Genomic DNA, 1075173 nt, shown 5'->3' on the forward strand with positions numbered 1-1075173 from the left:
GACAGAGAAAGGTGTGGGAAGAAGGCTGAGTGGACATCGAGGGAAAAGGCCAGGGGTCTTCCCACGAACCTGTTCAATCTCTGTGGCTGGGGAAAGCATCTTCCTCCAGGGCCAGAGAAGGCCAAGGCCTCGAGTTAGTGCCCTCTGAACACAGGACACCCTGGCTCAATAGCTGCCTTCTGGGCTGAGTACGGGTTGGGAGTTGGTATGCCCAGGTTCTGAGGTCCGTGGAGGCCGTCATCCCAGCAGGAGGGGAGCTCTTTCCGTGGAAGGCAGATGGTGGCCGGCTGCAAGCCCCAGGTGCCGGGAAGAGCCTGCAGAAACTTCCCAGGCTCTCATCCTCCCTTGAGGCCTAGGAGCCAGTCCCCACTGGGTCCCTCCCCCCCACCCCGACCCCTGCTGTGGGAAGGTGACCTCACCTGGGTCTGCATTCCCAGTTCCAGAGGTCGGGGGTGGGGGGTGTCCTCTCTGGCATGGTTCCTCTGTGCTCTGTCACAAAGTGGTCCCATGCCTGGCCTGGCCCTTTCTAGACACTTGGGTTACTTTTCCAAAAAGTCCAGGAAATGGAAAAGAAAAACAACTTTTATTTACTCTCTTTGTTGCCTTTTGGACACTGATTCCTGGAGCAGCTTATCAGGGCTGGGAAGTGGGTCCTAGCATTTGTTTCATGCATCTGGGGCCCAGAGGAGGGGATGGGGCCCCTGACCTGGGGATAACACTCATCTCTCCAGCTGTCAAGTCTGGGGGGTTGGGAGAAGAGGAAATGTGGAAGGAAAATGTCACAGAGAAGGTATTTCTTTTGTTTGTTAGCAGAATCCTAGTGCTGAAACCCCAGAGTAGTGGGAGAAGGGTTCCTAACTTCCTGGCTTTGCTGGGGAGACCCACCTAGGGGCCACCATGGGCGTGTACTTAGTGCTTAGGGAGGCAGAGAGTTCATGGGTTTGGAAATCAGATGCTCCCAGGTTCCAGTCCTGTGTCTTTCCCACATCCCAAAGTGGTGTGCCTTGGGTAGGTTGCTTAACCTCTGTGAACCTGAGTGGCTGCCCCAACTGAGTCGACAAATATTTACTGAGCACCGTGCTAGGCATCAGAAGGGAGCAGTCCAAGCCCCCCCCCCGCCATGGAGCTTGCAGTTGTCTGAGAATATGAGGGTGTTAATACTTGCCTTACAAGGTTGGGAAGGTTGCCCCAGGTAGCTTCTAAGTGCCCGGGGGGTAGGAGAGACTAAAAATAGATGAATAGATGGGTGCTTCTATTGGGAGGCATGTGGCCCTGACCACTGCTCAGACCAGGTCTCCTAGGAATTGTGAGGGAAGCTAGGGGTGTGGGGAGGCAGTGCCTCACCTGCTTGCAGGCTTTGTACTAGGATTACCCCTTCCCCCACCTCCCCTGAACCCGCTGTGCTGAGGTCCCGGGTCACCGCCAGGACCCTGTAGTCTGGTTTTCTCGGAACACCTCCCTGGCAAGGGGCAGAGCACCTCGAATAGCTAGGAGCTTCTAAAAGCTTTGACCACAGCACAGCTTAATGCCTGCAAGCCCTTTGAAGCCCTTCCTTCAAACTTGCTTTGCATATTTTGGTCAGATCTGAATCAGACTAGCAGGAATTACCTCTCTCCTACAGTCTAGGTGGCTGTCTTAGCTTGTCAGTGACGTGGAGTTGAGTGTGATTCCACAGCGCTAAGGAGCACTAGGGCAGCAAGGGGGCAGAGCCACCAGCCTCTGCAGCGCCCTCCCTCCAGCCCTCAGGTGCAGTGTGGGTGTGGGTGAAAGAGAAAGCAAGGCCCCGGGGAAAAGGTTCGAGTCATGTTTTTCATTAAAAAATAGTGCTCTTTATTATAAATTACTGAAATGTTTCTTTTTTGAATATAAATATAAATATGTGCAAAGTTTGACTTGGATTGGTATTTTGTTGAGTTCTTCAAGCATCTCCTAACAGCCTGGAAGGCTTGGGTGGGGGAAGGGAGGCAGACTGGAGGTGGAATCTTTATAAAAGACAGAGTGATTGAGGCAGATTGTAAACATTATTAAAAACAAAAAACCAAAATAACAAAAAAAAAAACCCCACCCCAACACAGCTGCCCCATCCGGCCAAATACCTGACACAGAAAACATTGTGTTTGTTTAGTTTTCCCCAAAAGAGAGCAGTTCCAGGTAATTCCATCACTGCTACATTCCTGTAAATTTTCACTGATCAGTGCTATTGCAGAGTGGGAGCAGCCGGGGCGGCAGGTGCCGGGCCTCTCTGTGAGGTCCTGCCTGTGCCCCCCACCCCCAGGTGAGGAGGGAGAGCTGTGCAGGGCCTGGGGGGCTGTGGGACCTGGTGGCTCTGTTCTGGCCAGAGCCCAGGTACCACAAGACACCTGGGACTGGCCAGTACCAACTGGGCTAGCATTCTTCCAGTGCTCAGCTGGAAGGCATGGTTTTCCCCCTCCCCATGGTGAGTGGCCGGCTGGGTGCCCTCTGAGAAGCCCTTGGCCTCTGCCTAGATTGGCTGAGCGTGTGGCTTTTTGTGTGCCAGTCCCTATCCATGGGACAGGGAGCATTTAAGGCGAATCTCCTAGCCAAACCTAGTCAGGAGGCACAAAGTAGACACCCCCATCTTCTCTGTCGGGGACCTGGGGTCAAAGATGGCTCATTTCCTCCGTCCTTCCCCCACCCCCTGGGTGCTGAAAGGTATAGCTTGGGTGGGGAAAGAATAATTGACCAGCCCATCTATTCCACTCCCCTTCCAAATGCCACTTCCCCCTTAAAACGGGGGAAGGGCCCTGGACTCAAGGGCACTAGATGGAATCTAGATAGTTTCCTGTGGCTGTCCCAAGGGGAGGGGGAGAAGAATGGTCCCCTTTAGGCCACCCTCTGCCCTTCTCCCCAGAGGAGGAGCATACAGCCACCCTCACCTGGGCCGGGCAGTGGGAGTGGCACTTCTTGGGGCCAGCCTGCAACCCCTGAGGGGCCCTCTCTCATCCACTCTTTCGCAGGCCCCAGACCTGCTCAGGTTTAAAGCTACGTTTTAAACCAAATCAAAGAGCAAACAAGTTCCGTTGGAAAGTTTGAAGATTCCCCAGAGAGTTCTCACTAGTTCAAAACTCTTGCAGTGTCCCCTTTGGAGATGCAGTGGGAATCAAAAAGCGAAGAGAGCAAACCCACTGCTGTGGCGGCTGTTGTCCCACCGAGCACTGGCTCCTCTGGAGAAGCAGGGAGGAGGGGTGCTCAGGTGGCCCTCCCTGTCCGTCAAATGCATTCCAGGTCCTGCCTGCCCCTTTCTGCAGGGGGGAGGGCCAAAGGGGGACCCCTGTCCACCCCCTGGCTCACCCAGAGCAGGGGGACTCCCGGGGCTGGATTCTTGTGCTTGTGCCATGTGCCGCGGAGGAGAGGGGACCAGGCCCCTCGCCTGGCCCCTGCCCCTGGCTCTTTAAAGCGGGGCATCGTACTGGTCCAGGAACTCCCGAATGGGCCCAGGCAGTTGGGTGACTTTCTCATAGCAGTCCAGGTGGCCATTGACGGTCTTCCGACAGAGGTGTTGAAGAGTGGCCACGTTGGAGGAAAGGGGCCGGCTCAACACCAACGGGATCTTCTCACCTCCCGAGTAGATGTAATAGGCTCTCCTGGGGGGGTTGCCCGGGAGCGGCTGGGCCGGTGGCTGCTCCGGCTCTTCCGAGGAGGGTTCAGTCGGTGGCGAGGGGAGGGAGGGCGCGCCAGGGGGCGGCATGTAGTGGTGCACCAGCTTGAGCACGCAGTCGAAGCGGGGCACTGGCTGAGAGCTCCGGGGGTCGCTCTGCAGCGAAAAGCTGCCCCCCTCGCACTGGATGCGCAGATTCTTGGTCCCCGACTGGGTCTTGACGCTGAGCGTGAAGAAGTGGCGCTGGTCTGAGCTGTCGCGGATGAGAAAGGTGCCGGCGGGCTCCGCGCTGAGCAGCAGGTTCGCCTCGCCGCCGGTCACGGCGCTCCAGTAGAAGCCGCTCTCCTGCAGCTTGCGCACTGCGTTCACCACCAGCTGGTACTCGCTCTTGGAGCTGAAGGTCTTGAGGCGCAGGCTGGTGTCCAGAGGACGGCTCATCCCGGCGGCGGGAAACTTGCTGTGGGTGACCATGGCGCACGGAGCCAGCGTGGATTTGCTCGGCGGCGGCGGCGGCGGCTGCAGCTGCTCGGCGGCCTCCGCTCAGCGGCAGCTATCGCATCCCGGGGGGCTGCGGGGAGGAAGGCGCGTGCCGCGTGAGTGCCCGGAACACTCCAGTGCGCCCAGCCAGCCCCGGCTCCCCTGCCTCCGCCGAGCAGCCAGGGCAACCCCAGTGCCCGAGGCCCCCGCCTGGACCCCAGTTCCAACCCAGGCACCCGGCGGAACCCGCCCAGCCCCCCGCCAGCCCCTTCCCCAGCGCGCACTGGGAGGGTGCCGAGTAGGAAACTCGGGCGCGGAAGTTGGGTCTCCAGGAGCGTGGCCTGGGTGGGGAGCGGCAGAGGCCCCCGGGACTCTCTGGGCGCCGCTCAGTCCGGTGGCCCCGGGCGGCGGGGACGGAGAGAGAAATCCGAGGCAAGGGGGTAGGGAGGGGACTTGAGAAACCCCAGGGCCCCAGCCTGGGTATTCCGGGAACCTGGGATCTCCGGCTGCCATCCGCTCCGCACCCTACCCCGTCCCCTCCCTGCCGGGAATGGTCTTGGAAGGGGAGGGGAAACCGGGAAGAGCTCCCGGGACTGGCCAGCCCCCACCCCTCCACGCCGCTCCCCTCCTTCCTACCTGGTCCCAAACCGAAGTCTCCGGCCTTGGGGCTGCGCCTCCTACGGTCCCCGAGGCGAGGCAGCGGCGCGGCAACCAGAGGCGGCCCGCGCTGCGCCCAGATGTTGGCGGCCGTGCAGTCCACAAAGGGGCCTCGCGCGCGCGTCCCTCGGGCCTTGCCGGGGCGCCCACCCTGTCCCCTGAGCGTCCCCGGGCCGGACGGGCGGGGACGAGGCGAGGGGCCGCGGCGGGAGCTGGCCGGACGGGCGGCGGGCGGCGTCGGAGTCGCGGCGGTGGCGGCGGCGGCGCGAGAAGTCCAAGTCGGAGCCGCCGCGGAGGCCGTGCTCGCGGGTATATACCCGGCCGCCGCGCCCCGCCCCCCGATTCCTGGAACTGCGCGGCCGGCCTTCTTGTAATGTTTAGTCACTACTAGCAGCAATGAAAGGCTGCGCGCGGAGGTCGAGGGAGGGGCCGCGGGCGGCGGAGGGCGGGCCGCGAGCCGGGCCAGGACCGGCAGGGACGCGCGCAGAGACAAAGCGCGACGCGAGGCGGCCAGGGCGGCCGGCGGGCGCGGCGCCAGCCCCGGCGGCGCGTTCCTGGCAGCGGCCCCTCCCCCGCGCGCGCTCCGCCCCCAACTTCTCATTCACACTTTCCTCCCTCCCTTCTAAGAAGGCCGGTTTCTGGCAGAGGCGGGGGTGCCGCTCCGGGATCGCGGGCAGTTCCTGGAGGCCGGGCGGGAGAGGCTCCCGGCTCCCCTTCCCCTGTTCTCGGACCTCACAGGGACACCCCCTCGCCCCCACCCCGGGCCTGCCGCAAGGAAGTGGGGACACCCCAAAGCCGGTTGCGAAACTGGGTCCGGACCTGAGAGCTGGAGGCGGGCGGCGGCAGTCACCTGTGGGTATGTCCCCGAGGAGAAGCTGGGAGTCCCAGGGGTGGAAGGGACACAGCCTGAGTAGCAGCTGACCGGCCTCAACCCATCGGCCCATAGCCAGCTTCTTTGCCGACGCTGACACGGGTGCCGCCTCCCACCACCAAAACCCCAAACACAAACAACCGCTTTCACACATCCGGGTCTGCAAACCTGCGTGGTGAAGCGTGGGTCCGGCCAGGTGCTCGTACGCCGGGGGACTGGCCCGAGAGCGAGCGATGGCCGCACCCCCTGTCCAAGGGTGTCCGCTAGAGGGCGCCCTGGGGTCTCTTAGATCCTGGGGAGTCTGGCGCTACTCCCCGAGCCCTGGAATGCGACCCGAAGGGGGCGGTGGGGATGCTCGCTCAGGAACTGGGGCGGGGGACCTTCTCGGGGGACCGAGGAGAATCTACATCACAGGCTGGGCTTAGATTCGGGAATAAGAGTCCAGTAGGGGAGGATTTCCAGAAAGCTGTTTTCAGTTCCGCTCACTTCCAGATGGCCCAGCACCGCCCCGAATGAGTGTGGGGGTCTGATCCCTCCCTGGGGGTGAGAAAAGGCCTTGGCGGAGCTGAACGATGGATTTGCCCTTGGTCGTGCTGTCATGGATGTGGGTGGTATGGACTGACTAGGGCCAGCTTTATGAAAGATGCAAAGTTTTACCGTCTGTTCCCAAACAGGCAGTGGGGTTCTGGAAACACCTGAGAACCAGCTTGAGTGGCACTTAGATTGACACCCCTCAGGACACAGGGGCTGTGGGCTTTGGGCCCTCCCACCACCCAGATGCCACACAACTGGAGATAATGAGTTGGAGAGGAGGCAGGGGACGCCGAGGACAATGGGTGTCCTGGGAGTCTTGAATGCTGACACCCAGCTCCTTTGCTTCTGGGGGAAATCTGTGCCAGCACCTTTCTCCTCCATGGATGTTGGGGCACTCAGTAGATTTGAGCAGGACACCCAGCTTCTCAGGGGTTCAGTTTTGCCATCTTCATAATAGGAATAATAACCTTTTCCCATCAGATCTAGATTAAAAAAACAAGAAAAGATTGTGCCAAAGGTTCTTGAAGTGGAAGTCCTGTGATTTAGTCCAATTCTCCCTTTGGGTTCTGTTAGGAGAGAGGTAGGAGGAAGTCTCATAACTTCTGCAGAGGGGGAAGTTGATTTATTCAACACATTTCATAAATAGTGGGCTCTATGATCCAGGCCTTGTGTTGGCATTGAAATATAAAGATGAATAAAAGCTGGTCTTTGCCCTCAAGATGCTTGTGGCCTAATGAAAGGATTCTCCTCCTCTGTACAATCAGGAGTTCATTTTCTCTCTCCTCCACTGATTAGTAGGAGGCTGCACCATGCCCATACATTTCTGTGCTAAGCCCTGTGGAGGACAAGGAAGACCCACAAGGAATAGCCCTCGAATGAGTAGATGAGAAAGTGCTTTGTAAACCATAAGGCTCTGACACGAATCAGGTTCGATCCCCCATTCCACAAACCCTGGGAAGACAGCTGTGCTGGGTCTCTTGAGGCAAGAGACATGGGACCCCCAAGTGACGAGTGCCGTGAGTAAAGGGTGGTTGTGATCATGATCCTGGGAGACTGTGGTAATTCTTTTTTTGAGGGGGGGTTGGGAGAGGGGGGTTGAATCAGGGAGATAAGGAGGAAGAAACAGCCCCGGAGCTCCAGGAATCCCATTCTGGTTGGAGAGACCCATACCTCTGAAACACCTAGTTCCTAATGTTGACAGCATGGAACCCACGTGAGCTGTTCAGAGGGAGAGCAGCAAAGGCTGCGCAGTTGGCAGGGAGCTTAGAGTGGCCAAGAGTACAGGGACGACTTAAATAGCACAGAGGAGGGGAGGGATCAGCAGGCATGCCTAGGGCACAGAAAGGGGCTGCCCCGACTGCCAGGGCATGCAGTGGGAAGGTGGGCCTGGGCTCCCTGCAAACTGGCTCTGGAAACTGAACTGCTGTCCTCCTAGTGGCCATATGATTTTGGACAACTTACTTCCCCAGCAGTGCCTCAGTTTCTTTAGTTGTAAAATGGGCTGATAATAGTGCTTACCTCATCTAATGTGAGAACTAAATGAACTAATGCATGCAAATGCTTAGAATAGTGCCTTGCACATATTAAATGCTCAATGCATGTTAGCTACAATTATTTTTAAATCACCAGGGAGTCTTTGGGGAGACAAGGCAGTGCTGCAGTTTGGGCTACAAGGGGGTGGATGTGGCCACAAACTGCTTCATTTTTTGGAGAGCTATGTATCTCCTATATAAGACACATTCCAAAAAGCTGTTTGTCTCTCTCCAAACAGTTCAGCCAGCCACCAAGTTTCTCTTCGACTTTCTAATACTTCCAGGAGTCTCCCACTGCCTTTGGGGTGACCCAGACCTCTCAGTGAGTGTGTGTCTAAGGCTCTCTGCTCGGTCTCAGCTGCCACTGCCCACCTGACACCTCATGTTCCAGGTACCTGGAGCTCCAGGCTGTCTCCAAAACACTCCCCAGACCTGGGTTTTGTGTGTTGGCTTCCTGCTGGGTGGAACTACCTTCCGTACCTTGACTGATTTCTCCTTTTCTTTCAGGATTTGGCAGAGACTCAGTCTAAACTTCAGGATAACTCTTTCCACATAGACCAGTAGGCTCTGACTGCTTGTCCAGCAAGAACCTTGAGGAAACCTGTTTGTCCTTGAGGACTATGTTTGATTTTTTATTTGTAAGTCTAGAGCCTGCTATAAAGAAAGTGCTCAATAAATCTTCAAATAAGGGAATATGTTGACTTCTGTTTTCCATCACTTTTGGATACCACCAACTGCTTTCTTCCAGAGTATGTTAGGGGCTCAGGAACGGATGTAGAGATGGGATAGAGGGTGTGGAAGCCCCATGTGTGGCTTGGGGGAGATTATTAGGCCTGCTAGACTGAGGACAAAGGGAGTGCAGACTCAGACGTGCCCACGAGAGATGCCGGAACCGGGGCAGCCCTGAGTCTGTGCCGGTCCTCTCCTTCCCTGCCTGCTGACGGCTCTCAGGGAGGGGCATCCCCCAGGCGCTCTGTCCGGCACAGCACCATTTTCCTTGCTAAGGGATTTAGAGACTTCTGCCTTTTCCTAATCTCTCCCTTTGCAGAATTTCTATGAAGTCAGACTCCTATTTCCAGGCAAAGGTGCTTGGTCATAAAGATAATAAAGATACTAATTCACGATGGTGGGGAAGTACACCATAGTTCCTTCCAGCTGCCTGTGGGGCTGTACTTACTCACGGGGTGTGACAGATGATGAACTCTTCCCCAAACCCTGCAGATGGGAACCCCGGTGCCCAGGGGGTGGTTGCTGGAAGCTGTGGCATGGCTTAGTGAACACAAGGGCCCATACTAACCCAGATGATCTCCTTGTCCTCCAGCCAGCCCAGGGGGGCGGGGGGGGGGCGGGGGGCAGGCGCTAAGGTCGCCATTATTCAAAAAACTGTGTTTGCAGCTAGATGGGTTAGGAAACTGCCTCAGACCACAGAGTTGCTCAACCCTATGCCCTAGGCCTCCCTCTGTCTTCAAGACTGGTGGGCTTTCTACAGCTCCAGGAGGCAGGCTGCGTTTGACTGCCTAGTAGGCTCCTATTAGTGATTGCACACTGATCGGGCTTCACTGCGTACAATTAGCTGGCTAGGTTTGGGGATGCCAGAGGGGCAAGGCATCTGGTTTCTTCCCTCCGTAGCTTCTAGTCCACTGAGGCTAGTGGGAGGAGAAGGGCAGGAGGCAGTGGGCCCCTCTCTCCTGGCCCCCTTCCCCTCGGCCACTGGGAGAATACGCCGGGGGCCTTGCCCCTGCCACCCCAGCTGGCTTTCCCAGGGCTGGGCTTCCTCGAGCAGGCCTGCCCTAATGCATCTGACTCCCTCAGCTGAAGCTGCCCACTGTCAGGATGGATAGTGGGGGGCTGGCCTCCTTGAGGGCAGGGCTAACGCAGAGATGGTCCTTCCAGTGCAGGGGGAAAGATTCTGGGGTCACATACCAGGTTGACCCTGATTTCTCTCTTTCCTGCTTTAGACAATCCCCAGGGGCGGTCCAGGGAGGCCGGGACAATGGCCTGTGGCGGGAAGCAGCATTCCAGTTTGCAGGCCTTTGTTTCTGCCGGGAGGGGCCGAGGAGCTAATGAAAAGGTTTGTGGCTCTGCTGTCTGTGAGCAGTGGAGGAGTTCTTTCAAGCCTGACATTCCAGGCCCAGCCGGCCTCTGGCATTTCCCAGAAAAAGTGCCGAGGGAGGGAAAGAAAACACTTCACCAACCCACCCACCCACTCACTACACCCTGCCTTCTCAGATTCCTGGGCCCCTCTGGGGCTGGGTTGGCCCACTGCCCTGACTCCTACCTGGGGGGCCCATTCCTCCTCCCACAGAGGGGGTCTGGGGTGGGCCTGGGGAGAGACTCTAGGACGGCGCAGAGTGGAGAGCTTGTGGGGAGCAGCTGGGTGAGGAGGGCAGTTTCCTCCCACCAGCTCCAAGAGGAGCCACCGCTCCAAGTCCTGAGCCGGACTTGGGGGTAGAGGAGGGGATTCAGCTTCCAGCCAGTTGTCTCCTCTGACCCCAAACCGACAAACCGTGCTCTGTCCGGGCTGGGATGGGAATAGTCGCCCTTTGCCCTGAAGTGGCCGCTGTGCCTGCACCCGCGCCCGGGGAACAGACACCAGGGTAGCGGGCAGTTCTGGGAAGCTCGGCTGCGGTGAACCATCTGGGCTGCAATGCAAAGGAGGTCTGGCCCTGTGCCTGGAGCTAAAGTGGCAGTGCCCAGGAGAAGGAGAGCAGGCAGAGGGGGGGTAAGGGGATGGGCCCTGGGCCCCAGAGGCCCTTGGGGAGCCGAGGGCTGATACGGGACTTGGTGGATGAAGCTGTCCGGCTCCCTCTGCAGTGAAGCAGATGGCTGGTCCCTGGAGCAGGGCAGCCAGGAGCCGCTGGCCCATGGGGCTCCTGGGTGTGCAACAGAGCACCTGAAGTGACCTCCCGTGGCCTGCACTCAGGCTCCCTGCAGGGGTGGGTCTCTGGGGCCTCCTGAGTTCCCCACCCATGGGTATGACAGGGTTAGGGAGATCCCTGGCTTCTTTGCCCTGTGAAGCACGCCCTTTATCACACACTGATTTTTGGTCAAGTTCAAAGGGGAAATGATATTCCCTCCCTCTGGTTCCCAAGTTCCCCCCAAACCGCAATGGCAGGGAAGTGGGTCAGGAGTGGGAGGTAGGAGTCTTCGTCAGGGACAGTGGGGCAGTGCTTGGGTGCGACATTGTGCGGCCCTTCCCACTCCTCCCTCCCACACTACTCACCTGGCCTCACGCTGATGCTATGGAGTCTCTTAACCCAGGATACCTGAATTGCCCCCTCCCCAGGATTTCATAATTGTGAACAAAATGCTGGTGGTAGTCCAGACTTCTGGGGTAGGAGGATCCACCCAGAGTTACTTTGTGCTCTTGCAAGAATTATTTTACAAAAATCATTCATTTATTCATGCATTTAAGAGAGTTATTATTGAGTACCTACTGTGTGTAGGAGGTTGAACTGTGCCCAGCATTTCTCAGTCTGGATCCTCATGGAGCTTAGAGTCTTTCCAGAAGGTCAAGAGTCTCACACAATTGATGTCTAACCATTTGGTGGTTAGTTAATTTAGACTGTATTAAGTGCTGTGAAGGAGACATCCTGGGGGCTGTGTGAGCATATTATGGGGAACCTAAACTATTGAGGGGGACAGCTGAGAGAATTCCCCAAGGAAATGGCATATGCAGGCTGATGCAAAGCTTAGGTCTGAAGAGGTCACTTGGCCTCCTCAAATCTCCCAGCTCTAGGGATCTGGGCTCTGCTGCCAACATCTTCAGCTGCTTACTTCCACCTCCTTCCCTCCCTTCTTCCCATCCTCCCTCTATCCCTCTTCCCCACTTAAGGCCTCAGCACCCCCTCCACCCCCACCCCCAACTTCTAAGCTCAGGAGAGCTGGTCCAGGCACATTCTCTGAGTTCTAGAACTTAGTAAACTTAAAATGTGTTTAACTAATAGGTAACACAGTCCCACGCGCAATGCTCAAAAGGTACAAACAGGTAAACTGTGCTCTTCTATTTCTCTGTCTTCCCATGCATGGTACCTGGGACTTTTTTTATAGACCAAAAGATGCGTGGGAAATGGCAGGCTGCAGGCGGAATGTAGCCCATACGTGTATTGGTTGACCTATACAGAACTAAAAAAAAAAATTTCGAGACATTTAAACATCTGGAAATTTCACATGCATCTGCACACGGGGCTTTTTTTGGAAAAACCGGAAGACCTGTCCTGCATTCTGGCAGGTCTTTGTTGACCCGTCTGATAGGACACAGTCTCTCTGGCAGGGCCCACCTGCCGGGAAGCCTGCCCTCCCTTTCCCCCCCTCCCTGCCGGGAGCTCCAGGTGCTGAGGCTGCAGCTGTCCCTGGCCTCCTCCTCTCTAGGCTAGGGCAAGAGGGCCAATTGACTTTGGGGGATTTATTTTGAGTCTCTTTCCTAAATTCTAGGACATTGGAAATAAATTAAGCCTGGGCCAGGAGTCCAGAGCCTTCTCTCCCTCCTGCTTGGGCCTGGTCTGATTTGGCCTCATCTTGAGCAAGGCTTGTCCTGAGCAAGACTCAGATGCCAGCCCCAGGGCACACTTGGCTGCTTGCTTTGATTCACTGTAGGGCTAGGCAGGGAGAAGCAGGGGAAAGCAATGCAGGGTGGGGTTGCCAGCAGCTCGCCCCGGCCACCCAAGTGGGGCTCAGGGAACCCCGGATTCCCTGGGACATAACTGGCCACCGACCGCTGTGCTTCCCCACGCGTTGCACTCTTGGATCACGAGGAGGCACGCAGCGCTTCACTGGGGTGGCGCTGGCTGCCTGCCATGCCACAAGAGGCCGAGATTCCCCTGAAACTGAGAGCTGCATTTATCTCACCAGTGACAGAGAAACAAACCAGCATGCTCTGCCCAGGAGCATTTCCAGAAATTTGGGCTCTGGCTTCTTGTTGATGAAATGCCAGATTATCCTGGGCTTCTTTGTGGTGAGGGAGCCATTGAGCAATAGGTGTTTTGTTTTGCAGATGACAAGATTTTTGACATTGAAAAGTTTAAATGATAAATGCAAGAACCTTGACCCTCTCCCCACCCCTACCAGTGGCGAGGTTGCTGTTTTGAGCTTTAGTGCTTGGCAAATTTGTTTTTCATGACCTTCAGCTCCTCTGGTCCTCCCCACAGTTCCAATGGCCTCAGGCCCCTCATCTTTCCCAGTTTTAGAGCCATTCAGGCCTGGCAGGCCCATGCCTGGTACATGGCTGCAGCCCTGGGAAAAGATGTTTTCCAAAGCATCTAAAGAAGTTGGCAAACTATGGTTCACAGGCTGGTGGACTGTTTTTGTAAATAAAGTTTTATTGGGCATACAGCTGCACTCATCGTATTGGTAGTAGCTGCTTTTGCACCAGACTGGAGGAGTGGTCACCCAGACCAGCTGGCCCGCAAAGGGCCCCCTTTGGGCCCTCCCAGGGAACATCTGTGAAAACCCTGCTCTGGGGGAATGGAAGCCTGCCCTATGCCGGGGAGGGCTGTGGTCAGGTCTTAGTTTTTGGGGAAAGTGTATCAAGCCCTGGAAAAGGTAGGACTAACAGTTGTGTGAGAATATATCCCAGGGGAGCATGGAGTCAGGAAAAGGCTGGCTGCCTGAAGGGTCATATGGCTCAGGTACGCCAGCCCCCTAAGCTGCGTGGTTTGCAAACTGGTCTGTGGCAGCCGGTCAGTAAACTCCCAGGAGGCCAAGCCAGTGTCACCCCCACCCTCAGTGGAATAGCCCAGACCAGGTGGTTCCCTCCTGCAGCCCGAGGCTCCGGAGTTTGTCGCCTCCTGCCACGTGTGCAGTGTGGACGGAGCTCATTCCTGTTGCTGGGTCCTGTTCAGGGCGCTCAGAACACACAAGGCTCTATGGGGCTCACCTTCTGGGGATGGGAAAGAGCGGGACAGGCAACTAATAAGACCAGGTCACAGCAAGTGATAGGAAGTAAATGGAATCTTGTTATGGGGCCAGGAAGGTGCTTCTAAGGGAGGGACAGAGCTCAGAAGGATGAGGAGCTAGGGGAATATGCTTCTAAGCAGACGGACAACAAATGCAAAGATCCTAGAGCACCACGTGTGTGGGGAGTTTGAGGGGTTGAGGAAAGGCCAGGCTGGTGAGGCTGGGCAGTGATGAAGTAGACGAAAAAAGGGAAAAGCAGGCGGTGGCCCCAAGGGTGGCTTCATCCTGGTGCCTAGGCTACGTTCCCTATAAAACTAGAGTGTGGTCCTCAGAGACAGCTATCAGCCCCTATGCCAAGCCGACACAGGAAAGCTTCTCTTGAATTTACTCACAGCCCTATGTTTGAGAGAGACCCTTGTGCACAAAGCAAGCTCGGGGAGGTGGCGCCTTCTCGCAATGGCGTGATTTTCAGTTCAGGGAGTGAATCACACAGACAGTGAGGCACAGGCCCTTGGCTCAGGATTTCCTGGTGTTTCCTGCCTGGGAGTGCAGCCCCGCTATCAGGGGTAGCAACCCACCACTCCCTGACGTCAACTCTCCTTCCAGTGAATGGGTTTCCTTTTCCGTTTGAGAAGACACGGTACCTGTCATCGGTCCCATGGCTCCTGTCATTCTAGCCCTGGCACCTCCTGTTGGGAAGGTGAAAGTGGGACTAACCAGAGGGCAGTGGGTAAGGGGCACTCAGCAGATGGGCTCCCGAGCTGCCAGGAGACCTCAGAGGACAGATGCCTCCTGGTCCAGGGCCATCAAGGTGTGAACCCAGAACTCCCAGCAGCAGTAATGGCATCGGCCCCAGCCTGCCAGCCCCCCTGGCACTCCGGCCCAGCTGTGTCATCTGAGAGTGCCTTATCTCTTCTTACCTGTTCTAACTGGCCAGGATGAGCCCTCCTGGCGGAGTGTTTGTGCTGTCATCATGTAAATTTAACCATTTTAAAAATTGCCCAACCTCTGAAAACCATTATTTAAAATTTTTGCAACCTCTAAATGTGCATGTCCTAGGGCAAAGTCATGGTTGCCTCATTCTGGTTGTAGCTCTGACTGTGTCAAACTAGCCATGAAGGCCACAGGCTCTCGATGTGTGGCTTCAGAAGAGAGTGGGTCATTGTCTGCTGTCTGTACTTATTGTAAATACTAGTTTGAGTTACCATGTTATCAATACCCTTGTGCGTTGCTATCATTTATTTAAGACTGGAAATTCCCAGTGGGAGTGTACTATGGCTGTTCGTCTCACTGAATACCTCAGTCAGCAACCACCACATGCAAAAAGAAGCTGCCAGCAATTTTCAGGATGGTTTGCATGCTCCCGTGGTCCACATGGGCTCACCACTGAGCACTGTGGTATAGCCATTCAGCAGCTTGACTCTACAACTATCCCGAGCCAGGTGCTGTGCAAAAGTGGAACCATGCAGTGGATGGTCTCATTCTAGTTACTGGAAGTTAGGAAATTTTGTGATTCACCACTTCTAACTTGGAAGAGTTGAATCAAATGCCACCATGTTTTGTAAAACTGCCCAAACTTAAAGGAAAAATTAAAATCAATTTGAAATACTCGTTGATTGTAAACAATTTAGAAGTTCTTGAATAGTGGCAAATAACCAATGTTAACATTTCAGTGTATTTACTTTCAGTCCTTGTGTAGAAATGCACACTCCGTCTTTCCAATTTTTAATTTTTCCAAGGGGATGAACTCCTTGGAAATTTGCACTTTACACTTCATGTCATGAAACATTCTTCTAGAACATAATTTTTTATGGATGCATGGTCTTCCAACATTGTAATGTACCTTGGGTTACTTAACCAACTCTCCCAACTGTTGATTGCGTCCACATTTTCGATACCATGAACAATGCTGAGATGTACATTCTTGCAGGGAATGTGTAATTGATTTCCTTGGTATAATTTGGTAGCGGAATTCAGAATGTTTTTTATCCTATGTGTCCATATCCTGTGAACCTCACAACACCCCCCTGGGATAAGTAGGATATGATTATCTCCTACAGCTTTTCCACTTTCTAAGTCTCAGCCCATGTGGGCCCATCAAGGAACCACATGTTACAGATGAGAATCTTCTCTCCTGCCCCTCTCAGAATGCTGCACGTTTTCCTCTTTAAAATGAGCTACAGGAAGGGTTCTTGACCACAGGCTTGAGCTCCTTCAGCTTCCTTGGGGCTAGAACCGCACATCTGCAGGGGCCGTCCGGGCGCATCAGGACGGAGGGTCTCGGTTCGGGGCCCAAAGCTTGGCTGAGCTGCCCTGGGCCGTGGAGCTCGGGCGGCGCGCAGGGTTGACACGGAGGAAAACGGCCCGCCCCTGGCTGCTGGGGATTTCCCGAGCGCAGGTGACACACAGCTCGGCGCAGCGGGCGCAACCCCGCCGGGGCATCCTGAACTCCACGGCGGGGCCCGGAGCGCAAAGCTCGCACGAGGACGCAGGGCCGGCGCCGCGGCTGCACCTGCGCGCACCCCGCGTCCGCGCGCCCCGTGTCCGCGCGCGCCGCTGTCAATAAAGTTGTGTTGCGCCGGAAGCGGAAGCGGAAGCGGTGAGTCTCCATGGCGGCGGCGGCGGCAGCGGCGGCGGGGCCGGTGTTCTGGAGGAGGCTGCTGGGCCTCCTGCCTGGCCGCCCCGGGCTGGCCGCGCTCTTGGGGCGCCTGTCTGACCGCCTGGGCAGGAACCGGGACCGCCGGCGCAGGAGGTGAGGGGCGCGGCGTGGCTGCGAGCGTGGCCGGCCTGTGCCCTAGCGTTGCGGCGAGCCCTCAGCGTCCCTGCGCCCGCGCCGCCGCCCGGCCGGCTCCGCGTCCCCGCCTCGCCCCGGCCTGCCCCGGGGAGGGGCTTCCCGCGCCCGACGGCCGGCTGGGCAGCCGGGGCGGGGCGCGGCCCGTCAGCCGGCCTTCCCTCCGCGGAGCCGGTAGGCGAGCCCGGCCTCTGCCCGCTGCAGCTTGAGCGGAGGGGCTGTAGGTGCGCGCGGGGAGAGGGGCCGAGTTCGCGTGCTGGGTCGGATCGGGGATGTGTGTGTTGGAGAGGCTTGTCGCGAGAGACCGTTTGGGTTCGGAGGGATCTTTTCCTTAAGTAATCCTGGCCGCAAGGTGACTTGGCCGGAGTGATTCAGCCCTGCTGGGATTCTGTGCGTGCAGCCTTTCTCACATCCTGCCCGAGAGGGCTGTGAAGCAATCTTGAGTCAGTAGCACTCAGGCGAGGGAAGAGGAACCACTCGAAACCCCTTTCACACTTTTTAAAGGGCCTGTGTTCTGGAAAAGTACTGAAGTGAGTTATGTAAACGGTGAAGTAGGCTTTGAAGCAATCTGTTCAGGCAGTGGTCTTTCAAAGTAAACATTTGCCAAGAATGCTGACCTAAGAGGCCTACTGCTATTGCTAACACTTGACAACGACAAAAAATCTCTTGTGGGCAAATAGTTTTCTTATCAGAGAGTCTGGTGCCTTACACTTGATCCTTAATTTAAAAAAATCTTAGAAGTGCACCCTTTAGTAGAGTTTGCGTTGACTTGGGTTTTTATCTGTGTTGTTTGGGTGAGACTTGACCTCTTGGCCTTCAGTGCAGATATCTGTGGTCCAGTCATGTGTGCTGTTTCTAGGTATAGCAAGGAACTTGCTTCATACTGGGTTATGGTGGGTGATTTTCAGCAAAAATTCGAGTTTGATTTAGGGGAACTTTTAGGTGATAGAATCAGGGCAGGACGGAACTCTTGGAAACCTGCTGATCAGAAAGGCTCTAAGTTTCACGTCATGAACTCAGTGGGAGTGGTAGCGTAGAAGGGGTGGCCTTTCTGTTTTCCATAGTTGGTGCTTAACAAGTCCTGTTCATTCTAGTGGGTAGTGAATTCAGGTGACTTTCCATGTCCTGACATCAAGCCACTGAGAGATTTGGTTTAAAATTTCAAGAAATGTTCTTTCCTGGTAGATGAGCTGTCTAGGCGATTTTGTTATTTCCGTGTATATGTTTAAACTACGAGAAACACTTCATTATTAATCACTGTTTAACATTGGAATTGTGTACTAAAGGATGTGGGGGCACTCTCCATAAATACTTAAAAAAAAAGACATTCCTCTTGAGTGCTGTTTTGCTGGTAGAGGGACCGTGTGGCAGTGGGGGTACTCTCAAAGTCCTTTTGGGAAGGACTTAGTATCAGGGGAGGGAGTAGGTGTGACTTCATATTTCTTTTTGATTAAGCTGAGTTTTTTCTATGGGTCACCAGTAAACCAGAAACCCAGTTAAATCACGAACACTGGAACACAAATGTTAGAAATCTGTGTTTTATAATCCTTGGAAATATAAGCCTATGTTAGGACTTTAGACAAATGCTTTGACCCATATTATCACAATAATTAGTTTTCTGACCCTTTCTTTGCCTTACTCTGTTTGCAGACTTTTTTTTTCTAGTTCTTTGTGGCCTTGGTGTTTGAGGTTTCTCATGTTGTCTGGCCACTCACCCTCTACTGGTTGCTGACTTTCATTTCTTCTCCATTGTTCAGTTGCACTTCCCAATTCCTCATTCCACGAATGATGTGGTTTCTTGTAACTCTGATCATTGATTCATTGATAATCGTTCTGTGTAGTCATGAACTTAATTTATTTTAGGTTTTAGCTTGCCAGTCTGACTCAACGGTTGGAGTGCCTGCTGCATGCTCATGGCCAGCGAGGGGGACGGTTCTTTCATGTGGTGGTTTCCTTTTAGAGAGAGAGAGCCATAGTGACAGAATTCTACTGAAAATTACTTGTAACTAGTGATCTAGAAATATGGCTGTTTTTCTCCTAAGCAGGCATCTGGCTTATCGTCATGGGCTGCTGGATCCGTTCGTGTACTCCTCGTGTGTACCGAGCACTGCTGTGCTGCACTAGGTACTGAGGAAGCAGACAAAGACATAGACCCACCATCGAGATGCTCAGATACATAAACAGACAACCTTAGTAATGTAAGGTAGAGGGTTATGGCAGCATCTAAGGGGCACACTAGACGTTCACAGAAGATTCCTGACAGTGGTGATCTGGGAGCTGTGTTTTGGAAGAGTGTTTAAGGAAAGATAGTGAGTGGTGTGGGTTGATGATCGTACAGTAGCAGCCGCAGTGGGGCAAGGCAGTTCTAAGGGCCCACAGGCATTTACAACATTACCAGGACTTGACCAGGGGCAATGAGTTGGGAAGGCAGGGAGAAGGAGTTGCTGGGAGGCGGTCAGTCCTCTGGGTTGAGATCCAGGGAGTCAGGCTGTGAGATTCCCTATACAATGTCCTTTGATCATGGTCTAGGCCTGAGATGGCAGGGCTTACATGAAGTCAGGGACAGTGGGAAGACCAGAGGGTTGGATTGGAATCTGCTCTGATGGGTGTGTGTAGGGGAGTGCTAAGGAGGTGGTCAGGTTTCTGACTTGGATGACTGCATGGATGGTGGCACAGTTCATTAAAACAGAGTAAATCAGGTTTGGGGGATGGTAAGGTGAGTTTGGGGCATGTTATTTAGCATCCAGGTTCCTCCAAGTGTACTTAGTTGACTGGCAGATCTGGAGCTCAGGAGAGGGAGATAGAAACTTCAGGTAGTTTTTTTGGAGTCATCAGACAATACAGAATTGACTTGTTGTTTGTACCTAGTGGGAAATGTGTCAAGGGGGCGATAGTTCCTACTCTTGAGCTGGCCTGCCATACAAGGAAATATTTTTTCTGTGGCCTCCTTTAAAAAAAAAACACAACTATTTTCAGTTTGAGCTATATGTGCAGAAAAGTCTTTATTTTTGAAACTCAAGTCCTGTTTTTTCTATTCTAGGAGCGTGTCTGTGTTGGAGTGGGGGTGGTGAGGGGTGTCCTAACTTCCCTGAGTTCTAAGAGGGAAACTGATAGTCAGCAGACTGTTCTTTCAATTACGTTTTCTTATGTTGTAATGGCAGGACAGCATACTCTGTTCAACTTGTTAGTAGTTTCCAGAAATTACTTTTTCTTTGAACTTCCTGACGCTGGGATCCAATTCTCTGAACTCACTAGAGTTTAGCAGAGCCATCTGTTGGTTTCTTTACGGCAGTAGAAGGGTGGGAGGGGAATATTTAGAATCGAAGCATAATTTTCCCAGATAATTCAAATTTGATCTTGCAGGGAATTAAAATAAGATAGGTGCATGACTGACTTTTAAACTGTAGCTTTATGAAGTTAATATTGACATGAGTATCCTGTGAGTACGCTGCAGCTGGCACCGAATCAGGCTCGTCAGCCAGTTGTGTGCTCCTAGATAGACAGGAACTAGCCTGGGATTAAAGTGTTCTGATAGATAATCCACTTGTAAACATATGCTCTGGTTAATGTAAACGAGTCCTTTTCAAGGCTGCTGGGAAGTCAGGCTGGTCTAAGCCTTTGGATTAGTAGAACATGTGATTGGTTCCCGTCAGGCACTTTGATATTCCTGGTGCATTTGGCTACCCGAGGTGTATTGTGGGTTTTAAGTATTTTAAAGTTCTGGCCCCTCTGTGTAATCCATTTCCTTTTGGGCAAGCCCAGAGGGGAGTCATCTGATCAGTGTGTAGCCAAATGCCGGCAGCCCTGGCCTCTCGTGCGGGACCTCCTGGGGGAGTTCAGTGGGCCGTTGGGCTTTTGTAACCTACAGGAATTCATACTCATTTCCCTTACCCGGAGCTGGGCCTCGCCTTGGTCAGGAAGGCTGCCTGCTGTCGGCTTGCAGGAAGTATGTATGGCGCCTTGTGTAGTTTCTCGAGCTTTTCTCAGGAGGTGCTATGACTTGCCTTTTCTGATCAGTTCAGTTTTTTATGTTTAAATGTGCATGACTGTGGGGTGTGTGTGTGTGTTTTTCTTCAAAAGTAGTTTCTGACAATATTGCAATAAAGTGAGCTCAGTTTCATCTAAAAACTTTTTTTGTCGTTTTGTACAGATCTGAGTGGGGTCCAAGCCACAGAGTTTGTACCACAAATCTTATCTTAAGAGTTCCAGAAGAGCCCATGGGCCTTCAGAGCACGACTCTGAGCCCACAATGAGGGGCATGTTATTACTGCCCTGTGCATGGTACTGGGCACAGCAGCTCTGTACTGCCCATCAAGGACTTGTGGCGAGTGTCTGAACAGTCTTCTGGCATCACTGTACTCTTTGTTCAGAGACCCACATACCCTATTTTGAAAGACCCTAAGAAGTTGGCCCTCTTGTGTCCCCAGGGGAGTAGGCTGCAGAAGGGACATGGGGAGGTGAAGTGTGGACATGGGTGTGATTCATGGGTGTTTACCTTTTTTTATTGGCATCTCTCCCCTGACCATGTGGGAGTTTGGTTGGACCTCCAGGCACATTGTTGCACATCCAGACAAAGGAAAAATGCAAGGTGTGGCGGTATTTTTCCGTGAATTACATGCAGCTTCACAATGTCTGGTGAACTGGAAAACTCCTGTCTCCCCATGTTCTCTGGGCACCCTTTGTCTCTCAGTGTGCTCAGAGCCCCTCAGCAGCTCCTCCACTCTCCAGGTTTCAGTTTGGTGGATTATTCTGAACTCAAGGCCCACTGCCTTCCCTGGCCTCCCAGGAGGGGCGTGGGTGCACTGACCAGGCTAGGACTGCCCCGTGGGCCAGGTAGGCATCCACTGCCTTTGCTTAGTGGTGGCCTGCAGTGCAGGGGCTCAGTGACAGAAGCACCCCTAGTCAAGGCAGTTCCCATGTGGATTCCCTTAGAGGTGTCCCTGCGCTCTTCCTGAGGCTCTCTGTGCTGGCCCACCCCTCTCCCCTGAGCTGCTCCCTGGGTGGAAGAATGGGGCCGCCGTCAGGGTCCTCAGTGCTTAGGCCCAGCCCACTCCCCAGTTCAAGGGGTTTGCCTGCACACGGGAAGCTGGCACATGGCTGAACCTTTACCCAGAGCCAAGTGTCCTGTGGGTGGCCAGAAACTGCCCTTTGGAGAGGATGCCAGGCCCATCTCACCTTGAGAACTGTAGGCTGAGGATGGCTCCACGGTGGGTCTGCTCTCATCCCTGACCTGGCTGAGGGCTGCATGTGAAGTCGTTTAGCCTGCCTGAGCTTGGATTCCGGGCACCCCTTTGTTCCTGCCCTGGCCTTGTTCTCCAAACTGCTGATGGTCCAGAGCACCAGAGGGGGCCTTCAGAAGGGCCATGCTGGCAGAACCTCACTGTCTGGTCCCGCCCCACCGCTTTGTCCTCCATGTGACTAGAATGGGAGCTAGGTGGTACCTGGAAGGAGAGGCTTCAGAGACTGTGCCCTGGATTAGTGCTCATAATGGGCAGCATGACACGGCTCTGCTTGTTTGGTAAAGCGATTGCAGCTCCCTGCCGCCTCAGATCTCGGTGGTTTCTGGCCTGGGAAACCTCCCTGGAGGGAGGGGCACTGCGTGTGCAGGTGGTCTTCCCTGGAGATGGGCTGCAGTCAGGACTGCTGCTCGCTGGGCAGCAGCTGGTCTTAGAAGGTTCCCAGCAGCTCCCTTGCAGAGAGCTGGAGCCAGTGCCCGAGGGGTTCTGGCTGAGGCGAAAGAGAAAACAGCGCCTCCGAGGAGCTCCAGAGAAGCCAGCGGTGTGCGCTCACGGGCTGGCTGAGGCGCTTCCGTCAGATCAGGAGTCCCCCGTCTAGGTGTGGTCTCTGGGCCTGTGCTGTCACAGGAGGACCTTCATAAAATTCTTCACTCCTTGTCAAAGCACCTTCCTCTTTGGAACGTAAAAGTGCCGCTCGAGGCTTGGGTCTCCTCCACCATGAATTCCTGAAACCTAACTGGCTCTTGGCGCCTTCTTCTCTCTAACAAAAATAAACCTGTCTGTACACAGATTAAACAGAAAGCCAACGAAAAAGCCCTCAACAAATCTTGGCCTGAGGCCCTGGCGGGACATTCCCAGGGAGCGCTGCCCAGGGCGGCCCGGGTGGAGGTGGCCATGGACCCGAATGCCTGTGTGGGCTCTTGGCCAGTGTGTTCTGTGGACTGGCTGTTGAGACCCCCTGGGCTGTTCTGGTGATGGTAGTTTTTGCCATTTCCTGCCTCTTACATTGGTTCGCACCTCTCCTTGCTGGGGGGACCCCCTCCCCACTGCCCTGTGTTCCCTGCCTGAATCCTGCTGTTTTTAAAGTCCATTGAAGGTAGGGTGTCGTGGACTCCCCAGGAGCTCAGTCATCGCCTGCTTCCCTTCGTGATCAGGGGAAGCACATGAGCTGTAGATTTTGACCTTTATTTAATTGATTTTGACATTTTTCTTTTGTGTGTGTCTTAGATGATTTCAGGCAGTAAGCTTGGGAGGCCACCAAGCCTATGGGAGGCAGGGGCCGTGCTGGCCCCTCATTCATGCCCCCCACGGTACATGATAGGTGCTCACGCGCAGACCTGCCTGAGGCCCGGCTCGGCGGCTGCTCCCTCCCGGGTTGCCGTGTGTCAAGGAGGGGCTTCACCTTCCTTTTTGGGAGCTGCTTTAAGTCTCTTGGCCCATATGAAGGCGAGGGGGCTGACTGTAGGGCCTGGGCGGGCAGGTCACACCTGGCTCTTTTTCATGAGGTCTGAGTGGTAAGTGCTCTGAGGCAGGCAGGAGGCTGACCTTAGGCTGCTGTGGGGTTTTCTGCCTCCAGCTGACTATATTTAATTAATGAATATTAGACTTGGGCTCCCTTTGGGGCTCCAGATCGATAGATTGTTGTACAACTTTCCCATTGTCTTGGGGTTTTCTGTTGGACTGAAGGGTCTTCTCTCTGGAAGTTGCCTTGAGCACAGCAGGAGTATGGTCTACAGTTTGGGAAACTGAGGCAGCAATCCCTTATTTATGTGTCTAGGCTGTCATTTGCATGCTGCTGTCATTTGCATGCTGCTGTTCATGGTCTGGAAGCCAGGGGAACTCAGTAAGCTGATGCTGTGACCTAAAGATGTTCACCACCTCTTCAGAGCCAGCGGGAAAGCAGCTGTGAGGCCCGAGACCAGTGCCCGTCTTCCCAGGGTCCAGGGAGCTGGTACCTTGCACCCGCTGACTAAAGTTTTCTTGGCAATGAATGGTCTGTCACCAGTAGGTTTTCTGGGAACCACAGCTGTGGGCCATCTGGCTCTGTAGGGACATTTACAAACCCTGGGAAGATTCAGCACTTTATCATGAGGCAAGTAAATGAAATCACCTTCCGGGAATTTAAAGCCTATTAGGCCTTGGGTGTTGGAGCGTCCTTTCCACACAGCCCCTCTGGAAGCTGTGGTGAGAGGTCACATGTGGAAGCATGCTTCCCTCTGCTGTGTACTGGAGTCCATTTCAGGGCCGGTTTGAGGAGCTCTGATGTGCAGGTGCCTCCCCTGCCATGCAGGTAGTCCAGTCACCAGTGGGTGTCAGAGGGGAGCCGGCCAGGTGCAGCCTGGCAGGATGGGTCTGGTGGTAAAGGGGCAATTCTTGAGATGACTTCCTCTTTCCCAGCCACTTCTTGCCCCAGCTTTTTTCTCCTTATCTAGGTATTAAAAAGAAAACTTAATTTTCGGGGTCCTTCCCTAAATGAAAGCTCTGCGTATGTCCTCAGTCATACAGCTGGGGGTCTGGGTTGCGGTCTTCAGGCTTGTCCCAAGCTTGCCCTTGTTCTAGGAAGCCTTTGGCCGCTCTCTGCAGATGGCTGTGTCAGGAGTGGCCGTGTAAGCACGCCGTGGCTTCTGTGACTTTCCCTGTGGCTGCCCCAAATCTGCGGCTGTTTGGGATCGACTTAAAGTTGGGGGTTTATCTGTGGGCATTGGCACTTGGCTCAAGGTGCCCAACTGATAGGGGCTGAAGGCAAAAAAAAACCTTTAGCAGAGTTAGACTCAGGCTCCCTTAAAATGGTTTAGAAAATCTGAAATTGGTCCTCCAAAACTTCCGTCTCCCCATTCCCCCAGTAGCCAAGAGAGACTCTGAGGAAGTGTTTGAGAAGCATGATCCTTTGCATGTGTCTTCAACCAGGTCACCATGGCTGCTGTTGGCTCCTTTGCTGTCCCCAGCCGTCCCCCAGGTCACCTCCCCACCTTGCAGTCTGTGTCCCGAGGGCGTGCACAGGTTCCAGTGGATCAGAAACCTGGTTCCCGAGTTTGGAGTCTCCAGTTCTCACGTCAGGGTGCTTTCTTCCCCAGCAGAGTTTTTTGAGCTCATGAAGGTAAGTCATGTCTGAAGGAGAGAGAGGTGGGTTAGAGGTTTGAGTTAGAGGCTCAGGGGCATATAGTGGGGTGAGTTGTGGGCAGAAGCGCCTTCTGTTCTGGAAGTTTTGATGTCTGATGAGCTTATTCCTGTGGGTTCTTCTGTTAGGTTTGAGCTTCACAAATGGTTGAGTTGAGCCATGATCTGAACTGCTGCCTCGTGGCTGATGTCTCAGGTAGCCTGGCTTGAGCACGGGCACATGAGGGCCAGGGCCTAGATTTCTATTCTGTGGATAGATGGACTTCTTTTGTTTGTTGATGGAGATGTAGACCCCTGGAAGGGAGCTTCGTGAGGACCACACAGGTATGTCTCTGCTAGAGCTGTCTGGGAGGAAATGAACCTTACTCTAGTCGGCATACGGTGCACCACTGCTTCTGGGAACATCTCCCGAGCACAGTGGTGTCATCTTGGTGGAGGCAGTGTACAGGTAGTGAGGACCCAGTGACCCTTAGGTAGGCTTTGGTTTATAGGAAGAGGTGGAAGGCTCTTGCCTGGAAAATTTGGACATCTGGTGTTAGGCCTTGGAATCCTGGTTCATTTCTGCGACTTTATGTAAAGCATGTGCCCTCTCCCTCCTGGGATGCTGAACTGCCTCTGGGCTCAGCTTTCAGTACTCAGTTGCTCATGGCGTGTCTGGTTCTTCGTGGCTAAACTGCTGATTGGAATGAAGTAATTCAAAGCTGTTAATTTTTATTAACGTGAATTCTCTGGGTTCATCAACCCTTGGTGATGCTAGAACTAAGGAATGGTGAGGTCGCAGAGGTGGCATGCCAGGGGGGATAGGAAATACCTGTAGAGGTGTGTTGTCTGAGCCCTGGTTCCTGTGACACTTGCACACTTTCTCTCCTTCTGCCTGTTGTTCTGTTAACCCCTATGGAGCTAATTTCTGGCTGGCTTATTCCAGGACCCATGTGAGTGTATGTGTGTGTGTGTGCATGTGCATACCCTATCCCATCCCGACCCTGTCCCGTCTGTCCTGTGGGTCCTTACTGTTTAGAACTGATGCTGAGGTGGTTTGCTCTTTGCTCCAAGTTGGTTCTCTGACTTAAAGAAGCAAGTTTCTCAAAGGAGGTTCTTTCTAGTGTCCTAATCAACTCCGAGGAACGACTAAGTCTCCATGTGGTAACCCCCTGGTCAGGTGGGCAGGCAGGCTGTGGAGGCCATGTGGTAACCCCAAGGGGCTTGGGCCAGCAGGCTGGGTGGGGGCCGAGGCCTTTCCTGCCCCTGAGTGAGTGTGGACAGTCTCCCAGCATGGAGGGCGCTGAGTGGCTGTTTCTTCCTGGGACAGACAGCAGCCTGCATCCCTGAGAACAGAGCGCGGTGCTTGCGTCTGCCTGGACCCTAGGCCTCTGTTATGGCAAGGCTGCCCCACAGCACATGGACAGTCTTTGCTGCCTGATAGCTCAGTTGTTGTTTTCCTTTCTTCATAATTGCTTTCCCAACAAGCATCTATCTTAATAAATAACAAAACAGAGGAAACTGCAAACTTGGGAAGTTCCTGTTTGTCCTTGACTATAAGGGCTTCATGTACTTACCCAGTCAAGGTGCCCCTCTTCCTGTGTTGGCAATGCAGGCTGTGGTCATGACATCCCTTCCGGGCAGGAGAGCAGGCGCACACGCCGCCTTCTGCCTCGCTCCTCTCTCCAGGCCTTGTTCTCCCGCATTTGCTTCCTGCCCCTGCCCCCGCCGGGGTGGGACGGCTTCTGGCTCTGGAGATGGGGTCAGTTCTCCTGCAGCTGGAGTAGGTACGGGGCGAGGACACTGGCTCGTAGGACTGATGTCACACATCACCTTTGAGTGTTGGTAGGTTCTGTTTATGTCTCTGGGGACCTGTCTGCACTTCAAAGGCAGTACATGCTCATTATAAAGATCCCAGCTGAGTGGATAGGGGAGGAGTAGGGGGCAGGTTTGCACCTCACGCCCTCCCCTGGCTCTGATCCTCAGGGGCTGCTCTCAGCAGTGTGGTGGGTGCTCTGTGCACCCTGCACACACACACTCACACACACGTGTGTACAGGTGTGTGCAGGGGTGTAAACAGGTGGGAGTATGGGTGCGTTCTGTTTGGTGATTTGCTTTTGTGGCTCAGCAGTACATGTGGACGCTCCTTCAGGTCAGGATGCACAGATGGACTTCATTTAGTGGCTGCATTGTGCCTCATAGTACGTTGGAACATGCTCCACTTACAGGCAGAGTACTTTTGAGTTAGGACTCTGGGTCCTTATTTGGTAGTTACCATACCCATTTGGGGCTTGCTTTAAACTTTAGTTAATTGGTGAAGATACAGGATAGGTTAGCTTGGAGTGTTACTCACCTCCAAGATCAAAATACTGTATTTTCTGAGTGAACTCTGAAAATTATGATAGTATTTTTTAATTGTTCTCCTCTTTCAGGGGCAGATAAAAATAGCCAGGCGGCGGGTCGTGATGGCATCCCTCTATCTGGGGACAGGCCCTTTGGAACAGGAACTGGTAAGGTTTAGGGGGAGGTGGCCCCAGAGGCGGTAGGGGAGTTGGGGTGGGGCTGCCCTTCCTGGGCCTTCGCACACAGCCAGCTCATGCTCGGGGGGCTTCAGGAGGACCGGTGAGAGGGCCGTGGGGAGGTCTCATCCTGGACCTTTTTGCCTTGTGGGCCAGGGTCCTCCTCACCCTGCGCAGTGGCCCCTAGGTTGCTCTGTCTGCCAGCCTAGGGATCAACAAACTTTGGCCCATGGGCCAAATCTGGGCCCACTGTCTGTGATTGTATGACCTGTGAGTTAAGAATGGTTTTTGCATTTTCAAATGATAGGGGAAAAAAATCAAAAGAAGAATAATATTTGTAGCACATGAAAAGCGTGAAATTCAAATTTCTGTGACCATGAGTTACACTTCATTGCAGCACAGCTGCTCTCGTTCATACATGTAGTGTCTGTGGCTGCTTCCTGGCTGCAACTCTAGACCTGAGTAGTTGTGACAGAGGCCATTTGGCCTGTGGAGCCCGACATACTGTCTGGCACTTTACAGAAAAGGTTTTCTGACCCTGTGATAGACAAAGGGACTGGAGTGCAGGCTGGGCTGGTGTCAGCTGCCCGTTCTGTGGCCAGCCTTGTCTCACCTGGACTTGCTGCCATGCCACACTGGTCACTCCCAGTAAGGCAGATGGGATGGGAGGGAGCAGGAATCACTGGGTCTGTGCAGGGCGTGATCCTGTGGAGCTAGTCCAGTGCGGCTGCTGGTGTGCGGGCCGAACCTGTGGGCGGAGCTGGAGGTGAGTCTGGGTCAGGCCCGTCTGTTGCTTAGTCCCCCGGAGCGTCTCTCTACCTAGGTAGTGAAGCGGTTCCGCTGCCCACAGTAAATGTGTTTCCCTGGTTCATCCCTGTTGGGGTTAATGGGTTGGAGCGTAGAGGATGAGGGGAAGGCAGGCTCACACGGAGCTGCTCCCCTGCTCTGTGGGAGGAGGCCTCCCCCTGACTTCAGGACATTCTCTTAGCTGCAGGCTTGGGAGACCTGTTTGTTCTCCTGGGAGAAGAATGTCCCATCCAGCCCCCAGTGAATGGCCCTTGGGTGCATTGTGTCTGGGATTCATTCATCCAGCAAATACTGACTGAGCGCTCTCCGTGTGTCAGGCCCATTGTATGTTTGTTGGGATCACCTGTGGAAGCTCACGTGGGAGCAGGTGTCTCAGCGTCTCCGCACACTGCTCAGGCTGCACGCCCTGCCACACAGACCCCTCTCCTGTGAGTGTGGGCTGGTGAGGGGTGTCAGGTGGTTTCCTGTGCTTCCTGTTACTCAGCTGGAGAAGGTGCACAGCATTCAGAGAGGACAGAGAGGGCATTCGTGGACAAGTTGGTTTGTGTTTTAATACATAATCATTTTTTCAGATCTTACACTTCTGTTCTTTTGGGGTTCTTTTCTTGGTAGGTGGATTGCCTGGAAAGCACTCTGGAAAAGTCACTCCAAGCAAAGTCCCCTTCAGGCCTGAAGGTGTCCATTCTCTTGGACTTCACACGGGGTTCTCGGGGTAGGTCTGGTGCCGTGGGCCCCTGTGCTTTCTTCTTTCAGAGACTGCTTGAGGAATTGCAGGATTGCCTCCCCATTCTCAGGTGGAGGTGAGGCCGTCTGAAGACTGTCCCATCTGGCCTAGGACTGCCTCGCTGTCTGTAGGATTCCTTCTGTAGCAAGTGACTAAAAGCCCAAGTAAACACAACTTAGCCAAATAAGAACTTCTTTAACTCCCAGGACTGACCTGCTCTGGGCAGGTCATGGTTGGGGTCTGGCCGTGTCGCCTGGACCCATCCTTCCCTTGGGCTCACTTCATTCTCAGGCTTCAGGCTTCATGTGGGGGCCTCTAGCGGCTCCAAGCCCATTTTGCCACATCACATCCATTGGAAGAGAGTCAGCTGCAAGCCACCAGAGCCCCTGAGTGGCCTGCCATCGGCCAGGTGCCAGGGACTCTGAATGCTCAGCGGCCCAGCCCAGGCCTGGGTACCCTCCTGTGGGGCTGGAGTGAGGGCTTAGGATGAGTAGAGTCATCCTCACCCCGAGCAGAAGTGCTGAGTGGGGAGCGGTGCTCTGCCTAGGAGGAGGACAGATGGCTAAAATGGCAGAGGCCCTGACCCCTCTGTCCCTACCTCGATGTGGGGGGTGGGGGGCTCCTCTGGCTGGAAGCAGCCCTTGTGGTCTTGACCCAGTTGGATGGGCCACACAGGTGCATGTGGGCTGGTGAGTGTAAGTGGTTCCTCACTGACAGGCTGGATATTTTTCCTGGGGTGAATCTCAGGTCCTTTTTTTCTGTTCCCCATGTATTCAGGTAGGAAGAACTCTCGCACCATGCTGCTCCCGCTCCTGCAGAGGTTTCCAGAACAGGTCCGGGTCTCCCTTTTCCACACGCCTGACCTCCGTGGACTTCTCCGGCTCCTGATCCCTGAGCGCTTCAATGAGACTATTGGCCTCCAGCACATTAAAGTGTACCTCTTTGACAACAGTGTCATCTTGAGTGGGTGAGTTCACTTCCCTCTGTCAAGGATTTCCCTTCGTATTCTCCAGGGTGGAAGTCAATGGAGCGTGGAGGAGGGAAGACCTGTCCCCTTAGCCTGGAGAACCTGCTTATTCACCTTTAAGCCAGTCCCCTCTCAGTGTCTGCTGTGGAGGCTGGAGCCCACGGAGGGCCAGCCATGAGCAGAGAGCCTGGGTTTGCGGAGTGCACGGTGCCCCGGCCCCGTACTGCCTCCCTGTGCCTTCACTTCTTTGGGGAGTGTTTTCCTTACTTCACACACAGAAGACCAGGGTCAGGGAGGATGGGTGACTTCATCAGGCAGAGCCAGAGAAAGCAAAAGGGAAAAAAGGCCAGGATGGGAGTCTAGGTCCTTTGTATCCTCAAACACAGGCACTGGTCCCCAGCACCACAGGTTGGTTGGTTTTGCAAGTGTCCACATCTCTTCTTGCAGCTGTTGTCAGCTCTGTGAGGGGAGGGCTTGGTGGCTCCCTCTTCTGTGTCACCTCAGTGCCACTCTCGCCTGACCCTTGTGAGTGGTCACACTCAGAAGCTATGTGTTGAGGGGCTGCTGTCCTGATCCGACCCGACACCGCCTGCTCCTGCTGGTTAACCCGAGCCCAGGACCTGCTGTTACATGCTCCTGCCTGAGTTCTCACCTGCTGCTTTCCTCCTTGCAGGGCAAACCTGAGTGACTCCTACTTCACCAACCGCCAGGACCGCTATGTGTTCCTGCAGGACTGTCCTGAGATTGCGGACTTTTTCACAGAGCTGGTGGACGCGGTGGGGGACGTGTCTCTGCAGCTGCAGGGGGATGACACAGTGCAAGTGGTGGAGGGGATGGTGCACCCTTACAGAGGTAGAGTCCTGGGCTCTGCTGCCCTCCTGAGCTGGTGGGGCAGGTGAGGGTTGGGCAGAGCCCCCTTCTGGCGGCCTTGCTGTGGGCTTGGGGGACTTGGGTGGCAGAACCTTATTCTGCTTTTGTCTCTGAAGCCAGACAAATGTGACTCACCGGCCATCAGTCATGCTGTGTGCATGAGGGAGGCGGGCCTGGGGAGGTGGGAGTGTGGGCTTCGGGTGTGTGCCTGGTAGGGAGAGCCTGGAGCTGCCCACCTTCAGGGAAGCAGCCTACCGGGTGACAGGCCCCCCCTGGGGCCAGAGCCCCAGCTCTAGCACAGAGGCTCTGTGGCTCTTAGCTCCACTGAGGCCTTTGGCCTTCTGCCTGCGAAGTGAAATGGGAGAGCCCTTAGCCCTGCTCACCAGGAGCAGGCACGTCCCAGCGGCTATTCCAGGGTAGGGTGGGGTGGATGGGGGGCTTGCATTCCTGTAATTCCTGTGGCTGTGGCTTCCTGGTGGCCTTTCGGGGCCTGCTGCTGAATTTGCAACAGTGTCAGCAGTGCTGGTCATGGGAGGAGTGCCGGTGGCATGGCCTGGAGTCCGGCGTCCGGGTAGGGGCGCCTGGTGGGAGCCTTGTTCCAGGGGCCGGGAACCGTGGGCCGTGGAGCCAGTCTGTGACCTGTGTGCCTGCCCTGTCTGCTACCTATCTGGACACTTAGTTATTGCTATTGTATTTTGAATTTTATCAATAAACAGTTTGTGGAGGTTGGTTTTCTCTCCTGCTAGAGGAGTCCCTGTGTGTTGCCTGCAGTGTTGCCCTTAGGCTCACAAAGCCTGAGACAATTACTGTCTGGCCCATAGAGAACCTGTTGGCCATCCCCCGGTCTAACTTACCAGTCCAGGCATGAGCACGCCGGGGAGAAGAACAAGCATCAGCATGCTTGGGGCCCAGGTGGGGCAGCTGGGCGTTCTCGGCTGTGATCCGGAGCAGGGCGGCTCGGAGGGCGCGGCCCCACGGCAGGGCGTACAAGGTGCAGGGGACACCCAGCTCTCGGGGCAGCCTGAGACAACCTGTGGAGGCGGCCGCCTCCTGCCTTGGTGGCCGCTGGTGACAGGAAGGAAGCCCGTGCACAGGCCCTTCCTTTCCTCTGCTCCACGGCCCAGCCCTGAAAGGTGCTTGTGGTGGTCCCCAACCCAGCCAGACGGCGGGAGCAAGGAGCTGTGACAGGGCAGCAGCCCTTTCTTGTGTCTCTTACTGATCAGCCTGCTGAGGCCTTCCTTGCTCTTTACCCATATTTTCAGAGGATCAACTTTTGACAGTGTTGATATTCTCCATTTTTGTATCACTGTTTTCATTCCCTTCATTTCTGTTCCCTAATTCTTTCCTTAACCTGTGTTTTTGGTTTTTCCTATTGTCTTCCCATGCCTCCTTAAGTTGGTTGTCTCAGCAGTGGTCAGTCTTTGCTCATGTAGCAGCAACATTGGTAGCCATGTCTCCTCCCAGTACATCTGGCCAGCTGCCTGTCCCCAGGGGCTTGTGGAAACTCAAAGGGCCTTGGGCCTGTTGGTTGCACCCTGCCCGTCAGAGGCCCCTCCTGTCCCGTCCCACCTGCGTGGCATCGCCTGCTCAGAGTCGTGCCAGCGCTTTGTCTGTGACTCTGTGGCTTGCTGTCCTGCTTGGTGACATGTGTCTTACTGATCAGCGTTGTCGCTGAAGCATGGTAAGCACACTGCACGCCGGCTGCAGGTGCACAGGCGTGGGCGCGCTCAGGGTGGGTCGGGTCCCCCCACGGTGCCCACTGTCCTGGTTCCTGCCACCCTCAGGTAGTTTTGGCTGTTTCTGAGCTTTCTGTAAGTGGAGCTGGTAGTGGCCTCTTCCCTCCCACCGAGGGCAGACTCCTGTGGGCAGGCCCTGTCTTGGGCATTTATATCCACAGATGAGCTTCACTTGTCGCCTGGTGCCTTGTGCTCAGTCAAAACATGTTTAGTAAATGACCAGTTGGGGAATCTGCACTTCCTGTCACATGCTGTGTCCCACGCTGGATGAGAGGCTGGCACCTCCACTTCCCCGCTCTCCCCTGCCTCTCTCCGCAGGTGACCGGGCGGCATACTGCAGGGCAGCCAATAAGAGGGTGATGGATGTGATCAACTCTGCCAGGACCCGCCAGCAGATGCTGCACACCCAGACCTTCCACAGCGACTCCCTTTTGGCCGAGGAAGACACAGCAGTTGCCGGTGACCAGAGGCCAGCCCCCGACACCTGGATTTACCCACTGATCCAGATGAAGCCTTTTGAGATTCAAATCGATGAGATCGTCACCGAGACCCTGCTGACGGAGGCTGAGCGAGGCACCACGGTCTACCTCACCACTGGCTACTTTAACCTGACGCAGGCCTACATGGACTTGGTCTTGGGCACACGGGCTGAATACCAGATCCTGCTGGCCTCCCCAGAGGTGAATGGCTTCTTCGGGGCTAAGGGGGTGGCGGGTGCCATCCCAGCTGCCTACGTGCACATTGAGCGGCAATTCTACAGTGAGGTGTGCAGCCTGGGGCAGCAGGAGCGGATCCAGCTGCAGGAGTACTGGCGGAGGGGCTGGACCTTTCATGCCAAAGGTACGTGGCAGCGGGCCAGAGGACTGCCCCCCGCACGGGCAGCAGGGAGGGGTGCCCACACACCCCTGGCCCCTTGTCAGCAGTGCCCACCTGCCTGTCTGTCGTCACAGCAGCGCTGTGGGGGTGCTCGGTCATTCTATTTGAGTGCCTTTCAGTTATGCAAAATCTCCCTTTGTATGCACCCAAAACTTAGAAACGCAGATCATTTGGGTGGCTGTTTTAAGCAATGTGCACGTAACACCCCTACACTCAGATAGATAAAAGGTGATTTATTCTTTTCTGGACCATTGGGGTTCTCCCATATAGGTTGTGCCCATGTCAGGCACAGAGAAGGCTTGTCTGGGACCATTTGGCATTCAGCAGCCCGGCTTGTCACAGTTGCTGTTTTCTCCTACATGCTAACCCCTGACCTTTTTTTTGTAGTTGATAAAAATCGAGGCTGTGTACCTAACAGTCCTGACACGCGCAGCACTGCCCTGTAAGTGGGTTGTAGTCAGAATTGCGTGTTGGTCATGATCCCTCTCTGGCAGTTTTGTGCATCCCCGAGCACACTGCGTGTGGCACAGTCCCTGGCGTGTGAGCTGACGCGTGCATAACCGGCCAAGTCCTTGTGCTCGGCAGCGGGTCTGTCCTTCTGCCGCTGTGGGGCTAATGCTTGGGGAAGCTGCAAGCAAGCTGGTCAGTCAATTGTCTTAAGCAGAGTGAATCGTGCAGAGGGCTCTCAACCACGAGTCAAGTGTGTGGCTTTTCCGACTACTCTTTGGTGGTCAGAGGACTGTTTTGCTCCTACGCAGGTCCTGGAGGCTTCCAGAACTGCTGGGGGTGGGGAGTGTTAACGTGGCCCACCGCCTCAGGTAGGGAATCCAGGCTGCAGACAGCCATGGCCACTTGTCTGTGTCATTTAGACTCGAGGTCGTTTTTGAATCCTCAGGTTGAACTCTTTTTTTTTTTTTTTTAAGCCAGTGATTTTTATCTGTAAGAAACAGTGAAGCCCAGGCCACCCTAGACATCCTGGATCTAGCTTGCTGGGGACTGAGCCCAACATGGCATTAAAAAAAACTCCCCAGGAGATTCTGACGCCTTCAGGATCACTCTTGGAGCTGTGTAGCAAAGCTTCTGGCCTCTTGGGTAGGCCCTGTTTCTTACTTTGAGGCGCACGTGCCTGCCCAGGCAGGCGGCACTGTGTGGTGTGGAAGCCACCACCTCCTTGTACTAGAGGGCTGATCCTAACCAGCAGGCAGGGCCAGCAGTAGGGGGTGTGGAAAGTGTTTCAGGATTGGCTTGTCACTTCTGAGTGCCTGGGTTGGGGTATTGAAGCAGAGAGCCAGACAGTAGTGAGGTTTTGAGCTTGGGAGAGGCCACGTGCTTGGGGAGCTGCACGGAGGCACACGTGGACCCTGCTCGCTCCTTGTCTGCCCTGGGGCTGGTCAGTAAGGGGGTTCCTTGTTGCATAGAGCCCCAGCTCAGCCTGGCCCGTCAGTCGGACTGGTCTGTGGCTTATTTCCCTGAAGTTCTGCTGATAAATGTTCAGTGACACCCTGGTTACTGTTGAAACAGAAACACCCAACCAGCTTTTCCAGTGTCTTGCCTCTTCCCGGACTAGCAGGCTCCTGCCGCTCCTTCCTGCCTGCTGTTGGCTTCCCACAGCTGCGGGTGGGGCCCTGTGATCTGGGAGTGCTGGATTAGTGGGGAAGGCCGGGAATCTAAGGGCGTGCAGTGTGTGTGACAGAGAGAGAGAGAGAGAGAGAGAGAGAGAGAGAGAGAGAGAGAGAGAGAGAGAGAGAACAGTGTGGAGAGGAAGGCTCCTTGTGAGCAGAGGGGGTCTCACTGCAAAACCGGGAGCCAGAGGTCACAGAGGCTTCAGGGCTGAAGTGAGAGGCCAGGGTCCTTCCCTGCCCAGCGGCTGTGATCAGTAGTAGCCGTTTCAAGTCACCCCCTTTCTGGGCTCATCTTTTTTGATCGTCACTTACCCCAAGACAACCTGGGAGAGATGAGCAGCCAGCCCAAAGAGTGGCATGGATTTGGGTGGTTGGAGCAGTCACCATCTGCAAGGCCTGGCCTGCCTAGAAGCAGTGTGTGTGTGTCTGGGCCTGCAAAATGCCTGCTGATGGCTGAGTAGCTGACCCCACAGTCCCCTTACCCAAACTCTTATAGGATAGACCTGGGCTGATCTCAGCTTCCGTTCCCAGAAAACCTTGGGCAAGGAGAGTGAGCCGGGACCCCATGTTCTCCTTTTCCACACCCTGAGACATGTGCTGTTTTTGCCGCCCACCCCTGGCAGTCAGGCTGGGAGAGCTCTGAGGACTGACTGTTGAGCTTTCTGGCAGCCCTGTGAGCACGGCGGTGCAGGAAAGTTCCGTGTGGGTCCTGCCTGTGGGAAGCCGACAGGCAGGTGGGGAAGAATGGCCTTCTCGTGGAAAGTGGCACACTGGTCGGCAGGTGCCAGTGGATCACAGTTGAGTGCGATGGCAGGAAGTTCCTCGGGCTGGGGTGTGTTCCTTAGTATTTTCTGTCTTACTGAGCATTGTTGGGGATGTGGGGCAGGAGCTCAGAGGCCATGTTGGAAAGACTGTGTGGTGACCCGGCAGTGGGCAGTGCGTGTTTGCGCAGCACACCCAGTAGAGGCAGTCTCCCTGGCATACTTTGCTGACTTTTTGGCAGACTTGAATATATATCACATTTTAATAAATTGAGTGGCTTCAAAGAACCAAGGGAACCTTCCATTATTTAAAGGCATGTATTAGCGGCTTCCTTTGCAATGTGGTCTATCTGTGTAGTTTTTATTTGGGTTTTTGCAGAGGACACTGTTCAGAATACTAAGGAGACCCTGTGTGAGTGTGATTTGGTGGAGAGGTTACCAGACTTGGAGTCTTGAAGTCTGGTTCGTAGCCCAAATTGGCCTTCGGTAAAAGTGGAGGGACCTGGTACAACTTGTGGGTAAAATGGGGTGATGGCACCAGATGGTACTCACAAAGGACGGGGACAGGATGTGTAGTGGAGTTTCTGTGAAGTGACCGTGCGGGTGCGTTGGTGAGGAAGGCATTCTGGGGGCCACGGTGGGGATACAGACGCACAGAGGTGAGGCTCTGTGCGCTGCAGGTGATCAAGGGATGCCTGTAGTACTGCTGTGCTTCCGCCGGGGGTTGGTGCAGGGCGGCTCAGAAGTTGGCCGTCTCACCTGCATCTTCTTGGCCCTCCTGGAGGGGCCGCTGGGGGTTGTGGGCTGGGTGGGGGTCCATGTTGGACAGTGGTCAGCGGGCTGCTCCTCTTACACACGGTGTGGCAGTTTCCTGCTGCCTGGCCCTTGCTCTTATGTGGCAGGTGTGGTGGGACAGGGTTCTGGGCGGTGTAGCACTGGACTCAGGCGGGAAGCCCCTCAGCGCTGTGTGGGCTCCGGGCCTTTTCAGATCTGGCCTCTTTTACTGCGCATGTAGTAAGGCACCGGGCAGTGTACTGCACGGCTCCTACGGCCATTTCCTCCCTTAGTATGGGAAGTTTGTACCCTTTTATTTGTTTTATGTATTTATTTTTTAAAGACTATTTTGTAGTGCAGTTTGAGGTTCACAGGGAAATGGAGAGAATGGCACAGAGTTTCCCATATGCCCCCTGCCCCACACTCACACAGCCTCCCCCACTGTCAGCGTCCCCACTGGATGGGGCGTTTGTTACAATGGGAGGACTAACCTTGACTCTTCACCCAGAGTCTGTAGTTTACATCAGGGTTCACTCAGGAGTTACACTTTCTGTGGCTTTAGACAAATGTGTGATGACGTGTATCACGCAGAGCGGTTCACTGCCCTAAAAACTCTCTGTGCCTGTATTCCTGTCTCGCTCCCCCAAACCCTTGGCGACCCTGATCTTTTTACTGTCTTCATAGTTCACCATAGTTCTGCCTTTTCCAGAACGTCCTGGAATTGGAATCCTACAGTCTGTAGCTTCGGATTGGTTTCTTTCACTTAGTCTTAGGATTTAAGGTTCCTCTATGTTTCTTATGGCTTAATAGCCCATTACTTTTTAGCACTGAATGCCACTCCCTTGTCTAGATGGGCCACAGCTTATTTCTCCATCACCTACTGAACATCTCCGTTGCTTCTAGGGATTCCTCTTTTAAATGTGGTCCTGTGTGAGAGTGGGGCCCAGGGTCAGGAGCAGGATGGCTTTGTCAGCGGTGCAGTGATGCTTCTGTCACACACCAGCGCTAAGCCCTGTAGCCCTGGAGGGCAGGCTGCGTGAGTGTGGAGTGTGCCAGGCCTAGTCCTCAGGCCTTAGCTTCCTGCCCCATGGAGAGGGGACAGAGAGGTGGTGCCAACTCATCACGGGACTTCTTGCTGGGAGCTCGGACCACCCTTCAGGCAGGGACCACATCCCTGCTGGGGGGCTTGGGCTCTGCCTGTGGGCCTGCATTTCAGGGAGAGGATCAGAAAAAGTGTGCTAAGCTGTTGACTTCCAAGTTCATCTGGATGCAGTATTCCAGTGTTAACAGTGCAATGTGTGTGGCTAGGGCAGGGCAGGGCATTGGATTAAGAGATTTCTGGCTCATGCTGACAGAGGAATCTGTTAATGATTGTGAGAATTGTCACTATTTTTACTGCCTTCCCGATAGGCCACTTGGCATAGCGCCCAAAGGTGAATTTGTGATGAGAGCTGGATAGCCCCACCCTGTTTGTTGGGGCGCACGCAGGGCAGCCCTCACCTTGCACCCAGCAGGTACGCTCTGGAGACCCACCTGTGCCACCCGTGGCCTCTGGGGCACCTCCAGGACGGGCGGGGGCTTGTCCATCTTAGCATGGGACTGTGATGTCTTCTGTCCCCTCCGGTTTTTATAGGGTTCTGCAAACCTGAGATGTGTACTGTGGGGGGAGGTGAGGGAAGGGCACGTAAAGACCTCTGCCCTGAAGTGCCCGTATCTCATCCCCTGTGGGAAGAGCCATTGCATTGTCAGCCTCGTTTGATTTATTTTATCCAAAAAAAATAGTTTCCGAGTGCCTGCTGTGGGTCCGGCAGCATTCACAGCCTCAGGAATGAATCACTGTGGACAAGGCAGACTCCCTGCCCTCATCAGGCCTTTAACTTAACGGGAGGCCAGGAAGGGCCTGTCTGAGGAGGTGGCGCTGCAGAGGCCTCGGGCGGTGGGGGTCCAGGGAGGGCAGAGCACGGTGAAGCCAGCCCACACTGGGCTTGAGAGCAGCCTGGGCAGTTGGTGGGGTTGAGGTAGCAGGGCCAGGCATGGGGGCAGTGAGGCGGGGACGTGGTCTGGGGCTGTGGTGAGCAGTGCTGTGGGACCTTCGGGTCCCCTGGTTCCCCTCGGAGTGGTGGCGGGCCGTGGGTGTGAGCAGAGCAGGAGCAGGTCCCCCTTTCTAAAGAGGAGCCCAGAGCTGGGGAGCAGCAGCAGGCTTGGGGCTCCGTGCAGCTGTCTGGTCCCCTGTGCCCACTGGTGGTGTGAGGCCTCCCCCACATCCACTGCTTTGCCTGGGTGTGTGCCCTGCCACACTCAGTCCCCTCGCACGGGCACTGTCTCCTCCCTGTGCTGTCGCCGGCCCTCTGCTGGTGGCTCCCCAGAGGTGGCGATGCGGGGCCTGGAGGTCAGGCCTTGGGCTGGGCCTGTTGGGCTTGATAACAGGTTTATGGCCAGCCTGGGAAGTGCCCGCTTCCCGCAGTGAGTCCTGCCCGGCGCCTCCCCCTCTGCACGCTCCCAGATGTCCTGAGCCGCAGTGTGGGCCTAACCCCGGCTCCTGCCCACAGGGGCTTCTGGACTTCTCCCTGGGTGAATTTCCCAGCTGCCCGCAGGCCACGCACCAACCACTGAGAACTCCTGACTTGGTAGGGGATGTCTGGGGACCCCGCGGTGCAGAGCTCTCTGGGGCGTGGGCGCTGGGCGCCCCTCCTTGGGTCTGGCAGCACGCTGACCGGCCCGCTGAGGCTCCCCAAAGGGCCCGGTCTTGCCATTCATGGTCTTTGCTTTCCTTTTGATTGAGAAAGATTGCAAGTGAGCTTACAGGGGAAGGTGATGGGTGAGGCAGGCCTCACCAGAGCCACTGGAAGGTTAAAAACATAGGCCACTGCTGTCATCCCGCGTTGTCCATGAAAGCCCAGCCTGAGCCCGGGAGGAACAAAGCTGAGGACAGCAGAGGAGGGACAGTGAGCAGATGTGCGTCATGCATTCCCAGCTGGGTGACGGTGTCCGGAGAGGGAGGCTGGTTCTCAGGGCCGGTGCTGGGCACATCTCAGCCTTACTGTATATAAAGCACAGGTGATGTACATGCAGTAACCTGTGGTAGAATTTCCTTCAGGCAGGGGTGATTAGGAAAAGCTCCCCCTGGGTCAGTAATGATGACAGGTGGAGGAGCAGCTGCCCGAGTGGGCTGGGGGCGACGGGCTGTCTCATGAGGGAGCCATCAGTGCTTAGGCAGATTTTACAGATAAAAATTGTGTGCAGGACCAGCCCCTTCCAACCTTCCCAGCCCAACCCTGGTCCAGGCACCTCAGCTGGAGACAGTCCTGGTGGCGTGATTCCCATCAGCTGTAACTGCATCACCCGCGTGGGTGCCAGGCCTCCGCTCTCCTCACAGTCCCTGTCCCTTCTCTGAGCCAAGCTCTTGCCTTTCTTCTGAGGCTGGTGGAGGTCTCGCCTTATCCTCCCAGCACCAGGCTTTGTGGAGAGGTGGGGCGGGGGCAGCTGAGTCTAGTGTAGATGGAGAGCCAGTCCTACAGAAGGCAAGGGGTGCCATTTGCCTGGGCCTGTCTGGGCATCTGGAGCAGAGTGCCAGAGCCCGGCCTGCCCACCCCTGTGGTCTCTTGACATGGGCTAAGGTGAGTCACGTAGTTGCCTGTGTGGCTGTGGCCCAGTGGGGTGGTACCATTGATCACGTGACACACAGGTAAGCAGGTGGCTTTGATGCGGCCCCCGCCTGTGTGCAGGGGCAAGTGCATTGCAGGAACCGGCAGCAGAGCGCCACCTCTTATCTAAGGTGTTCCTGGAAATACTCTTGTTCTGAGTGAGAATTAGGAAATGACTGGCTCTTTTAGGAGCATGGTGTTTATTACATGTCAGTGTGCCTGTGATGATCACCTGTGCCTGGGGCCCTTGGAAAGGGTCCTGTTGGCAGAGGAGACAGCGGTGATCGTGAGAGGGTGAGGTGTCCGGCCAGAGCAGGGGAGCCCTGGAGCGCCTTGTCCCTGCATCGCTGGGCTGGGATTTCTGGGCTAAGTGCTCTTGGTGCCGGGGAGGGTGTGGTGAAGAGGCGAAGAGGCTGGGCTGCCTGGGCTCCCTGCAGGAGGAAGGACGTCCCCAGAGGCTAGGCTGTGGGAACAGCAGTAGTTCTGAAGGGGCTGTCCTGGGAAGGCAGGCCCTGAACCGGGGAGAGCAGAGGGGGAGGGATGGGGGGCAGCGCAGGGGACCTGTTACATGTTCCAGGTGACATGTGAGGATTTTGAGAGAACCACGGCCTTCATTACAGATGTGTCACCACGTTAAGGTGGTGGACAGTGAGTTCCCAGGGAAGGGGGCAGGCAGGCCCTGCTGCCATTCGACTGCTGCTTCCGTGCCCCTGCTGTCCTCTGACTGTAATACCAGCTTGCTCATTTCCCAGCAGAAAAGAGGAAGCAGTGGTCTCTGGGGCGGGACGGAACCTTAGCAGGCCTCTCGGGTCCTCTCCTCCAGCCTCCGGCGGGCTGTGCCTGTCCGCACGGACGCCCCCAAGGCCCCCGTGGGGACTCCCTCATGGCGCCCTGTCGGGCTTCACAGGCTCTTGTGGTGTGTCGGCAGCCTGGATTTAGGGAGTGTCATGTGTCCCCGGGCGGGAAGGGCCCCACTTGCCTTCAGGTAGTTCTTGCCAGGACCTTTGTCACCCCCTGTGTAATGGCCCCCATCTGCTGGTTTAGGGGCAAAGAGTTGCTGTGCCTGGCCCACCAGATTTTCACAGTGGCGCTCCTCTCCTGAGAAGCTAGTATGAACTGAGGGGACAGGCTGCCTTCCCTCAGGGTCAGTAGAGGGATAGTGGAGCCGCTGGCCAGAGGGGGCCAAGTTCCAGAGGCCAGGATGTGCCACGGTAGTTCAGAGAATGGGGTTGGAGCCTGAATGCCTGTGAGGGATTGGGGTTAGCACGGGAGGGTGCGGGCAGAACCTGGTCCAGGCAGTGGCAGGTCCCTCCAAGACCCACTTCTTGGTGGGCTTGGGAATAGAGGCCACAGCTTGCAGCGTGGCAGCAAGAGGAGCCATCCCAGTGAGCTGGTCCCGGAGCACCAAGCGCCACATAGACTTGCGACCCTGCACTGCCAGGCAGCACCTGGAGCCGGAAGGAGCCTGGGGTAGAGAGCAAGTCCTAGTGTAGCCTGTGTCATCATCCCCCGCTCCCATCTGCAGCCACTGTGCCTCCCAGCGAGCCCGAGGGGTGGGCTGCTCTGCTCTGGGGTGTAAATGAGGCTTGGAGAGGCTTTGGCAGAAGCTGTGCTCATTTCCTGTCTGCCCGTTTCCTTTTCCCTGCAGGCCTCTGGCTGTACCTGGCAGGGAGCAGCGTGCCCTGTCTCACGTTGATTGGCTCTCCTAATTTTGGGTACAGGTCAGTTCACCGGGACCTGGAGGCCCAGATCGCCATTGTGACAGAGAGCCGGGCCCTGCAGCAGGAGCTTCACCAGGTTGGTGGGGCCAGTGGGCTTCCTGGGTGAGTGGAGGGTCGCTGGGTGGTCAGCCCCGCCAGCCCTGGGTCCCTTGAGGGTGGTCCCTGCCAGTTGCCTCTGCCCCGGGGGCTGAGAAAAGGGCTAGAAAGAGGCAGAATCCTCTGGAGGCTGCTGTGGTGGAGTGTCGGAGCAGCAGTCTAGGGAGGAGCCTGCCCTGTGGCCTTTGCAGCCGCCCTGCTGACTGTTCCCTGCAACTGGGCCCTCACCTGCAGGCTGCCTCTGGGGGGGCTCTCCCCGCACCCCGGGGCAGCTGCGGGGGGGTGCTCTTCCTCACCCGTGGAACTTCTGGCCCCCTCTGGCCCCCTGCGGGATGAGTACTGTTTTCTCAGGGCAGCATGAAAGGGTGTCGGGGCAGAAGCCAGGTTTACTCAGGACTCAGCCAGTCATGTCTAGAGAAGCCCGCCTGGGGAGGGGCTGCAGAGAAGGAGAGGCAGGAGGAAGGGGTGCTGCACAGGCAGGAAGGGCACGCGGGGAGCCCGTGTTTTTGCAAGCAGAGACAGAAACCAGAAAAAGCCACCCTTAGAAAGAGCCCCGTGTGCCAGTGCAGAGGGGCTCACGGAGGACATGTCATTTCAAGGCTCTGACAGCCCCTTGCACACATGCTATGCCTGTGATTCTGCGCCCACGGCCCTTTTGTGCTGATAGTTTGGAGCTGTTTGTCTCACAGCTGTCTCACTTGGTGATGATCTGGTTTGGGCTCGAATGCACAGGAGTTGGGGGGAGGATCTGGCAGCGCATCCGGCCAGGCACAGGGTCCCCTTGTGGTGTGTTTGCCCGAGCGGGGTGGGTGATGAAGAGCACGAGCAGGTTGCCCCAGCCTCCTGCCCGTATTGGGAGCAGCGATGGGGCCAGGCTGGCTCCTCTTCCCGTGGAGAGTGCCAGTGTCCGCACGTTGTGTTGTTTCTCTCTTGCTCAGGGTTGTAATAGGGTTTCTCTCCTTGCGCCATGAGCGGGAGAAGGCAGGCGTTCTTCCTGCAAGTGGGTGACATGGGACCCGAGAGGGAACCTACCTTGGTCTGGCTGGTTCAGCAGGTTGGTGCGGCCTGGGGATGGTGCACAAGTAGCCCACCGAGGGCCCTCTGCTACCCTTGGAAGAGACCACCTGGAGTGTCTGCTTGGCTCTGCGCTTTCCACCATTTGGAAGTCAGGAGCAGCCATTTCTCCTGAGCTGGGGCTGGAGAGCTACCAGTGGTCAGGGACTCTGAGGTCAGGACCAGAGAAGAGGGGAGAGAACCCCGTTTCCTCACTGGGATGGGAACGCAGCAGGGATTCCCACAGCTTGGCCTTCTTTCCACCATAGTCATACTTTGTTTTCTGTTTAGAGAATAAGGAAGTTCCTGGGGATTCGTCAGTGTTTTTATGGACTCTATCTGGCTGCCCGCAGCCGTGCCGATGGACTTGAGAATACAAGCATAGCGCCCACGCGTATGCAGCTGGGATGGTGCTTTGGGCTCATGAATTTGTGACCTATGAACACAGCCTTTCCGTGGAAGGTGCCAGCCTCCCTCCTGAGTCATGGGCATACAGATAACACCGCTGTAGGCCAGGCCTCAGGAGCTTCGGCTGATGGCTTCAGGCTTTTATTCGCCAGCGTTTGGGAAATTGCTGTTGCACAATTATTGGAGCCTTTGTTGATGGACCAGGAAATGGTAACTGCCGTGTCCCCTGGGAGCTGCGTCCTGCCATCTGGGAATCTTGTCGTGGCTGAGGGGCCTTGGTGCCGGGAAGGGCTTCGTGGCCAGGGAGAGAGGAAGTAGAGGAAGCGGCAGTGGTGCAGCCTGAGGGCCGGTAGGAGCGTTCGAGCTGTGCGGCAGCTTTCTCGCTAGAGTGAGGCTTCCAGCCAACGACCGAGGAAGCCCCCATGGCTGGGGCACCCAGAGGGGGCACCCGGTCTCAGAGCCAGGCTGGTAGGCTGTCTGGACTTCGGCCTCGGCTACAGAGAGAACACGTTTCCACAGATGCCTTGGTCGGTGAGGTTCCACGCCTGGTCAGTAGAGGCGGGAGTGTGAACTTGGCCTTGGGCCAGGACAAGGTCTCCATGGGTCTGGGCTGATCTGGGGGAGCTGGTCCCCCAGGCCTGTGCCAGGTCCTGGTACCGGCTGCTCTCCCCGACTTCCGGAGTAAGGGGACTGAGCCCACATCCTGGATCTTGAGAAAAGCTGGGCCATTTGTGGTCAGGAGCTGTTTTCCCAAATGACATATTTGGGATGTTTTCTTTTTCTTCCCAAACCTGAATCCTGGGGGCTTTTGGTTGTGGGAGGGTGGCAGTTCATGCTGACCACAGCAGTTCCATTCTTCAGAGGCAGTTGATTTCTGTGATACACATTTCTAGATAATTCCGCCCATATACTCACATACTGGCTACAGCTGCCCCTGGGGGAGGCCGTCCAGAGTCCGATCCTGGGACTGCCTGGCCACCCAGCCCAGAAAGTCCCTAAAACCCCGGCTGCCTGGGTCCCTGCTCTCAGAAGCCACCTCTGGAGTTCTTCGTGGGATGCACGGAAGAGCCCAGTTCATGCCCCACTGGGCGCAGGGATGAGGAGACATTTTTTTTATCAGAATCCGAAGTCCGTCCTTACGCTTAGTCCCAACAGTAAAAGCTGAAAGCTTCCTGGTTTTGTTCAGAGAACACGCTCACCACTTGTGACCTAAGAAAGACTCCCTTGAACAACACTATAGCCCCAGCAGCTGACTTCCTTCTCCATCCTTGCTGCAGAGGCTGTGAGGAAACTTAATTGAAATCTTGGCTGCACCTTCATTTGAAAATAAATGGAGGGGTCTGTGGAGACTATAAACCAGTCACCGAGACCAGGGCTGTCCCTCTGTCAGTCATGTCCCTGGATGTATTATTTCCATCCCGGGCCAGGGCCTCTGCAGCAGGGGAGGGAGGCCAGACACATGGCCCTGGCGGCAAGTGGGCTCAGGTCGGAAGGGCTGCAGCCCTTAGCGCTCTGCTGCTTTTAGCCGGGGGGAGTTCATGGACAGCATGCAGGCCCAGGGGAGGTCGGGCCCTGGATGTCCCTGGCCCTTGGTGGGAGGGGCTGTGACAAAGTCTGCCTGTTCTGGAGGGTAAGGTGCCCTCTGTGCCCTGTTCCCATGGGGTCAGAGGTGTTTGCTAGCGCCCCTTCCGGGGCCTGTGTTTCCTCAGAGCCTTTGGCGGTGGGTTCTCACAGTGGTGTTGGGTGGCCGTACGTGTGATGAGTTGCGATGAGTATTCAGAGAGGGATCTCAGTGCGGCCGAGAGGTGACAGCAGTTAGAACCGTATCCCGACTGCCCCCTTCTGCCCTTTGAAGGCTTGGTCAGATGCCTCCTTAAAGGGACACATGCTTCTCAGGTGCATGTCTAGTCCTCCCAAAGATCCTGAGCACAATTTAGGAGAAGCTGATGTAAATGGCTTTAATGTATTTTAGATATGAAATATATGAATATAATAAATGTTCATTGCCAAAGTTAAGAACAATTAAAAGACATGTGCCCTTCATCCAGAGATAGTTACTGGAGCCATTTCAGACATTCCCTGCCTGTCTCATTTTGTGTAAATTTGAAAAGGTGTAACTTGTTTGTTTTTTTTAGTGAAATTAGGTTTATATTGCATGTATTTCATATCCAGCATCTTTCACCTAATAGTGTGCACCTCCCACGTTCCCTAAGTATCCTGCTGGAGCCTGACCTCTCATGGTGAGGCCCATTTGCCGAATGGGCCTGTTTGATTAGTTGGCTGCTGGACGGTTAAGTGGTTCCCAGTCTTTCACGATTTTAAGTATTGTGATAAATATCATCATACAAACATCTGAGTGCATAGTCATTTCTTGGGGTAAACACTTGCAAGTGCAGCTTTTTGAAGCTCTGGATCCCTGTTGGCAGACTGCTGTCTAGAAAGGTGCTGGGGCCCCCCTCTCAGCAGTGCACTGGAGCCCCTGTGTCTTAGACCATCGCCGGCATAGGGTAATGGTGTCACCAAACAACTTCTTGCCAGTTTGAGAGGAGAGAAACTATGTCTCATTAAAACTTATTATTTTAATTTGCACTACCTCATTTAGTGAGGATGAACTTCTAGATATTTTCCACCAACTGTACTAAAATCCTGTACATTGCCTGTTTCCCATGTGCCTTGGTCTTAAAAGTTTTGGAACATGGGCTTCTTAGCTTTTCTAGTGAATGATTTGCAGGGGCAGCTAGCAGGGCCTGGCCTCACTTGCCTCTCAGCCCCCCTGCGTCTCTGGGCCACCTGGACGGGTGATGGCACTGGAGGAGATGCCTAATTCCTGTTTGTTCCTCTTCCCCAGGAGCAAGAGCAGCTCTACCTGAGGTCAGGTGTGGTGTCCTCTGCCACATTTGAGCAGCCGAGTCGGCAGGTGAAGCTGTGGGTGAAGATGGTGACTCCACTGATTAAGAACTTCTTCTGAGGACAGACAGGTGCTGTCTTGTGCCGACCCAGCCCGGTGTTCCCAGACATTCCCTGTAAGGCGGGTGGCTTCCACCTCAGCCGGGTCCTTGGACCCGAGGGCTCTGTGTCCTGTCACTGGTCGCATTCCGAGTGGTCTGTCTGTCAGGTCAGGGAGGGTTATCAGATTTTGCAGCCTGACACGAGTCAGGCAGCCCTCCCACTTCCCTCAGGCCACGGTGGGGTCGGCTTCGTGGGGAGGCTGGGCAGGCTCCGGGGCAGGGGCCTAGTGACAGTGGGCGTGGGGTAGGTCCTTCTCAAAGGCAGTGGGTGCGGGAGGAGGAAGGCCCTCGGGAGAACAGCTCTGGCCCACTGCCCCCGCCAGCTGCGGCGCTGGGAGGAGGATGCACAGATCTGGGCTTCTGGCTGCTGCCTCAACTTCTTGACGTTTCTGTGGCATGCGCTTGGGGGCCTGTGATGCTCTCCACGTGGCAGCTGGTCACGGGACACGCCTGGCCTGCGCGAGGCAGCCTGCCCGAGCCTCCAAGGCTGCTGCCCTGCTTCCAGCGCTGCTGCCTGCGTCCCCCATGGGGCACGAGCAGGCCTAACCTGAGCTGCCCATGGCTGTCCAGAGCCCGAGGGTCAGGTGGGTGTGGCTGCAGTCAGAGCGGGCTCTCTCCTGAGTGTGGCCCCTGTGGTCCACGTCCCTTTAGACCCTGACCCCATGCCCACTGGCGCCCGCAGGGCCTGGCTCCTGGGCCCCCTGGGTGGGTGTGGCCGTCCGCTCTTGGCGTGTGGGAAGGGAGAGGGGCAGGCGGCCTGTGTCCCCCAGTCAGCCTTGGCAGCCCTTGGTGGTGTGGGGTCCCTTGGTTCTGCTTCCATAGTTCTCCCATCCTCATCAAAAAGGCAATGTATTTCACTTCATCATATAGTTTTTCCTCCATATTTCAATTACTTTTAGTTTTATTCAAATATACAAATTTAGAGAATAAAATAATACTAGAAAACCAACAAAGTCCAGCCTTTTCCTGCCCTCTCTTCCTCCCAAGCAGCTACTCTTGACTCTTTTATTTCTGATATGTGCATATTGCTATTTTCCCCCTAAAACATTCTTAGCACCAAAACCCCAAAGCATTTACCATCATCACACCTGATTAAACCATTAGCAAGAATTCCTTGACATCAAATACTCTGGGAGATGTTCACAGCCCCAGTGGCCTTAGAGGTATTTTTTTATTTCTTTTGAATCCTCCAGCGTGTCCGCGTGGCCGAGCTCAGACAAGGCCTGCGCCCCGGGACTGGTGGCACGTCACCTGAGTCTCTTCTCATCTGCAGGTTCCCTCATTTTTTTTCTCTGCAATTCATTTGTTGAATAATGAACCTCATTTTTATTGGATCTGCTTAAAACATTTTCGTGTCACCTCCTTGCAACAGGGCATCTTTAAAACACGTGTGTATTTAGAAAGGCCAAGGTCCTCACGCCCTGCAGATTTCAAACCTCCATGCCGTCCTCTACTCCTTCAGGTGCTGGGACCTCTCACAGAATGTAAGACCTTCCAGAGGCCTCTTGGCTCAGGGCACAGCAGCTCATCCCCGGGGTGGGGGGGGGAGGTTGGATCCCATTCCTTCCCTGCACGTTGCCTCTGGAAGCAGCTTTCCTGGTTCCCCCACGTCATCTTCACGGTTCTGGGAGGCCCTGGCCGGCCTGTCCAGGGCAGCCTTGCTGGGTGCCTGTGGGGGACAGTCTGGGGCTGGGGCACCTTGTATTAGCCCACGAGTGTCTGCAGCTCCTTGCAGGGCCGGGCAGACCTGTGGAGCAGGGGAGCCATGGCCACAGAGCCTTGGGACAGCAGTACCCCCGTTAACACTACTTCTCACTAGTCATTCAGTTGTCCGGTGAGAAGCCAAAGGAATGTGCCGGAGCACCGGGTTTCTGTTTGGAGAGAGGCTTTCGGTAAACAGTGTTCACATTCCTGCAGATTCTGTGGGACCAGAATAAACATTGTGCCACAGCCTGACTTGAGCAATCAGTGGCTTGTCCCATCCATGCTCTGCTGTTCCCTTTGTCTCTGCCGATTGCCTCCAAGACAGTCCCAGTCAGCCATTCCATCCAGGAGCTCTCCTTACACCGAGGCTCTGAGCTCTCCAGTCCACCAGGAGTCAGAGGCCCGGTGCAGAAGGCAGGATGCCCAGGCCTCCCGCACCTCCCGGTGCAAAGCAGGCTTTGTCCCAGCCTGTGTTCGTCACTGGATCACAACCCAAAGGTGAATCATCTCTTGGAGAGTTGGGGGATAATTTTGTCAGCTACCCACAGTATGTACGTGTGGAATAAATTACTGTTTTATTTTAGGCTCTAAAGCAAAATTGGGAAACCTTCCCATTTTATAGTTATTACCAGGGATTGAAAATGAGTTGCCTTGTGGCCACTGGCAGTTTTAGGTCCTCCAGTAAGAAGAGTGACTCTCCTGTCCCTCCAGCCTGGACACAAAGGGCAGCAGTGACCCCTCCTGGCCAGCGGAGGTGGCTCCCCGGCAGCCAGGCTCACTGGCCCAGACCTGCCTTCCCCCAAAGGGCTTGTGTTCTTCAGGACCCAGGGAGGGGCGGTTTCAGGGACCTTTTGCATCTCCCTTTTATCAGCCCCACCGCGCCCTGGGATATGGCAAATTTTTAGCCTCAGAATTAGGTCTTCCAGCATCTTCTGGTTTGGGTGAGAATACTTGGAAAGAAGTTTTCACAAAACTTCAGGATCAAGTTAAAGTAGAACAAGGCCACATTTCCATAGGAGCTCCTTTCCTCTGCATTTAAGCCTGAAAATACCAGGGTGCCTGCCACCTGTGGCCCCCCTCTGGCGTCCATCTTACCTGGAATTGTGGGCCCAGCTAGCTCATCCTCGTGTCGGTACCCCACTGTCCTGGCTGCTGTGCATGACAGCTGGGCACTTTGCTAGAATGTCCTGTGTCAGTGCGGCCACGAAAAATCAGGTGGGTGTGGGTGTCCCCAGTGTCACATCTGAACGCATTTTGGTTGCAGTTAGAAACCCCCTCCTACAAGTAAAGATGGGGGCCCCTAGGCCTGACACCATAGCATCACTGCCTCTCCCACCTCCCTCCCCACTGGCCACCTGTGGACCACTGTTCCTCACAGGGCCTAGCGGGTTCCTTAGCCCTGCCTCCCAGGATGGGCCTGAGATCCAGGGGCGCTCAGGGAGTTGGCCTTCCCCTGCCCAGTGCCATGCGGGTGCCTGGATCGTGGGCTTTGCAGGGCAGCCTCACGTGTTTGGAAGTCGGGACTTCTTGGCTGCCGAGCAGCGTCCCCTTGCCCTTTACTTGGGCACAGTGTTCTAGTGCACTCGGGGACTCCTTGCCCCAGCTGTGCATTAGGCTCTGGGGGCACCACCACTGAGCCAGGAAATGAGCACGGAGGGTGGGGACAGGGAAGGAGAGGAGAGAAAACAGGTCCCTGTGCTACAGTGGACCAGCGGACTCCGCGACATGTCGAAGTGAGAGATGTGTGCCCTGCCAGGACGTAGACGAGCCGCAGGTGGTCCCCCGAGTCTGAGTGTCCTGGCCCCTGTTCCCGTGGTTTCAGGAAGCAGGCAGTGCCTCCACTGCTTGGAAACAGTGCCTCGGCAGAGTGGTGTGCTTCCCAAAGTCTGGGCAGGGAGGAGGCATTGCCGTCATTGAGAAAAGGTCTCTTGTGCCTGAGGAGAGACAGTGCTTTGCGAGGGAGGGTCTGTGTCCCCCCATGCTGTCGGCGTGCAGCACCAGGCCGGCTGGCGCGCCCCACACCCTGGCCCTACACACTCCTTGTACGGAGCAATAAACCGGCTGCCCCCTCTGGGGAGGCAGGATTTGGAGGGTGGGTTCTTGGGATGCTTGCCCAGGGCGCTGGGCGTCTGGCCTCATCCCCAGCCTGAGCCTGGCCCGGTGGCCCTCAGGTGCAGAGTTGAAGGCCCCCTCAAGGGACTCAGACAAGCACAGCTCGGTGATTTCACTGTTTTACTCCCGTCCACACCCCCTTCCACACTGCCTTCCACCCTCCGGCCCGTACAGATGCACGTGGTTATAAAGTGCCCTGATCATTTAGAACAAAAACCAACCATCAGTTCCTGTAAAAGGAAGTACTAGTTCCAAGGGTGAGTTTTGAATTGTGAACGTGAAGCTGTGGTTAGGATCTGGCCCCGAGGAGCGTGGGCCTCGCGGCAGGACGCAAGCAGCCGGCTAGCCCTGTAAGAGCAGCGCCACGGCCGCCAGCACCCACTTGGCTGCCTTCTCTTTGGTCTTCAGGTTAAAGGTCCAGACGTAGGTGGGACCACGGATGCGTGTTTTGTACACGGGACACTCATATATGTTCTTGGTTTCCATGCGGTCCACAGGGATGGCCTTGATGAAGATGACGGGCATGGCTGGCGTCAGCTCCTTCAGCCTTGCTTCTGCGATGACTCCGGTCTGGGTGTCCCAGCGAGCTCCTGCGGGATAGCACGGCTGGGCATCAGGGTGGCCCCAGGAGAGGGGACTGGTTCCTGCCGGCAGCGAGAGAGAGGGGACCTCGGGGGGAGAAGCCTGGTCTTGTGCTCCCACCCCTGCAGAGATAGGCTGGTGCCCTTGAGACACTGGCCTGGCTCCGTCCCCCAAGGAGCTCAGACTGGTGCCAGGGGCTGGGCTGGCACAGGGCTTGCTGAAAACGGAGTAGTAAACAGGACTTGGTGAGAAGCTATGTGCACGTTCGTGGCTGCCCCGGGCGCCTCCCCACACAGCTGTGAGGGACAGGTCAGCACTAATGCTCTTGGTCCCCCCGCCGTTTACATCTGTGGTGTTTTCAGAACCTCATCTGTCAGCTTCTTAATTTCAGCGGCAGGAAATCCTAACTCCTACTGGAAGTGACAGGAGGTGGATGTTCCCCGGGTCCCTTCACACGTAATGTCTGTCCAGTGTGTGCACACGCGGTGTAAGTTATATGTATATATGTGCTGTAGGGCCATGATTTGCCTGTAACCAGACTGCTGTTGTTTCTGCTCACCCCATTTTATGTTTATATTTCTTGTCTCTACCTCCAAAATAAACGTGGAGAGTGGCTGCCGCTGTGCGCATCTGGAAGGGGTGGGGACATGGATGTGGGGCCCTGAGCCTTTGCTGGCCACGCTCGGACATCCTGCCAGACAGGTGGCGCCAGCTGCTGAGCAGCCGGCATTGTGGAGTGCCTGCCGCTCAGCTCAGAGTGCCCGAGCGGGACGGGGCTGCAGGAGCAGGCAGGCGAGTGCCTGGCCCCACGCTCCTGCTGCTGAGTCCCGGGGGGGGACCGGGCGGAGTGCCGGCAGCCCCAAGCCCAGTCTGCCCTGGGCTTCCTGCTCGGGCCTGCAGGACCCAGTTCCTCACATGGGGAAGCGGGCACCCACAGGTGAGGGAGGGCAAGCCTGCCGTTTTCAGCAAAGCTGAGCCTGGCTGGTGGCCTGGAGTGGCACGTTCGGCTCTCCCGCAGACCTGTCTGAGTACATTCTCAGCTCCAAGCTGCAAGCTGGTGAGCCCCCTCTGAGTTCCTCCCTCCCACTGGCCCTTCACCCCTGTGCACACTGCCTGCCTTTGCTAAGAGCTAGTCTGTCCTCCAGCCAAGTGGGACTGGCTCTGGACGCTCCCATAGATGGCCCCCCAGTTACCTTCCATGAAGAGCCCATATACATAGGCGCCCTCTCGGGGGGGAGCAGTCACGTCCTCCCTATTCTTCTTGGTCACTTCCACAGACAGACACATCTTGTCCAGCGGCCACTCATTCTTCCTGGCCATGGACTGCATGATGGCAGTGAGGAAGGACTGGGGGTTGAAGAAGCCACCTAGCCACACGGTGGTGGGCAGGGCGAAGTCCGTCGTCCAGGCCTCGAGCTCCTGTGAACATGTGCAAGAGAGCCTTACAGGTGGAGGCCAGTGAGCCTTGGCCACCTGCCTGTGACACGGCCTTACTGTCATTTGCTGTCATGGCTCCCTGTTAAATGAGAACAGGAAGAGAAGGGTTGGGAAGGGAGGACTGACATCGCAGAGTAGCTCAGGTGCCCAGAAGAGGCTTTTGATTTCTTTACCTCACTGTGGGCCTCACGTGAGCTTTCTGTGCTTGTTGGATAGAGCGCTCCACGTTTGTGTGGACGGAAGCTGCCCTCGCTTCAGGCCCACTGTTTTCTTCCTTTAGGAGGAAGTGCCTGCACTGCGGGCATCTTTGTGTCTTTGTGGCATGGACCGGGCCCTTCCGGCCCTGCTCTGACAAAAGCCTGGCCAGCAGGGCCTCCGTGTTCTGCAGGCCTGGGGCGGGTGTGTTGAGAGGTCAGACGGTGACTTCTGCAGAAGTGCCTTACCCTGATGCGAAGCAGTAGGTCAGCATACCAGGCCGCCAGGCCCATCATGGAGGGGTAGGCCCGGGCCACCCACGTGTTGGGCACGGTGTCGTAGAACAGAGCTGTGGACAGGTCCTCCATGTCGGCGGTGATGGTCAGTTCCCCCTGAGGGACAAAGAGACGGCTGGGGGCCCAGGCTGTGTGCGCCACCCGCACACAGCCCTGGTCAGTCCCGTGCCTTGGTTTGCTGCTCTCAGAATACAGGAGACCGGCCCGCATGTCATGAGTCATCAGGAACGCGGGAGCTCCCACTGCGTGTCATGAGTCATCAGGAATGTGGGTGTGCCCACCATGTGTCGCGAGTCATCAAGAGAAGGTGGTTTGACATGGAGTGTGGGTCTGGGTGGTGCCTCTGCAGATACCCTTGGCCGAGCCAGCGCTTCCTGCCGGGGTGCAGCCTAGGTGACCTCCTGTGGCCTGTCTGGAGCACCCACAGCTCCAGAGCAGGGAGCACCGTGGCCTGGGCTCTGTCCAGCCAGCTTCCCAAGTCGCACCCGGGCCCGGCTGACCCGCATCTTTTTTTACCTTCAGCCCCAGGTTCAGCTCCTTGAGTGACCGGCGCATCTCGTGGGTTAGGATGTTCATTCTCTCACATTCTTGGAAGGCAACCACCACATAGGGGGTCTTTTCAGCAGCCTTTGCCATAATCTCGGCCATGTTGAATGTCTCCGGGATCCTCTCCAGGATGTCATCCAGCACAGCTTTCACCTGGAAGCCAGGCCCCGACGAGCCCCCGTCAGCGCCAGCAGCAGCCCACCCTCCGCCGGGCCCAGGGGCAGGGAGCAAAGCGGAACAGAGCTGCCAGAAGGCGAGCCCGGAGGTGCAGCCACACGTTTGATGAGGGAAAGGGGACCGTGGCTCCGGCTTCGAGCGTGAAGGCCGCCTGGCTGTGGCTGTGCGAGCACCATGGAGGCCTTCCTGAGCGCCCGGGCCTCCCTCCCCTGTCACTTCCCCTGCTGGTGGCCGTGGCAGTGTGTCATTGTCCTCTGGGCCGTCTGCAGGGAGTGTGAGGACTGGCCCACCCAGGGACAGGTTCACCACTGCCCCTCAGATTTCTGGCTTCAGTCATTAGACTGAGGAAAGGTTCTGGGCTCGAAGCACTGAGGCTCTTCCACTCCAGAATTGGGCCTGCTTCCTGGGAAGCCCAGTACTTCGCTGTGTTCTAATAGCCTGTGTGCAGACTGTGTTACTGAGCGCCAAGGAGCTGATGCCAGCATGAGGTGGCAGGGGTGACCCAGAATGTATCTGTGCTCCTACGCTGAGATCTTCAGATTCTTTTGAGTGTTGTTGGGATCTGCCCACTGTGCCCATCTAAGCTCATCTGGAGGGACTGTTCTAGGATGTGTGGGGGTCCTGGAAGAGCCACCCTGGGGTTCTCTTACTCCCAGGGTGAGGGGGGCAGCAGGCGCTCTGCAGCACCCAGCTGGAGGCATTGGAAGGCTCGGGGAGGGAGGCCCCAGCTGCCCCCAAGTCTCTCTCTAGGCCTGTGGTGCTCCGCCCACCTTCGTGCCATGGGGACCTGGGAGCCAGCTTGCAGGTCCCTCTGCCCCCCCAGGCTCTAGGCCCCGATACAGACATTAAAGGCTCCTGCCTTCTCCTCGCGGGACGCTCCCGTGCCTGCTCCCGAGTCGGACTCTTTGGGCTGCATTTCCAGGACAGTGCGAAACAGCTTCTCCGACGTGACTGTCAAGAAGCCAATCTCAGCATTGGGGTGCAGGCCGTACAGGTAGGGGCTCTCGGGGGGCAGGTTCTCGTCGATGTATTCATGGTAGCCCTGAAACGGGGTGGTGGGTCAGCAGGCTGCCAAGGCAAGGCTGGGCAAGCTGGCACCGTGTCCTCCGTTTATTAGGCATTCCTACCAGAATGTTCTGCCCATCTTGCCCTGTATAAACCCCGCTGTTTCCTGATCGCCCCTTTTGGGCCGCTCCCTTCTGCTTCCAGCTGCACAAAGCCACCTTCCACTCCCTCCCCGGAGGCTGCATTTCAAGCCTCCTTTGGTTGCCTGGCTTCCTGCTTGATCACTGATGCTCCGTGTATGATGCAAGGTGGGGACTCACAGGACAGCATCAGCTTTGCCCCTGTGGCAGCAGAGTGAGCGCACGGTGCATTTGGTGCGGCCCCTGGGGAGGAGTGCCCCTCACCTTGTAGTCCAGGTTGGGGGGGATCTGAAAGCCCGGGGCCAGCAGGGTCCCTCCCTCCAGCATCTCTGTCTGGAGGTACTCCGCCAGGTACGTCCTGCAGAGCCGGCGGTCCCAGTCATCTGTGATGTGGCCGCCATACATGATTTCCCCAAAAAGGTAGCGGAGATCGTCCCAGGGCACCTTAGGAGGGTGGGACACGGTCAGGGAAGGCCCCTCCACTTGGTCTGCAGGGCCAGCTCCCCAGGAGCTGCTCTGCCAAACCCTCCTTTCTCTCCCGCCAGTCTGCGGGGTTGCTGTTACCCTCAGTCACTAGGCCTCGCCTCCCCTCCCCGGCACCCTGGACCGCGCTCCCACCCTGACCTCTAACCAGGCCTCTGCCAGCGCGTCTGCCCGGTCCTCTCTGTGCCCACGCTCCGACACATGGGACCATCTGCGCCTGTCCCTTCACTGTCCCATCAGTAAAAGCAGTTGTGTTCCACGCTCAGCAGGCACTGACTCCAGGGCAGAATGGGGTCCTGTTGGTCATATCTTCAGAACATGCCAGGTTGTCCTTCCTTTGGACCCCACTGAGCTGGCCTGGGTCCCTGTTCCCATGCACCTTCCTCCATTCCCGGAGCTCGTAGCGTGGGGGCCTCAGAGGACTCTGTGGCGCCAATAGCTTCCAGCCAGTACGGCTCCTGGGCTGCAGGGACAGAGGCCGCGCTGAGCCCTCTGCCGCCCTCCCCCAGCTTCCACGTCGTGCCCTCTGCCTGGGATGCCTGCTGCTCTCCATCCTCAGGGGCCGTCTTCTCCCTTGGTCTGGTGTTGGGAAGGGGGCCAGCCAGGTCCATGTCCCAGGCCCACTCGTGAGGGTGGCAAGACGCAGGGCTTGCAGGGAGTGTCAGGGTGAGGGATTTTCGCCAAAACAAGGCCCAGCCTCCAGTGCCGGCTCAAAGGCCACCCCTCCACAAAGCCAGGGGTGCATTTCTCACGCCCCGGCGCGTGGCTGTTCCTCCGGCATAGCGCCATCCAGCAACAATGTAGGGGCAGCTATAGATGCCGTTTCACATTTTCTAGCAGCTGCTTAAGGAAAAAGGTTGTTCCAACAGGTAATCAGCATAAAATGATTAACGAGGTGTTCATGGTACCGAGCCTTTGAGATCCAGGGTGTGTTTCAGCTCTGTTGGGACTTGCTGTGTGTCACGCGTGGCCGGCAGCAGCTGCCGAGCTGGGCCAGGCCATCGCTGCCTCCGCGTGTCTCCTCTGAGGGCTGCTGCTCCCTAAGGGCCGCTGGGCACTTCTGTGATGTGGCTTTTCCAGGGCCCTGTCTGGCATTTATCAAATACTGGCAAATTAGAGTTAACTGAATAAAAACCTATTCATGTGACACTGTCTGATTTGGCCCCATGAATTTTTGCTCAAAACACCAGTATTCCCTAAGTGGTCATTTGGTGACCTGAAGTTTTCTCTCTGCTGGGTCATCCTGGGTACAGGCTGAGCTGCCGTTCTGCATGCACTACGCTTCCTGGAGGGACAGCATCTGCGTCCCTGTGAGGTCAGGCTGCCCATGGGTTGGGGGGTCAGTGGGACCAACCGCCTGGGATGGATGCCATGCTGACCCCACACCTGCCAGGTGGCGTCCCCTGGAGAGCTTGTCAGACATCAGGCCTCCCCTGAGAGGGTCTGGGCAGGCTGGTCTGTGTTCAACAAACCCTCCTGTGTGGAGACACTGACCTGTGTCAGAGTCAGGACAGGACGGCTGTGGGACACCGCCTCCCCAGGGCCCGAGCTTGCAAGAGGGGGTCACACCAGTGCCAGCCTGGCGCCACAGCCTCACCGTGGCTGCACAGCAGGACGTGGGTTCCTTCGTACGTCATTTACCTCCTGTCCACGGGTCACTGAAGCACACGGTGTACATTCTCGAGCTGTTTCTTACCCAACTTGGCTTCTGTATGTGTGTGTATAATGGAAACGTCTTTTTAAAATTCTAGCAAGACTGTTCGTCCCACTTGAGTCTCCCCAGAGAGAAGTGCTCTGACGAAATGACATGATGATAAACGATTCTCCCATCTGCCCCCTCGCGTTTGCTTATCGTGTAAGTGTCAGAGGACAGGCTGCCAGCGTCCCCCAGCTCGGCCTGCACACGGACACTTGCCCTTTTCCTGGGAGGCGCTGGCTTCCAGCTGGTTCTGCCCTCCTGTCTTCTCCAGGGAACCAGGGAGCAGCCATCTGGGCTCAGACTTGGGCGGTGGTGGTCCTGGGAGGCCGTCTTCCTCTGCGGTCTGGGCTGGCACCTGGGTGGGGCGGCCCACTCTAGGCCAAGGGCCAGCTGGCGTGCGATATCACAGGTCTTTGGCGGTGGTCCGGGGTCGGCCCTGTCAGACGTCTTGGGCTGCCTGCGGGGAGCGGGCGTGCAGGCCCGTGCAGGCCTGTGCTCGCCTTCCCCTGCGCCGGACTCGCCCACACTGTGGTCACGGCCTCCAGGCCATGTGACCCCCCTCTGCGTCTGCAGGCGGGCTGCCTGGGCCCTTGTGGCCACAGACGGTTGCTGGAGGACGCTGGCTTTCTTTCCAGGTCTCTGTAGCTGTTTGCGCATCACTTTACACACTGATTTTCAGTCAGAATAAAGGCACATTCCTGCCTTTACAGGAGACTTTTGGCCCTTCCCTAAACCTGGGTTCTATCTCCAGACAGTGACAGCCTTGGTGAGGCCCGTGGCCGGGAGGCTCTGCCGTTTCCACCCCTGGCTCAGGCTGCCCAGGGTGCCAGGTTTTCTGGGGGGAGATCCCCCAAGATTCCTACTCCCGTGGAGTGTGGGAAGCAAGTTGCCAGACCCTGGCCCCACAGGAGGTGATGCCTAGGGCAGGATGCCCTGGTCGGGTTGGTGGCATCACCTGGCTCTTGAAACCTACTCAGCATCTGTTCAACACCCAAGGACAGAGGGAAGGAGGGAGGGAGGGAGGCAGGCAGGCAGGTGCACCCGGCCCGGGCCAGGGGAGCAAGTGCCACGTGCACTTCACCTTGGTGTTGGCCTCCAGGTAGTTGTGGAGCACGTTGATGGAGATGGTGAGGTCCCCGTTGTTGAAGGGGTAAGACCTGTTCCAGCCCTGGGCCCCGAACTTGCGCCTCTCGGCCACCACAGCGTGGAAGTAGCACAGGGCGAACAGGATGCACTTGAACTCCATCTCCTTGGAGCACATCTCCAGGGTGTCCTGTAGGACACATGCTGGGGTCAGGGGTCGCCAAAATCCCAGCAGATCTGGAGTCCTGCCCTTGCCAGCTGCTTTGGTGGGGGTGGGGGTGGGAGGGTAGAGGTGGGCTGGGGTAGGATGGGGGTGTGGGGGAGGGGTTGGGGGGCTGGGAGGGGGTGGGGTGGGGGTTAAAGCCATGGATGGCTCTGAGCTGGGGGAGGCCCAGGCTGCAAAGGCAGGAGCAGAAAATGCTTTCTTGTCCTTGTTTCTTTCAGAAATGCAGTTTTATCACTAAGAATTGATTATAAGTCATCGATACTGCATCCTACTAAAATATTCTCAAGTACAGGCCGTCTCAGAACCTGCTTAAAGAGAAATGCTCCTTTGCAATTACGAACATTCCTCATCCTTTACACATAAACTGTGTCCCAAACTCTAAAAACAATCAGGTCTGGTCTTATGGTCGGGGAGGGGTGCTTAGCAAACCCTTCTTTTAATGGCCCCAGGGAAATGCAGATGCAGCCAGGATTCTGAAACCTAGATCCCTGGTTTGTGAGATTTTGATGGATTAGTCTTCGCTAAGTGGTGGCTCCTGCACAATAGGGGCTTCTGGAAGCTTCTCTGCCCTTCCTCATCTGCTCAGCACTGACTAGGAGCACCTCTGGGCCAGTTGCTCTGCCAGGGGCCACAGGCACAGGGGCCAGAAAGCCAGACGAGGGACAGACGTCTGTCAAATGGTCAGGAAAAAATGCCAGAAGAAAGTATCAAGAGAGGGCCCCAAGCTGAAGTTCCTATAATCTCTGACACAGGCTGGAGGCCCCTGTGCGACGTGGACAAGGAGGGATGCAGGTGGGGCCTCCTCACCCCGACACTCCCTGCAAGCCCTGCGTCTTGCCACCCTCACGAGTGGGCCTGGGACATGGACCTGGCTGGCCCCCTCCCCAACACCAGACCAAGGGAGAAGATGGCCCCCGAGGGTGGAGCCTGGTGGGCGCCAACTCCTGCTGCCTCCTGAGTTCTCACTGGGTCACTCGCCACCGGCTTCCCGGGCCTCTGGGGTGCGTGATCACGGACATGTCCGAGGATGGCCTGGGTCATGCCAACCACCACCACCTCTTACTGTGACCACTCTGGAAGGCCGTGGGCCCTGAACTTGGGAGGGTCGGCTCAGGGAGCAGTGGGCCAGCCTCCCTCAGGCCTCCCCTGGCCAGGCAGTGCCTGGAGCCCCAGATTCTCACATCCGGAGCGTCCACTGGGAGACCCAGAACCTCTCCCCAGCCCCCTCGGCTGCCCAGAGGCCTCAGCTGGCCCAGGGGGCCCCACGTGAGCAGCAAGCTGTTCTCCAGTCTCAAAGGCTCTGGCACGTTCTGTCCCCGCCTCTGCACCTGGCCAGCCTCTCCCTGCCCCTCAGGTCCCACCGTCTCTGCCTTGGCACCTGCCCCAGCTAAGCAAAATACAATTTAAAGGAGAAACCAGTCACGTTCTCAGATTCACAGCAATGTCAGATTGCCACAAAATCCACTGAAGGCCGCCTCCAGTTCTGTTCGTATCTCAGGGAGGCTGCAGCAAATGTCTCCAGGACCTGCTCGGCCCGTGACCTGGAGGAGCAGCGCCACCCTGGGGCTCTGTGCATGTCCCTGCATCTGTCCCACGATTCCCATTCCCGTGAACAGGGGCACGCCCACGTCAGACGGCAGGCCAGTCGCCCATGTAATGGGTCTTGGTCTCGTCCTGTCGCCTGTGCCGGCAGTGTCCTGGTCACACCGTGCGTGCTGTTGGGGGGAAGGCGTGAGCTCTGCACAGGGGCTCTCCTCCCCTCAGCTCTGTGACTCCACACTCTGGCCTTGGTGGGCCCTTTAAAGGCCGGTAGGGACTTGTTAGTTGATGACTCAGATATTTTCATACAGGTTTTTTTTTATATTAAATAAGCCAGATGTTATATAGCAGTTATGTGTCATTGGCACAACGTGCTCCATAAGTAGACCTTTGTTGGGTGCTATGGGAGACTACAGGGTTTCTTCCTCAAAAGGTTTCAGACTACGATTGGGGGAGTGAGTGTGTGTACCCAGAAAGTTCTGGTATAGAACAGAAGATGGTCAAATGCCCAAAGAGAGAATACAGATGGCTAGGGATTTGCAGAAGGGATCCAGGCTGCTGGGGCAGGTGGCGGCCTGGGGGCTGTGAGGTCTGGGAGGGAGGGAGAAGTTGTGAGCAGAGGCCCGGCAGAATCAGCTGCCCCAGCACCCGTCCTGCACACCAGGTAGCCTGACCATGCTTTTGCAGCCTTCCCACTGGAGGGGGTGTGGGGGGGTGTGCGCCTGGGGAGGAGGGGCGCCTGGGCATGGAGCCAGAGCGCAGAGCCCAGCACAGGCGCCTCGCCTGCAATGGCCTTTGCCCGGCACCATGCCTCCTGAGGGGTGGAAGTAGGGGCCTGGGAGGTACCATGGCTCCAGCGCAGCTGACTGACAGTCGGGGAACTGCCCTAGGAGCTGGCCACTTCCTAAGGACAAACCAGGGGCCAGGCTGTGTTACCTGTGCTGACTCACTGGTCATGAACCTGATGATCGATGTGCCTTCCTCTTACAAAGCTGCAGATGGCGGGAACCCCCCCGCACTTTGAACTGTCTGCGTTCCGCGCGCTCCTTCAGGGATACACTGGTTTTGCCGTGTGTGTGTGTGCTTGTGCGCTTTGCAGGAGGTATGATCAGGAGAGCGCCAGTGTGGGGTCCCAGTTCGCAGTCTGACCCACAGTTTGCAGGCCCAGAGATTCTATTCCTGCATCTTGAGGGGTGCTTGGGCTTGGGGGCTGGGGCCAGCATGCGCAGGAGGGGAAGCCGCCTTACCTGGGTGAAGAGGTCCAGGGCCTTGTGCAGGTTGGCGTGCATGCCCGTGGGCGGCTCGTTGGTGATTTTGATGGCGTTCTCCAGGATGCCCTGGGGGATGATGTGGGACTCGGGGCTGGGGGCGGGCTCGGCGCTGATGAACACGCGGTAGTCCTGGTGGCTGCTCGTGCTGTACCGCTCCACCTTCTTGTCCAGGGTGCTCAGCCACCGGGCCACAAGGTGGATGTTCTATGGCCAAGACCAGGGCCTGGCACCCACACACCCCTTCCTGCCCTGGCAGCACCCACCTGCACCCCTCACCCTGCTGTCCACCTTCCCGGGTACTGGTCATGCTGGATAATTTCACCCAGGCAATGAAGTCAATTCTTGTGCTCAATTAACTCAAGACCGCCAATGGAAGGCTGAAATAATAGGGTTTGCACCCCTCCTGTCAGAGGTTTGGATACCAAGAAATGATTTGAAGCTCAGTCTCCATGTGGGACTGGGTGGCCCTGTGCGTCGAGGTCAGTGTCCCCTGTGGGGCCTGCAGAAGGAGGCGGTCCTGGAGGATTAGGGCTAGGAGAGGCCGCAGGGGAGGGGTGGTATGGACTCACCCCAAACATGGAGGGAGCACTTCTTGGGGTCACTCTCCCCAAGCAAGGAGGAGGGGGAGGCTTTGTCCACTCTGGGGGTTTGTTTCTAAATATCTCTTTAGGGGTCAGTCCCCAGCCTTTCTCCCCACTGAGGAATCCACGCTTTCTCCTGAGCAGTGGGGACCCCACACCTCTGACTGACCAGGCATCACTGGACATGGGGGGGCCCCTGCCCCTCCGGCAGTGGCTGCAGGGCCCCAGCCTGCCCCAGGGCGTGGCACCCCCATACCTGCAGAATGACCCAGTGCCCCATCTCTGCGGCCACGTCGAGCGCACTCTCGGCCACCGCCTCTTGTCCCTGCCCCAGGGACACGTTATGCAGTTTCCCGTTGTCTATGGTAAATCCCAGTTTTTTCCCTGAAGGAAAGAAGAACAGGCAAGGCCATGGGGGCGAGGCAGGGGCAGAGGCTGAGGCTCTGCGATCCCACCTGGGGATGCAACACCCTCCCTGGCTTTTTTATTGTGGTAAAATACACATAACATCAAACTTGTCACTTCCAAAGCCATCTTAAAGTGAACAGTTCGGTGACATTCACAGTACCGAGCAGCCGACCATCTGGCTCCGGAGCGTTTGCATCCCCGGGCGGAAGTCATTCCCGTGCACTAGCCTCCTTCCTTTTCCCGGCCCGGCAGACACCGATTCACTGCGTGGATTTGCCTGTTCTGGACATTCCAGATAAACGGAGGAACCCGGGGCCTTGGGGTCTGGCTTCTCCCAGGCACGTTTTCAGGCCGCCTCCAGTGGGGGCGTGTCTCGGTGCTGCGTTCCTTTTTATGGCCGAGTGATACCCGCTGTGCAGACGGACTGCATTTTCCTTACCCTTTCCTCTGTCTGTGGACGTTGGCTTGTATCAACCCTCTGGCCATTGTGAGCGGGCATCCCTGTGAAGTACTTGTTTGCACACCTGCTCTCAGCTCTTCGGGTGTGCTCCCCAGAATGGGGCTGCTGGTCCCATGGTGATTCTAGTCTATCCTACCGAGGACCCACCAGGCGGCATCCATGGCAGCTGCCCATCTGACATGTGCCCCAGCCTCCACTTGCTCTCCCTCTGCCCATACCTGCCATTTTCTATGATTTTCGTAACAATCATCCTTTTGAGGGCGAGGTGATGTCTCGCTGTGATTTTGATTTACATCTCCCAGTGACCAGTGATGGACACACGCCCGTTTCTGAGGACATCTCTTGTGGCCACACTTACCCAGGGCTTCCACGTCTTTCAGGGGGTCAACCCCCGGGGAAAGGATGAAGAAGACAGGCGTGGAGGGGCTGCTCTCCTCGTAGGACTTGGAAAACTCCACGCTCCGGCCCTCCACGAACTTGCTGCCCATCTTCTCCTCCACGAAGTCCCTGGGAAGACACACCCAGGCAGACCCATGGGTGAGGGGCCGGGGCGCTGTGATCAGTGGCTTCACGGTGGACTTTCCTAAGCAGGGAAAGCTCTCTGGTCAGAAAGCAAAGTCTTTACAGGGCTCTCCTCTGTGCAACGGAAGGTGTGGGGTGTGCGTGCTCTCGGCCACGGTGCTGTTGCTCCAGCACCCTCTGTGCCCGGGGCCCTGCCCTGTGCCCTTCCTCGGAGCAGCCTACAAGCACGTACAAGCGAAGCGGTCCAGCCGCCTGCCTTGTCCCCGTTTCCAAAGCACACTGGCCAATGGGGAGGGAACACAAGCATTGTAGGTGGCCGCACCTCAGTGCCAGGCTGCCCGTGGACCCTCAGCCCTCAGTACTTCTCATGAAGGGGTCGGCGTTCAGCGATTTTGAGCAAAAAGGAGGATGTAGGTTGGTCTTTGCATCCCGGGGATCTTTCCCTGCCTGGAGGCTGGCGGGGAAGGAAGGGAGTTCACATCATGGATGTTTGGTGGGCTTCAAGGACCATAAAACGTGGGTCATCAGGAAGTCACAGAAGGAAAATGGACTTTGCCTCCATACCTCTCTTTACAGAAGCAAGTCTCTGGTTCAAGCTCTGAATGCTTCCACCGTGGCCCTGATCAGCCCGGGGGCAATCAAGGTCCCTCTTACAGGAACTCTAGAGTTGTTTGGAGTCAACACTGGACCTCAGCTCTCTGGCCCTCACCATTAGTGCCGATGGCTGAGCTTTACTGTATTCTGAATGAATCAGGAGCTAAAATTGGCAAGATTTTAATGTTCAGCCTAGTCTTTGAAAGCAGGACCATGGCAGCCCCCAGGGAGGGGACCGCTCATCCCTGAGTGCCTTGCTCTGAATGCTCTGAGCCTCCTGGATGACCTTCAGATGGGCCACCCCCCACCCTCTGATTCAATGGGGTGTCTGCAGGCCGGTGCCAGAGGGGACTTCCCACTCCCTCGGGACTTTCTGGGGACACCTTTATCTGGTATTTATCCCCTGCTCTGGCCTTCACTGGGTCTGTTTTTTCCTGAACCAATACTGATCACAGGGGTGGGAGAGGGTGGGAGAGGGTGGGAGGGGTTGGGGGTGGAGAGTGGGTGCCCCTCCCGAAGGCCTCCAACTGAATTGCATTCCAGCCTTTGGAAGCAACTCAGAACAGAGATGCTAGGACCCGTATCCAGGAAGGACTTCAGCAATGTACCAGGTCCTGCCCTGACCGGACTGTCACTGAATCAGCATTGCTGACGATGGTGCGGGACACAGGCATTTTCTGGGAGTGGATTAACGCTGCACAGTAGCGGATGCCTGGTTCCAGCCTGGCTCTGTCGCCCCCAGCGCTGTGTCCCTGGCTCACCTGTCAGCTCCCTGGGGCTGACAGAAGATCACTGGGTACGTGCGAGCAGCCCAGCGGCAGTATTTACGCCTCAGAAACCGGCAAGAGCTGCAGGCCAGAGCTGTTTGTGTAGGGACGGTGTGCCAGCGCCGGCCCCACCAAGGGAAGGCCTTCCCAGCCGGGCCTGCGAGCCTGGGGAAATGAAGGTCCCGGCCTCGGGGCTGGGCGTGAGCTGGTGCAGGTGGGACGCTTTGGTGCCTGGCACGCGATGTGCCCTTGAGGCAAGTTTGCTGTTATTTTTCCCTCCATTTGAACTTGCTTGCTTTTAAGCTACACTCCCCCTGTGTACTTAGGGAGGTGAATCGGCCCTCCTCCACATCGTGGAAGTGTGGCAGAGCACCATTTGGGTTCCCCTGGGGCTTGGGGTCACCCGCAGCCCCACCAGGGGCGCTGCTGCCCCAGGCCTGTGCTCATGGCTTTCCTCCGGGCCTCCAGGGCACTTGGGTGCTGACTCTTGATGCGTGCTGGACACGCTCCACCCCCAGGCAGGTGACGTCCCTGGCGCGATGGCCAGGTGTCCGCTGCCTTTGATGACTTCAGCCCTGAGCCCAGGACCATGGTGGGGATTTCTCGTTTTGCTCCGCCTCCTTCCTGTACACGTCCTGGAGCGCCTCTGGTCCCTTTCCCCTTCCTCCCAGGAGAACAAAGTAAACAGAAACGTCTGTGAACAGCCCATGGGTGCAAGTCAGGCCTGTTTGTCAAAAGGGATCTCTGCTGAGGATGTGGGCGTCTCCAGGAAGCCCGGCTGCTGCCAGGCTTCGAGAGCAAATGAGAAGCCAAGACCCGGCGTGGCCCGCAGCCCGTTGCGCTGCCCTGGATTCGGGGCCCACCTGTCCCACTTGGTGGGAGGCTGGGGGCAGCCGAAACCTCTGCACCCCAGGAGAGGGTGGATGGGACGTCACAGATGTCCACCCTGGGGACCTGCTGCAGGAGCTACGGAATGTGCTATTCCTGGAGCCCTGGGGAAGTGACAGGCCCGACAGGGCAGTGAGGGGCTGGGGGAGCTGAAAGACCACAACTGGTTTTCCCATCACGGATTGGTTTCAGGTCCAGAGAACTGTTCATGAAGTTAGAATAGTTCTCTTGGTAAATTAACCTAAACTGACAAAAATAAAAGATTTCCTTTAAGTTTAGCCATTGAGAGCATGAAAGGCCTGGAATGCTGACGGCTTTGCTATTGCTTTCTCCCTACACCTCCTAAAAGGGCTCTGTGGCCCCAAGAGTCACTGAGGCCCACACTTTTTAGTCTTGGAGGCTTGCATGGGGATGTTTCCCCATCGTTTATCCCGGACTTGCCTGCTGTTCAGGCCAGTGGGAAGTGAAGGGGCCCCCTGACCACTTCCCGGGACACCAAGAGCTGATGAGAGCTCAGAAACAGGATCTGCAAATCTGCAGATAGGGTGGCCCTGGGAGCCCCACGTCCTCCCCCTGTGAAACGGGACGAAGTGGCCAGTGGTGGAGTGGCACGTGCCCACACAGTGCCCGCCTGCTGCCTCGGAGGGACAGGATCCGGCAGAGCAGCGCCCTGCGCCCACCTCCAGCCCCAGAGGGCAGCACGCTCACTCGATGGCGTAGGTCATGCGGTCCGGCCTCATGCACCTGACCATGCACAGCTTCTGCAGGGCTGTTTTGCTCTTCCACTCCTTGGGGAAGGTCTCCTTTTCTGGGGCTTCTGACTCCACAAGCTTTTTCCACCTCTTGGCTGATCCTTCGATGTCGCTATCCAGGTTTTTGAATTCGTCCATTTCCGCGAGGGCCTAGGGGCAGAAAGCGCTTTCAGCGCCCCCAGGCTCTAGGGGCACCTTCCCCCAAACAGAGCCACGGCTCTGAGCAAAGAGAGGCTGCAGGGCCTGGCCTGTCGCTCGGTCTGCCCGCCAAGATGACAAGGAAGCGGCTGGGAACCCGGGAGGGAGGAATCCGATCTGGGGCGTGGCTCTGGGTTCTGGAGCAGGGGCCCTTCTCATCTCAGGGGGCTGCCTTCTTCAGGTCTTTTTGAACTGAGACCTTGAGGGCTCCTGCGTGTGTGCCCAGGAATCTGAGGAGCAGCTGTGACACTGTACTTCCTTCCCTGTGTGCAGGCCGTGTGTGCAGGTCGTGTGCAGCCCGTGTGTGCAGGGCTGCGTGCAGGGCCGTGTGTGCAGGGCTGTGTGCAGGGCCGTGTGTGCAGGTCGTGTGCAGCCTGTGTGTGCAGGGCTGTGTGAAGGGCCACGTGCAGGTCATGTGCAGCCCATGTGTGTAGGGCTGCGTGCAGGGCCGTGTGTGCAGGTCGTGTGCAGCCCGTGTGTGCAGGGCTGCGTGCAGGGCCGTGTGTGCAGGTCGTGTGCAGCCTGTGTGTGCAGGGCTGCGTGCAGGGCCGTGTGTACAGGTCGTGTGCAGCCTGTGTGTGTAGGGCTGTGTGAAGGGCCACGTGCAGGTCATGTGCAGCCCATGTGTGTAGGGCTGCGTGCAGGGCCGTGTGTGCAGGTCGTGTGCAGCCCGTGTGTGTAGGGCTGCGTGCAGGGCCGTGTGTGCAGGTCGTGTGCAGCCCATGTGTGTAGGGCTGCGTGCAGGGCCGTGTGCAGGGCTGTAATGGACGCTGTTATATTTGAATCGGAGGGCAGAGTTCCCTGGGAGCCGGCAGTCCGCCACTCCCCAGCCCTACCCCATGGGCCTCATTTTATGGAAGGTCACAGCTAGGAACGCCTTGTAAACATCTCCGGCGTGAGCAGGAAAGGCCGAGCAGCGGGGTCGAGCAGATGGTGTCTAAATCTGAACACCAACCTTGATGCCGCCCCACCCCTGGTGCTGCAGGAAGTCCACCGGTGACACGACGCCGGCCTTGAATGGGAACCGCAAGAGGAAGTCCAGCTCCACTGGATTGAGCTCTTTCTTCATGGACAAGACCTGAGGGGACACGGGGGCACGCGTAGATGGTATCCCCCAGCAGTGGGGTGGGCGGCCAACAGCTCTCGGCGGGTAGCCCCAGTCAGGCCGGGGCCAGCCTCTCCCGCAGCGGGAGGCGGTTCCCCCCTTTTTGGTTGGAGCAGAACATTGTCCTCAGCTAACGTGTGTTTTAAGTTGTGCTAAAATACACGTAAAATTTACCATTTCAACACTGTGAAAGTATAAAGTCCATCAGCATTTAGTACCTTCACTCTGTGTACAGCCGTCCCCTCTGTCTAGACCCAGCCTGGGCACCCGCCGCCATCTACCCCGTCTCTAGCTTTGCAGGTGTCTCCCAGAAACGGAATCCCAGGATCGTGCCCTCTTGTGCCTGGCTTCTTCCACTCAGCTTCATGTTTTCAGGGCTCACCCACGTTGTGTCATGTGTCAGGGCCTCGTTCCCCCGTGGTTGAATGCAGGTCCGTTGCGCGGAGACACCCTTTGTTTATCCATCATCTGTGCCGGGACGCTTGGGGTGTTTCTGCCTTTCGGCAACCGTGCATAATGCTGAGTGTCTGTCTGTGAGGTTTGTTTGGACACCTGCTCCAGTCCTTTTGGGCACATACGTCCTCTGGGTCATACAACATGTCACCTTGTCACTGGTGCACGCCAGCTCTCCGGGCCTCCAGCAGGATGTCATGGTCGTTTTGAAGCACTTGTCTTGGACAGCCTGCCTGGCCCCTTGTCTCCTTGGATGGCAGAGGAGCCGGGGCGATGGGCAGCGCTGCCTCCTGGAGAGGCACCCACAGGCCTTTGCAGGCTCCACACAGGGTTTTCTCCTGAGTCACACTCTTTTTTTTTTTTTTTTTTTTGGTCAAACAGAACATACTTCGGGACTGAAAAGAACACGTCCTTCCCTGGAACATTGGGGGGCGCACCAGAGCACCAAGGAACTTCATCCTGACACCCTCTTAGCAGAGTGAGAAACTCATAGTGAACCCCGGATTCAGAGCCACATACAAAGGAAACCTGAATCACAACAAAAATCTTTAAGTGTTTCAGCAGGTCTGTAGGAACAAGAGGACTATTCATGCATTAGCACCTTTATTTCCACACCAAATCTAATCCTGCGTGTGCCGTGGGCTGGCCACTGACGTGGTGGCACGGCGTTTCTCTGTGACCCTCCAGCCGAGCGCCCTTTTGGGGGCTCCTACACCAACCCCTTCCTATTGTCAACTAGGAGAGGCTCGTCACGTGCCGCGGTGACGCAGATTCACCAGGCACTGGGAATCTTGTTAAAATGCAGGTTCCGCATCCCCAGGTCTGAGCAGGGGCCCAGGAACCTGCATTTGAGGCGAGGACCCGCCAGCGCACCACACCAAGGAGTGAGGCCAGACGTTACCTGAAAGGTGACCTGTGCCAGAAATATGAGTTTGTCCCGCTCGAAGAGCCCGCGGGCCGTGTACGTGTAGACGGAGTAGGTGATCTCGTCGGTCAGGTTAACCACCCGCTGCCTGACCTCCTCGGCCGGGGTGGTCTTCTGGATGGCCTTCTCGAACACCACGTTGAAGGCCTGGGGGAGGGACACAAGCACGTGGGGGCTGCAGGGCTGCCCGAGGTGGGCACTGGTTTGTTCCCGTGGGGACCTGGGGCACCAGGGGAGAGCCCCTCCCTGCGGCACTGGCACTGCGCAGCCCCCAGCCGCTGGCTCCCACTGCCCACCCCGTCCACAGCTTGGACCCTCTGCCCCGGGGGGCACCTTGAGCGAGAACTGGTAGATGGGGTTGATCTTGTTGAGGTCGCTCAGGATGAAGTAGAGCAGGGATGCCCTCTCTGCAGCGGGCCGGTAGTTCTCTCTGGCCTCGTTGATTTTGATTTCTGTGATTCTTGCTTCTTGCACCTCAAAGCAAAAGAAAGGAGACTGAGCAACCCTGGGTGGACATGCACTGTGCCGATGGCCCCGTCCCAGGGGCTCTGGGCTCCCTCGGCAGCTGTCCTGGGGGCTCTGGGCAGGGACCCACGCGCCTCTTGCTGTCCTGGGCCCCCAGGGACACTCGTGTGCTCCAGCCATGGGAGGCGGTCCCTTACCTTCTCCTTAATCTCGCTGGCTGTGTGCTTGGTGGTTTCCAGATTCTCCACTAAGGCAGTGTCTCCCAGAAAGTCCCCTGAAGCGGCCGACAGACGAGCTAGCAGAGAATCTTCCAGCTCTTTCAGAACAATCTTAAATCCATTTTGAGACTTGGTGAGGTTTGCCTGCAGGAGGGACAGACGCCCGTGAAGGGCGGTCAGTCGCGGGCACAGCCTTGCCTCTACGCCCAGGTGCCTGGGCCTTTCTGCAGCTGAGCCAAGGCCCCCTGACCGGGAGAAGGGCGCACGGCCAGCCTGAAGGGACACCCACACAGTGGGAGCCCAGGGCAATGAGGGGCCTGCCTGTCATGAGGTGTGGGGGGAAGCATGGGGCTCAGAACCTTCTAAGCCTGCATGTGTGGCTAAGAGCAGGACGCCCTATCTGCAGCCAGCCAGTAGCTGTGACTGGTGCACAGGGACCTGCAGCAAAGGCCACTCCAGCGGGGTGGCAGTTTGATGCTGTAGGGAGGTCAGGGCACTGCTGGGACTCCTGTTCTTTCAGGAGGAAAGGTGACTCATTCTGTTGTACAAAATACAGCTCCATGCAACAGGCTGAGGCCCGCTCAGATGCATGGGGCGGGCGCCCCCTGGGCCATGGCCACCTGCCCCCTCCTGTCCCGGAGCTGGCCCGCCCTGCTCCATGTGACCAGCACCTTCAGCTGCTCCAGGTCCGGGCGCTCTTTGGCCACCACAGCAGCCAGGAGTTGGTCCTCGAGCCCGTCCCTGGTGACCAGGAAGTTGATCAGGGTGCACTGGGCCTGCATCTCGGGCTTGTAGTGTGGGTTGAAGTACTTGGTGTGCAGGATCAGGCGGAACTTGGCGTGGTACTCCACCTCCTTGTCGCCAATCTTAATGAATCTGGTGGTCAGTGCAGGAAGGGGTTAGAGGGGCTTCCGGTGGCAGGTGACGGCAACACAACAGAGACTGCCAATCAGTCGGCCCGGGGGCCCGTCCTCAGGCCCTCCTCTGGTTACTGGGAGAGGACGTCTGTGGCTTCCCTTGCTTTAGTCCCCTTCTCTGGCCCGAGACCCGCCCATCCAGAAGATGAACCTGCCCTTCCTCTGGCTGGTTGGCTCACTCAGCCTGGCTGCATGTCATGCTAACCTGGGGAGCCGGTACAGAAACACTCTGCCTGGGCTGCACCCCAAACATCAGACAGACACCAACATCCCAGTTCAGAACACCAGTACATCCTGGAAGCTCCCGGGTGAATCTGATGAGCAACAAAGCTGGACCCTGGGTCTGCGGACCCACCGGGTAGGGGCAAGGGGGTGTCTCTCCTCCCTGGTCCCCAGCTCTGTTCTCCCCTCTTTCTGGTCGAGCTCACTTGGGGGCTCTAACTTCACCCCTTGGGCATCACCCCTCATGCCAGGCCCCTCCCGGAGTCGAGGACATCAGCATATTTACTTGCCACCTCTGTTCTGGGCTTCTGCATTTACAGGTGGCTCATATCAACTCTGATTTTACATTTTTAAAGTTGATTTTTTATATTAGAAAAGTAATACAAGCTCAGTGCATCCACCAATGATAGGATAAACAAAACGTGGCATAGCCGTACTGTGGACTTTTATTCAGCCATAAGAAGGAATGAAGTCCTGACACATGCCCCAACACAGATGGCCCCTGGAAGCATTATGCTCAGTGCAAGAAGCCAGACATAGAAGAAGCACACCTTGTGTGATTCCATTTATGTGAAATGTCCAGAATATGCAAACCCATAGGGATGGAGAACAGGATGGCAGTGGCCAGGGCTGGCAGCTGGGGGAATGGGAGCAGGGGTTTCCTTGCGGGGGTGGTGACAGCGTTTGGAGCTGGATGGTGGTGGCTGCACAGCACTGTGGGGGCACTAGATGCCACCAGACTGTGTGTGCTTTAAGATGGCTCATTTTCTGTTACGTGAATAGTTACGTCACCTGAATAATATGTTATGAATATGTTATGTCACCTGAATAACAAAGAAATAACACAAGCTCAAGATTTGCAAAATGCATAAAAATAGGAAGAAGAAAAGTGACATTAAGGACGGCCCTCTGCAGGTAATCGCTTCTAAAATGTGCAGACACCCCTAGCGGGTACGTGGTCCCGTAACGAGGCTCCTGGGGGGGCTGGGTCCCTGCACACCCGCCAGCGTTCTGTTTGGAGCCCCTGCTGCCCACCGGGAGAGCAAAGGACACAGCCCACCCTGTCCCGCTGTGCACGGGCCACACCTTGCCACTGAGGGCTTCACACGGGTTAAGTTGTGGGGCGGAAAGGCAACTCACTTTCCCTTCTTAATTGTGTTCCTGCCCAGGAGGGGATCCAGCACAGGGTCCACGGTCTCGCCGATGTTCTCGATGAGCAAGATGTCCCCTTCTGAAATGGCCCGCTCGATGGTGTCCAGGTAGCTGTAGGCACAGCATGGGGGCCGTTTGACGACATGGGCCAGTGACAGCACACCGTGTGGCCCAAGAGGCAGGCCTCCCTGGGGCAGCGGGAGCACAGGGCTTCTGCACAGATCACCCCTCGGGCTGTGGGGCTGGAGCCTCGCCACCCCGGGAAGGCACACAGGTAGCCTGGTACAGCCATTGGTTCTCATCTGTGATGAGGACATGGACCACATGGCAGAGGGGAGAGGAGGGAACAACCAGCCTGAAGCCTCTTGGCTGGCAGGTGGCAGGAGGGACTTGCCCCAGGGGGGCCAGGTCGGTGCTCCCCCCCTGCAGGGGCAGCAGGCGGCGGGGGAAGAGATGAGGGCCTGAGTTTAATTCTCTGCTCTGGGCGCTGCTTCCCAGGGCCGCCCACTGAAAGCATCCATCTGTGGGCTCCAGTTGTATTTAAAGATCCACCCGTCCGTTTAACAAGTGTGAAGGGCCTACAGTGCATTTCCAAGCACAGCCATCCAGCCAGCCCCGTCAACCACCCCACCTTCTGCCTCAAGCACGCACCTCTTCTGCCCCAGGCGGATGGCCTTCAGCGCATCCCCGTATTTGTTTTTGATCCACTTGATGCCTTGCAGCTGGGCGTCCACAATGAGGGGCCAGCGCTCCGTGTTGCATAGGATGGTGGCGTTCTCAGTGGACATGCGGTCGCTGGGGAGGCCCTGGTTGTTCCAAGTGGCCACATCTGCATCGTCGGTCAGCAGGCTCAAGGGATCCAGACCTTTTGTGATGGGGATGGGAACCTGCCGAGGGCAAGCGCTCTTCCTTAGCAGGGGTGATATGGCCTGCCTTACTGCTCAACGGAAAATGGCTCTCTGAGGTTAGACAGTGTGCTAACTGGGCCACCTGGGAGAAGATGGGCATTTGCACCACCCTGGAACCCGCCCAGAAAGGATGCCAGCATCGGCCACACGGGGCTACGGTCTAAACCCGGAAGAGCTGGAGCCTCACTCGCAGGAGCGAAAGTGAGGCGTGGCTGGGTCTGCCCTGCCAGGGACCTCCCTGCATTTCCTGAGTGGCCAGTATGACCGCACCTCCTACCTTTAATTTATTTATATATGGGACCCAGAATTTCTCCATCAGCTCATTGCGGTACTTCTTGGTAAAGTAGCCCACGTAGGAGACGAAGGCGGAGATGAGCAGGACATCTCCACACAGAGTGACCCCCTGGCCTTTGAAGTTCTGCACCGATTCAGCCCAGCGGACGTTTTCTGACGCTAATCCTCCTACCAGCCTAGGATGGGAGCTCGAGGTCAGTACGGGTAGAAGTTTGGTGGAAGCCAGAGCATTCATGAGGGCGAGCGCGAGGACCGGGCTAGGACCGCGGGAGGCACGCCGCCACCTTCCACGTCTATGAATCTCTGGTGTTTCAAATCCTTACTTGGCTCAGGGGTTCAACAATGAAAATGCTTTTGGTGAAATTTCTGGGATTAAATGCTTTAGGGAAGCAGAACTGTGCTTCCTGGAGGCACCGGGCGCACTGATGTTCCCTTCCATCTGTGCTAATGCCATCTGACCATTTGTTCATGTGCTAAAGCTGCTGCCTGGTACCACTGAGCACATGCTTTGGCTAGTGGGAAGTCCAGGTGGCAGCCACCGTGGCCACAGGATAGTGTGGCATTCAGAGGGCACCTGGCCTCCAGTGGGTGTGCTTCTCAGGCCACTGGCTCGAGGACTGGTCCCTGACCCTAGGTGGTGAACTACGAGTCTAAGAACTTTGACATCTTGTTGGGAGTATGGGTTGCCTCTGGGCCCACTGAGGTCCTTGTTCAGCATCACCTGGGGGGCCCTGACTCTTCACTTTCATTTTCTTGGCAGGTGCGGTCAAGCCCCTGCGACCCACAGCATGCGTGATGCCCGCACCCCACTGGAGGCCCATCTCATGAAGCCTGGGGATCTCCTGAGGCCCCCACATCATGCTGCAGATGACCAGTTGGTGACTGTCAGCCCCCTGGGGAGGAGAAAATGTGCCAGAAGCCACACCCCAGAACGGACTCCATCTGCTGCTTGGAGCCAGGCCCCGGGAGCTCAGTGCCAAGCAGTGAGAGGGAGCTGTGAAGCCTTGCTGTCCAGGAGGGCAGCCGCAAGCCACACGGGCTGGTGAGCGCCTGAGACGTGCTTGGTCTGAACGGAGATGTGCTCCATGTGTAAGTATACCCGGGCTCTCAAGGACTCAGAATGAAGACATGCATAAAATGTTTCATTGATCATTCTTATAGTGATCCTATACTGAGATGATCAGATTTGGGGTTAAATAAAATATATTATCAAAGTCAAAATCTGTTTCTTTGTACTGTTTTAAGGTGGCAATTGGGAAATCTAAAGTGACAGGTGTGGCTCACGTCAGCCTCCCACCGGACCACGCTGGAGTCCACACACAGCATGTGAACGGTTACACGGACCGGCCCTGAGACCACCTGGGAAGCCTGCACCCATCACCGTGGGTTACACCGGGGATCTGCCAAGATGGGCCTCTGGGGACAGTGTGACAGGCAGGTCTGGGCCACCGGGGGTTCTGCACCGCTAAGTGTCAGTTTCCTGAGGGCCACGGCACACGCCAGGGTCCACCGGGGAGCATGACTATTAGTCAGACGTAGGCAGGAGAAAGGGGCCAGCCCATCACCAGGAAGACTCCCGGGCCGAGCCCTACGCTCTCCTTAAGCTCCCAGCTCCACAGTCAAGGATGTCTACCTTATCAGGAGGTGCAGACAGTCAGGGACACCTAGATCTCAAGAGGCCCAGGACCGCGGGGCCTCCCTGAATACAGGGCATGTGCGCGATCTGAAGACCTTGTCTGAAAGTAACCCCACCTCATTAAAATAACGTCTACATCTAATCAGCATTGTCCTTTTGGCCCTGCTGTGGGCCTTGCTTAAGTACTTACGGATAAAATGCCTGGGCAAAGAGAAAAAGTATTGCGTAGAGCTGCCAATCAACCTGTCAATCACATGACGTAAGATGCAGGGCTGGACTTTGGCCATCTTTAGATAAAATAAGAGCCGACCTAACCCTCCCAGCAACGCTGCTCTGGTTCCCAGACAGCCGCTCTGCCCGTGTGCTGACGTCTACTTAATAAACTGCCCTTTGAAACCGCCCTGTCTCCTGATGGCAGTCTTCCCTCCTGGGGGGACAGTGTGCCTGCTGGGCACCTTACCGGCTCCAGGCGGAGGCCTTGGTCAGTGACGGGCAGTCTTATCGTGACCATCTTTACAAAGTGGGAGCTGAGACATCGCTGCCTCTTCCTCCAAAGGCCGTTCTGCGGGCTCGTCTCTGAGGGGACCTAAGAGACAGGCAGGCGCCTGTGGGGAGAGAGCTACCTGTTAGCCAGAGAGATCACCCTGTTGGTGGCATCAGCCTCTTGTTGGCACTTGATTTTCTCAGCTGTCGCTGTTTCGAATGCCGATGTCAGGTTGCTCAGGTTGGCATTGAGTTCCTGGAAGAGGAGGATGGAAAGGCCCTCGAATGGAGCGATGCCAGGCCTGCCAGCTCCCAAGAGGGCAGGAGCGGCCGTGTGCACCGAGGGGTGGCCACCGGCCAGGGCCTCCCGTAGAGGCAAGGGCCTCGCGGTGTGACCCGCCCCCTACATCCCACGCTGCTTAGGAATCCACAGCAGCAGGCCGCCCCAGCACCCTTTAGGCAGAGATGCCGACCAGCAGCAAGCACGAGGCTCTGGGGTTTTACTCGGGAGCGTGTGGGTGTGTGTGAGCACTCACGGCGATCCTGTTTTTGATCTGGGAGAGCTTCTCCTGCGCCTCTGCCAGCTCGGCGTTCGCCTCCTCCAAGGCCTGCCTCTTGGGGGCCACGTCACAGTAGACCTCGTAGAAACGGACAATGTTGATGCACCAGGAGCACAGGCCTGCGGCAGCCGTGGACTTGGAGCGAATGAAGTCAGGGTCAAACGTCGGGTTGCCTTGGTAGGGCCTGGAGAGGGAACAGGTGCCGGCGTGGGCTTGGTGGGCCTTGGGGCTACGCGGTAGCATCTGCCAGCTTCCAGGTCTGCAGCGGTGCTGGCGGGGGAGCACAGTGACCTGGGGGGCATCTTAGTCATTACAGAAACAAGAAGAACAAGGTGAACAGGATTCTGGCCTCTGAAGGAGAATCTGGGCGTGAAGGGAATGGGAGGAGAGATTTAAGGCCTATATTCCACATAAGGAGGGAAGCCAGCGTTTTTTTGCCCTCTCTGTCGCTGGTGCTCGATGCAGCTGGGGTTTGGAGAGGCCGCTACCGCCCAGAGGGAAGCCTGCAGAGGGGGCAGGGCCAGGGCTTCTCCCCAAGTTCCCATGTCGGGCGCTGAGCCGAGAGCTTCCCAAACGTCAGCTCCTGGTGCCCGCTCCCTCCTTGGCTGGTGCCATGGCCCCTCTTCCCCTGGGCCAGCAGGCCCGAGAGGCTGAGGGTCTCGCCCAAGGCGACCCAGCTGGGATGGGGCGGTGCTGGGATTCACCCTCAGGGAGCAGTTGGCCCGGGCTCCACGCACATGGTGCCCCTCCCACTTGCCCAGGGTGCAGAGCCTCGCTTTCCAGAACCGCCCAGTGCGGCCAAGCCTCCAAGGGTGAGACTTCATAGAGGGGCTTTGCAGGTACTGGCCTACACCGTGAAGAGGGCCCACGGATGTGTGCCAGACCCTCTAGAAACTCACCGACAGACCTGCACAAAGAATTCTGAATGGATGGTTCACAATAATTGAAAAGCCATTTGGACTTAGGTTGGGAATACAGACATCGTCTCCTCCCTCTGATTTATTTTATGCATTGTTCAGGCCGGTATTAAGATGGATTCGCATCCTTTAAGCCCAGATCAGACAGTGTGGGGTCCCGGCAGTCAAGAAGTTGGCTGGGAGACAAGGCAAAAAGTGGGGGCGGCCCGAATCGTCAACAGTGCCTGGGTGGCTAAGTTGGTTACGAGTCATTTGCGGCCAAGATTATACAACAGTTAAAAAGCAAACTGATGGAGTGTTTTAATAACATAAGAAAAAGGTGGGGCCTTTTTTGTTTGTTTTTTTTAATTTTGCCACAGTGTTAAGTAAAAAAATAAAAGCAGGACAAACTGGTGTATCTACAGTGTTATTTCAACTATGGGGAAAAAAACTTTAGAAAAAAGACTGAAAGGACATGTGCCTCACGTCGGTGGGGCCCTGGGTGGTAGGCCTGCCTGCGTCTTCCTGGCCGTTTCTCTGTTACTTTAAACTAGTCTTATGTATCAACTACTTTCCAACTGTCCATCCCTCTTCCTCAATAGGTGGGAACTAGGAGATGTTGGGGTCTCACTTGGGGTCACTGAGGTCATGGGTATGATTCTTGTTCTGAAATTGGGTTGTGGGGTATGGCCAGGCAAGCAGCCACATGAGGTGGCAAATGGCAGCTCTGGGGCCCTCACTTGTGGGGGTCTCACCAACACAAGCACACCGGGGCTTCGGGGGCGCTCCCAGAGCTGACACAGCCAACCCCGGTGGGTGCCTCTGTGGACATGGTGCATTTACATGAGCCCAGTGAAAAGAAGATAAGAATGCAGGGCAGAGCCCAGGCCAGCGAACGCTCACTGTGTGCACGCGTGTGTATATGTGTGCCCATACATGCACACGGTGCGTGTGTGCTTAGCTGCTCCTGCCCCTGGCGGCCACCGTCCTGCGGGTCTGCAGCTGCGCTGGCCACCTGGTGTCCTTGAAGGGCTGTGTGTTGTAAGGCAAGGCCCCTCCTGGGTGCTATGTGGGGTAGGGACTGCCTAGACATTGAACCACACACTTCTCCACCTGCACTGGAATCCTTCAGGTCGGGGAGAGGGTGGTGAGGGGCCCCAGGAGCCGGGGCCATGCTTGGCCTCGACCCCGGCCTCAGGAGCAGCCAGATTTGCCCAGGCTGCCACCGCTGTCTTTGGGGGTCCACCTTGCCCCATGTGGCCCAAGACCCTGCCCACCTCCGGCAATCCCAGGCTTCCTTTGGGAGCGCAGATCCCTAGGCCAGGGCTGGGTGGGAGAGGATTCTGGGACCGCCTAGCTGTGGCGGAACGCACCCCCCATTGGCTGAGCAGACTCACTTAAACGCCTTCAGGCAGGCCTCCGGGATGTGCTCCTTGTCAAACTTTTTCAAGGAGTCCAGGAAGGCGTCTACTTTGCCCATCATGATTTTTGCAGCTTTCCAGCTCTTGTCCTTGGGGATCTTGCCCCTGGGCGCAGTCAGGATCATGACTGCGGCCGTGACGTTGACCACGGCTTCCGGAGGGGACCCAAAGGACTTTAGCTCCGTCAGGTTGTTCTGCAAACGGCAGGCAGGAGGGCCTGAAAGGGGCTGCAGTCCTCCAGGGAAGCCGCCGCCAGCACTGCCCCTTGAACAGACTGCCCCACGTTTCCCCTGACCCAGGCGGCCGGGCGCTTTCCTTATCTCACCTTATTCAGTGTGTCCAGAGCTTCCTGTGCGGCCAGCAGGGCCGGCTCTGCCTTGGCCAGGTCCGTTTCACAAGCCTTTTGCTTCTCAGTGACGTTCTGGAAGTAAGCCCGACAGGAAAGGTCAATGCAGGTGGGCGTCTGGGTGGTGCGTGTGTAGGGGCAGCACTGGGCAGGGGCGAGGGAGCACGCAGGGCTGCGGAGGGGTGCCCAGGGGGTCTGAGCTCCGCAAAGAGGCCACACCTCCCTCTTTCTCGTCCCTGCGCTCAACTCTCAGGCGGGGTTGGCAGGCTTGGGATTTTGGAACGGGGGCTCTTCCTTCTGTTGGCCCGGCTTCCAGGGCTAGAGAGACACCGCGGGGCCACACAGACCACACCGTGGCTCTGCGGCCTGACTGGCTCTGGTGTCACTGCGCAGTGCCTTCAGAGTGGAGCACTGCAGTGGTATAGCTCACCCTCCCCTGACAACACCCTCATCGCGCAGGCACCCTGTCTCTCTCTGGGTCAGGGTGAGCCCTGGGCCTGTGCGGCAGAGACCAGCAGACGCTTGGAACCTACCAATGAGGAACAGCACGTGCATGACACTAGAAGGGGGGAGAAGCTAGTAGGGGCTGGGACTTTGCTGGGCAGGGAGGAGGGACAGAAAGGACAGGGCCTTTCTGAAAGAACCTCACAAAGAATCCCAATCCAACCCTACTTCAGGGACAGTGTGGGACATGACTGAGGGAGCAGGCGTGTGGAAGGCGTTGATCCGGCTGGGTGCTGGGGCAGCCCCTGAGCGGGCCGTTTCTGGGTGCAGGGGTTGGAGAGGGGCAGGTGCGCAGACGTAAGAGCTGCCTGTGGGCATCGGACAGCTGGTCACAGAGGCCAGGGTTGGGGTGCAGGTTCTGGCTTGGATCCTGACTGGGCCCCTTGCTAGTTGTGAGCCCCAGGTATGTTGCCGATGCCCCAGCCTGTGTGCTCATCTGCCTCCAGGGACTGTAGTTGTGCAGGTCATCCCGAGGGATGGAGAGCTCCTGGCCGCCCATCTGACCCAAGCACAGTCCCACTGGCACGGCATGGGTATGCCAGGGCCCCTCATCCTGTCACTGGGGGAGGAGGCTGTGCAAGGCAGGAACGGTCTGCTACCATGCTGGCCTCCATTGCAAGAGGCAGCAGACAAGACAGGGACACTCTTGATGGCTGCACTCCTAATCAACCCTCACCATGCTCACGGGACCCCACTGCGCTCATGGGACCCCACTGCGCTCACGGGACCTCACCATGCTCATGGGACCTTGCCTTGTTCATGAAATATCAGCATCTTGTTAAAATGCAGAACTGATTCTGCAGGGCTGGGCTGGGGCCTGAGTACCTGCATTTTTACCGGCTCTCATGGTGTCCCACTGTGGCCTGGGGATGTCACTTTGGGAGTGCGGGTCCAGGATGGGCACTTCTCAAAAGGACAGCCCTCCTCTGAGCTGGGGACCGTGCACTGGGAGATGCCCCCCCTCCAGGGGCCCTGCTTGGGAGCCCTCTCGGCCTTCCAGGGCTGTGGGAGACGCTGGACGCTCAGGGGCCGCGTGCACAGCTCTCCCGAAGCCGCGCTTGTCTGGTACCTTGTTGATGACCTCCACCTTGACCTCTTCCTCGTCAGCGACGGCTTTCTCTTTGCTGACTTTCTCTGTTTCCACACCCACCACCTGTATCAGCTTGTCCGCATTCTCGTTTTTCTGCTCGAGCTCAGTCTCTTGAATCGCCAGCCTGGCTTTTAAATCGTCCACCTAGGGGAGAGACGCCAGGGATGGGTGAGCGTGGCCCGGCCAGCGTGCTGACCTCCCGTGCCGGCGGGGTGGCAGGAGGGGGCTCGGCCCCGGGACGGGCGGAGGACTCTCAGAAGGTGTGCGGGGAGCAGTGAGGCTGGGGTGGGGAGCCAGGAATTTCCGCCCATTTCTGGTGATTTCCACCACAAGGAGGCGCCTCAGCTGCTGTAACTGCCCTCACCAGGGGTGCATTCACTACCCTAGGACCGTGTCTGGAAGGTTCACTTGGGAGAAAGAAAACGGCCTGCCCGGCTGGGCTGCTGCTCGCCCCCGTCTGAGCGGCCTGTCCGGGCCGTGGCAGAACCTCGGATCCTCCCGGTTCTGTCTTCCGTGGGCACCCCTGCTGCCGTGCCCCCCCCCCCACACGCCCCCAGAGGGGTGGCCCTCACTGTGCAGTGCCTCCTGTGGCTGGGGCAGGCCGTGGGGCTGGGGCCCAGCCGGCCTCCCTAGAGCCGGGGTCCAGGCCCAGGCCCCCTTGGGGCAGGCGTGCTGGGCCGGGGGACCAGAGCCTTCGCGGGTGGGTCGGAGGCTGAAGAGAAGCTTCTGCTGCTCGCCAGGCTGCCTTTGAGATGCCGTCTGCAGGCAGCAAGGACGGAGCCAAGATTCCATGTGGAACATCAAAAGCCAAGCAGGAAACCTAGAGAGCCGCCCCCCGTGAAGCCAAGAATGGCGGCGGACGTCCCTCCTCCGGACCCCACAGGGCAGGGCCTCGGTTCTGCGTCTGACTGGCCACAGAGCCCTCCCACCACAGCGACAGCGTTCCCAGGGGGTCTGAACCTATTTTGTGGATTAAGCCCGTGCCCTCTGTCTGGTTTCAGGGTGGACATTTCTCCCAGGCAGGGAACGTGTTCACCATACTTAGTCTCACACACGTGGGAGAAGGTTCCAGAACCGCTCGTCTTTCCTACCTGAGAAGCTGTGCTCTGCAGTTTCATCAGGCCATTTTCCAGCCTCTCGATTTTGGCGACCAGCTCCGTTCTCTTCTTGGCCAGCAGGTTCTGGTAAAGTTTGATCTGCTCCAGAAAGGTCTTGGGGGTGGTATAGTTGTAGCGCCTCTCGGTGGCCAGGTACACCCGGGACATCTCGTTGACCGTTGTGTGCACGTATGACATGAAGAGGCTGATGGAGGCCTTGACTTCTGGCTACAAAGTCAAGATGGATCTCCTCATTCCCTGTTCCCCGTGGGCACAACCCCATTCCTGCAGGGCCCTGGCCTCCCCCTGGGGGCGCCCAGGGGAAGAGGAGGCTGTTGGCCACACTGAATCAGCAAGGTGGAGCTTCCTGTCCTCATCGGGGACCCTGGCTGAGAGGCACCCTCTAGCTCAACGTCAGCAGTTCAACTGTCAGATGAGGCTTGGGACAGCAGCGTCCCCAGAGGCTGTCACGGACCTGGTGACACTGCACCGTGTGGGGTTGGCACCAGGCAGGGCCACAGCGGAACCAATTACTGTTACTATGTCTGACTCACACATACTTACACGTTTGCGCAGCTGGGAAGGTGCAGGGCCTGACAACAGGTCTGCACAGCCCAGGTGACTGAGCATTTCTTGTGCGTTTCCCAGGCTGGGCCCTGGAGATTAGTGACTCCTTCCCCAGGCGGGGGTCTGGGCCCCGACCATGGCCTGCCCCACCTATCCCAGCTAGACCCGGGGCGCTCCACCCCAGGAATCATCCAGGCAGTATTCATTTTGATTCAGATTGACCTGGAAATGTGTTCATCCAACACACGCTCCCTTGGCATCTGCCTGTGGCCCTGGCTGGTGCCATTCCCCAGTCTCAGGGGGCCTCTGTCTTGGGGGCTGGAAACCTACGTCTGTGCCCTCCCCGTCCCCAGGCAAAACACTGTAAGGGCAGCATTCTAACAATGACAAGGGGAGGGCGTTATCTTCAAAACGGGGGAAAAGTTAATTTCAGGTTATTTTATCCTGCCTCATAGCTGAATATGTGCTCAAAGTAAATGAACCGTGGTGACAGAACGATTCATTCTAGAGCTGCTGAACACTTGTGTTGGCCTGGTCAGGGTCAGTCATTTCAGGGCTGGCCGTTAGCTCAAACAGTGGTCACAGACGCCTCCTTTCAATAAAAAGAAGACGCTGAAAGCAGAGGCGATACATCACCTGTCACACTTGCCGTGCTCTATAAAGAGGGCAGGTCAGAGGTGAGGGGGCAGCTCTGGGCAGAGCCCCCGTGAGGGGAAAAAGCGTGCGCCCCCGTATACACTTACCAAAGCGAATACCAAGACTTCGGTCAGCCTATCAGGGACTTCATTTAAGCCCACGTCGCCCGTTTGCTCACCAGCATCCATGCTTCAGAACCGGCCCTTCAAGGCAGCGGCCACATGGGCCGGGAACCTGAGCTGACGGACAAACCGGTACCCCCGGCACAGTGACACAGGGCGGAGCCCCACAGACAGCAGCCTGCCTTTGTTTACAGTTGATATTTTGTTCACTGTTCATGTTTTAGTATTCGTTTTGTTTTTAAAACACTGGAGTGAATACATCGCTAATCCTGGTTACTGATTTTACACACTCCTATTCCCCTTAAATATTGCAGCAAAGGCCAGTGCCCCACCTGCCTCACCCTAATCCTGCCCTGCAGGCAGATGGTCTGGGAAGCGCCTCCCGGGCAGCTGGTCCTCCACTCTGTGGGTGCTGAGGAAGCTGTGCCCCAAGACTCACCTGAATCCCCTCGGTTTCCTGGAGGAAGCGCGCGCTGACGGACACCAGGGCGTCTTCCGGCCACTCATGGAACCAGTTGATGGCTGTGCAGTTGACCACGGCAGGGAATTTCCTTGCCCGCACGCGCAGGACAGAGCCCACGGGGGAGAAGCACAGAATCACCTAGATGAGGGACACAGAAGAGCCACTCATGGGGGACAGTCGTCGTGCTGAGGCTAAATCTCGCTGTGGCAGAAAACTCCTTTAGAAGGAAAAGTCATCCGCACAGTCCCGTCTGCAGATGTCTTGGGAGTGCATTCCTGGCTCTGGGTTTGTGGTGTGGCCATTGCATCACACCGATGAATGCTCAGCTGACGTCACATCTTATTAGGGGTGGCAGAGCATGGGGCAAGCCCAAGCCTTCTTGACATGGTCCCCACAAAGTGGGGGGAGAAGGGCTGGATGAAGGCTGGATGGGGAACAGGCAACCTTGCTGGGCCGATGAGACCCAAGAACAGGGAGGCCTGCAGAGCCCTGGGGACGCAGAGCCTCCTCCAGGCCCCCGGGACAGCGGCCGGTCCCCAGACAGGCCAGGGCCCCCTGGGACCCAAACTGCAGGAGGTGCTGTGGAGGCAGGCCCTGGTGCCCCTCTTGCTGGGCAGGGACGCCCTCCTCACAGACGCCTCAGCCTCCTGTCTTCCTCCTCGTCGCAGAGACCCTTCCCTCTGGTGGCTCGCTGCGCGTGGGCATCCCACGGAAGAGCCTCCATCCGGGCACACCCTTGGCCCCCACATGACACTTGCTGATTGGATTCTGCACCCCAGACTGGGGCGATGAGGAGGAAGTGTTTTATTTGCATCAAGCAGGGGAGAGATGATGGCCGGCAGGTGCCCAGCAGAGCTCTGGGCTGGGCCTCTTGATGGGCAGTGCCACCGGGCCAGGGGACAGCTGCCCTTACTGGGTGCCGCTGAGGAAAGGCGCCAACGTGCTCTCGGTCTAAGAGGGTTGCTCAGTCTGCTCTCCCCAAGAGGGACTGGAAGGTAAGCCGTGCTCATCTCTTTAAACCTGCTGTGTTGAGGGGGATGTTGCATGTAAAACACTTGTGGCCACAAGATGCCCTGAGCGGCCACAGCCCTCCGGCGGCCCGGGGTGCTCTCCTAATGGGCTTCGGTGCCTGGGGAACAGCCCCCGAGTCCACACAGAGTAGAGACCGGAACCCTGGGGGGTACCAAGGCCCGTGCTGGCCCGGGACCCGCAAACGCTCAGGTGCTCACCTTGAGCTGCCTGCGCACTTTGTCAATGAAGAACTTCCAGCACGCCTCCCGCGTGTCGGGCATGCCGAGAGACTTCACCTGTGGCCGCAGGGAGGCCATGATGTTCTCCACCTCGTCATCCGCAAACAGCCCTGGGATCTCCCCTGAGGCCAGCAGGTCATTGATCAGCACCAGGAACTGCTCCTCGGCCACCTGCGAGTCTGTCATCAGGAATACTGAGGGCATGTTCTTCAGCGCCGACTTTATGTACTGAGCGCCCAGGTCGAGCTGCACCCAAGAAGGACATGCTTAGAGTCCTGGGCAAGGAGACGCATTTAGAAGCATCCTCCAAAACCACCCAGGACGAGACACTGGAGGTCAACTTGCTAAGAAATGTGCAGGGTCTGCAAGAGGAGGTCCAAAACCTTGAGTGGAGAACAGTGTGCTGGTAGCAGCATTATTCATGGCAGTACAAGAGGGGGGTCAGCCCGAGGGCCCCTCAGCCGTGAACGGATGGCAAGCAGGGTCCATCCGCACCATGGAATGGCATTCTGCCTTAAATGGCAAGGATGTTCTCACACCTGGTACAACACGCATGAGCCTTGAGGGCATCATGTCGATGCAATAAGCCAGCCTCAGAACGACAATTACCGTGGGAATCCACTCAGGTGAAGTACCCAGAGGAGTCAGATTCACAGAGACAGACAGAAGGACAGTGGGTGCCAGGGGCTGGGCGAGGGGCTGGGGGGCCAGCATTTCATGGGGACAGAGCTTCTGTCTGGGACAACGAAAGAGCTCAGGAGGCGGATAGTGGGGATGGTCGCACAACGGTAAATGCACCTAACGTCACGGAGCTGTGTGGAGAATGGAACATTTTGTGTTATATATGTTTTACTGAAAAAAAAAGGAAAAAGAAAATAGGAACCTTAAATGGAGACCCTGGAAGAGGCCTTGGATAAATTCTACAACTGGGAAGAAGGACGCCCCCTCACAGTGATTCCTGAGCATGACTCCTACACGTTACTAACGGGACTAAAAACGCCCCTGGACAACATAATTGCCTGGTGATTCTGGAAGAAAAAATGGTGAATTTTTAAAAAGCATGTTACAGGGTGCTGTGAATGTTCATGTATTTGAAAAACATGCCAGTTGACATGTGTACATTGTAAACATGCATTAAAAATACATGTCAGTGTCATCCAAGTATTATGTTCCAATATGAATTTTCAGGGTTTGGGCGGTTTCCTTGTCTATAACGTCTGACGTGTCCCTGAGACCCGTAGGCCTCTGTAACTGCCTAAAGGCTTCAAAATGCCCGCTGCGGGCATCTGGGGCAGCTCGTCCTGTCCTTTGGAGGCAGCCCACCTCCCTGATGTCTCTCTATTCAGAGAGAAACATCCCCAGGGCCTCTCAGCTGGAGTTGGCTGGGGTGTAACTGGGGTCAAAAGCAAGCCTCAAATTCCATATTTTTTGACGAGCTAAAAACAAAAACAAAACAAAACAAAAGCAAGGGGGAGGCCCAGAGCTCAGGGGAACAGAGGCCGCAGGTGGGACCTGAGCAATGGCAGGCGCCCTCTTTGAGGGTCGGCAGTGCGCTGGCGTTGGGGGAGCGGCTCGGCTCCTGGCGAGCCCGCTGGTGGGGGTGCCACGCCGGAATTAGCGGCATGTGTCCATAAATTCGGAGGCTTGGTTGTATGCATGGGCCCAGTGGTCACCCCAGAGCGGGAAGGAGGACGGGGGGATGGCAGATGGGAAGCAGCTTCCAGCAGGTCCAGACCTCAGCTGCACAGTCAGGGTAACTGCTGGGGGTGTTTCGCTGCAGCAGGTGGGAGTGACCCGGTGGAGAAGCCACGCAGCTGCACCCGGTTCAGATTTCGAATCTGGTTAGACTGGCCAAGGCAAGGAGCACTGCTTGGAGAAAGCAAAGCTAATTGCTGCAGCCATCTCGTCAGAGTGGCACATTCTAGAAAGGCTGGTGGCCTGTAGAAGCCGGGGGACAGAGGTGGGTGCTCTGCTTGTGAAGGCCGCCTCCCTGCAGCCCGGCTGCCGCTCCTCCCGGGGAAGTCGTGTGTTTGCCGTGCCTCCTCCGGTGCCGCCTGTTCTGCTGTCTGGCTCTCTCCTGCGCCCCCAGGAGAGCCTGCTCCCGCCGAGAGCACAGGACCGTCCGTCAGCCGCCTCGCTGCCCTGCCCAGAACCTCTGGGTTCCTGACCCTGACCTAGGGGCCAGCCCCACCACCTTGAAGCCTGCCCTCTGCGTCTCTGCTCTGTGCGCTCCCCAGGGACGCTGTCCTGCCGCAGCCCTCTCTATTCTCTCCTATGCAGTCAACTCCACCCACCTCCTTAGGCGCCCAGGGCCTGGCCCAGAACCTCCATCTCCTGCACTTCCCACCCCCACATGTCCAACTGCACCCTGCCTGGCTGAGGGTGTCAAGGTGCTAGTCGCTGCTCAGCTGCAGATGCCATTGTCAACTCTGGACTTGTTAACTATATCTTATCCTTGTGGACGAATATGATGTTCCACTAATAACATACATCACATTCACATCTTACTGTGGAACTGTTTCTGGAGCAATTACATCTTGTTACTGTTCATGAGCCTGGCTCCCCTTACAGATGCAGAGCCCTTAAGCCCAGCTTATCTCTGTCCTTACTTCTGAATCCACAGGAGCTGCTGAATAAATGATAATGAACGTCTGGCACAAAGCCTGTCGCTGTGGGCGGAGGAGCAATGAATTTCGAGAGCACAGCCCTAGGGCCGCAGCAAAGAATACGATGCAACCATGGCAGTAAATGCAAGTTGGTTAAAAGACTAGAAACTTTTCAACAGGAAAAACTCAGTACAACTATACAGCTGCAGACGTGAGGAGGTGAGCCACCTTGTGTGCACATGGGGAAGTCTGTGAACTGACTCAGCGACGCTGAGAGCAGAAGGCCCAGAACACAGTGACTCAGGTCAGGAGCTGGGATTTGGGAGAACCTGTGTTAGGAAGACTTTTCCCTTAAAAAATACGGTTGACTGTTGACTGACCTTAAGGGAAGGGGTAGAATCCACTGGAGACAATGACGGCCAGAGCCAGATGCTTCTCCAGAGGTCGCTCTCCCTGGCACAGCCCGCTTGGCAGTGCCAGGAGAGCAGGGCTGAGAATCAGCTCATTGTCCCCACTGTCCTTCCTGGGACCCGGGCCAGCAGACCAGCTCCTCACCCCCAGAGAGTCCCGGAGCTGAGCTCTGTGAGGACCCCGAGCATCCTGCTAAAGCCGCCGGGCCAGCAGCTGCCTTGGGGCCCCAGGCCTGGCATCGTCCTGGCCTGCAGGAGCAGCCCCGGTACCAGTGCAGAGAGCCGTGCCTGGGTGACACGGTCAAGTCAATTTTGGTTTGAATCTGAGGTACTGGGATGATTTGTTCTGGACTAGCACACAGTTCCCCCGAGAGAGTGAATTTTTGGGAAAAATAAATCAATGAAAAGCCTCAGGGCCTATCTAGGGAATGGGAAACCTATTTATGCTAATGTTTATTTAATTAACTCAAAAAGCAGTTGTCCAGAATCCTGCGTCTGTCATTAGACCCCTGATAACGGTTCTGAATCATTTACAGAGCAGTACAGTGAGGGCGAGAACCCGTCTCTTTGCAGCTACTGCCGGCGTTGGCTTCACTGAGACCCTCACTCCCGTTCACCTTCATCACACGGGTGCGGGCATGAGAAACACCTCTGGTCCTTTGCTTTCTAAGATAAAGACCCCGTTGGGGGTGTCCACACCCTCCATGCTGAAGGCATCATTTTGGAAATGGGAGGGGTGAGAGCTTTCTCCGCTTCCCCTCCCCAACGGTGGCATATTGAGAGGCGATGCCTCACCTTGAGGTCTGGGATCCCGTAGCCCTTCTTGAGGGTGATCTGAAACACGTCCAGCGCGCTGATGTACGCGGCCAGGCGCGAGAGGCTCTGCTTGCCACTGCCACCCACTCCCACCAGCAGGGCGTTCCCCCGGGGGGACTCCAGGATGCGATTGATCCTGCAGATGTGAGCCACCGCGTCCTCAAACAGCACCTGGGGAGACCAGAGGGACGCCTTAGCGTCTTAGGGTGCGTGGCCTCGGCTCCTTCCCAGCACAGGATCTCATCAGGCCCCCGCAGTGTTTTCTGCGAGTCATGCAGCCCTAGTGCCGTGGAGGTGCTCCCAGTGGGAGAGGGGAGGAAATGCACGCCTGTGCCCTTTGCCCGTGCCGTCAGCTTGAGTATCGCTCACCAAGTTCATGACTGCATTGACTTCATTGTAACTGTCCAGGATGTCCACCAGGAGCTTGTTCAGATGAGCTGTGTCTGTTACTGGAAGGTATTTGGGGTCACCGATCCCTTGAGTAAAGTGGCAGAACATATTTGGTTTGGCAAATAAGAGCTCATCACCAAGATCCTGGAAACAGGAGACAAGACACTGCACTGCTGTTGTTGTCTATCGCCCTGGGCACACAGTCAACAGCAGCCTTAGCTGGCACCTCCCATCGGGGCCCCAGGACACAGGCCAAGTTTGCAGGGACCAAAATCACTGCTACCAGGGGCTCTGCAAACTCTTGGGCAAAATCCCCTGGTAGGATGGTTTGATCCCCATCACATCAGGAATGAACTGCCAAAAAAAACAAAACAATACGGGATTCTGCTAAGAAAACCCTGAACACATCAGCAGAGCACACACCCAAGTGGATAGAGGGATCTACCGAGAGGTCAATTCCTTCTCACCCAGACCCACACCCGCATGACAGAGTCACTTCATGGGACCCAACCCAGTCCCTTCCCGCCCACACCCAAGGGCCTGTCCTAAAGGGCCGGAGTTACCAGCAGCCCCAAACACTGCCCGCTTGGAGCCTTTCTGGGCTCAGCGGAGGGACGTGGTAGCTTGACTTACACCAAAGAATTTCTTGGTGGAAGCAATGGTGATTCTGCGCAGTACATCCTGGTCTTTTTTGTCGACCATTTTGTCTCCATACACTCTTTCGGCTTCATGTAGCCAGAGGCGGATGAGGTCAAGCGGCGTTTTCAGGATCTCTGCTGTGGAGAATAAGAGTCCCTTCCCCAGAAACAAGATGGTCAGCATCTTCCACTGTGTCGTGAAGGTAAGCCAAGTGCCACACACAAACCAGAAAATGGTCACTTCCCTAGGAAGTGATCCGCCAGGCTGCTGGCACAATGTCCACTTGGGGCCGGGGAAGCCACTGGTTGTCAAGGCCGTGAAAGTCCTAGAGGCTGCAGGGTGTGTCTGTGGCCTGAGGGATGTGGGGATTTCCTCCACAAGACAGGGTTAAGGGCTTCATCCTCTAACGGGGTGGGCAGTGGAGCAAGGGACAAGAGAGGCAGATCGTGGTGGGGAACCAGACCGCTGAAGCCCACAGAACAGTGGGTCACAGGCTTGGGCTCTGCAGCAGCCGGCCTGGGTCCGCTTCTGGCTCAGCCATGTACTAACCATGTGACCTGGGCAAGTTTAACAGGTGCTTATTGAGGGTCTGCTATTTTCCAGGCGGTCTTCTGGGCTCTGGGAACACAGCGGTGAGAAGGCAGACCCTGTCTTTATGGAATCTGTGTTCTAGTAGGGAGATGTAACCAGGCAAGTAAAATAGCATGGTGCTGTGAGTGACATAAACAGGACAGTGAAGTACAGTGTTGGGGGGGAGGATCAGCTGCTTGGGGAATGACATTTGAGTGGACACTTGAGCTGGGAGGAGACAGGCATGACTTAACCTTGAGCCTTAGATGCTGCTTCTGTAAAATGGGGTTATACAAGCATATTACATGCTGTATGTAGGAGAAAACAGAGGTGTAAGCGGCCAAGCCCAGTGCCTGTCCCAGACTAAACTAAATAAATGGGAGGAAACGTTACCACCACCTCCATCACCACCACCACCACCATAATCACCACAGACACCACCACGATCACACCGTCACCATCACCACCGTCGTCACCATCACCATCATCACCGCCATTAGCCCACAGGTCGCTTTGCTTTGTCTCCCGAGAGTAGCAGGGGAGGAAGGAGGGCCCCCGCCTACGGATCAGGGACGGGGCCATCAGGTGGCATGACACGGAGCTCAAAGTGCAGTACCTGGAAAATACTGGAGAGGTCCCTGAGGTTGAAGACATAATGGAACTTAATGGCCGTGGGAAGAAACGTCGCTGTGACTTTCTGATGCAGGGCTGTTACCGGAAAAAGACACATCGACCCTTACGTACTTGTAACGGCCTCGGGAAGTGTCCAGCTTTAGGGGCAGCTTCTAAAGCAAACGGGCTACGAAATGGTGACAGTTTAAGAAGTCTGTACAGCTGAAGAGGGAGGAAGCATGTGGCTCTTGACATGTAAATCCTTTCTGTTCACTGAATTAATTTCCTATCCTTGGCCTCCCCCTCAAACAATTGGATTTCACAATATCTCCTGTTGAAACACAGCATCGTTTAAAAAGTATTGACTTGAAAATGTAAATAAAGTATCTAGCAGGGGAAAATACGAAGGAGGTGCAGATCAGGAGAGGGGCCGAGGCTGGCCGGCTTACCCAGGGCCGAGGCCACCAGCTGGCTGCCCGTCCTGTGAACCGCCGTGGGGGCGGAGCAGAAGGCCAGGTGCTGGGACACGATGCTGTCGTAGATGGTCGTGAGGGCCTCCTGGCCCGGGAAGCTCACAGCAAACACGCAGAAGTGGCGCTGCCCAGGACAACCACGAGCCCTCGTCAGGAAGCTCTCGGGCACGAGCTCGTGGCCCGGGCCAGCTTTCTGGGGAGCAGACTGTAATCTCGTTGCCTAATGTCTTGTGCACATGGCCAAAGCGGACAGGTTCCCTCCTGGTGCCTCACATGTGGTAAAATCTCATCAAATACTGATTATATATGAAGCAGCCAAATTTACTTCACGCTCTCAAGAAAAATTTTGGCCGAGGCCCCAAGAGTCTGAGAGCACAGGCCTGGGTTTATATTCGAGGTCTCCATCTGCTTAGATGGTTCAGAGAGGAGGCCCTGCCTCGCTGGGGTTGCAGACACGATACAGGAGACCCCATTACATCTGAATCTCAGATGAACAAAAATTATTTTTAGTATAAGCCCGTCCCAAATATTGTATGGGACGGGCTTATACTAAACAAATATTTGTTGTTTAAATGAAATTCAGATCTGTATTTTTATTTGCTTAATCTGGCAGCCCTGTGGGGTCACGGGGAAGGCTGGCTAGCTTCTCGACACCCTCGGCCCCAGAGCTTCCTGACATATTCTGAAAGGTTAGGGAGTTCTCCGGAGAATGTCAGCCTGCGACCCTAACACCCCCAGTCAATGTTTTTACCCTCATTTACCAAAGTGAGCCTCAAACCCATGGCAGCTGACTGAAATGAAGTCTGCCCACCTGCAGTCTGGGGTCGATGGTGAAGGATCCAGAGGTGGGATTCATGCAGGCCACGTACTGACAGTTGTGGACGTCCTTCAACGTCAGCTTCTGTCTGTCGTACCTGCATGGGGGAGGCCAGTGTGAGGTCGTGCCACCAGCCTGGAGGAGCCGTCCCCGGCCCCCTACTCTGCCTTGCTAGTGACAAAAAAATAAAGACCCCAGTAAATATCGATTTTATGTGAAATAGCCGATTTACTTCATGTTCTCAAGAGAAATTTTGACATGGGAGGCCACAGAGGCTCAGAGTGCAGGTCTGGGTTTATAGTTCAGCTTTTCCATTAGCAGCACTGGGTAGGGGGTTAACCCCTCTGTTCCTCCGTAATCTCGTCTGTGCTATGGGGTCATTACGATGACTCGAAGGGCTGACACATGACAACACATGGAGCAGGATGCCTGAAATACAGCATGTGACCAGTGTTTACCACCAACCCATTATGGTTATAGTTACTGATGATTGTTATCAAATAGGCTGATTTCCTCGAAGTCAGGGCACTGACAGGGCGTCCAGGGGCTCAGATGAGTGAAAGGACGGAGGGTGGGCCCATCCTGTCACGTGCCCTTCCCTGTAGGGCATCCCACCACTGTGTACTTTTTCTGGCAGTCGCTGCCTCTTCCGGAACTCCGTGTACGCGGCACGTACTCAACCGCTGTTAGCTCCAGAGGTTCCGCCACGCTGTTAACTCTGCCCGTGGTACCTTTTGTGAACAATACTCCTTAATCATGATGCGAATCAAAGTAACCATTTTTGGCCTTCTAGTGTAAGCTCCTGAAGCTCATGTCCAAGAGGCCCTGCCCGCCCGCCCGCCCGTCCCCAGATCTCGGAGTGTCCTCTCCTCCCGCTTTCTTCTGTCAACTTGGTGGTCTCACCTTTGGCCTGTGGGTCTGCACTCCATGCGGCGCCCACCCTTGTCCACGTGGTAATGGCCTTTGGGGCTGCTTGCTGACAGTTACTAAGTGGTCGCCCTTCCCTGTCTATCACGGGCCCACCTTTATCTGATATTCTAGAGGGATCTTTCAAATCTGACTCTATCTCCCCCACTCCTAAAGAGCCTTTAGGATAAACTCAGGGGCAGGTGTGGACCCAGCGCTGAAGCTTCCGGCTTCAAGGGCCCTCTTTAAAGAAGAGAACACAGAATACCTCAGCTTTCCAAGTCTTGCAAGAACATGTGACCTGGGGAACCCATTCTGAGGGTGCGGAACCAGGGGCCTGGGTGCGGAGGCTGAGCCTCCCTGCGCCTCACGGGAGAGCCTCCTCACAGGGGTGTGGGCCGCCCTCAAGGTTTCCCTCCTGCCCTCCTCCGACTGGTTTCTGCTGGGATTTCTTGGGTTCCTTTGGTTTCAAAACCCAGATCTGGGTCACTTGTCAGGTCATTACAGGACCCTTATTTCAAGAGACGCTGAGTTTAACTGCACTGTGCGTCCTGATCTTTCTGAACTACAAACTTAAACACGCCGTCTTTGGCTCTCCATTGTCCTTGGGAGAAAGTCCATTCTGTGTCCAGCAGCCCATGGGTCCTGGGGTCTGGCTTCAGCTGCCTTGGGCGCCCTCTCCCTCCGGCTCCAGCCACACTGGTTTCCTTTGGTCCCGCCGCGTGCCATGCTCCCTCCTGCCACAGGGCCTTTGCACATGGTGTCTGCTCTGCCAAGATGCTCTCCCTCCGCAGTCTGTCTCTCATGGCTAGTCCCGACTCAGCCTCCAGGTTCCAGCTGTGCTGCGCTTCCCCAGGAGTGTCTCTGAGCCAGCAGGTGGGCTCACTGTGATGGCACTGGGGGTTCCCTCAGAGCTCCTCTGTACCTCTGCAACTGCACCTCTCCATCTCCTCTGCCAGATGGATCAGTTGATAGGAGAGGGGCCTGTCTGTCTCCCTCCACCTGAGCTCTAGGCCACAGCTGCCAGCCCGGGCCCAGCAGATGCTCAGGGCATGTGTGCCCAAGGGATGAGGGAGGGCACCCTGGTGTCCCCTTGGGCCCTGGCGCCCCGGCCCTGAACCTCCCCAGAGCCCACTTGCCAGTGCCGGTGATCCATGTGCTGCCGGATGAGTGTGTGTGGGGCCACCGTCCCGTACTTGTCCACCTCAGGGGTGTTCATGTCGTCGATGAAGTAGATGAGCTTCTTGGTGCCTGGTGGCCCGAAGCTCCTCCCAGATTTCTTCTCCAGCGGCTTTTCAAGAATCCCTAGGGAAGGATGGGTTGGCTGCCATTGAGCCTGGTAGGTCCCAGTGGGAGGCCCTACCTGACCCAGGGCCCCCAGCTCTGCACGCAGAGGCCTGGGAGGTGGTCCTGGAGGGGTCATGGACATGGGGGGGCTTGCACTCCGTCCACTCCCGGGAGTGAGGGAGGGCGCCGTGGCCACTGGGGGCTGGAGGCAGGGCTGCAGGAAGCTTGCCCTCAGTCAGCCTGGGGCCACCTCACGTCGGGTATGGGGTGAGCTCTTGTGGCATCTGCATGTGAGCACTGTGATGAGGCGTCCTGGCTGTCACTTCCGATGCCCTATCCCGGGGATAAAGGCCAGAGGATGGGGGCATGCAGAGTGCAGGGGACCCTGCCAAGTCCCTGGGTCTTTGGTGAGAAGGGACAATGGGGAATGTGGGGGCCCCCCGCACCCCTGCCCCTCAGCACCGGTCGGCCCACCCTGGCCGCACCCTGCAGCACAGCCGAGGTCGTGTAGAAGTTGAAGGGCACGGCCTGCACCAGGTACTCGTCAGCGCTCAGGCTCTGCAGCTTGTCGCCCATCAGCACCGACTTGCCGGTGCCCGCGTTCCCCACCAGCATCACCGGCCACGCCTTCTCCATGAGCAAGTCCATGAAGTAGCGGAGGCGGATGGTTTCCGTGGTGTGCACCAGAGAGGCCTGGGGGGCGGGGGGGGGCAGGGCTGCAGCCCTCAGACCCGCCGCGGCCTCCCCCACTCCCACACCTGGACAGTTCGCTAAATCTCATTTTACTGCAAAGGCTCTGCTGTTGGAAATGGTTTGCATGTGCACATCCCGCCAAGAGGGGTGGACCCTGGGGCCCTGCGACCTGCACGTTCAGTCCTGCTCCTGAATCGCCAGTCGACCGTCCCCAGCTACCTGCAGTGGGATGTCAGGGTCCAGCTCGAAGCGGGGCACTTTGTCTGTCCAGGGCAGGAACTTCTTAGTGTCAGGATCGATGTAGTAGTCAAAGATGGTTCCCTGCGAGGGGAGCTTGATCGTTTTAAACTCGCTGATCCACCATTTGCTGAACTCGACTCGATAATCTACAAGCTGTTACAAAACAACACACATAAAAAAGGCTGAGCTAAGAGGGAAGCCTCAGGCCTCATCCGGGGGCCTCATCCAGGTGGCCAGTCCCTGCGGCAGCCGGCCGCTCACCTGGTCCTGGAACATGGCTCCCCCAAAGGCCCAGAGGCAGGCAAACACAAAGTAGAGCTCGTATAGCTCCTTGGGGGAGTCGGGTGGTGCGTTCTTCTCCGTGAGCAGGCACTCGAGCAGGTACAGGGCCGTCTGGATGAGTGTGATCTCAGGCACCGGCGTGATCTTCTTAAAGCCAAAGCGCACTTTCTCCAGGCACGTGGGCAGGTACTTGTCAAAGAGGATCGTCAAGTTGGCCTTTTCTGACTGCACCGTGCGCCTCTCAATCCAGCTGCTCACCACCCTGGGGAAGGCGGGGAGGTGCTGGGTGACGGGGCCACCATGTTGCGTCTGCCCAGTTGTCCCTCCCCTTGGAGATCGCCTCCTGGCACCTCCACGCCATTCTGGTGCTCCTGCCTGGCCATGGGGCCAGACACAGACCTTAGGAGGGTCTGAAGAGGGTACTGGGGTTGTGGGGTGTGCTCTTTCCCTAGGATCCTGGCTGTGGGGGAGCCATAAGCCTGGAACAACTGTGAGCCATCCTTGCTACCCCAAGTGAAGCTAATACTGAGGTCAGTAGAGCTGGATATACAAGAGGAGAGGGGAGGGGAAGAGGCTGGTTTCATGAGGTCATGGAGGGAGGGAGAGAGAGTGAGGGGAGAGACCAGGAGAGGAGCAGGGACATCTCATTACATCACCTGGATTCCTGGATCCAGCCATGCCTGAAGCACCCCTTGGTGAATTTAGCCACTTCAAATTTTTTTTTTTGCTTCAGCCAGTTTGAGTTGAATTTGTCAAGATCAGTGAAAAGTCCAAACTAATACAACAGGCAACTTTTGAGGAGCTGTTTAGGTTTGCCTGGCACACTGCCCACCTCTAGGGTTGCATAGAGTGGCCGACCACAACGGAGAGGGTGTGGGCTCGGGAGCCCTGCTGCCAGGGCCTGAACTGGCCCTGCTGTGGCCAGCAGCGGCCTCGGGAAACTTACTCAACTTGTCTGGGTCCCACATTTTTCATCTGTAAATGGGAGTGATGATGATAACTCCCATTTCAGAGGACTGCCTGGGCTGATATTTTTAAACCCCATAGAAGGGAGTGAGTGCTAAATAAGTGCCTCCTAAAAGCATAGATGGTGTCCAGCTTCCTCGCAGGTCAGCGAGCACGTCATCTCCAGGATGCCTGGAGCGTGAACAGGAAGCTCGTGTTACCAAACGCAAGTGAGCTGCTGCCCGCAGCCCGACAGAGATGCCTCTGTGGGTGAGCTCGGGTTCTGGACATGCTGCCCTGACCGAACTCCACTCGAACAGAGGGCTGACGGCTAGAATCCACCACCACGTGGGGCTCTGGCTGATCCAGGATAGAAAACCTGTGTGCGGTCTGGGTCTGCAGGCAACACCCGGCGCCCCAGTGGCTGGCACAGTTCAGAACCGAATTCCACATACAGTAGGTCTTCAGAGTGGAGACTAATTTGGAAGTCTGTATGTGGATTGTTATGTTTACCTCCTATTTTGAAGGTGTTGATGTCAAACTTTAACTTGTGCCCTGGTTAGAGTCACTCGGTGCATGTAGGTGAGCACGCTGGCTGTGATTTGAAATGCAAGCTCCGAGAGACACACACACACTTAGGAGGATGAGCTGGCTTTCCTGTCCCTGGTCTCGGGGGGCTCCTGCCCTGCCCCCAGGAGGCGTCTGGGGCAGGTCCTGGAGCCTTGATTTCCATCCGCTCGGGATGTGCTCCGCCATCTCCTGGCCCTGAGTCCCCCCTGCTCCTCCCTGGAGCCGCCGTGCAGGGGAACAGCCACTTCACTTCTCTCCTCCAGCAAAACCCGGGTCTCCTCCTGGTCCCCAAAGAGCTGTTCCCCTCTTGGTCATTCCTGGGAGCCCCAAGAACTGCTCCTGGCTGAAAGGAGCAGTTTTCTACCTCTGCTTACATCTGCTGATCTTTCCGCTCTCTCCTCCCACCCTCACCGAGTGCCCCCAGAGTGACCCACGACCCATTTTCTGCCTGTCCCCCGATGTCTCAGTGTTTCCGCTTCGACTTCGCCTGTTCCCTCGCCTTGTCTGCTGCCCACCCTGAAAACTCTCAAATGTGACAGAGTGGGCAGAGCGGTGGCCCCTCAAAAGACATATCTACCCAGCACCTGTGAATGCAGACTTATTGGGAGAAAGGGTCTTTGCAGAGTAATCTAGTTAAAGATCTCAAATCGAGACCATCCTGGGTTAGGATGGGCCCTAACCCAATGGCTGGTCCTTAAGAAGAGGGAAGCTGGGATGCAGAGGCAGGCCGGGTGGCACGTGAAGACAGGAGCAGAGATTGGAGGGCACATCTACCAGCCAAGGAACACCAAGGATTTCCCGGAGCCCCCAGAATCGGGAAGGCGCCTGGAGAGATGCTCCCTCAAGGCCTCTGGAAGGAACCAGCCCTGCCGACACCTTGATTTTGGACCTCCGGCCTCCAGACTGTGGGAGAAGAAGCCCTCCAGACTATTGTTTGCGACTGCCCCATTTGCTGTGCTTTGCTGTGGCAGCCACAGGGGACTAACTCAAGTGGGGTGACAGGCATTGCTGGAGAAGACAGCACAGCCCGTCTCGGTGGCTCCCCAGCCCTCTGTGTTCAGGCCAGCTCTGGTCCCATCCCTGGAGGAGCTACTGCACTCGGGTGTCCTTTTCAAGCCCTGGCCCAGCCAGGGTGGCTGTGTCCCAGCCAATGGTCTCACTTCCTTTGCAGAGTGGAAGAGGTGGGTGACTCCGCACCTCCTTGCTTCCCACCTACGCACTTCCTGAGCCTGGAAACACCCATGCCTGCTCTCCATGCTCCAAAAATGCTCTCATCTGAAAAACAGACTCCCCTTCATCACCCAGCTATGAGACTCTTTTCCAGAAAGAGCTGAATCTCCAGTGGCTCCTCTCGGTTCCTCCTCAATTGTCTGCCAGCTGGCTTCCGCCCCGTCACACCATGACGTTGTTCCCTCTGAGTCAGCGAGGAGCTGCCTGAGCCTGTGGCGGCTGTCTGTCCTTGGCTCCTCCGCCCTCTGGACATGACCCTCTCAGCCCCACCTCCTTCCTGAAGCATCTTCCTCCCAGGGTGTGTGGGACGCCATCCGCCTGGATCCCGACTGCCCCTGGGACTCTCCCTCATGCGCTCCTGTCTTCCCAGCACATGGTTGGTTTACCAGCTTCTTACCACTCTCCACATCTTTCCTGGGGAATCCAGTTCCCCAGCGTGGAGTGTCCCAGGGCCAGACACATGGTAGGTGCACAGAAGGCGCTGGTAGGCTGGCCAAACGAGGGATGAGTGGAGCATACACAGTAAGTGCGCAGAAGGCGCTGGCTGGCTGACTGGGTGGCGAACAGACTGCCTCCGCCCCGATGTGGCCCCCGAGCCTTGCACTTCTTAAGATGTCAACCCTTTCTCACATCCGTTCCTTCCTCCCCTGTCCTGGCGCCAGCCATCAGCCACTAGCACAGGCGGCTCTAAGCTCAGCAGAAGGGCCCATATGGACCCTGCAGGCTGGTCCACACCAGCCCCTTCCTGCCGAGAGCATCCTCATGCCTCGAGCTCCATCTGTGGGCACCCAGCCACGTCCTGGCCCAGGAACCCCACGTTCTCACCCTCATGCTCCTTGTCCCCTGGTGTCAGCCCAAACTCCAGTTCCCGCGGGAAGATGTCCTGCCTCTGTGACAGGTCCCCCAGCCCCCAGCCTTGGGGCTCCAACCCATGGTGTGAGCCTCATTTCATCAGCTGCTGCATATCACGTTACTTATTTACAAGGCTGCCCCTCATCCTCTCACTGCTGTGGCCCCGGGGCCTGAGCAGCACCTGGCACATGGTGCTCACTGGCTGCACGCAGGCGCAGGCAACCTGAAACACTGCCGACCTTGTTCTCAGGGTGGGAAAATGAAAGCAAGCTCACGGGTTCCAGCCCAGGTCTGCGGGGTTGATGTAGAGAATGCCGGCTCTGGAGACGGTGGCCGGGGTGGCCGTCCTCAGGTGGCTGATCTCGAACACCAGCCTCATGGTGCGGTTCAGGGGGATTCGCTCGTTGCTGGCCAGGGTGAGGACCTAGGAAGGAAGACAGGCCTGTGGGTTTTCCGTGGCAAATGCGCCATCATCCAGCTGGTCATCACACGGGTGCCTCTCAGAGCAAGGAGGAGGAGGAAGATGGGGGCCCTGTGCCTGTCCCCACCCCAGCCAGCTCCCCCTAACCAGCGATTCTCACTCACCCACATGCCGGTCCCACCTCTGTCCTCCTGCCCCAGGAAATGCTAGAGGCTTGGATGTCACTCTAATATTGAATCTGCTTTTTCAAACCACGGCCACTCTCTTTCCCTGGGAATTCTTGAGTTTCCTCCTCCATCCAATTGAGAATCATTTTCTTAAGGTGCTTCTAGATAATTCTGAATACTGTTTCTGCTTTCCAAGATACCAGCCATCCTTTCCATGTCACGTCACATGTCAAGTAGACAGGAATGCTTTCCACACCTGCACCTTCCACACACACCACTGCTGAGAAACGCCCAAGACAGGGCACGGGGCATTGTGTCGCACGAGGAACCTCCCTTGTTCTGAGCTCTGTGCCCGGCTCCGGACAGCCCCTCCCCGAGTCCCAGCTCAGGCAGGCTATCTGCCATGCAGGGGGTGATGGGTGGTGCTTCCCGTTACTGCAATTCTGGGGGTTAGCAGTGGCATTCGGGACCCCTCAGACCTTGTTATCATCCATGACAGTGTTGAGAGACTCGATCCACATAGGGTCTATGTCCCCATCCAGGATGATCCACTTGGGGCCATCGTGGGCGATGTTGGCCAAGTCCCGCATTATGGTGGAGAACAGGCCTGTGGGTGCAGGGCGGGCATCTAAGCGGCTCTCCTCAGGGCCAGCGAAGCCCAGGGGCTCAGACCAACCCTGTCCCCCAGGCCGCACCTGCCTGACCTGACCCTGGTGGCCCTCGCCCGGAGGTGGCCTGTCCCCCAGCTCACAGGGCCAGCAGAGGCCCGACAAGGTGGTGACTGGGCTCCCTTCGGTCAGTCCTCTTGACCCCTAGGCTCTCCTTCATGCCTCCCAGGCCCTGCCTCTGCCCCCCTCTGACCCACCCCCACCGCCCAGTCTGGTTCTTCAGGTTCAACAATGTTATGTGGAGGAGCACCACCTCCCTGCGGGGCCCTCTGCCTACTTGGCTCCTCACCCATTCCCCTCTCACCCATTCCCCCTTCGCTCCCTCGCTCACTCTCTCAGCCACAGCCCACCCAGCACTCTGGGTGTGTTGGGCTTGGAGCAAGGAAGGGGCTTGGGGACAATCCCAGGCCCTGGCCACCTGCAGGGCCCGCATCCTTGTCAGGGGAAGGAGGCAGGCCTTCTGAGGGGGGGATCCTGGAGCAGCTCCCGGCTCCCAGTCCAGGAGGGCAGCTGGGTCCCCACTGCTCTTCAGAAGCACTGTCATGCACCACATGTATGTATGGCTCCCGCCCCACAACTAGACCTGCTGAGGGTTTTCCTCAGGGCGCCTGGCCAGGCACATGGCAGAGTCACTGCACAGCACAGTGGAGCGGCCAGAAGAAAGTGGGCCTGCTGGGGTACTGGCTGAGTGCCTGGCACGTCTGCTGGCTGCCCCTTGCCCCCCGCACAGCCCCGTCCCAGGCCCCCGCTCCTGTTACCGTCTTTCCATTCCCTGGTCGCCGGGTTGATGATGCCAAAGAGCTCATCACAGGTGACGGCCTTGGGGTCCAGGTCCACTGCGACCGGCTTCCTCTTCAGGCTCTGATACGTCTTGTTGAGAGACTTGAGGACCTGGGCAGAGGTGGGGGCATTCACTCGGGGCTCGCAGGGCAGCCGCATCCTGCACCCCAACCCAGCGGGGCTGCGGAGGAGCCGCCCCCGTGTGCAGGGAGGGCCCCATGGGAACCACAGGCACGAGCCCTGCTCCGGGTCTGCTTTGCTTCGGTGACCGACAGCTCAGGCCAAAGCGGCCCGGGGGGCGGCACACCTGACGCAAGTGCTCCCGCCCACCGACCGCGGAGAGCCGTGGGCTCGAGATCACGCTATGTCAGGAAAAATTCCGTTAGTTTCCTGATAACCAAAAAAAAAATCCTTACTGGAAAAAAATTTAAGGGAAGAAAACTATCCATAACTCCTCAATGCAGAGAAAAGATTTTTAAGGACATTTGAGGATGTTTCATATACAAAAACATACATATGTACATGTATATGTATATGTATGTATATATTTCTTTTTAGAAAATTGTGTTCATACAGTTTTGGCCTTTTACCAATTAGCTGTGAGCATTTTATTACTCTTTGGAAATGACCCTTAATGACTGTAACAACCCACCCTGGGGCATCTAGGCGAACGTGTGGCTGGTCTGGAATTTTCCCATGTTTTAGCAACACTGGCTGCGCTCTCTGCTTTCCACCCCACCCCAGGCAATGGCCGGGACAGGGGACAGGCGGGCGACGGGTCGGGGGCTGGTCACAGGAGCAGGGGGACAAGAGGGCGGGGGTGGGGGCATGCGGGGGAGGCAGGAACTGCTTGAGGGGAAGGAGCGCGACGGGAGAACCCCGAGAAGGGCTCAGCCCCGGGGCAGCGTCCTGAGGCCGCGCCTGGCCTCCTCCCCCACCCCTTGCCACCCCTTGCCACCCCTCACAGCCTCCTTAGCCCCCGACAGATTTCAGGCTGGGGACCTCCCAGGACGCAGTGGGCTGGGGCCGCAGGGGTGGGAGAAGGGGCGGAGTCCGGCCCTCCAGCGCCCTCCGTGCGGAACGGGCGGGGCCTCCGGTGGGGGTTGGGGGCTGGGGGCGGGGCCTCCGCGGGAGGGGGGGGGCGTGCCTGGGACTTCCCGCTGCCCGCGTTCCCGACGACGAACACGGAGTGGCGCACTTGGAGCAGCTCCTCCAGCTGCACGACCTTCAGCACGAAGCTGTCTTCCGCCTGCAGCCGGAGCTCCACGATGCTCTGCTTGATGACCTGGGAGGTGCGCACAGGAAGGGCGCTGGGCAAGGGTGCAAGGCTTTCCGGTGGGGGAGCTGCCTGCGCAGCAGGAGGCACGTGGGGAACAGGGCCCTGCAGGTGGCATCAGGCGTGGAAGGGGGCCCTGCAGGCCGCACGTTCTGCACCTTCTGCCTTTGTGCTGAGACCTTGGTATGGGAGACGGGCTCTCCTGAAGCCCCCTCCAGTTCTTCCTGCGACCCCCTGACCACCGAGTAAGAGGCTGGCCTGGGCTGGAGAAGCAGCCTGTAGGCTCAAGGTGTGTCCCGGAGCACAGGGAGCCGCCCACGTACTATGGCCGGTTGGCAATGTGCCTGCCACCTAGCCCAATGTTGCACCTGCCACTTAGGGACCAATCCCCCACATGGTATAAAGGAATGTCCTCGGCGTGGCGCCGTAGTACCTACCTTTTCAAAATTCAGGTCCCGTTTCCGAGGCACGTCCAGCGCCGGGAAGAGGTCCCCAATGAGCCCCATGAACACGGGCAGGTCGTCGGTCACAATCTTGGGGATGTTGAAGTCCCTCAGCGCCCTCATCAGCACCTGGTCCTCTGCCCGGCTGGGGTCGCCCCTCTTCAGGGAACCGGCCACCACCAGCACAGACTTGATGGCTCGCAAGCCCCAGTCGTAGTGATCCTGGGAGCAGAGGATGCGAGGGGACAGCTGGGGCCACAGAGGGCTGGGGCCACCTGTACTCCTAACCGCTCCCACCCCTGGCTCTGTGGGCCCAGGACACTGTCAACACACACCTGCTTCGAGAGCAGCTCTTTGCACAAGGTGTAGAGCGTGATGAACTTCCTGGCCAGAAGGCGGGCGTCCAGAAAGCCCTCAGCCACCAGCATGATCTCGCATATCAGTTCAAAGTCAGGGACGACCATTGCACAGGGCCTGGGGAGGCCGGCACGCCTGCCTTGGGCTCTCGCACCCCGCCTCCCCCCAGCCCCATCACCCAGGTGCACAGCCCACTGCCAGGGGCCCACAGCCATCTCCTTCCTCTCCTCCCCTCTCCCTGCCACCCTGCGCCCTGGGCACATCCATTCTATGGGCTCCTCCCTGAGAGCTGCCCTGAGCCTGCCTGCCACCCTCCTGTACCCAGGGCATGGCAGGCTGTGCCTCAGTGGGACCCGCGCCCCAGGCAGACAGAGGGCAGGAGGTCCGCCGCAGCCCAGGCCTGCTGGGTCCCTCTCTGTCAGGAGCCCTGTCCCCACGAGGCCCCTTTCTCAGCTTGTGCTGGCCTGGCTTGGCCCCTGACCCCGGCTCACTCTCCTAGGCACACCACGTACCTGAACAAGGCCTTCAGGTTCTCGGGCAACTCCGTGCGTCCAGCATACCCGGGGTTCATGGTGATGAAGAGGCCGACCATGGGGTTGAGGCTTATCATCTCTCCCAGGAAATTAAACGTTTTTTTCTTGGCCCGAATTGCATCTTGGACACATTTTACCTAAACCATCGGTACATGAACAGTCAGTGCGGGAAGGACCAGGGTCCCTGGGCTGGAAGACATTCTTTTGTGTTAAAGTGTGTGGCTACGAATTTGCAGACAACCTTCCTGGTCTCTCCTATTTTTAAATTAAACTTTTATTTTGAAACAGTTTCAGGTTCACATGCAGTTGTTAGAAATGATGCAGAGGAGATGCTGTGTGCCCCACTGTGGGTGTGTCCCCAGTGGGGTCGTCTTGCACCAATGTGACACAGCATCACAACCAGGACACGGACATCAACAGTCAAGACTCGGGACATTCCGGGCACAGCAAAGAGCCCTCCTGTCCCTTTTTATAGCCACACCCCCTTCTTCCCCGCCGGCTCTGTCCTTGACCACCTCCCCTGCTACTGCTAAGCTGTGCTCATTTCCGTCCGTTGGTCATTTCAGGAACATCACTGAGTGGGACCATACAGATGTCATCAGACGGGCTCTCGGCACCCAGTGCAAGGCCCTGGCGATGCCCTGATGACCCTGTGGCTCGCTGCCCACTGCTGCTGAGTGGTGCTCCCCCTCCTAGCGTGTTGTGCGTCCTGTCCCTGCCCCGCAGTGACCTGTGGGAGGGCTGATTGGTAGCCATCTCCACGCCACACCGTCTTTGAGACCTTGGCTAGCAGGTGAAACCTGTGCGTTGGGGCCATGGGCTGCCTTTGACCTCCAGCTCCCGCGGGGGCGGCTGTAAGCCTCCGAGCCACCGCTGGAGGGCGGCCGACGCTCATGGTTAAAACCTAAAAAGCCTCCACCTTCACAGCAAAACGCAGGCCCTGGTAGTCCTGGACTTTCCTCCCTAGTCCGCAGTGCGGGGCTCACACCCCGGCAGGGCTGGGGGCAGGAATGGACGCCTTGAATTCTTCCCTGCCTCCCCACCATGTAAGGCCTCCCCTAATGTTCTGCCCTCATCGTGCTCCTCCATTTGAGTAAAAAGAAAGTTCAGTGCCTAAAATAGGCTCTGTGTAAATACTCTGGGGTCTGTTTATTGACTGGGGGTGTGCAACTCTGCTCCCGCATTAGGGGTGGGGGTGCCCAGGGCAGCGGCCAGCACTGCCCACACGCTGGCCCGAGGAACTGGCTGTCCATCATTCTCTCATCGCCCTCCTGGTCTCTGTCCGGTCCCAGGGCTCACGCCCACAGCCAGGTAGTTGGGTGACAGCAGTGCAGGACGTCAGTACCCACAGTCCCCTCTGATTCTGTGGCAAAGCTGCATCAGGCAACCCATTTTACAGATTAGAAAATAGAGGCACAAAGAATTTAAATCATTGCCAAGCACAGAATTAGGGAGTCCAATTAGTAAAACGGAACCAGGCTTCACACCCAGGCGCCCAGGCTGTGGGTCCTGAGCGGCTGGGGCTGGTTTTGCCACATCCATGCCTTCCTCCGTCTTCCCCCGACTCTGCTCAGCCCTGTCCCAGCCGCGCTGTGGTCTAGAAGGTCCTGCTCCAGAAGCTCGTATCTACTTATCTATCTGTTGGGGTAGGAAGAAGGGTCTCAGCACCATCAACATTCTAACTTCCGACTCCTTTTGGAAAATCTAAGTTGACTCTGGATCTCAAGGTTGACGTCAGTTTACCTGAGAAAGTCCAGTGGTCCTCAGCTCGGGAGTGCGTAGGATCACCTGAGGCATATGTTTAAAACGCAAGCCTGTTCGTCTAACTGTGGGGTGGGGCCCACACGGTGGTTTGAATCTGCAGCCCCGGGGGGTGCTGACGCAGGGCCCGGCGCCCCCTGTCCGGGCGCCCCCTGTGTGCCCCGCACTCTGGTGTGGGTGCTCCCAAAGGACTCAGGCTCCTCCCTCCTCCCCCTTTTCTTCCTGTTCACTCCCAGCACCCTTGTCCAATCGACAAACTCCTGTGCATCCTTCAGTGCCCACCTCCATTGGTGTCTGTAACAGTGCCCTCTGTCCTTGACCCCCAAGCAAAATGAATCACCCCCTCATCTGTGTTCAGGGACAGATGTGCCACCGAGTCTGATTCTGCTCTCACTTCTGTTGGCCACCCGGACTGTATGGCCCTCAAGGGCAGGGCCGAGGCCCAGCTCATCTTTGTGCCACACCGCCCCCCATGCCCCTTGGGGGCAAGGAGGGTGCGTGGGGCTGAACTGGCTCTCTGGTGTGTGGTGTATGAGGGAACAGGAAAGCCGCTAAGCCTCAGTCTGGCGAAGCAGTGAGCAATGCGTGACCTGGAGACCACCGGTGGGACCTACCTGCACAGCGATTACCGACAGGACTTCCACAGAGATCCTGTTAAATTCGTCAAAGCAGCCCCAGGCTCCCGTCTGGGCCAGGCCCTTGTAGATATTTCCACAGGACTGGAAAGGGTGGGGTTGGAGGAGAGTGTGTTGGAGAGAGAGAGAGAAGCAGAGAGCTGGCGGGGCCCCCAACTGAATCACTGTCTTGTTCTTGGCTCCCGGACCAAGGCTCAGGCTGGGCGTTCTGGGGCTTTCAGAAGGCTACCGGGCAGGATGGCCCACGTCCCGGGAGGGGTAAGTACCACATAGGGCTGGGTGCCAGGAGCAGCCCATCCTTTGCCTGTGACCCTCCCTGGAATGGGGCGTCCCCCGGGTTCCCTAACTGGTGGGCCCGGACAAGTGCATTGCTGTAAAATTCAGCCCTTGCTTCTCTCCCTTGCACAGAAGGGAGGGGCTTCCCCCTGCGGCGTGCGGGGGAGGCGTGCACATCAGGAGACTTTCTTAGAGATTTTGGTGTGACTCCGGTCTTCAGTTGGGAAATCAGGCTGCCCTTTCAGCATTTTCAGATGGCATTCCCAGTGAAGATGAAATGCCAGGGGGCACGGGCTTGGGTCTCACTTCTCTAAAATCATTGCAGCCTTGACAGTGCAGAGGTGGGCAGCCGGCAGACCCTCAGCCTTAGGAGGGAGTCCTCCATGCTGCAGGGCTCGGAAATGGACGGGGAGGGGCCCACCTGCAGGCCTAGGCTCCTGACCACAGTGCCCAGCCCCACCTCCCCACAAGGGGCTGCTTTGGCCTGGCCCTCGAGGGCATGTGCTCTGTGAGACCGGTCACCTTCCTGCAAAGTCACCAATGATTGCGGGCACCTGGCCTATCCCCGGGTCCCCTCCCTAGCCCACCTGGCTTTGCCTTAGCCCAGATGCCCACCTGGCTTTGCTTTAGCCCAGAGGTATCCACTCTGCTGGAGCCCCCGGTTGCCCGGGCAAGCTTGAAACTGAGGTTGGGGCTGGTTACCTCCGTGGGTGGGGCAGGATGCTGGGGGCTGGGCTTGTCAACCCTGGGAGCCCCTTCCAGACATGCTCATCATGTCCAAGAGGCCCCAGCTTCCCAGAAGGACCACAGTAGCCAGCAGGGGCAAAGACGCTCGGCCTGTCTGCTGGGTGGAGGCTGTCAGCAAACTGGGGACCCGGTGCCCCCTTTCTGGGTGCTCACTTTGGGTGCTGAGGCTGCAGCCTCCTGGGAAGGCTGATGGATTTGGTCCCCCACGGGACCTCTGGCCCCAGTTACAGGCCTGGGATGCATACCTTGTAGTCCATTTGCTCAGAACAGTTGAAGACGTACACCATAGTGCCCAGGGCTCTGCCGAGGTCCTTGGTGGTCTCTGTCTTGCCAGTCCCAGCAGGGCCAGCAGGGGCTCCACCCATGATCAGGTGGAGGGACTGGGTCAAGGTTATGTAGCATCTGCAAGGGACCTCTGATTACCCCGTGAGCAGGGACCCCACAGCTGCCCCACTTGCCCTGTCACTGTGGTTTCAGTTATAGCCGCCCAGCCCCAAGGCTGACAGAGAGATGGGGCAGGGAAGGACGAGGAACCAGTGTTACAGGCGCTGTGCCCACCGCGGCCTTCGGGGCGGCGGCACTGCTAAGGGAACCGCGACGGTCATGTTACATTCATTGAACGTTTACTCTGAGCAGCTTCTGGCCTGAGCGCTTTTGTCAAATAATTCGCTCAACCTTCAACAAGCTCATGAGGATTCATAAAGTATTATCCCCATTTCACAGGCTCTCAGAGAGGTTAAGCAAATCCCCCAGGGCCACACAGCCAGCGGCAGAGCACTGGAATAAGAAGGCTGGTGCCTAGCAGGCGGCAGGCCTGAACCGGAGCACAGGCCCCCCACCAGAACACACAGGCCCCCCACCAGAACACCTGGTTCCTTCAGCCTCAGTGGGGCCCGTTTGGGTCTGACGGTGCAAAGAGTCATGGGGAGGAGTCCACAGACAACGTGTGATTTCCTTTCCTGAGCTGCTTAGGAAGGGACGGGCAGGCAGCCCCTGCTGAAGGCAGCGAGCGGGCGGGCACCGCACCTGTCAGTGAGCGGGGTGATGACAAGCCGTGGTGTGTTGCCCAGGTACTCGTAGGAATACTGGATTTGGGCATCGCAGATGTTGGCAAAGCAGTGCCTCTTCTCCTCATCCCAGCGATGCCGGAGCTGGGACTGCCAGGTGAAGGCCTGAGAGCTCTCCACCTGTGGGACGTGCAGGAGCATAAGGGCCAGACCCCACCCAGGAGGGCCTGCTTGCCTCCAGGCTAGTCCCTGACCTCCAGGGCCCACTTCCCAGCCCTCTGCTCCTCCTCAGCACCCATACCAACCTAGCACTGCCCCCGGCTGAATCTTGCTGGAGAATGGGTGCTTCCAATAGGACTGCTCATCTGACTGCTTACCAGGGGTGACTCTAGGCCAGGGATGTGGGGTGTGGTGTGTGTGGCCACTGCCCGGATTAGAGTCACTTCCCCAGGAAGATGTGCTAATGGGGGTTGGAATCCCCGAATGCCAGGCCCCAGCCCGGTTCCCTGGCCCTTCCTTGGTTCACATGCCTTGGCGGTGATCATTTTGGCGACCACGTCCCGGGCGTGCACATCGACGGTGCAGATGGTCATGATCTTCATCCTGTCGCCAGCGCTGAGGTTTCCAATGAGCAGGGTGATAAGTGCATTCAGCTGACTGACCTACAGGAGCAAAGGCAGCTTGGCTGGGACACCACGTGGTGCCAATCGAGTACACACACCACTCATGAGACTGTGTGGGTCCCCAGGAGCTCACAGTTAGATAGGGAAGACCACCATGCTCTTGTTGGCGATAATGAAACACAGACAGAAGTTCTCAAGAGGGCTTAGCTGTGAAACAGCCACCAAATGGAATACCATGGAGCTACTAAGAGTGATGTGGTAGAAGGAAATCTAACGCCATGGGAAGACGGTAGATGTTAAGAAGAGTGGATTTTAAAGCTGTATGGATAGTTCATATTTTTTTACATATAAATCAATTATATGCACACAGAAAGATCATGAGTCTACATACAAGTATGTTGATAGTGGCTACATCTGGGTGGGAGATTATGGGTAGCTTTCCTTCTTTCATTAAAAAAATTATCTCCAGTTTCTAAATTTCTAACAAAGTTTTTTTTTTTTTTTTTTTTAAAGACTCGAGGTAGCATTTGATGATTTCCAGATGAGAAGTTAAAGTTGTGTATTTCTAAAGTGGTTTCTCCTGGGCAGAACCCCTGGGGTTTGCCGATCCGTGACTGCTTTGCGCCAACAGAAACAGCAGTTCTGCAAGGTGCACCCTTAGAGAATAAGCTGTTTCCGCTGACCTCTCGGCGGAGTTTCAGATGGACACGCAGGACCACACACCTGCTTTTTGTTGTAATCTTTGATAGCGTTTTCATAGCCTTCCTCCAGCCTTGCAAACGCCAGGCCCACCTCTGTGGTCCACCAGATCTGAGTGCACGTGAGCGCAACCTGCAAACAGATGGGACCCCCCCATTACGCACACAGTGAGCAGCCTTCTACTCCCAGTAAAGATATTCATGCCACTAAGTCGGGCTGCTTTCCACTGGACGATGGTTAAACACAGGGAGCAGGTGAACACAGCAAGCCCCGCCCCTCATCTCCAGCTGTCCGTCTGCCCGCCGGAGACCTGCGCTGGGTAATCAAAGATCCACTGCTCCCTCGGCTTTTCCTCGTACGTCACCACGGCTTCTGGAATTTCATGTCGGAGCGTGGCGCACATTCGGTCCAGCACTCGGTTCAGCCAGACTTCCACCTGGGAACAGGAGCCACATTGACCAGAGAGGCCAGGAGCGCGTCTAGCTCTAATGAGTTGTTTTGTTGTGGAAAAAAAAAAAAAAATTACCATTTGTCATTGTCATCCTCCCTGGGGCAGCCATGTCAAGGTTTTTATAGAGCAGTAAGAGTGACCCACTTAAAAATGTGGTTAGGCAGCCCAGACTGGGCATTTGCAGACATACATTATTTCTAGGCAGAGCAGGGAGGGGATCCAGAGAAAAATCCAGAAGAGAAGACAAGCTACACCTGAGCCTCTGAGGTGCTGTCGATGTTCAGAGATGTGGTGAGCCCCTACCTGCTCCTCAGGTTGGTCATCACGGGGTCTGAGATTGTCACAACTTGCTGACAAGCCTTGTTTGTATTTTAAAATACAAACCCTCAACTAGCTGCTACTGGGGTGGAAAGGCAAACAGGAAAATGGGGTTGGTTTGCCTTTTTAACTGTACATGCAGTGCAGGTGGACCGTGCCGCGGTTGCTGGCATTGTCTGGAAGGGTTGAGCAGGGGGCCAAATCTGAACACACTGTGATGAATGGGTCTTGTCCTGGCCCCCACCAGCCCCATCCATACACAACAACCCTGCCAGGGGCTCTAGGTCCAAAGTGTTGATGCACAGGTTTTCTTGAATGAGATTTTCTCTTTTTTCCCCAACTGATTTACCTCCAAATTACATTTTGCTTAGGCTAACATCAAAATCAACTCAGTTGCTTGATCAATACTGGGGCAACGAGACGGGGGTGGGGGCAGCGGGCAGCTTGCTGTCAGCAGAAGGAGCCAGCCTTCTGGGGTGGGCTACCCAAGGTTAGGAGGCCCCTCTGATAAAGCAAAGCCATCGTTATTCTGGACAGGCAATAGAATTTGGTGGAGCAGGTGCGTGTGGGCCCCTTCAGAGCAGTCCTGTTGGCAAGCCACGGAACAATCCAATGGCATTAATAAACTCACCCCCACCCCTTTCTTATTTTCTCGTCTTTTTTTCTCAAGATGCACTCCAGACTGTATGGATAACATTGTGCTGGAAATTTGATAAGCAAGTCTTGAAGCTTTGGTTTGAGAGAAGGACAGTCATGCGCTGGTGATCTGCCAACACCCATCTGAGGGCACGTGGCCCGCACACCCATCATCCCGGGGGGGGTCCCCTGTCCTTTCGCTCTGCCACCTGCATGACACTCACCTGCCCCGAGAGGTCACACTCCTGATCAAAGTCCACATACTCGTCCTCCTTGCTGTACATGCCCAGACCAAGCTTGACAGGCCTCCCGTCAGCGTCCAGGCGGAACTTCAGTTTACAAAGGCTGTCGAAGAGTTTGGACAGGTGGCGGCTCACCTGGGGGGAGGGAATGCTGGAGACTAAGCATCCGAGGGACTCCAAGGGGGGACAGACCTGGGTGTTCCTGGCAGTTTTAAGCATCCTTTTTTTTGGAATATACCCCGCTTCTCTGATCGGTCTTAACTACACACACTTAACCAACCAAGAGAAAGGCAAAAACTGCTCTCGGGGAGACAGAGGCCAGCCCAGGGGTCCCGGCACGTTAGGGGAAAATGTCCTGAAGACTGCTTCTCCCCGAGGGCCTGGCCCAGGTTCTGCCTGCATCTCCCTGGGGCACACGCTCCAATGCTAATCTCAGGTCACCCTTGGGTGTCCCTTCTTGTGCAACTTTATGATTAAAGTAAAATACAGTTGTCTCCCTGACACCTACTTAGTTAGCCATCCTCTCTCTCAGAAGGCCCTCCAGAGAACATTTCTTCCTGGCTCCCAGGGCCCAGGATTCAGTAGGATGAGCTGGGGGGCAACCGAGTGAGTGGGTGTATCTGAGAAACAGCGTCTCACCCAGCTGCTGGCATCTAACCCGTTTTCCACATGAGGGAAACAGGGCATGGAGAGGTAGAGGGCAGGGTCAAGAACCGTCCCTCAGCCTTTCTGTGACAGGTGGCCCCAGGGCAATTTCTGATGTGGAGGTGATACAGGGACATCCATGGACAGTCCTCCAACATCCCAGGGCTGCCCAGATGTGGGGCCATGTCCACCTGGGTCTGCAGGTCGCACCCGCAGTCGGCTGTCCGTCAGCATGCCAGGGGCCCGCCGCCTACCTCCACGGGGTCATTTCCGTTGGAGAGAATGTCCAGGAGGTCAGCCGAGGAGACAAAGTAGAACCTTGGGAAAGCCAGTCTTTTGGTCTCTAAGTACTCTGCCAAGGCCTTTTCGCACACGGCCAGCCTGGGAGGGAAACGAGGCTGTTGGGGCGTACTCTCCGGAGGGTCTCTCCCAGCCCACCCTGTCTGCACCCGACCGTCAGCCCTGGGGATCAGCCTGCCGTTTGCAGCCCCTGCTGAACGCAGACCTTCCAACCTGGCGCTCGGTCCTGCCAGCCCCCGCCCCTGTGGGTGTCCCTAGGAAGGAGGGGGTATAGTTGAACCTCTGCGGTCGTCTCCCCTGAGGCTGAAGACACTGTGTGTGGCTGATGTGGCAGGAAGTGGCCGAGCGCGAGCTCCCAGGGAAGGGACGTGTTAACCCAGCACCCGGGGCGCTTGCTGCATCCTGGCCAGCAGGGGGCGCGTGACCCAGGCTCCTGCCCCAAGATGCCCCTCATCTGCAGGCGCGGGGACCCACCTCTGCTTCAGATTTTCCAGTTTGTCGCAGAGACCCGGTCTGTTGGTGGCGTCTAGCACGTTGGGTGTCTTCACTGCCTCTCCCATCAAGGCCTGGGAGGAGAAGGGCACCGCCATAGACGGGTGTTCCCCGAGGCAGCCATTTCTGAGGGTGCCCAGCAGGAGAGAGGGGCTGTGCTCACCCTGAAGCCCAGGTCGATCTCGTCGAAGCGCCGGGAGTCCTCCGGCAGCTGGGTGCGGATGTCTTCGGAGCCGATGAAGATGCTCTCCAGGTGACTCCAGGCTCTCTGGACCTCGAACCAGAGGGAGATGACCGAGTCTGCCGTGGACAGCTTCTGCTGCCAGCTCGTCACCTCCCTCAGGAAGTGGGACAGGTACTTGGACATCATGAGGTTCTGCAGCTGCACCTGGTGGTCCTCCAGGGTCTCCACCAGCACCTCGTCTGACCTGAGCATCGCGGTGCCCGTGCGCGGGTGCGGCTCGTGCTGGAACTCCATGGCGGACCAGGTACTCTCCAGGGCTGTCAGCACCTTTCAGGGCAACACAGAGACCCGTCAGTGAGCAGCCGGCATGTGGGGCCGAGAAGGGCCCAGGGTCTCCCAGAACACGGAAGGAAGCCCTGCTTTAAGAAGCATGTTCGTACCAACATTATTCACAATCGCCAGAAGGTGGGAGCGACCCAGCGTCCACCAACACATGAAGGATAAACCCCCTGTGGCCTGCCCGCACAGCGGGGTAGCATTTGGTCAGATGAAGGCACAAAGTGCCACCACACCCTAAAGCATGGGGGGACCTCGAAGTGAAAGAAGCCACAAAAGGCCATAGACTGTATGACTCCACTGACGGGAAGTGTCCAGGTTAGGCAAATCCACAAGGCGGAAGTGGGTTACGGTTGCTCAGAGCTGGGCCGGGGGATGGGGAGGTGGGGGGACAGCTCAGGGTTATGGGTTTCTTTTGGAGGTGAAGAAAATTGGCTGATTCTACTACATGATGGTGAAACATCTCTGTGAATGCGCTAAAAGCCGTTCAACTACACGCTTTAAATAGGCGAGTGGTGTGGATGTGGATTATACCTCAATAAAGCTGTTTGGAAAAAAAAAAGGTGAAATGTGACACTTCGAACTCACACACGAGTTAGTCAGGTGAGGACACCTGAATCGCAAAAGGAGTCTTCCAGGGGGTCCCTGTGCCCTGGCGGGTCCTCGGCAGCGCCGGGGCTGGCTGGTGGCCCGTGCCCCCCACCCTCCTCTCGCCTCCTCTCCCACAGAGGAGAGTCCTCCACAGAAGGAGGTCAGGCTGTTTGTAAAGGCACATGCCATTACGTGCTGCAGACAGAGCTATGGTCAGGAGTCAGGTCTTTTCTTTCAGCAGTAAATGCTGGAAATACTTTACACGGCTCCTGTCACCGGCTGGATCAGAGAAGGCCCATGGGAGCCTCCTTTCGTGTGGAACGGCTGCTGGACCCCACGTAAAACAAGGCTCATAAGGCACCAGATGGCGGATCAGCCTCAGCGTCATCCCACACAAAACACATCTCACTGTTAACAGAGGGCACCTTTTCCATCCCGGACTCCTTCACAGCCTTGTCTACGATGTTCCGGACCTCGTCCTCATACTCGTGTAGGTTCAGTCGGAGCAAATCCGCCAGCGTAGTCGCATCTGACATTTCGAATTTCACCTGGGGGAAAAAATAGGCATGTGCCTATAAGGTCCTTTGTATTGGATGGACATCGTTATCCCTCATGGAGAGGCCATTAGTGGGCGACCTCAGGCTGTGGGGGAGCAGCTGTGTTGCCATTTACTGGCTCCCTGATGGGCGAGGTACCTCTCCCAGCCTGGCCTTTCCTCCCTGTAAGGCTGCATAATAGCCAGAACCCATCTGTAGTGAGCTGAGTACCATCCCCCCCCAAATTCATGGCCACCTGGACCTCAGCCTATGACCTATTTGAAAATAGGGTCCTTGCAGAAGTTAAGGATCTTGAGATGGTAAATCATCCTGAATTACCTGTGTGGACCTAAGCCCAATAACAGGTGTCCTTATAAGAGAAAGGAGAGGGAGATCTGAGGTGTGATCACAGAGGCAGGGACTGGAGTGATGGCCACAAGCCAAGGAGCTCCTGGGGTCCCCAGAAGCTGGAAGAGGTGGGAGGGCTCCTTCCCCAGAGCCTTCGGGGGTCCCGCTGACACCTTGATCTCAGACTTCTGGCCACAGAGCCATGATAGAACACAGTTCCGCGGTTTTAAGCCCCGCGGTCGGTGGTACGTTGTTATGGCAGCCACAGGAGCTGATGCACCGCCCCAGGGCGCTGCTGTGTAAGCACAGGTGTGGCTGGGTCCCTGGAACCACTGCTCTGGGGACAATCTCGGGGGTCTGCACGGAGCCACCCAGGCCTCACATTCTTCTCGCTCTCACAGAGACAAACATCTGAGCTGGTTCTGAGCACCCCTCATCCCCCCAACGGAATGGTTTATCCAATTGGTGCAATAAAGTGTCTCTCAGTCATGTTTGGGAAAATACCTGCCTGGGTCTCTCCAAGCCCTCGGCTGTGCCAAATTCCCGGGACATTTCCTTGTTTGTTGATCAAGGTCCAAGGGGTCTCTCCCAGGACACCTGGCCCCTGGTTTCAGGATCAAGAACTCAAGACCCCCTGCCTGTCTTCCTGTTTCTCTCCCCCAAGCGCAGGCCACTTCCATGGGCCCCCGAAGCTTTTTCTGCTCTCCGGGCTCTTGGAGGTGACTGTCTCCTCTGAACTCATAGAATCGTTGCTGACTATCCCACCTGGCATGCCAAACGTGATTGCATGTGCTGTTATTTCTTTCTTTGTTTGCCTGAGAGCAGGGGCCATATTTTCTTTCTCTCTTTGTATCCTTGGCACCTATGTGGGGCCTCAGTAAATTTTGTTCAGCTGTGGGGAGTGTTCCTATTTGCCTTCTGTTGGTGTCAAGGCCAGTACCCCCACTTGGGGATATCCCTGGGAAAATTCGGGCACTAGGACTCTGTGCTCTGGGGTGCATGGCGTCTCTGGAGGAGCTGTTTATCTGAGCAAAGCTTCCTGGACCCTCTGGACACTACAACCTACAACCAGAACCAGCTACATAATTTGTGGGGCCTGGTCCAAAACAACGGGGCCCTTTGTTACAAACATGATTAAGAATTTCAAGATGGTGACAGCAGAGCGTCCAACCCACTGTGGGGCCCCTCTGAGCACAGGCCCTGTGTGACTGCCCAGGTCACATGTGCATGAAGCCAGCCTTGCCCACACCTGGCTTTAGAGCATCAGGCCCTGAGCACCTCGGCTGAGTAGCAGAAGCCTGGCTGGTTGCCGGGGGCAATGCCCTCCACTCCCACGACTTGTGGTACCTGGGTGGCCTGCATGAGCTGTTGCCAGTGGCGGTCCCGGATGGCGGGGTTCTGCAGCTCACTCACGGCACGGAGGGACGTGATCATGTTCTTCACGGTGTTGTCCAGCCCCATGAAGGCGTCCCAGGTTTTCGTCTCCTTGTCCAAAGACCTAATGTCTTTGGCAAACTTCTTGCAGTCTATGTCCATCTGCTCGACATTAATGTCTTTCCACCTGGTGGTCTTCCAGTCATCCATGCTAGTGTTAACCTGCGGGGGGAGACCTTCGTCAGGGAGACGCAGGAGGGCGTCTGTGTTACTTTACTGCCATTGCTGTTGGGGGCGGGGCAAAACCCAGTGTTTAGAGCTGATAACAAAGTTTGGTAAAGGGGTTGGATACACGGGGAAAGCAACCACTTATAAACATACAACTTAAAAGGCAGAAGCTAAAACATGCTTAGGCAAAATCCTGTGATGGGCTTTGTTACTGCTCGCCAGGACCCAGGTCCCTCCTACCTCTTGATGCAGCCACATTATTTCCCTCGACCAGTGAAAGATGAGTGACACCTGACACTTCAGGTAGAAGCATTGAATTGCCAATGCCCGACTCAGACTTCTCCTCACCTGCCTTGGCAACCATGGAAGCAGTACGGATACACAGCCTGGAGTGCTGAACTGCCCAGTGGTGCTGGGAACTAGAGTGTGGACTTCGCGTGAGTGAGAAATACACTTGTTCTGAACAAGGCTTTTTTTAGGGCTGCTTGTTACTGCACATTAGCTAGCTTATACCAACTGATACAGATGCAATAGAAGAACTTTCATTTACAACAGTATGAAACAAGACACAGCATCTACCTGGGAATAACCCTACCAAGAGAAGAGACAGAAGACCATGAAGTCTGCAGTCATTTGCTCGGTGAGGGCTGAAAGAGGGCTGTGACACTGGAAATGCTCGTCCTTGAGGGAATCAGGGAGTGTTGACACAGGTGCTTGTGGCCGACAGGCCTGGGCTGGACAAGCATCCGTGTTGGATAAAGGCAGAAAGTACAGGGTGTTTACGAAAGATTCACCGTAAAGATACTTAGACTCCAAACCTTAATCCTATAGGAATCCATGGCTCTTTCTGATAGGTTTAAGCGTATTCTGTATCCTGTTATCATAAAAACGCCCTGGCTCTATTTGTTTTGGAGAAGTTTTCTTGGAGTGTCCTGACTGTAAATGCTTATTGTTATCTCCTGGGAAACATGATGTCTAGTCTGTGCAAACTGCTGTTTATCGAGAGAAAGGGCAGTGTCCTGATCTCTGTGACTTTACCCACTGTGCTCTGCGGTGGCATTCGTACACAAGAGACGCAGGTTCAAGTTCATTGTGGCAAGTTATCAAGAGACTTCAACTTGTTCTCTCTTTAGGGGTGTTTGGAATTTGACCTGTGAGCACAAAGATTTTCCCCCATGTAAGAAGCATGTAGACTCACTATGGTCACAATAAAGACATCTACAATATTTTACAATGTTAAAAAGTGAAATAAAATGAAGACATACAGGAAAGCCGCTCCTGTAGGAGGACACGGCGCACTGCCGAGGGGGAGATGCAACCAGGGAAGATGCGATTCCATTTAAAGTCACATCATTTTCTTTTGGAGAGGAGGAGAATTTGACAAGGATTCTGAAGTTCATTCAAGAGACCAAGAGAGAAGAGCTAAAACATCTTTGACAGTAGATGGAGGAGGACGGCCTGGCCGCAGCTGACACGTGCACGTGCCGTCTACAGAGCCTTAGCACCAGGGGCCCTGGCTCCCCCCATCTGCTCTTCTTTCCAAGAAGAGCAGGGCTTCCAACTTTTGAATGGGGTTGTTGCATTTTAACAGCCAGAGGGTAATGGGGCATCCACACTCGGTGCCAGGAATCCCCGAGTGCCATCCATGGTGGCCCGCCCCACCTGCAGCTTGCTGACCCCCTCACCATGACGATCATGTCCCAGAGCTCCTTCAGCAGGCAGACCTCTTTGTGACAAACTTTGAGCTGCTTGTACTCTGGGACTGTGACTTCGAACAGGCTTCCGGACTTGCCCAGAGCCTCCATGACGCTCTCCATGGCCACGATGCTCTTTTGTTGCTGGGGGCAGGTAGGGACGGTGGTAAACAGGGGCACCCCCACTCAGGGTACCTGCTCTTCCCCGGCCACACCTGTCCTTAGAACCCTTCTCAGGGCCCTCGCCATGCGGCACTCCAGCCCCTGGTACCTATGGTGCCCGGCTGACTCCCCAGGCAGGAGAGCAGCTCCCTGCCCTTCCTGCCTCCACACGCCCCCTTCCTTCTGATCTCACAGGAAGATGGTTTATCTTTTCAGGTTCAGGCACAAGGACTTTTCAGGTTCATTTTAATGACATGGATGCCCAGTTTCCATCTGAGAGTTCCAACTTTCATGCTATATTCTTTTAATCTTATGAAAAATTATATAAGCAGTGCTTGACTGCTTTGAAAATTAGAAAAATCTAGATAAGCAAAGAAGAAGAATAAAGATTCACGCCCAACTCCTGACTTAGGGGCTGCTCTGGTGCTGAGCGTGTGCACGTGTGTGCAGGGCGGGGGTGTGTGCCCCGGTGTGCACCCTGCCTCAGCGCAGGCCTTCGGACCCGGATCCAGCCCTGGGGCGGAACTGCCACCCGACCTCCCAAGGACGCAGCCCGGGCCGAGGGCTAAGTGCTCTGGGGCTCAGTGTATCTACTGATGGGTAGACCTTGACCTGTGGGAACGGTGCGCTTCCAGGCTGGGTGAGCAAAAGAGCGGATGCTCGGGGGTGGCAGGGGGATGTGGGGGGGCCCTGGAGGGTGCCTTGGGGTCCACTGTGCTCCTGCCTGTGGTGCTGTGGAGGGAGGCGGAGGTATGGGCTGGGCCTGGCCACTCAGGTGCTAAGCACACTGCCGGGCGCACAGAGGCACTGATGGTACCCCCGCTGTGCTCTCGGGGCTCCCTGCCAGCCGTGCACCCCACGCACTCCTGCCCTTTGAGAATCTGTGGGACCCGAGCTGAGCGGGTTGCCAGGTCCAGGGCTGTGGAACTTGTATACTGGGTGCCGACCATGGATTTGGTGGGCACAGAGAGGGGACATGGGTGAGGCTTGGCCACCGGCTGCGCGTGGTGGCAGGCGAGTGCTGCCTGTGAACCTCGGGGCCCTGGCGTGGGGTGGGGCTGGGTGGAGGGTGTTCCTGAGGCTTGCAGGATGTTGCAGTGGGTGTGAACCAGAGGCCTGGTGGGAAGCTCCACCCAGCACCCACAGAGGGAAGACAGCATGGGACGCGCGGGTTTGTGTGTAGGTGTCCCCCCATCCCACACGTGCACACATACATGTGACCTCAAGGCCAGTCCCGTCGAGACCCTGTTTCTGGACTCCCCAAAACAACAGCTTGAGAACAGACAGAAAGCACTGGGTCCCCAGAGTTCCTCCCCCACCTCATCCTTGAGCAGAAGTACCTTACTGAGCGACTTGTAGGGGTCGGGGTCACTGAAGGTGAACGGGGCCTCTCGCCTGAACTTCTCTCTGAACTCGTGCTGCTTGAGCTGTGGAGACCAAGGCGCAGGGGTCGAGCTCCCGCACCCCCCGGGCCCAGTGCAGCCCTGTCCCCCCCGGGGAACTGGGCCCCGAGTACCTCGAACTGCTGGCACTTCTGCCTGAGGATGCTGACCTCGTTGGCCTGGAGGGGCGCCACGTTCTGCTTCACCTGAATGGCCAGCTTCTTGACGTTTGTCCACTGCTCGGGCAGCTCCTAGGCAGGCCAAGGCCGAAACCTGGTCTTTGTCTGTTCTCTTAAAAACTTTCTATCGTGAGATAATTGTAGACTCACTCATAAGGAGTCAGGAAAATAGGACAGGGAGTCCTGTGTGCCTTGCCCCGCCGTCCCGTGGTGGAAAGCTGTGGTTCCACTGGGCTTCTGCCAACCAGCTGGCAGCACCTGTCGGGTTCCCCCTGTGTTCTAACCCCAGCTGCGTGTGCATGTGTGTGCGCGTAGTCCCAGCAACGTTATCGCACGTACAGGTGTGGCAGGCACATACCACGCTGCCCATCGCCCTGGGGACCTGCCTATGTTCTCTCTGTATCTGTGCCCTCCCCACCACACACCTGGCCCTGGGCAGCCACTCACTTGTTCTCCATTCTATAATTTCACCATTTCAAGAATGGCTTTAACACTCAGGTAAATTTTCTTATTTTCCACGTTTTCCACACTTGGGCAAATACTGTATTTATAACCATAAGGTATTTTAAAGAAAAAAAATCCCAGGCAACAGATTCTTTGCCCACAAATGGAAGAGACGTTTCACGTTCTCCCTCCCAGGATTCGCTCATGTTTCTGTCGGCAGCGGCACGCTTCAAACTCTGTTTATCACGCCAGCTGTGCCGTCCCCTGGGGACCGGGCACGCAGGCTCCGGCTCCGCGTCCGCAGCGGGCCCGGGGCAGGGTGGCAGGACGGCGTGAGCCGTGTCGTTTATGGTCAGAGCACAGTGGGTTCTGAAGCAGGGCCCGGGCAGCGCGGAGTTGCCGAGACACCCGGTACCATGTGGCTGTGGGCTTGCCCATCTGCCCCACGACCTTGTCCCCCCTCAGCTGTGGGGTCTGGGGCTCTGGCTTGGGTCAGTGCCCACCGGCAGAGGAGCGGGACCTGTGTAAGCGGACACAGGGCAGCGGCAGAGTTGGGGGCAGGGAGGTGGAGGCAGCTGGCTGCGGGGGGGACGGCAACCCCAGGGCGGGGGCCCGGCAGTGGCCATGTTTCCATCTTTTCCAGCCTGGCTACGTCTTCTCCATCTTTCCCGCCCCCCAGCCAACGCAGCAGCCTCAAGCCCTCCCCCTGCCATGCCTTATGGCCCGGCTGTCCCATAGGGAGCCTGGAGCCAGCCGGGGCCTTCTGGGTCGGGTCAGTCCCAGAGCAGCTGACCCGCGGCCCCTCTGGGCGCTGGCCCCGCTCTTGGCCTCACTGCCGGGCCTCTGACCTCCACGGGGCCTCCGCTGATTCCGTTCTCTGCCTTCTGTCCCTGCATCGAAGGCTGACCTCGTCCGTAGGAGATATGGGACGGATGTGAAGGCATTTCTCATCTGATGAAACCCCACTCGGATGGAAGAACTACTGGTCCCACCACCTCGCTGTCCCCTCTTCCCCGAGGAGCCTTCCCCCACCTCCCCACTCCACAGGGACTCCTGCGCCTGGAGGCGGAGGGCTGGCCTGCAGGCCTTGTCCCGAGCTACAGCGGCCGCCTCTCTGGCCGTGACCCCACAGCTCCCGGCCCTGGGCAGAGCGCGGCCTGCTGCCGTCTACCTGCAGCTTCACGTGTATTTCCTCCGGCATCTCGTCCCCGTAGGTCTTAAGCAGCTCAATGGTTTCTTTCAGGGGCACAAACATGTTGTCGGTCACCATCTGCCTCTCCTTGACCTTCATCAGGTGGCCCATCACCTCCACAAGGCCATCATAATCCCCCTCCTTGAGGGTCTTCGTTAAGCCCATCCTGGTGACCTTCATGAAGGCTTCCAGGTCAGCAAGGCTAAGGAATAAGAGAGCCCCAGTGACAGGGAGGGGCTCGGCCCATTTGAGCAGGCAGCGCGGCCAGCCTCCCTGGTTAGCTAGAAGCCCCGCGGAGCGAGGGAGAGCTCCTGCCCGTCTCAGGATACCTGCTGCTGGCTGTCACCTGTCTTTGCGGTACGTCACCCCACACCTCACCAGCTCCACGCAAACTGACTGCACGTCTGCATGCAAGGCCACAGCTCAGAGGGGCCTTTGCAGGCACCCTGGATGGAGCCCAGCCCGGCTACACTCTCTGCTGGCACCATGCACAGGACTTTGACCACCACCTGTAACTGCATAGTTACTGGTCCATTCATTACAAGCCAGGCTGTAGGCTCCTAAAGGTTTCCTTGGCATCCGGTGCCCACACACCATCAGTGCTCAATAAACAGGCCTTGAATGAAAGAACCGGGTTCACTCGCAGCCAGGTGACACCTTTCTGCTGGGACCCACCCTTGGTGGGGTGCTGGCCTCTAAGCCTGAACTTTACCCCATGCCTTCCCTGGAGAAGGCACTTCCACAGAAGGCCACTTGCAGACGCCCCTGGTATCTTGGGCTGTCCTAGGGCGTGGTTAGGGGATGTCAGGACGGAGCCAGGTGCAGGGTCTGTGCCCACCTGTTGGTGACATGGCTGCTCAGGTGTCGCTTGAACATGAGGCCCCAGCGCTTGATGGTATTGAGGAGGGCCTGCTTGAAGGGGCGGCAGTCACACTGCAGCCAGCCGTTGAACACCTTGGTGTCCTCACACTTGGACACTTCCTCATACAGCTTCTCGTAGGAGTCGATCTGGAGACACAGGCTGAGCTCACCCATCGGGCTGCAGGTGCCCGGCCCTGTGCAGGGGCCCCGGGAGGCCCTGAACACATGTTGTTTCCTCATCCCAGCACCCCTAGGGCTCCTTGTGGCCTGGCAGTCTGTCCCCAGCTTGGGATAATGTGTCAGAAAGGGACATCGTCACAAGGCCAGTGGGCTTCTGAAGAACAGGACACAAGGTGCATGCAGCGTGTGCAGTGCAGGCGCCACGGGGTCCCGGAGCTCAGCTCTGCTCGCACAGCTTTGCATCCTCGGGGTGCTCGAGCTCCACCAGCCGTCCACACCCCGTGTGCTGCAATCTGCCCCCCGTGATTCTCCGTGGGGTGGTCACTTCCACACACCACACAGCGGCTCTCTTACACGTAGCAGGAAAAAATGTGGAGCTTTGTGTATTAACTGTTCTTTTTTATTCTATATTCTTTCTTTTTTTTTTAAAGATCTGTGTGTTTTTATTCACAGAATCATGAATCGAGCAGCTTCCCTCTAGCAAATAGAAAAAGGTTCCTGTCCTGTATTCTTGGTGCTCGCTGACCCTGGAGGCTGCCCCAGCCCAGGGCTGGCTCATTCCTAGAGACAGGAACAGCTCCCCACCTTCATTCACACACTAGCCACTGACCTGGAGCCCGTCCCCCCTCGACCGCACCCCCATCAGGCCTCACAGGGCCTTCCACTCTGGGCTAATTTCCTGCTGCCCCAACACAGACAGCCCGGGACCACCGGAATGGGTGAAACGAGCCAGTCCTAAGCCTACTGGCCCGCTGGGCCCACCCCTTCCCATAGACACCACGATACAGGCTCTTGGTCCCGCCTTCCTGCGCCCTCTGCCTCCTGACCGACACGGGTGCTTCCCCGAGTGGCCCCTTCCTGGCGTGGCGCGCCCACCTTCCCACCCCTCCTGGAACCGTGAATCACAAACTCTCTGTTCAGTGGCAGTCGTCTCCTGATCCACTGGCCTCCCCAGACCAGAAAAAATAATAAAACCTACATTTTAAAACTATTCACCCAAGTTTTCAGTCAAACCCGGTGACCCTCCCTGGGGGTATTCCAGAGGCACAGAAGCTGGGGTCCAAGGCTAACACCCACCTGCTGCTGGAACTGGGTGAGGGTGGGCGGCGCCTTGGGGAGGGCCTCCTCGGCCCGGCTGTCCAGGGCCTCTGGGGTGACTGCGCGCCCGTAGACCAGGAAGCTCCTCATGGATTCCTGCAGGTCATCCGTCCAGAGGTAGGAGTACGTCTCGAAGGAGTCCTGGTACTCCTCGGCCTCCTTCATGGCGCTGACGACCCGGCCGCACAGCTCCTCCCTCATCTCTGTGAGGTCAGTCACGTCCTCCAGGTCGGCCTACAGGGGCAGAGGGGAGCACACAGGCGGGCGCTTTGCCTGCAGCCACGACTCCACTCGCATTGGACCTCCCCGCCCTGCAGGACGGCTCTCTACTGGGGGAAGCATTGCTGACCTCTTGAGATAAGAAATAGGGAAATTGCTCATTTGCAATGTTCTCTGTGAGAAGATAAGCTGTGACTTTGGTCCAGCAGATCCCAGGATGCCTCAGATATTGATGCTTTATTTAATAGTTATCCAGCAAGGGCGTGGGCACTGGGGTATAGACAGGGCCCACATGGTTACGGTGCACGGATGGGGTCATTATCCAAAGAATCACAGAAATGAGGCATCGCGACTTGAACCCTTGCTTTAAGGTGTAATGGGGAGGAGGCGGGGGAATGTTCTCTGAGGAAGTAACCACGGGTCAGAGAGCTGATGGGCAGGTAGGTGAAGGGCAAGAGGGGCAGCCAGGTGCAAAGGCCCTGAACTGGGAGGGAGCAGATATTCCAGGAGCTGACAGAAGTCCACTGAGGATGGCTGGCCAGCGCAGGGAGCATGAGAGGCCTGTGCTGGACAAGGGGCAGAAAGCCTGACCCAGACTGGTGTAAGAAAAAGACAACTCATGGGCTCATGTAACTGGAGAATCGCAAGGTGGGGGATGTTTATTAATCATGCTTTTCACTGCCTGTATCTTAAGATGCTTCGATATCTTAAAAAGTCTTGCTGGTTGGGGAGAGACTGTCCTACCAGGGCCAGAGGGACAAAGGACTCAGAAGCAAGCACACCTCTCATGTCTAAACCCACTGACCCTGGGTCTACACCCCAACCACCTCCCTTATCTAATCCCCATACTCCAAGCCCACATTCCTCCTGCCCTCATCACCTGCGATCAGGCACCAGGCGCTGGAGGTGACCTCTGCAGCCCAGAGCCCCCAGACATCATGCAAACTGGCCCACTCCGGGCCGTCTGTCCTTCTCCCACAGAGCCCTGATGAGGTCTCTGGCCCGGGCTTCCGCCTCACTCCGGCTTCCCGCTGCTGCCCTGCCTGGCCCTCCCCACCTCCTGTTTCTGTGGGAACTACAAGCAACATTAAACTTGTAATGCCTTGTATAGTCATCTCTGTAAATTAAAATCCCAGGGGCATAAATCAGACCTGGGCGGGGTGTGCTCAGCTTTGGGTATGATTGATCCCGGGACCCTTGTCCTGCATTGCTCTGTTCTCCTCGTCAGAGCCCCAAGATGGGTGCAGGACCACCAGATGGGCATCCTGCCAGACCCTAGAGCACACGCAGGGGTCTGTTTGTCATTGGCCTGAATTGGGTCCCATGCCCGTTCCTATAAGCGGACCGATCCCTGGGTGCAAACACTATTCTGAGCTCTGCAACAGCTTGCTGCATGCACCCAGTACATCACCCCTTTGCGGCCCGGAAATCCTCAAGCCATTTTCTTTGCCTGACACCATTGCCTGGAAATCCCCGCCCACCCTCTAAAACTCAGCTCACACGTCAGTCAGCTCCTCGGGGGAACAGTCCTTGACCTTCCCAGGTGTTTCCTCTTGTGCACTCACCTCACTATACACATGCACACACACAAGTACACACACATGCACACATGCACTTATGCATATGTGGATACACAGACAGACACATGCTTCCTCCCTAATAATACAGAGCATCTTCTATAAACATCTGTTATTGAAAATAATATGTGCCCCTTATAAAAAAATGTCAATCAACACAGTCCTGCCCTCCATCCTTACCCCCATTCCTGTTTCCCATAAGCAAGCACTCAACAGTTTGGAGTGCATCCATGGAAGGACAGACTTTTGTTTCAATGAATGAAACCATATTCTAAACACTGTTCCACAACTTGATAAACACTTAATAGCATGTCACCACCATCTTTCCATCCCTGGCTCATTTCTGTGCCTTGTCCAGACGGCTTTGTGTGGATGGGCCAGAATCTACTCAGTGCCTCCCGTTTGGTGGACATTGAGGCCTTCTCCAATTTTTGTTTTACTGTAACATGAACACACCTCAGGGGAGCCAGACTTCCTGTGCCTTTTGAATTCCCAGAATCCGATCTGACTTTGGCTTAGTCGTGTTGGGTGCATTTAGAGTAGACGGCTAGCTGAGCGCTGAGAGTGACAGGTTTAAATCATGCAAGGGAATGAAAGGCCAGGCAGCGGGGTAAGAGCACCTCTCAGAGTCTTGTTAAGGACGGGAGGTGTCCCAGGATTGAAAACCAGGCCCCCTGAGTGGAAGCCGCTCTGGGAGGAAGGACAGGATTTGGGGAGGAGTGGGGAGAGAAATCAGGTTTGTGGTCCCGGGGGAACTGATGGAATAGGAACCTCTGGTCTCCTTGCACATTCAGAACCATCATCATCGAAAATGTAAATAACCAGGCATTGCTGAGGTAGGAAGGCAGTTCCGAACCAGGGAGAAATGGGCGCCTCTGCAGGGAAAGTGGGTGGGCTGCACGAAGCGCAGGCTGACCTTGTAGTTCATTCGGCCCCTGGCCAGTCGGGGGATGAGCTTGGCTGCGTTGTAGATGTCATCGATCAGGCTCTCAACCAGCATCAGGAAGCCACCGTCTGCACCCACCTCCAGGGATGGGTTGAAGACCAGCCTGTCTTCATCCAGCTCCATGTGTACTTCAAACAGAGGGGCGACGCTCTCCTGAAAGGTACAGTAGGGAGTGCCAATGCCTTGCCCTCGGTTGGACCATTCTCAATGCCCAGATGGCCATTCCACACCCCATCCAAGGTTCAGGGCTGACTCCTGCTGGCTGGGACCACTCTGGGGAGCATGCTTCTGGGGGCTCCTTGAGCAAGAGATATGAAGCCGAATGCCCCAAGGGGCCCAGAGCAGGTGCACTAGGCTGGGGCAGCAAGTGGAAGTGCAGAGGGCCCCCCCACCCCAGTGCAAAGCCTGTGCCTGCTGCTGACCAGCTGTATGGCCATGGGCAAGACGCCTCCCAGTTTCCCCAGTAAATAAAACTGGGATAACCATTTTATAGAACAGGGACACTGATTGTCTCCATCTCTTTGGGTTGTCTCTCAGAGACTAAATCAATCAACAACATATAAAGCACGTAGAGTGATGGCTGGTTCACTTCTAATGCTGGCAGCCATGGCCACAGCCATGCAGGGTCACAGCCAGGCCAGATGGCCTTTGCTATGCTCCAGAAAGGACAAGCTTTGACAGCCATCTGAGGTTTCTATTTACAAAGCAGAGGCACACCATGACCCCGTCTGGTCCTGGAGCCCCGCTGTGAGGCCGCAAGGTGGGGGTGACTGTCCTTATTTGCAAGGTGACAGGATGGAAGTTAGCCCAACACACCAGCAGTTCTCAAAGTGTGGGCCAAGGCCCACAGGCGCCACAAGATCCACTCCACAGCCACTGATCCTCCCCCAAACACAGCCCTGTGGTGGTCAGCTGGAGAACCCGTGGGTTTTCTCTGACCACGGTGGGGTGTTGACCAGGTTCAGGTGAGTTGCTAAGTGGTAGGAAAGGTTCATCGTCATAGACTCAGGGGACTAGGCTTTTCCAAAGCGTCTAACTCAGGGGTTTGCCCCTGCCTCTAGGCCACTTGCAAATAAGGGGCCGCCTGGGATTTCTGAGAAGGATGCTTTGTTATCAGGGAATCATCGTGGCTTTGGCTGGGGCTGCAAACCGGTCGCCCACACTGCCAGCCCTGCCGCCCTGTTGGCCAGGGGTAAACCTCACGACTGGGCGTGGTAACTACTTTCACCACCAGAATTAAGGGCCTGTGATTGGTGACAACCACCCCAGCAGACGTGTGTGCTGGGCTCAAGCGCAAACCATCAACCCTCTTCGACTTGTCCATGGTGTCTCGCTGTGGTCCTCACCATCCTCTCCTGCGGGTGGGCTGGATGGGCTGGGCGTCTTTGATCTTGCCTACTAGCAGCTATCAAAATCATTTGGGAATCATTGTAATGGAAAAGACATGGGTTGGGAAGGGCTCACCTGGAGAGAAAACATGGGAGAACTTCCCCGAATGAAATGAACAAGCACACCGTCTTTGCTGACCTGGTTTGCACCCGCACTGTACCCGGCAGAGGGCTGAATAGGCTAGTGGCTGATCCTGCTGACAGGAGGGCACCCCCACCCCGATCTGCATGAGTGGGTGCAGTGGTGCCTGACTTCCCTCACCCGGCAGCAGGGCAGGACCGCTTAGGTATTCTACAGCCGATGCATGGGGTGCCAGATTTAAGGTGACCAGACGTCCTCAGTGCCTGACACTGAGGAGGACCCAGATGCAGGGCTTCTAGTTTAAAATCGGGATGAGTTGTCGCCCTAGGCAGATTTTAGTAACTCCGTTTATTTATAACATGACAGCCTATTCTTTCACCAGGAAGCTGCAAACTATAGATTCCAACATCCTTATCTTACATTTATAATACAAATGTGTGCATATACCTATGCATACACATCTACACATACAGATCTTATAATAAAAACTCACATCTATAACCATGTTGTCCATTAGGTAGCTGAGAGATTTGTGAATGAAATCGTCAAATTCGTCTAAGACCATCTTGTCAATGTAGTTGATATAATCCTTCCAGGACAAGCTTGTCGTATCTGCTCTGAACAGTTCTGCGTTTTCCTGCAAACAGAACCACACAGTTGGCTGACATTTCACTGGTTTGTCCATCCACTCTTTAATCGGCTTATTCAGTGAGTCCTTGGCCCGCCCCGTCCTCGTTCACGCACTGCGGACACACGGTCCCCTCGGTCCCCTAGCGGTCGGGGCTCTTCCCCACGGCAGGCTTTGCGCAGGCTGCTTGCTCCCATCCTCCCTCCCACGTCTGGCTTCTTCAGTCTTTTAGTTTCAGCTCAAAAGTCACCTCCTCACAAAGGCCTTCCATTCATCTCAGGTTTGGTTCCTGTCCCTGCCGCCCACCTGTATCTCTCCAGCAATCCACTGTCTGCACCTATCATGGCACAGATGACAACTCGGAATCACTTTATTTGTCTTTGGTCTGTCCCTCCCCTCGATGCCAAGCTTCATGAGGACAGGGATTGGCCATCCTTTCTACTGTTGTACCTGCAGCATTCAGCAGGGTGCCTGGGACAGAGAGGGAGCTGGAGGGTGGGCGGGCGGGTGGGTGATGGGTGGAACGGTAGACGGACAGATAGTGCATCTCTAAGATACCGAATGCTACAGGGAAACACAAAGATGAGTATGACCCGCTTTGCAGCCTCAGGCAGTTATTCTAATAGAGGTGAGAAGATACAGGCTGAAATAACTTAATTGTAAGGTAAAAAGAAATGGTTCCGCTATATCACAGGAGTAGAGGACTCCCCCATGTGTGCAAACGGGACAACAAAGCCTTGTCTCAGTGACTCACTGGCCTCTCTCCCAAGCCCTGCCCCTGTTCCCAGCTGCCCTGCCCCTGTTCTCAGCTGCCCTGTCCCTGTGCTCAGCTGCCCTGCCCCTGTTCCAGCTGCCCTGCCTCCTTGCAGCCCTCTTGCTGTGCTCCTGTGCTGTGAAACTTGTCCTGACCCTAAGCCAAGTTTATCTCTCCTGTGCTGTTTCCAACACTTCTGAGAGTATTAATAGGTTAGCCAGTTAGCTCTTCTAAGTAATGTTTTTGCAGTTTAACATTTTAATTTGGTGGGACTTCCTGGCACCACAGCAGAGGGGGAAGGAAGAAGATCAAGAAATGAGATGAAACATCTTCTGGTCCAGTCAGTCTCTCCGCTGGGATAATGGCCTTCTGAGCAATGACTTGGCCCATGAGAGCAGCAGGGCCTGCGGGTCTGCCTGGCTGTGCTGACCCATCAGGTAGTCCTACCAATGACTGCACCACACACTGGGCAACCCCAAAAAACTGCCCTGAAAATGTCTTGAGCTCAAGGGAGAATTTCCTTTTTTTCAGGTTGATGTAGGGCTCCGCTTTTCATATCTGTCTGAGAAGCAAGCTAAGATGCAAGCTGGACAGACGGCTGCCAGGTGAGGAAGGCCCAGCACCCCCTGCGCTGTCAGGAGTGCAGGCTGAGCTTCCAGGGTAGCCTGGCCGCTGTCTCACAGGCTCCCTCTGAGCACGCCTGCAGGGACACAGGCCCACTGGCAGTTGATACTCTCGGCAAAAAGGAATGACCTGCGCTCTAGGCAGGTTGGCAGGGTTGGCAGGGGTGTGGCATCACATCGCCCGAAGAAAATGCACTGGCAGGGACATGCCTCACACACACATTCCGTGTCCCTCACTCCTTACGTGCTGCCGTTCCTTCCTCCCGCTCGGGGATGGGGACAAGGATGGGAAGGCAGCAGTGCTTGTCCTTGGGCAGCTTGTCCCCAGGAAACATGATTTGTTGACCTTGTGGGAAGGTCAGAGCTTGTGGGAAGAGGGGGGCAGACATATGAACAAGAGGAATTGGCTTCAAAGCAGACATTTAGGAGGGCCTGCTATTTTAAAATTAGACTCTTGGATTAAAGATGGGAGGACTCTGTGGCCACTGAAGTCATAGCTTTGTGATTTCTAGCCCTCCCCCTTCCCCCTCCCCAGGCAACGCGGGTGGGCGCTGGGGGGCTCCTGGCGCGTCCTTACTGCGACCATGGCTTGGATCCTCTGGCCGGCGGCCTTGACCATGGCGTAGCGTCTGTGGAGATCGATCACCCTCCCATGCAGGTCTAACAGGGCCTCTTCCTTGCTGTCCTTTCTTTCAAACATCGGGTTGGCCGACCACTCCTGAGAAAACATGGGAGTGAGAACAGCATTCAGAGAAAGCGCTTCTGGTCTTGCTCCCTCACCACGCTCTCCTTGGCGTGACTGTCCGGCCCCTTCCTGACCTTGGAGAGGCCTGCTGGCCAAAGAGCCTTAGATGACTGAACGCAAGACCGGTCAAGGCCCCAGGGGCCGCCAGGAGACACTTCCCGGGGAGAGGCTGAGGGCGAGGGTGTGGGGTCGGAGCCAGGCAGAGCGCTCGCAGCTCCAAACAGGCTGTGGGACGGGGTCCCTTCTGTGGGGGCGACTGACCTGCCGCCTAGGGTGGGGAAGGGTCGGCAGGGCAGCGGGGCTCCGGCTCTCCTGCACTTAGCAGTTTAAAAAGGGTGCTAGTCACCTATAATTATGATTTTGATTTTATTCTATTGGCCGATAGTTGGATAATTTTTCAAAAATTTCATCAAAGCAACACATATATGATAACAAAACACATAACAAGACAAGTTTTCTGAGAAAACGCACACCCTCTTGGCCCCATCTCTCCGTACCCATCCCCCCGATCCCATCCCACTCTGAAAACTTGGGGAAGCTTCTAGTGCCTGCCTCCAATGCTCTAGATTCTTTGTGACTCTTTATGTCGAGTTCAGCCATTTCTAGACCATCTCTGGGACTACAGTGTGAATGATGACGGCTCAGCCTCCTGTTTCCGAGGGTGGGGACCCCATGATGGGTTTAGTATCTTTATAAGAAAAGGAAGAGACTAGAGCTCTCTCTCCATGCAACAATACAGTGAGAAGGTGATCGTTTATGGCCCTTACCACAAATCAAATCTGAAGGCACCTCGAGCGTGGACTTTCAGCCTCTAGAACTGTGAGAAAGATGTCTGTGGTTTAAGCCTCCAGTCTATGTTATTTGTTTACAGCAGCCCAAGGCGACTAACGCAGTGAGTCAAGGTGTTTTCTCTCCCTCCTTAAAGGACACCTTTGCTGCTCTAATGCAGAGAGGGAGTCATGTCAGAAGATACTCCCACAGCCTCAGAGCCATCAGAAAGGTCGCTCCTTCCACGCCCAGGGACGCATGTGGACACAGTCAGAAAGGGAGACGTGTAAGAGAGTGCATGCGCACAGGAGGTGCCCATGAGCTGAAGAAATACTGCATTTTCAGGTGGAAAGCACTTAATGAAGTCCAGGGAATATTAACGAAAGGAGCCACACATCTGGATGCACTCTCATGGTGTTTCTGAACACTGACTGCAACGAAAATTGGAGATTGGAAAGAAAAACGATGGTGGAATAGGAAGGTAAGGCGGAAACCTCCTCCCACAAACACACCAGGGAAGCAACTCCAGCAAATACAACTAACCCTGAAAATGACCTGAAGACTGCAGGACAGATCACTCACACCCACGAAAGAAAAGAAAACCATGCAGAAGAGGGTAAAGTTGGCAGAGCCACCATCAAGTGGGACCCAAGCCCTCCCCCCACTCCAACCCACAGGTGGGAGGAAGAGGAACAGAGCAGGGAGGGGGTAGGAGCCCAGGATCACTGCACACCTGGCCCTGAAGATCTGCTCTGGGCTGATGAGTCTACAATGCTTTGGGTTCTGGTGATGAGTGGGACTGGCCACCAGGGACAGTTGGAGCATTCTGGGAGACGGAAACTCCAGCCGCTGTGCAGGACTGGCCCCACTGAGACTCAAAGCAGATGTGGCAGTTTGAAAGACTTGCCAGCAGTGGGAGGGGTGCCAGGGGGGTGAGGGTTGGACAGAGCTCTCTCCACAGGAGAACGTGCAGGTGGACATACCTCCCCAGCCCTCCCTTGGCCCAACAGGAGCCCTAGATGCTTCATCCTCCCTCGCCGGCAGCTCAGCCCCAGGCACTTCCCTGCTCACCACCAGCACGCCGGCCCACTAGGCCCAGAAATGTCAGACTTTGAGGCCTGGAGGGCAGAGGGAGGCTCTCCCAGCTTTCCTGGCCCTGTCTCAGCCCAAGTGGGGAGGCACCTGCAGGAGCTGGCTCCGAGATCTCCTTCCGCCCTGCTGGCAGCCAAGCCCAGTGCTGTATGTCTCGCCATCACCAGGGGGACTCACTGCTGCAGCACGCCCAGCCACCCTGCAACCTGTTGGGCCGGCCCTGCCCCAGACCACACAGGTGCCCGGTCCTCACTGCAGGGAGTCCCTGCAGATGCCGTAGGGCAGACAGAGAGCAGCCCTGCCCACAACGATCCCAGCAGAAGCCACTGCTCTGATGACAAAGGGCCGACTGGGGCAAACTGCCAGGGCCAGTGGACTGAGACAGCTGCTGGCAGACAGAAAGGCAGCCCCACCCACTTCCCACAACTGCAACTGGGGCTCCACTGCAATGGAGAACCAGGCACTGGATAGTAAAGGGTTTTGAGTGTCTGGGCACCACAAGATGCCTTCTTCATAAGGTCATTACTCTCTGGACCAGAAAATACAGCAGATCCGTCTAATACAAAGGAAGAAACAGAAACCCTGACAAAATGAAGAGGCAGAGGAACTGTTCCAAACAAAACTGTGGGATAAGATACTAGAAAGAAGATTAAATGAAATGGAGATCACCAATCTTCTTGATAAAGATTTCAAAGTAAAAGTCATAAATATGCTCACGGATCTGCAGAAAAGTGTTGAAGATGTGAGGGAGGACTTCAACAAAGAGATACAAGAGCTGGAAAAGAGCCACTTGGAGCTGAAGAATACTGAAATGAAATATACAGTGGTGGAAATGAATAATAGATTGCTGCAAGTAGAGGCAACAATCAATTAGATGGAAATTAGAGAATAGTAACACAATGAAACTGAGGAACAGAGAGCAAAAAGGATCTCTAGGAATGAAAGAATGATAAGAGAGCTGTGTGGCCAATCCAAATGAAGCAATTTTTGCACAATAGGAGTACCAGAAGGAGAAGAGAGAGACAAAGAGATAGAAAGTCTCTTTGAGGAAATAATTGTCGAAAACTTCCCCAATCTGGGGAAAGAAATAGACACTCAGATCATGGAAGTGCAGAGAGCCCCTACTAAAAGGTACCCCAGGAAGACAACACCAAGACATACAATAATTAAAATGACAAAAATTAAGGATAAGGAGAGAGTATTAAAAGAAGCCAGAGAGAGAAAAAAGATTTTTATAAGGGAAACCCCATCAGGCTATCAGCAGAATTCTCAGCAGAAACTTTACAGCCCAGAAGGGAGTGGCATGACGTATTTAATGTATTGAAACAGAAGGACCTTCAACCAAGAATCTCTACCCAGAGAGATTACCATTCATATTTGAAGCAGAGATTAAGCAATTCCCAGATAAATGAAAGCTCAGGGAATTTATAACCACTAAGCCAACATTACAGGGTATGTTAAAGGCACTGCTGTAGATGGAAATGTTTCCAAGGCTAGTTTCACTAGTGAAAATAAACCCACAGTAAAGATAGTAAACCAATTAATTATCAAGAAAGTATGAATTAAAACAAAACAAAAATAGTAAAACCAACTATACACAAAATTAGTCAAGAGATACACAAAAAGTGCAGATAATGACATCTAATAATACAATGTGGAGGAGGAAGAAGAAGAAAAAAGAAATAGTTTTAGATTATGTTTGAAATAGAGCAGTCATCAACTTAAGGTAGACTATTATATAGCCAAGAAGCTATCCTTGAACTTTATGGTAACTACAAACTTAAAGCCTATAATAGATACACAAAAAAATTAAAAAAGAGGAATCTAATCAGAACACTAAAGAAAAACCATCAAATATCAAGAAGAGTATAAAAGAGGAAGAAAGCAACAGAGAGAAACTATAAAAATGACCAGAAAACAATTAATAAAATGGCAGTAAGTACATACCTGTCAATTATTACCTTAAATGTGAATGGAATGAATGCACCATTCAAAAGACATAGAGTGGCAGAATGGATAAAGAAACAAGGCCCATCTACATGTTGTCTACAAGGGACTTGTTTCAGCCCCAAAGACTTACATGGACTAAAAGTGAAGGGATGGAAAAAGACAGTTAATGCAAATAATAGGGAGAAAAAAAGCAGGAGTAGTAGTACTTATATCAGAAAAAATATATTTCAAACAAAGAAAGTAACAAGAGACAAAGAAGGACATTACATAATGATAAAGGGGTCAATCTAACAAGAGGATATAACCATTATAAATACCTATGCACCTAACATAGGAGCACCTAAATATGTAAAACAAATACTAACAGAATTGAAGGGGGAAATAGATTGCAACACCTTTGCTTTAGGAGACTTTAACACACCACTCACATCAATAGGCAGATCAACCAGACAGAAAATAAATAAGGAAACAGAGGCACCTAACAACGCATTAGATCAGATGGACTTGACAGGTATCTACAGAACATTCCACCCGAAAGCAGTAGATATACATTTTCTCAAGTATATGGAACATTCTCTATAATAGATCACATACTAGGCCACAAAAAGAGCCCCAATAAATTTAAAAAGATTGAAATTGTATCAAGCAGTTTCTCAGACCACAATGGTATGAAACTAAAAATAAATTACACAAGGAAAACAAAAAATCCCACAAACACATGGAGGCTAAGCAACACACTCCTAAACAATCAATGAATCAATGAACAAATTAAAACAGAAATCAAACAATACATGGAAACAAATGAAAACAAAAACTCAACAGTCCAAATTTGTGGGACACTGCAAAAGTGGTGCTAAGAAGAAAGTACATAGCAATATGGGCCTACCTCAAGAAACAAGAACAATACCAAATAAACAGTCTCAACTCACAATTAAAGAAACTAGAAAAAGAACAAATGACCCAAAGTTAGTAGAAGGAGGGACATAATAAAGATCAGAGCAGAAATACATAAAATAGAGAAGAATAAAGCAATAGAAAAAAAATCAGTGAAACCAAGAGCTGGTTCTTTGAGAAAATAAACACAATAGGTAAACCCCTAGCCAGACTTATCAAGAAAAAAAGAGAGAGTACACAAATAAACAAAATCAGAAACAAAGAAGGAATAATCACAACAGATATCACAGAAATACAAAGAAATATTTGAGACTATTATGAAAAATTATATGCCAATAAATGGGACAACCTAGAAGAAATGGACAAATTCCTAGAAAAATATAACCTTCCAAGACTGACCCAGGAAGAAACAGAAAATCTGAACAGACCAATTACCAGCAATGAAAAAAACAAACAGAAGTCCACAACTAGATGGCTTCACAGGCTGAATTCTACCAAACATTTAAAAAAGATTTAATACCTGTCCTTTTTAAAGTATTCAAAAAAGTAGAAGAGGAGGGAATACTTCCAAACTCATTCTATGAGGCCAATATCACTCTGATACAAAAACCAGGCAAAGACACCACAAAAAAAGAAAACTACAGACCAATATCCCTGATGAACGTAGATGCAAAAATCCTCAACAAAATATCAGCAAACCAAATAAAAAAATACATCAAAAGGATAATACACAATGACCAAATATGACTTATTCCAGGGATGCAAGGATGGTACAATATTCATAAATCAATCAATATTATACGTCACTTTAACAGAAAGGATAAGAACCACATGATCATCTTAATAGATGTTGAAAAAGCATTTGACAAAATTCAACATCCATTCATGATAAAAACTCAACAAAATGGGTATAGAGTGCAAGAACCTCAAAAATAAAGGCCATATATGACAAACCCATATGTAACATAATATATAATGGTGCAAAGCTGAAAGTTCTTTCTCTAAGATCAGGAATAAGACAAGGATGTCCACTCTCCCCACTTTTACTCAACATAGTACTGGAGGTCCTAGCCACAGCAATCAGACAAAACAAAGAGATAAAAGGCATCCAAATTGGTGAGGAAGAAGTTAAACTGTCACTATTTTCAGATGATATGATATTATACATAGAAAATCCTAAAAACTCCACCAAAAACCTATTAGAACATAATAACTGGATTCAGCAAAGTTTCAGGATATAAAATTAATACACAGAAATCTATTATATTCTGTATACTAACAACAAACTAGCAGAAAGAGAAATCAGGAAAACAATTCCATTTACAATTGCATCCAAAAGAATAAAATACCTGGGAATAAACCTAACCAAGGAGGTGAAAGACCTGTACTCTGAAAACTACAAGACACTCATGAGATAAATTAAAGAAGACACAAATAAATGGAAATCTACCTCAAGCTCATGGATAGGAAGTATTAATATTGTCAAAATGGCCATCCTGCCCAAAACAATTTACAGATTCAATGCAATCCCTATCAAAATACCAACAGTATTTTTCAGTGAACTAGAACAAATAGTTATAAAATTCATATGGAAGCACAAAAGACCCTGAATAGCCAAAGCAATTCTAAGAAGGAAGAATAAAGCTGGGGAGATTATGCTCCCTGACTTCAAACTCTACTACAAAGCCACAGTAATCAAAATAATTTGGTACTGGCCCAAGAACAGACCCATAGATAAATGGAACAGAATAGAGAGCCCAGATACAAACCCAAGCATATATGGTCAATTAATATATGAGAAAGGAGCCATTAGCATACAAAGTGGAAAAGACAGCCCCTTCAATAACTGGTGTTGGGAAAACTGGACAGCTACATGTAAGAGAATGACTGGATTATTTTCTAACTCCAAACATAAAAGTAAACTTGAAATGGATCAGATCTGAATGTAAGACATGAAATCATAAAACTCTTAGAAGAAAACATGAGTCAAAATCTCTTGAGCATTTAAGTATGACCAATTTTTTTCTGGACATATCTCCTTGGGCAAGGGAAACAAAATAAAAAACGAACAAGTGGGACTACATCAAATTAAAAAGCTCCTGTACAACAAAGGACCCATCAGCAGAACAAAAATCATCCTTCAGTATGGGAGAATATATTTGTAAATGATTTTCTGATAATTGGTTAACATCTAAAATACATAAAGAACTCATACGATTCAACACCAAAAAACCAAATAACCCAATTAAAATAACGCAGAGCAGAGGACCTGAACAGACATTTTCCCAAAGAAATAGATGGCCAACAGGCACATGAAAAGATGCTCCACGTTGCTAATCATCAGGGAAATGCAAATCAAAATCACAATGAGATATTACCTCACACCAGTTAGAATGGCCAGTATCTCAAAGACTAGAAATAACAAGTGTTGGCAGGATGTGGAGAAATGGGAACCCTCCTACACTGTTGGTGGGAATGTAAACTGATGCAGCCACAGTATGGAGGTTCCTTAAAAAACTAAAAATAGAAATACCATTTGACCAAGTAATTCCAGCTCTAGGAATTTACCCAAAGAAAACAAAAGCCCTGATTTGAAAAGATATATGCACCCCTATGTTTATCACTGCGTTATTTACAATAGCCAAGATATAGAAGTGACCAAAGTGTCCATCAACAGATAAAAGGATAAAGAAGATGTGGTACATATACACAGTGGAATATTACTCAGCCATAAGAAGAAAACAAATCCTACCGTTTGCAACAACATGGATGGAGCTGGAGGACATTATGCTCAGTGAAATAAGCCAGGTGGAGTAAGACAAATACCATATGATCTCACTAATTCATAGAACATAAAAACAAGGTAAAACAGAATGAACAAAACAGCAGTAGACTCACAGACACTGAGAAGGGACTGTGGTTACCAAGGAGGAAGGGCTGAAGTGGGTGGGTGAGGAGGGTGAGGGGGATAAATGGACACAAAAATTCTCAATCATAATCTAAGTTGGTCACAGGGATAGTACAGCATGGAGAATGTAGTTAATGATTCTGTCCCATCTTCCTGTGTTGACATAGAGTGACTGCGCTAGTGGGGGTGAGGATCTAATGATATGGGGAGCTGTTGGACCACTGTGCTGTATATTTGAAGCCAATGTAAGATTGTATATCAACAACACTTTGATTAAAAAAAGAAAAAGAAAAGCTTTGACTGCCTGGAGACAGCGAGAACAGGGGCCCGTGAAGGCCAGTCGTGCCATCGTCAGCCCTGTCAGCACTTAAGTTATGGAACAGGCCTGCATAGGCTGAATTGTGTTCCCCCGAACTATACACCGAGGCCCTAAGCCCCAGGATGTGAGTGCATTTGGAGAGAGGGTTAAAATGAGGTCATCAGGGCAGGCCCTGATCCAACCTTATACCCAGTGGAGGTCAGGACATGCACACGTACGTCCACGCGAGGCCACAGATGGGGAGACAGCGTGTACAGCCCTGGAGGCACCCTGATCTCAGGCTTCCGGCCTCTGGGACTGTGAGGAAACAAATCTCTGTTGTTTCAGATGCCCAGTCTCTGGCTCTTTGCTGTGGTTGTCCTAGGAAACTAATACAGGGATGTTTCCCCGGTGTTGAAAGAAAAAGACCGTATCAAAAAGCACAGGTGAGGTAAGATGTTTTTGGATAAGCAGGGCCTCAGAAAAGATGTCATCAATGCACCCTTTCTGTGGAAGTTCATTGAGGAAATGTTCCATTCAAATGAAAATGGAATCAGGAAAAAGAAAAGGGGGCGGAGCAATGATATTTGTCTAGGATTTATTGAGTAAATCCAAGTGGATGGTGATGAAACGAATATCATTTATAACGTGAAAAAGAAGGCTCGCACTGTGCTAAGCCAGAGGAGGCTCAAAATAGATGCACCCTAGTGAAAAAAGTTAATGACGGCCTGGGTCAGAAATTCTAAAAGATTTGAACTCAGGAGTTTGCGGGGTGGAGTGGCATGTGGTGGAAATCAGCACGAGCTGAAGGCCCATCTTAGTGGGGGCCAGGGGCATGGTGGGCAGGGAAACAGAGGTGCTGGTGGGGCATTGTGATCATTGCATTTTGCTGTGTCGATAGAGAAGTATAGCTTACCCATGATTCTTGTCAGAATAGTTACATAGGAGACATTGCAAATTAATGGGGGATTTAAAAAGACTTCCTTTTGGACCGATTGCTGCAGATGGCTGCAAATTAGAGTGCTGATGACAGACCATGGGGGAAGCTCATGAAAGATCTCCCCAGGTTTCTGGATTGGGCTTGAGGGAAGGGACCCTGCTGCTTCTGTATTGGTCAATGAGCCTGTTCCAGGCGGGGCTGAGTTAGGGCATCTTTCTACCCCTTGTTCCTGGAGCTGGCCCTGCATACACACTTGCTGAGCTCATCAGAACGGAACAGAATTGAACTCTGCAGAGTGACCTGGGCCTCTCCTGCCCTGGGACCACCCTGACTTCGTTGTGCAATCCATGCACGTGCTTTGGTACCTCAAACAGCAGGTTCCCACTGCCTCTGGCACTTGCCATGAGCATCTCTGCGTGGCCCATTTCCCCCAGGACCCTCTCCGAGCCTCCACCGAAGCCCTGCCGGTGTGCCTTGCAGCTTTCTCACCTTCATGGCCTGGGAAATCCCATCTACATTTTGCTTTACTTTCTGCATCCTGTTCTGCAAGTTATGTAGAATTTCTCGCATCTCTTGAATATATTCAAAAACACCTAAAATATAAGTTTATAGTAATCTGATAAAATGAATGATTTAACAAGATGAAAACTTCCCTTGGGCTGGTTTAACACCCATTATTACGAGACAGCTCTTGGAAACCACCTCCTTCAGAATGTGGAGCAGAAGAGGTCACTGCGAATTCCCCGAAATGCAGTGCTGGGGAACAATGCATACTGTGCCTCTGTGGAAGCAGGACTTCCCTGTCCCCAAAGAGGTGGATCATTAACTCCCCCTAGGAGCTCTAGACTCCTGATGTCAAAGGGCCCCTCCCCTGAGCTTCCTGGCCCCTCCAGTCATGAACAGAATGCTGGACAGACTTGAGCTTCATTACAAAGTATATGGCTGCCCTGCACAGAAAGGTCCATGCAGACCCTGGTTTCACTTGATGGACAGTCCCCCCTTCTCTTTGAGATACCGGAGGCAGGAAATGGCAGAGGACGGCTGAAAAGATGGCAGAAGGCAAGGTGGGAGGTTCGATGGAGGCAGGAGCAATGGTGGTGGTGCCCACCCAGAGGTGGTACTGGGCATGAGGGAAGTCAGTTGGGTGCCTTCTGCCTGGTCCAGGGGTGGGAGGAAGGGAGGAAGAGGCTGCTGGGTGCACTTCTTACTACTTCTCCAACAGGTGCCCGAGCCACCTGCCATGTGCATTGGCTCTGCCCGTCAGCTGTGCCCGTGGGAACCACCACAAAGCCCAGCCCTTGATGGTTCCCAGGAGTCTTTGCCTGATTCCATCTGTAAGCAGCACAGACAGGCTCTCTCGGGACTGGGTGAGCAGGTGAAACTACCCTTTAGCTTAAACGTGACCCTGTTCCATTAAATCAGATCCATGTAGTCACAAGACAGAAGTGGCTCCTTGGCTATATTTTAGGACAGACGCTGGACAGGCTGGATCCCCTCCCCCCAACCCTGTCCTCACCCAAGTCTAACCCAAGGTGACATGGTATGGCCTTGGTACCTTCGCCATCCCAGAACAACGTCGTCTCAGCGTCCAATAATTTGGCATCAATTGCTTCCAGTTCTGACTTCACTAGTGGAAACTCTACATCCATCATGATGGTCTTTATCTGCAAAACAAAAGCTCCAGTTTCAGGGCCTTTGTTCCAAATTCAACCAGATTTTTCAATTGTCTCATGGTAAGGATTTTTATTACTCAATCCCACCCAAACTAGTTAACATTAGTGTGTTTGGGAATTATATGTAAATCGAATTTTGGGAGACTTCAACTTTTAAAATTGTTTTCATCCCCAAGGATTTATGTATATACTTCACTCTTAATTACCCCTGGTAACAGATAGAAAGAGAAGGAAATACAATAAGGCCAAAACAGTGAGTGTACAATCCGAAATTTTAGGAAGTTTGGCTAAGATTCATAAAAAGAAAGTCAGAGAAATAGCTTGGCTAACTGGGACATTTCTGGGCTCAGAAGCTCCACATTTGTCTACACAAAGAGATCTAGGAGCTGCAGAGATGCCATTCAAGTTTAAGTGGGTCACAGTTAGCAGTAGTGTAGGCGCCATGCAGTCTTTGACCGAGTGCCACCCTGCTCTGCGAAATGAGTTTAATGCCTGAAAACCACAGTTCACAAAACCCAAAAAAAGAAGGCCAAGGAGGGAGCATACATTTTTTTTTCTAACATAAATTATTCTTTCAAATAACAAGCACCATTTGAGTTTTGGAATATCATTCTACCTAGCAAAATTTTGATTTTTACATAATTTTTCACGAACACTTCTATAGAGTAAGGGACATACACAGGAATAAATTGTGCATCAGGTGCTGTCTGTTTGCCTTTCAGAATAGTTCTCCACATACATTAGGGGCTTTAAACGGTGCCTCCGCCCCCACTAGGATTCCAAGTGTTTTCAGGCAATTGATTCTTAGAAAAGGTGGGCAGGGCTGGAGAAGTAAAGTGAAGAGCTATCACCAGTGGAAACCAGACGGAAGTAAAGGAAAGCGTCTACGGAATTGCAAAGTGGGTCAATGTGAAATATCGATGACATCTATCAGAGTCTGGCTGCTGAACAATCACACTGGGAAGCAGTCCCCTCCCCACGACTGGTCCCCTTGCTTTGATGGTATATCCTAAGTAAAATCATCTCATTAGGTGCCTCTTCAGCATCTTTGCAGCTAAATCCCTGGAATAGGGTTCAGAGGGGAGCCCTTGATACAGAATTTAAACACCTGGGAAAAGGTGCTGAGTTTCTGAGGACTGTGCTGTGGGCAAAGGTATTAGGGCTGCCCCCTCCCACCCCATCAGACACCAGGGCCAGCCCCCCTGGGGGAGCCGGGGAGGGGGTGCTCCTCTGCCTTGTGAAGGCTGGGCTACAGGGCTTGCCCACCAACTCACGCGGATACTCAGATATTTGGAAAGGCAGTTCCCACCTATTGGTTTTATGCCCAGAAAAGTAGCTAAATATCATCATGCCCTTGTAATTGCTGGAGCAGACAAAGCTTGTGATGGTAAGAGCCATTTAATACACCCAGTTTACTATTTTTCAACAGCCAGTGTTATAAATCCAGACCTTTAGGGCCTTTTTTCCCAGAAATGTGATCTGGGGAAAAAACACTCGTAAGCGGTCCCTCAGACACCCCAGTGGATTCCTGCCAGCACCACACGCACACTGGTCTAGCTCGGATATTAACAGATGTCACCGGTCTGGTGTCACCGGCAGCAGAAGCTACGCTGAGGATAAGAAGCACTTGGAGGGACCCGGCGTGTCTCCAAAGAGGGAACCGGTGTGGATCCCGCAGCCACCTCAGGCGCTCGGCCGGACCTAAGACCTCCCTGCTCCCACCCGGGCCCGGCACTCCTGTCCCCAGAACAGCGCCCTGCCCAGCCGAGGTTAACGGGCTCCACAGATCGGACAGCATGTGCTCAATTGGGTTTTCTTTGGAAATACAGAAGGGGAAGACCAATTTTTTTATCCTAAATAACATGAAACTGTTTTTTTTTTCTTCTGGATTGCACCATGGCAGACAAACTTTTTCACTGAACGTAAAGCCACAGATGGTTTTCCATGGATTCACAGTATTCTCTAAAGCTTCATTTTCTTTAACCGCCACGGCTAGGAGGCGTTCTGGAGACCCGGTGAACACAGAGTTCTCTGAGTCCCAAGACGGGGGGTTCTGCAGAGCCCTAACTCAAGGAAATGCCCTTAAGGCAGACAACGGGGGTTCCTAGCCTGTAGCACAAATAAGCGGGCCAATTAAAATTTTACCTTGAAAAATGAAGCTAATGAAAATGAGTGTACTGTAGTATATGTTGCACTCGTCTTAGGTCACACACAGCCTCGCCCTCATTCCTGGAATGGAGTTAGGCACACATCATGGCTGATCTCGTGTGTGTGTGTGTGTGTGTGTGTGTGTCCACCCGGCACCTTTGCTTAGTCTTTGTCTTTCCCAACCTCCATGAAGGAGGTGGCTTCTATCTTCCTCAGTCCCCAAGACCTGGCTCTGAATCTTTTGATATTCCCACCCTTCTCTTGGTTGGCATCTGAGGTGGGTATCGAGTTCCTGGGCTTGGCTGAGCACACAGCGTCGTCGTCACCATGCCCTGCATAGGGCGCCTGCTCTGCACTTCCTGGGTGACAAAGAAGCACCCTTGGGATTCACAGTGTTCCTGGTAGGAGGAGGGTGCATGTCACGCTACGCTCCGGTTACTAACACCTGCTCGGAACTCCGCAGGGAGGCTGGGAGGGCAGCACAGGATGCAGAAGCAGCTCCCTCTGCGCATCCGGTATGGACCTGGGCTTTGGGTACGAGGCCCCAGTAAGGGAAGGCGACTGAGGCACAGCCCCAGGCGGCTCTAGGAACAGAGCCCTCACATCGGGAATCTGGGAGTCCGTAGGCGTCTCTTAGACATATTGAGACACAAACACAGGAACAGGGATATTCCAGGTCCCAGACAGTTTTTCCAGCTGGGGGCCAGTTGGCTGCAGGAAGTTAACTCACTGGAGTGAGTGCAGTGCGAGGGCTGCACCAACAGCTGAGGCTACAGAGGGGGCCACAGACGCACCGCGCCCCGAGGGTCCCGGAACTGGGGCTGCTAGGCCACGGCTGGCTCCTCCTCTGTGTCCGGGGGCCTCTCAGGCTGTCTGCTGCTGCCTTCCTCCTGCAGCCGAGGTTTCTGCTCCCCTTTGGTTTCTCTGCTCCCCCTGACTCCAGTGTGAGTGAGGTGGGACCCAATTCCAAATTCCCAGCGTCCTGTGTAGGGCTCCCCAGAGAGCTCTGCTCCTGATCCCAGGGCCCCTGCACACGCCACCTCACACGGCTAAGCAGGCTTGTCCATGAGCTTCTGGCAAGGACCTTGACTTGGGGAGAACATGCTGGATTCCCCGGCGGGCCCAGTGCGGTGACAGGCCCTCACAAAGGGGAGGTGAGGAGTCCAGAAGTGAGAGCAGCAGGTGACACTGGAGTGAAGCCGCTTGAAGATGGGGTGGCTTGGCCACGAGCTGAGGAGCGAGGCGGCCTCCAGAAGGCAGCGGCGTCAGTAGAAGGAAACAGGCTGTGGGCTTCTGACACTTGTGCAGTAACACGCTTAATCTGCTGTGGCTTGGGGAAGGGGAGGGGTCATGGGGTGCAAACGGCAGCCTCTCCTGGGGTCTGGGGTGGGGTCCATATTAAGGGGGTGCCCATATCTACTGCCTGCTGTGTCCACATCCATGCTCTCTGGGTCCCCTTCTGGTTGCTATTCAGCTTCTGGGGGTCCTCATGCCAGGAAGGAGGTGCTCTGAACAAACAGCCCCGCTGCTAGGACAGCTTGTTCTCCACATCTGATCAATAACTGGGAGTGCTTCTTGATGATCAGTCTCTTTATGGTTCCTTGGGCTGGGTCCCCAGATCGGATGGATAGAGCTGAGGGTGGGCCGGCCGCCCCCCAGCCGTCTGCTGACCTCGAGGGCGGCCCCCTCACACCTGCTTCCTCACCACACACGGCCGGGAAGTCTGTAATCCTACTCAGATTCTGGGAAATGCCACCCGCCCCCAACTTCGATGGAAGTAATCTTGAATGACTGACATTATCCAGAGCAAAATGTACTTAGGAGAGTAGAGCATCTACAGACGATCACGTGATCACACCGAAGTCCAGGGGGAGGAAGGTTCCACCACCAGCTGCGCTGAATCAGCACCATCTTTGCTGCCAGCGTCCGTGTGAATGGCTGGAACCACATTTCAATATGAAGATGTGCTCACTTGTTCTATTCCACCGGGAGCTCTTGCGGCTGCGTTTGTCCTAAACAAAACCCAAAACTTGGCCAACTGAACAGAACAAAACTACACCAGCTCACCTCATTGTACCAGCCAACGATGAGCTCCAAGTTGCCCACAAACTTCCGGAAGGTCTCATGCTGGGAGAACAGATTCTTGGCACTGCTTGGAATCTCTTTCTGCTGCTGGAAGTTCAAGTACTTGACTTCTCTGAGAACTGCCACCAGCTAAGGCAAAGGAAGGTCACGGGAAAGGTTGGTGTGAGCTCAGTGGGACAGTATTTAGCCACCCAAGTGAAGGTCTGTCCCTCGGATGCTCCTAGAGCCTGAGGGAAGGTTGGGGGGAGTGTTTGGGGAGGCAGGTTGTTGGTGGGACCAGGATATCCTCACCCTGTCTGCTGCTCCTGAGCCAGAGCACGCGCCAGCCAGGGTGGACGACAGCATCACTACCAGGCGGTCTGGGGAGGCTCCAGGTCTGCGCCTGGCTCCTCCCTCGGATCTAACCTTCCCTCCTACATCTGCTGTCGCCTGGTTCTCGCCCAGGTCAACACCGGGGCATCACTTCTGACAGAGTTTCTGCCCTGTCAGTAGATGCTCAACAGATATTTCATTCAAATGTTTGTTGAACCAAAGAATGAATGACTTTTAGTGGAAGAGAAGGTTTCAGAGGAAAGGTCACACCCGGGCTCCCTGCCTTCCTGGTCCCACTGCCCAGAGCAGCGCAGACACGTCCACGTTGGGCGAGCGCTTGCAGGGGTTCAGGCTGCTCCCGCTCTGTCCCCCACACACATGCAAACTACCCGGGTTTTAGCCCCAGGACACACACCCCACAGCACACACCGTGAGCTCCTTCCAGCTTACCCAACTTGACCCAAGTCCATTTGATCAGACCCTGCAAAGACCCTTTCTTTTTTCTTTTTTTTTAAAAATTCTTAAATTGACATTTCCTCTTGGGATCCCATGAAAGGCTGCTGAGCTTTAGATGTACTCATTGAAGCTATTTTCAAGGATGCTACTATTTTATCTCATACCTTAAATATATCCTGGACAGACTTTAAAAAATACTTAAATAATGTAGCTAAATACGACATAGACACCAGCCCCCACAAGCTCGTGCTGTTGGCAGAGGAGGACTGAGCTCAGCTGTACAGGGAGCTTTGGTCTCACCCCCACCCTCCACAGTGGAACCTCAGATCCCAGGGGTGGCCTTTGACACGGGCACCTTCCAGACCCAGCGGCAAGGTGGCACCCACCGCTTTGCTGAAGTTGACTCGGAGGAGGTTCATGGCAGGGCCCCGCCGGATCAGGGGCTGCCCCAGGTTGAAGTGGCAGGCCTGGTCCGCCCCTGCCACCCACTGCTGATAGACCTCCTCGCGGTAGCGTCTCAGCAGCTCCATCATCTCATCATACTTCTGGTAGATAAGCTTGGCCTCCGCACTGGACATGACCCTGCAATCACGGTCAGACGGGCTGGTGAGGCGCCCGCCCCACGTGCACATCCTCAGGTCCCCTGGGCGCCCCCGCCACGGCTGCCAGACCTCGGGGCATGGAGCAGCCAGCCAGCTTTGTCTCCCCCAGCTGAGGGACTGAAATACACAGGTGGACGGTAGCCCTCAATCTGCAGCAACTGGCCCAGCAGGTCAAGCAAGAGCCCTCGTAGCAACTGGCCCCAAATGCCAGGACTTGATTAATAACACCAGCTTCCCTAAGTTTTGCCTCCCTTCCAACTGAGGACCAATTGGAGAAAGCCAGGTATGTCTCCAACCAATCACATAGGTTGCCCCTCCTCAGTTCCCCTGCCAGCAGACCCCCATCGGGGCACACCTGAGGCCCGCCCTCTGTCCTGTAAGCGCTCCCACCCCGCTGCCGAATGCTTGTTCTTTCCACCAGGCGGGCCATCAAGGGGAAGGGGCACAAGAAGGCATCCAGAGGAGGAGACAGGGACACACTCTTCTGGACTGTGCCTTGGGAAGTGAAGGCGTGGCCGACACAGAGGGAGGGGTAGGCTCTCCCAGCTGCCCGCAGCCCTGGGGGTGCCGCCTCCCACACCCCGGGGCGGCGCCCCGACTCACGGGTGCTCTATGTGCTTCAGGTCCCTCATGGGCGCCTCCAGCCTCTCCTGCAGCTCCAGGCTCCACTTGAGCTGCCCGGCCACGGAGGGCATGTTTCTGTGGATCGGGGGGACAGCCCCACCTGCGGATGCTGAGGACTGGGCATCATACAAGACTTTGGTGTTGTCCAGCTCAGCATCAAACAGCTGCAGCATGACCAAGTACCTGGGCACCACCTCAGCAAGAATTAGGGGCCGCTCCAGGAGGCCCCCACACATATGCAGGAGCTGTGGAGAAAGGAGACACACCTTTGCTGGGGTGCCCGCCGCCTGCCCCATCCCTGGCATCGCCCCGACCTCTCAGCTGTTGACACAATTAGGGAAAATATGTGCCCCATCAAGACAAAGAGCCTCTCTCTGTGTGGCAACAGGTTAAACGAACATCTCTGAGATCTTCCTATTGACATATGCTGGGTCCCCAAATATGTGGCTTGTAAACCAACAGTGTAAATAGGTCCAAGGTCTGGAAAAATTTATTCTGGGCTTAGAAGAAATGAGGTTTGGGGCAAAGAAGATTTAAACAATTAAAAAATAAAATTAATTTTTTAAAAATAGCCATGATACTGCATTTATGTAACCATTATATAACCAGGGCTGACTCTACAACCAGATGGAGAAATGTTTCGGTCAGAATTACTCCCCTTAGGAAGAGCCCCTTAGGAAGAGCTGACCCTCAAGGCCCCGTTCAGGCAAGGAAAACCACCACCAGGAGGCTTGTTCGGCTCTGAAAAGAGCCGTGGGCAAAGGGGAACAAGGAGAGAACAGAGCCAGAGGAAAGGAGGAGGGGCCCCAAATGATTACATTCACACAGCGCTGGTGCAAGTGTCCTGGGGCTGCCGTAACAAAGGACCACGAGCTGGCAGCTGGGACAATAGAAATTTATTCTCCGGAGGGCAGACGTCCACAACCCAGGTGTGGGCAGGGCTTGAAGGGAGGCTCTGCCCGGGTCCCTCTCCCAGCTCCCGGGGTGGCCGGTGGCACAACCACTCCAGTCTGTGCCTCCATCGGGGCGTGGACTTCTCTGTGTCTCTGGGCCTCTTCTCCTCTTCTTATAAGACCCCTGGACATCCTGGATGAAGCACCCACGCCGTTGCAGCAGGACCTCATCTAATTATATCTCCAAAGAGCCTGTTTTCCAGTAGTTCACAGGTACTGGGGGTTAGGACTTCACCATGACTTTCTGGAGGGCACAGTTCCACCCAGCAGCACGGGGAGACATGTTTCGGCCTTGAGCTGAGCAGGGTGGAGGCGGCGAAGAGGGCAGGGGCCCAGATAACATGCACAGACGCCGAGAGTTCGCAGAACGGGCTGGGAGAGCTTCGCCCCCGAGGACTTGAGGCCATTATAGGGAGAGCTTTGCGATGTTTAGAGGCTGCGGCCCTGGGGGTTCAAATGTCCGAGGAGCAGGGGCAGCCTGGGTCCCCTGGAATGCGTCATTTCCATGAGAGGAAAGCCCGGACCTGCACACCCGTCAGCTGGAACGCCCCTGACCTGAACTAGTCCAGGGGGCCTCGCAGCATATTTCTGAAAGCGGTAACGGTGCCGGAGGGCCTTTGCAAACAGCTTGCTCATCGCCCTCTCCGTCTATGATAGACATCGGGAGTTGTTTAACAAATAAAAAGATTTTTAGAAGAGAATAAGATATTTTATCTGGGTGTTTTGGTTCAGGTCCTGGCTGGAATCAGAGGGTGGCTCAAATTGGGACCAGAGGGGCATTTCATAAAGGCCCCTGCAGGCCAGCGGCGGCCAGGGTGCAGGGCGGCCCAAGGGGAGCACAGAGCCCGAGGCGGGGCCCGAGGGGGAGGGAGGTGCCCTGGCTGGGACCCAGAGAGTGAGGCCTCCTGTGGAGGGGACCTGAAGGAAGGTCCCCCAAGTCAAGGCTAGCCCCAGGGTGCGGGCACAGGCCCCCACTGCTCTGGAGGCCCAAGGGGCTCAGCCAGCTCACAACAGCCCGTTCTCCCTGTGGGCACAGCCCGAGCTCCGGGCGCCTGAAGGACTGGCCCCAAGTCTCAGATTTGCCTCAGACTGTGGTTTGAAAAATGTGACCATTGTCCCAAAGATGGCCTTTGGGGAAAGAGTGAAACAGTTGCAGATACAGGAGGTGAGATTTTCAGGTCCCAAAAAGCCAGATGGAACAGCCACCGAGTCTGGAAAGAAGCTTAAACTCTGATGTTCTGACCGTGGTTCCCAGCAGGGAAGAGACGGACACATCAGGACCCCGGAGACATTTTTAAAAAATCGACACATGACAGTTGGTAAAAAAAAGGTTCCTCTTGTTGGTTTGTGACCTTTCTGACATTTTTTTTTCTTTCCCATTCTTCCTTTCTTTTCATGTTTACATATATATATATATATATATATTTTTTGGCTTCTGGTTTCTGGGAAGGAAGTTAATTTTATTTTATACCAGGAGGAGATCATGTGGAAAATTGCTCTAGAACTTTTCTGGCTGCGTTGCATTACTGACCGTGAGAAATAGCATCGAGGCAGCTTGGGGACGCGCAGGGGTGGAGGACAGATGGGAGGGCGGGAGCCCCAGGGGCCCATCCTAACTAGAGCTCAGGGCCAGCAAACGGGAAAGAAAAATGAATGTTCTTCGGTACGGAGAGAAGATGAGCAGACGGAGATGGAAATGGTTCACAAGCGCTGTTTCCTCCCGTATTTCCCTCTTGCTTTTTCTTTTTCATCCAGCATAAATATAAAGTGAAAAATGTGGAACAGGGCTTTTCCTTCTGGGCGGAACGGCGCGTTGGAGTTTTAGCTCAGGCACCACAGTGTTGCCTCCTGGACTGCCTCTGCCCCTCGGAGCGGGGTGACCTACCTGCTCGGGATCACCTAGGGGACAAGCACGTCGCTTTGGACCCCTGGACCTTCTCGGTCCATTTCCATCCCCAAGGAAAACAAGGTGAAGTCACACCCTGCCCGTGGGGAGCCCAAGGCGCCCTACTTGGCTCCGCCCGCCAGAGGTGAGGGGCACCTGCCTGGCACCACCTCTTGGTTAGTGTTATCTTTTAAGTTTTGGAGGCTCCACCACAGGGAGGACCTGGTGTTTCCAAATTAAAGGATTGGCTGGAAACCTGCTCAGGACCTCTCTGCACTTGCAGCTTTGTGACACCCTCTGGGGTGTGAGCCTGAGGTCACCCCCGATGACATGGCCTCCCCACGACTCCAGTGATCGCTCCCCCACTTCAGCTGGAGCCAGTCCCTCCACAGGGGAAGTGCCTGGGCTCGGTTCTGAATGGACCCAAATCCAGCGCCTGCCCTCAGGGAGTTTATATTCTAGTTGGAAGACAATAAACACAGAGCATCAATACACAGCAGAATCCAGGGCCTGGAGGGAAGGACAGGGAGAGGGGGAGGCTGGAGCTCCAAGGAGGAGAGTCAGCAAAGGCCTCTCCCTGTGGTGGCAGAAGGCAGCTCCCTGGGGGTAAGGGCTTTCCAGAGAAGGGAAGGCATGGGGGCCCTGTGCTAATTTAGGTTCATTGATATTTTGCCTGGAGCATCAACTCAATCCAAGACTTAATTGATCGTTACATATGCAGAGCTTCAAATTCCCTTGCATCTGCATTTTTCAAAGAATGTCTGAAAGGCAAAGGAACATCTTGGCATTTGTGATAGAGAGATCCTTGTGCTCAGGGTTGGGGAGCTGAGCTCTGACACCCTCTGGACAGAGGGTCCCTCTGGGCTGCCCAGGCCAATCCCACTGCCTTCCTGGCATGGGAGCCCACTTGGCGGAGCGGCTGGAACAGAAGCCCTGGAAGCAGTCAAGCTCAGGGCTGGTTTGGGGTCCTGGTTTCTCTACTTGCTGGCTAACTGTGTGACCTTGGGCAGATGTCTTGACTTGTCTGAACTGGTAAAATGAAATGGATAATGCAGGTACTGAGTTTAGCAAATATCTCAGGAACCTGTGAGAATTAAGTGAGATAATAGTGCTTAGCAAAGTGTGTGGGTGGGATCCAGGATGCTAGAACAGTTACTGGGCATCTGCAGGCACTGCACTGCCCACAGCAACCTGGAGGCTGGCAAGTGAGGGCAAGAGATAGCTCTGAACCCAGAGAGTCATAGTTGGCAAACATGCACAAAACTGGGCAGAGAAATAAGGCTACCCAAGCATATCCACGTACACTCATTTAAATACCCAATACCCATTCTGCAGACAAGCTGTAGTCAGACACAATACATCCTGCAGAGAGGCCCTCCCAATTACTGGCAGGGGCGAGGCAGGTCACATAAATGCACAAAGAAGGCTGGGCCAGGACAGCAAGGAGTGGTGGGGAGTGGAGCGACCTGGACCGCTTAGGTTCAGTCCACAGAGTAGAAGCGCAGTTCCTTTGCAGCTGCTTGTCACCCTGAGGGACTGAGTGTCCTATGTGGGCAGACATGCCTTTCCAAGAGAGGGTGAAAACCTGGACTTTGATGTGAACTTTCTCAATCTGTACATGTTGGCAACTGAATAAAATTTATTTCAGGTGCCATGTGAGACTAGGCAACTCTATGGGGATGGAGCAGATTAGCGACTGCCTAAGACGGGGCCAGAGAAAGCCCCACCAGGGCCTTGGTGTGGGCCAGGAGCTTGTGAATCTGGTGGGCACAAATGCCCAAGTTCTGAGTTATTTGGTGAGACAATGGTGTATGCAAAATGCTGGAAAATCCAATGGCCATCAGATCTAGTTAACTTCTGAGCACTGTTATGTTGAGTAGGGGGGCGGTGCACATTTACTTTGCTCATTTTTCTGATTTTCTGATATTATGAATTGAAGGTTAGCAGGCTTCCCTTTGGTGATTTACTATGGCAGCAACGGAAAGAGAATACAGAGGCTGACGCTGTGAAACCCTTGATAACCACGCAGATTCTTCCTGTGCTCATTCACACTTACTCAGCCCCTCCTGTTTGCTGGGTGAGGGTCCGGGTTTGTTGGAACTGAAGGGATCCCCAGAATACAGGTCTTTCAGTTCCAGACCCAGACAGTCCTGGCAAAGCTGAGGGGCATTGGTTGCCCTCAGTGAAGAGGGCTGCCCGGAGAGGAGTTTGCCCGGCGTTCAGCAGCTTGTTCACCCTCCCAGTTAGCGAATGATGTGTTGGAGCTGAATGTCAGCATGGACCAAGAAGGTCCAGGGGCCACCTGCATGCCCCCCAACATGCCCATAGCTAAGGGATCCTCGGGGGAGGGGGGCACCAATCCACAGTGGGGACGATGGTGTCTAGTTCCTCATAGTCCTAACCAACTTGACGATGGCACCTGGCTCTTTTAACTGGCATTTTTCTGATTATTTGTGAGGCCAAACTTAAAGCATACACGTGTATTGGCCTTTTGTGTTTCTCCTTTGAGTTGATGTTCTCTGGGGGATTTAGTGATTTTCTACCATCTGTTTCTTTTAATTCTTTTCTTACAGCATCATTTCTTTTTTCTAATTGTAAAGGCACTACATGCTGAATCCTTGCAGCTTGGAAATCGTAGAAAAAACACACTGAAGACAGACAACTAGCCATCACCCCATTCACTGGAGGCGCCTTCCCAGTAATGATCTGTGTTTGCTTCTTGAGCCTCACACGGTGAAGAGCGTGTCAATTCACTCAGTGGCTCAGAGTGTGCGTGTTTAATTCTTTTAGCAATGTGGCCTCTGTGTACTTATGTTCCTTTTAAGTACTGAGAAAGTGGAACCGAGTAAGAACAAATGACATGTTTGCTCGGTGAGCAGTGAGAATCGGGGAGCAGCTGTTCCCCGTTCTCACTCTCTTCTCTCACTATGACAGGGCGTGGCAGTGATAAAGGCCCCTCGAGGCGCTTACCGCTGGCCCAGCTCTGAGACACCGAACCAGGCCCCTGCCCTTTCAGGGCCCAGCTCTTTATCTGTAGCTGAAGACGCGCCACTCCATCATCTCTGGGTTGTGGTTCCCAACGTCAACCCTGCGGTCGGCACAGGGTCCCCACCCATGCCTACCTTTGCACAGGACTCGATCGAATTGCTGTCGTCAAACCCTTGGCAAAAGATGGTGGCCAACCTCCTATCCAGATCTTGAATTTTGTTCTCAAAGTCAGCGTAATCGTCATCAAAGCTCTAAACGTGAAGCAAAACATGAAGCTCACTAACCAGCACGCAGAGCAGGGGTGGCCCCATTGGGTGCCGACAGCCCACGGGCGGGGCTCAGGGTCAGTCTGAGCGGACGCGTTGCCCTGTGGATGCTGCGTGTGCAGAGCTTTCCTGATGACTTTAGAATGTGACTGTCTCCCGACACACACCCTCCACATGTCTGCCCGCTCCTGGGGCATTTGCCACTGACCAGCTGAGGCCCCCGCCTTACCGGATCTCCAGGGTCCAGGGGGTCATATTTGCAGTCGGCAAAGACCTTCACCAGCTCGAAGACCTCACTGTATATCTGAGCGATCTGGCTTCCCAAGATGTTGCCCCTCACTCCCCCAAGCTCGATTTTCTCTAGCTTCAGAAACTCAATAGCTGTTTTATAAAGATCCTGGTGGAGACAAAACCCAGTTCACCTGGTCAGTTTGTACTAATGACCAACCCCAGGGGCTCAGTTACTAAGGTAGCTCGGACCCCGGCAGGGAGGGACCGGGGCCACGTGGCAGTGAGGGGCTCTCTGCGTTGGTGTTTTCTGAAGTCATTTCTGGAACACAGAGAGAAGGGATGGAAGGAAGGGCTCCCCAAGTTGTGGACATGGAAGGGAGGGGAGAGATGGAAACTGGGCCTTGTCCTGAACCCATGCTGGTGGAAATGAGCCTCTAAAGCAATCACACTTTACTGGGGCCCCCAGTTCCTCAGCTGTGAACGGAAGCAGTCGTAAAGGCAAGATGCTCTTGCTAAGTTTCAAGTTCTCTGCTTCCAGGAAAACCCTCCCCGAAGGTGCCCTGGAAGGGTGCCTAACGGGTGTTCGCCTGTGAACCCCACCTCCCCTCAGGTGTGGCTCCCGTCTCTTCCCCTGGGATTGACCGTTGTGCTGGGCCCAAGGCTCTCCCTTCCAGAATCCCATGTGTTCTTCATTTTGGCGTTCAACGCTGCTCAGCCCCCCAGTCACCTAACACTGTGCATGTGGTTCCTGTTGCCTGATCCGGATCCCAAGGGCTCCTGGAGGGTCACAAGCAGCTTCTAGGTGCCAGACCCTGTGCCCTGTGCTGTTTAGACTGAAGATGCTCATGGGGCACTCAGACCTCTCCCCCAGCTAGTGCCAAGGTTGGTGTCATTTTCTCAAAACGTCCAAGGTACATCAAGCCACAACCAAAGCAAGCCCAGCAAAAACACCAGCACAGCCATGCCCTGACCTCCAGGGCTCCTGCACACGAGGAGGAGGCGAGGCTGGCCAGCCTGCCCCCCACCCCACCCCGCCCACCCTGCCTGCCAGGTGGCCTGCATGAGAACCAGCCAGGCCTTCCCAAAGCCACTGCTAACCAGCGTCCATCATAATATCAGCGCTCAATGGTTCCAGGATGATTTTTCCCCTCTTTTTTCATGGTATGACTAGTATGTATACAAAGTTAAAATTGAAAAAACCCGGATGAACCACACAGGAGATTACAAAACAAAAAGCAGAACTTTCTGGTCCTGCCAGGGTCCCTGTCCCTCACTCTTTTCCGCAGAGGAAACCGCTGGAACCATTTTAAACTCTGAATCGGCTGCGGGCCATGTATCTAAACAGGGCTGCGGCACAGCCTTCTGAGGTCTTCACTGGCACCACCCAGTCCCGCCGCCTCTGGCCCTGGCCTCCTGGCTTCCCGACCATGGTCATTCCCTGGGTCATTAGTGTGTCATTCTGCTGGGGGGCAGGAGGCAGAGAAGGGCAGGAGCAGCCAGAACGGGTGGCTTTTGTTCCTGGCTAACAGCCCCAGGCACGGAGTAGACTGGCCCAATGACGGCCTCCGGGGGACATGGACTTTCGGCGTGACTTTCATTTTCCCTGCGGAGCGACTACTTGGGAGCCGGATAAGGATGGAAGACACAGTATCCTAAGGGAAGGGCGGCCTGTGACATGCAGGTGAAGTGAACCAAATTTCACCTTTACCTCAATGGTCTGGATTCGGTGGAAGAAGGAATTCATTCTGGAAAATGCAAGGGAAGAAGGGAATTCCCAAGGCACCAGCTCCTTGTCTTTCTAGGAGAGAGAAAGAAGAGGCCGTGTTTGCGTCAAACATTTCTGCGTGTTCAGACGTCGGGGCCATATTGACCCCACCTCGTTTCCACCTTGACTCGTGTTCTGCAAATCAAGCCCTACCTTAAAGAAAAGCTTCATGTTCGCACAGCAGAAGTCATAGGTTTGGTAAAGCGCCTTCAGAACGTTCACGGACAGGGAGATGCCGTTCAGGACCTCCTCTATCTCGCCTTGCAGGCCCTTCAGCACCTCATCTGGGCTCAGGAAAGTGCGTGTCTGGGCAAGAGAAGACAGTCCACGGTTCCATCAAGCAGTCTGGGGAGGCGCCTGGGCGCCCCGGTGGAAGCAATCCACCCAGGGGCCCGTGATCTCCTCCTTCTGACACACGGACTGGCCCTAAAGCTCACGTCCCGACCCATCTGCCAGCCACTGGGCTGTTCTCAGGAGACTGAGCAGCTCCTCTCGCCCGGCCCCTCATCCTGTGATAAGGCCCAGCAAAACCATTTTGGTCACAGATGACCAGGGTCCCCTAGGGGCACAGAAACACAGTCCTGCTGCAGGTTGCAGGGTCCTTGGCCGCAGTGCCTGTCCGGGCCCGCAGACAGGGCCTCAGGCTCCAGGCAGCCTGGCCCAGGGTTCAGCTCAGCTCAAATGTCGCGGGTGACTAATGCACGCTTGTGGAAAGGAAGAAGGGAAGGGGGTCTGTGTCAAGGGCAAGAGGAGGGGGCTTGGTGTAGGAACAGACAGACCCCACAAAGCCCCCAGCCAAGTCTTGGGGCACTGGGACTCGGGGGGCAGTTTCCCCTCTCTCCTCTTGCCCCTGACCTGGGACAGGTTGGGTGGACACCTCCCAGGCCTTGGGACAACTCTGGGTGGGCCACCTCTGAGGGAGAAAAGAGCAGAGAGAAAGAGCAGGCCCAGTCGGCAGGAAGGGAAGGCGGCCGCGGGCGGGCGGGTGGCTACCATCTCGATGAGCTGGTTGCAGAACTCCTGCAGGATGACAAGGACCCTGGAGGGCATGCGGTAGTGCTCGCAGGTGGCCCAGATGAAGCAGATGGTGTAGAGCCCCTTGGCGATGAAGGCAGGGAGCTGGGGGAGATGGTGGGTGTCGGCTTTGGGTGGCATCTCAGCCCTCCCCTCCCCAGGGCTCTGAAGTGGAGGGAAGAGGCGCCCCCCAGGCCCACATCACGGCACCCCTGCTCCCCCACGGCCCGCGACCAGCCCCAGCAAAGCAACCCTTCTCTGGCTGACGTACCACCGTGAAGTCGGCCTGTTCCATCTCCTCCAGCAAGATCTGCAGAGGCTTCAGGTACAGAACAATCTCGCTGGCTTCCTTCAGCCCTGCACGGAGCAAGAGCATGAGCTCCCCTATGCAAGGGAGCAGAAATGGGGCTCCCTCTCCCCCCACGCTCAGGAGCCACGGCCACGTGGTTCTGTGTGTTTCTTCCTATGGAAACAGGATCCTCCTCAAAAGGTGGGAGCTGAGGAAGCTGAACGTTGTGGGGAGCGGGGTACACCCCCCCAGGATGGGTGACAGGCCGCCCAGCATCCTAGGTCCCCACAGCCTCTGGGGGTTCTGGGAGGGTCCCGGGCTCACCTTCAGTGACGCTCGTATACACGTTCTGCAGCGCTGGCCAATAGCAGCTTTTGGCTTTTTCCAGGATCTCAACTATTTTGTTCACTTTGGGCCTGTTCAGCTGAGAAGAAGAGAGTATTACCTTTCAACAGAAACTCCCAGGCCCCAGGTGACGGTGACCTGGCCCTGCCGCAGGCTGGGGCCGAGGAGTTTTGCACCCATTCTCAGCCCCTCGGGGCCCCTGCAGTCGGCACAGAGGCTGAGCGTTTACGGGTGTGCCTGGCTGCAACATGCACCATCCCGCCCTGGGCAGCTGAGTGCCAGTCCCCATGGGGAATGAGGCATCACCTGCTCATGGATGCACTTGAGGTTCATCAGACGGGTGTCCCAGAACTCAAACTCAACCCGGGGAAGGGGGTGCAGCCCGTCCAGCAGCGGCTGGGCTGAGTTTTTGCTCAGCACGTCCCTGATCTGGTGGGACCAGCCAATGATGACCGTTTCGACGGCATGCAGCAGCGAGTTGTCCAGGGAGGGGGGGATCCTGCAGAGCAGAAGGTTGGGAAAGGTGCCCCCATAGTCCCTCTCACAGTGGGCATTGTCCATCCCCAGTGACCCTCTGCCTGAAGCCCTGATCAGCCACCAGTGACCTGGCGTCTGGCCTCATGTCCCTGAGCTCCTCACAGCCAGCCTGTGGGGGGCTATAAGAGACACCCTGAGCAAACAACAGGGGTGGCCATGGCCATGGGTGCCCCAAGAAAGAGGAGACCAGCTGTGGACTAAATCCACGTCCAAGGCAGCTCCTCCCCACAGTGCTCATGGGGCCACACCGGGCACGAGCTGGGGGCTTAGCGGACGACCGTGGGGGACCTGCCTGTACGATGAGCCCCCGGGAGCAGCCACGCTCTGATGGGAGTGAACAGAGCCCGTGTCACACTGGCACAGCCCCAGGAGCCCCGCAGCAGACAGCTGCAAGGCACTCGGGCGGCGTGCGGGGACCACTGGGAGTCCTTGTGCTGCCTGGGGCCCCTGGGACGCCACGGCCTCTGGACTCCTGCCTCCCCCCGCTGCACACCTGTTCTGTGCCCCTGGGACCATGTCCTAAAGGCGGCTCCCTGCTTTCCTGGCTGTGAGACACGTGTGCCAGTGCGCCTGACTGTGCATGCGTGTGATGCCTGGCCTGGCCCTGTGTGTGACAGAGGAGGGGTCCAGCGCCTCGTCCTGCCCTTGGGCCCTCGGCCTCAGACTCAGCCCCCATCATGGCGCCATCTTGCCCTCGGACGTTTCATTAGCTTCAAAACCAGTTTGCAGGGAGGCAGTGGTCCTTGGCGGTCACGGATCGGCCGCTTCTCTATCCCACTGGGTTCCTGGGCGGCCGCCTACCTCTCCACGGACCCCGGCGTGCCATCCGGACTCTGCAGGTGCTCTGGGATGGGCAGCAGCGTCTTCCCCTTGATCTTGCCCCCCATCACAAGCATTTCATTCTTCAGCTTGTGGACTTGCTTCACAACGTCTTCCGACACCACCTGGGGCCATCCGCTCATGTCCTCGCTTTGGTTTAACAGAGAGTAGAGGACCTGAAAGGACAGGGTTCCGGAGTTCTTCCCGTGCCTGCTCCAGCTCGCCGACACCCGGGAGGAACGGGGAGCCCTCAGCGTCCGGCACCTGGGGAAACCAAGGCCCTCCGCCACACCAGAAGGAGGCGGGCCGGTAGAGGCGTTCAGACCAAGGGTGACAGCCCAGCTCCCACACCCTTGCAGCGGCACACCCATCTCCGTGAAGGGGGACCTGGCTCTTGCAAGACCACAGCACGTGCTCCTTGCTGAAAGCAAATGCTCCGAGCACCAGGGAACGCTGCTAGGGGCCGAGCTGGGTACCCCTGGATTCACATGCTGCAGCCCTGACCCCTCACACCTCAGGATGTGACTGCATTTGGATAAACGGTCTTTCAAGAGGTGATTAAGATAAAATGAGGCCATATGGCGGAGCCCAAACCCAATACGAATGGTGTCCTTATAAAAAGACATTAGGACACAGGCACACACAGAGGGATGACTCTGGGAGGATACAGCGGGGGACAGTTACCTGCAAGCCAAGGAGAACAGCCTCAGAAGGAACCCACCCTGTGACACGGAGGCCTCGTGCTCCCAGCCCCCAGCCCCCAGGACTGTGGTGCTTGGTGACCGCAGTCCACACAGGCTAATACAGACACTGCGCTTTTCTGCTCTGGGCCTGCCAGGCACTTCATCCAGACGCGAGGAAGGCTGGCCTGGGTTCTGGCTTCAAATCTGCACAAGGCAGGGATGCAAACACCCACTACACGGATGAGGACCAGCAGCGACCAGAAAAGCCAAGTCACCCGGACTGTGTCAGGTCTGACCGCCCAGAGAGGGCTGTCCCTGCTGAGGGTGATGCCGGGGAGGAGGCTGGACAGTGAGCCGACACAGAAAGCAGCCCCCTGAACTTCCCTTTCCTTACTCAGAGCCTGGGAACTGGGGAGACCCATCTCCAGTACTGGAATGGCCTGCACCTTCCAAGATGATGGGTAGGGACCATGCCCGGCATGGCGAGAGGACCAGGTGATGGCCGAGGCCTCTCCGCCTTCAAGAGCACAGCGTTACCTGGAGGCCTCGCCAGGATGCAGGTGTCCCAGCCGCCTGGGTGGATAGGGCCCGAGCTCCTGCATTCCCAGGCTCCCGGGGCGGCTGATGCTGCTGGTGGGTGGACCACCCTTCCAAGCGGGGGTCTGGGCCACCCACCAAAAGTACGAGAAACAAACTGTTCCTCCTGAGCCCTCCGCCCCCTGCTGCCCTGCTCAGGCCCGCTGGAGCACACCCACCTCCTCCACGATGGCGATCAGCTGGTCCACAGGCGTGGGGCTTATGTCCCCATAGATGAGACCGTCCCTGTAGTTGTCCCTGCTGATGTTCTCAGGTCTCTTCTTGATGAAGTAAACCCCTTTGGACTTGAGGGACGCCGGGAAGCCCAGGCAGGGTGTGATCCCTCCAGCAGGACTGAGCGTCATCACCAGAACCAGGACGTTGGGCTTCTCAAAGAATTCGGTGAATAGGGCCATGTTCTCTTCCATGGCCATCATTTTGCCCCACCTGTCTGGCTTGAACTTGAGGATGACGGAAGCCACTCCCTCCAGGTACTCTACTCTGACGTCCGATGTAATCGCCATCTTGACGTTTCCTTACACTGAGGTCGCCTGTTAAGTGAACAGAGACTGCTCGGCACTGGCCCTGGGACCTCATTTCCCACCTAGCCCTGGAACCATGTGAAGTCCCTGCCCTAACCAAGCACGGACAGAAAGGCTTGTCAGGGACGCACGGCTTTCGGCCAAGGGTGGCCTGGGGGTGGGTGAGGGCACGGAGCCACGTCTGCTGCTCTGGCTGCACAGCTGCCCCCTGCCCCACTGGGGGGGCGTCCCCGTGGGGCAGGGCTGTGTCGGTCATGACCCCACAGCTAACAGGATCGCTGGGAAAGGTAGGGCTGGGGAGATGGGAGACAAAGAGGAAAGGAAATGATTGTAGCAAGACAGCTTCGAGGTGATGGGCAGGAAAAGGCCAGATGAGACATGGAAGGTCAGGATGAAGGCCCTGGAAGGGGATGCCTGAAAGGTGTCTCATCCCTCAGAGACAGCAAAGCTCGGGGAGAGGCAGGGGGTGGGAAGCTAGCCATGCTCTTCCTGTCCTGACCCCGGCCATAGGGACCCCCAGCTTATGCTCTGCCCTTCAACCCCTGCCCCCCACTAAATGCCCATAAAGGGATCAAACTGCAGATTTCCACTGGTCCCCCAGAAGCTGCTTATGTTCCCCTTAGAGACACCCACGTGGGGAGGGCATCGCTCAGAAAACACCCTGATGTCCCTCCAGGACAAGGGGTTGGGCCACTCCCCAAGGGCACAGCATTTAAAGGTCTGCCCCAAATCTCTATGTCAATATCTTTAGCAATCAAAATTAGGGCAAACAAATTCATAATGAACAAAATACTCAAATTCCAAATAAAGACAGGTTCTGTCAAGCAGGCCTGAATAGGGGTGGGGGAGGCAAGAAGAGTGAGTTCTGCAGGCTTGGGCCTGTCCTTCCTTGGCTGAATGGAGAGTTGAGCCTGCTCCTGCTCTTATCACAGCCTAGGAGGCAGGCAGCTCCTAGATTTCTGGGGGATCCTGGGGCTGATCAGCTCCCCTGGGGGCCTGTGGACTCTGGTTGACAGGGGGGCGTCAGGCCAGCAGCTCTGTCATTCCTCTGGCCCCAATTCTAGGAGCTTCCTTCTGTTCCAGGCCTGGCAATTGCACTGTGCTAAGTGTCTGTGTGGACAGACGAGGCTGGAAGCACTCATAGATTCCGGCTTTTGGTTTGACCAGAGCCACTGCTTTGAAGATGATTGTAGTCGCCAAAAAGACACCTATACTATGAAAGAGGTTGTATTTTATTGTGTCCACTATATTATGGCAAAATAACTCTATGCCGGGAGGGAGAAGCCTATCGCATGCTATTCACACCATCTGGTTTTTCTCAGAGCATCAAGTTTCTCCATGAGAGAATTCAGATAAAATAGACACAGTGATATACACAATGGAATATTATTCAGCCATAAGAAGAAAACAGATCCTACCATTTGCAGCAACATGGATGGAGCAAGAGGGTATTATGCTCAGTGAAATAAGCCAGGCGGAGAAAGACAAGTACCAAATGATTTCACTCATACATGGAGCATAAGAATAAAGAAAAACTGAAGGAACAAAACAGCAGCAGAATCACAGAACCCAAGAATGAACTAACGGTTAACAAAAGGAAAGGGACTGGGGAGGATGGGTGGGAAGGGAGGGATAAGGGTGGAGAAAATGAAAGGGGGCATTACGGTTAGCATGTATAGTGCATGGGGGACACGGGGAGGGCTGTGCAACACAGAGAAGACAAGTAGTGATTCTACAGCATCTTACTATGCTGATGGACAGTGACTGTAATGGGGTATGTGTGGGGGACTTGGTGAAGGGGGGAGCCTAGTAACCATAATGTTCTTCATGTAATTGTAGATTAATGACAACAAAACAAAACAAAAAAAAATAGACACAGTGAGCCGAGGGAGGTGTTGGTGGTCAGTGGGCAAAGCTGTCTGATGCAGGCACAGCTGTGAATGGAAAGGGACACAGCAGACCCCTCAGCACACAGGGAGAGCTAAAGGGGCATTTGGGGGACACCCACTGGATGCAGGCACCCCCCAGGGGCTTTGTGCAAGTTGCTAAATTACACCGCACGGATCCTCATTGTATAGATGTGGGAACAGGAATGCAAGGGAAGCCCTGAGGGTTTCAGCTTATGGTAAGTCTTGCCAAGCTGGCAATGCTCCTGGAATTCAAGGAAACATCCTCTGGTTTGCTGATTTTGCAGATTTGGGCTTTTATAAAACCAAGTGTCCTTCCAAGAATGGTACCAGGGGGCTCCCTCCTGAGCCATACTGTACGAGATCAGAGAGGTCTTGGTGTCCCCCCAGGTCTTTCTCCTAATCAGCTGGTCTTATCTCAAGCTCCCATCTAGCCGTGTTTTCTGGTAAAGCAGGAGATCCCAGTTAACAAATAGTGTCCCCTGTGGTGCTTCTGGAGGATAACCGCAGTTATTTGGGGGTCACAAGGACAGCTTCTCAGGGAGGTGGCCCTATGCTAGGCCCTCAGGTCTTGACAGGAAAAGCCAGGGAGAGAGGAGAGGCCGGGAGGAGAAGAGCCGCCCCTGGTGTCCGCACTCCAGCCTCTCCGGGCCCTTCTCCACCCGGCCTCCCTTCTGCCTGCCCAGAACGGGGAAGTGGGCTGGGAGCCATGGGCAGCCTGCAGGCCAGGCCAGAGCCCTAAGCAGCTCTGAGTAGGAACAGAGCAACTTCTGGGGTAGGTGAGGGGTCCACTGTGCACCAGGGCCTAGGCCCCACCTGTGACCTCTGCACCCCTTCAGCTTTGCCTCTGCGCACCCTCATGCGATAAAGGCCACTCACCAGTGACGACAAACGGTCGCTCCAGCAGAGAGCAGGGCGAACTGACGGGCAGCTCTTTCCCAGACCAGTAAAGGAAACGGCTCCCTTGATGGGCTCCAACTGCCATGGAACCTCTGGAAGCCTCCTCTTGGGATTTCTGGAACCTTCTCGGGACCTGAGTGACCGGTGGTGGTGCAGCAAATAAGCAACCCTCCGCCACCTGCCACAGCAGGAAGGCACTTGGGCTATAATATTTTTCAAACTCCACTGAATGATTTTTGCCTTTGAATTAGACCATTTAGTCCATTTCCATTTCATGAAATTCCTAATATATTAGAGTTTGAATCTGCTGTCTTATTTAAGTGCTTATTATCTGTCTTGCCTCTGCTAGACTCCCTTTCTTTTCCTTTTGTGCCATCTTCTTGATTACATAATTTTTATTACCCCTCATTATCTTGATTATTAAACATCCTTTATTTTTCTTTGAAAGATAGACATCATAACATCCTGACTTACAGCATCCTGACCTCTCCCAGGATAACATTCATTGCCACCCGATAATGAAATTCAGAAAACAATTCCATTCATAAGATTGTCAAAAAGAATAAAATACTTAGGAATAGATTTTTTAAAGTGCAAGGACTTACACACTGAAAACTACAAAATATCATTAAAAGAAATTAGAGAAATCAATGGAAAGATACCTGTGTTCATGGACTGGAAGACAATTCTCTTCAAATTGATCTATAGATTCAACACGATCCATGTCCAAATCCCAGTTACTCTTTGCAGAAATGGAGAAGCTGATTCTTAATGAGGGAAGTGAGGGAACCTGAGGGAAATGTGAGGGATCTAAAATAGCCAAAACATCATTGAAAAAGAGAAACAAAGCCAGAGGACTCACACTAATTTCAAAACTTACCACGAGGCCACAGTAATCAAGGCAGTGTGGCACTGCCATAAAGACTGACATACTGATTAACGGAATAGAACTGAGAGTTCAGAAATACACCCATACTTGGTTTTCAACAACTGTGCCAAAACAATTCAGTGGGAGAAATAACAGTCTTTTCAAGAAACGGTGTTGGGACAACTGGAAATCTATGTCAAAAGAATGAAGTTGGACCCTTACCTCATACCATATACAAAATTCATTAAAAATGGATCAAAGATAGACAAATGACGGTGAGCACATGAAAAGATGCTTAACATCATTAGCCATCAATATTTAAATATAAGAGCTGTAAGACTTAAACAAAATTCTTAGAATAAAACATAATTTAACTTCATGACCATGGATGAAGCAATGCTTTCCTATACATGACACCAAAAGCATAAGTGACTAAAGAAAAAAATTAATTTGGAAACATCAGAATTAAAAACTTTTGTGCTTTAAAGGACAAAATAAAGTGAAAAGACAACACATGGAATGAGAGAAAATCTTTGCAAACCATAGATTTAAGAGACTTGTATTCAGAATATACATAGAACTCATAACATAGTAATAAAGACACAAACAACATAATTTAAAATGGGTAAAGGATACGGGAAGACACTCCCCAGGAAAGACAGACAAATGACCGCTGAGCACATGAAAAGATGCTGACCATCATTAGCCATCAGGGAAATGCACCCCTGGGAGGCCCCGGAGGGGTGACATTCATAGAGGCAGGCTGCTGGGGGCTGGGGAGGCGGGTGGGGGGCTAGCGTTTGTGGGGACAGAGCTTCAGTTTTGGAGGGTGAGAAACATCTGAAGGCGGTGGTTCCACCGCAGCGTGAGTGGGATCGATGCCACTGAGCTGCGCTCGTGCCGTCAAGAGGGCGGATTTTGTGCTGTGTGTATGTCACCACACATAAAAATGCCGCTTCACCTAGAGACCCAGGCTTGCGGCTTTTGACCCCCTTCACATCTCGCATGCGCCCAAGACTCTGGTTCTGGATAATTGTCAGACTTTATTCCCCTGCATCCCGGCCCACCACGTGACCCCAGGGGACTCCCAGGGCTGTGTAGACGGCGTCAGCAGTCCCCTGGCCGCCAGACCCCTCATTACTCCCACTTCGGTCAGCCCCTCCGGCCCTGTGCACACCTCCCTTGCCCCATCCATCCTGGCCTGTCAGACCCCAGGGCTGCCGCGTGTCACCCCCAGGCCTTTCCTCATGCCCGCTGGTAACGGGGGTCAGCCACCTCAGCTGCACTGGCACCTGGGCACCTGAGCACTGCCGTGGAAAGTCACTGTCCACTCACCGAGGCCCACGCACCCTGGCATTTTGGCTGGGTTGCTTTCTCTTTCATTACAAACTCTTTTGTCAACACACTCCGCTGTGCTCCAGAACCTTCCTTTTCCTCAAGTCCCTGGCCTTTCTCTTCCCCCTCAGCAGGTGACCTCACCTTTTACCATCAGAAGCAACTTCCTAAATTGTCCACAACCAAACGGATGGACCAGAGGGGCAGCCCTCCTCGCAGTCAGCCCTTCCCAAGCCTGGGTCCCCCCTCCTGCCTGCCCTCTTGTCTGTCTGCAGACCTCTCCTGTCCCACTGTCGCATTTGAACCACGTGCAAGCTGCCACCGTCTGAGAGAAAAACTCTCCTCAGGCTCACTTTGCCCTCCGGCCCTGCTCCCCGTCACTGCCGCTCACGCCGCCATCTGTCCTCACCCTTCATTCCTGCTTGGCTTTCTCTCCACCCACGGTGCCTGGCAAGGGGAGGAGTGGAGGCAGAGGGGGTGAGTGTCATCAGCGAGAAACCTGGGCAACGCCGCCCAGGGACCAGTGGGGGGGGCTGCGGTGTTGCTTCCCTCTGGCACCCCTGGGTCCCCTCGGACTTGGAGGCTGGGTGGACGAAGCGCCCTACAGGCAGTTCCCAGTCTCCACTACACTGGCCCAGACCCAGGCTCGGAGCTCGAGGCTGCCACCTGAAACCCCATGGGCACCTCAAACTCAGTGTGCACAGAATGACCCTCCTCCCTTCCCCACCCTGCTCCCGTGCCCCACACACCGGGTCTTCCTTCGGGGTTCCCCGACTCAGTGGCTCGGGCACCAGCTGGGTCCTGATCCCCTCCATCCACAGCCCCACCTCCTCCACGGCTACTGCTCTCTGGCCCAAGCTGCCGCCACACACCCTCCAGCACCGTGACGGCAGCACCGGGACATCAGTTATCCGCTCGCCCTTCTAGTGCCCGACCCTCGCGATGAGCATGGCCACCCCAGCACCCCCAGCTGGGCCTCCGTGGATGCCGCGGAAGGAGCCGACTTGGAGGAGCCCTGCGGTGCAGACCTCTGAGACCTCGTCTCACCCAGCGTTCCCCCAAACTCTTCTGACCGTGGGGCCCTTCCTTCCTTTAGAGCCCCTCACCCTTCCTGGAAACCCCTGACCAAGGTTTCAGCTGGTCTAACTTGCCCTGTGGCTGCGCTTCCCCAGGGTCCGTGCGGCCCTGAGACACAGAGGAGCCGACATCTCGCGCCGAAACCCTGGGTGTGGCGGGGAGTCGGGGGGACGGCCCCTCGCCCTCAAACCGCAGCCCTAGCGTCCAAGCCACGGGGTGGGCCCTCTACCTGGGGTGAGGGAGACTCGCAAGTGATGTGGACAGAGCTTCTCAGCTTTCTGGTGGGTCACACCTGAGGTCCTACCTGAGCAACGGGGGTACAGAAGGGCGCATGGTTCGCAGCTTTTCTGGTGTGGACACACCGTCCGCGCTGTAGCGGGAACAGCAGGACTTTCGGAAAGGGCCGGGGCAGCGCGTGTGCGGCTCCCACCTGGGAACTGCGTTTGGGGCGGAGCTGCGGGCGGCCTGCGCTATCGGCAGCCCGGCCCCCAGCTGAGGCGCATCACCGGCTCACTCCCTTTGCTCCAGCGGCCACAGCCCAGGAGCACAATCGATCTATGGGCTCACCGTCCCGGGGGCCCTTAGCCTCCCTGCTGGGTGAGCTTGGCAGACAAGTTCATGACGGACACGCCCACCGTTGCTGACAGGTGCAGCACGGTTTTCCCTGCTGGGGGTGCTGGCAGACAGCGGGGGGCCGGGCCAGCCCTCCCTCCGCCTGTTCTGGCCCTGCCCTGCGCCTCACGCTGAGTTCCGGCAGAGGGGACACGGAGCACAGGCAGCCTTTGTCCCCCCCGCCCGGGCTCATCCCTGCCCCTGGCACTGGCAGGAAGGGAGGGCTGACCCCTGCCTGCCAGGCCGGCGCAACAGGGGACTCTCCTGTCACAGGAGGGCAGTGTGGCCAGAGAAGCATCCCTGTCCTGCTAGTTTCCAAAAGTCACCGAAAGGGTAGGCACCGTGGAGGCCTGGGGACCTTTTCTCGTTTGGGGGTCTCCGTTGGGCAAGCCTGTGGTAAGGCCCCCAGGGCATGGAAATGCATGGACCCCAAGCCGTCCAGGCTGGGGGACAGGGAGGGTCAGTGTGAGGACTGCGGGCAGTCGGCCTCTGCTCATACAGGGCAGATGGGCTGGGGGGGTGCCCCCCATGGAGGCCGGGCTGTGACAGGCAAGCCTGATGGAGGCTGGTCAAGGAGAAACAAGGCCAGACACCAGTTCAAGGGGACAGGGACAGGTTTTATTCAGCAGTGTTGTGACAGAGGAAACAGCTGTCCTCAACCCTGAATGCAGCAGAGATAGCTGGGCATCTATAGCACTGAGCACTGAGGGGCTTGTTGGATGGAAAATTACTGACAGGAGACACCCACGGGATGGGGGCCCCTGCTAAAGGCAGCCTAGGACCGAGACATCACAGGCTGGCAGCGAGGAACCAGCCCCAAGGACAGGCCTGTCAGAACGGGGGCTCAGAGGGGCCGGCCCACGTTTGCTCTGGGAGACAGTCTAATGAGAGGCTCTGAGTTTGGGGGAGCAGGGGGTGTTGGTCCTCAGGGCTCCTCCCTCCCTGCGCTGGGTCTGCGGCACTGAGTTCTCTGCAGGCAGAGGGAGGCCTGTGGTGAGGTCCCAGCCCACGGATGGTGGTGCACTTGCCTGGGACCCTTGTACACAAAGGACTCACTTCAGCAAAACTACCAGGACCTTTAAGGGACAGGATTCATGACTCACAAGCCCTGGGGGGTACAGGCACAGCTGGGACCACACAGCGGGGTCACTGGGAATGAGTGGGAGCCACAGCACAGCAACCCCGGGCTCTGCCTTTACTGGGGTTCAGGGTGGGGTGTCTGAGGCTTTGGGGGCCGCTGTCATTGGCTATCTTGAAGCATAAGAGTGGAGCTGGGGCTCGGGAGAGGCGACAGGCTACTCAGGGGGTCAGCTAGTTAGGTCACCCAGGGTTTTCCAGAAGGGGGCCTTCACGGCATGGGGCCCGGTCCCCTGTCTGGCTATGTCACCAGGGGCTGTGCCAAACAGCTGGCAGCTGCCCTCCTGCCAGCTCCCTGTGTCCATCAGAAGCAGCTGTGAGTGGTGCCAGGCCATCGCCCTGTCCTTCTGCCTCTGCTTCCTCACTTCAGTCACATTCACACTCAGTTCAGTCTGTGTTTCTTCCAAGAATTTAGGACACCCTCAATCCATATTTTTATTAAATGTAAGATAAAATAAACGCTCCATAATTTTCACTTCTATGCTTTAAAAGTGCTCCAGCCAAGCCTTTCATGTGTGTTCCACTCTCTAGACAGTGGCTCTCAGAGTGGGGTCCCCGTAGCAGAGCCGCAGCCCCCGGGGGCCAGTTCGGGATGCAGGCTCCCCGGCCCAGCCCAGACCTGCCGGAGCAGAGGCCCCCGGCCCGGGCCTGCGGTGTGTGTGTTCACAAGGCCCCCGGAGATTCTAATGCCACAGCGTGAGCACAGGCCTCCTCCTTGGGCCAGGTCTCGAATCCCTTTCTTTGGGGTTGATCATGATCCCAACCAGCCCCACAGTTACCTGAGGAGCAGGTGTAGCCCAAAGCGGTGGATCTCTGTGTGGACGCGGAGCAGAACCAACCTGGGAGCTTCCGAAATGAATGGCGCTGGGCCCCACCTCCTGAGGGTCAGGACCAAACATCCAGGTTTTCAAAGCTGCCCTTTGGGTCTAAGTGTGGGCAGGGCGGGGAACCCCTGGTCCGGGGAGGCCAGTGCCCTGCAGTAGCGAGTCTGTTGCCCCTGACTCGCTGCAGCAGGAACAACTGAGGACAAAACAAGTTAGAAATTCAGACAGATTCGAGTCAGAGGCAAGTGTTTTCCAGAGGGCAGCAGGGCAGCACCCCAGAACTACTGCTGAGGGGCTCAGAACCTGCACAGACAGCCACCCTGGGCCCCGGAGGCAGCATGCACCCCCAGGCCCAGGCAGCCCAAAAGCTTGTTCACTGCTGACCATCTGCCTAAGGGGACAGGCTTTGGACGTCCCTCGCCTTCTTCCAGAGAAGGTCCTGTGAGGCCCTGGGGCCACTCCTGACCGGGTGGCCTCTTTCTCTGCCCGGCTCCTGACCGTCTTTTTCTGTGCAGGCTGCTCATGATGTGCGTGTCACCCACCGGAGCACACGGTGTATCTTGAGGGGTGGGGCATTCAAGGACAGGCTGGGCTTTAGGAGACCTGTGGTCTCTCCAGCGCAGCTTCTACAGAGACCTGGAAATATCAACTATTTCTTTCTTTAAAGGATCACTTTTCTTTGGAATATTTTTTAAAAATTGAACTGTGTTATAGAATTATCTTCCCTTCAAATGACTTAGTTTATAGTATCTCATACTGGAAAAAAACATCTCCAAGATGAAAATCAAGGGCTCTGAGTAATATCTGAGCGGCGAAGCAGTGTGGCAAGGGCTGCAGGCCCCCGGGCTTCTCCCGCGAAAACAGCACCAGCCCGCCCGCACACCCTGGGTGCACGCTGACGTCTGCCCTGTTTTGCCTGGGAGGGGAAGGGAGAGAGAGAGCTGGCCCTGGGTGTCCTCAGCCTTGTCTGCAAAATTAAACGTGCTTTGAATGTAATGAGTCAGGAACGAAGAATTTGAATGAGGTCTGGAGATGAAATTTCCTGCCTGTGGTTTGACGCTCGCCTGACTGTCTCTAAATCTCCCCAAGGACATTCGTTCCACTGTGACAGGGCTCCTGCGCCGCCCGGCTCCCCAAGGGGGCAGCTTATCTGGGCGTGGATGGGAAGCAGGCTGGGATTCTGCAGGCTGCCTTTCCTGACTCCCCCGGCTGATCACCACGGTGACCGGGAGATTTATCACCCGCAGCATGTTCCCTTCAGCCTGGCCTCTGGCCCTGGAGGCTTCCTGAGAAATGAGGAGCGTGAGTCCCAGGGGCCCCTCTCTCTTCTGTGTCTTTCTCTGCTAGTGTAAAGCAAACAGTAATAATTCAGGGAGATGGAGGGATTCCCCAGGCGCGAGGTACTTGCAGAACTAAAGCTAGGGAAGCCCTGACACTCTGGGACGGGCGGGCCGCCCGCATGGACTGCAGGTGAAGTGACAGCGCTGGCCGTTCCCTGGGGCCTCTCAGGAATCCAGAATTCCCTTACGGTTCTCAGAGAGGCCAGGCACTTTCTCAGGACACCCCTTCTGCAATTAGCGCAGCCAGGATTGGCATCTGATTCTCCAATTCATCAAACGCTGCCGGCTCAGCCCCTCAAGGGACTATTTTGATGCAAAGCTTTATTTTAAGTTCTTTGACCCCTAAAGGGTGCTCCTCTGACCAGGCCACCTGGGTCTCTGGTGAGAAGACGACCCTCCCACGACCAGACCCTGTATGTGACCCCATCCCCAGGTGATGTGCATGCTCTTCCAGGCCACAGGAAGCCCCCCACTCCAGGGGCAGAGGGGCAGGTAGAAACGGCCCTGGAGCCATCACTGATGCTATTTAAAGCCACAGTTTTTAATGGAAGAGAAAAATTTTCAAACATGATATTTAAGAAAGAGCCACAGCCACGTATTGTGTGATTCCGTTTATAAGAAATGTCCAGAGCAGGCAGATCCATAGAGACTGGTAGTTCCCAGGGGCTGGGGGAGGAGAGAACACCGGTAACTACTAATGGGTATAGGGCCTCTTTTTGAGGTGATAAAAAAGTTCTGGAACTGAAAAGAGGTGAGAGATGCACAACATTGTGAATGTACTAAATGCCACTGAATGGTTGGTTCACTTTAAGATGGTTAAGATGGTAAATTTGACATGTATTATACCACAACAAAAAAAAAAAGAAGGGAAAAGAAGCAGCCTCTGCAATGAGGGTGTGTGAACACTGAACCAAATCCAGGGGACCCCCCAGGCATCCCCCGTGGAAGCAGCGTCATTGGGGGACTTCCCTCCCTCCCCGTGCACCCCGTGCACCTGCTCTTTAAGATCCACGGCTGCCCCCTCCCCACACCAGGGTCACAGTCCTGGGATGCATCACCCCCTCTGGGCCTCTGTACCCTGACTGCAGCGTGATTCTGACCCTACAAAGCCCCCCGAGAAGCCCCTACCCAAAGCGCCGGCGTCCTGCCAGGAGCAAAGCCCTATTCCCTCCTGATCTTGGCCTTCCCCGCATGCCCAGCCCCGTTCATCCCTGGGCTCCCAGGCCCCCTTTGACGTCCCAGGATGTTGAAGGCCGGCCCTGGGCCTCCCCCTGGCCCCATTCAGAGTCCTCAACGTTAGGGGATGCAAACGGGAACCCCAGCTTCTGTTTTCCTCTTTGTCATGATTAAAAACAACTCGTATTTGAAGAAGTCACTGTAAGTAAAACCCAAATGACACTTTCATGGAGCAAAATCCAAGACACAAGCCCGGGCTCCCACGGGGCTCCTCCCCTTGAGGTTTACCCCCCGCCCCACCCCGGGGGGTGGCCTTCCGCCCCTTGGCCTCCCCGGGAACGTTCTTTGCATGGGGCCCGCCCGGTCTCCCCTCCCTACCGGCGCGCTCCTACCGGGCTGGAAGTCGGGACTGCCCCTCTCAAGACGGGAGCCGCCCCCTCCCGCCCCGGCCCCGGCGCCTGCTCTCCGCCCTGCACCTCCGCGCTCGCTCGCCCCCTGCCGTCGGACCCCGCGAACGACCCCGCAGTCGTTTTTGCCTGAGCCAGCGAGCAGGCCCCGCGGGGAAGGTGGGGCGTCTGGAGCCCAAGGAAAGGAAGCGGAGGACGCCCTTCTGAGCCTTCCGAATCCGTACCTGCCTGGCGCGCGGCCCAAGAACGGGCGAATGCCTGATTCGCAGGTGGCTTTGCTTGGCTGGGGACACCCGCTGGTTTACAGTATTTCCCCGGAAGTCACGTCGGTTATGAATTTCCAATTCGCTTTTTTGCCGGGACTATTGAATTGCCAGGAACGTACAGCCCACTCTCCCGAATCCGTGGGTTTGCCCCGTGGTTGCTTTGGGGCCCTCGCCTTTTATCTGTTGCCTAAACCCAAGTCCCTGCGGGGAAACACGTTCTCACCCAACTGCCCCCTTTCCTCACGTATAAACCAGAGAACTCTTAGTTCAGGATGTCACATTCCTGGGCCCCCCGTTCTCAGCGGCCTGCATTTTCAGGTCGCTTCAGCGAAAAAATCCACAAAACCAGAGAGAGCGCTGGGGCCCTCGGGGAGACCCTGCCCCCCCACTTTGCTGGTGGACACCCTCAGTGAACCATACTTGGGCATGCGCCCCCAACCCACCCCCGGGAATATATTTTTGTTTGTTTTGGAATTTATATTCATGTTCCGTAGTATTAATACATACTTTATGAAACATACAAGACAATGTCTACCTGGATGACAAAGATGAAACAGTGGCATCTAAATTTAAAAAAATCTAATTTGTTAGGGGTACAAGGAACTTTGTAATGAAATGACCTTTCTTGTAACAAAAAAAAAATTGCTTGAACACTTCCTGATTTGGAGGTCTGGTATTGTTTGTTAGGCATTAATTATTATTTTTTTAATTCAAGGTTTTAAAAAGATGGAGATATAATTAACATAGTATAACATTGTGTGAGTTTAAGGGGTACAATGTGATCATCTGGATCACATACACATGGGGAAATGATTCCCTCAATAAGGTTAGTTAACACATCCATCACTCACATCATCACAATTTTTTTTGTTATGATAACATGTAAGGTCTACTCTCAGCAACTTTCAGTCATAGGACGCAATATCGTCTGTGGTCGCCATGCTGTACACTACATCCACAGGACTGTTCGTCTTATAACTGGAACTTTGTGCCCTTTGACCAACATCTCCTTTCCCCCACCCCAAACCCTGGCAACCACCATTCTACTCTCGGATTCTATGAGTTTGACTTTTTTAGATTCCACATATGACTGAGGTCATACAGTATTTGTTTTTCTCTGTCTGTCTCACTTATTCCGCTTAGTATAATGCTCTCAAGATTCATCCATGCTGCCACAAATGGCAGGACTTCTCTCTGTTCCATGATTGAGTAATATTGCATATTGCAATTGAGTAATATTGCACACGCGCGCGCGCGCGTGTGTGTGTGTGTGTGTATCCTTGCCAACGTTTGTTCTCTCTGGTCTTTTTGAGAATAGCCATTCTGACAGGTGTAAGATGACGTCTAATTGTGGCTTTGATCTGCCTTTCCTTGATGATTGGTAATATTGAGCACATTTTCATATTCTTGTTGGCCATTTGCGTGGCTTCTTTGGAAAAATGTCCATTTAGATCCTTTGCCCATATTTTACTTGGAATTTTTTTCTATTGAGTTGTATGAGTTCTTTGTATGTTTTGGATATTAACCCATTTAATTAAACCAGATACATGGTTTTAAAATATTTTCTCCCATTCCATAAGTTGTCTTTCATTTTGTTGATTGTTTCTTTTGCTGTATAGAGCTTTTTAGTTAAATGCAATCCTCTGTTGATTTTTGCTTTTGCTGCTTATGTTTTTGCTTTCATATCCAAAAATTATTGCCAAGATCAAAGCCAAGAAGCCTTTTCCCTCTGTATTTTTTCCAGAAGTTTTACAGATTTAGGTCTTATGTTTGAGTCCCTAATACATTTTGAGTTACTTTTTGTGAGTGGTGTAGGATGGGGGTCTAATTTATTTCTTTTGCATGTGAATATACAGTTTCCCCAGTACCATTTATTGAAGAGATTATCCTTTCCCCATGAGTACTCTTGGCTCCCTTGTCAAACATTAGTTGATCATATATGCATTTATATGGGTTTATTTTTGGGCCCTCAATTCTGTCCCGCTGGTTTATGGGTCTGTTTTTATGCCAGTACCACACTATTTTGATTAGTATAGCTTTGAAATATAGTTTGACATCAGGACATGTGATGCCTCCAGATTTTTTCTTTCTCAAGATTGTTCTGGCTATTTGGGGTCTTTAGTGGTTCCTTACAAATTTGGGGACTTTTTGTTACATGAAAAATGCCACTGGAATATTTAGAGATTGCATTGAATCTATAGGTAGATTTAGGCATTATGAATATTTTAGCAATATTAACTTCTTATCCATGAACATGGAGTATCATCATACTTACTTGTGTCTTCTTCAAGGTCTTTTATCAAAGTTATATAGTTTCTGGTGTGTGGGTATTTTACCTCCTTGGGTAGATTTATTCCTAAGTATTTTATTGTTTTTGATGCTGTTGAGAATGAGATGGTTTCCTTTCTTTTTCAGATGTTCCATTGTTAGTGTGTAGAAACACAAGTGATTTTTGTTGTTGATTTTGTATCCTGAAACTTTACTGAACTTGTTTATTAGTTCTAACCATTTTTGGTGGTATCTTCAGGATTTCCCACATATAAGATCATGTCATGTGTAAACAGACACAATTTTACTTTACTGCTTCATTTCTCATTTGAATGCCTTTTCTTTTTCTCGCCTGGTTGTTCTGACTAGGACTTCCAGTACCATACTGTATGGGAGACGTGAGAGTGGACAACCTTGTCTTGTTCCTGATCTTAGAGAAAATGTTTTCAACCTTTCATCACAGAGTATGATGTTAGCTATGGGCTTGTCATATATGGCCTTTGTTATGTGGAGGTATGTTTCCCTCTATACCCACTTGATTGAGGGTTTTTATCATGAAAGGATGTTTTAATTCAGGTTTTGAGATACAAATTATAGGTAGTAAAACTCTCCCTTCCAGGTACACATTTTGATGAGTTTTGACATATGTATACAGCCACTATTTGTTATTTATGTAATGTTATTATTTCTTTTGGGTAAATATCTGAGTAGGGTTACTGCATCATACCAAATGTAAATGTTTAACTTTTTAAGAAACTACCAGATTGTTTTCCAAAGTGTTGTTTCCATTAGCAATATATGAATTTCCTCCTCACAAGGAGTCGGTATGGTCAGGCTTTTAAATTTTATCCATTCTAGTAGGTGTGTATGATACCTCATTGCAGTTTTAATTTGCATTTCCCTAATGGGTATGTTGAGCATCTTTTCATGTGTTTAATTGCCATCTGTATCTCTCCTTTGGTGAAGTGTCAGTTCAAATCCTTTGTCCATTTTTTAAATTAGGTTGTTTTCCTACCGAGTTTTGAGGGCTCTTTGTCTTTTCTAGTTATAGATTCTTTAGCAGATATGTGATTTTCAAATATTTTATCCTCATCTGTAGGTCGATTTCTCATTCTCTTAACAGTTTCTTTCAAAGACCAGAAGTTCATAATTTTGATGAAGTTCAATCCATTAATTTTCCAAGTATGGATTGTGATTTTGATGTATCTATAAAATCTTGGTCTCACCCAAGGATACAAAAATTTTCTTTGATGTTTTCTTTCAGGAGTTTTAGAGTGTTAGATTTTAGATTTAGGTCTATTGTCCACTTTGAGTTAATTTCAAAATGGGAGATATGGTGGAGGCTTATACTTTTGCATATGGATGCCCAGTTTTCCAGCACCATTGGTGGGGAAGACTATATTTGCTCTATTGAGTTGCCCTCTACCTTTATTGTAAATAAACTGATCGTGGTTACTTGTGTCTATTTCTATAACTTCTGTTCTGTTCCACCAACCGATTTGTCTGTCTTTATGCCAATACTACACTGCCTTGATTACTGTAACTTTATAATAAGTCTTAAAATCAGGTATGGTTAGCCCTCCAAATTAGTTCATTCTCACAGTTATTTTTGTTATTTTAGGTCCTTTATATTTCCTTAAAAATTTTACAATCAGATTGTCGATTTCTATTTTTTTTAAAGCTTCTGGTGTGTTAAGACTATATTGAATCTAGATGAATATGGAGAGAATTGGCACTTTTACAGTATCGAGTCTTCTGATCCATGATCATGGTATATGTCTCCATTTATGTATGTCTTTTAAAATTCCTCTCAGTAATTTTTTGCAGCATTTTGTCAGCAAATTGCTACCCAGAAGATATGTAAACATACACACACACACACACACACACACACACATCTGCTTCTCTAATGCAAAGAATGTTTTAACAAGGAATGAGAAAATAACCACTTTTGAAAGAAATCCTTCCTATAAACCCTATTATTCTGAAAACAGATATTAAAAATTATCTCCCAGGTTATGTTAATCTTGTTGCCAAATATAATTCTTTCACCTGTTAAAAATTCTTGTATTTGTTCACTTCAAATAATCTTTGTACTTCTTTAGAAATCCTCATGGGGACTGTTCTAGTGGTATTTTAACTGATCTGTTAAACATTTTAAAATACAACATCTTTTTCCCATTAGTTTATAAGAAAACTTGACCAACATGAGGGGAGATGGAAATCTATGAGCCAAGTTTTTTTAAAAATTACATAATTGGTAGGTGACACTGAACAATTAGTATCATGGTTTAATAAGCAGAGTCAGTGAAGTAACTCAGCCTCCGGATCTCTAGGAGCTTAGTTAAGTGCTGATGTGACCGTATCATACACAATTGGAAAGTTCTTTTGCTTAATGACAGTGGCGACCAAAAATAGAGTCTGAGTGGGGAGAGTTAGCCCTGCACAACCTCATGCATCCAGAAGCAAGGCTCAGACTGGACTCCACCACACAGAATGACACTCAGTAGATGAACTTCAGTCAGCAGAGCAGGCACTAACCCGTTCACTGAGCCTACGCGCAGGACTGACATCCCGGCTCTGACTGGGTGCTCTGAGGACGCCCCTGGTGCAGACGGGGCAGGCCCTGCCGCCTCTGGCTAGTGACGCGGTCAGAAGTCCTCCTGCACCCATGGCTGGACGCAGGGCCTGTTAGGGTTCACAGCTGCCTTGCCTGAGGGCAGAGTGGACGGGTAGACTCTCCATGTGGGAGTGGGGAATGTCTCTGAATTTTGACTGACTCACATACCTGTCATGGTCACTATCAGGTTTCCAACTTCAGAAATTAAAAATAATTATTTTAAATGCTCTCATAGGTACATATTGGCAAAGTGCTAGCTGTGGACTGGATAACAGGGAATGGAAGGATATGTGGTTGCCACCTCTAGATGGTGGCCCTTTCTGATAAAACGCCAGCTGACCACCAGGGCTGTGCATTCCATTTAGGACAGCAAGTTAGCCAACAACTCCTAGGTTAACACTTCAACTCTCCGACCTATAGATGATGGCACACTGAGGAGGCTGGAGTATCTTCCAGTAAATTGCAGACATTGCAATAGACACATGTATTTTTGTATAGTTACCTGCATAAGTAAAGCCAAGTAGCTAACATATTGTAATTTTACAGCAACCACTAAAAGACAACAGGAACAGCCACTGTCTTACCAGCTCAGGCTGCTATAAAAAATGCCACAGATGGGGTGGCTTAAAGAAAAGACATTTACTTCTCACAGCTCTGGAGGCTGGGCAGTCCAAGGTCAAGGTGCCGGTGGATTTGTTTCTTGGTGAGGTCACACCTCCTGGTTGCAGACAGCTGACTTCTGGCTGTGCCCTTACAGGGCAGAGCAAGCAAACAGGAGGGGAGCTCTGATATCTCTTCCTAAAAGGGCACTTATCCCAGCCTGAGGCCCCACCCTCATGACCTCTTCTAAACCAAATCACCGCCCAAAGATCCACCCCCAACACCAGCACAGGGGGCATGTGTGTTGAGGGGACACAGTTCAGTCCATAGGAGCCAAGCCAGTAGGACAACCATGGAGGTAAAACAAAAGACTTCAGCTAAAAGAAAGTAGGAAAATAGAGAGAAGGGAAGAAGAAGACAGATGGGGCAAGTGAAAACAAAGAGCAAGTGGTAGGTTTAAATTCGGTCACATCAGCCAGTACACTGACGTCCCCTCCCAGCCAGGCCAGAGCAGAGAGCTGGGGGAGGTGAAGGGGGAGGGCGGGTGCGGAGAGATGGGAAGGGAATAGGCAGCAGGGAGAAGGCTTTTAATGGATAGAGGTCAAAGTTATGATTTAGACCTCTGGGCCTCTGAAACCTGAAAATGAGACATTTCTAACACTAAAAAGTAACCTATACAGCTTTGGAATCTGCCCAAGGTTATACACAGCTTTAATGAAACAGGGAGCGAATGCAGACGGCACCAAGGTGTGTGGGGGTCAGGTGGAGATTTCTACCTCCCTACAAGCCTTTGTGCTGACAGACGCCCCCACCTATTTCTGACTCCCAGTAAGGAAAGGAGCTAAGTGTTGGTGAGCTCAGACCTGCACACAGCTTATAGTCTCCCCTACAAGGCAAATGGAAATTATCAGCAAAGAGCAAAGCAGAGCTCATGCAGTTTATATCTCTGGATTTGCAAAACAAATGACACCTTTAAAAGATGGGCTCATTAACTGCTACACGCATTCCCCACTGTTTCTTCAAAACACACATGGGTGGCCTACTGCTTGTGAGGTCCTGTGTGGGGCTGCTGGGACTTGTTTCCAAGACTTGCGGTGTGTTTATACAGGGCAAGGATGTGCTGCTAAGGGTGGAGAGAACACAGCTCCGTGCTTCTCGGTGTAGGTCTGCGCTTTCTGCCTGCACTCTCTCCGTGCAGGCATCCTGCAGGCTGGGGCTGACAGCCTCTTCCAAGGCAGATGAAACGCCTGGACAGAGGAGCCCGTGTCCTCTGATGGAGCCCAAGTCTGTCCAAAGGAGCCAGAGGGCATGAGTACTGCCCACTCCCAGCCCCAAGCTCCCGGCCTCCGAGCTAAACGGCTGGAGGACTGTGAGTGGCTGGGGGCGAGGGCTCCTGGGGCTCAGTTTGGCCCCCCACAGAGAGGACTGGGGCAGGTCTCGGCCGCAGCCCCTTGGGAAATGACCACGACACAGCTCTCCAGAGTGTAAGGCTGCCTGGCACCCGGGCCTGTGCGTCCACTTCCAGAAGCACAGTGAACCTATAGCACGCTGCCCACCAGAGCGGTGCAGAATTCGGGGAAGCTGGCTTTTGGAGAACTTACTCAATTAGCATGGGAGACTGAACGTACAGACTGACCAAGGCCTGGCCGTTTATGATAATAAACTCTGACCGTAACCCCTGCATCAGTCGGGCCAGAGCAGTCAGGACGTAGTCAGTGACCACATGCTGCCCTCATTTTTGTCCTGCTTTCACCTCAGGGCCAACCGGGAAGAAACAAATGTGCCCCTCACCAACTGCAAAGGATGCCCGGCTCTCCAATCAGCCCACCGCCAGCAGCCTCCCTCGGGGGCGCACCTGAGGCCTTCCCTCTGTTCCACTGCAAGCTTTCCTGCTCTGCCAGCTCCGGCTCTGGCTCCGGCTCTGGGTAAACAGCCTGCACTTCCTTGGCCAGGTGTCTTCGTTCATTCCACGAAGGGATGGGGTGGCCAGGGAGAGAGGCCGACCTCAGATGGGCCGGGGCCTCACCCGCTATGGTTCTTGGGCTCTGTGCCCCCTTCCTCAGCCAAGGGAACCCAGACAGTGGTTTTTCACCCTAATGTGCTGGTCTCAGGCTGCCACTGCAGAAATGGTGGGTGGCTTTCTACATGTTTCTGTTTTGGTCCCTGGGTGTGGGGAGCCTACCTGGGGTGCTGGTTTGTCCTGGACACCCATCTCTGAGTGGCTGAGCTGGGGCTTCCCGGGTACTGTAGGAACAGCACCCTAAGTGTTCTGGCTGTTCCTTCCACCCAGGACAGCTTCCCCCAACTTTCCTAGAGGGATTTGGGGTGCATCTGGGGGGCTGCAGTGGGTAGGAGCCCAGACATGGAACCAAATCACCAGGGTTTGTGACACCAGCTTGCCCACACCTAGGCCAGCCAACCTCTCAACACCTCATTTTGAAAGGGGGGTGGCCATGAGGATTGAGTTAATATTGGTGGGCTTGGGAGCAGTCCTTGTGTGTATAATGGGTGGCAAAGACACCTACCTCTTGTTATCTCCTGTCTCCATTTTACGTACTGCCAAGTGGAACTATAAACTCACATGTTCTCACGCTATTCTTTTTATCACCCTAAAAGCTAAAAAAATACTACAAGATCCCTAACCCCACAGCGGCTTTTAGACATCCTTGACACTGTTTCCAACCTTTCGTGCACATTCTTTAATTTTGCTCTTTTCCTTCATAGTTGAACACCCAGTCCACGGGGTAATGCCAATGAGCACATATCATTGCTTAAGAATCGCTAATCACGGCAGGATTCATGATCCCCAGGTTACCTGCTCCTCGTTAAGGCCTGTGGGACTCACCTGCCTCTTCCCGTGCCACCTCCTGCTCGGCTGACTCTGCAACTGCTCCAGCCAGAAGCTTCCTCTCGCTAAGCAAAATGGGCAGCAGGTTCCTGGCTTCTCAGGGCGGCTTTTCTGTCCCCTTTTGTTTTTCCTCTTCTTCTCACTGCTCCTGTCTTTGTTCAGGAAGTCCTCAGGGCTTGCCTGTGCTCTTCCTTCACAAATGCAGAGGGGTTTCCCGGACCCCAGGGTTGACCTGCCCTATAGTCTTCCTGCGAGTCAGCGTCGACCTCAGTTCTCATCCGGGGCACCTTTTTTATTTGTTTGTTAATAAGAATGTTCCTGTTAAAATACAAATGTGTTCACTGCTGGGGAAAACCATGCACACCTTTCTAGATCAATATACATCATTAGTTTTTATCCCTGACACCCCCTTTTAAACTTGCGAGACCCCACCCAAGAAGAAAAAAACACAACCAACTCAGCACCCTCACCCCCCAACGCTGCTTTATTTTCCCATGGAACATACCACCTAACATGCTGTTTCATTTACTTATTTATTGTCTATCTCCCGCCATTAAAAGTAAAGTTCCATGAGCTAAAACAGTGCCTGGCATGTAGGAAGTGTTCAATAAACATTCACAAACTAGTGGGAACACCTGGCCCATGCTCAGGAACAGGCTGAGAATCAATTGTTCTGGGCCCACGGCGAGCTCAGAGCATGACAGAGAGCATTCAGAGACTCTGACAACACCTTGACCTTCCCACGGCATCTAAAGTGCACAGGTGTTTTACTGATAGTTCATTTTTATTGTATTTCTAAAAGTATTGGTCCTATAATGGATTGGATATTAAAAACAAAACAAAGCAAAAGAACAGGTCGTTTGCCACAGATAGTTTCTCTGAGAATCACCAGGCTAGCAAACAAAAGATGTCTATGAAAAGGCCTGGGATGCAGGAAAAGTATGTTTCTTTCTAAGATAAAAGTTTAAGACTAGTATAAACCCAGAGTGTGGGGTGCTGTGTGCATAGCCACCAGAGAGATTCAGCCACAGTGGAGTCCCAGAGCAATTGGGGTCAGGCGGAGGGCGTCGAGACCTGCAGCCATCTGCCCCAGCCTCCTGTCTCCATATCCACTTGCCATGTCACCACACTGTCCAGCAGAAAGGGTGCAGGTGGCTGCCCAAGCCTGCTGGCCACGAGACCTCCTGTCCTTTCTGGATGACGTGTCCCCACTGTCCCATGGCTTCAAAGTCATGGGTGCTGACCCTGAGATGGGCACTCAATGCAGCTACACCATATGTCTTGAACTTGAGGGCTAAGAAGAGCTGAGCAACCCTTTCCTGGGGCTGAAATCGTTACACGGAAGGTCAGGAGCTGTGGACTTGTTCTGCCGAGAGAAGGAGAGCAGAGGAGCAGGTATGCAGAGAAGGAGGGAAAATGGAGACAGCCCCAACAGCATTCCAGAATGTTCCAAGTGTCCCAAGACCCATCTACCCTGAGGCTTTGATCCTGTGAAAAAAGTCCCCATCCATTAGGCTTGAATAGCATGAGTTGGGTTTCTGTAGCTTACATGCCAAGGAGAAGGGCCTGCCCAAAGGGGACAAACACATGCCCAAGAGTTGAAGCCACATCCTTACATGGGTTTGACAATTTGGGGTTTCTTTCCCCATCCTGGGTCTTTGCTGGCCAGGGCCTGATGGTCAGTGCCTCCGGAGCTTAGACTGGAAGGAGTTGCAGTAAGTCCTGACAGTGTGTTTAGGGACTGGGTCCAAATTCCTGTCTGTTAATAAGTCTGTAGCAAAATGATGAGGTCTGTCATTTCTGTGGCAAAACTGACATTGTTCAGCAAAGTGGAGTTTTGAGGACTGGCCGATATAAAGGGGCTCCTTCTGCAGAGACAGAGTGCAGGGGTCAGCACCGTGTGTCTGTTGGGGTGGGAGGCTATGGCCTCCCGTTATTCATTCAGACACTAACCTAGGTGTTCCTGGGAAGGTATTTTGTAGATGTGATAAAAGTCCATAGCTAGTTGTCTTTAAGTAAGCGAATGTATCCCGGATAATCTGGGTGGGCCTCGTCCAATCAGTTGAAAGATCTTACGATCAGAGCTGAAGTTTCCCTGAAGAAGAAAGAATTCCATCTGCGGCCGGCAGTTCTCGCCAGTGCGGAGGACTCAGTCCGCCGGTCCCATCTGCCAGCCCTAGCGTTTCAGACCTGCCTACCCAACCCTGAAATCACGTAAGCCAGTTCCTTGCAATAAATCTACGCACACACACTTCCTCCTGGTTCTGCTTCTCGGGCTGAACCCTGATTGATACACAGCGTCTCAGTAACAAGGGCCAAGCTTTGGTGTAGTCAGAATACCAGACAATCATGAGAGCCTTGAGTACAGCCATCAGCAGGACTCCTGCACTGTGGGGGGAGCGGCTGAGATTCGTATTTACTTAGGCCTCAGCAGCTCGGTGGGGTCACGTGTCTGTGTCTGGAGCATGCCCTCTGCCAGTCCACAGCAGCTGGTATCAGACTCCAGAGCCTGGCAAAGCTGATACCGTGGCTATCCCTGCACCTCTGTGCAGGCCGCAGACCCACCACAGGACGTGAGGCTATTCCTCACCCAGTCAGTGAAAAGAGATTCTGGGACACACAAGAAATAGAAAAGGAATCCATGAGCTCTCTGACCCGGAAGAGAAGACTCGGGGCCCCCAGCCTGGCACCACGGGAACAGGACTGTGGACGCGCAGTCGACAAGCTTGGGGAGCAGCCCCCCACAGCTTAGCTCAGCCACCGTGGGAGGCACCCTTCACTCTGTGCCCCAGTTTCCTCATTTATGCGATAAACTGGCTGGTTGATTTCTGAGACTCTCCCTCCTCTGGCTTCCTGGGGTTCAGTCCACGAGACACCAAACTCAGCACCACCGAACAGCTGCCCGGTCCGGACGCCCGCACTTGTGTTTGGTGAGCCTCATTCCTGTGGTGCCCCGTCCTGTTCTGGAATCCCCAAACAAGCTTTGAGAACCTTTGAACTTCTTAAATGACGTGCAAGGCCTCACCTGCCGCTGGTTGCACAGCGGGTGCCGCGGCAGTGCGCCTCAGTGACCCAGCTCGCCAGGGCAGGAATTTGGGCTCGGTCCCAGGGCTGCGCTCCCACTCATGTGCCCGCTCCCCCTGGGTCTTTCTCTCTAGTGCACAGACATTTGATTCTGGCTTCAGTGCCTGCCCCTTTACTCTGTCTTTGCACAGGAAACAGTGGGAAACGGCTGCCCCAGCAGAGGGCTTGGAAAAAAAGCTGCTGCCTTCAGGAATGTTCCTCACATGGAGACGTTACCTGGCGTGGGAAACAGCTGTGGAAAAGCCACCACAGCGCTCCGCCAGGACGCGAGATGCCAGTAGGTCAGGGACCCACCCACCCGCGTGGAAGGTGCCCGGCACTCTCCTCTTCACCCCAACCTTTCATTAGCTTGAGAATCTGCTTCTGCTCCTCTTAAGTAATTTATGAAAACAGCCACAACGCTGGAAGGTTTGATGACTCAAGTTACCCTAGGGAACGTTAAAATGGGCAAAGCTGTCTCTGCTTTGAATGTGCACAGATATTTGACATGAGCCATGAAATGCAGAGGAAGCCTCCGGCTTTCCAAACCTAAGGCTGAGGCTTGGGGAGGGAGCACCCGCCCGCCCCCGAGCACTCTCCACTCTTCCCACACGGAAGAAGCTGTAAATGATGAAAACCAAACGCCCTGGGACCTCTTGGAAATCAAAACAATGACAAAACAGGGGGAGCAGGACTTTCCTGCACAAAAGGTGCTGCACTTTGTCACGGAGCCTGGAGGCGTTCCCTGGTTTATGTTTAGGCATGTGAGTTATTTTCAGGGGCAGGAGGCACAGGTGTTTATGAAGCTGGAGAGGAGAGCGTATGAAAACACACACATACCAGGCCTTCAGAATAAAAATGGGCTCCCCTACCTGGAACAAGGAATCCGGGGAACCAGCTGTGTGGCTCGGCCTGGTCGGTCTTTGGACGGACTCGGTGTTTTGGGGGTGGCTCCTCGAGTCTCCCAGACCGTCACGGCTCTCCTGCTTCTTAGGCCTTCAGATAGATTTGGAGTGAGCTACACCACAGCTTTGTTTACTGGCCTCGAGAAGGCGTGGAGCCTCTTAATACACTGTTGGGATGACCCCTTAAAGCCTGCACATTATGAGGACCTGCAGTGAATCAGGGAGAGAGGCTGGAACTGTCCTGGCAGAGCTTTGAGGTAAGGCTCAGAGGGGTCAGGGCACTGAGCGAGGTTAAAGAACTCGCCACCTGACTGTTCCCCAGGAAGGTCCAAAGGACACCCCCTTTACAAAAGCAATAAAAATGCTTTGGTGAGAGGGGCATTGACATATCTGAGCTGCTCAGGGATAGTGTCCCCTGTGGGCCGGGAGTTGACAGGAGGGGCAGCCATGGACCTGGGCGACCAAGAATCGGATGGGAGACCTCCAGTCGCCTGATACCTCTCTGGGGGGCCCTGCTGCCCGGTGCCCTCCAGGCTGCGAGTGGGGTGCCTGGGACAGGAAGGGGACGGAGCTGCCATATTCTCGTCCCCTGTAGCTGGCCGCCTGGGCTGGGAGAGGAGCTGGGGCCCAGCTGGGGTGCACACCCTGGACCTGGCTCAGACGTGCCCCCGAGAGGGACCAAGCCGGTTAGAGAACAATGCCTGGCAGAACTGTTTACTGGATTACATTGAGTTAAATTTCGTTTTCTTTTTGCCAAGAAGGAAAGAGAACCTGTCAAAGGAACATCCAAGCGCCCATGGAAGAGAGAATTGAATGCTTGCACACAGTGGATTGACAACAGTCAATTCGCCTCCTGCTCTAAGACAAAAAGATTAACAACGCGTGAGCTAAGCGTTGAACTCAAACAAAAGGACAGCAACTACCACACAATAAAGAAAGAATGCAGAGTTAATAAAGAAGCAGGCATGAATGGACTGGTCCGCCCAAACCCAAGGAAAACTCATTCTAGATCTGAAATAAGATGAAGAGCTGGATATTTGGAAAGATCAACAAGACAAGCAAATGTCTGGCAAGATTAATCCAGAAAAGAGAGAAACCACGAATGCACATTAGGAATGAGAAAATGGTTAGAATAAAAAATGGAAGGGTTCAAAGAGATGAGATCGGTACGTACCATTTCACACCTATAATCTGAAAATCTAGAACAGTGTTTCCCAGAACAGAGTCTCCTGATCATGCTGTGTTCACCCAGGAAGGGGAGGCAGGTGGCTAGCAGGAAGCCAGCAGCTGTTCTCTCTCTCTCTCACACACACACACTCACACTCACACTCACACTCACACACACTCACACTCACACACTCACTCACACTCACACACACTCACACTCACACACACACTCACACACACTCACACTCACACACACACTCACACACACTCACACACTCACACACACACTCACACTCACACACACACTCACACACACTCACACTCACACACACACTCACACACACACACACACTCACACTCACACATCCATACGCAGAGTGGCCCGTGAAACGACAGCCTCCCAAGGCCCTCTACGAGTCACGCTCTCTGCTTCCCAGTAAGTGACCGTCTCAGTCCTGCTGTGTGAGTCCTCCCGTCATCCACCCGATGCCCCTGCTATTTCCCTGCTTCCTGCTCACCGCCCTCTGAAGGGCTAGATTATAATAAAACACAGGCCATGTGCATGTAAGCAAACATACACTCGGCCTGCTGACAGTCCAGGAGAACATTTGCCCAGAAAGCAAAAGAAAGGGAAAGCTGGGCTGCAGAACATGCATGGGCTTCATTAGACTTAAAAAAGTTTTTTTTTGTTTTTTTTTTACAGAAATGTAGCATTTGTACAGAAAGTACAAGAGCCCAGCTCAGTGTTTTGAGGATGATTCACAGCACAGGAAGCCAGCATCAGGGGTACAGGGCCTAGCCTGGTTTCCAGGGATGTTTAAAGGGAAACATCCCTTCAAGAGCTATTTAAACAACAAAGAGATGTTGTGGGGTTTCAACAAAGAGGAAAAGGTGTGCCAGACGTAGGAAGTGGCTTTGAAAATGATTAGATCAAAACAGAAATGGTTTGAGCAGACACAGCTGCAAAGAGCTGTGCTCCCGGACGGTCCCCACGGCACACCCGTCGGTCATGAGATCGCAGTAAGTGTGGCTTTCAGGAAGTGCTGCCCCCGACTTCAGATGCCAATCTCAAGAAGCAGGCTCCCAGGGCCCCCAGGACTTCTGTCCAACGCGGCTACTAGATGGAGGTTCTCATGATCCCTTCTAGGGTCTGATTAATTTGCAAGAGCAGCTCACAGAACGCAGGAAAACACTTAGTTCGGTTTACCAGGTCATGAAAGGATACGATAAAGGATGCAGGTGAACAGCCAGATGCAGAGACACACAGGGCGGGGGCTGGGCGGGTCCTGAAGAATGCTCGAGTGGCAGTAAAGCCAAAGAGAGGGAGCTGGGGTCCCAGGTCTCCTCCTGCACGTCTGCCATCTCCCCGCAGCAGGTCACCCCTAATGCCTCTGCCGTCTGTGTCAGTTGAGCCAGGGTTCTCAGAGGCGCAGGGCCAGCAGGCCCCAGAGAGCTCGCCTCCTCTCCCTCACGTGGGACGCAGCGAGGAGCCTCTCCCACGGGAACTGAGTCGGCTGCCCCTCCATCCTGGAACACCCCCCCCACCCCGGAATGGTGAGGAATATGTTCCTGTTGGTTAAGACGCCTACTCTGTGGCCTTTTTGTTACAGTAGCCAGAGCAGACTAAGACCACAGAGGGAACAGACACAGACCAAACAGGCAACTTTGAACCAAAAAGCAAGACTTTCTAGTTTCCAATATATAAGGGCGCCCATGAGTTACTTAACGATGTGGGCAGGCCTAGGCAAGGCTGCTTAATCTGGAGCCCATGGAGGGGCTCAGGCTGACGGGACTCCACCAACTTGGCACCTGCGCTTTCTGCTGGCTTCCCTCCCGACTGTACGGAGGCAGCCGGAGCTTGAATTCGCTTCACAGAAGAACCACTTGCCTGGAGGTTCTTGGGCAATGCAGACATAAGATTTTGCCAGATTGGAACTTGCCTCCACAAAGAAACTACAGTTTATCATATCAGGAGGGCTGATGTATCAAGACCAGAGTTCTTAACAGCGGTGGTCTTTGCCCCCGATTCAGAAAGCAAAGCGAGACCCAGCTCTGAGTCCCAGGAGGGTTGACCAGCAAGCCTTCCAACAGGTGCTACGTGATGCCTCTGGGAGGGACTGGCTTAAGTGGTGGAAGGCACAGTAAAGGAGGAAATGTCAGGCGTGATGTGGCTCTGCTACGCTGGGGGGACCGGCGCTGGCAGCACAGTGCATCTGAACGCACCCCGTGATGTTAGGTCCACATGCCCGACGAGAAGAGGCCTTCATGCTTGCTGCCCCATCGATACAGGGTTACATTATCTGAGCGGCCGCCAGACTTCATTTCCAAGGAACTGTGTCCTGCTGACGGCTGGGTAGATGGCACAGAGGCAGGCAGGTTATGCCCGCATGGCCCACCCACCCAGTAGAGTGCACTCATGTCCACGTCCTTCAGCGACGTGGAGGATGCAGCCGCGCCAGGATGGCCTGTGTTAAACGCAGCCTGCAGCCACCCTGGGACAGCAGCACGGGGCAAGGCACTGAGCAGGGGCTCCTGGGGAAAGCCGGGGGGCCCCTCGAGTGCTGGGCCACTTCCTGTCTCTGGACGGTTCTCAGGAAGAGCTCTCGGCCTACAGTTCTCAGGATCACATCATCATTTTAATGACAGTGAAAAATTTATGACCTCATATCCACAGTGTCTGTAACTGTCTATTCCTTCATGAAAAGCCATTCTCCGGCAGGTGCCCACAGGGTTTCAGAGTGTCCCCCTGAAGACACAGGTTTCTGGCAAAATCTGACAAGGCAGACAGGGAACAGAATTTGAAATTGCTAGGACTGCTCCCGGGCAATTCGGGAAAGGATCACCGTGCCTGGACAGACGATCTCAGGGAGCCTGACCCACCAGGGAGGGGTTTTAGGGTCAGTTCTACATTCCCAGTGTCGCGGCTGCCCCGGGCCGGCCTCCTGTCCCAGTCAGTATGGATCGCCGGATCTCAGAACCGACCCCAGGAAACCTCCTGCCCCTCTTCAGGCCTATGTACTCTGCAGTAAATGGTTCCACTTTCCTTCTAAATAGTCACAGAGAAAAAAAATCACAGACCTCAAGGATACAAGTGTCTAACAGGCATAACGTTGCACCAATTATTCCAGGAATTTTAAAGTTTTTGTCCTTATTTGTTCATAAATGGTGAATGACTTTATAATAAAAATTCAGATTTATACTATGGTAACAATAAAACTATAAAGGACCAAAAATGTAATTAAAAGTGGAAAGAGCAGCCTCAGACTATATGATTTCAATTCTATGACTTTCTGGAAAAGGTAGAATTGTGGAGGCAGTGAAAAGACTAGTGGCCGCCAGGGGTGGCAGGGAGGGAGGGTGACCGGGCAGAGCACAGGGATGTTTAGGGCGTGAACTACTCTGCACGGCACTGTAACGGTGGGTCCGTGACATCATACTTTACCCGAGTCACAGACTGCACACAGCTGGAGTGGGTCCTGACGTAAACATGGGCTCTGGGTGGCAGGATGTGTCCATGTAGGAACCTACAACCAACCACGACAAACGCACTCGCCCCCCTCCAGGGTGGGAGATGGATAGCTGGGAGGCTGTGCCCATGTGGGGGCAGACAGTGTGTGGGAGAGCTCTGTGCCTGCCTCTCAAGTTTACTGCAGTACAAAAACTGCTCTAAAAAAAACAGTCTATTAATGAAAATGAAAAATGATGAGCAGGATTAACTTGAGTGTGATGAGGAAGTGTGCCCCTGACTGGGCTCTCTGGCAGCCAGGATGAAGAGCAGACAGTGGTGCCCAGAGACCCCGGCTTGCTTCACTCAGAATTATGAACAGAGGGGTCTGCGGGGTCCTCCTCTGAGGCCCACGGGACAGGACCAGGCTCAGCAAAGCTGCCTGTGTTCACAGCCCCCAGGGGTTTCCAGAGACGCCAGCCAGGACACTGCTGCCTCGTCGACCTCAGCTCTAACTGGCCAGGGCCGAGTGGTCACAGGGGACTGGACTGGGTGTCAGAATTGGACCCTGAATCCAGACGTTTTCACTGAACTGGGGGAGCGCTTGAGTCACACGTAGGGCCCTTTGACATCAAAGCCTAAGAGTTGGACATCTCCCAGGTACAGTCAAGAAGGACAGAGGAGAAGCCCCACAGAGCTTCCAGAAGAAGGGCCTTTGGTGCCGGCCAGGGACAGAGCATGCCTAAGCCCACCAAGCTCTCTGAGCTTTAAGTTCTCCGTGTGAAAGACCAGGCACGTTCCTCCCTCCCTGGGTGATTCACTGGCAGCGAATGAGAAAAGCTCCCAAGGACATTGCCTGGTGAGACACAAACTGCTGTGAAATTAAAATTCAGTGTGATTATGTGAAACTCGGCAGGCTGTACAATTAAGAGCATTACTTCCCAAACAGAGAAGAGTCAGGGTGGTGGGGATGGTGATGGGGAGCCCGGGTCCCGGCAGGGAAAATGCGTGAGGATCGAGAAGACCCCTGGGGGTGGGGAGGCTAGGCTGGGACCTTGGGGAGGAGCAGAAGCACCCTGGAGAAGAGGGAGCCGCGAGGACTCCCGGGTGGAAGGCAGAGGGACTGCGAGGGCCGCCAGGCAGGACGCAGACGGCCCGCGAACGATGCGACGGCAAGTCGGAGGCTGGATGAGGGAAGCAACCTGGAAGTGGCACGAAAGAGCTGGGACCGGGGACTAGATTCGGAAGAATGTGGAGACGGCCAGAGGGCGGGACAGCCGGTGAAGTCAGGACGCGCCGGGCTCTGAGCAGGCAGTCTGAGGAAAGGGGTGCTCCAGAGAAGGGCAGGGCTGGCCCAGAGCAAAGGAACACTGGTCCACCTGAGACGCCACCTGCAGAGGCAGCCACAGCACACGGGTTTAGGAAACGTGACACACTCTGGACATTTGCAGAAACTGAGAAGGCCTGCAGAAGAGACACAGGCTCTGGGGCCCAAACCAGCATTTCCCAGGTCAGTTTGAGTAACACCCAGGAGCGTTCAACACCCGGCAGGATGCGAGACTCCAGGTGATCGCTGGGGAGATGGTGTGGACAATCACAGAATAAAGAATATCAGCTGATGGGGGCCCCCTCTGGACCCCCTGCAGCGGGGCACACCCATGATTCAGTGGAAGGGCCCTTGGTGGGGGACTTGCTGTGGGCCCACCTCAGAGACACCAGGAAAGTGGATCAAGGATTTGGCAACACGTTGCAGGTCTGGATTAATGGCACAAATAACAGATGAGTTGATAATTTCTGTGAAGAGAGTTTTTGCTTTGAAGCTAGACTTAGACTTGAATCCAATCTGGACACACAAGTCCATCTGGAACTTTGTTCTGGTTACCTAACTACCTCGGTTTCCTGGGATAACCAGTCTGTCACCTTGTGAGAGTTAAATGTGAAGACGAGAATCAAAAGGCCCAGAGCACAGGCACTCGGTGAACCGTAGTTATGTCTTGCTTGAGATCACAAAGAAATGAGGCTACTGTGCATAATAAAAACCAATTACATGATGAAACTGGATTATTATCTAACCCATACATACAAGTAAACTCAAAATGGATCAAAGACCTGAATGTAACTCATGAAACCATAAAACTCAGAAAAAAACAGGCAAAAATCTCTTGGACATAAACAAGAACAACTTCTTCATGAACATATCTCCCTGGGCAAGGGAAACAAAAGCAAAAATGAACAAGTAGGACTATATCAAACTAAAAAGCTTCTGTACAGCAAAGGACACCATCAGTAGAACAAAAAGACATCCTACAGTATGGGAGAATATATTCATAAATGACATATCTGTAAGGAGTTGACATCCAAAATATACAAAGAGCTCACACACCTCAACAAACAAAAAGCAAATAATCCAATTAAAAAATGGCAGAGGAGCTGAACAGACACTTCTCAAAAGAAGAAATTCAGATGGCCAACAGGCAGATGAAAAATCCTCCACATCTCTAATCATCAGGGAAATGCAAATTAAAACCACAATGAGATATCACCTCACACCAGTTAGGATGGCCAACATCCAAAAGACAAACAACAACAAATGTTGGCAAGGATGTGGAGAAAGGGGAACCCTCCTACACTGCTGGTTGGAATGTAAAATATTTCAACCATTGTGGAAAGCAGTATGGAGGTTCCTCAAAAAACTAAAAACAGAAATACCATTTGACCCAGGAATTCCACTTCTAGGAATTTACCCTAAGAATGCAGGAGCCCAGTTTGAAAAAGACAGATGCACCCCTATGTTTATCACAACACTATTTACAATAGCCAAGAAATGGAAGCAACCTAAGTGTCCATCAGTAGATGAATGGATAAAGAAGATGTGGTACATATACACAATGGAATATTATTCAGCCATAAGAAGAAAACAGATCCTACCATTTGCAGCAACATGGATGGAGCTAGAGGGTATTGTGCTCAGGGAAATAAGCCAGACGGAGAAAGACAAGTACCAAATGATTTCACTCATACGTGGAGTATAAGAACAAAGAAAAACAGAAGGAACAAAACAGCAGCAGAATCACAGAACCCAAGAATGGACTAATAGTTACCAAAGGGAGAGGGACTGGGGAGGATGGGTGGGAAGGGAGGGATAAGGGGGAAAAAGAGGCATTATGATTAGCGACATAATGTGGGGGGGCACGGGAGGGCTGTGCAACACAGAGAAGACAAGTAGTGACTCTATAGCATCTTACTACGCTGATGGACAGTGAGTGTAATGGGGTAGGTGATGGGGACTTGATGATCGGGGGAGTCTAGTAACATTAATGTTGCTCATGTAATTATACATTAATGACACCAAAATTTAAAAATTTTTAAAAAAAGAAATAGCCACCACACCTAAAAAAAAAACCAACTACATGTTTATGTATGATATTGGTCATAAAAGTGGAAAGTCGAATTTGGACCTGAGATTGGGCCAGGTGGGAAACAAACAGATTTGTTTTGACTGAATATGTACGATGATAAACCAGGAGCAGATCAGTATATTCCGTGAAATGCAATGCGGGTGAGGAGGGGCGGATTACGGAAGACAGGCCTGCATTGGCTATAGTTATTCTTGTCTGTCTCGGTAGGGGACACGTTCTGGTATCCGATTCACATGGCCCCCTGTGGGCTGTCAGGGCCGGGTCTTTCGTTTCTTCTCTGAAATAAGTTACAGGACAGCAGCCCGTCTGTTGAGCACAGTTAAGAAATCATTCACTCTGGATAGAAGATGGAGTTGATCTCAACCACGAGAGCCCAGCAACAGCACCGGCCGGTCAGGCGATGCCTGAGAGCAGACCCTTCGTAGCACAGACTTGAGTGACAGTGGCTGCCTGCGGTGCAGCAGGAAGTGATCACAGCTGCCCGAGGTGAAGCTCTCCTGAAGTGCAGAGAGACAGAATGAGCAGAAGCTATGAGGCAGCCCTGGAGACGGTGGGCTGCCCATTTGGCCTTTCCCTGGTGTGCCGAGACTGGGACGACCCTTGTAAGGAAAACACGGCAGACAGCTTCGTCCAGTAACTGCATTCCTCAGTCTTACATGTTAACGTCCACTGGGAGCTGGTCATTTCTGTTGAGGAGCCCTTTTGGTGCTCTCTGGGAGGGCTCTGATGTTGCCTGACACGAAGGAGCAGCTGCTGGGCCCTGCCACGCGTCACAGCTCAGAGAAGTCTCTCCCCTTGGCACAGCTGTCCACTCGCCCGAGTAAAGGGGTGATTCAGCCGGCCCATTGCTCTGGAGCCCAAACTACACATGGAATTTTCATGCATAGCATGTAGAGGACCAAATTTCCCATTTGATAGGCAAAGGATTCCATAGTTTTTAGTAATAATACTGATAATAGCTAAAAAAGACCACGCTCTATGTCCCAGGCATGGGCTAAGTATTTTTTTTAGTTTGAGGGTGGTTTTTTTTAAAACATGCATCTTCTCATTCATTCCCTTTTAACCCAGTGAGGTATGTGCTGTTACATGTGTTAAGTGTACATGCACTAGTATGTGTATATACATATGTATGTATATATGTACGCATTTCCTAGCTCTGTCCACTGAAAGGCTCATTGGTAGCAATGAGCACAACTAGAGCCCAGATTTTGGTATCTAAAAGGAACCAGGACCCTTCAGAGAAATGGCTGACCCCAGATCTGGAGCAGGGTAGGGACGAGATAACATCTTGTGCTGCTAGAATGGAAGTCAGTGCTCAAAAATGAAGGGCATGTCACAAGACAAGGAACAGACTAAAGAGGCTCCCACTAGCCAAATCTGGGACAGTCTGAGCACCAAACTCACTAGGACAGTTATGCATTAAAGACCACTGGCAACAGGAATCTTTGCATCTGTGCCAATAACAGCGTCTAAGTGGATAGAATCTCAAGCCTCCTCCTCACAGTCAGGATGCTAAGGGCCAATTGGTCAATTGGAGGGGCCACTGGAGATGGGGCATACCATTTTGCAGCCACCAGAGTAAAGATGTGTTCAGGCAAGAATCCTCGAGGAAAGCTAAGCACGGGAGGAATGCCGAAGAGGAGCATTCAGGGCAGTCACACATGCTGAGCACGGGAGTCCCAAGGACACCCTGTGGGGAGTCAGTCCAGTACGCAGTTGGTGCTTCGGGGAGGCTGGAATTGCACAAGCACATGTAGGGTCCCCCGGCTGATAGCAGCAGTGGTTAAGCCATGGGGTTGGCCAATGCTCAGGAGGACAGTGTAAGGACCCTAGATGCTGCAGCTCCAGAGAATGCAGCAGTTGGCAGGTGGGCAGAGAGGAGAGGCCAGTGGACTGGAATAAGCTGACCCCGAGCCACCAGAGAGGTCGGTGAGCCCAGACAGACTCGCCCATTGAAGCTAAGGGGAAAGCAGAGGCACTGGGCTGAGGAGGGAATTGGAAGTGAGAACATAGAAGCCACGAGTGAACTGTCAACACTCCAACAACACACAAAGAAACTTGTGCGTGAGTGTGCATGGCAGCATTATATAACAGCCAAAAAGTGGATTAACCCAAACGCTCATCAATGATGGATAAAAATGTGGTTTATCTATAAATGAGGTATTACTCAGCAATAAAAGGGAATGAAATTCTGACTCTTGCTACATTGCAGATGAGCCTTGAAAACATTATGCTCAGTGAACGAAGCCTGACACAAAGGACTACATTTTGTACGACTCCATGTGTATGAAACGTCCAGGACAGGCAAATCCATGGAGGCCGAATGCAGTGTGGCCTAGGACTGGGGTGACTGACAACGGGGACAATGACATTTGGTTTTAGATGAATATGTTCTAAAATTGTGTTGATGGCTTAACGATTTGCAAATATACTGAAATCATTGAATTTTGGCACTTTAAGTGGGTGACTTGTATGGTAATCATACTTCAGTAAAATTGCTTTATATATATATATATATATAAAAGCCCAGCAATGAAGGACAAACGTGGACTGGCAGGTTAAAGCAGCGGTTCTCACACTGCGCTTCAGAAGTGCCTGGAGAGCTTGGTAAACCATGCCAGGCCCCAGCACAAAAGAGACTGATTCAGTTGGTGGGGTTGGGGCCTGGTAACTGGCATTTCAGACAGATTCCCAGATGCTATGGAGAGGCTGATGTGGGAACCACACTTTGAGAGACAGTGAAAACATTGGAAGTGATGGTATTTGCTCACTGTTGTTTTTAAATTGACATATAATTCACTTACCATAGAATTCACTCTTTTCAAGTGTACAATTCGGTGGCCTTTAGTACATTCAAAATGTGCAACCATCACTACTAACTGCAGAATATTTCCCATGCCCTGAAAAGAAACCCTGTGCCCATGAGCAGTTATCCTCCACTCACCCAAATACCTGCAGCTTCTAATAACCAGCAATCTGTGTCTCCACAGATTTACCTTTCTTTTAAAAAAAATTATCATTAATATACACTCTTACAAAGGTTTCACATGGAAAACATTGTGGTTACTACATTCACCCATATTATCAAGTCCCCCCCAACCCCATGCAGTCACTGTCCATCAGTGTAGTAAGATGCCAGTCACTACTTGTCTTCTCTGTGCTACACGGTCTTCCCCAAGACTCCCACCCCCCAACCCACCACATGTACTAATCATAATACCCCTCAATCCCCTTCACCCTCCCCTTTGTTAGCCGCTAGTACCTTCTTGGAGTCTCTGAGTCTGCTGCTTTGTTCCTTCAGTTTGGCTTCATTGTTATACTCCACAAATGGGGGAAATCATTTGGTATTTGTCTTTCTCTGCCTGACTTATTTCACTAAGCATAATATCCTCTAGCTCCATCCATGTTGCTGCAAATGGTAGGATTTGCTTCTTTCTTATGGCTGAATAGTATTCCATTGTGTATATGTACCACCTCTTCTTTATCCATTCATTTACTGATGGACACTTAGGTTGCTTCCGTACCTTGGCTATTGTAAATAGTGCTGCGATAAACATAGGGGTGCATATGTCTTTTTGAATCTAAGAAGTTTTCTTTGGGTAAATTCCTAGGAGTGGAATTCCCAAGTCAAATGGTATTTCTCTTTTTAGTTTTTTGAGGAACCTCCATACTGCTTTCCACAATGGTTGAACTAGCTTACATTCCCACCAGCAGTGTAGGAGGGTTCCCCTTTGTCCGCATCTTTGCCAGCATTTGTTGTGCCTAGTCTTTTCTATGTTGGCCATCCTAACTGGTGTGAGGTGATATCTCATTGTGGTTTTAATTTGCATTTCCCTGATGATTAGTGATGTGGAGCATCTTTTCATGTGTCTGTTGGCCATCTGAATTTCTTCTTTGGAGAAGTGTTTGTTCAGATCCTCCACCCATTTTTTAATAGGGATTTGCTTTTTGGGTGTTGAGGCATGTGAGTTCTTTATATATTTTGGATGTTAACCCCTTGTTGGATCTGTCATTTACAAATATATTCTCCCATACTGTAAGATGCCTTTTTGTTCTGCTGATGGTATCCTTTGCTGTACAGAAGCTTTTTAGCTTGAGGTAATCCCATTTGTTCATTTTTTATTTTGTTTCCCTTGCCCAAGGAGATGCATTCAGGAAAAAGTTGCCCATGTTTATATTCAAGAGATTTTTGCTTGTTTTCTTCTAAGTTTTATGGTTTCATGACTTACATCCAGGTCTTTGATCCATTTCGACTTTACTTTTGTTTATGGAATTAGACAATACTCCAGTTTCATTCTCTTACATGTAGCTGTCCAGTTTTGCCAACACCAGTTGTTGAAGAGGCTGTCATTGCCCCATTGTATATCCATGGCTCCTTTATCATATATTACTTGACCATGTATGGTTGGGTTTATATCTGGGCTCTCTATTCTGTTCCATTGACCTGTGGGTCTGTTTTTGTGCCAGTACCAAACTTTCTTCTTTACTGTCACTTTGTAGTAGAGCTTAAAGTTGGAGAGCATAATTCCCCCAGCTTTATTCTTCCTTCTCAGGATTGTTTTGGCTATTTGGGATCTTTTGTGGTTCCATATGAATTTTAGAACTATTTGCTCTAGTTTGTTGAAGAATGCCATTGGTATTTTGATAGGGATTGCATTGAATTTGTAGATTGCTTTAGGCAGGATGGCCATTTTGACAATATTAGTTTTTCCTATCCATGAGCACGGGATGTATTTCCAATTATTGGTATCTTACTTAATGTCTCTCATGAGTGTCTTGTAGTTTTCAGAGTATAGGTCTTTCACTTCCTTGGTTAGGTTTATTCCTAGGTATTTTATTCTTTCTGATGCAATTGTGAATGGAATTGTTTACTTGATTTCTCTTTCTGCTAGTTCATCGTTAGTATATAGGAATGCAACAGATTTCTGTGTATTGATTTTGTACCTTTTCAACTTTGCTGAATTCAGTTATTAGTTCTAGTAGTTTTTGGGGTTGATTCTTTAGGGTTTTTTTTGTACAGTATCATGTCATCTGCAAACAGTGACAGTTTAACTTCTTCCTTACCAATTGGGATGCCTTTTATTTCTTTATGTTGTCTGATTGCCGTGGCTAGGACCTCCAGAACTATGTTGAATAAAAGTGGGGAGAATGGGCATCCTTGTCTTGTTCCTGATCTTAAAGGAAAAGCTTTCAGCTTCTTGCTGTTAAGTATGATGCTGGCTGTGGGTTTGTCATATATGGCCTTTATTATGTTGAGATATCTGCCCTCTATACCCATTTTGTTGAGAGTTTTTATCATGCATGGATGCTGAATTTTGTTGAATGCTTTTCAGCATCTATGGAGATGATCATGTGGTTTTTGTCCTTCTTTTTGTTGATGTGGTGGATGATGTTGATGGATTTTCAAATATTGTACCATCTTTGCATCCATGGAATAAATCCTACTTAATCATGATGGATGATTTTTGACGTATTTTTAAATTCGATTTGCTAATATTTTGTTGAGTATTTTTGCATCTATGTTCATCAGGGATTTGGGCCTGTAATTTTATTTTTTGTGGTATCTTTGCCTTGTTTTGGTATTAGAGTGATGCTGGCCTCATAGAATGAGTTTGTAAGTCTTCCCTCTTCTTCTACTTTTTGGAAAACTTTGAGGAGGGTGGGTATTAGGTCTTCACTAACTGTTTGATAAAATTCAGTGGTGAAGCCATCTGGTCCAGGAGTTTTGTTCTTAGGTAGTTTTTTGGTTACCAATTCAATTTTGTTGCTGGTAATTAGTCTGTTCAGATTTTCTGTTTCTTCCTGGGTCAGCCTTGGGAGGTTTTATTTTTCTAGAAAGCTGTCCATTTCTTCTAGGTTATCCAGTTAGCATATAATTTTTCATAGTATTCTCTAATAATTCTTTGTATTTCTATGGTGTCTGTAGTGATCTTTCTCTTTCTCATTTCTGATTCTGTTTATGTGTGTAGAGTCTCTTTTTTTCTTGATAAGTCTGGCTAGAGTTTATCTATTTTTTAAATTTTCTTCAGAAACCAGCTCCTGCTTTCATCGATTCTATTATTTTATTTTTCTTGATTTTATTTACTTATGATCTAATCTTTATTGTGTCCCTCCTTCTACTGACTTTGGGCCTCATTTGTTCTTCTTTCTCTAGTTTCATTGTGAGTTTAGACGGTTCATATGAGATTGTTCTTCTTTCCTGAGGTAGGCCTGTATTGTAATATACTTCCGGCTTAGCACGGCCTTCACTGAGTCCCACAGATTTTGCAGTGTTGAGTTATTGTTGTCATTTGTCTCCATATATTGCTTGATCTCTGTTTTTATTTGGTCACTGATCCATTGGTTATTTAGGAGCATGTGGTGAAGCCTCCATGTGTTTGTGGGATTTTTCATTTTCTTTGTGTAATTTATTTCTAGTTCCATACCTTTGTGGTCTGAGAAACTGGTTGGTACAATTTTAGTCTTTTTGAATTTACCGAGACTCTTTTTGTGGACTAGTACATGATCTACTCTTGAAAATGTTCCATGTGCACTTGAGTAGAATGTGTATCCTGCTGCTTTGGATGTAGAGTTCTATAGATGTCTATTAGGTCCATCTCTTCTAATGTGTTGTTCAGTGCCTCTGTGTCCTTATTTCCTGTATGGTTGATCTGTCTTTTGGAGTGAGTGGTGTGTTGAAGTCTCCTAAAATGAAGAAGCATTGCATTCTATTTCCCCCTTCAATTCCGTTAGTATTTGTTTCACGTATGTAGGTGCGCCTGTGTTGGATGCATAGATATTTATAATGGTTATATCCTCTTATTTGACTGACCCCTTTATCATACATAATGTCCTTCTTTGTCTTGTTACTTTGTTTTGAAGTCTATTTTGTCTGATACAAGTACTGCAACTTTCTTTTTTCTCTCTGTTAGTTGCATGAAATATCTTTTTCCATCCTTCACTTTCAGTCTGTGTATGTCTTTGGGTTTGAAGTGAGTCTCTTGTAGGCAGCATATAGATGGGTCTTGTTTTTTTATCCATTCAGTGATTCTATGATTTTTGATTGGTGCATTCAGACCATTTACATTTAGGGTAATTATTGATAGGTATGTACTTATTGCCATTGCAGACTTTTAGATTCATGGTTACCAAAGGTTCAAGGGTAACTTCCTTACTGTCTGACAGTCTAACTTAACTCACTTAGTGTGCTATTACTAATCTAAAGGTTTTTTTTCCCTCCTCCTCCATTCTTTACATATTAGGTATATTCTGTACTCTTTGTCTATCCCTTGACTGACTTTGGGGGTGGTTTTGATTTTGCACCTGCTTAGTAATTATGGTCTACTTTCTTTACTGTTGTTTTATTTCCCCTGGTAACAGCTATTTAGCCTTAGGAACAGTTCCATCTAGAGCAGTCCCTCCAAAATACACTGTAGAGACGTTTAGTGGGAGGTAAATTCTCTCAGCTTTAGCTTATCTGGAAATTGTTAAATCCCTCCTTCAAATTTAAATGATAACCTTGCTGGATAGAGTATTCTTGGTTCAAGGCCCTTCTGTTTCATTGCATTAAATACATCATGCCACTCTCTTCTGGCCTGTAAGGTTTCTGTTGAGAAGTCTGATGATAGTCTAATGGGTTTTCCTTTGTATGTGATCTTTTTCTCTCTCTCTGGCTGCTTTTAATACTCTGTCTTTATTCTTGATCTTTGCCATTTTAATTATTATATGCCTTGGCGTTGTCTTCCTTGGGTCCCATGTGTTGGGAGATCTGTGGATCTCCATGGCCTGAGAGACTATTTCCTTCCCCAGATTGGGGAAGTTTTCAGCAATTACCTCCTCAAAGACACTTTCTATCCCTTTTTCTCTCTTCTTCTTCTTCTGGTATCCCTATAATGCGAATATTGTTCCATTTGGATTGGTCACACAGTTCTCTCAATATTCTTTCATTCCTAGAGATCCTTTTTTCTCTCTGTGCCTCAGCTTCTTTGTATTCCTGTTCTCTAATTTGTCTCATTTACTGTCTCCTCTACTTTATCTAATCTGCTTTTAAATCCTTCCATTGTATGTTTCATTTCAGATACTGTATTTTTCAACATTTGTATCTCATCCCTGAATTCCATCCTGAGTTCTTGAATATTTTTCTGTAGCTCCATGAACATGTTTATGAGTTTTGTTTTGAAATCTCTTTCAGGAAGATTTATGAGTTGTTTCACTTGGCCCTCTTTCTGGTGTTTGTGGGATTTTGGTTTGAACCAGGTTCCTTTGACGTTTCATATTTGTAGGTGGCACCCTCTAGTGCCCAGATGCTCTACGCCCTGGAGCAATGGCAAAGGTCGCAGGTGAGCGGTGCTGGTATCTGTCAGGAGGAAAGAGCTCTTTCCTGCTTCCTGGCTGCAGTGCCTATCTCCACTGCCAGGGCCAGTGGGCCAAGTGCACATGGAAAGCCTTTATGATTTGCACTTGTAGCTGCCATAGGCAGGGCCTCCCTCTGGCTGGCCTGGCGCAATGGTGGGGGCAGCCAGTTTGCAAGCTGGTGCTGGCCAAGAGGAAGGCACAGCAGGCTGCGTATCATGGGGGGCCTTGTAGCTGTGTTGCCAGCCAGGGGGATGGAGCGCCTGAAGCTCCTGAAAGGTCCCAACCTGCTGGGCAGAGTGTGTCTGGACAATTTTGTCCACCTGTTCTTTCTCCTGAGCAGCAAGTTCTGTGCAAGCCTTGCCCTTTTTGCAGCCCTCTTGCTGTCAGGAAGACTCTCAGCCTGCCCACCTTTCCTTTGTCCCAGAGTGGCCAGATGTGGATCCCTTTTTTCCACAAGCAGCTGGAATCTCAGTCTTTCTAAGTATTCCACCTGTCTTAGTTTTCCAACCCCACTAATGTCCAAAGTACCATGTAATGTAGGTTCGTGCTCCCAGAGATCTCCAGGGCTGGGTGTTCAGCAGTCCTAGGCCTCCACCCCATTCCCGCTCCGTTTCTCTTCCTCGTTCCGGTGACCTGGGGTGGGGGAAGGGCTTGGGTCCCTCTGGATCAGGGCTTTGTTACTTTACCATTTTCCTTGAGGTCTGCTAGTTTCCCCAGGTATAGACAGTCTGCCACAGCCTTCTTTCCTTTTGCTCTTTCAGGATTTGATATATTTACTATATTTTCATATTATACATGGTTTTGGGAGGAGGTTTCTTTCTCACCTCTCACGCCATCTTTAATCCTTACAGATTTGCCTTTTCAATATATTTTAAAGTCCCATACAAAATGTAGACTTTTGCATCTGGCTTTTTTCACTTAGTATGTTTTCAAAGTTCAGCCATGTTATAGAGTGGATCGTACTTCATTCCTTTTCATGGCCACATGATATCCCATCGAATGATGAGTCCAAAGTTTGTTTCTCCATTCATCAGTTGATGGATATTCAGGTTGTTTTCACCTTTTGGCTGCTGTACCGCATACTATAAATATTCATGTTCAAATTTTTGTGTGGACAGGTTTTCAATTATCTTGGGCATATACCTTGGAACAGAACCGCCAGATCTCAGGTCACTCTACACTTAACTTTCTGATGAAGTGCCTGTTTCCTCAGCAACTGCACCATTTCACAGTCCCACCAGGGCACGAGGGTTCCAGATTCCCCACATCCTGCATTAACACTTATCGTCTGTCTTTGATTTCAGCCATCCTCATCGGGGTGAAGAGGTATCTCATTGTGGTTTTGATTTGCCATTTCCTTGATGACTTATGAGTTTGAGCATCTTTTCATGTGATTAGCTATTTGTATATCTTGAGAAATGTCTACTCAAAATCTTTGCCTACTTTTTGAGTCACTCTTAATTGCTGAGTTATGTATTTTATATACTAAACTTTAATCTGATATGTAATTAACATTTTCTCTTATTCTGTGAGTTACCTTTAAAGCACAAACATGTTTAATTTTGATGAAATCCAGTTGTCTGGTTTTTTTTTGATTGCTGGGTATTTGATGCCTTATCTAAAAAACTATTGTCTAATCCAAGATCATGAAGATTTACATCTGTCTTCTTTTTGCTGGAGTTTTTTTGTCTTAGCTCTTTAAAATTGAGGTCTTTGATCCATACTGTTAATTTTTATAGATGATGTGGGGTAATAAGGATCTAACTTCACTCTTTTGCATGTGGATTTTGTCCCAGTCCCACGTGTTGCAGTCCATTCTATTCTCTCCTACACCCAAACCGTGGTGCTAAAATCAAATGCCCATAATGTGCATAGAGTTCAGCCCTCAATTCTATTTCATTCATCAGTGTGTCTACCCTTATGCCAGCAGCAGTCAGTCTTGACTATGGTGTTCTGTAGCCACAAACTGTGAGTCCTCCAATTTTGTTCTTTTTAAAGAGGGTTTTGGATATTCTTGGTCTCTTACATTTCCACATGAATTTTAAGATACACTTTTCATTTTCTGCAAAAGTCAGCTGAGATTTTGATAGAGATTATGTTGAGTCTATAGATCAATTTGGGGAGTATTGTCATCTTAACAATATTGTCTTGTAATCGATAAACACTGGATTTTTCTCACTTAAAATTCCTTTCAGTGTTTTATAATTTTCTGTTTACAACTTGCACTTAAAAAATTTATTAGTTTTCTTTTTGAAGCTAATGTAAACAAATCTTTCTTAATTTCACTTTTGGGTTGTTCATTGCTAATGCATTGAAAAAACTGATTTTTGTATTTTGATCTTATATCCTGCAATCCTGCTGAATTCACTTATAAGCGCTAATAGGTTTTTGTAGATTTTTAGGATTTTCTATATACAAGGTAATCTCATCTGCAAATAAAGTTAATTTTACTTCTTCCTTTCCTAACTGTTGTTTCTTTTTCTTGCCTAATTTGTCTTCATGAGACAATTTAGTACAATGCTGAATACCTCTCTGCTAACTACCTTTCACAAAAACTATTTTCAGAGATGCAAGTCTGCTCTAAGGCATCAGAGGAGCTGTGGTCATGCTGCCCAGGGAGACTGACAGTTCTGCCTTCTTCTGAGAAGCAGCACTTTGACTGCCTGGTCCTGGGTGATTTAAAGAAGACACACCGAGATGGCCCAGGCAGCCCTTGCCCTGCCTGGACTGGCCTGCCAGGCTGAATACAAGTAGTGAGAACAGAGATCCTTGTCTTACTCCTAAGCTTAGGGAATTGTTTTCCAGACCCAAGACTTGGACATTTTTATAGATTAAGGGAAAGGAATCAATGGGGAAGGAGACTTAAGGACATGCACAGAAGGGGGGATAACTGACAAAGTAAGATCCAGGGGAGGCCAGTGGAAGGAAGGTGGTCACTTCCTCCAGAGACGGGAGGAAAACCAAAAGGGAATAATATAGGTGAGGCTGGTGTTAGGGGAGGATAGCGGTCCTTCACAGAACAGTCTCTCTTCCCAGTGAGGAGGTCATTGTGGGGACAAGAGTAGGGCTATGGGCTTGAAGCAAAGAGTAAAAATGGGAACTTGCTATTGGCAGGGAAGGAACTCAGGCCAGCTGGTGAAAGGATGATCAGCCAGGGGGACAGGCCAGGGCTTGTCTGTCTTTTCTGTGCCACCACTCGAGTGTCTCTTCTGCCTTTGAGTTCTGTCTCACTGACTCTTCGCTGTTTCTCTCCTGGTATTATATAGGAATATCTGGAAGCTGAAATAATACTGAAAATGGATTATATCAGTTGAAGGCACATTTCTTGATCTTAAAGTTGGATGTTTGATATGTTTCTTCTTCAAAAAACGGAGTTGACTAATTGTCTTCTTTGCTATACTCTCCTTAATAGAAGACAGAACCCACCTCCCTATTTCCAATTTTTATCACTGCAAGACTTAAGATGAGAGGTAAAAGCGTATCTCCTCCTGCATTAGCATACCTGATAAACAAGCATGACCTTCCTGCTCAAAGGCCACCCAGGCTAGGAAAGAAGTCACAGACAACAAAGTGGTTTGGGTAGATTTGGAGTGTATTTGCTGCACTTCCTTGGCATTAGTTTACAATGCAAAAAAACAACCAAACAAAAAACAATTGGAATAATAATTATAGTTTTTTTTAAAACCCTGTCAACAACTTTCAGTCATTTCTTTATTTTTATATTTTGACAAAACTTTTTTTAAACAAATACAAAATAATCTAAAAGGAGAAAAACTATACACGGATTATTTACACCTCTGATAAATAGACTAACACTGATCCAGGTGCCTCTCTAGGTAACATCTGTGAGAACCAGTACAAGGGACTTGGCCGGCAGGGGGCGCTGGCCCTGGCCCGGGACCACTGGACTCTGGCTTCGGTTGCCAGCCTGAACCCATATCCACACCTTCACAAGCTCCTGCGTAAAACTGCCTGAAGCCACCCCAGGTAGGACGTACATGAAGGGTGACCCCAGAAAGCACCCCGACAGTCCTCCCTGCAGTCCCTTGTACAAAAGCTTCTTCAGAGACGCGAGCCTGCCCTAAGGTGTCGGAGGAGCCAGGTCGCACGGCCCAGGGAGACCGACGGCTCTTCCGCCCTCCTCACAAAGGCAGCGCTCTGCCCCCCGGCCCTGGGAGGTGTGGGGGATGTGCCGAGATGGCCCGGGCAGCCCCTGCTCTGCCTGCACTGGCGCTGGGCCCTGGCCGCGTGGCAGGAGCTGCCCGAGAGTCCCTGAGAGAACGGCAGGAGAATGCTGCGCGTCGCGGCTCCCCTCACAGCACAGATGAGGAGGGGCGAGGCCAGCTCACAGAGGTTGTAAGGGAAAAAAGGGTATGAGGCCACCCGCTTCCCTGCTCCTCCACCCGCCCCTGCCGAGCAGGCGAAGGCCCACCTCCCCTCTGGTGGGCCCTCCGCACAACGCATCAAGAGCAGTCCGGCTAAGGGCCAGTTCTGAGGCAGAAAAGCTGGAGCCCTAAGGTGACTGGGTTAAGACCCACTCCTTCCTCTAAAACGAGGATTGGAGTTTGGGTGGGGGAAAGAAAAACCAAATAAGAAACAGGTCATCCCAAAATCTCTGTTGGGATTACCTTCCTCACAGTTTTGGTTATTAGGCATTTAGCTCAAGGAAAAATGCTGACTTTCTATTTTAAAGCCCAACAAGAATGAATTCTGAAAAAGAAGAACAGCGCGGGCGTCCAGCTGATTCTCTGCCTACCTCAGTGCTCCCGGGGCGCTCAGAATGGAAAAGCACGAGCCGGGGCAGCCCGCCGCGGACCCGAGGAGCGGCCGATCCCAGGGTCTGAGTCAAATCTGGAGGCCTTGCCGCATCTGCGGTTTCCTCCGCCCTCTCCAACACCCCTCTTCCAGCCCAGAAAAGCTGCCAAGAAGCAAGCTCAAACCAGCTTCCGAAATGCAAAAGAGGAGGGCCTGCCCCTGCCCTGGGCCCAGGGCTGACAGCCCTTAGCAGCTCCCAGGGAGCTTCTTCTCCAGGGAGAAGTTTCCCAAACCAGGCAGGGCAGAAGGCATCTGAACAGCTCTACTTTATCCTTTAAAAAAAAAAATCAAAAATATATCTTTATAATACGTGGCTTCTTTTCCATTCCACCTTTTTCTTAACATATAATAATATACCGATACATGTATTTAGGGTGCAGGGTTGAAGGCTTCTTCACAGGGAAATAACAACCGCGAGGTAAACAGTCGGCTCTGAGCTCTGTTATTAGACCCGCTGAGCGGAGAGGCTTGTGAGGAGGCTGCTTTGCTGACAGGAGCTCTGATCTTTTGTGAAAGAACGGCTCAAAACCCCATGCTTGATAGGCACCAGGTCCCGCTTCCCCAGTGGTAATTGCCTACCCTTCTCCCACTTGAAAAAAAAAGTAGCAAAAGCTGAAGCCAGTCCCTAGAAATTCAGGGTGAGGCCCGGCAAGAAGACACTCCTGCGGGGCGGCCCCCTCCCGGTCTGCGGGAAGGACGGGGGAAGAACCTGGGCTTCAGGCGCCCCGCACGCCGGCCCCGCTCGCCGTGCAGACTCAGTGCCTCTTCGTGGAGGAGACCTTCTTCTTCCGTGCTGCCAACATCTCGTAGAAAGGGTCCCTGCTTATGGCTGCTCTAAAATACAGAAAGGGGTGAAAACAGAGTGTGAGGAACGGGGCCAGAGAGACAGGCCCAGGCAGGGGCCTCCCAGAGGCGCTCTCCCCAGACCCCCTGCCCCGCCCAGCTGTTCTAAGGCCAAGTCAGTGGTGGCATCCTTCACTGTGCCCACACAATGGCTTAAGAGACAATTTTCGAGAGACACATGGTATGTGTGACAAGATAATTTTGGAGTTTTTATTGCCTGTCCAACCTAATCATCAATTAAAGTTTAGAAACAGAATATTACATATTCTTATAGCTATTTTCTAACTCAAAATGCAAATGTAGTATTTTAGTTCCATGACGGCACTTGGTGTTTGTCTGGAGCAGTGAGTGCCATACAATCGGACGTGTCATACAGAAGCATCTAGTGCTTTTAGATGGCAGCCAGTCTGTCTCAAGCAACTTCCGGGCCCCTGTGCACACCACGTCAATAACCAAGTCCCGTAACTGGGCCTCAGCGAGTGGCTGGTCAGGCCAGCTCTGCATCCACAGCCTGCAGGGAGGAGCCTGGGCACACCCTGCACTGGCCCCGGAGAAGCAGCACAGGACGGTGGCAAGCCTCAACCACTAAGCTCTCCCTTTAAACTTTCATTCTCAACTTTCAAGCAAGTTGGGAAGTAAACGTTTTGAAGCCTAATCTGTTTCTCGAGGGAAGCAGTATTCTAAGTGATGACGAGTTTCCATACAGCTCACAAGTGACTGCTGGCTCTGCACCTGACCAGGTATGTGGCAGCTCCTGCAGGGTGACCAGGCCTATCACCAGGATGACATGTCAGCGAGGAGGGTCTCCACAGCTCCTGGGGGATGCCAGGGCCGGACAGCACCCAGGACACATCCCGAAGGGATGTAACCACAAAAGCATATGACCACTCAGAGTGATTCTGAGGGAATGTGGTCAGCTGAAATGCTGCTTTCATCTTTGGTGAGCATGAGGGTGGGTCCACCTCCGCTTCCTGGGGAGGCCAATCCCACAAGGGACACTGGGAAATTTCCAGCTCAGTGAAAGTGGTGCCAGGAAATGGCAAAGAGCCCTGGGCTGCCAGCGGGCTCCACCCCTGCTCTGCACATACTGTGCGCCCTTCAGTCCCTCTCACATGCTCAGGGGAGGTGCCCCACCCCATGGGGTCCTCAGGAGGCTGGGAAGACAGAGCATATACTGAGCGCAACCCAATGCCAGGCAGATAGGCTTGATTCTGTTGAACCAAAAGCTTGTGACAAGCATGTGCCGGTGGCATGAGGAACCTGGGTGGCTGTAAACTCCTAGGAAGAGCACTACGTAGGGAAAGATGTGTCCTGCACTTGACCTTCCGCAAAGACTTTCCAGCAGTACTGGTTAAGGAGCTTCCACCAGTCTGATCCCTCTTCCTGCACCTTTTGCGTCCAACATTGTCTTGGGGAGAAGTGTCTGCAGCCAAGGATGGCTGAAGCCGAGTGCTACACGCAGTCAGGAGTGCAGCTTCTTGAGCCAGGACGCTCGGGTCTGAGGACTAGTCTCACCGCTGTGCTTCTGGACGATTTAATTCACTTTGCTGGGCCCCAGTGGCCTCATCCCCAAAATGGTGACAGCCGTCCTGCTGTACCCATCCCTGGCAGGGAGTGGTGAGGGGATCGTGCTCCAACAGTGCCCACAAATCCCACACTGGGGACAGCGCCAGCTGCGGGGCAGACCTTAGGGCGTGAGCCGCCCCACAAGGAAGGCTCTGTGTTTACCTGAAAGACTGAGCAATCCCAATGTAACTTTAAAGAACACTTCATTTTCCTGCCTGTGGAAGTATCAACTATAGGAAAAGCAAAATGCACCACAGACAAAACCTTTCTGAAAGCTAGGGCAGGGAGGCCGCCCCAACCACACACCAAAGTATGCTGATGCTCCAGGGGTCACAGCACACAGCATTCACGCCGGAAGCCACGCAGGGGCTGTGGGTGGGGAACCGTACAGAGGAATTTGGTAAAAACTAAAAAAAGAACTTCAGGTTGGTATGGGGGAATAGGGTGACCAGAAAATGGTATCAGGCAACCGGCCGCTCACTTGAAAGTGTAAGTTACATCCCTTATATTCAAACCTCATTTCAAACGTCTATACAAACATAAACTTTAGAAGGATTAAAGAGTTACGGTTAAAAAAAAAAACACATTGTAAAAAAAGCGTACAGGGCACACAGGTGACAGCCTCTCCCTGACCATGGGCTCCAGGCACTGCTGCTCCTCTGCCCAGACCCCAGCAGAGAGGCCTTTGAGTCTCATTAGTGCAGCAACTCCAGAAACACTGAGGTGCCTCATCTCTGGGGGCAAAGCCAGATGGGGGCCCCTGCTGACACCACACTTCTGAGAACCAAGGACAGTTATCCGCCCACACCCCCAGCCTCCCAGGAGCCACCAGGGGAGCATGCCCACCACACAACCTCAGTAACGCTCAGCACAGCCTTCTGAGATGTCTCCCTCAGAGCATCCCAGAAATCAGAGCAAGACTGAAATCAGGTGACCAGACTCTAAACCTGCGCTCCCCCAGCGGGCCTCTGTCCTTTCTACCGCACGAGCGTGGCTGCCTCCCCCACCTTCACAACGGCTCCGACTGCAGCCCCGGCTCACTAGTCAACCCTGGCTAGAACGCTCGCTGCATTGGTCTTAGTAGGGACTCCCAAAATAAAGCAGAACTAGAGAATGCTCAGCCCCTCGGGAGCAGGCTGTGGCCTGGCTGGGAGAAGCCCACCGCCTGCTGGCAGGGCAGCAGGGCCTCTGACCTCCAGGTCTCTGGGGGAACTCACAAGGCCCAGTAACGGGAGACTAAGGAAACAGCTGGGTGACGAAGGAGGCACCAGTGGGGGAGATGGTGCCCACACGGGGGGGGGCAGCAATGCGGACAGGCTCCACAGCAGCCTCAGGAAGGAACGAGGAGGTGGCTCGCTGTGTCAGGACACCGCCCCCTGTGAGGTACAGCAGGAGCCGAGGACAGAGCCGCAGCGACATTCACACCCAGGTAACCCCGAGAAACTTCTGCCCATCCCGGACCCTCAGCTTCCTCCCAGCACAGCCGTGAGTGGTGGGAGCTCCACCCCAGTACCCTGGACCACGGCGGCCGCGTGGCTCTAGAGAAATGACTAGCCTCTAGGGCCTCGGTTTCCTCATCTGTAAACGGGACAAGGGTATCTGACAGGACTGAGAAATTACAGAATGTCACACAATTACTATCTCCACGGAGCTGCCACCATGAACGAGACCTGCCTCCTCAGATGTGAGAAGAGCAGCCTGGCCAAGGGCACCTGAGCCCGCACGTCTGCCCACCAGTCCCCTCCCAGGGTCTGCACAGTGCACTTGGGAAACTGAGACCTGAGGTGCTCTCCTGAACATGCTGTTACAGTCCGGAATCCAAAGATCCATGGGAAAGCAGTGTGGGAATCCCAGCCAGACTCTTCCCTAGGGATTTATCACGCAGAGCTCGGGAAGGAATGGGCAGCACACTTGGTGGCTGGAACGGAGTGTCTGAGAGGAGGCCCCTGGCGGTCGAGGACCTACTGTCAGCTCCACCTACTTGATACACTTCATCCACTCCTCCTTCTCCTCGGGCGTTGGGGCGGAGATCCGGTACACGGTGTGGTTCCCTTCCACCACGCGGCCGTCAGCCTCCGTCTTACAGGCCTTGATCACTTGGTCTTTATTGTCAGGGATATAAAGCTCAAAGCAGTTCTGAGAATTAAAGAAGAAAGGCAGAGTGACAGAGGTCTAAGAAAGCTACTGACCAAGAAAAAAATGTTAATTTGTTTCCCCAAAGGCTCTATTCTGACTTTCATAAAATACAGGCAGTGTGTATTTTCCTATGGAAAGCAAGAGCCTTGAAGAGGAATTCTGGAGAATGTGAAGCAAATACACCAAATTAGCAAAGACGTCAGCAGATACACGTTAGCTCTACTCCTAATACCCTAATATCAGCCCTGTAGGTTACCTCATGCTTTTTAAAGCCAAGCCAGCAATACCCTGATATTGCAGAACAAAGGGAAAGTATCTGTAAGGTTCCTGAAGGTCCTAGAATGAGTGGCCCAATCACAACTGCTTGCTGTCGCTGCTCGACGAGGGACGGTTCTATACCTGGGGTGATGGTCAACAGGTGATACTAAAGCAGATGGACAGAATGAAAGAGGCCAATTCAGACTCTCACCTCGGCCTGAACACTAAATATGATTCTACAAGTTGGGTTAAATTAAAGGCATGATACTGCTTTTCAGTTTTTTAAGTAAACCTCTGCAATTTCATTCTTTTCCAAAGACTGCTTCACACAGCTCATGGTCCCCAGAAAATCTCTCACAAAAATACTCACTGGCTTTTTGGAGTCCTCCACCTCCCGGATACTCAGATTCTCTAAAGGGATAATTCCACGGGGCTCCTTATCCTATAAAGGAGGTGGAAAGAGAAATATGTCACTACTTGGTCGGCGAACACATATCCTATGCTGTTCCTCACCAGTGACTCACCTTTCCTCTCCTGCCTTCTCCCATGACATCAAGTTCACAGTCAGCTCTAAGGCCCACACCTTATATTCTAAAGTAAGAACAGGGTCAACAATGTGGATATGTGAATCCCCATCACCAAAGGCCTTTGCATCAACAGCTAGCCCACAGTGTTGTGGTGAGAGCCTTCAGCAGGGAGGATGTAAGCCCCTTTCATGTAGAGACCCCCTTGCTTCCTTGCCTGGTTCCCCAACTTATCTTTGCAGCCTCAGTCCCAGTGTCAGCAACCCCAGAAAGCCCCAGTCCCATCCTCGGAGCCCTCCTTGCACCCCCCCATGCCTGGGACTATGTGTGTGCACCCTCCGTATCTCCTGCCCTGTCTCACCCTCCCAGCAGCAGAGTCCTCAGAGACAAACTGCCCGCCTGACCACTCCTGGATCTCCAAAGGCCCCTGACCTAACCACCAGAACAGAGCCCGCACTGGGCTCCAGAGCTTCAGCCTCAGCACAGGCTGCTGCCACGCATGCATTTCCACACCTGCCTCTTCCGGCCAGCCAGCCAACCAATGGCCAGAGACTTTGCTCAAGGTCCACAGGGTAACTGGGCTTAGCCTTGGCAGTGAGCTTCCTGTGGCAAATGCACCTGAAACACCATGTATCCTTTGACTGGCAGATTCAGGTCTTTCCCCTTTTCAGGGAAAAGAAATCTCATTAACATGTATCTTTAAATTTGCAGATAACCAATTATTGTGGCATTGAGACTATCTTATCTGTCCTTCATATCTGTTAGTTTTCTCTGATTGTTCCAATATTTGTCTTTTTCAGACACAGTCTCTGTTACTGTCTCAAACCTTTCTTCTGTGGTAGTGATTACATTTTCCAGCTCATCTGTTCCACTCCTTAAAGTTTTATTTGTTAATAAGTAAGTATTAATTCTACAATTATGTAGCTATTTCCTAAATATATGGTTTTGGTTTCCATTTGTATCCATCTTAACTTCGGGAGGGCCAGATCCCCCTGGTCTCAGGAGGGAATGAGGAGGGGAGGGGAGAGACCACCTCAGACACTCCCAGCCAGCCCTGACGCCCCCGAGCCTGCTCGTGTCCAGCGCCAGGTTGGCGCCATCTATCTGGGGACGGAGATGCTCTCGGGCACACCCGCTATGGAATGTCTCCCCCCAGCTGAGTGTGCGGTTCGGAGCCTTTACTCTTGTCCAGAAAGTGAGTCCCAGGCTTTTACTTTCCCATTCACCAATTTTCTACCCAGAGGCAGATTTTACAGCTCCTTGATCAGAAGAGGGAAGAAGGAAGTCCTACTGAGTGTGCTCCTCCCAGACTCAGGCGCTGGGGAGGTGGCTGGGGCTGTGCCGTACAGAGCCTTCTGCCAGGCGCCAGGCTGCTGCCCCTTTCCTTATTTGGTTGCTATTTCCCCCACTTATTTCTACTAGATTTTCCTCTGTCAGCTAATTCTGTGTGGAAGTTTCCACCTACCATCTTAACCCTGAGGGTTTCCTTCTGTGTCTTCAGAAATGTATTCCCCGTGTTCCGGCTGCCTGATAAAATACTGGCATACTGCTGAATTTGAATTCAGGTGATGCCCCATGGTCAGCATCACGAAGATTCTAGACTCTCACTGCATTACTACTGAGACTGCCCCAGTACTTAGGTATATATGGCTTAGATGTCTGTATATGGTTTATTTTAACACAGATAAACCATAAAATAAACCATGTAGAGTGTTTTAAACTGTGTTAAAATAAACCATAGAGAACAGTGACAAAAAAATCCAACCAGACTCTAAGGATGTCATCAGTCTAGATAGCTTCAGGAAAAAAAGGGAAAGATGGGGATGGGGAGGGCAGAAAGAAATTTACCCAGCTGTTCATAGTGGAACTTTGGGAGGTGAAACAGGAAGAATTTTTTTATTGCTTTTTGTATTTGAAATATATTACTCTCATATTTGAGAAGATTTTAGTAACAGAAAAGGAAAGCCAGTTGCAAAACTTAGGTGGCATGAGTTTAGCCCCTATAGCACAGAAAATCCTAGTCAGAACTCCATAATAAACAGTATCCTTCCAGAACAAGTGGCTCTGAGTCCCACGCTGATACTGTTACGACTCTCGTTCCCTCTGTGGGAAACTACATTCACGTGATGTCCACAGTGACGATGAACTCGAAGTGCTGAACACAACAAACCCGCTGCCTTCCTAAGCAGCAGGACCTGTGTCCTGGTTCCTGCTAGGCTTTTCATAAACACAGGCATGATTTTCATTTCTTATTTAAGTACCATCTTGCTCTACACTTATTAGAAGATACTTCTCTATCTTCATTTTCTCATAGGATCAACGCCTTTTACTCAGTGAAGATGTGGGTGGTGAACAAAAGCAAAGCATTCCCAACGCAGCTGCTCTGGTTTCCTTCAAGACGCAAGTCCCGCATGCCGACTGCATGAACCATTTTGCTCTCTGGATGACCAGGACAATGGCAGATACGACAGCATCAAGTTGCCAGCGTGGAGAGCCAGTCTGCATGCTGGCCACTGACCTACCAGGCCTTCTGGGTGCTTTGTTAGAGCTTCAAAAAAGGTCTCATTTTATCCTTTTTATTCTCATAAGCCCTTGTTACAAAAGAAAGTTCTATGTGACACATATCTGTAGTTGAGATTCCATTCCCACTGAATAAAAACAAAACTTCCAGTTTGAGAAAACTTCAGTTTCTTAAAGTACCAGATAATCCCTAACTTTCCACATTTTCTTTCACTTCCTTTTCCTCTTTTACATATTTTACCCCTTGGCTGTTTCTTCTAAATCAAATGCTTCAGTATATCTGCCACCCCAGGAAATCTGAATTCTCTAAATCACCTTTATCTTCATCTCCCTTTCAGCAGGGCCACAAACTCTTTCTTGGCAACAATTCAGAGTTCACTCTTTCTGGGCTGGCACTAAAATCCACTCTGTGCCCTGACTGACAGGCACCTCCTGTCCCAGGCGGGAACTGGTGTCGGCTCTGAGCCACACTGCCTTTGGCAAGACACACATGTCATCCTCAGGTCCCCAATTCTGAGACTTGGCTTAGTTCTTCCACTCATTTAAACTCCTCACCCCAAAGGTGTAGAAGGACAAATTTGACTGTTTCCCACTGTCTCCCTCTACCATGTTTGATGAGACAGTCGTTCCGAAGCCGGGGCCTGGCCCATCCCTAGTCCTGTGGCACACCAACAAGCACTCACCGTCGTGTATTCGAAGTAGTACAGGCAGTTGTCGGTCAGGATGAACCAGCGTCTTTTCCAAGTCTTTACCCTGCCACCTGCAGAGCAGAGAGAGATGCATGTTCCAGGAGTCAGCGAGGTGGCCAGGCTCTGTGACCCACGGAGCTCTCCGCCCGGGGAGGGGCGGGGGCGGGCGCCACGGAGCAGAGACCATGACAGCTTCACACCAGTAACAAGACACAGAGCCAAAACAGAAGCCCCTTTCACAGAGTGAAAGTCTGTGGGTACAAGCAGAGCAAGCAACTCAGGTAGTCCCCTGGGGATGAAATCAGACAGTGGGGTAAGGGCGTGGGTGTGGGAGGGAAACGGGATGATGACGACACGCGAGGCAAATCAGAGCGGGCCGGAGAAGTGTCAGCAGAAGCCTACCCGTGTGGTGGAAGAGGGCAGACAGAAGAAAAAGAGGGCACAGGGCCAGCCCCAGTCCAAGCTACACGGCTAAAGTCAACCAGCCTGGGGCACGCATGGAGCGGCTTCATCGAAGGGGGCAGGAGGGGGGCACTGGGAGGGAAGGTAAGATGTTTTAATCCCTTCACAATCAAACCATTTTCCTGGAGTGTGGCACTCAAATTCTCACAGTTTCACCCTCTATTCCACCTTCCTCAAGGTAGTGAATTTTTATACTGGCTCTTGGCTTCTGTGCCAGTATCTTAAAAATAAAATTTCCCAAGTCCTGGGTGAGACAAAGCAGAATTCCTGTATCAGGGAAGATCCCCTGGTAAGCAGAGGTCCTGCTCAGGAACCTTTTCATTTCTGGACTTCCCACCTGAAGCCTGGAACAGAAAGAGCTAGACGAAGGGGCCACAGGCCAAATGAACACAGTGGTGGCCATGAGCTGGTGAAAGCTACCCCTAGTCCTTTGTAAAATCTATTAATAAAAAACCACACAGAGGCCATGACGTTATGCATACTAAGGAACCAAAGTTAACTGTGACCTACTTGGGTGACACATACTTGTCTCTCAGTCATGACCATGAACCTTATCTTTCTTTCCCTCCCTTGTATCAGATCAAGGGGAAGCCTTCTGACAGTGCACCATACAGAAGTTATCTAAAGGCCTTCATGTGTTAAGAGGAACATGGCATTTTACGAAGCCTCCTTTTTGCCCTGGACAGTATATGCTCTTTTTGCTAAGATTTAACTTACAAAGAGTATCACTTCTCCAATCTTCATAAAAAGTGAGGTCCACAGGGTGTAAATCTGGTATGACCCCAGTCATGTTTTCTCTCTTGCCTCTCAGCACAAACAGCTGAGCCAAGAGCAGGGTGGCTTTAAAGGGAGTATTTCCAACTGCCAGAACACGCCTGCATGCTCCTACCAGGTTTCCTAGAAGGACCTGATCGCTGGAGTAACGCACATAATGTTACGGGAATGGAGAGTCCAGCTTATTACATCCTGGCGGCAAGTGTAAGGACTGCTGGGCTTTGGGGCCCTTCTTACGGCTCGGGGGTCACCGTGGTTTACATGGCACAGGCCGAGGTTATGAAAGGGGCTTTGCCGTAAGCAAGCACATGCTGCCCACGCGCCTGCCCTGTGCCAGCGTCAAGCAAAGACAGACACTCTCCCAACAGCCATGTGTTACTTCATGTGGGCTTGGGCCTCTGGTTCCTAAAGGCCTTAGGGCATGAATTAAGAAAAAAACAGAGATGGAAATACAACATGCATGTGGGAAATCGGAAAGGCTGGGAAGAATCAAAATAAATGAGAAAGAAGACAAGGAATGTATTTATAATCGGAGCCAATGTGTTATGAAAAGGAGCCCTCCCCCCACTTCAGTCTGGGAAGCCGGCTCGTCGGCCTCTCGAGTCTTCACCCCGACTTGGGGCTTGGCACACAAGGCCACCTCATCCCATGCTGACTACTGTGCGCTCCAGCCACAGGGCCACCCTGGGGGACACTCGGGGGCTCAGGAGGTCATGGAAAAGGGATCAGATGCCAAAAGGAAGAAGATGGAAGGAAATCTAGGAGAGAAAACAAGGCTGGAAAAATCCTCTCCTTGATTACGAAAGACTGATCATGTGCCCCGGCAAGGTGCCACATCACAGAGACCTCCACGGGAAGCCACTGGAGCCCCGGGGAGCATGTCCGTGCGGGGAGAAAAGCAGACATGGGACAAGCAGACAGATCAATGTGCGCACCTAGGACAGTCCCTGCGGAACTCACAGGACCACCTCCTGCCCTCGCGGTCCCTCGACCCCCTCACGTGTCCAGGCCAGATGCCACCTGCCCCCAGTGCTGAGAACAACCCGGCAAGTCCCCACAACATTTTAATAAACGTCAACATTTGGGTTGTTCTTTTTAAGTGTGGCTCTGCTCAAGTGACACCAAAGCAGACACCTGAGAAGCTCCTCCAGGAAAAAACATGTTTCCCCAAGTCAGCGAATGGAGAGTAGATACCAGCAAGGTAACAGGGGCCAATTTTGGCTTTTTAACCATGATTCATTGAAAAAGAGAGGGGAGAAAACAAAACATTAAAAAAGAGGTGACTGGAATGTCTGTCCTCCCTTAATACCCAGGAAATTAAATAAAAGGACTTCAAGGAGGGGCTTTTGGGTTTTGTCTTTCTTTTTTTAATTTACTTGACATCATTTTGAGTTAGGAAATACTGTTTCCCTTCCTCATGCAAAGGCCAAGTCCTGAGTGGCCTGACTTAATGCCTCCCCCAGACTGCTTTCCGGTCACAGCGTGTCAGAAGCACACGGCTCTGGGAAGTCAGGACTTCCTTGTCTTCTTTAGAATTAGAATTACATTAACTTGTGGGTGTCGATTTGCACTTAACCTTCCAGCATATGCCTGGCCAGTAATTCCAAGAGAAAATTCAGTGAATACTTTCTCTGCTTTTGAAAACCCACTCTTCATATGTTTTTGTGCATTTCCACATTCAAAAACGTTTCAATGACCCCACAACTCGGCACCTAGCTCTCTGACGCCCTGTGTCCTGTCCTAAAGAGGAAAACCAAATTGCTCCAAACCCCCGATCCTGACCAGTTCCCTAGGGACTGTACAATAAGTTAGAAGCAGCAGTAACACTACCACCAGCAATTAAAAAACAAAATAACTAAAAATAACAAAATAAGAAAACGCTGCAGCAAGTACAGTGGCCTGGGCGGAGCGAGCGAGCAGGGTGAGGGGGTTACATACCTCCTGGAGTTTGGGGCAAGGAAAAGGAGAGCCAAAATCATGGAAACATACAAATGAGGGAGAAAAGAAAATTAAAACAAAGAAATTAAACCCAACTCCTTAATCTTAAAGTGCAACGTATTAGTAATTCATGTCTGCCTGGGGGAGCCAAACATAACGAGGCAAATGGGGCAAAGGCCGCCGTCAGGCATGTGAGTGAGGGGCACGTCCCACCTGCCACATCCTGTCAAGGCAAGATCTGCAGTGCTCCCGAAAGACATCACAGATGGGTTCTCACAGTGCTATTGTGTACTGTATACCCAGAATCCAGAGCAAGGAGAGGGAAGATTCCTTTGGGGAAAATTAAACGTCCTTCTTCAGAGGGCTGTCACTTTTTAGCATGTGTGTAAGAATGCACACACATATACCATGAGTATATATGTATGTATGTGTATGCACAAGACTACATATTCTTATGGCTATGTGCATATACAGACAGCTGGAACCCTGCCCCCAGCAGCACACATGCATAGGGGTGACTGTACATGTGTGCTGTGATGAAACACACTAGAGCAGTCTGAGAGAGCTGTGGAGGTTACAGAAAATAACGCCATGACCTAAAAAAGGAGTCCCATATACTTAAAATTTTTTCTCTTTAAAAACAGGGATGCTTCATGAATTTGCATGTCATCCTGGTATGAGAACCAAGATAATCTTTGTACTGTTCTAATTTTAGGATCTGGGCTGTCAAAGCTAACACTTAGCATTAGCATTTAAACAAATTTTGCTGGAGGGGGAAGTAAATCCAAACTTGGATGCACTTTTTAAATTTCCAGTAGGTTTCCTTTTAGCTCTATCTGCTTGGCAATAAACATGCAGAGCAGAATGGATGCCTATGGGGTTAGTAATTTTAGAGCCTTAACTTCAAAGATTCTCCAGGCTTACAGATTTATGAAATGTTGACTAATTCAAGAGATATTTAAAATTCTAATGAGTGAGGTGGTGCTTTAAGGAGAATTTATGCGTTAAGTCCTGATGTATAAACACAAGGACTTGGGATACGCTTCTAAAAGGAAATATAAATCCTATTACTATCTGAACCAGTCAGAAATGAAAGATCCCATTTCAGCGCTTGCCAGATGTATCAGTCACGGCCAAGGGAGCAATGACTTCTAATTTCACTGGGACGAGTAGCTGAAATGGTGGAGGAAGATCACTGAGCAACACCATGGATAATAATGGGAACCTATGCATCAAAAGGCCAATGCGCAAAACAGGAAAATATTTTCTCAGCAGTCAAAAAACTGACATCATAGTGTCCAGGGGCTCTCTGTGTTCTGAAACATTAATGAAATAACCCTATGTGGACATGATGTCAAGGACACCCTACGATTCTTTTTCCTTTTGGTGACTGTCACTTTCATGGCGAGGCACGACACAAATCTCAGCAATACAAGCTCACCTTTGGCAGAGGGAATAGGAACATTTTTTATTTTTCTGAATGAACAGAATCATTAATGTGGCTGATTTGGATTGGAAAGGAGGGGAAAAACCACTGCCCAAGAATGAGTAAGAGTGCTTTGGATTGCGCTGCAGCCGAGGGCTCTAGGTTTGCCATGCACACTGCCTGTGGGAGCCGGATGCAGGAGTGAGGATGCGCTGGGGGTGGGGGAGGCGGGAGCACCAGACACAAATCTCTGTGATGGAAGTAGAAAGATGGACACAGCTGGTCACCCCCCTATACTAGGGAGCAGGGAAGGGGAAAGGACCAGGTCCTCCGGGAACTGCCTCAATTCAGGGTGCAAAGTGGAGTGCAAACATACGTGGGCGATGAGTATACAGCGCCCATCCCCAAGGTGTCCATGTACCCACGGGCCACTAACTGCGTATCACTTCCTTTCTGGAGGTGGACCTTGTTAGAACAACATGAATTCACACTGGAGTCTCTCCACAGCACCTTCTGTAACCCACTCCCATTTACCGACAACGCCTGAACGTGCATGTGAGTGAACACACACACACACGTCCTTTCTCTCTTAAGTTTCCGCATTAGGAGCCCTAACCCAGAGGGCACTACTTACCGAGTTTTAATAGCCAGCCTTCTCGGTCTGGATTGAAGAAAGTGTGAGTAAGGTCATTCCCATCATCTTCTGGGATTTTAAAGGGCTCATTTTTTATGCTTTCATACAGATTCTGGGATAAAAGATGACATTGCATGTCTCTGATTCTAGAAATACCTCTTCTCCCTCCCCTTTCTCTTCATTCATTCAACAAGCACTCATTGTCATTGTGAGCTGTGAACTTGCCTGGCACTGAGAACAGAAGAACATGGCCCTTCCTGCCTTCAGGCAGCTCACAGTGACAAATAAATAAGATGACTAATGGAGAATTAAGAAAGAAAAGAAAACAGCCTAACTTAGAAACCACTTTTCCCTGATTCCTTTGCTGGGCCTCACTATCAATTTCTCAATGAAATTCACATAATTCAATGGACTGTAAGAGTACGTATGATGAATCAATTGTATTTCTCTCTCCTGTCTCAAGCTCCCTCTCTCAGGACTAGAGCTGTGCTCACCCGGAGAAGCTCCTCAGGCAAGTCCCCCCCATCGTTGATGCCTCGATTCATGGCAATGAACCTCTCCACGGTGGGCTTATCCTTGACATTGGGGTTGTGCAGGCTGGTGTTCAACATGATGATGGCAAATGAGAGGACATAGCAAGTGTCTAAAGAGAAAAGCAAATAGACAATTAGAACATGCCACTGGAAGGAAGAAGAAGTGTCAGCTGAAATCAAGAATGAAAAGCTACACTCTCAAAAGAAGGGGGCACATCCACACCCCCAGGTATGCCCTAACTGCAAAGCTATAGATTCCTAACTAAAAGGCAAGGCACGAAAAGTGTGGGAAGTAGCCAGGATTTAAAGACACCTTTTTCAGGGTGTAAAAGGAGAACGTGTATGCTGCAGAGAGCCTGAAAGCAACTCAATGTACAAAAAGGAAATGCCAACTACCTATAATCCCACAACTCAGTAATAATTTCTTTGGCTTCATTACATAAGTGTGCTTATGTGTAACATATCACACGTGAATCTCACAAGTACATACTGTAACAAAACTGGAATCAAACCAGACATATAGCTCTGAATTCTGCTTTTCTGCCAATCTTATTAGCATTTTCCCATGTTAATAGAACCTCTTTTGCAAAACATGATTTCTCACAGCTGTATATTTCATAGTTCAGAGGCCTCACCACTTGTATTCCTACTCCTTTATCACCGGACTTCTGGATTATTTCCAACATTTGCTATTTCTTATATTATAAATACCATTTAAACCAAGGTTTTGAGGCAAGAACCTAAGCCCTCTTGTTTTAGAAACCATCCAGTGCCAAGAAGAAAATCTGTGTAAGAGGCCGATGCTGAATCTTCTCCTCACCTGTGGACTGGAAGACCCCGCTGTTGCACTGACAGTACCGCTGGGCAAATGCCTCCATCATCCGGTCAATCTTCTGGGCCTCCCCCGGCAGCCGGAAGCTCCACAGGAACTGCCTGCAGGTGAGGACAGAAGGTTACAGGGCTGGGGCAACAACTTATTTCTCTGTGAACAGTCACCCTTCCCAGGCTTTGTTAATGCAGAGGGCAAAGGCAGACCTGCGCAGCTTCAGGCTTCCCCCTAGGTAGCCCCCCACACACGCAAACTTGCCATTCCACATCACTCTTCTTAGTCAGAAGCAAAGTATTTAGGAGAAAATGAAAAATTAAGATTTTCCTATTGAAAATAATGGTTCTCCTCAGACTAACACACAAGACTGAAAGGAAAGAAAGGAAGGAAAAGAGAAGATTTTTATCAAAGCATTCATAGTTGATTCCTTGAAGGCACAGAGAGACCCATAGCCAATAGCTTTAATTCTGGACTGTTTTCATCTGTCTAAATGGCAACACAAAAGATGACGTTATCATTCACACCTATAGCAGTGAAAATACTGAATGACAATTTCTCAAAAGATTATGTAAAATATTAAAGTTCACTTTTCTTCTAAAATGAAGTACACAACTACCTAATTCCTACTCTGGGGCAGGAAATTAAAGAGCTTTCTAAACTGAAATCTAGAAAAGACTCAAAATCCAAATGTTCATCAATTTCCAAAATATTAAATGAAGGACCTGGACAAGTTTTGCAAAGTTTACTTTCGGGATACACTGTAATTTAATGTCCTTTAACCACTCAATTATTTCATTCATGGGCCAACAGACTGCTTTCCTTTGAGATACTTCACAATATACAAAATAACTCCCAAATACATCATTTCGCTAAAATGCCACACAGGACACACACCTGATCAAAGACCTGCCTCTGCCACCTTCCAAGGGCTCACCTTGAATATACTCACCGCAATGCCTGAACAAGGTTGAGATCAGTGAACTCATGTAACTCTACAAATGCATGAAGAACCTGGATATTAAACTCATCTCTATCAGGAAAAACAAGACAATGGGGTGGGGGAGAACAGAAGTCAGGCGCTGACAAGGAGAATCCAGGTCAACCCAGTCCCCAGCCAGCCAGTTTCCCAAGCTGTGCTCCCTGGTCCCACACAGTGAGGGAGAAGCCCCTCTCTGTCGGCTGGCTGAACAAATGAGGCGTCTCCCCACTCTGTATACACCAGCTGCTACACAGCACCCCTCAGCACTGCTGTGGCCACTGCCGCCTCGGGACGAAACTCCTCCAAGAGCCCGGAGCATTCTGTAACACCTGACATGCCTACTCGCTGCAGGTATCCCCCTGAGGCCTTACCTCTCCCCCAGGTAGTCACCAATGGCTGTCTTGTTGAGCCCTTCACCTTTATATAAGAATTGCGCGATGTCTTCACAGGTGTTCTTCAGCAGATCACTCTCTATTAAGAACTGGATTCCCTAGAAAGGACAACAAAGATGCTATTGATGGCGGCCCATCTAGAAAAGAGGAGAAAGGGCAGAGGAAGGTGGGCGTGGCAGTCTGGGCAGAGGAAGTATCTAATGATACGGGCAACTGCTGCAAAGGGTCAGGGGGATCACAGTCTAGGAACCAGGGCTACAACAGGAGTACAAAAGGGCAGAGAGGCCGCGCCACACTGCGGGGTTCTGGCTGGGCACTGCAGACAAGCCCATCCAGACGACTATGGGCTTCTGCTGCTTCCTCTGCACTTACCTTTTTAGGGTCCATGTTAAATTTTTTCCTGCCCATGGCTACCTGTTTGTTCCTCTGCATGTTTTTCCTGCAAAACAACGACCACAGCCATCTTAGCACTCCAGGCAACGGGGAAGTTCTAAAAGACTAACACAATGCCCGCACAGACCCACTGATTTAGAGGGGTTTTGGGAGATTTACCCAGGAAGCACAAGCACACTTGGGTCTAACTGTGGAAGGGCCAGTTGAAGTCCTGACCTTGGCCCCATGTTTCTTTGCTTCTTCCACCTCAGTGGTTTTCTTAACATGATTTTTAAAAAACTTTATTAAGGTATGATACGTATCACATAATGTGCCCATTTTAAGCATACATTTGGGTGGTTTTTAGTAAGCTGGCCGAGGTGTGAAGCCATCACCATCATCCAGTCTTAGGATGCCTTCGTCCCCACCACGTGTACGCTGTGTGCATCAAGTCGATCTCCTCAATCTGCTCACCCATTTGTCCCCGAGTAGACATCTAAGCCACTTCTACTGTTGGGCTACTTTAAATGAGAACGCAGTACATATTCTTGTACAAGTCTTTTTGAGGGCATGCCTGCATTTCCCTTGAGTAATTCAACCTGGGAGATTTAACACTGTAAGAAAATGCCTAACTGTTGCCCCAAATGGTCATACCCCTTTCTTCTCACCAGCGCCAGCCAACACGAGGTACTGGCAGTCCCATTTTTTATCTGGGCTGCCTTTTTATTGAGTTGTATGGGTTCTTTAGCTATGTATTCTGTATACAAGTCCTTTTCAGGTACAAATATTGCAAATATTTTCTCCTTGTCTGGGACTTGCCTATTCATTTCACAGTATCTTTTGTAAGAGAAGTTTTAAATTTTGATGAACTCCAGTTCACCCATTTCTTTTAAGTTACAGTTTTTTAAAATGGCAAGTAAGAAAGCTAAAATCCCAAAGTGACAATACAGAGACGGCAAATGAGCTGGCCACCTTCTGTACAACACATGGCTTCATTAATCCCAATGGCACTGCCCACAGGAGTTTAAAATAACAAAATCAAACAGCGTTATGAATCCAGACAGGGAGACTTAGGCTTAGAAAAATACAGACATGTAGTGAATCAGAAACAGCCCATTTATTGTATTAAGTAGTTAGAAGATGGTCTGGAAACCCCATTCAAAACTAAATCCCCAAAGTCACTAACGTTTCATGTAGTAAAAAGAAAAAAAACCCTGCAAATACTCCTTGTCATTTTGCACCGTAACTTCACTTCTACATTCTCTCAAGCGTCAGGGAGGCAAAACTGTTGCAACGATGCCCAGGCGTAACAGAATACCAGCCTTCTAGAACCCTATTAGTAGCATTCATTAAGCTTTTACTTTATACAAAAGAAAAGCTGATACTTTAAAATACATAGTGGACAACAGAGGGTGAAACTGTCATTTACACAAAAATTTAAATAAGGGGAGTTTAAGACTCTGAAGTTCTCTAGTTCAACCTTTCCAGCACTGAGAAAAGCCCTCATCTCCAGAAGCCCCTGCACTGAAGGGTGGAGGCAGAAAGTACATCTAGGCCTGTGCTTGCTAGGAAAGGAGGACAGGAAGCATACTTTCTCCTTAAATATGCCACAATTACAGGCTGGGTACTTGGCAAAGCTACAACCATAAAAAGCCACGCAGCAGAAGGACAGACTCACCTCTCCTCTGTGGATCCCAGGTTTTCAATTTCATTAGCTACTTCTGCTATCTCATCCTTCAGCCTCTACAGAACACAGTCCAGAATTAGCAAGAGAAGACAGAGGGGAAATTAAAACCCAAAACTCCCTCCAACCCAAAACAGAATAAAGCAAAAGGAAATAAGACAACTCCCCCCACCCAAAATCTAAAACATTTCGGAAAATTCAACTATTCAACAAATATTTGTTGAGCTCCTACCAGAGAGCAAGCATTCTAGGAAATACAAAGATGAAAAAGATAACTCCTGACCTCAAGGAGCTTACAATCTAGGAAAGAAATTTATCATAAGCACAATATGAAATACTTGTTCTTCCATTGAAAAATGGCTGCCTCAGTACAGTCAGAGCACATGTGCGGCTTACTAAACATGTGCACTCAAAGACTCATGGGATAAACCACCCAAGCACCCAGGCTGCCCAGGCAGCAGCGCCTGTGTGGGCCCAAGCTGCCGCCAAGTGGCAGCGGGGCAACGTCCCATCCCAGCTCCGCCTTCCACCTTCCCTTCCCCACTTAAGCCGGGCCTCAGAGTGGACGGACAGTCATGGTACTAGTATTTGCCACTGAAACAGGAATTGAATAACTAGGGCAAAGGATCAAAACGTACTCAAATCAAGTCCAGTCTTCCTCTCCACACTCTGCAGCTTAGGGGTTACAGGGTATGCCCCCTCCCTTCCTCGCCCCTGAGCTCCCAAATATTTTACAAATAATTCTAGAAGAGTAACATTTGCTGCCTCAAGAGCTAATATAATCCAACTAATGGCTTCTATGACTTATTTCTTACAAAGTTTAGCAGTTATGCAGAGGAACTTAGAAAACATTGATAAAACAGCTATTGCTGACTAAGCATCTCCTAGGGACCAGCAGCTGTGCTAAGACAGAAGCCCATTTGACCCCTACAGTATCTTCCCAGTAGGTGTTTTCATTCTTAGCTTAGGGACAAAGGACCTACAGCTCAAAGAACCAAAATCCATGTATCTCAAGTCCCTCCACCAGGAAGAGGGGCAGCCAGGATCTGGGGGTGGGGGTAGCCCCTCACCCACACACCACTCAGCAGCAAGAACTCCACCCAGGAGTTGGGGCCCGAGTCACCAGCTGACAGCTGACCTGCTAGGTGGGGCTTTACAAACCACTCGGCCTCTCTGGGATCCCATCTTCTCACCTGCGAAGCAAAGCTAATGACCCCTATTTCATTTTGTTCAGAGCTGTGCTGAGATCAGAGGCAGCCCCGAGGAGACACACTGTGCGGGATGGCTGTCACACAGCGGCAGGTGTCGCTGCTGCCCCTCCTACCTGGATGTCAGCTAGCAGCTCCTGCTTTCTCCGCCGGATGTTCTCCAGTTCCTGACGCTCCTCTGCAGTCAGGTCACTGGGAACTACAAAAAAAGAGGGACATGTTACTAACAAAGCTTCTTCTCCCCCAAGATAAGTAAACTTCTGAGACCATAGAAGGACAAAGACACCACAGAAGAAGCTGGAAGCCCATTCTGGAAGTGACCAACTGCTGGGGCCGGCTCTGGCTGCCATTGTCCATCAGGTTCACCAGAGGAAGGAAGGGCCTTAGACCACAGAGAACACTTAGACCACCAAGGAACACTTGCCACAAAGACTGAGAGAGAGGGTCATCGTCCCTCATGGAGGGGAGACCCCGGGCCCCGGCCGAGCAATCTCTCCAAGCACAGCTCCCTCCCTGAGGCCAACACCAACACGGAGTGGTGTCTGTGACATCCTTAAGTGGGTGTGGCGGCGGCGGCGGCGGCAGTGGTGGGGCATGGTGGGGTAAGGCAACTGCAAAGCAACATGAATAGTTTTGTGTCATTTCTGGAGGGAGGAATGGAGAGACTACGTATATACCAGGGGAAAATCTAGGAAGGTCTACCCCACACTGAAAACCACTCTGAATGCTGGGGACCAGATCATGGGGGCTTCTCTCTGTCCCCCGCACCCTTCTACAGTGTCTGAATAATGTTTAAAATAAGCTTTTATTCTGAGAACAAAGTTACTAGATTCCTTATCACAATTCTCACCATGAAACAATTCTCCATTCCTCTAAGGCCCCATCTCCTAACCTACAAAAACAGGGGCTTGGGACAGAAACTCCCTAAGATAACCCTTCGGAATGTGCTGGGAAGCCACATAGGCCACGGGAAGAACAAGCATTGGTATCAGGCAAACACAGGCTCAAATCCCAGCTCCAACCCACCACACCCCAACTGGGGCACTTTGCACAAGTTACTTAACTTATTCGGGCCACGTGTGGCCATGTGTGGCTAATTAAGTGTGACTAGATCAGTTTGAGATGTACTGTACATATAAAATGCACACCTGCTTTTGTACAAAATAGTAAAGTATCTCTTAAATAATATTTTACATTGATTACCTATTGAGCTGATAACTTGATAAATAAAATATAGTCATTAATCTCATAGGGGCTCCTAGTACATTTCTGCTGGGCAGCACAGAGGTGGAGCAACAGCTCTGCTCGAAGGCACAGTTAGGATTCATGACCCCCTACCTGTGGACTGAAACTTAACCCACGACACATTCAGAGAACACTTACTTTCCCCAAATACTTCATAAAGGTCACAGGGGACAACAAAGGAGGGCAGACGCAATGGGCCACAACCAAGTCTGCAGCACGGGTTAATGAACCACATTTAAAAGGCTGGTTTTTCTTTTTTCCAGCTTTTTCCCCTTCTCTAGAAAAGTGTCTTTTAAATTTCTAGGCCAATGGTAAGAAATGCATTTGAGGACATGCCTCGATCTCCTCACACGGCGTGCCCGTTGTATCCTGTTGTATGGGCTCCACTGACACTTCCTATGTTCTACCGAGTTTTCTCAGCAGCAGCTGAGTCTGCCACACTGATTCCACAGCCTGATCGGCGCACGGAGTCCTGTAGTTTGAAACACATTTCTACGGCGTTAGAGCAGGAAGGTTCCAACAGGCCACCCAAATCCAGCCTAGGTCACCTTCCAGGAGTGGCCTGCACTGTGTCCCTGAGAATTCAGGGGTGAGCATTCCAATAGCTGCTTCAGGAGAAAGTTGGACTAATAACAACTCAGTTCTAATTAGAGCAAAACTATTTTAAGAAACAACACAAGCTATACTGACACATACTCCCTTCTGGAGAAAAGCATGCTTAAAGGAGTTTATTCTAATTTTTCTGGACTTCACAGATCAGAAAATTTTCTAGTCCATGGAGATTAGACAATCCCTTTAAGAAACAAATTTCTTAAGACAAATGTTCATTCTAACATAACATGGTTTTGAAAATGAGGCAGTAGTTCATTTTTTAATAGCTATTCCATGTGGGTGGGGGGTGGTAATCAGACTTTGATTTGAGGCTACAGAGATGCTTGATCAGATCAGTGAGTCTCTGTACCCAAGCAGAGGCAAGACTGAGACCCTCATAATGAGGCTGATGACAAACAGAACTACCATGTAAAAATTCGTATCTCAGGACTGCTGTATGCCCTGAGAAACCAATTTTTAGCATTCCAAACTGGAAACTCTCTGTGGCTGCTTCCTTTTCAGAATCTAAGCATCCAACCACTCTGAGTATTCACACATGTCAATTTTTCTAGAAGGTCAGCATCTAGATTCTGTGTTATGAATTCAAAATGTAGTTCCAGTCCTCTACCTTCCAAGAAATAAAAAAAGCTATCAACCTACAACACCAGAGAGTACATGGAGAGGGGACACTGGCAGAAGAAATGTTAACCAGTTTCCAGGATGGAGAAAGCAGAGCACCAGCACCTCCTTCTGGACGACAGACCAGGAGGACGGGCCCCTTGGATGCCTGCCACTGCGCTATTTGCAGGGCCCAGCACAGGGCGTGGCACACCGAAAATACTCAATACGTATCCCCAGGCAAAAACAAAAGAACTGAACCAACGGTGGTGAGCTGGCAGCCAGCCTGGGAGCTGGTGCCAGGTGACGCCCCCCTCTTCCAGCACTTGGGAGACCAGGGTCACTGCTCTGGAGCAAGGTAGGCTGTGCTGGCCCGGCACGAAGCAGCCTCAGGTGCCCACGGCCCGCTCCACGCATGAAGCTCCCAGAGAGCGCTGAGCCCACAGCCAAATCAGACACGGCGGCGGGGAGAAAACCCACGCAGGGGCAGCACCAAAAGAAAACTTACGGGACAGGAAGCTCTGAAAAAGGGGCAATTACAGAAAAAGAATAAGCTCTTGGAAATTAAACTATTTTTGCTCCTCCTGCCTCCCCCAACAACAAAACAGAAAAAAAAAAGGATTAGAAGATAAAGTTGGGGCACTTGCACAGAACAAAGACCAAAAGGAAATGACTTGAAAACAGAAGCAAAAAGGGAAAGATGAGCAAAAAACCAAAACAAAACAAATCATTCAATGTAATAACTTTCAAAGTTGTAACTAAGAACTATTTTGACCCTGGAAGTAATTGTCACTCAAGTAGAAGGGCTTTAAAACAGAATCATTTCAGACCCACGAGGCCTCAAAGTTCATCTTGCAGGCACCCTCCAAGAGGAGGAAGATGTGTCTCCGAGAACGGGGAACAGCCCGGGTGCCTGAGGGAGGAAACACACCCCGTGGATGGAAAGGGACAGACCAGATCAGGACAGGAAGCCAATGGGCTACAAGGTCAGCATGAGAATGAAATAGACTACGAACAGGAGGGAGAAAGCAGCTGAGAGGAACGTGACAGAAGAAGGGTCCCAGGTCTTCTCTCAACAGGACACAGAGGCAAAGGGAAACAGGGAGACAAAACCAAAGGGAATCATGGCATAGAAATGAACACGCCGGGCGCGGTGGCACTCTGAGCCACAAATGACAGGTAAAAAAAAAATGGACGAGTCTGCTGGCCTTGGTGCCAAGAGCACTCCGAGAGGGAGAAGGGGCCTCAGAGAGGGCCTCCAGGGCGACCGGCACGCGCATCCTTGCAAGGTGCTGGCACTGCTCGCTAACTCCTAGAGCCCCTGGAGACACAGCTACAGGCTGAGCCAGATCACAGAACAAGCTGTGTCATCAGTAGTGATGTGAAGGAGGGGCAGGTGGAAGGGCAAGCAGGGCCCCCACGGGCCCCTCTTACAGAAGGCGGGAGTCAAAGACCATAGCAAGAAACGGAAGTTGTCGGTACATGTATGGAGGCTTCACAGGGAAAAATAAAGGAACCAAAGACCGATCAACTTCAAAAATGGACGGGGAGAGAATGATGCTGGAGGAGGTCAGGGGGTCATTTTTTACTTTCATAATAAGTAGGGTAAGAATATTAATGCTCATTTGGCAGCACCTACCAGAGTCAAAAACCAGAAAAAGTCGATAACTAGCGGTTGCTTCTGGGAGTGGGTCTGGGAATAGAGATGGTGCGTATCAGCTCCAGAATACCTACTTTAAAAAAACACTCAGGTACTACTGCACTTTAAAATGAAAAATAAAAATGCTAATCTACATTACTGGAAAAGATCTGTATCCTAAATGGTCAGACAGAATAAGTTTTTAGCCAATTTGCAATTAGAATAAACAAGACATTTATTCACATTTATTTTGATGCTGTCTCCTGACGTTAACCACACGATTTCTAAATTGTTCTTCGTTCCACATGTAGTCACCTTAAATCACAGCACTGCTCCCTTTTGGTTCAAGAAATCATCTAAGAACTTTATTTTAAAAAAGCAGTTAGATCTTATTTTTCTAGTGGAATTTTGCTCTGAGATGAAGAAAAATCCAACATTTTAACAAATGTGCTTTCCTCTGCTTAAAATGATTAATGCAAGCCTTCATTCCCACACTGCCCACAAGGAAAAAATTTCACAGACAAAATGCTTAATTTCACTTAACTGCTAAAGAATCAAAACTGACTGGAGAGCTAGAGGTGAGATTGACCCTGGCTGGCGTCTGAGGGGCCCGGGGAATTTCTGGGACAGCAGCGCGGGCCCCAGGGAAGGCCGTCTATCCATGCAGTGGCTTTCCTGAGTAGCCACTAGGGTTAAACTGTAAAAGATCGGCTCCACAGGCCAGATGGCAGAGCAACAAACAAGCTTCCCTCCCCCGACTGCCACGTGCTGCAGCCGTGCTTCTGTGCCAGGAAGGCAGCTAAGCCTCTCGAAAAGAATGGCAACCGGGGAGGCAGCAGCCTGAGGACAAAGGACCCTGAGCAGAGCGCCCAGAGGCCTCGGAACTCATTCCTACAAAGGTTAATTTACAAGGTGTCCCTCTTCCAGCGCGATCAGCCCTCACCAGTCCCTTGCAGGGTTCTAATTTAATGACGGGGATTAAAGTGCCTACAAGGGGCCATTGTGCTCAGCTGTGAATAGAGAAGCCACACAAGGGAGGCTTACGTTTATTTCTTTATTTAAATGTTGCTCCGCAGATTTTACCAACCATCAAAAGCCCAGAGCAGAAATAAGCTCTATCCAGCACATACAAAGGAAGGTTGTCTTAAAGAGACAGTACCAATAAAGAAGCACAAGGCGGCAATCCCGCTCCCACCCTTCTGCTCCCTCCTCAGCAGCTGGGGCAGGTGCCCAGCAATCCGCCACAAAGTTCAATTGAAAAAGCAGTTCTTCTGACAGCAGTTTTTCTGCTCAACAAGACAGCTCAGGCAGCTGCCAGCCAAAATGGCCCATGTCTGTCCTCTGTTAATGAAAAGTTTTAGAGGTGTGTTTAGGGCCAAGACACCACTCTCAGAGGTCATCTAGCTCTACGAGGTCCCTCTGCAGAGCTTTAAATATACCACTTCCTTATTTTTTTCTACAATAATCACCAACTACTGTCCTTCTTATATAAGTAGCCCCTGCCATTCAGGGGGTAAGAAGGGCCCAAATGTAAACCAGCACAACAGGGAAATGTCTTAAGAAGTTTAGCCAAGAGTTCAGAAAGACTCCCCTTTTCCCCCAATGTGTGGAGAAGGTAAACAGGAGAGAACCACCCTAGTCCAAGTTCCCACAGAGGCCACAGAGGCCCCGTTTGTCCAGACACCCTGCCAGTCCTGCAGAGCACCTGCATCAGGGGTGGCCCCAGCTAGGCAAGGCCACACCCTTTGCAGACCTGCAAGTTTTATGAAACTGAACACATACACAGCCTCAGAAATTTCACTGTAAGCCTGAAACTTCAACGTAAGCCAGGCCTAACCAGTAGCAGCATGATGCTGTCCTACACCCTCTCCAGAAACTGTTATCAGCTCTGGAGGAACAACAGCTATTACAAGCAGTTCAAGAGTGCAAATCTGGGAAACTGCCTGTGGGAGCAAGGACAGGACTGTCCCTGTAAGGACAGAAGGGTCAAGGGCCCTGGGGGTACAGAACACACAGCAGGCCAATGCCGGTCATGCCGTCAGGGCTTAGGCCTCCACCTGTGCGGTTCTCACCAGTGGATCACCTCACGATGCCCTTTGGGGGCAGATCATCTGGTCTCCCAGGAAATCCCAGTGACTTACAATGTGAAAAATTCAAAAGACGAGAGAGAACTCAGGCTTGGGAGGCCTACAAACGTAAGCACGCTTCCACAGAATTCGCAGTTCCACACTGAAATTACAAATACAGTCACGTCTTTAAGACAAGGATAAGAACACAACCCGACTTCACAGTACCTTTCAGGTAAAAGACAACAGAGTTATATACAACAGAAACTTATAAAAAAAATTAAGGGATTTCAACGAAAGCCTTAAATTTAGAGACAGGTCTCAGGGTAGCTATCAACACCAGAGGGTGTGGGCAGGACGACAGACACAGCAAAGAGATGTGACGAGGGCCCAAAGCTCGATGGCCCACAAGCTGGCCACGATGTGCTCATGTGCTCACTTTCCCCCTTTATAAAGTCTGCCAACTTTAGGAAATCGGTTACCTTTCCTTCCTACTAAGTCAAAACCACAGCAATTCTGTCTGAAATTTGAAACCATATTATCCTACTTAAAAAAGGAAGGAAATTCTGACACCTGCTACCGCATGGATGAACCTTGAGGACATGATGCTCAGTGAGATCCGCCAGTCACAAAAGGACAAATGCCGTATGATTCTACTTACAGGGGGTCTCTAGAGTGGCCAAACTCAGAGACAGAGAGGAGAAGCGTGGGTGCACCAGGGGCTGAGGGAGGCGGGGATGGGGCTGTTATTTGATGGGGACAGTTTCAGTTTCACTAGATGAACAAGTTCTGGACATTGGTTGCACAACAATGTGAATGTACTTGGCACTACTGAACTTGTACACTTAAAAGGGTAGACTTTATTTTATTTCACCATAATTTTTAAAAATTAAACAAAAATGTAGTAGCAATATCCTGGCTTCCTGAGTTCTGCTTGTGTGATTCCCTTTCCTAAGAAGCTGTGATTTGACTTTTGTGTACAGCATTTTAAAAGAAGTCTCTCACCACCAATTTATGGCCTAAGAGATTTTAAAAGAATTTACACATGCAAGCAGAACCAAAAAGAGTTAAATTAGAATGTGGCTAGTGTAACTGATACTGAACAGAGAGGCCAGAGGTGCCTGCTAGCAAATTGCCAATGATATTTACTCTTCTAGTTTGAATTATTTCCACACAAAACTGCCTAGTCTCCCACCTAGAAGTTTACTAAAGATTTTGCTATATTCTGCAACTTAAAGGAAAGCTTTGTTCCTGTCTCAGTCTTACAGACATCTCAACTAACCACTACCCTGACAACTCAGGCCTGGGGGAACGCGGGGGTAGGGGGGGACCTGCTCTGGGTTTTCACTTCCTAGTTGGTTCTGTGACCTTGAGCAAAATGTCACCTCTCCCTGCCCCAGTCTCTTCAAGCATGAAACGGGCATGCCGTCACCCCTGCCCTTCTCAAATGAGGGGACACACAGTCAGCAGCTCCATGAACTGTCTTCTAAAAGCAGGGTATTTCGTCGTCTTGCCTTAGGTATGGAGGGAATAGACACATTTTATCTAGTAAGTCTAGAACTGACTCAAAGCCTTTTGATTTAACCAGCTAACCAAAGGGAAACGAGGTCAAATTTCAAAGTAGTAATAGAAACTAAGATATAAAATTTTATCCTAAAAGTTTGGTTTAGAAGAACAAAGTTACATCTGCTTTCAATAAATGCTAAAAACTAGAAAATAATAATTTTAAGAACCTCAACCTTCTCTAAAACTGAGCAGTGTTAATGCCCGACAGTCCCAGTGGCACTTGGCAGCTACTCTCTAGCTCCCACACTTCCAACCTGTCTCCACAGCTGGTTTTCAAAATCACAGCAACTGACAGCAGAGCTGGAACCAGCGCACAAGAAAAACCATTTTCTCCCTCTGGCTTCCCGGAGGCAGCCCGGAGTCCCCAGCTCTCAGAGGAAGCCTGGGAAGCCCCTATACCACCAGAAAAATGGGATCTTCTGTGCTCGCCACCCCCTTTGCCTGTGTGAAGGGGCTCCAGAAGCTGTCCCCCTAGGCGGCAGGCAGCGCTAGGCTGCACAGCTGGACTCCCACACCTCTCTCCGCCCAGAAGTGGGGCTCAGAGGGTTTTAAGTCAGTTCTCTCTCACTTTACTTGCATCCCTAAAACCTCTATGTATTTTGGCTCTTTCTAAACCCCCACATTTTTCTACACACGGAGACATTCTCTGTTGGTCTAATAGCTGGAATGGAACTCTAGGATTATATGTACAATTCCAGCTCCTTCTCTGTATATATTGTCGGAAAGAGGGCTACCCACACCCAGGAAAGGTTCCAAAGTCTTTAATGAGTAAGATAGAAACTCCTAGAGTAGGTTGAGAGGGGAGAGAATCGCCCTGAATTTGTCTGTTTTCTCCATCCTATTTCTAATCTCATGGAAGCAGGACAACGGAAATTGGTTATTAGCTTGTTCCTAAATCTCAGGCCTAGAAGAAACCACATTGAATGTTTGAGCATCTGTCCAAAGGATCTAGTGGAAAACCATAGGAGGAGACAGCAGAATGCAAAACAGCAAGACAACACAGAGAGCGAGCCACTGCACACATCTGCCCTGTGTCTGCCTGCTGGGTGGGAGAGGCAGGCCGCAGAGCAGAGCAGAGCGGGGACCACACACTGCATGATGGTCTGCATGCTGAGCTCACACGCATCATCCACCCAGCCGCTTACCAAGGCGAGTCCCCTCTGCTGCGGCCCCAGTGTCCTGGCAGCCCCTGGGCAGCAACGTCAAAGCCTGGGCAGCTTGCAGCTCTCCGCTTCAGAGGCCATGGTGGACCAGCACCGCCACCCCACAGTTCCAAGCTCCTGGGTGCTCCCACAGCCCCAGGTGGAGGGAAGGACAGAGCAAGCACATGTGTGCCAGCACAGCCAGGGTAGAGGAGGCAGCCGGAGGAAACAAAAGCAGAGCAGAAACTCAAGGGTGGAAGGGGAGCCGACTCCCGGTGAGGAAGGCTGGCGTGGGCAGAGATGGCGAGATGGCTGTGCAGAGCTGCCTCCCGGCTGACACTTGGAGTGTGTGCTGCTCTGCTCCTCGCAGGCTGATTTCCATGAATGCACTGCCAGTCGGCCCCTCCCACCACTCCCCTACTTGCAGCCTCCTGGGGGGAGGGGATGCGCCACTAGCATTTGCACACAGGCTGCACTTTCCTCCCCCTGACAAGCAAAAAGCTGATGGCTGCTTTACTGAGAGGATGTTAACCCTTTTAAGAAGCCTGCTCCTTAACTGTGGATAAACAAGAGGACAGACAGATGCGTGCAGGCTATTCTGTGAGCCCTCGGCACAAGGCCACCTCCTCCTCCTGCTCTGCATCCATTAGCAGGCAGTGACCCTGGCTGCTGGCCAGACCGCTCCGATGCAGTCCCCTCTGTCCACCCAGCTCTGAGGCCAGCCCAGCTCCATGAGGAATGCTTTTCAGCCAAAAGGGCCGGCCTCCAGCTCAGCCCGCCTGCTAGCCACCATCTCCATGCGCTGTGATGGCTCCGTTTCTTCACCGGAGGCTGCGACATCACATTCTAGTACATTCCGCTCACCATGAGTTAGGCAAGCTGATCTCAGGGCCAATACTGTAATATGGCTAGTGACAAGAAACACTGTTACAGTCTGAGCAGTGGCTGTCAGGCCCCAGAGGGCTCTGGAACACACACAGCTGTGGGCCCCCAGCCCCCAGAACGTGGCTTCCACAGGCGTAGGCCCCCATGTTACACCAGAACACAAGACAGTCGGAGGCAGCTGTCTGCCGACCACTCTGAGAAACACCACCTTTGACTAATAAGGGAAAAGACATACAGCTTTTCAAACAAGTGCCAAATAAGCAAGGAGAATACAGAGAAGATAAGCCATCTCACTAGACCAGGGCTCTTCAATCTCGGCACCAACTGACTGATGATGCTGGCGGATCGTTTCTGGCCACAGGGGCTCCATCCTGGGGCTCTGGGGTGCTGAGCTGCAGCCCGGCCTCTGCCCACTGGATGCCTAGCACCCCAGCCCACCCTTAGATGTGACAAGCAAAGTGCCCCCAGGGCAACCCTGCCCTGCTTGCTGAAGAATCACTGCTCCAGACAGACAACAGAGGAGGGGAAACCCTAACAGCCAGCCCCACGCGCTCGTGCGTCTGTCCTTAGGACACCGCTGACAAAAGGCACCTCCCGCAGGCCCTGCCCGCTGCCCCGTGACAGCATGGCGCCCACACTCAGGCTGCCTCACCACTGTGACAGGTCGCCACTGACCTGAGCACTCCAGCTCTGCGGCCCGGCCTGTGCCTTTTAGGAAACAGCCATACTGCAAACAATTTCACTTTCATGTCAAAATGGCAGTTCTCATAAGAAAAGAATCATACCAAGTCGATTAGAAATAAAACCCTAAAATCATGTATGAAACATTTGTTTTAAGCTCTCAAAGGATACAAGTTTTCCACAAATGTGCAGGCCGAGCCCCTACTCCGCAGTTCAAGGAGCACCCACCTCTCGCCCGCTTGGGGGAGATCCCGCCTCCTCGCCCCGCCAGAGCCGAGCATTCCCGGTCTCTCCGATTCCTTCTTGCTTAGAGCTCATCCTTGTCATCCATCAGAAGCCACCTCTTACGGGAGGGGAGAACTCCAGTGACTGTGGCCATGCCCCGTTCTCAGTTCACAGGTGTTACCACCACCTGAAGACCTTCCTACTCCACACGGTCTCTGAAGGTGTCTGTACCCCGTGGTTTGCCAGTCTGTTCTGTCTGGTGATACACAGTCATGTTCCCAGGGGTTTCATCTGTCCGTGAAATTAAGCTCCTGCTTTCCAGTAATATACTGTAATCATGCTCACAGCACTTCATACTCCTAAGGGCTATGTCCCCTGTTTGGAGGTAACATTACTGGTTTTTACACAAATACACACACTACAGGGATTTAAAAGCCCCAGCAGGTGAATCCTGACCTATCACCTCCATGCAAGACTCGTCATAATGTACGAAGTTCATCGTGGCTCCCCTTTGGTTCAAGCTTCAGCTTGAGTCCAAGCCATAGGCAGCCTGTAGCTGCAAACAAAGCCTGCAGCAAATCGATTCTCAGCATAACCAGTATGACCCAAGGAAGTCAGCGGACAAGAAGTCAGAGGGAAAAGCTACCACAGGAAGTCTGCACATGGCCCTCCCTGTGTCTACAGAGGACAGATGCTAAGACAGACAGCCCACAGCCACATTGACGAAACCACAGCGGTGACCAGAGAAAAAGGCTGGTCAAAGGCTAGTGACCTCGGGAAATCTACCCCTAGAGAAAAAAAAATTTTAATGACTCTTTTTCAGACTCATAATTCGAAAATATTTTATAAAAAAAGCATACTGCCCAGAACAAGGCACCATGTTAGTTACCGTAAAAGATATGAAGATGGTAAGACAGGGTTTCCACCCCACAAAGGGCTTGCATGTTACTATTCCCTTTGCAGCAGAAAGGATCAAGCGGCAAGTGCCGAATGAATGCTGGCCACAGGTGCTATGCGGCAGAGACTGCGGAGATGGTGGCCAAGGGGCCCCCAACCGCCGCACACACGAGCTGAGGCTGAAGCCAGGAAGGAAAGGGCACTCCGGCCAGAGAGAGTGGCACACAAAGGGAGAAGGGGAGAACAAACTGGCAGTCTGGAGAAGCCACTCAAGCCAGACCGTGTCCTCTGTGACGTGACATTTGGGTTCTATTCTGCTGCTGAGCTGGAGATGAGATAAAGAAAGAGGCACTTCAGGAGTAAGAAGTGGCGTTAGAAATGAGAAAGGACTGCAAGCTTGTCAGTGTAGCAAAGGGAAAGTGATGGGACACAGGCAATTGTCCGATACAGTAAAAATTTGTGTTAAAAAGTGGTAGCAAAGAACTAAGTGTTTTCTGCCCCTGTCCATGACTCATGGCTTCAAGTACCAGCCTCAGGCAACACTAATTCCCCTGCATGCAGCCCAGCCCCAGCATGGCCACAGGCACACAGAACCAGCCCTAGCGACCCTCTATCCAGTGTGCAGAGGAATCTGCAGCACTTATTTCATTAACCAACAACTTCTGAGGTTGAAATAAATTAGTATTTTTCATTTCTTCATTGACATCTCAAACTTGCTAATCCTGCATACGAGGCACCCCCACATCCCAGTAACCTGGGCACAGCCTTGGTATTCTTGATCTCCCCCGGTTTGCCACTGGTATGAAACCAGTGTGGAGTTCTAATAGTTTTACTCCACTCCTGACCCTTACAAATGCTTAATTATCCTCTAGTAAAAGCTAGAAGCATAAATCCTTCTTCCAAGAACCAAAGACTGACATCTATTCCCGTTGAGAAGGGCTTGAAGATCTCAAGAGGATAGTACTGACCTCTACTCTAACCTCAAAGTAGAAAAAACCAGCACCCAGAGCTAAACATGGACCCTGGTCAGAGCTGCCCGGGTCTCGAGGAGTTCTCTGAAGTCTGCAGGAAGCTTAGGAGAAGCTGGAGGCAGCGACTCAGACACCTGCTTTGGGAGGCCCCACAGGCCCAGGTGGACCCTCCCGCTGGGGGGCAGAGGCCCCAGCCAACCGGTGCCAGCACCAGGGCTCTTCCCTGCTCTCGGCCAAGGGGCCTATCCAACCTCTTCTGAGAGGCTGCTCTCGGGTGCCCCCACGTCCTGCCCTTTGCAGACAAGAACAAAACTGCAGGGAGGAGGCAGCCAGAGCTTAGTTCCATGTTCTTGGCCTTTGGATGCCCTGGGTGGTATTTCTCCCTCTCCAAAATGAGCTCAGGAAGAGAGCTGTCCTTGAGGCGGCAGAAAGTTTGGCTTTGAATTCCCCATACAGTGAAGGTCCTTGTGGACTCCCTCCAGGTAACAGGTCCCCTGCCCTTGGCCATTCTCCTCTGTGGTTAGATGTGATCGTTCCTCTGGACAAACTCGAGTCTACCCACAAACACTGGTCAATCACCCCAAGCCAGCATGGCTGCTCCTGCAGGGCCAGCCTCTGCCATGGTCAGGGGAAAGTACCCAGGAAAACAAAGGAGATCTAAGCAAAGGCAGGAAGACCCCAGTGGGAAAGGTCATCCCTCCACATACGTGCCACAGGTTTTAAAAACACTATTTATATAATGACCAACAAGATTTACAGAGATGTAGCAAACAAAATATTAAAGTTCATATGAAAAAAATATACATATATGAATAATCCAGGAGAATATATCTATCAAGGTGAAAAAGGTAATGTGAGTAGACCTGCCACCACAGATTACAGCGTGTGGACTCCCATAATCTGAAACAGCCTTGGAGTACAGGAATCCAAGAAATACTTAAACACAGGTGGCACTTCAAATCACAAAATCTCATAAAGAAAAAAGGATTATTCAGTCAATGGTCGGGGGCAGTAAGTTAGCTAGCCATCTGGGGAAAACTAAGCTGAATGCCTACCTCATTTACATTGAAATAAATTCTAGCTGAATCAAAGGTTCTAATGTAAAAAAAGAAACAATAAAAATTCTAGAAAAAAGCATGGATTAATACAGTCATAGTCTTGGAGGGTTGTAGTTCAGTTTACTACGTTAAAATGAAAAGCTTCTGAATGGTAAATAAAATCCTGTAAGCTAAAAGGTAAACTAATTTATGAGGGAAAAGCATAAAGATTAGTAAGACAAAGATGAACTAGCAAATGACATAAAAGGCAGATGAAAAAAAGAAATACAAATGGCCAAACATGAAGAGATGCGTATATCTCTAAAATTAAAAACATGCAAATTAAAACATGAACATCATACTACTTTCCATTAGTCCGTCAGAAAGCAAAATGTCAACCCTGACAAGGACCCAGGGCAGCGGGCAGTCACATGCATGGCTGACAGAGTGTATGCTGGCACACGCTTTCTGCAGTACCGAAACTTAAAATGCACACACCTTTCCACTCAGCAGTTCCATTTCAGGATCACCCAATGGATAGACTTCCCAAACTGTAAAAATAAATTTAACTTCACACTATTTGGTGATTAAAAAGAATGAGCTGATCTGTAAACAATAAACCAGAAAGATCTCTAAGACGCACTTGGTGCGTCAGGAAGCTGCTGGACACGACGCACGTGGCCCCGGTGCTGGGAAGCACACAGAAAGACTCGAGACGGGTGCGTTTGAAATGGCCTCTTCTGAGCCAGGGAGTGTGGAAGGGGAGCGCACCAAGGCACTGGTGCACTTTATGCCTCTCTGTGTATTTGGACCCACAACAAAGGCAAAATTTTATGTTGAAATCTCTATTCAGAGAAAACATGGAAATGCCACCAGCCATGTACGTTAAACATTTGCTCAGATTGATGCCTAAGTGTTCCTTTGTGAAAGAAACTTACTTGAGTTGTTCTAATGCCTGTGAGATTCCCTCTGCAACTACGTCATTATGCCATGGTTTTCTATTCCAACTGAATCCTGTGACTCAGAATCATGAACTCTTAACAAAAAATACAAAGGAAAAGAGATGTAGACACCAGAAAGAAAGGAGATGCAGAAACAGCCACTGACTGTGGATCTATTTCCAGTCAGAAGTTGAGCTTCTGTGATTTCTGTCAGGTAAGGAAGGAAGAACATACAAGTCAAGAAATTATTCTCTCAGAAAGGAAGGTGAGTGCTGGGGAATCCTGCCCACCAGCAGGGCTACAGGTGGCAGAACTTGACTTTTCTGTCCCCATGGTCCCTATCACCTAGGTCTACATAACCAAACACAGCATGCAGTCAGCAGAACATGTCAAGACATGAGATCATCACATCTTAATGGTGCTGTTTAACTTAAGTTCCTGGTTGAATCTGACGTCCCTCCAGGGGCTGCAGCAAAGGCTCTCACCCGCACAGCTGACCAGCCAGGACGAGGTTGCTTCCAGGGCACTACACAGCTCTACAGCCGCATTGCGTTCAGTCCCTGTCCCACCGCAGGATGAAACCTCTGTGGACCCCCCACACGCTGAAGCTCTTCAGAAGGTAAATAGGAGAAAGGCAGTGGCAGGCAGAAGTCCTTTTCTGAAAAGGGAATTTCAGCTGAGCCAACAACACACAGGAAGAGGAGCAGAAATGAGAATAATGGCAATTCAGTAAAGTTGCCTTTTGGAGGGTTGTCAAATGCAAGGAAATGGAGAGACACGGGCACCCTAAAAACCTTTTGGAAGGCGGAGCCCTCTGACTTTGGTCCAGCAGCAAACCGCATGAGTTCCGTCAGGCCCCCACCAAACACACTTCAGTGAGCCTCTCAGAGTCACAGGGAGGGCCGAGTGCCAACCCAGGGAACACCTCCCAGTTCCTAGGGTCCTGACGCGTCCTACACAGATCTACGGCACCTGCCTTGTCCTCGCCTCAGCAGACCACTGTGGGCAGGTAAGGGCTCCGAGGGCCCCAGACCCATGTATGCCAAGACCCACAAAATGTGCCTTTGTTTTCTACCAGTGCCGGCTTCTCAGAAAACCCCACCTGCTGCCTTGCACATCCCACCTGCCTGCTGGACTCTGGACTCTGGCCCCCGGCAGCCACCCTGGGCTTTCATATTTTGTAACACAGAGAGCTTGGGAGGCGGCAGAAAGCCTCAGACAACGGATAAGGTCCACCTTTTTCAGAGGGGTATAGAACCCAAGCCCTGTTTCTGCTCACCTTCTTCATCAGGAAGAAAGGGCGGTTCTGATCCTCTTATAAAGACCATGAGCATTCATTTCTGGTGGGCTCCCAAGATAACCCACAAAATTCAGAGCAGAGCAAGTCCCCTTCAAAATCTACAAGGACAGATGGGGATGCAGGGCTGCTGTGACGTGTGCTTGTGTAACACCAAGCATTCCTGCTTAAAAATAAAGATGGGGACATTTCTGATTCTGCAAAATATAAACTCGATGAGTTCAGAAGAGGGGTAGGTACCTATGGGAACATCAGCGCACAGTCGCAGCGCTGCAGCTTTTCCCTCCACTGCCCACCGGGCTAACACCTTGTCCCACCAGAGGCGCACACCCCAAGGAATGCACGAAGAGCAAGGGTAAGGCGCCAAGTTACCCGCAGGGACAGTATTTTAGATGCAACCTGAAGGTCCAACCCCCAAGTAGAGAGACACTACACTTTGTTCTGACATATTCTCCTATGTACAATATTATTTTATACTCACATTGTATCTTCCAGCTTGAAATGTTTTTTCATTTCCATTTTTATTTGCACTTGTCCAACTATGAACTCTGCACACTTCCTGACAATGAACGATGCACCATTACCTCCAGTTTATAGATGAGGTAAGACTCATTGAGTATGAATAATCTCCTAACAGACAGAGCCCAATTCAAACTTACTAGCTGAGTTCTCAGTTCCTCGTTTTCCCTCACTGGAATAATCAGATTCACTTCAGCTCAGCATTTACTGAGCATCTGCATATGCCAATCCTGTACTCAGAGCTGGGATTTAAATAGCTCCAGTCCCTGCCCTGTGCAGAACATCAAGGCCAGGGGGAGGCGTGTGAGCCATAGCTGCAGTGCAGGCTATCGCCATGTCTGTGCACACCCAGTGCTCGGAGGACACCTGGAGACACCAAGTGGCATCAAAGAGGTCAAGCCTCTGATCCAGGACTTGAAGGACAAATGGATTCCCCAGAGGGAGAAGCAGAGACCAATGTAGACACACATACCCAGTGAGGGGAGGAGGCCAGGGAGTGACTGACTGGGCGCCTGGCGACAGTGAGCACGCCTGGGTCAGGGTCCAGAGCACATCAGGACTAAGCCTGCACTCAGAAGAGAGCCTCCTGCTCCACACAGACAAGGAGCTTCGTTTCCATCACAAAGGTTCAAAGGCAAATCAAGGGGGACTATGCATTACAAAGGTAGATTAAATATAGCTAAAAAACTAAGGCAGTTAAGGAGACGTGCCCAGTGCAGTAACAGGGCCAATCCTCAATTGCACACAATACTGGAATGGAACTGGATGTGCGTAAGCACCAGTAAAGGCAGGGAAAAAGCAACATGTTTAATTTAAGGATTATGGACCTGAGATCAGTGCAGCAGGAAAGGACCTTACCTACCCACCCTGTCAGGCATGCTTTTTCCATAACAAATCTAGTCAAAGCCACTCTGTGAAGGACATGGCGCTGACACTTAGCCCTCGCTCCCCTGGGATCTCAGAGACGTGACAGAGGAAGGTCTCTGTCCCCTTCACTTTCACATCTGCTTGAACGCCATTTCTCTATCTCATCGCAATACCTAGAGGCGTCAACTGCAGCCGTGGCTAAAGAACAACACTGCCCTCCCCAACGTCCCTAATAGACAACAGGACAAAACGCTCCCAGGATGGGGTGAGGAACATGGAGACCCGCCCACTCTTGCGGGTTACTTATTTGAAGCAATGCTGCCCAGTAAGCTTATCTCTAAAATCTATCTCTAAAATCTCTGCCCTAAAATGGTGTCCCACTCCCACCACCAAACCAGGTGCACACGCATGGAGTTGTCTGCACTGAATTTTAAAGCTTCTAGGGTGACAAGAGGCCATGGCACCTCCCCGGTGCGTCTGAAGCCGGGCTCCCCGAAGGACTGGCGGCACATTATGCGTGAAGAAGCGGCAGGACACCAGGCCCACACCTGCTGCCCCAGCATCTTCAGGGAAGTGTCCTCTTCCACTCTCACAAGTGTCCCCTTTTGAAGTAGACACCTTGGCTACTGCAGACTCACTTTTCAGATATAAAACTTACTACACGGGTTGTTCAACCCTGACCTATAGAAGTGCCCCTCATAATTGCCCTTGCAGATGCAAAACTATTATTAAAAGCACCTATATGTTCCACTCTCCCGAAGTCCTTTCACACCTGGTACAGCTTTCCAAATCACCCCACGGATATGGTCCATGGTAATTCGCACTTAGAGGTGAAACTGTAAGATGTGTTTTTTACTACATCGAGGAAAAATATAAAAAAGACACCCAATATTTGTTATAACTTTCACAAAATCCACTTTGAAATATAGCTAGCACTTATTTCACATTTACTCAGACCTCATTGCTACCCATGGACCAGTACACATACTGCTCTTGTGTTATGGCATCAAAACACGGCCATCTGGTGCAGGCGTCACAGTCACACACACCCCCACCCCACATGAACACCTGGGACCTCGGAACAGCCGAATGCCTGGTCCAGGTGCTCTAATCCAGCTCTGCAGAATCTTTGGGATTTTTAAGCCCCAAAATGTGTCATCCCCTTACTCAGTGCTTCACTGTTCACCAGGGGGGTGTGGAGAAGAAGGAAGTTCCACGGTCCCTCCGAGGCTTCAGTCTCTACCTAATGCCCCAAACGGAAGGCCTAGCTAACTTGGTGTATTCCCACTGTCACATTTATTTAATGAGAACCGACGCTCCCTGGTGCTGTCCACCTGCTCTCTGCTGCCTTTACTTTTTAGCGCCACATCATGCTAGACATCGTGCACCTCCCAGAGCTGACCAGCTGCTATTTAGATTGAGGAAATACAGACACAGTCACCAAATAAGAGGCACACTGGCCAGGAAGCACCCAGGGCGGCTCCTTAAGGAAAAGACTGGGGGTGGGGGAGCTTCTTTGGTTTAAAAACACACTGAGTTACACACACTCTCACACAAATGGGCTCCAGCTTCCTCATCACTAAAGCATTCTCTAGTCTTCTAAAAAGAGTTAAGACAAAAACCAGGGCCCGGGTTGGTACTCCTCCCCAAGAGGCAGTAAAACTGTCCTCAGAGGATTTCACATACTGATCAAGCAGATACTTAAACCCCATTCCATATACCTACGCAGGGCTGGGACTCACCATCCTCCTCCTCGGTTTTAAGGACCATTTTTTCCCGTCACAGCAGGACCCTGAAGGTTGCTCTGTTTTGTTCTTCAAAGAACTCAGACCAAAGTTTTCCTGGTAGGTAGGACTGGGTGGGGCCAGGAGTACCTGTGGGCTGTCTAGCCACAAAGCCAGCTCAGAGCGGCTTCCTGGACGACGGAACCCCGGCTCAACTCCTGGACCAATCAACCTCCAGCTGCAGATGCGTCACTCCCGCTCATGGCCACCACCCAGTTCCTTAAGTCAGACCCAAGCAGCTTCCTAGTTAACCACCTCCTCACTGAAAACAGGCCTCAGGAGTCTGATGAATCTAGCAGCTGCACTTCTAGTCTTTTCTCAGATTCATCCAAAGCCCCAGACAGAGACAGCTGTCATCGCTCTCTCTACTTTCCAAGTACTTCTTTAGAATGGAGTCCCTTAAAAACCCCTGGTCTTCTCACAAAGAGATTATATAGCCCATTTCGTAAGAGAATGACTAAGAGATTGTTATCATTAAGGCATGTTGTGAGGTCACCCGCTAAAAGCAGAAGGCAGATTTCAAAGGCAAAAAAAAAAGGAACAGCACCAAACTTCTTTTCTTCATACTCTTATTATGTTCCTAATACATGTTCACTGTTGAAACAGAGCAGTACTGAGGGGGAAACCCTTAATCCTGTCATCTAGGGATAACCTGGGTGGCATTTTGGTGTACGTGCTTACATTCTTTCAGACTTTTGTTCTATGTATTCTTTTCTCATTCTCTCTGTCTCCCTCCCTCTGTTCTCTATACATACTTACACACACATGTATCTCTTTAAATCTTTCGGTATCTCATCTCTCTCTCATATAATACATATAACCATGTATATTATATAATAGATATATCTCTCATGATGCATTTGTATTATCACAGAAGTGTATAGAGAGATATATACAAAGAGAGACACATACAGAAAGATACAGAGAAACAAAAATTGGATATTTTACATGCTGTTTTATAACCAGCTGATTTTACTTACAACAAACATTTTTCCATGACCGTAGAGGGACATCTATCACATTTTTTATTATTCATGATATAGACATAAATTGAACCAATCCTCTACCTTAAGACTTGTAAGTGGTTTCTAATTTTCCTACCAATCTCAACACCCATGTGCACAGGTTCTGGCACATGTCTTTCATTTCTTTAAAAATTCTTAAGAGGTAGAATTGCCGGATCTAAATACAGCTTCTCATGTGTTCACGGGAGGACTAAGGGCTCCCTAATTCAGTTACTTATGCTAACAAGTGACAAGAGGAGAACTTGGACCCTATGGCGTATCACCACAGGGAACAGTTCTTGAGTGTCCACGCTTTGTGTCCAGGACTACACAGCCTAACGCTTCCAATCCTAAAAGCACCCTCTTGAAGTGAGGGCTCTCTTCAGCCCGAGTTCTTATATGAGGACACTGAGACCCGGAGATGTTACACAGCCTGCCTAAGGGCCAAGCCTGGCATTCAACCAAGGCGTCTACCTACAGGGCCCACCCCCTGGCTGGCTCTTTGGCTGGGCTCCCAAACCCCTCCTCCCATCAGTCCTGAGAGCAAACAGTCTCCTGATACAGGCACGTGGGAAGCCACCCTGCTGTGCTGGGCCGGGCCCTCAACGTGGGGTTAAAACGCAACCACCTACAGCGAGACGCTAGAGCACCACTCAGTCACCCTCTGAAGGTGGCCACAGGCCTCAGGGTAGGGGCCTCGGCTCACTCTTTTCCTTCTTGTCTAATAGTAAATATATACACACATATTTTTAAAAGCCACTCTGTTTTGTAGAAGCAATATAAACGCAACTTCTAATCTTTTAGGTCAGTACATCAAAATCAGTTATGCTTCCATCCTCCACCCAGAACAAGTTCCAGGTAAGTCCCACCCTGCTTGATTCCAACACCCAAGTTTAATGATTCAGCATTTCTTCCTTCTGTTGCCAATGCTGGTCTCTGATACTGACCCAAACTTTTTTTTTTTGCCTTTTTATTTATTTTTATTAAGGTATTACTGATATACTCCTATGAAGGTTTCACATGAAAAACACTGTGGTTACTACATTCACCTGTATTATCAAATCCCCCCCATACCACATTGCGGTCACTGTCCATCAGTGTAGTAAGATGCCACCGACTGACCCAAACTTTTACGAGGACAGGTCCCTGCCATTTTCGACTGCTAGGCAGGGGTAGCATGTCTCTCCAAAACAGACCCCCAGGCAGAACTGCTGGGCCCTTCAGCACGAACCCTCAGAGCTTTCAGACAGTGCCACAGGCCTGTCACTTCCCTGATGGGACAAAACTAACTTTGGCCCATTTGCTAGGGAGACCACAGGTCTTACTGTTTACAGTCCACTCCACACTGAGGAGCACATGCTGATGATCTTTCCGTAGGCTTCAGGTGCTTCGTCTTCTGTGAGCCGCTTGTTCGCAGCCTTGCTTGCCTGTTTCCCTGTGGGTTATCTTTCCTGCTGATTGGTAGATTACTAGTCCTCTGTATTATATATTATGAGCATTTTCTCACAATCTGGCACTTGTTTTTAACTTCAGCTGTGTTGTCTTCATGTCACTGTCTATCACCTGACTCTTTCATCATGTCATCTGCCTTCACTGGATGCTGCGTGCCAGGCACTGGACACACGGCAGAGAACTGCAGCGCCTGCCCCAGCAGCCTCCACACCCTCCAGAGAGCTGGGGAGGGCAGGGAAACAGAAGTAAAATGCACATGTCAGGTGACAAATGCTACGTGCGGCTGGTGCATGGTCAGAAGGCAGTCGTGGTAGCAGCAGGGAGGCGGCGTAGCCAGAGCAGAGGGGATGGGCAGGAGCAGGTGAGGCCAGTGGGTAAAGAAGATGGAGGGCTGGTGAAGGCCCTGGTGGCTGTTTTAAGACCTCTGGTTTCTTCCACCATGGGTGAAATAGGCAAGTGCTGCTAGGATTTGGGGCAAAGTGGAGGATCTGACTTTAATGCTGCCACTTGGCTGCTGGGAAAAAGCAGCCGGCCGTGCAGTGAGAGCAAAGCAGGAGGGACGGCCACTCCGCTCATTCAGCCAAATTCCCACCCCATTAACTTTGAAGGCAGAGCCCAGGCTGTGCTGACAGATTCCACGTGGGATGTGAAGTCAGTCAAGGACAACCCCGAGCCTTCTGACTGGGCAAGTACAAGAATGCAGGTGTCATCTTCCAAGTGGGCAGCAGGGTGCCAACAGGATGCCCACCCCCTGCAGGGTACACCTCAGCCCCTGCCACACCACTCCAGTCACCCACAGCCCACCCCACCTGGCTTCTCTGGACCATGCTGCTCGTCTTCTCCTATCACTGCTGCATTCTTGCCATGCTGCTCAGTCCACGTTCTCAGAAGAGGGGTTCTAAACAGCTCACCCAATAGCCATCGTCCCTGTTGGAGCACAGTAGGCCACCCCACAGACTCTTGGCTGGCCTTTAGGACAGATTTTTGCTCAACTCCATAAACTGCTGGCAGAAGAGCTGCCACTAAGGCCTTAAAAATGGGAGTGTGGCAGCGCCCACGTGGCCCGACACCACGCTATCTTCTATGTGATTCCTGCTGTTCCAAAGCTAGCTCAACACACAACGCTGTTAAAAAGAAGTACAAATGAAGAGGCATGTCTTCAGTCCCTTAAAATAGAAATTTAACTACTGAAGCACCAAGTCTGACTCATAAGAAAATTTATGCATACCTTATCCACACCGGGGCATTTTTGAGATTGAAAGTGGGTATTATTCATAATCACATCAACCAACAGGCAGGAACTGGGGCTGGCCTGGCCAGTCTCAAACCTGCTCAAATTATCATCCTACTCACGAGACATGTCAAATAGAGTGCGTTGAAGATTTTAATGTAGCTATTTAAAGGGAAGCTGTATAGAAATTCTAGGTATACTTTGAGACGACCAGAAAAACAATGGCTCTTATAAAACCAGAACAGCAATGTAGGCCTTCGAGCAGCACCTGAGGACTGAGCTGGGGGATGGGAACCGGCCAGGTCCTGGAGTAAGCAAAACCGACAAAGAAAAGACTTTGTAGCTCTCCATGCTGAGAAATCCTACATAAGTGTGTTTGGATGCAGGTCTTCTGAGTTAAGACATTTTATATTTTTAGTTAACAAAATACCTTAAATAGCCTTAATGTTTTACCTCCGCCTCATCTCCTCTGGTGACAGATAGGTGAGGACATGCAAACATGTAATGGCAAAAAGGGCACAAGAAAACTTACATGAATATTCATGGCGTATTCTGGGGAAAGGTATTTTTCTCAGCATGACACCCATATTGGTCCTCATCCCAGGGAGACAGAGAGGCATTCAGAGTGGGAATCGGGGTAGCTGGGCGAGGGATCGCCTCTAAGTGAGGTGGTGACGAAGACCGCAGGGCTAGCACAGGGGCGGCCGCCTGACCACAGCTTGGGTAGAGGGCTCAGCTAACCCTCAGTCACCGGCAAGGAGAACACACCTCGCCCTCCCTCCCCACTGCCCTCCAATCCTCTGGACAAAGCGTCAGGGGCCAGAGGGCAAGGGGGCCTTCAGACGCAGGCCCACTCAGGGCGGCCTCCAGCGGAGCGCAGGACGGAGGAGGTAGAGAGGGTGAGCGGCACGGCGCCAAGCCACGGGGCACAGGGGGCCGCTCCCTGAAGTCTTCAATGGCCATCAGCTGCTGCCAGGGTCTCAGCTCCTTATCATGGCTTCAAGACCCTCCTTGATCTGACCCTGCTGCCTGCCCAGGTCACTCAACCCTGTTTCTTTTTTTTAACCAAAACAACACACATACCTCATATAAAAAGCAGATAGTACCTAAGACTTAAAACAGAAAACCAGTTTCTGCCCAGCTCGACCCCCCACCTTTAAATCCCGCTCCAGGGGTGGCTCTTCCAGCTGTTTCTCCAATAATCACCTTCCTGTTTCTAAATCACATGCCTACATTCTGTTCCCGAGTTTTCAACACCAAACATGGTTTGCCTGCCACAGAAGACTGAAGACTCAGCTTTCACTCCTCCCCACATGCACACACTCAGGATAGTCAGACACAAACTTTTGGTTAAATCAGTGTTTAGTATTTCCATAAACATTGCTCACAACTTAGCTATATATATAACGTACTATGATTAAAATTACCACAGAATGGCATTGTCTTTTTTCCTGGTTGCTTAGTTCTGTTATTAATTGCCCAACTCTACCAAGGTAGGAAACTGTCAGTACGGTCACGCAGCCCAGCTCCTCTGCCCTGAGCCGGCCATCCAGCACCCCCCACCTGCACCTGCCGGCTCCGGCTGCTCTTGAGGCCTCCTGTAGGACAGCATCCTGAGAACGCCCTCAGCCAGCTCCCAGTGCTGTGTCCTGTTTCTCTGATGCCATGTTATTTCCTTTCTGGCATTACTTACTCACTCCCCTAATGACCAACACAAAGGGTGTGGAGGAGTGGGTTTTTCATTAGTGTTGTGAATTTTGCATGTCTAAAAATACCTCTATATTCTCATCTCACACTGGATTGGCATTTGGGCTGGGTATGGAATTCTAAGTTGCAATCATTCTTCCTCAGAATGATGAGGCATCCCCTCACTGCTTTCTGTTCCTGACTTGCTGTTTATAGTGTCATCCTGATTCTCAGTATTTTGTATATGACCTTTCTCCTCTCTCGAGAGCTTTCTGGGTCATATCTTTACCCTCAGTGCTGTGAAATTTCATAATGAAATGACTAGATATGAGTCCTTTTTCATATATTATACTAGCTACTAGGTAGATCCCGGTTCTGAATCTTATATTCTTTAATAATTTTCTATCTTTTTTTCTCCAGTTTTCCTTTTTTGTTATTTCTGTTAGACACTGGACCTCCACTGTGTATCCATTTTCTTATCTTTTTAACTCCTACTTTTCACCTCCTTTTTAAGCTGCTTTCTGGAAAATTTTCTTGCAATGTTTGTCTCCTTCCTCCCCAACAAATTCCTATGTTGAAACTCTAATGTGATGGTATTTTGAGGTGGAGCCTTTAGAAGGTGATTAGGTCGTGAGGGTGGAGCCTCATGAATGGGATTAGTGCCCTTATAGAAGAGGCCAGGAGCTAGCTGCCTCCCTTCCTACCAGGTACGGCCAGCAAGAAGACGTCCCTCTGTAAACCAGGAAGAAAGCACTCACCAAGAATCCAGCCGTGATTCCAGACTTAGAACTCTGAGAAATGTTTAAACCACCCAGTCTGTGGTATTTTGTTATAGCAGCCTCAACTATGACAATTCTCTAGTTTCTCTCTCTAATAAATGTTTTATTTCTATTTTTAATTTGCAAGAACTCACTCTTAATATCTGAACATTCCTATTTGATAGCATCCTATCACTATATAATATCTAAGAATATTAAGTATATTTTCAAGCTTTCTTCTGTGACCTGTTCCCTCAAATTTTTCTTCTGTTTGCTTTGTTCTCTTGTTAATACTGAAGATTTTCCTTAAATGTCTAGCAAACACAGGCTGTTTCTTCACATTTAAGAGCAGGGCACTAGCCACATGATTAGAAGCTCTGTGTGTGGTGGTGCAGCCTACTGAGTGATGGGTGTTATTTAAAAATAATAAAGCAGTAACACATAAAGACCCCACAAAGTGGCTCTGTAGTTTCTTTTTTCTTGGACTAGCGACCCAAACAATCATTCTCTAATCTCCTCCCTGGGCTGGGTGGGCTGTAAACATGGCCTGCAACATATGCAGAGCTAAGCAGAAGGAAAGAGGAAAGAACCCACAACTAAGTACACAGACTTTCACTCCCTCTCTTTGCCTTCAGAGCCTTCTTCAGAAACTAAATCTTCATGTTTTGCCAAAAGTGGAAGAGAAATTGCCTTGCTGCAAGAGATACAGAAGACATCTGAGAGTCTTAACTGCCTGCCATGAACACTTTCAACCCACCTCTAGTTTTCAGCCTCACGCCGTATCTCCAACCTCAGAGGCCTAAGGTGCCTTGAAGGCTTTCTGGGATATGGGGGCAAATCGATTTGCTTCCTGATGGCCTCCTGGGCTGTGTGGGCTTAGATCCATCACGAACTGCCGTGGAGGAGCGGCATAGGCAGACAACCACCCAGTGCCCTGACCCCCAGGAGTGCACCTGGAGCTCGGGGGGAGAGGGACAAAGATATCAACCTTCTGCAGACAAAAACCCAGCAACACCTGGAAATACTCCAAACTCTTCGGAAGGTTATTTCTACTTGGAAAACATGTACCTGTGCTGTTTTCCCTCATAGGTGCAAATAGCACCAAACAGACTTTTCAACAACAAAAAGACTTCAGAACAAAGTAAATGTGTGTTGCAAAGAACTCACATGAAGAACCCCAAGAACACTGCTGTTCCCTCACAAACACCCACCTTGGACCTGGCAAAGCAAGTGATGGGCTCTCTGATCACATCTGCCAATATGCAACTCAATGAGGCAGAATTTTTAGCATTTTTAGCATAAAAGAAAAGGCAAAATCGAGTAGATTTTTAAAAATCCAAACTGTGCCCTTTGTTTTATGTACACAATTTGAATTTCAACTTTTTCCAAAATGAATCATTAACTTTTCTAAGAAAAGAGTAAGAACAAAAAAGGTACAATCCTTCACCATGTCTGATCTCATTATCTACATGAAAAAAATTGTTGAAAAATGATATAGTTTTGAGTTTATGAGCATTTTCTGAGAAGGGGGTCCCCACCCTCATCTGATGCCCAGAGGGAACGCTGTGCTGGCGTATCTGTCCGGGATGGCAGCCCTCTCAGGTGGGTGCAGGGCAGCGCCGTCCTTAGGAAACCCAGGGAAATGGCTCCCGTTTCTGGTGGTGATGGGACCTGCCCTACAGGACGGCTCTTGGCACCCACCACCACCAGCCTCGCCACGGGCCTTGGAGATTGTGGGAATGTGTTAGGTATACTTCAGAAAACAGGAATTTGATGTGTTCATATGCTAAAGAGAAACTTCTTCCTCCACAGAGGCGGAGAAGCAACAGTACGATTCATACACGATAAAGAACACTAATAAACCTGAAGTTTGAACTTGAAACTATACCTGAAAGTAGTTGCTAACAGTAGTTTTAAATGCCCTTTAAGATAAAGTAAAAAATACTAGGACGTGGTAAATTTGATCTGTGCTGCCCTCTGCTGGAATCAGAGATTGTTAAAAGATTTACAATTATCCATTTTTGCCAATAAATTAAATTACCTTTTGAATGTATGCAGGAGGAAAAGGGAATTCATGTTCTACTTAGCATATAGGCTGTGCTCTGCTGATGCTCAGCAGTATTTATTTTCTGAAAGGGTTTTGTTAATATTAAAATTGGTTTGCCCTCTGTCCACACACTAGCTAATTTATGGGAATAGGAAATAGCCAATGGGGACTTAGACAGGCAGAGACAGACAAGAAAGAATATATACAATAAATAATAGATTAATCGGCGTGCTAGAACGTGGGAAGTGCTATGGGGAGAATGAGGAAACCAGGAGCACAGGGGAGGGGATTTCCCAAGCATGAAATACGGTGGTCAGAGCGGCATCACCAGGAGATGGGAGCTGGGCCTTGGTGACTCCCCCTCCCTTCCAAAACAGACCTTATGCAGGCTTTTCTCTTCTAAAATTCAGTGTTGTACAAGATGCATTTAATATTCTTCTCCAAACCTCCTCTTTCCTATTCTTCACCATGAGGACCAATGAAATTAACTGTACATCTGACTGGATTCCCAAGGCCATTTTTCCTGGTGAAGAGACTTGACTCAGGGACACATTAGCGTCCGAGCCTTCCACGTTCTGTGCCTTCTTAGGAGAAGGTCTCATCACCCAGTAACCTAAAATCCTCTTCCTTTCAACCTCATTCAATTAGAAACACCTGTTCTCCTACTTGCTAACTTGTGTTCACACACATGTTCCTCATTATTTTTTAAAAATCTGTATACTAAGTACTCTGCGTTCATTCAAGAAAGATGAGTCTTTACTGTGTGCTCAATTCAATGGTGCCTGTTGAACTGTGCCACGTACCATGGGGGCTGGGGGCACTGGAGGACCAGGTGGTGGCAGCAGCCATATCAACTACCGTGCAGTATGTGAAGGGTGAGGCTGGGAGGCTGGGTCCTCCAAGCTCTTGGAGGAAGAGTGTCAAAAGTCAGTTCCTGAGAAAGGTGGGGAGAATGGGGGAGCAGGCACCCCAAAAAAGGATAATGGCTTTTGAGAAAATCCACAACTTAGTGGCATTATCTGGTATCTGGAGGGAGATCTGGGGGAGACTCAAATCCTACCCTGTGGCCACATTCTTGAAGGAAGCACAGACCAACCTTTGGGGTGAGCAGCCACTGTCTGGGAGAGGAAAGACATTTTTAGAGAGAGCTACACAGCACGAGGCCTTCGCGACCTGCTGCGCCTGGCTCCCCACTGGTCTACTGCCACTCCGAGAGCCCCACCATCCACAGGCACCCACTCCCATGTCTGTACTTCCATGACATTTCATCCTTCCAAGAACCTGGCTCCCAACCTAACCTTTCTCTGCTGAACACATCTCAGTCCAGTTATGCTCCTCTTTTTTAAAACTATTTTAATACCCAAAGTAACAGAACAAGTATATGTTGGGTAGGCTGCATATTCTCTTCCCAGCCAGCAAACCTACTTGGAAAAGAAGTTGGCACAAAAAAGAGACTTTGTAAATGCAGGTTCCAAGATAAGAGGAATGGTGGTCCAAACAAGAAACAGGCTCTTGGAGCTGTTGACAGCCTGATCAGGTCTGTCACACTAAGTGAAGGGACAAGGGCATGCACGATAATCAATCAAGTAATTTCTAAAAGTGTGTATCAGTTTACAAAAATACAGGTAATTTTCACAGAAATACAGAATCTCTTTTGAGCATCAAATAGTGCTGAGCAGAGCAGGAGACCCCCTCCTACCACCACCATCCTCATCACCCCACTTCATGGTGATGAGAAGTGACAGGAGCCACACTGTCCAGGCCTGCCAAAGCCACACCTGGTGGGGTCTTCCCTCTGCTGATCTGTTCTCCAGTGCCCCTCACCCTGATGGGATGCACACTCCAGCCACAGCGGCCAGACAGACACATGCAGCACAGGGGTAAGGTGTGATTTCCCTAAATTCTGAAATTGCCTAATGACAGCATCTCTAGTGAAACAAATTTAAGAACCACAAATGTAAATCAGAAAGAAAGTTTTCCTAAAGGCTAAGTGCTGGTCTTTTTGTTTTTATCAAAGTGAACTGCTTATGAAATAAAGCATAAATATTAAATGATCACCATTGTTTTTAAACACAAAAAAGGATTTGTCTCATAAAAGGCAGAATAGTCCAAACATACTTTTTTCTTGTTTTAAAACTATGTAAGAAATATATGATTACTATGCTCCTGGCTATGGCAAGGGTGGGGTGACATATAAAATACAAAAAATAGAAGTCCTTTTTTATTGCCTATAGAACAAAGGCTAAACAGTATGTATTTTCTACAAGTTACTTATTCTCAGTTAACATGTCTTAGAGATATGCCTATGTTGGAGCACAGACATATACCTCAATTTTTAAAAACTGTACATTCCACAGTGAAGTTTGATTGCTACTGATGAATCTTTCAGCTGCTCCCAAAACCTATTAGCAAAGCTGAGCTGAAATTAACATTCTTCTACATCTCTCTGTACCTTTGGTAATCTGATGGCTGTTGTAATTTACATTTCCCTGCTTATTAGGAAGACTGAACACTAATAATGTTCATTGGCTATCTATGTTTCTTCTGTGAATTCTTCCTATCTTTTGTCCTATTTTGTTAATCTTTTTATTAGTTTGTAGGTACTCTTCATATATTTTGAATAGTTATCCTTTGCTTGTAAGTGTTACAAATATTTTCTCCAACTATACTGGCTGCTTTAGCTATTTTTTATGAGAGTTTTTGTCACACAAATTAAAACATAAATAATATATTTACATATTAAATTCATTTATTAAGTCAACCCAGTCAACTGTTCTTCTTTTACAACTTCTGGGTTTTCTGACCTGCTTAGGAAATAGCATTCCTTCCCAATAAAACTGCAAAAATATTCACTTTAAAATTTACATATACACAATGTACATTTTTTATAAATGCATGTATTTTTGTCATTCTATACTTAAAAACAAAAAACGCACCACGGATTATAGGTCAAAGTGTGTGTGTGTGTGTGTGTACACATGTTAAGTATATATATATATATATATATATAATATGTTAATACACTTTGACCTTTCGGAGGCTTTTGTTTGCTTTTTCAGTACAGAATGATGGAGGGAATCTACACTCTTTCTGAATGCACAGTCACCACTTACTGAAAAGCACACCCTTCTCCCCCTGCTCTGAAATGTCACCAGGCCAGTACTATGCAGTGACTCAAAGCATGGGCCCCAGAGCTAAGAACTTGGGTTAGAGGCCTGCTTCACCATTTACCAGTTATTTATATGTAATGTAAGTTGCTTACTCTCTCCATGCCTTTTAGTTTTCTCATCTCGGAAATGGAAGAGAATTTTCCCACTTCACAGGGTCACTGTAAGTGTACTTAAACAGTGCAAGCATCCGGTAAACACATATATGTGTTAGCTATTATTATTATAAACTAAATTTGCACACAAACGTTGGCCTGTCTAGTCAGTGCTATTCAACAAAAAAAGTGTGAAAATATGTAATTTAAAATTTTCTAGTACCTACATTAAACTAAAAGAAACAGGTGCAATTAACTTTAATAATGTATTTTATTTAACCCAATATATCTAAAACATTATCATTTTAATATACAATATGTATAGTAAGTAAGTAATATAGTTTGCATTATTTTTTTCAGACTAAGGTTTCAAAATCCAGTGCCTGTTTTCATGCTCCAAGTCCTCCAAGTGCATGACGGAGGCATAGCGGCCACACTGGAGAGAGGGGCAGGCAGGGCTAGGCTGCTCATGGGTAGGTTACACAACCTCCATTCGTGACCGATTAGAAACTGAAGGAATCTTTTTTTTAACATGACAAAGGGTTATCTATAAACAGCTTACAATAAATGTTATACTTTGGACGCAATGTTGAAAGCTTTTCCTTTAAGAATGGGAATGAATGAAGGGTGTCCACTCTCAGAGACTCCACTGGTCTGTGCTGGAGGGTTTTCTAGCCTGATCTTTCTCAACCAAGAAGCCTAGAAGAACTAGGCTCTAAGGCCCTAGGCAATTAAATAGGGCAAGAAAAAGGTATAGCTTTGGAAAGAAGAAAAAAAATGAAACCATTATTATCACGGCTGGTTTGCCTGTCCACACAGAAAAGGTGAAAGAACTAAAGATAAATTGTTAGACTCATGAGCAGGGTTTAACAAAGCTGCTGGCCACAAAATTAATATAAAAGCACAAATGCATTTCTCAACACATTAGCAACCAACAATAATTAAATGCCTAGTAATAATTCTATTGATAATGTGCGAGAGTTTTACGGAAAAAAAATTCTAAAATTTTATTCAAAGACTGTGAAAAGGGCCTAAATGGAGAAACTACTCTGACTCCATATACTAAAAATATCCATTTTTTCCAGAAGATCTATAGATTCAATGTGATTGCAAATCACAACCCCGGCTGGGTTCACTTGTTTTAGGGATTATAAGATAGTGTGGTATTGGCATGGCACAGACCAACAGAACACAGAGCCCAGAAACAGCCCCCCTGCAGAAACAAATGCTTGACATATGACAGAGCTGGCAAAACAGATCAGTGGGGAAAAGAATCACAAACCCATGTTCCTATAAATGCTCCTGGGGATACAGCCATCACATGAATACCAGGAAATATGACTATGAACGGTCATAGCAGCATTAGTAGCAATAGTACAAAACTGGAAACCACCTAAGTATCCATCAGAAGTGGAACAGGGTTTTAAAAATTGCAGTATATTCAAACAAGGAAATACTGTATGTTGGTAAAAATGAATAAACTATGGCTATATTAAACAACATGGCTAAATCTCACAGACATAACGGTAAGCAAAAATGCCTTCAAAAAGAAAACTTTACTGGAATAATTTTATACCAAATACAAAGAAAATATTAAGGACAGAGTGACATTTTATAATATGCAACTTCAGAACACACAGACCTCTCACATACCCTTTCCTAGTAAACTTCTAGAGAATGTGCTTCTGAAAACTTAGGTAAACCAAAAAGAGGGAAGATATGGACTTAAGAAAAGGTGATCCAATGGAGAAGTGATCCCAGAGCAACTCTGTGGCAAAGTCCAAGCAAAGGGCACAGCACAGACCTCAGAGCAACTAACCTAGATCCGAGCAGACATGGTGGGCACTACCAAGGGGTCAGCAACCCCAGTGTCTAAGCTGATAGTAAACACAGGGCAAAAGGGAAGCATTTTAGAAAACAACAGATCATTTCAAAGAAAACCAGGCAGAGGACAAACTGATGCAATTATAGCTCTGGGAAAAACAGCGCAGTAAGAGAGAGTAAGCATGGTTGTAGAACACTGCATGGCTCAGGGCAGCGTCAGGATCAACAGCAAGTCAACAAATCTTGTCTGAAACAGGCGACCAAGCAGCAGCAGAAGGATACTGTTTTAAATAGGGAGATAAATTGTGTGACAAACATTAAAAAATTCAAAATGGTAGTCCCTACATCTTACTACACTGATGGACAGTGACTGCGTTGGGGTATGGGTGGGGACTTGATAATATGGGTAAATGTAGTAACCACATTGTCTTTTCATGTGAAACCTTCATAAGAGCGTATATCAATCATATCTTAATAAAAAATTAAAAAGAAAAAACAAATGGTTGCCCCAAGGGAAAGGGTCTCAAGGTGGGGACAGGGAACTGCTATTCTTCATTATAATACTTTCAGTCTATAGGATATTTTTCTTTTCTCCAAGATGGCAAATATTTGTTTGTATTTGTTACTTAAGATATATTTGTAGGTTAAATAATTTTTAAATAAGGGGGCTGAAATTAGTGCAGTGCTTCCAAAAATATAAAAGAATTAGTGTTGGTTACATTTGGAGTTCCACTTATGTGAAGATTTAACAATATTTGAAAAATTACTTTAACTTGAAAATGGTATTAACATGTTGAATTTCCTTAAGGCAGAATTTTTTAAAACTGATATATAATTCACAAACCATAAAATTCACTCTTTTAAAGTGTACAATTCAGTGGTTTTTTAGTATACCCACAAAGTTATGTAATTATCGCCACTAATTCTGGAATGTTCTTATCACCCCAAAAATCCCATACCCATTAGCAGTCACTTACTCCCTGTTGCCCATACCCCCCAGTCCCTGGCAACTACTAAGATGCTTTCTGTCTCTATGGATTTGCTTGTGTACAATACGTGGTCTTCTTGTGTCTGGCTTCTTCCCCTTGGCATGTTTTCAAAGTTCAGCCATGTTGTAGCATGTATCAGAGCTCCATTCCTTTTTATGGCTTAATAATATTCTTATTTTGTTTACCCATTCATCAGTTGGACAATAACCATGTACATTTGGCTAACATGAATAATGTTGTTACAAGCATTCATGTAATATCTTATATGGTCTTTTAAACTATGTATGCATATCACTGTGATAAAAATAAACTTTAAAGTATTCTCTATTTTTCTACATGAATCCTACCTATTCTTCAAAGTCCAGCTCCCAGGACTCTCAAGTCATCTACCATGGCCCATATATAGGAAACAAACTGAAGGCGCCCACTCAGATTTACAGCAAGTTCTATGAACTAACACTCCCATTCTCCAAGATGAAAAGTGGGTGCTGAACCAGCACATGTGCCTTTAGTTAATCATGTTAGGTATTCCATCAGCTCAGTAAAAGTACTCATCATCCTATCATATGATGAATGGATGGTTTCAACACTGTCCTGAGTCAAAAGAAATGTGTTTAAAGATACAAGCTGAATGGTTTTGTAGGAGGACAATGGTGACTAAGCTATCAGAAAAGTTCACGCTTTAACTGGATTAAATCAATGCATTACAAGCACCACACATTTATGATAAATCCCACTGATATTTCCAGAAGTGATCTTTCTAGTACTTTTACTACTTGGGGGATACAAAATTAAGGACAGGAAGGGGAGATGGTCAAATTATTCATTGGGTTTCCTGTGTACTTCTAAACCAAATTCAGTTAGTAATTTAAAAATGTCCAGCCTTCACTAAATATGAAACAGTTGACATCACAGAGTGAAATTTCAGCATGTTCAGGAAAGCAAAGTTCTCTGACATACAAAGAGTGAGTGCAGGGCGGGGGCGGGGCAGGTTGGGGGTTTGCTGGCCTGCTGTTTTGGCTTCGGAGGTCTGCTCTGATGCACAAGCACTGCACAGCCCCTTCCTGTTTCCTTTGCTCCCCTATGCCTGACTAATCAGACATCACTCCTTTCTTGTAAACCACAAGACTAACGTTACAAAATGGGTGCACTCCACCCATCCCCTGTGCTCAGCTGACGGGGAGTGTACCGCACAGAGGGGCCGGAGCCACCACATGACAGAGGCCCTGGGGGAAGACAGTGTGCCGCACTCTGTCGTGGAGCAGACCAGGCAGAAGGGGAGGCCTTAAGCCAGCCAGTCCAAGCTTCTTCATCTCTGCCCTAATTTTAACACAAACTAAGCAGAAACCATTGTTTTGTCTAAAATCTAATCTCCTTGTTTTAGAATGCAGGAGATTTTAGTTAAACACAAAATAAATAAGAAAATACAATCTACTTTTTTTAATACCATTTTTAAAATTAAGGTATTATTGACATACACTCTTATGAAGGTTTCACATGCAAAACTGTGTGGTTACTACATTCACCCTTATTATCAAGTCCCCCCCATACCCCATTGCAGTCACTGTCCACGATAGTAGTAAGAGGTCACTGCTTAATACAATCTACTTTTGAAGGACGTTTCTTCAAGATTTTCTTCAAGCTCTTACTTAAATCATTGTTCAGATGTTTATTTTCACTAAAAAAAAAATCCTTCCAGTCTCAAAAACATTTATACCAGGATTAGAGGCAGTTCTCAGTTTGCAGAAGCTACCATTACCCAAAGAAGGACCAAGTGCTCCTACAATAATACCAAGTATTTGTCGCATGAACTACTTCTCAGCCTGTTCCCTCTACGTCCGTCTGAGAAGGGAAAGCTGATCAATGGCCGGTACAGTCTCCCACATGCCCAGAAGGGGTAGAGCACGAGGTGCAGGTGCGCAGTGACGCCTACCACAGGAAGCTGATGTCACATCCTGGAGAACAATGCCGGGGGCCTCCACCAACACTGCAGCAGCAGAGATTAGGAAAAGCAGATCACTTTAGAAGTACCACTAATGCACTGAAAACGAGAGAAAGGGAAGAATCAGGGTTCATTTCCAACACTTAATCTGCACACCTTTATGGGCGGACGTGCTATTCCCTAGGACGGGGAAAGCTGGGGACACAGCATCAAGGGCTCTCCTGTGACACGCTGATTTTGAGACCCCCTTCAGGAGTCCCCGGGGCGATGATAAATGAGGCAGGGAGCCACAAGAGCCCTTAGTTTAGCGGGAGGAAGGGGGCGAGAGATACAGATACATCACAGCCTTCCTGCACCTGGGAACACCGGACAGCACTTCAATACTGCACTTGGGGCCACTTTAAACAGCAAAGCCACCAACATAAAAGGCAAAACATGGCACTAAACAGAGCACATAAAGGACCCTTGTTTACAGCATGAGAACTGAAAGAAGGACGCAGAGCATCACTGTGTTCACTGCACCTGGGAGCCTGCGGGGCCACTGGTGCTTTTCCCTGCCCTGCGCACATTCACAAATGACCACAAAATCACCACTTTCATATTGATTTAGGGTTACAAATAAGTTTTAGTGAGTGGGCAAATTCACAAATACAGAATCTACAAATAATGAGTATTGGCTGTGTAAGTAAAGCTTTAAAAACATCAGTGGTAGCACTTGGAGCTATTGGTTGTATCAAATGATAATTCCAAATGTTTAAAAGATGTGATTACTAGGCAAGAAACAGGGAGAAACTTGACCTGCTTTACAAATTTGCAACATATTCCCAGATGCTTGAATAGGGGGGCTCCTCCTATTTCCCCTCCTCACCAGTTATAAAGCTAATAGTTTGATCTCAGTTCTCCAACTCCTTTCTCTATTTCTAGCAATTCAGAAATTGGAAGGGAAAGAAATTTTATTTATTACTCTCTCCCACTGCAAAGGAGAGCTTTATCATATGCATTTCATAGGAATTTTCATAGAAATTACCTTTAAAAAGTGGCTATTGGAGAGTAGAGCTCCTGGGCATTAGAGGGCACCATATACAAACATGAAATGCCAAAGGAACCTGGTTCAGAGTAAAATTAATATAACCCCTGAGAAAGGTGACATGGACCTCATGACTCTTCCTGAAAAAGTGGCTATTGGAGGAAAGTCACTATAAGCAATTAACTGGCTACAGGACTATGAGAATAAATAATGCTGCCAATTGTTAAGCTGACTGAGACCTTCAAAAAAGCATGTTAGTTTGTACCTTTGACCAAATAAAGGTAAGTAATGTCACAAACCTCGTATCATAAAGTGACTGTATAGATTAAATTTCACATTGAAAATGTAAGATGCCTAATTAAATACAAAGCTATCAGTAGTACTATAGAACACGACACTTCTTTTTTCATACAAGATAGATCTGCCAAAAAGGCATGTGTAATCTTGGTTGGGAAGCATGACATCCAAGAACACACTGAAAATGAAGAGTATTCTCACGGGGTTAATTACCAAATCTCCCCCGAATATGTACTCTTCCTTTCCCCAAGTATTTAGGCATGTACATGAGTGAGCCGGGTAACAAGAAACCCCAGGAGCATGAGGACGTTGGGGCCAAGCCTCTCATGCCATCCCAAAGGCTGAGAGACTGTAAAGGATCAGAGGGTGCACTTGACCTGAGGGAATCTTGCAGATCACAAACATTAAATTAAGCAGTACTAACAATTAGTATAGAAAACAGTACATAGTAAGGCATTAAGTGTACTAAATAGGTGATTTACCATACTGTAATTATGGAAAGATCAATTTCCCCGACTATAAATTAAATTACTTTTAACTCCTACCATCTAACTCATCTTTGGACATAAACCACTGATTCTTTAGAATAACCTTTAATTAATACCTTAATTCAAAAAAGTAAATGATCTACCTAGTAGTTCAAATACCCAAACCCCCCAAAATAACAGAACTGTTCTAAAAAGATTTTAGAAACTAATCCCTTTTAAAAATATATTAACCGCCAGCACCCCTCCCCTGCTGCCCTTTAAAGATTCAGCATTTTGAGTGGTGGTGTGTGGCAAACGCCTGGCTATGAAATGAGGACACTCATCCTCTAGCCACACTCAGGAAGCTCTTCTGGGTTGTGTTTGTCTCACAAATGTTGTGGACAAAAGCCATGAGCCACCAAGAAGAAGCTCACCCAGAGAGATGGAGAAAGTCTGCAAAGGGAAGCACAGGAAAGTGCGCACTGATGCTGACAGACCTGTAACAACACACTTTAGGAAGAGCATTAAAAGATGATTATCAAGCAAAGTTTAAGCTTCTTTCCACCAGGATGTCCCTAAGCAGGCACTGTTTTCCCTAACCTAACACAAAAGAATTTTAAAACCTATCTGTTCAAAATGAAATCATGGCTTGTGTGGACTCACTTTTAAAAGTCTTTAACACAACTTGGGGACACAGTGTCTACAAAAATGCCCTGTCAGGCACAAGGGGACAGAAATGCTGTAAAGTGAGGAACACAAAGTCAAACCAATGGCCTATATCCAAAAAACACAGCAAAAATTAGACTAGTTATCCACAAGGTAGAAAGCAGATGGGTTTCCACCTTAACTCTTAAGAAAACCTCACGTGAACTCAACAGAGAAATGAAACTGGATGAGACGTACACTCCGCGGAGACACCAGCTCCCTTTCTGGGTTACAGGCACAGTTCTCCTTCCACCTAGAATATCAGCTCTCTGAGAACTCTGTTCATGTCTAAATCCCAAGACCCATAGTGTTCAGCCCCTAATAGGTGTTTGAGGAATATCTGTGAAATAAATGAATAAAAAATGACCTGGAAAAGAAGCTGCTATAATTCTCCCATGCTGACTTACACAAACACTAGGCAAGGTCTGAGAACAAAGCTCACCACACCAACACTGAGAGAAGAGAGAAAAAAACATTTAAAAGTTATATCAAAAGCCAGTGATTAAAAAACAACTCAGTGTCAGGAAGGGTAAATTAACCAATACCATCATATACTAGTATGAAATGTAAATGTGACAGAACTTACTAGAAAGCCATTTGGTAGTACATACTAGAGACTAAATAAAAAGTTAAGCTCACTGACCCAGCAATTCCACTTTTACAGGAATCTAGCCTAAGAAAATCATCAGAAAAGTATGAAAGGTTTTTATCAACAACATTACAGCGCTATCTGTTACAGGAACAAAGTGCAAACTTCTAAATAACCAAGGAAAGAAAATTAAGTGACAGCACATCCACATAATGCTGCATTTGGCAAAGGCGGCTCACCCCTGGGCCCGGGCATCGCCACAAGTCCCTCTGTCACATGTGGCTGGTCAAAGAGGCCACAGTACAACTTGCTGGCTCCCAGGGGAGGGGCCTAGCTCTCCTGCTGCTCACTACAGAAGGTTCCTGGTCCTTGGATTCTCTCTGCAGACCATCCTGGTTCAAGCACGGCCATCACCCGGCCCATCGTGCCATTCCGTGGGGCTTGGGGCCCAGGCTGACATCCTGCTGTCTGCCGGGCCGTGTGTGATGAACTGTCTGATTCTGACCCAGTGGGTCTTGCTACCTGCTTCCAGCCCCCATGGAACTGTGGGGAGCCAGCTGGTCTTCCTGTCCTCTCCTCTGGAATCTTTCTTCTCCTGCTTTCTTCTATGAGGATGGGGTCTTTCCCTGACAGATGCCACAAAAATGTCCATATATAAATTTTAATGGCAGAGAAAAAAAGCACCTATGTTTAAAAGAGCAAGCTACAAAGCATTCCACAGAATGACTGAAACTAATTTTTAGGTTTATTTTTTAATCCTACATTTTCCAAAAAGAACTTTAAGACAGGAGAACATGTAGGAATACGCATAGAAAACAAGACTGAAAAAAAAAGTATACAAAAATGTTCATGGCGATGGATCCAGGGGGTTCATCACACTCTTCCCTCTGCTTTTGCATGTGTTTGAAATTATCCATAACAATAATTGTTTTCAAAGTTTGCCCAAGTGCTACAGTAAGAAGACATATACAACTGCAGCCAATCCTAGCATACCATGTGAAGTGGCCTAACTTCCAGACTATCTGCCAACAGCCCACGGAGAGACTGAAAGCTACTCAGAAGGCGCTTCTGCAAGGAGGCCAGACTCGGTTCGCAGGCCTCATGTCCCTGGTCCCAGTGGGAAAGGAGCAGGATCTTTCTGGGTCACTTCCTCAGTGGGACAGAGCAGGCCTGTTCAATGGCACCATCCAGGGGTGGCCTAGCAACAGAGCAACACAGAGGGGAGGTGTCATCTAAGAGGAGTGTAACTAAAACCACACAGACACTCGGGCCGCTGAACTGGGGAGGCCGATACACCTGGCAGCTATAATAAAGGAGTAAAAAAAAAAAGAAAACCAAGCTTGGTTATTTTTTTTGCCTCTTTTATCTGTGGAAAAACTTAAAAACCCCTGCTTAGAAGCCCAAAGCCCTCTAAGGGGAATCTGGATGGCCTAAAGCAAAACCACATCAAACAGCTGGTTATAGCTGGAGACACATTTAACACTCAGCCAGCCCTTTTACAGTCTTGGACACACATCCTCACCCCATCAATTCACACAACCAACCTGGGAAACGGAGGCAAGCATCTCTGGTTCGACCGAAGCCAGGGAGTGCAACATGTCTCAGAGGAGAGTACTGTGAGGTTGCAGATCTTCTACATCTGGGTTCCTCAAATTTAGGGGCTTTGAAAATGCGTGTGTGTATGCATTCATTCATTCCTGGATCCCAGCCTGGAGGATCCTGGCTCAGCAGATGTGGCTAGAGTGGGGCTTTTAAAAATACCTCACCCTTTCAATTCTGCAGATGAGCCAGGTATGGGGGCCACGATTCTAATCAGATTGCAAGTGTCAGACAGGTAGGTTAAACAGCCACACTGGCTTGTTCGCCTGCCTAGGACACCTGCCCTCTCCAACTACAAAAGGTATCCATCTGGGACGAGTACATGGCTATTTTACAAATTTGGATGCCTAAAAGCCAAAAAATCAGGAAATTCCACAGTTTTGTTCTGGTTTCAGTGTTTGATTCAAATCCTTACAAAGGTTATTGAGGTTTTTCTTTGCACACAGCAATGTGAGTTGACAAAACACCTATTTTTTTAATAAACAGGATGCTTTATAAGTAACCTATTTTTTCACTCAGCATCATATGGTTATCCACCATGCCTGTACAAGCAGGTATCCTTTTTAAAAGGGAACCTGATATTCTATAACAAAATACACAACAATACAGGGCACTCTCTCCTTACTGATGAATTTAGCGCTTTCCAGGTTTCCACTCTCACAGTGACACTACTGCACATGTCCTCGTTCCCATGTTCTCCGACACGTGAGCTCTCCACCTTCTGAGTCCAGTTCTAAAACTCCTGTTATCTCCAAGTGCAACTAAGTCTCACAGGGACTGTTTTCTTCAATCCTGTTGCTGCAGGCTAGAAGAGAGGTGGGTGGTGGGGTGGGGGTGGAGGGGAGGTGGTTGGGGTGGGGGGGAGAGAGAGAGAGAGAGAGAGAGAGAGAGAGTGTGTGTGTGTGTGTGTGTGTGAACCAACTGACCTCATAGATAATACAGATAACTAAAATTGCTCAAACTTCTTAGTCTATTAAAAAAAAAAATCTTCAAAACCAAAAGTGGCTGTTAACCATATGCTTTTCTCTATCAGTTGAGTTTTTACTATAAGGATGTATTATTTTTGTAATTTTTTAAAGTAGAAGTTTAAATTTCTCTTATTAGAGTGCTATATATACATACTCTATGTTATGTATTTTTTTTTTAATGGGAGATTATAGCAAGATTGGGAAAGAGAAAGAACAGTAGCACTTAGCCAAAAATTTGGTTTTGTATCCTTGAAATCTATTCAGGGTGGGAATTAAACTAAATGAAGCTTTAACATGACTCCATGAAAAATAATAGCACCTGGCCAGCTTCCTCCACAGAACGCAACGTCCACCCTAGGATGTGAGGAAAAAAAGGCAGATGTCTGGGAAATAATCACCAAATAACGTCATGCCAATATCTCCTTCTAGAATTACAAACTCTTTTTTCCTATCAAGCTCCACTGTTCAGGGATGTTTCTACTACCCGAGGTGAGGAAAAATTCTCTTTACTCTCAAAGCAAGTACAATGAGAAGCGACAACACAGCCTTGTGACCGAAGACTTTCTCTGTCCTGGTCATCTGACAACAGAAAGGCCTGTGGTGAGCAGAGACAACAGGCCCGGGTCTAAGTTGCCGCTGCTCTGCACATGGTGTCCCCGACCTCTCCCCTGCTCTCTAAAAGTACAGATGCTCAACAAAGTCTGCACTGATACTGTAATCCTCATCCACGTGGAACATTCCGTGCACAAAGGATTGAACTGCCTGTCCTCACTGGAAACATCCTAGGGACAAGAGCACCTGGTGGATGTGGTCAGCGGAATGAAAGCCCCCAAAGACGTCTACATCCTAATCCCTACATGTGGGTCTGTTAAATTACACGGCCGAGGGGATCTAAGGTTGCAGGCAGAACTGAAGTTGGCAGCCAGCTGCCCTGGAGATGGGAGAGCATCCTGGATTATCCAGGTGGCACAGTGTAATCGCGGGTCCTTCCAAGTGGAGGAGGGAGGCGGGAGAGTCAGTGTCAAGGGTCGTGCTGGGAGAAAGACTTGAGGCCAACACTGGCTCTGAGGATGGGAGGGGCTGCGCACCAAGGGAACACAGGTGGCCTCCAGACGGTGGGACAGGCGAGGAAAGATGCTCCCCTAGAGCCTCCGGAAGGAACCAGCCTTGCTGACATCCTGATTTTAGCCCAGTGAGACCCATTCCAGATCTGTGACTCCCAGAATGGTAAAATAATACATTTGTTTTGTTTGAAGCTACTAACGTTGTGAAAGTTTGTTATAGCAGCTCCAGTTATAAAACACTCCAAGTAAAGCCTCCTCTTTTGTCTATGGTGTTAAGGGCATGTCCAGAGGAGATCCCAAATCAAAGCAGCTTTCTACCAAGATACCAATTAGGTAACATGCATTTGTCAAGCACCTTAATATTCCCAAAATAAATACTGCACACTATAAATCATTGTACTATGGGTTATATTAGCCCCTCTTAAGGAAATTCCTTTGCCACACTCATCTTTCAAGAATAGAATCATATTTACTGCCTTAATGTTTCATTTAAAGATTTATATTGAGAACTGGATGCATAAAAAGCATCCCCATAACCCTGCCAGCAAGTCAGTAGTGACGAACTTCCTGATTATCACAAGTAGTTGCAGCAAGAACCAAGCCCCCACCCAAATAAACCACAAAACAACAAGAACGAAAATAGGGCTTTATATACATGTGAGATAAGAGCTAAATTCTAATTTCAACTGCAACTCACAAGCTGACAGGAGCAATTTCAATGACCAGTTTCCATATTAAAAACAGGGGAGAGGGAGTGGCTTTAACAATGCATCCAACAGACTCTGAGAGCCACAAAGCTCCGGGCCCTGTCTCAGGCCTTCGGCGCGGCATCTGGTAACAAAAGATGAAGACCCCTGCCTTCGTGGAGCTCCCGTTGCGCTGGAGAGGCCTGACCACATGTGCCGATGTAACTGGTGGCAGCGAGGGGTTGCTTAGTTAATTGGACGATTTGGGTGAGCCTCACTGGCAGAGGAGGAATTTGAGTAAAGGCTGCTAAGTGAGGGAGGAGATTAACCGTGAGATCTGGGCGAAGTGCATCCCAAGCCCAGAGAACAGAGAGAGAAAGGCCCTGCTGACTGGGGAGGGCAGAAGGCGTGGTCACCTTCCAGGGGCCAGACCTCCTGGGGAGCCTGTGCACCATGGAACACACCCAGAAGTGGGGGCTTCTTGGGGTCAGACCACAAGGTCTAGGGTGGAATCCCTACTTGCTTGGCGGGGGGAGGGTGTATTATAAATCCATAAAGTAATCTTTCAATTCCAGTCCTAGGAATCTTTTCTGAATTTCATTTCCTCCATGCTTTGTCTGGGCACACAGGAAAAACTGGAAGTCTCCGTCAAGGTTACTGAATAGGCTGAAGGTCAACCATTGGTAAGAATCACCGTGCAGAAGGGAGGAGAGCCATCCTCGAGGGGACACTGTCTGCCATGCCACACAGAGGGCCAGGAGGGCTTCGGCACTCAGAAGCTGACACCAGCTCCTAGTCAGGTCAGGGGCGGCCCTGACAGTGACGGTCCACAGGAGGTGAAAGCCAGGAGGTGTGAGAATGAGCACACACGTGTCCCAGCTCCCTGGTGTCCTGCACCACAGTCCCCTGGCAGGCACAGCTGGGCCGAGAACCCAACGACAGAAGCCAAGTTTGAAAAGTCCTTCAAGCACAGAAATAACTTGGCATTCTTGCTGGTCAGTTAGTTAGGCCCCAGAGTCTGAGTTTGAACCTTCAAAGCTGAAGTCTTGAGTCAGAATCACTGGTGACCCCACGAGAGTACTCAGCCTGACGAGGCCCTGTTCAAAAGCAGCCTCCCCTCGGACAGGAGACAGGCTGCACGCTCAGAGCCGTGGGTGGGCCGACACGGGGAGGCACTGTCACTCCCCTGAAGAAATACTCTTGCCCAGCGGGTTCTCCTGTTTCACTGTCAAATTTCTTCTTTCACTAGCCCTTTATATTCTGTCGCAAAGGGTGAAAAAGGCACAGAGTGACATGAAAAGGTCCCTGGCTGAGGCAAGTTCCAGGACAGATTTGTAAGAGGCAGGATTACTAACACTAACCTTTACCTACTCACCTGAGTTTCCCAACCACAAAATGTGTTCTGGCTCAAGGGACTCATCAAAGGCCAGGCTGAGTAACTGCTGTTGCCGCAGCACCAACCCCAGCCCACCAGAAGCCCTGGGCGAAGACACTGATCTCTACGCCATACTATCCAACAGACTGAGAAAGAACTGGCCTGTCTACATGATCCCACAAATTCCTCTGATCTTGACCCTCTGAATAACAATGGGCTTCTTCAACATAAATCTGCTTAATAACCTGCAACATAGGTTTTAACCAAAAAACTATTCAAACTATACGAAGATGGAACTCTGTACCCCAATTCCAGAAGAAAGACAGGTTTATAAAAAGTATACAAGCTATATAAAAGTGTAAGTATATTAAAGTTAAGAGAGGGGTATGAGCAATGGAACGTAAGAGTGAGCTGGCAGTACAGCAGAAGTGATCAAGACACGGGCTTTGGAGTCTGAGAAATCCACTCCACCACTGATCAGTGAGGTCGCCTCTGTGGCTGCCACCCAGCGTCCCCGTCCCCTCGATGTACGTGCGCATGCCCCTTGTTTCTCCCGCCCAGGATGACCATGAAGTGAGGGCTTGGGAAGTGTTCAGCGGGGAACTTGGCGCACAGCCAGCAGCTAACGATACAGTGACAACACTGCTCTGCGATGCTCCCATCTCCTTGGTATCACAGGTAGGGTGTTTTACTCAAAACTATTATCAGCCAAAGCACACTGAAAACTGGAATCCTCCAGGCTCCTACAGCATTTGTTTACATCCTCATCAGAGTATCTGTCTTATGGCCTTGAAATTTTTCGACTTGTCAGCGCCCTATACTGTGAGCTTCTTGAAAGTTTTCAGAGCCCCAGCATCAAGCAAATACCCTAACACAAAGAAGATGATTAAAAAAAAAAGGCTGTACAGATGGACAGCTGGAAAACAACTCAGATAGCAAGAAAGAAGGAATCAAATGTGTTTCCAAACCTGAATAACTGGGGTGATAAATAAATGGTGACAAAAGTAAAAAACTAGGAAAGTCTGAAGGGAACTAGAATGAAAGAGGCAGACCACCTTCCGACATGTGGAATTTGAGATGATGATGGAAGATCCACGTGGTAATGTCCAGCGGGCAGCTGAAAATGCAAGAATAAGCTAAAAATCAAAACAGTCATTAGGGCCACTGGAAACTGTTATTCAGCGGAACAGAACATAAGAGAAAAGTAACTTAAGCCAACTAGGTTGCAAAAACACATGCAGTCTGGCAGCTGTTCTGAATAAAAGCCCAAACAGATAAAATGAAACATGAGCCCAGTGCTGCTTAGGGCTTACAGACATCACTGCATGAACACTGTGATTCAGGACTGCTTCACGAACAGTTTTCAAAATGCACATAAGAAAGAGTCTGTTAACAGGCCCATGTATCCCCAAATTAAAAACAGAAGTCCATTACCTTCTAGCCTTGGCCTGTCTGCCCACTTTCAGACTACTTACCTGAAAGGGTCGTATGTATATTTTCCTGCAAGTCTCCCTTTCAGTTCAGTTAAATGAAAAAGGATATTTATCCTTCTCTGCCCAGCCCTTCAATGGTGGTGCACCTAAGAAGAGGTCCTTGGAGCACTCCTCAGGCAGCATGTGCCATCACGCCCGCTCTGGGTTCCACTCAGGTGCTAGTAATTTCTTCATTTCCAGTTCCAAATCCAACACCCTAAGTGGACCTCAGCACCCCAGCTCGGTATGTCCCAACCAGAACTCCTGCATCCAACTCCAGACGCTCTCCAAGCAGCCACCTGGAAGCAGAGACCTGGCCCTTATCTAAATCCTGCTTCCTTTACATGCCTTCAAGGCCATGTCCCTCCCAAACCATGGTAACCAAATCCTACCCATTTTAGGGCTCTGACCCATCCTGCAGTTAGCCCCCCTTTCTCTCACCCCTGCTGCCTTTCCTCGAGGAAAGATTTTTAAGTAGCATTAAACCAATTCCATCACTCATACCCAATATTAATAATTACCATACACATTGTAATAATACCAGATAAAGGCATGCTTCTGAAATAGAAACCTTCTTGAAGACTTAAAAAAAAAAAGTGGAATATGTGTAAAGACTCGCATAGGGAAGGTAATATTCTAACCTTTGCTAAAGGAGTCAGGCACCACAGAAGCACCTCAGGATCACAAAAGTAGAAAGACATGATGTCACACCATCCTGGATAATAAAGAGTAACAAAAATCCCCTACACAGCCTTCAACTTCTACTACATTTTTTTTAGTGCAAAGAGAGAAGCAAAACAACACCACCAGCAGTTTCAGAGGATGTGGGATTCACTTTTTGAACATTTCTAAATAATTTTCCACCCCCTCCATGCCTCTATTATTGCAACTGAAACTAAGCAACAACATCGAGAGAGACAACCAAGGAGCAGTGTGGCAATGCAACCAATGGACAGGACCAGGCCAAGTGCCCTCGCCATGAGCCCCTGTCCAAGACGTTCATCTCGCAGGGGGAGCAGGAGAGGGGTGCAGAGGCTCCAGGAACTACAGCCAGCCTCACGGCTGTCAGGTCAGAGCTTTCCAGTCTCTGCCCACTGTCCAGCATGACACACACGTTTGCCTCCAGCCTCCTCCCCCACCAAGTGACCTACATGTCTGTTGTCACCCTTGAAATGATCTGTTACAAGATCATTTTTGATTAACACATGGGACATTTAGAAAGGAGGAGGTATGAACCTTAACATCCCACACACTAAACTATTTATCATTATAACCCAGACCAATAGGAACTACTTAACTCATGATTTCTCCTCTAAAGGAAACATTTGTGTTTGGCCAGAAGACATGGGTTCAAAGATCTTCAGTCTTTAAGAGAAAATATTAAGCTAAATAGGTGACTATTACAGTTGGTCAAAATCTGATTTGAACTCCACTCAGAATACATTTTCCCCATAATTAAAATTTTGGTGAGAAAAACATAAATCATTTGATCTGATACAGGCCATAAAAGAGTTCAGTTAAGTGAATAAGGAAACCATCATCTCACATGAATAGCCAGGTCATAATATACAAATATGCAAAAGAAATTGTTTCAGTCTAGCTGGTAATCAATAGCCTTAATGAGGTGCCACTGTGTAACCACTACACTGGTTTAAAGAAAAGCTTTCAAATGCTAATCCTCACCAGTGGTGGCACATTTGCAGTGATACTGGAACGTGTACCCCCATACATCGCTAAGAACAGGGTATGGTAAATGGCTACAGATCTTTGGGAAAGCAAATTGGCACCCTGCATCAAGAGCCATAAAAATGTTTATACCTTCTGATAGGTTAATGTCACCCCTGGAAATCTACCTTAAAGACCATAAAATGTACAATTACAATAACATTATGTTCCACATTTTCTAAGAAAGCCCTGCCTTCATATAAATGTATTCTTTTCAATAAAGGAAAATCATTAAGTGAATAACTAAATTTAAGAACAATATAAGTCATCAATATCATAGAAGAACAAAGGAAATTGGTTTGGCACAGGGTCAAACATCCAGATAAGTGTTCTTGTTTCTGTTTGGGATGGAGAACTGAAGACAAAAACCCAAGCTCACTGAATATTAACTTTTGCCACATGGGACCTGGTTCAATCTATTATTCTCTCACAGCTGCTAACGGCTTCTTCTGGGAACCAGGCCCCCCACTTGTTCTGGAGGCACAAAGATACAACTTATCTGCCCTGAAGGTGGTGGGCTCCCCACTCGCTGTCGTCCCCGTCGCAGCATGCGATGCCTGCCACTACTCACACCTCATGTTACCATAGCAGGCAGGCCCTGGTTAAGGTCAACAGCTCCTCTTTTGCACAGACGCTTATTTCTAAAAGGCCACCTGTCCCTCCTGTTGCAGAGTAAGGATAAGTCAGAAGCTAATGAAAAGCAGGAGGAGAATCTGTGTTTGAGAAGTAAAGGCCATGAGTGGCACTGATCTTAAGAACTCATGCTCACAAATCTATCTTGTCACAGCTGTGATACAAAATCGTCAACACTAACATTCCCCTTGTTACTACTAGATGACCCTGCCTGTCTCTACCTTACAACCTGCCCTGAGAGACGGAGAGAGGCCAGAAACACAGCAGCAGCCTCTGGAGCAGCAATTCCTGGCATCAGAAGTGTCTGAGAACCACAAGACAGCTAAGGACCCTCCAAAAAACTCAAGTTCCTAAAAACTTCCAGACACATTTTCAGGGAGAAACCAAGGCCAAGTAAGAGGCAGCGTGAGGGTTAAAAATGTCTGCTTAAGTTCAGAAGTCCCTGAGAGGAATAGTCACTGAGTCTTTTCTTAGGCAAAGTATTCTATGACGGTAAAAAATACCTCTTCCTTTTGCTAATGTGAAGTCTAGGAAGTCCAGTGACCTAATAAAGTGCTGTGACCCTAAAAAAAAAACTCCCAATTATTTCACAGTGTTTAGAAAGAAACAGGAGGGATAAAGACCAACGAGTTACAAGTAATGGGGACATCTTTCTGAAAATGCCAACTAAGGTTTTAGAAAACCATTCATTCCACATTTTTCAAAGAAAAGTCATCTTTAAAATGACTTAATTTCCACACACACAGGTCTTCATAGTAGAGTGTATCCCACCACCTATGTCGTTTGAGCCACACTGTCTCTGTCTACTGATGTAAGACCCTCCAAACAGACAATTCAGTATTACAGGGACTGTCTACAGGAGGAAGGACTTCTGAGTGCAGAGGTGCAGTCATTGACTGGATCCACACACAACACCAAAGAGGACGCAGTGGAGAAAGGCCTGCGTTGGTTTTTAAAATTTCTTCAATTCAACAGGGAAACTCTAAGACCCCTTCTCTTTCTTCAGCATATTGTACATGAGCTATGGCCCAAAAGCTTTTTATACCAAAGTGGTAGCTATAAAGTCATAACCCGTTTCTCCAAAGACACAATGTTAAAAACAGTGGTGGTGTCCTAGGCTGACTCATGAGAAACTACTGAGGTTCTGAGGGAACCAACCTCTTGACACTGCATTTTCTGTACTTCATGAGTCTATAGAACACATTTCCTTGGAAATGTGGACTCTGAATAGATGAGAGGCTCTTATCTCTCAAGGTAAAAACAGGCAAGGGAAGCGCACAATTCTGGAGATTAAGGCAAACCTTAAATATTGGGAATCTTATTCTTTGAATTATGATGTTAAGCTATTAGGTACTTTCTGTGTGGTAAACCCTATGGATGGGAAATCTTTAATTCATCCTTTTTAGTTCCTGCAAATTACAAATAAGATCATTTGTTAAAATTGTATAAAAAGGAAGAATAAACTTCTTCCTCATCTTTATGTGTTGTTAGCAGAATAATGGCCCCCAAAGATGTCCATGTCCTAATCCTCAGGACCTATGGATGTTACCCTACCAGGCGGAAGGGGGGTTATCAGTGCAGAATTAAGATTGCTGATTCTTACGTTGGATTATTCAGGTGGGTCCAATGTAATCACAAAGGTCCTAATAAGAAGAGGCAGAGGTCAGAGAGAAATGAGGAGATGCTACCTGCTGGCTTTGATGCCTGGAAGGTGGCCGCCAACCAAGGAATACAGGTGGCCTCCAGAAGCTGGAAAAGCCAAGGAAATGGATATTCCCCTAGAACCTCCAGAAAGGAATGCAGCCCTGCAAACACCTTCATTTTAGCCCAGTGAGACCGAATTTGTACTTCTAACCTCCAGAACTGTTAAGATAATAAATTTATGTTGTTTTGAGCTTCCAAGTTTGTTTTAATCTGTCTAACAGCGGCCACAGGAAACAAGTTAACACCCTGCTTCCATTACCCCCTTTCAAGTACAAATTCATGTCATGCCTGGTGGCAAAGCAATCATTGTATTAAAAAGCAACCAGACCAGCAGCTTCCTGCCTCGCCTGGAGGGTAAGAACACTAGGAAAGGACAAGAAGAAAGTTCAGCACACTAGGATGTGCCAGAAACTACCAGGCAAGGGAAGGGAGAGAACACAGCAGAGGCCAAGCTGAGGAGGCTTTTCTTCTGGGCAGAGACAGGTCTGGAGGAGTGGAAACATCCTTTGGGAACAGCCACGGGCTGATTTTTTTTCCCCAATCACAAAAGAAAAGCACACACGGCTTTTACATGGAAGCTAATTAGAGGACACCTGATGGGCACCCAGTCCTACGGTACTCTGGGCGTCAGGCGGCCAGCGGTCTTGGGAGCAGTTGCACATTCCTCTGACGGTGGCTCAGGGTCAAGATGCGCGTCGTTAACCCACCTCCCTGCCAGTCAGCAGTTCCTCTCCTGACTTGTAGATAAACAGAAAACCGTGCAACCTGCGTTAGTCAATAAACCAGGGCTTGGTTCCATTTCACCACATAAACGCTTTAAATCGCGCCGTATCTGCACTCTACCAAAACCACAAAAGTTCACCACTGGTTCTATTTGCCATTCTTTCTTAAATTCCTTATGAATAAAATGTTAATAAAGCATTTCAAATGACCTTCTGCAACCCCTGCAATTTCAAGCCATTTGAGGGAGGAATCCCCTCTCTGACGGCCAACAGTTCCTTGGATAAGGGTCGCAGAATTTAGAAACTTAGTTTTTGCCAAGTTGGGGCTGCTTGTGGGGTGATTACTGGTGCGGCGTCTCTGCACAGACCAGAATGTGAACTCGGCTTTCCTCCTGCACCTTCGGGCTTCGCAGCAGGCGTTTAGGATCGGCGGCAGGTTCACCACGTCGCCGCGGTCAGCAGGGACCAGCAGGGACCAGCCGGGGCCCGGGCACCAGGGGGCCGGACAGCGCCCTACGGCACCGGTAACCCAGCCCAGGAGCGACCCGGGCGAAGCCCATCCGTTTCGGGGTCGTTTGCTGTTCTCTCGTTTTCGTTTCTGAACAAAGACACGAACCGGGGCACACAACTTGCGAATACCAAGAAGGGCCGGAAACTACGGGGCTGACCGTCAAGCTCGGGGAGCGCGAACGTTCGCGGGGCACAGTCGGGCCTGCGCACCGTCAGCGTCCGGCGACCGCGCCCCGGTGACCCACATCCCGGGACCCGGCGACCTCGGCCTTGCGACCCCCGGCCCCCGGCCCGGAGAACCCCGGCACCCCTCAGCCCTCGGCATTCCCACCCCGGTAACCCCTGCCCTGCGACCCCGGGCCTCGCCCCGAAGACCCCCGGCGTCCCTCGGCGCCTCTCAGCCTCTAGTCCCCGGCGACCCCCGGCGTCCCTCGGCGCCCCTCAGCCCTCGGCCTCCAGGCCCCGGTGACCCCCGCCTGCGGAGACCCCTGCCCGGTCCGGCCGCCCTGGGCTCGCTTCCCGCACCACTGTCCCCGGGAAACCTGAGCCTCCAGAGGAGGCGCCGGGCCGGAAAACGGAGGGGGCGTCCGGCAGGGCCGCGGGCCGCACTGACCGTAGCTGTCGTCCTCCTCCATGGTGCCGTGCCGGGTTCCGCGCCAGGGTCCCCGCTTGCCCTCGCGTCCCGCCGCGCCGTCCTGCTAGCCTCGGTCCGGCTTGGAGCCCCGCCCCCGGCCCGCGCCCGCTGCCGTCCCCTCTCTCCCGCCGGGCGCCCCGCCTGCCACCGCCCGGCCCCCTCCTGCGCACGCGCCCCAGGCCCCGCCCCCAGACGCCAGGCCCCGCCCTGCCGCCCACCCGCACACACAGCCCGGCACGTGGCCACCTCCCGGCAAGCGCCTGCGCAAGGGCCCCCTCCTGGCTACGCCCCATGGCCGGAGGCCCCGCCTCACCGCCCACGCGCGCGCTCAGCCTCGGCACGCGGCTTACTCCGGCACGCGCCTGCGCAAGCGCGCCCCGGGGCCCCGCCCACCGTCCGCTCGCGCCCACGTACCCACCCCTGCCCAGGCGCCCAGCTGAGGCCCCGCCCTCCTCCCCGCCCACGGCCCGCGGCCCCGGGCAGGTTTGCTTTGGGCGGAGTGGCGCAGACCCTCGCGGTCGCGCTCCTGATCGGCCCACATGCCGCGCCCGGCCGCCCGCGACAGCCCAAAGTCGTGTCCCGCAGCTGGAGAGCTGGTGGTCCTCGCTGACGCCAACCTTTAAAGTCAGGCCCTCCCCAGCTTGCCAGGGAGGGCCCGGTCTTACGGCAGAGCAGAGCGTTTGGATTCATTTATTTCCGTGTCTGAATCTTAACACAATAAATGTTATGAGTTCACTGCCTTTATACTTCGTTTTGTTTATCCTCTGAATTTACCTGCATCAAGTTTCAAAGGGAGGCACCTCATCTCCCATCATTTCAGATTTTCGTGACCCTAATCTATGCACCTCTTAATTTCAGACGTTTTTAAACTTCCCTACATGTTTTATTTGCTTGCACTGAGTGGACCAGTCCCCCTCCTCCTGGTAAACTGAGCTGCCCTTTGCCAGCGTGAGACCTTCGAGATCCAGGTGCTGGACTCCTTAACAGCTTGAAGTAATCAGCAAACGGGTAAATGAGTGAACTGGGGAGGCCCTGGGATAACATCCTGTCTCATGAACGCTCAGGGAGGGAAAACCAGCCCGAGGAAGTCCAGGGGCCAGAGCACAGCGCTGAGGCAGGCCCAGGTCGTGCGCCCTCTGCAGGACACCTCCCAACATACCAGGCTAAATCCCACCCACCGTGTTCCCACTTGACGCTATAAAATAATCGCTTAAAAGGCAACAGGAGAATGCAAGAAGGGACCAAATGAGTCTGGAAACTTGGAGGCCTTTTTGTGACAAAAAGGAAAATCTCAATGCTGGAGAATGATAGCCCCAGAAAGCAGGGGGTCCCCCTCTAATGACTCATGGCTCTGCCCTCCATACACAGAGCACTTCCTCCGAACTCCATGGAGCTCCCTGGACCTCTTGGGAGTTTTCGACCAGTCATAAAGCGGGTAAAAGGTACAGAACTCGCCTTTGGAGCCCCTCCCACCCACCCCCTGCCCTACCCGGAGTCCAACTTGTCTTTGCCGCTGCCCACTCCCCTCCCCCCCACCAGCTGTCCCTTCACCTGTCTACAGTAATAGCTCACAACCTTTAGGGACAATTTTAGTGTATGTTAATTCCCAGTGGTGACTACTTTACACTTGTCTGTTCAAATACTGCATGTAAATACCTATGTGCTGCTTTTTGAAAAAAACATTTTTTCCTGGAAGGATACACAGAAAGTTAACAGGAATAAACTAGGTGGAGGGGAGATGGAGATCTGTGCTGTTTTTTTTAAATACATGAATGTGTTACTTTTTTTTTTAATTAGACAAAAACACTTTTCTAGCCACTTCCAGATGCATAAGCTCTTTTCTGGTTTTTTGCTAGCCGTAAAGATGACAAAGGCCTCAGCTGGAAGGGACCTCAGGGTCACTCTAGATGCAGGGATAGTCCAGGACTCTCGTGGTGTACATCTCACTGTACACCTCACAGAACAGGCTATCCCCAGGGGCTGCAGGGACAGAGCTCAGCCCAGGGCCCTGGCAATCTTCCTGAAAGGTCATGGGACATCTCTTGGAATACCTCCATGGGGGATGGTGTGACCCTTCTCAACAGCCTATTTCACTGCAGGCCAACCCTCAGATATGCTTCCCAGGACTTCTCAATTGTTTTAGACAACAAAGAAATCTCTAGTGGAAAAGGAATAAATGGAGGAAACTCGGTGCCTTCATTCCAGATCTGCTTCTGAGTAGCCTCGTAACCCAGGAAAATGCCTCAACCCCCAGTCCTGTTTCCCACTTACAAAATACAGCCTCTGCCTACAAAATCCTGATTCCTGCTCAGTCGATCTCATGACAGATCTGTTGCTGTCTTCTGCTCGACCTCTACATAGCTGATGGTGTTTCTGTTCAATGAGATGGATTTCAACATATCAACCTAACAAACCGTAATCTTTATGTCCTCTCAGGGGTGCAGCTCTGGCCCAACCTTCTGGTGGTTAATTGCCCATTCACAAGCGTGCCTCCTAACCTCACAAACTGACCATCTTTGGTAAAGAATCTTGATGTCTCCTGAGAGTCTAAGGCACATCCCCCACATGCTTCTTTGGAATGATTTCAGAAATCAGACACTTCTCTTGTATAGACTGCAACCTTCCTCTAAAAGGCCGATTCTGTTGGTTTTACGAGCTTAATCTTCATTGATTTCACCAGATTGTCGACTTCCACAGATGACATTAGAGCAGGGAGTCATGCTCGGGCCCCCACGCTTGGGCCCCAGTGTACTCTTTCATTGGGATGTGCGCACTCAGTGATCCAGCTGCATTTAGTCAGTTCTGGCTTGGCATTAGGATGCTTAGAATCACCCTGCTTTGATCTGCTGTCTTCCTTCACCACAGTGGAGCACCAAGCCCTCCCTGATGTTCACCACCTGTCTGTTTTGTCCCCACTACTTTCTAACCCTGAGTCACCAGAGGATTCAAGACAGGAGGGAGGGAAGTAGTGCTCTGGGGAAGAAAGGGTGCTTCACACATGTAAGAAGCCACAAACCAAATCACTCCCACAGGCCGAGATGGGGGCATTGTCTTGCTTTGAAAACCCCGATTTTATTTTGCTAAAGCTTGCAATTTCTTGTGTGTGTGAATGGTACTTAAAATCTGTTTGTAATGGAACTTGATTGTATCCAGCTGTCACCAACTGTTCCCATGCTACCCAAAAGACAGCTGGCGACATGCCACGCAGTTCAGACTTTCAATTCAAATAGATAGGCTGATGCTCTAGTTCCCGCCAGATTTTGCCCAAGTGTTTTCACTTGTGACAAAAACAAAGGGGGAGCGGAGCTCAAAGAAAGTTAACGTCGAGGAGAACTGATGGAGGAGAATTTCTGAGCCACCAGCATTGATGGAGGGTTGGGCTGGCCATGTTCTGAGCAGAGTCCAAATGATGGTCACAGACCACACTTCCTCGTGGCTTTTCCAGCCACTCACTCAACAAGGATTTCCTGGGCCCTACCAACAAGAAGTACCTACCTGTAGCCACGTAAGACACAAAACAGGAGAGTAATACATGTCAGAGAGGAGAAAAAAGTGCATTAAACACAGATCACTGATACTAACCGTAAGAGCAGAAAACCACATTAAGGTGCATTCTAACAATCTGGCCCTCAGCCCGGGATGAGGAAGGTTGATATAGTCGTTTGACCACACAGCAGCGAGAAAGCCACCAGGTTAGAATTAAGCCACCTGAATCCCCTGTACACCTCTCTTGGCAAGCGTTTGCCATGCTCTTTGCTTCTGTATGTTAAAATCTGGCCCCATTAAGGTGTGATGCCACCTAAATTCCTCAAACCTGCTTAAGGGACAGCAGTTCTGTGACGGCATTTCTCCCACAACATGCAATGGATATTTGGCAGCCGAGTCCTACCACTTCAGGAGTAAAGCCAGTGAAGGCATGATGGCAGTTACGGTTACTTCTCGACTTAACCTCTCCATCTTACGGAGGACACCATGAAGAGGGGACGTAGCTGGCCCAACTCCCGCTGCTGACATGTGGTGGCCACCATTATCACACGGGTCTCAAGTCCCACTCTGGTCTCCTTTCCATAGTGAGTCAGAATTCAAACCTCCTCCAACCTACCTTAACCCTTTTAAAGCAGAAACACTAGCCACTAGGCTAAGCAAAGACCATCAGAAAAAGCACACTCCAAGCTTGGGCACCTGGCGGAGGTCCCTTTCCCTTACCGAGTGCTTTCCAGGGATTGCAGAGCCGCTGGCCTTCCGGGGGCAGTGGAAAGCTGCAGGTAGGGTCTAGATCACCGAAGACAGGAGCCTGATATCTGACAAGTAGGGGAAACCTTGCTGGGCAGTGATTCGACTAGGATTTCTTGTCTCAAAGGGCTGTCCAGGAAACCCTGGATAGGGAGCCAGGAGAGTAAAGCGGGAAGCAAGTCCTGGAGGTTGAACTGGTTAGGAAACTACTGGAGTCCAGGAGAAAAATGGTGGTGGCTCGAACTGGGAGCCAAGCAGTGGGGACAGGAAAGAGAGAAGTAATTTCAAGATAGCCAGGTAGAAAGATGGGAGGGAGCTGCTGAGGGTGGTGGCCACGTTTCCAGCTTTGGCAGTGGGGGAAATAGTGGCCTTTGGGCATGGGAGGGACACAGGAGGGGGACACAGATGAGAGGAGGGCAGCAGACAAAATGATGGATTCTGTTAGGCTGTGAACTTGCCAGGACATCCGGGGAAGACGTTCAGTGGGATATATCGATTAGAGTTGATTGATTCTGGCTGCACATTACACAGCTTGGGCTCACCAGATGCAACAGATTTAACATTTAAGGGACAGAAAAAGAAGAGTGCGTCAGGAGAGGAGTGGGCAGGGCTAAGTCCTGAAAAGCAGTCATTGCAAGTGCCCGTGAGGTTTGGGAATTGGATCCCTGGGTGGAAGGATGAGGGCAGAAGGCAGACTCTGAGAACTGAAGTTTAGTAGAGGGAGAGGGTGGACAGGAGGGGACAGGGACCCCAGGGGCTTTTTTAGGATGGCAGACACTTGAACACGTTCATAAGAAGGCGGCAGCAAGACACAGGAGGTGGCGGGATATTTACTGGAGCAAGGTCCCCCAAGCGGCAGAAGAGGTTGTACCAGCCAAGCGAGGGGCAAGGGGTGCGTGCCTCTTCCAGCAGCACCCAGTCTAGATCCATGGAGGGCCGGGGGTCACCATCTTCCACCTATACATCTGACTTCCTAAACGCCCACTCCAGATGAGAACCACTGAATTAGAACAGGGGGTCTCCAAGTATGGACCCACCCGGCAGCAGGGTCAGCTTCCCCTGGGAACTGTTGGAAATGCAAATTCTCAGGCCCCACCCAGGCCTGCTGAATCAGAATGGCAGGGGATGGGGCCCAACAGCCTGTGTTTTAAAAGCAGTGCCCCCTACTCCCCCCACCCCCACCCCCACCCCCGAGATTCTGATGCTTGCTGATTTAAGACTCAGGACCTGAACAGCAGGCTGCCAGGAGAATCCTCTGGAAAGGCTTTAAATACCAGTGCCTAAGATTCTGATTTTGTTCACTCTTGTAGCAGTATTAGCCTCACTGGCCACGAGCAAGGGGCAGCCGGAGCCTAATGCAGGCGGCAGCCCCCATGGCAGTGACGTCCTTCTCTGACAGTGCTAGCTGGTCCTGATGCAGAGTGCAGACAGAAGGCGCAGGAGGGGCCAGCCAGGTGGGCTCTGGGGGAAATGCGCCCACAGGGCCCCCAGGCCTAAGCCTGGGCCAAAGGGAAGAGCCAGTGCAGGGCTCGAAAGCCAAGACCACCACCACACCTGGGCACCGTCTGCTCCACTCTCACGGCCGCCTGGGGAGAGGGTTACCAGCTCCTCGCTTACCCAGGTCCTGACAACACTGAGGCCCCGCACTGCTGAGACTCAGGGCAGGGACGGGCATGCCGGCCCTCCACACTCCGCTGTGCCACCGGGCCCTCCCTGGGCTGAAGGTCACGCTCACTGCTAGGGACCCCTTTTGGGCCAGAGCTTCCCAATGGAGGCCCACCTGGCTCCCTGCTATTCAGACACCTGGACTTTTCTTAATCGGAAGACTCAGAGCTCACCATCACCTTCTCACACCTTTAAGTCCCTGTTCTGAGAACACACAAACACGTCTGGCTTGGCTGCATTACTGCCATGCAATCTGCCACTCGCCTTCCTGTGTGGTTACCACCTGGCCCTACGACCCAACGTCTACCCAAGCCAGAAATCACCGTCCCGGCCCCGAACTTTCATTCTGTTCTCTCTCCTCTTGCTTCCCTCCCCAACAGCCAGGTGACCCAACCTCTCAGCTTCTCCCACTACTGCCAGTTGCTCAGCCCAACCACGTCTTGGCTGGCCTGCTGACTGGCCACCCTCATCTGTCTTCTCCACCTCCGAGGCCTTCATGCACATTGCCACGAGCCCCAGGTGTCCGAAAAGCAAATCATGTCTGCAGACACTTGAATGATGTGGGAACTCAGTGTTAACTCTCAAGACATACAAAGGCTGGCATGACGGGTTCATGCTGAAATCCATCCAAACTCGTGCTCTCATTTTGCAGACCAATGGCCCTGTCCGCCTGGCACCCACTCGACCTTTAACACTACTCAGAGCACCACCTTGTCCCCAAGGCCACATCATGCAGAGCCAGTCACGCCAGGACGGTCCCCACCTGGACTGTCCGTCCTGCCCTGGAGCCCACAGGCCACCTGTGAGGAACCGGATCTTGCTCACCGCCGCCTGTGCCCCGTACCATCAGGGTTCAGAAACGTTTGGAGAAGGTGCTCGTCTGCCTGCTGTGCCCCAGGACTAAAGTGGGCCCCCCAACCTCCCCAGCCTGAGACCCCCATCCCAGCCACTGTGCAGCCTGTGATTCAGCCTTTGGGTATGAGTTTGGCAGTGAGACAGGCCTTGGAGCTGTAACCCTTGCTCTGAACTCCCCCACCTGCCACGCTCCCACCTTGGTTTGAGTCCAGGTGCTGCCTCACCTGCCATCCTCATTTTGAGCTGTCTGGCCAAACCCTCTCCCAATGACCAGGACAAAGAATTGCTGTGTTGCTTGAGGAAACAGTTCACACATCTGAGGAGTCACTGTATGGATCTGGGGTACAGGACTGCCTGGCAGTACTCGGAAGAGAGCCTGCGTGCTGGAAGCCTGCCTGGCCAGGGACGCTGTTGTCTGCCTCCCACTCCCAGGGCTGCTTTTGCCAAATGTGACCTCTGGTCACAGGCGACTGCAGGGACCTGCTCAGCAGTCAGCCTGGCCTGACAAGCCCAGTGATTTCCAAGAGAGCCCAAATTAAGTTCTCCTATCAACAACAAATTCCAGTGTGTCCACACAAAAAATCAAGTCCTCACCACGTCCCTCCGTGCGTGGCTGGAGGAGCAGCCGGACTCACACTCAGGCCAGGTGGGGCAGAGCAGCCTCCATCGTGTGGAGCCAAGCCGGGGGTACCCGAAGCCAGAGGAGATGGTGTCCCTCTTGCCGACCACTGGGAAATTCAGTTTAGTAAGACCTGTTATATCTCCCTCATCTTTCCCTACAGAAACCCAAACATTATTCAGTAAAATTTTTTTTTTAAACTCAAAACAAACCTCAGTGGAATGATATTGTTTCCACGTTTCCTTAATACAGTACTCATGAGCAATCATCCACAGCTTAGCAGGCCATTTCAAAGGAATCCTCCTCTTCTTAAATTTAATACGTGTATTTCTTAATACACTCAAATAAATCTCTATTTCCCTTTATTCTTAACAAAGAACTGCTCTAAACCGTCCCACCAGACAGCCAAAGGCACCCAGTCCCTGCTTACTGATGGGTGACCTGAGAGTGTACCCAGGAAAACCCTTCAATTGAACTGGGGATCACAGATTGGGGGGTTGGGACGTACCTTTTAAAAATCAAAGTAAAAAAAAAAAAAAAAAAAGACATAGGCAGGACTCGCAAAGACTGATTATTTTATTGCACCAAGGTCTTGGCAACAGCTGAGAGCACAGGGACTAGCAGATGGAGAGCCCCGGAGGAGCAGGTGAGTGACAGGGCACTGGACCATCCGGGAGAGGTGGCCCACCCCATCGCCCACTCTAAACACAAAGTTAAATTAAACCCATATTCTAAGCCAACCAAGTGACCACCATTATAAAAGCTTTAGTTATTTATATATATTTACATATTTACATGTCACCTCGAATTTTCTAGGCCTGTCTCTTCCCTTCCCAGTTTGGTGACGATGTTTGCAGGAGGGAAGGACTCGCCTCTACCTAGCAGTGGTCAACGCTACAGAAAGTCAGGCCAGTGCTTGGCACTGCCCCAGAGATAACGGATACGTTTTCCTCAGGAAATGGTCTTTATAATTACACGGTGGAGAAAGCAGGAGACTGACGGGGAGGAAGAAGAAGAGAAAGGAGGTAAGTTCTGTGCTAGGAGGCAACTGGGTTTTTCTTTTTCAACTGCAGAACGTACAGAAAAATACGCCCGGGGAAGTAGCTCATGCAGGGATGAAAGTCACACCTCAGGAGGGAGAGCCCCTGCCCACGGAGGCCCCTGCCTCCCGTCAAGATGCCAAAGCCACTGGGCGCCGGGCTGGGCCCCTCGTCTTCGAATGAGGTGCGGCCGACACGCAGACACAGTCCCCCGGAGAGCGAGCGGACGGCCCCCGGACCGGCGTGCGCAAAGCCCTGCTCGTGTTCTGCCTGGACCAGAAGCAGCCCCAGCTCAGCCCACTGCTCTTCTCCCCGCCTTCTGAAAAGAGAAATATAAGAACGGCAGAAAAATAGAAGAGAACTACCCTCATGAAGAAATGAGCACATCTCCCCATATGCGACTTTTTTTGATACCACCAGGATCACCCCAGGCCCTGAGCAAGGGGGAAGGTCCAGCAGCAAAGCCCCGTTGGGGGCAGCACAGAGGTGCCACGCCACGCAGGCACCGGAAGGCCTCAGGCTTGGGGGGAGCCGCGCTGAGCAGCAGGGCCACGGCACACAGGCCACTCCCTAACACAGGGGACACTCCCGCGAGGAAAGGCAGTGGAGACTCCAGGACACTGAGGAGCGATTCTCAGATGTACTTCTGCACCTTCTACTACTGGGCACTTGTCTTTTTCTGGAAATTATCACCTTAACTGAGGGCTTCCATATTTATTAAAGTACATGATTGCAGACACAGCTTGAGCAAGATAAAGCGATCTCCTTGAGTTACACAATCATCTAAATTCAAAAGCACTCACAAAATTGAGCAAAGAAAACCAATATTTGCATATCAGAGAAGGGAACGTATTGCTAATGGAAGCTACAAGCCTGGTTAAAAATAAATGTTTTATGTTAAGTAGTAAAATAAAAGGAGGGTTCGACCCCAAGACCACCACCCGTAAGGGAAGGTATGAGCCACCTTGGAATAAATAGCAGCCTGCAAAGCAGATGTGTCTGCACATCATCTCAAGCCCCCCCAACCCCACCCCAAAATAGCCTTTTGCTCCCCACAGATCATCTAGAGTTTCTAGCAAGGGAGAGATAAGCTGGCAGGGCTGCTCCCCAGTTCCAGAAAAGGGAGAGGCAGCAGTGGGGGGCCAGCCTTGGGCTCACTTTCTGCGGGTGGGTAGGTAAGGCGTACAGACAGAGCCCCCGCCCCAGGAGGCAGGGAGGGCAGAGTGCCGGCGAGACAGCAGTGCCAGTGGCCAGGAGCAGCTGCTCGGCGGCTCGGCAACGAAAGCAGCCTTCGCACACAGTCGCCTGCGGGCGCTTGAGGACACAAGGGGCGTGGCCACCGTCCTCCCCACGCTCTTCCGCAGCCCCTGGACCGGACTCCTCTGTGCAGGTTCTCAGCTGGTGTCCTGTCATCCCTTCTGCACGCCACTGTGTGGTCTGTCACGGCACGTATCGTATCACCAGAGGTCCTGATCCACAGAAGCCCAGGGCCTCTGTGGGCTGTCCTCTCACAGTGCAGGGCCTGGAGCTGACAGGGCCAGGGAGTCCACACAGGGCCACTCTTCCATCCAGATGGACAGTTCCCAGGAAGAGACACCTCATCCCACAAGCTGTGGGGCAAAGAACACTGTTCCTGCAAAGAGGAGAGACCCTGGGAGTCTCACCGCCACCCGCGTGCACGCCCAACCCAAGGGCGACACGTAACACTGGACGGAAGTCCGAAGCACAGCACGGTCCTCCTCTGAAAGGGGCTGGTGTGTGCGCTCTGCGCATGCCAGACACCCACACCACACACGCCCCACGCGGCACACTCACACACACACTCCACAGCACACACACAGCTCCAGACTGACCTGTTGTGACGGCAGCAAATTCAGCGGCGAGAGCTGAGGCTGATAGCCTTAGCTGGGTGAGTCACAGACCAAAAGTTCCGTCTACTCTGAAGTTTCTGGAAGGCGTTCAAGTTTCTTCTCTTTTCTCTCTTGAGTTTTTTCGTTTTCTTTTCCTATGTTGAGAATCACAGGTATCAATAATTCCCAAAAAGGGCTCTCCTCTGGCCCCAGCGGCTCCTTAGTAACTGCACGATTATGATGCTCCATTTGCTACATACACCAGATTTGCCCTCCACGTGGCCTGCGGGAGGTGTCCCCATCACCCCTCTTCACTGCTGAGGGAACAGAAGCAACTGGGGGGATGTCTCTCTCACGGCCATGCGACATTTACAGTGGCCAGGCTGGCACTGAACCTGGGCATCTGGCTGCAGTTTCGCCCTGGACCATTTCACAACACTGCCGCCACTGCAGATTGCCCAGGAAGTTCAAGTTCTCCCCGCCTCGGCCCTCAGCTGAGCTACACTGACATGGTCTGCCATGCCATTTGCACACACCATACCTTCCCTCGATCGAACTCTTCATCCCAGTCATCAATCACCGTGGCAGTGCGAGCCAGTCTGCTGTCCTGAATGGCATCCTGACTGACAGCCGACACGGCACCGTCCCACGTCAAGACTACAGGGCAGACACACGAGCGTTAAGACCTTGGAGGATCCCCAGCCGCCCTGTGGATTTACTTCAAGAACGGACTTTACAAATTAGACTGGCCTACTTTTAACTATTCACAATTCTGAGTGCCGACTTTTGGTGGAGATGGAAGTGCAGAGAAGGGAGCATGGCGACGGGCGAGCTGTCACTGAGACCTCTGGGTCGCCGACCCGCAAAGGGTGCTGTTTTCAAACCCACGCCCTCATTTGAGAAATGAAGGCCTCCGATTCTTCCTCCAAGGCTAGATGGTGACGGTTACGCCCACAGGCACACATGGCAAAGGGCTGCATGGGGCCTCAGTCAGGCCCATCCCAGACCCAGAGCTTCGCATACTCTGCCCGGCCCTGGGCTGCGTGTTCTGCTTCCTCCCAGACCCCAGAGGCATGTCATTGCAGATCCCTCCAGAGACAAAACCTACCACAGGCACTGGTTCTTGACCTTTGTGCAATGGCTGTGGGGGTCAGGGAGGATGCGACAAACATTCACATTCCTTCCCCACCTTTAAAGCTGAGAGAGCCCTGTGCCCCAGGCTCTCAACATGCCAGGCTCCCCATCAGGCGGCTCCACCTCCAAAACAGGCCTATCGTGGGAAGATGGAGTCCAGTGTCAAAACCAGTACCTTTTCTCCCATAAGCCTTATCCGATGAATGTTTGAGCAATTCCTGGACCACATCGGAGTCTCTCTCTCTGTCCCAGGATACATGAGGAGCCTGCCCCAGCTCTGCAATCAGACACATGTATGTACATTTAAAATAAACCACTGAGGAAACATTCACACATCTTTTTTTTAAGGCTAGAACTGCAGAACTTGTTAACAATAAACACTTAAATCATGTGTAAAAGCAAGCTCTTCCTTCCTGCCTCTGATCAGGGAACCGACAATCATTACTACTCAACAACAGAGGCTATTGCTCAACTCAAAAAGGTGAAAAACCTAAACCCCCAAACCAAAAACCTACACAGCCAGCAGCATGAGCCCTTGGTCTGATGGAAGAAGGGAGAGAACGAGCTCCAGGTGGAACCTGCTGCACCTACAGGGACCAGCAGAGCAAAGGACACAGCCATCGGTGGGCGTGGCCGAGTGTGGCCACCTGCCCTGGAGGGCCTGGCCACACCAAGGACGCCCAGACTGTGCTGGTGCTGGCCACCCCTTGCCTGGGCTCTACAACACTGTCTGGACTGGTCCTGCCTAGAGGTCCAGCTGGAATGGACCCACCTCCCTGAACAGAAGCCCGGCCTCACCTCTCCCAGCCTCCGAGCCACTGACCTCATGACCTTCAGGCTCAGTGCCCCAAGCAAGATGGTGTCCACAGCACCAGCTGCCTGCCCTCATGGGCTGTCCCGCTGCCCTCTTCTCCCAGGCTCCTCAGCACAGCCTGGGCCACCCCCAACACTCCCTCTGGCCTCATGGCTGTGAATGTCCTTCTCCAGTTAGCTGACTCTTCAGAACTAAGTGCAGGCGAACGGGGACCCTCCCCTATGCACCAGCTGTCCCCCACGGTCAGCGCTGACCGGGCAGCCCCTGCGGTCTGATGACTGCCACCAAGCTGCTCTATCGCCACCTTTGTGCAGCCTTCCCTGCAACAATGTCCTGGCCACCTACTCCTTACTGCCAGGCAGTAGTGTTTTGCAATGTAACTAATAAAATTCCATGTTTATTTATAAATTTATTTCTTGGGAGTCTGATAAATACCATTCAATCCGAGGACTAGCTTGCCCGACAGCCCTAGCATAGCGATCCCCAGGCCGCAAGGCAGCCCTGCCTCCGTGCCTCTGCCTCTGCCCTTACACTTCACCAGGCGTATTCCACCAGGAGAGCCCGGCTGAGCCCAGCCAGCCCTGGAGGAAAACAAAAAACAAGAAAAAGCCACCCGGTGGGTAGTGCCTTAGCCAAAGGGACACAAGGCCTAGGGACAGCCATAGCACAAGTAGCCCCAACAGCAAGAGGCCACACAGTTTTCAGAAAGGCCCAGCTACTGAACAGGCAGAGGAAGGAAGGGTTTGGAACCCAACCCTCCAAGTTCAAGTGTCCCAGAAAAATTCCAGGCTGGATGGTCCACAAGTCATTCCAGCAGGTTTAGGCCAAAGAAATGCTGTTTCAGGGAACATGGAGCCTGCGTGTCCTCCCTTCCTCCCTGCAGGGTAGTTTCAGCTGAAGGCTCTGCCAGGTGAGGAAGCTGTGACCCACCTGGCAGATAAGAGGTCCTCCCAGGACCCCGTGTCCCCCTCTCCTTGTGGATGCACACCTGCAAGGTCCACAGGACGCCTGCCACTCCCAGCCCCTGCCACCCCATGCCTCCCTCCTCATGGGCACACACCTGTACGGTCCCCTGGAAGCCTGCCGTTCACAGATGGCCGGCGCCCTCTCGCAGGGACAGCAGGGGCCCTCTGCCCCTCACCCCTCCGGCCTTTAGGGTGCCCGTGCTCCTCCACTTCCTGCTGTGACTCCTGCTTGCTCGCCCGCTTTCTCTTTTTCCTTGGCAATGCTGCGGTGACCTCTGGCTTGGTGGGGTCCGAGGGAGGGCGGTCCCTGGGAAGTCCGAGTCAGCGGTCAGCTCCAAGCAAACGGGGCAAGAGCAGGGTGTCTGGCCCCGACACCAGACCTCCAACCGGCACTGCCTCAACTCCGCAGAGGAGCCACCCGAGAAACACCCCCGGCACGAGCAGGACGAAGCACACATGCTGTCCACGGCCACAGTCAAGCGTGTGGGGCATCAGATAAAGGACACACCGCATTTCCCACCCCAGCCGAGGCAAGTCCTACGAACAGGATGAGGCGGCCGCAGGGCCTGGCCTGGGGTCCCATGACCTCATCTGTGCTGGCCTGGTCTGGACACAGAGTGCCGGCTACTCAGCGTCCCGCCGGAAAACTGCACAGCACGGTGGCAATCTAGAAGTCTGGTCAACGGTTTCTAGACGATGCCCCCCTGGGATGGCCTGTGTGTGTCTGCTGGTAGTAGCAGGGCTGCCTCACTCCTGGCTCTTACCTGTGCCAAGGTGGGTCCTGGTGGAGGTGGTTTTTGCCACCTGCGCCCTCCGTTCCCTTCCTCCTCCTCTTCCTCTTGTTCGTATGGTGGCCGTCGGTCGCAAATCCTACTTGCCAGCCATTCACCAGGTGCTGGCCGTTCACCTGCTGCCGTCCACCCTTGTCCTCCGGTCTGTCCACTGGCAGTTCCACCCGGCCCTCCTTCCAGTGCTTGGGGCCCCAGAGCTGCCTCTGCGCCAGCCCCTCCGACAGCGGGGAGGCTTCTGTGACCTCTGAGTGCCTCCTCTTCCGCCTTCTCCTCTTCCGGGGAGGGGCTGCCTGGCACGTCTCTGAGCCCAGCCCCTGGATGTCTCCCGAGCGGTTCTTTTTCCTCTTCTTAAAGGGGTTCTGGGGGGGCTCGCTGGCCCCTGGAAGCTGGTGTGGAGGGGCCCTGAGGCCCCCACTGGCCTGAGGCAGGGAAGCAGAGGCGCTGGAGCAACTCTGTGGGTCTGATGCCCTGAGAGGCTGGGGGCTGCTGGACAGTGACGCGGAGCAGGGACCGAGGGGCGGCTTCAGGTGGCCGGGTGATCTGGGAGCAGGTGAAAGAGCGCTGTGAGCACAGGCAGTTCCGGGACGCGGCCAAGCTCCTTCCTGCCCCCTGCAGCCCCTTCCCCTTCCAGGTCAAGAGTTTAACCGGTTTCCCCCAGTGAATCTCAGACATGTACATAAATTACAGGCAAGTTAGAAAAGACAAGCTAATGGTAACATTCAAATCTACTTAGGATCACAGTAAGAATCATTACACAGCTCTTGGTTTCTTGTCACCAAGCATTTCAAACTATTTCTGCAAACTAACATTTTTAATTTTCTCCAGAAATGTGTGTTGAGAAGAAATCTTCACTAAGCAATGAGTTTCCGAACCCCCAATCTCAAAATGTTCAAGCACCGGCCGTGAGCCTTACAAGAACAGCCGATATAGGCCTACACAACTTCCACAATGATTTTCCACTGAAATGTGGGGTTCAGGAAAACCAGAGAAGAGGTTTTTCAGCTGGATTACATAGCTAAGTGAGTAAGGAACAGGACCTAGAGCGTGACATGGTAGATTCCTGCTGGCTACGAGGCCCCGGAAGGCTAGCTTTCTGCTCCGAGCCGCGCTATCACATTTCTGAGTGAGTGACAGTGACTGCCTCAAGAGGGCACTGAACTAAACAGGCTATCGTCACCCAAACCAGAACCATGGTGCCCAGACTGTACTGCTACACTGTACTGCTCTGTGCTTTCTGGAATTAAAGAAAAAAAGGTTACATGTCAAAAAAACAACAAAATACCCAATAAATGCCTTAAATATTTAAGGACCTAGCATGTGCAAAAATATTGTACTAGGTACATGTGAGTGTGGGAGGACAGGCCAGGTCAGAGAGCCCTCTCCTGGAGCACAGCCACGTGGAGGTGAGGGTGGGAGGCATGGCAGTGTCCACGCAAACGCCAAGTCCCCAGAGTGCCCCTGGCCTCACCTGTCTCCCTGCCTTCCTGCCCAGCTGCCAAAGGCCTTGGTCACCCGTCAACCACTGCACAGCCACTCATCAGCAGCTCTCAGCTTTCCACCACCCACAACGTTACAGGGCGCAGGCACCCCATCCCAATGGGCCTGAAAAGCCCTGCAGAGCTGTCACAGCCCCACAGCATGGTGCCTCCTGCCCTAGAAGCCAATGCAAAGCCGAAGGCCCAGGGAGGCCCTGCAGGGGTGAAGAGAGAGACCCCAGCCCCTCGGAGATCAGCCTGGGGGAGAGCTGTTGGGAGAGGCAGAATGATGTAAGAGCAGAAGGACACCCTCGGCGAGTGCGCAGGGCTCTGCTCGCACGAAGGGTCTCTGTACAGTGCACCGGTCACTGTGGACATGGCAGACAGATGGAAAATGAAGACAAAAGTAAGACTCAGGACCGCCTCTGACTGGCTGAGCTCCATCTCCAGATGAAACCGACAGGAAGGACTGGGCGTGGGGCAGCACCCCGTGCCTGTCCAGCTGCACACCACTGTCCCTCCAGCGGGCTGGTGCCTGCCAGCAACTCTTCCCCGGCCAGGCGCACGCTGAGCACAGGGGAGGGCCACCTGGCCCTGGGGGCCTGAGCCCGTGGCTTACCTGGTGGTGCTGACAGGCCAGGTGGAGGCGGCGCCGGGGTGAGTGGTTTTCCTGGGGTAGGTGAGGTCGGAGAGTGGTGAGAGGGGAGGTGGACGGAGGTCATTGCCGGCTGCCCTCCGCGGGGTGCTGGCCTGCAGTTATTGACATAAATAAAAACTTGGTGGTCTAAAAAAGGTTGCCGTGAGTGAAGAGGGAAAATAAAAATAAAAATAATAAAATAATAAAAAGTAAATAAAAGAGCCCAGAAAGAATGAGAGGACAGAAGGAGAAAAAAGGGGGGAAGTGAGGGGTGGGGAAATGGCAGAAGAAGAATCAGAAGTGTTTTTGGTTAGAAACAAAAAGGAAAATAGGAAGGAAATTTAAACAAAAATCTCAGCATGACAATTCCAATGTTAAGCTCTGTGCTATACACGGGAGCCCCCCACGCTCAGGCCCCCACCTGCCCAGTCCCTCCTCGGGAGCCTCCGTCTCCAGGCAGAAATGGAGAACTGCTCTCTCCCCCAAACCTCATCAGCACCCGGAGAATCAGATGGTCAGAGTCCCCGCACAGCCCCTGCCTGCATTCCTGCCTGGCCCTTTTCTAATCTGCAGGTGCCTGGGAGCGCCCGCTGTTAACCGCTCCTCTGGATCGAGGGGGCCACACGCCCCCGCACAGCTCCCCCACCGTCCCCATTCTAAAATCCAGCCTGCCCTCTGATCCCTGACACGCTTCTGGAGGTGAGACTCCCGCACACCCACCTTCTTGGCAGAAAGGGCCAGTTTCTTCGCTGGTGGGGGAGACATGACGCTTGTGGGCTCAGGGGCAGCGTTATTCAGGGCAGGGGACTGGGGCCTCCCCGCCTTAGGGTCTTCATCCAGCAGCGTTCTGGAGGGGCCAGCAGCGGAAGAGGGGGTTCCCTGAGAATCTCGGAAGGGGGCAGCTCCGCCCCTGGGGACCTGGGGGGCCTCCGCAGGGCCACTGCCGGCAGAGCGCTCCAGGCTGGCACCGCTGTAGCCCGGCCTCTCGAGGTGGGCGCGCTCATAGCCCGCCTGGGGCTGCGGCCTGGCGGCGGCCGCTACAACTGGGAGCTTGGGTGAGGCAGAGAGGACGGCCCCCCCGCCGTCCCAGGAGCCCGGCCTGCAGCTCTCACGCCGGCTGCCGCTCGAGTCCCAGGTGCCATGGGACTCCGGAGAAGTTCCACGTGTCGGGGGGGAGTGCTGTAGGGGAGCCGGTTTCCGGACTTTCTTGCCAGGCTCATCCAGAACGGTCGGCCTGGGTGGAGGTGCTTTGGAGAGTCTGGGGGACGGGGACCCCAGGGACAGCTTTGGGGGAACATATCCATTCTGAGGCTTCAGGCCCGACACGGAGCCGTTCCTGGAAACAGGCACGCCGACCTCTTCAGGGGTCTGTGGCTTTCTCGTCATCACAGGGTCTGGTCTCTAGAGGGAGCAAAGCAGAGGGTGCGTCGGAGCCCGGAGGGGGCACAGGCCAGCGAATCCCCCACAGGCCCAAGCAGAGAGCAACGGCAGAGTCTCTGCTGAGCAACTCAACACCATTATTTATATGGACACACAGTAAAGACACTGTTACCTCTTTGAACAACTTTAGTATTTTGTGGGTTGTGTACATGACGGTGTGTAGCTTTATGATCCTTATCATGAAAGCAGTTCATTTTCATGAAGATTTGAGAAATACAAAAGGAAAAGAAATTACCAAACTTCCATCACCAAAACCTAACAAATGATCGACATACTGGTGCCTTCCCCTTTGGGTCGTTTCTTCTGACTGGCTTTGGCCTGTGGAGGAACAGCCCCCTCTCACCGGGCCCTGCCAGAGGCCTTTAAGGTGCCCTCCCCGTGAGGCCCCGTAACGCTGAACTCCAGCCGCCTTAGTGTGTCAGGACTTTGTTTCGCCTCGACTTGCCTCCCGTTGTCACTGGAATCAGCTGCGTCCTGAGTACCTCGTCCCCACACCATGGGACTCACGACAGCCGCCCTGGAGGCCTGCGTCTGACCAGCTACCGTCACAGCCCTCCCAGCTCGCTCAGGGGCCTCATGCTTAAAAACTATTTGTTGAAGGAACCATCAAAAGGCCAAATTTTGTTCCGTACTCGGTAGTCCGTGCTACTTTTTGGAGGCTGTGAATATTTTCACGAATTCTGATGCGTAATGCCTAATTGCATGTACTGTACTCCTACGAACAACAACCGTTTCTTCTTAAAAATCTGCTAGTTGGACACTACTTCCGGCTCTTACCAAGTCGGCATCCACACCCTTTGCGCTCAGAGGAGGAGGAGTGACTAAGTCACAGAAGACAAGTCCTTTCCCTGGCATGTATTTACATGTTTCAAATGTTAACCTCGTGTTCCATTTGTTGCAAATATTTTTAGAAGCTTTGCTTTTTATTTCTAATATTTCATGTACAAAAATTCAAATTTTAGGTTAGCCAATTTGTAATTTGCTTTTCTGTGTCTTCTCAATTTTAAGCTTATGAAGCCTTCCCTCTTCCAGAAAATTACTAAGAATTCCTTATTTTCTCCTAAGTTTTTCCCCCTCCGTTTTTAAATATCTTATTAACACTTTTTCTAAAGGGATACGTCGTTCCACTGCACTACAAAACCCTTTCATCTGTTGAGCACTTAACTATATGGAACTTAGGCAATGTTATTTAAAGTAAAATGACTTTTGCGCAGTTGAGGTGGGCTTGAAAAGTTCTTTCTGTGATGAAATGTGCAATGTAAGGCAAGCGGCCTTGCAGGAGGACTGACTCAGGGGCTCCTCTCTGCCCACGGTCACCCTCAGGCAGCTGCGGCTTCCAACTTCCCTGGCCTGGGCCACAGTGACAACCGCCTTTGCAATCAGGCCGTGGCTCTTCACTGCTACGTTGATTCCAGGGCTTTTATTTCTGCTCTACTTTCTTGAATGTCAGAGGGACGTACAGTTTGCATGAGTGACTGAATCCCCTGCAGACTGTGAAAGACCCCAGCAGCCGGCGTTTGCATTAGCTCTTCAGACCGCAGGAAAAGGTCGCAGAAGCGGCCAACAGAGGGGGCCGATCTATTTCTGAATTATGAGCTGGAAATCACTCATTATTTTGTTCATAAAACTGAGTTAATATTTTTAGTAGAAAATTTCAATTACACAGAAAAATAACTTCAAGGTAATTCCTAATTGTTAATATCTTACCACATTAGCTTCCTTGCATCTCTCCCTCCATTTACACATATGTATGCATGTGTATGTGCGCACACATATTTCTTTTTAACCATTTCAGATATGATGTCCTTTTACTCCTAAATACATCCGTGTACTTTCCTAAGAACAAGGTCGTTCTCTTAATAGAACCACAGTACAACTACCCAAATCAGGAACCTAACAATGGAACAAACTACTCACATTTTCAGCATGGAAATGTGAGGATAAATAATATCTTGTCCCACATGCTTCAGGTAAGGAGTTGCTTGGCAAGCCTGCCCTGCATTTCTGCGTGGCAGCTGCTAAGATGGTGAGGCAGCCTGGATTTGCTGGGTCAGGTGTCTCATCACCGTCCCCTCCTCCTCCTCCTCCTCACCCAGTGTCAGCTGGTGACCAATTTAGGGGAGAACATGGAATAAAATAGGACCAAGTGTCTCTACTGCCTTCCATTGGGCCAAGGCCTAGCATGAAGAGATTTGGGGGCCCCACAGCCCCCCAAGAGGCACATGCATGCAGGCTGGCTACTAAAACACTGGTCCTCTTGAACAAGTACCTTTGCAGTCAGCAGGGAGGACACAGTCCGGTTGCTGACATTCTTCTTGACGTGGTCTGGAAGCACACCGGGGCGACCAGGAAGGGAGGACACCGATCTGGACAGGGGGCCTTCAGGACTCTTCTTAGAGCCTGGAATTCTGTCAAAGGAAAACAAGTTGGGGGATTTTCTTACTGAAGCTACAAAGGCATCACAGAGCCTGAGTGTGAGAAGGAATCTGAAATAAGTCAAGGTGTAATCCTGTTTTTTAAAAAAAGGCAAGGCACAGGCAAAAAACAGCCAGAGAGAACCCTGCTTCTCTGAAACCTCTGCCCTTAAGCTGACATGCTGCTGTCAGGCAGCCCCGGTATCGGTATAAGCAGAGAGCAAATTATACTCAGAGTTCTTCCAAGATCAGAGTCTCTCTTTTTTAGAAAGCCAGAGACCCCGCAAGCATTTCATCCAAATTCAGGAGCACATATATGAAGGAGCAAAAACACCTCCAGTCCCCATGTCCTCCAACCTCCAGGTTGGTGGCAGCTTTCCCAAGTAAAGGGCCTCCAAAGACGGCCCACTGCAGCCTCCACCCCCAGACAGCCGACTCCACTGCCCACTGTGGCCGCTCTCCCCATAGGGGAGGTGTGTAGGCCTGCCACCATCTGGGCACAACACATCTAATGTGGGGCAGTAACGTAAAATAATAAGGAGCTCTCCCGTTTACATTCAAAGTCACCTCGTGGGACAGATGGCATCCTGCTCTGACCTTCCCTGAGGGCCTGGCTTCTACCTGACAGCCAGGCAGACGTGGTCTGACAGCGCTTCCCACTACATGGGGCCAGTACGATAAGCGCTGCCCAAATCAACACCCCCCTCCGGTGGAATTCCCAGTTACTTTCACACAGAAAAAGGTTAGGGGGACCCAGGAGTACCAGGACGACAGAGGCAGCGAGCACATCGGGGCGGCAGTTAGTTACCGCAGATAGAAGAGCACGTAGGCCTGCTGGTTCAGAACCGCCTTGATATTGCTGGAGTGGACCAACGAGTCGTTCATCTGGTACCACTGTCCACTGCTTGCCTGAAGCACCGCGGGGTGGGCAGAACACAGACCAAAACTATCAACAAACATTCCATAATCGTAACTTTTTAAGGGGAATAAAATCTGTTGTGAATTGCCACCTACATCCAAGTGGTCATTAACTAGCAACAATTTCCTATTAAAATGGTTAGTGTTTATCTCTAAATGTGAATCCATCCAAATACACGGACGGATGTTCAGGAATTCCGGATAGCCCACATCCCGATAGTGCTTTGAATCCCTGCTCCTTCCTGGTGCCCTAATGTGAGCTTCTCCTTCTGAAGGCTGTTTGGCAGGTCTGATCAGCCTAGCATCTCTGACCAATAATATTCAGCCTTCCTGAGACTCCTCCAGGGTTCTGAGGACACAGCCCTAGAAGCAGCCTCCAGGGTCTCCTGGCAAGGTCTGAATACTACCCACTAGGGCGGGTTTCAAGGACACCTCTGCACTCCACGCACCGAAGCACGAGACCCGAACACAACAGAACAGCACCATTCCCCACAGAGCAAGTGTTCTGCAGAGCCCACATGTGGACCTGTGCAAATAGGCACTGCAAACCTGCCCCCAGGAGGCAGAGCACCCACTGCCACCTAACCAACCAAACCCGAACCCAGAGGCCACCGACCTTCACATAGCAGTAATAGTGCCCGGCGTGGCAGCTATAGCCCGAGTGCACCAGGACAGCGTACAGCCTATACATGACAGGGTCGCCATTACTCTGGGACATATATGGACGAATGTTGAGGAATTCCGGATAGCCTACATCCTGAATGAAAAGCAAAGGAAGAGGCAATTAAAATTCATCACTGAGAGTGGATCAATTGGCCCTCTCCATCCACAGCTATACAAAACTCACACTTCAGCAGGTCTTTTAACAATTTGGGGCAACTAGGCATGTGGCAACTGTGCCAGGAGCCTCCCCTAGCCAATGATTAAAACAACACACAGAGAAGGGAGTCTCTCTGACCAGCCAATGCGACCCTGTCTCACGTCCCACCGGGCGGCTCACAGTCTACTCTCCTGCCTTTGCCACGCATCCCAATCAGCTCTCTCATGGCCCAGGTCCCGAGTGTCAAGTGACAGTGACCACTCACGTGCTTCCCTGCCACTCCACGGGAACACTGGAGGGAGGATGGGAGACAATGCTGAGTTTAGGGCTTCCAAAAAGAAGGTGCTGACTCCCTACAGTTGATTGCTACCTAAGTTAAAATTTTAACGGAGTGCCAAAATATATACCAAAAATTGACATTTTTCATAGGAAATGTTTTCAAAACTTATCTTTGAATGAAAAGAGATATACCTGCATTTCTGCCTATATACACACACACATTTTTTTTAAAATGAAGTATAATTTACATACAGGGAAATGCATATCCATTAGGTGTACAGTTCAATGAACTCCGACAAGTGTACACTGACTAACCCATACTCCTACAGAGACAGAGACGCCCAGCCAGAGAACTCCCTTGTGTCCTGGTACGAGCCTCCAACTAGATAACTTCCATCACCACTGATTAGCTTTGATTGTTCTTGAGCTTCATACAGTTATAATCATCCACTATGTACTTTTTAGTGTCTGCCTTCTTTAGATCAACATAATGTCTGTGATATGTACCTACATATCTTTTTCCTACTGACAAACTCAAAATCTCAAAAGCCAATCCACACAATAGCTCATGAACCCCAATTCAATCTTGCTAGATATGTGGCCCCCAAAATCAAACAGGCCAGTATTTCCCAAACTGTGTTCCAATGGAAGGCTAGTTCCAGGAGACATTAAGGTGACAACAAGAGCTCCCCAGGGCAAAATCACAATGATCTCCTTCCCCGCTATTTTTCACTGACTTCCTAAAGTCTTGTCTTGCATAGCATAATGCAATGTAAGCACGTGAATATTAGCAAAATGAATGAATGAGTGACCCCAAACAAAGTTCTTCATAATGAGATCCCCTCCTGGAGATTCAAAATGCAGCATAGCTTAACAAAGGCTCTGAGAAGGCCTGCAATTAGAAAGAAACATATAACTCCAGCTCAACATTTCCCAAACTCAGTTGAGCAAAGAACTTTTTCTTTCAAAGTACATTATTAACATTCGGTAGAACAAGTTTGGGAAATGCTGACCTAAGCAAGCCGCCCACCAATGCTAGTGAGGAAACCGAGGCTCAGAGAAGTGCCTTGTCCCAAACCACATAACTAGGCTCTAATAACTGAAAATAGATCTCTAGACTTCTATGAAATAAGATTATCTTTTAAAATGCCACTGTGCAAAAGAATAAATTTTTATTCTCCATTTCACCATGGCATGCAATTGCACCTGTTTTACGCAAAACAGGACATGATAGATCCGAGCTACATAGTCCACTGCTGAGCACAATGATTCTTACGGAGACCGTGACCTTCCATACCAGGAACAGCCCAAACAGGCAAAAGTTGTGGGAAAAAAAAGAAAATCTAGTAAGACAGTGGTTCTTGAACTTGACTGTGTACAACAGTTATTTAGGGATTTTGCAAAAAGGCAGACTCCTGGACTCTGTCTTTCAGAGATTCTGAGTTCACTGGCTCCAGGGTAGAGGCTGGAATCCATCTTTGTAAAAAGCGGCCAAACCGACGGGGACCTTCCATGAGCCCTCACCTTGGTGATCTTCCCTCCACTGACATTGGCAAAGCGCTTAAGGGACAGAGTCAGGACATTGGACGTTCTGTGGATGGTGAAGCGCTTGCTGGCCGGGACCTTTCTCTTGCACCTGTGAGGAAGGGGAGGACAACGGCGTTGGCCCGTGTGCCGAGGAATGCTGTCCTCACGCTGGGTTAACAACTGCAATGATTGCTCCACGGTAACAGGGTTTTGCTAAAGGAGACCTGGGGCTTCTACCTCCCTAAATATCAAATCAACACAACTTTAGAAAAGGAAAGCTGCTATGGGGAAACAGGGATGAGAGAAAGTAGATATTCTAAAACTGAAAAATATGGTCTCAACTAGGAGGTGAAATAAGATGCGTGGAAAAGTAACTCTGGGGTAGCAGAGGAAAGAACAACTAGAGCAGATATGGCCACGTGATAAACAGGCAAGCAGGGAGTCACTGAAAGGGACGCCCAAGGACAAGGACAGGAAGGGGAAGAAGACAGGCAAAAGTGACAGCTTCTTGGCGCTGGGAGATGAATTAAGAGAGGGATAAATAGCAGTGTTTTGGCACAGAATGATAAACCTGAAAAGCATAATTAGGAAAAATATCTTTTAGCAAATACACCTTTTAAATGACCTAAATACAAAGTAACACACACCTACACTAAGCCTGCGCAACCCTTACAAGAACGAGGTCAAAGTACAAACGCCAGAACAACTCAAGTAAAAAATGGAAGCTGCAGAACACGGCCTGTCTGAGGCAGGTCGGCAATGTCAGAGGAGGGCATCTGGGGCAGACAGCCACGCATGGCCACTTCACTGCTCTGTGCCTCGTTTCCCATCCTGCGAAACGGGGGGTGACCACAGCCCCCAAGTCACCAGTGAACACAGGGAGGCCCTCAGAACAGTGACTGGCCCGTGGCAGGTGCTACAGACATGTCAGCCCTAAAAATCCCGGCTATGGCTTCATATGCATTGTGCAGGGGTTTTAGCTTTAAGACATCTATACTCTGCTCAGGAGATGAGCGCAGTGGTCACCTCTGAGGGAGGGCGGGAGGGCAGGAGCAGAGGCAGGCGAGGTGACTCATGTCACATCCCTCTGGATGGCTTGGTCTTTCTGCCATGAGCGAGACGAGACTTACTTGGCACACATATAGGCATTCTCTCCGCTCAGGACATCTGGTTTCACGAAAAGTTCCAGAGCACGCACAATATTTGCAGCTTGCTGAGAAGGACAAAATGGGGAACGGAATAAACGGCAGAGGAAAAGGCTGATTCAAGAAATGCCAAATGTAAGGTCTTTTTCAGGCTGAGGAAGCAAACCACACAACTTTCTTGCATAAAAACTGGCCTGCTAGACTCAGAGACTCCGAGAATGAACTAATGGTTACCAAAGGGGAGGGGTGTGGGAGGGCGGTGGGGAGGGAGGGAGAAGGGATTGAGGGGCATTATGTTCAGTACACATGGTGTGGGGGATCACGGGGAGAACAGTGTACCACAGAGAAGGCACATAGTGGATCTCTGGCAACTTGCTGCACTGATGGACAGTGACTGCATTGGGGTGTGGGTGGGGACTTGATAATATGGGTGAATGTAGTAACCACATTGTTTTTTCATGTGAAACCTTCATAAGAGTGTATATCAATCATACCTTAATAAAAAATTAAAAAAATAAAAAAATAAAAACTGGCCTGCTAGCTATCACCTTCAGGGACTCGGAATGTGTCTCAAGGGAGCAGGGAGCCAGGCTGCAACGCCAGTCCCGCCGATGAGGGTCACAGCCGCAGAGGCTGACCGAGTGCATCGGCCATGCTTACCAAGGCTGCAGCTGGGTCTGCGCTAAATCTCAGTCTAAGATGGCCTCACCCAGGCTGCAGCAACCAAGAGCTGTGACAAGATGAGGGCTGCTCCCCCACGGGCGCAAAGAGGCTACATTCCAGAATCCGTGTGCATTTGTCCCAGCTCCCTCCTCCAGCCCTGCATTTATGATGTTATCATCATGACACAAAACCACATTGTACCTCCTTTCTTAAATGAAAGGAACACACACAGGAGAAAGGCTAGAAAGAAATGCAAAAATGACAGTCTTCACTTTAAGGCACTAGCATTTTAAGTATTTTTTTCCTTATCTATTTGGATAACATGCCTTTACTGGTTTTTATTGTTTAGGGTTTTCTGCCTTCTGGTCCTCTGTCCTACTGCAAACACAGAACAGAAGAACTGTGGTCTGTACCCGAATCTCCAGAGCGACGTCCAAGTAGGGGTCATAGGTGTCCGAGACGCTCTTGCACACAGAGCACTTCACTGCAACAGATCAAAGAGGGGTTGGGGTGGGTGCAGGGGCCCCCAGAGCAGAACCCCCTGGTTTCTAGGACTGAGGGCTGGAGGTACACTCTTAGCTACCCAGCCTCTTGAGGGCCCTGGTATTCGAAGAGAGAGCTCATTGACAACCAGGGCTCTTAAGATGTTTGTCAAACCTGACACTGCCCAGTGACGGGAGGCGTGCCCTCCCCAGCTGGCCTCAGCAGGTGCCAGTGCCCCCGCTGCAGGGTGGCGGTCACATCAAGGAACTAAGGGGTGTACCTCCCCCACTTACATGAGCTTTTGCTCTAAACTCCCTCCCAGGAAGAGTGTGTCCATGAGGCAAAGCGCAGGCGAGGATGCCTTTAGGAGACCAGGCCAACGCCGCTGGGTTTGCCCAGGTCTGCCCACCAGGAAAGGGCCCCAGACTGGGTGCGAATTCTTAGCATTTCCTGGTTACTATTCTAATCTGTGACAAGAGGGGTAGAAAAAATGTCTCCTCTTACCACGCGATCTGAGATAGCCTCCAAAAATCTGATGGACCAAAGTGGTAGCCTGTGTTTGACGATCCAGCCTGGAGAGAAGGCCACAGCCGTCAGGAGAGGCCAGGAGGCAGGAGAGGAGGCCAGCGGCCCAGCCCCACTCCCCGTCTCTCACCACCAGCTCAGCACACAGACATGCATCCCAGGCCCCCGCACTGGGGCAGGACCCCAGCACGGCCCGGTGGTCTCTCCACACACTGTGACGTGCACGCCCGCTCCCTCAGTGGCCTCAGGACCCCTCCCATTCCACTCCGCAGGTGACCTCATCTCCCACTCCACAGAAAGGAAAAAGCCCAAGAAATGTACATGTGTGCTCGCCTAGTCTCAATGACAGAGTGCCCCCATCCTCCCGGAGCCCACGCACCCCATCCTGCCCGGGGCCACTCCACTGACTAGAAGACCCAAAAACTCTTGCAATAATGCCACATCTGTCTGTAAAAGGACCAGAAGTAAGCGTGACATCACACACAGTGTCAGACGCCCTATTCCCAACAGGATTTGGGCTTGTTTCGCTGACAGCCTTACCCCCACATCCATCTAGAACAGCAGGGTCCCAGCAACCTGCTCAGGGTTGTGGTACAGCAGCGAGCACGCAGCTCCTGCGTCCACCAGAGCCAGGACACATACATTCACTGGGGACTTCAGTGTGGCCTCCGATCCCCATCTGGGCCCCCAAGGCAGGCACCTCAGCGCCTACTGTTGCACGCAGGAGCCTCTCCTCTGGTAGACGGGGGTGGGACCAAGCAGGGACGAAGACCCCGCCTCTGCGTCCTTCCGCCAGGACAGCAGATGTGAGGCGTGTGGGCTTTATGGACACGCAGGCCTTACTCCAGCCTCCCAGCCCCTCACTAACGGGGCCCTGAGGCCTCCGTTGCAGCTGCTGCTCACCAGCCACCAAGCCCCAGATGACCCCCGAGTTGCCCAGGAGCCCATGAGGCCGGAACAAGCAGAGCCACAGCACCCACTCTCCGCCCTGCCTCAAACTCTCCCGTAGGCAGAAAAATCAAGCCAGATCCCAACAAGCCAACTTCAACGCTCCGCCCAGGAGAAACCGAGCCAGGGGATGCCAGGAAGCCCTGGCATGCGGCTCTGAAGCACCCTGGGCCTAGACAGGCCACGGTACCCAAAGGCAGGAAGGCAAGGAGGCGGGCTCCTAGGAGGCGGGGTGTGGGGGGCAAGAGGCAGAAGGGAAGCTCAGGTCCCGAGAGCCCACAAAGGGCCCTCGGCCGCCACTAAGGCTCAGGGCACTGACGGGGCGCCCCAGATGGGGACCCATGGGTCTGCAGCTGGGCCCAAGGCAGGAGAGGCAGCAAACAAGGACCAGACCCCTCCCCGGAGGGGTGTAGACACCCAAGAGCCGCCACAGAGCACAGAGAAGGGCAACACAAAGCTCTCAGCTGAATTCCAGAGCCTCAAACAGGTGTCAGGGCGTGAAAACCATGTGGACATAAACTTTAAACCTCAAAAATAGCAGCAGTTAACTGAACTCAGGGAGGACACGGAAGAAAATGGCGAAACCACTTGAGAAATGAAGACTGAATTACACGGTGCCCCAGAGAGAAGAGATCCTGATAGAGGTGCAGCGAGGGCGCGCCAGGCCGGGAAGCCAGGACCGCGGAGAGGCGAAGGCAGGGGAGGAGGCTGAGAGGCCCGAGGGCACGGGCCGGGGAGGTGGGGACAGACGTGGGAGGGCAGCATCCGTCAAAAGCAGAAATGATGCAGCGAAGATGAAGGCAAGAGAGACGTCAGGGAGGAGGGAGGAGGCAAAGGACGCCACTAAGAACAGAGGAACCAAAGCAAGGCTCAGAAGAGGGCCACAGGCGTGTGCAAGAGGCCCATGTACAAGGCAGTCCTGGCACAGAAACAAAGGTCCTCCTTCAATACCAATGGAAGCTTAAAAACAGAGAAAAATCAAAGAAACAAACACTGAACATGCTCTCTGTAGTAATTATGAAATATCACACAGCAGAGTCATGACCAATGTCCAGTCCCAACCACAAATGGGAAGGGGCCGCTGGGCCTACCAAAGACACAGATTTTCAATGTTGCTCATGAAGCCAGACCAGGCCTTAGGTATGCCTAAAACAGAGGGCTTCAGATGACAAAGGACAAAGGAGTAGGGGCGAGAGGGAACCTCATAAAGCAGGGGCTGCACTCCCAACAGAGGGCACAGAATTCAAGCCAAAAAGCATCAAACGTGACAATGACTATGCCATCCTAAAAGCTGCAAATCTCAGTGAAGATGAGGTTAGGTGAAGGCTGGCTAACCACAGACCTAACCACAGCCACAGGAGACGCAAAGAGACAGACACTCGCCTGTAACGGGACTTAACATGCCTTCTTGGCAGAGACCACGGAGAGCGCACGCGGACACAGAAGGCAGGCCCCGGACCACTTCCACAGATCCCAGGGACACAGGAGCAAGCACCACGCGGTGACACCAGGACACACCACCTTCCCCCTCAGGGAACATACACAAATGCTAATCTGCCAGCAGGTCACAAAGAAAACACCAGCAAGTTCCATGACGAACGATTCCAAGTACTGTGCTCACATGCTGAAAGTTACTGACAAGCTCGGAGAACAAAAAACCTGCACCTAAATTAAGTGGAATAATTTAGCCTTATGGAGAGCTCGTCACCCACACCATTCCTCTTTCTTCTTGTCACCTCAGACCAGTGACCTTTCCCATGGACGGGTGTCCAGCAAGCTCCAGCTCTCCCCCACACGGTGCCAGGCCACATCTGGCTCACCTGATGCCCGATGCCCTCATTTCTCCCAACACCTGGCCGCTTCTGTGCCCTGTACCATGAATGGCTCACTACCACCTACCCTGCTGCCCAGACCACCCACCTGAGCACCTCCCACCCCCAGCCCCAAACCCAAAACTCATTCATTCTACCTCTTACCGCAGCCCTCCCCAGTTCTCCACCTCACAGTCTGGCTAATCGGCCTGGCATCGTGTCAGGGTCAGTTACTCCTAAGACCTCCCAGCTGACTCGGCTCTGTGGCCCGGGCCAGGACCCACTGCTGCACGCAGGCTGCACGGCAGGAAGGCCACCCTCTCCCAGCCTGCCTCTGCAGGCCTTGCCCAGGCCCAGGCATGCCCTTGGCCTCACCTCCCCTGACCTGAGCCTCAGGATCACTCCCCCCAGGAGGCTCCTCCAGTGAACACCACACTGAATTCTCCTGGGAGCGGCTCCCCGGGTCCCACTACAGCACTCCCCATGTGACATCGCCAGCTGGTCACGTCTTCCTCGACAACACTCTGAGCTTCTTGAGGGCCACATCTGTAACCTGGAAGTGCCCAGTGCTAACACAGTGCCCCGCATGCAGGAGGCGGTCAGCACAGAGCTCGGATCAGTAGCTATCAGGCAACAGCGCATGGGAGGGGCAGACCCAGGATCTGCCTGGCAGGGAGGCTTCCATCCCGTGAGGATGAGGAAGAACATGTGGCCAAGCCAGGGGCCTCGGCACAACACCGGGAAAGCACGAGGAGGCCAGGGAAACTTCAGTTTCAGGAGTATCTCATCCACTGATGTGGAGGTTTTCCCATTAACATGGCTATGACTCAACTTGCCTCCCTGAAGCTCATTCCAGATCAAGGTAAGTGTGTCCAGAGTCGAGGACTCAGTCCTGCTCTATGTCTGGACCACAGCCATGAAATGAAACGGGGAGCATTTCAGCCTGTGCTTGTCTGAACCCACCAACCCAGGCAGAGTACAGAAACATTTCTGACAGCAACTGCTACAAAAGGGGCCACGTGGCGGATGGTCAGTTCTGTCACACGCATCTGTCTGTGCTTCTACAACTTGAAATAAAGAGTCACTGGACAGAGTGAAATACCAGCAATTATACATGCTCCTGCCTGCTTTCTTCAGGTTTTTCCATAAAGACATTACAGTTGCTACTGCCCCCAACCTCCCTATCAGGTTAACGCGGTGACTTCAGAGACGGAAACGTCCGTGGCAATGGTGGACGGCCCTCAGAGGGATTCGCCACGGCATGCTCCCGCCCCCGCGCTGGGACAGAGCTCCATCACCACTGCCCGGTCCTGCCAGCCCGCCCTCATCTAGGAGCATGCACCAGGAGAGGCTTTGCCCGGGAGCAGGCGCAAGCCCTTATTTGAGTTTCAGCAGGTTTGAGGACCTAGATGCGGGTATCTGCAGAGGAAGAGCCTGGGGAGATAGAGGGGCTGGCTGGTTGCCTCTGCATGGCACAGTGTCTGCCACCCCCAACGTAAAAGGGTGTCCCCAAAGCCCCGCAGGACAGGTGGGTGAAGCAAAGCCCGTACTTGGCACAGCCGTTCAAGCAGGCCCTCTGCATGGCGTCGATGATGTACCGGAGGAACTCGTGCGCATCCTCCTGGTTCCCGAAGTGGAAATGCCGGGCGATCTCTACAAAGGGAAGCAGACGTCGTCACATTGGCAGACAATCACCCTTCTCTTCACATATCCCACCTACATTTGCCTGTGCCAATTCCTAGCTGCCCAAGGGCAGATCGTGACCAGTGAAGAAAACAAGCGCTCTGCAGAACCTGTCCACAGCCCCACCACCGGTCCTCGAGGCAGCTGCTTCCTCAGTGAGACCTGAGGGCTTAAACCCTGCACACTTAACAGAGTAGCATGGACAACGTAAAACCCACCCATCAGTTGGTTTTCCAAGAGCCCGTACAGAACACAAATGGCTCACAACTGTCATAGTGCTACAACCTACACAGGTCTCAGAAACCAACTGACCTATCTCCTCTACCAAGTGAAAGGGAGATGTGTGGCACTGGTTCCCCCTGTCAGGAGGGACCTTACCACGCTCTCCTCACCCACTCTCCATTCCCCAGCTCGATCTCATGCTCACCTGCACAACCCCTGCCTCACCACCTAGCCAAAACCTGCCTGGTCATCACCGTGGGGGTCACCACCCCATAAACCTTCCCCACCAACCCGGCCTGCACAGCCTCCAAACCACTGTTCCTAGTCGGCTCCACCATATGTGCAAAGACTCAGGACCCCTGAGACCTCCCTCCTGACTCTTCCCCACCGCCCCCAGCACCTCCGCAGCCCCACTGCCGAGCTAGCTGAGCAGGCCCCCGGGAAGCGGTGGGCTCTTACTTTTCAGGTCCCGGATGAAGGATATGGGCTTGATGGCATTGCCGCTGTTGCCGAAGGCCTGGACGATGTGATTCTGCATGACGCACAGCATGCAGAAGCTCCCCTGGTGACCTGCAAGTGGGGATGAGGCAGGGATTTTAAGGCAAGAGTTTCCCAGAGAATTTATGACACTCCCACTGCAACACGCATGGAGACCGGCTGAGCCCCAGCGATCCCAGAGCCCTAATGCCAGCTCCTGACCACTGGGGAGCTGCCTTCTCTGCTGGACGGTATGCAGGAACATGACCCCCACACAAAGCTGTATTTTTAACATCCCATTATCCTGGGTTAATGCTGCTGACCCTGTGCAAGACCCTTTTCATACATTTTAGTATTATTTACTTATTAAAAGAATAGGTCTGATTTTCAAAATCAAGGTTAGAAAAATATTTTCTCTGTGCTGCATCACATGGCCAAGGCTAGACTATTTTAGGGCTTCCTGACATCCCCTTGTGAGGACCTCCTTTTCAAATGTGGGACTCCCCACTCTCTACTTCTAGGAAAAACCTCATCGCTATACATCACAGCTTGGCAACTTTCTTCTGGGAAGACCCACGTGGCAAACGCCTCTGCTTCGTGGGCCCCCGTCTTAGCCTACAGCACTGCAGCTCGGCGGGGTGGGGGGGGTTGGCATAGCTGGTGGTACAGCCAATCGTAAATCAACAGGCAGGACGTGCTGGAACACAACTTTATTTGCAGAACTGGCAGCAGGCCAGACCGAGCCAACCCCTGTGCACGAAACTATTTGTGCCTCCTTCAGCATCAGGCTAGACAGTGGAATGCTTTTACATTTAAAACCATGAGATACTTTAAGTACAAAGAGAAGCCTAAGACACCAGCTGTACCCCATCGCGGGTGACTTTAAGGCAAACACTGGTGCGACAGGTGAGCCCCTGGCCACGCCCCTCTCAGCCCCATTCTCCAGTCCCGCAGAGCTAACCACCCTCCTGGTTTACATCATCATGGTGTCCCGTATCTATCTGTGCTACTAACACACGTTGCCCACGATCAGCGGTGCTGCAGCGGCATTTAAGCTTACATCATATGAACTGGGACACGAGGCGCCCGTCATCCAGCGGGCTGCTTTTTAAATCCACACCGCCACACGCAGCTCTGGCTCCTCCCCTCTCGGTTACAGCGCTTCACTGAACAGACCACAGTTCACGTTTACGTTCCCCACTAATGCACACAAGCCCTTCCAGCTTTCTGTTACCACCACCGAGGCAGCAATGAGCGACCCCGTCCCGGTCTCCTCGAGGGTACCTGAGCTTCTCTGCAAGATAAATTTCTGGGCTCAAGGAAAGGCACATCCTCAATTCTGTAGGATATTTACTGCTCTCTCTTACCTTTCCAAGTAGAGCCAGCTCATTACATAAAATTCAGCATGAATCAGTTACTGTCGCCTTCAGTACCTCCAACCACCCAATTACTTAGGCCCACCTCAAAGCCAGTAATGAAACAGCGTGCAGCCTGTAACCACATGCACATAAAAATGCCAATATTTACAAACAAAAAATAACACATGTTGGCAAAGAGGTGGAGAAATTGGAACCCCAGGGCACTGTTGGTGAGACTGCAAAGTGGTACAATAGCTGAGGGAAACAGTATTGTAGTTCCTAAAAAAGTTAAAAATAGATTTCCCATATGATCTAACAACTCCACTTCTGAGGATGTTCCCAAAAGGGTGAACGCAACATCTCAACAAGACGTGCACACTCACGCACACAGCAGCGTTAGTCACAAGAGCTAAAACGCAGCAGCAGCCCAAGTGTCCGAAATGGGTGAAGAGATACACAATCTGCTCTGTCCACACAGTGGAGTGCTAGGTGGTCTTAAAAAGAAAAGGAATTGACACAATCTACAATAAGGATGAACTTCCAGGGCGTTATGCCCAATGAAATAAGCCAGTCACAAAAATACATGGTGACTCTCCTCATATAAGGTAGCCAGGGGGTCAAATTCATAGACAAAGTAGGATCGAGGTACCAGGGGCCACGTGGGTGGGGGAGTCAGAGTGTAATGGGCACAAAGTTTCAGTTTGGGAAGATGAGAAATTTTGGAGGATGGGGATGACTGATGGTTGCACCAAAAAGGGAATATACTTGGTGCCATTGAAGGGTACCCTTAATATGGAAAATTTTATGCTACATGCATTTACCATAATACAAGAAAGTTTTATTTTTAAAAAATTATTACTATTTATACAAAAAATTCTTGAAGGGATATCAAAACACCATGCATGTCATTCCTTTACCTGAAGGCGAGGCTTTTGTTTTTCACTTAAAAGTCTTCTTGACTTTTCTGACCATATCTATTACTTTTATTTTTGAAATGACAGTAATGGTGGAAGGGGCTGAAATTTAGGCAAAAAACTAAAAGATGATAAGTAAGATAAACACAAGCCTTAATAAACGTTACACAAAGAGCTTCCCATTTTCAAAATCTAACTCAGGTTAACATATTACTATAAAAATTGTGTGGAATTTAGCTCTAAACATTATGTAAAATTTTAGCCTCAAAAATCATCACTCTTAAATAGGGCAAGTAACAGTTTCAGCCAGGAATACTTAAAATAGGGTTTCCCAACTCCCTGGCAACATACAAGATTGATTTCAGTGGCACATGAACTAATACTTCTTTGAGGCAATTGAGAAAATGTAACATAGAAGCCAAATCTTATCTACTTTTGGGACACTGCTACTTAAATCTGGGGAAGAATATACTAGAGGATGGGATTTACTCCCCCTGCATATTTCACATAAGGTTTCTTTCCTACAGGATTCCAGCCTGGCCATGGTTAAGCCGGGGGCCGGAGCTGACGCTCTGTGCTGCACACACAGTGACCCCCACGGCCTTCCAGCCGTACCAGTCAGGATCCCTGAGAATCATCAAGCAGTGAGTGGTCAAGGAGGAAGAGAGGACAGCCTGGACTGCTTTGGGGGTCACTCAGAGACCCTGCGGGGCACAGGGAAAAATATTACAACTTCTCTTGATATGTTTTAATGTAAAAAAGCTAAGAAATTATAAAGTTTATTAACATTTCAGAGTGACTCAGAGGAACACAGGCACCCTCCCTAGGTAGGCTCACGGTGCTCACAGGAGGAGAGGTGCCCCAAGGGCAGAGGGCATTCCTCCACAAAGAGGGGTCCCCGATCCCAGCTGCTGTCAACACACTGCAGTTTGTGTGTGCCAGGTTACAAGGACTTACAAATGTTACCTATTTTTAACTAAATTAACTCTAACAAAATTGACAGAGCTCAAAGATGCCCGCTGAGAAGCAGCACGAAGGAAAGGCCTCTACAGGGGAGCCCGACCTACTGGAAAAGGGCAGAGCAAACGACATGGACACCTGACATCAGGCTTAGAGAGTAGGATCTTAGAGCCAGCCCGGCCAGATCTGGCAAGAGTCCACCCAAATCAGCTTCAACAGTACCAAGGTAACTACAGGACACAGACATTTACGATCAATTTCATCTTGAAAGTGTGCACTGTGCCTAGATGTATTAACTTTTGCTAAGAAGCCATTACAATCAGATACTTGAGGACGCTCGCCTCCGCAGCACAGCCACCGCTCACTCACTCTTCAACGTAGCTAAGATCTGGGCGCCGTCCTGACCCCTACCTAGTGCTGCTCCTCCTGCCCGCCCGTCTCCCTGCCTCTGGTTCCATCCCGATTTCCTGACTTAACTGTCTCCAATTTTTAAAAATCATGCTTTTCTTTTTTTTCTTTTATCACATATGTACAACTCAATAATAAATTATCTTGTTTTTCAACTTCATGAACAAGCATTCATGCTGTACGCAGTCTTCTGGAACTTCTTTCTACACTCCACATTGTGTTACTCAGACGCACCCATGGAGCTGGAATCCACTCTTCTGCACCACGGTGTGAGTCCACCATGTGCCTGCACCCTGATCATGTACCCCCCTTCTCTCAAGGGCATTTGAGTGGCTTATACATTTTTGCTGCAGACATTTTTATATCAGAGCTTTTCTTTAGGAGTAGAATTGCTGGGCAACAGATTATTTGAAAGGTAATGCCAGATGTTCTCCAATTCAGGCCCGGAGTATACTGGTCCTCATCCTCTCTGACAGTAGTACTGTTAGACTTTGGAATCCTCACTGAGCACAAGGGGCAAGCTGTACCCCGTACACCAGTGTGGTTTTGATGGCATTGCCCTGACTCCCAGGTCACTGGCAAGGCGAACATCTCTTCCTACACCTGCTGAGCATGCATTTCCTCTTCTGCAAAATTCCTGTTCTTAACTTTTATCTGTTTTTTAATAGGTCACTGTCTTTTCCTTACTGACTGGCAGGTGGTTCCTCACAGATCCATGGCACCAGTCCTTTAGTGTTTGTGTCCCAGTTTGTAGCTCCCCAGTTTTTTCATTATAATGTTTTTTCACGAACAAAAGTTCTGAATTTTAATGCGGCTGAATTTATCAACTTTTTTCTTTTACGGTTAGCAATTTCTGAATCTTATTTAGGAAATCTCTCATCCCAAGGTAGAATGATCACTTTACTTGCCCACATTTGTCATAAAAGCATAATGTTTTACTTTTGATACTAAGTTTTCAATCCATTCTTTTTTTCCCGGTGTGTGTATGCTGTGAAATAGGGATCCTATTTTATTTTTTTCTCTTACGTAAACCTGAGGCTTCAAAGTTCCATTTACTTAAAATGAGAGGCACATGTACATGTGAAAATCTGATATGCAACACATTTCCAAATACATGTGGTGACAGTGTCTGTCCACCCATTTCACTCATTTTAAAGGGTGTGTGTCCAGTATTTTCTTATTTAGAATGCTTTTTTGTAATTTTTAGTAGATACCCTTTATCAAGATAAGGAAACTCCCTTCTATTGCTACTTTGCTAAGAGTTTTCCATCACTAATTTCTTTTGGGGGCACCTATTTTCAGGTGACCTTTCTCTTTTCATCTGTTCATATAACAACAGTAATTAGATAACAAATCTAACAGTCACTTACATAGCACTTACTGTATGCCAAGGACTATGCTAAGCACTTAATATAATTCATTCATGCCTCCCAACAGCGCCCTAAGGGAGATGTTGTTTTACTCTGCAGAGGAAGGGAATTAAGGTGACATTCTCAAGGACTCGGTGGTTAGGTGGCAGAACCGAGATGAAGCAGGCCAGCTTCTAGAGGAGCCTTTTAACTACTGTGCTTTGCGCTTCCCACAATTACACTTGAAGATTTTCTGGTATTAGAACATCCTTGCATTACTAGAATGAACAAAACCTGCTTGCAGTGCTTAAAAACACTACTGAATTTGCTAGTACTCTGTCTAGAATTTTTATCCATATTCATGAATATGATGGGATTGTAATGTTTCTCCCTCATATTACTGCTTGTTTAGTTTGTTACCCACGTTGTCAGAGCCTCATAGGATGGGCTGGGCGGTTTTCTCTTTTGCTGTTCTCTGGGAGAGTTTGTGGAGCACTGGAACGATCTGTTTTAAAAGTTTCAAAGGCAGACCCATAGTCAGCGCAGCCTGGTAGTTTTCTTCATGGGAAGATGTTTAGCCACTGACTTAATTTCTTTAATAGTCGAAAGGCTATTCAGACTTTTTATTTTGTTGTTTTCATAAGCTTGATTTCATCTTTATCTCACCCAATTTGAAATGTCTACTTTGAGGCATGTTTTAGTGTACATAAAACACTGGTAAAATGACTGAATTTACATACTTTGGAGATATCTTCTGAAAACCTTTTTCTGTTCAGGTAGTACGTTTTCAGAAAAGCGTGGAGCCCACCACCATCTAAGCGACCCGCTTTCATGGCCCACCCTGCAGCGGGCGCCTGAATTCAAACTTAGGGCTGGTCAGCTGTCACGTGCCACACACGTCACTCTTCACCCCGGCCCGCTGAGCAGGCGGAGCCACGGGCCCGTGGACGCCGGCAGCTACAGGCCATCCGGTGCGGTGGCCCCGCCCACCCCCGCCGCAGCCCCCCACTCACAGTTCCGGGCGTGCTCCCTGGAGAGCAGGTGGTTGGCCAGAGGCGGCGTGTAGGTCAAGCACTGGACGGTCGAGTTTAGGAAGCAGGTGTTGCCGAGGTTGTGCAGCCCTGCCCCCACACGGTACACGCGCTCCCACCTCAGGGACAGCCGCTCCACGGGGAAGAGCACCCTCTGCGGGGCGGGGACCCCATCCCCGCAGCTCTCAAACGCGTGCTCGCTGCCTGGAGACAAAGGGGCCAGGCAGAAAGGATGAGGTCAGTCTGCACACGGGCACATGGGAGAGAGACGGCCGACACGCGCACTTAGCACACACCGCTCAGGACACAGCGTCCCAAGGGTAACCGGGGTTCCCATTTCCGGGAAGTTCCTAGAAAGCCCAGATCCTCCAGACTGCTTAGGTTTAGAATTCTGAGACCCCCTCCACAGGTGAGAGGACAAGGCTCAGACAACCAGCAGCTGTTAGAACCAGGCCCTGGCGCTCTGAAGCCCACCCTGTTTCTCTTTCTTGCTTCAAAGCCCTGCTTTGATCCTATTAGCCGCACACAAGTAACCTACTAACCAAGCACTATCAAGGACACAGATCTCCTCCTGACCAGCCCTATGCTATTACTTCTGTCACTAAAACCCCCCAATTTCATATGAAATTCATCACTCTCTGACTACTGTGTTTTTGTTCCTACGTATAAGTCAACGTTTCACCCATCCACTTGGTCAACACACAGTGAGGCTCTTTCTGCCAGCAACCTATGCGTCTGTACCTCGTCTCCTGGCCTGTGGTTCATCTCCACTTCTGTGGCGACCGGCTCCCTCTGTTTTTTGGTTCAGCAACACATATTTGCTCTTTAATGACTCTAGCTGATAGGAGAAACTCTTGCTGGCTGGCTCAAACTCGATCTTCTGCAAAAGGACCTTCTTAGCAGAGGCGGCCAGAAGCTTCCCCAGCTCTCCATCATCAGCCAAGTCCTTGCGGCCAGGTTTCAGGGCTTCCTTCAGCTTATCGACTATCGGCATGGTGCATCACTGCGGGGAAAAGAGGGAGCGGAGCAGTGAGGGACAGGTCCCAGGAGCAAGGAAGGCATCGATTCTCTGAACATTCCCTCTTCGGTCATTATGGATGCTAGCCACCACAAAGCTTCTCTAGACTGGTTGCCAATCCTACAAAGGAGGGTAAAACACGGAGACAGACTACTAATCACTTGGACATAGTAAAGCCCACACTTCTCCTCTCAAAAAAACAAGGCACCTTCACAAATAGCGCTAAACATGCTAAACAGACTACCGCTCAGTGTGTGTGTCTCTAACAACTGATTGTGGACATCCTGCTTGCAGCAACTTCCTTCAAAAGGTGACCATGTGATTGATCCTAATGTCTGCTCCAAGACAGGGAAACACTAACTCTCGACTCTGATGGCGCACACAAATCCACGTCACAAAGGAATGAGCGCGCAGAGTTAGATCTGCCTGTCTGTTCAGACCTACACTCTACAAAGTGAAGGTCATGGGCCTCATGTAGCCACTGAACATGTGAAATGAGGCTGGTCCAAACTGAGATGCACTCCGAGTGTAAAATACACTCCAGATTTCAAAGGCTTAGTATAAGGTAAAATATCTCAATAATATTTAGATTGTTTATAAGCTGAAATATTTTACATGTACGGGGCTAAATAAAAGACGATGTAAAAATTAATCCCACCTTTTTATTTTTTTAACATGGCTACTGTACAATTTCAAATCATACTTGTGTCTTGTGTTATTGGATGGTGCTTGCACAGATCATCCTTTTATGAGGAAGGAGGTGGGAAGGAGGAGAGAAAGGACTAGAACAGTCCACACGAGACACCTGACCCTGAGCTGAGCGGGGAAGTGGCAGGCATGTGCTGTTCTGTCACTGTTAGCTGTAAACTCCAGGGACAATCGCTGGGACTCCGCAAGGCTTCCATTCTTTGTAAAACAGAGACCAAAAAAATAGCGCCAAAAGTGGGTGTGGGGTCACCCAGGTCAGTGCTGAGTGCTGGCTACCAAACAGTCCCTAACAGAGGACTGACAAGACATGGCAGTGGGGTGTGGAGAAACTGTGATGACAGGAACCCCATAACCTCTGACTGTTGCAGCTGTAGCCACCTCACTTCTTCCCTCCCACTACCTCTCAGCTCAACCATCCCAGCCAAAGCTCAAGGACTCGCTGAGTTACAATCAGAAAGACATGTTACTTAAACTGCTCACTCCCATCAGACAAATGGTGACCCCTTCAGGTATCTGGTCCCCAGCCTGCCATGGAGAACCAACCAGTTAGGGGTACCCCCAAACTCTGCTCTAGTGGGAGGATCTCCACCAGCACCTCTCACTAAACCATTCATCATTATTGAGCATTTGATTCTGTACATGGGTCAAATTTCTTTTTCCAAAAAATGTCCATAAAGGACAAACATATAAGAAATTTAGTTTTAAAAAGCGACCATAAGTTCTTGGATTTGAGGAAATACAAGAACCTTTTCCAAGAGTTCTCACCAGCTAAGCAACCATTGCTGGGTCACATGTGGGTACCTCCAGGGCACGAAAAACCCTGTGCAGCTTACCTGGGATGTCTGAGCTGGGGTGTGCTACTGCGGCAGCATGGGGCCAGGTTTGCGGCCAGGCTAGGCAGGTGCACTGCTGAGCCCTCAAATTCCCATGCGCCTTGCCTCTGCCCTGTTACGTCACCAAAGCAGCAAGCCTGGCGTCCAGAATAGGCGTCAGAATCTGTGAGATGAACAGAGCATCACACGAGGCCAGCTCTCTTCCTGCGGTCCCATCAGCTCCACTCCCTAGATGTGGAGCAGGAAGGCCAACCACCTACTGGGAACAGCAGGCATTAAGGCTGAAGAAACAGTGCAGGACTTGGGAACAGCCAGCAGGAGACTTGAGCTAACTAGCTACAAATTATTACAATGTGTGTGATATGAAGACACTGTTCTCTATCTTGATCTTCCTCAGTGACAAATCCAGTGAACAAAAATCTTCCCACACCCACCATTCAACTCTAGTTTAAATCGCATTTCTGAAGAATAAGAGGTAATGGGTAATAATCTCCAAATTTCTGATTTCATGAACCAATTAAAAAAAAAAGGGCAGCAAACCAAGTTTTCTCTTTGCTAAGTGTGAGGTTTTTATCTTTAAATATAATCCACAATCACTGTGACTACATACAATTAAGGTTCTTAAAAACTTTTTCAATCAATCGTTCAAACATACACAATGTGGAGTGAGGTGAACAGCCATGTGCCCTTATTCAGCATCAACAATTACTATGTAGGACCAACCCTGATTCCTCTCCTGTCCCATGACTTTACAGCAAATTTCAGATATATCATGTCTGGTATCTGTAAATAAATATCAACAACAAAATAATAATAATGATGAACTTGATCTTAGAATAAAGGACAATCTGTAAATGATGACATCCAATTTTAGGAAAAACTCCCTACAATGTTCCTCCTTCAGTCAAGACTTACAGCTCACCACGGACAGGTGAGGGCTTTGTCATGGGCAGACATGGGTCCAAGGGTGGATATTTGGGAACCAAGCAGCTAGAGGATAAACATAACTTGGGAGCTAAAACTCAATTTAATTCAAGGTAAATAATCAAAGGAACATTCGTTAAATAGCCCATTCCTCCTTGGGAGTCACATTTTGAGCAAACCTGTTTCCAGTTCTGAAAGAAAGATCAACTTCTATGCTACCAATTTCACCAGAAAAGTTAAGCAATAACCTAAAAATGACTTCTGAGACGTAGGAACCCAGAGAAAAATGTCCTTGAAATCTTCAGCAAAGCCCCTGATGTACCCACTTGATAAAATAAACACTCTTCAGAACTCAAAGACGCTCTCTCCCTTCCACACTTCTCAGGGTTCAGGAATGGCTCACGCTCATCCATGTGCGTTTCCACCTCCAGGAGTATTTATGTAAACACAGCTTCCTCCAGAGAAACACCACTCCAGCACAGTTTCTCTCTCTCCTCCCTTTAAATTCACTTTTCCAGGATAAATTGCTCTCAAGACTCACAGGGTCAACCACGTGCCGGCGGGGGAGGAACCCAAACCGACAGGCCCAGGGCCTCCCAGGGGCGCTTTCGGGGGCGGGGGGGTGCCTCCAGGCCGTCCTGTGGAGCGCGGGGCCCGGCCCCCACCAGGGAGAGCAGACTGAACACCCTTCTCCTGCAGCCTGATTCTCCGCATCCCTTACCGAAAGCCGACTCTGAGAACCAAGATGTGCTCCCGTCGGTTCCAGGATGCGACTCTCGCTCCTAGAACCGCAGGGGAGACCCAACACTCCCCCACCAGAGCAACGGACATTTGCAAAGCCCACGTTGTGGACCCACTCACTCACACCCACTGTGCCCACGCCGTGCCTGAGGAAGGCTACCTTCTCCGGGACGAGCCTTTCCCACTTCTCTCTGAAGCTCAGCGCTGAGAGCTCAGCTCCGCTGCAAACGGAAGCCGCTCTCTCCGACTCTGACTTAAGCCATTCCAGAGAAAGCCTGGACCCTGCGCAAGGGACGCCTCCGTGGGTAAACCACCGTGCCCAACCTCGACACAGGCCACTGCCTCCTCCCCGGCCTGGGCTCCGGACTGCGCAGCTGTCCCCTCCCCTCCCGGGAGCGCAGAGAGCGGACCCCGGGCAGTGCCGCGCGCACTCCTCCCGGGCTTCCCCGCGGACCCTAGGCCTGCTCCTGCGTGGCCCCAGGCCCTCCCCGTGCACACCCAGGCCCTCGCGGACCGCGCGGCACCGGGCCCTCCCCGTGGACCCGCGGGTCCCACCGTGCAGCCCCGGCCAGCTCCTGCGTGGACCCCCAGCTCTCCCGTGGACCTCCGGGCCCTCGCGGACCGCGCGCCCACGTCTCCCAGAAGCGTCTCCGGGTGCGCCGCATCAGGCCGCACCTTCCCGCGCCCCCGGGGGTAGCCCTCCACCCGGCCGGACGCGCAGCTGCCTCGGCCCGCGCGACGCCCCGATCCGGCCCCAACCTACCCTGCTTCAGCCGCCCGGCTGCAGGCCCGCGGCGCTGGCGTCTGCTCAGTCCGGGTCCCGCACACGCACCATCCGGGCCTCGGGTGCCTCACACACGTGTCACGGCGACGCTTAAAGGCGCCGCAGCCCGCGGTCCGCGCTGCCGGATGCCGAAAGGCTCCGGCAACTTTAAGGGGCGGAGCTAGCTCCGGCCACCTCCCTGAGCCCGCCCACAGCCGCTTTACGCGCACGAGACGTCATCTCCCATCTATCCAGCCTACGCGATGACGCTACGCGCAGAGCTCGAGACGCCCCGCCCCCTTGGCCGGCGCCCTGCGAGTTCCCGCAGAGCACGTGAGGCTCACGCTTCCGGGTTCGGCGGACGTGGGGCCCCCGGGGTGCACCTGGGTGCAAGCTGGCTGTGCCTCCAGAGCATCTGGACGCCAGGGTCTCCCCCGCTAGGGCCTTTAGAGACCAAGACACAGGCCGAGAGCGATGAGGGCAGCAAGCGCAGTGAAGCCGCTGAAGCCGAGCAAAGCGCTCTTGGGATGATGGGTCCCGGAGTGATAGCATTTGATCTTGAGGTGTCCGGGGGCCCTGCGCAAGTCCCTGGTCCCCTTCCTCCCTCCGAAAGCGTCATCCCATGACGATTACGTTAAGGTTGTGGTCGGAAGTTTGCAAATACGCACTGCTTTTGCAGGATTTTAAAATTCCCTTTCACCTGAAACACTTGGCGCAGGTGAGAACCTCCACTGGTTCATCTCACAGAAGCAGAGGGTGCGGATAAATGACTTTTCCAAAAGGCAGAACTGCACACGACCCTATCTTCTGTGTCCTTCTTGGAAGCGACGTGTGAAGAGCGAGCTGGACAAGTTCCTGGTGAACAACCTAGAGCTGGCCTTCGTGCCCACTCCCCAGCCCTCCAGCCCTTCAGGGGAGTGATGGGGATGGGGAGAGAATGGGCGGGATTGGAACAAATTCACCGTGTAGTAATTACGTGAGTCCTGGTGTTTTGGAGAGAAATGAGGAAGCAGAAACAAAGCTTTAGGAGCCTGAGATTGGGTCCATGTCCTGTGAGAGTCCTCAGCTAAAGCTCAGATGGAGATTTGTCCCTAGTCATCTCTGTGCCCTAAAACAATGATTTAAAATGTGGGGGCAGGATGAGGAAGAGGGTGGCAATTGGCAGGAGAATTAAGAGACGAGGGTTTTATCCTAGTGCTGCCAAAGCAGATTGCTTTGGACATTTAACTAACCCAGGTCTCGAGTTCCTGATCTGTGAAATAAAGGTGGTAATCTCCCGCAAATCTTTAATTCTTCTAACAACAAAACTGAGGACATCTGCTTCCATTGCTGAGCTCATACTATGTGTCAGATACCAGGCTAGCCACTTTACCAACATTGTATGACTTCATCCTCATCAACCCTACAAAAAGATACTGTTCCCATTTTACAGATGAAAAAACTGAATGCACAGTGGTTCAGCCAGCAAGTGGTGACGCAAAAGTTTAAAGGTTAGGCTCCCAAGTTCATACCTTTGGCTCAGGCCCTCAGAGGTCACCCTGAAATTCTCATGAAATGACAGGAATTGCCTGAAAGGCCTCCATGCTGCTTCAGAGTATAATCTGAGACCTAGAGGTTGGCAAGTCTTTGGCCACCCACACTCCCAACCTTACTGCCTTTCAGATTCTCTCAGAGAAGCTTGCACAGTGGAATCTCCTGGAGGTATGCTCCCATGGACCTTTCCTGAATTACTCAATCTCAAAGGTCACCAGAGACATGCAAGTTAAAACCACAATGAGGTACATTTCACACCCACTAGCACAGCTAAAATTAAAAAGACCCCATATTGGAGAGAATGGAGCAATAGACTCTGTTGTGAGATTGTTGGGTGTGTTAAATGATGCAGCCATTTATTTTCAAAGATAATTTAAATGTTCTTTAACATAAACACCTACTCTATGTGTACATGCATTGCTATTGCCACTGTACTGCATGTAGGCTTGTAAATAACAAGTGCAGACACAGCCCTGGAACTCTCTCTCTCCCCCTCTCCCCTACCCTACCTGGGATCTTTGGCATCCTGAGTCCAGTAAGTGCCTGCTGGACATCTCCCCCTGAAGATTGCACCAGCACCCCAAACTCACCATCCCCCAAAACGGCACATCCCTCCCCTCCCCTAAGTTGCCCTTCCTTTTCTGCCCTGTTGCCCACTTGGGCGGGTGTGCTGGAGCTCAGACCAAATGCTGCCACTTCTCACGTCTTTCCAGGCTTCCTAGTGAACTGGCTTCCAGGAGGGCCTGGCCATGCGGAGGTCACTCCGCTAAGACTGGAGGGCAAAGGAAAGGTGAAGGAAGGCCTTTCCCTCCCTCCCTCTTGGCTTTGGATGGAGTTTCTGGTGTGTTTCCAGATCCGCCCAGATGGGCCCCCTGTGGTTCCATCCTCCCACCTGACCTCTGCCTGAGCTCCTGGAAGGCCGCCTCCTGCCTCTGTTCCTCCCCCCAGAGATGCTAACAGCTTCCTGCTATTCCCTTGTCAGCTTCTCAGGGAGTTCCTTCCATCAGGATATAACCAGTCCCTGCGCCAGTCCCTGTTTTAAGGCTGCAGGAGTGGTTTCAGGTGGACCCCCGATGGACACCGACAGTAACCTCGACATCCGCCTGCCCAGCCAGCATCTGGTCTCCTTGGCCAGCCTCACCCCGCGTAAGGCTTTAATCATCAAATTCTGCCAAGTTTACCTCCCACATATTCGTGCAGCCGTTCCTTCTCCTCCATGCCACTGCCCAGGTAATGCCCCTCTGCGTCATCACCTGAGTGACCGCAGGAGCCAAAGCCATTGCTCACTCCTGTAGCCCCTATGCTGATGGGAAAGCCAAGCCCCTTAGTATGGTCTCGAATGGCCCCTGGGGCTGGTTCCTGGCCTGCCTTTCCCCTCATCCCCACCCAGGCCCTGCCCTGGATCCTTCAGCAAGCTAAATCCAAGTGCCCCCAGACCCCAGCTGGGCTGCCTCTGGTTCAGGATCACACTGGTCTTTGGCCTAAAGTTCCCTTTCCCATTTGCCCTTCAACAACTACCTTGAGCACCACCTCCTCCAAGAAGTCTTCCTGGATTCCCCCTATCCCTGCCTTAGGTTGGTGCTGCTTCGGCTGGCTTGCACATTCCACTTATACATTCAACTGGAATGCTCTCTGGACTTCTCCATCCCCTGCCATGACTCATAAGAGCCAGCACTACGTGTCCTTCTGAAGGGCCCCCACCCATAAGACAGCGAACCTCCTGCTTCTCTTCCGGGTCCTCGATTCCCGCCGGCGCCACCTGAAGCCCAATCACCCCTCGCCCCCCTAATCCCAGCACCTAGCCAATAGCCACCAGCCCCGTAGAAGTGACACCTCAATCACCCCATGCCCCTTCCTATATAACCCAGCACCTTTCCCCAATAACGCGGAATTCTCTGGTGAATTGCTGCTGTGTGTCGCTCCTTTCCTTTCATTGGTGCCGAAACCCGGGAGACGGGACACCCCAACTGGGCCCCGTCTTCCCCCGACACCAGCAGCAGCTTGCCCTCGTCCTCTTTCTCTGGCGCTGGCTCCTCACACTCCCCACTCCTCTCTGGCCTTTGGGTAAGTTTTCCCCCGGAGCGGGCCGCTCTTCCCCGACGAGGAGGGAACTCTCCCCGCCTCAGGCCTTCACGGCTGCCGCGGACGCTCAGGGCCCCCCCTCCAACAGCCATGAACGAGGTGACTCCTTTGCGGATGAGAACGCGCCCTTTCCCCGCCCCCCTCCTTCCGTTCCTTCCCCCGAAAATTCCTTCCACCGAAAATTCCTAGTACTAGGTACCTCGGACTCCGGCATCTGCCTTCCTAGAGAAGCCTGGGTGACGCCCCACACTTCCTGAGAAACCGACTCGTATACGAGTTTCCGCAGACCCCCAGGGATCATCGGGGACGCCCTTTGTCTCCTTGCCGTCTGCTCCCAGTCCGAGGGTCTCCGTTCGTCTTCCCCTGTTTGTCTCCTTCTCTGTCCTTTAGCCATGGGAGCCTCCTCATCCCTCCCTGGAAGCTCACCTCCTGAATGCCTGCTCAAGCATCTAGCCACCCTCTCCCTGACGCCTGATATAAAACCAAAACTTCTCCGTAAATACTGCTCCCAAGATTGGCCGACATGCCCCCTAGACAATCACAACCAACGGCCCGCAGGGGGAGCTCTGATCCTAACATCACTCGCGATCCTTTAACTACTGCCAGCGCCTGAAAAAATGGAAGGAGATTCCCTATACCGAAGCTTTCCGCCTCCTCCCCCTGCCCCCCCCAAGTTCTCCCAGCCTGCAAGCCGTCTCCCCCGCAGAAGCCTCCCGCCCACTCCCCTCCCCCTCCTCTCCTACCACAGCCCCTCCCCTTCCTCCCCCACCATCCCCTCCCCCACCTCACCCCCCCGCACATCAAGCCTGAGCCTTTCAGCCCCCCTCTAAGTCCCAGGAGCCTCCTCCGTCTTTGCCCCCATCACCTGTTTCTCCCCCACAGACTGAGCCAGAACCCTCCAGTCCCCCACCGCCATCGGTCTCCGCTCTCGAGATACCTTCACCTGCTGCTTAATAGCAGGTCTGAAAAAGGCAGCTTGTAAAGTAGTCAATTTTCAGAAGCTCCCTCCGAGTTCTTAGACAGACTCCCTCAAGCCCTATTACAGTTACCAGCCTGGACCCAGAAACGCCTGACGGGAGACACGTCCTTATGACACACTTCCTGGCTCACAGCTACCCCGACATTAAAGCTAAACTCAAGAAGTTAGAACAGGGCCCCGCTACCCCACAGACTGAGATCCTAACAGTGGCCTTTAAAGTCTTCCATAACCGGAGGAGGAGAAAGAACGCCGTAAACAAAAGGCTGATCAGGCCAATTTCCAAATGTTGGCCCAGCTGATAAAACCACAACCTGGGCGCCCCTCTACAAACAAGCCCCCCCCAGGAGCTTGTTCCAAGTGGGGAAAAGAAGGACATTGGTCAAGGGTGTGCCCCTCCCCCAGATCTCCTACACCCCATGCCCCGGATGCCACAAAAAGGGCCACTGGGGGTCTGATTGCCCAGCCACCCGAAGGGGAGGCTGGACGAACAACCCCCATCCTAAGCCCGCCGTAGTGGGGCTGGCAGAGGAAGATTGACGGGGCCCGGGGGCTTCTCGCCCGACCATTTCCGTCACCAAACAGGAGCCCAGGGTTACTCTAATAGTAGACGGTCGCCCCATCTCCTTCCTCCTAGATACAGGAGCCACCTTCTCAGTCTTGCGGGAATACCGGGGCCCTACCACGCCTGCCATTACTCCTATAGTCGGGGTAGGAGGTAAACAGATCTTCCCATTGAAAACCAACCCCTTTTATGCACAATCCAGGACAATCCCATACCTTTCTCCCACTCCTTCCTGGTTATGCCCCAGTGTCCCGTCCCTTTACTAGGACGGGACATCCTTTCTCTCCTCCATGTTTCCATAACTATATCCACTCCCACAGCCCCCAGTGCTCCCCTTCTGATGGCCCTCATAGCCGACGACCCCCCTCTACCCAATGAAAGCTCCAGTTCCGCCCTCATACACCCTGTAAATCCCAAAGTTTGGGACATTACAAGCCCCTCCGTGGCTCTATGTCCTCCTGCCTCTATCAAATTACGTGACCCCTCTCAGTATATCTGTCAGGCCCAATACCCCCTAACCACTTCAGCCCTCATAGGCCTCCAACCCATCATTCAAGATCTTTTAAACAAAAATTACCTCAGACCCACTCACTCCCCATTTAATACCCCATATAGCTGTTAAAAAAACCAACGGATCTTTCCGCCTCGTCCAAGACCTTCGCCTCATCAACATGGCCATCGTCCCTATCCACCCCTTAGTCCCAAATCCATACACCCTTTTATCGCAGATCCCTGCCTCGCCTCCCACTTCTCAGTCCTAGATCTCAAAGACGCATTTTTTTTCTATCCCTCTGGACCCCTCCTCCCAAGATTTTTTCGCCTTCACCTGGACGGACCCATACACAAGACATTCTGAACAACTCACTTGGACAGTTTTGCCACAAGGCTTCCGAGATAGTCCCCATATTTTTGGACAGGTCCTAGCTCAGGACCTCAAACAGTTTCATCATGACCACTCCGAGTCCACCTTATTACAATACGTGGACGATCTTCTACTCTGCAGTCCCTCGTGGGAACAGTCTCAACTTGACACTGCCTCCCTACTTAACCTTCTAGCTTCCAGAGGTTACCGAGTACCCCCGTCAAAGCTCAAATCTCTTCCCCTTCTGTCACTTACCTCGGATTCCTTCTATCTCAACAAAGAAAGTCCATTACCTTAGACAGAAAACGGCTCCTCTCTGACCTGCCCGTTCCCAAAACCAAGACAGAAATCCTTTCCTTTCTAGGCCTGGCTGGGTATTTTAGAGCGTGGATCCCTAACTTCTCCCTGTTGGCAAGACCCCTATACGACCTCAGCAAGGGCCCCCCTGAAGAACCATTATCCTCCTCACCCCGACACTCCTTCATTAAGCTCCGTGGAGCCCTTGTGGAAGTCCCAGCTCTCCATCTTCCTGATCTGTCGAAGCCCTTCTCATTATACATTCATGAGAGGTCCAGTCAAGCTCTAGGAGTCCTAGGCCAACATTATGGCCCATCCTTTGCCCCAGTAGCTTATCTTTCCAAGCAATTAGACCCCACAGTTCGGGGATGGGCCCCCAGCCTACGGGCATTAGCCGCTGGACAGCTCTTGCAGAAGGAAGCTCATAAACTGACATTCGGGGCGCCCCTTACCATCCTGTCCCCACATCACCTAAAGGATCTCTTAACCTACAAAAGTTTACAGACTCTCCCTCCCTCCAGACTCCTGACCTTACTGTCCTCTTTCCTCCAAAATCCCGTTCACCCCCTTTGCCATCCACACCCGAATCATGACTTTTTCCTCCTTTACTGCTCCCTCGCTCTCTCTCGCTTTTTTTCCTCATTCCTATTGTCTTCCCTGCCACCCCAGCCTCCTTTGTATGGCGATTCAAAGTCAGACAGACTTACACACAGCATCAAACAAAAATTACTGCCCTCATTGCCACGTCAGACTGCCCTCTGAAAGGCTGCTCCGAGCCTTTATCCTTCCACTTTCCTCCCTCCACCGAGGTGTTCACTAGCAGCTACCTTTATTCTCCCCACCTCTGCTTCCTCTATGACCAAAAACAAGCCTGTTGCAGGCGATGGCCAGACACCTACGGGGATGTCCCTACTGGTCTTGCTCCATTCACTACATGGGTAACTCCCGGTACCCACAGTATTACTCCTCCAACCCATTCTCTTCAATACTAACAAACCCCTTCCTCACCTGGCTCTGGCCCATTGCAGGCCCTATAATAATCATTCTCCTCACCTGTCTCTTCTTACCTTGTAAAGTTTATCAAATCCCAAGTTGGTAAAATCTCTAATCAAACTTTCAACCAGCTTTTACTCAGGAACTACCAGCTTTTAGCCACAGAAGATCCCTCACCCTCACGTGACCTCCCCACCACACACTGAGATGGACCCCTCTCTCCGCTGGAAACTGTTCCTGGAAACAATGGCCACAGACGCCTGGCTTCTGGCGCCCGTATCCTCTTGGCACCATTGGAATCAACAAGTCCTCGACCTATGGTTACAGAGAACCTTCACTGATTTCCAACCTGAAGAAGTCCACATCCACTCGTCCTTACTGTGGGGAGTCCTATCAGCCCTTTCCCCCCAATCCTCAAGCCCTCACTCCCTTCTCTGCCCCCGTTCAGCAGGAAGCAGTCAGAGAGAAAGCAACATCCACAACCCCACAGAGGAGAAAGGGGGGAAAGAAGGGCCCCCACCCATAAGATGGCGAACCTCCTGCTTCTCTTCCGGGTCCTCGGTTCCCGCCGGCGCCACCTGAACCCCAATCACCTCTCGCCCCCCTAATCCCAGCACCTGGCCAATAGCCACCAGCCCCGTAAAAGTGACACCACAATCACCCCATGCCCCTTCCTATATAACCCAGTACCTTTCCCTAATGAAGCGGAATTCTCCGGTGAATTGCTGCTGTGTGTCACTCCTTTCCTTTCACCTTCAACCGTGTGTCCTGGTGCACGGTGGATAAATGTTTGTAAAACCCAACCGAATGGAAAATGAAATGCTTGAGATGAGAAAATTGAGTGATCTCTAATAACTCCTGTAAGAGAAAACTAGAGAAATACTAAAGAAGGAATAAAATATTCTCAATTCGAAAAAAGCTGTAACCAAAATAAATCAAAGTAGGACTTACCTTAAGAAAATGTGCATCAACAGATGAATAGTACTGTTCCTCGCCTGCAGGTCCAGGGAAAGTGGACTTGGCCCCTCTTCCAGTTTCACAGCCTATGGATGGCCAGAGATGGGTGCTAATTTCTAGAGAGATCTAAGGCCAAAACATTGTAGGCTTTGCTTCCTATGAGCTACCTTCGCTGAGCCTACACAACCCTAACAACTTCCAATTTCTAGAAACTGCCAAATTGAGATCCAAAGCCTGGTCTGGTTGGACTCAGCAAGGAAAAAAGCCACAAGATGGGCCCCCCAAAGCTATGATCTAGCCACCTCTCGGCATACAGACAGCCTGAAGGATCTTACCTTTTCATGGATGTGTTTGGTGATTTGGCCAAAAAGTAGCCAGCAGGCCTTGAATCCCTGTGCTGGCCATGGCCACTTGCTGGCCTCCTCCCCCATCTCCTAGGCGGAGTTAGAAAAGCTAACCCAACGTGAATGGTGTGTGTTTGCCCCAGGCACATAGGAATAACTGCCCCCAACTGCTGACACTGAGGGGCGCCCAAGGTCCTCTAACGCCTCCCCACTCACCCGTGTCCTCTCCTCAACCCACCTCCCTCCCCACAAACTCAGGAGGCTGCCCCCTCTCCCCTTTTGGACACCATGCACGCTGTCTGCCCGGCCTGCGGTCTGGCTCTGGGTCAGCTTTGTGCTCCTCCCCTGGCACCCCCGGGGTCATGTGACTGGTCACTGTTCTCCAAGCATGGCTCCACCTGGGTTTGGCCTCAGGATGACCATGTGTAAACTTTTCAAGAGTTTCCAAGACCCTGTCTTTGCAGTCCCAGCGCCACCTTGCTTCTGGGCCCTCTGCCCTCCACCATTGCCCAGGGGGAACACAGTAGGCCCAACTAGACTTCTGTCCCTTGCCATGTCTGGGCTCACCAGGGAATGAGGTGGATGGAGGCAGGTGGGGCCCAGGCCGCAGCTGCCCATCGGGTTTGAACTGTGACTGATTCCTCCCAGTGCCTGGGAGAGGAGGTGACAGGCCAAGAGGCTGAGAACCTGCCCTGTCTCTGTATCGACCCTCATGTGACACCCCACCGTACTGTAGACTCTGAGCCATGTTTTTGTTTCTTTAATTGGCAGTGTCCCTCCCCATTGTTACAGAATGAAAATGGACAGAATTATCTTGTTTCTGAATGTCTTTTTCTTCCCCCACAATTTGTTTCTTGAAGGAGAAAATCTATTAGAGCTAAATGAATCCCCCACACCAAGCGCTTTCACTGCAAGACAATGGAAGGCAACTGCATGCAATGAGGTGAGCTGTGTGCCAGCTCAGAGCTTGAACCCGAGGCTAAAGATAGACCTGTTCCTGCATGAACTTGAAGGTATTAATGTAAAAATCTATGCAAACAGCAAACCATCCATAATAAAATTGACCCTAGTAAAATATCTGTAGCTCTGCTATTTTGATTTTACTTTGTTAGCTCAGGTAAACATAAACATACCCATTAATAGTTAGGTGGTAAAAGGTAGTGCTACTCAAACTTCTGAAGTACTCTGGCCAGTCCTGGGAGCTGTCCCACCCTCCTCCCTACTCCAGCCCTGAGTGGCCTCTGCGGATTGGACCCTGAGGTATGTTTCAGCATTTCCATTTTGAACCCAAGTATGTTGGGTGGCCTGCCCAGGGAGCCAGGCTGTCCTCATTTGTGCCCATTCACTTTCTTTTCACAGAATGAGCAAGACTGGGGGGAAATAATGGTGTCTGGTAGAATCCCTAACAATCTGGTTACCCCCCTATGTGGATCTTCAAACTGATTTCAAACCATTTGCAAAGATCAAGAAAACTTGGGTAATGGTTGAAACCATATCATGGCAGGGCCGTGGCCAGGAGCTGCCCATGGTGGGTTGGACAGTGACTGATCCCCTCCAGTGCCTTGGAGAAGAGGTGACAGGTGTCCCTCCCAAGCCAGAGAATCACAGTGCATGGAGTTTGTTACACCCTCCTCTGCATTTTTGTGTTTGAAAATATCCGCAGTGAGAAATGTTTCTCAAAGGTCACATTTGACCTTAACACAAGTGAAATGGGTAGCAGTTGTCTGATGTGTTGTTTGCTAAGACCCCATATCTGGCCTGCAGGTGGCAGGGGCACAAATGCCAAGCAAGGTTATTTGCATGACGTGGAAAGTGTTATTGGTCTAACAAGCTGCTGAGCCATGTCCCCCATATATTTCACCCTGTTAAAAAAAAATTTCTGCAGTAGGTGATACTAAGTGGATGGCACTTAATGCTTTGTGACACAGACCTCAGTGGCAGCTTTGTCCCACTACCTCTTCACTGCTTCAGGACAGCATCCATAAGTTCATTCTTGCTGATGAGTCAGCAGCTGCACTGGGAGCCACATTGCTTGGCCCTGGGAGAACACATGGGCCAGAGTGCGCGAATGTTTGAATGTACCATTAAAAACTCTTCTCTGGCGACTTGAAGTAACATGGGACTTGGTAAAAGTTTAAATTATGAGGGAAACATCTTTCTCAGAATAAAAAAAAAAGATGGAGAAGGGAGGGCAAGGTGAAACTCGTAGGCCACGAGAAACTTGGCAGAGTGACTGCAGTGTATGGACCCAATGTGGGTCCTGATCCAAACCAATAAACCACGAGAAAGCATTTATGAGACCACCAGCGATGTCTGAACAGTGAGTAGATATTCGAGGACATCCATGGATTCTAATTAAGTTTTAAGGTGTGATGAGTGCATTCCAGAAACAGTGTTTATTAGTTATTTTTTAGAGCAACAAACTGAAACATTTGCACATCAGACTGATGTCTTAAGTTTACCTTTCCCAGTAACCTCGGGCAGGGCACTTGGGGCTGTAGGTGCAGGACTGAGAAGGAAGATGGGCCATGAATTGCCTGCTGTCCAGATGCAAGAGGGGTGCTGGGCTCTGCTTTCTGTGTGTGTGTGTGTGTTGCAAATGCTTCCTAACTGACATGAGATGCATGTCCTGAGTGAATGAAGGGGCCCCCGGCACATGTTCCTGCCTCCTCACCTATTTAGGAAAACCATGTTCCCTGTTGTGTCCCCTGCTCCCTGCTGCACCCCATGTCCTCCTGAAAGCACCATCACTCGGGATAAAGTAGCCCCCACCCCCACCCATGGGACAGGCTCCTTTGGAGGTGTTCACCCCTGTTCTTAGGCTAGGGAGCAGCAGCCGGGAAGGCTGCACACAGTCACACCAGAGAGCCAACATTCTGGTAATATTGTTTATTGTCCATTGACTGAGCGATCACTCGAGAATGATACAAAGCATCGGAGACATGCGCAGTCTGCTTGTCCACTTTCAATGACTCTCATGTGTTCCCAGCACAGGAAGATCACAGACTTTATACTCCAGCAAAAACACATTGCCCAAAACTTAAGGAAACAAAAATATCCAAACAAAATCAACAAAGCTTTAAATTATGGCAGCAAGTCTGATATTTCTTAATACTTATCAAGCAAAGATTCGAAAAAAACTACAATGTAAACTTCAATTTAAATATTCTGAGTTGCTTGCATGAAAACAAGAATAGAGGGAGGAAAAGCACAGTGCTTAGAATATAACATAAATTAAACAATGCCAAATGGAGAGCTTTCTTAAACTACATATATATTGCAATTATTTACTGTGAAGGTATTTGAGTGGCTCTGTCTTTGGCCTGCCACCGGGCACGTCTTGAGTTTTGTTTTGTTTTTTTCTGCTCATCGTGGCTAGAAGACCAACGTGCATGGATCGACTATAAAGGCCATCTTTTAGAACCAACCTACTCAAAGATCCTTTACTTCGTAATAATTCGAACCAGAGAACAAAAGATGGAAAACAGAAAAGCAACAATATTCAAGGAACTAAAGAGAAGGTCTGAAGGAATCCACCATCACAGGCCAGCTACCATGCCATGCTTCCCACGCTGGGTCAAATGCTTCCACGATGCAGAAACCTTTAAGGAAAAAGTGCAGGTCTAACACCTACCAAGGGTAATACAAAGACAGCACAGGAATGATTACAACTGATGTCAGAAACAAACCAAAACATTTAAAAACTCAGCAGAAACAGCAGTAAATGTTACAGAACACCATAAGGGAAGCCAACAAGGGTGGGATGTTATACTGATTGGAGGGGCCTGTTGTACTTGTATACACTGAAATCACACGGACTGGTCCATTATGACATCTTACAAACTTTCTATCACTGTACAGGATGAAAGTGCCCTTGGATAGGGGGCTGATTCCTGGAGAGTCTCCTAATCTGCCCTAGAAAGGGAAGTCATTGAAATCTATGCTGACCAGGTCCCAGGCAGGCATGGGGGTTGCATGCCACCTAGGGGTCAGGAGTCTTACAGGTGCTTTAGGGTCACTGCAGATTAGAGTAGGTTTAGAAGGTGATTTGGAAGCATTTTGCAGAAGGACCACTCACAGGCTGACAGACTTCAGTTTCACGGTGGGTGTGTGGGCACGTGCATGCACGGTGTATGTTCCCATAATGTGCACGACAAACTCAGAAGAGTTTATCTTTACAACACAATCAGGAAGAAAAAGGAGATTGTCTATTATTACTGAGAAATTTCTGCTTATGTTAACCCCCATTTTACTGGCACCAGAAAACCATTTTTAGGGAATAGGTTCCCTTGTTTCCTGTGAAGTTCCTTAACTGAGAGAGCTTTGTGATATAAGTGGAGGTTGGTACACCTGCAACTTGGGTTCACATACTATCGAGAATTCATCTTTAGAAAAATGAGATGTCTCTTAAAGCTGGCCAGTGTCCTAGAGGCCTGGAAAGAAATGAATTTTACTGAAGACACCTAACCTCCAAAATTCGTCCCTTCCTAGGTAGGACTTCATAGTGCTGAGCTAACCTCACTCACAGAAATCCATGCATTGCACAGTGACTGTCAGTCTTTGAGGGAGGTCATAATAAAGCTGTGGCTCTGGGCTATGTTGGGGGACACAGCAGGACCTAGCTTCTGATATCCTCAGGATGTGCAAATAGAACACAGCCAGCTCACGTCACTGGCCACACTCAACTCTTGCAAAGCCGGTTCTGTGCAACTCCATCTGGATGCCCAATGCTGGGATGAGGAGGAGGATGCCAGAGAATCTTTAGAAGCTCAGGAATAAACTACAGGGGGAGTCACGTGTCACTGCAAACATCTGCCCCCAGGGCAGAATGCTGTGGAATCCCCTAGGTTGGAGGGGGTGGGGAGGGGGCAGGGGAACGGAAATGACTTGGCTGATGCTGAAGCTTGTCCCTCCGTTTCTACAAGGCCCCATGCGGAGGCTCCCGCCAGGATTCTGCGTATCTAATAGGATTACTGGGGGTTCCTTCCAGAACGAGCCACTGGGCCAGGCTGCTCCTAGACTTAAGGGGAGTCACAGGTAATGGGTGTCACAGTGGGCACAGGGGAGACGGACACTTGCAAGGGGCAGGGACTACCACCCTAAGGCCAGAGCTGTGGACACTGCAGGAAACGAGGGACAAGCCAGGGATCTGGTAGGCCTGCTACACAGTCTTGCAATGACCCTCAAAAGTTTCTGCAAAATGCACATTTCTAGGCTATGTCCTGACCAGGCCAGAGGGCCCCTAAAAGTGCTTCCCGCTCCACACTTGTGGCGGTGCCAGGGCTGGGCCTAGGAGGGAAGCCCGTGTGTCCTACCCCTGCCTGCACTCAAGATTGAAGACCGAGATGCACAGTGCCCAGGAGGGCAGATGGAGTGTGGGACCCACCTCTCCCTTCAGACCCACAACGATGTTTAAAAGGAGAATGGGGGTGGGGAGGAGAATCACGCTAATTTAGACCCACTTAGATGACCGTTTTATTCATGCTGTTTCTGGGGAGGGATGTCAGAGCTGGACCAGTCTAAACTCTCGGAGGCTTTGCAGTCGGCCACAGTGGTATTGTTGGCCTGTTTACGGGTCCTCAATGTCGAGAAACTCCTGCTTGGGGGGTGCCGCTCCACGGTACCACGCACAGGAGCCATCGCTTCTCTTGATGCAGGCGAAGGACTTGGCCTGGTGCCCATTGATGTTCTTCTCCGTGACCCAGTCCATCCAGAGGCACTCGTCCGGAGACGAGATGTAGCACGGGATCATGGGGCAGCGTGTGATCTAGGACGAGGGGCACGGAGGTGGGTTCAGTCAGGGACTCAGGCCACTCAAGGGCGCATCTCTAGAACCTAGCCATGTGCCTGGCAAAGGCATCTGAGGACAGTTTCTAGAACGAACGACCAAATGGCACAGCAGGGAGGGAGGGAGCTGGGACCAGAGCGGAACCTGCCCCATCAGCACCCTTTCTTGAGGCCTGTACTCGCCAAGCAGCAGCAGGTGGCCTGCCCAGGATGCACAGGGCCTGGGGGAGCTTGTGGGACATGGGTTCAAGTCAAATAAAAAGAATGGTATCTTGCTGTCAAGCACGCATGGGCTTTGATGGGACCAGCAAGTAGCATTTTGGTGAAGGACCCTGAGTCTACAGAAGGGTGAAAACTTCTGTGGCCACGTAAAGGAAAAGGAAGCCCTTGGTTTTGATTTCATGTGGAGCACAGGGTCTGCATGACATACATGGGGCTGTAGGTTCAATTTGCATTTTACATGAGCTAAGGGTGGGCTAGTGGCAATCTGAATGGGCAGAAGGGTCACATAAGCAGTGCTGACCGGTGATGGTGAAGCCCTGCAGCCTCACCACAGGCAGCACTTGGCCCAGTACCTTCTGGCCCCAGGCTAAGCTCTGCAGACACCAAGGGGCGCCTGGCACCCAGCAGTGCCTCCTGTGTTGGAGCTGGAGGCAGGGGCAGGGAGGACAGAGTGCCCAGAGAGAGGATCCACGCCTCGGCCGCAGTTCACCAGCACTGCTGGCGCTGTGCACCGCCTCTGGGCTGCTTTTAAGGAGAGGCCTGGGGTTTCAGGCATTCTCGACACACAGACCCCACGGTGACCCAGACCCGTGCTGTCAGAAATGCAACCCCTGGGATGCTCTCTCCCAACAAGGGCCTTGACTTTGCACTTGTGCACTTGTAGAAAAATACTCATAGGATCATGTTCTCCCCAAGAAACTCCCCCTCCCTAGAAGCTACAGGCCACATGGGCAGATTCCCCTTACCTCCCAAATATCCCTCGGCAGAGGTGCATCTCAGGGCTCTACAGGGACCCAGGCCCAAAGGCTCTGTCCCCAGACAGCCTTGCTAGGGTCCTTCCTGGGACCCCGTGGGCTGGGAGGCCCTGGAGAGCCAGGGAGCTGACCCCAGCAGCCCGCCAGAGGCGGCAGTGACGGGGTGGCACCCGGGAGCCGTGCCGGCTTACCTTGCACTCACAGCCCATCTGGTACCTGTGGTTCAGGCTCTTCTTCTGAGTGGGGCTCAGGGTGTCCCAGGGCACAATGAAGTCACAGAGGGTGATGTGCATTTTGCCGTTCCCCTCGGATTTCCCTGGGAAAGACAGGATCACCTGCTTCAGGGTAAGTTAAGAGCTCTCTTTCCACCCACCTCCCGAATCTGGACACTGTTCAGGTGCGTGGAGGTTTAGTTCCAACACCATGTCTTGTGGGCTGAGTTGTGACCCTCTCCAAAAATTCCGAGATTGAAGCCCCAACCCCCACATCTCAGGATGTGACTAGTTGGACAGAGGGTCTTTAAAGAGGTGATTCAGTTAAAGTGAAGTCGCTAGCCAGGGTGGGCTCTAATCCAAGAGGAGTGATGTCCTAATAAGAGATCAGGACACAGACACACACAGGGACGACCACGTGTGGACACAGGGAGAAGACGGCCGTCCACATGGAACTGGCCCTGCGACACCTTCACCTTGGACTTCCAGCCTCTGGAACTGTGAGAAAGTACATTTCTGCTGCCTAAGCCCCCAGTCTGTGGTATTTTGTTATAGCAGTTCAAGCTGACACCATGGACTGTTTATCCTGAGTATTAAAAAGATGAATGCATGTTCTCTGAGGAAAACTTGGAAGACACAGGAAAGAATAAAGAAAAATATCTCCCGTTTTCATTATCTACAGCCAACACCTTGATGCATTTCCTTCTAATGTTCTCTTATGTGCACATCTTCATACCCAACAGATCCATGTTGTAGGTAGACTGTGTTGTTTCCTGTTTTACTTTTCACTAAATATTTATCACAAGCATGCTTTCCTCTTGACAAAGAACTTGTAATTCTGGGTTTCTCCATGAAGAACAGCAAAAACATGGAATGTCATCAAGTTGGGTCTGCACTGGATTTCCTTCGTTGGCACCGATGAGGCGCTATTCACCTCTCGGACCTTAGGGTCCTGACGCAGCTCCTCCCTTCCTGCTTCCGGCGCTGAAGAGTTCACCCTGGCATGTGGACGGCCGTCTTCTCCCTGTGTCCACACGTGGTCGTCCCTGTGTGTGTCTGTGTCCTGGTCTCTTATCTTCAGCCTTAGCATTAGCCCGGCAGGAGAAAAAGGCAATCCAGTACATTCCAGAGACTGAAGGACCTTCCAGAACTGGGAGGTCACTTCAAACCTCATCTCTCCTGCTACATGGTTCCTTGTCCGGACACAGATGCCCAGTAACACGCCCCGGGGCCGGCAGAGTGGAGGGCAGACAGGAGCCTCGGGCTGCCCCTCGAGCACCTCCGTGAGGCAAAGCTTGGGCACATCCAACCCAATGGCCTCAGACACGGTGCTGGCTGAGGAGACCCCACTAACAGGACCACAGATCAGTGCCTCAGCTTGCCCACGGGCCACCATGAATTAATGACCCCACACGCTGTCACCGTCACCCAGGAAACAACGATGGGCTTGCCTGAGGCTGTGGGCAGCACGAGTGTCGTCCTTTGCGCTGGGCAGGTTCACTCCCCGGATGTGGGCCCCCAAGCTCCTACCTCTCTTTTGGCTGCCCCTCTCCCCAGGGGCGCTCTTTCCCTTGTGCCTGTGTGGACTTGTCTTGACATTCAGGGTGAAGAAAAGGGTCAAGGAGCAGGATAACCACCAGAGCATTTATTCTGAATCCTAATAACTAAAACAAGGTATGTGTGTTTGGTGGCTTTAAACACTGCAAAAATAGATATTTAACATTTTTTTCCAGACCTTCAGCCATTTTCTATGAGTCCAGAGTAGCTAAGGAAGGAGCAAAATGGACAGATGGCAAGTAATTCATTCCTGTTCCCTGGTTTCTTCTGACATTTACTACCTCCATAGGTGCACTGCAGCCCCTCCCCTGCCCAGCCTCGTCATCACTACGGACAGGCCGAGTCCCCTTTGGGTCTGCCCTCTGAACAGGGATGTCTGCTGTCATCGTTTGACTGGCATCAGTGTCTCACCTTGAATCATTCCTTGCCTTTCTAACGTGCCTTGCTCCTTAACCAGAGCGGTGCATGAAGGGTAAAGGCTTAATCCTTTACTGTTTATCCACAGTTCCTCACACATAGTAATTGTTTAATAAAAGCTTACTGATGCCAGCATGGTTATTTGTTCTAACAATTTGCTTCGTTATCTTTTGCTGCTATCTTCCATGTTGACCTTTTCACCATCAATTCAAGCTCCCGCTGAGAGAAAGGCAGAAGGTGGAGATGAAATGCAAATTGTGTATTTTCAATGTCCCTAGTTACTGGGCGAGCATGGACCTAGGATGTCATGCATAACAGGCATAGCATCTCAGAAGGTTATGAGGAGACCCTGTTCAGTGTAGATAATTAAGACTTGGTTGGGCATGTCTGACGTGAGCATCTGTTCCAACATCCCACTTACGTCTGCCTTGGAAAAAAGCAAAGGTTTTCTTGGATACAGAAACACAGGAATTAATTAAAATGTGTAACTGAGGGTTGTATGTTTCTTCTTCCTTTTGGAAGAGAGGACTGTAGAAGAAAACGGCAGCAGGGCCAATTCTATAGCAGCTCCTGAACATCAGTGCCTCGTGGTGCCCAGCTCCACACATGAAGCTGAGCCACCAGCCCAGGAGGAGGTGGGCTGCCTCGGGCCATGCAGCCACTCACAGGGCTAGAGCCAGCGCTGGCGGAGTGGTCTGCTGGGCCCCGTGATTTCCGGTTAGCCCATCCTGACTGCAGGAGAACAAGATGTAGAGCCTGTGCCTCAGAAAGTAAACACCAGATTCGATCCAAAGCTCTCTCAGAGCCGGAGTAAGAAGTTGGATGAGAAGGGCCCTCTGTAATGGGGTGAGTCAGCCACTGTTGCGAGTGCCTTTTATTGATCTGATGCCCCATGGCCAGTTAGGAAATTAAGATGTGCCCCACATCCCTTGCTTGCTTCTGCTATTCAATGCAAAATGGTCTAAGATGACTGCCACATTACCAAGTGCATATATCTTCAGTCGTTTCTGATGTTTACTACACATGGAGCTGTAATTTGGATGGTTTCAGCTGTAGCAAGCCTACAGATTGCACACTGTAGTTGGCTGGGTAATTGTCTCCTCATTCAGATTGGGAACAATTTAATGGACCTGTGTGTGGGCACACCAGGGGATACACACGCAGTACAGGTTAAACAACCTTTGATGGCACAAATGAACGACTGAGCCTCTGCATAAGAGAAAATATCAATGTTAACAGAGAATAAGTGAAATTATTAGGCTCTCTGTGTTTGATTCACACTTCATTTGGACACAGAAGCCTCTCCCTTTCAGAAAAGCAGACGACCAAAATGGATTCCCCTACCATGTCCCCCAAAATAAATAAAACAAAGTAGCTACCAGCAAAATAATCCCCACGAAGCCACCATGTACAATCTCTGCCCCTGACTCTTGTCCTGGACCCACACTTTCTAAGCAGGCCTGCGGTTTCCTCACACTCTCCAGGGTAAGTGGGACAGAGAAAGGACATGAGCCCCATACTCAGCACAGACACTGGATTCCAGGGCTCCTGACTGCTGGACAGAATCTGTCTCCCGGACCATCCTGCCCTGGGACCTAGCCAAAGGGCCCTGGGGTCTCAATCACCCATCTCCTGGAATAAAGGGCACTGCCACGGTCCTCAGGACCTCCCAGCAAGAGGCAGGTCTGACTGACTGCAAAGGGCCCCAGGAGATGAAAATAATGTCCAGAGAGTTCCTTGGCAGAGGAGGTGTGGGCCGCTGGGGCTCAGCCCTCCTGAACGTGTGCTGACTGGCTGTTCGGCACTTACAGAACAAAAGGTCGGCCTCTGACCCAGAGCAGGGACGGTTCTGGTTAGATGCTGGCGCTCGGTCCTGGCTGTACACTGGACTCCCCTAGGGAGCTTATAAAATGCCGACACCTGGGCCCCACCCCAGAGGTTCTGCATGAATTGGTCTGCGGTGCAGCCTGAGCATCAGGATTTTCCACGGGGACTGCTGGGTTAGATGTCGAGCAGTTAGACATATAACAGCCGGCCCAAGGGAATGCGGAAGCAGAGTGTGACGGACCCGGGGGTCAGGACGACCCGGCAGAGCGGTGCTGAGGCATGTCTAACCACGGGCTCCCTGGGAGGAGAAGCTCCAGCATGAGGCATTTGCTGAATTCTGGGTACAAATACACCCACTTCGGCCAATTTCAAGTTACCGAAATGACATCAAGCACAGCTGAACAATCAGCTTATAAAAAGGAGTTCGGGCACACACCGCGGGGCCAGGGCACCGCGGCTCCATCTGCCCTCCCCGCATTTCCCACATCTGTAAAACGGGGATCACAACGGTGCCTTCCTCATAGCGGGTTGTGAGGATTAAATGGAATCCGAATGAAAAGCATCTGCAGAACGTTAGTGCCAGGGCAAGGGCACTCCTATTTCTACTAACTGGGAGACGAGAACCCAGACCAAGGTCACTACCCCTCAGACGGGGCTTCCGCAGCTCTGCAGTTTGCCCGGACGCCCCTAGAGGGCGCCGCGAGGAGGCCGAGCACCAGTAAAGGACCGGCACAAAATAAGGATGCGGAAAACTAGATGCTGCTAATCTGCTGAGGCAGTAATTCCCTGCTCCACGGGAGGTTTTGTCTCCTTTGTCTTTCCTCCAGATTATCATTTTTCTGATCATAAAAGTAACAGATGTCATAACTTGTAAACATGTAGCAAATACAGGGAAGTATAAGCAAGGAGACCTAACAGGGGCTTCCCTCCTTGCTGCTCTGCCCGCTCACGCCATGCCGCGTGCTACGCGACCCCTCTGCCCTTGCCATCTCCTGCCTGACTGTGGTGGCGTAGTCAGGCTGCAAGATCTCTGCACCATCATTTGGTCTCTACCCCACTCTCCTGGGGATTTTAGTTTTCTTAATGTAAAAATAGTAGATATTGCAAATGTAAAATGATGCAGCTGCTTTGTAAAACAGTGCGGCAGGTCCTCAACTGATTAAACCGAGGAACCATATGTCTTGAAATTCTACTCCTAGGCATCTACCCAAGAGAAATGAAAACACACGCCCAGGCAGAAACTTGCACGTGTCCACAGGAGCACTATTCCTAATAGGCAACAGGTAGAAACCACCCCAGTGTCCACAGAAGGATGAACGGGTACACAAAATGTAGTCTATCCACTCAGTGGAATACTTGGCTGTAGAAAAGAGGGACGTTCTGACACACACTACAACGTGGATGAACTTTAAAAACATTATGCTGAGTGAAGAAGCCAGACACAAAGGACCACATATTCTATGATTCCATTAATGTAATCTGGAACAGGGGAGTCTAGAGTCAGAAAGTAGATGAGTGGCTGTTGGCTGGGGCTGGGAGAGGGGGTTAGGAAGGTAAAAGCTACAGGGTACGGGGACATCTTCCTGATCGTGGTGATGGCTGCCCCCCTCTAAGAATACACCTAAACCATCGAATGACAGACTTTAAAAGGGTGAATTGTATAGCGTGTATATGTTCAGTAAAATTGTTAACACATAATAGATGCTCTTAATACAAAATTTAGGAAATTCAGAAGTGCCTATAAGGGACAAAAAAGATCTCCCAGCATCCCTGAGAAGCACAAAAGTCTGGTAGTGACAAAGAAACCAGGGAGACAGATGCTGGGCATCAGTCGGGGAGGAGGTCAGAACCTCTCCTGTGTCCGGCTCACGCCCACTGCCCCTCCCCCGCCCGGCGATCTCCTGCTGCACAGCCACGCTCAGCACCTTCCCCCGACAGGGAACCTGGATCCCAGCCCCCACGAGGGCCTCGTCCCTCCTCAACATCACTCATATTCACACTGCCCCCCACACAGAGCCTGCCTCGTTTTCTAATCGCCCTCCTCCTGCCCTCCCAAGGGAAGGCGAGCACCCCCTGCTGGCAGGGGCCCAGGGCCTCCCTCTTGAACTTCCCGTTCCACCAGGCACAGGGCTGGGCACCCACTAAATATGCGTCGATTTTTTTAATATTCTCAGTGGAAGGGAAAAATGGTACAAGAAGCCTCAACAGAAGAAAATCATGGAGATTTGGACTCAGAAGTATTTCTGTGATTTGATTAGGACTGTGGAACAAAATGCAATGTCAGTCTAGGGAAGCTGTCCCTCCTGTCTCTTCCTTTCTCTTACGTTTGTGATCCGACTCCTACTTTGCCCAGGAAGAGGGCAGTAACGTCCCTTAACTGACCATGACAGCAGTGGCCAGTCCAGGGCCCCCAGCCACACGTGGCTGTTTACATTTACATTTAAATCAACTGAAATGAAGTAATATCACGGCTCCAGCCTCTCAGCTGACCAGCCACACCTTGAGTGCTCAGCGGCCACATGGGGCCAAGGGCTGCCAGGGACGCAGAGCAGCAGGGGACAGAGAGCATTCCCACCATCACCGCAAGTCCTGCTGGACCAGCAGGTCTCAACTCAGGGCAATCCTGCCCGCCAGGGGACACCTGGTGAGGTCTGAGGACCCCATGACTGGGAGGGAGAATGTTTTGGAAAATTTTATTTAAGAATAAAGTATGGAAAAAAAAAAAGAGATGCAACAGTAAAAATGTGCTCTAGCCAGACAATGGAATATGAGTCAGCCTTGGAAAGGAAGGGAGTTCTGGTACCTGCTACAATGTGGATGAGCCTTAGGACATGATGCTCAGGGAGACCAGCCAGTCACGAAAGGACAAACATGACACAATCCCACTTACAGGGGGCCCCGGGGGAGTCAGCTTCATAGAGACAGACAGTAGGACGGTGGGCGCCACGGGCTGGCGGGGGGAGGGAGCGGGTGTGCAACGGGGACAGAGCTTCAGTCCGGAGATGCAGGGGCAGCTGCGCGACAGTGTGACGTGCTTAATGCCTCCCAACTGCACACTCAGAGCGGTTAGAATGGTAACTTTTAGGTTACGTATACTTTCCCACAATAAAAAGGAAAAAAAGAGACACAGTGACCGGGAGCCAGGTACAGACCTGTACCTGCTCCGCCTCGAGGCTCCCAGCCTCTTGCACGCACCTCCCTTTCAGGCATAAAAGTTAAAAATTCTCACCTCTTTGTGTCCACCTGACCTCAATTTTCCATGAATACGGTTTACGTCATTTCTTCCCATCAGGTTCCAGTTCTAACAAGTGGAAAAGCCACTGAGGCAGGGAGCCCGGAGACTTCCAACAGCCCCTGTGGTGTCGGCCCGTCTGCCTCGCGGGCCGGTTCCTGAGCTGCCCTGGCCCCCGCCCCGGAGCCAGGAGGCACAGGCCGGGCCACCTCCAGGAACACTCCACGATCATTTCCACATACACACCTGCAATGAGATACTCCTTCTTTCCTCCAACGTCCAGCGAGACCCCGCACACGGCAGAGGAGGGTGCCGTGTAGATAAACTCTATGTCCTTGTCAGGTCCTTTGAACATCTGGAAAGATGACGATGAGGAAGCGTAAACAGATAGGCTGCAGAGCCCGCAAAGCCCCTTCCCACCCACAACTTCTGGGGTGGCCCGAACTGCACCCACAATCCAGGGGGACAGAAAGGTACCAGTGAGATAGGTCAGCAGAGGGCCACTCTGACTGCCAAGTGATTCTCTGGTGGGGTTCATCCCTTAGTGTGGCAGCTGTCGGCGGGCAGGCGTACATTGTGCCTACAGGGAATGGTCTGACCCTCCCTCTGCTCCCTGCCACCAATAAGGTCGTTTCACAGTCTCTGGGGAGGGACTTGTATACCTCCAGGTGACTCTGTCCTAGCACGGAAGACCACCACCTTTGTGTGTTACCAGAACTCGGGTCAAGCAGAGCAGCACCCCTGCAGTTAGCATGGACTCCGTGGGCAGGCGGCTTGACTTCTCGACTTCGGATTTACCTAGGGCCTTCTGGGAACACACCTGTGGCCCAGGTGCAGGGGTGCCTTGTTCCAGCGCCCTGGCAGGAAGTGAGAGAAGCCACAGCCGGGATGTCTCCGCCGGGGACAGTGACAGGCGGGGACACCGGCGTGGACCGAGAACGGCCCTCCACCCCCGTGTTGGGGGTGGGATATAGTGAAAAGGGGAAAGCACCCACGTATTCCAGGACCGCACACAGGAGACTAACTAAATGGAGGTTCAAATGTACACCCCGTGAGCCAGCTTTGCAACAGCTGCACTCTACCCCCTGCCGAGGAAGATGACGCTAATGGCGGCGACAGCACACCGTCTTGGACGACGTCTTTCATCAAAGGGCTGAGAGGCTTCTTTGGGGCTCACACCCCTTTTCACAATGTCTTAACGAGGCCTGAGAGCAGAGATGTTTTTTGTCCCAGCTTCATAAACAGAGCCCTGGGCACTGAGAGACCGGGCCACCCATTAAATGACACGATGTAAGGATTAAGCATTTCACTGACCTCCTCGCCACATTCCCTCTAGTACACTTTAGTTTTGTCACAGAATTAGGTACCAATGGCTACAACTACCACCACCTCCCTCGTCGAAATCCTCTTCCTCTTAGCACTGAAAGCTAACCAGGTAAGACTAGACTGCACACCACCGTTTAGGGGAATCAGGGCTCCCAGAGGCAAGAGTCAAGTCCTCACTGCCTCCAAACCCCACAACGGCCCAGCCACGGGCAGGCACCCATGGAACGTTCCACAGAAGCTATGGTGAACCTGGTGACTCAATGCCGAGGCCATACTGCTGATGTATTACCTCTCAAAATGAAGCTAACCCATTTCTGAAATAACCTAGTTGATGAGAACATAGCACATCCACACAAGTTTTCAGGCATTTACAGACTAAGGAAAACGGTTTGACTTTGGCCTGACGCCCCACTGTCTGCCTCTCAGAGGGCCGGCCTGCGCTCCGGGGAGCCAGCACCTCGAGATGGTAGGAGGCTTCTGCACGGCTCCTGCCCCAGGGCCCCACCTCCTCCCGACCCTCCGCAGCTCTGCCAGATGGAGCGGCCAGGCAGTGGCCACCATTACCTTTATCTGCTTGATCTCATACTGAATCCGCTTGATGGGGTTACCGTAGATGTCATTCCCGGAGTCCACCTCCTTCTCACTGACCGCTTTGGCCCTAATCACTGCAAAACAAAGACACAGAGGTAAGCAGAGGGCCTGCAAGACCGTTCTCGCTCTGAGAAGGGCGCAGGCGGCCAGGTGGTCCCAGCCCCCAGCATGGACGGCATGGGCTCCGCACCAGCCGAGGGGGCGGCCCCGGAGGGGAAGCTCTGACGCCTTCTAGGTCCAGGATTCTTCAACAGGAATCCTCTGTCAACAGGGGCCCAAGGCAGAAGCTCCCGTCCCTCGTGCCCGCGGGGCTTTCTGAGGCAGTCACTGATTTGAACAGAGCAGAGGTCCTTTGTCCTTCTCTGCAGCGTGAACTGGGGACTGGGGAAGCAGATGCACAAAGTACCTGGCCTGCGATCCTGAGCGCGCAGTCAGGACGCCGAGAGCCCTCCACCCATCCTCCATCCGCAGCCTGTTGGCCAACTGGCTGTTCCGGGATGAAGGCAGAGGGGTGGTCACCTACCTTAAGGAGGCCTCATCATATTTAGGTTTGGGGGCCTTACATCTAAAAGGTCTTTCCTGTTAGCCCCCTAATCTGACCAAAAAGAGTCCTTGGAAAATGTCTCAAGGAGGATTTTTTGTAATGATGACACATTTCTATCAGGGCCACGGCGGAGGAGGGGCAGAGCATTTTACCCCAACGGACATGGAACTGGGGGAGGAAACATTCACAGGCCTCGGGCAGAGGTACGGGGCAGGAGCGGAGCTCTGAAGAGGCCAAATGAAAGAAGCTGATCCCGGAAGGTGATGCAAGGTGAAGGAGGCGGGTAGAGGTCAGGCTGGGAAGGTTCTGGAATGTTCACGGGGGGCCTGATGCTGCTGGCAGGCCATGCACCGCAGGGCTTCCTGTTAGCAGTTAAGCCAGGACTCTGCTCCACCCCACAACCTGACAGGGGCCATCAGCGTTTGCTTGGACAGGGCCCCGCCTTTTTTCATTTCAAGGCTTATCAGTTGGTGGCATGGCCTGTTTTAATGGCTTTAAAAGCTTTGCCCTTCCACAGTTTAACCTCACAGGGTCACTCTGGTGAGTGCGTAGTGTGGACGTGAGCAGAATAGAGAAATAAGGAGCAGACAGTGGCAGGCTCAAAGGAGCCCCCACCTCCCAGCAGGCAGTGCGAACCTTAGAAACCCCTGGCCCTGCTGTCTTGTCCCATAGGGCAGGGAGGCCCAGGCACACGGGTCCCGCCATCTGTGTCGCTGCATCCCAGCCTGGCACCAGAGCCCCACACCACAGCCCCACCGCCGGCCCAGGCCCAAACCCCATTCTTGTTTCTTCTACGCTGGCGCTGAGTCATGACAGGCCAAGGCCGCAGGTTCCTGTTTCCCAGGCTAAGCCAGGCCCAGTCTGCAAAGCCACATCTGGGCAGTGCCACCTGGGGGCCACCCCAGAACAGAGGGCCCTGCCCTTGGAAGCAGGGCCTCCCGCCACCCCCGCATAGCTGTCTTTTATAGTGACAGACGCCCCTTCCAGCGCAGCATCTTCCTTGGCCGCCCCTGCCCTCATCTACAGTAGGAGACACACTTCGCAGCCTGGTGCCTGCCAGTGATTACTTCAGTGCCCTCAGCAGCCACCCCTGCTCTTGCAGTTCTATCACCCACAAGACGCCTCAAACCTGAACCTGCCCAGGGTGTCCCCACCTCTGGACAGGCAAGTATCTTCTGCCCTGAATGCCATTTCCCCCTCCCTGCCTAGAGAACTTCTATTCACCCTTCAAGATCCAGCTAAAATAGCCCTTTCCCATCTTGCTTTGGAAAATCCTGTTCTGCTGTAGCACTTGATACATTCCACACGTCTCATCCACTCTGCTGTGAATACCGGAACACCTGTCTGCTCAAGGTCCTGGGAGCTGCTAACAGGCAGAGGCTATGTTCCAACCACAGAACAGTCGGTGCTCAGTATCACTAGCTGCAGGTAGTGACTGAGCTGCACCAGAGAAACCTGGGTGAGGTTTGCCCTTGGCCCCTCGCACTACCTGTCTTTGCCTCACCGCGATGCTGCACAAAAAGGGTGAATGCAAACCCGCAAACAGGCCAGATTAACCCTATCTTAAGCATGATCTTGTACAGCATCGTCATCAGCTCATGGCATGTAACGAACGAATCAGGGACATCCAAGAAACAATGATTCCGGAAGGAGCAGGGGTGCCAGATCTTACTTCAGGACACCAATTCCGCAGGCCAGTCGCGAACTTCTTGGAACTGCTTTTGAGAGGCCCACTTACCCTGCACAATGCCTAACGCACAACAGGTGTCAAATAAACACACCCCTGACGATCAGAAAACAAGCAAAAACTACCCCAAACAGCCAAAAGGTTCCATTCCATTCTATGCATTAAGGTTTATGCATTTTTCTCTTACAAAAGCCTCCCGGGCTCCCAGGCAGCCTGAGTCCCTTTTTGACAGGGGCAGCACTGGGGCTAAGCACCACATCAGCCCCCTCCCCACTCTGCAGTCTCAGGGAAGTTCTCTGGCCTTGCCCACACACAGCCACGCCCGTCTGAAACAGAGATAACAAGTACCTGCGCCCAGCTAGGCTGCGGGAGACCTGGGAGGCAGGTGTGTGCGACGTGCAGGGCCTGGCACACAACACGTGTCCAGTTCAGGACACGGAACAAAAACTGCCTCGGAGGAGAGTGGCGCGGAGTGTCCCACTCCTGCAAGAGGGAGGTTTGGGGAGCTGCTCGGGTCCACGGAGCGCATCTTGGTCAGCACAAACCCCAGGGGCCGGGTGGATGCAGCTTCCAGACGCATTTGCTTTGCTTTGGGGCTGCAGGTTACACACTCTCCTTTTTCAAACTGTCACAAAGAAGAGGCTGTTGGAGTCCAGGGTTCAGCGTAGACTCGTGGGATTAAGACTAGAACATTAACTGGCTGCCAGGCTGCTAGCTGCTTGTGGGGCAGGGGGCAGGGGACCAGGAGGAGCTCCAGCTGCGCTTGTCCACGCAGAACAAGAGTGCAGAAGCTTTGGGCTCTTTGAATTCTGGGTGGGAACTTCCTCCTCAGTTTGCAAAATGAGAGAGAACATGAAGGAGAAAATAAAGAGAGGCAAAGGACTTCTGGAAACCTTCCCCAAATCACAGAAACATGCCAGACAGGAGGGAGCAATGCTAGGGACACACCTGTTTGCATAGACAGGCGGACAGCCACCCTGACACGCTCAGGCGGCAGGGACGGCCTGGGGTCAGCACTCTGGGGGTGAGAGGGCACAGGCCAAGCTCCAGCGAAGGGATGTGCTGTGGCCCAGAGATCCCACAGGCCAGCTGAAGGGAAACAGGATGCACGGGCCCCGACGCCACAAAGGGGGAGAGGGAGGGAGGGAAGGAGGGCTGGGGCGGGCGGGGTCACTGTGGACCCCAGCCAGCTCTGGCTGGTGGCGTCCTGACCCTCAGCCTTCTGCCCCCTGCACAAGGCCAAGGCAGGGACGGTCTTACATGCCAAACTCGGAGCTCAGGGTTGGCTGCCTTTCCAGTGCAAACCCTAAAACCACAGGCCAACTCCTGTTGGCCAAAGGGAGAAAGGGCGAGGTGAGGGAGGGCCTTCAACCACGGACCTTGCCTCCAGGGAGCACCCGGCCTGGGCAGGCAGACAGACAACAGGCAGGAAGACAGAGAAGCTCACCATCCCCGGCTGCCAGGGACAGGGGTGGGGGAGGCAGGAAGAGCCCCCCAGAAACACCGCTCTGGCCTCCAAGGCGATGGGCACCTCTGAGCCCCAGGATGCAGGCCACTTCGACTCCCAGGCCACTGAAACAACAGGGCTGAGAAAAGCAGAGAGACCCAGAGAATATAGGAACAAATTAAAACCCAGGCATGGACACATGTTCCCCGAACACCCAATATGCGCTGGGCCTTGGTGTCTGGCCTCGGGGGGTGGGGCTCAAAGGACAGGGGTCCTGGTTCTAACCACTTTGCTCTCAAAAATGATGGCCTTTCTCTGAGCAGCTCAGATTTTGTTTTTTCTTCCTTCTCTTCTGCTAGTAACACAACATCTGGGTTTGAGATCAAGGGTGAGACACTGGCTGATGAATTCACTGCCAGATGTTGGCTACTGGAATGCACAGCCATTGACTTAATTCAAAGCACATGCAACCACAGAGCCCCAGCCCCCACCCGGCTGAGGACACCACGTGATGTCACTTCCCCCTGCTAGGAGCCTGCACAAACAACCCCTAGTGCACTCAGCCAGATCTGGGATGGAAAAGAACTGGGTGGGTGGAAAGTCAAGGTCAGGGACAATGAGGCTACATTCAGACCTGGCAGGGAGAAGGGGCTGCCCAAGGAAAACCAGCAGAGGCCAGACTGTCCTGCTGCTGTCCTGGGGGAAAGGGGACAGAGAAGGGGTTTGGGGAAACCTTGGGTGTCCCCAGCACACTCAACCAGCCCAGGTAGAGATTCAAGTCACCCTCCACCCTATCCCCATCTTTTAAAAGTCCTACTGTGTCCATGGACATTCCCGGGGAGCAACGCAGAATAAGAGCAAGCCGTGGCCACAGTCTACAGGGAGCCAGACCCCAGAACAGAGCTGCCTCTAAGAAATTTATTTCACCCTCGTTGAATCGCCTCTATTATCTCACCACGGCCCCAAATGCTCTGTGGAGGGACCGCACAGGGTACATACATGAATACACCCTGACAGGACATTTGCGATGGGGCCAGTCTGCCCGGGCACAGGCTCCCAGCCCCAAAGCACAGGTAAAGCTGTGGACAGCAAGCGTGACTTGACACTCATGGTTTGGTTCCGATGCGCTCAATAAAGGCTAAGTCTCCAGCCCCCAACGCTTACTGAGGCCGAGCTTCTGGCTTAGATAAAAATCATGCATCTGTCCAGAAGAGATGCAGAAGTCTCCAGGTTTGGGAGATCAACTAAATACAAGGTGAAAGTCATCTGGGCCTTATGTGTGCACTGAGGCCACCATCCTCTCCAGCCCAGCCTGCCTATGGCAGCGTCCTGCCTAGCCCCAGGAGGGGCGCCCAGGGAGAACGCCATCGGCAGGCACAGTGCTCCCCCACTTTGGTCAGGCTCACCGCCCTGCGGAAAATGGTCCCTCCAGTGAGGAACATGTTCCCAATGCCACACATTTGGGGGAGGGGAGATGGGGACCTTTGACTTGCCAGCACATTTGCCAAAGACCCTCCTGGCCCCAGTCTAGAGTGGGTGGGGGCCATCCACTGCTGTGGCCACAACGGGAGGTGACCCGAGAGCCCCACACCATGAGCAGCAGGGTTCGGGGGCGGCAGCAGCTGCGTGTAGTTTTGGGGACAAGCCACTCTACGGAACATGTCTCAGCTGCAAACAGGGTCACTGTAGCCAGACCTGCAAACATCTTCCTCGAGTCACTCGGCCCACGCCCTTGTGGCGCGTAGCATGACAGGCCAGCCACTTCAGAGCAAGCCCTGCCCTGACTTACTCCAGTGAGGCTGAGGGCGGACAGGCCCTGCAGGCGTGCTCTGCCCTGCCGGGGTACCTGGGGAGGGCTGTGGGGTCCACTCGTCTGTGCTCTCCGGGGAAGGGGCTGCCGTGAGGTTAAACATGTACACCCTCCAATCACAGGGCCACCGAAGTCCTTGCCAATGCTGCAGCGACCGCTCACAGCTGCTGCTTGGGACGAACTTCTTGTCCCTTCTGGGAGGACAGAGGACACTATGTGGCTGGTCAGCCGGCCGAGTCCCCTGACCTTTGAATTTTGATGAGCTTGTCTGAAGCCCCAGCTGAGGGTGGCCCCAGTACCCATCCCAGCCACGCGCTAACCCTCAAGGTCAGAGCCAGAAGAGGGCGGTCCTACTTCCCACATCTATACCCCAGACACGTGCCCGGGAACAACACCGCAGCAGCACTTTGCCCTGTGAAAGCTGTGATGAAATGACTGGATTTCGCAGGGCCCTGTCCCCAACCACTGTCGGATCCCAAAGTCTTGCCCATAGACTGAACCATCTCGGTGGGCTTTGGGGGCCACAGAGAAAACGGCCTGGTACCCCGCCAATGGGACCGCATCTGCCTCTTCAGCAGGGGGCTGACCTCACCAGCCAGAAGGGCCGGCCATCTGGAAGGGGAACTGGGCTCACGTGGGCCGCAGCCTGCTGACTCCCCAGGTCAAGGCCACGCCCCTCCCCACAGCCCCCCACGGGGACACGGCTGTGGGAGAGCAGCCTGGGAGATGTCACAAAGGGCGTGTGGCACGGCGTCAGCACTGGCTCGGCACTCGGAGGTCGCGAGGGTCCAGCCCCAACCGCCCCTCCCTCTGCCTCACTGCCCCCCAGACCCCACCTTCCCAGGTGCCCCAGGGAGGACACAGTGGGGGCCTTTCCCGGAACACTGAGCTCTGCCTTATTGGGCTCCAGCGCTCAGACCTCTGGGTCAGTAGCGGAACAGACCTCCTTCAAGGCTGCCCCTTTTAAGGAAGAAAGAAAAGAAAAGGGGGCTATCCCTGTGGTGCTGGGACAGAACCAAGGGCTTCTGTCCCTGCAGCAGCCGTGAGGCCAGGCGCACCCTCTGGTCCCTCCAAACCTTCCCATCCCTGGAGCCAGGGCTCTGGCCAGGGCTGTGACCGTCCGGACGGAGGGCAAGACGTGGCCAGCATGCCTCAGGCCAGGGCTAGAAATGCTCAAAGCAGATGTGCTTTCCGGGAGGTTGAGGGGGGGCAGGGAGGGTGATGGGGTACACGACAGACTATGGGAAAGAGGAGTATAGCCCCAGTCCTGGGCCACACCGCCCATCAGCTTGGTACCTGGGGACTTGCCAGGCCTGCCCAGCGCTGCTCAGGATTCTAGCACATACGCGTGAGCTGCTGTCCGCTGGAAGCCTCGTCTCCATGGAGACCAGCTCTCCATCTCCATTTCCTGTCCATTGGCTCGGCTCCTCCTGGAGCACTCAGGGGACATCTCTGCACGTGCTCCGGCTGTGCAGGCAGAGGCTGCAGCACGAGCTGCCCAGCTTCCAGTTGCCCTCCCTGGTCCCCCAGGACCTGGTCAGACCCCTGACACAACCCCCGGCCCCCTCCCTCCCTCCTCAGAGCAGGCCCAGCGGGATCTCATGCCAGAGGCCTTGGTCACGGTTCCCCAGGCCTTGGGCTCAGGCCCTTCCCATTCACGTGCTGCTGAATCATTTGAAAAAAATGCTTCCCCATCCTGGGAGGATTTGCTGAGAACAGTGCGGCTTTGTGGGGGAACGGCTGCTCCGCGCTTTCTCGCCAGGGCCCGGAGGAGCAGCCAAGCTCAGCCCGACAAAGCCCAGGCCTGGAGCCCGGAGCAGGGGCAGGGCAGGTGGGAGGGGTGCCGAGGGATCCCCCAGCTGCCCTCCGCAGTACTGCCCGCAGGCCAAAGAAGGGCTGTGAGGAGCCACGCACATCTCAGAACTGAGGGCAGCCGCCAGGGGCCTGTCCCCGCTGCCGCTGGTGGGCTATGGCCTCGGGTAGGCCCCCGTCCCCGTCCAGGCTGCCTCACTGTCAGGAGCGAGCCCCCGAGGGCTGGGTCCCGGCTCAGGCCTCTCAGCACGGACAGTGCAGCTGCGATGGCTCTTACGTGGGACTCCGAGGCATGCGGTGCGTGGGCAGACCCCTACCCACTGCGTTTCTCAGGCAGGAGACAAACACGGGGAAGTAAAGGCTGGAGCCCCAGGGCGCGCAGGCCCAGCTTCCAACACGGAGAGAACCCAGGAGGCACGCACGCTGCTCCCCTGCCTTCCGCTGGCGGGCTGAGTCTCGCAGTCCAGGGCCCGAGTCGCAGCCCCCTGCCCCCACCGCAGCCGGCGGTGTGCGGCAGCGCAGGCAGCCCAGCCCCATCTGCAGCCTGGGACGTGGCCTGGCTGTTGCAGGAACTGGCAGGGCCGGCTGCGCCTCTGTGTCACGCCCCATCACGGCACAGGGGAGGAGGGGGGGGCAAAGGTAGGGGAGCTGCTGCGGGTCAGAGAGGGACCCCCCCTACTTTAAAAATCTTATTTTACCCATTATTTTACATTTCTGAGGTTCTGGACATTATCATACATGCTATGGCCACCTTCCCGGCTGGGCAGGGGAGGGGACAGGTGTGAGGACCCTCAGAGTAGCACCAATGGAACACGGGGTCACATCCAAAACCAACAATGCCTGCAGGCTCAGAGAGCGCAGGAGCAGGGGGCGTGGCCTGCAGTCTCTGCCCCTCCTGTCCTGGCATTTATCTGGCCGCTGGCCTGCACACACCCTAGGCAGAGTGGACCCCGGCAGCAATGCCGCTGTCCCCCTGTAAGCGCCCTGCGCAAACAGGGGAGCCTGCCCACCACCAGGTCGGCCATGAAGGCCTTCCTGAGGTCTGGGGAGGACTCACATGCAGGGCTGTGGGTAACACCGGATGATGGTTCTAGTAAACAGAGTAAGATGAGAACAGGGAAGCTGCTCCCAAAGGTGGGGGCAGAAGCACAAGTGGAAAGCTCTAGAAGACCCAGTGTTGAGGGAGGGAGGACCCACAGGGGAAGGGCCGAGGAAAACGGAGGTGCACACGGCCGTCACCTTGGGGTTCCTCTCTGCCACCCACAGCGCTTTGTGGAAACTTCCCGGGAATGCAGGGCCTTTCCAAAGGGCACTGTCTCAGGGCACCCCAGCCCAGCAACATCAGGGAGACCAACGGGGAGGACAGGGTGTGCTGGGAGACGGCAGTCACCCACGCCATCTCCATAGGACTCATGGGACGGGGGGGAGGGGGCCCAGACTGGTTGTTTCAGGTCCCACGCCTCCGGCCCAGGCAGTGAAGTACCCCGGCCCCTGTGACCTTCTGCAGCCCGAGGGGAAGGGCAGAGTGCCTTGTCCTGCTGCCAGGGGACAGTGTGGGTGTGACCGCTGGGCAGATGAGTCACTCTCTGCTGGGTCTTGCTGCCTGTCCCCTACACCTACTTCTAGCTCCAGTGTGGCCAAGACGGGAGATTCCTCACCTAGAGCACATGGGCCACAAATACCACCTTTGGAAGTAGAAACAAAAATAACCCCTCAAAGGCAGGCCTGTCTACTTGTTAGGCGGAGGCTTCCAGGATGAGTCAGGAAGACCTCGTTCTCCATGTTAAGGTCCCCTCACGGCCACAGCTTTAAACCTGGTGACCCCACGGCACCACCTTCCCTCTCAGACTGAGGGATCCTTCAGTGACACACAGGAGCTCTGGGTGATCCTGTGACTGGACGCCAGCCACCTGCCCCCGGGAAGTGCTCATCCGGTTTGGGAGTAACCAGTCTCCTGGCCCCTGGACTCTTTCATGGCCACGCTGGGGTTAGATCAGATTGCTGAGCAGCTGTGCAGGCCTGACCCATGACATTCGGGAAGAGGTGACAGAATGAAACCGGGACCACACATTTTTCCCTCCTTAGGTGGAAAATCCACAGACAACAGAGGCCACCCGACGAAGATGTGGGAGGGCAGGAGCTCCTGACCCACACTCGTGCGGGTATAAAAACAAAACAGGAATCCTCGTGGGTTGCTGTTACTGTCTCACACAAATGCGCCTGTCTCCCGGTGCCCCAGCCCGATCCATCATCACATTTACTCATTCCCTGTGTCCCCACTAGCACGCAAGTCGCAGGAGTCCCACATGTGTGGCTCACGGCTCACTGCCAGCAACTGGGGTGGTGTTCCTCACTCAGGGTTTGTAAAGGAAACATTGTATAAGATCAGAAACATGTTCCAGGGCAAATACAAGGGAGAAAATGGGAAGAAAAGGAGTAATGGGACCTTCCCCACACCCACATCCCAGCTGTGGCCTTCAAGCCTTCCAAAAGCACTTTGGATACTTTGATCCAAGGGCCTTAGGGATGCAGTTCTCTTGGAGGAACAGTCACGAAACAGAAGTAGCTACAGAAAGAAGGCTCAGAGTCACACGATATCATGACACTGCAGTGAGAATGAATAAATGGCACCTATGTATGACATGGACAAATTAACCTTGCTGAATCCAAAAAACGCTTTCACAACACCACGTTACAATATCCTGTTTAAAAACTTCAAACATAAAACTAAACAATACAGTGTTCATGTGCTCGTGCGTGTGTGTGTGTGTGTGTGTGTGTGTGTGTGTGTGTGTAGAGTAGCACACAGGTAGATGTCGGCTTTCAGCGAATATTCCAGATCTTGGGCTTTGGTGGTGGGCTCACAAACTGTGAGCCCATTATACTGTCTACAAAATATACCTAAGACAAAAAACAGGCCATTCATGGACCAATGATGTAATGTGTTAGGACCAAAGATGGTTGATGCAACTCAATGCATGTGAGTCCTGGGAAGGCAGGCAGGAGGCCGGCTCCAGAGCCACGAACCACTTACATCATATCCTTGATATGCTGGTCCAGGAGTCGGCTGACTATGGCCCGCGGGCCAAATCCAGCCAACCACCTTCTTTGGTAAACAAAGTCTTACTGGAACTCAGCCACAACCGTTCATTTATGTATCGTCTATGGCTGCTTTCAAACTGCACAGGCTGGGGTAGGTAGAAGCCAGACTGTAGGGCCCACAAAGCCTAAAGTGATGCCATCTGGCTCTTTGCAGGAAAAGTTTGCCCACCCCTGGTCCAGTCCCTAAGTATTCGCAATATACTCTGGCAGGTAAAGTCTTACCCGGTGCACTGTCTCCATGTTTGCTGGGGGTAGGGAACTGGCCAGCCCCCCGGGGCCCCCCTGCATGGCCAGCCCCAGAGGGAGTCACCCAGCAGGGCCGGGCTGCCGAGAACCATTTCCCCTTTATTCTCTGAAGCTCTTTCTCTTCTCTTTCTCTCTCCCTGCCTCCCTCCCACTTTGTAATAGTAAAGTTACATGAATGTACTAGAGTGATGTCCTACTAACAGAGGTGTTGGTGCTGTTGGTTTTAATTAAAGACTGAGAGAGTTCAATCTGTTCATGTCTCAGCCAGTGGCTAAGCAGCCAGTGATGTGTCTTTTGGAACCTGTCTGCCTGACCTTGCATGCCTCTGTAAGTCCAGCGTTTATTCTGCAGAAACATCTGGAGCGCTTAATCCACCTGCAGCCTCCACCTGTGCCGCTGGCCCAAGGAACAGCCTCAGCCCTGTACCTGTGCGGTCCTCGGGCTAGCCCCTCCCCCAGCTCCTGTCTTTGTGCAAAGGACTCCATTTCAAAGGCAAGCTTAGGGGATGGGGGCAGTTGCCGCGGAGGAAGGGTGGCAGAATGATACAGGACCCATTTTAAAGGGGTCGTCCTGGAGGCGACACGGACAGCGCACAGACTCAGCCACCAGCTCCAGCCTGATGCCCGGTTGCCAGCCGTGTATTTGCCATGGGTGGGATGCTCGCGTTGAACACATCCCCTGAACCTCTTGCATGCATTTCCAGGCTTCTTTGAGAAACGGTGCAACTTGTTTTGCTCTAAATTTTGCTGTTGAAGCTCATGGCTCATCTGGTCATGCCTGGTGTGCTCGAGGAGGCTGGTGACTGAGGGAGAAGCGGGGCTGTGCTCACCTGCCCCCTCCTGGGCCTTCAGACAAGGCCGCCGCTGCCCTCCCCTCCCACCTCCCAGCTCAGTCAGGCCCTAGGCTTCCAAGCTCATCTCTGGTGCTCGGATTTTTGAAGCAATGCCAGTTGCTTCCGTCTTCTCTGCTCCATCTCCATTTTCTGCCTTTGTCTCCCGGCCATCCAGCCAACTCCGTCTGCCAGTCCCCTGAAGGGGGCCCTGCACCCACGTGTCGGGGCTGGGTGGTTCTTGGCCAGGTTCAGGCTGTGCGGGAGCAGGTCCTCTTCGCTGATAAACATCCCTGATAAACGTCCCTTGAGAGACAATTCATTCTCCTTCTTAAACATGGGTGTGGCCGACCTCTGATATTTTTGGTTCTCGAGCTTGCTTAGGACCCTTTTCGGATTGGTTTCAGATGCTGTCCGGTGGGCATCCACCCCCGCTGGACTGGGGGGGCCCTCCCCGCAGGCCCCCGTGCCACCGAGTATGTTGTTTTCTTTTCTCTCTGCGTCTCAACTCCACATTCTTGGGTCTCTGGGAAGCCCTGTCCCTCCCTGCGGTTCTGGCCCCTCCCCGGCCTGGGTTCAAGGTGCAAGCTCAGGTGTTCCTTCAGCTTCCTGTTTGTCTTAAGCAACTCTTGAAGACAAACGCGAGCTCTGTCTGCCACTTGCTCTTGTCACGGTGCTTGCACGGGGTCGCCTGGGGTGTGGCTCCCCTCCCACACCTCCAGCCCACTGGCCACGGTGCTGCAGGCCGCTCACCTCGGCCTTGGGGCTCTGATGCACGCAGGTGCCTTCCAGGTCTGGAGCAGGGGAGTGGCCCCGTTGCCCAGATGCCTCAGCCTGGCCGGCTGTCTTCTCCTCCCTTCTTCCCTCCGGGTGCCTGACCTCCCCAGCAGCAGCCAGGAGCTCTTTCCCGGCCACCCCTCTGCCCAGCTGACGAGGGTCAGGACAGCAGCCACCACTGCTCTCCACTGAAGGCACTCGTTTCCCTTGATTCCTCTCCAAGGGGCTCCAGGGCGGGTGGGTCCGGCCCGCACCCCTGGTGGCGCTCTGCCTCTCCAGGCCCACCGCCTTCCTCCGGGGCCGGGGCACCAGGCCTGCTGTTCCAGCAACTCTTGTCTCTTCTCCCTGACGGCTGCTCCGTGCCCCTCCCTCGCTCTCGGTGGCCTGGCTGCGCCCCCCTGGGTTGGCCACTGTGAGCCAGGGGCCTGCTCCCTGGCCCGGCTTCCTCCCTCACCTAACAGAGGCACTAAACCCAGCCTTCCTGGGCCTCGGATGTGCTGGTTGGGGGCCACCTGCCACTCTGCCCTCGACACGGCTGCCAGGCCCTGGGGCTGCCGGAGGTCCTGTCTGCTCCGCAGCTCAAGGCCTCCTTTCGCTCCCACTTGTGGCGATTTGTGGCTCTGCCTCGAAAGCAAGGCCCTGCCGTCAGGGCCAGGAGTCAGCTGAGAGGCTTTCTCCACTTACCGTCTCACGTCAGAGGCCTCTGCAGACATGACTTCTGCGGGAAGGTGGTCTGAGTGGATGGTGGAGGGCCAAGGGCCCCCGGGGCTGGGGAGCCACAGATGCCACGGCCATGCCTTGTCAGGCCCACAAGAGCAGGACCACGCCGCTGCCCGGAGTGTCCCGGAAGAGCGAGTGAGCCCCTGAACTCAAGGCACGTGGGGATCTGAACGCAGGGACAAGCTCAAAACCCGCCCCTCCAGACCGCTTCCCACATCCACCCGCAAGGCCTAGTCTCTGTATCTTACATACCGTGACCAAGAGCCCGTAGGGCAGCTGTTTTCTACAGGGTGTGGTCTTGTCTCCCAGGGAACCTGTGGAAATGCCTGAAGACGCTTCTCATTGTCATAACTGGAGGGAGGGGGTGCTACTGGAATCTCGTAGGGGGAGGCCAGGGCCCTGCTCAGCACCCCACAGGGTACCGGACAGCCCCGCGGCAAACAGCGACCTGGCCCCGAATGTCCACAGTGCAGAGGCTGAGAGCCCGGCCCTAGGAGGTGTGTCAGGGCCCAGACCGGGTGCAAGGAGGCAGGTGGCAGGCCCTCCGGACGGGGAGCTACCTCTAAATGAACAGAGGAAAGGTCAGGAGGGGAACGGGGAAGAGCCTGCTAGGTACGGGTAGGCATGGGGGCGCACGCGCACGCACTTGGTACCAGAACCCAGGGCACACCAATCAGGGAGGCGGTTAAGCTGGTGGTATTTCCTTTTCATGATTCCCAGCTGTTTCCATGTGTAACTACCAGAGGAGGACTTCCTGGCCTCAGGGAAGGGCATTTGCTCTGCCAGGCCTTCCCAGAGACGGAGGTGCATTTATACCAAAAGAGGATGGAGTTGCATCTGTGGGCACCTGCAGCAGCTGATGTCAAAAACAGCCACATCTGTAGGTTAAAGAGCTGCTTGCTTCCTGGGCAGCTGGCCACTGCACGGAGTACCCTGCACCTGCCTGCTCTTCTTTCACTCCGTCTGTGTGGAGGTTGAGCAATTTTAGCCCAGAGCAAGGGCAGTGGCTGGAAATTCACGTCTGCGTAGCAGCGAGCATTAACTGGGCAGCACCCCACCCCTCCGGAGTATTTTACATGTATTCAGCTCATCTTTTTTACAGAAGTGCTTTGTGGTTATGCAACTACTAGCACACAAGTGGGGAAACTGAGGCAGGGAGCAATTAAAAAATTTGAGCCAGATCACACAGCTGGCAAGTGGTGGGGACAGGCCCCCGCCGCTCACGTAGGCCACACCGCAGTGCCTCTGACCCATGAGGCTGGCCCCACTGCTGCTGCTTCTGGGAAATTTGGTCGTGCCTAATATTATGATGATCACTTAGAATGGTGCCTAATATTACAGTCTACCAGTGTGCCAACTACCCACGGCGAGCGCGGAGAGGGACAGGGAGGACGCTGGGGCATCAAACACAATGATTCAGACTTCCCACAAAGGTGCCACAGCAACTCAATGGGGGAAACAACTGGTGCTGGGACAGCTGGAGTTCCACGTGCCAAGAAAAGATGAATTCAGGCCCTTATCTCACCATATACAAAATTATACACCGTATACAGAAATGAACTCAAAATGGCTCACAGACCTTCACGTAGGGTCTAAAACTAGTAGATGCTGAACAAAGAGACTTACGTGTATCTTCCTGACCTCAAGTGAGGCACAGATTTCTTAGCTACAACACCGAAAAGTACAAGCCATAACACAAATTGATAAAATGGCATAATCAATATTTTAAAACCTTTGCACTCCAGAAGACATCATTAGTGAGTGACAGCACAGGGCACAGACTAGAAGGAAATACCTGCAAATTATACATCCAACAAAAGACCTGAACCCAGAGTGCAGGACCAACTCCTACAAATCAATCCCAAGAAGACAATAAGCCTGTTGAAAAATGGGCAAAGATGAAAACAGATCGTTCACCAAGGAAGGATGTGTGTGGCTAACAGGGCACATGGAAAGAGGCCATTAGGAAAATGCCAGTCAAAGCCACCAGGGGTTCATTACCCCCTCACACCTGCTAGAGTGGTCTTCATTAGAGAGACCAACAATACCAAGAGTTGGTGGGATGTGGAGAAATCGGACCCCTCAGTACTACTGGTGGGAATGCAAAACAGTGCAGTCACTTTGGAAAAGAGACTGGCAGTTTCTAAAAAAAGGTGCACAGAGATTTACCGTATGAACCAGCAACTGCCCTCCTAAAGTTTATGCCCAAGACACAAGCTGATGTCCACACAAAGAAATGGACGCACAGAGGGACTAAGTAACTGTCCCAGCTCACAGGGAGGAGCCGAGGTTGAATTTGAGTCCCCACTGCCAAGGCCTGAGCTTTCCCCACGCCTGCGAATGGCCCCCGGGGCCTCCAAGGAGGTGGGGAGCAGCATGGGACGCGGTGAATGCCTTCGCCTGCCTCGGGAGGCACGCGGAGGGCTTGAGGGGCAGCACACCCCGAGACGCAAACTCCACCTCTGCTTCTGGAGCCACCGGCTCGTACCTTTTGTTAACTAGCGACAATCAGTAACACGCGGACGAGCCTCCCCCGCTCTGGAGTCCCAGCCGTCCGTACACCGGCACGGCCTCAGCCGGGCCCGCTGGGGCGTGCTCCCCAGTGCTGCCAAGTGGCTTTCCTGCAGGCAAGCAAATGGACGACAACATAAGGCCATTCGGACAGAGATCTTGGGAATAAAGTCCAGAAATTACAGTCACTAAAAACCCCGTAACAGCCAGCAGGTACATCCTTGCCCTCCACCCACACCCCCAGATCCTCCACCTCTAAGCCCTTCGCCATTTGTAAGGTTGAGACCAAAGTTTCCCAGCTCCCTGGGGTTCCCTCTCTGGTCACCCCATCCTGCTCCCCAGAGCTGAACAGGCCACCTAATGCCGGCTGTCTTCAACCACTCAGGGCCACAGCCCCTGCCCTACAGAAGCCCCACTCAGAGCAGCAGGCGGGAAAGTGAGGTGGACGCCCCCCAGCCTCCTGCGGCACCGAGGGGACACTGGGCTGGTTCTCCTCTCCCGTTTGCAGCCCCAGCACAGAGCCGGCCGTGGTGGCCAGGCCCAGGAAGTCACTCAGAAGCTCTTCGGCAGAGGCAGACCCCTCCCAGGCCAGGAGGGATCCTCTCTGCAGGCAGCAGAGAAGTACAGGGCAGCGACAGGCCTCATACCTCTGACCCCCAAAGCAGACCCTAGGGCACCCTGTGCCCTGTGAGGGGGAGTGGCGATGGGCACCGTGTCGGAGCCCATGAGGTGCCCAAACCAGGGCTCTGACATCAGACCCAGCTACGGGCAGAGGGTACCAAGTGCTGTGTGACCTCCAGTTCCCTCACAGGTGCCAGAGGCATCGGCTGCCCACTCAGGGCCACGACACAGTGGGCACAGGAGGAGCCAGGCAGGTGCCACCGGGAACACACCACGGCCAGTCCTCCTGCGCCCAGAGCCTGCAGCGGCCCACCATGCTCAGCAGACGGCCACACAGCTCACTGGTGGTGGTTATGACAAAGACCAGGCCCTCCAGTTCCTGGGGTTGGTCTCACAGTGCCACAGACCCCCCCAGAAGCCAGATGCCCACTGCAGCGGGGTCAGGGAGCCGTGCGGATGCAATGCCCAGCAACCAATGCAGGCACCACCCCACAAAGAGCACAGGCCTCCGACCACCCCACATATCGTGTTCTTGGGTGGAAGCCCCCATACTATGATCTGCGAGTCAGCTGAGCCCTGGGACTGCAAGTGACTTAACCCAGTGAGGTTACAGAGGTGAAGAAAACAGGGTTAAGTGGGGCTTGCTGTGCGGACCGGACACTGATCACATGTAGACCTGACAGCAGACCCCTGTGACTCAGGCTGTCCCGCCACGGGAGGGGAGCTCTCTTCCTGTTCCTACACTCTGATGGGGAACCTCAGAGTCACAGGGTGAAGTGACTTGCCTCGGCCACCAGCCCATAAGCAGCACAGCAGGGATTCAAATCTGAGCCCGCCGACCTCCGATCCGAGCCTCCCACCCTGCGGCTAGGGACGTCAGAGCTGGAAGCCAGGACTCTGCCCCGGCGTGCACTTGTCCTCTGCTGGCCTCTGACCACCCAGGCTCTGAGAGGCACTCGGCCTTGGGTGCTGGAGCGGCCGTGACGCTCTCTGGGTGCCTCCACCTGAGCTCATTGAGTGCACCGCCCTCCCCTTCCGGGATTCTTAACCTGACTGTCTAAAGACAAGGTCCAGTACACTGCTTCTTGGATCTTGTGAGGCGGGCTCTGATTCAGCAGGGCAGAGGTGAGGCCCAGATTCTAAGGACCCCAGGGGATGCGACACTGTGGGCGCGAGGGCCACACCTTCAGTGTGGAAGCCCCAGCACGTGCCCTACCCGGGATCCATGTCTTGATTGCCTCTCCTCCCTGGCAGCAGCTGAGCCCGACCGTCTCTCACCTGAGCCCCTCTAAGCCCCCCGATGAGGCTCCTGTCTCCCACTCCACCTGTATGAGGCCCCTCGTCCCGGCACTACAGGAGCACCCCACCACCCACCACCCTTAGGATTCAGCCAGCTGCGTGGCTTTCCAGCACCTTCAATGGGTCCTTTTTGTCCACCCAGCAAGTCTCCAAATGTGGTCCAAAGACCACCTGCATCACTGTCACCTGAGCTGCATGTTAAAATGCAGATTCCCAGGCTGATCTCATCCCTGCCTCTGCAGGGAGGGGCCCAAATATGTGCTCAGCTCACCAGCTCCCTGGCATGCCTCACCAAAGCTGCCCATCTCTGGCCTGCAGGCTTGAAAATACTCTGGCTGCTCATGACCTGGACCGCCAGGCTCCTACCTGCTCCCAAATGCCCCAAACCCAGGTCCAGTGCTCAACTGTTCCTAGTCCTCAAATGGCCACCCCATCAGGCCTCGCCCACCTCTCGGCCCAGGCCAGTGGCCCCCGCCACACAGCACCCCTGCCTCTCTCCAAGGACCCACTAGGGACCCAGGTGACGTGGTTTGGCACTTTTCTTTGAGACATAAAAATAGACATAGAAGGGCTCACAGGAGCCGGCATGGCCAGAAAGAGAGCATTTCCATATAATTAAAGCTTATTCTTTCATACGTAAAATTAATCATTTCTCTGTCTTCTGAAAGTACATAGATATAATTTGACCTGTTTTTGAAAACTCAGGTTCTCTTTAGGACTATAATATAAAGAATCCCTCAAAGGCATTTAAGATGTATAGGACCAGAAAGTAAATATATACAGGTATCTGTGTATAGGACAGAGATCCTCTACACCGAATGATCCCAGAATATAGTGCAGGTTTTTTAAGTCGACCATTTATGGTTCCCTGTGTCCTCCTGCCGGCTGCAATTTGTGTGTGTCTGACAGCACCCTACCCTCCTTTTCCTTTATGTAAACTGCCATGGACTGGTTCCCACAGAAAGCAACTTGTCAAAATTTTATCTAAAGTTAGGGTAAAAGGTCTGGGGCCCTGATGGGCTCTTCCATGAACCAAACGCATAAATGCTTGAATCCAAGAATAACATCCTAGATGCAGGCATCCACTACCTGCTGCTGTGCAGGAATGCAAACCTCCAGCTCAGAGGGCTGTTCACTGAACGCCTGGCCAGGTCTAACAGGATAAAACATATCGGCAACACCACGCAAGGTGGGGAAGGAAGCCCTGAAGAAGCAATGCAGAGACGACAGGCTCGAGCTGGCTGTGGGCTAAGAGGCAGCAGAGACATGGGGCCACCCAGACAGCCAACGTCACCTTCACCTGCCTGGTCAGGAATGCCCAGGACCGGCGGGGTGACGGCCCAGCCCTGCACCAGTCGGACCTCACCCAGGCATTCCCGTCACGGGTCGCAGATGCCCGCAGATCAACCGGAGGGCAGGCAGGAGGGGTGTACTGGCATCTGAGCAGTGCCCCCCACCCTGTTCACACCCAACAGGGCACCCACTGTAAGGACCCCAGGACACGAAGCGCTCAGGACAATGCCCGGCACCCCAGGAGGCTTGGTGAATGTCAGCCCCACAGAGATGTAGAGACAAAGGACGGATCCCTCGCACCCGGAGCTGGCAGACAGGTGTCTGAGAAACTTTAAACGGTAACTGGTGTCTAGACAGAGCAATGTCCAATTAGTGGGAAAAAGTTTCAAAATCAAAATATAACTATTGAAATGCTTAGGAATTCACCTAATAAGAAATACACAATAAATGCGAGCCATAGGTTTTCTTAAGAAGGGGAAAGTCTGAGCAATGGAGACGTGTCTTTCCCAGATCGGATTCAGAAAAGGTAGAGCGCGGTAAGGACGGGGAGACGGGGCCATAGCCTCTGAGTTCAGGAGGGGAGTGATAGGCCCCTTGTAGGGAGAGAAGTCCCGAGGCGCCCCGTGTGCAGAGGGGGCTTGCAGGTGACAGAGGCCTCGAACAGCAGTGTGGGGGTGGGATGTTAACCGTGTGACCTGACACGAGCTCCTTCCCTCCGGCGCCTGTTTGCCCTTCCGTAAAATGGGGATGGCCATAGCGGCACCATTTGCACAGATGCTAGTGTTCGTCACCACCAGAAACACCCAAATACTTGGTGAGCTGTCTGGGGAAGAGGGCGGTACTTACCACGTGTCTCCGGATGACTGATTAGACCACCGAGAATGCATTACAGGGAGGCGGAGACTAGTTGGGTGGAAGGGAGCACTTTCTTCAGGGGTGTCTTGAAATCACCGGGCTGACTCGTCAGGTAGTGAGACACCGAACCCTGGAGGCATCCACACCAAGCCCAGCGAAAACGAACAACAGAAGCCCTTTAAAGGCTGTTCTCTGAGTTGTAGCCTCTAAACACACACTGGCACCCAGCAAGCACGCTGCCCAGGGCCTTGCTCTTTGCCCACTTCCCTGACTCCCAGCTAAGCCCCAGAGTGGCAGTTCCTACTGGCGGGGTTTCAGACCAGCTGTGTCGGAATCACGGGGTGGGGGTGCCCAACCGTCATGGTGGTTATGAGTCCTGGCCAGGCCCCACAGGTTTTTTACCCCAAATCCCAAGGTGGGGATTGTGAATCTGTGTTTCCCCATCTCCTGAAGAGCAGCCAGGACTGGGACAGGCAGCCAGCCTTTGGGGAACAGGCTCAGGCTCACCGTGTCCCCACTATCTGCTTGACCATCATCATGACAACAGACACGGGACACAGACTCTTCCAAATGCGCAGGAGACACAGGCCAGCAGAGCGGCCGCCGCCGTGGGTCACCTTCCAGAGGCTTCCTGAATGTCCGCCGGGCTTCCCTGGAGCACCCAGCCTAGGCCATGAGTCCCCACTACCAACAGCCGGTCTTGCTGTACAACAACCTCCCTACTCCCAGAACCCCACTGTCCCCCAACCTCAGCCCACTTCCACAGCAAACTGCCTGCAGAGACCCCAGGGCGCAGGAGCTTGGAAACTAGCCTGCAGACGTGTGGCCTGGGATGCTGACTGGCCCACGTCCCAAGGCCCTCTGAGGAGCCTCCCCAACAGCTGGGCACAGACAGAACCCCACCCACGACAGAGAAGGGGGCAGACGCAAGGATCTCGGCCTAGGGGGCCCGCTGGGGTCTCTGGGGCCCACTGACCACAGCTGGCTGGAATCACAGCTCCCCTGCTCCCACCAGCGTGTGCCCCAGCCAGTGAACTGTGGCAGGCCACTGCCCTGGTAACAGAGCACGGTGCGGTGACATCAGAGCAGGGGTGAGGTCAGGGACAGTGACGAGCCAGATCAGCGGAGCGCCTGCCAGGGTTTACAGATGACGAGGATTCGGCTCGGCAGCTGGAGGGATGAGCAGAGGGCCGGCCGGAACGGGGCGTCTGCTCCAGGCAGGGAGGAAGCCCTTCCTTTGCCAGCCTGGCAGCACTCAGGGTTCCCCAGTGACCCTTGCCACCCCTCATCCAGCAGGGAGAGCATCTGTCCCCGCTCATGTTGGGGACACATGCTCCCCGGGGAGCCACCGCTGAGCGGAGCCATCTGGGGGCGGGGGAGACAGAATCGGGCCCAGGCCCCTCTGCCGCCACCACCCACCACAGTGAGAAATCCGCACACCTGATGCCTGGTTTCCAGGCCTAGGGCACCTTCCACAAATTTGACAATTAAGAAATTTAGTTTGGGGAGCATGGTTTTGGCCCCAAGAAGTCAAGGCAGCCAATTTCAGGGTCTCGTTTCTTGAGAGGAGAAAGCTAACAGCAGGAGGTTAGCCAAAGCACAAGGCTTCAGGAAGACACATCGGCCCCGGACACGAGCCTTGTGTAGCGGCGGAAGGACCCCTGGAAGGTGGGTGGGAAGGCGGGGAATTCTCACCTGTCCACCCTCTACCCACTTCTTTGGGTCCCTCTTCTTGGCCCTACAGACACAAAGTCTTGCTTCTGCTTCTCCCCCTGCAGAGGACACCCCCAGTCCCTTAGCCTCTCAGCACGGCCTTGTGTACCCACCCCTCAGCAAAGGACAAGTTCTAGGGGGGATAACATGGCAGCCAGAAATTGCCTCTGACAGACTTCTAGAATGTCCCGGCAAGGCCACACCACTGTCCTCTCCAGGCCACTTCTGAATTGGAGGCATTTCCAAGCCTGGTCCCGCCGCTTCCTCACCAAGTCCTAGAATGTGGCTCCCACCAACTGCGTTTACCTGCCGCCTCCTTCCGTCCGGGCTTTAGAGTCAGGGTCTGGGCGACTGTTAACTGAGACCCATGCTTCGGGGAATTCACCTTAAAAAGTACACACACCATTCAAATTCATGTAAAATTAGAAAACATACCCTTGCAAAACAAAGTCTAACTTCCCCTCATTTACCTGAACAGTTTACATTTCCTTTAAAAAAGAAAATTACACCAATCGGGCATCCAAGCTGTTGAGTCATTCAACCCCTCCCCTGCTGCCATGCGCATGGGGGTTTCTAACATCTCCCCAAGATAAACAGGGCAGAGACGAATACCCTTGCGACAAACTGTCAGCTTCCGTCCTTGATGGCTTCCCTAGGAAAAATTCTCAGCTAGGGAGCTGCCTGAGCAAAGGGAGACTTATTTTTAAAGGCCTTGATTGGCACAGCCAAAACGCCCTTCCAAGTCTCTGAACCACTCAGGCTAAGGCAGGATACGCCTCCAGTCAAGCCCTTCCAAGGACCACAGGCCTCTTGGCTGGAACAGAGCAACAGCGAGTCCACGGCTGTGACATCCAATCCTATTCCCAGAGACTTGTGCCAGGATCGGGCTCCTTGGCCTCTGGGCACCAGCCCTCCCCTGCACAACCTTGGGCAAGTCGTCAACAGCTTCCATCCAGACAGGAGGGGACACCTGCCTCACCTACCTCACAGAGTGCTTCTGCCCTGAAAAGCCCTAGGAAATTGGTATTTTTATCTCAGAGACATATAGTCGGTGACAATTGGCCTGGTGGCTTTGTCCCTGCTTTCCAGAACTGGTGCACAAAAAGCAAAGACCACTATAGATCTGTCCCTTCTTTCCCTGTCCGGGAGCCAGCTGGGCCAAGGGGGCCAGATGCCACAACAGAGTTGGGGACTGGTGATGCCCATCACAGCTCTGCTCTGGCACCGTGCCCCTTCATATACTTGGTTTCTGCCTGTGCAGAGTCAGTGGGTCCTGTTCTCCCAGGGTCATTGGAAGGTTGAAGGCTAAATGCTAGGAGGCCCCTAGAGAAACACCCCCAGGAGAGCGCTGTGCGCGCGCCTTTGCCCAGAAAGGAGCCCATGTGCCCCCGAACCGCCCTGCCACGGGGCCGACATTCCCTCCGAGCACAGCCCACCGCGGACCTGACACCCACAGACGCCCTCCCTGTCCTCTGTCCCAGGCACGACTGGAGTGCTGCCTCCTGGAAGCGCCCTGGGCTCCAGTGAGGGGCCGTGGTTGCAAAGGGACCCCAGCAGCTGCAGGAGCACGGGCGGGAGTTTTTCACGATCTTCCTGTCGAGCCCCACGGTGGCCTCCCACCACACCTGCGGGCAAGCCCGCGGCCGGTGCAAGTGCCAACAGTGCCAGTACTCCAGCCCCCATCCGACGCATTAGCTCTCTTCCCACTCTGCTCCTTGCCTTCCACTCCCACGGGCCACGGGACCCAGGGGAGGAGTGGTGGCCTGGGGAGGGTCAACCGACTCAGCGCTGCGGCTCCCACGCCTGGAGTGTTGGGCACAGGGGCCCGGGAGATGCAGGGCAGCAGACCAAGGCCACCGTTCCCAGTTAGAGCGGGCGATTGGCTGTGGCCACCAAGAGGGGACTTGTGCTCCTCAGTCGTGTGGCCATGCTCACCATCCACCCAGGTTTCCAGACTCTTCGTCAAGACGGAAGGACGGGTTGGGTGGGACTGACATCCACCGAGGCCTCCCATGCTTTTCGTACTCTGCTCAGTCCGCAGAAGCTCCTCGGCATTACAGATGGCACAGCTCTGGGGGGTTCAGTCCTGCTTTTACAGAGGGGGAGACTGAGGCTCAGAGAGTCAGGATTCAGAACCCCGTCCAGCTGGCTCCCAAGCCCAGGGTTTTTCTCCCAGTTACTCCCACTTGGTTTTCCTTCCTCTGGGCTGGCGGTCGGTTCCTCCTGCTGTGCTGGTTACCAGCTGCCACACTGCTTCCCCGCCAGGGCCTTCGGTTACAGCCAGAGGGGCCTCCCCAAGGCCCGCGGCAGCACCATGGGCTGAGCCCCGTCTGCGAAGGTGCCGCCACCAGGATCTCCAGGCCCCACACCAGAAGGGGCCAATAACGTCGCGCAAGTGAGGTCCTTGCGGCCTCTCCACCCGCATAACACTCCACAACAGAAAGCCGGCTTTGGCCTTGAAGCCCGTCCTTCCCTCCTCGACACCACTTTGCTCACAGGCCCCCGAGCCCAGAAAAGGTAGGTGGATTCAATGAATTTTCGGGGTCAGTTCAGAGAATGATACCTCACAGACACCACTGCTTCTCAAGTCACCCTGCTTCTAGAAAGCAGGGAGCTGGACAGCAGACAGGAGGAGCCACCTCAGGAAGCCCGCACCCAGTGGGGGGTCAGCCCCGGAGCCATAGCAGGGGGGAGGGAAGCTCTCCTAAAGGGCCAGAGAGTAACTAGTTCAGGCTCTGCCGGCCACACCGCCTGCGTTATGGCTACTCAGCCGCGGCTGTAGCTCAAGAACAGCTGCAGCGTGCGGTACTGATGCGCGTGGCTGCGTCCAGGAAAGCTGTACTCATAGTGGCCATCAGAGGCGGCGATCGCAGGCGGTGCGGTAGTCTGCCAAGCCCTGAAAGGCCAGCAGTTTTAGGAGGGGCCTGCCGTCACGTGCCTCCCTCGTGAGGCGGGAAGAACACAGCCTCGAAGGACCAAGCAAATGCACCACGTGAACCCAGCTCGGGGTCCTCTGGGTGCTGGAACATCAGATGGTGGCATGCCTCTAAAGGTGCTCAAAGCCACTGAATTGTACCCTTCAAATGGGTGAACAACAGCATGTGAATCACACCTGAAAGCTGATAAAAAGCCAGCCCTAAATCTGACACAGATGAACTGCAGTGAAATCTGCTTCTGGGAGACCCAGGCTAAGCAGCCCCGGGGGCTCAGGGCTCCCTGCCTCTTCCTTCCTGCAGAAGCCATCCACCTCTCTGTCCATTTCAATCCCAACGCCTTTTAACTTTGACACAATCATACAACTAATACATGTGCATCACAGAAAATTCAGGGAATGCAGGTAAAATAGAAATGAACAGCCCTTGATCGTACCCCACTGACTAGGATTTTGAAGGACATCCCCCCCATACTTTTTTCTATATATGCATTTAAATGTAAGCATACTTTTGGGGTTTTTTAATGGGATAAAGATACATACAGAAGCAGTACAACTGCATAAAGAAAGGCCAAGGAATTGTCACCATACAAACCAGGACAGTGGTCACCTCTAAGGAAAAGAGAGGGCTGGGACCAGGAGGGATAAACAGGTTTTGGGGTGGCAGCAACATTCTGTTTCTCTACCTGGGTGTTCGCATGATACCTCTTTGTTAACACGTACATCTAAGCATTGTGCATTTTAAAAAATGTATGACGTCCCTACCACACAGCCCAGGAGAGAGACAACATTCAAACGCTTAAAAGCATACAGACTGCAACTGGGCTTTAAAAATTAATACACTCTGAACATTTTTCTAGGCCATAAACACAGATCTCTCATACTGTTTAAAGTGACTGCTTAATGTTTTGCTGTCAGGATAGGGCTTAATTCACTTAACTCATCTCCGATTGATGGGCCGACCTCACCGAACAAGGAGAGCCCTCAGCAGTTTCCCTCCCTCCTCCGTGATGCATACATCAACCATCCCAGGGGCCAACCACTGCTCCCCAGAGACCACCCACCCCGAGCCCACACGACCAGAATCACCGCATTCAGCCTCCTCTATCTGTCACACCCACCGGCTCTTCCACTATCTGCTAGCCACGTGACCCTGAGCAAATCGCTGCATCGGCCCGTGCCTCGGTTTGACCATCTGTAAACTGGGATGACAGAACAAAGCACGTTGGGAACACGCAGAACCCAGTACCAACCATCACTTAATAGCGACAGCTGCGGCCATTGCCGCTTTTGTCGTTGTCACCATTTTACCTTCACAGAATTATCACCATTTCCCTCCTACCTCCCTGGCCGTTCTTGGGCTTCCCTGTCAGAGGCCCCAGAACCAGCTCCCCGACGTGCATAACCACAGCCAGCTCGAGGTCCAGCACAGAAAGGGCTATCGTCCCTCCAGTCTCAAAAGCCTCCGGTGCGTACCATCCTGGGCATTTACCTCTGCCCTTCCCTGTGGGCTTCACCCACAACCCCAGGGGGTAGATTATTCTCTCCTCTTTGGAAATGGAGAAACTGAGGCACTCGCCCACGATCTCTCCCCTGGGCTGAGTCTCAGGGCTGCAGACAGCCTCCCTAAGCCCGCCCGCTGCAAATCCAAGTCCCCCTGCTTCCTGCTAAAGCCTCCTCCCCACCCCCAGCACACTTCCTCTTCTCTCAGGGGGCCCCTCACATGTTTTCTACCACTGCTGTAGCTACAGCCGGAGGCTTTCTCATTCAGACCCGGAGGACACCAAATCCCAACAGAACAACAGGGAACACAAACCCACTTGACCACATTAGGGGATACCTGGGCCCCTGGACACTGAGGTGAACCCCCCAACTCCAGCTGTAAGACCTGCCCTCCGTCTCTGGAAACCCCTCCCCAGTTCGGGCACCAGCTCTGCTCCCCGGTGACCACGCCCCCTTAAAGGCATTCTCCTGCCTGCAGCTTCGACAGCATCCCCACATCTTAGAGCCTAGCAGCTCTCAGGAGGCCACAAAACCTCCTGCGGGTCCCATGCTGGGGCTCAACGCTGCCACTCTGGTTCCAAGGACCCTGTGTCTTCCATTCTCCCCTACAGGCCATAAAAAGACTTCTTAAATAGCAAGTGAATAGCCTTGTAGGGGCCACACACCCTTTGAGAATGTGGTGGCAGCCACGGCCCTTGTCCACAGAAGGCCACGGCATGAACACACACACAGCTTTGCTTTACACTTTCAGGGCTCAAGGCAGCCCCCGCCCCAGGCCTGTGCCTAGACAGATGTTCATAAGCCCCAGTTCAGGCCCTTCATCATGACGACTACAGCTCTATTAGATTTTTAAAGCAAACACTTGCCCAGTCTGCCTTGCCGGGGTCTCTAGGTTAACCAAGGATGCTATTTAGACAGCTGACCAGGGAGCTGCTCCCAAACGGGGGTCCCCGGGGTCCCTGCATTTCTGCACTGCAACTGCTCACCCATGCAACGATGGAGGCACCCTGGATCCCAGCCAGCTCAGGCCTCAGGCGTCCAGGCGGGTGGGCCCTACGAGGCCCAGAGTCTAGGCTGGGGGAGCCAGCTTCACCTGCCTGCCTCCTGAGGCCCTGGCACTCCAGGCCAGCCCCGGGCTGATGTCTTCCTCACCCCCTGCCCCTCGGCGGCCTCTCCTCCTGTACACTGGGACATCTTACACCCCTCCCCCACTTCTCACAGTCTCCCCCTCATGCTTGTTCAGACCCTCTGGCACAAACACAAGCCTGGCCCAGTGCCCTCCACATCCACATGTTCATTTCAAATTATGTTCAGGTGCAGCTGTCCATCTGCATATTATGTATCGATGACATTCTCTTCTCCAACCGTAAGTGTCCGGGTACCCGGCTTTGGAGATAACTGCTCTGTGCGAACCCTGGCGGGCACCAGAAGGGTCTGGGCAGCCTTGGAAATACTACTGCCCACCCCAGGCCCGAGGCTCCATTTGGGACACTAGTTCGGGTAGCTGCCCTTCAGCAAACTCCCCAGGCCATCCTGCTGTCACCCACGGGTGCACATCTCGGGAGCTCACCGCGGGCCCTTGGCCCACAACAGGCTCCGTGTGATGAATCCAAGCAGCAATATCTGGTCCCGACCTCTTGTCAGGTCCCCCAGCCTCGGAGCCCTCCACTCCGCCGGCTCTGCCCCCAGAACTCTCTCCCCTTTGCCAGGGCAGCCAGTCCCTTGCTCAGCTGGTCTGCACAGGCCCCCACCCTGCCACCACTACTGACCCACTGACAATGCCTGGGTGTGTGTCCCCCAGCTCTGCCCCCAGATTTAGGGTTCTTCACGCTTCACAACCTTGACTTCCCAACTCTGCTTTTCTCTTCCCAGAAGGACTGCCCTGGCCCCGTGTTTGTGTATGTGCTGCAGGGTGGAGGAGTGTCCAGGGCGGGCGCCTGCGTCAAGCTCGTGGGCAGGGGAGAAGAGCTGGTGGTCCTTAAGCCTGCCCATCACTCCCAGTCCCCTGTCTCTCTCCCTTTTTTCTCTCCCCCAGTGCCTCTTCTCTCGCCAGCTGCTTCCTCATCTGCCAGGTTGGCTGAGGTCCTCCAATCCCATCTCTTAGCCATTTTGAAACCCAGGAGCTTCACCCACACCTGCAACGCCTCGGACATCAGCGGAGTGGCTCTGCATCAGGACTAGGGTGGCCGAGGGCCTCCCCGTCCCGGGAGCTGACTACACCTCTGAGCTCCATGAGCACAAATGTTGCCAAAGTGTTTGGAGTGTGCCAGTGGCATCCGCTTGGTAACCTAGCCAAGATGGCAGAGGAGAGGCAGGCATCCAGGCCCACCTGCAGCTCACAGACCCCCTGGCCAGGACTGCAAATCCCAGAGGACCCAGCAGGTCCCAGGATGCAGGCTGGCACCATGTCCTCAGATCACAGACAGGAAGGAACACACGGTACCTGGAGAGCTCCCTTCCAGACACCTGCCACACCCCCGGGGCCTCCACACCTGCACACACCTCTTCCCTCACCCTGTTTTCCCAACCCTGAGAGCTGCCAGCAGCTCGGGCTCTGGCCACTCCCCTGGGAGAATGCGTCCTTCAAGGGACACTGTCCAAAGCCAAGCCTAGGAGCTCTAATCCCACCATGGCCCCCTCCCCAGTCTGCCATTGGAACCCTCCATCTCCAGGTCCCGAACCTGCACGTCCCCTTGTCAGACAGCTCCTGTATTAACTATCTGCCTGAAGCACGCCGAGCCTGCCTGCCCCTACACCATGCCCTGGCAGGCAGGTTCGGCCCGCCTCGGCCCACCCCAGCCCTCCCAGGCCCACACTGCCTGGCACTGTGGCCCCTCCTGCAGGATGGGAAACCGCCTTGCCTCTTCTTTGCATTCCTTGGGGCAAAGCCCACCGCCCCATATCTGCTCGGTGAAACACAGCCTGATACAAACACCAGGATGTACAAACACAGATCAATTACTCACTTTGCAAGAGTTGCCAAGTTTCTTTAATGAGCGCTACTGCTCCCCCGGCACCCCCACACTTAAGGTCTGATTCAGCTCACAGGAATCTCATCTGCCTTGCTTTTCCTGAGCACACACGTGTCTGGTGGAGACACGGCCATTTCTGAACGCTTGCTGTGGGTTTCTGGGGATGGCCATGGTCTGGCCCCCATCAGTGCATGCTCAAGGTCTGCCCATTTGCCCTGGCAACCAGCACGTGGACTTGGCCATGGGATCCTCTCCACCTGGTGCTAGAGGCCATCAGGTTTCCAGGAAGCAGTGTCTGAAGGTGGGAGCAACCTGAGAAAGATGGCTCCATGGCACCCTTCTGGAGTAATATGATGTCAGGCATCGTCACCAGGGCTGGAGAGGAGGTGTTGTCCTCTGGGTCCAGAGAGCTCCTGGATTTACCCTGAGCAGCCTGGGTCTGCCAAGCTGCTCAGCTGGCTAAGTGACTCCAGGCTCCCCACACCGTGGCACTGCCTGAAGAGCAAGCCCAAAACTGGTTTCCAGCCAGGCTACCGGAGCTATGCGGGCTTGCAGTAGATGGTGAAGGACTCCATTAGCCAACAGAGAAGCAGCATATCCAAGCAGTGCCGAGACACACGTTTCCTGCATGTGCTCACTTCCTGGAAGGGAGCAGGGCCTTCCAGGAGGAACCCAGATCACCTCTCACCTACCGCACCACCCCCTTCATCCTAAATGTTATAACCTCATAAAGATCTCTTTTTGCCAACAGTTCCAACCCTACGGGCTCACAGACATCTTTACACAGGCAGACAGAAATTTCACTGCTTAAGCCAACTGCCTCTTGCAGACACCAAACCACTTAACAAGCCCACATCCAGCCAACAATTAAAGGGGCCAGCACGCCGCATTCAAGGTGACGTTTAGTAACCCCCCAATGTGCACCAGATCATCACCCTTCCTGGGGCCCTGGGCCACAGCCCTGGTGGCACCAAACCACCTGTGGTTTTAAAACTATAAAAGCTGAGATCTGAGCAGACTTTCTATATCTGCAAAGGACCCACATCTTGGCCCTTTAAAAGACCCTTAGGCAGCTCTGCTCTCAGCTGGAGTGCGGAATCAGCAAGGCTGTGCTCCCTCGGACGCGGGCCTGAAAGGCTGCTGCTTTCACGGTGGTGGTCAGGGCCACCCAGGGCCGACCCTGGGATGTCTACGCTCTGTGTCCTGAGTTGACCAAGCAGGGCTGATGGTGGGGTGAGACCGGGCCTAGCTTGAAAAGCATCCCCCTAAAATTCATGTCTACCCAGAACCTGTGACCTTATTGGGAAATATGGTCCTTGCAGATGTGATCAAGTTCAAATGAGGTCATACTGGATTAGGGTGGGCCTCCATCCAATAGCTGGGGTCCCTATAAGATGGGGATTTGGACCCAGACACACAGAGAAGGCAGAGCAGAGCTGGGGTGGTGCAGCTACAAGCCAAGGGATGCCAAACACCACATGGATGAAGCCCCCAGAAGCTGGAGAGGCGCCCACGACAGATTCTTCCTTACAGCTTCCAGAAGCAGCCGACTCCACTGACACCTTGTCTTTGAACTACAGGCCTCCTAGACTGAGAACCCGTTCCTGTTTTAACCATCCAGTCTGTGGCACTTCATCACAGCAGCCAAGGAATCTGGCGCTCTGGGCTTGCAGGGTAAGTCTGGCATTGGGCGGCCTGAGTGGGCCTCCAAACTGGGAGGCGGTTAAAAGTTTTAGCCCTACAATGGCTCTGACGCACTGACTGGACACAGATGCCAGGAGAACCAGGTGGAAGAGAGCATGACACAAAGCTCCCCGCCCACCCTGGCCCTCTGCTGCCTGTGATTGGAGCCCAGAGCAGAAACTGCTCCAGCTTCAGCGGACTCTGGGCATGGAGTGGCTGGCTGGCTGGAAGTCCTCCCCACGCAGCTAAGGAGTGGGAGGTGGTCCCAAGGCCCAGCCTCCGCCTGCTTGGCCCCTGCAAGCCTGGCCCAGGAGTCTTATAAGCCACGGATTCCTTCGGGTCCTTGGTCTGGTTCTGCCCCCAACTCGCTCGTCAGAAGCAGGGCATGTTTCTTAGCAAAGGGGCCGGTACAGGCCTGGCCTTCCCGGGGACACCCCACTGCAAGGCCAACCCTGGCTCTCCACGGGGAGGAGTCTCTCTTTCCCCTCAAATCTTGCTGAGCACCAAAGCCAAGTTGGGGAACAGACCTTACTTCCCCAACTCAGATTTTGTGGAACTCCTCTGCAAGCATGTGCCATGCTCCAAGGCCAGGTGGCCTGAGCAATGTGCTGCCCACAGGCAGGAGGCTTCCTGGGCTAGGCACCAGCAGCTCAAAGGGCCAAGTGGGGTGTGGCCAGGAGCTGTGGTGGGTGTGGGAAGATCCAAAGGGCATGGCTGACAACAGGAGACACCCGGGGACCCTGGCTTTGAGTCTGCACAGGCGACAGGGCACCTGGCCTGACAACAGGATGTTCAGCTGGCTAAGACTTAGGAGCAGAGAATAAACCTGTTGAGAAGTCAGAGTGGGCTGCAGAGGCCCACCTGTTGTCCATCCATCCTTTTGGTTAACCTGAACTTGCCCCAGGAAAACTGAGCTGACCATCACCGGGGCAGTGGAGGTCTGCAGTGTCAGGCCTGGATGGAAGCCTCCTGGGCCCAGCTGTTCCTATTTCTGCTGCATTCTCCCCACTTCTGTTCCTGCCCCTCTGAAGATCAGAACAAATGACCGGCCTCTCCTTCCTCCTGTCAGCTCCCACCTCTGAGGGCAGGGAATCCTGAGGCTAACAGACATTCTCTGGGGATTTCAGGAAGCCACACACCCATTTGCTCGCCCCAAAGTCTCCATCTTTGTGGGTGTCCTAAAAAAGCATTCACCGGGAGAAAAACACTCAAGACCCTCCTCCCTTATCCAACCCCTGTGTGCGGAGCCTCCTGGGCAGTAAGCAGAGCAAAACGCTGGTCCTGGGGCTCTACCTGCCTTTCTTGGGAACCTGCCCAGGCTGAACCGGTGAGCCCCCCAAATGAAGCTGGCGGGAGAGGCCCAGGCAGAGAAGCTCTTCCCCACCCAGCCACCCCCACCCGGAAGAGTCCAACTCCCATCTCACCTGTGAAAGTTTCTTCCTGGGGTCCCCAATTCTCCAGCCCACCGAAGCAGAAACCGCCCCCACCGCACACCGGGTCGCCCACTCTCCCCGTCCCCCGCGTTGGCATCCTAAGGCCCTCTGCCTGCCAAAACCCAATCCGTTCCCTGGCTCCCTTTTCTCGGGTTGGAGCTGCGGCGGAATTTCGGTGGAATTTTGAGGTTGAGAAGCATCTCCGCAGAGAGAGAGAGAGAAAGGAAGAGACGCAACGGGGAAAAGAAAGTGCGCCTTGGGCGTCCACTTGGGGGATTCTAGAAGGCGCCGAGGGCCGGAGGCGGGCGTGGGTCCCTCTGCGGACGAGGGCTGGCGGGAGGGGCACCCGAGCCTCAGGAGTCGCGCCCCGAGGGAGCCGGGCGGGCCGGGCGGGCCGGGCGGGGTCGCGTCCTTACCTACATCTGCATTGCAAAACGCCTGTTGCGGATGCACCGGGGAGCAGCTGCAGGCGTCGGCCGGCGGGAGCAGCGTCGCCAGCAGCAGGAGGCCGAGCGAAAGCCGCAGGCTGCGGGCCGCGGCGCCCATGGCGGGTGGGGCGCGGGCGGGCGCGGGGCTCGGCGCCGCCGCTGGCTCTGCGGGCGCTCCTCTCGGCGGGGGGACCGCCGGTCCCGGCTGCGCTCCCGGCCCGCGCTCGGCCGCACAAACTTTCTCCGGCGTTGTCGCGGGGGCGACGCGGGGGCCGAGCGGAGGAGGGAAGGGCGGAGGGCGGCGAGCGAGAGCGCCGCGGCCACAGTCCCTTCGGCTGCCTTCTAGGGATGTGTGCGCGGCGGGCGCGGGCAGAGCCGGCCTTTTATTTCGCTCCGAGGCTTGGCGCCCCGCCTCCCGGTGGCGGGCGGCCAATGCGGACGCCGGGAGCTCCCAGCGCCCCCTCCCCGCGCCGCCGCGCCTCCCCGCCCCCCCCCAGCCGGGCTTTGTTGTGCCCAGCAGGGCACGTCGCGGCGCACCTGGCTCCCCACCGCCCGCGGTCGCGCCCTGCAGCCCCCCGGGGCGGCTGAGATTGGGGTGGCCGCTGCGGGGCGGACAGCGCCCCTTGGGCCCTAGTTTAGCACTTGGGGCTCGCGGCCCACCCTTCAAGGGCACCAGGCGGCCCACCGACCACCCTGTGCCCTGCGGCTCGGCCTGGGAGCCATACACTGCCTGATTCCCTTCCACCTCTGGGGTCCCTTAGATTCCTGACAGGGACAGGGACTGAGCAAAGGGGGTGTGCCCTTCAGAGCGGGGTCACTCCCTCCCGCCCCCTCCCCATGCCCACTGCGGGTGGGGCCTCTCCAAGCTTACTGAGGATCCACTTTTCAAATGGAGGTCGCAGAATTTTAAGGGCGCTTGGCCGGTTTAGTGGGAGGGGGAGGGGGCTTTTATGAACAAAACAGGATTTTATACAAACTGGCAATATTTTTGACCAGCCAACAAGAGCCACGGGGTGGGTCCTGGACTCCAGGAGGCAGTAGGATTGGACGAAGGCGTTTGCTGGCCTGTGTCCGTAGTTCCCTCCCTTAGCCCACAAATGCGGGAGCGCAAGGACATTTCCCCAAACAGTTATGTGTTCCAGGAAAGGCTGGGGATCTGAGGATCTCAGAGACGCCCTGGGCACGTGAGGTGTGTCCCCGCGTCCACCCATCTACCCATCGTGGAGCCTGCGCTGGGTCCCTCTGTTGAAGCTGTTGCACCCAGGACCTTACTCTAGCCGGAGGGCTATTTGTAATCTGGCTGAAGAGATGCAAACCGAGGAGGATGACACAATTAAAGAATATTTGCCTGCTAAACTGTATGGTGCTGACCTGAGATGGGAAACTGGAAAATATTGAAAGGATGGAAAAACAGTTTCTCTCTGTTTACGTGTGTTTTGCAACAGGCAACTTGGAGAAAAGTTAAATAGTCAGGGCAGTTATTTTTAGCACCCTGACACATCCAGAGTCACTTTTTCAGCTTTTGTTCCTATAAAATACAATTGTCATTTGTGAAATGATGTTTGATGGTAACTTTTGAAGTACAATCAATTCAGAAAATGATCACAGGCCGGCTTCCCGTAGCCTTCCCCTCCCTCTCTGCCTCCTTTTCTGCCCCTCTCTTTTTTCTTTCGTTCCTATTACAAGTGGAACACCACGCCTTTGAACTTTACATCATTCTAAAAATCAATTTAGCAGCTTATGAGAGAAACAAATAACTTGGGGACTCTCAGTCTTTCAGGCAAGATATATACATTAAGCAATCAAGTATATGTGATAAGGTTTTTTTCACGTTAGGCTTGAGCTGGGTTTGATGGTGGCTTGAAAGGGGAGCATGGTCACCACCAGCGGCCCCCGGGGGAGAGTAAGAGACCTGGGCTTCCTCCGCCTCCCATCAGCGGTGCCTGCCGGCCTGGCCACAGGGCAACACATTCAGAAGTCCACAGAACAAAGCCCCAGGGACTGCAGGTAGGAAGGCCCCTAAACCGTGAAGGACGGTGGGGGGCAAGGACCAGGTGGGAGACCGCTGGGAGGGGGTGGGAGGGATGCCCACCATCAGGGAGGGCCTGGCTTTTGGAGGGTCTTGAGCAGCAGGCCCCCCTGAAAGGATGGAGCTCTGTGGCAGGATGAGCAGGGTCAGGGCAGAAGGCCCCAGTGTGACTCAAACTCAGTGGCCCAGCCACCTCGCTGGTGCCTCTGCCCCGCCATCCACAGAATGGCGATGAAACACCGTCCCCAGAGGTTTGCTGTGAGCGGCGAACCCGACGCTCTAAAACCTGGGGTGTATGGTGGCTGACGTCACAAGGCATCAAATGTTAACCACAAGGGCATAGCAGGTGCAGGGACAGAACAGTCTCTGACACCCAGGCCACCCCTGCCACTTTACTGTCACCCGGAGCCGGCAGTGGCCTTGGCTGCCAGGAACGCAGCCTCCTGTCACCGAACTCTCTGTCCCTCTGTGTCCCCCTCAGCCTGCTCTTCCAGTTAGAATCTTCCCATCTCAAACACAAGGAAACTGAAACCTCAGGTAAGGGGAGGGATCTCCTAAAGACAGGGTAGGTCAAAATCTGGCTACTGGTGTCAACAAGACGCTTCCCACAAGCTCTGCCCCATGACCAAAGGGCTCAGCCACGCAGGACTGACGGATGTGGGAATGGCCTGCAGCTCTGTCCCCCACCCTGTGGAGGGAGGATGGGGCCCAGATGCCCAGGCGGGAGAGGGATGGAGGAGGAGGACGGGGCTGGTCTCTCCCTCCGTCCTTCTCTCTGAAGCTGCCTCCTCTGCCCTGATGCTGGGGAGTGGGCTAATGGGGGAGCCACACAGGACACCCCAGCCCACCCCCATGCATTCTGACCATAGCCCACTGGCCCTTCGCTTCTACCTGCTCCAGGGCAGTGACTCCTGGCGAAACTCAGGGTGGACGGGAGCAGGCAGTGCCTGTCAGGCCAGCCGGGGACGGGGACCTTCCCGGACCCTCAGACAACACTCTTGGGGCCACCACTTCCACCAGGACCCCTCATCTTGCCATTGCCTGCCCTGCACACAGCCTTTCCCTGTGCAGAGCCTAGCGGAGCTGTCAGCCCGTCCTGCCCCTGGCACACAGAGCCTGAGCTCGTCTTGGCAGAGTAAATACGGCCCAGGCTAGGAGGAAGTGCCCCCTCCCTCCCGCTCCTCTCTGGTAAACAGAGTCAGCGTGACCTAACAGGCCTCGGGCAGGAGGCCCCACGAGCCGCACTCTGTTGCCCATGGAAGCATGTATTGCTGGTAGACTCACTCTCCCAGTGCGGAGCAGATCTATTTCCTCCTGAGCACGAGTGCCCTTTCTCAGGGGGGCGGCTGCAGCAGAGCTGAAGCCCCACGCTCCTTCCAGCAGGTTCTGGAAAGCCAGTCTCTCCGCAAGGTACGGGCATTAAAACTCCCACCTACTCAGGAAGCTGGACCTGAGAGAGTGGGGAACCTAGGACAGGTCTGAGGGCTGCAGGGAGCAGGTGGCTGAAAGCCAAGGCCAGGGGTGTGTCCGTGTGCCTGGCTTTCTGGGCAGTTTCTATGGTCACTGTGGCCATAGTGATACGTGGCCCTCAGAGAGGACTCGGGGTCATGATGAGCACCCCTCGCCCCACCGTCCAGGCCCCTCCAGACACCAGCTTGCCGCACAGTAGGCAGGTGGTGCCGCCCAGCCCAGATATCTGTCCCCAGTGTTCCGTGTGGGGCTGTTTACCGCAGCACAGCCTACAGAGGACAAGAAGGTGAGTCAAGAATGACAGAGCCGACTGTGCCGTGGAGACGGGCTGTGGCTTACTGCTCAGTCAACACATACATTTTCACACTGAAGGATGTTCCCATATTTCACTTCATTAATTTCACTATTAATCCTCTTCAGCCAGGGCTGACTTCTCAGCCTCGGCACTACTGACCTTTGGGCCAGATCATTCTCTGGTGGGAGCCTGCATGCCTGCAGGGTGTTGAGCCACATTCCTGGACTCCACCCACCACATGCCAGTGCCCTCCCCCCCTCCCAAGATGTGACAGCCACATATGTTCTTCAGACATTGCCTAACGTCCCCTGAGGGGCAAAACTACCCTGGCTGAGAACTACTAACTCAGGAAAACTGATAAAATCTTTGGTTTCCAGAAAGCAAGATGCGGAGACAGATAAACAACAGGTTCCACTTTTGTAGAGCAACAGTGATGTGTACGGGAGGGCAAATATTTCCGGGTGTGACCTGGACAGCAGATGACACACCAGTCTGTCCGTCCACACTGCTCCTCAAGGGAGGGACAGACGGCAAGGAATACTAAAAGACTGTTTTTAAAAAGTATCCATGAGAAAACAGCATGCCAAATATTTCATTTATGTGAAATTGAATTAACACGTGGAGAGAGACAGGAGTATGGAAAGGTGTTCACCAAAAGGTAGGTGGAGGGGCAGGAACTCAGATGACCCAGGACAGATGTCGTGTCCTGCCCCTTGAGCAGGGAAAACACGTTTCGGATGAAGCTTCACACTCCTTTGGACAGACCTGGGACAGAAATCAGGACACTTCTCTGTACTTTCACACAGCACTGTCAGGGCCCTCCTGGCTCTCAAACGATCTTTCCCTGCGCCCACCTCTCCTGGCTCCCACCTCCCTTTGGGGTTTCTTTTGTTGCATCCATGCTGTGTTTTATGCCATCCCACAGGGCATGTCTGAGAAAGTGGGGCTTGGCCTCTCTCTTCCCCTCTCTGCCCACCCTCCTGTCACCCCTTCCTTACCCCATGGGGCAGAGGGGGCTGTGAGCCTGAGCATTCACTCTGTAGACCTGCCTGATCTCAGCACCCCCTGCTCACCTGCTCTACAGAACGCAGCCTTCACAGGCCTGCAGCTGTCCTAACCCCTCCCATGTGTTCCTGTCTGGTGTAAAGTGACTCCAAATAAAAGGAGAGAGAGAGGAAGGGAGGGTGGTGGTGGACAGGAAGCTCATGAAGTCACTGGCTTGAAGAGACGGCTATGTCTCAAATATCTGGGAGCAGACAGCCCAGACGGAGAGCACATAAACACTTCACCCAGGGAGGCGGCTCTGGCACACGCCTGAGCCGGAAAGCCTCTGACAACCTTGTTCCACAGGACCCTGAGATGGAACTGCCGCTCCTTCCCTTGGCCACAGTTTGCCTCCCTTTGACGCAAAAGGGTCTCCCGTCCTGCGAGGGGCACTCACACGGGCCCCATGCCTTTCCTTCCAAGAGTGAGGTGTGTTCTGGGAGCAGCTCCTGCAGAAGCCCGTGTCCCAGGACCCCCAAGTCCCCTTCCCCTGCCCACTCCCCACCTGTCCGCCTCCGGCAGCCCCTGCACCTGCTCCCCTCTGCCCTTCCTGCAGATGGCATTGCTGTGAACACCAGGGGACCAAGAGGGCTCTCCAGACCTGCTGCCCAGCGTTTCCTCATGGACAGGCATTTCCTTTTGGCCCCGGGCATGTGCTCATGTGCTTCCTTTCGGGGGCGGGCTAGGGAGCAGGGCCAGCCAGCGGAGATGGGAACCCAGACCCCTGGCTTTCGCCAGGAAGCAGCGTCAGCAGGCGTTCTGGGGACCAGGGGCTGGCCTGGAGCAGGGGGTGGGACACCAGACGAGCTGCCCAGCTCAGCAGGGGTTTGTTGAGGCTGAGTTTTCCTGGTTTCAGATTCCCTTCCCTGGAAGTGGGGAGGCCGGAGGCTCAGGTTTCCCGCCTGCCCTCCTCGCCTTCCTCTGGTGCTGGCAGTGACGGGCCCATGGCAGTGATGTCATCCCTAATCCAAACAGAAGGGGCTGGCTGGGCGGGGCTGGCTGGCGTCCCATGCTGAGGGCAGCAGTAAATTTCATTTCAAGGCTATGATTAGGACTGTGCCCAAGAATTCCCCCTTGCTGTACCCCTCCCCCCCAATCCTGTTTTTTCTTTCTGTGTTCGTGCCTCACCTCCTTCCCCCTCTGCTTCCCCATTCTCTCTTCTCTGGGGATGCTTCCAGTCCTCAGGGAGGCCAGCCCGCGGCCAGCAGCTCCCGGGTCCTTCGCTGTCCAGTCCAGGCTCTGCCACCTTCAGATTTCAGTCCCTCCGTGACCAGCTTTGGGGTACATGGTGCAAGTCCCAGCCCCTGGACGTCCTCCAAAGAGTACAGGGTACAGGTGAGGGGACAAAATTCCTCAAGAGCAGGCTTTGAGTGGCTCTGCTCACCAATAAGGAGCCGCAGGAAGGCAAGGAGAACCCCGGCTCCTTGAGAATGGTGCCTTGGGTGCTTGCCACGATTCCAGCTGCTTTCTGGAGTTTGAAGGAGGGTCCGCCTCGTGGGCCACCGCACCCTCTCCTCAGCCAGGGGCAGCTGCCCTGGGCCACTGGAACCTGTGTCTCCGGGCCTGTCTAGCCCTGGGTGGAAGTGGGATCGCCGCGGCAGTCCTACCCAAGGCCCGCTGCTCCTCCGCCTCCCGCATGACCCGGGGGCAGGGCGGCCTGCCCACCACCCGTCATCGTCCCCAGGACTCTGCAGGGCCCACATGCCTGCCCACCAGTCCTGTCACCTGGATGCCCACAGGGGGGACACTGGGTCTGGGTGGGCTTCCCACAGATGTGGAGGGTGCTGTGGGTCCTCCGCATTGCTCTCCATCACATCAGACTGTGGGCAAGTAGGGTGCTGCCCCCGATGTGGCCTGGTGGCTGGTGAGTGGCCTACGGGCATTCCCTGCCCGCAACTCCACCCCGGCCAGACACGCACGGCTCCCCAGTGCCCCCAGCCCATTGAGCCCAGACTGGCCCCAGCTCCCTTCCCTCCCTCCTCACCTTGCCCCAGGCAGCCAGCCAGACATGGCACGTGGCTTTTCCTGGTCCTAGGGAGGTACCCACTGGGGTCGCATGGAGAGCAGATGCCCTAGGCTGGGGTGGAGACGGAAGCTGCATTTCTGAACTCCTTGCGTTTTCTCTGACACCTCACTCGCCTTCATGTCTGCCTTCCCCACGCGTGACTCCCTACTTCTGCGGTAACAGGCCACAGGTTTGCTCATTCGTTCACTCAGCCTGCATGCGTTGGGCATCAGCCGTGTGCCAGATGTGCACAGGTGCCAGGGGTCTGAATGGAATAGTAGCAGCCCCTTTCCTCCTACCACGTGAACCACCCTGTAGTAGAAACGTGGACAGACCATTGCAGAGGGCCAGGTGCTCGATGGCGGAGCAAGGCACCAGTGAGGCTGGGCGGGTCTGGGGGGCTGCCTGGGACAAAGGAGACTTGGAGATCGGTGAGAGTTACCTCTGTTCCAGATGGAAGCTCTGGCCTGCATGAAGGCCTGGAGGGCGGAGGTCACAGGAGCTCCGAGGGGTCAGGCTGGTGAGCACCAGATCCAGGTGGGTGCAGGGCCTGGGCCGTCAGCACGGCGGACCTGAAAGTGAGTGGTGGAGATGAGGCGGCGGCAGCTGCTCCTGGGGACTCACTGCTGTGCAGGGTGATGGGAAACACGTGTTCCGCCGAGAGGCGCATTTATTACTCAGAGCCAAGGGTTCTGGGAGACATGGGGGTCCACAGGCAGAGAGGGGTGGGAGGCAGTGCGGTTGGCGGGGCCACGGGGAGGGATGTCTGGGCGCCCTTGTCCGGGGCTCAGGGTCTCCACCCTGACATCCTCTGAGGGGTGGCTCCTCCACTCTGCCCATGCTCCAACTGCTACTTTTTAAAAATCTTTTTATTATGAAAACTTCCAAACATATTCACAAGGAGAGAGAAGAACATAGTGCTCACCCAATCATAATGCCCAGCTCCAAAACTGATCAACTCTTCCAACTTTGTGTCATCAACACCCACTCCACCAGATTATCTTGGAACAAATCTCTTATGTCATACATAGCTCCTATGTAAATGTGGGAAGAATATTTAATTTTAAGGTTTACCTTCTCTTCTTCTGGGTAGAGAGGCATATACCTTTATTTTACAAGGGTTTATTTAAGCCCAAGACTTTTTCTTCTCTTAGGGCAAAGCCGTCTCCCAGAATCAGATAAACCAGGGTTTAGCTCCTATCACTAGCTGTGTGACTTGTGGGTGATTGCTTAACCTCTCCCGTCTCTGCTTCCTCGTTTGGGAAAATGGGACCCTACTAGCAGTCCCGTCCAGAGGGGCATACAGGAAGGCATCCAGCATGGCTGGGTGCTATTGACTGTGAACGGCCAAGAAACAAGAGCAGTTCACACAGCCAGGGAGCTGCCAGGGCCAGGGTTCAAACCTGAAGCCACCAGACTTCAAAACCTGTTAGCTTTGTTCACCAGCAGCTACACCCAATCAGCGCATTTTTTAGGGTCCTCTGAGCTACGGCTGCCCAGTGACTTTTGGTCCCGAATCTGGAAGGTCCCTCTGCCTTGAACCTGCCCCTTGGACACCAGGGTTGCGAGAGATATCCAGTCTCAGGGGAGCACTTCCTTCAAGAACTCAAGGCCCTTGGGAATGAGCCGCAAAGGGGGCCTCCTGGCCGACAGAGGCGAGAGGGATGAGAAAGGGGCCCTCTCCACCTGGAGTAGGTGAGAACAGAGCTTCCCACCTGGGACAGGTGCCCGTCACGAAGCCAGTCTAGATCTCTGGGTTGTGTAAACACCCAGCTGGGAGTTTAACTAAGTGGGCTCCATTCAAAGGCTGCAGATAATCTGCGACCTGTGGGCAGAAGCATGCCGCCCATCACAGCATCACAGGTCTGGAGAGCCTCGGGCCACTCTGGTCCTCCCCCAAAGGCCCTCCGCAGCTGCTTGTCGGCTTTCTGCCCCCCCCCCCCCCGTGTGTCCACAACCCAGCACAGCTGTTCCACCTCAGCCCTGCTGGCCCTTCCAGTTCAAAGACTCTCCTGGGTCACGTTCTTGTGAGCACCGATCTGACAGACCAGCCAGGGCCAGGTGACCGCTCGCACCTGGCTCATGGCTGTGGCCACTGGCACCAACTGGCAGGCAGCGTCTGGGACACGCCTGCTCAGAAGGGGCATGAGAATGGACACCGCTCTGGACGGAGGGCAGTGCCCCAAGGAGACACATGGGGTGGGGGGAATTGGGCCCTTGCCTGCCTGCCTATGAGACCCTCACACCCTTGAACCCTTCAGCAATGGGAGAAGGCAGTGAGGGTCTGAGTCTCTGGAAGGCCTGACACTCCTCCTGGCATCATGGCCATGTGCCACTGACTTGGGAGAGACTTGGTCCACCAGAAGGGCCGTGTGGTGCCCCATCTCCAAGGCCTTGTGATGTCCCAAACCTCAACGGGGAAAGAAGCCTCTTCAAGGTGGCTAAGGTCTGAACCCTGGCCTCGTCCACGACCCTGGCAGCCGTGGAAGCAGCATCTGCTCCAGGCTCCGACGCTGCCGGGGAGGCACATCTGGGGCTGCTACTCCCTAATCGGCTGCCAAATAAAATATTTTTTGCAGGTTCCTTGTGAGCTGAGAATGATAAAGCAAAACCCAGCAGGATAAGTGGGGGTGGGAGCCTGGTGTTTTCCAAGCGTCCAGAAGACCCCGAGGGATGGCATCACTCAGGTATAGCAGGGGCTGCAGGTCCTGGTGGCCAAGAGGGGCCCGGGGCAGCAGAGTGACCAAGGGTGGCAAAGGCCTAGGACCAGGCAGAAAACGGGGTTTTTGGAAAAGTGTATGCGACAAAAAGTCAGAACCTAAATACTCCCGGGAAGACTGTGCTAGAAATGATCTGCCATCCTGGAGAAGCACTAAGTATAAAAACAAACAGAATAAAGACGTCTAAAAAGTACATAATGCAAGCTGAGCTTTGAAAGTTCAGATAAGCAAAAAGAAAATATAACCAGTCAGAGCCACAGTTAATATGTTGGCATCTCTCATCCATTTTTTAATTGCATGTACATATGTATATATAACATATGTATTTCATATATATATATGAACACATATATGGCAAGTAATACTGTATATTCCATTTTGTAGCTTGCCTATTTTAAACCCAAGCAGGTATTATGAACAGCTTTCCCTGACATTAAATATTTTCCTGCAACACAGTTTTCAACATTCGCATGGCATTCGGATGGAGGCAGAGGCAGGATGAAGTTGCCAGGGGCAGCTCCAGGCTTGATGGTCCTTACAGCTCCCAGTCTCAGAAAGGACGCAAGCGTCCTCAGCTATTGCTATGGTAATATACCCAGGGACGGCTCTGATTGGCCAGGCTTGGATCATGTGTCCATCCTTGGAGCTAATCACTGAAGCCAATGGGATTGAGGGCTTTGATTGGCCTGAGCCATATGTCATCGTTTAGCCAGAGGTGGGTGAGGAAAGAAAGGGGTGCTGAGCATAGAGCACCTCCAGACGGCAACCCAACAGGATCCCAGTGAGTACACAGGTGGAAGGAATGCCCAACACGGTCGTGGGTCTACGACTCAAGGCCTGTAAGACACAGTCCTTATCCGGAAGGAATATGCATCTGGAAAGATGCATAAATATGCAAAACCCAATTAATGAAGGGTTAAATGCCAAAAGTGAGCCAAGTACCCCAAGAGGCTTTGTTGCAGGACAGACCTGGATTTGAGTCCCATTTCCACCACGACGTCGGCCAATCCTTTTATTTCTCTGGACTCGAGTTTCCGCATTCATAACATAGAAATAACAATACCCCCCCCCCTCCCACTCACTGGGGTAGGGCAAGAATTCAGGTTGTAAGCAAGAGCACAGTTTGGAGCCTGGCACAAAGCAGGTGCTTGGTAGACGGTAAGTAGCTGTGTTGGCAAGGGAGAGATTTTGGTGCACAGACCTGGTGCTCGGAAAGGCTTAAATGTGAACAGTGGGTTCATTATAACAAAAGGGGGAAACGACAGAAATGCCCATCAAATGATGACTGGGTAAATTAATGTGGTGTATGCACGGAGTGGAGCAGTACTCGGCCATAACAAAGAATGAGGTTCTGACATGTTACAACACGAATGAGCCTCAGCAGCAAGCTGAGGGAAGCCCGTCCCAGGTGGCCACGGAGTGTACGATCCCACTCATCTGGAACGTCCGTGACAGGAAAATCCACGGAGACGGGAAGTAGATTCATGGTTGCCTGGGGTTGGGGGGCAGGGGGCAGGGGGTTTGGGGTTGATAATGGGGTTGATACTAAAGGGTACGGGGCTTCTTTTTAAAGTGATGAAAATGCTTTAAAATTAAGTTAAAGATGGTTGCATAACTGTGCCTATGCCGAAAACTATAGAACTGTACTCTTTAAATGAGTGAACTGTATGGAGTGTGAATTTTATCTCAACATAATTGTTTAAATAAAGGCATGTGAATAGTGGAACTGGGGCCTTACGGTTGGGTTGGATTAGAAAGTCCAGGATTTAGAAGTCTGGAAAGTGTTGCAGGTGGAGCCAAGGGCTTGCCCGAGGCAGGGGGGAGCCAGCCTAGCCTGACTGAGGTGGGCCGGAACCTGGCCAGGCCTGGAGGATGCGGGGCGAGAGCTTCTGCAGACAAGCTGGCAGGGTGGGTGAGGCAGGGGCAGGTGGCGGGAAAGCCAGGAAGGAGCCCCCTCCCCGACAGTGTGGGGCCGGGCTTCTGCTCTCCGCCAGGCCCCACGGTGCCGGGATCGTCCACTGTGATCTACCCACTAAGGTGCCAGGCAGAATAAAGTGGCTCCCACAGTGTCACCGCCAGCCTCTCTGTTGCCACTGTCGTCTTTCGGGCAGAACAGGCCCCAACACATCAGTGTTTCCTGACTGCTGGCACTCACCCTGGCTCCCAGAACCACGGGGCTGCCTGCTTGGCTCCCGGCCTTGGGACCCGCTGGGAGTTGTGGCCGAGGGAAAGGACGGGAGGTGAGCATGGCTCCCCATTCTTGGGCTGGAAAAGGCAGAATTCTGCTGGCAAAAGAGCAAATAAAATTAAATAAAGCCATTGGGAAGACAGGGTGGGAGGAAGGGACGGGAGTCAAACCCGTGGGCTGGGATGGAGTGGCGATTTGGGGGACCCTGAGAGGAGGAGGGGCTGTGGGGCAGCTGCCCGGGGTGCACTGCAAGGTGAGCTGGGGTGGGAAGGATCGGGGGGTCTTGCTGAGAGTTTGAGTGGGATCCCTTCATTACAGGGCTTCAGCACATATTTAGGTCACTTTTAAAATTATTATTCATTGATTTTACTGAATAGACATCAATTTTTGCAGTAGTTTCAGGCTTACAGAGAGCTGAGCAAACGGTGTGGATCTGCCACTGCCTGGTACTTAGCGTCTGGCAGCAGTGTGACACATCTGCCCCACTGGCCTCCATCTGCTCCGGCTGCTGTAACAAGAATGCCCGACAGGGCCTCAAACAACAGACCACAGACATTTGTTTCTTGCAGCTCTGGAGGCTGAGAAGGCCCAGGTGGAGGCCGGTGACAGACAGCTCTCTTTCTGGCACACAGACGGCCGTCTCCTGGCTACGTCCTCGGGGGAGGAAGGGGGCTTTCATAGGGGCACTGACCCCATCACGAGGGCTCCACCCTCACGACCTGCTCCCCTCAAAGGCCTCATCTCCTCATACCACAACCTTGGGGCTTAGGAGTCAACATATGAATCTTGGGGAAATGCAAACATTTCATCCATTGGACAATCGAACCAATACTGATATATTTTTATTAACTAGAGCCCATACTTTGCATCAGGGTTCCCTCTTTTTTGTTGTACATCCTATGGGTTTGGTCAAATGCATAAGGACCTGTGGCCATGACCATGACCACAGCACCGTGCAGAATGGTTGTACTGCCCGAGGATCCCCTGTGCCCCCTGGTCGTCCAACCCTCAGGTATTTGGTGTTTCGCTGGAAGTGAGTCCTGAAGACCTGCTGACGAAGGACCACGACTAGCCCGGCTTGAACATCACCTGCAAGATGTCATCTTGTCTGGGGTCTTCACATGGTCGGGGTGCCCCCTGCATGACAGCACCACGTCTCCATCCCTGTCATCTGGGGTGTGGACGGGCTAGCCACTCTACCCACATGGAGGGCTTTGTTCTAGGATCACAGAGGGAAATGAGCAGCCTGTCCGGATGAGGCTGGCCCGGGCCGTCCAAGGCTGCTGGACTCCCCCTTCCACGCAACCCTCAGCCCGGCAGCTGTGCGGAGAACGCCAGGCCAGAAACTGCCATGGGCCACCCGCCTGAGGAGCCCTGGGGCCATGTGGCCTGGAAGGTGTCCTTCAGCGTCGTGATCTGCGCCTGTGCTGTGAAATCACGTGGTTGCTTTACTCTCTGACTGTGCAGGGTGTGCTGGGAGGCCTGGGCCCTGGGTAGGAGCCTTACAGTACCGACGGAAGGTTGTGCGATGGTGGCAAGTCCCCAGCAGGGTGTGGCTGTCTGAGAGGCAGAGTCCCAGACCAGCCCAAGTGCCAGCAGAGGGCACGCAGCACAGCCATCTCAGGCCTCTGCCCATACAGTGGCCTCCCACACCCACACCCCTCACCCTGGCACCACTGTCACTTGGCGCTCCGATCGAAACCGTCTGCTGACTTCCTCTTGCTGGGCAGCTTGATGGGTGGATCTTCTGATCCTCCCCTGACAGGTGTCCATCCACCCCACAGGCTCCAGCTGCATGGGGGATGAGTAGCTACCTCTGACCCACCCCTCAAAGTGAAGATCGGGCTCCCTGGCGAGAGAGATACCGGAAGACACATCCCCCCAAGTACAATGTACATGCAGAGAAATGCACAGATCTTAAGGGTCCAGCTGGATATATCCCTGCAAAGTGGACACACTCCCTCATGACCTCTGTCCAAAACAGGACGTGGAAGGTCGCCGGCATTCAGAACACCACCTTCTACTCTGCCCCTCCCAGTCACTCCCCCTGCTTAGACATCAGTCCTGACTGCTAGCACTGGGGACGCACTTTGCCAGGCTCCTATCTGAGGTCAGACCATCCCAAACGTGCGTCCTGGTTTGGCAAAAACCCATCCAGTCATTTTTGCAAAAACAAGTTCATTTGTGTAGAGAATGTAGTCACTGCTTAGTTCGGTTAAACTTTCAGTTTTCTGCCAAGAGTTCTCTGTGTCTGTATCTGGTGAACGTCTTAGAAGAAAACTTACCAGGTGACAGGAATGGTGTCTGCCTAAAGCACTCAACATCTGGAGGCACGTCTAGAAATGGGTCCAACCATCCCCTTCCCTTCCTGGAGAAGCATCTCACAGGTGCAGCTGGGACAGTGAGAAAGTGTCACACAACCTGGGTGTCTTGCCAATGGGTTTCAGCCCCTGACAAGTTTACTATGGATTCAGTGTGACCAAAGAAATGACAGTAGGACGTTCTTGGGGTGAAAGGGTTATACCCAACCTTATTTCCACGGTAGCAGGTCAATCACTAAAATCCCGTTCACTCAGAGCGAGTCTGCAGGCAGCAAGCCGGTCTATACCTCTGGTCCCCTCTGTCCTCACAGCCGTCCTCGGGGCCTCTCTGCTGACACAGTCGTCCTGCACAGCCATCCTCTGGGCCTCTGTCCTCAGCACTGCCACCACTCCAGCCTCTGCTTTGCTCTCCTGCAGCCTTGTAGCCCTGCCACAGTGTCGCCCAGAGCACTGGGCGGAGCTCTTTATGCAGAGTCAATAGCAACATGTTGCCCACACCTGTGCAGGGAGCCAGCCACCCAGGGCCAGCTGAGAATCCTGGCCACAGGCACTTTCATTTTATCCACACTGGGCATCAGGGCCTGGATGAAAACCACAACGCCTGGACAACGGCTGTGCGAACACACCCTGGGATGCTGGTTCTGGGCAACCTGTTCGGTGAGATCTTAAACCATCCTTCTTGCTCACCCCTGTTGAGCTGGAGTTTTCTTAAAAGGCTGCCTCCGCAGGAAGTGCCGTGGGCCTGGGGACAGACCCCTGGTGCCTGCGCGCCAAGCAGGGAAGCTGCAGAAGGAGCTGGCTGGGCACACTTTTCCCGGAAACACTCAGGACACACATCTATTATCTTTTTGGGGCTTTACAACGCTCAGCAAAGCTGTATGTGCCAAAGCGCCTTGATAGGGCTGGGTGAGCAGAAAGAGAGCTGACCTGTGAAAAGTTAGCCTTGAACATAGGAAACAAGAAAGACTGTGTGTGTCCGGCAGAAGGCTTTTACAGTGACGAGGCTGAGTTTATTGCCATGAAAGGTAATGATAATAAACAAGCACCAAGGCTGGTCTCCTTTCTGCCACATCCCTGTGGTTCTATACAGTCTTTTTGTTGTCATTTTTGCCCAAGCCCTCTCCAGGACCACCTCCAGGCACCCCCTCCTGGGGACCCCCAGGGCCTGGCTGCTTCAGCAAAGAGCTGTTACTTGCTCACCTCTTTGCTGTCCTTTCACCAAAGTCACATCATTGGGGGACTCGGTTGCAATACGGTTTTGTGTTTGGGCTTTGAAAGCAAGAGGCAGTGAATGAATGTCACCAGGTATGGAGGCAGAGAAGAGGGGGCGGTAATGATACAAGCACCTAAAAGTTCTGGAAGTTTAGCTACACCTGTACTCATGTATTTTCTCTCCAAATGTGGTTCAAAGAATGGAGTGTCACTTGCTGTGCTAGGTACTGAGGATGGAGAAATGCTTGAGGCCTATCCCTTCTCCTGAACCACTTGTCTAATCTTATAGACAGACATGCAGACAATCTCTATGATGAAATTGGAAAAATATTACAGTAACCTTCAGTCTTGGTAAAGATTGCCTTGATTATAATAACTATGCACCAAACTCATACAGTCTCAAGCAGTAAAGTAGATTTACTGGCTCTCGTGACTGAAGAGTCCCCAGAGAGGGGGACATTGCCATGTTTGATCAAGGTTCTCCCCTCCCCTGTGCATCTGCTGCTTTCTCAGATTGGATTGCCTCATGGTCACAAAATGGTTGCCAATGCAACCAGACTCTATGCTTGCAGGTTGCTTTCTTCAGCCACAGAACAGAAGTCTTGAACTTTGCTATGGAGTGGTTAGTAGACTCAGAGCCATATGGTCTTGACCTTTTACTCTGTCTCTGCCATTTTCTGGCCTTGTGACCTTGGGCAAATTACAAACATTAGTTTCTGTAAAGTACACAGAACAACAGTACCAGTCTCACTGGGTTGCAGTGACAAGCAATCAAATGAATGCGTATCAAGCACTTAGCATAGCCTCTGTTGTGTAGTAGGTGTTCAAGGACCATGGCTATAGGGGACACTGTGATTGCAACCTGACATCCCCTTACCCCCTCCGGGGGGAGGGGGAGGGCCCTGCTGGTTCTGTCTGGAATCCACATCTCCTTCACGTAGCCCAGACACCAGGGAGGGCTGAGTCTTCCCTGGCTCCACAGCCCATCCCACGCTCAGTTACCAGTTTAGTGCTGGGCATGTGCCCCCAAAAGGCTCAGTGAGAGAGGAGCAGGCAGGCAGGGCATTGTGGGAGGTCACATACCCCAAAATGGGCACAACGGTAGTTCCCATCGCACGCACTCCCCGTCAGTGCAGCTTTGACACTCCTTGTGGGAGTGGCAGTGTCCGTGGCCCCTCCCCTCGAGGCAGGCAGGCCTTTGTGACCGCCTTCATCAATGGAGTTCCCCGAGGCTGCGCGGCTTCTAAAGCCGGGTCTTGAACTGCCTCACACTTGTGTCTCGTCTCCTCGGAGCTCAGCCACCATGCTGTTAGGAAGCCCCACAGCATTCCACGAGGAGGAACTGAGACCCGCGGTCCGTAGCCCAGGCTGAGTTCCCAGCGGCAGCAGCACCCGTCTGTCCACCACGTGGGTGAGCCACCGCACAGCGGACCCTCCAGCCGGTAGCTGAGCTGCCCCAGCTGATGCCACGTAGGACAAGGATGAACCGTTCTTGCTGAGCCCTGCCCAAATTGCAGGTTTATGAGCAAAATAAAACATACAGTCACTGAATTTGGGGGTGATTTGTTACACAGAAACAGATAATCAGAACAGGAGTTCTGAAAAAGAGGTTTACTCTGCCTTTTACGTGTTGCAGTACAGAGCTGGGGCAGCTGCGGTCATTCGCGCCCTTTGAGGGAAGCCAGGGTGAGGATGACGTTGCTCTTAAGGAAGGTAGAAGGGAGAGGTGGCCTTGAACCCTGGTCCTCTGTGCGTGGCTGCCCTGCTGGCTTAACCGCCCACGTTTCTGTACTTCCTAGTTAATACAAACAAAAATATCCTCTCCAAAGTTTGAACCTTTCCAGACTGGATTTGTTACTCGTAAACGAAGGCACCCCAACTAATATATCCACTATCGCTACCAGGGAATCTTCATCTGGGTTTAAGCAGAGGGAAGTGTCTCCATCAGGTACTTTAGAACAGTAACTGCGGTGGCTCTACAGGGCCGGGCTGCAGAGAGCTGGGAGGCAGGGAGGCCACTCAGGAGGCTGCTGCCAGACTTCCAGGCAGGAGAAGGTGAGGGTCAAGGTGGGGCGTCTGGAGAAGGGCACTGCCAGCCACAGGTCACAGGTGCCTGGCAGAGACACTGACTGCCACGCTGTCGGACGAAGCCGAACCGTTGAGAGTGGCTTGGATAAAGCCGCACCGACCGTTCCTTCCCTCCCTGGCCTCTGCTCCACCGCGACGCCATCCTCTCCCATCGTCCTCCCCATCTGGCTGTGGGGAAGGGCCAGAGATGTTCCGGAAGATTCTGGAGGAGCCCCACCGGAAGCGGACGCGTCCAGGCCCAGGGTGCTCTGCCGCCTCTCGGCTCGCCACCGTCCATGGTCCTCCAGCAGACGGCGTCCCCCCCTGCGGCCCGATGTCCTCCCGCCATTTGTTCCCGGTCGGTCCCCACCCAGGCTGACCTCAGCGCGTCCCATCCTCCCTCCGCCTGGCCCCCTCGCACAGCTGGTAGTTGTTACCGGAGCCCTCGGATGTTTACCAAATGGCTCCTCTGCATTTTCTCTCCTCTGGCAACACAGATTCTTAAAGGGGCCTGGATAGTTTTCCTCCTCCTGGGCCTCGGGGACCCGACGCTGGATTCTTCCCAGGGGTGCCCTCGACCGCGTATGGGGAGCAGGTGCCAGGGCTGGGCCAGCTGGGGCCAGCAGGCCAGATGGCTCCCTTGGTGGCCAGTCCCTAGGGCTGTCCATGGTGGGAGGCCACCCTCGCTGCCCAGGGCCGCCCAGTGGCCCCCGTGTCCTCCCTGGCTGGAGGGCATTCACTCCTACCCCGAGGAAACATGAGCAAGTCCCCGAGACCCACTTCCCAGGGGGTGCCGTGCCAAGGTCCTCCCTCTTCCCTGGCTGGGTGAATGCACACAGGAGCCCCGGGGTTTGGGCAGCCCAGAGCCCAGAAACACCCCGCTGTGCCAAGGTGAAGAGAATCCTTCCTGAAAGAGCTGAAGCTTAAGTGTTTTCAGAAATCCTCTGACCATGCAAGAGACCAGGCGCTTTGTCGGTGCACATGTCCCATGGACCCTGCCAAGGTCAGAGGGAGCTGCCCGGCCCAGTGCGGGGGAAGCTGGCCTGAGGAGGGCAGACCCGCCCCACCCGGGCCTCCAGGGCCTGCCCGGCTGCAGCGTGGGCTCAGAGCCAGCTGGGCCAGCGCTCCCTCCTCTGCCCCAAAGCCAAGCCTTCGAATTACCTCAAGGGCTAAACCCCAAATGTGCAGCACCACCTGGACCCTGAAGGGGGTGGGGAGCTTATGGCTGGGCCTGGAGCGGGTGGGCGCCGGGGTCTCCAAACGGAGCTGGACCCCTACAACCATCTGCTAATGATGACAGAAGATGCATAAACACCCTGCCATTGACTGCCTGTCCCCCCCACCTAAACCCACATGTTGAACACTAAGCCCCTATGTGACGTATTTGGAGGCGTCACATCTGCGAGGTGACAGGTCATGAGGGCAAGCCTCAGGATGGTGTGTGCCCTTATAAAAGGGACAACTTCCTTCCCTCTTCTGCCCTGTGAGGACCCAGCAAAAAAACACAGCTGTCTACAAACCAGGAGGACTCCCGCCAGACACCAAATCTGCTGGCGCCCCGAGCTCGGACCCCCCGTCCCAGAACTGCAAGGAGCAGCTCCTCTTGTTTAGAAGCACCTGTCTGTGCTTCTGTCACAGCATCCCGAGCAGGGGAGGTGATCACAGTAAGAGGGGCCTCAGCCACGGAGGCCTTCGGCTCCCCTTTCATGCAGCACTGGTGACCGCCCCTGGAGAGGCCGTGTATCGGCATCCAGAGACCAAGCTAAGGCTCAGACAGGGCAAGCTTTCGGCCTGAGGTCACACAGCTAAGGGACAGGAGGCAAGCCTAGAGACGTGACCCTAAGGCTGCATCTCACTGCCCTTTGCACTGGATCCCGCTGGGACTCAGAGTCACGTGCTTGTCTGGCTACAGCTGCCGAGCAAGCAGTGAGCGTGGCCCCGGGGCTACAGTGTAAGCCTGGGCACGAGGGTGTCGGCTTTGCTTTCAGCATGTTCTGCAGGCACCGGATTCCTCTGCGCCTCCTGGTGAGATTTATACATGATATGACAGGCAGCAGCCCTCTAAGTGAAGAGGGTGGTGGGGAGGGGTTGCCACAGGCCTTCCTTGAGATTACATCTCCTCAGTGGCTTGGGACTGGCCCCAGTGGTGGAGCAGGGAGGTGAGAAAGCCACCAGCCCAAGGACGGCGAAGGTCAAAAACAGCGCTGGTTACCATCGCCTCCCCCGTCTTTGTGTTGTCAAGGCAACGGTCCTCCGTGCTACTATCCCTGTACGGGGTCTGCTGCTGCGACTGGAGCAAAAGCCTCTTGCACACGGCTCCTCAGAAAGGGCTGGAGGCTGGTCTGATGGGGAGCAGCTGCTTAGCACATGACACTCGGCACCGCCCCAAGCTGTCCAGGGCCGCCCCTCCTGCCCCCATGGCTGCGGGCACCGTCCTGGGGAGAGGCCAGTCCACCCTCCTCTCCCGTCCTGTGACAGTCCCCACCCCCCAGGGCAGCAAACAGGAACCAGAGCCGCAGAGCCAGAACAGGGCCGCCCCACAGAAAGGGATGGGGGGACTGCGATATGCTAGGTCTTTGTCTTGGTCTTCTCAGCTGCCAAACCCTTTGGATTTCCTGAATGAGGTGATGACAGAGCACCTTTTGGTACTCAGGAGCCACGCCTGAGTCTGTGCTAAATAGGCGGCTATTGGACATGGGGCCGGCGGCCCTGTGATCAGAAGCTCGGAGCTCACAGTCCCACACTACGACCTTGGGCTGGGGAGAGGACTGGAGTCGCGTTACTCCTCAGTGGCCAGTGGTCTGAGTGATCATGCTGATGAAATCCTAAACACGGGGCTCCAGAGCACCCGGCCCGTGAACAGGCAGAGGTGCTGGGCAGGCAGCACACCCAGAGAGCATTGGAGGCCCACGCCCCTTCCCCATACCTGCTCTGGGCATCTCTCCACCTGGCTGTTCCTGCGTTGCGTCCTTTTAAAATAAACTGGTAATAATAAGTGTTTCCCTGAGTTCTGGGGGCCATCCTAGCAAATCATCAAACATCAGGGGGAGAATGCGGGGGCCCTCTTGGGACCTGGGAGGAGTGTCTGAAGTTATGGGACTGAGCACCCTGCTTCAGGGTCTGTGCTGACTCCGGGTGGTTAGTGTCAGAGAGCTGGAGAAGGGGCTCTGGAAATGACACCACACGGGAGGTGTCGGGAGGAAAAAGCCCCTTGTTCGGGGTCAGAGCATTTAACCGCGGTGCAGACTGGCAGTGCGGGAGCTTTCAAAGTCCCCGGTGATCCCAGGACACCGCAGCCATGGTAGCCGTCCCTGGTCTAGCCCAGGCTTTGCGCTGCATGTTCCGGAATGTCTGCAGGGCTCTGGAAACACCGGCGCACCCCTTCCCCAGGGTTTCTGACAAATTCTTGAGACCTGGCAGCCCAAGAGTTTGCACTGCTAATGAGCTCCCCAGGTCCTCTGACTCTGCCCCACTTTGAAAACTATTGTTCAGGTGACCTGAGCTGAAGCCGACCTGAACTGGGCCCGCATCCCGCTGCTTCTTCACCTCCTTTACTTCTGACCCTAAACAAGGGCTTGGGTTTGGTCCTGAGGGTGCAGGCGCAGTGGGCAAGGCTGGCACAGGTCTGTAGGGGCCGTTAACTTGGTGCTGGTGCCTGAGCAGATTCATTCATTCAGCCACGACTCACAGCCTCACTACGATGCCCCTCAGTGCTGGGCACTCCTGGGGTGTGACCTGGAAAAGATGAACTCAGTCTCGCTGTGGCAGAGACAACAGCGGGGATCGGTTCTGCCCTGAGGAAGGGCCATTGCAGGGGGACGCAGAGTGTCGTGGCGTCAGGCAGGGTGGCTGAGCTGGCGCTGAAGACGGAGGTCCTGCGTCTGAGCCACTGGTTCCCAAAGTGAGGTCTGCAGCCAGCAGCGCCGGCATTACCAGGAGCTAGTTAGAAGTGCAGAAGCTCAGGCCCCTTTTAGCCAGAGCCTGAGATCTGGGGCTCCTCTGAGGTTGAGAAGCCCTGAGACCTGAAGGATGCACAGGGATTAACCTGGGGAAGAGGAGCCAGAATGTTCCAGAAAAATAAATCAGCTGTGTACATTCTAAAGAGGAAAGAAGTTCGCTGACCAGAGAAGGATTCGGGCGGGTGGTGGCTGGTGACGCTCCTTTCCCTGTGAGGGGACCACCGTCAGGGATACCCCTGGCTGCTCTTCACCACGTAACTAGGGCGCCAGCCGTCCAGTTCGCTGGGCTGGGGACCTTTCAGCAGGTCACCCCACCCTTCACTGCCCCAGTAGGTGGGGTACTCCTTTTTAATGGTAAAACTAAGGCATCATTTTGCTAAAATTCCAAGAGCAGCTTCCTGCTTTGGGAAGTCAGCTCCGGCATCCCCATGCAGCCTTGGGGTGACAGTGCCCAAGGGGCTCTTTAAACAGGTGATGGCCAAACAGTGTCGCCCAGATGCTCGAGAAAGGAGAGGCAGAAGAGGCACCAGTTGTCTCCAGGCCTCCTTTGGAGAGGCTGGTCCCTCTGGGTTCAGGCAGGGACTTGGGAGATGGGAGGGGCTGGGGGAGCTGAATCCACTGGCTGGTGTCCTCATAAGAGAAGGACAGGGAAACCAAGACAGACACAGAGACACAGATGGAAGGCCATGTGCTGACGGGGACAGAGACCAGAGCATTGCAGCTGCAAGCCTCGCAGCACCGAGGACGGCAGGTGGCCCCCAGGAGCTGGCAGAGAAGCCTGGACAGACGCCCCCTCAGGGCCTCCGGAAGGAAGCAGCCCTGCCGACCCCTCGCTCTTGGACGTCTGGCCTCCAGACTGTGCGAGAATCAGTCCGTGTTGCTCCGAGCTCCCAGGTCATGGCGATCTGTGACAGCAACTCCAGCAGGCTGACCCGAGACTGGATTCCTGCCCTCCCCGGAAGTCGGGCCTGCGTGTCCACCAGGCCCCGGATCTCAGGCGGGCCGGACAGGCTGGAGACAGGCCCCCCACTGCACTGGGCTAGCGGCTTGGGGGCCAGAGGTGCTGGCCCCCTCGGGCTTGCTCCTGGCTGCGCCTGCTTGAGCAAGTCCTGAGGAGGAGCCGGGAGGCAGCGGCGCTTCGGGACCCTGCTCCCAATCCACAGTGCGCCCCAAGCTCCTGTGGACGGGGACCCCCGGATACGCTCCTCAGCGTGTCTATTTCCTTTGCCCAAACCGCCCCGCTGCGCCCCCATCCCGGCAGTCCCCCTGCTCAGCACCAGGCCACAGCCCTCCGCACCTGCCAGCCCCTCCCGGGCGCGGTTGCCGGGGAGCATCTGTTCCCCAGGCTGAGGCTGGCCCTTGCTCCCCACAGCTCAGCCCTGCCAGGCGCGGCAGTGAGGACCAGGGAGCGACGGCGAGGACCAGGGGCCCGCGGGGCCGGCTCCACATTCTTCCCCGGCTGTTTGCAGCTACCACGTGCTTGGCTCTGAGCTCCTGGCATTTCCCCCCCAGCGACATTCTTTCAAAGATCAGCTGCTGCCACATCAAACCTTTTCTGTCCAGCTCTCGGGAGGCCCAGGGCCTGCCACCTTTGCCTGGGGCCCTGCGGGTGGGGCACTGCGAATTCCAGGCCTTTCGGGCAGTGAGGGGCATGTCTGTGTGAGGCTGGGGCTGGAACCGGGGCTTGAGGGCCGGTGCGGCAAAGAGGCGGCTTTTAAAAACCCTTCCTTGGGTCACATAGACTCAGTGAAAAAATAAAGAACGGAACAATGAAAGCCCTTCCTTGCACGAGGGGTACACCAGAGTTTTCAAGGTGAAGGGGTCGCCCATGGGTCCACCCCCAAAAGAGGCACTAACACAGTCACATGTCCCTACCCCCAGCCAAGCGCATCCCAAACCTGTAACCGGGGCAGAGAGGATGGGGGATCCCCCAGGCTGCTGCCCAGCGCTGGGGGGTGGGGGTGGGGTTTTTGCTGGAAGGAACATCAGGTCATTTTGGGAAGGGGAAAGCTGGGAGACTCGGCAGACAATCAGGGGGCGACCCCTGGGAGAATGCTCGGCGGGCCACAGGCTTGCTTGCTTGTCTCATTTGAAGTTGTCTCTTGAAGATCTTTGATGTCGGTACACACAGGTCTGCGAAGTCCTTTAGATGCTCCACTCCGTGGAGGGCCTGTAATGTGTTCAACCATTCCTCAGGGCATCTGAATCTCCGTCCTGCATTTTGGAGACTGCCACCGTGCCCGCCGAAGGGACCAGGCCGTTGCTCCCAGGTGGCCTCACAGAGCCTTGGGTCTGCGATGTGTGTGGCTCAACGTGGCCGGAATGGCTCAGAATGCTTGCTGGGGGTGGCCAAACAGCTGTAGCAGGGAATCCACGGTCCACGAGCCAGTAGGCATGTCCACAGAAAGGGGAGTGGTAGTTCCCACCCCTACCCGACTATCCGAGTCCTGGTATCCCAGCTTCTGTCTATGGCTGATTTCAAATGGCAGCTCCTCTATCAGGAGGTAGAATCTACTTCCCCAACCCTTGGGTCTGTGCTGGCCTCGTGACCTTGTGGGTGAGTTCCAAGCCTGAGCCTCAGGAGGCCTTGCACCTCGCACCATGGAACACTGCCACCACGTGACTGAGCCCAGGGTAGTGCCCACCAGGATGAGAGACTAAATAGAGGAGGGGCCCTGCCCTCCTAGATGAGGCCCCTGATGTGTATGAGCCCAGCCAGCACCATGCAGAGCAAAGATGAGCCATCCCAGCTGAGCCCAGTGCAAATCATAACCCACGGGGTCATGTGCAAATGAACGGTGGTGCTAGTAAGCTGCTCAGTGTTGGAGCGGTTCCTTAGTCGGTGACATGTAAGTGGAACACTAGCTTCCTCAATTCCTGCTCAGTTCCCAAGCCTGCATCTCTAGCCTTCCCATCCATTCTGCAAGCACTCAGCCTCAGGGAAGAGCCCTTTGCCCTTTTGTCTTACATTCTTCCTGCTTCCTGAAAGGCAGCCATGATGGCCAGGATTCCAGTAGCATTAAGAACAATGAAGGAACCTTGAGCATGGTAGTCACATGCTAGGATAGTGGTGAAAAAGGAGAAGAAACCTACCTCCGAAAAGACTTCTCTCTTCCACATCAGAGAAAAATAAAGTATATCATATAAGCCACTGCTATTTACTGTGTTCATTATATGAAGCTGAAGCTAAAAATGTCTAGCACAGGTGCTCTCGTCAGAGGTGTGGCTTCATCGCTGCCCTGAGCAGCTGAGAGTGATGCAAACAATCTCCTCGGCTGGTTGGCTGGAAACTGGACTCCCCGGTGGCCCATGAATTCCTCAGGATGATGCAGAGAAAGGAAGCCAGGAGCCAGGACCCACGAAGTGTGTGCCTTGTGCGGTCACTCCCTGGCCCCTATTCTGGGCAGATGCTGACAGAGCCACTACCTGAAGGCCCCTGGGACATGCACTGGGGAAGTAGGCACCAGACCCTAGAAAGGGCCCTGTGGCTTGTCTCTGTAGGCAGAGAGGCCCCCGCGAGAGCCCACAGCTGGAAAAGCCTCCCCGACTGCAGTGGGGTGGATGTGCCCAGCTGCTCATGAGGTGCTCAGAACCGAAATGGATGGGCAGCTGCAAGGTTCTTATTTGATGTGCATTATTGAAACAACTCAAGAACTGGTGAGCAGAGGCAACTGAGCCACGATGGCAGAGTCACAACCCTTCTCCCAATCCCTGGGTCACTGGAGTCTCTTTGCAAACAAGTGGGCAAATACCTCAGGGCAAGGGCCCGTAGTAACCTGCCTAGTCTGTGCAGCACAGAGAACCTTCCCCCAGGCCATTTACCAGGTGACCCGGAACTCCAGGGAAAGGCTTTGCAGGCTGTGTAAAGTACTTAGTTCCTAGAGTACCCCGAACTACACCAGGCAGACATCCCACCCGGCCCCCGCCACTGTCCCGGATGCGGCCTGACCGGAGCAGACGAACACAGCCTGGCCCTGGGAACGGCCGCTGCTGTGGACGACTCCCCACCCGCCCATCTCAGGTCCGCGCCGTCTCTCTGACTCTGTGTCTGCCTCCCGCCATCTCACCATGTCATAGTCACTCCCCTGGACTGAAGTGAAGACAGGTGGCCCCTGGCCACTTAGCAAAGGGGCCCTCCACAACTTCCAATAGGTCTCTGTGGACTTTTGAGGTGACGCACACCACACATGGGGTGCTGCTCCAGCCCTTGACTCATGACAAAGGCTGGAACCACAGTGTGAGGCGGCTTGTCGGCGGGCACAGGCCGCTGTGTGCATGGCTGTCACGAGCCGCTGACCCAGGGGTGCTCAAGATGCACAAAGGCGCACTGGGCACCCAGGGCTGATGGGAAAGCCACTCAGGAGGTGCCCAGGGGTTTGGAGTGGAGTCACACCTGCCCTGTTCCACAGGCAGCCTCTCTCTTCCTGAGCCACAGTTTTTGGTCCCAACACCTGAACGAGGGTCCAGAGCTGCCCTCCACCCGCCTCCACTTGGGCACCTGCAAGCTGCTGCCATCCCACATCACAGGTCCATCCCCCTCAGCTCCCCAGCCTTGTGGAAAATGCAGGCTGCAACAGGGTGTGCCCCAGGCGACCACCCGATGGGAGAAAATTCTGTGGCACTGTTGCCCGGCAGGAAGGGGACCTCCCTTCGAAGGAGTTTCATTCTCACCTTGGATGGAGGGAAGTCGGCGTGAGGTGGCTGGGGGTTTGGGCAGACGGTCTCGGGTAGAAGGGGAGATGGAGGATGGGCTCTGGGAAGAGGACGAGGACAGAGGGCTTGGGGTCACAGAGGACGTTTGTGTCCCATGACTTCACCAGAAGGTGCCCCTGCAGCACAGACTCCCACCCTGGGGCGAGGCAGGCTGCTCTGGGGGTGTCACTGCCCCCTCCCCAGCTACAAGGGCCTGCTCTTCCTGCTCTTCCGGCTCTCCAGGCAGCCGGCAGGGAGGGAGGCTTTGCATGGGCTTGCCTTGGTCTCGGTGTGACCTGGCGTTTGCCCCCAAGCCCTTAGCTGGCAGCTCATGGTGCCCAGATGGAGCAGCCCGCTCTGATGGCCGCAGCTCATGGGGGCCGCCTTCTACCCGGGGTACCGACATGCGTTCTAGATTCGGAATGCCCCCCCGTCCCCGCCCTCTGGCCCCAGTGCCACTGTCCCTGCACTAATGGAACTGGTGGCATGCTGGACCCCAGATCGAGCAGGTATGAGGGGCCATGTTGGACGAGGGCCCGTGACACAGAAGGGGCTTGTGGCCAAAGAGGGAAGAACCTGGGTCTGCTGATATGCCAACAGCGTCCTAGGCAATCCTAGAGCTGCCCCACTCCCATCACTTACCACCAAAACACCAAAACCAAACCAAAGCCCACATACCCTGCCTCTGTCTGTGGCACACACTGGGGGCTTCTTCCACAGCCTGCCTGGCACAGGGGGAGCTCGTGGCGCCCATGCTGCACGCTGCCCATCCAGGGGCAAGCACTTTGCTTCCCGACCCCGAAGCTCTGGGCTCTGGTGGTTTAGGGGCTTTCTACCCACTAGAGACAGGCTTCCACACGAGACACGTCCACTGACCTGGAAGCTAGGACTGGCACCCAGCCTGTGGACTCCCTGAGCCCTTGGTCCCGCCAAATGGGTGAGGAAGGAAGGCCCGAGGGCCCCATGGGGCAGCTCTTCTGACCGTCAGGGGACGGGGCCGTGGCTCCGAGGCTGACGGAGAAGAGCAGGGACAGGAACGGTTCCCTGGGTCTCCCCAGACTGCCAATCCGACGGCTCAATGCGGAGCTGCAGGCTTCCTCGCAGGCGGTTCCTCTCCAGAGGTTCTGGTTATCTGACCAGTACCCTTCTAGCACGTCCTTCTGCCTGCCCTGCCCCGTGTGGGTGTCTTTCTGTCGCCCTGTTTGTGGGTATTTGGGTTGTCTCCCAAGTTTTCGTTCTTACAAACAATGCTGAGATGAGAATCTCCGCCCCTCATCCCTGGGCACCTGTGTGAGGACGCATGGAGGGAAGGGCCTGGGCCCACACTGCTCTGTTTACCCGGACTCCCTGTTTCCCACACACCTCTGCTCCTCACTCCCCACTTCCCCATGGAGATTAGGCCTAGTGTGAGTCCACCTGTGCCTCCCCAGCCCCTGCTCTGGCTTCCGTCACCCGTTATTCTGATCTGTAATCACCCGGGGGGGGTGGGGGTGTTCACTTGCAGTCACCCTTTTGGCCCCTTCATGAGGACAGGGACGGTGTCTGCTCATTGCCTGCGCTCCCGGCCCTGCGGTCTAAGTGCAGAATGGACGCAGTCATGCTTTCTGCATGAACCAGAGAACCCGGGAAACATGGTGCAAGTTTAATGATCACAGACTAGGGATGACGGAGGACTGGGGAAGGGAAAGGTGGCGTGGAAATGCCACAGCCACCGCGCTTGGGTCTCGTTGCTTCCCACCTGGACACCAGCCAGCTGTCCTGGGAGAGCTGGGACTTCTTTGCACCTGTGGTGAGCACTACTGGAAACCTTCTAGTAATTTCTTTAAGCTCAGAAAGCTCCGCTGAAGCAGGGGGGACACCTGGTGGCTGTCGTGGGAGGTGGTTGCAGAGAGGAAGGGGGTAAAGAATGGGAAACGCTCTGGGGCTCAGGCATCCTGGGAAGCCCCGGCTTCTCCGCCCCGCTGCCCCTGTGCCCCCCAGCCTCCCGCCTAGTCCACGCCGGAGGAGTTGGTCAGGTAGAACGGGCGGATGACTGCGCGGAAGCTGCCGAAGGACCCCGCGGGGCAGGGGAAGGAGGAGGCACTCCTGGAACTGTTGGTGCCCAGGGCGCTGGGGATCATGGCCTTCGGGCCCTCGAAGCTAGTGAGGTCTGCCACGAAGCGCCCCCTGCAGAGCATCAGCGCTTTGTTGTCGTAGCCGATGGTGGGGTCCGAGTAGCCGGACTTGGTGAGGCCCAGGACGGGGACCTCGTCAGAGGAGCATGAGAACCCGTAGTTCCAGCAGCTCTGGACTGTGGGGAGGTAGACGAGAGTCCAGGAGACCTGCTGGTCCCGGAAGAGGAAGCTGGGGTGTGACGGGGTCTGGAAGGACCGGTAGGGGTTGTACCGATAGCGGGAGGAGGCCCGGGAGCTGCCTGTCACAGAGGCGCTCCAGGTGGGCGAGGTGTAGAGCCGCGGCCTGAAGGTGTCCTGGCTGAGGTTGAGGCCTCTGTGCTGGGCCAGCAGCCAGAAGGGCACCGTGTGGAACTCCAGCGCCTGCAGAATCTTCCTCTGAAAGAGCCCCTCGTGGCTCCAGTACAGGGACAGGTTGAACTGCAGCTCGAAGAGGTCCTCGGGCAGCATCATGGGGAAGCGGACCTTCTCCAGCAGGCCTTCCATCTCCCGGCGGGAGGCACGCTTCTCCTGGCTCCAGGCGTCCAGGGCCGCCAGCAGGGCCAGCTCGCTGGGCACGGCCAGCTCGCTCCTGGCGAGCAGGACCTGGAGCAGGGCTGTGGGGACGCCGGGCCAGGCCTCAGCCTGCATCAGCGCCTCGAAGTTCCAGGCCAGGAACTGCACGCACAGCCCCTCCAGCACCGGGTCCCGGGAGGCCAGGGCGTAGGCATAGAGGTCCAGGGGCGTCTGGAAAGAGGGGTCCTGGGGAAGGAGGACGGCAAAGAGGCGCCCACAGTAGCTCTGGAGCTGCTTGGCCCTGAAGGCAGAGGCGAGCTTGTGGAAGCACTTCACCGATGACAGGGAGACGTCTATCCTTCGGGAGTAGAGGTACCTGGGGGGGCGGAGCGGGAGTGGGAGCTGGCCACCTGGTCACCCCTGCAGGACAACAGGTGCCCCTGCGTCTGTGCCTCTGACCGACCGTCTATTACTCTTGTCTCTGACCCACTGACACACTCAGGGGTGCCAACTGTTTCAAAAGGCATTCGGTGCCCTGATTTCTCTCTTGGGTCAACCCACACTGCCATCTCATGTTCACTTAGAGCCGTGTGCACCGACAGCTGGCGGATCCCAGGGTCGTTTAGGGGCGCTTTGTCCCCCATCTGTGAGACAGGCGGCCCCACCAGCTCCTGCTCCCCCTGCTCCCTCAACGCCACCATCCTCATTGGCGGGGCTGAGCCTGGCCTCTGAGGGCCCTGGTGCCCGGACCTGCCAGGCCGGCGGCAGGGCTGCAGTGCCCCTCCCTTCCGCCTGCCTTGTGCCCCCGTCCTGTGTCCCCATGACACCGCACCACCTGGTTGCCTCCATCTGCCACGTAAGGCAGCGCACCACCGACACCTGCTCTGCTGCCTGACGGCACGTTTGGACAAAGCTGAGAGGAAACACCAGGCCAGGCCCACCACCGACCCCAGGGACATGGTGAGTGAGTATGGCCATCAGGAAGAACCAAATTCTCCCTACGGCCACAGGGCACCCAGAGCCAGGCAGCCTCTCCTGAATGCTGAGCCTTCCAGGGAGCCCCGGACCTGCCACCACGGCACCCACCTGAAGACCGGGCACAGCAGCGCCCGCAGGGCCCCTCCCTCCGGCACCCACTAGAGTCTGTGCTGCGGGCTCCCTGCTGTGCCACCACAGCACGTGAGGCAGGAGAGGCCATCTCTGCCCACCGCTTGGGATGCGCCAGCCGCGACCGGTCCCCAGGACAGCAGCAGGCGATGCACAGGGCTCAGTGCCCCTGGGCCCTGCCTGTCACTGGCAGTAGTGCCAGCGAGGGCCCTGTTAATGGTGCTGCCATGGGGGAGACCCTGCAGAAAGTTCCATCCCGGCCTCTTAATTCTCCTATGAGTTCAGAGGGGCGGCTCCCAGGCCCCGGCAACCCCGCAGCCCAGATGCGGAGTGAAGGCCCCGCCTGAGCCCACTCTGCGGCCTCCTGCAGGCCGCCCACCCCCAGGCCTCAGGCAGATCCCTCGGCCCTGCTCCACCGTCAGGGAAGAAACACACTGAAAGGCAGAAAGGGGGACCACGGCCAGGGGCACCCAGCTCACGGCAGCCTCTCTTGGGAGAGGGAAAGACACAGAGAGGGACAGGGGACACAGGGAGGGACAGAGGGACTGGGAGACACAGGGACAAGGAGACAGACAGAGACAGAGACAGAGACAGAGGGACAGGGAGACACAGAGAGGGACAGAGGGACAGAGAGAACAGAGGGACGGGGAGACAGAGACAGACAGAGGGACAGGGAGACAGAGACAGACAGAGGGACAAGGAGACAGACAGACAGAGACAGAGGGACAGGGAGACACAGAGAGGGACAGAGGGACAGACAGAGAGAGACAGAGGGTCGGGGAGACAGACAGACAGAGGGACAGGGAGACAGAGACAGACAGAGGGACAGGGAGACAGAGACAGACAGACAGAGGGACAGGGAGACAGAGACAGACAGAGGGACAGGGAGACAGAGACAGACAGACAGACAGAGGGACAGGGAGATAGAGACAGACACACAGAGGGACAGGGAGACAGAGACAGACAGACAGAGGGACAGGGAGACAGAGACAGACAGAGGGACAGGGAGACAGAGACAGACAGACAGACAGAGGGACAGGGAGACAGAGACAGACAGACAGAGGGACAGGGAGACAGAGACAGACAGACAGACAGAGGGACAGGGAGACAGAGACAGACAGACAGAGGGACAGGGAGACAGAGACAGACAGACAGAGGGACAGGGAGACAGAGACAGACAGACAGAGGGACAGGGAGACAGAGACAGACAGAGGGACAGGGAGACAGAGACAGACAGACAGACAGAGGGACAGGGAGACAGAGACAGACAGACAGAGGGACAGGGAGACAGAGACAGACAGACAGACAGAGGGACAGGGAGACAGAGACAGACAGACAGAGGGACAGGGAGACAGAGATAGACAGACAGACAGAGGGACAGGGAGACAGAGACAGACAGAGGGACAGGGAGACAAAGACAGACAGAGGGACAGGGAGATGTGGGGAGACACAGAGGGAGCAGAGTGCATGGCCGGAGGCTCCAGGGAATCCCTGAGCGCTGACCCAGGGCAGGGATGCACCTGGGGCCTGGCAGGCAGGAATGGCCCCTGCCCTCATTCCCAAACATTTGATGAAAGTCAGTCCCACCAGGGGGGACACGGGACAGCTGCCAAGTTCTCATACTTGGCTAGAGAGAAACCCTCCTCCTCTGTTCTGATGGCCACTTGTGTTCCCATGTCCCTCTGAGCTCTCCAGAGCTTTGGGTCATCAGGATGGGAGTGTGCAGCTTTAATACCTGCAGCTCTTTCTGGAATGGCTGCTTTCACACACAAACCCCCAGGAGGCCACTGAGTGGTGACAGAGAGGACGCCCCCCCAGCAGGGCGCTGGCGGGAAGGGCGACAGCCCCAGTCACCAAGTCCAGGTCTTTTCATGGAGAATTGGTAATCCACAGAGCATTTTGAAACTTCTGTCATAGTGAGGGGTGACCTAGGGAGGGATTTACACAGCATTTCCTGAAAGCAGATGTATTTATGTGTACATGAGAATGTGAATTGGCCCATGTTGAGGGTGCAGGTGTGACTGTGTGTGTGCACACACGAGTGCGGGAATGTCTGCACAGAAGTGTGAGAATGAGTGTGCCACGTGTGACTGTGAGCACGTGCGTGAATATACACCGAGGGTATGCACGTGTGTGTGCATGAGCGTGGGTATGTGTGTCTGCGTGCTGTGTGCGTGTGAGTGCGTGAAAGCACTGCTGCAGAAGGCGTCGTATCCCTTACCCTGGTGTTTACTTCTGGAGGGGAGGGCGGCCCTGGGGATGCTGCCCGGCGCCCTGCCGCTGGCCCCAGGGCACTCACCTGACAAAGTCTCTGACGACAGGTGCGCACTCAGCGTCCACTCTCATGGTGATGTTGTGGCCTGGCTCCCTGCACAGTGCCCGGGCCTCGGGGTTGGCAGACAGGATCAGCCTGTGGGCGCAGAAGCCCAGGTCCTCCTCCTCTCCCACCTTCACCCTGATGGACAGGTCACAGCCCATCTGGTTGTCAAAGATCTGCCCAAGGGCTGCAGGGAGCTCACTGGACAGGTCAAGGGTGTAGATGCCTCTGGTTTCTGAGAAGGGCAGAGGGGAGTGTGTCCCGTTAGGAGGCCAGGAACTCTCCCTCTCCGTGCCTGGAAAGCCCTTCCGCTCTTGGACTGTTTCCCCTCTGCCCCGTGAACTCAGGAAGGCTCCTGGGAAGGCTGGGACCTGCCAAGGCCAGGGCCCCCCCACTGACACCCTGCTTAGCCCATCTGCTTCCCCAAGGCCAGGCCGCCCCTCTGGGTGGTGGATTTGGAGGCACCAACTCCTAGAAGGTGACATCACTCCCCCCGATGTGACCTTCTACACCCAAACCTTCTCCCTGGTTTGATGGTCTTAAGAGTGAGGGTCTTACAGCAACTCAGGTTACAGCTTTGGGGGCCCTTCCAGCCTCCTTCAGGGACTGGGGCTCAGAGGATCTCAAGGCCCCAGGGCGGTTCAGGGGGTGAGGCGTCCCCTTCCTCAGCCCCTCCCAAAGCCAAGCAGGAACTAAATCCCCTCTGTTCTTTCTTTGCCAAATAGGTTTGAGTCCATTCCAACAATTAAACCAGGTAGGTTCAGCTCCCCCTCCCTCCCTGTACCTCAGACTCTGGGCCCCCTCTGGTCTGGCCACCACTTGCCATGGGGCCCCCATCAGGGCTGCTTTCCTGCCCTGCAATGTGAGCCCTCCACGGGATGCTCTGTCCTGTGTGAATACCCTGCTTCCTGTGGTGGGCCCCGAGCCTTAGAGGCCACATGTGCCCCAGGCCTGGTGTGCAAGCCCAGAAACGGCAAGTGGCTGCAGGAGGGCAACAAACAACGATCAAACTGGGACCCAAGGGCTTAAAGTGCAGCAGCCAGGCCACTCAGAACACAGCCGGAGCCAGGGATGGGGGAGGGCTCAGCGGCAGGCCCAGGCCCATCCGCCATCAGCAAATGGCTAAAGCACACTCAGCACGCTGGCTAAGCACCTGGGGCGCTGTGTGCAGTGTTTCAGAAATGAGAACAAAAAGAAAAGGTTGGCGTTTAAAGAGACAAGCCTGGAGCATGTAGGCATCACGTGGGTTTGGAATGTGGCACGTTGCCTGATAAACCTCTGAGCAGGTCCTCTACAGGGCAGTGAAGGGTCTGGGATGGGTTGCTGGGAAGTGGTGGGATGCCTGGGCTTTCGGCCCCCTCCTGGAGAGCGGCCTCAGCTGTGAGCCTTTGCACAGGCGTGCAGGCAGTGTGGAGGGCAGCGTGTGCTGGGGAGGGGCAGGCAGAGCCTCAGGCTGGGTGCGGGCGCCCTGCTCACCGTTGGTGCAGATCACACCAGCATCTTGCCTGTGTCTGCACTTGCTCTTCAGCCAGCCCAGGGAGCTGCAGTTGGCCAGCGAGGGCTCTGTCCCCATGCACTGCACCTCGTCCAACATGATAGGGCCCGATCCTGGTGGCACAGCAAGAACAGGCTGGAGGGGACGCGGGGCACTCGGCCTCGGGAGGAAGGGCCCGGGAACAGGGCTGCCCCTCCCCGGGGCTCCACACAGTGCTGAGCGGCAGCCCTCCCAGCAGCACAGCGCCCCCGTGTGCACCTTCCCCCCCAGGGTCTGTCGGCTGGTAAGTGTGGGTGCGGGTTTATTATTGTGACATCGGACCATAAACTAGCCTTCACTCTCATAATCAGCTTCATCCCACCGAATTAATACCATAATTTATGCACCTGACCTTTGCTAATATTTGGATTATTTCTTTTTTCAGAATCACAGCCACTGAAGCAGCGGAAACCTTCCAGCACACACACGTTTCTTTTGGGGGGAAATTGTTTCCAGAAGGGAAATTCCCAGGAGCAGAGCTTCTGAGCGAGAGGAAATGGTGCCGGCAGTGTGAGTGAGCAGGCCGGCGAGGGCTCTGTGTTATTTGATGCCAAGGCTAAGTCAGTAGGAATACCATCTCAGGTGATGGGCCATCCTGGGATGGCTGCTTGGCAGTGTGTCCCAGCTGTGGAGGACCTGGGGCCCAGCAGGCCTACCTGGCCCAAAAGCGGCTTGGCCCAGAGCATCGGTGGCGTTCTCAAACCCCAGGGCCCGGCAGACGACGCTGGCGTCTGTCAGGTCCCACAGGTTGTCACACACTGTCCCCCACTGGCCTCTGTAGAAGATCTCCACGCGGCCCTCGTTGGCACTGTCCCCATTGGCCAGACGCATGTCACCATCTTTCACGCCTGCAGGGCTCCGGAGGGAACACGAAGATCGGAGGGCAGCCCAGGGTGAACGCACCACATCGCCCCACCCCGCTCCCAACTGGGAGGGCCAGCATCAAAGCCCCGCCCCATGGAGGTGACCACTGGACAATTAGCTTTAAAGACCCCACCGAGCTCAAGGGGCAGGTGGAGGAAGATGCGCATAGACCCCATCCCCACCTGCACAGAGGCCGAGCCCCTGCCTGTCTGTGAGGAGCCTGGGACCTGACGGTGGGAGTGGCAGGGCCCCAGGGAAGAGTGGGAAAGAGGCCCTGCCGTCCCCGCCTGAGGGTTTCTGGGCTTGGGGGTGGGGCCTGGGTGCCACGGCAAGGACTCCTGGGGGGACAGGTGGGGAAAGCCTGGGGCAACAGGCAGAAGCCTGCCCGGATCTGCCAGGAGGGGCCACCCCACAGGACGGGGGTGCTGCTTCTCGGACTGTGCCTTCAGCCGCCCAGGGGCTCGGCTCACCGTGGATCCTTGTGACCAGCAGCCACATCCCGAGGAGCAGCGGGAGGGCCATGGCCTTGCCCGTAAGCCCTTTGCCCTGCAGGGGGAGCAGGCAGCAGAGTGAGACAGGAGCCGGGCGGCTCTGGGGACCAGGATGGGTGCCCACCCGTCCTCACACCTCCTTGTGGAGCATGGCAGGCAGGTATGCGTCATGCCCCGCAGAACGGAAGGGGCACGCCTGGCCCAGAGGAGGGAGATGAAGGGTGTGGCCTGAGGGTTCTCTGGGCAGTGAGGACGGTGGGAACAGGAGCCCAACTCAGAATACCAGGCTCAGGGTGTGGCTGCCGGAGGGTGGGGCGCAGCGTGGGGATGGGAGAGGCCTGCTGAGCCTTGCTAAGGACTGGGCTTTACCTTCAGACCTCCGAACTCAGTGGGTGGTCCTGGAGGTCGGCAACAGAGAACATTCTGTGTGGGTGGTGTGAGCCCTGGAGGGGAGGGGGGCGGGCAGGGCACAGGGCTGCCCCGGGAGGAGGCCGGGGGCGAGAGGTGAGAGATGTCGGGCTGAGGGCGGGGTCAGGGCTCGCGGCGTCCTCAGCACCCCTCCTGACGAACGCCTTGCTGGCCTCCCACCTCATAAGCGAAGCAGCTGAGGCCCAGGGACGCAGCTGGCTCCGCGTCCTGCGGCTGGTCAGCAGCAGGTCGGGGTCCGCCCAGCAGCCACCCTCTCTTCAATGCATCCACATCTTAGGGGATGGCTGAGGGCCAGGCTGGCCGACTGTCCAGCCTGCCGAGGCCTAGCCCGGTTTTAGCGCTTGATGTCCTGCGCCCTGGGACACACCCTTAGTCCCAAGCAAACCTGGATGGCCACCCTCTGTGCTCCCTGGAGAGCCACCACCACCAGGTTTGTTCACCTGGGACAGGAGCTTGGGGCCCTAGAAAACAGCCGGCCAAGCCCCTGGTGCAGGGCAGGCGAATGTCGCTGCCCTTAGAGTGGCCCCGGCCACCTGTCTGTGCCTGACTCTCTCGTATGGGAAGCTGGCACAAGGCTGCCTGCCCTGGCCCATTGTGCCTTTGTGCAAATTAGAAAAAGCTCTTCTTTTGGGCAGGGGCAGGCCCGGGCAGGAAGGCGCGGTGGGCGCAATCCCAAGCCTGCCCACCCCTCTGGCTGGTGTCCTTGTGTAGTAAACAAACTGCCCAGTAGGACGCAGAGGCCCTACGGATCTGTGAGCAACAGTGATGGTCCCTGGGCTCCGGAAGAGCATCAGGTCCCCAGCTGGTGTAACAGGAGACTTGGCCCCCACTAGATTATGCTGAGCAGAGAAAGGGGCCAGTTGAGAGCAAGAGGCATGAGCTTACCTGCTGGGGGCCTCTGGACAGCTGTGCTGGAGCCTCCCAGGCCCCACTGCAGGACCCTCTGCAGGCTGCTTCACCCCAGAAACCCAGTAAACAGAGCAGCGTGGCCAGGCTGCTCCCAGGAAATGCTTCAAACATTGAATCTAGTTTCGATTTCCAGAAACCACCTGACTGAGGTTTCCTCTGGGGTTGGCTACTGGCAGGGCTTCCTGCGCCCCCTCCCTCCTCTGGGTCTCACTGTGGGTATCCTGCGTGGCAGCAGCCCAAGGCTGCAGTTGGCTGACTTGATAACTGGAGCAAGAAGGCTGATGGCTGCACTTGAATTTAAATACTCTTTTGATCGGGACCAGCCCCGGGGGCTGGCACTGGGGAAGCTGGGGACAGGGGGACGAGCAGAAGGTGGGCATGGACAGGCTGGGTCTGCATTGTCTGTGGGACCCTCGTAGGCAGCACGTGGCCTGGAGCTGCTGGTACCCCAGCTTGTGGCCTGAGGAAGCCCCGATGAGGGTGGAGCTGAGAGTTGGGGGGAACGAGGCCCCAGTGCTATGGTTTTTGGCTCCTGGGTCCAGCTGGCCTGAAGGTCAACCCCAGTGTCACGGTTAAATGAGGCCATCAACACCCTCTTTTGTTTCTGCCACTTGCATCCCCAGGTTGTGAGCCGGGGTTGTCCTGTCTTTCCAGATCTTTCTAGCTGCCAACCTGGGACCATGAACCCCCAGTGCCCAGGCCCATTAAGTCACAATCTCTGGGGAGGGGACAGACACTGGCATTTAAAAGCCTTCCAAGTGGTTCCAAAGTACACCCAGGGTTGAGGACCACTGTTCCCCCGGCAACCCACGAGAGGGAGCCCCCACGCCGGCATCCTGTGGCTGCCCACTGTGTGAGGTTTTAGAGGGCTCCGCCCTTCGTTTGTCCCTGCCAAGACCCAGGGGGAGGAGCAGCTGGAAACAGAACTGGAAGAAGAGGCTGTGTTGAGTTTAAAAACCCTGCCCAGGAGAAGGGCCTCGGTGCCCACTGACACAAAAACACCAGCACTGCCACTTCAGTCCCGGAGGATTTTTGCCCAAATAAGTGGCCAAAGACTGGACTGCAGAGAAATTGTTTGGGAGGTGTTGGTGGCAATATCTAAAAACTCAAGTTGCTGAATCCTTAGCCCCAGGGTTCTGGAAAGTCCTTTGCATCCAGGTAAAATATAAGCTTGAGGCCTCATTGGGGAGCTGAAGCCTGGGTATCTGCTCCAGGGGGCTCTCCAGGTCTTTCTGGCCTTAAACTCCTACAATGGGACACAGAACAGGAGCTTGAGATGATCTGCTGCAGTGGGGGGCAGCTCCACAAGGAGACTGAGGCCGGTCGGCACCAACAACCAGCCGGGAGTGACGGTGCGGACACACCGCTGTGGCACAGGACGTCAGGGCCGAGAGCCAGCAGGGGGAGGCTGGGTTTTCAGAGGGAGAGCCCCAAGCCGGCTGAGGTGTTCTGTGCCCCCACCGAGTCCCCTCTCGGATGTGCGGACGCTTCCTGTAATGCCAACATAGATGCCACCGGGTGCTACATGAAACTGGTGGTGTGATAGGTCCATTTAACACTCCCACCCCATGGGAGATGGCTGTTCTGATTAACCCACTTCACAGGTAAGACAACAGGCACGGAGAAGGAAAATCTCCCCAGTTATGCAGCTGGAAGGGGGAGAGATGGGATTCAAACCCACATTCTCTTTTTTTTTAAGTTGAGATATAATTTACATCCAATAAAATGCATCAATTTAATGAGTTTTTTGATGAATGCTACAGATGATAACCACGACGGCAATCTTAACATATAGAACATTTTCATCATCTCCAAATGTTCTCTTCTGCTCCTTTGCAGTCAGTCCCCTCCACCAGCCCCCTTCCTTGGCAACGGGAACCTGTTTACTGCCACTGCGGCTTTGCGTGTTCGGGAGTTGCGCATGAACGGAAACAAAATGTAATCTTTTGTGTCTGGCTGCTTTTACTTAGCATAATGCTTTTGAGACTTATTCTTGTCCTTGCAAATATCAGTGATTGGTTCACTTTTTGCTGAGTAGTGGTCCACTATATATGGAGGCTACAACTTGTTCACGCATTTACACGTTGATGGACATTTGGGCCAGTCTGTTTTTTATTATTCTGAATAAAGCTGTTAGGAATATTTGTAGACAAGCCTTTGTAAGAACATAAGTTTTTATTTCTCTTGTGTAACATAACAAGGGGTAGGATTACTGGGTCATATGGGAGATGTATGTTTACCTTTTCAAGAAACTGTTGAACTGTTTTCCTGAATTTCTACTTGCAATTTTACAACCGTTCCAGTGGTTCTAAATCCTCACCAATACTTGGAAATGCCAGTTTTTAATTTTATCCATTCTGGCAGGGCCGTAGTAGAATCTCCTTGTGGTTTTAATGGCTAATGGTGTTGGGCATGTTTTCACATGCTTATTTGTCATTCATACGTCCTCTTGGGGGAAGTGTCTATTTAAATCTTATGCACATTTTTTATTGGGTTGTTTGTCTTGTTGCTGAGTTGTGTTAAGTCCTTTATATATTCTGGATACAAGTCCTTTAGCGAATACACAATTTGCAAATTTTGTTTTAAATGAACAGCTTACCTTTTTATTAACAGTGTCTTCTGAAGAGAAAAGGTTTGAATGTGGTTGAAGCTCAAATTCTCATTCTTTTGATTTCACATCTAAGAAATCTTTGCCCTAATCCAAGGTCATAAAGATTTTCTCCTCTATCTTCTTCTAGAAGTTTGTAGTTTTAGCTCTAACATTTAGGTCTATAATATATTTTCAATTAATTTCTTGTACAGTGGGAGGTAAGGATTTCAAAAAATCTTTCTACGTATAGATTATAGTAGTCCCAACACCACATAAGGAAAGACAATCTTTTTTTGCACTTAACTACCCTGGTACCTTTGTCCAAAATCAACTGACCACAGACATATGGGTCTATTTCTGGGGCCTTTTCTGTTCTATTGATTTATGTGTCTATTCTTCTCATGCCAATACTAAAGTTTTGATTACTTACCGCCTTACATTAAGTCTAAGAGTTAAACAGTGTTAAGTGCTTCTATTTTTTTTTTTCCTCAAAATTGAGTCTCCCATCTGTGAAGGCAGTCTATTGTTCCATTTACTTGGGTCTTGATTTCCTGCCTTGTGCTTTGTGGTTTCGTCAGACATCTTGTATATAGTTTGCTAGATTAATTTCTAACTACTTCATGTTTTTTGTTCTATTATAAATGGCACTCTTTTAAAAAATTTCCAGTTGTTCACTGCAGCTATAAAGAAACAAAATTAATTTCTGTATGTAGACCATGTGTCTTTCAGCTTTGCTAAACTCAACCATAGTTATTTTCTAGTTCTAGTAGTTATTTTTTTGAAGACTTCTCAGATTTTTCTACCTGGTCTATCTTGTCATTGGCAAATAAGGAGAGTTTTGCTCTTTCTGTCCCAATCTGAATGACTTTTCTTGCCTACTTGCACCATCTGAGACCCCCCATAGGATGCTAGTGAGCAAAAATGATGACATCAATGTCAGTTCCCTGGTTTGATCATTGTGTTTACAACTGTGTGGGTAAAACTGTAATATTTCCAGAATATCTCGCCTGGCTTTAGTACATCTGCATATCAACAGGCATTCAGAGGTGGAGAGAAGTATGGCTTTAGTGCATTTGCCTCATTCCTCAGAGGTGAAGAGAAGTCCATCTCCACATCAGTGGGTAATTACCTGGGCAATGGGGGGCTGATCTGTACCTGAGAGGGGAGGGGGAGGGCGGTTTTGCTTCTGCTGGAGCAGGAAAGAGAGAAGGGCCCAGACTGCAGTCTGTAAGCAACAAACGGATTTTAAACTTTATTTTCTCCCTTTGACTGATTTTGGTTTTTAGAGGTATTTTGCCCCAGGATTTCCTTTCTCTGGACTTAAATCATGATAACTGTATGACTTTACCACTGGTGAGAGCTGTGTGAAGGGGACACAGCAACATTATACCAGTTTTGTGACTTCTATGTGGCTTAAAATAACTTTAAAATAAAAAGATATGTGGTGGGAAAAAAAAGGGTGAAAGCAGACATTGTTACTGGTTCCTAGGCTTTGGTTGGAAATGGTCTTCCATGATGAAGTGCGGTACCACGGTAGGTTTTCTGCAGATACCCCTTATCACATTATTCTTAGTCAGTGAAGAATTTCTTTTCTTTTTTTTAAAGCTTGTTTTTAAATCATGAATGGGTGTTAAACTTGTCAAAAGCTTTTCCTGTATCTTTTGAGATTATCATATATTTTCTCCTTTCAGTCTATTGATATGGTGAATTATATTGATGTTAGAATATTAAACCAACCTTGCATTCCTGGAATAAAGCATACTTCGCCATGAAGCATTTTCCTTTTTATATAGTGCTGGGTTCAACTGGCTAAATTTTTGCCAAGGATTTTTGCATCTATGTTAATGAGGGATGGTGGTGTTTTTCTTTTCTTATATTTGTTTGGTTTTAGAATCAGGGTAGTGGTGTCCTCAAAAAGTGAGTTCAGAAGTGTTCCCAATTCCCCCACTCATGGAAGGTTTTATGTTGGCATGGGATTATTTCTTCCTTAAGTGTTTGGTATAATTCACCAATAAAGCCTTTAGGGCTTAGAATTTTCTTTGCTTGAAGGTATTTTACTTTTGCTCTGTTTCAGTCTTATAACAATTTATTAAGGTATAATCACCTTGAAACTTGCTACTTTAAAGTGCTCAAGAAGACAGAGTTAACATTTGGGAATAAATTAATGTCATTTTTCTCACTCAGTTCTAAGATGACCTTGGAAGAGTTTTCTTTTGGATGAACGGCACACTGGATAGGGGAGGGCCGAGCGGGCGTACGTCCATACGTGCGGGTCCAGCGTGTCAAGGCTTCCTGAAGAGACGGTCCAGAGCTGCTTTCCAGCCCCTTGCTCCTCCACTGCAATCCCTCATCTGGTTCCTGCTTCAGCCTGACGCTCCCCTGGAACTGCTCTTGCAGGGACCCCCAAGAACACCAAGTCCTCCTTGCTGCTCAGCCCACGGACACTCTCCAGACCTTCTTGCTTGACTCCCTGTGGTATGTGATGGTTGCCTCTCTTCCCAGGCTGTACCGGTCAGGTTCCCAGCAGGAAACAGATGGCTCCAAATTAGAATCTGAGGAGGCTTTAAGAAAGGGGCTAACTGCAAGGTGAGAGTGCGTAGTTTTACCACAGGGTAACTGGCATCTGGAGCTATGACCACTCCCAGGCTCAAGGGACAAGGGCAGGGAGCAGGTCCTGGAACACAGGCCAAGAGTGTGGAGGGAGCTCCCTTGAGAGACAGTGTGGAGGCAACCCTGCAGGAGGGGGTCAGGGACTCCTGGCTCTCGTGCCCTGCCACCAGGGGTCAATCCCAGGAGCACTGGAGGTCAGCCTCTCAGGACACAGAGCAGGACAGGAAGGAAACAGAGGGTCTGAAGGGACAAGAGGAAGATGCGGGCACACTGGCTTTCTGGCAGCGTGCTCTCCAGGTGCCCCTTCCGCCTCCCAAGGCCACTCCTCTAGTGCAGGCCTCTCTTCTTTACCAGCCTCCCTTTCCACTGTTCCCCAGGCTTCTTTGCAAGAGTTTCCTTCACTCCTGAAGATTCATCAGGTATGCTAAAGGCACCTGACCGGCCTACATGCCTGGTGTAGCTCCTTCTCATTACCAGCCTTGCAGCTGTCATCACTGGGTCACCAAGAAAGCGGGCTGGGGGGTGCCAGTAAGTGTCAGATACTAGTCATCACAGCTCTTCAGAGTTGTCTGCTATTACCTTCCTTTTACAGGTGAGGAAACTTGAGGCACAGAAAAGTTGGGCAATCTGCCTGAGGTCATGCAGCTAGAAAGTGTCAGAGCCAGGAATGGGACCTGGGAGTGACTTCGGAACCTATATTCCTAACCACTATGGCCAAACGGGCATCTTCAGACTTCAGAAATTGGACTGGATAATTGGTTTTCGAGAAAGGCTTCCCTGGTCTGCAAAGGTGCCTGTCCCAGGAGCTCGATGGCATATTAGGTCCCCTCCCCCCAGAAAAGGATGGAGCACGTCCCTCTGGAGCTGGGTGTGTGACCCACAATCTCTCCTGTGTTTCCCAGCACACCCCTGGTGAAAAGCCAACGCAGACCAGGAAACACAGAGGACTCACAGCCCCCTCTGGCACTTTATTGTTTACAAAACAATGGCTCTAGTTGGAAGGAACACAATCTTGATGCTTACAGCAGGGCATATAGAGGGGAGGCAAGGCTAGCTTTAAAATATTTGAAAATCACAGACTAAAAATGCTGCTCTGGGCAGAGGCCACTGCTGGGGCACCTTCAAAGGGTCTCAACTTAGTGACTGTCCCAGGCTCCCAGCTGTCCTAATTTGGTGTCTTGTAGTCTTAAAATCACACAGCGACATCACTGGTGGTTATCAAAGTGGTGGGTCAGGGAGCCGAGCCAGGAAAAGTCAGAAAAGACTTGGTACTTCCCAGCTGTGTCCAGCAGGAGCCAAGTTCTAGAGAAACGTGTCACATTCAGCAAGTTTTCCTTCTTTCCCTCTGTTTTGCAATGGAAGAAACAGAAAACCAGTGCAAGGAAGACGGATCCTCAGTGGGTTCCCTCCTAGCAGCGGTATGAGTTTCCACGTGGGAAAATATGTAAGACTGGGACCAGCACAGGAACAGGGCCTCAAAGTCGGCCCTCCGGGGGCCTCTACAATCTCCTGGGGGGTGAGGTATCTTCTGGGGTCGGGGGGCGGCGCTCTCAGCCTTTCTCCGCTTCGGTCCTCGCCGACCTGTCCAGAGCATGGAGAAGGGAGCACAGGGAGGAAGACAAGCTGGGGCTTGTGGGAGGAGTTTCCACAGAGACTAGGAGAAATAAAAGGCCAGGGACAGAAGCCACCACCCTCTTGAGTAAAGAAGCCCCAGACTGGGGCCAAGTGCAGGCATGTTGAAATCTAGGGTCCCACTAGAGTCAGGAAATAAAAATTCAAGTCACTCATGGAAGTCTTTAAAGGCAAGACGATTTCCGATAGTCATTAGAAAAACGCAAGGCTTTCTTCATCTTTGCAGCCTTTGGCCAAGGACTCAGGAAAAGTTTAAAAACTTGCCTTACCAACTGTAACTTCATTACAATGTCCTTCACTGCCTGGAATGGATTTGTTAACTGAGACTTTACCCTGTATGATAAGATTCAGTGATTCCATCTTTTAAGAAAGGAAATTGCTTTAATTGAAATAAGTTAATGATTAAAAACACTTCGAAGTGCTACATAGCCACAGAATTTTCCTGAAGGAAGAAAATGGAGTGAGTCACATGAAACACAGATTATCTGATTTAGGCTGGGGGGCAAGCCTGTGAGCTGGTGCCCTGCCCTGCAGCATTCGGGCAGCTGCCCCAGGGGCTGGCCCTCATCGCGGCAGGCCCCCCACGACATCCTGCAGTGTAAACAGCTTCTCTTCCAAGGACCTGCAGAGGATTTAATGCCGGAGGTTCATGAGGAATGAAGAGAAGGAGGTGGCCTGGAAGTTCTGATGGACAGGCCCACTTCAGACTCGCTGCTGTGTTCCCAGAGGGGGCACGGTGCTTGACACATAGTAGGAGCTCAAAAAATATTTATTGAACCAAAGAACAAATGGAAAGAAAAGTGAGGGAGGTCTGCTGGAAGGACACGGTAGATCCGGGAGTATGGCCCCAGGTCGGTACCTGCAACGACCAGCTTCTACCACCAGATGGCAGCGGAGGGACGCGGCCACCCCCCGGCCCCGCGGCCCCGCCCAGCGCGGAGGAAGCCCACGTGGGGCTCCGTGCACGTGGGCCTGGCCTGGCTAGGCTGGAGAGTCCTACACCGGGCATACACCTCACGGCTCCAGAAAAGGGGAAAAAATGGCAAAACAGAACACCACACAAAAGGGCAGTCCTCTGGTTTTTGTAAAATGAGTCCTGACGTAGCTTAAGACCATCCAACCCCTGGCCTTGACCAACGTCTCAATTTTCAGAACTAGATAAATTCTATGCCTTCGTACTTGACACTTCCGATCTTCGTCTCCGGCAGCAGGAAGCGCCCGTCGAGCGTGAAGGCCATGATGTAGGTGGCGATCCTGCCGCCGTCCTCCTCGGACTTGAGCGCCACGATGATCTGGTCGTCGGTGTCGGGGACGAACTTGAAGGAGGAGAAGCCGTGCGTGGGGACCACGTCCCCCACGTGGCTGACGGACACGTGGCTGAAGTCCTGGGCGGCGCTCAGCAGCAGGTTGGTGCCCCGGCGCTCATCGTCGCGCTCGCTGTACCGCTCGCGGCTGGCCCGGCGCGGCAGGAACAGCCACCGCTGCAGCGTGTCGCTCCAGCAGGCGGATTCGTGAATGAGGTAGCCTGGGGCGCACGCAGGGCCCGGTCACCGGACGCCCCCGGCCCTCGGGGCCCCGCCCGCCCCGCCACGTGGGCCTCCCGGCTGGCAGCGTCCCCACTCCCCCGGCCTCCGCGCGGCCCGGTGCGCCCCACCTCCCCTGGCAGGGAGCTGTCTTGATTTCTGCCCCCTTGGTGCTGAGCAAGGGGCACAGGGCAAGGGGGCCGGGCAAGAGCAGGTCTGACTCGTGAGAAACAGGTCGGGAGCGTGGGGAGAGCCTTTCAGCTCCGAGGTTGAAGGGAAGCACCCATTTCACATCTAAGTTCGGAAAACGAGTGCAGCCTGGGGCACAGCATCGCGCTCAGGGTCAGGCCACTCTGAGAACGGCGGCTTCCCACCACGAACCATGAGGCTCTGGGATGACGAGGGGAAAAAAACAGAGCTCTGTCCGCCATGCTCCTCCCGTGTCTGGGGGCCCCTCACCCTCAGGGGAACAGCCAGAAAGGGCAGCAGGCGGCCCTCTGTCGGGGCGAGGGACGGGAAAGAGGAAGCAGACCCCTGGCCCCCTGGGAGCGGCCCTCAGACAGCCGAAGTCACCAAAACCGAGCACGGAACGAACCCACTGTGCTTCGGAAGCAGACCCACAGAGGACACACATGCGGTGTGCGGACACCTGTCGCTGTCACACCCACTGGATGGGGCCCGGGGCTCTCACCTGGCGGCTGGATCCCAGCAGCGGCCCGCAGCGCATTGTAGTTGGACACCCAGCTCTCGTGGTCCACGCCGCCTTTGTGGCCCACCACCTTCACCCACTCGGGGTTCTCATTCACCACTTCCCCCGTGCTGGTGGTCCACTCCTTGCCCAGGCCACCCACATACAGATGCTCGTCCTTCACAGCCAGCCACTCGGCTTTGAAGCCTAGGGACAAGGAGACGAGGGGCACACTGAGACACTGGCCAGCCCTCTGCTCGGCAGCTCCCATGGGTCCAGACAGGCAACGACAGACAGCCTCTCGGCCAGCAGCCTTGGGGTCACAGGTCATCCGTGTTGGTGCGGCAATGACCAGACAGCAGGGCACGGGGCAGCATGGCTCCAACTCCATACCCAGAGGGGCCGCGGTTGGGCGCCCATCCTCCGGCCTCCCCCTGCCCCAGGCAGCAGCTCGTGGGCCTTTGCAGCTGGCTCCCAGCGCTCTGCTGGGGCATCCTCTCTGAGGCCAATTCAGCCAGCTTCTGCCCCCAGGGCTCCCCTCCCAGCCAACCACTCGGAAATCTCTGGTCCCCAAACGCCATTTCTCAAGCTCAAGATTATCCCCAAATCCAAGGAAAGCAGTAGCCCTTGAAGTACTCGCCACAGCAGAACTCATCTGCCGTCCTTGTGGCCATACTGGCTTATCCCTGAAAATAAAGTGCCAGGAGCCAGAGCTGGCTCAGTGGGGCCTGGCAGGGGTTCAGTGCTGTCCTGGCCAGAGGGCTTATGTCCTGAGGTGCCCATTTCACATGAGGCTGATCTGAAGGCTGCAGCGCAGGCCACGTGGGAGCCTGCTGCCAGCCGCATCTCACCTGCTCCTGCCTGGTGTTCTCAGCTCTGCCCTCTTCCCCAGGTATTTTGCAAGCTTCTTGCCAGCCCTGAGGAGCTGGAGCTGCAACTCCCCCACCTGGAGATGCCAGTGGCCTCTGTAATGTTCTCTGCAGGTGGCTCTGGAGGGACCCCTAACTCCCGCAGTCCCTGGACCTCATTGCTCCCCGGGCTGCTTCTGAGGTGAGACACTGTCCAGTTACCAGGTCCTCCGTTCCTTCTGACACCCTGAACACAAGGGCAACCCTGAGGCCACCTTTGTTCAGCTTTCCCCGAGCCAGGAGGCAAACAGAACGACATCATGGATGCCTATAAATCTACAACCCAGCTGAGACACACCCCCGCCAAGTGGCGCAGCCCTGGCAAACATGGAGATGTTATCATTGGGGAAGGCGTGGCAGGCAGTGCCCAGGGGCCCGGGTTTATGCAACTCCTCCTGTGACCCCAGAAAGGCTGCAGTGTTCAGCTCTCTAGGAGGGGCAGACCCGCCTTGGAGACAGTGAGGCAAACACAGGGATGACTCATGGCCTTCCCTGCTCCCCTGGCCCAAGGCCCTGAGCTACTCTGCTCCCCCAAGTAGCTCGGTTCCCTGCCCGCTGAGAGCAGAAGCTCCTTGCTGGCAAACGAGAGCGGTGGGTCACAGCTGACATCAGAGGTCAGATCTCACTCGAGTGGCGTCACTGCTAGTCACACACAGACCCTCCTTTTGCTGGGTTTTCAGCAAGGAGAGCTGGGCAGCAGCAGTCTACCTTTTTAATAAAGTCTCAGTTCAAAATAAGAACCATCTGACACCATGGCTTTACAGGGAAGGCAGGTGGAGGGTGTAACCCCCAGTGCACTCTTAAGATTCCTCTTAGGACACAAAGGGAACGTGCCTGGAGGCGCTGGGGACGCCCTCGACCTCGCCTTGCACAGAGACCCCTCCTCCGGCTCACTCCTGGAAGCAGCTTGGCTCTCGGCTCTGGTAGGACCATGGGTCAGAGCAGGAGGGAGATGAGCTCTTCCTGGAGGGCCCCTCCTTCTGGACTCGTGAACGCTTTACAGAGTGTGTGCAGGCCCAGCTAGCGGACAGTCATCCTGGAACCTCAGCCAAGCTCGCGAGAGGAGAGGCGGCCCGACCTACCTTTCCCCACACTTCCGTCGCCGTCAGAGAGGATGACCCAGGGCACGGCCCTGGTACCTTCGACCTGGTAGATGACCCCCGTTCGGTCGTCCACAGTGTAGAGCTTCCCATTGAAGACAATCAGGTCAGACAGCTCCATGCCCCGCCCCTTTTCTGCCAGGTGGGACTCCAGGACCCCGTGGCCTTTGTCCCACTCCACAGCCACCTTGTCCCCGCTATCTGACAGGGTCAGATAGCCCTTCTTCAGGTAACTGAACCAGGTGTTTTCCTCTCGGGCCCTTGACTCCGTGTCCAGGTCAGCAATGACAGCGATCCGGTACCGAGTCCCACCTGGTGTCCTCTGGGGGGCAGACAGGGGGTAGGTGTCATTGTAGTGGTCGGCAGGCACCCGGCCAAGCCTCCAGTTGTGGGCGTTGGGCACCGGGGGCCTGCCCGGGGCTGGGCGATTGGAGTAGAGCAGCCAGAGGAGGGCTGCGCCCACAAAGGACGGCAGGATGACCTTCCAGCGGGGGCGGAAACGTGGGTCTGTAGCCTTGGTCATGGATGCTAGTACAGGAAGGCCCCCCACGCTTATCCGGAGGGCATGCATAGACTCATTCCATTCCAGGTGGCTGGGAGGCTGGACGGGCATCAGACTGAAGTACAGGAGGGACCTGCCAATCCAGGGAGAGAGGACAGAGGTCAGCGACCTGCAAAGCATGGTGGCTTCCCAATTACTTGAAGGTGTGTAGTCAGAAGGCTGCCATACCCAGAATGAAAAGCAGTGCTGCTACTCTGTGGCCATTATTACATCCTTAGCTTAATTAAACCCTGACTCTAGCAATATCTTTATTTACCCCTATTCAGCAAAATGAGAAGTCTTTACAAAGCAAAATTATTCGAGTCCTCTGTCCCAGCTAGCAGGACAGAAAACTCAGTGAGGAAAGTTCTCTGTAGGCTGGTGCCAGCGATCTCCACAGGGGACCGGGGACGGGGGCTGGGGCAGGGGAAGGTGGGCCAGACGGCAGAGAGCGCACAGGTGGCTTCTGTAATCAAGCATCACCTCATCCGACAAGCCCTCCCCGATGGCGCCTGCCATCCCCCTCCCTGGCATCTGTCACCATCTGCCATCACGTTATGCAATCATCAGTTTGTCCATCTGTGCCCCCAGCTCCTAGAACAGTGCACAGAGTAGACTTACGCTCATTGAGTGAGTCTTCACTTCCTCCTGGGTTACATTTCTATAACATTCCAGTAAGTATAAAACAGACTCAGACCAAAGAGAAATACTTCTGTTTTTGGTACTGTCTGCTCCCTGGTGCCTTTCTATTATGCAAATAACCGAGGGACCAGAGTCTGGACGGTGCTTGCCACCTGGAGCCTGCCTTGACCTCAGGCCCCCTGCCCAGTCCCCGGGCACAGCCTCACTGACTGGTGGCAGTGGCCAGAACCGCAGCTCCACCACCTGCCCCTGCTCTTGTCGCCGGCACAGACCACAGCAGCTCAGCATGGCCACTGCGACGCCAGGCCAGCGTCTGTCTCTGGGGCAGCCGCCAAGCTGGGGAAACACAATCAGCAGAACTCAGCCCTGGGCTGCAGCTCTGTCCGTCCTTCGGCTGTAACTCAGGAGTTCCAGCCTGAGAAACTCCCCCCGCAGGGCCACAGGGGCACTCCTGCCTCTTCCCCCAAACAACCAGCGGTGTGACTGTAGGGTCACATACTCCTCTCACTGTCTGGGAGGGTGCAGGGGCTCAGTCGCTCCGTGCCACCCCGGGCCCCCCACAAGCAGACCACGAGGGCCAGCGTCTGGGCACCACAGAGGAGCTCCTCCTTCACACCACAGGCCACTGGCTCCAAAGATGGAAAAATACAGCAATGGTTCCACATAGAAGCCCGCCCTTCCCTCTGTTTGCTTTTGGATAGGTTCTCAGGTCTTGGCCAGAGGGTCCGGTACAGAAAAGCGACCTAGATGGCGCAATGAGGGACCTGCCTCCCAGAGCGTGCCTGGGGGAGTGGGCCTGGGGCTGTCCTCCTGCCCGTACCTCAGGAAGTGTCCATGGAGCCAGCTGCTGAGGCCTCCGTGGCCGGCAAGCAGGCCAGCCGGCTGCCCCTCCTCTGGCTGCCCAACTCCGAGGCTCCAAACCCACGGCTCGACATATCTCTCAACTCCTTCCTCACCTATTCCAAATTCTGCCTGGTTTCTAAGTGTAACACACCTTATGCATAGTACGTACCTGTCTCACTTGCCTGTGCTCACCACCTGCTCGCACACCTTCCCCTGGGAGCAGGGCTGGTGATGGAGGACCGCCCAGGCCAGCCCGCCATCGAATCCCTGCAAGATGCACTGTTCTACATGGAAATATTTCAACTAACAGCTGCGAACCTCACCAGTGTGACAGACGAGGGCATGGCCGCGACCCCTGCATCCGCACCATCTACCCCACTGCCGGCCCTGTCAGCTCACTCCCATCCGCTTCCACGGCCCCTCACGGGCGCCCAGGAATCCTGTGTCCAACTGCCGCCACTCCCCTCTGACGCCTGCCCACTCTGCCCCAGTGACACCTGCTTTTCCAGCCACTCATCAAAGGTGTCATCCCTGCTACGGTGGCCCACACTCCGGGAATGAACCCTTGCCCCGCACAGCACAGCCCGTGCCAGACCTCCCCCGGCCCCAGCAGCCACCCTCCTCCACTGGGCAGAATGTCAGCTCCTCAGGAGGACTTGGCTGCCCACCGAGTCTGCCCCACGTGCTTGCCCCCCCACCCAGGCACCCTGCTCTGCCCTGCCGCAGCTCTGCAGGACAGGGACACGCCCACTGCTCGCCTGTGCTCCTGATAGCTGGACGACTGGTGGAAACTCAGGGTTCATTTGCCGAAAGAATGAAAAGTACTCACTTCTTCAACAACCCCTCCGCTCCATCTCCACGCCCCACCTTAGACTGCAAACCCACAGCCCTGGGCCCAGCCCCCGAAGGCCGAGGAGCCCTGTCACAGAGCTGAAAGTGCGGTGGGCACAAGGCCTGCCAGTGTAGACTGCTGTCCCCACTGTAGCGTATCACCCTTACTGCTCTTGGTCGGCTCCTTCTCCATCCCTGAGCCACCATCCTCACTGGCACTGGAGGTCCTACCCCATCTCCTGCCCGCAAGCTCCCAGCAGATGGCGTGGAGGCCCAGGGGAAAGGGGGCCCTTCTGCTGCTCAGGGTCAGTCCAGCCACACCTGCTCTTCTGGTTATTCTTCCCCGTCTACACACGTGCCCAGTCTCCCACCTCTGTCACCATGGGACGCAGAATACACTCATTATGTTCTCAGATGTGCTGAAAGTTCTCAGTACATGTTGTGTGTGGTTAATCAGTGAACGAATGGAGGACCCCCACCCCATGCCACCCCCAAAAGCACATGCAGGGGGTCTCTCGCTGCATGTCCTGCCAGCAGGGACAGCAGACATACATGGCAACACTCTCCCCAGGCCCCCTCACTGTCTGGCTCTCCTCAGCCTGAGGCTGCCTCGCCCCTGCTGCCCACCTCTTCTGAATCTACCTCAGTCTCCAGGGGCGCGACCCCTACATGGGGGGCCCTGCACACCTTCCTAGCCTCAACTTCCCCCTCAATTCCAGGCCCGCGGCCAGCTGCTGAGCCTCTTCTTCGAGTACTGCTGCACCTGAACAGGTTCCTCTCAGGGATCTGCTGGCCTGGCGGAGGGCACTCCCAGCCCTGAGGGGCCATCCTGGGGCAGCAGGGCCGCTCCCTCACCTCCTCACACCCCAGCAGGAGCCACATCCCCTCACAGTCCACACCCCAGCTCTGGATCGGTCCCCTCTGTCCCTGGCCTCCTGATGACCCAGACCATCTGGACCCAACCTGCGCTCTTACCATTTACCAGCTGTAGGACCTCACCCAGGGGGCTTCGCCTGACACCTGATTTCCTCACGTGTAAGCCAGATGGAACAGTGCCAACTTCTCAGGGCCCTGCTGCTGCCAGCTATGTCCGATGCCACCAGAATTGGGCTGACGGCTGCTCCTGCCTGCCTGCCCAGCACATTTGCCCACCTACCTGGAGGGCCTGCCTGCAGTCAGTTCCTTAAGCACCAAGGCAAAGACTGCACAGCCCACCGGGCTGGGGTATCTACTCCCCCTCCCTCCAGAGGGCAGCGTGCAGCTCCCCAGTCCAGGTTCCTCAAGTCCACCTCCACACTACTGATAGAATGCTTTTCTAAAAGTGGATTTGTTTAAAATTCTCTACTGGAATCCAGTGCCTTCCTGCTAAAGGATACAGGCCTCAGCCTAGAGAGTGCCTCTCCACCCGTATTTGCTGGGTTATTTACAATTTCACATTCCGTGTGCCAAACCCCTGCACACGATGCTTCCTCCAGCTGGGATGCTTCTCCCCGCCACCCGGACCCGCCAAGGAGGCCCTGGCTGTACGATGGTCATGCTTCCGCTGCCCGTCATGGTGGGGCATGCCCTCCCAGACTATGTGGGCATCCCTCAGGCGGGTGCCTGAGGGTCTCCAGGCCCAAGCCCTGCACCCGTAAGTGCCCTTTATGTGTCAGCAGAGATTACTGAGTGACTTAAGGGTCCTGAGTTGGGAGATCAGGCAGATGCGCCCTAAGAGCAATCACGAGTGTCCATATAAAAGGAGAGCACAGGAGAACTTATGAGATAGAAAAGGAGGCCACGTGACCTCAGAGGCCGAGACTGGAGTGATGTGGTGGCAGCCAAGGAATGCCTGGGGCTCCCAGGAGCCGGAGGAGGCAAGGATGGCGGAGGGCTTGACCCTGCTGACACCTTGACTCCAGCCCAGGGAAACTGACTGCATTTATCACCTCCAGAACAATAAGCGAAGAGGTATGTTGTTTTGAGCCACCAAATCTGTGGGTGTTGTTACGGGGGGCCTCCTGACAGTCCTTTGCGCCGCCTCTGTCTGGGCTTGGCTCCACAGCAGCGATGCCTACTCACAGCACACGCCTGTTCACAGCAGTCCCCATGGCCTCTGAGCTCCTGGAGGGAAGGGTATCTGCGCAGTCGGGTGGTTCCCAACACCTCCACTGCCTCTGGTTAAAGAAAAGGACTGCTGTCTGCCTTCCAGAAAATCCTGTTAGCTGCAACACTGAGATAATTTCCTTCTGGGCCAAAACCCAACCTTGGTCCCCATCTTGCCTTTCGTGTCCCAAAGAATTACTTCTATTTTGTAGAAAGTTTCCAGCCTTTCATTTGTTCCCCACAATTCCATGCTGTTTCACCACCTGGAACTGATGGCGAGCTGCCTGCAGTGTCTTGTTGCTGGTGACCTGGTGCACAGCGAGCCTGCATTTTTATTAAAGAAAATAACTGTAACTGAAGTAAAAACTGCCCCATTACAGGGACCAACAGAAATGAGCCAGTGATGGTGACAGGCGAAATGACAAAGCTGTTTCCAGAAGGGCCCGTCGGAGGCTTCTCTCCTTGCCCACTCCTCAAAGCTGCAGGCAGTCTAAATGTTTGCTTTATTGTATCAAGAAGTTTGTCAACCCCACCATCTGCAGCATGATGGGCTGATTTTATATCGTCAGGAAACTCAGAACCAAACTGCTGCAATAAAAAGTTGCCGCTTCTCTGCCTGGCCAGGCTCACCTGTTCAGGTAGGCGGCCTCAAAACCCCAGGAGACGCACCCCTGGCTGGCCTCCTTTCTCCTGCACCAGCCACAGTGCAGGCCGACATCCTGCAAAGAGTCACTGTGTGGAGCAACCACCAGCCAGGAGGCGCACCCCAATTTCCTTCTCACCCCCTCTTTTTAGGACCAGTGCCAAGAATGGCTCACTGATGCTCATGCATCTAATTTGTCAAACCAGTATGTCCTCATAAAAGAGGTGGGGCACAGCAAGGGGTCGTTATGTCTGTCCACTCCAGGTAGGCTCCCGACTCCCAGGAGAGCTGCATGTTTTCTTCCTGTTCACCCAGGGAGACGCTCCCTCCCTACAAGGGTAAGCAGCACCCTACTGTTCGGTTAAGTCTGAGGACTGGCTCAGACACCCCTACCTTCCCACGCCAACCTCAGGCCTGCCACCAGTCTCTACACAAGGCTTGGAGTGGTGGCGGCCATTCCCGACACAGCCTGCAGCCAAGAGGGTCTAGTGTGCGGCTTCCTCCAAGAGCAGTGTGACAGGTGGCAGAACAAACAGGTTTAACAGCAGCTGCCAGAGCAGAGCTCCTCCCTTTCAGGACCTGGGGAGGGGAGGAAGTAACAGCACAGCCTGGAGTTACGGAGGCCCACTCCCAGCTCCCTGCCTCCGGGCATCCCTGGTGGGGCTGGGGCCACGCCTAGAGCAGCCGCCTTCCCCACCAGTCTCCCAGAGCTAGGCAGACCTGAGGCCCCACTCTTCCCACTGCCTAAGGGCACTTCTGGTTGGAAAGTAAAGAGCTAAACTGGCTGACCTCACAGGCTCTCGAGAGCAGCAAAGCCGGAGGCCAAGGGCTTCCAAGCACCAGCGCTGACAGTGTCGGCAAGAGCGCTGAGTGAGGTGCCTCGTAGGCAGCGAGCAGTGAACACCCACTGCAGGCCAGACTCCTTGAAAATGTTTCCTGTTTCAAGGCGTTGTGTTCTGGACTCACCAAGGCTTCCTTTGTGCTTGAAAATTCCATTTCAATGTGAACGGTGGTGAGCAGCAGGAGGAACCAGGAAGAAGGTCAAGTAGTCAAACACATCCTTTAGGACAACTTCCTTAAAGGCTGAGACTCTGGGTCCTACTAAGTTCGGCATCTGCCCAGTCTCTTACCCTGCATACAATGGGCACTCACAGATGCTCACCCAGTCAAGTTAAACACTGTGCAGGGCAACCTATTTTCCAGCCCTCTGTTCTGAAGGCAATTACCCAAGAGGAGTGTATCGGTTCTCCATTGCCAGCATAACAACTCACTGCAGATCTGGCAGCTCAAACGCCAGGAGCAGATTTACAGCCATGCAGGGCAGAAGTCTGACATGGGTCTCCCTGGGCTGAAATCAAGGGCTGCATTCCTTTCAGAGCCTCTGGGAGAGAAGCTGTTTCCTCACCTTTCCCCGCTTCTAGAGGTGGACCGCACCAGAGCAACACCTGCTCCTGCTACACTCTGGACTCGCCTTGTTATCTTGTACCTCGGGAGGCACGATAGGTCAGAGGGTTACACTGGCAGGTAAACACACCCATGCATTTACAACAATGCCGTGGGTTATGAGAATGTGGGAGGAACTACACCTAGGCTACAGCTTTAGGGGGAAGAAAGGAGACTGTTAGGTAGTAGGAGAAACCAAATTAGACTTACGCCTCAACTCAGGGATGAGCTGGTGACACAAAATGGTACCTATACACTAAACAAATACATGATTTCCACCGCCAAGCCCCCACCCCGTGATGTAACACTGCCTTCTGTGATCAGGTCGACCTGGACAAGAATAAGAGAAGACCAAGACTCCTCTGTCCCCAGACCCCTGTGGTGGCCTTGTGACAGACAGTGCCCGAACAAATCCAGGCTTCACCTGAGGCCTCTCTGGATGATGCTCTGCGTTGAATGGGATGGGACACCCCTACCAAGCTAGAGGGGAGAAGGCTGGCCGTCGGTGTGCCTTTCACAGGGCATGGGAGGCCTAATAGAAGGCTCATTGAGGCCGGCGGGGATGGGTGCCCAGGAGGCCACTGGCTGCTCTGGAAGGTGCCCCGCTGTGCCCACAGGCTCAGGCTGGGCTGTTCTGCTGAGAAGCCTGCCAGGTGGGGCTGGAGCTGGGGCTGGAGGAGGGCCCACAGCCCAGCCCAGAAAGACCTTTGTCACTACAGTTCCTCAAAGGGAGGAGGGAGGAGAGGCTGCAGAGCCCCTGACGCGGCCTGCAGCACCTGCTTCCCTTGCACAGATGCTTCTCTGACCCTACACTTTCGTCCAGGTTTCGCCTTTCCACCGAAGAGCCAGCAGGACTCAGGGGGCATCAGCAGATGTGTGTTCCCAAAACTATGCTTTGTTGAAAACGTGGTGGGAAAAGATGTCAAGCATATACCCGGAGACAGGAATGATAATTGGGCTTGTGAGCTAAGAGACATGGGTTTTCTGGGGACACCAAGGTGTGTGGCAGAGAGACGTGGCTGGCAGACAGAAGAGTGGTCGCAGTCCCTGCCAGCCTAGGGACACAGGGCGGGAGAGAGGCACCGAGCTCCAGGATGGGCGAGGAAGGGGCAGTCCCCAGGGATGAAAGGATTCAGACCAGACAGCGGAGTTAAGACGAGAGAGAAGAGGGGCAGAGGACAGTTCGGGTGCACGGGGAGGAAGGCCAGGTGTGGTGGGGGTTGACTCGCTGCAGGTGTGACCAGGTGCCAGGGAGGGGTGGGCTCTCTACTAGGTCCGGAGAGGGCCTGCACAGGTCACACCAGGGGTCCTGGAACCACAGGGGGCTGGGAAGGGCTGTCCTCGGGGGCAGGGGTCCCACACCAGGCGGGCAGGGAATGCATCCCTCAGGGTCAGAGGGAGTGAGGTCCCACACCAGTTGGAGGGTGCAGGGGTCCCTGTCGACGGGGAAAGGCGCTTCCCAAGTCAGATGAAGGAGTCCCGCAAGTCGTGGGGGTTCCCGAGAGCCGGGAGGGGAGGGGAGGGGTCCCGCGCGTCACAGGGTAAGAGTCCCCCGAGTCAGCGGAAGGGGACACACAGCTCGTCGGGGTCGGGGGAGGCGTCCCAGCGCAGTCTGAGGGGAGAGCGGGACTGCGGGGCGGGAGCCTGAGGGGCGGGGGCGGCGGGCGCGGCCCACACTCACCCGCGGCGGGCCGGCTCCGGGGCCCGCGGGCGGCGGGGCCTCGCTGCGGGATGCGCCGAGACCTAGGGGGCCGACTTCCGCCCGCGCTCGCCCCGCCCCGGGCGGCGCTCCCGGCAGCCTCTGCTCTGCGGCGCGCGCTGGCGCGGGCGGGGCAACCGGGAGTTGTAGTTTTTCGCGGCTCGTCGAGCGGGGCGGGCACAGGCTGCAGGGGTGCAGTCGGCCGCGCGGCGAGCCGCACAGGCCCTGCCCCCGCGCCCTCCCGAACACCAGCCAGGCGGAAATGGGCGCGGGCTTGCAGGCCTCCCGAGCGGGTCCCCGTTTCTCCAGCTGAGATCACCGGTCCCCTTGCCTGGTCCCGGCCGCCCGTGGTCTTCCGTGGGAGGAGACGCGCGGACCCTTTTCTGCCACCTTCATTCCCAGAGCCCCTTTCCTGGGCTCTTCTAATCGGGAACACTGGAAAACATTCCAGCTGCTCAGTTTGCAAAGATAAGGGCTCAGGTCTACAGGCTGGGGAGTCCTGGGCGGGGGACGGTGCTGGGGGCGGGTGGTCGCTGACTTGCAGTGGAGAATCCCCCACGAAGTTAGGGCTCGGATTCATCTCGATCCTCCAGGCCCCTCGCCAGCCCCCAAGCTATTTTAATGGAAAGCGTTAAAGGCATCGCTGCCCCTCCCCGAAGCCCTGCAATTTTGCCCTTTTTAGAAATCCTGGGAAAAGCCTGGTAGTAGCGGAGTCCAAAGCTTGGAGGGTACCTCAGTGCCTCGGGGTCTGCACCTTCAGCCTTTGACTGCCTGCGAGCCTCTGGGGCCTCTCTCTCTGGAGCCTTCCTTTAAGTAACATGCACAAAGGGAAAATTCAAATTATATAAATGGTGAGCAGTGAAAATAAACCGTCCCTCCCACCCCTGTTCTGCATTCTCTGCCCAGAGGCAATCAACTATTACTAGTGTCTTGTGGTTGTTCTTACAGATATTTTATGACACAAACAAATCATAAACACATATGTGAAATGACCTTGTTAAAAACCAAATGCGAATGTGCTAAACTCGCGGTTCTGCATTTGGGTACGGGAATGGGGGGACAAACCCTTCTTGAATTCATTTATGTTTCCCATTAGGCTAAACTGAGTCCTAACTATATACTATATATTACTATTGTTATTTTAAATTATTCAAATATATTATATACTACATATCTATATCTCTATATGTCTCCCAGCTTAAGAAATAAAACATCCGTCCTGCTATCTTGAAAGCTCTCTAGGTTCTCCCTATTCCCAACCCCCTCCCACCGCAGGGGGCAGCCACTATCTTAAATGTATTAATCATGCTTGTGTTTTGTTTTATAATTTTAGCAAATAGGTATGCATCCCTAAACAATATGTATGCCTATTACAATTTTTACAAAGATGAAATAAAACTGGAGGTAATGGATGAGGGATCCCGTTGCTCCACAGGTATTATCAGGTATATTCATTCTGTCAATTTGATAGCATTAAATGTCTTCTCAATGGCTGATTACTGAGAGGTTGTGTATCTTTCTTATATTTTTTGGCCATTTATGTTTCTTCTTCTGAGGATGCTCCAACATCTCGGTTCTGTTTTCAGGAAATACTCCACCCTTTCCACACTGATGTGCATGCAGAGCTAGCTTTCTCATAGATCAAGTTTCCACTTAGACGTGGGTCTGTTTGGGGGCTTTCTATTATGTTGTACTGATACAATTTTTCACCTCTGCTCCAATACCACTGTCCTTAGTATTGCCTCTTTATGATAAGCCTATGATAACTCCTCCCCACCCCCCATTCCAACCTTTTGGATTTTGAATGGAATTGTTTTGAATCTGTAGATTAATTGGAAGACAGTTGAACTTTTTATGATATTGAATCTTCTACCCAAGAACATGGTTTGCCTTTTGATTTATTTAGGGCTTCTTTAATGTTTTCCAATAAGGTTTGTAGTTTCCACTTCACAGTATAGCTTGTTCCATAACATCATATAGAGAGCTGCTTCATTCTCTGAAGAGCTGTGTGATACTCCACTATGTGGAGGGACTGTAATTTATTTTGCCAGGTTCCTAATGAAGTCACTTTAGGATATCTAGGATCTCTTTACATAATAGCAAAGCTTCAGGGCATATCCATGAACTTACTTATTTGAGCACAACTGGAAGTATATCTGTAGGATAAATTCCTGGAAGGAAGATCACTAAGTCAAAGGGTGTTTGCATCCCCTAGTGAACAGACGCTGCCTTCTGGAGAGGCTGTGCCATGAAATTGCTCTCTTTATGGTTAAGTACAACTAGGTCTCCCTTCAGTTTTCATTCTCTGTGTCTTCTTTGTACCACTGGAGACTTCACAGATGATTCTGGAAATTCCTTCCATTTCTCTCTGTGGCTATGCATCAAAGATTAAAACATTTTCACTTTAATCATTCATTCGTTTGTTTACTCATGTACTCACTCATGTGCTTAGATTGGACTGTCCACCAGGGGGCCCCCCATTTCATTTATCAAGAAAAATATTGCTGAACCGTGCCAGCTATGTATGCCTATCTCTGTGTAACTGAAGGTCCCGGGGAAGTTCCCAAAATAGGGGCATGGGTGTTCAGAGTTGGAGAATTGAGGCATGGGGCATTAAATTGCATGACTGGAATCGGAAAGCACATGAATGGCAGAACTAAGATTGTAAACTGCCCATCTACATCAAGAGTCCCCAGGAGCCATCCACGGAAAGGCTTGTCTGCCTTAGACAGGAGTCTCCCCCAGGTGTGAAGACCATAAAGCAGCAGGTTAGCCTTCTCTGTCCTTGCAGCTGATCCCCACCTGCTCTGAGCCTTCCAGAACCCCGTACCTCCACCCAGGCTGCAGCCAGTGGCCAGGGAGACTGGGTCTGGCTGCCAAGTTTCCATCTCAGCTCCTTCTCCAAAGCTCCACGGAGACTTTGCTGACCCCACCCTCTGGCAGTGGACAACGCCATCTGGGCCTGCCTGTCGCTACCCTTTGGAATGGAATTCAGAAGTTTGAAATATTACTCTCTGCCCTAGTGGGAAGACCGGGCTGCCTGGCCCAAAATAGCTAGGAGAGGCAGAACATCAGGACCGCAGTGGGAAGAATCACAGCACTGCAAATGACAGGCTGTGCGTATCTGGAACTGAGCATCTTACAGATTTTAACCAAGGTCACAAGGTTATTTCCAACCATGAGAAGACAGACTCTGAGCAGCAATGACATGCCCAGAGAGAGAGAGAGAAGGAATTGCCAAACCAGGGAAGACATAGAATGTGCCACCTCATGGGCAAGGATTCTAGGGAATGCCCCCACCACCACCCAACCTTCACCTCTGTGAGTGTCTGGCTTTACATCCCATGAACTGCCCTTGTCTAAGGATGTGGAGCCCCTTGAGAATGTTCGGGAAGCCGTTAGGAGTTTGGCCTAGACATCCCTATGAAGAAACTGTGAGCTCCTAGGGAATTCCTGGAAGGGTGTGACCTACAGCTCATTTGGGAGCCTGAAGGAGAGGGCTTGGGGTGGGCAGGCTCATCATTCTGGTTAGCCCTGGCCTCTGACCCATCACAGGGCTGATGAAATCCCTCTCAGGCTGCTGCTGGCTCTCGGTTCTGATTTGTTAATGTCATTTTGCCATGACTCTTGTCCTAGTGCTGGCCGGGAAGGCCTGACAGGAAGGTGGTTGCTGAACTGGGAACTTTGTGTCCTGGTTGCTTGGGGGCGCCGTGGCCTTAATGGAAGAGAATGGAGCAGTCTGCAAGACCAGTCCCGGCTTGTCAAATGTCTACCTTTCTACTTAGATTTTTTAAAGCAGTAATGAAGTAAATGACAAAGGGTCTGAGGGACCTGGCCAGGTCTGTGCTTGGGTGACATATGTTATCTCTTTTATCAAAGGCTGACATGCTTTCTTCCAGAGCCTGGCTTTGTGAATGTCCGCTTGCCTGTTGGCTGGAGTTAGGCCTTGATGGCACTACCCAAGATGTACTCAGATCTCCACTCTATCCTTTGGAAATTCCCACGCCTCAGTCTCTGTCTCACATGAGAATCCTGGGAAATGCCAGGCTCTTGTTGCCACATTGAATATCAACATCCCCCTCCCAAGCTCCCCCAAAATTTCTGGAAATGAGGAAAATGAGTAATCATATTCTAATTCCTTAGGAGATGTGAGGGCTCACCCCAAGGGCAAGGAAGGAAGATTATACTTATAATAGTGATAATTACAATGAATATTGTAGCACTTTGTATCTGTCCTATCAACTCTTTTATCAACCATGTAAGAATTACATGTTCAAAATCCTTTACCCTGGATCCTCAAAATATAAAACCTAGTCTCCCCCTAAATTTGGCACCAACAAGTTTGACAGAACAATGTGACTGGAGCTGCTGTGAGACTATGAATGGCCTTCGATTATCCCTGTGCAGAATATGGAAGTGTCCGAGGGGTGCTGCCTTGTGCCCCTCTGGGCGGACTTGCTCGGAGCGGAATTTGCATCTTCCTCTGAACTCATCTGGCCTCATGGGTTCCAGATAAGAGACTGTGGTCCTATCTCTGCTTCAGAGATAAGGGAACTATAAGGCTCACTGCAGTTGGGCAGCATTCCAGGCTGGGGACTTAAAACCTCCTACTGGAATGAGCCAGCAGCCACCAGAAGAGACATCTGACTGTATTTCTAGAGCCCTGCTCTATACTGGGCCTCCGAGTTCATGTCTTGGAATTATCTTAAAAGTGTCTTTGAGCTCTTCAACACCAAAGCCATCTCTGATGGGGTAAAGAGAGGGAACAAGTCTTCCATCACTGTATTTGTTTCTCTTTCAAGCTGCACGCCAACTTCACCTGCACTGACTTCCGGTGTGGGTCAAGGGCTTCCCCAGGGCTGAGTCTCTGAGGCTGGGCAATGGGGGGCTTTCCCATTGCATACAGGGAGTTCCTGGTTCACAGGACTTCTGAGAAAGATGTGAATTCCCCAACATCCTAGACCAAGGTCCTGCAGAGGCTGCATGCAGATGGAGCCTGCATGCCTCTTCTGCTTCTCTCACTGTGGTCTCCCCTGATATGCTCACTGTGAAGGCTATTTGAGGACAGAGAAACTAGGGGAAGGTCAGTCAGTGTGCTGGGTTGTTGGCTTGGCGGGGAAACTTTCTCATGTTTTGCACAGGAATGATGAGCTTATCTCCGGGTTTTCCTGTGTCGATAAGCAACCAGGGATGTAAGTTTTGCCAAGCTTCAGACACATTCCAGGGATCACAAGCAATTCCTGAGTCTTCTACGGCTGACCGAAACCCCATCTCCAGTGAGACATGTTTACTGGATCTTGCCATAGGGACCCAGAAGTTCTCTGGGCCACTTGGGACCGGAAGCTTGTCTACCATGCCCCCCCAGGAGGAGGCTGGCTGCCAGGGGTCTCTGTGGAGTGGCCACTGGGTACCCCCTGGCTCCACCACTCAGAACCCTCCCTCTTCCATTGCCATGGTTCTCAGCTGGCTCTAGCTTGGGGTACCGGATGGGTGTCAGGCACAGCACCTCCCCCCCCTTCTGCCCTTTTGATTTCTCAGCATTCTGGGCAGACTGGTGAGAGGCAGAGTCGGAGGGTGATTTCCAAGGCAAGTCAGAATACCCCACGCATCCCAGACCAGCATTCCCATTTCTGTATCTCCTGCCCAGACCCAGTGAGAGAGGCCCTGGGAGGCTCTGATGGCAGAACAGCATAGGTACCACATCCAAGCTCGCTGGGTGCTTCAGAAAGAGGCAAAAAAGCAAAAGCTGTTATCACGGCAGAGTTTTGTTTCTCTGGCCAGATTCTTCCTCTTCTCGGGGTATGAGAAGATTTCAGGACTATCCAGTCTGACGCAGAGTTTGGTGATGGAGACCAGCCTGGCCAGGGGCATCTCCAGAGAAGTCCGTGGCAGCTACCAGGATGAGAAGTGGGGCCAATTACTTGTTTAGAAAGAAGTTTTATATAATATGGAGAAAGTGTCCGTTTTTCACATCAGGAATGAGAGGCCTGATAGAGACTGAGAAACGCGCAAGTCCCTCCTGGCTCCACCCCTGGCTCACACTGTCGTCTGGAAAATCTGCGCCCTGCCCCCCTTACTGATTCTGATCAGAATACGATTAAAGTAGTAACCACCACCGCCCGACAATGCACAGACGGACCCACACACAATTTTGCATTCCGCTTTAGGAGGTTCACAGATTCCCCCAAACCTGTCTGTGCTGCCTGGGCCCTAGGTGGAGCCACAGACGGAAGGTGTGTCTCAAGTCGCCCCCGTTGGGGACTTGATGCCCTGGAGCTGGCCACTGGTGCTCCCCGAGCTCCTTGGGGCCCAACTTCCTGCCACCCAGCAGGGGGTCCCGACCCTCCCAGTGCTGGGCCTCTAGTCGCCCCCACACCTGGCCGCACCTCCAGACCCTCTCAGTGCACCCCCCCCAGCCCCGGGCTGGGCGCCCCCCCGGGGCGGCCAGGCTGCTGGAACTGGCTTTGCGCTGCCCGCCGGGCACACACACAGTTAATCCCTGGCGGCTGCTGTTTGGATAAAATGCGCTGGGAGCGTTCGCGGCTCCGCGGCCGCTCACATCTGGCTGGGTTTCCTCTTTGCGCGGCTGTCCCGCTCTCTTCGTCTCTTCCTTTACTTTTGAGAAACCGCGTTTCCGCTTCTGGCCGAAGAGACCTCGGAGCCCGGGAGGCCGAGGGGCAGGCGGGGGCCGCGTGCTGCCCGCTCCCCCGCCCCCTCCGCGCGCTCTTCCCGAGGACTTCTTCCCCGCTTCTCCTTCGCCCAAGCCTGCGCCTCCCCCACCTGGCCGGGAGGAGGGTCCGCCGCCGGGAGATGCTCTAGGCGGCGCGGGGCGAGCCTGCGAGGCCGCGGCAGGAGGTAGGTGGCGCGGACCAGCGCTACCCCGCGCGCCGCGTCGTGGCCCCAGCCTGGCCGCCGGGCACGGAGCCGCGCGGTGGGAGGGGCAGAGAGACAGGGAGGTGCTGGGAGGGTGCCCTGCGGTCTTGCCCTTCCTCCCAAAGCGGGGGTGCCGTGGGGAGCCTTGAGCTGGGTCTCCTCCTGTGGCCAGGGAGCAGGGTGCCCTGTGACAGACGGGGGTTGGGAGGAGCGGCGGCACCTCCCCATTTTTTGTAGCGTGGATCTTGCTGCACACCGCTCTGGGCGTGAAAGGGAAAGGAACGGCACCCAAGTCCCCGCGCCCCAATATTGCCAGGACCACTTTGAGCCAGGTTTGCCCAGCCTTGGTCGTGGCCAGTTTGGACCCCACACTGAACAGGAAATGCTGACTTTGGCTCCTGCATTTAATGGCCTTGGTGTTCCTGAGGAGATCCTGTCTGGACAGGGAAAAATAATGTCCCTTTTCTGGGGACCCTCCCAGGCTGTGGCACTGCTGAGTGGCCTCTGGTTTGCGGCCAAGTCGCTGAGCTGCCCTCAAGCCTTTGCTGGCATCTCTGTGTTGACCCACCACATAGCATCCAGCTTTTCTATGCATCTCTGTGGGTTCAGGTGTGGTCCCCACCTGTCCTGGGCGTCCACGTCCTGTCAGCCCGGCCCCCTTGTGCGGGCTGATGCGGGGACAGCTCCTGGGTCTTCCCTGTGTGCCCTGGGCCCCCTGGGCCCCCCTGATCCACTGGGAAGGGAGGGAGGAAGCCGACTGTCTCTGGGACTTGTTTTTCTTCTATCTCACTTAGTTGCTAAGAATGGGGGCAGTTTGGCACACTTGCAGCTTCCTCCTTCCGAGCTTTAAAAATGAGGAGTGTCCTGAGAAACTGAGTTTTCTCAACCCATAGCTACGTCCCAGGTCCCTGGGGGAGGATGTGAGGTCCTCAGAGGCTGCTACGCCTTTGCTTTTTATAGTGCAGGAAAGCACGCAGTCAGCCCCATGTGCAAGGTCACAAATAGATGCATTTGACTGTTGCGTGTGCTGCAGGGAGAGGCCTGCACAGGGAGGAAGTTTGTTCTCCGGAGGCCTGCTCAGTGTCCCTGCCTAAGAGAGATGAAGGTGAGATGTGGGCCGAGGACTGAGTCATCCTTCTCTCCCCTCCTTCTCCACTCTCCCTCAGACTGATTGCTGAGAGGAGCTTAGGGGTGACCCAACAACACCTGCGGCAATAACAGTAATGGCAGCCATGGATGTGTGTGTGTGTGTGTGTGTGCGCGCGCGCGCGCGTGTGTGGTGGGTTTCCCACATGGCAGGCGCTGAGCAAATGTTGAATCTCAATGATTCTGTCAATGGCACTCATCCCGGAAGAGCTCAGAGAGGCTCCCGACCGGCCCGGAGGCAGTGGCTAGAGGACCCAAGACCCCAGCCTGCATCTCTGTGCCCTGGAAAGGGATGCGCCTTGCTGAGGGATGCAGAGCTCTCCGAACGGAGGCTGGAACCTCGGTGTCTCTTGCCAAATTTCCCCTTCGCAGCTGCCCACACAGAAAGTGCCCTGGGGCGGGAAGGACTGCTTCCTGTTTCCCAGAGACCTCTGCCCTCTCCTCTCTTGCTCCGTCTCATCTGCTCCCATCTTGAGGCTCCTGGGGCACTAAGAGAAGGGCTCCTGGGGAACAGCAGGTCAAGGAGACAGAGCAAAGCCCATGCAAGAGTTCTTGGGTGGGCTCAAATCCAGCCCGAGGATGCCACTGCGTGTCAGGGGGCAGGCACACCGAGCCAGCAAGGGGAACCCGCACAGGTGGGAGCTGGGAAAGCCAGCGTGGCTCTGGGAAGGGTGCTGGCAGCTTCCTCATTCCCGGGACAGAACCTCCCTATTTAGGGCAACCAGCACAGCATACTTTTTTCAGAACATGCTTCTTTCTCTTGTTCCTCTGGTGCCTTCTGCCCTGCCACCCCCCCCTCCCCAGCTGTAATTAGCATGACTCATAAACCAAATATTCTGGCATTGAACTTCACCCATCAAAACAAAGATGAAAAGAATTTCGCAGATACAGTTGTGCTGCTGGGTGTCCGCACCCAGACGGAGGGCTTGGCATTGCGCTTTTGTCCTCAGGGTCCAGCCCCTTGTGTGGGTCCCAGTTCCTGGAGCTGGGGTGGGGGCTGAGGCTGCAGGGCCCTTGGGGAGGAGTGGAGGGTGATAGCTCCCAATGGAAAGGAAGAATTGAAAGGTTCCAGGTTCTGTCATGATCTCCACACTCTGCTGACTGCCTAAGGCTACGCTGCCTGCCCATCTGCTGGAGAAATGGATGTTTCAGAAACAGCCGACTCTTCCTGCCCTGAGAGCCCAGAGATCCTTACGTGGAGGTGATGGCCTCCCAGGGTGCTTCATCTTGGCCTAACTATGGCGTGGGCTGAGGGTTATTATCTTTTTCCTGTTTTTACCTGCTAAAATATGCCTTTTTTAAAAACTCAAATGAGATAGGACAGCTCCCTGGCACCTTACACAGCGCAAGGAATCGTCTGCCCACTTAGAGAACAATCTGGAAAAGAACCATCACAGCTTGTACCAGGTGCTTCCTGCTGCCCGCTCTTGGGACAGCCCAGCAAGCTGGATCCAGGAGGCCCAGGATGCAGATTCTCACGGCCCTGCCAGGGAGTCTGGGCCTGGGTCCTAAGCCTGGCAGGGCCAGAGCTGCGCTTCCCCGCAGACTTGCAGAAGGGGGCACGCTGCCCCTTCCCCTGCTCCCCAAGCCCTGCACTGAAGCTCCTGCTTCTGCAGGCGGTGTCCTCTGACCCTCATCTTCCTGCCTCTTGGGGAAGGGCTCACCAGTGTGCGCAGGAGCTGGGGCTCTTGAGACCTTTGGGGGCTTCTCTATCTCCGGGTTCTCATCAAGGTTGCAACTTGATGTCTGAGAATTGGGAGACATGAGTGGCTCCCATTAAGCCAGTCATTCTTGTCCACGCTTGCTTTCCAGAACGGGGCTCAAAGAGGGAAGGGTGTGGGCTGAGGCACTGCAGGCTGTCCTCTGCCCACCAGGATGTCACTGGCCTGCCCCAGAGAACCCTGGAGTCAACCCCTTCTCCAAGCTGTGGACCAGCTGGCACAGTCCCACTGGGCGTCCCGCCCCGTCCAGGATGGCTGTCAGGACGGCTGTGTGCCTGGCTGGGCCTCCATGTCTGACCATCTCCCTGGCTCCAGTAGGAATTTTCCTTGAAGTGAGATATGGGCAGGGAGGCAGGACAGGACGGGAGGACGGGAATAGGGGCAGACTGGGAGGGGAGTGGTGGGCCATGGAGGAGGGGGCAGGCCTGGGGAAGTCAAGTTCTTGGTGCCTTGAGCTGAGTCAAATGTTGCTGCTGGCCATGGGTAAGGCTGTGTTTGAGGAATCCCCAAACCCTTCTCCTCGGTTGTCCAAGTGGGCACATCTGGTTACCAGCCGCCCTTGCCCTGGGGGCCAGGGAAGGAAAAGGATCCTGCCCGGGACAGCTGCCAGCCCTGGTGGATTCGCAGGTGGCTGCAGGCCAGAAGTTGGGCTGGGCTGGGCCCTGCAACTCTGCCCTGCAGGTTTCTTGGCTGGCTTTGAGAGGTGGGGTGTGATCAGAAACACTTGGGCCCTTTCTCTTTGTCTAATGTGGGCTCTGGTGAGAGATGGGTGGGTCTGGGCGCGTTTGGAGGGGCTGGGGGGCTTTCGGGTCTTCTGGCATTCTGTACCTAAAACCAAAGGAATCAAACTCAGTGGTAAGTTTTCAGACCCCAGGGAGGTCTCAGCATGTTGCTTCAGGGGAGTCAGTATTCACCAAGCCCTCAGTCCCTGCACAGGACCCAGAGTAGAAAGTGCCCAGTGATTTGCTGCGCAGGCCGGCACTGGCAGGGACATTCCTGTCCAAGCCATGGCTGCGGTTGCTGCTATACTCGAGTAAGCAGGCGGTGGGTGCCCACCACGGCTTGACAGGGTGAGCCCTATGGGCATCTTTCCAGAGGGCCCTCAAGGGAAAGTAGAAAGCCCTGTGCTGTCAGACACCCCCAGGTCTCACTGCCCTCCAGCACCTCCCTGCTGTGGGGCCTGGGGTGAGTGGTTCCTTCACTCTGAGCCCATTTGCTTATCTGACAAATTGAGGTGCATTTTAGAGATCAAGCTTGGTGGTGCACATAAAGCACGATGCCCAAAGCTGGCACATAGTAGGTGCTTAACCAGTGGTAGCAGGGCTTTGTTGGAAATCTCTGCTACATGATAGGGCTGCTGCTCCCAGCCACTGCACAAAATTCCTGGTGATGGGCTCAGGACTCGGCTCCTTTTCCATCTGTTTCGTGGCCCTGGACACATCCTGCAGTTGCAAGAGCCACAGCGAGGGGCGTGTCCCAGACAGAACAAAGCCCCTCATAGAAACTGTGTTCTCTCTAGCTGGCCTGATTCTGGTCCAGGTGAGGCGCCCTTCCATGGCCTGCGGGCATCCACAGGGGTGCTGCTGTCCCAGGGAAGAGCTGTGCTTTCTGGGCCATGGTGTCTTCAGACACCTGCCTGTCACCCAGGAGACACTCAGTGAACACTCGTGAAGTGACGTGGGACTCCAGCCTGAGGTCAGTCTATACTCTACACCATTCTGCTTGAGCCACACTCTGACACCACGTCTCCCCTGCTCTCCTTTTTTTTGGCGTGCGATCATTCTCCCTGGAATAAACAAAATGCTCCCTTAATCCCCGGGGTGGGGCTTATTTGTCATTCTTTCTAAGTGGAACATAATGTGTACTTCATATGAAAAAATATGTGACTGTTATAGGGGAAAAAAACAGAGGATGTGCAACATAGGAAAATGACAAACATCGTATTTTCATCACCCAGAGGTAATTGTTGTTCGCAGCCTGGTGGGTGGCCGTCAGATCTCTGTGGTTGAGAGAGAGAGAGAGAGTGTGTGTGTGTGTGTGTGTGTGTGTCTGGACATGCATTGAAGGATTGCATCTTCAACCTGCATTTTCACTCATCACCACTTTACGAATGTCTTTCCATGTCAGTAAGCATTCATCTATTTACAGAGGTCACTAATTGGAGCTGCTGCTGGAAGTGGCCCCTCCCCACCCAGCCTTATTTATTTACTTATTTGAATGCCTCTGAACAGAGAGTGCATTTCTTGGTTAGGTGGTTTGTCACCTTTCTTCCTGGAGGTGGTGGGTTCTGAGCCTCTTTGAAATAGTAGATTTTCTGAGGGCAGATGGGAGCATAAAGGACGAGACGGCCAGTGGCCACAGCAGGAGGCAGCATCCTGAGGACACTAGTGAGCACTGGGCCACTCTCTGACTTCCCCTGCTCTCTCCCAAAAGCACCTCCATCCTGAGTTAGAGAAAGATTTGAACACCCTGGCTTGAGACCACAGCAAAAAGTGTGGGATCCTGGAGGCTTCATTGGATGGGGTCTGTGCTCCTTGGGAATGGCTGAAAAGTGAATGTGCAGTTCAGCCAATGCTGGAAGTCAGACACCCGGTGCTGGAGACAGATGTGAGGCGCTCCCAGTCTGTGAGGGGGCCGGACGGGGAAGCCGACCTGCTAGGCAGTCTGTACTGACGCTGGGGAGGAACCCTCCTGGGGGAGGCCCGGCTCTGAAGGGCACATCCAGCCCAGGCAGCAGTGGGGGCAGCCAGTGGGCAAGCAGAGGACAGAGTGTGTGACTTGTGCTGGGGACTGCAAGTGGCTCCAGATGCCCGGGGGGAAGGCACCTGCATAGGGGTGGGTGCCAGGGGCAAGGCGGGAGCCAGATGGTGACGTTCAAGGTTTAAACGTTTCCTTTACTTTCATGGGAAGCCTTTTAAGCCAAGGGTGGAATTCAGACTTGCAGTTCTGAAAGGGGCCTCTGCCAAAAAGTTTGGATGATAGAGGAGAGGCAGAGGGACTAGCTGAGAAAGAAGTGGTCACAGAAGCAAGGGGCAGAGGGGATGGGAGACAGCCAGGAGGGTCGGTGATGGTCGGATGTGATGGGAGCCTGAGATGCCGGAGGCTGCGTGGATCCCAGACGTCTGGCCTGGGACTGCGGTGTGAACAGCACCGACTTTCACCGAGCTGTGAGCTGAGGGGGAGAAGCAGGTTCGGTGGGGACTCGGAGAAGACAGCGAGCTCACTGGGGGCTTAAGGGCCTCGCAGCAGAAGGAAGAGGAGGTGTTCAGAAGATGTGCCTGGGCTGAAAAAAATGTCTTCCTGCTGTGCTTGGCTTGAGGGCAGCGCCTGGAAATGTGCTTGTGTGACTGAAAATGGAATTTTTCATTTTTAAACATTTTAACTAATTGAACTAGCCCCCTGGGCAACTGGCCACTGTTTTGGAGGGCACAGGCCTAGACCTGGGCAGCCCACCTGGGTGGGGATGAGGCTCAGGGAGCTAGGGAGCTGTCAGTCGAATCCACTGTGTAGAAAATGACATGCAGACAGCATTTGGGTGAGAGGGGCTGAGTGCCAAGAGGCAGCCTGGAAAGCAGAGATCATGAAGGGTAAACCCTGGGGGACAGGGTGGCTGGGGCTGGGGAAGAAGGGGTGGGCGGTCATTATTGGCAGGTGGGGGCACAAGGGTGGGGTGTCATCAGGGACGTTGGTGATATTTGCTGGGCATCCGAGGCTGGACCGGGCAGCAGGAGGAGAGATTGGGTGCTGAGTTAAGTGATATTCTTGACCTAGAAGGTTTTAGGTATGAGACAAAGCTCTATCTTATGCCAAGCTTCCAGAAGAGATGCCGGAAGATATTGGGTGATGTCCAGGCCCCAGAAAACCAAGACATTACTAATGCTTGTAAATGGGGTGGTGTGGGGGCCACACTGGTGTTGGGGTGGCAGGCCATGGAATCCCTAGATTCTTTCCTTCTCTGTATTGGGAACAGCTAGCCCTTAAGGGTGTCACTGCTGTGGGGGGCTGGCTGTGGGCCAGGCCACCTGCAGAGCAGCTCATGGTAGCAGGACTGTCAGGGGCTTTTCGTTCTTCATGGTTCTCAAGGCAGAGGCAAGCCTGCTGCCCGACGCCGCCCAGCTGGGAGGTGATCTCAGGACAGTGCCCCAGTCAAGGAAAGCTTTGTTCACACTGGGGCGGGATCATGGCTGTGGAGGCTGGGCTGGCCAGGTGCCCCCGAAAGCTTGACGCCTGCAGCCCACGTGTCTCCCTGTTTGCAGGGCCAGGGCAGAAACTGAGAGCGTGCCCACTCTCTGTGCCAGGTGAGCCTTTCCTGGCTGAGTTGCCCAGCAGTGGGTGGAGACGTTTCAGGATGGGGGAGCTGTTTTAGGATGGGGCCTCTCTGCTTCACTGTTTTCTTCTGAGTCAGAGCTCACTCCATGGAAGAACAGAGAAGCTCTTGATTATTAACCAGCAAGCGGCTCTGGAAGACCCCATCCCTGGTCATGGGCTTTGGAGGTAACTAAGTGAACCCCCAAACCTTAAAGAGCAAACTTCCTCTAAGCCACAGAGCAGCTTCTTGGAAAGGGGAAGAGGGAGATTCAATGCGTGAGATGGGCACCAGGATGCCCCTATTGTTGGGAAAGGCACTGTTCACCTCCTGCTGACAGCAGTTCCTTTAATAAGGACCCCCATCCCCCACCACCGCTTTCTTTATGGGGGCTGGGGGATCAGGGAGGGTCCTAGACCAGCTGGGCTGCCCTAGAAGGAAAGTTAGGTAGTAAGCGGGCTTCTGGAATTGGTGAATGAATGTCCTTTATCAACTGGAAGGCACTCCGCCCCCCTCCTGCACATTGCCAGAGGACTTCGGTAAGAGAAAACTTAGTGTGATGAATGGCGTCTGGGGAGGAAAGCAGATGCCCCCTGTTAGAAAATCCTGCTGGTCATCAGGGCCAGAGGGACACCGTGGCGTTTTCTCCTTTCTGGACGCACCAGGATCTGAATCCGGGAGGCCTCGTGCAGCAACCTGAGAGCTCTGGGCTTCTCAGCAGGCCAAGTCTTCCGGATGCCAAGGCAGAGGGAGGCAGCCAGGGTTTCCTTCCTGGTCAAGGGGATGCTGAGGACGGGGCGGTGGCAGAAGCAACCATGTGGAGGGCGGCACTGGTCGAGGGATGCTTGGAATGAGTGACCGGGTGCTGAGCTGAATTGCATTCCTGACCTAAAGGGCATTAGTTACAGGAGAAAGTCCCATTGTACGCCACGCTGCCTCAGGAGAAGCGTGTACAATTTTGGGGTGGTGTCCAGGCCCTAGAAAAGCCAGACAAAGATATTTGTCTTGGGCGGATCAAGGTCTGAGACAGAGCCAGAGCTCCTGGGAAGCGTCAGATACAGGCAAACGGTAGAGAGGGGAAGAGACCCCAGCAGGTATTGAGGAGGCTTGGTGACTGATTCAAGACGGCAGCTGTAAGAGAGGAAGGCGTCCGAATGACTCCCAGGGACCTGGCCCGCCGGGCGTCCACAGCTCCTTCCTCCCACACTGACTTTGCGGCGCAGAGCCGTCCGGTGGCAGAAACGCTCGGTGCTGTGCTGTCCAGTACGGCGGCGCGCAGCCACGCGCAGCCACGCGAGCCTGGAACTGGAGCATTCAGGGCTTGGAACTTCAGACTGAGGAACTGAATTTTGAATTTCGTTTAACTTTAATTCGTTTGAAATGACATAGCCACATGAGGAGTGGCCATCGCACTGGACAGAACAGGTCTAGAATGTTACCCATTTACCATTTTCATTCAACTTTTGCCATTCGGTCCTGAGCTGTAATCGGGTACGTGTCTGTCTTCGTCACTGGACTGTAATCTTGTTGCGGTAAGGGGGTAAACTTGATTTATGGTTGAATCGCTTTCTCCCAAGACTTAACACAAGGCTGGGTAAAGCATGGGCTTCAGTAGCCATGCCTGTGTGAGCTTTTCTGCTGAGAGCTCTCCACCTACATGAGCAGTCGGACTTTTCTTCTAAGCTCCTTCCAATCCAGGGAGATGCCAAGCTTCTCTCCTCTCAGGACAGCTGGCCTCCCGATGAGGATTAAGGGAGATGGAAAACTGTGTTTATAAAATGCCTTGTCAAATGGCACTGGTCTGGGTGTGGCATCAAGATAAAATGCACACATGTGGTGCCCGAGCTCTGGGAGTTTACAGGTATGACCACGTGGAGGTGGGTGACTTGAGTGTGTGTATGAATATTGCCTCCTTAAGGATTTGCTTAGGTCTATGCAAGGTCTGAGAAGGGGTAAAAATTATCAACACGGAAGTATTCTCGGACTTCCTGCCCGCCTCCAGGTCCCACCTCCTGGGAAGGGGAATCCTTCCTGCCTGGACCGTAAAGTTGGAGGAAGATGGGGAAGGTTGGGGGGGCGGAGCCGAAGAGCTTCAGGTCTTTGGGCCTTGGGTGGGAGAATAAAAAATGTTTGTGGAATTGCCATGAGATTCGGCAAATGAGTTTCTTCACAGGGTTTGAGAAGGGCAGGTCGAGAACCTGAGTCATGCTGGGATTGACCTCAGATGCCTTGACCGCAAGGCAGCCTGGATATTGGACCACGTGGTCCAGATTCATGAGGGTCACATCACTGGCCTTCGCCGGGGGCAGCACGTCCTTTTGATACCTTCCAGGGGGCAAACCTCACCCTCTTTGCGGTGACTTCACTTCACTGGAAATCGCTAAAAGTGATCTGGAGCCAAGTTTGGTTAGACGTTGGGCAATACTGTTTTTGCCCAAAAGTGACTAAAATGATTATAATGTCATGATGCTGCCTTTGCTGTGAGGCTGGTTAAAGTGGTTCTGAAGATATTTTTGAAGAAGGGAAGATTTCACTCTGGTTTGCTTTGGCTCCAAAGAGGAGGTTCTTGACCACCAGCCTCTGCTGCCCTCACACCGTCAGCCTGGCGCCCCGGCTCTCAGCTGGGCCGTCACGGGCTTCCACCCCTGCTGATTTCATCACCCCTAGGCCGGCTCTATCCTGGTCCCCATCTCTTCTGATCCAGGTACAGAAAAACCCCTTTTCTAGGCTAGAAAGAAACAGTCAACATGTGAAATGGTGCTTCCTTTGGGGGGTAGAGCACTGATCTTAACTGGGGGGGGGTTGTCTCCCAGGGGTCATGTTGGGCAGTCAGGAGACAGTTTCAGCTGTCACAGTGGGGGTGAGGGGGGTGCTACTGGCATCTATTGGGTGGAGTCCCGGACGCGGCTGAACTTCCTGCGGTGCACAGGACAGCCCCCAGCACAGGCTGACCCAGCCCCAGCTCCCATAGTGCCGAGGGTGAGAAACTATGGGAACAAAACCATCCAAGGTAGCTTTTTACAACCTTTTGTTACTTTACAACTTTTCCAAAATGAATACATATTACTTTGGGTTCAGAAAAAAAGAAAAAAATGTGAAAAGAAAGGAAAACCTCTTTTCCTTCAAGTGAGGCAAGCTTGGCATTTAAAAGCAAAACAAATGAATAATTAACTAAGGCACCAAAGGAAAAACAGAGGAAATACAGAAATAGGGAAACACATTCAGAGAATTCAATTTGACAAATACTCGCTGAGTAGCAGTCAAGTTCAGGGTGCTGCAGGATATTTGGCAGGTCCAAGATGAATGAGGTGACATCCCAGGCTCAGAGGAGGTCACGGTCTTCGGTGCAGAATCTTACAAGCCAAGCAAAACTCTGCAGAATGAGATAATATGAAAACAACATTCAAAAACTGGAGGGAGAGATTTGCCAGTTGAAGGTCTGGGAAGGCTTCGGAAGGAATGTGAGGCAGTTGGAGACCAGGTAAGATTCTGATGGGATCAGAGGGCAGCTGGCTGAGGTCAGTTCAGCCCCCTCTGCTTAAAGATTGGGCGGTCTTAGGTTAATGAACTTCTCGTTGTCTCTTTCTCCTCTTTTGTAAATTTGGCATAATAATGAATGAACAGTGTCTCCTTAGGGCCATCTGAGGCCTGTGAGGGAGTCCAGTTGTTAATGAGGAATGTGCTCAGACCTAACACTAACTTACAAGGTTATAAGGACTAACTCCAGTGATGCATGGGTGCCCAGCACAATGCCTGGGGCAGTTGGTCGTGTTGGCCCGGTTTTCAGTAGAAGAGAGAAGGAGAAAGGGAACTCGTGGCAGGAGAAGAAGGATGTGTGGATGGACAGATGCCAGGAGTTTGGGGGTGTGGCTGGAACCTGGCACTCGAAGTGCAGTCCCAGCTCAGCAGCACTGGCTGCGCCTGGAGGCTTGTTGAGAATGCAGACTCCCAAGGCCCTGCTCCAGACCTGCGGAATCAGCGTCTGCGTTTTAACAAGATTTCCCAGGTGATGTGGGTGCACATTAGTGTGAGAAGCAGGTTGGAATACGAGACGAGGGATGCTGTGCAATGCAGCTGAACACCGGGGCAGGCTAGGGAGGGTTGTGTATATCCTGTAAAGGAGAAATAATGGATAGAGAGGGTATTTTAATATTCATTTTATAAATGTACACATACGCATACACACTTTCTTTGGCAGGTAGGGGGAGGGAGTAGAGATTTTGAGTGGGGGCAGGTCCAAGCCGTCTCTTAGCCATGGGGCAGGTGTCTGGGCCCTGAAGCTCGGGAGGGAGGGAGGATTGGTAGACCACTTGCAGGTGGGGGTGCCCAGCAAATCCATGGCTGTGGAAGGGAGGTCATGCTGAAGACCTGGCAGAGGTGTGAGTGACAGGGAAGGAGGGGAGTCCTGGGAGGAGCCACAGGTCTGGGGGTTCACCAGGAGAGCCTTGGGTTCCTGTCTTTTCTGTCTGGTCCTGGCTCTGGCTCTCTGCCTCCCCCATGTTTACTTGGTGGGGGGCTCCGGCAGGGAGGGCTGTTGGAGCACTTGCTCTTCAAGGCCGTAATGCGAGGCCGGCTGACACGCAGGGGAGAGGACGACGCCCCAGCGCCCACCTAGTGGGGTGGGTTGTGCCCCGCCAGCTACAGGGCCGCTGAGCCAAGGGGCGTTTGACAGGCGCCTGCAGCTCCCGGACCCTGAGGGAGCATTCATCTGTCAAAGAAATCCAGCTCGCTATTTCCATCTTCCTGAAGCATAAAAGAGGAATTAAAAATCAGACGTAGGACCTTCGGAGTTCCGCCTCTCAGTAACCACCTGGGTCCCACTCCTAACTTGGCCGTGGGGGTGGGTGGCTCTTGTTCCCATTGGTTGAGGTTCTCACACAGCCGAAAGGGACAAACTAGGTGCCCTCGAGATCCTTGGAGTGTTAAGTGATATGTCTTGGTAAACAAAGATGGGTTAGGGTTGACTGTTGATGCCCTGGCACGGTGGGAGGTTTCCCAGTCTGCCAGAGCCAGTGGGAGTGCCCCCGACTGACCCGACCCTGGAAAGCCCACCTGGTCAGCTGGGGATGTGACCCTGACCACGACAGCAGTGCTGTTTTGTCTGTTCTAAGCCTAAGCACTGGCCTCTGATGGGCCCACTGGGAGCACTGGTGGGCATGTCTTTCCAGAAGGGCTGTTCTCAACACTGGGTGAGGAGGGTCCTGTCCAGCGCTTTTACGGAGAGCACTGAGGGTCAGAGACGGGCTGGCCTCCATGAACAATGACCACGCTCTGAGGCTGGGCCTCCCTCCCTAAGTTACAGTGGGGAGGATGCTCGCGGGCGCATCCCCATGGCCAGAGTGCCACCTGCCTACCCACCCGCACTCCCCTGTGATGAGGACATCACAGTGCAGTGCTGGGAAGTCACTGGACAGGGACCACCCAGCCTCATTTGGGGGTTTGCTCATTGTCCTAAGAGGGCTGAAAAATATCATCCATGGGGCCCATTGGCTGGGGGGTCTCCTTCTGGGGATGCCTGGTGGGCTCAGGCAGTGCTGGGCCCCAGTGCCAGCTCCAGGGGTGGAGTGTGTGTGTGTGTGTGTGTGTGTGTGTGTGTGTGAGTGTGCATGTACATGTGACGGGTGTGAGAGTATGTGAGTGTGCACAGGAGCACATGGAAGGGTGCTGAGCATGTGCATAGGTGAGTGAATGGGAGTGTATGCACATGAGTATGTGAGTGTGCATACACATGCGCTGACAGCATTTGAGTCTGAGTCTACAGTGCACATGGTAGTGTGTGAGAGAGGCTGGGAGTGTGTTGAGTGTGCACAGATGAGTAAGAGCATGTGCATGTGTGCGAATATGCACTGAAGTATATGAGTGTGTGAGCGTGAGCACAAGTGTTAGGATTGTGCAGTGTGTGCCTGTGTGAGAGCAGGTGAGTGTGTGGGCATGTTGCATGTGAGGGTGTGTGAATTTACATGAATGAGTATGTGCAGGTGTGGAGAGCACGTGGGTGACACCCCAGAGGAGCCGAGGCTGAAGTGCCCCCCTGCCCACTGTCGTGGCCTGGTGAGCACCCCGGGCTGCTTCTCAGCTGTTTCTCTGTGGAGCCGTTTCCAACGCTGTCCCCTCTGTGCGCCTCCCCAGCAGGACACCGCGGGAAGATGGGCTCCCGTGCACTGGGACTTGCGCTGGCATGCTGCCTGCTGCTGGCCTTCGCCTGTGGCCCGGCACTGGGCCATGGGCCTCGCGGCCAGAAGGAGCAGCAGGAGCCCGAGGGGACCAAGGAGCCGCTGCTGGGCCACACCGAGAGGTGAGGGGCTGGGACAGTGTGGATGCAGGAGCTCCCCTGTTTTATGGGGAAACACAAAAGGCTTAGGATTACTCATGAAGCCGTCATTCATCCCATGTGAGGTCCCAGACTCCTAGGGGACAGCCTGGTGCTGTTTCCTCATTATTTTAAGCTTGGGCTGGCTGAGATCCATGCTTCAGGCTGTCTTAGAATCTTTGGACTTGCCTAGGATGTGGGGCATGGCAACGCCCTTCTCCTCCTTGTCATTCAGCACACTTTGATTGGGTGCCCATTGGTCCAGCCACCTGCCTGGCACTGGGGACACACACGTATGACTCAGTCCCTGGCCTCCAGGAGCCCCAAGGCTGTGGGGTTCAGACATGCATGGCCCAGCACAGTGCCATACAGGTGTGCCACAAGGGGGCGGGGCCACGGAAGGCTAAGCAGAGGTGTGCCTGGGTCTGAGGGATGCCGGAGAACATCCCAGGTGCAGGAGGGGAAGGCCGCGCTGGCCGCCAAGACAGTGTGTGCGAAGGCGTCCCGTGCTGGCATCTGTGTGAGGGCTGGTGGGTTTGGGGCATTAGGAGCTGGTGCCGGAGGGTGGAGGGTGGGAGGGGAGATGGGCCTGGTGGGGAAGGGTCTCTCCTGAGCTTGACCCTACCAAGGAGTCATGGAGAGCTTAGATTTCATGGAGTCCTGGGAAGAACACTGGGGGGAGGCCAAGACAGGGTGCGTAGGCATGGAGGTGATGTCCAGAGGGCAGTCACCATGGCACTGGTCCTGCAGAGCTGAGGAGGCTGTGGGCCCAGTTCTGGAGGTACTTTGGGGTGTGTGTAGCTGGGGTGCGTTGGGGGGCGGTGCTCCTCAGGGTCTGAGGTCCTTGGAATACAGTGGTGAGGCTGGAGAGGCCCCCAGAGTGAGGCTGTGGATCCTCGGGGGAGGTTTGGAAAGGGGTGGGCCCCAAGTGAAGTGACAGGCTGTCAGTGTGGGGCACATCCCATTTGTGGCCCGTCTTGGGTCTGTAGATGGAGACTTCTGGCGAGAGATGGGGGCGGGGTCCGGCTGGGAGCTGGGGCGCTGGGCGGCTGAACTGAGAGTGTGTAGATCCATGTCCTGGACTGTCTGGGGTTTGAGAGCAGAGCAGAGTCAAGTAAGGAGCCGGCCTGTGGCGAGGGACTGTCTACCTCCAGGATGGTCCTGGCACAGCCCTAGAGCCTGGGAGCTGGTGCCGCATGATGCCGAGAGGGGGCAGCATGGAGCTGTCACCATCCACCCCCACCAGGAGCCCGTCCCTCGAGTGGAGCCTCCAGCTGCTGCAGCACAAAGGATTCCTAAGGACCTAGTCGGGCACTCTCATTCACAAACGAGTCAGCTTAGTATAGTATCTTCTAGAACCCTGGATATAGGAAGGGGCTGACTGGTCCCAGCATTGTCACACGTCATCTAAAACCTCCTAGAGGTGCAGATTTCTCCCAAGCAGCCTCTGTCTCACATCAAAGTGTTGCTTTTTCGTTATTGTTTCCATTACTTTTACTGCTGTTAGCAGCGGGGGAGGAGGCTCCTTCTGAAATTTCATTTAGGGCCCCAGAATTCGCCACGAGCATTGAGAGAGAGTTAACACACAGCCTTGCACATCCAGGTGACTGAGAAGGCAGGTAGGGGAGACCAGACCCTCTGGCTGCAGAAGAGAAGAGTTCCTGGCTCCGAGAGCTCATGCCTTTTACTGTGGTGTCTATTCCCCTAGGGCTGAAGAGAGAAATGAAAAGTACAGCCCCAGGCAGGACGAGGAGCCCCCTGCTTCCCGGTGCTTTCGCTGCTGTGACCCCGGGACCCCCGTGTACCAGGCCGTCCCCACGCCGCAGATCAACATCACGATCCTGAAAGGTCGGCTGTTGCAGAGATGAGCAAACAGGACCTTCCCAGGGTGGGGGCTGCTCTGTCCTAATGCGGAGTGAAGACAGAGTCACCAGGGTGGAGGAGAGGGGAGCAGAACGGCTCCCCCGGGGCTCCCCGCAGAGACAGCCCGTCATCTAGAGGTGGGGGAAGGGGAATTCCATTTGAGGCTCTGGCCGCTTTCCAAGAGGAGAGATCGGAAAGGGGCTGGCAGGACCCAGAGCACATGAGGAGCCCAAGGGCAGCTCTGGGTCTCCTCCCCCAAGCATCCCCCTGCAAGCCTCTGGGGTCCAGCCTCTGGGGTCCGCACACCCAGCCAGCTTTCTGAAATACCTTCCGCAAGCCTCAGGCCTGTGCAGCAGATAACCTCACACAGCCTGCAATCTGACCGGGAAGCCCCAGCCAGCCTGACATCTGCAGTTCATTTGCTCCAACAGCCGTGGGCCCGGCCACAGCGCCTGTTGCTTTTGGACAAACCCACATGTTCCCTTTGCTTTGCTGGGACTTTCCAGAGGGGGGAAATTGTTGCCTCTAGATGAAAATAGAATAGTCCTTGAGGTTGGGCTGCAGCTTGATGCCACGTGATTTCCTGTCCCTTTCAGGTGAGAAGGGTGATCGAGGGGACCGAGGCCTGCAAGGAAAATACGGCAAAACAGGCTCCATGGGCGCCAGGGGCCATGCAGGGCCCAAGGGGCAGAAAGGCTCCATGGGGACCCCCGGGGACCGGTGCAAGAACCACTACGCGGCCTTCTCGGTGGGCAGGAAGAAGCCCCTGCACAGCAACGACTACTACCAGACGGTGATCTTTGACACGGAGTTTGTGAACCTGTATGGCCACTTTAACATGTTCACCGGCCGGTTCTACTGCTATGTGCCCGGCATCTACTTCTTCAGCCTCAACGTGCACACCTGGAACCAGAAGGAGACGTACCTGCACATCATGAAGAACGGGGAGGAGGCGGTGATTCTGTACGCGCAGGTGAGCGACCGCAGCATCATGCAGAGCCAGAGCCTGATGCTGGAGCTACGCGACCAGGACGAGGTGTGGGTGCGCCTCTTCAAGGGCGAGCGGGAGAACGCCGTCTTCAGCGACGAGTTTGACACCTACATCACCTTCAGCGGCTACCTGGTCAAGCACGCCACCGAGCCTTAGTGCCGGCCAGCCTCCTGCTGCACTGCCGGAGGCTGACCTGTTCACCACCCGCCGCAGGACCCCCAGGGGCCAGCACCAGGCTGACCTGTCAGCCTCTCCCCGGTCCCCACTTCTCCAGCTTTGGCATCCAACACAACACCCTTCATGGGAGCGGGACATGACAATGGCTGTGTGATTCCAGGCCTTGCCATGGGGTTGGTGGGGGGGCTTCGAGGACGGCTGGGGACCCCAGCTCCCTCTGTGTGCATAGCCTCAAGTGACCCTGCACAGCAAACCACCATGCTGCAGGGGGGCCAGAGTAAACTTGCTCCCATGGCTGGAAACAATTAGGCAAATTCTAAAGGATGTGAAAGGAGGAAAGCGAACCATGTGGGGAAGGAAAGGCGTTGTTATTTTTGCCTCTCCGTCGGCCACACTGGCTCCTGATGGAGGGCTCCCTTCACTTGAGGTTGCATAAGATTTCTCCAAGAGAAGATCTGAAGTGGGTGCTGGGGGCGATGGGGTTGGGGGGCCGGGCGGGGGCCTGGGAATCCCCGTCTGCCTTCTTCTTTTAGGCCACGTGTGAAACTTCTTGGGGGACAGCTGGACTGATGTCCACGTGCTGTGGACATTCCTGTGGCCTGGCCCAGGGCTTCAGCTGATCTGCAGTAGTGAGGGGGTTGGTCTAAGGAAGCTCCTCAAAGGGATAGCCATGTCCCTGGCCTTGGCCCTGGGCTGGGAGAAGCTGCTTGCTTGCTAGAACCCACAGGCTCCTGACAGGCGCCGGGCACCTCGGGGGCCTGCGGCCCTGCAGAAGCTTCAGTGAGGAGCCAGCTCAGTGCGGCCAAGGCAGAGCCATACGTCCTGGCGCGGCTGCTCCCCACCCCCGCCACCCTGGGCACTGGGCTGGGCCTCAATGCCTGTCACCCAGCACTAGCTTTTCCTCTCCCTCTCAGACACATGAGCACGCAGGGCACTGGGGCCTTTGATTTGGTGGCAGCCATCATGGTTATATAATGTTCTCTATAAAACCTCCTTAGAATCCCATTTCCCATAGGGTTCAGCATTCAGGGCCACCCCTTCCCACCCTCCCACCCCTGCCCCAGCGTCCTCCCCTGGGCCCCAGAGCAGGGGAGAGCTGGAAGGGGCTGGAGGTCTGCCCTTCTGCCTCTCTCTCGAGCTCCTGAAACCAGGAGGGAGTCATGCCCTGACCTCTGGGGGCAGAACCCCCTTGCCGAGACAGGCTGTGGGAACGCCCAGAGGGGGTTGCTGCCTGGAATTGGTGCTCTGGCCTGCGGCTGACTTTGGCCTGGCAGCCCTTCTCCACCCCTCTACATCAATGCTCAGGGCCGGGGTCACTCTCCTATCACTTATAGGGACTCTGCAGGCCCCTCGGGAGCCTCTTTTCCACTGCCTGGTGACTCTTGGTCGTAACTGATCCCTCTGCCCTCCCTGGACCTGGCCGTGGGGTCTAGGGTCCACACATCCCTCCCTCTGAAGGCCCTCTGCTGGTCAGACTTTAAAAACTGTTTCTGTGGGCGTGCTGGTGGGCAGGGCGCCCGCTTCCTATTCTGTGCTGTCCCAATGCTCTTTGAGAAAACATTAAACTTGGAGTTGTGTGTTTCAGCATGAAGGCCTTGTCAGTTTGGTGACTGAACCGAATCCTTCTCTTTTCCACTGCCCCCACCCCCAACCCCCTCCTACTGCCTGTTGAAGGCCTGGGAGCCCGCAGCTCGGTGCCTGGGAGCGCTGTACCCAAGGGGCGCATGCTGGGCCCTGAAGTGCCTTGCTGGGATGCACATCATGGGCTCGGCTGGACACGGCCCCATTGGACGCCCTGTGCTTGGAGGAGTCTGTGAGTGGCGGGGAGGAGGCAGGGCTCGGACGACTGTATTTATTTTGGGGGCTGCCGGAACCAACTACCACAGGCGTGATGCTTCAAACAGCAGAAATTCATTCTCTCACAGCTCTGGAGGCTTCAGATCTGAAATCAAACCCCGCCAAGCCTGTAGGGAAGACCCTTCATTGCTCCTTCCAGGTTCTGGTGGCCCCAGGTGCTCCGTGGTCTGTGCCTCATCACTCTAATTTCTGCTTGTCTTCATGTCACATGGCCTTCTTTTCTGTGTCCCTTAGACCTCCCTCTCCCTTTTCTCTTAAGGACACCAGTCATCAGAGTTAAGGTCCACCCTAAATCCAGAATGATCTCCCCTCAAGATCCTTCCTTAACTGAAAAAGCAAAGACTTTATTTCCAAATAAGGTATCAAGGGTTAGGACTTGGACACATCCCACTACAGCAACCTGGGAGCAGGAGGACACCTGCCAATGGTCCCCTTTTGTCCTGAGCTGTGAAGAGCAGCTGTTTCCTCTTCTCTCCATTGCCTGCCAAGTGGGTGAGTGTCCAGGGCCCTTATCCGGCTGCCAGCAGGCAGTGCGGAAGCTGCCCTGCGCCCTCTGGTGCCAGCAGCTGGCAAACAGCTGGTGCCCTTCCTTTGCCTGTTTCTGGGGTGAGCCTGTGCAGTTGTGCTGGGCCCGGGGAGGAGGCAGGTGCTGAAATCTTGCTCTCTGGGGCACGAAGAGCAGGCCTTCAGCCACCACAGAGCTGAGGCCGCTCAGCAGAGGGTGGGCCTTCCATGAAGCTACGAGCAGGGGCTGAGGATATTTCCCCAGGGTGCATGGGAAGAATGAGCCAGCTTTATCAGGTGCCCACTACTGGCCAAGTCAACATGGCAGAGCCCACCCAATACCCCCTTTGATGTCCCTCACTCTTTGAGCACTGCCACATCCAGTCCCTCCCGTGCCTAGTTTTTTACTTCCTTCCTGCTAACATTCCTACTTTGCTCATTCGTTTTCCAAATATTCACTTTGCTACTGCTAAGTGGTCAGTCGCCCATGTGTTAGGCACTGGGGGCATAATGACAAATAAGATTGGTACTTGCCTTCCAGATCATTTTTCCAGGATGTTATCTGCAGTGTGACATAGATGCCAACCTGCTCAATTGCGAGCTTGACACCTAGTCGTTTGCTCCATCTGACCGCCCCTCCCCCACCCAAACAAGTAATTTACTTTGCATATGCTCCTTCCCTGTGTCCTGATCCCAGCTAGTAAGGAACTGGCTAGCCATTCCTGGAAAAAACCTGATAAACTCAGTTACAATACTAGTATTAGTGTTTTAGCAAAAGGACTTAGAAGTGGTTGATAACCCAGCCAAAGAAAATTACTTATTTAGGATTTTTAGGAGTCTACGTAGCCAGGGGTGGGAGCAGTGAAGAGGGTACTCCCCAGCCTATGGGGTTATAGTGTGCGTGTGTGTTTGTTCAAGGATGATTTTCTGTAGGGCTCGTTATGGGAACACAATGGTATGATGGCAAGCTGGTTTTATTGGGCCATCATAATTGGAATAAAATGAGACCTTCTTGCCCAGATCATGAAAAAATAAGTTACAGAAAATAATAAAGCAAGATGCCTTCACCTGCAAAAGAGCAGTTGAACCCCTACCTCACACCATATGCAAAAATTAACTCAAAATGGATCAAAAACCTAAATATAAGAGCTAAAAACCACACAATTCTTAGAAAAAAGCCTAGGTGTAGATCATAATTACCTTGTATAGGCAATAGTTTCTTAGATATGACACCAAAAGCACAAGTAAGTAGTTTCCTACATCTAGCACCCAAAGTAAAAGCACCAAAATAAATGAATGGGACATCACCGAAATTTAAAATCCTGTGCTTCATAGGACATTATTAAGAAAGTGAAAAGATGACACAGAATGGGAGGAAATTATTTGGAAGTCATATATCTGATAAGGAACTTGGGTCTAGAATATATAAAGAACTCTTACAGCTCAATAATACAAAGGCACATAATCCAACTAAAAATGGGTAAAGGATCTTAATAAACATTTCTCCAAAGAAGACATACAAATGGCCAATAAGCACATGAAAAGATGCTCAACATCATTAGTCACCAGGGAAACACAAAACAATGAGATAAAACTTCACACCCAGTAGGATGGCTGCAATCAAAATGACAGGCGTTGGCAAGGATGTAGAGCAACGGGAGCCTTTATACACTGCTGGCAGGAATGCAAAATGGTGTAGCTGCTTTGCAAATCGTCTGCTACTCTCTCAAAATGTTAAACATAGAGCTACAGATGACCCAGCAATTCGACTTCTAGGTATATACCCAAAAGGAATGAAAACATGTCTACACAAAAACTTGTAGATGGATGTTCATAGCAGCATTATTCACAATAAACAAAAAAGTGGGAGTGACCCAAATGCCTATCAGCTGATGAATGGATAATAAAAATGTGGTCTATTTACACAATGGGACGCTCTCCGGCAGTAAAAAGGAATGAAGTGCTGACACAGGCTACAACATGGATAAACCTCAAAAATATTATGCTGGGTGAAAGAAGCCAGTCACAAAAGACCATATATTGTATAATTCTGTTTATGTGAAATGCCTGGAATAGGCAAATCTGTAAAGTCAGAAAGTAGCTTAGAACTTTCCAGGGGCTTTGGGGCAATGGGAGAAATGAGGAGAGACTACTAATGGGCTCAGGGCTTCTTTTTGGGGTGATAAAAATGTTCTAAAATTGATTGCAGGAGTGGTTGCAAAACTGCGAATATACTAAAAACCACTGAATTTCACACCTTAAATGCGTGAATGGTGTGCTATGTAAATTATCTCTCAAAAAAACAACCAGCCAACACAGACACACACACACACACACACACACACACACATACATGCATGCATGCACCAATCCCTTGGACTTCTCTGCTCAGGACTGGGAAATCCTGGAGCTCCAGAGGTGTAACCTTCAGAGCCAGTTTAATTATTCTGGGCTTGAATTAGGGTGGGGGCCCAGGGTCCAGTGAGGTGAGATGGGAGTGTCAGGGTTAGTTTTTCCAAGGGCATTACTGAATAAGCATTTTGGAATCAACTGATGGATGAGATCACTCAGTTTCAGGAGGCTGACTCAGGTGCCAAGGGAAACATTCCAGAAGGAATGGTTTATTGAGCACCATTCCTTTCTCTCTGAAGTCCCTACAGAGTTGGAGCAGGGTTGGAGCGGCGTAGTGGCCTCAAATGCCCCTACCTCAGCTGGTCCTGGTAACCAGCTCCTCCTGGGGCAGAAAGGAACAGAGCGCATTTCTCATTATGCAGATGGCCAGAGGAGGACAAGAAATTTCCACTTTAGAGGTTTTCAGAAATAGGATTAGAAGTCCGTATCCTCCAGATAATTTGGAAACTTCCCTGCCTAAAGAGAGAAAATGTTCCAACCGTTCAACTGAGATAGCCACTGAGTTGGCTGTGCATTCGGTCTGAAAACCTACTTACAAAAATTATCCAGCAAGTACGGATTAAATGCTTACCAAGTTGGGGAAAGATTGCTCACAGTAGGACTATCACAATCAAAAATTAAAACAACCATACTTGCTACGTTTGAGGAGATGGAAAACAAGATTGCAGATTGTGGCAGAGAACTTGAAACTAGGGGTAAAGGGTCAAATGGGAACTCTAGACGCGAGATGAAGAGCTCAGTGGATGAGCGGTAACCATCATATTATTCAGAGCTTAAGCGAAAAATCAAGGAATTAAAAAATAGATCAGAAGAAAATATCCAGAAAGAAGCATGAAGAGAGAAAAGTAGGGAAACAGCATAGAGAGGATATATCTGCACAGAGGGGACAATAGAAAGCCCCACATATGTGCACTCAGAGTCCCAGAAGGCGAAACGAGAGAGAATGCAACAGAGATGATATTTGAAAATAAAACAGCTGAGATTTTCACCAAATTGATGAAGGTCACTAAGGCACAGGTTGAAGAAACCCAGCAAATCCCAAGCAGAATAAATAAAAACAAGTTCACACCCAGCATGGCACATGGTGGTAAGACCATCAAAAACCAAAGACAAAGAGAAAACCTTAAAAACAGAAGGAGGGGAATTTTTTTCTTTCAAAGGAACCTGACAAATGACCTCTCAGCAGGAGTGAAGGCCCAAAGATAGCACAATGATATATTTAAAGGGCTGAAAAAATAACAACTGCCAATCTGAAGTTTTATTCCAATGAAAATACAAAAAAGGACATTTTCAAGCAAAATTTTCTACAAAAATTGGGAGAATTTGTCACTGAAAAATCTGCACTAAATGAAAACGATCCCAGAGGGAAGTTAAGAGATGTAGGGAAAAATAAGGAGGAAAAAAAAGGAGGGGGGTGCAGAATTTGGTGGTAACTCCAAATGAACATTACCTGCATTAAAAAAGATGTTTTGGAAAACAGTTTGTGGAGTTTCTCAAAATATTAAACATAAAGAGTTACCATGTGAGTCAGCAAGCTCACTTTTAAGTATGTTTGTGAGAGAAATAAAAACATGGGACCACACGAAAACTTGTACATAAATGTCCACTGATGGGTAAATTAATGAAATGTGGCATATTCATACAATAGAATATTAGCTGGAAATAAAAACAATGAAGCACTGATAGATGTTACAACACAGATGAACCTCAAAAACATTATGGCAAGTGAAAGAAGCCAGTCACAAAAGACCCACGTATTGTAAGATTCCATTGATATGAAATGTCCAGAGCAGGCAAATCCACAGAGAAGGAGGTAGATCCACGGTTGCCGGGGGCTGGGGATTGGGGGCACTGGGGAGTGACTGCTGATGGGTTTTTTGGAGTCAATGTCCTAAGAGACTCTTTGGAGTGACAAAATGTTCTAAGATTGACAGAGGTGGTAGGTGTACAACTCTGGGAATACACTAAAGATCACTGAATCGAGCACTTTAAATGAGTGAATGATAGTATATTTGAATTGTATCTCAATAAGGCCATTAAGAATAAATAATGTCTTATGGAGTTTAAAATATATATACTAAAAATATTCACAACTATGGATATAAGCTTGGAGGAGCACTGTCGCTGATGGTATTTTCTGAAGATGGCCACAACAATATCTCTAAACCCACGTGGTCATCTTCTAATGTGACTGTGACACTTGTTCCGCTGAGGTGGGTGTCCACGTGCCCTCCCCTTGAATCTATGTGGGCCTGTCACATCAGCAGACAGCATCTGACTTCCAAGGCTGGGTCATGAAGGGAAATACAGCTTTAACCTTGTTCTGACTCTTGGAATCAGCCACCATGCTGTGAGGAAGCCCAGGCAACCATGTGGGGGAGCCACTGCAGGTGGCCGGCTGACACCCCCAGCTTGGGTCCCAGCATCAGCACCGGGCATCAATGACAGGTGAGTGTACAGACATTCAGGTGATAGCAGCCCTCAGTCAGTGAATCAGCCCTAGCCTCTTTGGAACTTCCCAGCTGAGGCCCCAGACATCATGCAACACAGACAAGAGGTTGCCTTGGTGCCCTTTCCAAGTTCCCAACCCATAGAGTCTGTGATTATGATTAAAAGATTGCTGTTTTACACCATTAGATTTAGAGTGCTTTATTTTACAGAAATAAAGGATATAGGGATATATGGAGTTTAAGAGTTCTATAATCTACATATTGTCTTAGAAATAAATAAAAGTACCAAATAAAATTCAGCTTTGATAAATGAAGGATATATGTTGTAATCTCCCAAGTAGCCATTAAATAATAGTACAGGGGTATATTAAATCCAAGCTAATGGGGTAGGGGATGAAATAATAAAAAGCATTCAGTTTATCTAAAAAAGGCAAGAAAGGAGACAAACAGGAATACAGGCAAGAGAGGAAAACTATAAAGCTTTAGTAATGATAGATTATTTAGTAAAAGGATAGGTTAAAACCAAGTATATTTGTCAATACATTAATGTAAATGCTAGTTGCTCCAATTAAAAGGCAAACAAGCATGATTATACAGGATTAAAAAATCCAACTATGTACCATTTACAAGAGAATATCTAAAACATAGGAATATAGAAAGATTGAAAGTAAAACAATGGAAAGAGATAGTTACCTTGCAAATATTAACTAAAAGAAAGCTGTTATAACTATAATACCAAACAAAAGACACATTAATACATAAAACATTACTAAGTCATTTCACGATGATTACTCGGTCAATTCACCAGGAAGATAGAAGATAAATGTAAAGTCTACATGTGCCCAATAACAAAGCCTCAAATTGTAGAAAAACCAATAAGGAGAAATAAGCAAACATGAAATCATAGTGGGAAATTTTAAGACACCTTTCTCAGTAACTGATAGAATAACCACATTTTTAAAAAGTCATAAATGCATAGAGGGTTTTGAACCATATGATCAGCAAATTTACCTTAATGGTTATACAGAGAATACCAACTGCAGAACAGAGTCTTTTTAGGTGAGCATGGGCTACTTTTAGAAAACTGACCATGTTTTAACCATAAAGCAAGTCTTGCTTTCAAAGGATTGAATCATATAGAGTATATTCTCTTTGAGTAGAATTCAATTATGCTAAAAGTCAATAACAAAAGGTATCTCCATATGTTTGGAAGTCAAAAAATATACTTCTAAATAACCCGTGGATTAAAAAATTAATCATAAGAAAATTAAAAGCCATTTTGAAGTTCATTAAAATAAAAAAAAATCTACCAAAACTTGTGGGACTTACTATAAAGCCATGTGTAATATACAGTAGCTTTTACTGCAACGTCAGAAAAGAAGAAAGGATGGAAATCAGTGAGACAAGCATTGACCTCAAGGTTATGAAAAAGAGCAGCAAATTAAACCTAAACAAAGTAAATGAAAAGAAGCAACAACAATAAAAGGAAAAACTAATGAAATCGGAAAAGAAAATAAACATCTCTATAGATGCTTGGAAAATAAGAGAATATTAGAAATAATTTTAGATAATAAATTTGAAAAATTAGATTAAACGGACGTGTCTTTGTTCCAAAACACAATTTCCAGTTAATACTGGAGGAATGGGAAGATCTGAACAGTCTTAAAAGTATCAAATAGAATCTGTAACTAAAAAGCTAAAAAGTTTTCCAGAAAATATACTACTCAGCTCAGTTTGTTTTATGAATAACCTTTACCAAATATTTATGAGCTAACAACCCTAATCTTGCACAGACTCTTTCAGGAAAGAGAAAAAGGGAATATTTACCAGCTTGTTTTGTGAAGTGATCATAACCTTGATTCCAAAACCTGATGAGAAAATTGCAAGAAAGGAAAATTGGAGGCCAATCTCACTCACAAACATAGAAAAAAAATCCTAAACACCACATTAACAAACCAATGCCAGCAATAGGAACTATAATAGGAAAGAGAATACATCACATATTGGTTTTATTCTGGGACGACAGTCCTGGATAACATTGTAAAAATCAACAGAATAAAGAATAAAAATCATATCATCATCTCAAGATATAGAGAAAATGTTTGATGAAATTCATTATCCCCAAGATTACAACTCTTAGTAAGCAAGCTTGGTATAAAAGAGGATTTCCTTTGTTTCATAAAACACATCTGCAAAAATACCTACAAAAAACATCATACTCAACAGTGAAGCGTTGAAAGCTTTTTTTTTTGGAGACGGGAGCAAGGCAAGAACTCAAGAATTCTCCTCTTGATGCTTTTATTCAGCAGTGATTTGGAGGTCAGAGCCAGTGCAGTAGGGAAAGAAAAGTAAATAAAAGCTATAAGGAAGAAATAAAACAGCCATTATTCACAGCTGATACGCTACACAGAAAATCCAAAAGGACGTACAAATAGATGATTAATATCACTAGTTGATGGATGCAAGGTCAATACAGGAACATCAATGTACCAGCAACAAACGGAAAATGAAATTTAAAAACACATACTGGATTAGTTATTAATTGCATACCAAACCACTGGCAAACTCAGTATCTTAAAAAAAATCCCAATTCATTACTTTTTCGTGATTCTGTAGGTTGTCCGGGTGGCTCTCTGCCGGCCTTGGTAGGGTGCCCTCATCCGGCTGGCAGCTGGGCTGGGGCTGGGGTGGCCTAAGGTGGCCTCACTCATGTGCCTGGGGCGTCTGCTGAAATGCCTCACAGCATATTCCCCTGGTCAGCCAGAGAAGGGCGGGGAGCGGATGCCATCTTTTGTTGGGAGGAGCTGAAAATAATGGGCAGTCATACCTGATCCATCAGAGATGCCGCATACAAAGTGCCATTTACCTGGGAGTAAATCTAACAGTAGATGTGTAAGACCTCTCCGTGGAGAACTATAAAATACTATTAGGAGAAACATAAAATCTAAATCTATGGATGGTATGTTGGTTCTTGCCCTCCGAGAAGCAGACACCAAGGCAGGGCTGGCTGCACACAAGATTTATGATTATCAAGGGCCGTATTTCAGAAGCGGCCAGAAGAGATGCAGGGCAAGGGAGGAGAACCTTGGGCGGGCACCCTGCTCCCAGCACCTCGGTGGGTGCAGCAACCCGAAGCTCTCCGAACCCGATAGTTCAGAGATTTTTATCAATCATTACATAGGCATGATTAGTGACTTGCTCGATCTCCCGTCCCTCTCCTCTTGCCTCCCCGGAGACGGCGGGGGTGGTGCTGAAGGTCTCAGCTCTCTAATGGAGGCCAGTTCCCTGGCAACAGGTCCCTATTCTTAGGGGCTTTCCAACCGTCACCTCATTCACACAAACTCTGTGTGGCTGGAAGGGCTCTCATCACTTAGGAAATTCCAAAGGTTTTTAGGAGCTTTGTGCCAGAAATGGAGACCAAATGTACATTTCTTATTAGAAATCATAGCATCACAGAGCCCCAAACAGACTCAAGCATACGTGAACACTCGATTTTCCAGAAAGGAGTTGCAGAGAACTGGGTGATGGACAGTCTTTCCAAAACAGACGCTGGGGGTCTGTATGAGGAGAAATAAGACGCGGCCTCCTCCCTCACCTGGTAAACAAAATCTAGTCCTGGTTCAGCATGGATCTGAACGTGAAGGCAGAACAAAGAAGCTTCTAGGAAGTAAGGGAGGATGAGTTTGGGGTTGGGACATACATTTTGAGAAATATACAAAAATGCTAAGTATAACAGCAAATAAAGGCCAATGAATTCTCCTGCAGCAAAACTGAGGCCTGTTTTGGATGAGGGAGGGAGGAACTAACACAACAGCAAATTATTTAGAACTTGATCAACGTGGGAGTGGTGGAGGCCCAAGCCCGTGGATACAGGGCAAGCCATTCCCAGAGGCCAGGGCATCCTCTCAACTGCATTCATAGGAAATGAGAGAGATTTAAAAATAGGTGAACCAAATTGTCCACTTTGAAAGCAGAAAAAGAGCAACAAAATTAATCCAAAGAAAATAAGGGGAAAGAAAATAAAAACAGAGATCAGGGACACAGAAAACAAACAGAAAACAGAACAAAACAAAATGCTTGTGTTTTGAGAGGACAAATAAAATAGTCCTTCAGCAAAAAGCACCAAGAAAAAAGAATACACAAACAAATAAAATTGGAATTAAAGAGAGGGCATAACCAAGAGATGAAAAAATATGGTCAGAAACAATTTAACACCTCACATTTGAAAACCTGGGTGAAATGGACATTTTTCTAAGAAAACATTTATTAGCAAAACTGGCCCAGGAAGAAAGAGAAAAATCTGAATAGATAATGACCAAAAAGGAAGATGCAATACTAAACAACTACCCTCAAAAGGCATCTGGAAGTCATATATGTAAAAAAGCAAAACAAATAAACAAAACAAAGACAACTAAACTTGACAATTATTGGCTAAAAATGCAGAATAACATTGCTGTGGCCTTAAAGTCAGGACAGCCCTCCTAAACAGGAGGAAACAGCCAAGCCATAAAGGATAATGTTTATAAAAGGGACCATATCAAAAAAAAACACCCGTACCACAAGATACAAGTTCAAAGGTAAGCAGCACACGAATTTGCTCCATTTCTGTATGTAAGGGGCAAAATAGTAGCAGCCACAATACATGACAGACGCCTACACATGGGTCAGAGAAGACCACCCAGAAGGAATGGGGAAAGTCCCAACAGGACTGTCACGGAAGACAGAACCCATTTCCAAGCGGCTGACCAACACTGGAAGTTTGCAACTCAAGTTTGCAACAGCAGCGAGACACCTACATGCACCCATGAGTCAGCAAAAAATCCTGAAGTTCCTTGTATCTATAAGATGTTGTGGGAGTGTCTCCCCATACTCACCGGGTGCTGGGGGGGAAAGCCAGCGGGAGCGCCCCTTTAGATGGCACTTTGTTAGTGACTTAAAACTGAAAACTATTCATAAGATAACTGTTAGCAACTCGACTCCTTTGTGTTTATCTGAAAAAGAAAAAGCACAGTGACACATTAAAATGATAGTGTGTTGAATCAGAATAAAAATGAACAAATGAGAACCATTAGAAATTCATATGACTCGGTCTCAACAATATTACTGGGGAAAAAACAAGGCCGAAAAATCAGTCCAACGTGATGCTATCATCATAAAACCAACAAATGTTACATAGTTCCAGGAACATACAGGTGCAGAGAAGTATTTTAGAACATCGGGAAGGACAGAGGCCAAACTGAGAACTGGTGGGATATCTGGAGGACAGGGGGAGGCAGGGAAACCAAGACGAAGGTGGATTAAAGGGAGCATTCATTTTATCTGCATTGCTTTAAATTTTTAAAAGGAGAAAATGAATGTAATGTTTGTGCTGCAATAATATAGCAATAATAATACGGGACCCTGGTAAGGGCGGGCATCCCAGGTGGGCCATTTTGCTACAGAGTGAGTGTGTGTTCGTGGCAGTGCACAGGCAGGCAGTGTGCCAGGAGGGGCTAGTCACTGTGCAGGGTATTGGAGCAGGCGCCTGGCGCAGCCTTCAGTGGGTGTAAAAGCCGTTGGGTGGCTTGGGCCAGAGGCTGCATCCACGGCTTTCATTCATTAAGCCTTTGCCAAGCACCGAGGAGACCTCTGTAAGATGGAGTGATGGTTCAAGGCTTTAATGTGAGGCTCACTTGCGCCCGGCTGGCCTGAGACATTGTATGAACGAAGGGAAAGTGGGATTTACTGCAGAAGGAATGCACTGAGAAAGAATAGGGTAATAAGTTTTTGGAAAAAAGGAAGGAAGGGAAGGAAAGAGAGAGGGAGGGAGGGAGGGAGGAAGGGGGAGGGGAAACGTTGCAAAGCAGGCTATTGTTCTAAGAGGTTTTTCTAAATTCCTGTATTCCCCCTGGTGTAGGTAGATTCAGCTCCTAATACCAAAATAGTATTGGCTTAAGTCAGACATCTGTTTATTTTCCTTATGTCGGCATCCAGACACAAGTCCAGGGCAACGCTGTGGTCGCTGCTCTTGGGGACCCAGGCCCTTTCTTTCTTGTGGCTCTGTGCTCTCCACACATGGCTTCCATCGTATAGTCTCAGATGCAGTTCCCTGCATCCCAGCCACACACCCACCTGCAGCCAGTAGGAAGCAGGGAAGAAAAAGTAGAGGGCATGCCCCTTTGTTTTGCAGGTGCAGCCAGAATTGCACCCATCACTTCCATCCTTGTCTGGCAAGCCAGAGCTTGCTCGCTCGGCCCCTCTGAGCAGTAGGGGCTGCTGGGGATGTTATCTTCATCAGGGCAGCCATAGCCAGCTAAAACGTGGGGCATCTCTTCCTAAAGTACAAGGAGAGAAAAGGATAGTGGGAACAATTAGTTCCCACCACACCCTTCAGTCTCTCAACAACCAAGCTGGTGGAGCTGGCCACTCATCTGGTTCTAGCTTCTGGCCCCAGGACATTAGGGGAAGCCTTAAGGGGGAGGCTGGGGGAAGGCAGAGCAGGCAGCTGTGAGCCCAGATCTTCCAGGCGGGGCCAGCCGGGGCAGGTGAGTTAGTCAGTACAGGTGGTGCGGGGCCTCGCGGCAACACCAAGCTGCTGGCACAGTATGGTCAGGCAAGGGAGGTGGCCAGGCACAGCTTTCCAGAGCCAGCCTGGTCTCCTGCGCTGGTGTGGACAAGCGCAGGACAGCTGAGAGTCCTCCAGGAGAGGTCAGAGGGGACTCACAGAGGGTCAGGGTGGCACTGCAGCAAGGGTGCAATGCAGATTCACAGGTTAAGGCTGCCAGATTTAGCAAATAAAGGATCCCAGTTCATTCTGAATTTCATATAAATGAGAAATAGTTTTTTAATACACGCATCTCCCATATTCCACTTGCTGCTTATCTGGAATTTAAATTTAATTGTGTCCTGTATTTTATCTGGAAACCCTGAAAGGTTAGGGTTTAAAGGGTCCCAGCCAGGCCTCAGAGGGGTCTGAAGCCCCAAACAGGATGCCAATGAGAGCTGAAGGCACACATGGGGACCTCCAGGCTTGTTCTGATTCCCAGGAGCCACAGGGGCTGCCAGGCAGGCAGCAAGCAGGGGCCAATGCACAGGCCACAATGACTCTCCCCTGTCCTAGGGAGGGTGTGCAAGGTGATCTGTACCTTCCGGACCCCCTAGACCAGAGGCCAATACTGCGGAGAGGAGCAAAGAAGGCCCAAACATATATTTCCCCAAAGACTGAGCATTACCCAGGGGATGTTTAAAGTATCTCTAAGAACTATGTTTAATTCTTAGGATGAAAAGTTTATTAATTTTTGCCACCACACTGCAGGTGAGCACTTGGGAACACCTGGTTGAATGCAGACAAAGACTCTGTGTCGTCTGTGCTCCCATGAGCGCAGCCACACTGAACTCTGCGGCTCTGCTCCCCTTTCTCACTGAAAACTTCCCAGGGCTTTGCAATCTGTCCCCACCCTGGGTCACTGCCTCCTACTCCCAGGCGGCCCATTCTCCCTGCAGCATGGCCAGGAACCATATTCCACAGCTTAGTCATCTTCCCACTCGGCGTGTATGGAAGCTTGGGGCCCCATAAAGTTCAAAGTCTGTAACCATAATAAGGAGGCCCATTCAACAAGGCACAAACAGCAGCTGCACCCCAGCGTCGGACCCCCAGCTGCACCCAGGGATGTTGGGGGCTGGGTGACGCATGCCTCAGGCTGGCCCAAACTCCGCCCTGTGGGGCCCAGTCTTGAGTCCGGACTCCCAGGCCCTTCTCAAACTTCCAGCGTCTCCTCGCTTCTTGCCACTCAGGCCTCAGTTCTGTAACATTTACCCTGAACTCCTCTGAGCCCAAGATGCTGGGAGGTGCCATCTCTGAGGTTCCTCCAGGCCCTGCGTGCTTGGGAGACCCCGCAGTTACCGCAGAGGGCAGGTTTGGGGGAGTAGAAAAAATGTGTGCTTGGGTGGAAAACGATGCCTCGTCTCCTCACCGCACATCCCTGCTGCTGTGCGGCTCTGGTCCTCCTCTGTCTGCTCACCACGTGCAGCTGCCTTGCCCAGCGGGTGGGTGGTCTCCCTCGTCTCCACCCTGAGGAAAAACTGGTTCTGTCTCCACCGACATACTCGTTTGTTTCAATATTATCCATCTGTAAACGGGTCTCTTTTTCGATTCCCTTTTGAACTGGTTGTCACATCTGTCTGGCTTCTTCGCTGATTAATGAGTAGAACAGTCTTTAGCGCTGGTCCATAGTCATACCTGAATGAGAATTATGATTTCACCTTTTTCTGAAAATTATCCTTGAATAGGGTTTAGAGGAAACGAGTCCAGGTCTCACTCGCACAGCCTACTATACGACTGTGACCGTCGGGGGATTGCTCATCTGAAAAAGTGGGTCCGGTGAGGACAGGGGCCCTCACACCAGGCGCGGGTGGAACCCTGGGCTCAGCCCCCACCCCTCGCCGCGGCTCCGCCCCGCACGCCTCCGGCTATAAAGTTCCGGCGGCCGCGGAGCGACCTACGAAGCGAGCCCGAACTCCGCCGGCGCCCAATCGGAGCGGGGCAGCTTCGCCAAGCAGTCCCCATTGGCCAGCGAGCGGGGGCGGGGGCGGGGGCGGTCCTGGCCTGCGATTGGCCGGCGGGCAGCGGCGGGGGTCGGGCTCGGGCCTGCGATTGGCCGGCGAGCAGCGGCGGGCGCGGCGGCGCCATGGAGGCAGCGGGGGTTACCACCCGGGCGGCTGCGCGGCGGCTGGCGCGGCAGCTGCGGGCGCCCGCAACCCCGGAGCGGCAGCGGCGGCCGGGGCGACGGCCGCGGAGGAGGTGGGCAGAGCCGGCCGGATACCCCTGAGGGTGGCCCGGGAGGTTCTTGGGCGCAGGACCTCGGTGGCCGACTGCACGCCCCGCCCCGGTCACCCCGCCCGGCGCGGGGCAGCTCCAGCAGCCTCGGGTCCTCTCCTGGCCGTGCAGGGCGCGAGGAGCCTGGCGAGGCATTCGTAATTGCTCGGTGGAGGCCGGCCGTGTGACGGGAGCGCAGGTGTCGGTGCTGGACGGGAGGGGCGCCTGCAGCGGGACGCCTGAGCCGGTGGCGGGAGGAGGACCTCAGTGGGTGGAGAAGGCAGAGCGTGCTTCGGCCCGAGGGACAGAGTGGGCACGACGCAGAGGCGTGGCAGGGAGGAGCGTGCGCCTCTGGGCCCAGGCCTTTGCCCGGTGGTGTTTCAGACAGAACAAGGTTGGAAAGCGAATGGCCGATGGGGAAGACGTTTTTGGATGGGAGAATGTTGAGATATGCCTCCCTCCTGGTGGAGGAATAATGGGACCAAGGCGACATGGACAGTTGTCCGAGAGCTGCTGGAGGGGCTGCGGAAGGGTACAGAAATCACAAGCAGAGGTTGGAGGAGTGTGGTGGGACGGAAGTCAGAAAGGAGCATTTCTGGTGCATTTCTAGTTCAGTCTGTCTCACCCCTTCCACCCACTCCTGTGATTCTGAGGCTCCCCCAACCCCATTCCGGAGGTCCTGATTGGGTATTCAGGCCTGACAGATCCTAAAGACGGAGCCTTGGCAGCAGACCCCTGGACGAACGTGGGGTGTTGGCTGACGGTACCCCATTGACAAAGAAGTGGCCTGAGACATTGGTAGATGTAGAGAATTTCAGCTTTGAAGCCCATGGCCAGCAAATGGTGCTGCAGCGTCTTGTCATGCTCTAATAATAATAACAATCCTTGTTTGTTTTTTTAAAGCAAGATGTCTAGTTAGATTTATCCAGGGTTTTCCAACTTAATGTACCAAAGGTGCTCTCATTCCCACACCATCCTCCATGGGCTGGGGAGTTAGTGAGGCTTCCCCAGAGCACACTCAGGGACCTGTGCAGAGAACACTTGGCCCCTGCTCTCTCAGGCCTTAAACTTCCTGGGTGTTTGAGTTTTCCTGCCCCGCGGCCATAGCAAACCCTGCTGACCCCATGAAGTATACCTGGTCTCCGCAGGTTAATGTTGGACGGGTGTCACAGAGGCAAGGTGTTTATTCACAGCATTATTTGCATGTATGTCAAAGCAGAGGCTGGCCTGTGTCTGCTCTAGCACAATCAACACCTACTAGCCTCTGGTCTGATATGTATTTGCATAATTTGCATTGAAAGCCCAGCCAGAGAATATCTCCCCCTGCATGTCTCCCTGGGGCCTCGTCCCTTTGCTTCTAAGTGTTCTTTTTCTTCACCCTTTAATTAAAAAACTATTTAACTCTCTCTGCGTAGAACCGAAGAGGCTCAAGAAGAAGCAGTCTTCCGTGAAGTGGTCAGTTTTACCCCCGACCCTTTGCCAGGTGAGAAGGACCAAGGGTCTGAGCGTTGTCTGTGGGTCACGTGGGGCTTCCGGGAAGGCCTGCCCCCTCTGTCTTAGGTTCTCAGTTATTGTCACAGCATGTCTGTTTCTCCCACAGTCCATTGATTCCTACCATTTCCCTTCTCTGACCAGTTAGATATTATGACAAGGACACCACTGAGCCCCTCAGCTTCTACTTGTCTTCACTGGAGGAGCTCTTGGCATGGACGCCCAACGTGGAGGACAGCTTTAATGTGGCCTGGGAGCCCTCTGCATGTCGCCAGCCCCCTCTGAGCAGCCAGAGGCCCCGGACCCTGTTTTGCCATGACATGATGGGCGGGTACCTGGATGACAAGTGAGGGCACTGCCAGGACGCTGCCGGCCCCACCTGGTGCTGCTGGTTTTCCCGTGGTGGAAGGGATGGAGGTGGGGAGGGTGCCCGCGGCAGGAAGAGCGCTGGCTGGGGAGGCAGGCTGCCGCCGCTGGCTGGGAGAGGAACTCGGGCCTCAGCGCTGCATCTGTAAGAGGATCGTGGTGGGTGAGAGCTCACACCTCTTTGAGCTGTGAGGCCTGGTAGGTTGGGGAGGGCCCAGCAGGGGCCCGGCCTGCAGGTGGCACCCCGAAACTTGGTTCTCACCTGATTCCTTTCTCCACCTTCCTCACTGTAGCTCTGACCCCTTTCTTGGCCTGTCGGCTTTGGCTTCAGATGCTCACTTACACTCCTTCCCCCTCCCAGCCAGGGACGTTTCCCCCAGAGGTGCTGTGGTGTCAGATGAAGGATCGTAGACGGCTGTAAAGCAGTCTTGGACATGGCGGTTGGTGGGAAGGCTAGAGTCAGAGCCGGCCGTCAGGGTGGCAGAGGCAGGTGATGAAATCCCGGGGCAGCTCATGTGGTTGTTAAGCCCTACTTTGCATGGGTGGGGCTGCGTCCTGGAGGAGCCGCTTGCCACCGACTACAGATGCTTGGAGCTTCCGCAGCAGCCCCCTGCTTTTCTTTCCTTCCATGCTGTCACGTCGTTTCATTGAGTCTAAACCCGCTAGTCTGTCGGGTCTGATGGCGAATGGCTGCACAGCCTGGTGAAGATACTTGCCTGCAGGCTCATCCTCTGCCGCGGGGCCTGTGGCTGACCGCCTCCTGGCCCCGTGTGTACACAGTGCCGGGAGCACAGCAAGCGCTCAGTTAGGGCCGAATGAACAGCACTGAAGAGTGGCTTTCCTCAGCATTGCTCTCTCTCTCCACCTTGAGGTCACCATGTCCTCATTCTGTTTCCTGGGGCCTTACTTCGTTGTTTCTTCCCCCAGGTTTATTCAGGGTGCGGCGGTGCAGAACCCCTATTCCTTCTACCACTGGCAGTATATTGACATCTTTGTGTACTTCAGCCACCACACGGTAACCATCCCCCCAGTGGGCTGGACCAATGCTGCCCACAGGCATGGGGTCTGCGTGCTGGGTAAGAGCCAAGGTCTCACCTCTGACTCCTTAGCACCCCCGCCAGGTGACCCAGTGATGAAGGGGCTTGGGCTCTTCCTGCCTCTAGTGAGCAGAGCTCCTCACTCACCTAGGGGCTGCCTTGGTAGGTTAGGACAGACAAAGGCACACTTCTCCTGTAAAGGGCCAGGTAGTACACATGCCCAGCCCGCTGCTAGCAAGACAGTGGCTGCTCTGGACAGTGGGAAACAGGTGGGCATGGCTATGTTCCAGGTAAATTGCAATGACAAAAGCAGGTGGTGGCTGGATGTGGCCAACCCTTGGGCAAAGTAGAGCTTCTCAAGCCTTTGCCTGAACCTCTGTCACGTATTGGCTTGTTTAACTGACCGCTGGGCCCAGCCACCGGGGTGTCTGGCTCAGTCGGGATCCGAGCACCAGTCTGGAATTTGAATGTCTGGCCGAGTTTGCAGGAGGTACTGATGCTGCTAGTTTCCCACGCCTGACCTCGTTTCTCTCCTGCCCTGGCAGGGACTCTCATCACGGAATGGAAGGACGGTGGGCAACTCTGTGAATCCTTCCTGGCTGGGGACAAGCGCTCTTACCAGGCAGTGGCCAACCAGCTGGTCCTGATCGCTGAGTTTTTCCATTTCGATGGCTGGCTGATCAACATTGAGAACTCTCTGAGTGTGAGCATGGCCTTTCTCCTGGCGCTTGCCCAGCCCCTACTGCCATGCGGTGTCCGCCCACCGCTTTCCTCGGCCTCACCTTGGTGTGTGCCCAGGTTCGTCCCCTGTTCCAACAGCAGGAGCCACTTCCCACATCCCGGTTAGGGCCATTCTGCCACGTCCATTACTGTGCAATGAGACCGAACCTGGTCTAGCCTCATGTCTGGGAACCTTGCTTGGGTGAGCTTTGCTTCTCCGGCTCCTTCCAGGTCACACTGCTTCGCCTTCGCCTGTCATGGCATCTTGTCCTTTCTTGACTACTGTGCCCATGTCCTTCCTGCTTCAGAAAGGGAGGAGAGCTGGACATCGGCTGGACCCTCCCCTCAGTGGCTGAGGGGTTGAGGGGCTTCTAGAACCATGGTGGACCTGTTTGCTCCTGGGATTCAGTGTCCTCCCGTCTGTCCTGTGTTGGCACCTGTCATGACAGACATCTCTGGGCCTCACGGAGGGTCTTGTCCTCATCCCCTCTCCAGCTGGCCGCAGTGGAGAACGTGCCCCGCTTCCTCCAGTACCTGACTGCTCAACTACACCAGCAGGTCCCCACGGGCTTGGTGCTCTGGTATGACAGCGTGGTGAGCAGTGGGCAGCTCAAGTGGCAAGACGAACTGAATGAGCACAACAGGTGAGCCTGGGGGCGGGCAGCCCTTTGGGCTGGGAGAGGCAGGAGCTCTGTCTGTCTCCTGGAGGCATTGCACGTACAACTACCTTGGGTGAAAAGAGGGCAAAGGCAGAGTTACCCGATATCCTGGCCACCAGCAGATGGAATTAATGCCTGCCAGCTGGCGCTGTGCCAAGACCATAGTTCATGGGCTGGGTCCCTGCTCTTTGGGAGCAGGCTCTGTCCCGGGCCCTGGAGGCAGCCCCAGGCTGGGTTATGTGTGGACGCTTGTCTTGGAGAGAAGGCTGTGATTGCAGGAGGGGCGTCTGGTCCTTGCCTCCTTTCAGGGTATTCTTTGATTCCTGTGATGGCTTCTTCACCAACTACAACTGGCGGGAGGAGCACCTGGAGCGGATGCTGGGGCCGGCGGGGGAGCGCCTGGCCGACGTGTACGTGGGCGTGGATGTGTTCGCCCGGGGGAACATCGTGGGCGGCCGCTTCGACACGGTCAAGGTGGGTGGTGGCGTCCCTCGGAGGGCCTAGTTCCTGTGGACCCTGCCCCGTTCCCATCTCAAGAGGAAGGCAGCAGTTATTCTCCCCAGAGTGGGGAAACCGAGGCACCATGAGGCATCAGTGACCTGTCCTAAGGCCACGCTGTGCCCTAGAGTTGTGACTTAGCCCACGTCTACAGTCAGGTGGTTCTTTCTACGGATGTTAATGGAAAGGAGCACCTTCTCCGACCCCTGGTCCTGCTCCGGCCAGCTGTTACTTCTCAGGCTGCATGCCTGAAGGGCACTGAGCCAACGTTTAAGCCACCGGTGGACTTGGGGAACTCCGGAGGCGTCCTGTAGTGCTTCCTTCCCCGGCAGCCCGGGGCTAAGGACCGGGGGAAAACACCCACTGTTTGGGGAGCTGCTGGTTGAACAACCAGGGAGACAGTCCAGGCAAGGCAGGTTCTGCCGGCAGTGAGAAGGGAGAAGGAGGCTTGCCGGGGCTGTGCGCCTGGTGTGGGGTGGGGTGGGGGGCAGCCCGTGTCCCCGGCTGCCAGTTCCGCCTCTGCCCTGGTGCTCTGGAGATGTTCTCACACTTTAAGTGAGTAGATTAATACAGTAAGTGAAGATTCTCTCCACCTCCTGTGAGTCTGGTACCATAATGAGAGGTGTATTGAGCGAGAGCCTCGGAGCTGGGTTGTGCCCCCACCTGTAGGCACCTACCCGCCTGGGTATTTCCCTCCACGCCTTTCTCCCCACCACTGCTGTAGCGCCCTCTTCTGGTCAGCTGTGGAACCACTGGGGATGCCTCCTAAAAGCCCCACGTGGTGTAGGAGGGAGGAGTCGCCAGCCCAGCCTCCCATCTCCAGGCTGGCCCGTGTGTCTGCTCGCTGTTGTGTGCTGATGTGCCCAGCGTTTCCTGGATAGGGCATCACCCTGACTGCTGTCTTCCTAGTCCCTGGAGCTGATCCGGAAGCACGGATTCTCGGCAGCTTTGTTTGCGCCTGGCTGGGTGTACGAGTGCTTGGAGAAGAGAGATTTCTTCCAGAACCAGGATAGGTGAGTCCTGCCCATCCCAGGGGTTTAGCATGGGCTGATGGCAGGGTGGGGTCTCCAGTGATTTCTCGCCTCTCACAGTAGCCCAGCCTTGCTCTCCACTGACTTTTGGTTGAGAGGGTGGTTTAGGGCAGGATGAGGGCTCTGCTTCCTGGTGGGAGGGTCCTGGAGGCCAGTTAAGCAGGAAGGACGAAGGGTGGGGATTCTGAGGGGCACTTTGCAGACTTGGGTCTCCTGGTGGGGGTGTCGCTGGCACTCCAGGAGGGACACAGGAAAGCCTGTTAACAAGAGTGAGTTCACTCTGGACTTGAGCTGCTGCCTCCCTGTCTCTGCAGGTTCTGGAATTTGCTGGAACACTACCTGCCCACCCACAGCATCTGCTCCTTGCCCTTTGTCACTTCTTTCTGCCTGGGCATGGGCACTCGAAGAGTCTGCTATGGTCAGGTGTGTGGGTCGGTATGCCAGGGCCCAGGGCAGTGGGGTGCTGGTTGTGCCGAATCATGGTGAAGGGGCTGCCTCTCCATCCTTGGACCTCACCTGGGGGAGGTGGGAGGTGCCCTGGCTACATGAAGGGGGCTCTGCTCCTTCTCATCCCGTCCTGCGCACCCCGCTCCCTTTGTCCCCAGCCCTCCCGCTGATCTGCCTTTTCCTTCAGGAGGAGGCGGTGGGGCCCTGGTACCACCCCAGTGCCCAGGAACTGCAGCCCCTGTTTGGAGAGCGCCGGCTGGCTGAGGATGGGCGGGGCTGGGTGAAGACCCATTGCTGCCTGGCAGACGCCTGGAACGGGGGCAGCTCCCTGCTGATCCGGGGGGTGCTTCCGCCCGAGGCTGAAGACGTGGCCGTGAGGTGGGTGCGTGGTAGGGGGAGGCGCGGGTGTCCCCGCTTCTGCCGTCATTCATAACGTTCGTTAAACTGGGCTGATGGGCAGCTGAAGCCAGAATGAGGCTGGAGAACCAAGATTTCTTTTTGTTGTAAAAGTCACATGATATATGCTTTCCCATCTCACCCATTTTTGAGAGTATGGCCCAGTGGTGGTAGCCATCTGCGTGATGTACCACCAACCGGCAGAACCCTCTCACCTTGCAGACCCGGAGTTGCCCCCACTCTGCAGGTTCTGGAATTTGCTGGAATACTACCTGTTCCACACCCTGGCACCCACACTCTACTTTCTGTTTCCGTGACTTTGACTGCTCTGGCACCTCTTTCAAGGGGAATCCATGGTATTTCGTAACCACGAAATGACCGGGCCTCGGGGGAGGCTGTCCTCAGCCGTGGGCAGGATGGGGGCACCACAGCCTCCCTCCCTGTTCTAGAGGGAGAGCTGGCGGCTGTGACCCGGAGCCCCCGGGCTCCCAGCAGGCCTCTGTGGCCTCTCATCGCTGCACCTTCCTCCTCCAGGTTGTTCTCCCTGCATGTCCCACTGCCGCCCAAAGTCTTCCTGTCCATGGTATACAAGCTCGAGGGGCCTTCAGATGTCAGGGTAGCTTTGGAGCTCACCATAGGGGATGCAGACAGCTGTCACATTGGTGGCATCTCGGCGTTGAACGGTGAGGACCGGGGTTGGCTGGCACCTCTCCCCATTGAAGAGAATCGGTGCATGGGGCTGGGAAGCTGGTGCTGGCAGTGTTGGGCAAGTCCCACCGCTGCTGTCGTTGGCGCCATGTGCTGCAGGCCTGCACAGGGTGCCTCACCTGTCAGCGCACCTCTGGCCCACGGGGCAGCACTGTCTCTGGCTGCAGAGACCTGGGGAACGGCCCCTACCAGCTGTGGCCTGGGAAGGGGGACGTCCACGGCATGGGAAGAAGCCAGGAGAGTGAGGCTGTGGCTTGTTCTGGGCCTCTCCACTTTGAGGCCTCAGACCGGCCCCATGGCCGTGCGTGCCTGGGGCTGCCATGGACTCCTGCTGGCTCTCTGGGGCTCCTCTGCTCAGGGAGCACCTCCCGTGTGGTTTCCTCTGGACTCCGTCCTCATTCTCAAGTCCTGTGGCTCCTCCCCAGCAGAGATGAACTCAAGGCACAGGCCCCGACCCCTTCGGGTGCCCCCCATCAAGCTGACCCGATGGGTGGGCCACTACGGTCAGCAACTCAGCAGGGGCTGGGTCCAGCGGTGAGTCCCAGCAGGGGATGGCTACACTGTGGTGGGGACTTGAGTGAGGGGCTCTCCATTGAGAAGCCCCAGATCTGGAGGGGTGGAGGGGCCCTGGGCCAGTCCCCCAGGTCTTAGCAGCTCCCTGACACAAACCCAAGGTGCTTGCCAGGAGCAGTCAAGGGCCTACCGAAGGCCAGGGCTTCCCACCGACCACAGGTCCACTCTGGGGTGCTCTCCCCTCCTGCTGCGGCGCGGGGCCTCTGAACAGCCAGCCTGGGAGGCGCTGACTGGGCCGGGCCCCTGTGACCAGCCTCCCCCACCCCCCCCAGCTGCTATGAGGTGGATCTTCAGGGCTGCCTCCTGCAGGACCTCTTTGTTCACCTCTCTCGGCCTCCGGGCAGCCAGGAGGAGGAGAGCTTTGTCTGCCGCCTTGGAGAGATCCAGGTGAGGCGCTCTGGGGCTGCTTCAGGGCTGGGATGGTCTGTCTGCTGCCAAGGAGGCAGGGTGCTGTCCCGAGCCGTGCCCGGCCTGCCACTCTGCTCGAAGGGGAGTGGGGCATCCCCCAGGCTTGGGGCTGTGCTGAGCCTTCTCTTCTCCGCCAGGTGCTGGATGCCAGCAGCCTGCTGGCCCCCCTGCCTCAGGTGCAGGCTATCACTGTCTCGCACGTGAGCTGGCAGCTGGCTGCCTCTGAGGGGGCAGGGCCCCCTGCTCTGCGGCTCAGCTGTACTCTGCACTGGTCCTGCCTCCTGCCCCGTGCCCGGGCCTTCCGCGTCCACTGCTACCCGGGGACAGGAAGGGGCTCTCCCAGCAGGGGCCCGCCGGGGCCAGAGAAGCCCACGCTCTTGGGCCTGGCTTTTGTCAACCAGTATCGGATAGTGGATCTGGCAGTGGCAGCTGCAGGGCCTGGACAGGATGGCCGTGTGCAGTTCCTAGTGGAGCCTGTCACCAAGGAGGGGTTTCTGGTGCCACAGGCCGAGTGGGGCAGGGCAGCCATGCTCTACTCCATGCCCCAAACGTGAACAAACATTAAAGCACGGGGTTTCCCTGCTCAAGGCGAAGGCTTCTTCTGCACTGGGGCCCAGGCAGTGATGGGAAGACCTGGGTCACAGGCTGTGGCTGAGGCCTACTCTGGTGGGCACTGCTCATAGGGAAACGGAGAAGTCAGTTTGCTGGGTCAGTGACTCCCCGAGTATTGAAACCCCAGTTTTTGTCTAATGCCTCTCCACAGGATATAGTTCCTGGGTAATAATGAAAGGATTTGGAAAAGTTTAGTCCAGAACATTCTACAAAGGGTGTTTCCCAGTTGACTGGAAGATGCTTCTGCTGTGAATGGGGACCTTTATTCCCATAGATGGAACAATTGGAAATGAACTTAAACTGTGGCAGGAAGACATTTCTGAGGACAGGACAAGTATTGAGCTAGCAGAGGGGGTGCTGGTTGGGGTGTGTGTGCAGAACAGTGGGTCCCTGTGGGGGCCTGGGAAGTGGTACCCTGGGATCGGGCCTGCTTCCCCTTAGGAGTGGGAGCCAGGGCCAGGCTGGCATGGGCTGCACTTGCACCTGGGCAAAGTGGGCTGCCGCAGCCCAGACCCCCTCGTGTAGCGGCTTTCTCAGTGGGCTTGTCCCCATGAGCAGGACCCATTTCTGGAGCATTCCGTTGGCCCTGTGTTTGGCTGTGACTTCGGGGTTGTAGGTTCAAGCGAAGTTTGCAGTGTGTGCACCGCGGCTCTGCCTCTGCCTGGTGAGTGAGGCTCCCCAGGCCTGGGCAGCAGGCAGCAGGCAGCAGGAGGCCTGGCGGGGCCCAGGGAGCCTTGGTGGGGGTGCTGCTCCTTCACAGCCTCCTCTCAGCCCCTCCTGGCGTAGGGCTGGGAAGGCCCCTTGAGTAGGTGTTAGCACAGACACTGGGCCGTGCTGGGGTCTCTCCGTTGGGCCCCTCTTCTCTTCTAGCACCCTCTTCCCTCTGCCCGAGCTGAGGCTGACCTGTGGCTCTGCACGAGGACAGGGGAGAGCGTGAGCTGGAGATGACTTCTCCAGCCGTACAGCTTCCCTGTTGACACCTGGGCCACCAGCGTGGCCTCCTGGGGTGGGGTCTTGACCCCACGGCCTTGGGTGATCCTGTGGTACGCCTGAGCAGGGTCCCTCATTCTTGGGGTATCTCCCCCTCAGGCCTTAAAGGGCCAGTTATGGGGGTTACTTTCCCATTGCTCTTGTCCACCTGTGCTATGGCCTGTGGAATGGTGCTACGGGTTAGGCCACTCTGGGGTGACCTCCCAGCTGGAGGTCACACCTAAGGGTCGGCCTCTTACCCAGCTCAGGATAAACTTGATTTTATGTTATAGTGAGGTGGGAGCCACCAGGTGGCAGTGTGGCCACACCGCCTTGCTCCTGGTCCTTGGAATTGGGGGAGGTATGGGGTACCCGCCTGTCAGCCTGCTGGACAGCAGAAGCAGCCTCTGCCCAGGGCCGGCGTCTGCCTCCGCCCGTCCTGCCTTCCCAGGTGCCCACGTGCCTCTCACAGTGGGACCCGGGGGCCCTTGGCTTCCAGGCTCTTACCTAACCACGAGCGTTTTGCTCTTCACGCCCCACATGCGGCCCAGCCGGCTCAGTCCAGGACTGGAAATGGGTGTGCCCAGCAGAGGGTGAGACGCTTCTGCAGGAAGGGAAGGTATTTCTGCCGAGTGGCTTTGAAATGCAGGTTCCCCATCACTGGTTCTCCCCGGGAATCTGGGGCGGCCCAGACGGGGAGGGGGCAGGAGGGCAGGAGCTGCTGCTGCTCGGAGCTGCTCGCCCGCCTGGTCTCTGGGTTTTGACGGTTCCCTGGAGCACGTGGGGCCCCTTCTGTTTTGAACCAGAGGGAACTAGGGTTGGGGTTGGGGAGGCCCAGGCCTTTCTCCCTGTGTCCCCAGAGGTGGGAGTCAGGCGGCAGTCAGGCTACTCTCATTTCATCTTTTTTTTTTTTAAGTTCTGGTTCCCCCAAATATTTATCCAGAGGAGGGAAATTTATAGTGGCAATTATTTCTCCCCAGTTTGGAGAGCAGGCTTAGGAGAGCATGGTGCTCAGAATCACAACCCCAGGCCCCCAGGAGCACAGTTGCAGCCCCCTGATGGCTGAGCTCACGTGCAGGAAAATTATGTTGGTGTTTAAGCCTGTGCTCCTCTGTTGGGCGTAATCGTTCAGAAATAAATGATCTGTTGTGCAAAACGAAGACCTGTCTTGGTGGGATGTGTCACAGCGTGGCTCGTGTGGCATCGGGCCCGTCCCAGCGCCGAGCCCGAGGCTTTGCACACTCAGTTTGCTTTCCGTTGCCTCCTTTCCTGGTTCTCTCTCCTCTTTGGGGGGTGTTGAGGATGGTGGCCCCTCCGCCCCAGCCTTCCAGGAATGGGGTACCCCCGGTGGGGCCTGGAGCAGCGGGCTTACCTCGAGGCGGCTCCTCTGGCCTGGTGGCCCCGTCCGCTGGCAGAGCCAGTGGCGGGTGGGAGTGAGGCAGGATGCCCTCCCTGCCGCTGCAGCAGCCTGGCCGCCCCCGGGGGGCCCCCACTCTGTGCCTTTCTTGCTCAGTGGCTGGCCACAGCTCTTGGGTGCCATATGGAGCAGGCAGGGTGCCCTTCTGCCTCCTAGGTTCCTCTGTTCCAGCGAGGTGTGTGCTGTGCCCAGCACTGTGAGGGGGCCAAGGCTGCCCTTTACCTAGGCATCTGCCCGTAATGTGGCACACGTATCGCAGGGGAGGGAGAGCAAGGCTGTGGGAGCCCAGTGCCCAGCCTGTGCAGGGCCCGGGTGGGGAGAGGGCAGTCTGGAGGCCTGGGCTCTAGGGTCTTGTGCCCAGAAGCGTCTTCTGACTTCCCCCAGCCACCTGGCTTCAGCAGAAGGCAGGCTGGCCATATCCTGGGACAAGCTGCCGTCCTGGGCCCACGCCGGGCCATGTCTGCGTGCTCCCATGCCTGCCACCCTTTGTGCCCTGGAGCTGCCAAATCAAAAAGAGTTGTCCTGGTTTGAAGAAAGAACTCTTTATTAATAATCTTAATAACACTGTTGATTCGAGTGGTCACACCTTGGAAGCATACGGAATGGTGAGGAGGAAGCCTTGGTGCAGGCCTGGAGGGGCCGGGCTGGGGTGGAGCTGCGGCGAGGGCCCCACGGCGGAGGGCAGGGCGCTGTACAGTGGACGGCGGGCGGGCAGGGCGCTGTACACCAGGACTAGAAAAGGACACTCGCGTTGGGAACTCCAGGAGCTGATGCTGAATATAAAGTGAGGCATGTTTTTTACTTGGCGAGTTTCACGAGCCGGAACCATGCTGGGAGCCTGCGTCTTACTGTCAGTTGCTTTCCCTGCTCCAGCCCTCCCTGCCTGGCCGCGGGCTTCCCTCTGCTACCTGCCGGCTGCTCTCCCCACACCTGGGATCTGACCTGGGGAGGGCTTGCCCAGGCCTCCCGCTCCTTGCGCCCCCTGCCCTGGTGTGGCCGTCCAGACCCACAGCACCGTGACTCCAGCCTTGCCCCGTGGCCACACACTGGCCTGGACTACCCCTCTTCTCCCCTGCAGGACTGGGCTCCGCAGGGTGGTGGTGGGGTGGGGAGGCCTCGTCCCATTGGGCAGCAGGGCAGCATTCCCACCGACAGACCAGGCCCAGGGCCTCCTCCGGAAAGGGAGTAAGAGATGGCCGGTCAGAGCAAGTCCTCGACCTCAAGGCTCCCAGCCTTCCACGCTCAGGCATGAGTCCATCCTGGCTGGGCTGCCCAGGGGCCCCCCTCACATGAGGAAGGGGGCCTGGGTACCCCACAGTCCTGGAACCACATCAGCCCTTGCTGTTGGGTCGGGCCCCAGGGCTGCCGGTCAGCCAGCCTCTGGCGGCCTGCACACTCCTTCCGGGTTTGCGGGACATGGGTGTCGGCACGGCATGAGGGGTGGCTGGGGCCCGGAGCGCCGCACAGGAGGTGACGGGGCCGAAGCCAGAGCCCTAGGAATGATAAAGCTGTCCCCCTCTCGGCCCACTCTGGCCCAGCTGGCTGCCCTGGGCGCGGCGGTCAGCGAAGGTCCTGTCCTGTAGGCCCGCTCCTCCGGCCCGCCCCACCGCCGGGCTCCGCGTGCCTTGGGAGTCGGGGGCCGGGGGAGGAAGACGTGATAGAAGACGGAGCCCCTGCCCGAGTCGGGAGGGGTGCTCTGGCTCGTGCTGCTGCCCGGAGGCCGGGGCTGGGCTCTGCGCCGGCCCGCGGACGTGCTCCCCCGCGGAGGTGTGCGACGGCTGGCGGGACGTGGGCATGGAGGATGCTTCGCTCTGGTTGGCTTTTTGTTGCTTGGATCTTAACATCTTTTTTTGTTTTGTTTTTTGTTTTGTGATTTTTTTTTGTTTGTTTGTTTGTTTTTTGCCCTTCATGGTCCAAGAAGGAAACGGTGGGAGCTTTCACTACAACAGAAAAAGAAAGGCAGGGCTTGCGGTCTCACAGGAGCGACTGCCAGGTGCGCCGTGAGGGGCCCCGGCCCCCGAGGCCCCAAGGGGCCGACGGGGGTGGGGCATGGGCCCTGGGCCTAGAATCCTGGTGCTCCTAGACCTGCCCCAATGCCCAGCTTTTGGGAACCCATCATCCCGCATGAGGTGAATTGAAAGCGGACACACTCCAGGTACAGGCTGTGGACTGGGGACACAGGGCGCGGCAGGAGAGGACAAACAGCGGCCCGGGCTGGGCTCTACGAAGAGCTGAGCGGGCAGAGGCCTGGCTGGCCCTGCCTGGACAAAGACAGAGGTCAGGCGTGATGGATGGACGGATGGCACAGCACGGGCCATGTGGGGGCCTGGAACGGGACAGCCGAACAGGTGGTGCCCTGGGCAGTGGGAGGAGAGGGGGCCGGGCCCCCTGGGCATGGTCTGTTCACTCCACCAGCAAAGAACAGAAGCTCCCAGTGAAACGGGAGGCAGGTCATGTCCTGGCCGTCCAGGAACACACACTCTGCAGGGGTCCACTGACACTCTGGAAGCCCAGCTCCAGCACGTTACAGGGGCCCCGGCTGTCCTGGCTAGACTCTTCCAGAAGCTCCCCCAGACTGTCAGCTGTGCCTACAGGCCCCCGCTAGCATCTCCTCCCAGAGCCCTGCACAGCCCCGGGAACGGTGCGGAGCTAAGCACCCAGCCTCTCTTGGTGGGAGGCCGTCCCACTGAGAAGCCTGGGTGTGGGCATCACCCAGCCCCTCACCTGCTCTCCTGTGCAGGCTCCTGCCCTTCTGAACTCCTGATAAAAAGATGCTTCCAAACTTGGGGAAAGGGAAGGTGGTGCTGCAGCTCAAGTATGAACAGTGCCAGGCTGGCTGGGACCCCATCTCAGGTGGTACTGAGGGGCCCCCGGGGAGGGTGGCCAGCGGGGAGAGCCTGCTGCTAGGCGGGCTGGGTGGGGGGTCAGCCACCACCTTGACCTGGAGGGTGGGGGGACTTCTTCCTACACTTTTCAGGTCTTAGAGCAGAGGCCAACCAGCCCCCGAGCCCAGTGGGGCAGCAGCAGTTTGCTTCTGGGCGAACTGGTGACTACTTTGGCAGTAAACGTTGTCCATAAACTTTAATCAGAAATGTTAGTTTTAGTTCCAGCGGGACAGGTGTGCGTAGGGCAGAGACAGCTCCTCCTGGGACGAGCTGGGCGGCGGTCAGAAGGGGGCACAGTCTCATCTGGGAAGCCCCCACCCGGGGCGGCCAGGCACCCCGTGCCCCCTGAGCCCTGGCAGGGGTGGCTTCCTGGGAAGGCCTGGCCGGGTGTCCTCTGAGGCCCCAGGGATGGGGACGGGGAGTGGGTGTAGCCCTCACGGGCTGTATTGCTGGTTCTCGGGGAGAGGTCTTCTGCCCAGCCTAGCCCCTCCCAGTGTGGGCATTCTGTACCTGCAGTGGCTGGGGAGGGGGGCACCTCGTCAACAAAGCCAGATAGGAACCAAGGTTTCAGACATACAGAGGTAACCAGGTCAAAGACACACACGCCATGGAGGGGGGCCCAGCTGGCTGGAGGTGAAACCTAGGGACTTAGGTCGAGAAGGCCAGCGGCATGTGTCGCCGGCCAGGAGGGGCCCACTGTCCTCCGGGAGGCTGCGCCTGCCTTTGGGCTGCTGGGTTTGGTGTGTGCTGGGCAGTCAGTGAATGCTGTTAGGGGCCGGGCCTCTTGCTAGTAGGGGGTGAAGCGGCTGCACCCTCCTCGGCAGAGGCTAGCCTGCAACGTCAAAGATGAAAAACAGCCAATCAGTACCACCTTTTGGCAGGGGGCGAAAAGGCAAAAAGAAAAAAAATAAGGAAAAACAAAAATAGCTAAAGCCCGTTTTCTCCCCCCCCACCCCTGTATTGTTTGCCTTGGGGAGAATGGGTGCTGGCTGTCATGGCAGTGGGGGGGGGGGGGGGCGCCTACTTCAGACGTGCCGGTCAGGAGTGCCGGGGTCACCAGCTCAGTGCTTCTGGACGTCAGGGTTTGCGTGACCTCTTGGCAACTCTTCTGTCAGGCCTGGCCCTTCGCTGCCCCCTTTCTCCTTAATTGGGGGCAGGTCTGAGCCAGAACCCCACCACTGTAGCGCCCCAGCAGGGCTGCCGTGGGGCGGGACTCAGCCCCTCCAGCCATGGGAAGGGTGGGGGGCCCTCCTGTCGGCATTCCACGGGCTTGGCTCCCTAGGAGGGGCTGCACCGCTTACCCTGCTCCAAGGGGCTTTCTGGGGCCCCTGGGCCCCCGCTCCCCTTCCAGGGCCCAGCTGGGCCTGGCCCTCCACCTGGCCGGGGAGGACAGCTCTTTGGTCCTCTCATCCCACATGGGAGCCTCCCACCCCACCCACCGGTTTCATCAGGAAAGGGAAGAAAATGGCAAGTTCCAGAGAAGAAAAGTTGGGGAAAAAAACGGAAAAATCCAAAAAATAAAAAACAGAAATAGGCGGGACCCCCCTGTGAATTAATGAAAGCTTTTAGCTAGCAGCTGCACGGGGGGGCCCGGGCCGGTCCTGGGGCCAAGGGGCCTGCAGGCCGTCATTCTGGGGGCTCCATCTGGGAGCAGGTGGGGTCCCCCCAGAGGCCTGCTCCCTGTCACTGCCGGCAGTCACCACAGGCCGTGTGGGATGTCTGAGGCTTGTTAAAAATCAAAAAAGACAAAACAAAATTGGGAGGGAGTCGTCAAAACCAGGGAGACAGAAAAAATCCCTACTGGCTCTGAACCTCCCTCCCTTTTACCCCCCCCAAAAACGTTTTCATCTTTGATGCTGGATGCCAAGCTAGCTAAAAACCGACATTAACCCCCACTGGGGTTGGGCCCAGGAGGCAGGTGTCCACTGGAAGCAGATGTCAGGGTACAGAGTGAGCCGGGCTGTATGTGTTGACAGCTGGCCACGCACACATAGACACACACAGACACACTGGCCTGCACACCTCTGGCCACACCGAGCCCCTCGGGAGTGTGCCCCCCTCCAGGCCTCCTGAAGTCGAAGGGCAGAGGCTAAGGGGGAACAGGCCCCATTTCCCCAGGAGAATGGCTGCAGTCCCAGCTCCACCAGGGAGGAGGGCTTGGGTGAGAAATAGCAGGCCGCCCGGTGCCCTCCTTGATGTGGGAAAAGGCATGGCAGGGGGTGACACCCACCCGAGGGAAGCAGAGGCCCAGCCGGGATCCAGAGCCCCTGCTGGGAAGGTTCTATTTGGTTTTCCCGGCAGGGGTAAACCAGGGTGGAGGGCTCGGGCAGGAATTAGTTACGGGGCTCAGAAAGCTGGGTGCCTCCCAGGGACTGTGGCATTATGGGCCACCTGGCCATCAGGCCACCCTGCTCCCCTGTAACTCCACAAGCGTGCAGAGGGGCAAGTGTTCCCCCAGGTCAAATCCGGGCCTTCATCCTTCTGGCACCAGGACTGAGGCGCAGGCCAGAGGTTTGGGCCATTTTCCTAAGGACCAGCCCACCCGCCCGCCGCAGCACGGGCCTCCGCGTCACAGTGGGATCCGAGGGCCAGGCCCGCCCCAGTCCCTTACCATGGTTCCGATGCTGTAGGTCGCAGCGGGGCCGATGGTGTGGTGGTAGGGGTCAGCGGCCGCATAGACTCTGCCGTAGCTGGGAGATGGACACGGGGAGGAGGGGAGGTACAGGGGGCCAGTGAGGGGTGGCTACAGGCCTGGCACCCCCTCCCAGACATTTCATGAGCATCCTCCTCACCGTGGTCCCACCTTGAGGCCTCTCCCTCCCCTGCACACCTCCCTTGCCATCCTTCTGGTGGATGGAGGCATCAAGAACACAGCCTGTCCCCCTCTCAATACATCCTGTGTGTGCTGACACTGACGGGGGGCAACCCACTCTACCAGGTACCATGAAGGAGAGAACAGGGTCCTCACAGAGCTGGTCTAGAGGGAGAAGAAACCTGGTTCCCCAGAAAGAAGAGGGATGCACTGGAAGAGGGGCTCCAAAAAGGGAGGGATGGTCAGAGGGCAGGGGAGGGTGTCGCCACGAAGGGGCGGCACTGCGCCCCCTTGAAGGCCTTCCCCTCCCTGGGTTGACCGTGGGTGAAATACCGGGGACAGGGCAGGGCATGCAGCCTACTGTGCACCTGACAAAATTCACATGCACCTGGTATGCAGCGAGGGGCTGGGAGAAAGGCGTGGGTCCCAGGGTGCCACCTGCCACTGGCAAGGAGCGCCCGGCGGTCCCCAGGCCAGAGCCCACTGCAGGCCAGCCACAGGGACTTAGGCTTCCATATGTGGGAGCTCTGTGGCCCATAGGCTGAGTGCCCATGGGGAAAGGCGTCCAGCTGGGCCACCCTGGGGACCCTGGAGAACCTGCCCTCAAGACAAAGAGCCACCCACCAGCCTTGGTGTGCTGGCAGCTGGGCAGAGGGCTGGAGACCTGGGGGCTCTGAGAAGGATCAGAGGGCTCCTAGGGGCAGAAACAGGCTCCCCAGCTCCTTTTTCACCCAAGGCCACCACTGTCCTGCAGGCAGCAAGTGACTAAAGAAGTCACGGGCCCTCAGGCTCAGGGGCCTCTAAGCCCATTCAGATGGGTCCCCGCTGCCGGGACCCTGAGCTGTGGGAAGGCTCCTGTCCGTCTCCAGGCCTAGGGGACCTGTCCATCCCGCCCTGCCTGCCCACTCTGCCCCCGGTGGTACCTGTCGCTGTAGGCTGCAGCTGCCGCCGGCTGCGCGTACCTGTAGGCTGCATAGCCTCCCTGCGGAGTAAAGGGGAGAGACGCACATGGCTCAGTGGGGCAGACACCGCCCGTCAACCTTCACCTTGGCCAGGTGAGGGCTAGCTGGCACAGGCCTGGGGGTACCTAGCTTCTGGTCTAAGGGAGGGCTGAGGTCTGCAGGCTGAGTGGCATGGCTCAAGGTGAGGTAGAGATGTCTGTTCATTCATCCATTCACTCCATACCCTTGAGCAGGCACTGTTCCATATCTGTGTTCAAGGCTTTGGCATGCATTAGGCACCACCAGGCCAGTGAGCCACTGACTGAGGGCATGGTGAATCCATGGTGACACTGGGTGCCCTCCTGGACCCTGGGAAGGGTCAAGGGCAAAGGGCTTAAGCTCCGCCGCCTCTTGGCTCTGGCTTAAAGAGGATGTTGAACTAGAGGCTCCGAGCTAGAGGAAGCAGCCCCACGAAGAGAGAAGCGACAGGACCCCACCAAAGGGTGCACTGGAGCCCCTGCTTCCTAGTCTCCAGGCTGCTATACTGGACATGGGGTGCCCACAGGAGCTCAGTCGGTAGCCCACGTGGTCAGGGATAGGGGAGGGTCACCCACCGCCCCCATCACGCAATGCCTGTGAAGTGGAGAAGCGTGCTTTGGCTCACTGGGCTGGGAGAGCCATTAACGCTCCCCAAGAGGCAGAGCTGACCAGACTCAGCCGGGTCGGGGCGCCCAGGGACACAGTGCTCTGGGCAGGGCCAGGGAGAGGGCTCACTGAGTGCCGGGCCCACCCTCCCTCCCCCAGGGCCGCACTTACATAAATCTCAGCACCATAAAAGCCATCCTGATACACGACCCTGGAAGCAAACGGACAAGAAAGTGGTGGGAACGCTGGAGAGGCGGGGTAGGCCGGCTCCGGTGTCTGCTGAGGAGGGAGGGGGCAGGGTGCCAGCCCTGCCCATGGGGCTGGCATTTTAACAAGCGTTTGCTCCAGTGCCCTGTTTTGGTACAACAATAGAGTAACATCCTTGCTGGTCAGCTCCTCTCTCCCACAAACCCAGGTGCCCACAGGCCCACCTCGCTTACCCAGCCTCCACCCCACCCCAGGCAGCTGTCCCCCGTGAGAGGCAGGGGCACCAGCCCTGGGAAAAGGGCCAGGGAAGGCTTAGAGAAGGCCTCCCTGAGCTCAAGGGCCAGCCACCACCCCAATGAAGCATTCTGCAAGGGGCTGGGGCTCTAACGGTCCCCCTAAATGCCAGTGACCCTTGGGCCCTGTGGCAGGGTGGGGAAGGGAGTGCTGACTAGTATGGCGGTGACTGTGGTGTGCAGGTCTGGGGGTTCCCACAGCCCCCTCAGTTCTGGAAAGGCCACTTCCTCCCTCTGGCTGCCCTGGCCTCCCTCTCCGTGCCCCGTGGGCCTTTCTCTGGGCCTCCCTCGCCGGGTCTCCCGAGATACTCACGCTCCGTAAGTTGGGATCGGGGGTGGGGGCGGCGCAGCCCGAAACGTATTATACACGGCCCGGCCCCGGCCCCGTAGGTGCGCACCCCTGTAGGCAACGGCCGTACCCGTGGTGGGGTAGGGGAAGCCCGTCACTGCAGGGAAGGGGGCCAGAGAGGAGACGGTGAGAGGGCAGCCCCAACGTGAGAGCAGGCGCGCCTACCCGGGATGTCGCCCCACCGGGCCCCGCCCCCGCCCCCACTCACCTACCGGGCCGCCCCCTCCGGGCTATGCCTCCCGTCAGCCCTGCCCGGGCCTTCCACCCAGAACTACCTGGCCAAGGACCTCCAACACCCAGCCAGGCCCACCCAACCTGCTCCACGGCCCCAGCCTTTACCTGCATAGAATTCAGGCCCATAGACCGCGCCTACCACGGGGTTTAGCTTCCAGCCTAGAACAGAAGCAAGGAAACCCAATCACTGTCTTCCAAATCCTCTCCCCACCTCACCCTGTGCTGGGAACACGGCCCTCCCTGCCAGACAACAGGCTGAACCCCTGGGGGACATTCGGAGTGCATGGCTTCCGCAGAAAGCCGGAGGACCCCGTCCCTGTGCAGTCTGTGAGGGTGGAAGGGGCTGCAATCAGGCCCCTCCCAAGGCCCCTGGGAATGCTGCAGCCTCACTGGCGCCAGGCTCCTTCACCCCCTAACTAACAGGGACCCTCCACCTGTTCAAGCTGTGGCCCTCTCCAGCCTGCCCCCTGGTCCCCCTGCCTGGGGCACCAGCCCCAGCAGCTTGGAGTCTGCAACCTGCAGAGAGTTAGGAAGGTTAAGTGGAACACATTAGATAACGTCTGCAGGCTCACAGCTGGGATGAGGGGTGCTTCCACGCTTGCCCGGGCCCTGTGGTCGGGGCGTGGGGGGGGGGCGGGCTGTCTCCTGCAAGCCAAGGCTCAGAGGTTGCTGAAAACGTGCGTGGCCTCCACCTGCAACCTCCTCCCACCTCCTGCCTCAAAGCCTCTGTCTGGGACAGAGCCCCCAAGGGGCTCCCTGTGCCCAGTGTGGAGCCCTGCTCTCACTATCCTTGTGTTCTGTCTCTCCCCAAAGCAGCAGGTGAACTGGCCTTTGGCTCTGGCATAATAATGAGACCTAGCATTTCCTGAGCCCTTCACCACGCACTACCCAGTGGTGCTGTTCTAAACCCACCCCGTGAATAGGTGTTGTGCCCTTCCATTTTACAGATGAGCAAGTGGAGGCTCAGAGAGGCACGGCAGCCTCCTGTCACTGGAGTTGGTGAGTGGCAGAGCCAGATGCAAGCCCAGCTGTCAGGCACCACACCCAAGTTCCTGGCCACTGCCTGGTCCCCAGCTGTGATCTGCACTGGCCTCTCCCTCTCTGCAAGCAGTCTGGCTCTGTCTTCCTCTCCCATCAGGGACCTGGGTGCATAAGCAGAGACCTGCTTGCACCCGAGGCCTTTGGGGGGACGCAAGCTGGCTTGGAGTGGGCTCTGGCCCTGGGTGTTCAGATTGCGTGGTAGGGGATGGCTTGTTTTACCGAGCCTAGTCTCCCGGCCCCCCTTAGCTCACCCGGGTCTTTGCAGCATGCCCTGCAGGCCCAGCTCGGTGCCCCTCTTCACTGTGCCAGAAGAGACAGAAGGGACCTGAGTTCACTGGCTAGAACGTGGCAAAGGGCCAAGCTATCAGTGGCAGACTCCACCTGTGAGCCTCAAACCGAGTTCTAACAGCCCCACTGCTGGGCGGGTGGCGGGGAGGTGTCCAGAACAGGGTATCTGGGCCTCGTTCCTCCTCAGGGCCCATTCTTCACACTCTCCAATGAGACTGTGGGCTGCCTTCCATCCCTGGTCCACCATCACGATCAATGAGCAGATGTCTATGTCTGACTGTTACTGCTGGGACTCTGGAATCTTCTATGAAGTACCAGGTTAGGAGGAAAGAAATATTTCATCTCCTGGAGCCACTGACCTGAACCTTCCTCCCCTGCTCCACTAGGTCTTCTTAGAGGCTGAATGTCTGCTTCAGATGGCCCTGGCACCTCCACCTGGCCATCCTGGAATCCCAGGTGCCTCTGTCTGTTCCTCTGGCCTCCTGGGCACCTCTACCTGTGGCTGCTGGTCCCATCTCACTGCCTGGGACCCCAGATGACAGAGGCAACCTGAGACCCACCTGAGTCACTCATTTGTTTCTTCTGTACACAGCAACACCTGGTCAAACCTGGTGAGTTTATTTTCTTCAGTGGAAACTTCTGCCTCTATACCGGATGAATTTCTTAGTGCTCCCGAGTATTTATGCAAAGTCAAGGTGAATTCCCAGGCCACCAGAGCCTACATGCTGGGCGTCACCGCAGAGAGAACCTAGGGCCTGCCCACCGCAACCCCTGACGGCCTTGCCCAGGCCAACGAGGACGTTTAAATGAAACTTGTTGCCCCTCTCCATTCTGTCATTCAACCAGCGTTGGTTCTGTGCCCCTTTTGTGTCATTCAGGGATTAACTCCATTCTGAATTGCATGCTCCTCGACATTTTTGAGTTCTGCAGAAAGCAGGGTCGTGTGCTCTTGGGTGAAGAGCGGGCAGCCGACTCCAGCACTTAGGTACCCCAGTGACCACCTGACCCTGTAAGCATATCCCCCACTTTCCCTTCATGCGTCAACCACCGGATGGATTGCAGGGGAGCCACTCCAGCAAGCCCTGGGGACCCTCACAAAGCCAGGCACCCTGGATTTTTAGGAAGAATTTGAGTTCTGATAGTCCTCAGAGAGGCAGGATGGCAGCCGCAATAATTTAGTCCAAATGGGGTCCAGCTGGAGCCCCTGCCCCGCCCCGCCCCTGGAGGACAGATGGGGAGACCCTGCTCTGGGGTTGCGAAGCAGATCCACCCACAGTCCTGCCCCAGCTTTCTGTGCTTGCCTGTCACCTGACTCCAGGTATGGCTGATCAGATGGGCAGAAAGGGGATTAGGGGTGACTCAGTCCACTCTGTCCCTCCTGGGGTCGAGAACAAAGCCCACGCCCTGCAGGGAAACTTGTGCTGGGAGCAGGTTTGCACTGTCTGACAAGGGGAAAGAACTCAAAAGGGCCCAAACGCCTTGCCAGCTACCCTCAAACCAGCCCCCTCGCCTGGTGGTCAGCTCATGCAGGGGCCTAGGGCAGCCCCCTGTTCTCCCAGCAGCCAGCGCTCAGCCTCAGCCATCTCATCTTCAGAGGACACCAGCCACTTCTGCTCAAGGTTGGCACATGCGTAGCTCTGCTCAGTTGGTGCATGGTGGGGGCCAGCGGGGCTCACCTGGGAGCCTCAGCTTTTCTGTATTTCCAAGGCCCAGGGGGCAGGACTGTCCCTCTCATGGTCATCAAGCTCACTAAGTACTGAACACTTCTAGCTAGGTCCTCGCTTGGTGCTTAGAAACTAAGTAATCATCCAGGAAGTGGCCACCATCTCACTGTCCCTGAAGCCTGTCCACGTGGTCTTAGGGTGCCATGCACACTTGGGAAAGCCAGCTGTGTTGAGGGGGGGGCCGGTCCCAGGTCTCCTCTTGCCTCGGCCTGGACTGGGGCCCTTTGGACTGGGGCACAATGGGGCACTGTGCATCCAGGGAGGAAGCCTCCAGCAGCCTGGGCCCCTCCAGGGCCTCTGTCCCTGCCAGCGGCCCCGTGGCCTCCCTGGGGTCCCAAGCCCCTTACCGTTGGTGTAGGGATTTGCAGTCTTCTTGTTGGTCATGACGCGGGCCGTGGCATTATTGACCTGCCCAGAGAGAGGGAGGTCGGGTGAGGGGGACATCAGCCCTTTGCAGACTGCCAGCCGCCCCGGTCCTGCTCTGCACCTCTCCTCTATAGCCGCCGTGGAGGGGGCTGGGGGCTGGGGGCTGGGAGGTCCCAGGGCACCCAGGCGGAGGCACAGGGCAGCCTCTGCCCCCAGCCTGGCCTCCCGTCTCCCCAGTGCTGCACCCTCGGCCCTGCTGCCCCATGCTCTCCACAAGGCTATTCCCACAGACCAAGCTCCTGCCTTGCTCTGCCAGCCCAAGGCCCTTGGACAAGCTGCTGGACTCCCCACAAAGGGCTCTAAGCCCAGCTAACAGACCGACGCCCAGCATTCTCTGCCCGAGTGGCTGCCGAGGCCTTCCTAGTTGTGGGTGCTGAGATAGCTACCCCTCCCTGTGGGGGAAGCACCCCATTTTCCCGAGGCCAGCAGGGAACTTTCTGATGGGGAGTGTGTTCCTATGGGGGGCAAGGCCGGTGGGGAAGAGGGCAGGCTGGTGCCAAAATGTGGGTCCCACTTTCCAGACATCTAAGTTATGCTGGTTACGCTGCCCGGGAGCCAGGATGGGAGGAGGAAGTTGGGGGCGGCCTCTGCAGAAGGAAGTGGGGAACAGGGCAGGTGGTGGAACCGGAGGAAGGGGGCTGGGCTGCTGCCCCAGGTGCCGCTGGGTGCCGGGCCAGAGCCTGGCAGAGGCCAGAGCCTCCGGCTCTCCTTCTGCCTCTGGATTCCACCTGCTCCCCCTCCGGCACTGCTCTGCACGGGACTCTGCGCCCGCCGTGGGGCCCTCCCCTCTCCAGCTGCCCCCCACCGCCCTGTCTGCCTGGGTGGAGCTGGGCTCCCAGACACCCAGAGCCACAGCGCTGAAGTGGGGGATGCCCAGCCCCCCAGGAAGGGGCAAGGAAGGGGCAAGGAGGGAGCCGGGCTGTCAGGGGGACCCCTCGCCTCCTCTTCCCACTGCTGCTCTGGGCCGGGTCCCTTTGTAGGCCTTGGCTGCTTGTTCCTGCCAGCCCCCTGGGGTGTGAGATGGGGGCAGGGCTGTGAGATGGGGGCAAACTGCACGCACCGGCAGCACGGGGTGGGAGGGCAGGGGGCAGGGGCTGCTCCCTGGTGAGAGGGGTCAGGATATCGGTGCCCCCTCCCATCCACGGGCAGACCGGGCTGCCTGTGGTCCTTGGAGCTGCCAAGTCTCAAACGCACGATGTCTGGGGCGTCTCCGGGCACCTCTTGCAGCAACAGGGAGCAGCAGCAGAGGGCCTCTGGGGGAGCCTGCTGGCCAGACACGCAAGGGGCATGGGCCTGCCTGCCCAGCTTCCTGCCACGGGGACCCTGGCCTGGCTCTCTGCAGGGCAGAAGAGGGGCTGGGGGCCCCAGTGACAGGGGGCAGTTATCAGGCGTCCTGCTGCAGCACACTTATCTGAGCACCTCAATTTTCCGTCCCTCTACGATCGTCCCATTCAGCTTCTCCCGGGCTCGGTCAGCATCTGAGCTAGTTTCAAAAGTTACAAACCCAAAACCCTGTGAGCGGAGAAGGACAGACATGGAAAGAAAGGATGAGAAAAAGGACAAAAAAAGAGGAGGAGTGGGGGTGGGGGGTAGGTGGGGCAGGGCAGTGGGGAGGCAGAGGGACAGAGGGAGAAAGGGAGGGAGGGAGGGGGAGAGAGAGAGGGGCTGAGTCAGGTGAGCCGAAGGAGAGACTCGAGGCAGCCGAGGTCCGTCCTGGTGCCCCCAGCAGGATGCCCAGGAGGGGTATGGCCCCAGGTGGGGGCAGCCGCTGGCCTGGCCTTGAGCCCGGCCTGAGCTGACCACATGGCACCTCCGAGGGGACGGGCCAAAACTATGAAAGACGCCAACCAAGCCAGGGGCCAGGACTGTCACCCTGAGCCCACCTGGACCCCTGGGAGGCAGCCCCACCCACCTTCACCCCAGGAGCCTGGGGGCTTCCCTTCCCAGAGTGGGAAGCAGGGCGTGTCTTTGCTGGGCACCCTCCTGCCTGCCCACCCTACAGCGTGCCCACAAGCCTCGGGGCCAGCTTTGAGGCAGGCCGGCACCCAGAGGGGCTGGGGACCCAGGCCAGGGCCCAGCTGGGGTGCAGAGAGGTCCTGGCAGCTTAGAGAGAAGGAAGCGTCAGGACGGCAGCAGGAACACAAGACGGGGGGGCAGGGGGGCGGAGGAGCGGGAAATACAAGCACCCGTGTCGCTCAGGGGTCCTCGGGCTCGAAGCTCTCCAGGAAGGAAACGCACATGTCACACGTTAGCCTGGCGGGACCTACAGCCGGCGCTGTAATGGTGGCGGCCTCTGGGCGGCACCCACCTTGGAGCCCCGCTCGTTAAAAATGATCTCCACGTCTAAAATTTTTCCGAATTGCTGCAGAGACAGAGAGGAAGGTGGGGGGACAGCAGAGGGTGAGTTAAGACTGCCGGCCTGTCCCTTCTGCTCCCCAGGAGCCCCTCGCTCACTGCCTGTCTGGTCCCCTCCCGCTTCCTGCAGGAAGAGAAGAGGGGCTCATAGGGGGACAGGGACGCCCCTCCCTTCCCTCTGCTGGAGAACGCTTTTCCTGCCAGCGTGCTGGCCCCAACTCCAGGCTGGGAGGGCTGAGGGTGGTGTGGGTGCAGCACCACTAGGGACCCTCTCCTGTCCCTGCTGGGACTCTGCCCCAGGTCACCCACAGCCACCCTGGGGTTCCGAAGGGGGCAGCAAGATGATGTGGAGCCAGACAGCAATGCCATCCACCTCCGCCAAGGGCCGAAAAGAGGGCGGACGGTGTCGGCCCTGGTGAGGGGCTGGGGGGCGGGTGCCCTGGTGCGAGGGCCGCGTGAGCTGCTGTGAGCCGAGGACCTAGGTCAGCGAGGGCTCCATTACACTGCCGCTTTCAGTGGGGCTGCAGGCTCAGAGGAGCTAGGCTGGCCAGGCCGGGGCCAAGAGGGGGCAGAATCCTCATCTGATCATTCTAGCCCCACCAGCACCACTGGGCTGCAGCCCCGAACCCAAGGGGGCCTGGCCCCCAAGAAGGGGAGTGCGTATCTGGGGTGAGTCAGGTGCGAGTACTGGGTCCCTCTGAGAACACCCTGAGGCACCTCCCATTTGCCTGACAAATCCTTTTGGGTAGGGGGTGGCATGAGGAGGGCTGGGGTTCAGGGGTCTGAGCCCGATCAGCCGGAGCAGAGGTGGGGGTGGGCACAGTGCAGGCAGCGAGAGGAGGGTCTGAGGTGAGGGGAGGCAGGAAGGGAAGAATCTCGGGCCCGGCGTATGTATCCTCATGGCCAGCACTGGCCAGGGTCCTGGCAGAATGGCTCGGCTGCCGCCCGCTCACCCAACCCCTCAGCAGCCCAGCACCCAGTGGGCCTCGGCACCCGCTAGCTGCTCAAGTCACCTGGCAGAATGAAGTGACTGCAGGACTAAAGGGCTCTCACAGTAGCTCTGACCCCGGCTGGAATCCAGCACCAAGTGCAGGAACAGCCCAGGGGAGTCCAGGAGGCAGTGGCCAGGGGCTGGCTTCCCGGGGATTGTTTGCCGAGAGCCCAGAGAGGCTGGGTACCTGGCCCCCCAGGCAGAGGAGAGGCAGGGGCTGGCTGCCCCTCGAGGTGCCCTCTGGGGGCACAGAGGTCCCGGGAGCCCTGATGCAAACTGGGGCTGCACAGGAATCCTCTGGCTGGCACTGGCCTCGGCCCTGAGGACAGGTGGGGCAGGCTTCCGGGCGGATCTTGGCTGGGGGTTGGCGGCCACAGCAGACCCCTGAGCCCCGAGCTGTGTCCTTCCTCTCCCCCCCACCGACCCACAGACTGAGGGCAGAGGAGGTCCGGACGCCGGGGGCTGTGGGGACAGGAGACCTGGGGAGCGGGGCTGGCACCCGGACACTCACCCCGAACATTTGCCGCAGGTCGGGGTCCCTGAACCGGAAGGGGATGTTGGAGACATGGAGCCTCTTGGGCTGCTGCTTCTCTGTGGGGTCGGAGGCGTGGAGCTGCTGGCTGTCCGTCTGTGCCGCCTCGTCTGTCTGCTGCGGGGTGAGGACCTGGCTGTGAGGCGCCCCCTCAGCTCCCATCCCAAGGGGAGAGGCCGGTGCAAAGACCAGCTCCTCCCCCAGCCCCCGTGGACCCCTTGCTGGGGCTGGGGTCTGGGATGTGCCCAGACAGCCCAGCTGCTTCTGGGCCAGGCCCTGCCCGAGCTGGGCCCCCCAAGCAAGGCCGCCTCGGCCCGTGTGTCCGCCTGTCACAGAGGTCTGGCCTCGCGGCCTCCACGCCATGGGCTGTCACGGCACACCCGTCTCCCCGGCAGAGCCTGGGTGCGGGAGTGCTGGACGCTCCGGCTATCTAGGCCTGATGAGAAGGCAGAGACTGCAGAACCCAAGCCGGGCACACAAATCCATTGGGGTGCTGCCCCGTGGCGGCCCCTGCTGCCGCTCAGCGTCTCCGGGGGCTGCGAGGCTCTGAGGCAGTGGGTGGCTGTGTTCAGCCCTTCATAGCTGCTCCTCATTTCTGATCCAAACACTGGTCAACAGAGAGGCTGTGGAAGCCTTGGGCTCAGGAAACAAGGCTGTCAGCCCCAGCTCCCGTGGGGACGAGGACGTGATGAGGCCCGGGGCAGCGAGCGGGTGGGGGGCTCCCCGTCGGGACTTCTGCAGAGACGGGCCACCAGCTCACACCACCAGGCTGGCCTTTGGCCTGGTTCTGTCCTTGTTGAACTGCCAGTGCCACGGGACACGGCAGGCGCTCCCTCGGCGTTAGCGGGGTGAGCAGTGACTGCCAAGGTGTCTGGTTACGTTGCTATGAGCTGGACACCAGGGCGTTGCTGGTGACAGAGCCACGGACAGCCAGCCCCAGACTCAGTCTCCCAGCTCAGCCGTTGGTGAGGACATTGGAGTGTCGGTGTTCAGGGTGGCCCTTGGCCGGTGACACACATGGTGGTGGACGGATGCCGTGGGGCTCCTGGGGGGCTCTGCTCAGCTCCTCTGATGGGGAGAGGGGGCTTAGAGCACGCCTGGCACTGCTTCCTTCCTTTCCCACCTCAGTTCCCAGCTGCCTGCTCCGGTGTTCTTGCCGTCACCTCCCCAGGACACTGCTCGCATCCGAATCACGGCTCAGGGCCTGCTGCCGGGACAGGCCAGCAGCTGAAGGCCCGAGGGGCCCTCCAGTAAGGCTGCTCCGAGTCTTCCGATGTGCGTGGAGAGAGCGGAGGCAGGAGGGTCCCCGGGCCCGCGCTGGACTTGGCACAAATGGAGGTGCGGGAGGCCATGGTCTCCCAAGTGGCTGAGAGAGGAGGCGGCGGGGCTGGCGGCAAGAGGCTGGGAGGCAGACACGGCGAGGAGAGTGGAGAGGAGAGATGCCGGGAACTCTTCCCTGGGTCTCCAGGAGCTGCCGGGTCTGCTTCAGCCTCTCTGGCGGGTGCCCATCACTGGCGAGCTAAGGACACCTGTCCAACAAGCCTCCAGCGTTAGGGCAGGTGAGCAAGGTGAGGCCACTGTGCCTGAGGCCTTGACTCGGGGGGAGCCTCACCCAGGGCTGCGTCTGGCTTGTGGCTGGGAGGTCTGTGCCCGGACTCCTGAGTGGCTGCCCTTGGTGGCCATCCTTTCTGCAAGGACGGGGCACCTCCTGCTGCCCTACTCCCGTGCTCTGGGCTGACGAGGGAGACTGAGGACACCTCCAGGTGACCAGCTGGGAGGGGGACGGGACCCAAGGATGGCAGGGGTGCAGGAGTGCAGGGTAGGAGGGTGCAGAGAGCACCCTAGTCAAAGGCCCCCTAGACTCAAACCCCATGTTCCTGCTTTGAGAAGGGAGTACACGGCGCACGATTTCGAGCGTGGGTTTGAAGCCACCATCCTCTTGTTAGCCTGGGGACACGTGTGCCTTGTCTCAGCAGGGTGGCCATCCTCCTCGTGTGTGTTCCCTGAGCCCTCCCGTCGGGCTGCTGAGTGACATGTGCCCTGGGTGGGGCTGCAGGCGCTCCAGCGCCCATTCCTTGGGGTTGGCCACCAAGCACCACGCCGAGGAGTCCCCTGTGGGGGGCCACCATGGAGGAAAGCTGGAGGAGTGACAGGTCTCTGGAGAGCCCTGTCTGGCCTGCATCAGGCCCTCAAGACAGGCAACACTGGGAGGCTGCCTTTGGGCTCTTCAGGGACTCCTGGGGGGCCAGGGACCTGGGGACACCCAACAGCACAGCTCTCCTGGTTCTGTCTCCTCCTCCCTCGGTCCCACTTCCTTGCAGAGAGCAAGCCGGAGCCGGACCTTCCGAGGGCTTGTTGGTGCCCCTGAATCAAAGCAGACACGGCTGGCACCAGTGGGTTCTTACAGAGACCTGAGCCGATCCTCTGGCTACAGCAAGGTGTGCCTCTTACTGTGCAGAGGCCAGAGAAGGCCCAGGGCCCTCTGTCACCTGTGGCCTCAGCTCCCCCTGGGGACAGATGACTAATGGAGTCACCGGGGATTTGGGAATCCGGCTGGGAGAGGGGTATGCAATGCGGGCTTCGGACCAGCAGAGGGCAGTGGTCAGTCTGGCTGATTTCTGGACTGCAGGACAGCCCACCTCATGGGAGAACTGAGCCCTGGGTGGGGGACACGGGGTCACTATGGAGCTGGGGCGTGTGGGGCCCGGCTGGACTGCCATTTCTCCCGTGCCTTGGTCCCATCCTAGTAGCAGGCCTGAGCCCACTGTATGTCTGCAAGATCCAGGGTCCCTGCCTACACCCCCACAGACGTCCCCAAAGGCTCTTTGGGGAGCAGCCAATGGCTAGGCGCTTGTGCAGAAGGAGCCACGAGAGAGGCCAGCACAGCAATAAGGAAGCACCCCCGCGTCCCAGCACAGCTGCGGACAGAGGCAGACCCGTGGGCTCGCTGGCTGTGAAACGGGCACGAAAGGCATGCCGGCTGCCCCGGGTCACAGAGGGGCAGGCAGCCGGCCCCGCCTTTCCCGGCGGTTTCCTTTCTCTTGTCTTTCTTTTTTTAAGGCTGCCTTTGCATTTCGTGTTCAAGCGGGAAGAACAACAGTGACCCCCTTTCCTCCCCCAGCTGGTCTCGGTGGCTTTGCTTCTGCGTCTGCCCCCCTCTCTGTGTCCCCTTGCATCTGCCACCCTCCCACCCTCCGAGGACCCTGCAGCCCCTTTGCAGGGATTCCCACGCCCAGCACTGTTGGCAGGGGCCTCTTGGAAATCTCCTTTCTCTGCGGCCTCCTCTCCTCTCCACTCCTCCAGAGACCCGGGCAATGACATCATGTCAGCTGCGTTATCTGGTCTTGAGCTGTCCGTTCATGATGACTTGTTCAGAACCTTGGGGTGCTGGGTAGCCCCCTCCTCCGGCAGAGCGGGGTGCTCTAGCTTTGGACTCTGCACGACGTGGTATCCTAGCTTCGGCCACTGCATGGGTCATGCTGGGCTGCCTGATGGCCCGTCTGCCCGCATCCCGTAGCGAGGTGGCACACGGCTGCGTCTCACTGGGGTGGACTCAGCAGTGGACAAACTGCCTCTCTGCCCTGCACAGGGGACCAGTAGTGCCACTCCTGCCAGTCGGAGGGAGCAGCGATGGCACAATGATGAGGGGGTCCCAGAGGAAGATGAGGGGTGGAGTCATGTCCAAGAGCACAAGCCTGTGGGCTGTCCCGTGACTCAGGGCGGACAACTGGGTGGGGAGGATGCCTGCAGGATCCACACTGCCCTGGGTGAAGTGCTCTGGGGGCTTCTCCAGCCCATGCCCCTCAGGGGCCCCAACGAGTAGTGAGGTGGCCCCGATCCATCAGCAGCCTGCCGTGCTGTGTTCCATGCTGCCTTTTGCCAAAAAACATAGAGGACGCCATGCTGATAAATAAAGCATCACGCTGATAAATGGCATCTGCAGGCAGGAGAGGGCAGGTCTAGACCAAAGCTGGGAGTCTGCACTGCCTGCTGCCCTGCACCTCTGGGTCCTGATACCAGGCTGCCTGGGGAAGGCCGAGGAGGCTCTGGCGAGCAGAGCCCTCACACAGGATGGGGCATGGAACGGTGCCCAGCATGGAGGTGTTCAGCCTTCAGCTGGGGGCCCTGGGCAGCTCTCCCAGGGAGAAGGTGGCTCCTGGACTCTCAGAGCAGGACAGGATATCAGCCACTCTCTGCAGCTCCTCTGAAGGCGGGCAGCCTTTGCTGCAGTAAATGCGCCAGGCTTTACTCGAGTGCTCACACCCTCCAGCGAGGCTGAGGTCGCTGCCGGGCAGCTCTGCGTGTCTTCAAGGTCTGCTAACCCAGTGACTCCCACCTGTGGGCTCTTCCAGCCCTCGGGCACAGAGACTAGTGGGTCCCCAGATGGAAGACTTGCAGACTTTCACCTCCTCGCAGGGCCTCGAGACACCAGAGCCGATGAAAGGAAGGTCGAGACTGCTCTCTGGCCCTGGCACTTTCTTAGGGGCGTTTGGCCTGAGCAGGAGACTCTCGCTTCAGTGGGGATGTCTCGTCCCCGGGACTCCTGGGTCCTCTCCAGGGCCCATGGACTCACAGCCATGGAGGCCTCAACTGGCTCCTCTTTGACTTTTATGTCCCTGATTGGTGGAAACTGATGCCACCACAGGCCAGGCTGGGTCAGGTCTTTTCTGGACCTCAGTGCTGGTTTAGTGGCTGGCACATAGTAGGTGCCCCAAAAACGTCTGTCAGATGAAGGAACACTACAGTTGTCCAGGTTAGGCTGCATCTGGTGGCCCTGGTGTCAAGGAGGACTTCAGGCTTGTTTCTGTCGGGCAGGGGCAGCTGTGGGCAGGGGCAGCCAGGGGCATCTTCGAAGCTGATCGGCTTGTTTTGCTTCCAGAATGAATCCCCACAGCTCACTGCTTGTGCATGAGGAGGTTGTGGGAGGTTTGACCACATGCACGCTGCCCACCGTGGGCCCTCGGAAGAGAGCAGCCCGCCAGCTTGTCTGTAATGAGCCTCCCTTTGCTCCCGAGCTGGCTGCTCTCTTCTGAGCACAGACAGGCCATGGGTTTGAGGAATCCGAAGCAGAGGTAGCCCAGGAAGTGGGATTGGTTCCCAGCTGTATGGTCTGTGGGCCTTGCCTTCTCCATCTGCAGGAACCTTGTGGGTGTCCACGGGTCATACTCTGCACCAGGGGCGCCCCGGGAAGGAAGTCTGATGGCTTAGGAGCAGACCTGGGCTGGGCAGCGCTCTGAGCCAGGCAAGGTGTGGCCCCACGTGAGGGTTGGGTCCAGCCCAGGGGGTGGGCACTCTCCCCCGAGAGCTTGGATGCTGCTTGCTGCCCACACCAGCAGGGGAGGGCAGTATGTGGGAGCCGAGCTGGACTGGGGTGTGCTGAGGGAGCATAGTGGACTGGGGCACCCCTCAGGAGGCCCCCAGGGTGGTTGCACTGCTGGGCAGCAAGGAGCATGCTGGCCTCCTGCCTAGCCCCTGACAGCCAGAGCTGGGAGGGAGCCGGTGGGGATGCTGGATGAACCCAAGGCCCCAGAGCAGGGCGGGCTGGGCACACGGAGAACGCAGTGGCCAGGGCAGGGCGAGGGGCCGGCAGGCTGGGGTTCTGGAGTCTGTGCAGCAGCCTGGGCCCGGGAGGGGGCCGCCTTTTTGGGGTGCCCACCCGGGTCAGCCCCTGCTGACCACACTCTTGTGCTATCAGGAAATCTCCGAGAAGCATAGGGCTCAGCACTTTCTTCTTGGGGCTGCATCACAACCACATAACTGAAGCCATCTGATCGGAGGGCAGCCAAGCAGGTAGATTACAAGTGATTAGAAAGGATAGTGCCTGCTGCTCGAGACAGCTGAGGGCCCTGGGCCTCTTCCGGAGCCCCCAGCCCTCCCGGCTGGCCCCCACAACACCCCGGGAGGACAGGCGCCATCTCCCAGCTGAGCAGAGAGGCTGTCTGAGGTGGTGGCTCAGGGAAGCAGGGGACAGCTGCAGGCCTGGCCGAGGGCAGGGTCACCACCCCACCCCGCTGGGCCTGCTTACCAGAAGGGTCCTTGGAGTGGGGTGCTCAAGGGCTCCGGGGCTGCACGCTACCCCCCGCCTCTCATCACAGAGGCCCCACCCAGCCCTCCACCCGCCGGCCCCCCTCCCTGAGGCTGAGCGGCCGCAGGGCCCCTTACCGGCACTGTCTGGGCCCCGGCAATGGGCTGTGTGCTGGCCTCGGTGCCTGGCTGCTCGGGGTGCGTCTGTGCTGGTGTGTACAGGGTCATGCCGTGCTCCGGGGGGACCGGGGTCTGGCCGGAGTAGTCCTGGGTGGGGTGCGGCGGGGGCGGGGCATACTCGGAGGGGATGCCGTTCTGTGGCGGAGGGGGGTACTGGGCAGGGGGATAGGGCTGGGCCATCGCTTCAGGCGGGGCCGTGGCGTCCTGAGTACCCTGCAGAGGGAGAGAGCGAGGCTGGTCGGGCCCTCGGTGCATGGCACGCTGCCCCAGCTGGGTGGGGGCGCCCCTGTGGCCCCGTGCTCCACTCCTGGCAGCCTTTGCCAGGCCTCCCAGGTGGGGGCTCGCCCAGCTCGGGCCCCAGCTCAGAGCCGTAGGAGGGTCTGCCCACCTGGGGGTGGGAGGGGCATTCTGGGGAGCCCAGGACTGGAGGCCACTCACACACACTTGTCAAACCCGAGTATACGGAAGGTCTTTTTTGATCCACCTAATTTTTAAAAGTTAAACATTTTGAGGAAACCATAGACTCATATGCACCTGTAAGAAATAGCATACTGCACTCCCATGTGCCCTCTGCCCTGTGCTTGCCAGTGGTGACATCTTGTGAAGCCATCCCCACCAGATGACATCGATCCAGTCAAGACACAGGAGGTTCCAGCAGCACAAGGAAGCCCCCTACCACCCTCTACAGCCCCACCTCCTGCCGGCTGGGAGGCCCTGTTTTCTCACGGGCAAAGCAGGTGTGGAGCACAATTCATGGCCTGAGGAGGTGATCAGAGCCGACGTGCAGAACATGAGCCTGGCACCCTCAGCCCCAATGACAGTCACCGGGCGAGGTGCTGTCTAGGGGCACCGCAGGTCCCGAGGATCCCGGAGATCCCCTGAAGACCCCTCCCTGCCCTTCTGATGGCCTGCTGCCCCCAGGAGGGACAGTGCCCCCTCAGTGCTGGCCCCAGCCACTCGGGGGGCTTCTGGAAGCCCTGGTCTTCGGTGGGGCTCCAGCAATGCACCAGGGCAGTGGGTCTCCTAACTGGGGTCCCAGACTGCAGCTCTGGCTACACCCTGGAGCTTGTCCCTGATGCGGCTCCCGGGCCCCACCCAGTCCTCCTTCCCAGGCCTGGTGCTCATGAGAAGCGCTGGTGCGGGGCATGCAGAGCAGCGCTGGGGGAAAGTCCTTTGGCCTCACAGAAGTGACTGGGGTCCACCAGGGTGCAGAGTGGGGGTGGGTGGGGGCAGGGCTCTGCATCCCTCCTGGCTGTCCCACTGCAGACACAGGCAGCAGCCTCTCTGAGCAGGGCAGGCACTTTCTGAGGGCGTCCCCAGGGGAGAGAGGGCCCGCATTACTCAGAAGGACGGGTGTTGAGTAGACGTCGGGCAGGGAAGGCCCCCTCACAGACGTGCACAGTCTGACGCCTCGCCGAGGGGAACCCCGCGTGCGCCCACGCTGCCCAAGTCAGGATGGCCTCAGCGCGTTTCAGTGTCTGTCTGCTGCCTTGCCTCCCCCATGAGATGGCATCTCTCCAGGGAACGTGCTGGGTCTTGCTCTCTACCTACTCTTCATTCACTTACTAATTCACCCAACTGTTTATTGGGTCTGGGGTGCCAGGCAGTGCACAGGCAGGCCCTGACCTGGCAGGTCTGCAGTCCAGGGAGAGCGGGACGCCTGAGGCCAACTATACCCACCACCCAACCTCTAAGGCCCCCAAGGTCAGCCCCCGCTGTCTCAGTGCCTGCCACCCCTGACCTGCAGGGTGACCCCTGATACCACTGAGCAGTGGCCTGATGAGCAGAAAGATCCTGTCCTCCTCCTCCTCGGTGAAGCCACCCATTCTCACCCTCTCCCTGCAGAGACTCAGAAACTGGGGCAACACTAGAGCTCCTGACAGCAAGGAGACATGTGTGTGCATGCACACGTGCACACAATCACACACACACAATCTCACACAGTCACAGGCAAGCAGTCACACACACGAATGCTTGTCCCTAGCTGGAGATTTGTGCCTCATTGCTCCGAAGTAGCCCTTGAAGCCCCATTGCCCACTGTCAGTGGACATTCAGACACCGTCCCCCAGCACCCGGGTGAGGGGGGCAGGGGTGCATTCAGGGTGAGGGAGGTGAGAGCGGGGACTGCAGCAGGGGTGGGAAGCAGCCAAGCCCCAAGAGAGGGAGCTATGGGGTCCAGGGCAAGGGGCTCAGGGAAGCAGGAGGGAGAGGGCGCCGTCAGCAGCCTCGGGAGATCAATTCACTGATAAATATTTGATGAGAACCTTCACTCACATACACCTCCCCGCACCTCTGCTTCCCTGCCTCCTCCAAGGCCCCCAGAAGGGGAAGTTCCCTTCCCATGGGCCCCCTTCTCACCCAGACCCCAACCATCCCCAGTGCCCTCTTCTCTTCCCCATTCAGGTTGAGTGACCTTTGCCAGTCACTCCCACAGCTCTTCCCCAGGCTGGAGCCCAGGGCCCACAGCCTAGACTGCCAGGGGCCCCTGCAACACAAAGGTGGGGAGCACTGGGCTATGTGTTTGGGGCTTCTGATGGGGTCTGGAGTGGGCAGCAGGTGGCTGTGAGATGGGATGGGGACACCTGTGACATGGGAGTCACATCAGCACACTGAGCTGGAGTGCCCGCTGAACTGCAGACATGGACTCATTCAATCCCCCTTGGGCCCCCAAGATGGATGCTGTTACCTCGAGGTCACAGCTAGTAAGACCCAGGTGCAGGGACGAAGTGACTTCAGGCTGGTATGGGAGCAGCTGGGATAGCCGCACGGGCCACGTGGCTCCCAAAACAGAGCCTTGGACCTTCACGCAAGGGATGGGGGGTTCTGCAGCCTGGTGAGAGTCCAGGCTCTGGAACGCACAGAGAGGGGCCCCCTTTAGCCACCGGCTGGCCCTGGGTGACTGCTCATCCTCTTTGAACAGGTTTCCCCATGTGCAAGGGGTCCTCACGGTGCCCTGGACAGAGAAGGTGCAGAATAAAAGCTAGCTGGTGGGCTTTGGTGGGTCCTGGGCAATGCCTGATGCCCTTGCCCTGCATCCCCTCCATGTCCATGCTGGGGGTGGTTGTGGTCCCGCTAGTGGCTCTCACCCTGGCTGCAAATCCCACACCCGGGCCCCACCTCGGCGCAACCAGACTTTTCCATGAGGTTGTGATGTGCAGCCCCGGCTGAGACCCCACACAGAGCTGGATGGGGAGGCAGAGGGTGTCAAGTCCCCCCAGAGTGGCATACAAATGCCTGGCACACAGCGGGCGGCACAGCCAGTGTCTGTCACATTCCTTTCTGCTGGAGCCAGAGCCTAAAGTGTCTGGGCTTTGCAACACGAGACGAGCAGATTCCCCGTGTCAGGGCAGCTTGTGACCATGTCTGGCTCCCCAGTGGAGTGTGAATTCCCAGCCCGGAGGCCACTCACTCAGCTTCCGTCTCCACATCCCTGTACGCACACAGCAGCTTGCTGCGCGCTGGAGGGGTGGGTGTGTGGGTGGAGGGGTGGCAGGATGGCGGGAGGGAGGGTGGACGGGTAGACTGACAGACATGTGAAAGCTTAAAGACCACGGTCAAGTCATTGTCCCCCCTCCATTTACAAACTTGTCCCCTCTCCTGTCATCACCGGACAGAGCTGGTAAGGCCCCTCTGTGGCCCACACTGCTGGAGCAGCACAAAACCCAGAACGAGGCACCAACGGGCATGGGCCCTTGCCCGAAGCCAGGCTGGCACTGCCACACGGCTCTCACTCTCTGGACCACCAGTTCCCTTTTCCTCCTCAGCCCCCCAGATACTGTCGGGTATTCTCACTCTTGGGGGCGAGGCTGCTTCCTGTCTTCTGCAGAAAGCAGCAGAGAAAGTCTGTGCTCGCCCGCTCCCCGACTTGCCCTGGTCCGGGCTCCGCCTCGCCTCCGGCCCGGGGATGAGCATCTGTGCGCCTGTCTCCGACCACCCGCTCCCACTCTCCCCGACGTGCTCAAGCCCACGCTAGGAGGAAAGCAGCCTCCTGGGCCCTGGAGCTCCTTCGGCCGATTTCTGTGGCCACGGCCCCATCCAGCCGATTTCAGGCTACCAGCACGAGAGTCACCGACTGTGGGGCTGGGAAGAGATGCACCCAGCCCGGGGCCTGCACCAACAGCTCCAGCACACCCCGGGGAGGGGAACGGGGTCCTGCCCTGGGGCCCACTCCGATTTCCCTTGGTTGCCCCAGCAAGAGGTCTGGGAGGCCGGCAGTGTGGGCAGTAGCGAGGCGGCTCTGAGGGAGGCCGGGCTGGAGCTGCACCAGGACTGAGGGGAGAGACCAGGGCTCAGAGGGGCGGGCGGCACTGCCTGCTGGGAGGGAGACCCACAGACCGCAAGGCTGGGGCCGAGAACCCACCCGTGTGACGGCTCCGCCCACCCACCCAGTCCACCTGTCCCCTGGAGGCCACTTTCCTGTCTCTTATCAGTTAGGGCTGTTGGACAGCCCGTCACACCCCTTATTACTTCATTCAGGACCCCTCACGTCCCGCACGCCACAGCAGCCAGCTCCCAGGTCCCTCTCGCCCTCCAGGAGGGGTCTGGTGCCCAGGCTGCCTCCGCCACCCCAGAAGGCACAGGTCATGCTGCGCATCTGCTCCCACCTCCGAGACCCAGAGGACTTGAGGGACATGCAGGCAGAGTCCCCAGGAGTGGGCAGGAACCTGAGTCACTGGGCAAGTTTAATAAGCTGACACCAAGTCCTGTGTCCTGCCATCCCCGCCACGCCGACACCTTCCCTCTGCCAGAATCCTGGTGCCCCCTGCTTATGCCCCCTTTTCTCTCCGTGCACAGCCTCGCATCTTCCCTTGAGCCTTTCTTGCTGTAGTGTGTGCACCACGCCTTGGAGGCTGCTGAGAGCTGGGCTGGTGGGTGATGGGCTGGGTCACTCCTGCACACCGCAAGGCCCGAGCATGGAGCCCTGTTCTCCAAACACACAGAACACACATGGGGGACAAGCCTGGGCTCCCATGAACCCCCAACACTGGGGCCAGTCTCCTGACACAGCCTCCTGGGGCATCTTGGGACCGTGCCCCTCTGCCCAGGCTTGGCACAGGGGTGGGGGAGCCCTGCGACCCTCTCTTTCTAGTGTCCCTGCCCCAGTCTGATTTCTGCATCTGCACCATGAAAGCTGACAGTGTCAACCCAGTGCTGCCGTGGGCCAGAACAAGATGTGCCTGAATCAGCCCAGTGCCTGTGAAGCGGGTGCTCCCTGTTCTTTGCGCTGTGCTGTCTGCGGAAAGAACTTGGCATCTGTGAACTTGGGCAGGAAAACATCCCTCTGACTGTCCTCCCCACAAACGTGGCTGCAAACCCAGGACATGAGCAACCTGCACACCCATCTGCCACTGGCACATAGCATAGGTAAGTCCTTCTGGCTGCCATGGCCACGCCAGTGTGTGCTGGTCTTTACAATCATCCCAAATCCCACACTAGGGTAGTAAGAAGACCCAGCTGGCCTGGCTAGTTCATGCATTAGTAAAGAAGCCACAGATATGATTTTACAGTTTTCTCTCCTTTGATAAATGTATTTCAGTAAAAACTTTTTTCTTGGTAATCCTGTGTATTTTATTTTGCGCATTTAAGACCATTTTCTAAGAAGGGGTCCATGTGCGTCAACAGATGCCAAAGGGATTCAAGGCACCTGAGGGGGTAAGCAGCTCTGGCTCCAGCAGACCCAGGGGCGTTCCCACTCTAGCACCAAGATGCCATCCTGCGCCCCAGGGTGGAGCCTGAGCCCAGAGCCGGCCCCTTCCGGCATCAGGTTGTGTCCGGGTCTCAGCTGAAAGGCCCCCAGGCAAGGGGATGGATTTTTGCACGATTAAACTATAATTCCCTTCAAGCTCACTGCATCCAAATCATAAATAATGTGGCTCCGTAAATCCCCATCTCCCATCATCTCCCCCTCCAGCCCCCACTCTCCACCTGCCTGGGGAAATCAACACAGCCTCTGGCTGAAGGGACTCAGAGAGCAGGCTGGGGGTGCCGGGGAGCAGTTCACCTCGGCGGTCAATCAAGCTGGAAGGAACCGCCCTCAAAGGCTCTGACTTCTGGAGCCTGTGCAGAGCTCGAGGTGGCTGGGCTGTGGGGAGAGGCCTGGGGACATAGGCAGGGCGAGTCCCTGAGGGGGGCCCAGCCCCAGCCCGCCTCGCCTTGTCCCACCACAGTCACCGCTGACTCTAGGGCCGCCTCACTGCAGCTCCCACGCAAGTCAGTCTGTCCCATGCCTTCACCTTCCCACCCACCCAATCAAGAACTGTTTGCTGAGCTCCCTAGGCTACTATGGGGAGACCACAGTGAGAAACATGGGTAGGCTTTGTGCTGCCAGTCTGTGTGACCCAGGCCTCTTCCTCCATCCTGGAAGTATTCAGACACCTCCCCTGGGGAGCCTTCCAAGCAATCCCTACCCCTGTGATCTCCATTTTGCAGCCACTCCTTCGTCCTTCCCAGAGGCTCTCTGAAATGCTGCTGTTGTAAGCAGGTGAGCACACGCGGCCGCTTTGTGTACTTGTACAAAGCTCCCTCCCAGGGCCTTGCGAGGACAAAGCAGCAGGACAGCTGTGCAGGTGACGCCCAAGGGAGGGCCACAGAGAACCCAGCCATCCTGCCCACAGATATGAAGGAGCAGCCTCAGGCCACTCCCCACCTGCAGGGCAGCTGGCTCTGCACCCACAGGGGCATCTTCCTGTTTCCTGCTTCCTGCATATTCATTAAGGAATATTAGCATTATTAATGGCCCGTGGCCTTCATTTAGCAAATGGGAAAGGATATTAAGCACAGTGCCCAGGACATGAGGAGGACAGGCAGGGTTGGGGCAGGTGGGTGGGTGGGTGGGGGCACTGGCAGCACCCATCGGGGGTGTAGTCCACGGTCTGCGCCCAGCAGCCTCCAATCCCAGGCGTCCCCCATCCTCCCACGGTGCCTTCTAGCTACTGTGAGCCCTGGGAAGGCAGACTCAAATGAAAATTCGCAAAACGTAATTAGGAAGGTAAATTTCCTTGCAACGAAGATTACATAATGTGTCCCATAGTCAAACACCCGCCGGCATCTGGTTTGAGCGCAGAGGACTTATTTTTTGGTGGGGATAACTCCCTGGCAGACTTTCTCTCATGGGGACATTTGGGCGTTGGGGGTGGGGCAGTATCTCTGGGAAGGGGGATGTGGTGGGTGCAGAGACCCTGTTCACACCTGGTCACGTGTGCACAGAGGGCACGCATGGCCCTGCAGCGGGACATGGTAAGTTCTGGGAAGTGGGGTCCGTGGTTAGCTGCACCTCATGCCCAGGAGCTGGTACAAATGCAGATTCTGGGGCTGTGCTGACCTGAAGATGCCCCTGGGGCAACACCTTGTTCTCTCACTCATTTGGGCTCGGAGCACCTGCTGGGCCCTACAGCCTGGAAACAGGGCGGCCTGGGGCAGCTCCAAGCAGTCCTTTGGCAGCATCGGACCTGTGAGCAGGGTAGGCAAGCAGGTGGAGCACCCCAGAAGGTGAGTAGGGTGGTGGTGGGGGCCCTGGGGAAGGAGCCAGGGCCACCTGAAGTGCTGTCCTCCCTCAACAGGAAGATGCTGCTGCCCGCCGCCCCAGCCGCCTGGCAGGAGGCACCTGCCCTGAGCCGCTCACCTTGCGTCCAGGACTCGCCTTTGCTCGGGGAGTGGGGGCCGTGCCCAGGCCACAGGGACGCTCGCTGGGAGGCCTGAGCCCCCCAGATTCACAGAAAGCCCCTCCCAACAGCAGGAGTAGTGCTTCCAATAGGGGGTCCAGGCGCCCCATTACCCCTGACAAGAAGGGTGCCCCCCAGTGCAGGGGCGCATGCAGGACGGGTCCTCCGCAGCCTGTTCCTGTCCTGCCCCCACACAGCGTCTCCATGGGGCCGTCTGCTCGCCAGCCTTTTCCCAGGACCAGGAAAACACGCGTCCCTTAAGCCCTCCTTAGGCCTGGCATTCAGGGTCCCTGCCCTCCCTGTGGCTGGGGCAGAAGCTCGGGCTTGGACGGCCTGGCCTCAGGCAGGGGGACACGCCAGGCCACCGGGGCCATCCCCCTGCCTCCCCTGCATCAAGCCTGCTGAGAGCTGGGGGCTTGCTGGTTCCACACTCCCGCGGCCCCTGGTGCTGCTGGCGTCTCCAGCGCCGTGGGTCCAGGTCCCCCTGCTGCGGCGCTGGCCCAGCTCCTCTGCTTTGTGCTCCTAGGAGCAGAGGTTTAGGTCCTCCTCCTGCCCCCGGAACCCGCTGCCACCTGCTTCTGCCCCCCGCCCCACATGCTCATGCCGCCCCCAGGGACACGAGGCCACCTTTGCCCCCCTGCATCTGTGCTGTCCAGCCCCCTGCCTCAGCTCACCCCTGCCTCCCTGCCATACACACCCAGTGCCCTGCATCATCCAAGCGCCCGGGGCGGGCCTCCCTCCCCTCCCCTAGGACCTCTCCCAGTCCAGGGACCATCTTGGCACAGTGAGGGGGGTGTCACTGGGGCAGCCGGCCACACCCTGGTGCTGGGAGGTGGCTGGAGCCAGGACCGGGGAGCTGAGTTCATACACCGGACAGGACAGCCTCTCTGGTGCAGGCAGAGGCTGGAGTGTGGGGAGGAGCGGGCGGCGGGAGAGGCCCCCGTGCTGAGGGAAGCCCGAGGGCTGCCAGGCCTCTCCGTCTGGGGGCCACGGGGACAGTGCTCTCAGCGGGCCCTGCACCTGCAGTCACACGGGTGGCGGTGCGCCCTCGCACAGCTGGTCCCGTCCCAGCGGATCCTCCAGGGCTGGGGTCTGAACCACACCAGCTGTCACCTGGCCTGTGCTATGAATCGGGCGGGCACTGCCTGGGGACCGCTGCCACAGGGCAGGGGACACAGCCGCAGACTCCAAGTGGGCGATTCTCTAAACACACTTAAAAGCAGGGACTTCCCCCAGGGGACCGGGCTTGGCCTGGAGTGGCCCGGGGCCCCCCAAGTCTACACCCAAGTCCACACCTAGCCACAGGCCCCTGCACTCTACTCCTTGGCCTCCTCGGGCCTAACGGGACCCACCTCCCTTCATCTCCCCAGAGGCACCCTGTGTGCTCTGTTCTGGACACCCAGCAGTTGGGCAGCGGGGACGCCCTGCAACTGAAGTGTGTGCACACACCCACTCACATGCATACTTCTTTAGGCACACATGCACACACACATACCTCCTTATGGACACATGTGCTCATACAATGTGTTCCCCATGTGTACACTCACTTGTATGCACACACACGCATTCCCTGTGCATAAGCACTCACACACATTCATTTTTGCACTTACATTCTGACACACTCATTTTCCTTCACACAATGGTCTCACACACATGTGCGTTGCTTCATGCACACTCACATTCCCTTGTGTGCACACACACTTTGCGTAGCCACGTGTGTTCGAGCCTGCCATGCATTCCCCTGCTGCCCCCAGAGGCCATGTACGCGCACAGCCTGGAGCAGGGGCTCCCAGCTGGGCACCCCTGACATTTGGGGCAGATCATTCTCTTGTGGGACCATGCTGGGCTCTGCAGGATCCAGCCCCACCCTGGGCTCTACCCACAGATGCCTGGTCCCCCGGTTGTGACAACCAAAAATGTCTCCCGACATTGCCACATGTCCCCGGGCAGGGGGCAGAACCACCCTCAGCCGAGCACCTGGGACCCCGATACCCCTTACACAACCCTGTCCAGCAGCTGTGCCTCCGTGTGACTGTGCACACGGCATCCACGTCCCCACCCACCTGCCCAGACGCAGGTTGTCCCCGTGAAGCGCGCTGCCACCCAGGCCTCAGCACCTCCTCTCCCTCCCCAGGCTGCTGGCACCTGGCCCAGGCCGGGGCACCGGGGAGGGTGTGGGCAGGCGGAGGAGGCAGGCCGGCTTTTACTGTTTGGCTCCTGGCTCATGGAAGAGGCAAGCATGGATCTAATCTTCAGCTGATTAAATGTCCCTCATTAATGAGTTTCTTTAATTAATGAAGTTTTTGGGTTTGCTCCACTTCCTTTATTCCAGCCACACTCTGCCTCCTCAGCACAAAGCGGGGCCGTTTCCTCCCGGGTAATTGAGGAGCTGCGGCCGTTCCTGCCGACGCTGCACTTTGCTGATTGTGCCTGTCAACTCGGGGCTGACAACTCCATTTTTAAACATTTCTTCTCTAGAAGCTGTGCACATGCGTGCTTGCACACACAGATGGGGGCACTGCCATGGTCACAGCCAGGCCCATGCACACATGCAGGGCGTGCTCACACGGGCAGGTCTCACGTCCTGGCACCCAGAGGTGCACATGCTGAGGGCATGCAAGGCCCACCCCTGCTCGAGCATGCCCACAGGCACACAGTGCACACTATGCCAAGCACACCTGTGTGTAGCACACACACCGCACACTCGGTCCTGAGCTCACGCCACCCCACATCATGCCACCTCATGTCTAGGCACCAGGTACACCCACAGCTCTGGCTCTCACAGTCCCGCCCTGGTGCCTGCCCCTCCCACCCATGTCCATGTTCATGCCTCCATGAAGTGCACACCCCCAGACACAGAGCCCACAGAGACTGGAAGAGCGTAACAACCACGTGTCAGGCAGACCCCTCCAGGCCCGTCATGGAAGAAGGGCTCGCTGGGGCTGCCCGGCATGCCAGGTGACCACGTCTCCAGGTCCACCTGCTGTCTGAGTGACCCTGCTCGGCTGCCACTCAGCCCGGGTGGCTGCCCAACCTCCGTGACCACTAGCCCTGGGCTGCAGGGCCTGGAAGGATGATTCACTCTCTCATTAGCTCGTGGAAAAGCTCCCAGAGTTAAAAACATTTACTTCTGCTGGTGAGGATGCTGGACGCCATACCTTTGAGGCTGGGCACTCAGGGGCCACTGCCCCACAGACAGGGAGGGGCACGAGCAGCCCTCCTCGCTCCCCCGTGAGTGGGACGGGACAGGATAACCCTTTAGGACCAGGACTGGGCCCTGACAACCAAGAGAGAAGCAGACCCCCCCACAAGGCAGAAATGGGACCAAGTGCCAGACCGGAGGGCTGTGACCAGGGCAGGACAGAACGCTCTGCAACGATGATGCTGGAGGGACAGCCACACTACCTGTGTCTGGTGAGGACGTCCTACGGACTCGTCATCCCAGTCAGATAGGCGGGTGTCGTCGTCACTGAAATACTGATGGGAAACCCAGGCTGAGAGAAGGCGAACAGTGCCCTGCCATCTCTGAGCACGGCTCGGCCTGGCCTCCCAGTCGCGCTCTCCCAGTTCCACGCCCCTGCCAGGCTGCTCCACACTGGGGTCCCCCAGTTGGGATGGCTGTGCACATGTCCATTTACCAGAACCCTCCCCTGTTATCTTCACAGGCTCCTTATGTGCTGTCATCTCCATTTCACAGGTGAGGAAATAGGCTCTGCGAGCTTCTGTGATTTGCCCACAGTCATGCAGTGCCCACAGGACATGGCTTTGGGCTGCTGGGCCCAGGCCACTTCCGTTCCTCCCTCTGAGCCCCAAGCATTGGCCCTGAGGGTGAAACTTGAGCAACACCACATCGAGTCCTGCGGGGGCAGCTCCAGGGGGCCCCACAGCCAAGGTGCCACCCGCCAGCCAGATACCTGCACCTCCAAATGCCCTCTGGGGACCAGCAGTGGTGGAATGGAGACACAGTGCATACTGAGCGCTCACAATGGCCCTGGGAGTGTTACAGTCCTTACTTTGGCAGGTGGGGAAACAGAGGCTCAAAGAGACGGGGCTAAGGTTCCACAGCTCGGAGGGGCACGGTGTGATGGACTCTAGCCCACTCACAGCCCAGGCCATTTTCCCTGGCCAGCACTTCACAAGGTGTGTGCTAGGGAACTCTAGTCTTCTGGAATGTTCTAGAAAAGGCATGAAGAAGTTCTGCGGTGGAGAGCCGCATTAACTGCCTAGAAGCTGCTGTTCCCCACACTTCTCTGACCCAGAACTCTTTTTCTACCCAAGGCCTACCAGAAGTGGAGGTCGTTGGGAAACGGAGCCGGACACCGTGCTGGGTGGGGCGGGGAATGGCCGGGCCCCTCCAAGGGGCCATTACCAGCTGTCCCAGGCAGTGCGGGGGGAACTTGCTGAATGACAAAAAGGGCCGGCAGTGGGGCTGGGGGCCGCCCTGCCTCAGTGCCTCCAGCAGGGAGTTGAGGGCCAAGGCAGTGAGGGAAGAGGCTCTGGGGTGGGTGGCCGGCTTCCCAGGTCCAGGTCCAGGTCCTGGACACCACATGCTGTGGCCAGTTCCTGAAGGGCACACTGGGTACGAAGCTCTGTACCTGGGGGGTGCTGGGGGACCCCCAAGCCTAGCAGGGTGGCCCGAAGCAGCCGTGAATGTAGGTGAAAATAGGGCGCCAGGCAGACAGGAGGAGACTGAGAGCCCCCAGTGTGGCCACTGTGAGCTGGGGCATCGTCCTTTCTGCGCGAAATGGGAATGGATGCATCTCCTACTCGTGTGACCGGAATCAGCCAAAAAAGGCCCCACCAGGAAGCTGGAGTCAGGGTCCACGGGCACTTAAGCACAGAAAACTGCTGGTGGCCGTCCAGGAGCTCCGTCGGCCCGGAGAGCAGAGCTGAGGAGGCCCGAGGGCTGCAGGGAGATGGCAGAGGACCTGCCTGTGGGCGCCGGGAGTGTGTCTCCCAGGCATCTGATTCTGACTTGCAGTTACATCATGAGCAGCTAGAGTTGGGTTTCTTTTTTTTTTTTACAGAGACTCAGAAAGGGCGAGTATAGTGCCTGAGGTCACACAGCAAATCAGCAGGGCAAGAGGGGTTTTGAGTGGGGCTGGACATTCTGAGGTCCAAGTACAGCAGATCACAGGGTGCACCTGGCTCAAGGAGGCCCGCATGCCAGTCTTGCAGAGTTGAGGGTCCCTTGGCAAATCCCTCACCTCCCTGTGTCGTTTCCTCATCTGTGAGGCAGGAAATGGGGGCACCGCTGGGGCGGGCTGTATGAGGGCGTGGACGGCACAGTGCCCTAAACCATGAGCCACGACGCTGAAAATGAGCGTAATAATAGTAATTCTGCTGTTCAGACACCCAGGGGAGCTTTGGGGAACCAGCCGGCCTCCCCTGCCTGACCTCGGAGGACAGAGAAACACATGGGGAACAGCCAGAGTGGAAGAAACACCCAGAAAAGGGGCCGCCTGGGAGCCGGGTGCACGGGCCCATGTGGGCTCTTGCTTCACGTCTCTGAGTTTGTGGGGAGAGAAGGGAAAAGTTGGTGCTGTTTTTGTTTTATGACTCGAGCCACGGAAATGGAATACTGCAGGTTTTAACTGAAGCTGTCCTGACATCACCACCTTGCTGTGAATAAGACGCCGATTCAGCACGGTGACACTTTCACCCACCAACCCCCCGGCGCACCTCCTTTGTAATGATTCCCAAACTCCCTGGAGGTGGGCCCCTCCCGGCCCCCCGCCCCCTTGCTGGGTCATCCCCCCCACTGGAAGGACTGGGAGTTTGCTGGGGAGCCTCGGGGCTGGGCCGCAGGGCGAGCGCGCACTGTCCGGGCAGGCGGAGGGGCGCTGAATGTGGTTCATTATGATTGAGATTAAACTGAAAAATCAATTTTTAATTGAATGTATTCTTTGAACAGGCCCTGTTGCCCATGGCTGAACACTGATGGAATTTCCATTCTAAGCTGCCCCTTCTCTGAGGACACCCCCACCCCACTCTACTGACCCAGCTGGACTGACCAGTGCAGACTGGCCAGTGGCGGGCAAGGGAGGCTTGGAGTCTTCTGAACAAACCGAGAGCTGCAGTTGCTTGACCCGGCCTGGGGCTCGCACAAAGCGGGGCATCTGGGACTGCTGGGGAGGGGAGCCCCGTGGGGCCGTGTTCTGCCTCCAGGCCCTTACCAGGGGGCAAGGCCCAGGATGGGGGCAACAGCGAGGGCTGCCCTTACCGCTCCCCTGCACCCTGAACGAGGCTCCTCCTGGCACCCCCAGGGTCCAGGCCCGAGACAGGAAGACAAAGACGACGCAAGGAAGTGGCGGACTGTGGGGAGACCCGGAGCAAAGGGTCCGTGTCTCTGCACACCCGCCTGCCCGGCTCTGCTAGGCCTCCCAAGGCCTTGCCGGGGAATGTGAGCCTGTGTCTGTCCCTTTGAAGGGACCAGGCTGAGTGTGAGACGGACTTGAGCCCTGCAGTCTGCATCTTGGCGACCCCAATCCCGGAGGGGGGACCTGTGCGGGGCCTTCGCCAGGTCAGCTCGCCTGCAGGTCACCCCGTCTCCGTGCACACTGGTCTCCTTCCTGCACAGGCCATCCCAGCGATATCCCTGCCTGTGGGTGTTGCACCCACATGACCAGGCTTCTGGCCTTTAAGTGTGCTGCCCTGGGTAAGGGGGTCTCAGTAGCGTCCCCGAGTGGTCCCCACCTCTGACCCTCTTTGCCTCTTCTTCTCCACTTCCTGAGACCCTGACAATCCTGGGTAGGCCCCAGCCACAGCGTGGGGTTCCTCCCAGACACGCCGCCACCCTCAACTGGCAGAGTGGGTCCCAGATACAGGCTGGGCCTCAGCTCCAGAGCCAGGGTCCCTCGGCCCCGCCACTCTGCTCTGGCCCATAGGTGACCCACTTAGCCTGTCAGCTGTCTCAAAGCATGAGTGGGGACTTGCCAGGTGGGAAGTGGGGCCATGAACACCCTCCAGCACAAGCCCCCTGGCCTGGAAGCCCCAGGCAGCTTCCATCCAAAGGCTGGTCTATTTTCAACTGCAAGGCAGTAGCCCTGGGAGCCCCTCCTGCCCACCAGCCTGGACAGACCCTCGGCCCCACCCCTTCCCACCCTGCTTGCCTCCCTTGAGATGCGGCATTTAGTCCACACCTGGGGAAGGACAGCAGACTCCCCATGGCGAGTTCTGCCCAGGACACACCCTGCAGAGGATGATCTAAGTGACAGGCCCTGGCATTGGCCGTGGGAAGGTGGCAGGTCTCCCTGGACAGGACCACCACACATGGGAGGAGAGACGGACTTCTGCCTCTCGGCCAGGCTAGGACCCCCAAACCCCCAGCCCCTAAAACAGTGGGGAGGCTGCTGTCCCCCAACCTGTTACCAGGTTCCAAGGCAGGAGGAGGCAAGCCCCCCTGTGCTGTCAGTTGGCTCCTGAACGAGACTGAGCGAATCTACAGTCACCCCTCGGCACTCTCAGCAGAACATCACTGAACAGCCTGGGGTGCCTTCAGGGCTGCCTGTCCCAGGGAAGCCGGGGAGACACAGACCCGAGGAGAACATCACCGAGGCCAGAGCTGGAGTGGGGGGCACCGGTCTGTCCACTGGTCCCTGGGCTCACTTGGGAGGGCCCCTCAATGGAGGCTGTGCACCTCAGCCCTGAAGGGCCCTCCGGTCACTCGGGGCCCGGCCAGCGTCCTGATTCAGCAGCGTGGGGTGAGCCTGAGCGTCTGCATCTGGGCCAGCTCCCAGCCGTGCAAGGACCTGCGGCTCCCAAACATGGCTGCACACTGGGATCACCCTGGAAGATTTAAGAAATATTGTGGCTGCATCCCTTCCCAGGAGGGACTGATGTCACTGGTCTGGGCTGAGACCTGGCACAGCGGATTTTAAAAGCTCCCTGGGGATTCTAGTGTGCAACTGAGCTTGAGAAGCCCTGGCCTGGGCGGTGCCTGGAGGTGGCCTCATGGGCACCAGCTCTCTGGCCCTCTCTCCAGCCCCCAGCTGCCCTGCCTCCTGCAGGCAGGGCCTGGCTGCCCCTCTGGGGAGAGCCTCGCCTTCTCGGGGCTTGCAGAGGCCTGCTCAGCACTGGCCCGACTGGGGTGTGGGTGGAGACACTGCACACAGCCTCGGGTTCCCCTGGCGCCAGGACTGCTTGGGGAAGGCCGGCTAAGCGCCTGTGGCTGAGGTCTTCCCCCTCCTATCATTTTAGCTCCAGTCACTATGACACATGGGGCCTGGTCATTCCCTGTGTGGGGGCGTCCTGTGCTCTTCAGCAGGTTGAGCAGCACCCGCGGCCCCACCCACTAGATGCCAGCAGCTCCCCTTAGTTGTGGCAGTTTGCACTCTCTCCCTGGGGGAAACAACCGAGAACCAGGTTTCACTCAGCACCTGGGTGCACTGCTGTGGTGATGCTAACGCAGAGCCTTACACCAAGTCTGAGGACACTCAGTGACTCAGTCCTCGATGGCGCTGCCTGGGCTTGAAGCCCCTACGAGACCTGAAGTGGTGCCTGCCTCCAGGCCATGCCCTTCAGTCCGGAGTGGCTGCAGACAGCATGCCCGGACCCGACTGGGAGCAGCGGAGGTCCTCCTGGCACCTCTCCTGCCAGTGCGCCATTTCGATCCTCAGGCCCACTCCCTGGCCATGAGGGACAGGGACCCCAACGCCGGCCTGCAGCTTGGAATGCACACTGGGTGCCCGTTCTCATCACCCCACCTGCGGCTGGTTTGTGCGTGACAGCGTCCAGCACTGCCCTGGGCACTTTAGCACGTGGATGGCGCCGGGGCGGCTACCATCCCTGGCTCTGAGGGGCAGCCTGCTGAGAGCGTCCCTGGGACAGCTGTGCTGGGAGACATGGTGGGCTCAATCCCACCACCTGGCAGGGGGCAGGGGTGCAAATGTCTTGAGCAGAGGGGGACCCCCTGCTGCCAGCCACTGGGCAGGGTGTCCAGCACCTCCATTGCTGTGTCCTCTGGCTTTAGCAAATCACAATCAAAATGGGCCCCTGCCTGGTCCTTGCTTCTGATCTTACAGGAGAAAACAAGACACAGTAAACAGGCACATGAGTGGGGGCTTTGCCCTGCTTCGTGCACCCCGTGCCTGGCACCCAGCAGCGGGTCCTGCCTGCTGTGGGACTAAGGACGTTGGTGCTGGCACCCTTGCAACCTGAATGAAGGCCCTGGAGACGGGAAGGCCCATCAACAGGAGCGCTGGCCACAGGGGGATGGAGGGTAGCTGCAGTGCTGGCCACGGCTTTGGTGGGAGTGACAAGGCCCGCTGAGGTCTGGCCAGGGCAATGTGGCCCTCCAGAGGACAAGGGAAACCAGTCCAGTGCCCACTTCTGCGGATGCCTTAGGTGAATTCACCACCTTATTCAGACTCACATCAGCCTGTGCAGCCCATTTTACAGAAGGGGAAACTGAGGTGCAGACAATAAAGCACTTGGGAATGTCAGAGCTGGGATTTGGGCCCAAAGAGCTGGGCGTGGCTGTAAGAGGCAGTAAGGCTGACCCCACCCTGGGAGTCCTGGGCGCCAGGGCTGCTCCTGCCCAGGAGGGAGGGAGGTTGGGAAAACCCAGACAGGCGGGGCATTGAAGGCACCAGCCAGCCCCGTACGCCCGTGGCTGAGCCCACCGGGGTCCCCACTGCCACACACGCACACGGGGCCCCACCGGGGGGGCCGTGACAAGACGGCAGCTTGCCCTGGGCCCTGACAAGTGCCTTCGATCCAGCCTCTCTCCCATGTTAATGATTGTCAACATGAAACAGAGGCTGTGAAGGGGAAGAAAATTACTTCCTGAAAAGGAATTGACTGATCCCCATCATTTCTCAAGGAATCACTGACCTGTGAATATTTCATTACCCAAAATACTGCACCATCCATACAAAGTAGCAGCCGCTGTGCATGACCCAGGGGCCTGCGGCCCGGGGGTGGACGTAAGCCTGGGGCTGGCGGAGCCTGAGCCCGGGCCCTGGGAGGCGACAAGGAGTGAGCCTGCCGCCAGCTCTCGGACCTCCAGGCTGTGACGGAGACCCTCACCGAGACCCCAGGGCGCGTCCTAAGCATGGGACGATGGGGCCCGAGGCGGAGACGCTGGGTGCGGGGGTGGGGACTTGCCCTGTGCACCTGGAGCTCCCATCCGGCATCGCCCCAACTTCCCAGGCCCAGATCTGGAGTCCAGCTGCCCACTAGGCTCCCTCTGGAGCCTCAGGCTGCCTCTTGTGAGCCTCACTCAGTTCTTTCCTGGTCTGGGCTCTAGATGTTTCTAGAAGCTCGTGCTTCCCTGCTCCCCATGCTGCAGACCCCACAGCCAAACTTTCTCACCCTGAAGCTGAGACTGATGTGGGGCGATGGTTCGAACCCCACGTCTGTCCTCCAGCTGCCTGGATGCCTTCCGGAAGCTACCTCATCTCTCCGGACTGTCAGTCCCAAGCTGAGGCGAATAACAGCAGCTGCCTGGCAGGAGGCTGCGGGTGCAATAAACACAAATCCAATCACGGTGCCCGACGTGAACAAGGAGGCGGCCACCTGGAAGTGACCGTAACGGGAGTCTGTCCAGGAGACCCGGGGTTTGAGGACAGAGGGAGGGAGGAGGCCGGCCTGGGCAGGCCGGGCCAGGGCACAGCGAGGCTGGACTCTCCGGAGGGCCAGGAGGGCTGGGACCACCCTGGCCGGCGCTGAGTAGGCTGCTGAGTTTGTGAGACCATGGCGGGTGGAGAGGAGTTGTCTGGGGCTTTCTCCAAGAATTTCAAGGAGCTGGAAAAAAATTCAAGGAACACTAGCAATAAAATCCTCATGCTGCCCCGGGCTTTGTGGGTGGGACCAAATACCCAGCCTGCAGCCACCCACCAATCAATGGCAGGGCACCTGGAAGCTTCAGAGGCCGAACGAGGCCCTCCAGGCGTCGAGGCCAGAGAGAGCCCAGGCAGTGTGCTGGCTGTCACTGCGGCTGGTTGCGCGGCAGATGTGCTTCCAAATTAGCAAACGTGGGAAGGAGGTGCAGACGGCCGTCTGGGGGTTACAGAGCCCGGGAGGCAGTGCCCTGGCCCTCCCTGGCAGGCCAGCTGTGGGAAGCCAGGATGCTCAGCGGAGAGCGGCCGCTGGGGGCTGGGCTGGGCTGGGCTCTGACAGCGGACACCCTCCTGCTGGCTCCAGGGGGGGCTCTCCTGGCACCTCACTGCCTCAGTCTGAAGATGGGAGGTGCTGTCCCGGGGGAAGAAAGGGGCTAGACAGGAGGACAGGGCTTGGACTGCAGTGGGAGGGACCCAGCTTGGCCACAAGGAGACGCTTGAGGCAGCCCGGCCTGAGACCCTGGGAAACGTGACTTGGGGGCATCCATGGAAGATGCCTTCTGCAGGAGCACACACACTGCCAGCCAGAAGGTTGGCCCCTGTGCCCTCCTGGGTGCTTGCTCAAACCTTCTCCCACCCTGTTGGACTCACAACCCAGCTCCCACCTGGGGCACTGAGTGGGCTCAGGCTGCTGAGGAGAGAGCTGCCCAGGAGAGGCCAGTCCCGCGGGTGCACCCAGGCTCCTGCTGCAAACCTGCAAGCCAGAGGGGGTGCAGAGATGGGCAGCCAGCCCCCTCCTTTCCAGGAGGGCAGGCGTTACACACAGACTGCCCATCCCTCTGCCAGGGATTCATGTTAAGTGAGCGGTACAGGGTGCATTTACCTGGGGACCGGCAGGGAGGGCCTCGTGGGAGCCTGACGTCCCCTGGGAGAGGGGCAGGACCAGCCCTTAGGGTCAGGACAAAAAAGCCTGCCGCATGGTGGGAAGCAGTGGGCGGCCAGGTACCAGAGCAGCAGTCACACCCCAGGGAGACTGAGGCGAGTGCCCAGGGCGGCTCCGCTGGGGTAGGGCGCTCAGCTGACCAGGGGGCAGGATGGGCAGCTGCGGCCCTGCACACCTGGGCCAGGTTGGGGGAGGGATGTGGAGGGCGGCGAAGCCCAGGAGGAGGGCGGGGTCCCCCAGAGGGAGGAGGCTGGGGGCTAAGCTTTCCAAGGCAAGAAGTGGTTCGGAAATTGGGGGTTCTGAGCAGGGAGGGAGGGTGGGCCTTAGGGGTGGGTTAACGAAGGCTGCCTGCTGGGCCTGGAGGTGTGGGCGCCAGAGCAGGGCCTGGCCCTTTCCACTTGGGCCACTCAGCACTAACCCTCGCCTCACTCCATCTGTACCCGCCACCTGGAGGTTGGCACTGCCCAGCCCTACAGCAGGGCCTTCCGTGCCTCAACTCCACTGCCCTGCCATGTGCCCACTATTCAGGGAAGGAGATAGCTGAGCCTCCTGACATCCCTCTGCCCACGGTCAGGCTGGTCCCCCTTCTCGGAGGGCCATGGGAATTGCCTAATTTCCCCATGAATCCCCCACCTGCCCCACATCCTCAGCCAGCCCCCAACCTTCCAGAGCACAGGACAGGGCAGAGAGGCGGGGGTGCGGGTGGAGGACAGACCCGCAGCCTGCCGGGCAGCCGCACCAGGCCCTCCGAAGTAGGGGGACCTTGGGCCCATCACAGCCACTCTCTGAGCCTCGGTGCCCCATGCGCACATGGGAGAGAACGGAGGGTCCTGCCTCACCCCAGTCCCAGCAGACCTGTCCTGCAAAGCTCCCCCTCCCCACCCCGTCTCAGTGCCCTCTGGCAGGGCTGCCTCTCAAGCCACGCTCATCCCTCTGCTCGGCTGGGCACCTGGGTAGCAAAGACTTGGTGGGGGCGGGGGCTGCCAACCACGGGCTACCTTTCGCCGGTCTGGATTTGACCCTCACACTGCCTCCAGCCCCCATCCCCTGCCCCAGGCAGGCATTACTCCCCCAGCAACACAGGCCAGAATCTGGGGGGGGGGACTGTGAGCGGCAGAGCCGCACCGGCCTGGGATGCCCAGGCACTGCCTGCTGGGAGGGCCCGGGGGCACAGAGATGCACAAGGAGAGAATGGGGCTGGAGGGGCCGCCGCAGTGGGGTGGGTGGTCAGGAAAGGCTGGGGGCCAGGGCTGGGGCGAGTCATGGAGAGCTGGGAAGGGCCTTCCTGGCACAGGCACAGGCACCGGGAGGTGGGGGTTGGGGGAGGAGGGAGGAGCGGGGTGAGCTCTCAGTGCCCCCACCAGCTGCTCCCACCCTGAGAGGGGCAAACAGGGGGACATGGGGAGGCAGGAGGGGCAGCGGGAGCTGGCAGGCCGGGGCACTCTGTTCCCACCCGCTGGCTCCCAGCCTGGGGCGCCTTTCCCCAGACATCGGGTGGGCTACCACTGGCCCCGGGGGGGAGTCTGCAGGTGCTAGCGGTTTGGGGTGAGGGGTGGCAGGACCATGGGGACCACACACTTGGAGCGCTCTGTTCCTCCAGCCCACCAGGCCCGGACACCCCTGAGGGGACCCCGCTCAGACACCCACCCCGCTCAACGAGCCTGAAGCTAGACAGTGGCTGATTTGGTTCAGCAAATACTGAGGCCGCCTCCAGATAAACCAGCGCTGCGCCAGTGGCTGCCAGGGAGCCAGGGGCAGGGGCAGGTGGCGCCCCACAGCAGCAGGGAGGGTGCTTTCCACCCGGGCCGGCGACGCTCCCAACGGGGGATGAGGGTGCTCCTTCCGTGGCTAACATCCCACGAGGGCCTGCACCCCTGCACAAGTCCATGCGTGAGGGACAGAGGTGGGCTGTACGGGGAGAAGGAGCTACCCCCAAACAGGTACCCAGGAGATGGGAGAGGCAGAGGGACCCCCGAAGGAGATGGGGGAAAGGAAGGGAGGAACATGCCCTGGCCCCGTGAGAACCACGCAGGGGTGAAGTGGGGAGGTTGCAGGAGTGACAGAAACAGTCTGCGTAATGTGGGGAGTGAGGTGGAGGCGGCCAGAGACAGAGCCCACAGGTGGGACCGGGCGGCAGGAACACTGGGTCCCCGACCAGCTTCTGGGTGGGAGAACAGGTCCCGGCTTCCCGACTTCGTGGAGTTCACCCACCTATCTGTCTACTTTGCGTCTTTACTGCCCCGTCACTCTGCAGCCCTGGGCCTGCTCAGGGGTGTTTCTGCCCCCTTTCCAGCTAGGGTGGGGAGCCTGCAGGTGTCTGGGGTGCACCCCTGCTCACTCCCAGAAGCGCAGCAAGGGCATCTGCTGACTGTGCCCGCCTCACCTTGGTCCCGGCTGTGCACCGCCCCCGTCCTGGAGTCCCTCCCGTGAGGCAGGACACTGTGTACCCCAGATCTTGGAGCAGGCTGCTGGGCACAGGGGACCAGAGACAGGCAAGAAGCAGGGCCCCCCCAGTCTCCCGTTTCCGGCGTGGCGTTCAGTTCCAGCCCAGCCATGCTGAGGGTGTGGTCAGGGAGGCCAAGGGCACGGGGCCTTCTAGAACGAGTTGAAGGAACTTCATGCCTAATTGAATGAAATTCCAAATTCCCTCAGCTGGGAAATTGTCTTTCTCCATGAGAAGGCCCTTTTGGAAGCGGAGAAGATGGGGGTGGTAGTGGGCGGAGCTCAGCTAAGCCTCCATGTGGAAGCACTTGCTGACTGGGGCTGGGGGCTTCAGGATGACTGAGCAGCTAAAGCTGACAGGCCTTTGGGGACCCCTGTGGGCCAGCGCTTCTGTTTAATGGCACCCAGAGAGGCAGACGGGCTTGCCCGACAACACACAGCAAACTGCCCATGCAGTGTCTTCTCTTTTTGCCTGCCCCCCATCTCCACTTGTGCAAACGTAAACACAGAAAGAAAACTGGGAAATGGAAGCATCCCCAGCAGCCCCAGGGGCACTTTCCCCAGCACTCCTCCACCCGGGGCAACAGCCTACACATTTTTCCGCATAATGGTGCTCACAATTTGCACCTGCAGCCCGGCCCTCTCGCATCAAGCCTTGGCCCCAGGGAGGGCTCCACAGCACGGGCTTAACCTCAGGAGGCCTGCCTCTGCCCTGTAAGCATGATTCACTCCACCCTCAAATGAGGACCGCAGGACCCCAGGCCTAGAGCTGTGGGAGCCTGGCCTGACAGCAGCCAGGGAGTTGAAAGAGCGCATACAATGGGCTGTCTCACCACTCCCTAAAACCTCTTAATGATTTCACTTCACTCTTTGAAGGATACGCACACACTTGTCACTTGTCTCTAAAGCGCAAGGCCATCTTTCAATTCTTTGGAAACACCTAGGTCCCCCTGCCTCAGGGCCTCTGTACATGCTGTTCCCTGTGCCCATAATGCTGTTCCCTTTAGTCTCTCCTCATCCAGCTTCTGCCAGTCCTTCAGCAGAAACATCAGCCCTCAGGGACGTCCTCCACAACCACTTTGTTAAAGTCGGGCCCGCTGTCAGCCTCCATCTCAGGACCAGGTTCCAGAGCATGGAGGCGGGCTTGCAAATGTTTCTGTCTTCTTTTCTGTTGTCTTTGTGCCCCAGGATACTACGGGCTCATTAGGGCAGGGACCAGATTTCCCTTGCTCTCTGCTGCATCCTCAGTGCCATCATGTTGCCTGGCACATAGTAGGTGCTAATAAATGAGTGAACCAGCAATTGGATGCAGGGGAGGGGTCGTGGGCAGAGGAGGCCCAGCGCTGCCCCGAAGGACTCAGAAACCGAGGAAGGAGACGGTCCAGGGCAGAGGCGTTGGGAAGGGGCGCCACGGTGTCTAGGGCACTGGAGCCTGGCTCCTGTCCAGAGTCACCGTGTGGTGAGAAGACTGGGGTAGGGCCAGGCTGGAGTCACTGGCACCTGTCCCATTGGCCTAACCTTGCTGTTATGAGGTATGGGAGGCTGGACAGGGGGGCACCAAGAGGTGGGGGGCTTCATACTGGTCCACTGGCAAGCCACAAGGCCTGCCCTGCTTCCGCCTTGGAGTACGTGCCCGCATCGCCTGTATTCTTGGGTCTCACCATGTGCAGGTGCACACCATACTCACACACGGGCCTCCCAGGCCTGGGGGTCCCTGTTCCTTAGCCCTCTGCAGCCCCTGGTGTGGCAGCCTGGCCTCAGAGTTTTTGGACAGGCATGGCTGCTGTGCCAGGCCCCCAGAGGGCCAGGTCGAAGTGGGCAGTGGGCAGGTGTGAGATGGTAGTCTCCCTGCTTCACCCAGGCCTGCCCTGGGCATTAGCAGCCAGCGCTGGAGCATTACAGAAAAGCAGCCAGTGGGTGCCCTGTGGTTCCTGCCCCTTCCCAGGGCTCTCTGCCTTGCTAAGATTTTATTCTGAATACCCAGCCCACAAAGTGGGGGTGTGGCTGCCACAGAGTAGCTCAGGACCCACCCTATGCCCCCAAATCCCAGTGGTTCTCCCCAAACCACTGGATCCTTCAGTCTCCTCCCTCCTCCCGGGGCAACCCCAACAGCAGAGGAGCCGCACTGACCACGCCTGGGCAGGAGGCGCAGGGCAACAGGCTCCCAGCTCCATCAGACGGACACCTCGGAGCGAAGGCAGCATGAAATATTCATGCAGTAAATGGTGCAATTTTGTCTGCATTCAGCCAACTTCATGTATATTTCAGAGTATTATGAAATGATAATGTTGTGCAACAGAGGCGGCGAGACCAGGGGGTGGAGCATGGGAAGCAAGGAAAGTCTTAGGGTGAGGCTGGAGTGTGGTTGGGAGGACACCCCAGACTGTGTCCCTTGGGAGCACGGGGACAAGGACAACCAGCTCTCTGACTGGGATGAGGAAGGAAATGGGGAGGTGGTGCACCAGCTCCCAGATGGGAGGCAGTGAGGGGGGGCCAGTGGGCAGTGGGAGCCCCCATGGGCTCCAGAGCCAGGGAGGAGAGGGCCCCCCTGCACACCCTGGGGCAGAGGGTCCCCTGGTGCCTCCCATCCTGACGGTTCCCCGCCCACACTCCTCCCTTCTGCAGGCCACCCGGAGTTCGGGTTTCAGGCCAAGGCCTTGCTGCTGATTCAGCTCTGGCTGCCTCCCGGGCAGAGCAGCTGGTACCTCGGGGGGATTCTGAGCTAGTTCAGCCAAAGAGGCCCCCAGTGCAGCCCCGCCTTGGCCCCTCTGGGCCTACCTCACTCGGGGGACCTCCCCCACGCGGGTGGGAGGCCGGAGCCAGGCCTAGCCCTTCTCTGGCCATGGATGTGACCTGGCCACTGCTCTGGGGACAGGGCTGCTCAGGGGCTTTGTGCGTGATGTCGGGAGGCAGGGCCGGGCTGGCTGGCTTTCTGGCTGGGACATCTGGGACTGCAGATGAGTGCTAGGCTGCAGTGATCACCCAGGGAGAGGAAAGCGTGTTCTCTGCCTCTGACGCCTACGTGTCTGTCTCCTTGGCTGGGGCTCAAGCTTGGGGGTCCACCGTGGCCACCCTGGGCCTCCAATCTTTATCTACCCAGACCGCCAGTCCCAGTCTCTCTGGGTCACGCTCCAGAAGACCCCCTGGTTGGGAGGCTCCCCATTCCAAGGGAGAGGGACCCCAGAGGGCTGGCAGCCCCATGTCCTGCTGAGGGCAGGGAAGCCCTCCTCTGAGCTGACTGGGTTGGTGACTGGGTTTCCATGGCCCACCCCTGCCCCTTTTCCACTTCTACAGTTGGGCAGGCCTAGGCCACCACAGTCAGCTGGACCTGGGGTTGACAAACTACCGCCCGTGGAGAAATCAGACCCACTGCTCATTTGTGTAAAAATTTTATCGAGACCTGGCCCCACGCATTCACTTGCACACTGACTGTGGTGATTTATGCTTCAGTGGCAGAGCTGAAGAACCACAACAGAGCCTGCTGCTTGCAAACCCTGACCTGTGTGGTCTGGTCCTTTCCAGACAGATGTGCTGGCCTAAGCTAGACAGAGCACAGGGATGTGCTGGCCTCGGTGCCTGGGCACTGGCCCCTCTGCAGGGGGCTGAGAGAACACAGGGCACTGGGGGCAGGGACTCCGTGCCCTTGACTGGCGGCATCTGCCTCCACTGTGGTCACTGGGTGAGAGTGAGTTTCATCTCTGGGGAACCACAGAGCCACACTGTCTGGTCTGCAGCCTCCCCATGGCCAGGTGTGGGCGAGGGAGGTGGAGAGGGGTGGGCTGCAGGGCAGGAGCCCCTGCAGGGCGCACAGACCTGGGGAGACCAGCCTCTCTCCATCTGTCGGCCTCAGCTGTCTTGCTCTCTAAGCCTCCTGCCCCGCGCCCCGTCTGCCTGTCCTCAGGCGCTCTGCCACGTCCCGGTCTGGTGCCCACCAGCACCTGGCCATTGTCCAGTCTGCAAGTGGCCTCTGTGGCTTGAAAGCTGACCTCCTCCTGGCCAAGAAGCTTTCTGCTGTCCCTTGGTCAACAGCTTCCCCTCCGCTCTGCCACGGGGCCTGCCCCCTTCTCCCTTCCAGATGCTGAGCGGTGCCAACCGCTCACCTGTTCTACAAGCACTGACCACAGCATCTCTCCCGTGAGGTCCGAAGACCACCTGCATCAGGGTGCCAAGGGGACCTGCTGGTGCAGAGGCCTGGCCACACCTGGGCCAATGACTCAAACTCAGAGAGATCCAGCAGAGGCCACTTAATCATGTCCCTGAGGACGTGGCGTGGTGAAGCGTGAGGACTCAGGGGTGAGGCTGCCGGGGCCAGGTCTGCCTGAGCCCTCTGTGGCTGAGATGCACGGAGCCCTGAGCACGCCTGGCTCTGGCTCCAGGAAAGCCATCCCTCAGCGTGGGAGCGGGGGACCCGCATCTCGGCAGGGCAGGGGCAGTCCCTCCCAGGCAGGGGTCACAGGTCCAGACTGTCCCAGGAGGCTGATGGCAGCCGTCTTCTGCCATGGAACCCCCTACTCCCCAGCCACGCAGCCCCAGGAGACTTTAACAATTATTGCTGTTTATGATAATCACATGACCAGAGAGGGACAAGGGGGTGTCTGAGCTCAGGTGGGGCGGAAGCTGCCTCTGCCACTGTTAGGGGCTGAACGGCATCCCCCCTAAATTCATGCATTGAATGAATTCAGATGTGTTTGTATTCGGAGTGAGGGTCTTTAAAGAGGTAATTAGGTTAAATGAGGTCAGGGGGTGGGCCCTAACCCCACGTAACTGGTGTCCTAGTGATAGGAGAGGGGCGTCAGAAAGAACCAGCCCCCTGACACCAAGATCTCAGGCTCCCAGCCTCCAGGACTGAGACAATAAGCCAGTCGGTTTTCTGCAAACTAACACGGCCACTCACCAGGCAACGCCAGGCAGGCTGCCCACTTCTGCGCCATTTCCCTCCCATGAAGTGGGGTAACAACGTGTCCTCCTCACACGGCTGTGGGGGTAGGGAGGTGAAGGACGGGGAGCTGGGGCTCTGTGTGCACATCGCTGTTACTGCAGTCACCCTTGTCCGTGTTTCCCAGGCCACTGGGACCCAGCACCTCGCCTGGAGCGCTCATACTACTTGCCCCAAATAGCCAAAAGGAAAAGAGGACAGGGCCACCTCTCTCCTGGCATCCCCTGGTTCCCAGGCTTGGGGGTCACTGTTTTCTGGCAAGAGAGATGAAAATTTAAATAAAGGCCTGGGGGGTGGTTCTGGGCAGGGACAACGTCTTATGCCAACACCTAGCTTAGGGGGGAAGGGACCTGGCCCAGGCTGTGCAGGGGCCCTCTCCTCTGGCACCCCCAACTGACGGCCCCAGGTCCTCCTCGGGCCCCTGGGGACAGGCACCCGTGCATCTAAGGCTGAATGGCTGCACGGGCTGCTCGGACAGTGGAGGCAGGCGTGGAAAGGGTGCAGTGGTTGTCCCCACCCAGTGTCAGTGGGGTGGCTGACAGCGAGCACAGGACTGGGGTCCTGGCAGAGGGCTGGTAGTGACTCTTCCCAAACACTGGCCCAGGATGACTGGGAAAGGGCCACCCACCCCCAGAGGGCTGACTGTGGGTGACCTGCTCCTGGCAAAACAAACACACTGCGACAGAGACGTGGCTTGGACCCCTCCCTTTTCTCCAGCGTCCGGCTGGCAGGGTCCACTGCTCAAGCTCAGCACCAACTGCCAGAGGAAGGGGACACGCAGCAAGCAGACGGCAGCTCCGGGGAGGGCAGCTGCCCGGCACCCAGCTCCATGCCTGCAACCCTCTGGGCTGGCCTGTGAGACAGGTGGGGGTCTCTCATCACTGCTGGGGATGAGCCTGTCCCCCAGTGGGGCCGAGAGTGACGCCCAGGCCAGTGGCTCTAGCTAACTGTGCACTCAACTGACCTGTTCTGTGTCCAGGGATGGAAAGGATCTTCAAGGAACAAAGGAAGGGACAGCAGGGTGAAGCCCTGGGGACACTGCTCGAGCACCCGCTGTGTAGTAGACGCTCCCCTACAGCCACCTCCAGCTCATAGCCACGCCCAGGGACACGGCACGGCGACCTCACTGGTGAGGCCGCATGGGAGGAGGGGGCATCTCTGCAGCAGGCGGGCAGTGGGAGTCAGGGTGGGAGACAGGCCACCATGCTGGCCCGGGCATCAGGGCAATGGGAGAAAAGACCAGGAGGTAGGCGCCTGTGTTGACAGAGTCCTGGGGCCCAGCTGCCACTAGGCAGCTCGTCACCTACTCTGCAGGTGTGAAGGAAACGACCAGTTCTTGCCCTGCCCCAGCCCCAGGTCCGGGCCTCTGAGACCCCTCCAGGCCTGGCCCACTGCATCGCCACACCGTCCCACGGACAGCCTGCCTCCTGGAGCCCTTTACTGGTTTTCCCTTCAGTCTTGCAGAAAAATTCCTTTGGGAAAACATCAGCCTTGTTTCAGCTGAACCCAGGAAACTGGCTGCATCTAGGTCAGAGAAGCGGGCAGTCAGTGTGTGCTGGACGCCGCTGTGCGGCCAGGAGCTGTGCATCCCAGACAGAGAGGGGCCCCAGGAAGGAAGCAGCAGGCCACACCCCCAGGACCCTGACTGCCAGCCCAGGCCCTTGGGCTCCTCCAGGGCCATAGGGAATATGTCTTCTGACACGACTGCCTTCGAGCGTCCGAAGACCACAGCCGCACCCCACATCCATGCACCACCCCAGCCTCTGCTCACTGCTGTCCCAGACATCCCCGAGCCCTCAGCACACGCTCACCACGGGGCCAGCCGAGTCCGTGACTCCCTCGAGCATGTGCACGCGATGCGGCTTGGAATGATGGGAGCACCGGCCTGGGAGGGATGCCAGGGGTCGGCTGGCTCCAGGGGTGGGCAGAGGAAGATCGGGAGAGGTGGGTGTGTGTGGTGCGAGGAGAGGAAAAGGGTCAGCAGGAGAAAGGCAGGGTGGCCGGCTGCTCGAGTCTCCCTGGCACAGAGGGCAGGGCAGGCCAGGCGGCTCTCACGCTGCATCCAGGTGCCTGGATCTGGCACCTGCCCAGGACCCCCTCCGCTTACTGCAGGGCCCTGGGCGGTGTCCTGGGAACCGAGCCTGGGCCAGCTGTGGCCGAGACAAGTGCGCCCTTGGGGCGGACGGAGGGTGAGCGGCCCTGACCACACTGGCGCTGACAGCAGGCAAGGAGCAGCCACCCCTGCAAGTGCCCCCCAGGCCCGCGGCTGCCTCTGAATGGCTGCTCGACTGCTCACTGACGTTCATTCATCTTAAAATACCCAGGCAGGAGCTGGGGTGCGGGTGGTAAGGCACAGGTCCAGGAGGGCAGGCTTAGGGACCCTGACCTGGGCTCAGTGGGTTCCGGCAGAGGGGCAGGGCCCCCCACGCATGTGGTTAGCCGAGCCTTCTGCACAGGGGCAGGGAGCCCAGAACCGCCAGACAGCGGGCCTGGCTGACTGCAGGGGCGGCAGCATCAGAGCGTTGCCCCAGGCCTTGGCCCGCCTCTGCCTAGCTGAGCTCGGCTGTGGGGGAAGCCAGGCGGCAGCGGGGCAAGTGCTGCCAAGGCTAAGTGCCCAGCTGTGAGGGTGGGGCATAGACACCAGTGCCTGGGGCGGAGGCCTGGGGGACAGGCCCATCCAGCTGCACCCCCTGCCTTCCTCCCGACCCCACCCTGTTGGGAAAAGCCAGAATGATGCTGTGAGGGGGAGGCGGTGGCTCCAGCTCCTGCCCTCATATCTACTCCCTTGCCCTGGCCTGGAGGGGACAAGCCCCAGGGAGGAGGGGCCCCGGACTGAGCTGGTGCATGGGGACTGTGGGATCTCATCCACATGCCTGGCCTGCCTCACTGCCCCTGTGGCCTCTGGACCCCAAACCAGGGGGCCATGGGAAGCTGGGGCAGTGGGTGGTGCTGGAGTCTGCCCACCCCTCTGGGGAGGTGGCCAGTGCCCTGCCCGACTCTGCCAGCCGCACTGTGAGCGCACACCCTGCCCTCAGGACTCGGGGTTCATGGGGCCTCAGCCGCCACACTCCACAGCCCACAGAGCAGCACACTCAGACATCACACCCACGCGCAACGGTCACGAACATCTACACGCTCGTCACACACCCAGACACCCGTCCACACTCCCTCCCGCGTAGACCAGCGTGCGCACTCACACCCAGGCACACCCTCACATGTCCCCCAAGCTGCGGCAGGCGCAGGGCGGTCGCCACCACCACCTCCCCTACAAGAGTGCCAAGAAACGGTTCAAAGGCTTCGGCTGCAGGGTGCCGGCAGCGCAAGCCCCTCACCCTCTCTGAAGCGCTCATGAAACGAGAGCTAATCTGCTCAGGCCTCCCTGGCCTGGGGAGGGCAGCTGGGTGGCCCACGGGCTGATTTCCGGAGCTGCGCTTGAGTGATAAGTGAGTGTCTAGCCTCAGCCCTGGGGAATTCTCTCATGCTCCGCGGTGAGTAGATAAAGCTGGGGACTAGGGAACACGATACAGCTGAAGGCTCGGGGAGACGATCTACCCAGGATGATCTGGGCAAGGCGGGCAACCTGAGCCAGGGCTGGCCCCATGCTCCCCAGCTTCCCCCAGCACACCTGCTCCAGGAGCCCAGAATGTGGGGCTGTTGGGCAGGGGACCCTGGGGAGCACCCAGAAGCCCCACTCCTTGGAGCCAAGAAACCCCACAGAGCCCTGAGACACCAGGGACGCCGTAGGGCTCAGGTACGTGCCCCAGTCCCATCTCATGGGTCTTTGCAGCCCAGCCTGATGCAGAGCCTGGAGTGACCTCCCCCTTTGGACACGGGTCTTCTTGCACCCAATCACCCCTCTGGGGCACACGGGACAACAGGCTTTCTCCCCAGGCTCGAGCTTTGGTGACACAGCTCTGGTCTGAGTCCCCCCTGCTCTGCCGGTGCGGCCCCTCCCCTGTCCCCAAATGCTCTGCGGAGACCAGGGCCCCCTGCCGGATGGGCAGCGGCCACACACTGAAGCCCACAACTGTCCAAGCAGACCAAGCTGCCACCCCTTTAGGGGCAGAGGGGGGAAGAAATTCCAGAGCTAGGCAGATCAGAAAACAACGCACGGCCTTCCTCCCTGGCCACCCTGCTGAAGGCTGGGAGCCGGAAGAAGCAGACCTCGGCTGACATTCGCTCCCTGGAACCCCCAGTCCCACTCAACTAGCCGCACAATCCAAGTGTCCCCTCACAGAGCCTGGCGTAATGGGGCATCAGAACAGAATTGAATTTCCCTTTAATTACAATGGCCCACAGATATTGTTTAATTTGTAATCGGGGAGTTGATGTGGTTTTCCCCTCTTGCCATCATGGGGCAGCCTGCACACGTGTGTTCCTGCCCCCACGGACAGGGGGCCCGGCCACCCTGTGGGGCGCTGACCTGGAACACGCTCACCTCCTGCTGCGTGAGCGCATCCTGCCCTGCCTCCTGCCTGCCTCTGGCCGAGCCCACCACACGGGATGTCCGTGTGTGGCCGTCACATGTCACACAGCTCACACATGCATGAACCATCCTAATAGGCAGACAAGAGCATAATTTTTCCTCTAATTACATATTCAGCACTTCTGAGAAAATGAGATTTTAGTAATTCAATTGGACTGAGAAGCAGGGCTATAATAAAATGAAATTTGTAACAATCGTGCAGTTAAATTAGTTAAATGGAGAGGAAGGAGCTGTGGAAATTGACCCCTCGATCTCCTAAGGACTAATCAGACATTTGAACTGAGTCGTGCTAACAAAGCCTTGGGGTGCTGCTGCTGGTGGGGATGCAGAGTCTGCCCCAGTGGGCGGGGGCCGGGGCCTGATGGGGATCAGGGGGACAGACAGACAGACAGGTAGGCAGAGTGCAGGCCGGGCAGCACCCATGTGAGGCGGTGCAGGATGGAGGGAGCAAGCAGGGAACGGGGACACGCGGGCGGCTGGGATGGAGAAGTCCCACAGCGCACTTTACAGACCCGAGGCTCCTCAAACTCAGTGTTCCAGGGCATCCCCCTGTGCCACCTGCAGCGGGAAGAAGTTGCCCAGGGGACCAAGGTCTGTGCGAGAGAGCACACGGGGACACTCCTGAGCAGATGCAGAAACGGCGGGGGCTGTCTGGGGAGACAGTGACCGTTGGGGACAGAAATCGTGGGGTCCTCATGCCACCCCCTGGCCCCAAATGGACAGGGCAAAGCTGGGGGAGGGAGAAGCAGCTGCCCTCCCGCCCAGCTCACTGCCCGGGGCTGCCTGTCCCCCACCCTGCCCCTTCGGATCCTGCACATCACACCCACTGGACCAAGCTTGAGACACGGTGGGCAAGGCGCTCATGAGCAGGCTTTGTTAGACAGGGCAGCCTGGCCCAGGGTTCAAGGGGGACGCAGCAGGCCTGGGCCCTCCCGGGGGAAGAGGCCGCCCGGCTCAGCCCTCTAGCTGGGCATGAACCCTCAGTGCGTTAGGTGTCAAGATGAGGTGTCCACTCCAAGTGTTGGGAAACTGGATCCCAGAAGCAAGGGTTCAAGTCTGCTCTGCAGCCCGGGGCACGCTGGGGGACGGGGTGTGAGAAGCCCTGCACACACTCCCTCGGACTCAGAGCTAAATCCTGTTTCCAGGGCTACCATCATCCAGGGGAACGTGCTTCTGGGAAGACCCAGGCCAAATAAGTCACTGGAACCTGAGAGCGGGGGCAGGCTCTGAAAAGGCAGAAGGTGGCCTGCCCTGCCCGCCCGGGGGGCCCAAGTTCTCTCTCTGCCTGGCCCACATCTGCTGGGTTCAGAGTTGCCTGGATCCCCCAAAGGCCAGCCCATGCCAGCCTGCTTCCTGCCCAGCTGACACAAAAGCCTTGCAGACAGGGTGCCCAGTTCCCCAAGGCTGCCAGCAGGGCCCACCAGATGTAGAACTGCACCCCTGTGCTCAGCTTCTCCTCACCCAGGTGCCGTGGGCAGCTCCTGGCCAGATGGCGCCCAGAGGAGCCTGCGGAAGCCCACTCTGCCAGGTCTCCCCGGCGCCTTCACTGACGCCTGACCCGTCTGCTGGGCCACGCAAACAGGCCAGGCCCCCATGGTGGGGTCCACTCCCAGCGTGGGTGAGACCTGCCTCCTGGCTCTTGGCCTGAGCGTGTTCTAGAGTGTCAGCAGGGGCAGCTTTCTGCTCCCCTCTGCTGGCAGGGCCCACGGCGGGGCCACCGCCTTGGCAGCCGGGACTGAGGCAGAGGAGAGCCCAGTAAGGAAGCTGGAGGTGCTGGCGTAGTGAATTCTTCCCTGTCAGGTTCTGGGGAGGGAAAGATGTCCCAGGCCCTCCGGAGGGGCGGGCTTTGCTGCAATCCTCAGGCACCCTCAGGCGTCCTGCTGGTCTTCCTGGGCAGGGCTGCAGTGGGAGAGGCTCGGGGGTGGTGGGAAGACAGGATGGCATCAGGCCTTCCCGAGGGCCCAGGCCACAGGAGCATGTTATGGGGCTATTCCACTGAGCCCTCCTCTTCCCACAAGGCGAGGGGCTGTGCGCTCACCCTCTGGGGGAAGGAGGACAGGAGCTCCCAACGGCCGCTCAGACCCCCTCTGGGGTGGCAACACTTTGGAGCCCTGGCCTGGGGGGGGGGGGCTTCTCCATTCCCAGCAGGATGAGGAAGGTGCTGCAGAACCACGACCTCGGGAACGGCCACGGGGGCTGCAGCGCGGGGTTCCACACGGAGGCAGCAGGCCCTCCTCAGCGAGGCCCCAGGGTCCTCGGTGGGGTGGAGGGGGGTCAGGGCTACTCGGAAGGTGCAGGCGGGCGGGCCGGAGTGAACTGGGGAGGCAGGTACGTCTTAGTTCTCTCGTCCCCCCTCCCGGCCTTGGTCTCCCGCAAGGGACCCACATCCTCATCCCCTGCTCCTGGCACCAGGAGCTAAGGAACATCTAGAGGGACCCGGCCACACCCCGATGGCCCTCCCTAGAGCCAGAAGGAAGTGTGCCTCTGACCTGGGTCCCGGGGGGACACAGCCAGACCTGGGGGGCCAGGGCAGGGGGCCCCTACAGGGGGGCTGCCACCCCACACCAGCCCTCTGCTCACCCGCGGGCTGGCTGCCACCTCCCCGGCTGCAGCAGCCAGTCAAATGTTTATCCTTGTTTCATTTTCCGAAAGGGGAAGGAAGAGAAAAGCAATAGGAGGGGAGGGAAAGAGGAGAAAAATCCAAGTTTCTCATTTGAAAGTTAGTTCGCCTAATTAGGTCTAATTAAGAGCCCCCAACACCATGCAGCCCACAGATGAGCTGAGGTCTCCTCTCCTTTGGTCCCCATCTCACACTGAGTGTGGGGAAGGCTGGGGGGCGGCGGGCCCCGTGAGGTCTCCTCCTTCTTGAGGGTCAGGGAGGGTCACTGAGGCAGCCAATCCCTGCATGGGGGGCCTCCCCACAGTGCCGGGAGGAGCTTCACATCCGACCCCCCCACCCCTGCCTGTCCTATCCGCCAGCCCTGGGGGAATTCTGGCTTAATCCAGGGGGTGGCCCTTAGGCATTGGCTGGGGGTACTAAGCCCCGCTTTCCTGCTTGACTTAGGTTTTGCACCCAGGGCATGCCCGCCACCCCCATGCCCCCACTCCGGATCTGAAGGCTTTCCAGAAGTTCAGTGAGGTCAGGTCACCAGGGGCTGAGTCCCAGCTTGGGGCCCAGCGTCTGCCTGCCCCTGTGGGGAAGGAATGCTGACCCACAGGCCACAGGTTTACAGACAGGGACAGCGAGGCCCAGGGAGGGGATGAAATGCTGCAGGGTTGTGCCCGGAGCTATGCTGGGGACTCAGGTACAAGGTGCAAACCTGGCTTTGCCCACGTCCCACTGTCCCTGTTCCTCACGTGGCAGGGGCTGGGCACACCCTGGAGATGGGCCTGCCTTTCTGCATTCCTGGGGGCTCCCACCCTGCAAGCCCTCCCCTCCCTGAGGACAAAGGGCCCAGCACGCCCCCAGTGGGGGTTTAGCCCCGGAAAGTCAGCCAGGGCAGGGCAGGGCAGGGGAGCCTGCCCCGAGGTGCGGGCAGCCCTGGGCCTGGTGAGGGCTGCTGTGGACCAGCGCAGTGGCACAATGGCTGCAAGGGCTGACTTCTGAACCAAGATCAAAAGAATCAAGTGGGCTTAGCTCTGAGCCATGGAGGAAGGGGTGGGGGCGGTCCTGGAGCCACCCACAGGACTCAAGGCAGTGGGAGAGGGTACGGGGGATTCAGGTGGATACTCAGGGAGGGCACAGCTCTGGGGAAGGTGACATCGAACGCCCCAGCACCGAGGTCCAGGGCAGGAGGCCCGACCCTGAGAGGGTGCCCCAGAGAGGGGCTCCTGCCGCTCAGGGCCCACCTGCCCCCCCTGCCTGGGCTCCCCCAGGCCAGGTCTGGTGGGGTGATCAAAACAAAGGGAAGTTGCCAAGAAACGTTTGGGGCATGGAAGTTCTATCTCTGCAGCGATGGTCGAACAACCCTATGCATTTATGGAGTCATTTCATTGTCACCTTATGTGGTACAAATCTATGAATTTTATGGTATGCAAATGATTCCTCAGTAAAGCTGTTAAAATACAGTAAGGAGAAGAGACTAGCGTCCCTGCCCCCTGGGAGCCTAGAAACACCCTGTAAAGAGTGACCACGTGGAAACTGGGGGAGTGAGGCTTGAGGGGCAGGCGCTCTGCTGGCGATGTGCCAGGCCAGCTGCCATCAGGGCGGTTCCTGGTGACAGACACCAGGGCAAGACGGACGCAGCACCCCCCATCTTCACAGCCTCTCTGTGCCTCGTTTTCTCTAAAGTGGGCAGATCGCCTACATCCTGGACTGCCGGGAAACCCAGGTAGGAGGTGCAGCACCAGGCATAAGGCTGAGGAAACCCTGACCCCCCCAGCCCGCCCGCTCCCCAGGGTCTCTACCAAGCACCCACTGAGGCAGCGCTGATCAGAGGGGTGTGCATGTCCCAGCACGGCACTGTGTGTGTGGTTTGGGGGCAGTGTCCAGTCCCCATAGGTCACAGAGCCGTTCCCAGTCATCACAGGCTTGGCAGGGACCCTGAACCACAATTTACAGACAAGGCCCAAGGACCGGACGCCTGCATCTTCCGACCTCCCCCTCCCTTCCCTGCTGGCACCCTCGCCCCGAGCCTGCTCACAGCCTGGGTCAGGATCTGCCTGAACCCCCGGAGTGAGGGCCCCTCGGTGGGCTGGGCCATCATTTGCCTGGATTTTTTGCTCCAGATTCTCCCAGTCGGCCATGGGGCCTCCTCAACCCTGGCCCCACCCAGGATCCTGGCTGACCTGGAGCCAGAGTGCGGCCAGAGGTGCCAGAGATGCCTTGGGGAGGCTGACCTTGGCTGCTGGATCCTCTTAGGGTCTATTCCAGCCCCCCAGTACGCCCCCCGGGGGCGGCACAGAGCCTTCCAAAGGCTCTAGCGATTTCTAAGAAGGAGGGTCCCTGGCAGGATGCAAGCCACAGGGCTGGGTGGCAGTAGATAAATGGGGGCGTGGTCAGAGCCTCATTTATGGGAGCCGGGACAGGAGGCCCCGAAGGCTCTGGCTGCCCAGGCCCACCGGGACTTCAGCTCCAGGGGCACTGACCACTCTGCCCCCCAAATTCTAGCCCCCTGGTGCCTCCGGTCCCCGAGGAGTAGCCCTGGGCAGGGAACACTTGGCCAGGGCCTCCATGTACACTTTCCAACTGAATTAAAATAAATCCCCATCATCAACTTGTGAATAGAGCAATTATACTGCATTTGCTTGAATATGGGTTTAAATTGTTAATTTGCTAAATGGGAATATTTAAGATAAACTACACATTCTATGGCCGTATTTTAGCAATTCCTTTTCTGGATTTAATGTATCTGGAGCTTTAAGCAACAGAAGAGGCCAGCGTCAGCCGGGGCTGACCCCACCCCAGGCCCGGGCTGCCCCTTTGGTTGCACGACGCCACTTACCCACCCACTGGAAGCGGCCGAAGGGGGTACTGCTATCCCCATGGACCCTGAGGAAACTGACGCCCGGGACAGACAGATGCCAGAGTTGCTGAGCAACCGGGAGGCGGGCCCAGCCTGCTTGTTCCTCTCCACGCCACCTGTTTCTAGGCCCACCAAGACCAGTGCCCAGCAGAGGGAGAGGGTGGAGGCAGGTGTGTCCGGGGAGGCTCTGCCAGCCTCCAGCCCTGGGGACTGGGACGGTGAGGTGGCCAAGCAGGAAGAGCCCACGGCCTGTCAGATGGACACTCAATCTGCTCAAGCCCAGGACACCTGCACCACAGACACTGGGATGCATCAGGGGAAACCAGACAGTCTGGGCAGTTTTCTCCACCCACCCCAGGCACAGGCAAGACTCAGACTGAGGTGCTGGGTGGCAGCAAGCAGATGGAACTGGGAAGTTCAGGGGCCACCCCAGGTGTGCAGGGGCTCCTTCTCCTCCTCCCTGCCCCACTCACCCCTCGTGCAGGGTGGGCGGGCAGGAGGACCCCTTCCTCGAGGCCCCCTAATGTCCAGCTAAGGATGACTCCGCAGGTCACTCAGCCCAGGAACAGGGCGCCCGCTGCCCCCCGGCCTGCAGGCCCTCTGAGGACACAGCCTCCTTCGTCCTGCTGCAGGCATGCCACACGCTGCAGGGCCCAAGAGACAGGGTGTCCAGGCAGGACCCCAGAGTTTGACTCTGTTACTGTGACACACCCAGAACTGCTAAGTCCTCAGAGAAAGAGGATTTACACGTTGGGGGCTGCCAGGGAGCAGCAGGGGGAGGCGGGGAGGGAAGTGACGGCTTGATGCGGATGGAGTTTCCTTTGGTGGGGGAGATGAAGATACTCTATAACTAGATAGTGGTTGCACAATTTTGTGAATATACTAAAAACCGTGAAACTGCACACTTCATAGAAGTGTATTTTATGATACATGAATTATATCTCAATGAAAAAAGAACCACAGATATGAACTACACAGTTAAAGAAGAAAAAAAAAAAAAGAAAAGAGAGTGGTGGAGTAAACCAACCTGTTTTCCCCTCTAGAACATTCCTGCCTATGAGCCTTGAAGCCCCATAGTGACTTTGTCACCTGTGGCCACTCAGCCACTTTCCTGCTGGCTGTGCAAGTGACTGGGCGTGGAAGGGGTGTCCGGCTGGTTGGGAAGGGAGGTGGGGGAGATGGAAAACAGATCATTGTTTCCCAGGGTGGCTAAGGGCAGGGGTCTCAGTCACACAGCAAATATTCACATACTCCCTCCACCTGCCAGGCACTGTTCCAGGTGCCAGGAAACAGCAGTAAACGAGATACAAAGTCCTTCCCCTTGTAGAGGCAAACAAATAAGGAAGCAAAATGTGTATGTGAGATACCCATAAATGCTATGGAGAAAAAAATAGCAGGGGAAGGTGGGAGGGCGAGAGACGGAGATAAACGTGGTGGCTGCACTTCTCCGTGGCTTAATAATAGTCAAGACAGGGCTCAGGAGAGACAGCGAAGTCTGGGAGGAAATGAGAACATGAGTCCAGCAGGTGCCTGGGGACCAGCACTCCTGGTGGAAGGCACGGCAAGGACAAAGGCCAGGAGGCTGGAGCTGTCTGGGGAGCCACGCGCCCTCCCGCCAGGCAGGCAAGCCCCCAGCCTCACCCTGGCTTCACTCACCACCTGAGCACCCCCAGGCAATGGCCCTGGCCTGTCTGTGAGGCCTTCCCAGGTGGCGCAGAGGCGAGCCGGCGCTCTCTCCACCTGTGACCCCCTCTTGTCCCTCAGATGCTCCTGCTCTGTCAGCTTTCACCCAGGAGGCACTCACGGGAGGCCACCTGGCCCGAGCCCTGCCCCTGCACCTCCCTGGCCAGGTGATTATGAGAGTGACCTGGGGACGCTGGGGCGTGTGGGGCCACTGCCTCCTCCGGAGGGGCGGGTGCATGGCTCACTTACCTTGCAAATGAGCTTGGGAGCCTGTGTGTGTTGGGGCTGACAGGCCCCAGGAGAGGCTGCCTCGGGTTTCAGCTGGGCTAAGGCCAGGTGTTGAGAGAGAGCAAGGGGTAAGGTGCTAAGCTTCCAGAAGGGCACAGCCAGTTGTTCACTCTGGCTGCGTCACTTGCCCTGGTCCAGCTGAATAGGCCTGAAACAGGGCCAGAAGGGGGGAATTTCTCCACTAAGAAGCCAGGGCCCTGGGGGCTTACAACAGCTGAGCATGCAGGGCCAGGGGCAGGGCCATGGATGCCAGAGCAGCCCACCCGCTGTACACCAGTGGCAACCTCAAGCCAGAAACCAATGATTCCGCACAGACCCTCCTTCCCCATAGTCTGTCTGTTACTACATCTGGGGGATACCCCTTCTGGAAAATATTCGCCACTCTCCTCACCATGCCCTGCTGCCCACTCCGTCAGGCTGCAAGCCTTTGTTCTGGTCATTGCCTGGACTGTAGCATCCTTTTCCATCCCAGATTAATTTTCCTTACCTGTAGCTCTGATCACATCACTGCCCTGCTCAAAGACCTTCTATGGTTCCCTATGGTCTACTGAAAAAGGCCACATTTCTCAGCCAAGACTGGGAAACATCTCCACTGCCACTCTCTCCCTCAAACCCAGGGTACCAGGAGCATAGTGCAGGAACTCCCCTATCCAAATCCACTCGCCCTTCACGTCACTCCATATAAACTGCCACTTCTCTTTGCCAGCCACAGGTCTCAGTCCCACTGGCAGACACCCAGGCCGGGGCCCGGCTCCCCTGAGCCACCTTCCCAGATCCCCCAGTTGGAACAAGCTTCATTCCTCCCAGTCCTGTGCTGTCCACTGCAGCAGCCACATGGGGCTACAAGCGTTTGAAATGTGGCCGGTGCAATATGCAATGGGGTGCGAGTGAAAAACACACAGTGGATTTTTGAAGATTTAGTAGGAAAAAAGAATGCCAAATATGTCAGTCATGTTTAGATTGAATGTTGCAATAAAAATATTTTGGATTGGGTGAAAAACAACCACATCATTAAAATGAATTTCACCTGTTTCTTTTCAATTTGGTAAACGTGGCTACTAGAAACCTGGGCATCACACGTGGCTCCCACTGTACCTTTATGGACAGTGCTGCTCTGGGCCAGGGGTTGGCAAAATTTCCCTGTGAAGTTGGCCAACTTTTCCAGCAAATATTTTGAGCTTTGGGGGCCACATGGTCTCTATTGCAACTGCTCGACTGCTGCTGCGGTGGCGGCGTGAAAGCTGCAGCAGGTAAACAGATGAGCGTGGCCGTGTTCCAGCAAAACTCTTCTTACAAAAACAGACAGTGGGACGGATTTAGCCCAATGAGCCCTGCTCTGCATCACAGGTTTCCAGACGTTTTGGGAGGACTACTTAGTAAAATGTATTTTTTCTAAAAAGCGGGGAGGGGAGGAGATTGGATTCCAATCACCAACCTTTTATCTTACCAAATAAAGATGCTTAAAACATGAAGTGCAGGCATTACCATCTCTTACTAAAATGGGCATTTTCTACACAAGAAATGAAGAGATCCATCTTGATTCAAAAAATCACTGCACTTAGATTCTTAGTTTCCCACTTTGGCATGCGTAGGTGAAGATGGTCAGGGACACAGCCCGTCTGGGGACTAGCCTTGGGGACCAGGGTGCAAGGCCGGCCTCTGCAGTCTGCAGAGCATGCTGGGGCTCAGACCTGCAGCCATAGGGAATCTGGGGGCCACCCTGTCCACATACCCCCGAAACACCAACCTCTGGAGCCGCGTGACTCCCTTAGGCCCCCAATTCCAGAGGAGGAGTTTTGGGGAACCCTGCCTACATCTGTGGCTGGCTCCCTGTGCTGCCTGCCTGGCAGACATAACAAGTTCTGTGGGTCCAAGGAACTTCCTGCGATCACGGAAACATTTTGCATGCACCCAACATGTTCACCACGACCCCACTGAACCCCAAGCCCTTGGTGGCTGGTCCGGAGGAGATGGGCTGTATGGGTAAAACTGACACCAGATTTCAAAGACTTAGTTCAAAACGAGAATGCAAGCTGCCCCATGCAATTTATTTCACACCAATCACATGTTGGGATGGTATTTGGGACAAACTGGGTTAAATAAAATGTATCATTGAAATTCATCTCATCTGCTTCTCTTCTCTTAAGTGGCTACTATCCAGTTTAAGTTTTCCTATTGGCTGGCACTCCGTTTTTATCGGACAGCACTGCTCTAGAGCCTCTGGGACAGAGAGCTAGCCAGTCACTGTTCATTCCTCTGGTGGCAGAGAACTCACCACCTCCCATGACAGCCAAGGCTCAAGTTTGAGATCACAGTCAGAAATGTCCTCTAAAATCCTCCTCTAAACCCTGTGGAGAAAGTGAAGGTTCCACGGCCAGCATCCTCACCTGGCCCTGGTCGTCTTGCTCACTGCCCATGTGTGGGCAATACGTCATTACTGACTCCATATGAAGCACTCCACCCAGTGCTCTGGGCTGCACAGCTGCACGGCTGCAGGAGAGCAGAGGCTGGAGTGGTGGCAGCACTGAGGACAGAGACTGGGACGGCTGGGCAGGTGGAGAGGCCCAGAGGCAGAGACCACCTTGCTGCCTGCAGACTCGCTCTGAGTGGATGGGATTTTAGTGATTGACCTGCTACTGTGGGAATAAAGTTGGGTATAAACTCTTTCACCCCAAAAACATTCCATTGTCATTTTTTTGGTCTCACTGAATCCATAGTGAACTTGCCCGGGGCTGAAATCCACTGGCAACACAAACCCACTGCCTGTTCCCACCCTCTCGTCCTGTCCAGGTGGGGAGGGCCTGATCCCCTTATTTGCCAACCTGCTGACCTTTGAGGATGTGGAGCCGAGATCCTGGCTGGACCGTCCCTGCCTCTGAAAGCCTTTAATAACCCTCCTAATCACCCTCCCTAAGCGTGCCCTGATTCAGTAGCACCAACCCCCGGAAATAACAGAACAAATGTCTGTGTGCATGAGTTCTCCACCTCCAACCCTCTTCCCAGGTTTGGAAGCCCTGCCCTGGTCCCTCTGCTCATTTACTGATGAGGGCGGCAGCCCCGGAGACGGACAGGTGGGACCGAGCTGAGGTCAGCACCACGCACCCTGGGGCAGAATTCAGGCCCTTTCCCAGCACGCCCCGCCTCACCGCACCGCATGCGTACAGAGCTGAACCGTCCCCGCAGGTCCACTCAGACAGGGAGGGGGTGTCGTGTCAGGGACACCTTAGTGACCTCAGCCCCAAAATCACCATCAGGGCGCAGACTGGCTGTGTCTTGACCTGTTTCCTTTCGGCTGCCCTTAATTTCTTGGTCAAATTCCTTCTTGAGTCCTGATCTGCTCACCTCCCCGAGGAGAAACAGGAAAACGAGGGGCCACGGCCGGGACAGGAGAACAGGGTCCCGCTCCTGCCAGGAAGCCATGAGCAGAGGTGCAGGGGACCCTGGAAACCTCCAGGGGGAATGGTCTTGACGCCGGGCAGCAGGTGCCCGGGGCAGGGGCCACATTTTCACTGGCATGGTGGCTCTTCCCTGCCTTCTCTACACACATGATCACTCACTCACACATACACACTCACACACGATCCACAGCTACGTATAACCACGCACATGCAATCTATAGTCACACACACATTCCCCAGCCACACACAGCCCCGCCCCCCTCAGCACAGTGCAGGTGTACGAACAGTTGTCCACATGAGACTGAACCCTGGGTGCAGCCAAATCGAGGGCCCTGGGGGGTGGCCGTGAGCCACAGCGGGTGCAGCCTTCTCTCTAGTATTGCTGCCTCACCCACTGCGGCCTCCTTGTCTGCCTCCGGGCTTCAGCTCTCTGCCCTGGTCTTGTGGGGGCCTGCCTGACTGCCACCTTGGCCTCCCCCACCCCGGGGCCTCCATTTCCACCTGTGGCCACTTTCCTTCCTTGTTCTTACTGGGCAACGTCATCTGCCTTCCTGGTGACGCTCTGGAGCGAGAATGCTGAGAGGGCAGGGAGGCACCTTGCCGACTGGTACCCCCACCCTGCCGATAAGGAAATGGCCGAGAGAGCGGGTGCACACTCCCGGCCACAGGGACAGTGGCCGGAGGGGACCAGGACGCCACGGTCACCACCCACCGTCTGCCGTCACCCTCAGGGGGCGATGCTGCAGGCTGGCAGAGCCGGCCACTCCCAGGGGTGTGGGAGGGCCCTTCTCGGGGCCGCTTGGGGGTGCCGCAGGCTGGCAGGTGGTGTGGCTTGGGCGTCCAGCGGGGGCCGAGCCCTGTCCTGGCTGAGGGGGGTGTGATGAAGCCATCTTCTTCCTGCCTGATGGCTCCCGGGACGTGTCTCCCGAGTGTCCAGCCGACTCCCCACCACGCCCGGGGCCGGCCTCCCACAGTCAGATGCGCGGGCTGACTCAACTGGACCCAGACACCAGGCCGCCCACTCAGGGAGGCCGGACACCACGCGGGCTGGCGGGGCCAGGCCGGTGTGGGCTGGGGGAGCAGCGGGAGCCCCCACAGCCCCCAGCACCCTCTGAGGGGGAGGGAGGGAAGCTGTAAAATCCCACCCGGGAGGCCAGGAAGGCAAGATGTCGGCCGCTCCCCTCTCTGCCCGCCCTGGCGGGCTCTGGGCACACCCTCACGGCCATGGGGCAAGACACGCTCACTCCCAGAGCCAATTCATTATGCTGAGTTGGCCTGGGAGCCCCAGGAAGCACAGGACAGGGGGTGCAGTGCCTGGCACAGACAGCCAGCAGCTGCATAAATAATTCGCAGAGGCTGACCTCCTCCTCATCTGTCGCCTCCCTGAGCTCAAGGAGCCCAGGGGTGCGAAGACCTTGCCTGCCCAGGGGCTCCCGGCCTGGGGAGGACGGGACCTGCTCCCACAACCTCTCAGAGGCTACCAGCCCATTTGTGTGGCAGCTGGCAGGGACCCTGCTGCCTGCAGTGGGCCAGGCCCATGTGGCCCCAGAGCCACCCCAGGGCTCCCCAGGGCAGGGCCTTCGGCTCACGCACGCAGCCCAGCCAAGCAAGCCCAGGTCCCAGCCGTACCGGATCTCCGGCTAGAACCGGATCTGGGCCTCCAGGGGACCCTAGATGCCAAGGATCAGGCTCAGCTGCGCTGGTGACACGAAGCCTGGAGTCAGTCCTGCTGGTCCCCAGCAGACGCAGCTTGCAATGTGTGTGCAGCCCTGACAGAAACTCAAACGGCTTGGCCACAGGCTGGCAGGCTGTGGAGGGGGCTGGGAGGGCCAAGGACGGCCAGAGTCTGGGGGGAAGGAAGGCCTGAGATCCCTGAGGGAAGCCAGAGGTGAAGGGGAGAAGCAGAGAGCAAATGAATACAGGGGCGGAGAGCAAGTGGGCTGGGAGAGAGGAAGGGAAGGCAGAGAGGCTTAGAAGCACAGAAAATTCTAGAGGCAACAACTGACATGGAGGAGGATGAGAAAGGATGGAGGCTGCTTGGGAAGCAGGGAGTGGGGTGCTGGGGGGGTAGTGGGGAGGCCAAGAGGGCACAGGGACAGCAACGTGGGGCTTCACTGGGGTCCCCGGGGTCGGGGTGGCCGGCCAAGCTCCACCCTTGGGAAGTACAGGATCCCCTTCTGCAGGTCCACAATGTGGCCACTGCTTCATGGGGCCTGGGAGAGAATCAACCCCCTGATTACAGAGGGCCCTGAGGCCCCCTCCGGTCCCACACCTCCTGACGCCCTGCCATGGGACCACCGCTTTGGCCCAGGGACCGAGCTGGGTGCCAGGGCTGTGGGCACTATCCCAGAGCTGGCCCCAGGCCCTGCCAGCCTCCTGCTCGCACCCGGGAACCTAACATTCTGCTCTGAGCCAACTTTGGGTGGCTGTCCCAAGACAGAGGACGAGAGACTTGGGCTGGGACCTGGGCCTTGCATCCTGCAGGGACGACCATCTGTGATTCCCCGGTTGTGCAGCTCAGCACCTGCCCTGCAGGGACGCCTGGTCATGTCCAGGGAGGGGAAAGGCCCCTGCCATGGTCATTTCCTGCCTCTGCTGACCTCCCAGCACACCCCTGGCTGTGAGCTTTGCCCCACACTACCACCATGCCTGCTCCTCTGTACCCCCCAGCCAGGGGAAAGCCTGCTAACTCACTGGGTCCTCACGTGGGGCAATCCGGATGGGCCTTCTCTGTCTCCCGCCAGGACCCAGAGTCCCAGGGCAGGTGAACCCATTTCCCAGGGGTCCCTGTGGTGGGGAAGACAATGGCTGAGCCAACGCTTCACTCCCGATTCTGGGAAACCAGGTATGTGATTTGAACCTCAGCCGTCGGTGGTTAACTATGAGGAACAGATTCAGGCCTCCTTAATGTTACTGGAAGATCCTGCCGAGGCCATTCATCCTGAGAGGAGTCAGCCACTCCCCACTCGCTGCAAGGCCCCCGGCTGCTCCAGGCCCACATTAGGACACACCGACTTACAACCCAGACAATGCCCCACCTCGGAAGATGCCGGTGGAGCCTGGCCGGGCCTCCTCGTACCCCCATCTCTGGGCAGACGCTCACAGGGCAGTCGGGGGGTCAGAGGGCACTCCACTCCGTGCAGGGTGTCCTGCCACTCCCCCATGACGGGCCTTCCCTCTGTGCCCAGGCCTGGATTGCCCCCTCGGCTGTCCCCCCTCGCCACTCTCATCTTCCAGGTTCATCCTACATCTGGACAAAGCTCCCTTGCCCCACGCTCTCCTGAGAAGCCCAGATGCCCCTGGAATAAGACACGACAAAGCATCACCCTCGGGTTTCTGAGGCCAGCCGCTTACATGTCCCCAACCCAAAAGGAATCTCCCAGGTGTGGCTGGGTGTCAGGGGAGAGCCCCCCTCTAAGAACCCACAGGAAAGCCAAGAGTCTAAGCCCCACAAGGGGTCCAGCTGAGCCACTTCTCTTCTGCACGTGGCTGGGGAAGCTGTGGGCGAGACTACTCCCCGGAATGAGGCAGACGTGAGCCTACATTCTGGGGTAAAATCCACGCTTGCTCACCAGTGGCTTTAGGAGTTCACATGTCACCTAACAGCTCTGTGCCTTAGTTTCCTTAACTATAACATGTGCGCATACAAGCAGACTCCCGAACAAATGTGAGCCACCAAAGAGAGGAAACTGGAGAAGCAGCCACGGAAATAAGCAAGTTATTTCAGCACCCAAATGACGCCAGGGAAAGGTGGCTCCACCCTTCCAGACAGACCATTCAAGGCATGGGCTCCTTGACCAGGCAGGTCAATCTAGGATGAGCATCATGTGACTCAACTACTTGGCTGGTTAAATTTGTCAGTTCTCAAGATAATAGTTAGGATGTGGCTCTGGCCAGGAGACCTGAGCTCACCAGCACGAACTTCTGAAGATGCGGAGGACCTGAGGCGGTCCTGTGTCTGCCCCTCCCGCTGCCCGTGTGACCTCCCAGGCATGTTATGTTACCATGAGCAAGCATATCTCAGACGGGGTTCCCAGAATCACATGGTGACACACCAACAGCCCAGAGGCCAGAGACTAAGCAGCCAGGCATGCACGAAGGGGCAAGAAGCAGCATTACGTTTGCTACAGTAATTAATACTATTAGACGTTCCTGTGACTAGCAGCCTTGCTACCCCAAAGAAAAGGATCATTAATAAAAAGCAGAGCTTCCTAATGAATCTCACAAGAGACCCTAGAATTCCATGGCCCCCAGGAGCCTCTGGGCTTCCACCCCAAGGGAATGCTTTTTGCTGTCAACTCCACAAAGCAATCCACCTTGCACTGCAAAGCTGGGTGGAAATGCCACATCCCCCACGGAAACTTCTGGCTACTGGCAACGATCATGATGGTAACCACGGCCATCTGTGAGTTCATCTTAAGAACATAAAGCTGGTAAGACCAACGGAGATCAAACCAGGTGCTCACATTCCCCAGGGCCAGGCCCCTCCAGCCAGCCTGCATCCCGCCAGTGTAGCCCCCTCCCCATCCCCAGGGCGCTTGTACAAAACTTAAGCACTTACAGCTCTCTCCCCTGGAGGGATTTCCTGGCTTCCCAGTGGGATGTAGTGATATAGTGATAAAATTCTCTTTTATAGGACACTGCAGCTTAATAAGTAATTACCACGACAAAATCCCATTCTGCGGACCTGGAGGCTTCCCCCTCCCATTCTCTACAACTTCCACTGGGGCCCAGAGGAGGGCCTCACGGGGTGTCTGGAAGATGTAGATTTCCAAAAGAGGTTTTCTGGTGAAAGGTGACCAGTATCAGCCCCACCCCTCGTCCGCCACCATGCACCAGCCTCCTCGGGTCCCCCACAAGGGGCCAGATGTAGGAGCATCAGGGCCTGGGCTGCCCTGTAGGGCGCTGAGGTACTCACAGGGGGCTGGAGACCCTAGGTGGGCCCCTGGCGGCAGGAAGGCTATGTGGACACACCAAGGCCAGGCCTTGCCGGGTGAGCTTTTAACAAATGTCAGAGCCCAAACCACAGCTGAATTTCTCCTGCTGATGGGTGACCTGGAGCCGGCCTGCCATGGTTAGAACTCTGATAAATACCAGCACCACTAAGAGGCCGAGGGGATGGATGCTTGACAACTAGCACCTCTAATTAATTACAGAGCCGCTGCGTCTCACAGGGGACACGGCCCGTTCCCAGCACCCCTGGGGTCCAGCCCTGGGGTGCAGCAGGCAGAGGTTGAGGCTTTAATAGAGTAAATGGAATTCTGTTGGTTGAGGTTTTATTTTCTAATTTCCACTTTGAAAGATTCTGTGTTTCAAAAGCTCGCCTGTTTAAATGTTGCATCGTAATGCGCCACAAACTACGATTCTTCTCTTGCTTGATTTCACGTCTTTGGCTCCTGCTTCTGTTATCAAACATGCTGTTGAGATGGAATGCACAGCCTACTCATGGCACCAAGGCTCAATCATGCAGAGTCCCTCGGGGGGACCTTCAGGAGAGGTGAGCTCTGACTCTGGGGGCCTGCCTTGGGGGGCCTGGCCCTCCTCATGTGGTCTCCACCTCCAGGGGACACAGGAGGCCCACCTTAAAGGTGGCTTGGGACAAGCTGGGTTTCCAACTAAATGTCATCATTTGTTTTGTACGGGTCCTGGACCACCAGAACTGTGTGCACCCCTATAAATACATCCTCCCTCCCCCAAGTCAGGATATGACTGCTTTCTAGATTTTTCCCAGCCCTTGGAGACACACGACCCCCCTCCTGTGGAAAAGCTGTGCAGGAAACTGGGTGCTTCAAAGCATGGCCCAGCCAGCACGCTCTAGGCTTTTCCAGAACAAGCCTGTCATGGTTGAGAGCCCTCGGGGGATGGGTGAGCTCAAATGCAGTCTTTCTGCCTTCCCGCTGTTCCCCCAGAAAGAAAGCTCCACACGTCACCAGGTGGGGATGCATTCACCCAGCCCTGGAAGAATTGGGGTGCCTTCCCTGCGGTCATACTGGTGTACTCACCCCAACTATGAGCACTGGTCTGTGTCCTCAAGACACTGCCAGTACTTGTCGGGCATTTTTCAGAGGCTGGCCTCTACTTGGTCCTCACTCAGCCCTCTCATTCAGCCAGGGAAGAAGTACGCTTTCTCCTTTCTCAGAGGAAGAGCCTGAAGTTCAGAGAAGTGAACGGACTTGCCTGACACAGCCAACAAGACATAGAATGAAATCTCTAGTCCTACACACTGCCTGGGAGGTGGAGTCTCTTCCTGTAGCCCCTGTCCTTCCACGCCTTCCTGCTCGGCAGGGGGTAAGGGTGGGGTTTGGGTGGGGTAGACGCTTGCTACTTTGGGTGGTCTGCTCCACAGCTTTCCCTGGGATTTTGTTAGAAATGCAGATTCTTGGGCCCCTCCCCAGAAGTTCCCAGTGGTTCCTGCGCTCATGGAAATTTGGGAGGTGCTGGAAAGCTGACCTGCGAGGTCCACCCTGATTGTCTGCAACTCTCAGAAGGGTGGGGAATTTGAGGGGTCAGCCTCTGACTGGGCTTGGACACCCACCTGCCTGTTGCCCCTGAGCCGTGCCCAGGACCGCTCAGATGTCATGGGTGGTCCTAGGAAAGGTGAGCTCAAGGGCCAAGGGCTTCAGATCACAGGCCGACTCTGGCTGCCCTCTGCTCCTGACCATGGTGCTCTGCAGCTGCTGACGTGTTAGGCCAGTTCCCGCTGTGTGGATCCTTGTCAGGGGGCTGACCCAAGCACCCAGGGACCTGCTGCCCTGGCTCGGCTCTGAGGGCCCCATCTCTGGGGTGCCCACAGCTCCTCCTGAACCACCTCTTGCTGCTCCTTATTTCTTGGCTCTCTGGAGGGCCCAAGGGACGCAAGAAGACAAGAGCCCACCACCTGCAGCCTGTCGCTGTCTCCAAGAAACACATACTTCTGTTCCTCCCTTCAGACACGGCATGGGGGAGGCGGTGGAGAAACATGGCCACTTAGACTAGTAGGCCTGGCCTGACCCCAACCATCCCCCGAGAGCTGGCACCCCCTACCCTCTGCTTCCCATCTGCTCGCTCAGCCCAGGTGCATACCTGGTCCTACAGAGGAGCCCTTCAGCCAGGCCGGAGAGGCCTGATGGTTAGCCTGGAGCTCTTGGGGCCTTCCAGGCCCCTCTTCAAACCACAGGCCTCCTCAAGCAGCCGCCAGGGCCCCTGCAGTCCCAGGCAGAGGAAGAGGATGCTCAGATGGGGAAGGCAGCCCCAAAACCAAGGAAAAAGGACAGGCCGGGAGGTGTGGGCGCCAAGGTGGGTAAAGCAGGGTACTGCAGCCCCGGGGGTGGCCCGCTCTGGCTGAGCTGGCACTCGGAACCGCAGCCCCGAGAGGCCAAAGGGCCTGGGGTAGCCGAGAAGTCTCCCCTCGGTCCCCAATGCAGGCCCAGGACTGCACTGATTCCGCATTGGGTGGGATCACAGGCCCCCGCCCCACAACCCGGCAGGTGGGCAGGCAGCAGCGGATGCTCTGCACGCACCTCTCCGTGGAGCATCCTGGGGATTTAGGGACTCTGAGTGGCTTGGCTCACCCCCCCCCCCACGCCACCCTCGTCAGCCCAAGCTTCCTGCGCAGCCCCGCAGATCGCAAAAGTCTGGCCCCAGCCCCCTCTAGCCAGGGGCTCCCGGAGCCTCCCTCTCCAGCCCCACTGGGTGGGTGGCCCGCCTCCCCTGAGGCCCGTGCGCGGTCCCCGCTGCAGCAGAGCTCGGCGCCCGCGCCGCCGCCCCCGCGCGGCCTCCCGGCCATCCCCACGCGCCCCGGGAGGGGCTAACTACCCTCCCCGCGTCCCCCGCGGCCCGGAGCGAAGTTCCCCAAAGTGACCCGGGCGCCGAAAACCCCCGCCCCCTCCCCTAGGGCTTCCCCCGAGACTCCGCCCGCCGCCCCCTCCCGCGCCTCCAGAAAAGTTGCGAGCGACGCCCCAAACTCCGGCCCCCAGCCGGGCGCCGCGCGCTTGCCGGCGACCCCGCGCTCGGCCGCCGCGCAGGGCGCAGCTCGCCCCAGCCGGCCGGGCGCCATGACGCGGGGAGCGAAGCGGGGCCCCGGCGGCGGCGCCGAGGCGGCCGGGCGCGCGGTGGGCGGCGGCGCGGGGCGCACGTGCGCCGGCGGGGGCCGCGGCCGGGCCGGGGGCCGCTTACCTGTTGGAGGTAGAGGAAGGCGGGCGGGCAGGGCACGGAGTGCGGGAGCATGCTGCCGGAGTTGGACAGCAGGAGGCAGCCCGAGTTCGCCATGGAGCACAGCATGGGGCGGCAGGGGGGCGCCGGCGGCCGCGGGCAGCTCTGCGCTCGCTGCGCGGCTCGCACCCTCGCGCGTCCCTCGGTGTGTGCGCGCGCCCTGCCTCCCGGGCGCCCTCTCGGTCTCCTCCCCTCCCTCCCCCGGCCCTCCCCGCCCCCTCGCGGCGCTCCTTCGGAGGGAGGCGCGGCAGGCGAGCGGCGCGCCTCTGCCCGGGGCCCCGTGTCCGGGCGGGGATGCTGGGGAGAGCGCGCGCGAGAATGTGGCCGGAGAGGCTGTGTGCGCGAGAGAACGGGGCCGGGGGGGGGCGGGAGTCAGGCACTTTGGAGCCACCGGAGCGCTGTCTGCAAAGAGCGGTGCGTGTGCGTGTGTGAGTGTGCGCGGGGGCGCGCGTGTGTAGCGGTGGGAGGGGAGTCCCTGGCGTACTCCGACATCAAACAGCCCCGCGCCGAGGGAAGAGAATCCGGAACGACGGCGCGGCGGCTGATCCCGCATTTAACCCGTCGCCCGCCAGCGCGCTCCCACCGGCCCTCCGCGCCCCTCCTCCTCCCCACGTTCGGGTCTTGGACCCCCCTGTGCCCCCGCTCCGTCCGCCGGCCCTGCGGAGAGGAGGAGCGGCTCTGCCGGCCCTGCGGCCCGACCGGAAGGCGCTTCGCCCGTCTTGGCGTCCAGAGAAGCGCCTCTCCTAACGGAGGCCGGCTCAGTGGCGGGTTGTCGGTGATGTAATGAGGGCATCTACGCAGAGGCTTCCTCGCTGGGGAAGCTTCTCCTGCTGCTGAGGGCTTCCAAACCCAGCTGCAGCCCCTGGGAGCCTCTCCTGTCTTCCCCGGGGCCCCCAGACCCCATTTATACCCCAGGCCTGCCACAGGCACGTGGTCTTGTGCAGCTTAGTAAGGGGGGAGGGGCAAGGGGCACTGGCGGCAATGCATCCTCGCCTCCCGATACCCAAGCCCACTGGACTTGGTGTGCACACATCAGCCGCGGGAGTGCACAGGTACCCACCGTTGACCCCAGACTGCGCTTGGCACAGGTCTTGATTGAGTCCCAACACCACCACTGTGACTATGTGTGTGTAGGTGCGTGTAAATCTGTAGCTTCACCAGCCGCGCACACATCCATGGGCCTGCCACATATTCACACTCCCCAGGTGCCCCTTGTCCAACCTCAAGTTTACCAGGACAAGCCACAGGTGAGCATGGCTGTGAGAGGCCATCTACCCCGGCCACTGTTGGACAGCAGGGGACATGCCCAGTCTCTCTCCCTATTTTGGCATACTTCCTCTGGGAAAGGGGCAAATCCAATGCCTGGTGCCAATCTGGACTCACCCATCCAACCTACAGGAACCTGTGGTTACCCTCCTCTCACTTCAGAGGGCAAGCCCCACTCTGAAGGGAGGCAGGGCTGGGACCACCTGGTAATGGGAAGACCGCTGGCCTGGGAGCCAAGAGGGGGGATGCAGAGCCCAGTCCTCAGCCCCGAGAGACCCAGGGTGCTCGCTAACGCCAGCCTTGGCATCACTGCTGCTTCAGGCATCCTCGCACCTGGTCAGCTGCGGGCCTTCCAGCCCCGCCACCTGTTTTCAAACTTCACCTCCGGAGAGTGTCAGGCCCAGGGAGCATGTCTAGACACCTGCCTCCATCAGCCAGCTGATCACACCCAGGCTCCAGAGAGACTGAGAACAGGAAAACAGGATTTTAAAATGCCTCCAGAAAAAGGATTTGAACCTGTGTGTCTGGCTTATTTCTCAGGACAGGGCTGTGTGCCCGCCGCCTCCCACAGTGTTCCCTGGGCTTATGACTTCCATCACAAGCCAGTCACTCAAATTGGCAAATCAAGGGAGGCCTGTGTCTGCTGAGGGGGTCCTTTGGGGGGCCAGGCCAGGAAACAGCCTGACGCTGCAGCTGGGCTTCCGTCAGACTGCCCTTGAGAGCTGGGGGTCAGGAGTGCGGGGAGTTGCTGGCAGATTCACAGCGTCGCGAAGGCTGGAAGAGCTCCTGGCAGGGGTGAGGGTTGTGGTCACCCCTGCCCCTACCCCCAGCCTGAGACCCAGCCTGGTGGTGAGTCGGCCACAGCCGTCTAAGAGTCCTGGCGGCCCAGGCACCGAGAAGGCTAGGTAGCAAGGCTGCTGTAGAGAGAGCAGCGCCCCTGGGCGGGTGACCCTGCTGCCTGGGGTGTTGGAGCCACTTCTTCTCTGTGGACTGGAGGAGGAAGGAGACTAGTGCTCTGGACTCCCCCAGTGGTGCTCCCAGGAGTGCCCCAATGGCACCCCGTGTCCACCGTCATTGCTTCTGAGTCTGTGCTGTCCTCATGGCCGTCGGGAACCTGGCCCTCCTCACCTGGGACCTCCAGTGCCTGGCAGGGGGCGGCTCGTTAGGCAGCGGAGTACGAGTTTCCCCAGGACCACTCACAGCCTGCTGGACCCCCAGGGCCTCCTGGGCCAGGGTGGGTGGCCCTGAGTGGCAGATGGGGGAAGCCCGGGGCCCAGTGCTCTGCTGCCCCCGCTTCTGGGGTGAAGGGAGGCAGTGAGCTGGGAAGAGCTGTCAATCTAGTACTCATATTCACTACTTAAAAAAAGAGCCAAGGAAAAAAATATCCTATTCGCCCTGAATCTGAGAAGGGCCTTGTTAGGAGGCAGGAACTGAGCTGTAATTATTTCTGCGCTCCTGGGCACCACTATAAATATCAGTCAAGGAGGCACCTCAAAAGGTCCGGAAGGTTCCAAGGCTTTGGAGATCTCCTGGCTCCTTCCTGCCCCCAACACCCTGTGTCATCTTCCCTGGAGGAGGCCCTGCTGGGTGCTGGCCCCTCTCCCCATGCAGGGCAGGACCTGCCTTTCCCACCCTCCCTGAGTGAGCCTGCCTGGGAGACCTAGGCCCATGCAGCCTTGCAAGGTTTCAGTCTGGGGCGTACCTCTGAACTGGGGATGTGGGAGTCTTCCTGGGAAAGCATGTGCCAAAAGTGTTCAAGATGACTTGTGTTCTTAACAAAAGGTAGGCAGTTCTGTGGCCAAATGATTTGTTGTCTATGACAACTCCCCTCCCTCCCACCAGAAATCACCAAGGCTGCACAGGAGCATATTCCAGCAGGAACAAGCTCTGCTGCCCTTTTGGGGGGCCAGGTGGGGGGTGCTCATGGGCCTGCCCTTTCTTAGTGCCTAGGCTGGCATCCTCAAGCTTCACCCATGCAGGGAGGACAGAGTGGAGCTTGGCAAAGGCATCCCAGGACAAGGGGTGAGCTCACTGTCTGCATTTGCAGCTGACCCATGACCAACAGTGAGCTCCATGCTTCCAGCGGAGCCAGCTTCGGGGTGTTTGGCACAGACTTGGGCATGAGCACTAGGGGGCCACAGAGGCAGGAATGGTGTCTCCATGGTGGGGTGGGCTAGGGTAGGCATGGCTTGTGTGTGTGTGACCCAAGAAGCCTCTCTTATGTGAACCAACCAGACTCTCCCTTCACCAACTGAACACTCTCCCAGGGGAATGCATGCCCCCCGACTCCGAAGGGAATGGGGTGGAGGCTGGGGAAGCCCCCGACTCGGGGCTGCTGGCATGCCTCTGACACATGCTATCAGGAAGTGTCCAGTGGAAGACAGGAAGCTCTTTGGGAATCTCAGATTCCCAGAGGCCGTGGCTTCCCTATCCTGGGCACAGGGGCTGTTTCTGCTTCATCTTGGTGTGCCCAGTTCTCCCAGAAGAGTGGAAAAGTGGGTAGAGGAGCCCCTGTAGGAGGAAATTGCTAGCAAAGGGTGGAAGAGAGCTGCCTTGCCGGACGAGGCCTCCTTGGAGGTATCCAGCAGAGGGCCCGCTCACTCTGGCCAGAGCCTCCTTTCGCTGCCAGGACTGTGAGGTGGGGGCACTGGGAGTGCCCCCCACCCCTGGGCCCCTTTGCATCCCTGAGTCACGGAGTACTCAGCAGTGCAGAGAGGAGGCCAGTCCCGGCCCAGGCTGCCGGGGCCAGCATCCACCTTCCGGCTCAGGGGTACCCCCTACCCACTGGTGCTGTCCCCCTGGCCCCAGCTGAGACTGCAGCAAAAGTAAAAATCAGTGTGCAAAGAAAGTTTATTTATCTGTTTAATTAAGAGGCATTTGCCAGCCACATTCGGGTCCATCTGTCTCACTTACAACCATGTCCCTGCAAAATTAAACATAATAAATACAGGGAGACTGAAAGCAAAGGGCACACTCAGATATACGGGCAGAGCCAGCAGCTGCACAGGATTGCAGTTATAAGCACATCTTTCTTTGGCAAGTTTCTCTCCCCTCGGGGCCAGGGAGCCAGAGGAATGCTCTCAGAGCAGGGGCTGTGGGTGCCGAACAACTCTGCTTTTTCTACTCGGCACTGTTGCCAAGCTTTATTCATTTTAAATGAGCCCCCAGGACTTCTCCCTTCCCTTCTAAATGGGGGAGAGAGTGCGGCCCAGAGCAAAAAGAACATCTGAAATCAGCTAGCCCTGTGATGTTGCACCTCGGGGCTTGGTGGGTAAGAGGGCTCAGCAGCTGCAGCCCTGGAAAGCGCTTTGCAGGCTCCTGCTGCATCTGGTCCATGCTCTCCTGGCTAGGAGGTAGCATGGACTGAAAGAACCTTGGAGAAATAGATCTGTGCTCTAAGGTGCCATCTGTGGCCAAGCCACCATTCAGGATACTGCCCCCGGAATCCCACAGAAGCCAGGGGAGGAAGGGGAGCAGCATTTTTATCTCTGTCTATGATCTAAAGTCTCAAGAGTCTGACTATTTGCTTAAACTTCCCAGGAATGAGAGTGCACAAAGGAAAAAAAATGGTGATTTATCATCATTATTGATTGCTAACTGTAAAAATACCTGCATTTGCTCAGCGCAAACTTCCCAACATTTGCAAGAGAGCCTTAATGTGTCTGATCTCACTTGATCCTCCTAAGGTAGATGGGGAAGGCAGAGTGATGCTCAGGCGGTGGATGATGACACTTCTAGGATCGCAGAGGTGGCCCAAGGTCATACCACTTATTAGAAGCAGAGTTTAGGCTGGAAAACAAGCCTCCTGGCTTGCAGACTCACACGAGTCTTTTGCTTCCTTTCTACAACTGTGCTTGGCTCCTGCGCTTCTGTGAGCATCCTCACCATTAGCCCTTGGCGCTCTCTCCTGCCAGGATCAACCCCAAACCAAATCTGTTAATGGAATCGTCATTTGCAATAGCTTGGGCATTTACTAATCACACCGCTGTTCGGTCTGTGCAGCAATTATCTAGAATTTCCTCTTTCTCATTAGGCAGGAGGTCGTGAGGACTCAGTGGGGTGGCTGAACTCCATGATGAAGCCAAGGAGAGAAGCTGCCATTGGACTGAGGAGGCCCTTCCACAGGGTTCCTGGCTGATCTGCCATGAGATGCTCAATTTCCTGGGTCCTCATCCCACACTCTGAGCCTGTCCCATCACTGGGAAGCCCTGTCCCACCTAAATCTGTGCATGTCTACTTGGTGCCCTGTGCCAACACTGCAAACGACCACAGAAAAGAAAGGAGTCCTGAGAGGCGCAGGAAGTCTGTATATTTGCTTGGAAATGAAGATTCCAGCTCTGGTCACCAATGAAACGCCCTTGGGTGGCCTGGTTCCCAGTGCAGACATGACTGTCGGCAGCCTCTGCTCATGCCAAGGCAGGGCTCCTGTTGCAGATTTACCGCGGGCAGAGGTTGTGAGGCCAAGAAAAACCTACGGAACTCACTGCTCCATGCAGCCCACCCGGAGTTGGCTGTCCTGATCTCTAAAACCCCCCTTGGCAGCCCTGCTTGCTGTCCTTCAGCACCTGGGACAGCTCTAGCCTCTTGTTTCTCTCGGGTCACCCTCATTCCCCAGGCGAAAAGAGTCACTGGCATGGGTGATGGGGCTGGAAGGGACTTTGGGATCATGTTGTCCAGTCCTCTGCCTTCTAGCTGGCAGTCACTGAAGGCTTCAGGGACAGGCGCTTTTTATTCTTAAATTTTTTTCTTAAAGCACTCCATTGAGGGAGACTCTGACATCCCTCTGGCGAGCCCATTCAGATTTTTATCACACTGACTGTCAAGAAATTCTGACTTGTGTCTCACACAAGCCTTTTCCACCTTAATTTTATTCAAAAGGGAAAAGCCTTGAAGGAGAGACAAAGGCGAGCTTGGACCAGCCTCTGAAGCCCTGTCCCCTCCTGTGACTCCCAGGAGGGACCAGGTAATCCAGCAGAACTTGTAGAGCAAGACTGCGTGTTCCCGGGGAGGGGCCCACACAGCCCTGCCTGCTTCGGGATTTGGGAAGGAGGACCTACGCGTGACGTGCCGCAGTCTGGGAATCTCTTGCTGCTGTGACCAGCATGAATTTGTGTCAAGTTCAGTTAGAGCCCAACCAAGGAAACAATGCATTCGGGGTCCCTAAGCACAGAGCCATGGGGAGAGGTCAGGCTTGCTCTTTCATCTGCAGGAGATGGTCTGAGCTGCCTGGAGTAGAGGCAAGGGCCCATCCCCCTGTTTCCCACCTCTCCATAAAGACAGCAATTGGAGTAGTTGACCTCTTCACTTTGCCGTCAGTTAAACAAAATCTCATTTAACAGAGAAACCAATGTCCCTTCCTTCAGGCTTTGGTGAGGAGGGGCCACCAAGGGAGAGACTCAGCGAAGCCCTGTTGAGAGGGACTGATGGCCAGGGGTTGGCCTGGACCCAGGGACTGTGAAAGCCATGTCTTCCAAACTCGGGACAGATTGGAAGGAATCTGGATCAAACATCTGCCTGTAGCACCAGCCTCAGAACTCAGAGAGTTAAAAAGCAACCTCAGGGCCTCAGGAAGCAGAATGTGAGGGGGCTGGCGATCAGCTCTTCCTCTGCCCCTTCATGCCCCTTAAAGCCAAAGCATCAGCTCATTAAAAGCTCATTAGGAGCCCAAAGCAATAAAGACCCAGAGAGGCAGTGCCGTTCTGGCAGAGCACATGGCCCTGGGGAGGTGGGTGCCCCGTGTCAGGTGGCCAAGCTGCAGACAGGACCTGAGAGATGGAGCAGAGAGTTGGCCGGAGGTCAGAGGTCGGGGCTGGGTGTGGGAGGCTCTTCCACTGGAGGCTAATGGGAGCTGAGCTTGTCCCAGGGCTCACAGGTGGCAGGGAGAAGCCCATCTGCCAGGAAGTAAAGGAACAGACATTTACCTGCAGACTCTCCACCCTGCACCCCCAGAATGAGAGAGGCCAAATATGAGCTCCTTTCTCAGGCCTTGAAGAGAACGAACCAGGGCACGGAGGAGGGAAGCGTAGGCAGGACCCTGTATGCCAGCTCAAGACACATCAGGGAAGTTGTGTGAATTGCTGCTGCCCACTGTGAATACAATGCAGCAGAGAAGGGGACCATGGATGCTGGTGTTTCTTTAGATTCCCACAAAGACTGCCCAGAGCAGGGGAAGGGGGATGTCCCTGTGGAAGTGTGGGGGACTTGGGTGTGAGGCTGTTCTGGGGCTCGCACCCCTGCTAGCCCTCCATCCTTCCACTCCCTCTTGCTCCTAAGGGAAAATGCTCCTGTTTCTTGAGCTACTCAAGCACTGGGGTCCAGCTCTGTTTTGGCACCAATACACCCCTCCAGTTCCAAGGCAGGAGGGTTCTGAGAACTCACTGGCAAGGAGGTCTGGGGAAAGTTGGCGGCCGGCTGAGGGCCCTGTGCCGCTCTCAGCAGCTCCCCGCCTTTCCTCCCGCCAAGAGTTGCTGCATTAAGATGGGGGGAGCCGTCTGTTCCTTTTCTTACTTCCCTAGGATGCTGTGACTTTTGATTCCTGCTTGATTAATATACAGGCAACAGAGACTGTATTTAAGGCAGCTTTAATTCTCTCAGGTCACCAAACTCGGGAGCAGCAAAGCTGCAGGGAGCCAGCACCGCAAGAGATCAAGCGCTGGGGCCTTCAAATCGCTCCATGGCCCAATTTCTCATCACTGCTGCCACCTGATAACCCTCCCTATCCTGGAGCCAATATTTCCCTTTTCCAGGGGGGGAAATGGGGACCAGATGTGGATGTCCATGGCTGAAACCCTCTTGGCAGCCAGGAACAAAAGCTGGAAGGACTCAGCGCTTCAACTCTGCGAGAGTGAGCTCCTCAGCACCAGGGACAGCTCCAGCCAGCCCCTGGGGCATCTGGCCTGCCTGCCCGCCTTCCTGAGCCAAAACGCAGATAGGTGTCAATGACCTCACTGCTTTGCTGGAGGTGGCCAGGGGCTAGCTCTGATGACTGCTGCCTTTCACCAAAACATCCTTTCCAGACAATGAGCCTTCTGCATTCCTTTGCGACCCTGTGTGCTCTCACCGGCGTCTCCCTTTAGGTTTTCTCCAGAACCAGCTTTCTCTTCCTCTGACCACCTGAGATGAGACCTCCCCAAAGAGAAGCAGGGCTGTTCTTAGTTAGGACTACCTGGCCCATCTCCCTTCTAGTGCCTGGTGCCCGGGGCCTCTGTGGGCCCAACAATTTCCTTTCTGTCTCAACCTCATCCCTCCCAACTTGCCTCATTAGCATTTCCTGAAAGGCAGGCTAATTTCTCTGCTTAGCACCTGGGTGTTCACTTGCCTGGTAGGGGGCTGGGGAGGAATGCCTGTGTGGCTGCCATTTCCTCTGAAGAAGTGTCTTTTATAGACCTGGTCCTTGTAGCAATTCGGGGAGGCACCGTGGAGCAGTACAATGCAGGCAGATTACACTCGGAAGCCAGGCTTGTAAATTACCTCCCAGTGGGCACAGGGAATGTGCCTGTTAAGGAGAACCCGGTGTGCAAAGCCGTTCTCATTTAAGAGCAGGATCTTCCTGGATCAGACTCTGATCAATCCTTGCTGCCACTAACAAACCACATATTAGCAAGAAATGTTTGCATCCAAGTTGAAGGAAGCCCCAGACTTGCCTTCTCCTGCTTACCCCTACTGCTGTTTTAGTAGGATTTTCGGTAGATCTGGCCCCCACTGGATTTATTCCCCCAGTCTGCCTCTATCCACTTGAAAATATCATGTATAGATTTTCAAATTATTGCTACACTTTCTAAGAGAAGGATGCAGTGGCTAAAAATTAACAGTAAATATATAGGAATTCTATATGGCAATTACAGAATTATAATGAAGTGGCTGCCACTTGGCCAAGTGTGGGTAATTGGAAATCCACACTGGGAGACTAGAATCCTTACTGTATTGGAATTGTATTTTTGAGAGTAAATGCCGTGGAGAGGGTCAATGGAGCCTTGAGCGGGCCGTTTCTGCTCTGGAGGAAAGAGTGACTGGTTGGCTGCTTAAAAGCAGAATCACCTAAGCTGGCACACAGGACAGTGACTGGACACCAACAGGGTAGGTGGGTGTTCTGGGCTTGGGGGGCAGCCCTGACTCCTCCTTGCCTGGTCTGGAGAAGAACAGGACAGGAGAGTCAGCACCAGCAGAGTGGAATAGCTCATTGAGCTGGAGATGAACAAGAGCATCTTGGTGTTCTCCCTGTGTGGTGGGTCACTGTCCTCTCAAAAGAAATCGGTTAAAAACATCTGGTAGCTCACTTTTCCATGAAGATACCAACTTTGTCCATATTGCACATGATGCACCTTCAGACCCTAGTCTGGCAGAAATGGACTTGGATTACTTTCTACTCTTTGCTTCTCTTTGGGATCCCAGCCACCCGCATAGCCCAAGGGGACTTGTAAGAAGGAAACTGATTCCGGGGAAGGGTGTTCTGCTAGGGATTTGGGCATGCATTGCCTCCTGCTTCTTCCAGAGTTTTCTCTAGACCTGGAGCTGTCCATCACAGGGGCCGCCAGATTCAGTGTGCGGGAAATACAAGACGGATTTCAAAGACTTGGGGTAGTAAAAAGAATGAGAAAATAATGTATGCATCCAATTACACATTGAAATGATATTATTTTGGGTATATTGGGTTAAATAAAGTATATTGTTGAAATTAGTCTCACTGGTTTCTTTTTACTTCTCAGTGGGGCTCCTGGGAAGTTACACATGGACGCGTGTGGCTGCACTATACTTCCGCTGGGCGGCACTGGTCTTGAGCAGGGGCCGTGTCTTTGCACTCAGCCCTGGCACTTCTCCACTCACTGCCTACAACAGAGCCTGGCTCATGGTGGGACGCAAAAGGAACAGCCAGCCGGGTCTCCTCTTGTGGCAGGGCCCAGAAAACGCAAGTCTGCACTGGCAGAAAGCACGCACTGACTCTCCCACCAAACACAGATGTCCAGCAATAGCGTTTGCTTTATAAATCTGTGTGTGTCACTGCGGTTCTGACTGCTCCTGATGTCCACAACTGCAGCCAGTGCCACTGCATGAACCCAGAGACCAGTGGGGACAGAGGACTGGCTTCCCTTCTTGCTCTCCCTTCCTGCCCAGAGCAGGACAAGGAAGTCAGCACCCTGAGCACCGCTCAGCTTTGGGGCCTTAGCTTGTGGCTGGCACTTCTGCCTCCTGACCTGCTTTGGGAGAAAATGCCCCAGTGGCTGAACTTGTTTGCATTTGGCCCCTGGGTAAGGGTACTGATTTCCCTCTCCAGCGTGGAGCGGAAGGCCATCCTCATGCTCGGGGCAGATCGGATCTCAGGCATCCAGATAACGCAGCCTCATTCTACACTCCAGCCCCTCCAAGGAGGGGGGAGGAGGCAGGGGGTGGCTCACCATTCTCTCCACTTCACTGGATGGAGAAGATGAAACACTGAGCAGGGGGTGTCCCAGGGTGGAAAGTGGAACCCCGGATGTGGGGCCTGAGTCGCCCCCTTCTGCTAGAGGGACGGAAGTGGAGCCAAGCTTGTAAGAAGACTATCCTATGTCTCTTGCCTTCCACCAGATGTACAGCCTCCGCCAGCAGGACGTGGTGCCCCCTCAGGCTCAGGAGTCACTCGGCCTGGAGGCATGCCCATTTCTGCCCTGACCAGTCATGTGACTTGGAGCAAGTGGCTCAACATCTTGAGCTTTACTTCCTGCCTCTGTAAGGATGGGGCAGCAATCCCTCCCTAGAGTTGTGGGCACTCAAAGCCATTCTATCTACAAAGGAGCTGGCACACAGTAGATGCTCAATAAATCATGTTAATTAATTGAGCAAATATCTATTGTGTGCCTCAAAATGCCAGGCTTTGTTCTAGATCCATTTACTACATAGTGGCCAGATGAGACAGCCAGTGAAGTGTCCTCTCTCTCTCCCCAGACGGACTGAATTCGCCCGGATGGTCTCCCAGGCCTTGGAGAGCACAGTGAACTCTCAATTTATCTGTGCAAATGGAGTGGAATGTTCTACTGATAATTCAGAAAGAGCAGAGGGTCCACAAATAATTCTTGTTTGAATTTGAAATGCATGATGCTTATTTTTGCATCGGGTTTACCTTCCTAATTACTGTTTTTTTCTGGCTTATGCTCTAAATTGTTTGCATTCTCAGAGCTTACATTGGCTGGTGGGGAGCCGTGTGCCCTAGAAAGACGGGACCACCATGTGGGAGCCAGCCACAGACCCCCTGGTGTGGCCTGACACCCACTGACAAAGAAGCAGGGGGTGCCAGGTCTTCGTCTTCATATCAGCCAGGAGGAATGACAGAGGGCACCTTAATTTCTGCTTCAAGGCCTCTGCCTATGTGGGTGGCTGGGCACGGGTGGACATGTGGAGGCCTGGGAGACACCCTGGATCCTAGAAGCTGGGTTTTCTCTCCCAGGGAGGCAGAAGCAGAGGTGAGACGTGCACCCACTTGTAGCCATCTCTTGGGGGGAAGTGTGCATATTTTGCTCTCTGTCTCTCTCTGGGTTCCTCTCTCTGAGTCTCTCCCTCCGTGTCTTTGTGTCTGTGTCTCTCCATCATTCTCCACGCCTTTCTCTACTGGTGCTATTTTGAGCACTCTCTCCCTGGGGCAAACCAGGAAGCAGGTATTTCTTCAGCAGACATCTCCTCCATGCGGCTGGGGGTGGGTGGTGCCTGTCTTCCCTCTGGAATCACGACCTTTGGTGGCCAAGGGGTTTTATATAACAGGATGCCCCTCTTTATGGCCGCCCCAGAGTCCCCTGTAGGGCTGGGTAGGAAGGAGAAAACACAGTGAATCCACCTTTCTTATCCTCCCCAACCCACCACACCCATAGAAAGATCTCCAGGTGTGGAAGGGGGGTCCTGCCCCTACACTGGGCAACCAAGACAACATGCATCCATGACTTTGGTGTGCTTCTGATTTTCTTAGCATGCCAAGTGGCCTCACCATCTGAGGGCCTCATGTTGCAGCAGGAGCGTGGGGGGTGGGCTGTCCTCCTGCAGGCACCACGGGTGGGACATGGTCGTTCCCTACACTGGGCCAGACGAGAAGGCAAACTCCGTGTGTGGCTGCTCCTTCTGAAGCCCCGCCTGCCTATACCTGCCCCTTCTCCATCCACGTGGGGCACTGCTTCCGGCCCAGCTCACCCTGCGGGGAGGCTGACTGGGGATGTCCTTCCAGCTCTCAGGGGCCACAGTGAAACACTGGCAGTGCTGGCCCACACGCCAGCTCACATATGTCACTTCAACATGCCTCATGCAACCCTGAGAGACATACAGGCCCAGTGGGGGAGACTGAAGCTCAGAGACGGTAAGGGACACCCCAGAACCCATTGTCCAGGCCTGTGGCCGCTCTGCTGTGATTTTTAGGGATGCCAGAAGCCCTTTCCATGCCTTTGAGCCATTCGAAGCCTAGTATTCTACCATTTTCCGGTGATAAGATATAAATCCACTCCTGCAAGGATGCTGAGCCCACGAAGCTGCAAATCATCACAGCTCAGCTGTGAGGCCGTAAGCTGAGAGCTGGCTCTCAGGAAGGAGGCGGGCAAGAGGCTGGGCCCGTGCAAAGCAAGCGGGGCTGTGTCCGTGGAGTGAAAGCTGCTCAGAGAAGGCCGCACGGTGCTCACAGGGTGGGCGCTGCAAGGCACACGGTGGGTCTGGCCGGCTCACTCTGTCTTCTCTGAAGGCAGGGCCAGAGGGGCAGCAAGGGGTTGTCGGACAAGGGCACTAGTGCACAGCGGCAGGCAAGCGCCCTCCGCTCTGGGGCTTCTCTGCGAGGTACCACCTCTGTAAGCTGGTGAAAAGCAGGCCACACCCCTCAGGTGGGCTTCACACCTGCTCTGCCTCTGGGACCCGCCCTCCCGCAGCAAGGGTGGGAATCAGAGCCAGGAGGTGTGCTGTGCTGCAGACCTCGGAGGGAAATTAGCCCAGGTGAGAGTGAAGGAGGAGAAGGCCAGACATCTGGAGCGTCTGAACCCGACAGGGGACTGCAGGGTGCCAATGACCTCGAGGGGAGGAGCAAGTGACCTAGAGGAGCCTGCTCGGGTTCCAGTTCTGAAAGTAATTAGGTGCTCTTAAGTAAGTCTTTAAAAGTCTAATTAATGAAAATTAAGTCAGAGTGAAGCTCTAGTTCCCCCGTTGCACCACCACCTTTCAAGTGCCCAGCGGTCACATGTGGCTGGTGGCTCCTGTGTTGAAAGTGGATAGAAACCATTTCCATGGCTGCAGGGAGTTCTAGTGGACAGTCCTGCTTTAAAGCTTTCCTTGTCTCAGTTTCCTCATCTGTAAAGCAGGGAGGAAAGTACCCTAACCATTGCCCAAGACTTAGTGAGATGGCAGATGGCCAAATCATAGTGTGCGTATCATAAACAAAGTGACCTCGGGTTTGTGCCCAAGCTGGCAGTGTATCAGGGATGGAGAGAGGCACTGGAAGGCCCCTGGATAGTGGCAAGCCCGCAGGACACACGTTCTCTGCTATGGCAAATCCCAGTGGGGCAAAGGATGCTGTTCCAGGGGACATCCCAAACCCCCTCATCAGCTGCTGGATATGGTGGGTACCAGCCATGTCACTTGTACTGCCCCCAGTATAAGAAGAAGAAACAAGCCCCGCAGACAGAGCCAGAAGGTAGGGGCAGCTTCAGCACAGAGCCGAGAGGGACAGAGGTGCCCCTGGGGCAGGGGAGGCAGCAGTGGCCAGGACAGCCCCGTGGCCCCCCACCATCTGGCTCTTGCTGCACCAGAGAGGGGGCTGTGCGCTGGGCCATGAGGCTTCACGGAGCACGTCCGTGGGGAGGAACTGAAGCCAAGAAAGCTTTGCTGGGTTGGCAGAAACCCACACATCAACTCGGTAATAAAGAACAAAAAGGAACTTTGCCCAGACAGCGAACCTTTGCTGGGGAAGGTGACAAAACCCCCCAAAAACTGACCTGATGGACTGATCTGAGCCCCCTGGTCCCCAGCCGGACGCAGAGACAAGTACTGGGGCTCCCTTCCTCGGGCCAAGCGGGGAAGACCAAGGCAAAAGAAGCCCACACATCCCCAGGTGTCCCTGGCAGCGGGTGCTGGGCCAGCCATGCCCCGATTCCCCCAGGACGAGCCGTCCCTGCCCCCCATCCCTTAGTTCCCCCATCCCTTGTTCATCCGCTCCCATGCGCCTCTGTTCTCCCTAAGACCCCATTCTCCTCTTTCCATCCTGTCCTAGTTTTGTTTTTAAACATCACCCTTTCTTCCCACAAAACAAAAACAAAAGGTGAAATATAAAACCATCCTGATCCAATTCAGCTACATCAGGAGCTACGGAGGTGGCCAGGCGCGGCCCTAACCAGAGGCCCTTCCTCCCCACCCTCCTCTCTGTTCCCCAAGTCGGAACAGATCTGCCCTTTGGGGCTCCAAAGTCAATGTGTCAGGAGAGGTCATTCCGGATACTTTCAAAGGGAATGTGGCAGGTGTAGGGAGTGGGAGAGGTGGAAAGAGGGGAATTGGGGAATATCCTGGTCCCCACAACACAGTGACGGCAAGCTGCTGGGTTGCAGACAACCAAGCTTCCTACCAGGAGCACATGTGGGGTCGTCAGCGGACTGTGGGCCAAGCACAGGCGCCTCAGGACTGCCCGCCTGCCGTCCCCGGTCTCTTGCCGTGCGGGCTCTCCTGACTCGGGGGCACTGACGTTTCTGTCCGCCTCTCAGGAGATCATTTCTCTCTCTTTTGTATTTTATGGAATATTTAAAATGCGTCTGCAAGCCTATCACACTTTTTACAATCATAAACTCCTCTTGTCCCGTGGAGATGGAGCCGGGTCCCTCCACGCTCGCCTGGTGCTGTGCTCATCTCTCTGCCTCCTCACCCCTTCCCACACGCTTCCTTGACTCCACTGGAGGCTGGGGGAGGCTGAGGAACAGCCTGGGGCAGACTCAGGAAAACTTCCTTAGAAGTTGCCTCCGACTTTCAGACCTCCTGTCTGCACCTCCACCCCTGCGGCCGGGGACTGAATGCTCAGCTCCAAACTCACACCGCCGCCTCCCCACAGGGCCTCTCATCCTCCTCTGCCTGCTTCACTCAGAGCTGTCCCAGCCCTGGGATGATGCACGTCTCTGCAGTATCAGCAGTCATTCCTGGGAGAACGCTCTCGGTGCCTGTGTGCTCTGGAGGCCCTGGCCTGGGGGCAGGGGAGGGAAGGGCGCAGACGGGGGAGGGTCCCCAGGGTGTGCCTGAGGTGCGCTGTGCCCCCTCCTTCTGTCCAATCTGAAGGGACCTCTTGTCCCAGCCAAAGAGGAGAGCCCTGGCTGTTGGGCGCTCTGGAAGGAGGGGCAGCCCAGGGACGCTGGGGCTGCTTCCAGGGTGCCACCTGCATGTTCAAAGACGGGCAAACCCCTTACCGCAGGGCAGGGCTGGACAGCTTCCAAAGCTTCCAAACGCCTTACAGACCAACACCATCGCGTGTGACTTGCACACCAGCCTTGCCAAGTGGTATTAGTACTCCAGTGCTGCACACAAGCAGAGTGAGCCCCGGCAGGGGACTTGCCCAAGATCTCCCAGTTTGAGCCCAGCGTCAGCCACCTCCCGTGCCGTGCCTCCCACCCTCCTTTCCCTCCGTCTTTGCGGGGCGGCTGGCTGCCTGCGGCTGTAGTACTATGAGCACCTGCCCCTTAGTGCATTGCACGCCTTTCACTTTCTGCCCCGCGGCTTTTCTGCTGCTGCTGGGCGGGGCTGCGGGAACCTGCTCAGCCATCCTGACGCACAGGCAAACCTGGAAGTCTGAGGGGGTGGATACCGTGGGGAGCAGTCCCTGACTGGAGGGAGAAAGGACCTGGTGGAGAATCCCTCTTCATCCCTCTGGTGGGCTAGTCCATGGCTCCTTGCAGGCTCTGCGGCAGGTCTAAGCTCCGGCCGAGGCACCCACAGTGGGGATCAGCTCAGCCACGTCCCTGGACTGGCTCTCCCTCCCTCCCTGCCTTGTTCTCCCCAGTGCCTCTCACTCCCGTGCACTGCCCAGAACACACTCCCTGCCTGTGAGCGGTTCCCCAGGGCCTGGTGCCGGAGGAAACAAGCTAAGGCAGCTCTTGGGGTGGGGTTCTGGGACTGGACGATCATCATGGATTTGTGAAGGACCCCACTGCTGGTGCCCATAGGGCCAAGACAACTCCTGGCATGTAGAACTGTCACAGTTACACAGACTCTTACTGGTGGGCATGGGGAAGAGGGGCTGACGGGATGTGGAGCATTCGGTTGTGGAAAGAGACACGTGACTCTCTGATCAAGATCAAGTTCATCCTACAGTGTGGCCAGTAGGTCCACAGACCCATCCTGTAGTTTGTTTCCTCAGCACTGAGTACATTATTTGGGTGAATATACTTAGCATTGGCATAACCCTCATATTGATTCTCTGACCTGGAAGGGCCAAGTGGAAGCCCAGGAATCTTGGCCCAGTCCAGCCAAGAGAGCAAATCAGAGCACCCCCCCTTTCCGCTCGCCATCTATCAGCTAGAAAAACTGCAGAGATTAGACCCACCATCTAGGACCTGAAGGAAGCAAGGGTGGAGGTGCCCACCACTGCCCTGCTCAATTCACCTGTAAGGACCAGAGAATCGTGGTGGATGATGGTGGATACCGTGAACTTAATCAGCCTCCAAACACAAGACGGCAGGGCTTGAATTACGGGGAGGGAGCAACACAGCCTCTATTACTTGGTACATGGTTGTTGATACGGAAAATGTGTTTTTACCAATCTCTTTCAGTAAAGAGGCTTAAAAGCTCTTTGCTTTTATACGGGAAGGATAGCAACACACATTTACTGTCTTGCCACAGGGCCATAATTACCCTCTTTAGCACAATATCTACAGGGTCTTTGGTCTTTTTGCCATTCTGGAGACCATCATGCTCGCCCACTGTGTAGAGGAAATGGTCCTCACTGGACTGGATGGTAGGAAGAGCTGAGCCCACCAAGTGCCCCAGTAAGACGTGTGTGACAGAGGGTGAGAGAGAGACCCCAGAAAGATCCATGACTTGCCACATCAGTGAAGTATTTAGAGTCTGGGGCATTCTGGGACATCTTGAAGTTTATGTAAAGGGAAGTTGTTGTGACCTATTTCCCTTCTGCCAAGAAGAAGGCACAGAACGTAGTGCCCTCTCTGGATTTGGAGGCAGCATATATTGTTTTCAAAGGCAACCAGTGGTGAGTAGGTCCCAGAGCAAGGGCACACGCCACAGCAGGTCCGAGGTGCTGTGCACACACTCCTGTGGTGCTAGGTGTGCTTCATGGTGGGTGTGCAGGGGGTGCAGAATCTCTGGCACATCTTGATAAGAGAAACACAGCATAGACTCCTGAGGGCTGTTGAGGCTGGCTGTCCTTAAAGACTCTGGGATGGATTGGGTAGAAAAGGGGTGCAAGGGGTGCACCAAATCACACACTTCTTGCACAACTGCCCCCCACCAGCTCTCTTTATACCCCAGCCTCTGCTGCAGCAATCAGCTGTCCACAGGCGTGCCCTGGCAGCCCCTTTTCTTAGCCAAACTGCGTATCTCCGTCTCCTCCAGGCCACCACCACATGGGATGCCTGCAAGAAGCGACATAGGAGCAAACCTGGAGGTGCCTGCAGTTAACACCCCCTGGGGCAACCCTCCCAGTGGGTTTGGGGAGCTGGCAGTTGAAACTCCCTTCTCCCATCCCTCCCATGCATGGTTTTGAGGTGAGTTCTGCATGGCTCCTTGGGGAAGTCCTAGTGGGCTTGGGCCTCAGTGTCCCCCATGCTCATCAACTCAATAGGCCACCTGGACTGGTTTTCCCCTTCCGCACTGCACCTTTCCCAGCAGTCCCTTTTCCTTTGGACCATTTTCCAAAATAAGCTTCCTGCATGCAAGCCCTTGTGTCAAGCTCTGCTTTTGGGCCAGTGAGCTTCCTTGGGACGTCACCCAGGAGCGAGACGCTCTGGAAGAAATGCTTTTCTTGTGGGCCTGCCTAGCTCTCCCCTCTTCCAGTCCCTGCCCCTGAGCCAGGCACCCCTTTCCCAGGGCTCGTCTGTGCCATCTCAGTGCTGCCCTCTGGGGAGCAGTAGCCTCTGTGGAACTTTCTCCTGGGCCACGTGGAGATTCAGGTGTGTTCTGGGGCACCCCCAGGACTCCCCCACTTGTGTGCTCGTTCTCTTGCTTTCTCTCAACCTGTTTCATCTCCTCCGGTTCATCTCCAGCTCCTTTATATCTAGCCAGTCTTGCCTATGAATTGAGGAAATGACTATTTATTTAGTGGTACAGTTCATCGCTGTCTCGCTTCTCTCTGAACACAATGCGGGCTGCAAGTCAGAGGCTGTGGGAGCCCCGTGGGCTGCGGGTGGGCATGGCAGGGGGTGGTGGTCCATCTCTGGCCAGTGTTGGCATCTCTCTTTCTCTGTTCTCACCCTACCGTCTCACCCCCCTCTCCTGCCTGCAGCTCCTAGGAAAGCCTTATTCACCGTCACTGCAGAAACAGTCTCCAGCCTTGGTTGGTAGAACCGTAACCAAATGAGACAGCGGAGCTGAGACCTGCTCGGCGGGCACGCTTCTCCGGCTGCAGGCCTTCCTCTGCGGCTTCCCAGACAGCACTCGGGCACAGGCCCAAGGCTCTAGGTGCGGCCGTCTCCACCACACCCCCAGCAGCCAGTAGCCTGAGGTCCTGATGCCTGCAAACCAGGGGTCCCCTCAGGTTCGCAGCCATCAGGGACTGGGGGTGCTAGGGGCCGTGGGATGGTGAAGGGGAGGAGATATGGCTTCCTTTCCATTGGGGTCTCTAACTACTGGTGACCTCCCTTCTCCCTGGGCAGTTTCCAGCTTCCAGCCTGCTCCCTGTGCGGTATCTTCATCGGAGAAACAGTCAGCTGCTGGCCTCGCCACAGAATGTTGTTCTGGGCAAGCAGAGGTGCCTGGCCGCAAGTGAGGGCTGCTTGGCTGACAGATACCCCTTCCTGGCACCTGAGTGAGAGCTGTTCCAGGCCACGTCCCCGGGCTTGGGGTTGGTCCTGCTCCTCCCCTGCCAAGCAGGCAGACATCACCCCGCATCTCAGCTCAGGCCGCCCTCCGTCTGCACACGATCTTTCCCCTCTTCTGCCAGGCCACTAGTTGGAGGGTGGTTTATGATGTGCCTGGCCATCCCTCCTGCTGGGACCACTCTGGAATACTCCTTCCTCTGTGGGGCCAGGTCAGTGTCCTCCTCTGGGCGTGCACATTGTCCCCCTATGCATAGGGAAGGGTCTCATTCGGACGCCCAGCACCCAGCACAGGTGTCTGCACAGAGCCATTTGCTTGATAAAAATAAGCTAAAGGCAACTGCCTGTGGTTACACAGGGAGAGGCGCAGTGGGCAGGGCTCACGTGTGCATTTCCACGTGGGCACAGACGGTGCTGGGTTAGCCCTGCCACAAAGGGACAGACTGACATGCCCCCTCCCTGGCTGAGGTGAGCCCCAAAGCACATGGGGCTCCGGTCTTGGAGGAAGACTACTCTACTGTTAAATTTCATTTATTTCTTCATATTTTTTTTCAGAGTTAGACCCCCAACCTCTTCATCTGAACACTTCCATCTCCAGTATTTTGTGGCCTCATCTGATCTTTATACGTAATTATAGTTTTTACCTAGTTGTAATCAGGTGTCCTACTTTTTCACTTAATGATATTTCAAAGACACCTTCCCTGTATCAAGTCTTCCTACCCATCAGGTTTAGAGGCGCCTAATATCCCCACGAGTGGCTGCTGCATAATTCACTTAACCATTACCTGCCTGCCGGACAGGTAGCACGGGGCCGGTGGGGCTTCCGCTGCTATAAATACCTTGGTACTTCAAGGTTTTTTCTTCTTTTGAATTATTTCCCAAGAATATGGTTCCAGGAGTGGGATTATGGAGTCAAAGGGTCGGATGGCTCTTTGTTACATTCTGTAACAAAGTCGGATGTTACATTCTGCCAAGTTGCCCTACAGGAAGGCGGGCCTGGGTAGGTGATGGGAGAGCATCTGCCCGCCCGCCACCTGCGCATCCTGAGCCTGGCTGGGAGAGGGTGGGGATGGGGTTAGGATGTAGTATGCAGCTCGGGCTTCTGGGCACCCTCAGGGTGCTAAATTTGAGAGGTTACCGAGCCCTTCTCCAGACCCTAGGCTGGCCCACGTGCCCAGAGCTATGGAGCAGATGGCAGGACGTGATGGAAGGGGGCTCAGGGAACACGGGTTCCTGCAGGCAGTGTGAAATCCAAAACCGGGGCTTGCTGCCTCCCGGCAGGGGGCTGTGGCTCCAGCCGTGGGGGAGGGGCGAGGCTGCAGATGCTCAGCTCAGCACATTGCAGCCCCGCTTCTGACCCTGCGGCAGCAAGCCCTTGCCGCATCCCCCCGCTCATCCTCTGGAGCCGTGGGCAGGGTGCTCCAAATCCCAGCTGCTGACAAGCCACGGATGGAGGAAGATAAATGGAAGGGACCTTAATCCCAACTTCTTTGCATAATTAAGTTTCGAAATCACAATTAGCTGAACCCTGGTTCAGCAGATGGGATCGGCTCCAGGTGAACGCTGGCATGGGGCGTGGGGGAGAGGGCGAAGGGGCCTGTCGGCCTTGCCAACCACTCAGAACCCCCGCCTGCCGCCCATCCAGGGGGCCTCGTTCCTACAGTCAGACCCGCGGGGGTTTGGATGGGCATCCCAGGCAGCTGCAGATACCCTGACGAATGCATCCCTGGCCTCTGGCCCCCCTTCCAGGGTAAACCCTGGGGTTCCCCAGTGCTGACTCTCATTCCCAAGGTTTACTTCCCACCCTTGGGTGGGCATCGCAAAATGCCTTCACCCGAGGCAGGGACAGCTCAGGGGCCAAGCCGAGGTGCTCCTTGCAGACACCCCACTGTGCTGCCAGTTGCTCTGTTCATCCCTCCCTTGCCACCCATGTTACAGCGGGCTCGAGGCTGGGCCCAGGGAGCGCCCTCCGCGCCGGACCCCTGGGGCCTCCTGAGACAACCAGCCAGCTCTCCCCGCTGCTGGAGGCCCGCTCTTTCCGGACACAGCGGCAGGTAGGATCCTCACGTGCCTGGTCCCAGGCGGAGGGTCAGGGTCTCTGCTCGCCATTCTCCGGAGAGACTTTCCAGGTTCTAGATGCCCTGGGCCACCCCCGGTTCTTGGTCCTTCCAGGCTGGAGCAGGGCTTCTCATCACCCCCGCCCATCCATTCAGCCCCCTGGCTCCGTGCCCAAGCAGGCCTGCCTGCTCCCGCGCCTGCCCAGGCCCCTGGCTGCCCCTCCCTCCCCTCTGCCACCCAGCTTCTGTTCCCAGTTCCTCCTTCCTGCACCTGCCTTTGTCACTGTGTGTGGAGGTCGTGTCTTGCGTCCTGCCCCCTCCAAGACCCTCTCCTATCCCTGTTCCACACTTGCCCACTCACCCCTCATTCTCACTGACTTCAAAGAGGTGATTTCAGAGCAACTTGCTTCCTTTGCAAGAAAATCCCAAAACCCTTCTCCTCCCAGCCCCCCAGAGCATTAGCCATCACTGTGGTCCTCACCTTTGCTCTTTAGGAATCAAAAATGTTCCCAAAAGACCCCAGCACCTGAGTTGCTTAGTGGGGGTGGGGGCAGTGAAGGGTGAGAACATGGCAGGCTAGAAACAGAAGCAGGTGCCCCCAAGACTCCCTGCTTCTGGGATCCAGACACGGGTGCCCCTGGCTACATTCTAGGTAGGAATGCTTCAGTACCAATAGAAATGGGTTACAATCCCCCAATTCTCCTGTGACTGGATTAGGGCTGTGGGGTGAGGGGTATGTCTTCCCCGCCTTGTACTCTCACAGGAAGGGTAAAGCGTAGGGCCGGCCGTGAGTCCATCGTTCAAACCCATCAGACGTGTGCACACCCGGTGCCTTTGTCTGCATCCATCAGTTCAGGCTTTCCTGAGCAGTGTCAAACCCAAATTATTTACCTGCAACTCCTACCAGGGCCCTGTGTCCAGTGATTGCCAAACTGGGCAGGACAAAATGATTGGGGAAGGCGAGGGCTGTGGTGCGTTGCCGTCTGCCTGCTCCGAGGCGCACTCCTCTCCTGGTTTATTCACGCAATCGTTCTGTGGGCTTCCCAAGTCCTCTGGGAGACAGCTGACCCTGAGAGCCACCTCACCTGCAGGGGATGGCACCGCTGGTGCCCTGGCGCAGCCAACAGGTATTGGTTGGCTGTGGGCATGACCTCTCCTGCTTTTAACCACAGCAGGCCTGACTTGGGAAACATTTGTGCTCCAAGGGGGTCAGGCTGCTGGAGTCACAGCCCGGCTTGTAGCTGGCTAGCCCCCACCCCATGCGTCCAAGCCCAGGCATTTCCCTGGCCATTCTGCACCCAGCATTGCCCCAGGGCTGCAAAATGCAGGCAGGAGCAAGCGGTGATGCTGGGTGCTGCCCGCATCACGAGGACCAGTGCACAGAAAGCCAGAGCCACCAGACCCGTGGTGTCTGAGCGTGGTGGGGGTGCTGTTGAATGGACAGGGGCCCCGACGACGTTCCAAGGTGGACACCTGAGCCACCTGTGCACCTGCCTGGCCCTGGCCAACAGGAGGTGCTCACGTGCATGGAACCAAGTGGACTGAACTACCCCCTCGGAACTCCTCACCAGCCAGGGCTTTGCAAACTGGGTCTGAGGCCCTGGTGAGGTGCCCCTCGGGGGACGCACGGGGCGCCTGTTGCCCATTCTCACTCACCACTTGAGAACAGCTACGGCTGTTTCTGGCCTGCAGGAAAACTTTGTTTCATGATCTTTAATAAAACCAGACGCCATCCCATAGCGGACCCAGGAGCCCCCATCCCTCGGTAATTAGACAAGTTCTTCTACAGGTCCGGGCGACCGTGGGGCTCTCAGCCCCGACAGAACGGGCCCAAGGCGGTCAAGTTCCCCTAAGAGTGATTCAGACTGAGAGTGCCACTGGCCTTGCTGGCCCCGCAGAAGGCAGACAGGAGTGGGGGAGGATCTGATGGAGGGAAGCTACAGGGGCGCAGGGGGGCGGGGAAGGGGGCAGAACAAGGGGGCATCAGGGTCCTAGAGGCCAGGGACTCGGGGAGCAGGAAGGTGGCCCTGAGTCTACCTGGGGAGGCAATATTGTGCCCACACCAGCTGAGGGCGCCTTTTCTGACTCTGGGGTGCCTATCCGGAGACTCAGGAGAGAGGAGGCCAGAGAACAGGGGGACCCCCAGATCCCAGGCCTTAGGAAAGGAAGACACTAAATCCTCATTATAAGGCTTTTTAAATGCACAGACAAGATATTAGTGTTTAAACAGCTTCTATTACTCCAGGGCAAACTTTAAAAAACATAATATTTATAGAAAACCTCATTCAGCTCGCCCTGTTTGCTCTTTATTTCTCCTGCAATTACTGCTAATTTGGAGATGTTTTGCTCTGGCATCTCTGCCTGTTGCCAGTCAATTAAAGCCACCCACTGGCCTCCCCACCCCCAGCCCCTCCTGCTGCCCGCCTTGTAGGCAGCAGGGCTGGTCTGAACCCTGTGCCCACCTCCCAGTCCTTCCTCCTTGTGGGCAGGAGCCGGGGCCCACACTGGCCCCCCAGGTGCACACACACCTGGGGCCAGTGCCCGTTCACCCACGGCCGTCTGTCTGACCCGTTGATCTGGAAAGCCCGTTTCCCAAGGTCTGGGTCTGGGGGAAGTCGGGAGAGAGGTGCTCCCCTGCAGGGTTCTCAGCTGGCAGAAGCTCCCAGCCCCTGGCCTTGCATGTGGGCTGCCCTTTGACCTCTGAGCTGAGCCCAGCCATGCTGAGCTCAGGAGGAGGGGCTGGTGGGGGGCCCTCCGTGTGCTCTGGGCTGCAGCCCCACCAACCACGGAGTCACACTGCCCCTCTGGCCCTATGCCTGTGACCTCGTCAGGAGGCCGCTCCGGAAAGGACCCCTGCTCGTGCTCAGACAAGATATGTGCTGTCACCACTAACCACCAACCTCCTCACTTCTTCCTTCCTTTCTCTCTCCCTCCTTCCATCCATCCCACGAGGATGCATTTCCCAAGCTCCTCCCTCTCAGGGCACAGCCTGAGGGACAGGCAGACACATCTCTGCCCACATGGCATTCCCATGCGTATGAGAGGGTGGAAGGGCAGCCCCAGAGCCCCACAGGCCGGTCATCACCTGCAGAGGTGGGGGTGACACAGCGCAAGTGTACCCCAGGGCAGGCAAGTGCAGGAGAGCACCTGGGAGCTCGGTCGAGAGAGCGGGACGGCACGCACAGCTGCGGGACGCCGGGCCCAGCGCCCCCGGGCCTGATGTCCCCCTTGTGGGTCCTGCAGGGTGCGGGTGGGAAAGCGCTCAGGAGGTCAACAGCCCTGCTTGACAGCCTTGTGGGCCTCAGCCCGCAGCACGGAAGCCAGGGCAGTGGGGGGCTTCTGGGTGAATAGGAGACGTGGCCGTGAGCAGAGCCCTGTGGGGGAGGAAATCAAAATGATGGGTTCCCTGTCCTGCCGGCCAACATCCCTCTCCCACTGGGAGGGGCATGGAACACGCAAACCGTCTCTGATTCTCACCCCGACTGCACGATGTGTGGCGATCTGTTCTACAGTTGAGCCACCTGGCGCTCAGAGAGGCTCGGTGACCCACTGTGGCCACACAGCTGCTGGGCAGCAGAGCCAGACCCCAGGCCAGGCCTGAGGGAGGTGGGACCCCTGCTCCTGGCCTTGGGGCTGCTGCTGCCAGATCCGGCAGCCCTCCAGCCCAGCCCCTGGGCTCCCCTCCTCAGTGGCAGCCCTCCTTCATGTGGAGACCCCAGGCAGACAGTCCACAGACAGAGATGCCCCCAGAGCAGGGCAGGCCCCTCTCCCAGAGCGCAGGTGAACTTCTGCACCCACCCCACCACGGGGAACCCCTGTGGCCACGCTGGAAGCAGCAGGGATGGCTAGTCCTTCCTGTGCCCGACTCGGGCAATGCCATGGCTAGGACCCTCGGCCCCAGCTCACCACCCTCCCCCTTCCCAGTGAGGACGGGACCTGTGGGCCTCAACACTGTCAACTTTAAATGGGAGAAATGACACCCCTTGTGTCCCCTTGAAAAGTTGTGTCCAGCATAACGGAAGACATGTGATTAACTGGGTGATGCTCGGTTCAAGGCCAACTGGGGATGAACAGGAGCAAAGGTGGGACAGGAGCAGGGAGCCCCAGGAGCTGCTGCCTCAGAGGATACCCCCTTGCCAGGCCCTGCCCTACCTCTGGGAAGAGATTCATCATTCATTCCAGCACATGAGGGTCCCAGAGCCCCGGGCAAGCAGCAGCATGGAGTGGGTGCCAGAAACAAGGGCTGAGCAAGACCCAGTCAGGGTCCTGGAAGGGCTGCTGGTGGAGTAACATGTAATGACAGTGCCCCAGATGAGTAGTCAGGGTGCAGAACAATGCCCCACTGTGGGGTGGTCAGGGAGGGCTTCTTGGGGGTGGTGACATCTAAGCCGCCTCTCACTTAACATTCTGTCCCCCTCATGGAAGGCAGGCTCAACCTGAGGGGAGGTGGGAGGCAGGGTGGCAGGTGTGTTTTAGGAGGAACACGCCAGGGTCAGGGGAGCCTGGCGGAGGTTCCACTAACCGATAGCAGCTCAGCCTGGCCGGCCCACAGGGACACTGGGAGGGGCAGGAGTTGCAGGGCTGAGGCTGGGGGAGTGGGGAGGGGGCAGAGGCAGGGCCCACAGGGCCAGTGGGCACTGGGAAGTGGGGTGGGAGAGCTAGGGGCGATTCTGACGTTCCAGTGGGTGAGGGGACCCTCCTGTGACCTGTAGGACAAGGATGGGAAAGTGGGTCAGAAGAGCAATGCGCGTGTTCAGTGCACCAAATCTGAGGCGTGTGTGGACATCGGGTGGAGAGTGGGCAACGAGCAGGTGACGCGTGGGCTCTGGAGGGGGTCTGGGTGGGGGCACTGGCTTGGGAGTGGGCAGCTCAGGGAGGGAGACGTGGGACAGGAGCCCAGGGAAGGGGCAGCGTGTTGCAGTCGCCATCCTCCTACAGCTGCCGCTCCCTGCCCGGGAGGGGAGACCGGCCTCGGAAGGCCATGTGGGAGACCCTCCCGATCAGGTTCCACCCTGTCCGAAAACAGCCTCGAAGTCGCAGCAAGGGAACGCTCCGCACGTCCCCCAGGGCCTGGCTGGGAGTGTGGGCAAGGCCAGGCAGCCCTGGTGGGGGAGGGTCATGGGGGGGGCAAGACCCCCAGGGGAGCCGGCTCCACCTGAGAAACGGAGTGCCTGGCCCCCCAGGGCGCCTCCTGGCTACCGGGCCCAGACCAGAGAGGAGCCTTCAGGGGCTCCAAAGGGACTCCCAGGCCACAGGAGGGACCGGGGTCCAGCTCAGCCCGACTTCACTAGAGTGAAGAGCCCCTCCTCACCCCGCAGTGGGGCCCTCCCTGCCTCGGCCCCCCACTGCCCCTTTCCCAGACCCCCACTCTGATTTCTGCCACTGTCATTTCCTTTGCCAGGAGGCACAGGCACTGGCCTAAGGGGGAGGGAGAGGCTCTCCCCCGGGGCCCCTGCCAGCTTCCTGGGCTTCCGGGCTCAGAGCTCTGGGGGTATTGGCTTGGGGTTCACAGCTGTGTTCCCCATATTCTTGCCCAGATCCAGTCTCCCCACCTGATTCTGTAGCTCAGAGAGATGGGGAGGGAGGAAGGCAGCGGGTCAGAACAGGCTGGCGTGGTGTGTACTTGGGAGCCACCTGACGCTTGCTGGGATGTGGGGGGGACTTTGGGGAAGGTTCTCCCAGGGCGAGGGTTGGAGAGTGCACCCCTGGGCTAATGCACAGCATGCGGGGCAGTCCGGAGCCTCCACCCGCCCCTGCTCCGGCCCATCCAAGAGCAGTCTGGCCCTGCAGGCAGGCAGCACTGGCATCCTGCTGGCGGGGCCCTGGGGAGAGGCGGAGGGGGCACTTTGCATCGCCAGGGGTTGGCACACTGCCTTTCTCAACATTGCCACCCCAGATCTGCCCGGAGCTGAGAAAGCAACTCGGCAGTCCACGCTTGGTACATACCCCAAAATACATCATTTCAGAACCTGGTTCTGCAGCAGGCTTGGGGAGCAGGGACGGCTCCCAGGGGTGCGGCGGAGGGTGGTGGGGTGGGTGCTGTGGTCCCTGCGGGCACACTTGGCCTGACGCTTGTAGCTGCCTTAAGGAATGCTGCCCTCCTCTCTGCCCCCCTCCTGCTCCTCCTCGCGGGCCTCTCCCTGGGTCCTCTCCCAGGTTGCTCAGCTCAGCGCCTGCTCTGGACTCGCGCTCGTCTGCAGGGTCCTGCCCCCATCTGCGCAGAGCTGAGCTTCCGGGCCTGACACCCAGGGCTTCCCGTGTGGGGCCGGGGGCTCCCCTGGGGTGCGGGAGGCAGACATCCCAGCCTAATGCTGTCATGGCTACAGATGGGGAAAGGGAGGCTTCCTCAGGGTAGAAAAACAGAGAGGGGGTGGCCTAGGGCAGAGCCACTGTGTGTTCTTGGAAGGCCCCCCAAAGGCCAGACCTGCTCAGGCTGCCCCCTCTTTGAAGGGGTGACAGGGAGCCATTCTTTCCATATTCTCAGGTTCCTCCCACTGAGGGAAGCTGAGGCCCAGAGGCTGGACATGGGGAGGGGCTCCTATGCACTGGAGAGTGGCAGCAAGTGGTGAGCCTCCTGTCACCCCGGGGCCTGGGCTGGCGACTGAGAGGGACATGTGTGTGACTGAGGGTGAGAGCCACCTCTGGTCCTCTCGGCTCCTTGCCCACCTGGAGGGTGGCTGCAGCCTGCGCATGGCAGGAGAAGCCCCCGTCCCCCGCCAGGGCCAGCGGGGGAGGCTGGGGCCCTGGGAGTTTCACAATTGGCCTCTGTGGGGACACTCCCATCCATGCCCCCTTGCCCCCCCAAGGGGACCTGGTTGAGAGCTGGGTGGAGGGAAGGAGGAGGTGGGGTTGCCCCGGAACACTGGCTTCCTGATGGGCAAGCCCAAGGGAGGCTCCAGGATGGAGAGAGTGTCGTCAGACTTGGAGCCTCTGGGGGCGGCAAGGATGCTGGTGGTGCGGGGAAGGATGGGGGTGCAGGGGGTGCTCAGAGAGCATGTGTGCTCATGTTCATGCTCAGTAACTGCTCCCCAAACCCTTCAGAAGCCACACACATTGGAGGACGCGAAAACAAGGTGCTCGGAGGAGGCCGGGCTGCCAGGGACCTGCTCTCTGATCTCTGGCAGGAGTGGGCCTGGCCAGAGGGTCTGGAGGCCCAGGGAGCCAGCAGACCCGGCTCTGCTGTTCACAGCCCTGCTCTGAGCCTCAGTCTCCTCAAGTCTAAACTGGGGCAAGGACACCAGCCTTGCTCCTAGGCTGTAAAATGATCAGATGACATTGAGTCAATGACCAAGATCGCATGAAATGCCAGAAGCACCCTCAAACTGCTTGAGGGTGAGTGACCTGGAGATCAGACATTCAGAGCTGAAATGGGCTCCGTGCTTCCCTTCAGCCTGAGGAAGGGTCAGGTGCTCCGTGCTTTTCAGAGGCCAGAGCTCCAGGGACGGTGAGTGAGCAGGGCCCGGGCACCCACCCCAGGTCCCTGGGCATCCTTCTCTGGGTCTTTGCCCAGGCAGAGGAGCAGCACCCCCTGGGGACGCAGTGCTCAGGGCTGGCAGCTGGTCGCATTCCCTCTGGGTACATCCATAGGGCCCTGTGGAGTTGGGCTTTGGGCTCAGAGGGCTCACAAGGACCACAGTGCCCACCGCCTTACTTTCCACGGCACCCAGTCCCCACGTGGCCTTGCCATCGCAATTGGGCTGGCCTTGCCACCGCACTTGGGCTGGCCTTGCCACCCCGGCAGTCACATGGCCCCTGGAGGTCAGGGGCTTGGCCGTGCCTTTTGTTGCCACAGCAGCCAGAGTGGTGCTGGGCACATAGCAGATGCCTGTGAATGTCAGCCAGGGGCAGAATAGGGAACTCCAAGGCTGCTGACAGGCTGGGCTGCCTTTTAGGAAGGGCGGAGAGGGGGGCACCCCCCGGGGGAGAGGACGAGCAGCTTTCTCTGGGGTCTGGGTCTCTTGACCAGCCAAGCCTCCAATGGGTTCAAGTCTGGAGGGCCTGGGGCTCCAGGGGTGACCCTCTCCTCTGGGGTATGGGGGGGGAGGTCTGTCCCTGTATGTGTTTTGACTGATTATCCCCTAGGGGCCTGCTGATGCTACCAGCAACTTCCTGGAAAAGCCACATGTCTCCTGGCCTCCTCTAAACTCTGGGGTGGCTACACCATCTCCCTTTCTGGAAAGACTGGCCCAGATGGCCATGTCTCTCAGGTCAGGCCTCTGTCAAGTTAAGCTCTTAGGGTGTCTGCTGTAAAAATCCACACCTGAGTGTGCACCGCCTACATACACACAGAGCTGCATGCATAACCACGTGCACACGCATGCACAAATGCCCAGGGCCCTCCCTGCACACATGCACACACACACACATCTGTGCACCAATCCTGGTCCCATAAATGCACCAACGTGATGCGCACATCAGAGAGATCCCAGCCGGCGGGCCACTTCCAGGCATGCCCTAGAGATCTTCAGTTGGTCAGCTGCAGGGAAAATTCCTGGGACCCCGCATGGAGATGTGGCCCTGCAAGTGGGCCAGGTGGTGGCGTCTGCCACAAGTCTAATTCACTGCCCCCCAGGCTGGTGGAGTGGATGCACGTCCTCTGAGCAGAACAGCCATTATGAATATGATGAGAGGGGAAGGGGGTGGGAGCAGCTCTCCCACCGAGCGTGGCTGGGAAAGGGATCCTAAGGGCCATCGTGGCCTGCCTGGACTGGGGTCACATTCAGGGCTCAACTGCTCTGCGGGGGTGACCGTCTACACAGCACTAAAGCGAACAAGGCTTTGAATCATTCAGCAGTGGAGAAGGGATTTAAGAAGGGAAAACTCGCCTCAGCACTGAGAGAGGGGCAAGTGGAGTGAGAGAGAGGTGGGGGGTGGGGATAGGAGGAGGCGGGGGTGCAGGGAAGGGCGCGAAGTCAGCCCCCTCACACCTGGCGGGGCTCTACCTGAGCTCTGACTGGAGGAGGTGCTTGCGGGTTCTTCCTAACAGTGACCACGGTGGCCCCGAGCACTGCCCCCATCTAGAGCCTGAGAAATCACCCAGCCTCCCCACCCCGACAAGGCACGCTCAGGAATCCAAGCAGCCACCCGTTGCAGGCCAGCGGTCACTGCTGGAAGTTCCTCCTTCAGGCAGCCCCTGAAATCCACTCCAGCTCTCCTCTCACTGCTCCTGACCCGTGTGAGGCCCTGTGGGGCGTGCCACCTCTCTGCTGCAGGCCAGCCCTGGGGTACTCCAAGACGCACCGTCTGGCTGCCCAGACCTTCACCCCTGGGCAAATGGCTCTTGTTCCTGCAGCCATTTCCCTGGGCATGACCCAGGAACGGGGCCTGGCTCATGGCAGGAACCTCTAAAGTGAACCCAGCATTATAGGGTGGCTTCGACCAACCTGCACCTTCTGTAATTTGGGAACGTACCCTTGCAGTCCAAGTAAAACAAGCTTCTGAGGGCAGCCACTTACATTTAAGGGGAGCATGCCCCCCAGCTTGCCTGGGACACTCGGGTTGACACTATGATTAGTAACAGTGCCTCAGTTTGGATGATAAGTCAGCCACTCTGATGAACTGAATATTTGTAGCCTCCCCTTCACGTACTGAAGCCTTAACCCCCAGTGTGATGGCACCTGGGCGGGTTGGGGGCAGGGCTTTGGGAGGGGATTAGGGCTGGATGACGTCACGAGGGTGGGGTTCCCTCCGTGGGATTAGTGTCTTAATAAAACACAGAAACCAGCTGCTTCCTGCCCCCTGAGGATACGAGAAGAAAGTGGCCATCTGTAACCCGAAGAGCACGCTCAGCAGACCCCGACCACGCAGGCGGCCTGGCCCCGGGTGGCAGCCTCCAGAACGAGCGGCCAGGGTCCGCCGTTTACAAGCCCCCCGTCTGCGGTGTGCTGTCCTAGCGGCCAGGCGGACCGGGAAAGGTGCCCTCGCACTGGGCTTACCGTGAGTTAGAATCCCCGAGTCTTCCTCCTCTTACACTCATCCATTTAAGGTCTTTGGACTTATGGGCAAGATTTTGCACTGATTCTTATTAAATTCAGCTACATTTCATCTAGCCAGTAGATCAGGCAAACTGTCAGTCATTCCTGCCAGCCTCAGATTAACCAGCACCCGAGTGTCATGCCTAGTGCACGCTCACATAAAGCAGATAAAAATCATGACTCTGACAGGGCTGAGAGCGGAGCCTTGGGGCACACTGCTGGGGACACCCCAGAAGCCAGTGCTCTTCGGAGATAGTCATGCAGACAGTTCTGAATGCACCTGACCATACGGTTACCCAGTCCTCAATTAGAAGAGACAGTGGTCAGGAGGGGCCTAGTTGAGGAGGTAATGTTTAGGCCGGTCTGTTTTAGCAGAAGAAGCACCCTGAGCAAAGGTCCTATCATGGGAGGCGCCTGGCTAATCAGACAACACGCAAGGCTGTCAGTCCATGAGCTGGAGTCATGAGAGCCACGGGGAGCCGTGAGAGAAGAGGCCAGAGGAGAAACGGGGCCAGATCACATGAGGTCTTACATAGGAGGGTATTGTGAGGACCTTGGCCTTTCTTCATGAGAACTGGGAGCTAGGAGAGGATTTGAGCAGAGGAGGGGCACAGTCCAACTTAGAGTTTAAAGCATCCTCATCACCCCTGGCGGCACATTCCTTAAAAAGGAAGAGTGCCAGGTGTCTAAGGAAGAAACCTCGAGGCCATGTTCATTGACCCCGAGGCTTCCTTCAGAGCCAGTGCCCGCCGAGGAGTGGGGATGGCTTCTCGGCCTGGTTCGCAGTCCTCTTCCATCCTTCCAGCCTTGATCATGAGAACGTGTGGCTGTGGTGCACTCGGCCCCCCGGGACCAACCCGCTGGGGCCAGTGGAGCCTGGCACCTCTCAGCCTGGGCGCCAATCCCAACTCAGCTGCTGACTCACTGTGTGGCTTTCAGCAAGTTCTTTAACCTTTCTGAGCCTCAGTTTACTGTTTGGCCAAGTGAGGATCCTACTATTTACCTTCCTGTGTGATTACGGGGTTAGGAATCACCAAGGTGAAGGGCCTGGCGCACAGTGGGTAGTTGATACACAGTCACCATCATAAACTCAATCAAGGGAATCTGCAGGTACTTGAGTGAGGAGAGAAGCAGGTGTGAAGTGGGGCAGGAAAGGCAAGCGAATTGATCCACTACAAAACCGGAGAAAGAAAAGCTCCAATGGGGCCAAGTTGCCTGGGAGGCCCTGGGTCCCGCTGGCCTCCGGGAGCCCACTCAGCATTCTGGGCAGTGGGACCTGCACAGAAGGCTGCTGCTCCCCGGCCCACCTCCCCCTGCCCCGGGCCTCAGGCCTGGATCCTCCCCCTGCCTCTCCCTCTATCCCGTCTGTAAGTCCGCGGGCTGGCAGACTGGATGCCCAGCAAAGGAGCCGTGGGCATTCCTTGCTGCTTTGTGCTGAGCCCACCGGTTCCGTGTGCTGAGCCCTGGAAGGCCGATTCCAGCAGAGGAAGAGCAGAGTAAGCCCCACGAGACGGAAGCTGCGCAGTGGACGTCCAAGAGGGAGGGAACAACTGCAGGCGCCCCTGCACAGTTCCCCTCTGTCCTGTGGGCAGGCTGGGGGTGCCCCCAGCGATATCAGAAACCAGCGCCCCCCACCCCAGACGGAGTGCCTCTTTGCTCGAGTATCAGTCTGGTTGATTCATGGCTGTGCCCCAAGCCCTGAGCCCAGCACTGGGTACCTGGCAGGTGCTCCTGGCACACACATATGTTGACAGGATCCTTGAAGCTCCTTCACAGGAGTAGCCGGTGCAGGGGGGGCCCTGCTCATTTGCTGGCCGGGGTGTGAGGGGTAGTGTGGCATGGACGAGGCTGACTTGTGGGCAGGACTTACTATATCATTTGTAACGTTTCAGAAGAATTGTTTTTTAAAGCAGGTCTATGTGTACTCAGGTGTCTGGCATCTGTCTGCAGCAGCCAGAGGCAGGAGCATGAATATGTCATGGCTCAGAGGAGAAAAGAAAAGCGCCCAGCAATTCCCCGACCAGCTCAAGGGACACATGGGCTCAGGGTGGTCCTAGTGCTCAGGTAAGGGTGGAAGGAACCAGAGGCACAGGAAGGAGTGGTGGGCCCTCTGTGTTGAATTTCCCTCCCTGGCCATCTTTCCAAGGCCGCGAGATCCTAAATTATAACTGGTGCAGTGCACGGATCCTTACTTTGCAAGGTGGTAATCAGATCTGCGACGCTGCTTTTTAGCCACTGATAGGGATAAACCCGCCCTCTCTGCAGACCTCCCCTGTGCATCCTAGAGGCTCGCCTGTCAGCTTCAATGAGAGGCCAGCAGGATCAAAACAAATCAGGTAAGGAACCAGGTGTGGGCAGCCATGCTTGCCAGGTGTGCATACCTTTTTGCCTTTCCCTCCATCAGAGGCAGATGTCCAAGTGAGACTGGACAGTTTCTCCTTCCAGGCCACTCACACAGGCCTTTCCCATCACGGTTCTACCTTACACAGACCGTGTCAAGCCCTCACCATCTCCTTCTCTCTCCCATCCACTGCGGCCAAGCTCTCAGCACTCTCTCTGGCATGTGCCATGGACAAAGCTGTCCACCCGGAGCAGGTGGGGCAGCTGTGGAGTCCGAGAGAGAGAGGGATGTGTGTCTTGCTCTCTGCACCGTGACCTGCCTTCCACTCCCTGAAACCAAATGATAAATTACTCTGCCCAAGCGGAACATGCCCCAACAAGCCTCCTCTCCGGCTGTAATTAATACTCTGGGGAAAACAGACTCCGGGTTTTTATACTTTTGCTCAAACACGCACATGCACACATAGACTCTTCTTTCTGTTGTCTTCCAATCTTATCTCAAATGCTCAATTTCCTGTTTCTTCAGCCTCAATTTCTCCATCTGTGAGATGGCACCTTGCATTACGGGTCAAATCAGATAACACATGTTGCATGTGCTGACAGCCATTCACAGCCCTTACGAGCTGGAAAATGCTGTGCACAGATGAAGGGGTACAAGTGCCTCTCTGATCATGTGTAGCTCAGCAGGGGGTGTGGGACTGTGGTGCCTAAGTGTGAATGGCATTAGCTTCCCACAGGTTCTTCTCCCTGTTTGGTTACTGTTACTGGAGACAAGGAGGGCAGTGTCACCAGTATGCTGTGATATACTTAAATGGACAGGCAGTTGGGGCTGCTGGGGTGCTCTGGGTTCCCTTCTCCCCAGTTTTCTGACCTCCTCCACCACTGAGGTTTTGAGAGGCTTGGACTTCTTGCCCCTCTACCCTTATTTATAATAGACAGTTTCCTGAAAAGAGATTCTGCAAAGGGCCCTTTGTGACCATCTTCCCAGAGCCAAGCTTCTGCTTCTGCAGAGTCCTCTTAATTGAGGAGAGGGGAACCAATCTGCAGGCAAACAAAAGAATAGTGCTTGTTTCCACACCTGGACTGTGCATCCCCAGGCCTAGAGCCAGTGCCTTGGCATGATTTCTTCTCAGATGCTGGCACTCCTCCCACCCTGGGGACTTGAACTGAGACTGATGGAGAAGGGGAATGGGGATGAGGGCCAGTAGTGGACCTGTGTGTCCTCGGGACAGCCTTCGTGCGTGTGCACAGGCATGCTCCAGACAGGCTGTGATCACTGCACAGATGACAGGATCTGTGTTTAAGGAGGAAAAAGATTCCACCCACAGCTAAGATGGAGAAACAGGGATCGATTCACAGGCAGACCAGGAGATAATGTGGGTTTGGTTCCAGACCATGGCAGTAAGGCGAATATTGCAATAAAGTGAGTCAAATGAATTTTCTGGTTTCCCAGTGCAGATAAAAGTTATATTTAGACAATACTGTAGTTTATTAAGTTTACAATAGCATTATGTCTAAAAAAATGTACATACCCTAATTAAAAAACACGTTATTGCTAAAAAAAATGCTCACCATCATTTGAACTTTCAGTGAGTTCAGGGACCCCAAGCAGTTATAGAAAAGGACGTGGTCTGTGCATGGAAATGATGCTAGCAGACTTTGAATGATGCAAGCCAGAAGACCCTGAAGCAATGCCTTTAGAGTGCTGGAAGGAAAAAAGCTTCTGTAAACCTAGAATTCTATACCCAGCAAAAGTATCTTTGAAAACAAAGTTGAAATAAAGACTTTTTGAGACATACAAAGGCTGAAAGAATTTATCACCAGTAGATTTGCACTATAATAAACATTGAAGGGAGTCCTTTGGATAGAAGGAAAATGATACCAGGTGGAAATATGTATCCATACAAAGGAATGGAGACAACCAGAAATGGTAACTATATGGATAAATATAGAAGGCCTTTTTTCTTATTAATTAACTCTCTTTAAAATACAACTGACTGTTTAAACAGAAACAAAGCACATTGTAATGTAAGGTTTATAACATATGTATAAGTAAAATAATAGCCAGCCCAAAGGCTGGGGAGGGAAGAAATGGAAGTCTTCCTGTATTACATGTGAAGTGGATTAATACTGCTTGAAGGTGCACTGTAACTAGTTAAAATATACACTATAGACTCTAAAGCAAACGCTAAAATAACAGCAACAAAAAACCCTATAGCTTATGAGTCAAGAATGAAGATAAAATGGAATAATAATAATAAAAAAAACTCAACCCAAAAGAGAGCAAAAAATAGAAAGAGGAATTGAGAAAAAATGGGAAACAACAAAAATCCACCAGGGGGCTACAGACTTAAACCTAACCTATACTGGATTTAAGTTTAAAAACTCAACCAACGTAATTCATTAAAAACAAAGCAAAAAAGGAAAAACATCTCATCATTTCAATTGACACAAGAAAAGAATTTAACAAAATTCAACATCCATTCTTAATAAAAACTCTCAGCACACTAGCAATAAAAGGGATCTAGGAATAGAAGGGAATCTATGAAAAACCTATAGCTAACACACTTAACCATGAAAGTCTTACTTTCTCCCTAAGATCAGGAACAAAACAAGAGTATTAGCTCTCACCACTTCTGTTCGACCTTGTCCTGGAGGTTATAGCCAGGAAAACAAGGTGACAAAAGGAAATGAAGCACAATCAGATTGGAAAGGAAGTAGTACAACTGTCTTTATTCACAGACAATGGGATCATTTATATAGAAAATCTGGCGGAAGCTACAAAAGAGCTACTAGAACTAATAGTTACGTTTAGTAAGGATACAGGATACAAGATCAATACACAAGAAATTAGAAAAATTTATCTGCACTAGCAAAAAAATCAGAAATTGAAAGAAAAAGCAGCATGAAAATATAGAATACTTAGGGGTAATTTGACAAAAGATGTGCAAGACCCATACACTGGAAACTATAAACCATTGATGAAAGAAATTAAAGAAGTTTTAAATAAATGGAGACACTCGCTTATGAGTCAGAAAGCTCATATTATTAAGACGTCAGGGGGTCCCTAAATTGATCTATAGATCAATGCAATCCTGATGGAAATCCCAGCAGGCCTTCAAAAACAATTTCACATACTGATTCTGAAATCCATATGGAACTGGAATGGAAGGGGCCTAGAACAGTCAATACAAATTTGAAAAAGACGAACAAAGTTGGAAGGTTAACATTACCTGATTCCCAGTCATCGTGACAGTGTGTATGGCCAGGACAGGCATGGGAGTCAGTGGAACCAGGTCCAGAAAAGGACCCGCACATACATGACAACCAATTTTTATCAAGGCCGCAAAGGCAATTCAATGGAGAAAGGACAGCTTTTTAAATAAGTGACATTGAAATCAATGGACAGATTCCATCCAGAAAAATGAATTTCAATCCATACCTTGTATTATACACAAAAATGAACTCAAGATAAATCACAGACCTAAATATAAAATGTAAAACCTATAAAACCTCTATAAGAACATATAAGAGAAAAAAATCTCTGACCTTGGATCAGGCTAAGAATTATTAGCTACTACATAAAAGTATGACCCATAAAGGGCAAACTGGTAAGCTGGAATTTATCAAAATTAAAAACTTCATCTCTTCAAAAGACACTGCTAAGAGAATGAATAGTCAGATCAAGGAGAGGAAAAAATTTTTGTAAAGTGTGTATCTGTAAAAGATCTGTGTCCGGTATATATAAAGAACGCTTAAAACTCAACAATAAGAAAACACACATCCTTTAAAAGCCAGGCAAAGGTTTGAACAGATGCTTTCCCAAAGAAAATAGATGGATGTCAAACAGCACATGAAGAGATGTTCAACATCATTAATCATTAGGGAAATGCAAATTAAAACCACAATGAGACTCTACCACATACCTATCATAATGGCTAAAAATAGAAAGACCCACACCACCAAGTATTGGTGAGGATGTAGAATTGTCCTCCCACATGGCTGGTGGGACTGTGAAATGGTACAACCGCGTTGAAAAGAGGTTTGGCGTTTACTTAAAAAGTTAAACATACACTTACCATAGGATCTGGGCATTCCACTCCCAGGTGTTTTATCTGAGAGTAAAGAAAGACGTCTCTATACAATGACTTGTACAGGAATGTTCATAGCAGCTGTATTTGTAATAGTCCCAAACTGGAAACAACCCCAATGTCCTCTGAGAGGTGAGTGGATAAACATTTACGGTGCCTTCATAGATGGTATGATTATATATACACATACATAAGCTATGAAGCTCTGGTTGCTACAGACTATTCTATGATGACAGGAGGCAGACCAGTGCTTGCCGGGGAGAGGGGATTGGAGAAGGCAGAAGAGCAGAGTAAATGGGCACAGAGAAGGTTCTGGGCGGTGGAGACAATCAGTGCCTTGACTGTAGCGATGATGTCATCGGCATAAATGTATGTCAAACTTACCAAGTTGAACGCTCTATGTGTTTAACTCTATAGCCGATCGTATATGCATTAAACCTCGGTGCAAACATCTGAGCTTACACGCCACACGAATCACAGCTTCATTCCTTATCACACAAATGGACTTTTCACGCTACAAACAGATTCATCTGAAGACTCCTTTGGACGCTTCCCCATAAAATGAGACTCAGTTTACAATGATGGCCTATCAGGAGAGCTGCTGTGTGAAACAATACCCTCCCTGTGGGTGAGTGCACGGGACAGAGGACCTCTGCTCCATGCCTCTACCTCCCTCAGGGAACTGCACTGACCCCTGGCAGGGGCGGGATGGCCACCCAGTCATGCATCAGCCGCCTCAGGAGCCTTGCTCACCCCACAGTCCCCTTCCCACCCATAAGCGGAGCCCGAGCTGCCCACTCCACACCCCCCGAGTGGCCCTGTGGGGACCCACGACGAAGGTCCCCAGCCACATCAAGCTCCACCTGACAACACCCACTTCTGAGCTAAAGGGGTGCTTGGCGCAGAATAATACGAGAGATCACCAGGAGAGACGTGGGGTGTTTGGCTCAGGGACCCAACAGACTCCTCCCACCTGACAACTTCACTTTCCATTTCTGATCTGTGCGCCATGCTTTGCCATCTTGTGCCCACGAGGCCTGAGACTCAGGGGCCCAGGAGGAGAACCTGCCAAACACATTCTCTAATTTTGTTCACACCTAATACACATTACTTTCATAACAAACGTTTCTCTCAAAGTAAAACTGGGCAAGGGATCTACAAAGGCGATCAGCTGCAGGCGGGTGATGGAGGTTCGCGTGCAAAGAACATGCAGACCCGGGGCCCAGGTCTCCCCCTGAGTGTCTAGCTCCTCACCACTGTGAGGGTCACCATGGGGACCTAAACTGATTCCAGCAGCCCCTCCCCAAGGAGGCCAGCCTACGGAGGGGAGTGGGACCACCCCGGGTCAGTGGGTCAGAGGCTGCCTTGGGTTTCAAAAGTCTGCAGTCCAGGGATGGGTAGCTGGGCACTGAGTATGGGCCCAGGGGGGGTGGGGGTGCTCTGTGGCAGTAGCTCAAAGGAGGGCAGCCTTGGGGAGGGGGAGGGAAGGGACCAGGAAGAACTGCTCCTGCTTTTCTGGCTAGTCCCAGTCGCCAAGCCATGGGGCCTCTAAGCACACCCAGTCCCCTCTGCTCTCTGGCTCCTGCGGCCCCAGTCCCACCTTTCAGCCCAGTTTGGGCCTCCCTTTGGAACGAGGTCATAGGGGTGCAAATGAAGCCAACCCTCCCTCTGAAGACCCCAAAACCCCCCTCCCTTGAGAAACTAGGAACCCCCAGAAGGCCCTGGCACTCATTGCCAGCAGCTCCCGAGATGCTCAACATGCTCACATCTGTCAAAAACTATTCAGGAGAAAAAAAAGAGAAAGTCTTTATACCTTTTATTCAGCCAATTTTTTCCCGAGGCACTGTGGGCTCTCTAAGAAAAGAAAAAGAGAGAGAGAGGAGAGAATCAGAATCAATGGCGCCATCCTGCATCTGGTTGCTGGCTGCTTGTGCATTGACTAGTCAAGTCCGGAAGAGGAAGCATCATCGCCCTGGGAGGCCGCGGAGACCGGCCCAGGTTAACCCCTCGCCGCTGTCTGCCTCCCAAGCGTGGCTGGGAGGCGATGGCCTGTTAACAGGCAGACAGAGAAAACACCGCGGCGGGCCTGCCGTCCAGAGGTTCTGATACATTTTCTCGGTGACTCTGGGATATTCCAGTGGGTTTCCTTTCTTCCCTCTGCCCCAAACTCTGAGTGACCCTCCCCCCTTCTCCCACCCTCACCTGACCTTGAGGGTATCCACCGGGGGAGGCTTGGTGGTGGAGGTCAGTCCCATACCCGGTCCCCCGTCACTATGCATGGACTTGTCCACGCCTGCAGGTGTCTCACTGGGTGGGGTCATGGCCTGCAAATCTATCCTAATATTAGTGGAACCATAACACAAAGAAAAGGGGTGGCTGCTGTTGCTTGAAGGGAAGTAGGAGAATTCCAATTCCTGCCAGATTGCCAATGTCAGAAGCAATGCCATGCACTGCTTGGAGTTGTGTGCAGGCATCTTCCAGGACCTTCCATCAGCAGGTGCAGCTCAGAGCCGATGGGGGACCATGTGTTTACCCATCATATAATCCAGGGACCTGGGGCACCTGCTTTTTCACAGGATGGGGGCTGCACCTCAGGTCCTGCCCTGTTCTCATGGGGTGCCTTGAAGATTAGAAATTAGGGTGTGTGCGTGCACATGTGTATTCTGTGTGCCTTCTTGACTTAAGTTTTCCTTTTTTACTAATGTTCTATAATTTTATGTGTACATATCTTGTACATCATTTTTTATCATGGTAAAATACCCATATCATAACATTTACCATTTTGCCCATTTTAAGGTGTACAATTCAGTGGCATTAAGTACATCTGCATTGTTGTGCAGCCACCCCACTACCTGGTTCAACTTTTTAATCACTCCAAAAGGAAATCACATACCCACTAAGCAGTCACTCCCTGTATTCCTCGCCACCCCTGCCCACTGTGTGTATGTGTGTGTGTGTGTGTGTGTGTGTGTAATGTTTCTTAACTTTGCATAAACAGGAAAAAAGCAAGAGAAAGGCTTCTAGAATCTAAAGACAGCCAGACTGCGCCTCTTTCTTAAGATGTAGAAAATTCACCATCATTATGCTCATCAGTGTTGTAAGGAGCAGTAGCCACTGTCATTTATTTTGCATGTTTTGTGCCAGGCATTTAGCTATGCCCTCACCCAACGTTCTTGCCCCTATGCCACAGGCACTGTCCTCACTGCCCATTTTTCAAATGAAAACACAGGTACAAACTGGCCAAGTGGCTGCACCCCCGGGAGCCAGGACAGCTAATTTCCCTGGGCGGGTCCCCACTGCACCACCGCCCTCACCCACAGGGGTACGGAGTGCTGCGCCCCGTGGGAAATGAGAATTAAAAACAGAAGGAGAACACTCGCTGCACAGAGCCCGCTCCTGGAGTTGTGTGGCATTTCGTAGCCTCAGTCCCCCCCGCCGGCCCCCGCCACAGCAGGAAGGGCAGCGGGCCGTGGCGAGGCTGGGCTTGAACCACTCGGGGTGGCCATCGCGGACGTGGCCTTGCTGCAGCCTCTGTTTGTTGATCGGCATTTCTCTTCCCAGCAAAATGGCAAACGCGGCTTCTGGCGCATTTCCACATGCAGCTCACAGAGTGGCTCCGAGGAGGGGCAGACGCGGGCACTGCCGCATGAAGGCGTCGTCGGTGAATGAGATGGATTGAATCAATCAGCTTGCATCAACTGCCGCCTTCGGTTGATTTGGGGGTTTTCTTATTGTTGACTTTTTTCTTGGTTTCTTAAAGTGAGTTTTCCTCCCAATTCAATTCAATTTAGTTCCACTTAATCCAATTCATCCAGGCCCAGTGAGTAAACACGCAGCCTAGAGTGTGGGTCTCGGCCAAGGGGGGTGGACGTCTGCTCCTCCTCGGGTAGGTGGGTGGGAAGGAGGACCCAGGCTGCTCCCAGGACTGGGGAAGCCTTCGAACTTCCCTGTCCTGTGTACCCTCTACCCCACAACTCCTGCAACCCCTTATCTTCTATTCCCAGGCACCATGCCCTCCCCCTGCTTTCCTCGAAGCGTGAGGAAGCTTCTGGCCCCGGAATTCCCAGTCTTCAGGCACCATCAGCACAGCTCGGAGCTGGCGAAGCATCCCCGTCCCCAGCCTCCCAGCCTCTGCCAGTCCTAATCTTGAGTCACTCCCAACATCCCTTGAGTTCTGTTTCTTATTACCACCAGTGTCCTTATGTGGTCTAAGCAAAAATATCTGGTGTGAATGCAGGAGTTACACCTGTTCAGCTCATGTCAGGAGACTCGGACGGAGGCTGGGACCCGCGGCCATCTCCAAAGAGCCTGCGTATTTTGAAAACTCCAGAACCAGAGGGCTGGTCAGGAGGGCCCGTTGGGCCCAGTACCTCCATCTTTCATGAGGGCCCAGCCTGGTTTCCCAGCCCTTCAGGCCAGCAGACCGCCCGGCCCTCCCTTGTCCTCTGTCCGGGTCCAGAGTCTCTGGGGTGAAGACATTCTCGCCTGCGTTTCACGGGGAGCCCTGCTGCGTGGAAAGGGGGCTGCCCTGCGTGGACCCCCTCCTCTCCACCAGAGGGCCGCGTGGGAGCAGGGCCAGCCTCGCGTGGCTGAGAAGAGCTGTGGCTTCTCCCGGGGTCCCCCCGGTGCCTGCTCTCCCATCTTTCCGGCTCCCGCACCTCGCCCCCCTGTCCGGAACAGAGGTGTGGGCGCACCCACCCTGGGGGCCTTGCCAGCGGTACCACGGGCACACTCGTGGGGCAGGAAGTGCGGCTGCTGCTCAGCGCTCTGTTAGCAAACACTGCTCTCAGCCGCCCAGCAGGATAATCAGCCACGGTGATTTTTGCCTCAATGATCAGGTTTGTAGAGAAACACAGCTCATTAGGCCAGGGGTGCTGACTTCCCCAAGCGCGCTTGCAGAAAGACACTTGAGCAAAGTCCAAGCACAGCAACATGCATCTGCCAAGCTCCAAGGGTCTCCACCCAGCCCGCCCCCGCTGCGGTGGCCTCCACCCCAAGTCTGCTGAGCTGCAAGATGCACACTCTGCCCAGGGGATCTGTGGTGGGCCAGGGACCAGGCCGAGTGGAGCTGCTCCCCAAATGTTGGGGTGGGGGGCGGAGCTGCCCAGCACTCCCCCTCATCCCCTGCTAGGCGGTGGACGCCCCCCCTCCACCCGCACAGAGGCAGCAGCTTATAGGCCCTGAATCCTCAGAGCCTGGTCCAGGGCTACCACCTACAGTGCTGGATGAGTGGGTGAATGACCAGCCCGTGAGGGTTTGCCTCGAGTGGTCTGAACGCGCCCGCTGTATTGAAGAGCGGGATCGGGTGCTTCTAGAGGGCTCTTTGGGGCTGAGGGTCCCAGTCACGAATAGTCCCCACCCTCAGAGGCCCTTTCCTGCTGTCTCCCTGTCTGCCGGGCTCTCCGGAGCCCCCTCACCTCCACCTGCTTCCAGCCTCACCCGCTGCCTCACCCCCGGCCCCGAGCCCACCCACCCTCACGGCTCCCTCTGCGATTTTCCTGCCAAGAGCACCTGCTTCTGGTTTTACTCGACTCCATCCCACTTGCTTTCTTCTGTCCCTAAGACATTTCGTTCTTCAGAAATAAGCCTGAGACTTGCTCACATCACCCTTGGAATGGGAAGAACACGTGTCTACTGGTAAAACCGATTGGTTTGTATGGACCCTGCAGAAGGATTTGCCAGAAAATCTGTCCTAACATTGTCCCCTGAGCCCCTGCCTCTCGGTGACGGCTCCTCATGTGCGTCCCCCGTGGCATCCTGGACTTCTCTCCTCCCTCTGCTTTAAGCAGAGTTACTACTGCACACGGGGCAGGAATGGACAGGGCTGAGAGAGTAAAATACGTATTTCTGATGGGCTGTGACTCCCCTTGGCTAACATCAGGTTATCAGTGTTAGCCTGGCTCTTATTTATTGAGCATCTATGATGTGCCAGGCACTGAAGGTACGCACAAACCTCCAATTGGCCCATGAGGTAGGCACTATTATTCCGACTCCTAGATGGGAAAGAGGTTCGTCCTGCTCTGTTTCATTCTAAGTCCAAGCCTCCTGCCTGACACACTCCCGCACTTCTGGGCAAGAGGTCTTTGGATAGCCTGTCACTTTGGAACACCAGTGTGACATCTTGGCACAATGGCAAGAACACACAAGTCAGTTACAGAAGACTTTGTTCCAGGACACAGAGAGGCACTGGGCCCAGGGCTGGCACTGGGGGCTGGAAATGCTTGCAGATGCCAAAGGTGCCGAGGAGGCCACCAGGGACGGCGTAGACGTGTCTTTGCAGCAGGAAGCTTGCGTGTCTGGAGCAAGGAAATGGTCTCCCCGAGAGAAGTGTCTCCACCTGCTCAGGCCGCTGGGAGCAGATCTCCCTGGAAAAACAGTGTCTCAGGCTCAGGCTGCCTGAGTGAAACAGCAGGGCCAGGAGGCCTACATGGTTCTGGGGCTGGGAGGTCCGAGATCAAGGCGCCGGCAGATCTGGCTCCTGGTGTGCGTCGCTTCCTGGCTTCCTGTTGTGTCCCTGCGGAGTGGTGGAGAGCGAGCTCTGCTATCTCTGCTTGCAAGGGCACTAATCCTGTCCTGGGGCCACTCCCGACCTCACCTAGCCCTAGCCACCTTCCAAAGAGCCCCCCAACACCGTCACAGCGGGGGTGAGGCTATCAGCATATGCACGTGGGAGCACAAGCCCTCTGTCCGGGGCACACGTCCCCCCAGTATTCACGCTTTCCTCTGGGTTTCCTTTCTGCGATCCCCACCCGAGCAGCGATGGTGCTGGGCTCCCCATTATTGTCAGGGCAGATTTATTTGGCCTTGAACGATGAGTTCCAGTGCAGGTGCCACTGCCAGGAAGGATCTTGGGGTACCCCAGTCTGCTGCCTGGTGCCCCCCACTTGAGCCTTCTTGGGGAGAGTACGTGAAACGCTGTGAAAGGCGGCGCATCCACGACTACCCTCGTGTGACTCTGGGTCAAACAGTGCATTTCACGCTGTCACTCTAAGAGGCATTGGAGGGGGAGGGCAATTTTACAAATAAAAAATTAACCGTGGGTGATGTAAACATGCCTTTTGGGGATGGTGATCCTGACAGCAGAGCCACTTCCACTTAAAGGATTTTTTCTTCTTCTGAAATCACCTCTGGAGAGGAGAGAAGAGGAGGGAGGGGACGGGGGCCGAGGGGAGAGGAGGGGCGCTGGCTTGGGGCTCAGAGACCCCGGCCACTGCGAGGGGGACTGGGAGGGCCAATGAGTATCTGTGTGAGATCCCGAAAAGAAGACACAGGCACAGAGGAGGTGCCATGTGACAACAAAGGCAGAGACTGGCGGGACATGGCCACAAGCCAAGTGACGCTTCAGCCCCAGAAGTTGGAAGAGGCAGGAAGGATGCTCCCCTAAAGCCCCCGCAGGGAGCACAGTCCTGCTCACACTTGATTTCAGGCTTCCGGCCTCCAGAGCTGTGAGAGAGGCATTTCAGTGGCCATAAGACCTCGGCCATGGGTCAGTTGTGGCAGCAGCCCCAGCACTCGTCTTGCAGCCTCTGCAAATGCCGTGGAGGGGTCCGGGCCTTGCCCCCAGCCGTGCCTGCAGCCCTTGTCCTGCTTCGTTCAACCCCCTCCCAGAGCACAGCAGCCCTCCCTCCTGCTCCCGGCCCCCCTCAACGTGGTTCCTGGCTGTGCCGGCCCCTCCACACTTGGTCCATTTCTCTGTTAGTGAACATAGGGTTTTAAGCCACTTTTGAAGACAGCAAGGATCATACAACTGGCCACATTTCCCATTTCGCTTTGGCTGCCTCCAAGTTCAGGAAAGAACTGTGGCTCAGCCTTGCTAGTTGAATCTCAAAGCCCCCAAGGCCCAATTTCCCTGTTCCACCGTTTCTGCTCTCTGATCCTGACTTCCAGCTATTGACACATTTCCGTTTTATGTGGTTATAGAAATGGATGCAAACCCGTCTACAGAACAAGATGGGAATAAAAGTCAGAAGCAACCCACAGTCAGGCTCTCCAAATAGTTCTTGGTGTCATACCAGCTCGTGCATCTTCCGAACGGAGCGCTCGCCTTTATAGTTCCCCCACCTTGAAGTTCATTCATTCATTCGATAAATGTTTAAGGAGTCCAAGGAGGTGGGGCCCAGTGATGCCCGAGCAGATGGCATCCCTGCCCCTGTAGAGCTCATGGGCTGAGCACCTTGTCTGCCAGAACCCCTGGTCACCTGCAAGAGCTGGTGTTGGTTGTGCTGAGCAGGCTGCTCTCCCGTCTAATGCAAACGAAGGGCAGAGGAGGCCCCGCCTGAACTGCTCCCTGTGGAGCCGGGCACTGCACGCCACGTTCTCTTCAACACTCGGCTCAACGGCGCTCAGCGATGGCAATGTCTGGGCAGCCGTCCAGTCTCCACTGCGCTGCTGAGTCTTGGCCCCCATCCCTTCTGTTTCTTTAAAAGCCGATGCTCTTGAGTAGGGAAAGTCAGCCCGGGCTCTGCTCAAAGCCATAGTCGGGATGTGTTTCCTACGCCAGTGAGGCCTCAAGACCCATCCAATGTCCCTTGTAGGGGGCCCTGTAGAAGCACACAAAGATGTACCGCTTCTCCGCAGAGGGGCAGGTCTGGACTGAGAACGTGGCCCCTCAACACGGTGGCGGGTGGGGCGCTTGGGGTTGGTACTACTTAGCTGAATCTGTGAGCAGCACCAATGTGGGGGGCAGAGGTGGAGAGGGCAGCAGACAGGGCAGGGAGCTAATACCCAGGACAGACCTCGCCATTCTGCATGCAGATGATCCATGCAACGGCTTCTTAGAGGAGCATGTTTGCTATCAATAATTTAGACATGCTCTTTCTCCTTTGGGAGATGGGCAAAATCTCATTTCCTGAGCAAATCCCCTAAGAAACCAACCTGTTCATTCCTAAGATTTTCAGAAACCTGTCTCGATCTACCTACTAACAAAATAAAAGCAGATAATAGGTAGAGAGGGCTGGGGCTGGGTGTTAGGGAAGCTGTCTGCAGGGTCCACGCGAGCCTGCAGGGTCTGGGAACCATCCCAGGACTACGTTGGGAAGCCTGCCTGCCCCGTCTTCCTCCCCTGCAGGCCTCTGTAAAGCGGAAGACATGCAGAGGAAAGAGCTGTATTGTTTGAATTTATTGCAACAACTAGAAAATCATTTGCAGAAATAGAGAAAAGCAATGCACAGATTTCCATTCTGAGAAAAATAATGGGAAGGGGTATCCACAGCTTTTTCTAGCCCCCCAAAGGAAGAAGATCCTGGTTTTGCTGGGTGCTTACATCAGGAGGTTAATCCACAATCCCATCCAGGATTGGCATGGTTGTTAAACCTTTGGTCTGTTACTCAACCTCTGAGAGCTTCAGTTTACCTGCCTGTAAAGTGGGAGTGATAACATTCCTTTCTCTTGCTTCTCTTGTGAGAACTGAAGGTCAGGCCTTACTTAGCATAGGGCCTGGCCCACTACTGGAGAGGGAACAGATGTCCAAGGATAATAATAGCAGGCTCTGCTCACAGTGGTAGTGGGCCTGCAGTGGATCCCGGGCTGAGACTCTCACCCAAACAGGGAGGAGAGGGTGGGCCTCTCCCATGCCTCCCCGGGACACAGGGGAGGGAGGGAGGTTTGCAAGAAGCCCCAAGAAGACAATGGCCCCTCTTGGCCCCAAAGGGATACAGAGGTTGGCAGCTCCTTACAGCCAGTCGTCAGGGGAGGGCAGTCCCCTGGGGGGTAGTGGTCTGGGAGGCTTGGGTGGGACTTGTTTGCACTAAGGTGCCCCTCTATGGGGAAGGAGATTTAAACCCAGATGAGCGGGACACCCCTTCCACCATATACACTACGCATCCCAACCTTAGTAAGTTTACCTGGAGGTGATGAGTTTTAAAGCAGAACCGAGAGTGACTTCTGTTTTTGGAGTCTGCTGCGTTCCCCCGCATTTAGGGAACACTTTGCACAAATCATTCCAAATCTTCCGCACAAGCCTGCCAGATGGTGCCTTTGTCCCTGGGGTGCAGGTGGGGAAGCTGAGGCTTCTCAAGGTGGCCACTCCTACAGTGGCTGGTGGCCTCGGAGGGGGGCAGAGGTGTCACTGTCACTTTCTCCGGGGAATGAGGCCGGAAAGGGGTGATGAGTGTTGACATGCAGTGATTCAGCATCTGGCCTTTCTAACGGGCATGTCCCAGCTCTGCAGAGCTTCCTCTCCAGAAGCCCCGGGGCTCTGTAGGCTCAGTGGGCAGGCTGGGGGCCTGTTCCCACTGCCCTGCCACCAGCACAGCGGCACTCCCGCCTGTTGGGCCCTTACTGTGAGCTGCAGAGGGATCTTCCTGCCAGCCTGGCCAGGACAAGGCGCCCGCCCCTGGATCGGCGCTATCACACGCCTCCTGCTTCCTGCAGCTGACAAGGGGCTCCTGAAACCTCTAAACCACACAAGCCCTGCAAACCCATGCGTGGGACCGCCGCGAAGCCGGGGAGCCCAGGCACGGAGCACCGCAGCACCCAGTGCATGCTTTGGTCTCCAGAGCCGCCCTTTGGTGCTTGGGCGGCAGATCAGGGCCGGGGAGGTGCTGAGCTGTGAACCAAGTCAGAGTCCGCTCTTACCCCCCTCCCCTGCTCAGCTCGCCCTGGGCATAACCCAGCCTTTCATATCCTGCGTCCTGATGCTTTGGCATCTGGGGCCTCACTGGCCACGGAGGGGTGCCCCTTGCTAGTTAATTCCTAGAGAGAGCAGACAATTTGTCAAGGAATGGGCCTTTAACATGCAGGCCAACTAAGCCAGAGCCCAGCCCGCCTCCTCTGTGGGTTCTCACACTCAGGGCCACTATCTCCCTGCCCCAGTTACCCCGACAGCCTGCGCCTTCCCACAGGAACCACAACGAAGGCTTCTGGCCACGTTTTCCCATCCCTCTGCCTCCTGTCCAAACCTGGTGCTTCCCCATGTGGCTCTGAGTGGTGCGCCTCCTGTTTCTAGGGAACTGTGAGTATGAAAAACTCCCCCATCATGACAGTCATCTCCCTGCCTGTGTATCATCTTACCATACCTGGTGAAAACGAACCCTGGGTCCCCTTAAAATACCTGCCGGTCTCACCCCCCCCCCCCCCCAGCTGCACCTGCCGGGTCTCCCCTTCAGGGTCTTAGCTTTCGCAGGAGGGGGCTGGTCTTAAGGGCGACACCCCGGCGTTTCCCCCGGCAGAGGGACAGGAGAGTTACTCAGCATTAGGTGCTGCTTAGAGGCTGAAGGCTCAGCCCGGGCTGCCAGAGCCACCTTGAAAAGACCATTACAGCTCAGGAATTCCCCTTCAGGATTAGCACATCTCCGCTCACTTTACCAATTTCAGAGTCTTCTACTGGAAATGGCCTCAGAAGTAAGAAGTGTACATGGACTTCTATCATACCCGTGTCCCGGCAGACCCGCATGGACAAGAGGCCAATTTGTGGATTGTGCCTCTATCGACAGTTCTGTTTATTGAATAATAGATAGTGGCTGTCTTCTGCTCAACGCTGAAAAGTCTTTGCTGAGACGGAAAACATAATAAATTGTGAATGTGTTGACACTTACGTTCTTGAGGCCCTGAGGCTAATGGTTGGGACTCAAAATAATAATAACAAAAATGACTTTTGTTACAGAAGAAGTCCCTAATGAGGCCAGGTAAATGAGCAGATCACAGGTGTAGGCAGACTGGCTTCCTGGGTGGTCAATGCTCTATGAATATTTGCTTCAACGGGTAAACATGAGTTGAGGTTCACAGTCTCTACCTCGCCTGGAGGGCATCTGATTTGTAAAAACAGCAAAGCAGAGTTGGTGTCTCACAGGGAAGGACTCCTGTGGGTGTCCCTCCTTGGACAGCACCCTGCCCCCTGCTCCTCCTGCCCCCTGCCCACGGGCTCAGCCCCCCAGCGGCTCCTCCAGGCGTCTGTCCTGCTCCCAGCAACATACCCTGGGTGGTCTTCTCTGCACCTGGCTCCGGCCACTACCCATCCTCTAAGAGCTCCTACATGGAGGTTTCTAGTCCAGTCCTGCCAGGTCCCTCCTGGACATTAACACCTTGCTACCTATGCAAACTCATGCAAGACTGAGAACGGGCCATCACCTGCCACCCGGAGAAATCTCTCAGCCCCTGCCCTTCGTCATTTAGCCAGAGGCACTCATGGTGATCCAGCACCCCAGACTCAGAGCCCTTGGGCATACTCGGTTGTCTCCCTTCCTTGTCCCTGGTCCACGCCACATGCCACATCCCAACGCAAGTGCCATCACTGCTCACCTGGACCAGCTCCCAGATGGTCTCCTGCATCCACTCCAGCTCCCTCCCATCTGCTCTCTACTCAATGGCCAGGGTGACATTTTCATGATGCAGATGTGATTGTGCCTCCTCCCCCTCATTAGCATGCTTCCATTGCTCCACGGAGAGGCTCAACCTGGCATCAGGGCACCCCGTGGGCCAGCCCTGCCTTCCTCTGCAGCTGTTCTTGCCGCTTCCCACCCGTGTTGTCTGTTGATTGACAGCACATGCTTCCTCCAGCCTCAGGGACTTTGCATCTGCTCTTCTGCGTGCAGTGCTCCTTAGCTGCAGCCTTTCCCTCCCAGGTCACAGAGCGTCCTGACTTCAGCCAGCACTACCTCCAGGGAGCCCTCCCTGACCCCTGTGGGGTCCGCCGCACTGTGGGAGTGCCCAACAGGGCTGAGTGGGAGGGCACCTCGCCCAGAGCCTATATCGTCCGTACCTGTCCTCATCTTTTCCTCAAACAAGTCCCTCCCCACCCCCACCCCGGGCTCTAACCCCACACGGGTCCACTCAGGATTGCTTCTACTTTAAAGGCATCATCAACCCCAGGCCTTCGGCCCTCTGTCCTTCTTGCCTCCCCTTCTCCCCAGTTAGGGAATCCAGTGCATCGTTGCATCTCAGAAAGTGTAAGATGACATCACACAGCTGCCTGCACAAAGCTATAATTCAGCTCCTCTGGCCCAACAGCCTGAAGAGATGCCCCAAGTTCACACGCGTCTTCGGGGAGGCTATGAGGCAACAGCCTGTCCCGAGCAGCGAGCAGGAGAGCCCCTGTGTGGCCGAACCCCCAGTGCTGAGCCGCGCACTGAGCCGCGCACGCGCTCTCCCCTGAGCCTGTGACTGTGTCAGGTCACACGGCAAAGGGGGGTGAGGGCCACGGATGGAATTAAGGTGCCACTCGGTGAACCTTAAAATAGGAAGGGGAGCTTGGATTATCCAGGTGAGCCCAATGTAATCACAGATTCCCTAAATGTGGAAGGCAGGGGTGGGGGTCAGAGCAGTGTGCTTCAGTGTCAAAAGAGTCAAACGGCCACTGCTGGCTTTGAAGGAGGGGGAAGTGGCCACGAGTCTAGGAACGTGGTGGCCTCCAGAAGTGGGAAAAGGCAGGAGTCCCCTCTAGAGCCCCCCGCTGGAGCGCAGCCCTCCCCACGCCTGAGCGAGCCCCACGCCCTCTGCCCCGGCCGGCCAGCCAGACAGTGCGTGTGTTGCTCTAAGTCCGGGAGTTCGTCTGTTCCAGCGGCCGAAACAGGCACACGGCTTTTAGCGGAAACGTCCCAGGATCACACAGTCCTGCCTCTGTTTACCCCTTACAGCCGACTTCTCCCCCTCTTCCCTAGCTCCCTCCCCTCCTGCCTTTTCAAGCTTTAATTTTCAGAGGCAAGCATCTGACCTCCCCACACGTCCAGTGTGGCAAGAGGCAGGAGAACTGGGGTCCTGAAAGGAACTGATGATCTCAAAACCTCATGGACCCCGACTTCTCCCTCCTCAGGGCTCCTGCTCACAAAGGGAGGGCTCCCTGGAGGTAGTGCTGGCTGAAGTCAGGGCGCACTGTGACCTGGGAGGGAAAGGCTGCAGCTAAGGAGCACTGCAAGCAGAAGGGCAGATGCAAAGTCCCTGGGGCGCCAGCCTGCGTGAGCCTGTTCTGTGGAGCCGGGAGCTCAGCAAAGCTGCTCTCGAGTGGCCTCAGCTTCCTGGGCACAGTACCCAGCTGCCGGCCCCACTGTGCGGCTGCTGTTAGCGGAGGGAGCAAGGGAGAGCGGGAACCGAAGCCTGGCCAGGCCTAAGCTGAACCTGCTGACCACAGACACCGTGGAGGGAGACAGGCTGTCCCCTCCCGAACCGACACCCAGCATTTCCTGAGGCGGGGCTAAAGCCGGCGGGCCTGTCCCCCCCTTCCCCAAGTAGCTTGACCCCTTCCCCCACCCCAGACAAAACCAGGGGAGAATGCAGATTAATTTAACTTTTAATTACATTCACTTAACAAGATTATCCAGCTGAGGTTAAAAAAAAAGCCTGCCTCCCAGATGAAGAAAAAAACCCTCTTTAGCTATTTATATCCAGTATATACATAACCAGAAATGAATATTTCTTTATGGACCATTAAAGATTTAATGTTTAATTTATAGCCACTTTCTCTGGCGGGGTGTCCAGGCCCAATGTCAACATTTTTAATTAAATGAAATTTTTTTTTATCACAAAGAAAGATAAGTATTTTAAAAGCCACATTTGAGCCTGTTAGCAACAGCCCTGATTTGCTGTTCTGGGATTTCGGATCACAGGCTGGGTGGCTTGTGTCCAGCTGAGAAGGTGGCCCCTGCCACAGAGGCCCAGCGAAGCAGCCCAGTACAAAGGTTCCTGGCTGTGTTTTGAGCACCTACTATGTGCCAGTCACTGTCCTAGCTGGTTTACACACTCCTACATCTTAAATTCTCCCAACTATGGCATGCAAGGTGGGGTGGGGTAGGAGCAGGATTATTGTCGATGAGGCTCAGAGAGGTTGAACACCCTGCATGAGGTCACACAGCAGAAGTAAATGGATGAGGAGTCCACATGTTGATCCGGATCGGAATCCCTAACCCAGGCCCTGCAGGCTCCCAGGAGTTATTCGTGAGTTTTGAAGCTCATGAAAGTGAGGAGGTCTTCCCAGTGGGGACTCGGGTGTCCTGGTGTCAGGGGACAGGGCCCCCAAGGCAGAGGAGGCTGGCTGCTGGCCAGCGCTGGCCCCTCCTGGTTCACAAGCCCGCCCCTTATGGCAGCAGGCAGAGAGTCCCTCTGCCGTAGCAGCCCCCTCCCCTCAGGCTGGGACACGGGGTGCTGACTGCTGGACTCGTGCATGCTGCCCTTGGGATGCAGACAGATGTTGTCCAGCTCAGCCCTGGCCCCATCTGAGGGCCTTGGGGACAGAAGTGGCCTCAGGAAGTGAGTCCCTGAAACATTAGCAGTGCCCAGGGCTAGCTCTCAGGGGACTGCTCCCTGCCCTGGGGGAACCCACAGTCTGGGTGGTCCCACTGTCACCGGAGGCCACTTCTTAGCCCTCTCGGAGACCCTACACCTGGGCTCTGTGTGGTGCCAGTCCAGGCAGTGGGCACCAGCCACATCTGCGGGAAGCCAGCCTTTCATGTGTGGGTTCCTTAGATGGCTAGCGCCATGGCTGGGCCTGAATGCTTGGTGCCAGGTGGCCCAGGTGATGGCCGCTCCATCACAGGCAAGCCAATCTGGGGAAATGGCTGGGCTTGCTGAAGTGGCGGAGTGGGTAACACCTGCCCCCAGCCCCACCCTTCCTGTCTGGATGGGACCTGTGTGCCCGGAGCCCTCTGCCCTAGCAGGGACTGACGGCTGGGCCAAAGGGCGGACGACTTTCTGTGGGGCCAGTGTGGACTCTGATGAGTTTCCCTGCCCCAGGTGGCATATCTGTCTGACCCTCCCCTCCTTAGGTGACCCCTTTGAAACTTCACCTCTTGCCAGGCCTTTCCCTGGGTCCCACCCAGGCCCACACCCCTCCCAGCCAGTCTGGTCCTGCTCCTGTCCCCCGGAAGTGGGCCGTCAGGTGGCCGTGTGGTCACACGTGTATGCTTGCTGGGGAGCACAGAGCAGCTCTGGAGGGGTCTGTGGTGATGGTACCCCTGCCTCATGCCCACCAGTGAGGCCTGGCCCAGCCAGGGGCCAGCAATAATGACATTGCCATGAGTGACCCATGGGCGCTCTTCTGTCGGTCTTGCGATAGCTGTTTACAGAAGCTGGCTCACAGGCCGAGTCCATGCACCCTATTCTTCGTGCCCCTCCCCCAATTCTTCCTTCCAGAGCGCTGTCCCCACCTGCTGTTAGAGGGGCGAGGCCAGGTTAATTTGAACTAAGGGTGGAAATTAGAGGCAGCCAGAAAGCTGAGGCCAGGATAAGCCTGTGGCCTTTAATGGGGTGCTCCATCTTCCCCTGGTGATCACATCTCCTGGGGAGGACTTGGGAGGACGCTGAGTCAGCTCAGGGGCCCCCGGAGTCCAGCAGCCAGCACTTGGCTTGGCCTCTGGTTTCTTCCCTGGGGCACTGACCCTCGGTGTAGCTTCCCTGGGACCCCCCTTACCGCCACCTGCCTCCTCCCCAGACATCTTGGGGCAGGAAGACCCTCCGGTGAAGCCCAGGGACTTCGGGCTGTGCTGCCAGACTGGCTCAGAGTCCCACCACATCAGCTGCTTGGGCCGGGGCTCCTGTGCCCTCTCTGCCAGAGCCAAGGCTGAGCCCGGCGGACCTCCCGCTGCCCACCCCCACCCCTGGGCTCTTCCAACTTGTGGGGCTGAGGCCGTGGCCCCACAAACTCCCGGTCACAGTCCTCCAGGAATCTGGGGGGCTACCTCCTAATGCCGTGAACTCCCACAGTCCAGAGGAGAGGGGTTGCTGGACTCTACTAGCCCCCCGAGTGGTGGTCTCCCCACCCTCCCTTCCTCAGCCTTCATTAGCCGTAGAGGTCAGGACACCCGCACGCTGATCTTCCCTGCAGGGAGGCACACGCCCGTCTCTGGAGCTTCTATTCCCATAAACCGACCCTTCATTTCTCATGTGAATCCACTTTAATTACAAAGCTAAATAATGAGAAGGAAATATTAAAAAAATCTCTACACAAAGCAAGTCTGCTCGCGCTGGCCACCAGCCCCGAGAGCCGGGGCCGAGGCACCGGGCGAGGATGGCACGGCGCCACTCACTAAAAGCATGAGTGTCACCAGATCAATAATTCATTTACTTTAATGAGATAAGTACTTGGAGAACTAATTGCAAACCTGCTCCATTTACTCCGACCCGTTACAGCCCGTAATGTAAATTGCAGAACCATTGCTGTGAGAAGGAGAGTCTTAGGTGGACGGCGCCGTGTCATTCCCCTTCCACTCCTCCTAAGAAAGAGAAAGAAGTTCTCACGGGCATGGGAGAGCTGTGGGGAGCGGTGGGCTCCTTCCCTCCATCTGTCCAGACTGCGGGAGGTGGCCCTGGGGGTGGGCTTGCCTCCTCCTGCTGTGGGTGGGGGATCACCAGGAAGCCGGAACGCAGCGGGGCCATCAGCACCGGGAGTGACCGCGCAGAGCCTCCGGAGACCGAGCCCAGGGCCTCGGGAGGAACGCGCAGTTCTAGAGCACCCGGGCAGGGCTGAGTGTCTTTAGGAGAGTTTTCTGCTCATGCCTGGCACAGGAAGCTGCAGAGGGTCCCGCGTGTCCAGGGGGCTTCCCCAGCCTACAAACCAGGGGCCAGAAAGATGCTCCAACCAGCGGTGCTGTGCAATTAGCCAGCCCCACCTGTGCTGAGCCGTGCACACCACTAGCAGAATCCTCGTTCACCAGGGCTTGGGCTGAAGAGCCACAGAACCCACAGGGTCAGGGAGAGACACCCAAGTTCCCCTCGGCTATTGTTTTGGCCAAAGAAGAGCAACGGCAGCATATTTTTCAGCTTCTTAGGTTGGGGGAATCCCATCCTTTTCTCTCTCTCTCTCTCTTTTCCTGTTTTCTTGCTTTACTGGAAATATATTCTAATTCCTCAACATAAATCCAAGGTTGTTTCTTGACATTCTCAGGAAGAGCCCATGCAGTTCAGAGATTATGTCTCTGAATGTCTTGGAGAAAATAGAAGAACCTACTTTCGTTCTGAGGCTACTTGCTGGTCTGCTTGCTCAAAGTACCTGGAGGTGAAACTGTAGCAGTGGAGAGACGCCTGCAAGGACACCCCTACGCTCAGTGACGGAGAATCTGCAACTGTGCCCTTGCGTCCACACCCCACCCACCCCTCCTGTCCTGAGGCAAGAGCAGGGGACAGAATCCCCATCACTGGAAACCAGCAGGTGCGCGGCCATGGCCCCTTGTCAGGCTTGCTGCTGCTATGACTCTGCATTTGCTGAGCACCAAGAATGTTCTTGACCAGCCGCGGCTCAGCGGGGTCACTGTGGAAACGGCACACAATTCCCCCAAGTTGGAATGAGACTGAGGGCCAGATCCTGGGCAGATTTTCAGGAGCTAGAGGTTCTAGGGATCCAGGGGAAATGGGTGGGAACTTGAAGTTTTTCCCAGGCATACGGAGCAGGAGATAGGCAGGCCCTCTGGGAGGTGAGGAGGCGGCAGCCCAGAGCTGTGGGGGAGGACAATGGCTTCCCATCAATGGCTCACCTCCTCGGAATCCCGCCCGCTCCTCCTCTTGCTCTGCTGGCTGTAGAGAAGGGGCCAAGGTCTGCGTTACCTTGTGGGTGACCGGGCTGTCCCAGCCTACCTGCCGGTGGGGGGGAGGGGGCGGGGAGGGGACATGTCCGAAGGCAGCGTGACCCTTTGTGCCCAGCACTGTGCTTGAGCTACGGCTTCTCTTTCTGTGGCTGTAGCTCTCAGTCATGCTCAAAACCAGACATGCCAAAATGCTCTTTCCCTTGTACATTCTGCATATCAGGCTGAAGTGTGTGTGCGAGCTGGGAGAGCACGGGGGCAGTGTGTGTGCCAAATGCCGATTTTCTGTGGTCAAAATTTTCTCCTCTCTGAAACACTGAGCCGGTGCCCAGAGTGAGCCAGATGGCACAGCCTGCCAGCTGTGGACCCTAACCCCAGAGGCCGAGTTCTCCTCAGGTTTAGGGGGGCTCAGGGGAGGGTACATGCAGCACCAATCCTGAGTGGAATTAGCCCCAGCAGGACCTGCCATTGTACAGTGAGATGCTCTGGGTGCCCAGCCCCCTAGAGCTGAGGGCAGCTGCCTGGAACTCAGAGGCTAGTGGGAGAGGTCACAGAGGGGGCTGGGGAGGGGGCGGGCAGAGAGGGACCAGTGCCTAGAAAGAGCCTCTCCTATTTTTCTGAGAAGCAGACAAGTTGCAAATCAGTCTCACCTGGGCGGCAATGCATGAGGAGAGGGGAGGAGCAGGACCTTTCAGGGGCCAGGGAGAGAGTCGACTCTGTGTCCTGATGGGCGTGCCCAGCTGACCTGGGGGGCTGTGCTGAACTGGCAGTCCCGTGCTCCCCAAGACCCAGGCTCGGAGGTGAGCCTGGCGCTGCTCTGGCTACACGGGTCCAAGTTGCCCCAGGGCATGAGTGAGCTCAAGCCCACCCGTGTGTGCACACTGGCACTGGGGCATCCATTAGGAACCTGGCTCAGACGGCTGCGTACATGCCAGTCTGTGCCCTCAAGGGCCCTTCTTGCAGCCTGCCAGCTCTCTCTGAAGGTGAGGCCACCCCAAGCTGGGGCCAAGGGTCAATGGGGCAGGTGGCTTGAGTGGGCACAGGCTTTGGGAGGAGAGAGAAAACCTTCTAAGCTGGGTGGTACTGGGGCCAACCCACAAGGGTTTGGGCCAGTGGCTGCCAGCTCCAAGGAGCTCATTAGCTGGAGGAAGGCTGCCAGCTGCACAGGTGGCAGCTGGAGGTGGTGCGGGGAGCCCGGGGGACCATCCTTGACCTCAGTGCTTCGGCTGGAGTGAGTGGCAGAAGCTAGACTAGCAAGCAGGTGAGACAGACCCATCACCCGGCCAGCACCCTGGGACTGGGGTTCATTTTGAAAAGGTGACCTGGGCCTCAGAGCAGAGCCACCCCTTTGGTGAGGTCCCTGGGTGGAGCTCCAGAGCCGGAACCAGAACCAGGGGCTGGAACCAAGGCCCTACCACATGGGGCTGCAGGGTCCCGGGCAAATGCCTACCGCACATGAGGGCCAACGGCCACGCGCGCTCGGCACCAGCACCTTCCTAAGTGCTTGCCAAGGTCCCCCCTTCAGCCCTCGGGAGGCCCCAGGAGGCGGGTTTGCGTGTCACCCCCATTGTACAGGTGAGGACTCCGAGGCTCAGGAATGTTAAGTGGACTGCGCATACAAGCAGATATAAACCAGGTGGGTTTGGGGTGGCCGGGTCCCTGGACCCTGAACCCCTCCCTGCTGTCACTTCCTGGCAGCAAAGAGGACCTTGGGAGATCCGGAGTGTGTGGAGCCCCCTGCACGGTGGCATGCCATGGGAAAGCCCCCCACCAGGTCCCCTGACATCTACAGAGCCCCTGGGGGGATGGCCCAATCCGCCAGCTGCCTCATTTAATTACCAGATAAGGACATGCGGGGGTGGGAGCCGGGGCGGGAACCCCCTTGCCTGGCCTGAAAGTTCCTCGCCTAGCAGCCCCCATGCCCACAGTCATTCCTGGGGGTCTCCGTCCTCTGCTGTGGCTCAGCTTCTCACCCAGCGAGCGCAGTGTGCTGGTGTCCTGCACCCCTCGGCTCTCACGCGCTGGTGGGCCCCCCACACGGGGGCGCACTCTTCCCTGAGCACCTGGGGAGCACCTGGGAGGCAAGAACATGGCCCAGAGAGGGCCCAGGAAGGGTGCCCGGACTAGGGGGAATGCTGAACAGAGAAGGACGGCCCGCGGGCCGCCTCTGAGAGGGCGGAGTCGGCTGGTGGCCAGGCCTTAGGCCCTGATGCCGAGTGGCCGCCATCTACCCGGGCCAAAGCCAGCGCCCAGGGCCAGTCCCCTGCCGAGAGGCTGGGTCATGCTGAGCCTGCAGCTGAGGAGGCTGCCAAGCTGGGGCCAGCTTCCTGGGCATCTGGGCCCGAGGGGTGTCCAGTGCCTCCTCCTCCACAGGAGGAGAAATGGCCAGCAGGGAGGCCATCTAGTAGGGAAAACCAGGCGGTGAGAGAGTCAGCCCACATTACAGACTTGCTCTCGGAATGAACCTCAAAGTCCTTCCCCGGCTCTGAGGCCCCACCCGCTCCCGGCTGTCAGTGCGTGCAGACCTCGCGACCCTCCTGCACTTTCTGCTGGCCAGCGCCGGCCCCCCCTCTGGCTGCAGAGCCCTCCAGACACACGCACCTCGGGGCCTTGGCCTGCGTTCCTGGCATCCCCCAGCCCCACCATTCCTCCCTTCCCCTGGGTCTGTGCTCACATACCTTTTCTCGCCTGGATTAAACCTGCAGCCGTCCCCCGCGCCTCCCATCCCGTGGCACCCAGCCCTGTGGGCACACTGCCGCCCACTCCTCTGTGTCCTCTGTGGACTGCCCATCGCCCCAGCACATCGTAAGCTCCGTGAGAGCTTTTTATCTGTCCTGTGCACTGAAGCGGACACTTGTGTTTCCTAGAGCCCAGGGCAGGGCCTGGTTCAGAGCCACCGCTTCACAAACGTGCTCAGGTAACTGACGGAGGAGGTGCGGGTGCCTGGGAAGTAATGCGTGCAGGATGCCCCTCCCCCTCCCTTCCCTCCGTGTATCCCACCGCCCAGCTGGCAGAGTGCTGTCACAAGGGGTAGAGGGCAAAGTGGGGATGGGTCTGGAAGCCAGAGGATGCAGGTGGGGCTGCCACGACGGATCCCAGGGTCCTGCAGGCCTGTGCCTCTCAAGCTGTCTCCTTGTGACACAACTCTCCTGGGGATCTCTTAACATGGAGGCTCTAGTCAGGGGGTCCGGGGTGGGGGCAGGGGAGCTGAGAGTCTGCGTGTCTCACTCGGTCCCAGGGGACGTGGACACCGCTGGAGAAGGGGCCACAGTCTGGTGGAGGGGGGCTCACACTGAAGGCAGGTGGGGAGCAGAACTCTTTCCTGCTCCAAACTGTTCTACCCCACTGATGCAGTGCGGCGCCCTTGGTGTGGGACCGGGGTCAAGGCCTGCATGTCCCAGGCTCCCCCTGCGCCTAAGAAGACCCCAAGTGGCTTCCCTCCTAGTTTCCCCGAGGTGGTCCTCCTCTTCCACAAGGGTCCCCATTTCCGGCGGAGCCTGGACAGGGGTGGGGACAGGACTGCAGGGTACCCGGGGCCAACCCACAGCACCTGTCGGCTTGGTCTTGCTGGGACTAGGGGAGGAAGGAGGCTGTGAGTACCTGTCATGCCTGCACAGCGTCGCTGGGGATTCGGGGCTGTTTGCGGTGCTCAAAGCTTCCTTCACCTGACTGGGATGCATTCTAACCAAAACAGCCATTTGGGAAGGGGTCCTCACAGGTCATGGCTTCATACGGTTCACGTGGTGAAGCAACAGTCAGCCGGTGACTAGGACAGTGGCTGCAGGTGGGAGGTGGGAAAGGAAGGGCGGCCTGGGCTGGCCTGGGAGCCAACCATGACCCTGCCCCCGCGGGGTCCCCCGCTGAGGGGACACGGCCCCGCCTCTTGGCTCCCTGCTGTGGGGCCTGTGAGCATCACACGTTTCTCTCTGATTCCACCTCGCAGGCCATTCTCCGAAGGAAAATCAATAGGAAGATCTCAATTAATCACCCAGGGGCAAGTTGATTAGGATCCTGGATTAGGTCGGTGCTGCTGTCTGCTCAGAGGGTAGGAGCCCTTAATCACTGTTCCACTCTTGAGAGGTGGACCTCGGGCTGGTGGAAGGGGCTGGGGGCAGTCTCGTAGGCTTACTGGGAGTGCTACGGAGAGCAGCCCCCGGCAGCATCTGGCTGTGGAAGCCGACGTGCCCACTTGCCCCTCAGAGCTGATGGCATTGCCACGTGGGGCACCAGAGAGGGGGTGTGGGGGTGCCCAGACAGGTCCATGTGCCGTCTAGACCCTTGGCCACGGAGCACCCCACTGGCCTCCTCCTCCTTTCATCTCAGGAGGCCTGGCTGCTAGGGGAGTACCCCAGCAGGGCTCCTGAGTTCGACGGGTAGGGCCAGTGCAGGTGGGGCACCAGCCTGGCCCCTGAGGCCTTGCCCTTGATGGCTGCATCTTGGCTGAGCAGGCTCAGGGCCTTCAGTGCAGGCAGGTAACACATCCAGGACTAAGGAGGCTTTCTCGGGTCCCAGAAGCTCTGAGAGGCTCAGGAAGAGCCTCCCTCTCTACCCTAATGGGCACAGGGCTTTCCCCAGGCCGGGAACCATCCTGCCGTGGGCCCAGCTGGCCTGGAGGCTTACAGCTCGGAAGACATCAGGCTGGGCGGCGGCAGCCAAGGTGGACTTTTCCTTGGTTTCCTTTCTGTCCCTCTATCCCAGCCCAGCATTAGGAAGATGGCCAGCACGTTTAAGGATCGTTCCAAGTGAATGCTCATACTTTATAGGCACTTTGTAAATTCTATAGCACTATAATTTATGTTGTTTGTTCAGAACGCTGGAAAGGCGCACGGACTTCCTGCTGGCAGCTGTTTACCTGTTCTGGTGGCCCAGCCGGAGAATCCTGCTCCGCTCTGTGCAGCCCTGTGAGTAGCTGCTGGGAAAGGGGGCTGCCGGGAGAGGGGCCTAGCGGCAGCTCCGGCTACTCTGATTCTCCACGAGCTGCCCCTCCGTCTAGGCTGGCAGGTGAGATTCACCTGGAAGGCAGACCGAAGGCACCAAGTACAAGCACAGCGCCTGCCCAGACCAAAGCTCCAGAGGTCCAGGGTGCTGCCCATTGCCTCGAACAGTGCCCAGTGCCCAGTAGAACCTGGCAAGTGTTTGCTGAATAAATGCATGTGCATACACTGTAGTGGGGTGAACTGTGTCCCCCACAAAGACATGCCCAAGTCCAGAACCCCAGAACCTGTGAATGTGACCTTATTTAGAGGAAGGGTCTTTGCAAATATGATTAAGTTACAGATCTGGAGAGGAGATTGTTCTGGATGTAGGGTGGGCCCTAAATCCAATGATTAGTGTCCCTCTGCGAGCAGGGAGGGAGACGTGAGACACAAGCACCCGGGAGAGGCAGAGACTGGAGGGGTGCTGCCACAGCCACACAGCTCCTGGGGCTGTGAGGGGCAGGAAGGAATCCCCCTGCAGTCTCTGAAGGGGGCAAGGCCCGGCGGACACCTGAATTTTAGCCTTTTGGCCTCTGAGAATCCATTTCTGTTGTTTTAGGCTGCCAGTTTGTGGGGATTTGTTACAGTGGCCCCAGGACGCTCACATACGTGCTCTGGCCTGCAGCTTGCCCCTGGCAGGCACCTTGTTCCCGGTTCACCTGCCTGGTTCTTTCTGCCTTACCCCTGGGCCCCCCGCAAATCCTGCCCAGAGGACAGGCCCTGTGCACGCTGCTGGGGCGGGTGTGCTCCAAGGGCCTGCCTCACGTGGTTTCTCCTGTCTGCTGGTCCCTTTGCGGGAATGTGCCCAGCAGGAGGGATGGGGAAGTGGCCTCAACATCTGCTTGTGACCACTGCCCTGGGGGCCCCTCAGGCCAGGAGAAGGCAGATGTGTGGCAAAAAATCAAGCACAGCCCCAAATGTGTCCAGAATCTGTCCAGAGCCAGCCTTCAACCACCTTCTCAGCAGGCACCATGCCCAGCCCGGGGGCAGTGTGGGGACCAGGCGGACACGATCCTCCATCCGCCTTTGAAAGGTCCAAAAGTGGAAAGCAAATAGTTCCAAGGAACGGAACTTCTCGCTCTCCTTTGCCTACAGGAATGCTCCCGAGGAGACGAGACCCTGTGAGCTTGCTCTTCAGTTTTTAAATTTAATGGTGGTTTCTGCCCCAAAGTTGGCCCTGGGGGTCCACAATTATTAACTGAGTTCTGGTGGTTCTGGCAGCCGCTGGCCCCAGGACTCAGAGCCTTTCATTTAACAAGGGCTTAACCTGCAGCCAGCGAGTCTCTGTCCTCCCTCCTCGGCATCCCTTCCCTACTCGTCTCTCCCGAAGGATCCATCAGAAGCCTTTTGAAAACCCAGGTAAATTATGTCCACTGGGCTGCTGGGATGCCTGCCATTTTATTAACTTTTTGGAGTGCTCTGGTGAGTTCGAGAGCCCGATTTCCTTTTAGGTACATGGAGCATTTGACCTCATTACCTCTGGGCTTACAGGTCTGCAATTTCCAGGGTCTCCTTGGCTGATATTAGTGACTTTCCAATTTCCAGAGAGGGCTTAGTGTCCGAATCCCTTTCCAGATCACCCCTATTTTATACGTTCTAATTCCATTATGTGAATCTGCTCCCATTCCAGAGATTTACTGGGGTGGGATTTCACAGGTAAGCTTATAAACTGCTTTCTGAGCACCCGAGGCCGGGAGGGCCTGCCAACCGTGTGCAGCTTGTGTGCGTCCGCGGCTGCAGGGACCTGGACAGGTGACTCAGAACTGGCTCCGGGTGGGGGGCCTGTGTAGCTCGTGTCACGAAGCACTGTGGGTCAGCATCCAGATTGCTTAGGTAGCAGGGATTTCAGTTCGTCTGTCACACAAACGCTGCCCAAACCTGTTGGCGCTGTAACAGACGCACACCAGAGCGGCCCGTGGCTGGGGGCAGTAGAGTTACGAGGTCCCTGGGCGCCACCGTCCCCATCTCTGCCCCCAGGTCATGTGGGCACAGGTTGGCTGCCTCTTCTCTTGGCTACATTTCTGCCCTTGGAGGGAGGCGTCCTGCCTGCCTTCGTCCAACCAGCTCCCACTCCTGTCGGCCCCGCTTTCTGTCGCCTCATTTGCTCTCATCCGGGCGATTTCTGTGTTTTGCAGGGATTGTTCTCTGTGAGTGACGCTTTTCTGGTACCTTTCTTGAGGGACATTATTTGCCATCATCAAGGATGAATTGTGCTGCGTGTTACCTGCGACTGTACCTGTGTGCACCCAAAGGGCTTCCTGGCACAGAGCCTCTGAAACTCATGGAATTTCCCCAGTGATAGGAGGGTCCTTGTCATGCTAATGAGACAACTAAGGGTGGTCCCCCAAGTCGCTTTGGGATGGGGTGGGTCACCAGCCTCCTGATTAGAGGGTTGGAATATCAGACCAGCCCATTCTCTGGAGGGGCTGGAGATGAAGTTCAGTGGAGTGGCCAATGGTTTAATCAGTCATGCGTATGTAACAAAATCCTGGTAAAAACCCTGGGCACTGGGCCTGGGGGCAGCTTCCTGAGGGGCAGCACATGGATGTGGTCCATGCCCAATGCCACAGGGGCAGGGCATGGCAGCTCTGAGCTCTGACCCAGATCTTGCCCGGCATGTGTCCTTCATAATCCAACTGTAATTGCAGGTTTTCTTGAGTCTGAGACATTCTTGCAGATATAGAACTCGGGGGTCATGGGAACCCCTGAACTGAAAGCTGATAGGTCAGAGAGTAAATGGCCTCCAAGACTTTCAGCTGGTGCCTGCAGTCTGGCAGCCTTGTGGAGGATGGGGTCTGAGGCCGACTCGGGGTGCTGGGCACCAGAATGGCACCGCAGGCCCCCCCAGCATCTCTGCATCGGGGTCCAAGCCCCAGCTCTGTGTCCGGGGTGTCATGTTTGGCGAGGCACTTAGCTGATGGGGTTGGGATGGATGACCTCCAAGGTCTGCCAGCTCTGAAATGTGACCAGAGGCACCTGGGCTCTCGGTCCTGCTGTCGGGAGCCCCGGCTGCTGCCATTCCTCTGGGAGAGAGCCCCTGAGCCGCGGAGGCTGCCAGGAAAGTCCAGGTGCGGAAATCTGGGTATAGCGAGTGGCAGGTGAGGAGCAGAAGCTGACATGCCCAGGGCCGGGAAGAATGCACCCCCAGCTTCAGTTCTGGATGGTGTGGGGTGCGGCACGGGGGTTTCTAGTATTTCCACCCCCCATCCCAGATCACGACTTCACCCTGCCCAGGTCACACCTCCCTCGGTCTCGTTGCAAATGCCCCTTTCCCCCAGGTGGTTTCTAACCTCCTCTTTTTTACTCCATCATCTGCTTGCCCCCCCTCCCCCCCCCGGTGCTTGGAAAGCCCCAGAAGCACACTGGGAGCCCGGACTGTGCGCTGGCATCCACCATGGGGCGTGGAAACGCCAGGTTAGTAGGCGTCACACGTCAGCCAGCCCGCCCTGGCTGACACCCACACACTTCGCAATGACCCCCAGTGCTTCGGAGCCCACCATGCGCCCCCTCCCAGCCCATTCCCAGAAGTTCCCCCAAATAAAAAGGTTTTCCCCGGAAATTACTGAGATTTGCCTCCTTATAATTTCCCCATTGGTCTGGGTTCTACCCACTGGACCACAAAGGTCAAGTTCAACCTCTTCCTCCAAGACAGACCTGTGGCTTTTCGTCTCGGGGCTGGCTGCTCGCCCTCCCACATTCCAGCCCTGTAGGGTCCCCAGGTGTGTGGCCACCTGCAGCTGGAGCTTCTAGGCCAGGCCTCCTCCACCTTCATGGGAAAATGAAACCAAGCTGCTCCTCTGCCTCCCCAACTATCTGGCCCAAGTCCATTCTAAATCTCCCCTCCTCCGTCTGGGCCCTCCTGGCACAGGCCACACTCCTGGCCTGGAGGACCCCAGGGTTCCTTGGCTTCCTGCTCACCAGCCTGTGAACCCTGTGCCCACCTCGCTGCCCCTGCTCACTGCCGCACCCACCCCACGCGCCAGCATTCCGGCTCCATTCCTCCCACAGGGGATGTCGATTTCTACCCTCATAGGACAGCTTGTCCCTTGTCCTCAGAAATTTCTCCTCTCCTCTGCCTGTCTTTACACCCCTCCTTGTCAGCTTAGAGGCTATTCTGGGATGAATAGTGGCCCCCCAAAAGTCACACTCACCTGGAACCTCGGTTTGTGACCTTATTTGGAAACAGGGTTTTGCAGACGCAATTAGTTCAGATGAGATCACATTGGATGAAGTGGCCCTAAATCCAATGACTGATGTCCTTACAAGAAGGGGGGATTTGTGCAGCGATACAGGTGCCCAGACATACGCAGGGAAGATGCCACGTGAGGATGGAGGCAGAGATGGGGAGCCAGGGGGTGCTAAGGGTGGCCAGAAGCTGACAGAGAAAGGAAAGCCATTCCCTAGACCTTCAGAGGGGCACAGCCCTGCCGACACCGCGACCTCAGATCTCTGGCCTCCAGAACGGAGAGCATAAAATCCAGTTGTTTTAAGCTGCACAGCCTGTAGTAATTTGTTACAGCAACCAAAGGAGACTCATACAGATGCTGACTCAGTCTTCTAAAGGATCACATTGTCCTTGACCCTTTTGCGTGTACTACGTGCTCAGAGTTCAAAGCCACATCTTCCTGTGCGCTAGGCCTGTCCACTTGGGGTGCAAAGATACCCCAAACCTCCAAGGCTGATCTCACTGCCCATCTCCACCTCTCCTGTGTTCCCCATCAAAAGGGCTTACATTGCCTGTACCTGTTCCTCCAGCAAACCCCAGGCTCCGTCCTCCATGCTGCTATCAGATGCTTCCCCTCCTGCCATTAACGTGCCTCTGCTCTACGACCTTTTGCCCCTGGGCTGGGACGACGACTGCCATGTCTCACAGGAGAGTCGTGCTGCGGGGCTCTGAGCCAGCACACAGCGCTGAACGGGGCATCCAGAGACGCAGGGGCTGGATGAGGGCACTGGGCAGGGACGGAGCCGACTGTGACAGCCTGCTCCCTCTCCCCGGGGCCCGAGGAGGGTGGCGGGACGGCTCTGTCACTGTAACTCCTGTCGCCGGAGGCCAATCCACACACCAGAGCTGCGGAGGCAATGGCCTTTGCCCGCTGGGATGGCCGTGACGGTCGCCTGGCGCCGTGCACCATCTTTATCCCCCTCTGGCAGGTAAGCGCGCGAGACATAACGGTTCAGTGCTTCGTCCAAGGTCATACAACAAGACGTCAGGACTGGAACTCAGACCTGTTTGTTTCTGGACTCCAAAACCCAGGGCCAACTTAATTTGGGGGCTCCGTGCAGAATGACAAAGTGGCCCCTGGTTCAAAGAGCACTGTGATTTCAGGACAGAGACAGCAGAGCCCTCGGCCAGTCCAGGTGCCCTGAGGCCGCCCTGCCCGGGCTCAGGCTGTCGGCCGCTGGCCCCAGCCAGCCCCCAGCCCTCTCTGAGGGCAGGGCTTCCCTCCTGCCATCGGGCCTTTCCAGAACCCGCCTGTAGGGATGGAGGGTGCCTGGGCCAGGTCGCCCCCAACCAAGCCCTTCTCCTGCTTCCGCCTCCTCCTACCCGACCTCATTACGGCCACAAGCTCCCACCCCGGCTGCCTTCCTGGGCAGCCCTGGGCAAACCACAAAGCCTCTCTGGACTCCCGTTTCCTCATGTACACAATAAGGAGTCATGTGATAAAAGGGTGTGGGGCCCCCACAGAGAGTGTCACCTGTCAAGCAAAGAAAAGAGGTTGGTCCCACTTGCATGCTTGCACATCTGCCCAGATGGCAGGGCCTGGAGGCGCAGAGCTCCCACCCCAGCCCACATGAGCACAGAGTCCAGGCCAGCCACCAGCTGCGCGGGGCCTGCCGCCCACTGGGTCCCACTGGTCCTGTGTGGGAATACCTCCTTTCGTCCCCTCAACAGCCCTCCTGCTGGCCAGTCAGGATGGGCTCCTTTTTCCAGGGGAGGGTGCTGAGGCCGGGAGGAGCAGGAAGCCGCTGGAGTCACGCAGCCGGCAAGGGCAGGGCTGGGGAGTGAGCCAACTCCTGCCACAGAGGAGCCTGGCCTGGCCCCCAGGGAGCTGGCCAGGCCACAGCCACCCCGTCTCCCTGTGAGCACACCTCTTCAGGGGCTGGTGACTCAGCTCGGGTGTGCCCCAGACGAGCACGCAGAGGGGCGGTCAGGCGTCTGCAGGACCACTGAGCTGGGGCGGGGCAGGCGCTGACCCTGAGCACACAGCTGCCTGTCTGTCCCCAGCCATCTGCGTCTTCCTGTCTGAGCACTGTTATCCCACCTCTGACCCTTCTCAGGATGGGCCCCTGCCCTTGGGCGGGAGACCGGGGCTCTGGATGTCCGAATGCTGCAGAGGGCAGACATCTGGGCCTGGCGGCCTCAGTTTTCTGATTTATGAGATAGAGGAAACAGCTCCCACCTCCTGGGGTGGCCGTGAAGATTAAGCGAGTGGGCACTTTTAATTATGCAGCGTGGAACCTGGCACAAAGTAAGCGCTCAGCACAAGTGAGGCACCTCAGTGGTGCTCCCCACCATCAGAGGGGGGAGTCGGGCCCTGGGAAGGGGGGTGGTTGGGGTTTCTGAACCTGGGAGGGGCAGGTCTGGCCTCTTTCCTCCCCAGCTGGAGGCTGTTCCCAGTCCTGGGCGCAGGGAGCCCCAGGGTGCTGGGAAATGCACATGTGGTCAGCGTGGCAGCGGGGTCTCTTCCCTGTAATAGGCGGGGGTATAGCTAATGCAGCTCCACACATCCAATTCCTGGTCTCCATCCCAAGAAATGGCTCCACCATCCACACAGTTGCTCAGCTCAAAGCCAGGAGTCGTTCTAGATTCTTCTCCGTCTCCTTGCCTGACCGCCCCCCCCCCCACTGCTGGCCTGAGCCAACTGTCAGCAAGTGCCCCCACGGAGCCATGTTGGCCGAGTGGCTCTGCTGCCCAGCACCGGCCATGGGCAGCTCTCTGCAGGAGGTGGCGGAGGCAGCACCCTCATCCCCGAAGAGTGCAAGCGCTAGTCGCAGAGGCGACCCGACCCCACACACCCATCACACACCGTATGACCGAGGGCCCATCTCCACTGGGGTTGGAAGTGAGTGGTGCATTCAGAAAAAGCCAAGGCAGACGGCGGGCGCCCGTGAAAGGGGGCCTTGGCTTGGCTGGGTGACGAACAAGCAGCGCCGACCTTCCCTTTAAACACAGAGTTAAACATGACCCAGAGAAATGAGAACATACGTCCAAACAAGCATGTGTCCACGTGTGCTCACAGACACCCCACAGTGCAAACAGCCCAAGGTTATCAGCTGACAACTGGATGAACAAGGGTGGTCCATCCATGCAGGAGAGCATCGCTCAGCCACGAGAAGGTATGGAGGCCCTATGCCCAGTGCTGTGTGGAGGGGCCTTGGAACACGACACAGGGTGAAAGAAGCCTGTGCAGAGACCACGTACTGTATGACATGGTGGGTGTGAAATGCCCAGAGCAGGCGCATCCATAAGACAGAAAGCAGATTAGGGGCTGCCTGGGGCTTGGAGCTTGGGGAGGAGGTGGAGGACTGCTGATGGGGACGGGGTTTCTTTTTGGAGTGATGAAGATGGTCTAAAAGAGTTTGTGGTGATGGTTGCACACCTCTGTGCTACATAACACCCATGTACTGTGCACTTTGAGTGGGTGACTTGTCAACTCTCTCTCAAAGCTGTTATTTAAGAGTGTTTGTTGACCCATCTCACTGGCCGGGCATGTCTCAGCATTTCTGTGCATTGGCTGGACCACGGCCCGCTGAGCAGGAATGGCTATCACCCCACGTACAGGCAGGGCCGAGGGTGGAGAGTTTATTCGCCAACCTCGCAGGGCTGGGAGGGCTGGCACAGGAGTTGCACGCTCCACCCCTGCGGCCTCTGCTGCTGAGAGGGCTCATGGCAGCCCCTGCTCTGGGCTGGGGGCCCACCGTGAGGCTGCTCATGCTGCCAGCCCAAGTCCCATCTACAGGGCGGGGTGGGCAGCAGGTGGGGGACACTGGGCAGTGTGAACCCCGCATTCCACCGGGGACCAGAGGACACGGGAGTGCTGGGCCGGGCCGCCCTGCCCCTCTGGGGGCAGTCCACATCGCTCCCCTCAGTGGCCCCAAATTTGGGCTGGGTTCTCTCCACCCCACTGCACTGCCAGCTCTGCCCGAGTCCTCCATGCTCTGAGGCCCCTGGGATGGGGGTGTGGAGAACTGCAGCTCTTCCTGTACCTTGTACTGTAAATACAGATATAAGTATTACAATTTAGTTTAATATTTAATGTAACCGGGTTAATAAGCATTCCAACTCCATAAATAATCATTTGCTGAAGGCTCTAATTGTGCTGATGGGATCCAACTTCATGACTAATTTAAAGACCAGAAGACATTCCCATATTCAGCTCCCCGAAACACTGTAAATTAACCTGCAGCCCCATCTCCGTACTTAGAGCCAATGGGTATGCCAGGGAGCGGGTGGGTGGCTGTGGCCTTTGCCCAAGCCGCCCCAAGCACACTGCCTGGCTGGACGGGGAGCTGGCAGGCTGCCCCTGTGGGGCCTCAGAAAAGCCATTGGTCAGGGGACAAAGTTGGCAGTTGAGAGCCAAGTGCTGGGAGGGGTCTGGCTGGGTGCAGGGCCTGGTGGCCGGCAGAACAAGCTGCTTGCAAAGGGAAGTAGAGCAGGGTAGACAGCATGTTGGAAAGTCCTGTGACTCAGGGGAGGCATGTATAAATCACCAGCCCTGGCACCCTCCTCGGCGGCCTGCGGGCCCTGCTCACCCCGGGCAGGGTGGTCCAGCAGATGAGAGGTTGTCCCAGTTGGGCTCTGGGTGTGGCCACCCATGGGGGTTCCAGGGTTCCTGCCCCAGCAAAACCCCAGGAGCTGCACAGGTGCAGCATGAGGTCTCAACCCCAGGGCAGCTTGGACTGCAAATGTACCCCAAATCCCACGATTTCAGGGGTGTGTGGAGATGATGAGGTGCCACATCTGAAACTGGGGTCATCCCAGCAGACTGAAGACAAGGGGTGACAATAGGCCTGGGGGCTTTGTCCCCTCCCCTGGTCCTCAGCCCACTCTCCAGCACTGGGAGGTGGGCAGCACCAGGGCCTCCACACCCCTGTCCCCGGTCCCACAGCTCCAGGCTACCAGCAGAAGCAGCATCAGAGCAAAGAGGGTCTCTGCCCCCTGCTCAGAAAAGCCGAGGGACCGGCTCCTGGCACCCGGGTGGAGGGCAAGGCCGCTGGTGCTGAGCGGTCTAGGGGGATGGCTCAGTCATGGCCACATCACACCTATTCCCAGAATGCGCTAGAAGCCACGCCCTTCCTGACACTCCCGTTAGCTGCTTCAGCCTGGCAGGAGCCCCCGTTCTGCAGAATCCCACCAGGAAGTTGCCCACCCAGTGCGGTGGGAACCAGGGAATGTGCTGGCCCCACCTGGCCCGTGTGCTTGGCCCTCGCCCCTGCCCTGGCCAGGCTCGAACCTCAGGCCTGTGCTCCAACCACAGCCCTCAGGCTGGGGACACTGGTGAATTAACCACCCAGCCCCTGCTGTGGAGGAAGGCTGCGGCTGCCGCCTGGGCACAAGGGAGGAGACAGCGTGGCCTGGCCCAGCCCTCCAGTGACAGATGAAGCAGCGGGAGCCCGGAGGGGCAGGTCACAAGGCCAAGAAGGGCCGAGCTGGCCTCTGGACCTGCTGTGCCCGTCGCTCCCCGCGGGACCAGCTGGCTCGGATGGAGCAGGATCCTTCACTCTGTCGTCTCGCTTACCCTCTCGCGTGCTCCCCTCACACTTCTTTGATTGTGTGCCAGTTACACACCCATTTCATAGGTGAGGAAACTGAGGGCCCAGTCACCTGACCATGAATTGTCAGAGCTGGGACCCAAATCCTGGTGTGCCAGACACAGACCTGCGCTGTGATGAGGAGGCTGGGGGTGGGGGCTGGCGACGGGGGAGATGGGTATGGGAGGTGCTCCCGGTTCTTGGGAGCCAGCAGAAAAAAGACACCAGTCACCTTGGCAGGCCATGTGTCTCTGTTCCCTGGGCTGGGCACTGTGGGCACCTGTGACCAGGCACATAGTAGGTGCTCAGTTTCCTGACAGAGTGGAACAGTGCTGGTGTGTCTACCTCCTATGATGTCTGTAAGGGTCCCTCCTCTAAGTCTCTGTGTTCTGGGACAGCTAATCATGCCAGGGCACTGGTGGGGGATGGCTGTCCTGGCGGGCAGCCCCTCTGCAGCAGTGATGCAGAGCTTACCTCCCCGTGGACGCCTGACCAAGGGAATGAGTGTCCCTGCTGCCCATTACTCCTCGTGCCCTTTCCGCCCGGCGAGTGTTTGCTCAGTGAATGCAGACTCCCTGTCAGAGTGGTCTCTGTCCCCTCCAGCTAGCAGACCGGCTGCAGAGAGGCAGACCCTGGCCAGCGGGGTCTCAGGGCTCCGCCTGCCTGCCAGAGGGTCACATTCTCCGAAAAGGGGACGCAGATTAGTGTCTGCCCATGAGAAAACTAGAGAAAGGACCAGAGTTGTTCAGGGAGGAGCCATTGGCTATTGGGGGCCCAGGAGAGCTTGGTTTTTTTTCTGGGGGCGGGGAGGCGGGTGGAGGTTAAAGGGTGGCAGTGGTGGAGTGACTTGGAAAGGGTTGTCAGGGATTGAGCTGGGCCCCCCTCAGATTCTCGTGTTGAAGCCCTAGCCCCAAGGTGACTATTTGGAGATGGGGCCTTTCAGGAGGTGATTAAGGTTAAATGAGGTCACTGGGGTGGGCCGCGATCTGATGGCGTTAATGTCTTCATAAGAAGAGGAAGGGACACAGAAGACCTCTCTGTCCCCAAGTGCAAGAGGAAAGGTCATGTGAGGACAGTGAGAAGGGGCCGTCTGCAAACCAGGAACAGAGGCCTCAGCAGAGCCCACCTGCCGGCACCCCGGCCCGAGGCATCCAGCCTCTAGAGCCCCGAGAAAATAAGTGTCTGCGGTTCAGCCGCCCGGCATGTGCGTCTGTTATGGTGGCTGCACCAGGCCGGCACAGTGGCGCAGTGGCATGGAAGGTGGGAGGCTGAGTTTCAGACATGTGGATGGTGTTGGGTGTGCAAATATGTCCTTTCACAAGTGCAGTAGAAGGTAAGCAAATGTTTTTACTGCCAAATTGCAAGAATGGTGCTTCACCTGTTATGTAGCTGCAGTTCTTAGACCCCACACTCAAAGGTCTGAGCGTTAAGTGGTGGCTGCCTGCTGCCCGGGACGTGGGCTCCCAGGCGCCACGGCAGCTGCAGGACACGCTCCCTCAAGGATGCTCTCGCATCTCCTCCGTGAAGCTGGGTGGGAAGGAAGGGACCCTGACTCTGTGCTCTTCCACTCACTCCCATCACCCACTAGTTCCCCTGGAACTCACGGGGAATGCCTTGGGATTCAAAGCAGCAGAGAGAGTAAGAGAGAGAGGAGAGAGAGTGTGTGTGAGTTTGTGAGTGTGTGTGAGTGTGAGCTTGTGAGTGTGTGTGCATGTGGTGTCCTTCCCAGAACACCCCACAGCCAAGGCACAGTGGGTGGGCCGGAGGGAAGATGACACGTCCCCAGTGAGAATGCCACCATACCCAAAGGCAGACCAGGACAACAGGCACAAGTGCAGGCAGAAGTCACAGCTGACACCCACATGCACATGTGTGTACACACACCTCTCTAAGAAAGCCACCAACCCCTCCAAAGGAAATGCACAGGACCCACACGGGGTGATGGGTGAGCAGGCCATGTGACGACTTGTAGAGGAGATGTAGGTGCTGGGCAACCGGTGGGCTAGCTGGGCTCAGGAAACACACATGCACACTTGGAGTCTGGGTACAAGCCTGACACACTTTCCTCAGCTCCCTGCCTAAGGGAAGCCTCCCCCTGCCTTGTAGCTGGGCGCACCTTCAGCATAGCTTGGCCCCTCCTGGTGACACCTTTGCAGGGAATGCGCTCATTCCTGCAGTGTGCATTTTAGAGTGGACGGCAGTGTAATTGAGTCGTAGTTATGTGAGGGGGTTAAAGGGACACATGGGCTGGGGGGTCTGGGGCAAATGGCATGGCCATGTGGTGTGCGCGTCCTTGGGTGGGAGCAGAGCAGAGTGACCCAGAGCCCCTGGCTTCCTCTGCACCTCCATGAGCTCATGCCGGGGGTTGTCCTGAGACCAGGGCACAGCACAAAGCCAGGTGGCATCCCTACATTTCCATTACAGGGGGGCTGCAGGCATGTGGGGCATGGCTCTGCTCTCCATCATGTATTTCTTAGCATGTTCCAGGCAGAACCTTCCATAAATCAGGGGAGGAAGAGAGGAGGCCATGAACTGAGCCCGGGAGTGAGGGAAGGGCCTGTCTGGCTCTCATTTCCAGCCCACGTGCATCACCCACGTGTCAGGTGGAGGTAATGGATTCGGCAAGAGCTTCCGAGCCAGATGGACCTGGGCCCCGGTCCCCAGCACAGCCAGCCGGTGGTCTTGAGGCTTCTGTCTTTGAACCTGAGCCTGTGTGTCTTCGAGGTGAGAACAACCTTGCCGGCTTGGGGAAAGGAGGCAGCTTTGTGAGGGCGACTCTGCAGGTGCCCCGTGGGTGCACCGTCCTGCTGGGATGGCCCTGCCCCCCTTTGGATATTGCATGGGCACTCACAGCCCTGCACCGCCGGCATCCCACTCAGGGACCTTGCTGGGCCTTGCTGGGGTTCGCAACCCACCAGTGGTGTATGGATTTACCTGCCATCCACAAGGACTTTTAACACATCAAAAGGTGTTAAAATCAGTAAGTGGCCTTGGGGTTTTGAGGGTTTTTTTTTTTAAGTGAACCATGCTTAGTCTTTCACTTGGTCAGGCTCCCAGGCAGGAGCTTCGGTGCTCAGAGACCCTGATGAAGGGAGCGGTCAGCAGGGAAATAAACAGCCATCAGGCTGAAAACATGGGCACAACCCGTTAATTTGCTCATTGTCGAGCTGGTCCGTGGGCTTTGCTGAGACAAATGCATCTTGAAGGAAAACGCTGGGGGCGGGGCGGCCGGATGGCATTGATTCCGGGGTTGCTGTGTTGCGTTGCAGTTTTCTTTGCTTCTTAAGATAGTGCTGACCAGAAGCCCTCCAGCTTATTCCTGACCCAGGCACTTCTGGAGCGGCCTTGGGAGAGCAAAGGGATGGGTCTGGGACACAGGGGCGGGGCGACTTTCCCTCACACACAAATCAAGAGAAGGTGGGTTGAAAACCCAGAGAGGCAGGGCGCAGGGGTGGTGCTGAGAGGGAGCCGCAGTGCTGGCTGGATAAAGTACAGGAAAAGTTCCACGTCGAAACGTTTTCCCCCTGAGGGATTCGCTGATGCATTTCCCTTTTAGAAAAGGGTTCTTTTCTGCTCTCAGGAGTTTAATTTCATTCCGAATGAAAAACGACGTGAGTGAGTTGGACCAGCAGCTCGGACCCCGCCTGAACTGCTGGCTCAATGCTCTTCATGTTTATTTAGCTGAAAGCCAGGCTGGGAAGCAGTTCCCTGCACCAAGGCCGGGGAGAGAGGGCGTGCGGGGAGGAGGTTTGCTGCACGGACGTGTGGTGTGGGGCAGGCTGCCCATTCAGATGGGGTCCTTGAGGAGCGAGACGACAGGCTGAGAGGGACAGGCCATCTCTGCTGGGGGCTGGTGCCACATGCCTGAGCCCCTCGGGATGTAGATGCGCGAGGCAGGCGGTCCTCACTCCCCGAGCATCCCTGGGACCTGGGCGCAGTGGTTGGCTGAATGAAGTACGCTGAGCAGGTCCTGAGTTCCAGGGGTCGGCTTGTTGGCAGGCTGGGGGCATCCTGGCCCCACGCAGCCTGGACAATGAGGAGGCTTCTCTGCCGTACTTCTGGGAACAGACTGACCCTCGGCTCTACCTGCTGATGTCTTTGAAGTTTAACTGACCCAGCCGATGTGCGGCGTGAGGGCCAGGACTGGACAGCCAACACCACACGTGATCAAAGCGACTCCATTTTCAAAGCAGGCACAGAAAGTTTCCAGAAAGATATCAAGGCAGGGGTGGGAAGAAAACTCTTGCTACAGTTGTTATTTTGCATATGGATCAGGAGGAGCCCCTGTTAGTTGTTCGTGTTTTCTTTGTTTTGTTTTCACAGCTTCTAGAATAAATGAAGTAGATGGAAGTCTCCTCATGTTAAGACCACACTTCCTGTTTTTCACAGGTGACTGCCGTCCGCGCCTGATCAGGTGAGTTGGCGGTGGGCACTGGGACTGGCGACAGGACCTGCAGAGAGCCGTGCAGGGAGGATGTGTGCCTCTGGCCCACGTGCAGTGGGGAGCGAGTCCTGACGCTGGAACTGGGGGCTCTGATTGTCACACACCAAAGACGCTCCAGCAGTAGACTGGCTGTGGCCTTGAATAGTGGGTCCAACTCCTAGAACTACATTAATTGTTTCAAAATGAAAGCATTTCCCTTTGTTCATGAAACTGTATCATCCCTTTTTCTTCCGACTTTATGTGCACCGAGTCTCTGTGAGCCTGTGCCTCACGTGGACAGCCTTGTCTCAGACGTAGGAGCCTTCTGGAGAATTGTTTATCAAGTCTGTGTGCTGTGTGGTCTGGGTTAGGATATTTAGTAACTTTCCTGACCGTTTTGTTCGTCATCCCCAAATTCATAACCTGAGCATCTTGTTCAGAAAACAATAGCAATAATGAGAGTCACAAATAAGGGGGGTTATGGTGATTCAGCTGGGGACCCTCGTCAGAGCTGGGGTCTGACAGCAGTCACCAGAGGGGGCAGGGGCCAGGCTCGCAGATGGATCCTCAGGCCTGTCCTGGGGGACTGTGGGGTCGTGGAGGGGCCAGAGAGACGGCGGGCTGGGCCCTTAACCCTCTCTCAGCCCCGGGTTCAGAGGCAGGAGGGGTGGCCGCAGAGCCGGAGTGTGGCGGTTAGTGCGGATGTGGAGCCCGCCCGGCTCCTGCCTGCAATGGTTTCACTCACTGGGCCTCGGTTTCTCATCTGCCAAGTGGAGCGGTGCTACCTCTCCAGGTCTCCGAGGCAGGTAGAGAGCAGCCAGCCCCTCCTGTGGGGTTTCGACCTGTGCCCAGCTCCGGCGTGAAGCTGGTGTCCCCCTTTTCTATTCCAGCCCAGCGGGTGCCCATAGAATTCTCACTTCCCACCCCCGGTTTGCGTGGCTGCCGTGGCCCTCGCGCACCATGGGTCACGTGAGGCTCCAGAGATGCTTTATCTTCATTTCTGACCGTCTCCAATTAGCAGCAGCTCCACACACTCTAGCATCAAATTGTTTCTGCCCCAAAGCCACTCCACCTGAGTAGGTAATGATCCGTGAACGAAAGAACTGCAGCAGAGAAGCTCGAGCTTAAAGGAGCCCCGCCGTGAGGCCTCATGGTGTCCTGAAGACCCATGGGTGACACCCAGACACCCACGCCACTCCTTTACTTGCTTTGGTAAGGCTGTGTTTTTGCACACCAGGTTCTGGTCAAGTGGGCACATCTATCTTGCACAGAAAGTCAATGGTCAGGGAGGCCACTGGCTCTGAAACATGCTTCAGTTCCACCACCCAGCACAGTGCCCTCCTGGAAGCTGGTGCCCATGCAGAGGTCTGTGGCTGTTGCTGATAAACGACCCTGGGTCACCTCTCTGAGCACTCCCAGGGACTCTATGATGTCACCTGTGGTTACATCGACTGGCATTGTGGAGGCTGGTTGGCCTGTGCCATCGTGGCCACCTGGAAATTTCTAGAAGCTCCTTTCCCTTAGGACAGCCTGATAGCTCCTGGCTTCTCAGCTGCAGGGCTTAGACTCAATTGCTTGGAGCCTCAACCCCCGCCTGCAGCCACATTCCCTATGCCTCCCACTGTCATCTGCAATCCTGCTGCCCCCAGGTCTGCACCCCAGCTCTCCTGTCCTGCAGTTTGTCCCCCAAAGCTGGCAAAGCCTGTTGAACAGAATAAGCTGCAGGGAGGTGCTCAGTAGCTGTGCGGTGAGTCGCACGTCCTCACGCTGGTTTCTTCCTGACATGTGACAGAGTCATGTGCTACCACTTCCTGCGTCACCGGCCACCCGGGGAGGGCTGTGTCTTCACCGCCTTTTGGTAGCCCCCTGCCTGGGCTGGCTCTGTGGCTTCCTGGGCCTCTCCCTTGGTGCTGAGGAAGGGAAAGGGTGGGGACCTGACGAGCCTGAATCTGGGCTGTGCATTAAAATGCCAGCTGGCGAGGGGAGCCCAACCCTGCTGGCTGCTTCCAAGGTGGGTGGACACCCTTGCTCCTGTCCCCCAGCAGGTGTTGACAGAAGCCTGGTCAAGAGTCATGGGCATCATGGAGACAGCACCCTCCGCTGACCCTGCAGGCACACGCTGGCCCTCTTTCTGGGACAGGGACACTGAGACACAGCTAAGGAGCCAGGAGCAAACTCCCCTCCCACAGAAGCTCTGACTTGATTCCTGGCTCGTGCATGGGCCCTGGGCTGAGTAGAGCAGATCTACGCGTATGAGGACAGCTCACTGCGAGACCTCTGATGGTGCCCTCTGAGGGATGCTTTCCGTCAAGCCAACCATGGCTTCCTTACCCTTGCGCACTGCCGTGCAGCCAGCCCTGCCCATGCTAAAGCAGAGGAGCCTTCTCTGAAAGCACCAAGCTCGCCCTGCCATACTTGGACATCCTTTCTCCAACCCACAGGAGACCCTGAGTGTGGAGTGTCTGCACAAAGAGGAAAGGAAATTGGGTTTCAATTGATTCACTTTCCCTCTAGATTAGGTTTGCATTGAGTGGGGAGGGGGCAGGGTGCCTGGGACGCCCTTTGCATCCCAGCTCAGCGTTCTCCCTCTCTGCTCCCCAGGGCTTCCATGACACATTGTCAGCAAAATCCACCACGTGGGAGCCCCCAATGGGGGCCCTGGGCAGGGCCAGTCCCACTGACGGGAGACCCAATCAGCAGCAAGCGCCTGGGCCAGGCCAGGTCATCCGGGCCACCTCCCACCCCGAGAAAGGGAGATTCTCAGTGGCCCTGCACTCTGTGCAGGCACAGCCAGGGCTGAGGAAGCACACAAGAAAGAAGAAAATGGCCTTCACTGGAGGGGCAGGTCCCACACTGATCCGGGAAGAATAGACAACTCTCTCGGAAGCCTCCTAGTATACAGGGCCATGCCAGCCACTGGCAACCTCCCTGCCCCTTGGGACTGCGAGGTTCCTTGGAATGATGATGCACGTGAGCCTCTTCCCGGGGCTGTCAGGGCGCACAGCTGGCGGGGGGTGCCGACGGCCCTGCACACCGCTCTTGAGGGCAAGAGCGAGGCCTCCACATGCCCTTTTCCACCACACACACTGGTCCCCCTCACGCATGCTTACAGCTGCATAGTCCCAGTGGCCCAACGTGTGGCCCATCCTTACAGCATAATGTGACTTGGCAAAAAACAGGAACGAAGTACTGATACGTGTTCTGCACAGATGACGCTTGGAGACACGGCGCTCAGTGAATAAACCAGACCCACAAGACCACAGGTGGAATGATCCCATTTTAAGGGAATGTCCAGAATATTTCAACCCATAGGACAGAACACAGATCAGCGGCTGACAGGGGCTGAGGGCAGGGGAGAACTGGGGTGGCTCCTAATGGCTGCGGGACTTCCTGTTGAGGAGATGACCATAACTTGAGCTGGGTAGTTCATGAACTTAATCATGGACTCCACAATGGCCGGTTTATGTTATGTGACTTTCACTTCAGTAAAATTTTGAAAAATGGAATACTCTGTAGATCTTAGGGGACTCCACTGACCCACGGAGATGGGGGACGGGGTGTCTGGGTCAATGCCACGCAGCTTTTCAGCTCTTTAATCTCCTACTTTTTATCTGGCCAGGGGAGTGGCAGGATAAGGGGCATTGGCTTTTGCCTCTGATGGCTCCCCTCACCTTCCCCTGCTTACAGGGTTTCAGTAATCTGTTGACTGCCCTCAGCCATACCCTTAGTCCTAAGAAATCAAGAGACCCCAGACCCGCCTGCAAACATTTGGGTTTCCCCGGGCGGCTGTACCCCACACCATGTGCCAGGAGGCCACGGCAAGAAGAGTCCAAATAACCAAGGCAAGGCAGGGAGCTCACCCTCCCCTTGCCTCTGACCCTGTCCCTGCCCACGTCCTGGTCTGCGGGCGGGGATGGCGGGGGTGTGGAGGTGCAGCAAGGTGATGTGCGGGGAGCTGTAAAATACTGTGACATCTGTGTCTAGGAGGCTTGTGTAAAATACCCAGTGCAGCCTGGGCCTGACCATCGTATCAGCTGATCCTATGATGTGGGCAAGTACTGGATATTCAATTGCGTTTCCCAGGATGTTGAGTATCAGCCTGGACTCTGTTCTGCTCTGTGCTACCCTGGGCCATTGGTGAGGAGGTTTGCAGAGGTGGGGCTGGACAGGGGAACAGCTAGAAGGACCGGCTTTGTGGTGGGGACATCCGGACGCTGGGTGGCTGAACATGCGCTCATTCCAAAGCGCACTCCAGGCCCCCCTGCCAGCGCTGGCTGGCACCTGGGACATCTTCCCTTCAGCCCTGGATGGGTGGGCCACCAGCCTGGAGGCATCCCAAACTCAGCACATCTCAAGCCGAGTCCTGGAGGGCCAGCCTGCCCTGACCAGCGGTTCCCATTCTTTTTCGGGAGTAACTTCAGCTGCTCAGACCACAGCCACTGGGCACCTCTGAGGTTTGTGTTGCTCTCTCACACTGCATGCCTGGTCTATTAGCTCAGGGGTCCACTCTTTGTCACCTCCACTGGGACCATCACAGGACAAGCAAACCCTGCCTACCTGGTCTGCCTGGCCCATGACTCACCATCTACTTGCAACAAGGCAGCCAGCAGGATCCCTGGCGATGTGAGCGGGGCACTGTGAACCCTGCAGCGGTGCCCATCCCATCTCACTAAAGCAAAGGTGAAGCCCTTGGAAAGGCCCTTCTGATCAGCCTGGTCTCCCCCGCTTGGTCATTCTGCTCCAGTGTGGCCGGGTCCACACCGTTCCACCTCCGGGTCCTTGCTCAAATGTTACCTCACTTACCCTCCTCTGCCCCCGGCCCTGCTCCCCTCTGGCTTCTTGCTCACAGCCTGTCCCCCTCAGTGCCACGGGAGCTCCCGAGCCCTCAGACCCTGGCATGCTGCTTGATGCTTGTTGGCAACCAGTGAACATGCAGCAAACAAGCTGAGTGTTAGAAGGGAACAGGGCAAAGGCAGGCAGTTCTGCAGGTGCCCCCAGGCCTCCCACAGAGTGATACTTGCAAAGGCGAGAGAAGCTGCAGACGCAGAAATATGCCACGTCTGACCCCCAGAGAAAGTCCTTGCACGGCTCGAGCTGCCCCAAATAGTCTTCCCCTTTCTAGACCCAACTTCCCGAAAGCGCGACCCCTTAACAGCTGCCCCCTTCCATTCTCTCCCAGACCCCTGGGGCCTGGCTTCTAGCCCCTCCCTTCTGGGCAAACCGCCGTCATGAGACTTCCCGCCTGCAGACCCCGAGCGCGTCTCTCCATCCTTATTCCCGGCACCTCTCGCCCACCTCTCCTCGTTCCTGAGGACCTCTGTTGCCCCATCTGGCGAGCGTCTGGTTCTCCTTCCGTCCCCCTGGCCTGTCTTCACTGACCTCAGTCTATGGATCCACCTCAGTGGAATGATCTTACCCACCTCTGGGGTTCAGCTTCCCCTAAATGACCCCCAGTTGATACATCTGACCCCACGCCTTCCTCTGAGAGACGGTGGGGCGGGGAGAGGGTTCCAGACCCAAGAAGCATAGTGAGGAGCACCAGTCCCGAAGGAGCTAACTGGCTCTGGGAACCGACCTGATCAGGGTGATGGAATGAGGGGATGAGCGACAGGAACCAGCTCAGGGGACACATCAGGAGATGTCACCGACGTGGGAAACAGCCAGAGAAGTCACTCATGGGTATCTTCTGGTGGGCTTCCTACTGGGGCAGCTCTGGATGCCCCCTGAATGAAAAACTGGACTTTTTCTGCCCATCATGCCCAAGAAGAACCCCCCTGCAGAGGCAGAGAAGGGGCCCTGGGCTGCTCTGGTGGCCCTGGCCAGCTCCTCCACCCCCTCGGTGGTCTCAAGTCCGAGCCGATGGCTGTCAGCGTGGGCAGAGAGGCGTCCTGGAGTCCCCTGGCTGGTCCGAGCTTTGGTCCCTTCAAGGCTGAGAAGCTGGAGGCGAAGGGATGGAGAGGAGCACAGAGTGTCCTCAAACTCAGGTCTTGTCTCTCCTGGGAGATCGGTGGCGATACCAGGGCCAGTTCTGTCGAGCCCTGGGCACTGAGACCTGGTGGCCGTGCCAACCCTCAGCAGCCGTCAGCAAAGCCGAGCTCACAAGCCCCCAGTAACAGGCCTCGCCTGTGCCCTTGGCCAACAGGAGCAGCGGCCCCTAAAACATTCATCTTTGCTGTTGAACCCACAGTCCCCTGACTTCTTCCCTCCCAGGAGTTGTTCTTTTCCACGCGTGATTTCACCCTCCGGCCTGACTTCCTGGCTCAGGGGACCGGCCTCCGGGACCTGCTGCTTTGGTCCTGCTGCAGGGCCTGGACCCTCTGAAGCTGCTTCCAGCATCAGAGCTGCCTCCCGGCCCTTGGCCTCTGGTTCAGAGCATCCCCCAGAAAGTGGTGTATTTTATCTTTATGTGTCAGGATTTATATAAAAAGGGGATAGTTCAACTCAAAATGTAATGAGTTGGAAGAACAGCTCTCTGGTGGCTTTCTCTAGTGGACGCGGCATCAATACCATTGATTGCTAAAACTAACTAATAACACTGGGCCGGGGTGGCCAGGGACGGCTCCAGTCCTGCCCCTGAGACAGACGCAGGGAAGCCAGGCTCTTGCCTCCGAACACCCGCACCTCCAACAGGTGAGCTCCTGGAGTAATTCAGCCAGGAGGAGGAGAGGGGGCCATGCCCCGTGGGTGCCAGAACCTTCTAAGGCACTGGAAGTGCCCTGGAGGTCAGGCAGGGGTGAGCCTTGATTTCCTCATCTGGAAAATGGGCCTGCATGATTCCTCATGCTGTGCTAGTATCACAGGCTTCTTGGGATGGGGGTCCGTGGGCCACATGCCTGGCACATGGGGAGCAGTTTAATACAGGCCTGTCATTGCCCTGCTTATCGCTGGAGGGACTCTGAGCACAGGCAGTTAGCAAATGGAATCTGAGATTGACACAAGGTCCCTTACTAAGGGCCTTCTGAGGTCAGGCCCCAGGGAAATGAATGATGCTCAAGACTAAGGTTCACCCACATCAGAGAAGCTATAGCTTTTGACAAGGCAGATGGACAAGCATGGATCACGTGCCTCTCCTTGTACCTCCAGAGGCTTCCTGTCTGTGTTTGATGGCTGGCGGGTGGGGAGGCTCCACCACACATGCAAAATCAATGCTTCCAAGCCCTGGTCGCTCTGCCCTTGACCATGTGGCCACCTTCTCCCAGAAGCGGCCAGTGTGTTTGGACAGGAATCATGCTGCAGTGAGGTGGGCTCTCCAGCTGGTAGGTCAGCTCAGCCCACGCGGCTTCCTGCCTTTCTAGAAGGATTCTCTCGCCTAAGCTCTTGTTCTATTTTCCACTCCTCCTGGGACTTCAGGGGAGGAGAAACAAACGAAAAGTGTGTGTCGTGGGATGGGGAAGCGAGGGACCACCATGAAATGCTGGCCTGAGATAAGGGGGCTATGTAGTTGGCCAAAAAAGACTCTAACAGAGAAGAAATAATGTGTTTTAAAATTAATAGCATAAACGTTAGCTCTGAGGGTCGGAGTACTAAAGCACATGGTCACCAGAATTCCCTGCGTGGGGTGATCTCCTGTCTGGTGTGCGCCCTGGGTACCCTGGGTATATAGAAAGGAGCTCTCTGCAGCGCCACACTTTGGCCTCTGGGGTAACTTCATCTGCTGAGTTGGAGTGTGAGAGATAAGAAAGCTGCCGTGGGGTTGCATTCGGTGAGCTGGCCCGCATGGATTCATAATTAAACATAGGAGGAATATGCAACTCTCTGCCTCAGGTGTGGGAATTTATCGACGTGCCTGGCAAAAGCTCTTGGCAGGGATGCTCCTCTGGGCAGGAGGAACGGGCCGAGGGCACGCTCCAGAGCCCTGGATCATTAGTGCACCCCTTGAACCTGACAGTGCCTCACCGCGTCAGTGACAGGTCCTGCGGAGCCAGAACAGCTCACTGCCCAGGAGGCAGGACCAGATATAGGGGCTTCTCTGAAGTCTCCCTTGACCTCTGTTCCCAGGGGCCAGCCGCAGTGTCCCTTTCCGCGGGGACAGGCCTTGCCCTGGCCACTCCCAGAGCCTCTCTGGATGGCCCCATGTGGCTCCTCTGTGCTCAGTAGCAAGAAAGGGACTGTCTTTGCAGGCTGACTAAGAGAAACTGGGACAGCGTGTGACTTAGTAAGTCTGATATAAAAACTTCAGGAGCAAAACCTTGAATTTCATGATGTTCAAGCCTTACTCCTGGGCTGGAGACATGGATCTGACCGTAACTAGCTAATGAGACGCTCTCACTTAGAACCTCCAAAGTCACACATTGGAGCCCCATTACCAGTTTCCCCTGATCCCTCATTCTAGGATTTCAGTAGTGATCAATATCTCAGAGTCTCCCTAAATTATTATGAATCTTCCAGTTACCATGCCAAGGTAATAGGGAGGTTGTCTAAAATCCAAAGGATGCCACGAGCTCCAAAGACAGCAGGACACATCAGAGGACAGGACCTAACGAGCATCTCAGCTGGGGACCAGGAGAGAAGCAGAGGCAAGGGAGCTCAGTGCATACCCTTCACAGAGCCAGAAAGCAGGGTGGGGCCCCTGCACACCCCCAGGACAGTGTGCATCACACTGGGCCTCAAGTGTTCTTGCCTAATCCACCCAGAGGCTGCCACCCACCCCTGGCATGGCCCCAGCACACACAAGGTGCCCAATAAATATGGGGTGAGGGAGAGAATTAAAATGCTCTGTAATGATAACGTCTGTGTTCACACTTGCCCTCGGCACTGGTCACCACCACACCCCCAGGTGCTGCCCCTGCAAGTGTCCATGCCGTGGGCTGCTCACGATGGAGAGTGAGATGCGCCGAATGCTTAGCCCAGATCATTCGCTTTCCTCCCTCCGCTCAGTTCTGCCACCAGAGACCCCTGACCATCGTACTCGGATTCCTCCAATATGAAGCTGCCTTTGGTGGGGGTGGGGGTGGAATTACCTGCTCCCCTTACATTGGGAAAGTAAGAAGCAAAGACTTCATTTTGGAATTAGCCTTTCTTTTGGGAGTTGGTATGAGAGATGATTCCTCCCTTAAGGCCTTGTTTTGGCTTTATGGGTTTTATATCTGGCCCCCCTCAGCCACCCTGAAAAGGGGCCCCTGAAGTGCTTGCATGGCTGCGACATCAGAAACGGAGGTGTCAGACTTCTGCTATTTCACAAGGCTGCTATCACTAATGCCTCACATTTGTATTATATTCCAGAGTTCCTCAATGCCACTTACAGGCATCGCCTCATTTGATCCTCCCAACAGCCGGGTAGGGTCGGCAGGGGAGGTCTCAGCATCTCCACGTAACAGGTGAGGAAACTGAGAACTTGGGAGGTAGTGACCTGCCCAAGGTCACATGGGGTCAGCAGGGATTGCTGCTCGCACCAAGTCACTCCTTTGTTAATCTGCGGCTTTGAGGGATGACAAGCCAGAGAGCTAAACTGTAGCTGTGGTGTGGTCCGCAGAGGAGCCGGAGGGAGGCGAGACCCACAGGGAGGGGTGCGTCCCCAGCTGCTGTTGCAGGGTGGGGAAATGAACCAGGGCAGGGGGACCCTCAGCCGGCACGGGGTCGGCTAGAACTCAGGACGCAACGGCACACACACGGTCACCGTCTGGCTGCCAGAACAGGTGAATATTTATGCTGCAGGCTCCTAGGCTCTCCAGCTGTAGTCGGTTGGCTGTCTTATACAGTTAGGAAAACAGGGTGAATAGGACCAGCTTTCTCCTCCCCTTCAACAAGTCACTGCTTTTTCTTAACAGTTTCTCCACAACTTGAAACCCCTTGGCAGAATCTTGGACTGGAGGGAAGTTTAGCAGTTTAGGTGGGGCGCGCCTGTTAGCAAATCCTGGCATTCAGTAACCGTCCTAGGCCACCTGCACTTCCTAGAGGAACAGGGAAAGACGTAGTGCGGGAGACGATGAGGGTCCAGCACCAGGGACAGCGGCCTCGGGCGCCTGGGGCTCCAGCAACCTCCTGAGCTCCTGGCTGGGGGCTGGCCACGAGGCCTCAGCTTCTCTGTCCCACGCCTAGACGTACATGGAACTCATTTATCGCCTGGAAACCGCAGCCTGTGCTTATGGGAGCTCACGCTGATCTGCCTTCATCAAACCTGAAACTGGATCGCCGTCCCTTGCTTTAATCCATATCCCCCCAACCCTCTTATTTAAATAACTTCCTAAAGTTTTGTTCATCAGTGGGGAGAGATTCTCCCCTAGAGGTGGGAAGGAAGAGATCGGTGCCCTGTTCAAACAGCCTGATTCTTTACTAAGGTAACGATGTGGGTAAGCTTTGCTCAGAGCTCAGTTCGCCTTTCTGACCACTACTCAGCCCACATCGGAGGTTCCAGGGAGCGGGGACGGCCACCACGGGACGTGCTCAGACTGGGGATCTTCTAGGAGGCTGCGGTTTTATCTGGCACCAATGGCTGGGGACGTGCGGTGCTGCAGATAAATTCTGCCGCGTTTGCTCACTAAATCCACCATGCCAGAAACGCATTTGGAGGCAATCCTGCCTGCCCACAGCAGATTTTCCAGATCCTGGCAATTGGAGCATGTGAAGGATGAGATACAGCTGCTGGGTCTGATTTCTTAAATCAAGATTCTGTCTGCGGGGAGGGCAGGAGGGAAAAATGAATGCACAACCCAGCAAGGTGAGGGAGGGATGCGGGGAGGGAATGCCTGCTGGCTTGGCCTCTTGCTGTAGTTCGGGTGGGAGCCAATTCCTTTCCAGCAAGTGACTTCCAAGCTCAGGAAAGGGGGCGGGGCTGCCCACGAGCAGCCTGGGACAAGCTCGCCTGACTCCCAACTCAGACTGCGGGGTCTGAGTGTTTACCTGTCGTGTGATTTGCTTTTCCTGAGTTTCGGCGGCTCTTGCCACTTCACACCAAGTCTCCTGCCCTGGCCCGCCTCCCAGCCTCCCCACGACACCCCGCTCAGTGTCTCGTGTGGGCCCAGCAGCCGCCCAAGGGAGTGATCCGGCCCTCGGCTCACCTCGCCTCCAGTGTGCGAGGACAGCCAGCCCGTCGTGGGTGCAAGGGTGGCAGTGCCTCGGGAGTGCTGGGGAGTTGGGGTGCAGAGGCATGTCTGGGGGTGTCTGTGGCAGGGCAGTGGAAAGTGTAGCTCTTTGTAAATCACACTCAGTGAGGTTTTACATAATAGATGAGCCGGCATCACTCCAGGGCTGATGGCCAAGCCTGCTCTCCCACTTCCCGATTGCAGCTTGTGGGTGGCAGAGGGCTGGGGGGAGTTGAGAAGGGGTTGGAGGAGGGCAGAGGCAGAAAACGAGGTGAATTAGAGAGACTTTTGTGACATTTAATATCAATCAATTCATTTCACAGACTGACAGCCAGACTCCACAGCTGAGAATCTGTGGGGCACCCCAGTGCACAGATGCAAAGAGAAAACACCTACCATCAACAAAAGATTCAAAAAAGTTTTATGACCCCCACCCCAGAAAAAAACCACCGTCACCACACACAGACACACACACCTGATTTTGACTCGTCTAGGGCGCTTAGTCATTGTGTAATAATCACATCATTTGCCAGAGTCATGCTGTGTTCATAGTAGACTTTGCGGCAGATATACATGCAGAAATGATTAGAATAATGGGCGTGTCAGGAAACGGGGTACACAGAAGGGTGGGCACAGCCCCTGATCTGGAGAGCCGTCCTCCCTCCGCCCCCACCCAGGGAGCTGGGCTCGCAGGAGAGAGCCCGGTGGGGAGTGCATGCCCGGACTGGGTGGGGTGCTTCTTCCACAGCCCCCTGCCACGGGCCTCGTCCCCTCCCCCTCTCCCTCCTCTCCCTCCCCCTCCAGCTGAGGTTCTTTCCTCCTGTTCTTGGCCAGTGTCTCTCTGTGTTTGTTCATCGTGCCCCCAAGGCCCACTGCCTCCCTCAACTGGAGCTCCACACAGTTCCTGCTGCCCCCCCTGAGCAACCCTGCTTGGGTCCACAGCTCTCGAGTTGGAAGACTGGGGTCACCCCAGTGAGTAAGAATGGCTCCCAGCAGACCTCTGACACCCTGGACTCCTAGAGATTTAGTGGCTGCACCTTCTGCAGCCCCCATGGGATCCAATCCCCCATTACTGGCTCTTCGTGGCCAAGGTGCCCCTCACCCACCCTGGAGCTGGCCCCATGGAGGCAAGGGGAGCCTCAGAGCTGGGTGGCCCTCCCTTGCACAGCAAGTGGGATGGGTCCAGCTCTCCCAGGTCACGTGACCACTCTCCTCCCCACCCCCAGCATTATTGGTGACCCAGGTCAGCAACCTCTGGGGGGAGGGTCCCTGAGAGTAGGCGGGGCTCTGGCCTCCATGAGAAACACACATGGGGATCTGTCCTCTGCACTGTGCTGGCCACAGAGCAGGGCGGCCACTGGACATCATGGTGGGACGTGCCCTTTCTGGGATGTGGGGCTTAGGCCCTGAGTTGTGTTTGATCCACGGCAGACATGACCGGGCACACTGACCAGGGCATAGATTCCAGCCTGCCAGGGTGGTTATGAAAGAGCTGAGCCTTCAGAAACAGCAACCCCTGAAGCTGACAAGGACCTCAGTGGCCCAAGACGCTCACCCACCCACCCCAACTGCTCTTTAAAAGTTGTTCTGGACATTGAGCAGAAAAGCCCATTTGTTCTAAACAGTAAAATAAAATAAAAAACCCAGTAAGCCCACAAATTACAAAACCAAGCCTGTGCCTGGGAAGAGGCGATGAAATCGTGCCTCCTTCGGGCAGCTTCTCCACGTGGAGGGCGCACCACCAAGCAGATACGATGTGCATTTCGGTCAGGTCACTGGGCTCAGCAGCGTCAGAGCAATTAAGCAACAGGGAAGGGAGGTGTGGGTCAGCGGACCCTGAGGCCGTCCAGGGGCACCAAGAACGTCTTCTAGGAGCAGAGAGAGACCTTGGGGGTCAGCTGCTTAGGCGGTACGCTGCTGAGAGGCAACAGAAATGCGCCAGACACTGTGAAGGTGTGGGGAGGGGACAAAGATGAGTTTGCTCCTGCCCCGGGGGAGAAGACAGGCCAGCAAGCGTGACATTGCTCTGTGACAGGCGATTGCAGAGCCAAATGATGTCCGAAAGGCCAGGAAGTGGGAGGGTGTGTCAGGGTGGCTGCATGGAGAAGGTGATGTCTGCGCTGAATATCAGAGGGTAAGGGGCTTTTTAGGGAGACAAGGGCTTTCTGGGCAAGGGAAGAGCACGGGCAAAGGCCCAGAGGACACACCAGCATTTCATCTGACAGTGCTGAGAAGATTCTGTTGTCACACGTCGGTCCTTTGCAGAACTGGCACCTGCCGGGGCAAGTGTGGGAAGTACAGAGCCCCACATCTTCATGTCTCTGCCCAACACTTATGCTCCCCGTGTTGGAAGTGGGGGATTTGAGTGGAAGAGGTGGGGCGCTTCCAAGTGGGCTGCAACATGGCACAGTCTGATGAGACGCAGTATTGACCTTGACAGCTGGAGAGACAGAAGTCAACAGACTGTCCAGGTGGCGTGGATCGATCTGGGGTGGTAGCCGCGTCTGAGCGCAGCGCCTGCTGACTGCAAGGCTCAGAGGCGGGAGGGCCAGTGTCTGTGCCCGGAGAGGTTCGCTCAGCTCAGCACTGCTGAAATGCTCCCCAGCAGCAGATGCAGCTGGCCTGGGGGAGACGGGGGAGACGGGGGAGACATGGAAAACGAGCTCATAAATAAAAGCCGCGTGTGGGGTCCAGATGGCTGGCCACACAGAGAGGCCGGAGAGAGCAGGACGTGCGGTTTACCATTCCCGAACACACACCTGGTGGGATGGTGCCCAGCTCACCCAGGCACCATGCTGGATAGCATATCAGGCCCTGTTGAGGGCTGAATTGTGCCCCCCAGATTCATAGGTGGAAGGTCTGACCCCCCGCCCACTTCATCTCAAGATGTGACTGTATTTGGAGAGAGGGTCTTTAAAGAGGTGATCAGGTTAAAAAGAGGCCATCAGGATGGGCCCTGATCAGAAGGACTGGTGTCTACATCAGAGGATATCGGGACACAGACATGGACAGAGGGGCAACCCTGCGAGGACACAGGGAGAGGGTGGCCATCTTCACGCCAAGGAGCGAGGCCGTGGAGGCACCAGCCCTGCTGAGCCCTGATCTCAACCTTGCAGTCCCAGAACCGGGGAACAACGTCTGCGGCTTACATCTCGGCCTGCGGCGCTTTGTTCTGGCAGCCGGAGCAGACAGGCCCTGGCCACCAGGACTGCCGTGGGAGCACCAGCGGCCGAGGGAGATGGAGGATGGAAAAGAAAGGTGGGCGACATTACTCCAGAACGGGGGCCCAGGCCCTGCTAAACTGCAGCTCTGATTTCTAATGCGAATATCTTCCATTCCTTACTAGAAGTGGAGTAAACACGTTTACCCCTTGGGGGAAAGTCTTGGAGACAAGGGCATCCAAATGAGCTGAAGACACAGATGGCAGAGAGCCCGCTATGGAGTGAGACCTGGCAGCGTGCCTGTGCGTTTGCGAGACTGGGTGAAGGAGGGTGTGGCGCGAATACCTCGTCCTATCGCTGCTTTGCCTGTTGTGATTAACCTGGAGACCAAAGGGGCCTCGTCCCCAGGCCAGCATTTCTAGGCTCTGAGGGAGACACCAGCAGTCCCTGTGACTCCCCCAGAGACCCTGGCCGTTGAAGGGGGAACTAACAGTAGTTTTTGTTTCCAGAAGCCATGAGCGGGCCTCAGGAGCAAATGGACAGCATTTCGGTGTTTCCTTCCTGGGAAGTTCCAGCTTACGTGGCCACATTGCGTTCACAGACAAAGTCCTGTGCAGGAGGCTCACGCCCGTCAGGAGGAAGTGAGGCCCCTAGTCCTTGCTTTTGTTCTGCTGGAGCGGGCACTGTTCTTCCTCACCTCCAGGGCCACCAGATCGCCCCTTCCCGGTGCTGCCCCCAGGTAGTCTGAGCACACGCGTGCCCCAGTGACTGAGTGGGTTACGGCTAGAAGATGCCCCTCTTGCAGGGAGGTGCCCTGAGGGACCCGTTCCCGGGGTCCTGACTGTTTTAATCACGCTGGACTCTGCTGCCCCACATGGCCATCTGTACGTGGAACCTATCTTGGCGAGCACCTGACCCTACAAGCCTCACCCGAAGTCGGGAGGAAAACTGCCTCCCACTGGGAACACTTATTTTCAAGATGGGAGCTGCAGAGATGCAGCCCGAGTGGTGCGGGCAGAGGGTCTCCTCGGCAAGCCTTCAGCCCTGGCCCCTAGAGGCCTGTCTCCTGCAGACGGATTTCCCAGGTGCGTGTGCCTCTGGGAAGAGGAGTCCCTCCCTGGGAAGAGTTTCAAAATCAGCTCAGTTTCTGTCCTGTCAAGAGGGACGTGCAGGAACACACAGCCACACAGGGCGGCACTGCTCACAGCAGCCAGGAGGTGGGGCTGCCCAGGCGTCCGTCCCCGATGAGCGGGTAAGCTCAGTGTGGGCGGAATATCATTCCTCCTTGGGAAGGAAGGAAGTCCTGACACCACAACAGTGTGGAGGAACCTTAAGGGCATGATGCTCAGTGAAATAAGCAGTCACAGAGGACAAGCACTGTAGGACTCCACGTAGGTGAGGCCCCCAGAGGGACACTCACATGGTGGGATGGGGGTGCTGGGAGGAGGGGGAGCCACAGTTCACTGGAAACAGAGTCTGGGGAGATGAAAAAGCTCTGGAGACGGACGGTGGGGTGGCTGCCCAGCAAGGTGAATGGGCCCAGTGTCACTGCACTGCACACTTAAAATGGCTAAGATGGTAAATGCTGTCCTGTGTATTCTACCATAATGAAAAATAAAAACACGTGCGCAGCCACTGAACCCTCCTGGTGTGCCAGGCACGGCCCCGACTGCTTCACATCAATTAATATTTCCCCCATCCTGCCAACAGCCTTTAAAGACAGATGCTACCACCCTGTTTTACAGGTAAGAAACTGAGGCCTAAAGGTTAGGTAAACTGCCTAAGGTCACTTGCTGGCAAGAGACAGAGCCAGGGTTCAAACAGGCTGTTCCTAGGACCTGGCAGGCATCCCAAAAATTGGTGCTGAAAGCATAAGTGGGTGGGTGATGCCAAACCCCAGACGGGCTGTGTGGTCAGACTCACCCTGGCCGCTCAGGTTCCTGTTTCCAGGGGACAGTGGGGAGAGGGCCCAGGTAGATGGGGCATATTTCAAACAAAATAACTGAATTTAATCAAAAAACACCTGAGTGAGGTTTTATTTTGGGGGATGGAATGTTCTGGAACTAGAATGGGGTGGTGGCCACACAAAACTGTGAATGTCCTCAATGCCACAAAACAGTTCACTTTAAAATGGCTAATTTTATGTTATGTGAATTTCAACTCAGTAAATTATTTTTAAAATACATACATATATTGTGTGTATGTCCTGAAACTGAATGCAGATATACTAGGACTGTGTTCTGATTGCTTATTCGGCATGTGGTTGTATAAATACACACAAGTGCTTCACCTGTGGGCACCGTGCTCTTTTCTCCTGGGCTCCAGAGGACATGGTGGGCCTGGGGGGCCTACAGCTGGACTTGGCAGGTGGAGATGCTCTAAGGGGAGCTTATAATGCTCCTTTGTGGGCAGGGCAACCCCGTGTACCCCATGGCACTCAGCCCCTGGAAGCTGCAGGTGGGGGCTCGGGGTTTTCTGACCTGGCTTTATTTAAAGTCCCCTTAGCACGTGTTCTTGGGTGTTTTGAGGCCTCATTAAATAGTAAGTTACATGGGCTGGGAACACCGACCCGCCTCACCTCACCAACATCTATTTCCCTTTACCTTTTAGAGAGAAATGATAGTTTATTCCCCAGTAATGGTTGCTGGGAACAGACCACCTGATAGATAAATGTGATTAATAATGAATTAAATTAACATCACCTTTCAGCTGATAATGGGGGAAAGCTTCCAAATACTATGAGTATATGCATGTGGGCATGCATGTGTGCATGCATGCAATATGTGTGTATGTGTGCACACGTGTGTATGTGTGCATGGGCTTGTGTGTGTACACACCCACAGGCACTCGACCTGAGAAAGGCCTTCACGAAGGGAGAGACGGGGAGAGAAGCCAGCCACCCATGCAGCTGGACACTGGGGGTGCTTTAATGCCCTGGAGGAGCCGTTTCTCAGAGAAGCTCTTTGGAGGGTGTGTTTGCAGACTCCTTTACAATGTGAAGAATAATCATCTCCTAATTCCTGTTTAGGAAACTGATCTGCTGGTCTCTTAGAGTGTGGCTTTGAGTTTTGGAAATAGGGTCAGTGGCTAAAGGCTGTTTCAAGTCCTTGGAAACTTATGTGAGGGGATTGGTTAATAACGGTCCTTCGATGCAGTGAAATACTATTCAGTCATTAGAATCAAAGTAAATATCAACCTTAAAAATATGCTCCTGAAACAGCAACAAAACAATAGAGGGTGAGACCCCAAGTCTGCAGAGTGGTGAGCACCCCCACCGCGTGGACCACCACCCGGGAGACGCAAATGCCGAGGCATGAGCAGTGCTGAATCCTGGCAGTCAGCCTGTGGCGAGTTTTCTCCCGTCATTTTTCTTGTCTGTGTTTTCTACAACGAACATCAATTGCTTAGGTAATAATGAAAAGGTGCAAAGAGTTCCTTTTAATTTAAGTAGAGAAACTTGATCCTACAGAAGGCCTTTAAACTCCCCCATCCAAGGGGAGGAAGAGGAAAGAGTCTTGGAAGAAAAAATGAAGAAAACAAACAAAAGGCCACCATTCTTGGCTCCAGCCCCGTGGCCCTCTGAAGGGGCTGGTGGCCGGCTGGCTGCAGCCCTGAAGGCTGGAATCGGTCGTGTTTCTGGGGCAGGACTGTGCTCCCATGTGCTCGTGTCTGCGGGGCAGCCGGATGCCTCGCCTCTGGCATTTGGCTCCTGCCTCACAAACATTCCCCTCAAAGGGTCACACCCTCATCCTCGGATGACCTCGGATGGGCACAGGGAGCCAGGGGCCAGCCTGCGTGACCCTCCTCTCAGGGGCTGCTGATGCAGGACGCCCCAGGGGCTCAGTTCCTGAAGACAGGCAGACAAAGCAGAGGCGCTCGGCCTCTGACTTCACCCACACACCTCTAGGAGCACCCGGGTCCCTGTGAAGTAAATTCCAGCCTCCCCTTGTCCGGCTCTGGCAGATGGACCAGGAGGAGAGGACCTCTGGCCCTTGAAATACCACTGTTACCACTGTCCGTCCGATGATGGTTGAAACAACGAGGCTGTCACTCAAAGATCCCAGCTGGGATTCAGGAGAGCTGCCCTGGCTCTCAGCTGTGAGGCTTGGGGCAGGTTGTGGGCCTTTTGGGGCCACTCTCCTCAGTCAACAAAGGAGGAGGTGGCCCAGACAGGCCCTGGTGCCTCCCTGCTCAGACCTTCTCGGACATTCTATGTATGTGACATAATATCGCTTTCTGCTCTGACAGCAACTGGCCCACAGTGGCCTCTCTCATGCTCCCCATATTCCAGGGTGAGGAAGGGAAAATCCTCACCAGTGTGGAATCCCCCCATCTCATGCACACACACGCGCACACACACGCCAATGCCGCAGCTGAACTCACGGAAGACCTCTAGTGTTGACTGTAAACCAATGACACAGGCAGGCCCCAGTGACAACATCCTCATGAAGCTCCCCGGGCCCTGGGGCCCCCACCCTGGGGGCCCCACTCCTGCCCCATGAGCCCCTGCCCGAGGAGATCAGTCTGGGGCTGACTCCATAGACAAGTCACTCCTTGTGACTCACGGACAAACCACTTCTGCGTGGCCACAGCAAGTGAGGGTCAGCAGACCCAGAGGCAGTTCCCCTTCCAGCCCCTCTCTGACTAGTCCCTGGGGGTCCTCATCTGCAATGGAGGGGGTGACAATTCCCATGGCTGGGTGAGGCTTAACAGCAACAGTGAGTATAAACAGCCCGTGGGGTGACAGGCTCTATCGGCATCACGTCGCGACCTTTCAGGAGAGGTGACGCCACCCCCTCTCCTCCCCTCCTTGCTGGGTTGGAGGAGCTATGAAAGGGTGGTCAGGGAGGACCAGGGGCTGCTGCCCTTTGTACGGCAGCGGGTGGCACTGGGGTCCCAGGGTGCAAGGCCAGAGGCGAGCTGGCCCACCGAGCTTTGCTGTGATGTCCAGCACAAGGACGAAGGGGCGATCAGTTTGGGCCTCTCACTCATTTTTTCCTCCACACCTGCCCCGAATCCCATCAGAGCAGAAACAGGTAAGAAACCCTAAAAATGTCCACAGAAAGCCAGGATGCAGAGCTGTCACGACAGGGCTCGCTCTCTGTTTACAGGAAGAAGTGCTGTCCCAGAGCCTCAACTCCTAAGCAAAGGCACAGGCCTGTCGCCTTGTCTGTCCGCTCTGCACAGAATGTAATTGGAGAGGGCTCAGTGGCCACCTGCCAGCATGGCCGCGCGCTGAGCAGAGGGAGGCGTTCGGAAGAGCCGCCTGTGAGCCCTTCCCGCCTCCCGCCTGGCCGGCCTCCCTCCCACTCACCGGTGGGGGCCCGGGCAGGCGGCAGGAGGGCGCAGCCCTGAGCTACACAAACTCCCTCCATGGGCCATTTTTCAGACTTCAGTTCCACCAAGGGAAGCTTAACAGGACTTTTGCACTTGTTCGTCCCGGAGTCCCTCTGTCCTGGGAGTCAGCCGCCCTTCAAGTGTGCCCAGTGGCCACCTGGGTGGCCTGCTGTGGACTCCAGCGTCCAGCTGGCCGCTGTGGGAGGCCACCCAGACTCATCCCGCACAGGCTGCCTGGCTCGAGCCCAGTGGGGGCGACCTCGTTGCCTCATTGCATGGAAGCAGAGGCGCCCACGGCCTGGCAAGCCCAGAAGGAACCCAGCCGACAGGCCCAAAGCTCTGCTGGGAGCTCTCTGACCCTGGGCCATGTGCCCCTCAGGAGCTGGGTGTCAGTGACGTCCCTGTGCCCGACCCCCACCTAGGAGAAGACAAATTCTAGGAGCATCCCCACACAGCACCACGCGAGAATGCACAAGACAGGAAAGGCCCATCCCCAGCATGAAGGCCCTTGGGCGATAGTCAGTCACCGCCAGCCCTGGGGCCGACGGCTCACTGCACAGACTGCCTGCTGCTGCTGTGGGCTGACACCCTTGAAATTCCCCGCCATGCCTGTTCTCGAAGGGCTTCCCCAAGCCGCCTGCTCTGCAGCCCCGGACACCGCCCTCCTTGAAAGGCCTCAGGACGCAGAACCCAGGACTTCGGGAGAAGCTGAGGACAGAGGGATCTTGCTAGTGGCCGTGCCAAGGGCCACTTACCCTTCTCCTCCATGCTGACAAGCAGGCGCAGGGGCCCTCCCACAAAACTCATGGAGAAAGCATGCAGGGAGCAGGGGGGCAGGAGAGCCAAGGACACCTCCCCATCTCCCTCCTGCAGCTTAGATGCACGAAGATCACACCCGGGACCCTCCTTCCACCACACCTGGACAGCAGCCACCCCACCAGCACCTTCTCCATCCCTGCTCCCTGGACAGCTCGGAGCACTTCGCCGCCACTGGTCCTCAGACCCACCAGCCGGGGCACTGGTGCTCTGGGCGGAGGGGAGGCTGGGGTGCAGGAGCCCTGAGCCTCGTCCAGGCCCCTGCAGCCACGGCTCTTGGAGTGCCTGGGAGAGAGTTTGGCCCCAGGCCCTCTTGAGGGAGTTTCTTTTATATTTATTAACCCACTTTCTCTCTTGGCATTTGGAGCAATGAGGAAACCTCAGCCAAGGCTATTAATAGGCCGGGGCCATCCCTGGGGAGGAGAATGAGCTCATACCTATAGCACAGGTGCCAAGCATAATAAAGGTTGCTGAGCCCGCCTAAATATAGGCTGTGGCCAAGTCGGGGAGCAGAGGGCAAGCCTCAAGGAGCCAAGCACGGTCTGCCCCATGGCCCCCAACCCCGCGCTCCGGGCAGAGCTTTTCTTCACCTGTGCCAGAGCCGGGCCTGCTGGGAAAGGACCACACGGCGCTCCCGTCCTAGGTCAGCCCTGGTGGGAGACTCCAAGGAGGCAGGGGAGGGATTTGCAAAATGACATGCAATATAAATGACTCCTGTAAACAGAGAGTTTAATAAAAAGGCAGTGAGGGAATTTACGGGCAACTCAAGGATGATTAAAATTATTTATCTACTTACCTCCCTTGCTGACTGATTGGTCTATTAATTATCTATTATACACTCACTGATTTGCATTTTAGTGACAGGGCTGGGGAAGAGAAGGTGAAAAATACAGAGGGGTCCAGAAATCAAGTGGTGGACGCAGGTGCAGACCCTCCTCTACTGACCACGGCTGCCCCTGCTGACAGCCCTCCAGACCACACTGCCTCCGTGGCTACGGCTGCCCCAACCCCGGCCTCAGAGCATCAGCTCAGGATGGAGCAGAACATGCGCCGTGCGGGGTACGCACCTGACTGCAGGCGGGCAGGTTCCCAGCTGGAGGGGCCTGCAGACCAGCTCAGGGAAATGCTGCCAGAATCTTCCTCCAGCGGTTCTGACTTAACGCTGCATTTAAAAAAGAAAACACGAGAACAAAACCATTTTTAATCTCTGAATATCTGGAGTGCATCAGACACACGCTCTCCAGTGCTCTTGATTAAAAATATCACAGGACAGAGTGTCATGGGAACAGAATCTTTTGAAGGCTGCAAAAGAGAAAACATTAGGCTGGGAGAAGTTATAACAAAGCATCCCCGCTTTCTACCTCACGGGTGACAGACCCCCGGCTCCCCCGCTCCCCTGCCTGGAGACCCCCAGCATCAGAAGGGACCCTGGGACCCAAGGGAGGTGCGTGTGGGCCACGGGTCCCACATGCCACCTGTTCCCACACAGGCCCCACCCCTGCTCCCTAGCACTGGGCGAGATTCCAGGGCTGTTGGGGGGCTGACCAGGGCCTGACCAGGACCCGCTGTCGGCACAGACCTCGCAGTTTATCTAGATGTTTAAATGTTTAACCTTGCTCATCCTGCCGGGCTCACCAAAACCAGCTGCACCAGCCCAGTTCCTTAAAACAAATCTCCTTTCTTTATCATCTAACTGTCATCTACCCACTGACCTGCCCAGTACCTATCAGCACCAGCACCATCACCATCTCCCCTCCCTCAGGGCCCCTCCAGCTGGTGCTCCCACGGAGGAACCTGCCCCGGCAATGGCCCCAAGGTGGGAGGGGAAGGAGGCTGTGGGGGGGCCGGCCGTCTGCCTGGGGCAGGACTGCGCAGTCTTGAGCCAGGAGAGCCTCTGGGCTGCGACACCCCGGGCCTGGGCCAGAGCAGTGGTCCCTGCATATGCAGGGCGGGTGGCCCTCCCCTCTGCACCCTCCCCCTTTCTGACTGCGGCTTCTCGATTCTGAGGATGTGTCAGTAGCTGCAAAACCAGATGCCACAGTTAGCGGCACGACTGTGCTGTAACCGACCATTTTGGGAATGATTCACCGGGTTGTTTGTGTGCAGGGAGGTGGGGCTTCGTCCCTGAGGCCACGCAGCCCCCGGGAATTAGACACACCAGCAAAAGTCCCAAGAGACAAAGAAGAAGGGTAGGAAATAAACACGGGGGGCAGACGAGGAAAAGAGCAGATTTTTAAAAAGAGGGGTTGGAAATTCTCAGTGATGCAGAGAACAAGTGAGAGAAGGCTGCACCCCGAGTCTGGGCTGGGCAAAGAGGAGAAGGAAGGCCTCCTGAGACCCTGTGACCAGGACAGGACAGGGGGGCAGGAGGTGGAAGGACAGACCCGCCTGGGGGCAGGGGGCGGGGAATGGGGGTCCGGACGGCGGGCTGGCTCTCGGGCCGGGGACGCACCCCGGGGTCCGCACAGCACTCCAGGCTCACACAGGAAGCTCTCTGGCTCCTCTTAGCACATGAAAGCCGCAGGGGTTTCTGGGGCGCATGAACGTAGGGTTCTATTGGCTTAATAAGCTGATGGCCCCCTGGTCTGCCTTAGGCTGGGTGCTCGCGAAGCTGGGGGTGTGCTGTGCCCATGCCCCTGCCTCCGCTGGGGAGCAGAGATCCAGCAGGAGGGAAGGACAGTCAGCTTAGGACACTGAAGACTCGTCACCTTCTTCTGCGCTGTAACCCGTTAACCCTCCCATGATCCTGGAGGGAAACGGAGGCGCAGAGCCCTCGGGGGAACAACCTGCTCATGGTCACGTGTGCACGTTTTCTCAAGCAACAAATATAACGGACACCAAAAGAGCGCTCAGACCTGCCTCCGTGTGTCTGTGCTGGGGGCAGTGAGCCTGGGGCGCTCAGGCCTTGACCTTGGGGTCAGAGGACCTTGACCTCCATCTGTCATGCTTCAATTTTTAAAAAGACACTGAGTTATCACTAAATGTTGACCATTGTTAACTGTGGGTGGAGGGGCATAGATATTTATTATATTTTACCTTAGTTATCAAAATTCTCCAAAATGTGTTTTGAGATGAGCATGGTTAGACCGTGAGCCCCTCAAAGGAGCAAGAGACGCTAGTGACATGTGAGTGGCCACTCAGCTTACATGATTTTTTACACTCAGTGGCTCGATAGGCTGAATAGATGAATGACGTCCACAGCCATGAGATTCTGGAAGGAACCGATCTTCCCACTCTTCTTCCTTTGGAAGGACAGTAAACTAGTCTGGAATTGTTTCTTTGGCTGCTCCCTGACGTTTTCTTTAGAAACCACCACCTGAACAGACAGGAGGTGGAAGCTACCTCATCCCAGCTAGGGGCCAGGCTGGGGACAGAATCGTGTCCTCCAACATTCTAGACTCCAGACCATTGGTGTTTCCGAGAATTTGCAGGTAGAAAGGCCCAGGGCCCTGGGACCCACAAGGAAGAGGACGCAGGGAGTTCTGGACATTGACACAGCTTCCCCTCCACCTGGCAAGCAAACGGCCTCATGCAACGAACATGCACACGTGTCAACGGCCCCTCACCCAACCATCCTGCATAGACGGGACCCATGGAGGTGGACAGAAGAGTGAGCCTCCCAGGGGCCTGTGGGGCCAGCGGTTCTGTCGGGAGAGGCTGCTTCTGCAGGGCGCTCCGCAGTCTGCAGGTCTGCAGGACGGACGGCGCTCTGGGCCAGAAACTCGTTCAACGCGATTTCCCCTGCGACCTGCGGTCTGCTGTCCCCAGGACTTCACTTTCATGCTGGGTCCATGCTGCCTGGAGCACCTTCTCCAACATGCCATGGCGGGCAGATGCGTGCCCAGCTCAAGCATGCCACGGTGGGCAGATGTGTGCCTGGCTCTTGCTTTGATCTCACACAGTTACACTTCCAGCGCTACAAGCTAATAAAGGCTGCATGATCAAATTCCAGGTCATTACTCAAGGAAAGGGACCCCTGTGCGGTCGACAGCGATAGTTTCAAACCAATTAAAATAAGCCTGGCGTTTCTGCGGGCTGCCGCCGTGCCCGCCACCCCGGAGGTCTCTGAAGGCCCATGCTCGCAATGAGCAAGATGCACAAAATGTTAATGGAGGCACTTAAATGCCACGCTAAGGGGATTCTGGTAAATAAGGCCACTCGGAAGAGGCTGGGGGAGAAGTCTCCTGAGCTAACCCTGGAGGAAACTTCAATAAAAATGAGATTGGACTGAAAACAATTCACTCTGCAAGGGATGGGTCCGCTGGCAGACCTGGGAGGGGTCTTCAGGAGAGGAAAGCTATTTTATTTCCTATTAGTTCCCCTTTGCAAGTGTAGGTGCTCCCTGCTGCGGGCCCCAAATCTGCCAGGGTGGCCAGCACCCACTGAGCAGGTTGGGGGAATTGCACTGTAATTTGCCAAGTAAAAATTAAAGAGGGCTGAGGGTTAGGGTCTGAGCAGACAAGGGGAGGGGTGGCTTAGCGACAGGGAGGGTTGGGTGCTGGGACAGAACTGGGGAGTCCTGGGGCTGAGAAGGTGGACCAGGCTTTGCTGAGGATGCAGCCGTGTGGCGAGCGCACAGCTGTTGGGCAGCTGCTCTGAGCCCGGTTGGATCCTGTTTCAGGAAGATCAAATGTCACTCATGAAACAAAGGATGAGATTTAATAGAACACCGCCCAGCACCCAGCTCAGCGGGTAGATGCAGTCTGATGAGCAGGCTCAGCCCTGCGTGGTGCGCGGCCCTAATGGGCCAGGCCATGGCGGCCGCCTTTGCTCCCAGCCAGGCCTGTCTGCGGTTCGCGGGTCTCGGTTCTGCCCAACCAATCAAGGACCTCCAAACTGCGAAGGGGAGAAGTCACGAGGCCAAAAGACAAACTCAGGAAGTGTAGGCTGGGAGAGCTGGGCAGAGCGGCCCGGGGCTGTCCCTCAGGCAGCCCCGACCCCCAAGGCCACCACGGCCACCATCTCTGCACCCCGGCTTCCGTCAATCCAACTACACAACCGAAATAACAAACCTTGGTCTAGCCGGTCTTGACAGCTATAGCAGATAAAATCCCTGGATGCCCGGTTAAATTGGAAATTTCAGATAAGGAAGAAATAACGTTTTACGTGATTCAGCATAAGTATGTATCATGCAGTATTTGGGTGGTACTTTAATAACAATTATTCATTGTTTATCTGGAATTAGAGTGTAACCAGGCACCCTGCATTTTCACTTGGCAGCCCGAGCTTCCAGCCCAGACTAAACACACACTCACATACACCCACGTAAGTATCCACACGTGCACACACACACACACACATCCTTCAAAGGAAAGGAAGGAGCTTCCCAGGGACCAACAGGGGTCTGGGAACGTCCCCTCTGCTGTCTTGGAGCCCCCCACCCAACACCCCACTGCTGTCTCCCCACCTCCACCGCTCACACTAAGACTGAGGCTCCGGATTGTCACTCACCCAAGGCCGCATGGTCAGCACTCAGCCAGGCTGAAATTGCAGACCCAGGTCATTCACATTCCAGAGCCTGCACCCCTCCCGCCAAACGAGACCCAATGCATCACATTTTAGATATTTATTTCCAAACAAAATGGCCATAAGGAAGTTGATATTGATTCTGCAGCAAAGTCAATAGACAGTGTTTGAGGTCTTGGCTCAGGTCCACACTAACCTCGGATAAAGACGCTCCTATAGTCCCATGGGGCCCCGCTGGGGTGGGGGTGAGCAATTCTGGCTTCAATTAGGGGAGTCGGCGGTTGGGGTGCACCCCAGGGTGCTCTGCTGGCAACCAGGTCCTGAGCAAGTGTGGATGGCAATTCTGGTGGGTGTCCCAGGCCATCTAGAGAAGAGAATGTTTCTCCCCTGGACACCTCAGAGGGGACAACACTTGTGCCTGCTTGAGTTGAAAAGTTAGACCTCAGATTGTCTGCAAATTGGCAAGGTGGTCCTGAGCCCTCGACTTCCCTTGTGCACTAGTCGCTTCCCAGACGCCCAGGTAGGTGGTTTAGACACATGCTATGTAGTTAGAATCACAATCTTAAAAAAAAGCCAAGAATAGCAATCTCTGGGAGGCCAAGGTGAGTCACAGGCTACCACATCTCATTATCTACCTGGGCCATAGTCTTGGCAGGAAAGGAGATTAGATCTGGGTGATAATCTTGCCCTTGACCTCAGTACATCACTAACTTCCATGTCTTTATCAGTTGGTTTCACGATGATTTTTCTAGGAATGATAAGTAAGCTTACCACTTAGTCATTTCTAGAAATGTCTTTGCTTTTCCTTCTCTTCTAAAAACAATAATAGCCTCATGGATTGGAAAAGCCTCCATACAACCTTAGTCTTCATTTCATGAGCTGTGTGCCTGCTGTTGGCAACGTTTATGAGTAGACAGACGCTCCTACCAGAGAGCCGTCAGCCAGGGCCCTGCAAGGCTGTGGCTAATTCCTACTGTGAGTGAGATAAAAGCGTCCTGGGCCTGGAGATCTGGATGGTCCAGGTGTTACTTGCTTACCCGGTGGCCAAGAAGACACCTGGCCTGGGACTGAGGACGCCACGTGGAAGAGGAAGAAGCCAGTCTGGACCATCCAAAACTCCAACCCAGAGGACACCCCCATCCAACGTGAGAATCCAGAAAACAAAGCTGCGGAGGACAAATGGGCCGGGGCGGTCTGCTAAATAAAAACTACAGCAAATGCCCCCACGCTTTTATTCCAGACCATCCCCTGCACACCTTTCAGCTTCCTCGCAGTAATGTGGCCACAAAGCAGTCTGAGCGCTGACATTGTGATGTTTTCATTATTTGCCTGATGGGTTTTATTGGAAAAATCTGTGCCAAGAGCTGCATTTTGAAATTTCCCATGTAAGGAGGGAAGGCATGGGGTTAGGGGAGGAGGCTGCCGCCGGATTTGGGCTCTTCCAGAGGCGGCCCACTGTGAGGAGCTGATTTAATTACACACAGGTTGTTGTTTCTCAGGTGACCTACTTCCCAGATGGTTTTCCCTGCGTTTCTTTTCCTCCACAAAGTTTTGACAGATTGTAGCCAGGAAAGAAGAGAAGTCACACTGTGTCACCAAAAAAAGGGATTCCAGGGGCTTGGTGGTCCTCAGCAGAAGGAGAGAGGAGGGGAGAGGAGAGGAAGGTAACAGGTGTGAGTGAGCAGGTGGGAGAGGGAGACCGGCGGGAGCCTCTCTTCCTGGCTGCAGAGACGCAACGAGCTGACCGCCCCTGCGAAGCCCCTGGCTGGTCCTGGTGGGGATCACCAGGTGCCCTCTGCCCACTTTCTAGGTACAAGCTGAAGAGGAGTTTGCACGGGAGGATTCCCTCTGAGGGCGGCCTGGGCTGGCTGGGGTCCTCCTGTGACGCGGGACCATTCTGGTGACCAGTGGCCCCTGAGATGTGGGCAGCTTCCCGAAAGACTGCGGCAGGCTTGCTTTCTGACCTCTGCCAATGGAGCCCCTGGAAGGGGGTGGCTGGGACTCACTCCTGCACAGGGTCCCCCTTGGTGCTGACTCTGACCCTGAGCCACAGGACCTCCCAGGATGAGGAGTGCACCTCCGTCAGCCCAGCCCATCAGCCGGCCCAGAAGCAGGGCCCTGCGAGCCTCAGCTGTGCAGGAGGGCCCAGATCTCCCTGCTTGAAGAGCAGATTTGGCTGTGCTCCTGTGGTCTGTTCCCCTGCCTTCGGGCTGGACCCTCTTTGTCCTTGATCCTGAGAACCGGCGCTACTTTTAAGTGCTTCCTAGCAAGGAGCTCCTCACGCCCTGCCAGCCTTGGCAAACCTTTCCCATATTTAACCAACCTCACTGCCAGAAAGAGCACCGCGTCCGCTCTATCCCAAGCCGTTCGCGACGCACCACGAGTTCACGCCCCCCGACCCGCTGTGGTTGGGCTTGGAGAGGTGCTGCTTGCCACCCTCCGCTGAGTGCCAAGAGAGCCTTCGACGTAAAAATACTGGGCCTCGCAGCTGTGAACCCTGCCCGCCTGCTCTGTGTGTTATGTGCCTTTCCCCCTAAAACTCCAAAGCAGAATCGTTCACTGTTTGCAGCAGAAATGGCTCTAAGGAGCTGCCCCACTTCTCGGCAACGCAGTCTGACTCTAGCCATCACGAACAGGTAAGCGGAAAACAGGTTCCTCGAGCCCCTGAGAAGCCACCTTCTCGGCCTGTTCTGCCAAGAGCTGCCGCCAGAGCAGCTTCGGACCCCAAATGCGCCTGGCGGCATAGCGGGCGGAGGCCACTTGCAGGTGCAGGAGGGTCTCAGGAGGGGAAAGCCCCACAGGCCAGCAGCCAATATCCCCATGCCATGAAATGCCACTCACTGAGTTGACTGATGGCCTCTTTCTCAGATTCAAATGGGCTGAAAACACGGCTGGGCTTAAAACCTTATTGCAATTGGAGGAGGTGCTGGAGCCCAGGACACAGGCGGACACTGTGGTCACCTTAAGGCATATTCCCATCTATAAAGGGCCAGTGACCTTGGGGGCCACACCTTGTGTTCCCCACTGTGTGAAGTACCAACTCCTTGGTGTCAAGGAAAGAAAATGAACAAGAAGCCGGGACATTGTCTAGCTGCAGCAGGTTTTAGGGAGGGCCCAGGGCCCTGGGCCAAACCCCAGACCCTTGCCTCCTCTGGACATACTCATTTAGCTGCCCCGACACAAGGCTCTTCAAGGCACAATGTAGACATACCGATGTCTAATTTTCCCATGAGCAGCAGGTGAGAAAGCCTCATCAGAACCACATGCTGTGTGTGGGCTCCACTGAGGCCCAGGCTGTCCTCACGGAGAAGACATTGAATCAAGGCAGAGGGAGGCAGTTACTGAGGGCCCACCGAGCGCCAAGAACCCACGAGGTGGAGACTGGCTGATGCCGACGGCACCACGTGGGGAGGCTGGCCACAGGAGTCTGTATTCTAATGCAGGAGTTAGAGCCTCGCCTCCTTTGACTTGTCCTCACCTTGACATGCATGTCTCTGCTTATTTAAAAGATGCAAAGAGTGGCACAGGAAAGCATTGAGGTGAAGAAAGAAGAGGTGGTGTGGATAGAGATGCAAGGGGGAGGGCTGGCCTGGGTGGGTTCCGAGTGGGAGAAGGGAGGGCACACCGGCCAGAACAAGGGAGGGCGGAGGGAGAGCGGGTCTGCAGAGCAGCGACGGTGCAGCCATGGAGAGGAGGTTATGGCCTCACTGAAACTTTCATGCTGAAGAGCTGAGGAGAATGTGCCAAGCCATTAAGTGAGATGGCACGGTAGGTGTGCCTAGGCAGAGTGCCCAGCACAGAGCTTGGCACCCAGCAGGCCCTTAATAAAACTTAGCTTGCTTCCTCTCCCTGCATGGAGCATCTGCAACTGGGGGCAGTGGGTGGAAAAGCTAAGGACTTGGCTTCCATGAGAAACTTCTTTTCCTGGGAATGATGACACTCATGTCCCAAGGCAAGGGAAGCGGGCGTGATGCCCCAGGGTGGAGCGGAAAGGAGATGCTCCCAGCACCCAGCCATGGGACAGGTGTTCCTAAGCAGGCCCCAGGATGGGAAAGCCCCTCTGCACCTGCGTGCACACACGCTCCAGTGGGGGGACCGTCCAGAGCTGTCTTCGGGTCCTCCAAGAGGGTATGCAATGATTTGTGAGCTAAGGGACAGCAATGATGTTTCCCAAATCATTTACCTGGACCCCCCTTACCAGCTCTAGCAGCATCTGTATCCACAGCCATCACAAAGCACCCAGAGGACCTTATGGGATTGACTGTCACAGGGTGTGGACGGCTGGCCCCACCCCCACTTGTCACAGGTGTCAGCTGGGCAGTGATGGACAGTGAGAAGCTGTGGGAGGGAGGGGAGCGCTGGGAACTGCAAGGCCTGAATTCAGATTCCCTGGGCGGCTTTCTCCACATGCGGTGCCCAGGCAAAGCTCTCAGGCTCCCTACACCTCAGTGCCACTGGGACTGGAAATAATATGTTTGAAAGACATGCAGCACAGGGATGTGACGGAGAAGGCCCGCTGCTCTTTCCTGTGATGCCAAGATCTCAGTGATGGAATACTAGAGCAGGGCATCTCGAAGGCTCTGTGGGTGCAGAGAGCGGGGTTCAAGGAGCCGGGCACACATTGGGTGGACGCTCGCCCACGCTCACTGTAGACCCAGGGCGGTTTCCCTGGGATGGCGCCGTGAGTGCTGATTGCTGGTGTCAACTGCAAAGTGTGTTTTTAAGTCCCACGTTCCTAATCAAGCAAGCCAGTGATGGTGAGGGCCGCACACTGGGCAGCCAAGAGCAGGGCCTGTGATGGCAGCTGGACTGGCGAGGCCGCCGACAGGCACGGAGCCCCCAGTGGCCACACCTGCCTGCCCACCAGCACCTCCCTGAGCCTCCCTGCTGAGGAGTTCACTGCTTGCTGTCCTCCAAGTTGCAGAGGAGGCAGTGACCCTGCTCAGCACTCCTCTGCCCCACAGAGATGACTGCTGGCTGGCAGCTGGCGGGAAAGGCGTGTTTTGCCAACGTGAACCCAAAGCAAGGCTTCGTTAATGCACAGATGCAAGCAGCGAAGGGAGACCAATTGCTTGGACAGACGTTTGCTGTGAAGCTGGCGAGGCAGATGAGAACTGGGCTCTTGCATTTCCAGGCTATTTGCAAATCTTCAGGTGCCTGTTTCTAGGAGGGGTTGGAGCACTCAAGGGCGTCTGTGAGCTGGCCTGCAGCCTGTGCAGGATGGGGCAGAGGAAGCCCCGTCCTGCTTGTGAGCCCTTCACAGGGCAGATGCTGCTCCCGTCCACGGATTGCCCCCGTCCTCATGCTCCTGCCCACCGTGCACCTGGATGTGGATCAGGCCAGGGACTGATGGGCTATGGGGGCCTTCCTGCCGGGGACTGGGAAGAGCAGCTGGCTTTGGGGGCTTGCCTGGCTATCACGCCCAGGAGGGAGCGGCGGACAACTGCTTTGCCTGCTCTCAGGGCTGCCTGCCACCGGCCAGTGGGGCCCCAGAGCTGGCTGACATCTGGTAAATGAGTGGCAGGGAGCCACCGTAGCTTCCAGGGCACGCACGCTTTGCTTCAGGAGGATCCCAGGGCTCACAGAAGCCTCTGGGGTGAACTCCATTTCCACGGGTTAATGAAGAGGCACACCCAGCCCCAGGCCTCCCCCAGCAACAATCCCTTCTTAGGGGATGGGCAGGAGGCTTTCCACTCGTCTCCTTGGGGGCAGCCCCTTCAGTGGGCAGGGGGCAGCAGACACTGGCAAGCATTTCTGCACATGAGGCTGCAGGTGTCTGGCCTGTGATTCCTGGCTCTGGGGCTCTGAAAGCCTTCCCCCACCTGCAGTTCAGAGGCGCCAGTTCTTGGGTGGAGGAAGGGAGGCCCTGGGAGTGGGAGTGTGGAGAGCGGAGAGCAGGCAGCCTCCCGCTGCGGGGCAGCTACAAGGCACCACCTGGCAGAGCGAGGCCTGCACCTGTAGGAGGCAGGCGCCCGTTCAGCATCCTTGTTCCTCTGCCTCTAGGCGGACAGCCATGAAATGCTGCCCGTGGGCCAAGGCAGGTCGTGGGCCCAGGGACTGTCCTCTGTCTGGGCTTGTATTTAGGCCTGTGTGTGGAGAAGGAAGGCCGGGCTCCCCGTGTATCAGAGGAGGGAAGTCTGTGGCAAATGCAGAGGTGGAATATGTTCTGCAAGTTGGAGCATTCAGTCCTCCAGGCACCAGGGCACTGTGCAGCCAGCATCGAAGCAGGGAAGCTGAGGCCCGAGCCAGTCCCTCACCCTGAGCAGCGGCACGCAGCCCCTTCCTGCCATGTGCGGGCACTGCAAGGGTGGGAGCAGCCCTAAGAAACAGAGGTGACCCAGAAATGGCCACAGGCACGCCGCTCTCACCCACACCTCCCCGGGCAGACAGCGTGCAGGGCCCATCTCTGGGGATCCCACAGGTGCCTGTGGGCAGCCTACAGGGTTGGGCTTTCCTGGGACCTGTGTATAGGAATCTGGGGCACGACTTGGGCCATCACCAGAAGATCAGCTTTAACCTCGAAGGGTCTCATCCAGTGAGCCCAGTAAGACTGCTGGGAATCTACTTACCCTGAAACATCAGCTACCCAGCCATTTGCATTTCCCCTGACCAAAGGGCCCCCTGACCTCAGTCCTCCACTCGTCCTGGGGATGGGGACGGAAAGGGAGTTCCTTGGAAAGGTCATGCAAGACCCACCCCTTCCCAGGATGTTGGCACCTGGGGTCGCTCAAAAATAAATACAATAAAATAATAAAATAAAAACAACAAAGATGTAAGTGCAGCTGCAGACCCCCCACACCACCCGACGTCCTTGCCTCTCTGCCCCGAGCTCTGACCTCTTGGATATTCATTGTTGGCTTCCTCCTAAATCCTTCCTGACGGCTGGGCTGCTCACGCTCCATCAAGGGCAGCGGCCAGGCCCTGCCGCAGTTCCGTTCAGCCTGCAGAAAAAGGAGCCTCCCAGGAAAAACCCGCCCGGGAGCTGTCCTCCGTTGCTGAACTCCAGCATGATGGACGATTATGGACCATCTGCACTTTCAGAGGGGGACAGATTTACGAGCGGGAGAGACAGCTAGAAGGGTGTCCACTACTATAACTCACTACCCTCTTCAGAGATATTCTAATCAGGCATCCTTGCCTCCCGCTGAAGAGCCCAGGTTAAGAACTGGCAAGAGAGGAAATCAATTACATACTTCTGGGGTGTTTTATTTTCTCAGAACACTGCTGTCAAAGGCATTGGGGGTAAGGGCATCAGAAGAGGGGGGTGGGGGGCTTGCTCGTAGAGGGACCTTTTTTCCTGGCAAAGCAGGCTCCCCATCAGTATTTCCTTCTGCTCTCATCATACCACAGCTCCTGGTTTCTTGCAACTGGTGCTGAGCACAGGAGTTCCTAGTATGCCCCTCCCTTGTCAGCCCTGCACAGATCTAGTTGAGATTTACTGACAACCAGGAATCGTGTGGAGGGAGGCAGCAAAGTCACCTGGATCTCCCCGGTAGGCCCTGCAGTTTGGTATTTACGTGCACGAGGGGAAGGAAAGGTACGAACCTCGGTGGAATACCAGCCCTGGGTCAGGTGCTGAGCTGAATGCCTTCTGTACATTGATTCACAGTGATCTTATTCCTACTTTACAGGTGAGGGAACTAGGCCCATGGGGTGGGGGTGGGGATGGGGTGAGACAGAGCCGGGCTTCCAGCCCAGGTCCATGCAGCCCTCTCTAGCCGGCTGCCTTGAGGCCCAGACGGCCATGCTGAGATGCACAGGGACATGTCCCCATCACAGGGGCCCGTGCTTTGCCTCCCAACCCCACCACTGACACCCCATTATCAGGCTGGCTCCTGTATTTCTCCAGGGGGGCTCCCACTCTCTGGCTGGACCCTGGAGTGAGGAAGCAAATGGAACCCCCAGGATTCAGACCCCTTGGACGCCAGCTCCCAAGACCCCCACAAACAGACAAACAGACCCCTGCCATTTCTATAGCACTTCAGAGCTCACAAAACATTCTCACACTTTCCTCATCTCATCACTGCCCCCTGCAATAGATAAAAATAGGCATTTTCATCCTCTTAAAATTATGAAGAAACTAAGGCCCAGAGAGGTTAGGCGGCTTTCTTGATGCCACACAGGTAACCAGCAGTCGAGCTGAGATTAACCCTGTGTCTCCTGGCTCCGTGCTCAGGGCCCATCTGGCTCGTGGCCTGTCTTCCTGGGACGCTGCTCTGAGCACGGCCACCCCCGAGAAGGTCCCTCTGCGGGAGCCGGCCCTCTTCCAGGCTCTCCCTCTGATTCCCAGTCTTCTCTCCCTGACCCCACGCGCTCCTTGGTGCACACCCCTTGGGGTGAGGTGAAGTCACCCAGCAGGGCCTTTGGGAACCCGCCTACGGGTGCAAGCTCTGAGACTCTAATCCAAGACCCCGGATATGAGGAAGTGCCCCCCTCCGGCCGGGACCCTGCCATTTTCCGAGATGGTGGATCAGGGATCTGGGGGCCAGCTCAGCAGTTAACAACCCAGCTGACAAGTGTTCTTGGACAAGATCAGGTTGCAGCTAAGAACGGCCAATGTTCAGCAGATCGTTCTTCTGTTGCTTTTGTTTATTTTTACTTATCTTTTTTTTTAAAACTGTCTGCCTCGCTGCGGACCTCACCTGTGGCCTTTTCACTTCGAAAAGCCTCCGTTCTTGCCTAGCTCACTCTGTCCTAGTCATTTATTTACTCTCCCTCGCCTGTGCACGCAGACACTGAGGACAGGCCCCGGGCAGTCAGGAAAGGCATCTGATGGAGGTGGAACCTGAGCTGAGCTGGGTCTTGAGGTCGTGGAAGGAGGTCAGGTGAGGAGGAGAGTGGGAGGGCTCTGCCTTGCAGAGACATGGGCAGGAGGTGCTGTGTGCCAGCCGTATGTCTGGAGCAGAGAAGGGGGTGTGGATGAGGTAGAAAATGAGGTCTGACTGGTGAGAGGGGTGACACCCCTTTTATATAAAGCCCTCCCCTAGGGCTCTTGCCCTGCAGAATTAGCTGCTTGCTGCTGAGCACCCCAGGCCCAGGCTCGGCCCCGTGCACGCCGCACTGTCCGTCCCCGCAGGTCTCATGGAGGGTTTGCCCCTGGACCAATGTGCCCCATAGATGGCAGTCATGGCGACCCTCTCTGGCTGACCGTCCAGGTCCACACCACCAGCACATGTGGTTTCTGGGCACTTGAAAGGTGGCCAGTGTGCCTGAGGAACTGAATTTTTATTGTATTTCATTTTAATTCATTTAAGTTTAAATGGCCATGTTTTAAACAGCATGGCTCTGGATGTGAGCCTCCCAGGACAGCCTCAGGGTCTGACACTGCCTGACCCACTAGGTGCTGGCAGAAGGCAAGTGTTGACAAGACCCTCATGTTCTGGAGCTTTGAAATCTGAGCAAACAGGTGGCACTAGAGCCAGACAGGGGTGTATCTCTCTCCAGCCTGGACACTTGGCTTCACCTGTGAGAACAGCCCCGACTGGATGAGTGGCCAGTGCTTGCACTTTGTGGAATTAAATTCTCGGCTGGGACCGAGCAGCAGGGGGATGACCGCGGCCGGCCACAGACAGGGACAGGATGCCAGGAGGGAGCCCGGCAAAGGGCTCTGGTGGCTGTCATGCCCGGGATGGGGGAGGGCGAGGTGGGCGCTGAACCAGCAGGCGCCCCAGGCATTGGCTGGAGAGGAACAGGGAAGCTGAGAATGAAGGCAAGAAGGGGTCCCACCTTGGGGCAGGGGGCCTGCTAGTAGACAGAGCCGGCCCACGCCTGCCCACGCTGGCCCACACCAGCCCACACCTGCCCACACCTGCCCACACCGGCCCACGCCTGCCCACGCCCGGACCCTGGCTCCCAGGCACCCGCCCTGCAGGGAGCTGTCCTCCACGGCCCAGGCACACTGGCCCTGACCTTCCCACGGGCTCTCCGCACCTCACACACAGGAGAGTTTATGGACCCCTATTACTTCCAGCCCAGCTCTGCTCTCCATGGAAACCGCCTCCCCTCCCGCCTCATCACTGTCTTCATTAACGCTTGCTGTGACATAGTGTCCATTACAGCCACGCCAGGGGCTCCTATAAAGCACCATTTCCCAAACCTCCCCTCCACCCCGGCCACGCTCGCACAGGTGATCCTGTCCTCCTGGGGGAGGGAGAGGGGAGAGTGCCTGACTCTTCGTGCCTCTTCCCAGTCAGTAAAAATCACTGCCCACGATATTGTATGGTCACACCATAAACTCAAATCGCCTCTGAGCACTTCCACCAGCCACCCTCACTATAGAATCCGGCAGTTATCCCAAACCCAGCGTCCTCCCCCGTCCCCTCGCCAGGAGGCTTGCAGACCCCGTGGGGGCTCTAAAGGACGTCCTCTGGTCCCTGCCTCTCACCCGCCTGGGTGGGAAGCCTGAGGCCGCCCTGGCTGGACGGCCGTCCCCTGGGTGCGCTCTTGGGGAGATGCAGAGAATCGGGGGAATGCCCAGTGCCCTGCCCACCTTTGCGCTAGACTGCCTGCTGGTTTCCCGCGGAGGGCTCCCTCGGTCCACGGCCCCACCATTCCTCTCCACCTGGCTCCCCTTTAAGGCAGCAGCAGCCATGGGGCTTCCAGTAGGCATGGTGACCAGGGTCCTCCTGGAGTGTGGCTCCTTCTCAGGCCCTCAGCCCTTCAGCCCTAACCTCTCGGGCTCACTTCCAGAAGGGAAGAAACCGCTCATTTTGGCAGTGTCTCTGCCCACACCCGAGTTGGAGCCCAAAGACCATCCCACCACACCCGTGCCCACAGGGTCTATGACTCTCCTCTCCATCTGCAGCCCAGGAGTGAAGTTGCTCTGGAAAATGGACCAACAGATGTGCCCCAGAAACTGTGTGCACATGCGTGTGCATGTGCTTGCTTCTCCCCCACTGAGGCCAACCCCACCTTGGGATGGACCAACACCTTCTCCTCCGCCCATCCCCCTCGCACCCAAGAGAGGGCCCAGGTGGTTGACCCTCATTTACGAGAAAGTAAAGAGAATTCATGGTGACACGCTGGTTTGCTGCTGGACAAGGCTTTCACATCCTGCCTTGGATGGCTCTGGAATTGCCCTAGGACCCCCTGCAAGTGCCCCTCAGCTGTGCTCGGATTTCCCCACGCAGACACCAACCGTCCCTACCGACACCCCCTCCCTGTGCACAGCGGTGCACATGCCGTGGCTTCCTTTGAACCCCGTGGCATCTCGAATTATTCCTGGATTCTTTAAATAGATGGGGGAATGTTCACGTCTGGTGCACTTCCCGTTGCTCCTAGGCAGAACGTTCGGGGTGGAAGGCTTCTTTGCATTATTTCAAGCTAGTGTTTTTTATTTTCTTTCATGAGTGTATGTCTTATCTCATTAATTAACCTGAATATTTATATCTTCTTTAAATTAAAAATACTTTTTAAAAACTTACATCTGTAGCTCCCAGGCCCTGAGCCCCTATTTCCGCTACCTACCGGGCATGTCCATCCCGTGGCCTCCTGTGCCCCCATCCCAGGTGACGCATGCAGAAAGCAAGGGCTGAGTTCACGAGCCCCGATTTCTGGGAAGGCCGCCTCCCCGGCCGGAGCCTTCACGCTCACCGCCTTGCCATTGTGTTGACCCCGCCACGGTCAGCCTCCACATCTTCCCTTTGCATTTTTACTTTCCTCTTCAGTTCCACCATCTTCCTCAGACTGGGACCCTGGTCCCCACAGTGGGGACCCCTCTCTGTCTCATGTCCCTCCAACCCCTGCCTGTGTCATTTGTCCAAGTCACCCAGCATCCAGCCCTCGCAGCCCGAGCCTCTGGTGGGCCTCACTGATTCTACTCAGAGGTATAACTCTCAGGGTGGGCTTCAAGGCCCACACCAAGCAGGCCCCATGGGCCCAGAACAAATGTGTCCCCCAATTCCAGAGCCCTGTCCTTTCCCCGGGCGCCTGGGAACCTGCTGCCTGCAGCTTCAGAGACACCTGCTCAGCGCCATTACTGGATGTTTTTGCAAACTGCAGATTCCGATGTCCAGAGCGGAAGCTCCCAGGAGACAGGGGAGGCGTCCCATTCCTTTTTAACTGCCTTTGTGCTGTGGCCTGTCCCACTGTGCACACAGCTCCCCCTTGTCTACATGCTGGAAGCGAGGACACACACCTCAGCCAAGGTCCTTCGTGGAGTTTCCAGGAAGATCACACTCACCATCCCATTTCCCTTCAACAGAAGCCCAGAGGGTCCAGACACATTGGTGAGAAGAGCAAGGCTCCTGGGGCCTGCCCTCCCCCGGCTGATTGGGTCACCTCGGCAGGGACGCCCACCCAGGACTGAGAGTCACCCCCTCCATCTCGGACTGTTCTGTTTTGAGCTCTGTCTCAGGTATGAGCATCACATGCCCAGACAGGGTTGCAGGTTTGCTGAGATGCCCCCACTCACAGGCAGCTCCCTGAGCAGGCCCAGGGCTACTGGGTACATCTGCTCCCAGCCCTGGCGGCAGCAGGCAGGGGATGGATGGTCCCTGAAGCCCAGCGCCTCCCCGCCTCTGCGCCTCTGCGCCTGCCCTCCACCCTTCATCACCCATGGTGATGCTCTGGGTTTGAATTCTGTCTTCAAGTTGGAATCAGTCTAGCCACTCAGGACTGGAATTTGAGCCCCAGGAGGTGAAGGAACCATTCGTAGCTCTTTTATTTTTTTATGCTGCTGAGCAAAGCAGGCATTGGGCTGAGCACAGCTATCAGGGAGGTGTTTTGTGATAAATCAATATGCTGTCTGGGGTGCTGAGAGGGAAGGGAATAAACAAGGAGCCCCAGGGTGCCAAGGAGGAAAGCCAGTTACAGGGCCTGATCTGAGCACCTAAGTCAGTTAGCTAAAATGGGAAGGGCGTGGGGAAGCACATAAGGAAGGGGGGAGAGCGAGAGATAGACAGAGACAGAGATACAGAGAGAGAGGGAGAGACAGGGAAAGAGAGACAGAGAGATACAAAGCAGAGAAAGGGGAAAACAGAGACAGACAGGCAGAGAGATAAGGACAGAGGGACACAGAGACAAAAAGAGAGAGAGGTTATAAACTCCAACCCTGGGCAAAATGTCCCTCAGAAGCCCTAAGATCGCCTCACAGCCTCAACAAGGGTGTGTCCATCAGAAGGAGTTTGGAAGAATGTTTCCACTTTCCCTAAAGAATTTTCATGTTTTAAAAGTTGCCATCCTGGCTGTTCTCATCAAGAAGCCCAGGCTCACCTCCCTGTGTGCTGTGAGCTACGGCGGTTTCACTTTCTGTTGTTCCAGACGCACAGAACTGTTTCATTTTCATTCCCTAAATCAATACCTGGTGTCATGTCATCCAAAGCCATTATTTTTACACCAGAAAAAAACAGAGACCGAGTGCAGTCTAAAGAAGAGAGAGAGGAGCCAAACCCCTTGCTTAGGAGGCTGCAAGCTCACGTCCTGCTCAGAACCAGCCAACCTCAGCACCACCCGGCTGGGCCCGGTGCAGAAGAGTCCGGCGGGAGGGCCGCCTGAGAAGAGGACAGACCCCTGGGGCAAGAACGTGCAGGACCCCAGAAGGCTTGTCTGATGGCAGACAACCCCTCCCAAGACCACACCAACCAGCAGCTCACGTTCTACCGGGAGGCAAGCCCCCCATGCCCTCTCCCCTCTCCCCTTTCCCTCTCCCGGGTCGCTGGCTCTGTCCCCTCGACCTACAAGCATGCTCAGCCTCCACACCCTTCCTGGGATCTTCCCGTCCTCACTGCCACACAGATGTCCCCTCTCCTCCAAAACCCACCTGCGACCTCCACTGCCATGTGCCCCTGTGAACTGACTCCGGCTCCGCTCCCCGTGCTCCTCTGGGACCACCCACACCCTTGCTGCCAGGGGGCCCCTCGCTGCCACGCCTGCTGGCCCGTCTTCAGCCCTGCCGGTTTCTTCCGGTTGCCTCTTACCTGCAGCTCACACCGTCTTTGGGACTGTCTCTTGCCATCCCCTCTGCCTGCTTCTCTCTCCCCGATGCTCCTATCCTTTCCCACACCTTCAAGTACTTCCTAAATCATACCTTTACCCTGGCCTCTCTCCTCCCTCCGGAGATGTGCGCTGCCAGTTGCTCAGGAGAGCCATGCCTGAGGTGACCTCATCCACACTAGATTCTCTCCCCGCAGAACCGTCCCAGGCACTGGCAGTGTCACCGTCCATGGCACCCAGAGTGTAAGCTTCAGTTGCCTTAACCTCTGTCTTCTCCCTCCCTCCTCATGCTGAGTGGGTGGCCAGGCCTCATGGGGCCACCGCCTCTCTGCTGCCCACCTGTGTCTGTCTAGGCTTCCTGGCCACTTCTGGCATCATGCCCCACATCCTGCAAGATATCTTCAGTGGTCAGATCCTGTACCCATCGCTCGACGATCTCCAGGGCGTCCCCGCTGCCTACAGATGGGCCACTGAACCTTTGAGACACCCCTGGAAGATCTCTCCCCAGAAAAAGGCACACGTCCACGGCCACTTCAGGAGGCTCACGTATCTATGGGAACCTATGTGTGAGCTCTCCGCTCAGGACCCCTGCAGGACCGAGACAGAGCTCTCCAGGGCTCCGAGGACCAGCAGTCTGCTCCCCACACACCTTCCCATCCTGATTTCCTGTGTAAATGAGAGCAATAACGGACCGACCTCAGGGGGTGTTTGTGAGCTGAAACACGCACATGTGCAAACCATGAAGAGCTGTGCCCCACGTGGAGCGAACGTCTTGTGCCCACCAGTCACCCCAGTCCGCCCTGCACAGACACAGCAGAGCTTCCCGTCAAGCCGGGCTCCTCTGACCTGCCAGACCTCAGACATTCCATTCCATCTGTCTAGAATATTCTCTGCTAGTGAACTCTCACTTGTCCTCCAAAACCTAGCTCAGACATTACCTCCCCTTTGGTTCCACCAAGGCCCTGGGCCAGTCCCTTCCCTCCTCAGCCAGGGCTCCTTGGGTCACTGGTACCACCCTGTGTCTGCTCTGTGTCCAGGTGCTATGGTGGAGGTCTGGGTGGGGGCAGAGGGCACCCCTGGAGGACGGGGCAGGGGCAGGCTGGTCCAGGTTATCATCTCCTGGAGTATAGCACCTGGCACAGAGTAGGTGCTCAGCAGGTATAGGCTTCGTTTATGAACACAGCAGATGGAGACCCCCATGTGTGACTGGGAGAGGGGCCCAGGGCAGAGTCCAGGGGACCACTGCATGTGACTTCTGTCTTTCACCCTGGCGGATGCCTAGCATAAGGTACTATTAGGTCTGGGCCAAGCACTGTGCTTGTAGTATCTCATTTAGTCTTCGTTCCAGCCCCACAAGTAAACACTACTATCACTGCCCTCATCTGCAGTAGGGGAGACGGAGGCCCCAAGAGTTTAGACACCTGCTCAGATGTGACTCAGGGCTCCACCCGGCCTCTCGATCCCAGGGCCAGGCTCCCCTGAAGTGTCTGTGTGTGCAGGGCTCCCCCCCTCACCCGTGGTGCCGAGTCCTTGGCCTCCTACCTCCAGGGGCCCCAAGGACTGCATTTGCCTTCTCTCGAGGCCCCTCACCGGCTTGTGCTTTCCATGAGCACCTGCTCAGCCCCTCGGCCTTCACCTGGAAGCCCGTCTGCCTCACTTGCTCTGCCCACCCTTGCTTCCTCTGTGTCTCAGAACCGGAGCCTTCCCTGGTTGCCACAGACACGGCGATCTCACCTTCCCTGAACTCCACGCCACCTGCCTCACGGATCTGGAATTTAGATTTTTCCGTCCAGTATTGGGATTTTCTGGAAATCCTGCCCAGGTTCTCATTGTTATACTATCCCACTGGTTGTTAGAGAAAAGACAAGACTTGGTATTTCTCACACCTGTCGGTCTACCTGCAATGACACCATGACACCCTCCTCCCCTCACTCATCTGTGCCTTTATTTCACCCTGTGACACCTCCCTCCACTCTGTTAAATCCCAGATGGGACCAGTGGGGTTCCCAGAGCGGAAGCCCCCCTGTCTGGCATCACATGAGGGCAGAAGAGGGCAAGGGTCCTGACGCTCAGGTGTCCAGGCTCACAAGGGCAGAACTTCTCCAAAGGTGAGACCCCCCTGCCCCTCCTCTCTCCTCCAAGTCAGCCTTCTGATGTCACCCTTGCGCCTAGGGCAGCCTGGTCCTCGGGTGGATCCCACATAGACCCCAACCACCTTCCTCCCGGCCCAGCCTGTCTTGAGCCTGGCTCCCCCTAGAGGCAGCGCATTCACCAGGCCCTCGATAGGGACGCGGCGGTGAACGAGGATGCGCACATAATAACAACGGAGAATTCTCCCGGGCTGTGTGGCTTTTATTAGTGGCTGACGGCCTTCAGGAGGCAATTAAAAAGGTGCAATAAAAAAGTGAAGTGCTCGTATTTCAACAGTCCTGACTCTAACACCACGGGGAAGAACAGGTTCATCCCGGCGCCTCCCAACATCAGGCTCAGGGCTAGAACTTCCAAAGGAAAGATTGTGCTCACTTGGCAAAAAATTAGTCACAGATGGGACAGAGCCACAGGTCCTTACAAAGCTCCCCTCGCTTATCTCTGAAGCTCCCTGCTCTGGGGCATGAGGTGCAGGGTCCTAGACAGTCCCACTGAGTCTGGATGTCTGCATACACATACATTTGAACTGCAATGTCTTCAGGGTTCCTGACTGCAGATACACGCTCAGGAAAATGCATTGAGTTCACTGGACACATTCTCTCTCTCTCTCTCTCTCTCTCTCTCTCTCTCTCTCTCTCTCTCTCACACACACACACACACACACACCTTACCTCTAAAAGAAAAGCAACTGGCAAGACTGGACACACCCACACCCACACCTTACCTCTAAAAGAAAAGCAACTGGCAAGACTGGACACACACACACACACACACACACACACACACACACACCCTTACCTCTAAAAGAAAAGCAACTGGCAAGATGTGTATCTTCTGGCTAAATGGTCACCTTGCTTTCATGTTTGCTGGCACGTCCCCTCCCCGGGTATTTTGATGGAAGGAAGGTGTGAGCATGGGGTGGGGGTGGGGGTGGGGTTTCTGCTTTACCATCCCAGCTACACCCACAATAAGGAGAGCAGGAAGAAGATGGGGGTTTCTGTAGCTGTCCGAAGTGTTGCAGTGAGCAGAGAATATTTATTAGACAGGGAGAGAAATGTGACCCTTCCATCACTGTCATTTGTGAAATTTCTCTCCTTCTGTGGAATTACAGGGAGGTCGGGGTGAGGTGGAGAGGAGCCCTTGTGAAACAGCTTTTCTAGAGTTGTGTCTGGGTCCATCTAACTCCCCCCAGAGCCCACCTCCGCCCCTGTTCCCCTGAGAACTTCATTTGTGTAAAAGGTGCTCCCACTACATGGGACTTCGGCAGACTGTACTCGCCAAGAGGCCTAAACACACGCCTGGGAGTGGAAATCATGAGTAAACTACTCACTGTCCTTGGAATTAAAATAGCTACACACGTCCCCAGGCGTTTCAACACTGTCAAAAGGAAAACGAGGTGTGGTTAGCCCCCTGTTTGGGAGCACATCTTTCTGCATGACTCTGGCTTTTCTGGTGAGCCCTAGATTCACAGGAAGAGCCAGCTAGGCTCTGCCCCTTTCTCCTTTCATCTCCTTGGCCCATAGGCTGCTGTAAGTTTTTGGCTATATGGTCTGGAAAACCACTGGTCCAGGGCAGCGCTTCTCAAACTGAGCTCCCTGGACCAGAAGCATCGGCACCAGCTGGGGGTGGGCTGGAATCGCAGACCCTCATCCTCGCTGCCCCACCTTGAGCTGTACCATCAGGGCTGGTTAAACTACAGCTGGGTGCACCAGCCCATTTGCACAGTTTCTGATTCAGTAGGTCTGGGGGTGGGATCTGAGGATGTGCATTTTTAACAAGTTTCCAGATCCTGAGGCTGCCAGTGGGCACCACGCTGTAAGACGCTGTCCTCGGGGGACACAGCCTACACTAGTGCCCAAAGGGTCGGCCTGAAAGCTGGGGTCTGGGTCCTGGTTCTGGCCCTCCCACCTGTGTGACCTCAGACAAGACACTCAAGTGCCGCCCCTCTTGTCCACCAGTTTTTCATGTATGAAATTCACAGATTGGATGAGCACGGGGGTCCTTTCCAACCCTGACGGCCTGGGGTTCCGGGCACCACTGAAACGGAGCACTACCGAGTCCCCGGGGCAAAGAGCTGGAGGCGGAGCAGAGCCCCGCCTCGCCGGCCCCCATCCTTCCCCCGGCATTCATGCCCCCTTTCTGTTGCTGATGTTGAACCTTTCAACACACTAGAATCTGCCCTGGGAGCCGGGCACTGAGCAGCAGCTCTCCACAAGCTCAGCCTCCCAGAAACTAAATCTTACTTGTTTTTTTTCCACACAGGGCAGGTCTCACTGGGTTGGAGTCTGATCTGCCCTTGGCTCCCTGATTTTTGGAGTCAGTGCAAAGATGACATGTGTTCCCTCCATGCCTCCCCAACTGCACGGGGCAGTGCGACCTCACAGCACGTTCCACCGCATCTGAACAGTGACCCAGTTAGGGTAATTAAAGGGAACCCACATGTTTGATGAGGAGATCATTATTTTGCTTCACGACACAGGCCTGGCGCTCAGAAACACGGAGACGCAAGTGCCTGCAGTTTTCTGCGATGGCCTGACTTTATTTGATGAGTGAGAAAACAAAAAACGAAAAACAAGGAAATGAAAACATCTGTCACGAACATCTGGATTCCATGGCTCACCATGAAAGCAAATTCCTCAGAGTCAGCATGCTGGAGAGGACTGGAAAGGGTGTATTTATAAACAACTGCAATATTTAAATGGAAAAAAAGTGCCCCAAACACCACAACTTCCTGTTGGAAAACCTTTCAGAGTGGCGGGGCATGGAGTGTGGTTCTGCATCCAACAGCAGAGGAACACTTACACCTGCGAGTCAAGCTCTGGACTCAAACTGATATAACTATGGCCTCTGGGTTTTGGCAGTTGGATCCCCAGAAAAGCCATCTGAAGAAAGGATTACCTGCACCTCTGTGTGTCTGTCGGCACGTGTTCATACTGGCATGGTGACACGCGCACACACAGGTGGGGCCTTGCAATCATGCACACAGGAATGAAGGCGTGCGCACGTGTGGGTGGATGTGAGTCACCCACACAAGTACGTGTGACACAGTGTCATGCACACAGGGACACAGGCATGTGTACATGTGTACATGGGCATCTGTGGACGTGTGTAGTTGCACACACAGGGGTTCAGGTATATGTTCATGTTAAGTGTGTGCATGTGTGTGTGTAAACACATGCACAGAAACGTCCAGGTAAAAGTTCACATATTTTCAGTCTACTTTTTCTGGCAGCCCCCTTTTGTTTAACCTCTTTATACTGTTCAGCACCAAGCCCTCCTCCCTGCATTCCCACTGTTAATAAATCTATGTCCAAGTTCTGTCTGCCTCTCGTGACTTAGGAGCAATCGTTCCTGGGAGCCCAGTGACTAGGGCAAACTGGCAGGGTGGGCAGCTGGACCCGGGCAGCTGTCCTGCAGGCCACCCCGGCATGGAGACCCCGTCTCTGCCAGAGAGGCAGCTGCTGCCCCAGCGCCCGGGGGTCAGCCCAGGATGCAGCCTCCTCCTCGATCCCTCTCTGGGTCCCTCTGGGTCCCAGGCTCTTTGCATAATAGTCTTAATAGCAAGAGGAGAGGAGGGCCTGTCTGCTCTCATAAACAACGGTCCCTTGAAAACCCGCAGCCAGGGCCACTGGAAAAATGAATTGCAACCCTGTAGCTCCTGATGTATGGAAATATCTCTATCAGTGGGTGCAGGTGACATCCTGATGTGAAGAGAGAGGAAAGAAATGGAATCCATTTGGAAAACTTCGCCTTTGGCCCTGAGCTGGGGACAGAGGGTCTCCTTGGGGTCGGGCCCCTGCCCTGCGTCCGGGGTGGGCGGCTCTGCCAAACTGGCCCCTTGGCATTAGAGGCGTTGAAAACCACACGGCCCCCTACCCTCGATGTGCAGCTCGTGTTTAGGGCTCTTGCTTTATCAGTTTTTATTTCGTGTAATATTCATCACGCTGGTTTATTTATGGGGCCCTCATTGGGAAGTTGTTTTTCAGGCCTGGTGAATAAAACATTACCCTTCGCGGTTTGTCAGGGCGACTGCGGCTCTTCTGATGCGACCTGACGGACTGCCTTTTCTTTCCCCAATGACTGCATTTTCAGAGAAATTTATTTGTATTTTGTTGGCATCTGTTGTTTTTTGTCCTTTGAGCTGGTGGATGTTGATCGGAATTGGGTTCTTTTCTCTCCCGACTGAATGTGGGAGCCTTTGCTTGCTCAGAAAGGCAGTATGTTAAGCAGGACGGGCGAGGTGGGCGCTGAGAGGCCCTGAGAACTTGAGTCCTGTGCCAGAGGAGAGCCCCACTCCAGCCCCGTCCCCCCAGCAGACTCCATCCTGGCGCATGCCTGCCGGTGTACGGGGAACTGACTCCTGTGGGCGGAGGGTCAAAGCCCCCCACCTAGAGGCACCACAGCAGACGCTGACCCTGCTTTGTGTGCAAAGGCATCTGGGGCGGGGTGGGGGTGGGGGTGGGAGTCTAAAATCCCAGTGAGTCACGGAGAAAACAATCCCAACGCATTCAAAATTAAAAATTTAAAAAGCTGAATATGGCTTCAAGCAAACTCCAAATAAGAAAATCCACACTTACAATAAAGAAAACTAGGGAGAAATGATTTACTTTATGACAGGATGGTCATAATATTTCACTAGTAATTCTTCTAAGTGCACTTAAAAATAGCTTACTTCACATGGCTTTTCAAGTTTTATTAAACAACAAGAAAGGCAGGAAGGGAGGAAGAGAAAAGAAAGCAGACAGAATCTGGCAGGCAATGCTGGGCGCACACTGAAGAGAGTTGTGCTTCTCTTCTGCTTTCTTTGCAGGAATCCAGAAAGGGGCTTAGAAGACCACAGTCAGGAAAACCAGCCAGCTGGTTGCTGGTGATTCACAGAGGCTTGTCTTTCCGCAGAGACCTAGCCTGGCCGTCTCTTAAGTAAGTGAGACCCAGACTGTGGTCATCCTCACCAACAGCACGGAAGTTCAGTGGCTCTTTCAAAACTGGAGGAAGAAGGTGTGACTTAGTCCTGGGCAAGATCCCCCCTAGACCAAGGCCATGTGCTTCCCTCAGAGGCTCCTCCCTGGGGCCCAGGTCACCTGGGTACACTGCACACCTACCCCTAATAATAAAGGCTGCTGTGGGATGCGGGTGGGCTATCCTTCAGACAGTGAACAAAAGGATGGCCTCAGTAAGCCTCCCCAGGGCCCTGTGAGACGTCCGCATCTTAGAGATGAGGAAGCTGAGGCTGGGGGAGGGCTCCCGGACAGCCTGGCGTCACCAGAGGGCGCAGGGAGGGATTCGGACAGAGCCTGCACTGCCAGCTACCGGACACGAATTAGGCCCCGCTCCCCACAGAGGCGGCCCATTTGGATGGTGATGGGAGATGCGGGGAAGATGCCCCCAGCTGGGTCATTTCTACGGAAAAGGAAAACACTTAATAGACATGCCAAGTCAAATCTCCATGATTTTACAAACTGGAGAGCCAGCTCAGAGGCGTGGGCAGGAAACAGAACGCTCACACCCTCCAGGATTCTGCGCTCAGGGTCCTGAGGCTCACATCCCACCCTCCAGACTTCCAGGGGTCGGGGCCCGATGATGAAATGCACATGCATTTAAAAAATCCCTTGAGTCATAGGTGTGTTCAGCTGGCTACTGTGATGCCAGGGAAATGGAAAAAGTTCCCACGTGTCCGTAGAAGGACCCGCCTTTTCCAGCCACTTTCCAGGGAGCTCGAGCGACTCAAAGCACCAGTGAACACGCGGAGGACACAAGGCCCCTGCCCACAGCCCTCACCCGCAGGGGCTGCCGGCCGAGCGCCTCAGTACCTGACTACAAGGGTGTGCCCGCTTTGTCGCCCTCCATTCGCTCTTCAACCCACGCCGACCTGACTCTGTCCTCACCACTCGCTCCTCCCTTGCCTAGGTCACTGTGACCTCCTGATTGTAAAATGCGGAGGTCACGGTCACTAGCCAGTCCTCAGACATCGTCGACCACTGGATCCACTGTCACAACTTTTTATATGTGAAACAGCACTCTTTTATTCCCCAGCTCTCTTCATTAAACAGCCCCTCCTTTTACCAGTGGTTTGAAATGCTCCTCCATCATAAATCAGAGTTCTGTAAGTACATGGATCTGTTTCTGGGGATTCTGGGAACTGGGCAATTGGTCAATCGTTGTGACAGCCTCGCATACTCTTGATGACAAAATCTTCATGATGAGCCCTGATATGCCGTCGGAAAGCACCCTCTCTGTGCTCTTCTCATTAGAAGGGTCCTGTTATTTGTGGGTCCTTATTCTTCTGTGTAATCATCTTGTCAAGTTCCATGATAAGATCTGTTTGTTTGGACATTGACCAGAATTGACTTGGCTATAGTCAATATAGATCAATAGAAGGAAAATGACATTTAAACGACGTATTACTCCTATTCAGGTTTAGAACTCCTTTACTTGCACTTAGAAAGGTTTATAGTTTTGCCTGGATAAGTCTTAAACATTAAAAAAAAATTATTCTATGTATTTGACATTTCCTGATAGCTACTGTTAAAGGTATCTTCTTATGTTTTCTAGTTTTTTTTTTTTTTGCTGCTGGCATACAGAGTATAACTGACGTTTATATATTAATCTTTTATCAGCCAAATTGCTAACCTCTCCAGTTTCTAAAAGATGTTCTGTAGATTCTTGGGGATTTTCTATGTAGAGGAACATCTGAAAATAATCCTTCCTTCCTTCCTTTCCAACCCTTTTACCTCTGGTTTCTTTTTCTCCCTTTGCGGCACTCGCTAGGACAGGGCATAATGGGAAACTGTACTCTGCCTTCATACTTGAATGACAATTTGACTGCATATAAAATTCTACGTTCTAAGTTCTTTTTCTTCTGTACTTTTATATCCTTCCATTGTCTTCTTGCATCAGTGTTGCTACTGAAAATTCTGAGGTCCATATGATTGTGGTTCTTTGTATGTGACTTTCTCTTCCTCTCTGGAAGTTTGCAGGACTTTCTCTTTCTCTTTGTTATTCTTAAATTTCATTATAAGTGCGTAGGTTTGATTTCTTCCCCGTATCTCTCCTCTTGGGCACTTGTAAAACCTTGTCAATCTGGGACCAGTCATCCATTTTTTTAATCCCAGAGATTTTTATCTCCACATTTTCTTCAGATATGTCCTCTTCTATATTTTTATTCTTCTCTTTCTGTAGGACTTCTGTTACTCAGATGTTAGCATTTTAACATCCTTCCTCTTAATGTTACAGCTTTTCTTTTGTATTTTCTTTGCATTTTCCTTCTTTCCTTGTGGGCAGATATATCAAGCTGGTCTTCCAGTTCACTAATTCATTGCTCAGCTGTATTTATTTATTCTATGTTATGCACTCCATTGTGTTCTTAATTTCAACTAGTACATTTTAACACCTAATATTTCTGCTTGATTCTTTTGTGTATCTTTTTGTTCTTTTTCACATTGCTTGCAATGTTCCTTACCTCCTTTAGTACATTTATTAAGCTGACTTTTTAAAAAATTGTTCTCTCTGTTCTAGTATCTCTGCATCTGATGAAATTTAGAATAATCTGTAACACACTCTGTAGCCTTTTTTAAAAAACTGCTTGTACAGCTCAGATGCGTAATTTGGCCTGTGAGCTCATTTCCCTCTGGGGGAAATCTGCTTCTTGCCCACAGAGCGTTTGGAGGAGGAGCCCACGTGAGCCCAGGGGTGGCGGTGGGTGGAGACTCTCAGGGAAGAGGCTCCAGCTCATATTCAACCATGCTTGACCCTGCCACACTCCTCCTCAGGTCGGAGCTTCACGTCCCCAGGGAGAAGCAGCGCTGGGAGGGAGGTGGCACCACCGCGGCCTGCAGGGAGGGAGGTGCGGGGCGATGCTGGGGCCAGGCGGCCCACACCTGCCCTGCTTGGTTCCCCGTGAGCTTGGGGTTCTCTGCCATTTGCTGTCAGAGCACAAGTGTGGGCTGTGGCCGCAGGTGCGCGGTAGGCCCTGGCGGTGCCCAGGCAGTGGTGGCAGGAGCTGGGGCCAGCCAGAGGGGCTCTCCCCAGGCCCCTTCATACTGTGCTCTCCCACGGTGGTGCGTGGCCACCTCCAGCCCAAGCAAAGCCACAGCCCCTGTACACACGGATTTGGAACCCACCCCCCCAGCCCCATCTCGCCAATTTCCCTCTGTTGTTCCCCTGGGGGAGATTTTGGCACAAGGGGCCAGTGGTCTTGCTAGTTAAGCATCAGAACCAACCCACACTTCAAATATAATGTGCCAAGCACAGAACCCTCAACCCCCTTACTGCCTGAAAATTTCTGTTCCTCCTTCCAGGTCAGCCAAATAAACAGGCCGTCCGGGGACCTCACTGGCCACATCCGAATGAAAGGTCAGCCTTGCTCCCTCCCTCCTCACCCTGCATCCAATTCACCAGCAAGGCCAGTAGGTTCCATCCCCAGCAGGTACGCACTGCTTGGCTCTGCCACGGTGGCCCCAGCCCCTGAGACTTGGCCCCCTGCTGCCCTGACGACTGCAAGTTTCCTGCCTGAGCCCCTGCGGCCCCCTCGCCTCTTCAGCAGGCGCTTGCAGAGCGGCCAGGCTCATCTTTTAAAATACAGTCCCAGCCCTGCCGTTCCCTGCTCCACCCCTACACCCGCCTGCCCCGGCCCTGCAGGCTGCAGGGCTCCCCACCCCAGGCCACCCCACCACACAGGCCTTTCTGGGGCTGTAGTCTGAGCTCCCTGCACCTGGGGGCCCAGCAGTTGCTACTTCCTGTCCCTGTCACCCTCCTCCCTGACTTCTCCCAAACCCTACCCAGCCTTCAGGTCTCTGCCGAAATTTCCCCTTCTCAGGGTGGCCCCCCAACCTAGGTACACCTGGAAACACCCACAGGTGCTCCGTGCCCTTTCTGGACCACATTTACCATCTTGGGTGTTTCTGTTTGTCTGACATCTGTCCATCCTACCAGACCAGATGCTGCCTGGAGAGAGCCTCTGCCTACTGCCGCTCCCACTCCCCTGCGCCCAGCACAGCCTTGAAACACAGCACATGCTCCACAGACGTGCGCCGCGTGTGGCAGTTCACGAACGAGACAAGCCTTGGTGTCCATCTCCGCTGGACACCTCGGTGCCTGGGCGCTGAAACAGTGGGCTGGGTGGGCCCGACCACAGGTCACATTTGCTATTGGGCACCTTCTGCTCCAGGCTCCAGTGTGGTCACTTCCTGCCCTGCTGGGACGTGTCCCTGCTCCACCCCCATGCCACTCAGCACAGAGGGGACCACACTAGCCTGGAGCCTGGACCTCCAGATTCCAGAAGAGCCGGCCAGCAGACACAGGGGCATGAGGAGAGGGAAGGGACGGGGTTGGTCCCCTCTCTGTGGCTGCTCCGGCAGCCTGCAGCTCCACCAGGCGGCCACTCCTGATGGGCAGTTCTGATAGGTCACTGGCTCTGGTGACCCCACATGCACACACGCCTCTCCAGCCCTGGGGGTCAGCTGTCCAGCTGACCCTTGTCTCTGGAGTGTCTTGTTTGGTCTCCGACTCCTCCCCGGTCTGGGTAGCTGGTTCTCAGCACGCCGTGCTCTCTCTGAAGTGCCTACACTGGTCTTTCTCTGCCTGGGTGGACCTGACCTACCCACCCTGTGACAGGCCAGTGGTTCTTAGATTAGGAGGCTCTTTCACCTAACCAGTATTTACTGATGAGGTAATCAGCTCCTCCCGGTTTGCCCAGGACTAGCCTGACTTTAGCAAGAAAGCCCACATCCCAGAGACCCAGGCACACGTGCAGAGCTGGGCCCACCACCCTGGGCCCTGGGGACAAGTGGTGAGCAGTGACAGATGGTGAGCACCCACCCTCACCAGGCCTCTTGCACTGGGGAAGTGGGAGTGACCTCAGCCACCACCCTGTGGAGCCTCTGACCATGGCCGGGGCAAGACTGGGGGTCAGGGGGGCTGTCCCAAGGGGTGGGGCGAGCTGGTGAGCCTCAGAGTGTCAGGCGCAGAGAACGACGGTCCCTCTGCCCTTATGCACACGGAGATGCCCTCCCACCCTCCAGCACCCACGCGACCCTCCAGCACCCACGTGGTGCCTTCTCTTTCCTTTTCTTGACTCTGCATCCCTCCCACCTCCCAGCCCTGGCGCCCTCTCATTTATTCCTTCTTTTGTGTCAAATATTCCATGTACGTGGAATCACGCAGCATGTGGCCTTTTGCATCTGGCTTCTTTCACTTCACACACTGTTGTCCGGGTTCATCCGCATTGTAGCCGCTGTCAGAACTTCACCCAATTCATAGCTGAATAATATTTCATCATGTGGATGACCACGTTTTGTTTATCCACACGCTTTCAGCTTTCAGTGACTGTGGACAGTCGCTATGGACGTCAGGGTACAGGTCTCTGTGAAGGTCCCCATTTTCCATCCTTCCGGGGATTGCCTACAAGGGGACTTGCTGCGTCATATGGCGACTCTATGATTAGCTTTGGGAGGAGACACTGATCTGTTTCCACGGCTGCTGCACCATTTTGCCTTCCTACCAGTGATGTCCGAGGGTCACGGCCATCCGGGTGGGTATGAAGTGGCTTCTCACTGTGCATTTGCTCTTAAATAGACTTCATTTTGTAGAGCAGTTTTTGGTCTGCACCAAAATTGAGCAGAAGGACAGGGATTTCTCATAAGCTTCCTGGGCACCCCCCCTCCTCAGCTCTCCCACTGTCAGCGTCTCCCCCAGATGGACATTTGTGGTAGCGGATGAACCTGTATGGTCACATCATCACTGCCCAGAGCCCACAGCTTCCATCAGGGTTCACGCCCCATGCCGTACAGTCTGAGGGTTTGGACAAACCCGTAGTGTCACACATCCACCACTAGTGTCACCCAGAGTAGTTTCCCGGCCCTTAAAATCCTCTATGCCCATCTATTCATCTCTCCTTCCCGCCCTGCTCCTCCTGGCAATAGGACCCCTGTCACTGCTCCCATACTTTACCCTACAGTCTGGGAGTTTGGGAATTTTTCTCAGAGGGAGTCTTACGTATGAGCTCTTGGCCGACCCCATGGCAGAGGAAAGAGCCCCGTGCGGAGGAGCATTCCTGTGGCTTCTGCTTGGGCTCTGCCGGGCGGAGGAGTCTCCAGAAAGTGCCTCCCAGGAGTGCATGATGCTTGGGCAGGGGACTCACCCTCGCCCTTACACAGGGGTTAATTTCCACACTGTATTATTAATCATTATTATAATTATTTTTAGTTCCGTAAGACTGAAGTAGCTTAACACGCTCTGCATTTTTGCAAGGTATCCTTGATCCTTCAAAAGTAAAATTAAAGGATATAATTAGCTCGTTCAATAGAGAATTGCTCTTGGTTCGCTGTGTCCTAATGGCTTGCTCCCCTCCCTGCTGCAGGATTATGAGTGGATGTCATTGCTAACAGCCCGCCCCTTCGATGAGGGCTCTCCCCTGCCGGCCTCGCCTCTTTGCGTCCCCACGTGGGGTCATCCTGCTGCGTGGATTCCCTCCCCTCACATGCTTTCACGTAGTTTGAAGCAGGACCCTCTGACGGACGTAGTATCCTTTTCGGTGGAAACATACAGAGTAATGACTCAAAGTGCAGGGTGTGGCCGCGAAGGATGGTCTGCAGGAGAAGGGAGGGAACCTGACTGGGAGCCAGCTCGTCCTGACAATGACGTCAAGGATGCGCAGTCAGGGGTCTGACTCTGGGCAGGTGTGTGCGATTCCTGAGGATGTATTGGGCGCTCCAGGGAGATGTGCTGTTTGCAAAGCAGGCTGAGCTCTGTTTGCAGACACCGAGGCAGGACTCCTGTCGGCTTCACCAGGCAAGCATTTCCTCTCTGCTGGGATACCCACCCCTTTTCTATGCTTGAGTGGAACCCCAGGGGCCTGGGAGGCTGCAGAGGAGGCAGAGTCCTCCTGCCCCTCCCCAGACACTGCCGGCTGAGTGGCGACCATGCCCTGGCCCTCTGATTTCAATGCACAGTGGGAACCACAAAGCTGAATATGCCCCAAGCCCGTCGACAAGACTTTTTTTAAAATTACATTTCTTGAAAATGCAAGGAAAATTCCAGCTCTGCTACATGTTTGACAGGAGGCAGAACATAATTATGTAATATGTGACTTAGGTGATTTTCCACAGTCTGACATCCTGGCTGGCTCCCAACTCCTCACATCACTGAGTCTTTATAAGCTCCTCCCTCCCACCCGAAACGAGAGTGTGAACGTGGGGATGCAGCTCTGCAGGGCTTTCCCCCGCTGAGGACTGAACACAAGCCTTCTCGCCTCTTGGCTTTCTGCGGGGACCTGAGCAGGACGCCTGCCCCATCTGCTGTCCTGACATTCCTGTCCCTGAAAACCCGGGAGATCTGTGTGCTCCCGGGAGCAGGGGACGCGAGCCAACCCTCAGGCCGGGTGCAGAGAGGCGAGCACGGCTGGGACCTGCCGGCTCTGCGAGGCGAGCCTCTCTAGTGGGACACGAGATGGTCACTATGAAGCAAGAACATTTTGATGGTTTTTATGCCACCATAAAAAGACATACTCTAGTAGTAGCTTTGAACAACTATTTGAAAAACATCAATTTATTTACTGAAGTATGAGCAAAGAGATGAAGATTCTAAAAGAGGCCAAAGTAAGAATTTTGGGGAATAGTGCACCCCCACCAGCCTGGAGCACCCCTGCCCTCCCATCTGATGGGGGGGGCTCCCAGCTGTGCTGAGAGGGGCTCCCCCGGCTACTTGCCTCTTACTCGAGAAGCCACTCTCTAAAGTGTTCTCCTGAATGTTCAACACGGAGACTTGGTAATTATACCTTGGGGGTGGGCGCCCCAGGGACCTTCTGCTCTGGGCCCAGGCTCCAGACACTTCTACCCCTGCGGCTCACAAATGCATCCTCCCCCTGTGCTACAGCTGCTGTTCTAGAAAACATGTGTGCACAGTTCCTACAATGCAAACCGCAGCAGCCTGTAAGTGCAGGAGGTGGGGCGGGTACGCCAGCACCTTTGCGCATGCGCCCTCGAGCAAAAGGCGTTTCGGCTGCAAGCTGACCAAAATCCAGTGAGGCGTGAGCTCGGTGCAAAAGGAAAACTTCATCCACAGTTTTAAAAAATGACCAGAGACGTTTCAATTCCATACACTGAATTTTAAAAGAATTAAAAGTGGGGGGGAAAGAATGAAGGGCTTTTGGTGAATTTTTCAAAAGAGAGAAATATTTTAACTCAATGTCTTTTTTTTTAACTTGCTGTTTTCCAATTCAATAAAAGTGTATCAATTAATTTCATTTTAAAAATCACTAAACTGAGTTTTCCTTCTATATTTAATAACTTCCACTTGCCAGATTCCAAACAGGCTATTTTTTTCATCTGAGATTTCAGGAGAGACAAGGGCGCGAGGCTGTGAGGTGGAAATGCCTCCCTCCCCAGCACTTGGTAAGATGTGTGGCTCTGGCTAACCAGTCGCCCGCCTGACCCACGAGTCCTACCCCCCAACTCAGAACCCCCCACACCCCACTTCTTCCACAGCGCTGTTGGATCTCTCCGGTCTACACTGCAGCCTCCCTCTTCTGAGTTCCAATCACACCTGCTGTTTCTGCCACGCAATCTGACCATCACATCATGCCACATGTGCCAGCCCTACCTCCGTGCCAGTTGCTCGAGGATGACTTGGACACCAGGAAAAAATGTGCCCTTTCCTCCTGTTCCCAAGCACCCCAGAGGGCTCGTGCGGACACTGGAAGATGCTGCTGTATCCTGAGGCAGTCCGGCCCAGAGCCATCTCCTCCTGCCTTGGGCACTACACGCCTTGCCCGCAGAGGTGCAGAGCGCAGGGCAGTCCTGCTCACGTCTGTGTCTTACTGGCTGGCACCAGGCCAGGCATACCATCTACACATTGTTTAATCCTTCCTCTTGAACACTCTGTCGTGTGAGTGAGGAAGTCAAGGTTCAGAAAGGTTGGGTGGATTTACACTGAATCACCTCTTAGAGATAACCCCCAGAGGCTCAGGGCAGGAGGGGCGGGGACACTTGGCCAACTGTCCCCTCGCCTCTTAGGACTGACAGATTTAGCAAATAAAAACGCAGGGTGTCCCATTAAATGTGAATTTCAAATAAGCAACAAATACTTTTCTTGTAAGTATATCCCAACTACTGCATAGACTATACTTACCCTAAAAATTATTCATTGTGTATCTAAAATTCAACTTCAACTGGGCATCCCATATTTTATCTGGCCACCTACTTTCCCACCATCCCCCAAATCCCAAACAGTGTATTTTCTTGAAGACAAGGACTTAGCCCTCCAAGGCCCAGGCTGCACCCGCCTACACTGTGCCTCCTCACTGGCAGCCAGGTGTACTTGAACAGTCTGGCTGACACTCCATGAGAGAGAGGGCAAAACACTCAAATAATAAAATGCTCGAAGCATGCCAACCTAGAGAAGCACAGTATTTGAAGATATGATTTCAAAGGGGCGTGCTTAAGGAGACATGCTGTCAAAGCCCTAAGAACTACCTAGGCATTAAAAGAACCCAACAGAAGTGAGTCATGGGTGACACAGCAAGCTTGGAAGCTGAGAGAATGTCTGGTCAGCCTTGGCCGGTAGGGACCCCAGATGGTGCACTGGTCAGGGCGCAACCTGGTGACTGAATCAGGCCCCTCTCTCCAGCCCCACCCAGTGCAGGCGGGGGACCCCTCCATCAGGCTCTGCAAGGACACCCATGCCAGCCTGGTTTTCTTGCTCCTGCGAGCTCGTAGAACTCAAGTCCGTGCAGCCAGCTTCAGAGACAATGAAATGGAATAAGCCCCCCCCCCCCACTGCTGGTGGAGGGATTCCTGACTTGGACTCAAAACCCCTATTACAAAATCAAACCATTATAAAATAGCAAGGACGAAGCCAGGAGATTTCCCTCCACCATCTGTTAATTTATAGGGTTATTTGTGTCAGCAGTTTAGAAGTTAAATTATATCACCACCCTCCTCAGAACTCTGCTGCGGAAGCTCCGAAACATAATCACAAATTTTAATTGAGAAAAATTGCTCTGGATCAAATTCCTTGATTTTTTTTTTCCAAAGAAACATTAAATTATATGGGGGGGGGGGAGCAGCATATGAGTTTTAAATTAGTTGCGATAACATTGAGGTACGATTGTAAACCAACCTGTGTGTCATGCTTTGGGAGTACCTACCGGGAGCTGCGCCGTCCCCGCTGAACGTGGAGGATGTCAGCTTTGCGCAGGGGCTCAGCCCTCAGGTAGGAAAGGGGAGTGAAAGGGACGAATCTCCCCGCGTGACTGCAAAGACCCACATTTGGCCCCTAAGGTTTGAACGAGGGTGACTGGGATGTGTCCCTTGACCCAGCATGCAGATGCCACCCTGCAGACACCATCCTTCCCATCTGCCGTGTGCCACGTCCCCAGCTCTCCTTTTCCTTCTGCCCAGTCCGCAGCTTTCTCTTGGCCTGTGCGCTGACCCTCCTGCCAATGGGGTGACCCCCAATGCCCATCAATGGGCTCAGCCAGTAAATGGCTCCTCTCAGCTGGTACAGGCTGACTCCCCCCCACCCTCCAAGCACGGGGAACCCCCCTCTCTGAGCCAACATCTCTAAGGTAATTAAAAGCCACATCCTCAGGAGGATGCCTGGCACCCCTCCGAGCCCCATGGCCACCACATCCTGCCCCTGAGCCCACATGGCCCCCGCTCTGTGCTCAGCCCTGTGGTGCTCGGCTGTCATCAGGCACGCACAGCACCGTCCAACGCGCTGGAAGGCACCCGCCTTCCCAGGAGGCTCCTTCCTCTCCTGCCTTCTTATCCTGCCCCCTCTGTTCACGCACTTCCTGGTCTCTGAGGCTGCACACATGTACGCGAGTGTAACTGCGTGCACTTCTCTATTCATACTGAGAAGAGGGGAAGCTTAGGGGCTTGCCATTTCATCTTGATTTAGTCAGTTTTATACGGCTCGCAAGGCATATACAGGTTTCTGTTTCTTTATTTGTTCATTAAGCCTTCAATAAAAATGTTATAAAAATGCCTTATTTTGGTAGTTAATTGCCATTGCCATTTTAATATGCAAGCAGCGCCAGCTCTCCCCTGAGGGTCCCCGAGTCTCTGTGTAAATAATGCAGCTGCCTTGGACGAATGTTCCCCGCTCGCTGCATATTTCCCCAGTCCTCAAACGCGACGCGGCTGGGAACACACTGCTCCCCTTGGGAGGGCCTGCGCCAGCGCCACGCTCTTGCTCCAAAGCCGGGCAACGGCCGAACACGGAGCCAGCAGAGTTCCAACTGTGGCACGTGCTGGGTCTTTCAGCCTGGGGGGGGGGAGCACCCCAGAGAACTTTCTTTAGTTCTCAGATACCCTCTTGCCCTGGGGAAAATGCTCTTCTGCTGCATTTCTCTGGCCAGAGCTGTCAGCTCATCACCAATTTAAACAAGGCGCTCCAGGACTTGGCGGAGATGCCCAGACTGCGTCCGCGAGGACAGTGGGGGCGGGAGCATCTTCAGAGCCAAATGGGCCGAGCTCCGTGGTGCAGGGAGGGGACGGCCGCCAGGGGACTGGGAGGGGCGGCGTGGGTGGCCACCTGCGCTGGGCCCGGAGCTGGGCTGCAGGGACCGTGCCAGGCAGCAAGTGAACATGCCGATGCGTGCCAGCTGGACGTCAGGGGCAGTGGGGAGCCTTTTATGTCTTGCATGTGGAGGTGCTCAGAGGCCTCTTTTCAAGGCCTGAAATACCTGCTGCTCCCGGAGGAGAGCTGGCCTTCTGGGCAGCTGCTCCCTGTGCTGAGCCAGGCCCGGGTGCCAGCCCACCTTCTCCAGCTCCGAGATGAAGAAGAGGAGACCCCGAGATGCCCTGCCACCTGCCCAGGGCCGCTGAGCAGGTGCTCGGTACCCAGTGTATGGAAAGCTGCCTGCAAGCCCCCCCTCATGGCGGATTAGCTCAGAGCAGGGACTCCGGCTAATACAGGAGCATCAGAGGAACCTCAGCACCGGGCAGGGGACCTGGGAATCATTCTGCCCCTTGGAGACCCACTGGGACAGGGCAAGCGGCCCACGCATCTCACCAGGCAGAGTGCATTCTCCACTCACAAGAAATTGAGAGCCACAAGTAATTGAAGATGCAGGGGAGTAATGCTCATCCCGGCCACAGGGTGAGCTGTGGGGAAGGAGGGAGGCCCTCAGGCTGGCGTGAGCACCCCTGCCTCCGAGGAGGCCTCCTGTCCTTCTGAGTGTGCCCAGGCATCCTGCAGCACGCAGAGGGGCCGGGGACGCTCGGTGAGATGTCAGAAAGGCTGAGGGACTCGGAGAGACGCCTTCCAGAATGCCCAGGGACGCGACAGGGAGAGCTGTGAGATCCCGGAAGCCACGGGGCGTGCTCTCTGGACGTGGAGGCCAGGCAACCTCAGCCAGGCTGTCCAAAGGCTGCGGCTTTGAAAAGCCCCTCCCAGCCTGAGCCCCCGGCTCTTCTGTCACCTTCCTGGCACCTTCCAGAGGCCCTGTGGGCATCCGGAACCCAGCATGTCCGAAGCAAGAGCCTCGATTTCTCCTTCCCTGCTCCCGCCCAGCTCTTCCAGGGACCCCTGAGAACAGCACCTGACTCACCCTGTGGTTCAAGCCAAAAAGCCCAGAGTCTTGATACTCTTGGCACTATCAGCTTATCTCCAAAGCCCCCTCAGAGCCCTTGGGCATGGCCTCCCTGCCCCCTTCGGCCTGGGTCTGCTTTGGAAAGGTGAATCAGTGCCTCCCACACCCCTGCTCAAAACTGTCTGGTGGCTGCTGTGGCCCCTGCCCTTCCCTCCGCTGTCCCCTGTGCCCACTGCACCCGGGTTCTTCTGTACCACGGCTCAGAGCCACGCCCTGGCTGGTTTGCTGCCCCACACTCCTACTCCGCTCTCTCCGCAGGCCCTCCTCCTCCTTCCTAAGGCCTCAGCTCAGACGCCACAGCCTTGGAGAGAGTCCATCCCCTGCGAGCAGTGGCCGCCACCGTCACGGATCCTTGGGACAGTATACGCCGCTCTGGGGTCATTCACTGGTCGGCGTAAATGACCCTGTGCTGGAGTGTGAGCTCTGTGAGGGCCGTGGGGAGCTGTCCACTCTGCTCCTTCCCAGACCTGGGGCCCACCTGGCACAAAGTCAGCAATAGTACATATTGGCCCAAAGCTCAGAAAGGCTGTCCAGAGGAGGGTCAGGCGCCCCCTGGGCCAGTGTGGCTGGGCCTTGTGGGCCTGGGAGTGGCAGGGGGAGGCGTGGGGGGACAGGGAGCAGGAAGCAGAACCGTAAACATAAAATAAGACAAAAGCAGACTGTGTCTGTCTGTCCTGGCCACGGCAGGCAGATGTGGGGGTGGAGAGGCTGTCTCTGGGTTTTCGCCGAGCCCAGCTGAAGCCCGTCTACCTCAAAAGCTTTAATTTCTGCTCTGGACACACACACACACACACACACACGCACGCACGCACGCACACACACACACACGCACGCACGCACGCACACACGCACGCACGCACGCACGCACGCACACACGCACGCACACACGCAGAAATACACACAGTATTTCTTGGAGAGAAAACCTCTTGGCTTCTTGCTCTTTTTAATCCCTTTAAAACATCACTTCGTTCTCATCTGAACAAAGCATTGAGTCCAGCAGCAGCAAGAAGGGCCGCTGCGCTGCCGCTGCGGGGAAGGAGCTCCCCTCGGGCACCACGTGGCACGGTGAACTCCTGGATGAAATTCCACAGAGAGCACACGCAACAGGGCGCGGCCTGGGCACCAGGCACCGAGAAACGAAACTGTTAAGGGATAAAACTCGTTAAATGCCCGTGATGACGCTTTATTTTAATGGTACATTTAATTCATACTTAATTCCAATGTGCTCCAGCCGCGGCCCCCTCCCCGCGCTCCCACACGAGCACCAGATAAACAGATTAGAGAGGCGAGGGGACTGCCCGCGCCCGCAGGTGAAAAATATTGTAACAGAAAATATTTCCTATCCATGAATCACCAGCACACTTGATAACACCTTCCGAAGAAATAAAACTGAAGGAATAGATCTTCCCCACGCTGACAATGTAGATTGAACACTTTTGCCCCACATGCTATTCTTACAGCCGCTCTCTGATTTAGAGCTCATGAAGCCTGCGGGGTAAGGAGGACACGATCAGACCCTGGCCGAGGCCAAGAGGCCACAGCACCTGCCACGGGGAAGGAGGGAGCTCCCCAGGAGCACAGCCGCACAGCCCCAGCTGCCCTGTAGCCACGGAGATGGGCGCCCTCCCCGGGTACCACCCTCTTGCGCCAGAGACGCCGTCAGCACCAACCATGGGAGTTCAGCCACAGCCGAGCTCTGATCAGGGAGCCGCTGCAACCGAGGACACTCTGCCGCTGTGACGGCTCGCGGTGGGGGTGTCGCGGGCTTGCTCTGAAGAGGAACAGCCTGTAGCTTGGGACCCCCGTGCTGGAAGCAGCATTGTGGTGAGGAACGAGGCACACATTTAAAGGCCTGCAGGCCATGGAGCAAAAATGAAGCAGCCCTTTCCATCCTGGAGCTCACTGGATAGCTGACAGGCCACCCCAGGCCAGCCTGCGGTCCGAGCAATGGCCGGGCACGTCGAGGGTCTCCCTGGCAGCTGGGTGACCAGCTCTCGGGCGTGGTCTTCGGTAAAGCGGATACTTCCCATGTAACTGAAGCATGACCGGCTGCCTGGCTTCCCAAACTACTTACATTTGTGGGTTGCAGCTCTGTCTCTCCCAAGCTTTGTGTTTTTTCTTTAAAGTATTTATTTAATTTTAAAGGGAAGGGTAGGCCCCAGCAGCAAACACCCGTTCTGTTATTTCATGGTATATTGTGCTGGCGCCACATCTCAATCTATCAAAGTCAGTGTCCCCAGAGCCCGAGAAATCAAAACCTCATGAATAGAGTGCCACTTCCCAGCTCCTGCTGTCTGCCCGTGTGCGAGTCGGCCTCCTAACATGCGGTGCTTTATTGATGCTTCTACCGCATGCAGTCGATGCTGGCCGGCTTCTCCGCCAGCCGAGCATCTGCCCAATTAGCGGAGGACAAATGCAGAGATGCACCAGCGCGGTGGAGAGCATGGCATGGAGCCGGGAGGCTCCTGTCTGCGGGCACCAGCCGGGGCTGAGCCAGAGCCGTCCCAGGGCCTTCCTGGTGGGGGGCCCCCCTCCACCTTCTCTGCCTCCTCTCCCTCGTCCTCCTCGGCTGCCCTGACCTTCGCCCACTGCTTGATTCTTGTTCACACTGCTAATGACGTTGGCTGGATTCATGCCCTTGTCAACCAGTATTTACTGATCACCAAACCGGAGCCCTGGCGGCAGGGGCTGGGAGGACCAGGTGAGAAGGAGACGCCCAGCAAACGGAAGGAAGCCCTCTCCCTGGCTTTACAGCTCAGGTTGCAGAGGTGGGATTTACCCCATGGACAACTCAAGAATACGCCTCCAGCAACTATCACGGCTTCAGGGGAGCAGAGAACAGGGCCCCTGCGCACCCTACATGGACAGCAGTAAAGGGAACGCATGTCCCTCGGCTCCAAGGCTTGGCAGGACCGGCCGCTCTTCAGGGGGGCTCTGCAGCGGCTGTGCTGCAGGAGATGAGCCCAAGCCTCGATGTGTGGGGCACATGCAAGCCCTCTGACCACCCATGGCAGGAGCAGGCACAGCCACGATCCTCAGACAAACGCTCACCGAGGAGGACTCCTCCTGCCTCCTGCTGTCTGTGACGCCCTGAGGCTGGCTTGGGGCGCACTCTGACCGACAGAACTACATTCAGCCAAAGACAAACAGCAGGGAAGGTGCAGGGACTCCTGAGATTCTTACAGGAAGATTCTCTGCCCACAAAAAGATTAGTTTCAGTGTGATTTGCATCCTTTTCCCACTAAGGAGATTAAGAGGTGCTAGGCCCAAAGTTCTTGTTGACACAATTCCTTATTATGCGTTGACCCTCCTTCCTCCCAAGGGCCCCACATACCGGGATCTTCTTTAGGACACTTTTCCTCCTTCCCACACCCACTCCCTCTTGGGAAGGGTCCCCTTACAGGAAGCAATGGGAACTCTAAAGCGGGAGGGGCCCCCAGCCTCCCAGCCCAGCGTCAGTGGCACCAGAGCATCTGGGATGGGGACTAAGAAGCCATCAAACTTTGGAGCGGTCTGGCCTGCTCCCTAGTCCCCAAACCCAGCGGGCAGGGCCCCAGGGGGCTCTGCTTACTGGGCATCTGCCCCGTGCCAGCACTAACGCCCACCCACACGGTCTAAGCCCCCCTTCACAGCCTCAGAGACAGCCCCTCTGCTCGCTGCCCCAAACTCCGGGTGTGTATTTTGGGAACGCGGCTGGTACGACCTGTTAATTAGGGTTCAAAGCTATTTCACACTGAAGCACGCCCATCTCTGATAGCTCTGTCCACAGTGACCGTTCGGGCCGAGGCACACCCCGTTGGCACAGCTGTACCACCTCCCCCACCGGCGAGGGCCTCTGGCTGGAAAGGCCCCCGCACTCCAGCCCCGGGTTCTCCGCTGAGGCTCCGGCCGACGGTGTCTGACCCCAGGACACAGGCTGGTCGATAGCATCCGAATGAGCACCTAAGCTTTGTCTCCTGGGCCCCATCCCTCCTGGCCTCCTTCCCCACCCAAAGAAGGCCGTGTGAAGAGAACTCCACCGAGGCCGTGGAGGTGATTTTGGGTGTGGATGCTGATCAGGCCCAGCAAGACTGAAAAGGCACCTCTTCTGTTTGGACGGTGCCGGGGTCCCGCCAAAAGCGAATGTCTGCCATCCAGCAAGAGGACTGCAGCTCTGCGGTCTCACTGGCGACACATTGAGGGGTGGCAGACAGTAGACACCCTCCTGACGGTGCCAGCTGTTGGGTCACACCGTGGTGCCCGCCACCCCAAGACCTCTCGCCAGAAGCAGAGCCAGAGGAATGGAGGGGGAAGAACAGTGGAGATGGGGGGGCCTTCCAGAAGGTTCCCACCGGAACAGAGCTTGGGAAGGTGTTTGTGCCCCAGGGATGGGGGAGCCCTGCGGAGGCCCTGCTTTCCATTCATGGGGTAGCTCTGCGGCCTGAGTGTTGGTGGCCAGTGTGGACAGCCACCCACTGCCCACAGGACCGCTTACACAGACACACCGTGTTGCTCACACACACACTCACATGCATGCTCACACATACAAACACGCGCATGCACGGACACTTGTGCACATGCACACACGCTTGCCCACAGTCACACACACACACACACTCAGCCACTTCATTTGGGAAATGTTGATGAAATACCTCAGGCCCTCCCGTCACAGAACCAAGCACTTTCCATACAGAAGCTGTTGGCACCAGGGAAGGCAGGGAGGAACACGTGAGGGGCTCCTTACTGGGGGCTGGGAGCCTGCAGGGGGCTGGGCGGGGCGCTGCACCCCTCCTCCTGCCCCTCCGCCCTGGGGTGCAGGACTCCTGTCCCTGTGGGGGAGTGGCAGCAGCCCTACCTCACTTCACCTCCGGGTCTGGAGGTGCGGTCACCTTCCCTTTAAAAATGGGTACTCTGAAGGGCTGCAAATGTCCTGTGGCTTCAACCAACAGGGAAATTCCCTCCGATGATCATCAGGAGGAAGGCAGGGCTTCAAGGGGAGGCCTTGCCCCCCATTCTTGCCTATTGGGCTCCCCACAGGATGGGACGCTCACGGACAATGCCGCTCCCAGGCCTCTCCCTTGAGCTCCTGGTCCCCTGGTGAGTCAGTCGAGCACTCTGACTCCAGAGCATTCCTTGCTATGACAGAGGCTGCAGGTTAAAGAGGAAGCAGAGAAGGCAGAGCCCGCTCCTCACCCTCCTGGGCGCCCACTGGCCCTTGGCATGGGCGTCCCTCCTGGGTGCCCACTGGCCCTTGGCATGGGCATGGAGGGACAAGCCTGACGCCTCCAGGACGGCCCAACAGACCCCTGCCCTCTCTCCCTTTCTCAAGAGCGTCAGAGTGGGCGGGCCCCAGGAAAGTGGGGGAAGCAGGACTGGGAGCACTGTGGGAGCAGGGCCCCCACCCTGGTCAGGGCACCCTTGGGGGCTCCACCTAGAAACAGTTTCCATGCCTTATGCCACCAAGAACCGGGGGGTTTGCTGCCCCAGAAGAAAACATCTCTTCAGTTAACACAGAAACAATGATAATACAATCAAAGCTTCATCTTAAGGGGACCAAGGAGATGCGAGGATCAGCCGAGCCCCAAAGGCAGGGCCGGGGGGACCTCCCAGTAACACTCGGCTGGAGCCTGCCCAGGGCGAGGCTTGTGCCCCTTCAGCAGGTATAAAACTGTTCCCCATAAACCGCCTTCTCAGACAGTGCCGCCTCCTTGGAGAAACCTGCCCGTCAGCTCCCCGAGTTCCTTCCCCAGGTTCCAGGGCTCCCCTGGTCCTAAGGCTGTGTCTCTGTGACGGGTGCCCCAGGGGCCAGGCCTGGCCCTACGTGCTGCACATGGCGGTCCTCTGCCCCCAACAGCCCCAATCAGGATGAACTGCCTGGTCCAGCCCGGCCTGCAGAGGGTCCCGACCCCTGGCCCAGCCACATTCCCTGGGCACTTGCTTCCACCCCCGGGGCAGGGAAGGAGGGGAGGAGGCCAGACATGCTGGTTCAAGCCCTTCCCATGCTCCAAAGGGCAGTGCTGGGCAAGGAGGCATTTGCCCCCTGCCTCCACAGTGGGGTCAGGAGCAATCAGAGTGGAGACCAGTGTGGGTGCTGGCCTGGCGCAGCATGGCGGCCCGAGGGTCTGTGTCCCTAGCAGGCAAACATGCTGCGGTCGCGCCCCACAGCACGACGGTGTCAGGAGGCGGGCCTCCGGGCTCGGCCAGGGTGGAGGCTAGTGCCCCTGTAAAGAAGCTCGGGAAGATCCCTTGTCCATTCCGCCCTGGTAGGATGGCAGCCTGGGAGGAAGCCCTCGCTGACCATCTGGTTCCCTGATCTCAGACCCCGGCCTCCAGAACGACAAGAAAGAAATACGTTTCTGCTGTTTATGAGCCACCCAGTTGTGATATTTTGTCATCGCAGCCCAAAGGAGGAAGACAGGAAGCTGACCGATGTTCACATGAGTGTTCCTGTATCTTTCAGGTCAAAGTGTATGAAATTTTTGGAATGAGAATTAATTCGTACAGCAGATAGTCAGGTGAGGGTGGGGGGTATACAGTTGCAGGGCGCCAGCATGGGGGTGCGTGGGGGGGGGCCTGCAGTCCCACAGGCGGGTTTGGGGGGCGGGACCCCAGCCCCTGGTGGACAGGGCAGGCCTGCTAGGACTTCATTCTGCCGTCTGAAGGGGAAGCGAGCAGAGACTCCCAGCAGGCGGTTAGAGGCCTGGTGTCCCGGCATAGCGGGCAGGGGCTCCTGACCCCGTGTCCACTGCTGGCTGCCAGCTCCAGCTGCAGAGCCCCTGCCTCCCCGCCCCAGGGCACTCAGAGCACCTGGGGAAGAAAAGAGCCCAAATCCTGAAGTGCTACGGGCAGCCGCGCCTCACCACTGAGCACCTTGAAGTAGTTTCTTCCAAGTATCCCATGAAACGTGTCGGAAAGGCCAGGAGGACACTGGCCGGAGGAGTGCCCCGCCCTGCACAGCCCTCCGCCCAGGACAACACGGCGCCCTGGCCCACGGGGCTCTGCAGGCACGCGCGTCACTGCCCACCAACAGGGCTGGCAGCGCCCGAGTGAACGCACAGGATCTGGCCCCCGAAGCTGGGGAGGAGGAAGGACCCTCCCTTCCTCAGAGACACTAGTTTCTCGCGGCAGCTCTGTAGGGAGTTGCGGTGTCTGCCTCCCCAGCCTGAGCAGGTCCCAGGGGGAAAGGCCCTGGAGAGACAGTGTGGGGCCTTCAGACAGGAGCAGTGAAGGCCAGGCGCCCCGTATCTAGGCACCACCTTCTTCTGAGGCAGGCTGGGGACTGGGTGACTGTGTCCAGGTAGAAATGCCAAGCTGCCAAGCCCCTCTCCGTTGGAAAGGACTGGCTTTAAATGCAGAAACATGGTTTTCTAATAGACAAGAATTAAGAAAACTCGTTAAGCTAATGAGTTGCTGCCAAAGACTATGACCAGCAAATATAAACGGGAAGGGAGGGCTCTTAAACATTTGCTTTAATTTAAACTGAACGGAGCGATGAGAATGTCCATACCGGCTGCACCCAGGCAGGCGGGAGCCAGGGCTTGCACGCACGTGTGTGCACAAGCACACTCAGCCCTTTCATGTCTGCAGGCTCTCCGTTTTTTTCCTAGTCAGGTGTGTCCTGCTTTAGGAACACTCCGAATGAAACACGTGAATTAAAGAATGGTGCTTTGCATCAAGCAAAAGGGTTGATTTTTGACAAGGTTTCTTTATGGACCAGCCTCTTCCGTGCATTTACAACTGATCTGATTTAAAGAAGCTCTATTTATATATAACCACCCCACTTCCTCCTTTGGGGGGGCACAGGCCCCTCTGCCCAGGGGCCTCCTCCCTCCCTGCCTCCCACTGCCAGCTCTCCCCACTCGCCTGTGCCCATCAGACACCCCCTCCTCTCTGATCGCTGCCTCCTCCCCCCGCCAGGCCCCCAGACCCCAGGCCCCCCACCGAGCCATCACACCAGCTCTGGGCCATTGAGAGACACCCTGTGTTCCTGAAGTGATGTGACATCCGGGGGACTGGAGGCACAGCCCTCCAGACCCATCATTTGGTCCAGACAAGGTTTCCAAAGGAGGGAAGATCACTGCCAGGCAGTCAGTCAACAGCATTGATTACAGACCCACCTACTCCTGCTCTCCTGGACCCGGGAGGGGTGGGTGAGGAGGGCGTGGGAGGGGGCGTTCAGCCGGGCTTGGGGGGGAACAGATGCATGCACCACATCACACCCTCAGGCACATGCCGCTGTCTGGGCCCTGGGGGAGCAGGCAGGTGTGTGGACTGTCACCCCCTGTCTGGGCTAGTGAGTAAACAGGGGTGGGGTGGGCAGGGGTCCAGGGCTGCGACCACCCCCTCAGAAGCCATAAAGGGCACATTCTGGCTGGGATTAGCTCCCGGGGTTGCATGCCTGCTCAGAAAAGGGTCACAGAATCCTTACACTGCTCCAGGCGAGACATCTGGTCCTGTGAAAAAACACAGCCTCTGGGGCCCTGCAGCGGTTACCAGCCCAGACTCTGCCTCTGCCCCGTACCTGCTGTGTGACCTCAGGCAAGTTATTTAACCTCTCTGGGCATCGACTGTAAAAACAGGGGTAGCAGTGCTATTCCTCACAGTGTGGGCGAGGGCTCAGTGAGCGACTCTAAGAACCACGTCCAGCACCCAGTGAGCACTCCATGCACGCCTCCCACGGTGCCCTGAACATTCCCGTCGGGGAGCTCAAGCACCCAGAGCCCAACCCTCCCGCCAGGCAGGGTGGCCCTTTGCTCAACAGTCCCCCAGGGCCAGGAGCCCACCTTCCCTAGCTCGGTCCCACCCACTAGTCCCGGATATGCCCGCGGAGGACTGACTGGCGGGGCCAGGGCGCTCTATTCCCCCCGTTATTCTGGGAGGAGGGAGAGAGGGAATTCCCTTTCCTGAACCTGCCTGTGAGTCACTGGAGCACCAGCAAGGAGAGGCGTGTGTGGAACCCGGCGAGGGGTTGGGGGCAGGGCTGGCCAGCAGGGCCCTCTCTTGGCTCAGACCTGGAGACTGGAGCTGCCCAATGGAAGGAGCAGGGCCTCTGGGGGGAGCACTCCAGCCCCCAATGCGCACATCAAGCCAAGGGTTTAGCTGAATTCCTTTTCAAAATAGTGTAAGAGAAATACGATCCCTCTGAGAACAAATTGGCAGCCCAGCCTCCCGTGCTTCTTGTCATCTCACCTGACACAGGCGAGCAGGTGCACGGGGGTGGGGGCGCAGGAGGGGATGGGAGGAAGGGGGAACAAAGGTTCCAGGTCACAAACGTGACCCTGCAAGGTAAGGGTATCACCTTCAGCAGCGGGGAGCTCAGTACACGGTCACCATACTTACTGCCTCTGTCCTATTTCTTCCCCGTCCCCCTACCACAGGGACACCCAAGCACAGGAAAAATAAGGTTGCCTGCTCCCTTGCACATCTTCCCACTGGCCCGGGCAGGGGCACTTTCCTGTGAACACGGAGTGCCGGCACCCCACTGCCCCAGACCTCGAGCCCCGGCACCTCTGCCAGGCTTCTGCCAGGGTGAAACTCACTGCGCCTTCCAGCAGGTTGCTGATCCAGTTTGGGGCATTTTGTGTTTTCCTAGCAGATTTAAAGAAACTGTCAGGGGAAAATATCCCTGATTAAGCACAAAATATCTCCCTCCTAAAGACTCATTTCCTTAATTAGGCTGTTTCTGTGACATTGCTCCAGACCTCCAACACCTGGCTGGCTCTGCCTGTGCGTGTACAGGAACACACACAGACACAGGTACATGGAAACACATATGCACATGGACACACACGTACAGGGACACACACATACACAGAGAAGCACAGACACACAGTCTCCTGTGCGTGCACACATACACCAAGTCACAGCCACTGTCTACATATCAAGTGGCAGTGAAACGTCCTGTCACTGACAGTGTGACCATCAGAGAGAATGCCAGGCACCCCAAACTGGGAAATCACTACCTTCTCTCAAAGACATTAAGTCTCAGCTGTGATAATCAGGGCTACAGTGCACACATCCCTACCCTGCACACACGCACACTCTGTGCTCAGTGATGCCATCTCCCAGTCACATGACATCCTCACAACGGCCCATTTTACAGGTGGAAAGCTGAGGCTCAGGAAGGCCAAGCTGGGACAGCAGGGGCAGAGCTGGAGCTGCGAGGCAGGCTTGCCCTGAGATGCAGACCCCTTCTGGGGCACCAGCCCGATCAGGAAGCTTCGAATGGAAGTAGGGGCGTGGGCATCCAGCATCTGTGCGTCTGCCCTGAAACCAAGGTGGTGTGGGCCCCGCGCGGGTCCTCCATGGCTCCACCGCACGGGCTCCTGTCAGGAATGCTGCTGGAGGAGCCTGGGGCTCCTTGGGCAGGCTTGTCTGTGTGGGGAAGCTCCCCTTGCCCTGCACAGGGCAAACTCCGCTCTCGAGCTCCCTGCCGAGCCCACGTTGGGCCCCAGTGAACGGTGGCTGTGGGCAGTGATTTGGAAATTTGAAGCATTCATCCCCAGTGCCCTCGACAGAGGGCAGACACCCTATCAGGCCCAGGAGGTGCAGCTCCAGGGCCTACAAAATCGTCCTGATTTCTTTTAAAACCAGAAGAAATAAATAAACTTTTAGATTGGGGACAATGTTTTAATATGTAATATTAATATAGCCGTCTTATACCAATGCAGTCATAAAATGGCGGCAGGAGTGCCCGGGGACTGCATGCGCCCACGGGGAGGGAGGCGGCGTGCCAGAGGTCCCCTTGGACCGCGGTGCTGGAGACCTGCAAAGCCTCACCCCCCACCCTTGGAGTTCAGCTCCATCACCACCCTGAGCACGAAGGCCAAGCTGCACCCCCAGGCCCAGGACGATGAGGGTGGGGCCTGAGGGGGTGCTGGGTGCTGGCCTCCTTCCCGGAGTTGCCAGAACAAGAGGAGCAGCCGCAGGATGCCACGGGACCCCACTTTGGTAATTCATGAGCCAGGCAGAGGCCTGCTCCAGACTATAGTTTCCCCCTAAGAACAGGTGGAGGAGATATTAAAATAATATGACAGACAGCATCAAAAAAGACACAGCATCTGCCGAGGCATCGGGCATGCAGGGACATAGCCCACGGCCACACCTTCAGGATGGCGAGGGCACCTGCCTAGTGCCTTCCATGCTTGGGGCTGACGCCCGACCCAGCTTCCCAAGACTGGTGCTGGGTGGCATGGAGTCGGGAACGGGAAGAGAAGGCCCCTCCTGCAGCGCCCACTTCTCCCCAGCAGCCCCTCCCGCCCCAGGCCGAGCTGTGTGCTAATGCATCTTTGACACAATTACCCACGTTGCTCAGAGCTGGGGCCTAGCAGTGAACATTTGCCAATTACATGGTTTTGATTCCTGTTGGAAGTAACCCCACATGGCAGGGTAGACCCTCTCCCCCAGCGGCTGGGTGTCCATGGGGGCGGCAGGTCACCCTCACAGGCTGTTGGCCCTGTCACCTGCTTCCCGGGCAAAGGGCCCTGTCCAGGTTGCCCCAGCCTTGGAAGGATCCCTGGGTCTGGCTCGGGGGTGCCTGCTCCTGAGCCACTGAACTCCAGGGATGGGGGCACTTCTCACCAGCATCCATGCCAACCACCCTCCCCACGTCAGCCCCCAGTCCCGCACACACGCACACAGGACATTTCTTGACTTGAGGCACCAAGAAGCCACCCTGGTTCCCACATGTGACCAAACCCCCTAAGAATTACAGAGAAATTCTTCAAGACAACGTGGAGCCGTGCACACATCCCGGAACTCCCCCAAAGGGGTCTCCCCTCTCCTTCCCTGGCCCCCAGCTCTATGCCCCTCATTTGAGTTCTTGGGCCATTTCAGCTGCCCGCACCCACTGCAGCCCCTTCCTCTCCTCTTCCTTGACTCTCCCGCCATCGGTTCTGTCTTCCCCCAAGTCCCCAGCATTTGTGCGCCCCCACCCCACACGCCCTCGCCACCCTGCCCCCACACCCCACCCCCAGCCCCGGAGCCCTCCTCCAGCACACCAGAGCTCACAGCACAAGGATTTAATTGGATGTCAAAATTAAATCTCTTTTGATGAAGAACAATTCAACTACGGCTCTGCCTAATCAAATTAGCAAAGTCTTTTTTGATTTTCAATTATCTCCTTCATGGGCACACTTTATCCTAGGCCCCCAAGAAGGCGTGAACGAACTGTGCATTCACAAGGAGGACCCCTCTCCCAGACACACTGACCCTGGCCCCTAGCCGTCCCTCCGCCACCTGGGAGGGAGCTGCTCCGCCCCCAGGGCTGCTTGGAGCCCCCTGGGCCACCTGGGGGCCTTCCAGTGAGATCCAGCCTGGGATGGGGGCTGCCCTGGGCAGGGGGCGGCAAGGGGTGCTGAGAGGGAGATCCGTCCTTTTGAAATGGGAGAGAACTGGGTGGGGTGGGCACACAGGGGAAGGAGGCAGGAATTTGTTGAGCTGGGAATTTGGGGTGCATTATGCCAGTGATGGACCGCATTCTCCAGCACGTTTTTGGCAGAAGCTGGAGCCGCAGCCGTGCCCCTGTGCCCCCAGCACGACGGTACCCTCCGCTCCCCTGTGCCCCGGTCAGCACTGCGTCCCCTGCATTACCGTCCAGGCCAGCACTGACCAACGGAAACATAAGGCGAGCCATGTAACTCAATTATCTCGTAGTCATGTTAAAAAGGTGAAAAGAGACAGGTGGATTTAAGTTAATAATCTATTTCATTTGGCATGAGATATCCTAAGCGTGATCACTTCAGCATGCAGTCAGTATAAAAGCTATTGATGAGAGGTTCAATTCTTTCCTTCGTACTAAGTCTTTAAAATCCTGCGTGCATTTTGCCCGCCACCCAGCCCCCTCGGTTCCCTCCGGCCGCACCGATAGTGCCCAGCAGCCACACCAGCTCACAGCCACCATACGGCACAGTGCGTCCTGGGACAGGGGCTCCTGGAGGTGGGTCAGGAAGGCCACCTTTGGCCTCAGACTCTTGACCGCAGCCCAGGGCATCATTAAGTGCTTGTTGCGTGACTAACTGAGCGTCCTCTGCAGATCTGGCTTGCCAGTGAAGCAGGGGGAAGGACTCTCCTTCTACAGGAATTATTACCCCCCTTGCCCATTTTCTACACCTGGGGCCTCCCAGCACCCAGGACTCTTGCAGGCAGATCTCACACCTTCCTTCTCCTTCCCTGGACTGACCAAGACAAGAGGACGTTATTTGGAAATGGCAAGGACAGGACTCGGAAGGCAGCCTGAGAGCTCACCTGGGAAACGCACCCGAACCAACCTCATCGTCCCCAGAGCGGATGTGAGCAGAGGGACGGATGATGTGCCTGCTTCTCCCTATGGGAATGCAAGGTGGCTGCCCACCACACATCCTCCCCAAGTGCCCCAGAAGGATCCAGAAAGATCACTATGTGCACACATCGGGATTCAACCACATGGGACCTCACTGGGGCTTAATACATCCCCCTGGTTGGTCTGACACGCTGCCCAACCAGGTCCGGTTTCTCCACGGGGTGGCGCTGCAGTGACAGGAGCAGCCGGTCGGTGCCATCGATGGGGGCAAACTGCACAGACATTCAAATATTTGCTGCTGACAGAAACCAACCGTCCAGGTGATGGCCTCCTCCCTCTAGGCTTTCCCATGTGCTCTGGGGGTGGCGCTTTAGACTGCACAGGCAGGGGCTCATCCCTTCCTGTCTGTGTTCCCCCAGTCGGGCTACAGAACAGCCTGACTCCTGCCATAAGAGTGGCAAAATCACCTACTTTTCCAAGGGCACGCAGACTCGCTGGGCCTGCTATTCCCAGACTTCTTGCTGGGGAAGCGAGCCCCGTGCCGCCACGAGCATCTCTCTCTCCTCACCCAAGATGTCTCCCATCTAGCTCAGATCACAAGCACACACGCATTCTGAGGCCCCAGAGCGGGCATCCTTACCAACAGCTTCCAAAACCCTCCTCCTGGAAGCAGACCCCGGGCAGGCTTTGCCATATGCAGCTTCCCCGAGCTCCTTGCAAAAGGAACATGGGCACCTGCCACCCTGCCACAGGCTCCCCAAATGTTTGCTGGTGGATGCCAGGCTCCAGGTCGGAGGCAGCAGGGGAGCCCTGGCAGGGCGTTTTCAGAGCTTTCTGAGCTCGTACTGTGGTTTGGAGGTGGACAGGCCAGTGTGGCTAATCCGAATGGCTGGTTCAAATTATCCTAATGACTGACTTTAACTTTTGGGACTGTATTTGGTAGCTTTGCGGGCACATTTCTAAATCAGTCTCTCCCTCTCGAACACACACACACACACACCGTGTAGAATCAATACCATAATCCCCACCAGAGCCAGGCTCCAGGACCCCATTACTGTCTGTCCTGAGACTACGGCACAGGAGTGGTAGGCAGCAGGATGTGTGTCTGCCCTAAGGGTAGCACTAAGTCACAGAGCCTCCCAGGGGCCCCCAGCTCCCACTCCTAAAGCCCAGCCACATCAGCACCCCACCAAACGTCTCTGGCCACACGGCCACAAGGCCACTGCCCTCCCAAGGGGCCGGGGAGGGAGCCCGGGTGCCCTCCACCTCGGCTGGCAGCCACGCACGAGTAGAAGGTAGTTAACTGTACAGCCTTCAGCACAGACTTGTTTGATCAAAGATTCAGTCTCTTTCCCTCCCACTTCCAGCCCAAAATCGTGGGCTTTCTTGACAAGAGAATTAATTGCTGCTGATGAAATTTCATCACTGAAGGAACACACTTCCCTTGAGGGATCCCACCCAGATGGCTGGTTCCTGCCCCAACTTGGAAAAAGAGCTCCTCGTGGAATCAGAGGACAACCCCGGGGCTCCAGGGAACTTTGTGGGCAGCCCACCAGGAAAGGACTAGAATATGTGGGTCAGAATCAGACAGGTGCTGAGAGCCTCTGTCTGCTCTAGGGCCCAGGGGCTCAGCACCACCTGCCCCTCCATCCTGAGAACAGTGCATGTGGCCGGGAGAAGCTGCCAGAAGGACATGGAGGGCTTATTGGCCACCCCTGGGCTTTGGCATTCCTGGCTGTGATTTCAGAGGGGCAGTGCCTCTGTCCTGGGACCCCCATGTGAGGCATATAGTGCTGGGAGCTGGGAGAAATCAGGGCCACAGTGGGATGAGAGACCACAGCCACTGATGGACAGCAAGATTCAGGCCTTGGACCAAAAGGCCTGATTGGAAGCCAGTCTTTCAAAGGTCAGCAAAGTGAGGGTGGGACCCAGGAGAGGACACCTTGCAAAGCCGTCTTGGCCAGAGGGCAGAGGTCAAGCTAAGCCAGTGCGGGGAAGGGGAGGCAGGGCTCCCTTGCTCGTGGAACTCCCAAGCAAGGTGAGGGAGGGAAGAAGTGAATTCTCCCAGGAAGCAGCATCTCTAGGTCCTCCCTGTGGGTCTGTTTAGTGGGAAGTTCCTAAGGACGGGGGTGAGCCCGCTGATGGGACACGTGGCCACACTGCCCTGTCCAACCCAAACAGCCTCAGGTCTTAAAAGCAGGTATTCTGCCTTGCTGCGGCCAGGTTTCCTGGCATGGTAAGTGTTTGTGCCGGCGAGTGCTTGGGGAGTGCTTGGGGGGAGTTCTCAGGGGTAGGAGCGATTGGACAGCATGGCCAGGAGGCCCAGTCTGCCCTCAGCACGCTCTCCTCCATGGCATCTGCAGGGCCAGCTTCCAGGCCCGTGCAGGAGAGCACGAGCAGGTCTCCGAGGCCAGGGGCCCTACCCGTGCCCGACTCAGCCCAGCTCGGCCTGCCCACCTAGGGACGAAGAAAACCATATGCCCAGATGCTGTAGGAGGGCCATGGATGGCCACGATCCGAGACCCAGCAGGCCACGGCCCCACGCACCCAACAGAGGCTCAGCAGATAAGGCCCCCAGCCGGGCCACCCCACTGTGGAAAGATGGACTGCGGCATCCGAGCTGTCAATGCCGGCTGCCGACACCCACCCGCACCCGGCCCCTGGCCGCAGCACACCTGGACACTGGCCAGATGTTGTTGGCCAAGAGCTCAGTGGCAAAAAGCTTTTCCTGGGGATTATTCCAAAGTGGGATGGGAAGGGAGCAGCTCCACTCAAATGCCCGACGGGCAGCCTGAAGCTGGAGCGAGGCCCAAGAACCCCACCCCTCGGTCCCTTTCCAGGTCCTTGCGGTGGGGCAACCCCTCCCTGCTCCCTGCCAGGGCCCCGCAAACTCCCAGAGTCCCAGGAAAGCCCAGTCCTTTTCCGTCCACCTTCCTGGCACATCAGCATCCTGTCCAGAAAAGCAAGATGTGGAAGAGGACAGAGCCCGCAGCGGGAGCTCTCTTGGGGCAGGATAGGGCCGACGGAGGCTGGCAGCCGTGGCATGTGGCCCAGCTTTGCGCCCTGGGCAGATCAAGCAACGGCGCCCAGCAGGGGAAGGTGACCGGGGTGCTCGGGCCCAGGGTCTGCTGCCAGCCAGTTTGCACTCAGGCGTGACTCGCAAAGGTCACTGGGAGAAGAGAATGGACGTGTGTGAAGAAGCCAGTGAAGGTACCCAGAGCCATCTCGGGGAGGCCTCGGGGCAGAGGCAGACACCGAGCCCCCAAGGAGACAGGGTGAGGGGACCTCTGCCTGCCAGGGGGTTCATGCTGCGGGCAGGACCTGGCCCGCCACCCCCATCCGAAATCTCGGAGCTCCACCCCTGGGGAGGTTCACGCGTCACACCAAACACCAGACACCATAAGCACTGCCTCCCCAACCTGCCCGGCACGCTCCAGGGTGGGCCACAGCCCCTCCAGGTACAGGTGGGGAGGCGGATTATGAGACAGAAAGTTACTTGCTCAGTCAACACCCAGTGAAGACAGAGCGAAGCTCCCAGCTGGGGTCTGTCCAGCGTCAGAGCCCTCGTGCGTCGCCAAGACCTGAGTGGGGGAGGCGTGAGCCCCGAGGCAGGGCACGGCCCGTAGAGGCCACCCAGGCGACCCCCCAGCCCCACAGGACCCCCGCGTCCCCCTCACCCAGGAGGCCACACAGCTGCCTCTAGCAACCCCGCTGGGGCAGAGGGCCGCCGGCACCTGCTTGCAGCCAGGGGATAGGGCAGAATCCTGTGTGTGCCCTGGCTGCCCACCGGGGAAGGCAAGTATTCCCAGGGGAAGTGACAGGGACCTGCACGACAAGGTTGATGCCAACAGGCAGAAATTCTGCTGTCACCTCATTTTCACAATTTCTAAAACTATTTTCCCCACCCCTGGTGCCTCTAGGATTCAGGGGCCCCAAGGGTCCCCTGGGGAAGTGGATCCTGGGTTCCCAAGGGCCCCCCTTGAGTTCTGGAAGGTTGCTTGTGGGTCCAGCTGTCCAAGCGAGCTCCGGTCACGCCCATGCTTACGCGCACCATTGTCAGGACAAGCCTCATTCACAGCCGTGGGTTTTACACAGTCCGTAAAAGCGTTTGTGTATCTGTTCATCACAAAACCCCCAGCATCTTTTTAAAAACGGCCAATCGTGCTGTACTAACAATCACAGACATGGTGTGAATTCTGGGAAGCAGCCTCACTGGAGTCCTGAAAACCAGTGGCAGGACTTCTGAAAGCAACGTCCTCCCAAACAGGGCCTGGTGTGAATGCTGCCTGGGCCACAGAGGCCCCGCTGGGCTGGACAGCTCAGGTCAGGCAGCCCTGGGTGCTGGACAAGATGACAAGCCCACAGAGGACACGCCTCCTGACACCAAAGGGTCCCAAAGCTCTTCTGCGTGTGCTCCTGAAAACACACAACCACCCTCAGGGGGCCCAGCACTTGGACCAAAGAATGAGCCTCATCCTTCCCAATCCCCACCCCCAGAGGCAGGCCCTGACTGGCTGTGTGTGTGCATGTATGTGCATGGTGTGTGCACTGGGTGTGTAGGACTGTATGTTGTGTACAGGTGCACACACGTGTGTGGGTGCATAAGTGTGCCTGGAGCATGAACAATAGGAGAGAGGCCCTTAGACAGCTCAACTCAAGAGTCAGTGAGTACCTAACAAATGGAAAGATTTGGGGTGCAAACATGAGGTTTGAGGAACCCCTGGAGGAGGTGCCCAAATAAATAAATGTGTCCAGGTGTCCTCCAGGGTACAGCCCCTGACCCCGAGCCCCTCCCCAGGCTGCCCTGAGACCCAGAAGCTCCTCCTGATCATCACTGGGCACTTTTAGTCGGGCTCCCCTCACCCCCCGTCAGGTGTGCTGGGGCTGGTTCACACTTCCCAGGAGCTTTGCCAGCCAGTTGACACTGAGCTCAATCAGCTGCACTGGGAGTATTTGCACCACAGGAACTGGCGAATGCCACACATCATGCCCCTCTTTCCTCCCCTTTGTGAGAGCCTGCTGTTGCACACTTATCATCACACCACTGCCTCTGACTCAGCGGGTCTCACCTTGACCCATCATGGGTCACCGGAAGGCGGTTAGGACACAGACGAGCATCCTCAGCGCTCAGACAAAGAGGCCGCCGGGCCCCCACCGGGAGCACGGGGTTCTGGAGGCCTAGGGGTGGGGCAGACGACTTGAGTTCCATTACACTCCTGGGTGGGGCTGGTGCTGCTGGTCGCAGAAGCGCACCTTGGGAATGGCTGCTGGAACTCATCAGTGTGGATTCATTCACTCAATGGCACAAAAGAAAACAGCTCTGAAGGAGCGGGGGCACCGGGGGGCTGACAGGCTAGAAACACATTCTCTACGTGTTTCCAAAGCAAAGCAGATCTGAGCTTCGGAGAAGGTTGAACAGTGAGAAGCAGCCCTCCGCGCCTGGGCTGCAGCAGACCGTCAAGCTCCCAGTCCCCTGAGGGGACCCACCAAGGGGCTGGCAGCTGTAGACAGATCCAGGGGTGGGGAGAAGGGTGAATCTAGAGAGTTCCAAGGCTCATTCAGCCTGCGAGATTCTGTGCCAACTTTCAACCCCTGGAAAGGGCCCAGAGGTCCCTCCAGTGCCACCAACATCAGCATCCTGGTGGTTTTCTTAAAATGCCGTTCTTGGCTTTGCCAAGAATCCTCACCAGTGTCATCGTCAGCGTGAGGGCCCAACAGAGCCAGGCGCCGGGGCGGGTCTCGCTTGGGGTTCAGCCCAAAAATCTAAGGGTCGCCTGCCTGTCCATCCTGCTCCCTTCTGCATCCAGGCAGGTTGGGCAGGTGCTCTCGGCTCAGGCCCACGCTGCATCTGGCGGAAGGTGGTTCGGGGAGGGGGCAGGTGGGCAGCCAAGTGGCCTGAGCCACCTCTTAGCCCAGTGCAGTGGTGATGGAAACTTCCAGCCTTCCGGGACCCCAAGCCATCTCCACCTCGTCCCTCCTCCTGCCTGTTTCTGTCTCCACATTCCCTAAGTCTGCAGGTTCCTCCCCAAAAGTATCTCATGGTTCTCAGGGCAGCCTGGGGAGGGGCTCGGGGTCAGGGGCTGTACCCTGGAACCATGAGATACTTTTGGGGAGGAACCTGCAGACTTAGGAAATGTGGAGACAGGAACAGGCAGGAGGAGGGACGAGGTGGAGATGGCTTGGGATCCCGGAAGGCTGGAAGTTTCCATCACCACTGCCCCCCTTCCTCCATTAGAGCCATCACACCCTGAACTGAGTGTCTGTACCCCCTCCATGCAGGCCCCCCCACCTGCTCTCCTTTCTCAGCAAGCCCTGGTTCCTTTCCTTAAAATGTCACCGTCACCACATTATCTCATCTGCCTTCAGGGGCTTCCCACAGCCACTGCCAGAGGAAACCCACGCCCCTCAGGCCGGCAGCAGAGGCTGCCCACCTCTGCCCCCAGCACCTCTCCCCCCAGCGCCTCTCACCTGACCCCTGCTGACACGCAACACCTGAGGGAGGGGCAGAAGGTTGTAATGCAGCGTGTCCAGCTGATGCCCCAGTTCTCCCTCACCTGACTGGGGAGAACACGGGCAGGAGTAACTCCTCTGCACCTCAGTTTCCCTGTCTTGGCAATGGGTACTCTAATACCTCCCATTGCATTGTTACTAAAATGCCAGGTGCGTCTGCCCAGCTAGAGCAATGCCACCTCTTTAACTGGGCTGATGCACTCCTGTCGCCTGGAAGCATAGCCTACTGGTGGGATGTTCGCCCCAGGCTGCCCCCTCTGGGCTGGGCCGAGAAGGGATGGGGCCCTGGGCAGGGCAGGCCCCCCCCTCCACCGTCCACCCTGGGTCCACAAGGGTGGGACAGATCCAGGAATGAGGCCCACACAGGGATGCATGTGTGTGCGTGCAAGTGTGTCTGTGTTGGGGCCGGGGGCTGGGGGGCCACTGGGCCCTGTGGCAACCAGAGTGCATGTGTTTGGGGTGACACACCTCCTTGGTGGACCTCAGTTTCTTTGTAGAGAAGGAGCCTGATGGACCCCACCCGAGACCCTGCTTCCTGGATCCCACGCTCACTTGGCAGGTGCAGGTGGCTTCCCGGAGGACATGTGCTGCCACCTGGTGGGAGGAGCTTGCATGGCCTGCTCCCCATCCGGCCGTGTCCCCCCAGGGGTTCCTGAAGCACCAGGGCTCCTAAGTGCCACTGCAGACCTACTCCTCAGCCTCAGCCCCTTGCCTGTGAAATGGGGCTAATCAAGTGCATCTTCTAGGGCTGTTTTGCTGGTGGGATGAGGTGACACATGAGAAGCACAGGTGCCATGGGGCCTGCAGTGAACTTCAGTGCGTGACGACTGTTCTGGGGCTTCCGGGTGCATCAGTCCCGTAACCGGGTCAACCTCAGCAGTGTCATCTGTCCACTGCTCCCTCCTCTTTCTCTTTTTCGTTCCTCCTCTGCCTGATTTGCACCCTTCCTCTGCACCAGTCATCGACGTCGTCACCAGAATCCCCGCGGGAGCGAGGCAGGTGCCCGGGTGTGTAACTGGAGACCCCGGGGCAGCTCGCCGTTCTCCTCGGTGCACAGACTGGCCAGGCGGCCTGAAATTCCGGCCCCGCCACCCGCCGGCTGCCGATCCCCAGCAGGTTGTTTAGCGCTCTGTGCCTTGCACGCGGGGCTGTGACCATGGTGGCTCATGGCTTAACTCTTGTGAGCACTGAGAACAGGGCCTGGCGAGGCACCGGTGCCTGGGGAAGCCAGTGTGCTGCCGCTCCCCGGTGGGCACTGGGGCTGTTCACCGTCTTCTGGCCCCGCTCCTGCTGGGCCCCGGGCAGGACTGCGCGCCCCACACCATCACGTGACTTGCTTACTAATGAAACGGAAGTGAGGTGTGTCGTTTCTGGTGGGAGTTTTCAGACCCAGCGTGCATTGTGCCACACTTCCTTCTCCCTCCAAATGGCAGCCAGCAGGTGGTCAGCGCCTAAGCCTGGTCTTGGCGACAGCAATGCAGCGCTGTCCCCGCTGCCCCACGATACGGCATGAGTCGGAGTTAAACCTGTACTTGTTGCGGAACTTGGATTTTGGCTTCTTACTGGGCACAACCCAGCTTATGTTGACTGATAACAGTATTATTTCTGAAAAGAAACTATTCTTCCTCATTTACCTTAACATATGCTCATTAAATATGAATAAATATGAATTAATGAACACACACATTTCTTTCCCAAAATGAAGACCACCAAACAATAGTACTAGTGAGATTTGCAATTCAAAGCACATCATGAGCGGTGCCATGAGCAAAGGGGAGGCAGAGAGTTCCACAACTTCTGTTTTCTCACAAGCCCAAAAACCCTCCCAGACGCTGATTTTGGGTTTTACGGTCCAGTCCCAGCCCTGCCGAGGAGGCCACTGGCCAACAGCGGAGGCCAAGGGTGGAGACGCCTCTCCCCCCAGCACCCGCGGCCGCCTCTCCCCCCAGCACCCGCCCGCTTGTTTATTAGAAGGCAAATGGTCTGAGATTGCAGAGTATCGGGGAATAAAACCAGGCGGACATCCTGGAAGACCGTTAGCCGCGGTCCCTGGCGCCACCTCGAGGCGCTGGCCGGCACTGCTCGGAGCCCCCTCTTGCCGCCATCTGCGCCTGTCAGGGCCAGAACGCGTGGGACAAGAGTCACCATGTAAATCTGCCTCCGCAGCCTGTGGGCCCAGGGGACCTGAGCACCAAGGGGAAAAGGTGAAAGGTATAGGGTGGAAAATCACTCGGTGGCCAGAGGACAGCACCATGCCTGGGCCCAGGGAGGAGATCTGCTTCTGCCAATGACGAGCCACCTGGACACCCCTGCAATGCAGAGGGGACCCCGAGGCTGAAGCACAGCCAAGCCCATCTGCACCACTGGGATGGGGGCTCACGGGCCCACCGCGTCCCAGGCACTCCGGTCACCTGGAAGCATAGCCTACTGGTGGGATGCCTCCCCCAGGCTGCCCCCTCTGGGCTGGGCCGAGAAGGGATGGGGCCCCCGGGCAGACCAAACACCCCTCTCCACCATCCACCCTGGGACCAGCCACACCGAGGGTGCTGTGAGGTCCTGGCAGTATCTGGCTGAGGGGAGGGTGTGTGGTGACCTCTGTCTTGGGCAAACCGCTTGGCTCCCTGCCTTTAAGGCCACTTACTCCTAGGGGACAGGTCACTCCATGTCCAGAAGAGGCAGGATGGAGCCAACGCACCCCTGTAGGACCCCTGCTTCCCAGGAGCCCACTGTGTGCCTGGCGTCATGCCCAGCACTCCATTCACACACAGACACGTCTGGGAGCAGTACAGCAAATCCCATTTTTACATGTGAGCTGCATCCTCGAGACCCATTCTCCTGGGCCCAGCTTGTCACTCCAACAAGAGCCCAGGGCCACGGTTTACAGTTGGCAGCCGTGCCCTTTGCAGCTGACACAGTATTTGGTGTGAGCCAGGTGCTGGTCCAAGCACTGCTCGAGGGTTCACGTCCCAAGGGGTGTGTGGCTATGGCCCCAGTTCACAGAGGGGGCACCGAAGCCCGGGTGGAAGGGCTTGCCCAGGGCAACAGCAGTAAGTGGCCAGCCTGGGAGGGCAGGTGCCTGGGCCTCGGCCGCCTCTCTGAGGGGAGACCCAGGAAGCACAAGCCCTCTTCTGGCTGCTGGATCCTGCCAGCCCAGGCTGAGGCCCAGTTGTGGGGAGCTCCCCGTACCATCAGACTTGACCTTTGCTGGCCACTGGCTTCCTGCTGAAGCATCAGGGTCCAGGATCAATGAGATGAGGATGTGCAGGCCAGCCAGACCCTCTGGGGTCCGGAGAGTGAGCTCACACCCAGCTTGTCCCCGGCACCATGAACCCTCAGGAGAAACCAGGCAGGGAGCAGAGCCTCATCTCCACCCAGGATCAAGGGGGCTCCTTCCTCCACCTCCCGCTTCTGGGTATGGCCACCAGCTGCCTACACTGCCCGTGGGAAGTAGAGACCCTCTCTGGGTAAGTGGAGGCTGGGCTGCACTGGCCAGGTGGGAGCGACCTGGCTGAGCTTGAACGGCCAGCCCCCGTCCGCTGCTTGGCCTCCCACACTGTCCCTCGCTCCTGCCTCCATGGCTTTCCTGGCCGTGCTCTTTATGTCACATTCTCTGAAACCGAGGCACCCCCAACCCCCTCACCAGGAACCCCCATCTTCTCCAGTAGAGGATGGGGATATTGCAGACCCATTAAGGGTTTCTTCCAGAACAGGAGGAAAACTTGAGGGCAGTTTCCTTCATGCAAGCTGATCCTGACGCTGTAGGCTCCTCTCCAGGCCAGCATCCCCTCTCCCATCCCCAGCTGCTCTCTCAGACGCTAGAAACAGACGTGCATCTGATGGACGCGCATCTGCCGCTTTCTGCGGAGGACGTGCCGGATGGTGGCCCAGGGGCGGGCACCCTTTGTGCTCAGAAGCCTGGGAGGCGTCTCTCCTCTGGCCCCTGGACCCCAGGCCAGGGGCAGGATCAGCTACAGAATCAGAGGGACCCAGTGCCAAAGAAAAAGGCAGCGCCCTTGTTAAAAAATTATTGAGAATTTCAAGACAGACAATCAAACATTAGCCCCTTCTGAGCGCAGGCCCGGTGTGTCCGCATGGGGTGCAGGCCCCAGGTGTGAGCTGTCACCCACAACTGGGGAGGTCTCAGGGGGGAACAAACCGCTTCCCCGTGGGGGGTGTGCCCAGGCCGAGGCAGCACAGCCTGGATCTTGGAAACGCTCCCTGGCTGCAGGGAGACCCGTCTGAAGGGGGGGATTCTGGAAGAGCTTAAAGGAGCATAATTTTCTTACTTCATGGCAAAAATGCCTCCAGGAGGCACGTGGCAGCTGGCTCAGTGGACAGATAGGATTTCCTTTCTACTCGCGTGGGCTCTGGCCTTTTCACTGCAGTGGCTGGGGAGAAGCCTCCAGCAGTGGGGGTCACTCAGCTGGGCAAAATCCCCTGTGGTGGCCTCAGCCGGCCGGTGATCCCAGGGAACAGTAAGAGGGCGGAAGAGACAGACCTTCACTTTGGTGGGAAAAGCGCTGAGCAGCAGCCAGGACGGAGGACGGCCTGGTCTCTGGGGCTCCGCTCTCGCTCCGCCTTGCCCTCTCAGGCACATGGCACTGTGGCACCCCCCGAACCGCGAGGTTCTCCCCTCTAAGGCAGGACCATCCCACTCTGGCTTCAGGGACACACAGTCCCCCAGCACCCAGAACAGTCCGAAGGCCTCCAGCGTCACCCACCCCTCGTGCTGACCCACAGACCCTGGGCTGAGTCCTGTAAGGGACAGGGAACAGCCGTGGATTCCGGGGCCCCAGCGTGATGGGGTCAGGACTGGAGCTGGAGTCTCCCAACGGGGCCTGGAGGGGACACAGAGAAGAGATGAATCTTGGGCTGGTGGACCGTGGGGCTCCCTCCGGTGTGGCTGGAGGCAAGTGGGTGGCACCAGGAAGGAAGGAAGGGTAAGGGAGCCGGCGGGCTGGGGTGGCCGCCAGGGGCAGAGAGCGCCCCGGGGGCCAGGCAGCCACCGTGGGAGGCGGCGTGTCCCCGTGCTCCCTGCCCCCACGCCGCGGAGCGACACCCCGCCTGGTCATTTCACGAGCAGCGCCCGCTGGCCGGGGGACACAGCCTCTCCCAGACGCCTGCCAGCACCATCCCACCCTGAGCTGGGGGGGGCCTCTGCGTCAGAGCCAGGCCGCCTCTGAAGCCAAAACGGAAGCCCCCCAACTCTTCTGAGCTGGGTCCGACCCTCTAAAAGCCGCCCCAAAAGCTGCAGTGTGGAGAGGGCACAGCCCCCTCCACGCCAAGAAAACCTGCTCCAAACACCAAACAGAACAACGTGTTTAAAAAAGAGCGATCTGGGTGCGCGCGTGCTTTTACATCTGCAGCCGTGAAGCCTCTCGAAATGCCTTCCCAGCAGTCAGCCGGGTCGGGCTCCCCGGGGGCGGTTCTAGAAGGGCAAGGATTCCGCAGACGGATGAATTCACGCGCCCGGGTTCTGGGGGAAGATGAAACCCGGAACGCGTCCTCCCGGCCGGCGGCTGGCCTGCGCCACCACGTGGCAGAACTGGGTACGACAGCCCTAAACAGGTAGTTGACTGGGATCAAAAAAGGGAGAAAGGAAAGAGACTGGCTTGCGAACCACTGGCGATCCAATCACCCCATCAGGCAAGCACATGAGAGTCAACAAAACGCAAATGCTTTCTGAGTTTGTTCACGGTGTGATTCGGAGGCTCTGTGCCTGCAAAGGGCAGCTGGCAGAGCCCTCCTTCCTGGCGGTGTCCCCGCCCTCCCGCCAGCCCACCTTCCTGCGGGAGTGAGGCTCGGGGCTGCCCGGAGAGTCCCTGGCTTGCAGCTGCTCAGAAGTGCCCCTGGAGCACCTCGTGTGTGCCCATCAGAGACCCTCTCCTTGGGGGTAGGAAGGGGCGGGAGAGGGGACCTAGGTTCCTTTTCTGTCCCTTTTGAAGGGGAGGGTACCCCACCCGGAGGGTACCCCACCTGGTCCCCAGCTCCTCTTCCTTAGTCCCACGTCCCAGTGTGGGAAGATGCCACGTGCCCTGTGTGTACACTGCCCAGCCTGCCGCATGGCGGGTCTGTGAGCCCCACTGCACCTGGCCCAGAGGGTTATGGGCAGTGCCCACCCAGACGTCACTGTGGGACTGAGCACAGCCCCCAGTGCAGTGGCTGACATGCCAGCCCCAGGCCCCTAAACTGCTGGCCTGCCCACTGGAGATGGGGTGGTCTGCAGAAAGGGGCCGGATTGCCGGGTATGTACAGATGAAGGGTGGGTGTCCTGGGACCTGGGCGGGTCCAGGGCTGGAGTGCCTGGTGAACACAACCACCTGAAGGGTAAAGGTCATAAAGGTCAGCACCCACAGAGGGCTAGACCCCCACAAGAGAAGATATGTCCGTGTCCTGAGCCCTGGGCCCTGTGGATGGATCTTATTTGGAAAAGCAGTCTTCCCAGATGTAATGAAGGTAAGGAGCTCCAGATGAGGCCATCCTGGGTTGGCGTGCACCCTACAGCCAACAAGGACAGAGAAAGGAAAGGGATATATGGCACACAGAGAGGCCCTGTGATGATGCAGGCAGAGAAGGGTGATGGGTCTGCAGGCCAAGGAACTCCAAGGATCGCCAGCAGGGCCCAGAAGCTGGAAGAGGCAAGCAGGACCCTCCGCGAAGGCCTTCGGAGGGGGCACAGCCCTGCCAACACCTTGATTTCAGAATTCTGGCCTCCAGACTATGAGATGGCAAGTTTTCGTTGTTTTAAGTTACTCTGTCTGGGTCATTTGCTATGGCAGGCCTAGGACCCTCACAGAGGCCTTCTTCAGGTGACACCTTCCACGTTACCTGGATAGTGGCCACCTGGGAGTCAGATACCTGCAAAAGAGAAGCAGTGACTCCTGTGGCCACCCACGGGAGCCCAGGGTAGGGCCCGGAAGAGAGCCCCAAGCCCAGAGCACCCCTTACGGAGCGAGCAGGGTCCCTGCGGAGGGCTGAGAGGGAAGGGGCGGGCAAGGGAAGCAGGTCCACTCGGCAGCTGCTCAAATTTAGTTTACACCTCCTTTGCTGGTGCAGAGGAAAACAAACGACCTGAGAACTGAGTGGGAAATGGTGATTCATTACCCCTGATGTGTGATGATGGCTTAATTATTTTTCTAACTGGGGAGAGCCGCTTTCTGACAGCAGGTGCAAATGAATTCTCCACTGTTTTAAGGAGTGATTGGCCCAGGACAGGCAGAAAACTGGAAAACCTAATTAAATCGGGAGCCTGTGAAATAAATGGGGTGGGGAGTTTGTTTGCCTGCTGCTGACGGGTATTAACGATCCCCGGAGAGGCCGCGAGGGATCCTGGCAGATTGGGCGTCGGGGCGCCGATGCAGGAGGAGCTGGGCCGGGCCGGGCGGGCTGCCCAGGAGAGGGGGCCTAGGGCCCCCACGCCGGCTCTGGCGGTGTTCTGGCCGTGAGTGGCGGTCGCCTCTGGCTCAGTTTCCTGTCTGTACGATGGGAGCTGGATGGTCGGATGGGTAGCTAAGTCTGGCAGGCGGGGCAGAGCCAGGTAGCGCCTGGCACTGGGCCGGGAATGGCCCGAACTGGACCGGTACACCCAACGGTGCTTACCTGGGCCCAGCGTACTCTGCCTCTTGGAGCCTCGGTTTCCTCACATAGAGGTGGGGGACACAGCCGCACCCGCCCCCCAGGTGTCTCAGGGCTGCCGTGAGCTAACACCGGCAAAGCTCTCGGCAGAGGCCGCCACCCTGCACGTGTCAGCCCAGGGCCTGAGGGGCCCCTGCCAGGGTGGCATTCCAGAAGGCGAGGCCTCCAGTGACTCTGCTGCTTGAAGGGCTGATGTCCTGCAGTGTTCCCCATCTTGACTGGTCTCGTCCTAGTGAGGGGAGGGGGCCTCGCTGAGGGGTCAGGAAAGAGGGGGCTGGGGCCCCAGGCACCTCCTTGGTGCCCACTTTGGTCTGGTGGGACGCAGGACCCCCACCCTGAGATCCTATGGGTTCCCTGCTCCGACGACCTAGTGGCCGTCCCCTGGAGGCCAGACCATCCTGCACCCTCAGCTGGAAAGGCCCATGCCACTCCCTGCACCTGTTTGCTGCAGGTGCAGCAGGTCCCCAAGCAGGGCCACCCCCAGCACTTCAGGCCTGTGCAAATCAGAGGAGTGGCCCTTCCAGGGGCTCAGGATTGGTGACCAACCTCCAGGTGCCCACTGTCTGGGGCCCTCTGTCAGCGCCGGAACTGCCCACTGAGCTGGTCACCCCCACACCTGCCGGTCACTCAGCCCCACTTCCCGGCTGCCCCCACGTCACCCAGTCCCTCAGTCCCCAGCCGATGAGAGGCCTGCCCGCACTGTGGCGGAAACCCCTCGGCAAGAACTCTAATGTTCCTGGGCTTCTCTCTTCTTGACTCCTGGGCAGGGCCTGTCCAACCACCTCCTATTTGTCTCCCCTGTCCTCTGGCATCATTGTAGGGGCAGAAATTGCCAAAATGCCTTTGCTCTTCAGCACTTCCTGGGCATATGCTACAGGGTGTTACTGTTTCCAGAATCTTCTCCTCTGACACTCCTGCCAATGAGCAAGGCCCCACCCTCGTGAAGGAGCACATTCGGCTTAGGAAGGGCGATGGCAGAGAAGGAAGCCGCGGTGCCGAGGCTGGGTGGGGACCCGGTTCCAGGAGCCGACTGCTTGGGTGGCAGGAATGCTGAGGCTGGATCATGGAAATGTGGGGGAACCCTAGTGCCCTGTCCCATCCCAGGGCCTCTTCAGGTGCCAGGCCCTCCCCTGCTTGGCCCACAGAGCCCTCTGCACCAGGTCACACAGCTGGCCCGGGGATGCACAGACACTGCAGGAATCGTGTTCCCACCTCAACTTTACCCAGCCCGGCCCTGGCCACCCCCCAACACACCCACAGCCCCCTTACTATAGTCCCTGTGCAGGGACACACCTCCCCCAGTCCCACAACTTCCAAAAGCCTCATCGGGCTTGTCCAGCCCCCATTCACTTGTCCATCTCAGGAGCCCAGCAACATTCCCACCAAAAAACCACATTTTGGGCAATTAGCTTTTCCTTGTATGAGTATTTTGACTTCCCACCTAGTCTGTAAAATCCTAGAAGACAAGAATCATGGGTATTCAAAGAAGCAGAGAGTCTCACCCCACCCCGCCGTCAGGACCTGACACCTGGTCTAGACCACAGATTTACAGTAGGATTTTGCTCAAAAAACTGGGGACCTGCAAGGATCACCCCAGCCCCTGGCATGGCACCAGGACTCCACAAACACATGTACATTTGGGTGCTCGCCACCTCCTGCTTATCACCATGCAGCAAATTTCCCCCGATGTTTCTAAAATTAGCCCTTTATGCACTTATTTTACAGTTGATTTTTTTCTCCAACATCTTATCATAAACATTTACAAACACAGAGAAAAGCTGGAGGAGTCTGGCCGTGACACCTGTGCACCCACCACCTGAATTGCTCACTAGCATCTTCCTTGTTCATCGTATTCATCATCCAGCTCTCCACCCCTCCGCTCACCCATCAACCTGTTTTATTATTTTTGATGCCTTTGAAAGTAATCTGCAGACACCTGTATGCTGCCCAGACATTTCAGCATGTTATCACTAACTACCATGCAATATTTGTTTAAATACTCTTTCTTTCCAGATAAAAATCTACATGCAATGAAATATGCAAATCTTAAGCGTGCCATTGGACGAGTCTGGCAAATGCACACATCTGTGCAACCCTCGCCTGCCACGATGCTGCCGTGACCCTCCCCCCAGGAAGTCTCCTCACTCCTTCCTAGTCACTTCCACCCCTGCCCCCAGGGCAAAATGCTGTTTTAACTTTTCTCCACTGTTGATTAGTTTTGCCTGTTCTAGAACTTCATATCAATGGAACTACATTCCTTTGCATCTGGCTTCTCATTCTAGAAGCTGATTCTGAGGCTCATCCTGTTCTTAGGCATCTTAAGAAGACGGTTGCTCCTTTTTCACTGCTGCATAATATTCCCTGCACGTCCCATGGTTTATTTATCCATGACCCTGCTGATGGGCACTTGGGTTGTTTCAACTATGGGGTCCTGGGTGGAGTTACTATGAACATCCTTAGTTACAGGTTTTTTTGAGAAATAATTTTCTCATTTCCTCCTTGCAATCTGTGTTTCTTTAGCAGATATAAACCAGGTGGAGAAAAGCTAGGCTCTCCTCAGCCCCCACCTCTCCTCCCAGCTGCTGATGGCCCTGGGAATGGGGTCAGCGTCCAGGTCCCACACCACGGCTCCGCGGTGGGGCTCCAGGGCTGCGCCTCCTCATGCTCCACTGCCTCGAGCCAGCTGCTTCTGATCGTTTCTCCTGCCAAGCCCCTACTTTGTGCACCCAGGGAGGACCGCCACCCACTTCTTCCTGGGGCCCATGAGGACCGCGCCTCTCAACAGCCTCATTTCTCCCACCAGGAAACCTACTTTCCCTCCAGTTTCTGGGAAACATGGAGGGAGAGCCATCTCGGGGTCCACAGGAGGATGGGAGCAGTCGACAGGGGCCCCTCCTCTCCCTTCCTGCCCGCAGCACAATGATCACGGCCATCACCTTCCAGCTCCCTGTGTTCTGGAGGCCGGGACCAGCTGTGGAGAATGAGCCCCACCAGGGGACGAGGTTCGGGTCTAGGTCCCTGGGGCCACCGTGCGTGTGCCTGTTTAAGTGGCTCTCCCCCTCCGTGGAAGGGTGACGCCAGTGCAATGGACTGAGTGTATGCACATTTTTTTGCTCCACAGTGTGAATGCTGAAGCCCTGATATGGTGGCCCCGGGCAGTGGTGAGGGTTAGATGAGGTCACGAGGGTGGCGCCCCAGTGGCGGGATCAGAGTCTCTCTCGAGGACACAGCAGAGCTCTCCGCCGCGTGAGCACACAGCGAGAAGGCAGCTGATTACAGGCCGGGGAGCAGAATTCCCCCGGCAGCCAAATCAGCCAGCACCCTGCGGGCCTCCGTCTCCAGAGCTGTGAGGAATCAACGCCTGCTGTTTAAGACACTGGTATTTTGTTATGGCGGCCTGAGCAGACCGAGACAACCGAACAGTTTTGGATGCTTTCTGAGTACCTGCTGCGTGCGGGGCAACATCCCTGGCACTGCGAGGGACACAGAGCCGTGCAAAATGCAGGCTGTTTCCCAGCCGCCGCCGAGCTGAAGGAGGTCAGCACGAGCTTGGCTGGCAGGGTGGGCCACAGGGCCCCCCACTGACCTATGTCCACATACATGCACATGTGTTTAGTCAACACCACAAACCTCTTGAACACACAAATTACTCAGCAATAGAATAAAGAGCCGAGGTATCCACCCTGTTGTTAGAAGAGGCTCCCCTGAAGGGGGCGGCAAACAGAGGGGCTTGGCTTTTTACTAGACACACTCCCGCACTGTTGATGCGTTCAGAGAGCAGGCCCTGCCATCTTTCAAAGACATATGTGATTTCGCTGGAAAGATGGACAGAAACACACAATCCCCCACAATGCAAGACGTCAGTCAGGCCCCACGGTGGCTTAGATTCAAACCAGAAGGCGAGGGCTGTCTGGAGGGCAGGAGGTTCCCCTGACTCCGGGGCACGCACAGAGGAGAGGACTTCAGCAGAATAGCGAAGGAGGCTGGGGGTGGCGGTGGGAACCCCGGTGCGTGGGCCTGGGTGCAGGAACGGCAGGGGGGCCCTCCAAGAGGGCTTGTAGAAGGAGTTTATTCAATAAGGATAGAAACAGTGGGGAATCGGTCCTTTATTCATCAACATTACGGAACACTGCTCCGTGCCAGGCCCTGGGCAAGGGGGTCGGAACACAAAGGCCAGACCACAGGTGCTGGTCCGGGAGCTTGGCCGCTGGGGGATGTGGGTAGGGGTGTGTTTATGGCATGGGCTCTGCCACCAGCATGCTCCGGCCCGCCTCCAGCCGGCTGCTCTGCCACCTTAGCAAGGTGTGTGTGTCATCGGGGATTTTTTCTTGGTTCCACATGTGAAGTGGGGTGCTGGGAGCCCCCACGTCTTGAGGCCACTGCGGGGATTAACTGCTGTGCGTGCTGCATGCTGAGCAGAGTGCCTGGCTGGGGGGCCGCGGAGCAGGGCTGCTGTGAAATAGCTGTGCCAGCTGGGCTGAGCGTGCCCAACCAAGGGCGGCCCGGGAGGGCCCCGGGGCGAGTGCCCCTGGGGGAGGCGCCGGAAGCTGCTCAGCAAAGGCTGGAGTCCCGCTCCGACCCAGGAGGTGCCGGCTGAGTGGCCAGGGACCCTGAGCAGGATCGGGAGCCCTGGGCTCCGGCCCAGACCCCAGACCCATTTCGCAAGGGCTTCAGGCCCCTCTGTGCCCTGCTCAGGCTCCCACACGGAGGGCTCCTGGACATGGCGCTCCCTGGCACCAGCTGGGGACTCTGCTCTGGGACACAGATGATTAGGAGGCATTGGGCCCCCGAGGCCCATGTTGTTTGGCTGAATAAACACCAAATTCACCTGAATAATAATAGTAACAAGATTCACCTGAGCTGATCAAATAATCACCATCATTTTTCTTGAGTTAATGGTCTCCCTGTCAAGTCATTCTTTTTTTTAATGTCTTGAGGTGAAATTCATACAACACAAAATGACCCTTTCAAAGGCATAGTGTAGTGGCATTTATGCCCTCACAATGCCGTGCAGCCACCACCTCCATGTAGTTCCAAGATATTTCCATCACCCCAAAATAAAAGCCTTAACCTCTGAGCTGTTTTCCCCATTTCCTCCCCTGTCCTCCAGCCCTCAGCCCTTGGCAACCACTGATGGCTGGATTTCTATGTCTGTGGACTTGATCACAGTGGACATATATGAATGGGATCCTACCATATGTGGTCTTCCGTGTCTGGCTTCTTTTGCTCAGTGTAGTGTTTTCGAGGCTCTCCCATGGTGTGGTGAGTACCAAGAACGTCTTTCCTTTTTCTGGCTGCATAACAGTCCGTTGTATGGAGGGGCCGCAGTTTGTTTATCCAGTCCTCTGTTGTCGGACACTTGGGTAGGTTCCACCTTTTGGCTGCTATGAACATGTGTGCACCACATGTGATGCCTGTTTGCAGCTGTGAGGGGGTATGTACCTAGGAGTGAGATGGCCCGGGTCATGGGTGTTTCCATTTAACCCCTGAGGGGCCGCCGCCCTGTCTCCCACAGCAGCTGCCCCGTCTTACGTTCCCACCTACAGTGCACAAGGATTCCAATTTCTCCCCATCCTCATATCCTTGTTACTACCTGTTTGTTCTTATTCTAGTGGCATATAAAGTGGCTGCCAACTAGTTCTTCACATCCTTGACCTTCCGAAATATACAAGGGACATGCAGAGGGTCACCTGCACGATGCCTCTTGCTTGTACAGAAAATCCTAAGCAGGATCTGATGTATAAAGGCAGGCAGTTGGGAGGTGACGTGTCTAAAACCCTAGGGCAGGTGAGCCCGAGACCTGAGTTGGCAGCCAGGGCTCGGGTGCTGTCCTTGGAAGGGGCAGGCGGGTCTGTGGAGACCCCTCTGCAGCTCCCACAGGCAGGGCATCACCACTGGCTCCTGCCCCTCTAGCTCTGGGCAGGTGCTCCCTCATTTTTGGCTGAACGGATGTGCCAGCCCCTTATCACCACCTCCCGGTTCTCTGCGGGAATGAAGGGCTGTGATGTGCAGCGGACCTGGGAGGAGCTGAGAGCCAGCACTTCCTATTGTGTGGTCTAGGCCACTACGCTGTCACACTGACGCAGTTCTGCCCAAAAAGAGGGGTAGAAATAACCACCAAGAGGCAGTTAGTGCTCAGGAGGGGGCTTAGCCACACTCTTAGGATGCTAATGCTTATGTTTCTAATTGCTTTAAGGGTGCATGTCCCAGCTTCTGAACTGCAGCCAAGTGCCCAGGACGCCAGGATGGGGGTGGGGTGGGGAGGCCCTCAGAGCACAGCCTGGCTCAAATGTCGATGCCAGACACACCAAACCCCAAAAGCCAGGCTCTCTCAGGCCCAGGCTGGGCACTGCTTCCTCAGCGCAGAACATTCCTCGGTGGAGTCATGCACGTCCCACCTCAGGGGTCTCTCTGACCTCGCAGCCAGGTCTGGACTAGCGGCCCCTCCTTAGGACTCCCCAGCCCCAGGCTCCCCCTTCCTCTAGCCTTCTTCCTCTGTCTTGTAATCACCTGCCTGCTTGTTTGCACACCTGTAGCACCCCCATGCCTGCCCACCCGATGAGGCTGTGAACCCCTGAGGGCAGGACCTGAGGGGGTTATCTTCTGGTTTCCCATCCTCCGTGGCACCTGACAGACAGCATTCATCCACTCACTCACATATTTACCCAACACGTAGTTCCTGAGCACCTACTATGTGCCAGACTCCATGAGGCGAGGGTTTGCTTACCCATGGGCCCGGCACATAGTGGGTGCACTCAGGGTATGTTCATAGAATGGATGAGTGAACAATGCTCAGAGTGGAGCCAATTATGTGAGAAATGTGGGTGTGTGCATGTGTATATAGTGGTGAGTGTGCATATATACCTGCGCATGCATGAGTGTGATATGTGTGCGTGCATATTTGCATGTGTCTGTAGTGGTGAGTGTGTATATATGTGCGTGGTGTGTATTTATATTTACATTGTGTAGGAATGTGTGTGTATATGTGAAGGAGGTGTGTCTGTATTGGGGAGTGTGTGTCTGTATGTGTTCACATGAGCACATGTGCTATATATTTTAATGTGTGTGTGCGAGGATCTGTGTTTCTATGACGTGAGTGTATGTACAGTGGGTATATTTGAGTGTGTGTATACGTGTGGGATGTGCATGTGATGTGCGATTCCTGCCGACAGTCCAGTGGACCCCACGCCCCCGCCTCCCCCCCAGCCGGACCTCACCATCACCTGCGGCCACGGGCAGGGGAAACAAGCCACCCCTGCTCTTCCCAGGAAGAAGGAAATTGGGCATTTTCCCAAAAGGTTCTGCTGATTTTCTAAAAATAAAGGAGGAACTGCCTGGAAATACCACCTGCAGATGGGATTTAAAGGTGGGGAGGGACCAAGACAGAGGCCAGAGCTAGCCCAGACCGTGCTGGCAGGAGACCGCCGCCTGCTCCCCGGGGCAGGGCCCGTCCCTGCGGCGCACCCTCTTAGCTGGACAGCTGGGGCCGCCAGGGCTCTGCTCTCCCCACTTCCTCAATTTAAAGACCAAATTACCCAAGAGGAAGGGGCAGTTCTCTGGATGGAAGGCCAGCCATGGGTCTGGTTCCCTTTCCGGGTCCACACCAAGGCAGTGGTGGGAAGCGCGAGGCAGCTGGGCAGCCGGCAGTGACCCCACTTGGGCTCCGGCCCAGGAAACGCACCTCCTGCTGTTCAGCCTGCAGCAGCTCACGTGGGCTTCCCCAGGGCGCACAGCTGCCATGCACCTGCAGCAGAGCCAGCAGCCCAGGGCCTGTGCCCTACTGGGGCGGCCCCCACGGGCTGGGTGTGGGCCCAGCCGCCCTGAGCGGGTGGCCAGGAGCTTTGGCAGTGGGTATGGTGGGCACACAGGCTCACTCTGGAGCTGTGCGACAGGGCAGCCAAGGTGAAGGGCACAGAGGTAACACAGGTCAGGTTCGAGTCACTGGAAGAATGTGTGGAGGTCCTGCCTCAGCCATGCATTTCCACCCAAGGCCTGCTCAACCCCACCAATGCTCAGGCCCCCTCCCCAAGCCCCCACAGGACGCCACTCCTGTCCACACAGGGGACTTACCAGCAGTATTTTCTAGTAGGACACAAATCCGCAATTGCCTTGCTGAAGAGAGACAAGAAATCACTGTAAACAAAATCTCTGTCACCATGGAGACCATTAAAAATAGCTTGCACACCCTACCCCCTTCTTTCTGGGTAATGTACAGCTGAGTTCCTTCACATCGCATTATTATTACTTTTTAATTACGAATAATTTCCTCCTTTCCATAGGAAGATGGATTCATGCACAGAACTTTCCAAATGAAGCCCCCAGTAGGATGCGCTGCCATCTGCAGATGATGCAGGCCTGCCCTGCCTGTTCAGGTCACAGTTAACCGCTTCTGTCCCACATGGTCTCCCGTCCGTCTGTCTGCCTACCTAAATCCTCTGGGCTCTAGCTGCGGATTCTGAGACGGCAAAGACAGGAAGCCTGGCCTGGCATGGCTAAGCCACTGCTGCTGGGGGAAGCAGCCCCAGAGAGGGCAGGCATGACAGAAGCGGTGTGCCCCAGGGTGGGGGGCACCATACACCATAGGTTCTCTCCTCCCGGAGACCCCCAGGCTTGTGCTCTCGACTCACGGGTGCGCGGATGGGTGTGATGTCTGTGCATTTTGCCCAAGTGGCTCCCAAATATCTATGGCTACGAGGAGCCATTAGGCAACCAAGGGCATGGGTCTGGCATGAAGCTAGGGTGGCAGGAGAGGCTGGAACAGTCCCACCCTCTGTCCCCAAGGGGCTTCCAAGCCACTGATTTCCCCAGCTGCCAACACACACAGGCAGCCACTGCAGCCCACCATCAGCTAAGCCAGTGAACAAGACCCACGCGGCAATCGTGGCTGCCGAGCTGCAATTTCACCAGCAGGGATCTGAGTCCGGGGCACTCAAGTGACTTCTGGGAACACTCAGAAACTCAGGCCACACTGTGTCACCCGCAAGGACTGCCCAGCCACTGTCTGTGTGCTGAAGCCTGACAAGGAGGGCAGAACCTTTACGTTATTTCAAAGAGGCAAACCTCTAGCGTGCAGAATTCTACCCAGGATGAGGGGGGCAGGATGCAGAGTTTGGTGTGGGTGACAAAGAGGGGTCTCCTTGTAGGGCAGTATGTGTGTGCTGGGGGAAGGAGAAGGGGACCATGGGGGTCTCTCTGAGCATGCTGCAGACCCCAAGAAGAGCTCCCCAACACTCCGGAGCCAGCTCCTCCCACCTCCCCAAGCGCAGATAACCCCCCCAACCCTGCTCCCCGAGGCTCCTAGAGGGGCGTGGGAAATGCCAGTACCTGTGCCTCCTTCTGTCCCCTCCCCCTTCCTTGCCCTATTCTCTGGGACCCATACCGTGCCAGCAACAGAGTCCTGCCAAGCCACCCCAGGCAGGATGGGGCCACTCCCAGGTACCCACCAAGACCAAGGGCTGCCACCTGCAAGGACAGCACCTAGCACTCCTGGGAGGGCCAAGGGGCAGCTGGTGCCACCTGTGAGTAGCCACCAGCATCTGCAGAAACAGTGGCCTTGAGCCACACATTGCACCAGATACACTCACCAGATACATACAGAACATTCCACCCCAGACAGCAGGATACACATTCTTTTCCAGTGCGCATGGAACATCTACAGCATAGATCAGCCTTAGGCCACAAAACAAGACTCAATGAATGTAAGACCAAAATCATACCAAACATCTTTTCTGACCTCAACAGCATGAAACTAGAAATAAATTTCAAGAAAAAAAAAAAAACTGGGAAAAACAAACATGTGGAACTAAATAGCCAGTGGGTCGATGAAGAAATCAGGGTGGAAATAAAAAAATAACTGGAGACAAATGAAAATAGAAAATAGTTCAAAGTCTTTGGAACACAGCAGTTCTAGGAGAGAAGTTTATAGTGTTAGCCTTCCTCAAGAAACACGGAAAATCTCAAACAATCCGACTTTAAAGGAACTAGGAAAAGAACAAACAAGGCCCAAAGTTAGTAGAAGGAAATACACAAAAAAGATCAGAGTGGAAATAAACGAAATAGAGACTAAAAACCATACCAAAGATCAATGTAGCTAAGAGCTAGTTCTTTGAAAAGATAAACAAAATTGATAAAATTTTAGCTAGACTCATCAAGAGGAAGGACTCAAATAAAATCAGAAATGGAAGAGGAGAAATTACAACCAACACAACAGAAACACAAAGGACTATAAGAGATCTGGATGAAAAATTATATGGCAATGAATTGGCCAACAAAGAAGAAACTGATAAATTCCTGGAAACATACAATCTTCTAGGACTGAACCACAAGGAAACAGAAAATCTGAACATACTGATTATTAGTAATAAAAACTCCCACAAACAATAGTTCAGGACCAGATGGCTTAACAGGAGAATTCTAGCAAACGCTTAAAGAAGAGTTAATACCTAACGTCCAACTATTCAAAAAATATAAAAGGGAAGAATGTTTCCAAAGTCATTGTACAAGATGAGCATCACCCAATACCAAAACCAGGCAAAGACACCATAAAAAAAGAAAAATCAGAGACCAATACCTTCATGAACATAGATGCAAAATTCCTCAACAAAATATTGCAAACCAAATTCAAAAATACATTAAAAAGATCATTAACTACAACCAAGTGGGATTTATTCCAGGGATGCAAGAATGGTTCAAAATCTATAAATCAATCAACATGATAAACTACATGCACAAAGAGCATGAGAACCATATGATTATCTCAGTAGATGCAGAAAAATCATTTGACAAAATTCAACATCCATTCATAATAAAATCTCTCAACAAAGCAGGTTTAAAGGGAACATATCTCAGCAGAATAAAGTCCCATGTTTATGACAATTTATGACAAACCCACAGCTAACATCATACTCAATGACAAAAAGCTGAAAGCTTTTCCTCTAGATTGGGAACAAGACAAGGATGCCTACTCTCACCACATTCACTCAACACAGTACTGGAGGTCCTAGCCACAGCAATCAGACAAGATAAAGAGATAAAAGTCATCCAAATTGGTAGGAAGAAGTTAAACTGTCACTATTTGCAGATAACATGACACTATACACAGAAAACCCTAAAGACTCCACTAATTAGAACTAATAAATGAATTCAGTATAGTCACAGGATACAAAATCAATATACAGAATTCTGTTCCATTTCTATATGATAATAACAAACTAGCAGAAAGAGAAATTAAGAAAATTATCCCATTTACAATTGCATCAAAAAGAATATAATACATTGGGATAAATCTAACCAAGGAGGTGAAATACCTGTATACTGAAAACTCTAAGCATCTGATGAGAGAAATTGAAGGCAACACAGATAAGTGGAAAGATATTCTGTGTTCATGGATAGAAAGAGTTAATCTTGTTAAAAGGTCCATAATACCTAAAATTGTCAATATATTAAATTCCTACCAAAATACTGATAGCATTTTTCACAAAACTAGAATAAATAATCCTAAAATTTGTTTGGAACCACAAAAGACCCCAAGTAGCCAAAGAAATCTTGAGAAAGAAGAACAAAGCGGCAAGTGTCATGCTCCCTGATTTCAAATTATACAACAAAACTACAGTACTTAAAACAGTATGGTTCTGGCACAAAAATAGATACATAGATCAATGGAAAAGAAGAGAGAGCCTAGATAAACCCATGCTTTATGGTAATTAATTTATAACAAAGGAGGCAAAAATATAAATGAGAAAAAGACAGTAATAAGTGGTGCTATGAAAACTGGACAGCTATATGCAGAAGAATGAAATTCAACCACTTTCTTGCACCATGCACAAAAAATAAACTTGATATGGGCTAAAGACCTAAACAGAGGACTTGAAACCATAAAAACCCTAAAAGAAAACATAGGCAGCACACTCTTGAACATCATCATTAGTAATTTTTTTCTGGATCTGTCTCCCCAGGCAAGGGAAACAAAAGCAAAAATAAACAAGTAGGACCACATCAAACTAAAAACTTCTGCATAGCAAAGGACACCATCAACAAAATACAAAGGCAACTGAGGGAATGGGAGAAGGTATTTGCAAATGATATATCTGATAAGGGGCTAATATCCAAAATATGTAAAGAACGGATACAATTCAACACCAAAAAACACAAATAATCCAATAGAAAAATGGGCAGAGGAACCACATAGACATTTTTCCAAAGAAGACATACAGATGGCCAACAGGCACATGAAAAGATGCTCCGCGTCACTAATCATCAGGGAAATGCAAATCAGAATCACACTGAGATATTGCCTCATACCTGTCAGAAAAGCTAACAGAAACAAGATTAAGAAATAACAAATGTTGGCAAGGATGTGAAGAAAAGGCAACTTTGGTACACTGCTCGGTGGGATTGTAAATTGGTGCAGCCACTATAGAAAGTGGTATGGAGGTTCCTTAAAAATTTTTTAAAAGAAATACCATATGACCCAGTAATTCCACCTCTAGATATTTACCCAAAGAAAGCAAAAGCACAAATTCAAAAAGATATATGCACTATGTTTATTGCAGCATTATTTACAGCAGCCAAGATACGGAAAAAACCAACTGTCCATTGATAGATGAATGGTTAAAGAAGATGTGGTACATACACACAATGGGATGTTCCTCAGCCATAAAAAATTACAAAATCTTGTCATTTGGAGTTACATGGATGGTTCTAGAGGGTATTATGCTAAGTGAAATAAACCAGGTGGAGAAAGACAAACACCATATGATTTCACTTACATGTGGAATCTAAAAAACAAAACAAACAAAACAGAAATAGACTCACAGATACAAAGAACAAACCGGTGGTTGCCATAGGGAGGGGTGGGGGGGATGGGCAAAATGCATGAAGGAGATAAAGAGCTACAAACTTCCGGTTATAAATAAGCCACAGGAACTAAAAGTACAGCATAGGGAATATAGTCAACAATATTTTAATAACTTTGTATGGTAGCAGATGGTAACTGTGTATATCGTGGTGAGCATTTCATAATGTATATAATTGTCAAATCACTATGTTGTACACCTGAAATTAGTATTGTCAACTATACTTCAATTGGAAAAACATTTCTTTTAACAAGAGAGAACATCAGAGAGGGACAGACCAGGACCAAGACAGGAGGAGACAGGAGGGGCTGGGCCGAGTGCCCACAGCATCCCCATAGGTCTGCTCAGACCTGCTGCTTGAGAAAGAGGCTTGGGAGAGGAGTCCTGCCCACCGAGTGAGCAAGGGGTTGCAAGGCCGGCGGGGGCGGGGACCTGCTCACTGGGGAGGCAGACCAGCAGGACCGGCCGGGGCTTTAGCAGGGCCAGGGCGGCAGGGTCAACGGCAATGGAGGCCTTCTCTTTGCTATCTCAGATCAGGTCACTACCCAGCTGCAAATGCATCCTTCTTCACTTTAGAGCAATTATACTCACATTCTGCTAGACAAACAGACCTCACAAGCCCTCGGTTCAACGTGATAATCCGGCCACGGGGGCGAGGGATTGGATGCCCCAGGCTGGGAAGGAAGGGCAGCATCCTGGGTCCTCCAAACCCATCGTCAGCACTCCATGGCAGCTGAGCAATTGCCCACGGTCCCCTCCTTCCTCACACCACCTCCCTGCTTCTGTGAGCTGCTCTGCCACACGTGTGCACACGTGTGTGTGTGTGCACACACCTGTGTGTCAGACCGATGCTGCTGTGAATGCTCTTCTATCACCTCAGCTGCTCACTAAGATCATCGTTTCCCCTTGGGAGGCTAATCCCAGTGTCAGGATGTGACCGTCTACCTCTTGCACCACCCATACTGAGAGCAAACACGGCAGACGCCTTCAAGTGTGCGGGACACCACCACCTGTCTGTCGCCTCTGCAGATCTTCCTCCTGTGAATGGCCATTGGAGGGATTTCTCGAAAGCTGAGGACACACCAGAGCCCCACCACACCCAAGACCTGTGTATTTGCAGGTTTCATGCAGATGTAGGAGGTCAAACAAGAACTTCAGAAATGCATGGCAAGTAAAGAGTGCTTGTCAGCTACCGATAATGGGTGCATGTGCAAGTGTGTGCACGTGTGCATGTGCATGTGTGTGAATGCATGTGCATATGTATGTGTGTGTGTGTATACAAAACTCAGAGGCTCCCTAATACCTCTTGGCACACAATGCACACAGCTCTGCATGTGCATAAACAAGGTGATCTTGAGGAAGCCCCCGATCTCTGGCCCTTGGTGTCTCCATCTCCCTGTGGGGAAGGGCAACTTACCCCCTGCCACCTGCAAGCCCCCTGACAGAGTGATTCTGAGGCTCAGGTGTGGTGACAAACACGAAAGCATTTTGGGGAAAAAAGCACCAGGGAATCCGAAGTCATGGCTATCTTTGTGCGAGTTTGGACACCCCAGCATCCTGTCTTACCTCGAGTAGAATCATTAATGATACAAGGTTAGCAGGTATGACTCCTTTTAGGCAAATCTGATGTGTGAAAAACACAAACTGGCTGCTGGTTCACAAAGGGTTTTCTTAATGTGGAAGTGGAAAGACCCTGAACTGCCATATTTTTAATAAACTGCCATTTTTTAAATACCTATTTATCTGCAGCTTTTTCAGAATGTATGTGCAGCCCTGAGTCAGGGTCTCCCCATCAGAAATGCCCCCGTCCAGAGAGGGGGCCGTGAGAAGGGACGTGACAGCCTGGGGACGCCCTGGCAGGGGCCCCCCGGCACATGTGGAGAGCTCCCCTGGACTTCACGACCCCAGGCCCGGTCCAGCCCCCTCCTGCCTCTCCGGGATGGGGGGCCTAGGCCTATCCCCACTCCTGGAGTAGAGGCCCAGGGTCTCCTGAAGGCCTCCCGGGAGGTCTCCGTGGGCACAGCAGCCGGGAAAGCAGCCACGTCCTGACCCCCAGGAGGGGACACAGAAGGCCCACAGTTCCTGTTTCCCAGACTCTGCCCCACACACCTCCTCTAATGGCTGAATGTAATCTGTATTTTTCAGCTGTAATAAATCCTGAGTATCATAACTTTCCTGAGTTCTGTGAGTCCTTGTAGCCATTGAGTGAACCTGGGAGTGGTTTTGGACCCCTGAACTTGGAGTGGGTGTCAGAAGGGGGTGTGGTGTAGTGTGGGCTGCTGCCCCTCGGCTCCTGCGGGCAAGGACTGGGGCTCACCAGAAGGACGCCACCCACTGGCCAAGACACAGGGACGGCTCCAGGCCCACTTGCCGCACCCATCACATGACATCACCACCAAGACTCTAGCACTGAAGAAAGCGCAATGGCAACAGCCAAAACGGAAATGTGAGCGCCCCGCTGACCCTGCACGCGGCCTCCCCGTCCCCGTGCGCAGTCTCCCCAGCCCCGTGAAGGGCCTCTCTAACCCCACGTGGCCCCGCTAACCTCGCATGGCCGGCACTGGGAAACGGGGCAGCAAGGCCACGCGAGGTTGAGGACGCAGGGAATGTGGGCTTATCGCCCCAGACCCCAAAGGACCCAGCAAGACCGCGTGGCCCAGGCAGCACCAAGAATGCCTTATCTTCCTTCTGGGGTCCCTTGGGGCCGACTGAGGAGTGGGCGGAGGGAGAGGGAATTGGGGGACACAAGAAGGTGGCCAGGGGAGGTGGTCGCAGACGGCAGGGAAGGCGGCCGGAGCCGAGCCAGCTCTCAGCGTCTCCCCCACCCACGCCCCGCGGCCCCCACCGGCCCTCCGCAGCCCCGGCCACCCCTGCCTCCTCTTACAGTTTCAGCTCCTCTCACCCGATCACAGAGCAATTCCCCCTCAGGCAGGACTGGAATAATGACAAATAAAAGCAGCAGAAGAAAAATGCCCCGTTTCTCAAAATGATGCACCAGCACTGAGCCAGGTAATCTCGTTCCATCAGGTCTTGCTGCCCCGAACCCCAGATATTTTGCTGTACCCCGGCCCCACCCTCCCCTCTGAGGCTCCCCCACCTACCGGGGCCTTGTTGGGGGGAGTAGGCTGTCAAGATGCCATTTTTGCCAAGGGAGGTGCTTGCCATGCATCCATCAAAGGCCACTTCAGGGCCTGAGTGATGTACGGAGCCAGCCGTGCCCAAGGGCTTTATTGAAATCCTCCCCAGATGAGGTTGGGGGAGCGTGCTGGCTGCTGGCTGTCTGGTAAACAGCCGCCAGGCCTGGGGGGGCTGTGTGGGACGGAGTGCCCAGGGAGGGAGCTGGGAAGGAGGGAGGAGGTGTGAAGGGGCCTTGTTCTCACTTTGGCGCACACTTCGTTCAAGGCGGAGGCAGGACTCGGCATCGGGGGAGCCCATCAAGAAGGGGGTGGCTGGAGTGTGCCTGTTTCAGAACTGCACATTTGCACCCCGGATGTCTGCCCCTATCTGGGGCCCGAGCTGGGGACCAGAGCTCTCCCTGGCTCCTCCCCCTCCATCACCATCTCCTGGGGACTGGACAGTGTCCCCCCAAAGCTCCATGAGGAAGCCCCATCCCCAGGGTGACTGTTTGGAGATGGGCCTTTAAGAGTGATGAAGGTTAGATGAGGCCATAAGGACGGGCCCTGATCCCGCAGGACGGGTGTCCTCGCAGGGTGAGCTTCCAGATGGCCCTGGGCACCCACCCCAGGAGAGCAGAGAGGATGTGCGGCTGCCTCAGGTGGACGCGCTCACTCACACGCCCATGTGCACACGTGGCACACACATGCACGCATTCTTGAGGCTGCTTTGCCTCCCTAATGCTCTTTTCACAACGGTGGCCGTGGGCAGGGCCATGTGCCCCAGGACACGGTGCCGAGCCCGCGGGGCATGGCTGACACTTCACCCGATGTGGCCACAAAACCACTGTGTCCTGCACAACCTCTGGTGGCCAGTGCCCCCCCGCCGAGAGTAAAAGGCAGCCACAAGCAGCCACCTCAACAACACCCGCCCCTGAAGTGCCCTTTGCCCCCCTACACCGCTGTAGGTGCCTGCTCCTCCCCTCAGGTGCTCCTGGGAGCCGTGATCTACACGGGAGCCCCTGCCAGGCTGGAGGGGGCACTGGGGGACACTCGTATCTGTCTGTGGAGTGGGAGGGGCATGTGCCGTGGCAGAGCTCCCCCCAGTGCTGCCCAGTGGGCTGCCTCCAGGCCTGTGGCTGCCCGTGGCCCCCCTCTCGCGTGCAGCTCCTCAGCCGGGGCCCAGGGCCATCCCAGGCTGGTCTCAGCTGCCACCTGTCCCTCACACAGGGCCCCACCCCCAATGCCGCCCACACCGCTCTCCTGCCAAGAGGCCAGTCTGCTTTCCTCTGTCTCTCTAAGCCTCTCTTCTTTCCAAAAAGACCAGCTCACAAAAGCCTTCCCTGATGGTCCCTCAATCAGGGACCACGTCCTCCTCAAGAGCCCCAAGGTGCCCCAGGGCTGCGGTGCACACGTGTCGGCTCCATGGAGTAGGTGGCCCTTCCTGCCCACCCCAGCTCGCTTTCCCAGAGCCAGGAAATCCTCAGATGTCGACAGACCCCACGCAATTTCCTCCATCCTCCGCCTCCCGCCTCCCGTCTCTCAGACACTGTCCGCTGCAGTGGCTGTCCCCTCCCGCTGTGAATGCCAACCCCACCTCTGCAGGAAGCAGCCATAGGGTGTGCCTGTACACATGTGCATGCACGCACACTCACATTATGGTCATTTCTTGTCTGCTCACGTAGGCAGCAATGCCACAAAGCTCCATGTGCTGCAGGCTGCCCGTGGCTGAGGCTGCGTCTGCATGAGCAGGGTCTGAGGAGCCCACTGGACCAGTGAACAGAGACAGCCTCCCTGGGGCCCCCATGGCATCATTAGCTGCACCCACTCCCCATGACAGACACCTTCCCAGGCACCTGCTCCGAGCCAGGTGGGATGCTGGCTCCCATTCCAAAAGTCCAGCCGTAAGGCAGCCGGGGGCTGCATCTCACAAATGACAAAAATGAGGCTGGGCGGGAGTCAGGGTCCCGTTGGGGTTACATGCTTCGTCAGTGGGGGCCCCGGAGCCCATGACCCCTGCATTTTAGGAAAGGGAGGGCTTGAAAATTAACCTGGCCTTTAATCTATGTTCCACTTCTGCTCAGCCCAGGCCCTGGGCATGGATGCTTAACCTTGCCTGGGAGCCAGGCTCTGTGACCCCACAAGGCTGTGGGCCTCTGTGCCCCCCAGATGGCCTGTGCTGGGATGCTGGCACTTCACCCCAGCTCCCCGGAGACACATCCCCCAACCAGGCCCCCCAGTGCTGTTCTGGGATGGCAGGTGCGGCCTTTTGATGTCGACAAGTGCCGTTGCTGGGAGAGCCACTGTTTTCACAATAGCAGGGAAGCCTCAGGGGCATGAACCCGTCTGCAACATCTTCCAAGAAAAAAAAAAAAAACAGGTAAGGAGAAAGGGGAAAATAACAACTCAAACATATCGTGCCTAAAATCTTTCAACACACTAATAGATGGAAAAGCCATGTCTACACTTAAGGATTCTTTCCAACCCACAGTTCAACTAACTGTCCTTTTTAAGGGACTCTTCATCAGAAAGGTGATTTCAAAATCAAATATGCTTTTGAAAGTACTTTTGTTCCTAGAGGAAAGTATAAATATGATTTACTCTATACGAGGCTCAGCAAATATTATTTTCATCTGCCGACAGACTCACTCCTAAGAACACGGGGCATGAGGTCAGCGCCGACGGGCCGACACGCGCACAGAGCCCCCGGCTCGGACGGCTGCCTGTGCACAGCAGCCTACCGACTCACACAAGGCGGGGAGGTGTCAAGGATGGAAAGGAGCTGATATTTGCGGCCAGGACAGATTGAAATTTCCTAAATCAAATCAGAGAATCGTCCTTCACAGCAATGTCACTCTTGATGTCAGGCCTGAGCCCGTGACCGCAAAGTATCACCACAGAAATGGTGGAGGAAGTCAGGGCCCAGGTGCCAAGCAGGATGAAATGGAACATGTTTAAACATATGGTCGATCCTCATCATTCATGGTACTCATGTTCCATAAAGCAGCCACAAAGCCTGAATTAGTGAACATGGAACCATTGCTGCTGGGGGAATATAAGGCCAGGTTCCCACAGCCTCTGGTCATGACATTTTTGTCAGTTCATCAACACATGACCATCAAAGGTGCAGCTCGGTGGCATTAGGCACATTTGCACTATTGTGCAGCCACCCCCGGCATCTCCAGAGTGCTTTCATCTTGGAAAACGGAATCTCTGTGCTCACTGAGTGCTTGCTCCCATCCCCTCCCCCAGCCCCTCCACCCAGCACCATCCTACTTTCTGCCTCCATGGAATTGGTTTTCCTCCAGGGTCCTCATATGAGTGGAATCCCAGTCTTTGTCTTTCTGTGACTGGCTGATTTCTGGAGCATCATGCCCTCCAAGTTTATTCATCCACATGTAGCAGGTGTCAGGACTCCCTTCCTGTTCACAGCTGAGTAATATTCCACCATGTGAACAGAGCACATTTTGCTCATCTGCTCTTCTGTGGATGGGCATGTGGGATGCTTTGACCTCATGGTCATTGTGAATCATGCTGCTGGGGACATGGGTGTGCAAATATCTCAAGACCCTGCTTGCTGTTCTTTTGCAGGAGTGGGATTGCTGATGGGTGTTTTTTCTTTCCATGGATATAAACATCCACATGGAGCTTCACTATTGGGCCAGGCCCCTGAAGCCAGCTTGGCTCACAGAGGAGTGATCCATGCACGTGTCAGACTTTTAGGATGGGGGGGAGTCTGTGTGTGTTCACATGTTCATTTTTAAGTGGTCGTCAACGGCCCTTTATTCATGTGCAACCTGTTCAGCTAAAAAAAAATTACCTTATTTGTTTGAAGTGGAAATAAAGGGCAATTAGTTAATTTGTTAATTATTCTTCCCTCTTTCCCATGCATGTTGGTATCAAAGGCCCTCCATCCCAGATGTGAACGGAACAGATTCTTTTACTGATGAGGAACCAGGCAGATGCCCTTAGGCAGGGGAAGGAAAAAAATACAAGAGCAAATGCAGTACAAGCTTTCAAAAGCAGGCCTAAGTGAATGATCCTAGAAATCCTACCTGGCTCCTCTTCTTAGTAAGACACGTGGGTCTGTAGGACAAGCCCCCAGCTTGTGAGGCTGGGTCCCTGCAGACCCGTACTTCACACCAGACTCGGTAAATGCATAAAAGATGTCGTTAAGTAAAACACTGAGAACACAGCAGCTCTTAGGGTCTCCTCTCCTCCTCCCCTGGCCCCACCCCCCCTCATTCATTCACCAGCTTCCTTCGTTCCCCCTCCCTCCCAGCAAGCTCCAGGTCACCACACCTGAGAGGGACAGCGACCTGCTGGCACTGGCAAAGTCAGCAAGCCTGCCTGTCGGAGCGGTGCTTCTGCAGAGAGACAGGAGGACACTCAGGGCAACCAGGGAGACGGTGAGCCACTGACCCCACCACCAGGTCCCCACCCTGTCCCTCTGCTCCCCCTCTTCTGGGCCAGGACTCCTCGGCCGCATCCCACCCCACACCAGCTACCCAGGTCTCGGGTCAATTCCCCGGGAGATCCTCCTAGGCACACCGTCCGGGGGGGCCCCAGGTGTTCATGCCCCGTGTCACCACCCTTTGCCGTGTGACTTTGCAACCCCTTCAGTGAAACAGAGTGCACTCCACCACTCCTGGACACAGAGCTTGTCCGTGTGACTTGCTCTGGGCAGTGGGAAGTCAGCAGGTATGCGGCAAGCCCTCTGAAGGTGCTTGTGTGTTAGGGTCGTGCCTCTGGCATAGCCAGCAGAACAGCAACCCTGGGAGCGGCTGCCCTGCAGCCAGGACCCAGAGTGGACCCACATGAGCTGACCTGAGCCCACTTCAGAGCAAGGAGCCGTGCTTGGCCAACCACAGCCGGAAGCAGAAGCACCCAGCTGAGTCCAGCCTACACCACCTGGCACCCCCCGACTGCGGACTCCCGCGCAGTACCGTTGGTCCCCATGAATTGGGGAGTCGTGGTATAGAAAGGCATTGCTAACCTTGAGCTGGCAAATACTGACCCATTGCTCCTAGGGGAAATAGAGGACCCTGGACACATTTTCATCAACCCATCAACACATTAACCTATTCTCTGTTTCTGTTTAATGATGCGTTATTTAATGTACGTTTAATGTATGTGAGCTCACAGTCAACGGAACTGTAACGCATGCCTGAATGAAGCTTATCTAACTCACATGTTTTCCTCTGTGGGCCTCATCACCGCTGTGTGGTGCTTAGGAACACCAGACAGCTTGCAGCGCAGTGCTTGGGGCCATTTTAAAACAGCAAAATCACCATCAAAAAGCCAAAAATGCAAAAACTATAGCAGGCAACAGACCACTCGTCTGCAATGTGAGGGGTGGTGGAAGGAGACAGAGTCTCCTCGTGCTGGGAACACCTGCATCAGATGGCTCAAGGTTTTCTCTGTTCTGTGCATGTCCACGAATGACCATGAATGGGCCGCTAGTATTGATTTTGGGGTCGCAAATAAATGGCAGCGAGTACGCAGATTTGCAAATATAGAATCCACAAATAATGAGGATCGACTATTATTGTTTTAAGTTGCTGACTCGTGGGGTAGTTGGTTGTGCAGCAAGAACCGACTGTTACAAATGACCAGGAAAAGGGGGGACCCATGCCCTCAACTTCCACAGTGGAAAAATCTTGAAGTGTTGAAAACGTAGGACAGACTGAAGTCCATGAAACAAATCAGGGACCTGATGATTCTACAACAGGGTAAAATCCCAGCGTTTACATCACAGCAGGAAATAGAAGCCCACTGCGCTTCCTCCAGACAGCCTCTCCCAGCACCTGAACACTTCAGTCGGATCACATATGTCCACGGATCCTGGGTAGATCCCAGTGCAGGCAGAGAACAAGAAACATGCTCCTGGCCTTGTGGGGCTTCCATATCCTCAGTGTTGCCTTGACAACTGGAGAGGAGAAACTTGGCCGACACTTTCCTCCCCGTTGGCTGGGGTGTCATGTGCAGGTTTTGGGAGTTGAGGGGTCAGGACTGGGAGAAACACTGATAACCCTGCCAGGCCCTCTTAAAACGAGCTGGACCAAGCCCCTTATTACTGCAGGACCAGATTTGCCTGCAAAACACAAATACTTCAATGCTGAGGGAGACTCACATAAGGTTTCTTGTCACAGGGAACCAGGCTGACAGGGAAACCATATTATTTTGGGGCAATGTGGACCAGAGGGCAATAAGCAGCCCTGCCCACTGAGAAACACCAACCTGGTCAGCGCTAGGAGATGAAGGAGGTGAAGTCTGCAGCTGTGCAGAGGCGCCCCCGAGATGGACAGCTCACCTCCATTGCTGTGGGCACTGCCCCCGTCTGATGCTCTCGGGAATATCCAGACTGCCTGCAGCCGAGAGCGGCGCTCCTGGATCTTCGGCACACGTGGTTCTGGCTGCCTGACTTTGTGCAGGCGATTAGCCGAGAGGCCAAAGGGGTCCGAACACATTCTGCATCTTCCTTAGGAAAGAGCGGTTTAAATCCATGTGGCACCAAATCCATATTAATCTGAACTTTAGGGAGCACTGTGCCGTGCTTACAAACGTTGGTGGGAGGGAACTGCTTCCTCAGAGACAGGCTGTGGGGCTGTGGGGCTCAGTAACGGCCAGTCGCGCTGGCACCAGGGGAGCAGTGAAACTCTCAAAGAACTGTAGCCACTCCCAGACCACAGGTGGCCACGTAAGTTAGAAATCCAAGTTTGAAGCCAAAAAGCGCATGCGTCTCCATCCAGCACTGCCAAGGGAGGCAACACCTCTGTGAATGTAAGCATCTCCTCTGTAACAGGAAAGGGCGTGCCCTTCGTGGCCCCAAAAGGCTCCCTGGTGTTTTATCTGAACCGGGATCCCCCCTGGTGTTTCATGTGCACCAGCATGGCCCACCCCAACAAGGTGCAGAGTGAGTTCTTGAAAACAACTGATTTCTGTAAGGGGGACGTCCCTGCATCCCAGGCAGGAGGAGCGGGAAAGCGAAAAACCTTTCCTGGGCGCCCTGTGCGGGGAAGACGGGCCCTGCGCCTCAGAACTTCTCCTCCGGCCACCTGAGGAAATGGGCTCTTAGTTCAGAACCACGTCTTGCTGGAAGTGGCATTACACGGAGCATTCGAGCTTGCCTCTCCCGCCCATCAGCTTTGTGACCTCGAGCCAGTGATGTCCTCCTCTGTGCCTTACTTTACCCCTCTGCTAAAGAACACACCAGTGCACACCTCACCCCAGTGGCTGTGGGTCAGGTGACTCTAACCAAGGCAAGTGCTCAGAGCAGGGCCCAGCACACAGGAGGCCGACTAATACTGACCCTCTAGGTTCAGGCCCCAGGCCCCCCAAGCTTGTTCCTAGGCCCCTCGGGCTCTGCTGGGTATCAGCGTCCACATTAGCTTGTGACTGTTTACAGTTCTCTCTGCACGGGCAATTCTTTATTACCGGCGCATGGCTTATTCTTGACAGCCTTTAAATTCCGAATATCTTCTCTCTGCCACCTCACACATCCCCAGCCACCTCCTCCCACACCCTGGCTCTGTGTGCCCAGGGAATGCAAAACAATTTTAACATTGTTCTAAGCCAAACATAATTAGGAAGGTAAATCTGTAACAACAGCTAAGTCACATAACGCATCAGGGAAACGTCACCAGGGGACGTCTCAGGGGCCCGGGTGCTCTGAGCACAGAAGTGATGGCCACATTTTCCCCTGGCTGTTCCCCCTTCCCATGCCCTCCCCAGCAGCCTGCACAAGAGCAGAACCAGCTCCTGGCTTCCCTGGGGCCCACGCAGAGTTTTCCATGCTGCACGGATACACCCAGCAGACAGGTTCTTCTAGAAATGTTGGCGATCGCCCACCCAGCAGGCAGCTGATAGGCATCTGCCGTGTGCTGGCACTTTGGAGATGCACGGGGCAGGGTGCTACCCCAGGACGACCAGTTTGGGCAAGGCAGCAGATTCAGCAGCAGCTACCCTAAGGCCATGCACGACAGGCAGGGGAGGTGGGAATTATTTTGAAATGTGCATGTGTATGTGCATACACGGTGTGTGTAGCTATGCATGGGGGTGCATTGCATGCATGCACAGTATAAGCAGCTGTGCATGGGAGGAAATTTGCATGCATGGTGTGAGCAGCTGCTCAGGGGATGAGGGGTCTTGCATGCATGGTGTTAACAGCTGTGCATGGGGGGGCCTTTTGTGCACAGTGTGTGCAGCTACACATGGGGGGGAGGTCCTTGTACATGTCTAGAGGAGGAATAGGGTTGAAGAGGGAGCCAGGCAGAGGAAGAGGCCTGGGGGCCTAGTGCACCCCCCGAGGTCCATCTCTGTGTGGCCAGAGCTGAGGTCACATGAGATGGGGCTGGGTCATGCCTGCCAAGCAGGGAGGAAGCCAAGGTCCAGAGAGGCACATAGAGGGTGAGGTCTCCATGGAAACATCAGAGCTGACTCCTGCCCCAGTGCAGGAGGAGGACGGAAGCCCCAGGGGGGCTCTTCAGCCCACCTGTCCTGGCTCAGAGCTGGTGCCCATTTGTGAAGTTCAACTATACGAGCAACTTCTGCTCCATGCCCATCCAGGGCCCTGGGTGGTGCTTTGCCTCCTGGGGGCGCAGAGGGTCAGAAGAAGGGAAGTTCCCACCCTCTGCTGCCCTGAGGAGCAACTCTGGTAGAAATGGAGGCCCTGATGGCCGAATCTAAATCGAAGTTGGTTTTTCATCTCTGTGCCTGTGTCATTTGTGACCCCCCCCCCAGGCTACCCTGACTCCCCTCTTTAACTGGGACCTTCGCAGCTGAGCCCAGCCCCACACCCCGGATGCCCCTGTTGCGCCCTGCACCCCCCCCCGCTGACCACCCTCGTGTCCCTGGCCCTGAGTCTGATGTGACCTCGGCAGGTTCCTAGGGCCTGGGAGACGGGAGGCCTTGACTGACAGCTGCCCGTGCCAATGTCCTTCATTCAGAGCTCTGCTGGGGACAGTCACTCAGCCCAGCCCCCTGCAGTTCCTTTTCTCCCGTGGCTCCTCCAGAATCATAAAGAGACGGTTAAATAAGTAATGAGGTGGGAGCAGCCCCCAAGCAGGAAAGCCCAGGACGCCCTGAGCTGAAGCTGCCAACCGCCATCGTCCTCCATCATGTGGCCCTGACACCAGGCTCCGGGCTCTCCTGAGTCCGGGGCAGGCCAGGATCAGGAGACCCCCTTCCCAGGACCAGGCTCCCCGAACACCCCCAGCCCAGGCAGGCATCAGGCTGCCCCCCCCGAGATCGTCAGAAGGCACTGGCCTGATTGCCTTGCCCCTGGGATATGGAAAAACATTTGTTCAATGCCTGCAACCTTCTTCAGTGACCAGGCCTGGGGAGACACACACACACACCCCTCCCGGGGCTGCACCTGGAGCTGAAGGGGGGCCTGAAATTTAAAAGCAAACGCCCCTCTTCTGCGCTGCTAGTGAGCCGAGCCGGTCAGCAGGCCCCAAGCCCGGGGTTTTGCATTTCCCGTCTTCCTCTTTCCCTTCCCCGGCCCCAACTGGCTCCTCCACAAAGTAAAATTAGACAGTAAATGAAATCCATCTTGTTTTTCATAGAAGGGTCTAGAAGGATCTGGAAGCAATCCATTCCTCTGCTCTCCAAGATTAAATGATGTGCCACAGCCCCCTGGGTATGGCGCTAGCCTCACAAAGCAGAGGTGCTCTGCTGGCCTAGCTTTAAATGCTAATGAAGTTCTCCCGCATCTCCCGAGAAACAGCTGGAAAATTTGCCCCCCCCACTCCCCGCCCCGACCACATGTCCGCACAGCCAGGCTACACAGGTGTGGAGCCCTCCCTCCCTTCTCTGGGGTCCCTCCCTTCTCCTCCCCTCGCCGGGGCCTTCCATCTCCCAGAGCCTGCCCCAGGCCGGGCAGAGTGGGGGCCAGGCTAGCCGGGATGGTCACCCAGGTGCGGGGAGAGGCTGCTCATTCGGTGGCACCTGGGCCTTCTTCCTACCGATTCTGGGCAGACACCACCACTAACCCCTAGGGTGCTACTTCCTGTCTCCCTCTTTTTCTCAGACGTGACTGTCACCTATATTCCCTCCAGAAGGGAGGATAGCGGGGACATGAGCAGGGGGGCGAAGCAGGGGTGGACGCAGGTGTGGGGGCCCTTTGGAAGGCTTTGCCTGCGGAAACTCGCCTGCAGGAACGAGGGGAGAGGACTGCCGGGCGTGCGGCTCCGCTGTGGTTGGCCGTGTCCAGACGTGGGGCAGGCAGCAGGGGAAATCTCTTACTTTCTCTCCTCCCCAAGCCCCCGGCTTCTTCACAAATTTCAGAGTTCCCATGATTTTTAATTTTCCGGTTCACATTTTCTCTCAGCAGACTCCTGGGATGACAAGGTAGAAAGTCTGCCTTGATTAACTGTCCCTCTGGCGCTGAGGCAGGGCCCGGCGTGATAAATAGCAGGAATAAAACCGAGAGAGGCGGGCGGCAGGCAATCGCAGGCCCAGCCGTAAATCCCGGCTCTGATGGGCCCAAGATGAGCTGGTTATTTTATGGAGGGGCACGGCTGGAAGCAGAGAGCTCCCAGGGCCTGCGGCCCCCACAGCACCCCTCTCTCTGGCCCTAAGGCCCCCCACCTCCTCGCTCCCATGCAGTGGATATTGTTTAAGTAAGATAGAGTGGAATCGCTCTACTGTGTCACTGATTTTTAATAAAAACAGGTAACACACTGCAAATCTCACTGCTATTTCATTTCTCCTCTCCTTTGCCCCGAAGTCCAGTAACTTCTCCCACGGGCTCCATCCCAGGGCAGTGGCAAGGATTGTTGCCTGGCGGGGGGCAGGCCCTGGATTTTGAGAGGTTTCCAGGAGATCTGGACTCTGTCCCCTATTTATACAAGCAGGCAGAAACACACGATGCACATATGTACGTGTATACATGTGCACACACACTGCATGCACAGGTGCACATGCACAAGTGTGCCTGCCTGCACGCACATCCACACATATGCATACATACATGTATGCACATCCACTTGTGCACACATGCATGCACACACACACACATGCACGCCACTGAGGAGGTACAAACCAAGCCTGGGCTCTCTCCCAATTCAGCCCTTCGGTCTCTGGTGACCTTGAGTCTGACATGAATAAGGCAAACGTTCCAGGAAAAGGCATGTGTATGAGGACTGGCAGGCTGGGGCAGCGTCAGCAAGGGGAACAAAGAGAAGGCACTGGGAACTGGGGAGCGTGTCCCCGTCAGCTGGTGAGGAGCCAGGCTTGCACACCCAAGCACCCAGCTGAACGGCAGCAAAGAGGATGCAGCCCACCAGCCAGAGCCGGGCCTCCCAGATGGGTCTCCATTAGCTTGGCCAGAATTCCTGAGCATCGCTAGAGCTCTGCCTGATTTATGGTGGGAGCAGGGCATGCTGTGTACCTGTAGCCGTGAGGTAAGAGCATCCTTCTAAGCTGCAGGCATAGCGAGTCGAGGGCGAGCTTCGCGCTGCAGAGCGTTTTCACAAGCGGTACCTCCCTTGAGGGACACGTGCCCTGCCCCCGCAGCTCTGGAGAGGCAGGAGCCACGGTCCGCATCTCATAAATGAGGGCACCCCAGCGGGGCAGACCCCACTTCCGGCCTGGCCACCCTGCCAGCAGGCCCCACCTGCCACACCTGGAACTTCCACCTGGGCCCCGAGCCGGGTCAGGGCAGGAAGCTCTGCAACACCCTCCGCCTCCCAGCAGCGTGGCTGGCTCCTCGCACTTCCACTCGGCCTTCCCCGGGGCGCTTCATTTTCAGCCAAGGGATCTGCAGCCAACTCTCGTCTGACCCCTGGGCCGTGTTCCCCGACACCTGTCCATCGATGCGGTGTCAGGGCGGGGGTGCTGGCCCTGCTGCGCAGGCACTGCGGGGGCCTCTCCACCCTGGACCCCATCCCTGCGGACGGGAAAGGGCCGACCCCACTGCCACCACCCGCACCCTAATCCACGCGTCCACTCAGCCATCCTGCAGACACGCGTGCTGCCCGGGGGCCTCCTGCACCCACCCACAGGAGGCCCCGCGGCTGGGACTGATTCTGAGGCCCAGAGTGTCCCCGCAGCTGGCCCCAGCCCCCCGTGCAGCTTCTTAGTAGGTAACATGGGGCAGGTCACAGGGACATGGCGGGGTAGATGGGACCAGGACCCCGGGAAAGGACGTGGGGGAAGGATTTGTGGAGAGAGAGGCATCACGGGGAAAGGGCTGCCAAGCCAGAGGCAGACATGCCCAGAGTGCAGGGCATGAGGAGGGACTGCGCGGGACTCACCCCCGGATTCCTACACACTCACCTCTCACACACACACACACACATGCACACATGCACACACTCACCCAGTCACTGCACATCTGGAACCACAGGCCTCTCTCTCTAGCCACGCTACGTGGCACTTTGTGTTTGCAGAGCACTGAACCTCCAGCTCATCTTCCTTCAAGTGGGGACAGGGAGGACCCACCCCGCAGTGGGAGGCTGGGCCCTGGGGTGACCCGCTGGTGTGGCTGGAGAGCAGCCTCCCGCCCAGGCACCGGAGATCTGACGGTGCCCGCTGCCAGGAGGGGAACACTTGGCTGAGCATCAGGGCAACTCGGAGCGCATCGCATGCACTTTGACCCTCACAGCCTCCCTCTGAGACAGACGTGGCCACCGCTCTCCTCACTCCTCAGAAGAGGGGACAGGCACGCAGCTAAGTCGGGGCTCGAACCCCAGCAGGCCCCACTCAGCCCCCTGCAAACTGCCTCACGCACACACAGATATAGTCAGGGTGGGGGGTTGTATCAGGAGGACCCCACTCAGGAGGTGGGAGGAGGGAGGGACAGGGGGGGGGGCAGGATGGCAGGAAGACGGGTCGCAGGGAGTGGGAGGCTGTGGAAAGACCCCCTTCAGGCTGCCCTGTGGAATTCAGCCTGCAGCCCTAGCCAATTTCTGTGACCTTGCAGAGGGACCAGGGGCCCTGGTGAGGGAACCAGCCAGGACAGGCCCACCCTGTCACCTCCCCCCTCAGGCTGTGTCATCCCGATGCTGAGCAGCCCCTGCTCACTCAGACCCACTGGCGGGACACTCTCCCAGCTCCATGAGGCCAGCAATGGGTGGGCATGTGTCACCAGCTGTAGGCTCTTCCTTGGGACAAGAAGTGCACACCATGGTGTGGCAGGCTGAGCGCAGTGCCCTGGATGTCCTGAGGAGCGTGACTAAGGCCCTCTGCATCCAACCACAACCCCCGCACCCCCCCATGGCCACCCAAGGCCACCGGGGCCCCCCACTGTCCCCTGATGTGACCTGAGCCCTCCCTTGGAGCGCTGCTCAGACCTTCACAAGCCCTGTGTCTGGGTCTGAATTTTACAAGCTTGTATTTGCCCCCAGACCAAACAGGATCTGCAGATACTAGAGTATCTGAAACCTATCAGGAATAATATTTCACCACCCCAACAAGAAGCCCTGTGCCCGCCCAAAGTCACGCCCCACCTCCCCGACCCCTGCATGGCCTTCTGTGTCTGGCTTCTTTCACAGAGCTCAATGTCCTCAAAGTCTGTGTCATAGCAGGTGTCAGGCTTCATTCCTTTTTCTGGCTGGGAAACATCCCACCGTGTGGCCCTGTCACACTTCTTCGTCTGCTCACCTGCTGATGGACACCCTGGGCTGTTCCCACTTTTTGGCAATTGTGAGCAGTATGGCTAAACATCGTCAATTGTTGGTGTGGAGGTGTTTTCATGGCTCCTGGGACTCTTAGCAAGTGTATTTTCTCATAAAGAGGTCCTGCTCCCCAGAGAGAGAGCAAAGTAAGCTCAGGACCCTTGAGCAAAGGGTCCAACACACATCTTCTAAATGGAAGCACGTGGGTGGAGGGTTGCCTTGGGAGACGTGCTGCAAAACTCCAGCCCATTTTCCTGTCACACCCCCGCTACAGCCTGCAGGCCACCTCCACGTCCTGGCCCACAGCACAAGGTAGAGTGGCTCCCGGAGTTTGGATATCGCTGACACCGCCTTCCAGGGCCGCCTCCTCCGTGCCCACCTCCCCCCAAGATTTCCTCCCCATCTGTGTGAGCTTGGGGTCCAGCATAGCTCAGCCTGCCTCCATGGAGGCACAGTCCAGGCCACAGCAAAGTCTGGGTGGCAGGTCTGAATGCCTCGTGGTGGGTTCCAGGGCCGGCTTTGCCCCAGGGGAGGCTTGGTAAGGGTCAGAGGCATTTCTAGTAGTCACTAGTCACAATTAGGGGGTACTCCTGGTATCCAGTAGAGGCCAGGTTGCTGTCTGACATCTTACCATGCACAGGACAGCCCCCAGGAAAGAAGAGCTGTTGTCCAGCTCCAAGCATCATTAGTATAGAGGTTTATAAACCCCACGCTGGAGGCAGGTCTCAGAGGTGGCAGCTCCCGGAGGCCCTCGACCACCTGGGCTGGTGGAGCAGAGCACCCTCACCCGCCCAGCGCCTGCAGGGCCACGACAGGCTGCCTCAGCCATCCCCGTCCTGAGGACACAGAATTCCACAGTTCCAGAAAGTTCAGAGGCTCCGCTCCTAGCTCCAAGCCCAGCACAGGTCTCCTGTTCCCCTTCCAGGCTCCTGGGGGTAGATCAGGGACTGGGAGAAAAAGGGTCTGTGGTCTCACCTGGGCCCCTCCCAAACTCACCGCACCCCCAATGCCCAAGGCCAGAGGCCCCACGGGATGAGGGCAGGGCCATTTTGGCCTGGGTCTCCCCACACGCACCTCCATCCCATCTCTTGACATTATCACTCATCAAGTTTGGGTGTGCGGTCACGGCCTTCCTCGTGTGTGGCAGGAGTGTGACTTTGTTAGCAGCAAACACTTAACACGGAGCTCAGTTTTTGCAACCTGCTTTCTGAGTGTGCCTTTTCTCGATCTATCGGAGCCTCTGCCAGGGGACACAGCCAGCCTAAGTCAACCTCTGAGAGGCCCTTGAGCAAATCTCAGGGCTCAAACTCTGAGCCCCAGGGAAACTAAATGTACAGCCTCCTCCGGCAGCCCCACTGCACAAACGTCCAGCAAGCTGCCACTGCCCCCGCACAAGGCTGTTTGCTGGCAGAAGCGCAAAGATGGCATCTGCACTGTCACTACCCCGTCTGTTGCAGCAAGGCAGGTGCTGATGCATGTCACCAACTTACAGAAAGAAGGACCAGCTGAGGCGCAGAGAAGTGGAGAAGTTGCCCATGAGCCAGCATGGGTGTGAAGAACCCAAACACAGGACTGTGTGCCCCAGCCTGGCTTAGCCACGTCTGACACGTGGTGACTTTCCTGCAGGCAGCGAAAAAGGACCTGGAGGGTCCGCTCTCTTCAGCTCTCTGCTGCCCCCTTGAGTGCTGCTGGGCAAAGCCAGTTGTGGCCACGCTGAGGGACAGCCATGATGACCCACGCTGTCGTGGGTAGGTGCTGCTGGAGTTGGGGGCAGGGGGCACCACCGGGACAGAGGAAACTGAACTGAAAGCCGTGGGCGGTGCAGACGGCTGAATCCCATCCCCCAAGAGGATGTGTCTGAGGCCACCCCTGGACTCGCACCGTGACCTCATTTGGAACAAGGGTCTTTAAAGATGTATTAAAGGGATGGATCTCCAGCACCAGAGTGGACCTGAAACCCAGTGACCAGGGTCTTTGCAGGAAACAGAAAAGGAGAAAGATGCACACAAGAAGCCGGGGATGGGGAGGCAGAGGCAGGGGGATGTGGCCACAGCCAAGGAGCGCCTGGGCTCCCAGGAGCCGGACGGGCAGGATGGAGCCTCCCTGGGGCCTCTGAGGGAGCGCAGCCCACCGCCCCGTGCTCGCAGACCCCCGGCCTCCAGACTGTGACAGAATAGAGTCCCACTGTTTTAAGCCCCCCACTTGTGGTCATTTTCCAGCAGCCCCAGGACGCCCCTACAGACATTTTCAAACACTGGGGTGAAGAACACTAGAAGCAGCCCCAGAGAGGGGTAGCACTGGGAGCCTGGTCTTGCCACAGGCTGGGAAGAGGCCCAGCCCACCCTCCCTGGCTGGCCGGCAGCCCCTGCCTGAGGGACAGCAGCCCCTGGACCCCGTCGCAGGGGCTGCCCGACAGAAAAGAAGCCCCAGGTGGTGGGACTCTGCCGGAAAATTTGCCCAGGTTGACATGCTGGGCGCTGGCAGGGCTGCTCTGCCAGCCACACGCCCACCGCGGTCACTTCCGTGTCCTAAGCCGCTGGGTTGGGAGCGCTCTGCCAGACGGCGGGACTGGGGGCTTACTCAGAAGCCCGGGCCCCTCTCCCAGCCTTCCAAGTGAGTGGGGGGGGGGCACAGAAGAGCTCCTGGTGCCGCACCCACGCTGGGAGGCAGGGGAGGAGGCCTAGGATCATCTTCTGGCGCTGAGCTTCCTCCAGCTCCCATTTAATTACAGGAGGAGCGGAGCAGGACGCATCCTGGGGAAGGCTGTGGGGACTTGTCCCCCACCTCCCGTCTCCCTCTCTCCCTCCTTCCGCCCACGGTCCTACGCAGAGCTGAGCCACCCCATGCCTTCTGCCTCACCAGACCCTGCCTCTCTCCAATCACCAGCGATGCTCAATGCACACCAAGACAGTCAGCAAGAATTCCCCGGGCCCTCCCCAGACCCCACCCCAGCCCAGTTTATGAAACGAAACCATTCAGAAACCTCTGACCTCTTCTACCCAGAGATAGTTCAAAACTTTGCATAATTGCCAGTTAAGATCAGTTCATCATTCAGTTATGGATGAGCACTCCTGAATGCCTATTGGAAATGTGCGCACACAAACACACATGCCCTTTGGATCCGGCCACTACACACCACAGAGCGTCCGTCTCCCTTGGTGGGCCATCCTTTCTGGACGCTGGTAGGCAGCCAGCCCCAGCCCTGTGATGATGTGTACACACACGTGCACGCACAGCCTCCCATGTGTGCTTACAGACAGAGAGGGTGGCTGGACAGGCATGGACTCGAGGGTGTGGGTCCCCGTGGGCTGCACCATCCCTGCCGCTGCTCGGAAGGGTCGGCACATTTCCTCCATCCAGCCAGCCCGCCAGCTGATTGACCGCGGCTCTCGCGCTTCCCACCAGGGGAAGGTGTCAGTGCAGCAGAAGGCCCCGCCCGCTGTGCAGCAAATGGGCTGCTGGGAGGCAGGAAGCAAGAAAGCAAGCTGACAGGAAGTTTCCAAAATCCCACAGTAAAACAGAAGGTGCAAGAACCCTGTCTCGAGGGGCCGAAAGCCCACCTGGGGGGCAGCCATGCAGCCGCTCTCCCTGTCCCGGGTCATCCGGTCCCAATTCCCACCAGCTCAACCAGTTCCCTTCCCAGGCTGGGAATGGAGGCCTGGGCTCAGAACAAGAGTGACTCTGGGCATCAGAAGATTAAAAGTGAACCTAGGGAGACTGCAGACTGTCTGTACACATAGGGAGACGACACCCCAGGACAGTCACACCGATGTGCCCATCACAGCCCATCTGGGATGCGGATCCTGGGACAATGCCTCCAGGAAAATGAATCACCCCAGAATTCTGAAAGGAACTGCAAGTTCACCCAAATCTGTGGCCCAAGGAAGAAGAGGATGGAGGAAAAACTATGAGCAACTTATTGGGACCCAGGCACTATGTTAATAAAGAACAGGACCCTTTTTCCCATGCAAGAGCGACAGAGCCCCAGGGAGACCCACTGGGAAAATAGTTTCAGACAAGGTGCTGTTGTTACATGTAACCAAGACCAGTCCCAAACATGTCTGTCCAAAAAAACAGATCCTAAGGGGAGAGGAAAAGCAAAATCCTTGATAAAGAAACAAATCTGAGAGGTAAAACCCACTTTTAGAAAGGCACGGAGCAGCCGTTGCTAAACAAGGGCTGGCAGCCTCAGTTAGACGCCGGTGGGATGCCACCTTCCCCACGGACCCCAACTGGAGGGGCCCCAATTGCTCATCCAAAGCCATGTTTTGTGCTCCGACATTCCCACCCACCAATATGCTAAACCCACCATTCTGCCTGCCTGGCTTCATTAGCACTATTTGCTATCGAAATGCAGTTTTTAGGGGACGTAATGATGTTTAGGTTTATCATTTGCAAGAAATTAAATCTAAACACCTGGGTAGTAAATGAGAGGAAAGAATATTAGGAATTTTGGTTTTAAGTGTTTTATACTAATCTATTCAGCTCAGCTGAGTGTAGTCAGTGAACCCCAGGGACCGGCAGGGTGGGTAACCATCGCAGGAGAGACAGCCTGGGAAGAAGTTGTCACCTTCGCCGTGCCCTGAGGAGAGGAGACAAGCCTGCCACCGTCACAGAAGCATCGTTCTGGGGACAGGGCGGAAGTTGGAAAAGTGTGTTCAGATCCTCGCAGGAGACAAACCGTCACCTTGGTGCCACTCAACCATTCGATTCAAAGCCCAGGGTGAGGCACGTGCTCGGGTCACAGCCAGTGAGAGAGAAGCCGTCCGCCGTCCAACAGGACCCACAGGACCATCCCAGGGAGGCACGCTGCACTCAGGAGGCGTCCACGGGGCCTGGGTTCCAGGGCCAGCTCTGCTGCTCACAGGCCGTGAGACCGCGGGCAGGCCGTCTGATGCCCCAGCCCTTCCAGTCGCCCGCCTGAGAAATGGTGCCAGGAGGGGCGCCTGCATCATCAGCTTGCCATGAGGATCAAAGGACAGTGTGCATTAGTGTGTAAGCCTGGGCACAATGTCTGACACGATAAGGGCCTAATATGAATGCGGCTACTTCTGCAGGACACAGCCCCCCGTGCCCAGAATGTCCCTCCACCCAGGAGGAGCCATGTCCTCTACACAAATCAAAGGGTGGCCCGGGGCCACCGTTCTTAGTCCCATGGAGCTGGGCCTCTGGTTACATCCCCTGGGGCCGCGGGCCTCTCGCGGAGGTAGAACCTGCCTGGTGGAAATTCAGGAGCACGCGTTGGAAGAAGGGCGCTGGACAAAAACCTGGAGGCAGAGCCGGGCAAATGGTGTGTTCCAGCGGGATCAGGGGACATTTCAGGGGTGGGAAACCGGGGTGCAGACAAATTTGAGTCCATGTATCCCAAGAGGGGGGACTTAACATTTCAGGGAGCGAGGCTCTGCGTGTGCCGGGCAACGGGAAGTAGGAGGAGGCGCAGGTTCTGCCGCGGCGTTTGCCGGAGAGGAGCGTGGTGCTCGGGGTGGAAGGTGTGAGATCTGCACCACGGCATCGGCAACAGCTAGGAGGCCGCCCCGGGATGGGGGCTTGGAAGGTGGAGGCCAGCGAGCCGTGGCCGCTCAGCGGCCTCAGGACGGATGGACACAGGCTTGGGCAGGGCTCACGGTCTGCCTGCCTGGGGAGACGATCCCCTGCCGCTCGCTGCGCCGGGCCTCCCGGCTACCTGGGGCACCTTCCTACCCGAATGGCCCAACCGAGAGACGTGCTGCTTTGAGCAAGTCACTTCATCCTCTGGGTCTCAGGTTTGCCCTCTGAAAAATGGGGGTAAGGAGCCAATGAGTGGGTTTTGGCAGCAGCCCCCAGCCCCCAGTCAGAGCCGTATTACCTGCTAACAGTACAGAAGGTGGGGTGGGAAGCTAGTAGGCACGTGGCCCTGGAGCTCAAGGGGCAGCCTGGCTGTGGCCAGTCCCCAAGGCCCTGCTGGCCACACACTGCAGGATGCGCAGAGAGCAAACAAATCCTGGGGCATCCTCGGGAGGGCTACGCCTCGTTCAGGATAGAGAACCCCGGGGCCAGCAGGAGGAGTGCAGGGCTGCTCCTTCATCCTGGCAGCAGGCAGGCCGCTGGCCCTGAGGGCCACTCAGCCGTTCACAGTAACAGCAAGGGCTGCCCCTCCCTGCCCTTCTTGGGAGAGTCCAAAGAAAGCTGATGGGCGGCGGGAGAACGAGAGCAGGGAGTTGGAAGGCTGCCCAGGTGGCCCTGTGGCCCCGGGAGCCAGCACTTGTGTGACAGTCACAGAGAGCCTACAGAAGCGCCACAAGGACACGTGCAGGCGTGTGCAGGCATGTGCATGCACCTGACACAGCCAGGCTCCAAGAGTCTCTCCCTGCCCCAAACCCACACCCTCCCAAACGAGTCTTGGGACCAGACTTTGGGCAGCGGCCTCCAGATGCCTTGATGCCTGGTGGGCAGGGACCTTCTCCCCTCATTGGATGCCCTCCTGCCAGTTCCCTTGGCACCTCTGCACAAAACAGCAGCTTAATAAATAGCTGTGCGGGGGACGCCAAACTGCTTGGCTGGCCGAGAACAGGGATGACGCCCCAAGTCGGTTCCGAAGGGCTCATTTCCACCATCCCCCAGGCCGTCCCTGGGTCCTGAGAGGACAGTAGGCCTCATGCCCTGGGGTCAGAGTGAGCCCTGGTCTTGGGGTGTGATGTGCAGTGCAGGAAATGCCTTCCTGACCCCGGGAGGCTGAACCCACTTAGCCCAGGCCAGGGCACCCATGGTCTTGGTCCCCAGTGCTCGGAGAGCCAGTTGGCAAGGGGAGGCTTTGCCTTACCCCCAGCCCGGGCAGCTCTCTCCCTCCCCTGCTGCCCCTGCCTCCCAGCCCTCCCTCCTCTCCCATGCATTCCCCCTCCTTCCCTGGGGTCTGAGAATACTGCCCGCCCCAGCTTGCCCCCGGCACCCCCACCCCCACAGAGCCAAGGCTGCTTGCACCCTGTTCCCCAGCTTCCCTCAAGCGAAAAACACCCAAGGAAGCCCACGGGAAGAATTATTCCAGAACAGTCCGACCCTATGCATCACCACACAGGGAATAAGGGGAACTGGGCAAGGAATCAGAGGCCCAGAGAGGGCAAACGATCTTCCTGGAGTCATACAGCTCAGCAGCAGCAGACACCCCATCCAGGGGCTCCCAAGGTCCACCCCGGAGCCCATAGGAGCATCCCGACTGGACTGCACCAGGGTCTCCCCCGATGGCCCCCCCTGCAGCTCACACGATCACACACACAAGACGCAGGCACACAGAGGCTGGCGCTCCTGCAGGTGCACCTGTGCTTCACGGCCGGGCACCCAGCCTCGGGCCCGACACCTGCCTCTCTTGGGCAGTCTTCAACCCCAGTCAACTCCTAATCTTCGCCCTAAGCCTGCTCCCAGCGCAGACGCCTTCCGGTTCAGACAGTCCGGCTGGCTGGAGACCCTGGAGCCAGGCTCACTGTGCCTCAGCCTCCGGATGCTGACCCTGCTCCTCTTCCCCACCGGGTTCTCCGCCTCGGTGCCACCGACATCTGGGGCCGGGTCACCCTCTGTGCTGGCTGCTGTCCTGGGCGCTGGAGGGGGTTGGCAGCAGCCCTGTTCTCTGTCCACTGGATGCCTGTAGCAACCCCCCACCCAGGTGTGACAACCCCAGACATTGGCACCCATCCCAGGGGGACAATCGGCTCCCCAAGCCCCAGCTCCTCTCACCTGGATGCTGGACCACTGTATGTTCCTAACTGGTCCCTCTGTCTCTGACCCTGCTTATTCCAATTTGATTAAAATGTTAATCAGTCCATTTCAGAGATGCCATTATTTTATAAAGACAGGACACCCTGTCCAGGAATCAAAGCTACATACATACTGGCACATTTGTAAGAAGCTCCCACCTGACTGACAGCAGCTTGCATGCTGCACGGCCCCCGCTGAACCCCCTCTGCACTTCCTGGAGCCGGACCCTCACCCGCATCTCCTCGGCCCTTCACAGCCAGGGTCTCCCCCCGGGCATGCCAAGTCCTCCTCAGTCTCTCCAGCTCAAGCTGTTTGCCCGAGCAGTCTCTGCATTTATGGGTCCCCACCCCGCACCTCCCCCCTGGGCACCCCTCAGCACCGGGCCACCTCCTATTCTAAGTGCTCCTCCCATTATTCTTTGTGCACGACACCCCGTCTGTTTCCTTTAGGGTCCTCACAACAATTTGTAATTGCATGTGTGACAAATCTGGTAATTACAGGTATTAAAGATGGTACAGATCAGGTATAGGTGTGGAGAGAAACGGACCTGTATGTAGATGACGGAGGTGTGGGTAAAAGTATAGATGATGTAGATGTAGGTGTGGGTGCTGAAGACACAGATACAGAGCACAGACGCCGACACACTGATGACGTAGGTGTGGACACAGATAATAGATGACATGGACGTGGGCCCTCTTGGCTAGGGCCGCCTTCCTCACCAGATTGTCAGCCTCCTGGGGACACAGTCCGTACCGCCTCTCAGCTCCCCTGCACACTGTCCCCAGCACTGTGCTGGCACACGTCGGGCCCTCATTGTGTTTACTGAGTGGATGGGTGGAGGAGGCCCTTCCAGCCTCAGACAGCAGTGGGGAAGGATGGCCAGAGTGGCAGCGATGGGACCTGACAGCTCCCACCAGCCCGGGAGGTGCCACCCCCACATTAGGGGCTGTGTCCTTGCAGGGGGGTCCAGGGGGAGGGGCTGCCTTAAGACGGCTCATGAGCAGGGGGACAGCCTTTCTAATTTCTGCAAGTGTCACCGACTTCCAGAGGTCTGTGAAGTCACCCAGCCGAGGCACGTGGCCGCTAGCTCCTTCTAATGGCCTTTACATCCATTTTCACATTTCCAGAGCTCCTCCTGGGAGGCGGTGCTCATGGGTCCCTGGCACCGTCCCCTGCAGGGGCCCTGGGGGCTTTCATATTTGGGGAGAGTCAGAGCGTCCTCGCATCCCAGGGCAGCTGCAGGAAAAAATTCTCTTCTCATTCAGATTCTTTCTGTCTGGCTTCAAAACAGCAGGTCCTTGGACCTCCTGAGGAGGGTGAGCTCAGCTGGGAAGGGGGAGCATGAGGAGAGGCCACCCTTCCCACCAGCCCCTCCTTCTCTGAACTCTGAAAGCATTTCTAGGTGGAACAACGCCATCAAGAATCACAGGCCACTTCCACACCTCACACCCCCACCTCCGTGAGCACACGGTCTGGGCACGCCCACGGCAAGCATCACTTGCTGGAGTGGGTGGAATAGTGTCCCCACAAAACTCACATGGACCCAGAACCTCAAACTGTGACCTGGTTTGGAGACAGGTCTACGCAGATGTAATCTGTTATGGATCTTGGGACGAAGGCATCCCGGATTTAGAATGAGCCCTGCAGGCAATGGCTGGTGTGTTCATAAGAGAAGGGAGAGGGGCTTGGATGCCGAGACAGGAACGAAGGCCACGTGGAGATGGACCAGAAGGGAATGATGAAGTACACACTGAGGGGTGCCTGGAACCCCCGGAAGCTGGGGCGAGGCCTGCAGCAGACAGACCCTCCTTCAGAGCCCCCCAGGGAGCCAGCCCTGCCCACATGTTCATCTGGGACTCTGGCCCCAAGGGCTGTGACGCAGCACATATCTGTTGTGTTTAGCCGCCAAGCTGTGGTAACTTGCTATCTGCAGCCCCTCCTAGAATGTACATTCCGTGAGGGCAGAGACTTCTGCCTCTTTGTCCACCAGTGGGTCCCAAGCTCCTTGAATGGTGCCCCTGTGAAATGAATGATCAATAACAGCAGATGAATGGATGACATTAATGATGGAATCATGGGCTCCGGGTCAACCTGTCTGGTTCTGACCCCCAGCCCCACCATTTACCAGCCATGTGACTTTGGCAAGTTCCCAGACCTCTCTGAACCTTGGGTTTCTCTTCTGTGGTGTTCAAATAATACCAGCCACTCCCTCATGGTGCTGCCACAGGCATAAGAGCTTAGAAAGCATCCAACACACAGAAAGCCCTCAAATGTTAGATAGAAGTGGAGTCACTCGAAATAAATTGGCAGTGGTTCTCAGCTGGGGGCAGTCTGTGCTTCCCAGGGCCACGTCCGGTGACACGGCTGCTGTCACAGCTCGTGGCGGGGGTCCTCAGCACCTCTGAGTACAGGGGCAGAGGCTGGGGAAGCTGCACCGCATCCTGCAATACCCAGGACGGCGCCCACCAAAGAATTTACCGCAGCCCGAATGCCAGCAGTGCCAAGGCTGGGGAAGCCTGACATCAAGTCCGAAGAGGTTTCTGGAGTGGGAGAAGCAGGACGGCCGTGCAGAGGGAAAGCCGCCCCGGAGTGGTGACCACCAGAGGCTCTGTTTCTAGGCTGGGGCCCAAAACCCGACCTGCTGGCCGCCTGCCGTGCTGAACAGTCCCGAGCACTGCTCCAGCCTGGGCGAGGGGCGTCTGGCCTCTGCCTCTTCTGGGTGGGGGAAGAAGGCAGGCAGAAGCCCCTATTTCTTTGCTATGCTCTCACCACTGCCATGCGACCACATCAGCACTGTCCCCACCCTCCACCCCACCCCGGGGACAAGTTTTCCTGGGGCCACTGCAGAAACAGTCCCCTGGGTTCACCCTGAGGTCCTGGCCGCCCCCAAATGGGAAGCTTGCTGCTGCTTTGCTGGACCCAGCCCAGGAGACCAGGGCGGGAGAGCTGCATGACCGCCCACATCGCGGGGGGCCTTCACACCCACCCCTCAGGGGACTGTCTATTGCTTCTCCTCCGAGGCAGCGGCGCCCCGCCAGGGAAATATCAGCGCTGGCCTGGAGGAGGGAATGTTGGCCACGTCGGAACTGGGTGGGCCTCCGCGCGGCCCAGGGCAGCTGCACGGTGCCCCCCAGTTTGGGGAAGGCGCCCTCCTAGACAGGGAATAGTCACAGGAGGAGGAGCACAAAGGGGCTGCAGAGCAGTGACTTCAGTGCACGGAGGCAGCCACCAGGCCTCAATTAAATGCGGGTACATGTGTCAGGCGGCCAGAGGACAGGCGGCAGATTCCGCCTCAGACATCTGCCTGCCTGCAGGGGGAGCACCTGCCGCGCAGACGCCAGGCTGGGGAGGCCACGGCAAGCCGGTTGCTGTGCCCGGGGTGGGGGGAGCTCTTCATAGCAAGCAAACAAACAAACTGTTTTGCTTAAAGAAGCCAAAAAGGAAAGAGAAAGACACAAAGAGAACACGTCTCTGCGGCTACTGGAAGGTACTAAGAGCCGTCTTGCCTGGCCGAGGGGAGAGAGGTGCGGAGCCAGGCGCGCTGAGGCCGGCCTGCCTTCCGCAGCCCCCTGGACACCAGGGCAAGGCGGCCGGCCAGTCGGCCCCCGGCTGGGCGCAGGACACAGGGCAGCCCCACGCCCGCCTCCCCCACCCCATCCCCCCGTGGGAGCAGCCCAGGAGGTCTGGCGATGGCTGCCCCAGGGCCACAGGCCAAGGTCAGGAAGTGGGAAGCCGCGGTGGGCCCAGAGGTCTCCTGCTCGTGAGCGAGCCTCCGGGAGAGCCCTCCCCACCTCCGTCTCCTGCACCCTCCTTCCCTGGCGCCTCCATCCTTCCCAACCAGGAACTGGTTCAAGCCACCGCGAGGGCTGCCTCCTCAGGCCACCCCCACCCTGACGCTGGGGCTGCAACCTAGGCTCCCTTCCCGCTCCCACTGTCCACGCCACACAGAAACCAGGGCTGCTGGCCACAGTGCACGCCAGCCCATCACAACAGCACAAACTATTTATAACCCTGAAAACATCTTTATTATTATTTTTCAATCTTCCAGAAACAGCCTCACACAGTCCTAAGTACACACGGTGGGGGAGCAGAGGGCCCAGGCCAGGAGGTGAGTCTTCCTGCCCTGCCTGGTGAGCAGATGGCAGTGTGGGCGTTCGGTACCAGCTTCCGGGCAATCCCAACACCTGTTCCCGTTAGAAAATGCTAATTGCCATCAATCAGGACAGCACCTACCCACATTTACATGCAAGCACGCGCACACACACACACACACAAAATGCATCTAGATTTCTCCAGGCATAACACGCCCTGCATGTTAACTAGGCAGGTCTGTGCCTTCACCATGTGAGGAGCAGCCCGCGGGCAGCACCCCATCCAGAAGGCCCCGACCTGGGCCCCGCCAGCCCTTCCAGCTCCATTTCCAAATCCGAAGCGTGGCCCCAGTTTCCCTGCCTGCAGTGCTTGTGGGGAGAGGCTCTGCAGCACTGCTCCCAGCCCCGGGCTGGCCTCTCCGGGTCACGTCCTAGCCCATGGTGCAGGGAGGGCCTTCTGCGCATGTCAGGTGTCAGGTGGGACTGCGCCCTGGCACTGCCCTCCACCCCCCAGCCCTGGGTCCTCAGGCTTCACTAGATCCTTGGGCTACCGTTTGGTTGACAAGTCGTGCACTTCCGCGGACCCCGGGGATCTGGAACAGTCCTGGGAGACTGAGGGGCACGGTGCTTCCCACCGCACTTTCTGCAAAGGCTCGCCCCCCCCCACCCACAGCGGCACAGACCAGGGTGCTCCCCCCGTGGGGGAGGCCACACCCCAAGGGCCGGGGAGGGTGTCTGCAGTAGGTCGAGATACTGACAACACAGCACAGATGAGCCCCAGACGTCGTGTGCAGTCTGAGGGGCCCTGGTGATTCCGGCAGGTAGGGTTTGAAGTTCCAGCCATTTTATAATGAGAAACGAGGGTTTTCCTGAGAGTCCTTCCCCACCCCCTTCAAGAACAACCCAAAGAAAGCAAGTGATTTCACTCATTTTTCTCCTGGGTGACAGACACCTTTGCCATCATTGTTGACATGGGGCCTGGTGATGGGCTTATGTGGTCACATGGGGCAATTCAAGGATAGGTGTCCATACGGCCGATGAGCAAGGCCCCAGCTCGCCCTCCCCCGGGGATCAATGCCAGCAGGTGGGAAGCAGGGACTACTGGGCTCCCAAGCCGGCAGGTGATGTCGCAACTCATGCAGGCACAGAGGTAGTGGTATTTTAGCAGTGACGGCTGTGAGCCCGGCACAGGGCCACTTGCACTCCGCATGTGCTGGAAGCACACGGCTGGGCATGGTGCAGAGCGGGTCCACCGTGCACGTGGCTACGCACGGCTGGCGGGCCACACATTTCCCCACCTACTTTAGTTCTCCAAAGCTAAGTGTCTTTCTCTGAGATTTCGGGTGATAACAGGAAAACAAGGTGCTGGAGAGAAGGAGGAGGGAATGAGGGTAGAGAAACTCACAGCTGCCGACTCCTTTTCATTTAATTCTTCTAAGAAGGGCCCTGTCCTTGGTTCCTGGAGACTGTATGCGGAGTGCTAGGACACGGCCACAGGCTGCAGCGTGTCCCAACTGGACACCTGTGGCCAGCACGCCTGTCCCCACCCCCAGCCCTGCCTGCCTGAAAAACCCAGGCTTAGAGACCCTGACAGGCAGCCTCTGCTCCTGCTGGCTCCCCGGCCATGCAGAAGGGCAGTGATACCGGGTCAGGCCGTCCCTCTGGCTCGGCTCTGTGGCTGGAAGTCGTCAGCACCGTGTGGAACACTGTCCCAGCCCTGCTCCTCGCCAGGCTCCAGGGGTGGCTACATTTACTGCTTGTGTTCCTCTTTAACTGGGCTCATTGTTGTCTTTGTTCAGGATTCAAGGTCTCTCTCCGCCAAGGTCTGTGATGCTCGCGCGGAGGCCTCGGCCAAGGTCTTGGGGTGCTGACCTCCTCTGGCTCCGCCCCTCCCATCCTGCCCTCTGAGCCTCTGCCTTCTCCTGAAGTCCCCTTGTGTGGCCTGTCTCCCCACCCAGGAGCTAGTGCTCGGGGACCTCGAGGAGGGCCTCCTCCAGCCCAGGGACAGGGCATGGGGCGGCCTCCCTGCTCAGCCCTGCAGCGTCCACCACAGCACCAATGGCTGGCAGTCTGCGTCCCTGCTGGGGACACAGGACACCCCCTGGACGGGTGCCTACGGGACACTGGAGACCAGGGACCACCACCACACCCCAAGCCTGAGAGCCACGTCCTCCGCCCAGAGCGTCATCAAAATCCTGACGGCACTGCAGACATGTGGGGCAGGTCATTCCCTGCTGGTAAGGGCTGGCCTTGCACAGAGGATGCCAAGCAGCTCCTGCGGCCTCCACCCACTAGAGACCAGCAGCACCTCCCAGTCATAACAATCAGAAGTGTCACAGACATGGCCAATGTCCCCTGGAGGCACAGCCGCCCCAGCCAAGACCAGGGCTCTAACTGGAAAGCTGCACAGCTGTGACCATGCTGGGGGCTCGCCACGGAGCGGGCAAGGTCGGGGGTGCAATGGGAGGGCACACAGCCTAAGCGGGGGTTGGGGAGGCCTGGGGGGCCTCCCAGAGGGGATGGCAGCTGCACTTAGCCCGGAAGGAGGGGCTGGACATCTACAAGCTGTGGGGAGGGGCAAGGAGGGGGGAGGGGGGGAGGGGCAAAGGGGGAGCGAGGGGGGAGAGTGAAGCCCCCAGAGAGGCAGCAGTGAGGGTGGGGCTGAGGGAGCAGCAGGACCACTCCGGCCAGAGCTTGGATGTCTCATGTCACACACCAGTCCTGACGGCCAACCCCAGGAAACCCCCCATGTAGGTCCACACCCCTTCCGCCACCTTGCTCTCTCCCCTCTCCCTGACCCCTGCACGGCGCTCTTGCTCGAAGCTCTGCCAAGGCCCCAGAGCGGACAGAGGCCCCAGGTGGGCCCGGGAGGCGGCCTGGCAAGGGGACACGACCGTGATCACATGTTTTCCCCCAATACCATCCAAAGGGGGTGTATAAGCAATGGAGGTAAGAAATAACTTCTAGAGAGACAGAAAACGGATAGATGGATGGACGGATAATAGAGAATACAGATAGATGGATATAGATACAGAAAAAATCCAATATTTTTCCTTTATACCTTCTCCTTTACGGTTCATTTCAAAGAGGTTAGTCCAGGGCCCTGATGCCAAGTAGTGGCTAAGAAGCCAAGGGTCCAAGTGCAGCCTAACTCCCGCTGGGCAGGGGTGGGGTGGTCTGAAACTGTGTGGGCAGGCCGCAGTCCAGCTCTCTGCCCATACCCTCCCGGCTCTGCCGGGACCTCAGGCAGGTGGCCCGGCAAGCCCCTCCAGCTCCTGGGACAAGGCCTGGCCTGAGATGGGCTTGCAGAGGGGTGCCCACGCTCCCCACTCCTGGTCCTGCCTCATCCCCCGGCCTGGATGATGTGCCCAGCATTCCGGCCTCAGGGCCCTTCCAATAAGGACCTGGCCGCCTGCTCTCAGCCCTCCCTGGGAGGGGGGCCGGCGGCTGCTGGGCTCTCCAGATCTCTGCCGCACACACCCAGCCTTTGGGTCTGACCCTCCACCAGGTGCCCTGACTACCCTTTAGGGGCTGCACTGAACCTACCAGAGGGGACTTCCTCCCTCTGCCCACACTTGAACACAGCTAGACCAGTGACCCCAGGAAGCAGATTTATGTCCAGGTCCCAGCCCCTCCTGGTGGGCCCCTCCTGGTGGGCTCCTCCTGGTCCCAGTGGGATGGAGTGACGTGGGCCAAGGAGTGACAGGACCCCTAGTTACATGTCAGGGGAGGGCAGCGTGCTGCGTGGGAGTCAGGACGGCATGCGTGAAGGTGGGAGGTCAGGTTCAAGGCCCCCTGCTCACTGAGGCATGTCTCCTGATCGTGGCTCCTCCCACGGATATGCACACCTCACAGGGCAATCTTGATCCATGGATTAAATAAGAGCCCAGCGTAGCATGTCGCACACATACACTGGTTCCCCTGCAGACCCCAGACGGCATTTTATGCATCTTTGCACCATCCTGTGTATGCTTAGATCAGGACTCAGAGCACCAGGCCCGGATTGGTGCCCCCGGCGGGGCCCCACAATGCTGGAGACTGAATGGAAATGTGTTCAGATTTTGTCCTAACTCAGGATGTCCCAGCCAGAGACACCACCCCAAGGGCCGAAGTGCACATATCCACCCTGCTGGACAGAAACGGAAGAGGGGAAATGGCTGCCAGCAAATCCGGCAGGCTTCTCGGGGTGGGGTGGGGTGGGGATTGGGGTATCTTCACTCAACAGCTCTTCCTTAAGCTATTGGGCCCTGAGGTGAAATATCAGTGTCATACAAAGAATCTCATCAAAGTTTACAGAGGACGGTATTAAAATTCATCCAATCCAAACTACTCTCCAACACACATGTGCACCTCACGTTAAATCGCCTTCCTCCAGACCTCAAACCAGGGAACCCACCCGTCCCGCCCCCCTTCAGTCACCCAAGGACACACAGTGCTAAGGTGGGGCCGGTGCTAAGCACAGGCCTCTTTCTAAGGCATTTAGTACCTGGGGGAATTAAGAATGTTACGTCACAACCAGCACACGCATGGTGTGGATTAGATGTAAGATTTGCATGAATTTTTAAGACGACAAGACTTCAAAGAAATGTCATGCTTTCTCTGGACCCCTTCTGGCAATAGACACCCAGTCTTTCAGGGATGCAGGTTTAAGATTCTCACTCTTTTGGAGTCTTTGGAGGAAAAATTCATTCCTCCAGTGGAATGCTATGTGCCTCTGTCACCCAAAACAAGCCATTTAATCTCCTTGGGCCTGAGCACAGCCTACTGAGTACAGGGGATGTTGAAGCTCTGGGATGAGCCATCACGTAAAGAGAATGAGAATCAGCCCTTCCTTCAGACTCAGAAAAGGAGAAAGACTTGCCAGGATGAATCTCTCTGCGGACAGAGGAACAAGCCTCTGCCGGCCTCTGAAAACGCCTTAGCGTTCCTGTTTGCAAACTGGAGGTGGGTCTTGGGTCCCTGCAGCCCTTGCTGTGGAGGCCGGGAGGATGAACAGCTCCCCGTGGCAGCGGCCTACGGCACATCCGAGCTCCTGGAAAGAGGAAACTTCATGAGTTCTGGTCCAAGTGCAACGCTTAGACTATGTACCAGGACTCGAGAGCAAAGCATTCTGCAAAATGTGTATGTGGCTGCAAGAAATAATAAATAATTTAAAATTCATTATGTCCTTGCCTTGGGAACATTTTGAGCAGCAGAATGGTCTAGAATAGTGACTGACCCAACAACATTTTGGCTCACAAACCAAATGTTCAAATGCCACCTCTCGTCATGCCTACTGAGGGCAACATTTGTGCTGGTGGCCGAGGAGGGCACCTAGCCCTTGGGCACGCAGGTGTCTGCCTCTCCTTGGCTACAATGGAAATGGAGAAGACACAACCTTGTACCGCTCAACCAAATATATTGTCTAAAGGATAGTCATTGTCTCCAAGTTATTTGCACACTAACATGTTCTCTTGAGAGGAAACATGCTCTGTAAATGCCCTCCAATGGGTGATATCGGTCCCAGCTTCCTGGACAGGGTCTGCTGCAGAGCGCGGACATGCAGACCCAGGTCTACAGCATTGCACCACAGATGGGAAAGCCTTTTGTGGAAACCTACTGTGTGCAGAGCTGTGGAAGAGGCGGAAGACTGTGCCCTTCAGAAACCTGGGAGAGGAAAGGACAGGGCACCTTCCAGCTACCATTTGCAGACTTGGGACAGAAGAGAGGCCAGAAAACAGAGGGGGGGAGTCTGGGCCATGCCAAGCCGGCATCCACCCCAGAGAGTAGTTCCCCCAAACCTGGGATGGTGGGCGTGCCTGCTGGGACTCCTCTAAGACGAGCCATAGTGGCCATTGTGGGGGAGGGGGTGTCATTCTTTAAAAAAACACCTTTGAAATCATGTGAGATTCACAAGAAATTGCAAAAGTAGTGCAGAGCATTCCTGTGCACCCCTCTGTTGTGGGCTGAGTGGTGTCACCTCAGCATTTATGTACTGAAGCCCTAGCCCCCACTCCCCAGAATGTGGCTGTATCTGGGGAGAGGGTTTCAAAGAGGTGAGGTTAAAGGAGGTCATGACTGGGCCCAGTCCCACATGACTGGTGTCCTGAGAAGAGGAGATGAGGGTACAGACATGCACTGAGGGATGATGACGTGAGGACACAGGGGAGGAGGCCTCGGGGGACGCAGCCTGGCCAGCCCTGGACCAGGAGAGGGACTGCACTTAGGACCCAGGTCGGCGCTCCGCCTGGCGCACCCTCCCACGGCTCATCGCCGTGGCACATTCCCGCGCCGGGCGACCACCCAGCTCACTGGGACTCCAGCGGCTTCGCGATCTGACCCCACATCCTCCCCATGATGCTCCTCAGGGTGGTGAAGGCCTCATTGTTCTATTTCCTACTCACTGCAGGCCTGTATTTTTGTTTTGTATGTTTTTAAACTATACAAAAGGAATTGCTGGGAAAATGGAACAAAAAAGGCAGGAAATACAAAGCCCAATTCCTTCATATGAGATCAATGGTTATAAAATGCCACAGAAGACACAGAGGGCTTCCTGCCGGCTTCTGCACCCGGGCTACAGCAAACGGTGGCAACTGTGCAAGGACAGACGCCAGTCCCCAGACCTTGCTTTGAGTAGCTCTGTGCGGGTCATGAGACATGTCCTGAGCCTGTGTTGTCCCCAGAGAGCCACCTGCAAGTTCAAATTCTGGATGGCCCTGTGCTACTCACTATCTGGCCCAGTTTCCTCATGGAGTCCAGCACACAGGGTTGTCATGAGGACCAACAGGGATGGTCCACGGCAACCCCGAGACCAGAACCTTAAGATAAGCTTCATGTACGTGGCACCCCAGGCACAGGGCGGCCTCCCGCGTGAAGTGGTTGTACGAGTATGTTCCCGGATCTTTGCTGAACTGGTTACTTCCAGCCCCTCCTGTAATGCTGACATCCGGATCGGACCCCCTAGTAGCTGCAGGTGACCACACCCTGAGCACTTCCTGCCTTTCAAGCCATTTCTCAGCAACACTCAGTGGGTGACACGAGGTCACTCAAACACGCCACCTGTCCAAACTCCACCTCCACTCCCAGCCCAAAGAAAGAGAGAAAAATGGTTGTTTCCTCTCCTATGCACGCACGCAGCTAGAGCTAGGTTCATCTCAGCCTCTACTTCTAAATTAATTTTTCCTCCTGAGGCATTTGCTGACATGCTTTTTCTGTTCTTTGCCCCACAGAACACAGATGTCTTTGAAAACCTGGGAATACTTAATGTATCCTTGCAAATTGGATAAAGAAATCACTTTGGCCCCGTCCATAAAAATCCTCACTCGTCCATTTGCCCTTTGAGTTCAGTGCCGGCACACGTGTGGTGGCTGGCGGATGGCCATGGTGCGGATTCTGGGGAATCGGATCGAGGGGCCTTGGCCTGGGACCCGTCCGGCAGTGAGACCAGCCAGAACAGCGTGACCCCTGTGAGATGGCTGGGTCATGGATCCTTAAGGCCCTGTGATAACAACCCACTCTGAATCTAGATTTAAGGAATTTGCAAAATCCATGTGGAATCTGCTTGTGTCTCTGCCCAAAACATCTCCTTGGTGTCCCAGGCTCCACACAGTGACTGCATATGACTGGGGGCCTGCTGGGATCACGGGTGCACACACGATGTGCCCTGAGGGGGGATGATGGCCCCCTTCCCCCGCCTCCTGCACCTGAGCTGCTGGCGATGGTGACAGTCACCGGCCAGCCCAGGCAGAAGGCACGGCCTGTCATACGCAGCTCGCAGTCCCACAGGAAGAAGGATCGCGTGCGTGTAAGGATTGGGAACACAGCTTCCCCGGACAGCCAGCTTGCCCACACTGGACTTCTGCGTCTGTAAACCTCAGCAGCTCGTACGCAGGCTCTGGTTTCTGCCCCGGGCCCCCCTTGTCCCTGGTGCCATCTGCCCCTCTAGCCTCCTTGGCTCCCGACTCTCCCTCCTGAGCCGTCATCGTGCCCGCCCTCCCGGAGGCTGCCGGCCCCTTTCTCGTGCACGGTTCTGACTTCCAGCGCCCCTCCCCCTCCCCGTACTCAGCCCCACCCCTTCCCGGGGGTCTCTGTCTCCCTCACCTTCTCAGCCCCAACCTTACTTCCCTTCCCTTCCATTCCTTCTGGGCCTCTCGAGCCCTGCAGGGAGACCTTGCTGGCCCACCCACCCAAGGGTGCTAAAACACCTTCCTCACCCCAGGGTGGAACAAAAGCGTGCGCTCCACACTTGCAGCACGAACCGTTTATATTTAGGTTCGGATTTGGGGTCTAGCTGTTTAGTTCTTAATTTGCTCTCAGGACCGATCTCAACAGTAGGAGGGTAGGAAGTGGGTGGAGAAGAGCAAACCCGGGTCACAAGAAGGGACCTCAGCGAACACCAGCCACCTCTGCCGCCTCTTGGTGTATGGAGGAGCGTGACCCTGAGGACCCGTGACCCTGAGGACCCTTGACCTTGGGGACCCTTGGCCTTGAGGACCATGACCTTGAGGACCTATGACTGTGGGTCAGAGGCTTCCCAACTCGTCCCCCTGACAGCTCCACGTCCTGAGGGGCCTGTGGACACATCCTCACCATTGTCTTAAAAATGGCCAACAATAGTCCCGAGCATCCCAGTGACCAGGTGAAGTCAGCACAATGGGGACGTGCAGGGGTCGCAGTGCCTGGGCTCACCTTCCTTCCTGGACATGCTAGAAGATAGAGGAACTGTGGGTGGGTAAAACTGTGTCCCCACATTGGATAAGTTGAAGTCCTAACCTCCAGAACCTGTGACTGTGACCTTAGCTGGACTTAGGGTCTCGGCAGAAGCGATCAGGTTAAGATGAAGTCCTCCTGGTAGCCCCGATCCAATGGCTGGTGTCCTTATAAGGTGCGGGAAATCTGGACACATGCATGCACACAGAGGGGACGCCATGTGAAGACACACGGACAGACACACAGAGGGAGGCGGCCATGCAGTGGCGGAGGCAGACATTGAAATCACACGTCTGCAAGTCAAGGAACCCCGAGGACTGCTGGGACCACCGGAAACTGGGACAGGGAGCAAGGCCCTGGGACCCTTTGGTCCTAGACTTCCAGCCTCCAGAACTGTGAGAGAACGGCTCTGCGGTGTTAATGCCCCGGCCACGGTCCTTGGTCGCAGCCTCCCAGGACCCCCATACAGAGCACGGAGTTTCAGACCCCCTTACGGCCCACCATCCCGACGCCCTGGGCTCTGGGGCCCCTGACCGCCCGGGGACCGGGCCCTGCGCTGATGAGATGGCCGCTGGTTCCCACCCCTCTCTTCTCAGACTATCTCCATCTGGGCACAGCTGGCAGGGCCTCCTTCTCCTCCAGCGCTGAAGCTGCCTCTGGAAACTCTCCTCACCTTTAATTTTCCAAGTGCTTTAGCACAGAGAGCCGAACAGGCTCTAGTCGGACAGCTCCAGCTGGGTGGGGGTGCCCCGCGGGGAGGGGTGCCCAGCTGGGAGGGGGTGCTCACTGGGGAGGGGGTTCCCGGTGGGGAAGGCTTTATTTTGGGGAAGCTGTCTTACCAATGCCAGTAAGCAGTTTTATCCTTCAGCTAACAAATAGGCGGCAAAGGATGGCGGAGAAGCCAGAAGCAGATGGGCCGAAACATCCGCAGTGCCCCCCAAGGTTTATGGCATCCGTCTGGGACGGACAGAGGGCCCTTGGAGGCAAACGCAGCACTAGTCAGTCAGGTGAGCGTTAAGGACACCCTGGAAGATTCCAGCCACAGCGAAACTGGGTCCTCGCAGAGGAAAGGAGAGGGGAGCGGTACCAGCAGGGCCCCGGGTCCCCTTCCACCTCCTCAGGGTACGTCCCCAGAACCTGTTCTCACGGTAAGTTTTCAGAAAGAAGGACTAAAGCTGATCTCAACGGCCTTCTTCTTTCCCAAATATGCCTAGCACTAGGAGAGGAACCTCAGGTATTCCTAGAACGATCTGTGTTTCCAGAGACTGGCTCAGGCTAAAGTCTTCGAATTAAAATACCAGGTACAAGAAGAAGAGCCCCCCACCCCCGAGAAGGAAGGAGCACCAGCAGCCTGTCCCCCCGGGGGTCACAGCAACAGCCAGGGCTTCCTCAGGAGTGGCAGGAATGTACTGACTGCAAGTGTCAGGGAACATCCCATTAGCTTCTGGGGTAACTAGATAAAGCCACGCTCTCCCTCTCCCCACCACAGGGGGAACATTTACCTCGATGCTCTAGGAAGCTCTCTGTGTATTAACATTGCTGATGCGGGGAGCCTTTGCTTCAGCTGTGCCCCCCGAGGATGCCATGTGATGGATTCCAGTTTAATGGCTTTTAAAAACAAGCAGACAAGAGACGGGGCGTGATGGATGGGGCAGGATGCACGCTTGTTCAGGGATGATTTATGGGAAGTCTCATGTTGCCGCCCGTGGGTCCGTCCCCAAGGGTGGAGGCCGGGGTAGCTGGACAGACTCTCATGTTGGGGTTGGGGGGGCAGCCGCACAGCTGTAACACGCTCACACCCAGCCCAGCTTCAGTGGCATGCTACCCCCTGTACCTGGACATTTTTAAAGTAGTTGGAAAAGTGCCTCTGGGCCCAGCCCAGAGCCATTCTTCTTGGGCAAGAACAGTAACCTCCCGTGGACTTCCTCCTCCCCTGCAGGTTTTGGGGGCGCCCGCTGAGGAGCCAGGGGTCAGGCTAGAAGACTTTGCTTATCTCTCAGCTCCAGAATCAAGGCGCTGCCCGCCCCTATGAACACCTGGGGAAGGAACAGCCGGCTGCACCCTCTGCTCCGTCTGACCCCGAGCCCAGCGGTGTGGTTCGGAAGGATTCTGACTGTTCCGTGGGGGTGGCAAGGGGCAGGGGAGAGAGGAAGGGGCAGGTGGGGGAAGGCCGAGGCCGGCGGGTGGGTCCCTCCACCACCCTCCGCACTGATCTGAAGCACCCCCCTACCCCAGACCCCCACCACTGCATGTGGTTTTGCAGCAGATTCCTTTCCATCCATGTTTTTAATAATGACTCAGAATTTACTATACAGTAGAATCCAAACTGAATCCGTATTTAGAGGGAGAGCTTTAGAATGGGGTCTGGTTTACGGGACCCTTCCAAGGTGGAGGGACGGGGCTGGGCTGGGGCAACAGCCTGGGGAGAAACAGCTTTTCCCCCGCGTGCCCACCTCCAGCCGCCCCCCTCCCAGCCAGGTCGCTTCTGCGGTGACAGGGAGCTACCCCAACTAGTCCTGCGTGCCAAGGGGACAGAGCAGCCGCTCCCGCCAGAGCAGGGCCCTCCGGCGGGTTCTCTCCCGGATCCCGAAGCCCTCCTCCTCCCAGTGCCGTTGCACTGCATGCGGGGCAATGAAGGCGTGCCCGACGGGAGCCCCAGCCCGCCCTCTGCCCCCCACCGTCACCCCACAAACCTCCACCCGCCGCCAGCTCCTCTGAGAGTCTGCCAGCAGAGCGCAGGCGCCCTCCCCCTGCACACCACTCAGTCATGGACAAGGCGAAGCTGACGGGCAAGCCTGATGCCTCTCCCAGACTCTTCCCATCTTTCCAGAAGTCCGAGCCCGAAGCGCTGCAGAGAGAATTTGGCAGCCCCCTCTGAAGCCTGCACCTGGGTCCCCTGGAGAAGAGTGGGGAGGAGCCGCTGGGCAGGGGTGCGCGCAGGTGGCCGGGGGCTGGCACCCCTGACCACTGAGCTGTCTCCCTTCCGAGACCCGCCACCACCAGCTGCCTGAAGTTGATGAACAGGCAACTGAGCTGGGCTTCCTCTGCAGGCTTCAGGCTGCCCAGGGCGACGGGGAAGCCGGGGTCCCCTGGCTTCCCTCTCCCCTTCACTCTGCCCCACTGGAAAGAAGACGACTCAAAAGGAAATTCCCTGTCCCCCAGTTTCAGAGCACTTCCTCAGAACCAACAAGGGGCTAGAGAGAGCATGAGAAGGGGCTCCAGGACGGAAGGAGCTTGCACCGGATCTGCTGAATCCCAGATTTCCCGGCTCACCAGCAGGGACCAGCTGGTCTGGTGCTCTCAGCTTTTACAACCCTAAGAATTTACCTTTTGTGGAGGACACACATTCATGGCCTCACAGAAAGGCCAGGCTGGGCCCCACAACCTCCCTCAAGGAAAAACACCTTCTGAGAGGTCACGGAGATGACCTACTGTCACCTGCTCTCAGGATGTCAACGCTCTGCTGCCCTTCCCCCAGGGGCAGAGCCACAGGCATCGCTTGGAACCAGGACCCTAGACTCAAGGGACAGTGTGTGACCACAGGTCAGCCCCAAACCACACATCCAGTTAGGGTGTTTCAGAGACCTGGCGAGGCTGGCAATCTTGGCACGTGCCACAATAAAGGGGCTTCAGAGGACAGCACCCTGTATTTATGGCAGCCCTGTGGGCTGTGGGGAGCCCTGGGAGGGAGGCTCAGAAGGTCGGTGGGACTGAGACCTTCTGAACGGTCCCGTGGCCCTGCTGCCATCCCAGTGCAGTCTGGTTATGGTCTTCCTTCCAGGCTCTCTAAGGGGTCCCCCTTGGTGAATGGGGTGAGTCATTTCCAGTGGGAGGGTAGTCATTTAAAATGCTTGTCTCAAAGGTGCCCCCACCCCTTCCTCATCCTGGGCCCACCGCATGACTGCCCCTCTCTGGACAAAAGCAACCCCCTCCCCAGTCCCTGCTTCCGCCCTGACCTCCAGCCTCTATCTATTCCCCATTCAAGGCAATGCCATCATCATACAACTCACACTGGGTCATTCAGTCCCTTGCTGAGCGCCCTCCAGTGGCTCCCACCATCCTTAAGCCAGATCCAAAATCCTTACCCTGTCCTAAAGGCTTCTGGAATTTGAGAGGCCACACTGCACCTCCCTCCGCCCTGACTCTGCACTCAACCCTGGCAGACAGCCTTCTCGCTACTCCGCTAACACGCCTATGAATCGCTGCCTCAGGGCCTTTGCACTTGCTGGATCACTCCCATCACAGCCCTTCTCACAGATCAGTTTCCAGGGCCTGCCACGACCACCCGGTGTGAACAGGCTCCATGCCCTGGGTCACCTCTGCCCGTTTCATTCTCCTCATGGCATATTGCTACCCAACATCATTCTAAAGATGTGTCCGTTCCCTCCATGCGCCCGCTGGAACACACCCTCCACCAGGGCAAGCACTGTCTTGTCCCCACTGAGTGGCCACGCCCAGGTACAGCTGGATGACTGAACACAGCCCAGTCACTGGACGGACCACCTCGCTGTAAGAAGGAAGCCCAAATGCCCTGGGGCAGAGTCAAGACCCTGTTCCATCGTGAAAAGACAGTAGGCGCAGCCTGCCTGGAGATGGCCGGCACCTCGTGTGGGATCCATCGGAACCGTGTGCTCAGCCCAGAGCGGGGTCAGTCAGCACACGAGCCGACTGCAGCGCTGGGGACCCGAGTCGCCCCTGCCCTGCTTTGACCGGCATGGACCACCTTCATGCAGCTTCCCAGCAGGAAGCGGGACCGCACCCGACTTCTCCCTGGTGTAATAGGGAAGCTGGTTTTGTCCCTGGTTTCTAGGAGGTAACCTCTAAAATCTATGGAACTCCCAAAGGTGATAATGTCTTTTATTATTTATAATGAGTCCCTCCTGGCTGCACCTGAGTTTATGCCGACCAGGAGGCTCATGGGGGGTCCTCAGATGGTTTCAGTGGAGGGGCACTGATCAGAGGGTCCAAATTTTCCCTCCCACCTCAGGGGAGGGGAGGAAGCTGAGCTCAGTTATGTGACCAATAAAACTCTGGACACCCAGAGGTCAGGGAGCCTTAGTTAGTGAACAAATGGGTGTGCTGGGAGGGTGACCCATCCTAACGCTCCAGGGTCAGATAATCACAGTCAGGACTTTCCCAGACCTGGTCCTTCGCACACCCCTTATCATAAAAACATACTGCAGTATAGGAAGCACTCTTTTAAGTTCTGAGGGTCGTTCTGGCCAGTCATCGAAACTAACGGTATTGTAGGAACCCTGAACTTATAGCCCGTCAGTCAGAGATTCAGGTGGCCCCTGACACTTGCATCTGGCATCGGAAGTGGGGCAGCCTTAGGCAGGATGGGCCCTAAGCCTGTGGGGTCCGCTGCTGACTCCAGGTGATGAGAGCCAGAGCCGAAGCTGGCACACGGGCTAGAGGGGGAAGCAGGGTGATCACTGGGTCCCTTCTGGATTCAGGTGAAGGCCCTGGAGCCGCTCACTGCGCTGCAAGAAATCTGGGCAGAACACAGAACCACACAGGGGAGGGTCAGAACTTGACCTTGGCCTCCGTGGCATGCTGTCCTGGCAGCAGACAGTGGACACCATGTTCTGTCCACCCTCCTTCCTAGGATAACAATTCTGCAGGCAGGCCAATGGATTTCCGAGCGAGCAGTCGCCCCTTCTGAGTCCCACCGTGTCCACGCACCTGCTGCTGCTCCCCATCTTACTCCCTGGAGCCACAAAAGACACCAGGACCTGCAGAAGCCAGAGCCAGTGGGACATCCCTGCCCTGCAAGCTCCTCATGTAGAATAAAAACACAGCATTCAGATGTTTCTCCACCACAGACGCAAGCTTGGGACGGTGTGGCAGGCGGAGGCAGCCTTACCTGGGAGCGGTGGGTGGGTCTGCGGGGCTGTAGTCGGCAGGCCCCAGGCGTTCTTCCTGGAACTTCCCTGGGGTGGAGGAGACAGCAAACACCAGCAGGAAAAGCCTCAGGGCCTCAGACACAGACTTTCAACCTGGAGGAAAAGGAAACATATTTGGTGTTTTAGAAGCAAATATCCATTTTTGGACATAAAACAAGCTTGGTGTTAATAGCCAAGAGAAGAGAGGGCAGCTTCAGAGCCAGTTGGTCACCACCAGGGCCAGCCCCTGGGGAACGAAGGGAACCCTATGGAAAACAAACCCACAGACCCCTACTGCCGCACGGCACGCAGGCCGCCTGGCTGCCCCCAGGGCCGCCCCTCTGCTGCTCTCCCCAGCCCCCTCGCAGTGCTGCCCTGACCCCACTGTGGTGCTTTGACCCCACTGTGCCGGTCTCACCCCCTCTTGTCTCACCCCAAGCTGTCACTTCCGGCCTCACCCAGTTTAGATCCCAGAACTCACTGCTGCACCCACTCCCAAAACTCCCTTGTCCCTCTCTTTTTAAAAGATCCCTTGGGTGGCGCCACTCCCTTGATGAATCCCTCCCACTGCAGGGAAAAGCGGGTGTGTGCTCTGATTCTCCCAGGGCAGCGGCCATATGCTTGGGGGGGGTGGGGCTGGGGAGACGAGGGGGCCTGGAGGAGGAGGCTCCAGGGGATGACCTGAGGCGGGGAAGACAGGTCAGCAGGTTTGAGTCTTGATTGAATGCTTGATCCTCAGCAGCCAGCACCAAAGGGCAAGGGCTGCAATTCCTTGTGCACCAGACCTGTTGCAACAGGAGCAAGGTGGTCACGTGGGTGCTGCCCATCCAGGCACCGAGACTCGCATCCCGGTACCTAAGCCCCAAAACAGTGACAAAGTAATGGGCAAAGACAGGAGGGAGAGGGCAGTCCAGATATCCGACAGATGCCCCAGAATGCCTCCCATCTTGAAACGCAGGCCACCCTCTCTGGGGCAAATGCCTTGGCACACCCCACCCAGAGGGCAAGCCTGGGCCCTGACTCCGCTCAGCATCCCGGGAGCCATGCTCCCCCGGGAGAGCCGTTCTCTTTGCTGGGCAGTGCAGAGCCTGCTGCTGAGACCTGGAAGGGGTGGGGATGGCTAGCCTTTGCCCCTCTGGGGCAAGCCAGCCCCCTCCTGTGCCCCCTTGAGGCCGGCTGCAGGGCCCAGGGGAAGAGTGGGGCCAGGCCTAGTGGGAAGAGAGGATCTGCTCCCCCTCCCAGGCCGACGGCTCCATGCCATCAATTGCTGCGCTTCATTTGGTTTTCCTCCACCCAGGGCTGAATGTGAGATCATTTAACAGCTTGTCCCCACTGAACGGCACATTTCTCCCACCCCGCAGTGGGAGACCCCATCCATCACCCTCGGCACAGCCCCGCACCCTGTCGCAGGCTTTCCGGGCCACAGGCCTCACCTGGGCAGCGTCGCGCCTCCCTAGCTGCCAGCAGGAGGGAACAGGGCGGGAGGCACCGGGAGGCCTCCGGCAAGGCCTTTCTCAAGGGCCCGAGGGCAGCCCCGGGACCAGGGAGAAGGGAAGAGCAGAAGGCGCAGGACTCACGCTGTGCGGCAGGCCCACATCTGCCCAGCACCTGGGCCCAGGGTCAAGGCCACAGCCTGCCGTCCTGGGCTCTGAGTGCCCCCCTGTGGTTCAGGGAACTGTGCCTCCCTCCTTCTCCAAACCACATTTGTTATGCCCCACCCTGTGCCAAGCAGCAAAGCTCCGTGCCAGGTGCCCACGGTTCCAGCCTTTGCCAGGGCACTGCCGGGGGTAGGAGGCAGGCAGGGAGCCTCCAACTGCTGACCTTCAATTTCCAAGGCCTCCTCGCCCCTCCCACTGACAGAGGGGTGGGTGGGGAACTCTGAGCCCCGTCCCACACCCCATCCCCACACACTCCAAAACCCCAGGTCAGAGCAGCACCAGGGCTCACTGTGGGGGCTCTTCCCTGCCCCTGCTACCTGTTTCTTCAGGGTCCAATCCCCTTGCTTTAGTTTGGGGGGAATCTCAGAACGATTTCTGGGATCAAATGGGTGGCTGGATACGGGTGGCATGGAGATCAGAAAGACGTGATACTGATGGAGGGCTTGGAGCTGGAAAGTGCCAGGCATGGCGCTGCTGAGGGCAAGCATAGAGCACTGGATGGAAGGGCCTCAGAAGGACCCACAGAGCCGGTGCCCCCCTCCGCCCCCAGAACTCAGTTGCCAAGTCAGTCCCACGGCCCCTGGCCCAGGCAGGCCACCCCTGCCCGCTGCTGAGCACCGGGCTCTCCTCCCATGGGGCCTGCAGGTGGGGGGCTGCCTTTGGTGCCCTGGCCCCAGAAGGCCTCCTGTTGGATTCTCGCCGTCAGGCAGGAGATGAAAACAAACGCCTAGACCTCTAAAATATCTTCTGCAAAAAATACACCGACACAAACGGGCACAACCCAGCGGAGGCCCCTGCTAGATCAGACCCGTGTGAGCAAAAAGGTCCTCCAGCCACCCTCACAGCCTGCGAGCTATAGGCAGGCAGCCGCTGCACCCCACCAAGGGCCGGGTACCCTGCCCACTAGGGGGTGGCCTCTGCTGCCTCTGAGCTGCGCAGAGGTGTGGGTCCCGGAGGGAGGAGAGAGATGAAGGAGAGGAGAAGGGGGAGGCAGAGAGCCTGGCCCAGTTATCACAGAGACGGGGCTGCACGTAGTCCCAGGGGCACACCTGTGATGGTCTCCGCTCCCCCTCGTGCTACCAGCGCCCGGCACAGGGCTGGCACATAGCAGGGGCTCCGCCAGCGCCCATGAAATGAACAATGAAAAGCAGCAGCAGGCAGGTCTGGGAGCAGAATGCAGCTGAGCAATGTTTTTATGAAAGTTCCTGGCCTCCCTGAAAACCAGCAGGTGGAATCAGTCATTCGTTTGGGTCTGTCAGCAGGACGATCCCTGACGCCCAGAGGTGGGAGTGAGGTAGAATGGCCTCCACATTCCCCCAGGCGCCCACCGAAGGCCCCTCACACCACAGCTCCTCACGCAGGGAGAGGCCCAGCAGCAAAGCAACTTTGTGGATTGTTTTCCAAATCTCCAAAGAAAAGGCACTTTTGAATCTCAGAACCTGAAGGCAAGTGGAAGGCCTTGTGGTCCTTTATAAATTAAGGGTCATCTGCGGAAGTGGCTCTGTTTATAGGGTTGAAGATGAGGCAACACAGAGAAGCAGAGGCCACCTGCTGGAGCCCTCATTTTGCGCCCCCTCCCCAGGGCCTGATGCTCCCAACGAGGTTTGGGAGCTAAGTGGCGCCCCCTCTGGGCAGATGCTGCCCTGCAAGGCAGGATCTGAGTTCCAGAGTCAGTCCCGGGACTGTTCTGTACAGCCTGCTGACCATAGGTAACACTTCTGTGTTGTATATTTGCAGGCTGGTAAGGGAAGAGATGTTAAAAGTTCTTGTCACCAAGAAAAAGGAATGTAGTTATGTGAGTGTAACTATGTTAGCTACAGTTGTGGCACAGTACACACATGCGTTAATCAGGTGTGCACCTTAAACCAATGCAAAGTTACACGTCGATTAGAGCTCAGAAACACTGGGGAAAGAGTAATGCCAAGAATTTGGTCCTTCTTTCAAAAACCATCAAAGAATCCAAGCCGAATGGAGCCATTCACCCACCCACACAGGATGCCTGGGACCCGGAGCCCTCAGCAACTGGCCCACTTCGAGGTTCAGCGAGGCACTGTCTCCTTTCCTTATTTTCCTCTGAAACAGCCCCTTCCCCCGTGTCCCGCCAGTCCCCCCCGACCCCACCTCAGGATGCTGGTGTTCCCGCCACTTCTCATCTCCCCGGTTCCTTCTCAGTCCACGCTTCCCTCCAAACTGAAGCTAATGATCTAAGCCAGAGCCTGACATGCAACTCAAGCGAAGCCAGCAAAACTCGCTATTTCTTTAACCAAGAGAAGAACAGCATGTGCCACTTCGGTTCAGTAGTAAAGATTTCAGGGAATATGTAATCTGCTGAATAAATGAGCCTCCTCCTCCCATTTTTAAACCACTCTTGTGAAACCAGCTTCGTTCCTGACTCCCCCCGTGCCTTATGAGTCTTGTCTCCAGCAAAAATGATGTGGGTTTTATTATTCTGGCATCCGGTGGGAGTCTGTGACAATTTCACTGCAGCGGCGCGGCTGCGGCTGGGGCTTTTTTTAATACCAGTGTGTTTTAATGACACAGTACACCTTCAGGTATTGTTGAAATGTTACACTATTCAACAGACCCAACGGGGATGGGAAGGGCCTTATGTAATTTATGTGTCCTCAGCTCTGTGGTTAAAGCTTGTGAAACGGAGGGATGTAATTTGGGAAGTAATTTTCCCCAAGGTCGGGGAAAGCAGTTTCTGGAGGAAAAGCTGTGTGACCCTCGTGACAGCGGGGCTCAAACTAGGGGCCCAGAACTCCTGACATGAGGCTGGGACCGTGGCCAAGGGGCTCCAGGCCCCAAAGCTGTGAAACAGAAATGTTCCCAAGACACAAGAGAACTCCAGCCGTCCACGGCTGGGCGGGCTGCGTGGGCTCCACGGCATGACGAGACAGAGTTGCCAAGCACATAATCCAAAGCCACTTGTGAGCCTTTCTGCCGCTTCCCCGACCGAATCATCCTGGCTCCCCGCATCCAGGAAGCAATGAGCGGGACTCTGGAATGGCCAAGCAGGCCTGCTTCAGACACTCAGGGAACTCAGGCCATCAAGTTGCCGCGTCCTGGCCCTTCCAGAAAGCACCATTCCTGCACTGAATGTCCCTCAAATTCTGCGCTAGGTGCTGGGGACACAGAAAAGACTACCGCACGGACGTGTCACAAGGGGTTTGCAGCACACGCTCGCGTCCTGCACCTGCCCCCCCACACACACACACAGCCCCACATTGTTCCAGGGCTGGTCTGTGACCAGAATGCAGAAGTGATGGCACATCAAATAAATCTGAGATCAGGTCATGAAAGAGAATGTGACTCTGCCTCACTCACGTGGGAAGCTGGCCATCACGTCAGGGGGACGCGACAATCGAGCAGCTGTGCAGAGAGGCTCACATCCTAGGACCTGGGGCCTTCCCCCGGCAGCTGACATGCTGGCTGCAGCCTCACAGGAGACCCCAAGCTAAAAGCAACCAGCAGAGCCACTCCCGGCTCCTGGCCCCAAGGTACTGTGAGCTAATAAACGACTGTTGTTGGAAGCCACTGAGTTTTGGTGTAAAATTTGATGAAATTTGGCTATTACAGAACAATAGATAACTAATACAGGGATATCAAAAATATAAATATAAACAGTGGCTGAATCCACAGGCAGGGATGAAACACCAAATAAGAAGAGGGCCATCATATGCCTCGAAGAGGCCCAGCAGGACCAAACTTTTAAGGGACCCGGTTGTCCCCTGCCCCTGTCACTTGCTGCTTCCTTGTGAGACCGCCAGACCCAGCTCCCCTCCTCCTCAAGTGAGAATCTGATGCCGGGCACCCCCCGAGCACCCCACTTCCCTGGTGGCTCTCCATCATTGCTTCCCAAGGTCTCCTTTGTAGCACCTGTTGCTAATTGTAATTATATTTTAAGTTGTTTATTTACTCATCCATGGTCTGGAGGGCGGGAAAACACCCTTGTCCCACACTGCAAACCCAGTGCCTGACACACAGGCACCCCTCAGGGGTACTCCAGGCCAGCACAAGGAAGTCTCCCAATAGGGGGGTCCGATGAATGCTTTGGTTTCCCAGGGCAGCCTCCCCACGGAAGTTATGCTTCCACTGTTCTGTAATCTGTTAAGGCTGCAGCGGCCTTGGGTCTAAACACAGCATACACACCTCAATTAAAAATATTTGATTGTTACAAAATGCTAATTGCCAGAGCTTCCAGCAAGTCACAATCACTGACCACAGATCACCATGCCAAATATAATAATGAAAAAGTGAAATATTACAGGAACCGCCAAAATGTGACACAGAGACAACCAAGTGAGCAAATGCCGCTGGGAAAGGACGCTGATGGACATGTTCAGCGCTGGGGGCCACAAACCCCCCATCTGTAAGATCACAGTACCAGCAAAGTGCGATGACACAAAGCACCGTGAAAAGAGGCCGGCTGGTGCAGCAACCCTGCTGCCTAGGCCCCAGCTGGCTGTCCACAGAGCGGGCTCTGCCTACAGCAGGGGCCAGCACGGTCCCCCAGTTTATCCCCACACTTGCTTCCCTGGGCATTATGCACGGCCCCACGCCCAGGAAGGAGTTGAAGCCCACTCCTCACACTCCAATCCCTTCCTTCTGCCTTCTGTGGGTATCCTTGCTGGCCTGGGACACCAGCTCAGAGAGGTGCCCCTGGGCAAGGCCGGGGAGAAGAACTACCCCGGGCCAGGATGGGGCTTGGGGACAAGGACTCCTAGTTGGTTTTCTCTGCTGGCATAGCAAGGCCATAGTGAAGCCCACCCTGAAGGTGTGATGGGAGGAGGACATGGGCACTGGCTGGCAGGGAGGCACAGAGACGTGGAGGTGGGACACAAGGAGGCCATGGGAATGCAGGGGCCTCAGGAGTCTCAGGGATGAGGGGTGCAGGGAGGTGCAGAAGCAGGCACTGGAGACATGGGAAGAAGAGAGGACACGGGGATGGGCAAGGAGGTGGGGAGGGACACAAGGGCTGAGACACCTGCAGACAGTGCACTGGGTTAAGGGAGGGGAGGGAGGGTAGGGGAATGGGGGGCTGGGCCCCTGGTGCTCCCAGGCCACGCAGCCTGGCCTGGGCAGATAGCACAGCACGCCGGCTCGGAAGCTCTTTCCACTTATCTCAGCCCCGCCAGGTACCAGGTATCCGCGCAGTGGAAACATGGCATCCGGTAATAGGATTTTGATGTTGAACAGCCAACGTTTTCTCCAAGACTGGCTTTACATTACAAATGGAAGGGACTGTGACCTTAACAGGATTCTAACTTTCGGACAGTGGAGAGACATGGAGAGGGTGTGAACAGAGAGCCCGAGTCCTTCTCCCCAGAGCCCGTAGCACCTGCCTGGGCGGCGGCCTGGGACTGGCATATCAGGGCTGGCCCGCTGATGGGGCCAGGGGAGCCCAGAGGGGGCGCTGTCGCCTCTGCTCATAAAAGCCAGTGGGCCTGGGTGGAAACACTTTCCTTACCTCGCTTTGCAGAGACATGAATGGCCGCCTCCCTGCAAGGCCCCTTTTGGACCTGGAGTCCCCAGGCCTGGGCCGGGCCCAAGGCCTCCACCTCTGCTGCACACTCACAGGTCTGCCCACAGCTGACGTATCTCCTGGAAGGCTTTTCAGATGCTGCCCTCCTGGGGCTGGCTGCACAGTGCACAGTGACCCACTTTTAAAATACATATTCCAGCTTCTGTAACAACACTTCCTTGGTACAAACATCCCAAGAGAATTCCACAGAGGCCCTGCTCTGGGAGAATTCCCATGCCAGGAGAAAGCTGCCCCAGCCCTGGCATGGGCACCCGTCCTCAGCTGTCCCCACCCCTGTGCCTACCTCCCTGAGCACAGGAGGCCAACAGGGACCGAACACAGTGAAGGGGCTGAGACAGAAGCAGCACACAGGGGGATTTCTCACCGAATGTGCTAGTAATCCTGCCCAGGGCAAGGTGTCCTGTCTGTCTTTTCTTGACAACCCAGGGCACAGAGATGCCCACCTCTGAGCTCCCATGTATGGTCTCAAATGTTCACAAGACTGTCACATGAATGCAGAATGCCTACCTGCCCTGCTCGGGTCTGGGAACTATTGAGGACAGCACCTGCCACGAGATGGACATGGACATTCACTGTGTGACCTGAGGGCGACCTGCATGGAGGCAGGGGATGAGCCAGTGGTCATGCCAGTCTCTGACTCCTCCCTGGCTGGCTGCCCCATTGCTGCCCCCTCCAGCCCCTCCGTCCACTCGAAGGAGCTGGGCCCTCGTGGGCCTGCACTGGCTGAGGCCATCCTGAGAGCCCTGCTACGGCTGGACTCGCCTGCCTGCATCGCAACGCCCCAGCCCCTGCTGAACCGAGGAAGTTTTTGGAAAGATGGAGGTGCCCTGTCTCCATTTAGATGATGTTTATATAGGTGTACACACTCGTCAGAACTCCCTCTACTGTACCAAGACCGATACATTTCATAGTACGGGAACTGCTCTCATTTTTAATCTTTAAAATGTCACCTGCGGACCGAGCCTGGATCTTGAGTCAAAGCCACTCTCCCAGACCCCCGAGGCTATGCTGGGCTGCAGAGCCTCGTGACTGTCCAGGGTCAGGGACAGGAGCTGATCCGTGCGTCTGGGAAGAGGCAATAATCAACATGACGAGAGTGCAGCTGCCCTACGCATGGGGCTGAGACCTGCCCCAGGGGCTTCCACCAGCAGCAGCAGGAAGGTGCTGCCGCCAGCATCAAGGCTTCAGGCTGGACCTTTGCTCACCAGCAATCTTGCTGTGAGAAGAGAAGGGAAGAGATGTGGCCACACAGGAAAGTGTCCTCAGCCGAGGCCCCACACTAGCCACCTTGCCGCATGGAGCTGGGCCCAGAATCCCCACCTGGCCTCTTCTGGTCAGTACCAGCCAGGGACGGCCCCACCGCACACAGGTCGGCACCAGGAGGGGTGCACACCCTACACCCAGGGCTGGGGGTGCTGAGAGGTGCGGCTTATGGAGCAATTCTGGGGGCATGACTTCAGCGGCTCCCCCTCCCCTCCGGAGCACAGTGGGCACCCCATCAGCAACCAGGCAAACACCCAGAGTCTGCCCAAGACCTCCCCAGGTTTAGAGGCAGCTGCAGGGCTGCAGAGGCCTCCCCTCTCCCTCCAGCAGCAGCAAGGCCCTGGTCTCAGACAGGCCTCCCTGGAGGTGGCAGACAGGGTGGCTGATGTGCAAGAGGGCTCGGGGGCCCCAGTCAGAGCAGCTGTCAGTGCTGAGGGGCATGATGGGAAGCAAGGGCCACCCAAGCCACCTTCTCCCTCCCAATCTGCTTCCCTGGCAAGAGGCTCTTCTGCCCACGCCTGCCCTGTCTTCTGGGTGGGAAACACACCCACACCTGTCAGAGAGGAGACCTCTGTACAAAAGCTCAGGTGACTGGCAGCCCACTATGGCCTCCATCTGCTGTCCCTGAGAGACCCTGGCCATGACCCCTGCCTTCTGGGACCTCATTTCCCTTCTGAGCCCCTGGGAGTGGCGTTCTCACGATCCAGCAGATGAGTTTTGGCTTGGGTGGAGCTCTGCAAAGAAGGGGAGAAGCCGGCAGGCCAGGGGCAGCACCACGGCTCGGTGGACCCAGGAGTGCACACCACCAGGGGCCAGGGGCACCGGGGCATGGGCTGCACTGTCTGCCATCCAGCCGTCTATCTGTCCCTCCACCCATCCGTTCTTCCACCCACCCACACACTCAGCCACCCATCCATCCACCATCCATCCATCCAACCACCCGTCCATTCACCCACTCACAAAGTAGCCCCGGTGAGGGGAGGAGCAGGCTCAGAGCAGGGCGGGGGCAGGACCACAGAGACCGAGGGGTGGGGCTTGGCAGTCGGCTGAAGATGGACCGACATCCCGGCCGCCCTCTCTCAGCCTCAGCGGGCTCATCTATTAAGTGGGATAATAACTCTCTCATTGAGTCACTATAAAAAAACAAATAATCTCGTGTACAGAATGCTTACTTAGTGACTGGTCCCCGGTAAACACCTAGCGGACGCCCTCCTCACCAGCTGGGCTGGCATACACCAGGGACTCTATTCCTCCCTAGCCTCGTATGTACCCTTTGTGACTTTGCAGTGGTTCCTACTGAAGAGGTGGAGTCTTTTCTCCACCCCATGGTAGGCTAGGCTCAGTCACAGGACTCATCTGGTCAGTAGAACGAGGTGCAAAGATGTGAGCCCTTTCCAAGCCTAGGCTGCAGGAAGCCTTGCATGTTTCCACGTGTCCCATGCCTTTGCCTCTGCCATGGTTGGGCCCTGGTCCCAGGACGGGGATGAAAGATACATGGAGCAGGGCTGCCCCCACTCAGCCCAGCAGGGGCAGAGCCACTGAGTCAATCTGCAGACCCACAGTCCAGCCTGATCAGCTGACTCCCAACTGACCAGACTTGTGAGCAAAAAGGGAAATGAGTGCTGTTTTAAGTACCTGATTGTGCAGGCAGTTTGTTACACCACAATAGCTAAATGATATACTTTTCCCCTTCAATTTCCCGATCCCCCTTCTCCTTTAGAGCAAAAGACACCATGTGATCTCCAGACAAAACGAGAAAAGGACAGACTTCGCAAGCAGATCACACAAAGCCTCAGCCCCCGGCCTACAGCCCCTGCTTCCTTCTCAGAAACAGGAGGCGACATCACAGCCCGGGAGGAAGGACCACAGAGGGACGTCCAGCAGGCAGTCCGCAGCCTGCAAACGCGGGTGCCGGGGCTGGGATTTGTCCTTCTGTCTGTCTGCCTATCTATATCTGTCTGTCTGTGTGCTCTTAAATCAGGGTAAGCAATTTCCAGAATCCCCAGGAAGCGAGGAAGACTCAGCTGCGCCGCGGCAGCAGCTGCTGGGCGGCGATGAGACTGGCGGAGGGCGCCGCGGCTCCTCCCCGCAGGCGCGTTAGGGGTTCCCGCAGCGCCCTCGCCCGTACATCACTTCCCATTCAGGCCCGCTGCTAGGGGCTCCAAGGTCGATTTTCCAGTTATGACAACAGAAACTAAAATTGGGTCAAACCTAAAAGGTATTATCTTCCTCGGAGCCGCACAGGAGCAGTAGACCCGGGCCCCTGAGCTACTCTGCGGGCAGAGGTGCCAGGAGGTGGGTGGGCTCAGGCCGCTGCCACGCCTCCACCTGGCTCGTCATCTGGCTGATCATGGAAGATTCTGGCCACACTGCCTGCGCATCTGAAGCGCTTGGAACCTTCTTCTTGCTGGTGGAACGCTCACAGCTACCGAAGAATAGAGTTGCCCGGCAGCTCCGGGAACTAGATCCTCTCCGGAAGGCGGCTCTTACTGCAGAGCCCCTCCGGGCCGACCTCTCCTGGTCATCACAGACAGCTGCGAGTTTGAACCTCTACGTGCTGAGGGGCTAAGGATTCGCTCCAGCTCAGCCCCCTCCCTCCATGGAATCCTAGCATTTAGCTGTCGTAGACACAATACCAATACCATGAATTTGCATAACATGCCCTTCTCCTTGTAAATTATTGATTCGTATTCCATGCGCACGCACACAGCCCGCCTGGAACCCATCCTTCAATGCCCCACTGTCAACAGGCTTCAAATTGGACCCATCAACTCAGGCCATACAGTATTTATAAACTGACCTGTCCCATCACGTGGAGTTATTCTTAGAAACCACCCTGCCTCATCTCAAGGGACGGGGAGAGGAAACACAGAGAGACACTTACAGAAAGGTTTTCTTCCTCAACTATCTTGTTTTCTGCTTATGTGATGGTCATTATTAAAATGCTGGGTGGGTTTGCTGGCAAAGCTGTGCATGAGCCAGTGTCACCGAGTGGGGGTGAAGTGGGCAGGGCCAGGGGAGGTCAGAGACCCAGGGTGATCGTCTCCATCCACGGGCCCTGTGACTACCAGGCATGCCTAGTGAGCCTGGATGATTGGCCTTGGGGTTTCCATCTGTGAAATGGAGCTAATAGAGCCCGTCTCCAGGATAAGGGAGAATGGAGTGAGGTTGGCCACAGGAAAGGGCTCCAAAAACATTAGACTGCATTCTGACAGCTGCTGCACCACAGCTGAACCAGTGAAGTAAGCCCGTCACAAAAGGACAAAGCCTGCAGGACTCCACTTAGGTGAGGACCTAGAGCCACCAGATTCAGAGACAGAAAGAAGGGTGGGCGCCCCGGGCCGGGGGGAGGGGGAGGGAGATAGCGTTTAATGGGGCAGAGCTTCAGCCTGGGACAGCGAAGTCCTGGAGACGGGCGGTGGGGTGGCTGCACAACAGTGTGACTGTGCCTAATGCCACCAAACTGGACACTTACAATGGTTAAGAAGGTAAATTCTGTTACGCGTATTCTACCACAATAATGTTTAACTACTATGAAAACGCAAAGTGCTATTATAATGATCCATCTGTAGCCCCGAAAAGAAAGTCGTTTTTTATGAACATTCATCTCATGCTTCCACCCTTCCACCCAACAGCTGCTGGGGCCGTGGGGTCTCTGCTGCCCAAACAGCTCAAATCTTGACTTTGAACTGGAGAAAAACAAAATTGTGTTCTTTTGTGTTTATTCCTGCCTCTGCCACGACTGGCTTGTGCCTGAAAAACATGGGTTTCTGCTCCTTTGCAAGGAACACTGACGGGGCCAGTCCATCCAGCTCCCTGTCCACTCGGATCCAGGCAGGCCTCCGAGAAAGGAAACCTGGCCACCCCCACCCCCGCGGGCGTTTCACAGCGATTTCTTTGAAAGTCCTTCCAGTAAAGAGCAAACGAACCAGGCCCCCTTGCCTGTGAACTGGCGTAGGCCCGTGAGTGTGTCTGCCAACTCCAGCTGTGGGTCTGATGAAATACCATGTGAGCCTCATGCACAATAGCCCCTGCTTAAAAAAATTTACAAGAAATGAGCGCAAGAGATTTTTATGATTTTTCATTTAACACAATATATTCAAACTAGTATTGTTTCAACACGCAAGCCTATAAAAATGATCAGTGAGGGATTTTGCATTCTTGTCCTGCATTCAGTGCTGGGACCCAGTGTGCATTTAACATGGACAGCACACCTCAGCTGGAACCCACCACATTTCCAGGGCCCAATAGCCACGTTTATGGGATCCAGAGAGCCATGGGGTTCAAGAGGAGGCTCCTGGACCAGGACAGGGACTCAAAACCCAGAGAAAGGGTCCAGCAGGGCTCTTTGCTCACCATGCCCACTCACACACACCAGCCTGCATGACTTCAAAGAGGAAAGGAACCCCCTGCCCGCTGGGCCCCTCACCTTGAGCCCCTGAGTGCCTCTGACAGCGCTCCTAGAACTGGGCACTGGGGAAGGTGTCCAACCCTGCACTCACCTGCAGCCACCCCATCAGGGCTGCCTGTGTGTGCAATAATGGCTAGGTCACTTGAGCTTTCATGGCAGCACATGGCCAATACCAGAACCTGCAGGGGGGACACAAGAGGGAACCATACCATGCTGAGCCACTTCCAGTATACATGTAAAAGTCCAGCTCCTCCCTTGCCGAGACAGAGCAGCCGCCAGAGAGGATCCCCAGAGCGAGTGCAGACCTCCTGCTGTCAATGTGGTGCACGTTGCTAGCACACTGGTTTCCTGTGGCTGGGCCCACAAATGACCACAAGTGGGGTGGCTCAAAACAGCAGCAGCCTGTTCTCTCATAGAGGCCAGAAGTCCAAAGGCAGCTTTGCGGGGCTGGGGTCCAGGCACGGAGGGGCCACGCTCCCCCTGAGGTTCCAGGCAGGAGTCCACTGCCTGCTTCTCCCAGCTCCTGGGGGCTCCAGGAGTGCCTCATCTCTCCAGTGTCTGCCTCTGTCATCACAGGGCCTCCACGTCTGCCGTGAATGTGACACAGCAGAAGTTGAGTTCTGTGACTGCATTTTGGGTGCACCTCGTGAAACCCTTAATCTCATCTCCGGGGTCTGTTTTTGTCACAGAAACTGACATTCACAGATTCTAGAGGTTAGGCCCTGGGAAGCCTTTAGGGCCCAGCATTCAGCCAACTGCACACATACACCTGAAACGTACTCGGATGCGTGTGGGGAGTGGGCTAGGTCAGATCAGATGAGATCGGATTCGACGGATTCCTTCCCTGGTGACAAAGCTGGCCATGTGCCATACGGATAAGGCCAGCACCGCCCGGTGAGGGCTGCCCCCAAAGGGGAGGCACCACCGGCCAGGCGGCTGCTGCCCAGCGTGCCCGCAGCTCAGGCAGCCGAGACCAGGGTGGGCAGGGAGGTTCAATTTACGTGCGGAGAGCCACCCCAAAGTTGTTGTTTGAGGGGGGCACCACCAGGGAGCCCAGTGTTTTCAGCCGTCAGCACCCCTTCCGTGGAGGGTCTGCAGAAGGCCCTTTGTAGGTGCCACCACGTTCCCTGCCCTTGACACTTACCGCTGGCCCAATCCCCAGGGCCAGCGCCTGCTGGGGTCAATGTCTGTCTGCCAGGGTCTGAAATCCGCCGGGAATCATACCCCCCAGAGCACCCTACCAATGGCAGAGGCGGGGTACAAATACCCAAGCCCCCTCCGCCCCTTGGTGGGAAGACCCTAGGGGGCACATGCACACTGGCCCCCCGAGTCCCAGTGGATAAGCTCGGGGGCCCTCAGCACCACAGGCTGCAGCTTCCGGTCCTGCTGCCCGTTGGCCTTGCCCTCATCAGTGCCTGTCCTTGAATACTTCTCTCGGGGAGTCCAGGCTGAGACACGGGCGCTGCCAGGACTCCATGGCTCAGAACCCGGGAAGCAGGGGTGAGCTAGCCCGGAGGCGAGTGGGGCTAAGTGGGCGGGAGGCGCTGCGGGCAGCGTGTGTGGTGCAGAGGACCTGAGCACTCTGACGGTGAGATGGACGGTGGTGGTGATCTGCACCACTAAGTCCAGCGAGTCCTTCCTGAACATGAAGAGAGACGCCGAATGCCGTACCTGCGAGGGTCACTGAATCCGGACAACCGAGGGAGACTCTAACATCATCCCCATTTAATGACTGAGAACAAGACTGGGTGAAGGCCGCCCACTGGGAGGAGGCACAGGGTGACTCAGTCCCGGACACCCTGGTCTCGTGCCTACGGCAGACTTTCTTCAGTTCCTGGGCTACGGATGAAGATAACTGAGCAAGCAGCTACTCAAAGAGGAAAAGAGAGACCCGGACGTGGAGCCCGGAGCTCCTGCTCAGCGAGTGTGAGCATCACGCATGGAGGCTGCCGCCTTCTGCAGAGCAGAGCAGGGGCAGGGAGGAAGACGCGGCGGGAGGAGGTCAGGAGGTGGGAGGGACCCAGGGATGCCCGTTGCCTGCCCGGTGGGTCACAGGACCTTCTGAGGACGTGGAGGAGGCGCAGGACTCGGAACTGTCATCTGGCGCCTGTGGTCACTGAATCACGAATCGCGGGGATGTTCAAGGAGCCGCTGCGTGGCCATCTGTCACAGGGAGCTGGGAAGCAGGTACCTGCTGGGCGGGAAGCTGGCCTGGGTGACCGCCACATCCTGGCCCGTCCCTGGGTTCCAAGGGTTGGCAAACTTCTCAAGCAGGGAGCCAGTTGGCCCCCCCACCCCGGGTGTGTCCCCCCACTCCTGCAGAGCATGCCGATATCCCTGACTTTCCCTCAGCACCTCAACAGTGGCCTCTGGTCCCACCTTCTCGCTCCAAATCTCCACATCCAGGCACTGCCTGCTCACTGGAAACACCTGGGGCACCTTGAAAACCACCCATGCCTGGGTCGGCCTGAGACCACCCGATGCAGAATCCTGAGGAGCAGGCAGTGGTATTTCTAAAAGCATCCGGGCTGAGTCCCAGGTGAGGCCTAAGTGTGCAATCAGCCGCCACACCTCACAGGGCCTTGTCCCCGCCACGTGGTCAGCAGGAGGCCAGCGGCCAGCCTCTTCCTCTCCTCCAGGCCCTCCCAGACCACTTCAGCCAGAATCCCGGGTCAGGGCCAAGGCGGCAGGGGGCTCCAGGCAGTGTGGGGAGGGTCCTGGTCAGAGGCAGGAGTCTGGGTCCCAGTCTGTGCTTCCACTGACCCAGGGACCCTGGACTGACCACTCCATTCCTCTCTGAGCCTCAGTCTCCCCAGTTGCCAGAATAGGCCCTCTACTGCCTAATTAGCAAAGCCCCTCCCCATCATACTACTGGATACAAAAACCTGGAAAAAGGAGGAATTTTCCAGATGTCTTCTAAAAAGCATGTATTACTTTTATAATTAGAGAAAAACTTACGACAGGAATAAATGAAGGAGTGTCCCCAAGTGGTGGCCCGAATGGCCCCCCATGGTTCAGGGAACAGCCAGCAGTCAGCCTTGCTGGTCAGCAATGGACACAGCAGCAGAAGTGCCCGGTGTGGACAGAACCACAGACAAGCCACTGAGCTTGCCCCACGGGCAGCATGACCATGGCCATACCACAGGCAGACTGGGCGGTCCTCCCCACTGGCACCCCCCCCACGGGGAGACTCAGCCCCAACCCCGGGGGGCCCCAGCCTGCCTAGCCCCCACCCTCGCTCTCCGTGGCAGCCCACCTGACCCACTGCCTGGCATTGCAGTCATACGGGACACGTGGGAGGGGGCATGGTATACAGCCGCTGCTGGCAGCTGGCCACCCCACCCTCTATGACAAGCTCGTTTCTATGCACCATCCATCCTGCCAAATCCCATGACCTTGGCATTTGGGGGCCACCGGAGAAGGACACCGTGCGTGCACAGCCCTCCATCCAACGCATCAATTAACATTCCCCATGCAAAGTTGGGGCTGTAATTACAGCAAGTGATTAACAGGCCGAGGTAGCCTGTCTCAGAGGGAACAGATTAACAGCCGAGGTTGGGAGTGCCTGCATTCACCTCGGAACCACCGGTGCGTCTTAAACAGGGGCCCGGCGCCCCAGTAGCTAGTGATTAATGGAGGGGCCGAGACTGGGGACGTTTCCCTGGCACCCGTCACCGAGCTATTTCCTCTTGGCGGTCACTGTGCTGGCCAGGCGTGCGGGAAGGGAGGGAGGCCAGGACTTGAGGCAGAGCAGCTGAGAGCCCAGGGGAGGGGCCGGCCTCACTCCCCCTGCCAGGCCAAGTGGACCCGTGGGCATCAGTTGCCCATGGAGAGGGAGAGGCAGAGGAAGGCCCAGTGCATATGGGCACATGCACCAGGAGCCGAGAGACTAAACCCCTTCAGCGAACCGGGTGGCATCTGTGCTCCCCTCGCCACCCCACCCAGGCCACACTTGGGCCGCTGGCAGGAGAGACTGCTGCCAGGCCTTTTGCCATCCAAGCAAGGGTTCAAGGTCAAGCGGAACACCTGCTCGGGTGGCAGAGGGAGCAGAGGAGCCTGGGCTGAGGGCACCCCCCGAGGATGCAGGGGAAAGGGGCCCCCGGAGAATGCAGTGTGTGCAGGCACATGGGTGTTCCGACACCCATGCAATGAACTGGCACATGCGTGTGCTGTGGGCTGACTCACAGTGCAACAGGTCACCTATCCATTCAGATGTTAAGACACCTCACGACGGGTGCGGGGACACAAAGAGAATTTAGGGGCAAAGCCCTGCCCAGGAGGCCCTCGGCCTCACAAAGGAGGATGGTCACAGAAACTAGAAAAATGCTCGGGGGCTGCAGGGCAACGCGTGCACAGGAAGGCCCACGGAGCCACCAGGTTTGCCCTTGTGGCCTGGGGAGGGGCAGGAAGGGCACGATAGAAGAGGTGAAGGCAGCTGGGGTTTGCCTGTCAGGCAACTGTGCCATCTTTGCGGGCACCACTGCCAAGGTCAGGCAGCGCATACCTTGACACACGTCACCCTCAGACAGAGCTGCCGTGGCCATGCTCCATCTCCGTGGACCCAGTCCTCACATGAAATGGCAGAGCAGGGTGGGTGGGCGAGGGGCGGGCCTCGGGACCAGGCCGCCTGAGTTCATATCCCAGTGCCGCCCCTTACCCGCTGTGTGGCCTCAGAGGAGGTCACGTGATCTGAGCTTGTTTCCCCACTGTCCATGGGGATAACGGGGCTCCCACTTGTAGAAAGAACACAGCCCACAAGCCAGGCCCTTCACAAGCCTCCCAGGGGCCAGCACCCAGAGCGTTCCTCCCATGGGCGTGTTTCCTCCGTGTCCCAGGCACACGCCAGAGGGCCTCTGTGGCTGGTGCGTCCTCACCTGCTAACCAGGCCACCCATTCTAACCAACATGCCTGCCAACCCTGTGGCACTGTGATTGGTCCACGGGAGGGTCTGTGACCCCACCCAGACCAGTCAGCATCCCCCCTGGTAGTGTTACTTACTGAGGGGTGGGAGAGGCCCTCCACCGCCTGGAGTCCCTGAAGTGGACGGAGACCTTCCGAGGACACGCGCCCTCCACCTCCCACCTGAACTGGGCAAGGGAAGCCCTCAGCAACCGTCAGGACGTGGCCAACACACTGGGCCCTGGTCACCTCACTGAGTCCCCACAGCCAGGTGCCCTGAGGCCAGGTTCACCCACCTTCCCAACAGCACAAGCTATCAGAGGCGGGCGTCTGAAATGGACAGCATGCACGCAAAGCACCCAGATGGCCTCTCGCTGTGCCGGGCACTGCTCTCACCAGCGTGCACCTGTCAGGTCACTGAGCCCGCACATGGGCCCCGAGGGAGGGCCCAGACCAGGCAGCCCCGTTTGCCCAGCCCGCACATAGTACTGGTGCTCAGGGTCACCAGCTCCACACCCCACCTCTTCCTCCCAGAAACCCAACTCTCATTGAGATACTCGCTCAGAACCTAAGCCAAGGTCTCCTCCGCTGACCAGTCCTGAGCCCAGGGTGCTGTGCACCCACAGCCAAGAATACTTTCCGGGACAAGAGTGAGTGAGCTCTGGCCAGCCAGGAGGGTCAGCTGCTGTCGCAGCATCCCCTGGGCACGACAGACATTCAACACGACAAATGAAGAAAAATGGACTATTTCCATTGCCTGAAATACTCCAATTCCCACAGGGTTGAAGACACAAAAGAAAGGACAGGCACTGAATTGAGGAGAAGCCCAGTCTCCAACCAGGCCATCCCTCCGCCAGCATCCTCCCCTCCCCCGAGTCCCCATTCCCTCGCCACAGGCTCTGGACCCCTCCAAACGCATTCTCAAAAGACAGGCTGGAACAACCCAGGTGTCCGTCACCTGCAAGAAGACACGCGGACTGCGCTCTAGCCACACAACAGAATAGCACTCAGCCTTCAAAAGGAGGGTGCACTGGAGGACACGATGCTCCGTGAACGCAAACAGCCACCGAGGGACAAAGGCTGCACGACTCCACTCCTGTGAGGTCCCCAGAGAAGTCGGATCCACAGCAGACAGTCGGGTGGTGGGTGCGGGGGCTGGGGCTGGGGTTTGTGTTTACTGGGGACAGACTTTCAGTTTCAGGGAAGATGAAATAGCTGTGGATGGGGACGGTGGGGCTGCACAGTAGTAAGAATGAGCTTAATGCCACTGCACTGTGCTCTTTAAAATGCCGAAAACGGTGAATTTTATGTCCTGTGTGTTTTACCACAGTAAACCACAGAAAAGAAAGAAAGAAAATGCTCTGGACTCGGGAGGGGAGGGTGGGTGCGGGCGGACCACTCGCACGCACGGACTGCCGTCCACACCTCTCTACTAACCGCTTTCCCAAGAGGGGCAGGGAGTGCCCTCCGACCCCGAGGAGGGGGGTTGGCAAAGCCCATGGTGTCAGGCGCTGGGGGTGGCTCACTTCGGTGACTCAACAGCCAATCGGGAAATGTCCACCTCTGAGGACACATATCCATCCTCTGTCCTTCTCACCAGCCACTCCAGGAAGCTCTGCGGTCCTTGACTCAACCTCGCTCCTGCAGAGAGCGGGCAGTCCCGCAAGCAGCTGGCCCAGGTCTGACTGGGAACCCATCCTGGTGCCCAAGGGCAGCGGAGGCACCCGAGGAGCCCCCGGAAATGACAAGGAGAGAAGACCACTGGGTGTGACTGCAGTGTCCACAGTCAGACCACTCGGCTGCGGCTTAGTTCTCTCCTTTCCCTCCTTCTCCCCAAGACGGCAAAATAAATGATCCTGTGAAGTCAGCAGAGGTTGAGCTATGGAAACAATTAAACAGAAATTAAATCTAATTCATTTATACTCGGAGCACAAAGTGGATCGTGCCGGTTTCTCCTCTCCCCCGTCTTCCTGCCTTGGTGTTAGAGAGGCTATTACAGGGAATTAATCACGAGGCCGCGCGATGACAGTGATCTGTCACTCAGGAAAGCGCACCTGCGGACTATATAAAATCTTTTAGGGCCACTGGAAAACTTAGAGGTGATGCTGTCTGGGAGAAGGGAGAGGCCAGGGAAAGGGGCGCCTAGCCCAGGTCGCGTGACGGCGGCCAGGGACCCGCTTCCTCCGTCCGACGGGGTCATCGATCGGGAAGAGGAGTCCTTCGATCCCCCAGGCTTGCCCAGGCATCTCGGCCGCGAGGCTCACGCCCAGGCAGGGAGGGCATGACAAGCACCCCCAAAGGCCAGTGGGCCTGGACCTGGTGGTCTGTGGGGAATATGCTTGATTTTTGCTGTTTTCCCCCAATAGCCAAAGGGAAGGCCTGGGAGGAAAAGCCTCCGGAGGGATGACCTACAAGAATCAGAATGGCCTCAGTCTCCCCATCTGCTCCCCACCTGGGTGACCCCACCTGCCCTGCCTCCCCTCCTGGAACCACCTGAGGATCCAACCAGCAAATGATGGAGAAAGTGCCCCGGAAGCCGGGCTGGCGCCGGGCCCATGGGGGCTGTGCTCCTCGTTTCCTGCTTCAAGAGAAATAATTTGGAAAATTGTTTTCCCAACAGGTGGAGGGTCCAGACAGCACAAAGGGAGCATTTCCTCCAAACAATGTGTGTCCCTGGGCCACCGGAGCAGAGAGCAGACGCGTGGGGAGGGAGAGGCTGGGCTCAGGAGAGGCGCTCTCAGGATGTGCCAGGAAGGGCTGGACGGCCCGGGACCCCAACGGCCTGGGGCCCCAGCCTCTGAAGCAAAGGCCCCAGAGGTAAACCAAGGAGCTGGGGAGCTGCGGGAAGGTGGGGCTCTGAATGTGGCATAAAAGAGAGACAGGAAGGCGACCTCCGTTCCACTCCTCTCCTGAAGGGCGGGCGGCACTCGGCAGATGGGCTGGCCCTGGGAGCCCATGCACCCCACTGCTGCCCCAGGGCCCGCTGCCATGCGCTCAGGCAGGTGCCAGCAGCCGGCCGGAAGGGGAAAGCAGAGCAGGAGAGGTGAGGCAGGTGACCGAAAGGAGAGGCGTGTCGAGCAGTTCCTAAGCCTACTCACCGCAGAGTGGCGCTGACCGCACAGCCCAGCCGCCCAGAGACCAGCCCTTACCCAGCATACACCCAGGAAACACAGGGGAAGGGATGCAGAAGGGCCAGTCCCCCGGGGCTCAGCCCCTTCTCCTGCATCTGGCTGCCACCCCTGCCTGCTGCCCCCACTGCCGAGCCGGGGGGTGGGCCTCTCTCCCCAGAATCGTCTTCCCTCTCACATCCCTGCCCATGCTGTCCTCGGCCTGTGCCGTAAGGGGCTAGCCTTGCCCAGAGCGAGACCCGGCCCTTGGCCCTCCTCCCAGGAGGTCGTCTCTGAGCCCCTGGAAGGTCCTGCCTGGTACGAGTGTGTTTCTCGCCCGGGGACCTTGGGCCAGCTGGATGGTCTGTGCCAATGTGGGATTTTGGGCGGGGCCCTGGGCCACATGGTATCAGCTTGCCCTCTGGGGGGGCTGCACACTAAGGTCGGCCATGTGGTCAGTCACGCCTGGGACCAGTGGAGACCCTGGACACCAAGGCCCAGGTGAGCACCCCTGGCTGGCGTGCCCCTTGCGTGTTGCCTGCCGGGAGGAGGGGGCGCCTGGCAGCTCACACCTGGTCTCTCCTGCCCTCAGCCCACGTGCTCTCCCACGGCTGGGGTCCTTTTCCATAACAGGCTGTCCTCATGTGCCGAGTCCCTGCTACGGGTCACGGGCCCTGAGGGTGGCCTCGGGGACCCCGGGACTACAGCGGTCCACAAGGCACAGTAGAAGCCATCGGCCCTAAGTCTCTCCTATGCAACTGAGGAAGACAAGAGCAGAGCTCAGGAAGCTTCCCAGGGTTGTGTGGACCAGGGCCCCTCCCCAGGGCAGGCCCCACCCCTCCCAGCCTCCCTTCTCACCTCCTCCCCTGGGAAAGGGGCTCCCCGACCCACCCACGTGTCAACAGGCATGACAAGCAGGCTGTGCCCCGGGCAGACGGTGTGAAGGCGGGTGCTGAGGCAGCCCCCATGAGCCGGAGCCTGGGGGCAGCAGGGAGGCCGCCAAGGCTGTCCATCTGCAGGGACGTCCATCTGCAGGGACGGCCGTGGGGACGGGAGCGGCCTCGCCATGGAGAACACGCTCTGCCTGCCTGGGGCACGTGGAGGAGCCGACGTGCTGATTAAAGCCCCAGCACAGGCTCTGTGCTGCCCTCCCCACCCCAGAAGCCAGCGCAGCAGCTAGCTGCCCTCTGCCCAGCCTCAGGCACACGGAGGGACCAAGATGGATTAAGGTCCTCTGCCATTTGAGCTTGGCATCTGGGCCGGGGGCAGCCAGCGCCTCGCCGTGAAGAGGCCAGCACCTGCCGCTCGGGCTCAGCAGGCCAGCCATGAGGGTGGGATCAGTGCTCAGCCCCTCCCCAAGGCTGCAGGGAAATGGCAGGGCAGGGCCTCTTCCAGAAAAGGCTCCTACTTGAAGAGTCACCCTGTGTGGATGGGGGTCCCCACAAGGACCAGCCCCATGAGCTGCAGGCCTCAGACCAAAATGACCCCATGAGGCCCTCGTTCAAATTTCAAGACAGCGACAGTGAGCGTTAGATCAAGTACAAGCCCTCTGAGCAGAGGTCCCTCTAGCTCTGCAGGTGGTCATCAGGGAAACCTCGGGACACAGAGAAGGGTGGTACTCAGCTTGGGCCCCCAAACCAGGGACAGCCAGGGACTGGCTGCTCTCCCAGCCCACCTGCCCCTCACACATGCACACCCGGACACAGACACACGCGGACGCCCGCACAGACAGGCAGCGTGGGCACTCAGAGCCCCTGCTTTGACAGCTGGGAAGCACTGCGCCCAGGTGACACTTGGCTGAAATGACAGAACAGCTGGCATCAGGGAGGGGCTGCCCTGGGCAGAGCCCAGGGGACAATTCTCCAGAAAGTAGGCAAGCAGTCAGCTCCGCCCCACTGCCCAGAACAGGAGAGCCCGGGAGGTGGGAGGTGCCAGGGGACTAGCTAGTCTGACTCCCCCCAGCAGCCAGGGGGCCCGCCAGCCTCCCCCCAGCTGGGAAACCAGTGGGCTGGACGGAGCACCTTGGCCAGGCCACCTGCCTGCCCGCCCCGGCGGGAGGGGAGACCTCACAGCCAGGCAGCGTGCCCCGGTCCGGAGCCAGGCGCAGGACAGGACTCACTCTCTTGCTTCCCAAGACACTAGGGAGGGCTCACAGCCAGCCGGTGACACGGCTGGGGAGTGACTGGGCTGGGCAGGGCCTTCCAAACCTGAGACCCCGGCCCCCGTGGGCCACCACGTGCAAACAGTGCACACTAGCCTCCCGTGGCAGAAACTTAAAAACCAGCTACCGGAGGTTTTCTTCTCTCTGATCTTTGGTATTTTTCCATTTTTCTATAGTAAGCCTGTACCAAGGTCATAATAGGAAAAAATCCTATGAAAGTAGGGACCTTATTTTTCACACAAGTACACTGAAAGGGACAGGGATAAAAGCGCTGAGTCAGGGCCAGGATGGGAACAGACAGGACGAGGGGAACTCGGAGACTCCAGGCCGGAGGGGCCGGGCTCCAGCCCAGGGTCCGTTATCAGAATCCGCGAGCCCTGAGCAGATCATTTCCCCTCTCTGCCTCAGCTGTCCGGACTGGGAAACAGGCGGACGCTAGCCTCTCCCTCCTGGGGCAGAGGAGCAGGTGGTTGGGTAAAGGAAGATGGGAGGGGCAGCTCGGGGCTGGGCTGTGGTTCCCCTACAGCCAAAGGGAGGGAGTGAAGCACAGGGAGGAGAGACGCATATTCAAAAGGCAGCCCAGGGCAGCTGGCACACCTGCGCTCTACTTCCCCGGCTCCTCCCTCCCTGTGCCCCGCAGGGTGGCCAAGCCCTGACGATGCCAGTCCCCAGGGAGCAGTCTGCTCCCCTCACCCAGGATTTTACCTCCCCTTCCCCACTCGTGACCCCCGGGGACCCGGGCCAGGATTCCAGCACCCCTCCTGCCACCACCTGCCCCCAGCACTGGACTGGGCTGGGCCCGTTTTTGACAGACAGCGAAGGCAGAGAACATAGTCCCGCTCTCAGCAGCTTTCTCAGCCCCCGTCTAATACGGGGTTACTTTTTTAAAGAAAGCTGAATTTCCTTTTCCAAGTAGAAAGAACTCACGTTATTTTTCTCTTAAAAATATTTGCACACCAATTAAAAAATAAAGAACATAAAAGAACATTACTCTGAGTGCAAGAAGCCAGTCACAAAAGACCACTTATTCCACTTGTATGAGACGTCCAGAGCAGATAGGTCTCGAGGGACAGAAAGTGGACTAGCGGCCGCCAGGGGCATGGGGTGGGGGGACCAGCAGGTGACAGGTGAAGGTGCAGGTTTCCTCCGGGGCAATGCCGTGCTCTAACCCAGACTGAGGACATGGCTGCTCAACTGAATAGACTCAAAACCACTGACTGGTGCCCTTTAATGGGTGGATTGCATGGCATGTGAATTATATCTCATTAAAGCTTATTAGCCAAAAAAATGTTTAAAGATAGATAACCAAACTAATGGTACATAGCAGGTGCCCACGGCTGCTGTGGGTGCCGACCTGCCTCTGTTCCCACGACTTGCTGCCTGTCTCCCACTCTGCGCTCTGCCACACAACCCCCAGCAGGTCAGCAGTCATGCTGGCCTCTGTGCAGCCGACCTGACCCACCCCGATGCACATGCCCTCACCCTCCTCCGAGAGCCTCCTGATCTTCTCTCAGGGCCAGCCATACCCTCCACCCTCCAGAAAGAAGCCCGAAACGGGGTTGGGGGCTCTCCCTGGGGTGCCAGCAGCCCCTGTCCTCACCCTGCCAAGCTCTGGTCACTGGTACTAGGACTCTGACTTAGCTGACCTTGTCCCCATTACTCGGCAGGCCCTTTGGGCAGGGGCCACTGGGCACAGCATGGCCTGTCCCAGCCTCACGGGGCCTGGACTGGAGCAGCCGCTCAGACAGAAACTGCTGGATGAGTGGAGAACCACATGGTTCCTCCATCACCAACCTGTGTTTCCAGTTGTTGGGAATCTGTTTTACATCACCTGGCTTTAATTTGGCATCATTTCACTAGATTATTCTGTGTAAATGCATCATCAGAGTATTTGTCATTCTCGATGATGACGTAGCATCAGAGTTTGTTCGAGTCCCAGGATCCCCACCGTCAGCACAGGCACAGGCATCGTCACACCAGTGAGCCTGAGCGTCTTCTGCACTTGCTGGGCTCCACGTTCCTGAAGTGGCCTTACAGGATGGATGAGCATTATCCATTTTATGACTCATTATGTACAGGCTGAGTCCCCTATAGAAAGAGCACCTTGGGCAATGACTGTTCCTATACAGTCCTGCTGGGACTGAACAGCTATATATCCTCGGTTTACTTTTTTGCTAATATAAATAGTTGAATTATTTCAGGTAATTAAAAATCCTATATGGTTTCATCTTTAATTGTGTAGACTGACAAACCCCCATTTCCGGTGAAGCAGACGCAGCATTTTTCCATGAAGTTACTGCTCCGAGCCCAGAGAAGGAAGCCCCCCGTGTCAGCACTGCAGGAGCGGCCGACCTCAGCCACGGGGAGGGAGGCCAGGCTCAACCATGCCACGGAGGGAGGCCCAGGAAAGCACCTGGATGTCTGCACCACCCCTAAGTGGGAAAATGGGCTTTTCCCCCACGCCGCTCACCACCCCCCAGGTCTTCGCCTTCAAGGAGTTTGCTCATTGACACCTGCTCTGGAAACGGCTCAGGGGTCAGCCCACGTAGCTGAAGGCATCGATGGGCCCAGGTCCCACGGTCCCCGGAGGCTCTCCCTCCACAAAGCCCTGCCATCGAAGCTACAAGTTCCAGACAGACACGAGGCTGGGAGCCCTGTGGGGCCACCCCTGCTATAGACTGAATGTGTGTGCCCCCAAAATCCACAGGAGATGGCGTTTGGAGGCCCACCCTATGAGATGCTTCTCTGCCATGTGACAACACAGAAAGACATCGGCAAGCCAGGAGGAGCTCTTCTGGCACCCTGACCTAGATCTCAGAACTGCCTGGGACGCACATCGTGTCCACTCGAGTCCATCAGAGAGAAGCAGTCACATGCCCCCAGGAGTGGGGGTGCTGGGGAGGGCAGCCCCTCTGGGCAGCCTCTTTCCAGCAACAACTCGGCACCATGGATGGAGCACAGCCCTCCGGTGGCCACCAGCCGGCTAGGTCAGTGGGCAATGGGCAGCACACAGGGCAGTCTCGTCCATGAAACTAGACTAGGTGCTGAGCCAGAGAGGCTTCCGTCCCAGAGGAGAGGCGACCCCAGGACCACCGTCCATACAAAGGTTTTTGTTACCTTTCCCATGGTATTAAGTCCCAGGGAGGAACACAGGGCGCTGTCTCCCTCATCAACAGGCACTGACAGAGAGTGATGGCAGGATGGTGACCCAGCCAAGGAGGGCCCCCAGCCCCACTATTGAACCAGGTTGTAAAATAGGAAGCATCTGATTGGCAGAGAGCGCAGGCTGGTCAGAGCAGAGGACACCGGGATTGGTGAATGGAAACGCAGCAAAGGTTCTGGCCTGGCTAAACCAGGTCCTGGCGGCTGAACATGAATGGACACTGACTGCCCCAGCACATATAACGTAAAGGGTCACGGCCCAGATGAACCGAGCATGTCTTGTTCTCAGCAGAGGACTTTGTATGGACAGGGTCTCACCGCCCGCCTTCCCCTTACACCTGTGTTAGTGAGCGGACAGGGCAGATGAGGAGGACTGGAACAAGCCCACCATGTGCCCCAGCCCCTCCTGGTCTTAGCACTGCAGCTGGCAGGCCTGAGGGCTGCCAGGGGGGCAGGACACAGAAGGACTCCCGAGACAGGCTCACAGGGTACCTGCCCACCCCACCACTGGTGGTCAGTCCCACAGTCAGGTATCCCGCCCACCACCCCCACATGCATAGAGTCCCCCTTGTCCTCTCCCTGCGGGTGCAACTTTGAACCACCCTTCACTCTCGGCTGCTTCTGCGCACCAACGGCCCCTCCTCTTAGACGCCTGTCTGCACCTGGGGATGCAGAGAGCTCACATCACCTCCTTCCTACCAGGATCTTCAAGCCAGCTTGTTTTTCTTTTCCTTCTTTTTTTCCCCAAATGCCCTTCTGGGGGAGAGAAGAAAAGCCAAGCCTTTTGGAAGCACCCATCTTACCACTGCATATGGAAAAACCATCAGCCCCCAAACCACAACACGAAAGGAGAAGCTGCCAGCAGGCAGCCCTGCACTTGAGCTGGTGGGGCTGTGCTGGGCCACAAGATTTGCTTTCCATTCTCACCCCCACCCCCACCCCCAGCCTGGTCTCTCAGATCTGCTTTTGTGGTTGATCCATGTGCCTCTGTTTTCCAACCAAGGGCTTACGTGTATGCATTTCTACACCCTAGTCCCCCCATGGAGGTTTCTGAGCCATGCAAATGGCACCTTATGCAAATCAAGCGTTCCTCCATCTGCTCCCAATATTCCCCACTTCCCCCTTAATAACCTGTTTCAGGGGATGCGGTACATGCAGCAGATGATACGACTTTATTTTTGTAAACCCAGTTGGTCCTGGAGTGCTGGCAGCCACAATAATAGAGCAGCGTGCCTGTTACTGCCTCCCCGAGAGCCTGCTGTCAGGCAGTACCTCATTCACATAAGCCGGGGGTGGGGGCTCCGAGAAGGAAGGGGATGCAGTGGGGTCCCAGCAGAGATGCTCTCGGGATCCTGCCCCCTTCTTTCTCCCTGCCCAGTGTCTGCCATGGGTTGAATTGCACTCCCCACCAAGAAAGACGTGTTGAAGTCCTAACCTCTGATACCTCCGAATGTGATCTTACCTGGAAACGGGGTCTTTGCAGATGTAATGAAGGTGTTAAGATGAGGTCATATTGGAGTAGGGTGCACATTTAATCCCATATGAAGGGTTCCTTACAAGAAGAGGAGGGGACCCACAGAGACACACAGGGAGAGGCCCTGTGACAGCAGGGGCAGAGGCAGGAGGGATGAAGCCATCAGCCTGGAGACACCAAAGGCTGCCAGCCACCACCGGGAGCAGGGGAGGCAAGAAGGGCGCCTTTCCTGGAGATCTCGGGGGGTGCAGGGCCCTGCCGACACCTCCTGTCACAGTCACTTCCCCCACCGCCCACGGGCTGGTGCCTAAAGCCCCTCCCTCAGGGCCTCCCAGAACCCTCGTTCCACCTGTGACCTCACCGGCGTTGGGGTAACTGGGATGGTGCCTGTTCTCGCCTCCCACTGTGCCCTTGGCCCCTGCCTCGGGGACCCGGGGTCAGTGCTCAAAACACAGCCGGTGGGACGTAGGCAGATGCTCAGAGCAACTGCGAGCAGTAGAGGAGGGGCATGGAAACATCCCCCGCTGTGAGCTCCAGACTGTGTCTTCTCGGACCTCGTTTAGCATCCAGAGGACACTGCTGCCATCAAAGCTCCAAGCATCGAAGCACAGAGCTGGTGAAGGGTACCTAGGACTCCAAGCATGATTTTTCCCTTCTGGGATCCTATAGGTATTTCAAAATAAAAAAAGCTGGGTGGGGGGGACTCATTCCCAGGTACATCACCTGGCCTGCAGGTGGGCTTGGGGCCTGAGTCTGGGAAGCAAAGCCTGACTTCCTGGAAGAGATTAAGAGAGGCATTCTAGCAAGAGAGTTGTCACTTAGAACCTACCTTGGCAAACGCCGGAGAACCAGCTCTAGGACTCACAGGAGAGGGAGGGTGTTGGGGCTCAGGAGTGCCCTGCGGAATGCCCACAAAGGAGGGAGGGAGCTGGAGCAGGCAGCCAGCCAGTGGCTGGTGCAGGAGGTGGCCCATCCCGAAGTGCAGAGGGCGGTGGGCACCAAGGTGGCCCAAGAAAAGGAGGAGAGGGCCTGGTGTAGGGTCAAGGGAGGCAGCTGGCTACAGACCCAGGTTGAGGGCCCAAGTCTGTGCGCAAGGAGGGACTTTGCAAAGAAGCTGGTGAGCCAGACCTGCAGACACCCCCGAGAGGGAGTGCCGGCGCCAGTCAGGGGATGGTCCCAGTAAGGGAGCCAGAAAAGGACAGACAGCCAGAACAGCTCCTGAGGGAGGGAGTCGGGCGTGACAGCTTCCCAGCATCCCTGGAGGCTCTAGAAGAGGTCTGCAAACCCAGCTCACCACTTGTTTTTGTACACCAAGTGTTCCTGGAACGCAGCCGTGCTCAGCCATCCATGTGCTCCCTTTGGTGGCTTTCGTGCTGACCACCGAGTTGAGTCATTGCAATAGTGACTTTCTGGCCCCAAGACATGAGCACCTGGCCCTTGACAGAATGAGTTTGCGGAGCCCTGCTCTGTACAGCTCATCTCTGTGGAAGTTAGTTTGAACAGACACAAAGCCTGGGTGGGGGGATCTTTCAGTGGAATGCGGGGACACTGAGTGGCCCCCCAGGGAGAGGAGGGACCAGCCAGCAGTGTTGTCCTTACCTGCACCAGAGGACAGCCTCAAAGACCATGTGCAGGCACTCAGTGAACTGTGAGGAGGCCAGGAGAGGGTGGGGCACTGCCAGTTAACTGGACTTAAGGCTCTATTTTCAGAGGAGGGACTGTGCCATGGGGAAGTAGAATGTTCCTGGTGTGACTCAGGACAGGAAGCCCAAACTAAGAGAATATCAGAATAAAGATAAAAAATTCCAAGTGGCCAGAACATAGTTAAGGCAAAATCAATGGTAGGGAGAAACTCACACCTACAATTGATTGTCCAGCTGGCTAACAGGAGTGACTAGCCAACAGCCAGCGGGGGACCTTGCTCCTAGGGCCTCTTGGCCCTGGGCGGGGGTCCCGTGGTCCCACCCACTGAGCCCTCCTGGATCCATTGTCCTGCTCACAGCCCTCTGACTGCAAGGGTCCAGCATCCCGGCCTGGCACACCTCTGCCCTCAGACCCGGCCTGACCACGCCAGCAGCGCCTTCCAGCCATCAGGCATTGAGATGGGCCATTGTTCTGCTGCTGTGTTTCAGATGTGGGGGGAGGTGACAACCCACAATGCCTCAGCGTTCTGTGAGCGAACACCGGCACTCCCCACCCGACCCGGCAGGTGTCCAGCCCCAGGCCGGTCTGAGGTGCATATGGCCTGGAGCACCCCGGGGCCTGCCCTGCCCCGTCTTCATGTCTTAGCCTGGTGCCCGGCAATTGCTCACCTGGGGCTGGGTTGCCGGTATTTTATTTTGAGGTTGTGATGGAATCCATCTGTGAAATTCTGCACCAAGAGGCAAGCCAGCCTCGCAAGCCAGAGCAGGGGGGCCAGGGTGGGCAGCGGTCTGTCCCAGCGTCCGCTGATTCACTGCTTCACGTAATCACTGCATGCTGGTCCCACCCTCGGGCTGTGCATGGCAGGGCTCGGGGAGCCGCAGCAAAGCCCAGAAGGACCGTTATCACGGAACAGTGTGGCGTGCTGGTGCGGTGCGTACACAGTGCAGAGGACGCACGGAGGCTAGGGCTGCACTCCAAGGGCGTTTGCACTTTAAAAAGGGGTCATGGGGCATTGGCCGTGCAGTCCCGGGGCTCCACCACACCCAGGCCTTCACGGCTGCTTGCAGAGAGTGAAAAAAGAACCAGCAGTGTCCTTCCTGGCAGACGCGGCTCGGAGAAGGGGGCTCCTGCTGCAAGCCCTACCCTTCTCTGGGGGCCTCTGCTCGCTGCCCGCCCCGGGGCCCCAGGTGGGCCAGGAGGCTGCGCACACGCGCAGTAGAGAGGCGCAGGCAGGCAGGTGGGCTTGGAGGCTGGCGGCTGCCAGGCTCTCCCAGCTTCAATATTCTTGTCATCTAAGGCAGCTTCGCTTTTAAGCAACCAGTGAAGGACAAGCGCCCTGTAAATTTAGAACGCGTGATGGCTGCCTGCTTTTGGTATTCATCTCAGCGCACGGGTTGGGGGGGAGGCGGCCGGCCGGCCGCGCCATCACCGGGCGGACCGCGTGGGCGCTTGCAGAACGGAACGCGGGTCCCAAAAGTAAAAGGCAGCGGGTCCTCTGAGGCTGGATCCCAACCCGGAGGGCCGCCCCCGTCACCATGATTCTTCCAGCCCGGCCCCCACCCCGGGCCCCCCTTCCTTTCTCACATTCGGCTAAAAATAAAGCCCCTTTTGGCAGTAAATACACCAGTTTCTCCAGAACATAAGCTTCCTGGGAGTCTAGAAAAGGGGATAGCTCTACCTCTCAGGAGCCCAGATGGATTCCTGAAAATGTGTGTCAAACCAATTTTCATAAATCCAATCATGTCCTCAAAGATCCGCCTTCCTCTCAAGACGCTTCCCTCCTGGCCAGCTGCCTGCCTGACCAGCCCCCCGCCACGCTCAGACATGCCCACTGGTGGTGGGCTTCAGCAGACACTGACGCAGAGGGGTCCCTGACCACTAGTGCCGGGGTTCTGCTGTCCAGGAGGGACCGCCAGAGCTGCCCCTCGCCTCCCACCTGCCTGCCCAAGTCCCTCACAAAGTGGTCCTCTGCCAGCAAGGCAGCTGGGTGAACAGAGCAGGGGCGGGGGGCAGGCTCAGTTTCTCTGCTGTAACATCTGTCAAGAGCTGGTCCAAATCCGGGGTGGGGTGCCCTGCAGCAAAGCCAGGCTGGGCACGCAGAGCTCTTGGTTAGCAGACCTGCAGGTGGGAAGCACTTCTCTGCACGGGACAGACACAGGCTGCAGGCAGGGTGGCGGCTGCTGCTGGTTGAGGGATGGGGAGAAGTGGGCAGAGCCAAGGTCCAAGGCCAATGGGCTGGGAAATACATGACATTTGGGAGGTCAGAGAAGAAGGTGACGGAGGTTCTTGGTGGCGGCCCTCATACTCAGGAGGGTGGGGAGCCTCCCCTGCCATTACAAATGCTCCCCAGGACAGGCCAGCCAGGGGGATTCTGTGGGATCCTGACTGGCCTCTGTGCTCGATCATGACAGTGCTGGAGACAGGCACGGGGGATGGTCAGGGCACAGTCAGGCCCTGTTGCCCTGCCTGGGGGTTGCCACCATCAAATCACTGCACAGCAACCTTCTGGAATCCTGGGACACAAGCAAGGCTTGGGACAAACTCCTACTCCATGGCTTTCTTTTATCAGGTGACCTTTAAGGCCGTGTGTGCGTGTGTGCACATGCACACATGTGCACACACCAGAGACAGTGGCTCCTACTGAAATAGCTCTGCACTGTCTGGAGTGGAAGTCAACTGATATGCAGAAGCTGTATCCATGGATTCACTGGTTTACTCCAGGGTCAGGGGTCTCCCCACCTGGGGTACACGTTCCTTCAAGGGAAGAGGGTGGCACGTGCTCAGCACCTGCTCTGGTTCAAGCCCCACACAAAGAACCTGACCCTCCTGACTTCATTTCCTCTTCAGGGCACCACCACTGTTTTCCCAGACGCAGGACGCTGAGGCTCAGGGAGGCACAAAGAGCTAGTTGGGAGGAGCTCAGGCTCGACCGCACTGTGCTGTTCTGCTCCCTGCAGCCTCTACCCTATCCCATTGCAGGACAGCCCCAGAGATGGGACAGGTCCTCATGCCCCCTAATGGCAGGGGGCACTGGGAGCCAAGCCCTCCTCCACAATGAGGTCCAGGCTGCAGAAACCTTCCCAAGGCCGTGCCCTGGACACACTCAGACCCCCAGACACACCCCTAACGCACCTGGCATGCCCCCCGCACACCCACTGGCCTGCACGGGTAGAGTAGAGGAGGTTCAGTCACGGAGGGTGGCGATAAAGCACCTTGTCAGGAGGGGTCTCCGGGTTACTTCAATACCAGGGAACACCAGCATCAGCTCTGCCCAGCCCGGTGTGTGTCGGTGGAGGGGGGGGGGGAGTGTTGGGGGGTGTTGGCTGGGGACCCCCGCTGAGCTGCACTGTGTGGGAAGGGCCCCCTGGGACCCCTTTGGTCAAGGAGTCCGAGCAGGCCTGGGCAAGTTCAATAGTTATAATTTTGTTCTTATTATAAAAGTAATACATATTTACTGCAGAAAATTTAGAAACTACACATATGCAGAAAGAAGAAAAGTAAAAATAACCCATAATCCCACTAACCTGAAATAACTCCTGTTAACATTTTGAGCATACATACCCTCCCAGACTTTCCTATGCAAAGAATATATATTTTTGGTACCAAGTGGGATCATACTGTACATTCCATCTTGTAACTTTATTCCTCTTAACTATGTCTCATACCAAATCACTAAGTTCTTCTACACCATCATTTTTTTATGGCTGAATTAGCCAAAGAATATTAAAAGACTGACTAAGGACAGGAGAGGAAAATTTTGCAACATGGAGCATTGTAATTAAGCATTAAGTTGGTAAATGCCCTTTGTAAACAAATCAGCTACCTGATCACAGAAACCATGATTTTTAAAAAACCTTTTTTTCTTTTTAACCCAAATTCTATAATATCAAGAAACCAAGGATATCATCTGACTTGAGGACATGTCACTCAACAGGGAGCTCCCCTCGGCCAGGGAGGTGGGATCCATCAGTGCCTGCTGTTTAAGCCCCCGTCTGTGGCACTGTCATGACAGTCCCAGCAGGCTGCAGCCTCAGGTAAGATGTCTGAGGTAGGCTGGACACCTAATATTGCAGTTGTCTGAACTTTGCAAGCCATTCCCCAGGGAGAGACCCACAGTGGCGCCCAAATGGAGGTGGGAGGAGTTAGGGACCTGAACCCAGGGAGCGTCCCACTGGAGTCTCATCTGCTCTGCCAAGAATGAGGCATGTCCGTCAGCCATGAAACGAGAGCTGGGCTGGGGGCTGCTGGAAGGCAGGGGTTTTCTCCTGCTCTCCCAATGACAATGCGATGGAGAGCCAAGTCCCTGGAGAAGGCCCCCGGGCTGCTCATGGGATGAGGCCCAGGCAGATGCCCCGGAGGCCCCTCCTGCACTGATGTGATGGCGTTTGCAGCCTTGTCCCACAGGGGAAACGAACAAAGAAGATGAGGGCACTGAAGGGGTCAGAGCTGACTCCAAGAAGACAAGGGGCGCCTGCAGGGCCAGAGAGGACCCCAGAGAAATTCTGGGCTGAAAGAAAGGGGCTCCTCTCGGGGAGCAGGGGTCAGGTCCTGAAAGCAGTTCCACACAGACTCAGGGACAAGCCCAGGTCCCGCAGGGGCCAAGAACCCGCCCACGTCCCATCCAGGAACCGGCCAGTGGCTGCCCCACACCACTGCTCCGAAGCTTGTTGGGAAACCCCAGGACGAGAGTGTCCCAGGACAGACCAAAGGTGACTGCCATAGCTGTGCCAGCCCTGTACCCACTGTGCCCTCACAGCAGTGACCCTGGGAGACGTCCAGGCCTGTAGAGCATCACTGGTACCGAGCACCTGCGTCCTCCGGTGTAGTTCCTTCTCTTCCCTGTGTGTCGTGAGAAAGCTCTTTAGGAAAATGCCAACCTGCCTCATGCACAATGAAGCAGAAGATCTCTTCCCATGTGGAAGTCATTTCAGTGGGGGCCCCAGAGGCTGGGCCCAGGGAGAGAATGGGGTTCAGGAACTCAGGTGAGGGCGCTCTCCAAGAGTCACAGCTTTAGGGGCTGATGTGCAGGTATCCTGGGCATCTAGAGGGAGCCCACCTAATCTGTTAAGATGCCACCATCAGAAATGCATGGAAGCGGCTGCAGCCACGGGCAGTGAGCCCGGCACGCGGCAGGAAGTCCAGGTCAGGGCTGCAGCGGGACTGGTTGATTCAGCACCTCTGTGTCACCAGGACGTAGGCTCTGCCCCCTGCCAGCTCTGTTCCGTCCCCTCCCTTTGGGCCTGGAGCAGGATGGCTGCAGGGGAGCCACAGCACAGAGAAGGAGTGCCCCAGGCAGTGGGAAGGGACCCTCTTCTGTGGGGAGCTGCTGACCCTTCAGTCACCAGCCAGCCTCTGGGGACAGGGCCAGCCCGACCAAAAGGACTCTGCCCAGCCCGCCTCATGGGGCCTCCCTCCTCAGCTTCCTAGGCGCCAGGGGCCCCTCTCTGTCCTCATCCTCCCAACTTCCACTCGTGGCCAGAATTAAGCTGACCCCACAGGGGAACGGGGAGGGGACATTCTATCCCCTTGGCCCAGCAGTTAGACCCCGATCCCCCGTATGACAACCACCATCCAGCTCACACCCTTGCCTGGTGCCAGGCTGTCCCTGCGACCCAGTAAGATATACAAGTCCAGTCCAACATGCCACCGTGTCCTATAACTCTGCCAGCCATGGGCCCTGCTTAAGTATCGCCCAGTAAGCATGAATTCTTGGCCACACCAATTCTGCCAAAGCCACTTGATGCCCGGATGGCCAGATGGGCAAGCCGGGCTCCCCTGGAGCCGCGGGCACCCTTGGCCACAGGCTTCCCCCTGGTGAATGAGGCCCCAGAGGCAGGGCTTCCACTTTTCCTTGCCCTCTAGGGTGAGTCTTTTGACCCCTACTGGCCACTGTCTCTCCTAAAGCAAGACATAGAACTGACCACAAGTGCCCCAAAGAGATGGCCTGGTGGGGGTGGGGCCTGAGGCCCACCTACAACCCCCCAGGGGAGGCTCTTCCCAAACAGGCACTAGTCTGTGGGCCCAACAGTGGGGGTGCTGGAGTGGGTGGGCATGGGGCAGGGTCCCCAGACTCTGGATCCTGCCTGGGGGTGGGGGACAAAGCAGCAACAGCCCCTCCCCCAAGCCAGGCTAAGCTGCTGCAAACACAAGGCCCCCGACATTTAAAACAGATAAGAAGGGGAGCTGCTCCCATCCCAGGAAATCATTAAATCTGCGCAATCCTGGGATGACTTCTCCCCTCCTAGAGGCTGACAGCTCCCTGATGGTGGTGGCCAGGCCTAATTTGTGTGCCTGGCACATAGTAGGAGCTTGACAAAGTGTTATTGAGTGAATGGTTGTAGGAATGAGTGAATGAATCACTAAGTGGTGTAGGGGACCTAGGGACTTCCCTTCTCTCCCCCTTCCACCTCGCAGCAAGGATTTGGCCCTGTTGGGGGGATGACCTCCATCAGAGCAGGACACCCTCAGTTCTGCTTCCTTCCCAAGGTGCAGTCCCCTCCTCTGGAGCAGAGCTTCCTGGCTGCAGAGAAAGCAAGATAATAAAGGTGGGTGGTGGGCGGAGGTTTGAAAGCCATCGAGACTAGTCTCCTGTCTTTGGGGCAGCACCAGAGCAGTGAAGTGCTGATGGAGGCTCGCAAGCCCCAGGTGGTTCCTTTAAACCTCAGAATGTCAAGACAAGATGATCATCAGGTGCTAGGTGCCCACATGGGCTTGGAGGTCTATAATTGCCATGAGGCCCAGAAGGCCACCACCCGGAAAGGCTCACATCTAAGCCCCTGAGATCAAGTCATGGTTTGACCACAGCTGGCCCAGAAGCAACTCCAAGATTGTACGTAATGGCCAAAGCATGCATATGGACCATATGTAAAGAGCACCCTGAAATGAATAAGAAAAAGACTCCATGGAAACATAGACAACATACATGAACAGACAGTTCACAGAAGTCAAAATGCAAATGATCAAAAAACACAGACAATAGATACTCATCTTCCCTAGAGTGGGAGGAATGCCAGTTAAAATGATGTTTTGTACCCTTAGACTGACAAATATATTAAAAAATAGTAATAAGGAAAAAGGATTCCCCTCATAGTATAGAAATCTTTTAATTTTGTAAAGTAACCCAGCTGTAGTTATTAAAATTTAAGATACACATACCCTTTGCCCCAGTAATTCTACTTTCAGGATTTTCTCCAAAAAAGCAGAAAGTACCAGGAAAACACACAGCATGGGAACAAAATAGGCACATATTTGTGTGCCAGTGTGTCAGTGTGGCAAAGGGGAAGGTCTGGGAAGGCTCACTGCCCACTGTTCGCAGAGGTCAGAGGTCATCCCAGGAGCACTGTATTTGGGGAGGAGGGAGACCATTCACCTCCTTTTAGACACTTCTGTCTTGAAAGAACTAATACAGTGAATAAGTGATGACTTTTATAATTCACACCACTAAATTTTTTTAATGACTAAGGAAATGATTTCAAAATAAAACCTTTTACCCCCAAAGCTGTGATAGGCAGGGTTGCCAGATTTGGCAAATAAAAACACAGGATGCCCAGTTAAGTTTGATTTCAGATGAACGACAGCTTTTTAAAATGTAAGTGTGTTCTATGCAATATTTGGCGTATATGTACACAAAAAATTATTTGTTGTTCATCTGAAGTTCAAATTTAACTGGGCATCCCTGGTTTTACCTGGCACCCCTAGTTCCAGGGGGCGCAGGAAGGAAGAAACAACAAATAAATCTACGAATCTCTGCGACTCTAATGTAAATCAACGTCCCCTGCTCCCCATGAAAACCTGTCGCATCCACAGTGATATATTTTCTCCCAGTGATTGCCCACGTGCGTGCACATGCACACATGCACACACACACACACACACGCACGTCCTGCCGATCAGTCATCGCCCTCTGAGAGAACATTCTTTGACTCAGATCCAGCTCTGACTTGCACCTGCTGATTTCGGCATGGTTCCCATTTGAGAGTCAGGATGTCACATCAAACTCTCCCTGCCTGGGGGATGTGAGCAGCTACAGCAGAATCCAGGCCTTTCTGACTCTGTGTCTGAACCAGGTAGTGCTCAGGGACATCGATTAACAGAGGACCAGCTGCACCGCGGAGGGAAGACAGCACCCCCTCTATAAACCGCGTGGCATCCAGCTTCCTGTCTTTTTGCTGTGCAGGGTCACATCCCACCTCTTAAGGAAGGCGGGCATCTTGCAACCTCCTCCAGCTGCTGGGAGCTCCTCTGTCCTCTTTCCCAGCGCTGAACACAATGCACCGAACCTCATACAGAGCCCAAGACATCACTCCCAGAAGCAGGTTATTATTTGGATCTCATTCCTCGTTATCCATTTGCTGTCGCAGTGAGCAGACCTGGGGCTGAGGACAGGGAGGCTGGAGCCGGGGCGACCTTGGCTAGGCTGCTGGAAGCCCAGACGCCTTGGGCTTCGGTGCCCCCACCTGTACGGACAGAGGCCAGGCAGACGCTGGAGAAGGGGTTCCTGGCCTTTCTGAGTGCAGGGTCAGTCTTGGGCCCTCCGGTTCCAGGCATGCACCCCTTGGACCCACTCTGCAGGGCCCATGCTTGCCTGAAGCTGGAGAACGTGCCCATCGGCCGCAGGAAGCCCTGGGTGCTCCCCGTGAGGCCCAGGTGGCTCTGCGGGCCCAGCTACCCTCTGCAGGAATTGCTGCTTAACCCGCATCTTCTCGCGCTGAGTTGCGGAAGCCACAGACGAGACATTAGCATTACAACCCACACTGATCTTTGTCAATTATACTCCAGTATTTGAGCTCTAACCAGCTTTAAATTGAATCAGGACGAAATCATCAGAATAAAAAGAGCCCAAGCCCCAGCCTTTCAATTCCAGCACTGGAAAAAAAGAAGTTTTACATTTCATAATGGCCTTCTACCCCATAATGAACAGGAAAAATAAATTAGATTCCAAGCTAAGGGTATATTTATGCAATTTCATTATGTGCCCATGAGCAAGCCTGGTTTGCACCAAGATAAAAATGAGCTTTCAGAAACACTCGCACTAAATAAATGGAGTGATTTAACAGCTTAACGGGGAGCGTCGAAAAGGGACTGAAGGACGAAGTCAGAAATGGGAAAATAAAAAGGAGAGGCACTCACGGCCGCCACCTGCTCTGTGTGTGTGGCAGGTGGCAGGCCCTTGCGGGCAGCGACTCTGCTCTCCACCATCCGGGTAACCAGAGGCTGGGGGCAGCAGCACAGGGAAGGCGGGTCCTCCCCTGGACATAGGAGCCTGCACCCCGGTCAGCAGAAATCCCACCCCAGGGCCCCAGACTCAATGGCGAGGTCCTCCAAGCAGCCACAACGCCTTCCAGAGCTGACACCCCTGCTTGGTGACTCGGGGTCAGCCCTGGATTCTCCTCAACCGCACCAACCTCCCCCCTTTCTCTCCAGGGGCTGCTCGTGGGTCTCACTGTGACTTTTCTGTCAGGGTTGCTGACACCTGCGTGGTGACAGCTTCGAGGGCAGAGCAGCACCTCCTGCCCAGTGGGACCCGGTGGGCAGCGTCTGCCAACACAGGCCTTCACCTGAGCGTTCCTTTTTCCAGAAAGGAAAACCTGCTCTCTACCACCTTCAAACTCTCCGTGGCAGAGATGGGGCTTTTTTAGCGTATTGTTTGTTGTGCAATGCTCCCAGACCTCTACGTGAGAGACTTTTTATAAGCTCAGTGGTTGTGAACGTTGACAAAAGAAGGGATTTTCTTGTTAATGGATTGTTACAAAGCTAGAGGGTGTTTCCCAAAAACTCCATTGGTGTCTAGCTGGGGCAAACCTGGACAGACAACCTAGGGGCCTCTCTTGAAAGCAGATGCTTCAACTTCCTAAGAGGCCCTTCCTAGACTCACAGGGGGCTCCCTGGTGCTGTGGCCAAGGAACATGGAGAAGGCTGCCAACTGGATTGTCAGTCCTGGGGCACCTCAGGAGGAATCTCCCTCTTCATGGAGAACGAAATCAAGGCAGTGAGAGATCAGGAGGGATCCTGGCTCATCGGCAGGGGAGCTGAGCTCATGCCTGCTTGTCCAGTAGAAATAGGGTAGAGACCACATGGGCCACTTCAAAATTTCTAGTAGCCACATTAGAAAAGTAAAAAAAAAAAGTGAAATTAATTTTAATAATACATTTAATGTAACCCAATATACAATATTATGTCAATATGTCATCCACATAAATTATTAGCGAGCTACTTCACAGCCGCGTCTGCGTGCTGAGTCTTGGAGATCGAAGGCGCACCTCATACAGACAGCGCGTCTCCATCTGGACCAGCCACATTCTGGTCGCTCGGGGCTCACACGTGGCCAGTGGCCACCCTCTTGGGTGAGGCTGGCACAGAGCTCCTGCCCCATTTACAAACACTGCAAACCTAAAGACAAGCATGCAGCTGCAGGTCACCCGGCACACGGCGGCTGACCAGCGCTGGGAAATGCGCCCAGCACTCAGACATGTATCCTCGCAATCATCTAGATAGTGATTTTCTAAAACCGTCATGAGACCATAAGAAAACGTCATCACCTCCGTGACTTCCTGAGCATCCTCTGCGTCAGGAACAAAGGACTTCACAGGGATGTGCTGGACGTCCCGCCCGTAGCTCTCTGAAGCGGGCGTTAGCAAGTCTACAACCATCAGGGACCTGAAAGACCGACGCTCAGCAACCCTAGGGTAGAATTTCCCCTACTGACCAGGAGAGCCCACTTGGAGCCAAGCAGGTGCCCGATTCCCGTGCTTTTTGCTTTGGGCAGCCTTCAGCTACTCCACTTGGAGCAAAACCACGACCCTCCGGCCATCTTCACGCCCCCTCCATACCAGGGCCTCCGAGGGAAAAAAATAAACAAGCAGAAAAATAAGCCCGAGCCAATGAAGACAGATGAGCTGTGGATCGAGGGTGGCCAGCACTGTAGCCTTACTCGGTACAGAGCCCATCGGCTCATTAGTGCAGGCAGAGCCGGAATTCCACGGCACCATGTGATGCTTGGTGACTGCCCAGGGACAACTCACAGCAGCTGGCCGACCAGCGAGCACAGCCGGCACCTGCATCAAGGGGCACCTGCAAGAAGGGACACTGCATGAAGGGGCACCCACACCTAGGGGCACCTGCACCAAGGGGCACCTGCACCAAGAGGCGCCTGCACAAAGGGGTGCCTGCATGAAGGGGCACCTGCACGAAGGGGCACCTGCATGAAGGGCCACTGCATGAAGGGGCACCCTCACCAAGGGGCACCTGCACAAAGGGGCACCTGCACCAAGAGGCACCCGCACCAAGGGGCACCTGCACCAAGGGGCACCTGCACAAAGGGGCACCTGCACCAAGAGGCACCTGCACAAAGGGGCACCTGAACCAAGGGGCACCTGCACCAAGAGGCACCTGCACCAAGAGGCACCTGCACGAAGGGGTACCTGCACCAAGAGGCACCTGCACCAAGAGGCACCTGAACCAAGAGGCACCTGCACGAAGGGGCACCTGCACCAAGGGGCACCTGCACCAAGAGGCACCTGCACCAAGAGGCACCTGAACCAAGAGGCACCTGCACGAAGGGGCACCTGCACCAAGAGGCACCTGCATGAAGGGGTGTCTGCACGAAGGGGCGCCTGCACGAAAGGGCACCTGCACCAAGGGGTGCCTGCACGATGGGGCACAGGCAAGCCAGCAAGGACGGGGTGCCCCGAGCAGCCTGAGAAGGTCAGGTCCTCGGTCCTTCTCCCAGGGGCCCTGTGAGCAGGTCGCTGGACCCAGCACTGCCGGTGACCGTTTCAGTGTCACATGCAGGGGTTACTGTCCGACCCTGTGGGTCAGACCAGGGCCCCTGCGTACATGCAGAGGGGCCAGAGTCTCCCGTGGAAGGTGAGAAGGCCCAGGATGGGCCCCATCACTGCCGGCTGCTCCCTCGGTCCCCTGTGATTACCGGGTGACCGCCGGGGCTGGTGGAAGCAGGCATGGAGGAAATATGGGAAATGGGGTCTGTCCCCTTGGCGGCCGGGGTACTGATGTCGAGGAAGAGGCACCAGAGGAGCCCGAGAGAAGTGGAGGGAGGGGCGAGGGGGTCTCCCTGAAGGCTCCAGGCGCCCGCTCCTCCTGCCGGAGCCCCTCCACCCCGCACGCCTCCCGCCCACCCTGCCGCCCTACATCCTGGTCCCCCCTGCACGCTGCCCCTGGCACCTTCCTCGAGGGCCCCAAGGCGCACACCCACGGCAGCCTCGGCTCCCTGTGTCCCCCTCGATTACATAACTCGGTCCTTCCTCACCCCTGAGAGGAGCCACCCTCCAAGTACCCCCACCTTCTAGACACGTGGGTGTGACATCTGCTCACACCTTCCTCTCCAAGAGAACGCGGCCCACACACACCCGCCCCCCAGACCCAAACGCTGCCACCCGCCCCCAGGGCAGCAAGGGATAAAAAGCGACACAGATGAAGACATGCTACCAGCACCACCCACCACACCATTTTAGGGGGAGACAGGCTCCCACAACTAACACCCTCCTCGCTCCAGCGAACAGTCACTCCTGGGGGGCAGTGCCCAGGAAGGAACAGGTGGCCACTGCCCCAGCTCCGAGCTCCACGGCTGGCATCATCTTTGACATTCCTTATTTTTCAAAAGGGAAGAGAGTTGTCCACATGGCTGTGGGCGCCGCTCCAGGGAGCATGCTAGAATTCAGCCCCGGGGTCCCCAGTCTTGCTCCCCTCCCGTTAGAGGGGTACATCTAAGGGGAAAGGAGGGGGCCATGTTTAGTTTTGGAGCAAGAGGCCACGATCTACCCTGTTGGCCCCCCAACCTGATAGGGAATCAAGGGTGCACAGCCCAGGCCGCACCCAGACCCCCATCCCCAGACTCTGCCCAGGCCCCCACCCCTCCACCCCACTCCCCACCTCAGCTCACCCAGCCCGAGGGCGGGAGGCACGCTGCCCGTGCCTGCCTTCCCTGCCAAACGCTGCCACGACACAAGAAGCAAATAGTAATTCTTCCTCCCTGAGACGTACTCTAACCCATTCCTATGACGCAACTCAGCCTCGCCTTTGAGACTGCAGTTCCCTTTGCTGTGTGCTCCCAGCTGCCCGTGTCCTGAGCACAGCGGAATCCGGCTCAGCGTCTGGGTGCTGACACACATCCCTCCACCCTCTCGCTAACCACATGGCCTTTGGAGGCTCCCGGTGGAGCGTGGAGGGCTCCCCTTTGATGATTCCTATATAACGAATGTGTACACGCGTGTGCACGGACATGCACCTACACCATGTGCAAAAACCCTCCTGGTTTTACATAAACTCCAAATATGTGGGGTACTTTTTGCAGACGTGCATAATGACAAATGTAAAGCAAATCATTTCCAAGTGGCTAGAGGTGGGTTCCGGGAGGTCACAGCTGCGGCCTGGACCTACGTTCCCACCTCCACCACTGCTGAGCCTTAGCCATGTGAACCCATCGTGGCCAATTCTAGGGACGGCATTTGAGAGCCCAGCCCCAGGCTTCCTTCCCCCCCAAAACGGAGGGATCCGGTCCATTAGTTCCAAGAAAGAAGGGCATGTTTATTAGGAGGCCCTACTGGGTGTTCCATGGAGAGACCCTTTCAGTCACTCAGAGAGCCACCCGTATTCATGCAACTGGGCTCCATCAGATGAAACGTCTCCGAGGTCCCACAACTGCTGAAGTAAGAGCCTGTCTGCACACTGAGCTCCGTCGGCTCCAAGCCCTCGATTCCCAGCACCCCAAACACCAAGACTTTCTAAAAAGGGATGGAAGGTGGCTTGTCTGCTGCCCATCATGCCCTCCTAGTGCACAGAGGGCAGGGTGTCCCTCCTTCCCTCCCCTCCTCACCGTGCGTCCCGTGGCTAGGCTCACTCTGTGCCAGACATCCTGCTTAGCCTGAGAGCGGGACGTGGCTGCTGGGCACTGGAGGGATGGGCCAGGAGCCTGCCAGGGAGACCGTCAGGCAGTTACTGTGATACAGGACCACACAGAGCACACGGAACCCAGGAGCTTGGAGATGAGGGCATCGCGCAAGCCTTTTCCCTTTACTATTAAAGAATCTGCTGCTTGGGGAAGGGGGCCAAGGGGGAACCAGGAATGGGACCCCCAGGAGCCAAGTCCTGGAAAAGCTCCTCTTTCCTCAAAATCGGGGCTGGGTCCGCTGCCCAGCAAACAGGCTCCCCGAGCAGGGGCAGGGAAGGAGTGGGCTTCATTCTCGGAGAACGTGCACCTGAAGGCAGAGGACGAAGCCCTGCTTATCCAGTCCTGTGGCTGCCCCAGTGTTGACTGCAGGCGCCAGGCCAACAGAGGAAGCAAGGGACAGATGGGGCAGCAGGCTCCCCACCTGGGCCCCTCCCTAGAAAAGGCCCACGTGCCTGGGCTGCACTCACAGGCGCCCATCAGCACACCATTAACTGGAGCTCCGGTGTGGGACCCTGATGCGCGCCCACCCTCCTGTTATGCCTCCCCTGCCCTGGAGGAAAATCAGCTTTCCCCCCTTGTTCGCCTGGCCTGCGCTGCCTGGAGCTACTCAGAATGACCTCAAATCTTATGAAAAAATCAAATTCCCAGGCAGAGCCTTCACCAGGGCCGGTGGCCACGCCGCTTGCCAATGGGCACCGCTTCTTCCGGGGCCCAGGAGTCAGCCCAGGGGGGACCGCGCGGCTCACAGCAGATGTCGCTCCAGAGGTCGTCACAGATGCAGCCAAAGAGTCGGGCCCTAGGATCAGCACCCAGGCTTGGGGGGCCCCCACACAGGCGCCTTGGGCTCCCCAGGCCTCCAATGCCTCCTCTGTAAAGTAGGGGGCACCCAGCCTCTTCTGGTATTGCTCCCCACAGGAACCACAGACTTGAGCATAGCCTGCTCACACCTGCGCAGGTTTCATGCATGTTCAGTCACCTCTTCTGTTTACTGAGGCAACTCCGGTGCCTAGGTCAGGGCCTGGCATGCTGTAAGTGCTCAGCAAATATTGTGAAATGAAAATGTGAGTACTTCCTAATGGCATTTCATTCTATCCTCCTAAAAACCCCGTGAGCTAGCAAGAGCCATCGTTGGCCCCCCTGCGGACAATAACCATTGGTGCCGTGACAGACCTCTGAATGGCAGGAGCATTCTGTTTGCATTATGTGCTTCCTTCTTTCCTCCAGGCAGTGAAGAGGTGCAGCTATTATCACCATTTGACAGACGGAGAAACTGAGGCTCAGGGCACAAGATACACTGCCCAGGGTCTCTCACCTCCAGGCCAGAACAGACACCGATTACGGCCAGGCCAGCCTTCACCCGCTGTCCACGAGGGCCACGGAGCAGGGGGCGAGCTGCAGAAAACAAAGCCTCGGGTGTTCACGAGCGTGTCTGGCTTCAACCAGGCACAAGCTTGTCTTACTTAAAAAGTCCTAAGGCAGGTCCTGGGAGGATGTGCAGGTGGACAGGGCTTGGCCCGAACTCAGAAGCTCAGCACCAGCCAGCTGTGCCCACTCCCCAACACTGGGCGTGTCCCACACACCAGGAATGCAGACAGTTCCCCTTTCCCACCGCAGACAGGGGAGGAGGATGCAACTTGATAGTAATTACAGCCAACTGCAGCTAGCACGCAGGCAGGCCCTGGGGTTTCTGGGGAGACTGGAGTGAGATCTGACTCCAGCGTTAGATTAACCAGAAAAATCTTTAAGATCAAAGCAATGGTCTGTGGTCTGAGATGGGGTGGGGACTGCAGCCTCCAACCCAGAGGGAGGCTTTGGGGGCTCCCAGGAAGAGGATGGGCCATCGCGGCAGAGGCACTAGTGCAGGAGCCCCGGAGAATAAGGAGATGGAGAGGGGAGGGGGAACCCACCGGGAGGGGGAACCCACCCTGCCCCTGCTTCATGCTGTCCCTCACAGAGGCGCAGCGGGAGTGGGAAGGAGGGGGACGGGGTGAACACTGCCTTCGCCATGTGGCCAAACATCACGCCGAGGCGGCCCACGGCTGCAGGCACCAGCCTGTGTGCGGCAGAGCTACCTCTAAATAACAAGGGTTGAGTCATCATAAAAACTAAGAATTCTCCAGGCTCAGTGACATAACACATAGAGCAGATTACCTAAAAAGCCCCTGTGTCCTGGGAAGACCTCACATGCACACACACACACACACGACGCTGTGGAAAACCAACGTTGGGCAGAAGGTGGACACACCAACTGTCCATGTATGTCCATGCTGGGCAAACACAGAGAGCTCTCACGTGTCCCCACTGAATCCTTTTCCATTCAGGACCTTCTCTCTATATCTCCTGGGTTCTACATTGGGAAAATTATCCAGAAAACAGGATCAGAGACAAGCCTTCGCAAGCTGAGTCACTGAGCAGGTGTGCAAACCTGGACAGCCCCATGTGTATGAAAGGTCAGGACAGGGGCTTGGGAATGAGGAGCGCTGGACCCTAGAAACCAAGGGGTGGAGGGCAGTCCCCACGTGCAGGAGACCAGCATGGGAGCCCGAACAGTTGGACAGTCTCGTACAGGGAGTGGCTTCATGGAGCCAGACCTCTCCCATGGGAGTTGTCTTATTAAGCAGCCAAACAGGAGGGAGGATGGAATGGTGGGTACACTGCAAGGAAAGTCAAGCTGATGCAGGAAAACGGGGTCCCAGAGTCAGGACAGAAAGTTCCAAAAGCAGGTCCACACACCCGTGGCAAGAAAGCGTGGCACATACATGCCAGTACTCGGCCTTGGGCTAAGGACAGGGAATCAGTACACATTTACTGAAGTGGCTGCCATGATGCCTTGTGGAATGACTAAAAAACTAAGTGGATGGACAGATGGATGGACGGATGGATGGACCCACAGATTCACAAGTGGATGGTGTTCCACTGACATAAAAGGAAGCAAATGGAGCTCAGAATCTAGAGCACTGAGAATATGACTTCACAATTTCAAAAGTTCTCAGAATCTAGCACCTCATATATTCTAGATCTGTGCTGCCCTGCAGCGCTTTCTTTGGTGGCGGGAATATCCTATACCTGCGCCATCCAGTATGGGAGCCACTAGCGACAGGTACGCTTGAAGTGTGGCTTGTGCAACGGAGCAATTGAATGGCTAACTTGATTTAAAAAGTCACGTGCAGCTCCCTGCTCATATTGGACAGCACAGTTCTAGAGTTTTCCACCACACCTCTGTGAGTGGCTGTTCGGAACATGGGCGACACATAGGCAGTTGGGAAGTGTGACCAACGTCAGCAAGGTGGCTCTGCTTTCCTCCAACCCCCGATCTCTGCTGAATACTAAGGGAATTCACCAAGCCTGGGACAATAGGCAAATGCTTTCCATCTTCAACACCCATACAGAGCGCCAGAATCTTGTTAAAATGCAGCACTGAAATGCAGTAGGTCTGGGGTGGGACCCAAAAACACTTACGATGCTGGTGCAAGGATGTTCTGATGAGTAAGAGTCTAGGAAGCTCTCCATTCTAGAGAAACCAGGTTTCACAGGTGACAGAGTGGAAAGAAGGTCACAATTACATACAAAGAATCTGGCATATGAAAGCTAATATTCAAATCTTCAAGATGTGAACACTGACACAGATTAATTCAGTGAGTTCTTACTATAGGTCTATATGCTTGAGAGACACAGGAGCTTCCAGGAAGTCTAGGATGCAGAACAGACATGACAACTCAAACCGTGGAGGACTGAAAATAACAGTTCAAACGTCACGTTGGAGCAAAGCCCTCCGTGGGCCACACCGCCTCGCCCCCAGCTGCATATTTTGCTATAAGCATTATCAGTACCAGCATGGAGAAGACAAGTAATGACTCTATAGCATCTTACTACACTGACAGACAGTGACTGCAATGGTGGGGTGGCGGGGTGAGGACTTTATAATATGAGTGAATGTTGAAACCACAATGTTGTTCATGTGAAACCTTCAAGTATATCAATGACACTTTAATTTTTAAAAAGTGTCTATAAACAAACAACAAAAGAAATTATCAGTACCCAAAATATGATATGATTTTCTTATTTATTTTGTTTATTGGATCTTCCCCACTTAGAATGCAAGCTCCATGCAGGAGGGATTTCTATCTGTTTTGCTCACGCCTTTATCTGCAGGGCCTGAGCCAGTGCCAGTATGTGGAAAGCATTCAAGAAATATTTGCTGCAGAGAAGACAAGTAGTGATTCTACAGCATCTTACACTGATGGACAGTGACTGCAATGGGGTTGGGAGGGGACTTGATAACATGGGTGAATGTTGTAACCACAATGCTGCTCATGTGAAACCTTTGTAAAATGGTATGATACCTTAATTAAAAAAATAAAAGAAAATTATTTTCTGAACAAAGGACTTTAAATCTTTGCTCCATTTGAAGTTTATTCAGATGTAACATAGGCCCTTCAGAAGTCTCTACGTTTTACATATGCATTTTGAATATTTCTTATTAAGGTGATTCCTCGGTATTTTTTTTTTTATCTTTGTTGTAAAGACAGGACTTTTGTACCATTATATTTGTTAGTATATATAACATAGAACATATTTTAACTGTATGTATATTTAAATACACTTTAACTATATGTACTTAAATATTTTGATATATATGACATATACTTTCATTGAGTCTCCTGATTTTTCCAAGCACACTATTACATCACAGACAAAAGAGTAATATTTTTACTCTCTACTTTCGAATATTTACTTTTCTCATTGAGTTCCATTTGCTAATGCTTCCACTACAATAGGACGCAGCGGTAACAGCATTCCTGGCTTTGTGCTTACATTGGTGTTTCCACATTAAGAGGAAGAATGGATTTTGGACACGATTCCAAGGAGTCGTGTTAAGGACGTACCCATCCGTTCTTATTTTTTCATGGATGGTTTATCAGGAATGGATGCTGACTTTTGTCAAATGTCTTTTCAGTATCAAAAAATGATCTTTCTCTTTTTATTAATAGGATGGGTTATATAAGTAGATTTCTTCATACTGAACTGTTCTCACATTCCTGGAATAAACACCACAGGACATATTAACATGATGTTTGAACCCCACTCCCTAGTATCGTATTGAGAATGGGGTGTCAGTCTTCATAAGGGAAGCTGGTCTGCAGTTTTATTTTGGCACAGTCTTTGTCAGATTAAAATACATCGATATTCTCACTTCAGGAAAATGAGGTAGATGTTTTTCTTCTCTCGTTTGCTGTGAAACAGTTTAATTAGCGCTGCAAGTACCTGCTTTTTAAAGGTGTGGTTTAAATTCCCCTGTGGAACCATCCAGGCCTCCTTCTTTGTGCGGGAGTAACTTAAAAACTTCCTGTCTGCAGTGGAGGTTGGTCAGTTTGGGTAAATTATATTTCTCTCTCCTTTCCTATCGTGTTTCTTACGCTTCCTTCCATCCGGTCTTGCTTGTCCTAGCCATTCCCTTTTTTTAAGCAAGCTTTTTATTCATCAGTCCCATTTCTATGTTGTAACTCATTGTCTATTAACTTCATTATTACCTTCCTTCAGCTTATTTTTCTCATGTCCTTTTTCTGCTTGAGTCATATACTTAATTCATTTATCTTTAATTCTCTCTCTTTTACTACGTGTTTAAGGCTATGAATTTTACCCACCCACACTCGCCCTTGCCCCCTACCAGGCCCAGCCCATCCTTCCCTGGGGCTGTTCTGTGCCCACCCCCCCCGTGAGCCAGGCCCTCTCGTGCTGTGTTCGATGCCAGCCTGTCTCCCCATCGGCCTGTGTTCCTCGGTCAGGGACGGTGTCTTCCTCATCTCTGGATGTCTAGCTCCCAACAGTGCCTGACACACCAAAGGTTGTTGGTAAATATTTATGGAAAACATTATGGAGTAGCTAATGATTTTATTGTGATAATATAATTATGATTATAGAACCCACATTTGAGCATTGATCTATTGCAGGTACTATGCTAGATGCCTGAGGAGCATCGTTTTTTATACTCCCAGTCAACTCCGTGAGGTGGGTTTTGCTCTCCACCATTCACCATGCAGGAGACCAGGGCTGAGAGAAGTCAAGGACTTGCCCACATCTCATCACCGCTGACTGACAGAACTCAGCCTCAGGAACCCAAAACCTGTGCCCCTCACTGAGCGCTGATCACAAACTGAAGGTGACCAGGCTGTGTGGAACAGAGTGCTCACATGGCAGGGCAGTTAGCATGCAGGCTTGGCGTTAGGCCTGAGCCTGGAGCTCAGCTCTACCACGGCGAGCTGCAGGATGCAAGGCGATCGTTGAACTTCTGTGCACCTTCGTTGTTTCATCTCTAAAATGGGGAGAAAATATGCATCCCCCCCACAGGACTGCCATAAAAACTACATGGGATGACAGGCATAAACGCCCGGCACCGTGCCCATAGACAGCACTCTGGAGGTGGTGGTGATGGTGGGGGCAGAGGGGGGGTGATGCTGGTGGAGCGGGGGGGATGCTGATGGGGGGTGGTAGCAGGGATGGTGATGCTGGCGACGGTGATGACAGTGACAAAACTATATCATCCAGAACTTCAGCGACCACAATGCCAGCAAAACACAACATTATAACGGTGAAAACAGGCCCATTAGATCGTTAAGATCATCCACAATCACACTATTCTACAGACAGGGAAAGCGAGGGCCTGGGCGGCAGGTGGACAGCCCGTGGTGCAGACCCACGGAGAGCCAGGCTGAGACTGGACCCGGCGCTTCTGATCCGCCCTTCCCGGCAGGCCTCTCAGAACCCCTGAAGCACTCCCTCTGTGCAGGGCCCAAGCTCAGAACCCAGGGGGATGGACACAGAAGGGGGGTCGCTGCACACAGCGCAGGAGAGGAATGCCCCTCGGTGCAGGGGAAGGAGGTGCCCCCCACCGGCTTCCCAGGGTGCGGCTCCCAGGGCCCAGGAGGGAAGGCCGGGCTGTGCAGGAGACGATGCTGGCAGGGCGCAGAGCGCAGTGGGCCGCCCAAGATCAGGCCTGCTGGGAAAATGCAGCGGCCACACAAGGGGATTTTTTTAAGGAGACTGAGTGACAGGAGTGGGAGTTGTTAAAACACCCAGAGGGAGTGGAGGGGACATCGAGCGTGCATGTTAGGGGTGATAATGAAATTAATGGCTACTTAAAGGACTCGTGCTAATTCAGTATGTTTGTAAGCATGAGAAAACATGGAAAGACTGGTAAAATATTTACTGACAAAGGCAAAATAAGGAAATATTTGGAAAGCACATAAAGCATCAGGAGACGCCTGGAGGGGGCGATTCCCTAAGAAATTCATTTCCTTCGGCAGGCAGTCAGCAGAGCGGGTAGGACGGGAAAGGGTGGGCACAAAGCCTCGTCCTCCGTGGGGGCTGCTGGCCACCCAGGCTCACTGTGTGAAGCCCGGAGCATTGGGCTGCCAACTGGATACTTCGGGGCTGGAATGTGAACCCGCCGTGTGGCCCGGCCCCAAGCTCCTGCCCTCCGCGTGCCTGCTGTCCCCTACCTGGGCTGAGGGGACCACAGCCCAGCCCCAGCCCATGACATGCCCCAGGAGACAGCACCCAAGGGGCAGTGCGAGCCCCCAGCAGGCAGGCCACTGGAACAAGCCGTGGACGCTGACCGCCCCGCACACTGCCTCATGCTCCACCAAATTAGTGGCCGTCAAGGAAGCATTTTCAAAGGAATGTGAAGATACTTTTTTTGCAAAAGTGGACTAGACTGGCTATGTATAAACATAGTTGCAGGCCGAAGGGAGGTTTGAGAACCATAAACCAAAGCTAATGGCAAATGCCAGCAAATCAGACGGGAGGGGCATCTCGTGGGTGGTTGCCCAGTCACCCCAGGCCCCAGTTGTGTTTAATATCTGAGCTCATGATCTGGGAGGCAATAAATAGGTCAGGAGCAAGATCTGCCAAGGAGAGGGGCTTGTGGTCGTGCGCTGGAACCAGGGAGGTGACAGAAATGACCTGGGGGGAAACAAAGGACTCATGAGCAAAAACTGAGATTCAGCTTGAAGAAAACTTGCAAATGCTCAAGTCTAAGTGGAAAATAAACCCATCCTGAAACAGATATTTTCTGTGCTGGGGAAACTCTGGAACGAGGGACAGCAGCCACATGAGACGCTCACAGAGTCCCGGCCAGACAGGCTGGGACGCCATATGGGAGGGTGGCTTGGGGTAGGAGAGAGACGTCCTTAGAGGAGGCGGGGAGCACATGTGGCTCGGCCATCCAGGAGGCTGGCACCCCAGGGGCCTTGGAAACAGATGTGTGCTGACCCGCAGCCTCGCAGCCAGATGGTCAGGCTCAGGAGGGCAACGTAACGCTGGCGGCTGCCCCAGCAGGGTGCGAAGGGAGGGCGGCGGGGGAGGCCACAGGTGGGGCCACTACCCAGGAACCGTGCCAGCCCTCTGCAGTGTGACCGTGTCTGGAAGGTCGACACCTGGGCTGAACAGAGCTGCCGAGGCCCTCTGCTTGGTGTGTTCACTGCTCGGGAGGAAAAAGTTGTCAGCCAGGACTCATTTGGAAACTCACTGGAGCGGCCATTCTCGCTGCCCTGTGGGGACTGGGTCAGCCAGCTGGTTAGCCACAGGCTCCACCTCCCCAGCAGAGGCAGCCTGGCCTGCTGGGGGTGGCCCGGGAGGACGGCAGGTGCAGGGCTGGGGCCGGGCCCACAGGCAGGGCGCTGGCAAAGGACAGGGGAGAGGGGTGAGTGGGCCGGACCCAGGGCGGACACACAGGGATGGGGAGGGGCAGGAGGGCAGCTTCCTGGGGAGCAGGACACTAAGGCCAAGAGGCTGAATAGGCTCAGCACAGACATTAGGCCTAAAAGCAACCAGCCCAGCTCGGCAGGCATTTGCTGGGTGGGTGGGAGAGGAGCGGCTGACTTCTCGGGAGCCCTTCGCCGGGAGACCCGCAGGAGAACCGGTGAGGCTGGGCTCGGGCCTGGGGGCCAACAGTCTGCCCTGAGCCTCAATCGGGAAGTGACGCTCAGATGCCCTCCTCCCTCTACCAAATTGATCAGGTCCTTACTGGAAGTGACCTCCTTGAAGACAGGGAGATTTATCTGTTTCTTTTTTTTCACCGCTGTCTCTCTGCTGCGTAAAATACTACCCAGCATATATTAGATGCTTGGTAATCATTTGTGGGAGGAAGAGAGGGAGGGAGGATGGGTGGATGGATGGACGGATGGAGAACAGATGGGTCAATGGAAGGAAGGATGGGTGGATGGACAGATGGATAGAGGCCGCCCCTGCTGCATCTTCAGCAATCCCTTGAACATCAGGTCCCAGAAGACTGTCCCCCCACCGTCACTCCCCACCCCAGCTCCAAGAAACCTGATGGAGAAGGGACTGGGGCTGCAAGGTGTGCTGGGGGTTCTCTGAGCCTAAGTGAAGCACAGGAGATGCCGACGGAGGCCCGAGAGGCTGAATAAGCCTTGCCCAGCTCTCTCCAGGATTACATGCAATAACACACAGAGGCACTTGGCCAGCGCGGAGCAGCGAGCCCGTGCGGGATATGCGGCTTCATTCTCCACGGCCTCCTGCCGCTACTGGTGGAATGCTTCACGACGGTCGCCATTACTTTCTTCCAACAGCAGGCCTGGAACCAGGGCCAGAACAGGTACTCGAGAAACTGAAAGTCCGTCTCTGTGTTTACGAGGGACAACGGCAGCTCAGGAGCGGCTCCTGGCCACCCAGCCCCTGCTACGTCTAGGACAAGTGACCCTGACACGCAGTGGCTCATGCTTTAGCACCAAGACCCAGACCTGAGCCTGCCATCCCAGCACTGCCATGGCAACGGTACCCCTGCCCAGCCCAGAGCACCCCTAGCTCGCGAGCACTCCGTCGTGTTGATTTGTAACCCCCTTTCACACCCACAGGGGCATTGCCCGCTCACAGACCACGGGGGGTCTTCCCTGAGCTCAGACCTGTGCTGGGGGCTTTACCACATCTGCTCATTTTCTCCACCCAACTGCACTATGAGGTGGGAAGGACGGTTGACCCCATTTCACAGATGGGGAAACTGAGGCTCGTGGGGGTCAAACCTGCCCAAGGCCACAGAGCTGACCAGGGTGAAGCCAGGACTCGGACTGACGCTGGCTCTTACACACCAGGCCCCCACCAGACAGAACCAGGTGCTTCTTGGCTGGTCCCCAAATCAGCTCTGCCCTCAAAGGACGGTGTTTCCATAATTAAATATGCCTCAGGCCACGATGGTCACTCCCGAAGAAGTCTGGAAATGCTCTGGGATTTGGGACCTAAGTTAGAGACCCCTAAGGTAACTATATGAAAAGGGCCCTTTTGCCATTAAAAAAAAAAATCACTTCCTTGGGCCTCAAATTCAGTCCAGTGCTCACTGGGCAGAGGACGAGTCAGAGCTGCCTTGATGGGGCTGGGCGAGGGGCTGCTGGGAGGAAGAAGCCCCCCGGGGGAGGGGCGCTGGACCCCTCTCCGCCTCACACACCCCAACAGGCAAGCCAAGCAGAGCCGGCCACGACCGATTTACACACCAACAGACAGGAAGGGGCCGCAAACTCGGGTGTCCCCAGGGACAGCTGCAGAGGCTGACCTCAGCCCCAGGCCCACAGCGCCACCACCAAAGCTGAACGGTGCTGTGTGTCTGCGACAGCACCCGGTGCCACACAGGGTCTGCCAGCCTTCCCCAGGGAGGGGCACACGGGCACAGGGACTCGGGCCCAGGGCAAGCCCGGTCTCCCATCCCCACCTGCACCCAGTGGGCCAGGCAGGGACAGCTGGTCATCAAGCTATCCTCTGGTATGGGGAGGTGGAGCACATTTCCGTACACTGCCCTGCAAAGTCCAAGCTGAATCCGAGACAAGCTCCCATGTGGGGAGGCAACAGAGGTGGGCAGTGGGCAGCGTGGCCCACCGTATGGGGCCAAGGTAATCCCTCCATCCCAGACGCAAACTGGCGGCCACTCAGCGGACCAAAGGCCACCAGGGCCAGATCGGTCTTCATGACGCGCATTAGTAGGTTCATTAATGAAATTGATCCTTCCCCCCACCCAACAGCTGAGACCATGTTAAAGCAAAACCTGTCGAATGACTTGCTGACGCCTTTCCTTCCCTTCCCACGTGCAAGGAGTGGCATGAAGGTCCCTGCTGCTGGGAACCGAGCTGGGGCACCCTGAGCCCTGCCCTGCACCCTGAGTCCCTCCAGCCGGGAGGCCCAGCACCCCTCAGGCCAGCTCTGCAGCGGTCCCCAACATCTATCTCCCCTCTTGAGCACTTGACTCCTTTTTTCTTCCTCCCCTTAGAAAATCAAGTAGGATGCATGTTGGGCTGAGCTGGGTGCTGGAGACGAGATTGCATCTGTCTGGATATAAATAATTTACTGCTTGATGGTCAGAGGGAATTTAATTAGTTCTTGTTCTCCTGATAGGATCAGCCCACCACTGCTAAAACATTTCACTCCGAATCAGTCTGAAAGGGGCAACAAGGCGAAGCTAATTTTATACACACGACAACCCCCACAGCTTCTGGAAACACACTTACAGCATGAAGCACCACCAGGGCTGCTGCTCGGCGTCTGGGGGCGCAGGGTAAAGTCCGGGAGAGCGGGCCACCAGCCGGCGGGAGGGGGGAGCAGGGAGGGGGCCAGAACCCTACGGACCTGCCCGCCCAACTCTCCTCAGCCACCAGACGAGAGGATGAAGGACCCCAGGGACACGCTCAGTGGGTGAAGGGTCCCGGGTGCCGGGTCACTGCCACCCACATTCCCGCAGGAAAGACCGCCAGCGCAGCGCGTCCTTCCCTCTGCAGGGCAAGGCTCCTCAGACGGCAGCGCCCCCGCCCTCCCGGGGGAATCACAGCTCAGGTTAGAGCCTGAAGAGGGGGCCCTGTACCAGTCGGTGCATGCCCGCCGCCTCTGCGGGTGCCGACGGGTGGCCCAGGATGCCATGAAGTGGGGCAAAAGGCCCTTGCTTGTCCTGAAGTTGCCTTTAGGGAACACTGGGATGAAGCAGATGTCAGAAAACCAGCCGGCAGGATCAATAGCCCACAGCAACCACCACAACACAAAGATGCTTTAAAATGTGGGAAACATCGTCCCTGGGCCTTCAGAAAAAATCGAGATCTCTAAGAAATGTTCAGTGGGAAGGACGAGAATGAACAGGCCAGGCTGACTCATCTACTGAAGAGAGACTGTCCCCATCAGACGCTGTGGCCCAGGGAGGCAGGGAACAAAACGCCACGTGCCTGCCGGCAGGGAGAGAACAGAGCTCCTGCACCCCACGGCCGCCAGCGCCCTCCTTCCTGGGGACGAGACAGCTGCCTCGGGCCCTGGCATCCCTCCCACTGCAGAGGACATGGCAGCACCGCACGATTGAAGTACTCGCTTCTCCACAACCTCGCCAGCATGGCGCATGAGCATGTTGTAAAGTCCTTGCCGATGTAACGTGAGGAAGGGCATCATGTTGTGTCCTGACGGTAAAACTTTGATTCCTAGAGAGACTGACTCTTACCGCCCGTAAGACAAACAGAACATGTCTTCTTTTGCAAAGTGTGCTCCTTCTTTGGCACTTTTTTCTTCTGGAGTTAAACCAACACATTTCTTCAGTTGCCTGTCTAACTCCCCCCATTTAGGTTGGGGAGCCTGCCTTTTCTCTGTTTGCTCATCCCATGCACACTCTCCATCACCGAGGTGGTGTTTAATAAATATTTATTGGGCGACACAGAGGACGGAGTTGAGGAAGTGAGTTCTCTCATAGTTCACAAGATCATCCCTCACGTAGACACAGAAACTGAACCAATGACCCGCAGCAGAAAACATCCAAGTTTCGATGAACACGAAGCACGTGCCCAACCCTGCTTGACGCTCCCGTGTCTCATCTCTGTCTTTGTGCGACCCCACTGCAGCGCTCAGTCCCAGTGTAGATGGAGGACCCTGGGCTTCCTTGAGGTCAGTGACTTGCCCAAGGTCACCCCGAGAGGGTGTTAAAGGCCAGCCTTTCCGCCAGGGAAGGCTGCTCCGGATCTCAGCCTGACCCACACCTGCCCACCCCTTCTGACTCCCTTCTGACTAAGGCTGGGTGACTCCATCCTGACTTCCTCTCACTCCTCAAGCCATGCCCCTCAGTGCACTTGGGGCTAAATGCAGGAGACAGAGACCTCACTGTCAGGAAACCCCAGGACGGGTTCACGTGCTGGGAGGAGCTGTCAGACTGCAGGGCATTAACCAAACAGGGAGGGCAGCTAACAGGTGATCCAACTTTTCACAGCAATCAGGGACACGCATACAAAAAACCAGGGCGATGGCATATCCGCCTTCTGACCTGGGGAAGACAGCTTCTAAGGATAATAGCCCAGCTGGCCGGCTAGGAGGAGGAGGGAGCGAGCTTCCTGGACGCCTCAGCAAAATGTTTCAGAAGCCTTACGAATACTTATATTCCTTGAGCCCAGAATTCTCCTTCTAGGAGTTGATCCCACAGAAATACTCGGAGGCATAGACCAAGATTTATGTACAAGGACGTTAATCACAGAGTTATTTATAATGTGGAAAAACCTGGAAACAAGTGGACAGTCCAGGCAGGAAGAAACAAATCGTGAATGTGCAGGGCATCCACGCAGCAGGTGGCCAGCGACCACTGAAGATCAGGGTTTGGGTGGTTACTTAAAACAGCGTGATGCTCACAGTATAATATTAAATGGAAATGGGATACAGATATAAATATCATCCTAACTTTATTTTTAAATGCATGTATTTTTAAAGACTGGTAGGAAACATACCAAAATGCTGAAGTAGTTATCTCTGGGTGGGAAGATGAAGGTTATGGCTAATTTTTGTTCCATCACTACATTTTTCTGTGCTTTCTCTATTTTTTACAAAGAGAAAATATTTACTATAGTCATACAAAATATTTCATAAGTAGCAAAGAACAAATTTAGCTCATCATGTTTTGGCTGTGGAATTCATTTTTGAAGGTTAATCGGCGTCTTCAAAGTCCTTTTTAAACTAGGGCATAAAGATCTAAAGACAGAGCCCCAGCCGTGCTCTTTCTGAGAAAATACAGAGCAGAGTTGCCCCCTTTCCTCTAGAAACAATACTTCTATTAATTCATCCTAAGACCACTCCGATTTTCGGTGCAGCCCTGCACACTGGTGGCTCACGCTATGATTGCTGAATCTTATTTGCCAAAACCCATCTCATCCAACACAGGCGTGGAGAGCTTAGTTATTTAGACCGAAATAAAGTATTTTCAATTCAATCCTACGAAATTGTACCCTGCTAGATCCAACCTATCATTCTGACTGCTAAGATATCTTTAGATCCCCGTGCCATCTACGAAACCCACTCACTATTGCTCCCAACTTTGTGTCACCTCCAAATTTAATAACTCTGCGACCTGGCCCCGTCTGAGGCATCAACCACCAAAATGGACAGGACGAGGGTGATGTCAGAGCCCCACGGCACCTCTCTAGAAACCTCCACTGGTTGATCAGCTCCCGTTTGCTGTCTAACCAGTCTGAATGTCTGGAAGGAAGACATTTGAAAAGGCTGTCATGGTCCATGTTTGAGCTTTGCCACGGTATAGCCTGGATCTCCCACGTGTACCCCAAAAGAAGGATCTGGATCCCGAAAATTTTCCTCAGTCACTCCCTCCCCCAACGCCACAGCCCTGCACTCCACGCGTGCAGGGCAACTGGAGGGGCCGTGGTGGCCCCAGCCCCCAGGCCTCCTTGTGCCATGCCTCTCGGACACGTGGCGGAAGGCGGGGCTGAGGTTCACAGCAGGTCCTGAAGCCAAACCCTCAGGACCCCAGCGCTTCCACACCACACTCTGTGCCACGCTGCTGCTTGGAAGCCACCACACCGAGGGAGCATCTCTGTGACAGGCAGAAGCACCTGGCAAAACTGGAGCTGAGCAGGCCCCAGGGCTGGCCACAATGCTGGCTCGCCTGTGAGCCTGGAGGACCCTTCAGAAGTGGTGTCCACGGCTCATCCATTCCACGGATCACCAAGCACCAGCAGTTGCTCCAGCCCCATGGCAGCTCGTACTGGGGTTTGTGGCTTGTACCTTGCAGCCAGATGGAGCAGGTCCACCTGTGAGAGAGCCGCCTACAGTTTGCTTAGCTTCTTAGGCAAGCTACCTGGCTTGTCTGTACCTCCATCCCCACCTCCTGCCAATGCCCTACGGATTCACCAAGTCCCTGGCAGAGGAAGCCGTTGCTGTGGGTGGCCGTGGCTGTCACTGGCAGTGTCCTCTCTGGGCTCTGGGGTCACTCCGAGGCGTGGCTGGCCGAGTCAAGTCACTAACGAAAGCCCTCTTTTCTTCCAATTCAATGAATTTAGAATTTGAAAATCAATTTGAAATTCACAGGTAAGAACTTGCCTGACCCTTCCCTCTGCCCTCTATATTAAAAGATAGTTTGCAGACCAAATCATGATGGAAAAGCCCCAGAAGGCTGCTGGATGCACCGGGACAGCTAGGGCCCTACCCTCCGGGTGACAGTCACATTGTATGTGCTTCTGCTGTGGCCTGTGGCGGGGAGGGAAGCCCACGTCCCCAGGGACCTGAGCCCCACGGGAGCCAGCGCCCAGCATGGATGCCACAGGCATGGGTCACAAGGGCCACGTCGGGTCCTGGAAACAAGACACGAAGGCCAGGAAGGCAGCACTGGACCCAGGCCTAACCCTTCTCAGGGCCGTGCGAGCTCAGGACGTGCACCCTGTTCCTACAGACCAAGCTGCTGCCACAGCAAGGCTGGGGCTGGGGCTGCCCGTCTCCAGCATCTCTCCTCCCACCGACGCCCCTGCTCCCACCACACTCCCTATATTCTGAAGAGGCCGCTCCTGCTTGTCGGAGCCTGGGGAGCCCACCCACGCTGGGCAGGAACAGGCCAGTACCGTGCCTCCTTTGCCGCCAAACTCCCTCCGTCTGAAGGCGACAGGCCGTGACCAGGAGCCATGGGCCCTCTCGTAGACCAGCACCGCAGGCAAACCCACCCTTGGGGGGCCTCTGAGCAGGCTCGCCCCTGCGGTCCCACCACCCTGAGCCTCAGACGCGGGCAGGGGGCCTGCTGAGGGCGTGGTGGGCTTCTCAGCCCACCCACCGCCGCCCACTGGTTCCAAAGAAAAAGAGGAACCCTCACTGCCTCACAAACACATTTCTTCTTTCTTTGAAATATCTTTACTATAGTAAAATATATGTAACAGGAAATTTGCCATCTTACCCACTGTTAAGTGTACAATTCAGTGGCATTAAGCACATATGCTATTGTGCAAACGTTACCACCATCTATTTCCGAGACTTTCCTCATCCCAAACAGAAACTCCGGGCCCTCAGGCACTAACTTCCTGCGGTCCCTCCCCCAGCCCCCGGCAACCACCAGTCTACTTTCGGTCTCTATGGATCGGCCTCATCCAGACATTTCATATAAACAAAATCAGACAATATCTGTCCCTGTGTCTGGCTTCTTTCCCACAGCACAAGGTTTTCAAGGTCCATCCATGCTGTAGCATCTGTTGAATTCCCGTTCCTTTTTCCTGGCTGAATACTATCCCATTATGTGGACACACTGCCATTCACCCTTTCATGGACACATGGACACTTGTTTCCACCTGTGGCTATTGTGAAAAACGCTGCTGTGAACGTGGGTGTACACACGTCTCTGAGACCCGGAGGCTGTTTGGGAAATGCCAGTAGATTAACTCCTTTAACCCACCAACCTGCATTTATTCCATTTGCTGTTGCCTATGCAAGATATTCTGGTGGCCAAGGAGAGCTTCCAAGGGTGTTTGGATGGCTGGACAGAGGGAAGGACAGACAGGCAGATATCACCACCACCCCACTCCTCCACCCTCACTGCCCCCTCCTGAGAGGCACAGCAGCAGTGTAAGAATTCCCGAGGGAACAAGGCCGCCTGCATCTCAGGAGTTTTCTGTGTATGAGTGATGCTTCCCACCAACAGCAGCCACTGCTGGTGGCCCCCAAGCCTCCCACCTGTGAGAATCACCTGGACAGCATTTTCAAAGGGGCACTTTGCAGGCCCCACCCCGAGACCTTGACCCCACAGGCCCGGGGGGATGGGGCCCTGTAGCCAGCAAGTCCCTGAGCTACCCCGTGGCTGGGAGGGTCACTCAGGCTGGGCCCTGGCGTAGGCCTCACGGCTCTCTGGGAGGGACTGTGGGCCTGGTGCCCTGCACAGCTTGCGGTACCATAGGGGCTTTGAAGAAACAGAATGTCATATCCTGAGAACACTGGCGAAACCCGTAAACCACAGATGAGATGCGTGCTACAGGCCGAGGAGGGCCCTGGGGAAGAAGGAACTTTTTATAAAACAGAGAGGCAGGAGCGGGGAACAGAGCCCTTGAGGGGTGACACGGGTGGTCGGTTAGGCAGTGTGTGGCGTCATGTCCCCCGCCTCAGCCTGACCGTCAGGAACTCGCCAACAGGGACGTCCTCCTTACTCCCGTCTTAGCCCTCTGGAATGTGACCTAGTGGCATCAGGCACTGAGATCCTTAAGGGATCCCTGGGTCCCCTGGCACCGCTCAGTCCTCCAAAGGCACCGGCACTGTGGTCTCCATGCACGCATCTGTCTTGCTGGGGGTTCAGTCCTGGGCAAGTTCCCTCTGGTTCACTGAGACCGAGTCACAGCAATGGAACACTGTGGGTAAAAGAGTGCCTACCAAGCTTCGCTCTCATGGCGACAGGTCAGCCCTGGAACCCCATCCGCCTCCAGGGCAGTCCACATGCAGTGAGCCGGTCTCCGCCTCTGGGCCTCTCCACAGGCCCAGCAGCCTCAGGCTCTGCCACCCCTCCAGCCTCTGCTCTCCTGCAGCCGTGCAGCCCAGAGGCCTGGGTGGAGATCTCCGAGATACAGAGTCATTAATAATGCACCACCCACACGTGTGCAAGCCTGCACCTGCCAGCACTGCACGTGCGCAGTGGGCAAGCAGACTGGGTCAGGGGAGATTCCTGACCATAAGAACTTTCATTATTTGTCCACACCGTCCCGCTAGGGGAGGCCTCTGAGCAGGCTCTTGTCTCAGCCAACAGGCACTTCACAGTTTGTGCTGTAAAACGGGCCCAAACGAAGGTCTGACTTTTTCCCATCAAGCCCAGCTGGGGACAGGCCCTGACCCCTCCCCTGCAGCCCCCGGGCACCTCGTCTTTGTCCTAAGCCTGCAGTCTCCCCCCCTGGCTGGATGCTTTCATACTTAGAATATAGTGGGTGATTTTCTCTCACTTTGGCCTTCACTGCTCTCTCTTCCATCACAAAACCTCCAGTTGGAATTGAAGTGTATCAGAGCAAATGTATCCAGTTGTACCAAGCCTACAATGTGTACTTTTAAGTCTCCAATGTATCTTATGTTTCCTCACTGCCTCAGGTCACACGAAGGCTGCCAGTTAATCAGGGCGCAGGAAACATGGCCAAGAATGGATGTTCATGAACTTGCTATGCTGGACCTGGCTTCCTCCCCCTGCTCCTCTGAGCATCTAACCCAAGGACCCCTAATTCCCTGGGCTGCCTGGCCCCACTCTGCCCCAAGAGGAACTAAAACTCACAGGGCCCCAGGGACAGTGGAACCCCATGCCCCCTTCTCTCAATGCCCCATCTCCCATAGACAGAACAAGCCTGCTTGGCAACTGTGGGGAAAATGGAAGTTCCTACGGCCAGGATCCTCACCTGACCCCAGACTACTTGACGCTGTAATTGGCCTACTGCTAGGCTAACGCTTCCACACCCGAGGCAATGAGCCACTATTGACTGAGTCACTATATAAAGAGCTCTTCCCGGTGCTCTGGGTGGAGGCAGAGATGAAGGATCACAGGCCTGCAGGCTGCTGGGTGCAGACGTGATTCCAGTGCTCGACCTACTGCCAGGAGAATAAAGCTGGTGTGTTGCCAGTGGGTTTCAGCCTCAGGCAAGTTCACTATGGATTCAATGTGACAAAAGAAATGACAGTAGAACGTTCTTGGGGTGAAAGGGTTACACCCAACTTTATTTCCACGGTGGCAGGTCAGTCACTAAAATCCCATTCACTCAGAGCGAATCCACATGCAGCAAGCCAGTGGGCCTGTTTACCCGCAGAGCCGTCCTCGGAGCCTCTGTCCTCGGCGCTGCCACCACTCCGGCCTCTGCTCTGCTCTCCTGCAGCCTTGCAGCCCTGCCACCGTGTTGCCCAGAGCACTGGGCAGAGCTCTTTATATACAGTCAGTAACAATGCATTGCCCACACATGTAGTGAGCTAGGCAGCGAGGGCCAGGTAAGAATCCTGGCCCCAGGGACCTTCATTTTATCCACAGCTGGGTATAAACCCTTTTATCCCAAGAACATTCCATTGTCATTTCTCAGTCTCACTGAATCCATAGTGAACCAGCCTGGGGCTGAAATCCTCAGGAGAGAGAGCAGCCTCCCCCACAGGAGCAGCAAGCATCTTAGGCCTATGGCTCCTTCCAGTGCTGTGCACTCAACACCGCGTATGAGCTGAGACAGAGGCCCCAGAGCTGACGCTGACGATATCCACCCTCACGCCTCCAGAGAGTGCTTTATTTCAAAATCAAATATGATCATGTCAGCCCCGGCCTAATCCCTTAATTGATGTCATCAGTCAATCAAGCCTCCAAACACCCCCTGGGGCAGAGGCTGCTTTCTCCCTGACTGCCCACCCCGCTGGGGTCCCTCCACCACGACATGCCCACCACCCCTTCTTGGGCGGGCTCTGAAGGCATTCGGCCACATCAGTGGGCTGGAGTCAGGGAGCAGTGGGGTCCAGCGGGTACAGGGCCAGGTCAAGCTCAAAGACCCTGCACCCCAGGGCCCCTCTCCTCAGGAGGGGGTGGCTCTGCTGTTGGCTTACTTTTTAAGTATTAAAGGAAGACTGAGGGGAGCCAGCTGGTCCTATTACTCTGTTGCCTACAGCAGTGTTCAAGTGGGCATTTTCTGGAACCCGTCTCAGCAGGCAAACAGCAAAGACCTCTGTAAGCTCTCAGGCCTGGGATAACGACCGAAATGCAGAAAGTAGGGCTCCTCCCTCACCAGGGGCACAGTCCCAGCGCCCTTCCCCACCCCACCCCAAGGCAGGACTGCCAAACACAGCAAATAAAAATACAGCATGGCCACTAAATTATGTTTTCTACCTTTATCTTGCATCTACCTACCACTTCAGCATTTTATTTAAAAAAATAATTATAATTATAATAAGGGAGAAATGTGGGATTCACATATAAATCAAGTATAAAAATCAAACGAATAATCATATCTGACTTGATTGTTTATAGTCCATAATGCATGATCAAAACCGAAAGTTTCTGTGATGACTGCCCTTGCACTGCTCACCATGTCAGAACTTAGTCACTATGTAAGACCTTGTTCACCATGTAAGAACTTGTTTGTTGTGCTTCAGAAGATTGAAGACTTGAGAATTAGGCTTGGGGTTGATTAATGATTGTGCATTGAGTCCCCTATACAGAATTTTATTGTTGTTAACAACCATTTGATCAATAAATATGAGAGATGCCCTCTAAAAAAATAAAATAAATACAGCATGGCCCGTTAAACTTGAATTCCAGAGAGACAACAAAACCTTTTGTGTGTGTCCATATACTATTGGGAGCCAATATTGGGATATACTTATTCTAAGCAATTATTGTTAATCTGAAATTCAAGTTTAACTGGGAGTCTTGGATTTTCTCTGGCCACCCTTCACCCCAGGACACGTGAGCTCTTTCTCCCTTGTGCCTGAGGCCCTTCCATCCCTTGTTGCTCTCTCTCCACCGAAAGCCAAGCCAGGCCACCCTGGAACTCACCCTCCTTCCCAGAACTTTGTAAGGACTCTAGAAAATGAAGCAGAGGCACCCAAATTACCTCCTCAGGGCCCAGGACAGATGAAAAAGGAGAGAAAGTCAAGGCCAGCAATTCATAAAGGTGGGTGTCAGGGAAGGCACACGAGCCCTGCTGGAAATGGCCTCACACTGCCTCTGGGTTACACAAACCCCAGGTGTGACCTGAGGCTTCGGGCACCTCCAGGTCCTCAACCTGCCTAATGGGGGGCTGTGAGAAGAGAGGCCCTTCAACGCCTGAGCCAGGTCCTGCGGCAGGGCCCGCCTGCAGCACAGCCAGCCTGCCACCTGTCCCTCTGACAGGCCAGGCCTTGCCGTCCCTCAGCTGTGGCCCCTCCGTGTGAGTGCCTGCCACGGCTGGGACTTCCCAAAGCCCAGTTTCAAGCCTAGATGTGTTCAAAACCTCGCTGTAGAGTCTAAATGATAATTTCTGCCTTCCCCTTGTCCTCTGGAACGTTCTCCACCCCCATCATCCCCTGACTCCATCCCCATCCTGGTTCTGGTTTTCTTTATGAATCTGCCAGCGGGAAAAGCCAAAACAGCAGGGAGGGCATGCGCACCAGATGGAGGAATGCAGCGTCTCCTCTGCCCGGCCAAGGGCCACAGCCTCCAGGAACAAACAGCAGTGCAGAGGCGGGAAACAGGCAGAGAGCAGGGGACAGGCAGGCCAGCCCCCACCCTGTGAAGGAGGAGGGTGGGCCCCCGGGGCATCCTGCCAATCAGAAAACCTGGACGGTTCTAGGGAGCCAGGTGAGCAAGAAAGAGCTCCCAAAAGAGAAATGTAGGGTATTGTTTGAAATGAGTCGCGTGTTCCTTTAATAACAATTTATTGAGCAGCTATTAGGCTGTGCTGGAGAGACAGTGCTGAGCAAGGTGGAGAGGCTCCGGCCTGCAGGGGCAACCAGCAGATCCTTCTCAAACCAGAGAGTGTCCCCAAAACCACACGGGGATTTTGTTAAGGGGCAGATTCTGAGTCCCCAGGTTGCAGGCGGAGCCTCGATTTGGCAGCTTTGGCCTTCTCAGTGGAGCGGCCGCTGCCAACCAGGACATTCAGGGCATCTGGGAAACTGCTGCCCGGACCCCCTCGACAGAGGCTCAGACCCGTGGGGTCCAGATCGCAGCCTGCACTTCAGGGGCTTCGCAGACATCGAGGTCGAGAACCACTGGCCTAACAGGGAAAGATGGCACATTGAACAGCTGGCCACGCTGCTGGATCTGGGGTTACAGTCCTGGGAGTTCTGCAAAGGGCAGGAGGGCAGGGTTCTCTGTCAAGGCGTCCTGAACAAGTGGCAGACAGGAAGAGGGGTGCAAACGAGCCACATCAGTGGAAGCCAGGCAGTGACTGGAGGGCAGTGTGCAGGCTCGAGGACCAGGAGGACCAGTGAGCCAAGAGTCACAGCCACAGGAGAGAGACTGGGGGTGCAGCGGAGGCACACAGGGCTAATGGGCCTTGGGGAGCAGCAACCATCTTCCCAGAGCCCCAGGAAGCCCTTTGAGGGGTCTCAAACATGGGAGTGACAAGATCAGATTTACTTTTTAGACATATTACCAACTTTAGGCTTAGAGAAGTGGGTTAGATGTGCATCAGGAAAAGAAGAGTAGTTTAAATCTCCATCACTCTCCCTTGGAAAAAAGCAAGTCTAAATGAGGCTAAAAACTGGAGAACTGGGATACCTCATCTTAACATGAAGATAGGGTGGGATCACTTTCCACTTCTGGGAGAGAGACACCCATGCCCAGGGCAGGCTTGCTGGCAGATCCCCCCTGCAGCTCAACACATGCTATTTTTAGTGTGGCCCCCACCCCAGAGGTCTGCAGGTTTCTTTGGCTTTCCTATGATAATGTCTTCCCAGTCAGGCTGAAGCCACCAGTCAATCAGGCTTCCGAGAGGCCATCACCAGCCCTGCTGGAGCCAGGACATGGTGATGGCCAATTTTATGTGTCCACTTGGCCAGGCCATAGTCCCCAGTGAGTCAACCGCCCCTGGCTGCTGGTAAGGAGATACTGTGTAGTTACGGCTCACATCTATGATCAGTTGACTTTAAGAACCTAAATAATGTGGGTGGGTGGGCCTTGCCCAGTAAGTTGGAGGCCTTAAGAGCAAACACTGAGGACTTCAGAGAAGGAATTCTACTTCCAGCCTGAGTACCCTCACCTGCCAGCCTGCCCTGGGGATTTCGGACTTGCTGGCCCCCGTAACTGAGTGGGCAAATTCCTCGAAATAAACCTCTTGGTGCAGGTGATGTAGGTATGGATACAGGTATAAAGACACAGATATGTGGATGGAGAGGGGGCAGTGGTACACAGGGTTGCCCTACTGGTCCCATGTCTCTGGAGACCCCTGGCTGGCAAGATGCCTACAGTTCTGGCCCCAGGTACCTCTGACCACCTCTCACCTGGTCACAGTGTGATCCATCCAAGCTCCACTTCTCCATCATTAAAATGGGTTCATGAAGGCCTCACTGGAGGCCCCGCAGGCCCTATTAGGATGGAGGGGGCAACCAGACCCGTAGAGCACATGATGGGAGTACGGTCTGCACGCTTCCCTCTGACGGGAAGTGTCCCGCTCCAGGCCCCCCAACAGCCCAGCTTCCCACCCAGAACCCAAGCCACGATCTTAGCTTGACAAGGACGGAGAACATCAGTGCGGAAATGTCCACCTCCCAACCCAAGATTTAAACGTCCCAAAAAGTAGGTTTCCCAACAATCCTGGTGAGAACAGAAACACAGGGAGTGAGAAACACATTTGAGAGCATCTGGCAGAGTGCCAGGTCACCCGGGCAACCTGGGACGACACCCCGGATACACAGGCACCCCAGCCAGGAGGCCGTGCGCCCCAAAGGCGGGGATGGCAACAGGACACGAACCAGTAAGCTCAGCTGGGGAGAAAAAGGCTCTCCAGGGAGAAGGAGCATCGACTCCAAATATCTCCGGGCTTGACGATTTAAAACGTACCGGCAAACTTGACAAATGAATTCAATTAACAGCTGTTTTGATGACATCACATGGGGAAAAAAAAACCTCTGTGTCCCTAGGGCCCAGGTCCTTGAAAAGAGGGAGCGGTTTTCCAAGTTCCAAGTGTTAAAAGCAATGGGCACATGCTCTGCCAATTAAGACCCGCCTCTCCGGCACATGCATCTTGTGGCTTCTCATTTCTGCCTCTTTCAGAATTGGCTCTGGCTCCTGGAGCAGCTGGTCAACCCGCCTCCTCCCTGGAAACCGGGAGTAGGGGAGGCTGGGCTGGGGGGCTGCTGGGGGAGGCTGGCAGCAGGGAGGCCAGAGGGCAGCGACTCTGGATCAAAGCAGCATCGGGGCAAGAACCTGCGTGTCAAAGCTCCGCCTGGCGGCCAGCCTAGGTCCCCTGGCACAGGGTGGCTCTGGACCACTGCCACAGGGGGTGGAGAACGGGGACCGCTGTGTGGACCCAGCATGGGCGGCAGTGCCCACAGGCTCCTAAAAATAAGCACCCGCTCGGCTCAGGATCCCGCCGCCTCTCCACCTGGCCCCCGAGTGTCCTCTCTTCCTGGCCTGGGAACTGGCTGGCTTGCTGATGGGCAGGAGGCGGATGGTTGGAGGGGGAAGTGGAGTTGGCTGAAAACATCAAGAAACCTCTTCCCAACGGAAAGGGCCGCTCACGGCACCCGTCCCCACCCCGGAGTCCCCCACCCAGCAGGGGTCCCGCCAGTGCCAGGGCAGCACAGAGTCCAGGGGAATCAGGAGCTCTGTAAACACGCCAGCTCTCGGAAGCACAAGGCACAAGGGCCAGCCTTAAATGACTCCTGGTGAGTCGGGAACGCAAAGCAGGCAGGCGGCCAGACACAGAGCAGACCGTGTGAGGCGCACGCAGCGAGGTGGAGGCTGGGTGCTTGCTTCTCCCGCCTGAGACCCCCGTGGGCGGAGGGACCTGCCTGTCCTCCGCCGTGGCCACAGTGAGGGAGGCGGCTGTGGGCTGCCTGCACAGGACTGTCCCTTTCCCTGACGGCACGGGGTGAAAGCCAGGACTCACTGGCCATCCTGGGACCTGCACGTCGATGTGCCCTTCCCACACCCTCGACTGTTTGCTGAGATGTCATCTGAATTCACAATGTCTGTGGTAACGGAGCACCCTGGCTGGGCTTTAAAAAATAAAATCACAAAATAACACAGAAATGTAAACCTACGTGCGGCTTCTTCTAGAAAGCCAGAGGCACAGGTCGTGGGTGTAGGATTGCTTGGCATGTGGATTCTGAGCAGACGGTGTATCATTCTGGAATTCCACTGTTCTCCCGGCACAGGACCTTCACCCGAGGCTGACAGCAGGGCGCACACCACCAACTCACACCCAGCTCACGCGGCTGCGGCTACTCCGGCTACAACCCTCCTGGCTTGTTACAGCAGCCTGAGAGCGGCGGCCTAGAGGGGAGCTGGCTGCGTTTGAGACTCACAGGCCCCCGCCGGCCCCCACAATCTCAAGTGCCCCGGACACTTCCTGCGCCTCTAATGCACCTGCTCCTTTCCAAGGAGCGCAGGTAAACGCTGGGTAGGATGTACCACGTAAGATGTGGAGCCAGGCCTGGGGGATGTCAAGGAAACAGGATGCCAAGCATGGCACTGGTGAGTTCAGATCAAAGATCCAGAGGGAATAAGAACAAGGCTGGCCTTTAACTAAAGGTGCTGTGGCCCTAATTCCCTTTAGAGAACAACTGAAGAGGAAGAGGAATGCAGGCAGGGGCCCATCCAGGGCCGGATGCCAGGGGATGCGCAAGGCCGAGCTCGTGCCCGTGACTGGCCGAGTCCCTCCAGGTTTCCTGATGGCCTGTCCACTACAGCAGAGAGCCAGCCTGCCTCCAGGTCTTGGCCGTCCCCATATCTCAGAGAAGAAACCCAGCCCAAGCTTGGTTCCTGTCCCCTCATTTTGGCATGTGCCCCCGCCCCCAGCCTGCCCCCAGCCTGCCCCATGCAGCTCCCAAGGTCACGTGCTGCGGAAACTGTCTGCAAGATGGTATCATCCTGCAGATATCCAAGGAAACTGGCACTTGAATATGAAGACTAGAGAATTGGGTGGGGGCTCTTGGTGTTGGGGAGCTTGAAGCAAACCAGCTGATTGGAGGCCCACTCCTGTGCAGGCTCTGGGGGGAGTGGTGGGCTGTCCACCTGGCATCTGGGCCTGCACGTGTGTGTGACGCTACACAGGGACGGGGTGCCCTTGGGGTGGGGCAGGGAGCCCTGTGTGTCTGGGCCATCACCACGTGGAGCCTCTGCTGCTATAACAAAGGTTCACAAGTCCCAGTTGCTTTTAGTAGCAAAGATTTTTCTTGCTCACGCTACAATTCCATCAGCAGTCCACCGAGCTCCTCACACCCAGGCTGACAAAGCAGCCTCTCTCTGGAACATTCCTGGTGGTCATGGCAGAGAGGGGAGAGAGCCGAGTGAACCACATACTCCACCATAAGCCTTCTCTGAAAGTGACAGATGTGACTTCCAGTCACAAATCAATGGCTTTGGTCATTGACCCAAGAAGGTCACATGGTACATCAAAATTCCACAGCCACAGTTGTGGGAGGGAGGCATCAAATACCTGTGGTCAAAGGTGAGTCGGTCTCAACAGCACTAACCCAAGGCCCACATAGACTGTGATGCACTAGTGCACCCAGACATCCTGGATGCAGCCGGGCTCCCAGAAACAAGAAGGGAGACGTATACCCAGGCTGGGTCTATCTTTTATTTTCCCAGCAGTCACCCTTGTCCCTGCCTCATCCTTATCACCGCCACCCCAGTCAGAGGAGGCAATGCCAACCGCGGCTCCAGGTGATGGTCACACTGGGAGCAGAAGACAGTGGATGCAGCTAAGCAGGGGAGACCAGAGCCACCAAACCGCTCGCCTGTTTGATCTCTGCGCATGTGCACCAACGGAAGGGAAATGAGTCCTTTAAAGGAGGACGCAGGCCTCGTAGATGCTCTCTGGCCCACCCGAGCTCCAGCTTGCAGGTGCTTTCCCACCATACAAGATGGGGAATAGGATTTCCACCTGGTTTCCTGTTAGGGGAAGGAGAAGGGCTGTTCTTGTGCCCACACGGCCTGGGGCAGCAGGTGCCACCTGGCAGGGGAGGACCTCTTGCCATTCCAAGTAGCTGGGAAGCCAGACCTGGCTTGGTTTCCACAGATACTGCCTACCACAGAGCCAGGGCCACTTCTGAAGAATCTTCTCTTAGTCATTCTGACCCAGAGGCAAGGTATCCCCTCCATGAGAGCCTTCCACAGAAGTCTGCATGCACATGTGTGAGTATACATGTATGTGCATCAGATGTGTACACGTGTGTGTACACTGTGTGGGGTGTATATGTGTGAGGGTGTGTGCGGATGTGTGCATGGATATGTATTGTGCATGTATGTGCATGCACACGTGTGCAGGTCATGCACTCATGCATGTGAATATGTATGGGTGTTTATTATGCATATGCATGTTCCTGTGTATGTGTGTGCTTGAAATATGCGTATGTGTGGATGTATATTGTTCAGCATGCATGTATGGGAGTGTACACATGTATGCAGGTGCATGCTATGCATGCATGGATGTATACTGTGCACCCACATGTGCATGGCCATGCATGGATGTGTACTGTGCCACATGCCTGTGTGCTCATCTGGCCTTGGAAAGTGGGCATGCAGCCCCACTGCCCTGTGCCTGCTGTCCTCCCACTTCTGCACAGCCTCCCTTTGTCCTTCATCAGTGACTCAGGGACCAGGCAACAAGGTCTTTCTCTTCTCAATAAAACATTGCCACATGGGATGTGGTCAGAGGCAGTTTCTAAGGGACTGGTCACTCTTCAGTCCTGCCTCCACCAGAGCCATGGGCCACTGGTCCCCCACCCCAGAAGCAAGCTTCTCAGGGATGAGCTGTCATGGGCACTGCAGGGGACAGACAGGACCCCATTCCTAAGGGTCCCTATCAGGGACAAAAGACCGAAACCCATAAAGACAGGATAATGGGGCTACACCCGTCAGCACTGGCGCTGTGGCAAGGTGGCCGCTCTGGACTCAGGGGGCACGGCTGCAACAACCTCTCCTCTCCCGACAGCCCTGGCCTCCTGAGCCGCAGTTTCCTCTCTGTCAAGTGAGGCCAGAGATTCTGCCTCCCCAGGCTGCATTTGGGACCCAGTGACCTGGTGTGTGTAAGTCCCTGACATGGTCATTCACTGGTCTCAACCATTTGTTGAGCTTTCAGAGAGCAGGTGCCATACAGGTTCTGGAGACACAGTAACAACTAAGACCCAAAATCCCCTGGCCTCACAGAGGGTAGGTGGACATGAAGTAACACCCTGGAGTGACTGCACTGCAGCTGTGCTCAGAGCTACAAGGAGACCCACAGGGGCACAGGAAAAGATAACTGGGCCTCCGGGTGGGGGCAGTCACAGAAGGCTTCCTAAAAGAGGTAACATCAAACTGATGACCAAGTCAAGAGGGAGAGGAAGTGAGCTCTCCAAGCAGAGGGAACAGCCTGTGCAAAGGCCCTGGGGTCCCCAGAGACTCAGCCTTCTGAGGAAATGAAAGACCTGGAGGAAGGGTGGCTCCAGGGGTGCCCACTGAGGTTGGCTGGAGGAAGCTTCTAAGCATTTTTGTCTTTACCCTGAGAACAATGGAAAGCATTTCAGGCAGTGAATCAGTATGATCAGATTTGCATTTTTCAAAGATGCTCCACCACTCCACCTCCAATCCATCTTCTACCCTGCAGCCAAGCCCATCAAGGTAGGTGGGAGGCCACGACACTGCCAAGGCCAGAGAAAGTGGTGTCTGGGGAAAAGGGGAGAAGCATGTAGCACTGGAAGGAGCTGGAGGCGGCCCACAAGTCTGGGCCTCTGGCCTGCACAGCTGGGGGGCAAAGGGACCATCATCTGAAATGGAGAGGACCAGATTCAGGGGGAGGCCTGTACATTTGAACCTGCCGAGTCTGAAGAGAAAGCAGGAACAGGCCCGGGGCGACGGGTAACACAGGAGAGGCCTGCGCGAGTCAGGACTCAGGTGGTGGCTGAAGCCCCAGTGCAGGTGAGACCCCGGCCCAGGGAGAGCAGAGAGAAAGGGTCAAGGTGCGAGGAACCCCACTGTGAGGGGCCAGCAGGGTGGACAAGCCCAGGAAGTGGACTTGGTGTGGACAGGTGAGGGCAGTAGGCCCGGGGAAGGGAAAGCTAGTGTCAGGACAGGCTCATGGGACGGCAGAAGTGAGGTGGACGTGGACACAATCCTGATCGCCACGCATCTTGGCAGTGCTGACCCCCGTGGTCAAGCCCAGGTGTCCTCAGGGCAGCCTTCCCATCTCCCAGACCCTGCCTTCAAGACTGGGCTGATTCCCAACATCACCACCCCCTGACCCTAAGCGCTCTCTGTGTAATGGACTTTAGCTCTTCTCACATAGAGACAGGGTCTACTTCCCCTCCTCTGGGATCGGGTCTGGCCTCCTGACACTTCGGCCAAAAGACGCCCTGGAGGTGATGGTGTGCCGGCTCCAAGCCCAGGTCTCAGTGGGGCTTGCTCACTCCATCTCCTGCCGCGGAACCCAGCCTGAGCTAGCCTTCTGGAGGCTGAAAACCACATGAAGCTGACACCAGGTGCCAAGTCCACCAGCCGGCCACAGGTGCATGAGTGAACCCAGCCAAGATTAGTCTAGCTCGGTCCAGATCAGCGGAAGTGCCCAGCTGACCCACAGACTCATAAACAAAAGGAAAAAACTGTTGTTTCAAGGTACCAAGCTGTGGGGTTTATTTGTTGCACAGCAGCTGCTAACTGATACACTCTTCTCCCTAAAGGCATGAAGATGCTCCACAACTTCATCCTGCTTCTCAATATTGGATAGAGCCCAATGGGGACATGCAGCTGAATTCAGTCTGGCAGGGTTTATAGTTTATTTACTTGGCAAGATCTTTGGTTTAAATTTTTCCTTTAATACAATTCAAACAGAAATGTAAGGAGATGTGTGGAACATCCCTGCAGAGTTCTCAAAGCATCCTTCCCTGGATTTCTCCAGAGAGGCCTGTTTTGTTTGATGGAGAGTATGTTCGCTCGCAGCTTTTCAAATGCTACATTTTCCTCTGATGGCATCTGGGGCATTTGATCACATGAGATGGTGACGAGGTTGCAATTGCTGTCAATATTCCTTGTACGATTCTGAACTTCCATCTGTGCAAGGCTGGTAATTCTTATCTGAATGCCAAGCACAAATAAATGAAACTTATTTAAAATAACTAGGAAAATTCCCCACTAGAGGTTGAAAAAAATTTTTTTTCCTTTTGCTGCTGCAGATGGAGAAACTAGTCCTGGCAAGGCTGTTTGAAATCAGCTCAACAACTGGCCAGCCCCAAAAATACTGTCGCAGGTGCGTACAAGGCAGAAAGATGGACAACAGAGGCCTGGAACCGTCTGGTGCACCAATCCGCCCCAAGCACACAGAGAGGATGTGAAGGGAACACGGCACTCTGCACACATCGCCATCTGCGGTCCCCATATCATTCTTGTGAGAGGGGCAGGGCCAGAGACGAACGACACTGCGCAGCATGTCAGCCACAGCCTGCTCCCAAGACCTCCACCTTAGGCTCCTGCAAGGGTTCTGCTTTTCAATCCTCACTTGGAGCCATCTGATGTACAGACCACATGATGAGCCAATCCACCTTCTCAGGAGAGTGGACAGAAGTGACCAGTGTCCTGACCAGGAGAACACCAGCACTACCCACCAGCCAGCAGTGCCACCGGCCAGGTGCCCCAGCCCAGGCCTGCAGAAGCCACCCACTCAAGCAGAGGGCCGGCTCAAAAGCCTCTCCCACAGGCACTGGCCAAGCACGACACCTGAGGAGCCAAGCCGGATGCCACCTAACCCTGCCCTCCAGCCACAACCCACAGCATGCTCCAGGACCTCCTGGAGAGCTGGTTACTGCTGACTCCGTTGCCTGGGGTGGAGTCTGGCCTGGAAATCTGCATTTTTCAAGAAACACAGTGTTTTGGACTTGGATAGCGGGGGGCTCATGAGACCACACCTTAAGAAATGGAGCCATGAAGAGAGGAAGAACAGGATATGTCCCCAGGAAATCATGGGACCCCCAGGACAGGTCCCATCTGGAGGCAGAGGAGACTATGGGAGACCAGATGAAGGAGCCCCTGGAGGAATCAGAGCAGTCCTGCTTCATGGGAGAAGGGGACATTCGAGTTGGGTCTTGAAGCACGGGCAGGAGTTTCCAGGCGGGAGGGTTGGGTGGGCTGGCGTCCAGATCTGACTTGGAGGCCACAGTAAGGTTCATGAACAAAGGCTTCTGAGCCTCAGTGTGTGCCAGGCCCCACACTGGGCACTTCCTCGTGGCGTTCTCGTCCGCTCGGCAGCTGACCTGTTACTCCTGGGAACTCCCGCTGCAGGAGACCTCGGGGGCGCTTGGACAGAATAATCCCCAGGGCAGGCTCTTAGGCCACTCCAGCCAGGAAAATAAATAATAGCTGATGGATTTATTGATCTCCCCCCATTAGGAAGGACACCAGATCAGGGTTTGGCCCAGTAAGCACTGCCCAGTGTGCACCCAGCATCGCGTTCCTTTTCCAAGAAGTGAACCTTCTGCCAAGACTCCCGCCCCGAAAGCCCAGGCCTGAGCGTGGACGTGCCTCCACGGTGGCTGCAGGAGTGTCCTGGGGTGGCCCTAACAAAGTCCTACATGCCGAGGGGGCATCAGACCACAGGAATCTATTTCCTCACAGTGCTGGAGGCCAGACGTCTGAGACGGAGGTGCGGGCAGGGCTGGTTCCATCAGACGCTGAGGGGGGGTCTGTGCCAGGCCTCTCCCTGCCCACGTGCTGCTGGCAGCCCTTGGCATCCGTGGCTCACAGAAGCATGACGCCAGTCAGTCGCACGGCTGTCTTCTCCCTGTGTCTTCTCAGGGCTTCCCTCTGTGGATCTCTGTGGCCTAATTTCCCTTTCTTATAAGGACACCAGTTGTACTGGATCAGGGCCCACCCTAATGACCTCATTTTAACCAGATTCCCCCTGTAAAGACACTATTTCCAAATAACCACATTCTGAGGTCCTGGGGGTTAGACTGCAACGTATCTTCTTAGGGAGACACATTCTTCCCCACCCCCCAGGTTCCTGTGCCTCTCCCACTCCTGTTAGAGATGCATGGGAGGAGCAGGGGTCCTCCACGAGGGACCCCAGGAAGGCAGTGTGGACGGGCTGCATGCACCAGGCACCCCACTCCATCCGTCCTGCATGACCCACCAGGGGGTGTCTGTCCTTCCAGGCCTCTCTACACCCCAGCAGCCAGGTGGGGAGCCTGCCAGTTCCAGGGCGGATGCCCGTGTTTTATTCGGCAGCTTTGGCAGTGAGAAGGGATGCACCACAGTGAGAGGTTTGTGTGGAATGACAGCTTCGGGAGAAGGAAGCCCTCATCTTAAAAAAGAAAAGGAAAGAGGAGAATGGCAGGGAAGCAGCTCGACACCCCCAGCCCTTGGGCACCCCCAGAGAACCCCACACATTTGGGGTGTCTTCCCTCCTTTTATCTCAGCTTTGCCTCAACCTGCTCCCCAATTTCTCTTCCCCTGCACTGTCCCCCAACGCACTCATTTATTGTCCTGATCTTTTAACGCCCAGGACGAGGACCCAGGTGACTGGGTCTTGGTGGGCGACAGACCCTATAAACGACTGGCAATAATTTTGGAATGTTCCAGTGCTGTCGTTTTAAGAGGGGTGGGGTAGGAGGTTGGAGGGACCCCCTCCAGCGACCCTCCTTGGGAAGCTGGCAAAGCGAGGCACTACATATAATCGCCCTTTGTTTATGAGGCAGATGAATATTCCCGCAGAGCTGAAGACACATTCTTCACACAGCTAAGTTTCCAGAAATTGCCATCTATGTGTTGCCAGGTCTGGGACTGTTATTTCCTCCCCGGCCCCCTCGGATTTGTGTTGATGGCCTGAAACGCAAACTGCCTTCCCTGGTGGCCCCATGGGGCTCGAGCATCGGGCTAAGGACGCCCACCTCACCTGAGAGGAGACGGCTCCTCTGGGAGAGGAAGTTGGGAGCCAAGGGTACAATGAAAGTCATCCTGACTGCACAGCGCAACAAGGCAGGTGATGGGACCTGCCCACCTGTCTCACCTGGATGCCCCGTCTCCATCCCCAGGGACTCAGATGGCCCTGTCTCACCAGAAGGGAAAGGGGGGCACGGCCCTGGAGCAGCCTTGTCACTGTGACCCACTTCATGGGGGAGACCAGTGCGGACCCTGCCCCAAACCTCAAAGAAATCTTCAACGAGCCTCTTCAGAGGAGAGGGGCTCAAGACTGGGGCTGACCTGCCAGAAATCCCAGGTGTCACACTTCCTGGAGCGTGCAACAGGCCTTCTGGACAGAGCACCCCCACAGTGCTGCTGGGATCCCGGAGGAGGGGGCCACCCCCGCCCCTCCAGCTGGGTCTGTGGTGCTGCCCAGGCCTGGCTGTTCCCACTGCCCGGCCTCCCTGTTGGGGATGCGGGTCCAGGATTGGGGTTGAGGAGTCCCGCCGTGTTCATTTCTCTATTTAGTCTTCATCAAACTGATCACCCTGCGGACACTAGGTCTCTGTCCACAGAGGACCCTCCAGGGAAAGGTATGGACCGCCCCTGCCCCTGGAAGGTGAGGAGGCTGGGCAGGGGCAGGGCCTTCCATCCACCCAGTCCCCGTGGATGGAGGGCTGCCCCAGGAGCATGAACTCCCCACACCTCTGGCAGCTCAGTTAGCAACCCCCTTCTCTCCAGAGAAAGCTTGGGGGCCGAGAACATGGCTGCCCAAGCTGGTGCCACAGCCACACCAATGAGCCCAGAGGTCTCCACAGCCGAGCGTCCCAGGGTGGTCCCGTAGGCCCAAACCAAGGTGGCGTCAACTTCCAAGGAAGCACGCGTCCTCCACCACCCCCAGCCCCCAGCCCGTCCCTGAGGCCGGCCTTTCAAGCATCCCCCACTGTGACCAGTCACTGCAGGAGGTGACCCTTGGTAGGTGTTTGTGTCCCCCCAGAACTCATATGTTGACACGTAACCCCCAGCACGGTGGTACTGGGTGGTGTCCCCTCGGGAGGTGCCCAGGTTATGAGGGTGGGGCCTCATGATGGCGCTAGTGCCTTATAAAGGGGACCCCTGGGTGCCCCCTTGTCTCTACCCTGTGAGGACCCAGCAAGATGTCTGTCTATAACCAGGAAGTCGGCTCCCCAGACCCTGCCAGAACCTTGACCTTGGACGCCAGCCTCAGGGGCCGTGGGGAATGAACGCCTGCTGCTTATAAACCCGTCTGTGCGGTGCCCTTACAGCAGCCGAGCCTGAGAGGAACAGAAGCACACCTTGGCGCACCCAGAAAGGCCTCCGGTGTCACTTAGGGGTGACGCCAAGCTGGGCTCCCCACCCGGAGGAGTCAAGCACACCCACCCCCACACACCTGCCCCAGCAGACCCAAAGCACAGCCTGCTTGGGGACTGGAGGACAGACGAGGGACCCCAGACCCCCAGTCTAGACCGACGCACAGGGGCGGCTGCGGGCACAGTCCCCCCACTGGGCCCTCCAGTGACAGAGGTGGGTGGCCAGCGGCTTGGGGACAGGCCCAGATGCAGAGAGAGAAGTAGCCAGCACAGGACAGCCTGTTCCTGCAGGCAAAGGCCACCAAGGAGGGTCCCCCAGGGGCCGGGACAGAGCCCCCACCGCCCTTTCCTGCCTCAGTCCTCCCTCCCAACCCTTGGCTTCTTTTTCCTTCAACTGTGCCTCTTTTGTTTGGCGAGGACCCCTTCATGTGTGTGCGCCTGCACATGCGTGTCCGCTTTCTATTCCAATCCTTCAGTGAGGTCTTTGCTGAGAATTTACAATTCCCCCATGGCCTCAATCTTGCAAAGATTGCTTTTTTAACGCTGTTAGGCCTTAATTCTAATAAGCCTCCTCTTTATTACAGAACCAGGTCACATTGCCGTGACACTGCCTGGAGATCTTTCCTGGGCAGGGAGGGGCGGGAGGGGAGAGAGGGACAGTGAGGGGAAGGGGCAGGAGACCACGCCGGGGAGGAATCCTTCCTCAGCTCATGGAATTCTAAAATAACCTAATTCCTGGGAACCGAGCGGCCTGATCTATGATACGATCGAGTCTCCTCCCAGCGTCACTTTTCTTTCTGCATCTTGATTTCTTAAGTGACTAGACGGGGAAGGACGGCGACATAGCCTAACAGCCACGCCAGGCACACGGTCAGGCCCGGCCCTGGACGGCGGCCGGTCACTCGGGCCACAAGCGTGTCCTCCTGCCGGCCTGCTCCCGTCCTGGGGCCCGGCAGAGGGAATGCAGGAACCAGAGGGCTCGAGCACCGGAACCAGACCCGCCTGGAGGACAGGTCCAGAGGCAGGTCTAGACACCGGCGGGCCTGCCAGTCAAGCTCTCCCCCTTCTCCGCCCTCCCGTTCCTGGGTGACGCTAAGGCCCAAGGGGTGATGTGGCCCAGGAGGAGGAAGCTGTCTCTCTTCACTCTCAGGACAAAAGGTCAGCCCCCCTCATGCATTCTTGCAACATTTTTTAGCACCTACTGTGTGCAGAGAGGTAAGAGGCCTGCTTGTCATCAAAACTAGAAGGAACCCAAGAGCTAAGGGCTAAGATGGGTCCGAATGCTTCTTGAAACCTGTGGGAGCATTCGGAGACTGGGGCGTGCGTCCAGGAGCAAGGCCTTCATTCTAGAGGCTCTACGTGTGGACCTGTGGGTCGGGCCCTCCAGAAGCACCCAGGCTACTGAAAAGACAAAGAAAGAGACTGCTGTCTCCAGATCCTGAGACCGTCTCTGGGAGCTTCCTTTGCTTGCCACCAACCAGCCCCTCTCCAAGCCTTGTTCTCCCACTGGAAGTCCACCTGAGAAGCCAGTCGTTCACATTGGGCATTTAAAGCTGGGCACCCCAGGACACATGCAGCGCTGCACAGCCAGCAGCCTCCAAGCCCCTGCTCCTGTCCCTGAGTCCTTGTGACCCCCCAGTGTTCTCCCACAAGAGCGGTGTGAGCACAGCCAATTGCTTAAATATTAAAATCTAAATTGATGCAGTGTCTAACATAAGGCAACTTAAAAATCAAAGGTCAGTTTTTAAACTTTGGTGCCAAACAGCCGTGGTGTCCAGAATGAGGTGCTGATGTGGAGGGTGGGGTGAGCCCCCTGGGGGCCCCACTGAGGATCCTGGAGGTGCCAAACAGAGAAAAGACAAGTGGGCTCCTCAAGCAGGGGCCGCTCTGCCCACATGGAACCCACTCCCCGACCTGAGCCTCCCGCCCCAGCCCCCGCCTCTCACCCGGCACATGCAAGGTAAGCACCTACTGTATACGGAGCACTGTTGAAGGCTCCCTGGGCAAAGACAAGACAATGCATTTACACGCATGTGTTTCCATTTTAAAATACACAGATGCTCTTCTGTCTTCCTTTTCCAATTGCAGCATATGGTGGGGAACTTGCCATGTCCACCTAAAACAGCTGCAGGAAACCGGCTGTCTGAATGGACGGTCCTCTCTCCAATAGCTTTAACCAGTCCCCTCCTGCAGGGGGCCTGTCAGTCGCATGGGGCCTTTGAGAGGTGGTGTGCTAACCACCGTGCAGGGGGAGAGGGTGGGCACTGGGGAGGAGGCCAGGCGCTGCTCTCCCTGCTGGCCACCAAGTCTCAGGGGGTGCTCGTGTGTCCCAACAGCCCTCCGAGAAGGGGAGCGAGGTGGCAGCCCTTGGCCTACGGATGGCAGATTCTTGGATTCCACAAAATACAATTGTGAAGGCCAATCTGCCAGCAGAGAAATATGCGGCACATTCACAGGCTAAATATAAATAATATTGATTTGCCTGCCATCCTGACTTACCCATTTCACTTTTGTTTTCCATTAGCATCAATAACCACAAGCTGTCTGCTCCCCCCACCCCCCATGCTGTGATGGGCTACACTGCACCCCAAAGGACGCAGCCAGCCCCAGGGTCAGGTGCCTAGAGGAGCCTCAGGCTCACTCTCAGAAGAGTCCAGCATCTTCTAGAACAGTCAGCTCCCATCTAGGAACTTTCCCTTCCTTTCATCAACTCCTCACTCCAGGCCCAGCAAAGAGGGGAGGCTCAGAGACATGTGAGACCCCCGGCCCCCCACCCCTTTGGAGGCACTCTGCTCTCTTTGGCAGCTGAACCTGGTTCTGGGAAAACAGTGCCACGAGCCCATGGCTCACTTCCAGGCTGAAGGGAAGGCAGCCGGATGCAAGGCCCTGCTGTTGCCAACACAGGGACGGAAGTAGGGCCCGTTTCCTCCCCAGGCCAGAAGTCACAGCGGCCTTCCTACGGATAAGCGGGCTCCCCAGCCCTCCGGCAGCTCCCCACCACCCAGGCCTGGAGCACACAGTGGCCTGGGCCTCCTGCACACCCTCCCACACCGGCAGGACTCAGCAGGGTCCCAGTGACAGAAAGAACCAGGGCACAGAAACCCACACGGGCCGCTCGTGGCTGACCCAGCTGGGATGCAGGGCTGCCGAGCCAATGGCCTGCTCCCCTCCCGCCCCAGCCAGCTGTCAGAGTCCCCACAAAGGCTGACAAGAGAACCCACCACAGGCAGAGAACCAGCCTACATGTACCGGGGGAAAACAGCGCCCCTGCCTTGGAAGCATTTACAGTCAGAGGCGGATGTCCTAACACCTACCAGGATCTATCATTTTTCACTCTTCCTTATCCGTGCTAATTATGGCTCCCAGAAACATGCTGTGAAGGACAGGGTGCTGACCGTCAGGCCCCCAGGGAGCCCTGTGGGGGGCCTCTAAGGACGGCTTCTCCCATCCTTGGTGTGAAAGCGTGAGAGTGTGTTCCAAACGCCCACCTGCCTTGGAAACAGCCACAGATGCAGCTCTGACCCCCATTTGTGGGGAGATCTAGAGCCTCCCCACTTGCCTTCACCATCTGCTGACCTGGCCAGCAGCTCCTGGGGTTCCCCAGCAGAAATGCAGGTCACCCTGGCCCCAGACTCCGGCTGCCAGTCCCACAAATGGAGGGCTTTACAAGGAGACCCCGGGGGTGGCTTGGCTCACTCAACCCCTAACGAGTTTCCCCAAGAAGACACCTGTCCTTAAATCACGGGCCCACAAAATGGCCAGGACTGCGATGCAGAGTGCGAGATCACCTCCCATCTGTGGAAAACGAGACCGGCGTGGAGTGGGGAGTCGGGTCCTCCCACCCAGCCGTGCCAGAGAGCACAGGCTTCCATGCGCTGGGAGCGAGGACTGGCCGGGAGAGGGGCGGCCCCTGTGGCTCGAGAGAAGGAACCCTGAGCCCTGGCTGGAGATGCACCCTCCGGGGTCCCCACTGCTAATCCTCAGCCATGAGGTCCAGCGCCAGGTCTCATCTGTCATTTCTGTCCCCAGCACCCGGAGTTTACTGCCCAGTTTCTGTCCCTGCATCCCTGTCTTGTGCTGAGTCCCCCACACAGCGCAGACTGGTTCCTGCCTTCTTGAGGAAGAGAACAGCTTTGCCCCCCATTAGCAGGGAGCAGACACCCCACAAGTCACTGGGCCTCAGGCCTCTGACACCAAAACAACCATGCAGTCCATCCCCTGGGGGAAAAGCAGTCACATCCTTAGGCCGGCAGCAGTGGGACAGACAGTTGGCACAGCAGCTGGTCTCTTGTTTTGGCTGATGTCTTGACCACACAGACTGAGCCTGGCCCAGGGGCACTCCAGGGAACCCCACAGAGCCCACCAGATAGCAGAACAGCACCTCTTCCACTCTGAGGTCCCTGAGGAGTGGGGCCAGGAGGAGTCTTGGTCTGGCTTCTTTCTCCTGCTCTGACTCACCCTTTCCCACCATCCCTATCGATTCTCCTCAAAACCCTTGCAGGATGCACACCTGGATAGTGTGGTCGGGACACACGCTATGCAGCCAACAGGCGTGGGGATGCTGCAGGTTGGGGCTGCCCTCACACGTGTGGTCGGGTACAAACACGCGCCCCTTGAAGAAGCCAGCATGATGCACAAGCGCACACACACACGCTCCTCTCAGTTAAGGACCTGGAGTGATGTATTCTCTGTTCTCCCAGCTATAATTATTTTAGCGTGGGAGACAGATTCTGTCTCCAGTATCTCAGAAGCACTGCACCGGAATATCACATTCTGTGGGCCTGGAAAATCTCTACAATCTCCCAGCTTTCCCTTCACACCAGAGCACAAACCGGTTCTTCAGATGGGCGAACACAGCATGGAGGCCACACAGAGGGCTTGATGTCTGCTCCGAGCCGCTCTACCCAGAGCAAGAGACCCAGAAACCACACATGCGGGTAACCATGGCAACTTCAAGGAAGTTTTAAAAAATAAGTTTGTGAGTTGTGGGTTGTTATTTGGTGCTTGGTGGGCTGGGTTCTTTCCTGCTTTTTTACGATAACAAGGTCTGTAAATAACACTTTTATGAGTTTCTGGCTGCCTCCAGATTTCTAATCACCTTCCGGTGGGGCGGGGAGCTGTGTGTCATCTGAGCAACACGTCAGGGTTCTTCTGTCCTTGGGGTGCGCTGTTCTCCACAGGGTGCCCTTGAGCCAGTGTGCCTCCCTGGCCCCAGGGGTCCTGAAACTGGCAGGCCAGACCACTCAGGACCCCAATCAGGTCCCAAGAGACACTCACACATCTCCTGATGCAGGGAGACGGACAGCCAAGACCTGCAAAATCCCAAGTCCCACACGCAGAGATACAACACACTCATGCACATGCAGGAAGGGCCAGCACGTGAGAGTGCAAACTGCACATCCCTGTGAAACGACATCTCTGCCCACCCACACTCAAAAAGGGCCCAGACGGCCCGAGGCAAATGGGAGCTGCCGCCCTGGCCACTGGCCCTTCTCCACGAAGCCAGCAGAAGCAGGCTTTCGATGCCAAGGGACATCCTCACGTGTGGATGGCATGCACACACACACACGCACACCTGGTTCCGTGGGCCCCTCGAGGCTGGACCAGAAAGTCACGTCACTGCAGCAGGCAGCTCTCTGCACCACACGCTGCCTTGATTGTCTGCAAAGCACCTGGGAGCAGAACAATGGCGGGGCCCCACCCCCGCGCTGTCTACCGCTCCCACGTTGTTTATTACAGATCTGAAACGGGCTCCATGAGGAGTGCTTGACGGCCACCACCAGGGCTCCATGTCACAGCTACGGTGCCAGAGCGCTGGGCACATGGCTGTGGAGAAAAGAATATTTTTTAAAGGCTGAAAAATCCTAAATGGCCCTTTCAGCCTTTGCACACACATAATTGTAGTATCCAAGTTAATGAAAGGCCTGGCATGCTGGCTGGCTGAATACCGGCTAATGCCATGGCCCTGTACCTCACACGGAGCGGCTCCATCACCGTGGTGGAAATCAGACCCCGGTGGGGAGGCGGGAGGGTGGGGAGGAGGTGGGAAATGCATGAAATAAAGAGCACTTCCAGGAACGACAAGGCTCCCGCACGGATCATATCATCAATTAGCCAGTAGGAGGGCCCAGGAGCACTTGGCATCTCAGTTCACAAAGGCGAAGTTTCCCTGAGGAACCTGCCAGAGTCTGGGAGCACTGGAGACCCACAACAAATGAAGAGGAGCGACGGCAGGGCCTGGCCACCCTCCTGGCAGCCTGCACAGGGCTGTGAGGGTTTAAAGATACACGTGGAGCCTGCGAGTGTCCAAGAGGTGAACATACACAACACACACCGTGCATGTATGCACACACATGCACCTGCGTGCACACCTAGGCCGTGTGCACACACCACACTTAACTCTCAGGTCGGAGTCTGCCGTTCTGGCCCACAAACATTCCAACCGGTGGCTCCCATGGGTGCCCGGTGCTAAGCGGACAAAACACCCTGCCCGTGTGTCGTCTGAAACCTGCCCCCAAAGCTCTGCGCACATCCCCCACCCGTGAGGGGACCCCGGGCTCCGCACCCGCCAACTCCGATGGCGCTCAGAGTACGTCAGATCCTTCAGCAGCCCAGCCAGAGCCTCCAAAGCCCCACGCGGGGCGGCCCCTGCCTTAACGGGCTGGGAAGCAGTCGAGCTCAGGCGTCTAAGTGGAGCTGACTGATTTATTCTGCCCATCCTGACTCTTAACGACACGGCTCCCCTTCAGCTGAGCACGGTTCTAATTGTCCAGCCAGCAGGGCAGGGAGCAACCGTAAATCTTTCCCGCCTGCTGCTCTGAGCTGGGCGCTCGACCTGCCGTTGCCAGCCCCTCCCCTGCGTCCCTCTGGAGAAGTCCTCCGGCTTTGAAGGTGAAGCAGGGGAGTGGGGAGGCAGCAGGGCTGGTGGGGTCACAGAGCGGGAGAGAGGGCTGGGGCAGGAAGCTCGCAAGGCCTTGCGCTGCAGTGGCTTCCGACCAGGGGCCCAGAGGAGGCTTCTCACCGCAGCTCCCAGGGGAGGCAGCTGTGGCACAGAGTTCCCAGGTGCCCGGGGCCGCGCCCTCCCAGGCCCCACCTCACAAGCAGCCTAACTCCAACAAGGTGGGCCGGAGCCCCGGAGAGGGGGGTTCAGCATACCTTCACCCTGCTGGAAAACAGCACGGCGCTGAGTGGACCCCAGTGGGCAGGAAATAATAACATTCCTGCATCAACCCTCAGTGTGTGTGCAACTGGACCCCTGCTGCGGGCACAGGGTCCTCTCTGTAGGGACGGGGGGCAGGCCACCAGCCCAGAGCCCCGAATGCAAATGCGGTGCTAGTCCGGAAGACTAGGCACCCAGCCTCCAAAGCAAACCTCCCCCGACCCCGGGGACACAGACTCAGCATTTTCCATGATTTTTGTACACGCTAATGTATTCCAAAGTGACGAGCACTGTAGCTGGGATTACTACTAAAGACTTCACAGCCCCCATTGCATGGTGCTCAAGACTTGCTGAAAAATTAGCCTTGGGGGCCAAAATTTTCCAAGTTTGGTCTAGTGAGTTTCTTCCTAGGATTTCGGCAGGACATTTTATTGCATCCCTGCTGGGATGTGGGGTGGAGAAGTTCTCCCTAAGTGAGTCTCAGTGGTGACTTCCCGAGTGGAGGTGCAGAGACCACACGCTGCCTGGTAACACGTACATACTGAAACGGTTATCAGTGACCTGGTCTTAGGTCTGCCCACCCATTCTGTAGACCGTTGATTCTACTTGCAAAAACAATGCAGGCTGGGGGAAGGTACCCACGCAGCATTCATTTTACATGCCGACACACAGACAAGGCGGGACAGCAAACGCTGAGCACCGCGGGGCTGTCAGTGCACACATACGGGTGGACGTGTACTGTCCACACAAGAGCACACTTGCGGAAGGACCCCCGTCACGGCCAGAGGGTGCCAAAAGAGTCGGAAGGAAGCAGATTCTACATGGCTTCTTCTTAACTGTCCTGGGAGGTCTGCTGGTGAGAAAGAAAAATGCAGCTCGCTGGTAGGTTGCCTTTGGTCACACTGTAAAGTCCCAGACACCAGCACAAGCACTTTGGGGTTAGGATGAGGCTAACAGGCTCCCCTATCAAACCAAGGTCATTCACTGCCCAGCTGCTCTCTCCCTCTCTGGCCATCAGTTAAAGGTTCACAGCTGTCACCATGTCAAATAGACTTTTGGTACGATAATATTCGATATAGCGTTGTCTGTCTGGGAGTGTTGATTAAAATATTACACCACTGAACACAATAATTTTCACCTTAAATTTCTCCGGCACTTCTCTTTTCTGCTAAGGTTCCAAAGTACTTGACTACTGTGCCCATGGATAGCACCCGGAAGAGGTAGGCAGCAAGCGACCTAGTCCTGTTGCAGGCAGCACGGCAGGTGCAGCAGGGCCGCTGGTGAGCCACGGCCCCAAGCCCAGCCTATGAGGAGCCTGTGTAAGAAGCCCCTTGGGCCCCAGCCGTGCCTAATGGGATCACAGTGGTCCCTTCAATGAGGGAGAGTCAATATTCCAGAAAGACGCACATAATTTATGTTTATTTCTAATGGATTTTGCAAAACTGTGTCTCAGTTTGTCACACATTGAGTCCTGAGAACCAGACCCATCTCCATGCTGAAGGCAGGGGTGGGAATGGAATCCCTCTGCCAACTGTGTGCCACGGCAGCGAACTGCAGGTTCAGAGGCGCGAGGGTGGGGGGGTCGTGGTCCCTCTTCCTTTCGTCCCCATGAGGGAAAATCCAGCTGGCATGGACCTAGGGCCCCATCGCAGAGAATCCAGGGCTATTCTTGCAAAAGCAAAGAGCCCGGCTACAGTGCCTCCTCTCCTGCGGTTCTGGACATTACCCCAGGGAGCGGAGGCATGGGGCAGGGACAGCGGCCCATTACGGGGACAGACCACGGGCAGGCGGGAGCCCCTCCACTCCCCAGCGGCCCTCAGAAAGCGACAGCCCCTTAGATAGGACCCACTCACATCCTCCTGCTGGGCCCTAGGGGGTTCCCGAGAACGTGAGCTGCCAGGCTCCGCCTCTGAGTAAGGACCTCCTCACCTACAGAGAAATGCTAAGACTCATTTCCATCTTGGCGCCTGCAACTTTATCTGGAACCATTTTACAACAGCCTTATCTCCGTGTGGCTGTGGGAAATAGTGTAGAATCCACTTCCTCAACTCTGACAAGGTGCTCACACCTCTGACAGGTGGGTGGTACCAGGGAAGGCTCCCACTCACCCCCAGCTGCTGTGTGCTGCTATGTGCCACAGAGTGTGCTATCTCCCCACATCTCAGCTGAGAAAACTGAGGTGCAAGAGCTTGCCCCAGGCCACGGGATTAGGGTGTCTGCATCCCTCCCGGACAGCACACAGCCTGCCCTCCCCCGATCACATCACAGGTGTTTTCCATGACTGCCCCATGCGCCGGCAGGCAGGGTGCTGCCCCTAATGGGCTTGAGGTCTTGAGAAAGGTAATTAATTTACAGTTGTGTTCAGAAGTGGAATTCCATCTAAATGTGTGCATACTGGGGGTGAAGACCGGTTCTTACAAGACTCAGCTGACAGAGGAACAGCCAAGATGTGCAATCTCAGGGAAGACCCCACTAGAAAGACTGTAGGGAGCGGGGGGTGGGGGGACGTGAGTGCATGTCCCACTGGCGGAGCCCAGGAGAAACCTGCGCAGACCCGGTCTGAAACATCACTCTGATTTTCCTTTTCCTTCTTGGATCTCAGGATGATGGGTAACACAGGGAAATGTGCAGCGATCTCGAAGTATTAAAAAGTCATCTTCGTACCTCCTGTTGAAAACAGAAGGTTGCAAAGCCTTTCTTGCTATCATTAAAAGAAAAAAATGGTGTGGGGCGGGGCAGAAGTTGCCAGGAGGGGCTTGGGTTTTAAGGTGCCCAGAGCTTTAATGTACAGACTCTGGAGCACAGCCCTGTACCCAAGCCTTAAAAGTTCCAGAAAATTTAGGAGTTATTTTCTAATTAATCCACTAGAAACCTCTATATTCAGTAAGGATTTCAAACTATTAAGGTTTATCAAGAAATTTCTAAATGTACCTTGTGTTTGCACCTCTTTAAATCTTTCTCCAAATTGCATCTGCTGTTTTAATGCGCATAAACTTTATGTTCTTTGGCTCCAATAGAGATTCACATTTTTACTAAAAAGGCTATATTGCCGAAAACAATGTGCTTCTCCACATTTTCATTACAGTGCCTAAAAGAAGGTGATACTGAGGCAAGGCTCCCAGCCCAGGAATCACTGGGGCCCAAAGACACAAAGTGCAAGGGGTGGCGGGGGCACCCAGATTCCCGGGGTCCCCTGTTCCTGCCATTGTCCTTCCTCAGTCTCACTGCGTGTGCCACCCAAAGGCAGTGGTGAGCAGGGCTGCAGCTTTCCAGCTATTCACAGGCAGGGCCTGAATGTGCCCTGGCCTTGGGCAGAGCACCGCCTGTACAACTCGATCGGCAGCCCCGTGACAGAGGACCTTTTTTGAGTGGAGAGATTGCTTTTTGCTTATTTGTTGTGGCGGAAGGAAGTGACACAAGATGCCTTGGAGGAATAAAGGCACATGGATCCTCCTCTCTTCTGTACAAAAATATATGTTATGATCTCATCTGGCCCCCAGAAGGAATTCGGTGAAACTGTGCAGGGTCTGGCTGGCACCAGGTGTCTGTCCCTTCACCTGCAAGTGGTGCTGTTTTCTAAAAGGGCTAAAAGAGACACACACACCTGACCACCTGCTTCTCCTGGTTTCCATGCAGAGCCCAGCACTATGCTGGCCCAGAGGGTGGGCTCACTCCCCTGGGCATTCAGCAGGCACGGGACAGAGACCCGCACACACAGAGCTGGCGAGCAGGGTGGATCTGAGAGGGAGCTGGCATGGCCAGGTACAGCACAGCTGCCCCCACACACCTCTGTTTTTCTGGAATCTTCGGAGAAAGCTCTTAGTACAGTCATTAACTAAAGTAATAAGTGGGTAAAATTCTGCTAAAAATACATATATTCTCCCTCCTTCTTTTTTTCTGTTGGGAATATGCTCTGACTTTAAACAATTAAACCTTAAACAAAAAAGTCTTCAACAAGAACTGCTTTCCTCTTGGTCCTCAGAGGAGAGACCACAGACTCGGAAGATTCCACCCCAACTAACGTGAGTTGTTGCCAAGTCACAACACACATTCCAGGTGGGATCAGCGGGACCAGCCCCGAGCGACCCAGAAAGAGCGGGGACGAGGTCCAGAGAAAGACGCCCATCACACAGCTGAGTGCATTTCTAGGCCCCCAATTTAAACTAAACTTGATGGCCCGTCCCCAGGCCCGAGGACCCTGCTGGCTGGCCATCCCTCTCGGTGGCTCCCCTTGCTCCTGAGCAAGGAGGTTTGCTGCGCACCTAGGCTCTGGCAACTAAAACACAATTTATGCACTGTGAGCCTCAGGCTATTAAAGGAAACACTTTCAAATAAAGTAACAGATTTTATGCTCTTTATTATCTCAAGTCACCTTCTAAGGCATGTTTTGGTGTCAGCTCATGTGTTGAAAAAACTGTGATTGCAAATTAATTTACTTAGTGCATTGCACTTAATAAAGGTATATTTTGTAAATCAAAACAGTCCATTCAGTGAGGTATTTCTTTCAGTGAGGATACTCACCTTTCTGCCTGCAGATCCTCACAAATAACCAGACTCGGTGATTATCATCATCCAACAATGAATTGAGAGCTGTCCTCAACTCTCATAGGTAATGCAAGGAGAAAGTCAAATACTGGGGCCCCAGCACTCTGCAAGTATAGGGAGAAAAGATGCGGAAAGGGAAGGAGAGGGCGGGCAATGTTGGGGGGAGAAGGGGATGGAACCATAAGGCTATAAGGAAAAGAGAGACAGTGGCTCAGAGAGAAGCCTGCTTGAGAGGGGCTGCAGGAAATAAAGATGTTTAGGTTGCCTGAATGTTTCATGAACCTGTGAAAATAGGGTGCTGCTTTATAAAAGAACATGGGGAGATACTGCAGCTAATCAAAAAGATGTAGGTGCAAATGGGATGTGTTTATAAAGCCAATACATCGTGTGGGAGAGAAGCCCTGCTCACAGGCAGGTGTCCGAGGAGGAGCATCTCTGTTCCGGGGGGAAAGTTTCAAGACAGTTTTTCCCCTTCACTTGTTTAAAAATAAAAAATTCCCTCACCAAATGTCAGCTGCGTGTCAGGTTCCATTTGTCTTTATAACAGAGTATCAAGGAAGAGTGTGGAAATAAATAAACACAGAGAGACAACTGACCACAGAAATTGCACACAGGGACTGGCAGCTGGAGGAGGTAAGCCCCGCACTGCAGCCGCTGGGAAACATTTCAGTTCCTAGTTGGGCACTGTTGCTCTGTGCTCCCCGAGATGTTTCCCGGGTGCCGCGCCTCCAGCCTGCTATCCTGCCCCCTACGCGCTGCCACCCTGACATCTGGGTGGGACAGGCGCTTGCTTCGCTCCTAAATCCACAAGCAAGCACCAAATAACACCCTCCCTGTTCAGGAGGAGGTGGGGATAAGTCAAGCGGGATCCCTGCCTTTAGGGACCCACTCCCACACATCCCAGAAGCAAGGGGCCTCGGGCCTGGCTGAATGGGGGCTGTAAAGCAGGCTGCAGAGCTGAGGCCACACCAGAGCTGCCCCAGGCGGGTGAGGATCCAGGACTTGGGGATGGCATTTTCTCTGGCCACCACCATGCCTAGTTTGTCCCCAGACATCAAAGAGCTCCATGATGTCTCCAAGGAGCCACTGACAACACTCAGTTGAGTGAGTGGCAGGAACACGACAGAAGGCCCACTCTGGAATGATCCCCAGGAGTCCTCCCACCGGTCTCCTTCAAAATCTGCCTCTTGGCAGGCGCTAGCTCTGCACGGGCCTAAAGCCCTCCCAGGGTCCTAGCGGAGGGAAGGGTGAGCGCCCGCAGCACCCTCAGCGGCCCCAGGGCAACGCCAGAGGCCGGGAGGCGGAAGGGCAGGCCGCGGCCCCTGGCCCTGTTCTTGGTGCTGCCCTGGCCGCTGCCTTCCCTGCCCGAGGCAGGCCTCTGGTCCCTGCAGAAGGGCAGACAATCAGCCCCCCCTACTGCGGCTCCGGTCTAGGACACTGGGCGACGGGTGTTTGCAATGATGACCTAGCGTGGTCGGCGGCCGGGCCTGTGGGGCCATCTCAGGAGGCCTGAGGCCCAGGGTAGGACACAGGTCTCTCTAAGCCCCAGACCCCTGGAGCGTGGATCGGAGCAATCCTGCACATCCTCTTTTTACTGGAGAGAGGCCCTGTTAGAAACAGAACCCCAGCGGCCCAAGTGCAGGCGGCCCACACCCACTGGCCAACGCCGCCCGCGGCACGCAGCTGCCTGGCCGGGCCGGGCTGCCTTGCCTGAGCGCACTCCCCTAGCTCTGCCTCTGGCCCCCGGGCCCTCGGGCTTTCCCCCCTCACCCCCGCGTCGCCCTCCCCGGAGCTCCCGCCAGGGAGGCAGGGGTTAAGCGTCGCCGCGAGTGTGCGGCAAGCCCCTGCCCACGCAGGGAGGCCTCCTGTCTCCGGGGATGAACGGGGGTGGCGGCCTCGGTCCTCGGTGCGGAAGGGCGCTCCATGCCCTCGGCGGAGGCAGGCAGGGCGGGGGTGCGCACAGCTGGGTCCCAGGGCTCCCCTCTGCCCCCCACACGCCCGCCCCAGCGTGCTCAAGGCCTCCCTCCGCTTGCACCCCGCTCATCAGGCGGCACTCTGACTGAAACTGTGCTCCCCCTCCCCCCTCACAATTTCGCTCACCTGGAGGGTCTGGTTTTAATTAGTGTAATATCCCCGTTAACCACGCAGCCTAATTAAGACATCCGCCCAAATCCGAGATGCACACTTAATGAGCAGATCTGCCGCAATCTTTACACTTATTTATTTACGTATTTAGTTGCAGACCAGCAAAACCGAAGCTGGCTTCCGGCTGAAAGACCTCATTACGGGCGACCCCACTCCATTAGCCTCACACCTGCGCGGCGCTAAGTGCCCGGGGCTCCGAAGTGCGAACACAGGGCGTCGCCAAGAGGAGGCCAGCGGGTGTCAGGCAGTGAATTAGCGCCCCAACGCACCGAAGCGACTTCACCTCTAGCTGGGGGGAAGGGAGGGAACACTCGCCGAAGGGGGGACCCCTCTGTCCCTGTCCTTTGCCTGGGGGGATGTATCTCACCCAGGATGAACAGCACTGTGGGAATCCAATTTTTAAAAGTGACCATAAAAAAATAAACCTAGTCCCTCCCCAAAGCTGGGAAGCTCTATCACAGACGAGTTTCTACTCTCTCCCGCTGGGCCCCGCGCCTGCTAGCGTGGGCCCGAGCTCTGGACCCCCAGGAAACCCTCTCCCCACTTGAGACTCCGGAGCCCAGGGCTGTTCTGGGAGGGAACAGGGTCCCAATGTCCCTCCAGGTCCGGCGCCGTGCCCTCGTCCCAACGCGGACCGGGTGAGGGCTCCCGGCAGACCGGGCACTGTGGGGAGACAAGCCTGGGGAGCGTCTGCGCCCCGGGGAGGCTGTGACCACCGGCCTGTTCCGCCCCCGAGAGGCCGCAGGAGACAACGCTCCCCAGAGGCCAGCCCTACCCCATCCCGGGGCCGCCTCCGCAGAAAGTTTGGGTCAGGAGTGTGCCCGGCCGCCAAGGGGGCTGGCTTTCCCAGCCAGGCTGCGCCGCCCCTGGGGCCGACTGAGGCCCACGGGCGGCGCCGCCTGGGGTCCCGCCGGAGCCTCCCCGAGGCCGCTCTGAGACTCCTCCGGGGGCGCCCCCAGCCCGCCTCCTGGAGGGCCCTGCGCTGCTCGCCCCCTGCAGCTCTACCCTGGCGCGCGGCGCGGCGCTGCGGAACCGGCCCTCCTTAGGGAGCCGGAGGAGCCCCTTCCTCCCCACAACTCCTTTGGGTCAGTCCCCCTCCCGAGAGCCTCCTCCAGAGGACCAGGCAGGGCTGCCGAGGCCCGGGTGCAGGGAGGGAAGCGCACTGCACCCCGAGGGGTCGCTAACCCCTGCTCCCACCCGCGCGGGCTCCGCTGCCTCTCCGGAGGTGCCCCGCGGGGCCGGGATCTCCTTGCGCCTCAGACCTACCCCGGCCAGGGAGTTCCCTGCGCCCGGCACTGGGCCGCCGCCGCCACGCAGCGCTCGGGACTCCCCGGCGATTCACTGGGGCTCGACCCGGGGGCCTTCCCATTCACAAAATCGCCTCTTTGGCCCCCGGCTGGGCCACGTGTCCCGACCCCATCCAGGAAAGCACCCCAGGAGCCCCGACCTCGCACGGAGACCCCTGACCCCGAGGTCGCCACCCCTCCCCGAGCGCCCTCGGGTCGGTCTCTGGCCGTGCTCTGCAGCCCCGGGCCCCCGCCAGTCTTGCCTCCCAATGAGGGGTCCCGTGCGCCCCTCCCCGGCCCGTGCCATCCCCCGCCCCCAGCTGGTTCAACGCGATGGTAATGACCGCCGCCTGGCGAAGCGCAGGGGACGAGGCCGGGCTACTCACGGGCTCAGCGCTCCCCTCGGCAGGTGACAGGGGCCCGGCGGCCATGCCCCGGCTGCATCTCTGCCGCCGAGCGGGCACCGGCGTCCCGGGGCCGCGCGGGCACCGGCGAGCGGGCGGCGAGGTGCGCGCGGGGCGGGCTCGGGGGCGGCGGGCGCGTCTCCTCTGGCCGCCCGAGCGGCTGGGGCCGGCTCCGCACCCGCTCTTCTCTCGCCGCCGCCTCTCTGCTCCCCCTTCTCTCTCCCTCTCCCGGCTCCTCCGCTCGCCCGGCTGGAGCGCGGAGACAGCAGGAGCACGCGGCGGCGGCGGCGGCTCGGGCGGAGCGCGCAGCGCGCGGCGAGGGAGGGGCTCGGGCGGCCGCGCGGCGGGGAGGGCGGCGGGGCGGGAGGGCCTCGGCCGGGGAAGCGCAGCCCGCACGCACCCTGGCGGCGCGCAGCCACGACCCGAAGGGGCCCCGGCACGAGAGAGGTGGGCGAGGCGCAGGGCACCCCCAGAGCCCAGAGCTGCCCGGGTCCCCGCGAGCGCCGCCCTCGGCCCCCTCCTGGCACTGGCGAGGGCTGGCAGCCCCTCTCAGGACTCCTGGCCCCTCCCCTCCTTGGTCGGCCCAGAAAATACTAAGCTGGAGATCCCCAGAAACCGACGGCAGCAGGGGTGAAGCCCCCCAACACTCCTCTGCCGCAGGTCTGCACTGCCATGCCTCCCTGTCCACTTCGCCCCCACATACCCCACTCCCTTATCAGGGCCTGAAATTCGGTGCCTTGCCTTCCTAAGGCTGGGAGAGGAGGTGAGCCGGCCACCCAGGGTCACTGATGCGGCGTTTGTCCAGACTGGCCAACCCAACCTACTGAAACATTTCCACCTTGGTGGGAGGAAAGGGGCTGTCACTGTGGGAAATCAGCTAAAATTCTGCCTAAAATAGGACAGGTCACCACTACCAGCCTCCCCAGTCTAGGGGAGGAGGCCCTGTGTCTGGGAGGGTCTCTAACCTTGGAGGGGGAACAGAAGGAAGCAGTGCAGTGCAGCCCCTCTGGGCTGACAGGATGAAACCTGTGGGGACAGGGAGGTCGGCACCACAGGCAGACCAGAGGGCCTGCGCTGTCCTGCACGGAACCTCAGGGTGGTGCAGGGCCTCACGGGGGTCTCCAAGCAAAAGACGGATGGATGTGGTTCCTCCAACGACGGCGGGGAGGGGGGGCGCTGGAGGGGAAGGGAGGGTGGCGGGGCAAGTGAGCTACACCCTCAAAGACATCCTCAGTCTAAACACAAATAGAAACCCTGTCCCAGGTTGCTTTTACTTCTCAAAGCTGCTTCTGGAACAATTAGATTGCTCCTTGTACCTGACTGTCCTGCTTTTCCACGTGAGGCAAAAAGCATGTCAGGGAATCTGGGGTTTGGTTAAGGGCCTGGAGGGTTCAAAGGCAGCAAAAGGAGGGATGTAAACTCTGAGTTCCTGTGTGCCCAGGGCTTCCCGGGGCCAGCTGCCTTCCCTGCACAGCAATGATAGACAGTGTCCAGCCCAAGAAGCTGCTGTCCACTTACCAGCTTAATGCTTTTAATTTCAGGCCCTCTGGCCTGTCTGGGTCATCGATCTGTCCTGGCCAGTGGGAATCTGGCTATACAATTTCACGTATGCTTGGCCCTACAGCTAAACACCAGATAAATGCCTTGTCTACAAGCAAGGCAGCTGCTTGGTTGATTGAACTTTCCCAGCCTCTGTATTTGAAATGGCACATCCCTGCTCAACAGACTTAATTGGCTCCCTCTGTCCTCTGCTGTCAGATGGCCCAGGCTTTCACGGCCTCCGACTCATCGCTGGACCTACCCACTCCCCATTGCCCACCTGTCTCCCTATAGGCAGGCCTCTTGCTTCCCAGGCAAAGCTCAGGTCCTTACTAGTTGCTTTTCTGGATTATTCCAGAAAAGCTCTCTGAAGATGGCACCAAATCTTGTTCCCAAGCTCCACCAGGCCCAGCCAGCACTCAGCACACAGTAGGCCTGCTCAGACTCCCATGTGGGTGGGTTGAAATTGGTATCTGTGGCACAATCAGCCACAGGACGTGCACAGCAGGGCCTCCCCTGGGGACAGGCCCCTGAGAGGTTGGACTCATGATGAGCCCCAGAGAATGTGTCCTTCCAGCCCCAGCTGTGGTAGATCAGGGATCTGGCCAGAAATGGGTGTCAGGGCCAGTTTGAATGCCCTGGAATCAGGATGACCAGGAGGTATTCCATCTTGGGATATCATCAAAGAGAATTTTACAATTCTCTGATTTTAGAACCTTTTATTTTTTTCAGTGAGAACATGGAATAGGAACTGGGGATGGTCCTTTGCAGTAATAATCAGAAAAGAAACAAAAGATTTACCTCAGGGGCTAAAATGACAATGGAACACAGCTCATTTTGCTCCCTCTGAAAACGCGACTAAAACTACCAAAAGAAATTGTTTTAAAGATACAAACCCCCAAGGAGCTGGGGAGCAGGAAAAAAGACAACAGCAGCCACAGGAGAGGAGGAACAGGCGGGCAGCCCGAAGGCAAACGGGCAAGTCGGGCTATGCGCAGATCCGGGCGGGGGAGGCTGAGAAACAGAACCTCCAAAGGCTCAGGCCCACCCATGGAGGAGGGCAGGGGGTACCTGTGGAGGTAGGAAGCCAACTAAGGGCAGCCAAAATCTGTTTAAGAATCCTGCAGACCCGAGGTGGCTGCCCACTCCACATCATCCAATGGCCAGCCACCCTGGATGGGTGCTCAATGGGCCTAGGGTGCTCTGTGGCCTCGGGGAGACTAGGCCCTGTGACAGTGGGTAACCTGCACTCTGAAGGCTTAGAGCCCTGTTCAGCCCCCTAGGTAGCACCAATATTCTCCAGGCAAGATGCTAAAAGGGTCTCTTCGTCCTCCTGTAGGTTTTAGGAGAAACCTAAAGATGTCACTTTGCTGGTTCCCAGCAGAGAGCTCGGCCTCTCTCTCTGTAGGGGAGGCCAGGGGACCAGCCCTCAGAGCTCCCACCCAGCTCTACAGGCCCCTCCCCTGAATGGGAGGACACAGCCCCGGATTGCCACGTCTGAGGAAAGCTTTTAAGAGAAAGAACCACCAAACCCCCCAGGGCAGTGGGTAGGAGGGGCCAACTTTTGGAAACAGACATTAGGCAGGGAAGTCAAAAATACCAGAAACGGCCATTTTTAATATCCTCAAAGACAACAGCGAAGAATCATAACCACGAACCAAGAGCGGGATGCTATTTTAAGAACATTTGCAAAAGAGCAAAAAGCAAGCTGGAGAATTAAAAGCATAAGAATGGAAACAAAATATTCAACAGTGAGGTGGGAAGGTAGAACTGAGGGGACATCCCAAAATGCAAAGCCAAAAGACAAAGAGGGGAAAAATATGAAAGGATGACGGATACGATGACCAGTTCAAGAGGCCTGGCATCTGCAGTTCACACAACCTCCTTCCCATCTGGCCCTGCAGAGAGAGAGGAAAGAGGGATCATCAATTATTTAATTCAAGAAATTTTCCCAGAAATGAGTTTCCCAGTTCTCAGTACAATGGACAGCAACTGACCCACACCAAGGCATACTCTCATGAAAAGCAAAACACTGAAGCCACGTTTCCAGGTCCTGTAAGAGAGAGTAGGGAGGAGAATGGGCTTCAGAAGTCTCATCAGCAACAGCAGAAGCTAAGAGCTAATGGAGCAGTGACTTCTACATGCTGAAAGAAAATATTTTCTGGCCTAGAATCTCTGATTAGCTAAATTAACAATCAAATATGAGATTAAGGTAAAGACATTTGTATGTGCACGGGTCTCAAAAAAATTTACTACCCATCACCATTTCTCAGGAAGCTACTAAAGGATGTGCTCCAATAAAACAAGGGAAAAAAGCATGGAAGAGGATGACAAGGAGCAGACGAAACAGTAGAAGAAGTAAGAGAGGGAGAGTGGAGGGGAAGGCACAGGATGGGAGGGAAGGCAGATCACAGAAAAGGCAGCTGTTCAAATCACAGCGGGGTGGTGACGTGTCCATCTGCCCAGCGCACAGACATGTTGAAGGCTGTGACCACCAAAATGCCTTCTGACATCAGACTGACTTCCTTTTACCACGAGGTGAACCTGACCCCAGTCCTTATCTGTCCTTGGCCTGCTTGGGCCAGGGCCTAGGACAGTTCCTGCTCTCCCTTCCATGCACAGCCGCCTGTATAAGCTGCACATACTCATTCTACCCCCAGAATTGTCCTACTTTGTCCTCTTAGAAACAGGAGGGTGGCCATGGTGAGCTAAGAAACAGAAAAAGCAAATATTCTCCCCCACCAACCTGCAAGATCTTAGCTGGGGCACGCCCCCAGTTCCCCAGGAAGCCCCCATGCCCTTGCTAAGAGCCTCCTAGAGCAGATACCATGGCCCATCCAGGGCCAGCAGGTTCATTCACTCCCTAAAAAGTGGTTTGGTGTGAACTCTCGGGCAGCTGAGGCCAGCGTGTGGCCCCAGGACTATTCACCTTGCTTCTCCCAGGCTCCTGCACCTAAGAGGAGCAGCCCAAAGTAGCCAAGGAGAGAAAGGATACAGTGGCTGGATCTTTATATTAATCATCTTGCACATACATAGGTGATATGACAAGAAGATGTTTAAGAAAAACCAGTTATAAGGGGACTTCTTTTTCCTTGTCAGTGTTTCATGATCTTGTTAGGTCCACAGATAACCAGCTGGGGTGCTGCTAGAGGGTATTTTCACCATTACTGGGCATCCTTCTTAGTCGTTTAATACAACAGAGTAAACTGGAAGGCCACTTGATGCAGTCACAATCTTTTCAAGGATGGATCTTTTTCTGTCTCATACACGCACATGCACCGATATTTATATTATATAAATATATAAATATTTCCATTTTCCCACCCCTGCCCAGGCTTGCTGGTCATTGTTGGATAATTAGGGTTCCCCTTGGGGCTGCAGTCACTGTAGGACACTGTGGGGAAGGATGACCTATACTCATGGCCTCCACGTGGGGAGATCCCCACAGGGCCAAGCGAGCGTATTTTTAGAGCAGCCTACTGATGTTGCATGCAAAATGCAGGACAGACATGCAAAAGCTTATACTCTGTAAGGTGGGGGCGGGGTTGGGGGTCCCTCCAGATCCCGTGAAACATAGGTCACAATGAAACCTTGGAGGTCAGAGGCTCCAAGCCACCAGCTTCACCAGTGACGTCCTGTCCCGGAGGCCCTCGCCTCCGGTCCCAGCCGGTGGAGAGGCAGCCCTCGCATGCCCAGCCGCAGCACCCACAGCGGCAGCCGGGCCACCTCCCACCCTTGGTAGCTCACCTGAGCGCCCTCCCACACGGCGCCCTGCCCACTTTCTACCCAGCCTCTTCTGGGAAGATGACTGAGGTCCCGCTCATCGAGAACAGAGGGCAGCTCTCTTCCTTCTCACGCCCTGCGCGGGCCTCTCCCGCCTCCTCCCACCTCCCCTTCCTGCCCTGGGGCCCAGCCCTCCCACCTAAATGCGAGGTCAGGCCCCCAACGCCCTGGAAATGGCTCTCCCGGGGTCAGCAGGGGTGCAAGTCGCCAAACCAGCCTGGGCTCTGCCCTCCATGCACCTGGTCATTTACACCAGGTGGCCCGCCATCCACTCCCTTTCTAGAAACTTCTTTCCTGTCCTGTGCCTGAGTACCTCCATTTGCTCCCTGCACATCCCCCAGATGCCAGCTTCCCAGGGCTCCATGGCGGCCCTTTCACATTATTTTCCTCCACAATCTCACCCCCTCCTCTGGTTCCCTCCCAGAAGTCATCATGGCATTGCAGACTGGAAGCAACTCCAGGGGTCACTCGGTACAGTCCCTTCACAGCGAAGGAGAAGAAACTGAGGCTCAGAGCACCCAGGTGCCCTGCCAGGGTCTCCAGGCACATAGGCAGCTGCCCCAGACCTTGAACCCGGCCTCAGGCTCTGCCAGCGCGGTGCTACCCCCACCCCAGCCTCTTATTCCAGAAGCAGGGGAGCAGGTAGGCACTCTGAGATGCCACAACACACTTCCAGATTTCATATTCTGTTTCAGAGTGTGCCACCCCATATCAGCACTCAGTTGCTTTCAGTTCTGACATTTATCTTCTCGAGAGAAGGGTGAACCACTTGCAGATCGTCCCATCCCTCCTCCCACGTGGACCGGAAATGTCAGAGGGAGATCCAGGCAGCTCAGAGTCCCACGTCCACACTGCATGGGTCTCACTCTCTTTGGGCTGCTGGGTGAGGCGACGGCTTTGGGAGGGCTGCGACGGCCGCAGAGGTGCGCGAGGCGAGCGATCACAGTGAGGTCACCAGACCGTCCAACTTGTACGACCAGGCCACCAGTCAGAGCCAAACACCTGCTAGAGCAGAGGCCACGGCCCATGAGGGGGCCGGGGGGCTCCTTCCCCTCCTTCTTAGACCTACTTGTTTTGAGTGGGACCCACGCTGTAGCTTTGAGCTCAGCCTGTGATTGCACAATATATCCACCCAGAAAACAAATTAAAAATAGGAAAAATCCATCCAAGTCGTGCGTCTGCTAGAGCAGAGTGCTGTCAGATTGCTAGGCAACCCCGGGCAATCCTGTGGGAAGGTCTGTGCCGTGCTCGCTCCACAGAAGTAGCTCTCCTGCCCCTTTCGTGAGGATGTGCTCGGCCGAATCTGAGCAGAGTCCCGGGCAGAGGAGAGACGCGGGCTGCCCGGGAGGAAGGTGTGCACATCCGCAGGCGGAACGGACTTGCCGGAGTCCAGAGAAGACGCTGGGGTGGCGCAGGATGAGAGACATCTGAACACGCACTGGAAAATCAATCTGATTTCCCCACGTCTCCCAGGAGCCAGGTGTTTAGAACGGTGTAGGCAAAAACGCCTGGATTTTAACTGATTTTTCCCCGGGTTTTCTTCATCACCTCTGCAAGAGGTGAATGTAACCTGGCTCAGGAGCCTGGAGACAGAGGAGGAGGAGAAATGAAAGATGGATGTGTGGCCAGAGCAAGGGAAGGGGGGAGACGGGAGCTGCGGGGGCCGAGGGCGGGCACGCCGGCTCCGCGCCTGGGCTGCGTGTAAGCGCACACTTTCTTCTCATATTCCATCCAAACCATAATCACATTACAATGTTTGTAGATGTCAAAACGCTGACTATGAGTGGGAAATACTTTTAAAAGAAAAAGATGGGGGATGTGGCATCGTGAAAAGTAACGAGAATTTTCCACCAGACCTTAAGATCTTTAGAACACGAAGGGGTGAAGCCAAGAAATCGTCCGTCCTCCCAAGCGCGACGCGCCACCTGGGGCCACGGCAAAGGCTGACAGGACAGAAATGGGCTGCCCCAGTCCTGGCGGCCAGAACCCAACCCAAGTGTCTGCAGGCCTGCGCCATCTCTGGGGCTCTAGCGAGAAGCCAGCGCGGCCAGCAGTCCTGGGCTTCTGACGACACCTCTCTGCCTCCGCCTCCACGCGGCCTCCTCTCTGTGTCCTCCTTCCTTCTTATAAGGAAACGCCACTGGGTTTAGGGCCACCCCAATCCTGCATGACTTCACCTAATTACATCTACAAAGACCCTAATTCCAAGGAAGACCCCCTTCTGAGGTTCTGGGTGAACATGAATTTTGAAAAACACAATTCACCCTGCAAGGGGATGGACACTGAACACAGATGAACTTCAGAGCAGGAGAGCACCGGTCAGCACCCGACACAGCCTGCTCCTCCGAGGGAGCCCCTCCCACATCGCGCCCACCGCCACCAGCACCCCAGCCCAGCAGGGCAAAGGCCAGCCCTGCCTGGGTGCTCCCCACCTCCCGTGCCAGCCCTCTCCTCCAGGGACCGCCAGCCCTGCTGGAAAATGCTCTTCCCTACATTGACGCCAAGCCCGCTTTGCCCATCATCCAGCAAGAAGCTGAGACCCACCTCCCGAGTGATGAGGAAGAGAGGGGACAGAGACCGGGTCCCTTCCCGCCCCGCCGAGATGCGCACGCGGCTGCTTCTTGCATGACCTCTCCCACCCCAAACGCCATCCTGGGATATTGCACAATGTCTGGAGGCCCCTCGATGTGCCCAGAACCTGGCTGCAGCCCCACCTCAGCCCACAGGCCCTGTCCTGGGTCCCCACTCTGCTCACCCATCTGTAACCTAACTAAAACTGCCTCTGTCTCATTCCAGCACTGAGCCTCCACATGAAGCCAGGAGCAGCTGGCAGGCGTCGTGTTTGACACGCTACAGGTAAAACAAGGAACGGCTTGGATGGGTCACCTGGTTTGCTAGGCGGCCATACAGCAAAGCTGGGTCAGTGGGCCTTCCACCCCCACCCAGCAGATCCCCCACACCAGGGCCTGCTTTGGGGGGTGGCGGGGGGCACCACTGCTGGGCTGGGTCTCTTCATCCCCAAGAGTGGCCATAAATGACCCTGAGCTCCCGGGCTCCTTGGGCCAGCACCCCCAGCCAGTGCCCCCTGAAGTGCATCTTCAAGACTGGGGTCCCCTCGGGGCCTCGACAGAGCTCCATCTTGATAAAAAGGAACACTGAAAATAAGACTCTAACTCACAGGGGTGTTCGCCAAGCACAGCAAAGTGCCCGAGCCCCCACAGCCAGTTCCCAAGAGACAGGGAGATACCCGCCCCTGGTGACAGAGGTTAGCCCAAGCCTAAGGGACAGAGGGCCTAGGTGCCCAGCCCAGTGTGGCCACCGCACGATGGGGACACACTGTTTGCACCTTCAAGACTCCGTTTTCTCTTCGGCTGGGGGCTGGGGACAGACCTCATGACCCCGGCACCCAGGAGTGGGATCCTACAGGCCTCTCCAAAGCAGCCTGGCTGCCCGGGCTGAGCCGCATGGTGCAGACCTGCTTCTCTGCTGCCAGGCACAGCTGTGTAGGAGCAGTGGGGACAGCGGGGAGGGGAGAGGGAGCCACTTATTGTTCCAGGTGATGGTGACATTCCTCCCTCCACCGCCTTCTCGCCTTCTTGGGAAGCTCATTCTTTTCCAAAATAGCTCCTCTGTCTCACTTCCCAGTTTGCCAGCTGGTTTCTGCTCCCTGCTTCGGGAGCTCTGATGCCCAAGTCCCACCCGGCAAGGGGCAGGGGTGCTGGGAAAGGGAGGGTGGCTCTCAAGCTACAAAAATTCAAGGTCAAACAAAGAGCCGTGGAAAGCCCCTCCCCTCTGGGTCAGACCCAATGGGCAGCCCCTGGGCCCATGGAGGGGCCTTGTTCTCAGAGCGGCTCCCTGCCCACAGGTCCTCAGAGAGCCCCGTCCCCATGCACAGGCTTGCTTGAGCCTTTAGGAGCCACCCACCCACTACAGACTCCCCCCCCCCATCCTGCCTGGGGAGCCCAACTCCAAACCAACAGACATGCTGACCTTTCCTTGGCCAGGCCGTGGACCCTGACCCCCCCTGCCCACCTGAGGGTCCTCCTCTGCCAGACAAAGACAGACCAAGGATGACAACCCCAACTGAGCACGTTGGGCCCCACAATGACCCCTGGCCCAAAAGTACCCTCTGCTCGGTGCTCGCTCGTTTCCCTCCCTGAAACTCCCCAGGGCGGTGGGTCCTGATCCCATCTGTAACCTCATAGCTCACACAGCAAGCCAGGGCCATGTGCACGGATGCAATTCCCTGCTCCAGGGCAAGGTGGCAGAGCCTTGTGGTTGTGACACACATGTCAGACTGAAGTGGCCAGGAGCAGGGGCCAGTGAGAACCTTCTTCCTTTTTGTAAATTGAGGTGAAACTCCCATAATATAGAATTAACCACTTTAAAGTGCACAATTCGGTGCCATGTAGCACATTCATGATATTGTGCATCACCACTATCTAGTGCCAGAACATGTCCCTCACACCAAAAGGAGACCCCACACCCACCCAGCAGCCCCTCCCTATTCGCCCCCTCCCCATGCTTTCTGATCTTAAATGAGCAAAATGCAATTTGCTCCTGCTATGCTTGCTCCAAAGCACCAGTGCTTTTTGAATAGGATTATCATGCTGTCTCGTGTCCTTGGCTTGACCACTTACCCCCATTAACACACAGGGGACGACCTCCAAGAGGGTCACAGGAAAGGACAGGAAAGTCCTAAGCTGCCTGTGCCATTTGCCCAAAGACAGTAATTCTTAGTGCAGGGTTTGCATTCATGCATTTATTCAACAAATAGTCCTCTAGCACCTTCTAAGGGCCTGGCTCTGTGTCAGGCAGTGGCCCACAGGCATGAAAAAGATCCAGCCCTGCCCTCCAGGCTGGGTGCTGGGTGCCGAGCTGAGAAGCAGATGGGTAAACCACCAATGCCACATGGCAAGTACTTTGAGAAAAACATGAAGAAATACTCCACCCAGAGGAGCCCTGCCACCCTCTATCAGTTTGCAGCCACACTCCCTCATGCCGACATGGCCATCTTCACCAACAATGCCATCTTTAAACCCAAAGATGGGGACACAGATGCCAGATGAGACCATGACCGGTGAGGGCCTGAGGAGGCAACTCACAAGAGACAGCTTAAAAAGGACCACCAAGTAGGGAAAACGTCTCATCTCACCAGTCACCAAAGCATGCAAACCACAAAAACACGCGGCCATGTTTCCACCTGCCAGATTGTGAAACCGCTGATGGTGTCCAGGGCTGTTGCTGGGAAATGACCCTCTCATGCACCTGCTTGGTAGATCCGAAGTAGGCATGATCTTCCTGGAGGGCAGCTTGGCACTGGGATCAAAAGCTTTCAGAATGTGTTTAACCTTTAGCTCAGCAATTCCACAAGTAGGAATTTACCCTAAAGGAGAAACTCAGGAACAAACACAAAGATTTATCTCAAAAGATTGATGGACTAGAATATTTGCAGCATTGCTTATGACATCAAAAGATTGAAAACAAACTAGATGTCCAACCCCATGGTGCTTGGTAAATAATTTGTGCCCTCATTAAAAATCCTACTGCAGAAGAATATTGAATGGCATTGCAAAGAGTTTATAAACCATCACACGAAGAGGCTTACACAACAGAATGTGCAGTACAATGCCAGTTATACATCCAGGACCTGAAACAGGGGATTTTCCACTGGCCTTTTTTGAATTTGATTGTGTATTCTGCGCTTTCTACATTGGACCTGAATTGTATTTGTAATCAGGAAAAACATACAGAGCATTTTTTAAATTCAATTCAAAGAGTTAACAGAGGCAGTTTATCCTTCATGACACCACCTTGCAGGGACGGGGGAAGTGAAGACGGCTCCTGATTAATGTGGGGACCCACCGGCGGAGTATGAGGGTGCTCAGGCCTTTGACCAAGAAGCAGAGGGAGCACCCTAGGAGAACACGGTCTGCCTGTGGGCTGCACCACAATGCACTGACAACACAGCGCTGACGATGCAAAGAAATCACTGGCTAATCGGGGAGACTCACTGTTCCTGCTGTTGTTTTCATTTGTTGCTCAGCAGCCAGACTCAAAATGCACTGCACAAGACAACCAAGAGGCAGCTTTCTTTATTCCAGGGGGAAATGTCCCGTAACGTCTTGCCACTCCTTCCCAGATGAGGTTTTAGGTGATTTGCTGGTGTCCCACCGTTAGGAGCTCCCCACATGTCATCAAAGCTCACGGACCACTGCGGTGACACATTCCAGCCCTCCCTCGGGCTCCCCTCAGGAGAAAGCACCGGCCCAGGCTTATTATTTTAAGCTGAAGTTCTGGAAGTTTCATCATTATAAAATAAATATCCCTAAAACTCATGATTCGTGAGAGGGTTAGATGAAAAAAAGTAACATTTACTGAATCCCTATTATGGGCTAAACCTACCAAATAATGCTGTGAGGTCAGTGTTATCATCCCCCAGCTTACAGATAAGGAAATCAGTCCCTGAGAACTTAATAGCACAGACCTACAGGGCTGGCTCGGGACTTAGCAGCCGCCTCCCCCGGAGCAAGCTGTCTGAGTGAGCTGGAGACCGAGCCCCAGATGGAGGGACCGCACAGCCACTGGGGGCCGTAGGGACCCGGTCTCCACTTGGACCCCAAAGTAAGTGCTCGCTGCCCTGCCTTCCTAGAGAAGCAGAGCTCTCTGTCACCCGGCCACCCCCCACTGGGCACAGGCACCCCAGCAGCTAATGAGCAGGGGACAGTCCAGCCATATACACTGAAGGAATCTGAGCCTCTTTCCTCGGGAAAGCAGCATTTCCGAAACCAGGAGACAACTCTACTGGGACAGCAAGCACTAATTAAATTTACTGGGATCACTGAAGAGGAAATTATTTAATATTCTGAACAGATTTAATATTTGAGAGTACGGATGGCCTTGATTCCTTGTGGATGGCCTCTCTGCCGTCCGGGTTTACATGGGGTAGGATCCATGTCCGAGCAGGGGGAGGTGACCAAGGTGGACAAGACACGAGCCGTCCCTGGAAGCTAGAGGAGGTGAAGGGGAGCTGGGAGCAGGCTGACAGGCAGGTCCTCACTGTAACCCATGCGGCTCTGCTCTGGCCCCCGAGTAGGCCCCTGCTGCCACCCCTACAGGGAGTTGGAAGTCATGTCCGTGGTCTCTATGGACACACATCTGTGGGCCCCTGACGTCTGCCTGCATTCGCCCCACCTTTCTGTAACCCAGGGCCATTGCTGGCCAAGGGACACGGCCACGTGAGATGGTCCGGAAGATAGTGTATTCCTTGGGATGCATGATCTACAGACACCCTGTGTCCCATAGGAGATGCAGGAAGAGAGGCACTTCTCCAAGGCCCTGAAACATGCAAGTTTGGACCTTTCGGACCTAAGCCTCGACCTCTGGGTGCCGGCTGGAGACCACCCACGAGGTCCTCTGGGCGAGCTGCTCCTGCAGGAGCCATCTCCCTGCCAGAGCTCATCAGGGCCACCAGGACATGGCTTCAGGCCCTAGCAGCACTGACCTGGCCACCGGGGCCCCTCCCTGGAGGCATGCTCATGGGACACTAGGCTGGGAGTCACCTTGGTCACAGCAAGCAGACAGTCTCAGGGTAACGGCATTCTGCATGCGCTGCAGTCACGGGGAGCGACAGCAGAGAGGGCACTGGGTCGCTGTGAGGGGGCTGGGCAGGGCAGATGGCACTGAGTTCAACTCACTCCTCAACCAATAGAAGATGATTTCCCCAGGGGAATGAAGGGGTGGAGGGGCACAGAAACTCCAGGTGAGAGCTTGGCTAGCCGTGGCCCGGCAGAGTCCCAGCCCCGCCTTCAGATACGTGGCTGAGTCACTACTCAGGTAGCGAGTAACAGAAACTCACATCGCCAGCTTCATCAGTGCCACTGATGGGGCAGAGCGGGCCCTGGACACAGTGCTACCTCCCTCCTTCCCTCCCTGCGTTGCACACACACCCCTCTGATCCTCCCTTCCAGTCAGCTTAATCTTCCCTACCGCACATGGGTGCCCAGCATGCACGGCCAGAAGGTGGAGGGCAGAGTCCACAGACACGGAGGCCGCGATTTGCAGGCTCTTGGCCGAGCAGTCCCTGGCGATGCAAAGAGCATCATCCCCCATCTCCGTATAAAGCAGCCACAGTAAAGGATGCAGGCTGTGTGGACCGGGAGCAGGCAGGGAGCACAGCAGCTCGAGCCCAGCGGTCTGGTCCTAGATGCGCAGCAAGCTGCCCATCGCTGCCCAGCACCAAGGCCATCAGCAGGGAAGCACGGAGCAGGGGGGCACAGGCACCTGGTCAAACTCCAGACCTGGCAATGGCACAACCAGCCTTCAGCTGTGATTTTTTTTTTTGTAAGTGACCCTGCGTGCTCCACACTGAGGGTCTGGAGAGTGGGCATGCTTTATGACCATAATTAAAAGTCAGTAAACCGAGCGCCAGGTGGGTCAGCTGAATTTTCCATCATCGGGCATCAGAAACCACTCTGGGGGCTCAGCTGCAGCTCCTTCTCCCATCCTTCCCACCCTTTGCGTGGGCACCAGGACCCTCCCAGGGCAGATATCCCCTGACGTGCCACCCTTGCAAGAACAGAGCCCTGAGACAAGTTTGTATTTTGTGTTTTCATTGTCTCTCCCACTGAGTTTCCTGTTCAAGCTGATCATCACACAAGCGTGTAAACCCCATTCAAGCACCTAAAGCCACCGTAGGGCAGCCACGGACCGAGTTCCATCTGGCTATTGCTCTTACTCTGCTGTCTGCAGTGGCTCGACTTCTGCAGCACTGCTTCTGTCCGGCTCCCCCAGCTTCGGGGTTTCGGGGACCAGGAGCTATGACTGCCTGCAGCCCCGGAGCCCAGACAGCTGCCACGCCTCTCCTCTGCTTTCCCAAAAGCTGCCCTCGTGCTCCATTTTCAGTGAAGAACTGCAGATCCCCCTGCACTGGAGAACGGGTCAGCCTCTGCCCACCTCACCCCTCCCCTCCCTGCAGGTCCCCAAGAGCCAGTAACAGAGTGAAACCCGCTCCCTCCCCTTACCCCACATTCCACTCTAGGGGACCGGAAGGCATCTGCCCCTGCTGTTCCCCAAGACAGGCTAAAACCCACATCCAAAAGATGCACTGAACAGGTCCCCAACCTGCAAAGCCAGCTACCCATCCCCAGGGGTGCATAAGGTGCCCGCTGTGCTCTGCTCTGCCCCGTCCACATGGACAAAAAAAGCAGGGGGTGCTAACTGACTCAGAGGGGACCTGAGCTGTGGCGGGCGTTTGGGGGTGTCAGTGCTGGCACAAGGAGCTTGCTTATTTTAGTTACTATTTGGTTACCAGCATCCTGCATGTACTTGACTTAATTTTATCCTCAATACAAAACTGACACTGACATAGGTGATCTCTAGGGTTTCTCCTGGCTCCAAAACTCTGCTTCTGTAATTCAGATCTAACTGAGAGGCATGATGAGACAGGCCCAGAGCTCAGGGGGGCACAGTTAGTGGTTGGAGGGTTCCAGGAAGGCTTCCTGGTGTCCCCGAGACTCGGCCTACACACACAGGCCCTGGCATGAGGGGCCATTTCTCAAAGGTGCCACATGACAACTTAAATGATCTGCCCTCTTAGAAGCTGGAGACGGTGGTGGTGGAGTCCTGGAAGCCTGTGTCCTGGTATATAGGGGCCTCCCTGGACGCACGCCATCCCTGCATCCGCTCAAGCTATTGCAGAACATAAAGCTAGGGAAACAGAGTCACTTTCTCTAGACACAATAACATAATGAATTATCTTAAAATCCTAGAGTGGCTAATGATTAAATATTACATAAAACATAGAAGCCAAAAACAGGAAAAGACTTTTGACTAAAAGATAAACTTCTGTATAGGAAAAACAAATAGTATAAACGGAGTTAAAAGAAAAATTACCCAGTGGGAAAGAGATTTATATCATATACAACAAAAGATGGTTTCCTTCATAAATAAAAAGTTCTGGCAAATTAATAACTAAAAGACACACAACCAATAGAGAAACAATCACTTCACAGAAAAATACAAATGGTCATGAAATATAAGAAAAGATACTCCACCCCACTCATAATTAAAGAAATTTAATAACAAGATACCATTTTTTAAACTGGCAAAAAATATTTTAAATCCAGTATTGGACAAGGAATGAGTAAGAAGACACCCTCTGATACACAGTAGATGGGACTAAGGTAATAAAAGAAATAAATAAACCTTTGGAAGGGCTATTTGGTGATATTTATTGATTTTTGAACACACATGGCTTTGATCTAACAATTCCACTCCAAGAATCTATCCCACTGACTCACCCTCATGAAACCAACTTGTACATGCAATATACCAAGTGAAACATTGTTACAGGTGCCATACACATGGGGGTGTCCCCCCACTAGTAAATAAATTATGGGACACCCATACGATGGCATATTATGCAATTGTCTTTAAAAATAAGAGTTATATGTGCTGTTAGGACACTATGTCCAAGAAAAATAGTAACCAAAATAAGCAAGTTCCAATACGACATAAAATCCTGTTTATGTAGGAGGAAAAAGGATATTACGTGTATAAGAACTTTTCTGGAAAAATGCACCCCAACTCTACGGCTGGGCCCTGGGAACGAGGAGGTCAGAGAGGGCCAGCCAGGGAGCTTTCTGTTTCTACTTTTGCACTTTTCTATACTGTTTTAATGCTGTTGCCAGGAGCACGCGGAGTTTCTTCATAGAAAAATGGCTTTAAGAGAGATGAGAAAGCCGTGCTCTGGTTTGCTTGGTGAATTATCTCTCCCACTTCACTTTACTGTTAATGCTACTCATGCTTATTATAGGGGGAAGAAGTATACAGATTTTTCAAATAGAGACAAATATAATAAAAATCACTCATAATCTTACAATTGAAATATGGCCACTATTAATGTTTGGGGTCTTATCTATCAAAATTTAGTTTATGTATGTATGTAAGTATATGTCTAAATGTGGTTTTTGTTTTATGATTTATATTTTTTTCACCATATCCGGAGTCTCATTAGAACGTAAACATGCTCTAATATCTCCCAACAATAAAGATCTCCCTTGACTCAAATCTCCTTTCAGATACCTCACCATTTCTCTGCTCCCCTTTGCAGGAAAATTCCTTAAAAGAGTCGTCTTTATATGCTGTTTCCACTTCACCCCTCCCCATTCTGTCCTGAAGTAACTATAAACAAGTCTCCTTTCAGTCTTCCATAGAAACAAATTTCTGCCAAGATCACCAATGACCCTCCACCTCAACCCAGCTAGACACTGGCCAGTCCTCAGCGTCAATGCACTCCCCCTTTGGCAGTGTAGACACAGTCATTAACTCACTTCCTCCTTGAACGTTTCTCTTTACTTGGCCTCTGGGTCACCACTTTCTCTCCTGGAAAACTTCCCACTTTAATCAAGTACCTTCTTGGTCACCTTCGCTAGTTGTTCCTCATCTCCCCAAACATCAAAGTGCATGAGGGCTCAGTTCCGGGAAATTGTCAAGGAGGAGGATGCTACTATACAGGGAAGACGCCGCTCCTCACACTCAGTCTCATGGCTTTAAAAATCGTTACCATAATCCCTAGAGCAACCTCTAAAAAAGGGCACAGGTAAGGCCACAAAGCCAATGTGTAAAATATGACACTGAAACATATCAAAGCAACCACAAGAGAGGCAGGAAAGGAGGTACCAATGAACAAGAAACAGGAGACAAAGCAGAAAATAAACAGCAAAATGAAGGACTTAATTACATTAAATGTAAATGGACTAAACACTCCAATTAAAAGGCAGAAGTTGTTAGCTACAGGTAGACTGGAAGTAAAAGATGGTTAAAAGACACCATGTAAACAATAAGCACAAGAAGGTTTATATTAATAACAGCATAACTAGATCTGAAGACAAACTATATTAATGGAGTGATGTTTTATAATGATAAAGGAGTAGTTTACTAAGAAAGGACAAAATTCACAAGCATGTAGGGCCTAATAAGAGAACTTCAGAGTACATAGGGCAAAAATTGAAAGAATGAAAGGGAGAAGTCCATAGTTATAGTTGATGATTCTAACATCAGCAATTCATAGAACAAGTCAACCAAAATTCAGTAAGGAAAGAGAAGATATGAACATCATCAAGTTCCTTGACCTGGCTGACATTTATAGACCACTAAATCCAACAGCTGCAGGAACTCCTTCTGTTTAAGTGTATGTGGAATATTCACCAAGACAGATCATGTGCTGGGCCACTGGGAAAAAAGTCTCAAGTGATGTCAGCGAGACAGAGGACTAGGCGGTGCCAGTGCTCGTCTCCCCCACTAGACAGCAGAAAACAATGAACAAAGCACTACGTACCAATGAAAAGAGCAGTGACAGAGCAGAGAGGCAGCAAAAGCCCTATGAAGCACACAATCAAGGATGGATGCATAGAAAAGCCCACCCTTTCCTCCACTTGAAGACAATGCAGAGGTTTCTCCCCCACATGACAACATGTGCTGAACCCCGGATCTGCCTCTGCCTATCACTCCAGCCACTTGGCCTATAACTAGGTCAAGTCATGGCATACCCCAGCCAGGAAGGCAGAAAGAAAATGACTAGACCCCCAGGAAGCCGAAGATCTCCCAGGACCCGCAAGAGCATACTTGGGATCAGATTCTGGGGAGTTTAGTCAAGGGGGCTGGGGCACCATCAGCTGATGGTGTGGGAAGGTCAGCTGCATGGAAGCAACCATGGAAAGACACGCACTGCTCCAACACAGGCACCAAGCAGTCAGCACATGCCCGGCTGGAGATGAAGCAAGAGACCCACAGCCACAAGTAAAACACCCAAGGCCCTGACTTTGGGAGATGGCCAGGATGGGACGAGCAGACAGTAACCGGGAGTGGGCACAGCACAGGTGTGTGGGTCCACACTGAGAGGGTGCTGGGAAGGCTGAGGTGACGGATCAGCAGGACCCCTCAGCCCCGGTGAGCCTTGCCTGGGAGGCAGATTCTGGGGGAGACTCAAAGTGGGAAAAGGAGCCCAAGAGACTAGTATGGGAACAGCTCTGATGCAGGCAGGAGCTCACGGGTGCTCCACAAACCAAGAGGCTACCACGGCAGGGGGCTCTGGAGTGTGGGAAGGAAGGCAGGGAGGGGAGAGGCTGAGGCTGGAGAGGTCAGCCAAAGGCAGGTGATGCCAGGGGTTTAGCTCACAAACAAGCCTTTAGGGTCTGTGCAAAACACCAGTGGAGGCTGGGGAGGCCTTCCTGAGAGCAGAGGTGAGGGAGAGGGGCAGCCACACCTTCTGGAACTGGCACAACAGGGGAGGGACCCTGTGGGTGCAGCTGGGGCGGGGCAGAGCTGTGGCAAGGGCCCCATCACAACCAAGGAGCAAGTGCAGACAGGAGGAGCCTGTGAGCATATTGTCAGCCTCAAAGGCTTCTGCAGCATTGACGCCCTTCATTTAGAGTGCTGTCCCTGCGCCTCCCAGGAAAGGGCTTTATCTCTATGTCTGCCCCTTTCATCCAAGTCCCTCTCCCTCCCACACTCTCTCTCATTTCCATTTCTCCTCTTCATCTCCTGGTCTCCCCCTTCCCCCTCTCTCAAGGCCCGTGGGTGTCAGCATCTTTCCCCCTGCTCCCCCCACCTCCCTCCCCTGCAGGGCCTGCTTTCATGTATCCGAAATGTACAATGGATATTTTTCCTATGAAACTCTCCTCCACCCTCTGTCACACATGCTAGGCCCCAGGATGCACTTGAAAACAGAGTTCACATATTCCAGGTGTTGTACAGAAACTGATGGCTCACTGCAAGGTGTTGTCAGGAAACTCACGATGAAAAGTCCCTATCATTCACCTTTAGAGAGTGTAAAATCACACAAAATTCCAAGCCCTCTCACCTGCCAGGGCTAATTTAGAAAAGCCTAGATATTGAGTCAAAGCAGAGAATCAATAGGGGGAGACAAAGCAGGCTACAGACAAAGGGAAAGACCCCAGCGGGTGGCAGACAGGAAGCCTGTGTCACACACCAGGAGGCCCATCACCCCGCTCCAGTTATCCTGCAAAGCTCCATACGGGCATGTCTGCTGCCCTCCAAGCGTCTCAGGGTCCCCAGCACTATGCCCTCCTGCAGGGGCACCAACAGCCATGAAGGACCCTCAGAAGCAGGATGGCTGCAGGACCGGGACCCGAGCCCCATCCTCTGCTGAGGATGCTGGGGAGAGAATGCAGGTCCCTAACGTGGCAACGCTGGCTGCCTGTGCCCATCATCCCTACCTTTCTCCTCCAACCAAAGACCAGCTGCTTCTCCAGGAAACACACCCACCTCCAGCAGAGCGCCCACGCCCTGTCCTCCAGGCCCACGGAGGGAGGCCCAGCCAGCCCACAGTGTCCTTCGCCATCCAGCACGTGGGCCTCCGTGCTGTCTCTGGAAGTAGGGGCCTGAAGAGCAGTGTGGACCCCTTCTGTGTCCATCTCTTACATGAAGCCTGCACTTCTTTAGTGATGGTGGTGCCTCGGTCTGTTCAGAGGCTATGATGGAACACACAGACACCCGTTCCTCACAGTTCTGGAGGCTGGAGTCTAAGACCAAGATGCCGGCAGATTGGGGTCTGACGGGGGCCGGCTTCCTGGTTCACCGTGTCCTGCTCGCTGTGTCGTCACAGGGCAGCAGGGGTGAGGGGGTTCTCCCATTTACAGGGCACTAAGCCCAGTCCCCCTCATGACCTGATCAGCTCCCAGCCATCCTCCTAATACTGTCCCATTGGGGAGCAGGATTTCAGCATATGCATTTGGCAGGGACACATTCAGATCATAGCAGAGGGGGATCACCTTATGGGTGCTAACAAGGAACACGTGTGCCAGTGCATCACAGACCCCATCTGAATGCAGCTCTGCCCTGCAGCCACCCTGAGACGATCACAGGGACCTGCAGAAGAGGGCGCTCACTCCCACGCTGGGAATAAATAAAGGACTCCTCCTATTGCACATGGCAGGAAATGGCTTTTCCTGGGCCGAGAGGGGAGACCCACCACATCACCTCCCTGCAGGGGTACTGTGTGGGCCTCCCAGCTGCCCCCCAACCCTGCATGCGGTTCTCAACCCAGCAGCAGAGGCAAATCACCTCCCTCCTCTGCTCAGAACCCTCCAGCAGCCCCTCCTCACCCAGAGGACAGGCCAAGCACACATGTACTGGAACATTCATAGCAGCTTCACTCACGATTGCCAGAAACTAGGAACAACCAAGGGTCCCACAGCAGAAAGATAGATAAACAAACCACGGACCACCCATCATACCAAGGGCCACCACACAGTAATAAAAAGGGAGCATACTTCCAACGCACACAGCAACATGGATGGGCCTCAAATGCATCATGCTGAGTGAAAGAAGTCAGACACAGAAGCCTGCCCACTGCACGCTTCCAGAATAGGCCAACGGAACGTCTGGGGCTGGGAATCAGAGCCAAGGTTGCCTTGGCGGGGAGAGGGGGCCTCAGCTGGGATAGGGGCAGGGAGACCACATGGCTAGAGGTGTTTACACATATACATGTGCCAAAACTCACCTAACTATATACTTAAGAGCAGTGCACTTTACTGTTTGTCAACCATACCTCAGTTTAAAGAAAAGAAACACTGAAAATGGAAGCTGGTTCTGTGTCCCCAAAGTCAAACCCAGTCTGGCCTTGGGCTCCCCGCTGACATCTTCTGTAACGTCTGGCTTCCCTCTGCCCCATCAGACACTTGGCTGTCCCTCGTCCCTGCCACAGGGCCTTGGCACATGCAGGTCCAGCTTCCTGGAACACCCTTCCCAGTCACCCTCACCCCAGCCCTCCCCGAGTGCACAGGCCATTCACTGGCCTCACTCAGATCTCTGCACAGTGTCACCAAGCAGAGAGATCGGCCCAGTGTGACACAGCAGGACCCCTGCTCAGTTTCCACGTGGTGAGTGTGTACGTGTGTGTTCATCCCCCTCCACCAGGATGAACAAGGACCCTGCTCACAGCCGAGCCACAGCCAGACGCCTAGAACGCAGCCCAGTGATCAGACGCCTTTATTAAATGCCTGTTGGACTAATGGCTGCAGGCAGCACCCCTCGGAGGGCCCCCCTCCCCTGCAGAAAGTCCCCACGTCCATGGTCACAACTCTCAGAAAAACGCATTTCCCTGGAAGCAGCAGGTTTCTCTCCCGTGGCTTCCAATTCCCCTGCCCCTCTCCCTGGCCACGCGTCCAGTGCCTGTAAGGAAAACAAGGCGGCCCGGCGGCAAAGTCCCTGCTGCTCTGTCGGTGACGCCTCACGTTAATTGCTGCAACTGCCGGGAGCCTGCCTTAATACCTCTGCACATGACAGAGTAATTATTTCTAAACATAGTCGCCTCTCCCCTCGCTGTCACTATCGCATGCTAGCAAGTCTCCCGCCAGAGTCAGATCTCTGCAGCCTCCCTTGCCCGGAAGCTCCGGGTCATGCAGACAGCCCCTAGGGGCACCCAGTGGGCACACGACACACAGACCATCCCAGCCCAGCAGCCCTGCCTCCCCGAGCCAAACGGGGCCGCCACAAGCTGGCACAGACCAGGGCCCAGGGGCCTCAGGGCTTCCATCTCCCCCTCAACCCTCCTGCCCTCCTGCCAATCACCTGGCTGGCCCTGCCCTGCCCCCAGCTCCTGCCTGGCTCCCTCCTCCAGAGGCTGTCCTGGGGGGGTTTCTTGGGGAAGATGGCAGGGCCAAGGGAGGTGGGGAGACAACCCCCAATTTTCTTTCAGAAAATTGAGGCAAGATGGGCCTTGCTGTGTATGTGAGGGATCCAGAGAGGCAAGTGCAGAGACAGAGAGGCCTGGCGGCTGCCCGGGGCAAAGTGAGTGTGGGAGTGGTGGCTGAAGGGCACGGGCTTCTCTTGGTGATGATGGAGACGCTGTGAATTCTACTGCGCTACTGGTTTGCACAGTTTCATGAGTTTACTAAAAACTACTGCCCACTGTCGAGGGGTGAGCTGTCAGCATGAGGGCCACATCCCCAGGCAGCTGTCAAATAAAAAGATGAGGCTGCAAGCAGTTCCCCCTGCTCGCCTCCTGCGCGGACCTCCCCGCACTGCCCCACCATGCACATGGAGACCAGGCGAGGCGCTGGAGGGAGATTTGCACACCTGCCACCACTCCACTGCTGGGGCCGTGAGGACCTTACACACGCACGGACCAGCCCAGGAGCCCATCGTCAGCTGGGGACCCAGTTTCTTTGTTTAAAGCAACCTACCTAAAACATCAGGGGACACTCCTTTTAGAGGCATCTTCAGAGCCCACTGAAAAGCCAGAGCAGGAGCATGGGGCCTGGGATCCAACAGCAGTCCCAGCTGGCCCAGGCAACATCATCCAAGCGCCTCTTGGCACTTTCCACAAAGCAGGCCCTCCGAGGACTAAGCCCCGAATCCACGTAAGGACATGGGACCAGGATGAACTTGAGAACCCAAATGGGACTCTGAAACAGGAGTGCCTTCCATGGTGGGATGAGGGTGAGGCCAAGGGCAGGGAGAGGAGGCCCCAGGGCACCAAGCCGTGCTGTGCTGGGGGAAGCTCTGTGCCTCTGCTCAGGGCCGCCCAGCCTGGCTCTGGCCCAGGAGCCCAGGCAGCCCTGCCCTTGACCTGAGCCATGCCCCCAGTGAGAAGGAGGGTCCTGAGTGTAGCCAGACTCTGGGATCCTGTCCCAGCTCCTCGGCTCCTCCACCAGGTGACCTAGGGGCCAGGAGAAACCTGGAACCGGGCACCTGTGCAGGGGGCAGAGAGAGACAGGGCTGGTGGGCCCCTCCAGATGGGGACACGGCAGGTGGGATGACAAGGGGACCTACATTCAGGGATCGTCCCGGGCGCTGCAAGCAGGTCTCCACACCTGCCCACCAGAATCTTAAGAGCTTCCTCAGAGGCCTCCACATGTTCCATCACATCCAGAGGGTCTCGAGACCTTCCTCCCCAAGGCTGCATCCTCGGGGTGTCTGCAGAGGGAACGGAGGGTGGGACGTGGGTCCCAGGCGCAGGGACGGGGCGTCTCGCAGGTTAGCCGAAGGGTCGTCCTCTCAGTGACCTCCCACAGACAGGTGGTTCCCTTTTGGGAGGACTTGCATCTGGTGATGAGGGGCCCGCAGCAGGCCCGCGGAGCCTCGGGCAATAGGAAACAGATGCGCCACATCGTCTTCCTAAAATCCAAAAGGTCTGAATCCCAAAGGCAGCAGCCCTAGGGGAGCTCTCTGGCCTTAGTTAGGGAAGTGTAGGCCGGTGCGATGCTGCTCTCCAGAACAAAGAGCCTCCTAGAACCAAGAAAAAAATGAAAATTCCAGGGAATAAGTAGTTATCCCCAGGAAGGTGTCTTGTCAATGGGTTTCAGCCCTGGGCCAATTCACTATGGATTCAGTGTGACCAAAAAAATGACATCAGAACGTTCTTGGGGTGAAAGGGTTATACCCAACTTTATTTCCTGGTGGCAGGTCAGTCACTAGAATCCCATTCACTCAGAGCGAGTCTGCAGGCAGCAAGCCGGTCTCTGCCTCTGGGTCCCTCTGTCCGCACAGCCGTCCTCTAGGCTTCTGCCCTCTGTGCTGCCACCACTGCAGCCTCTGCTCTGCTCCCCTGCAGCCTTGCAGCCATGCCACCGTGTCGGCCAGAGCACTGGGCAGAGCTCTTTATATAGAGTCAATAGCACCATATTGCCCACACGTGTGTAGTGACTCAGATGACCGGGGCCAGGTGAGGATCCTGGCCACAGGAACTTTCATTTTATCCACAGAAGGTAAGACCGGTCATGACCAGGATACAATGAAGGTCCCTGAAGTAGAGGCTTCAAACAACAGAAATCCATTCTCTCCCAGTTCTGGAGGCCTAAATTAGCATCACTGGTCTGGTATCAGGGTCAGCTGGGCTGGGCTCTGGGGCGAATCCTTGCAGCTTCCAGCTCCGTGGTTTGTAGCCACGTCTCCATCTTCAGGGCCATGTCCTCGCGACTCTCGGCTCCACTGTCATGTCACATGGCCATGTCCTGTGTGTGTGTGTTGAATCTCCCTCTGTCCTCCTCTCGGAAGGGTACACCGGCCTGCACCTAGGGCCCCCCCAGATAATCCAGGATGAGCTCTCACCTCCAGATCCTTAATCGTGCCCAAAACCCTTTCTCCAAATAAGGTCCCCTTTACAGGTTCCAGGGATTGCAACCAGGACACCGCAGGAGACCAGGCCTACCTGCTTCAGAGGCCCTCCCCTAGCTCACTCCAATCTGCTCTGGATTCTGGGAATAGTCCAGGAGATTCAGGAAGATGTCAGGGTGCAGTGAAGATAGCCCTATTTTGGGAAACCAGGATTAGACCCCCTCCTTCACGAGCAACCACATGACCTTGAATGAGACACTTCGCCTGAGTCTCAGCTTCCTGTCCAACAAGTAAAGGTCAGGACCTACCCCACCAGGCGCTGGGAGGACCAGAAGGTGTAGCCCCTCAGGTGGAGCAGCTATGGGCTGGCAAGAAGTGAATGGCCTGGGGCTCAGAGCCCATCAACAGCTGCCCAGTGACCACATGCGGCAGGAGAACAAGAACATGCTCCCAGCCTGGGAACTTAGGAGCAGCAGGAACGTCTTGGCCAGACCCAGATGGAGCCAGCCAGTCACCCCTCTCTCCAGGAGACTGCTTCCTCCTCCCTAAACGGCACCGAGTCACTCAGAGAAGGCTGAGCTCCTTGAAAGGTCAAGAGAGCGTCTGGGAGGTTGAGGACGATTCTCCCAAGGAGGACCGGCTGCCATCACAGAGGCCGCCCGCTCTGCAGGGCCGGGGAACCAGAGGTGGAGAGTGCGGCCGTGCATGCTGTGGACACCAAATTCCAGCAGGTTCATAAGAACCCTTTAGGCCAGAGGTCCACAAGCCATGACCCAAGGGCCAAATCCAGCTGCCCTGTTTCTGTAAATAAAGTCTTACTGGGACTCAGCCACACCCACTCATTCACACCTCACCCATGCTGCTTTGGAGCGAGGAGCTCAGTGGGGAAGCTGCAACAGAGGCTTTATGACCCTGAAAGCCAAAACCGTGTGCCACCTGGCCCTTTGCAGAAAATGTCTGCAACCCCTGGTTTAAGCCATCCAAGGCCCACTGTGGAATACGAGACATTCATTAGGAGCAACGACCAGCCATCCGATGGAACATCATTCAGCCATGAAAAGGAGTGAAGCAGTGCTGGGCGCAGGCGGGCCTGGAGCACATGACACTGAGCGAAGGCAGCCTGGCACAAAAGACTGTGATTACATTTACAGGAAATACCCGGAACAGGAACATCTACAGAAAGAGAAAGTAGATGAGCAGTTGCTGGGAGCTGGGGGGAGGGGGTGATAGATTCAGTCACCAATATTGGGAGGGGGGACATGGTACAAAATTGCCCGTGGTGGTGATTTCATGACCCTATGAACATACTGAAAACCACTGAATTGCACACTTCCCAGGAATGAGCCATACGGTCTGGGAATTCTCTCCCAATAATGCAGTTTAAGAAAAAGAGGTGAGGGGATGCTGGGAACTCAGAGAGCAAACGCCCAAGGACTTCCTCTAGCCGGAGGCCGTCTGGGGGTCCTGAGCCAAGAAGGGAACGTTTCAGCCCCAGCCCTTGGTAGGACCTCCTCTGAGGGAGAAACAGCAACCCACCCCCCACACCAAGCCAACCCTCTGCTTTGGGATTTCTGGTCGAGCTCCTGACAGACAAGGTATAATTTTCCCTGCAGACACGCTCTGCCTACGGAAATGCCCAACAGCCAAACACATTGACACAGCGGCTGGTCACCCGCAATGCCAGGGCCTGGGGGAGTGCTCTCAGGCAGGCTTCGGGGCATAACTGGGGAGCAGGCAGATGACGCCTTCCTGATTGGGGAGAGAAAGGAAGGCATCAATGCTTTGCTTGTGGAGATGCCGCCAGAAGCGTGGGCTCTCCACACTGCACGTCATGTTCGAGAGGAAGACGAAGAGCCTTTTAAGTCTTATTAGCAAACCCTGGTGGGAAAGATTTGCGGAGCATCATTCAGCTGCAGACACTAGAAAACAATCTCAGGAGGAAATGAAGTGGAGGCTCTGGGGAGGCGGGGCGGTCAAGGCCTGTCCGGACAGGGGCTGGAGGTCCTCCCTCCAAGCGGGTCTCCGGTCCTCGTCACCTCTGCCCTCCCACCTGCTGGACCCCACCCAGCTGGGTCCTGTGGTCTGCTTCCTCTCTGAACCCACCCCCGCCGTTATACCTGCACCTACTGCCTTCTCTCCACTCTGCTTCCAGGACAACCAGGCTAAAGCAGCTTTTTAACACAGCGGTCAGCACCTTTCCTGTGAAATGTCAGAGTAACCGTGTCACACTGCGGGCCACACAGCCACTTGTCCAACACAGCCACGGGCGATGCGTAAGCTAACAGGGGCAGCTGTGGGCCGACAGAGCTTTATGGACAAAAACAGGCAGTGGGCCAGATTTGGCCCCTGGCCATAGCTTGCCACCCACTGTCCTGGTTCACCCATCCCCTCTGCCCTCTCCAGTAGTGTCTCCATATAGCAGGCAGAGGGGGATCTTTACAAAAGGCAAAACCCCTCGTTTCACGGCCAGCTCGAGGTCCTGCAGCGGCTCCCGCCTCCGCAGGCAGAGCCCGAACCCCTCACCTTGGCTTGCGGCCTCGCCAGCCCTTTCTGCCCGACCCTCGGGTTTTGTCTCAGTCCACCCCACCCTGCTGGCCTCCCAGGACCACTGCTGCCCTGGGTCCCTTGGGACATGCTTCCTGCTCTTGTGTCCAACACCTTCCCATCCTTCAGATGTTCACTGACCTTCTCCAGAGAGAGCCCCTGACATTCCCCAAGGCAGCACCAGCTCCCACCATCTGCGTTTCTAGCACCCGGCACCTTTTCCACGCTCACAGCACCAGGGCCTGGAGTGTCCACTGTGTATGGAGGGGTCCCGTGCTGCTTCACCTGGTACAATAGAACAGGGCTGCTGTGTCACCATCGTAGGCCCTGTGCCTGGCACCGAACAGGACGAGAAAATCCTTAATTCCCATAGGATGGAATTTTGAGAATGATACAACAGCATGTTTTTGCTACTACAAAGAGATGAGTTGAGAATGCCACCTACTTAGGAACATGCCAGAGGGTGCTGCCTAGAAAGTTTCGCCACCAAACAACCCTCAGAGCCCGTGAGTGCTGCTGACCGAAAGCATCCTGCCAATGGAAAGTGTCTGTGGGATGAACGGATTCCACGCAGAGGGACCCAGACCGTAAGCGGTCCGAGCTCAGGGGAAAGGGAGAGGAGGGGGCTGGAGCCGCCGGCTGGCCTCCCGACACCTCTGCTCCGCGGTCCAGGGAGCTAGGGAGCTGGCAGCTGAGGCGTGCAGATGCCCACGGGCTGAGGCAGGGAGGCATGAGGGCTGTGACACAGTCCCGGGAATCAGGAGGATGGGCAGGGGCCCCCGTGCGCCCCGGGATGTGCTCCTGTGGCTGCCCTTCGTTCTGGGCAGAGAGCGAGGGCACAGCTCTGACCCCACGCCGTCCCCCTCCAACCGAGCATCAGGGGCACGTGACAAATGAGCCCCAGAACAGCACAGCCACCCGGAGCTGGAGGAGGGCCAGCTCCCCCGCCCTTGTGTAGACACGGCCAAGGGCTTCTTTCTTCCAAATGGCCCCTGGTCCTTTCCCGTTCTGCAGGGCTCCGCCAGCCCACTGACCCATTTCAGCCTTGACACCTCATCCCCCCACCCCCAAAAAATTCTGGCTCATGGTTTGGAGAAGCACACGAGCAGATCTGTCTGGAAACCGCTCCTGACATGGAGCCTGGCTGGCGGCGAGTGCCAAGCGGGGTGGGGATGATTTGTGAGGGGGAGGGGAGGGGGCATGCACGCTGTGCCCCGGCAACCTCCTCCCGCCTGGCTCTCAGTAGTGGTTCTGCAGCTCAGGGGAGGCTGTTGGGGGTCCTTAAACCTCCCAGTGCCCCCACCCACCCCCACATACTCTTAGCATGTTCTCAGCATTGCAGCCCCACGTACCATCTCGGGCTGGATTCTAGAAGCCATACGGCACAGAGCCGGACCCCACATCCTCCCACCATGGAACACCCTAGGGTCACTGTACAAGGCAGCCTTGGGCCATGAGGGAAGAACTAGGGGTCCTAATGAGCACCCCCAGTGTCAAGCAATTAGCACAGCTGCTCACTCAGAGCACTTCTCAGCACTTCCCCCTTCGGGGGACACAGGGGCGTCTTCTGGACAGAGCCCCTCAGGCCTGCATGAGCCCCCGCCTTAGAGGAGCGGGACATTCTGCTCTGCAGAAATGACCGACGGACCCTTTGCTTGCAGTGGCCCCACACAGGCAGCGCGGGGGTGGGGCTTGCGTGGAGTGTTTTAGCTGAGAATCCGCTGCTATAAATGGGGAGGGGTCGCAGTGCTCGTGGAGGAAGGGATGAGAAGAGTCAGGGGGGAGGGTGGGGTCCCCGTTCTCCATTTCCTGACCGACCCTGGGCGGCGGCTCCACCTCCCCCTCCCTCCCTCCCCGCCTCCCTCTCCCACCAGCAATGAGCACCACCCCCACCCCAACCCGAAAGCAGCGCCCTCCCGCCACGGACCACGCAGGCGCCGGCTAACCACCCCTGACCTTGAGCCTGACTCCCAGGGTCTGCCTCCTGCCGCTCTGCACTGGCACCCATGTGCGCCATGTGGCCGTAAACTCCTAGGGAGATAGAGACTATTCCCCAACAGCGCGCGGTGTGCCAGGCAGCTCAGAAGCGTGGTGGCGAGCAGTCCTGCCCACAAGCCCACGCAGGAGGCACGATTTACAGATGGAGACACTGAAGCTCAGACAGGTGGGCCTGTGGCACGTGCAGAGCTGGGACTCAAACCCAAGATCCGTGCTCTCTACTCTACGCCCCCTGCCCCGCCGCCCCAGTCCCCCCGGGGCAGCGCCACCTGTCTGGAGAGTCGGCTCGGGCCGCACCGTTCGGTTCCTCACCAGACTGCTGTGCGCTCCCGCCATGTGCCAGGCACGGTGCTCGCGGGCCCGGGACCACAGCTGTGAGCAGAAGCTCAGGCTCTAGGCAGAGACAGAAAGGAGGCTGGTAGCGGAGTGATTCCACAAGGTGATTCAGACGGCAGTTAGGACAGCCCAGGCTCTGCCGCAGAAACCAGCCCTGAGAGCGCCGTGGGCCCCACGTCCTGGGGCCCTCCCACCTTAAACAAGGAGCCACCTCGTTAAACAAGGAGTCCCTCAAGAGGTTCTGTGGCATGTGTCCCTTCTGTCCACAACCCACTGGCCCCACCTAACTGCAAGGGGGATTGGAAAACATTGTTCTAAATGTAGGAAGAGGAAGGTGAAGTGGAGTTCAGGGGACACAGGACACTGTCTCCACTGCAAGAATAGTAAAGGAACAGGAAGATGGGGCAGAGAGTGGCTGGGATGAGGCGCCTGTCAGATAGATGGATCAGGGAAGGACCCTTCGGGGGTGACTTGGGGGAGCCAGCCAGGAGAGAGCATCCCAGTCCCAAGGAACATGGGCAGGTCAGACCCTAGGTGCCAGACGCCGGCAAGTTCAAAGTGACAAGCAGGAGTGAGTGAGGCAGACAGGAAGCCAGGTCAGGCGGGCGCACATCACAGCCACCCAAGGCCTACACACCGTCCTGCTGCCCGGCCCTTCCTACCCTCCTGCGACCCGGACCCAGTGATTCTGCCTGCAGCCCAGCCTTCTGTCTGTCGCTGCTCTTCTTTAAAGAGAAGACGACGCATATGCCCCAAAGTGTACAAACCACAATGAGAGCTCAGGGAATAGGTCAAAGTGGGCAAACCACACAACCACCGCTGAGATCAAGAAACAGAGTGCCACGGGCCCCCAGGAGACCCCCGGTGGGTACCCCACCTCCTCCCCAAAGAGAATCACCCTCCAGACCACCTGTTCCTGAAGGTATGAACATGAATAGAATCATACAGTATATGCCCAATTTTGTGCCCGGACACTTTCTCACCACACTATTTTTGTGGGGTTCACTGAGCTCGGAGTGCTGTTATGTATTCCACTGTATGAACACCCCACAGTTCCACCTGGCCATGCTACTGGTGAGACATTTGGGCTGCTTCCAGTTTGGAGCTATTAAAAATAATGGTGTAATGGTCACTCCAGCATACATGCTTCAGTGCACACGTGTGTGTATGTCCGTTGTTGGACATCTAGGAGTGGTGTGTGGGTCCTGGGGCAGGCAGGTATTCAGCTAAACAGATTTTCAAAGTGTCTGTTCAGTTCACACTCCTACCAGCAATGTCTGAATGTTCCCTTTGTTCCATATCTTTACCCATGCCTGGGGTTCGCTCTAGCCATTCTGGTGGGTTTATCACGGTACCTCTGTCTGCATCCTGGTGACTAACCACGCACTTTGTAAAGTGCTTGTTCAAGTCTCTTCCCTATTTTTCTATGAGCCCTTGTTTGGTCATACATTGCAACTGTCTTCTGATTTGTGCTTGCCTTTTCAGTCTCTCAATTGTACCTTAGATGAACAGAAGCTTAGTCTTAATATAACCCAGTTTGTCGATCTTTTCCTTTTCGGTCAGTCCTCCTTGTATGATGAAGATACTCCAGGCATTCTTCTGTGCTATTCGTTAGAAGGTTTTTCATGTATGGTGTGAGGTAGGGGTCAGGTTCCTGTGTTTTCTCAGGTGGTTATCCTTTTGACACAGCGCCACTTAGGGCAAATGCCATCCCTGCCCCTCCTGGACAGTGCCCCCTCTGTCATATTCATACATCAAGTGCCCACATATGCTGAGTCTATTTCTGGGCTCTCTACTCTGTTCATTGGTCTATCATTTGCCTATGCTTCTCTTAGTACATTTTTAATCTCTCTTGGTGATTCTAACATGCAGCCAGGGTTGAGAACCACTGATCTAGGACCTCGCAGCTCATGGTAACAGGTTTGATCTAAGTGCGACATATAGATGCCTAATAAAGGATTTTCAGAGAAAAAAACCGATTACATTCTGGATGTGGGAAAAGCCATGCCAGAACAGTGGGCAGAGCTCCCGTGGGGTAGGTGGGGAATCCGGGTAACCGGCCAGAACCCAAGATGCTCGGCGAATCCATCCTGCTCTCTGCTCCTGCTCTCTGGACCTCCAGATGACCCCCGGCCAAAGGGCGCACAAGGAGAGCGTTCTGCTTAGATCACCAGCCTCGCCTAAGGAAACCTGACTCCTCCTGCAACCACATTTTATTCCCAAGTTGCCAGAGCATTTCCTGTAATTAATGGCTAGGTTTTAATTAAACATAGATTAGCCACTAATTAGTCTAATGATTAGTCTTGGGGAGGAGATGGGGCTGTCAGACCCCATAAAGGAGGCAGGAGAGATAATGAAAGATTATGCCTTAGGTGGAAATACTATTTCTCCCTCCCTCCAGGGCAAATGTTTTCTACGATTTTGGTCTAGTATAAATGATGCTTTCAATGTGAATTTTTCTAATCGGTTTGAGTCTGATGAAGTCCCAGGTGACTGATGCAAGGAAGATTGAATCTCTTCTCCTTTTCATCAGATTTCAGCCTCTTAATGCAGCTAAAGAGCCTTTTCCCACTTAGAGAGGAATTAGTTTCTGTCTCCACAATGAAGTCATCCTACGCTGAGGCTGGCCCCCTCCCAAGTCCTAGTGGGGGGCTCAGACCTTGCCGAGGACTCCAAGATGCAGGCATGGCAGGGCCCTTCCCAGACCAGAGCTCACAAGCACCGGACGCCCTATGCCACCCGCACCTCCCGCAACATCGACACAGCTCTATCCTGAAGACAGCATGTCATCCCGTGTAACTTGCTCTCCATGGAGCAAGCCCACAGCCTCCCCGAAACCTTCAGCCAGAAAGAAAAGTTGAGTTGCTGCCCATGGACACAGCACAGAGCAAACTGCACCTGTAGTTAACTTATTAGAAGTGAACCACATGGTCAGTCTCCAGAGAGGGCAATGACATGAGAAATTGGTTAATACCCCCGGTGCACTGTGTGTGAGCTTGGGTTTACACAGAACAATACAAAATTCCCTCAAAGCCTTGTGTTGAGCACAAAGGTCAGAAAAGAAGAGAAGCATGAGGCCTGAAATCCAGGAAGGCTTAGGATCGGGAGGCAGATGCTGGCCGTGCGGGGTGCGGTCCTACAAGCAGGGCCTGCCGACCTCGAGGGGCTCGGCACTCGACATGTGCCTCTGGGGACTCCTGCACCACACCCAGCCAGGGCTGGAGAAAGCGGGGGGACTTTTTTTTAATTGTAGTAAAATATACAGAACCTACAAGTTGGCATTTTAACAATTTTTAAGTACACAGTTCAGTGGCACTAAGTGCATTCATATTGTTGTGCAGCCCCACCACCATCCACCTCCCAAACTTCCTCATCTTCCCAAAGTGAAACTGTCCCCATGAAACACTCACGCCCCAGCCCCTGGCGCCCCCACCATTTTTGCTGTCTCTATGGACTGGACACCTCCTGGGACCTCATATAAGTGGAATCGTAAGTATTTTTAGTGTCCTTGTGTGACCGGCTTCTTTCTTTCAGCATAATAATTGCAAGGTTCATCCACACTGTGCCCTGTGTTGGAATTTCTCTCCTCTTTAAGGCTGAATACTATTCCACCATGTGGATGGACCACATTTTGTTTATCCATTCATCCACTGCTGGGCACCTGGGTTGCTCCCACCTTCTGGCTGCCGTGGGGAATGCTCACACTTCTTGATCTGGCATGCAAATTCAGGCATCTGAGTCTTTGGGTGAGCAGTAAGGCTAGACAGGACTCTGAAAACCCCCAAGCCTCTGCTTTACTATCCCATTATATTGACAAGGACCCCCAAGCTCGCTGTAGTCCTGAGACACCAGCATTTTTATATGACTGTACTTGTCACTTTCCAATAGCTTTTGCCAGACAAGCACATGGAACATATTCTACACAAACATTTATTGTCTCACTGGGACTAGGCCCCAGCTGGCCACATGCGGCCTCTTCACTAGGAGGCGGCCAGGCACAGAGCCAAGGGGAGGGGCCTGGGAGCCGAAACAGGCTCTGGGCCCGGCTTTGCCCCGCGCCCCGGGCCTGCTGCTCTGGCAGGTACAGTGGCTCTTTATTTGAGAGCCCTGCACAGTCGCTCAGGCGTGCGTAGAGGCCACCAGCAGCTGCGCTGGGGGTCCCGGGCCGAGCGCCGTGCGGGAGGTGCGGCGGGCAGGAGCTTTCTGTCCTTCATCCCCAGGTTTCAGGAGTGGAGGGAAATGGAAGCCCTCTCCGGGAGGAGGGATAGGGGCTCCGGCGGTGCAGGGACAGTGGCCCAAGCTGTCACCACTGCCCCTGCCAGCGACTCCCATCACCGCAGAATCCTGAGAAGCCACCAAAAGCTGAGTGTGGTTGGGTGAGAAACACCTCCTGATGGCACCACACCGTTCACCACAATGGCTTCATTGTGCTCACTTTAAAATCAGGAAACTTGGGGCACAGAGCTGTCACTTAACATGCCCACAGCCACACAGCTGACCCCAAAGCCCTGTAGCAGGGACAGCAAGCCTGGCACCCAAAGACTTGCACTCCCTGGGCCCAGAGTTGGTGTCCAGTGGAAACTGCCCTTCCCGCTGCATCCCCACTCCGTGCAGGTGGGGCCCTGCTTCTGGCCAAAGAAATGGGATTGGAAGAATACGGTGTCACTTCCAGACTGGGAGGCCAGGTCCCCGATGGGCTGTCCCCACATCCTCCTCCCTTCCGTCTGGAGGAAGGCCGCCTGGCAAGGCAGAGGGAGCTGGCCCTGAGGCCCCTGGGGGAAGGACCCCCTGGCTGGGCTCGTCAGCCCTGGGCAGTGTGTGGGTGGGGACAAGCATGCAGCCTGTTAACGTAAGTCGGCGGGGTTTGGGGACCGCTTGTTACGGGCAGTCGGCAGGGCTGACTCATAGGCCTCCGCACACAGCACTGGGCCCAGCTCCGGGGCGGCCTCTGGCCTCGTTAACAGGAGCCAAGCCATCCGTTTCAGAGGGAAGCCCCCGCAACGAAGAGAACCCCCAAGGCGTGGCCATGGTCATGCCTGCCTGTCGTGAACAGGGCCCACCCAGGATCAGGCCAGGAGCTGGTGGCCCAGAGGGAGACACACACAGCCTTTGGCCTGGATGCTGGTGAGCCGGAGGGCGCGGAAGGGCCAACGCGGTGAGGTGAGGCCGCCGGAACACGCAGCCCAACCAGATGCTCAGGAAACGTCTCCTGAACGAGGCAGCTCCACCGCTTTCCTTGCAGGGTGGGCACAGGTGGGCCCGGATGCAGGAAGTGGAGGGGGGTCTTCCCAGCAGAGGGCCCGGCGTGAGGAAACATACAGGGGCAAAGGAGCACCAAGGGGCCAGTACTGAATCTGCAGGGTGTACTGATCTGACCTGGGGGGCCGGCGGGCAGGCAGGCCACAAGGAAGTGCAGGCCGGCCCAGGCGGCACAGAGGGATTCCCGGGCAACCAGGACCACCAACCCCTGGGTTTAGGCAGGGGTGGGACGTGAGCAGGCTCCCACCCTATACATGTCACCTTCGCAGCAAAGGGGAGCAGGATTCACGGGGGGCAAGGCTAGAGGCAGGGAGACTGTGAAGAGATGTGCCCCATGGTCATTCTGGCTATTTGGGGCCCAGACAAGATGAAAAGCACCCCCATTTTGTGGGGTTGTACCAAAGATAACAGCAAATGCCCAGTGAAGAAAGGAGATTGGGACAGACTTAAAACGTAGCTTCGCCATTTAGACAAAGCAGCATCGGCACCAGCCAAGGCACAGGAATCAAGGTGCTCTCAAAACCCGACCCCCTGGGAAGGGAGCTCCTCTGGGGTCCTGAAGGCCGGGTCTGGGCAGGGAGGGGCCGCGGCCTGCAAGCCCCACCCTTCAGGACACGCCACCCGCCTCCCTCCCCAGCTGCCTCTTGTCCCCTCTCTCCGGATGCTCCTTCTACTCCCGCACTGTCCCTGAGCAGCTGTTGCCGTTTGGAGGGTGTTCCGTCCTTCCACCAGCCCCCAGAGCCTTTCACCCTCCCAGGGCCTGGGAAGCTCCCCTCCAGATCTCAGGGGCACCCGGGCCTGCCGCCGTGCAGCCCCAAGCCAGAGTCTGTGCGGCACATGTGGAAGATGGCTTCTTCCCAGCTGCAGGGGCCCCGGGAAAACCGGGTCGTCATTCCTGATGGGACTTGTTGGGGGAGGGGATGATCAGGTCAGGGGTCTGTTGGCAGGGGCCCAGGCAGGGAAGCAGGGAATGGGGGGCCCTCCTGCCGTCGTGCTGCATGGCAGTGTGCTTCTCAGGCCTGAGGCTGCAGGCAGGTCCCCAGGAGGCTGAAACGGGGCCTGGCCCCGCCTTAACCACAGGGCACCAGCCAGGAACACAAGATCCTTAGGTCTTCCTTAAACTAATCCTTAAAATAAATGCCTGCCCTCAGCCTGCCTGGGGCCAAGCCCCACTCCAGGCAGGAGGGGTCTAGGCTCAAGGGAGGAACCTCCAGCCCCTGCAAGGTATGAAACAGCAGCAAGTCCCCAGAGCTCAGGAGCTCGGGGAGGAAAGGACCGCTTCTAGCTGGAGGCAGCCGAGGGATTCCTGGAGAAGGTGACATTTGAATGGCGCTCTGAAGGACGTGCAGGAGGGTTTCAAAGGGAGGAAGTACCCAGTTACAAGCCCCTGGGCCAAGGACAAGGGATGGAAAAGCTCCGATGGTGACAACATGCAAATGGGGCCATGACAGCCACGGGGGACAGGATAGCCCCACCAGCAAGTCACTCAGTCACTCCGTGACATTAATTGGCTGCCCAGGGCTGAGCCTGAAGCACTGAGGCCACAGACTGAACCCAGCATGGGGAACAAGGCTGAGCAGGGACACAGAGAGCCGAGGGCCAGACACCCCAGGGCGCAGCTGCCGGAGGCGCAGGACAGGAGGTGAGGCGGGGTCAGCGTGCCGTGGGAGGAAGGCGGCAGCTCTTGGCTAGTCTGGAGGTGCCCCAGGAGCAAGGGTGAGCCCTCTCCTCGCCCCAGCTTCCGCACCAGGAACTGCACATTCAGAGCATGGGAGACACCCAGCCCAGCTCCTGGGGCCGCGCACAACTTCCCTGCCTATGTGAATTATTCGTCACATCCACTGTTAAGTCCACTGCGCTCCTGTGATCCATGTGTGGCTGACCCTTGCTCGTCACCGTCCTGTCTTTGGGATGCAGCTCTGGTCAGACGGCCGCCTGACTGGCACGGCCACCCACACCCCAAACCCACCGGCCAGCGGGTCCTCTGCCTCCTGCGTCCCTCTGTCCCACTTGCAGGGCTGCAGATACATCGATCGCTGAGCACATCGCATCAGAGGCAGACTGGGGGAGATGGAAGGGGTCAGGTCACAGGGCGCCGCCCTCCTCCATCCCCAGGCGCACACACACACACACACACACACACACACACACACACACACACACACACACACACACACACACACACACGCAGAGTGGCTCCTGGCTTGCTGGCTACATTTTAAGGATAAAGAAGCAGCTGTCCCTTTTGCCAGGAAGCATTTAGGGATCTTAATCTCTTCCTGGGGAGAACAGAGCACACCGAGTTGATGTGTGTTTCAACACAGCCTCAGAATGAAGCAGCCTCCTTCCAGGGTGAAGGTCACTGCCAGGCTCAGCACTGCTGGCCACATGCTTTGCAATGTGTTCAGCCAGCTCTGCAAACTGAGACTCCGGTGGGTGGGTGGGGTTCCTGGGACACAGTCAGCGGGGACCAGGACTGAGGCTGGAGCTGTGAACAAGAGGGTACATCTGGCAATGCCTGGCCAGGTCCACTGCCCTCCCTCTGCTTGTTGGCCACCAAAGAAAGCCCCCCTCGGGCCCTGAAAACTCCAGGCAGACACGGCACAGAGGCACACACACTGCTATCATCCTGATGCACCAACTGAAATTTGTTAGCAGCTGAGAGGAGAGCCCCCATCCTGGCTTTCATGCTTTCCTACAAGTCATCTTCCAGCCGCACTTCTGTGTCCACCCTGACCCCTGGCAGAAGAGCGGCGTCCGAGGAGCAGACCCTGGGAGCCTCATTTATCCCAGGGGCGGGAGCCATGGGCTCCCAGGGGTCCTCCTGGCAGGAAGGGCGGGAAGGAAAGGCACCCCCCTCTCTGACTGCCCCCTGCAGGCCCCAGATGCCCCATGGTGTTCACCACCTTCTTGACCCACCAGGAGGGAGAGCGGGCAGCCCGCAGGGGACAGTGGGGCTCCCCAGGGGACAGTGGGGGACCGAGGGCCAGCCTGCGCCCCAGGCTCCCTCCCCTGCCAGCCTCAAAGCCGTGCTCCCTCAGGATAAAACAGACACAAATGAAACTGTTTCCTGGGCAAGACAGCAGGGCTGGCCACATCGGGTGCTGGAAATTGCTTGTCTCGGAGGCACCCAGACAGCCATTTCCGAGGACACTGACAGGCCAGAGTGTGTCCCCTATTCAGGGGAGAGGTGCAGCCCTGAGTCACCAGCCCTGAAGAGGACAGGCGGACCGACAGACACTCAGGTCTGAGGGCGCTGGACTGTGAGTCAGAGACGGGGTCTGAACCCCCCACCCCGATCAAGGAGGAAGCCGGGGGGCTGGCCTCAAACCTCCCAAGCCAGGCCCTGCTCAGTCACCAGGCTTCCCGCTGAACAGTGGTGCTTGGGGACAAAGAACACATCAGCAGGAAAGGCCATAACATCACTGCAGGTGCCTGTGAGCGCTGTGAGGAAGACTGGATGGTGTGGTAGGAGGCGGCAGGCAAGGGTGGGGATGAGCAAGCATTTGCAGGTGTTGGAGGCCCGTCAGAGGACGCGGAGGTGAGCCTGAAGGACAGGAAGGGGTACCCAGCAGGGGTCAGCCGGGGAAGCAGAGCCCTGGAGACTCACATGCATCTGATGTACACATACATATACGTGGAGCCACACAGAAGTATGCACATCTTTCACATACATATACACATGTGTGTATGCATACACATGCACCCATGCAGATGTGAACATGCTTATACACAAGCACACACATAGATGTACGTGTGATTATACACATGCACACATGGGCATACATGTGCATATATAAGTATACATATAGATACATACACATACATATACACATGGATGGACAGTGCATGTATATGTACACAAACACACATGAATGTGCATATACACATAAATACACACGTACACAAACACATGCATGTACATGTTATGTGAATACACATCGATTATACACACAGAAGTGCATGCAGTACTTGTACACATTCATGTGTGTGCACATGGGTGTACACATACATGTGTTCGTGTACAGATATGTGTCTCTCGTGTGTGCACACGTACACATACTATTTTACAGGGATGTGACCCCACACCACAAGTGTGGGAGCTGGAAAAGCTGTCTCTGTGAAGAGCCTGAGGCCCACAGGACAGGCAATGGGGAAGGCCAGGTGGACGTCAGGTGGAAGGTGGAAGGTGGGCGGAGAGTAAGAACCCTATAAACTGGATCCCACAGGACAGGCTGGGCTCCTGTATGCTCGTTTCTTCTAGGCTTGGTGGCATGGGTGTCCTCAGAAGCCAGGTGCTCCATCACAGATCCCCCACCCAGGGCATATGGGGGACCCAGGGGACATGTGACCAGCTTGGGGGTCAGCATCCACCTGGCATGGCATTAGCCTTAGGGCAACAAAAGGAAGGTGAGGTCACACAGGCTGGCATGGTACAGTCCCCAGGACAAGCCACATCTGGCCCTTAGGGGCTCCTGCCTGGGCAGGGCTCAGGCCCAAGGCCCCTGGACACCAGTGGGCAGGGCTGGGCACACAGTGACTCGCACAAGGTGTGCCCTGTGAGGCACACCGCAAGTGGAGCAAGCACCTCTCATTCAAATCTTTCTTTGAAATCTGCCTCCCCCATGGCAGGCCCTGTCCACGCCCCACCCCATCCCCTCACCCTGCAACCACAGTGCGAGCTGGCACCTGGCCCTTAGAGCCGCTGGGCCCCGTCCTGCCCCCTCAGAGCCCAGGCAGCAGGCTGGGGGTACCAGGGAGTAAACGCCCCCGGGGCAGTCCTCAGAGTCCGGGGGCCAGCGTGTAAGAGCCCCAGCTCCCTCCCCACGGCAATGGGGTCACCGGACACAAGCGCTGCAGCTGGCTCGGAGACCCCCAGGGGCTGCCTTCCTCTCCTCATTGCCCCCCTATCGATTCACTTTGTGAATCAGTAAATTACTCACGTGCAAATCCCTTTCTCGGGGCTGCTTCCAAGGGAACCCTATCAAAGCCCCACCCGGAGCCCTGCTGGTGGATGAGCCAGGAGTAGGGGGACATCTGATCCAGGGATGAGCAAGAAGACTCCACCCCCAGAAAACATAACTGAGTCACTGCTGGCTGCACCCAGGGCAGAGGTGGCTGCTAACGGGTCCAGCAGGGTCAAGGCAAAGGCACTGTGGTCAAGAGAGAGCAGAAGCCACTGAGAAAGGAGAGGAGGCAGAGGAACAGAGGGAAGCAGAAACCAATGAACCAGGACACGGGAAGGGCCAGCAAACACGGGACGAGCCCATCACAGTCACCGGGGAGCTGCAGGTCAAACCACGGCAAGATGCCGATTCACACCCACTAAGGCTACCAAAATTTTTTTTAAAAAGAAAATTCCAGGTGTGTGGGGATGTAGAGAAACTGAAACCCCGTGCCCTGCTGGTGGGAGGGGAAGACGGGGCAGCTGCTGTGGACAGCAGTTTGACAGCCTCAAAAGGTGAAACACGGAGTTGCCATGTGACCAGCAATCACTCGCAGGGATACACCCGGAGGTGTTCCCACAACAGTTCGTACACAGGTGTTCACAGCAGCTGTGACTACTCACAACAGTTAAAAGACAACAACTGAGGTGTCCATCAGCAGATGAATGACTGAGCAAACTGTGGGCCCCTCACACAGGGGAGTACCACTCAGCCCTGAAAAGGGAGGCACACTGTCACCCCCACAGCATGACTGGGCCTTGGGCACATCATACCGTGTGCGAGAAGCCAGACACAAAAGACCATGTGGTGCGTAACTTACGTGCGCTGTCCAGCATGGAGATGTCAGGGACAGGAAGCAGATTGGCGGGGGCCAGGGGCTGGGGGACGGGGCTGGGGACTGGCTGTTAATGGGGTCGGGGTTTCCCTTTGAGAGATGAAAACGTTTTGTGAACACACCGTAAGCCATTGAGTTGCTCGATTTAAAATGGTAAATTTTATGTTACGTGAATTTTACCTCAACAAAATAAATCCATCTGTATATCAAATTTGAATACAACTTTCTGGATAGTGCCTACTAAAATTATGTTGACTTCAATTTTTTATTATTATGAAATAAACTGCGCTCAGGTGGGAAAATAAAGCAAGCTTCTCCACCTGGATCCCTGAAGGAGGAAAGCTCTCAGACACTAAGCAGAGGGTGGCGGGCCGGCCACCCCTCAAGGGCTGACCCCTGCAGAGCGTCGCACTGATCCTAACTTACCGTTGCACCTACCGGATTCAGCCCTGAATTTCTACTACCATCACCCACTTCCCTACGATATCACCCACCCATTCCCCGGCACGGAGGAGTCGGGCTGAGATGTGCACCCAGACTGGGAACTTTCACAAGGTCTGACCTTGCAAGCAGACTAAGGGAGGTATACCCGCAGGTTCCCTCAGTGGGGTGCCCTAGAAGTAGCCCCAGGGGTGGGATCCCTCCTGGTGGGGAGCCACGTGGGGCCGGGGAAAGGCTGAGTCTCAGCCTGGTTCACCAGAGCCAGCCTCTGCACCTCCCGTGCCTGGGCTAGTCCCTGTCGGGGGTGATTCCCCATCCAGGGGGCTGCTGGGGGGTGACTCAGATCTCGGTGGGGTATCCACAGCACGTGGTGTAGCAGGGACCCTTCTGCCCGGCCCTCTCTCCCTCCCTCCTTATGCCCCTTCTCACCTCATGGCCTTAGCCCCAGAGTCGACTGGGAACCCAGATCTGCCTGGCCCTCCGACTGGCACCTCTTGGTGGACCTAGACAGCGATGCGAATCATAGGCACCTTCTGGAAGTGCCTTTGATCATTACTGGTTTACTGGTGCAAATAATGATGATAATGATTAAAAGGCTGCCAATCCAGGCCACATCGATTGCTTGTTTTGTTATGCATTCGGTGTTGTTGATCCCACAGCCGACATTTGCATGGACAGGGCAGAAAGGAACTGCTTCCTCTTTCTCCCACCAGGCAGATTTTGCCCTCACCTGGTGACAAGAGCCTGGCGAGGGGCTTGGGCTAGAGGCCCTGCTGAGGCCCAGGAACGGCTGTCCTGAGAAGCATGCAGCTCTGCAATGCATTCCTGCTACTGCAGCTTTTGCTAAAGTTGTATGTTGCAGCAGAGGCTTCTTGTGTGTAGTACACGCACCACATCAGACAACGGCACAGACAGAAACCAAGCCCCCAAAACAGTAAGGCCCCAAAAGAGGGGGCATGCAGGGCGTTTGTGCAGCCACGGCCAGAGGCCAGCAGCCTGGGGACCCGGCAGATGGAAGCCCAGGAGGGACAGAAGGTTCAGGAGACCTCCTCCTGCAGCGGCCGCTTCCTGAGGCTCTGCCACAGTCCGCGAGTCTGAATTTACACAGTGGTGGGGACGCGCTGCTCGTGTTTGGGGCTTTTTCAAGGGTCAGTTGTTGCTTATGTTGGATTAAATGTTCAGGTTGGATCATGAGCCTGGAGAAACTTAGTAAAAGAAGTGGCCTCCCCATCCCCACTCCACCCCCACCCACAATACACTCCACCACCACCCCACCACCACTACATTCCCATCCCACCACACCCACACTCTCCCATTACACCCCCACCCCACTCCCATACGCCCCTACACCTCCCCGCACTATGCGCCACCCCAGCCGTCCCCCACCTGGCAGCCTGCCCCTCCAGGACCACGAGGTCATCACAGGTCGTAGCAGGGGGCCTCCTCCCTGCCTCCCGCCCTGGCCATGATCAGGTTGCATCTCCTTGCTCCCCTCCCACCCACTGTGGGTGCTCAAGCCACACACAGGCCCAGAATCCCAAGCCTGTCATTTCCCCTCCAGGAGACCCTCCGTCCCGGCCCCTGCCTCACTGTTCACCACTCTAGCTGGGGCATCTGGGAAGGAGGGTCCTAGGGGCCCACTTGGATGGGTCCCACGTAGAACATCTGTGAGCCGAGGCACTGGAACTAAGTGGCAGCCGGGCTGCGGCAGGCGGGGCAGCCAGGATAAAGCCAACCGATGAAATGCCCGAGGGTCTGGTCCATGCACAGTGGGCACAGAAGCGAGTCTGCTGAATGGCTGGCTGGCTGGCTGGCTGAAGCACTGCCTCTTTGCGCTGTGAGGTGGTGAACACGAGGTAACCAACTATCCTGCTCTGCCCAGCACCCCAGGGGTGTTTCCTGGGACACAGGAAACTCAGGAAAGTTCCAAGAAGTGAAACCAATTAGTCACCTTCCATAAACAAGCAAAGCCTTCAGCCCCTTCCATGCAGCCCTCCTGTGCCAGGCCCTGGGCCCCGGGGAGGGAGGCAGAAGCCAGGGCACAAGCAAACTTCCCGGAGGGAGGAAGGATCAGGTCCCAAAGGGACAGACCGTTCTGCCAGGGTGACGCCTCCTGATGCCACCAGAGAGCTGCTCCCAAGGACAACTGGGGGACCCCCGGGGAGGTGGAGGCCAGGCAGGCTCTATCGATGGGCTTCTTGACTGCTAAGAACGTCTATCCTGAGAGGGGGCAGCAGGAAAGCAGAGAGCTAGGGGTGTCCTCCAAACCCAGAGCCTCTGCCCGGCAGCCGCCCGCAGAGGTCGGCTGGCTGGAGCCCAAGGTTACAGCAATGCGGCTTGAGATGAGTGAGTGCACCCGCGGCTGGGGCCCGGAGGACGGCTGCGCACTCACGCTGGAGTGCCACCGCCCCCGGGAAGCAAGGCCCGCGTTTATGTGGGCATCTCAGAGACATCATAGAGTTAAAGAGGAAAACAAGAACTCAGTTCAGAAACACAAGACTACACAGTGGGCTGTTTAGAGGTTACAGAGTCATTAAAACCATGAAGAAAAGCAAGGGAACACACACTGCAAAATGCAGGCCAGAGCTCCCATGTGGGGGACAGAGGATAAAACTGGCAAGGGGGGCAGCGGACCAAAGGCCGGGACGCCTGCCTGTGCCTCAGGACCAGCACTGGTCCACGGGCACATTTTGCTTATTTATTATTTACATTTGGAGATCTATGCACACTTCTCAGTGCAAGAAGACAAAAGCAGGCCGGGAAGCCACAGTGATGGGGAGGCAGCGGCAGGGAGGTAAAGGCCACTGTGCCTGCAACTTGACCTCCAAGCCAGGCAGGTGCCCCAAGCGGCTGATGGGGGACGTGTCCCCAGTTCCGTGTGGCACTCTGTCCACCCTCAAGCCCATTCCCCACAGGCGATGCTGAGTCAGATGCCCCACTGGAGCGTCATGGACCCGCTGCCCCAGGACCAGCCTCCCACCTCGCTCGGGGGCCGGTCCTGCCAGGCACTCTCCAGGCTGCTTGACGGCGGTCCTGAGAGCTCAGGCCAGGGCCCCACCTGCCGGGACTGCACCTCCCTCCCTGCCCTCGCTGAGAAATCGGTAGCTTCCTGCAGGTCCTGGGCCTCCATGACATCCCCCCAGCCCAGGGTACCCCTCTGGCCTGGGCCTGCTTCTCTCGGGCTGGTCACCAGTACAACAGGTGATCTGCTTCTCAGCACCCAGAGGAGGCCCGGACGCGAGGGGAGGGGAGGGGAGGGAGGGGAGGGAGGGGAAGGAGGGGAAGGAGCCAGCCCTGGGCCTAGGCTGCCTGCCACTCCTTCTGGCTGCACTGAGGGGGTTCCTTGTTCCCAACCCCGGGGGGCAGCCTTCCTCATCTGCTTCACCCTTGAGATCTCTGGGCCATGAGAGCCTCAAATGCAAATCTTCACACATCACTCACAGCCCCCAAGTCTTGCATATGTGCGCGCGCGCACACACACACGCATGCTCACACACATGCACAATCTCAGGCACACCTGTGCAAACACATGCACAAACACGCCTACCAACACATGGACACCTGCACACTGCCCCGGCTTCCACATCCACAGCCTCACCCACCCCACATCCCACAATCAGGGTTTCTCCTTCTGGGTCCCCCTGAGCCGGCCCTCTACTGTGGGGGTCCTGCTAGCTGGCCTCTGGCCCCGTGACAGAGGCCCACTCAGCGTGTAGCAGCTGGATGCCACCTGGGAGATGGGTCAGACCTGCTCTCTTTCTGCCAGTCCAGGTCAGCAAGTTCCAAGCAGCTGAGGGACTCGCCCAAGGTCCCCAGCGGGCTCCTCCTGCTGTGCCCCTGGAGGCCTGACGGGGGTGGATATAGGGACAGAAGCATGTGACTTTGGCTAAGATGGGCAGCGCTGGTAGGAGTCCCAGGGAACAGCTGCAGGAAGGGCCCCTGGATGGAGGAGGGGCTCACCGGGCAGAGAGGGTGTTGGCTGGGACGTGGCCATCTCCAACTGGTCACCGCACAGCTGAAATAGCTTATTTTAAGTAAGCACGACTCCGGCCAACAGGGCTATCAACATTTGTTTGCCTGACTCAGAAGGGGAGAGAAAAAATACCGAGAGGCAAGCACTGGAAGAGAAACGCACCCGAGCCCCAGTCCGAGGCTCCACAGCGGGCACGCGGCCAGTTGCGAGCTCCCCCTGGCCCCGTTCCCCTGCCCTAAATTTAACCAGCTGGAGATCTTTTTTAAGTCACATCCCTTTCAACCTTTTGGAATAAAGATTTGCCTTTTAATGTGAAATCTGCATTTCATTGTGCAGAAGGCACCCCTGGCTGGCCTGCCGCCTGGAGAGCAGCCTCCGGGTTTGGCTGCACACCCGGGTAATCTCAGCCCTGGCTGTCAAGGCCAGTGTCCCTGGGCTCAGGGGACATCCCCAGGATGGCGGGCACGGAGGCTGCCTCAGAGAAAGCAAGAGATTAAACAAGCAATGGCTATGCAAAGATGCCAAAAAATAAATAAGACGTTCCTAATTCTTGCTCATTTGGGAGATGCGCTCTGATCACGGAGAACCAGCGGCTGGGTTCAAGCACCGCCTGGCCCCCCACCCCAGCTCTACAGCCATCGCCACTCACAGGGCGTCTCTAGGCCTCAGTCCCCTGATCTGTAAAGTGGGGGTGACAACGGCACCTTCCTCCCAGGGGCCAATTCAAAGTTTACATGAGGTCATAGTAAAAGCCATAGGTGGGGGCCAAGTAATACAAGAAATGAGCCGTGTTCGCCCAACAGCAGCTTGTAGGGGTGACGGGAGACAGGAGCTGAGAGGCCAAAGGGCAGGGCCGGCCTGGGAGCCCACAGGAGCAGGGGAACCAGGACGTCAGATGACAGTGGCGATGGGGCCTTGGGTCTCACTGCAGGCCCACCTGGTCCAGGCCGAGGTGACCCAAGGAGGGGAGAAAGGAGGGTGGCACCAGCCTGCCAGGTGAGGCCCAGCTGAGGACCCCTCGGCCCTGCATTCTGGCCTCCATTCCCCTCCAGGCCCCCAGCCTCCTCCAAGGTCCCTTCCCTCCTGCTTCCGTCCTTTGGGAGGTAACCAAACCCTCCCTTCCCGGTAGGCAGATGGTCCCACTTCATTCTTACCCCAACAAACACCACGAGTGAGCCGCGTGCACGGATCAGCTCACGTCAGGTCGGACATTCTTCCCCTACCTGACCTCGCGGCGCTGCGTGGCCGCCACCCCACTGCTGACCTCCACATCATCGTGCCCTTCCTCTCGGGCCTGTATGTATGACCTGGCTGTCGCTGGGTGGTGACAAAGGCCAGTCCTGCTGCCCCAAGTCCACGGGCCACTTCTGCCCCACTCAGTGGGACGGGCTGGGCCATTAGCAGGCTGGGGATATTTGCCCACCGCAAGTGAACTGGGGAAAGCCCACCTCTGCCTTGGGGACAAATGGACTGCTGAGGCCATATGGCTCCACCAGCATCCAGACAAGGAGCGGAAGTGGGCGACCCCGTCCTTACCTGCACACTGTTCCCAACAGTGCAACAATGCTGTCACAGTCCGCTGGTCCCAACAGCTGCCTGAGTAAAGGAGGAGGAGCAGGCCTCTGGGTCCACCAGCTCCCAGAATGCTCACTGCCTGCCTTCTCTGTCCCCCCAGCTCCAGACTCCAAGTGCTGCCATGACAGAAAGGTGAAAGCCATTCTTCGTTGACGCTTGAGTATTCAGTCCTCAGAGAAAATGGCCCTGGTGAGACAGAGCCCTCTGGGGCTGTTGGCAGTTTCCCCAGCTGTGGACCTCCTGAGAATTCATCAATAATTCCAGGACCTTCCTGCCTCCTTCCCTACTTACACCCCAATCCCCAGCCTGCCTGGGACCCCAGGCCTTCTAAGGTGTCAGGTCCATGAGCAGAAGGGCAACAGGAGAAAATGGTCCATCGCGTCTCTTAAATGAAGACCTGAGACATTCTGTGAATGCGCGTTGCTTCTTTGCTGGTGGAATTCGATTTTATTTCTGTTCATTCAAAGAAAAGGAGGTGATACACTCTGTGGAGCCATTTCACTGGGAAAACAGGTTGCCATTCCTTTGTTAACAGACACATTTATCATCTCGCAGTTTGTGCAGGTCAGAGGCTCCACGCCACGTGGCCAGCTTCTCTGCCTCAGGGTCACACAGGCTGCCAGGCAGGGATGCACAGGCTTTGGTTTCATCAGAGGTTCGACTGGAGAAAGATCCGCTTCCAAGCGGGCACAGGCCCCAGATTCGCTCTGGCTGTCAGCTGGGGGCTCTCAGCTCCTGGAGGCCACGTGGCCCCTCACGATCCGGCAGCAGCTCCCTCTTCCCGGCCAGCGAGGGACAGTCTCTCTCTGGTCCTCCACAAGCGAGTCCTTTTTTTCAGAGCTGGTTTTGATAAGAGAAACGTCACCACGTCTCAAAAGATCAGATGATGCCAACGGCGGGGAAGGAACCCACGGGCCGAGGCAAAGACGGGTGGGCGGCAACTCACGAGTGACTAAGAGAAGCCTGAGGCCCTGGGCCAGTTAGGACAGGTTTCCTATTCTAGGGCTTTCCACAAAGCCTCAGGGACCCGGAGCCGTAGCTGCAGAGAGAGGGCGGGAAGCAAAACGGCAGTCACACAAAACCTATGAAAAAGGAAACATTTCAATAAAAGGTATTAAAATATGAAGCAGCAATACATTTTTAAACATTTCACATTTGTTTTCCCAAAGGTCCCAAAACTTGCTTCTGGAAGGTAGACTTTGGAAATGTAATCTCAACTGTCTACCCAGCAATATATCCCCAGGCCCGCCCGCCCCCACCCACTCATCCAGGGGGGCCTTTCCAGCTCCTGGCACGCTGCCTGCCAGGGGACGGGCTCGCCGGGCAGGCAGCCCGGACACGCGTGGAGCTGTCTGGCCCTCATAGGCTTTCTATTGTATTGTTTAACAGCCAGCCCTTTCAGCATGTGCCGGCTGCACAGTTTATGTTCCCAGCAAAGGGAAAATAACTGAAGGAATATTTGCAAAAAGCTGAGTTAAGTAAATATTTCATGCCTGTTAATATGACGGCTCTCCATGATGTGTGGGGGTGGCCCAGGGGAGGGAAGCAAATGTCACCAAGTGTGCATGGTTGGGGGGTGACACTGGTGCAATTGAGTGTCCGAGGCCATCAGGAGCAGCAAGGAGCATGAGACCCAGATGCTCGCTTATGCAGACCAGTGGCCGCCAGAGCCATTAGCCACAGAAATGAGATGGAAGCCAAGGGCCCATCAGTGATGGATGATGGGTTAAGCAGGACAGACAGGAAAGGGCAGCAGAGGACACCAGGGGCTGGCAACTGACATCTGAACCCCAGGCAGCAGCCGGGGGAGTCACCTCCCACCCCCACCAGGAACCTGCTGTCCCCACTGTGGTCTGGGCTCAGGGTGGCCCGGGAGAATTGTGGGGCAGCTAGACACTGGAGCGTCCCAGGAAGAGGTGCACGGGGTGTCCCGAGGGGCTTGGCTGCTACAACAGCACTGGCCAGTGTGAGTCCAGGGATGCAGGACACCCAGGACCAAGGAGGAGGTATGGAATCAGGCTCAGAAAGGCAGGGTCCGGTCACTGCAAGGTCACCGCCAGGACGAGTCAGCCCTACTTCCCATGCAAGCTGCCCTCCACCTAAGATTCTGAATCCCAGAGAGGAGGGGGCCTCTGGGTCCAGGCCCACCCTTGCTGGAGGGGGCGGCACCCAGGCAGGGCAGAGAAGCATTCCCCCGTCCCTGCCACCCGGGAATCAGCGGCCCGTTCCACCAGGGGAGTAGTGGAAGTCCCCAGCTGCCGTCCCTGCAGGTTTGCAGACATGTGTGCCGGGGGTGTGACCTCTCCAGGCCCCTTGGGCGTCCGCGAGCATTCAGCCATAATAGAGAGCAGGCCTGCCCAGGGCCTAGAGGCAGCGAGCACCCGTTTTTACTAGCGCCCCAAGTGCCTGAGTGAGGGTTGGCCCCCAGGTCACTGTGCTCCAGGGAGCTGCAATCTCACCCTCATGAGCAAGCAAGACCTCCACTTGGATTTCTGGATTTTAGTGTGAAAAACATGTCACAAAGGGTGGTCCCCACCCCCAGAGCCAGTGTCCTCCCTGCCCATGGCCACTGGGCCAGACCGGAGCACAGCATGAAGGCAGAGGCACACCCGAGAAGCAGAGGGCTGCTGGCGAGCACTGTGCCCCGTGTCTCCGTCTGGCCATGTGCAGCCCGGGGCCCTCCCTGGAGGCGGAAGCCTCACAGGCACGCAGCCTGGCTACCGCTGTTACTTCTGAGGAGAAGCTGCATCAGACCCGTGGGCCGTGACAAGGTCAGATGACAGGAGGCACAACATACCACAGCCAGGCGCGCCCCCCTGGCAGCACACACCCTCCAAGACGGACTGATACAGAGAAGGCCCCCGAGCAGGGAGAACGCCCGAATTCATGCAGGGTTCCACGTAAAGAAAAAATATGACAGGTGTTCAAACGAAACCGTGTGCGCGCATGTTCCTAGCACCATTATTGACAAGGGCCAAAAGGTGGAAACAGCTCCAGTGGGTGAATGGATAATGAACAAATAACCCCAGAATGTGGTCTATTTGCATGGTGGACTGTTATGCATAAAAGGGAATGAAATTCTGAGAAATGCTACAACACAGGCGAACTTGGAGAGCGTTATGCTCAGTGAAAGAAGCCAGACACAGAAGGCCACACGGGGATTCCATCAGTATGAACCGTCCACAGGGCCGGAGCACAGGTTCCTGCCAAAGGGCAGGGGGTTTCTTTCTGAGATGAGGCACGGTCCTGGAACTGGAGGGGAGTGGTGGCTACACGCATTGGGAACGCGTTAAGATGCACTACTGCTGCTTTAAAACGGTGTATGTTCTATTGTGTGGACTTTGCCTCAATAAAATAGACAACATGGTGATGATTACAGCTGGCCTGGCTGGTTCACGAAATTGTCGTAACAAGCCCTCCAAGCAGGTACTTTCCTGCCCTCTTTTACAGCTAAGGAGGCCAAGCTCAGAAGGGTGAGGGTCTTACCCAAGGTCACCTAGCCACCAAGGGGTAGAGCGGGATTTGAATCCCACTGCCCACCCCGGAAGCACTGAGCCTGGGGAGGATTCAGAGAAGAGGACGGCAGGAAGTGGGCGACGGACAGTGGGCGACTGCCGGGGTCCCGGCCTCAGAGGGGCCTCTCGGCCCAAGAGCTGGCTGTGAGGGGACGTCTCTCTCTGGGGCCATTGGCAGGGTGGCCAGGAGGTGCTGCTCAAGCCCTCGGAGAGGCCACTGGAGCAGACGCCAGGACCACACTCTAGCTGGTGTCCAGGGTCACCTTCGGGAAGGCAGCCCCCTCCTTCACCCTGATGCCCCCAGGCCCCACTGTAAGCAAATGGGCCAAGTTCATCCTTTAAAGGAACTGCTCCCCAATGGGATGGTGAACACCCAGTGGTGCTCCTGGAATGGCTGCTAACTGCACACAGTGGCTGCAAAGGTTTTTCTTTGTAACTAGTTTTAAAAACAGAAGGTATTTTTGGATTATCACTAGCAATCTAAGAACACAACATGGTGAGCCCCCCCAGCTCCCTCGGGCCAGGACACAGCTGCGGGCCCCCCACAGGGGTCGAGGACCGAGGTCACGGGAGGCAGGTGCACAGCCTCCGCGGGACACCCCTGGCCTTCCTGCCCACTGCCCCTGCGCTGACCCTCTGGACCCTGTCCTGCCTTCCTCGCCACACTGGAGCCTGCGTGGGCTCGACCGTCCCCCCTCTGGGAGGCAGCCCTGACCCCCAGCCAGGGTGACCCTCTTCCTCCGCATCAACCTTCATCCCATGGCTGCCTGTTGACAATGGCTGAGACTTGACTCATCGACTGTCCCGGAAGCCTGTCGGCATCTCTGTTTGCCGTGGGTGGCTGTGGCCTGGGGTGTGCCTCACACTCCGCCCAGGCACCCCAGAATCCCTCCAGCTCTGTGCTCACAAACCTTGTACCAGCTGCCAGGAAGGGGCTTCAAGACCCCAGCTCAGCACCAGGTGGGACACCCAGCTATGAGCCTCAGGGACAGAGAGGACCCAGCAGGATGGGAGCAGGCCTGGGCCAAAGCCAGCCTTTGGCTTTATCCCAATTTACCCCAGGGGGACAAGAAAAGCCCCGCCAGGGGCCTGGAGCAGATGGGACGGGCTCCGGACCCCTGCCCGGCCCACCATCTGTCCCGTCAGTCAGCCCGTCTGCCCAGGCAGCCCCTCCTCCCGGCACACCATCTGCACGGCCTGCTTGGCCCTCCTCCGGGCTCCGCCAGGGCCCCCAGGAGGAGATGGGGCAGGAGCCAGAGCCCAGACCTAGCTGCCCCCTCTCGCAGCCCCCAGGGAGGGAGCAGCGGAGCCCCGCCAGAACAGGGGCACCTCCGGGACGGCCGCCTCAGGCCTGGGGGTGGCAGAGGGAGGGTCCCGCCTGGCAGGGGAGCTCCTGCTAGCAAAGCCCCAACCAGCAGCCCTCACCCAGCCCTCCACTGGCCACGCAGCCACTCCTCCCCGGCGGGCAGCTCCTCAGGGGTGTTGCCAGCACCTTTGCCCTCCCCGGATCCCCAGAGCATGAGAAGAAAGAAGAGTCCCTTTCCCCTAGGGCGCCAGGATGGCTGGTGAGGGAGCGGCAGGGTCAGCAGCCCAGCTCCGCCTCCAAGGCCCCCATTCTGGTGACCCCAAATCCCCTGCTGTTTGCTTAGAATGAACCTGGCACTGAGAGGGCAGGGCCTGCCTTTGGGCACCCTCCCTGGGGCACAGCATGAGTGTCAGCCACAGCACATTGGCCAATGCACCCCCAGAGGCCAGGGTGACCAGATGGGACCTGAGCCCCCACTTTGCTTACAAGCCCCACAGCCCCCCACCCGCCTCCTCCCTGGACCTCCTCCTCACTGTGTGACATGACTGCTTAGCCAGAGCCAAGATGCTGACATGTCAGCTCAAGAGTTCTTGGTGAGAGGGTAGGCCCCGCCTGGGGGCAGACCAAGGCCTGTGCCCCCCATCCTCGGGACGCAGCTGGCAGGGGCGACGCGGGCAGGGTCTACCCTACTCTCTGCTGGAGGGCCAGCGCTGGGGGCCTCAGGGTTTTCCCTGGTGGTCAGACGCAGAGGCAGGTCCAATCTGCAAGCCAAAGAGGGCAGCCCTGCCGGTGATCAGCCCTCTGCCGGGTCCCACAGGCCCCACTCCTCACCCTGCCCTGAGCGGCCCCCAGGACAGCATCCAGCAGGGAGGCCGGCTGGATGGCCAGAGGCCCCCACCGCCGCTGGGTCCCCACCCCCACCCATCATGACCTTCCTGCGGGACCCCCGGGCAGAGGAGGAGGATGGCTTCCTGCTGACATGCCATCCACCACCGGTCAGGAGGCCGGGCCCAGGGCCCAGAACCCCCAGTGTACTCACCCGCTCGCCACCTGACTCCGGCGACACCAGCTACCCCCAGCCTCCATCTGGTAAGGAGACACCTGTTTTCCTTGTGGGAACAGGTGGAGAAGAGGCTGCGTCCTTGCCCCGTGTCAGCCAGGTGGGAGCAGAGGGCCCCCGTGGAGCCAGGCTGGCTTTGCAGCCACCGCCACCGCCGGACAGCACCACCAAACGCACCTCACACACCTGGCAGGGCACGGGGACACTGTCCTCCCTTGGGTCCCTGGGCCTGGCTGGAGGGAGGGGGCAGTGGGACTAAGTGGGGACCAAGTCTGGGGTCCCCAGCCGCCTGGGACCCGCACTGGCACATCCGTGGCTGGACGGTGCCACCTGGTGGACATTTCTGAGACTACACAGCTCGGGGCCTGGGATTCCAGTCAAGGGGGTCTCCTGCCCCGACCCCAGCAGGGCTCTGGGACTGTCGGAACTCCGGCCCCGCAGCCGGGTTCTGCCTAGACACAGCTAGCTACCAGAGGGCCTGACCCAGGCGCCTCAAACAAGACAGGAAAATAAACCCAGAGGGGCTTCTCTTCGACAAACCTCTTCCCAAAGCCAGCCCCTGGGCCACCTGCTGCCTGCGGAGTCGCCTGTGACCCCGCCTGCCATCTTTGAGGGGAAAAATCAGAAGTCCTTGGCCAAAGAGGGACAAATGAAGCCTAAAAAAGAATAGTGATGTGATCAGTTGAAATTCACTGAATACACAGAATAAATGTATGGAAAAAGAAAAAAACCAAACCAACACAAAACCTCATTGGAAACCCATTGTAAGTAACTAGGGCCCCAACTTTCTGCGCTGAATAGCATTGTTCATTAAGAGAATTAAAGATTTTCCTCTTTAAACTATATTTCAGGGGTAACTGATAACTAGTTGATAAGAGAAGGTTCACTTAAGAGGAGAATTGTAGCTGCTCGTTGTGAAAGGAAATCAGCATTTTGCAAGCTCTCCTGAAATAATTATTTCTCACAGTGGTCATGCAGGGATGAGACCTGGGTGATGAGCATTATAGCAGGGCATGGGGGTTGTGCCCCTCTGGACCTGCTGGCCAATCCTAGCGTCCCAGGTGTGCTTCCGTGTGAACCCACAGCCCCACCCACAAAGGGCTCTGGCAAAAAATGAGCCCGAAATTAAATGAAGCTTCCTGAGTTGAACTTGCATCTCCAGGAATGACGGGGATGCTGTGGCAGCACAAGGAAGTAGCCCACCCCATCCAGAATGTGTGGCGCATTTGGTAGGACAGCTGATCCAGTTTCTGCAACAAGTCATGGCCAGGGGAACTGTGGGCTGGGGACGCCTGACCGAAACCAAAGAGATTTTAGAAACACAACACTCAAACCTACTGTGTGGACCTTGTTTGGAACCTAATTTAAACTAACTGCAAAGTGATACATTGGAGACCATCAGAGATATGTGGTTATGGCTGGGGCATTCACTAATACCAAGGGGTTGCTGGGAATTTTGATACTGTGCTAATGGAGCTGCAAAGGTATCACAAAGTTCCCCATATTTGGAGAGTTTTATCCCATAGTTTGGCAGGAGCAAACTCACAGACTGTCTGCCACAGGCTTGAAAATACTTCAGCCAAAGGGAACCACAAAGAGTAAGGGGACAGCAATAGGTGGAGTAACATGGTGATTCTTGAGACCTGCTGAATTGGGAGGGCACGCACATGAGTTTATTGCGCCATTCTGTCTATGGAAAAAGAAAAAATCAAACCAACACAAAACCTCATTGGAAACCCACTGTAAGTAACTAGGGCCCCAACTCTCTGTGCTTTCATTTTGAAAAATGAAAAGCTTTCATTTTGAAGGCTTTCATTTTGAAAAAATTTTAAGAGGACATGTCCTGTCTCCTACAAACCTCGTTTGGCATCAGAAAAGCTTAGCTGCCCAGGTGGACTCACCCTCTTATCCCTTCCCACCTTCTCTCTTCTTCCAGGCTGTACATTTGGGAAGGGAAAGTCTATCGCGTCACCTCTGCCCTGCTGTGGTTCCTGCGCTAGGCGTCCCTGCCTGGTCCCCACCAGGCTCTAGCTTCTTGGGTCCCTCAGGTCCCAGTCCTGGCTGGAGTTTGCGTCTTAACCTGAGCCCCCTCTTCGTCGGTGCTGATACGGATTTGAGGAGTCAGCATCATCTTATCTTTCACAGAAGCCAGTTTAGAGGCATGGCCCAATGTTCTCAGTTGGCAAACCACTTTCTCCAGCCACCAAAGACCCCCTTGTCCTTCCAGCCCACCAAGGTGTGCCACGTCAACGCCACGGAGAGCAGACAGGTGTCACCCTTCCCACTGCAGCTGGTTTTGCACATACACGCGGACACCGTCACGCCCACTCTCCCGGTCCCTCGCTTACTCTAGGGCCAGGAGCTGACTTTATGGTGGTGTTGGGGGTAACAGGTTTCTGCCTACACCCCCACCTTGAGACAGCAGCTTATTAGGCACCTCCCCATCGCCTTTCACACAGTAGGTGCCAAATACGTGGTGGCTGAACGGAGTGGTCCCCACAGACGATGCAGGCTGAGATGGAGGAGGTCCACGGGACACGCATACAAATGAACGAGTTGTTGCTCGGCAGCCCGTTAAGGAAGCTAAGCTGTGTGGGACCCACTCCAGCCTCTAACGAGATTTCCTGGACCTTCCCGGTGAGGGGCCTGGGGGCAGAGCACGGGGAGGACATCCAGGCTTTTCCCGCACCTCCCATCAGACCCTGGCCCAGGCGCGTCACAGTGGCCTGGAGGCCAGTTCTTGGTTTCCTGCACCTGCAGCCCCAGCTCAGCCCCAGGCACGTCCAAGGGTCACCAAGGTGCCTGCTGGCCGACGACCCTGTGACGACGGGAGGGCCGGGGAGGATGACATGGGACCTAGGACAAAGGTGGTTACCTGCCCAAGGGCCTTCACTGCACCTAAGGGACGCTGTCCCTGTCCCCAGATGATGGTGATGAGCTGGGAGGAGCAGGCCCAGCAGTGACATGCTGGCCATCCCCATCTGCCCAACGTGGCCAAAGGTAGCCCCTTATCTGTCCAGAGGTGTCCTTCCTCGTTATCAGGGCATAAATGAGTCCAATGGCTATAAAAGAGACGGTTCTGGAGATAGCAGGCCCCCGAGAGTCTCGGAGAAGATTCTGCGGTAGCAGCCCTGGAACAGAGACGCCACCTGTCACCTCCCCGCCGCCCACAGGCCCGGCTCCAGCTTCAGGCAAAGCCAGCGCCTGCCACCCCCTCCCTCCCTGCCACCTTGGAGCCCCCTAGGGCCACCGCCGCCCACCCCACGGAGTGGTCTGATGCTCAGGGACCCAGACGAAAGGTGGACACTGTTTACACCATCGAGAGACCCCAGAGCCACCCCTGGGCTCTGAGCAGTGGCGGTCCCTCACCCGCCGCCCAGCAGAGCTCGGCCGCTCCGGCCCGAGGGGGAACGGTGTATGCCAGCACACCCAGGGAACTCCGGGGCCTCAGTCCCGAGCGCCTGGAGGCCACGGCTGGGGGCCGAGGGGCAGACCAGCTGGGCAGGGTTCCAGGATGACAGGGAAAGGGGCCCATACCAACGAGGGGACAATGGCAAAGCTGGTTCCAAGACATACACCTGGGTAGCTGGGGTGGCAGTGGGCAGGGGCTTAGCCACAGACTGGACGGGGGTGCCACCAGACCAGGCCAGCCAGGGCCAGGAAAGGGACGGTCCTAGATGCCCAGCACCCCCCTCAGGGTCGCTGAGGGGCCCGGCTGGGAAGGGGGGAGCAGACCCCCAAGGCCCCCTTGGCCCATCCCCCTTGGACTCCGGCCTGGGAGCACATGTGACTTCCTGCCAGGCCGACAGAGGATGCTGCCCCCTCCCTCCTCACCGTGACCCTGCCTCGTCTGCTGGGGGCCCAGGGCCTCTGAGAAGGTGGTGCTGATGCCCGGGAGGAGCAGGGGAGGCACGCTCGCTGCCCAGGCCCCACGGACACCCCGACACCAGCCCCTCGGCACAGCCAAGGAGGCCTCATGTGCATGTCCTTGCCAGCTCTGGGCAAGGACTGGGGGACGCCTTCCGGGTAGTTTCCTGGGGCCAAAGGGCCACCACAGGCCTCAGGGCCCCTCAGTCCCCAAGCTCTCCAGGGCAAGACTGGCCTCGCATGACTCAAGTGTTGGGCCAAGGGCCTTGACCCCCACCTCCCACCCCCTGCTGGATGCTACGAATCAGCAGTTCTAGATGAACAAACGGGGGGTAGCCGACGGCGAGGGCGGAGGCACTACTGGGAAATGCATCTGGAGGGGACTGCCCCTAGGACCAACGTCCCAAACGCGCTCTGGGGGCCACCAGGCCAGCCACCTGCTTTCAGCTCCCCACAGGGCTGACTGCCCGTGCGGAAGCCGGCCAGGCCCCATGCTCTGGGAACACAGGGCCAGTGCCCCCTGGCTGCTGACCCCAGCCCACCCCTCACCTCACACATTCAGAAGGCCCAGGGGCGCTGGGTTACACAGGGTTGTGGCTGACCCACCCTGAGAGAAACTCAGACTGCAGCCACTCCCCAGCTGCCATGCCAGACTCACTCCCACTTTGAGGTCAGTGTTCACGCAAGCCCTCCGGTTCTCAGAGTGGCCTAGTGGTGAGGGGGGAGTCTCCACAAAGGGCCACTTCCCTTCCGCCAACCCTGAGCCTGCAGGAAGCGAGCCTGCTCAGTGACGGGCACCCTGGGGCATCCCCCAGAAGTTCAGGGGGCCATGGGCAGAGCCACACATACTGCCCAGCGGCCCCTAGTGCCCCCCAACCCTGAATCGGGGGTCCCAGAGGAAGGGCCACCCTGAATCTGGGTATCTGCCAGCTCCCCAGGGTGAGCAGACCTCACTGGCCAAGCGCCAGGACCTGGGAGTTAATTCTCTTTTGATGCGCAGCTGTTGCTGAGTTAATTATGGAGCAACGTGCACCCGGTGAGGAGTGTGGTACGCAGCTATCAGAGGACAGGAGGAAGCCAGGGGAGGGGAGCACGGGGAGTTGGCAGGGAGCCCACGGAAGGGCAGGGCTGGGAGGAAAGGGTAAAGGCCCCGAGCAGGATGCTGGCCTCAGGGCTGCGGGGTGGGACTCTCGAGGCTCAGGAAGCAACCCTCAGAATGAACAGTTTTGCTCAGAAACGACCACCAGAGGATAGTCCAGCACCAGCCGCCATCACTGCCTGGGGTCCCAGCTGGGCGGGGAGTGAGTGTGTGACAGGGAGGCCCTCCACTCCCCTCCTGGCTTAAATCCAAGCCCCAGGGCCGCTGGCCTTTTTGCAGAAAGACCACTGACAGGGCGTCAGGACACTGGGTCCCAGGCCCGCGAGGCTCGGCAGGGCTCAGCTAGGGGGCCTGCCTGGTGGAATGCTACCCCACATCTAAGCCCCACGCCCTGCCCACCTGCAGCCCTGTACCCCTGCGGGCCTCATCAAAGTCCTTGTCACGTTGCCACACTGCCCACCACCAAAGTTTCATGGAATAGCTGAGCAATCATGGAGCACTATGAAGAGGGAGAAAAACAGAATTGAAAAAACCATCTGTGTGGCCCTCCAAGGACGCACAGGCTGCATATGGAAAAGGATGGGCAGCAGCTGGGGTCTCTGGGTTGTGGGCTTTAAAAACCATGTTTTTTCCTTTCAGTGCTTTTCTGTGTCTACTATAATGTTCTGAAGTGTGAATTATTTTCAAAATCCTCTTCTAAGCTATTTCTAAACGTTAAAAACTCTTTTAATCATTTTTAAATGGGGGGGATAGATGTTTTATGATGATGATTTCAGTCTGTGTCTGCCCCCCACCAAGCACGGGGACCCCGACCGTCTCGTCCTCGCACGGAAGTCCCCGACCCCACGCTGGGCCTGCCTGGAGTTTTCCATCATTTAGGGAACTGCCTTTCTACCTACAAGACAAAGTCTAGACTTCTCTAAACCTAGTGCTGAACCACTCCTAGCACCCTTGCCATCTCGGGAAGTTCCCAGGATGCCAGGGTCTTTTTATTTTTAAATTTTTTACTTGCAGTAGAGCACACCTAACACAGTTTACATTCACACTGTCGGGCAACCGCCGCCACCATCCTCCGCCACGGCGCTCTCCACCTTCCCGAACTGAAGCTCTGTGCCGCTGGACACTCACTCCGCACCCTTCCCCCCGGCCCCTGGCACCCACTCTCCTGCTTGCTGTCTCTACGGATTTGACCCCTCTAGGGACCTCCTAGGCAGGGTCCTGCAGGATTTGCCCAGGAGTGGCTTCTTTCACTCGGCATCGCGTCCTCAAGGCCCAGCCGTGGGTGGCAGGGGTCAGAGCTTCCCTCCTTTCTCGAGGTTGAGGAATAAGGTTCTGCCGTGTGGACAGAGCACACCGTGTCCATCCGTCCTCCCACTGATGGGCACTTGGCCCCTCCCACCTCTGGGGTTGGGGGCTGGCCCTTGACAGAGAGAGGCCCTTCCACTAAGTGTGAAGGAGGTAAAGGGCAGGGAGACATGGGGACCAGCCAGCGATGACCCTGGCAGACCCCTGGGGGCCGCGTGCACAGGTCCGGAAGCCCTGCTCTGGCCTCCAAGCAGGGGAAGCAGCAGACAGGGGCAGGCTCACCTTTATAACACTTCGGTGGAAATTTAAATATCAAGAAAGATCAAGGTGTGAAACTGGCCAATTCAGAGGCTATGTCACTCAGGGGCTGAGAGGCGGGGGCCCACTGACCCCAGCAGACAGCCTGCAGGCTGTGCAGGGGCCTCTCTGCAGGGCCGTCCCTACCCTAGGGCAGACCCGCTCTCCAAGACAAACTGTCCCCACCACCCAGGGTCCACGTCCCCAGCCCTGCCTCCCACCCCCATGCCGGAGTTTGGAGCAGGCAGCCTCAGCTCCTGGGACCCCACCTCCCTGCACACCAGGAGGGAGGGGACAGGCTGTGAGGCTGGGGGGCTGCGGGTTACCAGCATCAGCAGGAGAGCTGACAACCCACAGCACATAATCCTGTTAAAATATTAATCCTCATTTAGCCTGCAGGCGAGGTGGCTGATGAGATAAAACTCCTGAGATGTAATAAAAGGCTGCAGCAATTGATAAAGTGGATCATAGCACTAATAAAACCCTGCTGTGTGAAGGTCGGGTCAGGTCCCAGAATCAGGAACCACCATCAGTGGGCAGATTCCAGCCTCAGTGGGCAGGGGGTGACCACCTCCCACAACAGAGGGTCAAATGGGGGATCTGCTGATCCCTCCAGGAGCTGGGGAGAAGGGCAATTCTCTCTGCGCCTCCCCAGAGCCCCCTGGACCACAGTGGCCCTTTGAGGAGTCACCGTCCCTGGGCCGTTTCTCTCCTAGGGAACACCACCTCCCAGTGTCCTGGCAGCACACAGCTGACGAGCCCCGGCCTGTCTGCACGTGTCTTCTGCTGGCCTCCCGCTGCCCCCAGGACACTTTCCCAGGCTCCGTGGCTCAGGGCCCTCAGGGACATGAGGCTGAAGCACCCACTCCAGCCTCCAAGCCAGCGGGTTCACGTGGACAGCCTCCCAAGGTGGGGGACACAGCAACAGCCAACATCCCGGACCGTATTTGGGAAGGGTCATCTGCCATGTCCCCAAGTCAAATCTGTCTTTGCCCAGGTCCCTCCTGATGGTGACTTTCCACTCCAGCTAAACTGCGTATCATCAGGCTGTTTTGCCCAGCATCCCCCAAAGCAGTGGGCTGCCAACTCCACTTTCCCTCCAAATGGGCAGAGACGGGCATGGAGAACCCCGCTGCACCCAACTCTGCCACTCGTCATTGGAAACTCGGGAGAATGGGCTTATGACCCCCACAGCTCCTCCAACAGAGGGGACAGCCCACAGCTGGGGGCCCCCTCCCGAGCCCACTCCCCTCACCAGGGCATCCGGGAGCTGTGGGCTGCAGTGGCCAGAGCCATTTTCAAGACTTACCATTACAACTGCTGCAGGGGGACAAAGGATAAGGGGCAAAGTCTGAGGCCGCTGCCATGGTCCGGACCCCGCCAGTGTCACCACAGAGGCTTCCATTACACACCTCAGAGTCCCTGAATGCCTACTGTGTGTGCTGGGCATCGTGCCAGGAGACAGGGATGAAGTGTAGCTCACAGCCTAGTGCTGGAGACACAGAAACAACTGCACCATAATTCATTCACACCAGGCCATAAATGAGAACAGGGTGGTGCTGACCCTGGAAGCTGGCCTCATGGGGGACAATGCACCATCGCCTCGCTCCCCACCAGAAACCAGGCACAGGGCTCAGCAAGTTCCTCCCAGCCTGAACCTGAGCCCCGTATGCAGCTCAGCTGGGCCAAGTATGCATGCACCTGGACGTGCGTCAAACCCACTCAGTCCCCAGGCTGAGGTGGCCCTGGGCCAGGTCCTGCAGGGCACTAAGGACCCCCTAACCAAGAAAAGCAGCAAGGAAACAGATGTGTGCTTCCCTACACATCCTCAAGGAGTGGCCTGTCAGGCCCCATCCCCACCATGCACCCTGGTTTCCCCACAACCCCCGCAGCCAGAGGGCACATCAGCCCTTCCTCTAGAAGCTGTACATCCACCAGACTTGGCTGGGGAGCCCTCGGCTTCAAGAACAGCTGCGATGACGACTTCAGAAATGTTTTACCAACACCGCAGTAGCGACGAACACACCCAGCACCCAGCTCTTGGTCTCTAACACCATTCTCTGTTAAAAGGAACCCAGGGCTCCTTGGAGAAATGCCGATTCCATGACTGTGATAGGAAGTGGTCAAGATGAGCCTGGAACACCTGTAGTGCCAGACAGTAAGGAGGTGCTCAAGGCAACCAGATGGGGCATATCAAAGGGACAGAGAAGCCACCTCAAAGAGCCCCAGTGGCCACAGGTGCAACAATTGGAACAACAAAGTAATAAGGCCGTAGAGGATTGTAACCCCAAGTGGAAGGTATATATCCATGAATCCACACTGATAAAAATGAGTAAATTAATAAATGAGCTAGACAAATCTCCTGTGCAGATTTCCAAATACTGTGTGTAGCTACTCTGCCCCCAAGGAGGTGGAGCATTACCCCCACCCCTTAAGTGTGGGTAGCACATAGCGACCTTCCTTCCAAAGAGCAGAAAAGGTGTGCAGGAGTAACTTTACGTGGAAAACCCTAGCAGACACTAGCTGGCAGGCGATCGAGGTCATCACCAACGGCGATGAGTCATGTCGACAGCAGGTACTGTGATATGAAGCAGGAGAATGGTACTTTATCTCTGTGCCCCTACTCCCCAAAACCCCAATCTAATCAAGAGTAAAACAACAGATAATCCCAATGGAGAGACACTCTACAAAATGCCTGACCAGCACTCCTCAAAACTGTCATGTCATCAAAAGACAAGGAAAGTCAGAGACCGTCACGCCCAAGAAGAACGCAGGAAAACATGATGACTCCGTATAACGTGCAACCGTAGATGGGGGAAAAGCACTGAGGGAATCTGAATAGAACCTGGACTTGCAGTGATAGTGGCTCACCAATACTGGCTCATTGATAGTGCAAATATCCCACATGACGTAGATGACAGAGGACCCACCTGGACAGGGGTGGGTAGGAGCTTTCTACCATCTTTGCAATTTTTCCTTAAACGTAAGACTGTTGTAAACAAAGGATTTATTTTTTTTAATGTTTTGCCCATGGGTGTATACACATGTAAAAATTCATCAAGCTGTAAGCTAAAAAAAACATTAAATAATAATTGGAGTCAATGCAAAACAAAAAAAGGTTTTGCCAGAAGGTATGATATTTGCATAAATGTTCCTTCTAAATTTATTCATCCAACAAAAATTTGCCGAGCACCTACTCTGGACTGGCCCTGGGGCCAGGCGCCGGGGATTCCACAAAGAACACTGGAGCAGCCCCTGCCCGCAGGGTGCTCGGAGTTCACCGGTTTCCTGAAAAATAACCAGGATGCAAGACAGTGAGGAAAGTCATGCATGACAAATACACATGGCAAACGTCTGCAAAAAACAGACTCCAGAAGGATATATTCCAAAAAATATATGTTGCAAAATACATGAAGAACTGAGAAAGCCCTGAGATTTGGTGACCACTTCAACCGTGTGGTCAGTGGTCAGAGCCAACGAACGATCTGCAGGTGGGCAGCAGAGATCGAACCTGATGTGGAAAGTCTCCCAGCCTCGCTGGCACTAAGACATCATTACACACCTATCTAGCCAAAAGGAATAAAAACTAAAACCCAGTGAAGATAGTGGGGCAGTGGCTTCCGCCGTTCTGGACAGCAATCTGACTGCAAGAACCAAGCGGCCTTTATATCCTTTGTCCAGTAACCCCTCTCCAAGTATTGTACCCCAAGGAAAGAACGATGAGTGTAAAAGAAAAATTCGGTGAGAACCGAGATATTCACAGCTGCACTCTTACAGGTAACTGCCCCTAAGCCCAATGAACCGGTAAACCAATGGCACCCAGAAGTGGTTCAAAGAGGGCCATCTGAAGCCTGGGGTCAAGCCTCTGCTCCTGAACTCCCAGGTGACCTTAAATCTCTCTCTGCCTCCGCTCCCCCACCGTAAAGGGAGGACATTACTACCTCCTGCCTTCAAGAAGTACCCGGGGGGCTCGAACGAGATCTCAGATAAAGCCAGTGCTTGGTCCACAGAAGCCCGGTTACCTTTAGCCACAGCCAGCCACTGCCCTCCTTGTCGAAGAGCTCTAGGAGACGGGGGACGGGGACTGGGCTAAGGACTCCCTGGCCAGAGCGCAAGTCAGACAGGGGCCAAAACACGGGAGACGGGATTTACCCCAAGCCTGGCTGAGATGCCCTCGGAGGGCGGGAACAAGCCCTTTCCTGCCATCTCCAGGCCAGACCCGGGGGGCAGGGAGCCGGGGCAGGCCGCGAGGCCCACACCCCGATGGGGCAGCAGGAGACAGAGCCGGCCGGAATCAGGCCCCCTCTCCCCCGCGCCCACCCGCCTGCGGCCCCAACAGACCCCAGGCCTGCGCCCATCGCGCCTCCCCGGCCTCTCTCGGTCACGCCGCGGATCGGGTCCTGTTGAGGGACGGAAAACCCAAACCACCGAGAGGCAGCAAGAGGGCGCGTGCGCCTCTCCTTGCCAGGGCACCCCGGGGACCAGGCCTCCCGGCCACACCGCCCTCCGAGGACCACCACGTCCGCCAAAGGGACGCCTCCCGGCGCCAGGCTTCGGGGAAGGGGACCCAAAAGGACAGGGTAACCCCGGCGCGGGGGCGGACGGTCACGCGGCACTCTTTTCGTCCCATTGGCTAGGGCACGATCACATGGGCAGGCCTCGCTGCGAGGCCTGCTGGGAAATGTAGTCTCTACCATGGCGGCAACGTCATTCCGAAAGCACAGACACCGGGAGCCCCTAGCAGAATCTGACTCCTGGGCCCTGCCAGCCTCGGCGCGCCACCCCGTCCTCTTCCTCATTGGCCCTGGAAACGCGGCACCTCTCCACCTGCGCGCCTGCCCTTTACCGGAAGGCTTTCCTAAAGCCCCCAAATGCAACGAGGCCCACGTTGTCTCCCAGAGGGGCAGCCTTGCAAATGGTGCCGTAAGCCTACATTACCTTCCAAAAGGGGATCCCCCCAGTGCAACAAGGCCCACATTCTCTCCTGGAGGGGCTGCCTCCCAAAATGCGCTGGGAACCCCTGTGGCAGCCTGCCCACCCCGCCACGTCCATGAACGTGAGAATCAGAAAGGTGGCTGCTGTGCATGGTCTCCCCCCAGAGTGTGCTTCAGGAGGTGTAGGGGAGCCAAGAATCTGGCCACCCCAAGGTCTGACCACCCTCAGGAGGCTTCCGATGGCTTCTGTGTGCGGGGGAGTGGGCTGCAGTGAAAAGCACTGAGATGGGCCTGTGGGCAGGTTTGCCGCTGAAGGAAACTGAAGTGAGAACCACCCATCCCACCCCCACTGACTCCACTCCCTCCCACGTGGCCAGAACAGAGAGTCTCAAGTCCCTGTCTTCCCTGGGCCTCCCTCTGACCTCCCCTCACCCCATCTCCGGTGGAAATTCAGTGTACAGGCATGCAGCAAACCCTTCCAGCAAACCTCCAAACTCCCTCAGCGTCCTTCACCCCCACGGCCACCGCCGGGGTCTGCGCACCACACCTCCAGGCCCAGGCCGGCCCTGCCCCAGCTCCCCTGGCTTGGGACCCCACAGTCACTCCCTTGGGGCTCGCCCGCTCTCCAGGCCCCTGATGTCCACCCCTTGGGTGCTGCCCCAGCCCCACCCCGCCATCCCCGGTTCCTCCAGCTCATCTCCCTGCTGTATTTCTTTTGGCAATTCTCACTGTTTCACTGTTTCACTTAACTCATTTTCAGTCTGTGCGTCCCCAACCAGAATGAAAGGACACTGTCTATCTCCGACCCTGCTGTGTCCGCAGAACTCAGAATGGGGCTTGGCTTCATAGGTACTGAGACAGACAGACACACAGATACACAGAGGCATCCCTTCCCCACACCCCTGCTGTGAGCACAGGATAACAAGGGAGCCCCCTCCTCCGCCCCCCTTGTAACAAAGGTCCTTACAACCGAACAGAGGACGCTGTGCCTCTGAGGTTCTGCGGGGCTGGGAAGGCAGGAGTGGCAGATGTAAGCAACTTGGCCCTCTGCCCACCCCATCCCAGGAGGCCACTTCATACGGGCAGGAAAAGAGGCACTCACCCAGGCTGGGGCTCCCACAGACAAGGCCAGTTTGGGGTGAGCATCTGGCCTGGGCTCCCAGACTATGGGAAGCCCAACCCCCAGCCCAGGCCCACATACCCCAAAGGCTCCCCAAGTTACAGGCAGGAGAGGGCCCCCTGGGGCTCTGGGGCCAGAGTGAGCTGGGTACAGGGGCCGAGTGGCTGGAAGAGGTGCGGTGGGGCCATGGGCCTTCCCGATGGAGTGGCCGGACTGCTGCCCATCCTCCCCTTGAGGACACGGGCCCAAGTGGGGCAGAGCGCCAGCCCACTGGGCTCTGCAGGCAATAAAGGCTGATCAGAGAGGGCCAGGCAGAGCTGGCACACACCTGGCAACCAGACGCCTCTTCCTAAGACGCAGGTATGAGCACAGCCTTGTTCTCAGAGATGTGCAGGATAAGATGTGCAGGTGACCCTGGGACTTTGCTCTGTTCCTCAGCAGGAACCAGCCAGACATTGGTGCTGCTGGAGGGCCTGTCATGGGGCGCTCGGCTGTCCTTCTCACCGTGGCCCTGGCCAGCCTCCTGGCTCCGGGGGCAGGGGCACCCGTCGGCAGGCAGGGCTCCCAGAACAAGCTGCTCCTGGTGTCCTTCGATGGCTTCCGCTGGAACTACGACCAGGATGTGCAAACCCCCAACCTGGACGCCATGGCGCGGGACGGAGTGAAAGCTCGCTACATGACCCCAGCCTTCGCCACCATGACAAGCCCTTGCCACTTCACCCTGGTCACTGGTGAGTGTCAGCCTCAAGGTGGGACTGGGGATGGAGGTGGGGGCTGAGAAACCAGGGGAAGCAACAGAAGGGCCTCCAGTGGGTGCACAGCCCTGTCCCGTGAGTGCCATGTAGGGACAAAGGTGAAACCAAGATGAGGACATTCTCACTGGGGAGACACAGCATAGCTGAAGGGATTCAGCCCCCCTACGGTCAGTGGCAACTGAGAGGAAGCAAAGAGAAACACCCGTTAGTCTCATTTTAAATGGTGACCACAACCAGGGTGGCAACCCAGGAAGACTTCTGGAGGAGGTGAGCATGGCCAGGTTCTGGAAAGGCAGGAGAGATGAGCCTGAGGCTCTTGCTCTTTCTGCTGCTCACCCCACTACCACCCTCAAACCCACCATCACTGTGCTTCAGCTGGAAGTCTGAAATCCAGGTCAGTGGGGCCACATTCCCTCCAGGGACCCTTCCCACCTCTCCCAGCCTCTAGTGGCCCCAGGTGTTCCTGGGCCTGTGGCCACATCACTCACGTCTCAGCCCCTTGGTCACACAGCTGTCTCTCTGTGTGTGTCTGTCTCCTTCTCGTAAGGACACATGTCGGTGGCCTCAGGGCCCCCCTAATCCTGAGGGCCCTCATCTTAACCTAAGTACATCTGCAAAACTTTCCAAGCAAGGTCACATCCTGAGGCTCTGCGTGGGCACAACTGTGTGGAAGCTATTCAGGACGGATGGCTCAGCCCCACACCAGCATTCCCACTGCCACAGTCTCTGATCCATGCACACAGTCCTGTCAGTCTGCACAGCTCCTTTCTACTTAACGTACTGGGGTCCTGTGAGGGAAAGAGATCGTCCCCCCCATCATCCTTGTACCTTCTGACCTCATGTGCAGGTGCTTCCCATGCAAAAATTAAAGTTAAAAAATTATCTCGAGCTCTACTTGGTTCACCTAAATTCCTGCCTAGAATGCTATCTTACGGCTGGACCCTAAGGTATTCATTAGTTCCTTCCCAATAGCCATCTAGGTCACTACCGATCTTTTGCTCAAACCAAGGAGGCTGCGCATGTTGTCCTCGAATGTGCACACTTGCACTCATGCACGCGTTCAGCTGCAGGACAAGCGTGGAAAAGGGAGCAGAACCGCTGGGCTGGGGGACAGGTGCCCATGAGCTGAACCTGGGCTCCCACCTCCCCTCTGCTGCCCCCTCCCCACAGGCAAATACATTGAGAACCACGGAGTGGTTCACAACATGTTCTACAACACCACCACAAAGGTGAAGCTGCCCTACCACGCCACGCTGGGCATCGAGAGGTGGTGGGACAACGGCAGCGTGCCCATCTGGATCACGGCCCAGCGGCAGGTAGTGCCTCCCCCGGCCACATGGGAGAGGGTGGAGGAGGTGCAGGCCTTTGGGGTGAGCCTACACCCACCTCATAGGCAGGGCACCCACTCCACCCCTCGCTCCAGGAGCCACCCAGACACCAGGCTCACTTGCAGGAAGCCAGAGCTGAGAACTTGGCATCTTGTGGCACTGTCTAAACAGAATGGCCTGGGGAGCAGGCGGGCAGCTGGGGCCCAAGTGGACAGATGGATCTGGAAGTAAAGCAGCAGTCGATTTACAGAAGGGCAGATGGATGTCCAGGCTGAAGGCTGGAAGGGCAGAAGACGAGAGGGGCGAAGGGGCTGACAGACACAGGCCTGGCTGAGAGTACAGGGGGAGAGGCCAGGCTGCAGGCGCCAGACAGTCAGCCCGGGGCAGGGACCTAGGGCCAGAGCAACAGTGAGGACACTGCGTATCTGGGGGCACTTTTATACCCATTGCCTCATTCGTGCTCAGTCCTCTGCGTACCTGCTCTCTCCTCTACAAAATCATTATCAGCCCCAGGACCATAAGATAAAGGCTAAGAAAGATCTTCCAGAAAATAAAGTGGCTTGCGGCTGCAGCTCAGGGTTCGGACGGGTGAGGGGGCAGAGAGGCAGGGGCGTGGGGGGCAAATGCATCAGCGGGCATGGGACAAGCAGGAGCAGGCCCCAGACTCCTGGGACTTGAGCGCCGCGTTCCCTGGCAGGGCTTAAAGACGGGCTCCTTCTTCTACCCCGGCGGCAATGTCACCTACCAAGGCGTGGCCGTGACGCTGAGCCGGAAGGAAGGCATCCTGCACAACTACAAGAACGAGAAGGAGTGGAGGGCCAACATCGACACGGTGATGCGGTGGTTCACAGAGGAGAAGCTGGACCTGGTCACGCTCTACTTTGGGGAGCCGGACTCCACGGGCCACAAGTACGGCCCAGAGTCCCAGGAGAGGAAGGAGATGGTGATGCAGGTGGACAGGACTGTGGGCTACCTCCGGGACCGCATCAGGCAGAGCGGCCTGGACAGCGGCCTCAACCTGATCATCACGTCCGACCACGGCATGACCGCCGTCCGCAAGAACGCCAGTGACTTGGTGGAATTCTACAGATTCCCCAACTTCACCTTCAAGGACATTGAGTTCGAGCTCCTGGACTATGGACCAAATGGGATGCTGCTTCCCAAAGAAGGGATGCTAGAGAAGGTATACGAGGCCCTCAAGGACGCCCACCCCAAGCTCCACGTCTACAGGAAGGAGGCCTTCCCCAAGTCCCTCCACTACGCCAATAATCCCAGGATCACCCCCCTGCTCATGTACAGTGATGCCGGCTACGTCATCCACGGGGTGAGTTGCCTGCAGAATGCGTGGCTCAGCTAGCCTCCTGCCCTGGCTGCTGGCTCTTACCCTTTCTGTACATAGCACACCCTATTTCTAACCAGTCCCCAATTTGAGGAGGAGCATTGGCCATCAAAGGGACACACCCATCACTATGCCATAGGAGTGTGCACGTACATGAGTACATTTATGAGTGTGTACCAGATTTGTGCATGCTTTTACACGTGTTTACGTGTGTTCACATGCCTGTGCATACATGCATGCATGTACATATGCGTGCATGTGTGTGTACGTGTGTGTAGGGTAAAGTGTGGGAAGGTCAGCCATTAGAGTGACGTGGAAGAGGTGAGGGTGACGAGTGTGGCCTCTGAACAGAGACCCAAGGAGGGCTGGAGGGGAAGCCTGGTGCACCGTGCAGGGAAGGCATCCAGCAGAGGAGGGGGACGTGAGGGGCTGTGCAGCAATGGAGGGGCTCACAGCACAGCTGGGGGCCAACCATTCCACGCACTTACTTGGGGGCCTCCAGATACTTGTGTATGTCACCAGGTCTTCACTGAGACTCTTTGGGCCCCTGACCTTCTGGGGCTCAGAATTCAGAGAATCTGAGGCCCAGAATCCCTCCCGTACCCATATTTGAACTCTCTCCAGAGGTCCTCTGCCAAGAGAGAATCTCTGCCTGGCGCTAACAGAGAGGGCAGGTGGGCTAGGAAATCCCCGCAGGGACTCAGGACCCTCCCTCCCTCTGAACTGCAGAGAGTAAATGTGCAGTTCAACAATGGTGAGCATGGCTTTGACAATGAGGTCATGGACATGAAGACCATCTTCCGGGCTGCGGGCCCCAGCTTCAAGAGGGGCCTGGAGGTGGAGCCCTTCGAGAGCGTCCATGTGTATGAGCTCATGTGCAGGCTGCTAGGCATCGTGCCCGAGGCCAATGACGGGCTCCTCAGCACCCTGCTGCCCATGCTCCAGGACACCAGCCAGGGGCCCCTCAGCACCCCACTGCCCACACTCCAGCACACCAGCCACAGGCTCCCTAGGACCACGGATGGCTCAGGTGAGGTGCCACCAGGCAGCTATAGGTGGGACAGGCCTCCCTGGGGAATCCACGCACCCCACCCTCCCACAGGGCTGTGCAAGGGGCTCCTTCCTAGTCTTCCACCAGCCTCCACCACACGCCCTCACCCCACCCTGACCCATCCCAGGAGCAGAAGTCACCTGGAAGCTGACAAGTTGGCAGACCCCAGTGGGCCTGGCCCAGGAAGGTGGGCCCTGCTGAGCGGGGGCCACGGGGGCCATACCAGTAAGAGCAGGGAGGCGGCACAGCTGGGGGGATGGCAGGAGATGATGTCGGGGGCCTCGAGGGGGCACCTGGCCCACCAAGAGGCTGGGGTGAGCAACATGCTCCCACGCCCTCACTCACTGGATCCCCCGTATTTCCTTAGGGTCTACCCTCCAGCCAAGCGGCTGGCCCACCCTGGTGATCGGACTGCTGGTGGCCATGATTCTTCTGGGCAAGGTCGCATAATAATACACAAGCGCTCAAGGTCAGAGGCCCCTGTGGCAGGGGGTTGGGTGGGACCATGCTCCCGGGGCCTCCAGCCTGATGCCCTGCTGCAGACCCGGGCCCCACCCTTCGCAGGGAGGAGTTGGTCCTCAGGCCCCCGCAGCCCCCTGCCAGCCCCTCTGCTTTAGGCTTGGGCTGGGTCTTTCCAAAGCAGACAGCCCAGATGAGAACAGAGCCTCCCCAGTCACCTCCCCTCCTGCCTGCAAGGTCTCTGGGCTCCACTGGGGACAAAGGACAACTCAGAAGCCCTCGTGGGGCAGGGCTGGGGGCAGAGCTGCAGGGCCGGGTTCCTGGAATCAGAGCAGCCAGCTTGGAGGGCTCCTTGTCCCTGCCCTGTGGAGCCACGGACCTCTGGCCAAAGCAGAACCGAGTCATTCATTCTAAGTCCTGCTCTAGCCTGGACTCCTGGGATACACAGCGAATGAGACAGCCTGGGCCTTGCCCCCCAGAGCTGGTGATATAGGGGCCAGTAAGAGCAGAAAACACAGAGGACAAATCTATGCTCAGGAACAAGGGCTGGTACAGTCAGCTAGAAAGTCTCCAGGGGGCCAGGCAGGGCACCTCAGTGGCAGAGTAGAGGTGGTGCAAAACGGACAGATTTAAGCTACCTTTAAGGGAACTGGCTTCCAAGGTTTGTGGATAGACCAGGGCGAGAGGAACAGAGAGAGAGGAGTGGGTCTGAGGCTCGGGCCTGACCTGCCTGTGGGGGACAGAGCCACCCACTGAGATGTGAGGAGCGGGGCACAGAGGATATTGAGGAGAGAGGGGTCACCACACCGGTCACTGAGGAGGACGGCCAGCAAGGTGGCATGTGCAGAAATGTGTGCTGTGGAGCCAGAGGCGCTCGCTGCCAGATGACCGGGCAGGACCGAGCCAGAGGGATCTTTTTGGCCAACACCCCTTAGGCACGTAAGATGCTGGAGCCTGGGAAGCTCACCAGCTAGTCCAAGGACGCCACAAGTAACAGGGCCCTGCCTAAACACCACGTCTTAACTCCTTTGCCTAGAGGGTTTCCGCTGCATCAGGGCCTCTGCCTGGAGGACTGGACCCTGGATGTGGGCCTTCCAGCACTAGGCAGGGCGTGGTAGACGTCTCCAGCCCTGCACCCTGCGGAGCACACCCACAAACTCGTTTTCCCCGACACCAAACAGTGGGCTCAGCCAGTGTCATTCAGGCTCACAGGCAAGGAGGCTGCAGCCCAGAGAGGGGGCCACGCGAGTCTCTGCGCACATTCTCAGGGTCCCCCAAAGGGGCAGCTACAGTGGTGCGCCAGTGAACGGGCCCTGTAGACCAAAATGCCGCGATGTATAGCCTCGCCCGTTTCTGTGGTATAAATGCTCCTGCCGTGGACGATTTCAGGTTCCTGGCATGAGGTCAGGAAACTTCAAGGTTGGGAAAAGACCTGAAGAATCAGATTTCTCAAGGCTGAGGTGCGATGACGCAGGTCCCATTTCACTGCGACCTAGCAGAGCCCTCCTGACCCCTTCAGGAGCAGGCGGAGCATTGGGGGAAACTGAGGCATCCTCCGGCCCCCCCCACCCCCCGCCGCTTCTGGGTCTGCAGTGTGCGTGGCCGGGCTTCCCCGTAAAGCAGGACCCCCAGCCAGGCCTAGGAAAGTGCCCCTCTCCCCACCCCACCGCCAGCAGCCCTGGGGAAGGGGCTAGAGCCCCCATGGCCATTCCCGACCCCCTTGTCCCCACTGGGCCCTCCCAGGGCCAGCTGAGGGTCAGGAATTCTCACAGGGCCCTTCCCAGTCCCGGCCTGACCCGGGTGCCTCTGTCCCATGCATCCCCACCTGCCCAGCCGATTTGCACCCCCTTCCCTCCCTCCCTCTCCTCCACCAGATCCACCCCTCCCTGCCCCCGCCCATCTTCCCAGTCCAGCACGCACTTGTTCTTTCAGGCCCACCATTGCAGGAAGCCTCCGGAAGCCACCCACAAGGTCTGGGACCCACCATCTCATTGCAGTGCTCCACCGGACACGGACGGGCCTTGTCCCCCCATTGTCACCACTGGCCCCACACTGCCTGCCACGTCCCCACAGCCCCAGCCCACGCTTAGTCATTGCAATGCTGGCAATAGAGGCCTTGCCCAGGTTTAGACTGCTGACGGGTTCACAGCCCCCATACCCTAAGGCCCCCCACCCTGTGTCCCCTCTGCCGCCGTGCCCCCTCTCCCTCCCTCTCCCACGCTCCCTTTGCGGAACAGCCACGCGGGGGCGCATGGAACCCGGGGACCCAGCCTCCAGCTGGAGCTCTGCCCCTGCAGCCCCTGGCCTACAGTCCCTGCGAGGCTCCCCGGCCATGGAAGAAAGGCTGCGGAAGCAGAGGACAAGCCCAGTCCTGACAGGTCCTAGCGGCCTCTTGGGCAGAGCCGGCTGCTGTGGCTCAGCCTCAGCCCTTGGCACCAGTCACCAATAAACTCCTGGTTCTAAGGACGGGGGACAACCCAGCCCTTCCTTCTTGCTGGGGGATAGGTCCTGGGTGCCCCCAGGAGAGGGCCGAAGGGCGGCAGCAAGGCTTTTTGTAATAGGAAACAGCGGGAACACTGCAGGTTGTGTGTGTGATGTGGGGTGTACGTGTGTATGTGGGGGGTGAGGTGTGGGCGAAAGTGTGGCGTGGTGTGTATGATGTGTGTGGTGTGTACAGACATGAACACCCCCCTGGAGAACGGAGGAAAGGGTGAGCATTGACTGGCTCGCGGGGGCTGGGGCCACCAGGAGCAGGAGGGCTGCTGTCCACCCCTGGCCCCCTGGACACACAGAACCGCCCCAAGGACACCACCCTCCAAACCACTTTGTGAGAGCACAACTCCAGCTCCGGTCTGTCCCCACCTGTGCCCGAGCTGTGGGCAATTAACCTCCCCCAGCCGCAGTTTCCTCCACGGAAAAGGGGATGATCAGGAGATGCCCACCCCCTGAGACTGGCCTGGACACTGCGCTGAGGCAGGTGGCCAGAGAGGGTCAAACTCTTGCAGGGGGAGGTGCTGACTCTGTCAAACTGAAAACAAATCCAGCTGTAACAATGGGAGACGAGTCCTTGGAAGGATGGGTCAGGACCACCTGTTCCTCGCCTGTGACTCCCTCCTCCCTTCCCTGGGCTCCTGTGGATAAAATGAAGGTTTCTGTGGCCAGGATTCTCACCTGCCCCTGGCTGGCTAGCTCACTACACATGTGGGCAATGCATTGTTACTGACTCTATATAAAGAGCCCTGCCCAGTGCTCTGGGTGACACGGTGGCAGGGCTGCAAGGCTGCAGGGGAGCAGAGCAGAGGCTGGCATGGTGGCAGCACCGAGGACAGAGACCCCGAGGACAGCTGTGCGGACAGAGGGGCCCAGAGGCAGAGACGGGCTCGCTGCCTGCAAACTCGCTCTGAGTGGACGGGATTTTAGTGACTGACCTGCCACCTGGAAATAAAGTTGGGTGTAACCCTCTCACCCCGAGAACATTCCACTGTCATATCTTTGGTCACACTGAATCTGTAGTGAACTCGCCCAGGGCTGAAACCCACTGGCAAGACAGACAGCCCCTTACCTCCACCTGCAGTTTGAGAGCCACCTGCATCTCCAGGATCCATCCCAACCTGCCGGCCATGGCCGGTGTCCTACCACAACCTAAAAGGCCCTATGGCTCCCTGGGCCCCATATCCAGTGCGTTTCCTAGGACTGCCCCACCTCCACTTGCCTGTGGCCATACCCGGGGTACCAGGCCAGCCTGCTTGCTCACTAGAGCTTTGGACCATGGACAGGCCCAAATCCAGCCTTGGTGCCCCCAAGTCCGCCCCACCTGTCTGGAGAGGACCAGGTGGGGTACTCAAACACATCCTAGGAGCGGTGAGCACTCCCAGGTGCCAGCAGAGAATAGCCACCACGACCCCATGACCCCCAGGGGGTCCACGACTACCGGGTCAACTCAGCCTAGCCCGCTTTCCAGGGCACGAGCCAACAGGTGCTCTGAGAATCGCTTGACTGGCTTTTTCAAACAGAAAAGAGAAAGGAGAGGAAGATGACCTGGGCTGTCCCACGTTAAGCATTCGGCTGCTCCAGATGTCTGGCATCACAAGAACACCCCCAAAAAAGCCCCAGGGGTCACTGAAGGAGCCTCCTGCACTGGGAACATGGCGGCAGAGGCGGGCTTCACGGTGTGGGCTATGGTTCCCATTTGTGCAGCTGGGGAGTGGGATGGGGGGCGGGGGGCACCCAATGGGCTCGGCCAGTGCAAACCCAGCTCCCCCATCCAGCACTAACTCAGGGCTCTGGGGCCCAGGATAACCTCTGGGTCTCGGGACGGAGAGGAGAACCTGTCTCATAGTGTGGAAGGGATTAGAAACTGCTTAGAACAGGGCCTGGCCCACGGAAGGCCCACGTGCTACATCTTAGGCGTCGGGAACAGACGGCATCACAGAGAAGTCCACCTCCACCCTTTCCAATTCACCTCCAAACCTTCTTGTTTCTCTAGTAGAAAGTTTTGGGTCAGTGTCTCTAAGTCTTAAAACACATCCCTTCTGTAGCTTGGACCTAGACTCGGAGCTCTGGCGGGTGTATCAGGGTAGACGGCTACAACACTGTTTTATTTACAGTCTTATTTGTTTGATGATCTTCACTTTGGGGTGAGTTCTACTGGTTGCCCATATGTGTCTGCTATTTTACATTTTTTCTTTTAAAATTAACTTAAGGATGAGTTGATTTAAAGAAAAACATTGACTAAATAATAGTGCAGGTGGTTGATGGACATGACAAAACGCATAAACAATCAAGGAGGTTAGCCAGAGGCAAAGCTGCTGGAGGCTGCCCGTGCTCCTGCCTGCCCTCTGTCCCTTCCCACCATGTGGCCAGAGCAGGAAGCTTCCAGGGGCAGCGCTTGGCCTCCCCATGGCCAGCATCCAAACCTGCAGAAATACACTGTATTTCAAATGTGCCCTGCACCCCTCCTGGCTGGTAACTGGAGTTTCCAACCACTGAAAACTAATGCTGCAATTCACTGTACAAAGTTCATTTTACTATCAGAGCAGCTAAAACCGAGTCAGAAAAAAACCAGCTGAAACAAAGCCATAAACTGCCCTCTGGAGGCACATGGAGATGACTGGGGACGCACACACAACTCTCTGTCTGGGTCACAGCCTTTGTTGAATTTGGCCCGTCCACATCTCCTGCAGATGGATGGAACTTCCAAGTACTGACTGGGCAGTTCACGCAGGGCAGGGTGTGTGACTGGGACAGTGGAAACCCGCCTTGTTGGGAGGCCCTGCCCCTTTAGAGCCAGCCCTGCACACTGGCACCCGGAGGCAGCGCTCCTGGACTCCTCAGCACCGCCTGAGGCCTTTCTCAGGTGGCTTCTGAAGTACAGAGGAATTCAGAACCTTCTGTCCTCCCCTCTGAAATAGCCACATTCCTCCTCAGCCCAGGCTTGGGGGCATGACCAAGGGGTATTTATGCTTGCCCACGTTTTAGATGGAGCCCCAAGTGAATACTAGTAGTTGAGAGCAGAGAACTAGAACTTTCCAAACCCGGTTTGCTCTAGTTCCCGGCGGGGGAGGGATTGAGTAGCCCCACTTAGTACAAGGGCCACCCCAGATCACTGGTTCTCAAATCTGAGTGTGCCTCGGAATCCCTTCGCCAAATCAGAGCACCATACCTGGGTCAGCGCGTCTGGAGCGGCCTGAGAGTTCGCACGGCTGCGTGGTTCCGGGTGGTTCCGACGCCGTCGGCCAGGGCGCTGTGAGGAGAGCCCCCACGCGTGACAAAGGGGAAGAATGATGGAATGAAAGCTGGTCCAGCCTTCAACACCCCCCGGTGTCAAGCAGGGTGAGAACCGAGGTGTGGTCCCCAGTGGTGGGAGGCCAGCGCACGCATCTGCAAGCCCAGTTCCCTGGCGCCCGGCCTGCCCCTTCCCGCTGACGCAAGTCCGCTCCGTCCAGAGCCCAGCTGCTCGCACAGATCCTCTCCTCCCCCGGCCCTTCTCTGTCACTCCGTTTGTCCTGAGCCCCACAGGGGCACCTGCCGGGCGTAACAGCCGGCCGCTGGGCCTGTGGCGGGTCCAGGCCGGCCTCAGAAGGGACGGTTCGCTCAGAGGGGCGGCCTGCGCACCTGACGGCAGTGAGCGCCTTGCACACCCACTCGCTGCCAAGCGGACCGCAGGAATCGTGGCCTCCAGCACCTGGCCTAGAGGACCCCAGGGGGCCCCCGGGCCCCCCAGGCGAGCAGCAGCGACCCCCGCCTGGGCGCCCCATCATGACGCGTGTCAAGGGGCGGTGATTCGCAGGGCTGTGTCCCGGGCAGCCCCGCTGTCCTGCGGCTTCCCGGGGAAGCGCCCCGACGGACTGTTGCCGTGGCTCCGCGGGCGCCGCGCCCCAGGCTGCGAGCAGCGGGGCAGCGGGCCGAGCCCGAGGCCAGCAGGAGCCGAGCTGGGCCCGCCCCGCCCCGCCCGCCGCACACGTGCCGCACACACCCCACGCGCACCGGGCAGCTGCCCACGCCGCGAGGACCCACCCCCAACACGTCCGCGCACGGGGTGGGGGTGGGGCGGAGACTTTGGACGGCACGCTTGCCCCCGCCACCCACGCCCAATCGGGAGCCAGAGGCCCGGGACACGTGCTGGGAACAGGCCCCCGGCGTCCACACCCGCAGGCGCAGCCCCTCCTCTTTGTTCCTTAGCCCCCCAGGGGAAGGGTGACCTGCGGGGGTCACTTCACCAGCCGACGGCACCGGGCAGGGGGCTGCGGCCGCCGGGCCCCCCACTCCACATGCCCCCCGGAGGGCCTAGCGGGCCGGGTCACACCTGCCACGGTCCCCCTCTTCACCCCACACGGCAGGAGGGCGAGGCGGGGACCCTGGGGGCCGGGAGGACCCTGGCCACGCACACACCCGCAGAGCCCAGCAGCAAGGAAGGGAGTTTAACCAGGTCCATTTTTGTTTTTGCTTTGTTTTTGGCCACAAATCACCATGTGACCTTTGGCCTAAATCGCCAAAGTTCAAAAAGTGGGGGGCCACAGCTCTAGCAAATCTACCCCATTGCCATGGATGAATTTATAGAAAGAGTTTGCTCAGCGTCCACACCATTAACATGAAAGACAGGAATGGGGCTGATTCTGAACCACCTCTTGGATCCAGTGATACGCCTGAACCGTTTGAAAATACACAGCCCCAGCGTCCTCTTAAGAGACTCAGTCCAAGGAAAATGTAGCATATATAAGAAATATATACTACAATTTAATATATTTATATTGAATTAATCAACTGATTAATTGCATTAATCATTCCATCCAGAATAATTTAATACTGTCTTAGAGTGACAAGAAATAAAATGTCTTAAAATTAAATTGTTTTTGTTGCACAGACCTATGCTTGAGTGATTAGTGAATTACCTTCACACATAGAAATGTTTTTTATTAATATAAAATTCAGTGGGAGAAGTGAAATTCCTATGCGAAGGAAGAAAGAAATGGGAAAACTTTGTCCATGTCTTTGGTATGGTCAGGTCACATTGCTCATTGTTTACATTTAATTTGATGTATTTAGAAGAATTACCCAAGGAAAATGGAAGGCAGATGCATTTAGAAAAAGAAAGTGTTTTCTTGCAAAAGGTGCAGAGCAGGCAGACCAGAAGGACTGGTTTGTGAAATACAAAAAACTATCAAGTATTTAAAGGAGAAAAAATTCACAAGAGAACCAAGGGTATCAAATTTGCATTCATCCATCCCTGGTGGGCCTATCCCATGCAAATCCTAAAGGTCAGGACACATAGCAAAGGTCAGGGCTAATATTTTGGGTGTTACTGAATATAGGTTCACAAGAAATAGGGTTTTATTATTTGGGGACTCCGTGATTTTGGTTTATGTCAGGTGCAAAGTGGTTTACTGGCTTGGTTTGTGTTTGAATAATGTGAATTGCTCAGTGACATTGGAAACAAGACAAAACATCTGGTTTTGCTTCTGCAGAGAGAGGAACTTTTATTTTTCAAAGTCAAAATGTATAATTGGAAATCATATCCTACTACGTAAATGTAATGGTGAAAAAATAGTAGATACCAACCTAAGAAGTTGCTAAAGGGGCATGATTCTTCCAAATTATTTTAGGCTATGTGAACAAAGCAGCTAGGAGGCCACTGACCTAGTTCCACTTCCTTTTGTGCAGAGGAGGAAACTGAGACATAGAGGAGGGTGGGGTTGTCCACTGTTGCATAAGGTGTTGCTAGACTGTGAGGGAGGCTGTACACGAGGCCCATGGGCACAAGGAAGACTCCCTGTCACTAGACGTTAGGGGAATGCAGACCCAGCCACAGTGAGATGCCACTTCATACCCAGAGGATGACTACTATAAACAAAAGGAAAATGACAAGTGTTGGGAAGATGTGGAAAGTTGGAAGCCTCATACGTTGCCAATGGGAATGTAAAATGGGGCAGCTGCTGTAGAAACCAGTGTGGGTGGTTGCTCCTCAAAAAGTTAAATATGGAATTATCACATGACCCAGCAACTCCACTCCTGGTTGGTATATGCAGAAGAATTCAGGTGTTCAAACAAACAACTGCACACCAACGTTCATCACAGCATGCTTGACAATAGCTAAAAGCTGGAAACAGCCCAAGTGTCCCTCAACAGAAGAATGGATAAATGAAATGTGGTGCATCCACGCGGTGGAATATTATTCAGCCATAAAAGTGAATGAAGTCATGACACACACTACGACATGCATGAACCTTGAAAATATGCTAAGTGACAGAAGCCTGGTACAAAAGGCCATATATCATATAATTCCATTTACATGAAAGATCCAGAATAGGCAAGTCCTCAGAGACAGAAAGTATTTAAGGTTGCCAGGAGCTTGGGGGAAGGTGGGGTGGGGAGTGACTGGCTAATGATGCGGGTTTCCTTCTGGGATGAGAGTATTCAGTAACTAGAAAATGTTGATGGCTGCACTATCTCTGTGAATGTACTAAATGCAACCGAATTATACACTTCAGTAAGTTAAAATAGTAAATTTTATATTATGCATAGTTTAGCACAGTTTTTTTTAAAAACAGATTCTGGCACCCACCAAAAAAAGGGGGGTGCAGGGAGGCTGCCTGGTGGCCATGTTTCATGCCATGAGGACTCAAGGGCAAGACCCAGATCACTCAGCGGGCTCCTCGGAGAGCTGCCCCAGCCTCTGGTTGGCTAATGAATGCTGGTGGTGGGGCTGCAAAGGGAGGGACAGGGTGAGGGGGGGCCAGAAGGAGCAGCCTGGGCAAGTTCCCGCCCTGACAAGGTCCACCCAACACCACCAGAGTGGTGGAGACCCACTCCTCCACAAGGAGGCTCAAGAAGGTGGGCGGGACACTCTAGGAGGCACCAGAACTTCTCACAGTTTCTTGGGGTCCCACCTGCAGGGTGTCAGTCAAATCCCAGGTGGCTCAATGTGGGAAGTGACACTCTTCGATCTTCAGATTCAAGAAATCATCAGATTACTTTTTTTTTTAAACAGAGCCCACCTTGACACCTCCCCCCCCCCTTTTAATAAAATACACAAGTTGAATGTGTTTTTTCCCATCTGGAATTCATTAGGGAAGTGGGTCTTTTCACCAGCAGCTCCTTGGGAGAAGCTCGCTCTGCAGAGCAAACGCAAGAACCAACACTTTTGAACAACTCGGACCACTGAGAAAACCCCTCTGGGAGTCAGTGTCTTGCATGAAGACTTCAGCAGTACAAACAGGTTAGGAGTAGCGGCACATGACAGGTGAACCTGTAGCCCTGGCAACAAGATTTGCTTTCGGTTATCTGGTCAACTCTCAAGGCTTTATTAAGGAAGCAATGTCTTGTGCTGTTGTCATTTCCAAAAGAGGTTTGCTCTTCTCTTATGAAACATAGGTGAAGCCGAATCTGCCAAGAAATCTAGATGGCCAGTAAGCAAGCACAGGGAATGGTGTCCACCCTTCCTAAAGAATCCCAAGTTCCCCCAGAAAAGAGATGCTTTTCGGACCTGGCAATTGTTTTTAAAGGTAATACACAAAGCCTTGGGTTCCTCCACCACTCACTCTGAATGAGAAGCATAAATCATCACCACCCACATTTTACTCTTACGTACGTAAACAGGCTCCCTGTCCCGTTTTGCCATTGGCTTGAGACTTGAGGCAAAGCGTCCCGCCCTCTCTGGAGCCAGTGTCCTCTTTGTTAAGGTGACAATTGCGTGTAGTTTTGCACTTTAAGGAGTGCAAGCCCTTTTGCTGACAGACTGGGCGGGACCTCTCTGTCCTGTCACACTGACAGCACGGGCCAACGAGCGGCCAGTAAGGCCCATATGCTGTGTCAGCGGAACCCCCAAGGATCCCATGCTTCCTTCTCATCGCAATGACCCCGCTACCCGCTATGCTGGTTTCCTGGGGCTGCCATAACAAAGTGCCACCGAGTAGGGGCTTAAAACAACCTGAATTATTCCCTCCCAGCTCCGGAGGCCAGACATCTGAAACGGAAGTGTCCCCAGGGCCACACTCCCTCCAAAGGCTCTAGGGGAGAATCCTCGCTGCCTGTTCCAGCCCCTGGGGGCTGCCAGCATTCTTTGGCTCACAGCTGCCCACTCCAGTCTCTGCTTCTGTCATCACATGGCCTTCCTTTCTGTCTTCTACTCTTCTATTGCATGGACACTGGTCACCGGGTTTAGGGCCCACTCGGTTAATCTCATCTCCAGGTCCTTAATTACATCTGCAAACACCCTTTTCCCAAAAAGTCACACTCAGAGGTCACTGAGGGTTAGGATCTGACCTTATCTTTTTGGGGGGCCACCATTCAATCTTGTACTCCTGATTATAAACCTAACAACTTTGCAGTGGAGCAATTAGGATATCAATATGTAGATGTCTTACTAACCCATTAACAGGGTCTGAGCTATACCTGAAACCTAGAACTAAAACCGGGGCCAGGGGTCAACAGGAAATGCACAATAGGAAATCAAAATGAGTGAAAGGCTGGTGTATTGGATAACTCATGAAGCAAATCCGTCTGGGCTCTTTGCATGCATGTTCAATGTGCAGGATTATGCTTCTTTCCCCACAAGATGGACACCCTCCAGCTGTTTTTTATTTTCCACTTTTGATAGAGGCACCGGTAATGGAAATATTTTGCTTTTCCCTTAACTGTAAGAAAAACAGCAGCATAAGTACAACGACCCACAGCTGGCGACCCCTGGCCCCCGCGTCTTGAGGACGGTCCCGGGATAAGGAGCAGCTCCTGCGCCCTCTGCTGGTCACTGACGCACAGGACAGCAGCCCTGTGTGGCCAGATCTCCGTTTTTCTCACCAGCTGGACTCCGGATATTCCTGGCGGGGTGAAATAGCCCAACTATTAAATCTTGACAACTACTTCTGTACATTTAAACATCCTGCATGGCATTTGTACACCCATGTTCAAAGCAGCACTGTGCCCTGTCGTCAGGGGTGGAAGCAACCCGAGTGCCCGATGTGGATGAATAGATAAATAATAATCTATGGTCCATCCACACGGGGGAATGTCATCCATCCATAAAAAGGGAGACCCTGACGCAGGCGACAGTTAGAAGGAGCCTTGAGGACATTATGTTAGGTGAGATCAGCCAGTCACAGAGGGACTAATATTCTATGATTCCGGCTATATGAGGTCCCTCCGGAGGAGTCAAATTCAGCGACGGACCGCAGCACGGTGGGGACCAGGGGCTGGGGGAGCGGGGGAGGAGTTGTGCTTAGTGGGGACAGAGATCCCGCTCCAGACGATGAAGGGATTCTGAGACAGATGGCGGTGGCTGCCCAAGAGTGCCAATGTGCCTGGCGCCACTGCACTGCATGCTTACACTGCTGAAAAGGGTGGGTTTTATGTTACGTGTTTCCTACCTGAGTTCCACACCAGCTCCGTTCGGGTTCCCAGACCCAATCCCCAGGTGTGTTTGGTGCAGGTGGGGTTCTTCCCATGAGCAACACCAAGCAATTCCCCAACACCAGCAGGGTGTCCGAGGACTCGACTCAATTCTGACGGCCTCTGCCAGGAAACAGCACCAGATCGCCCAGGCGAAGGGCTGCACCTTAAGAGACTGTCCTCCGAGTCCCCTCCAGATGCTTACCGGTTTAATAAAGCACGCCGCAAAGGACACAAGTTAACAGCCAGAGGAAGAGAGCCAGAGGGCAAGGTCCCGAATAAAGGAGCTCCAAACTCCTGTCCACGTGGAGCTGGGGGCCTGCCCGGCTCGGTGGCCCACGGAGGCGTCTGGTTCCCCGACCAAGAAGCAGGATCCGACCGAGCCCAGCAGGCACAGCACAGAGAGATGAGCGCCTCCACGGGTCCTGTGAGGGCTCCATCGCACAGCCATGAATGACTCAAATATTGGCAGTTGGCTCATTCAGCCTCCAGCCCCTGCTCTCGGGTGGGGTCCAAAAGTCTCTCATTAACATGACAAGTCACCCGTTTCACCTTTGAGGCTCTGAGGTGTTTTCAGGAACTGCGGATGAAGGCCAAATGTACCTGAGAAATATATATTTGGTCATCTGAGTGACCAAAAATGTACTTCTGAGAGCTCCTTATATCACATTACCACAGTTTAAATTTTTTTAAAAGACCACCCATCACATCTGGGCACCAGATTGAGCCCCCGCTCCCAGCTGCTAATGTGGGTTTGGGGCAAAGTCCCTTGAAGGCAGCAGGCCGGGCCTTACCCCCAGGGCCCACAGCGGGGCAGCAGCCTTGGAAGCAAGATGGGGAAGCATTGCTGCCTTCCAGTTCTGCATTTGTTTGACGCTAAAACATGTGTCACGATCAGACTTACACATCTCCTCTTGATCGAGGTCTATGAGCAAAGGAACAGTGTGGGGGAATAGCTGAATTTCCAAACTAACATCAGTAGAACTGCCTATGTTTTGCTGTAGGTATGAAATTAATTACTTCCTTTCCATGCCTTTCCGATACAAGGTCCTAATTTCTTTAACATATGAAATGTGCTTACCGATACAACAGAACAAGGTGAATGATCTAATGGAAAAGGGGAAAGGATTTGAATTAAAACATTCGAAGAATTCTCAAAAAAGAAATGTAAGAACCAACAGCTAATAACCCCAAGAGAAGACGCCTAGCCTCCCGCATTAAAGTAACACGATTCAAAATGAGATGCCATTTTTCTGTTGGGGCATCTATTTTAAAGTTGAAGAAAAGCTGTTGCTGGGAATGAATGGGAAACACAGGCACTTCTGTCTCATGTTGGTGGGTGTGGGCGTGGGTGGAAATTTCTGGAAGAGTGATTTGGCGTCCTCCGAAAGGCTTCCTGTTGCTTTTCTCCCAGGAGTTCACGTGTAAACTCCTTGATATGAGGATGTTACAGTGGCACTATGTGCAATGTCTAGTACTTGAAACTACCCAGATTCCATCCACAAAACAATGAGTAAATGTGTGGTGTAGACATTCAGTGGAATACTACTCAGTAATAAGAAATGAGTTATCTGACTCTCACAGACTAATGCTCAGAGATAAGCCAGGCACAAAAGAGCATGTAGTGTACAATTCAATTTATATGTGTTTCTAAAATGGTAAAACTAATCTACAGTGTTAGGAGTCAGAATGGGGTGACCTCTTGGGCCCCAGGTCTCCACGGTACCCTTTACCTCTGAGTGGTAATTACACAGATAAATACCTATGTGAAAATATATTGAGCTACTTCTGAAGATCTGGGCCCTCTATTATATGTTTTATCTCAATTTTATAAGCTATTTTTACTGTGAGCATCTGTTACTTTATATATACAGAAAACAAACATATAAAAATACCAAAAAAGACAAGCTATAAATATATTTTTACCAGGAGCATATATTACTGCTATATATGCATATGGAAAACACAATGTACAAAGATCTATTTAAAATATCAAATATATTTTAAAAACAACATATATTGTGAATATGTATTTTATGGGGAGCATATATACTTTTAAATATAAGAACCACACAATATGTAAGGAAAACACAAGACCAGCCTCTTGACTCGCCCCAGCCCCTCACTGCAGACTGGTCCTCTCATGGGGCCTGCCCTCAGGGGGAACCCAGACCCCCTGCCCCTCACTGTTGCCCCCCATCCTTGGCACTGGCCACAAGCTTCAGGACGAGAGGCATTTCTAAATCCTTGCACTCAAGAAATTGTGAGATCAAAGGAATTCTTGCTTGTGCTGCTAGAAGCCTCGTCCAGGGGCAGGCCCTGGCCCCGGGGGCTGGCGGGTAGCGGGACTACATCTCTAGCCATCTGCTTTGTGTTGCCAAAGACGGAGGGCTCTAGGGGGTTCCCGGGCAGCGTCCAGTACCTCAGAGGAGGTTCCCTGTGATGGACTCCGGTGGGAAGAAGGGCAGGGCTGCTCAGGATGAATCAGGCAAGACCCCAGCTGCGTCAAGACAAAAGTGATTGTCATGGCTGCTGACCTAACAGCTGCAGTCACGTCCCCAAGGGGCCTGGAGAAGGAGGTGCCCACGGCTGTGCCTGGGGCAGATGCTGCAGTCCCCTGAGCACCTGTATGGGTAACCAGGCAAATGGGGGCTGCTGGCAGCGGGTGGTCGCGTCCCTTCCAGTTGCGTTGCTGCTGGTGGTCAGTGTTCGTGCCCGTGTGATCTGTTGGGAACAGAGGGGCAGAGGGAAGGGAAGTAGGCCGACTTTCTCACCAGGACCACCCAGCTCTCTCCAGGACAGGGCCTCTGCACTCCTGCTGCCATCCAGATGGTGGCTGTTTCTGTCCTAAGTGAAACCACCCGTTTCCCGGCTCGGGAGCAAGCGTGGGGAAGGTGAGGACCACTTGGCACTTTGTCGGCCCACCGCATCTTTCAGCTGGAAGCCAGATAGTCTGTATAACCCTTTGAAAGCCAGGCTGGAGCACCTCAGGAAGGCTGAGACGTGGCATGCCCCAAAGACCCACAAGGCTGTGAGAAGGCCCAGGGCCCTCCTGCCCCTTCCCATTCCCTGAGACCCCGGGTTGACCTGGATGGCAGGCCCCAAATGCTACCAGAGTTACCTACTCACACGGCAGGCAGGGCAGGAGCTGCGATGTGGAAAAACTAGTCACCACGAGAAACTCAAAATGCTTCTGAGCCACAGAGTACATGCAGACTGGAGTTCAAGAGTCGCAGTAGGCATTCCAAACGCCCCCGTTTGCTCAGGTCTCCCGGGTCAGCCTGACAGCCCCTCACACTGGGTGAATGCGTTTCCTCGGCTGCCACATCCCTCCACTGGGGTCTGAGAACAACAGAAATCTTTTCCCTCAAGTCTGGAGGCCAAAGGTCTGACATCAAGGTGGTAGTCTGGATCTGGAGGCCCTGAGGAAAGGTCCTTCCTGCTTCTTACCCCTGCTGGGGGCTGCAGCCAACCTCGGCGTCCCTGACTTGGGGCTGCATTGCTCCAGCTCTGCCTCCCTCATCCACGGGCCTCTCCCTGTGTCTGTGCCTCCAATCTCCCTCTCTTCCCTTGTATGAAGACCCCATCATTGGATTTAGGGTGGGCCTACATCCAGGGCGATCCCCTCTTGAGATCCTTGACTTAAGTATACCCCCAAAGACCCTTTATCTAAATCAGGTCAAATTCACAGGTCCTGAGGGTGAGGACTTGGAGATATGGGGGACAGATTTCAACCGACTGTGCCAGAACCCATCAGCCCCAGAGAAGCCAGGACAGCAGTCACCTACCCATCCCAACCTCCAAGCCAGTGCTGGCTCGTTTCCTGCAAGTGACTCCCACCCCCCACTGCCTGGACAGCTGAGCCCTGCCAGCCAGCCCAGCGGTTTAGAATTTCTGTGAAGGTTCAGAGGGTAGCGGGCAGAGAAGCCATCACCCTGTGCTGGGCCCCTTCTCATTAAATAAATCACTGAACATTCTGAGTCTATCAACAGTGTCACGGACAGAGTGTTTGTGTCCCCAGATCCCTATGCTGAAAATCCTGACCCCAGTGTAATGGTGTCATGAGGTGAGCCCAACAAGTGAGATTAGTGCCCTTACAGGAGACCTCACAGATCTCCACTGCCCCCTTTCTGTGACATGAGGGCCCAATGAGAACTTGGGGGGCTGCACTCCAGAAGAGGGGCCTCAGCAGATCCGAGGCATCCTGACTTTGCACCCCCAGCCTCCAGAACTGGCAGAAATAACCATCTGAGGTTTATAAGCCCCCCAGTCTATGGTGCTGTCTCATAGCAACCAGATAGGTGGAGACACCCGGCACCTGAACCTCTCCTGGCTCCACAGCGATCCAGGCCTCAGGTCACTGCTCCCCGTAGCCCATAAGAGAGAATCATACAAGAAGGGCCACACCTCACGGCCCCAAAGAGGCTGAACCAGGGGCCTGCCAAAGGGACCCACACCCACTGGGCTCCCGGAGCCTGGAGACAGCACCCCACCCACCATGCGGGTGTCCCCCCAGAGGCCAGGGGCTGGGTAGGCCCCACAGTCCAGCTGGCAAAGGCGACCGTGAGTTGGAAAGAGACAAGCAGGTGCACACAGGCGCCCATGGAGGGAAATGAGTCCAGGGTCACTTAACCTCCATGTTTTTCAAGACACAGCAAAAGTTTGAACTTTAGAAATAGCCCACTTTTAAAATTTCAGCTCCAATAAAAAAAAAACATATACATCACGGAAATGGCAAATCACAACCACGGTGAGACACCACTTCCCACCCACAAGGTCGGCTAGAAGCAAAAAGACAGCCACTAACAAGAGTCACTGGGACGTGGGGAGTCGGGAACCACGCACAGCCACCCACCTATCTGTCCCGTTAGCCCTGCCCAGGCCCCCATCCTCTCAAGCTGGCATAGGCCCTGGGAGTCTGAATCAGGCCTCCTGGGCTCCAAGGGGCCCTGCTATTGGCATTCCACCCTCGCCAGCTGGGCGGGGGGCAGTCCCTGGCCTGGGGGCCACCACCCCCAGGTCCCGGGGCGGGACTGCAGACATCTTACTCCCAACAGTTACACCATCAGGGCTTCAACCCACCATTCCCTGACAAACGTGCCCAGGGGGCCAGGCCAGTCTGGTTCGAGGTCAATTAGTGAAGTCAGCAGCCAGCCCTCCTGAGCCCTCACGGCCACCTAAAGAGATCCCACGATCCTGCTGCTTTGCAGAGAGAGAAATTGAGGCTCCAAGTTCCAAGAGAAGCTCCCTAAAGCCACGCGCCAGGTCCATTTCAACTCGTGCCAATAGCCAGGCCTCAACCTCCAGGAGTCCCCTTCTGCTCCCCAGGGCCAGGCACTCTGCAGACCGGTCACTTTCCATCTGTGTCCCTCAGCCAGCTCTGCTCCCAGGGCCATGGCATTGGGCTCGGCCCTGCCAAGCGACTCCAGGCATCCTGTCCACCACTGCAGACCAAAGCTGGACCTTTTCGCTCTGGGACCCTGGAAGGCCAGGTCAGATCCGTCCTCTCTAAACCCTTCACCTACCCCCTGGGTTTCATGGTACACGATGGCCCCACTAGTGAGCTCCTGGCTTGTGACTTGAAATATTCCTCTGCCCTGCCCCCTTCTGAAAGCCGATGTCCCCCATCCCAGGCCATGCTGGTACCAGGCCAAGCCTCCCTGCTCCAAGGGTCTCATCCCCAGCATCCCCCTGGGGACAGCTGTGACCCCAGCCTCAGGGGCTGGGGCCTCAGCCAGCTTGGCTTCTTACTTATTACATTAAGTACAATTATTACAAAATTAATGCATGTGCCTACATGACAGAAGCCAGACATAAAAGCCCACATATTTTATGATTCCCTTTATACAAAACATCCAAAATCAGCAAATCCACAAATTTGTTGATTTGTCACTAATCCACAGATTAGTGATTGCCATGGGCTGGGAGAGGTGTGGGGGTGTGGGGTCTCCCTTGGGGATGATGGAAATGTTTTGGAACTAGGTGGTGGTGATGACCACACAACCATGTACTTCATGCCACTGAAACGGGCACTTCAAAACAAGTAAGATGGTACATCTTAAGTCACGTGTGTTTTACCACAACTTTTAAAAAATAGCATGTACTCTACACACATAATTCAAAAATATAAGATGTGAAAGATCCCACCTTTACCACCCCCCCTCAGGCTCACTCCCTTCCAGACACTCTTCTGGCTTAAAGAGCAAGGAGAGGGTGGCACACAAAGGGCTGGATTGGTCTGCGTCTCAAAGCGAGCTCTGCAATCCAGAGCCACGTCCTGAGCACCCCACCGCATGACCCCACTGCGGAGATGTCACATGTGACAATATGGACCGTTGCCACTTTGGGCGTGGGCATGGAGGCCGTGTCCTGTCCTGTCCCCTCCTCACCGTGCGCCAGGAACCCTCCCCACAAGGTAGAGTCCTAGAAATGGCGCCCCTGGGGAAAGGTGTATTTCCAGTCTCAGCAGACCCAGACAGCGTGCCCTCCACAAAGCCAGCACCTGTCTGTGCTTCATCCCACATCCCATATTCTCACCACCACTAGCCTTTAAATGTGTGCATTTTTTATCCATTTTTTAAATTGTTGACCCATGTAACCAATGGGTCAAAAACCAGCATTGACATCTTAGTTTCCATTTATTCCATTATTACTGGGATGGCGTCACCTCTTCATGTATTTATTGACCATCTTAACTTTTTTCCTGGCAAATTGCCTCTTCATGTCTGTTTGCCCGTTTTCCTCTTAGGCTCTGTTTTTTTAATATTTCTAAGGATAAAGTATGGGCATTAACCTCTGTCCATTCATGTTTGTTACATTTGCATTTTTCTCACTAATGTTTTCTGGTGAAAAATGTCAAACATACAGTAAAGTAGAAAGCAGAACCCCATGAACATCGGGCTGCTCTCCACCTAATTCTCAGCATTTTGCCACATTTGCTTTATCAATTTGTTTTTAGTCAATTCATTTGAAAAGAAGTCATAGACACCAAGGACGTTTTGCCACTAAATACTTCAACTTAGATCCCCTGAGGCCCAAACAGGCTCCCTCCTAACCACAAAACTTCATTACCCCTGAGAGAAAGAACAATAATTCTCAGATCTCACCCAATATCCAATCGAGATGCAAATTTTCCCAGCTGTCCCCAACATCACTCTTTTTCAAACCGAGATGCAGTGCATTTCTAGAGCTGCTCATCTTTTTATTTTAACGACGTTGCCCTTTCAATAAGACCAGGCGTGGGGTCCTGGGGCAGATCCCACATTCTGGGTCTGTCCCACTGCAACCTTGAGGGGTCATTTAACCTATCCCAAGGCCACCTGTCTTTCCTATACATGAGGATGGGATCCCGAGGCTCAACTACCTTCAGGTCAAATCCTTTTAACAAGAATACATCCTGCGTGTCACTCTCTTTTCCTTCATTCTTGGGGTTTTTCCATGTATACAAGTTTAAATTAATCGAGTTTTTCCTTTAATGGAAATGGACTTGGTACAGCCCTTAGAAGAGACTTTCTGTGAGTGAACCTTGCCTGTATCTTCTTCTGTGATAGCTTTATTTTTTAATTCAGCCTTTTTATACATCTGATTGTATGTGTGTGTGCGTGTGTGTGTGTCAGTATAAAGTGTACAACTTAATTTTTTTCCTGAAGGATTACCAATTAGTCTGGCACCTTTTATGGCCTAGCTCATCCCTCACACCCACCCTGACATTACTACCATTGAAGGCCCGAAGTCCTCTGTAGGGAGCGTCCCGGGGCGCCTAACAAGGTGCCACAAACCATGTGGTTCAAAACAACAGGAACTTACTCTCAGATGGTTCAGGGCACCAGGAGTCTGAATTCAAGGTGTCGCAGGGCTGTGCTCCCTCTGAAGGCACCAGAGAAGGACCTCCGTCACCTTTCCCAGCTTCCGGCAGCTGCCAGCCCCTCCCAAAATTGACATCTTGCAGAGCAACAGTACAAAATCACAGCCGGGAAATAGTGTTGATGCCATCCGCAGACCTTCTTTGGATTTCTCCAGTTTTACTGGTTCTCCACACTTAGGGGTTACAGTTTGCACACAGTGAAATCAATTCCTAGAAACGGTCAGTTCCATCGGTTTAGGGAAATGCATACAGCCAGGCAACCACCACACTTAAGTTTTAGAAAATTGAAGATGATGGAGGAAAAGACCAAAGTGGAGGGACCCCAGGCTTCTTACAAACCCCTTGTCATGCTTTTATTACGTGAGGAACACACATTCACTGGGCAGGTATGATATTTTAAATATGTAAAAGTTAGACATTTCAGACTTTTGTGCCCATTGTTACCAAACATGGAATCATTTTGTATAGTTTTCATAATCTGCTTTCTTTAAAACAACAGATATGTTGTTTAAAAAAAAAATCCTACATTTTTATGGCAAGAAGACATTCTGTTGTAAAGCTGTCCTATGAGAGAAGCAAAGGAAATCCTTGGGACAGTGAGGAAGATTCTAGGACTCTGTCCCCAGTCCAGAGAGGGGAGCATCCTGCCAACAAGTCTCCACCCCCATCCGCACTCAACCACTGATCTGCTTCCTGTGTCTAGACATTTTGCCTTTTCTAGAGTTGCACAGAAATGGAAACATGCAGTTTACAGTCCTCTGAGTCTGGTCTCTTTCACTTAAGATATTTTGAGACAAACCCACATTGCTGCTTTCATCCGAAACCCCTTCCTTTCTGTCTCGGAGCAGTCATCCCTCTGTGGCCGCACCAAAACTTGTTTATCAGTCCTCAGCTGACAGGCAGTTGGGTTGTTTCCATTTTGGGCCTATTATGAATGAAGCTGCCATGAGCACTGGAGCACGAGATTTGCACGGACATGTGTTTTCAATTCTTTGGGGCAGAACCTAGGGGGACTGCTGCGTCACATGGTAAGTGTACATGGAGCTTTTGAGAAGCTGCCAGACCGATTCCCAAAGTGGCTGGACCATTTTGCATTCCCAGGAGGCAGGCATGTGGGCTCAGCTCCCCACATCCTCACCAGCACTTGGTACTGTCCGTCTTCTGAACCTCCTCTCAAAGACACGTGGTGTTCATTTGCACTTCGCTAATGAGCAACGACATTGAGCATCCTCTGGGTACGTGTGGACATTCTTACATCTGCTTCTGTGATGTGTCTGGATTCTTTCTCGACATGTCCCCTTTATTTATTAGTCTCCTGTTTTATTACATCGTGATCAGAGAATGGGGCCTGGACAGTTTCCACTTTTAGAATGGGATATTCTCTGTGGCCTAAGACACCAAGTTTTACAAATCTTTGACAGGAAGTTGAAATAAATATGTGGTCTCGGGGTGCTGGGGGACAGCTTGAGCCCCCCAGGGAATGTCTCAGCTAGGAAGGCCCCAGTGGCCCCAGCACTCCAGGCCTGTCCTGGCATTCTGTTTTCCTCTGCTTCTTGTTCTCCCCTCCTCTCACCCTGCTTCCCTCTGAGCGCAGGTCACAGTGTCTCATAGACTGCTCATCCCAGGGCACATGGGAATCCCTCCAACTCAGCGGCCTCCGAGGAAGGGTCCTCAGGCAAGCACCCAGGGCAGAGCTGTAATGCCCCCCGAGGGGTGCATAAGCTCCCAGCCCTGAGGCCCATCCACGACCCCTAACACACACACAACCTCAGGGAGAGGGTGAGGCCAGCACCCCAAACGGGGCTGGGTGTTTGTCTGACCAATGGGTTTCAGCCCCAGGCAAGTTCACTATGGATTCAATGTGACCAGAGAAATTGACAGCAAAACGTTCTTGGGGTGAAAGGGTTATACCCAACTTTACTTCCAGGTGGCAGGTCAGTCACTAAAATCCCATACACTCAGAGCAAGTCTGCATGCTCTGGGCATGTCTGTCTGCACAGCCATCCTCTGGGCCCCTTTGTCCTCACAGCCGTCCTCTGGGCCTCTGTCCTCGGTGCTGCCACCACTCCAGCCCCTGCTCTGCTCTCCTGCAGCCTTGCAGCCCTGCCACCGTGTTGTGCCCAGAGCACTGGGCGGAGCTCTTTATACAGAGTCAACAGCCATGTATTGCCCACAGGTGTGCAGTGAGCTAGTCAACCAGGGCCAGGTGAGAATCCTGGCCACAGGAACTCTCATTTTATCCAGTGTTCTTTCCAGAACAGGAGCACAGGAGCCAAACACACAAATACGCCGTGTCCTAGGAACAAGGTGTTTCAGCAAGACACCAAGAGAGTGAGGGTTGGTCCTCGGAGGCCGGGCCCCCGAGTGCCGGCTGCGTCTGTGATTTCCCAGGAGGCGGCACTCAAGTCCCACTGGGGCTGTACACCCCTCAGTTCTTCAGTTTAAGCTGTTGCTGGCCGTGACTTAACGCGACCTTTCCTGCATTAAATTTAATGAGTAGAAAGACCCGATGGGTGTTTCTGGTACAAAGATGCAACAACTTTCTTTGTCTTGTTTCATGATACTTTTAATGATTTTTTAAAAAATTAAACCAGCACCTCTTCTCTCTCCCCCCTCTGTTTCTACCTGGCTTCTTCAAAAAGCCCTTCCTGCCCAGGTGTGCCTCCCACCCACCCGTCCGCACTGAAGTGTCTGAGTTCAGAAACACGGACCATAAGGGGACTGTGTTCTCATCACAGGAACTTTGGAAAATACAGACAGATATGACAGGGAAAGAAAATCAATTTTACTCTCGCATCCCAGCAATAGCACTTTTATATTATTATTTCTTTCCACTCTTTTTTTCTATGAACATATGTGTAGCTATTTTTGTAATATCAAGCCCACGCTGTATACATTACCTAATCCACTTATTTTATTTAACATTACACATGGTTTCCACCATGTCATTTAAAACTTGATCTTCTAAAGCTTGAATTTTGAGGACTGTAGAATTTCCTTACATAGACATGCCACCCTCTTATCTAAGTCACCTGCCCACTGATGGACATCGAGCTATTGCATTTATAAGGAGTGAACAAATTGGTACATAAATAAATCTGTGCAAAAACTCTTTCTGATTTTTTACTTCCTAGGCTATTCCTTAGGTGTGGAATTACCTAATAAAAGGGCATGAGTGGTTTTTAGGATCCGGACGGCACTGGCGAGCTGCCTTCCAGTGGCTCTGAAGCCATTTACATTCCCACCCACGATGTGCTGAGTGCCAATTACCCTGCGTGCTCACCCAACTTTTACCTGCACCTTATAAACCACTTTTTAATTTAATTGGGGACTTGAGGGTTTAAAATCACAAATATGCTCTGTCTGGGAATGAATTCACCCCATGCCTACCTTCAAACGACTTGCTTTTGTGGGTGAGGCTAGGGTCCGACTCTGTGCAAAGCATTGTGGTGGATATTCTGTTCCCACCTTCGGGGATTTATACCCCAGTGGGAAGGAGTTTAAACCAAAAAACAAGTAAAGAACAATATACAAATTAAGCAAACCAAGAAACCCACACTTACTTGCAGGAAGTGGTCAGGCTGGAAGGCCGAGAGAGCCTGTGGCCACGTGAGGGGAGGCTGCATGCACCCGGGCACTCTAAGATGAATAATTCTTTCCATGGGGTATTTTGGCAATTCATGTCAGAGTCATACAAATGCTGGGATGTTTTAGTGGGATTTTCAAGCCAAAAAGAGTGATGAACTCCGATCAGAAAGAATCATGCTGATGAATACAAGGAAACACGCTGGCATGCGTGTTGGTACACACTACCCCCCATACATACAGGCTGTCCCTGGTGCATGCCATCCCCAGTGCGTGCCGTCCCCGGTGCGTGCTATCCCTGGTGTGTGCTGTCCCCAGTGTGTGCTGTCCCCGGTGCGTGCCGTCCCCGGTGTGTGCTATCCCTGGTGTGTGCTGTCCCTGGTGTGTGCTGTCCCTGGTGCATGCTGTCCCTGGTGCGTGCTATCCCTGGTGTGTGCCGTCCCCAGTATGTGCTGTCCCTGGTGCATGCCATCCCCGGTGCGTGCCGTCCCCGGTGCGTGCTATCCCTGGTGTGTGCCGTCCTCAGTGTGTGCTGTCCCTGGTGCATGCCATCCCCGGTGTATGCTGTCCCCGGTGCATGCTGTCCCCAGTTTGTGCGTGCTGTCCCCTGGTACACACTGCACCTGCCATGCCTTCGCAGGGCTCTCAGCAGCACATTCACCACTTGTACCATCGTCTCAGCAGTGGGAATGAGCACCTGGTTTGCCTCCCCAGGGAGAGAACGGGGTATGTCCTGTGTGCAGTGGGGGCTTCAGAGGCCAGCTCCGCTCTGCCGGCCGCCACTCCTGCAAGTGGTCAAGCCGGCCCCTGCCTAGTCTCGTGGCTCAGCAGGCTCAGCCCAGCACTCCCCCCAGGGGCTTCTAAGTCTTTCTTACCCCAGCTCCCCCAGATCCGCGCCCCGCCCCACCACTTCACCTCTGAGCAGCAGGCAGAATGTTCTTCCTTCAGTCAAGAAGGCTTTCAGTGTCTATTATGCCTCAGCCCTCTCCATGCACGGGGGCCACTGCAGTGAGCCAGCCAGTCCCAACTCCCTGCCCCTCCGAGCTCTCGAGGCCAAACCACACCACGCTGGTTACAGACCTTCATAACGAGTCTTGACTCAGGCAGTGTGGGTCTTACTCTGTTCTTTACTGAGACTATTTCGATGATTCCAGGTCCTCTGCATTTCCACGCAGATTTTAGAATTAGCTTGTCAGTTCCTCTCTTTTTTCAAGTCTGCTGAGATTTGGATTGGGATTGTATTAAATCCTTAGTGCAATTTGGGGGGGAACTGACATCTTAAAAACAGGGAATCTTCCAATCCACAAACAGGGTCTTCTTTATTTAAATCTTAAATTTCCCTCAGCAATAAAGAAATCAGAATTTCAACAGAGTTGAACAGTAGTCTCAAAAAGGCATGTAAATTCTCACCCCCACCGCCCCACCGTACCTGTGAACAATGCCCTCATTTGAAAATAGGTCTTTGCAGGTGTGATTAAGTTAAGGATCTCAAGATGGGCTCATCCTGCACTTAGGGTGGGCCCTACGCCCAAGGGCTGGTGTCTTTATAAGGGAGAGGAGAGAGAGACTGAGACAGAGGACAGGCAGGGACGAAGGCCACATGGCAGTGGAGGTAGAGAACAGAACAGTCCCTGTGCCAAGGGACACCAAAGATGGCAGGCACACCTGCAGCTTTAAATCTTAAAGAACTTCTTTAAAAAGCTGCCACCTGTGGCTCTTAAGAGGCAAAGAAGGGTCCCTTCATAGAGCTTTTGAAGGGAGAACAGCCCTGCTGAATAGCCCTTCTTGCCTCCAGAACTGTAAGAAAAGAAATTTCCGCTGTTTCAAGTCCTAAGCTGGTGGTGATTCGTTACTGCACCCTAAAAACTCATACAACCTGTTTCACACTTAAATTTTTTCCCCCGTAATAATACACTACCTTGGAGATCTTTTGCATCCACCTGGCTAGGCTGCTGACTCCAGTTGCTCAAACACTAATCCAGATGTTCCTGCAAACGTATTTTGTCAATGTGACGGGCATCTGTACTTAGCTGACTTGAGGTAAGGGAGATTTCTCTGGATAATCCGGGTGGGTCTGGCCCAATCAGTTGAAAGACCTTCTGAACAGGACTGAGGCTGTCCTAAGGAACAAGGAATTCTGCTGTCTGCAGCAGCTTCAGTCCCAGGCTCCCGCCTGCCTTTCCTGGCGGCCTGTCCTGCAGTTTCTGGCCTGCCCAGGCAGCCCCCTCAAGGGTGGCAGTCAATTCCTTGCAGTAAATGTCTCTTATGTATTAGCATTACTATATATTAGTGTGGTTTCTCTGGAGGACCCTGACTGATACAACCCACCCCCCGATGAAGCTAGGGGGGCCCTCTTCTGTGCATTTGAGTCTCTGTATTTCCCTGCCACCATCGAATGAATGTTCTGTTGTCACCGCTGGCCCAGGCGGCTGCCTGCCTTGCCTCTACATGGGGGCCACCATGCTGTCGTCTTCCCACAGACGTCCCAGCACTGGTCTAGCACCCGAGCCGGCCTGTTGGGAGCAGTCACTCAACACACACTCCCTGTGTGAGTTGTCTCCTGACCCCTTCTCGACCCGAAATCCACCTCGCCAGTTCCCACCCGGTCACATCCTCACTATTGGTCCCACTCCACCTGCCGAAGGTGTGGGCGCACCGAGGTGTCATGCTGGGCACGTGTGCTCCTGTCGGGAGCATTTACACTGGGCCGTGAACGGTGACCACAAGATTGCAGCTTGTACTACACCTAAAGAAATCTGAAATGGTGATGCAGCCAGGACATGTAAAATAGAAGGTTTCAGCCCCGAAGCAGAATCGTCTATAAAAACGCCTCAAGAGACAGTGGCCGCCACCGCCAGCCCCCACGGAACCCAGCCAGGATGCATGGCGAATGGAGCAGGGGCCCAGGATGGGTCTGTGCCGTGAGCCAAGGTAACAGCGTGTCAGCCACCGTCTTGTTTCTGCAGTCAGTGCACACATCTCCGCGCTTCTCTCAGGATCCAGAGCACAGAGAAACAGCTTTGCGAGCGAGGCCGCTCACTGCAGCAAGACCTGCACCCTGGAGCCGCTCGCTGAGGCCAGTCAGCCCCTAGTTAGACGGGATGAGCCATCCAACTGTGGGGAGTCAGGGAGAGGGTCAGAGCAGCAGGTCTGCCTGTTCGATGGGATGTAACCTTCGGCCACACAGCGAAGAGAAAAAGACAGTGTATTTTTTTCATCTGAAACCTTCATAAGAGTGTATATCAATAATACCTTAATAAAAAATTAAAAATATAAATATTAATTAATTAATTAATTTAAAAAGGCAGGGTAGCACATTTGTGGGATCAAAGGAAACAGTGGGAAGCTGCCCCAGGAGGAAATGCACCATGCCTCCTTGCGGTGCAGGCACAGAACTGCCCTGGAAGAAAACCTAGGAGGTGGGAGCAGTTGTCGCTTCCAGAGTGGAGAACTAGGGCTGCTGGGCCCTAGTTTCCAGTGTGCATCATCCGAACCTTTTGATTTTGGCACCCCCGCATGTCCCACTGTCCTTGCTGGGCTGACAGCCACAGGGGCAGGTGGTGGTGAGGATACACAGCCTGGAGGTGGAGGCATGGCCGGGTGGCTGGCGAGAGGCTGCGCTGCAGAGGCGCGCACAGCGAGCCTGGGCTCAAGGTCCTCTTAGCAGCCCTGTACTCGCCTGCCCAGTGAGATTTTCACAGCCCCTTCTCCATTCCCTGACTCCAAATGGAATTCCTCTGATTATCACTGAGATTGTTGCCAACAAGCAGAGAAAGGAGTTGTTTGTTTTTTAAAGTATGTGTCCTTTGGACTGTATCTTCATACTCTCACCAAAAGGTAGCAGGATTAAAGATGGCAACAAAAATCGCCTGTTTTGTGTGACCTGAATGACATTTTTTTGTTTTGGTTCTTTTAGGCAAAAAGTAACCCAGTTAATTAAGGGAGTGAAATAGAACATGCCTTTGATTCAAAGGGATATGCAACGCACTGCTCAAATCCATCACTCCTGAAGCCCCTGGGTTTACCCACAGTACCCACAGGATTTATAGAGCTTCCTTGAGATCACCTCCAGCAGCCAGGAGGAGCAACTAGCAAACTCATGAATGTGTATTCATTTACCACTTTGAATCCCCAAACTAATTATTGGTTTATAAGAAGGGCTTCACCCTAGATTTTAGAACTTTATTAAGTGTAAGTTATTTTTAAATTTGTGAAAATTATGCATTTTCACACTGGAGAGTGTCACTCATAAAATTGCTTGACACTAACAGTTCTACGCCAGGCAAAGGTCTTGAAAGAAAGCAGATGTGGGAGTGTAACAGACGCAATTAATTTATGTTAGAATACCACTAAAACCAGCTAAGCTTCATGAACTTTCAGAAATGCCCTGGATGGACTTATGACTCCTGAGGTTGCTGGGAAAATAGGGACAGAGACAATCCCATCTACCTGGGCTGGGAGTGTAAATCAGTGCAGCCCCTTGCGGGGACAGTATGGCAATAGCTAACAAAAAAGGAGGTCCACATGCCCTTTAAAACAGCACCTACACACACTACTCCAAAGCTGTGCTTGCGCTCTGCACAGGCAACGATAAAGACATTCTTCCCTGCACTGCTCGAATCAGGGACTGACATGATTGCAAAATTAATAAATGACACCCTTTTAAATAAAAGCCTTATACAATGGAGATCCCCCATAGGGGCTGTGGTCTGGTCTCCAAGCACCAGCACAGAGGGGCTAGTTGTCAGTTTCCCAGCTCCTATAACAGTGGCCCTTAACCTCCCCTGCCCCAAGGACCCAGGGGGGCCAGTCTGTGCAGGTCTTTAGGGGTGGTGCGGTAGCCTAGGCGGCCTGGGGCGGGTCCCAGGAGCTGAAAAGGCTTCTGCTGCCTCGTTCAACCCTGGAGGGCCCACTGAGTGCAGCCTGCTGCTCGGCTTCCAGACGTGGCCTCCCAGCCCCAGCAGGCACACGTGGGAAATGACAGAATGGGGCTCCACAGCCTGGTGACCTTTTCCTCATCTGTAAAATGAAGGCTGGGACAGGCTGCCCTTCATAATAAGTGTTCTGAGCACTATGAGCTGCAGACGGCCTCTGGGGTCTCCTGGGTCAGGATCTCTGGGGTGGTGCCTCAGGGTCAATATTTGCATTGTGTGCCCAGGGGATTCTTAGGCAAACAAAGCTTGAGAACTTCTACAAGTGCCCTGTGCTTATTTTTACTTGAGTTGATACATAAACAACGTGTGTCACATATACATAATATTTATCCCTTATATATACAGGATCAGCGTCAGATAACACCATAGCCTGTAAGTCGCACATCTTGCAAATGTCAGGGGACCTGGTGGGGGACAAATCATCACACTGAATACAGAGACTGTGCAATTTATCTATATATGCCGAATATCCCACCAGACCGTAGTGTGTCAACTCTGATTGCTGTAATTAGACTACATGTGTAGGAAAACCAAGAGGTGCCCTGAAACTGTTTCATAAGATGTAACTAATGTTATTCAGTTTCAACTGCCCAACTGACAGATGGAGGGGTACTGGCTTCACCCGATTCCTGACTTTTCCATTGGCTGGAGAGTGACACTGTCAGGTCATTCCTTGCCGGTTGTCTCCCTTACTTGATGTCCTGCTAGTCCATCTATGAGAGCAGCATGAAAATGCCTATCCTTTCTTAGTGGCCAGTCAAACGCTAATGAGTTAATATCTGTCACTGGCATTGTCACTTGAAAAAGAAAAAAAAGGAGGCATAAAGTGTTGGTCTGAATGTACTCCTGTATGCCTGTATTTTTAATATCTCTTTTTGTATATGTTTCAAACTTGCTCGTATATAATAAACTACAAATGGGAGTATAGGGAAACTATTTATGGTCGAGGATTAAGTAACTGCATTACATTTGGTTAAAATATTTAGAATACATTCTTTGCATTCCTGTGGACCTGTGCCGTCCAATATGTGACCACTAGCTACATGTGCCTATTTAAATTTCATTTCATTTAAAATGAAATAAAATTAAAAATTCAATTCCTCAATAGCACTGGCCACATTTCAAGTGCTCACTAGCCCCAGATGGTTGGGGGCTAACAGACTACAGGGTGCAGATAAGAGGCATTTCCATCATTTCTAAAAGTTCTATTAGACAACATTGCTATGGACTCTCCATACTCTATCTAGTCATGCCTAGATGATAGCAAATGCTGAGTATTTGTTGAATGAATGAGAAAATAATTAGTTCTAACTTGTCTTAATTCTTAAATGTGACAGTCTAAATGGAAGAATTTGCTTTTGCCCAAACCCATATTTTCACACAATTCAACTGGTTGGAAATATCCCTGATTCTGCCTACTTCCACTCTTTGTATGCAACACTTCACTAATTTTGGATCATACCCTCACCCTATTTATCTGATAACTTAATTCAGGTAAAATCTGTCATATTTGTTTCTCCAAATAAGTTAAACGTGATTTTACCCAGGCTAGGTGTTCACAGTTGCATAGATGATGTGTTAAACCTTCCAGGAAATTGATTTTTTTTTTCCCAATGAGTTAGGATCAAATTCTAGACAAATTTATTTCTTAGGAAAAGAAAGAATTCCTTTAAAAAAAAAAAGGATTCTTTTCGTTACAAAAAAAAAATTAAGCAAATATCCCATGTATCACCAAGAGGAAACTGGAAACTTCCAGGGCAAAAAACCTCAACCCCAAGATGAATTCTGCAAGGAAACGTGAGTTGAAACTGATCCAGCCATTTGCAGGATTACAATAAATACACCTTTGACCTCAGCCCACAATTTACTGCCTAACTCCACAAGATGGAGATACAAAAGCGCTGGAAAGAGATTGTAAACGGCTCTCTTCATTCCAGGGGTACAGGTTGTACCCCAAAACAGGGTTCTGGGCTGCAGCCCCTCCCAAGTGAGCAATCAAGCCTCCCACCCCAAGCGAATCTTACTTCTTCCCCCTTTCTTTGCAAGTATCTGAGTTTCCAAAGGCTACCCAAGTTCTCTCCAGAATACCCAATTACTGCAACCTATTTAGCCAAGTAAACTGAAAATCATGCAGAAATTGACAGGTGGGCTCCTGCAGTTCCAAATTTTCTACAGTAGGCGTTTCCGTTAAAACTACAAAAAACAAAATTCCTGCAGAATCCTTTATAAACATGGCTTGAATGATCAAAATTACATTGAGACGGTCTACTGTAACAAGAAACGACTTTTTGATTTGTTCAGCAGAGAGAGTACTTCGCAGCTGCCTCCCAGGGAGAAGCAAAACCAGAAAGTGAATTTTCATTTAGTTAAATTGTATTGAACCAGGCTAATCCCTGTCTCACTTACTATGCGTTTGACTTGCTCTTATTTTTATTTAAGATCTAAATGGCTTAAAGGGGGGAATTGCTCGGTGGAATAGGGATCTTAACAGTAGAAAATAAAAGGGCAGCTTGTCAACGATGACCCAAGAGAGGACTCCAGGCCACCCACCGCCACGTCTAAACGCGGTCCTGTCTCCTTCCTGCCGCGTGCAATTAATTCAACGGACACTGCTTGCCAGAACCTGACGCGCCCCTGAATGACTCAGTCCCAGGTGAGAACTATCTCCTCAAATCTCGCTCACATTCCTACATTCATTTCATCAAAATCGCTCAACAAATTAGGTGCAGTTGCTTTTCTCCCTACGCGTGTCCTAAAACTTGGGGGCTGGGTTCCACTATAAATTCAGGGCTAAAAGGAAGAACTCGGAGCAGTTCGCGTTTTCAGTCGATGCATTTCCTCTCTCTCCTGTGGGGAGAAAGCTGGGCTGCTCGTTTCTGGCCGACCCCCGCCACCCCAGTACTTGGTCTCCACTCCTTCTCCGCCCCCCAGCACGGTTTGCACCCGCGCAAAATAGGACCAACAGCCCCGGTACACAGGAGGACGGACTTCCAAAGGAGAGGCGGACGGGCCCGCGCGCCCCCGAAGCAGCGCCCCTCGGAGGCGGGGGCAGGAAGGGGCCGCCTCGCCAGTCCCGACTTCCCCGCTCCAGGCCAGAACAATGGCTCTGCGCCCGGAAAACCAAATTCGGAGGCGGCTGGGCGCGCCCAGGACCGAGCGGGACCCGGCGGACGCTGTCCCGCCCCAAAGGTCCGCACCCCGCTCCCCGCAACCCCCGGCCCGGCTCTGCCAGCGCGCGGAACCCCCCGGGACGCGGGGCTCAGCCCGCCGCAAACAATACGCGCCGTCCGCGCCCCGTGCGCCCATTGGCCGGCGCCCGAGGGGGCGGCCCGCAGGGCGGGGGCGGGGCACGGGCGGCGCGGGGCGGGCGGCGGTGCGCGTGCGCGGGGCGGGCCCTCGGGCGGGGGCGGCGCTTTGTGTGCGGCCGGCGGGCGCGCGGCGGCGGTGCGGGAGCGGTGGCGCCGCGGTCGGCGGGCGCGCGGCAGCATGGAGGAGCTGAGCAGCGTGGGCGAGCAGGTCTTCGCCGCGGAGTGCATCCTGAGCAAGCGGCTCCGCAAGGTGCGTACGGCCCGGCCCGCCCCGCGCCCGCCACCGCGCCCCGGGCTCACGCGCTCTTCTCTCCCTGCAGGGCAAGCTGGAGTACCTGGTCAAGTGGCGCGGCTGGTCCTCCAAGTGAGTTCCGACAATGCGCGCCCGCTTCCCGCCGCGCCAGCTCCGCCTGGGGCGGCGGGGACTCTCGGCCGCGCCGTCGGGGGCGTCCGCGCGCAGGCGGGAAAGTTCGCGGGGCCCCGCGGGCTCTCGGGGAGGGGCGGCCAGCCTGCCGGGCTGCCCTTTGTTTACAAGCCCGCGGGGAGCGGGGCAGGCGGCCTCCCCCGGAAGCCCCTCTCCGGGGCCCGGCGCCCCCGGCCGTCTGTCTCCGCGCCGGTCCGCTTCCCTCCCGCGCCCATTTGTTGCATGCGCCCCCGCCCCTCCTCAGCCTTCCCCGCGGGTCGCGAGACCCCCCCCGCGACTGCCCATATTTCCCCGCTGTAACCTGAGCTCTCTATTGATGGATGTAAGGCTCCTTTTTTTTCTCCCTTGAAGGGAGGGAACTTGGCATCCCCGGAAGGGGCTCTGTTTACAGTCGCTTGCGGAGACCCGTTTCCCTTTCCTTCCCGGACCCCACTTCTCTTTCTTTGCTTTCCCCCGGGCGCCAGCCACATTGTTAATCTTTGGGCTGCGCTTCCGTGCCCCTCGGCCTTTCCTTCCCTGCATCGTGGACGAGCCTTCCCTTCTCCCTCGCCGGCTCAGGGCCAGGGTTTGGGGGCTTCTCTCTTCGCAACTTTTCATTATTGGGATTTGTTTTCCTCCATGGGGAGACCACTGAGTCCTCCTGAGGCCCCGTGTTAATTGGGTTCAGGTGGTGGTTTCCCTTTGAGTTTGAGGATAAGTGCTGGCTTCAAGGGCCCCAGCCTCCAAGAGCTTATCCGGGGTGTGGTGGGACCTTTTGCGACCTTGCCATGAGCAGGGATTCGGGGGAGCAGTAGGGCGACCCTCTCCTGTTGCTGTCCCAAGTGGCCGGTCACTGACAGATACTTTATGATGCTGTGCTCTTTGCTTTTCCAGACACAACAGCTGGGAGCCAGAAGAAAATATCCTGGACCCGAGGCTGCTCCTGGCCTTCCAGAAGAAGTGAGAGAGTTAACGACCCATGTGGGAAGGGGGAGAAGGTCGGGCAGATAGTGGCCGGTCACACAGTGGTGCAGGGCGGCGCTGGCCTCCAGGGGACCTGGGCCTAGGCTGTGGTCTGAGGCCCCATAGTGTTCACGCCAGGGCCGCCCTGTGCCGTGGCAATCTGTAAAAGGTGGAGCAGGCCCTGGGATCGCAGATGAGTGTTCCCTGCACCTTCCTTGACTGGCCAGCCCAGTGTGCAGACCTAAGGAGTAACGGAGGGAGTGCAGCTTTTGGTCTGACAGCCAGACTTGCAAAATGGGTTCCTTCGTGGGAATTTCTGCCTACTTTCCTTGGCCTTTTTTGTTGAGTAATTTGTAGGCTGTAGTAATAAAAACCAGGATGGCAGGTTAGCCATAAAAACACAGGCCTGCCCTCTCCACCCTTGCTAAGGGTGCCATTGAGCAAGAGAAGACTCAGAGGGAACTGGAACGCAGCACAAAGTTGTGCCTGCTACGGTGTGTCTCTACCAAGAACAGCACGTTTGTTTTCCTCTGGACTGCCAACCACGGCGCCGAGGGAGTCCCAGGGCAGCTCCTTTGCCAGTCTCAGGGGCAGGGTTTGCTTCTGTAATTGTAGATGCCGTTTCTATTTTTAGGTAGGAGTCTTGGGTTGAAAGAGGCCTCCAGATACCCAGGAGGAAAGGGGCGAGGGGTGAGCAGTGGATGGACCGCATCCCCACCCCAGCATGAGTGCCAGGGCATGCTGTTGAGGGGCACACTGGTGGGGCAAAGTGTGGGGTGCTTGGCTAGACATTGCCCTGTCAATGGAGGCAGATGAACGAGTAACTCCAAAGCTCTTGCAGCCGAGGGGTCATTCTGGCCAGTTTGTTCTCTGGCAGCTCAAGCTGTGTCCACGTTTTTTTGTTTCACTGAAGCAGGATATTTTGGGCCCTCAGAGGGGAGACAGTGGGTAGAAAATAGAGAAAAGTAGAGAAGTTTTTGGCAGGGTGAGAGAAAAGGAAGTGAGCATATGCTTGCTTCAGTGGCTTCAGTGCCTTTGGAAAAGCTTTTCAGCAGTCCCAGCATCTGTTGTTTAATTCATACGCAGGTCCTACCAGCCGACATGCTCTCTGCAAACGTCCTGGCTGCTGAGAGTCTTGTGTCCTTGCCCTCATTTTTGGTCGTAGCACGATAGACAAGAACTGGAGTCAGTGAATATCCCAGAGGCAGAGAAGTTGCAAAGAACCATGGGGTGATCCAGATTACATCATAGGGGACAGATCTGGGGAGCGGATGCTCTGCCTTCTGTCCTCCCAACAGACCCCACTGGAAACGGAACTGGTGGTCATCTGGGGAGGAGGGCCTTTGAGTGTAAGGTTCAGAGCCTGCGTATCTGTTAATGTGCAGCAGAGGGGACATGAGATGCTCCCGTCCTTTTAGGAGACAGTTTGGAGACTGCTTTGGAGAACAAACTGTCGGGGTGTATTGACTGATTTAAGAGAGAGCTTTCCAGGCCCCAGTATGATGTTTGCCCATTTTGATTACTGGGAAACCCCTCAGATAGAGTGATAGCCTGAAATGCAAGGGGTGAGGAGCTAGAGGCAGCTCTTTTGGCTTCATGACCCTGAATCTCGGGGGCTGAGCTCGGACCACTTCAGAATCTACCTCCAATACTTCCATCTAGAGCAGAGTCTAGGAACAGTTCTCTGCTTGTTAAAATAAACCAGAAGAGAAACGAGAGCCGGATACCAGCTCTAGAAGGATGGGGGTGCAGGACAGTGTCCCTCAGAAGGTGAGTGTTCTGTTTGGGGCACTGGGAGCAGTGGTCCACGTCTCCCTGCCCAGGACTCTTGTTTAGAGTGAGGGGGTTGGGCCACGTGACCACAATGGCTCCTTCTAGCTGTGGCATTCTAGAATTTCCACAGAACATTTACCTGCAGAAGTGGTCAGGGTGAGCACAGGGTTGCCTTAAGAGAAAACTGGAGAACTATTTGTTTGCTGGCTTTGCCTGAAGTTCTGTGACTTGTCTACCCAAAGGTAAATTAAATTGATGTGAAAGTAATACCCGCACTGCAGAGACCATCTGGATCCCTGCCTTGGAAATGTTATTGACAGCATATGTTTTGGCAGTGAACCCAATGATAAGCTACCACAGGCGGGGGTGTATTGGGGTATTTGAAGCCACAGGACTCTTGTGTGGTGGGAGAGGGTCTGTGCACAGGGCTCCTCCCACCCTGATTGGTGATTGTCCTCAGGGAACACGAGAAGGAAATGCAGAACCGGAAGAGAGGCAAGAGGCCCCGGGGCCGGCCAAGGAAGCACACGGTGATGTCCTCCTGTAGCAGGCACTCCAAGCTCAAGGTGGGTGGCTGCTGACCAAGTTGGCTGCTTACCTTCCAGCACTTACTCAAGGCAGAGTGGAAAGCTGGGGCGGGAGGGCTGAGGGCTTTGGGTGATGGGAGTGGGGCTGGCCTTTCTGCAGAACGCTTTCCCTGCTCAGAAGACCCTGACCTGCTGCCTCTCTAAGCCTCTGCCAGCAGGGGGCAACCACAAACCTCAGAGCCCCTCCTCCTGCCCCTGCCCCTCCCGGCTGAGCCCCTGTTCTCTGCCCTGGATAGCACCATCTGTCGGCCCAGTGGCTTATGGAGAACAGGACAGAACAAGAAGCATGCACACAGTAGGTGCTCATGGGCTTGCCAGGTCAACACAGCTAAATGGGCAGGTACATTACATGCATTACAAAATGCTCACCACAAATTGGAAGTTTGTACTTCTCATAGGGCCTTTGATTCCTTTCTCGAGCTCAGCCACTTCTTACAAAACTCTCTTCCAGGAGGCTGCGGGCTTTGCCTAAAGTCTTGGGGGCTAGTGTACACTGGTCTCATTCTGTCTTCCGGTCTTCCTTTCAAGCAGGATGGTGGGGGCTGCGTGACTCCCGCTGACGTCAGGAGAATGTGAGGCGTTTTGTGTTGAGAGGTGGCACCAGCCAGCCCCATGGCTTGGACTCTACTCAGCCAGGGTAATGCGTTGGGGGCCACAGAAGTAGCAGCTAGACAGTGGGGCTGTCCAGGCAACGAGGCCGTGAGACTTCTCAGTTTGGATTTGATTGTCCCCAGTCCAAGGCAGGCCAGCTCTGTGGCAGAGAGCATGGTGTTGGCTAAACCTAAACCATACCTTTTAGGTCTCTGACCCAGCAGATAACCGGGGAACCCGAGAAGCATCCGGGTGCACTAGCCCAGCCTTTCCGGTGGCACCCAGCAGACGGTAGTGGTTTGTGTACTGAAAGGTTCTGAAGGAGTCAGATTCAGCAGGAGGGAGACTGAAGCAGAAAGTCCCTTCACTTTAGATTACAAAGGTCGTGTGTTCCCTGCTTAATTCAGATCAACCTGAGACGTGTGAATTGGGCTGCTCTGAATTTCCCTTTCCGAGGTGCCTGTTACAGAGCCTGAAGCTCAGCTTGGGTCCCCTGGAAAGCCCATAGTGTCCAGGGCATGACTGCCCGTGCTTTTCCCTTCGTTGCTCTGCCTGCACTTTACAAGCCACCTGTCTTTCTTTGCTCCGTTTTACTCTTAACTGCATCCCATGGAACCATGTAGGGACCTTTTCAGTCCTTTCTGGAACATGGTGGTGGGAATTCGCTCCCTCCTGGCCACCTCTGTGGTCTGGAAGGTGCTGGTCTCAAGAAGTCTGGTGCGCCTTGGGGCACGTGTGCACCCTGGACCCCGAGAACCTGGCCATGGAAGCAGTGACACGTCCCCTTTGTCTTTGCAGGAGCCCGATGCCCCCTCCAAATCCAAATCCAGCAGCTCCTCCTCCTCCTCCACATCTTCCTCCTCCTCCTCAGATGAAGAGGATGACAGCGATCTAGATGCCAAGAGGGGCCCCCGGGGCCGTGAGACCCACCCAGTGCCTCAGAAGAAGGCCCAGATCCTGGTGGCCAAGCCTGAGCTGAAGGATCCCACCCGGAAAAAGCGGGGCCGCAAGCCCCTGTCGCCGGAGCAGAAGGCGGCCCGGAGACCCGTGAGCCTGGCCAAGGTGCTGAAGACCGCCCGCAAGGACCTGGGGTCGCCAGCCAGCAAGCTGCCCCCTCCACTCAGCGCCCCTGTGGCAGGCCTGGCCGCTCTGAAGGCCCATGCCAAGGAGGCCTGTGGCGGCCCCAGCGCCATGGCCACGCCAGAGAACCTGGCCAGCCTGATGAGGGGCATGGCCAGCAGCCCCGGCCGGGGCGGCATCAGCTGGCAGAGCTCCATCGTGCACTACATGAGCCGGATGGGCCAGGGCCAGGCGCAGGCCGCCGGCAGACCGGCGCTCAAGACCCAGAGCAGCGGCAAGTGCAGCCTCGGGCTGGACCTCAAGGTGAGGACGCAGAAGGGGGAGCTGGGGATAAGCCCCCCAGGAAGTAGGGTCCCCAAGGCCCCTAGCAGTGGGGCTGGGGAGCAGAAAGCGGGGAGTGCAGGGGGGCCCCCACACGTCCACATCCACGGCGGTGGCAAAGCCCCTGCTGGGTGCCTGGGTCCTCAGCCCACCCCGACGCAGGAGCTGAGCCTCCAGGTCTTGGACTTACAGAGCGTCAAGAATGGCATGCCGGGGGTGGGTGTGGTCGCCCGCCATGTCACCAAGGGTGTCCCTGCCACCAACCCAGCCACTGGGAAGGGTTCTGGGGGTGGCCCTACGGTGGGGAGCGGGGCCAGCGTGCCCACTGACACCAGCAAGAGTGAGAAGCTGGCCTCTAGGGTGGCAGCTCTGCCCGCCCCTGCAGGCAAGAGGGACTGTGTCAAGGGCAGCGCGGCCCCCAGTGGGCAGGAGGGCCACTCGGCCCCTGGAGAGGTGCGCAAGATGACCACACTGTCGGAGATGAGCACCGGCGAGGAGAACAGCAGCTCCGACTCGGACCCCGACTCCGCCTCACCACCCGGCACCGAGCACAACTTGTCTGTGTCCGTCCAGACGAGCCAGGACTGGAAGCCCACCCGCAGCCTCATCGAGCACGTCTTTGTCACCGATGTCACTGCCAACCTCATCACGGTGACAGTGAAGGAGTCCCCCACCAGCGTGGGCTTCTTCAACCTGAGACATTACTGATGTCCGCAGGCGCCTGGCTGCCCAGGTCTCGCCTGCCTCTCTCTGGTTTCTGGTTGGGTGGGCTGCACCTCAGTCCCTCTAGGGGGGCCAGGGGGCCTTGTTCAGGGGCAGGTCTGGAAGGGACTTCTCCCTGACCCTGGCCCTGCCTGTGACGTGAGGCAGGAGCAGTGCCTTGATGCCTTGCTGGGCCTGGCCTCGCCCTTGTTTCTACCTCTGGGCCTTTGCTTCCCTTTCCATTCACCTCAGGTCTGAGTGACCACCTGCGGCTCCACCTGAGCATGTTTACGCCAAGCCCTGATGGTGCTGTGTGAACTCTCCTCGCTGTCCTCTGGTGACAGGTGGTGGTCACCTCTCCTGCTTGGCCAGGGGCAGGGGGCTTGGAGGAGGAATCTTCTGGTCCAGCTTGGCTGTTCCCTGCCCAGCAGTGGAGAGAGAAAGTATATTGGGGTGTTGGAGGCAAGGCCTCGGGACTGTTACAGGAGAGCTTGTTTTTAGAAGATGGGGAGGGGGCCTGCCTGGTCAGAACCCCCGCCTCAGCGCAGTGCCTGAGCTGTGCAGGGGGAGGGCTGTCCCACCCCTGACTACCGAGCAGTGTGGCCTTATTGTAAAAGGATAGGTGCTGGCAGCTGCAGGAGGGTGGAGACCCCCAAAGAGGTTGGTTTCTGTGCCTGTAAACTGGTTCAGATTCACAGCTGCAGCCCCAAAAGCTGACCCAGAATTCGGCATGGCCTGGGCGCACAGGCTGGTCCTGGGCTGTTTCACTCAGAGCCTCCAAGTTTGGGGGACAGGAGAAGGTTGTCTCTCCACTGCCAGCCTGTGCAAAGACTGCATAGTCCCGACCCTGGCCCCGCAAACCGCCCCCCGGGACTCTCTGGAAGGCGTGGGTGCAAGACAGTGCTGCCTTCCGGCTGTTGTGCGGCTGCTTGCCGAACGAAGTTCCCACCCCCAGCCGCCTCTGCCCAGGTGGATGGGCACCACGTTTCCCTGACAATCCCCCCACCTCTGGGGGTTCTATGTTCTCAGCAGAGAAGCTGTATATCCAAACTATTGGGGAAGTAGGACAAAATCTGAGCAGCCCACCTGGCAGGGCACCCCCAAAAGGCCAAATCTGGTCACCCCCAGGTGGCTGGGGCTGGGAGCTGCCGTGTGTGGTTCCTGACCATCGTCAGAATTGTGTTACCAGCTTGTTGGGGAGGTAGGACAGTGAGTGGGTTCACTGGGTCTCTGTGATGCCAAAAAGAAATGTGGAAATGTGGGGGCACTTTATTACTTGAGTTACTGTTTAAAGTCAGCCGGCAGATGTGGGGGAGGTTCAGCCTTTATCGCCCTGAGCCCAGACTCAATGCAGGTCCTGAGGGGCAGGCCTGCCAGAGCTCCAGGGCCCCCAGACCCTCACTCTCCACACCAAATGGGAAGAGATGGCCTTTGTGTAGCCAAATCAACTTCAACAGTGTGCCTTTGGGGACAGACAGGTGTCAAGGGAGGGGCATCCAAGAGCAGCTTTCAGGACTTGGATGTGGCAGCCTCACTGGCTAGGGCAGGAATGGTGCCACCCTGGCATACCTGAGGGCCGAGTGTTGAGAACCAGGCAAAAACTGGCAAGTGGGCAGCGAAGGCGAGAGTCGCCTCACCATTGCCCTAGGAGGGGAAGGAAAAGTTCCAGCTTACTGCACAGTGGGCCACTGACACAGCCTCCCACCGGTCCCCTAACACCCAGACGGCCCTGGGTGTGACTGGAGGGGCTCCTCTGGGCTGCCACCCCCTCAGAAGAGGCGACAACCTTCAAGTCTTGTAGCTGCTTTCCTGCCCAGCACCATGCCGCCTTGAGGCTGCAGACCCACCCAGCAGCAGCCCCGCTCCCCACCCAAGTCTTTGAGGTGATCCTGGCTTCCTCAGGCTGTTGGACGGATGTGTGTGGGCTGACCTGACATCTGCAGCAGCCAAGTCTCCAAATCCCGATCTGGTGCCTTTTGCTTCACCAGCTACTTAAACCCCAAAGTGTGTACCTGCAAACACCTTCCTCAGAGCCTCTTTGCTTTCTTGCTGTGTTATTTCTTGGTGTTTATGTCTCCAAGTAGTCCATGTTCAGAAGGGCGTGTGTGTGTGCACATACGCACTCGTGCAAGTGGACAGCTTCACTGAAGAGCTGGATGGGCCGATGCTCAGAGGTGGCCGTAGTATTTCCCAGTAAATGAAAGTGGTGCTTATTTGCTGGGGTGTGGGTGTGGCCAGGCATCAGACACACCTGACCTGAGACTCAGTTTCTTTATGCCACAGGGTTTCTTACCTGAGCTGCATCACAATGGATGTGAAATGGGTGTTTTCATCCTGTCACATCTTTCTGTTTGTCTGTAATGGATAGAAGTGGCCAGTCTGTCCTCTTTAGAGAGTTTGGCATATTTTTATATATATTTTTGGTACCAAAAAGAGTGTTACGTGTTTTGGTTACACTCAAAATTCTAGCCTAAAGGGCTTGGGGCCTGGAGGTCTCGAGGGGTCTGGGGGAGGACCAGAGCTTTGGACCAGCGCCAATCACTAGCTTGATTTGTTTTTCAGTAAATCATTCCTGTATGCCACTTCTACTTGCTTTAAACTGTGGCTATTTGCTTTCTTAAAAGAGAACAAAAATGGATATGTTAAAGCCCTGGAAAACTTAAGGTCTCTGTTGAAACAGGACAGCAGCTTAGCCCCCATATTCCATCAGGACCAACCAGCCAGCAGAAGGAGCTCCTTCCTGCAGGAAGCCCACATGGTTTGGGGGAAAGGGGTGGGAGGAGGGGAGAGGTAGTGCCTAGATGACCGATTTCTGCTCAAGTGCATCTAAAGGTTCTGTGGATTTTTGTAGTATTTTGGGGAAAACTAACACTAGCAATAGGTTGCAGGATTTGGGGGGTTTTTTAGACTGATTAATTTATTTTGCAGGGGAATCATATTAGCAAATGGTGTCAGAAGGTTTTTGTCTTGTTAACTTTTAGTAGATCAATAAATTTTTTTTTTTAATTTGCCAACCTGGTGTATGTGGTAATGCCTAGAAACAGTCTTCATGTTCCTTCAGGCAAAATACTCGAGTACACTGAATCGTGGGACAGAAAGTCAGGGGCTTTGGGAAAGCCTCCGCCACTCCGCTGGGGTGCAAAAAATGGCATTTCTAAGCAAAGCGGTGAGGTTGATTATAACAGTGCCCAGAACAGTGGTTCACAAAAGGGTGACTTGGCACCCCAGGGGCACCTGACAAGGTCTGGAGATAACTTTGGTTGTCACCTGGTGGGGGTGGGGGCTGGCAGAGGTGAATGTGGCCTCTGCCGAGAGATGCTACAATATACAATGAATTGAGATCTCTCCTAGAAGCTGACACTTTAACAAAACAAAATCTTCCACCACCCCCAAACTTGCAAAGAAACTGTTGGAAAGCTGCTCAACCTCTTGAATGCCCACGTGGTAACCCTTGAGAAGGACAACAATGAAATGCCAGGAAGTTGCTATGGAGCGCAAGAAGATTTTTAAGTCGGTAGATGGTGCTACCCTAACCCCATGGCTCATGAGAGATGATGTGCCTATTATGTAACATTCCCTGGTCCTCTAAGGCTTGCCTTACCCTCAGCATGAGTGCATTCATAGATTACAGCTTCCAGGGAAAAGCAAGCTCCGTTTGAAGTGAAGAGAACCTGGCCTAGATGTCCGCCTCCAGCTGCTGAAAGGCTCGTTGGAGCAAAGGCCTGAATATTTTAGTTCAGGAGGAGTTCCCACTGCATGTGGAATTACTACCCCCAGCCCTACCCCATCCAAAAAAGCCCTGCAAATCTGAAATCAGATTCTTGAAGGGAGAGCTGCTGCTGTCTTGTGTTGCTCCTAGGGAAGCTGGAGATGTTTTGGAGAAGATGGCCAGGGAGGCCCCTAGCTGTCCTGTCCTCTGGCTTTTTGAGAGCTGCACAAAGGGGTGGAAAGGGCCGGGAGAAGCAGGCTAGTGGAGCAGGAGCTGGTGCTGGCCCTCTTGGCCAGCAGCTTTCGAAGCAGCTCGTTGTGTAGGGCCTTACCCAGACGGGGGCTGGCCTGGATCCACACCAGCCTTTGTTAGTTTCTGCGCTGCTGACCTGATGGCCTAATCTACTGCCCTCCCAGAAAAATGGGCTGGGCTGCCAAGGGGCCAAACACTGCCAGAGGGCCTGGCCCACGGCCTCCTTGAAGCTCAGCCCCATGCCACGCAGTCCAGTCCCAGGGTGCCTGGTGCATGCGTGGCTCCCGTGGCTGTGAATGCCACCACCTGGCCACCTCCTCCCTCCCTTCCACCCTCGCGGCTGGAAGGTCTGGCAGCAGAGAAGGCGCAAAAGGGGTGCCCACGGTGACCCCCTGCAGCATGGTTTTGAGTGGGGAGATGAGGCTCTCCCTGCGGCTGCACTGCTCGCTCCTGGAGAGGGTGGGCGCCGGGAAGTGGGACTGAGGCCATCGCCTCTAGAGGGCGCGCGCGTCCCGCGAAGTTCGGGCCGCTGGCACTTGGGACGCGGTGAGAGATGAGAGACATTCACCTGGGGCTCCGAGCTGCCCGGGGGAACCGAAATGCACGGTCCGCACCTTCACTGCTCTGACGTGTTCCCAGCAGCCTCCGTTTCTGGAGTCTCAGAAATAAAGCCTCGGACCCAGCCCATATCTTTTTTTCCTGTGAACAGGCGCCCAAGGCTGGACGCCGTGGAGCCCCGCCAAGCAGGGAGCTGCCCCCACCTCGGCCCCATTCGGGCCTGGAGGACTTTTTGATGAGAAGAGGAAATCTGAGTATGAGCCGCCCGAAGTGCCGCCGGGGCAGGCCTGCTCGCCGTCGGGTCTCCTGCGCACAGGGCCTCAGCAAGGATCAAAGGGATGAGATCCACCCCGACGCCTTCCGCAGAGCCATAAAGATTCCAGTTCCACCGTGTGTTTGCGGGGTCAGCCTACGCGCTCGCGGCGGCCGCACGAGCCGCCCCTGCGCGAGCGACGCGGGGCAACCAGCCGAGCCCCGAGATGTCACCGCGGGCCCAGGCCTCCACACCCGGTCCCTTTACCGGGGAGTCTACCCAGAGAATGGAACCCGTGGAACAAGTTCCTGGGCAAAGCAGAGGTTGGTAGTGGCCAGCCAACGGGAACCAGAGGGCAGAGTCGGCGCCTCCTCCCCCGCCATGTCCCTAGGCGTGAGCCCACGCCGCTGCCCCAACACACAGGAGCGGACCCGGGAGGGAGTCGCGCGGAGCGGCGGGGCCACGGCTTGGGGGCTGGCCGCCCGCGGCGACCCTCCCCAGGCCGCCCCATTCCACCCTCCACCCCCGACTCTGCCCGCGCCAGGAGCAGGGCCCTCACGTCTGAAGGGCACCCCACGCTCCGTGACCCGCTACCCCGCTCCGGGGCGCAGGGCAGCTCCCTGCCTCCACAGGTCACAGAACTGGCGGAAGGAGGCGGGTAGGATTCCGCCAAGGACTGGGTCACCGACTCGTTGGCCAAGAGCTGGAGATGCGCGGAGCAACGCGTGCCCACGCCCCTCCCTGCGGGCTCCGCCAGTGCCCCTAGACCCCGGCTTCTCCGCGGGGCAGCGTCCGCGGGGGCTATGGGAGTGGAAGTGGGGTCAATGCGATGGCCGCTTTGGGGGTCTCAAAGGCGGCGCTCTTGTGCCAGCTTCACGCCCCCGCCCCCACTGCTGCAAAGTCCGCGTCCAGAAAGGGCTCGGAGCCCCGACCCCGGCTCTGTGCTGCGCTCTTCCCTGACGCGCCTCACCCAGCACTGGGGTTTCTGCCCCCCAGCCCGGGGACCGAGAGGCTGTGGGGCTGGCAAGGCGGGGCGGCTGGGTGGTGCGCGGCTGTGCTGCGGCCGCTCCGGGCTCACTAATCACATCAGCGCGCTCTGCGCCGGCTCGGAGCAGCCAGTTGCCTAGCAATGCCCGCGAATTCAATTCCTCAATCAATAGGCGCGAGGCGCTGCATTTCGGGGAGCTGGCCAGGCTGGTGGGTCTGGGGGCGGGTCCCACGACAGACCTGGGGAGCAAGCCTGGAAAGGCCGGGGAGCACGGCTGCGAGGCGTCCGGGCCTCAGGACCAGCGATGTAGGGCCTGGGGGTGGGGACAGCAGGGGGAGCCGCGCCAGAAGAAAGGGGAGCCCGGAGGTCGCGCCCATACTCCCGGATGCCCAAGTTCTGCCCGAGTCCCAGAGAAGTGCCGCCGGTAGGTGAGGAAGGCCACCCCCGCCCCCGCACCCCGGGAGGCTAAGGAGAGCCCTGCCCCCAGTCGGAGTTCCCTCGGTTGGGGAAGGGCCTTTGCAGGGGGAATCCTCCCCGGCCCCAGGGGCGAGACTGGGGGTCTGGGGTGGGTAACGAGAGAGGAGGGAGGGGTCCTCTCCTCTTGCGGAGCCTCTCCCCTCTGCCTGGGTGGGGGTGGGGGAGGAATAAAATCGACACACGTCTCTATTTACAAAGTATATATTTAAACACATAAAAAGCTGTATTGGATACAGACATTCACGACCGCATAAGATAGGTACCGAAGCTGCACTCCCGAGCTGAGACGGAGATCGATTCGAGATTTGTACAAATCTTAGAATTAAATAAACCTAACACGCGCACATCCCGCGCGGTCGCAGATTCCCGGCCACGCGGCCCCTGCCCACCCACCCCCCAGGTCAGCGTCGCAAGAGGAGCGAAAGAGACACACGCACAACCACGGACAGACTGCGGGACAGAGGGGCGGGGTGGAGGGTGGGGGCAAAACCAGGCTGGCGAGGAGGGTCGGGAAGGGGCGAGACCTGCCCTGAGGAAGGGACATAGAAGGGAGGGACATAGAAGGGACGGAGGGAAGGCGGGCAGCGAGGTAAAGACACGTGTCCCGGAGTGAGGTGCCGTCCACTCCGCAACAGACTTGTCCTTTCAATGAAGTTTCATCTGAAAATAGCGTCGACATTTAAATAGATACAGGTCGGTCAACGGCGCTTCTTTATACAAAGTCTAAAATACCAGTTTTACAAATGTGAGCAGATAAAAATCCCCATTCCAGGGGCTTCTCTTTATAGTCTCAACTTGTTATTCAAAAACAATCTTGCACTACACCGTTTCCCTCTTCTTTACCCTTTCTTTAAAGGCAAGAAAGTCTGGCGGAGAGAGGGAGCTGCCGAGCGGAAGGTGGGAACACCGGCAGGCGGAGGAGGGTGAGCTGGGGTTCCCGCCCTGCACCCCCGCGGAGAGGCGCCCCTCGCGGGCCGGCGGTCTGTGCTTCCTCCAGCGCTCGGGGCCCGCGCGCCCTCCCCTCGACCAGCGGTGGGAAGTTGGATCTTCGCTGGCCCTTTAAGGGCGGGGGAGGGCGGTGAGTCCGCAGGATCGGTCCTCGAAAGGACGCGGGTGGGGGGGGCAGATTTGTGCTTTCGAGTCAAGAGGGGTGCGCGTTCTGCGTCCTTGGGGCGCAGCGTGGTTGCGGGGCGGGGGCGTCCCGGGACCCTCCGCCGCGCACGGCCTCCCCCGCCGCGGCGTCTCTTCTGCAACTCCCGCTCCTCCCTCCCGCTTTGGCGGAGTTTGAACGTGGAGTTCAAATAGAGAACACTCCGCGAATCGAAAAGGCCTATAAATTATAGCTTTTGCTTTTAAGAAGGGGGAAAAAAAGGGAAAAAGCAAAATTCTGATGCGCATTCTTGGCTGAAAACCTCACCTCTCGCCCCTCCTTCCCCTCGCCCGCCGGAGCTGCCGGCTGCGATCCTGCCCGGCTCTGTGCCCCGAGTCCAGATCCTGCCCGCGGGCCAGCCAGGCCGCAGCCAGGGCCTGGGTGCGAAGCCCCCGCTCCCAGCCGCGCCGCCGCGCCGCCCCCCGTGGGTCTCGCAGGGTGGGCCCGTCTGGCCGCTCGTCCGTCCGAGAGCTGGCGGCCCGCCCTCCCTGGGGGAGGGCGGCTAGTCCGACTCTTCCTGCGGGGCGGGGGCCACTGTCTCTTCTCTCGGCGAAGCTAGAGAAACGCGAAAAAGAAAAGTCCACCCCCAAACGCTTTTCTTGTAAAACAACGACTGTCTCAAACTCCGGGCACTGACATGCAATCCTCCCAATTTATCCTGGCATTTCGGGAATGTAAACAGATTCGCTGGATTTCTTTTCTTTCTGTGGAGTAAGGAAAGGAATCGAGGGAACTGGGAGATTTTATCCACATTACATACACACATCTGACCTGCGTGTGTAACACACACATCTCCATAAAGTGCATTTCCTGCTGAGGTCCTGGGTGGGGGGGAATCCGCTGCGTCCCACCCACCCGCCCGCAACTTTTGACCTTCAACATCACAAAGAAGTTATTCAAGTTAATACTTTTCCCCAAAAAACAGACTTCTTAATCTTAAAAGAAAAAAAGAAAAAAAAAGTACTGACCCCACCCCCTCTTTTCCTGATTGGGGAGCCAACCTTTTGTTAGCCTGGCTGGCCAATAGGGAGAGAGAAAAAATCCAGGTCCTGCCTTGGTTCGAAGGGTCTGCCAAGGGGCTGTGGGAAAAGGGAGGAGGGGTGAGGTGGGCAGGCGGAGCCCCTCCAGACACCATCAGAGGCCTTGCACCCAGGTCCCCGACCTTCCAACTGCCCTGGGTGGCTGCGGGGCCCGCCCTGCCCGGACTCAGCCTGTCTGCTCCCAACTAATTCACACTGAGTCTCTCTCTTTCCTTGTTTAAATAAAACAACTTCAAGAGTTGAAATATATATATTTAGATATTTTTTCTTAAATAACATATTTACATCTAATAGAAAATATAACTCTAGAGATAATCTTTCCAACCAAAACTGAGGGGGTGGAGGGAGGGATGAAGGGGCCGGGGCGTGTGAAGGAGGGACAGCCAGAAGGTCGCCCCCCACCCAGAAATCAAAAGCATTATGCCAAGTTTGCGCTCTCTCTCTCCTGCTCTTTCGTCCTGGGATTCCCCACCCAGCAATTATCTTTTCTCTTTAAAAAAGCCTTGGTCCGTGTTACTTTCCTTAATGGTGACGGTTAAAAAGTTTGAGGTCACATCAGTGACCACCACCTTCTCCAGGTTGGTCAGAGAGGGACTCCAGGATTCCTCCTCCGGGTCCCCCAGGATTCTGGCCACTGGGATCCTGGCGATGAGGGAGGGCCTTCCGCCCTGGGCCCCCATGTCCCGATACAAGCTCCCCACAGGGCCGGGGGTGCCAGAGCCATGCCGGACCCGGGGGCCACCAGGGTCCAGGGTACCCTGCCCTTTGGCCTCCAAGAAGGTGGCCCTGTGCTTTATGACCCTGGCTGGAAAGGTGTCCACGGCCAGCTTGCCCGTGGCCTCAGCAGGGCTAGGGCTGGCCACTCCGCACTGGGCAAGGTCCGAATCCTGCCTTCGGGCCAGCTGGATCACGCTGTGGCCAGCGGGGAACTTTCCTGTCCCGGAAGGGGTGTCGTCCAGCTTCCTGCCCTTGAGGTAATCTCCGAGGCCATCGCCGGGTTCTCCCAAGGGCCTCTGCGAGGAGTCCAGGAGCTCCTTCCGGGGCTTGGGGCCTCGCTTCTTGGAGCTGTCGCCGGGGGAGCTGGTCTTGTCCTCTGTGCGGTTGGAGCCCCGCTCCCGCTCCCGGTCCCTCTCGCGTTCTCTCTCCCTCTCGCGCTCCCGGTCCCGGTCCCGCTCGCGGTCCCGGTCCCGGTCCCGAGGGGGCTCCACTCGGCAGGTGCCGCCGGTGCTCCCGCTGCTTCCTGGTGGGGACAAACCCATGTTCCGAAGACCCTCCCGGGCCCGGGAAGTAGAGGCCAGGTCCTGGGGTGAGCGGCCAGGATAGGGGATCCGGATGCCCCGCGCCGAATCACTTCGAAACTCGTAAGTTTTGGCCTTTGCCTTTGCCTGGGCCTGCAGGAGAGAAGGCGGAATCAAGAGCGGACCAGGGCCCTGCCCACCCCTCCCTGAACCTCTCCTCCAGCCAGGGCCTCCCTGCTTCGCCCTTGGATGCCTTGGAATTTCTATACGGGTAGGGGTGAGGTTTAGGGGTGGCAGTCTTGGGGAAAAGGGTAGAGGATTTGTCTGCAAGCAGCCGTTTGCTGTAAGCACACTTGTGTTTGTGTATGTGGATGGATGGGCCGGGGGGCGGGATATTCTAGTGAGGCTAAGCCCCTCCCCCCAAGTCACTCCTTAGTACTGTCACTTACCAGGTGACAGCCCGTCTGAGGATTTCCTCCTAGATTAAAATAGGCGAAGTGTGTGGACACCCCACTGGTTCACAAGCCCTCAGGGACCCCTTCCCACAGACTGACACAGCAACACTGCTGCCCACCATTGGACACTGCCATCCTACCTTGAGGAGGAAGGTTTTGGGTTTGGGTCCCCGCTTTTTGGGGCCATAGAGCTCCATCTCTCGTTCCCTGGAGAAAGGGGGGAGGGAGAAAAGCGGGTGTGAATGAAGAAACCCAGAGGGACTACAATCCAGGCTAGACAGAAGCCACCCTCCGTGTTCCTAAGTGAGAAGCTGAGGCTTGGGAGGGCCTGTACCTTTCCTCAAAGGCTGCGAGCAGGCGGGCATCCAGGATGTTTTCCTCGGGTTCCCATGTGCTGTACCTAGAAGGAACCAGGAGGAAGTGGGCGTCAGTCCCAGGAACAGAGAAAGAGCAGTGGGTGTGTGTATCTGTCTCTAAACTTTTCTTGTTGCATTGTATTGTATTTCAATGTACAGGAAAAAAAGAGGAAGAAAGAAATCTCCCGAATAACAGTCTGGGATTAACTGCATATAACCTACTTACTTCTGCGACCAGCCCTTCCATTTCACGAGGTATTCCATGCGTCCCTGCGGATGCAAAGGGGAAAACGTGTGTGCATGGGGAGAAATGCATGACGAGGACACAAGAAATACATGCAAAAAATGCATGCACCAAATGAATGCGCGAAACCCCATCGCGAATGGCACGCGCCCGCTGCATCACCCCCTGCACGAAACGCTGCACAAAGTGCATGCACCGGTATTCATACCCCCACCCCGCCCCCAACCCATGCAATCTGTGCATCGCTGCAAGTCTAAGGAAAGCGCTAGGGCTCAGAGCCGTCGCCGCCGCCACGGCCGCGGCCGCTGCTGGGACCTGGGGGAAGGGAAGCTGGGCTGCAGCAGGGGGAGGGAACCCGGGCCGGGAGTGGAGGGTTCGGCAGGCCTCGGCCCAAGGCCCGGGGGCACCTACTTTCCGTATGCGCCGCTTCAGGAGGGCTTCGGCCGCGAACACCCGCTCCCCCACCGCCGAAAGCTCCATGTTGACTCGCCGCTTCCCCCCTTGGCCGCTTCCAGGAGCAGAAAAGCAGCAGCCAGCGCACAACAGACCATAATACTCTCCCGCTGACGTCAGTTCTCCTCCCCCTCCCGCGCGCTTGCTCCCTCCCTGCCCCCTCCCGCGCTCTTCTCCCCCACCCCTCCCCGCGCTTCCTCCGGCCCCACGTGTTGCTAACGACGTTGCTAAAGCCGAGCGGCCGGGGCCTGCTCCCCCGCGTGCTCATTGGGGGAGCCACGGGCCACGCCCCTCTCCCTTTCTCCCCCGCGTTGCTACGTGACCCGCGTTCCAATCGCCAGGGGGCGGAGTCCGAGGCCACTACGGAGACCAAGCTCGAGGGGGTGGGGAGCCGCCGCCGGAAGTGACGCAATGATAAGGGCGGGCCTAGCCGCTGTCAGTCTGCGGGGCTTGGCGAGGGGGCTGTCCACCCTCTGTCCTCAGCGGGGCCCCCTCCCCCGCCGCCAAGTTATCCCTCCGGTGCTCAGCGTCCCCGCAGCTCTCGCTGGGACCCCCGCAGCGGTGTCAGCTAGGCCCCGCCCCCTCGAAAGACCCCGACCCGCCCTACCCCCACAGCCTAGACTCGCGCCCTCCCCTCCCCCGCTGCCGCCCGCGCCGCACAATGCACAATGCACAGGTGCTGGGGAGCTGCGGGCCGCGCCCGAACCCCAAGAGCCGGCAACGCGCCCCTCCTCGCCGCTCCCCCTCCCGGACCCCTTCCTCGGAGTCGTGTACCGACCCTCGGTCTCCATGGCAACGGCCTCCCCCGCCACAGCCAGCCCCATCCCGCTCACAAATCAATGTGCCTGTGTCTCGGTCTCCTGTCGCGCAGCCCTGCCCTCGGCCACCCTCCGGGCCCTGAGAGCCGGGCTGGGCTCAATCTCTCCAGCTCAGAAGCTGAATGCAGACCCAGTGGGCACCCGCTGTTCCCTCCCAAGCCTACCCGCGTCCCGGGACCCCGTGAGGGACATCGCGCGTCTCCTTCTTACTGTCCCCCGACCCGTTCCTGATGGCCGCAGCCACCTGCCCCTAACACCAGCACGCGCTGCTCTTCCCGGCCAGACCCCGGCCTGGAGTGTTGCCAGCCTCATCTCATCTGCCCCCTTCTCCGTGCCTGCGTGTGTTGGGGGAGGACAAGGAAGAACCCCCAAAGGCAGAGCCTGGAGTTCGACAGGGGTTTGGGGCCCGCGGCTGGGGCACGGTCCGCTCCCCCCGACCCCTGCGGAGTCTGTGCCGCGCACTTCCTGTCCTTAGCTCTTCCCGACGTGCGCTGCAGACACTCCACGAGAAAATTTGGAGTGGGAAGTGGTAGGGACGTCGTGGGGTCTGGCAGGGGTTGAGGGAGAGGGGCTCACGAGCGAAGATGGCGGGGTCCAGGAAAGGGGGCGATGGCCGAGCGCCGGAGCCCTCGTGTGTACGCGCGCGCACACACACACACACACACACACACACACACACACACACACACGCTGTTGCTCAGCTCTCGGTGACCCGTGGCTGGGGCGGCGGCGGGGACAGAAGCCCAAGTCTGGGCCCAGCTTTCCACTACCCTTTTCTCTTACCGCCCAAGCTGCAAGTCACAGCACCCACTCCTTGGTTAAAACGTCGATTTAGTTAAAACATCGATGAATTGGACTGGAATCGCTTTCCCTTAGCGAGATAGGGGGTGAGAGAAAGAAAAGAGAGAGAGAAGGATAGAAAAAGAGAGAGAGAAGGCGAGCCAGGGAGTCTGACTCCAAAGGGCAATAAGCCCAGAGCGGAAAACTGGCCTCCTGTCCAAAGTTAGGTGCGCGGCAGGCGGGCGGCGGGTGGCGAGCTCGGCGCGATCGTGGGCGCGCGGGACAGGCGCAGCTCCAGGCCCACCTTCCCTCCCTCCCCGCCCCCGCCCCTGCCCCTGGAAACGCGGGCTTGCAGTTTGAGGTCTTGCTGCCAAACTTTACAAGGTGGGCGCTGAGTGAATAGTCTCATCTCTCTAGGCGTTTTGCTTAACGAACAGAGAGTGGGCGACGCCCAGATCGCCCCTGCGACTCGCGCGGGCCGCCTGCGAGAGGCCGCCGACGGCCGCGTCCTTAATCATAAAAAGTCATTCCCGGTAACAAATAGTTTCGTTGGCCGGTGCCAGCGATACAGCTGTTTCTGTTTAAGCTTAAATACTTTCCAACAGTTTGGGCAGTAAAAATAAAGTCGGCCTCAGCTGCCTATAAGTGTCTGGTTTCCCCGCCCAGAGAAAGCCCACCCTCTGCCCTGGGCCCAGGTCTCTGGGCACGCCCCGCCCGCCCCCTCTTGGAATCCTCCGCTCGCCGTGGGCGACGACTGTCCCGCTGCCCCAGCGCCGCACCGGCCGCGAGAGCCCCTTGGCCGGCTCCAGGGCCACCTTGGAGGCAGGAGGGAGGGCGCCTGCCCGAAGTGGCCGGAGCAGCGGACCCGCCTGGCCTCCCGGCCTCCCCGCCTCACGCCTCGCAACGTCCCCCGCGAGGGCAGTGAGTGGTGGAAACCTCCAGATAGGGTTTCTGGAGCCCTGTCCCCGGGAGTTGTGTTTGCGCTGGGTGTCTTCACAGACCCGGAGTTTGCAAGAGGCGTGCAGAGGTCGATGGTTTCAGTTTCACGCTGAAAGTTAGCCCTGCGCCTCCGTCCCGACGCTTCTCTCCTTTTTTTTTTCCTTCCTCCCTTCCCTCCTTTCTTCCCTCTTTTTTATTTCTCTTTTTCTGCTTTGCCTAAATGCCCCTCCAAAGCTTGAAGTGGGGGTAAGGAAAACCCTGGTACCACTGTGCATGGCCCCCTTCTCTGGATGGGTATTTAGGGTTTTGGGTCGTTTCTTGTTGATTGCCCACTGCATTTTTTTTCTCCCTGTTGTCTGGGGGTGAAATCACTTGTTCTGAACAAAATTATCGCTTGCGAGGTGTCTGAGTTTGCAAACGTCGGGATTCCTGAAGAACCCATAGCAAAAGTAGAATTAGACTCAAAAGTAAATTCGAAGTATAGGGTAATCTGAGAACAATCAGACCAAACCCTGTTCTAATCGGCAGCAAAGTCAGTTCCCGCAAAGGAAAGCAACTCCAACCCGGGGGTGGGGTGGAGGTCTCACCAGTGTCTGGCACCCATTGCCAGCAGTCTTCGAGAGAGCAGGGCTGCAGAGACTGGGGAAATGAGTCACAGAGTGACCTCAACTCCCTGAGAGATTTTGGAGACTGACAAGTCACAGCCTGAGAAATGGGCTTGTGATCAGGTGGGACCCAGACCTGGGGTCTCCCTGGTGGGCACTGAGGATGCCTGTACATGCTGGGACAGGGAGCTAGCGTGGGGATGGTAGAGGCACAGAGTAGGGACCAGTAATTTCAAACTGGCCAGCGGTGGTATTGAATTAGAAACCAAGGGAAGGAGGATCCCCAATCCCTACCTTTCTTATTGAACCCCCTTCCTCCATCTCTCAATGCTACACAACCCCCTTCTTTCCTCCACACAACCTCCACAAAATTGATTTTCTCCTTCAGAGTTGGGTAATTGCTTTACCACATGCAACCCTGGAGTAAACAAAACAAAGTTTCAAAGAACAAGAACCCTCTGCTCTTAATCCCCGTAGTCCTGGGCTGTGGCTGTCAGGTTCGAGTGCGCCTCCTCTGCAGTAAATAAGGTAACTGCTTCCTATTACTTTAGCCCCATATGGCTGCAATTTGAGTGTCTTTGGAGACAGTGCGTGTGTTAGGGTGGGGGGCAAGAGGGGAGTGAAAGTGGAAATCAAATGCTCTCAGATCGCATTTTTATGAAGGAAATTGTCAGCTATTCTCTAGCAGCCTTCCCTCCACTGCTGGCTCCCAAGAAGAGCTGCCCTGGTTCTTTGTTTACAGAAATGCAGGCACACGCCCACCTCCAGACACCTGCTTCCCGAACCTCTAGGTCTCTTGCCCATTCTGCACTCATTTTGGTGACCTGGGCGCATGGTCTGACTTCTCTTCCCAACAAAGGATCTCCAGCCTGCTCCTGACACTTGGGAGCCAGCCTGAGCCCTCAGCCCCAGTCTCTGGAAGGTGCCTAGACTCTGTGCTTTTTGCCTCTGCCTCATTTGAGCCTGGAGGTTGCCCAGGGCCTTCTTAGGCCTCCTGTGCCTTATGCTGGCTCTCAGTCCCCAAAGGAAGAGAGGCAGGAAGCTGGTGTCCTACAAGGGGAGGAAAGAGGAGGGGCAGCTGGGGCAAGGCACTTGGCTCTTGGGTCGCCAGCCAGACCAGCAAGCCCCAGCGCGTCCTCTAGCTTGAGGGTGAGGCTGGGCCTCAGCTCATTCCTTGGGAGCATTTCAACTCCAAGGCTTGGCGGTCGTCGGACCTGCCTGGTCTTGGCTGCAGAAGCTGGCATATTTGGAACCTAACCGTTTGCCTCGGGTGTGACAGCAGGGCTAGCTGTGAAGTAAGCTCCTGGAGCTCCTAGGTGTGCCTGACTGTGCAGCAGCCACAGTCCAGTGGCTTACCTTCTGCAGCCCCAGAATCCAACAGTGTCCTCCAGCTCTGCCTCACCCACGCTGAGCCAGGGCCCGCACCTGCGGGACTCTGATTACCTCTATGGGGAAGCCACAGGGGTGACGCAGTGCCCTGCAAAAAGGTCCTAAGTTCTGGGCCTGGTCAGTGTCCAGTGTACGGAGACTGGAGGTGAGACTACTGAGGTCTAGCCTGGGCTCCATCCTCTAGTTATCCCCTGGAGCAAGAAGTTCCTACTGCCCCTGTCGTTTTTCTCCTTCCCAGTAGACTCTCATACCATCCTTGTTGGAGACACAATAGAACAAGCTGCAAAGGTTAAGATGGGGCTGTTCTGTTACCATAATTTCCCACAAGCCTGCGTACTCTCTAGAAGCCATATAACCCTTGACTTCAGCCCCCTGAAATCACAGGAATTGAAAACAAGCTCCCTCCCTTCCCCTCCACAGAAGGAATGAAGGTCCCTCAGAGGCAAGCAACATTTGTTGAGCAGTTGTCTGGCACCTGCATTATCCCATTAAAATTCACAACCAGGTAAGATCAATTTCATCAACCCCATTTTAAAGGCAATGGAATTGAGGCACAGTGAGGCCAAGTAACTTGCCCAGGGGCACACAGCAAGGGTATTGCATGAGAAGTCCTAAGTCTGAGTCTAATACTCCACAGTAGGGACTTTGGTCCCTCTGGACATTTCAGTTCTTTCAGGGCTTAAAATAATTCAAGGTAAGAAAGGTTAATGGAGCCTCTGGAATGGCCAGAGAGGAAGCCAGGGGTCTCATTGCCAGAATCAGCAACTTGGTTCTGCTAAGGAGGGATACTGCTGTGAGCCATTAGCCAAAACAGATGAGACTGGACTGGCAGAGGTAGGGGAGGGGATCTAGGGGCCCAGATGACCTGACTGGAAGTTGGATGTTGGTGAGAGTCTTTGATTTTCCTTCATCATAGAGCACAAAGGCTAAACTTGGGTTCTAGGATCCACTTACTAGCTGTGTGTCCTTGTGCAAGTTCCTAACCACTCTGCTTCAGCTCCTATAACTATATAAAAAACATGCTTACCCCACAGGGTGGATGCAAGATTCAGTGGGATGTCACCTAAGCAATATCACACTGTTACATACAGGCAAATGCTAAATAAATGTTATTACTGTTACAGTTGTAGCTATTATAGATGTTCTGGGACGAGATAGAGCTAATGGGACCCTGCGGGTCTGGTTTGGGTGACTTTCCTCCGGGAACCCAGTGTCATCCTGAGTTGTCCCAACTTCCCACAAGGGGCACCCACGAATTGGGAGCTGGGTGCTCACGGACCCTCCCTGGGAAGCCAACTGTGTGCGCCTCAGTCTAGACACGCCCCTTTGGGGCGTCTACTCCGCGACGCTTCCCACTAGGTAGGTTCGTGGTCAAAACGCACTCGCGACCCCTCGCAGTGCGGAGGCACAGCGTACTGCTGTGCCTAGAGGCAGGGGCACGCGCACAGCGCTGGTGCCGGCACGCATGCGCTGCGGGGTGGGTCCCCCAAATCCTCTCCGGGAAGGCTGCCTGTTATAGTTTCCGAAATCCGGCTCCGGAACCTGAAGGCGCCCTGGACACCGGGGCTGTGGGGAGGGCGCAGGGAGAGTTGGCTCCAATATGGGCAGGAGACAGAACGGTGCGCCCCTGCCCCGGCGCCCGTCTGGCGGGGTGGAAGGGATCCGGGAACGGGTAGGTCCAGAGCTCCATTTCCGTCGTCACTACAGAAAAGGCTCATACTGGAAGGCTTAGGCACAGCAGAGTGACACTGCGAGGGGATTGGAGGGCGGCGGGATGCAGGGCCAGAGCAGCCTGAGAGGTTAAGGCCTTGGAGCCCTCTATACCACACCCCCTGGCCTGGGATGCCAAGGCGCGCAGACTGCTGCTGCGTTGTCGCTGGCCCCTCTGTCTCGACCCATTAACGGCAGCCTGTGATTCGAGATGTCCCAGGTGGAGAGTTTGACCCTGGATTCTATCTGCACAGAGAGAGCACTGGCCCCGCGGTTAACAGGCCCTATCCGTGTGCTTCCCGGCTCCTCCTGGGACCCTTCCCTTCAGGAAGGCCGGGAGCACGCTCCCTGCCACGGAAAGACACCAGGCGAGGCAGAGCGAGGACTGGTGACATCAGGGCCTGCGCTTAGCGAGCTCGCCGGGTTTCCTGGAGCCCGAGTTCCTCCAGAATTGGCACTTTAGCTGGTCCGCTGGTCGCCACCTCGACCTTTCCACCCCCTGGACACCCCCACCCCCAAGTCTCTCCCAACCCCAGGGAAGCTGCAGGGACTCTCCGTCTGGCGCTTCACGTTCTCATTTCCTACCCCGCCCCCAAGCGGAAGAAATTGAAGTGACTTTTTGCTGGGACTTGCGGGACCCCAAGTCAGTTCCTGACTGTAGGTCCCTCAGCCACTGCCACTTCATCGCGAGGTCGTTCCACGCTGAAAAGGGCCAAAGCAGCCTCTCCTTTCGAAGTCGGAGAAACCAAGGAGCAAGAGCCTGCTAGGTCATTCGAGGACGCACAAGTCGGGGAAGGCGAGTCTGGGGCTCCTCCGAAGAACCTCGGGGAACAAACAGAGGCATCTGCCCGCCCGTTCGCCCTCAGCAGGAATGGGCAAAGTAGGGCCTGAGGTTGGCAGGTGGAAACCCAAGGGTCAGACGTTTGGGATTCTACGGAGAAAATGCAACGGTGCCCAGGCGGTGTCTGGCTGTTGCCTCTGATGGACCTCGGAACCTCGAAGTCCTCGGTTCTCTTCAGTGCCTTTCTTGGCATCCCCTTGGACGGGGCTTCCACGATGAGCCCCGAGCCTGTGCCCCAGGAGGGGGCGCTGTCCGGGACGCGACGAAGACTGGCGGGCGTCGAGGCTGCACAGCCAGGACGCGCCAGCTCCGCGCACGCCCAGAAGCCGCGTTGCCGGTTCCGGGGCTGCCGGAAAGCGCGCGGCCAGCGGCAATTCCGTCCCCGCGCAAGCGCCTCACTGCCCCGGCGAGACCCGGGTCTCTCTGGCCACCCTCGGCCGCCGAGTGGCTTAGCCTCCAGGGGGAGGGGCGCAGACGGTCACTCTGGCCGGGACACCCTCGCCAGAGAGCCGGGACGCCTTTCCTCACTGCAGATGAAAGCTCAGATCGGCTTCCCCACCCTTCTCCAGGAAATCAAATTCAGGGAACGTGGTACCGTATTTACCCGCACAACTTCCTCCCCTGACATTTTGCACTCTCGAAGTTGGGGCAGAAGTAATTATGCAAACATCTGGGGCTGTCCTGCGCCGCTACCCGGCACCGTTCTTATTCATCTTGAAAGCCGCACTCCCTCATTTACATAATAATGGCTTATCTAGAATAACACAGCAATCAGAGGCAAATTAATTTTCTTTTCTTCAGCTAGTCCTAGAGATCCTGAAAATAAGCTTACAGTAGGAAAAACTGATGTTGCAGAGAGCATAGGGCTCTTGACCAGGACCAGGAGGAGATGATGGAAAGTAGTAGTGGAAATGTGATGTTCAGGCTTTCTGCTATTTTTCTAGTTTCAACCTTGGAATTTACATACCTTTTGGCCAAACAGGCCAAGAGCTGAGCTGCCATAAAAGACCCTGAAGACACTCTGTGGAGAGCCCCATTTCTTGTGGGAGGTTCAGTGGCCTGGGAAATGGGGAAAGCATGGACTGTGTCTGGGGGAGGGTATTGGAGGTAGACTTTGAAGGAATCCTGGGCGGGAAGAGGGGAGTCGGCGGCCCGCTGTGGATTCAGGAAGTATCTGGCTGACCAGCTCTCCAGGCCTCTGGTTGTGGACCCTCCAAGACTCAGTTCCTCACCCCTTAGGATAGATGGAGAGGAAGCATTTCCTTGCTCTGGGATAGTCGCCCTGCCTACCGAGGCAGCAGAAGTCTTTGGATTCAAAGCAGAAAAAAGGGCGTGTGGGTGGTGGTAAGAGCATTATGTGGAGGAAACATCTTTTATACATTAAAAAATCTTTTTGATTTTTTTTAATATAAGAGGAGTGGGAGGGAGAATTCCACAAATACAGTAAATGAATTTGTACCAGAATTATAATTGCGGGGCCACTTTCAGGGCAATTCTGGGCTCCAGAGGATTTCTGCAGCAGAGCTTGTCCCCTCCTAAGCCACTGTCTCCCCTCCTCCAGTAAATAGTGCCGAGAATGAGCTGGGTACAAAAGGGTGGGAGATCTGCCCACACCCCATCCCCGCTGTGGACAGGAAGTATCCACCTCTTCTGAAAAGACGCAAGTTTTATGTTTAATTGAGGTGGCTGTGGCTCATGCTTGCCTCCAAAAAGCCACCATAGCAGTCACTTCTTTTAAAAGAAGTCAAATTCTTTTTAATATCAGGGTTGCTGGAGGAAGTCGGATTAAGGAGTTGCTGCAGGGTGGAGCAACCTGCAGAGCTGCGATGCACCGAAGGAGGGAAAATAAAGGGTCAATCCCACCATGGGAGCACTGGCTGTTTCCTCAGGAAGAGAGGCAGGTGCCAAGGGACTGTGGGGTGTGGGAGAAGGTGTCTCTGGAGACTGGGCGCTGCTGGGTTGGGACAGGGACGTCTGCTCCGTCTCCTTCCTCTTTCCTCTGTGTTCATTCCCCAAGCTGCCTTTTGGATGCAGTCTCCATCCTGACTTCTTTACATCTCCTGGGTGGTGCAGCCCTTCCCCAGAGGCATTATCTTTCTAACAGTGTGATGTCACAGCTTCTTCCCTGGGGGGAAGGGCACCCCAGAACAACCCAGCACAGATTCTGCCCCCACCCTGTCTTTTCCTGCTAGAAAACAGCAGGGGAAGTTGGAAGTCCTGACTTCCCAACCACACCGACAGGCTTCAGCCCGTTTCTCCCTTTGGGAGAGAAGGGGGACACGGAATGAATAGTACAGAAAGGGGCCGATGGAGCACCTGACAGGAGTTGCCATTCTACTGCTTCCCAAACCTCCTAAGTCTGCAGGAGAAGGTCTCCTGCTGTTCTGGAGATTTTAGACCTCCCCCCTCTCCCCGTGGATCCCCTTTACCTCCTTTCCTGCCTGTCCACAAGGGTCGAAAAGAGCCCACCTGGCCGGCCGGGCCAGAAAAAATAGCAGCCCAGGAGGAAAGAAGTGCTGCCGTCCCGATGGGCAGATGCCTGCACGCTGCGGGTGTGGGGCGCTGACCGTGGCCTCTCGGTCGCTGTGCCGGCCACAGTGTGGATGGAGCAGTGGGGTGGGAAGCTTTCCTCTCAGGAGTTGGGGACTTCGAAGAGCAATCCCCGAGTCCCTTCAGGCAAGAAGTTCACGCCCACCTTGCGCCAGGCGGGGCCGCGCAGTTGTGTCCAGTTGAAATGGAGAGGACGAGCAAAAAGGGCTTGGGGGATCTAGGTGGTCCAGCTGGGCTCTAAAAGTGAGGGTGTGCAAGAAGCAGGTGTGCGGAAAGAGAACGGGAGAAGGTCACAGAAACCGAGGAAAAAAGGCATGAGGAGGTGACCTGGAGCTTCAGAGCCTCTTCTCCCCCAGGACGCCCCCATCAGTGGGGTCCTCAGAGCCTTTAGGCTAGCTAATCCAGTGCCCCCTCCAGTCGGGCTCTCAACGCTGCCCAGCCCCTGTCCCAGCTCAGCGGACACCAGGGAAGCCCTTGGGTACTTGCACCACAAGATCAACTTCCTCTCCAGAAAGCAGTATTCCCACCTGCAAGACAGGCGGTTCTTTCCCATTTTGTTGCTGTGATAGGAACCTGTAATGGACCCACATGAAAAGTATTTTGGACCCCAGGAAAGCAAGACTCCATACTACACACACACACTACTGCTGTTTTTCCAAGATGTTGGTTTCCTAGAGTGAGGTGTGTTTTTTCCAGCCTCTGTAGGTTCCAGCACCGCCCCTTTCCTGGAAGAGCCCCTGTGTCTGTGTGCATGGAGCTCCTGGGGATGCTCAGGAAAACCTGCCACAGGGTAGACCACGGAGTCCCGCATAGCAGCAGGGGCTGGGGCTGGGGCTGGAGCCAGCTAGGAGCTGGAGAGCAATGACTGGAGGAATTTATGCAAGGGGTAGGAAGAAAGCTGGAACTGACACCCGCCTACCGACTGCCCAGGGCTGGGCAGTCTGTGGTAGGACCCAGGTCAACACTGATTCAAATGTACATGAGGTTTTTGTGGTCATTTGTATCCAGAGCATGGCACCCAGCATGGCACAAGAGGATGTGCCAGGGCAGTGGGATCGGACAGGTGTAGCTACCACCCTCTGGGCAAGGGCTGCTCCACCCCAAGCCCTGTACCAGTTGCTTTCTGAATGCTTCACTTCTGTTCTTCACCACAGCCCTCAAAGGGAGGCTTTCCTCACTGCATTTAAAGATGGGAACCCAGACTCAGAGGGGTTAAGTAACTTGCCAGAGACCAAGTTAAGCTGCAGGACAAGGCTCCATCTAGGTTTATCACCCAGGAGCTGAGTACCTAAGAGGAGGTGCTGGGCAGCTTTCACTAGCGTGGGACCAGGCTCACTAGGGAGCTGGGCATGGTCCTGCTGCTGCTTTTCCAAGTTGAGAGGTTTGGTGTAAGAGAGCCACCTGGAGTGGGGACATGTCACTGGCTCTTGAACTTCCCAGACTCTGGCAAGAGCAGGAGCCCGGTAGCCCGGGGCCAAAGTCTGACAGTTTTCCTGCCTCTGTTCTCCCTCCTCCCCAGCTGCACCAGCAGAGTGACTGGCTACCACCAGTGGTGGTCAGTTTCAAGCACCAGAACAGCCAGTCGAGCAGCCACCATGGGTCTCCATGTGCCAGCTGCAGGGTTCCTGGGCCACCAAGCCATGCTGACATGGAAACCTGAACCCAGGCTGCTGCTGAGATGTGCCTGCATAATCCAGGGAGCAGTTCATTGGTAAGGAAAAGATTTGGGTCCAAACCTGAGCTGGCCCTGCCCCTGGCTATCTAGGTGACCTTGGAAAAGTCATTTTCTTTCTCTCACCCTCAGTTTCTCCCTATAAAACAATCATTTGGAGCAGGCAGCCTTGGAGCAGCCTGTCTAGTCTCCACATTCTATACATTTGGGGTCGTGAATGCAGGTTTTTTGAGGTTCCTAAACCTTTAGAAAATACTAACCACTGATAGGTGACTGCTGATGCCACATCTCGGTCAGCTTACAGCACTCTGGAGTCTGTGACTGCCCAGAAACACAGGGACTCCGAGTAAGAACAGTGAACTCCCAAATGTTTCAGGTACTAGCCTCAGTTTCCCCAACGATGCCAGACACAGAGCTACCAAACACCTAACTGAGGAACCAGGAAGGTAGGAGGAAGAGTCCCCGAAGAAATGCTTGGTAACCAACCAGACCACCCCTTCCGTCCCAAACTTGGTCTGGAACAACCGAAAGCGTTTCGTTCCCTCCAGCCCTGCACCAGCGCCAGGCTGCTGGAGGCATAGCCGCGGCTCGGACTAATTCCAGGTATATTCTATAGGTGGCATCATGCTACTGGAAATGGCCTCCTCCGAGAGGAGAGGCTCTCTCCCAGGCGTCTCCAGGCACTGAGGAAGCCAACGCAAAGGCGACACAGCCCCAGTCCAAAATGCCAGGAGAGGGGCCTCTGAAGAACGGGTGGAGTGTGTGCTGGGGGACGGTTCTCTCAGACTCCAGGGGCCACCGGTCCAAGCAAAAAGGCTTCTCTAGGACCATCCATCTTCTGTTCAGCTGGGGGCCTCTGGGGGTCTCTCATGCCCACTGCAAACGGGGAGAGGGAGTCCTCAGCCCCACACACGGTGGAAAAAATTGGCTGGGCTCTCCGAGTCTGCAATAACATCAGTGGCAACGGGATGCTGTGCCATCCGGCCACCCCAGCACTCCCAGACTGAGGCTCCCTCCTTCCAGACTTAGATCCCCGCCTGCAGGAGACCAAACCCCCCTGTAATTGGGCGAGGGGACCAGCCAGAAGCAGGGAGGGTAAGGCAACCAGAACCCGCTGCAGACGGGACTTCGGGGTCACTGACACGTAGGAACCAAGGTGGTGGAAGCTATGGGTGTTCTGGGGCTCCACCCAGTGCCTACCTCTCCTCTCAGAGACCCCCTATGGTCCCTCCGCCCACTCGTGGAGGTCTGATCCCGCCTTCGCGGGTCCACTCCGGCAGTTGCGCCATGGACTCGGCGGTCCTCTCACTGCGGGTAGCTTGTGGCCTGTCCTCAAGGAGGAGGGCCGGGACAGACAGCGGGGAGAGGTGACAGCGACGCCTCTCAGCAATTCCTTCCGCCACCGGACTGGCTCCAGGCTGCCCGTGACCACCCGGGCACTGAGTCCGCGGGTCCTCGCCGCCACTGCTCCCCGCCATCCGCAGCCCCCACCCCGAGACCCGGACTGGAGCCTCAGCCAAATTTGGCGCCCAGGGGGTCGGGCAAACGGGGTGCTGCATCTCAGCTGACCACACGATGGGTCATCCTCAGGAGACAGCTGGAGGACCCCAACTCCCCAAATCACACACCAGGTCTCTTACATCCCTAGCCCCCACGCGTTTGCCAAGGTTTCTAGGGATCCCGGGCCTTTGCTCAGAGCCCAACGCAGACTCGCTCACATTATTTTTTAAAACAAAAGCAATTAGATTTCAATCCCGGTTCATTTGCATTTGCACCTTGGAAACATGGCGGGGGTGGGAAGAAGCGGAGAGCCTGACGGCGGCGGGTGACACCTTCCGAACCCCGCAGCCGGCCCGGGCGGCCACTGCGCCGGTCACATCTGGCCCGGCCGCGCAGCCGCCGCGGCCCCCTCCCCACCCTTTCCCGGGGCCCGCGCGCAGCAGCCCGCTCGGCGGCGCGCTCATCGATCGCCGGGGCCGCGGCCGGGAGAGCGGAGAACAAGGTATAGCCTGTATTTAGGTTCCTGCCCTTATATGGCGATGTGCGCGAGCGCCCGCCGAGCGGCCGCACCATATAAGGGCACGCGGCGGGCGCCGGGCTGAGCTGGTGCGCGCTCATTGGCCCGCGCGTCTCTCGGCAACCGGCTCTCACGAGTGGAAAAGAGCCAGCCGCCCCCGCCGCTCCCCGCCCCCTCCCTTTCTTTCTGCCTGGCGTCCCAGCCTCTCGCCTCGGCACCCCCTTTTTACCTTCCCCCATTTTTGCCTGCCCCCCAAGTTTTCTTCCCGCTGTCGGCCCCCTCTCCCTCCGCCTTGTAGATTTTCCTCTTCCTCCCTCTGGGTCTGTACTTGCTTGCTCCGCGCACGCTCCCATTTCCACCCACGCACCCCCCTCCCCAAATCAGGCTAAAGGCGGTGGAGGAACGGGAAGGCCCGGATGCGGGAGGGGAGCTGCAGCGGTGTGTGTAGGGGCGCGTCACTGCCACAGTAGCAGCCACAGCATCAGATCCACGGCGTGCACGCACTGGGCTCTGGGAAAAGTCCAAGTCTCCCCCACCCTTACCTCCTGCGCCCCAAAGGTAATCAGAGCAATTAGCTGCTGAGGAAATGTGCTTGCGGGGCTAGGGCTCTGCTAGACCACAAACAGCCCTAGGTACCACCAAATTGCCATCTCCCGCGGTGTCCCTTCGGGCTGGATTTCTGAAATGCAATCAGAATAATGATAAATCGATGTCTCATTTAAAGGTTACTTAAAAAACCTGCCAATTATTGAGGGAAAGAAAAAAAAAACCCTGCTGGCGGGGAGGAAAATGCACCCGAAGAGCCACCCTCCGGTTTCCAGGCAGAATGCAAGGGAGCGGTGGTTGCGGGATGCAGGTCGGGTGCCCAGCGCTGGGCCCACCCGTGGGATGGGAGCCTGCGGAGGGAGAAGACGTCATTATTATTCTGGGGTTGCGGCTCCGGTTAGCCTCAGGCTCAGGCAGCAAAAGCCTGCGGTTCCGAGGGTGCCCCTCGTCTCCTCCCTCACGCGCGGAGGCGCGTGCACGCGCACGCACACACAGGTGTCCAGCTGACCCCTCCCGGGCGGTCGCGAGTTCCTCAGCGCCTGTCCTCCGAGCGGGGCACGCTCCTGCTCCCAAGAAACCTAAAGGGGGCCGGCTAAGACAATGGGTACCCTAGCACCCTGGAGACTTTGCCTGTGACCTAGCTCTCCTCGAGGGCCGCCACCTCGCGGAGGCGCGGAGCGATGCCCCCTACTGGGAAGCCTGCGCCTGGAGCACCGCGCAGGTGGGGGGTCGCTCCCGAGGCCGGCTTGGGTGGGGGATGGGGGAACGGGGCGCGATGACCCTCGTGACCTCCGTTTGGTCCCGGGTATCCTTCCCTGCCCTCTCTCTTCTTTTCTTCCAAATCTCAAATTCCCCGCCCTGCCCTTTCTCCGGGGAAGGTGGCGGAAGTGGGTACGGCCAGGGAACATGGGTGTGAGATTGGGGAGGCGCTTCCCCCTGGATCAGTTAGCTTCGCTGTCGCCTCCTCCCCGCTGTTTCTGCGGAAGGAAGCTCTGCCGCTGCAGCAGCCCTTGGTGCCAGCATCCCTCCCTGACCTTGGCTGAGACTGGCTGCCATGGTGTTCTGCCTAGCAGAAAGCACAATTTCCCTTCTGCTCATGAACTGGGGATGCCTTCGGGCAGAGGGTTCGCCTGGATCTGAGCCTAGCTCCGGACCTCTGCCATGGAGACCCCCTCTGAGCACTCAAAAATCCGTGGATGCCCGGGTGCAGCTTCTTGGTGCCCCTGCATAGCCCATTCCTGCCCCGCCCCTGCCTAAGCCCAGTGAACCAGGTCGTTTATATTCAATCCCCACCCCCAAGTTTCTATGTGCTTAGGTACACGGATACCTCCGTCCAGCAGGGGGAGGAGGAATGAGAGCCCCCAGGTGTCCTCCGACTGCTCCCCGCACAGAGACGTGACTCCTTAAATGCACCTCTTTTTCTCTACCTTTGAGCCTCAAGAGCAGAAGCCGTCCTCGAATCTGGAAACCCCTTACCCTGACCTGTTTGCTTCTTGTCTTTGCCTTCCTATTTATTGATTTTGAATTTTTCTGCCGGTGGTGGTGAAAGCGCCCGAATCGAGAATACGATTGGCGGGAAGGGTGAGAGAGAAACTTGCAGATAGGAAAAATAAAGCCCCAAGCTCACAGGCACACCACTCCCCTGCCGACCCAAACCGCTCTGGGTCTGGGTTTCTCCGGGTTCGGGGAAGAGGGGGCTAGGTACGCACCAGCTCGACTTGGCCAAAGGGTCCCGACTCCGGAGCCCGACCCCACCCACGGGTCCTCTGTTCGCACTTTTCGTTTATTCCTCAGTAACCCCAGGCCCGGGGCTCTGAGGACAATTTTCTCCCCGCTCTGGTGCACCCTCAGGCCTTATCCTGAGCTCGCACCCGGGTCTGGGACCCCGGTTCGCACTGGGCGCCCCTCTCCATAGCCCCGGGCTCCCCTTGGCGCCCAGAGAAGCGTGCTTGGGACCAGGTGCCAGGGAGCCACAGGGTGGCCGCGGGCGGCTCCTCGGCGCGCGTGGCTTTGAGCTGGGCGGAGGCTGGGGTCGGGGGCAGCTCCCTGCGGAGAGGAGGGCAGGCGCGCGGCACCTGCCGAGCTTCCGCCGCCGCTGAGTTTCATGGCGCCGGAGGATCCACCCGGATCTTCTCCACGGAGTTCCGGGCTTGGGTCGTTTTGTAGTCGGCATGCACACAGCTATTTTATTTATTTATTTATTTTTCTGCGGGGACGTCAAGGCTGACCAGCCCAGCTGCAACGCCAGGGTGGGAGTTGGGGGTGAAGACAGTGGTATCTGCAAGGGTGGGGGCGGCACCCGGTCACCGAGGTCAATAACCCATTAGCATATCCCCACTGGGAGCCGCGACCTCACGAGGGCATGGGCATGCGGGGTGGGGACAGACTGAGAGCGCCCTCCTGCACTGTCCCCCTGCCACCCCCACCCCGTGGCCCCCTCCGCCGGCAGGTAACCGCCCCTCCTCCTTCCCGCTCGCCCGCGATCCTTCCCTTGCTCTCCCGGTGCCCGCGAGGGTCCCGGCCCCCGGGAGGACAGTCCCCGGGCGGGGGAAAGGGAGAGGGGCTGCGGGTGGGCTGCGGCGCGCGTCCCCGCCCGTGGCAGCGTGGCGACTGGCGCCGCTTTGGCAGCCATTTTCTGCAGCTGCTGCGGCCGGGGCTCTGCGGAGCGAGGCGGAGGCTGCAGCCCCAGACCGAGGCGGTGGGGACAGGGGCGCTGGGTCACCGGCTGGGGGGCAGCGGGGGACGGGGGCGCGGGGGCGCCAGCACCCCTGCCCCTCCCCCTCTGCAGAGCAGGCTGAGCGGGGCCGCTCCGCGTGGCGAGAGCCCGCGATCCCACCCTTTCCCCGCCATCTTGTACCCGGGCTGGCGCCTTCCCAAAGCCGAGCTGCGGAGACAAAGCCCTCCCCGGCCGCGGGGCCCCTGCAGCCCACCCGTGCTGGGCGGCCAACCCCGGGCCCGCGCCCTCGCCCCGCCTCTCTCGGGGGACCGCTGCACCCCCCCACCCCAAGGGGACTTCGCTCGCGACGGCCCCTTGCCCAGCCCCGGAGGGTCAGCTGGGACCCCCCTTTCCACGCTGGTTGCCGGGCTGGACCCGCGCCCTTGCCGCAGCCCACCCTGGTTGCGGAAAGAGGGGACCGCGCAGGCACAGCGGTGACCAGGGCCGGGGGCTCTTCTAGCTCAGTTTCTCCTGTTTGGGTTGGTTGGGGGGTCATTAGTCCCGGAGTCCCCCACCGCTCCCGCGTAGTGCCAGTTTCACGTCCCAGTTTTCCCACCGAGGAACCTCAGAGAGACCGCAGCACGGGCGGCCCTCGAGACCCCCCTAGCTGCCCAGCTGCTGCTGCGAACGGGAAATTCAGCACTCCATTTTCTGGGATGGCAGTGCTGTCCCCCTCAACCCCCCCCCCCCCCATCTTGCTCAGGACTTCCAGACCTAGGGGTTTATGGGGTGTGTAGGGGAGGGTGAGGCACGTGTTCCTTAGCCCAGAGACCCCGGGACAACCTGGCGCCTGCCAGCCTGCACCATCAAGTGCCACAGTACTCCTTGGCAGGGAATTTACCGCCTGAAGACTCCATTTTCCCATCCCAGCGCCCGGGGATGGGTCGGGGGAGCCTACCATCCCCAACAGCTAGTTGAGTTTCCTTGGGACTGCTCAACCCGCGGGGAGCGCGTGGCCGCCGTCTCTGGCGCCCGCCTTCCCCTTCCACCGACCCCGGAGGAAGTCCTAGTTCTGGTCCACCCAGACTCCCAGAACTGTCTGGCCTGAAGGGACAGTGGTAGATGAGGAAACAGGCTGGGCGAGGGGAGTGGCTGGTGCAAGGTCACGCAGAAGGTTAGTGTCAGAACTGAACTCTTCACACAACCCCACCCCGATTTCTTTCCAATATGGAGATCGAAGCCCAGGCTGGCTGTGGACCGGGAGCTCACTCCTCTGAGAGCCCTCTTGGCCAATATAGGACGGAGTCAGGAGGGGGTTGGACTCCAGGGGGCGGGGAGCGGCGGGTCTGCTGGAGCTCCCCTGAAAACTGGGTTTCCCAGCCAGACACCAGTAAGTCCTCCCACCCCCAACCCTCGGGGTCCGCTTTAGGGATGAGAAGCAAAGCATGTCCCGGGGTGGCCTGTAATGCCACTCGCGGGGTTCAGCCCCCCACCCCACACCTATGCCTGCCAGCCCGCGTGGATTCCTAGTCTGGCTGCAGAAACCAGTCTGACCACTTCGCCCATTTCCCAAGCCTCCCCGGGCGGCCCGCGGGCGGCCGGCTCCCAGGGTGGGTGGGGTAAGGCGCCTCGGCTGCAGCCTTGGCTGCCCTGCAATGAATGGACTTGCCCAGATGGTGGGTGGCAAAGGGACAGTCCCGCCTGCAAGCGGGGTCCCCTGGGCCGCTCCCCACACCCGTCTCTCCACCGCGGAAACCGGTGGCTGGCGGCTCCGCTCCGTGGGGTCAGCCACCCGGGCCCGAGGACACCGCCCGGAACCACCCCCGGCCTCGCCCAGTGCGCATCATCTTAGACACCGACTGCCCTGGGGGTGCTTACAGCCAGGTTGGGACACCGAGCTGAGCCCTAACTCAGGTGTTGGGTCATTAGAAGGTGGCTGTTGCGTGGAATCACAGAGCGTTGCCCCATGGGGCCGAGGCCGCAGAGGAGGGCCGACCTCGAGGGCATAGGGGAGGAGAGGCCGCAGCACCCCGCCGTGGTGGCAGGGCAGGCACGTGGCCCCACAGCCCATCCCGCGTACGTGTTTCAAAGGCTCCGTGAGCAGTTCACCAGGTCGCCGCAAGAAAGCGACTGCACCCCCAACGTCCACCCCGGGGTCTGGTCGATGACAACCCCCTAGAGGGCAGGGCCGGTCCCCACCCTCTGTGTGGCGGCCGCGTTAGGCGCGCCGGCGGACCCCCGCGCCCGGGGGCGGGGAGACTGCGGGGCTGAGGAGCTGCGGTCTCAGGCCGGTGCGGGGCTGCGCTGCGGCGGCCACGGGGGCGAGGAGGGAAGATGGCCCAATGTCAGCGTCCCTGGGCCAGGCCGGGGCCGCTGAGGGAAGGCAGACACGCTGGGCGGAGGGGCCTGGGGAGCCAGCCTTGCGGAGTCAGCAGAGCCTGCGTGGGGGCAGGTGCGCCCCTCCTCCGAGTTCCGCCCCTTCCCATCCCCGCCGCACTCTTTTGGTGGGAAAGGGAGGGCAGTGGGTACCCACAGGCAACGTTGGTGATTCGCTTGGGTGTCCTCCCAGACCAGCCTGCGCCTCCCTGCCTCCTTCATGTTGTCCTTCCCCCCGCTGGGAACCTGGGGTGGGGCAGAGGAGAGCTGTCTGCCCGGACAGCACGAGCGCCTCCTCACCACCTCCTACAGGTAGCTTACTCCTTCTAGGCCAGGGAGAGGTTTGAAGAGGCAGGTGGAGGGGGGATGGGGTAGGGAAAGAACCGGAGGCAGGGACCCCCTACTGCCTCACCTGGGGCTGGTAGAGACTGTTGCCCTTCTGGAAGTGCTTTGGCTTGGTGGTTGTAGGAGCCGAGGGTGAGGTTCCAGGTCGTGTTCAACAGACCTTGGTGGAGTGCAGGGCTGGAGGCCAGCCCCATTGCCTGGGGAACCCTCCTGCCAAGGCTGTGTACCCCAGAGCGCCCAGCACTTGGAGCCCTGCCCGTTGGGCAGAGCCCAGATGAAAAGAGAGGAAGTTGGGAGGAAGCTGGTTTTAAAAGCAGTTGAGGAGGAGCAGTCAGCAATTAGCTCCAGACAGGATGGGGTGCCTACCAGGGGCTCCTTGGGAAATCTGGGAGCAAATTCCTGCTTAGGTTGGAGGGTGGGCTGGAAGACATCTAGGCTTCCACCTCCAAGATTCCAGGGAACAGACACAGTGGGTTTGCACCCCAGAGCTGCTGGAGCTGAGTTTCTCCCAGCCTCGTGTTCCTTGTCTGTACAGAGGGGCCATGGCAGGACACTGAAATAACGCAGAAAGTGCCTGGCACCTAGTGGGTGCCCGAATTAGAAAAATAGTGGGGAGGAAAGCCTTTTCTTTCCATAGTAGTGTCCATGTCCTTGCAGTCCTCTTTGCCACCATGATTATGGAAAAGCTTCTTTAAATACTCCTTTGTCCCTGGCACTGAGGGCATGAAGAAGGTGCATAGAAAGTCCCACATCACCAGCACGGACGCAGCAGCAATAGGAAACGAGTGTCTCCGAGAGAATGGACCATCCTCCCTCCCCTCCCCCTGCTCTCCTTCCCGGGGCAACCCCTGGATGAAACATCAACCTGAGTGTGCTCCTGCGCAGAAGTGCGTGAAGGCGACCTGCTCTAGCCTGCCCATGTGCACCCCCAGCCCCAGCTACTGGGATGCTCCAAATACCTTCCTTGGAGCAGCAGACCAAGGAAGAAAAAGCAAAATCTGAACGAGCAGAAGAGAACATATTCTCATTCACCAATCACTGGGTTTGCCATTATCCCAGGGAGCTGCTGGGTACAGGGGAAAGACTTCTGGGCCAGTTTTAGGGGAGGCCTCCAGGGTGACAGCAGGAGAGCCTGCAAGTGGGGAAGGAAGGTGGGGGAAGATTTAATGTACCTACCTGGGCCCTGGTCAACCCCATTCTGGTAATCTGGCACCCTAGAAATTTTTCCACTCACTCTCTCAATTCCTTCCATCCGTCCATCCATCCATCCATCCATCCATCCATCCTCCTACCTATTCACCCAAAAGTGATTTCCTGGGCACTTTATCCATGCTGGTCAAGCCCAATGCTCAGAGTTAGGGATATTTTTGTGAATAAGACATACCTGGTTTCTGACCTCATGGCACTTGAAGCCTGGGGTGAGGGGGGCAGTTGTAGAAAAGCTATGCACCTTATGTAATTTACAGCTCTGGTAAGTGCCATGAAGCAGCTATGGAGAGCATTTCACAGGTTAATTTGGAGCTGGGGGCTACAGGAAAGGCCAGGATGCAAACAGGATGCAAGTTGCCTGACCAACTCAGGCTTCTGTTACAGGATTTTTAGGGCTGACAGTTGAGTCCACATGGATGTGACCAAAACTTGAGCGTGAACTGGGAGCCATGGAAATAGGTGACCATGAAGTGAAGATGTTGAGTAAAAACCCTCCCACCAGCTTGCAGGAGAGAAGAGACTGCAAGGGAACTTAGGTGTGAGGAGCAGAGGTTATCGCTTGGTCTGCAGAGGGGATGTGGTAACCAGCAGCCCCCCACTTTGCAGGCAGCCCTACAGCCACGTTCCGTGTGTGTGTGTGTGTGCACGCGCGTGCGCGGGCAGGGTCCAGAGGGCCAAGCCAGTCCTGGAGCAAGCCAGGGTGTTTGGGTCTGAACCAGAACTTGAACGGGTCCCGTCCCATATCAAGCTGTCATCTCTCAGTCTGTGTTGATAGCTGACCCAAAGCAGGGGTCACTGGCAGAAGGGCTATTCCCGTGGTCTCGGATGCTTCACTGACTGAAGTGTGGGGCCCGAGAGTCACGGTATTCACCATTTAAACAGCAGGAATGATGTCCTGGAGCCTCCACGGGGCTCCTTGCAGCTCCATCCTTGTGTTGACTCTGTGGTCCCACGAGCTGTTGACATGCGGTCCCACTTTTCAGCTGGTCCTGGCTAGACACACTTTGCATCCGAAGATCTCTGGTGGCAGCAGGGTGGCACCATGGTTAGGAGCCCAGGCTGCCTGGATCCCAGCCCTCGCTCCACCGCTCACCAGCTCTGTGACCCTGGGCCAGGTACTTGACCTCTCAAAGCATCCATTTCCTCATGGGGGTAATGATAGTTTGCATTGTACCAGGTTATTTTGAGGATTTAAAGAGAGAAAGCATGTAAAGCCTTTTCTGTGGGGGCTGGCTCAGCGAGCAATCTATAATTGTGAGTTCTTGTCATTTTATTGGGTCATGGGGCACCAGGTGTTTGTGTTTATCCAGGGGCTGGTATCACTTTTGGCTTCTCTCTTAAATTCAAGTTAATAATGAAAATGATCAGAAAGAGAATGAAACACCTTGCAAGCTATGACAGAGGCAATCTCTTTGGCAAATGAGAGAAGTGTCCAGACAAAGATGGGATCCGAGAGCTACGGATACTCACAGTGCAGAGGGAGAGAAAGAAGGACACCTCCCCTGTGTCTCTCCCCCATGGCAGGTGGGTAGTCACGCTGACCTGGGGGCAGGGACAGTCCCTGAGAAGACGAGCGCTGGGGCAGCAGTGGCGAGTTTTATCCCCTGAATTTCCACTCTTTTCTGAGGCTGGCTTAGGGGACATGAAGAGAAAGGGAGCAGCAGAGACTTGCATCCTCGTAAACAGAGCTCATTCGGTAAATACTACCCAGGCCTTCCAGACACTGTGCTGGGGAGAGATGGCGACAAGGACACAGTCCCTACCAGCAGGTGAGAGAGACACGGGGATCCCTGTATGGTGAGATGGAGCACAGAGGTCCCGCTTGGAACTCTGGGTGCTTTCTTAGCCTGGTAGAGGCTCCTTACCCTAACTGGGGGTGAATGGGGGACTGGAACTTGGGGAGGGCTCTCTGCACCAAGGTTAATTTCTGAGCAGTTGCGTGGCTGCGTGGCAAGTGGAGAGAGGAGCACCATGCATGGCTGAAGGTCCATGTTCCTGGCTCAGTGCTGGGTGGAGAGAGGCAAGGAGGGCTTCCCAAGGCCCAGCTAGAGAGCCTGCCAGCTCTGCATTTGGAGCACAGAGGCATGAGCAGCCCATGCCTGCCAAGTCTGTGAGGTGCCTCAGGAAGGGTCCCTCTTGAAAGCATTATTTATAGATTTGACCGTTTGCCCACTCTTATCTCGAGGGTGGGAATTTGGGACACAAAGTTGGTCTCTTCTTTTGTCAGCACTCCACTCAACATGGCAGGTCCTGTACTCGTTGTGCGAGGCACGGGCAACACAAAGAGATGGCTTGCCTGCAAGAGACCCAGCTGGTTGGAGTTGGAGGCACATTTTGTTTCTCCAACCAGCTGGGAAGGCGGCTGGAGCAGACCAGGAGATCGCCGCTAATGTTTTACATGTCAATATGGTCCCTTCTCACTAACTTGCCAAGATTTGATCAGCTAAATTGGTCTGTGTGGTGTGCTCCTTGCAATGCACAGTGTGTATTTAGATCTTCCAGCAGTATCACAAGAGCGGCTGCACGCGACGCAACAGCAGTAAACAGATTGCAGTGGATGTGGTTCTGAAGCTTTTTTTCTAGATTTTCTGAGCTATTTCCTGCCTCTTTGGGACTTGGGTTTCAATAAGGTTGTCTCCTTGGGCCCCAGTTAGGTAAGGGAAGGGACCAGCTCCACTTGGGATGCCATGGTCACCTCTGGCCCACTCCTTGGTGTATGCTGTGTTTCCACATAATGCCAGCTTTATTGGGGGCAAAGGTCAGCCTAGATTAGGGTCTGCCAAGCGCATTTTCAGAGTATCCTATGTGCCAGGGAGGAAGCCAAATTATGAGTTAAACTAACCCAAATGCCCAGGATTTTCATTCTTGCTCAAGCTTGGCTCACCAGGCAACATTCATTGCCTGTTTGCTGTTGATCTTGCCTCTGTCCCATTGTCAGGGGGCAGGCGAGAGAATGGAAAAGCATGATTCTCTTCTAGTATGTTCTTCAGTCAGCCTGGAAATAACCCAGGTGATGAGGAGGGCAGTTTGGGGGCCCAGGGATGCTTCACTTTTAGAACCTCTTCATGAGAGGCAGGACTAGGTGTTTCTGGGGCCCAGGAGGTCGGCAGCAGCTGGACTCACACGGGCCCGTCAGCCTGCCCGTGTTCACAGAAGGCTGGGTTGTCAGGTCTGGAGGGTGGAGCCGGGGAGACCTTAGCCTGAGCACTGTGCCCCCCTCCCAGTACTGAATAAGACCAACACAGAGAGAGAGAGACCCACGGCAGGCAAGTTAAAACATAAGAAGTAAATTGAGGTGATGAGGTGGGGTCATTGGCCGAGGAAGGCTTTTCTAAGAGGTGGCATTTAGGAGACCTAGATGGTAATGATGGGCTGCCTTGGGGAGCTCTAGGGTTCAGAGCCGCCACCCGGGCCCCAGAGCTGGTGAGCACAGAGCAGCCAGCATGCAGAGCAGGTTTGCCACATGGCACACGAGCCTTTCTTCCTGTCCCATCCTGCCTCCTCATGTGGTCAAAGGGTAAGGTCGAGCTCTGCTGGGCCACGGGAAAGGCCAGGCTGACCTGGAGGTTCCCAGGGCCCCTGGTACGGGGCTCAGGTGGCTGTGGGCACACCCTCCCGGACCCACATTCATTTGTGTTGAGGTCATGGGGTGAAAGGTTGGAAAACAGGCCCTCAGGTAGGCAGTGAGGCTGGCCCAGTCTCCACGATGTCCTCAGCTGTTAGAGAGCTGGGCTCTCAGCCTCACCCACGTCAGGGGCTCTTCTGGCTCTTTCCAGGGACATCCTGGGGCTCTGCACCAGCCAATTGCTGTCCCCAGACCCCAGTGCGGAGCTCCAGGGACCTCTTTTTCAACCTCAACCCAGCATTTTTTGTCAGCTTACAGAAAAGTTGCAAGAGTAGTAAAAGAACTTTCATATATTCTTTGTCTGGACTCACTGGTTCGATCCATTTTACCCATTTGTTTTATCACTCTCGATACACACACACACACACACACACACACACCTCGGGCCCCTTAATGCCTAAATACTTTGCAGTAGTGTGTTTCTCCTGTGCACAAGGATGCCTTCTTTCTTAACCACTGTACAGTGATAAAACTCAGGATGTTTACCATTGATCCAATACCCACAATGATATGAGCCATAGTCCATGGGCAAATTTTGCCCATTTTCTCAATAATGCTCTTAATATTTATTCCCCTTGTGTCAGGGTCACGAATTGCGCTCAGGGTCCTGTCCTTTCAGTCTCCTTCAGTCTGGGGCAGGTCCTCCAACTTCCCCTGGGATCCCTCGCTTTGACTGTTTGCAGAGAACGTGTCAGATGTCACTGGGGGTTAGATCCAGGCTCTGCACCACGGGCGGGAACACCCCAGGAGTGAGGCTGTGTCCCTCTCAGTGCACCATCCCAGAAGGCACAGTTTGTCCCAATATTGGTGACTTAAACTCTGAGTCCTTCCAACCTGGTGTTCTTGAATTCACTCTCCTTCTCCCAGCCTTGTTTTGGCTTTCACTTTTCTCTCCTTATCTGAGTTGGTTTCCCTCCTCACCTACTTTCTCTCTCTGTGCTCCTGCTATGATCCTTCACCATTCCTCTGTCCCTGTCGCTGTGGTCTGCTCACCTCTGTGCCTGCCTCTCTCTCGCTGGCCCTCTTGGGTTTCCTTGTCTCCCTGCAGCTCCCTCCTCCCTTGAATTAGGTCCTCTCCAAATTTCCCATCCTCTCCAAAATGCTGAAATGTGTGCAGGTGCCATTTAGGCCAGTCTTCAACCCACAGTCGGCGGTGCCTCCTCTAATCAATGCGTCCTTCCTAAGATGATTCACATGGAACTAAGGAGAGTTGGCTTTGAGAGCCTAGACCCTTGAGGCATCATAATCTACCCAGCTGGGATCTCACACCCCTAGCAAGTCAGCTCTGGACCCAGGAGAAAGGACAGGATTCAGAGGAGGAGGCATTTGGCCAGAAAGTCCCTCTGCCCATTCTCTGTCTGCCTTCTGCCCACATGCAGGTCTTCTCCCAGGGAAAGGTGCACAGGCCACAGACCCCCTCCCCCGCCCCCCGAGACAGTACCATCATTCTGCCAAGGCAGAGGCAAGACAACTCAAAGTTCTGACGTTAGCAGGCTTCTTGCCACCTCAGGGAGCTGAGCCCACAACAGTGACCCCACTTGGTGGTCACCGTATGAAAGAAGCCCAGACCCTCCTGCCTTCTCTCTTGGTAAGGCCCCAAACCACAGTCCAGAGAATAGAAGCCAGACGTGGCACTCAACAGCAGTGCCCAGCCAATCGCTCATGGATATGGCATTGAACTTTGAATTATGTTATCATTCTTATTAATAAATTCCATTCCCTAGTAGGTGAATCGGGTGAGCATTGCTCCCCGTCGGAACGCACGTACCCACTTGTGGGCAGGGAATGACTGATACTTCACTTTGATGTTGGCGTTGGTCTTCTGGGGCCTCGGTTTCTCCATCTGTAGGGTAAGAACTTGGAGAAGAAACTCCAAGGCCCCTCTCTGCTCTGAGCTTCCGGGAGCCCATGACCCTATCATCAGTGGGCCAATCTGTTCCTCTCTGAAGGGGAGGTGACCCTACCCACCCACCAAGGGGCTGATTCCGCTCTGGCCCTGGTCCCGACTAGGCCAGTTATTGGGGGATTGTGTGGGCTTCTCTCCTGGACCAGCCCCAGGGACTTTCCACCCTGGAGGTTCCTCTGTGGACATTTGTTTTCATCTTAGTCTATGGAAGGAGGCATCACTAAGGACCAGCATGAAGCAAGACTAGGGGAGGAAACATTGTTGGCTGCCCTGCCACCCAGTCTAGTTCTTCTCGCCAGGCCGGGGGTTGGGGAGCACCTTCTCCACCCTCCAGGGCTCAGCGGCACCAGGATTGCCAGGCTCAGGTTAGGGTGCCAACCTCATCTGTGTCTCTTTAGGGCTCATGGGTCGAGGGACCACCAGAGCCATAGAGCCTGGAGAACTCACACACCACCCAGTACTCTCATTCTGCAGATGAGAAATCCGATGACCAGGAAGGGGACTCAGCAGTGGCAGAGCTGGGACTAAATCCCAAGGCTGTGGTTTCCACTTCCATGCTCCGGCTGCCATGGCCCCTGGATTTCTCAACCCGCCGGCTCAGTGACACTCTCTATCCCCAGACCTGGTGGCAGGCAAGAGGAATAACTCATGTGAGTCAAAAGCAATTTGCAAACATAAATAATTTTCAGTGCCAGGAGAGGAGATGGTGGGAAGATGCACTGAAGGTTCAGAGGAATCTGGCCAGTCCTGCATCGCCCTCGCCTAGCCCAGCACTTCCTCTCCCAGCTCAGCCCTGGCAGGAGAGTCAGGGAGCACAAAAAACAAAGCAGGAAATGGCTAGAAGGATGCTCGCTTCCGCTGCTCATGGGAGGAGTTCGGCTTGCCAGGCTCTTCTCTTCCCACCCACCCTCCCCCGCCACACTCACAGGATTTTGTAATCCCACCTCCTTTAGAGAGTCAGAGGAAAATAAATGGTCCCCGGCTTGCATCTGGAATGGCCCAGGCCTCCTCCCCCTGGGCTGTATTTTCCCTTGTCCTTGACCCCAAACAGCACTACCTCAACATTGAATGGACAACACACCATTACTATGTTACACTGATGTAATCTCAGTGTTACACTACAAAGAATATCAACACGGTTGTCCCTTCTTTGTAATTTGGATATTGCTTGGCAGAAGTGAAGTGATCACCCAGGACCATTCTCTGGTTCGTGAAAGGCATTTGCTCATCTCCCCAGGATGTCATGCCATATATGGCCCTGACACCTAGCACAGTCCCTGTAAGAAGTTTCGGGAAATGGTGGTGTTGTGCGGGCTGAGCCAGTGTTGCTGGGAGGGCCGAGAGCCTCAAGCACACCTTTCCAGAGCCCACCCCAAGGGGCTGTCTGACGCAGAGAAAAACAATGAGAAACCAGATACCATGGAATTAGTGAAGAATTTCTCAGATGAAACAGGAAAGAGAGGAAATCCAGGGAGGTTTACATTACACCTGGCGCAGGTTGAAAGGAGTCAGGCCAGTTGGCAATATTAAACTTCAGGGTTTATTTGAAAAGACCCTTCACTCAAGCAGCAAATGAGAGGTGTTCCTGCCAGCAGGGGCTGTGTTGCCTCAACCCTCCTCCATCCCTAAACATAGACCCACACACTCATGTACCCGCACACTCATGTCCTCCCATACTCATGCACCCTGCACATTCATGCACCCGCACTCATGCACACCACATACCCATGCATCCACATACCCATGCACCCGCACACACTCATGCACCCACACTCATGCACCCCGCACACCCTCACACCTGCACACACTCATGCACCCTGCACACTCATGCACCCACACACTCATGCACCCCGCACACATGCACCCACACACACTCATGCACCCGCACACTCATATGCCCCGCACAAATACTCATGCGCCCTACATGCTCATGCACCCCGCACACCCATGCACCCACACACACTCATACAAACACACACTCATGTACCCGCACACTCATGAACAGTTGCACACACTGAAATGCACATACACCCTTTGACATCCTTTGGTAATGCCAGCTCTCTGCGCCTACATAGATTTGAGACCCTGCATATAATTGCTTAAGCAAAATAATAGTCACAGGCAACATTTGGTGAGCTCTTACTATGTGTCAGGCTATATCCAAACAGCTCACTTGAGACCATACACAGATATAAAAGAAGGGTGTGGGCTGTCTGTCGGTAAGTGTGTGTGCATGTGCGTGTGCGTGTGCGTGTGTGTGTGTGTGTGTGTTCTGGAGTCACACACCCATATCTCTACCATCCTGAACCTCACATTACAACTAAACACGTAAGGATGAAGTGTTTGTGGTGCTTCCAGGAGCGTGTAACGTGCATCACTAGCTAAATATGGAAATTAAACCATGAGTCTTCCTGGAACAGACTCCAGGATTACCCATAGGGTCTGTTTCCCTAAATTCAATTACCACATAATTACCACATAAACTCTCCTGAAACTCTCACAGATGGACCAAGTGAGGGGTGAGGGGGCAGCAGGACCCCAGAGCAGCTAATCACCTGTGTGTCTGCCTTTGCCACGGTGGGGAGGAAGGAAACAGCCTGAGTCCCGGCCACTGCCCTGCAGCCTCAGCACTGAGGCCCCTCGGGGTGGCTCAGGGACCCTCCTTGGTCTGTGGGCCCTGCTAACAGCTGTAGTGCAGGAATAAGCTTCAGTGTCCAAAAGCCTCCATCATGCATGCACACACGTGTGCACTCAGGACTCTGCACACATACATCCTCAAGGCAACTGATTCTAAGGTATTTAGGATGTGTACACGGGCTAGGGGACAGCATAAAATACCCAGACATGCTCCTCACCTTTCATGGTGGTCAAGGCCAATGCATAATTGTATGTTGCAGTGTGCAATTGATGGACGATGAGTTTGGGGGAGGCAGTAGATACTGCAGAGTTCAAGCACTGCCAGTTCTGGTAAAGGCTGGAATAATCCAGAACAATTTCAGGAAAAGACCCACAGAACCCTGGAAGCTGGAAGCCTGGTCCCTAGAGACAGACAAGGCTCACTCTGAACCCATTTCCCTGTTAACTGGATGTTTGACCTTGGACAGGTCACTCAAGCCTCTAAGCCTTTGTTCTACCGCCTGTAAGACAGGGACCAGGAGAGGACCTACCTCATGGAGATGCGTGGGAATTGAACGAGATGGTACTTCTGAAGTTCCCAGCAGGTAATGAACACTGGATCAAGGCCAGCAGTATCTGCAATTACAAAGGGAAGAGAGGAGTGGGCCACAGGAAATGGACACTTGTGTCCAAGAATAACTATTTCCTCTTTAGAATTTTCACCTCCGATGAACAGCAAACATAACCCAGAACCATAGAAGAAACTTGTTTCAGAAAGCACAGCATTTGATTCTGTACAAGGGCAGGCTCGACTCCTCAGCCCTGTCCTAACTCTCTCATGTCCCAGGGTCATTCTCAGTGACCCGGGATAAAGCTGGAGGGGCTGCGGAGGAAGCTCCAGGTCAGCGGGTAGCTCACCAAGCCGGGAGTGAGGGGGCATACAGAGGGTGCTGGTGCCTGCTGCGTCATGGCAAGCAGGAGGCAGGGAGGGCTGGCAGTCATGGAGAGGTAAACCTCACTGGGTACCTGTTCCTCCATCTAGCTGAGCTCCCAGCCAGAAGTCGTTAGAAGACATGTGGATCTGACATGGAATGTTTAACATTTGCTGGTAAAAAAAATAACTCGGTGTTTGTTTGGGGGATTTTCCAGAAGCTCTCAAGGCTCTCTGATGCCCCAGTTCATCCTCACTATCAGATCCTTTGAAGGTGCTCAGGAAACTGAGGTGTAGGAAGGAAAGGTTTTTGGTGAGGGGGTTGGATGCTGCAGCCAGATCTGTTCTTCCCTCCTTCCGTGTTCTAGAAATTTGCTGTTCATGGTGGGCAGGAGCGGAGAGGGGCCTCAATTCAGGAGCCCAAGGTGGGCCAGCAGATGGAGGGACCCCTTTGTCTAGGCCACTCCCAGGCACACTCCCCCACCTTAACCCACAGGTGAGGGCCCCACTGTCAGCCAGCGACCATTCTGTGCCACACAGACAGACTCCATGTCCCATGATAAGTGCACTTGCAGGACTTGCGGTTCAGCTCTCTGTACCCTCTCTCTCTTATGGGAATGAGACTCCCAGTGGGCAGGGACAGACCATGTAGGCTATTCAGGATGCCCAGTAAAGCTGAATTCACATAAACAATGCATTTATTCTTTTTTAGTATTAGTATATCTCAAATATTTCATGAGCTATACTTATACTAAAATATGCATTGTCCATCTGAAATCAAAACTAAATGGTGCATCCTAGATTTTTACATGCTCAGTCTGGCAACCCTACCTCCAAGCACACCAGTGGGATCCCAGGGTGGAGCAGTGAAGGGCTGGGCAAACCTCAAAGGGCTGAAAATGAGTTAGGGAAGGTGTAGGCAAGAGCCTGAAACTGGCTGGCAAGGGACCAGCTTCCGAGAGGTGGATGAATACACAAGTGCCCCTCTCTTTGCTGTGGGTCAGCCCCAGCCAATATGCTCAAGGCTCAGCCCCATTAGAAAGGCTGATTTGGAGAAAACAACAACAACAAAGGTGTTTGGGTCTCTTATTGTGCAGGGTGAGGATCCCAGCTTTCTGCTTTCCTTCTCTCCCCAGAACTTGGGCTCAAAGAGGTTTTACGAGATCCTTTGCTTCTGAAGGGCTGGGCATGAACAGACATCTACCCCCTGCCTTAGGAAGAAGCAATCCACACCAAGAGGAACTGGGGCTTCAGGACTCTGTAACAACAGGCCCCAACCCTCTTTGAACGTTCCCAGGTCTCAGACACATCTCCGTCCAAGAGGTCTGGGGGGGCCAGTTGCCACGGGGTACCTCTCTGCGGGATGGTGGATCAGACAGCTTGGTTCTAGAATCAGTGCAGAACCGGACGACAGCCATGCGCCCTGGACAAACTGTTCCGCCATCAGAATCTGACTCTCATTCCACAGAGAACTTCAGTCCCTCAGGTGGTACCTGGCATGGCCCAGAAGCTCACACGAGAGGGTCCTGTCCCTCTCAGCCCAGAGGGGTTCTGGGATGCTCTTGGGTCTGGCACCAGGTTGGCAATCCCTGCGGATTTTCCTGACCTATTCATTGCTTCTGTCCCATTGTCATCCATGTGACCTCAGGTTCCAGGCTCTTCCTAAGGCTGCCCTCCCCGAAGACCCACCCCAGAAAGTCAGCCACCAGGCCCTGTTTTCAAGGCCTCAGGCCACCTGCAGGCCACACCTGTCCTCCAATGGCAGGGGATCCTTTCCTTCCCCTGCTCTCCAACAGCGCCATCCTCTGCTCCCCAGTCCCAGCCTGGCAGAGGCCACCCACTGGGCCCAAGGGACACCTGCAGGGGCCAAGGCTTACTCCCAAGCCACTAACAGTGCAGACCTGAACAGGGGCTCTTCTCCCCACTCTCGATTTTTAAGTTCTCCTCTACCAGAAAAACAGGGAGACGCAATCCCGGCCTGGCATGCGCCTTTGTGTACCAGCCAGTGAAGGACAGGCCCGATTCTAGTGCTGAGCAGGCAGTCTGCCAGGAGCAGTCAAGATCACCCCTCCCTCCAATCCCAGGGTGGCAAAGGGCATTCATTACACAGAGGGGGAGGGGGAGTGTTTAACTCACTCTAAAGGGGCTGGGGTGATGGGGGGAGTGGGAGGGACAGCTCACAAAAGCCAGGGCTACAAACTCCCAACGGTTTTTTTTCTCAGAACTTCCCTTCCCTCTCTCCCCTCCTCCCCGTTGGGCTCCCCTCCCCCACCTCCAGCCGCTGGTGGCCTGCAGCCAACACTGGCCACACTGTCCGCATTCAGGCCTCCCCGCCCTCCTGGCCCTCTATCTCTTCCCCTGGCCTTCCCAACCTCGGGCTCTCTGCTCCCCGCGCCCCCCATTCTGAACCACGCACAGGCTCGGCCCCCCAGTCTCAGGCCGGCAGGCGACAGGCTTTGGAGGCCAGGAGCAGTCCAGCGCCCACCAGGCCCCCAGCCCCGCGGCCCCTGGCCCTTCTCGTCCACCCCAGCCAGGAGGAAGATCGCTGCGTCTGCAGAAAGCTGCCCCCGGCCGCGGCATTCCCGGGTCGCGGCTTCCTGGCTGGGAGAGCCGCACCTCTGAGTCCGGCCCACTCCCCTCGCCCCACTCTGGACCCTTAACCCCTTCCTGCCCCGCGACACCAAGGGCCCCACCCTCGCCACCCCAAGCAGGATGTGTGAGATGGGGTCCTACAGTTCCCCGCGAAGGAAGTGGGGGTGGGCAGGCCTCGCTCGCTAGGCCTCGTCCCCCTCCTCCTCACCCTCCTCCTCGCAGGAAGCCCCCCCGCCCCCTGCCCCGGCCGCGCTTGCTGAGCCTCCAGTCAGAGCCTCTGGCCTGGTGGTTTCCGGGGAGAGCGCCTGGCAGAGAAAGAGCCTCGGCGGCTTCTTCGGTGGGGCGGGGCCAGCGATGCCAGCAAGGGACGCGGGAGAGGGTGGGACGGTCCCGTCCCAGCAGAACCTGCCCTACCCCGCGGCGATTATGGAGAGGGAACACCCGTGCCCCACCAGGGCCAGCGCCTGGGTGTTTTGCCCCTGAGGGGTGGGGGGCAAAGATCAGCAGGTGCCAGGCGGGTGCGGCGAGGACGCTAGCCCCACCCACGTCTCTGTCCGCTCGCTCACCCGTGCACCCCTTCCCCCACCGCGCGGATCCCCAGGTTTGCCCGTGCCGCGGGCACCCGCGTGAAAGCCCTGGTCGGGCGAGCCGGCAGCCCCCCACCCCCCCGCAGGAATTCCCCTCTCCATTGGAGCGCCTCTCACTTCCGGGGAGCCGGGTCACTCCTCTGGCGCGGGTGCCTCTGCCCGCGAAACCAGTCGGCTTTGCTTTTTGCAAAGGTTTAATGCAGGACGCGATAGGTTTCCTTCCCAAGCCCTGGGCGGAAGTGGGGTGGGCAGAGGGATCCAGCCGCGTCCTGAGCCTCCGACGTTCCCTCTGCGCTCATCTCAAACAGCGAAAATGCACCTTCAACATCTCCATTTAATATTTACATTCAAGCAGGTAATAATTGGAAGCTTATAGTTTAGACATTTCTAGTAGCAGCAGTTTCTAAAGAGCTCGTTTAGCCTTTTAACAAACTTTTTTTTTTTTGCACATAGAAACAACACATCCATGTGTACAGTATCAAAAAATATATACCAAGGTTACCGGTATCGCAGTTCCTGGAAGGGGAGGAAATGAAATCAACCGAAATACTGAAAGAACGGGAAGAAAGGTCAACAGAAAATAGTTTGGTATAGAATATAACGTGATCTAGAGGAAACTCCATAAATCTAGGTTTTTATATTTCAATATATAAATACCTACAAATAAATATATATATATATCAGCCCGAAGAGGGTGGTGGGGCCTTTTGCGCTCAAACAATACATTTCAATAATAACACCACGTACAAACGGGAGTAAAGTCTGCACTTGACAAGTTAGCACGGTTAAAATATAATACTATAACTCTGAGACCGCCGCGCGTGGCTGCCCTGTCAGTCCCGGAGGTCCCACGCGAGAATGGGGCAGATGGGGGGCGAGATACGCAGGCACCGCGCGGAAGGGGCCCGGGCGCCCCAGCCAGAACCCGACAGCGGGACGCGGAAGGACGCGCTCGGAGACTCCAGCGTCCTGGGGCTGGGGGCCGGCCGGGATCTCCCGTGCTCGGCAGGAAGAGAAGTCCACGCCCTGGCCCCAGGTGCTAAGCCCCCCGCAGGACGGCCCTTCCCCTTCCGAGGCCTCCGGCTACACCATCACGTACTCCTTGAACGTGACGGTGAGGCAGTTCGCGGTGACGTCGGTGATAATTATATTCCCAAAGAAGGGCTTGAACTCGCTCAGCGGCTCCTCGGGTTCGTCCTGGGCCTCGGCCGGAGGCTTCTCGGCCGCTGTCGCTGGCGCAGCTGCCGCCGCCGCCGCCGCAGCGGGCGCCTCGGGCTTCACTTGAAGGGCGCCGGGCGGCTCCCCAGCCTCGCCGCGCGTCTTGACGCAGCGCAAGTCTATGGGCTCGTCCAGATCCGAGTCCAGCAGGATGACCTCCGGCTGCGGGAGGGCGGTGGTGGCTGTGGGGGGCACATCGGCAGGGCGCTCGGCCGCCGGGCTGCCCCCCAGGCAGGTGGGGGTGCTGATGCTCCGCGCGGTCAGGCGCTTCTTGCAGGGCTCCCGCTCGCCGTGGGTCTCGGAGAGGCAGCGCTTGCGCGCGTGGGAGAGATTTAGGCCGACCGCGTGGTGGTGGTGGTGATGGTGGTGGTGGTGGTGGTGGTGGTGGGAGGGCGGGTGCGCGCTCCGGGCCGGGTCCCAGGCCAGCAGGTCAGGCTTGGTTGTGAGCTGCAAGGGTTGCTCTCCGAAGGCCTCCTTGGTCGGGGAGAGCTTGCGGGAGCCGGCGTCCTGGGGCTGTGGGTCACCGGCCCCGGCGGCCTCCTCCTCCCTCCTCTTGGAGGGCGCGTCTGCCTTCTTCTCCTCGGCTCCTGGTGCCTTTTTGAAAGTCCTGTCAACCGGGGTATGGCGCTCCTCCGTGGCGCGCTTCTTGTGGCTGGGGGAGCGGGCCTCGCCCTCTGCCGCTTCCCCGGACTTGATCTTCACGGCCTGCATACCATTCTCCATGTATTTGCTCATCACGATCACGATGCGGCCGTTCTTGTTCTTGTTCTTGACTATCTTCATCTTGCCCCCAATCCCGTTGCCCGTCACCGCCTCCTTGGGGGCCGGCGTCATCCCGTTGGGGGGACCCTTCTCGGACCCCTTGCCTGCAGTGCCCGCCACACCGGCCAGGGGCTTCACGGCTCCCAGATAGCCCTTGGCTCCTGCACTGTGGGCCCACTTGTCGGGAGGGTGGCTCTTGGCGCCCAGGTCCGGGCAGGTGGGGCTGGGCGCCTCCTTGTGGCCTCCCTGGTACTGCAGGTCGTACATCTTGGGGTCGGGCTGGTAGGGGTGATGCTTCTTGCTATTCAGCTGGTAGTAGTATTTGCCACTCTTGCCGGGAGGTGGGGGCTTGCCTGCCCGCTCCTTGCTGTGTGGCTGGTACTGGTGGTGCTTCTTGCTGTTAAGCTCGTACTGATGCCCCTGGCCCTTCCCCTGAGCTCCCAGCTCCAGCTTGGCTCGGTTGTCCGCAGAGGAGTCCTGGAGTCCGCTCAGCACATTGGAGCGACGGGCGAAGGTAGGTACCTGGGGGAACGGAGCAGGGATGGGAGAAGGAAGTATAAAGTCAGCCCCCAGAGCACGTCTTGAGCATCAGGAGCTCCCCAGTCCCCACAGGGTCGGTAGCTGCTTAAGGGTGGCAGGGTGTGGGGAGGTCGAGTGGCAAGGAGTGGAATTGGGTGCCCTGGAGAAACTTCCCCCGGCCTCCGGGCCTGGAGGCAGCTCACGGAGCATGCAATGTCTAGGGAAAGACTCGTGGGCAGCCCCAGGGCCAGTGAGTGTATTCACCTGCACCACCAGAGGTTTGGGCTTCGGCCCTCTCTTCCGATATCCCATCAGCTGCTCCTGCCGTTCTCTGGGGGAAGGGAACACAACTCAGTGCTATTAGCCTCAGCGTCGCCTTCCGTCTGCGTTGCCCTAACCTGCAGTAGGACTGCCCCCCAACCACCCCTTTGGCGAGCAGCCGGGCCAGCAAGATCCGGAGGGATCGAGAGCTCAGGGCAGAAGGTCGCCTCTGCCGCCAGCTGGGCGCCTCGGTCAAGCAGCGACCCCCATCTGCCCAAGGGGTCCTCCGCGAAGAGCTCTACCATGTCCTCACCTGGACTGCCGCCCCCCTATGTCGGGGAGGCGGCAGCTCCCGGCTGGGTCGCTGGCACTGGCACCCACAGCCTTGGCCCGCGGCCCTGCGCAAAGCGCAGTGGATGCGGGGGTCCAGGGACTGCGGACAGGTCCAAACGAGGTGTGTGCCGACGACGTCCCTCCCCGTCAGAGGCACGGGATGCTAATGACCTCATTAAGATTCAGATAACGAGTGCCGCCGGCAGAAGGGAGCACTCGTTTTCCTAAAGGCAGAGCACTAAACAGGGGGAGGGGCTGCGCCCTTGTTTACACAGCGGCAAATGAGCCAATTACGGGCTGGGGGCGGGAGACGGCCGCCTAGGCTAGGGCTCGGCCAGGTTAGCAGCCACCAGGTGAACCGGCTCCGGCGCGGTCCTGGCGGGGCAGCGAGGCGGCAGGGCGGGGCGGGGGTGGCACGCAGAGGCACCGCCTCCTCCACGAGCCAGACTCCCAGCCGTCTAGATTTCCAAATTTTTAATAAAACCCACGGGCGGTGGCGCCGGTCAATACAGCTGCCAGGCTTCCGCCTGCGGCCTGGCGGAGGGAGCTCCGAGGCTGGGGGCGGACCTTCCCAGTACGGCCCAGCCCTCCACGGGAGAAAGGGATGCCTCCCCGGTGTCGGCCAAAGTTGCAGCCCAATCCCGGACCAGAAACCCGCTCTCCAAACCCTAGGCAACCCTACCACCCCACGGGCTAGCCCAGGGGAGGTCCGCCATACCCAGGGCCTGACTCCGAAGTTGCATGGCATTGCAACAGCCTGAGTTTTAATTCTTTGGGGACCCATTATGCAACATGGCATCAGCCGGTGACATGGTTACAGGGTGGTGAACTCCCAGGTGGGGCTGGGGCAGGATCCCTTCTCGGCGCCCCCCTGCGTCGCGGGAGAGCAACTTCCCCGCTGGTCGCTCACTCTGAGGGGTCTAGAGTTTACAGTTTTAGCGCCAAACGCGCCACAGGAAATAATGCAAAATAAAAGAGGGAGGGGGGTGGCAGGCAGCGGGGTGGCCGGGCTCTGCGGACTCCTGCCGCTCCTCCCCCGCCCTTCCCCCTCTTGTCCTCCCCGAAACAGAGAACCACAGCCACCGGCGGTGAATCCAGCTGCGGCAGCTGCAGCGTGACAAGCATCTGTGCGCAAGAGGATGAGCCTCTGCTCAGAAGCCACCCCTCCACCACCAGGCAGCGCCCATCCCGCAGCCTTTAGGCCGAGCTCCTCCTGCCCTGACCACGGGGGTTGAGACCCACCAAGTAGCCCAGTGGGGGCTGTGAAGGGCACCCAGCACCAAACAGACTCTGTCCCTTGCCTATCCCAAGCTCTCTGGGGTTGAGTGTGGGAGCCTAAGGCCTTGTCAACTTTTCTCCAGCCCCCAACAGGTTAAGTTCAGTTCCGTGACGTCCGGAGGTTTCACAATGCCAGCTCCCTTGGAGCTGCCCCGTGAGGTGCCGGTGCCAAGCGGCCAGTGGCTGCAGGAAAGCAACACCTAGGCTCTGGGGGTGGGGCTCCAAGGCTGCGCCAGGAGGGGGACCCGCAAAGAGCCGGGCGCAGCCCCGAGTTCTCCTGGCAGCTGTAGGGCCTCCCGCATGCACCCTTCCCAAAGTTCCCCCAAAACAAGCCTTGCCTTCTCGGCCCCGCCCCGCCCCCACCCCAGGCTGCCACCACTGCCAAGGACGTTGGTTAGAGGAGCGAGGCCACAGCCCTGCCGGTTCAGGCCCGTCCGGGGAAGGGGGAGCTCCCACCGGCGCCGTCCCGGCCCTTTCCCCCTTCCCCACTGCGGCGTGGCCCACTCTCCCATTCCCATATACGGTCACGGCTGCTGGCGGCCTCTGCTTGGGGGACGCTCACCTGTTCTGGAAGGCGATCAGCAGCCGGGGATCCAGGATGTTCTCCTCGGGTTCCCACGTGTTATATCTTGCAAGGGAAAAGGGAGGGGGACACGGCGTAAAAAAAACCGGGCCAGCTTTGCGGCCTCCAGGTGAGGAATGACATAAGGCCCCGCTCTGTCTTCATGAACCGAAAGCTGTTTAGCTGCGGACTGGGGAGGGGAAGGGTAGATTTCTTCGGGCCTGACGCGGTCCCTGATACACCGCCCCCCCAAGTCAAAATAAACACACAAGGGCAGGAAGAAAGGGGAGGAGTAAGGAAAATGAAACTAGCAGTTTATTTCGCAGTTGTCAAGAATTTTAAGCATGTTACTGCGACATGTTCCAAAGCCACTTTGCTCACCAGGAACGCTGCGTGCAAAGCAGCCGAATGGCCGAGTCACAGTCCTCCTCTCCCTGGCCCCAAGTCTCCGCGAGGGCTTCAGCCGTTCTCCATTTGACCCCTAATCCGATCACCGCGAGCCAAGCGGCCCCCCGACACCCCCTTGCGGCCCCGGAGTCCGCTGTCACGGGCAAGCACCCCCAAATACTCAGCAACACAAAAATATGCTTCTCCCTGTGTGTGTGAGTGTGTGTGTGCGTGTGCCTGCGCGTCTGTCTCCATCCGGTGCCTTCGCATTTCAAATTAAAAAAAAAATTCCCCACCAAAAGCGCCGCAGTGACAGTTCCCAACATTTTCTGCCTTTTTTCTTCCTCTCCCTGCACCACCAGGAGGGAAGAGGCACACAATTGCATTTTCGTCGCTTTTTAATTTTTTTTTTTTTGGTTTTGCAATATGGAGCCGTTCGGTGGAGGGAAAGGGGAAAGGAGCCATTTTCTGCTGCACATCAGTCAGTGCCTGCGCCCTCCCTCCCTCCGCCGGCCTCCCCGGCTCGGCCCCGCGGCTCTCCAGCTCCGCCGGCTCCTTCCAGTGCATAAATTAGTGATGGCATTTCCCGGAGAGCGGAGCACAACCCAGGGCGCCGGGCTCGGGCTCGGCGGCGCGGCTTCCCCAGTGCCTGCCACCGACTTCCCCACCCCCTCCTCCTCCACCCCGCCTCCCGTCCGCTCCCCCACCACCCCACCAGCTCGGCGGGTCGGGAGCCCGGGAGCCCCGCGCCTCGGCACCGCACGCCCCCGCCCCTCCGCCGCGACTTACTTGGGGGACCAGCCTCTCCATTTCACCAGATACTCCACTCTGCCCTGCGGGGGGAAGAGACAGCACTCCATCAGCTTCCGCGGGATCCCCGGCTCGGCCCGCAGCCTCCCCACCCCCTCCCCGCCTTTCCGCGGGCCCCTCCGGCCGCCGCTCCCTCTCCGCCTCGCCGCCGCCCCCGCGCCGCCCTACCTTGCGGATCCGCTTCTTCTCGATGCTCTCCACCGCGAAGACGTGCTCGCCAACAGCTGGCAGCTCCATGGCCGAGCGGCAGCGCGCCGGGGCGCAGGCGGCCGGCGCGGCTGCAGACGCTGCTGGCTCCCGCCGGCGTCCCGCTGCCGCCCCGGCCGAGGCGCCCCCTCCGCCTGCGCCGCCCGCGCCGCCGCCGCCGCCGCTCGCCCAGCACAGCCCGGCCGCCCGCCGCTGCCCGCGCCGCCCCGGCTCCCGGCTCGCGCTCGCTCAGACAACTGAGCCCGGGCCGCGGCTGCACAAGAACTCATGCAAATCCGGACGTCAGCGGGCGGGGCCTCGCCGGGCCCAGCTCGGCGTCAGGGGGCGGGCCGCGGCCGGGATTGGCGCAGCCCGGCCTACCGGAGGCCCCGGGCCCGGCGGCGGAGGGAGGAGGAAGGACGCGGGAGGGGCCGGGAGGCGGAGGGTGCCGGGGCGGTGCAGGAGGAGGGAGCCGCGAGCTCGGGAGAGGGAGGGAGCGGGACCCGGGAGGAGAGGTGTGCCGGCCGAGGGCGGAGAGAGGTGGAGCGCAGGACAGGGCCGGGAGGGTCTCGGCCGCGACCCCTGCCCGCAGCCCGGCGCCGGGGTCTGCCCCCTCGCCTCTCCCTCTCAAGTGTGCACCGCCCGGGGACCCCTGCTGGGGGCCACGGAAGCATCCACTGCAGTTTCCAGTTGCACCGAATTGCGTCATGTGCAGATGCCTGGGGAGCTGCCGGCAGGGGGCGGGATCGGGGCAGGGGCAGTTCGCGCCCCTAACCCTGAGGGCCCCGCCGCCCCGTCCGAGAGGCTTTGGGCATTTAGAAATGGGAGAGAAGTGGGAGAGAAAGGGCAGGGACAAGAGAGGACTGGGTGCAGTGGGGCGCTAGGGAGACCGCGGGAAAGAGTCGAGCAAGGGAACGGCAGAGCGGCCAGCCAGGGGCCCTAGCGCCCAAGAACCTTACCAGAAGGGGACTCGGAGTCCAGGCCCAGCCCGGATCCTGATCCGCCTGCAAATTACCCTCGGCTGTCTCCCTGGCAGGGCAGGGGCGGTCTAGTTTCCAGCAGATTCACCCCATCCCGCGACCAAGCAGAATGAGAAGTAGGGAGTACAGCGAGGGTGTGCAGGGGATGTCCGGGTCCGCTTGGGGGCCCGAGGGTTTACGTGGGGTCCCCGATAGTCATCGAAAGGGAGCAGAGAGGCTCGAGAAGAGTTTGAAGCTGACCAGGGGCACATCGGGGCTCCACGAGGGGGAGGTGGGTGGAATGGCCCAGGAGCCAAGCTTTGCTTATGAATTCAAGTCCGCGGTACCCGACAGTCAGCCTAGCCGAGGCCTCTCGACGCAGGCGGAGAAGTCGCCGAGTGTGAAGTTTAGCACCTCCGGCGGCGAGACGGCGCGTTCTGGCGTGCGGCTCCAGCGTCCGGCTGGGGGAGCTGCTGCGCCCCACGCGGCCTCCCGAGGGCGCCGCCCGCGGGGCCGTGAGCTCGGTGGGGTCGGGCTGCGGGTGAGGGGACCTGGGGAGGAGGCAGGGCGGCTCGACTGGGAGGTGCAGGGGTGCGCCCACACGGGGTGTGTCGGGGCCCCTGCTCCCGGCCCTTGAAGGACTGGGAGCAGGAACTTGCGCAATCCCTTGGCTGAGTGTCCGCGGAGAAAGAAAAAGCGCAGAAGCCAAAGCGAGAGTGGAGCGAGCGAGGGGGGAGCCGAGCAAAGAGCCATCCAGGCTCCCGCTCACGCCCTGACGCACGTCCCTGAATGCTAGGTGGGGACTGAGCGGCGGCCTGAGCGAGCCAGGGAGGGCGAGGTGCCGAAGTGAACCCCCAAAGCCTGAGCGGGGCTCGTGTTCGCCCAGGGATCCGGGAGAATCCTGGAGACGGTCTGGTGTTCAAGAACGCACACGTTGTCTCCACCATTTCACCGCCACCGCGCAGCTCCGGCGGCGACTGCAGCAGCTCCTGCTGCAGTGGCGGCCGCTGCCCAAGACGCCCGCGTGGCTCCATCCCCGGAGGGGTCCTGGGGGCGGGGGTCGTTTCTGGCGGCACGGAGAGGTGCTCGGTCTGCAGAAACTGCAGACAAGCTTGAGAGGCAAACCCAAGATTCCCTGGAAGGTGGGGAGGGGGGCAGCCTAGGTGGGGACAACGCCTGCCGGTACTCCTCGGGAAAGGAGGGGGGCTCCCGGGGTTTATATAAGCTGGGGGAGGGGAATTCTTGTGGGTGGGGGGGACACAAGGAAAAGGCTTTTCTCCTCCCGCTGCGTTTGGCTTTTTCCGACACTCTTGCCCAGGGCGAGGAGCTCTAGCCTGGGACAACTCAGCTGCAGAAGAGGAAGGGTCTCCGAAGCTGTCGCAGGAAGCGCCGTCAGGGCGACAGTCACCCTTCCACGCTGACCCAACCCCAGGCCGTCGGCGCTGCCGATCTGTCAGGGATCTGCAGCGACCTTGTCTGGACAGCCCCGTCGTTAGGGGAGGAGCTGAGCTTCCCGACACTCCGCCTGCCCGCTCACTAGAAAATCCCCTGGAAAAATCTGCTTCCAATGGGTGTTTCCGCGGCGTCCCGGTCAGGGGTCGCCCGGGGAGGGCTAGCTACCGCCGCAGCCTCCTTGACGCCAGGAGCGTCGGACTCCGGAGGCCGAGGCTCCGCTTGCTCTGCCCGAGTTCCTCCCCGGCCCACTCTCAGGACCTCGGGGGCCACGCAGCTGCACCCGGTGCCCCGACGGCAAGTTTGCGTAGGAGCCGGGCTGGGCCTGTGGCGGAGCTGTGGAGGAGTGGCTGCCGCCGGCCCCCACAGAGGATCTTTACTGTAGTTGCCCATGTGGCGGTTTGAGCAGCCGCCAGGCTCCCCTAGCCTGCAGGAGGGGACGCCCTGAAGCTCTTCAGAAGCCCCGACACCCCGGCCGCCCCCGCTCCTGGCCTTTCTGTGTAAAGTGACCCAAATGTAGAAGCACCCGCGGAACGCGGCAACCCGCCCCTTGGAGCGGTTGTTTATTTTGTCGCGGAGTGTAGGAGGATGTGGAGAGAGGCCAACTCCCAGAAACCTAGACTTACCTCGGCGGCGGGCCCTCGACCACCCTTCACCTGCCGGCGGATGTGGGGAGAAGCTCAGGTCTGCCCAGGCACCGATGGGCTGTGTGGAGGAGGCAGAGAGGATGTGTGCGGGGGGCGGGAGGGGAAGCGGCGAGAGTTCTGCAAGCTCCCCAGAGGCGCCCCGCGAACCCCTCCTGGAAAACCTCCCGTGGGCCTCCCCTACCACCGCACCCCCTGCCTTGGCCCCTCTGAGGGAGCCTCAGGCAAGCGGAGCCCAAACTCGGGATTCCCAGGGCCTTCAGCTGGGGCCCCTGCCACTCACCCGGGATGTCCCCAGCCCCGCGGGGAACCCCGGAGAGGGTCGCGAGTAGGCTCATTTGACGCTGCTCTCTTTCAGCCAGGGTTAGATCGCACCCCAAGGTTCCCCCGAAGGGCAGAAGCCTTCTGGGTGCCACCTACAACTGGGGCCCCCAGGGGCCCTCAAGGGCCCCAAGAGAGATGCTACGCTTTCCGGACTAGCCGCAGACTCCCGCTGGGAGTGCAGAAAGAAGGCCGAAACATCGGACCCCGGAGAAGCAGAACTTTTTAATGGCCCTGGACCAAAGGGTGGTCACTGAGAGTCCAGGTCCCAAAGGGCCCTGACCCGCGCCAACCCGCTGAAATAAACGACTTCTCAGGTCCTCTTCCTACGTGGACGGACGCTCTCTGCAAGGAGAGGCCACCGCCCGCTCATGCAGCCCAGGTCTGGGATCTGCCCGGAAGGGGCCGCCTGTGACCGCCCTGGTCAGCCAAGCTCTAGGAGTTGGTGTGGCTCTCTAGGCCCCCAGAGTGGGTTTCAAACACCGGAGGGAGAATTTGCTAGCAACGACTGCAAAACCTGCCCAGGCTTTGACAAGAGCTCATTTCTGTTCTCTGTTGTTACCGCGGGAACTTGTCTTTGACCTCAGCATCAGCAGTGGCTTTAGGGGAGCCGACCTGGGGGGATTGTGCGGGGGCGGGGGGCGAGTGGGATAAGAGCGGGGAGCCGGGGTGGGAGCCCCGCACTCAGCCCCTGCACCCTCTTGGAGGGACGGCTCTGTTCCTAAGGGTCTCCCTCCTCCCTCTGGGTCCCCACCCCCATGTTTGTGCTTTGTCACACCTCCCACGCAGGGTCAGCTTGCAGTTGAGCGGCCAACCCCCTGATGGCCCCGAGTCCCTCCGCAGCAGGCCGCTGGGGCCTGGAACCGGGGCTCTGGTTGGGAGGGCCAGGTGGCGTGCACGGGCGGGGCAACGGGCCCGGAGCGTTGGGAGGCTGTGGCCCCTTGGGATTTCCTTGGGGCCACATCGGCGCCCACAGGGCCTCGCCTCCGCACTGCAACACGCGGAGGTCGCAGGCGCGGAAGCGGGACGCGTTTTCTACAATGTCAATCGGCCCGTCCTCTCCCAACGTCAGTGCAGCCTCCCCAGCCCGGGCGGGAGAAGCTCTCCCGGCCGCCTCCCCAAGCTCGGTTGCGGGGCTCTCGCCGGCCTGGAGATCTGCGCCCCAGGATCCATATTTCAAACACCATCTTTGGAGCTGCTTCCGCCGCCCGCCGCCACGCGCCCACAACGGCCTCCGCGTTCCGCGTTCGTTGGCCCAAGGTCTCTCCGCGGGCCTCGACTGCCCGCCATGCTCGCCCCTCCACGCCCGCCCCTGCTTTTCGCTCTCGGATGCCCCGTCGCGCCCCCCTGATCCCAGCGGGGCCCACGCACAGGGCCGATTTCTTTCTTTCCGTTTTCCAACCAAGAGCTGCCGCGGCAAACCCAGGGACGAAACCAAAACCCCCAGGCGGACCCCGAAGTGGCCGGTCGAAGCGTTAACGGCCACCCCCTTTCCGCAGCCCAAGTCGAGTGCCCCTCCAGACCCGCGGCGCTCTGGGGGTTAAGCGCGCGCCCGAGGGGGTATCTGGCGAGCGGGGAGAGGCGGGGGTGGGGTGCCCGGCGCCGCTGGCCGGGGGAGCCGGGCTCGGTCTCGTTTCCCCCACCAACCCCCGAGTGGCGGGGCGGGCGCGATCGGGAGGACGCAGGGCTCCCCCGCCTCCCCGGCTGGCCGGGAGCCGGGCCTGGCCGCGGCCCGGGACCGCGAGGACGCTGTTTGGAGGCCGCGTCCTGCGCAGCCCAAGCGGGGGAGGGGGCGGAGGCGCGGGAGCGGCGGCCGCGCGTCGCCAGCCAGCCGATCGATCCCCAGGGGCGGGAGCGCGGCGAGGCCCGCCGGACACCTGGGGGGGTCTGTCCCTGTCGGATCGAGGGGCGAAGGGAGGGGTGCCAGGGATCTCGTGACCGTGGGATGGCGGCCGGGAGGGCCCAGCCAGAGCGCAGCTCGGCCTGCTCTGCGGTGCGGAGGGCCGAGAGCCGAGGGCTGGGGGCGGGGGGCCGGGACTCGAGTGGCGACGCCCCGGGCATGCCCGGAGTCCCGTATTGTCTCCATCGGCCCCGTTTTGGCCACTTCCGGAGCTGAATCTGGCCCCCGTGGCACTGCCCCTCCATGTCCAGGCCTCCGTCGCCGCCCGACCCCCACTGCCGATGACAAGGTCGTGGGACGTGGTCACCCAGTCCATCCCCCTCACCTCTCACCCCGCCCTCCTGATCCTGTTAGAAATGGGTGGGTGTCCCCTCCACCTCCGGAAAGATTCCCCCAGGTTTCCCCAAGAATTCCCCTCCCCAAATTCTTCCGAGGGGCAGTTTCTTGGGATGGTCGCTGAAGACGCTCGAGGAGTCCCCTTGGGCTCCCAACTCTGGCCGCGGCCTCACCTGCAGGTTCCGGGCACCCAGGAGGGGCCGGGGCAGGGGCGCCGAGGGGCCTGCACTCACCGCGCCCTCCCCTAGGGGGCGGGCTCCTCTCGGGCTGGCGGGAGGTTGGGGCCCGCGGAGCGGGCTGCCCCTCCGCGCCCAGCGCCCCTCCTGGAGTGGGAAGGAAACCTGCTGGCGAGCGAAGAGGGGGTCTCGTTGCAGAGCCGCGTGCGCCCCGCGTCTGGCACACTCCCCTCCCCCTCCCTCGGGCTGTGAGGCTGCTGGTTTTCCAGCTGGAAACGACCGGCCCCACAGCGACCTGGAACTTCAGGCGCCCCGAACCCTCAGGCCTGAACCATCTCAGGGGCGAGGGCCTTGCTTCCCAAAAGGGCCCCTTGCTCAGCGCTCCTCCTCTCCGTGAGAGGTCCACGGGGGGCGCATACGTACATCTTTTCAGCTGGGCTTTTTTCTAGGAAATCCCAGGTCAAGAGCATCACAAAACCGCTCGTTCGTTCTGCCAGCTAAGGGCCAGCAAAAAGCCAACTGGTATTACAGGGCAGATTTCCCCAGAGGGGCAAGCCAGCCGGCTTCGGGTAGGAATCAGTGCCCAGGGGGCCCGAACCGAAGCTCCACCGGGGTGTGATTCTGTTCCCTACACGGAAGCTCACTGAAAATAAAAAGTTCTCTGGGCCCACAAATGCCACCTCTTAAAAGTGCCCTGCCAGCCCCTTGTAAGGGCTGCACCCCTGGGTTGCTGACTGGAACGGGAGACACCCCAAGTAAGGAAAAGGGACCCCAAGTCCTCCTCCTCTGATGAACAGTGGCCTTGAGAAAGGCGGGAGCTGGGTGGGAATATGTCTTGAGATTAAGTTCCAGATAACATTAGTATTTCATTTTTCTAGGCTAGACCCCAGTGGAGGGAGTGCTGAGTGTGTGGCTGTGTGCGTGTGCACCAGTGCGCACACAGGCCCAGCCAGCCATCCCGCCCCTGGGCCCGCGGCTTCGCTGGCTCTCAGGCCCGGAGGCTCAGTGCCACCACCCATGACACTTTCAGAGGCTCACGAAAATGTTATTTATTTTTAAAGAGAACGTTCTTTATTTTTTAAATTGTGGTAAAGTACATGCAATATGTAATTTACCATCTTAACCACTTAAATGCGCAGTTCAGGGGCAGTAAGTACACTCTCACATAGTTGTGTGACCATCGCCACCATCCTACTTCAGAGCTTTCTCATCCCCCCAGACGGAAACTCTGTGCCCGTTGACCTCCAGCTCTGCCTCCCCGCCGCCCGTGGCACCCACCATCCTATGTCCTGTTCCTATGAATTGACTAATAAGTACCTCCTGTAAGTGGACTCCTGCAGCGCCATCCTTCGTGACTGGCTGATTTCACTCAGCGTCAAGTTCTCAAGGTTCATCCATGTCATGACATGTACCAGAATTTCCTTCCTTTTTAACGCTAAATCATGTCCCATTGTATGTATCTCATTTCTTTTAAAATCACGAGAAAAATCCTTAAGTTTGAAGAAAATGTTTCAATATGTATAATATGAATGTGTTCATCTTTATACCAGCGCAGTTATAAACTGGAATTTTGAGGACATTATTAAGGAGGAGGGGGCCCCCAAAGGCAAAAGTTCCCCGGGCCCAGGAAGGTTAGATTGTGGTCCTGCTCTGGGAGAAGTTTCAAGAAGGCTGCCTCTGGAAAGACTTGGTGGATGGGGACCACCAGCTGGCCCGGAGGGTGGGTTCAAGTGAGTGGGCCGTCAGCTCCCGACCGATGCCTCTGGGATCCGGAATGCTCCCTGCACCTGTGCCCTGGACCCCTAGGCACCCTGGGGCCACTCGCCCTCACTCGGGATCGCAGGTTTCTCTCTGATGCTGATGAAATAAAAAGCATGTAAAAGAAATAGGGAATACCAGGAAATAAAAACACAAGGCCTGCCTTTCTTCCTTTTATTTAAAGGGTTCAGTTCTGCAGGGCTCAGAATCAGCTCTGCTTTCTCATTTCTCCCGGATGTCTGTCTGGCCTGTGTCTGCGAGTTGATTGCCTGCGATTTGACAGTAATGATTATAATGGGGTGATTTTGTATTCTTTGACTCATTCGGATCGGAAGGTTCAGAAATGGACCTGTGCCCCCCACTCCCCACCCCCTTGCTTTTGAAACTGATGTTTTCTTTGAGTCCAAAGAGATGGCAGAGTCTCACGGAAGAAGATCCATGGGGAGAAATGGTCCTTCTCTTTTCGAACCTATTATTGATTACTGGTTTCTTTTCTTGGCTTGGGAACGAAGAACAAGTGCCATAGAAGCCAAGAAATGTACATGACCAGAGAAATATTGCTGCAGAAACCGACGTGGGAGAGAAGTCTTTCTTGGAATTTTGAGAAGGAGCTACAGCTGTTATGTACACTGAGATGTCTGGGGATCGCTCACTCCCACACACTCTGCTGATGTGACTTTTTCATCTCCTTTTTGGTAACCCACCAGCAAAGATACATTCCTATTTACACTAAGCCTGACTTCGGCCTTCTTTCACCAACAGGCCCTGTCAGACAGACAGACACACTTGCAACACTGCGGGTGTTGAAGCAGTTGAACCAAGGGTAACTTGGGCCCTCAGCACCGGCCACTTGCTTTTCGGCCTGACCCAGGGGAACCTAGTCCTGCCTACTGGTTCTTGCACATCACCGGAATTACAAAGAAGCCCTGTGCTCTAAGGTGGGCCCTGTGTGTGGCCAGGAAGACGAGTCCCAAGTCGTGTTTTCAGAACGGCAAGGCTGGCGTTTGTGCACGCAGTCTGCAGAGTGCACGCTGCTTCTGAACATCATTGATTATGTTTCTTCACACTGCACATCAGAAGCCTGGTTATTTGCAATGCACACCAGCAATTCCCTCCTAAACTCAGACCCTCCAATCCCACAGTAGAGTGTCTGGACCTGTCACTTTGGAAAGACGGGGGGTAAGGTATAGTGTGCACCTCTGACAACCCCAGCTCCACGTAGGCAAGGGCTTAACTGTGAAGTTCCTGGGACGGGAGGCAGGCAGGAGCGCAGCAGGTCCCCACCGCAGAGTGCAATAGAGGTGCTGTTTGGGTAGGAGTCTCCCCGCCTTCTGCTCCTGTCACAGCCAAGTGCTCTGCCCTGCCCTTCTTGGGCTGGTGCTCGCTGGCTGGGATGGGAGGGAGGTGTGCCTTTAAGACCACAGTTGCACCATGAGGGAGAGGTGCTTATGGAAGAGCGAGGTCCAGGTTGCCAAGGTGAAGCTGTCAATAGTGTATCGAGCAGGCCCGTGGACTGGCTGTAATTGTCTGTTTCAAAACAGCCTCTGGCTCTCCTCCCACTCCCCAGAGCACTGCAGACAGGATCCTGGCTGGGCAGGAGTCTCTGGGGACTGAGAGTCACAGAGCTCCACCCCTCCCAAGGACGAATTAGTTGGGGCCTCTTTGCTCACACACTCCCACTCGGGCCTGGGACCTGGAGCAGCACAAGGGCCTGCCGGTGACCTGGAACCTGCCCTCCTCCATCCAAGGGCCCCACCCGGGGGGACCCCCCTCCTGGGATTCTCCTGACTTCCTGCCAGCCCACGTGGGGCAGTCCAGTGGGGCCATTTGTCCACTCCACAGGGCAAAATAAAAACATGGGTCCCTTGTTCAAAAGCAATGAAAAATTTCAAGATGTTGGAGCATCAGACCAGCATGGGGCCCAGGAGGCTGGCCCGTCCCCAGGGCTCACCGCCCAGCCTCTGCTATTCTGGATGGATGTTGTCTTCCTCTCTTGTATCAGCTTCCCTCAGGGTCAGTCCCTGCGCCCAGGGGACCACCTGGTCCTGGGGGGGCTCACTGCCACAGTCAGGGCCTAGAAGGAGGCTAGCAGTCCTGGGAAGCCAAACATCCCTTCGGGGGAGATGCTCGGTGGCACCCATGGCAAGGAGCATGTTTGCAGGGGACAAGGCAGGGGCTGTGAGGTGTGGCCACATCAGTCCACGAGTCACCAGCACCTTCCCAGCTGTGGAGTCTATGCCCTGGGCACCCTGCTCCCTGGCCAGTCTCTATTACTCCCTGCCTGCCCCACCAGCCACCCAATCAGGAGCACTGATATTTGAGGGTGCTACCCAAGGGGCCTTTGGGACAGGGAGGAACTGGGGAGGTTGGCAGACACCTGCTGACAGTCCGCCTGCTGGGAGAAGGCAGGGGTGCAGAGTGATCCACGCTGACCAGACAGGCTTTACTTGGCATTCCAACCTGCTTCCTGTAGGACTTCAGCCTCAATTTCTTCATTTACAAAGAGGAGGCAGGACCTCACCTCAGTGCCCTACAAAGGCCAGTGAGACCCTGCGTGGCCTGCCCCCATCCACCTTCTGCCTTCCTCTCCCACGCTCCTCCTTGCACACTCTGCTCCCACCACACAGACTCCTCCACAGGTCCAGGCACGTTGTTACCCCAGAGCCTTTGCGCTGGCTGAGGCCATAGCCTGGGTACTCCCCTTTTCCTTCAAGCTTTTCCTTCAATGTCATGCCAGCCTGCAGCCCCTGCCCACGCGATGAGCACAGCCACCCCTCACAGTCTGTGCTCGTGGTCTGCCTCTTTCCTGCAGCACCGTGTTCTCCTTCCGAGACAATATCCTGCGTATTGACGATGCTCTTTGTCTCTCTCCTGCTGGAACACGAGTCCGCAGGGCAGGGTCCTGCTCACGTCCCTTCTCTGATGTGTCTGCGGCATCCAAACACTGTTCGCCCCATAGCTGACGCCCAGTAAGTATCTGTCAAGCGAATGTTGAACAAATAGGATTTTTTCGAGGAAAAGAAGCTTCTGCCAGCAGTGCGCCGGAGCTGCTCACCCCGGCTTCCGAGAGCCAAACGCTACAGTGTCAGAAACTGGGTGAAACCAGTTGTTAAACACAGACATGATTAAAAATGAAATTATTTAAATTTATAATTAAATATAATAAGAACAAAGGTAGTAAGTGCTCAAAACTCACTTCTTCCTCATGATTTCCTTCCATTTTCCTCTGGCCACGTTCTTGAGGTGATGATTACGCCTAGATTTAAGTCTAGTGTGTCTGTGTGTCAGAAATAGTGACAACTGCGTATTGTGTCCCAATTCCGTGTTCAGTGACTTCCTGCCGGCAGCTGAACATCAGCCACGGGGGAGTATTTGCACCACAGAAATCAGCAAACACTGCAAATCATGGTTTTGTTGATGGTCCAGGCTTAAAGCAGTGGAAAAAAATATTAACGAGGCATGTTAAGTGTAAAAATGTGTTGCGCCTGTAGGCCTTACACTGTGATCGCACCAAAGACAGAAGAAACACGACAATCAGGGCTAAAAAACTCTAATCTGGTTCAGCAAAGCAGTCGCTCATGCCATTATGAGCAAGTGAAGTCTGACATCTTGGCTTCACCTTCACTTTCCTAGTTGACTTACGTGAAAATATCAACCAGCATTCGCCTCAGAGCTGCCCTCGCTCGTCAGTCACAAGCATGGATCGGCTCCTGATCAGAGTTTGGCAAAAAGTCAAACAAAGCATCCTGTGAATCAGCTGATTATATAGAGTTTACAATAAAGAATATTGTCTATTTTATTATAATTTGTAAATTTCATGATACACATACAATAAAATTTTTATCAGTAAAATTATGTTTTTTCTTTTTCCTCAGAGAACTGGCTGCTAATGCTAAACGTTTCTCAGCATCTTGTACAGCCCAGAGGAGGCATTTAGATTACTGTAAATAAATGCAATCTGTCTAATGACATGGGTGGAGGGGAGCAATCCAGCTCCATAGGTAACCCTAAAGAAGGTGAGGAGACAGGAGGAGGGGCCAGGCCTGGGATCCACGGGGTGGTAAGAGCCAGGCACCGGGGACACCATTCGAGGACCTGGAGTGGGTATGGGGCACCATGGGGCACTGGGAAACCTGGCACATTAGACAGGATCACATGAAGGAAGCATCAAGCCTGTGGATGGTGAGCCACAGCCTTTCGGGACAGCACCCCTGCAGCTTCTCTTTCCAGGACAAGATGCCCCCTCAAGTAGGCTGCACTGATCCCCAGGCGGCCAGACCCCGCAGGCATTGTCCTGAAGACAGATGGCCCCAGACCCTTGGACAAAGGGCCCGTTATGCTTGGGGCTGCCCCATGCTCTCTCTCTCTCTGTCCTCCCAGCTTATTAGGGGACCTCATGTCCCATGTCTGACCATGTCTACTTTCCCAGCCTCTGTTTCTGCTGAACCCAAGGAGGGGCTGGTCCAACCTCAGCCCCAGCCCTGATCGTCCTCTTGCTGGTAGAAAAGAATCATCCTTTTATTTTGTTTTGTTCCTTAGGTGTGTACATACAGTGTACTTCAGACTGGGTGGTTGGATAAGGGCTTCCTGAGCAAGGCCCATGTGGATTATGACTGGTGTGGTAAGAAGGGGCCAGCTGTGTGAAGATGGGTGGGGGTGGGGGATTGTTCCCAGGCACCAGGGGGCACCAGGTGCAAAGGCCCTGAGGCAGGCACAAACTGGGTATGTTTGAGGACCAGAAGGAAGGCAGGAGGTAGAGGGAGCAGGGTGGGAGAGCAGACTGGAGAAGGGCAAAGGCAGTTTGCGCCAGTGGCTGCGACCAGGGGTTTGGACTTGATTCGGATTTCTGTGGAAGGCCTTTGGAGGTTTTAAGCACACGATTGGGGGACCATCGTTTGCTGGCCAGATAATGGGGTCGGGCCTAGACCCTGGGGACACAGCCCAAGTTCCCAGGACTTACGGAGGAGCCTGCAGGATTAGCACTTCCTGGAGGCCCTTCCTCCACCTGGTCTGCTTTCAAGAAACATCTGGAAGCACCACCTCTCCCCTCAGGTCCCTTCATGGATTTGAAGACTCAAAGGCCAAACAGGGAGGGTAGGACTCAGACTCTAGGAGCCAGATAGCATGGGTTTGCGTCCCAGCTGGGCCACTCACTTACCTTGTGACCTTGAGCAGCTGACTCATCACCCTGTGCCTCAGTTTCCCCATCCTGAAAAGGAGGCTAACAGTAAAATGGCTGGTAGTCATGGAGGTCAACCGGATCAGTAGGCAAAGAGCTTTGCACACCTGGCAGGAGTGCCCAGGGTGGAGCTGAGCATGGGGCTCTGTCAGGGTCACGGACCTCTGAGAAGCAGTGGGTCTGGGGCATCTGGGGCATCCACTTTGGCTCTTGGACTTGCTGTGTGTGATGATGATGTTCAAGTGCCAACTCCGGTGCCCGTCTTGGACCCATGGGTGTGGCCTGGGTGGCACAGCTGGGCAGAGCTTCGCTAATGCACACCCTGGCATCAGCAAGGTGGGGGCTAGGAGGCCAGGAGAGGTGGATCAGGGTGCCTCCCAGCTCCAGCAGAGCCACTTCTCGGCTTGTGTGGGGGCAGGGGGCCCACCAGGCTGTGTGCCCAGGATGGTAGCAGGTACTGTGTTCAGGTAGCTCATACCCAATTTTGAGAGATTTGCCTTATTACCTTCCCACCACTCCACCCACCGCCCGCTTACAGGTGAGGAAATGGGTTCTAACTGGTTGTGCAGTGGCCCCAGGGCAGCCCAGCTCCACTTTCAGCTGGAGGGCATGTGCCAAGGTGTCTCTTTTTATTCCGGGCTATGAAGAAGCCCTGGGTCCTCACATCTTGTGAGCAGTGCCAGGAGGGCCTGGGGTCTGTGGCACAGTTCTGAGTGAATTAAACAGGCAGCTCCTAGGACAGGGACCACCAAGTGTGAACACACTTCGGTCTTATCCACTCGACCACCGCATGAGCGATCATTTTCCTCAGTTCTGTGGGGGAAACCGAGGCAAGGAGAGTTGAACCATATGCAAGAGGGCACAAGAGGCGAAGGTACTCTGCCCAAGGGATGGGTGTGAATCTGGGGGGCAAAGGGCAGACTAATGGGTGGAGGAGTAGCCCTGCAAAATGTGTCTGCCTGGAACCTCAGAATGTGGAGTCAGTTGGACTAAGGGTCTTTGTGGATGTGATTAAGGGAAGGACTCTGAGGTGAGACGACCCTGGAGTGGGGCTGGCCTGGCACGCAGTGACAAGTGCCCTCGTGAGACAGAGAAGGTGGACGTTCTCCCCTCTGCAGATGCACATGATGCTGCAGGCAGAGATGGGGGGACACAGCCACAAGCTGCGGGGCGCCCGGGCCCCTGGAAACTGAAAGATCTGGAAGGGACCTCCCCCAGCCCCCGGGGGCAGTGTGGCCCTGCCACCACTGTGATCTCTGACTTCTAGAGCTGTGAGAGAGCAAATTTCTGTTGTCTTAAGCTCCCAGTTTGGGGTGGAGCCAGAATTTGAGCTGGGGTGCCTGCCCTAAAGCCCATCCTCGACACCCCTACCTGCCCAGGCCAGACCCTGGGCTCTTTCTCGTTGGTTGAAAGAGAAGGTAACGTCTGCTGGTCTTTGCTGAGCACCTGCTCAGGGCTGGGGGCCGTGCTGCGGGTTCTCACTCGGGGTTCCCCATTCCTCTCCCTTTTACAGTTCAGGGATTCCTCAGACATGGCCTTGAGGACGTGGGGGCTTCCAGAAGAGAGACTGTCGGCCCGGGAGCTGTCTGTCACTCGCTTCTGCCAAGATGCTCCTGAACCAGCAAGTCAGGGTGAATGGACTGCTGAACAGACCCACGACATGATGCCATTAAAGACCCCAGAGACCCCCTAAACGCGTGGGCCCAGAGACAGGTCTGGAAGGAGAGTCCTCCTTGCCTTCGCACGGCTCCCGACCCGGGCCTCCCTCATCTCCAGATAGCAGGTTCAGGGCCAGCGCCTGCCGTTCGCCTTCCCCCTGAGAATCTGTCCCCAACACCCATCTGCTCATCATTCCTACTGGATCTACCTGAAGCCTCTCTGCTGAGCACCAAAGGCCTTCTCCCTGCACCCACCTGCTGCCTGGCCCTTGCTCCATGGTCCCCTCTGTCACCTTTCTCCACCTGGGGAAGCCCCGTCCCAGCTGGGCAGGGCAAGGAGAGAGGGGGCGGACGCCGCGGCGCGCTTCTGGCCTCCCACGCCTGGCACGGGCCCCTCCCCGCACACACTGGCTCCTCGCGGGAGCCCTAGCATTTAATCATATCTCCGTTTTACAGCAAAAACAGGCCAAATGCAGACAGAATGTCTTCACAGCCGCTAAGTGTCGCAGTTAGGGTGGCAAACACCCTCGCCCAAGGTCTGTGCACTTAGCAGTCACTAAGCACTCATTGGGTGCCGCGCGCACCATGTCCAACTGCCTGCCACCCAGCCCCCTGGCTGCACCCCACCATGTGGGGGCAGGCGCTCAGGCGCACACTGGGCAGTTTTTTATGAAGGATTGCATAAATGTGAAGGAAGCAGGGACGCTGAGCACCAGGGTGGGGTGGTCATCAGGCCTGAGGTGACACTTGACAGAGCTCTGCATTTCATTCTCTCTGCAGGCCGGGAGCCTGGGGGCTGCTCTGCTTTTGCTCCACTTTCTGGATGAGGCTCAGACGGGTCAAATCACTTGTTCAGCGTCACTCAGCAGGTAGGAACCAACAGCTAGCTGCAGGGGGCTATGGCTGCCCTGACCAATAGAAATCTCACCTGTGCCTCCACTGGGATGGCAGCCACCTTAATAAATAAGAAACAAAAGTAATTAATATCTTTTATTAGCCCAGTATATCCAAGCTCTTCCCATTTCAACTTGATGAGCACAAGAGTTATTAATAAGATGTTTTACTTTATTTTTTTGTTTTCTCAGCCGTGGAAATCTGCAGTGGATTTTGCATGTTGGCCACGTCTCCATGGATGCTTGAAAGCCACATATGACTCATGGGTACAGACTGGACAGCGGGCCGGGGGCAAGGTGTGGCGACATCCAAGTCCCGGCGGAGCAAATCCCCCAGGGACGAGCCTGTGACAGCTTTCTGTTGTTCCCCTGGCTTACGCTCCGGCAGCCCTGGGCAGCATCGCTGGCTGGACGGAGTGTCAGTGGTCACACGGCCATTTGTGCGTCTGGAATAGTCAGGCGCGGCGTCAGGCATGGCCAGAAGGCTTCGTCTGGGCCAAAGCAGGTGCTGACGGGGAGCACTGCTCCAGCCTGCCTCCCCTGGGGCCCGCCCAGATTGACTTAAAAAATGCGATCAGGGCCAGGGTGGGCAGCAGTCTTTACAGGCACCCATGGGGCTGTCCAATTGGGTTCCTGGATCCAGAAGGCCACATTAACAAGGTGTCCTCTGCACGCTGGAGTCACCATGAAGGCTCTTGCCTGGGAACATAGCTTTCCGCCCGCCTGGGAGCTTGCTTTTCTTTGGGGAAAGGTTTCTTCTCCCCAAGTGCTGGTGAGGGTCCCGAGCCCTGGTCAGGGCTTCAGTTACATGCAGGAAGCCTCTGGTGTCGTCTAGGCAGGGTGCACCTCTAAGGCGTCTGTGGGAGCCGCCCAGGGTGGGTTGGCCTCCTCTCCCAGCGTCTGCTTATCTTTTCAGTGGACGTGCTTGCTGGCAGCCGAGGGTAATTACGGGGCTGCATCCTTGAGGCTGCGTCTCTCGCAGGCTGCTGGCCTGGCGGAGCCGCCGAGTGAGTGGTGCTGTCAGCTGCTCACTGAGATGTGACGCTCGGGGACTCTGGCTGGGGCCTCTCTTCGCTGCCTCTGATGCCTGGATGAAAATGCCAAATCTGTTTGAGATGGAGATGTGTTTTCCCCTCGCAGGGCCACAGGGCTATGCCATCTGTGAGTGGTCCTTCTTCCTCCCGCCACAGACTCTGCCCCCAGGACGTCCCTGTCCCTGAGGTCCCTGTTCTTGCCCCCCTGGCCTCCTGCCTCCTGCTTTGCATCTCTCTCCCTGCCCTCCCCTTGCTGATCCAGCTCCTCTAACGCTTCCCTCTCCTCTCCTTTCCTGGGCTCCCTGCCTCTTGTAGGCTCCTGCAGGCCTCATTCAAGTCCTTCCAGTTTGCTGCTGGGACAGCCCCATTACAGGGATGAATAGTGTGCCCCGCAAGCTCAGGTGCACCTGGAACCTCAGAATGGGGCCATGTTTGGAAATTGAGTCTCACAGATGTATTCAAGTGGAGATGTGGTCATCTGGGTGGCCCTTAAGCCACTATGACTGGTGTCCTCCTCAGAAGGGGGGGATTTGGTCACAGAGACCCACACACCAGGGACAAAGCCACACGAAGACAGAGACAGACATTGGAGCAATGCCTCGGGAAGTCCAGGATTCCAGGGACCACCCCGTGAGTGGACTTCCGGCCCCTGGAGCTGTGAGAGAAGCAATTCCTGTTGGTCAAGCTGCCCAGCTTGTGGTCCTTCCTTAAGGTAGCCCCAGGACACTTCTCCAGGCTCCTCTGCTGGGCTGGACCCCAGAGCAATAGTAGAATTGCCCCAGCCAACCCCGCTCTGGGAGGCGGTCCCAAGACTCAGCAGGCCATCCCTGAGGTCCAGCTCTGTCTGCAGAAGCCCCCAGCTCACACACATTTTTAGGCATAATGGTCTGATTTCCAAAGGATTTCTTTGGGCTCACCATACACTGATCACGGTCAAGCTGAAACCCTGCACTTGACAAGGGACGCCATCAATGCCTGACTCCTGACAGCATGTTGGGGGCTTAATCAGGTAGCAGCGGGTGGGGTGGACAAGAGCAGGTTGTTGCAACAGCACAGTCTGAAGGCGGCACCTCCTGAATCGTGCGCTGGCTTAGCTACAGGAACAGGCCCTGGGACCCTGCCCGCAGAGCAGAGGGGTCACTGGGAGGGTATGTGGTTTTGTGCAGGTGACCTGGGCACCCAGCAGTGGCCTGTGGGCAAGCCTGTGGGACAGGATAGGCAGCATCCATGTGGGTGGGTGTCTTGGCTCTGCCTTGACCCTGGGTGGGGGTCCTGGGCCCCTGGCTACTCTCATCTGTGAAATGAAAGCAGGATGGCCCACCTCCCAGGGTTCTGAGGGAGTGAGGATTGGGGTAAGCACTCATGCGACCTACTGTTGCTCTGTGCTATTGTCAGAGTCCCAGACCACGTGGAAGCTATCAGGTGGCTCACCCTGCAAAAAGGAGAAGAGCAGCCGGTAGCAGCTCTCAGGGGCACGGCGAGGACCTGCAGCCAGGCAGAGACGCATGCAGGTCAGGGAGAAAGTAGAGCCAGATGGAGCTGTCCGAGGCCACTGTGAAAGCCACGTGGGTGTAAGGAGACAGCGGAGGCTCAGGGAGACCCCAGGGCAGAGCCGAGGAGGGCCCCTAGGGCCAGCCGGTGAACCTGGAGAGGGCTGTCTTAGCAGAGCTGCCAGCAGACAGGGCGGCACAGAGGACGGGTGGGGGACACACACATAGATACACACACACATGCCCATGCACTGGCACACAGACAGCAAGCCTGACCAGTGACCACATCAGGGCAGGCTGAGCAGTGGGCTGCAGCTGGTGGGGCCACGGGAGGCGGGCAAAGGAGAGGGGTGAGGTGGAACAGCAGGACTGAAGATGCAGGGGGTAGGAGTGCTAGGAGTTGACATGGGGACCCCCTTGGAAAGGAGGAGGTGGCCAGTCAGGAGCGGACGAGGAGAGATGTTCTGGGAGGGCAGGGTCCTGGGGAGGCGCTCTCTTCAGAAAAGCTGGAGGTAAGGTCATCTGCAGGGTGTTTGAGGGGGGACGGGGCCACCTGCAGGCTCCCCAAGAGAAAAGGGGAGAATGGCTGCTCTGAAAGGGTGCTGGGCCAAATTGGAACTTCCACAACCTCTATGCTGTCCCTGGCCAAGACCTGCGACCTGGAAGCCAAGGGGATGTGGCAGAGCTCGGGACTGGGGCCTGGACAAGGTCCAAGGGGCTGAGCACCTGGCTGTCACCGTTACAGGCTGGAAGTGGCCCTGTGCTCACCCTCCTCTCCCTGCCTGTTCGGGTCCCAGACTGCCGAAAGAGCTCTGATATGAAAAGTCAGAACTGAGCAGGTGAGTGCTGGCTGCATGTGTGTGCATTTGCCTATACGTGTGTGAGTATGTGCAATGTTCTGTGTATATGTGCACGTGTTGGCACATGGGCACTGTATCTGTGTCAGTGTGCACACATGCTCTCTAAGTACATGCGTCTGTACACATGTGTGGTCTGTATGTGCGTGAATGTGCACCTAAGGTGCCCAAGGGACTGTCACCTCCCTGGCATCACCTCCAGGTGGTAGTGTCTGGTGATTTCCATTTTCCTCCTTTTTCTTTTGTGCTTTTAAATTTAGTTTACCACCTCCAGGCACTTTTTCCCACAAACAAAAGGCAGTTGTAACCCTCCTGCTCAGAACCCACCATTCGGATTGAGCGGCCTGTGGAACCCTTCTGGCTGTGCAGATTACTGCAAGGCCTGCCCCAGGGACTGCTTCTTTGAGCCTCCAGGTGCTGGGGTGCTTGTGAACTCAGAGGAGGTGCAGTCAGCATCACCTTGAATGCAACAACCCTCCTCCAGCCTTTCCAGCTGAAAATGCCCCTTCCTTGAGAAAACGGGTGTCCCCGGGAGGAACTCTGCGTCCTCCCTGCCGCGCCCACTGGCCCACCATGCGTAGCTGCCCAGGTCCCATTCCTTCTTGCTCATCCCTGCTCTCTGCCCTCTGCCTCCTCTCTCGTCTGCAGACTCCATTCCCAGGCTCACACCTCTGGCAGTCTCCTCCTGCGACCACCACCCCCCAGCTGCCCTGGTCCTCTGCTTCCTCTCTTGCTCATTCAGTTTGCCTGGGGTGGCGTCTGGGCACTGGGGTTTGCTAAGGGCTCCCCAGGTGACCTCCCGTGTAGCCAGGGTGACTCACCAAGCTTGCAGCTGTCCAGAAATCTCACCCATTATTGCCTTAATCAGTGACACGTTGGTCAATGTTTAATAATCAGCTCCGGGTGTGGGGATAAAAAGCCTGATTTACATCATTCACCAATTCCCGTGGTGTAAATATTCCCACCATAGCCACCTCCAAGCGACTGTTGAGAAGTTTATCAGCTGGCAAAATTCCTGAAGTTTAACCTGTGGGGAGTATCTCGCTGTGGCCTGGCTTTACCCTGAGCTGGCTCACCCGTCCCTCTAGACCTGGTTAGTGATGGATGTGCATCAGCTTTGCTATCTACACCAAAGGGAAGGAAAAGGGCACTGGCATAGAGGGACTGCTGGGGCAGGCAAGGGCGCCCCCCGTTTACAGTTTTATGAAACACTTTAACGATCTCATCTAATCCCCTCTATAGCCATAAGCAGAGCAAGTAACACCTCCTCTTTACCAAGGAGGAAATCAAGGCTTAAGGCTAAAGTGATATGCCCAAGACTGCACAGCAAAGGGGTCACAGAGCCACACGAGGGCCCAGTGCTCAGGCGCCAGCCCAGGGCCTCCCCCACCCCCTGAAGGACCCTTCCTAGCTCGGCACATGGCCGATTCTGTCTCAGCCCTGCCCTGACCTGGGCCTCCTTGCTGGAACCTCTCTGCCCAGTGTGCGGCCTGGCACTCGGCCTCCGCTGCAGAGAGCAGGGCAGGTCCCAGACTTGTTTGGCACTCAGATGTGGCCAAGCAGAGGCAGCCTTGGGCATCTGCACCTGGGAGTGACACAGAACCTCTCTGATCTTGGGGGTGGGTGCGCCAGTGGCATCCCATGGGTGTTACTCAGGGCGTGCGAGAGGCAGAGGTGGCAGGATGCAGAGCTTGCTGAGCGAGCCGTGGTCAGCTCCAAGTGTGCTCGGGCCAGCGGCTCCAGAGGGGTGCTGGGTCCCTCCCTGGGGAGGCAGGCCTGCTTGGTGGCACCCAGGGAGTCATTCGGCAGCTGAGGCGCAGCCTACTTCTCCAGCCCTCCCAAGGACTCCGGAAGTTCCTCATTGTATTTTCTGCCGCAAGTAGCCGGAGTGCCTTCTGTTGTCTCCATCTGAACCCTGACTGACACACCTCCAACTTTGGGGACCTCCAGTCTTACCTGACGCAGGATTCCACCTGGGGCCCCCAGCTCCACGGCGCATGTCCACACCCCTTCATCATAGGGAGATGTGTTGGTACAGATAAAAAAAATTGTCAGCTCTGAGCGGGGACCTGGCAAAAGTGTGGTGGTCACCACCACCGTGGAGAACTCAGAGTGAGGAGAGCCGCCTGCGCGGGACACCTGGGGAAGCCGAGGAGGCCGGGACGGCGTGGGGCTGTGCCTCACGGCTGCCCACTTCTCTCACAGGAGAGCAGCTGTGCCCTCGCTCTGGGCCTGTGGACTCGAACTTCACACACAGTCTTAACCATGGAGTTCGCAGAGGGTCAGAGGAAAGCATGGATGTCAGAATGTGCAGACGGCGGTGAGTAATGACAGCTGACAGTGAGTGAGGAAACTGGGAACTATGGGGGAAACTGGAGACTCTAAAAACAAAAAGAGCGAGGCTGGGAAGGGGCCAGGAGGAGGGGCTGGGGCCACCGCGTGACCTCCTCCCTCCCCGTGTCCCCGTGGGCCCCAGGCCATCAGCACCTGGGCTCAGTCCTCATGTCCTGTGGACACTGCAACTCAGAGTGTCCAGGACAGGGTAAAGTGTGGGGGCGCACAGAGCTGGGGACGCACCTACTGTAGAAAGTTTAAGATGTCCTGGGGGAGTGGACGCTCGAACGATTCTTGCACTCACCCCTTCACAACACCACAGTGATTCGCAAAAATTCTCCATGTAAGTTTTAAATATATTTTTATCAAGTAATACACATGTACTGCAAAATGTTGAGAGATTTTTTAAAAAGCAAAAATAAGAAATAAAAATTGCCTGTCAGCCCGTGATCCAAGGGTAGCCCCCGCCAGCCTCTTGGGGCTGCCCTTCTGGTCCGTCTTTTGCATCTGTCTGTCTCCTCTGTCTGGCACGGTCGGTGTCTGTTTCTGGGTGGCTCTCCCTCTATGCAGATATACATAAAAATTTCAAAACCAGTAATGACGACAGTGTATTTATTGATTGGTATCCATGTTTCACCTAATTTTCTTATCTTGCCTTCTGCCATCAGGGGATTTAAACAACCAAAACCAACCCCCCTGTTACTGTATTTCCTTCCATTAAGATTGCCAGATTTTTCAAATAAAAATACAGAACACCCAGTTAAATCTGAATTTCAGATAAACAATGACATTCAAATTTGACTGTGTCCTGTGTTTCATCGGGGAGCCTTCCCTTCTGGGTGTGAGCGGCTTCTGACGCTGCAGGTCTCGGGGATCTCCGGCTCCCTGGCAGAGCCTGCCCACGCCTGGAGGGACTGGTTCTGTGCACACTGTCCCTGACGCGGGGGCGGGGTGGGGTGGGGGGGAGGCTCTGCTCTGGGCGCCCTGTGACCTGCCAGGCACCAGGCCAGGTGTTTCATGGGCGTGTTCCTGTGACCCTCACAAGAGCTGTGAACACGTTTTGCAGAAAAGGAAGTAATTGCCCAACAATTCTCAGCCAGGAAGGGAATTTGGGTCCAGGTCTGCCCAACCGGGGTCCCCCTTCCTTGGGCCCAAGAGATTTAGAGGCAGCTAAGCCAGGCAGCCAGCAAGTGGGGCCCGGGAGACCTAGACCAGGCTTTGGGGTGATGATGCCACATTCCCTGGGGAGCCTCCCTCCCTGGGATGGCAGGCTTGGGTTTCTGAGCAGTGGGGGGCCTCTGGAGACAGCGAAGAACCCAGGGCAGCTGGACCAAAAGCCACTGACTGCCCTCAGCGTTCAGGGCTTTTGAATTGCTGGCAACAATTTCTTCTGAGCCCTCAAGGGCTTATTTAAAAGGAGTTAAAGTGCCCAGCCCCTGCGGGAAGAGGTTCAGTAGCAGGAATGGAGGATTCAGTGCTGGCTGGGGGATGGGCGGGCCTTTGGAAGTCTCTGGTGTTGGCCTTTGGGCCCCGTTCTCCCTTGCCCCCTGAAGCCCCTCACCCACTTCCCCCACGAGGCAGACTCCCAGTATTTGTCCCTTTCTCTCTTGTCCTGCGGATCACCTGCAGACAGGCAGGTACAGCTGGGCCAGGAAGGCCCAGGATTCTGTGTTCAAAGCCCCTGGGAGACTCCCAGGCAAACTAGCCTCCTCCTTCGGTGCCCTTCCCTGGGACCTGCCACCATCCTACCACCGGGAAGACTGGCCCTGGGGCAGGGCTGAAAGAAGGAAGGGGGGTCACTCTGTACCTCCACCCACCTGCCCATCTGCCCACCCTCCTTCCTCCTTCCTTTAGGGAGATGGCCACCCCCTTCCCAGGACGGAGGGTCCCAGGGAGCCAGGGGTGGGCGGTGGGGCGGGGTGGGGCTGGGAGCCACTTGCTGAGGGGGTCCTGGCCTGGCAGTGCCTGGAGGTGGGGGCTTTGTTAAAGAGGCAGACGGAGGGGTGTAACTGCCAGCCCCGGCTGCCTCACGCCACCCCTCAGGCGCACGCCATGCCCTCTGAGCACCTCAGCCCGGAGGAGCAGGGCAGGAGGACCATCACAGGTTGGAAACCTGGGGCAGATTCTCTTCTCGGAGGAGCAGCTGCTGGGGGCTTTTAATCCAGGGCCTGAGATTGGGGCCTACCCCCTGCAGGGAGCGCCCAGCGCTCAGAGAGAGAGCGTGTGAGCGGCTCTGTGGGAAAACATGTTCCAGAAGCAAAGGGAGGTGGTCAGGCCTGTGCTGCAGCACCCAGCACGGGAGGCCGGCGGCTGGGAGCCGTGGGGCGGAGGCCAGTGTGTGGCTGGGCTCTCCTGCTGGCTTTACCCGTGAGGAGGCAGCGGCATCGGCTGGCTGCACCTGCTCCCCACCAGAGGGTGAAGGCGGGGCCCATCTGTACTGGGGAGGTGGCTCCATCCGGCTCACGGCTATGTGGTGCTGCCGGGCAGAAAGGGCCTGCCCGCCCCTGGGATGGCGAGAGGGCGAAGGCTGACACTGCAGCAAGAGGGGCTGCAGCGGGACTGAGGCAAGGCTTTGCCTCCCGGGCCGCATGTCTCTGGCGGACAGAGCCCAAGTGTGGTTTTCCTTCGCCAGGTCACCCTGCAGACTGCCAGGGTCTGGAGTGTGTCGGTAAGCGGCTCCCTGGGCCCCGCTGACGCTGAGTGAAGCAAGCGCGGCGCAAGGCTCTGATGCAGCTCGCTGGGCTGGGGAAGGGGGCTTGGTCTGCCCCTGGCCCCCTGCAGCTCTCCCCAAGGGGCAGGGTGGCTTCCCAAGGGCACAGGCACCCCACCCTCTCCACACTTGGTTTGATGCCCTGCTGTCACTGTCTTGGAATTCATCTTTGAACAAGGGCCCTTCAGACTCACCCGTGGGAGGCCAGGGGTGTTACCCCAGGGAAGGCCACCCTGGGGCAGAAAGGAAACTGGAGGGGCACACGGCCTGTGACAGACGCCACCTGTGCCTGATGGCCCCCTGCAGGGGGCAGTGGAGCCCCAGAGGGTCAGGGGCCTGGCGCGGAGGAAGGAAGCAGGGCCCTGCCCATCTGCCTGCCCTGTCCCTTCAGCCTTTGAGGCCATTGTTATCACCCCCATTTCACACATGGGAAAATAGAGGCTCCAAAGTTTAAGGTTTCAGGCCCAAAATACAGGCGTCTGGCTGGTTGCCCCCGTGTGTTCTGGTTAAGATAGAAATGCTGGGACCCTGCTCCTAGAGGGCCCTACTCTACAGGCCTGGGACGGGGTCCGAGGTTCGTGTTTGTAAAACCCCCAGGTCTGGGGCCTCCTATGGTCTCTGCCAGGGTCACACAGCTGGAAGCCCAACAGCGTCATCGTCTGGACGCACGGCTGTCGTTCTGGCTCTGCTACAGCGCGGCTGCCTCTGGGGTGGGGGTTTGGACAACACAAGGGGAGGAGTTCTGGGGGCTGGGGCCTCATTATCCAGTCCCTGCTGAGGCCCAGCTCCTGCCCGGTTTCCCATTTGCTCCTCCCATGTCCCTCTCAGGCAGGCGTCATCACCCCATTTTACAGATGGGCACATGGAGGCCTTGAAGTGTCCGAGACTGGAGTGGCTCAGGAGGCCCTGGCCTGGAAGCTGGTGGGGTTCCTCACCTGGGCTGCACGTACAATCCCGAGGAGCTTATCTAACAGCAGGCCCAGCCGGCCCAGACCGGCTGCGTCAGAAGCCGGGGTTTCTGTACGAACAGTGCAGGTGTTTCAGACGCACCCAGGGCAGCAAATCGTGAGTCCGAGAAGCAGAGATCAGGGCCCCCGCCCTGCCCTGGAGGCAGGGGACATTCTCAACGACCCCAGGGTGGGAGTCAGCTGTTTGCCGATGGCCCAGTGCCACCACTTCCACATACCCTTTCTTCTTGCAGAAGACCTGAGGGCATGGGCCCTGGCACGATTTGGGGCCTGGGTGGGGCCAATGCCCTCGCCTGTGTCTCAGGACACACGCTCACCCAGCACACATCCTGGCTCAGGATGACGTCCGCCGAGCACCCCAGGCCTGGATGCTGAGCCTTGGGCGGACACCGAGTCTGGAAGGCATTGTTCCTGTCCTCACTGGGGGATACGGACCCAGAACGGCAATCCCAGTCTGGCACGGCTGTGGAAGGCCTGGTCCTGTGACCTGTGGCAGTCCTCGGCCTCGGCTGCATGGCCTCAGCAGACCTGCAGAGCTGCTGTCCGCCCTCTGGTCCTGGAGCAGTGGGCTTTGGGAGCTTAGCCTTCAGCAGGCACTTAATTCTGTGACTTCCACCTGCCAGGCACCTGCTGGTCTCCCGTGGTTCCCAGGGGCCACCGCTGCCCCGGGGGCCTTTGGATTTCTCTATGAGTTTTATCTGAGCTGAGTGACCCCCAGGAAGCTGGGCACGTGCTGGAGAGGCGGGTGCACAGGATGGATTCCCAGGGACTTCAGCTAGGCCCTGCTTCTTTCCATTCTTGGAAGATGCCATCAGCCCAGTCCCCTGGCTAGCCCTGGAACCATGGGCCCCAGCTAGAACTGTCTCCCAGGGCCTTAGTGATGGCTCTGAAGAAGGGGCAGAGAGGGAACGGGCTCCCAGACGCTGCTCAGTGTCTGGGTGGATGGGAGCACGGTCCTGGGATGGGGGGCTGGGGAGGAGTGTGTGGGTGCTGAGGCTCCGAGGGGCTGACAGGATGTGGAGCTGGAGGTGGGCTTGGGCTCTTCCCTGGCCTCTAGAGCACGGCTCCTTGCATTTCCACCCAAGGCGGGGAGCCCCCTCAGCACCACGTGTGTGCAACAAGTGGGGTCTCAGAGTCACCCTTGAACACTGGGGGCTTTGGCGAGGGACATACGTGCCTCCCTTGCGCCCTGCAGGCCGCCGGGGCCAGGTGCCCCTTGGTGATGGTGACTCCCCAGAGCTTCCCCATGCAGGTCCCCCTTCTGGCCACAGCTCCACGCTCCTCTTCTCTTCCTCCTCCTCCGCCCACCTGCTCTCTGGGGTCACTCTTTCTGCAAATCAAGCCAACCCTGTTGCAAGCTTTGCTTCTGGGAGAATCCAGGGTAAGCCATAGCCCTGAATTTGGTGACACGCTGTAGGTCACGGGGGACTGGAGTGGCTCGGGCAGGAGCCAGCTGGGAGAGGATGGGGACCGTGTGGCTGAGGAGCTCCCAGTGGGGGAGGAGGAGCCGCTGGACGGCTGGACCGAAACTTGGTGTGCAGGCTGGAGGGAGTTTTGCTTGGTTTTGTTTATTTTCTGTTCATTTATTTTTTAAATTAACCTTTTCATGTTGAGATACACATAGATTCACATGCTGTTGTAATAAATGATGCAGAGAGACCCGTGTACCCTCTACCCAGTGTCCCCCGATTGGTGACACCTTATACAACTACAGAACAATGTCACAACCAAGGTGTGGCTATTGATACAATGCACAATCTTGCTGGCATTTCCCCCATTTCACTAGTACTTGTGTGTGTGTGTGTGTGTGTGTCTGTCTGTCCTTACACACCTCTCTTGCCAATGTAGGATCATGTATCCAACACTATAGCCAGAAGACTGAAGGGTTCCTGTTCCTCAAGGGTTGGAGCCATACCCACCTCTCTCTCTTCACCCACCAGCCCCCAGCCTGACCTGGTAGCCACTAACCTGCTCCCCATCTCTGTAATTTTATAATTTTGAGAATGCTATAGACGTGGAGTCATACCCCATGTAACCTTTCGGGACTGGCGTTTTCCGTGCAGAATAGTTCTCTGGAGACCAGTCTAGGTCTCTGCGTGCAGCGATGGGTCATCCTTCCCACTGCTGAGTGGAACTCCTAGGTGGCTGGGCCACGGTCTGTGTGCCCAGTGGCCTGTTAAAGGTCATCGTGTTGTCTCTGATTTTTGCCTCTTAGGACTGAGGCTGCTATGTACGTTCATGGACATGTGTGAACATAAGCTTCCCATTCTCTGGGGTAAATGCTGGGAGAGCAACTGCTGGATCACACGGTGGTCACATGCTCAGCTTTGTGAGAAACTGCTCGACTGCTTTTCAGAGAAGCTGCCGCATTTTCCGCCCCCACCAGCACTTTATGAGGCACCCCTTCCCGGGTCCTTGCCGGCGTGTGGTGCGGTCTTTCTGATAGGTGCGCAGCACACTTACTGTGGTTTCAATTTCCATTCACCTAAAATGGCTCATGATGTTAAGTGTCTTTCCATGTATTCATCTGCCATTTGTACATCCTCTTCAGTGAGATGCCATTGTTGAATCTGAAGTGAGAGCTTCTTGTAAATAGCATATCATTGGGTCATTAAAAAAAGACTCTGCCAAACTCTTTAATTGTTGCATTTAAGCATCTTACATTCAAGCTGAATTATCGATATGGTCGGATTTCAGTCCACCCCTTTATTATTGCTTTCCTATTTGCACCCTCTGGTTCTTTTTTCCTGCTGTTCTGTGGGTCACTTGGACGTTAGGATTCCACCCAGACTTGTTCGCCGGGATTCAGAACATCTGCTGTTCTCCTAGGGGCTGCTCTGGGTGTTGCGATACACAGGTGCAACTCCCCCTTGGGGTGGACGCCTCCCTCCCATTTAGGCTGCTTTCCCTTCCTTGCTTAAACATTTTCAGATGAACTGGGGGGTCTGAGAATACAGAAAGAGTGAAATGATGGCATGGAGCCTGGCACTTACCAGGGCCACCCCTGACGGGCCCCTCCCTGCCCTTTGCTCTCCCAGGCCCCTGGCCCTGCTCAGCTGGGCACTGACATCAGTGCACCTGCCAGGCTGAGACAGGCACTCCTCAACCCCAGGGGTCTCGTGGGCAGGAGGGGAAAAAGCAATTTCCCCTTCAACATGTCAAAAACTGCTCACCCAAAACACCCCGAAGAGACATCAGACAGGAAGGAAATCTGCATCAGGCCTCCTGGAAGGGACACTGGCAGTGGGGAGACAGCAGAGCCCTGCCTTGATGGCTCACCCCGTGGTGCAGCCATCCTGCTGGCTGGCATGGGGGGGGTGGAAGCCAGGTGTGATGATCAGGGGTGCACAATCGCCAAGCCGCACCATACGGGCACCAGGAGGAGTTGCTGTCACAGCAGCCAAGTGGTCTGTGAACCCTTTGCAGGGTCTGGGTTGACTGCCCTGTTCATGCATGGCCATTTGCCTGCATCCTGCTTTGTGGCAGCTCCACCACTGACCTGTCCAGGCCCTGGATCTTTCTGCGGGAACGTGCCCTGGAACATGCTCTTCTCCCTATGGCATTACATGCAACTTCTATGCATGCATGTGTGTGTGTGTATATGAGGACGATGCTTGTGCCTATGCACACATGTGCACGCATGCGTGTATTTATGTGTATGTGCTGTGTGTGCATAATGCATGTGTTCACGTGCATATATTTGTATGTTATGTGTATGTTATGTATATATATGTGTACCCATGTATGTGTGCATTTGTGCATGCATGTGATGCACGTGAATATGTATACACGGTGCACATTGTGTGTATGTGATGTGTGTAGGCATGTGTGTATATGTGTATATGTATATACATGCATGTAGGTACATGGAACAAGTGTATGCACATGAATGTGTGTGTCATGCTTGTGTACTGATGTGACATGTGTATGTTTGCATTTACATGTGTGTGATGTATATGTATGTGTGTATCCAGTGTGTCATATTTAATTTCCTTAATGTGCAAAAGGCTCATATAATTTGATACACACAACAGAAAAACAGGTGAAGGATGTAAACAGGTAACTCATAATAAAGGAGATTCGAACAGTTCATTGAATTTAAATCCCAATAAAATATAACATATAAGGATATAGGTGCAATAACCACATTGTTTCTAGTGAAACAAAACATGAAATGATTCAATGAATCAACAAGAAACAACATTGCAGCTCACCGATAGGAAAATTCAAATTAAGACAATGAAATGATATATCGTTCACTCTTTAGGTTGTGAAAATTTAATACAAGCTCTAAGATCCATTGAGGCACATGCCTGGTGAAAATGTGAATTGGGACAACTTCCTGGGAAAATAATCTAGCAATATCTACTAAGAAGAAAATAATACACACATGACCTTTGACCCAATGATTCCATTACGGGAACCTCTTCAACAGAAAGAAAAGCAGCAGTATTTGAAAAGAGATTCAAAAGAAGACTTTTCTGGCATTGTTTATGGAGAGCAAAACCAAAGCGGAACAAAACCCCACAGCAGCGATGGACTGGAAGCAATAAAAGCGTACATCTTTAGGGGAATGCTTATATAAACGGAAGTATATTCACACCATGGCTTATTAGGCAGCATCAAAGTGGAATGAATTAAATCTATAGCAATTGAAACGGAAGATGCCTATCAAATATTTGGTGACTCCAACAAATAGAAATTGTAGGTCATGGTTCCCTATTTAACAATATAATCAAGCAGTAATTATCCCCATCACATATGTGTTTTATGGTATGAATGTGAGAAATCTGTGGCAAAACCCCAAACTGGCTGCTGGAAACCCTAGTGAGTGGGAGTCAAGGGCAGGTGGGGGAAGCGGTCATGTATCTCCATTCATCTTTGTGCTGTTTCCCTGGTTAAAATGAGTATATGTCGGTTACATGAACGTATACACGTGTCAAAACTCAGCATGCAGGTCCTGAAGATGTGCGCACTTTATTGTTTGTACCTCAATATAGAATTATCAAAAGATAAAATATATAAGAAAAGAAAAAATGAGGATATGTTATTTTTTAAAACAGCTTTGTTGATATATAATTGACATACAAAAACTCACATATTGAAAGAGTATAATTTGATAAGTTTTGACGTTCACACACATGTCAAACTACCACCACAATCAAGATAGTGAATTCATCCCTCACCCCCCCAAATTTCTTCTCTCTCCCCCTCTCTCTGCCTCCTCACTCCCCAATCCTCCCCTGATCTGCTTTCTGTCACCATAGACCCGTTTGTATTTTGTAGAGTTTTGCATAAATGGAATCAGATGGTAGGTATTCTTTTGTCCGGCTTCTACCGTTCAGCCTAATGTTGAGATTCGTTCATGCTGCTGAGTGTGCGAGCGGCTCATTTCTTTCTGTTGAGGCGGAGTTGCCCTGCTTGGAAATAACACCATTTGTTTATCTACTCATCTGTCAATGAATTGTTTCCAATTTTTGGCTCTTACAAATAAAGCTGCTAAGAATATTTCTGTGTAAGTTTTTGTATGGATTCACACTTTCATTTAAATATTGAGGGATGGAATGCCAAGATCGTATGATAGCATGTCTTTACCTTTTTAAGAAACTGACACACTTCTCCAAAGCAGTTGGACCATTTTTGCATTCTCACCATCAGTGGCGAGAATTCTGATTCCCCTTCGTGCTCATCAAACATTTGCTGTCATCAGACTTGATTTAGTCATTCTGATAGGTGTGTGGTGGCATCTGACTGTGGTTTGGATTTGCATTTCTCTGATGACTAATGATGTTCATATACTCATTCGCCACCCATATAATTTCTTGGGTGATGCATCTGTTTAAATATTACTTGGGAATTTTGGGGGTGGATGGGGAGAGGGTGGTTTATTTTCGTATTATTGAGTTTTAAGAGTTCTTAGATTCTTCATACACACTCTCCATTGGATATCTGAGTTAGAGTGACTTTCTTCTAGTTTGTGTCTTTCCATTCTTTTAGCAGTGTCTTTCAAAGAGCAGTTTTAGCTTTTTAAAAATGATAATAGCTTTATTGAGATATACTTCACATACCATATAAGTCACCACTTAGGTGTGCAATTCAAAGAATTTTGGTGTATTCACAGTTACGGGCAAACACCACCCACCACCATCAGTTTTAGAACATTCAGAGATTTTCATCACCCCCAGAGAAGCCTCATACCCATTAGCAGCACCCCCACCTCACCTCGAGCCAACTACTAAGAAAAAATTTTAACTCTGATGACTCCACTTTATCAAGTTCTTCTTTTATGGACCACATTTTCCTTATTGTATCCAAGATATCTTTCATACCTCAAGGTCACAATTTTTTTTCTAGAAGTTTTACAGCTTTGGGTTTTACTCTTAGGTCAATGATCATTTTGAGTTAATTTTTTATATGCTGGGTGGGATGCATGGAAGTTTCCTTTTTACATATGGATATGCAAATGTCCCATTGCTGGAAAGACTGCCCTACCCCGAGCTGCTCTTGAACCTTCGTGAAACATCGCTGTCCATCCATCAGCCCGCCTGCTGCATTTCACTCCCGCACCGCCTGTGTTGCCTGATGCAGCGTCCTGATGTGTCTCGATATCGAGTAGTGTTAGTCCCCACCGACTTTGTGCTTTTTCAAAGTTGTTTCCTCTTTTCTAGATCCTTTTATATTTCCGTATGAGTTTTAGAACGAGCTTCTCAATGTCTACCAAAAAGCCTGCTGGATTGATGGGGATCACACTGGATCTATAAATAACTTGGAGGGAATGGACATATTAACAATAGTGAATCTTCCAAGCTATGAGCAGAGCATCTCTCTCCATTTATTTGGCACTTAATTTCTCTTAGTAACGATTCACAGGTTTTAGTGCATGATTCCTAGATATCCTTTATCAGATTTGTCCTTAAGTGTTTCACATCTTTGGTGCTATTATAAATAACATTTAAATTTTTAAAAAATATTTCTGAACTGTTACTATGACAGAGAGGCTACAGTTGATTTTTATATACTGACGTTTATCTTGCAACCTTGCTAAACTCACCGGTTAAGTTCTAGCTAATTCTTTTGTAACTTTCCTTTGATTTTCATTAGAGTGGGCGATTAATGCTATCTGCAAATAAAGACAGTTTTGTGTTTTCCTTTTGCAATCTGCATGCTGTTTCCCTCTGTCTTATTTCTCTGGCTGGGACTTCCGATACAATGTTGCCTAGAAGGGGCGAGAGCGGTGGTCCTAGTCTTAGTCCTGCTGTGGGCGGAAGCATTCAGTCTGTCACCATTGAGGAAGAGTCGGCCCTGCCTCTTGTCAGGTTGAGGAAGTTCTCTTTTTCTTGGAGTCTGCTGAGCATTTTTGGGTCAAGAATAAATGTTGGATTTTGTCAAATGCTTTTTTCTGCCTCTATTCTGAGATAATCATACGATCTTTCTTCTTTAGTTTGTTAAAGTGGTGAACTGCATTGACTGATTCTCAAACGTTAAACCAACTGACCTTCATTCCCCGATAAGCCCCCCAGGGCACGATGTATCACCCTTTCCATGTATCACTGGATTTGATTTGATAACATTCTATTTAGAATTTTTGCACCTATGTTCATGAGGCATACGGGTCTGTTTTTTTCTTTTTCCCGTAACGCATCTGTCTGACTTTTCTATCAGGGACTTGTGGAATGAATCGGCCAGGGCGCTTGCTGCCACAGTTTTCTGCAAGTTTGTTGGTATTATTTCTGCCTTCAATGCTCGGGAGAACTCACCTGCAAGGCCAGCTGGGCCCGGGATTTTTATGTGGGATGGTTTCTCCATGACGTTTTAACAAGTCCAGGCAGGCTATTCCTTGAAAGGAAAACACATAGAGCCATACAAGCCCATTTATTTGTTTTAAAATATGAACTTTAAAATCAAGTAATACATGCATACAGATTTTTTAATGGTGCAGAAGTCTCCCCATGACACACAGTGACTTCCTTCTCTCCCTTTTGCCTCTTCTGAGCCAGTTCTCTGGAGGCCCCCACTTTTACGGCCTTAGCTCTCTCTCTGGCCATTGCTGCTCCATCTTCGGAGGACACACTTATTCAACTACCGTTTGACATTTACCAAGGGCCTCCTGTGTGCCAGGCACTGTTCTAGGCCTGTGGGAAACTCCGTGAAGAAGACAGACAAGGATCTCTGCCCTCCCCAAGCAGGTGGACGGGGCCAGCCTCAGCCTGCAGCGAACATAACCCCAGCAGGGCAGACAGACCACAGACAATAGACACCATGCGCGCAGGGGTCGGACAGTACCTGAAAATGCAGCCAGTGCTCTAGGAAAAACAGAGCAGGGCAAGGGGGTATCGGGACTGCCAGGGACAGGGGCATGCACTTGAAAACCAGCTGGTCAGGGGCACGGGCTCAGAAGGACACATTTGAGCAAGGGTTTGAATAGATGACAGCACCAGCCATGTGGCTCTGTGGAGGGCAAGCGGGAGTGTGCCAGGCAAAGGCTCAAGGCAGGAGGCTGTACGGAGTAAGGTCAGAGCGAGGATGGGGGCGCCACCGCAGCACGTAGGCCTCGGAGGGCATCACAAGGACCTAGCCTTCCTCTGTTCTCCTTGCTGGCTTATGAGCCCAGGAGTGGCACCCACTGACGTGGATGTTCAGAGGTGTGTGCGGGCTTCTCTGCTGAGGCCAGCGCGGCTCCAGGGCAGGCAAGGACCGGAGTGGGGAGGGAAGACTCCAGGAAGAGATGATGCGGACTTGGACAGTGGGGAGTGGCCAGGTTCCGGGTCAATACTGAGGGCAACGCCAGCAGGTTTGAGGTGGGGAGCAGAGGAAAGAGGGAGCCACTGATATTCTGAGTTTGATTTGCCTCAGCAGCTGGAAGGCTGACATTGCCCACATTGAGATGGAGCAGCCTGGGGGGACAGGTGGGGGGCAGAGCAGCGGTGTTCGGTTTCGGTGCATTAAGTTTGGGTTGCTTCCTTGGTGGCCCAGGGCAGCAGTCGGCTTCCTGCTGCGTGTGGCGGCCGGACTTGGGAGAGGTTTGGCCTAATGCAGAGTTGTCAGCTTACGAGGCAACGCACAAAGCCACTATTTAAAGACAAGGACTGGAGGAGACAGATGACCACATGAATCTTATCTCCCGATCCGGGCAAGATGCCGTCTCTTTGGCTCTGCTATGCTGGTCGCCCGGCTCCCCGACCTCTTCAGGGAGCCGTGGGCGTTATGTTCCACTCCCCTGCTGCTCACCTCCGTGACTTTGTCCCACCCCGTTTCCAGAGCCACCGAGGACACTGTCCCGCCTGTCCCGGCTGCCCCCTGGGAAAGGGTGGATATTAGCTCCCCTGCCCCGCCTGCAGGTCCACCCTGCCACCCGACCCCCTGCAGCTCTGCTTCCTGGGCCTCACCAAGGCTGCAGACAACCGTGTCTGCTCTTCAGCCAGTCATGGCCTGTGCTTTCCGGATAGGCTGGTACGAAGAGTTGAAGACCGAGAACGATCATGTTAGTGTGACGGTACATGAAAGCTCAAGGCCCGGGTGAGTGGCGTGTCTTTGACCTTGGGCTTCTCTCTGTCCCGTCGGCCTTGGTGCCTTGGTGACATCCTTCAAAGCAAGTCTCTGGAATGCCTCTGTAGGGGTAGAGCCTCTGGATTGCCTGCCCCTGCTCAGCCCGGCTGCTTGCTGGGGGGGTGCCGCTCCTTGGCGGGCATCCTGGGAGGGACTTGCCTGACCTGGGGGCACCTGAGGGCTCCCCTGCTGGTTCCCACTACTAGCACCAGTACTCCCAGGGCTAGTGGCATGACCACTGCACCAGGGCTACTTCCAGTAGGCTCACTACTTCCTTTCCAAATGGAAGCAACACTCACATCACATAAAACTGACCGTATTAAAGAGGCACTTCGGACACTCACATGCTGTGCAGGAGTCACCTCCATCTAGCTCCAGAACTTCTCGTTACCCCACAAGGAAACTCTGAGCCCATTAAGGTAATCACCCCCATTTTTCTGCCCCCAGCCCCCCACCTCCCAGTTCCTGGTAGTCATGAATCAATCTACTTTCTGCCTGTTGGGGATTTGCCTACCCAAGATGTTTCATATAAATGGAATCACACAGTGTGCGGCCTTCTGTGGCTGGTTTCTTCCCCCGATCGTGGTGTTTGGGATGTTTCATCCATGTTATGTCATGTGTCAGAACTTGCTTCCTTTTTTTATGGCTGAATACTATTCCCTTGGGTGGCTGGGCCGCTTTGTGCTTATCCATTCATCCCTTGGTGACACTGTGTTGTTTCCCCCTTTGGGCTGTTACGAATCATGTTGCTCTGAGCATGTGTGTACATGTATTCTTTTGAGCCCCTGTATCCAGTTCTTTTGGGGGCATAACTGGGAGTGGAATTGTGGGGTCACACGGCAATGTTTGAGGAAGTTGGAGGAAGCCCACTACTTCCTAGTGCCCCTTGCCGGGCTGGCACACATCCTAAGTAACTTCCTTTGAAGGAAGTATCTGTGGAGGTGAGCTTTCTGAGGCCAGTGTGTCCCCCACCTTCCTCCCAGCCTGCCCAGAAGCCACTCCTCCCTGTCCCCCTTCAAAAAGGTGACGGGTCCTTCCATAAGGAAGAGGATGCCCCCACCAGCAGGGTTGGGACACGGAGCCCAGCCCGGTGTTTGGCATTTATGGGTCCCCTTGCAGTTGAAATTACAAGAACTGAAGATTTTCTTGGGGGTGTAGGACTTTCAGGGCTAAGAGGGGATGCTGGCCACCCTTACAACTGTGTCCCCCGTTCTCCTCTGCTCTATATGAATGCTCGATTACAGTTGCATGGAAGTTATTTCTATAACTGAAATCCCATCTCGTTTCTCTCCTCCCAAAGACTCAAAGCACCTTGGGATCAAATGACCCCACAGCCCGGCCTGTGGGGCCCCTCCGCTATCTGCCTCCTGCCCCTGCCTGTTGCTTCAAGGGCAGACCAAGTGGGGTGTCTGGGGGACAGGTGGCTTGGGGGACAGGCAACAATCCTTGTCTTGAGACCCTTTTGCCTTTGAAATTGTGAGCGTCCTGGGGCTGCCGTCACAAGTCACCACAAAGTGAGGGGCTTAAACAGCAGAGGGGGATTCGCTCCCCATTCTGGAGGCCGAAGCCTGAATTCCAGGTGTCGGTAGCGCTGGTTCCTGCTAGAGGCTCTGAGGGGCCTCAGTGCTCCTTGGCTCGGGGCTGTGTGGCTCCCAACTCTGCCTCCATCGTCACGGGGCCTCCCCTGTGGGTCTCCTTCAGTTGACTCCTTAGATTTAGGGCCTACCCTAAATCCAGAGGGCTCTCACCTTGAGATCCTTAACTTACTCCACCTGCAGGGACCCTGTCTCCTTTTCTGAGTCTTAGCGCAGACATGAGCTTGGGGGAACACTAGCTAACCCACTGCACATGTCCTGGGGTTGGGGGGTGCTCGTATGCTGTTGGGGAAACTGAGGCAGGCTCTGCCCAGTACCCAGGTTGGGGTCTACTGCTTCGGCCCCTAGCCCAGGCGCCTTGGTGAAGCCAAGTTGCTTGTTTGCACCATGGGGGCTCCCCTGAGGAGGGACTGGGAGCTGGCAGATGAGCCATGGAGGCTGTCTTGAGGCAGGCCCTGGCGGGGGGAGTTCTATGGGGTTGGGCCCCCCTGCCTGCCCCCTGGTGCTCTCATACCTGTGGCCCAGCAGGGGTGTGCCCTTGGGCAAGGCCTCTTCTACCAAGGGAACCCCCATGAGGGCTGAGCTGAAGGCTCCTTATTCCTGGAGGGGGTCTGGGTGGCCACCCCAGCCCTTGGGACTTTTGGTCCCTGAAGTTCTCCAGTCCTCCCAGGTCAGGCCTCCTACGGCCATGCCTGCCCCTCCCACAGCCTCCAAGCACCAACCCCAGAGGGGCAGGCCTGCCCTCACCGGATAATGGCCCAGAGGCCTCCCTGTGCTCCGCCCCCGCCCGCAGCAGGCCGGGGCAAGTCATGCCCATTTCACAGAGAGGGAGCCCCGCCCATCTGCAGCCAGGCCCGTCTGTCTGACTGCAGCGGCTAGTTTCTCTGCAGTTCAGGCCCTCCTTGGGGACTGAGGGCCTCTGAGCACCCCCAGCCTGGGTCCAATTTCCCGAAGACACCGGATTCCCTGGGGATTACAACCGAGCTGAGCGACTGCCTCGGAGCCGGGCTGGCCTCTTTGGGAAGGGATGTAAAAATAGATGGGCTGACCTCAGAGGGCCGAGATTCCTCCGTCCTCAGCCTCTCCCGGGGCCCCTCTCCGCGTCCCCCTCCTGCAGCCGTCTCCCACCCAGTCCCAGTCCCTGCTGGGGTGGAGGAGGCTCAGGGACAGAGCGCCGGGCGCCCCTCGCACTCCAGTCCTGCTCTGGGCCCTGCTGACCAGGGAGCTGCTGGCCACCAGGCACCAACGACGGCCAGTCAGGAGGCTGCCAAAGCCAGAAAGTGGGCCACAAAGCAAGTGGACAAGTTTGAGGATGAGGCAGGGAGGGCACTGGGCATTTGCACAAAGTCAGAAAATCTTCCAGATCCGTAAGAAATCGCTTGTACACTCTAAGCCAGCAGGGCTCAGTGTGGAGGGGGCAAGGGAGCCCTGCTGGCAGGTCTTGTCTTAGGATCAAAGATATTGCAGCTGGACAATAATATTAACAATGATGTTGATATTAATTCTATTAGTAATAGGGTGATAACAGCCATCACTTATTAAGCACAGACTACATGCCAAGTGTTTTGCATATATTTTGCATATACATATCCCTGCACAGCCCCTGGGACCCAGTATTTCAACCTCATCTTACAGTGGAGGAGATCAAGACTCAGAGAGGTGAAGTAACTGGCCCAGGGCCACACAGCTGGGATATGACCCTGGGGCTTCTGGCACCCGTTACTGCCTGCAAGGGCCTCCGTGCTGCAGGACCAGTGGCCCGTCCACGATGTGAGCTCCCCATCGGCTGGGCCTCCCAGCCGAAACCCACAGGGGGCGGGCCCCGTGCTCTCCCAGGCCCCCCTGGGCTCTGGAGGCAGCAGAGCCGCTAGGCTGCCCTTCCTCTCCGTGCACCAGCTGGGCCGGCGTTGGGTAGCAGAAGGGAGGGTTGATTCAATCTCCTGTTCCTGGTCACCTCCCCGTTCCCTGAGCTGGTCAGGGCCTGAGGAAGGGCTGCCGACTGGCTGCGCAGTGCCGAGCACCAGGACACCAGCATTTGTGTTCATGTTAGCAGGACTCACTGACCCCCAGCCAGCCCCAGCTCCTTCTGAAAACCTCCCACCCGGGCCCCAGACACCCTTGCTCTGCCCACTCCAGGCTGCATGCCCCACCGCCGGCCTCACCAAGCCTCCCAGTGGCCAGGTGGCCCCTTGCTCGGATGTCCTCCCTGGCCAGGAATAACCCATGACCCAGGCATGCCCACGGTGCTGGCCCTCTCTCTGGGCACTTGCCCTTACAAGGCCTTGTGAGTGCACCTGGGGGTGATGTGCAGGACCCTCGTCTGTCCTGCTTCATTCATCCATCCATCTGCTCACGGCTGTTTACTGAGCCTGCTGCTGTGCAGAGCACTGAGGCACAGCTGCTCAACCCAAGGACCCGGGGCCTGAGGGTTTGCCGGGGGTCCCAAACAAGAGTCAGGCTAGGGCCCCGGCGGATCGCCTTCTGGACCAGCCACACCTCCTGACCCATCCTGGAGGGTCATGAGCAACCCCACGAGAGCCTGTGGGCGATGCCACCAGGGCAGGCCCAGGCGCCAGGGGTGACCTCTCTCCTTGGGAATGAAAGAGGGGTGCCAAGCTCTCCCGCCTGGCTGCATAATTACTGCTGGTCTCCTGCCTGCTTGCCTGGAGGCGAACCAGGTGAGCTCACAGCCAAAGTGGGGCTCACGAGCCCGCTTGCCCACCACGCCCACCATGCCCGCCTCACCTGCCCGCCCCGCCGGCCTGGCAGCATTCCCTGCCCAGGGAGGGGCTGACCCCTGGCCGCGTGCTGCAGGGAGCCTCTGCTGGTGAGTCACGGGCACCTCAGGCAGGGATGGGCTGGTCCAGGGGCTCGGCTGCGGTGTCACCCCCAGCTCTAGACAGATCCTGCCCCCTGGCTGTTTGTACATGGAAAATAAAACCTCTGATTCCTTCACCCAGATGAAGCCCTGTGAATGGTCTGGTGTCTTCTTCTGGTCTTCCCACTACATATGCCTGTGCACATATTTTTTGTAAAGATGAAATCAGATGTACAGACTGGTCAATAATACCACCAGGAACGTTTCCCCATAAGACTTAAAGTCTTTAACAGCTTTATTGAGATATAACTAATACACCATAAATTCTCCCATTGAAAATGTAAAATTCAATGGTTTCAGTAAATTTAGAGTAGTATGACCACCCCCATAATCTAATTCCAGAACATTTTTATCACCCCCAAAAGAAGGCTGTGCCTATTAGAAGTCATGCCCCCCATCCGTCCCCCAGCCCTAGGCAACCACTAGTCCTTCTGTCTCTGTCGATTTGCTGTTCTGGACATTTCATGCAAATGGAACCACACAAAGTTATTTCAGGGCCTTCATATTTTTGACACCCCACATAGATGAGCGCTCAGGGTTCTGATCTGTGGAGACACCGTTTCCTCTTTGGGCATCTCCCTTATCTTGAGCATTCCTATGCTTTGGGAGGACCACCCACCCACCCCTCTTGGAAGATGGCAAGGCAGGATTATGAAGGGGGAGGGGAATGCATGGTATCACCGCACTGGACGCATGCACCATCCAGAAGCAGGGCCCCCTCCTTGGCTCAGGCAGGCACCCCCAGTGCTGTCAGTATTGGCTGGCAGAGGGGCTCAACGAATGCGGGGTGGCCACAGACAGATCAGGGCCATCGGCTCACCAGCAGGCTGTGCTCTGTCTACACACCTCCCCACGCTGCCTCTGCTCTGGGTGGCTCTGGGCTCCTCCTCCAGAGCCCCACATGGGCTGCTTTCTGCTGGGAGACCTTCTTTTGCTGATGATGGAGATGATTATAGAGGGAGACCCCCAGATCAGGGGAAAGGTGAGCACTCCAGATCTGAAGAGTCTACTGAACAACCAAAAGCCAGACCAAGACAGAGCCTGAGTAGGGCTGTGAAGGGGTGGGACTGGGATTTCCCCAGGTGACTGATTCTGAAAGTCAGTTCCCAAAATATTCTTGGCAGTTGTAGATAACTGTGGAGCTCCCCCAAATGCCAGTTTCTGGGGTGGGGGGAGCTCTGTGCAGCAGGGGGCCTGAGGGAGGTGGTGCTGGGACCTCTGGGGTTCTGTGTCAACCTATCTCCTGCAAACAGGGCTGCGGAGAGAGGACAGTTCTGGCTGCAGGGCAGGGGTTCCTAGCTTCTCTGGGAGGACACTGCTCAGGGGCCCCACGAAGGCACTTCCCTGCCTAAGTGCTCAGTATGTCACCGACCTACCAAGGAGAGGCAATTGCCCAGCGGTTGCTGCGTGTGTGTGTGTGTGTGTGTGCTGCATTTGCACACACTGCGTGCCTCCTTTCTGCCTGCGGGTGGCATACATGCACACACACAACCCCCCTATACAAATCGTCATCCACAGGCGCAGACTGGCTGCTTTGTGAAGGCGTGACAACTCCCCGGCGGTGCAGGATCTTCTTTGCACTGCACTTTGTGCTCCTACTTCGGTTGCAAGGTTTGTTGACCTTCCTGCATTCAGACAGGGGGGCGGTGTGATGTGCGGGGCAGGCGAAGCCGGGAGCTGACAGTACGTCCTCTGCAGACCCAGGCTGGAAGGGCTGCCTGCCTTCCTGGACGTACCTTTAGCACTTCCACCTGCTCGCTCCTGCCAGACCTTCCCATGAGGACACAGGGTCCATCGCAACCCCCTACTTCGGAAATCCTGTCTTCTTCTGCCCAGGTCAAGATACCCCTCCTCCCCAAAGTGCTCCTGGGTGCCCACCCTCCTTGGCCTGCGCCCCCGGTGTGGCTCGTGCCTCCCTTTCCGTCCCTGTAGGGCTAGTCAGTCTGTGTAGAGGATTCCTGACCACCTCCCCTCCACGTGGTCCGGCCCAGCCAAGACGTGGTGAGCGAATGACACATGGGCCACCACGGGATGAATCAGGGTGGCTTTTCCACCAACCTCAGGTGCTGGGGGAGAGACAGATGTGGGTGGTGGTGGGCACACTATCTAGATCAGAGGTGGCCCACTCTTCTCAGAAGTCATAGTCACAAACCTGCCTTTTGGTATCTGATAATGACAAGGCCTACTCTGAATTCCACACACCATTAGAGGAATTTGATTTCTATCACATTAGTGAGAGGACTGGAAGTTGCTGAATTAATATTTGATGGATGAATAAGCCCAGCCCAGGCACTTGGCAGACCCGCCCTGAAGCTTCTGGGTTCAGGTCCTGGGGTCTGGCAGATACCCATGCCAGCATCTTGCTGTGGCCCCTGGGGGTGGATGCCACAGGCTGGGACTGCCAGTCAGGACAGGGAGGGGACCTCCATGGCGGCCTCTGCCAGGTCCCCTAGGGTGGTTTTCATGGGGGGGAGAGCTAGGGGTTCACCCATGACCTCCATAAATCCTCTGCCACATCTCCGGCACAGAGGGCCTGGGGCCCCTGTTCGGAGACCTCACCGCTCAGGAGCCTGGGGACACACAGGCCTCCCTCCCTGCCTCCTCCTCACTGCCCTGCTCCAGGGGAAGTGAAACGGCCTGTCCAGGGGCCCGGCCTGGCTGCACCTGGTGGCCAGTCCCAGGAGCTCTGTGTACACAGCCCTCTGGGCTGGTCTCTGCACAGCCTCCAGCACAGGGCCAGGCCCGCTCCAGCAGCAAGGAGCCCATCAGTGGCTTTGAGGCCTTGCGCCAGGCCCGGGCCTGCACCCTAGGCGTGTCTCCCAGGTCCAGGAACTGCCACTCTTTACAGCTGGGAGAGGGAAGCCAGAGGGGGAGACAGAGCTCTGCCCAGGCCCAGCCACCAAGGCCAGGAGCCAAGCGGGCAGCAATAGGAGCAGCTGGAACTGGGCTGGAGTCCCAGCGCTGCCCTTTCCTAGCGGTAAAACCTCGGGTTAGTTCCTGAACCACTCCAGGCCCCAGTTTCCCTGTAGGGAAACAACCTGTCTCCCATGAAAAATGCCCCTTTCTGTCCTCCAGAGACCCTTGCAGGCCAACAGCTCCAGAGGATGGAGTTTGGGCTGGGAAGCTCCGAGTCACAACTGCCACCTCCTCTGCAGTGCTCACTCCAAGTCGGTGTGCGTGGAGAGGGGTCTGCGCCCGGACAGCGAGGCCTGGGGTGGCTGGTGACGTCCCGCCGTTCTCGCGCCCTGACTGCAGAACGGAGCCAGAGGCAGCCCGCGCCAGGAGAGGTGGAGACCCCGGAGTCCCTCCTAGCAGCCCCGGCCCAGCGCCCTGGCTCAGGTACCTAGGGCCCAGCCTGGGTTCGGGCATCCTGGGGGGCCTGTGCATGAGCGTCTCCACTGGCAACAGCGCGGTTGCCCGGCAACCTGCGTGCCCCAGGCCCCCCTTGCCCTGGGGATCCCTGAGGGGGAGGGCAGGGGAGGGGGTACAGATGGCAGGGGAACCGGCAGGGCATGCTCCAGTTGGGGCAGCCCCTTGCTGGCGCTGCTGGTGGGGGCTGGGACACCTGGTGGCCATGCACTTTCACCAGGGAGGCAGGAGACACAGGAGGGCACGGGGCGAGCCCTCTCCTCCCCGTAGAAACGGAGGCAGCGACACTCCTGTCTTCTCCAGAGGCTGGGCAGGAGCGGGGGGTGCAGGTGTGAGCGCCTGGGGAGTCCAGGCCAAGAAAGGCTCCCTAGGGAGCCAGCAGGGTGCAGTCCCATGGCTTGGCGGGTTCTGTCCTGATGTGGGGTCCCATGCAGGACTGGTCCCTCTGAGGCCAGCCTTGTGGGGAGGGCAGAGTTAGGACCTGCCTCCTCAAGGCCCCCGGGATCACCCAGAGCCTGGGCGGGGTCTGGATTTCCCCCTGGGAGCCTGCGCTTTGGGGTGGCCCCTGCTACTTCCTGCACCAGACTGATTTGGTGTTTATTCTCCACTTGAGACCACACACTGGAACCAAAAAGCCACAGGATTCCACATCTCCAACCTCCAGACCCAGACGCAGGAGTGTGGCTGTGAACTTGGAGCCAGCCTGTGGCAGGGCCCCGGCGGAAGGGCCTCAGTGGCCATGGGGAGGACACGGGGCTAACCCTTCTCCCGTGCCAAGTCGTGCCCACGTCCGCAGCACTCTTGGGGCCCTGCAGACGCAGCCACTGCTTTCACAGCCTGGCTCATGTGGTTTTCTGGCAGCCCGGGTGAGGAGACTGTCTGCAGGGGGTGGGGGGAGCCCCGTGAGGCGGCAGGATGCTGGCCGGGTCTCAGTGTGCCCTCCACGCCAGCGGCCCGGGCCAGCATGCGGCTCTTCTCTGAGCCTTCTCTTCTGGGGGCAGGGCCCCCCACCCCACGGGTTTGTGGGGCCCGTTAAGCCCCAGTACCTCCTCAGTGCTGGGAGGGGGTCGCTGACTGTGGCTCAGTAAAGGGCCCCCCCTCAGGAGTCCCCTGCCTGGTTTCAGGTGGGTGACCTTGAGCAGGTAGCTAGACCTCCCTGGGCCTTTTTTCTCATTCCATAAAATGGGGATAAGATAAGGCTTTGTGGGGATGAAATGAGATGGGGGAACGCGCACTGTCGAGAGAGCCCCCTGTGTCACGCACCCTCCCCGGATCCCTGCTGGGTGCTGCGGCCTCCCTCCGACTGACTTGGCACCTCTGCCCCTTTCCCCTCCCCACCTGTCCTCTGGGTGTCATTTCTTCCCCTTCCCTCCTCTTTCCGCTCTCAGTTTCATTTCTCTGCAGAGACCCAGCCCGCCCCCCTCCAGCCCCACCCCGCCCTGGATCCCCAGGTCACGTCCCGCTGTGCAGGGGTCGGGGTGGGGGCCTTCTGACGTCACAGGGTGTTTATCCGTGCCCCGCCCTGCCCAACGCAAATTTCATCCTCCGTTCTCTCTGAATCAATTTACTTTTATTGCCTCAGCTGCTCAAAAGCAATTTTTCAAGAACAAAAAGGTCAGCACGTCCAAGACTAATCAATTCTCGGAGAGCTCCTGCCGCCAGCACCGCGGAGCCGGGACTGGTGGCCCCCGCCCTTCCCGCCTGCCCCCTCCCACCAGCCCCAGCGCTTTTATTGCTTCATGATGCCTGTCATTAGCGGCGTGTTTGAGACGCCCCACAGTGTCCTTACAACATAAAACCTGGGCCACTTGCAGGGGGGGGGCCGGCGCGTTTATGGCCGCTCGCGGGCTTGGACAGGAACAGCCAAGCTGATGGATTACCCGCAAGGGGAGCCAGGACAGGAGGCATCCAGCCGCCGGGGCAAAGCTCCTGCCGCCTGCCTGCCCTCAGACCCGGCCCTGGGTCCCCCTACCCCGTCGCTGCGACGTTGGGCACCTGCCCACTGTCATCCCTTCCTCTCAGAGCCCCTTGTGACCCTGCACCCCTGCTGGAATGTCCCTTCTGAGCACCCCCCGCCCTCACATGGTGCCAGGCCTCACCCCTTCCGACACTGTGAGGTCTGTGTCGCCATTCCAGATGGAAAACCAAGGCCCAGTGTCACAGAAGTAGGAAGGAGCAGATGCACAGATGCAGACTGGAAAGCAGGCTTGCGACCTGCCTGCGGTTGCACACGCGAGCCCTGCCCAGGGGGAGCAGATCTGCTGTTCCTGGCTCTGCTCCTCCACGGCCCCCCACTGTCCTTGTCCCGTACCATCCTGACATGTGATGCCCACGACAACAGCAGCTAAAAAGCACCACAGTTTCCGGGGCAGACCCTGCCCCCGGCATAGACGGCCCCTCTAACCCCAAGACAGTCCTATCAGGCATTCTTACGACCATTTTCCAGATGGGGAAACTGACGCAGGAGGAGACAAAGAATGTGCCCAGCTCCCACAGCTGGACGCTTGCAGTGGGGGCTGGGGCCCAGCTATCTGCTTTTCCCTCTTTAAAAAAATGGCTTAGGAGGTGCAAATGCCAGAACAGACAAACCCGTAGATGCCGAACGCAGACAGGTGGTCGCCAGGGGTTGGGGGAGGAGAATGAGGAGCATCTGCATAGTAGGGACGGGGTTTCCTTCTGGGGGGATGAGAATGTTCTAGAACTAGACAGAGGTGATGTTGTACATCATTGTGAATGTACTAAATGGTGCTGAATTGTACCTTTTAAAATTGTTGATTCTTTGTTATGTGAACATCAATAAAATATTTAAAAAGAATGGCTTAGGTTTTTCTGTCACTTACTTGGCAAGAGGCTGGGTGACCCACCAGCGCCGGGTGTCCCAGGAGAGGCAGCCTGCTGCTGTGCTCTGGGGAAGGTATGACAGCAGGGGAGACTCCGAGATGTCCTCCCTGCTGTTAAGGAGAGTCGCTTCTTCCAGGAAGCCTTCTCAGCTGACCCTCCTGCTCTGACGGCTCCCCCGACCGCCATAGCCTCGTCAGTGTCTAGAGATACAGTCTGCATTCGGCTATGAGCCATAGGTAAGGGGTCTCTAGTTACTTCCTCTGTGGGGCTCCTGTCCCACAGCCTTGTCACATGTGGCTCTGCCCAGTGGCTCTGCCCCATGGCTCATGGCTCTATCCACAGTACTCCAGGCAAGGTGCCCTGGTCTCCCAGACAGGACCCCCACACATGCATTTCCAGTTTCTCCTGGGTCCCTGGGTGCTCACTTCACCCCTGGCCCTTCCTTGGCCTGAGCCCCCTGTCTCCCATCAAGCTCTCAGAACCCTTGGCCTTGCCGCCAGGCCTCAAAGGTCATCTGGGAGACCCTGAATCTGCCAGTCAGCACCCACACCACCCGAGGCCTGCCTGCACACGTGACGCCTGAGCGCTCGTGGTTCCCCCACAGGACCATTCTACCAGGAGGTTCTTTCTTGGATTGAGTTGCCTGCCTGGCCCATGGAAAAGCAAGCCTTGCCCCTTCTCTCCAGGACAGACTGGCATTGAGTGAAGGCTGCTCCAGCCCCCACCCCAGTGGCCTCTGAATGTCCCTGACGTGGTCCCCTTCCCGCCTGGCTGCCTCTCTCACAGTCCATCAGGGGGCCCACAGCTGGGTAGGGCTGCCCCGCCGCCTGGGAAGACGACATTGGGCTGGGTATCTCTTCTAAATGTCCTTGGGGAGTCTCTACCTCAGGATGAGGGGCGTCTCAGAGCAGAAATAAAGCCTGAGACCAGCAAGCCTCCTCGGCACCTGGGCCCTGGAGTCAGCTGGATAGCCAGGCTCCACCTCAGCCAGGAAACTGGCCAGGGTTGCAAGTGCCGCCTTCTCGGGATCTGGGGAAGGCTGGAGGTGAGGAGGCCAATGGAATACCCAGAAGAGAGCAAATACCAGTGTTTTTAAGCATATTTGTTTCTTTGACAATGATGAAGACATCCATTCATGAGTCTCTGCTCTGTGTAGGCATGGTGTCAAATGCCAACCAACCGTGTCCCCATTTACCCAGACTGGCCAGCGAAGGAAGGGTTTTAGGCTGAGAGGAACCCCTCTGCAGGCAGAGGCCCAGGGTGCCCACTGCAGGTGCCCACGATGCGGCCCAGGGGGCCTGCTGCACATGCCCACGGCGCGGCCCAGGGTGCCCACTGCTGCCCCACGATGTGGGCCAGGGTGTCCGCCGCAGGTCCCCGCGACGCGGCAGGTCCCAGAGCCCACACCCGGCACCACTCTGGCCTCGCTGGCTCCCAGGCCCCTGAACTTGATCTGCTTCCCTCTTCTGCTGGCTGGGGCCACTGCCAGTTCCTTCTGGAAGCACAGCAACTGCTGCACATTCTAAGAAAGGCCTCCGGGGTTTTCTTGGGAGCTCGGGTGAGGCAGGAAGTCCTCTGGACAGACGGGACAGTGGCAGCAGGTGGCACCGAGAGCTCTGGCTGGCATTCCTCTCCTGGGGGCCCAGGCTGGTGAATGGGAGGCAGGAGGTGAAGTCCAGTCCAGGGGCTCCTGCTGGTGGACAGCACCTCCACAGGGACCGAGGGCTCCCCCTGGCAGGCAAGGCTCCCCACCTGCCCTGCCTACTGACCTTGAGCCTTAGAGAGCCAGCACGCCCCAAGTCACAGAGCTGCGAGGCCAGGGGCTGGGCCTGGCCTGACCCTGGCCCCTGACTCACTCCCCACAGCAGCCGACCAAGGGCCTGCGGGTTGGCTGATGGCTGTTGTTAGTTTACCTTCAGATGAATCTGTATCAACTCTGCCCAGCAGCTGGGTCCTACTGGCCGGGTTCACGGAGGGGGTGAAATTACAAACCAATTTTATTTCTTAATAGCTGAAAAAAAAGACAAAAGACAAACCATTGGTGTTTTGACAAATAGCTACGAATTTCCAAATCCAGCCAGTCCAGGCAATGTTTCTCGGGTGCTGTATGCAAATTCGTGCCCTTCAGCCACTCTAAGACTTCCCTGGATCATGTCACTGGTTGCCTCTGGGTCCCCTCTCTGCCCAGTCCCAGCACCGTTTCATGCTTCTAAACTAAGGGTCACACTGTCACCTGAACAGACCAATCACAATGGGATCATTATAGTTCCAAACCTACCAAAAAAAAGGTTTGTGTGTGTGGCGGTCAAAGAATTTAGCCGCGCCCAGGAGAGAGCACAATCAGCTATTGTTGTGTTAGAAGTTTCCCGGTGATAAGAAGGCAGTCTAGAAAAGCTGCTTTCTGAACTGATTGCAAAACAGAATAGAAAGTTCAAGGTTGAGAGATAGCTGAGAACAGTGATCAGGGGGCAGCTCCTCCATGAGGCCCCCGGGGCCTCCGCTGGGGCCTCCTGGCTGACTGACCCCTTGGCGAGGGGCATGTATGTCCTTTGGAAGGGGGGCCTGGCTCAGTACCCGCCGTGTCTCCCCTCGTTCCCCCGGGGGCCGGGACGTGGGCGCTTGCTTCCTCTCGGAGGTGCTGTCGAAATTCTCTAAAGCAGCTGTGGACCTTAAGAGACTGCTTGGTGCCAGGCACCTGCTTTCTTTACCTGGATGATCTCATGTACTCCTCACCCCACCCTGTGTGGAAGGTGGTACTTCCTCTCACCTTGATGGGCAGGGAAACTGAGGCACACAGATGGGGACAGAATGCTAGAATCTGAACCCAAGTTGCATGCCAGTTTCCTCATCATGTCACCCTGCTTCCCGTCTGTCCTGTAAGGCTGTCCCTTCGGGATCCTGGTTGTGGGGTGGACTCACACGGCCTTCAGCTGCCCGGGTGGTTTCTGGTTGTTGATCCATGCATCCTCTTCCCTGGGTCTTGGTCTGCCGGCATCGGTGGGCCCGGGCAGGGTGCAGAGGCGGCCATGCTGCCTCCCTGCTCAGTGACCCCCAGAGCGATCCACCTGCATCGGGGTCGGGGTTTTGCCTAGCCTAGCCCGGCACACCCACCTCTGAGCAGGGGCCATCTATCCATCAGCATTAGCAACCGAGAGGGCACAGGGTGGGGATGGAGGAACTTCAGGGGCCCAGTGGCACTGGTCAGAGGGACCTCAGGCAGGTCACAACCTCTCTGTGCCTCAATTTCCTAATCTAGAAAATAGGGATAATAGCCCTCTACCCTGTATGGCCGCTGAGAGCAGTAACTGAGCTAACTGGGCTGCGTGCCTGCCACGTTTAAGACCCCAGGAAGCATTCACTTCAGCCCATGCCCCCCACCGTATAGACTAAGCACTGTGCCGCAGGAACTCCGGGTCCTCTTACTCTGAATCTGGTGCTCTCATCACACCGCACCAGGCTCCTGGCTCTTCTCTGGCAGGCACAAGCCACCCCCTGGGAACTGGCGGCATCTGGGGTTCCCAACCTACTGCCGCAGTCATGGGGCCCCCTGGCTGAGTCACGGCAGGAGGGGCTGTTTTGGGGCTGGGGGCCTGCTGGTCCCGCCTTCTGTCGTCTCTCCTCAGCTCTCTGGCCTCCTGAGCTTAGGGCTCCAATGCTCCTCCGCTGGTAAGGTGGCTCCTGGGCACCAGGCCTGTCACCCAGGGTTGAGGTCTGGGCCCAGCTCCCCTGGGCCTACGCCAGGGACACCGGGCCTTCCTTAAGTCCCGTCTCTGCAAGAGGCTCCAGGACACTCCTGTCCCCGGGCCACCCTCTCTGCAGCCCAGTGAAGCCAAACCGCCGGTCACAGGGCCTGGACAGCCCTGTCCCTTGGCTCAAAATAAAGCCAGTGAAAGGTGCAGATCTCATGAGACCCTAGGGAGGCCCTTGAGCTCAGCCCAGCCCTGGGACACACTAGAGCATGCTGACAGGTGCTGTGAATCCCAGGGCCCCTCGCCCCGGGGCAGAGCAGGGTACACAGGGCCCCAGCACCAGCACACCCTTGGGGTGGAGACCTGAGGGTTACAGCAGTCTCTCCCCACGCAACAGGGCTGGACCCGGGTTTATGGCAACCCCAGGCTGCAGCCAGGCCTGGGTCACCGTCCCATCCTCTCTGCCCATCTGTGTTCCTGACTCCCACCCCACCCCCAGTCCCCCTGGAGCTGGCCAGGGACTTTTGCATGCTATGCAAACTGTGGAACAGTCTGGGAACTGCCTGCATGCAGGGCCATGAAGGCTGGACAAGCCGTGGGCAGGGAGCTGGGCACGCCCAGCCCCCTGTTCCCTGGCCCTTGTTCTCATACCCGCTGTGGGGCAGGTACCGAGCCCTCAGTGGGCGAGGCCGAGAGACAGCCGTATGGGGCTGGGGGCCTGTGGGGGGCAGCAGAGCTGGGGACAAGCTAAGGCAGGTAGCGCCTCCCCCCTGCTATCTCCGGCAGCTCGCGCTGCACATGCGGCAGACCTTCAGACATGGCTGCAACCTGAGCGCTTCTAGCCGGCCAGGCACACGTGACATGCTTCCTGTGTCACTTCACGTTTCTCATTTAATTCGTGGAATGTGTGTTGGTGGGGTTTGTGTTACTAGCCACATTTTACAAGCGAGCAAAGCAAAGCTAAGTGGCTTGTCCAAAGTCACAGCGAGGGTGGCCTGGCTCGGAACAGAGGACCCAGGGTGTCCAGAGGACTGCAGTCGGCGGTGAGAACGTTCTCCAACTCTGCTCTAAGCAGGAAACTTCTCTCGTCCACCTGGTGCACCCCTCAGTGACCTGCTGAGCCGGCCTGTGCCCCGGGAGCTAATCTTATCTGCCCGTCGGCCCTTGCTTCAGCTGCCTTTATGGTCTGTGTACTCTGACATGTGTCCGTCCCTTCATTCCGACAATATTTGTCGAGTGTCAGGGAAGGGCCCTTCTTTATGAATTTATTATCCAGTGAGCACCTTGAGGCTGCTGCCCGCCAGGCACTGCGCCGGGTGTGGGGGGCACGCGGCCAGGCCCATGATGCGCTGCTGGGTGACAGGTCCGGGGAGGTCCGATGTGTGTGAGGGTGGGAGAAGCCCCCCTCTGGGAGGTAGAGCCAGGGTCCTGGTTGCTGACACTCAAGCAAGTGCAGAGAGGTCACATTACATTCCCGAAGTCCCATAGCCATAGGGGTATAGGAATTTGGGATTCAAACACAGTTCTCCCCCACCCTACCCTACCCCCAGCCCTGGGGGAGCCATCCAGCAAAGTCTGAGTTAGGAGAGTCCGGTGTTGCCTAAGAATGGGCCTGCTCTGGGAGGGGTCCTGGGCTGGGAGCCCCCAGGGGAGATGGCCTCGGATCCCAGGCCAGTGCCCCCGAAACCCGATCTATGCACACAGCTCTTCGTGTGAAGCAGGGCCGATGCTGCAGGGTGCTGTGGGGGGCACTGAGGAGGAGAGGAGGGCCCTCTGTTGGGGGCATCGGTGACAGCCGGGCAGGGTCTCACCAACCTCACGCACCCTCACCTGGGCCCGGAGGTCATGGATCCACCGTGTGCTCCGAGCCACAAGGCTGCGCTGGTGGCCCGAGAAGGCAGTGAGTGTGGAACGGGCAGGGCAGGTCTGCCAGGTTTGGTCTGGGGGCCGCTGAGGCCTCCCGGGGCTGGTTCTTCTCTTACACAGGGTGCGAGGCGTCTCAGGGCCACACTAGACCCAGCACTTCAGAAAACCCACACGTGTGTGTGTCTGCTGGGCTCTAAGCTTGCAGAGACAGGAAGAGTCTACTCCTGTGGCTCCCAGAATACAAAAGCAGGGGTGGGGGTGAAGCGGAGAGCCCCAGAGGTCCCAGGTGCCTGAGTTACTACCAGCAGCTCCCCCTGGGGCCCGCTGCCTCCCTGGGGAAGGTCGGGTACCTCCGCATTGCCCCACTGAGCCCCCAGGCGAGGGCTGAAATCCCTTCCTCAGACACCCCTGCAGTCTCAGAGGTCAGCCTGGGGGAGGGGACAGGTGAGGGAAAGGGAAGGGGTGGGAGGGGAGCATGAGGCCCACTGGGGAGCAGCCCCCTCAAAGGTTCTAGGGGGCCTTCAAACAGACAGGATGCCGCTCCAACTCTCTGTACATCTGGGAGGGGTCCAGGCACCCCGATTTTAAGTCCCCAGGTGATTCTCATGTCTGATCATGGTGAGAACCCCCCAGAGCCGGGTGACCGGTGAGCACAGCCACCCTTTTCGTATTCAGCTCTGAGCAGGACTCCTGGCACCTGGGATGTGGGACCCCGTTTAAGGCAGGTGTGCCCACCTGCCCGGGTCTGAGGATAGCTGGGGGAGGTGACTCTGGGTGGCCCAGCCACACGTGAGTGGGATCAGAATGCAGCCGGCTCCCTGGGCCCAGAAGTGGCGCCCTCCACCACTGCCACCTGTGCCCAGCCCTCATCTGCCCCCTCGGGCCCTCCTGCCACCTCCGGAGGCTGTCGAGCTTCCTGTGTTTGCCGAGTGATCTTTGGCGCTCAGTGCATGACTGCTGCTATTCACCCCAAGGGAAAGATGCCAGGAGCCCCACTGTATAGCTGAAGAGTTCACTGGGGGGCAGAGCCCAGAGCTCACCCCCCGCACACCCCAGCTCCAGGCCCGGTGAGCAGCGCGTCCATCACTCAGAACCCCCCTGTTTCTGCCCCGAGGCTGTCTCGCTTCCCCTTTCCTCAGGGGCTGTCCTCCCTGCCTCAGGGGGACTCTGAAGCCGCAGGGCCTGCTGCCATCCCACAGCCACCCCTTGGGGCCAGGCCCCTGCCTCCTCCCCGACCCCAGGACCAAGCCCAGGGTGATCTGGCCCAGAGGGCAGGTGGGTGAGGGCTTCTCAGCAGCCCGCTGGGAGGGAGCTCCAGAGCCGGTCCCCGGGGACAGCTCCTGGTGCCCTCAGTCCCGGGGCCTTAGAGGTGTCCTTGGTCCTCCCTGCTGGGTGGCGCTGGGGTCCCGGGGGAGGGGCTGGGGCCAGGTGGGCCCCTCTGGGAGGTGGGGGCTTCTGTCCTCTGGCTGGGGTCACAGAGGCCACATGGCAAGGGCAGCCCCCACGTCCTGCACCTCAGCCGCTGGGTGGGCACAAGGGAGGATCAAGAGAAAGAAGGCAGCCCGTTCAGAGCCAGACACACTGAGCCTCAGGGTGCCGGCCGGGGGGCGCTCAGGGGGCCCCCTCCCTGGGGAAGGATGGCCCAGGGCCTTTGGCGGAAGGCTGTCCAAGCACAGGGAAGGAAGGATCTGGGAGACCCGGCCGCCAGTCCTGGCCCTGCCGCCTACCAGCTGGGTGGCCGTGGGCAGATCATTTACCCTCTCTGTTTCCCCCTGTATGACATGGGGGGATGGCGGCACTGCCCCCATCTGGCTGCCGTGAATATGGAGTGCCGTGGGGCATGGCCAGCGCTCACACGGTAGGGGTCCCAAATGCCACTCTCCTTGGTCTCCCCTGCGCCCACCCTCAGGCCTGCGCAGTCTGCGTGGCTCCAGGCCTTAGCAGCGTCTGCAGGCAGGTGGCAGGTTCCCCATCCTGGGGCTATTCCAGATGAGAGGGGAGGGTCAAGCCCCAGCCTGGAGTGGGGCTGGGTGCACTAGCGTCCCCGAGGAGGCCACCTCACAGCCAAGTGGACCGTCAGCTGTGCCCCACCCCTCCCAGGGCTTTCTCCTACAGACGGCCTCAGGGGAAATGGAGACTGGACAGAGAGGTGTCCCCCCACATACAGAAGAGGGAGCCGACGCCACG

The 1075173-nt window shown here is 55.4% G+C and overlaps 15 protein-coding genes and 3 long non-coding RNA genes across 73 annotated transcripts; 9 read left to right on the plus strand and 9 right to left on the minus strand.

Annotated features, from left to right (window-relative positions):
• Positions 1–1806: 1806 nt before the first annotated feature.
• SOCS3 (suppressor of cytokine signaling 3) lies at positions 1807–5009 on the minus strand. The gene is made up of 2 exons (XM_036910417.2): positions 4733–5009; positions 1807–4187 (listed from the first exon to the last, which is right to left on the minus strand). Exon 2 carries the CDS (start codon positions 4088–4090, stop codon positions 3413–3415), a length of 678 nt encoding a protein of 225 aa, XP_036766312.1. The 5' UTR covers positions 4091–4187; positions 4733–5009; the 3' UTR covers positions 1807–3412.
• Positions 5010–15275: 10266 nt separating this feature from the next.
• On the plus strand, positions 15276–74632 carry PGS1 (phosphatidylglycerophosphate synthase 1). Of its 24 annotated transcripts, XR_008997498.1 has the most exons (12): positions 15277–16337; positions 24521–24710; positions 27142–27219; positions 28648–28747; positions 29537–29726; positions 30400–30578; positions 32651–33172; positions 41658–41806; positions 46136–46265; positions 47489–47568; positions 47668–47779; positions 50609–51309. XR_008997498.1 is itself a non-coding variant. In XM_057501760.1 (10 exons), the coding sequence occupies exons 1-9, from the start codon at positions 16195–16197 to the stop codon at positions 46253–46255; spliced, it is 1671 nt and encodes a 556-aa protein (XP_057357743.1). In that variant the 5' UTR covers positions 15277–16194; the 3' UTR covers positions 46256–46265; positions 73380–73821. The 24 variants fall into 24 exon arrangements, 9 of the variants coding, with proteins under 9 accessions (XP_036766322.1, XP_057357743.1, XP_036766317.1 ...); XR_008997499.1 differs by lacking the exons at positions 47489–47568; positions 47668–47779; positions 50609–51309 and adding exons at positions 73380–73708; positions 73865–74632; XR_008997497.1 differs by lacking the exons at positions 47668–47779; positions 50609–51309 and adding an exon at positions 53144–53272.
• DNAH17 (dynein axonemal heavy chain 17) lies at positions 50215–158883 on the minus strand. The gene is made up of 80 exons (XM_036910419.2): positions 158537–158883; positions 157081–157274; positions 156049–156241; positions 155722–155821; positions 155380–155465; positions 155088–155213; positions 154248–154400; positions 154038–154127; positions 152328–152495; positions 151967–152083; positions 145986–146251; positions 145167–145362; positions 143995–144141; positions 139662–139770; positions 138596–138699; positions 129089–129229; positions 127000–127143; positions 125007–125189; positions 122274–122528; positions 120994–121163; positions 120135–120357; positions 118475–118591; positions 118299–118385; positions 116788–116940; positions 114848–115096; positions 113042–113164; positions 111669–112016; positions 111488–111579; positions 110968–111094; positions 110051–110203; positions 108732–108857; positions 108446–108553; positions 107630–107761; positions 107119–107279; positions 106338–106494; positions 105049–105153; positions 102653–102810; positions 102119–102257; positions 101778–102005; positions 101212–101349; positions 100043–100175; positions 99096–99223; positions 98304–98452; positions 94411–94693; positions 94129–94302; positions 93702–93909; positions 93069–93234; positions 91018–91120; positions 90183–90330; positions 89738–89829; positions 88546–88707; positions 87892–88056; positions 87502–87693; positions 83670–83936; positions 82417–82578; positions 80647–80880; positions 79535–79699; positions 77941–78036; positions 77592–77809; positions 75275–75482; positions 74879–74994; positions 72603–72795; positions 72069–72304; positions 71406–71528; positions 69798–70002; positions 69106–69270; positions 68777–68917; positions 68420–68590; positions 66916–67038; positions 65719–65912; positions 62598–62746; positions 61628–61755; positions 60767–60994; positions 57753–57944; positions 54754–54933; positions 54204–54386; positions 53138–53320; positions 52574–52717; positions 51887–52112; positions 50215–50701 (listed from the first exon to the last, which is right to left on the minus strand). Exons 1-80 carry the CDS (start codon positions 158879–158881, stop codon positions 50454–50456), a joined length of 13392 nt encoding a protein of 4463 aa, XP_036766314.2. The 5' UTR covers positions 158882–158883; the 3' UTR covers positions 50215–50453.
• Positions 158884–184570: 25687 nt separating this feature from the next.
• LOC118925053 (uncharacterized) lies at positions 184571–202863 on the plus strand. Its single transcript, XR_005029871.2, has 3 exons — positions 184571–184655; positions 200536–200743; positions 201983–202863. It is a non-coding gene; the product is annotated as an uncharacterized LOC118925053 (long non-coding RNA).
• A 248-nt stretch (positions 202864–203111) lies between these two features.
• On the minus strand, positions 203112–275478 carry CYTH1 (cytohesin 1). Of its 3 annotated transcripts, none has more exons than XM_036910437.2 (13): positions 275319–275478; positions 224113–224195; positions 222783–222847; positions 221105–221171; positions 220712–220830; positions 220311–220391; positions 219356–219468; positions 218497–218645; positions 218002–218114; positions 212763–212841; positions 209406–209477; positions 208623–208777; positions 203112–205066 (listed from the first exon to the last, which is right to left on the minus strand). In XM_036910437.2, the coding sequence occupies exons 1-13, from the start codon at positions 275338–275340 to the stop codon at positions 204988–204990; spliced, it is 1197 nt and encodes a 398-aa protein (XP_036766332.1). In that variant the 5' UTR covers positions 275341–275478; the 3' UTR covers positions 203112–204987. The 3 variants fall into 3 exon arrangements, with proteins under 3 accessions (XP_036766332.1, XP_036766330.2, XP_036766334.1); XM_036910435.2 differs by lacking the exon at positions 275319–275478 and adding an exon at positions 242926–243272 and having other exon boundaries at positions 212763–212839; positions 218003–218114; XM_036910439.2 differs by lacking the exon at positions 275319–275478 and adding an exon at positions 232867–233311.
• Positions 275479–283269: 7791 nt separating this feature from the next.
• Positions 283270–317891, minus strand: USP36 (ubiquitin specific peptidase 36). Of its 4 annotated transcripts, none has more exons than XM_036910444.2 (21): positions 317780–317883; positions 315352–315514; positions 313534–313795; positions 312775–312996; positions 306755–306865; positions 305941–306043; positions 301611–301678; positions 301037–301107; positions 299946–300028; positions 298813–298924; positions 296806–296946; positions 296080–296180; positions 295127–295265; positions 292138–292818; positions 291400–291530; positions 289279–289845; positions 288610–288821; positions 286911–287012; positions 286143–286258; positions 285605–285756; positions 283270–285361 (listed from the first exon to the last, which is right to left on the minus strand). In XM_036910444.2, exons 3-20 carry the CDS (start codon positions 313784–313786, stop codon positions 285625–285627), a joined length of 3345 nt encoding a protein of 1114 aa, XP_036766339.2. In that variant the 5' UTR covers positions 313787–313795; positions 315352–315514; positions 317780–317883; the 3' UTR covers positions 283270–285361; positions 285605–285624. The 4 variants fall into 4 exon arrangements, with proteins under 4 accessions (XP_036766339.2, XP_036766335.2, XP_036766338.2 ...); XM_036910440.2 differs by having other exon boundaries at positions 283270–285384; XM_036910443.2 differs by lacking the exon at positions 317780–317883 and adding an exon at positions 317572–317747 and having other exon boundaries at positions 283270–285384.
• An 11371-nt stretch (positions 317892–329262) lies between these two features.
• TIMP2 (TIMP metallopeptidase inhibitor 2) lies at positions 329263–374891 on the minus strand. The gene is made up of 5 exons (XM_036910446.2): positions 374520–374891; positions 342288–342388; positions 340644–340752; positions 333344–333468; positions 329263–332155 (listed from the first exon to the last, which is right to left on the minus strand). The coding sequence occupies exons 1-5, from the start codon at positions 374647–374649 to the stop codon at positions 331958–331960; spliced, it is 663 nt and encodes a 220-aa protein (XP_036766341.1). The 5' UTR covers positions 374650–374891; the 3' UTR covers positions 329263–331957.
• Positions 374892–402161: 27270 nt separating this feature from the next.
• Positions 402162–430741, minus strand: CANT1 (calcium activated nucleotidase 1). 5 transcript variants are annotated; one of them, XM_036910447.2, is made up of 8 exons: positions 430611–430741; positions 421884–422536; positions 419897–420100; positions 409492–409567; positions 408814–409013; positions 408100–408231; positions 406606–406858; positions 402162–403575 (listed from the first exon to the last, which is right to left on the minus strand). In XM_036910447.2, the coding sequence occupies exons 2-8, from the start codon at positions 422512–422514 to the stop codon at positions 402522–402524; spliced, it is 2550 nt and encodes an 849-aa protein (XP_036766342.2). In that variant the 5' UTR covers positions 422515–422536; positions 430611–430741; the 3' UTR covers positions 402162–402521. The 5 variants fall into 5 exon arrangements, with proteins under 5 accessions (XP_036766342.2, XP_036766343.2, XP_036766345.2 ...); XM_036910448.2 differs by lacking the exon at positions 430611–430741 and adding an exon at positions 420534–420579 and having other exon boundaries at positions 421884–422046; XM_036910450.2 differs by lacking the exon at positions 430611–430741 and having other exon boundaries at positions 408814–409005; positions 421884–422100.
• A 6406-nt stretch (positions 430742–437147) lies between these two features.
• C1QTNF1 (C1q and TNF related 1) lies at positions 437148–455606 on the plus strand. 5 transcript variants are annotated; one of them, XM_036910473.2, is made up of 4 exons: positions 437148–437483; positions 450807–450969; positions 452693–452832; positions 453444–455606. In XM_036910473.2, the coding sequence occupies exons 2-4, from the start codon at positions 450821–450823 to the stop codon at positions 453992–453994; spliced, it is 840 nt and encodes a 279-aa protein (XP_036766368.1). In that variant the 5' UTR covers positions 437148–437483; positions 450807–450820; the 3' UTR covers positions 453995–455606. The 5 variants fall into 5 exon arrangements, with proteins under 5 accessions (XP_036766368.1, XP_036766367.1, XP_036766372.1 ...); XM_036910472.2 differs by having other exon boundaries at positions 437149–437483; positions 450804–450969; XM_036910477.2 differs by lacking the exon at positions 437148–437483 and adding an exon at positions 447121–447378.
• A 14253-nt stretch (positions 455607–469859) lies between these two features.
• ENGASE (endo-beta-N-acetylglucosaminidase) lies at positions 469860–481107 on the plus strand. Of its 6 annotated transcripts, XM_036910460.2 has the most exons (15): positions 469949–470017; positions 471448–471515; positions 471672–471869; positions 472251–472379; positions 472817–472965; positions 473472–473629; positions 474142–474290; positions 474614–474779; positions 475713–475816; positions 476149–476257; positions 476469–476659; positions 477212–477360; positions 477811–477919; positions 478231–478345; positions 478504–481107. In XM_036910460.2, the coding sequence occupies exons 4-15, from the start codon at positions 472324–472326 to the stop codon at positions 478918–478920; spliced, it is 1872 nt and encodes a 623-aa protein (XP_036766355.2). In that variant the 5' UTR covers positions 469949–470017; positions 471448–471515; positions 471672–471869; positions 472251–472323; the 3' UTR covers positions 478921–481107. The 6 variants fall into 6 exon arrangements, with proteins under 6 accessions (XP_036766347.2, XP_036766348.2, XP_036766355.2 ...); XM_036910452.2 differs by lacking the exon at positions 472251–472379 and having other exon boundaries at positions 469860–470017; positions 471668–471869; XM_036910453.2 differs by lacking the exon at positions 472251–472379 and having other exon boundaries at positions 469860–470017; positions 471668–471869; positions 477814–477919.
• A 780-nt stretch (positions 481108–481887) lies between these two features.
• On the minus strand, positions 481888–916833 carry RBFOX3 (RNA binding fox-1 homolog 3). Of its 13 annotated transcripts, none has more exons than XM_057501767.1 (16): positions 916766–916833; positions 910867–911987; positions 771681–771813; positions 650247–650341; positions 593060–593100; positions 503250–503504; positions 497067–497204; positions 495518–495571; positions 494629–494721; positions 493131–493191; positions 489836–489889; positions 489461–489593; positions 488819–488999; positions 487985–488043; positions 486861–486939; positions 484592–485081 (listed from the first exon to the last, which is right to left on the minus strand). In XM_057501767.1, exons 6-16 carry the CDS (start codon positions 503469–503471, stop codon positions 485037–485039), a joined length of 1119 nt encoding a protein of 372 aa, XP_057357750.1. In that variant the 5' UTR covers positions 503472–503504; positions 593060–593100; positions 650247–650341; positions 771681–771813; positions 910867–911987; positions 916766–916833; the 3' UTR covers positions 484592–485036. The 13 variants fall into 13 exon arrangements, with proteins under 13 accessions (XP_036766357.1, XP_036766358.1, XP_036766363.1 ...); XM_057501765.1 differs by lacking the exons at positions 910867–911987; positions 916766–916833 and adding exons at positions 784668–784755; positions 864576–864875; XM_057501766.1 differs by lacking the exons at positions 910867–911987; positions 916766–916833 and adding exons at positions 784668–784755; positions 786248–786605.
• A 12937-nt stretch (positions 916834–929770) lies between these two features.
• Positions 929771–936936, plus strand: ENPP7 (ectonucleotide pyrophosphatase/phosphodiesterase 7). Of its 3 annotated transcripts, XR_005029873.2 has the most exons (7): positions 929771–930139; positions 931334–931479; positions 932189–932815; positions 933560–933860; positions 934249–934350; positions 936273–936311; positions 936638–936936. XR_005029873.2 is itself a non-coding variant. In XM_036910480.2 (6 exons), exons 1-5 carry the CDS (start codon positions 929887–929889, stop codon positions 934329–934331), a joined length of 1410 nt encoding a protein of 469 aa, XP_036766375.2. In that variant the 5' UTR covers positions 929771–929886; the 3' UTR covers positions 934332–934350; positions 936638–936936. The 3 variants fall into 3 exon arrangements, 2 of the variants coding, with proteins under 2 accessions (XP_036766375.2, XP_036766374.2); XM_036910480.2 differs by lacking the exon at positions 936273–936311; XM_036910479.2 differs by lacking the exon at positions 936638–936936 and having other exon boundaries at positions 929772–930139; positions 936273–936518.
• Positions 936937–966018: 29082 nt separating this feature from the next.
• On the plus strand, positions 966019–975337 carry CBX2 (chromobox 2). The gene is made up of 5 exons (XM_036910481.2): positions 966019–966164; positions 966235–966278; positions 967212–967277; positions 969514–969619; positions 971030–975337. The coding sequence occupies exons 1-5, from the start codon at positions 966093–966095 to the stop codon at positions 972338–972340; spliced, it is 1599 nt and encodes a 532-aa protein (XP_036766376.2). The 5' UTR covers positions 966019–966092; the 3' UTR covers positions 972341–975337.
• A 5655-nt stretch (positions 975338–980992) lies between these two features.
• Positions 980993–983642, minus strand: CBX8 (chromobox 8). The gene is made up of 5 exons (XM_036910485.2): positions 983466–983642; positions 983037–983080; positions 982789–982854; positions 982595–982661; positions 980993–982152 (listed from the first exon to the last, which is right to left on the minus strand). Exons 1-5 carry the CDS (start codon positions 983532–983534, stop codon positions 981241–981243), a joined length of 1158 nt encoding a protein of 385 aa, XP_036766380.2. The 5' UTR covers positions 983535–983642; the 3' UTR covers positions 980993–981240.
• Positions 983643–987082: 3440 nt separating this feature from the next.
• Positions 987083–989381, plus strand: LOC130683622 (uncharacterized). The gene is made up of 3 exons (XR_008997504.1): positions 987083–987177; positions 988459–988543; positions 989282–989381. It is a non-coding gene; the product is annotated as an uncharacterized LOC130683622 (long non-coding RNA).
• Positions 989382–997919: 8538 nt separating this feature from the next.
• On the plus strand, positions 997920–1006620 carry LOC118925070 (uncharacterized). Its single transcript, XR_005029874.2, has 5 exons — positions 997920–998095; positions 1004944–1005075; positions 1005309–1005484; positions 1005588–1005729; positions 1006188–1006620. It is a non-coding gene; the product is annotated as an uncharacterized LOC118925070 (long non-coding RNA).
• A 9913-nt stretch (positions 1006621–1016533) lies between these two features.
• CBX4 (chromobox 4) lies at positions 1016534–1024269 on the minus strand. Its single transcript, XM_036910482.2, has 5 exons — positions 1022516–1024269; positions 1022327–1022370; positions 1021151–1021216; positions 1018981–1019047; positions 1016534–1018719 (listed from the first exon to the last, which is right to left on the minus strand). The coding sequence occupies exons 1-5, from the start codon at positions 1022582–1022584 to the stop codon at positions 1017301–1017303; spliced, it is 1665 nt and encodes a 554-aa protein (XP_036766377.2). The 5' UTR covers positions 1022585–1024269; the 3' UTR covers positions 1016534–1017300.
• Positions 1024270–1056626: 32357 nt separating this feature from the next.
• On the plus strand, positions 1056627–1067236 carry LOC118925021 (uncharacterized). The gene is made up of 6 exons (XM_057499546.1): positions 1056627–1056718; positions 1060077–1060254; positions 1062964–1063222; positions 1064070–1064210; positions 1064297–1064560; positions 1065204–1067236. The coding sequence occupies exons 1-6, from the start codon at positions 1056627–1056629 to the stop codon at positions 1065278–1065280; spliced, it is 1011 nt and encodes a 336-aa protein (XP_057355529.1). The 3' UTR covers positions 1065281–1067236.
• The last annotated feature ends 7937 nt before the right edge of the window (positions 1067237–1075173 follow it).

The sequence above is a fragment of the Manis pentadactyla genome, chromosome 4 (genome assembly GCF_030020395.1).
Source record: "Manis pentadactyla isolate mManPen7 chromosome 4, mManPen7.hap1, whole genome shotgun sequence".
NCBI lineage: Eukaryota > Metazoa > Chordata > Mammalia > Pholidota > Manidae > Manis > Manis pentadactyla.

Excerpts from the sequence above, each read along its gene's own strand:
- LOC118925021 (XM_057499546.1), top strand. The coding sequence starts at position 1,056,627 with ATGGCCTGTGCTTTCCGGATAGGCTGGTACGAAGAGTTGAAGACCGAG. Across the intron at positions 1,060,255-1,062,963 it reads ACCAGCTGGGCCGGCGTTGG|CACTTCCACCTGCTCGCTCC; the intron begins GTAGCAGAAGGG and ends ACGTACCTTTAG. Across the intron at positions 1,063,223-1,064,069 it reads TCCGGCCCAGCCAAGACGTG|CTGGGAGAGGGAAGCCAGAG; the intron begins GTGAGCGAATGA and ends CACTCTTTACAG.
- PGS1 (XM_057501760.1), top strand. The coding sequence starts at position 16,195 with ATGGCGGCGGCGGCGGCAGCGGCGGCGGGGCCGGTGTTCTGGAGGAGG. Across the intron at positions 16,338-24,520 it reads CGGGACCGCCGGCGCAGGAG|GTCACCATGGCTGCTGTTGG; the intron begins GTGAGGGGCGCG and ends GTCTTCAACCAG. Across the intron at positions 29,727-30,399 it reads AACAGTGTCATCTTGAGTGG|GGCAAACCTGAGTGACTCCT; the intron begins GTGAGTTCACTT and ends TCCTCCTTGCAG.
- CANT1 (XM_036910447.2), bottom strand. The coding sequence starts at position 422,514 with ATGCCCGTCCAGCCTCCCAGCCACCTGGAATGGAATGAGTCTATGCAT. Across the intron at positions 420,101-421,883 it reads CGACGGAAGTGTGGGGAAAG|GCTTCAAAGCCGAGTGGCTG; the intron begins GTAGGTCGGGCC and ends CCTTGTCCCTAG. Across the intron at positions 409,014-409,491 it reads GCTGGTCACAAGGATCCACG|CCCTGCAGGCGTGAAAGATG; the intron begins GTGAGCCGAGCC and ends TTCCCTCCGGAG.
- ENGASE (XM_036910452.2), top strand. The coding sequence starts at position 469,905 with ATGGAGGCAGCGGGGGTTACCACCCGGGCGGCTGCGCGGCGGCTGGCG. Across the intron at positions 477,920-478,230 it reads AGCAGGGGCTGGGTCCAGCG|CTGCTATGAGGTGGATCTTC; the intron begins GTGAGTCCCAGC and ends CACCCCCCCCAG. Across the intron at positions 478,346-478,503 it reads GCCGCCTTGGAGAGATCCAG|GTGCTGGATGCCAGCAGCCT; the intron begins GTGAGGCGCTCT and ends CTTCTCCGCCAG.
- USP36 (XM_057501761.1), bottom strand. The coding sequence starts at position 313,786 with ATGCCGATAGTCGATAAGCTGAAGGAAGCCCTGAAACCTGGCCGCAAG. Across the intron at positions 301,679-305,940 it reads TGCTTGAACGGCTGTGCCAA|GCTGGATCGTCAAACACAGG; the intron begins GTACGGGCTTTG and ends CCTTCTCTCCAG. Across the intron at positions 291,531-292,137 it reads TGGCCCTTTCTGCCAAGAAG|GCCAGCACCCCGCGGAGGGC; the intron begins GTGGGTGTGCGG and ends CAATAACTGCAG.
- RBFOX3 (XM_036910461.2), bottom strand. The coding sequence starts at position 553,633 with ATGCTGTGCTCCATGGCGAACTCGGGCTGCCTCCTGCTGTCCAACTCC. Across the intron at positions 503,505-553,528 it reads CCTTCCTCTACCTCCAACAG|GGTACTCAGGACGCCACGGC; the intron begins GTAAGCGGCCCC and ends CTCCCTCTGCAG. Across the intron at positions 485,082-486,860 it reads CCTACAGCATCGGAACCATG|GCTAGCCTCTGCCGAGGAGG; the intron begins GTAAGGGACTGG and ends TTGACGTTGCAG.
- TIMP2 (XM_036910446.2), bottom strand. The coding sequence starts at position 374,649 with ATGGGCGCCGCGGCCCGCAGCCTGCGGCTTTCGCTCGGCCTCCTGCTG. Across the intron at positions 340,753-342,287 it reads ATGAGATCAAGCAGATAAAG|ATGTTCAAAGGACCTGACAA; the intron begins GTAATGGTGGCC and ends TCATCTTTCCAG. Across the intron at positions 333,469-340,643 it reads GAAGGAGTATCTCATTGCAG|GGAAATCCGAGGGGAACGGC; the intron begins GTGTGTATGTGG and ends TGTCTTTCCCAG.
- ENPP7 (XM_036910480.2), top strand. The coding sequence starts at position 929,887 with ATGGGGCGCTCGGCTGTCCTTCTCACCGTGGCCCTGGCCAGCCTCCTG. Across the intron at positions 931,480-932,188 it reads GGATCACGGCCCAGCGGCAG|GGCTTAAAGACGGGCTCCTT; the intron begins GTAGTGCCTCCC and ends GTTCCCTGGCAG. Across the intron at positions 933,861-934,248 it reads TAGGACCACGGATGGCTCAG|GGTCTACCCTCCAGCCAAGC; the intron begins GTGAGGTGCCAC and ends GTATTTCCTTAG.
- CYTH1 (XM_036910435.2), bottom strand. The coding sequence starts at position 242,953 with ATGGTCCTTAAAACCGAGGAGGAGGATG. Across the intron at positions 220,392-220,711 it reads GGTGACTACCTGGGGGAGAG|AGATGAGTTTAATATCCAGG; the intron begins GTAAGGCCTCAG and ends TTTTCCTGATAG. Across the intron at positions 218,646-219,355 it reads CGGGGTCTTCCAGTCCACAG|ACACTTGCTATGTCCTCTCA; the intron begins GTGAGGAGAAGA and ends TTTTCTCTTTAG.
- CBX8 (XM_036910485.2), bottom strand. The coding sequence starts at position 983,534 with ATGGAGCTTTCGGCGGTGGGGGAGCGGGTGTTCGCGGCCGAAGCCCTC. Across the intron at positions 982,662-982,788 it reads CTCGCAGCCTTTGAGGAAAG|GGAACGAGAGATGGAGCTCT; the intron begins GTACAGGCCCTC and ends CCCTTTCTCCAG. Across the intron at positions 982,153-982,594 it reads CCAAAACCTTCCTCCTCAAG|GCCCAGGCAAAGGCAAAGGC; the intron begins GTAGGATGGCAG and ends TCTCTCCTGCAG.
- SOCS3 (XM_036910417.2), bottom strand. The coding sequence starts at position 4,090 with ATGGTCACCCACAGCAAGTTTCCCGCCGCCGGGATGAGCCGTCCTCTG.
- CBX4 (XM_036910482.2), bottom strand. The coding sequence starts at position 1,022,584 with ATGGAGCTGCCAGCTGTTGGCGAGCACGTCTTCGCGGTGGAGAGCATC. Across the intron at positions 1,022,371-1,022,515 it reads AGAAGAAGCGGATCCGCAAG|GGCAGAGTGGAGTATCTGGT; the intron begins GTAGGGCGGCGC and ends TTCCCCCCGCAG. Across the intron at positions 1,021,217-1,022,326 it reads TGGAGAGGCTGGTCCCCCAA|ATATAACACGTGGGAACCCG; the intron begins GTAAGTCGCGGC and ends TTCCCTTGCAAG.
- CBX2 (XM_036910481.2), top strand. The coding sequence starts at position 966,093 with ATGGAGGAGCTGAGCAGCGTGGGCGAGCAGGTCTTCGCCGCGGAGTGC. Across the intron at positions 966,279-967,211 it reads TGGCGCGGCTGGTCCTCCAA|ACACAACAGCTGGGAGCCAG; the intron begins GTGAGTTCCGAC and ends TTGCTTTTCCAG. Across the intron at positions 967,278-969,513 it reads CTCCTGGCCTTCCAGAAGAA|GGAACACGAGAAGGAAATGC; the intron begins GTGAGAGAGTTA and ends GATTGTCCTCAG.
- DNAH17 (XM_036910419.2), bottom strand. The coding sequence starts at position 158,881 with ATGGCGATTACATCGGACGTCAGAGTAGAGTACCTGGAGGGAGTGGCT. Across the intron at positions 105,154-106,337 it reads CTGAGCAAATGGACTACAAG|TCCTGTGGAAATATCTACAA; the intron begins GTATGCATCCCA and ends CACCCTTTCCAG. Across the intron at positions 82,579-83,669 it reads AAGTGCGCAGGCAGCTCAAG|GTGATTCTGTGCTTCTCCCC; the intron begins GTGAGCACCTGA and ends TCCCTCATCTAG.
- C1QTNF1 (XM_036910473.2), top strand. The coding sequence starts at position 450,821 with ATGGGCTCCCGTGCACTGGGACTTGCGCTGGCATGCTGCCTGCTGCTG. Across the intron at positions 450,970-452,692 it reads CTGCTGGGCCACACCGAGAG|GGCTGAAGAGAGAAATGAAA; the intron begins GTGAGGGGCTGG and ends CTATTCCCCTAG. Across the intron at positions 452,833-453,443 it reads CAACATCACGATCCTGAAAG|GTGAGAAGGGTGATCGAGGG; the intron begins GTCGGCTGTTGC and ends TGTCCCTTTCAG.